Source organism: Bombus terrestris, chromosome 5 (assembly GCF_910591885.1).
Source record: "Bombus terrestris chromosome 5, iyBomTerr1.2, whole genome shotgun sequence".
NCBI lineage: Eukaryota > Metazoa > Arthropoda > Insecta > Hymenoptera > Apidae > Bombus > Bombus terrestris.
The window spans coordinates 8,617,338-9,504,791 of record NC_063273.1 but is presented as its reverse complement, the minus strand read 5'-3'; the positions used below and the strand labels follow the sequence as shown (position 1 = coordinate 9,504,791).

Here is an 887,454-nt window from a genome sequence, read left to right as displayed (position 1 = left end):
CATATATCCGCCGTTTTCGCCTACATCTTGACCTCACTTACATTGGCCTCCACAAACCCGCCTGTTGTCATCGCATTTTTCTCTCTTATTTCACCTCGCCATTATAACATAACACGCTATATTATATATCGTTATATTATATTAGGTTATATCATAACACGTTACATTATATTACATTATAATGTATAATGCTATATAGCGTTACTTTATTATATAATACATCATAATGTATTACGTTATATTGTATTACGTTTTATTGTATTTCGTTATATTATATCATAACACGTTATATCATATTACGTTTTGACCTTCCTTCAAATACTGTGCAGAAGACGTACGATACCATGATCACGGACGGATATGAACACGGGCATAGTGGAGATATCGAAAGATGACAGAGTGAAGCAAGTGGATCAACAGTGCAGTTGTCAGGAAGCAATCGTCAGTAGGAATCATGCGTCGAGAATTGTGCACAAGTCGCTAGTCCAGAAAATAAACGAACTGTTGGACAAAACGCCGAGTACTCATGTGGAACATTTCAGGTTCTCACCTCAGTTATACTGTATTACGTTATAATATATTACGTCATATTGTATTACGTTATATCATATTACAGTATATCCTCTTACGTCATATTATATTACGCTATATAATATTATGTTATATTATATAATGTTATATTACATTACGTTATATTGTGTTACGTTATATTGTGTTACGTTATATTGTATTATGTTGCAATGAATTACGTTATATAATATTACGTTATATAGTTATGAGATATAGAGTTACGATATATATTTTACGTTATATAGTATATCGTTATAATGTATTCGTTATATTATGTTGCGTTATGTTGTATCTCGTTATATTATATCACATGATATTATATTGTTATATTATAAGATAACACGTTATATCATAATACGTTATATTATATCATAACAGGTTATATCGTATCATGTTATGTTATATTACGTTATATTATATCGTAACACGTTATATCATGTTACGGTTTATTGTATTAAGTTATATTATAATCACGTTATCATCGTTTTTCTCCCGCGCGTTATTGCATTCTTACTCGACCGTGTTTTTTGCCCGTCTCTCCTTTGGTCATTTACTCCTTTTCCCACCTCCAACCTCCTCCTTCTCTCCTTCCTGGACTCCACCCGTTTCGACTTCCTCTCGCTTTGTTACGTTCGTTCGATTCATGTTTGTCCTCTTGCTCTCGCTCTGGTTTCCTCGATTTCCGTATCGTGGTTATTAAATCTGAACGATCGTTCCGCGTTTGCATAGCAATTTTCCGAATAAAGCGAGTCGTTCGTATTTATGCCAGCGGGTATGGTACGTTTCTGGCTCTGGGATTAATTCTTCGGAATTTATGCAGTTTTCCGAAATTCCCAGGTGCTACGAGGTTTCTTTATGAAGTGTACATTGTTGGCCTTATTCTCTGCATATCCGCTGTGTGATTTATTCGTTTGTTTCGGTATTTTTATATATGTACGTACGTTGTTGGTGTATCACGAAGTGTATATTAGATGTTTTTTAAACGCCTTGTTGTAACTTCACAATGGTACAGCCTTTGCGGTAATGAAATATAGTTGAAGATAGGTGAAAAATATGATATCTTATTTCTCGTTTTTTGTAGGAAAGCAATTTTAAAATTCGGTACATCGTCAACCTATTACATATCAAAGTTATTTATCTTTTTGGATTAAACCTGTGAATTGTGATGTTATCTTCTTGAACATTCAACGAATACTAATAACATTACAAACACGTATATGTAAACTAATATTAATTACAAAACATGGTGGATTTATCACTTGCTTTGAAAACATCTTCAAATCTATTATGTTATTCTCTTTTATTTTTCGTTGAAATAGTTCTTTTTAGACATCGTACGACATAAAAGTTGGAAAATCAACAAGGCTGCGTGCTGTTCGATTGTGAAATAAAAATGATAAAACTTCAAAACTTAGTGTAAAACGTAACGAATTGGGAGATTATATAATGCTCTGATTTTTATGAAATATTTTATTTTGTCGATTTCTCCCTTGCGAGCTTCAAAGAAAAGGACTTTGACTTTCAAATCATCTGTGCTTTTAATAGTTTTAAGCGCCCTTGAGCTTTAACCTTTCACAGTATCCAACTTTTAAATGCTTACGGAGCACATATCTCTCTAGGTCGAATATCGATCCACCCTTTAAGCCACTTCTGAAATTTTTGAACTCTCGTCCTTTTAATTACGCCAGCTTAAACTTTGGGAACTTCTCAAGCCTCGAATCACGAATTTTAATCTAATCCTTTGACATCCGACACTGAGTACAGACCACAGGTATTCGACTTCTGCACCTTCGAGCCTTTTCGATCATCGGACTTGCCGCTAAGCTTTCTGTTATTCCCCTTTGAGTTTTCTCCACTCTTATTGATAGACTTGAAAACTCCATTAGCTTTCATATCAATAACCGAGCGATGTACTCAGCCACGGTGAATAATGAATTTTTTGTATTTTTTTATTTTTATTATAACTTCTGTCATGTGATGCTCGTCATCTAAAATTTTGGAAATACTATGTTCATTTCGAAAAACGAATCACATAACGTCGTCGCCATCGAAAGTTTCTGCATATATGAATCTAATCGTAGATACGTACGTACTGTTGAAATGCAAAGCTCTAGCTGTATCTTTGAATCCAATAGAATTAAAAATAAATTAGCGAAGCTTCACAAGTCCCCAGTATCAATAAATACTTAAATATCAGTATCTTCAAAGGACAGCAATAATCTTAATCGTGGAAGAAATGAAATTTTACAAGTAGAGAGATTACAAGTTATTCGACTATTCCACATGAAATTGCAATCTATAACTTGTAACTTGTAACTATCGATTGCCTAACATTATTAACTGGTAAATTATTGCGCAAGAGATCGTATAACGTGATGTCATCGTCAAAAAAATGTGTCACATAAATCATATAAATCCCTCCATACAAATATATCAAATGTGATAGGATTTTTGATAGCAGCTCCCTAATCACAACGTAATATTGCTGCCAAAATTTATTCATGCCTAAATCTTTCCATATAATAGATGTAAATAGATATACAGTACCAACACTGCGCAATAAATTCGATTACAAACATATCGCGCGTAATTCATATGCAACGAATGCAAAGTGCTTCGAAGACCAAAGATCTGGAGCAAGAATCGAAGGATCATGTTTTTTTTTTTTAAGTTGAAACGACAAGAAAGTAACATATCGCTCATTCCTCTGCTACTCGTTCCACCTTGTTTTTCTTCTGTAGTATGCTCGGGACATTTCCAAACGACTCGCTGTAGAAGAAAGAGTTCACGCAATTTCCTCGAGCAGGAGGTTGACTTCAATAAGCAATCTCGATGGGGAAAAGTCGAGACGATAAGTAACGCGGAGGCACAGTGTTGGACAGGGGTGGACACCCCGGTAATTAGATGTCGCGCTCGACGTCGTGATAATTAGCACGGATTGTTTTTCTCCCTACGGCAATTATCGTAGTTCGTGTGTCGTTTCTTCCTCGGTCGAGGACAACGAATAGGATTCGCCGGCTCCGCGTCGTCGTCGTCGTCGTCGTCGTCGTCGTGTCGTGTGGCAAGAAAATGGGGCAGAAAGGAACGCGCGTATGACACAGACGAAAATAATTATGGTCAGTTAGGACGTTGGGAAAAGTTTGTTCCGTTTTGTGGAAGTAATTACACTTTTACGTTGCTGGTGAACGGGACCCGGCTTTGACAAACTCTCTGGCAAGATTGAATAGCCCCGTCTGCCTCTGCCTCATTTTTCTTTTTCTCTCCATTTTTGAGGACGACCAGCCTTCGACGCACCCGTTCGAACGTTGCTTTAACTCGCGTAATCGTCCCCCTGTGGCAAAGTTTCTTACAACTCTATTTCTCTCATTGTTTTTAATTATGATCGATCTTAAAATCTAGTTGCAACTGTATCTTGTTTAAGAAAATACTGCTCAATCATAGGAATTCTGCGATGGCAATCAAAATTCTTTATGGAATTGTATCTTGATTTGCATTTGCCCGATTTTTTGGTTACGCGGTTCCTCTCGTCGCTCTTAATCACCATTGATCTCGAAATCTGACCGTTACAAAGTAATCTGTCTCGTTTAGAGGAACTGAGATTCTTCTTCGCTATAGAAATTTTAATTTTTGTACACGGATACACCTTGATTTACCTCGTATCTACGTCCGTATTCACATACAGTAACTGATTAGTACATAAATACGAAACATTACATTCTACACGTTATATTCTACAAGAGATCAGTTATTTTATCTACGTCTGTTAACATCCAAGACTTAACACCTGTTTCGTACAAATTAGAATTTATAAGCGACGCTATCGCACGTTTTACGAGGCTGTTGGTAATTTCTTAGGAGCAAAGATTAATGGTGGTTCGACCGTTTCAGTCGAGAAGTTTTTCTATGTACTACGTTAGGGTAGTTCTAAAGTTGTCGATGCTGTTATTTAAGTTTCAAACGGTCTTTCTCTCCCCGCGCTTCCCAGAGCCGATCCTCAAACTAGTACGTTTAATTCCACGGGAAGTTTTTCGATTACACCGAGTCACCAATCGACGTAACACATTACGCTCAATAGGGGTGGTAGCTCTACACGCCGGCCCTCGAGTGTCTTGAAACAACGATAAAAGCGGAGAAAGCTTCCTTTCCGCTCGGGCAAAATAATATTGTTCCATGGCTCTTTCTGTTAACGTGATCGTTCCTGACCGATGGCATCGCGCGCAACATTTTACTTTGATTAAAATCGAGCGAATCGATTGGAAAATTGAGCGTGAAAACTATTAACTGCTAGCTGTTCAGTCGATGATCATGCAATTATCAAGCTTCATTTGCAAACATTTATGCGATCGAACGACGTTTATTATATTATCTCTTTTCTTCTATGATATAGATAGTTGAAGGCAATAGAAGTTGCAAAATTCGAATACTTGGAAGTAGTTTTGCCTTCGTCTACTAAACTGTAGGGTTTCTAAATTTTTAATGTTAACTAAATAACAATAGTGGTAAATAGAATAAAATGCTAAATAAGAAAATGCTAAATCGAACCCATCCAGGTAATTTTCTTTCGATCTCACAAATGGCGAAGCTTCTAAATTTTTAATTCTAACTAGTAATTCTCCTTTGACCCTTTAAATCGGGAAGTTTCTGAATTTTAAAGAGTGAAGTAGAGAATTAAGATCCGGGAGAAAAGCTTGGCAAATTTTAGAGTTAATAAGAAACATTTTTCAACCGGGTGAAATTCTAAAATTGAAATAACGGAGGTCCGTGTCCGTGTAAACACTAATCCGCGTTCCAAGCAGGCAAGAGTTCTAGTTTCTTTGAGATTCATACACACATCTACCGTCTGTAAAAACTTGAATTGGCTGCTCTCGCTGTGCTTCACCAAAGCAAAAGTTCCCCTAAGTCTTATCCTGAATCTTTCAACCGCTTTTTCACGATGATCTTGAAGATTTTTTTGCAAGCGGCGCTCGAAAACTCGTAACGTCCTACATCATTTTTTCACAACATTTTTCTACAATGACACGTTATACGAAATTTAGAGGAATTAGGCTTGCTTGATACAAAGCGAGAATTTTTCAAGTTTCGCGACATGGGTCATATCGGAAGATTCACAGAAGATAAACTAGTTTGCGAATCGCTATGGTTCATTAATTTAGTTTTTCCTTCTCTATCGGGGTAAGCCAATAAAATGAAACGGCCGTGACCCAATCGAAGGGTTCGTAAGCAATGTATTGTAATTGTACACCTAGCCGTGCCAGTTTGATTGGATCAAGAATGTAATCCAGTTGATAAGTCACTGTATCAATTCGCTTTGTCTGTTTGCTAAGAACACGGTTTTTTTACGTTCAAGACAGCCGAACTTCTTTCAATATGCTCGATATATTCTCATTAATGATAATAAGCGTCAGAACTAAAAAAAGTCAGTCAAACTTTCTTATTTATCTATTCTTCGACTTCTACCGTGTCAACGTGACACTAAATTCCCATGAAATAGCAACACGTGATACAATCAGTTCCTGCAAAAGACATCATCGAAGTAACTCGAAAGAACTCTCCTTCAAACCCGTAATCCTGTCGACAAGCCGGCGATATATATCAATTGAGAGTTCAGCGAGAGTGGGGCTACGTTCAATAGCTTCTAGTAAACATTAGAATTCAAGAAATGACTCGAGTTATCTACTTGGGAGAGAGTTCCCACCGTTCTTCGACTTCGTCTTCACGACCTAAATTCCCCATGAAATGGTAACATGTGATAGGATCAGTATCCGCGAGACCACCTTTAAAGCAACTCGAAATAACCATTCTTCCTTCGACTCACGAGCGCTACACCGTGGCGATATCAAGTTCCACGAGCGTTGAATCTAAATCGTGGCGTCCATTATGGCTCGAGTCCTCGATCTCTGCACACTATCTTCCCTCTGACAATCGCGAGGAGAGAAACAATACGATGAAGCACCAAAGAGCCTTTCCATTCGTTCCAGTGAGACCAGCAAACGTTTTCATGAACCCTTTCTTTCCCAACCAGATTTCTCGACGTCGAGGAGAACTACGAATTTTCCAGGCGACACGCGGAATCTTCGACGTCTATCTTCGCTTCTAAATCGTTGAGCGTACGGACAGAAACTTCGCGACAACAAAAGGAGAAGGAAGGAATCATTAATTGAATTAAGTCGAAGCTGACACGAATTTATAGCGTGCCAGCAGCTCGTAAGCTCCGTGGAAAATGATTGTAAAGAGGCAGCGTCAGAAGCTTCAGGAAGTACGTGGCCGCTTTCTTTTTCCTAGCAGAAGAGGAAGCGTGAGCTGAGGCAATAAAGGGGAACCCCGTAAGCCGGTTCTCGAGCGGCGTTGTTTAACAATCGTACGACCGTGATCGGATCAAGACGGCTGAACTTTTAAATCCTCCCTGCTCTTGACTTTCACCCTGGAGAACGATGCAAGAGATTGTAACTTCGTCGTTCTTCCACTTTCTCTAACAGATCTACCGAGCCGTTAAGTTTGCATTTCTTACGTCTTTGCCTTTTCCTTTTTGCTCGCAAATTTCTTTACTTGATGAAATTGTAAGAACGCTCTGTTGATTATCGCAGATGTTACGTCGTTATAGAGAATAATTATTGATACATTGCTTCGATATTGTTTATTAACTTTAGTGAGAACAATGTTAACGAAAGAACTACCAAACCAGTTGAAATGATCGGTGTCAAATATTTTATCCTTGCAACTACTTAAGACGTACAGGTATTTCTGGTGATATTAACGTTCACTTTTATCGGAATAGAAATATGATTATTTTCTCAGCTATTTTTCTCATCTTGCTTCGATTCTAATTAACTGTCAATGACATATTTGGATACGTATCAAATTTCGGTGCTTCTAACGCTCATCCAGATTCAACAGTTTCAATTCATTCTGCCTGTGGCGGCACTCGACAACAAATACTACAGGACGATACCAACTAGTGTTGGACGACGGCAGCGCAGTAGTTAGCGCCTTAGGTTACGAACGTTCGGGACCCGCGTTTCAAATCCCGACGACCGGAGTCGATTTTTCTTTCCACGATTCTTAAATGAGAAGAAAATGCAGCAGTACCTACATCAGCAGCAGCAGCATTATCACGACGACTACTATCGCACCTCGTGTCCAATTAAAATCTTCAATCGATCGTTATTCATAATTTCCTGATCCGTTTTTTAGACTCGTATCTCCCAATCAAAATTTTTATTCCAACAAACGTTACTATTATAGTGTTATGTTAGGTATTATTGGTAACTCGGTTGTCGAATAAAATATATCTCAACGTTATACGTACTTTATATTCGGTTATCTTCACCGAAGAATCGAAGCTATATACAGTATTCAAAATGTTTTGTTAAAGACACAGCCAGTATTGACTCAAAAACAGAATCTCTGCAACTCGATATTATGGCTCAAGAAGAGATTAAGACACATCCTAAGCGTCGTTTTATATTGAGATTCACGACGATCAATAACAAGCACGATGCACTTACACTCGGTGAAGAGAGCACGATTTTCAAAGTGTCTCAAATTAATATCGCGTTTAGGATGCAATGGGGATCACCGTGGGAAGGGAAGTTTCCCGACGAGCTTCGCCCCCGTTTGCCCGTGAATAATTAAAGTCGAATAAGCTAGGGGAAACGAGGGACGATAGAAATCGGCGAGTACCGTGCCGAAAGCTATTATACGGCAGAAGTATTCAAAATTACGCAACCAGCCGGTGCATGATAGAGACAGAGAAAATGAGACCTCGGATAATTCTTCTCGGAAGACAGGGACAGGAAACGCGTGAGAATTTCAGTGGGCAGGAAATGCGAAATCGATCGGGCGAATCGCCTCGCGAATATTCATTTGAAAGTCGGATACGAACAAAAGGACGAATGTTCGTTCGCGACATCGGATATCCTCTGCAGGGGCCAGGTTTGCGTGCATTCGCACCACGGGGACCGGAAGTCCGCGTTATCCACGGTTCGTCGCACGGTTCCAGCCATCGTGCAGCTCTGTCGCTGCAGAAACTTGAAATCTGCCTTGGAAATCGATAGTCTTGCCTATAGTGACGGACATCCGAGTATTAGTTTCCAAATTAACCGTTATTTCTCATGTCTATCAAAATCCCAATCATATTGTATAGAATCTGACAACGTTAACACTCCTAATAATCTTGAAAACCTTGCAAGTCTTGAAAGTCGTTCGCCTGGATGTATTTCCGACACGTTGAACTTTCTGGATTTCTTTCACGGTTTACATCGATGCTACTGTTTGGATCAGAGCGTTCGAAATTTTTGTAAAATATTGACTACGCGCGAAGTTCTCAAGGCGTTATCGAAATAGCCGAAGGGTCCAACATTTCTAAGACTTTTACGATTCCCAGCGCTTCCGAGACCTTCGGAAGTTTTATGCTATCGAATCCTGTTCGAAGTGATTTGAATTTTTCGCCATATGAGCATATTCGTTGTGTCGCGACGATCCATCACCATTTGTCCAACCAACGTGAAAATCTGCCAGCGACACCATTCGAAAACTCGAGGATGAAGATTTACGCGTTCGATGTCAGATGGAGCCGAAACAAGAGAAAGTTTTCGAGTCTCATCCGGGTAGGGATGTTCGCCGACGCTTAATCGTTCGCGATAAAAAGAAAACAAAGGGCGGAGGAGACTGCGGCTAGGAGAACAGGAGAGTGTGATAAATTTCGAGATGACGGGGGCAATGTTGTTTTGCCTCGATGCGAATAAAACACGGCGCCACGCGCTTTGTAACGCCTGACGGATAAGCAAACGTTGTCTTTGATCGGCGAATCTTCGGGTTTCTGGCGATGTTTGAAATTCAGAATGGAACGAGTTCGGTGGGAGGGAGCGTTCCAAAGTTGCTTTTTACGAAGCAAACTCGTCTCGATCCTGTTTTCGCTGTTTTCCTTTCTTATAGAAAATTGTTTCTACGGTCAGTGGCCGTTTCTACGAAATTTCAAATTGTTTGCGGCTACAATAGAATACCTGTTGATCCGTTTCGACGCTCCTTCATTCGGTCCGGACTCAGTTCTCAATTCAAAACTCTAAATTCGTTCGCTACTTTTGTTTCAGAGAACATTGATGTGTAAATTGATGACTTTCCTGCTCGATGTACAGTGCTCAGGAAAATAATCGAACACAACATATATTGAAAGTTCGTTAGCAATGTATTGACACAGGCGTATCACGATTATATTGGTAAAATCGGAGGCGGAATTTGTAAATGCATAAAGAAATGACAAAATATCACAAACGTATACTTTGTATTCGTTATATTATTCGCTGTTATTTGCTATTATTCAAATTTAGCACTAATTATATGTGTAAGACTACTCTTCGTGCTATATACTAATTTTTTATGAAATCTATATTTCTGATCACATGAATAAATGCCTTCAGATTTCTATATACTTTTTTGGATTGATGTCAAATTTTAGCAACATAATTACAATTTTCATTATCAATTCTAAGCGTAACATCTACAGATCCGATCATGTAGCATGCCACGATAAGGAAAACGAACAGTACCGTAAATTACTATAATACAATAACTGTCGTTAAAAGTGCATGTTTTCATTCGTGTATAGCATATTTTGATCAAGCCGGTGACACGAATTCTTCGGCGTGTTTCGTTCATGTTTCAATGCGAGCTTACTTGTTGCAGCTTGCATTTCCACTATGTAACCTGAAAAATCCGTGCGCGGCTTAACCTCCACAGCTACGAGGAAGAATGTAAAATTCATATTACGCAGATAGACTATCGTTGTTCCCCGTATCCCAGAATGTCCTGCTTCTTTTTTCTCACGCGAGCAAATATCAAATACTATTTCTGATGCAGTGAAATGTCGTGCATGACGCAAAAAATCTTGGGTCGACGTACGCAATTACGATACCGAGAAATGGTAGCGTCCCAGTAAATTGATTAAAATTAACATTCGAATCATTTCTCTTGCAAGAGTTCGACATAGATTTTTACGTGCAGTTGCTAAACACAGCGGATGATCTACTCTTGTTGCTGGCCATAACTATCAGGCTATGTTGTTTAATCTTGGCCTCGCCATTTACAATTTGAAAGTAGAAGAAAATTTGATCATATTTATACGCAAAGTGTCCCACGGTATAATAGCTTGTCCATAAATTATCGAAAGTTTCAAAGTTAATATTTCAGCTTGAAACTATGACCTTTTATATGTTCGGCCTCGTTATTAGAGAAATACATTGTTTGGCCATCTTACTGGTATTAGTCGTGTGGTCATCAATACTAATAATGTATATTCCTCTATCGACATATTCTGTCAATTTCCCCATGCAATCGAGGAATAGTTATACCATGCCTTGTTGTCATATTTATCTTTCCAACTTCGTATATTCGAATAGCTTTATCCCATAAATAAATAAATAAATAAATAAATAAATAAATAAATAAATAAAATGCCGGAGCGAAACTTCTGTTGTACCATGGAGTGAAATATCGTGAAACTCGAGCTTCAACGATCGCTCAGAATTTTCGTACCCTGGATACGGAATTTAGCGATGGCATAAAGATGAAACTACGAGGTGTATGAAGAGACGAAGAATAATTCACGTGTTGCAGCGTGGCTGGTTACGGTTGTTCGTATTTGCCATCGTAAACTTACACGTGTTAGCGCGTATTTATACGCGTATGTTAATGCATGGTAATTTCCCGAGGAACACGCTCGGTACATGCCTCGACGTGCTTACACAAATTCATAGCGAGCTTTATTTTTATATTTTCCCATACTTCACAGTTTATCCAAGGCTGACAACGTACGTAGCCGCCATTTATCACCGACGGATGACTTCCGTCACGAAATCCATGTTCGTCGCCGCGCTCCATACCTAATCATCGATCCATTCGGACAGATAGCCTATCCGGATACCAAATGTTCTCTCTCGTTCGACTCGTGTTCCTCTGTTCGGTAGTTTTCGCTGATTAGTTCACGATGAAATGGATACCCTTTCTATTCCACTCCCGTTCTCTGTCTTTGTACTTCTCCCGACGTTTCAAATCGATAAAACCGTCGAAATAAGTGTATTAGTCTCTTCGTGCCAAACGTCAGCAAAAATTCCAGCAACGAATGAAAAAGATCGTGAAAATTCCATGGAATAAATTAAATCGTCTCGGCAAAATTTGAAACCATTCTGAAAATATATTATATATACGATGAACATTACACAGTGCTCGTATTTATTGCAAACGTATATTTAACAGAAATTAGTACGCATGAATAGCCATCTTAAACATACATAATGAATGTTAAATGTGGTCTACCAAATACTGAGATTTATAAATATAATCGATAAATTGACTGTTTAAATACGTCCGTGAATCTGTAAATGAAATATATACTTGTACTAAATACCTTGCAATTTCCACGTATACTTTTAAATTTGTTCCAACCTTTTTTCTCTCTCGCTTTTATTTATTTTATTCGTCAAACAATTTTCCACTGGAAAATTCTTTACAACAATAATCCGTCGAATATGATCAAGACATCGATAGAGATCACTGTATTTGCAACAGTTTGAAAGTCTCCGGATACCTATGCATGATAATGTACATAACGACACGTTATGAGAATAAAACAAACAGAAAAAAAAACAGAAAAGAGAGAAAAGAAGTAAATGAAGGAGAAAGAATTACTGTGGATAGAACGTGGAGAAAACGTGAAAGTTGAAAGAGGGCGGACAATTGGAGAGTAGAAAGGGATGAAAATGAAAGGAGAAGCAGAACTATTTCCGACTTGGTTTATGTTTTATGCGCGGTGGCAAAAGGGGCTTGCAATGGGCCGTACACGCGGCTATCGCGCAGTCAAAGTGACCGTGAGATCGGGCAAATTGTTTGAGAGCTTTCAGAGCTTTCGTTTCGGATTAAATGTTCGCGGCAGGCCTGCTGGAAGGGTTGTTGATGTAAGTGGGTTTTTAGTAGCCCGCGTTTCAAGTAGTTACCGCGAAGATGAAAGTGACACGGAATTGTTAGAATTAGCTATTCGAGAGGAATTGCTTAATAGGTTTTACGAAGATGCCCTGGCTAACAATAAACGTGAATCCATTCTGGATTCAATCTACATTCACATTCTAATTTGCATTTTAACATGCACCGACGATATACGATTCGTCTATTACGAACTTTTATCTTTATTGAATATCGCGACATGTCCGCAATTTCGACAGAACGCAACTGACAAGAGAAGATACCAACTCGTAAATTAAAAAAGCTATGAAACTTCGGGGATATGTGGAGGATATATAGATATATAGATATGTAGCACACAATTTTTTTTTCTTTTTGGCTAGCCAAATTCAGTCTAAAGGGATGGAATTGACACCTGAAAATCCGACCATTTTTCGATTTGGCGTTATAAATCGTCATAACATTGATCAATTTTTCACCAACTGATAGTCCCAATTATAGGGAATAAATTTTATCTGAAAACTTTTTTGAAAATTTTTCCACACTTAGCAAACGAGCAATTATTATTTAATTATATTATATTAATTAATTTAATTAATTTAATTATATTATAGTTATTTGATATGTTTCTTAAAATTGTTGAGAGATAGAGTACCTTCTATGATGAGATACATTTAACATCATTTAATTAGCAGAATCGTACATGGAAAGTCCCCTCCACGTATGTAAATATTTCTTATTTCTTTATTTGTTGTAACGCAAACAGAAGTTCCGAAAATTTTTTCACCCCCCCCCCCCCCCCGTGCATGCCAATAGCTTTTGTATCCACTGTAAATTCGAAATAATAGATTAACGGAAAATATTCCCATTCCTTTTCATCGAATCTTCTTCCAAAAAGATATCCCCAACGAAAAAGTCAAGGCACCCAGTGCTATTCCATTGCGCGTTTGGTCATTAAAAATTGTTTCACGAAGAACACGTCACTGGAGAACGATTCATTCCTGGTAATTTCGTAGTTACATTCTCGGACGAGCAAGATGTGCTGCGTCGAGCAAACACATTGGCACAGGTAGCCCAGTAATTTGTTTAGCTGAAAGCCGCGCGGCTCGTAATATGTTACAGGGTAAACGCAGCGAAACGATATCATAAAATTGCTGTTTTAAAGGGGAAGAGGCATATTGTACAAAGGACGCGCGCGCTTGCGAACATTCGTTTCTTTCGCGTCGTTCGCGTCCCACGATAACTGCAAATGCGAATTTTTAACAAGTTTTCCATTACTGCTCGCCACTTCCGAAAGACTTCCTAATTTCTTCCTGACAGACGATGGCGGTTAAAGAATTGATCGGTTTGATTTATGAATATCGGAAATGCCTTTCGGGATAGCTGTTCGGATGTTTAATTTTCAGCGATGCGGTCAGGCGTAAGTAATTGGTACAAAATACGATGGATAAATATTAAATGAAAACCGTTCTGATAATTAATTATCGAATAACGATATTGATATTAGGATACACATAAATATATGAACACGGTATATAAATAGTATCCGCAAAATAAATTTCTGCGGTATTATTGTTAATCAAAGTTAGTTTATACGAAGTTAGTTCGTTAGTTCACATCGATAAACGATGTAGATTTGAAGAATATTTTTATATTCCAAGAATATAATTCGAACGAAGTATCTCGAAGAGTTCGTCCACTTGGAAATGGGTGACGTTTGGAGTTATAATTACAATGTTTATTTCGTTGCAATGATTTAATGGTACTATGAAGCTTTTAAGCTGTGATACGACCCTTCATCAACGCATCAGATTTTACGAGTTCTTTTACCAGCGCGCAGAAAACGCATATGAACAGCAGCTTCAGTTCCAAGTAGAATTGGTGATATCTTCTTCCAAAGACTTCACACGCACGACACACATCTTCGTCGCGTGTAACAAATTCTCCGTGTGATATCCACGTGCGTTCTACAAATCGCTCTATAAATCACCTAGTATAAAAATTCGCCCCTCCTATAATCACGCGTTGTTCTCAATTCTATCTCTTCTTAATTTCATCATCATTCGAATAAACTCATATTCGCGGCCACTTTGCATTCGTATCTTTGTTACCCAAGTAATAATACAAATAACATGGGCAAAAAGCTGTGGACGAACAGTGGAAACGATGAATAGGGTGAAAACGGGCGGTTGTAGAGGGTGGGCAAAGAAGAGAGAAGTCGAAGTCTCGCAGCACGAGGGTTGAACGAGCAACCGAGCCACTCGTTGGCGCAACGGTGTCGTTAGATCTTAATGGCCGACAACGATGCTTCAGGACGTTTCGACAAGCAAAACGAACGGCGGTGGTGAAACGAATGGTGCCTGGAGGGACGAAGACGGCGCAGAGTGTTCAGGCTAGTGCGTCTCGAGGCGTGGAGGGTGCTCGTTCGCAAAACGTGGTTCTTGCCAGAGAACGTAGACCGCTTCCGGCTACGTGGACGTAATCTCACGTACCTATGCAGATACGTGTATTCGCGCATGAATGCGGAAATAGGAACAATTTATGCACGTATTTGTGTTATACCGTAAACATGTTGAAATTTCCTCGGCGCTGTAATAGGACCAAGGTATCATGATTACATAAATAATATTTAAAATAAGATTGAAGATGGTCATAGAAATTACATGATACTTAGTACAAGCGTATATTTCAGAGATCACGAGGGTATTTAAACAGACGATTATCCATTGTATTAATAGATCTCGATATTTACTGGCACCATGACTTTTCGTAGTGTATACTTTTATTCGATATATGTATACAGCAAATATCCTGTAACTTCTGTAGTATTAGTATAGATTATAGATTTATAGTGTTCCATATAGATTGTAATATTCGTTTAAATTTTTACCAATATAGTTCAAGCCGTCGTGTTTCGTTACAGCACTTATGAAAGTTTAAAGAGTTCCGTATAATGTACACATAGAATATTCATAAAAATTTTCTCTGGTAAATATTGAAACATTTTTATAAGCCACTGCACATATATGTCCAACAAGGAAAGTCATATTACGTAGGCAATCTGCGTTTTAAGGCCATTGCCGGAGATTCACTTTTCTCTGGAATCCGCGGAAAATTTACTTGGCCATCCTCTGAAATCAGAATTTATCGTCGAAGGGAAGGAAGTCCATTTCCCTGTACAAAAGAAAATAGTCCGCGTGTTTTATTTTCGTTTGACGCCACGGGAAAATGGCTGTTCGTCTGGCTTAATTCGGTGGCCTTCTTTGACACAGAACCCAGAGAGCGAATCCAGCCGTGACAAAAGAGTCCTTGGTTAACTCCTTGCTTTAGATTTTTCCCCGTATATGTTAGTCTCCTTTTTATCGCGGTTATTACTTTAATACTATGTTTGATGTAAAAGATTGGAATATTGTACAGTCTTGTCGGTCGGTATGATATTTTCAGTTAAAATTGCGCTTTAACGTAAGTACAGCTTAACTATTAAAGGAACGAGATTCGATCTCTTATATTTTAATATTATCGTCAAGCGATAACACCAGTTTACAGTGTTATTGATCACAACTGCAAACAATAATTTTTCTATGTTTCACCTGGTATTGAATAACAAAACGTTTGATCCCACTGCTTTAACTTTATAATAATCTTCAAGGATTAAACTCGAGTTACGTGGATCGTTGTATTCGTTGAAATTTGCATACGAATCTCTTAATATTGGCGAATCTTCCTCTATTCCTTAAGACATTAGATTTGCATTTATCTCTATGGAGGATATTGGATTGTTGCTTGATACCAATCTTAATCCATGTTACGAGTCTGACACGATATTCTAACATAAGGGGTTAAATGTTCTCAGTGAAAACAGCGGGATAATTCGAAAGCTTGTCCAAGCTATCTGTCCGTATACGTGCTAAAATTCTGTCACTGCTATAGAGCTTTTGCGATATCATTTATGTCCATTCTGTAATATGTAGTTCCATCGAAGTATCTGGTCTGCAACAGCGATATAAAACGCTTAAGCTAAGTCAAATTTCATGCATGAATTACGAAAGCGGAGGGAAAACGAGCGAATGGAAACACGAACCTGACGAACAACGAAACATACGAGCGTTGAAGAATACAAGCGATCGGATCGACAAGATAGATAGAGTCCGGCATTGAAATTGAATTTTCAAACACAGAAGTTCAGTTCAGGACTAACTGAAGAGGACTTTATCTCGTAAACGTAGTTTTACATGTAGTTAAAGGAAATGAATAAAGTACTCAAAACGAGATGGAATTAAGAAAAAGTTCGAAACATTATTGACAGGCTGAGAAGAAAATGATACAAGTAACGAATACCTTTCATCTGTGGATAAAGTTAAATTCTGATACAGAAATTTAGACGGTGTTCTTAGAAAGTCAGAAATTCATTTTGGCTGACGAACGGTGGATATTCACAAAATTGGGTCGTGTGTAATGGAAGTTCACACATTTTTGATCATTCATAACGGAAATTTGCAAAATTTAGATCACGTATAACGGAAGTTCACAAAGTTCTCGATCACGTACGGTACACAAGTACTAAAAACTTTACTTCTCGTAACTATAATCGTTTGCCCGTCGATTCGTCTACACATTAACTTTTTCGCCTACATCATATAGATATAGGAGACTCGTGGTAAGGAAATCGGGTAACATAAATAACACGTGGCAAGCCTGTGGTTTGTAGTTAGAGGATAGATGTATTCAGAAATTGTAAGAAAACGTTATTCATGTATTATTTACTTCGAGATAATAAACCTTTCTTGTTCACCAATGAATCGTTCGTAACTATTTATCAAACATCTTGTAAAATTAAACCCAGTTGTACCTTACACGTGCCATAAGACGTGTGCGATTATTACAACTTTAAACGCTTGGCCGAACCACGAAATGGCTCGACGTATGACCGAACGTGTTGTTTATAAAACACGTTATCGGAATTTAAATCGTAGGGCAAGTAATTTTAAGATAACCTACTATACATAGCCATAAAATGTATACATAGATGTGGTAATACTAGGAATGGTAAATATTAAATTACCATTTATTAATATTAATTTTAATTTACCAATATTAATTTACCATTTTTAGCGTTTATCTCTCTTTCACAATAGAAATAGAAGAAAACAATACTCATACCACTTTTACTCCAAATCTCTCAATTACGATCGAAAAATATCGTATTTGTTTTACTAAATTACTTGTATTTTTGAAATTGAGCATCGATCCACCACAGACTTTCCAACTTACGCACATTAATTTGCAGTTTTAACGAACGTTGTCCCGTATCCGGGACGTTCCGAGCCATTAATTTAATGATCAAAAACGTGTTAGTCGGCTAAATCGATTGCCCAGTGAGTATCGGTTAATCGGTTTAGCTGATTTACCGGTTAACCGCGTCAGCAGCAATTAAAACGTGCCACTGCTAGTAGAAGAACGATTTTATACGGACCACGGTACACGGTCATTTGCACCGAGTTGGAACGCGTGAAAACGGACATCGAATGTACTCGTTCGAATGTCAGTTAACGTTTACGGACGGTTTTCTTGCAAGCTCGGACAAAGGTATTATTGAAATCTGCAAGCTCAGGTTTCAACTAGTTCCAAAATTCAAGAATGCCGCTGACAGAACCAAAGGGAATCACTTTGCTTGCACATTTCGAGTGAAGGGAACATTGAAATCTTGTTAGCTTGAATTTAATAATGGAAACAGAAGTTTGATCGTTTTAATCCATTAAGGAATAAGATCATCTTTTTCATTAATGAATATAATTATTCGTAAGATTGTAGTTTTTGAAGATGAAAATGAGTGTTTTGTCATTGTTTTTTTCACTCGAAGATTATTCTTGAATAATTATATCAATTATATTTTTAATGCGTTAAACGAGTTTAGAATTCGAAGACGCGAGAACAAGGAGTGTCAGGGTGAATGATTTATTGGAATTTGCAAGCTATTCTTGAATATATTCGGAATTCTAAAATATAGATGGGTAGCTGGATTCCCTGGAAACAATTTCTCCGTAAACTAAAGTGGAGGAGCTATTGAACTCGGCAACCTTGGATTGAAAACGATTCAGAATTCAAGAACGTAACTGTTGGATCCCGAGGAAAATATCTCTTTGCCAGCTCCGGCGAAAGAGACCTTGAAATCTGCAAGCTCAGGCTTCAACTCTAAGACAAAAGTAAACTGAATTCGATAGTTTTAACAAGATCAAGTTTTAATAGATTCAAAATTCAAGAGATTGCGTTACATTCTGGTATATTATGGGCATTCGATGCATTTTCCTACCTGCGCGAATATAAGTTTCGTATAAAAATCCACAGTTCGATCACAACCTATTACTGTCTTTATGTTCTATATCTTTATCGCAACGTTTTAATATATGTTTCGTCGATCTATGTACACTCACACGATGGCACTTTCATATTATTTCCAGTTATAGGCTATCTTAATAAAGTTTCTACGGAAACTTCAAAAATATTCTATAACGAGATTATCTCAGGAATAGTTCAGGATTGTCGTGTTCCATTCGAAACTGAAGAAACGGAACGTCGTGAAAGTTCCCGACCGCCTTCGCTGCCGAGTGAACTTTTAAGCGAATCCTACAAATTCCATCGCTCTCGGTAATCATAATGAAATATATTTTCACAGGGAGTGGAGCTGTTGCGTAAGATTATTGTCTTGGCGTAAATCTGCGCCGCGAATGGAGTTACATCGTAGCGAGCGATCGACAATTTGTAACATTGTTCGATCAGAGGCGAAGATTCAATCTGCACCGAGACATCAGTGTGAAAGGCCCGCGGAAAATGTGGCCCGGTTCCAGTTCAGCCGGTGAATGTATATTTCCATTCTTCCTCCCAGTTTATCCGTTGACCCGGCAGAACGACTTCCGGCTCGTGAAGCTTCCACGAAGCGACCAAAGAAAAATCGAGAGGGACAAAGATATATGATAAAGTTGGATTATTTGAGACAGATAAGTTTCAACAGCTTAAGGTTTAACCTTAATCCTTATGCGGAATGATCAAACTTAGTGTATATTATGAGACGGAAATTATTGATCAAGTATCACACTCTGGCTGGAAAAAGATAATAATAATTAGAAAAATAAGACACTAGTAATTATCTCCTACTAGCTGTGGAAGAGAAGAAGTCTTCGGGAGAATCTCGAAATTAGATGTAAACGGTAATTTGAGAGAGATTCGACAAGGTGAATGCGTAGAAAGGAGGATTCTTTTCTGGAAAATGCATTACGCGAAAAATGGTCGCGTACTATTCACTTCAGGGATATTATCTGATATGGTATTTTCGAGGCGAATATATCGTTAATGCCATAATTGATTAATTAATTTAGCCTTTGCAAATTGCTAGTAAGCCGCAGGAAGGAGCAGTGCTAGACGTTTAATCGTTGGCTTCAGAGGTGATAACGATCAGCGGAATCTCCGAGGAAAATTGTTCAACAAGTCCGCTGATTGAACAGAGAGAGAGACGAGCACAGGCTCATGAAGGAATCCGAATATTCGTAGACACCTTTTACAAATGTATTATACACGTGTTATATGGAACCGTGCAATTAGCAGGATATTTAATGCAAATCTATATTTTTCGGAGATGACAAAGGTATTTAAACAGCCGATTATCCATCGTATTAATAAACCTCGGTATTTTCCGTGAGACCGTATTTAACACTTATTTTACAGGTTTCCCGCACTCGCAACGAGAACGCTCGAAACCGCTTTGAAAAGAGATTCAAAGAAGCCAAGGCGTTTGACACGATGAAAAGTGTTGCCCTACGTTCTCCGTAACCCTTTTAGTCAGTCAGACGGCACTCTTTTACAATTTGTGGCAACGGCGTCGGTGTACAGCAGCGATCGAGATTGGTCAGAGGAGCAAAATCAAAGAGCCGACTGCTGCGCGCCAGCAATTCCAATTCTTCAAAATAATTTCTCCCTATTCAACCGTCGGTCCCTTCGACAACCCTTCGCACTGAATCTCCGCTTCCTTTCTGTCTTCGTTCATAGCCGATCCCCCTCCAAGAGATGTCGGTTTGCTCGCACTCCACCGGTAATCCCGCTAAATTGGAATTTTATTAAGCTCTGCCTTTTTCCCTCGACCACCCTCCTTCGGTGAGCTTGATCTCGTTCATCCTCTCGAGTCACTGGTTCCGTCGTTTGCAACGTTTGCAGGGATTTTTTTGACGGTCGTTTGGCAGGTTTTTCGAGCAAACTCAGTTTCTTTTAGTTCATTGAATATGAGAACTTCGAAACTAATTTGGAAGAGAAATGTTTCGAGCTTCCAGGTGGAATGTCCAATTTTCAAATGAAATTTTGTATATTCGGTGTTTGCTCATTTAACAGATAAACCGGGGTAATAATTACGTATATTCGTCGTAACGTTTCGTAGAATTTCTTGGTACATGTTTGGAAATATATTTCCACCATGTAGTTACGTAATAATGTGAGAATTGTGGATCTTCGTGGTTTATTTTGACATATTTTTCTTCGTAATTTTGTATCTCCGTTACCGAATATAAAAGACACGCCAGATTATGGACATAACTAGCTCGATCAGATTCGTAGAAATTTTCGAAAAATATTTTTCGTAATGTTTATTGAGAAACTATATGAAGTATTAACATAACTATAATTACTATTGGTTACCAATAATTACCAAGTAAATAGAATCGGATATTGAACGGACTACGGAAATAAAGATATAGTAATATCAATAATTGAATGAAAAATACAAATTGTTCCCTGAAATTGATAAAATTGAGAATCGATCATAATATAATAGAAGTAAATAAGAAGAATCTCTAAAATTTCTTTACCTACCCAGCCTCTAAAGTGTCTTTACGTAATTCTAAACATATTTCTTACCGATATAACGTCGTTCATTCGTGATATAAAAAGTACTTGGGGACATTTTCAAAGATTTATTTCACTGGCTTCTATAGTATTATGTGTCACCAACTTTATTAGCTTGGGATAGTTTAAGGAAATAGCAGTGAAAGGTGTATTGTACATTTGAATCCCTATCCGCGCCACAAAAGTGTCAATTATTTGGCCCCAGCGATATCGAACATTTTTTCCAATTACACCCGGACAATAACCGTAACAAAACTCGCTCATTATGCGGTTAAACATCGCCAGGTAAAATTCTCTTAAAAGCACGTCCCACGGAGGATCAGAAAGACCTGTTTGAAATTCGACCCACGCGAACTTACTATTCCCGAAACATTAAGCGTCACATTTTAACGAACCCAAAAACAATCTGCGTTAATTAGGTTTTGCCTCGGGTTCTCGAGTGTCTCATATGCAACTAAGCTTTTAACATTTTTAGAAAAATGAATTTTTAGAACTGGAGAATTATGTTCTTCGCATATATGAAGAAAATTTCCTGTTATTTCTCGCGTTTCATATCTTCATTGCACTACATCAGAAACGTAAGGTACAGCATAATAAATGTAAAAGAACGTATTATCGTATATCTCAGACATAATTCCATTTAAAGAAGGAAATAAAAATCTCGTAACATTTAGGTCGATGCAATTATCTGAGAAATGGTTCTGTTTAAAAACGGAATTAAAAATGTATTTTAATATTTAGGTCGAGAAAAGGAAATATTAAGGAGTTACGCTTTAGTATGGTATCCGGACTGCAAAATATTCGGTTAAAATGACACATTTTAGGGGTCTTTGAGATCGCTGAAGCCGAAAATGAAGATCGTTTCTCTCGGAAATAAGGCGTAAAAGTTTCGGCCAACCTGTTGATGTGTAGCCTTCTCGCAGATTTTGACGTTGCCGTTTTTTAAATTTGCTACTCTAACCTACTGTCACGCCTTATTCTCTATGTATTCCAATCGTAGATATCGAACTAATAAATTCGGGTAATTTTCTATATTTTCTTTATCGTTCTAAAATATCCCCGAAAGAACAAAGAATATATAAGAATAAAAAGTTTTCTAGTCCGTTTTATCCACGAGTTTTACTACAACTTTTTCGTTAGACAAAACCAAACTGTTGAAAAACTAAAAAATAGACAAGCAAAAATAGATTTAGTACGCGCATTGAAACCATTCAAATTCCTCGAAAAACCCCACGACTCTGCCAAACTCCAATCCATCTTGCAGAAGCCCATTAAGAACACAAAACTCTGTCGCGGAAACCCACCGGCCGATTTAATACCACCCCCTTTAATGCTACCCGGATAGATAATTAAATCACGTCGATCGTTGGTACTATGGAATTGTTCGCAATTCACCAGCTCGACATTCATCAGCGGCGGTTCTTTCCACCCCTGGCGTTATTTCACTCGAAGCTCGTGGGGGTCCATCGCCGAAAATCCATTATTTCGTTTTACAGAGACAAAGCGGAGCCGGAGGAAACGTACGATCGAACCGGAACGCGTCCATTCGTCCCTTCCAACCCTCTGGTTCCCGGCCACGCTTCTGCTTTCCTCTCTCTCCCGGTTTTCGCCGCGTCTTCGAGAACGAGGGTGGCTGTCTAAACGCGTCGTTTGTATGCGCGAGGACTGCATAAGAAATTCGAACAGGGTGTTTGTGTTCGACGTTGCAAGGATTAAAGGGTGGGTGGGGGAGGGATTTAAAATAAATGAAAGGGGATAGGTGAATGTACAGGGTGTTTCTGAATTGGTGATGCAATTTGTAATACTTTGTAATAGTAATGTAAAAGCAGGTGAATATAAGTGTAATGATAAGACAGAGATGAAAAATAGCAGCTTTCATATAAATTACGTAATCCATTAATACGATGACTGGCACGATGATCATCGGTGATCGTTTAAGTAAATTTTATAGCTTGATTAAAATAACATACGTTTCGTGGACTAAAGGATTTTCAACGATGCAAAATTAAATAACGTTGCCAGAGAAAGGTGCGCAAATGCAATATAATATTTTGCAAGAAAGTAAATGTTGTATTTCGATCTATCGCAGTTTCGAGGGCAACATATATATAGAACTGATGTGACAGTGAACGTGTTAAGGACAAAGCAACAGTTTGCCATAATTTATGAAATTTATTAAAGAACCAGGCTTCGTGTGAAAAAATGTCACTCTTTATTTCGATTTATTTTATCTTTCGACTTATTTTATCCTGTATCCTTCCTATTGTATTATTTCAGATACACCCTGTAGAGAAGGAAAAAAACAGAGCAGAGGAATGACCCGTAGATAGTAGTAAGGTGTAGAAGAAGGAGAAGATTAATGGAGCCTGAATTTTCTACGAAATTGTGCATGTCTCTCGAAAAGCTGCACGAGTCGATGCATAGATACGGCGAGTAATAATGATCTGGATAGAAAGTGTATCGATGGATCTAACCGGTTTAAAATGGTAATGAACGAGTCGGAGAACACTGTGGTTTGGGAAACTGGGAGTGGTTATTTTATAAAAGACTTCGTGTTGATTGGAAAACCGGGTTTTTTGTTAAGCAAGAACAATTTGTAACGACCTGAAATGGGTGGTTCCTACGGTTTGACGTACCAGTTTGATTGTAACCGAAACTCGATTTGTTGCCTCAAAAGTGCTAGTTTTCAATGGGAAACGTGGAATTCGTTTTCGGGCACATATCTTGAGGCAGAAAAGCTAGCTGTTCCATTTTAATGAATTTTATGTGAGTCCTTTGCTTTTGTAGTAGTATTTGTAAAACAGAGAAACACTTTACGCGAAACAAGAAGTAAAAAAGGAAAGCAACTGACTAATTATAAGGAAGAGATGATTCTAAACTCTGTTACGTTCTTTGAATCATTCTCGGCTCAATCATGTTCCTTTGCCGCTAAACGATTTACTCAACATTGCTATTAAATATCAAAATTTCCCTGGAATCATTACGAAATACTTGCTAATAAGAAATTGAGAGAAACAAAAAGAATTTTGTTCGAATTAATTCGCTGCCAGAGCAGAAAATTTAAGCAGAAACCCCTCTCGTTGCATATAAATTTAATAAAACGAAAAGAATGGAATAACGCAAAACGAAAACTACTCTGAGTATCGAATTTTTGCTGTAATATTAAAACACGGAGTTTATTATTTTACCTGTCGATACGTATAGGTCATTAAGGCAAACAACAGAAAAAAAGAAAAGGAGAAAATATTCGAAAACTGAGTATCATTGATTGAACGAAATATTTGTAAATAAAATCTCGGTAAATAAACGTATTTAATTTTCCACCGTGTTTGACGATTCAGGATAGGTTGATATATAGATTCAATAAAATGGAACATCGATGAGAGGGAAGCAAACTTATCGATAGAAGGTGTTGCATTACAATGAAAATGGAACGAAGTTCCTCTGCTTCCTGTTAGCTTCATAAAGCGACGCGAGGAACGGTTAGAGGTGATCGCGATTAATGCAAAACCGTGAGTCAGATCATTCCAATTCCATCGGAACCGGCATTCTTTCGACCATTATATATAAGAAAGAGAAAGATCCGGAAGGTTAGCAGTGCAACTGGATGAAGGAACGATTGGGTACCATCGCTGGGATTAATACAATCCTACTCCGCCGAAGAAAGGGAAATCAATTTCAGGAGTAATGGAAAAAAAGCGCCGGTATGATAAAAGAAGATACGATGCTCCGATTCATGGTGTTCTTCGTGAATATAAATTATGGTGATCAACCCTCTACTTTCTACCCAAAACTCTGATAAAAATATAAGAATATAAATATACAGAAAGGATGAATAATATAAAATTTCAAAAGAAGAATTTATCACACACTCTTGCGAAATACTGCGTGGCAAATACCGTTTCTAACTGATTATTGAAAAACAAAATCTGACATTAATTGAATTAAAGAGTTCAACATGTTTGATGAAATTTAAAACGCATCGTTATGTATTTTTGCAAAATACTACTTGAAAAATAATATCGTTAATTGATCATTAAATGCATCAATTAAATATAAAAATCTGGCATTGGTCAAGACTAAAGTGTCATTTTCTAACAAGTTAAAAATAAGTAAAAATATTAAATGCCTATACCAAGAATATAAATTCTCTTATTCATATTTTGAATTTCCTAAACTATCTTGTTCATCATAAGAAACCGAGTACACTTTCAAAACTACCCCAAGAGAGACAAATTTTTCTTAAAAGCAATCATAAAATTGCCCAATAAATAGCAAACAGTTTAAAGTTTTCTCATATTTATCTCTTCTCCAGAAATATACAAATTCCTTTTACCAGAAAGAGAAGAGGAGTACTCACAATCCAATCGGAAGAAGTAGGCGTCATTTAAAGACACAAAAGTGGACGTAGCTAGCGTTGTTAGCATGCACACTCGCGAACAAGGAAAGACGGGTAGGAAAAAACGTGGAATCGCAGTTGGCACGGAATAGCTGATCGGATCGGTGACTTTTATTTAGAAATAAACGAGAAACGAAAGGGGAGAACGAAAAACACGGAAAAGAACGGGAGAGAATGTACGGGCACGCACGTGGTCGGCTTTGTACGCGTCCATTCGGCGTGAAATCGGTCTTTATTTCATCGGGTCAGTCTTAAAGCTCCGTCGCGCTAAAAACTCCGTATTAGGCGTTCAATGGCCACACGCTTTCCAACCGGAAATTCCGCCATTGAAATCCGAGCCTGAGCGAAATATGGACGCGCTCTACTGTATCAATTAACTGTTCCATCGGCCGAATCGGCGCTGCCTTTTTCATCCCCTTGTGCATACCACCGGTAGCGATGGCGATTCGATCCAACTCCACTCAGAGTTCTCGAACAATTTGCATAAAATCCTCCTTTCGAAGCACCATTTTCCGGCAAATTTTTCTTAGACGAAACACTCGCCAAAATGATCCAGAAGGATTGATTCTTTTCTTTATAAATGAAAGAACGGGTAAAGTTGAAAAACATTAGAGTCCTGTGAAATCTTTTATTGGTAGAATTTATGGGTTATGGTAATTTCTGCATTTTGAATTGCAATTGGTAAAAGTCTGCAGGATCGTAAAAGAATCTCGAAAATCTGAATCGAGAAATTAAGATTAAGGAACTTTCTTTTCCGAGAGAGTTCAAACTTTTAGCTAAGACTTTTTGAAATTTGAAGAGACGAGTTTCAACGTTCGAAATTTTGAGAAGTTCCATCGAAGATCAATATTTTCTGCATAAAGTAAAATATACAGGTTTCATATTTATCGATATTTTTGGTTTTCAAAGACGGTTTCGAAGCGCGTCGACGCCCATCGCTAGCCGCACGCAAACAATTATCGATTCTGCGGAAAAATGAAATCCCCCCTCGATGGTCCTCGCGTCGTTGCAAACGGCTGAATGCACGCCGCAAAAATATCTAGAAATTTCAATTCGCGAGGACTCGCGTGTCCCTCTTTCGCCTCGGTTAGTCTCGTGTTTCATCCCGCCGGTATCCGGCCGAAATTATTTTTCTCTCGCGCCGTCGCTCCGCCAATTTTTTTCGTCATTTTTGGATTTTCTATAACTTTGGTCCTCACCAACTAATTTGAACCGTGCGAGTCGTTTCTACACACGCCCATTATTACCCGAGTAAAAGCACATAAAACGACCAACGTCGATCGGAGGAATTTAAAACACGAATTTACCTATCGATGTTTCCGAGGTTGTTTCTGAGAATTAATATCCTCCAGAGGCAACCGATTATGATCGATGGAACCTGATTTTATTCGTTGCTCCCAGCTATTTGACGGAAAATAGGAAATTTCAAAAATGACGATAGAGTTATATTAAAAGATGAAACTAGAATTGCGTGGATAGTGACGAACGACTATTTTTATTTGAATGTTTTACGTTTATATCGAAGTTCTGATCGTGTTTTCATGGGGAAATTTAGTTTATTCACGAATAGCGTTTTTATCAAATATACAGGCGAAATGATCGTATGCGAGAAAATAAGTCGAAAACGTGGAATAAAATTTTTTTACGCGACGCTTCGTTTTCGAGGCAAATGATTTTAAGTATTGTGAGACTATGCGTGCATTCAACTGGATTATATGTGTTGCGCTAGTTTACTTTCTACTCGTACGTTTCACAATTTTTTTGAATATGTAATCAACTACAGTTTTATTTCGATGTCGGCATTGCTTTAGATCTCACACTTTCCACACTTCTAGAGTAGTAAGAAACTTTTAATACTAAAGTTCCTGAAATTTCCATTTGCAAAATTACTGAAATTATAATTACGTTGATACGATGTAAATTCCTATATTACACATTTTCATTTTGCCTTTTCACATAGAATCGGTGAAATTCTCTGCAATTATACATAGCATGACTATTGAGCTTCTCTGTGTGTAGCATTATACAAAGTCGACTAAAACGCTATCGTTTGCCCGATAAAAAAAATTTAAGGGTCGTAAAAATTCACAGGAAACTATAAGAAAAAAAAAATTCACAGGGAACTGTACAGTTTGAACGATCGGTATGATAAAGTTCGCAAGCGTGACGAATAAAAGCGGCTAGGCAACAACAGCTACTTCTGGGAAGTCACTTAACTCGCTTTATAAAATCGCTCGAACTTAATAAAGTTTCAAGTGTCCGTTATCAGCAGTTCGACCCGATAACGAAGTGGCGCGTCGCTTGGAAACGGTTCTTCGCCGGCGAAGCTTTCGACGAGAATCTCCTTGCTTAGAAACGATCGACTTCATGGTACAAATGTTTTTCCAGGGCACTTTCAGCCAACCGCGAGAACATCAACGTCGAGAGAAACTCGAGATTTTGTTCTTATCGCTATCAAACTTCTAACAATATCAACGGGTACCTTTGTGTCTTGGACGATTATGTAACTTGAAACTTCTACTATTTTTAGAATTGATCCACTCCAGTTGTCACGGTTGGATCTCGTGCAGGATCGTGTCAGGTGTATTCATTTACGTGTCGTAACTCACAATCAATCCTGTGCGACTTCCTGAATTTTATTCCACAAATGAAAGTTTTATTTTGATGAAGAATCTTATTATTTGGAAGCATGAGATGAATTGTAAAGGTTGATTATATGCAGAGAAATATTTGATAGAAATACGATACATCTTCTGTGGCGCAATTAAAATTACAGCGAGCTCGACCGAGTCAAGACATTTAAAGTAGATGAGGACTTTTACTGGTTAGACAGATATCTCTATCCAAATGTGGACACTCAGTTAATTATATTTGTAACCATTCTGTCGTGTGTAACTAAAATATAAATATTAAACGTATAAATTAGATGCATGAAAGATAGAATCCACGCTTTATAATTAATTATATTTAATTATTATAATTATTATAAAGGCACAACATCTATCATTTGAATTTCTTTGATACAGATTTCATACTCCAGTCGTCTATAAGTCCAGTGCTGATCGCACAACACAAATGCTTGTCAAAGCAAGAATCGCTAATAAAAAGATATAAAGGGAGAGAGACGTGTCTCGTCTATCGATGAAAAATTCACGATTTAATTTAATCTGGATATATATCTGTTTGAGGGATGACCATATGTCGCTGACAGCTTGGAGTTAGTTTCAGTAGCCAGGGAATTTTCGGTGTGTCATTTTACGGGGAAGGGATTCCGAAGCGTTTCACTGATTTTTCAGTGAGCGAAGCTGGTTGGGAAACAGCAGGATGTGGGCGATGCATGGAACCGTTTCGTCCTGTTCCGGAATTATGGAAAAATGGGTCTTTCGAAAGGCTCGCGGGATTTTCCGGCAAGTAGCCTGGTCGTTCCTGAAAATCACATCTATTTTCCTTTTTCAAGCGGCCATCCACTTTGTCCCGATATATCGAACGATTTCGTTTTACATGGCGACGCTTTAACTTTTCACATTTTACACGTCGATTGTTTATTCTATTAATTAAATTCGCAAATGTGATCTTTTCCCGTTTTATCTTTTCTGATCCAAATTCAAATTTAAAATTTTAGTCTTTCTCTTTGCCTTGTTGAAAAATGTTTTCGACAGAACCTTTTATATATTCCAACGAAAACACTTGACAAAAAAAATCTGCACCTTCCTGCACAATAACTAAATTTTTATTTGACCTCGTAATTTCTCTGCTTACGCTCACACAAAAATATAAAAAATGCACGGGTATCCGTAGTTGACAAATAATATCAGTTCAATTGTTCAAGAGGAAGAGTTTACGTAACAGTAGCAAGAGACAAAACTGTTTTGTGACGAAAAGTTGTTCAACGTTTCAGCTATCGCGGACCATTCACCGTGGAAACGAGCCATGTTTTCTAATGAATTATAACGCGGATTTACCATCTGCCAAACACTCCGAGTCTCATTACGATATATTACCGCTGTAAATGCAGGTACCGCGGCTCCAGTGTCCGCCTCGTGTCGCGTCACGTAAATATATACGGCGCGGCGCATAGATTTCCGTCGTCATGAATATGAAACACGCATGGAAACTGCCGCGGCAAAATGTGTTCCGTGCTCTCTCTCTCTCTCTCTCTTTCTGCGAAACTTCTTTCAAATTAAATACGTACGCTTGGAAATCATCCGAAACGGCGTCAGATTAATTGCGATCTAACGAAAGCGACCGTTTAACCAACTACATTTAAAAGAAAATTCTTGAGATATTGAAATATGGAAGGAATTCAGCGTCGCTATTAGTATTATACATTTTATAAAACTTTAGAGTCGCTTGATTTTTATAGGAAAAATTCAGGTAGTGAGATGATAAACGCTGTAAGCGATATTACTGAATACTTCTATTAATTTTCCTAATTACATAATTTATCACTTGAACGCTATGAACTTTTAGCGTTCATTAGCTTCGCGGATTTAGAAGCAGCATAAATGCTACAAACTGGATTGGATTGATTCGATTTATTTATCGTGAAAGGAGAAAATTATATTTGAAAAAAATATCTCGAGCTTCGGAATCGTATGATTTTTTACATAAGAAATTTATTTATCGGGGGAAAATAGCTTCATATGTACAATGTATAAAGAGACCGAGATAAAGTTATCATAGAGAACCGATGACTCGTTTTTCCGCCATTAATCTTGCGAAACGAGAGAAACGTGTCGCAAGTACAGGGACAGATTACATCGTTCGCGAGCTGCTAAAGGAGAACGTACGTCATCAAAGATGAAGAAACGGCATTTGATTGCGTTTACGTGACGTGGCTAAGTTTTGATGCTAATCGAGACTCTTTATGCCCGATCTGCGCTTTTTACGTCCGCTACTAAGCGGCGCTAAAGAACGTGCAACGGGAAATAAATGCTCCATAAAACTCGGTAGTCGACATTCTAAATGAAAATAAAATTGATATCTTGTGGAAATTCCGGTGTTTAAGGGTGAAAAGGAACGAGACGATTGCGCTGTAAGGCGTCTGATATGGAACGGCGATAATTTAGATTTTCGAAACTTTAGCAGGTTTATGGGGTGTTGAACATTTCTGAGATCTCCGAGTTTTCAAAAGATTCGTGATACTTTAGCATGCTTGTTCTAAAGATTTCTGGTGATTTTATACATTGTTAGGAAATTCGTATGTGTTATGTAAAGATATGTTCATATAAATCATGGTAATATACATATATATTCATGTCAATCATTCTCGAAAGTTACATATATTTAGTTTATTTGAGGTACAAATGCACGTCAAGATATAAAAACAAATGAACGATCGATATACGTCAAAATTATACCTAACCAATTACAATTAAAATATGTATAACGAATTGAAATAAATAAAATAAAATAAAATAACAATAATGAAATAAATAAATAAAAAGCGTTTTGCAGTGTATCAAAATTTCAATTGAGTTTGGAAATATCATAGAATCAATGAATCTAAAAATGAAAGCTCTTGTTTTCAGATCCGTGCGTACTTTCGCAAAGCTCAGCGTCTGAAGTTTCTGATACCACAAAAATATTCTACGTCGTTTTTCTGCAGTATCTAAGAAATTTCAAAACTCGTGAAACTAACAAGACCCAGTGCTAGGAATCCCTGGAACCACCTGTGACACCAGAACCCTCTGAAATATGACCTCAACTATCCGATTCTGCCAGGGGAATGTTAATGGTTCAGCAACCGAATTAAAGCCAACGAAACGTCCCCATGTGCAGAGAGGCCACTCAGACAAAGAGAAACGAAACCCTATCGAGATCATCGAAACGTTTTAATCAGATTAAATGGACGCATTCTAGATATTCGAGAATTCACTTTACTCCTTTCGTCTCTGTCATATACATATAGCTGGAGGCCAACTATCGAATATTCGTAAAGCATAAAAAAGCGCACTTTCCACCCTGTCTCAAACAGGAAAATGCTATCTACTCGTTTCGAGTTTATTTCGCCTCTTTCAATTTATCGAATATTTTTTCGTAATTATTGGATCGACGGGATAAACTTCAAATAGATTATAATTGGGTTGCAAGTATTTACGCAAATTCATATTTTTTATGAATTGCAGTTCTAAAAAACAATGGAATCTAGACGGAAAGTATATTACCAAATAAATATTGCAGTGAATAATATATTTTGAGTATTAATCTTGAATATGATATGCATTTGTTACTGCGCGTTATTGTTGTGTGCATGTCACACTTTTCTATACACTTGTGCACCTTCAAATTTCCCACAAATGCGTAAAAAGGAATCTGCAGTTTATAACGCACAAAGATTCCACAATCTTGTAGAGATGACGTATATACATGTATATAATTGATTAAACACCAAAATACACACACAAGATAACATCATAGTGTATCTATTAATTTCTCACAAATCTTTTCTATCAATTCAATCGTAACTATCACTTCATTTTTGCAATACTTATTATACAAATTCTCATTTTTTCCGTCACTGGCCATTTTTCTTATTCTCCAATAAGAATAATCCAAAAGTGAATTCCGAAACTACGTTTTACGATATGATCTCCTTGTCCTAGATCACTAGTTGGAAATCATTCATCGAGAATAATGGAGCGCCGATGTAAACCGATCAGTGATGGATATAATCGAGAACCGGGGAATACATCCGGCGGGGGTCTCGCAGCTGTTTCGAATATTCAGCTTTCGTTGCACGACGAGGAGAAAATGGGATTTTTTCGTTCCCTATACCGTGTCGTTTGATCGTGCTGTAATTGCACTCGGAAATTATTGGACCTCGGCGAGCGTGTATACGTCGATGCTCCACCCGTCTGGAAAATGAGAGTCCCTCTGATCCTGTCTGGCGACGACCATTATCATATAGAATTTTAAATCGCCGTGATTCTGCCGCATCACCGACACGATCGTACAGTGATATCTCTCTTTTTTCCACGTTGTTCGTTATGTTTGAATATCCATGGAATTTCTTTCATCTGCCGAAAAAAGCGAAGCAGCGGACTTACTACTAATCATGCTGCCTTTGAAAAATCTGAAGCGTAGCAATTGGAAGCTATGAAGAACCGATGTATTATTCGGCATGATGAAGTCTATTTAATTTGTAAATCGCAGTTTACGTTAAAAATGTAAAATGGTACTATAGTTATATTCTCTCTGAGCATAATTACTGAAAAACGTAGCGAAATATAGTTCTATTTCGTATGATAAACAATTAGTAGATAAAACAAAGTATATGAACAATTTTACTAGAAATGAATCTAATTAAAGATTTATGAAGTTTTATACGAAATATAAGAGTTTTATTAAGGGGGTATTCTAGTCTACAAATTTGAAAAAAATCGAAAAATTTTGTTTCATATTTCCAAAGTTTAGACATTCAAGAATATGCCCTTAAAAGGATTTTTTAAAATTTCAATTATTTTATAAGTTACAGCCATTTTTGTGACGCAGCATCTGCTCCGGTCCGACCAGAACAAATGAACAGTAGACGGTAGACTCTGCCCGAGTACCTACGTATGAATACCCTCATAAAATCTATATTGTATTTTATCCCTTTTTAATGTACTTTTAATTCAATAATTCAATTCTGAAACCTAAAATAATAACGAATCGTTAAATTCGTTAATATTGACTTTTGCTTCGAAGCACATCCACGTAGAAACGCAGACAATTCAAATTTCCACTTTCCTCGCAGTATGTATTTTTAATGAAGGTTTTATACCCATATTAAAAATCTTAAATGTCATGGGAATCACGATTGGCCCAGAAGCTCATGCGTTCGCAGTCAGGCGAGACGAAGGTCGCATCGAGCACTCTGAACTCCGAGCTTCAGAGGCATCAAAAGGAAGCCAGAACTGCTCCTCTCCATGAAAGAACTTCGGAGAATAAGCAGTTTGAGGTAGAGGAAGGTTTGTTGTATAGAGCAAGAATCGCCGATTAAAAATATGTAAATATGCTGTACCATTCTATGAGTAAAATTGCCGGAAACTTGTCTCAAAACTTTAAACGCGTTTTTCTCGAAACTACTTTTTTCGAGTTGGCGTGCATGATATCTCGAGTTCTAATGAACCGATTTATTTCAAATTTGGTGTGAATGTTCTTTATACATTTCTCTGTCGCCTGAACCACGCTCAGATAAAAATTCTTAATTTTACTATTTTTAAATAATTCGGAATTGCCCAAAAAACATGCCAAAAAGGAAACTTTTTCTTCAAACTTTTCCAAGGTTCAGTCTATAGCCGCATCTATACTAATTAAGAATCCATACGACTTTTTTGCTTCAGATGACTAGAAGGCTTGAATGACTAGATGACTTGAAATCATGCACGCCAGGACACCCCTTTTTGAACCCCTCATTTTGCCAGTTTATAACTTTGTAAATTTTGAGTTTTCTTTTTTGATTAATTTTTTATGTAATCTTAAAATATCAATATACAAATGATAAAAAAATGGATAGTAAAAATATTTTTTGTTTCGTTTGTACAGAGCTTCAAAATCCGCCCGAAATTCATGCCTCTAGACTAGAATACCCCCTTGAAAAGAGTACGAACCATAGAAATTCATCTGAAAAATGTAGATGAATTAAGAAACTAGAGAAATAGTTAAAAATTAATTAATTAATTAATAAAATAGTTAAAAATTCACGGAATTCTATACCGCATACGAAAATTACATTGAATTCAGTGAGTGCATATGGGAAATTCCAATGAACAATTTTACCAAAGACAATGAAACTAACGAAAAATTCACAAAGTTTTAATTATCAATAACCATTATCTATGCCATATTACATTATTTATGGTGTAATTCGTAATAGCTCGTTAAACAAAAATCGAATTGATTATTTTACACATTTTAAGGTTCTTAAAGTTTTGCCACCGCGTCCGTGTCTGACTATGGAAGTAAACCTTCACTTATTTTATGCAAATGTATCTATCAATATCGTCAACTTGTAAAATAAACATTGTAGCGCAAGATGATTCTGCTCCACCTCACAGATGCGATAATTCATCCTGTACATTTTCCAAGAACTCTACCTATTTTCCTCCCTTATCCACTTTCAATCTTCCACGTCCGTAGATAGACGAAGAAACGTCGCCGATTCCGAATAGCAGGCAAACTTCCATTCTGTCCCATCAAACGTCCCTGAAACGGATCTTATACTTTTCTTAACACCCGTGAGAATGGATCACGCGTTCGCCAAAGATCAATCCCCTTTCTCACCATTTCGTCAGACCTCTATTCTCCCATCTAGATGAAGCTTCAACACTTGGAGTCCGCAGTGGCTCGTTTCGCGGGTCCATCGATTTCTCCGGATGGTAGATCACGCGTGGCCATCGTCCAAGCCGACCATTGTCCGGTCTAACGGCGACGCGGAATCGGCCGGACGATAATGGAGCACCGATGTAAACGGATCGAGCGTCGATAATCCGTCGTTCACGGAAGAACTCGGACCGTTACGACTGGCAAAATGTGGGCCACCGCGTTTCAGATAACCTACGTACGTTCCGCTCTGTGATAGAGCCATTGTTATCGCGATCGGGCGCCTTGCTTCCCGCTTTCGAAGCGGTTTCATCCTCTTCTCGGTGATCGAACGACAGTCACGTATCCCTTATCCGATGACTTCTGGCCGACAACACTTGCAATCGTCACGACTGTCCATTTGGATTTTTGGCTGGCAATTAAAATGGTTTAGATCGGTTGTTGGTGCGATATTTTTGCAACTCGGTAATTATTAGACTAGCAACAAATTTATGCAAATTTATACTTTATAAACGTTACTGAAGAAATATTATCTAGACGAATATTTGTTTCAGCCACGTGCTAAATAGGTGTTGTATTTCATTTTGAGTATTTTATATATATATATATTCTTGCATTTCACGTGCACTCTGGGCATTTTTGCACCTTTAAATTCTTTATAAATGCATCAAATTCCACGATGCAGTAAGTATATTTCATGAAATTTAAAAATAAAAAGTACGAACTAAAGAAAAATTGAAGCTAAAGAATAAAATGCGGGTGAATTATATTCGGGTTTAATGATTTATGATTGACATGTTTTCCAGTAAATTTCTCATTAACTCCGTCTTTCGAACGGTAATTGAAATGGATTAAATTTAAACATGTCTATCGATTTATCAATGGAACGTTAAGATTATAGGAAAGAACTTTTGGAATGAAATTTTAAGATTGTGATAGCGTTAATAATAAATGGAAATTTTTGTAAATTATGAAATTAAAGTTAAAGATTGTGGAATATTTATTTGCTAAACGAAAACTGTTTTTGTAAGAGAATCTCCGGTGATTCTAAGACTTTCTGAGACACATCAAAGAGATAAGTAGCAACCCAACACCATGGAGGATAGTTTCATCGCTTAATTTCGTGCCTCGGTAGCTAAAGGAAGATACATAACGTCTAATTCTGCTTACTGCATAATTACGCAAAGTTAAATCAAAATAATGGAGGGTTTTAATGGTATCAGCTTTTGGTACACACCTGTCTCATAAGTTTGCCAAGTATGATAAAAAACACTAAAAATTTTCTGAAGAGATAAAACAATTTTTAGTAAAACAGGCCTCCAATTGTCTAACATGTCTCGATATAAAAGAAGTCGTAAAACGATCTACGCTGTAAGATCAGTTGTTCTTGAAGAAATTTTGAAGCGACTAACCACTCAAACTGTCCTCCATAATTCACGATGTCTTATTCCTCGAAAATCGGAATCAGGTGGCCGGTTGCCACGGTAGCCCAGTTTTTCCCTTCATCCGCGTGATTATCGCCATTGTGGCTAAACGAAATAAATTGAACCCCTCGTCTAGCCGACACTCCCCCCACCCCATTTACGCTCTGATCCCTTCGTTTCTTTCTGCAAATGGAAAAATTATTCCCACAATATCATAAATCATCGACCATTTCATTTACTCTCCAAAATTTCATCAGACTTCTCGTTAACCCCGAAATACAACAAAGAACTTCTTCATTACGAAACCAACACGAAAACTTTCATTTACCTTTTTTCAAGAGTTTCGGGAAGAAACGTAAAATTTGTTACAACTATGTTTTGTACTTTAGAATACCACCAACGCTTCTTTTTTGCATACGCAATGCCGCTTGCATGCGAAGATTCATGGCAAAAGTGCTGCACAGCTTCGTTATGCAAAATACGCGTCTTCGTTTCGTCTTTTCAGAAAATACGGAAATTTTCTGCGAAAGATGAAATCGTTGCAAAGGAACGATTTTATTTATGAACAAAGAAAAAAGATAAACTTAATTGTTCTAATTGTAGTTGTAATTCGTTTACTCGTGATCGTCGGGGAGAGAAAATGTTTCGAAGATTGTTAAGAAGAACGTACGTAAAACATCGAGTAATGAATAACCCGGCATAGCAGAGAGAGTGTGTTTATTGTCGAAAATGGCCACATTTCACCTTTAGTATTCGACGGATGGATTGATCGGATCGTTAAAAAACTGTGCCGCTGCGTTTGCCCTGCGTACATTTTGATTTAATCGTTTCGATAATTAATGGCGATAGCCGGCAAAACAACTAAACACGAACGTGTGGATGAGTAAACAGGAGGAAATCCTTGTTAATTGAAATTAAGTGAAAGTCGGAGCTGGAAGCCGTGTAGAGGAGATATAGCTATGTAAAAAATTTCATTCTCATTACTATCGTGTTGTACATTATACGAATTAAAGGAACCTATTATTATTGCGTACTGTTTCGACCACTCGCGGAAAGACGCGATCGTGAAGAAGCACGCCAACGGGAGTCGTAAATTCCCGTTACGATTAGATAATCGATGCCACGAAATGATCGATTCCCTATTTCGGTTAGGATAATAGAGGTGGTTAAATTGACTATGACACTGATATAACAAGTATAAATTAATGCTTTATTCCAACAACTTTGTAAAGAAGATAGTGACGCTGGTGCGTATGTATTAGTTACGTATGTGACTGATTTAAGGGTGCACCCCGTCAAAGGCATGTTGACTGTATGAAAGATGGAAAATCAATGCTGTTCGATGACGGCGCTGTGGCGGAGGAAAGCTTGAGATGGGTAGGTCTAAGGACATGAGATGATCTAATTCGTTTAGAACAAGTTTCGTTAGGAGAGCGAGGGACATAGGCTTCGTTGTTAATTGGCTATTTGCTATGTTGGTGGGTGAGGAAAGATGCTAACTGCCCTTGAAATGACGTGGCTAGTGGGATACCTCGTTTGACAAAACCCAACTTTCCGTTGTCAACTCGTGGAAGACAATAAACTTAACAAAACCGTTCGGCGAAATAATATATGTTTGGTCAGAAGGATCTTAGCTAGGAAATGTCTGAGATTTATGGGGAATACTTGAGACTGTTGAGAGTACGCGATAAGGATGCGAAGATATCTGGTGGCCATCCTGCCCGCGGTGTGTGGTCTGGTCTAGGTAAAGAGTCGCCAGACGTAACACGTACCAATATATGAAATGCGCAATTTTTAATTGCCATTTTAGCAATAGCACTGTATGAATTGACTTACACAAGGTAATTTAAGTAAAGATTTTTACGTACAGGTAGACCGTTGTGAGCGGTTTGGCGCGTTATATAACAGGACGTTACTTTTAGTTTGATTTGTGCTATTTAAAAGATTGTTGGTACTGTTTGCTATGCTTTGGATAGGAAAGGTGCATTCTGTAATTAACAATCAGCACCTGCAATTAGTTGACTTTAATGATTCAAAGGGAAGTTGCTAAGGAACAGTGAATAATATTTCAAAACACAGAGAAACAGAATCGGTGGGAGTGAAACGAAATGGAAGGTCCAGAAATCTTGAACGATTGCAATAATTTAATTGCTTTCATTGTGAAACGTACAGTTTAAAGAGTACAAAGACTCGGATATAAAAGAAGACATTAAGAAGTCAACGCAATTATTTCTGTTTCAAATTGATTTTAAGACCGATATCTTATAATCTGTGTCCACGTGAATACACATCATACTGTATATGAATAGAAATAGCATACTAAATATGGACAAGAAGACTTTCTGTTAAAAAGAAAGGTAAAGTATGACGGAGAGCATGGTGAATGGGAATTATGTAACTCGTTTCGTATGCTGTTTGTCTGCAGGTAAAAACCATTTCCAGAGACACAAAGGAAACGTCACTTTCTCTGTTATTTCTCTCGCGTTTCTTTATTTCAATCCTCGTTCCCTTCGCTCGTTGGAATATTTAAAAGGGGCCAAAATTAAATTTCGCTCGCCTTCTTTCAAAGAACTAGAAAACAAAGGGTTGTCTTGATCATCGGCCCCGTTGTAAAAGCTTCTTTCTTAATTATGATACTTAGCAGTTTTATTTCCTCCCTGTCTATCGATTTACAACAGGAATTCTGACCAAAGGCACAAAGCCTTTGAATAGGTACCATTAATTGCCATCTTTCTCGTTTTCCTTCGGGTCAGTGTCTATTTCCCTGACAACCGGCACAAAAGACGATAGTTCCAAGCAAAATACGTGGTTCGAAAGCGTGTAATACGATCGGTAAGAAGCCAGCTCCCTTAAAATCACAATGGGATTTTTCGATTTTCACAGGTGTCTTCTCTTCTAATTATCTTACCAATCAGATAATGCGACCGAATCCCCTTTTGCTTTCGTTTCCCTTCCAGTCTCTCGGTATCCTTTGTCTCGAAATCCCTCTTTTCTATTAGAACACTCACAGTTTCAGTCTGCTCCAAAACGTTCGTTAAACCGTTCAAATTGAAAGAATAAATTTCATTACCTAACCGTGTCATATTAACTGACGATCTGAAAGTAATCTTAATTAATTTCAATTCGTATTTCACAACCGTATATTTTATGCTGTAAATTAGCTCGTTTTTAAGTGTAAATTAACTAGTTTTCCTTCAAATAATCGGGGATTTTTATTTTTAGAAATGTAAGGAAAAATGATGTGCATTAAGCATCCTTTTTCTAAATGTTTACAATGTAATAACAATCGATAGCATTTTATTCGAGCAGCGTTCATTGTATTTTTCGTCTCAGCAGCGACTCAATAGCTATTACTGTAAAAGCAAACAAGACATTCGCAAATTTGGAAATTTGCAATTTTCTTCAAAATTGTTTTTTTTTCGATAACTGTGGGTAAGGGGGAAGAAACGTTTTGCAGATTCGTGTTTGTCTCACAAAAATCTAAAAGAATCGCGTAACGAAGATCACAAAACTAAGTACGTGTTGAACAATGTTATCGAACTCTCTCTCTCTCTCTCTCTCTCTCTCCCTCTCTCTCTTTCTCTCTCCCCAGAACTAGTTTCCTGTTTATCACCAGATATCTTAATTATCGAATTATCTCTCCAAAACTGACCTCTTGTTTATCATCAAATATCTTAATTATCGAACTCACCAAAACTGGCCTATTGTTTATCACCAAACAACGAAAGAGCAATCTGCTTTAATCCCTCCATTATCCCCAAAGCCAAATATCCTTTTGTCCTTGTTATGAACTAATGTTTCGAACGATCGTAATAATTTCCGTCTAATCGCGACATTTCCCAGCGAAAGCTTTTAAATATCGTATTCCACGGTGCCCCTTAATTAGCGACAATACCGTTCCAGGCAATTCCACGACCGAGTTAATCCGAACTTTCGATGTCGTTAAATCGGGAATTCTAATTGATGATACGCGCTAATTCCATCGATAACTTGCGCAGCCGTTTCCAGAACGGCGATTTTCCACAGGAACTGGCCGACAACGCATTTTTCACGTTGACCTCGCGAACTCGATCCATCGTGGAAGATGAAGAGCGGCCGGTGAATTTACGTCTCGCGGCCAATTTCTACATTCGCCTGGAAACGAATCAATCTTAACCATAATTCTAATAAAAGCGTTCTTCGTGGAATTTCACGAGACAAGTCCAGGAGCATGGAGCGCTATCAGATAAAATTCAATAAGTTGTCGTCTAATCGTGTAATTTCCTTGACGATATCTCATCAGGATTTTCCCGTTGTCTGTACAGTCCTTTATTGTCATCGATGTTCACTGGGCACAAAAGGAAGGGAGATTCGAATTTTCTATGTTTTCTTCTCATTGTTGCTTGAAAAAGGACGTAGATAGGGAAGCGAAGCTGTATATTTCTCATTCGATAATGGCTGTGATTCTTTCTTTCTATGATTAATCATTATCCTTCTGTGATTCTTTTATATTTAGGATTTCTTTCGTATCGCTACCTCTTTTAGTATCCTTTTTTTATCTTTCTACCTTTCTATCTCTTCTCACGATAAATCGTTGTAACTCTACGTCCCTCAGATGAGAGAAATCGAACAAGCCGATTACGAATTAAATCAAACGGAACTCAACGCAGCCTTGTCTCGTTGAATTATGATAATTCGATGCTCATCGATTATTCATCGGTATAACACCGCGTGGAATGGCTAGATCGCTCCATTTTGCCATTCCTTTTGTGGTAGGAACGAGAAGATTATCAGAAATTCGGTTCATTTCGTTAAATTATAGTAAGAGGAGGAAATGTTAAATTATGGTAAGAGAAAGGCGAAAGAAAATGCAAAGACTTCAAGAAAAACGTTAATGTATTTAATTTGTAGGTAATAGAAATTCGCACAAAGAAAAACTTCAAGCCATGTAATTGAATAATTTTCAACGGGCGAAGGCATGGGTTCATTCATTTTTTCCACAGTTTTGTTCCTGTTTCATGCTTTTGGGTTGATCGTTAATAGGCATCGCGGATCCATATATCAGGTCCCTGTCGCTGCTTCTCTATTTATATTCGAGGGTTAAATTAATCTCAAACTTATGGTATATCGGTGAACTAACTTCAAGAGGCAACGTAGCTTCAACTTTATCCACAGTTGCAAAACGTAATTCCATCCTGCAAGCCTGCTACATCGATATAATGTCAGCTTCCTGCTCGTCTCCCTCTGTTTTCCGCTCATTTTCTATTATGATATACGATAAGTGCAAAAAGTATTCGCATACGATTCTAAATATTTATTATAACATTTACATATTCGTTAATTCATTGAAGTTCGTGTCATTTAGCAATACTTTCATATAATTACAAAATGAAATTACAATTTAATGAAAACGAAATGTATTAACCTGAGAAAAAAAGTGCTTCATTGGAAAATAGAGGTATGTGCCAATACTTTTCGTAGTCATTGTATGAAACTACTCAATGAAGTCGTTTGATTTCTTTTTTATACTGATGTAGATAAGGGTATCTTACCATTACTTATTTTCCCGATCAGTCTTCCATAGAAGGATTGCAACGGACAAGATTACCAAAATGTCGCCGAAAATCGCTATGAAACAAAGTCCTATGATGTACGCCGTAATCCACATCAAATCCAACGTTATCGCATCAAGGCAGCCCACTGGTGACACGTTCCTCTTCTTCTCGTCGCTGTTATTGCCTACGTCGGGGCTAAGTATAAACAGAACATTCGACAAAGTGGAGGAAAAGAGGACCTCGCGCATCCCCCCTCCCTTTTTCTTCTTTCCCTGCTTTTCCCCTTTTCTACTTTATGACGATGAAGGGATCCACAGTGGCGTAGTTTAGGAACTACTCAAAATTCCTCAACATTCTGCATTTAACATCCCTTGCTTTTATTACGATACTCTTGCATTTTTCTCAATTTCAAAATTCTTTGTATTTCTTAATTTTGTTTATTTTATTCAAGATCGTTTTTACCTTAAGATAGTTTTTAACATAGAAAAGATATAATCGGGTCGAAAATTGAATGAAAGAATGTAGAAGAAGAGTTAAAGAATGATAACACAACACATTAATCAACGTGCGACCCAGATTTTTTTCCCTTTTAATTTTTCCAGAATGTTTTTCCTTGTATTTAACTTGACAGAATCTGAAAAGCTTTATGACGAAAAACTCGTTCGTAGGTATTTCTAGGGAATCCAAGAAGTGCAAATCTAATTTTTCTCTAAAAATCCTCTACATGTTATTTCTAAGGATAGTGACAGTGAAATACAACCGCGACTGACTTTCCCCTATTTATAGTGTTGTTTACCCGACCATTTTTTAATGCAGGGAGAGAGAAGCTTTTTTAAGAAGAACACACCCAACCTTTCGGGGCTTTAGTATATTAGCGTTAGAGTAACGAAAGTCTGTGAAAAATATCACAACCCCAGGGGACTCGAACTCGAGACCTTAAGAATTGTGGGTAAGCACGCTACACTCTAAACCCGCCAGTTGGCTGATTTACATGAACTGACTTTGACTCTTTAAGGGTACTTCCTCCAAAGAAACTACTTTCTCCTATAGTAAAAACATGCAGTGGTGTCTCAACTAATGCTACCTCGACGTAAATTTAGCGAAGGCTAATCCAATTAGTAGAAACTACAATTTAAATCCTTTTCTCATTGACAGTAAGAGTCTAGCAATTTAAACGGGCAGACATTTCTCGACACAATGCGATATTGTAAATTCCAATTTAGACCTTCCCTTAATAAAAATTGACAGATTTAGCAATTTTCGTTAAGAGATTTCTTGCTGTCATGCGATAACATTTAAAGCTCTCTCTCTCTCTCTCTCTTTCTCTCTCTACCCATCAAAGACAGCCGACTTTTATTATTTAGAAGTATCTCGCGCAGGTATTTCAAAATTTACGAATTGCGCAAAAATGCAAAATGTAATATGGAAAAATACATGAATGTGGAACAATATCCGAAACAGAGTGTTCTCATATTTAGAGATCGAAAGTATAACCTCGTAATTTAAATTCCATTTCTCCAGTTTCTTATTCCTGCGTTCGCAAAGACGCGAATTTGCACAAAAGTCCGCAATCGCCTCGTAGCACCCTGTTCCCAAACTTTCCTTTGTCTCTTAAATACTTTTCACGCGAAAAAATACAACAAGAACACCAGTAATTTCGTATTTTTAAAAAGCCATCGGCGGAATTAGCGAAAATTAGCGCGACTCAGTGAATCGCTATCAGGAAGTCCGATCTCTTGCACTTCGTAACGTGTTTCGCGTAGGTAGGAAAGCGCAGGGTAAACTTCTCAAATGAAAATCCTGACTACGCCACTGTGGACTGAAAAAGGGTTGAAGGGAAAGAGGGAAAGTGGTGAATGTGAAGTGGCGCTGGCGTGGCTCCACTTCGGAGCAACCCTCTCTCGGTGTCACACTAATGAGACGCAAAAGCTTTTGCGCTTAAAGGGTGACGACGCTGCGGCGTCGATTAATGAATGTCGCCTGTTTCGTGCGCCGTGTCCCTAGCCGTTATCAACGCGATAACGGGCCTCCTCGCGAACCGCCCAACCCTTTCCTTCCGTTTCGCTCTTCCCAGACATTCCGCGCGCACTTCTTTTTTTCGCTCTCGTTTTTCGCGGAGAAACGAGACCCAAAGGGGGACAAGTCTGACGAGTGTAATTATGCCAGACGAGGAATGAAGGTGTCGGGAGAAAATACGCCTCCCCGGGGAACAACCTTCGACCATCTTGCTGGAGATGCGACACCGGGCATCGTGGTACGTCAATTACCAAGCATAAAACAAGCGTTGATTTTTTAAGTTAAACGTTTGATCAAGTCGTCGAGGATGTTGACCCTACATTACGTCTGGAATTTTCGTTTTAGTTGATTTACTGACGGGGAGGAGACTATTGACTTTTGATATTCAATTCTGAAAAGGATTTAAAAGATTACGTAATTATTTTAGGGGCATCATTTGAAACGTAAACTATGTTAATAATTATGTTCGTATGGAATTGTTTATTCTTAGTCGACTCAAATGTGTCATTGGATTGTGATTCTTGACATTTGGTTGTGAAAGGGAATTTTTAAGATCCGACTAATATTCTTTTGGCTATACCTTTTCTTTCGTTCAGATCCTACAGTAATATAAAATTTGCAGAAATCGAAATATTCGTAACACTATGACAAACTCAATTCTCTTAATTCATAGAAATATTTTCTCTGTACCTCGTTTGTGCGGTAATAATCTAATACACGATGTGATATGATATCATACGATATACGATACGATATGGTAATCGCAGCAGAATTAAGTTGGAAAACGATTTGTTACGAATAAATTAAGTGAATCATGAGAAGGGTTGCGAGGTTAGTTCCATAGAATTGCAAGGGTCCCATGTCTTCCTTCCTGGAAACGAAAGGAGTGTAGTACGCAAGTCGAGCGTTTGAAACGGGAAGCCCGGTAATTACTTGTAAATAATTCCCCCTTCCGTTGGTGTTGATACTAGTGTAAAGCAGATTGTATTTCCCCTGGCATGATTCATTCGGTAGCAGAAAGACAGATTTTTGTCCCTAATAACTTAGTTAGCGCGATGTCATCAGTCTTGGAAATTTAGTTACACAGTTGCAAGGCAATTGCGTTTCACTTAGCTCGACAACTAGGCCTAACTCGGAGAGCAATCAAGCTACGATTACGCAAATTACCAGAATCAGCTTACACACTGAAATTGTTCCGTCACTTACAGCCGCTGACGTGACGTCTTACGAATTGTCTTTCAAAATCATTAAGTCAACTTTCCGATTCGACACTTACTGTTTCAAAAAGTATTAGAATAAACGATAAATGTAATTACAAAATTCCTGTACAACTTTAAGCTTTACGATCTGTCCCATATCAAAACAAACGATTTTCCACGGAAGTAAGACAGAAGAATGTTCCATATAGTACAGAATTTATCGAGGGATTTACCTACAAGTTATTCTCTGAAATCATTTAATCCATTTTCCAGTTCATCTACTGTGCTATACTGTTTATCGAACAAGCAATAAAACAAGCAATAAAAGTAATTACGAAACGACAAAGGGAGGAAAACAATTTTATTTCAATTTAATCGGAAAAGGGGAAAGAGAAGAAAGGAGAGAATCGGTGGCTATATCAGTTTGGAAAAAAGTCATTGCAGAAATTGCATTCTTGTCGAGAGAGTCCGCAGCGCGTTTGCAGTCGCACTCGAAGTACAATGAGCGGTGTGAATAACGGGAGTCCCGGGAACTCGAAAAAAAAGAGAGAGAAGTAAACCAGTACGCGTGCCAATAAAAAGGTGCAACGCGTCACTGAAACGGCGGCGAAGTGCTCGCGAGTGAAGTGGCGAGGATGAACGGCGAAAAGATTTTTCCTCTCCCCACTTCTCATCGCTTTCTTCTCGGTTGCTTTTTCTGCCCCTTTCTCGCGTATGCCCCGGAAGGGCATCGTGGAGGACGAATATCGCGAACAATGGGGCAATTAAGACGGAGAAGTACCTTCGAGAAGCGAAGGATGGCCGGGGAAGTGAACATGATAACGAAAATGAGCCGTGAAACGAGGTTTTCATCGAGTTATTGTTTGAAGTTTGAATTTCATCGACATCAATACATCAATATCTTATTTAGCAATGTAATATTTATACTGCGGACGTTTATACGTGTATCGGAATTGTGAAAATGAAAAATGAACGTAATACATAAAATGTATAAAATATCCAAAGGAGATGTATTATAGAACTCGTTATAAAATTTAGAGGCTGAAACGAATACCTGATTGTAGCTTTTTAGCTGCTTATATATGACATCCTACAGAAATGCAATCTTTTTTTTTTATTTATTTATTTATTAAAATTCACAATTTGTCCAATTTGGACATTTGGTGGAATTTTTTAACGGTTAAATTAGCATGTTGGTGGCTACCCCCAGCGGGGTACCATCCTCGTGTTTCTTAGGTTATGTCCTTTATAAGGTCTGCTGGGTGCTTCCTTTTTAGTCTTCTGTCCATATTTGTGATTTTGTATGTTTCCGCAGCTAGCCGGTTTATGTGTGTTGCTATTCTTAATTTGTATTTCTCGGAGTATCTGTTGATTTCTTCCTTGACCGTTGGCATTCCCAGGTCCCTTCGTATATCTTCGTTTCTGACATACCAAGGTCCGTTTACTATTGTCCTGAGGATTTTAGCCTGTATTACCTCTATTTTGTTTATATGGCTCATTGCTGCCGTCCCCCATAGTGGTATTCCGTACGTCCAGATTGGTTTTATGATCGTTTTATATATTTTTACCTTGTTTTCTGTGCTTAGTTTGGATTTTCGGCTTGTTAGCCAATGCATTTGTCTTCTTGTTTTCTGTATTTTTTCTACTATTGATTTGATGTGTAGTTTCCAGGTGAGTTTTTGATCTAAGTGGAGTCCTAGGTATTTGACATGCTTTGTTTGCGTTATATGCGTGCCATTCAATAGGATGTTTGGTGGTGTCTTTTTCCGTAGCGTGAATGTAATATGGTTGCATTTATTGGGGTTTGCTTTTATTTGTTTTTCTTGTAGCCAATTTTCTATTTTTACGATGTGTTCTTGTAGTATTTTGACTGCCGTTTCTGGGTTAGTATGCCTGACTAGTATAGCTGTGTCGTCCGCGAATGTCAATACTGTGCTGTTGGTAGTTGTTGGTATGTTCGCCGTGTATAATGTGTATAGTATTGGGCCTAGGACGCTTCCTTGTGGTACCCCGGCCTTGATGTCTTTAACTTGAGAATGTGTGTCCTTGATTTTTATTACGAAGGTTCTGCAGCTTAGGTAGGATTTTATTAAGTGGTGTATTTGCTCCGGGAATTGTTTCCTAATTGTTTGTAGTAGACTTTCATGGTTAATTTTATCGAATGCTTTCTCTATGTCTATGAAGAGGGCTGTGCAGTATTCCTTGTTTTCTAGTGCTACTATTATTTCGTTTATAAGCCTGTGCATTTGCTCTATCGTGGAGTGTTTGTTTCTGAAACCAAATTGGTGATCCGGTATTAGTTTTTTTGTCTCTATTATCGGTTTTATGCGGTCGTATATTATCTTTTCCAGTATTTTGGAAAATACTGGAAGCAGTGATATTGGTCTGTAAGATGCAGTTTGGTGCGGGTCTTTGCCTGGTTTATGTAACATTTTGATCTGTGCTAATTTCCATGGTTTGGGGAAGTATTGAATTCTTAGAATTGCGTTGAATATTACTGTTATTAGTCTTATTGCTTTTGGCGGAAGGTTTTTTAAGATTTTACCATTAATTAGGTCGATTCCTGGCGCTTTGTTGTTTTTTGTTTTATCAATTATGTTTCTAATTTCTTGTGCCGATGTTTTAGGTATGGTGTATTCCTTGTCGGCTGTGGTAGCAGTGGTTTGTGGATCCTCCTCCGTATGACTTTTGAGGTTGCTGTTGTTGGTAATGTGTGGTGTGAATGTGTTGTAGAGGTGGTTGGAGAATTCTTCAGCTTGTTCTTCGTTGGTTCTTGCCCATGTGTTATCTGCTTTTCTGATTGCCGGGACGGGTATTATTGGCTTCCTTATTTTTTTCGTGGCTTTCCATAGTGAATAGTTGGTGTTCTCGTGTGTGGAGAGTGTCCCTATGAACTTTGAGAATTCGTTATCGTTGTGCTCCTTTATTTTGTTTTTTATTTCCTTTGCAAGTTTGTTTAAGTGTTTTTTGTTTTCTCGGGTTCTGTATTTTTGCCATTTTGCTTTTGCTTTTCTTTTTTCTTTGATTTTGTCGAGTATTTCTTGCGGGATTGTTATTGTTTGTCTGCTGGTTGGTTCGGGAGTAGTGGTTGTCCTTGCTGCTTCCTGAATAGTTGCTGTCAATGTTGCTACTGCCTGTTCTATGTGTTCAGGAGTTTTTAACGGGATGTTGCAGTTTATTTTGCTTTCTATTATTTCTTTGAAAGTTTGCCAATTGGTGGTTTTATTGCATAGTGTTTCTGGTTTGCTATAGTGAATTGGTTTGTTTCTGTATTCAATTATTATGGGTGTATGATCGGAGCTGAGCTCGAGGTTGGGTGTTATTTTTAGTTTATTTGTGTTTAGTCCCCTTGTAACTGCAAAGTCCAGAAGATCTGGTTTTTTGTTCAGGTCAGTCGGCCAATGTGTCGGTGTTCCTGTGGATAATATATTGAGGTTATTATTTCTAATGTATTTTTCCAGTGTTCTACCTCGAGGTGTAATGTTTCTTGATCCCCAGAGCGTGTGCTTTGAGTTGTAGTCTCCCGCTGCGATGTACTTGTCCCCTAGGTCCTGGAAGTATTCTTCCCACATTTGTGTTGTTATTTTGTGTCGCGGAGGCACGTATACTGCTGACAACTGGAAGTAGTTGCTGCTAGTTTGAACTGTAACAGTGGTTGCTTGTAAATATTCTTTGTTAACTTGGCTGTGAAGATAATGTTTGATATCGTTTCTGACTATCACTGCTGTCCCTCCGTGAGCTTTTCCTGAGGGGTGTTTGGTATCATATATGGTGTAGTATGGTATTTTCAAATAGCTTTTTGTAGTGAAGTGTGTTTCTGAGACAAGGAGTATGTCTATATTATTATTGTATATGAATGTTTTAGTTTCGAGGGCCCGTTGTTGTAGGCCGTTTGAGTTCCAGGCTGCTATTTTTAGAGTGTCCGTTTTTATTTTTTGCTTAGCACGTTTGTAATTAGTTGTAGCATGACTGTGATTTGTTGGGTTTGCTGTTTGAGTACTGCGTTTTGTTCGCTTATCATTCTGGTTAGCATTTCGGTGTTCTTTATGGATTGTTTGAGCAGTTCTTTGATTTCTGCAGTGTCGTTGTTACTATTGCTGTGGTATTGGTTATGTGTGTGTGTTGGTTGGCTGGTTACTTGAGCATAGCTTAGACCACCAATGGTGTTGGTGCTGATAGGTTTGGTGTTTATTGCTTGCTCTGTATTTGGTAATATTTCAGGTTTTGTGCTGTCATGATGGGCTTGTGTGTTAGTGCTTGTCCTGCTTCGTAGGGGCGGGAATAGTTTTCGTTGTAGTTGTTTTCTTACTTCACAGCCTTTATAGCTGGCTGGGTGGTTACCGTTACAGTTGAAGCATTTAACTTTTTCTATTTTTCCTGAATATGGGCAGTGTGCAGTTAAGTGATTTTTTGCGCACTTGACGCAGGCTGGGCTTCTGTTGCAGTAGTTTTTAGTGTGTCCGTATTGTTGACACCGCATGCATTGAGGTATATCTTTTTTGTGTCGTGGTGGTTCGACTGTTACTATTGTGTTTAGTATTTGTTTGATATCATATATTTCCTTGTTATTGATTCTGGGTTCAAGTTCTATTAAGAATAGTGGTAGTGGTTGCTTTGTGTCGAATCTTGTTATATTGTTTATTGTTCTTGTTTGATGTCCAATTTTAGCTAACTCATCGCTTAGTTTATGTACGTTGGTTTTAGGATGCAATCCTCTTATGACAATTTTATAGCTCTTATCAGTTTTAAGCTGATACGTGTGGTAGATAGCATTTTTTTCTTTTAATGCTTTTATAACTTTCCTAAATGATTCTGGTGTGTTTGTTTGAATTTTTACTTGATCCAATTTTGTTTGCTTTATTGTGTAATTGTTTTTCTCTTCTAGATTATTTAGTAGATCAATGAGCGGGTCTATTATTTGGGCCTCGACAAAGATTGGTGGTGGTTTTGTAATATGGTTTGTTTGGATAGTGGTTTTACTTACGGGGTCAGCGTCTATTTCTTCAGTTAGTGAGTTGAAGGAGTTACTTAGTGGTAATTCTTGCAGCCATCGCTGCTTTTCTGTGACTGGGTTTCCTATGGCACTTGTGTCTGTGGTTGTTTTACGTTTTTTGCTAGCCTTCACTGGCTTCCAGCTTTCATCCTGGTAGTATCTTTCATGTTCTGAATTGCTATCTTCCTGTCCCCGATGCTCTTTAGTTTCTTCTGTCTCCATGTTAGTTTGTTTGGTTTTTATATAATATGTTTCTCCTTTTGTTGCTATGTTTATAGTTGGTATCTGCATTGTTATTTTATTTCCTCCTCACTATCACTTTGCGGCACTATTACTTTGGAGCACTTTTTCACTATTCACTTATACCTGGAGAGGACGACCGTCTAGACACGTCCGTCCTCCTCGGCTGTCCGAGCAGGAGTGAGAAATGCAATCTCAACGTTTAAACAGATACGTATCAATATTTTACAACTATATAAATCTCATCTGGAAATTTGAGCAAGCTTAAATAAAAAAATGAAGTAAATAAAGAAATATCTTGCTTCTTTAAATTAATTTAAATTTATTCGAAAAAATAATTCGAATGGACATGCGTTGTCTAGTAATGTTTATCGTATTCTATCATGGTACTACCGTCTCCGAAAATCTATTTATTAATTCTAATCTATTTAATAATTGCCAGGTTCCTATTCAATGAAAGCTGTAATAGTTTTCTATAATACAAGAAACTGCAATAAGCTTCTATATCGTTCTTAAAATACAACAAGCGACTACGACTCGATAAAAAGATCGAGTAAAATACACATTTATCCTAACTTTTTTCATTACCTCACCGTCCACCTGTTACGAAACACTTTATACTTTGGCTTTCGTAGCGAAGAGTTCGCTGAAATCCACAAATGTAATTTGTGAAATCAAAAATAACAGAGCGTCTCCTCGTTCCCTCTGGCTTGAAATAATATCCAGAAAAATATCAGTTCCAACTACGAAATATATCTTGGCCGGGCGTGCAACCCTCTCAGGTCGTTCACTTGGTGATTCTTTCTCTGAGGAGTGGAGCAGCGGCAATTAGAGAAAGGCCAACGAAGGCTCGCTTTATACCACGCGATCCCCTAGCGAGATTAATCGTGAGATACGCCTTCTTAAAAGATACCGAAAGAGTAATCGGGGAGGGGGGAGGGATAAAGTCAATATACGCGGCAAAGATATCGCGAAGATAGGAAGGATCGAAACGATTCTTATCGAGGTGAGAGTAACCAGAAATGAGAACAACGGGGGAGAATCAGAGAAACGACCGTCTCTCCACTTTCGAACGTCGACCTTTATACTATATCTACTTTCTTTCGATTCAAACGTAAAGGAACCACGATTATCCCTTTTCTTCGGCGAAATCGAAGATATTTCGGAGAATTCGAAGTAAATGTCACCGATTTTTCCGAACAAACAGGAGCACGATTTTCCTTTTCGTGAAGATTGTCACGCTTCTTGAAAAATTTAACGCACGAAGCTTCCAGCATACGCAAAATTTTAACTTTGCAAGATATGGAATAACTGGTTGTAGGATTCCGTAGATGGAAACTGTATTTCTTTCTGACATGTATATTTAACGAGGACGAAATAATACGCTTTATGAAATTTCCATCTCATCGATTGATTATTTTTAATCGAAGTAATGCAACAAGATCTCGTTCGTTATTCGACCATCTTAAAAAATTAGAGTGTCCATTAATTCACTTTATCGATCAACGATTTTTAATCAAACTAATATAATGAAATCTCAGTCGTTCTTTAAAAATCTTGAAAAATACGATCTTCGTTGGATCACTTCATCAATTGATAATTTCTAATCGATGTGTTGCAACAGAATCTCACTGTTCAAACATCTTACAATATATGGTGTCCGTTAATTTACAATTCATAATTTCTATTCAAAGTAATATAACGAAGGCAACGAAAAAAATAAACTCCACCAAAACTTCCACATCTTCGATTAACAATCTCAACTCAAACCAACCTACAAAAGGTCTGTGCATCCGCGAAAACTTCGGAGACTTCAAAACACGCGGGAGCAACATCACGTATTCAGTGATCACATTTTCATACACGCCTGATTATCTCAGCAGAATTACCTACTCATTTGCACAGATGTAGCCGCAAAAGGTTCGTATCAGCTTAACATATTCCATGCAGATCGTGGCGCCATAGTGGCAAGAGAAAAACGCGCATGGACATACTCGACGAAGCGTATTATTCCTCCATTCGAGAGTGCTAGCTACTACTTCCTTTTTTCTTTTTCTTTTTTTTTTTCCATATACCGGTACTTTGACGACCGGTTTGCTCGCCACTTCGCTAGGCGTAAAACGTTTCCGTTATCGGCGTGCCGCTTTTCCATGTACTCGCGTTAATCGCCCCATTGTTCGCCACGTTGGACGACGTCGTCGTCGTCGTCGTCGTCGTCGTCGTCGTCTTTGGTAAGCCTCGTACGAATGTACAGCGCCTAAGCCAGCCCGTACATGAACGCGTACAATACACGGACAAACCGAAGCCGATAGACACGGGTGTCGGCGTGTATATCGGGGACAACCAGCCCCGGCCTCCTTCAAGGTGCCTCCGGTACATTCACCCTCCCACCTTGCCTGCTACGTGTGACACGCGAGTGGACCACCTGGAAGGAGCTTAGAAGGGAATTACAGGGCCGAGGGGCGAGACGAACTGACGACCAGGCTTCACCCTGTTCCGTGGTGAACTAGATTCGACCCTCGCCCCTCCCCGGTTTCGATCCGGTCGGTATTTAGACGGGTCGCGTTTCTTGCGGCCACGAACCGTGTTTTTGGCTGACGTACCGTGGAACAGGGAATGCGAACGATGCAAGAACAGGGAGGGTAGGATAAGTGGAAAATATCGTTGCGAGGGGTGTAGGAAGCGAGGGAACGTTCGGGGAATGTGTGTATTTGTGAGTACATACTGGCAAGTGTTTGGGAGAATAATGGGGTCTTAGGTGATCGAACGGTATGGGAGAAATTGTATGTGAGTATCAGAATGTTAGGATGTGATGACGCATGTTGGAGAATGTATGGCTTAGTGAAGCGCGAGTGGCAAGATCGTTACTTTGGAGGAACTGCGGATACAATTAAATTTTGGTAGGAAAATCTAAAGAATGGAGGTGCAAGTGGTGAAATTTTTAATTTCTCAAGATTATTGATACAGTTAAATTTTGTTCGAAAAAAGTGGGTGTGACTAAATTTCAATAAATTAAAAGAATTTTAACGGAGAACTCTGGATGTTTTCAAATATCGAAACGTACTATTGCAACTACTCGTAAGAATCGGAAAATTAATAAAAAATTTCTTTTGATTAAATACTTTAGTTACTCGTAATAGGTGTGTGAGATATGCATGTATAATTGAGCGAAGAGGTTAATGATATCCTTGCTCCCGTCAGTTACATATGCATATCCGAGTTACACCTGTGCACTCGTTGAACGCACTCGACTGTCCCACTTTGGAGTTGTAGAGATATTTAGAAATCAACGACGTCCCCGATGTACTTTGATCTTTGAACTCTTTTGTTCAAGGTCATGCCAAGGACGCTACATCGTTTCACGCCTGCAAAATCCTCATTTCCTCTTTCATCAGACTTACGAGCTATTAAAAACATTTGTAACGAGTACGGAAATGTGCATAGAAGTTGCAAAGTGTTTATTGCAGATATTGCAAAGCATATATCGCTTATTTACTCTTGATAAAAGTTACAAAATTATTGCAAGAATCAATTATCCATTACGTTAACAGGCCGGAATATATCATAGAACCACTTTCTATGTAAATTTTTACTAAATGCATATTAACATAAACTCTGCCAGTATTAATGAAAATTCAAAAAATTTTGTATAATACCTACATATAATAAATTTACAAAAACTTTCCCATAGCATTTTCATCGGTCATTACAAAGGCGATCAAATCTCATAGCGCCATTGACAAACAAATTAAAAACTCGAACAACTATTGAAAAATTGAATTTCGTTCAATTTGTTGTTATTCTATACATAGAGTAGCAAATGAAATATCGATAAAAAAAATACATTTCATTTCATGTTATTCAATACGATGTTTACGAATATCCGTATTTAATCGAGAGGTTTGTGAAAATGTTTTTTGTATTTCCCGCCAAGGGAAAAACCCGAGCCATACTACAAGCAAAAAGTGAAATCTCATGACAATTTCATTCGTTAAAAAGCGGTGATTAAAAATATATATATAGACGAATTTCCAACAATTTCAGTGCTGAAGTCGCCATGACTATTTTCGTAATAAAGAAATAAAACCTGAAGGTTTTTCGATCGATTGACGTGGTAAATCCTTTTAAAAAATACAGACACCGATGAATGGAAAACGAGACGCGTAGTATGAAAGTGGGGGAAAAAGAAAAAAAGAAGGGTGAAGTATAATAAATCAAATTGTCAATTCAAGAGAGAGTCATGCCAACAAAGATCCGTGTTTAACCGGGCTTTCTAGTTACAAAGTTTCACACAGTAAAATTTGGAAATAGTGGGAATCAAAGTGAGAGAAGTGTTTGCGCCGCTGTCATTTATGCTTTTTATATCAGATTATGCAGTAAATTAAAAAAAAAAACTAATTTTAACAATTTACGTTGAGAAAATCAAATACAATATTCATGGTCGATTAATAAAAAACTGAAAAAGATAGATTGACCAAAAAAAGGAAAACGAAAAGTAAAAAATAGCCGAAGATTGGCCATTGGGTGAAATTCTATATCGCTTTCAAAAACAGACTTTCGATTAATTGGATAGAAAAATCTGACATAAAACCGTTATAGAACCTTTCGATAATTTTTTTAAATCGCTTTTTAGAATCAAATACCACGTTTTTTCTTCCTTTTTTTTTTTTTTTTTTTTTTTGATGAATCAGTGTAAAAAGAACGATGTAGAATTTGACAACAATGTCAATCATGATCTAGCTCGTCGGGCAATATATCACCGTACATTTAATGCAATTGCCAATAATCTGTTATCAAAGCGACGTAAATCAATTTCGTCATGCCGTTGCTAATTCTTTTTACCACAAACTTACTAAAGAATCTCCGAGACGTTCCATTACGTTAAAAACTTATTTTAATAAAAGACAATCTTTTAAAATGAAGAAGATTAAGTTCCTCTATATGTGTATTTCCATTCATAAGTGCCGTAACACTTATTTAGATTATTATTACAATACTTATGAAAGAGAGCGTATCGTAGAAGAAACAACAAGACAATATCATTCACTGTGGAGCTAATATAAAAACCTTCACGGCGCGGCGCGTGATAATCTGAAAAATCGAGTCGATCGCGTTTTCATGGCCATTAACGCCGATTCGATCGACGTATCGATCTCACTCTAATCCCCGTTAAACGCGATCATTCCGGTGCGCTGCGTCATCTGGTTGAAAGCGACCGATCGTTGTAAAAGAAAGACGAGGAGGATGCGACTCGCGTTAGTCGTTCGCTTCGTTTCAACCGTGATGATCGTCAAACGAATTAAAACAAAAAAAAAACCCCCCGGAAAAAAGTGGAGCAGAAGCGAAGAAAAACGAGGGAGAAGAAGGGAGACAGGGAAAGAGAGAGAGAGAGAGAGAGAGAGAAAGAGTAAAAGAGAATTAGAAAGAAACGAAAAGGAGAGGAAAAAAGAAAATATCAGGACGAAATGGAAGAAGAAAGAAACGACGGTAAATTGGAGGAAAAGCGAACAAAATAGGGCTGATAGTGGGAGAAGGGGGGGGCAATGTTGATTTTTTTTCAACAACGCGAGCAACCAAAGCTACTCGACGATGTACGCGCTCGCGGAGAGTCCTCGTGATGAATTCGCATCGGCGTTTTTCCACGTCGGTAGCGTCGTCACGTCGTTGGCTTAGCTTTCGAATCAATTTCGTCGTCAACCAACTGCCACCTGACGCGTGTCCTCATTGCTCTCAAAAATCGTCGAATCAACGTGACGAACAATCCTCGTAACTCGGTCACCGTTGAAACGGTTACCCATAGGCGACTCCAGCGATATGAAACAAGTGAAACGAAAATAGAATCCGACAGGGGATGAAAAAGAAAGGATAAAATGGCGAATTTTTTGTTATTTTGTCTTTTTCAGTCTTCCTTCTTTTTATATTTTTTATTCGTGGTTTCTCTCCTCGTTTTTGGACAGAAGCGGTTCACGCAGAAACGGAGTTACGTTTTAACGGACACTGGCCCCGATTCGCTCGTTTTCCAGCCTCGTTTACCCGACAACGAGCCTTCTCGCTCTTTTACAGCCAACCCTTTGCGCGCGGATAAAAATAATTTACCCATAAATGCGAGGCCACCCACGCTTTTCTCGTATCCGACCGTAAACTCAACGATGGTACACGGATTCGTTGGATAATACAATACCCATGCAGGAATGACGGGTTTAATGTGGTATTTTTACTTGTTTAATAACTCTGTCCTGCGAGAAAGACTTAGATTATATAAAAAGCAAAAAAATTTTGATCAACTTCGTTTTTTGAAGATTTCTTTGCGCTGGTATTATAATATATAATTAATGTTTAATACTTCGTAAGTGTCTCAAACGAGTATTGAAGATAGAAACATCGATATCCTATTAATCGATTGAAATTGCGACGTCTTCAAACTAATATTCATGCTGGACTTCTCAATTTACAATGAATCTCTTTAATTGCTTCCTTCTGTTGCCTATGGAAAACCATTAAATGGCTGCGATTAACAATAGACGTGAAAGTAATTTTCTTATCAAATCAGTTAAGGGATTCGATGAGAAATTTGAATCGAGAGGAGATTTTACTGGCAATAGAAATGTCACAGTATGTTCCCTTTCGGTCATTTCGACGGAAGAATCGGGGATCGTACGATTAATCGATTTACCTGCAACAATGAAATTACGGGGAACGTGGTGAATATTTGCATTAATGAATTTCATTCCGCTGCAACGGGACGAATTACATCGAATACCGATTTGACGGCGTATGAATTCTGGATAACGACGTTTACAAGACTAGACCGCGTTTACTTTGCATTCTCGTGCGTTTAATTGCGAAATCGTGCATGCAATTGCAGGTTCTACTGTGTGGCCGGAAATTGTCGGTGGAACTTTAATCGCTTTAATCGTGAATTGTTTTCAAATTTGAGAATCACTGCACAGGATCGCTCGTGGAAACTTTCTGAGAAAATTGCTTTACAAAATATTTCTTCTTTACCACGTAAAATGTAACGCGCCCACGACGGTTTAGATTGATTTTGATTTAACTTTAGGATAACATTAACCTAAAATAAACTAATATTACAACTTACGCCTGGTTTAACTTAGTTGAAAAAATTAATTTCAGATAATTATGTTGTACTGTAATAATTATATTATAGTGTGATTTATTAAATTATACCGGAAGATGATTTGAGTATAATTATTAATTATATTTATTCCACGCATCTTTGAGTAGCACTAACTGTCTCTCAATCATATCTACAAACATGCCAACTCACTCCCCCATCTACCTGATTTAAGAAACATGTCTGAAACGTTGTATCTAACTCGTCTCTATTCCTGTACCATTCACGGTTAATTATTAATTATTTGTCCACTTATAGCGATCTTTGTCTGTATCAAAGGGTGTCATCCATATAATACATATAAATAAACAAACGAATAATATATAATAAACGTTCTAAAGATTTGTGAGGTATTGTAGTTGGCGAAAAATTTAATTCTAGTTGAACCTTTCTTAACGCCCACCATGGATTTCCCAAACAACTTTAATGTTGTTAAATTCATGATGGAAAATCTGTTTCAATCTGCTGATGGTCTATAGAAAATTTTGCAATTAGTCGTCGCAGAAAGAATTCTTCTTGGTGGAAAGTAGAACAGAAGACAGATTGCGTCGAAATTAATTTGGCCGCAAGAAGCACTCGATTAAAATGAAATTCTGTTTCTGGAGAAACTCGGTTAAAATTAATTTCTCCATCCCGAACGGGCGACTCGATTAAAATTAAATTCCATCGAAGGAAAAACTCGGCCGAAGTGTCTCATTTGAGAAAGCAATTCAATTTTTTCCTTGAAACTCGATTTAGCATAACTCCGCACTCTAGAAACCGAGCTTCAACCTTTACTACGTTCAACGTTTAACTCGAAACCCGCCATCTTCCACCCCTCGCCCGCACCTAAAACTTTCAATTCAATTTTAATTCTGTCTTGAACGAAATATGTCGTACACTCGAAATTTTAAGTTCTATTTCACCTTCACTCTGAAAAACATAGTTTAGAACTTCCTGTGTTTCAAATTTAGTTCTAACTTCGGTTATAAAAAAAAAAAAAGAAATCATCTATTGATTCCCTCAAACTCTAATCTAAGATTAAAAGAGTTTTCAATTCTCTAAACTCATTATTTTTTAAAAAACGACGTCAACTTTCGCGCTAATCTTAATACGAAACGGTAATAATAATTATCTTCGCTCCTCGATTTGAACTTTTCGTTTTTCTCTTTGATTTGAAACAAAATCGAATAATTCTGAACACGATTTCGAGATCGAAAGAGGAACGAAACGACCATAAATCGGCGATTCTCAAGAAGGTTTCCAAAAATGAGGAAGACCATTAAATAAAATCAACCTCAATAACCTCTTCTCTCCAATCCCGAAAGATAGCAATAATAAAAATTCTCACTCCGCGGTCTGAATTTTTCTCCTCGAAACAAAATCAAACAGTTCTCAACCTGATTTTCAGATCAAAAGAGCTTAAGCGTTGATCCTCGACGAGATTTCAGAAATTCCAATTTCAAGCGAGTCAGCAATTTTCTAAATTTACCTTCTCTTCGAAAACAAAATCGGTTCTCTTTCAACTTAAAAAGACAGTAATAATAATATAAAAAAAAAAAATGTTCGCTCGAGTAGATCCAAATTTTTCTCCTCGAAAGAAAGTCAAATAATTCTCGACGCGATTTCGAGATCAAAGGGAGACTCGAACGACCTTAAATCGCTGATTCTCGAGGAGATCGAGGTCGTGGGCTATTTCAAGATAGATGGTTCGGCTTGTAAACCGTTCTCACGGGTCGTCTACCGAGGCGACGCGACGCTCCTCGTAACAGCGACGTATTAGCCCCGTGCCCTAAAAGCCGGCCAGGATCGATTAAGTGGCACCGAGAGGGTTTCTTTAAAGAGGAGCCTCGGACGCTTAGCGATCTTGTTGGACTCTCATCCCGGCGACGACAGATCCTCCGGGCAACTTGCTACTAAATCCGAAACTTGTGTTACATCATCGCCACCCGGAGCACTCGACGTAGTTCTAGGGTTGTACAAACCTGGAGGTGCGACAGATCCATGGGGATGACGATGGCGTCGAGTTCCTCCCGTGATCCTCGATGCTGTTTACGCCGCAACATTGTAAACGGGTCTTGGCAGAAATAAATTCTTGCGTTTTGTCATTCGAAAACTGAGTATCGCGTTATAATGGATACGATGGTGGATGAAAACAAAAAGTAAATGAAAGTATCAGCGGGCGAAGAGAAAACTATAAAGTCTGATTTTTTAGGGCTTTATAGTTTATGAGCTGGATATTGTGTTGTAATATAGATACCATAAGAGTAAACAAAATAATAATTGAAAATTTTCAGTGAGATTAAGGGAAAGTTGCAAGATATCGATCTTTTAGACTTTTAATTTTTAAGTATTGAAAACATTGATATTCGATTTGAAATATTAGCATATGAATATTAAAATATAAACGTTTGTAACGAAATTCTAAGCCTTGGGGATTTAGAGTGTGCAGGAAGATAAAGTAATCGAGATTAGGGTGGAAGAAGAGAATATTGTAGGTATTATAAGAAAATAAAAAAAAAACACAAAAATTAAAATATTTATGACAAAGGTAAGGTAATGCTTAGAAGTTCTGTAAGATGGGAATAGTAATGAACTACTCCATAATCTAATAAAAGGGAGGATGAAAAGACATAATAAGTTAATTTTCCCTTACCTCGGTGCAAGACAATTATCATATCTCGCAGGTACGTGACAACGAAGAATAAGAATCTCGAAGGAACCCTGACGCAGAGACATGCTACGCATCAACGTTTATTAAAACGAAATTACGGAGGGTCCCAGAGCGAGACGCGGTCGAGTTAGGAGACAATATCAAGAAGAATAGAATAAGTAGAGCATCGTTCTCACTTCGTAAGTCCAGAGATGTTTAATACCGTCAGCGACGAGGGAGAAAGGACTAGAAAAAGTTCAGAGACCTCTCGTTTGAAAGACAGAAAGTTCATTGGAAGAGTTTGAGGAGAATTTTTCCCCCTTCTACTCTCTCAACGAGTATCGTCGTGTTTGACGATGATGAAAAGCTCGCACGACGCTGCTGACGCGCTCGAAATACGCTCAAATCGCGACGAAAAGGAAAAACCAAAGAGAGAGATCCGCTTCTTAAATTAACGAGTGAATTAACGAGAACCTGATTTTCTCAGCAACTTAAGAGATTATTATAAATCCTCGTTAAATTGAGGATACTATACGCTCGAGAGGATGGTTCCGCTATTTCTATAGCGGACCCTTCGATTTAGTTAACTAATTAAGAACCAGCAGTGAAATAATACCCAAAAGTTATGCAGATGCAATATTACCGAGAAATATAAAGAAATTTATATTATTTATTATACCATTACATTGTTAGAGTATCACATTTTTGTAGTGTACTGAATGATACGAAATTTGATTTATCTGGGTCAGATTAACTGGCATGTACACTACCTACGAAAAATATTGGTACACTATTGTATTTGTGATAGCATTTACGTGAATAGAATCTGATGGAATCTAATAAAAGGACGTTTCATTGGAAAATAAAGTTATGTGCCAATACTTTTCGTAACTACTGTAAATACAATAATAAATACAATCGTGTGCCAATAGCTTTTGTAGACACTGCAGGTGGAAAAAGAAACAACGACGAAAGGTAACGAATGAATTTTCGAAATTCCCTTTTGCGATCCCAGTGTCGGATAATCAAAGTGAGCAACCTGAATTAACTCTAAAAAATTACAAATTAAATTGCGTTGACGTTGGTTCTTAATAGATCAACGTCATCGTTTCCAACTTTGAGAAAATGAGTTTTTCTCGCGAGAAAGAAGAAAGGCGAAAGATCCCGTTTTCCACGGTATGACTTGGGAGGTTTGGCAGCGGGGTCGAAGACAATCTTCCGACGAAATTCCGACGGCACGATGCCAGCTAGCTTGTTGACGGAGGCCTCTCCACGCTTTTTTTCCGCCGCTAGGGACGATTTATTTCGCGTTACGCTGTGACGGGAGCTCCAGAGAGTCCATTGACCCAAGTCGAGCGTTAGCTAGTTTTAAAGCGGAACATTTAATCGGAGACGTTGCGAAAAGTCTTTTAGCTGGTCGCCGCGTATTTCATCGATGGAAGAGATCGACGATGTTTGCCGTCTTCTTAAAATGGTGCGCGACGTTAATCAGCTGGACGGGGATTTATGCACGATTTATGCCAGTCGATCGCGTGAATCAATTTTAAATTCCCCGTTTCATTCGCACGGAATTCTGCATGAGTTTGGGAAAATACATAAAACTAAGTTTATAACGTGAAAATTACTGTTTTACGTGATCGTATAAAATAGCGCAGCTTAGTGGAGTACGTGGTGTTTTCAACTTGCAGAAACTTCTACACAATATCTACTAAAAGAATACAAAGAATACTGGAATATTTAATTCGAACTTCCGTTTGTATAAGTACAGCAGTGGTTGTTTAACCGATCACGGATGGATATCTTATCTGAACAATTATCGAGAGAATTTCGGATTTCTAGAAAATTTTGGATATCTCTCTTTTACATTGAATTCAAGTGAAACACAAATACCTAAAGGACCGTTCAGACGATCAATAGTATTGTCGATGTTATTGTCAATATTTCAGCTTTTCAACTACGTTTAAGATTCAATGCAATATATATATATATGTACATATTTTTCTTTATTTTATATTAGCTGTACTTTATTCGTGTTAATCCCTTAACCTACAACTATGGGCATAGCCCGTAATATGATGATCGGGCCAAACGCAAATATTACGGACATAGTACGAATCATCGTACTACACAAGTCTTGCGAATGGCTCGAAGGCTGCGCGAGCTTGTTTACGTTTTCGGCCCAAAATTCTCGAACGTAAATCGTAAGTTAAGGGGTTAACCTCATGCGTGAAATTTTTACATCGCTGTAGGTGGCTTGCTATGTAAAAATGTAAGTGTAGTAACTCCTATCACAATTTAAATGGGTTCTCGTTCCAGATTCTACTCCCAGTGATCTAGGATCGACGGAACGGAATAACGATATACGTATACTGATCGTCTAGAGGATCTCTTACGTACGATGATATCGAAAACCTTTAACATTGACAATAATATCGGTCGTCCGAATGCTCCTTGAAACATTTATTCATTTTACGTTCGTAACACAGGGTTCCTTTCTACAATTGAACTAATACTATCAACGAAATTTTATAAGAGAGCTCAAGAAGGAAAATTTTGATATCTTGCTAACGTAACTACTGCATTCTGCAACGTCCGCGTAAAGATACGAAATAATAATATCTTCATAAATAGAAATATCTTCATCTTTGCTTGTAGTCTACGGTCTATTCTATAGTATTCACGGATACATCCCTACGGTCGAACACTTCGTCGAACCATCCCATAAAGCGCACGAAAAACACGTCAAACTATATATAACGATGCACCAGGTCCAACATCCTAACGACGACTACGATGTCGTATCGTAATCGGGGACTAGAAACAATGGTTTGCACTAGTTTGTAGATGCTAGGTGAATTTCAGGTGGTCGTAGCGCAACGACAAGCCCGGTCACAAAAAGCTGACAATCGATTAAGTTAAGCGATAGTTGCGGCCTATCCTCGGTGGTAGCGGGGTCGAAAAAGCGGCAATTACGGTGCTTGGATGGAAAAACATCGTCATCTAGCAACTAGGTCGATAACGATCTCTGGCCAGATAATTCGAACGGCAGCCTGCCAACCAACAACTCGCTTGCAATCCCCTTACTTTCCACGTAGTAGTATCTCCGTTACGATGAGGCCGCTTTATACGGATTAATTTGTCGATAAACGTTCACTCTTTTTCAACCTTATTGCACGCGTTTCCCTTCCGTTTCGTTCATCCTCTTTCCTTTCCCCAACTATCTTTTTCCATCCTCCCTCTTTCCCTTTCATTCCAATTACATTTTATTCCTTTCTGTTTCGTTCCTTTTGTTTCATTCCATTCTTCCCTCCTTTCCTTTCTCCTTTCTTTGGTTCCAATTTCTACTTTCTATCGCATAACTCTCTCTTTCTCTCTCTTTTCACCATTTTTCGATTACACTCGATCCCTCTGGTTATTAATCCCTTCCTCTCTGAAGTCACCCTCTATTTTTTCGTTTGATTCTTTCGTTCTCTATATCTTTGACTGTTTCCGTTTTATTCACCCTTTTGGCTAGTTTTATGACTGCCAGTTTAACCATGCTCTCTTTGACCCTACGCTTCATACACCCTGCACTCCACCCATTTTTCTTTTGATCCTCGCCCGCCCGATCTTCCGGTTCGATGTACCCTCGCGAGCTTTGCTTCCGCTTTTCGGTCAAATTTCTTGGTTTTGAAGTTCAATTTTCCTTTTTTTTTTTCTACTTACCGTCTTCTGCACTTATTTTCACGTATATGTAGTACTTGTGCTTTTTTTGTTTCTTCTCTTAGCTGTCTTGAATATTAATAAGATCCTTGACCTTCTTGGACAATTCTTTGTTTTCTTCTCTATTCAACTTGGTCTGCCGTACATGCCAACTGATTCTTTTATTTCTTATCCCTTTTATCGATTCCCTCTTCCTTCTTTCGAAGTCCTCTCCTCATCCTTTTTATCTTTCCCCTGGTACTTACTTTAATCTCTCTATCCCTGCGCCAATTTCCCCTTTTGAACCGTTCCTCTTGCTCTTTTTCACATTTTTCTCAGCTTGTTCGTCTTGCTTCCTCTTGTTCGACTTCCTCTTTTTGCTTTGGACTTTCTTCTAGCCGTTCTTGAATTTTCAACTCTCGTACTTGACCGATCTTTCTTTTCTACTCTTTACAAATGTTCCCTCTGCTTTGTTTTTAGCTTCTTTCTTATTAGACACGTGCCTCTGTATATTCGCCATTATACCGTCTACTCCGCCTCTCCGTTCTTGCTTTAATCTTCACTTATTCTTCCTTACACCTACCTCGTAACGCTCGTTCTCATTTTCCTATCTCTTTTATTCCCTCTTATATTCTACTAACGCCTCCTCTTTTCCTCTCTAATTTGTTTATGCTTTGAAATTCACTTTTCCAACCCTCCCTTACTCCTGTTAGCTCTTTTTTAATCTTCGATAAATTGTAAGTTTCTAACTCATCAAATAAAGAGTAAAAGAATGGTAATTTAACACACGCAATAGGAATTACCAACTGTACATTAGTTTAAGCGCTTGTCTCCTTCACAGACCCTGATACTCTAAACAATAAAAATACACACATAGTATTTTCTATCGTTTCCACGAAATGTTCACGATTTCCTACTTTTGTTCATACTCAGTTTTATTAATTTTATTCCTATTTTCGGGATAGCAGCATCGATTACGTATTCCGCGTGTATCTTCTATTTACTGTACCTGTATTAAATCCCAGCCAGAGTAATTCGGGTAATCTCGTAAGCGAGAAGTAAGCGTGGCGTTAATCCGATCGCGCAGTGTTCCGAATAGAAGCGCGGCCCGTTCCGGCCGCGATATTAATAAACCCTTGTCCTGTGGGAAAATGGCGAAGTTACAGTAATCCTGACTAGGGGGGAGAGAGAAATAGAGCTGCGTTATCGCCTCGAGCGCGAGCGAGTACGTCAGCAACCACGTGGTGTGCCAGTAAAACCATCCTTTGGCATATGTACACGAGTCGAATTAACCTTGCAGACATAGTAATAGCTATACAGCGGATTTTAACGCATTTATGCAAAATTTGAAGATGCAAAAATGAGCGTAATATACAAGAATATATAATCTAATCATACAACTCGATTTAAGCATTCTCAAACATTCGCAAGGCACTTATAAATGTTTGGAATTCGTATCAAACGATGGTCGAACGTTTGTCACTCGTATGAGATCAATCACAATCGCTTGCTATCCTTGTGATTCGTTCAAACATTGGCAAATATTCGCGATTCACACGAAAGAATTTCTAAACGATCAGAATTCGTGTCAATGCACTCGCAACATTCGCAAGAAATTCTAAATGCTTAAAATTCCGCATTTAATTATTCGCTAACATTTATAGCCAGTATGGAATTAATTCTAAATGCTTACAATCCTTATAATATTCCAATTCCAAACATTTGCAGACCGTATCAAACTACAATTTCGCGAGCGCTACTCACGTAGAATTTTTTTAATTTTTTAAACGCATTCTACTTCCTCGTAGAAGCTCTCTATGGAATATGGAATGTTTTTTATAAATGCATACCACGCGAGTAAACTCGCCTTCGGGCTCGTGTACCTCGCAAAACCGACTCGACGTTGTTTTTAACCCGCAACGTTAATCGTTTAATTTCTTTTTGCATTTTTGCACGCGATACAAGACGCACGCCTGTGTTTATCGAACGTGAAACTTGGAAAAATTACCCGAATGTAGTTGCTCGTCGTTGTTCATTCAAAACAGGATGAAAAACCTGAACGTGGCGACGCGTAGTTTTGTGTTTTTAGCGTCCCTTTTGTGGCTTCATTAGAACCGGTTGGTAAAGTGGAGAATGGCACAAGATCTTTTGTTCATCCCGCGTGAATAAGGTTTGCGCGATGTACTTTAACCTCCTTCAATCGGCGCTCGTGCTCACACTTTTTGGGATTATATACAATTTCTGATCGTGCACGAGTGCATTTGCGACGACGGTGTAACGCTGTAAAAATGTGGGGAGCGAAATTGCAAAAATATTAAAATGAAATTCGAGTGATAAAAGATAGGTTTACGTTCTATTCACAAGTGTAATCTAAATTTATTCAAGATCCCTCTACAATAACATAGAATTTTTCTCAATTTATTATAATTGATAGCATTTCGTTCAAGGATATTATTCTACAGATTCTTTCGCTAAATTAGATATTACAAGAATAATTTCGTTTTATTTTATACTCCATATCTACATGATAAAAATATACTTACTTTATCGTATAAAATGAGAAGTGCAAATGAAAGCCAAATATTTAAAAATCAAGTAAATCTGACACAGTATTCTTCCTCTTGTCTATAACCTTAATCTCCACATCGAAGAAAGAATAATTTAACAAAATTCTTTAATTCCGCTTTTCCAACTACGAATTCCAATGTTTCTTCCTCTGGAACAAGACACTTAACATAACACCTACATCATGCCCAACAATCGATCCTGATGCTAGCCAATTCCCGACAGCGGCCAAACGAGAACAAAAAGGAGGGCAACGTGGAAGTAGCTCTCATGGCCGGTCGTGTTCATTCGACGACTAGTTTTCCTCTGAACGAAAAGAATTTACGAGGCGACGTGACCGGACCAGCTGAGCGGATACGCGGGACAGGACTAATCCGGAAATCCGAAATGTCCGCCGATCTACGGAGAGCAGCCGATTTTTATGGGCCGTTCGCGGATATCCGAAGGAATCCGCGCTCGAGATTCAAACGGTTCTTCGTCGATAACTTTGGCGATTCGCGTTTCATTAGTCCGTCGTTTCTTAGATCTCCTCTACAGATCGACCAATGATCGTTTCGTATACGTAGTGAATTTTTTTTCAAGATATTTTACGAGTATATGAGCCCGTGAGCTTTCTTACACCGTGTTTGGGATGTAAATATTTATTATGATGTAAATTTCGTAAGATAAAAACTTCGTGGAACTTCTGTTATAACATAGGTTTGCACATAAAATTGTTTTACTAGTTTTCGGATGACTTATTTTATCAAAATATTAGGATTTGGTATTTTATAAGATTCTGAATTTAACAACATGGTCCCAGAATTTATGAGAATTTTCGATTACCATTCAATTTTCCTACTGGTCAATTACTTTTCATTTTGCCGAGAAGAATAATAATGTGCAGAAACTTAGCGTTAATTATTCATTAGAAGATTTCATATGATCAAAAATATTTAGTCACAATTAATACACATTATATCTTCTATAATTATACTTGAATTTAAGAAAAGAGGAATTAAGCGCGCACGTTCATTTGCGTGTTTACTGCTCACTCACTTAACAATACATGTTTTCAAATCACATTTGAATTAAAGAAAGAAAAAAACTCTAAACGTACATATACATGTACATGTGTCGTAATATTCCTCGATCTACATATCTACATCTTATTTAATCCATATTTTACATTCTGGTGAAAATGACTTCCAGACTTCTATAGACGATTTATACACGATTGGCCAAATTTTTAATATAACATATCAAATGTAACGCAGGATGCAGAAATTCAAATCCGTGAATACCCGTAAACGTGTACAGAAGAAGCGCAAAAGGCGCTGCCGGACGCAGCGCTTCTCCACCTTCCAAGATTTCAGTGTGATTCGCGCGAAAGTTCACGCTGGCTGTGTATTTACGTATCGTCGCGCCACGGAATTATATTCTAACGCAGTTCCGGCTCTCGTGAAACGTAATTGTAGTTGGAAGAAAGGTTTATGATCTGCTTGAGACTGCCGGCTGAAAAGAATTTGAAGAATAACCGTGCAAGTTTAGGATTTACGGTGTGCTGTCTTGAAAGTATAACTAAAGTAGCCAACTTTAGCGACGTGCAAAGTAAATTGAAATGAACATTTCTACCTCGAATCTTGCTCGTTGTTTCCTGTTTGCTACTTTCGATCATCTGAACACGTCACGAGACAAGTACGATAAGTCTGTCTTTGTTAACTATTTTGTTCTTGATTTTCGTGTCGCTTGGTAGCTAGGAAGAAGTATTTTGATACGAAATCCTTGAAGAAGGAAAAATACTCGATAGATATAAGCATTTTGAAGATAGCTAGTATACAGCACGTTTACGTTGCACGATTAACGTTATCAATATTTTTTAAAACATTTGAAAATAAAATTATTTGAGAAATATTATTATTAATTAGCTTCGACATGGAATTGAGTTTTAAAATCGCTCTTGAAATGGGGAATGTGACTCGTGATTTTCACGTCTGTGAAATTCTTTTTATTACTGTTATGTCTTACATATTTGTCATATTGAAAATAGATATATGGTATTAGTTGTTATAGAAAATTACGTGGAAGGTCGAAATTTCGTTGGAAATCACGAATACCAAGAAGAACGATGTTTTACAGAAGTTTTCATTATTCCACCCATCGCGTGACGCGTGCTTTCTTTACTCGAGCATAAATTTTTTAATATCTGGCTTTTAATTAGTAGGTAACAGTCGGTCGATTGCGAGACATCGTTCGTGTGCAGATGTTAATCGTCGCCTACGAATATAAAGCGCGGTCCCTATACACGGCACGTTTCACAATTATCGGCTCTTTCGCCCTTAGACGAAATTATTCGACTGATAAAAAGCTTACAGGTTCAACTTGCAACGCGAATTGTGGAAAGCGTCGAGTTTCAATTTTGTTCTAGCAACACGAAAGAATTTCTCGTTCTTACGATTTCTGCAAATTGATCAGAATCAATTATTTTCCTTCATTTTTTCTTTCCTCTCACATTTCTTACTTTTTCCTGTTTTTACCTCTTCTTCTCGCAGAAGGAAAAGAAATATTCAAAATACTCATTCTTTTCACATTGTGGGCTTAACAACTGGCAGCAACAGTGACAAGAAATCACAAACACGCGAACAAAGTTACCAGAAGTCCAACGACCGATTCCCGTCGTCACGTGAAACACAACCGCGTCTTAAGATTAGTTCGTCTTAAGCGGAAGACTGTCCCGGATTTAACTAGCTTCGAAGCCAAGTGAAAATGTGTCGGGACTTTGCTAAAACCATGTGTCACTTGTTTACACTGAGATGTTGGCATTAGTGGATTAACGGATAATTAGTTTTTTTAAGCGATCGAGCGTGCTTATCTTTTTTCCTTTATATTCACAGTTACTTTTCCTAAGAAGAATTTCGAGTTACTTCTAAAAATTCTACCCTAATAATCTCCTTCTAATAACTCCTCCAATTATACTATTTAATTGAATTTGTTGGTTTACGATATGTTTGCGTATTTTGAAACTCCTCCGACACATTGATTATATAAAATTCATAATTAAAACAAAGACGAATGATAACTACTCAACGCCATTTAATACGATAAACAACGTCATAATGGTAATCCACAGAATTCGTATTCTTTAAAAATTACCATAATGATTTAAATTTTGATTAAATCATATTGACGTTGGTTTACTTACGTATATAGCAACACGGATATACTCACAACCAGACAATAATAAACGATATATATGTATATTATAGAAGTCGAAGAACGAGGGAAGAAAGTGCAAACTAGAATGTACCAATAAACCATAAACACATTATCGAAAAAGAAAACGTGTCGTCGCTTTTAACGGTATCCCAAGGGGCACTTTAAAACACACCTTGATAGTCCATTTTGTATGATTCCAAATATACACCATCTCACGAGCCATTTTCTTCCCTCCGTATCTTCAAATCCTCTATAAAACGTTTCTCAAACACCTCGAAGTACCCCAAGTCTACGAAGTAGATATCGACAAGGGAGAAATAGGAAAGCAGGAACTAGCTACCGGTGTGCCAAATATAATACAAATTTCGACCTGCGAGTGATATAATAAGATACCGTGCGGATATATCTCACTGTTTGTCGCTTCATTAATGACGAGCCAAATAATTTGTTTTCAAAAAATGGATTGCTTAAAGATTGTTTATAACCGAATTTGGCGAATCGCGAGATAAGTTACTAAACCGCGGATGTTTATAGGAAATTTGTAAGGAAATTTATACAAAAGCGAAAGATTGCACGGAATTCACGTAATATAGAAAGATATATAAAATATGCAAAGTATAGCGCTTTCTATGATAGCTAAAATAATTTTCTACCTGCGTTTCATTTTCTCAATTACGTTCTGAAAATTATGAATTTTCCATAAAAAGGACCCGCGACCTACAAAATTATTTATCTCGATTCAAGTATCCCCTAAAAACGAATTCATCTCGAAATCATCATCAAAAACTTCTTATCTCGCGGCCTTATATCTTTCTTTCTCTCCCTCTGTCTCTCTTTCTCTCATACCTGAAACACCGCGGTGGCCATACGCTTTCTTTTGTTTGTTAAATTCCTTTTTGCGCGAGGCTCGGCGTCTGCAGGCAGGAAACGATGTCAACGATACTCGTCTTAATGCCTGTTGAACCGGAAGTGCAAGGATAAGAGCCCCAAGGCCTCTCGAGACCCCGGCGAGCAAGCGTAATGAAAACGCGCGCCGAGAAAACAAGGGCTCGCCCCGGTAATTCGTGTATTTCCCTTCGCCCTGCTTTACATTTCTTTCCATTCTCGAACCTTTGCTGCTAATTTTTCTTCTGATACTTATTATCATAATGTGCTTCTTACATTTCAGAATCCTGATCGCGATTCTTCAAGAATTAATCGAGAATGGAACTACTTGAAACGGGGTTTGGAAAATTACGAGATTATTATGAGTAACTTGAGTCATTCGTCTTTCCCACTATCGTAATCGAGATCATTCTTTTAAGCATCATTTATAATCACGAACTATTTCCTACTAGAATGAAAATTGATAAACATTTTTGTTATTGCTTATTGCAATCGAGAAGTTGAAATAGCAAATGAACTATCGAGTACCAAACGTAAAGACCTCTCAGTATGAGTAGAGAAATCAGGCTTATCAATTTTCATACTTATATTGTTTGTTTAATCGAACGTTGTAGATCTTCGATATTTATCGGCTCTATAAATTTAGACAAGATTGAACATAGAAGGTACGTCTTATTTTTCTGCTACTTACATATCATTTACCATTTAAAGTCTGCGAGCATTCGTTGGAATTTTTATTAACGAATATTTAATTCAATTTCGCATTCTTTCTCTTTTGTAGGTAATTATTATAAATACAGAATATTGTATATATAATAACTTACAATTAGTAAAATAAAAATGCAGAAAGTATTCAAAGAATGAGAGGAACTCTGACACTTGATTCCAATTATCTTTACTCAGCGTAGCGTGCAAAATAATTAAACTGCAAGGGTGATCCATTAAATATTGACCTGAATTTGTAAGTACTGCGTCGAACAGCGACGAGCGTATTAAATTGTTGGGGTGTGTTTCGCCGTGGAATAACCGTCGTAACAACGTCGAGTCAGTGGCGCAAAGCAAAGCTGAATTCGGACTTATACTTGCGGACGATATCACTGAGTCCTCGAGATCAGAGTAAGCGGATTTGCGGTAGATGATTGCGTGGCCCGCACAGCAGGTCAGGAATATCGTACATATGGAGAGTAGCGCGATCACCTGGAATGCAGATTGATTTATCTGTCGCGTTGCATGTTACTTGACTGAACAGCGGCTTAACCCGTTAAGAGGGATGGTTTGAAAGCGCTCGTTTAATCCTCGAGTTATGATCGGATGTGGTACGATTGCGAATTACGACGTACAATGAAATTTTATTCGAAATACGGCTCGTTAATATTTAAAATAGATCAACAGGCAGGTGCATCGACATTAATTACGGTAAAAGTTAGGAGCAGGTAAGTTCATCGCATTACTAATCTCGCTGCAATTCTTCAATTTTCTTATCCCGATTCTCGTCTCATTCTAAAGGATAAGAAATAGTTAATTTAGAATTCAAACGATAAATCAGAAATAGCAGTTCGTGCGTGTTTTGCCAAAATTCGAGATAATTTTTGACGCGAGGAAATTTTGATGGACTTGAGAATAATCGAAAGAATGCTGCAGAGATGGGAGAAAATTCTTTAAAAATAAAGGTATCGTGCCTACGTATTTAATTTAAGCTGGAAATTTAATTTGGAAAGTTTATGTTAAAAGTTTGCTAGATAAATTTCATTGGTATACATAATTTAAATAGGAAATTGTTCTTAAACAGTTCTTAGATCTTGGAATAATTATTTACGTTCGAGGTAAGCACGGTTGCTTTCAGAACTTTATAATTCAATTACCGTATGTTTCTTCGACAAGTGATAAAAACCACCAAAGGGTGTGTAAACTTGCTTGCTCATACGACCGTTCTGAGTATGTGACAAGAGCTAAGACACCTGCTGAGGCTATAAAAGTGGTGAGACCTCACCTCGTGTGATTCGTAGTTGAGCAGGTGCGTAACATCTTCAGCTTCTACTAAGATTACCTTCCCTATAAACGAACAGACCCGTCTATGAATACTGTATGCCAATACTACATAATCCATATTACAAGATATATATGGCATTCTACAGCTCGCTGATACAATACAAGCCCTAAATGAGAAAATACCATTTCGTAAAAGATACCTTACCACAATGACAACTATAAAATTGACACATTTGTGATTTTTCAGTTGTCAATCGTATTATTGGTACGTTGCGCTGTGTTTCAAGGTTTCGTGAACGTTCCCTTTCACTTCTTCAAGGCATATCTGAAAAAGGTTCTAATAACACGATTGAAACCCAAAGAATCACAAGTATGTCGTCTGATCATCTTGAGAATTAAAAATCTACAAGCTAAAGAGCTATCTTAGTCTGCATGAAAATATCTTCTTATAATTCCGTATCAAGACGATGCAAATATTACCTAGTGCTAAAAACAACTGCATAAAAGGTTGACAGAACTATTTCCAACCACGCGAGTCAGTAGGCATCGAAACACACGCAAATAGGAAACTAATTTGCCACTCTTGATACAGTAAGTCTTAAGTGAGAAAATACCATTTCCTCGCAAATATCATACTACGACGATTATCGAAAAGATTATCTGCGGAAACAACCACGATAACAATTGACTAATTTTTGGGTGCGCGTTCGGAGATCGCGTTCGAAATCTATGAGACGAAAAATGATTTCGCGATTGTTTCATTAGAGGCTGAGGAAATATTTTCTAGTTGTTTACCACGGTCGTTTGTATCGCTATACGCAATATAGGGATATCAAGACGCCACTTCGAGGCTACAATTTTTTTTACGCTATGGAAAAACAACCGGGGAACAACCCGTTCGAAAAACGATGCGCATGTACGCAGACTTTGGACACGTGTGCATGAGAGGCCGGTCGGCTTGACAAATGTGCGGCGTCCCCGCCGGAAAATAAGGGGGATGAAATTGTTATTCTACTTGATTTCCGGCAAAACGGAGCGACGATCCTCATCGCGCCACGAGTCAGACGAATTGGAAAATTCTATTTCAAAAATCCATTACTCGCCATCAGGCTGCTCAATTGAAACAAGATGGGACAGAACTTCGCAAAACCACGAATCTTGCTGAAATCGATGCTCGTTAGTATAGAAACGGAGAACACGTTTGTCACCTGAATAACGCGAGAAACTCGATGACAAGTGAAACAGGAGACGAAAATGGTGGATTAAGCGGTTATTTCTATACCGAGGAGAAGCGGGAAAATGGTTAGAAACGAATATGTTAGAGCATACTAACATATATAAATTATTTAACTAGTTAATTACTTCACTAGTTAATTGTTTAGTTAGTTAACTGAAGTGAAATTTCGTAATGAGAATTAGCCGACTCTTTGCATGGAATAATTTACTTTTATATTAGCAGCTCGTAACATTTATAGACTCTACTCGTTTCTTAGAGTAGTCTGAACTTTCGTTTCATCATCTCAGTCAGACGGATAATTTTAGAAACTGAAATATCTTTGAGCATCTTTAATTGTAAAACAAATCGTAAATCGATGATTTATTAACTCAATAAAGATAACAGTTGCGTTAACGCATCGTATCATTTGTAATTTTTTTTGTTTTAGTCAATTAAAATTGTTGGGAACGAAATTTGAAGAAATTGAAATGTTTCATATCACTGTGGCGAAATCCAATTCTTTTTTCCAAATTATAGAAATTCAATTTGTAGCTCCAATTTTTGGGCTTCTGGTTGACAAAACAGTAACTCGTATCACTTACGTTATGTAATAATGTTGCGTTTACACAGCTTGTTACATGCCACATCGCTGCTTGATTCTTGATGGTTTGAACAAAATTATTAGAGATAATGCAGAAGTCTGTGCCAAATTACAATCGAAGCTAAATCGAACTCGACCCGGCTAAAACTAATCCTGCCCTTTTGTATATTTCTTATTCCACAGCTGAACAAATTTCTGATTAAAGAACGATTCAATTACTACGTTGTATCGATTACGTTTGGCATGCGCGTAAAAATTAAGCAATTCCCCGTTTGTTTGCGTAAGTCGAAATTAAAAGGCAACACCGAAACGAGAGTGTACTTCGTGATAGTAAACTCTTTTCGAAGAAACTTAAAACAAAAAGATAACATCGGAGCCACACACCATGGGCACAGTTTTCAAAATTCATCGACGCAGCTGCAGTACAGCGTCCCATAAATTGCGTTGGTTGTTCGAGCAGCCGCGGCCGGCTTCGATAAACCATCGATTTTTATTAACAGGCTCGCACAGTAAACGCGAAACGCTATTCCACGAGCTTTTTGCTCGCATGATTTATAACTTTGCGCGAGATCGTTGCGGCACACGTAACATCTGTTACGCGGCTCCTTCGAAACACGCAATTCAAATATGTCGACGCTACCTTTTCCGCTCAATAAGGTCCGATGCGGAGCGTGTTTCCTCGAGCGAGCGTACCCACGCGTTTCGGGGATCTAAACACGTATTGTGATATCAAGAATGTACAAAGAATTATAATTGTGAAAAAAATTTCAAGAATTTGCTCAATATTTTTTCCATTACCATTTCTTCTTTCATCTAGGTCCTACAAATTTGCGAATTTTGAAGAGATCGAAGAACCAGACCTAACATTTTCAGCTGTCTTATATTAAAATGTTCATAATTAGAAATGTTCATAATTAAATACATATAAATAAAGAAGTCAAGAATCGTGTGCTAAGCAACGTATTGAACGAACGAATCCGCCAGCTCGCTTATCCGAGACGCACGAGTTTATCAACTCGTGCAGGTTTCACGACACGCGCGAAAATCGAGAATTAAACGTGCGATACTAAGCTGACGCAGGTACGTGACGATAAAACAAGATGGCGAACGATTTATCAGATACAAAGTTATTTACGAGGCAACAAAGCACGTGATTGCGTTGCAAAAAAATAGTCAAGGCGACGTTTAATACACGATCTCCGCTCTTGGTTAAAATATGGAAACTGCTATTGTATTAGGTTTATGAGAATACGTCTGTGGAGAAATTTGATCGATGCTGACCAAAAACGAATGCATTGTGTTAGCATTTATTTTCGAATACTGTGCCCTTAAAGATCCATAATGTATGATTTACTATTTGATAAATGTATAAGTGTAGTGTAAGTTTGCAGTTTTAGGTTTCTTTTGTGTACGTTCTAAAAAAGATTTCATCAAAAATAGAAGAATATTTATTGCTTCATTTGTATTAAAATTGAACGTTTTCGTCTTTAAATTTGTTTACTTTAAATCTGTTATTATATAAAGCAAAATGTAACGAGTACTTGTACTTACAGCCGTGAAGTAACATCGTGCGACATTTTCTTTGTAAAAATTGACTAAAATCGTACGAATCGTTTAATGAGAAAGATAATGTAGGACATTCATCAGAAGTAACGTTCGCGTCGATCGAGCGAAGCTTTTCATTGGATCGTCGCATTGTCTGTGGAAAATGGCAGCAGGAGGATGGAGGTTCGTCGAACTCGTCACGGTGGTCGCGCGCTAATACGCGTTTGTAATTCGCGAATATCGAGCATTTAGTTTAGTCTCGTTGAGGACCAATTACCGTCCTGACGCAATTTTCTGCGTGAATATTTTCGAATTCCCACGTAGACATTTTGTTTTCGACTCCCGTTTTCCGGCCTCGTCCTCCTCGCCACTCTCCACTCTCTATTAAATCGCGTCATTCGAAACGCGCTACTATTCGGCAGACAGAGGAAATTTCGCGGCGATTTATCAACCGTGAAATACCGCGAGCACAAATTTCTGTTTATGATCAAAAAACAAGCAATCGAGTAATTGATATTTGGCAAATAAATAAATTTATGACGCGGTATTCATCGACGAGATTGTTACGGATTTATGGGGAGACGATTTATTAAAGGCTGTCTTCGATTGTTTGTCTAAAAGAATATGAATGTTACTCTGACAAAGATGCGGCAAAAAATAAAGTGTACATCGCCTACTGAGATTTCCTGCGGGAGATTCCGTCGTATGTATTTTATTGTTCGTAATTTCGTCATTAATAATTATTATTTATTCATTATTTAATCGAAATATATAAGAATATACGAGGATATCGTTTAATTAAAGTACACTCATCTAACAAAGAGAGAATTAAATGCCAAGTACCGCAATTCTTCGTTATCTGGAACACCGCGATCTTACGAGCAGCGGAAAGAATTCAGAAAATTTCGTCGATATCGGACTTAATTAAATTCAAGCAAAATCGACCTAGAAAATGCTCGCAATCTGGAAACTTAGCCTAACATATAATTTCCTGAACGTTTAAAAGCTATCGTCAGGAAATATGAAATATTTCACCTCGTTATATTTTTGTTTCCCTTTAAAAATCAATAATATCATCTAAATATCATCAAAGTACGTCATAACACGCATGACATATATAAATACGTGAAGTACCTCATAGGTGGATGTTCGTTCCAATTCATAATTTTATAAATGCAACTGGAAAAACAGATTTGTTTCGTTCGTTAAATGTTGTAAACGTTGCTGCACTTTGAATATTTTATACTGTACTTCTAAACATCAACGTGATTTCTGTGCACGTTCGCATCTTTCAACTTCCTACGAATGTACATGTAAAGATCCGCAATCTGCTCGCGAAAAATTCAAGCCAAACTTCTAAGGAAACAAATTTCCTCTAAAAAGGTTTTCAATGTGTTTATCAGGCAGCAGAATTTAAATTGCAACAGGGGTGATACGTCGCGTTTGGATTTATATTTGTGAGGTTAGTCGTGCTGCGTTTTATCGGGGGCGGCTTGTCCAGGGACAAATGGGCTTTTCGATCGACAACGGAGGTAGGAAGGCGCAGAGTCGTCAATACGACGGGCAACCGACCGCTCAAGAAAGAAATAGAGCGGACCTATTAGAATTTCGATCGATCGCGTGGCCCAGCTTGCGGATTCATGACCGAAGAGCTCGCCAAACTGGTTTCGACGATTCAAAGCGACGATTTCTCGCGGTCGAACGTCGATTCACGAACGAGAAAATTTGCACCTTCCACGCGGTGGTCTGGCTTAGGGAGATTTAATCCATAGTGCCTTCTGCGAGTGAAAAATTGGTCAAATATTGGTAGCCCGTTGCGTTTAAGTAGAAATGGTCGTTTTAGTCAGACAACCGGTTTCCATTTAACGTTATGAATATACCATTGTCTTGTTCGCGATCTACAAGCTATAAGCGGGTAGAATACTAATATTTTTATTTGCCAATGCGTGGGTATGGATCTTTGGATATCAATAAGATCAATAAGATTAGATAGAGGAGTAGACGTTTTTACGAGCAGTGAAATTAAAAAATCGTATCTAACGTATTTCAGGGGGTGCGACGCAATTTATTCAACTTTGTGAACAAATTTTGAAGAACAAATAGCCTGGGATATTGTGGGAGATGGAGAAAAACGAGGGAACTCGGACTATAAAAAAGTGTCTCATAAGGAGACATGCTAAAAAAATTTTGTTTTATTATTATTTTCATCTTTTGCCATTTTTTTGTTCTTTTAATATCGCTGACAGTTTAGTCGAGAAATGTCTAGAAAACTGAATTACTTTTAAACCCGTTATCCGAGAGTACCTACTTAAGGTAATATTACTTATGTTTGTATAGACAAGGTCTCGTTCTGCTGGATAGCTACGCAAGCCAACGTCGGAATAAAGGAAGCTCAAGAATAAGTTGCTTTTTAGAAAGCAAATCATGTAATCCCCGCATTACACAAAAAATAAAAAGTTCCACGCAATACATCTTCCTGTGTGTGAAATATATCTCTCGTCAGTATCAAAAACAGGTACAACACGTCCCAACATTCTGCCGCCCATATCAAAACCGTTTCTTATTATTTATCGTCTTCACACTTTACATACATATTTCATTCATTTTTATAAGCTTCGCGCCGAACGAATTTCTCGAAAAACTACGCGCTGTCGTTCGAATGCGTAATCGTGAGCTCACGAACGATATTAAATCCACAGAATTCTCGGCCGGAGGTCAGCTTTAATTCATAAATTATTCGTCGGCGCGGTGTCGTCGACGTAGTAAATTCTCGCGAGATGTTACGAAAAGGCAGAGAATTTTTCACGCGGTGAATCTTGAAAGCGATCGAATTCGAAGTCGAACTGGACCTCGATTTGTCGACGCACAAAGGAAGACATTTTGGTTCGCCAAAGATGTATGAGACGATTGTCGCGTGCAACAGGAAGCCAACGGAGAGAGAAAGAAAGAACACGGCAGAACGTGTGTGCATCGATGAAATTGAAGAGAAACTGCGAGAAAAGGATTTATGCAAGAGGCTGCGGGGAATTCGTCTGCCCGAGGTCGAATATGCAAAAGTTCCGACCTAGAGAACTATCGACAGGCGAATTTATCGGGTTAATAAGCGTGTAATAATGCCATTTCCCTGGTGTGGCTCGATTTATCGAGCTGAATCGATTCGTTAAGAAAGATTGGTGACAAATTTTTCTGAGTTTAGAACGATCGAAGACCAGTAAAATGGAAATGCAAGTATCTTAAATATGTACTTACTATTCTTATTTGGTAACATATCTATGTTTTTTAAATATAGTATATACCTAATATTAGTCACATACTATGCCAAATGTACTCGTTATAAGGTTACTACGGTACAAAATATCAGCATAAGCGAATAAACTCTTTATCGGAAAATTAATCTGTTAATTTAAAGGATATTTCGATCATAAATAGAGATAGTAGTATGAATTATTTCCCGATGTATTGTGTTGAAATATCGTATACGTTAGATCTTTCTCTTTCCAATCGTAATCATCGTTATTGTTTAACTATTACGAAACGCTTTTTATTCGACAAATATAGTGAATATATCTATACAGGCACGGAACGTGTTAATCGAAGTGCAACAGCAAGTACACTAAATATGATAAAATATTCAGCTGCAGATTCATACAATAGACTAGGGATCTGGTTGACGTAAGAAAAATTAGCCGGCGGAAAATATGGTTCAATCTGTTTCCCTGCACGTTCAAGGCTATAAAGAGTGAGCACCGAGAAATAACACGAATAGTACGCGTTGGACACAGGTGATCAAGGAGAATCGAGTTTTCCAACGGCAACGAGTTACGACCCGGGAGAAATTTCTGTAATTCCCGAGATGCATCGTTCTCGTACGCAGCAGTTGTAATCTCGATGCAAAGGAGCACTCTTACAACATCTCACGCGACACAGAATTCATCCTTCGTTTCCCGTATCAAATGTGAAACTAATTAGGGCAAATCATAATGTTCTGCAGAACAGATTATAACATGGAGAAACGTTGTGAAATGTGGGATTAAACACTCAGATAAAAGAATAATACTAATAATACTATGAACAATATTGTTGAAAATTGAGAATACGTGAAAATTTGATGCACAAATAGTATTGTAATTATTATTGTATATATTAAAGAATAATATTAAATATACTTGGAATAAGTAATTTTTGACACTGACAGGAATGCATTAACGTGATTCGTATCCTCCGAGTTTCGTGCCCTTTCTGTCTTCACAAAAACGAAACGTATGTCGATGAGTACCATTTTCACTATTTGTAGGAGATGAAAAACGAAAGAATGGATCTAGTGAACATGATACTGAGCATCTTGACAAAAGATTAACTGCAGCACCGCTTTGAAAAGTAAAAAAAAAAACATGTGTATAGTGATATGCAGAATATTCTGACAAAGAGCACAATTAAGCCTTTCGTGCTCGACGTTCCATATATTTGGTACTATACTTTTCAAACTACGTATTAACTACGTATAAGCAATGAACATAGATAATTTCGGCAAAACTTTACAAAGAATCTTACCCAAAATGCTTACGCTTGAAATTTTATACAAAATCCCTCTCGTTGAAACACGAGAAAAGATGTGATTGCTTCTATTACTAGATTAATTGACAAAAATAAATTTTCTTCGGTCTAAAGGAGATTAAATAGTCACATTTCTTTAACGAAACGCTGTTATTACACCGGTCCAGTTATCCAGAAAATAACCAGTGCGGTGTTTCAGCTCGTGAATATGTGTTCTTAATTCCAAAGTAAATGTTAATTATCCCGTTGAATGTATCGGTGTCATTAAACGAAATATCAGAGTGTCCCACATTTCCTGGCCTCGAGGAAGCCTGATAATCGTTGAATACTTTTCCACGAGACAATAGCCAAACTGGAAACGAGCAAGAATCTCGTTCTCGATGCGAAACAACTTCTCTAAGGAAAGACAATAAGGACTTTCACTGTCTCCGCGTGGAATAATAGGGGCCGGTTCTGCCTATTTACGAACGAGGAAAACGGAGCGTGCAGAAGCTGCATTATGTATGCACTAAAAGCGTCAGCTCCTACGCCGTTGTGTGTCGCGATGAATAAATAAGTAACCCTATCTGCTTACGAAGGGAGAGAGAGATTCCTGCGACGCTCGCGAACGCGCGGTTCGCGTTTATCTTTGCGCGTGATAAGATGCTTCTACGTGATAAATATTGATGCCTCGCGTAATTAAGCCTGCTCGGCTTCTTCCTGCCGCTAAAATATTCATCAACGCACGAAATGTGTAAAACTGAGCCAACAAAAGTTGCCGCGTAATTTTGCCAAATACGTATTGGCCGCTCGCGACTGATTAAAAGGGGAATGTAATTTGAACGTAATTTATCTGGTCGTCGATTTTCACGATACGATACGAGAACAGGATACGAGTTGATGAATAATGAAAAAAGAATTGTATATACGGGGTGTCCAGAGAGATTTTTATAAATATACAAACGCGGGTCATTCTAAGCCAGTAAACTCGTTTCGTTGCTAGTGACGTTCGTTTTTGATAAACGTGTGAAGTGGTGGATACATTAGGTGGGTGTACTTAGGACCGTTTATCATGGAAGGATGGTACTAATGGTAAATTATTACCAGAACTTCATTGGAAATATTTTATCTTTCTACTTGGTACAAGTTGGAGGAGAAATGTGGCTACAACGGCATGGTGTACTATTTTACATTGAAAAAGTAGTATTCTATATTCTTCGAGTCGATGGATTGGTAATGTAGATATGAAAAATTGCAGGATTTAAATTCCTTAAAAAAATTCATCACACGTATCATATTATAACTACAGTGTCTTAAATACAATATCAAAATTCATTAAATTTATTTGACGATTGACATTTCGCTGATAAACGAAGTCAAAATAAAGATGAAATGAAATAAATGTAATGGAATTACTCTTTCGCTGTCAGTATATCTAACATATGACTTCCAATATTATATATGTCATATTCAATAAAGAAACGGAAGAAATCCACGGTGCATAGGATGACATGCACAACATGAGAGCAAACTTTATTGAACATCCCACCGAACACCCTATATACAGGACGAGGGAAAAGTAATTACGAAGAAGTGTAATTAAAAACTGAAGTATCGTTATTGGATTGCAAAATTGAGTCAGGGGGCCGTATTAAATAACGGTATAAAAATCAATACGTTTCTATACATTCCTTTTTTTTGTTTTGTTTTTTGATCTCTTTACGAGGCAAAACGTGCGGACGTTTGGCACCAAACTGCCATCATCGAGGGCGCCATCACGGAAGAAACATGCGAAACGAACGATTTCATCCACGCTTATTCCTCGCGATTCTAAACGACACGCAACGTCCCTTTTGTCTCTCCAATCTCTAAACGATCGATTAAACGGTTCGACGGAGTCGCTCTCGCCAATCGAGCCGGAATCCGGTTTACAACGCGTTGTAATTTCGTTTGACTGGAGCTGATCGCGTGAAAAGCCACGGCCAAACGAAAGTCACGTCGACGAATTCGCGACAATCGAGACACGCGCCTCGTCCGTTTGAATATCGACGATCGTTCGGCTCGAATATCAACGACCACCTCGTTGAATAGCAGCAGCGAGGATGAAACGCGAATCGTGCATAGTGATAGTCAAATATATAATATACATATTCCTCGATTCCACTGTCTCGTCGAATTGGGGAAGGAAGCTGCAAAGGATGAATGCAAGAGCCCTCGTGCGATACCAATCAAGCTTTCAACAAGAAGCGTTACTCTACCCGAGATTGAAAGAAAATAGGAAAATAGGAAAGGTGCGAGTGCAAACCAGGATGAAGGTTGTGAGGTGGACGATTTACCAACGTTTCTCCGACCTGTATTTCGTGCGTATGCTATAAAGCAGAGCATTTCCTGTCAACCAATGGCAAAGAAAAAAAGTAAATTCTCGAATGTCTCGTTTCACGCTGGTTGCGGGAATTTTTTTTTTTCGTCTGGATGTTCACGAAATTGCCATCGTGTATAAACCACCGCAGTCCCCAAGGTACTCTCCTCCCGCCACCTATCCCGCCCCATCCTTGTTTTCTCTCTACCGCTGCTTGTATTTCTTCGCGGTTCTACCCCGTCTCCGCCGTGACAGAGCGTGATCTTCTTTCAGGTTTTCGCGTCTCTCTTTGCGAGCTATTCTTCCCTCGCTTACACTTGCTTCTCCTTCTTCGATTTCAGCCACGCTCTACGGTATCCTCCGAGTATTCGCAACGCTCACATCGCCTTAGGTCGCTCGTCTTTACTTCAGCTCTTGCTCGATCCTTTCTTAGATTACCTTAACCTCGGTCTTTGAAAAAAGGAGAGTCGGGAGAAAAAATAATCGTGTGCGGTATTGAAGGTTTGTAGTGGTATGATTAGAATGGCGTGATTCGCTCGTTGACTTGTAACTCGGATTGATCGACTTGTGTGTTTTTGAATTCTCGAAAATAGAGAAAATGCACTTCTCGCAGTTTTTGCAATAAATAAGTTAGAAAAAATATTCTTGGAAGAACAGAGAAGGAAAGGAAATCAATATTTATTATATGTATATAAATTTTACAACATTTTTGAAGTAGTGGAAATTTTTAGAAATTTTTAAGGTTTAGCTTTTGTGATTTGTTTATAAAAATATTGGCAATTACTATTGTCGCGATTAATCGCCTTATATTCAAGAAAAAACGAGTTTTCCTCCTATCTTCTCGATTAAAGGGGAGGACACATTTATATACACAGAGATCAAATGAAAAAGCTTCTAGACGATAAAAAATTAACGACTGAACGAACTATTTTTCTTATAGATCGCGTAAAACGAAACGAGATCGTAAAGTAATCGGTATTCCCTATCAAATCTGCCTGTATTCGAGACGAAGACGAACGCTGCAACGATGTTTACACACTTTCTATCGTCGGTGAACCATGAAAAGCATGAAACGAAGTACAGTTGATCGTTAATGGGAGCCAGAAGTGTCTTAATAAACTGACAGAACGATAAGATAAAACGTTACGAGCAATACTCGACAATCTCTGTAAAGTTGCGAATATAAAATAACACGTGAATAGTTTCTTAATCAATAACGTTAATTGTCGTTTATTTTGTAGAACACAATATCGCTTAAAGATGTACATATCCATGTGTGAATATCCCTTAAGCGTTATTATTTTATTCTATTATTACGTCGTATCAAATCAATTTGCTCGTAACAACTTCTAGTTTTTATTATTTCTATCAAAATACTCTGTGATTTAAAAGTATCTCTGACAACTTACTGGCGTTTACTAACTATAATGTTTTTTATTAACTATTTGGTAAATAAAAACGTTTTAAAAATATATTTATCATTATAGTAATTACGACACTTTTCCTCCATCCATATTACAAAAACGTATTTTATGTGTAACTCGGCTAACAGAATCGTACTCAAGATATTCACGGTGTATATCGTTCTTCCGTGAAGAATTTTCATTTTCACTAATCAGAATCACAAATTTCTAAACAGATTACTAACCAAAATTATCGATTTTCTCCATAGGGACTACTTTCTACATTTTGTAGAAATTCCCACACTCGCTTCTGTTTTTCTATATCACGATTCGAGGACCTCTCACGCCGAGATATTTATGTAAGACGCAAGACATCATCCTCTAATAAGCTGCCTATCGTTTCGCCGTGTCCGGTTGATTTATAACGTAGGGTAATATTGACATGGTTGCCTCGATCGACCTATGCTTAGATTCCTCATCCGTGATACGTTCAGGTAATCCAGTACGTGATCTATAATGCCAATACCTGCATACTGATGAATACTTGCTGTACGCCGATACATAGACGCGCCGAGAGTCTGTGAATGTAAGTACCCACATCGAGGAACGTATCTGAAGAAGTTCCTCGCCCAAGGACCATAAATTACTCGACAGATAGCCGCTATATAATTTATATCTTGTCAAAAGATATTTGACGCATTCACTGTCTATGACTGACGAAATTTTGCATTTGCGCCTTGCCGATTACTAATGAACGGCCGATGTAACGGATGTAATATTTGGTTGTAAGACGGATTACGATTATGCTTAATACATTTCGAATTTTCCATTCAAATCACTGATGTTTCCAATAGATATGAAACAAGCGACGGTGTATGCCATCGATGATACTGCTAATGAAAGAGACATAGGGAGGTTATAAACTAGTCTGTACGAGAGAAAAATTCTATTAAAAATTCTATCTATTCTTATATCTTTTGGTGTATAGAAAGATGAAGCAGATAAATTAAAGGATTATGTGGACGTATTAATTGATTTAGCCGCAGTTAAGGGTGTACACGTTCCAGATATATCTACCATAGTTAGTTCTAAAATGGAAATATTAAATTACATTATATTAATTTTTGGGGTCAAAGGCGAATGTTGTTTAACTGAAACGATATCTCAAATTTCTGTGTGCGATATTTAAAATTATACAGTACCGATGTAAATTTCTATCGCCAAGTAAGTAAGTAGTAATTGCATTGAATGCAACAATAGAATCACATTACGCTGAAACTGTAAAAGAATTCTGAGTGTACGTCTGACTTGACCAAATTCAAACACCGTATCATCCCTCAGCTTTTCAAAAGTTTCAATCTCGACTATTTCAATTTTCATTAATTCCGTAACTCGCAATAATCTCTTCCGTCAACGCTACACGCAGCTCGTACAAAACACCCTTCAAAAAACAGCACGGTACGCGTTAACAATAACACAAAAGCTTGATAATACGTAGGATGTGAAACATGTGACGCGTTATATTTTGCTTGAATCAACTCGATAAATCGAGCTATGCGTTTCCAATTTACTGGAATGAAAATCTCGAGTGAAATCGTCTATAACGATGTGTTAACGGAACGTTTCCTTTGGAAAGTGATTTGAGAGGTTCCTAAATCACTGTTAATCGCCAGATACGACCCGTTTTCCCATTCCATGTCACGAATATCCGGACACAGGTGCAGGTGAATTAATTATCTGATCATACACGGATTTATTATACTTGCAGGACGTTTAACCACACGGTCTTGCCGTTACCATTTGTCTCGCGAGATATCATCGTTTCACCATCTGTCTCGGTGCATGCCAAGCCCGTTCCCCTTGTCCATCTCTGAATCAGTGGCTGATGTCGACGCGTTTGTCTCCTTGTCCGGTGATAATCTGTACACGTGGTGACTTCGTTTGTACAGCAAACGGTTGACAAAACGTATCATTCTGCCGGTTATCTTGTTGCCTTATCGTCTCCTCATTTGTATCATTTCACTCGACGGTTCCGATATGGTTTATAATGTCACGTCATGTAGAATTATTTGGAGACACGCTACCTCGTTCATTCATATTAGAACAGCTACTGGTCTGGCGTAAAATGCGACGATTAATTCAGATCGTTAGTGAATTGATTAATCGGATTGTTCGCCTAAATTTAAGTTCACTGTATTGGTTGGTCGTGTGGTTTAAATGACGAGATAACTCGATATTGAAACCGTCAAATATATTTAAAAATAATTAATAAATACAGAGAATGTTCGTTAAGACGCTCGGTACTAACTGACTCGCTAAAGATTGTGTATTGATCGCTAATAAAATCGCTCGAGGCTAAGACTGAAAAACTGGTTACTTTACGCTCGTGTTCGTTTATTTATACTGGTCGAGGGGGTACCGGTAAGTTTCCAATCGCCTTTGTTTGACGGTTACACGTAGCGGCGACATTGTTTTGCCCGGAGTTGGTTTATTATTACATTATGTATATGCTAACGATATTGGTACTCCGAGGCAAAACAACAACGTGGCTCGAATTGTCCTCTAGCTCGTGTGCCGCTACAATTTTAAGCATTCCATGGTAAACTACATTACCTGGTGTTCATAATCGTTCGAAAGGCTTGAAAAGATGGTAGACATTGCTTGAGTAATTCAAATTTCAGACTTGTACAAATTCTAAATGATAATCCAGGAAGAGATCGCTGTTTCGATAAAAGAAGAAATAGCAAGACATTATTTGGCTTTTATAATACTATAGAAGAGAAGTAAAGAATAACAGATGTACAATTGAGATAATTATGAGCGCTACCGTATGTACAGTTACAGAAAAATAATGAACTAGTAATTGTGTCCATCTTTACAATCCTTTAATATAGATGCCATTGAAACATTTCGCGATGAATTAAACAGAATTTTCCAAAAAGCCTATCCGCTTAACATACGTATCTATAATTATACATAAAAATAGGAATTTGCATAAACATCCGCGATGTGAATAACAACACGTTACGGACATACTGTGCTCAGCATGAAAATGTTCGCAATAACAGTACAGCTCAATTTTTTAGACTCTCCTTCGTTTTCATCCGCGTGTGTGACCATCGACGGATCGTTCCTGTAACGCGCGAATCAACACCGCGTTTCGCGACGTTCTCGCGCTCTGTCATTTGCCGGCGTGCTGCGAACGAAACGAGCAAATTTCCACGCGACATGTTTGCAATCTCGCGCCACGGTTTCCGCTGGACGATGTTTTAATGAAACAATGATTCTCGCGTCGAGAACGGATTAAAAATCCAAGCGGCGCGTTGCGACGCAAACCGCCAGCGTGTAACCGGTGTAAACATCGATGCAACCGTGTGATCATATAAAATCGAGCAATGCAACAATTCAGCGAGCGTCAAAACGCCACAACCCTTTTCCGCTATTATCAAATATCGAAAAATAACTGGAAAACAAGGCCGCTCGTCTTCTTTTTTTTTTATTTCTAGCATTGATAAAACGAGCAACCGCGTGAAAAATTGCTGAAACAACGAGAAAAAAAGGGTACACGCGTTAAATGGCAGAGGTGGAAAGAAGATTGATGAAACGTTCAGCGAGTTTCACGAAGAGGCTACATAACGATTTCATCGTTTGTCGAACGTTCTTCGTGGTAATTCAATTTCGGGGTGAGATACGATCCGAGCATCGCGTTAATTAACACTGGTTACGACCTTTTACCGCGTTCCGTGTGTAAACATTGAGCATGCTAGAAGATTTTAACGATGCCTACTGGGAGTTCACGAATGGAAATTGATAGGTTCGTTATTGAAAGCAACAATTAATGCTGGTGAACAGAATTCGATGACTAGGGAGAGGAATTGTAATTGTGTAACACGATTGATTTCGTGTAATGAGATTGTTGAATCTATTCCAAAACGTTTTAACGCGTCAAAACAACGCGGCAAGCGTATAAATTTTCTTGAAAGATAACCGATCGGCTGGTATCTGATATATTATGCGCTGGGAAATTTATTCGGTTAATTATGCAACACGCTTTCGAACAGATGAATCGTTAATGACACCATGAATTTCAATTTCGAATCATGCATTAATTTTATGACGTACACGAGAAAGATAAAAAAGAAGATTATTGCGCGAAGTATATAAAAACAAATTTGTGGAACGTGCATTATGCATAAATATCGAGGATGCAAAGAAGGATTTATCGGGAGCATGTTACATTTGAATCTAAATTAACTATTAAAAGTCAATCTACGACGATTGCCAACACGCGAGCCAATAATTCAGGCGATAATTATCGCGCTAGCCGGAATTTAATAATGAAATGTGATTAATTTCCAATCAGCCGTAACGCGGATTTTTAAACGCGTCAAAATTTCAAAATAGCCAACGTACCGATACCGATCGAATACTGATTAAATGTTTTCTATCCTGAAATATTTATAATATCCCCCGGTTTCGAACCAAAGAAATAATACAAATGATGAACACAAGGCAGGCAAAATATATTGATGTCACGATCGAAATAAGCAGAGCATTAATTACATAAATATTAATTCCATGCCAAATTCGCTGCATCGAATTTTTCAAAATTTTTCATGCTAGGCTTTAAGATTGCCATTCTGTAGAGGATGAGAAATATGATTTGTCGCTTTAATGTTTTTCACATATAGCATTCGTATTTCAGGAATTCGAAGACTGTTTGGAATCTTACAAATTTCACGCTTTACTACTCCAAATACTCGAGATTTGCTTTTCAGACTATCTCCACTAATGAGTATACAGCTATTATCGTAAGAATTATTGCAGCAGGTTTGTAAATACGCGAAACGCACGAAGCCAAAACAACGTCGTTAGCCCGTCGTTTGAAAATTCCGTTTCGAGAGCGCACGAACCTACCCCGGGAGAATCGTTTCATAAAGATTCAACGTGGAGAAGATAAAAGAAAAGATGCGAGAAAGAGAATAGAGGAATCTGGTCGCGGCTAATAGTATGCCTTTAACTGAAAAATCTACTTCGAAGCTAGGACAAAGAGATTTCGACCGACCGTGTAACGAGTTTGTTACACTACGCACGTTAGTGTAATGAAGTTTCCCGACGTGCTCGTGGCGCATCGTGCACATCTCGTGTGTGTAAACCAGCACACACGCTTCCAGTCTGCTTCAGATGGAGGCGGCGGCGGTAACTTCTGTTAAACTACAGTATAATGCCCCCGTATTATCAGAGAAAGAGGCAGAGCGCAAGAAAACATTGGCAGCCGTTAGAGCTGTGCCGTAGGAGTTATGTACAAAATCCTCTAATATTTTTCAGTGTGCTGTGCCTCGAGAATCGGCTGGTAACTTCCACTGAACGCAGCAAAGGGTTGAACTAATTACTGTACCAGATTACGTGGTTTAGTTTACAGGCAATTAATCGCTAGTAATAGGTAATAATCGATGATGTTTTTGCTGATAGCAACCTGTACATTATAATCCTGTAAAACTCATTCCTTTCGAATCTATGGAACTTTTAATAAGTAGAATGTACTACCCGCAATAGCATATCTTTATGACACTTCCGACACCTTCCAAACTTAATAATGTATAATTATCTGGCCATTTATAATTCACTTACAAGTTAGTAAAGCTTTTAACAATCGGCGTGTACCTCAAGCGTTCTAATATTATTTAGAGCTTCAATTATTCTTTAATTATACATATCGCAATTACAGAATCAGGCAAGACTCATCAAATCAACTCATTGCATAAATAGGACCGCGATATTCACGAATGACACGATAATACAGATGTCTCATGGGGAAGAAAACACTATAAACCAGGAGGGTTTAATAAATGGATCGAGGATGTATACGATGTTGACAGAAAAACTCTAGGGAAATATACGAGTATATCCACTGCGAGCTGTCTTTCGTAGATTATGGTAAAATCATTCGTGTAGATTCATAACATTTCGTTCATCCATTGATTTTTTTACTGTTTTATTTAACAGTAGTTAATATTTTTCATAGGATACCGCATAAAGTATGAAAGACGCGAATTAGCGTCTCCCATCATCAACGCGTTAAAAAACGAAGTACAGTAAGTACGCCATAGAAAGAAACGTATCGAAGGTTGTAACTTTTTTTTTAATTTCCTTAGAATTCGTACGAAAGAAATCATTTCGATCGGCCCAAGAGGGTCCTTTGACCCTAACATCAAGGAAGTCGCTGGCGATCTGTACCGAGTGATTTCTATTCCTGTCCATCTGATGGAAATCGATATCGTCGCGTAATGCGTTCGTGAGAAAGCCGTAGGAAAAAGGGAAATATATTGGCCGAGCGTTAGAACAGTGGCAGGGGGTCGCGTCGAAAGATCTTATTCCACCTAACCGACGTTCTTCGACCATAAAGATAAATTCGAACGGTTACGAAGGAAAATCCAGTTTGTAGCGTGGGCCACTTTCACGGATTTTCTGTCACGATAAAATCAATGTGAAGAGGTGAAGCCCTTTCCGAAAACGATTTAGGCTCGTCCCTGTGACACGATCTTGTCAGCGAATGAAAAGACTCTCGACGATCTGCTGATTATTTAATTGAATTTAATTCGTAACATTAATTCGTAAGGTGAAATCTATGAGACTATTTGCTGTGAGATGTATCAATGCCTACGAACTATTGTATATACAGAATGTCTCAAAATATGTGGAAAATATTTGTAGGATTCAAGTATAGGAACCGAAACAATAAAAAAGATTCACGAACAAAAAATGTCGTGTGAGAAACTAACAAGCACAACACGCGATACTACGCATTTTCAAATTTTTTAAATTTCCCATAAATTTCTAAACATGTCTGCGAGATTCTATGAATCGTCCTCTATGAGTTTAAGTTAGAGATTAATCGTGCAGATATGTCTTTAAAAACCCTGAAACTTATCAAGGAACTGGAACTGTGTATGGCTTTTGATATTTGACAACATTGAAACGAAATTATTTAATACGCGAGCTGGGCTGTATTTAAAAAAAGACACAGAATATAAAGCGGACCGTTTAGCGTCCATTATCGTTGTTTCAATAACAAGCGTTCGCAAAATGTTCGCCCGCCGTTATTAACGCAATTTCCATGCCGTAGTTTGATGTTTGATTTAGCTTTGAAAGCCTTCGTCTACCATTATCGTCCATATCAATAACTTTTTTCTCCGCGTCGATGCTTTTAACGCGCCAAACATGTTAGTAAACGCTATTAATTCGCACGTTCGGCGAGCCAAATTATCGATGAGGGCGGGCAGAACGTAAACCGGAAGTGGAAACTGCCGGACGAATTGTTCCGGTCGGCCCTTAAGCCATTTGGAACAGATGTTCCGAACGATGCACACGAATATAGGAGCAAACAGCCTCGAAAAGGCACGTTTCTCACAGAGTTTCAGCCACGACACGAGCCAAGGATGCGGAACCACGTTTTTTACGATGGAAATGTAGACCATTGAACATTGTCCTATATCCAGCATGGCGTTTATGTGATCAATCATGCGACGCTCTCGTACTTTGTCCGCTTGTCGATTATCTACATCGAATATGTCTACTGGCTCTTCTTCTCTTTTTTTAATACTAGAGGAAAATATCATTTTTTTTTCGTGGAATTATTGGCGAATTTTGAGGTTATTGAAGAATTTTATGGAATTAGTATTTTGTGGTATAAATTTAGCAATATATCTTTGACGAATTAATCAGATATCGTTAATTAACTCCTATCTATTTCTCATTTAATATCATTTCATTTTTACTTTTTCAATTTCATTTTTCTCTTGGGTATGAAATGAAAAGACAAATGATTAAATTTGGGATCAATAAATGAAATTGATATAAGAGATACATAAAGCCCGCACGAGGAAAGACAAGTTCAGTTTCGTTAACTTTCTGTTGTCTCTATCACTTGGTGACTGAAAAGAAGTACTTTAGTATGAAACAGTTATGAAGGCGAATTATCCGGTAGATTCAAAGATATTAATCTTTTGAAAATAGATGTTATATCCACAATCTTTGAATAATTTAGTTTAATGAGTAGATTTAATAAGAAGGTAGTTAATAACATATTAAATTTAGAAATTGCTCTTCCACAAAAGACAAGATATGTTCCTCATACTAATTCCTCCCTTCCAAGGAATCTCAAATAAAAGAAATTGCAAATAAAAAACCAGAACCGCTGGAAAGACATTAGAACTATTAAGAAAATATTTGGAATTCGAAAATATATGTAAGCAATTTCTAGAAAAAAGGGTAAAAGGAAATGATATTTCACATGGCAAATTTCATGGTAGAGAAGAGAAGATAACAGCTACTTGATACGTCGACTGGAATTGATCCTCTGCTCACGTGACAGTGTTTGCGAAAAATTTTATTCTCTACCGACGTCGATACGACGATATCGCTGGAATCGGTAAATGTTCGGGCGGGAGATTGATACGATGTCAAAGGATATTGATCTCTCGTACGAAACGTATTGGAATCGTGCGACGATTCGACGAATAGCCTGTTTCTTTCTCGTCCTGTTCTTGATACATGGTTCCAAGAATTATTGAACACCCGGACGACGTCCATTAGAACATCTTTTAACTTTAAAAGGAAAGATAAGTTCGCTTCGAATGTGGATAATTTTGAATAATTTCATCACAAGTGGTCGAATTATTCGAAATAATGCTATTATTCAAGCTTCCGTTGCAGAATGTAGATACTTTATCAGCGATAATAGTACATCCCCCTTTTTAATATCATTCCTACTAATAGAATTTAGAAACCACAGTGATGAAGTTGAACTTTTTAAACTTGTTTTAACATTATATTTACCGATGAGTACAGAAAGTACGAAACTTGTATCAAAATGATGAAAAATAGATATCTCCTAGAATATATGAAACGTTAAATTTTCGACCCTTATAAGATCACTTTACTCCACTAAGCATACTTCAAAAATAATTAGTCTTACCTACTGTCATTTCAATTCCTGTTATCAACGAAGTTTCCCACATCGCATTAAAACCCGACACGTTTGTCAATTGCCAAAATTTCACTAAAGTATTCATAAGAAAAGCAAAGTAAATTTTCCTGAATTAAATTTTTAATCCTAATAATCATTAACTAACTTTCCCTATTTATCATCCCCTCTGATCAAAGCCCTCTGTACTCGCCACAATTTTAGCAAAAATTTCGTCAAACCATCTTCGCTGTCGCAGTAAGAGTCAACACGTGACTTTTCTCAACTGCCAAAATTTCATTAAGATATTCGCAACAAAGCTAAAGTAAATTTCCTTGAATTAAATTTTTTATCTTAACAAGTACTAATTAATTTTCCCTATGTATCAGCTCCCCTGATCAAACCTCTATACTGGCCACAATTTTAGCAAAAATTTCGTGAAACCACTTTCCCTATCGCGGTAAAAGCCTACACGCGACTTTCTCATCTCTTACCACGTCTTCTCGACTTCTGGCGTAGCGTGAGGTCGTCCAATTCCCGTCGAGGCGTTCCTCTGTGGACGGTAAACCTACCGGAAGCCCTTCAATTATCCCGCACTCTTACGTGATCGTTGTGTTTCCTTAATTAGCCGCGTGGAGAAATAGAAAGGGAAAGTGAAGCTACGAGGGGGAAGGCGAAAGGATGACAGAGATAAGCTTACCGGGAGCAAAGGGCGTCGACGTTGGGTCACATTGTGTTGCCTGTATAGGATGCATGAGGCGGGGAACGTGATCGCACCCGCGACGACCATGTAACTGGTCAGGGCTACGAGGATCCCGGTTGGACCATATAATAGATGGATCACAGGCAGTCGAATCAGCAAGCACCAGATTCCGCTCGACAACAACGTGCATGACATGGTAAGGAGGAACGTGCCAGCAAAGAACAGGCAGAAATTGACGAAAGACGTACTCTTTTGATGAACCTGCGGACCGTCAACCTGAATGATATTGATGGCAAATAAGGTTTATAGAACTATGGTAATTTGAATTAATCGAAATAATAAAGGGTCGTGTGGTAGCTTAAATTTGTGTCGAGTGATGAACAGGTTTGACCAGTTTTCGTTATTCTATACAATATAGTACTATTTTATTTATTTGCTATTTATAGTTAACGGGTTCGAACGATGGCTTGAACTTATGTCGAGTGATAAGAAAGTGATTAAGTTATCGCAGTATTGCAAAATAGAATTATTAATAAGGGAAGAGCAATGGAATGAATAAAGTATATAGGATGATTGATTCTTCTTTTATTCGTTGTCATATGTATTAAATAAAATTTTCAAAAATTTACAGTCAAGAATTTCTCGATACAGATAATTCTTCGTTTTAAACATTGTTATACCAAAGATTAAGGATTATCGTAACACAAGGAAGTGAAGGTAATACACAAGACGAATCTTCGCAATCTTTAACAACTTCGAATCTTACTTATTTACAGTTGAGTACGACAAACTCGCACCGGTATCAGCCACAGAACTTTTTCGAGAAGTAAAAAAGTAGAATTCTAACAAGAAGGGATGAAATGCGGTAGATTCGTAGATAGAAATCCTCGATGTGCTCCTCTCACCAGATGAATACTGAATACATTACCGACTGTAATGCAGTTCGCACATAAATTAACATACGCGAACCGTGGAGTCTCCGTTCCGTGAAAGCTCCTTAAACTTTCAATGGACCGCGAAAACTTTCCAACGAAATGAAAATTTCCCGCGCGCCCACCGCACTCCCCTTGCAGCAAAACCTTCTCTTTATTCTTACACGAATCTCTCGGGTTATTACAAGTTCGTTAAAATAGTGTCCGGAAAAATTGAACTTATCTGCATTCGTTCCATCGATGTTCCTCTTTGAATTATATGAAAAATTTCAGTATGGTGGAAATTATAGCGAATGTAACCTGTTGGTTATGGTGGAAAAATTGCGCGTGGGAAGGAGAATAGGATTTAGAAATTTGATTTAAGAATATGTTGGATAATTAACTAAGCTAACCATCTTTTCTTCGTAATGGTGGTGGAAAAAATGTGTAAGAATTTGATCCGGAAATATATTCAATATTTAGTATCAGAGAGGCGATTTTTATTACAATATCTTATTGTGATATTGAAGGATGAAATGAATAATATGAATATTCTTCCAAATTTTTTGTTACAATATTGATCTACCCAAATTTAACAGAAAACGTTTGGAAAATATTTATTTGTATATATACCTTTGATACCGAGTTAATTGTTTCCAAGTTTGGAAAAAAATCAATTTTAATAGCAGGAAGGGAACCAAAAATATGACGAATAAAACACGATAACGTTTACGAAAATAAAAATGCGGAAGTGTCGAAAATACAGGACTCGTTTAGTTCGCATTTTCAGAGCGTAGAAACAGGTGGATCGTAAACGTCGCTCTCGTCTTAACGTCAGTGTTTGGCCTGGATTATAACGCGATAATGTAAGTGCAAAAGTCAGAAATCCCAAGTATACTTTCATAAGGAATAACCATCGCTGCGCCGAGAATGTGAATCATTAAAATCGTGGTTGTTGCGACTCGTGTTGCCAAGATTTCGCGAATGTCAGAGAAAATTCCGCATGCAGAACGCATACAACTTCTGACAGCTGACTTGTGATATTTTTATACCGTTGCAGAAACATTTGTACCATATAGATACATATACATAGGCGATTGTATATATTATGATCTACATAATTTATGAGAATATTTCTTAGGAAACAAGCTGGTCAACTATACTTTTCGTACAATTTTCAGTTTCGTTAACCAAATACATAATTAATATTCAATTTTTCATAAAACAAATGATTTCTTCCCATGAATTCGTTCATTATGAGGTAAAATTAAATAATCATAAATTGAAAGATGAATTTTAAGGAGTAATGTTTATAACGATATCACCTTCTTTTATATATTAATTGATGTAGTTGACTAATGGAATTTTTTTCATAAAAACAACCACTTGCGTATAACCATTTACCTTAACCAAATATATAAACCATACGTTAAAATCATTTATTTTAACTTAAGTCTTATATTAATCGTATATGAAAACTCACATACTTCAAGTAATCACAAAATCAAGATACCTAAAGCCTGTGATTGAAGCAAGTTGAATGATTCTACTGTTGCACAATTGGAATTCTAAGCCAGGCAAATAAAAATCTTAAAGGACGCTTGAGGCAATCAACAAATAATAACAGTTCTCGTAGCATACGGTAGGCAATCGTCTTGGCTCGATTGATTCTCGGATGCGATTGAGTGCTATCGATACTCTAACAGGATATCGCGAACGGTACGTTGTATCGATCTCCAACATCGTACAAGGATGTGCTCCGTGTATGCATTAAGCCGTTATGTCGCATTTATAGGTATTTGACATTGATTCTGATTCGATCGAATTAGATTAGCTGAGAGGATCGTGAGAAGCAGCGGTAGGTGATAGATGGTAAGAAATATTTAATATCGTAACAATACATCAAATGGCTTGTAAACAAATGCCTGAAAGCATGAATTTGTAGAAATCACAAGCTCCACTGGTTTTAACAACGCTGTTACGAATAATTGATGTGAGTCCACTGTTGACTTGCAGAAAAATAGAATTTTTACGTAACTTATGAGGCAACTATGCAGGGTGTTCTACTAAGAATTAGCTCTTGAATATCTCCGTTATTTTTCGAGATATGAAGAAGCTTTATAGACAAAAGTTGTTCGATATAAAAGGGGCTATAATATGGCAGTAATAATTTTTTTCCAGCTGCTGGTCTTTCGGAGATTATAAGGCCCCCTTCTTTAAATGGAATTATATATCCTTTTATGCAGTGGTCGATGCAGTTCGGCATTCTCTATAAAAAAGTATTAACCTATGTATGCTATGTAACCTATGTCGAAAGATGATTATTTAAGCAGATATTTCAACTGTTAAGTTTGAGTCAGACTAGCTGTTGCACTATTCGTGACTTGATCGCCTGCTGTGAATGCTCTGATTGGATTACGTATAAGCGAGTTTGACTCTGATGTGACGCCCGACTTGACGTGACCTGATCGTACACCGAGATCTCGAGTGTGAATCATCCCTAATTTGCCAATTTACCGTATGAGAGACAAGGACAACGTAAACACAAGAATACCGCTTCACGTCTTTCCACGTCTTTCATACATTAAATTCGACAAATTAAAGCTAAAATATCTTCTAAACTAACAATTTTTCAACATACATGGGCTAATACTTATTTGTAGAGAATATGGAGCTGTATCAACCAAAGCAGAAAAACGTATATGATACCATTTAAAAAAGTGGAGGTGGCCTTGGAACCTTGGAAACTCCTCCAGCTGCAAAAAGATTATTATTGCCATATTATAATCCGCTGTATACCGAATAGCTTTTGTTAATAAGGTTTCTTCATATCCTCAAAAACAACAAAGATATTCAAGAGCTAATCTTTACTAGAATACACTGTATATGTACGTATATTCCTTATTTTGCAATAAAAAACGCAATCCTTTTCATTACACGCGTAATCGCTGTATTTGTTGACGCAGTCGTTTTCAACATTTTTGCCAACTTTCTGTTAACTCCACCACTCCCTCGCGATATGTAAAAAATTATTCAATTTTTTGTGAAACAAGTTGCTTTCCATCCGTAATCGTCCCTAAGTTAACTCTAAGAAGTCCAATTTTAGAGAGTGGTTTCAACCCTTAAACTCGAGTTACCGCAGCTAAATAAAAGACACGCGTGTAATAGTGTTGGCTGTTTTCTTCATGCCTACTGTGTTTCATTCAAATCGGAGCCGGGCCGTTCACGACCTCCGTTATAAATCAGCCGACGTCCACGTCTCCTCCGGCTACAGCTCTGGCTCGTCAAATATTTACCAGTCTCTAAGCACGAAGTTTACGTTCCACCTGTTACTACCCTACTTGCCTCATTCATTCGTATCCTGTAATAAAGCGAATCGATCTGAATCGCAAACAGAGATCGTGATCCATTCGCGACGAATGAAAACGGGATGGCTGAGAAGACAAGAAATTATGGGAAAGGAAGGAAAGTTTGCGGCTCTTTAATGTCACGGTCGAGAAGGAGATGAAACGAGGAAGTTTGGTACTGAGAGAGATCTTTCGGGGATATAGAATACTATTGGTATTCAATTGGGAGCAATTTCAAGGAGATTCCAAGGAATCGATGAAATCTCGCAGTGCAAGCTTTAGAAAGGATAATTATGTAGATGTTTATGTGAAGAGGAGGTTAGTACGTGAGGTTTAATGACGAGATTGCTCGTTGCTGTAACCGTTGAATATATTTAAAATAATAAATTAATATACAACCGTATACGTGAGTCGTTAGTACGAAGTATAAATCGCGAAATAAGATAGCGGAATAAATACTCGTAAAATGCTCTTCGCGTAACTCGATAGACGCTCGTAAGATACTCAGAGATGCTCTAGATACTGTTTGATACTCGATATATACTGTCGCTCGCAATCGCGTCCGTGTATTTATATTGGTCGGGGGAGAGTCGGAAAATTCAAATTCGTCTTCATTCGACGGTTGCTTGTAGCGGCGACATTGTTTTGCCCGGAGTCTATTTGTTCTTACATTACTTGTAACCTAGCGGTCTTGATACTCCGAGGCAAAACAACAACATGATTTGAATTGTCCTCTGACTCATGTGCCGCTACAATTATATCGAATATAGCACACTTCCCATCCATTTTGAACTATGTTATTTCATGTAAATTTACGGTGTAATAAATACCAGATCCGACCGAATAACATGTAAAACGGAGGAGTGTTTTCTTGTGTAAAAATATGAGAAAGGTATGGAACGAAATTTCTTCGTTTTCGGCTTAGTCTTCGAGTAAATCGAATTTGAAAATTTATCAGATATACTTGAGCATGACTAATTCAGCACTTGATTTGACAAATAATTGACAGAAGGCCATTGTACGTGTGAAAATAAGTCGAAAATGTAGAATAAAATCTATTTACAAGACGCTTCGTATGCGAGAAAAATAAATTTAACAATTTATCATATGCGTGTGTTAGGCCGACTTTTAACTGAATATGTGCGTATTCAATTTTCTTGAAAATGTTACCGGAAAACTTTGCTTCATTATTTTCAAACGTAGAATTACGTCCTATCGATTACTTAGTCCTGTCCAATTCAGAATTAGCCATGTTCAAGTATTCTTGATAAATTTTCAAACTCGATTTTCCTAAAAGCTAGCAAACAATGGAAAGATTCTATTCTATATTATTTGCCTGCTTTTCCACAAAGGATTATGTCCTGCCTGATTTTACATATTTGGATGGATCCTGTATACATGTAATAGCTCACGAAAGCATTCAAACACTTATAAGAAATTTTGATGTCTACATTGTGTAAATTGAACGAACCATTTGGAATTTCATTGACGCTATAATGAAACGCGATTGTCATAATGATACCGTTCAAGTTCAAAACTAATCTGAAAACATATATAGAAGTTACGACAGGTGTATCCAATTCTATATAATTACCAGAGAAAACACGTTACTAAGAGGAGTGACTATTATACAGCATATTGGAGGATTTAAAAAAAGAATTTATTATAATTTAAATCGACGCCAGAGAAAGAGACTTGACGTAAACAATTTTGATATTGGCAATTATTTTGAGCTGGTGAAATTTAATGCCGTTTTGTGAGTTTGAATTCAAGGAACTCGATACCGACAACCCTTGATTTCAATGACCTGATATCGATCTGCTTACGTACAGGATTATAGCATTTCCTGACTCAACAATGGCCTACACTCTGTTTTACTTTGTATTTTTAATAATTGCTTTGAAAATTGTTCGATTTATTGAGTCTGAATTTACAATGAACGCGGCCGGAACACAGTTCCGATTTACAAAGCAATAATATCATGAATAATAATAGGGCATTTTTGCAAAATTTTGCCATGGTTAAAATTACAGTTAGTTGACAATCTCGCCAGATAGTATCCCTTTGAAAAGCGACAGCTTTAATGCAAGTAGGTAATATCGATGCGGTCGATAGCGTGCTCGTGTGTAAACCACGCGCTTCACTCGCTACGAACAATGAAATCATAATTTTATAAAACGGTTTTGCATTTTGAATGGCTCCGAATGAAGAGCTACAGTTATTGTTGAACAAACGTTATTCGAGGATTTTGAGTAAATTAAATTGAAATCTCTGCCATACAAAAATACGTACTTAAATATTAATAATTAATTAATTATTCGAGTCAACAATGTATTCGACAATTGCATAAGTTCTTCGTTCTATGATCTTCTGATAAGATCCACAAATTTTATGGATTTATCTCGTTTTATCCTCTCTTTAGATCTAAATACGTATCGATAGTAGTTAATACAATATTATACATATTTGACGAGCATAGAAATTCATTATTTATTATTCATTAACCTATCCTTGCTAATGAAATCTCATTTTGTGAATTTATCTTATTTCACGCTATCTCTAAATCTGCATACGTAATAACAGTAGTTCGAGTGAATAATATATTCGACAAATACATACATCCCTTATCTTATAGCCCATCTACGATGAAATCCCAAAATTTCACACCGTCTGTAAATCATTTAAAATCCAGCCCAAATCTTAAAAATATTGAACGTATAAGGTAAACAATAAATTGTTTGTAGTTAAAACAATTTTATACGCTCCAAATGATATAAATTCAGATCGATTAATTTGATTAATTGGTATAGATGGAGCTTCGTCTCGTTCTGTATCAGCAACTTCGACGATATTTATATTACTATTCGTTTAAATTAATTAATCGTTTCATTTTTACCAATAATTGCTGGCTTTATGCATTTCTACTATGGCAAATATCATACCGATGCTGAACAGTAGTTACTAATCTTTTATGTGCAATGCCATACTTTGAGAAATTGCCGATAAATTTATTGTCGAATGAATTCAAAGGGGATATATTCGATTAACGATGCTACATTAAATCGATATTTTCCATTTAACCGAATTTACATTGAAATGGATCTTCGGATCGCGAGTATATTTTCGATTCTTCATCGAATACCTCCACGTTAAACGATTCCCTTCCTTCTCCTCGTCTTTCTATACTTATGAAAGGTTGAAGTACGCAATTTCGAATCACAATTCCTTCAAAAATCCGGCGAACGTGGCTGGGGCCAACCATCCGCACTGATAAGGTCGTTTTCCAGGCGAACGATCAAGCGTCCGCATGGCGGTTTCGAGAAGCGAGCGCAGACTGCCCTCGGTATCCAATTATAACACGCGCATGGCGTGTCTACCGTTCGATAAATAGGCTTTGTTGTATCACGCGGATCCTCCCGAGGAGCGACGACGTCGTTAATTATTATTTATTGGCGAGTTATTGGACGCTAATGACTAGCCGCCTACCACACAGAAATCAGTTGACGTACGAGTCAACTTTTTGGAGAAATTATATTCGAAATGTGTTCAGGGCTGCTACACTTGGCGAAACATATTTTATGAACGTAATTAAAGAAATTATGAACGTTTTACGAACTTAATTATAGAGAATTTCATCTCTGTAGAAATTTGTTTCGTCCATTAGATTTTACAATAAGCGGTTTACTTCGAATATTTTATATATTTTTCCATAATATTATATACATCCTGCATATGTTTACAATTTTTCCATAAATAAGCATCCATAGCCTGTTTGTCTTCTTGCGGTCTATTCATCCTTCGCAAATAAATGAATCATTCAGTCAAGACACTGTGAAAAAAATTTCCTGAAAAATGTCTAAAATGGAGCTGAGCAATGCTACAACGTCAATTTTAATATAGCGCTTTACGGTCCTGACTAGCCAATATGTGTCGTATAGTAAAAGAAAACTAATTGATATGACAGAATATTGGGTTAATAAATGGTGTCCAAATTTCCGGACAGTGATTCGAGGTTTCTAAATAGATTTGGTTGCGATCAATATCTGTTACCGTCACGTGAAAACATATGGTGTCCAGTCGTTATTAATATATCTCAATTAGTAACTGTCAGGGTTGCACAACCTGGCCGATATCGTTATTATATTCCAGGTCGCACCTTCATCTTTGCCGTTCGTGTTATTGTTATTGCCGCCGCAACCTAATCGCGCGATATTATGCTACCCTCGTGAATGTGTGCATATATCACAGAGTATTAAACGCGCTCTGTGTTGAGATCGAATTTAAGCGCCCGAACTCGCGTGCTCTTGAAATTCTAACTACGTGCAGCCAATCCCACGCGTGTTGCTTTTCGCAACAGCGCTTTCATTTATTTCCCTCTAAGATGCTCAACGATATTGTCGAGATTTAATGATAGCAAATGAATGCAGGTTCGTTGCGTGTAATCCGTGTTAATTGCCAAGATTTAGATTCCAAGTTTTATAAACATCTTATAATCGTTAATAAGTTAATAAGTATTTTAATCGCTCAACGTATGTAATCGTCATCATCTTTTCGAATTCCAGAGCCACGATTTTATGCTATAGATATGACTGCAATGTCTATATGTCTTATAAACAATATACATCCATTTGTATTGCTAGTTATTTTCCTATTATAGAAATGATTCATCATTTTCATAGATAAATTCAGAAAAGCGATGGACCACTTATTTGGAAAATGGAAGATTCGGTTTCAAAAGCTGCATCAGAGAGAGCCACTCTCCTGATTTCTTTTCCTCTTGCATCTTCAATCTCATCTCATTACTATCCCATCTTATCTTAGGTTTGGAAAATCTTCCGATTTTTTAGTCACCATCATTCCATCCTGTCTATCTTCAGCCCTATATAATAAATTGTATTTGAGATTGTTTATTGTAAATTAGCAGTAAAAGAAGAACTTCGAATGAATCAGTCTAAGTGTATTTTGAAAACGCCTATATAATTTATTGCATAATTTTTAATGTAATTATTTTAATATAATTTAAAACTAGAGGAAAAGAGAATATAAGTATGTTATAATGCGCTGCGCGAAAAATGCATACCTAGAGCTTGAATTTCACACCGTGATGTTAATATCACATCATATCCAGCTGTACTTTATATTCCTCAATTGTTTCTAATACATTTAACCATACATAATCTTGCTACAAACTATTCACTCTATTTTATACCCGTATGTTTTCACCCCTCCGAAGATAGTTCGCTAAAAATGTGTTTACAATTAAAATCTACGGAGAACAATCGTGCGTAAACGTAACAATAAAAAGTATCGTCTTTTCTTTTCTCACAGATTGAAACTCGGTGCTGATTGCATTAAAAACAGCATAAAAATCAATTCTTCTAAAAGTCAATACCTGTAACGACAAACGATACGCAGGGTATGAAAACAATTCGGTACAACGAAAGGAACAACGTCAAACGCTAATTGGATCCAGACGATCCGGAAGCATCGAGCCACAAAGAATTAACCAACTACGAGAGCTCTCGTGGCACGATATTCCGCGCTCTCGATGCGAGAATAGCAAGTATTAGAGCTATTACTTGTCCTCGCGTTCGTCAAAATCGAGACTGTGTAACGTAGTTTCATCGTTGTTCCCGTTACGTTGAGTGTATCTTGAATCAAAACGGGTTACGTCAGCTACAAGCTTACACACAGGAACTGGTAAAAGCTGTGTATACGTGACGTGGAGACAAGGTTTCCTACGCATATCGTGAATACATATCGTCGTTTGTAATAGGATCGCTCTATACCTGGATATAATACGATTGAAAACATTTTATGGTTAGCAATATTAGGATAGATGACACTAGGCATTTGGAATCTTCTCAATAGAAAAATTGGTTGTTTCCTGGAAAATAATAGGTTTCAACGAGAGTTTCGATAATTTTAGTTTAGAAAATATGGAAATGTTCTGCATAATTTGAAAACTTTATTTGAAACTCTATTTGAAAAATGCATGTAAAATTCGGGCTTCAATTTTAACGTATTACAAGTAAAATCTGGCTCCATTAAATATAAATGTGCAAAAAGGGCGAACATAAAATTTCGAAATTCAGTAACAAGTTCAAGTTTTTAAAAATTCTTACCAATATTTAAATTAGTTTAATTAACATCTCCTTCGATGATCGATCTGCCTTGGAAAGTAGCGCGTGAGAACTTTTTGTCAACGAAATAAAATACACTAGGACCCTAAAGCGCTTTTAATCCTAACCGGAGCATCCCCTGTCTTTCGTTATTACTTTTTTCTCAAAGGATAACACTATTGATAGGTTGAAACACGAACGATAACGTTCCACGTGTCGATTTATCCGTCGTGTCATTCCCGTTTAATAAATATCACGTTTCACGTGGCAACGTTCTCTAGAAAGATGAAACCAGCTTCGATCTCGACCAATCACGTTGATTCAACGTAGTTTTTCGTCGCGTTCTAGTTTCTCTATGATAGCTAATCGACACCTTCGTCGACTGTATATACATCCATTTTTCGCAAGCGTTAGAACGTTAGCTGGTTTCATTCAAAATGTGGCGATTAATCCAAATCATTAAGGAAATTAATCAAAGTTAATGATTTTTTTTATTGGTTGAAGATTGCGATCCGATAAATATAACAAAATTAGTGGAAACTATATATTTGAAAGAGTTGCAGCGATATAGTAAATTATAATAGTTATATGTTTCCTAGCGTTCTATATAAATTGTATATAAATTTTATATATCCTTTTTATATATCCTATATAAATTTTTAGATTAGTTTCAAGTATCAGTATAATCACGATAATCGAGTGTTCATAGAACTTGGAAATGTTTCATATAACGCACGCAATATAGGTACATATGACTAAAAGTTTTTTACAGTAAATATTCAAATTCTCGCGTAACCCAATGTATATAGCCCGGTATTTTATTGATACACCAGGAAAATCCATTTTCCATAGTGCGAGCTATCTCGCAGGGAAATTTATACATGTGCCGACCACGGCTATTAATTAAAATTACAATCGAGTCGCGTCACTTATGAAAACCGGTCGAGAGGTAAACAAATAATCGAAAACTAATATCGAATGAAAATCGAAGGGGAGAATCGATGTACTTTCGCCGATTTCGAATTTAATTTATGGTCGGGCGCATTTGCCAAGCTGAGCCGATTGTGAGAGCCATCACCCTCTTTCAGGGCGCTTCCACTTTTTTAATATATCAGTCACGTAATGAAGGTTGAAATAAAAATTATGAGAGATGAAAAAATATTCCGCAGAGTATTGATTTTTAGTTTTCCTCGTGTCAGAATTGGTTCAGTCAGTATATTATTAAAAATTTTTCTACTTGTCGTTCTTTGATGTGTTAAATTACGTTCGAATTGTGTTTGTTTGAAATTTACATATCATAAGAACATTGTGTACAACAATTACGCAATTTCCAGTTTCCAGATAAACCGATAAATATAACTTGTTGTTGATTTGAAAATATTTCATCAAAGTGAAACTCAACCAAGCTGATGGAAAACTGATCGACAATATCGAGGTTAATATTTCCTTTTGAAAAATTATACGTTTAGAAATTTTCAGTATCCGATACATTTTTTCGTATAACGCTGTTAATTTTAATTTTAGACTCTGCTATTAATTTATAAGGTTAATCGTGTGGTTACTATGCAAATCAATTATCGAATATTTCATAATATTAAAATACCCAAGTTATAAAAAGGCAATGAATTTCATGTATAAGAGTTGATTGAACCATTTTACAATAATACCGTTATATCGTAATATCGTTATATAAAAACAATGGATTTTATGTACGAGGGTTGGCTGAAGAATTTTGTCGCAGAATCGACAACGAACGTTTTACGGTCTACGCGTGAGCCAAGAACAATTTCATTTAACGCAACGCGACAATTTTGCGTTACAGCAAAAGTAATTAGCAGTGTCCATCTAATGGTAACAATCTAATGTGTCCCTTTAAATAGCGGTAACCGCGAATCCTTGAACCGCACCAGAGTCGATCGACTCCACATTCGCGACAAATATTTGCGCAGCGATGCTTCCGTATTTATTATAAAACGGTGTGAATTTTAACGCTCGTTTATGAATTCTATCGCAAAGTTTCGAACTAACCGTGAGATCCATAAATTTTACACCAACGCGCTTCACAGACTGTTTATTCAATTATCGGTAATGATTCCAATGAGCCAACGGTCCAATGAAACGAATTAATTCAGAAACAAGCAGGTATGATAGGTACTTTTATACGAAATATATTCGATTCGACTGCAGAAAATTCTAGAATCTAAATGGATGCATTCTCATAACTACAACATTAAACAACAAAATTCAGTAATATAAGCTGACTGCAACAATTACTGTAAATATGCAGATATATAAATTGTGATTGTAGACAAAACATAACGTTAACACAAAGTTTACCCGCAGCGAATCGAAGAAATAAATCTCGTTCGAGTCAGGTTCCATTAAAACCAATCCTTGTTAAAGCGATTCGTGCGATATCCACGAGTCACCCCGAAGAAATCCAACCATGAAATGAAAAACTTCTCGAAGCACATCGCCATCAGCGGCGACACAAGCTCGAATACGTCTAAACATCGTCCATGCGTCGTTTATCAACGATAAGATCGCGACATGAAATACCAGCGCGAGAATCTTCGACGAAGATCGAGGAGGTGGTTCGGTGGTGACGATTAACGGACGATTATTAAAGCAGCCCCTTATCGCGGTAATTGCGTGGAATAAATCCAGGTAGCGAACGAACAGACGAGCGAACGACGTCGCTGCAATTTTCTGGCTCGGCGAGCCTCCGGATGACGATGGTCTCTCTCTCTCTCTCTCTCTCTCTCTCTGCCTCGATCTTTGCTTCCCTTTTTCTCTCGCCCACTCGTTGGCCTATCTCGTCAAATACCAGCAGGGTCTAGACTGTCTCTTAGTCAACACGCGATACGATAATCTTTTTAGCCGGCAGGCCGTTAATCGCAGATCGATTTTGCACCCTTCGAGAGAGCGGTTGCTACATCATGTTTCAAGGGTGAAATAGTATGAGGGTGTGTGGACTCAGGCGAAAATGGCAACAGTCGCGTGGGTAGGACGTGTCACGTCGAATGGGGTTGTAAGTAAATCCGACAAGCTCCTTCTTCGAACAGACCCGATGCTTTTTGCGCGAAGCGTCGATCTTATCGGGCACCCGGGGAGTGATCGATGCTGACACCGCTTGTTTCGTGCACTTTATTGCGTTCCACGGGTGTACAGGCCGATCCGTTTTATCGGAGGTTTCCGAGACTACCGTTTCCCTTATCCGTCACTAGGTGGAAACCGAGGACTCGATGGTGTTGATAAGAGGGTTCGTTTCTGCGGTTATAGGGCGAGGATTTTGACACCTGGTTGGAATGGTAGTTGAACCGGCAGTTTAGGTGAATTACCTACTAGGTTTTTGATTGTAGCGTTAAATCATATTCAGGGCATAGATAGCAGTTGCGTAAGTTGCATTCGTGACCAGATTAATTTGTATTCTAACCTCGATAACAGCTCTTTAGCCTGAGAGGTTATTGAATGCAAAAGGACGTAAAAAACGAAATATTGTTAGAATATTATAAATTATAGCATATCGAATATGATCGATATAGATGTTATATCTTAAAAATTAAAGCTTTGCGAAGTGTGCACGAGTTTGTGAATGTTTATCTTGTTATGTTTCAAATATTTTACTATATTACTGTAATAAAGTTTATTATTTTATTGTTTTTATGTTGAATATATTCTATAATATTAGCCTGCGTATAGAAAATAAACCGTTAAATATGAAATTTTCACAGAATTGTTGATCGTAAATATTTTTAAAATGCCAACAGCCGGTATTACGATAGCAAGGTAATAAAAAGTCAAATTTCATGGAAAATAAAAAGCAGAAACAAGGAACAAAGTACGTGAATAAGTGAAAATAAATATTAAAATAGATTAAATATTTTGACGGTCGTTCGGTTAATTTCAAAAAGCGTGAAGAACAAAGGGTTGTCCCAGGGCTGAAAATCAACGAAATTCGATCAAGCGCGTCACCTTTGAACGATGCTGAAATTAATTAACGTTCATGGAGTCATTTACAACGGTTAGATGTAATTTTTCGCCGCCACCCTGCCCGATGGCGCAGGATGGAGGAATACAATGCAGTCCACAGCATCGATAACAATGGTCGATCGCTCGTCGGTTCAGTGTACCATTCGCGGCAACAATCAATCTTGTCAGATGGCTCGTCTCATTGTCTAATAACAATCATTTACGCTGCTGACGCGATTAATCGGCAGCTTAATAATCCCGCAAACACGACTACAACGATCCGAAATCATTAACGCCGCATCACCGTTTAAACGTTCATTCGTCTCTGGCTAAATGAGCTTCTACCGGGTGTCTCTGAAGTACCTATACACCGATATTTCAGAAATATTTCATTATAGAAAGCTGATAATTGACACACAAAAATATCTTGTTACACGGAATACGAAAATTTTGAAATATTTCACTGCTTCGTGGTAAACTGGATTATTTATGTTCAGCTGACATTTTTTATTGTTTCTGACCTTTAAAAAATCTAAACAAAATTTCCAGAAACCTTTTCCACATTTTCACTATGATATTAAAGTCGAGTCAAATGCGTGAAACCTTTTCTAGTAAGAGTGAGAATTCTTGTTGGAGAGAGTGAAGAGTGAATTATTAAAAACTCAGTTCGTGTACGAAGGGCCAATACTATTGAATCGATCTTGTTTACGGATACTTCAAAACATCTTAAATCAGAATGCTGTTAACTAGAATGTAATGGGAATTTTATTTGGTTACGAGAAAAAAATCGCAATTCGATATAGTTTCGTAATTTCGGTCACCATACAAGGAATTAAGGAATCATTATGGAATAAAATTATTTGCTATCGATCAAATGATATAGCAACAAAATCGAATAATGATTACATTCTAATTAAATGTTATAAATTTTAAGACACGAGAAAGTATTAATTTGCTGAACCACACGCAAAGTGTATTTATGTACGTTCTAATGTGAGCATTTCCAGTGAAGTAGCAAGAAAATCATAGTCATAGAAGTTTAAACCGAAATGTTCGTGAAACTGCGTCTACGCGACTGGTTGGCATTCCACAAATGCGGCCATGTTTGCACGAAATTATTTCGCGTTCAAGTTCTGGGGACATGGTGTATAATCGAGTAGAGCGATGATCAATTTGCACAGGGAAACATTTTCATTTTCACATCTTTCCTGGCAACACATGTCGCGATAATATTTCCAGTCCGCGTACGCTAATGGCCCGATCGATTTTCCAATCCTTTTTAATACATAAATCATTGGCGTTCAACCCGGCTGACGATGTATCGCTACAAAATGCACTCTTTGTCTTCTTTAATCTAGCGATCATATTTTCCACTTTTGTTTGCCCGTGCTGATCACCCATTGTTTCACACGGCTGTTTATTCGCCTCATTTGCTCGACTGCCGAATTGCAAGCTTGATCTAATGCTTCCAAAAACGTTTAACCTCGTTGAATTACGACCCATTTCCTTTTTATCGAATTTCCAGTTTAAAATATTTACGAACCTGTGAATTTCCTTTTCCATAAACAAAACTTTCAAAGCGACGTAAATGTTAAAGTTGCATTGAATTTAATTGGAAAGTTTACTTAACGAGGGTCTTCGGATTTTTACGATCAACGGGGAAAAGCTTTGGCTGATTAATAAAATTTAAAAATCGAATACTAAATGTCCAATGAAACGAGTAAATCAAAAAAGGTGAAATTGATCAGTTTGGATTGAAATTATATAAAGATCCGAATACTGACTCCGTTTGATACGTAACATCGTTCCAAACGAACGATAAAATATATAATGACGATTGTAAAAGGCGACGTGGTCTTGCGAGGACATTTTCCCACTGACAAGAACAAACGCGTCCCGATCAATGGACTCTAATTATCGAGCGATTCCAGGCCGATCACGTATGCGGTTGAGATTGGATGGCATTGTCGAACACGCGTTCTTGCATTCGACACGTGCTCCTATCATCTTTTCGCTCGACCGGCATTAAGCGACGTCGCTAGACGATGCGCTGCCTTCGCTGCTGATGGCGTTATCTCAATATTCAATGGTGATTCGCCGTCAGTTCGACGTTCCCTGTTCTTTCGCTCGAATAAAACCAGCCCAATTTCGTGCAATTAATTTTCAATATTAGATTCTGTTTCTAAGTAGATAAATCGCATTTTAGATTTTATGAATTATACTTTGTGAGCGGAATAGATTCTTTCTCATTTGAAGTTGGTGAAAAACGATTGACTAAGTTCGTTCAAAGTTTCTAATAAGTAGATTCTTGCTTGTTTAAGATTCGTGAGAAAAGATTAGATTAATGAAGGAAAAAGAGAAATTTATTTAAAGTTGATTTATTTTTTACCCAAAGTTGCAGATAAATAGATTCTTTTATATTTAAAAATGACAAGGAAAATTGAGTTGATTTAATGTTATAGTATCTCGTATTGCATAAATTATAGACCCTGCCTATGACGTGCAAATAGTTGAATTCACTAGCTGAGTTACAACGTAATTATTTCAGTATCAAAAATTAACAATCTAAAATACGAATATATTATGATTAAATAAAAATCGATTTGTTTGCTTTCTCTTCATACCTTGCATAAAAGAACCAACCGTCAAAGGTTAATACGACAAGTGGATGTATATTAAATAATTGTGTTATTTATTATATTTCACACCTGAATATGACCATAATTTTTTTAAAAAACCTTGACACATTAGCTTATAATGAATTGAAGAATATTGCTGAATTTCATAATTAAATTTCGTAATTTCTTACTCATAAAATTAAATCTTTCTTCTTGCTGTTTCACTGCTGTTTCTAATATTTACCAATTCCCATGTTTATATCGAGTTTAGTTTAAATTAAGTTTAAATCTTTCGTCGAAATTACGTAATATCACGATATAAATCATTCTTTACAATTTCTACTGTTCATAGCATACTTAATTACTACCATTAAACTTCGAAGTAATTTTTCTCAATTTCATTTCTCACTGAACTGTTTCCTTCCTGTATAACTCGGGCCAATTAAAGATTGAACCCCACGTTTCCGTACAAGTCTATCCAAGAACAAATTTAAATTTCCTACATCTGCGTGCACTCGTCGAATTAAGGAAATTAAAGCCTCGTTTGTCTCGATATTTTCATACAGAATCACAGAAAGGTATGACTGTGAATACTATCTGCTTTTAAGAAGATTTCTTGTCATGAATAATTAAAATATTCGTATGATTTCGTTCTATGAATTGAGATTTGAAGAAAGTGGCATGTAAGTTGCTGGAGACATGAATTATTATTAGCATTTGGGGAAAATCGAACACTTAAACAAGTTTCTAATGTGCAAAAGAAGAAACAAATAAAGAAATTGTTACGATTCCATTCGAAGAACTTGTTTTTAAAAGCGATGATTCGACAATTCTTGAATAACAAAATTAATTCATCGCTAATTGTCAATATTATTATATATTTCTATACTATTTGTTTCAACCGTTCGCGGAGAGGCGCGATCGCGAGATAACGCGTCAACGAGAGTCGTAAATTCTCATTACGATTAAACAATCGACGCCACGAACTGATTGATCCCCTATTTCTATTGCGAGAATAGAGGTGGTTAGGTTTGAGTGCATACGAACAACTACACTGGATTGGTTAATAAAAGTTTAATAAAAATAACGAAGCAACAAGTTCAGTCAACGATCATCAATTAAAAACGAAAATATAACAGTCAAGGTTTGGTTAATGGTTTGCTTATAACGAGACCTGTCGCACTTCGCAACTTGAGATAGACGTTAGGCGTTAGATTTGATTCAATGTGTAACGTTCGACGCGTCACAAGGAACTGTTCGTCTTTAGATGATTTCTTTGTCTCATTTTTAAGACGACCCCCACTATACTTAGGTCACGCCACCGTTCGCGCCTATGATCACGTATGTCTGTTCTTGCGTGGAAAATGTAACGGACAAAATTCAACGTTTCGAGAGCTCGCTGCTTGGCGACAACTATGCGTTCGTCGATACATTGTATATGATCCGGCCGTCAGATAAGACGATCTGCCTGCGACATTGTAGGGCCGCGAGCGACGGTTAGAAAATACAGCCTGTAGTAAGCCTCGTGGCGTAACACTATTATTAATTATATATACACAGAATTATTATATACTATAATATGTGTTCTTCAAATGATTCAGAGTTCTATTTGCACCAACCCAATAGCTCATTACGGCGGACATAAAATTTCAAGAAATTTCGTATGACACGCACATATTGATAAGAGCTTCCTAATTGTTCGCGAGACATAGCAGAACATGAACGATATTGGTCTCGGGGCTCTTAATCTCTGACGCAAACGAGAAAATAAGAACACGGCGTGTAGTCAATCTCGATTCGCAACGAATCTCGCATTTCCGGCAAGATAATTATTTTAATTGCATTCGGTTAACGACCTCCCTCCATCCTCGTCCGTGTTTCCGGTTCCGGCCGTTTGTCCCTTTTACAAGCGGCGCGCCATCGGAAATACCGCGTTTCTTTGTCCGCGTATATGCTTTTAATTACGCGAAATCAGAAAAATGTTCCTAATTAAACGCGTATTGTGGAACGGCAGTGGACCCCTTCATTGATTTTATTTATTGCGCTCTTGTTGTTCAACGTCGAATCAACCGGCTGCAATCGATATTGGCGAATGTCAACTCGTTACTCGAAATACAGGGGGAAAGCGGTTCTTTTAATTAATTTCGCGGATGCGAAGTTAATTTCGATTTGTACTCTCTATTGCTACTCGCTGTTGAAACGAAATTTTCTTCTTACTTCAAAACCTTTAAAAATGTTGTTGTGCGTTTTATTGTTTTAATAATGCGTTTACTGGATACGAATATCGTGGTAAATTTTTCTCTTTCTTTCACATTGATTTACTCGTCAGAAATATATTAAAAATGAATTTCGGGTGTTATTTTCGTTTTTACTCATCAGCTCTTTAAAACTTAAGGATTTCTATATATGACCAATTACCGACTTGTAATATTTATTTTTTGGGACTAAAAGTTTCTTTTTTTGAAAAAACAGAAAGGATTATAAATAGACGGCAGATTTTCATACATTCATGGAACATTCAAAAATGCAAAAAATGCTCGTATATAAAATATTAAAAGTACAGTGCGCATTATAATTGTATTCGTTAAAATATAAATTTGCGTGAACATTCGCAGCCTGGTTATAAATTTATTTACACAGCCTCCTTTTCACTTTTCTCTCGTGTCAAAAACAAAACTAAATAAAGATTTTCACAACACCAATATCGCTTATCGATTTCCATGGATCGGATGCATTACTTCTCATTCGATCCCCGTACAGCAAGAATTATATCAAGCTTAACCTAATCAATCTACTTAACTGACCTAGATTACCTATCAAAACAGTCATATCATCACGTTCGTACATTATTATTCGAGCACATAATTATTTACCTATGACAAAGGATCGTTAGCCAGAATGGCAGTCGGCGAAATAATTATTCCGCAATGAGATAATGACCATTTTGCGGGATAATGTCGGTGAATCGTCTCTCGGGCCGATTCTCCATCCCACGTTCGAGGTAATTCGTTAAGTCTCGTTTCAATCCCAGTTTGGCGTGTCACTCGATCTCTGATTACGTCGAATGAGAGAGATAAAGAGAGAGAGAGAGAGAGAGAGAGAGAGAGAGAGAGAGAGAGAGAGAGAGAGAGAGAGAGAAAGAGAGAATTAGCAGAGGGCGATATCTATCAGTTTCGAATCGGTTCGGACAGAATCAAGATCGAGCTACTATTATCAGGTGGAAAGCGATAAGAGATGGTAAAGCTTGTCTACCAATTAACGCGAGTCCCGCGAGTGGGCTTAAGTAAAATTAACGGCTCGATAAGTTTTCGAGAGTCGCGGACTCGATATAGTTTTCCTCGCGTTAATACGTACTCGTTCTCAAGAGGGATCATCCTGACAAAAAGAAAAGCACTTTTAATCACCGTCTCTTGATTCAACCTCCGTTAATGATCGTCGAAAGTTCCAGAATATGACACTTCGTCGCGATAATTTTCCGTTTCGACGTATGTGTTTCGTCTGGCCTGTGTAAAACCTACTTTACGAACATGTTGAATCTCCAAGGGATGTGTAAATTCGACCAATCGCGGGGAGACGGAATCGCGAGGAAACACGTCAACGGGAGTCGTAAATTCCCGTTACGATTATAATAATCGACGCCGCGAGTAGATCGATCCCCTGATTTCCGTTAAGACAATAGGGGTGGTTGAAATAATATAACTCCGTGATTAACAGTGTTATAACTATATATTTTCTCCAACAGCTTCGTTTAATCACACACACTAGTAACGTCGCCGAGTATGAGGATTGCCTTGATCTTGCTCAGATTCTGACTGCCAATCTGATAGATGAAGGCTCTCGTGTTGTAGTAGACGTAGCGATTGATCAGATCCGACTTTGACTGAATCGAATCAACAGAATCACCCGAATGACCGAATGAATAGACGTCGACTGCTTGACTTCGGCTGTGTGACTTGAGTGACTTGAATTGACTGACTGACTGACTTGAACTGACTCCCTTGTGTGTCTGCTCTTTGGGGATGCGAACCAGTAGAGTTGACCCTCTTGTTGCGTAGAAGCAGTAGTAGCAGTAGGAACAAGAGGAGCCGTAGGAACTGTAGGCACTGTGAGAGTTATTGGGACTCTAGACACCGTGAGAGCCATATGAACTGGATGAACTCTTCGTTGGAACCATAGAAAACTCTCTAGTCGGAGCTATAGGAAACTCTGATGTTCGTTCTGATGTGATTACAGAGGAAAGCTCGGTATGGGCGTCCCATTTGAACGAAGGAAGCTGATTCGTTGTTCATACTTTTCGTTAGGAAAGGTGAGGACAAGGATCCGCACTACCCATTGGCTAAGACGTTAACGCTTGAAGATAGGAGATGTAAGCACCCCACCGGCATGATTCGTGGGAAAATCCAGACATTTCTATTCTATAAATGCCTGGTTTTCCCTATCATATAATTACCAGTTTTTCCCCTTATAACTACCAGCTTTCTCCTGGTAATCTTAATCTCCTAAATAATCTTTAAGAACGCTCAATAGACCTAAAGACTTGTTTAAGTACTAGCTATAAACCCAAAATACTTGCAGGATTCAAGGTTCCTGCAAGCTAATGAGACTCGGTTTATGGTGGGCCTTAGGTTTATTGAGGGTTTTTCTAACGACGCTTGGGCCTTGACGGTCAGACATTAAGGTACATCGCGCGGACCTTTTCACGCGACGTAATAGGATGTAATAGGATTTCAGTGTGCTAGGTGAAATACATGCGAAATTTTGCGAGGTTATAACTATATAAAATAATAAAAAATAAATTAGCAGGTTGTAACATACAATGAATAGATACAAGTTGTAATATGGAATTGTACAAAATGTACAACTTCGTTGTATCAATTTTCTAAATATTTCTTTCCAACAAATATTTCTATTTACTATTAACACGTACTATTTACTATTAACTTTAACACGTATGATACTACAAATAATAATATACAAATTTTGTGTTCTGCTGTTATTTTCCTATATTTTCGAGCTATCGCGGGGAGACGCGGTCACGAGAAAACGCGTCAACGGGAGTCGTAAATTCGCGATTGTAATAATCGACACCACGAATAGATCGATCCCCTTATCTCGATTAGGATAATAGGGGTGGTTGTTGTAATGTAACACTGCGATTAACAGGGTTATAAAAATGTATAGTTCCAACGCTTAATGCACCAATGAGTTACACCGTTACGTATGATATAAAGGGCGTAGACAGATTTTGAGATACGACACTCTGATAGATGAAGGCCCTCGTGTTGTAATAGAAGTGGCGATTGAACAGACTGAACAAACTAGCTCTTTGCTCTTATGCAATTACGGAGGAAAGCTCGGTGTGGGTGTGGTTTTGGAGCGAAGAAAACGGATTCGTTGCTCACACTTTTCGTTAGAGGTGAGAACAACGATCTGCGATATCCATTGGTTAGTCGATAGTAATGAGCGATGAGAGGGTACCGGACCTCCTACCAATGTTGCTAGTTGATGTCTTTGTTTAAGGGAAAACCCGGATTTTCCCTTAGGTACATCTCCGCTTTTTGCGTTAGGCCACTACCCGCTTTCTCCGTATTTCTTAAGAGCGCATAGTAAACCTAAGGACCTTTCTAAAAACCAGCCGAAAACACTTCTAGGATCAGAAAGTCTTTCCGGGCAAACAGATTGACTTAAACTATATGTGAGAACAATGAATTTAGAAGTTTATAGTGGATCCTTGGGCCTATTGAGAGTCGGAAAGACGGCACGTAGACCGTTGGCTGTCAAGCAGCGCGGCTTAAACAATAGAACCTTTGTAGTAAAAATAAATGATGCATATTCTGAAATTAAGGATATCAAGGCAGGAGTACCGCAAGGAAGCGTCCTAGGACCAATACTATACACACTATATGGCAGACATACCAACAACTGTCAACAGCAAAATATTAGGTCAACCCATAAGTTCGTGCCGACTGTTCCGCCGCACAACACATCTGCACTCCATCCTGCGCGGCTTGACAGCCAACGGTCTACGTGCCGTCCTTCGAACCTTCCATAGCCCCAAGGACCCACCATAAAGTCGAAATCCTAACTGCATTGTTAGACACATATGGTTTGAGTCAATTTGTTTGCCAGAAAAGACTTTCTAATTCTAGAAGTTTTTTCAGCTGGTTTTTTAGAAGGGTCCTTGGGTTTATTACGTGCTCTTAAGAATTGCGGAGAATGCGGGTAGTAGCTTAACGAAAAAAGCGGAGATATACCTAACGGAAAATCTGAGTTTCCCTATAAACAATGTCGCCTAAGACCCAAGTTGGTAGGAGGCTTCTTCCTCCTATCTTCCTTCCTAACATTGGTCATAACCAATCGGCATCGCGGATCATTGCTCTCACTTTCCTAACTAAAAATGTAAGCAGCGAATCCGCGTTCTTCGTTCAAAGGGCACACCCATACCGAGTTTTCCTCCGTACTCACATCAGAATAAACTTTAGAGTTTCATCATCTTTCACGGTGCCTAGAGTTCCTGCAATCCCTATAACTCTCACCGTTCCTACATCTCCAAGAGTTCCATCGTCTCTCACGGTGCCTAGAGTTCCTGCAATCCCTATAACTCTCACCGTTCCTACATCTCCAAGAGTTCCATCGTCTCTCACGGTGCCTAGAGTTCCTGCAATCCCTATAACTCTCATCGTTCCTACATCTCTAAGAGTTCCATCGTCTCTCACGGTGCCTAGAGTCTCCTATGGCTCTCACAGTATCCAGAAGTCCGACAGCTTCTACAGCTCTCACGGGCCTAGAGCTCCTATAGCTCTCATTCTCTCTCCTAAGAATAATCTTTCTCTTCGTTATCTGTATCTTAAACAACGGCGTTATTACCTTGTGTGATTGTATAAAGTGTTGGAAATATATTTTTTTATAACGCTATGACTCCCAGTGTTATACCACAACAACTACCCCTATTATCCTAACCGAAATACGGGGATCGAACTATTCGTGGTGTCGATTATTCTAATCGTAACGGGAATTTACGACTCCCGTTGACGCGTACTCTAACGACCGCGTCTCCCCGCGATAGCTCAAAAATACAACAACACTTTTTAGTAGGTAAAAAATTTGAAAATATTGACAATCTCAAAAATAGCTTAGAAAATAATTTTAAAGAAAAACAAAAGAACTTTTATCGAGACGGAATAATGGCCCTACCAGAAAAATGGAAAGAAGTTGTACAACGAAAGGGGGATTACATTTTTTCATGAAACTGAAAGGTATGTAAACAATCTTAACATATATAACCGCTCGAAAAAAGGCACGATCTTGTGGGATGACCTAATACTAACGTTCGTGGACGATACGGCCATACTAGTGAGGCACGCAAATCCAGAAACGGCTGCCGCACTACTATAAGAACACATTACAAAAATAGAAAAGTGATTGCAAAACAAACAAATAAAAGTGAACACCAGTAAGTGCAACCACATAACATTTACACTTAGAAAAGGAAAAACACCAGATATCCAACTGAACGGCGCCCACATAGCACAAACAAAGCAAGTCAAGTATCTAGGAATACATTTAGACACACACCTTACATGGGAGCATCACATAAAATCAATAATAAACAGAATACGTGGAGAAAGGAAGCAGATGTACTGGTTAACCAAAAAAAAATCTAAATTAAGCATAATGAATAAACTAAATATATACAAAACAATAATCAAACCAATTTGGACATACGGAGTCCCACTATGGGGGACGGCAGCAATGAGTCACATAAATAAAATAGAAACAGAGCAAGCAAAAATTTTAAAGACGATAGTTAACGCTCCATGGTACGTCAGAAATGAAGACTTACATAAAAATTTAAAAATTCCAACAGTTAAAGAGGAAATCGCCACGTATGCAAAAAAGTATAAAAAAAGACTTGTAACACGCCCAAATCAGCTGGTTGCTGAAACGAATAAAACCATAATAGAAAGAAGACTGAAGAAGAAGCATCCCGCAGACCTTACAATAGAAATACAATAAACAACCTGAAAGATGGAACCCCGCTGGGGGTAACCATCCACGTGCTATATTTTTATTCTTTAAGCTATAATATTTTACCAAATGTCCTACAAATTGTAAAATTTAAAAAAAGAAAAAAAGCAGCGCGGGATGGAGTGCAGATGTCTTGCGCGACATAACATTTTCAAACACAGAATTTCTCTGATCTATAAATATATCTACAGACTGATAAAACATGAATGAAATTATTATACGCGATCATGAACTGCTATTATCGATTCCCGATCGTATGAAGCTATCTGTGTATACTTAGGATTCATTCATACTCATATTTTATTCAAACGCAACTATCCCAAATGGTTATGGTTAGACTCATCCATACTTTCATAAACACTTGTCACTCGTAGCTATAGAATGCATAAGAGTTCATTCCCCTTACAATACCAGGTCTTGCAGTTCGATTTAACTATCGTTTAGTTCATTATTAATGACTAATTATTAGTTAGGTAACGTTTACTTCTACTTTGAAACAACATTCGTCTATTTTGCTACGTTCAAGATTGTCGTTTTTACCTCGTTGGATACTTAATGAAGAACTTCGACTGCTTCAAAGTACACGAATGAAGTTTCTACAGATACCGAGTCGTGGAATCACAATTGGCAAACGTAAAATTTAAATTGGAAATTTTATAATACTGTAGGGAATCACGAATATGTTTAATGATATTTATAAAGCTCTGGAAAAATACTGCAAAGTATTGTATGCTAAAAGATATTGGTTTATTCAATAATTGGCAAGAAAAAAGATTATAATACAGAACAAATACAATATGTTATCATTCCTAAAGAAAAATTCTAATCCTAAAAGAGATATACTATATTTCCATCTAAACAAATGTGACATCATCTACAAATGTTTAAAACATCTCCACTTTGGAAAGCTCTTTTTGTTTATCTTCTGTCCAATACGAAATTATACAGCTTTCTTATTATTTATTTTCTATTATAAATAATAATACTAACGTGAATTATGTATGTAATTATATAATTCCAAAATAGTTGAAATTTCCATTGATTCAACGATACGTAGACGTAAAATCGTAATGGAGGCGCGCCTGTTAATACCCAATCGAATTTACAAGCACGATATGCGGTGGCACACGAAGATAGGAAGGAAGGAAGGAAGGAAACGAGGTACGGTCAGTGTCATTTCCGGAACGAATCTACATGGAGGACGGACCGGTGTATGGCGCTGATAATTGCTGCTCTTACGCAATCTGAAAACATGTGAGGCCATTCAAGCCCTCTACCACGTTACGATTAATTTATTCCAGCTATCCCATTCGAAATCGCGATAAATATTGATTCTTCAACTTCTCTTTCACGTTATCGCATTAAAATTATATAGATATTTCATTTATAACACGACGTAATAAACTATTTAACCGATTTCACACGAAACTCCTCGTCATCTTCAATTTTCTCCCGCTAAAGATATTTTACCGCGTTAAATAATCACGCATTATTTCCTGTACGTTTACAGATTACACGAAGGGGCAAACTTATTATGGTAATTTCGCTCCAGTTAATTGCGTATTCGGCGCGGAGGGCAAACAACGAGGATGAATCGGTAATCTCGATCAAAGTGAAAAGTTTTGTTTATTCACTTTTTCACCTGTCTCGTTAATGCGTTCTTTATTCGTGTCCATAGGACTCTTCACGGATAAATGGGAACCCGTGAAATAGACACGGCCGATCACGATCGGCTGGAATATTAAATCGAATAAGAAATGATCAAATATGGCGATCACGTCCGTGTTGTATCGAGGACCTGTTAATTATTTCGTCTGCTCGTTAACGCGTTACTTTTCGATCCGAATCGTACGGCAGAGCCCGCTGCGTGAAATTCCAATCAATTCCACTGTAGCATGGAGAATTCGATCATTTTAATAATCGTTTAAAATAATGCCATTAATTCGCGGACCACGTATCGAATATCGTTGGTGATCGTAGGGCAACACGATCCTCGTCTACCGAAAGTATCGCCTCTCTTTGATACTCTGGCAAATTATTCAGAGAATTCTGTACATTCTACGCAAATTATAAAAATTAACAAGCTTAATTAATAAAGTACTCAGTGGAAAAATCATACAAACGCATAATCGGTAATAACGTATAAAAGATAACAAAGCAATGGAAAGAACACGAAATAAAAGTATAGAATAATAAATAACAATGCAGAATGGAAACAAAGAATACCTATTAAATATTACACGTTCGATTTTGTACTTTAACACATTCATTGCCATCTACGAGATATCTCGTAGTTAGCGAAGTCTTATTCGGTGTGAATTTTATTCTGTGACGCCAGCTACGAGTTACCTCGTGGCATTTCTTTCATTTTCTTATTACTGTAGCACCTACTAACTCAAATTAGTACTAGTTCAAATTACTGTTAGCACTATATCTGCAACTGATAAGATTTGCCTGGCGGTGAATGGGTTAACCAATTAATTGGCAGGTAAATGATAAATTTGTTTTTAGTCAAACTGGTACCAATTATGAAGCATCGTGTGTCTTCTTTATAAAAATATTAAGTAAAATATATTCCTATTGTTAATAATTCCCATTTATAATGATCCTCGTATTAATAATAACTGGCAAAGAAATGTTTAAGATTAATTTGTGATTGTAATGGTAGAATTGCTTGCATTTAATAGAATTCTTCTTCATGGAAGCATAATCAGAATTTAAGTAGAATAATCGAAAGATTCCCGGAAGGAGGTACATCGTGCACGGGGAACTTTCGCCACAAACTTCGGTTTTAAATAAAGTTAATATAAACTTAACCGCAGGGAAGTTTTAGCCGGGAACTTTTATTAACCCCTGAAATATCCATCATCAGTCAAATACCAAACGAGTTCTCAAAGTCGGTAAAACTAGCAATTTGAAATTTCTTTATTCTTTCCTATATTCAATATTTCCAATATTTTCTTATGAAATATTGAATCGTTAATCCTATCTTTTTAGAACTTCTTCTGCAACCTTTTAACCCATCAACTACGAACACCCACGTTTATATATATGACATAAAAAATATGCAAGCATACAAATATCAAATTTCAAAACGCAAGCTAAAGCTAATCATTACCTGGAGACATCCATATTTATACGTTTGACATAAAAATATCAGATATGCGTCGTACAAATACAAATACAAACAGTGTCTCAAACAAGATTAAATCTCGTCCAAAAAATCGCTAGCCATTTCGCAATCCATCAAAAAGGAGAGATCCATTGGAAAACGCATTCTATCATGCTTTAGAATCTTTTCATCGAAATCACATTCGATAATCCCCTAACCCACTCCCCAATGAAAAATACAAAATCCCATTGTCTCACGTATACGCACGTATCGCACACCACGCTTCTCACAGTTATTTTTTCCAACTGTAGTCGTGGATTTATGCCCGTGTACCATCCAACGGGATTAACTTTTTAATTAATCCCGACCGCTGCTTATCGTTATTTCATCCAACCAGGATCCAACCATCGCGTCGAACGAAAAGCTAGCAGAGGGTCGCAGGGAGAGTCGATCATTAAATGAAACCCGCGAATCGATCTGCCTAACAATGTCGAAAAGCCCGCGTAATCCATTTCGGGGACCGATTTCGCGGAATTTCCACGAAACGCGATAATGAAGTTCGCCATTCGCAGTGGAGCACGTCCTAGGAAATAACGCCGCCTGAATCCTTCGTGCCAAAGCTGCTGAATGACCACATATCTCTGGACATCGAATCAAAATCATAAGAATTTCAATTTTCTAGTTACCATAAATCACGAAAGTATTCAAAGAGATGTAGGAATCTTTCGCGAATATATCGTGCGTATTATACGAAACTCTCGAGGTTTCATTGATACTGCAATGACTATGTAATGATTTTTATCCACGTTTATAGCTCTGTGAACTTAGCTAAAGAAATGGGCGCTAAATAGAAATTTGTTTCATCTTCTAAATATTATAATGAATATCTCGCTTTATATAATTCACGTATTTTCGTGCGTTATACGCATTGTGTGCATTTTTTGCACTTTAAAATGCCCATAAATACATAAAAATGTCCTGTCCAGTAATTAATATTATGATTATATTGGAAAAGTTCGAAAGATGTTTAGCGAAATAATGAGAATATAAAATATACAACATGACGGTGCACACAGTGCAAATTGGAAAGGATATGAGCTGTAATGAATGCGAAGGGGAAAAACAGAAATTATTATCATGCATATATGTACGTATACACCGCATTAATTAATAATTAATTAAGTTCGTTATTACGATTCGCTCGTGTTATTCGATTTTAATAGAGAAGTGACAAATATTGCAAATTTTGAGCGATCAGCATTCGATGGTCAGGAACTATGTATTGCATTCGTGAAATGGACTGGATCGATGGTTCCAGGGAACAGATCGATCCTATTATTTCTTGGCCAGTTCAAAAAGAATCGTGCGTGATTAAGACCTCGTGGAATGAGGAAGAAAATTGATTTCGAGAGATAATCTTTTGGATGGTGATGGATTTAGCAATGGAAAGGGGTCCAAGTCTGAGGAAAAGGAAGCGAAAGAAGAGGAATAGCTCGTTCGTGAGATTGTCAGAGGTGTTATCTGTGGCGTTAAGTAGCCATCTCTCTGGTAGGGTTGGATACTAAGAATGGCGAGAACTCGGAGATAAGACGGTTCGTTTTTTCGACAGCGATATCAGGGTAATTAGCGAAGATCGTGGCATCCTTGGATAAAAAGAATGATCAGTTTGATGCAATAAGACTTGCGAGATTTGTAAGATTTGTGAGAGTTGTTAGTAGATGGTAGATAAAATATTGGAGAATAATGGCTGTGACTTTTGCGATGAAGATCAATCGTATGGGGACTTTCACAGATGAAACAATCCGCAGATTTCAATATTTTAGAATTTTCAATGTTTTAGGAATTCCGAGATAGTGCGAGAATTATTTTGATTCAAGATTCTTCAATCGAAAATTAGTTATCTACATAATAAGCTTATCATAAGCTTATAATGAGCTTATAATACAATGACGCGACACTAAATTTTGTGATATTGAAGTAATTTGCAATATTCGAACCAACTCCTTCTAAATGGTCTCGGAATTATTATTATTCAAGATCATTAGATGGAAAATTCGGATGATTTATTTGCGTAATTCTATAAAAGAGCTCGTGTTCCATTAGATGGCGCAAAGCCGGTGACATTAGACGACTCGTACTACATGTTACGTATTAGCGATGTTACGAGTTACCCTACAGCCTCTGAGATGTTTCCTCCGTGCACATTCTCATTCTGAGACACGTGCACATCATGTCAGCTCAACGCATTAGGAATTATGTACATGCTTTGTCGCCCATACTCTACGTATACATGCACATGTACGCTTGTCACCTTGTAATCCCTCTCTCACATTCTTCACGTCAAAGTTTGTTGCAACACGGTGCTACCACCGCTTCAGCCGTATTTAACACTTCAAGAATCAGTTTAAGTTAAATGACCATTAAGAAGTTTGCAAACATGAACCTTTGTGTGGTTTCCTTTTCCTTTATACAAAGGAAAAGGAAATGGCATAATATATGTATACTGTCTTCAACTTTATATTGTTGTATTATGTCACCGTGCAAAGTAGCACTGTTCTTGAGAATATAAAGATATAAATATTCGCGAATATGTTTTTCTTCTTTAAACACTATCTTTTTAATATAATATCTATGTGTCTAAAATATTACAGTACAGGTATCCCTCGCATAACAGGGTATTTTTACACGTGGATTCCATCTAACACGATATATTTGTTAGTTTAGTTCAATAAATCTTATGAGATACTAATACATATGTGTCAAAAGATACAAAAATACAATAACTATATGTACATATTATTTTCATTAGATATTTTAAAACATTCTCTACTATTATACTATATACTACTTGATAACGAAATAATAATACAGTAACAATTTAATTACACACTCATATTTTCTCTTTGCAAATGAAATTTCAAACAAATGGGCCATGCATTGTTTATTCATACTATAACCTCAAATATTCTGTATTCGCACGTTCAAAAGTCTCGCCTCGTCCAATCTCTCCCACACAACACAACCAATCAATTCACTTACTCAACACGAACTTAATTAATCAAGGCACGGAATTAAGAATTCTATAAAGCCACCATAACTCGATTTTAACGTCAACCGAATGACTAAAATGAAAAACGCGACTCGACGTTCGAAGATCGTTCGTCGATGGCTGGAGCACGCGAGCACGGTTCGTTCGCATTAATTTTTCGCTCGAGGCGGCGCTCGTGCGCCGATTACGCGATTATTAATTGCGATTATTTATCGTTTGTCGGGATCGATGCACACACGTATAACACAAAATATCTTTCCACAAAATCTGACCCGTGTCATGCGACGAAAAAAGGTGTTTGCCGTCTTCGAAGAAACGAGAATATATATAGAGGAGACGATTATGAACACTTGATTTAGTAGAAAAGGCTCGAAGACTGTTCGAAAGATGAAATGGAACTTACATCACATATATTAATATACAACAATATCAGGACTGCTCGACTCGGTAAGTTTAATGCGACTCTATTTATTTGCAATTGTTTAGTGACGTTAAAGTTTGAGATTTGTAGAGCGTCCTCTTCGAAGATACATACTTTCTCTATTAACGTTGCATTATTGTATGTAGATCTACTCGTGAAATAAGTAAAAGTAGAGTGTGTATTCAAATCACTGAAGAAAGTATAATTTTGATAACACAGTTATTTAAACTAGCCATCTCCAACATGACATTGGATTATCCATTTAATTACAATTATCTATAGTTTTAAGTTATTAACATAACCTCTAAATACTATGTATGTATATACATATATTATTATATCCTAAGGATGAAAATAAGCAGAAACAGAATGTACATTTAAATAATTGCAAAATAGAATTTTATTAATATACATAACCACATGAAGCAACCAGTTAAAATATGCTACTGAATAATTCATTTGATTATAACTTTGGTAATATTGTTCATAAATCATGTATTACGTTGAATAATATTATCCTAATATCTGAAATGTACTTGATCCCTATCTGCAAACAATAATATTGGAAGTATGAATATCAACGCGTAATATCATGAATATCAAGCTTTACCACTCTAATCATGATAATTCTCTTACTTCAGTATCGTTACCTATATTAATGGAAACAATAATGTACCGTTAATTGTACACTGTATCGATATGAACATAGCTGCTGGTGGAGAAATAGCTAAGTCGTAAATTATATATATCGAATAATAGGTACCGATTAATATCGTCCATGTATTTACCACAAAATTTCTTGACTACATCCATAACTCATAAGGAAAATTATATTCCCTCTAATATAAGCCATTCTTAATGATTTAATGTAAATTACCAGTTGATGTTTGATAATTACCAATTGAAAGGAAAAGAATTATATCGTCTCGTAAATTCCTCTAGAAGATTTATAAAGAAATCATATATTAAATTGTAATTAAAAATAGTCTGTTAGAAAATGTACGATATTCTATGGAATATTTCCATGAAAATGAAAAGCGCTTATACAAAATTTTCTGCTCAACTGATTTTACGATCTCGCTATATCTCCAGCATTTATAAACATCAATTCGTGCATCGGCTAATCCACGTGAAATAACACCATAAAGAAGACAAGCTTTTCAGAACGAATCTACCCGTAATACTTTGCCATGTGCGTGTCATCGCTAGCATCGTATTCGTTGGTACATTTTCAACGCGTATGTCGTCCGCGCGAAATTACACGCTCGCACGCGAATAGATGCGTGTACCGGCCACCTTTCGACCAGGACAGAACATTACAAAACAATCCCGCGGTTCTCGATTTCATTCTATCCTTTTTTCGCCGCCGCTTTATCTTTTTTTTCACATTCGCGAGAGAAACCGTACAAAATCGGTTCGCGTGTCGCAGGTTGCCGACCCCGCAACACTCTCGTGTTCCGACGTATTAACCCCGAAACTCGCGTAGAATGACACTCGCCAGCTCAATTACCCAGCTGTTTTCTCGCGACAACAGCTTCGATCGCGTAACCATAAGTCGACATCAAAATTTAGAAAAAAACTAGAACCTCGAATTTTTATTCAGATACTATGATGTTATTTTCCATAAAGCCATTAAACACATCATAATTCCGAAAATTAAAAATTTGTTAGCCCACCATAAATTTAGATTTCGAGTCCTTATTTATTATATTATTTTGAACCAAAATATATTTGATAGATACATATTAAATTGTACCAAAACCAACGATTTTATACCGAAACTTGTAAGCTACAAGTATAAAACTCCTCATATCAATAGTTGCGCCTACAGAATATAATTTTCGATAATTTTCAGACGATAAATGTAACTAACTGTTTAAGAAAAGATAAGGGGATAACAAGAGCTAAGAAACTTCATTACTGTCCGATCGATCAGCATGTTCGGCTTGAATACGTAAATTATGATGGCCTAAAGTTGACGTCGCGAGTTGAGCTCGAAAGAAAGGTGCTCATACGCAGTCGAACGTCCCAGTGGAGCTCAGAATATGTCAGGAATATATATGATGTCGTCCGTGATGATGACGTTAGAAAAATATCCCTCAGTTGCACTTTTTCAGGTTGATAAAGGTCTATGCTTAGGATGAACATTTCTTTAAAAAGATTGGCTAAATTCTAAATGATCGAAGATCTGTGATTGAGTATTTTTCATTCTATATCGTGCAATAGGTATATACCTTATCAAAGTAAGAAATACTTTAAATATTAATTAAGTATTAATCAAATACCTTAATACCTAAATAAGAAAAGAATGGATCTTCTAATTTCTAATACTAATCTTATGAAACGAACAGGGGGAAATCAACGAAGAACAAGGATGTAGTAACAAAAACGCTTTAAAGCATTTTTTCCCTGTCGCTTGTTGGAGTTTCTTTATTCGGCGAATTTCAATTTATAAGACGGAGTAATGCTTTCTAATGCAGCTGGAGGAATGTTGCATTATGCATACGGCTGGCATTAACTTCGTTATCCAATTCAAAGCGTTTCTTTCTTCTGCAGGCGGTTACCGGAGTAACGTATTAGGGTTTAAGAAAATTGTATCTGGGTGAGAGAGGATCTCGCGTAGAGGAATGGACAAAAAATATGAGAATAGCAGTCCAAGTTTAAGGAAAGGAGGCGATCTACGACTATGAGCGTACTCTGCTACTTTCGCCGAATAATTAGTATGTATTTATTAGAGCATATGTGGCATTGTGTTAGCATAAATTTACAAGTTTCGCTCCATTTATTCCCCTGATGTACGGCTCTCATCACCTGAGCCAACTCCTTATTTCGCGGCTGGATATTCGGTATGCTGAGCTCTCAGTTTAATGAATTGAATATTCTTGAAAGTGTTAACCGAGCATCTGTTTCGAAGTTTGAAGAGTCGACGGAAACTTTTCGGCGAGAACAGATAGAGGTAGAATTGTCGATATGCGTATTTCCACGAGAGTGGAATCGATAATAATGGAATTTTAGGAGATTTAAGAAGAGTAGCACCTGAGCTTTTAAAGATTGATTACATTATTGATCGAGTTCTCGAATAATTTTTTGTCTCTTTGTTAATTGCACCCACAGTCACTCATATGGTTTTTTAATCTAATAGGCTTATAATTAGATGCTCGATCATTCCAATGATCCCATACTTGTAACAATTAAGAATATTTAACAAGAATTTAACAAGAAAAATTAAAAGAAAAGTGGTAATTTTCAATATATTATTTGAGCAGGAAGTCTTCTTTCAAACCTTTTTTAAAAAGGCGAATAAGAATAAACTATCTGGAATAAAATTCTGCTCCAATACGCATCTTTTAAGAAGAAATCTAATTCACGACCAAGAACCATCAAAGTCAAATTTTCGTTCCTAACAATAGGCGCGCGAGAAAAATGTAATAGCGACGGTTTAACATTCCGCGAAAGGGAAGCTAAACCTCATCAGGCCGTTAAGCACTTTCCCAAAATGGAAACGATCAAAATAACCAGGTAATGGTGTCCCTTAACCTCTAACCGGTTTAACCTGCATGTAAAATGCATTCAATAGCCGAACTGCAACGGTCGGTATGTGTCGGTGAATGGGCTGCTGTTTCGTACGAATATTCGTAGGAGGACGTAGGCGCTCGTAATAGCTGCTAAATTACGACCCTATCCTCGAAAAATGGACAGGATCGTTTAAACGGAACTTCTGTTATCGTGAATTCGCAGAATCGCGATTATCTCGCCTAAGTTTTCCACAATTCGCTATTCGATAAACGAAATAGAGGATAAAATGAAAACGCTCGGAGACACTAATCACCTGTAAACACTGGGATGAATGCAATAGGATGGAACAATAAATCCATTAATCAGCCTACATTCTCGTAATTTGAGAATGAGATTAACCGATTGTCCCAAGCGGCATTAAAGGAACTTAAATATTTAAACTAATTCATCGAACCGATAGTTTTTCATTTCGTTTTTATTCGCATGAGACTAGTGAAGCACCCGCGCGTTTTCGAAACATCGCGGTTCGAAATTATGCTGGAAATGATATTAACGCGAGATTGACGCAATTAAAATGCAAAACGCATTTCCTGAGCTCTAAATGAGATACAAATAAAAACGATTGCAGGCGAAAAGGTGGCGGTGACAGATAGTACCGTTTCATGGGAGGGGAACGGTGCTAAAGAAAGCTGCAAAAAAGAAATTGCATTCATGATTCGGTCGCTGTTGGCGAATATATATTTCCACGAAGCTTTTCGTCGGGTTCTAGACCGCTTAAGAAATTAAAAAAGAAAAAAAGAAAAAAGAAGTAAAAAGGATGGGGAGAGGAGGAAACGGCATACGTCATGAATATTCATGCGTTAATGCGGCATGCGTAATGATGAGAAAGTTGTTCACCATTGCCGTGCTTTCCGCGAGGAGATATGCGCCTGGTGTATACGTGCCCACTTCACGCGCGTTCGGCTGAAGTGCCACTATAAACTGATATACGAGCGTCATAGTCACGCTTGCTTGCGGACCGGATATTAAAAAATGCCTTTAACGCGAAATTCTTCCTTTCGATATGGCGAAAACGCGAATTTCCTTCGTGTGGTGTTTGTTTGACTAGCTGAGTCCCGATTAAGGGTTGGTTACGTCAAGAATAGCTTGATACATTGAGAAAGTGGATTAAAATCGTGCAGACGAAGTAAAAGATTCGGTGGTGAGGATCAAAGAACTCAGAAATTCATATATCATGTACCAGAAACTCAAATCAGTGAAAGCTTACGCGTTAATGACGAGGAAAATTTGGAAATTTTTACACGAACAACGATAGATTGATAAGATCCAACAATACGGTCATTAATGATAGAAAAATTCAAGAAATTGGAAACTTCATTATGAGAAGAAGATAAATCACGCAGATTCGTGTGAACATTTTCATCGTAAAATCGATGGACGAGCTTCAGATTCCAAGTAGACGATATTTGTGGAATAAAAACGAAGGAAAAACGAAATCCTTTCAGAACGGCAGACACCATCAATCGTAACCCGTTTCATGGTGGTCTTGCGGATGTTGCTGAAATATTCTTGATTTCTTTTATCCGCTTATCGACGTGAATCGAGGCACAAATCCCAATATTTACCATACCCGCGTTCCACATTGAAAGTTAACCGCCTTCTCACGCCCGCTAGCATCTTCCTGCCAACTTTCGTTACCCAAATTTCCGCATAAGAATCGACTTATCCCCCAGTGGATATCGGAAAAATCCTTGAAAAATCCGACTGCCGAGATAAACAGATACTCGATGTGCACAACACGATCCTCACCGCAAGCATCGTTCTCCGGTCGAAACGACTCGCGTTACGGATAGTTATGGTTGATCGAGTCGCATCATACACGATACGAGGCACGGAAAGTGATCGGTTTTCGATCGATTACCCTGTAAACGAAACGGTTGATCAACGACGTTAATTATGGGAATAGGATCAACGATCGATCGCGTTCAATCGCTCGTATTTCGTGAGCTTGCATGTCGCTACGTTGGGTACACGGCGGCGATGCGAGTTTGATGTTGTGACGCTTTGCAATTTGATAGTTTTGGTACAAATGTATGAACATTTGCTCGAGCACAGAATCTATTAGATATGTTTAATGATGTGATACATACCAGAGTATTTCTATTGGAAATATATAGAAGCAGTGGAAAGTTATAACGAGCAAGAATCATTCGAATGCATCGAGTACCTGAGTCTTGCTCGGATTACTCAAGATACCTTGATTAAAATACTTTAGGACTCAAATTGCAAATTTAAATTTCAATAAAAATTGAGAATCTCAAGCGTTTTCTTTGACTCGATAAAAACAGGAGTTACTTGCTAGATAACGTAATATTATTTCTAATTAGGTGCTTGTCGATATCGATCTCCTAAATCAAATTGATTTCAGATACGCATTTCCCGTTAAGCTAAAGTACCGTGAAAAGTCAATTAATTAAATTCGACTAATTAAAATGAATTTGATTTTAGATAGGATTTGAATTTTGAGATTCCGATATTAAAATTTAATATACATTTAGTATGTTTCTAATTCCATATAAAACTGTTACATGCTGATTGAGTTTTCGAAAACTCTTTCTATAAAATGATGACATTTTCTGACTCTGTAAATATCTATAAAAGTAACTGCAAACGCAAATACTTATATCAAACCCAGGTAACTTGAGTAATCTGAACGAGATTCAACGTGAGTTCGCGCGAATCGAATTGAACGACCATTCACGTGACGTTGTTCTTTGTACTTTTTGTTTCAATCTATCTTTCTTTTACTTTTTCTAACCTGTTCCGCCGCAACGATTACTTGGTTTTGCAGCTGACCCGATGGAACGAAAGTGGGCAACGAGCTTCCGCTTCGAGACCACTCCCTTGATTCCTTTCTGCGTATTTTTTCTCGCACGACATTCGCATTCGTGTGATCAATCTCCAGCGAGCTCTCGGATCCGGAATCCATGGCCAAAATAATTCCAATAACAGAGAGAGCTACTCGATCGTCTCGAAACCGGAAGTAGTATGATACAGATTTCTGATAAAAAAACATTCTGTTGTTTCTATGGAATGTTTTTAGATATGTGAATGGTATGACCGTTTTTGAAATTATTGAACACTAAAATAGGACTGATAAGATAAAACATTGTTATAAAATTGGTATATAAGAATAAATAAACGTACAGGAATATTAGATGAAATTGCGTTTAAAGATCGAACGTAAGCAATTCTTTTCTGATATTTTTTCACGTTAAACTATTCGTTGACGTCTTATTTAAAGATACTGAGAATACGAAAATTTGTTGCCAATTTTATACGTACACTTTGAATGCATTTTCTTTCGTTCTGCGAGAAAAAGAAACATTTTAAACGTATCGCTTTCTTTTACATTTCCACTCGGCGTAATAATAGCTAGTACGAAAGTGATGGTTTTGCGTTCGAAATTCATGCTGAAATTTCCCAAAAAAAAAAAAAAAATAATTTTGTTCCGGGACACTTTTTTCTGCGTAACTTCGTTTCAGAATACTTTTTTCCCGCGAATCTAGAATTGAAAGAAACGTTCGAATGGTCCCATGTAAATGCGCCGCTCGTGCCTGCGGGTGCCAAAATATCAAAACCGTAAAAACACAATTTTTGGGCTAAGCGAGAAGTGGCGATAGTGTGCAGTCGAATTTTTGACCTGATAAAAGTGACAGAGCATGTAAATTCGTTGGCGCATTCGAATAAAACAAACCAGTGGAACTGTCGTTTCCGTTTCGCTGAAACATTCCTCACTTTCCTGTAATTTATGACTCAAATTTCGGAGTAATGTTTCCACGCATTTCGAAATAGTTTCGCCACAATTTTCGCTTGTATTTTATCGTTCGTGTTTTCTTGTCACAATTCGACTAATGTTATTAGCGAAGTTCATCGAATCATAAAGTGTAAGTTGTTAGCAATTAATAAATCCTTTCATGACAATGAAAGAAATGAGAACAACATTGCAAATGACATTTTGCAAAATTACTAGTTATTTGACTATCTTGTTTGACGTACAAAAATAGTCTATATAATTAAAAAGCGAGATACTTGAATGATGCAGTGTTATTATTCTTTGTCATCGGTATCACTCGCACTATCCGTATCAGTTTTTAAATCAACTACAAACCAAATTTCGTACTGCATTTCGAAAGTTACTCTCGTTCAGGATCGTAATCGAAAATCAGGAGTGTTACTTGTTTTTTCGGGTATAAATTACAAACCCAACTCATTCCTTATTCGAGAAGTGACAGACTGGAATCGTTATGCGAAAGCACAGTTGAACGATTCGTAGATAACGTTATTTAACGTTATTCAGCAGCAAGGAGAGCAAAATGGAAGCCACGTGGTTTCGCGTTTCATCCAATTATCGACTCTCGTCGACATTGCGTGCTTTCTTCAGTTTTACGTTACCAGAGATTGCACCTGATCGTTACTAAATACCTTTACAAAGACTTCTGTCTGCTATGCGCTCTTTGCAGTTGCCCTTACCGTGAAATTTGCAACTTGAAAAGTTCCGTGAACTTTTTATTCGATAAAGCAAAAAGAGGAACTATTCGAGAAATTACGATTTACGAACTCATCTGACGAAGTTTAGTTATTTACGTTGTAAATTGCTCACAGCTCTCGCAGCTTCGGCTTTACTTTCAGTTTATTAAGTTTCTCGGGTTCTCTTCCGCATAAAGACTTAAGTTTTCTGGACGATACTCGACAACCGTTCTTCCTCGCGTATATTAAAAATTTTGAATCAAGTTTCTAACATTGTTGATGGGAGCCGGAAGTCTTCCGTTGGAGCGAAGTTAAAAAATTCCTGTTTCTAAAAAAGTTAAAATGAAGTTACGCGAGTTGATGTTACGCGGTCCACATTTCAGAAAAAGTTTCACAATATATTTTTTGCAATGCTGACAAGTTTAGAAGAAAAAGAAGCATAGATTGTGCGAAACTTCGCGCGAAAAACCGGAAATCGATCGGCTGTGACGACTTTGGCGACGTCTGCCGGCACATTTTCGAGCCAAGTTTCTCTTACACTGCTAATATCAACATTCGATACGGTTTCTTTTATAAAAGAAACAGACACGTATTTTCTTCGTAAAAGACAAACTGCACGAATCCAACATGGGACGATAACTATACCTTGTAGTTTTGAGAAATAAAGTGTACACCCGATGTGACTTCAACATATTTTATTTCACTTCACATACGATTATAATCTTTGCAATGGAAATAATTTCGCGCAGAACATCTCTCGAATCTGCTAGTATTTCAATCATCGTATTGCAGCAATTAATTTAGTACGAAATTGTTGCCAATTAGAAAAACGAATAATAATAGTACATAAACGAAGATTAGAATATTAAAGTAAATGAATTGAAAGACACGGTTTTCGATCACTATAAAAAAAATACAATTAAATCCTTTTCCATTTATGTCCGTATGCTTAAATGGAAGGGAGTGTGAAATGAAAAGCCAGAAATCGCAGAACCTCAGAGAAATAACAGATGAGGTGGATATTCTCTGAGAGTTTACAGTTGTCTGGGCTCCTCACGTCCCCTGTTTAAGTACGATAGATATAATATATTTCATATAATAACATAAACAAGATGTTTTTGTACAAATATCCCTTATATAAATATGGTGCTTGTCTGACGGCTAGGCACAAATTTCGTGACTCGCGTGTCTTAATCATTTTTTTCTTTCGCCTTTTTTTTGATATTTTTCTATTTTTTTCTTTTTTTTTGACTAGACACAGACCCACCGTAAGTATATTTTAGGCTAGCAAAATCGACTGATCAGTAAACGAAAATAATTACGTAATTACAGAGACGGACGATGGACATACGCACAAGACATCGATTAGGGACGATCATCCAACATTAATATCGTTTTAATTTGCATTTCTTTTTTTTCATCTTTTTTTATCTGTTATCTTTTCTGAAAAATATGGTCTTCGCGACGTTCGTCGTGGGTAATCTAAAGTCGAATGCGGATGAATGTGCTTACGAGGATAAAAACTCGAGTCTCAAGGTACTTTCGATTAGTTGCTTCTTATGTGCTAAATGTTTCGCTGTTTCAATTTCTTAGAATCATCGTCCCGTCCGAAAAAGGTTTAATCGAGAGCAGAAAGGCTCCTTTATCATTTTATCCCTACAACCTCGACAAAATTCTTTTCTATCTAAAATTGTTTCGTTGGCTATGAGAAAGTTTCCGCACCTATCGCCGTAGTTCATCGACCAAACATGGACCGTTCGTTTCAAATCGATCAATACCCTCAAACTTCACAAGAGATGTGGTCCGAAGTCTTGATTAGGAACATCAATAATTTCTCAGAAACGGACGTTCGCTTCACAGCATCTGATATTATCCTCCAAACAAGACGAAGGCTACGGATTTCTTAACCAATACGATACAAATACCCTGAATCCGGAAGCTAAAGTTTAAAGCGATGAATACCGAAAGGCACCAGCGCTTTTCATCACATATTTTCTCCCATGAGATCGATAACTTTGTAATAATAATATCCTCCTATTACGATTAAGTACAATGGCAGTTGAACAAATCAAATCCTAGTAATAACTTTCTAAAAAGTCCTTTCTGTAGGTTCTCCGAACAAAACGTCTTACAAGAACATTTCCGCCTGTCATAATAAAAAGATATTTTTATTACAAAATTAATTTGTTAAAAGGAGAAGGTACTTCCTCTGATCGAAAAGCAGCTTTTTAGATTCGCATTTCGAGATCCATCTGTACGATGTTGCCTTTGTTATCGAGTGTTATCTGTCGTATTCGTATCCAGGGTTGGTGAACACCGTCGCCTTCAACGTGATGGAGGGCAGTTGTGACAACGAATTGTTCCTATCTACCCAATTTTTTATCATTTCGTTCCTTTTGTGTCTCCATAGTTTATGGAGAATGAGAGAGACTTTGGTGTGGTACGCTGAACAAATTGATCCCCTAGCAAGTGCATCCTTGGGGCATAGACGACACTTGAGCAACTTTCTTCTGTTCAATTGATTTCGATACCTAGATTTCATATCTATCAAGGTGATAGCCCTGGATGGACACTGCTTTATAGGACTGGATGTTGTTTCTTCTAGCTTCTTGTCCTGGCTCTCCTCCTCAGAACAAGTCGTGTCCTCGTCATCGAACTCCTGGACCCCTGTCACCTTTCTGGGCTGACTCTGCTTCCTCGGTCGCCTCTCGTACGATTTTCTCTGGATGTTTCCTAGCCAAAGAAACTCAGACGGCTCCGTGGCTGACTGTCCCTTGCTCGCTTCGGGAACGGCTCGATAGCTGTGCGCAAAATCACGATTAAGTAAAGTAGAAGTAAAGTCACGACTGGAACAACCGGTGCACGGTTCGTCGTGTATATGACGGTCGTCGTGTTGCTCGACGTTCGACGAGTATACGGCGTAAAACGAAACGAGGTCGCGTCTCAGTATCTCGGTTTCATGGTGATCGACGATCTGGTTGGCGTCGTGTTGACGATGGCGACGACGATGGTCGTGGTTGCGGCCGTGCTCGTGCCAGCTCGACCGCCTCTCCTCCTCCAAGGTCGGGTACGCCATTGTCGCTGCAGTTGCAGGGGAGTTTACCATCTCGTGGCTGCAACCACCGCGGCACTGTTCCATAAGTTACGTTCGCGTCATTTTTCTACCAACGAACGAGCGCTCGTCGACCGTGCGACGAGAAGGCAAGAGACATTTTTCTTTTCTTTTTTGGCTTTTTTTTGTTGTTGCTTTGTTTATTTATTTTTTAAAGAAGAAAAGTATAAGAGACAGTGACAACGAGAGAAGAACAGACAACGAAAGTGAAGCACGGGAACGTGCACGACACCGCGTGTCCTGGCGACACCGAAAGCAAACAAACGAAGCGTGCACACGGCGCGAAAGAAAAAAACTAAAAAATGACGCTGCAACGTAACAGAAAATGGAGAGGTAGGAGGGCGGGCGAAATGGTGAAGAGCAGTTTCAGTGGCAGATTGTAATCTTTTTGTTTAAAATCGATCTATAAATTTTACAAACGACTTTTGTTTAGCAGACAATAGTTGTTGAAAGATGGACTATGCTTTTGAAATTCGTAAGAATTTATGTTGCAGAACGATTCAATCTGCCACTGAATAACGTCGACCTGGTACAATGGACAAATATAGAACGTAATATAAAAAAAAGCAAGCGCAGGAATGGCACTCGTAACTTACGAGCACACACGACGCCGCTAATGTTCGTTTAGGTATTTATTAGTAAAAGTACTTTAAGGCGTTAAACGACAAACTTTAATTTGCTACAAATACGATTTCCACTGTCAGAATATGTATTGGGTAGATTGAACGAATTACTTGATATCTAGTTCTTAACTGAGTACTCTCGCACAATTGAATAAATATATTATTAGTGACATTATACGAGTCACAAATTATCTGACTACCCTATTTGATAAAAGATTATAAGACTATGAAGGAGTTCTACAATTTTTGGCTTGGAAATTTGGATTGATTACTATGCGAGAAATATCCTGATATCCTTTGGTCATGGGTAACTACGGCGATTTATCTTTAATTTGGACCACGTAATTCAACAAAAAAATTCTGTACGAATGACTGGAAAGCCGAATCGATAAAATTCATAATGTAAAAGTTGCTCAATTTTAATATCAGAATGTACGTATTTTATGTTTTATCAATTTAAAAAAGTAGAATTTGGTTTCTGTATACTTCAATTATTCTCGTTATATAACACATAGAATTCAATGCAAAATTCAATCTTCCGAAAATTAAATAACATAACCCAAACTAAAATAAATTACTATCTATAGCCTAATAATACCGATCTTGCAAATAATAATATACCGAGTAACACCGAAATTACAAATTCCAACAGTGGACATCAAATCTACATTTCTCTCTAAAGATTCGGATATCAGCTAATAGAAACTGACGTAAAATCTCGTTGTAAAGATTCATGCTATTCGACATACAGATTCCCGATTAAAAAACATCAAAAACTAGCATGTTTTGTCTGTCGTACGGGACAAACGAGCAAACGAATTCGAATTTACGAGCGGAGTTAGCTTCGCCGATCTCTGTGCGCCAACGAGCGAATCACGGACGGGCAGAAACAAAAACGAATAAAATAGCTTAGGAGCGTGGGAATCAGAAGGTTAGCGAGATGCTTACCCGAGTATCGTTGTCGGTGGTATCACAGTAGTAGCAGGTGCGATGGCTGGAGCTGGAGCTGGAAAAACTGGTGGACCAGGTGGTGGTCGTCCTCCTCCTGCGGGACTGTAAATTCGATAATTAACCATGTATAAAGCACGTATTACAGCGAATTGCAATATTACTATTCAATGAATAAATCGTAATACGATCATAATTTCAGAATGTAAGCCAAGTGAAGCAAACAATTATGCGATCCAACAACGTTGTGCAGAAACTTACGAGAGCCTTTGATCACTTTTAGAAACATTTTATGAACATATTATGTACGTTATGCGAAACAATTTGAAATTTTATGAACATTATAACGGCACCTAACGAGAATAATTATATATAGGTAACGTTTGAAACAAATCTGAAAATGTGCATCAGATTAATTTCTACTGGCGCGCAAAAGCCTTTCGTTTGCAATTATCTTCCATAGAAAAATAAAATAACAACCAATCCTCCAAAACACTACTTGTTTTTAATCACATCATTTTTTAATCGATATAATCGAACAATTATGGGAAATATTTAAATACTTTCGTGAACCATTGTTCAACTATTGAATGGAAGGAGGGCAGTAATAAACTGCTGGACGAAAATGATTAATGACGGGAATTTACACCAAAACATGGTATAATTTACGAAACCAGCGGCGAACAGATACGAATAAACAAAATTCACATCTTTCCTCTTCGGCGATCGGTCGAATCCCAATTAATTCGTAACTCATCGTGATCGATATATACGTAATACTTTTCTCTAATTTCTGTTAGCGGAACGGTTTTGTGTAAAGATGGCTAACGAACTAGAGAAACGGGGCAGGGTATCGAAGTTTAAATCCGGCTCGACCGCTCGTTACACACTTGCTTTCCCACGGGACGCGACCGGAAAAGTAACGAGAGCGCGGATTAATCGCGTCCGATCGGCTTCCAATTAAATCGTTTTAATGAATTTCCCGGTTCTCGTGTGTCGTGGCAAAACCTCTAAACTAAACAGACCAGCGCACTGCGGTTCGATGAGTTTTACAGGGCGGAAGATGCACGAGAAACCGTCCGATCCGGATTCGTTTAACAGCGCGTGAAGAAAAATGTTGCGCGAATTTTCGAAGTTCGAATCGAATCGTGTGAATCGCGTTTTCGTATGGTTCGACACGACTTTCTGGGCGATTGGAACCAAATGAGTTGGAAGATGAAGCAAAGAATGAGTTTGTGGAACAGTATGTCGAATTTATATTATGTGAAATATAGAGATTATGTGAAATTCTTTAAGTGTGCCTATAGTAAGAATGTTATTCAGGACGATTATTGAAAATACAATTGATACGTGTGAATAATTTCCTGAAATATGTAAATACGCTCTACGTCTTATAATTATAAAACCATAGTAAATTTTCAATTCTACGAGGGTACAATGCAACAAAATCTGTGATACTAGAAGTATGCAAAGTCGAATAGTCAAATTTGTAAATCGCTATCTATGTATCGTTACTATTTCATTTATATAATATCTTTTTCCAGTGAGTATAATCTATCCTTTTTGGGAAGAAAAAGATACATTGTTTCTCATAATCAAGTTTTTAGATGATTTTGTAGTCATAAGATCGTCCACATATAAAATCTTAGTCAATTGAAGAATTTCATTGATATGAATGGCTATCAAGTAAATCCAATTCATATTTCAAATCAATTAAATATCACAGATCAATTAAATAGATGTACTTTTATAACATTCTAAAAATTTTTCCTTCTTAATTACCATTTTATCAACCTATCTCAGCACCTATCCAACAACTCAAAATCAACAACTTCTCTCGCAAACCATCCTTCATACTTTTTTAATCCGTTATCTCTCATAAACAAATCTCGATTACTGCATCACACGAATAACGATTAACACAATTAGGACATCAATTACTGCATAATACGTTAATGAAACAGATAAAAACACATTCTTACTGCAAAGGTTGTTGATGGCGATTAGTAGGCGGTGGTGTAGCTTGAGTAGTAGAGGTCGCGGGTGCGTTAGCACTGCTGACTCGATGCACATGCAGCTGATGCATCTGTAATTGGGCCGCATCTTCGCCAAGAAACGAGCACCTTGAGCATTGCCGTCTGTTGTGCACCTTGAGTACGTGAGTGGCTAGGCGTTCTGCACGCGCCGCTTTGTACTCGCAAAGGGTGCATGCAAACGGCTTCAAATGTGTGTTTAGATGCCGTTTCAAACACCAGTTGTCCACACCGCTCCAGGAACAGTAGCAGCAAGTGTACCTAAAAAGCGATGACTGTATTAATCGATTATTAAGTCAGTCTATTGATTCGAACGAAACAATCTATTCACCTGAACTCTACAGGAAATTACGCCAGTCATTAATAAGAACAACGAATTTCTTATATTAAATAATCGACAAAAATGAACAATTTCTAGTCACAATTTTAAAAGAGTATTCTTCAATCATTCATAAGAATATTCAATGCGTTATATTATTTAAAACGAATAATCTTTAGTGTCAATTCCAAGAGAAAATATATTAACAAGAAAAATTATCCTATTAAAAGACAAAAAACTTTAAGCTGCATTTAAGAAATAAAGTCCTTCAATTATTAAGAAAATCTTCAATTTATTTATTTTTCTTGTTCAACTCTTATATGTACTATAAAATCATCAAATTTTCCAAAGAAATCTCACCTTCGTTCCTGAGCACCTTTAGAGCTTCCCTTAAGATGGCTCTTGCTGTTACATCCACCATTCTGCACCCTTCTTCCAGTGGCGCAGTTCGCTGCATCAGGTTGCATAATACCCGGAGCAGGCATCGATGTTCCTTGATAAATTCCCCCCGCGTTAGTAGCTGTATTATTGCCAGCATTCGGCTGCAACTGGTAATTTTTGTTATTATTAAATCCTGACGAGTAATTTGTGTGTTGTTGCTGCGGTTGGCCATTCGTATTCACATTTCCAGTATTCGCGTTTCCTGCTTCTTGTTGAAGAGGCTTTGGTGGACTGGATCCAGCTGGTCTGCGTATCCTTGATAACTCGTAACCGTGCTCGCGATGCATTCTTAAGAAATGCTTTTTCACATGATCCGCGCGGTTGAACGGTTTGTAGCAGATATAGCAATGAAACGGTTTTTCCTCCCGGTGGATATTTTCGTGTCGTGTGTACAGATCGCGGCGATCCGTTCCATAAGGACAATATGGACAGCTATACCGCTTCACGCTCGGTGTCACTGTCACTGAAGACATCGTGGTGGTGTTCTGTGGAATTAATAAAATTTGAATACTATTTGTTAATTAACTGAGTTACTATCGAGTCGAGAGAGGATTTCATCTTATCGTCAAGACAATGGATTTTAGATATGTAATTTTTGCAGTCGCTAGAATTAAGCAGACACTTCTTTAAACAATTAATATTTTTTGTTAAAACTTTCGAAAACTTAATTACTGACACGCAACTGTAAACAAAATTCACTGTAGTGGTACCGGCAGTTTTTCATGACTATCTCAGAAACTAAGTGAGTCCACCCCTCGCGTGTATAGAAAAAAGTTGTCAGAAAATAGTCATTTATGTATAATATACAATACATTTTGGTACATGTCAACCTTTTATATCTCATCCCAGAATATACAATATTATCGGAATAAATATAGTTTACAATTCTATAGGATTGTATAAACTAAGATATTTACCTACCGACACTTACTTCGTGTATACCTATCCCTACCATGTGCGGTCAAAATGATGGGTGATTAAAGAAATAATAGTTTTTATGATTTAATTTAGATAATGGTTAATTTATCTCTAAATTTATATAAAATTATGAACTTTTATAGAATTTCGTCCAAATTTGCTTTTGTTTAATTTCAATTATATACTTAAATAGAATTATACTTTTATTTATATAGAGATATATCTTATTCAACTTTGCTGGACTTTTTACAAATTATCTTATTATCAAATGTACATTTGCCGCATAAATATTTCCCGTATCCTAAACAAATTTTCGTAATTTTGTAATCTTTGCAATTTTTTACTTGACAAGTCTTTTTGTAGTAATAAATCTCAACGTGTTGATAGTTTTATTGCATGGCTCTTTTTCCCGCAATTCTTTATATAAAAGTAATGTATGCACTAGATTTATAACAATTTTGTGAATTCTCTGTAAATTGGCCCCATAATTGACTCTAGATACCATTGCAAATTTATTGGTTCGTAAACCTTTGCTTCTTTCACTCTTCTTATTAAATCGTATAAACCTCATAATTTCAGCAAAGTCATTCCTGCTCATTGTTTTTGAAAAAAATATAGGTCTCCAAATTTTATTCCACAAATACGAGACATCTAAATTTTTTGCCTGATATACACCACGGGCATATAGCAGAGCAATAAATGCATCTAGTTTTATTGCATCCTTAGTCCCCCAATACTCTAAATACTTCTTCTTTCGTACATTTTATTGAGCCCAGTTTCACTCTCTGCTGTCAACGATAATTTATTTATGATGTATTATTTATGATATTTAATTACTTATTTATGATATTCAACTCTGATTCGGTTGTGAATAGCTTTTCATGTGTTTCCATGCCGTTTTTAGTTGCTGAAGTTTCTTGTTCATCGTACACTGAACAGTCTTCATCTATGTCCGTTATTTCTTTTTTATAATTTTTTTTTAAGTCTCGTCATTTCTAGGATAAATATTTATCACAGAATAATACCATGTACGGAATACAAAATTATTGTCAAATTTGATATGCTTTACTTTCCTTTTATAACAATACCATGTACGGAATACAAAATTATTGTCAAATTTGATATGCTTTACTTTCCTTTTATAACAACTTTACACAAAACCTCTGAGATGCTTTCTGTCTGAGTTTTAGATGTCGATTAATTGACTAACAAACCGAGATGTATTCTAGTCGAAAAGACAATAGCAAGTAAAAATATGATCTGTAACGGCGATATTTATACGAAAATATTGATGAGTATTGACCGTTCTCTAGCAACTCGAGGTTACTCGAGGGTGGAGTTGGGAAAGCTTTTCCCGTGTTTTATCGCAATGAGCAGTAACACTAACAAACTTCTCGACTTTTAAAATGATTGTAACAATGGACTGTAAGAAATGCTAAATTTTATGGCGGTTCCTTAGGATTATTATGGGCGCAAATTGATATATCTCGACAGCTGATGGCCATCTTGATGGATTATGTTTTATGGCTAGATTACGGCTGTAACAGCTGTTATTATTTGTTATTACTGATTGTATTTATTTTAAGAGTAACTAAAATATTTTGTCGGGCAATCAAAATGATCGCTCACGGTAGGTAAGGCAGAGTTCAAATTTTTCTCAGAAAATAAAAGAGCAAACTAAAAGTAAATATCGAAAAATATATTCTATTGTATGCTTTAGGAAAAGTAACAAATTATGAAGCAATATGATAAAGTTTAAATGTGGTTAAATTTGTGTAGAAGTTCGAGAGCGGTCAATTTGACCGCCGCTGGTATGTTTAATGTTAATTGTGTTACAGAAAAATTTTACGTGATAGAAACAAACCATGCTCACTCATTTGAATTCAAAAATTTCGCATTTAACTAATAACCATGAGCGGAGACATACCTGGTGCAAATGTTGTGGTGCAGGAGCTGATGGTAATTCTTGTAACAGAAAGGTGGAGGTGACAGGCAAGAGTGCTGCAGGCACTGTTTGCGTTTCCTGAGTTCTCCTGGATGGTGGTGCCACACGTTCTACTCGTTCACGCAGCCTTTCCAGGTAGGAAATCACATCCTCCACTTTTAATTCTTCGGACTGTAGATAATCCTTCGAAGGCGAATGATGCCTGTTTCTGCTATCGTCTCCAAGAATCCTTGACGAGTGAAGTTCCATGAAGTGTTCAGCTATATCCCGTGGTCCACCTCCCATCAAATCACCTGGAGAAGTAGTGCCATTTGTAAATTTATCCGTTAGTCCGGAATATCGGCCTAACCAACGAATGACCGGATCTGGCAAAAGTAACCCTAGAAACTTTTTGTTTCTTTAATTTATGGTAATAAACTTCTGTAAAGTATATCTATACCTTTATCACTTTAATTTGCACAAAAGATACGATAGTAGTATTCTCTTCGATAATATCGTCAAATTTCGTTAAACACCGTCAAACGTTGTAAAGCGTCGTCAAACTGTCAAACGGCGTCGAAGGCCACGATCACTCACCAGGCTCAAACTCCGTTATGAACGGACGTTCAACCACCCGAATAACCATGAGGCCAAGAAAGTGGAGAAACGAAAGCGGGTGGGGGGAGGGCAGGGTCAGTATTATTCACGAGGAACTTTCCATTTGCAAGGGACAGTCACGAAATCCGTAACTCAGGTACTATTCGGGAAACATAGTACGTCATACAAAGTGTTTGTATTGGAGAAGGAACCAAGTATCCCCATCGACGGCGAATTGCGTTCGCGCATTGTTTATATATTGAACTCTGTCGATTTGTGTATGTAGCCGTGCTTTCGTGCTCGGTGACCTATTATATCACCACATAGCGTTACATGTTTTTATATAGCTCATGTTGTCCTCGATAACCGACGTCATTTTAATAATTAGACAAATAAAGGAATGAATTGTATTGATGACTATAAATTCTTACGAATTCTATAATGTTCATAATATTTATAAATCCCAAACTCTATTAATAATTAATATGTATGGAGAGGAATATCTAAAATCTATAAATCAAATTTATCAAATAATCTATATCCTCTCTAGCATTTTTAAAAAGATTTCATTTTATGTTTTATATCTAAGATAAGACAGTTCAAACAGAAGTGGTTCAATTTCTTTAAATTCTACTAGATGTATTATACGAACCGCATTCGTAGCACCTCCACGTCGCTTTTCCAGCGTGATAAGCAGCAATACGACTTCCATCGGTGCCTTTCAAAGGCTCCTCTTCGCAGGTCCAGTTTCCATCATCACTATCTGTCCCGTTTCCGGTATCCTCTTCGGTTTTGTACGATACAGAAGTTTCGAACTCGTTCTGAACGCTCGAAGCTATGATAAACGAAGATAATAAGCTACATTCTCTTTTGCTATTTTATTTTACAGGATACCAAAGCATCTTTCGTTTTGTGCGGCAGGGTCATTTCGTTTTATGGATTTAAATATCAAAATAACAATCTCAATGCACCACAGCAAAAAAGCGTGCTACGTTTGAAGTATACCTTAATCTTCCAGAAATATTTATCCTGCTTCAATTAATATTGCAATACTTGCAATTACTCCTTACTTTCATTAACTTTTACTGCGGTAATATATGCAAACCGTTAAACATGAATTTTAAAAGCACGCTTTAATATTTATACTCAATTTGAAAATTATTACCTCTTCTTTAAAATATGATACACGCCTCATTAATAAAAATATCGATTCCTTTACCGTAGTGATACATGTTAATCTAAACCCTTAATATAAACCTTTAAGCTTGAGAGAGTTTTCAAAGAGCATACTATATAGTATTTCTAGTTTATTTGAAGACTTCTTTTTCTGTTTAAAATACAGTGCACAGTTCAATAAAAGATACTTAAATTTTTCTACCGCAGTAAAGCATACACAGGTTATTCAATCTATTATTTTACAGAACATATAAATATCTTTATATTCACTTACTTCTATGATCAGGATCTTCACCATACAATTTTCTGGTTATTTCCTTAAACATATCTTCGTAGCAGTCGAGCCTGCTAATTCCTGCACCGCTACCCTCCATCTTCTCGCTCCTCGCCGGTCACCCCCTATCCTTGGAACAATAAACCTTCGCCTACCTGCGAACCGAAAGATGCCCGTAAGCCGGGTTGTAACTAATAATTCCTGTTCCAAATGTATTTTCCTCCCGAATTTTAAAAGGTTGGGTTCCTCCCTTTTCATACTTGGACATTTACAGTCCCACCTTCACCCATCGTTATTGCTTTCTCTTCTCCCTTTCCTTTTTCGGTACTCGTTTAAAGATGTCTTTTTTTAGAATCACTCGCGCAGGGATGTATCGACGAAGGGAGCTAATTGATTCATTGAAGCTTAATGAAATCTTGCCAAAGCATTGCCCTTAATCGTCCACAAGACAATCTTTTCGCTGGCCGGCTTAAGTGGCACATTTACGTAAAGAACGGGAGTTTGTTGGTACTGCGATCCAAAGAAAACGGAGGAGGTTGGTGATAATTTGCCGAATATTCTAGCGCCAGAATAACTAATACAGTTTTTTGAGATACTGTTCTGGATTTTGAACATCCGTAGGAATTATATTATCAAAAAAGAAAGAAAAGAAAAATAGGAGGAAAAGAACTGAAAACTAAAGTTTGAATAGAGTTAATTTTTCTTGATGCTAAGTGGAGTCATATTATTTATTGACTCTGTTTTATGAAGGGATCGAGGGTGGTAAATGATATGTCATTTTCCGCCGAGCGTTCAATTCTTCGCAAATTCGTAATGTCGAAATAGTTTGTAGGAAGAAAGATATATAACGCTAGAATTTGACGGCCGGATATTACGTTTCTATGTACAAACATATCCGGTCACTGCCTCTGAACTCTTCGACAAATTGGAAACGTGAGAATAAAAATCAGTATTTCCTATTAAGCACGAAAATTACTTTCTGTTTAACGAACCATTTATTTGATAGTAATTTAAATCACAAATTGAAGGAACTTTGAATAAAAATCTCAACGATGACAAACAAATATTAATACTATAATTTCTTACTGTGTAACAGAATTTAATTTTACGTAGTGTAATCATTCTACATCATCGCCGTTAATGACCACATTTGTGAAAACTCATCGGAAGAAGAGAAAAAGATTGCAAAGTGAAGGTTGTAAAAAACAATTGCCGTGCGAATCTAGAGGACGATTTTGTTTTTAGAAGACGTGATCGCTTCCGCGTCATCGATTTTTCTCCTATCTGCTTATCTTGTATATATTCAGCTGCAACGCTGCCGACTAAAACATCTTGCTCCCCAAAGCCGCTTTCTATCTTCGTGTACCTGAAAAATCGATTCACCCCGGTCAGAAAACGTTAAGAACAACTCAGGGATCTCGGTGAAGCCGACCTGACGGGCGCTTAAGCCACGTACATACCTACGAAAACGCTTCGTAATGCAATCTCATCGGTTAACGTAATTGAGAGAGATACAATGTTATACGTAATGAACGATGTTTCATTCCACTGCGCTTTGATTTCTTATAACAAGTTTCTAGTTATGTATCTTCTGTTCTGTGGACGAAGAAAAAGTCGCTGACAAGGATTCATTAGACTAAACCGCGTTCGCGCTTGATAAAAGTTTCATGTTGATTTGTATTTAAGATATTTGAATTTAAGATACACTATATTGACCATAGAAAGATAATAAAAAATAAATAAAAAGATATTGTTCAAAATTAGACTTTCTATTCTATTCTATTCTATTTTCTCCGTATCTCTTTCTTGCTCTAGCAAGCAAAGAGTTTCGAATATTTAACTTAAAGAAAGGTTGTATGATATAGTAGTGATATTCATAAGTTTCACAGAAATCTTCCAAACTTTTGGAATCTTAGAACAGTAACAAATATTAGGAAAAATTCCAGAAAAATTCTACGATACTTATTAATGTCTCTATTATATTATACAAACCTTCTCTTAACTGAAATATTTGAAACTTTCCAAAGAGAAATACGAATCCAAAAGAAATGAATTAAAAAGTGAAATGTTCCTTTAAATTCGCGTATTAAACTCGGAGTATTAAAACACATAATTTTGCAACACGTTGTACAAAAATTAATAAAATTCTATCGTCTATCTTAGATACTTTTTAATCACTTTGCCAACGTGTACTGGGCTTAAGGCAATCGCAGCGTCCGATCGTCAAGCGCAAACGAGGCAATGGCAACGTAATAGCAATTCCAAGCTGAAAGACATTCAGGCCGCGTACGAACGTAAATACAGGGCTAATGTGTGCTAGGAAATCGCGGCTGGTGTTCCATCACGATGACAGGAACCGGTGGTGACGCGAAACTCTGTATCGGAAGCGTTAACGAGTTCTCTCCCTGGAGGTAGACGCCGCGATGGAATTAGAATCGAGGCTGTTATAGCCCGTTTAGAAGCACTGATCGTCGTTACGGATCTTCAATTAAGAGCACTTTGAAATCAAGCATGCAGAATAATTATTTTATTTGCACTATACAAGCGTTTTGGAAACTGATGACTAGGCTGCAGGATATTTATGCATTTATGGGAAATTTGTAAATACAAAAGCGCATAGAATGCGCATACTACACAGAAATATACGTTATGAAATATTGGAAGTGCAATATGTAATAGACAAAATATTTTTCTGTCCAAGTTCGATCTTGTAAGTAATGTAAGGAAATACGAATTTCCATAAATATCGTAGTCTAGTGAAGAGACCGTGGGGAACGAATTTCACGATTCAACAATTTTCAAACGAATAGAATCTTCGTTTTTCACTTTCAAAGGATAATTTACCACGAAAAATGCGATCTTCCACGTGAAAGATTCTTTCACGTGTTTGCGCAACTTCCAGCCGTTTTGAAACTAAACATTCTGAAAAATGGATATAATATTCCAGTAAACTTTTTAATCGCATATCTGTATTTAAAGAGTGGAGGATACTTAAGAGGCGCGTGAGAGAATATTGTTTGTCAAATTCCGGAAGATAATTTACGAGGAAAAATGGAATTCTTCGCGTGATAGAATTTTTAATGTTCTCACCGATCGTTGAATGGTTCTACGGAGATAAATGAAAAATTCTGGGGAAAGGCCACGAAGTTAAATACTCTGGTAAATTGTTTAATGCCTGTTCTCTTCATTTTCCGAATGTTTTCAGAGAGTAAGAAACCCTCGAGAGTTGGAGCATGTTGGAAAAGCACTCGGTAGGTCGTGATGTCCTTTGAAAGCGAACCACAATGAATAAAGAAGGATCGAGGAGCAATTGCGAACGTGCTTCGAGGATCTCGAGAAACTGGATCGAAGTTAAGACCACTTTACAATTTGCTGAAGCGTGAGCAGTCTTAACTCTTCTTCCCGGTGTATCTCGAGGGGATGAAAGGAGAATGAAAAATCCGCCTCCGTGTTATCGGCTGCTAAATATTCATGAACCGGGAAATCTTTCGCCTTTGAACCGAGTTACAATTTAGAAGGCTGACTAAAAAGAGTTATCGATTTTCACTTAGAAGTGGAACAAGAGTGAAACCTGCCGTCTCGAACTCATTCACGCGACATCAAGGAACAACACTTCCTTTTCGCCCCATTAACGAGCGCGTTTCCCATTCGTGCCTTTCTTCTTTGAAAAACAGCTGATCAAAGGATAAGAATTCCCTCGAAATAAATGCAAAATATGGAAAGAGAAAAGACAAATTAAATTTTGGATCGGAGGCATTCGAAATAAATGCAAAATAAAAGGAGAGGGAAGAAAGATGGAAATTAAATTGAATTATAAAAATGAAAGATGAAAAGAGAAATGAAGATGAAATTTTTAAGAATCCTTTGCCCTGTTCAATGAAACTGCAAACCTTCTAAATTTACATTAAATTTGTAGATACGAACTATTATAAATCTAAGATTTGGAAAAATTGCATTAGTAAATCGTAAAAGCTTAAAAATCTATTAACGAATTATGCAAGTTCCAAATTGTATTCGTTTTTATGCGAGGTCTAATATTGTACTAAATAGAGTGTAGAACCCATAAAACGAAACAAAAAGAATCATCAAGTGGACAACAATCATCCTTCGGTCATAAAAATTCCGCAAACAATCATCGCCATAAATTAAAAAATTAGCTTTGTTGTTCTCGAAAACGTGAAACAAAAGGGTAGAATGTAATTAGATAAATACGGCCGATGCCAATTCCATTTACTACCCTTCAAACACAAGGGAAGGTCTGATCACCGTAAGGGATCCGTGAAACTAATCGAGCATAAAGAGGAGCAGTTCTTCATCGAGCCCTATTGTGAATAATGAAATCCACCACGTCGCGAACAGCTCCTCTAATCTTATAGAACACATTGAAGACCCTTTTGAACGATATAATCGCGCTGAGATTCCCATAGCACGTTAATTCTTCCAAATAGGAATCTTCGTAGAAGTCCTATGCCACTCGAACTGGCACGGAGGAGGAAAAATTCATCAACCACATGGTTTACCGAAAGCAAAACTGTTCTAACAGAGCTATCCAGACATTCAACAGACCTCTTTTCTCCCCAATGCAAACAACTAAACGACTACCACCTACTGTTCCCAAGTTTTAACGGTACTCTCGATTTTCCAGTGTCTATTTAAGTACATACATTAAACGTAGAATTAGACGAAACTGAATTTGTAATTCAGGTTGAAACCATTTTACGTCTATTAAGAATGAAAAATTTCCTTAACTTTAAGCTAATTTCAACATCGAATCTCAACATCGATATTTCTCATAATACGTTAAATTTAACGATTCTAAAATTAATATTAAACACGTATGTAAAATTGAATTGCACATCAAAGATTGACACTTATATCCGGTCTTCGCTTGTTAAAAATCGTTTCAATGCTTGAAACTATGATCTTACTTATCACAAAATAATGAACTTCCAAACAATAAATAAAGATTGTATTATCAGTTGGGATCGAAACTACTCTTCGAGTATAAAAAGTTATTCCATTGCTCTTTAAAACTATACTATAAAAATTATACTATACCGTAATCACAATGAACCCAACAATTCCTAAAGATAAACTCTGTCATTAACGGAAGAACGATCTCTAATTAATAGCTCCACCCCATAATCGTCCAGAGCGCGAATAAATTACCCATTGCCGAGATCCTAGCGCTTGGAAGCAACGAATTTCAGAAGCAACAAAATCAATCCGCGAGTAACGCGTAACGCGGCTCGTTAACCGGCCAATCGACTCTGGAGGGGGTGAGTGCCCTGTCAATCGAACTGGATCCTACCCTGTTAGAGCATAGATCGATCGATTTCGATTTCCGCGGCGACGTAATGCGCTTTTGGGGGATGCAGCGTCCGGAATGAGGAAGAAGGAGCCTGGTCGCGTATTGATCGAGCCACGGTTGCTGCCGCGTGAAAACTAGGGGGAGAAACAGAGAGGATGAGATGAGCAAAACAGAGAAAGACGGGGTGCCTCTGGAAACCCCAAGCGACGATACGTACTCACACAGATCATACAGTGCACATACACACATACGTATACATACGTACGAAATATGTACACATACATGCTACTCATATATTATGTACACGTGTATAAGAACGCATACTGTTTAGTGTATCTCGGTATACGTATTATAAAGGGGTGGTGGCGAGAACGATCGCGCTGTATGGAAGGGGTTAGACCGGCGACGAATAAATCAATATTCCCCTTCGGAACGATCGAGGACATGTCCCGAAGGCGACAGATGGCGAGGGTGCCTTGATTCGTGTTCTGCGCCGGTTGAGCACCACTGTCTCCGAAGAAAACCTAAGCTTGGTGGGGAGATGCGGGTGGGTAGAGCATAGGGAGCTGTCGTATATACAACGAGGAACGTTCGAGGGAACGAAGAGCGGAAGAAACGAAAGAAGAGAAAAAGGTTCAGAGGGAGAGAAACAGCATTGGGGAGTGTTGCGATGGAATAAGACAGAGATATGCAGGAGTGGGGATATTATCGAATGGTGGGAGTGAAAAGTAGTGGGGGCAGAGAAGGCGCGCGCAGTGTGCCATTCAAATTCATCCGGAAATTATTACCGACTAACCAAGGACGGCGAGCGGGTCTTGGCGTCGGCGCGCGCGCGTGCAACTCCTCCATGCGTACAGGCATACATACGACGACACACAGGCATTTATAAATATATAGCGGTGTCTGTATAGCACTGTGGAAGACACAGTAGCCGCGCAGGGACACATAGCAACGAAGCGTAGGTGATTTCCCATTACGATCGAAGAAATTCTACTGGTTCGGTTCTGATCGCCGTGAGAACGTTTCTCGGTGGCCATTGCGTTTCTTCCGCCTCTGGTAGGCCGATCGAAGGCGCGCACACACGTCGAGCGAGCACGCGAGTAATCGTCGCGATCCGGCGAGCGATACACGCACACGCGACGCATATCGTCTCGCTGTTCTCTTCTCGAGTTCACTCGTACGCGTACCGCGCACCGAGATACCAGCGTTAACCACTCGCACGCGAGCCAGCGTTTTCTTCTTCAAAGCGCGTTTTCTCTTAAAGTTGGATCGTGTTAGAATACACCACACACTCGGATAAAGCGTTCGAGCTACCTACACGAGGACAGGGTCGCTATCTTCTCGGCGGCCACGCGTGTAACGTCGTTCCGCGATGCCCACGGTACATGCTTCCTCTCTCGACGCCTGTTCCGCGTCACACTCTTCAAGTCACTCTGTCACTCTCGCTCTCCGATCGATCGCGGTTGGTTCGTACGTTGGTCTGTCCACTCGTTCGATTCGATTCCTCGTAGCACGAGCACAGTACGCACGTTACATACTGATAGAATCGAGGGTCACGCCGAGTACAGTTCAACTCGAGGAAAGTTCTAACTGACACGATGAAAAATCATGAAGAATCGAAGTCCAGGAGTTGTCGATCTCGGTGAGAGTGAAACGAGCGGTAGAAAGAAGGACGGAACGAAAGGAGGAGAGAAAGACGCGGAATGGGGGGGCCTAGAGAGTGTAAGGGAAAAATTGAAGCGCGCGCGAACGAGTTCGCCCGTATGAGAGGAAGAAGAAGACGATGACGGATAACGAAGGTGATGGTGAAGATACGATACGTGTTATAGAGTACTCACTGGATGTTGCGGTGTGACGAGAACCAGCCTTGCCCAGGATGGAAATTCGTTGTTCGAGGAAACGTTGTGCTGGTTCGGTTGCAGGTTGTTTCCTCGACGGCAGTCGGGTGGCGAGTGGGTGGGCAGGCGGGGTGGCAGGCGGACAGAAGTGGGTGGTGCGGGTGGGTTGGGAGCTAGCGGCGTGTGGGTGGTGGGAGTGGGGTGAGGGAACCCAATACCACCCTCCTCGCCCATTCAATCCTGCAGTATTAGGGGGAGCAGTCGAGCCTGTTCCCTCCCCTCCCTCCCTCTCTTCCTCCCACCCTCTTCGTCACTCTCTCTCTTTCTGTCTTTCTCACTCACCACATATCCAGCACAGGCAGAGAAACGTCTAGGACGACGAGGATGATGTCGGAGTCGACGACGGATCGTTGTACGCGTGTTGGTGCACACTCTCGACGCTGTATGGAGGCGTTCACGCATGTGTGCGTGCCTCTGTGGTCGCAGTGCCTCACAGTGTCGGCCTGTCTCTTCCTTCTTCGCTACACTCACGCACTTATACTAAGAACCGAAGCGAACCTCCCTACACGTGTTCACAACGAAGCAGTCAGCCGGTCGAGGGGCGGATTCGCTGGGGTGGGAGTAGAATTTACGGAGGCCCTTCTGAGGTCCTTGTTGAGAAAACCATTGCTTGGAAGGGTCTGGAACATTGGGTCTCATGCAGGCCCGTATTTTCGAAACGACAGAGGGTCCGTTAAATTGAGAAAGTTGCAGGAGAAGGGTGACGGAAGTTGCTTGTCGGATGCTCGTATCCTTGGAACGAGGGTGCTCTGCTAGCTTTCGTACGGGTTGTGGGAGGCTCGTATCGTTTCCGGATGGATATCGTGAAAAAATTTTGGCGGAACTCGTCTTTTAATTAGGAGAAAGATTCCGTAATTTGCAGCAGGGTAGAAAGGTCGTGGGTGGATGATAGAGCAGATTTGTGCAGATTGGAAATGATTATTTTTAACAATGAGGAAAGAGAATGACTATAATAGAGGAGAAACTGTGGAATTCGTTCCGCTATACATACTATTTTTTGAGATAGCTTTTATAAGAAATATAGGTAAATTAAAGGTTACAGGGTGGAAGATCGAAGCACCTAGCGTAAAGCGTGAATCGGAGCGGCTAAGTTTTTAGGAGCTTTCTATTAATAGAAAAATTCGATACCGATAGAATCAATTTCTCCATAAAGTCTTTGGAATTTACTTCATCTCCGATTTTTCTCTGAATTTTGTAATATAAAATACATCACTCTACATATATTTCCTGCTTCCTATTGAAAATTCTACATTACTCCAATAATAAGTGAAATTATAATAGAAGTTGATGTAAGAAGGCTACTGATTTGTAATAGGCATACAAACGAATTTTAATCAATTTGAAATTCTGATTTTCACTTTGAAATACTGGTTTTAGTTTTAAAAACGAACAGGATCGGAAGTCACGTATTGTTCTCTGGTTAAAATTAGTTTGTTGTATAATTCTGTGTAATGTCGAGAGAAACGATGTCGGAAACCAGTAAATTACAGTAATCTGTGTTATCGACAAAAATCGAATGGCTATGCGATGGTACAGACACAATATAAAATAAACCATAATCTTAGTATATTATGAAACTTCACATGTTCTGAAATACCGATCGATCAAAAGTACATATGTTTTGTTATACCACGGACGAAGTATGGAATAGATGTGAAATACAATGCTTTTTCGTGTCCCAAGTTCTGGAGATCACCTAACCAGCCATACCATTTTCGTGTCACATGCGACGTTATCGATTCAGTGGAGTGCTGGCATAGACGAGATAGTACCACAAACGACATGTAGAATAGACGTAGCATACAATGCTTTTTCGTGTCTCACGTTTTGGGGGTTACTCAGTCTCTTTATCATTTTCGTGTCACATGCGACATTATCGATTCAGTATATAGTAATGTTTTGAATTAAAACCACATAAAGCCTTGTACATATGACATTAGAGTAGAATAATCGAAACGAATTATAGAATTCTATACTTCCACAATATTCTAAAAATCGTTATACACTATAAAAATAATAAAATACTGTATACTGTACACGCATTACGTACATTACATGCAATGATGCTTAAAATTAATGATACAACTTAAAGCTAAGACTTAAAACTGAAGCTCAAAACTAAGGATTAAAACGAAGACTTAAAATTAATACTTACAACTTCGACTAATACTTAGAACTTAATACTTTGCCCCTCGTCGTCTCTCATTGGCCAAGCCAAAATAAGGCATAAATTTAACTTAATAAAAATCTTAGGGCCAAAACCTACCTAAACAAGAGTATATTAGATCGTAGCCATACTGGTAGCCTTTCGGATCAAGGATTATAACTTGGAGCGAAATTTAAAAACTGAAACTACAAACATTTTGTTAAATCGATTGTTTTGTTTAATAATTTGATATTTAAAAGGATTAAATGAAGGAGCTTCTAGCTTTCGTCTCCAAATTAGACAACGTATCTTTGTACAAAAGGCACGCAGAATAAACTTACCCCAGATATATTCATCTTAAAATTAATTAAAGCTGTAGCGTGCATCCGACGACGTCCTGCGATATCACACGGCTTTCCACGGCAGGTGCTTGTAATTTATTAAGATTATATGTTTTATGATTAACTAAAACTAGACGCATGCATTCCACGTTGGCCGTCTAGCTGAAAGTTAGAACTAAGTTTTAAATATAAAACTTAGAAATAAATATACACCACTCACCATCTCCCACAGAACGATTACACAGACGTTCACAAACTTAAAAGTAAGTGTACATCACGCAACATCTATCTCCTACAAAACGATTAGACAGATCGCTACTAATCGTAAATTATAGTCTACGACTTTATAATTAACTAAAACTAAGATGCAAGCATCCCACGATGTGCCTGCGATATCCCATGGCGTCCTATGACGAGTTAGCCTAGTCTAGACCAGTCAAGGACTCCGCAACAAATTTTGGATAGTCGATAGTCTAGACTGCATTGCATTAGTATAGTTCTTAGCTTGGCATCGTTTTCCGAAGATTAATTAACGAATATGAAAACAATGTGAAGATTAATCTCTGGAAAACGATATCAATTACCAGATCTCGCCAGATGTATCAGTCAACATTACGCATAAATTTCGACATTCCAGCTGTTAAGAAGAATGTCGAGCTCCGACTTTATTGTCCGTGATTCTGCGTAAAGCGAGATAGATATTTCGTAATTCAAATTGCGAAGCACCTACCTCCCACATAGCATTAACATGAATCTTAACAAAATTAAAACAAAGCATGTTACAGAGCGCTACATATATCTCCGATACAACGCTTACACATATCTTTGCAAATTTAAAATAAAGCACACGCCACGCTACATCGATTATCCCGCGCGACACTCACACGTATCTCTGCAGACATTGTACAATTATTTAAATCCTGCTGGCACCATTCAGTATTAAAGATACGTTGGTCTAACTTGGAACGAAGGAAAGGAAACGAAGCTACTGACTCTATTTGCAATTTCGTGTCTTGCAAAAAGGAAATACGAATCGTTGTGCCAAGCTCTAATACAATACTTTCGCAACACTAATATGTTTCAAAATATCGAAAAATTACCTAGCCTGAATTAACTGAACTTCCCTTAAAAACAGGAATGCGAACAGAGTCGCGATCGGTCAAAGAATAAAATAAAATTCGCGATGAAATCTTGAGATTTCGAAAAAATTTCAGAAAAAAAAAACGAAACGATCCCTCGAAAGAACCAACGAACCTACGCGACGTATTTCCGTGCACGTGAAAACCTTAAGTTTCTGTGGTTGGCAGATACCTAGAGTTGGGTGATACATCTCCAAGAGACATCTTTCAAATATTTTTCGATAAAAATATTACAAGTTGCTAGTTATTGAAGTGTGCACTTGTGTGAACGGTAGAACTAGTGGGAGTTGAGCTTGTATCTGAGCTCAAATAAACATGTTTGAACATTGAACCCATCGCTAAAGAAACCAAACTATGCGACTCACTAATCGTAGCACGCACGATTGAATGACAAAATCTCGTTGCTTGCGATTTTATTGCATTTGGCTTTTTTAAATTATTTAATTTGCACTTTACAATTTGTTCAGCTGGACATTTGGCAAATTTGGTTTTGAGAAGGAACTGTAAAACATATTTGACTCTAAAGAAGTAGTGAGTATTGAAATTTTTCAATTACGATCTGAAGGTATTGGGAGAAGTCGTAATATAGCTTCAAAGTTTTGTTTGAATAAACGGAGCACGCTCAAACGTCTAGTTCAAACGGATTTATAATAACAATCGCCGTGACGCAACGTTGCAAACTGTAGAGGGCGTGAAAAACACTGACTTTTTTCGAGGTCGGTATTTCAGAACGTGAGACACGAAGTTCCATTTAATGTCACATGTATCCTGTCTTTAGTCAATGTATATTTATTTAATGTCTACGCTACGTCTCGTTTATCGTGGAGGATGTTTTCTCGTCGACTCTTTCGATTTTGCCTCTTTACAAAATTGATTTCTTCGGTGCTAGATGTCCGTAGCTTCGATTCGAAGGGATCCGCCCAACTTTATCATATCACCAACTTTACCAAGTTCCGGTCAATTTCCGTCAACGAGGAAGATTTCAAAGGACGAACTCGATGAGCGCACAGTCAAAACTATTTTTAATTAACATTCGGAATTATTACTGTCAGTCAGAGACAAATTTATCAATAAAATAATATGTAAATTCGTTGTTTCATTTTTATTTGTTTAATAAAATAAATACCTCAACAAAACCATCCTTTCGTATATATCGTTTTATCGTTTTTCTCCTAATTTAAATATTTTTAATTTTGATGGAACTATTTAGCTAAAAGCTTTTAGATTTTTAATGGTGAAACATTTTATGTGCAATTATGTAACGAACATATGTACATAGGATCGTGTAAATAAGCGGAAGGAAGGTTCACTCTAAGGGAGGTAAAGGCGCTTGTTCTCGCTCAAGAGAAGATACGTTGTGACATATAAGTATATGTAAATGCACGGGAAGATTATGGCACACGTGTAACTTCCTTCGCCAGTAAAGGAACGTATGAAATTGGTGAATCGATAGGGTTACAAATGAAGTTCACCAATTACGATTAAGAGGACCTAAAAATAAATCTCTTATTGGACTTAATTTCCTTTTTTAATTACAGTCAGCGATATTCGTGGAAAATTGTATTCGTCGAAAAATAAGGAAAATTTAAAGTAACTGTGGTCGATTATTATTTCTAAGAATATGATGTACATAGGGTGGCAGTTTTCCTGGGAAGAAAATAAGAGAGGCGATAGATCGAAGCACGTTTTGAAAGAATGCAAGCGCAAAAGCGATAACACCAAGTACGCTTGGTCGACGTCAAACCTCGACGTCATCCTCCGTGGCACGTGGTATGCGTCATCGCTTATTATTCTCACGTAGATCACTCGCGTATTGTTGCGCGCGAACTACGGCACCTGTTACAACCATCGTTGTTAATCCACGAATACTTTCCCAACAACAACCTCATTGATTACCCAAGAAATTAGACCAGAAGGAATAAATAATTAAATTTTAATAAACGAAAACACAATTCTTTTATGATTGTATGAGAGTCATATTAATCCTGGTGCGGTCTTTTAAATTTCTTATTATAGATACGTAGATCGTGCTGTCTGTTCATTAGAAATAATTTTAAATTTCAGAAGAATCTGCTAGAAATAACTTCAATTTTGAAAAGAAACGCTCTTTCATTGAAAATAATCTCAAATCTGGAAAATAGACCTTGGAAACTGGAGAACCATATCAACAATAACCATATAACAATAATAAAAATTGATAAAAATTTTGTATCAAAGGTAAAAGAAAATTGCATAAAAAACTAGCCTAGAAACAATAGAAGGGTTAAAGTTGAAGCTCGAAAGCTATCAAACCATCCATTCATGATCCTCACCTCATTATCTTTCCTTCCTTCCGTAAAATATAGGCATGAATAAAGGCTTGTATTATGGAAATTACATTCCCTCGTGAAAGGGATCCCTTACATTACGTATTATATTATATCACGTATCTTTTATTTCTTCAGTATAAATTTCATACATTAATCGTCTCTCGCTGTACTTTTCCCCATTCGCCAAAAGTCGGCGTGGAACCGTCCAAACTCGTAAAATTCGCCGGAGCTCATTGACACTGTTCTCTCTTTTCAACCCTCCCCAACCCTCTTTCTAGCCGAGAAAGCTAAAAGGACTCGCGTAACGCGATCGACGGAGAGAAAAGGAAAAAAGAAAGGCGTCCATCAGTAGGTCGTTCGCACGCAGGATCGCGAGCATGAACCCGACGTCCGGGCTGCGTCGGCGTCGGCGTCGGCGTTTTACGGTGTGGCGATGGCGCGGCGGCTAGGATGGTGTCGCGACGCTTCGCGTCAGCGTCGCTGAGACCGTCGACGACGGAGGCAACAGTGGTGGCCAACGCATCGCGTCAGCGCGGTATCCGCCATATTGGCCGCGAGGAACCTGTTTAAACTACGCGAGGAAGAGAGAGATAGAGAGAGAGGGGGAGAGAGAAAGAGAGAGAGAGAGAGAGAAGGCCGCTCTCTTACGAACCTTCGTCCGAGATCCGGCCGTGGGGGTGAGAAACGAGGGCGTGTAGCACATAGAAAAGCGTGTGTGTACTAGCGCGATTCTAAGTGTGTGCGCGACAAGGGAAACGAAGAAGGTGGTCGGTGGTGGTGGAGGAAGAGGGCAATCGCGTCGTGGGACACGCCGAAATACGCCTCGAACGTTTTCCACCACGCCACACGGTGAAACGGGGTGAAAGACGGCCCGGCCCGTTGGAACATAGAGAGGGAGAAGGGAGAAGAAGAGAGAGGCTGCGAGGAAGTGTGCACTCTGGTGATAGTGGCTAGGAAAGTGTCAGCGCAAAAAGTGTCCCGTACTTCGAGCCGGATCGGTGGCTACGATCGTAGTACCACCCTTGGCCTACACCCCATCGCTCCAAGCAACTCGATGACCCTGTTTCGTTTTTTTTTTATTTCCGACGAACTTGCGCTATCGATCACCGATCGCGACTGATCGTTGAACGACGTGTAATATAGTCGATGCATAGTGCACACGTTGATAACTCGGGTCGGCCGGTGTAAAATTCTTTCCATGCAACCTCGTGTATAAACGAGAACACGCGTTCACGGGGTTCAGTAGCATCCTTCGTTCAGCAGCTACCACTCGATTCGATCGACAGAACCAACCCATCACATTCGTATATCGTGTTCGCGATCACGTACGATCGTCGATCGTCGAGAGTGTATTCGATAGGAGGGAGAGAGGATCAAATTGGAGAAAAACGTTCTGGGTAGTTCCGGTGGAAACGACGCGGCTCGCGAGAAACTCGAGGCGGAACGTAAGCGGGTTAGCTGGTCGGTGTCCAGCGTGACAGCGCCGTGGGCTTGTCTCTCCCTCTGGTCTCGACTTCTGCCAATCAATAACCAGCGCACCGACTCGTTCACGCTCTGCTCTCTGCCTTCCTCTCCCTTCTCTCTCTCTCTCTCTCACTCTCTCTCTCTCTCTCGCTCTCTCTCTCTTTCTCTCGTCCTATCCGTTTCCCTCGTTACCGTTCACCGTTCAAACTTCCCTCTCTGTCTCCCCCGGCTCACTCGATACGCTTGAATGACAAACGCAAGCCTGATAGCGAGTGGAATCGAAAGGGTTTAAAAGAATTGCCCGGATGAATTGAGAGGCTCGTGTTTGCTCGGCGATGCCTTTCCGTTTCTCTCTTCCGCCCGATTCACGCCGTTCTCCTCTGTCCCTGCGCGCTCCGATCGCGTCCCGCGTTTCTTCTCCCCTCGCTTCCATTTGGTGCTAGCTTTCGCCGCCCTTTCAGCGGCTACAAACACGAGACTCCGTATCCATCCTTTACTATCCTTCTTGATAACGATACACGGTGAGCAGAAGCAACAACAGGCTGTGCGTGTTTTGGGGCGAGAGGACGAGCACGAGGACGGCAACTTGCGACGATACGAGAGCAGAGGCAACGCGTCGCGACGAAACGGAACAGCCAGAGGCGGCGGTAGCGGCGCTCTAGCTGCTGGCGGCGCCAGCGCCCTGCACGCAGCACCTTCAAACGGAGCCACGAAACCTATTTATACTCCGTCAACGTAGCGGACGACGCGACGTAGCGAGAACAGCGCCGTGTTCTGGCCGCCCACGCGAGCAACAGCCCGAACGAACCGCGCCGTGAGCTGCACGACCACGAACCTCGAGAGGAGACGACCAAGACGAGCAACAGCCAGCAGAGGAGACACCAACCTACTCTCTCGTCCTCGATCTACGTGTTGCTGCTCGTTACTAAATATTCGCCATAATAGTTCGCCGCCGTCGTCGTCGTCGTATCGAATCGTCGTGCCGAACCGTCGCTGGAGGACGTATCGTAGTTAACCGGTGGAGCAACTCGGTGAAATTCGTGAAACGCTCGTCATCCATCCATCCATCCATCCATCCCGTCATACACACTCCTGTTTTCCAACGATTCGAAATTAGAATCGTTCTACTGGTTGGCCGATAGAGAGAGAGAAAATAGAGGTTCGTTGGTCGTCGTGGTGGTGTCGATGGACAGCGACGAAATCCTCATGGGACAGGATCAACGGCAGTGGAGTCTGGCTAGCGGCGCGGCCACCGGAGCCCACCCATAGGGGACGCCATTGAGAGTCTATCTTTCCCTTGGCGTGTGATCGACCGTCGCGCATCCGCCTTCCCTTCTCGCGTCGTGTGCCGATCTGCGCGCTCTACACCACCGCGGCGGTTGCTCTCCTGTCGCCGGAGCTGCTCCGCTCGCTGGATGGGGTTGGGTGTCGTCGTGGTGTCGCCTTGCTGTTGGGTGTCGTTGAACGCGTCTCGCTGGTGATCGTGTTGCCGGCGAACAAGTGGAAGAAGAAGAAGAAGAAGAGGAGGAGGAAGAGGAAGCTCTGTTTAGAGAGCTTTCCAAGGCTGGACGAGCCAGCGAGCGGGAAATGGCCGGTGGTGTACTGTTATAATGCTTGAGGACGATCCGCTGGCTGGACCAAGGCGCGCCGATTCGTTGACCGATTGTTGTTGCTCAAACACCGACGTTGCTACCGACCTCGTTGAGATCAACGTTGATAGCATAGTCGTGGAGAACATCGTCGAAGGAATCGGTCGCGAACAGACTACGAAGAAGAGCACAGTGACGAAGGGGCGGCTCGCGTAGCCCAAGAGCATCGTTGTGCGTGTGGTGCGTGGTGCGCGCGTATGTGTCCGTCCGTGAGTGAGTGGCACGAGTGAAAAAGGTTGAGGCGATCGTAACATACGCGACGAGGGCTGTGAAGAGCGCGTGCTGGGAGCATGCAGGATTCGGGCGAGGCCCGAAGAGGCCTTAGTCCCGCGGGTGGACCGGGATAAGGTTTAGCGATACGATTCACGAGTACCGCACCGGAAGTGACGAAGAGGATAACGAAGTTCGGATTAAACGGCTGCTTGGTCGCGTTCGCTCGACCAAGTGAACGTCCTTAAGCTGAGATCGCAGGGACGCGGGAAGCGAGCTGGACTCGCTTTCGGGCGCATGGAACATGATAGAGGTGAGGCGATGCGATATCGATTGAGAGATGCCCTGTCGATGGTTGAGATGCGAGCGAGAGCTTGCGTCCTGTGTGGCTCCTTTCTCTCTCTCTTTCTCTCTCTCTCCCCCTCTCTCTTCCTCTCTCTCTCCCTATATATATATACATATTTCTCCCTCTCTCTCTCTCTCTCTTTTTCTCTCTCGCTCACTATGCGTCTGCTTTCCGTTTATATTTCGCGGATATTTTATTGTTCGTTTGGTAATAGAATTTTTGATTTTCATATAGCGATTCTCATGAGCGTTGGAAAATGGGAGAAGAGATTGAAGAATCGTTTCATAGTAGGAACGGTTAACAGCTGGAAAACGTCGAGCAGTGGCGAGGATTTAGGTTAGCTAGATTGTGTCGAGCCTGTTGATCCAACCGGGCTTTATATTCGGCCCGGATGAATAGTTGTTGCCGACACACGCGCCAAATCCAGGTTTCGCGATCCTCGCGACACGAAAAATTCGTGTGCTACTCGTTATCGGTTTATTGGACGAGGTTAGAAAAAAATTTATTTTCGAGGTTAGTTATTGCGAGTTGGAAATAATTGAAATCTAGGTCACTGGTTTGAACATCCAGGTAAAGTGCCCCTAAGAAGCTGTTATTGAAAGTAGACTGCGGTTGTTTACGCAAATTCATATTTTTATGAACACTTCTATGAACGACAGAGATTTATTAATCTAGAATCATAGTGCGACATCTAAAATACTATAACGGATCCTTTTTGAATATTTTGTATACGCGCATTGCCCGTATACGTATATTCCGTATATTTTTACAAATTTTACTCCTCATTAATGCATAAACATCCGCAGTCTAATAATAAATTTATGAAATACGATGAGTTTGTGGCATAATATTGATAAACAATAAATCTCAGTCGACATTTTTTAACGTAAACTTCTTCCACGATCTTCATCTATTTGGAATCTATAAATACTCACTACATATCTTTTCACTCTAACACTCTACATTACTCTAGAGTAACACTCTACATAAAAATATAAATATTCACAATATCGTAGCTTTCGAACACAGTACCCTCGATCAACTTGTACATTCGTTTCTCGAATATCGGAAGATACGTGGAACGATGATTCGAAGGAACGAAGTCAGTTGAAATTGGTAAAATAAACTCAATATACAATACAAACGGGTTTGACATACTTTGATCAGGTTGTGCACGTGCTTTGGAATGGAGCAATTCGTCGATAGGGTCGATCCTCTTGCACATTAGCGTCGATAACGCTTTAACGTTTCGAGTCACTGCCACTCGATGATGATACGTGCATCAACAAGTGTCTGAGCTTGTTGCACTGGTGCACGAATGCTGTACGATGTTTCGGAAAAAACCTTTTCTCGAACAAGGTTATAATATCGTTCGGAGAATACGATATTCAAAAATAGAAATGCAGCCTTTGGGAAAATCTTTCTTTCCTTTTTTACGCGAATGTTTCACAAATGAAAATGTTTTCGTATCTTTCGGAATATGTAAACGTTGTGCGAATGCACTTTTAGGCAACGTTCCAATAGTCGCCGGAGATCCCTCGATCATTTTGTATCCACGTTTTCCTTATCGTTTTATTGGCAAACTTTTTTCTGTTCATCTTTTCACGTTTAATTAACTTTTTCGTTATTTACGTTGCATAATCTCGATCTATTTGCATACGTTCGTTTTAAACTCGAAGAATAAAACGCTAAAGATAAAAAATTACCCCTTTATTTTTAGTAACATTGAAGAATGAATAATTTTATCGCTTTATTAAATCGTATTATTACTCGCAAACAACCGTGAAAGATACAGCTTGAATTTTGACATTCTCGAAAAAGGGATCCTCTTCCAATCTTCCTTTTTTCTTCTCGTTTCTTTTTTAATGTACCACATTGTATACTGAAATAGTTCCAAAAATAGCTTTCAATATATAAACATTTTCCTCTTTACATCTCTAATCTAAGTTCTTACAAACAATACCTTCTGAAACCACTCTAACACCCTCTTTTATCGCATCGACCAATGCAGCTTAACTTAAATAACATTTACAACCTATAAATAAATTTCCAATTAATTATTAAACCAAACAAAATTGTTCAACTAAATTAATATAACCTAACATCATCTAACACGTCCACTTCCGCTAAAATATCCAATTCGAATTAAATCAATTAAATCGAATGATTCTTCCAATCATCATAACTTAATCTGAGATTAAACGAACCTTGGTTAAAATTAAATAAATAATTTTCCAATTTATAAGTACGTTGCAATTTTTTCCAAGAGAATTCATCTTCTAACACTCGCTTAGTTATGAATTCTTCCTCTGAGGGCCGTCAGACACGCTTTTCTCGTGGCAGCTTCGATTTTCACCCCTCCACTTCCGCCTATTCGCTCCGTCATCGGCGAAAATCGCGTTCGCGACCGCGATTCGCAATGGCAATGAACCGGCACGCGTTTTCGTCTCCAAACGCTTCGATCTTCCATCTTCGTGCACGCACACGCGCCGCACGAAGGCCTGCTGTTTATCAATCGGTGCCCACAGCCCGTATAAGCGACTCTCGAACGCGTTATCGTGGCGAAGCTGCTCGCCAAGCGGATCATCGATATACACCGCCGCGTAAAAATAAAGCGAATAGGGAAAGAAAGAGGAAGAGAGAGGGCGATTGTGATCAGTGAAGAGGCGATCTACGAGATTTCGCTTTAGTAGAGGGGTTAATTCCTCCAATTCAAGATAATCGGATACCTCGAGAACTTGTTGCGATCTCGATGGTCTCTTTGGTTTTGGAAATTTTTCAAATTTCTGGTACTTCGATACTCTGCAAAACTTGAAGATCTTTCAAAATCTTAATTGTTGAAATTTGATAAAATTCTTTTTAGAACATTACAAAGATTTTGCAAGTTTAGGATACTTCGATACCTTGAGATCTTGAAGATCTTGTAGGATCTTAATAATTCAAGTATCTTAGAATTCTTGTTAATACATAGTCAAAGTTTTGAAAATTTTTGTCTACTTCGATCACACCTTGAGGACCTTTTGGAATCTTTGCGATGAAAACATTTTACGATCTTTTTCGTGTTTGAGATTTCTTATAAGTTCTTCGGGATTTCTTGGAATCTTTCTATGTAGCACTCTTTTAAACATTCTTTCCGGGATCTTTGGAGAAATTCTTCGAAATTTTCAATAATTTTCGTGGCGTCCAGCGTTTCACGAATTTCACAAGCTTCCTATGAGATTTTGAATTCATCGTTTCCGTGTCCACGTCGAAGATACGAACGGATCGATAGGTGCAGCTGAGCGTGCGACAATCGTATCCAAACAAATTGGTCGGCTTTTGAAAGCTTATGTGTCAATTACCGTACGGTCAGGTTGTTTCAATTAGAGCTTAACGACTTTATCGTGTTTCCGCGTGCGAGCCGACTGTGATGTTTTTCAAGTGTTCAAATACATTCGGGGCGAGAGATAGAGAGAGAAAGAAAGAGGAAGTTTTGGTACGTGCTATACACTAGCCCATAGTTAACCCTTTTCTTTTTTCTTTTTTTTTAATAAAAGCTATCCCCGATACGTGGAAGCGGCCTCTTTCTGGCCACGTCGATTCAATGCTTTGATATTCTAAAATATTGAATGGAATCACGTGCGTGCTTTCTACCTTGATTAAATTCGACTTCGAAACTTTCAACCTATTCAAACTTATTGCCAAACGAACAAGAGTTTCCTTGCTTTTTCAGAGAATACACAGTCTTCTTTATTAAATAAATTCCTTCGCTTGCTAAATCAATTTCTTTGCTTAAGGAAAATTCTTAATACTAACTCAAAATAATAGTTGATGCAGAATGACAACTGCATTTTCTTTATTTTTGAAATATAATTATATTCTTATCGCTGGTCCCTCTAACTCAAGAACCATCAACCTAAGCGTATCGAAGTATTCTATATATAAGTAATTTGATTTAAAATACGATAAGTAATTACAACCTATATATATTTATATATATATATATCATGTCGCTAGTTCTCTAATTTTGTCGAATTTTGCCAAATATTGTAATCGTAAAAGAAAGAAATGTAAAATCCCACATTTTGATAGACTTGGTAGTTCTACCTATAGTTAAGGCTTTGATGTAATAAGGAAACGTTCATTAACCACTTTCCTTATTACCGACTGTAGACTGTAATTAGCAATACATTTCTATTAGACGTAATATATTCTATTAGAAGTAATACATTTCTATAAGACGGTATATTCGTAATAACGACATTCCTTTTTTCGTCGATTCCGCGTTTCCTAATCGGATTGCCCTAATCAAAGCTCTCTGGAGGATAAATCCTTCATCGTTGATACTAACGTAGCAATCAGAATTTACAATGTGATTTCGAATCGTCGCTTTCGAGCGAACACAGAGTTCCGCGGTCAATTTTCGCTCATTATTACCAACAGTCACACTGATTTAGAATCGACTCTTGTCACCTAATCTTCATAAGGCTGGTCTACTCGTGTATCTTCACTCTCCTGACAAACTTCAAATTATTCCATTTCTACATTCTTCATTTAGACGCTTCCCTATCTCTTTTTTCTCTTATCGATTCTTTCACGTATTCTTTCATCATTCTTTCCAAAATTTTAGAAGAAGATCACAAATATCTTCGTCTTTTATCCTTTTCTTACCATCTTTCTCTCAATAAATTTTCAACGTTCTAAATACAATTTCTGTGATCTCTAAAGAGAATTCCAAAGAGTATTTTTTTTTCAAATGCACTTATTCTACTCATAAGTTTTCCCTGTCAATCCAATTTACCGTTCCTTTCATTAATTCTGTCACGTTTCAAAGGGGTATTTCGAAACTTTTAAAGAGAAACCTGAAGAGCGTACCACATTGTTTCTTTAATTTCCAAAATTTCAAAGAAGATTCCAAAGGATGTTCCCTTTTGTAATTTTCTCTGTCCCGTTTCTAAACCCTCTCTTTCAATTCAATTTACTCCCTCAACTCGCCATTACTCAGCTTTCATTAATTTCGATCAGAATTTTTCTTATCACGTCTCTAAGTTCCCTTTCCAAGCCAATTCGCGTTTCCTACCGCTTTTCTTCAATTAAATCTTGCACATTTCAAACTCTTCCCAAGAATATTGCAAAGAATATAGTATTCTTTACCACTTCTTCCCAGTCTACCCCTAAGTTTTCTTTTCAATCCAATTCCTCTTTCGCCGTTTACCGTTCCTGCTTTTCTTCCATCAAGCTTTTCATATTCCAAACTTGTCTTTCCTAACTTCCTCGAAGACTATATACCATTCCAATCTTCTTGATTCCACTCACACGAGTACTTGGTCCGATTCAATTAATCGTTTATTCGATTCATCTCAGCCTGTAATTATAGTTTATACACTGCCTCTCAATTAATCCCACTAAACATTCTCGTAAATATTTCCAAAGAAAATTCTAAAAACTATACCATCGAATTTCTTCCACGCAAAATGGAATACACCGTGATGCTAATCCACCGTAAGATTTTGTTCTCGGCGAATCGGTGACAAAGAAGGTTAAGGTCGCGAAAAGCCCGAAGAGCGTCGATCGGTTGCTCCAGTGACTCGGCGTGCGCGCCTGTGTATTTTTAGCGAGATGGAGCGATGATGGGTTCCAGAGCTGGGGATAGGGCCGGCTGACCAGCGCAGATATCGTTTGCAGATGTCGAGCGGAATCGGTGCAACTGCAATGGGGATCGACGTTAGTCACGGGGCAGGGGGTGGCGAGGGTGTCGCCGGTGGGTGCCGGCTCCGCGCGCAGAGCCAAAGCCAGGCGAGCGGATCGTCGGGCAACTCGCAGCAGTCCTCGCAGCAGCAACAACAGCAGCAGCAACAGCAGCCACCCTCATCGCAGCAGCCGCAGCAGCAACAGCAACGCCAGTCATCCGGAATCATGGGCCGCTTGAAGAAGGACAACTGTTGCCTGTGCTGGTGCTGGTGTTGTAGTTGCTCGTGGTATTAATGTGCCTGTCTACATCCCGCTTTTTCTTTTCATCAATGGTTTGACAAAGTTTGTGGAAGGTCACGTAGTTTTTCTTTACAAGCCCTTATCATTTTCTCAAAATTGTTATCACGGGAGTGGTTGGTTAGATACGTTTGGTTTTTGATTTTGGACTGGTACTAGGCTGATTATTTTCGTTGTTGGTTATTATTCAGCTGCCCTTTTATCGTAGTAACTTTTTTGTTAGTTATCATTTAGAGTTACATAGAGCTATAAAGCTTCAATTGCCACTGTTACATAGGTAGGCGATGTTGGTAATTTGAAATGAGTTATCTGATTTTATAGTAGGTTAGTTCACTTACGTTGCGTAGTTTATGCGATGAAAACTATTAGCGTCGTTTGTCTCAGATGATACGGACTACAAATGAAAACTGGCTAGTCTGAAATTAAGTAACCTAATTTAAATCTAATTATAAAGTAACTTTATGATCATCTAGATTCTTATGATACTAGATGAGCGTTAAATTTAAAGGGACAAAGATTGTTCGTACGAGAAGATAGCGATTCCCGTGATTAGTAACACTGATGTCAGTTGCACTGGTCAACTGCTAATATTAGTTATATATTACACGAAGACTGAATGTTTTAACTTGTAACAATTAATTCAATGACTGTGCTTATACAGAAAGCCATTACCTTTTATTCGTACCAGCTATTCGATTCGGTTAAATACAATTCTCAACTTCAATTATTAATTCCACAACTTTCGTCCTCACGATGCTTCATGCTTAGTACATGTCACTCTTCCTGCAATGCATCCACGCTTATGTCCCGAGCATCTCATTAAAGACAATAAGCTGACCTCGACTCGTCATAAGCGTATGGAAAAGGAAGAAAGAAAAAAAAAACGTACTTTTACTAGAAATCTCGAGTTGAAACGCGCTCGACTTGAAAGCAACGAGTCGATCGAACGTTTTCATCCGTCCATCGCGGAAAAGAAGAGACGGTGGCAACCGACGATCGATCCTCGAAACCGTCCCGCGATAACTCGTGTATCCTGCCGCGTGACAAGCCATTATCGCCGTGTTTCGTAATATAATCGTAAGCGAAACGACGTCAGTCTATTGTCTTTAAAACGGAGCTACGACCTATTTATCGAAGAACAGCCGTACCTATATACACTCTTTCTGTGTTTCATGCTGCACGCAGGCATAATTGGTAAGCAGGTCATCTGCGTTCGTTCAAATTATTTCTTCTTTTCGATCCGTAGCATCTTATAATATTTTAACGCAGACGAATGGCGCAATTCCTCTCGATTCTCACGAAATAAATTGAAAATCCCACTTAACAAGATCAACCTCCATTCACATTGCTCAAAATATCGGAAGAGATTTTGATATCTCACTTAACCTTCAATCGACAACGAGAAACTAAAAATACCATCAGCTTAATACGTTACTTAAAATTCCTACCTTGAAACGTAGAATCTAACAAAAATTAAATCCATCAAGTTAAAATACCCTCGTGCTGAAACTTTTCATTCCACCAATATTCGTCACATCGTCTATCGATTATCCAACTTGCAACTGACAAACAGACACTGAAGATATCACAGACCCAATAAGTTTCTGCGAATTCATCTCCTCAAACGAAATCGACGACAAAATTTAAACCACACTCGACAATAAGGTATCTCATTCCGCAAATACATATTCGTACCAGCATCCCTTAACGTAAGCGACAAAAAGGAAACACAAATATCGCCGACTCGATAAATTCAAAATTCATATTCCAAGAGGAAAAAGATAATAAAACAGAAACCCGTCAGCTTAAAGCAAAACTTCTTATTTCACCGATATAGCAGCATCGATCGACTGGCAAACTTTTTTACAGCCCCGAGAAAATCCACCCTAATGCCCATCGAACATCGACCAATCTCACGCTCCTCCACGCGAAACAAACAACTCGTAGTCATAGATATGCCTCTTTACACACGAAGAAACGGAACAGAGTCTCTGTGAATATCCCCTCTCGAATAAAAAGGCATTCGTACGATAAGCAAACGGACTCGCCGCAACGTTGGTCCAATTTTTTGGAACGGCAGACTGTTTCAGTCGGGCGATAACCGCCCCTGGGTCGATAGATTACGCGGTGGCTGGCACGGAACCCTCGCCGGATGCGTAACACGTGTCCATTCTCGGCGGAAATCTGGCGGACTGGGGGAAATGTTTTTCCGACTAGATGTCTCGCGCGTCTTTCTCCATCGCTATCTGCTTGTTTATCCACGAAACTCACGGGCTCTTTCAACGCGTTATCGTCGCCGACTGAAACGAAACGAGCGAGCTTCCGGAATAATGGAGCTCGTTCCGTCGCGCGGAGAAAATCGTACAGAGTCTCCTTTATTTTCGTTCGTTCCGTTTTGTCTCGGTTTGTAGTTTTTTGTCTGGCACGCGTCGCGGAATCTTTACTTTTCTTTTCCACTTCCTTTGTGAATTTTCCTCTCCTTTGGCCTGGTTTTTACGGTTCCGCGGCTATCGTCGGTCGAATTGCAGTGGTTAATCGTGGATCGTTTGTTTTACGAGCTTCGAGTTTGTGAATCGGTGAAATGGGCATTTTGAGGTAATTCCTGGTGATTTTTACGGTACCTGGTATCTTTCTCTTTGCTGTTACTGAAATTACTAGTAAATGAATGTAACGAGGAAAGACACGCCTGCATGGTTCGTTCGTTTTATGGAAGATTATTCGGTTTGTGGTTTGTGAAAGAAGAACCGGTTCGTTCGTTGTGTAAAAATTCGCGGAGGAAATTTCAGTTTTTGAAAGAAGGTCCGTTGTAGTTCATGGATTATAACTCACTCGCGAGTTGGTTTGGAAAAAGAACTGAAAGTCAATTTTCTCATCCTAGAAACTTTACTCGAGTGAAATAGTCCATCGACAAAGGAACATTACATTAGCATACAATCGCATTTAGCACCCTCGCGAAGAAGAATCTTTCAAATGACAATAAAAAGTCGATTCTTCTCTGCAAATAGCCTCGCTTGAATAAAATAATCAATCACCAAAAAGATCTATTATCGTAGAATCCACACCACATTCGCACTAAAAGAAACAACCCTCAAATCACTCCACAAACTCTTCTCCCCCTAAATAACTTTGCTCAGATGAAATAACCGACCAACAAAAGGCTGTATTTGTCTTGCCGTACAATCATACTCAGCACCCTTACCGAGAAGAAAAAAAACAACCTTCGAATCACGGTATAAAATCGATTCTTCCAAACCTACTCCTATGATCACACTGATATTTGGATATTTAATTAATCTCATGTTTCTATAAACACAGAAGTAAGAGAGATAAGATCCAAGCAGAAATCAGTTCACCTACGAAATATTATATAATAAGCACTCTACCTCAAATATTTCTTGTATCAACGTATGTCTCTTGCACTTTGAAATTTCTCATAAATGCGTAAGAATTTACCTACGACCATCCAACCCTCGAAACTTCCGAAAACCATCTCGAACGATTATCGAAATACAAACTAAAAGGAATCGTAAATCAAAATTAACAGTTTGTCGGCGTTGAGGGGAAATTCGGCAGGCGCAGGAGGCGCGATCGATCAGGGGAAGAAGAAAGGGAACTCGGGTGTGGAACACAGCGAATTGTGCGACACGGGGAACGGTCTCGACGGCTTGGATGGTCTCGATGGAAACGTGGAGTGCAGCCTGGAGGAGATCAGGTCGTGGGGCTCGTCCTTCGATAAACTGATGAGGAGCGACGCGGGCCGTAAATTCTTCAGGGAGTTCCTCCTCAGCGAGTACAGCGAGGAGAACATCGCGTTCTGGCTCGCTTGCGAGCAACTGAAACACGAGAGCAATTCCGAGAAGATCGAAGAGAACGCACGCTACATCTACGATCGTTACATATCCACAGTCTCGGAGAAAGAGGTTCGTGATGCTTGTATGGCTCTATTATTTAGTTTCAGGCTAGATTAACTAACTAAATTAGTAGTAAATTTTCTGCCGATTTTTAGCAATTTCATTTATTAAATGATTTTTCGATTAGAATTTAGGTAGTGGATGGAACTTTGCAAATGTGAATTATAAAATTAGATCTTTGTAGAATGAAATTTTATAGCATGATATTAGCAAAGTGTGAGCGGTAGATTTTTTTTCGATAAGAAGTTTGTGAAGCCGAGCCAAGTTAACGAGTTAAGTTGGGATGAAGAATTTGATTAATTTAAGGCTTAGCTACATTAAACTGTTTGATTTATTATGACGATATCCAGGCTTTGTTACCAAAGGTTTTTCATTTTTGCACCTGGACGTGAGAAGAGTATGATGGAGTTTCAAGATAGAAAATTTAATTTAATTTAAATCTTTATTGGAATTATTAATAATGTAAAACTGGACACAATTCAAGCTTGAAAAGTTTAGTAGATTGGAAGAGAGAATAAATACTGGTGTCTTTTCTTTAAAGGCCTAGTTATACTTCCTTTGTACTATAGTGAAGTGTTTGTTTTCGGCGAAAGAATCGAGTAGGCATCTGCCGCCCTCGAATCGCCGGGTAAATACCGTAATCTGTAGAATGTTGTACAAATGAGCGATCGTCTGCATCGTTATCGCTTTCGTTATCGAGAGTCAAACATCGTCGTTGCTTCACCTGAGAAAGCTTAGTTTAAACATCTGTAGGGACAGAAATTTCTTTAAAAGATATATTTTTTGAAAGATTTCAAAATTTCTTCAACAGAAGGGAACTACAGCATTGTTTTAACAACAATTATCTTATCGCTTTGATCGTTGACAGATCCAAATAGTCTTTCGAACTACAATAATTAGACTTAGAGAAATTCTAAAAATCTGAGCTAACAGATATTTATGCAAATCTAAAAACCTATACCAAAAATTAATGAAATATTTTTATAATTATGTTTACATACTCTTAGCTTGCATTTTTCTTGCATCTTTAATGTTCGGTGCAGATGAACAACGCGACATCATATCATGGCGATTTCACAGCATAAACGCGGCATTATATGATCTCACAAATCACTCATATCGAGGAGACCTTTCTAGCCAGAGATTCAAAATAGCAGTAATTTTACACATTTTTTAATCACTGAGTAAAAATTAATTTTTATTTAAAGTGAAGTCAATTATCAACAAATCATTTTTCAAAAATTAAATGATTAAAAAATATTAATTTCTAATTGTTCTAATTACGAATAACCATTATGAATGATTAAAATTGTTTTAATGTTAAATTCAGTAACCATCGTCGATGTCGAAAATTTAATTTTAATTATCACTAACCAATACAGATGACCGGAATTTTTTTTCGTTACTAGAAACCATTATCGATGGCTCGAATTTTATTTTGGTTACCGGTAACCATTATCGATGGTTGGAATTTTTTTTCGTTACAGCTAACCAATATCGATGACAAAAGCTTTTTCTCGTTACGTTCGACTATAGTCAATTGTTCCTAAATTACTGACAATTAATATTCATTGACAATATAAAAATACCCAATTATGAAATTTATATATTTTATTAAATAAAAGAAGAACACAAAAATATATGAAACAATATTAATACAAGTGTTAATACAAACACTCTACTGCAATATCTTCCGTCCTATTCTTTGTTTCATATATTTTCATACCATCTTTTTTCATCGTTAATGAAAATATACAAGTTTTATAATTAATATCCTCTACGTTGTCAACGAATATATACCAATTATCAGTAATAACAATCGACAGTACCCGAATACGTGAACCAGAAAGAATTGTTGCCGTCGATAATGGTTATCGGTAACCAAAATAAAATTCAGTCCATCGATAACGGCTACTGGTAACTAAAAAAAATTCCGGTCATTTATATTGGTTACTGGTAAGCAAAATTAAATTTCCGTCATCGATAATGGCTATTAGTAACCAAAATAAAATTCCCGTTATCGATAAAGGTTACTGGTGATCAAAAAAAATTCCGGTTATTTATATTAGTTGCTGGTACGCAAAATTAAATTTCCGTCATCGAGAATGGCAATACTAAAATAAAATTCTCGTAATTGATAATGATTATCGGTAATCAAAACAATTTTTATAATAGTAATTATTATTCGTAAACAAAATTTTCTAATTAAACACACTTTTTTGCTCTTATACTGTGATTTACAAAATTTGCCGTATAACAATTGCGACGTCTAGTTGTAGCGAACAACGCTTCTAACACACGCCTGCAATTTTCAGGTAAGCCTGGACTCGCGAGTGCGCGAAATAGTGAACCGTAACATGGTGCAGCCAACGCCGAACACGTTCGACGAGGCTCAGCTACAGATCTACACCCTGATGCACCGGGACTCGTATCCCCGTTTCGTGAACAGCGAGATCTATCGACGGGCGTCGAGACTGAGCAGCGGAACGACGGGATCGAGCAATCAGGAACACGGCAACACAGCCAAGTCGAAGGGGAAGAGGTCCACCACGTAATCGCTCGTTCAACGACCAAAAAAAAAAAAAAAGGACGATGGGGTGGCAGCGGACCAACAGCCTCCGTCTCTCAGTAGGTAGCCCCGAGGCGACATTGGGGACGCCGCGACGCTGTCAACGCTGGCCGATGACGACGGAAGCCGGAGGACATCGGCGTGATAACAACAAGGAATAGTATCAGCTCGTCGAATCTCTCTGCCCTCGTCATAAAGCAAACAAAGAAAAGAAAGAAAATGAAAAAAAAAAAATAAAGTAAAATAAAATAAAATAAAATAGAATGAAATAAAAGTCGGGATCTCAAGCGTGTGGAGATTTCGAAGATTTTCTCCTCTCGTCGGAGAATACAAGAGAAAGAGGAAATAAAACAGTTTTCCGAAGCGAAACTCACGATTCGCTCTTCCACGCGATGCCACATCGGGGCCAACGTGCACGAACTTGACAATGGACTGAACTAAATAAATAAAAGTAACTAGATGAAGAGGAACGACGAGAAATTGATAAGAAAGGAGCAAGGACTAGGATGGAAAGAGAAGAGAAAGCAAAGAACAGCATGAAAGGATCACGTATACGTCGCGTTGATCCATTGACTCTTTCTTCCAGGACACTATGGACACACGTGACACACGAGTATAGATCGAAGAATCGAAAACACAGAGACATATACACACGCGGGTCGGTCGGGGATGACGTTCATCTTTCAAGGAAGTTCCTAATTTCCATCGTCTTTAGCGACTAATCATCGCCGATGATCTCTCTCTTTCTCCCCCCTACCCTCATACACAAACATAACCATAACCACCCCAACCCCTCGCTCGATAACGAATCAGTCGTGTTTTTCTCTGTCTTTCCCCGCTCTCGAGCTCTCTTCTTTCTTTTTTCTTTCTTCTTTTGTACCATTGTTTTTCTTCGTCCCCTCGTTTCAACCCCTCTCTCTTTCTCGCTCTATTCAGTCGAACCCCTTTCATCGTACGAGTTAGGGAAGATCTCGAGATTCGAGGAATTTCCTGCGATAGAATCGTTTGGAACTTGGGTCGTTTAGGATGATAGAGTCATTCGAAATATCAGGATCCTGCACGATGATGATATTAGCGAATTTTCATAAGTCATAATTTCTAGGTCGTAAACAAATTTTATTTGTAATTTGTAAAACTCTAAGTGTTTTCATTGCCAAGCTTACATTTGTCAAACTGTACTCGTCAAACCTGTGAAATTGGGATTCGTTGAGTTTTATTAATAATATGTATTCGATTGTGCAAGAGCATCCGATATTGTTCAATCCTACTTTTCTGTGATTAAAATTGCACAAGACAGACAATGACCCGAGTTCTCGCAGCACAGGGGGCTCTGCATGTTCCAAGAGACGCGCGAAGAAATGAAAATCGCCGAAGAAATATCCATCGCTGGAAACGGTCGTCGTTAACAGAATCGATTATTGGATACTTAGAATCCCCCAAAATATCAAGGAAAGAGTAGCGAAACGACGAATATTCCGTGACGAGGCTCCCATTAAAAGAAGACACTCTTTTCTCAATGTCTTGTTGACGATGAAACGGATCTCTGCTAATAGAGGCAGAGATTATTTTCATAGAAAAAGGAGTGACATTTCGTCTGGTCTTAGGGTACCCTCAGACGTTCAATAATGTCAATATTTCAAGATTCTCAACATCATTGCGGCTTGTCAATAAATATTGATGATATCACCAATGGTGACATATCGTCAATATTTATTGCGACAAACCGTATTTTCTCGTATGTTCAATATTTATTGACGATACCTATCGATCGCCCGAGGATCTCTTTATACGTACAATGATATTGAGAGCTTTGAATATTGATAATAAATATATGCATATATATACATATTGCACGTTTGATGCACCCTTACTTGTAATCCGACAGACGAACTCGAAGATCGGCGACGTACGGTTCGTCTCGTCACAAATCGCGATTTCTGCAACGGGACCATGAACAGATCGAAGTAATTTATTAGCAAATAAATGGTAAATGGGCCTCGTTCGTGGAATACTCGTTCGATGATAAGTATGTCGTTCGACTGTAGAATACCAGGTCAAAGAATATCAAAGAGCGTTAGCATAATTCAATTACGGAGGCGTTGTGAAGTATTTTATTACCATTGCACTAGCATCGTAGAAACGTAAGCAGGTTCGCGAATTTGTTTGTCAAATTCATGTACTCGATCTTGAATCGCTAATTCAACGAACCCTCGACACTATTCTCTGAACGTTCTTCCTCGTTTAATCGCCGTTTCTTTAAACATGCCACGTTGTATCGGCGATTCAAGATCGACCCAGAGGCTACGCGCCTCGACAATCCGATTACTAATTGAAATTTAATTAATTCAGCCCCTTGCATTCCGACATCCCTTCGACTTTCTCCGTTTTGCATCGATATCTTCCAGCAACAAACGAAAACTCCGTAAAGAACTTCGTTTGGAAAGGGTTAGAGAATACGCAGATACCATTTTTATTATCTAATACGCATCGAAACACAGCCAAAGATCAACCAAATCAACCGATCGAATCGCATCGTGCGCAAGTAGAAAATTTCTTCTTTGGAAGGATGCAAAAGACGAAGAAGAGAGAAGAAGAAAGAGATCCTCGACGATCTTCCCTCATCAACGCCTGCCACATTGCATACCTGGAAGTCGTTTCACTTCTATTTTCGCGTGGGTCGTTCATCAAGATGGCCTCCATCCTAATGAACGAAGCAGCTCGTCGTCCCCGAACAGCGTACACCAAGTTACTGCCAGCGAGACGCACCGTGGATCGGACACGCCTCACGTGGATGACCAAGAAAGAAAAGAAACGAAGAGTAAAAACGATGCACTATCTAGTCAGAATCGCTCGAAGACGATGGCGTGGATGAAAGAAAAAGGCCTAAGCGAGAAAGTTTTCAACTTGGACCGCGAGTTCGAACTGACATTTGGAATATCGTTCGTCATACTATCGATGCGGCGGCGAAAACAGAGTATCACGTCGCGTGACGTTTCTTCGTCTCCTATCGTTGCACAAAGTTATCGCCTTTGTTAATATAATTTCGTTACTTTATCGATGAGGGAATGCAACGGATACCTTTCGTTTTTCTTTTTCTTTTTTTTTTTTTAAGAGATGGCGAACGATCGAAGAAGTTGGAACGCGACGCGATATCTTCGATTCTCGCGCGAGACGTTCAAGCTCGCTCGGATACTGTTCGACGCTGTGTAAACGACCGACAAATTTTTTTTACACCCGCGATTCATTATCGAAGGTACTTAATCGATGTTTAAAGGTTGTTATTTTACGCGGTCGAACGTTCGACAAGTTGATCTCACCACGATGGATCTCACAGCAGCGCGCTCGAAAGGAGGAAAAGATAGGAGTAAAATAAAGAAAACGAGGAATGAGTGTGAAACTGCGAAAGCGGAAACGAACCGAATTTAAGCGTGCCTCGGACGAGACACGCGCTCCAACACACGCACATGAACAGACACGTGACCAGGGTTCCACATCGCTCTCGTGAACCACACAATTTTACCTATCCAACGACCACGAGTAAAAATAAAACCGATGGACACCTGAACTGGAGTCACGTTCCTCTGTGTTCGCGCTGTTTCATCCCTGACCTTGCAAACCAAAAGAAACAACAACAAAACGTAAGCATTTAAAAAAAATCGAAAAAAGTAAAAAAACGATTAAAAATCTGAGTCTACAGTTCTTTATATCGACACTTTCATTTGATACTACCGTTTTCTTCTTGTTCCACAAATTTTCTATAATCTTTACTTCCCCGTGATAATGATATAGGGTTGAAATACGCCCCTGGCCACGTGGCTGCGCCAAGAATAAAAAAAGGAAAAAAAAAAAGAAAAAGAGAAAAATCGCTCGCTCGAAGTTCGTCGATCAGCGACGCTTAGGGGAAAGACGCGCGAAATCGTCGCGAGCCGATTGCACAGGAAAAAAAGCAGAGAATAAAAAGAGCAAAGAGTGAAAAATACTAAAAAAGTTCGCACAGTCAGTCACAGCGGTTGGCTACTGCCCTGTAGATAATATTCTAGATAGTAAACACGATGGCGGAGGAAGGAGGATAAAACTAATTATACATGCGAATATATGAATATACATAATATATATATATGAATATAAAAGGAATCCAAAACAAGAATATATATATATATATTATAAATATATATGAAATCTCACCTACACATAAACAAACACACACGCGCGCGCGCGCGCGCACACATACACACTCATGCGCTACATATGTTCGGCATTATAAATATGGTGGCAGGGTGCGAATCGCGTGCACGAGGGGGAGAGAAAGGGCGGGAGAGAGTGGGAGGGAGTGAGCGTAAAGGTGAGAAAGAGAGACAAATATCGGACGATTTTTTCATTCTTCCGTATTCCAGTTCCATGCGAGAAGACATCATTCGCGATCGAGCATTTCACAGGCAGAAGCAGACGCTTTACAACCCCCGTCTCGTTGTTTTTCACCCTCCGACTGATCGATCAAGTAACGACGAAATGGTTCACCCTTTCTCCTCCCATTAACCACTGTCGTTTCACGTGTGATCTCATTTAAACACATCTCTAAAACGAGAACAAACGTAAGCTTCGTTCATTCTCGAAGAAGAGAACGATCATGGTGGACAGAAACTGATTTTTATATACGACCATATCCAATCATTTCCTCCTCGCCCCTGTTCAGTCGTGAAACGATATTGACGTATACACGACGTATATGACGATGAAATATGAAGGAAAAGGCAACTTCTACCGGAAGCAACGAGACACGAAGCGATTCTTCGCGAAAGCATTTCCCCCTGGAAACGGGGATGGAAAAGAATGACGCGAGGGTTGGGGTGCGTGAAGACGGGGCAAGAAACGAGAAACGCCGGTGGAAAAAGAAGTGAATTACGGTGAAATTGGTCGAGCGTCATCTTCTCTAATAAACGCACAATTTTTCTGTACCTTCGATCCCCTGCTTCTTTCTTCCGGTATCCCTTTTATAACATAATAAAAAAGGAAAAAAAAAGAAGAGGAAAAAGAAGAAGAAAATCGTCGTTCGATTTCGATTACGCGATTCCTTTTGTATATCACTTTGAACGACAATATTTGTACAGCACCGGAGGACGCCCACCGCGGAACCTTTTCGTTACCGCACACGATCGTTCGTTTTGTGTCGATTCCTTTAAGAATCGTGAAGCACCTCTAAGTTTTTTACCTCGAACGTTTTCGCGACTGGACATACGACGGAGTTCTCCTCCCTGCTTTTTTTAGCTCGTCACAACCGGCGGAAAAACGGACAATAGGCAATAAGAGAGGATGGAAATGTGAGGGTTAATAAACTGGTGAAACATTGAACGATGCCTGGTCTTCGAGTGTTCAATTATATATATTTACGAATTCGTCTGATTATGAATTTTAAGGGGCTGATCTCAATTAGCGAGGATCGATGAGTCTGAGCAAATTTTTGAATCTCGCAGGTAATTCGACGAGAATTTTTATATTCTAACTCCTTTTTTAATCAACTCATCTTTCGTAAATTTCTTTTTGATCTATTTGAAATTGATAATCTAAGTTTCAATTTAAAGTTAATGTAAGTTTCAATTTGAAGTGAAGAACGATCGAAGTCTGTTACGAATTGTTGCGGAATTTGTTCGTGTCCATTGGTGCTCGCAATTTGAGTTCAGTTTTATGAAAATAATGCTCAAACGCGCTTAACCCTTGTAAATTAAATTTTCCAAGTATTCGATATGAAATTTGCAATTCTTTCGGATTACCATGAATTCTTATCGTTTGTTTGTATGATCGGAAGTATGATGCGTGCCCTTACCAGAGACGCCATCTACACGATCCACGAATCAACAGCTACATCATTTCTACCTACTTCGTTTGAACATTTTCACTACACACAAATAATCAACCAATAAGAAAAAAGACTCGAACGAAGAGATGTAACATTTGTAAATTTTTTGCATAAGAAAAAAGAAAGGACAATCAGGTAAGTATCATATTTTGTCTCTCCCTTCCCCTTCCAAAATCTTGTATTTCTAATATCAACGCTAGAATTACCAGCTTTCAATATGTACTATTTCTGAATCTTAGCGCATCTTTTTATTTTTAGTAAAATTTCGATATCGGAAGTAAATTATGAATTTTCAATTGCACGCGAGTTTCAATAAAGCTATTAACGTTTATTCTGTTATCTTTATTACTATTGATCTGTTCATTTAAACTAACTATACTACGTTATAATACATAAATACATTATCTAATTTGGATCAACTTATACCTTATCATATATATCCGGATTTCCCTATTGAATACTTGATCTTTTCCAATTTAAAAACCGATATAACAACTATCCTACGACTCCTAAATAACGGTATATCTAGATGTACCACACATAAATGATTATGATCAAATCAATACGACTTGATGATGTTTCCATTTCCAACAAAAGACAAAATTAATTTAGTCGAAAATATTTGCACGATTGCAGAGATTAAAATATATCAAGGTTACTTTGCAAAAATGATAAAGCTTGGTTCCTCCTAGTGTTGATATTCCAAAGAAAAATGAGAATCTCTTTAGATGTGTTTCTTTCGTTCTACAGAGATCGATCATTACGGGGATTCGATTGTGATTCCAACGAGTTTGTGCGAATGGAAGCGTAACTCGCGCCATGCCCTTAATGGTATCAGTCTCATCGTGGCCATTTAGGGAAGAGGGTCGTTGAATGTCTTGCTCGTTTATCGATCCTCTTCGGGACGATGCCATTGTCGGAGTTCTTCTTCTGCCTTCGATTATCCAGAAACGCGTGTTTTCGCGAAAAAATGTCCACGCGGATCCCGGGTCGCCTTTCTTCTCGGTCGTTTCGCTGTTGGACTTCCCTCGTAATGCGTTTCACCTGAGGGACCGTCGCGACTGTAAAACTGAGAGGCGTGTAAAGAATTTTTCCGTTTGTCAGCGGGAAGGCTGAATTAATTTGCAAAAACCGTTTAGTTACGTAAATAGATGCGTTAATCCCTTCTTGTCTGCGATCCACGATAGAATCCACGATGACTTCTTTCATTGAGTTTGAATTAATTACCAACTTCAGCGTCGTCAGATTTGAATATCAGCAATAAATCTCATAGGAAGAGAAAATTGATAGATCGATGGGAATACATTTGAATACTTAATCGGTACTGGACAGATAGGAAAGATTCTTCGAGGGTGAATTTTCGCGCAGTCTTTGGGTTTCCTGGTAGATGGCGCCATCAGGGTCATCTGAAGAATCGACTGATACTGCGTGAATTGGACGAAAACGAGAGAACTTATATAACGTTTTGATAAAACGCCAAGTTCCATGTTTTACACAAAAGTAAGAAACCCTGAGTTTTTAGATACAGATTAACTTTTCTTTATCCTTTCGTTGAATGATATCAATGGGTTCTTTCTAACTAAGAGAAGGGAAAAATCCTCGCCTTTAGTGAAGCTACTTTTTAAGAAAGAAGAGCAATCTCTGTTTATTTACATTACATTTCATTCTCTGATAAAATACCTAGCTAACCGATAATACAGATCCCTGCAATCACATGCTCGATTAATCGAAACTGAAAAAGTGTGCATCTTATTGGTACACCGTTTCAATCACGATAAAGGTGAAAATAAAAATGCGATTCGAACGGAACCATCGACTCGTCCGTAAAAACCTTCTCATCGCACGTTCAAGTCACGCAATTAATATCAAACATCGGGCCAATCAAAGTTAAACCTTTTCTTTTATCTGCGAACCGAAAAATCGTTCTCTTGCAATTACAATAGTCGATATTCGCGCGTCCATTAAAAAGGAACTGTAGGAATCTTTGAAAAAGAAAGAAAGAAATGAAGAGCGAGGAGAAAAAGAAAGAGCCAAGCATGCCAGCACAATTTCTAAGCAAAAGCGAGCAGCTCGTCACCGGCCTAAGCCGCAATTTCCTTGTCGAGGGGTTAATCGCGGCCATTAAGTTTCCGATTACATCCGAGCCAATTTATCTGGTAATTTCGCGTGATCGGATCAACTTGCGCGCTTCTATGTCTTTCCTGCGCCTCTGTCTATCTTACCTTTTAATAGAGAGAGATGGTTGGTCGCGGTTCATCGTGAGTAATTACTTACTCGTTGATAGGGACAAGCGCGTTACACGTATAAGCGAGCTGGTTTTCGCGAAGAAATCTCGCGTTACGCGCGGTTGCTGGCCAGGACGCGAGCCAAGGGGAAGGAACAGCGTGGGTCTAGCACCGAGGAAGCGGACGTTGTCACGCTTTATGTACTAGCGAATCCTACGCGTTCGCGCCAGCTGCAGCTGCGACAAGCTAACTTTAGCCAGACACGCTCGTGTTCCTCTCTACTGCCCACACGAGGCCGTCAGGGTAGTACGCGTTACTGTTCGAATTTGTTATAATACTGTTTGATCAGTTTTCAGAAGGTTTTAGCGTTGCATCGCGTGGGTGGATGGGTGTTTTATGTGTTGGATCCCTTGGCTTTGAAATGGTTGGCGATGAATAATTTTGGGATTTCAGAGTGATGGAACGTTCTTTTTTTTCTGAACGAGTAGTGGATTTAGTTGAAATTCGTTCTTTTGAAAGTGCGTGTTGGAAATTCTTTTCAGTCGGGGATTTTCTATTTGAGAGAATTTTAATTGGCACATTGGGACATCGAGGCAGTAAATATGGTTAGAAAATATTAACTGATCGGAGGATTGATTGGGTTTTGAATCAGAGAAAGATATTGGGAGTATTAGAAGCGAAAAATATAAAGATTGGTTTTTTTTCAAATCGGGGAACGATATTAAGAATATTCGAATTGGGAAATATCGTTATCGCGAGCTTTCGCACCAACATAATATCACGCTACAAATAATCATCCTGCCAGTATCAAACTACGAACGTGAGAAAGGAAGTTTTCCTCCACTATCGTACCTAAAACGCATCAAACCATAATAATATATCCATGCATAATAGCCATTAAAGCCCACGAGGGAGACGTTACTCGTCTCGACACGCAACGTGGCTGGAACAGGCTGATTGAGATATAAGAATGGCCGATCAGCGCGATTCACGGAACGAACCTGTCGCGATAACCGCAATTTCGTGCGCGAAATTCCGCATCGAACCTTCTCTTCCCTCTTCGTGCCTCTGTTTAAGCAGGCTAATTTCCATCGTTCACAGTTAAAATTACGTCGAGAAGCTGCGATGGACGCTCGTAAACGTAACCCATAACCGGGGTATCCATTGCCGGACGAACCGCAAACGCCACGTGAAATCCGATGCGATACGTGCACGCCGTTCCCTCGTCGCGTATATTCCGCGAGCTTCGAGGAAAGAGGATTCCGCCGCGTTGAGACCGCGCGCGTTCGCTTTCCTCGGCCGCCTCACAATGGTCACAACACGCCAACGCGATTATTTTTCATCCGCGGTGATCAAAGTCACTGGTGTGTTTCGCAAGTAAACTGCGAATTTTCTTGCATCTGTGTGAAATTCGAAGATGCAAATATGCATAGAACGCACGTAATTAGCAAATAGATACGTGCTGTCCCCAACTTAAATGTCAGAACTTCGGGAACGTGTTCTTTTTAACACGAACGTGAAAAAGCGTCCTTTTGAGAGATTCGCTAATTTTTGCTGCGTTTTGGAGAAAATAAAAAAAGAAAGAATGGCCAAAAAGTTTCTGTTTCTCACTTATCTATTTACGTTTATTTATATATGGTATCGTCTATTTAACAAAGATACTGTGATAACAAAATGCTGGGCTCTTGCTGGGCTTTAATATTCATTTGATTCGATAATTGCAGCTTGATATTATTGCTTTGGTGCACTGCAGTTACGATTCCGTTTGTCAGGATAAATAAGTGAGAGAACGAGAACTTTTTGCCATTATCTTTCGCAATTTCCTCTAAAATGAGGCAAAACCGAGTAAATCTCGAAGGATCTTCTTTCCTTGTTCTTTTTTATCGGCCCCTTACGTGCCCCCGAAATTTTGACATTGAAATTGGGGACAATCTGTGTATATAAAATATCCGAAGTATAATATCCGTTATAATGTTTAATATAAAAGATAATTTTCTTGCTGAGTTTCACTTGTTTAATTATCTCCATAAAACTATAAAGTTACATACATATCTGCTGTCTATTTATAAGTACATGTGAAAAGAGAAGCGTATACATGGTGTGTATTTCTCATTCGAAAGTTTGAGCCACCTTTTACTTTTTACAAGTTCTGTACATTTTTCCGTGAAATAAGAACATTATAATTGCGAGTGTTATTTCTAAATATACATAATGAACTGCAGTTTCAACACCGTAGAATAGTAACACCGTAATATTTATTTTTACTTTTAATGAAGTAGTTATTTCTCTCGAAGCCCTAACATGCTCTAAACTTTTGAACAGGAGTGTATATGTGTTCGTACGTATAGGGAGTTGGGAGGTTTGGAACTTTCTCCTGTTTGGTGCAGTTTGAAGATGAATGGACGTTCTTGGGTGTTCGAGTTTAATGACAGATTGTACTTAATCCTCTATAATCGGATTTCTCTTTGCTCGTGAAAAGGAGAAGAAATTATAGTTGATTACTGTTTTTCATTTTATTGATTGAATATATAGGTATGCAGATTAGTGGCTGGTCGATAATATAGTGACTAAAAGATATAGTACCGTATTCAGTATACGAATTATTATAATAATAGATGCAGATGGAAATATAGATATATATGTATATTCAGACTGCTTATTCTAATGGTTCACGCGATTCTTCAATCGTTTGCGGCAACACGTTGTTGATTAAAATTAACGTGTTGTCGAACGATCATGCCACGTATGGTAATAAGCGCCTCGAAGATATTCTTTTTCTACAATGAATTCAAATTTTTTCATTTCTCTTCCGCTAAAATCTTGATATTAAAAAAGCAGTCCATTTATCAACCTTTTCAATCATTTTCCATATAAATCAATCCGAATCAAACGGTTAACTTCGATGAGATCAATTATTTTTCCTTAGGGTATGACTCAAGTAACCAACTATGATATGTACCCTTAAACAAACATTTTCGAATTAACATTTTGAAACATTTTCAAAAGAAATTGAACCTCTACTCTCCGCTTTTTAACCTAATGTAAAACAAAGGGATAGGAAGTTCGCAAGTTGCACACAATGAATCTCTCGTAGCCCGAGTGGACGCACAAAGGGATGCATTCTGGGAGCCACGACCGTGTCTCGGCGAGACTCCCCATGCAAAAATCTGCGCGCGGGCTCGTGAATATTTTTCCTTTTTTATTCTACGTCCAGCTACCGGCTACAGATCGAGGCGATCGAGATCGCATGGGCCGAGGAGAAAACCGAACCCGGTTAAACTCTTTCACTGCCCCCGCCTCCGTTTGTCTCCTCGACCGTGCTGACATCGTTTTCACGGCCTTCTCTCCTCTCTTTCTCTTTCTCTTTGCTCAGGCGACCTGCCTCTTCCATTTCCCTCCTTCGATTCTCTCCACCTCAAAGGCTAACGCGGACAATGCAACTTTAATAACTACATTTCAACCATCCTTTAGCTTTCAACGAAGATAAAGCCTATAATGGAGCTTCTAACGAAGAGTGCAAATTGTTGAAATTTATATGTAACTTGGCTGTGATTCATAAATTTATACATTCGAGTATTGTTCCTGTTTTAAGAGACGAATAAAATTGCAATGTTTGACAATGGGAGACTACTTTTAAGAAAAGCTCGAAACGAGAAATTACACGTATCGGTAACAATTATTCTGTATCCTTGCCTCAATTTCTCAACCATAGAAAGATACAATTGGCTTAAAGACTACAAAACGTTGGCAGAGTTAAGAACAGGATCTATCGGAATATTGAAAATTTATCCTGGACAAATTTCCTGAATAACTGAAAGAGTTTGAAAGTTATATGCGTTTCTGCAATATCGAGTCACTATAGCCAATTTCGAATTAACTGGTCGCGCAATGCTTCGGTAACACAACCCCCACCACGCTAACCATCCTCGCTTTTCACCCTTCACTTCTATCGCCAAATTTACCTGAACCAACCTCTACAATTCAACGAGTCTGAAACATTAACGTAGCCTCGATATACCGAAACATTTCCCAGAATCGTACCGCTCGCATATTAAGGTAAATCCTTAGGTCTCTTCCTCTTCTTTTTCTCTTTTCTTGCGGTGATGCCAGAGTACCGAAAAGAAGCGATCGAGTTGAATTATCGTTAACACATTTTTATCCTGCACGTACGCTCGGCTTTACGTACGCCTCCGAAATTCGCGTGGTGTTTGGTGCTTTCACGATCGAACGACGGTAATCGGATACAAGACGCCGCGCAGGGAATCGGTAATTAGCCAGGGATCCGGCGCATCTTCGACCCGGCGTCGCCGGGAATTAAAGCGTTTACAGTAATTCGGGGTTACAATATGGCGAACCGGCATTGGGTAGTTCACGATCCTTAGCTCCTCTCTCCACGTCTATAAACAGCGTTCGTTATTGCCGTAACTGGCGGCCGGATTATCGCGATTAATATTGTTGGCGTATTCGGAGGGAATCGCCGAATCCCGGCGCGGAAATGATAAAATAAGTTAACGCGCGAGTAAAACTCGCCGGTCGGTTTCGTTCGTTTTAAGGCGAACTCGAATTTATCGAGCCAGAGTTTCTTTCAAACTGGAAATTGTAGGAACTGTAATTTTTGTAGATGAGACTGTTTTTGGATGAGATTGTACGTACGTTTTATTGGATGTGGAGGGTCTAAATTTAGTTTCGAATGTAGCAAAAGATACTGATCGTGATTTTTATAGTTTGGTACGAGCAAACGTTCTTGCAGAAGATTGTTTTCTTATTAAGTGTGGAATGTGTCTTGAATTCAATTTCGGAAATAGCAGCAACTTTCCGATTGTGATTTTAATAGGTTGGTGTAAACGAAAGTTTTTCGAGCAGATCGTGTGTTTTAAGTATAGCCCCACGAAACAATAGAAATTTTTCAATTGTAGTTTTAATAGTTTGATGTGAACAAATGTTTTGTGGAGCAGTCGAATGTGGAAAGTGTTTTAAATTTAGTTTCGAAAATAGTAGGAATTTTCTGATTGTAATTTCGATCGTTTAATACGAAAAAATGTTTCTTATGTTTCATTCGATGTAAATGTGAATTTAATTTAAATATTACTTTTACTCGCACAATTTTATTCGCCATAATATATGGTTTTTGGAATAATCTCGCGTGTAGCTGTTCTTATTAAACTCTGTAAACAATGATTCAAGAGGACGTTATGTTTTAAACGAAAGTAACGTAATAGCGTAAAGAAACTGTGAATTTTGTTCAATTTCGATATTTGCAATAAAAGAATCTTGGATAAAATAATACCGACTGTTTCGAACACATAATGTCACGATTGAAAGAAGTATGGAAGACATTTTCGGCTCGGGACACCGTGTACATGTAATCGAGGGGATGGCCTCGGGCAGGTAGTTCTTTTCAGGCTGCGTATCGAGAAACGTGAGAAGCGCTATAATATAATCCGCGAACGTAAAAACTCGAAGGTCGGGTCGATAGCTGTCCTCGGTTGTGATAATGATCCGAGGAGGCTGGCTTTTAAGGGAACGAACGAAATTCACCCGGCAGGCCTTCTTTATTGTCATGCTCGGCCACCACCGATTCGGATTCTGCTTTTGTTTTCCAGGGAAAAGAGACCGCCTTCGGCTTGTGAAAGTTTTCAGAAGGCCCACAAACCCAACTTTGGAAAGTGATATCGAGAGCACTAACTTATTCACATTCTTCGAAGCTTCAAAAACACGAGAACAGTTTTAACATTTTATGGCCTGATCTCACCTATGATTACAACACTTGAAACGTTATACGTTTTATCTTATAATGAAGCTTGATTCCTATTACGTAGTTTTGATCATTTCCCAACCAATTGTGTTTTTCTATCGTTAAAACGCTCCTTAAGTGCGTTGTTAATCTACAATTTCTCGTTACAATTTTACGAGAAGTTTTTCTTCATACAAAGGCTATAGAGCCTTCCTTGAATCGTTAAAACCGTTTTTGTTTGTTGAAACGAGAATTGTATCGAAACGTAAGAGCTTCGAGAATTATAATGAGATATTGGCTTGAAATTGATCCGTCAAATCAGCTACGATACTCGCACAACGCGAGTTATTTCACGAATCGATCCCAAGAACATCACCAACAACTAAATCTATTCGTTTAGCAGAAATAATTGCTCCGATATGTTCACGATCACGGATCTATAAATCGACTCACAACATTGGCAAAAAACTATGTCACCTAAAATCCACGAGGAAATTTGTCGGTTTCTGGCAGAAACAGGTGGCTCAATTCGTCCACAGTTATAAATCTGTCGATGGTTTCGCGATACAGTCGAAACTCGAGTCGGTCGATCTCAAAAACGACCTCGATTTCCAGCAAACGTATCGTAATGCGGGATCTCTTCAAGGCCGCGCGCTACCGCGCAAGACCCGGAATCGTCTTTAAAGATGCTCGATTCTCTTTCTAGAGTAGAGAACCATCCTTTAACCAAAGAAAAGCAACGATCATCGCGTAAACAGGGTTCGTTACGGAGAAAGAGACGATTACTATCGCGTTACTCGTTAATTATCCTTTTAGTGGGGCTTGTTCGGGTGGTATAGCCGACGTTCGAACGGAATAATCGATTCACGACGTTACACTCGATCGTTCGAGTACCTGAGTTCACCTGAAACAGTCTGGCTAATTGCTGTTTGACGAGAGCAACGCGATCTGCCGCGCGCAACCGCGCCAATTTCGTTTTTCGTCGTTTTGAGATCGCCGAGGATAAAGTCGCGTTCACGTTTGATCATTTAACGCGGATCTCCGGCGGTTATGATATTCTGAACGCAGCGTGGTTGTAATGGAGCGATGATCACGTGGTGATTCGAGTTACAAGATGCCGCTTAATGACGTGTTTGTTTAAGGGAGGATCGAAGGGAGGGGAAAAATGGAGGAAGGGTACAGATGGGGATGTCCACGGTTTGATAAGAAAAGTTTAAGTATCCTCCTATTATTTATCGTAATTCGATCTTTATATCATGGCTGTTTTATTAAGATTTTGATGCGTTATTAAGTGCACGGGGAAAATGTAGTTTACATTTCAAGATCATAGGTGGCAATTAAATATGTAATTAAAATTTGATATTTATTGATAGTAGATTTTAGGTTACTGGTTATCTATCAGCTCGATACTTTTGTCCAGATACTTTCGAGAATTTTGACAGCTTCTTTTTTTATTATTGCTTCTTTCTATTTTGACACTTATCGTGTTCAAGTCCACGCGACTCGATCGTTCGATATTTCGTCGTATTTATTTAAATTGATACTTAATATTTTTTATACGCTGGATCGCTTTGGATTCGATGCTTTCATTTAATAGTAATGATAATTTCGCTTGACATACGATCAAAGGCTCTTGAAATCTGCGATGAACTTTGCTAAAGTTGGACCTTTTCCGATTTTGTTTATATGAATAATATATAAAGTGGAAAATTCTATTTCGAATAGTGAATATGAAATATTCTGTACTGACTGGTTACTTCTGTAACCAATCGTGTAGAATAACGTAGATGAATTCGATTCCCGCGGCGCAAGAAGTCGTACGCAGCGTGGTCCCCGGATGTTCCGGTTTAATTGGGAAGAAATGTCGGTGAGTTTTTAACGCGAGGACCGCCTAACGAGTGGTGCCGGCGTCAGCAACATAATTACAGGGCGTGGCGGATACGGCGCCAATGCCAGGCAAATACTTTGCCTTAGGGAATGAAATTAATCTACATTAAGGGAAGGGATAGAAACTGCGGCCCATTCCACCACTGATAACGAGGAAAACGAGAAACTGCGCAGTTGCGACGACGACTTTCGTGTTTACTTCGGTAATAAACATCGATGTACAGGGTGTTCCACTATTCCTCTTTAAATCTTCTATCTCATAAGAACCTAGGGAATCATATGATTTGATATTTTATGTCATCCGGGTGTCAATGTCACTAGAAAGCGAGATTGCCAATGGATTTCTCTGATACAGTGTGTTCGAACCAAAAATCAATCTGATCCAATAATCTACCGGTCTTATCGTAGATTAGATTCGATCGTAAATTGTCGCAGCGAAACAATTTACTATTCGTCGAAAAGTAGAGTTTCCTGTAAGTGCCAGGCGTGTCAAGATCGTTTAGAATAAAATCTATAATGAGACACTTGTAGTACATATCTCGAATCTTCTATACACATTTTTGCATTGCTTTCAAACTTCAGCAACTTCAGTTACTTATTTATTTACTTATTTGCTTGCGGGACAAACCCTTTGATGTAACAGATCAACGTAGCAGACAGAAAACAAAAGGAAAACCGAGCAGAAGGTACAAGTATGGAGAAAAGAAGTATGAGAATAGATACGAAAGATAAGAAGAAGGAGCAAGGAGACAGAGACACGGTATAAAAGTATAAAGAAAAATTATACGATAATACTGTCGTAGAAAACGCTCAAGGGAATGTCTGAAAGGTACTATAGATTGGTTCGGAGATATTTATGCTCGTGTGGCAAGAGTTTACGTGACTGACCATACGATTTATCCAATTACAGTAACCACACAATTTGCGATGTTATTGTGTATGGAACAACAGGTGACTTTTTAAGTCTCTTTGAAGGTGCATTGAGCAAAATCAACTACATGATATCCGAACAGTCAACGACACACGTTTAGCTATTTCACTAATGAACATTATATCAGATATCATCTTTCTGACGCCCTGTATAGAAAGATATCAAGCATGAAGGATATTGTCATAATTGCGAGAATCGAACGTTATGGGATGTCCACTGTATCTGGCGGCGAGTTTCAACGAATTTGTGTTCAACACATTGGATATTACGGCTGTAAAACATACAAACACGCGTACAACGATCATATCTCGTTACATTGCTAATGAAATTTCCAATGTTTCGTATAACACGCGTAACGTAATACATATAAATATATTCTATGGCAAGTGTTTAAATACTTTCGTGAGCAACTGTATTTATATCCGTATCCTATTTCCAGCATCCTCCACCCTTTTCCCAGGCGCCAGGTCGAAGGAAATTTCCTCTGAAAGGAAAGGCGCCCTTGGTTCCCCTCGCAGGCTATCTCGTGAGTTCGCACGCAGCAAGAAGGGCGCATGGTGTATCACGCTCTTCCTTTCTCCGTGTTTATCTCTCTCTTTCTGCTTCGAAAAGTCGCAGGAAGGCCGCCGGCAGGGAAGAAGACAGGGCGTGGTCGCGATCTCCCGCACCGCGAAACGCGTTTATTTGATCGAGAAATTTCTCTGCACCTCCCTTTCCCCGCTGTTCGTATTCCTTTCTTTCTTCATCTTATTTCGTCTGCCTCTTCCATCACCCTTGCACCATTTACCTCTCCCTTTCTCTCTCTTTTTTCATCTCAATCTTTGTCTTTCTCTTTACAATGTTTCGCTCTTTTTCTAACGAACCGTCCCTACTCGCTCTCTCTCCCTTTCTCTCTCCCTCTCAGCAGATACACACACACACGTGCACACAAATACGTGAACACCAGCTCGATCTCCCTTTTTCTTCGTCGTTCTTCCCTGTCCCCGACGTTCGAACGGAGGCTCCTCTCTTTTTCGTCTTCTTGCCAGCCGACGACTAGGAACGCGCGTGCGTGTGTCCACTTCTATCGAAAGGCGCATCACGCGTCGAAGTCTCGACTATGGTCGCGAGAAAGAGGGCTTCGAGGAAGATTCGAGGAGAGAATAGCACGGGGTGTGAAAGAACAACCCTTTCTTGTCTCGTTCTTGCTGTTACGATAGAATTTTCTCTATAGGAGCTATAGTGGCTGCAGTAGAAGTATTTGAACAATTATATTATAGAATAAATATTATTATATTATATTACAAATTAAATATATATTATGTCTGTGAAGCTTTGAACACTTTGAAATTTCGTTAGCACTATAACGAGGCACGATACATTGTTTGAACTCTAGATAAATTCTTTGGTATTGATAAAGTCATGGAGGGAACCACGTAAATGCACATTAATACACATGAGTATTTTGAGATCGAGTATTTGGATTAATACCATGAATTAATACTGTTCAAATATTAATTGAAGATAGTTAATATTTCCGAATGCTTGAAAATCAAGTATTTCAGTTAATATCATGGATTAATACCGCTGAAATTTTAATTGGAGGCAGTTAGTACTTGCAAATACTTGAAAATTAAATTGGATTGACAATGTGATTTAATATCTTTGAAATATTCAATGTAATCAACGAAAATACAATTTGAGATGTTAATAATTCGATCAGACGGGTTAAATAGCTTTTTAAAGATGCTTAAAAGGAACTGTACGCAATTTTCTTCACACAATACCGCAGAAGACGTGGAAAAGCGGTTCAATGACCTACGGCAACGCGATCTTTACCCGTCCTTGAGCATGAAAATCTGTATCACGAGAGAAATGGACGCGGCTGTGGATCGACAGCGCACCTGTTCCTCGCGTATATCGAAAATAGAAGAAAACCGGCAGACGTACGTGGCCGATACAACATTATTGCATGATGCCGCTGCGCCATTGCTCCTTTTAATATCATTACGACGTATTTCTTGCGAGCGACGTCTGCTCGAGATCGAGAGGAGCGCGAACCTGAACCAAAAAAGGCTTGGGAGCAAGAAAAAAAGGGAGGAGGACACGTCGGATATGAAAAAACGACAAGAAACGAACGGATGAACGAAGAACGAGAGAAATGTCACGAGCAAAACATTGGAGTGCTGCAAAATCTTCTTCTGCGATCGAAGTTCTCATCGTTTTACGTTTTATTACCGTGAAATCGCGATTAAAAAGGAAATGTATCTGATTGGTTCGTTAGGCTGCTGTTTATTAACTCAGATATGCTTCAACTTTTCTTGCGATAAAATAAAGTTTTCTGAAAAGAATATAACCTGTCCTTTATTTAGTATCTATCAAGTTGCTTGAATATCCTCATGATTGCTTCTTGGAAAAACTTTTTCCACATAATAAATTCCTTCAAGTTTTTAGAGGCTCTTAGCGAATTTAGTTTTGTGACGTTAAAACGTTTTGCAAATATCAAAATAAACTATATTCGTACCATGCTCCTAATTAAGACTCGAACCTGGTTTCTGGATCTAATAATTAATGTAACAGTTAAAAGCCAAAAAACGATATATTTCGTTTCAAATTACCCATAGATAAAGAAACACCTTCAGTCTAATAATAAAATTATATTTTAATCATTCTTCTGCAAGAAGAAGGTTAGGAAGGTAGGTTAAGGATCTAATAGTAGAAGATAAATGTACTATCTGTATCTCGAGAGATTTAACGAAAATTTTTCAGTGTCTACGCCAATGGGGCGCCTCCCTTCGCTACCAGAGGGATCCTTGAGACTTTCATTCGTCTCTTTTTCGCGTACGCTTAATGAAAGTTCCGAATATCCTTCAGCCTCGTTTCCGACTCACCCTTTCGGTACGAAGTGTATAATTGTGAAATTTTGTCTGGTTTCTGTGGCAGGGAAAAGTCGTGGATGTATCAAACGATGATAGTAAAAGGATCATAATCGTACAGTTATATCAAGTTAAAGATAGTTACTTTAATTAGTGTTTAATTGTAATAGGTTTATTAGCGTTCTGTTAACCATAGGAAAATTACGACCGTTCTTTGCTCCAGACAGTGTGGTTTCTTTTTACTTTTACGACAAATTAAATCCCTTTATGACCGTGAATATTTCTTGTGTTCTGTTACTGTGAGCCAATATCAAGCACGTTTTATGATAATTTCAAAATCTAATATCGTTCAATTTAATATTCAATTTTTATCTCAACATTAAAAGAGAAACATAGTTTCAGTAATTGGTAATTATACATGAAACATTGAAAATAAATGCTTCAATTCATTCGTTATCACGGATTTGTTAAAGTAATATTCAATTTTCATTTCAAGATTGTCGCAAGTGCCTACATAGTTTCGAGAGAAATATCATTTCAATAATTAATAACAAGTGTATAAACGATAATATGTAATAGTATCCCTATACGATTAATAAAATCCTAATCTCAAGTATTTATTGATACTATATAACGCTCGATAATACAAGAATGTATAAAAAATCCACCTCTCATTGCAACATTATCGTTTTCCTTGTTCAACGTTCTTGTCAAATATTTATAACAAAGATTATTATTCATAAAGACTTGTTTCGCTTCGATTCACCTATCGTCTAAAGCAATCTGCCTTATCAATCTTGCGACGTTTATTGCGGTCAAGCGCCATTTATCGCGTTTCTCCATTCATTATCGGGATTTTTTCATCGAGCGCCCGAGATAGTATGTCGGTGGAAAAGGTCGTGCCGGCAAATCGATTGAATGGAAATACGGTCTGATCCTGGCTGACCTTCGCCACGCGATGCCTATTTTTCGCGCCATTGTTGAGAGTCTGCGGCGAACCGTGACGCGAATGGTCGACACTATAAGTGTATTTACAAACCTGTTTGTTGGAAATCCATGACAAATTTTAGGCCAATTATGTTGCGATTATGACAGTGAGTGTCTGATCGAGGTTTTGATATACAGTAAGTGAAGGTTCCACAGGAAAAGGAGGATAGTCAGGTTTCAGCATTTCTTGATACATGAAAGTTTATTTTTCAGTATTTAACGTCACAACTTTATATTTTTTCGTAGATACTATATCAAAATAAAACGTTCTACTCGTCATTTTATTCCGTACCATTTTCAACTTTTATTTATAATTTTAATTAATATATCACACGTTAGATTGCAAAAAGTGAAAGGATATTGTACACTTCGTAGTGTAAAACTCAGGAAATTTTAATTCAATTTAATACGACATGGCCAGTGATAAAGAGCATAGAGAGTACGAAAAAATGTTAAACTCAAAATTTGTTAAAATACATATTCCTCTTTCACCCTTCAATTGGGCCAGAGTGAGATTTAAAAACAGAAACTTCGTTAAATTTTGTTTTTTTTCAGACATTCAAACAAAATAGTAGATGAGTATATATTCTTAAAAATGTCCAGTAATTTGATAAAGAAACATTCTTTATCTTTTTTATCCATGTTTTTTATGAAAACATAACAAATATCCAGAAACCAGCAGAAAATATCATAAGTATGACAGCTTGATCATAATTCCAAATTATAAGAAATTAAGAAGTTTGATTAATCGTTTAGAGTAAAAAGAAGTGTAATATGATAATTCCATGGAAAGATTGCGAACATTTTCTGGGAATGTTGATGCCAATATTAAGTTGTAATTTCCAGCTCTTCAAAAACGCTTTAAGTTTTTTTGGCAATAGAAGCCATGCTTTACAAAAACCGGAATATAAAGGCTTCCAGTTACAGAATAAAAGATACCCTTAAGGCAATTATCAAGCGAGGTTAATTTGTCGAGGCTCCTTCTACACGTGTAAGTCCATCCAAGTATCTCAAGAGACGAAATTCAAAGGAAATCACAGCGTGCACCTGCATCATATAACACTGGTTCGAGGTAACAAGTGCAACCTCGTATAATTTTCGCCCAGCAAAGGCTGTCCACCGCAAAACAACCCCCTCAGGGAATTCGAGATCCCACCATTCTTGGCTAACGCGTTGGTGATCCTATCTTGAGATATCGTTGGCTTACAACGAGAGAGAAAGAACGAAAACACGACACTTTCTAATACTCGTGGCTAGTGGACCGCATCTGAGATACTTGAAATTGTTGCTCGAGAAATGTTATCAATTATTCAGGAGCCACCGATTATTCTCTCTACTCTTTGCTCTAGGTTTCCTTAGTACAGTTGATAGACACTATGGATAAGATAGAAATAACGTTGAAACTAACTGCACACCTCTTTATTTTCTATTCTATACTTTATCGATGGTTTTAGCGTGGAATGTAAATTCGTATCTTCTTGCGAAGACATTTAGTTGTAGGGACATGATGAATGATGTGTGATCTTTGAATTATGGCAGCGAATGGGAAATGGATGGTATGAGGAAGGAATACTTGGAACAGAAGAAGACGCATTAAACATCTTGTAAAGTGTGATCATAAAATTAAATATATCTTTTTGGCCGTTCATTGACACGAACAACTTTTTAACTATTTCCTAGATTTAATCAATATATGCTTTCAAATTGTGTCGCCACGTAGTTACATCTTACTCTGAGAGAATTGATTGTTTCGTTCGTGATTTTCTTCTTCAAATTCTTCCACTTACGCAATTAAAAAGAAAAGAAAAAAAGAAAAAATATAGATAAAGCTATTCTACAAAGAATAATTTCAATAAAAATACATTCGCCAGCTGTTCAATCAGCAAAAACAAGAAAACCCTTTAAAAGAATATAAAAATTCGCCAAATTTGATTATGAGCAAATTTTAAGCGACGCACGATCATTGTATAATTACATCGTATAAATTATTCTAAAGTCTAAAGCCTGTTTAAAAGCCTATTTACAAAGCCTAAAACCAGAAAGCAGCTGAAGTTTATACTTGTTACAAAGATCACACAACACGCGAAACATGTTCCTCGGGAGCGATCATTATGATAAAGTTCTCGAAGATTCTCTATTTGTAAACCGGTGAACAAGAATCGTGGAAATCGTCGCGCGTAATCAAGCGTTCGCCGGCCTGGACGGAAGCGGAATCCGGGCGGGCAGATCGTCCGCTCGGCGAACGGAGAATTTCATTGAACAGTTCTTTGCCCGAGGCCGATCCGGCCGAGCCGTAATAGGTAGGAAAATGTCTGCAGGACGTGGCAGGATATGGCAAGTGGAGCCACTCAATTCGCTGAACTGGTCTGGCGTGTGCTACCGCGGAATCAGTCGCAGCTGACGTTGAATGCCTAAGCTGACGTTTTTCCGTCAAGCATGTAAGCGAGGAGCCTAGAGTCAACAACCCCCGTGTCCCTGATGGCCTAAGCCCCGTGGCTGGCCAACCGTGTGCGCGTGCAAACGGCATTCAAGATCACGAGAACGAACTCGTCGCGCGACTATGCTTGCTTCATCTGATCATAGAAAGGTATCCTAAACACGTCGAACACGTTCAAGGGTTCTGCACCCTTCTGCTACAGATTATTTAGAGAATGTGTTGAAGGGATTAGGAGTTGATAGATTGCTGTGAAGAGTTTATTGTAGGATCTCTATAGATGAATTTGTATGTTGGTTGTGCGAAAATGGCAAGTCATCGCAGGTTTGGTTGGAATCACGAGATCTATACAATTGCGTATAATGTGGTACGGTGTGGTATGTAGCAAGATAACTTTTAGGAAGATTGCTACTACGTTGCTATAATATTCCTTGTGGTATTGACATCTATCGGAATACCTCTTTGGTTGAAACTATTTAGAGAATTTGTTGGAAGTATCAGAAGTTGGTAGATCGCTGCGGAGAGTTTATTGTAAGATCTCTATGGATGAATTTGTATATTGGTCGTATGAAGATAGGTAATCGTTGGAGGCTTAGTTGGAGTTAGAAATGGTGGCTTATAAAATTGTGCATAATGTATATAAGATAGTATAGTATGTAACGAGATAACTTTTAGGAAGACTGCAAGATTGCTATAATTCAATTAAAAAGCAAAGATGGCTGGCACCATTGAGATGTAGTCCGATATAGATAGTTTCCAATTTTTAATTAACCTACATATTTTTAAACTTATTATAGTTATTATAGTTTGTGCCATTGTATTATCGTGTTCATTATTAAAAGAAAAATTCGAAGCAAAATCAGTAGGTAAAAGATTTTTGATCATCGAAATAAGATATCTACGTCAAAGATGGAAGTTTCGTAATTGCATTATGTGAATGTTTTTTAATTATTAAATTTTATTCAATATCGAAATTTTATTTGATCATGAAAGACTGAAATTCGGTAGATTTAAAGGATTCTTCGTTATCTCGCAAGGCTGGGTTGTACTTTGTATAGTAATGAATTAATCAACCAGTTATCTGTGTAGAAAACTCAACTAATCAAGTATCCACGCGAAAGATTAAAGTTTTGTGGATTTGAATGGAAAATTTTTTATTAAGCCTCCGAAGTATGGTCGCAATTTATATAGTATCAAATGTTCATGCGGTGGTAATGCGATTTTCGAATGCCATGGATTCCCTGTAAACAGATTTCCCGTAATACGGTATGCATGGGTGTGTCCCTTTCCATTTCGCGAAGTCTAACGCGTATGCCTTTCGCCAACGCGCTCCACGCAACTCCAGGAATGTCGTGCCGATCTCCTTCTCGTCGGTCCGTGGTGTTTGCGTTCGGCTCGCGGAATTTCATTGATCGTCACGACCTCTAAACCAAAACCATACATCGCTCATTTAAAACTGGACATTCAATATACACTCCACTTTACGTCTCTTCGATTCAATGAAAATTTTTATTCAATCGACGATTAATTTATTGCGTATTTACCCTTTGCTTAGACCACGTTGTAGCTTTCTGTTTAAAGGCTTGGCGCATAACTTCTAAAATAGCTCATCGTCACCTAACTATTAAACGTTATGCAATCTTCGTCTGTGAGCTATTGATAATCACGGTCTATTCTGTCTTCATTCATAGTCTCAGTCAGTAGATGCCATTCACTGACAAGTAAAAGAATAAGAATCTTCTTTCATTCTGTACTGTTTTCTGCTTTAAACGCTAAATAGATAGATAGTACCTCGATTAATTAATTTATTGTCAATAAAGCGAGAAACGTTGAAAGTTTTACTAAAATATCCAGTCGAATCATTTTCAATGACTTCGTTCTTTCAAGAATCGCAAACAATTTTTGACACCTAACAGTTGGATCGCTCGCATAAATCCATATCTCTACCTATCAAACGAACATCTAAATTTTTCATAGCAGCTATAAACGTGAAAATATCAATAATATTTTATCATCGTAAATATTTGCACAGAATTTCTTCTCAATCTAAATAATTTCCTATCTTTCCTGCGTCAGTGTCATAAGCAAACAGCCAATATAAGATTTAGACGGAAATTGAGGAATATCAAAAAATCTCCGATATAAAGATTCTTTCAAACGAAAAAATAAAACGATTTCGGACTATATATCGAACGCAGCATAATTCGAAATCGATCAAATGACACATAAGTTTCGATTCGACGTGGATCCACGGGGTCCCTCAAGGTTAAATCACGGATGGTCTACGGGGTTATCAAGACTCTAGGCACGAGACTGCTCGCGCGTTCTGCTAGCTGGTTGGGCGCGCAAAAGACAACGTCTCTTCTTCTTGGGCGACAGTGGTGGCAGTGTCGCAGCTGCAGTTGCACTGCAGTGTGGGTTACCGCACGCCACGAGCAAGGTGAAAGAATGTCAAATGATGATTGGTCATTGCGGTGGCCAATGGGTCCCCGACTTCTCGGCTGGTAGGTAGGCGCTCGCCGTTGTACGTACCGGCGCCGCCTCCTGGTGCATCGGACTATCAGCCTGCACAAGGAGTTGCGTTAACATCGTAAACGACGCCTGGATCACTCGAACGAGTCGTGTTCGTTCGATCGAGCCGAAGATTTTTTTGACTTCGTCACGATCGATTTTTAAGGGCGGTTTATTAGGCGGGAAATTCGTTTTCAATTTGATTAGTGAGACTGATTCGGTCAATCGCGTGGAAATGTAAATGATTCTGTATTTTTTGAATTTATCGATCGAAGAATTTTTGAACCAGGAATTTTTGAATTTTTGAACATTTTTTTATAATTACGGCATCGATGTCAACGAAGATGAATCAATTTGAAATAAATTTGATTCAATTAAAAATGACATTTTTATTAAAGGTAGAGCGTTCCCAACTAAGCGAATTATTCTGACTAAGAGATTGTTAATCGAAGTGGCGATTTAACTTGTCTCCTCTGAGTCACAGGTTAAGAGGATGATGGATAAGATGTAATAGTGGACATACAGGTTTGCATATTATTAGGAAGTGTTAAAGGAGTTTTTAAAAGTCTGAATTTTGAAGGTGATGATAAATAAGAAACGACAGTAGATATACAGGTTTGAATCTCCTTAAAAGGCTCTAAAGAAGTTTCAAAAAATTCGAGTAGTTTCAAGGTTCTAAAGTTTCTTAATCGTAGGTCATCATACAACATGCCGACGTGTCGGACATCGCCTAATCTACTACATCACGTGACATACTGCGCGTCCCACTACGCATGGCATGTCTCATTCTAAGGAGCCTATACTACTTTATACGCTAGTATGCACCAGGAGAAAAATAAAAATCGGATTCATCCACCAACGTGTTAGGTAAATATTCTTACAAATGATCTTCCTCTTTAAAACTTAAATATTCTTATGAATTTATACGAATAATTTTCCCGCTGTAAAGATTTAATTTCCAAGATCCACAGCGCAATATCCTACCGAACGCCATAAACGGCTCGGTCGTGTCTAACCAGGTAAAGAAATTACTCCTCTCGGTAAGTACACGTTACATCCCACTAAAAACCTATCCATTACTGAATTTAACACCCAATTTCATAGGAAAGTAATAAAATTCCACTAACCATCTACAGTAAAGTGGATAACTGTACCTTATGGCCGACATCAACGTAATTATTCAGGCCGTTTCCACTATATCCTAGCTTTTTCCACTATCAGCGCCGAGTCAAGAGGAATTTCCACCAATTCAAACCGTAATCATTTACCAGCAAATTATCAATACACCGTATCCCATTGGTAAGCACAGCGGGTAAGCGCGTTTCGACTTAGCGGAAGACGACGAAGCAAAAGGAAACAAATAAAAACTATCATCGTCCAAAGGAACTAAAGATCTGCTATATTAAGTAGTACTCCGTGGATGATATCAGTTGTAATTAGATTGAGGATATTTATGAGAAAAGTCACATTTTTATTAGTATTATTTATGTATTCAGCCTTTGGAAAAGGACCCTTTGGTACATGCAATGTAAAGAAAGGGGACAAATACATGAAAAGTACAAAAGTAAGATAATCAAAATTTAGATGCACATGCATCTGTAACAAGCTTATTAAGGAATGTTTTAATGTATCAAGGGATGACCAAACAGATCGATCGTCGAATGTACGACATTAGTATAGCTTAGTTTGGATAACTATGTGATTTACACGATTAAAATAGGCATATGTCGTACGGCGCTGTTCAGAATGAAACAAATTGAAATTCCTTAAATTTCTGAAATTCAGGAAGAATAGCTGAATAATGCAAAGGCAATGTGCGAGACTGTTGAATACCGTGCAAGCAAAAATGATATCAAATATAATACTTCTAATGCTCAAAGCCTGAAGATTCAAATCACTAAGAACTGCGTCATAAATTTCAGCACCAAATCTGAGGAATTTATGTCGAATACTCTGAATTTTCTAACTATGCAATCTTTATAAATATAAATAAAAAAAAGAAAAAATAAAAGAAAAAGAAGCGAGATCCAAACAGAAATTCGTTTCACATATCAAATATTATAACAAGTACTTTACGTTGAATATTTTATACATTTTTCCATATTACACGTTATCGCGTGCACTTTTACATTGAAATATGTCCCGTAAATGCGTAAAAGTCCTTGCAATTTAGTCATGACTAACTATTTGCTAACTGACGGCATGTTCCCCTCGCTTATAATTGCTCGTGACTGTGTTCCTTCTTGTCGCGAATATCTCGACAAGAGTATTTACTTCTAGCACGGTTCCGATACCGATACACCGGTACCGTTAACGTGATATCAACCTGCCGTATCGTGGCTTGTTGACGGCCCACGAACTTCGAGAAATCGTCGGAACAATGCGGCCGGCCGCGTATGTACGCCAAACCGGACGATAAATCGGAACGATCCCAGGAACACACCACTTTCCATACACCTGGACTTCTCTTTAATGCAACTTCACGGTGGTCCGTTAAACCAAATGTTTTTTAAATATGAAGCGCTCACTTCGTGAAAATATAGTTCTCTCGAAGATAGTACTTCGGTCTCTTGAAGAATGTTATGCAAGAATCTTCGGTATGCATTTTTGGGTTTATGTCGGAGAACTTTGTGGAAATATGGAAGGATACATAACGACTATGACTTGTTAAATAATTGGTAAATTTAATTACACAGGATTAAACACGGAATTTTTCTGATTGCAGTATATTTTTATACAGTAGATCGGCAATTTTAGAACTTTGTTTACGATAGATCACGAATTGCAGAATTTTTGTATAATAGAACTCTCTTAAATGACAGATTACACCTAAATATGTACAAATTTCTTTCTTAAAAAGATACAAAGCAACTTCATCCCTATTTACCATTTTTATCACCATCTGTTACCAATATCATCAAAATGAATCAATGAGAAATTAATTATTCTGACCACTTTGCTAACAACAACGTGTCTACTTCTAAAGATACCGTGTAAGGTACGCACAGGACCGATTCCCAAGAATTCACACGGGTCGCGAACACACGTATGTATCCACGGAAAAGCCCGTGCTCGTTTTCTCCGGTAATTCTCACGCGATATGCTGCAGGCGTTCATCTACTCGCCACGCGGATCGGAAGCTTATAATTCGACGTAGCGAGCGTATCGTTGCCTGTAATATACCGAATACCGATGCACCACGGAGCCCCTGAGATCCTGTCTCGGGCTGCGTGTACGTGACCATCATTCAGGATCGTTCGATAAATAATTATCGATATGTCCCGGTGATGCGAGAAGGGGATGATGTCGGTTTGAAGGAGGAAACTGAAACGTCTTCTCTTTCGCTGTGGCTCTATTATGGCAGCGGCACGGTGCTCGCATTATACAGACGAACCATTTTATCGGTTTTCACGACGTATTTTCATCGGCCGACCGTATAAATTCTGTCGATAGGATCTCGACAAATGAAATTACAGGCCGGCCTGGACCGAACTACATTGTACGGTGCGGTATCACCAGGTCTCATCGGCTGATGGTGACTTCGTTGATCCTTGAGTCCCATCTTCGGTCAACCGTCGACGTATGAAAGGCTTTCAGACGCATGTATTTCAAAACGGATCATTGGTAATTTCGCGAGTGCTTTCCTTGCTATCGCTCGATTTCTGGAGTATTTGATTCGAGTACATTATGTCGCCTGCAATTGTTTGAACGACATCGATAGTCGGTTTAAATTTGAGATACGCGAAACTTCAAATGGAAATACGAAGAAAACAATGTTCGCTGTTTATATAAAGAAGCTCCTATTTAACTGTTGTATTAAAGCAAAGTAAAGTAGGACATCTGTGTCGTTTGAACAGTTTTAAATGGTACTTTATATCTACGAAGTTTGATGGAGATTTGATATGGTTGTTCATAATAGAATGACGACGTGTGGCAATCTGCTTGGAACGATTTCAGCATTAGTGAGAAGTAAAAGTTTAACCTTGATCGAAACTGTCTTTTAATATTTCTATTCAATTCAGTTATTCTTATATAGAATATTAATTTATTATTGTTTATTATTGCAGCATCTGAAGTATTCACTGTACAGTATTGTACTAGTCATATTTCTAAGATTAAAAATTTCGATTGTAAAAATCAAAAACTTTCTACGTCGCAGTTTACATTGCTCAATGTTCTTTCAGATATAATACATGACTCTGCAGCATGGTAATCTGTTTTACGACTACCCGACATTTATCCTAACAATTTAATCAACAGGTTAATTAATTTTCCATAGTTAATAGTAAATTTAGTAAATTTAGATCACGCACGAAGAAAGTGATGTTATTTAAAAAATCATTCCAAATATCTATCCATCCAAAAGGTCGAAGCTTCTAATATCAACCGTGTAGAAGAACCATTGGATTTCACTCGGCCCATAAATCCTAAGCTCTTTCCTTCTCGAGCATCCTCTTAACTTTATCAACCAAACTACAACACGGAGACTTAAGGACGAGCTAACAATACTCGTGGCGTTAACAATTTTTTTCCTAAGCGCGGTATCAGCGAGTAACAATCTCGTGTCCCATAACAGCGAGCGGGATGCGCCGTTCATCGACGCCAACGGCCTCGAAACGGTGAAGAATGGCGGAAATTAAAAGCGAGACGGCCGAACGAGGTATCGTAGAACGTTGGACGGTGACGGAACAGTTTCGTTCGAACGACCGTCGTTCCGGTTGTCTCGATAAATAATTACCGATGCTTAGCCACGTCCTAAAAACAGCCATCCCGTCGTCGAGTGAACGCCATTATCCCGTTGGCCGCGATAGCGACGCTATACGAGGCCATATTCACTCGACATCGCCCTTATAAATACGGACACGCAGCCGCATTCGTTTCGTTAAGAGCATCGTGTCGTTATTTCATGGTGTTTCATGATGTGACGATCTTCTTGGCCTCTAGCAAGGGGATCGCTTAATTCGGATGACCGCGGTAACGGCGCCCGTCGTCGCAGTACAAGGAGGAGCTGTGGGAAGAAATGTTGGCGCACTTAACTTTGCAACCGGTGCGCATGTTGGTTTTACGTTAAACACGCTAGGATCATCGGTGTGCTTCACGTTGTGCAATTGGAAGATTGATATTCTGAAGAGAAATGGTAGATCTGGAGATCCTGGCGAGAAATTGATTTGTTATTTACAAAGTATGGAAGTCTAGAATCGAACACGTAGGCTCAGTTCGAGTTTAGTATGAACTTGATTGACGGTTATATCTTGACTCTATTTGTCCATTTAATTGTCGCTTTATACGTATATACTCACGTGTACAATTGTCAGTGATAGTGTGAATTAAATATTCAGCAATGCTGAAGTAAATTATGTCAAAGGTAGAAGCATCTTCTGAAATTGACAATCTCCTTAACAAAGCGACATTTTCGCGAATATTCAACCAACGATAAGTCTATGATGTGACATGTGACCAATTTCAACCATTCGCTTTCCATTAAATCATATTATCGAACACGTCTTACGATTAAACATAGCAACTCCACAAATGTTCCTCAACTAACGCATAAATAGTATCGATAAACTATATGGAATGGTGGAAAACCTTCAAAGAAAATCTATAGTAATATGTCTCATCTCAAACTAAAACAAACTATTCAGCAAAAAGAATTGTATTAAAAATCACGAAGTCGAATAAAAGAACCTGTATTTTCCATAACCCAAATTCAGTACGATATTCGTCGGAAGAGGTAAAACTCGTTTACACATTGTGAACCGTTGGCATCATGACATACGTACATGCCATAATGATCGACGACAACACGTCGTCACAACACGTGTCATTGGTATTTTCAGCCAATTTTCAGACAATTACAGTTACAAATAATATTTACACCTATTATATAATAATTCTATAATTTTCTCATTCTTGAAATAAATATCATTACCATTTATGTGTTTATTTGTCTGAAATTTTAACTAAAACGCCATTTTACTCGGACGACACACGCGATGTATCACAGAGCAGTACGTTCAAATAAAAATGGTCTAAATGGCGTTTTTTCTATTCCCAAGTCGATTAGCTTTGCTTAATATAAACGCAAAAAAGGTTTAGTCATTCAGGAGAGTTTCGTTCAAATCTCACCACTTTCCATAGATCAGTGACTGGAGTTACACAACTAATAACCTAATAACAAGAAAGTAATATAAAATATACACGATTTAATATATAGCAAATATGGACATATAAATCTACAAGGAGCAAAATATATCTCATATTGTCAAATAAAAGCAAATTGTCAAAAGATCATCAGGACACGACGCCAACGAAGGTGCCACTGTGCCTACTTGGGTGGAAAACCGCCCCTTCAGCATCTTCCTTCGCACATATTCACACACGCACGTCGATCACGTCATCTCGTACCATTCACATACCTTCCTCCTCTTGTGCTAAAACAAATTCACAGGTTTAAGGAAACAAACAACATGCGAAACGAGATAGAATACTAAAAACACATACTCACACAGTTCGCACAGGCGCGGACGCTTTTGTGTCCATGACTCAACATAACCTGTAATCACCAAGAGAAAATAAAAACCCCAATAAACTAAAATACCGAAATAGCGATCGCATACTAAAAATCACTGATCGAGATTCATATAACCAAAATTCATAGCACGCCATTATGAATACAAGATAACCTCGAAATATAAAACTATACAACTTTATAATTAAATCAAACCCTCACGATCACACTACAACGACTTCAAAATGATATATTAAAACTTACCATTATGTAAAAATACTTTATTGAAAGAAACAAGAAATAACGCGTGCTACACATACAAAAGCCACGGCGGAACGGCGAGATGTCCACCGCTATGAAGGGTTACAGGAGCATCGCAGATGCAACTTCGGCAAAGATACGTTGCTACACGCGTATGGAAAGTCCTTGCAGTTTTGGCAAAACGGATTGCACGTGCCTTGATCGTTCCCATTGGCATCAGCAGGAAAGGATTCGGAAGAATTGCAGACGCAACCTCGGTGAAAGACAAACCACTGCAATATCCACATTTTATCACGTATTTTGAATGTTTCCATCAGCATCGAAAAGGTATACGAGAAATCAAGACACGGCGTGGGATGAAGCAAACAAGACATCAGCAATCATCAAAATCCACGTTCTCTCATGGAAACTCTAAGAACCTGCAGCATTGCGATTCCCACCGGAACGAACTGTTACGTGACTGTCATCCCATTGGGGATGTCATTATAAAAAGCGTAGCGACACAATTCAAATGAGAGTAATTGTTAGCGTTCGGGAGAATTTAGCGAAAAATAAAGAAGAGTAATTGTTAGTGGTCCAGTTAGAATAAAGGAGAGTAATTGTGAAAAGAGAGTAACTGCCATTAGTTGGTTCAGTTAGAATATAGTCAGAGAAATTGTTAGCGTTCGGGAGAATTTAACGAAATTAAAGAAGAGTAATTCAGTTAGAATAAAGAAATAGGATAGAGCAATTGTGATTAGTTGGTTCAGTAGAATTTAGCGAAAATAGAATAGAGTAATTGTTAGCGTCCGGGAGAATTTAACGAAATTAAAGAAGAGTAATTCAGTTAGAATAAAGAAATAGGATAGAGCAATTGTGATTAGTTGGTTCAGTAGAATTTAGCGAAAATAGAATAGAGTAATTGTTAGCGTCCGGGAGAATTTAACGAAATTAAAGAAGAGTAATTGTGATCAGTTGATTTAATTAGAATTTAAGTTAGGATTAGAGAATAATTGTTCGTTCCAGTTCGAGTTTAAGAGTTACGAGATATAAATGTTATTAGTCAGTTAGAATTAAAACAATAGTTGGCTCAAGTTTTTGTGTTAGAATTTCGAATTGTTAAACACGGCCGGACACACTGTTGTTTACACTATTCAAGTTAAATAAAGATTAAAACAAAAAAAATTATAGAAGAGTCAACCTTTGTAAAACCGGAATCACCCCAGCGGCCTGCCCGTTCATCAGCGGAGGCCAACGTCAAGTGAGTCGACTTTTAATTATTATTAATAATTAACAATTAAAATAATAAATAATATTAATAATTAGTATAATTCGTCATTAATTCCGCCAGTAATAATTGTTTATAATATAATTGTTTATTCCAAACAATCCTCTCCCGTGCTAGTATTCCTGCGCATAACAGGTTAGCCGAAACGTGGAGATTGTTGACCAGTGGCCTAAACTCCAATCAACGCTACTTAATTTAACGACAAATATCTAATTGAAACAGTCCTTAGACTGTTTCTGGTGGCAGCGACTACTATATTGTTTAAAATTTGAAAATTTGGATAGCCAAACGTAACAATATATCTATATTAGATAAAAATTTTGGTCTCCAAGGTGATAATAAATAATCGCGCGAAGGCACGTGGAACGATCGCCGTTACACCATGCTCGACGATCCAAACATTACGTTTGACCGTGTGTATCAACAATGGTGTAAATCGCGGTGGCGCGCGACGTGCCAGCACGAAATCGGCGTGGATCGCAACCGATCGTGCGTACAGTCGTTGCTTCGACCGGTTCGCAGGTCAACGGGGAACCGTAGCCGCCATTATCCGGCAGTCTGGTTAATTTATGAATGGATTATGAATGGACGGGGAGCCGAGTTCGGTCGCGGGCCAAATGGAAAATCGGCTTAAACGGTGCTAGCTGGCCGGGAGATAAATGATTCCGCCTCTTGGCCGTAATGAGGCTTCCTTGTCGCGCGACGCTTTTTGCCTCACCGCCTCGTTCTCTACACCGTGTGATTTATCCACGATCCGGTGAACCGTTTTGGTGGTGACTAGGGCGAAGAATAAAGGTTTCCTTTCGGTGATGAGTCGTTCTTAGGGTGATCGATTGCAAGTCAACTTTTGGAAGTGGCTTTTTGAATGACGGAGATTTTTTGTTGTTAAGTTGAGGGTGAAGATTGTTGGAGCAGAGAGGTTGAAGTTTTGGATGAGGTTAGGGACATTGAAAACCACGTTGAAGCATCTGGTTTAGGAATACTGAAAATATGGATGAATAAATTTAGACTGCGAATAAGAAGAATCAGGAAGAGATTTGGATAAAAATAGACTGAAAATGTAGAGGGTAAATATATGGATAAAGAGATAAACTGCGAAAAAATGAACGAAAAATGTTCTGGAAGAAACCAGGAACGTGAGCAAACAGTATGAGTTAAGAATGTAAATAAATAAACATATTATTGTGTCTGATTATCGATATATATTGTCAATGTTATAGGGTTCTCAACTAAAAGGATCGATATGTATTACCAATACAATATTGTGAATTTAAGATTTTCGTTGAGAACCTTGAAATTTTGACAATGTTATTGATCGTCTGAGAACAGCCTCAGAATTCCAATTTTGTCGCGCTCCTGATAAAGATTTAATAATATTTATAGAGATAATTCGTACAAATTCTTGTAACTACTAAATACATAAAACTCTCCAATAATTTTAAGTATGATCAACAATTTTAAAGTGATCAAATTTTCCTTTGTCTCCATCTCCATCCTGTAGTACAATTAACAATCCAACAATCACGTACCCTAAACATATTGCACCATCAAAATTCCCTCTAACCAACAGAACACGATGTTTATTCTCCACTTTACACTTCGAAACGGCAATCTTTTCCAGAACGTGTCCATTTACCATCAAACGTCGTACTGTTACGAAAAAGACGAGGAACCGGATTCGGTTCGCGTTGGAAGAAAAGAAAAAAGGACAGTCAACGGTACGATTAAACGACGTGAGGACGATTGTGTGCACGGGTAAAGGATATACTGTTAACCCGTAATCACCGTTACGCCGTGGTTTAACTACCAATAGTTGGACAATCCAACGGAATTCATAATTATCCAATGACGCGTGGAAAATTACACGCGTTGTCGATCGAGAGCTAATTTTACCGATCGCTACATAGAATGACTGGCGTTTGAATCGCGCCGCCTGTCTCGATGATAATGAATTGTCGATTGCCTGACATGCACAGTAGATGCGATCGATAAACGTTTGCAAGGAATGCAAAACGCACGCTCCATATCGTTTCGTTATGGTTTTGTAACGACTTTTATGATCGTTTCGAAGTTGGTTCAGGGCGAGAGGCACGTGTACAATTTTCGTTCGTTCTTGCACCTTTCGTTAGAGTGGAATTATTATTTTACCGAGGATCTATACCTGCTTATGGAAAATTTCGAGAGAGGCTTGTATAATAGAATGCATATGATATGCACATATACGTAAATTATTCATCGAGCTTGATCTATACCACAGTATCATGCTGAATAATACGTTAATTTTTTGTATCAAGCCTGTAGAACTGAAAGCATTCATAGCAACGATCTACCAGTTGTGTTATACAAAGTAAGAATATCAATTCGTGTAAGCGTTTACAATCTAATTATTACGAAAGAAATACACGATCCTAACACTTCATTGAAAAAAAAGAAAAGGAAAAGAGAGATCTATTTGCTGATATCCCAATACTTCGAGTTGTATGGTAAAAGATAGAAATATATTTAATTGTAAGACATAGATTCCGCAAATGAGACACTACGATGACTATCTCAAACCCTAAAGAATTCGTTTTACTCCTATTAACTTATCCATCGCCGCACCTTATCTTCCACTTTATGTCATCAAAACTTCTCGATTTTCCGATCTAGAATGATAAATCCCTGCCCATACATCAACCAGACGTTTCACGATAGTTCGAGCATCTTAATTGAGATGCTTGCCCGCGTAGGATGTTTCCTTTGCTCCTCTGTTTATACATACGTTCCGAACGAACGTTGTCAGTTTCGTCGTCGATATTGTCCTCGAGAAAAATCGTTATCGCTACGATGTTCTTAAACAAGCTCGCGTTTTACCACGGCCATTCGACGTTGTCTCCATGCGCCATTAATTTTCAGGCTGGATGATCGTTAAAACGCTGTTCTCGGGACGCGGAACGAGCAAGAAGAAGATCTTCATCCCCGGTGTTCTCGAGAGGAAGGGGTGCTGGCCGTAGAAAGAGGAGAGGAACGCGCTTCCTGCGAATTCGCGATCGCGAGAACGATAATAGAGACACGTACCGGTTGCCGAGGGAAAAATCGGCAAGGTCCGGTATAATAAGGCGTTCGCATTAACGTCGTGGATCATTTGAAAAAGCGATGGAAACAAAAAGAATCGGCTGGATCCGCAGGAACTGAACCGCCGTGCGTCATGCAACAAGTAAATTAAGTTTCCTCCCTTGCCTTTTACCTCGTTCGCTTTCTTTTTTTTCTCCTCTCTCGTTTCTTTCTTTTAACGTTTTGCTTCGCCTCGTGAATGTTCCGAGAATATTTCTGTTTTCCCTTTAGAGTCGCTAATAGGAGTTGGTGGATATAAAGGAACATTTACTAGGTGGAGGGAACAAGAACGATGGCTTGAACAAGTATCGCGTAGTGATCTTTGTTGTCAGACTTTCAGATATTAAGTCGTGGAGCTGACTGTTATTTAATATTATAATGGCATATATACGATATGTGTTTTAAGGAAATCCAAATGGTTATTAATTAACAGAACTTTAACTTGGAACGCGAGTATTCTGCGTTTTCATATTTTGATTTCTTTCGGTATAAAAGTTATCGCGTGAAAATTTTCGAACGACCTTTCGCCGAGTGCGTTTGATTTTATTTCTGCTTATTCGACGAACTAAAGATGCAAATGCATTGAGAAAAGAAAATGCAAACGCACATAGGAAAATACTGTGTGATAATATTTAAAGAATATACCGCGTGCTAATGTTTTTTAAATACGAAGGTTTAAACGCAACAACGAAAATATTCATTTCAAATGACAAAATGTCGTGTCCTACTTTTAAACCAATTTAATCGATAATCGGGCTAGATTAAATGAAACGCAACAGTTTATAGCGAATCGATGCGCTATGATCTAACAGTTAATAATGGCTACGTTTATCGACTTTAACCGAATCCCTGTTTCCGTGTTAGCCGTGCAATCTGAAGCATATAATGCAGGAGAGTAATAAGGCGAGCATAATGAAGCCTTCAGACCGTGACAGCAGGAATCAGTCAAGGGAAATCGAATCGGATCGTGTTAGGCGAATGCTGGCGAATCGATCAATCACTAGCAGAGACAAGTGAACTCTGTTAACATGGTATATCTTCTGAACCAGCTTTGGCAGCCCTTGAAAGCAGCTCCAGTTGAGTAGTATCAGAGATTGTTGAAGCTCAACTTGCGGGTAGCTATTATAGTCAATAGAGGAAGGGTGAAATTTGTCTATTCTCTCGATTACTCGAGTAATACGTTATCTTCGGTTATGTATGTGTTCGAGTTTTATGATTTTTTTCAGATAACGTTGCTGTTCCAATATTTTATTATTTATTCAATTATTTCAAGATCTATGTCGGATACGCTATTAAACTTTTTTAAATACCGTGAAACTAATTAAACTACAATATCTTCCAATTACTTCTCTGAAGAGCAGATCGACATGTCCAAGTTATCTCAGTCTGGAATCATCATAACGTTATTAATCAAAGTTGGAAAAATGTTAGTAACATTAAATTGAACTGATTAAAGCGCAACACGTATAGAATTTAAAAAGAGTCTTGATCTTGATCTAGGAAAAAATAAAAAACTCCTCAGTGTCGATCACTCCACGAAATTCCCCTTACGTGAAACTAATAACAATTATTAACAATAATTCTATAGCAAATTGAAATCAATCGGAGCATTGTATCTCTCAGAAGCAAAATTGATCAACTTCACGTTCTACCAATTCCTCGATTACATTACATGAACACACAGTTAACATCTGTTATCTACGTTAAAAAAGGAAACAAATGTTATCACTATCAGTATACCTATCACAAGAACGCATCGTAATTACCTAATTATAAATTCCAAGATAAGTTTCAAAAAGTATCGTTTGTATCGTCACTTTTCCCTATTTCTCGATTTATATTCAGTTCGATGCGGCTTCCGTGAGACTCGATTATACTACAGGAATCTTCACATCGAGGAAGAATATCGAAGAAATCATCTTCATCTCCGTCCAATCTTCCATCCAAACTAAATTTCATCGAGTAATCTTCAATCTCGAACGTATCACCCTATGCGGTACACTCGTTCCCGGAACGGAAGTACACGTTGAGCGTACTCCCCGATGACTCATCTGCGCGTTCGACGACTATCGTCATCGACCACCGTACGTTAAAGAACGCGGCACAGTGTAACCGTCGCCGGATCAGCCGAGATCTCGAGGCCAACTGCTAGGCGATTTTTCTTTTCCATTCTTCGAACGGTTCGAAGGGCCAAGCCACGCTTATCGAGTCCGCTTCCTATGTCCAGTGTCCGGTTCGTCCGGTTTTCCCATGGCCCGTTGTCGAACCGCGGCTGAGCTTCGTTACGATCCTCGTGTGTGCGATCTCGTCGCGAACGCATTTCGAACGGTTTCTCCATTGTCGCGTTTCGTTTGGTCGTTCTTCTTCGAGCGTGCGTGACAGAGACGCCCGCGATCAGGTTTTCGTTCCCACAGCACCCGTTAAAAAGAATCGAGACGAAAGAGTAAAAGGAACGAGAAAAAAAGAAACGAAGTCGCGCAACCCCTCCGTTATCGATGGTCATCCCCAAAAAGGACGACGCTGGACAGAGGTGTTGGTCACTGTCCCTTTGCGTCCCTCGAGTCCCTTCTCTCACACCTCTTCGACAGGTTGACCGTGTGTGGATCTTCTGCCTCCTTTACGGAAGGAACCGGCTGACCCGCCGATCATCCCCCTTGGCTCGTTATTGTCGAGAAACCGGATTTCGACAGAGGATGGACAGAGGCCAGCGAGGGGCGACTTTGAGAAATTTTTGTGCCGAAATTACCAGCGATGGTTTCATGCGTGAGATGGGGACGTTCGAGAGGGTTGGAAACGATGGAAAAGTTTTATTTCGGCTTCTTTCTGAGCTACCGGCTTGTGTCTTGGGAAGATCGTGGTGTAGCGAAACGTTAGGGTATTTATGTTTTATAGCTGCAACGAATTATGAACGGCTTGCGCGATAATATATATGGGTTATGGAAGGCTTTTATGTGATGTTTCTGAAATGAAATTGGTATTTATATGATAGGTTTGGTGGAAAATGAAAGGAGCAAGTAAAGAGTTGGTGCGAAAAATGTGAAAGGGATGCTTAAAGGAAATTTAAGAAGTTAATTTAGAGAAAGAGACATTTGTCTATGCGGATTATGCCTAATCCTATAGACTATGGAAGGCAAGAAAGATTGATAGAGAATGACAAAAGCTGCTACGAAGAAGAAACTGACAGAAAAAGAGATAGTTAAAGTAAATCGGCAATTAAATATACACAGTTAATAGGTATGTTAGTATTATTAGCTAGTAAGCCCTACTTCATGCAAAAGGTATTTCTTTATATATTTTTCGTTTAGAATGTTGAAGTATACCAAAGCTCACCCCTTCGATTTTTCTATCTTCCAACACTTTGTTTCGACAACTCGTTTACTACAAGTTCCTATTTCCTATCTCCAATTCGTTGATAAATTGCTTCTTTGCAATTGCAAAGGAGAACAGATAGATTCCTTTGAAGCGTCTAACAATCGTCGACTTAGGAACATTCGTGCGCTATAAAGCGTGGCGATTCTCGTCGCAGGTTCCCCTTTCGCGTCCCATGCGAGGTGAAAAGTTTGACCCTCGGTTAGAATCGCGTTCGAGGGCACTAGGCGTCAGGCATTGTCGAAAACCGGATTTCGTTGACGATGGACAGTCCTTGGATGCATTAGGATCACCAAGAGGGTTGGAACCCCATCACTGTAATTACTATCAGTCACAGTTGAGGAATCGAAGCTTAGAGGCTACGTGATGTGCACGTGAAACCTACCCCTTCGATCTAATTTAGAATTCTATGGACGGTAGGGAAGAATTGTGGAGTGGAATCTGCTTTCTGTCGTTTTGTGAGACGAGTGGAGAATTGTTCGGTGAATTTTGTTTCGCTGCTACCGCAAATCTACTTGAGATTCAGATACCAGAGATTTGTATTGGTATCTTGTATTCTTTTCATTTTTTCGTGGAGCTTACATTCGTTGTGATGTTTGAATTCCCTACCAATGTCTTTTCAAGCACCATTTCATTCTGACGAAGAAAAAAATATGAAATATTCTTCTTCGTGAACCGACCAGCTCCCCTGTATCTCCATATTAAGCTCATATAACTTGCCAGAAAGAATATATTTTTCTTCTGTATGAATCAATGACCAACCTACATCTGCACAGCCATAGTGGCGACTTCCATCCTTCGTACTAAAAATTATTTAACCTCTAATCATTGAACTCTCAGCCTTTAATTCCTTCAGTACTTTCTTAATAATTCCAAAACTTAAGCTCACCTGTAGATTAAGCCACGCTAAAACCCAATCACGAAATTCTTACCCCTAAATTTCTCTACCATTTGCTTAACAATCCTCAGTTCCATTCACTGTTAATACCATTCACCCCAAACAACCCAAAACACCCAAAAAGTTTCAGAAATAGCGACTATCTTATTCTACGTCTCCACCAAATCATCATACTCCCAAACTCCACCGTACAAAGCAGGGAAGAGGTCTAACAGGATTATGCAAGAACAAAGACGCACTCTCTCCTTTTCTACTCGCTATTATACAATGCCGCGTAATTTTCTCTATGGATGAGGCATTTTCGGTCAATACTCGTACTTATCTTACTCTACGATTCCATTGAATCTATTAGAAATCAAACGCCCATTCCTCCCAGCTTTGTATTTCTTTCAGCCCTGTACGGTACGTGCCTCGTCTAAAAATCGCCAATGTCCAACCCCCCTGCTGGAGTCCAGAGGGTGATTCTCGCGTCTCAGCACGCGGCAGGTATTGTCGAAAACCGGATTTCAGGCCCAGGATGGGCAGAGAGCGCTAATGTATGCGGATGGGCATCGTACTTGGAAAAGGGGTTGCTTAGCGGACCTTTGCCGTGTTCCCTCTCTCACGGAACGAAGACAAGTAAGTCGGACGGGGGCTGACCACGGTACCGCTTGGAGCAACGGGGTCCCGCCCGATGACCCGCGGAATCCGGAAACCCGCTAAACCGGATCTATTGGTCAGTTTCACGTGTCTTACGGGGCCCTGTTTACCGGCCTCCCCTCCCCTCCCCTCGATGCTCTGTTTGCCCAGTCGGTTGGCATTGAACGCGGCCCAAGGGCCTTCTTCTTCTTCTTCTCCTCTTCCACCTGTGCACGCGCGCATGCCACTGGACATCTGCGTAGTTTTGGTTCCGGCCACCGATGAGAAGCGGACAACAACGCGAGTCTCAAGAATAGCGTTCGCCATCGATTGTCCCAGGCTATCCGTTTCTACTGGCCGCTATCTTTTTTTTTCTTCTCTCGATGGTTTTCAGCGACGGAGAGGGAGAGTTGGTTGGGGTCTTTCTCATTTCAGGGTGAAAGAAGATGGACTCGTGGTACGTTGGATACTGGACGATGTTATGATAGTCAACGGTCGTAGCGTGGACACAGGAGAGTTGGGGGGATTCTATGGAGCATGTAAGTAGTTCGTTGAAGAATTCTACGCGGTTTCGTACTTGGATCCTGGTTGAAGAATTGGGGATGATTCTATAAGGAATATATGTAGGTACATATTTGTTAAATTTTACGTAAGAACGTATGTGATTCGCAAGTACGAAGAAGAAAGAGTTCTGGAGATGGAAATATAGGAATGGTTTTCGGGAAATATTTTTTTTAACAATTTTCCGCAACTAAATACGGAGAAAATTTTTGCGGATGATCCTTTGAGAGGTAGGTACACGTATATCAGAATTTTCCGTGAATAGTAACTATATATACGTATAATAATAATTTATAGACATAGCAGAGAATTCTGGATGAACATGAGAATTCTCAGTTGAGAATCATATGATGATACTCGGTGGCAAATTTCACAAGTTCAAGATAATAAGATGAACAAAGCAGGTGGGCTATTTTGGAGTAGTGTTCGACGTTATAAGTATCACTAAGGGTGAATTTTAAATACAAATTCCCTTAGGATCCAGCAGAAAGGAAGGTTCAGGTTTTGGAATCTTGTAGCGGTAGCTTTCTTCCGGTTCCTGAATCGGCATCTTCATACAGCAAACAGGCTAGCCCTTTCACTCGTCGAATGAAACTGCCAATCTATCGAAATCGGCCCATTTACATATCGCTCATTTCAATGCGTTCGTCAATTTGCACACGCTCGTGCAGGCGCCGCTCGTGCATTCGATGCAAATCTCGCGCTAATTGCGTGTCATTGTTAACCGTATTGTTAACTTCATAATACGTAACTGCAACACGGAAGAGAATGTCAGCACGCGAATAATAGAGCTTTGCCTTCGATATTGCAAAGTAATAACAAAGAGAACGCAAGGTAGATAATTATTTCTTCATAATGCATAAAGATCCAATCTTTTTCACCCAACATTTTTCGGAATAGATGGTTTATACGATTAAACAAACGAACATTAAAAAAAGATTCTTGCGCATTCAGATCAATAATATCCAAACTATACCGCTGTATCCTACTTCAACCACTCTAAACGAAAGTAGGGAAGCAAAAGCTTCCGCCGCAAGCTCTTCTGTCAACAGCTCTTCAAACATAAACGCCACTTTCTTCGTTCAATTCTCGCAATTCAATCACAATGTACTCGCGACAGCTTGGCTCCTGAGCAACATTGTTTCGTACGACAACGGTAACGCAATCACGCGGCGCAGTTACGCGCGCTATCGACAGTAGAAAAGGTTGGCGAGCCGTCGACCTGTCAGACAGGTTGATCGTCAGCTCCTTTGAAGTGTGAACCAGCTGTGTTGCTGACAACTATATCATAAGCGTCACGAGCTCCAAACTGTACGCCTCGTTTCTCACATTCTTGCGACCACGGCGTTTCGATGAATCTGACGATGGTTTTTCGGGTGAATTTCTTGCAGTTGGATCGGGAGAAATCGAGCAACGATCGAGAGTTCGCGTGATCGTCGTTCGTGAGCCGCTAGTCCGACTATACGCCAGAGATAGCATATTTTTTTTTACAAATGTTTTTCGTCGTCTCCTTATTGACGGTGGTCGCTGATACGGTCTTCCTCCGGCTCGATGCACGTGTCGATATTTCATTTCGCGGACGTGCAAGGTAACTTTGATAAATGGAAGTCCTGTTCTCGTAATGCTCTCAGGTCTGATCTTCTTTACGGGTTGAAATCACGGTATATTAGATGAAGAAAAAGCGGTCCGAGCGAGTAAAACTCGGTTTCCGAGTCTTTTGGAGACTTTTTGGTTGCTTTCTTATCAGCCACGATTGGTTGAGATTAAAATGGTAAATTGCTGATTATTCGTTCGAGTTTTATTTCCACTGACTTTCAATCGAGACGAGAGATCTTAGGTATCAGAAAAGAGATAGCGGAATTAAGAACGAGAATATTCTTCCGTTAAAAGTGTTCTTATTGTATTTTTCACCTAGTTTCATATTTCTATGAAAATGATATTTATTCTCGAACCGAATCACAGGAATGAGAATGAGAAATTTCAAGCGAAGCTGACAAATATTCGGATTAAGTTTTAGAATGAATTACGCACGAGCTGTTTTGCGTGGTAAATTTGAATAAACGCGAGCAATGATAAAAACGACGATCGTATATCAACGGTGGCCGGCAATTCATTCGTATAATTTGTTGCTTGAGTGTACAAATCGGCGTTCGTGTAACTTTGTCACGTTGCACAATCTATGGCACCAGAATTTATCGACAGCTTAGGAACTTCCTCTTCTAACGCGCTTGATATACATTCTATATGTTATAGCAAATTGTGGAATAAAGTTTTCGCGTCTCAATCTAAATCGATAGTTTACAATTTTGCAAGCAGCAAGAGATATTTCAGAATGGAAATACATTCCGCGTGTTTTAAGAAACGAATCGTAGAAAATGTCATACACGTTTGAATTTATATCGGCAATTTCGAATTTTATGAGAATTAAAAGGAATCTTCGAAAGTAAAATACAACGTGTGTCCTAAATGGTAATAAATAACGAATGAAAAATAATTATATTACACTTTGTGACGATGGAAAATAGTTTCTCTAGTGGAACTACGATTAGAAGAGCTTAAAAGACACAGGTCGAAGCAACGCTTTGAATTCCGTGTCACGCGATACGTCGTCGACGAAAATAGTCACGGAACGCATGCAATAAAAATGATAATTTTATCAGCCAGTGTCCTTCTAGAAGCAGGAAAGATCCTGATCAGGATAATTTATGGACGTATTCGGATCAGTTTGCATTTCTGCGCATGGAAATTGTGACATTTCATTATCTCGCGAAGTGCCGCTTCCGGGAAAGAGATCGCACTTTTATGCGTGTTTTTTCACTCCTCCAATGAGCACAAAGTACTCTAAAGCAAAAATTGATTTTACTCTTCTCGCATAGACATTGTAAAAATACATTTTTAAGTGACACTATCGAGATGCTTCGTTTGGATCAGGGAATAAAAAATTCTGAAATCATTTATATCTTTAGATTTCGCTAATATTTACAGTCCTTTGAAATTGTGAAATTCATTCTATAAATTGCGAGAGTATAATGAATTCGTCTTTAGGCACTGTCTTATAACAAAACCTTAAAATTTATTTAATAGAAACCAAAAGTCCTAGAACTAAAAGTTACTACACTGAAAACTTTGAATATATCGTATCCATATTTTACGTTCATATTCTCACGTTTCATATTTATATCTTTAATTCGGAGAACATTATGTTAAACTCGAAACACTCTAAAAACTGAAGAAACTAAACAAGGTATTAAAAACACGAGTATAAAGAGATTTAGATGCTTATAAAGAGATAAAATATCGAATAGCTTTCACTCCACACTAAAGGTATCAAAAATAAAAAAACCTCCAACTCTCGTTCGAATTATGTTATCGAATTTAAAACACGTGTAAACTTAAAAGTCGAAAAATAAAACTGTTAGATAAAAGAGAGCGTATTATAAAATCCCCACACCGTAAAAGCTTAGAATTACAAATAAAATATCGCAGCTTTAGAGAGTCTTCAACCTCTATCCGCAAACTTGAAACATTTTAAATTATACTGAAGCGCCATTATACTCCATAAACGATTCTTTATATTCAACTTTTTCAGCTGAGACCTCCGTAAACACTTTGCAACGTTTCCACATATCAGCCACGGGGCCACTACGGCTCGGAAATTTCGGGAATTTGGTGTCGAAACGCGACGTGGACGATTCTGTCGTGTTTTCGTTTTCTCTTCCCCTGGCTTCTCTTTCCTTGTATCGCGAGCACGTCGCCGAACGATGCGTTAAGTCAGGTCATGTTATGGGCTTATCTCCCATGAGACGACGCGGAGAAACTCAAGAAGATCCCGACGACGGTTCCAGCGGCGCTGTTTCATTCCGGGCCCCAGGCCGCGTCGTCCTTTTGCGGATTTAATTTATGGAGCGATTTTAATGCCTAAAAATACCGCGCACCGTCCCCGCCTCGAGATTCCATGCGGTTTTTGGCCTTTCGAAGTCCACACCCCTCTCCAACCAAATTTCCTCTTCTCTTTTCAGTCCATTCCTTCTTGTCCTTTCTCTTATTTTTATATTAGTCTGTCTTTGCCATGTTTTATTATTTGCTTGTTTTATTTGATAGCGAAAAGAAAAAATCAGAGGTAGACAGAGCGGCGAAAAAAATATTTGGAGAAAAAATATAGAATTATGGGAGAGCCGGGTAAAGAGAATTTAAAAAAATAAGATATCTAAATAGTGTTAGATTTGACGAGATGAGGATGATACCGACTGATACAACCTTTATACGCTATGTAGCTCTGTTTTAACAAGAATGTTTTATCGTATCTTCTAATGTTTTATTATTTAGAAGTTTAGATAATATTTGGAACTCTGTAGGAAATTAAGAAATATTTCAAACTTTCGGAGGCTTGAAGAATATTTGATATTTTACAGAAAAGTCGTTCGACTGAAGCTAGCGATCCGATTATTATTTCTTTCGGTAAAGAGATGGTTCCAGGGGTAAGGACAATCTCAGAATTTTCACATTGCGCACGAGTATCCGTGTAAATGCACGGAGGCTGACACTTTACCTTCCATCGAACTGCAACTGAATTGTAGATATTATAAATCGATGATACAGCCGGTGTATATCGTACACACGCTGCAGGCTTTTCAACGTCTTTCGCCGGGTTACGTTAGCGAGGCAACAAGTTATAGGTTTCGCCGTGGCTAAGTATGATTTATCGTGACCAGTTGCGTGCACGGACGCTGCTTAGTTCAGTCTTCTGGCCCGAAACGTTTCCTCTCCTTTTCGCCGCTTCGTACTGCTTGCTTTTATTAGATGTCGATTCCATCGACGCACGAGATCCTGAATTATCATAAAACGTGGGAGCCAATGATAAATGCCGGCATTTCGCTGGAAAACCGGACAATTTGCATGAAACGCCATGCAACGAATTTTAGATCTGTCTTTTTTAGATAAAATGTTCTATGTAAAGCAGCACTTTTTCGTTTATCGAGATATGTTTATAATTCCCTGTGCTGTATCAAGTAGATATATTTTATGCAGTTTGATACGAAATAATGATTAAATATTTTCAATTTCACAAGGAAAGACAGAAGCGACGCAGAGAAGTAATAAAACCCCAATTTTCTTCAATGATTTAATGAAATAATATCTAGGACATCATAGTTACAGAGTAATGGAGACATATTCCTCTCGTTAATAAGATGGAGAAGCAGCGAAGGATTCTAGAAAGCAATATTATTTCTTTCTCGCAAAACATCATCCGCTTATCACTTATTTCCAAAAGGTTTTTGTCTGCGAACCCAACAAATTATTCCCTTTCTTAATTATGTGATACTAACTCTGTTACGTTTAACTTAATTATATTTTTTTGACATGACGAAATATCTTTAGTTTGGACGAAATATGAACAAAGACTTATTAAAATTATCTTACGCATAATTTCTCGTTTTAATTTCAAGTTAAAACATTATAAATTCTTGTCGTTTTGTAAAATAAAATCAAGATCGAAATATAAAAATTCGAAGGTCGTGGTAGAATTTAGATGCTTACTTCTAGCCAGCAGGTGACACGAAAATAACAAAAATTACCATACATTCGCCGTGAAAAAATATCTTCCATTGAGATTAAAATCCAAATTCTCCAGTTCATTCATCGAAGATCGAAAGCTTCCGATTCCAGAGACGCGGAAGCAAACCATCCCCGAGCAACCTGGAACCGGTCCACGGATCGATGTGATTAATTTGTGGAAGAGAAGCAATGGGACGCGAGTTCGCGACCATCGCCTAGCGATTCGTCCGGATAAAGGCGGGATTATTGAATTAAGTATTCCTTAAAATCTCATGTACTCCGTTCGCGGCATTAATACACACTAAATTACGTGGCGGAACATTATCTGCGCGCCAGACCTGATAAATGCCGACTATGCCGGGTCCACGATAATTCCTGCTGAACCGACGATAAATTATCGCGGCGAGTGATATAGCGGCGTTCCACATGCAGATGGTTTTTCTTCGTATCGAGAGCTACCGTGAGTTTTTCCGCCGTGAATCGTTCCGCGATTTCGATACCCGACCGCGTAACCGATCTGTTTCGAGAAAAGATAATTCACAATTATACTGGTTTCTCGTGAAACCGCGTATAATTATCGCGACGTCATAATCTACGCAGCGTAATTCAGTGGCGTCTGGTCGAATCGTGATGAGGAATTCTCCGCGTTGGATCGAGCTCCTGAGACCTCTATGAGAATTATTCAGAATAAGGTAGGATTGCTCGAGTCAGTCGATCTTCGACATCTTAAAATTCAACTTTGATCATTGCTCGGAATGACAAAGCTTCTTGCGCGTTATGAGATTTGAAGTGCAAGATATTGAAGAGAGAAGATATTGAAAAGAGGAAAACAATTCGAAGAACTTTGTGACAGGGTTTGAACGAAGTTAGATAGAAATTATAATGAGATATAAAACAAAGGAAGTATAAGTTACATTTAATAAATCATTAATACTTGGAATAACGATGATGGACTCTCACCTACGAAGTAAGCGCAGATAAATTTAGGGGAAAAGGTTTAGAAGAAAGATCGATTAGGAGAATGAAATGCAAGCTATGTAAAACGTTCGATAAACTTACATCAAGATGATTGTATTCAGCAGAAGTTTGTCGACGCAGAAAGTTTCAGCCTAATTATTTGAATCACAAAATCCACGGAAACCCGAAATTTTGCATTTCGAGGTTATTTACAAATTCTCTGTCAGTTAAACTATCAAAAAGCTTAACAAAAGACACTTTTAACTCGACGTTCCGATACGGTCCACAGTTAAAATCAAGGATCAAGAAAGTTATGTAACTTTTTAATACACAGTTCTACTTAAAATATTGATCGTGGAACTTTTTTAGAAATCGTTCTCGCATTGTAATTCCGCTACGAACAGATAAAGAAAAGTTCTCGAAAATGAAAGTTTTAGTTTGAATAGAAGTTAGAATAGAATGAAATATAGAAATAAACATTTTTCTATAACAGTAACAGATATTTTGTTCATCGATGTTAAGAAAGTTTTCAGTTATTGTAAAAAACTACTGAATGCTATTCATATCACAATACTACGAAAATATTAAATAATTATTGCAGTTAAATTGATATTCTGAATATGTTATTTATTTGTAATTATTAAGTAGATAAATTCTTTTTGGAATGAACACTTAGGAAAATATAGACGTTTGCTGATGTTCTATTATAGAAATATACATTATATATCGTATTACATACATATGTTTTATTTATTGAAGAATTGTTATGTACTTTAGTAAATTTGAATGATAAAAAAGTGTTATTTAAGTAATATTCCCGATTAATTATCTTTTCTGCGCAATAGTTATGCAACTATTAATTATTTATCTCATGACTTTCATATTTTTTATCAGTACGGTATTACACAGTTAAGTAAAATTAGTACTTAATAGCCTAGTACTTTTATTCATCTCATGGGACCTTTCTAAATACACGTAACGTAACTTGTTTCCACGAAACTTTTATCGTACAGATCCTGAAGTATCTACTGCGTGAGAATGCCTTTTAAAGTTCCCAAAGGCAACATTACCTTCCATAAAAAAAGGTATTTTTTAAAATATATAAGTTGGAACAGAATTTTGTTAAACATGAAAGGACATTGTTCATTTCAAGATCGTAACACGTACCAAGATCTAAATTCGCTACAGCGCTGCTTGAACCAAAACTCATACTATCTCGTCTTAATCAGTTTAGGTTCGCAGTTCGATTAAAAACTCGATTAAAATCCAAGCTACAACTCATCTGGGAAAAAGGGAAGAAGCAAATTGAACCTCGCGTTCCAGGATCGTCGACGAGTATCAAGATCGAAGGTGGCTATCGCAGAATCGGCGATCGTCCACTAAATCATCCGCCGTCATTCGCGTTCGAGGCGGAGCACGTTAAGAAGATCTCGCGAGAATCCCGCGGCGCGGGCAGACTCATCGATCGAAGCTAATTAAAGCGGTCTCGGCCAGTTAATCTAATTAAAGCGGGGTCAGCCGGTAGCTCGGTGACAATTCAACAGAACGACCAGGACGAAGAACACGCACGCAAAGCTCGGTGGGTTGCAACTGCGGCACCAATGCGCGCGAACGTAAATCATAATGCTTAACCATGCCCAAAGCAGGCTCCACCTTCCGATACCGGCGGATGCAAGCGTGCACGAGCTGCTAATGTTACCGGGTTTTCCATTCGCGGCGCCGCTTCGGCGAGTTCTGGGACTTTGGGCGAGAAAAATTGGTGGAAATTGAACGATAAGAGTGAAGAGATGAGGATGAATTTGTTTTCTAGATTTTAATCTTTCATGCCGATTAGACGAGATATCGTGATCTGAAAAACATGCCTTTGTCTACAAGTTATTGGACATTTGGAAGATTTAAGAATGCGGTGAATTAATTTCGCGAAATTATAAGAAGCTTGTTAGCTCTTTCAAGATCGAGTATTTCTTAGGTTCTGAGGCATACTTGTTTTTGGTTAATGATTATCGATGGAAATACGTTTTTTCTCGTGTTTCTGTGAAGATGAATATCTACCCTGTAGATGCAGAAAGAATAGGCAAAATCTGCGATCTTTTATGCCACGTTTCTGTGCAACGTATTCCCGTAACGCGTGTGATTCGATTCGTCGCGAAGCTTACAGATGCGTAAATTTTCCCAATTTATCCGTGTTCGATGGAAACGTTCGATTACTTGTTTCCTCCTAAACGTAGAAACGAAAATATCACCGAGAGTCGTCGGCTTCTTCGTCTCATTTCGTTTAGCCTGTTTTAAGTTTTAACTGCTTCTAGCACTCTTGAAATTGGCAGTGTCAAAAATCTATCCAGGAAACGGACGTTTCTTTTTAGATGGGGAAGAGAGTTGACTGCCGTAGACGGCAGGGCTGCACAGCTTCCATAGTAATGTATTAAAATTAGAACTATTTCGAAAAGCTCGATATATATTTATTTTATTATTATTTAAGTACGTGACATCGAGCGAGAAAGGCTTAATTGCTTTTAATTATAAAACAATATATATTCCTAGACATCGTCAGAGATTTTGGCGAATGACTCGTTTAAAATTACCGAATTTAATCGTTTAATGCAAGTTATAGAGAAGAGCGAAAATTATAATGAATTGTCTGATAATATGATAGAATGTTTCTTAACACATTCAACAGGATATTTGATGAAAGAATCGGCTGTTGAAAGGATCAAACCTTTTAATGGGCAAAAGTTACAAAGATAAGATCAGTAACAGGATCACGAAGTACTGCGTTAAGGCAATGATCTGATAGAGAAGTGAAAGAAAAATCGCGATAACGTTTATAGAGGTTACAAAAATACAAGGAATACGCTTGTTGCGGCCATATCTCAGAGTGAATGATAGAGGCTTAAAGAAAGGTGGCCGTCTGACTCAGATACATGGAGCATAAAAGTTGATTAATCGAGCAGTTTTCGAGTTTCCTGAGAGACGACGGGCTGAGAGACCAGACCTGAACAATACCATTAACACGAACTTAAACTTAACAAATCCCAGATGTTACACACCTAAAGTAGTCTTTAGAAGGGATCAACTCACCGATCAATGATCAGCAAAAAGATCTAAAAATAAATAGAGAAATCGATAAATAATATAAAACGACCAACAATAAATACATAGAAAAATAAAGAAAAATTCTTTTCTTTTTCAATTTCATGATCAAAACATTCTTTCCCGATAGACAAACCATTAGGCTTCATTGTTTGATCACCCCAAAAAAATTCTCCTACCTGCAATCGTCTCCATAATATAAAAACGTAAATCAATAAACAGTATGAAAGACATCCGATATTAAAAATATAGAAAATCAGAATATCCTTTCTTCGCGCATTAACGAGTGCCCCTCGACTATTCAGTTGCTTGAAAGAAAATTCTCATCGCTTCTAACCGCCCTGGAAAGGTGAACGGCGCCTATGCTACGGTGAGAAAAGCTGAGATTCCTCGATTCGGCTGGCGTTGTACGTTTTATCTGTGGGAGCGAGGCCGACAAGAGCGAGCTGTCGGATTCGAGAGCAGCGTAAACGTAGTTACCGTGCACGGTGCCTCTCTTTCGCGGTGACTAGTCGTGTTGCTCCGGTTAAATCCTTCGGTGCTATCTCGAGGCGGGCCTGATAGGCTGTCCCTTCGCGAACGATAACGCTCGCGAGAGATACGCGACGAGATTACCGCGGCCCGAGCTCGTTCGAATTTTGCAATGCAGATCCCGGCTGAGCGATACGCTGAATTGATGGAGCGGAGAAAAAGAGGCTCCGCCTATAAATTGAAGGACGTCGCGATTTTGTCACGGAGGAGACGCGCGTAACGAGCCATAACGTATGCAAATTACATAAGAGATCGCTTGACACGGGCCTTTAAGTGTCTTCCCTCTCCCCTCTTTCTCTCTCTCTCTTTTTTCAAATCTCTTTGATTTGTTATGCTTCGGAGAAGAGACTTTTTCATGACGTATAGAACTCGAGATGAGATTGGGAATTAATCTCGAGTGTGGGTGGACGGAGACTTTAATGTCCTTTGCATGGTATATGAGAAGCAGTTATTGGTGAACGATTTTTGGTTTTAGGTTCGAAGAATTTCGTATTTGGAGTGCGATGTGTTCATCTTTATAGGAACAATTCCTAATCCTTTCAAATTGGATATTGTACTTTATTGAACTACTAATTAACCAGCTAGCTGTTTTTGACGTGTATACTCGTCATAAAGAAATGACAATATTTTGTGCTATGTGTTACGAGCCCTGTCAGTAATAAAATTAAAATACGCATACTCTGTGTTCGATGAGTATACTCGTCATCGTTTCCTTTTTGCGACACGTTTTAGGGACAAGAGGCTTTTCAAAGAGGTCGCAACAGCTAACTTGTTAACTGAGCGATAAATGCATTTGTTTATATGCGTCTCCATTATTCGTGATCGATCGAAAGTAATTTTTCTCGTTATGTGAAAGATAATTCGACTTTGAAAGAAGGTTTTTAAAGGTTTCATAGATGCAAGAAAAAATCGTTAATGCATGTCTGAAAAATATAATCTTCGTTTTAAAAGATCCATGGCTGCTATTTTCGGATCGATTACGAATCAAATAAAAACGCAATCTTTTGAATTCGCCATTCTGTCCTTCCAATTTTATTAACACATAATTATTTTAACACACGTAAACTCCAAATCCGCGCAATCTACATTACGAAGAAATAAAAAATTCAATTTCCAAAGAACATTTATCATTCCCCTTCGTTAAATTATTGCTTAATTCGAAAATATCATCTTCTCAAGTCACGACGATCCGTTCGTCGTATTTTTCGACATTATTAACGACACCGATCCATTAACATATTTTTATTAAGCAAAGGAATTAAAGCGACAAGCTCTCCGTCTCTTATCCAATCCAATTACAGGCACGGAGAGCAGGAACGAGGCAACATCGGGAACGAACCGCGAACAATTTCATTTTTCCATTGCCGCATAACTTCTTCGATCTCCCCCTCCACGCTTCCCTTCTCTAACCGACGCGGTGCGTCGGGACCATTCATTGAAATTACACGCGACGTAAGTTACTTCTCGCTGGAATTTACATTGAAATTGTAATTAAGCCGCGGCGATCGCTGTTTTATCTGAAATTAACCGACAGAAATCCTGGTTCGGGATGCTCCAACGTATATAGATGTAACCGGTGTGTCGCATAGAACCAGTGTTTCTCAAAGTTTTCTTCTGTTGAATTTCGCAGCTTGCTCATGGAATACTATGGGACACGAAAAGTGGCGAATTTCGAAGTCTACTTGTTGAATACCGAGCACTCGAAAAATAACGAATATCGAATTCTACTCATCTAGTGCTGCAGTATGATACTCTATGAATGAATTTTGAAATCTATTCGTTAAATACTATAGTCCTGAAAAAGTAATAGATTTCATAGCCTGCTTATCGAATACTATAGCGTTTGAAGAGTAGCGAATTTCGAAGACTACTCATCGAGAACTTTAACAGTCAAAAAAGTAATAAATCTTAAATTTTACTCATCGAGTGATATAGTACTAAAAAAGTGGTGAATTTCAGAGTTTACTTTACTATCGAATACTACAGTTCTCAAGTATTACCGAATTTTAAACTTTATCCATCGAATATCATAATACTAGGAAATATAAATAATAGTTTAATAATTTTCGATACTTTAGAACGAAATTTAATCAAAATTGCCTCGATATTAAATTACTCTAGAATATAAATATCTACGCAGCAGCAAAGTAAACAGGAACATAATGATTATAAATGCGTTTCTTAACGCCCAGTAAAATTGCCATGTTTCTGCGGAAGTGCTAATAATGGTTATCCAATTTAACATCTTTTTTCGAAACGTCGATTATCTAGCGTAAAAATGTTATCGTTATCGTAGAATCATTCGATGTCGCTCGATGTTCCCGCGATTACGTATGTATTTATGCGATAGGTTTATGAGGATGTTCTCTTTTCGTCCAGATAGGATGTTTTATCGGTGTATCTAGATCCTAGGCACGTTGATTATACGCAACAGTATAAATACAGAAAAGGGTAAAACAGGCGCATCTGCATGCTACGTATCATGAATATTTATTCGAGAACCGCGTGTCTTCATTTTCCTCGAAGCGTCGTCGACTCCTTGTCCTTTTGCGTTCTGCCTATTTACATTCCGCCACGAAGAGCTTTGACATTCTACTTTATTTATACTCTGTCGCGAGGCTTTACGATTCTACCGACGAACGTTCATCATCTCTCGACGTACGCGCGATGTTTCATTAAGAACAGCCAGTCGAACCAGAGATTTAGCAAGCTGTGTGATTTCAAGTTGGAGCTTTTGAAAAAAGAACAATCTCATCTGGACATCATTCCCTTGAAAAGATTTCTACGAAGAAAGTTTTTACAGCATAATTGAGGAAGGACAAGGCCTGCGTAATGTAGAAGTCGAGTAGTCGATGTTTATTATAATTATTGAGGAAGGACATGGCTTGTCTAGCTAACGTAGCAATCCGTGTTTGTATACTATAGTGGTTAATAAAGAGCAAAGTCTGTGTAATGTAGTAACAAGAGTTTGTAGATTATCATGATGAAAGCCAATGTCCGTGTAGGATTGTGATCGAGCAATCATTATAACCTGGTAATCCAAACATAATCCAAACCAAACCCAAACTATCTTCAAACATGGTGACACAACTGTACATCACGAAGTACAAATATACTAATTTCCTTCAATTTACTAAATATCAATTCACATCCGAATAACACCATTTAATACATCTTCAAACCTTCTCCAAACATCGCACTACAATTCACATCGCTAAGTACAAATGTATTAATTTCCTTTAATCTATCAAAGAGATCAATTCACATGCGAGTAACACCATTTAATACATCTTCAAACCATCTCCAAACATTGTACTACAATTTATATCGCTAAGTACCTATTCATGATGTATTAATTTCCTTCAATCTATCAAACAGATCAATTCACATATAAATAATAACATTCGATACAATAAACTCAAAGCATCTCCAAACATTATGTCACAACACTACATCTTAACAAACTCGTTGAACCACCTTACCAATGGAAACAAGCAATGACTAAAATACCATCGAATACGACATCTTCAAACCATCTCCAAACCACCTAACATTACACAGAGCGAAACAAACTTGTTGAACCAGTTCGCTAATGGAAGAAGGCGATGAGAAACACTGTGTGCTGAGCTGCTTATCCAACGTTCCGGAAGCGACAGATCCGCAGAATTGATATTTAGATTAGTTACCAAGACGAGCTGTACCGAGCCACGTCCCGCGTTATTACCATCGATTATTTCTACTATTTGCACGCGGCCAGATCCCAACCGAGCCGTAACACGCTCGCAAAGGGGACGCTTTCCTCGTTCGATCGGCTCGATAGCCTAACGCATCGCGGGCGTTTGCAATGTTAAACCGGGAATTCGCGACAAACCACGGTTCCGATGTTCCGGAACGAATGATAAACGCGTTCGCGACCATTCTCCGAGAGTTCGCGCGAATATTTCTATTCGTATTCAAGATGATATACGTACATAGTTTGGTGTACAACGATTCGATGATCTGGGCGTTGCTTTCCAGACGGGAAAACCGGAATCGAAATCAACGTGTTTTTCGAATAAAACGGGACGATTCTATCGAGCGGATTAGAGTAGCGTACGTATGTATGTTAGTGTCTTGATATTCTAAACGCGTAAATTACTCGAGGAATGCTGCGAAATCGACAAGCCGCGCATAAATCAGAGATTACGGCGTTTCGCGGATGATAATTCGTTGCCACCCGTTGCTTGTTATTTTGTGAAAGAAACGAGAAGCCGCGATGTTATTCTGGATTTTGTTTTCGCAATTATTTATGAGGAAACTGTGGTTTCTTGGACGTTGGAAATGTTGGTAATTCAAAGATGGATTTAGAATAGTTCGAGGATTCTTATGAGTAATACTTCGTGGAATTTAAACATATTTTTAAGAATTTGACCGAGTTTTTGTAAAATGTATGAATAATAGTTTCCTTTCTTGCGGTTACGTATCTTCTCCTATATTTTTTCATTTTGATTCCTTTGATACAAGTTTCGCACTTTAGTTATTAGATGTTCCATCGTCATCGATTCACCATCGCCATCGCATTATCCAAAAGATGAAAACATCTATATTTATATAAGATTAATGACAAAGAAAGAAAGGGTTGGAAGAGGTGAATACAATTATTCGAATAAAGTAACGATATCAATTGGAATTATTCGTAAGAAAATTGAAATGTTACAGGAGTTGCAAGTCTGTTGTAATTTTAACGATGGATGTGTTCTATAATCGTTCTAGTTCTAAGAAGGCAATCAGAGGATGCAGTAACAGTAACTGAAATGGAATAATGGTAAATAAGAAACGTCCTAGCGACACGCGACCATAAAACATCGATTCCAACAAACGAATTAATGACATTCATATTTCGTAGCCTTCACTTCCGCCCTTACATTCATTTCTAGCCCGTAGCAACAATCGTTACGACTTCATCCCGGTGATCCTTATCGTGGCGTTCGCGTTGAATAAATCCCGAACCTGATTATCGTTCGCTGCCTTGGGCAATAGAGGGGTTATGCGCAACTAACGAAATCGCTAGAACATTGTTCCACCTTGATAAGATTTGTGCTTGTCGCGAAATGATTTAAGAGCGATTTAGCAAGAAGAAACAAAAGGGTTGCTAATGAAATGGTAGACTCTGATGTGTGTTTCGACACTTGGACCTGTTCAAAAATTAGATTATTGTATGAACGGAATTTTTATTCGCGCTGTTAACTATATTTATCTTTTAATCTTCGAGTCTTATTGTTTCGATTTCGGATAATCATAACGTCACATCGTCTCCTGAAAATTGTCAAGATTTTCATTATCATCAGTCGTAATTGACCTTAAAACTTTTTAACTGCCTGTCTCTAAAATTTAGTCTTCCAATTTACGTGATTTTAATATCCTCCACCCGTACAGAAACTTCTTAAATATTTCGTAACCTTCTTGAAAGTTTACTCCCTCGGTCTACAAAAGATCTTCTCAAACATCTTCAAACGAATCTTCACACATCTTGCCTCTCTTCCTACCACGGCAGCGATTTCAAAGTCGACTACGAAATACGTAAGTGCTATAATAAGTACAACATCGTATCGATACTTTTTGTATCCACTGTACATGTTAACTACTCTGCCTAAGTTAAGTCACCCTTAAATCCCACTAACATTCGCCGCGCAAACTGTCGCGCGTAAACGCTCTCCAATTCATCTCTCTTACAAGCGAACGTTCTTCAGGTCTGTTTACACCCAGCTCGCCATCCATCGTCGATCCATAAATCGTTGGATCGGCTCGTACATCTTTACACACGTAGCTACATACGTATACACGGGCGTGGATCTTAGCCAGGCGGATCGGCCACGAAACGACGCTTGGCCGATTATTATTGGCGGAATAATTATGATCGGTAGGCCGTTTCGTTGGGAAACGAACGCGGCGTATACGAATCGTCTCGCATGCTTGCTCGTAATTAATAATGCAAAAGGCGTCCACAAAGCTGTCAGCCGCGCGACGCCGCTTCGGCTGAAACAGGAGGAGAAGAGGAAGAGATGGAGGGAGAATCGCAATTTGCCGATAGGGGAATAGGAAACGCCTATACTCGGCCGAGTCTCCATTCCAGTCTCTCCTTTTCTACTCTGGTCGCGCGACTTTTCCTTCGTTTTACTTTTTGCCCGGCCACGCGTCGTCTCTCGCATTTTTCTATCGTCACCCCTTCTGCGCAAACCAACCCCGACCTCGTGTTCGAGCTTTCCACGCGACGCAGTCTTCCAGACTTTATACATCGCTGGCTGTGTTCGCTCGCGTGTTACCGTTCCAGGATAATATTTCCCGCGTGTACCTCGTTGATTTACGACGCGAGTCTATCGCGAGCTACCTTCTCGCGATTCGACCTTATTAAAAAGCGAAAATCGCAATTGGAAGCGGACTTGCAACTGAATGTCGGAGGGGTGGTTTACTGATCTGACGAAGGATGCGTGGAAAGAGAACTTTTTGGGGAAGTTTTTGAACAATTACGCTTATGTAATCTTTCTGGTCTCGTTACTAGGTGTGATTAAGCAAAACGATTGTCTCCTTTCGTCATCAAGATTTTTAAAAGGTATTTTTGATGTCAAATGTGAAAAGTAATTGTATTATATTTTGTTACGATTACTGTACATTTCTAATCTCGTGGAAGATTTATTAGTCCACGAATAATGTTTTACTTCAGGAAATTGTACGATTATTTGTTTCGCGTTTCGTCGTTGGGAAATTTCACGAAATTTCCAATCGCTGAAAGAAAGAAATTTCACTTAGGAGTAAAGTTCTTTAGGATAAAAGAACGAAATCGGTCTTCGACAAGGATTCTTTAGTAAAGTTCATATCCATATGCGTATTTCACGTTTTTTACTAAAAAATAGTCTTCATAAACTACGTTATATTCCATGAAACTTTCTCCAAAGGTTACCAAGCCAATCCCATCTTCCACATCGTGGCTGTCAAACAAAATACTTGATTCAACACTCTCCAAACAGTCTCATAAAAGTGCTACAGTCCACCTATAGTCGTTAAATCTTTCCTTACATTCTCCAAACAATTTCTCTCCTAAAATATATTCCGTTGTCAAAGAACATAACCGAAAAATCGCAAGATCGAATCACGTCCACGTGTGGACTTCTTCATTCTCTTCGGTCGAAACCCCGTTGCTTTATACGAGCTGCCAATTAACATTGCCTCTCCGCCAGAGATGCCATCTCAGTCCTTCATTTTCTTTAAGTGTAAGAAATCGCGACTGTAAATTAATTATGACTAAATTTAACTTTCAACCATTCACTACCACAGGATTCCCCGCCGATGCAATTTTTCTATATAGAAATTCAAACGGTCATATTAACTCTTGAGTCTCGTCGACTTTTATATATCACTGTTTTTTTACCAGATCATCAAAGCTGTTTTATGCAAACATTTTCAGCTGCAGATTCCAGGATCACATCAACACGACAAATAAAATATGTGAAGCAGGGAATAACTTTGGCGATCAGGTAAACTTCTTCTCCACTGTTCAGAGATTTACGACTTCTTCGCGAATTTGGAGCACCGATCAATCCGTAATTTTATGCATCGGATAACTTGAAATTTCAACTGATCTGTTTCCTCCTTTTTTTCTTGTATTTTCCTGTACTATGCTATATTAAGTTTCTACGAAGCTAAGTATATCGACATATATTTTTGTACAATCTCAACGTTAGAGAGGTTTCCCTGTTTATCGCAGTAAATGAAATTAAAATTAAATTCCGCTTATTATTCGAGGATCATCGAGAAAAACCTTCGTAACTTCATACGCGAGGATCGTCGATCGATTTGAAAAATCAATTTTTCACGACCTGGAAAGTTTCTCCGTGTGATGCAACGGCATTTCGTCCCGGAGGCGATTGGGTAAAAGCTTGAGATCGATTAAACGATCTATAATGGACGCGTGGCCGTTTCACCATTGCAAGTCCGCCATTAAGGAAAAAAGGAAGAAGCGGGAAAGTCGAGACGATTTACGCGCGGCATTTTATAGCCGCGTATAGATAACAGTTTGTAATTTAATAAAACGATCGAACGGACGATAATTCCGATAATTCGTCGCGATTTTTAGCGACGACTTAATCGACGCGCGCACCGGGTGGCGCGCAATTAGAATATCAACTATGAGCACCTTTGTGTTGTTTTTGTTCGAGACGATTTCACTACGAGTCCAGTTGGGAAAGCGTGGATAATAATCAAGCCGGGATAATGGTGAATTTTTGCTTTTGTTTTTTCGGCGTTAGAATTCGACGTTTTGTTTCTGCAAACTTTTTCATTTTGTCCGATGCGAGGATCGTGATCGATTTGATACAGCTACGTGCACTTCGATGCATTCTCTCGCCATGGGGCACGAAACCTTTCACTAACGTCTTCTCACCTTTAACCTCCGAGGAAAAGTTCTTGACGCTGGAAGAATTCCCTTTCGCGCCGCACTCCTCGCCAAAATAAACACCTTTCACCCTTCTCTAGCCAGGATTAACATTCACGAATATTTCTAGGCAAAACATTGAATATTCAGTGCAATCCTCCTTTTCATAGGGCAAATATTTATAAATAGTACAGTGAGTTATGTATGAAATACTTTATATATAGAGTAATATCGTTATATCGGATTGTATTCCTACATATTCTCATTTTAAATACTCATACAAGATTTATCATTTCCAGGAATTTTCAGGAAAAGATCAAAATAATTCAGTAAAAAGCTTGGACTCGTTTGGAATCGGCATCAATGTAACAAAATTATTTTTCAGTCATCTAAACTCTATTTTTAGGTGTTGTGTTATTTTAAGTGTCGTGGTTGTGATATTCAGTTACTCAGCTTGGCGTTGACAGAATTATGTGAACCGTATAAAAGGGAAATTCATCCGCTCCAATTAACGAAGAAAACTGATGATGTTACGAGCGTTTCTCTTTTAATAATAAATTTATTTTGGTACTTAATATCACGATAAATAAAATCATGAAGATAAGTATTTTGTTCCTTGTGAATCAAACATACGAAAGAAAAAAATCCACAAAATGTTCAGCTATTTAGTTTGATTTTTAGAAAGTTCATGTACGAACGTAGTACGCAGTTATACGTAAATATATTAAATATAAAATGTCTTGTCGGAAATGAAGATTCGAATTTACCGATACTTATCCTGAAATACCATAAACCTTGAGGAATTTTACGAGACGTTATATTGAATTATAAGACCCGTTTCAGAAGAATTTCTATAAGAAGAAATAAATGTAAATCATTGCTCGGCACGTTCTTCACAGCTCACCTGTGGCAGGTTGGAAAATATATACTCCTCTAAACACGCTCTCAAGCATCCCTCACGAAACTGATACAAATCTATGCTTAAGGCTAAACAGGTTAAGTCTGTCTCAATGGGACTGTTTGTATTTTAGACCACCCACCGCATGACTACAGGATTAAACGAGCAATCGACACTTAAAAAAATTCATATTTTCCTATCACACTTTTGATATATAAACCAAAAAAATTTGCTTATAAGCTTTAAAAACTGTCAGAAAAAGTTCAATTTTCAACTTTATCCCTCTCATTTGGATGTCTTTAAAAGGATTGAAAGTTTGATTCTAAGGATTTCAAGGATTCAAGATTTAAGGGATTTATGGAATCTAAAGATTGAAAACTTAAGGAATCTAGGAATTCAAAATTTAAAGAATCTAAGAACTCAAAATCTATGGAATCTAGGAATGCCAAATCTAAGGAATCTAGAGATTAAAAATTTAGGGGATGTAGGGATTCAGAATTTAGGGAAATTAGTAATTCAAAATTTAAGGAATCTGGGAATTCAAAATTTACGGGATCTGGGGATGCAAAATCTAAGGAATCTAGGGATTCAAAATTTAAGGGATGTAGGAGTTCAGAATTTAAGGAATCTAAGGACTTAAAATCTGAAAGATCCAAAGATTCTAAGGATTCAAAATTTAAAGAATCTAGGAATTCCAAATTTAAGGGATCCGGGGATTAAGAAATCTAAGGATTCTAAGAATACGAAATTTTCAAGATCATACACGGTCCATCTTTTATCGTGGAAATACGTGAATATGTGATGATATACAAAAGTTCCTAAATAAAATATTATAACATTGTCAGAAATTCATATTTTCCTATCCTAACACCATAAAAACTTCGAATCTATTTACCTGTAATATATACCCAACGACATAACACCTTCGCAACGCAATGTAAACTTAAGACCTACTAAAGGGATGTCCTATATCCTTTTTGTCAATAGCTTCCTACACAGATAACGGTACACAAAGGAATATAATACAGGAAGCAGGTCGACGTCAAAGAACCGAAACATCGGAAGAAGGGAGCGGTTCTCACGGCTGGAATGTACTTGGATGATCCTCCTCCTGACATTACGAAAAAGTTACGATGCCGGATTAGATGAGGGAAACCCATGTCCTCCCTTTCTCCTCCCTTTCAGGCGAAGTGGTAAACGTTTTTTGGCTTTTTACGCTCCACCAGGTAAAAACCTGACGGGGGTGTTGCTCGACCTGACAGGTGCATCTCTTCTCGACGTTTGACCATGGCGCAACATCCTCAGCCAAAATGCATTCAACCTCGGAGCCACGCCGAGTATCTGTCCGAGTATTCGTTACAGCGTGTTAGGGTGTTGGTATGTGTACGTATATAGGCCTCGAGATAAATATAAAGTCGCCTCAGGTAGATGAAGGCAGCGCCAGGATCGAGACAGGCAGGTAGGAAAGTCCCGTATACCTATAGGACCCTTTGGCCGAGGTCACCGCGATGACTAAGAGGAAAAACGATTATCTGATTGAGCAGATAGTGGAATAGCCAAAGAGACACACGTGGAAAACCCAGGTGAATGATTTCGTAATAGGATTGTTTTCTATCTGGATTTATCTTTTTCTCTTGTTTACTTCTTTTTTAACTTATTTTTGTGTTACTTATTAATGATTAAGGATCGAAGGAATGACACGTTTTGTGGCGAGGATAACAAAATTGGCGACACGAAAGTGTTGTTTATGTCGAGGATGAAATTTTCAGGCTAGTTTGCGAGAGTGTATGATGGAGGAAGAGAAGGGACGAAGGATTAAACGCTATGATGTTATTGAAGAGAAACTGAGCGAGAAAGAAGAAAGATTAAACAGACAAAAAGCATCGATAACATAGAAGTTCGAGGCTAAGAACATAAGAACGTGGGATTAAGTAGCTTTTATGATTTCCTATTATCGATTATGTAATCTCTATATCTGGTAAAGGTTAAGACCCAGCACAGAAATCAGCCCTTTCTTTCATCCATTCTCCAGAACCTCCACGACGTAACAATCTTCCTTAATCAAACTTTAATTCTTCTCTGTTTAACCGATCACATTGGAACACATCAGTACCGAAAGTTCTCCTTCGAATCGAAACTTCTTTAAACTTTCATCAACCATGCTCTGCCTGAATAGGATCGTTAGGATGTGTCTGATAACTCGTCGATTAACATCGATACTTCGATGTTACATACTTCGATATTCAACGATGTCGCGAACACTTGGAGAACGCGTGCCTTCGACAGCTTTGCGATTGTCATCGTTTCATTACGCAATCCAGCGGCTAATTAACCTACCTCCACGAAACTACGACGGATTGAAATTTTCAGGCGCACGACGAGTGATCAAAGAGGCGGAGACAGGGAGGAGGCTAATCAGAGTTAATTGCGTAACCGTCTAATGATAAATTATTCTCGACGCTGGTGCACGCGTCATGTATCAAAGCAGCAGAGATGCGTCTCGGTGGCGTGGAAAAATTGCGCCACTGAGACGACGGTTGCAAAAGAGCCACACAATGGCGCATCATTAATATTCGTTCGACGATCGACAGCGATCGAAAAGCGCGCCGCGTCTGTGCCTCGAGATCATGATTTTTCTTGTAGTATCTGGCTTACTTTTCTTTTTCGATCAACAGAGGTGACGGTGGACCGTGTACGAAAGTTTCTCTTTGGATGTAACCATATATTTTGCCATGTCGGGTGGCGCACTGTAAATTATAGCGATACACGCGCGAACTATGCTTGGCGGTTCGCTGAACCAGCGAAATTCGGAGCTTTTCAGTTCGTTTGCTTTCTAAATCATTCTGACACGAGTTGGGTGAGTGGGAACACAGTTACGAAAACGTTATTTTTCTCTTTTTTTAAAAAAGAGAGAGAGAGAGAGAGAGCTATCTGTTTCGCAAGATTTTTTGAAACTGCGTTCAGGAAGGTTCTTTGGGAGATCAGTGCGCTTGAAAATACTTGTGGCTTTGCAAAAGTTTGTCGCGGTGATTGGATTTGTTCTTCGCAGGATTTTTATCTTTGTTTCTGTTTTTTAAATCGAAGGAAATATTTCTTGTTCATTGAGTTCAAGGACTCTTCTTTCGTCTCTTTTCAAGCTCAAGTTTCTCTTTTCTGAATTGAGAGAAATATTCGTCATCCACTGATATCAAGGAATTTTCAAAAATATATGACCGGCAAAGAAAAAGAAGAATATTCGAACTTCGCTTATTCAAATGAGATTTGAATCAAAACTCAAATCCATTTATCGAAACGAACTCCTATTGAGTGAACGAAAAGTTCGTCTCTCGGCGTATTCAGATAAGTGAAATTCTACAGTACGACCAAAAGATATTCGTTCATTTCGATACCTTTATCTCAATTTCTTACATCTGACAATTACGATAAACAACAATTTCTTTCACTTTTACGTACAAATACGTTCAAAACAACCCATCGAACACACTAATAAGATGAAGATCTAAAATATTATTCGCTTCTAAGAAGATTCCACCTGCAATCTCCGACTTTCTCGATTCTTTTGCTTTTGGTCCAGCATTCGAATCACCAAGCGATATCAAACGCGATAAAAGAAGTCTGCCGCTTGGTTTTCGGGGCTATCCTCGATGGCGGGTTCTTCCAATGGTTGTTCACGAATCCACGATGGCTGAACGTGTTCGTGTTGCGTTGGCGACACACGAATCGAGAGTGCACGAATGCACGAAAGCCGGGTCCCCGCGTTTCGCACACTTTCGTATTCGTCTCGTGCGTGTTCCCTCTTTCTGCGTGGCCGTTGATTGGGCATATCTGGGTCCCGTTTCGCGCCCCTCGTCCACCAATTCCCTCTGGATATCTTCTAACGAAGGGGAATGCAAATCTCCGCGAACGCAGCCTCGATTTGACTCGTGTGCTTTTTTCGGCGATGACCAAAGGAAATTTTAGACTGCCGAATTCTTACAACCTTTTCGTTTATTTTGTAAGGGAAAAATGGTTTCTTTATTCGTGAAATAATTAAATTAGGTCTCTAAATCTTATCTCACAAATTGGAGCGGTTCGTGTTACGAACTTTCGATGTGTCGGAAATGAATATGAGTTTCGAACTCGTGTCCGCTTGAAATTGATGTTCGATTCGCTGTAGTGAAATTCTATAACGTTGTAGCATCACGTACAATTCAATTAAAATGGAACTCCAACAAACTGATTTTAATTTTTCAAAAAGCTTCTTAACGTTGTTTAGTAACGAAACTAACTTAATTAGGAATTAACATTTTGAACTTTGCCTTCCCACGACTTCTAAACTTGGTATCTTAACGCTACACTGATCGAAGCCTAATTTCTCAGGAACAGATCTGATAAAAATTCAACTTGTTCAATTGACTCTTAATTCCTCCGAAACGTCTAAATGTCAAACTAACTAAAACATAATACAACATCTAAAATTTGGAACAAATAATCTACCTTCCTGTACCTGTAACCTAATTAAAATTAACTTTCCATCGTTTGACAATCTGAATTCCTCGAAGGCTTATAATTTTGATATTATGTAACCATCTTATAAACATAGTACCTGATCGTCGCCAAGATAGTATCTCGTTTCACTGCTATAGACATTTCCACGTTCTATGCTCAAAAGGGAGAAATCCACGTAGTCAGAGCATAGTAATCGAAAGACGTCGCCTGTCCGGTCGAATTTCCTCCGATCGAAGAGTAGAGACAAGCGTGGCCGCCGCGAGGGATTTTCTTGTCGGTTTCGTAGCAGCTCCGTGCCGGCCATTAAGGTCCCGGCAGTGGAGAGTCAATGAAACGCTCTCCTTATCCCCCGGCCGCTGCATGTCTGAGCGGGGTAACTGTTTTCCGTTCTTGCGAAAAGTTAACGGCACGGAGCGGCGCAATTTCGCCGGCTTCACGGAGCCAACGGATACACGCCGCGCCAGTAAACGGAGTCGCAAGAACGACCCTCGGGCATCCGCGCGATTTTCGCGTACCGTTACAGCAACGCTGCCTTAATTTGTTCACCGAACGATCTATCGGGACAGCGAACAATGTGTTAAAACGACCAGACAACAGTCTAATTAAACTGCGGATTTTTATGCGTTTAGGGAGAACCTGAAAGTGGAAAAATGCATGGAACGAACATTTTGGTAACGTTTGGTAGGCAAAACAAATTTTCGCTTAGGTTCTATTGCTTTACGTGTCTTCATTTAAATATGAGTCTGCACAGGTAGACACAGTCTGGCCGTAAGTTTTATCATTTTGTATTACACAATTCGTGTTCCTATTTTAACATTCTAAATCGTTAAGAATCCTTAACTGAAATGTTATCAGTTAGTATGAATGTTATTTAAATAGAGTAACACGTACATATGTGTTGGGGTTGACTGATAGAGGAACGAGTGGATGAATTTGTAATAGAAAAATATATTGAAATAAGTATATGTATAAGTATAGGTATAGGCATAGGTATAGGTATAGGTATAGGTATAGGTATAGGTATAGGTATAGGTATAGGTATAGGTATAGGTATAGGTATAGGTATAGGTATAGGTATAGGTATAGGTATAGGTATAGGTATAGGTATAGGTATAGGTATAGGTATAGGTATAGGTATAGGTATAGGTATAGGTATAGGTATAGGTATAGGTATAGGTATAGGTATAGGTATAGGTATAGGTATAGGTATAGGTATAGGTATAGGTATAGGTATAGGTATAGGTATAGGTATAGGTATAGGTATAGGTATAGGTATAGGTATAGGTATAGGTATAGGTATAGGTATAGGTATAGGTATAGGTATAGGTATAGGTATAGGTATAGGTATAGGTATAGGTATAGGTATAGGTATAGGTATAATGTATAGTGTATAGTGTATAGTGTATAGTGTATAGTGTATAGTGTATGCTGATTCTGATCCTCACTCTTTCAGTGTTACAATACAATAGGAGGGATGATAGGGAGCACGTTGATATATTTATAGCAAAGGACATTAGCAAAAAGCTAACCTTGGTGTGTAGCTCTAGCTGAAGGCTATAAGAAACAGCAATAGAAATCTACTTATAGCTCTTTTGTTTTTCGACTTTGTAACCCAAAACAAAATTTATATTCGAGGGCACAATAATATGGACCTCCCCTTATTTTGAACTTTTTTCACTAAATTCTATTCTCTTCGTAACAGCGGTCTCCAGGTCACGAATATACAAAAGAAAAGGTGTAGAGTTTTTCTTGAAGTAATTACTTCAACAATATGCATCGAGGAAAAGGACATAATTTTCGTCATTTTCTATTGCGTTAATGTGATACTTAACACAGATCGCCTTACATTATTACGGATTTTGTAAAGGAAAGCGGAAATTTTACAATGACAAGTTAAGTTTTACAGTTTCTAAAGGCGTGTACTATGATCTGGTTCGTGAGGAGGCCTAACGTTGATAAATGACGTATGATCGTGACGTGTGAAATAATTGTACGTATTTACAACTGGAGAGCGGTAAACTGCGTGCAGTTTGCACGAGTCAGGCGATCGTTCATAAAACATATCAAAAATATTTCATACGGGATCGTGTCACTGCCCGAATATTATTTATTATGGATGAACGTACAATTATTTAATAAATATGCGTCTGGTTCGATCGTAAAAGATCGAAACGGAATATGTAGCTACATGAACAATGAAATATACGAAAACAATAAATAAATTTAACCATCGAAAGACATGCATTATTCATGCGTCATATTTCGTGGAGCGCGCAACGATTACGATTTTACTTTACAAAAGAGTCGCGTTGTAACGACACGCGCGGCGCGATAACACGGCCGTTTGCTTTATGTATCTCCACAAACGTACCTCGCGTCGCATACTTAAACCGCGCGGCTATTTTGCATCGATAACGTCAAATGCGCTTAACGCCTGATCAGCCACGTTTCCTTCGTATAAGTACCGAAATTTCTTAGTACGAGTATCCTTACTAACTTTTTCACAGTTTATCCGTATCTTTTTTCACGAAACAAATGCCAATGGTATTCTCTGATAAGTAAATAGATTGCGGATTTTTACGCATTTGTAGGAAATTTAAAAGCACACAAATATAGAGAACCCGCACGTAAGACGGAAAATTATATAAAATATTCAGCGTGAGTACTCGTGATATTTAATTGCCGAAAGAAATGGTTACTTAGATTCGATTCCTTTAATTTGCATAAATATCCGCCGCCTACTAATAAGCACATCTTTTACAAAGATCGTACGAAAGAAAATCGACAACATAATCATTACGTTGGTGCGTATGAGATGTGACTTTTTTTAAGATTTAAGTTTCGTGAGCTAATACTGCTTATTAAATTTTTCTTCTATCTGTTCAATTATCAACTGCATTAAGGAAGGAGAAGTCTGACGTAAATTTACGTATGTGCAATGTTAATTGATACATGAATGACCAAAAGAAATTGCAAATTAAACGTTGCAACGTTGGTCTTCGATGTGTTATACAAATTAATTGGCAGGTTTTTACACGGCGCGTCGATCGATGCATATCGATCGCGTGTGCGTGAACGCGTTAATCGACGAATGGCCGAAACACCGCTGGAAGTGCGCCGTTAGAGAGAAGAAAGTTCTTTTTCTGGACCTCGACAGCTCGGCCTCGCCGCACGCCGCCGGCATCTCCGTCGCGACGTCGTTTCCTCTCGCGCGCGCGACTAATCGCGTCCATTAATCGTGACTCGATTAAATGATTTCGATTTGGACACGGTCGCTTAACAGGCCAGTTTTTTCACGCTATAAATAGTCCTCTGGCAAGACTCGCGCGCCAACCGACCGCTTTGTCCACGGGATTACACAATACGCTTGAGAAGAAAGGAAAGAAAAGGCGTCTCTGACGATTTAACGCGGACGATAAAATGCGCTCGCCGATTCGCGCCGGTTTCACTTCGCCGACTCTACCGAAGTCATTTAAAGAACTGGATCCTCTGAGGGAAAAATTAGAGATAAGAAAATAAATGAGAAAGGACAGGGTTGCAGTGGATGCGCCTTCTGACGAATGCACCAGAATAATAAAATATATACTAACTACAGGAAACATCGACAAATACCTTTCGTTTTCTAACGAAGCATTTTTTATCAGGTTCTATATTTCATTCCGCAGTCATACTATCGCGGACCTGCTAAATCGGATGAAATTTAATATACGCGGATAACTAATTAACATGTACGCGCTATGATAAATACAATGCTGCATCGATGGTTTCTTTGAAGTCAATGTACATGTACTTCCTCTAATTGAATCCTAGAGTCCGCTAATACTTCAATTAATGATATTTTAAAATATGTTCATAGAAGTATCTGTAGGTGTACCTACAGTTTGTTTGAGTTTGTATAAATATAATACAATAGAAAAATCATAAATTTTAATGATGCTATTCCACGACATTTAAATGAGCTTTGAACAGTATTCAATTTAGAATAAAGTATGGACGATTACAAGCTGGTTTTCGCCCATGCGCGAAAGTAACGAGGAGAAAACCACGCGTGTGCACGCCTCGGCTGGACGAGAGCTCGTTCGCTTTCCGCACTGACCGATTCTCAGGAATGGGAAAGTCGGCGATAACAATCGCCGTTCAACAATATCGTGCGAGCAATAAGCATTTCATTACCTTCCAGCTTATCGACTGTCATACGCGCGAATAATGGTCATGGTATTGCAGAACCGTGAGCAATTGCGTGGATACACTGTTTCACGAGGAAGAAACGAACGAAATCAACAATAACAACGGACTGATACTTTTCGGTAATAAATTTTGTTTTATGGCCTGATTGTTATCCTATTTGAATCTCTCACGCTGTAATGGGCAGTATTACGTAATCACCTTTCCTTCTATATCGTATTTCACTTTTTTTTTATATAATACTTTATAGTGAGTCAAATATATCTTTCAGTGAGAAGAAAAATTACTAAAAATTACAAAAATCTGTAGGGAAAAAAATATCAATAAATACCTTCGCCTTGCTTTTTGTCAAACTAAGTAGATATTCTGTCTTTGGGAAAATTAGCTATTAATTAGCAATGAGTTTCGGCGATGCGTGTAACTATTAAGAATATAGGATCCAAACTTGATGAGTACAAAGAATTCAACAAACCCTAAATGAGACACGCAACACGATGCGCCACAAAAGTTAATTATAACTTAGGAAATTTATACTACGTATTAGATTTTATAAATATTTGTTTAAATCTAAAAGAAAAAAAAAGAGGACCTATCTCAGGAAAAAGTTCTCAAAACTCAACGAAGCTAATCCCATCTTTGGTGTAAGAAACGAAGGACCATATTATATTCGTAACGAATCCCAGAAGAATATTCCCGATGATATTCCTTCTTCAATTCCTTCGAAAGTCTGCGGCGTTGCATCGTGCAACACCGTGACGCATGAAACAACGACGCCGCAAAAAGCGCAAAACAAACAGGCTGTTCATTCACGCCAGTCAAGTTCACGCAGTCCATCATCGCGGTCGCGAAACTTCTCGACCCAAGGTAGAAAGCTCTCGCTCTCCTCCTTTTCTCTCTGAGAGAGCTCGATTAACTCGCCAACCTCACGTCGGCTATAAATCTGCGAAATTCACTGTACTCTTAGTCGCATTGGACACGATGAACACGTCTTGGAACACGTCCACTCGCTCAACCTTCGACTAATCGTCGAATCGCTCGTAGCTGGAAGCGGGGATCGGTCGCGACTACTTACACGCGGCTTCCGTGACACGGCTCGATAAAGGCGCCAACGGGCTGGCGAAAATCGTAAATTTTCCGCGCGATTAACGCGACTCCGCGGCGTAAATTAACGGAGGATCGCGCGTTCCGGCGCGACGCACGCTCGAGCAGATAACCTCGCGTACACGCGTAACACTTTCGATACCGTTATCACGACGCGCTTCCTGTCGCCGACGATTGGAAACGCACGGAACGGCCGATCAACGGCCGCCGCTACACGCTTCTTTTTCCACGGATTTGTAATTAACTGGGAACGAGCGCGGCCCGCTTCGACGAGTTACGCGCGCAACACAGGCTCCCGGTGAAAGTTCCAGCCGAGCGTTACTACGCGTCCAAGCAACCGTTTTGCACTTATTTCTCCCGTGGCTACGTGTATAAACTGAATGGTGTGGGCTGCATGTAGTTTGGAAGTTTGCGTGGGATGAAATTTTTTGTAACTCGAACGACTTCGAGTAGCAGCGGTGTGCGGTGGAGTTTCGGTAGGTTGATACAGTCGAGGAATTTCAGATTGGATTACGAGAGAAAAATAGGCAGGCTAAAATTTCTGATTAGCTACATAGATCGAGCAGCTAAATTTGCCTTGAAATTTACGATTCGTTATGCCATTTCCTTCTGACAAGCAAATTTATGGAAATGTGTCTTTTTGGAAAGTTGAACGATAATCATGTGCGAGTAAAAACAAAAACAGCTGTTGATTGGTTCAGATTCTGAGTAACTTGCATGTTAATTTATCTCGCTAAAGATTATTTTGTGTTAAACAACTTCGAGCTATGTATCGAAGTCTTGGTAGGGAATGTTAGACAAACATATTAATGTGTCAATGTGTCTCTTTAAAGACGAGGAACGAAGCAGACGAATTTTTTAATGTTAAATAATTTTGAGTTACGTAAAATTTTAATCGGTAATATTTAAGGAAAATCGTTGATACAATTTTCTCGAAAGGAAATGTTGTTTATAAGAACGGATAAAGAATGAAGTTTGCTTGGAATTTATTCAAATTTAATTATAACAAACATTTCTGCAAAGTATAGTTGACTTGCTAAGCGCGGAGGCATAAAACTCGCATTTGTGCTCACGAGAGGCGCCATTAAACCACAATGAGTCACTATCTTCTTTCTTTCTTAAAGAAGACGTTCGTTGACTTCGTACTTAGCAACTTCAACCTATTCGCGTCCTCGCAAACCGCACTTCAAAGTTTTATTAACGTGACAAAATTGTTATCCTCCCGTAAAATAAATCCTAGAAAACTTTCTTTAAAGCAATGTCCCACGGAAGAAATATTCAAATATTAATTTCCCAATATGTTCAAATACATGTACCTTATGAAGTTCCCTCTTAAAAATCAAATATATAAATAAACAACGTATATTCGATATTTTAATTAATACGAAACTGTTACGTACGAATTAATAAATTGTTAAATGAATATTATCGAGTAAAAAAAATCCGAGAAACCTCTCCAGAGCGATATAACGAAATACCTGATATCCACTTGTATTTGTCTAAACATTGTCGATAAAAATAAACAATGAAGAAGAATTATCTCGCATTAAAGAATGAAACAAAAACGAACGTAGTGTAATTATGTTGCGACACCGAAGAGTTGAACGCGAGGTCAGTGGCGACAATCGAAGTCCCCACGAAGATTCGGCGCGACTGACTTGTGCTGGCGTCGAAGTCACCGCTGCGATTAAACGGCGCGCTCGTGTTCTCGCGTATAATGGCCGGCGACCGGTTCACGCGTTTCATTCAGAGAGACGTCGATGTTGCATCTATTCACGTGCACGGCCACAATACATCATAAACTACCTGTTCGACGAAAGACCGGTCACTGGTCGCTCTTGCCCGCGTTTCGAGAGTAAACAGAGAACCCGTGAGGGATCGTGCGGATCGAACAGAGGCGGCTCGTCGATCGACAGGTACAGAGGTGCTAAAAACCTTTTTACAATCAGCCGAGAAAAAAGATTAGCATCTCGACGTGTACATTAGGATCAGAGTATTATTACTCTCTGCTACTTCAGATCAGAGACTAAGATTAGAAAATGTAATCGATCCAAATTACGCGGAAAAAGAAAAAGAACAAACACAAAGTATTCCCTGATATTTTTCTCTTGATTTATTTGGCATTTGGGGCGTTACGTCTGCTTTAAACAAAATTCCAGAAAAGCTAATTCCAAGTTTTCAGAGAGGAATGCAATTATTTTTCACGCGATTCAGAGAAATCTGCCAGGCTAGTATAATTCCGCGATGAAACGACTATAGCGATGAAAGAGAGAGAGAGAGAGAGAAAGAGAGGAATTTTCGTGGTCAATGACAAATGACTGTGCTGTCGCGGAGGACGCGTATTTCAGAATCATACATGCAATTACAAGCGACACGACCTACGACAAAATCTATCGATGTTTCTAATAAAACGACCAATTTAATGTATCTATCTAAGCAGCATCTAACTAAATTTATGTAGTTTACTGTAATAAAGGTTCGAATAAAATGTACGAATCATTTCTAATTAACATAAATTGAAATTTTCTCTTCAGATGTCCGTGAAGAATTCTTTCCCTCATTTTCATGAATTAATAAAGAATTTTACCGTTCTCCGTTAATCGCGATGAATCAAAGAAAGTTGGCAAGTTCATGTGAAATAATTCCACGCTATTACATTCGCTGCATCGCGGTTAAGATGGCACACGGAGCCGTTAAATCATACATTTAAATCGAACACATGACATACCAAGTATATTTAAGTAAACTCATTAATTTGAATGACGTTTCCAGGTCACCTTGACTTTTTAAAATCTTTCAACTCGCGCAAAGAGGAATTCTGTGACCTACATTATCGTAACCTTGACGAGATACCGAACTTTAACATCCCTAAATTACTACTGTATAATTCTTCCATATATCTTTCTGTCTCTGAACAACGAGAAACCTTTTAACAGCCAATTTACATTTCTCAAACGAAATCTATCAGGTATACAATACATTACCATAATCTAAAGAATATTCCAAATTTAAGTATCCTTAAATCAATTCTATATAATATTTCTATATTACTCGACATCTATGAACAAGGAAACGTAGAATTACATCTTAACAACGAATGACTTACGTTTCCTCCCTTAAAAAAATACCTAACTAACATACTTTATCAAGAGAAAAAGTTGGAGGAGATAAGAATCTTGAACGTCTGTAAACCAATTTGTCTAGGTAGCTCTGTATCTCTAAACAACGATTAACGCTAGGTAAACTACTCGCAGAAGGTATCTATGAAAAATAATTATAATCTCCACTAACAATCGATCACTCGTCAAATTGACCCTGTAACACATCGCACCGTCCAATTTCCTCGCGGCTCGAATCCCCAGCTCTCGCCGGATTCTCTCCGAAGGTGAAGAAAAACTCGAGGTCGTATCGTCAGAAGAGAGCGCCGTCAACCGAGCAGAGTCCCCTCTCCCCGACGAAAATGTCGTCGTTCCTCCTCCTCCTTGGCGAAGTCGATCCGCCCACGCGGTTGCGTGCAGCCACCCACGCGGTAACGTGCACGCGTAACGACCGGCGACGATTCTCACGAGAAGGCGTGCGTATTCAAATGATCCAGCCTCGCGTATCGCCCGGTGCCGTCCGCGGCCGGCGCCGTCACAAGTCCACCGATCCCCTAATTACTCCCTGCTAAACATCGCCGGGAACATTCGGCGTCGGCGCGACGCGGTGCAACATCATTGCCGCGCGAGCAATAATTTCCTTTTCTCCTCGCTGAAGCTTTTTACTCGCGCCCGCGCGCAACTTTATATATCTTTTAAACGAACGAACAGTAAGATCCCTCCCTGAGCAGGGTCGCAGCGCGCGACGTAGCCCGAGGCTGTCTTCTCTCGCTGGCTGTCCATTTTTCACCAGTCTCCCTCTCGCTTCATCCTCGTCTTTCCTTCCTTCTCTCTCCTACCTCCTTCTTTTTTTCCTCCTTTTAATTCCATCTCCTCCTTTTTCTCCTTTTAATCTCTCCCTCGGTGCGCAGACCTAAGAGGACCAAACAGGGAGGAGAAACCAGAGAGGAGAAAGAGACAGAAGACGTGTAAGACAGAAAGGGAAAGAACGATGATTTCTTCGTCCTGGTCGCTCATTTTCTCCTCTGCCTCTCGTTTCTCCTATCGAGGAGGGCTCACCACGCACTCTCTTCTCTCCTTCTCGGCCTTTTCTTCCTCTCCTCCTCCACTTCTCTGCCTTCGTCTCTCTGCTTCCACCTTCTTGTCCAGCCGGCTGACTGGCCGACTGGCTGCCTCCCCCTCGCGCGGCATCCCGAACTTCTCGCTCTTTCGATCCGGAGTCCATCTCCGCTCGCGTAGCCGGCCGCCGCTGCCGCCGGCACCAGCAGAAGCCAGCTACGGCAGCTTCGTTTCTTCTTCGCTGTGTCTGCCTCTCTATACCACTCTCCTCTTCTTTTTCTCACGCACAGAGAAGAGAGCGCACACAACAGAGAATCAATAGCCACGCACGTGTGTCTGTGACTATATCGGTGCACGGACCGCTGCCTCCATATCTCGTCTCGTTCCTTTTCCATTTTCTCCTTTCTTCTCTTCCCTCCTCGTTTTCCCTTCCTTCTCTTCGTGCGCGTTTCTTGTTGTTCTTCTTCGTCCTCGTCTTCTTCCTCGGCAAGGGTGTCGTTTTTTGCCAACCGTCGAACGAGCCTCATAGAACGTCCACGAGGAATCTCCTCCTCCTTTTCTTCTTCTTCTGTCGCCGATAAAAAGCGCGATAAAAGAAGGGGACGGCGGTATCGTTCACCGTCGCCGCCATACCTCTTCACCGGGAAGACGCGATCTTTCTAGATCACATACGGAGCAGAACAAAGCAGAAGAAAGTCGAGTATATCTTCTGCAAAAGCATATCTTCGTACGGAAAGTTATATCGGAAGCTGTATAGAACGTATAAACCGAATGGTATAGAAGCGTACAAATAATCACACGTGGATCGAAATTCACGTTCGTCTCCGTTCACCTTGGCCGCTCGACCTTAAGTCTTCATAGGATGTCCACAGGTATCTCGCGGATATCTGGACATCCTTCTCAAGGTGGGAGAATACGGCGGAGGTGAAACGCTTCGGGGATCGAACGAGAGACCAGGACGGTCTCCAGCGACGAGGGGAGAGGAGAATTACGATAATCTACGTACGCGGTGTCCTCCTTCTTTGTCTCCTCCCGACTGGACGGCCAACTCCCGGGAATATCCTTCTCAAGGTAGCGAGACGGACAAGGAGAAAGCCTTAGGAGGCTCCATTACGTGTAACAAAGACACGAACGCACGATAACGTTCGAGCGTACGTGTGTGCCAATGTCTTCGTTTCTCCTCCGGTAAGGTAGGCCAGGTATCCTTGTCAAGGTAGCAAGCCAGAGGAGGAACGAACGACGAATAACAGACAGGAGAGACAGAGACGATCCTGGAGACACGATAATGCCGGGTGGCCAAGAGCCCTGGCTGCCTGGCTGCCTCGTCGATGACTCGATGCTCTGTTTGTATCCGTGCAGGTCGCCGTAGAGAGAAGTTCTTCCTGTCTTCGTCTTGGCAAAGGCCCATCGTATTCGCCTTCTCTTCGTTCAGCGTTAGCTACCTGCGCGCCGACTATCCTGTCTCCCGATCCCTCTCCTCTCTCTTCCCTTTCGTTGCTCGTGTCCTTCTTTCAGATACGGCTCCTCGTCTCACCTGAGCGCTCTTACCTTAGCCTAACGTCGGAGAAGAGAAACGCAGAAAGAGAGATAGAAGTCATGTGGAAGAATGAGAAGGGAATATCATCAGATAGCTCCGTCTCACCACCTCTCCACCGCAAGCTGCTGGTGTACCTATTGCTTGGATTCTCTTCGAGAGGAGTGGGAGTACGGTCGAGAAAACGCTACAGGTAGGCGACGAGAGGGAGCAAGAGCTCTGTGCGTGGTGTCGAAGAGAGAGGGATTCGTGGTGTTAGAAAAGGAAGGTGGATCAAAGGAGAAAGAGCCCAAATGGGGAGGCGTCGTAGGGTGGCCAGGTAAAACGACGAAGAAAGATATAGAAGACGGGTGGAGCGAGAGGTAGAGAGGAGATTCGGGAGCGAGGGAGGCTTACACGAGATGGTGGAGAAAAAGAGTGAGGACTAACGCGTGTCAGGGAAACGGCCGGTGGTACGAGAGAGAAGGAATGAGAGCGGGAGAGACGAGAGGCAGCTTGTGGAGTCGAACGTGTGTGTTGAAGGAGAGAAGAGAGGGGGGTACGAGACACGGAGCCGAGAGCGGGATGCTGGGAGGCGGCGGCGACGGCGGCCATGTTGCCGTATCCCGAGAGAAGAGAGAACGATCCGAGAGAGCACCGTGAGGCTGCTTCGTTTGTTGCTTGCAGCGGCTGCCTAAACTTTGGGTGGTTTAATTCTACCTGTTGGGCCGCACAGTTCGGGGTGTAGTGCATCCGTTCCACCCTCAAGTTCGCCTCGCCAACACACGTTTCACGTAGAACAAAACGAGAAGCTCGAGTTCTCGTCGCGCGGCTTCGACACACGACGTCGGTCGATCTGTCGCGCGCGGAGGTATAGTACGCTCGCGTTCGCGATTCCACGGCGACGATGTCGTCGTGCTGCCCGTACAAGCCGCTGTTCACCACGTTCACGTCGTCGCGTTCGTTGTCGCCGTCATCGTTCTCTTTGCCGTTGTCATCGTTGTCGTCGTCGCCGTCGTCGTCGTCGTCGTCGTCGTCGTCGTCGTCGTCGTCGTCGTCGTCGCCGTTGTCGTCGTCGTCGTCGTCGTCGTCGTCGCCGTCGTCGTCGTCGTCGTCGTTGTCGTCGTCGTCGTCGTCATCGTTGTCATCGTTGTCGTCGTCGTTGTTGTTACTACTGTGGTCTACGTCGTCGACGTCGTTAAAGCCGCGGCCTGCGCGAGCGTGCGCGTGTGCCTGAAGCCGGTGTACAAGTGTGAATCGTGGACAGACGATCCGGTTTGGAAAAACCGTTCCCGGTCCGGATCCTCGTGACTCGTCGAAGAGGGGTGTGCGCGAAAGGAACGATAGCGCTTGGTGACTGGCTAAGCGGAACGCAACGCGGAATGGACCAGAAACGAGGATAATGAGGTGCGCGGAGTGAATTTTGTGTTTTCCACGGTGCTTCTTTTCTACATCTCTTTCTCACTTGTGCGTCTAGTTGGAAGCAAACAACCGATCGATCCGATATCGAACCATATCGTGTCGATATCATTCGCGGAAACGAACAGAAAAAAAAAGAAATAAAGAAAGGAAAAACCGTAACGCCGATTCTTGTGCGTAACTACCGAAAAACCGTGTACATACATGTGGTGGTAGGTGAAAAACTTAAAAAGAACAGAAAGGGCTACCCGCGACAGTGGGTTTGCCCTTCGACGAGGAGCAATCTCGAAAATCTCGTCGAAACTCGCGGCAGATTCACGTTTGGTACGGGTGGATCCATCGCGAAGGTGGTGACACTATCATCCGTGGAGATGTGATCCGGAACACAGGAGGGACGCTTAGTAGTTTGTAGTTGGCCCCCTCCCCCCTCGCCACCCTACCTGCATCCCACCAGCACCCCTCAACCTACCACCTACCACGTTCTCTACCACCTTCTTCTTACTGCTCTCCACGTACGTACACACGTCTACACGCGCGCACTTTCAAGCCATCGGCACGAAGATCGTCCATCAATCCAACTTCTAAGAAGAATATCGACTTTTCTTTATCGAATGCACAGAAGACTTCCTCCCTTACGATCCAGCGAGATACACTTCGAGATATACATCGAGATACCCTTCGGATACGTTTCTCTTTGTACGCTAGCTCCGACAAAGTGAGTATCTCGTCTCTAACCGTGGGATATCTTTCTGTGGATGGGATGTCGATCGTTTAACCGCGTCAACGCCGTGCACCTCTTTTCCGCGGATGTTCACCGGCTACCTGCACGATGACGCACAGGTGACGCGCAGGTGAGCCGCCGGTAAACAACTTGCACGTCGATGACAAGTGGGATCATCCGGTTCCTGTGTATCTCTTTTTCACATTTCTTTCGTCCAATTGACTCCAATCGATTTTTTCTTTCCTATTCTATCGCCGTAGGTCGTTTTAGATTAGCTTTAGATCAACTTTAGATCAGGTTTTTCCTATAATCGGTTTTTAGTCAAACTGTACGCTACAGCCGTGTGCAAGCTAGAGTTTCGAAGGATTACGTAAAACGGTGCACGTTCGATTGGTAAAAATGGGCTCGCGTTCAGAGCTGCAATTGCGTGCGTTCGAACGAACGAGACGCGATCAGCATACGCGTTCCTGGTAGAGCGAGTGAATGGAAGACTCGCAAATATAATTGGTCCCAGTTTAATGGTGGCTGCTAATGGAATCGTGCAGTCCTGTACGCAACGTAGATTTCTTTTGGCTTTACATAACGACGTTTCATATCGCGACCAGGAGCATAGATATTTGAAGAACATTCTCGAATGGTCCATATCTACGCACTTCGTCTCCATTATCTCGTCTGTCTTTCTTTTTTCTTCGTTCGATTCTTCATGGCCAAAGAGACAACACGTGTTAATCGCGAGAAAGGATGCTCAATTCCCACGGTCGAAAACTCGCCACTAATTCTCACTCCCGAAACACTGCACGAAGAGGACAGCACCTCTATAAAGTTGGAACGTTCGCAGGTAGTAAAAAGGAGGAGCGTCGTTGACTTCGTGGGCCAGGTAAGCTTCGAGACGAGCAAACATCTCGTTTTCGAAGGCCTCGAACGGTCCAAGCTTCTTATTCCGATTGGATCCACTTTTAAGTCGATCCAGTCAAGAAATTCAGAAGACACCTGCGACCTACGGACTCTCTCACACTCTTCTTCTTTCTCTCTTCGATTTCTATGTTCACTGTATGAGATCACTACGGATCAGTCGAATCACTTGTAAAAGGCCCTTGCCCACGAATCGATCGGACCCAAAATGCCACACGATAGACACCACGCAGCCGGTTAACGCGCCGACGTGCCTAGTGCCTCGTCTTCGAGACACCAGCTCTTCCACCAGCATGTACTCGAGCTCTCCGTAGAGGAGCTCGTTCCTCTTCGCAAAGGCTCGTCGAGTCCTCCGTCTCCGAAGGCATCGTCCACTGACGCGAAGCGAGGGAGTACAGGTACTTGAAATACAAACGGACCCACGGAGGTGGGTCCAATCTGATGCAGGGTTCCCTTTGAGAATCAGGTTAGACCGGCCGAACCTGCTCCTCTGGCTTCTCGTCTCCGGTCCGCGGTTGTATACCGGCTTCGTGTACCTACTCCTTCTCCCCAGTCGCCCCAATCTCCTTCTTCCGCGTAGTAGGTAGGCAACCAACCTACCTACTTCCCGCCACCCTGTTCCCTGAGAAGTCTCGCTCTTACACACGTAGGCCGGTTCATCCATCGCGTTCCTCTTCCTCGCCACCGACGAGTTCGCATAATCTTCTTCAGCCCCCGGTGTCTCGTCTTCCAGGAACACCATCCTCCTACTGTCAAGCCTTGAGAAAACGAAGAAATCACGGAACAAACTGAATAGAATCGTCCTCGTCGGAGACACACGTCGGTTCTCCTACGCTTTCCTACGATCAACGACGGTGTTCACGGTTCTTGCTTCCTCGTTTACGTCTATTATTACACCTGTCTATCCGTCAGACAGGCGGTCGCGGGTTGAATTCCAGTTTTACGCGGCCTGCCCTCCTTCCTTAGCTGGCTACCGGTAGCCACGCGGTTGTAGTAGGAGGAGATGAACGAGCCGGGAGAAGAGGGAAGCCAACTGGTTTTACCGACTATCCACCTGGTGAACGACGACGCGGCGCAAGGGCCCGAAGACGATGGAATTCGTGGTGTCCGACTGGTTTGGCCAACATCCACGGATTCCCTGGTTCGACCGGCCACCGCGCACGTGATAACTGAATCAACCAGAGCCATCGAACCTGCTATTCTGGCTTCTGAATCCGGCTCTCTCTCCTTCGTTTGTCCGCTCTTTGCTCGTCCACGAACAGTCGCGTGGATTCGCGTGGTCTCTCAGCCACCGCCGCCCTACCCGATGGCCTTCCTGATTCCTCCACCGATCTCGTTCTTCCGCCTGGACGTCACAACCTGACTTGCCTGGGCAAAAATGCGGCTGCAGCTTCCTGTTCGACCGCGACTTCTTCTTCTTCTTCTTCGTCTTCTTCGTCTTCTTCTTCTTCTTCTTCTGTCGGATACTAAGGCGACCGGTTCGACCGCTTGCGTTCCTCTCTATGTTGTGGTTCCGTTGCGGCCAGATTGCCAGTTTCGCTTCTTTCTTTCGCGGTTGACGTTTAGGGAGTCTTTCACCGAAAGGAACGTGTTCCAGTATTCGAGAGACGAGACAGGAACTTTTCACTCTCGGCTACCTGGCGGCTGGATCGGTCGGTTCGCTTGTCTGACTGTCTGTCTGTCTTCGACGCCGGTTTATTACACCTGTCTATCAGAGCCGCGACCGCGAAACCGTTTCCAGTTTGACGTGCTTGTAGCCGGTTCAAATGAATGGAGGAGAGGCGAACCAGCTGGTCCCACTGATTGCACGTTGCGTAATCGTAAACGCGACAGAACGTACAATACGAGATTGACGTCTTCGCTTTGGTTAGCTCGTTTTGCAGCATGTTCAGTGAATGAGAAAAATGAAACTTTTAAATAATATATTTTCACGTTGGTTATTGATGTCCAGCGTTCGGCTTCTCCTTGTCAATGGAGCTCTAATGGTCACCAGTGGACCCATGTTATTAAATTTACGATGATTACAATAAAACATATATCACTGAGCAAAAACGATTCCACGTAAATAAGTAGATTATTAGATTGTAGAATTAAAAGTGCTCCAAATGCTCTATAATTAGTTATTTCTATTGCAATGTAATGTATTTAAGAAAATTAAATGTTATGGTATAGGATAGAATACGTGAGTTTCTCACAAGCTAAGCAGATCAACTCAATTTTTCATACATTTCTCAATGTAAACTTTCCTCGGAATAAATAACGTTCTTCCATACGCGCTGTGTATCGCGACCAGATGGCATAAACAAACGGAAGTCTCAAGGCAAATTTAAAAAAATAGCGCTGTGACATCATTACTTTTCTTTACTGCCTGATACACGTAGTTGATCAATATGGCCTTTGAGTGACTCATATAAAATTCGTGTGGCAGTCGACGTGTTAATTACTGTTTTATATTTTTTTCTTTTTTTACCTTGACAATCCGGAATTCGACTGTCGAATATTCTCAATGACACAGCCTGACACGATCAAAATTGACTCATTAACGATACAATCTGCTTCTTACATCATACGCATAATGATCTCTTTCTGTTTTATTTTACCCTTGTTCTTCGTTCGTAGTCTTAACTTATAAAAACGAAGGATTGTTGCATCTCTCTTTTTTATTTTCCGTTCGTTTCGCAGGTCCTCACTGGCTGCTCCTCTTCTTCCGTCCAATCACGTGCCATACAACGCTCAGCAGAAGACTGTGATACGCAACCCCGCATGCTTAGAACCCGTTCGTTCCCGTAGAGGTTAGTAGACGATATTAGTCGACCGCTAGAGAGAATCGAAGCAGAAAGGGAGAACTTTGGAGGAGGACACGACGTCGCGGGATAAGAGGCTCGTCCAGCGGAACGCCACGATTAGACGAACTGGAAAGAGAAGTGGAAGACTGCGCGGGAGAATGTCGACTTGCACCGACGAGGCCGACAACGCACCCCTGCACATGCAGGAGGCTCTGTCCCCGGTTAGTCCATTCTTATTCTTCCTACGTTACCAACGATTTTTTACTTTTCTTTCAAATCGTAATTAAAAAATTATTTACTATCCTACGATATTGCATAACGAAAGGAATAATTAATCGATAAAAAATTTAATTAACCGATAATTCTCCAAGTAACTCGGAAATTTCGTCTCTCACTCTTCCACTCGAACTTTCACTGTTAGGTAATATGTCCCTTACATTCATATAATATTAATTTTGTTTCTTGAACATTCTCCAGTCCCTTGATAGAGGCTCGAATTTTCTTTCCTTGTAAAATTATTTAAAATAAAATAATTTACACTCGTTACTTGGAGTGTACATTGGGCGCATTAAATCTTATTATATCAAATCTTTGTATATAAAAAAAACAAGATTAAACGCGATCCAGTAGTCGCGAAATAAAAATTGTAAAATAAGATTGGACGAGGGAAATCGTTTAATTCATCTGTGAGGCAGAGATTATTTAGAGCCGAAGCGATTTCATCAGCTTCTAAATTCAACGAAATCTTCGCTGTACCACGTTAATCCCATTTACAGAGAAATAAATTTCTCATAAAATTCCCAAGAAAAGAACTCGAGAAATGCTTATTAATGCGCGGCAGAATCCGACAAATATAAATTCTACGATACGTGTAAGATTTTGAGGATTTCTTGGTAGATCCTTTGAGGGATGTTCGTGATTAACGTTCTCTGAAAGGATCGCGCCGCTTCGATTTCGACAATTCATGGAATGCATTGGCATGTTGCATGGATCTCTTCTCGTGTGGGTCATCGCTTGACCTTCCTCCCTTTCTCTTTCTTTCTCGCCTCTCTCCCACTTTTCTACCATCGTTTCGTCGGTACCACCCGTTGCGTGAAATAACGAGAATGGCGGACCGACGAGATTATTGCCAGTTGCGTTGTTCCAGCGTGGAACTTCTGGAACGACCCTGAGACGCCGTCCAATGATGGACGTAAATACGTGGACCAAGGATTCAAAATCGCCTGTCGATTTCTCGAAAAAAAAAGAAGAAAGAAAAAAGAAATGAAAAAGTAGAACGAAATAAGATGTTTTCCTTCTTCCTCTTCTTTCATCCTTTCTTGGGTTGATTAGGATAGCTAATTGCACGAAATGGAAACCGAATATCATTGAGGTTAATTGGGTATAAAGGTAAATAATCCAATAAGTTCGTAATTGATTCATTTAGCAGTTTCAAATTCTCTAATAGGAAGAAGATATTTTTAGTAGAAAGAAGATATTACTAATCGTACGAAATTTACAAAAATTAACTTCTGTATTTATTTTTCACCGTAGTAGTATGTTTGTAGTATATAGTATATAGCATAGCCTATAGTATGTAGTGTAGGATATAGTATAGTCTGATTGGTACGGAGAGATCGACTAATTTTGATTTGTAACGCTCTAAATGAAAGAAAATAATGGCGAAGTAAGAAATTTTCGAGAAATAAGTTCTGCGTTTATTTTTGATCGCAGGTAATCTGATTGGTTCGTAGACTGACTGATATAACTTTGGAACTGTCTGGTAGAACGACGTTGCTTCTTTATCTTCGTACTTCTTTCTTCCTTGATTTAATCTTCTGTGTTTATTCTCGATTGTGTGTAATTTGGTTGGGTAGACGATTCATTTTGGTTTCGACCTCTTGTTTGAAGAGAGTAAAATGCTGGAGGATTCGTTGACCTCTGCTAGTCACGCTGTTGTTTGTCTTAACGAAGACGCCTCGCAGGTCTGGCATGAGAAAAGGTGCGTCATAGAATCTTCCTTTCACGACGAATTTTTGGTGTTCCAGGAATAAGTTTAGAAGGTGCGTAGGAAGTCGTATAGATTTGTTGGTTTGTTCAGAAACTCCGGTATCTTGGTTCTTCGTTCTCTACCTATTCTATTCTTCCTTAGAATAATTTCCTCTTGTACCACGCATATCATAATAATTTTTATCATGCTAATTTTTACTCCAATGTATCACAAATTAAATTTAATTCAACAATGTAACTCACGGTACGAGCGATTGATAAATATTCAAGAACATGTGGAACAACAAATTAATTCATATATTTATAACAAATAATTATATAAAAAAAGAATTCACAAACTTAGCGCGACGCAAGACAAAAAATGTAAACGGGATAAGAAACAGATAAGAAAGACACGGTGGTTTCTTAAAAAAATAAAAAAATTAAAAAATATACGATCTAAGAAACAAAGATAAAAAGAAAATCTTGTAAAGGTATACAACGATTGAGGCTCTCGCACGAAAGGAAAGATTCGAAAAGAAGATGAAATCAAGTTTCTCTGGATCCAAGAATGATTCGACGATTGTATGGTGTCCCATTCGAGACGCAGGCCGAACCCTCAAAAAATCTAAACGAATTCCAATAGCTTATCGGTCTAGGGTGATGTGTATATCGTTCTGGGACGGCCACTCCTCGACACAGAGAAGCCTGAAAAGATTTTTACTGTCACCTGGCCGCAGGTTTTTAACCTCACAATAGTATACCTGTCGCTTAAAAGTGAAACTCTGTAGGACGAAAGCCCGTTATTTGCGTGGCGTTGCTCGACAATGGGAAGACCGCCGCTTAAGCGGCTCCCCTAAGAATCTTATGGGCCCCGGACATTACGGAGACCAAATCCCTGCTGGAATTATTACGCTTAATCTGGTTCGTGAACGAGGTGATACAATTTACGGCAATGGGATGGAATTTGCGTCGTTGCGTTGGTAACTCAACACGTGGAATTTCTTTTTTACTTTTTATTGTTGTCGTAACAGAAGCACGTAATTATAATTAAGATAAGAAATTAAGATAACGTTTAGGAATGTGGAATTTCGTTTTTATTTTTTGTTGGCATAACAGAAGTATGTAATTATCATTAAGATAAGGAATTAATTTAGTATTTAAGAAGCTGCGTTGGTAGGTCTGGGAATACTTAAAAAAAATTTTTTTTTGTTGCTGCGATAACAGCATAAATGTATAGAGATATCTTGTTAACTAAGTCTTCATACATATCCATTCGATCATCACAATAAACGTCAATCAATTTCCCCATTTATGTCCAAGGGTATAAATAATTACGCTTGCTTCTTTTTTCGCGCATGACTGAGTCAGTTACAAGGATTTATCGCTGTTGTCCAGCTCATAAAAATTAGATAAAAATGAACAGACTGGGGTGCTGGTAGAATCGATTAAAACATTAAACAACTTTTGTCAAAGCTATTCTACGTAAACCTCGTCGACAGTAAAACTAAATCTACATCAACCTACACGAATGGGGAAAAATTATGAACTACCTAATATTCAACGTGACCAATCCGTAATTTGTAAAAAAGATTAATTTTTGCCAAACCCACCTACACATTTTCATTAAAAAGAAAAAAAAATAGAAAAGACAGTAAATCTAAATGATTTTAGCGTCCTAATTTAAATAAAATTTAGTCAAACTCCATTTCCTAAATTTTTACTAGAAATTTCATCAAGAAGTGACGCGAATTTCCATTTCCATGGAAAAATTTCCGTTTTCGCTTTACGATCGAGCAGTAAGAACGATTGCGAGATTTTCCATCCCAGCCAGAATCTTCGTCGAATACCGACATTCTTTCGCGAAGGCGAGCGGTACGTCGCCGTCCATTCGTGCGAGCATAACCACTCATGGTTGGAGTCTCGAACCAAGCCGTGTCTCGAACCACGGGCAAAGAAGGAAGAAGAGGAGAAGGAGGAGGAAGACGATTTTGCTGTGTACGATGACTCGCCGGATTTCGCGTATACCTGATACTTGGGTCGAAGGGAACGCACACTCACCGATCGTGCTATTCATTATCCAAGTAACCGGCAGAGATTACTTAATAGAATCCGCCAGACTCCCAACTTAGACTTTTTATTCGATTTTTTTTCGTCGTAGTGTCGGAAAGAAGGAATAGAAAATTTTTTTGTTGCTTCTTCTCATCCTGTTGATTTTTTAAGATATATTCTTCTTCCCCCCCCCTTTTTTTTAGAGGGAATGGGAAAAGAATGTGTTTAACCCTTTCACTGCTTTTGAAGCTTAATGTGTGTCGATGATAATACTCAATCTGCTGTATTATAGAAGATCTTTTTTATTCTCTTTATTCGTTTTGAAACTCGTTTAAACAAAAATGCTTTGTGCTGAGCGAAACATTTTCGGCGATTTTTCAAAATTCCTAACTTTCGAATGTTCGGATTACCAAATTTTCCTATTATCAAATACTCTGCTATACAAACTTTCCATTTTTTCAATTTTTGAACTGACCCATTTCTCAGATACCTGAATCTTCAATCTCTCAAATTCTTTGATCTTTTAATTAAGGAACGCATGATATTTATTCCTGCTGTACGCATTCAATACCGGTGGCTACACGCAGTTGAAGATTCAACGGATAATTTATTCTTGGAGACATTATATTCGACAGAAATTGATATATATTACACTTTTAGCGATACTGCGTTAATTTTAGTGAATTTTAAAAAGGCTAAACGAGGCAGAATTCTCCATAAACCGATTCATAAGAATAATATAGAAAATTTAATGTTCTGTCAGCTCGTATTTGGAACCGGAGTTAGTGGTGAGCCTTATTATAATAAAGACGACTCGATGTCGAATAAAATATACAACCAATGAAATCAGCAATGACGAGAATCGTTCCAAAAGGATTACAGGAGCAACTGATTACTTTTCCTCTAGTAAAAAGCGTTGCTCTAACCGTTCTGAGTAGTGTATAATGGGAACGGAATAATGGTAGCAAGAAATGTTAGCGAGAGTTGTTTGGAGATATCAATCAAAGATAATGGCGGTAGGAGAATTTTTGTTTTCCTCTCCAGCTACCAGCAACGCGAACTACAGATATTGTGAAAAAAAAAATGATTTATTGCTCTGTACACTCTGGTCGGATGTTCAGTATACGCGCTAATTACATGAATAGTATCGCAGTGTCCGAGTGTCAACGATATTTCTTGCTTCTTATTCTTAAATTGTGATTGATGATACTGCAATGATAATAAACGTTCGATGAACGGAACCACCAGACGAATGCGATTGCGAAACTCTTCGAAGCGATCGATGATTTTCCGCCGACTGTTTAAGGCTGGCTGTTGGTTAGGAAATCTTGAATGAATGAATTTTTAAGATTTAGAATTTACGAGGTGTCTCGGTTACTGGGATGGAAAGATTTTTAACTTCCCAACAAACTTTCGATTGTTCGAATTTTAAAGATATTTCGGATCCAAAAGTATTAAATCTGCAACGATTGAAATTAATTCAAATTGACATTACGAAAATTAAATTGCCAAATATTCGAAATCTCGAATATTTTGACTTTCAAGTACACAGATCTTCCTTCCGAAAATTCGAATAACCAAATTCTCAGGTATTCAAATATGCAAACATTCCGTTTGTCCTATTTGCAAAACTCGAACTTCCAAATTTTCAAATGCAAATAATCTCAGTCATTTTCCAAGCCCATAAATTCTCAACTCTCTGTTTGCCTGCATATCTCGAAGCTTGTTAATACATAATTTCCAATTCTGCGACGGGCGGTTGGAAAAAAGAACGTATGTGATTCAACGGGCATAAACCGAGCCAAAAAAGATTTGCATAAAGCGTAAGTGAAATAGCGAGCATGTTTACCATGGGGAAAAAGGGGAATAAACGATGGAGATATAGTGATACGATCGTCGACAAGCGTTTCTAGCAATTCCATTTAGCTTGGTTCGCCTGCGGCCACGTTCACGGTGCTCGATACGCCAACAGGAAACTAAAAAAAATAAACAACGCATAGTGAACAATCGCACACAGTATTTCCATGATTACCGTGACTGGAAATAGCGACAGGAAGTCGCCGGGTGCAAATACATGAATATAATTAATAACGGTAATTTATTTCGGATCATAGTTGCGCCACTTTCGTTATTCAACGAAACTTAACGGATCTACATTCTTCGCGACTAATAAACAATTAGAAACAATTATAAGAGCCATTCAGAGTGGCTACAGAACAGCCCTAACGTTGTACAATGATTTTCCACCGCAGTATAAACCGCTAATTGAACGTTTACGAGAGTCAAAAATGTATTTTAATAGGAGCTGCCTGGAAAGATCGCGACTGACAGACCGCGACGATAACGTATTTTTATTTTAGAAGTTTATGTGTTTTATGGCGCATGCAATTAAAGCGTACCACGGACTAATGTAATCCGAAATATTTATATCAAGTGGTATACTGTGCTGATAGGAACTAATGGGATAGAAGGAGATACGAAAGGAGAATCGAAGTTGTATCATGTGAGGAGTTTCGAAACGCCCGAAATTTCCAACTACCTAAATTTCCAAATGCGTGAATTTACAAAACCACGTTCCCGGAAGCTTCAATTCGCAAATGCGCAAATTCATAAGTATTGAAATTTACGAACTCTCGAGTCTGACCTTCCAAATACCCAAGAATCGCCAGAAATGCCTAAAAGTTTGCAAACTTCCAAATTTCCAAATTCTCCACGCAACTTATTACGAACATACCTGACGCAAGTCAACCCAAAGGAAAAAATTCGACGCAGCCAAAATCCAAGAAGAGGGCGAGAAATACAATAAAAAAAAAGAATGGAGAGCGAGTCGAAAACGAGGGAATGGAAGGAAAGAACGGGAAGAAATAACCGCGACGGGGCCGCAATAACAGAAACTCTGACAGGTGTTCCGCGAGCGGACGAAGCTGGATGCCCGGACACAAGAGAAGAGAGGAGCGGCCCGATATAACAAGGATTCAACGGCGTATCGCAAAAACCTTTGGACGATCGTGTACATCGTCTTGCGGAGGGGGATGCTGCGTGGAACGACGAGGCAACAGAGAAAGAGAGGAGTGCAGGCAACAATGAAGGTTCTCCTGTGAGCTAGGACGCGTATACGCGCGCAACCGCTTGGAAGAGCGAAAGAAAGGCCCTTAACGATTCCACGTATCTTCGAGCTGGCGGCGCAGCTGCGTATTCCAACGACGTGATCGGCAATAAGCGAGCGCGCGCGACCCGCAAGAAGAAATCGACGAGGACGCGAGAGCAGCGGTCGCGCATCCGCTCGACCGACAGACGAGCCAAGGAGTATCGTCCGACCTGGAACAGTCTCTCACGGCCAGCAGGCCAATTAACTGTTATTATCAGCCGGTTCTTGCGTGTAAACAGAGGCTAGTCCCTGTTAGAAGGTGGTTAGAAGAGGCAACTCCATTCGAACTCGTTACCGCCCCTTTTTCCTATTATTATTAGAGGAATCGATGCAGGGAAGCGGGATGAATGGCAAGAAGGGAAGGTTTTTGGGGAAATGTTTATTTTGGGACAGTGATCAGGTCGGGGGATGATTGGAAATTTGTAATTTTTCAGTGTTACGTGATCCGGCCTAAGACTCGAGCAATTTTGATCTCGGGTTGGAAATTGATTTTCCAAAGTGATCGAAACGTGTTAGAATTCAAGAAGTTTCAATTTCAGGATGGTTAATTGTATTTGACGACGAGTGGCAATTTGTAACTTTTTGGTGTGATCGGGAGTTAGGATATGGGAAATTTTAACCATGGAGTGCTAATTATATTGTATAACATGGCTGAGTTGAAAATACGAAAAATTTGATGGGACGGCAATCCCAGTAGTCACAAAGGTTCAGCGACGAGTGGAAATTTGAAATTTTTGCGCGTAATGAGGTTGCAGTTTAAAAAATAGTGGAAGATTTAGAGTTTAGCGAACGAGGTTATATTTAGCTTAGAAAGTTTGGAGAAATTTTAATTTTCCGGTGATGATTAGGCTGGGTGATAAATAGAAATCGGCAAACTGTTTTTGCTTGTAGCGGATAGTGATAAGTTAGTTTTTCTACGCCCTTCCGTTTTAGGAAGCTAGTTTGTAGTTTTGATAGCTTACGTTACGTTGGTTTTATTTGTGACAGAGACGTAATGATACCGATAGATATTTTTCTAACCAACTTCGATTCAGTCTATTCCATGTTCACGTCGCGGATCATTGGTCTCTAACCATGGCTTTTTATTCGATCAGCTGACCGCATCAATGTCCACTCCCGGCAACTTATACATGTTTTACGACGACTGCTTTTTCTCCCACGGAAATGCAGTAACCACGGAAAATGGAAAAATCAGCGCGAGAAACCAAACTTCTCGAACGTTCTGATCAATCCGATCCAATTGGAATCCTATCTTCACCGCGTGACTTGCTACCGCACGATGAGAATGAAGTTGTAAACCACGCTGCTTCTATCCAGCCTCTTTTGCCCGCAGAACCTGATAACCTGAATTATCCTTCATTCTTAATCGCTATCCACGTCGATATCCAAAGGAAGTTATCTCTAATTATTCGCTCACAACGAACTCATGTAGCATCGAAGCACAATTCGATGACCATTCGGAATTAATTAGATATAGAATTAACCGAGTAAAAGAAGAAACAGAATGAAATAATAAAAAATCACACGCTCTAAACCAACTTACCCAGTACGACAAAGACTGTTCGAGGACTATCTGAGAGTTAAATTCGAAAACCATTCGAAATCAATCAGGGTGTTAAATTTAAAAAGAGAAACTATAAACGAGACAGTACGAAACCATTAAAGATCGCTGGTTCCAAACGAACCTACGCAACAACGAGGAACGTTCGATGGCTATACCGGACAAAAATTTTACAGTTGCTCGCTGAAATCAATTACGGAATTAACTAAGTAGAGAAAAAGGGAAAAAGAAAGAAATGAACGAGGAATGAAAAAAGAGAGGAAGAATCAGAAAGTCAGGACACAAGCAGGTACAAGGCCAATCACCGTCTAATAACTTTCAACACGCCTCTGAAGTACTATCGCGATGCCCGTGGTTACGTAATCTTCTACCTTGACAGCGATACTAGATTGAATCTATGGTACAAGGCCGTCGTTCGACACCCGGTCGTGTACGAGTTATTCAATAAATAATCCCGAGATAACATCCAGCAGCAGCTCTGGGAAACCGTAAAACGCGTATTCGTGAGCAGGATAAATAACGAATATTTCCTTTCTAATGATCCTCTTCCCTTTCATCCATCGATGTCATTTTCGAGTTGGCGCGTGTAGAACGTCGTAAAAACTAATAGATTCGGTCGCAGGATTGCATGTGAATCAACACGCTCGGACGACCGCGATAAATTTTCCTGGCGATCGGCGATTAGATTTCGAATGAAGTTGGTATATGCTTTCATCGACGAGTGATCTTAACGTCATGTCATGACCGCGGGAGGCTTCGTAATCGAGCTGATTAATATTCGTCAAACATCGACCACCCCTCGTGTGGGTTATTACGAGTGTTATCGTTCGCACACTCGTTTGGGAGGGATAGTGGGACTGGAGGGTGTTTCGAGTATAAAGTGAAATGGGCTTTGAGCCTTTGCACCTGCCCGAGCGATGCCTTTGGCGGATTAAATCAATCGAGGATTAATTCTTCACACTCTGACAAGTATTCCATAGGATTGACCAGTTACCATGGTGGTATATTCTCGTGGAGGCAGCTTTGAAACCGTAAAGTTTTTTTTCGGGTAGGAATAAATTGCAGTTAATTCTCTGAACACGATGGAGGTTTTTGAAGTGAGAAATTTTACTCCGAAAAAGAGAAGATTGTGAATGTGAATTGAAAGTTGGGTTTACAAACTGGGAAGTTTTTGAATGAGGTTGGGCAAAAGGATGGTAAAGTTAAATTACCTACAGATCTCTGTATCTTGAAAGGCGTTTAACGCGATTAATCAGAATGTCCAACGCATTTCATAATACAAAAAATTGAGCTAAAATTTCTGATCGATGATATCGAAACTTTTTCGAAACTTCTCATAGTACGAAAGATTAAACGATTTATTATGGCAACAAAAGAAAAAAAAGGAGCGTATCTAATATATTACATACATTCAGAAAAAAGATTTTGAATAAGTTCAGCCTTAACAACTTGGAATGTCATTAATCAACCCGTTAGACACGAAACAAACTGTACCAGGTATTCCCAGAAAAAAAAAATAACTTATCATGTCGTCTGACCGATACCCGAGGCGACGACGGTGACTTGCCGCCAGTGAAACTCGAATATTAACCAGATGACTCACGATATTGTTAATTATGTTAATGGACGGTGCACGATCGTAAATGACATTGCACGCTCGTTCGTCCGAGGACTCCTCGAGAGATGTGAGGAAGGGAGAGAGAAGGTTCGCGGTAATTCGGCCTGATTCCATTGGAAAGCGCCATAAACCGCCATAAACCGACAACACGTGGGAAATTCCAAACGACGTCGTTAGCGTGATGGGACACACTTATTCACGAGACGGCGGCAACTTTCTGAGCTTAAGTCCCTCTTTTATTATGTCTTTCTTTCCACTCCTTTTTTAGGCACTTTTTTAAATGATGGAATTAGTCGTGGTATGAGCAGAAGCATTTTGCATCCTCTCTTTGTGCGAGCATGTTTAATCGTGTAATCAGATGAAGAAGATGCACACGAGATAATTCTTCCATCTCGAGTTTTTATTATTACAAATTTATTCAAGAATATTATCGCGTTTTGTTCAGAGCGACCGTTTATCGAATAACGTGACAGGATAAAATCACGCGTATACTAATATTGGCGACGTTATTTGTTCATAAGAATGTTCCGAGAATATTATGTAGAAATATTCGTCTTGTACTTCACATGTCCATTTTAAGAATCATATATGCTAACTTTGAAGATCATTAATATCTCTGTAATCATATTTGTGTTTATCATAGTTTAGATAACAGACAACACACGATGATACAAGATACGTTTTGGTTTCATGCTCGATAAATTTCATAATTTAAACAATTTTTAGAAACGTTCCTCATCCTGTTGAATATACAGTCGTGATCCTCGTATCGTCAAAAAATTCCACCAATGCTTTCCGATTCTTCATATATCATTTTATTAGGACAAAGGCATATTATCTGTCAAAATATTTTCAGCTTTCTCAAAGCCACCAACAAATCCTACAGCTTTTCAAGAAACCAATTCCAGGAATTCGAACAACGGATCTAACACTTCACGCTCCCTTCGACCACAAAATCCTTGAAACGAACTTGTTCACCGATCGATCATAGTCACTTGACAATCTCAAACCAGTGGACCACGAATCAAGGAAACGCAAGAGCGCGATCGTTTGATTCAGAGAGTTTTCGCGATGGAGCCGCTTTCGAATCGCGATCCCTCGGCGCGATTAAATACCCGGTTTAACATTAGCCAACTTTAGATTCGTCTCGGAAATGAAAGTAACGCGGCGAGTTCTTCCCTGAATTTCGTGACGAAAAAGGATCACTTACGCGATGACTCCGTTAGAAAGTCGAGTGGACGTCGTGGTACTTTGATCTTTGCTGGCGCGATTAAAAATATTGGCCGATCGACGCGTTACCAGACACCTAGGGGATTAATTATTATTCGACTCGACTTCGGCTGGACTGGTCTCTACGGAGCGATTAACCAGCAGGATTTTTATTGCGGGTCGATTAGCATTCGAAAATGTTAAACTGTCGTTACGACATAAAGTACCGCGACGTAAATTTCCGTGACTAAAACCGGCGGACCGTGCCTCGATAAAATAATAATTTTGTGGAAGTCACGCGACTATCGATAATTGACAAACGTTCGCGTAATTGAGAAGCTCGACTGGATCTTGGATTTAAAGATGCATGGATCGTTACAGGGGCTATCGTGGGTGAAATTTCACCCCTTATGATTTTCTTGATCCCATATTATCGTCTCATAATCGCATATTACAATTTAATTTTACTTGCAACCGTCGGGAATAATTTTCCATTTAGTCATGGAATAATAATAAAATAATCACTTTGACATTCTTTGTTCAACACAGAATGATGATAAAATATTGAACTGTATTTGTTAGAATTTATTGATCTTTAAAGCAAAAAGGAAAGATACCGAGAAATGGTACTGAGATGAAATTTCATCCACCAATGTGATTTTCCTTGATGATGGCTTTACTCGCACTGGAGTAATAAATTAGTAAATTACGAGTGATTGTACGTTTATGTAAAATTTAAAGGTACAGTAATATACAGAAAAAGCGTCTACAATAAAGTACCAATTAACTTCATAATAACTAGAAAATGAAATAAATCTGACAACAATTTCTATAGAAATACGAATTTCATATAAGCATCTGACCTACTGATTATTGAAAATTCTAATGAGAGATATCTCGTGATAGGATTTTATTTATTTTGGTCCACAGGTCTATCGATATTCACAAGCCTACATACGCAACGTTATATAATTTGCTATTTATATAAGCTTCTAATCTCACACCATGCATGTTGGCTTCGTGTAGCCTACTTCAAAGCTTTCACGAATGCTGTCCTTACTTTTCCTGTCACTTGTCGACAAAGGATTCGTTCCACTTTCAATTCCCCATGGAACCTGTGATTCTCTGTAAAATATTAGGACTACACCCTCGTCAACTAATCTCCTTTGAAAATTTGCGACTAAGTATTGAAACCCTCAGCTGAATAGGTTGACGATTCATCTTTTGTTCTCGATAATATCCTTGAACTCGACCAGTGTTCTTTCAGTCTTTCGTATCGTAGAACGAGATTTTGAAGAAAAACTTAATTTATGAATTTTTAATTGGAATCTTGGTTACGTCGTATTTATAAAAAAAAAAATATGATTGAAGATTTTGGAAAGTCAGAGACGTTAACTGAGATTTAACTTTTAATTTTTATTGAAAATGTCAGAGAGCAACGAATGTCGGAATTTCGATCAAACACGAAGAAAGTAATAATTTAGAGTTGTATAAAATAAAAAGTATATCGATAAGAGAGTTTCTGTTAGAGAAGAGAAATCTGTCAATCAATCTGTGTGAAAACTTCCTCGCAGTGTTCAGAACTTTTCTAATCGCTTATGGTAATCGTACCCGCGTTCGCTAATGGTAGAGCCTTGACAGAACGAGAGGTTTAGTAGCAAATAAAAAGGCAAGTACCATAATTGAACTCGTCGTCTTGTCTAGTTTCTTTGAATATTCCTATTACGACTACTAAGAGGTAACTCTAGGAGAGTAGCTATCATCACGTTCGCCAGCGGTTGAGGTTAGCAAAAAACTGAGGAGAACGTTTAATAAAGTTGCCATTCTGTTTGGCTTGCTCGTGTATCTATTCGAAACCAACGAACGGTGACAAAATATTGTACATTTTGATGTACAGATAACAATTACCATCATACAAATTAGCTTTCTATAAATATAAAGAAACTGATCATGTCAATATTCTAAAAAAATATTCTAAAAAAGTTTATGTAAACAGAGTTCTATCGCAGATATAATAATTCACCGCTACAAACGATAACTTTTCCTAACTCTTTATTATCACAATAACATTTTCTTTGAAATTCTAAAATTTTCAAATGCACAAATTATTATATTTCCACGTTTCTAAATGTACAAACTTTTGACTACCAACGTTTTTTAATATCCAAACTCGTAAACGCGCAAATTTCCGAAAGCCCAAACGTTTACATTCCCAAATTGTCCAATACTTTTCACTTCTCAAATGCCCAAATTTACGAACGTCTAAATTTGAAAACGCTCAGATTTTTAAGTTTCCAAATTTTCCCGGGCTACCCCAGATTTGTCAGCTTAAACCAATCAAAGGCACTGGTTTATTGAAATCTTTGCTATACTAGGTGCAGGAGGGGCCAGTGTCCCCGGCGTCCTCCTCGCTGAGCAACCAGAATCAAAACGAGAGCGAGCAACAGGTGTTGCTGGCCACGATGCAGCCAGTGAACGTCCTAGACCTGCACGAACCAGCGACGGTTCACTCTCTGCATCCAAAATACCATCATCACCACCACCGTCACCACCATCATCATCACCATCATCCCCATCAACAACAACAACATATCCAAACTGATCCAGACGACGTTCAGCAACGAGCGACAGACGACACCGATGGCCGAGTGACGCCTGGCACCGATGCAGCGGCCGCCAACACGACGCTGAGCGTCGGTGAGCATAAGATGATCGATTTAATTTACAACGACGGTCAAAAAACCGTCATGTACACGCACGACAAGGAGATCATCTACGAGAACGAAGCGGATCGCGTTCAAGTGGTCGAGTATCCACCACCACCACCATCACCGCCATCTCCATCGCCACCCTCGGCAGTCACAAGAGCTGGGTTATTGCCACCCACGTGTGTTACACCTAGATCTGGGTCAGCCACGACCGCGTTACATCTGCATCATTATCCTCAATTGCAGTTGCAACACGAGGATGATCTTCCACCCAGTGTTCGCCATGCTGTAAACGCAACGGTTCCAAATTGTGCGGCGGCCACTACTACGACTACCGTGTTGGTTCTGTCGGAATTGGTCGCTGCTGACCCTGCGGCTGGAGCTGCTGCTGCTCAACAACTCACTCTTACTGCCGCTGCCGCTGCTGCTTCCCTCCGTGCAGGGTAAGTGTTTAATGATTTTTGTTATTGATACCACTGCGGATCTTTATGTAAATAAATATTATTAAATTTATTTTATGGATACAATTTAAAAGATGAAACTTAGCGAAACATTCATACAGCTCTAAACATTTTTTTAACAATAGTATTTATGCTCTCGTGGGTACAGTCGAAAGAATGAAATTTAATTAGAAATTTCTTTTTTGATTAAATGTTATAATGGATACTATGCATAGGACAGTTTATATATTTTTGATAAATTATGTGCATACTATACGTTTGCATACTGCACTGCTAAAATTTCTATAAATGCATAAAAATTCGCAGCTCTTAGGTGGTGAAGGAGATTTTAGTTGTTAGGAGAAATCAAAATCTTGCGTGTTTTCTGAGAAAATACAAAAATTAAGATGATGTGGTGGAATATGGAAATGTAAGTACTTCGAAGTATTTTTGGTAAAGTGGAAATCACGTTCTATCGAAGAATTTAGATATATTCTTAGCTGATGAAGATTCACGCTGTCTCATTATGATAATCGATGAAATTTTTAACATTCGTTTTATATTTGTTTGTTATGTTGTATCGCGTCTGTTATATCAGAAAGCGTTGTCACATTATACAAATCTGTGCCAGATCGAAGTCGAAGGCTGCATTAAGTAAAATGTCAACGAATAAAGTTCATTCCAAAAATACGCAAGAAACCGCGAAAGCGTTGATCCATTTTAAATAACGTTACAGATATTAATTAACATTGGCATACGCGGCAATGTTGCAAAATCTTAAGAAACAAAAATTCCCTCGTCCGTTTAAAGTAACGAGCTTCGTCGTCGCAGAAAACGGAACGAATCGTACGTGTAGAATTTAACGAGATGGAAAAATGAAATTCCGCTGCGGAACGAGTCACGGCGTGGCGAGGAATCGCATACGAGCATTTCGAGGCGGCTCTATATCGAGCAAGTAACGTATCGTTGCACGGTGTCGCGCCTTAATAAGTCGTAAAGTAGCGAGGAAAGTGTCTGCACGTGGACAGTAGCCTGTTCACCGGCATGGAAAAATCGAATAGCTCTGTTGTGTGCGCGCGAGAGAGCGTGAGCACGTTGAAACGGCGAACGTTATCGGCCTCGTGTATCAGCGTCGACAATTAACAATTATTGCGCACACCTACCCGCGAGCACGGTCGCGGATAAGTCACGTTGCTGCGTAGAATTTATTATTAGGACGCCGTGTTGCTCGCGCCCGCCTGACTATACAGTGTCACGCAGACGCAGTGTGCCCTGCAAGGACGTTCGCCATTGCCGATCGGTCGTTCTGCTTGTCAGTTTGGCCTTATTGCAATTATTTGATCGTATTATACAGTGGTTCTATGAAAGTACTGGACAATTAGAAATTTTTTAGAAACATTAAATGAACATATCGTATGTGTTGCACGAAACATTTTGAAGTTTCATTGGCAACGAGCAGACTGTGGATTTTTACGCAAATTCATATTTTGAAAACTTAATTAGAAATTAATTTAACAAGGTAAAATCTCATTGGAATATTGTTTTACTTACCAAGTATCATAAAAATATGTTTCCTCGTGTTATACACGTTTTATGCAATTTTGCACATACGAATTTTCTATAAATGCGTACAAATTCGCAATTTGGTAATGAGAATATATCGTCATGACCATAACGATAAAGTTTGAAACAAGATCTGAAAATATACATAAAAAGCACGAGATATTTAATATAAGTCGGTTTATTGAATGCAAGAAAGCAAAGACGCAACAGTTGCGTCAGTAGTATCAGACGTAATCAGACAATTAAAGTGGCGCTACATACGCTTCAGTAGTATTGTAGCTAGACAACTGAAGCGGCGGCACAAAGTATGCTTCAATAGCGGCGAAACTCTAAAGTATCAAGGAATAGCATAGTGTATAGAAGTAGGGAAAAAATAATTTATTTATTAATTTGATAAGATACAACATGTACTAGGGTAATGGATACTTACAAGAAACCACCGGAATCACGATCTTAAAAGGCAATATGAAAAGTACAATTTTTAAAAAATTTCAATTGTAGTATTTATTGGACTGTACCGCAAATTCCTGCTGTTTTATATTCATTCTATATAAATAGAAGAAGCAGAGGAAATACATGTTGCAACTTAAGGAATGAAAGAAAATATCATTCATTTTTCATTCCAAAAAAACATCGTTCGTTATGTTTCTTTTTTGGTCTTATCAATTTATTCGCTTTATTTTTATGATTATAAATTTTCTATTTTTAATTACAATTAAACTTTTATATTTATATTTATGCTCATAAATTGTTTGACTATTGAATAAGCTACTAAAGATGATAAATTATAAATTATCGCTATCGGTTCATCGATCGTTCGTTAATTATTATCATACTATTCTGTCGATAGACAGAAAACGTCGTTTATTTTCGCTTGACATATTTCTAACAAGCAACGTATTCGATGAGAAAATTGCCCACCAATTTCCACTATGCTGCACCTGAATCATACGGTACACGCGTGAGAGCGTCGAATAAATAATCCACGCGTCGCTTACTCCACGGGTACCACCCCGTGCGCGAATTATTCCGAAGGATCCGTCGAACTCAAAATGCAATTAAGATCTCGATCAACTAATTTGTAACGTTTCCCTATCGCGCTCGTATCTCCATATATTCTCGTGCAAGCAAAATACCACTAAACGGAGGAACAATGTTTCTGCCTAGTATATTTAGAAATGACGTTCTTCCGCGCTATGTCGAACGCGCGCGCGCGCGCGCGCATTAAACTGCGCGCCTGACCAGCCACCCGTGACACAATGAATAATCCGAAAAAAGAAAAAAAGAAAAAAAAGATAAAACGAAAAAGAAACGAACAGAAGGAACGAGAAAATGCAGTGCAAAAATTATTACAACGGGAGAACCTGGAGTCGAATATTTCTAGAATTTAAGTGGCGAACGATGTATTTATGGGCGAAGAAAATAAAAAGTTGCCTTTTTAGCGGAGGAATGTTAGCGCGAATTTTATGGTAGATATAGTGGTGAGCGCCGTGGTCGCTAGAGTAATTTATCTTTGCTTTTAAAACTTTACCAGATTGCGGATAAAGCTAAAATCAGTAGTCATTGCTTTGCTGTGAAATTGAAAAGAAAGGCTACTGACCAGTAGCTTTCGATTTGAGGAATTTGGTACGCCATAATTCCATAATTTATTCCCCTCTCCTGAAATTTATAAAAATTATAAATTGGAAATCTACAGCATTCGGATCGATGAACGGTATCATAATTAAATATCAAAATTAACGAAGATAACGTTCTCTATCTATATGAGAAATCTTCATTCGCCGTTCCAATTTTTCGGTTCACATTGTAACGCGCATTTAGAAACGATCTGTATGCAGTACACGCATACATAGCACGAAATATCGCGAACAAATAACCATTAAACGCACCGGTCGCCGCACACCTTGCTCTTTTGCAACAAATAAAAATCAACTGCAATTAATCGGTCGTAAGATATGCACGTGGAGACCTTGGGGGCCTCGAAAACAACCGTGTCTCTCTTTCTCTCCCCGCCTTTCTCTCGTCTCCATGTGTTTCCTTCTCTATCTACGCCTATCCGTCTGTTTCTCTTCGCTTTTTATTCCTCGCTCTCTCTCTCTCTCTCTCTCTCTTATTATAAATATTTTCAATATTTCCGAAACCAAATTCCGCGGAATCCTTTTTTCTCTGTTCACCATTCGGTAACAAGCGACAAGGGACCATCAGCGACAATTCTGTCGCTTTCACGTCATAAAAATTTAAGGAAAGGAAAAACTTGTTGGGAATGTCTCGAGGGAAAAGGAGCAAACTGTCTGTTCGAAAGCTTGCTTCTACCTCAAGGCAACGTAGGTTTGCTAGCTTGAACACACGAGAGGAGAAATGATTCTTTTGATGGAGGAAAAGATTCTTTAAAATCGTTTCATTTATTTCACATTATCAAATTTCTCCCCTTTTATTTGACCTTAGATATTTCGAACATTTAGGAAACTTTGTAGATTTATCAGCTATTTCAGTTGTTTTAACAGACCGAAATTGATCTCTGAAAGGATTTAAAAAATCTTCTTGCCAACTACATACAATAATTAAGATATTCTTCTAACCATCAAATACAGGGCCCCAATATTGCAAACAAAATTTATTATTATTTACTTTTATCTATCATCGCATATTGTTATTTACTTATATCTTTCTCTGGTGGTCGTCATACGTGTAAAAACATACTTCCTCCGGATCTTCGTAAAGAACGATCAATCAGCAAACGATGAGAAGGCGATAATCAGATTAAAATGGGTGAAAAAGGCTGACGACTGATGTGGAAGCTATTACAGATCAGATTTTTCCCAGTATTTCTCCTTAAGCTACTTATATCGGAGCTTAAACGCTCGCATCTACGAAATCCGAGCCGAACTCTCGATTCGTCGCGGCTGAATCCTATCGATAATCCGGCAGGTCGCGTCAAGAGAAATAACTGGACGAGCGGAACAACGGAGATGTTAATTCGACCTCGAAGCACGCGGCGCCATCGAGTTACCCGGCCACCGTTTATCGCCATTTTGTCCTTCTTTGTTGTCGCGAAACGAAAGCGCCGCGGGAAGCTTTGATACGTTGCGTTTGATTAAAATTCGTCCGCCTTTGTTTATCGAGCTTAATCGCCGTGTCACGACATATTGAATATTAATGCATTCAATTTCGCGATGCTTGCATATTTATGAACCCGTGGATCGAAGTCGTTGACTCTCGGAGTAAGCGTTTCGAAACGACGGTCAAGGTGTATCGAATATTTGATTAATATTATTCCGGGGAAAGTAATAGATTTGGCGAATTTCTCTTCAGCATTCTTCGCTCATTTTATTTGGGTCACTTTATTCTTTTAACTTTCTTATCGTTATTTAAAATCATTAATAAGACAATCGTTTCACCCTTTGACGTGAATTTCTCGGTTTCTTTATGAATTAAATTAATATTATTCTCGACAAAACATATAGACGTTTCGTGAACTATATCTAGGAGTTTTATCGTCGTTTGATTTGAATCTTTCGGCTCTTTCAAGATTATTCTCTGCATGGTTTAGCGTCGATTGGTACTGTAAGCATTAACATTTTGAAATCACGATAGAGAATATATCGTCTACTTTACTCGGATATTTGCTTCGTCCGATAAAACTTATTCAGAACGAAGTGTAATGATCGATAGTTGGAATCGCATACGACTTCTCTGACTTTTCTCGTTATATTACAGTAACCTGTAATGATAATGAATAATGTACAGAAACCAGAAATGAATTATTATTCGATGTAATTTCTACTGGATAAAAATTACATAAATACTTCATTCGTTTCTTTATCAACGGTTTGACTCTGCAAATAAAATATTTATTATCGTTTCGCTCCCGATATAAAATTATCCCGACTGTGTTTACGTGAATTTCGTTTAACTGACAAAATGAAGCGAAATTACCAGTGATTTTTATTTTTCGCGTTTCTCAGACATTTTATTATCGAAGAATTACGTGGACCAAGTGACTTCCTTAGGGGTTTGATACATTCGTGGTGCGGCAAGGAGTGGTCGAACGTTGAGAAATACGAAACTAAATTGCGATACGCGGCATAAAATTAAAATACGAGACGAAGAGCGCGATGCTCGGGACCGGCCGCGGTGAAATTTGCATATATTTCGCGCGATTCCTTCAACGAAATTACGGTGCGCTGGTTAACGTTCCTGACGAGCGTCTCTCACGCACGAAAAGAAAAAGAGGAAACTGCTTTTTTCGTAGAAAACATTCTTTGTCCGCTTGATCGAACCGAAAGTTTCGCAACAAGGCGACGAAGCGTTTCCTTTTTCTTTTCGTTAGTCCATTCGTCGCGATTTTAACGCAAAGGTACTCGCAAGATCTCGCTGCTGGCACATTCCTTTTCCAATCAGCCAAATTATAGCCGATCCGTGGTCTGTAATTAAATTAACGTGAAAGTTCACCGCCGCTGTCGAGCTATTTCTATAAGTTAATTGTACCTCTCTCCCTCTCTCTGGATATCTAAATAAGAATGGAATGCATTTGAACGCATTTTTAAACAAACATATGACGAGCTAAGACGATATTCGAAAACTACTACGTTGCTACGTATGGAATCTTCTTCGAGATTTGCATATTGCTACTTTCGCTTATTGAATTCGCCTTATTAATTCGATTATCAACTCCGTTAAAGGAAAAAAGAAATTTAATATACACGAATGAAAATATAAGTTCCACGTGCTGAAGCTTTTAAAGACATCGAAATCGCCTTGTCGATCGTTACGAACAATAAAAATACTCGTGCGATTTTCTCGTGTGAGATTAAACTGGGATTGAATTTGAACAATTTAAGGTGGCAAAGTTGCTGAAATTTTTAGAATTTCGCGCGATAGAAAAATACGAAGAAGATCGAAAAGTATTTGATATTCACTCAAAATGGAGTGTAAATCGCGACAGAGCAAACGACATGCAAAGTTAATTTATCCAAACGACGATTACCTAACGCAATGTAAAAGACAAGAGTCGAATATCGAGGAATAAATCTTCATTCGCTCTAATAAGGATTCAAGATCGTTGAACCCGCGTTAACGTCGATCCCGAGGAACAACAAAGAACACTGTAACGCAACAGCCTAGCGGGGGACCAGAAAATGGCCTCCGTTTAATAAATCCGCCGCGATGGAAGCGCGATCTGACCGAAGAAAAACGGGACCGCTCGAAGGGGAGCGCTCGTAATCTATGCTAATGCGGCGAAGGTGGGTGCACAGGGCCTGTAATAATAGTGTTTTCGAGGATGTGACGTCACACGGGAACAATACAGGCACGAGCCGTGCCGTGTACACGCTTTCGGCGGATTATTTATTTGACAGACCTCCCCGCGGGCCGTGTCTGCGTTTACGACCAGCTCGCAAACGTTTCGACCCGAGATTCGCAACGCGCACTTCTCCTTTTCCTTCGCCAGATGCTAATGCGATGCCTGCATGCAACGTATAATAGATTATATATTTTCTTCCTAGAATAAACTATAAATAAATATATTCGCAGTGACTCACCAAAGTATTCGAACACTTATGGTTGGAAAACATCGATGTGTATAGTTTGTGCACGTTATAGATAGAATATTTCGAAATTTCATGAATATCTTCAGTCAAAGAAGAAATATCCAAATTCAGTAACGGATATAACATAAGACTTAACAACCACCAAAACCCACTAGTTACTCAATTACTTGACACGTCGGATCAAATCCGCGTGCTAAAAAGATATTACACTTTAGATTTAAGCACTAGATTCAACTAGAATCAAACACGCGATAAACACTTATTAAACACGACATAGTACCATTCCAGAAAAGTTTACTTATAATTCTCAATGGGAATTGATTGTAAAATTCATCCAAATATGAAAAAAAATGAATATCTTAAGAAGAGGCGAATTTCGTAATTCTATGTATCGGTCAAATTTGAAGACGATATATGAGAACGTACGTAAAAGGTACAAGATATTAAGCGCAAACATTTCGAGAAAAATTAGTACAGTCGAATTGGAAGTGATCGATAATGTGTACTATCTCAATTCGTAACCAATTTACGGAGTATTTAATTTGAAATGCGCCTAATCTAAAACTTCTTTAAATTTAGTTGAAAAAAAGCAACAGGATATTTTATAAAGTATTAAGTTGTCCGAAAAGTGTCTTTCTTTTACAGACACGTCTTTTACAACGACGCATCTTTATACAAACATGAAACGTAATCTGTCGAACATTGTGATTTTTAATTTGATAGAACAAAAAGGATCATACGTAATTCGATAAAATAATATAAAACGGAAAATGTTGTGCATTCATTATTTCCTTATAAAACGAAAGAAACTTTTCGGACGACCTAATACATGGAAAAGGGAAATTTATTCGCAAGCTATTCATCATACCGATTTTTTCTATCAAAGGCGAGTTCGGTATGCCATCCAAAGATATTAAGAAATTTATTAGCTAGAGAAATTATTCGAGAGGCGAAATGAGAGATGGACTGGCATAAATTCTACAAGATTACATAAAACAGCAAAGCTATACTCGAATCTCGCCTCCGAACCATCATACAATAGAAACGACCAAATCAAGCTATTCAGACTGCTAATTGAACACACAAGCGTAACGCACGAATTTCTGTTAAGAACAAATTACGTTACTATTACAAGTTTCTATTACATTACCAGTCACGGTACAACGCATGATTCTGAAACGCACGAAATTATAGGAACCACGCAACACGTTCAAAACCCCAAGAATCTTACGCAAGCACTCACTTCGAAACAAAAGTAGAGAAAGCCTCTGGAAATTTATCAAACGGACAGACACATAGTAGAAGATCTTAGAGGAGATACAAGCGAAAACCTTCGCCAATGATCGTATTGTCGATGCGACGCGCCTATTCAAAGAATAGCAGAAGGAGACAATTTTTAATCGGCACAACAACGATAAAAAGAAAAACACAAACATCTCAGAAAATTTCGCAAGAAGATCCGCTCAACGACGACCAGAAAATTGCAATTGAACGAACGAACGAAGGAAATGGTGGGGCTTCTCCTTGCTCGCTTGTAGCTCGAATTTTCGAGTTTAACCAGGGGCCGCGTTTCGTATGCGCGGCAAATTGCCGTAATGACGGTGCATCATGGTAAAAAGTTTCGCGTTCGCGGAAAGCAGAATGTAAACCGGACATATCCCTCGCTCTGTCCTCGTCTCGTTGTCCTCGCGGATCGCCGCACCCGCTTCTTGCGCCGCTCGGAGGCGCCTTTGATCCGTCGTGTTTTCAGCGTTCACCGCCTCCCCGCGGGTATACATATATGCGCGGTTCCCGAGTTTTTGCGGCTTCCGGGGACGCGAGCCCCTGACTCTCGAACAATGTCCAGAAGAAACGATTATGTCGCGGCTGGTTCATCGATCGATGAAAGTCTGACGAGCTGACTCGATTCTCCGATGAAAGGGGTCGCTTCGATTGGATCGAACGGTGATTAAAAATGAAACGCCGGCTGATTTTTGATACAAGCTCCGTTTAATCTCAGTCGATTTGGAAAAGAAAGGCTCGAGTTTCGTGACTTTTCGGGAAAATGTTCGAGTTCTAGAGTTGAAGAGTACTTCAGGCCAAGCGTCTGCGTTGTTCTTTGTAAATTTAGAAATAATTGGGTTTTGTAGAGACGGGGTTGGTTAGGATAGGGACGAATCCTGTATTTTTTAAGGGAAGCAGTCACTTGAATTGTACCGAAGAACGATTAAATGTAAAGGAAGGCCGACTTGCAGAAGAAGTTTCATCTAAATTTGTTTACTTGCGACATGATCGAAAATGGTCGGATTGAATTACTCGAAGAAGAGGGCGTATTTTGTGATTTCTAAGGCAACGAATAGAGATGGTTGAAGGATACTTCATAACATCTCTGGATGACAGAGCAAAAGACTGAGTTTTTGTATGGTTTTTAAGAGGAATATAGAGTTTGAAAGTTTGAATATACTTTAACGAAAGAAAGAGTGTTTCCTAGTAAACGATAAAAACGATTACTAAAGCGTTATCCTACATGAAAATAAATTACAGTAATTACTCGTGGGTAAATATAGGTAAATGGTAATTACGTCTCGGCCATACGTGGTACTTAAAAGCCGCAACAACCGGTGCAACGATCTCCATCTTTTGCAATCGATAACATATGTAAATCAAATTAACATCCCCGCGTGCAATAAGTTAATATCCTTTCCTCGTAGAAATTATATCCTTATCCTTTACGGTCTTTAGCGTGTCGACCTATCAGAGTATCACAGGGGAAGTCACTTTGCCGGTGAAACTTACTTTCTCAAATTCCAACGATGACCATCAATTAACGACGATGATCATTTATAACTTCGCGACTTCCAGACAATTTTAAATCTACCAACAAATAGCTAGAAACATATCTATTAGATCGCTCAACGTATTTGCCCCGTGGTCGCGAAGCTGACATAAAATTACAAAGTGCAAAGATACTTTTTTCTCGTCTTCCAAAACACTTTCCTGTATGGAATTTAATTGTTCTATTTCTAACTTATAAAATCTTCCGTAATTTGGAATTTGCTGAAAATTTTTGTACGAGAATATCAATAATTATCTTTGTCCATTTGTCCTTACATCTACAGCTTGCAGATAAACAAAGGAAAAATAAGTGAGAACCTATTGCCAACAAATATTCAGACATCGTCGTCACCGTAACTATCTCGTTTTTGTAAAATGTATAAAACACATAATTACCATATTTCCATCATTCTGTTAATTGTCTATAAATTTTCACCATTAAAGACCGATATTAATTAGGAAACTATGCAGACAGGTAAAAAATTCTGCGAGAACCTCGTCGAGATTTAGAGCAAAAACGACAGATCTCATAATACGACTTAATATCATGGAGCAGAAAATATGAAACGAGATGCCAGCACTTTTCCCGAAAAAACTTTGATCAGACACTTTTTTACCTGTGTACAAACCGTCGGTTATTACGATCACCGGAGCGTAACGATCTATCGGTTCATAACACGCACTAAAATTAGAAATAAGATTTCCCAATATCCCTCGCGCCCCTTCCGCCCCTTTTTCTCTCCCCATTGGCTCGCGATCCGGTCGCTACCGTATCGTAATCATTCAGCAATGGAAATCGGCTGACGCAAAGACAAATTCTGTTCGCGCCGCTGACTGATTACGATACGCGAGATAACAGGCCAGGCCTGCGTTCCACGTGTCGACATATCTCCTCGCGGTCGAACACGCAGCTCGTGAACTTCTTTTCGCCTGTTTTTCCGTATCTAGATCTCACCTAGATCCGCTAGCTGTCGTTTGAATTCAATTTTGTTTACAGAGGCGCGATCTTTTATTGGTTCGCGAGACACGATTTCTATGTGAAATGGAAGTGTAGAAAGTAGAAAATGGTAATGGTCGAGAATTATTTATGGAATTCTAGACGGATACTTTAATTAATAGTATAGATATCATAATCGCGGACTGCGATTTAAATTTATCTTGGAATTTTCTATTGCTTATATCATTGTCTTGTGATGAACGAGCTTCTGGAAGTAACTTATGTGTTTCTTAAGCGTTGAATATTAATCGTACATTTATGCAATGGAACTCGCAAATTAATAAAAAGTGAAGTCGATCAATCTAGCTTCTGAAAGGTCCGTATAATAAAATCAATCATCTTCGTATATACCGTTCTATCTGCGTTTCAGCTCGATTTAGCAGTAACAGCTTTTTAAGACATCGCATTAGCTTATAGAATACATTATATTTTCATGGCTAATAAAAATACAATACGGTAGAACTCGATTTATTTCAACTTCGTTCATCCGAACTGACGTCATCGCAATATCCGATTTAACGAATGTATCTCCCTGAACTCCCGTTAATCGACTCCAGGCTAAGGCACAGAGAAGGTAAACACAAAAATACCACTTCTTATCTCTCATACGTTAAACTTGACAAATTAAACTTAAAATATCTACCAAACTAATGGTTTCTCGACAGAATTATATTAATACCTTTTTACGGGGGAAAAATATATCATTCTGTTTAAAAAAATGAAGTTGGCGTTAAAATCTGCTCCACTGTACTCGACCGGTAAAAAGATAATCTGCACCATACGATGTCTTCTTGCCAGCGAAACAGCTTCTGTTGAAACATTTTTTTCATAGTTACAGATTACAGATTATAGAAATATTTCGAGTTTTCCAGATAAAAGAAACGCTCTATATATATAATACAAAAAGAGGATTAACCCTGCATCAGTTTCACGGTGCAGACACGTTCCAACCTCATACGTACTCCCCTGATAGCAGAGCTGGCAGTTCACCAGGAACGACCGGCGTCCAGCTGGCGATTTCCCAAACGATTTTAATTGTACTTGAAATGGATGCACGTAGCTCGTCCCCGGCGGCCAAAGAACTCCAATTAGTCGTCGTGGTGGTGTCCTTATGTTGCCTTAGGCCGGTAAGAACTAATGCCGAAATAAGGGAAGGGAAAGAAGTGGCGCGGTCGGCGAGCGTGCGTGCGTGCACGCGGCGCGTGCAAGAAAAATCTCACTCGGCAGAGACGTGCCTGCGAACCTGGAGATCGGACATGCCTGAACGTATTACTCATACCCAAGCGTAGGGCCGCAGTCCCGGCATCCTCTCGCGAGCAACGCGCTCTCCAGATCGATACCGGTCCTCGATGAACTCTGCAAGCTGAATTGCGATGCGTTTCTTGCGACTTTACCCTGGACACGGTGGAAATCTCGGTCTGCGAATCGTGCACGTGGGAAAAATTTGGGTTTCATGGGTGGAAAGTGGCAGTGGAAGTTGATAAAATTCCTAGGCTCGATTTACACGTAGATTCGCACTGACTTTGCACGTATACGATTATGTTGGAAGATTAAAGATTAAAAATTGATTGTCGTTCAGATTAAAGCATCGAGGTGAGAGATGATTTGCAGGCTGAAAATGCGCAAATTTTAGAGAAATATTTTTGACAAGAATCGCGATGCGAAGATTTTTAGCATTTTTCTGCCATTTTCTTCGAAATTTAATGTGTCGAGATAATTGATAATTAGAAATAGCTTGGTTGAGAAGAAGATGGATTTTAGAAAAACCTTGATATTTGGAAGTTTTGGGAATTATTGGACGAGCTTTTTTTAAAAGATCGCTTCTTTCTTGTAAGTTTCTTCGACATTCTTGTAAGTTTCTTCAGCGTTTAAAGTATCGAAATGACCGACAATCAGCAGTAGTTTAGTTGAGAAGGGGTGGGTTTTAAAGAAGCATTGATATTTGTAAAATTGTGGAATTATTGAACGACTGTTTAAAAGATTGTAATTTTCGTGGAAATTTAAAGCGTCGCGTAAGAGATAATTAACAGTGGTTGAATAGAAAAAGGAAACATTGAAATTTGTAGGTTTTCAGAATTATTGAGCAATTTATTGCGTTTAAAATTCCGGTTTGACTAGAAAGAAATATCGATAGAAATTTATAGCATAGTTTTGCATTAAAGTTGAAAGTGTTATCTGATAATTGTCGTTAACTTAACAGCACAAGCTTCTATAACTTTTTCGAGTTATTACTCGATAGTCTGGAGGATTGGTTTACCAAGAAATAGTCCTTGTCATTTTGTTTTCTATACCGGTTGCAAAAGAATTGATTGATCGAGTAGATTCCGTCGATTACACGCAACAATATGTATCGATTAAGCGCGTTGATTTCATTCGCTGGCAACGCCCTGCGCACTGGCGTTTAGCGTGATTAAACTGAATCTGTAAAAGCATCTATCATAAGCTACTACTACGCTTATTAAACGGAGCGTAGATTCAACAGATAGGATCGAGCCAATAACACCTATAAAACCGAGAGTCAGCGGCATTTTAAAATAATGTTCCGCGGCGTGTATAAACGCGGACAAAAAAGTGATAGTTCAAACATCAATCAATGAAACTGTATCTGCAAACTATCGTTGCAACAGAAAGTATTCCCGATCGAAAGCTTAACAAATAATAACTTATAAATAATAAATAGAAAAATATCATAGAATGGCCTTGTGGCTCGACTTGGATGAAAAATCAGATAGAACCGTTCGAAAGTCGTAGCACCAACTATTAATAATCATAAGTGGACCAAGTATATGACAGGAAATTTTTCTGTTAGCTTCCGTTACGATCCTATGTACGAGCGCTTCCCACTCATTACCAAAACGGTACTCGCACACATTTTCCACACGTTTTGCATAGCAACGGCATAGTACACCTCCGCATTTTAGGTTCGCGTGAAAAACAAACGGGCTTTATCTCCTTGTTACGTGATCTCGCGGCGCGTAGGTGAGGAAGTGATCTACAAAGTGCGATCATAAGGAAAAGAAACATATAGAGTAGGTGCCTTTTACAGTATATGTCGATTCAGTGATGGATTTATCGAGGTTGATTATCGCTTCGAATAGAAGTTTACCAGATCTATACGTGATATATATTCTTTAGAGGAAACACATTAGTATGTTGGAAATATCGAGGTAGAAATGTTCAAGCAGTATAATCATTGGAAATATAAATGTACAATGTAATAGTTACGACGATTTCTAAATTAATGAATATTTCTAGATAATATTCCCAGATCGATACGATGTTTCCTACGTATATATCGTTGTCCAGCCAATGTCTCTCTCGACGATTCTCTAAATTCCACGTTTTCTTTTCCATGCCACCTCAATGTTCACCGCATAGAATTAACACAAGAACAATTTTCATTACATTCGCTGCGTACTGAATTTCAAGATTATAAAAGTCCTACAATCTTCACACGTCTTTTGTATTCCTTTTTTACCCCTAAATCTCTGACAAAATAAGAATCTGTAGTCTACATCGAAGGAAAGCCAGCACCGTTCAACGACGACGACACATTCGAAAGAAAAAGGTTCGATCTGGCGTTTGACGTGCACACACGATCAACGAGGACGAGGAGCGGAGAACGGTAACGGAGGTGAGGAAGAGAAAAGGACGACGAAGATGAGGAGGAAGGGCAAAGATGGCCGCCATCGTGGCGCTGGTACGGGGAAAAGCGTCGGACCTCCGCGTCGTTCGTCTCTCCTGTTAATTCCCACCGGCGTGTCCTTCGTTTCTGCCCTCCCCTCTTTCACTCACTGCATCTTTCCTTCCTCTCCCTTCCTTGTCCTCTTTTCGAAACACGCGTTCGTCACCGTACCGAGTTCCCTCGATGTGCTTCCCTCGCGCATAAAAGCCTCCCCCCATGGCGTGTTTCGATCGCCATCATGCCACGTGATCGGGGAGCATTCGGTGTTTTATGCGGCCGGCTACCCAGAAAACCAGCGCAAAATCGTCGATCTGTACGTTTATCGAATTACGATGCTCGCCTCGCCTTCCACTCACCACCGATTTCTTCCTTTGTCTTTCGTCTCATCGGCCACTTCGCCATCCTCATCCTTCGTTTTCCCTCTTTCTTCCTCCTTAACGGAACTCTTGTTCCGCCTCTCTGTTCTGTCGCCTCGTTTCTGCGAATGTCTCTGGCGTTCCATGGATTCGATCTGTCCCACGTGGTTCTTCTGTTTCGGGCTTAAAGCTAGTACGAGAAGTAAAAGGAAAAGGTTGACCGACCAGGAGACCAACTGATCGGAATGGTCGAAAAAGATCGATTACGGCGGGATAGGGGGACAGTCGTGGGGAAGGGACCTGGTTTCGAACGAATTCTCTCCTCTCTCTCTATCTTGGCCTCCGCAGGGCCGTCGGGAAATTACGTGGGGAGATCGAGTGTTCTTTAACGAGACTCTCATTACCAGAACTTCTTTTGTCTCGAGATACCTTTTCCACCTTCCTTCTGCCCCTCGTCCGCTTTGTGCGCTTCACGGGAAACACGGCGTTCAACGTGCATGCTGCCCCCGAGGAACAATTAATTCGCGCGATCATAATAATTTCGGTGTTGGATCAGTGATCGGTATCAAAGTATTAAATCCAAAGGTGTTACATTTCGGAAAATAGCATCGTAAATGCGCTCGATGAGACCACAACCTTTCCTTCGATTTATTTTTATATAATTCGCGCGTGGGTTACTTGTAAAACGAAAGATCGAACATTTTGTAAAATTAAAAGAGACATTAAAGGACTTCAGGAAGTTAGATAAATTGTGACGTGGCGATCGTTGTTCTAATTTCCAATGTAGGATTGTTGTTGCGGTTGTAGAGCGTGATTGCATTATGCGGATGCAACGCGCATTTACATCGTAGAGCTGCAACACGATAGCAAGGTACAATGATTACCATGTACATTGTCATTGTGTCAGGTACGCAACGTGTATTTACAATATACAGTCGCATTGTACAGTTGCGTTTGAGATCACGATCTGTGTGTAACTGTTGACTATTCCATCGTGCAAATGTTGTTTCGTGTTACGGTACAATATCGTGGTATTAAAATCACAGGTAAAGACGGTAGGAAAGAAACGAAACAAAATTTAACCTGTTCGGGAAACGAATTGCAGTATCCGTCAAGAAATTAGGAAACATAATCGCGTCGCGTTGAAAATGATCGAAGATACCATACTGTTCTTAGTCAGGAGTATGTAAACTTGAAACAATGAAAGAAATAGAAGCTTAAGGTGAGAAAATCACACTTTCACAATCATTCATCGATAGCAGAAAAACTGTGTCGTAATCGCGGCGATCGAACAAGATACTCTTCATCGTAACCATTCACACGTTAGCAGAAATACCTTCAACGATACGTAATTCTGCTTATCCATTTATTTTCTCGTGTTTGCTGCGAAAAAATAAAACGGACACGTATACAACCGTAAGATCAACACTGAACGCTCAAACGATTCTTCTATAGCAGTTTCTAATTACCTGGATATGTAACGCATGGATTTGTATTTAATAACACGTAACTCCACGCATCCATTTATTCTTCTATATCGATCACGAAAAAGCAAAACCAATAGATTGGAACAGGAAAATCGCACTCTAAAATCATCCTACTCCATTGGCTTGAAACTATTTCTATGCAGTTCTGGCAGGTCGTTTGTTTTATACCTGTCACAAAGAAAATACAATCAACGTGTTACAACCATACGAACAACCACTAAACCGCAGAAAAATTCTACTACGCTGAATGGAAACTATGCGAAACTATGCGTCCTTTTATTATTCCACATTCGTCGCGAAAAATACGATCCGAGAGATAACGTTCTCGATAAAAGCAACGACCAAACCGCAAAGAAATTTTGCTGCACCGATCTGCAACTATCCGGATGTGTAATGCACATAAATTCGCGAAATCTCGATGGCGTGGAGGGGGGCAGTTGGCCTGAGGCGGGTCGGCCAGCCACGATTTATCTAGGAACGCGATCGAGCTACGTTTTTGCTGACTACGAAAAGCCCTGGAAACGTACGAGCTACGCCCCGCCATCGGATACGCGTAATAACACCCTTTAACGCGGCTCTCGCTAGAAATAATGTTGCAACCACGGGAGGAACGCGCGACTCTGCAGGAGATATGTACCGTCCCTGGTCAGACAGGGAATAAGTGATTTCACGGCGTTCGAGGAACTGGTGGAAGGGAATTAAAGGGTCGAACACACGGATGAAGGGTTGTCCCTTGTCTTTTTCTCGTTCGTTTTACTCTTCCTCTTCGTTGTATTGCTCCAGGAACGTTACAATTTGGACGATTGCCGGGCGATCTGTGATCCAATGGTTTCATCGAAACGAAATGATAATCGAAGAGAAGGAAGCAATTTTCCCGGGCAGAACGTTTGGGAGCAATATCCGCGAAAAGTATAAATCGATTTTTCCCTTCGTCGTTCTTAAGTGTTGGTGGTTTTTTGATGCTACGTAGTAATTTATAATGCGCTGTACGTGGTGCCTAATTATGGGACTGATACAGTGACTTCGATTTTACGACTTCCTGCGTGTATAAGGTATATATTAGCGGGAATATTTATGAGATAAGCTGGATGGCGAGGAAGAAACGACAGCAGAATACGAAGCGCAGTCGTGTGATTGTCTGTGAGAAGCTTCGAATATATTACCATCTGACTATTTGGAAAATCTCATTCGAAGTATGGGAAAAAGTTCTCGGTGAAAGATTGGCGACTAATTGTTAGCGTGAGATCATCGAGTAAATTGTCGAAATATAAATTTGTAAAACTGGAAGCTTCGTTCCTGATAAGATATAAATCCAAAATATCTTACATTTAAATTTCTAAAAAGATATATTCGTAAAGAAGCTATTACGCGCGTTATCGATATAATTTATGTAATCGTGACTGTCTAAGATTCGAGATAACCGTAATAATTTGTACGCCAGATAAATCTAACTATTCCACTAGTTCATCAAAGATTCGCGTCCTGTTCAGCTTGCATGCAGGGTATGCGGTTCTCCACCACGCCTCGCACTTCATTGATTAAACGAAGGCAACAGGAGCAAGAAAACCGGAGGAAGAGACGAGATTTAAAGCCCTTAAGTGCTCAGACCGTGAATCACTCGACTCGGTTCAGTATTCTCCGATTTATTGGTCGCGCATAACGCGATGATCAATTCAAATTGTCGCGCGCGAAGGTTTACTATCGTCGTGCTTGCATTGGTCAACCCTTGGCTGATCATGCGAATCGAGAAAAAGAGAAGCAGACAAATGTAAAAAGAAATAAAGCTACGAGAGAGTAGAACGATAACGCTCGTTCTAATCCATTCGAGCAATTTAATCGTTTTAATAGCAGAAACCGTTATACGATTAACGCCGCGTATCAACCGTCGTAAACGCAAATTTTCCATCGACAGAACGCTTCATTAATAAGACGACGTTTCCCGCGAAGATAACACGACTCTCGAATTTTTTCCAATTATATTACTGCTTAATAGCGAGCTTGGATATTAGACCGACCGAAGAAGATGATAAGATTTCGCGAGAAAGATAAGAAATATTAGAAGCCACGTACAGTTAATCTTGAGTGACGTTTCTGTCGATGTTTAAATAGCCGCGATTCTGGAATCGTTCGATGGTATCTCGCGGAATCACGCGAATTTCTCGGTAAATTATTATTGGCCTATTAATCGTACGGCATTGCGTGCGTCACTTCCGCCGGTTGAAAGCACGATATCGCGGCGCGCGAATTTCTTTTCGGGCTTGTTGGAATTAGAGGCCAATCAAAAGGAGAATTTTTGCACGGTCGCCACCAGTTGATTTGTAATTGCACCGTTTATCGATAGTCCAGGGAGAAACCACCTTAGAGAAACTCATTTAAATTCCGACGGATCGACCCGGTTGATAGAACGTAACAGCGTTTCGTCATCGGTATCACACACTCCGAAAGATAATGTTCTCAATGTGTACAAGATTATGTTTGGAGAGAGATGTGACACTTGAATGACTGCCGGAAAAGAAAGTTTCAGGTCGGAGATTGACTTCGCAGTTAACTTTAATTGGAACTTTTGATATCCGAGTGTTGAAATTCAAATATGAATTCAAACATTCAAATCCAAATACTCGACTTGAAACACTACAGTTGCTAGGATCCACTTGAAATTCGAATATATAGGTTCACATATTTAAATCGAAATATAATTGTAGGTAGGTTCAATGTGAAATTCAAATATGGATTCAAGTATATTCAGATTGAAATATGTAACTTGAAGAAATTCAAATATTCAAATTCGAGTTTCTGATTGTTCAAATTCAACCTCCAGTTAATATATTACATATTAGTTTACGTTTCTAACATGGAAATCTAGATTCGCATAAATTCTGCAAAAGATAGATTATACTTGATAGAATCGTGATAATGAATCGTCAAGTCAAAGAATTGAGATGTACATACGTAGCCTCATCCAGGTTTGTGTACATACACGTTAAAGTGCAACAGTTATAGGACACTGATATTTGATAATAAACTGATACTTGATATTTCCGAAACTCTGCCTGGCGAGTTTCAAATTCCTATCCCAACGATCGAGATACGTAAACTTTAACCTAACCCATTATTGTCAGCGTAAATCCACTCTACGATCTTGATACATTGGTTTTACCAAGTATACACGCATGATCGTACGCTATGATACCAGAAAAGGCGACAGACTGCGAACGCGCCTATTTAACAAGAGAAGATCACCATTTACCAACGTAGGAATCTACGATCTAAAGAATTTCGCGATTCGATCCGCGATCGTCCTGTAATTACCTCGGCAAACGAATTTTTTCAATTAAACCGCATTCCGCGCACATTGACGCGCGGGCGACGACGCGAGCGCGCGCGAGTTTCATCGTAAAAAGGGCCAATTTAACGCATCCGGCGAGTGGAACCGAAGTGAAAGACGATTTCAATGGGACGTCTTCCTGCGTCGTGGAAAATCGTTTTAACGGTAAACGCCTGTTAACCGTTCATTCCCTGGGAAATTATCGGGCGAACATAAATTGCTTTAACCGACGGATTCCTCCGCGTTGCCCATTTCCCTCGCAACAACCGGCATCTTCGAGAAAATCGCGAAAATAGAAGAAAAACGATGGAAGAAAAAGGAAGAACGTAAGCAGGTAAGCTTCGTTCAAATTAATTAAGTTGCTTGAATTAACGTCAGTTTTAATCGATGCGAATTTGTTTCTCATCCGACTTGAAGTATCGCTTTCCGTGCGAATCGTTCGCTTCGAATCGATTCAAAACATTCAAAATAGTTTCATACACTTTAGTAAACGCGAACCTGTTATTTTACTCGACTTGAAGTATCCTTTCGTTGCCATGCGTAAACATTTGTTTCGAGTCGCTTCGATTTAGGCAAATCACGTTACCCGTGTCAACTTGTTTCGCTCGACTTGAAATATTCTCTCAAGCGAGACTGATGTTCTATCGACGTTGAAGAGGTTGTATGAAATACGAAGAGTAAACGATAAAACTACGTATCTTTTACCGTTTCAAAATGAATTTCATTTTTCGTTATTGCCGTTCCATCAAGTCCTTCCCTAAATCTCTTTAACCTTCTTCGAATCGTCGACGTCGTTTTACCCATCCATTGCTTGATATCAGTTTACTCGAGTCCTTTCGACTTGACTGATCATGAACGTGACTTTAGAGAAAGGAAGAATTTCAAAAGGTAGGGAAGAAGAAACGAGATCAAAAGAAAGATAGATCGATAAAGGTAGATAAAGGAGGAGCACTAGAAAGTAAAAGAAAGAAGCGGTGGACGCGTCGAGTTTGTTAATGAATACCAAGCGTAATCGAACGATTGAAGAGATTGGGGCTCGTTAACGAAGCGAGGCGCGTTACCTTCTATTTACCACAGTTTCGCGGTAACCGCTTGCAACGATATTTCATCGATATCCCGACGATCGATATCCATCGTTCTTGATAATTATCAGTGGCCGGCTGTGTAACGTCGCGGCGATACTTTACGGCCAGCGCGCGATTACCCTGGCAATTATAGAAGCCTGGTTAATGAATGAAGCAGAAATCAACGCGGCATCGCGGCCGTTTCATAACGCTGGCTCGTAATTAATATAATCAGGCCTGGATATCGGTTCGACCACCTCTCGTGTATTCGCGCTTGCGATCGAGCTTCCAGCAACGTATAAAAATCATGCTTCGTATATTCTGCTATTCATAACGACGAGTTTCATCAATCTAATCAACATTCAAACGTGTTTCTTTCGTGGTTCCTCCTCTCAAGTCTCCTTTCTTTCCTCTTCGTTTTTTGATTTTTTTATTCTGACATATAATTGCAGCGAAAAATTAATACGTCACTTTTTTTTACGTATTTGACAGTCGCGATGTGAAACGTTAGGGACGACGCGTGTTGCTATGACTTTGATTAAATATAGAAAAAACAGTAAATCTATACCAGGATATCGTAAATCGTATGAAGTACAAAGTTGATAAAGAACCATAAATAAAAAGAAAGAAATGGATTCCATGAGAAGTCAGACTTTCGAATTCATCACTGAATCCACCATCTCATTTACATTGGACGAACTTGAAACAACGATTAAAAACTATGATCGACGTATTTTAATATTTAGTGCCTTGTCTAATCAATATTTAAATACATTTCCTACTTAATATCTGTGCTTCTTAGTTCTTCCTCGTTTCTTACGATAATTCCAGAGAATAATTAATGTCGGTGAACATGCTCGGATATCGATTCGATCGCTTCGCGTGTATTTACGCGACCGCAGCCTAAACACGATGCGAAAATCATGCAACGATACATCAATGACCGTTCCAATATCTAACGATTATTTTGTACATTTAATAAACGAGGCGCGTTTCTTTCTTGAACTTCTCTTTTCACTTTTTCTCCTTCCTTCTCCTTATAACTACGCGAAAATTTAATATAATCAAGCCTAGATACCGATTTAATCGCAACACGTAAGAACCATGTTCGTATATTTTAATATCTAATGGCACGTTTCGCGTATCTAATCGACGCCGAGACGCGTTTCTTTCGTCGTTTCCATTTTTAAGTTTTTTATCCCTCTTTTTCCGCTCGCTTCTTTTTTCCCTTTCTTTTTTCCGTTTTTGCTGCTGCGAAACTTATTCGCGTAATTGTAGCGAAAAATTCGGTTTCATTAAATCGAGCCGAGCGCGACGAGAGGAAAATAAGTTGAAAAATAAAACGAGTCACTGAAGTTTTATCGGGCTTCTGAGTAATTTGATTTATTCCGCGATTGAACGGGGAATTAGACGTTTTCGCCCGGCCGATTTTCACGCTCCACGGATTAAACGGCGTTTATTACGGGTTAATCGGCGCGACCATATTTTTACCGAGGTTTTTGCCACCACCAGTCGCACTCTGTACGACGAATGATCGAAAGCAACGAGCGTAGAACGATCGAGAACGATACTTTAAAAGCATGATTAGCCTGTCGTTTAGTCTAACACTCTGGTAGAAGTTTCACGTGTATCTTCTTTTAACGATCGATGCTGGTTTATAGACTCGAGTTCTACATTTATCATCTATATAGGTCTCGGGAACGACGAGGCAAATAAATTCAATCAAAGCAATCATATTTCAACTCTAATTGACTTGTTGTAAATACATAAATCTACGGAGCTTCAATTTAAATTAAAGAGAATCGAACAGGCGAAAAAGTTTGAACTGAAATCGTAAATTCGATATGGCAGTTTTTAGACGAGTAAATCGATAGTCACGTCGAAAACATCTTCATTTTCTGAAATTGTAATTTTACATAACGTCTAGAGGAATGGTTGCCCGGTGTTTAACGTTTATTCGGAAATTCAACAATCAACCTTGACAGATTTGAACTATAATAAATCAGCTTCCAAGCAAAATTCTCCAGCCGGTATGCAAACGATACTCGTGTAAGCTACAGGAAAAAAGGAGAATTACGACTTCGATCAAACGCTACACGATGATTTCCTGTAACATGCTGTATGTATGTTTACAGATTTCTAATTAAAAATTGTTGAAAAAATCTGGATTTTAAGCTTCTTATCTAAAGTAGAAGTCAAAGCGTGACAAGTCTATCGTCAAGCAGTTTCTCAGCCGGAAAATCTCGAAAGTTCGCGAATAATACGCAAGAGCGTACAAAAATAATACCTGCAACACACAAAACTGATAATTTTATTTCAAAGTATGCAATCAGCCAAGAGATTGCGTGACGCGCGAAATGCAACAAGGTAAACTCTTCGCCGTTAACAGAAACGAAAGTGAACGCGAGTCAAATTATCAAGTTGTCGGCGAATTGGTTACCCCAACGTCCAGGACTTAAACGAGACTATCAAACCACGGTGTTTTATGCGTCGTTAAGCTTATTTGTACTCGCTTCAATGAAATTCCGAATCAAACAAGTCGCATACCGAAGGCTGGCCAGAGGAACGTAAACCGCGAATACGCTATTTAGCATCTCTCAGTGTACATACAGTGATACTAACGTAGTAAAGCTCGCTGTTCTCGAGAAATGTTACAAATGGATTCAAACACATACGTCGCTAAGGTAAGGTTGAATTTTAAGTACCGCGAGTTTTTCATGGAGCAGAAAATAATGCTTTTAAGCAGATCTGTATCTAGAAGAGAACAGATTCCAACTCTTTAATTCTGTATAGTTCGAGAAACGTAGATAAATGGTATTATATTTATACCATAATTAAATTTTAGTAGATTGGAATTTTTTAAATGAATTAACGTGAACTGCTTATTACACGTAGATATATAAACGTGTTGTATCATGTACGTATATTCTATTCGTAATATCGAGAGTTCAAGTACTCGATAAAACCTGACACTTTTTCCACAAATTGTAAAAAAAAGGTAACAAATAATTATGCGATGAATTAGAAAAATACATGGTAATTTATGATGTTATCAGTTTCGTCTATTCGATGTATAAAATTAATCGGCCGGACTTCTGTTTGATTAATCAAGAGTCTGGTATGCCATAATCGCAAATAAAAGGAACCACGATAAAAGAAATAAGCAATAAAAAATCGATAAAAATGGACGTGTGCTGTTTCGAGGAGAGATTCCTTGAACAGCAATAAACGGCTGGCTCAGCGATGATTTCGACAAAAACACGGTGAAAAGCACCGTGTCCGTGATTCATCGACGTCCCTAAAATAGACGTGATGCGGCATCCTCATTGGCCAAGATTTCCGCTTTAAATCTTGCCAACCGTGTTAATTGCCGATCATGAAAATCCTGCCTGTAAAGTTTTATTTTTGCGAAGTGTTCCTCCCTGACGGTTTATTGGATCGTTCAACGACCGATTTGTCCACTTTTTATGACGATGGCGAAGCAAACCGGCGACGATACGGACGCGAATGATATTATGTCGCGGTGTAAACTACACCAGTTTGTCACGAGCTCCTCGAAACTGTCCTTCTAGCGATATTCCTTCATTTTCGTTTAGCCTTCGACGGGAATGAAGTTTGAGAAAAATTCTTTACGACAATGACGTACATGCTGTCTCAAAGTAGCGATTCAAGCAAGCGCAGAACGATTCAACGTAAAAGAGTACATGGAAAACGCTAGAACCAAATTTGTTCACAGAAAAAGCTGCGTTTCGTGTTTCAAAATTTATCCAACACATGCTAATTTGACTAATTAAAATGCTTCTATAATTGAAAATGCGCCCCATTTCATGTACGAGCTATTCCATATATGAAAGATACAGAGTAAAATTTCTGAAGTTTCATTTTCAGGAGATTTATATTTAAAAATTTCTCGATTATTTATCCTTTTACATTTCCAAGACACCCTATGTAATTCTTTAACTCCTTAGAGAAGGACTTCCCTATAGTTCGGTAAAAGTGAAGTCTCAAGCCTTAAACAACATTAGCGTATTCGAACTTCCTCCGGTAACCGTATCGACCAGTAATAAATTCGAAACACGGCCGATTAAACTTCCATCGATGACAAACAGTATCACGATAAATAACAGAATACGATACTGGATGATGGAAGATTTTTGTCAAATTAATATTCATTAATTTCGTCCTCTATGGATTTTTATACAACACGAAAATGGAGAGTACGCAGGGAAGGTATTAGCTTCCCGGCGATGTACATAAACTATTAGCTTTTTAAGAGTTAGATAATTATCCGTGGCTGGCTACGATAATCGATATTGTAATCTACACCAGAAAATAAAGGGATTATGGAATATTTTTCGCGATTCTGCTGCAGGAAGCCGGCTTTCCTCGTAAGATACTCATGTACGCCTGTTCGGCCATTATCGCGTAGCCACGCGCATGATTAAATTTGACTCTCATAAATATGCATGCTACCAATCCCAGTTATTGCCCAGGCGTATTTTTCCGTAATTAGAAATTCAAATTGATACATAAACGATATATGAACGAGCGGTGATACGAATCATGGAAATGAAAAGCGGCAGCGGATATGGCGAAGTGGTTTTTGCGCCTCGCGGTGCCATCGGTACGTTAATTCGACGATAATGGTCGGTTAGAGAAGAGATAAATCATAGTAGTCTTTATGACACAGCGGGCTGCTAAATTAAAGTATTAAACGGTGGCATCGATTGATGCACTGACACCCAAGGTCGCTTGCAGCATCTTACTTGATGAGAATTTCAGGTTATAGGGGATCGAGGCTCGAGTATAGGTACTTCACGCTTGCAGCGTACCTTACATTACACTGATCTCAGTGAAATTTCAGACCTATTACCTCGCTAGATTTCTCTTAATTTATTCACGAAGACTGAATAAATCAACTCTAATATCTGAACGATTTATTAAGTATATGATTTTTCTTCATTGATTTATTAATTTATCGTGTGCTAATATAGTACCTGCGATGGTTAATATACATAGAAGATGTGGTAAGAACAGGTTTCGGCTACTAAACATTCTTATATTCGTGTCCTATTAAAAGAAAGTGAAAACTACCGCTGTAAATAGAAGAAGCCGTGGGAGTCGGACCATTTCTAATCTACTACTCCGCTTCTATTCCTCCCTCGTTTCGATCTCCCGCTTCCCACAAATTAAACTATGCGTTCCACGGCCTTTTGCATCATTGTAAACCCTTCTATCCGTAAAACATTAAACCACTACGCCGTGGCGTAATAGTATTATAAACACAATAACTATAAGCTATCATAACCGCAATATACACCTGAGTAAAAAGAAGGAAATCTTACTGCAATATCAAAAATGTTAGAAATCTTGCGAACGTCTCTCTAATTCAAACACTTCAACTATTGATTTCATGGTCAGTGACCCACGCATCATATTATTGACAAATGTACGTAGTAATTGTACCAAAATCTACGGGCAAATCCAGTTACCTTCGATCTTCAACGCGTTAAACCCACGACTGCCTGGCCCAAATGCTTTTCAAAGGCCGTAAAATCGAACCACGCTCATAACTATTCAACCAAAGTCTGAATCGAAGATGCAACAACCGTTCCTCGGCAAGCGTACCACGTTACCGGAAGTTTTTACGCGTTTGCGCGCGTAAATGGCTGCGTGGTTCACGGCGGAGCCGGTCGTAGGTGAAACGTTCCGCATCTGGTTCCCATTCATACGCGTGGCATCGGCAGTGTGCAACGGTGAACGATAAGTAAAGGGTCGGGACACCCTCGGTGCAGTTGGTAGCGGCGGTTTGAAACGAGACGGATGGATAGAGGAGGGAAGGAGAAACAGAGAGTCGGCGAGAAAGAAAGAGCGAGAAAGAGAGAGAGAAGGAACGAGCGGTGCGCCGCGGAACAAGTGCAGGCCGCCTGATCTCGGCTCCGGCTGCAGGCGGGCAGACAGGTTGTCCAGATTCCACGGAAGGTCGTTTGCTTTGCTTACCGCGGGTCGCGACAGACAGACTCGAACGCCGCCACTTCGGCCATACTTAGCGAACACACACCGACGTCGAGGGAAGGGACGGGAGGAAGAACGAGCGGAGGAGAATGCAGTGACACGTGCACGCACACGCGTAAACGCGTGTTTACGCGTCGATACGTCAAGCTTTATGCGTCTACGTGGTACGTTATGGCTGTCCAAATGGCTCATTCCACTGTGGTTTCCTTATTTGGTCCCTTGTTTATTGTCGGCTGTTGAGAGATCTTTTGTGGAACTTGACGAGGAAAATGATTCGTGTCGGTGAGAATTCGTGTCAGTGGAATTGCCATCTGGTTATATTTGGATGAAGAGAACGAAGATTGTCGTTTGCGCGACGCTTTTAATTGTTGATATTAATCGTAAGAATCGTAGGATGAAAGAGCTGATCCTTAGTCGATGATTTCGGACAAAGTTGGAAGGTTCAGGTGCTAGTGCGACACTATTTGTACGAAAAGAGTTTGATGAATAATGTCGGGAGGGGAAAGCTTAGGCAAAGGAGGAACAGTTTCCTGATCGAACATTTTGCACGAAGTTTAACGATATGGACATCTCTGTGAACATGTTCGACTTTAAAGAGTAATAACGTATAGAAGATCGTAGAATCCGATGAAAGAGGAGTATCTTTGTATACACCGAACAAAGTCAGACAACAAAAAGCTGAAATCCACCATGATACTCGAATCTCGCTACTCACAATCGCCGTTTCTAAAATACACAATCGCGCTCCAACGATCTTTGCTCTCGCTCCCCTCGTTCCTTCTCCCCTAATGAATTCAAGGTCTCTCCTATTTCCAGTCTGACATCCAGTCGGATTTTTCCTCGTATCAGCAAACCGTCTAACATCCGACGCACGCCCAACGTGCTACGACACCGACCAGTGTCCACTACAGAAGAAAGCCGGCCAATTGTATAGCTCTCCATCGGGAACATCCCCAAAACGGGAAGAAGGGGAGGTCACGGGTCTCGTACGAGAAGAAAAGGGAGAAAATAAAAAGAGAAGAAAGAAGAAATGGAAACGTCCGTGGTGTTTGGTTCTCCTCTGCGATGAGCACAATTGAGAGACGGAATCGAGGAGAGGAGCAGTAACTGTAAGAAAGGGAAAGATAGTTATGGCAAGAGGAAGATGCCAGCTGTCCGGACGAATCCACGGTCAGGTTCCTCTTTTTACGCGTACACCGTTGAACGACAGCCACGAAGAGAGCACAATCGGTCGGAATTAGCGAGCCTTGTGCTATCTCGCTCATTGTTCGTCGCGGCGCTTTACACGCGCCTAACATATTCCGTGGACGAACCAGCAACGCATATCATCCGACGCCTTCGTATATACCGTCCTGCAAGCAGCTGTTTTTCTTACGTCACCGTGTCAGAGGAACGCTTTTGATTTATGACCGCATCCAACCCTCTCTCTTTTACCTCCGCTCTTTTACCTTCTTTCACCTTCATCGTTCCCTCGTTGCACTTCAAGCCGCGACAATCGCGATCTCGCATGCACGGATGAAAAAGGGCGTGGATGCTTTTTAGCGCCGCTGGCTCGTTACAGAGAGACGAACCGTCGTTTTTCGTCGCGATCGTGCCGGGATTCGGAATGATCCGGCGAGAAGATCTTGCGGCGAATGATTTTTGCTTAACCTCGCTGGAAATTAATTCGACTGTATTCGGATCGTGGTACAACAGCTTGGATCGATCGAGGTTTAAATTAGTTCCGTGTACGCGATTTTTTCTTGTATACCGGCTAATCGATGAGAGGATCGTGCGATGCAGACGTTTGAAATCTTAGACTGTATAGAAATCTGCTTTTCTCTCGGCAAGAATCGATATTGGAAAACTTGGTCCCGTTGAACAATCGTTCGAGATAAAAAGCAGAAACACGATATTCGTCAGAAGAGAGACTTGTCGATCCCAGTTCTCAAAAAGTTATTCGCAAACAAAAAACGGTTCTTTGTAACGAACAGTTACAAAGAATATTGTTCTATTCACACGAGCGCACTCGATATTCCTCCTCTCGATCGATCAGCAGAATGAAACACACCTTGTGATTACGCACTGATAAAAAGGAAAAGGAAGAGATAGATTAAATTAAACTAATTGTAAGTCCAACGAAGGGGATTATGTATACACCAGGCCATTAAAACTTTGCTCGCAAAGTTTAACATGTTTCAAAGACGCGCTTCCTGCACGGACGATAAAATAACTTATAAGTAGAAGGTTATCCGGGCATAATCGCGGACTCATTTGAACGTCCACGATGCACGATATAATCCAACGTGATCGGAGTGAAACTAGATCCCTGTCGCATCGATCAAGACGTCGATTTGCATGGCCGTTAACGTTCCGTCAACGACACGTATAACACGACCAAACATCGAAGAAAATTTCTCTAGCGCCGGACGAACTTATCGCCATTCGACCGATCTAAAAGATAAAGTATAAAAGTCGACTGTCGCTTTCCTCCGGAGCGAGAGTAAACGAAAAACGTTATTAAATCATGTGGCATGATATCTCTAAGCAAAGTGGACATTACTCGAGAGACAAAAAGAGATACGAACGTGTAATTTCGCCGACAGTGGATAAAACGATCGTACGAGACATGACTTACTTAGTGGATGCGAATAGTAATTTCGAAACCGCATGAAAGGGGGATTGGCAGGAGTAGAAATATGCGATATGGTGACAAGCAATGGTTATGGGTTGGATAAGAGATCAGGGAAGTTGGAAACTGCAGGAATATTTAATTAACGTTAAAAAAATGAAGGCTGCTGTGCAGCGAGTTGTAATTTCGTTGGAATGCCGAGGATTTTAAATATCCCTGGTTCCATGCTTTCTATGATCAAGAGTTACGCTTTCCTGCGATAATTTATTTACGATTCACGGAGAAATTCCTGCTTATCCGATTGTTACACTCTGGACTATCCCGCTTGTAGCGACAGAAATATCCCAATATTATCGGGAATATTAACTATCTTCGATGTGAGAAAGACGAGGTCGTAGAAGATTAAACGATAAGATAGTTTTACGTAACACATAATGACTCTGCTGTACAATACGTACACTCGATACGTAACAAAAAATAACTTTCACTCTCAATTCCTTGCAATTACTCCCTTCGATGGCTACAGCGTATAATACGGATACTGGAACGCAGAAATTTTCAATAATTCCTTATCGCTTTTGAATGCCTTATCACGCTGAAAAAAGCAACCGTCGGTTGTCTGGTTCCTAACATTCCTATGAGTTCATGATCGCTATACAACACGGAGAAACACTATGATGTACGATAATCCGTAGAAAATGTCGAGTGCCGCGTGTGAACCGATACTTAGGCGATCGACTGTACAACTACATCGTCTTCTAAACTTCAACAGAACCCGATCCCAAAGTAGATTATCGAAAGCGACGTGCTGTTCACTTGAACGTGGAACACCTTCGTGCACTTCTCGGACATCGTGGCCGGTGCGCTCGCGCAAAAAGCAACATCAGCGACGAAAGTCAAGGAACACGAGCTACCTGGGTCCCTTCCCGGCAAAATGACCACGAGCACGAGATACACGTTATCGTTCGGTCGCGACATAACTCTCGAAATACCAATACTCATCGAGGAAACAGGCAACGACAACTATACGCGGTGGGAAGGGAGCGCCACACGTCTATCCGCGGAACGAGTATTCGCTCATAAGTGTATAAATCAGGAAGAGAAATGCTGGCCACGTATTTTATAAGCGCAGCGCGCCGCACGCTAACAAGATCGCGTTAATGTAAATCGCGAAAAACATTTACGAAGCGAAAAGCACGGGAATGCACGGGAGAAGTAAAGCCCGCAGGATATTGCATATTCTCGGTAACGACGTGCGATCTGGTTGACAAAGAGGCTCTTCCAACCATCTTGTACGTCTGCAAGATTTTATACCTTCGAAATGATTCTCTCTCTCTCTTTTTTCTGTGATAGCGCAGCTTGTACGTGACATAATCGATTCGTCTTGTTCGTATCTCCCGATTAATCTGCCCTTTCGATTCGACGCAACAAGTCTCCTTCGATATAGTTGGGAATTCAGTGCGAATGTTCGTTACGAGTGATTAAGCGTTACGGGGACCCCGCAATAAGCAGTAAACTGACAAGAAATCAACTCGAAACCGATTAAGATCGAATCACTTTTTCAGACGCCCTATAAATTCAACTAATACTCGTGGCAATAAATTCGCACCGTTGAACGCGCACCTTGTACCTTCCTTTTTCTTCCAATAAATAGCATTCAGATATTGGAACTGTCTCCTCGTTATCGTAAATCCTACTATCGTTGAGCCTTGCACTGCTAAAGAAGCTTCCTGTGGCAAATGTTTATGGTGCGCTTCGCGGATCGCACTACGTCGAATCTAACGCGACAAAGGAAATTCGCAAGATGCGATACAGAGAAATCACTTACGTTACTAAAAATCGCTACGGTATACTTCGCGAGACAAATATCGGCATTAGGGTGGATAGGAATCGATTGTGGATGGATCTGGCGACGTCGACGAGGGTTGGGTCTGCTGGACAGCAACGCGCGAGTGTGCGTGGAAGATAGGAGGAAAGGAAGCTAACCGGAGCTAAACCCATTTATCGTGCGGAGCTGCGTGCTTTCAATGAGAAGCACGCTTGCTGGACGAGGACGGAGCAGGAAAAGCGGGAAAGAGATAGAAAAAGACAAGACAAGGAGAAAGAGGTAGAAAGAAGCAGATAGAGAGGAACGCCATAAGAAGAGCGACACGGGGACAAAGACGAAACGACCTCGTGTAAAAGAGAGCAAAACGAGGAGGGAGAGAGTATAAAACTTGGAAAGAGACGAAGGAACGAAGCTGGAGAAAGACGGTCTTATCTAGAATTCGAAAGTCAAAGAAAGATAGGGATACGGAGAGACGAGGTAGGAGCGAGAGAAACTGAAAAGGAGAGCGCAAGGATAGCGTGCACGCTGGTGTACGAGCGTATACGCGCCTCGGGGGAAAGAGACAGCGAAAGAAGAAGTGAAAGAGACAGGGAAGGGAGAAAAAGAGAGTAGAGCGGAGACAGGGCGTGGTCCAGCCTTGCTCTTACTTATAATTATATTTATTCGCGCAACGTACGCTCCTATAGCGATTGATATACGATCGCGTCGAGGTCTCGGCTTACCGCGACGTGGCCGCGTCTGTCGAAGACGTGGCCCCAGAAACGGGGAAGAGACGGGCAAGATGAAACGAACCTGGTGGTCGTCTTTTCGCTGAAAACTTTGGCACGGCATGAATGACGGGACGCCGTTAAGAGTTCACATTGGCAATTCTGTGCGATTCGATTACTCGAAGGGGGACCTCGTAGTGAGCAAAGTGAAATATTTGTAGAAATAGTGGACATTTTGTACTTCGGTGTGCCGTTGAAAATGCTTTATCACTGCTGCTAAATATGTACACCTGAATATTTTATATTCGATTACGAGGGCTTCTTTATGTTTTCTATGAGGTAACAGCACACGATTCTGCGTATCGCCTTGTTAGATCGCATTATCGCAGCATGCGGCGCGCACAGATCCATCGAATCACACAGCGTCGTTAATACGATGATACGATATGTAATTGTACAGACGTAGCCGTAATCATCTACGCCAAATCTTAAAATTGTGTCAAATTTTCTGAACGATGCACCCCATGCAATTAACTACTCACTGTTAAAAATATAAAGTCATGATAGTTCTATAGCGTCTATAATTGAGAATCTCAAACGATAACTCGTCTATATTATCCTGAAGCGACAAAAATTATCGAGGACAAAGAAAATTCGCGACATTCGGTAATAAAAAGCAGCGTCGTCAATGCAAAGTCACAAAAATTTCCTATCGTTCGACGCCACTAAACCGTAAACTGTCACGTCGAAGCGATGGTGCGTCATTGTTCACCATCGTCGTGAAGGAATTTAATGGAGGCGGCGAAACGCAGTCTCCGGAGACCTGTCATCGCCCCTCTCGAAAAACACGAGAATCTGTGAGAGGAAAGAGCACGAGGTATTCACGGATGCTCGTAAAAATCTTGGACACTGTCACCGGCGAGATAACGAGCGCCTTGACCTTTCCAGAAATTTTTTGATTTATCACCGCGAGACTTAATGCGAGGAGACGGATCGAAGGATACCGCCTCCGGCGCTCTCGATCTTTCTCCTCGTTTTCTTGCGACTTTCCTGTTCTTCTTTTTTGCTTTGAATACACGAAAGAGAAATTGGACGCGTTTCTGAGAAATTGGAGCAAATGAGGACGAATTTTTCTATTTACGATTCTCAAGATTCCGATTGCCACCAATTTGGCCTGATTGACGAGCGTTTGCTAATTTATTCGTGCAATGCGATCAATTCGTGAAATGAATTTTCTGTTTGTAATTCCAATTAGAGTAGCGTAGTTTGTAGTTGTGGTTCGTTAATCATTACAATTACATTTGTTTCGTGCAATCTGATCAATTCATGAATTGAATTTTTCTGAAAATTCCAAGTAATTTGATTCATTTAAAAAGAACGTAGCGTAGTTTGTATCAATTCGTTAATCGTTATAATTACATTTGTTCGTGCAACATGATCACTTCACGAATTGAACTCTTCTGAAGATTCTGGGTAATTGGATTCGTTTTAGAAGAATTATGATATTTGTCATATTCGTTACGATCATATTTGATCCTTATATTTCCCATATTTTACAAAACAATGATAAAATTCCCTTCCTCGGATCTAGTCTCCAAAATCGTGCATCTTGTCATAAAATTCATATAGAACAAAGCCATGGCCAGTTGATTTAATTCGATTACATAAATCACTTGCATAACGTTAAAGTGACAACCTCACGCCAATTAAAAATCAGACCTGTCCCAGATCTTTCCGTTTTGAAGAAAATCTCACCGACTACGTTTTCCATACGACGTTTCCTCGTCTCTTATCTCGTTACAAAATTAAGACACTCTCGTAATTTACCGTTTTGCTACCGTGGTACAGAGCACGCGCGTTCGCGATAACGCACGTCGAAACTTTCTCTGGAACGCGAACGCGTCCTCCGCAGCCGTCTCGATATGCAAATCGCCGGCTGGAAACTTTCCGCGGAGCAAACGGGCACCTCTTACGCAAGCTGTCCGCTTTTACTGCTCTTAGATTGCCTCCATTTGCAAAAGATTCGTTTTTTCCTGTCAGTGATTCGAGCGAGATATTTCTGTTGGATGACCGTGGACTCGTACGAAATTTTATACATGTGAATCTTGCAAATTACGAATGATTTCAATCGCGCTATTTCACATGAATTATAAAATTGTCAAATTGTAAAAAACGTATATAATTTTCTAGTTTCTGACTTCACTGGCATTATTGCTTGGTAAATTATTCCGCAAGAGATCCGCGATAAAAATGCCTGGTGAATCACCCACCGGTGGTGACATGCGGAGATATCGATGCACGTAGAGAGAATGTGTCATGCTCGCGAGCATCTATACAGATTGCGGTGTATGACCAAGAAAAGAGAATATCCTGTACGAATCGTGACATTGATCATCGATTAACGATTGTTCCATATATCATTACATATTTTCGATATATTTCGATATTTTCGATAGTCAGAGGCGTCTCTTCTACATTTATTTCTATTCTCCTCGTGCGAATTCCTACTAGCTCACCGTTTCGAAAATCATTCTGAAATCGATCGGACAGTAAATCAACCGGTCGTTGTGCGGTAATGGAAAACGACGTAGACCTTTAACACGCGCACGCACACACATACACGCTTAGTGATAACTTAGAGTGCGTCGTTACCTACTCAATAAGAGCGGACAGTTAACACGGTTTTGCTCGTTCGAGAACAAATTCGACAGAACTATTCGTGAAACGACATTGCGTGATTTCGCGCCGTGGCGTTTCAAGCACATCCGTCGCATCGTCTACGCGGCTACCACGATGAAAAAGCAACGATCGACACGTGCAAACGTCCTAGGCGATTTCTACCTAGACCCGGCGTGGATCGCGCGAGAAAAAGTCGGAGAATTCCGCTCTCTTGCCTCGGGAACGAGCGATTCCCTTCGACGAGAATCCGCCGCTCGATCGCCGCTGCTTTTCAACGAACTCGTTTTTCTCCTGGCTACCACGACGAACAACGACGCGACGACCACGATGGAGGAACACGGTCAGGCGTGTCGTCTTGACCAGCACATACCTTCGTTCGAGAAAGGAAGACAGAAAAGGGCTGGAGGGAGAAAGTAGCCGAAAAAAGACGCCAAAGAGAGAGAAAAATACAAGGGGGAGATTCGCGTCGTATACTGGCCGGCTAACCTTCCAGGTGGCACTCATATACAAATTATGGTAATGACCGATCGATTCCCTCTTCGTCGCTCTTTGTCTCCCCTATTTTTGCTCCTCGATGGGCTCGCCACCAATGGGTCTCTTTGGACCTATAGACTGTTCGCGTCCAATTGCTCGTGACACGGACACCAGGCACCTTTATACCTTTGTTATTTTGATCCTTATTGTAACGCGATAGAAAGATCCGATGCAAGAGAAGCGTCTCTGCGAACACTTTCGTTAGATAGAAAGTTTAGGTGTATTTAGTGATCATTTCGTAGAATTGGCAGGATGAAGTATTCATTGAATGTCCAAAGTTTTAAATATTTTCGGTTGGTTCGTTGGTGTATTTAATCGACCAGAACTCCTTTTAAAATGTTCTTTGTGTATCAGGTGCTACAAATTCGAGTAATTCGTACATTTTTGTAATTCGTTAAACCTCTTAATTCTCATGATAATCGGCCGACTAGGCGGTATATTCAACATTACGAAGTAGAATGATTCATCAGAAGCTGGCTACGAAATTATAACGAATGATAAACAAACGAAAATAAGAGTAAATAGTGCACGTGATACAAATAACAAATTATAATGTATTTCCGAATGGAATGCGAAGCGAAGTTTCCAAATACCCAAATGTTTGCGTATAATAGACGTAAACTTAAAATTGTAGGTAAATATTTGCGACTAATTAAATAAGGTGAAACTGTAAGGATTAAAAAGCGATAAATCTGGCATACGTCTGTATTATACGCGATTGACCAATCGATAAAATAAGATACCACCGCATCAATATTTTTTGTCAACCATGAAAACTCTAAAAGTTCGTAAATATTCGAACGAAACTTCATATTTCACGTATATATATAATATGTATATTATATAGAAGATACGCGTATATATCATTTTGGAAAGAAGGAACGGAGACTCGGTGGTGAGCCGCAGGCTATCTTTGATATTTTAATCCGTTTCTCTCGAGTCTGGTACGTGGCGCGTTTCTTAAACGTGATACGACATCTAGACGTGCGGGCTGTCTGCCGCGCGAGGATTTCATATCACGCGCGGTTAAATGTTAAGCGTTACTTCGCGCGTGAAACAGTTCCGCGTGTGTTCCGACGAAAATCGAGATATCGAGCCAGGTTATCTCGAGCCGCGACATTCACGAAACAACGTACGTACTTATTTGTCGACAAAGTGATTCGGTCGTTTGCTCGTTCGAGCTGCTCGCACTCGGCCTCATGAATATTTATCATCGCGAAATCCGCGTCGATTCGAGACGATAGGATTGATTAGAAATCGAGGATTTTTGGCCCGTTCTTGTCGGAGTATATTCGCTAGCGAGAAATGAAAAAGAAAGAATACGGTGGAAAGTGCGATGAACGCGTGTCTCAGCTTATTTTCTCGATTTTTCGCTTAAACGAGCCATCGAAATTTGCATAATTCGAGGAGAGAGAAACTTGAATTTCGCGTGCGATATTAAAAGCCTTGATTAAAGAGCAAAAGACAGAAAATGAAATTTTGTAATCTTTTAATATACGTACTTAAAGACTCACGTGATTGTTGAAACTGGATAATTAGGCTCTTTTAAGTCCTCTGAACAGGTTGCCGCTTCCAGATTTCCAATCCTGTGACACAGAAAATTATTATTTATCGTTATTTCGTCTTTATTAAACGGCGTAATCAAGTCATTAAAGAAAGGAAGAGAGCAAAATATACATTTTTATGTGCACGAGAGCGATTTAACTTTTGCTTAATTCGCCATAAAACGCTTCGCGTTTATTCTCGTGCTTCATATCGTCCACTTCCCCTTCCACTCTCCGCTACCTCCTTTCTACTTTCCTTTCCACTTTTCTTCCCCTATCTGTTATTTTCTTCTAGGTATAAATTTCTTACACTTATAGATATATAACGATGTCCTACTAAATATACACGAGAATCATTCGAACCTTTAATACAACCTAAATTTACGTATATCCTTGCATTTCATATATCTCATTCCCGCCCTTCTCTCGTATTCTTCGCTCTTTTCTTCCCAGAAACATGGAAATTTGCATTACACACGTATGTTAAAATCTATTACCGTTTCCAACCAATATAATCCTGCGCGTTGGCAGCTTAATTTATCAATCAAAGGTCGATCGAATCGTAGCGTCATTCACTCCAACTATTCGCGATCTATTGCACGAAACGCTTCTACATATCCAGCAATACACGATGGAATAAACTTTTGCAACGGAGACGATCGCATGGAAACGTTTCACCTGCGAACGTTCACTTCGATATCGAAGTGTCGATAGCGGCGGAAAGAGTCGCACGTGCTTCGATCGTTTCGCGGACTTATCGCGCGTTGCTGCGTATCGCACGCGCGGTCAACGAAAAGGTCAGCGGCGCGTTGATGCGCGGATGGCTAGTGTGAAATGGAAAAAACGTTGTACGCGGATAATTTCGAAAGGTTTCGCGGCGTAACCGCGGACAGGCGATAAAAATTCTTGATATACTGGCCGAGAGGCCTTTGGAGAACGCGTTTGAAACGATCGGTCACTCGAGAGATACTCTGATCGCCAGGCGCGTGGATGGCTCGTGGAATTGCTTGAAATGTCACTTAGCCGAGGATCGTTGAATTTAATTGATCTCTGTATCCTCGATTTGCCGCCGTATTATCGCGCGATAATGTCTGATACGAATTTTGTCTATCTATAAATAGGAAAAGCTCGTAGACATCTATCGTGAATATATTATGCGCGTTGTAAAAAATATTTTGAAATTTCGTTAGCGCCGTTATGAATGTATCGGTGGAATTTGAAACTACCCTATAAGAATGATACTTAGCGCAAATATATGTATATAGAGCGGTTAAATAAAATAAGATAATGCCCTGGATATTTAACTTTGGTAAGCAGCTGCCAGCATGTCGTTGAATGTATTAGAAAATGACAGTGATTGTATCAAGTGACTTGAAGTTTAAGCTACGTGTGCTATCAATTATACGGTCCAAATTGATTATAGCTCAGTCGTTGTAGGAAGGTGAAAAATCGGGAAACTGGCTTGCGTGAAGGTACACAAGAATTGTAACTAATAATTATGATCGACCAAACTGTTGCAACTAATAATCGACTCAGTGCACCAACTTTCTGAATAAATTGACATACGTCAAATTACCATAATGATCCAACACGAACGACATGACAGTCCAATTTAGGCAACTACTCCTCTATTTCCGCCGCCTTCGGAACTGCTTCTTTTTACAGAAATGTTAATTCAATTATAAACGCATTTTGATCGAGAAACACGATAATTTTCTTACGTTAATTACAGTGCGGATGGCACCTGACGCGACGCGTCATATTCCTGATATCAGAAAATAGATTAATTCGTTGAAAAACACGCGGAACGTTGCGGTGCACGCGGCCGATTAATCTGTCACGATAATTCTTCCATAGCCGGCCGTAAAATAAATAATTCTTGGCAAATGAGAAAGAAACGGACAAAACAAATTCTGCGCAGCACGCGATTGCAAATCATCGGATCGATTATCACGGTGCGTGCAACCGAACGACAAACAAGGGGCTTTCGTGCCGGCCAATGGTAGACGGTATCGCACTGTAATCTGTTCCACGTTGTCAATATTTAACAGAACCCCGCAGATTTATCTGCACGAACTGCCTTTCTTGACCACACGTTAAAACCATACGAAACGACACGATCGTACTTACTCTTTCCTTTTTTCACTTTTTCATAAAGTATATTTTTCCCCGTCGTCGAACGAGAGAGAACAGTTCTGAAAGGATACACGTGGATGGATAAGGAGACGAGAGTCGCCAGTTATCAGATGACGGTGGACAAAAAGATGGCATGATGTAATGCAATTGGTAAGCAGATTGTATTGAGCGTACGCGCATATAGATTGATATGACGATAAGACGATCGTTGGTAGCGAGGAGAAGGCCATTAAAGAAACAAATAGCGAAGGGTGTGCTCGGAATGAAGGAAGAGGCGTGTAAAATAGGCCGAGACAGGTAAATCGTTCGAGAAAATAGATAACGTATCGCGAGAGGTGTTTGAACAACCTTTCCTTTCTCTGCACTTCATTTCTCTGTTTCTTCCTCTTGTATTTTTTTTCGATGGATTAATTACAGTGTTTCATAGTATCGAGTGTTCCTGCCACCTTTCGCTGCTTTAAGAAGGGAAATTCGTGGTTTACAGTTGAATTGCTTCGTTTACAGGTGAGTTTGCTTTTACTTCACTTCCCTTCCATTTCTTCTATCATTGGTTCTCTGTCGTTGCATTTCTTTTTCTTTTTTTTTTAGTTGGATCAATTATGGTTAGACCGCAACGTCTATGCAAATTTATATTTTAACGAACCGGATTAAGGAAGCAAAATATCAACAGAGATTTGCTTCATCCTCTGAATATTGTAACGGGTCTTTTACTTTAGATATTTCATACATTTTTACATGTTCTGCGGCTGCACATTTTTGCATGTTCTGTGGCTGCACATTTTTGCATGTTCTGTGGCTGCACGTTCTTGCGCACTCGCGTTTCTTACAAATGCATAAATATCAAAGAAGGAGAACGCAGAACAGAGTAGAATTTCTCAATTTATAGTCTCCCGTTCTTCCTTCCTCTTATTTTTCCGTCCTCTTGTTTTTAATTAGATTAATTGCGTTATTTCGTAACGTCGAACAGCGCTATTAATTGGCTAATGACGAGGAGAGAATATTTGTTAGGTTATAAATCAATTCGTTCTTTTTTCTCAGTATTTATTAGGAAAGTAATAACGAATTTAGAGAAGCGTCCCGTTATATCGATCTTTACCGAGATCCTCCTCGTACATGTAATATCAGCCTTCGTAGATTGACGTTAAATAACGCGACGCTCCTCCTCATCCAGCTTTATTGCTCATCGACGGGATTTCACTGAAACTACTAATAGATACGGCACATCAATTTAATCGAACCGCTATACGGCTTCTATAATCTTCCCTTCAGAACCCAGCAATATTATCATGGGCTGCTTATAACCTAGAAATATTAAAAACAACCTATAATTTCAACAGAACGTAAATAAATGAAAGAAAACACAGAATACGGAATTCGTTGGCAATAAATACTGAATTGAATAAATACTTTCGTTGAATAAATACCATCGTTTCAGACATTGTCGATGATAGGGCGAAAATTTCGAAAGCTTTCCGTGAAATATCCCTCAAAATAATCAAAGATATCAAACGAATTAAAGACATTAAACTCCTTATTCTTTAGAATCGCACTGTGCTGCATCGTTTAGACAAAGCGTCTACATTAGTGACACTGAAGTAAAATCAAGAAGATTCGAAATAAGACGAAAATCGAGAATTAAAAAGCTATACACTGATAATACTATATGAGAAGCCTCGTTTTGGAAGAAAATCAAATTCATAAACTTGTCAAATGTACATGTATATTTGACTGTAATGATATACACGATTAAAAAGGTGTAGTTAAAATATCAGCAAAGAGAAGCTGAAGTTCAACGAAATTCCACAAAGACAAACTTTGGAATCTTCCCAAACGTCCAATATCATCTTCCTAAGGATCGCAAGATCTTGATAATTCTGCCGAAAATGACGCCGATTATTCTCTCTTAATAATCGTTTAGCTTCCCCGGGGTGAAATGAAATCACTTCGGATCGCGACAGACGCCAGGATGATCGCGCGTGCGCGGTCGATCGTCGCGGGATCGTTTAATTGGCTGAACGCAAACGAGCCAAGGCTCGTGCGTTCGCCGCCCTGGTCGCATAACCATCCGGGCACAATGATCGTTTTCCCCCGGGGACATTCTGCGTTTAATGTTCGGCGCGATCCGTGCCGTTCGTAGATCGTAAGCGAGCCGCAATGATCGTCGCCATTCCGCGAACAGATTCGCCTTAATGGCCCCGTGATCCGCTGGCATGCGATAATTAAGCCCGAGCGTTCGTCTCTGTCGCGCCTACCCGATACAACCGAAATAATTGTTCCATCGTTCGTTTGGCAAGGATGTGGACGTGAATCGATTAGACGGTGGAATGTGAAGGGAAGGAAGATTTGTTCGGCCGGATTTATCGTGGGTCATATCGCAAGCTGCTATTTTGTGTGACACTTGGTATTTAGTTCGGAGTAATATGTCTATCCTGGTAGGCTTTTAGCAGGGATTGATAGAGAACCTGCAACTTTTTAGGGCGACAGAAATATTATTTTAAGTAGCGGCTATATTATTTTGATATTTTAACTTGTAACACTATAATTGTAGATGGTAATTATTAGTATTTAAGTAGCGGATAGTTAGAGAAATATGCAAGGTATTTTTTATTTAGACGTCAGCTTCGTCTTTCAGCTGTAATGATTATTAATCGAATTTTCGTACGCAGATATTCGGGGAAATTTTTTAATGTTCCGATAGGCTTTCTCTCATCATCATCAAACATCAATAGCCACTTTAATAACTTCATGTATCAACTCGATTTAATTTTAAAAGAACGAGTTTTATTCGAGCAAGTAAATCTATTTGGGAAAAATGCTTGCATGTAAATATACGAGATGTGCACGTACAAATGTAAATTGAACTAAGTCTAAAATATTTCGAGGATGCCATGTAAACGTACATATCATTCAGAGAACAGCGTGATTCTAGTAATTCATTTTAATATACGTTATACCACGAGTTTGATAAACTATCGACACTACAGATTGGTAAGTCTAATTTATTTCATGCGACTTCTCATATTTTTATCCACATTTCGCGAGATACCGGGTAAGATAATCTCGACGTTTATGATACGAACACGCACAAAACTCGACTGCTCTATCGAAGAATAAAACCGAGCAAAAGCCTCGTTAACATTTCAATTACGCAATCCATTATATTCGACTTGTATCAAGCCAAAGCTCCTTAGACAAGCTCGACTTTTACAATGCACAGGAGTAGATAACATTCCACCGATATCAACGGTATAAACTTAATCCGGCATCAAACGAGCACGCAGCTTCCGTGCGTGGAAAACGCAGTGGCTGACGTCAATTTAATAAGCAGCGTCTAAAAGGCGATCGGCTGCCTTTGACAGATTTATTGCGGCGATCGATAAATTAGCATTGCCACGGTTTCGATCGCGCGAATCTATTTTCGATACGGTCCTAAATCACTTATACGAGGTAGCGGACGTTGAATAAGTCGATATCATCGTCGATACGTGGGTGAAATTTATCTCGTGTTCGGTCGACCGCCGCACTGGTACCAACTGGTTCACAGGAAAGTTCTCCTCTTTGCCTCGATAACGCGATAACAGGGAAGCCGGGGGTAAATGTAATTACGTAATATTTATATGCCATCGTTCTCATACGAAGCACACAAGCAGCACGAAATATTTCGTGTATTACTATTAATTCCGGATGTTATGCTAGTCTTCTCGAGGCGATAAGACGGTCATGGGACCAGTTTGTCGTTGGTGAAAATACGTTGGTTTGACGATAAACTCGAACACCCGGCCAACACCGTGTCACAGGAAACACCGTAATAAAACCGACGGTATGCTTCGATAACGATTATTAATGAGCTCGACTAATTGTCGCGGTAAACGGATCGAAGGCGGTTCGATATGCTCCCTCGACCGTGCAGCGTTTATGGAATAAAATTAGATTTTACATGGTAGAGTTGTCGCCATGCTCTATGAGTTATAACCACCTATACGTAATTTTACTGGCGATAGGTAATTCACGATAGACCCTCGTCTTTTAGTTTCCAGCGTTTTGATCGGCTACCTGGTGGCTTTAGGTTAGATGGAAGAGGTCAGTGATCCATTACTCTGATTTTATATCGGTTTTATCCTGAGGTAGCGAATTATCAGAGACCTAATCGTTCGCTGGTATGTAATATTTTGTCAGTATATAGTATGTGTTCAAAGCGTACGCGGTAGTCAAAATGTCACATAAATTACCGCTGAGAATTGCATCGCTTTCTACGCTTCGATATAAGCATCTCATAACGACTCGATCGTTTCTATATCGTTAGGTAGTACTTTTACCGAAGTTCAGCCTACGCAACACTGCGGGGTTCTCTTTCCTGTATCGAAACCATGGAAATTATACTTGAGAATCGTTGAACGATAAAAGAAACCTGAAAAGGACACCATAAGAGGAATCTAAGAAACAGAATCTATATCTGTGAAACGTCTTGTGCTCCAGCTTTCTCCAACTGAATGCAATCCAATACCCTATCCCTACAAAATTTTAATTTATATCTGCGACGCGTTACGCATCTCGTCTTTGTCATATGAAAATAAGAAACTTAAAGGACAAATATCGTATGTAAATGTAGGGCCACGTAGATATCACGGAGTGATATTCTCAAAATGAAATGAAAATCTCGTATAATGAAACTACTGCGAAATAAGGTCTACTTCAGCAAAGATTAAGAAAACCTCGTATCAAGAAAACACCACACAACCTGTATCTTTCCATCAAAATAAGGAGCCTAAAGTGCAAGTATCGTACAACCAGCGTCACATAGAACTGGCGAAGAGGATGTTCAAATAAATTCACACCTCTTCGCGGCTAGCAGAGCCATTCCGCTAACTCGTCGCCGAGCTGAAAGAGGGTAATCGCGAGCAGTTACAGACTGGTTCCTGTCGCGAATCCCGCTGCAACGCGGGCAAACGCGATCGTCGATGGGTATCTCGGTCGTTGCATGCGAGCTGATTCGTTTTAATGTTCGCCACTCATCGATGGCCGCGTCCCATTAAAATCTGTGCGCGCGCTATCCCAGCCTAACTCTCCCGTTTGCCTTTTCCATGCTTCCTCCGTGCTCGAATCGTCGATTAAGCCCAAGGAAACCGAGTGTTTCGCGCTATTACGCGTCGCGTATACCGCGATTAACCTGAAACGCTGGTTTTACCCGATCCAGGTTCGATACTATTTCGATTTTACTGGCGTCGAAACGGCGCAGCGAAGTCACCGAGGATCGATTAATAAGCAACCGGTTGATTATGGGAATTGAACCGCGTGGGCGGATCCCAGGCAACGCGGAGCTCGTTTGCAACGTTTCGTTTTCAATTTATGTCGATATTCGAGCAGCCCGATGCCTCTGAGACGCTTTATGGTAGTGGAGATTCTGCGCCGTTTCCGATGGAAATCCATGGGAATGCTCGAGTTAGAACGGCGCGCTTGGGAATTCAAAGTTCCATCGGCCGATTCCATTCGATGTTATTGTAGCGAGAATTACCCTGCCTCTCTTCGTTTCGCTGTTCTTCGATCTGCCTGGAATTACCAGCGGCCGTATTACATGCAGAAGATTTGTATGCCAGTTTCACGACGAGCTGTGCGCATAGCCCCGCTCTGTTCAACAGGCAATTACTCCATCGATTATCGTACAACTTCTCACGAGCATGTTAACTAAAACTACCCGACATGGAAGACGAAACGAAACGATCAACCTAAATAAAATGCTTGACTTGCAGAAGTAATTACGTCCGTCGATCTGTGAGATACATTTTGACCAGGCTACGACAGGCAACTAGTTGCGTGGCAAGTAGAGAAAATGAATTATGAAACATGAATCTAATGTCTCGTTCGAATTGGTCACGTTACTAAGATTCACGTTAGAGCTTGAATAACCTGATTTCAAGTGCATGCATAATGCAGGAAGGAGATACGCGTTTGTGAAATTTAATGTTGATTACAGCATTAATTATATTGTTATATGTGTATATTCCATATGTACATTCTTTTGTTCGTTGTATTTATCTTAATTAATACTCATTCTATTATTATAATAATGATAACTGCTGTCCTTTCGAGTCAAACAAATGGCAAATTTCATACTGTTAAAAAGATTTCAAGTTGCTCAAACTTACGTATTCTCTGTCGAAAATTCGGACCACTGTTTTCTCTTTGTACAAAAAAAAAATCACTGCCACGATAGAATATGCAGAAAATTGATGAAAATTCTAATTTATTCTCTGAATGCGATTAATTACAGTTACGAATGATTTATTCGAATAACAATAAAATTCGAATGCAGGTAAATTGGACAAAGCTTCACCGCAAGGCTCATCTCGATAACAATCTCCGGCAACAATCTTCGGTGAAACAATAAATAAAAGCACAAACAGAAACAACGCTTATCGTTTATCGACGCTCCAGCTACCGGTCGTTCTACGATTTTTCACGGACTCGTGTCCTCTTATCGACTGTTACATCTCGAATGCTGTATGTTCGAGCGTGTATCGCAGATAATTTCAAGTTTTTGCGCGGGACGACTTAGTGGGTGTCGGGCGTGGGGCAGAAGCAAAAAAAGGATCGATCGGTTTATCGTATCTGCGCGTTAGACGTCGCTCGTTCCGCGTGAAATGTTGCCACACCGGGTAACCGAATAGTCTCGTTTGATTTCAGGTGCCGGTAGTGAGAGCGGAAAACGCCGACCTCGCTCGTTTACTTCACGTATTTCGTACCGAACGTGAAATCTCGACACGTCGAGCAGATCGGTTCGATTGACCCGCGGAATGCACCTTACGAACCGAGTTGACGCGGGGAATGACAGAGTCGACGTGTGAAATTTAACATTTTTCCACAGGGTGATGCCTCGTGTTAGAAATTGGTTCAGTCATTATCAAACAAAAATGTATTGGCAGCCATAAACGAGACACGAAGATAGGGAAAACTATTGCAGATTACTGGAAATACGCAAAGTTTAATAAAACCGTAAGATTGTTAAGAAGAATAGGCTGCGTACTTCTTTTGACGAGTCTAGATTTTCTCACGCGATCATAAAACTCTTTTGACGATCGTTTATTTCTTTAGCGATATGGAATACACATACATGTTATTTTATTAAAGATCGTAAGCATACAAAGAAGAAGTCAAATTTTAAAAGACGAAGAGTTTGTTCATTGGTAAATAGTAAAGTAATTTCCTACTCGTAGCTTTCTATTACAAAATCGTTTCCTGAAACGTGTATGAACGCAATTACTTGTAAAAGAAAAATATCCGAGGAGAATTAGCGTTACTGTCCTAACAAATCGGTGCGCAAAGCTTTGGCTGTTCCAGTTGTAGACAGGACCCTCAGAAAAATCTGCTAAATAATTTTCGTTTTCCAATGGCTGGCTTCGAAAGTGTTCCGCTTTTCAGATTAATTTCTGCGGGGCATTCGGCCGGAAAACGACACGTCTCGCGAAAAATTGCGCAATTTCGCACGACCGTCCGTCGAAATTCGATCGGTGGCGCACGTTGCACAACACGATATAATTAATTCACGGTACATTTCTCTTGGATGATGTGGTTATTTTTGTCTTCCCGCTTCCATTTTTTTTTTCTTTATTTTTGGTTTATTTTTTTTTCTTCTCAGTTAGTTCGACCATTTTGTACATTGGACATACGTGGAAATTAAGAACGCAAATATGTATACGACATGGACTATTTAATGTATTAATGTTTTCCGGATTTTCGAGGCGAGTCCACGGAAGGTTTAGAAGAAGTTTTCCGCAATTAGCTTGCAAGAAACATTTTAATGGAAGTGGACAGATCTTTGCGAGCGTATTTAATATCGGAATGGAACATGGTAATTAGAAAAGATTATGCAACGCAGCTCGGTATAAATTATTATAAGGGTACGTGACGATAACGTGCTAATATCAATTTCTATTGACAGGAAAAAGTTGTTTGGTTTTTCAGGAGGATTTAGAGATCTGTTCCTTGTACGAGATTTATATAAGGATATATTAAAATATGTGTTCTATTACGTACGTTAATTTTATAATAAATAAGCGATAACGACAGTGATAATAGACATAATTTTATACGATGTATTTATTATGCTACGTTTCTTGTAACATTTTCAAAACATCTTAAGATCGATATAATAGATTGACATAGACAATGATATAGACAGTTGACAAGTTTCAAGCAGCTTTATCTCGCGTACGTAAATTAGTTTATCATTGTTTTAAATCTAGTGAGTGTCTAAAGTCTTGCTGATCGATATTTGACATCTTTCTTTATATCTCAAATTTATTTGCTTACTTACATTTCCTGTGCTTCCACTTCTTATAATTTGATCAGTTTTGTATTATTTAAATAGTATACATGTACATACATACGCTCAAAATATCAAATAACTAGACTAGGAAATTCAACAGAATTAAAAATAGAATCCACCCTTCAACCATTTCTTTTCTCAATCTCGTTCATCCAAGATTCCGGTGAAAACTTCATTTTATCTCGATCTGTCCCGAAAAGAAGAGACCGACTAAGCGCGGTCATTTAAATTCGAGCCACGTTCCAAACTGAACTTCCTCCCAACCCCGCGCCAGAAATTCGAACTCACATCACTACGAAGACGCGCGCTAGTTTGGAAGAGAAAGAAATTATACGAGGAAGGACGCGAGGGCTCTCGATCAAAGCCAGCAGAGGAGGAATCAGATCAAAGGGGAGAAAATTAAATGACGTTAAAGCGAACGTACGATTATTGTACGAGCGTAAATAGCCGAGGCAGGCAAGCGAAATAATTTTCAAAAGCTAAAGAAAGAAAATTAAATAATTTTAAATGTCCAGAGGAAGAAAATTAATTGATCTTAAATGTCTAAGGGAAGCGAATTGAGTAATTTTAAATGTCTAAATAACGAAACAAAATAAGAAAAAGAGAAAGAGAGAGAGAGAGAATAAGAGGGGGAAGAAACTGGTGAGCAATAAAAGAGCATGGTTTGACATTACTGTCGCTGCGTACGCGAGGGGATACTCGTTTACTCGAGAATATCTGCGGTAGATCTCTCTTTCTCGCCGCGGTCCCTGGTCAGATACGATTGCCGGCCAGGCCCTTTTATTTACAACGACAATGACAAACGTAACGACAATTCACGGTTATACGCGGGCTGGCCGCGTCGCACGGACATAACGTGCGACGTCGTTTTTATGAAGCGCGGCAAGAATTCGAAAGGAGAGCCGATAAATCGTCCGAAGCGCTTCAACCGCGACGCGTGTAATCCCTGTTCCGTCTCTTGTGTGTTCGTTCGACTAAACCGCCCCGCCTTTCTACCTCGATCTCTTGCTCGCTCAACTCGTCGTGAAGAAGCTTCGCGGGAATCTTCGTAAAGCGTCACACGATTGTGTAAGTGGAAAGGTAATTCGAGCGAGAGAAAATACCCGATAGCGTCGTTCGATGCGATTTCCGATCAAGATTGCCGATGATTTCTATCGAGAGGAATTTCACGTTACTGGATTTCTAAACTCTTTCCAGATTGATATCGCGCACAGTATTTTTGCCGCCAACACCTGAAATTATTTTATGGTAATGTAACACATTATGACAAGTTATATGTAGCGTGGAACACATACGATATACTCTTGGAAAATTCACAAGTTGCACAAATGTACTCGTTATAGAACAATGTGAAATGCTCAGGGAAAAGAATGGTATCCGCTAGTCAGAAATTATTCAACGTGGAAAGCAATGGAAAAGTATATTAAGTTTAAAAAAAAGAACTGTTAGAATGTTATAGGATAATGAGAAGGACAAAGAGAAAGTGATATTTAGAGGCAATAAAGCGTTCGATTAAAGAAACGTATGATTAAAATTTATATTTGACGAGTTGGAAGAAAGCTGTCTAAAAAATTCTAAATTGAACGTTCTAATGCCCGGCGTACGTGTAGTTTCAGAGAATATTTAGATAAGAATATTGTAAGAAGTTTTTTTTAATTGATTCCCTAATGGATCGTAATATATTCTAATAAGACTTGACGATAGCGGTGTTTCGCGATACGTCTGACCAGTAACAGGCGCTTACTACTTACGACCGCTGAATCAACATCAAATAATTCGTCGCTAACGGGAAAACTACACGACCACTTTCGCCAAGCACGATCAGGAAATAAAACTTTAACGTGCTCGATATGCCGTCTATACTTTGGCATTTAATTTTCCTATCTTTATTCGATAGACACACGAACGCATCGTGGAACGATAAAAATAACCTATCGATCTGAATCTAAGCGTTAAGCGGCTGAGGTTTCATTAGACGTAACGATACCGTGGAAATGTCTCCGATGTAATTACCATGGCGAAATCGAACTTAAGACGAGTAGAATTTTATACGACAAGTCAACGATGTTAACTAATGCAGGAAGTGTCGTTGGGTTCGTTAACGAAACCTGATCGACATCGTTAGATTTATACGTAATTTACGAGGCGTCACTCGCCACTTTCTACCTACGAAATCCATTGGTTCAATCTTCGAATCGTTTAATTCAGGAAGAAGCAAAGTTTGAGTACGTCAAAGAGCCTACCATTTCGTGTATAATTTAATCGATAATAACAATGATTCTACATTACGATAAGCAAGAGATACTGGAGAAGAACGATAAATAAAATTTGTTATTATTCGATAAAATTGTACTCTCTAGACACGTGTTTATATTCAAGGTTTTAGTCTTCGAATCGTACTAAAAATTCATGAATCAAGTCGACCGCGCGTGTAACTTATGAAGTGCTAAATACAACGATACGTGGAAATACTTTCTGTATTTCTGTATAATATTAAAAAATAATACGAGAATAACACCGTTCTTTGCTCTCCATTTGAAAAATTTCGCTCACAAAACAGAGACGAGAGTCGGCTAATAAATACAGTGTCACCGGATCATTAACGAAACTGGTTCGAACAGGTCAAGATTTTACTCGATCAACAGTACCTAACGCTCTTCACCGGTTTTTTTCCCCTCGGCCTTCCGACTTCTCTTCGCCGCGCTGTTTCCCTTTTCTCTCCCGGGCCGGTCGGAAGAGCCCATGCCGGTGCTCTGGATCGGCAGCAGCCTCGTTATAGCTATGAGATCGGCTACGAGGACCGCATCTGTTATGGGCGTAAACGCGGATCGACAAGCATGGAAAAATGGTCGTGGAGCGACGAGCCGGTCGTGAAACTATCTCTTATTTGCGAACCGCGTGCACCACGGCTTCGTTAAAATAGCCTAGGTGCGCACAACTCCGGCGAAGAGGTGAAACTCGAAGTCTAACGCGTTTCGAAGGCGTGGTGAAGAGACAGAGAGGGACATAGAACGACAAGAGGAGAGGAGAGGAGAGGAAAAAAGGCCGAAGCTCGCAAGAAGCGGAGATCCGCGTTTTCCACGCCCGAGGTTCTGCTGAAACGGGCGAATTCAATCATTACGGGCGTGCTCTGGGTGACATAGAGCCCCGATGAAAGCGTTTTCATTAAATTCGAACGGATTCGTCGGATGCCGCGACGTTCGCTCGCGTCAACTCCTCGCATTCTTCGATGGAAAGGTTCGATAGGCAGGGTAGACATTTAGGTTCTGTAATTAGCAGCAACGTTACACTGTGACATTCTTTTCTTTTCTTTTTTTTTCTTATCTGGACTTCTATCTTCAATTTTCTCGCGCGAACTCGTAACATTCTTCGGTGGAAAGGTTCGATTGATGGAACAGAGATTTAGGTTCCGTAGTTGGAGAAGGATGTCGCTCACTGTGATATCTTCTTTTTGGACTTTTGTCGCCAATCTTCTCAAATAGATACAGTTGGATTCTTAGCTTTTCAATCGATGATTGAACACTTTCGAAATTGGGTATCGCACAATTATCGAAATTGAGACTTTTGCATTGAGTCGAAATTGATGGCGTTCTTTCGAAAAATACGCTTAAACATTTCGCAGGTACTGTTAGTTTCGACAAAATTTCGAATGGCGTACGATACTCAGGGAAAATCAATATTCACGAAATTTTCGTTGATGTTCAACGTTGAACAAACACGAGTATTTTAATTGCTTTTAACCGATGAAACACAACTTCAAACCAAGATTAACGAAAACTGTTCAAATCGTCGGTATCTCTTTCGTAAAACGCCCTAGAAGAAAGAGGATCCGCCCAGATTTCACACGCATTGGGTCTTTGACCGAACCGAGATGATCGAGATAGTTAGCGGTGACATTGCAGAGCGCGAAACTTTCGACTCGAGTTTCCATCGGGGAAAAAAGATCGGGGGTAATGGAGATCGTTGCTTTTCCACGCCCGAGGTTGTTCTGCTGAATTATTCGTAGCAGAAGACGAGAATCTACGTGTCTGATCTCTTAACTCGTTCCACCAGCAGTGCGCATACGGAAGGTCATACCAGTTCTATAGCGCCACTCGATTAGCGGATCGTTCCGATAAAATCTAACGTTCGCTCGGTTTTGCCGACACCGACGTGTTTCGTGGTATTTAATCATAGGCCAATATATAGTTAACGCCGATGGCGCCCAGCCACGTGTGTTACGCGTCTTTTTCTAACTCCTTTCACTCGTCCAGGCTGTTTCCTAAGATCCGATATTCCACTCTGCCGTCGTGCACAGCATCGAACATCGTGCTGCTACCTTCGAGAAAAATCCGATTGTCGGTGAAAGATCAGCTTTATGGAAATATTTCGTAGGTAAGCATTACATTTGCAATGATTATTCCAAAAAATAATATAGATCTTTGAGCGGTAACTTTCAATGGTGAAATAAAGTATAACGTAAACATATGTTTCGTAAAATTTTGAATATTTTACGAGTGCTTAGAAGAGAACTGTCTCTTGGTTAAGGGTATCGACCCTTTGCGTTCATGCAGACGAACCTTTACGTAATAACATGTCTCGTGATAAAACGTATCTTACGTTTTACTTCTCGCTTCCACGAGGCACGCGGATACTCCTAACAGAATCCAACTATATCCACGACTGTTTCAAAATCTAAAGGTACCGTCACTTCTTCAATCACCGAAAGATCCCTCGCTAAATCCCATTTCCAACAATCTACGGCACGAAACGCATTCACCGATCAGGGACAAACAACAACAACAGAAAATATCGGTCAGTCACACCGAGGAATGCTATCATCGTGAAACCAGAAACACAACGTGGCGATCCAGTGGCCGGTACCCGACGTCCTCGAAGCTCACCCCCGGAAGAGCCTAATGAAAGAATCACCCTTTCCTCCCTGCTGTATAAACTACCCCCACCTTGTCCTCCCTTCTCTCGCCTCCTTCCTCTTATTTCTCCGTCTTCCTGCTACCGTACGTATGGAAACTGAAGCTTGCCAGGTGGGGGGATAGGACGCAATCGCGACACGTTAAACGTCCCCGCAACAACCGGAGTCACGCACTTACGCACCTAGAGAAAGAGGTGGTAAGAGGCATATAGAACGAAGGAAGAGGGAGTCCTAGGTTTCTCACTGGTTGAAGAAGAAGGGAGAAAAGCGAGAGGGAACGAGACAGAAGTGGGAGAAGGAGAGAGACGCGTATACGCGAGTGAACGAAGACTACCAGTGGTGTACGGTCGGCACACGGGGGTAAAATCCGTAGACGCGTGTGTAGAATGTGTGCGTGCAGGTAGGACGCGTGTAAGAGCGTATACACGAGACCCGCTGGCTCGGGGACCGACGAGAGAGTGCCGCTATCAAACACGTATGGCGGCGATCGTCGTTCCGCTAGCAAGAAAGAGACAGAAGGATCAACGCGAAGTACGTGGTAGGGATAGAGGCGGGCCCCGGCACACGCAGCGCTGCCGTGTGTGAGCGCGCGCGCGCCACGCACACGCACACGCTGAACGTGTCTCTGTCGTGTGTACCGGGGGACACACGGGTAAAGCTCACACTTACCTGACAAGATGTAAGTTCAGAAACTGGAAGGTGCCACTTCTGCACAGTCCAATACAAGACACCGAACCGGAAAGTTCGTCCCGAAAATTAGTCGGTGCGCTGTGTACGCGATCGTACGCCGGTGTACGGCGGTCCTGAGTACGATTGGGAGGAAAAGGTCGTTGCGAGAGCAAAAGGTCGAGAAGGATCGAGCGGAGGAGTGCGAAAGACGGTGACCTTCCGGTGGAAGGTGAAGGTGGCGGTGGAGAATCGTTCGGTGGTAATTAGTTGGGGAAAATTACTTAAGATAGCAGGATACAGAGAGAAGGATAAGAAGCGGGAGGAAGAAGTACGCGAAGGCGTAGAAGGTAGTGAGGTGAGTCTCGCTTTGAGCGGAGAAGGGTGAAGAAACCTGGAGGTGGAAGAAGAAGAAGAGACAGAGGACGAAGGTGGTGGAGGTGAGGTGGTAGTGGTGGTGGTGGCGGTGGTGACGGTGGAGCCTTGTGGAGGAGGAGAAGAAGCTGGAGGATGAGAAAGACGCAGGAGGCGGCGGTGAAGGCGGAGGCACGATAACGAAATAAGCGGAGATACGTGAAAACGTATCGGGACACGGAGAAGTGACGGTGAAGAGAAGGAAGAAAACGCGACTCTCGTCCGATCTCGACGAACGGTGGACGAGGAAAAAGGGAAATACAGGGAAATATATACACCGATCTGTGTTTTCGTTCTCTTCGTTATTCGAAGAAGAGAGGCGCGTATCGTGCGTGCGCCTCAGACCGCGGGAAACGCGTTGTCGTCCGCTTCTCGATCCGATCGACGCTGCACCGGGGCAGGCCCGCGATACTCTTCCGATACGCGCTCTCGATAATCGCGTCCCGTAAACTCTTTGCCCGCCGCGATATTCATCGAGCGTCGATCACAAACGTCACCGGTGATCTCGTTTATCGATCGTGCATCGACAAGTTTACGATGGTGTTTCGCCGTATAAACGCGCGGTCTACGCCGAGGACGATGATGAAGACAACGAAAACGATGATCGTCGAGAGGCACCGTATACGTATTGGATGATTATCATATTAATGAATGCGCATCGCTGCGACTCGACCAGCCAGTTCGCGAGATAGGCTGACGAAGGTGGAGCTTGGTGAGAGCCACGAGCTCGAAAACCCGTGCTCGATTTCATTCGCGGTGGAACGCGATCGATGGTCGATCGACGAATGCACCGATTTCCCGGTGACGCTTTTTCGTCGCGAGTTCAAACTGTGTGAAAATACCTTGACCCGTACTTTAAGATACGAGGTGTACGTGGAAAGTGTCGTTCGAAGAGGAACAAAAGTGACGGAACGTATACATGGAAATAAATCCGTGCTGTATCTACCATCAAAAACTTGGGAAACGAAAGACGGCAAAGTGTACGTGTGTGTAAATTATAGCTGTCGTTCGTTTGAAAACTGCGAGAGGAATTGTTCGAACATTCCACGTGTCCAAGGAGTATGTTTTACCCAGGATGTCGAGGCGAATGTCGTCGGATCGGTAGCTATCACATCGGTCGCTGACATTGGATTCGTCCGGAACAAGGTAGCCGTGAGTTTTATTCTTTGACCTTAATCGGATCGCGATTTTTTGGAATAGTTGCAACTATCGTTGAAAGCCACCGATAGCCTACTGAGTGGAGACTTTGCCGCTCGATACGCAAGACATGTCGGAAGTTGACCGTTACCCCGCGAAGACCGACGTTACTTCTTTTTACGCGCAAACGATTTTGGCGCGAGTGCCGCGAGTCCTTAATGGTATCGCGTTTCCAACTGGCCTTGGAGGCTCGTCATCGTGAGATTTCGTGTTCCTCACCGAACGACTGTTTCTCGTTGTCGTCGCCGTTGTCGTCGTTGTGTTCTCCTCGTCACGGTGTTTTCAACCGTGCGACGTTGTCAGCCTCGCGAACCCGTGTTCTCCCCCGATATCCCGTCGAAACTTTCAGAAAACTTTGTTTTTCGTTTTACGGTCCCTACCGAGCATACCCGGCCGTTCAGTTCGACCAGTGTTTTCTGTTTTCGAATGTGATCGCATCGACGTACCTTGTTTTTCACTTCGATGAAAAACGCTAAGAGTGACATCGCGTCTCGTGCAGAAATAAAGGCAAGTCGTTCGCATCGAACGAAGTTGGATTTCTATGTGGTAGTTTCGAAGAAAATTAGACTTATACTATGGATGTGCATTCGTTTATGGAAAGTTGAAAAGTGTAAAAATATTCAGAATGCGAATAATATACGAAAAAGTATAAAATATATAAACTATTTGTTATAATATTTAATTGGTGAATCGTGTATCCAGTTAGATTCCATTTTTCATAATACTGTGAAATTGCATAGACATCCGCAGTCCACGTGAAATCTCGATGGGAAAGATGCTATTGCCTTAAAAAACCATATGGCGTTGATTAAAATATAAAATATTGGATTTATGCAAAAGGCAATTTTCTTCCGATCGTCAGAATATTTGACGAATCGTTAAGTATTTGAACTTGTCTCTTCGCAGAATCTAGCGATTTGAAAGATGCTCCCTTTCTTGAAATTCTCCTTCAATGTTCATGTATTATTGATTAACACTCGAATGCTTAGAAACGCGTTGACGCTCGTCTCTAGGACTGTTCAGTATTTTTACCGTGTTTCGCTGTCACGCGTGAAACGCTTTCCCACGATAAAGAGTTCGAAGACGCAGGGTAGCGGAAAATTGAAATTCATTCTGATAAAAGTTATCGATAGCACTCGTGACACATCGTGAACGTTTTTGACTTCCGCCTCGTATGCATCGAATTAGCCTCGATTTGCGATACCGTCACTGTACGCTGCACGCGATTCTTCCATTATCCAAATTTCATTTTCTAAGATAACAGAGATATGCTATAAAACAAACGAGTCACAAAACATTTTATAGAAGGAAATTTCAGTGAAAAAAGTATTCATCAACACAAGTGGTGAAAATTTCAAAAACACACTGACATGAGTATATTGTATGTATAATTCGCTAGACACTTGCTAATTTCAATTAATATAATCAAGACAGGTAGGCGATATTTTACAAGCACACTCACATACATGTAATTCAGAGAAATACATGCATACAATTACAGATACACTATAGTTTAAGCCATCGTATAACTCGACTTCCAAACTTGTCTTGTCTAAGAGAGCCTAATTAATATTAGGTTGTCCGGAAAGTGTCTTTCTTTTACAGACACGTCTTTTATAGCAACGCATCTTTATACAAACATGAAACCTAATCTGTCGAACGTTGTGATTTTTAATTTGATAGAACATAATGGATCATACGTAATTCGATAAAATAATATAAAACGGAAAATGTTGTGCATCCATCATTTCCTTATAAAACGAAAGAAAGTTTTCGGACGACCTAATACATCATCCTCCAACTGCAACAAATTTATCATCTAAATTTCTTAATCTTGAGCCGAGCGTTCAGTAACCTACGAGCAGGAATTTTTCTCTGTCCAGAATAACTCTTATTTAGCCTTATTTTATTCGATGTGTTATAACACACGCGATACCTGGTTGAAAGGCGAGTCGAAAAACTAGAGAGCACACATATAGATACCTCTGACTCTGTTCGCAACGATGACCCTTTGCTAGTGCCCAGCTTATGCGGAGTCTACACAAAACGGAAAGCCGAAATGGGGTCTGAATTTCCCATGGGTACCGCCTAATTATGTCCATGGGACACTCGTTCCATTATGGTATACGCATTGAGCATTTGCTAGTTACCCTTTTATGCTAAGTGAGAGCAGAGCCAGTGGATGACCCTTGGAATGGGTGACCGCTTGTGGACGGTCTGGCCTGCCGGACACTTTCCTGACCATCCCTGTGTACCCACGAAGACCCGCAGGTTCCTTGCATTATAGGGTGTCTTCTAAATATACGTAACACGTCGTCGCACCTGGGTCTTTGCTGTACAATAAATAACTTGTCATTTAATAATATCAGTAAAAGAGCAAATATAAATAAACGGCGAATGTCGATACGTTTACGAATAGCTTGAATATACAAGATATTTGTATTATTAGCAAACTTATTCCTATGTTATTAATATGTAATTATGTAAGTATAACAATTCAAGTGATGATATTAGTGAGATAGTATTAACAAGATGGTTGTACAATTAATGCTCGATGTAAGATACTACGTGTTAATCAGTGGAAAATTATTGGTTTCTTGAGAATATAAAAGCTACCACGTGAATCATTTCTTTGCTTCATTAAAGAAGTTTCCACGCTTTTTCTGTTTGATATGAATCGGAAAGTAGTGGCCTCAGGATTTCCTTGTATTTATTGAATTTATTAACATATTACGTGTCATGAGATATATCTCGTGTTTTTTATTCAGTCACAAAAAGTTATTTACGAGTCATCTCAAATCTTACCCTGTCTTAAACTATACAAACAGCGATAATTTTATTACAAGTCGTAGTCGAATATAACACGCTAATTACTTAGATCCAAGTATTTTAAGATTTCGTTTTACTTAGCACCATCTATGTATACGAGAATGTCCTACCGCGAAAATCAAATGTAGATACCTGACAGAAGAAACGTTTCATTAGAAAGCTGGGATGCGTGCACTTTATAACGAACCATAAAGCAACATTCTTGCACAAACCTACGTCAGAGACTTGAACGATCGATAATGAGCCACCCTGTATGCAGCGGAACGCGCGTTCCCGCGAACGTCCGTTGACGCTCCTTGACGACAGTTGGAAAAAATTCAACCAAAAAGGTTAGAGGAAAAATGCACGAGCGAAATAATACGTGATTCCAGTGCGGGGACACGTACGTCGATCGAGTTTTGCTGCGAGAGGTCCCGGCGGCGGACGATCTCGCAAGCGGCCACCGTTTAATCGACAATTAGTCTGGAAAGGGCGATCAACGGCGTCACGAGAGCCGCGGGATAATCGCTGCCCCGGAGGACGCGAGCCGCTTCTCGTGATCCTCGTGCACGCTTAATGGAGCTATAAAGCCGTATTAAGATTAACTGTTCCTCGCAGGCCAGTGCTCCAATTGCGTAACGGAATAGGAGAGGAATTAGAGTTGGTCGCGCGTTACTCTAACGCTGCGTTGTCGGTTCGAGCGATAACGCGATCCAACGATCCATTTTACGAGATCGATCGACGAGATCGTGACAGAGGTTGGTTAGAGTTCGTGTCGTAGCATGTCTGCACGACAGGTTGCGCGGATTTTATCCGAAGATATTTCACGTGGAAAATAGGCAAAGATCGGAGTAGACGTAGTAGATAGAGGGGATTAAGTAGTAGACCGTGTGTGCTAAGTAGGTAGCGGTGTTGTAGACTTTTTTTCGTTAAGCTGTTATTCATTGTTGGCATATTTTATCGTTGAGACGATGACGACGACGATAGTAATGTCTTTATTGCGTTTTGTTAGTGTGCAAACAATCGAACGATATGTAGCGAGTTTCTATCGAACTGAAGCACATGCTGTTGAATCGAAGTATTGTCAAGAGTGTTCGAGAATAAGCGACTTCTTTGGAAGGCGCACAAGTTACGCTATGATATCCTTTGCTGTGTTGGATCGTACGATTAATTCTCTTCCGCGATGAGACCTTGATTCAATTGTATTGTTAACATAAAACGCTTGGACTTTTCGTTCACGAGGCTTTGATCCATAGTACCTTCTATTAATTGTACAAATTTTTTAAAGCAGTAATTTAGTACTTTATTTAAAATATTATCTGAGAAATACGCCATGCCTGAACCACTTTTTTCGGAAATAAAGCTTGTTCAAACTTATTATTATTTGATCAAAAATCTTCGTTTTAAAACAGGTTATGGTCAGCAAAAATACTTGTCTGTATTAAGATGGTGGATGTTTATTACGCAACAACTAAATAATCTTAATAGAAAAATTCTCTAGAATCGTTATTTAAATAGAACCACCCTCCCCTGACATGCAATAACCAATACGTAAACATCCAACAGTAGCTAAAATTTCACAAGCTATTAGTACTTCCTACATACACGCAATAAACTCACGATTTCCTGAATTTAATCTCCTGCGATGGGAAAAGCTATTAGATCCTCGGGGATCGCCTAGAAAACCGGGCGTATAAATTGAAACGTCGCGAGTAAGGTAGAAATGAGAAGACAGAAAAGCGTTCGAGCTTCCGATAATCGGGCCTGAAGCCGGTATCAGCTGCTGGTAATCGGCTCGGAAATCACATTATCACGATACCCGTGCACCGCGTAAGCAACTCTGTGAAAAGAGAAAATCCAAGGAGCAACGCGGCGGGAGGATGGCAAATGATACTTTCACGGTACATTTATCAGCAAGAACTGGCAACGATAATAACCCAATAGGCAGATGTTATAAATTGTATTACCGTATGCTTCTTTATAGCGTGCTAATTAACCGCGTTCACTACCGGACGGAACGCTGTTGAAATATGACAATGCTCGCGCCCGCAGTGGAAGCTGCGCAAAAAGGAACCCCGTGAAAACCGACAAACCAGTTTCTGCTTTATCCGAAGAACTTGGTGCATGCGTTAAAATAAAGAAAAAAGAAGAAAGAGGAAAAAACGAGGAAAAACAGAAAAAAAAAGATAAATGGAAAGAAATGGAATACGTCGGTCACGTTCATTCGGTAACGAGTTAAACGTTTCGCCGATTCTGTGGAATCGCGTGACGATTCGTCCACACGCGCGTACAGGATGTTGCGGTGATCCTGTTCGTGTGAGATATCTTCATTATTTTAAATAACGAGGCAGAATATCAAATATAAAAAGAATCGAGAAAAACATATGGCAACAATGGAACGCAGGTGAAAAGAAAATCTGTAAGCCGATTTTATCTTTTAAGATAGATACTGCGTAAGCTCTTGGATAAGCGTATTTTAGTATTTCTATACTTTCAAACGCTTATTCCAGCTGGCTTAGAATTTGCAGTTTCCCTGTACACGGAAAATTTATTTCGTCCTCGAGGAAGGAAATTTTCTTCCCTGTAAATTCACGATACTTTGATCTGAATACTTTGATCCCGACAGATGTTATATTTCGTTATGAATACGCTTGTGAATTTTTCTATCGCTGTGCTATTTAAAACATCAAAATTAACCCATTAGAAAATCATTAAGAACGTTATATCAAATATGAAGCGTTAGAAAAACCATTGTTGTCATACTACTATTACTACTACTACTACTACTACTACTACTACTACTACTACTACTACTACTACTACTACTACTACTACTACTACTACTACTACTACTACTACTACTACTACTACTACTACTACTACTACTACTACTACTACTACTACTACTACTACTACTACTACTACTACTACTACTACTACTACTGCCCTTTTCTCGATCCTAAAAGTTTCACAAATAATATTCTCACCTATTATTTGAAGTAATGAGTTTGTTGTGACAAGCTGTGTATGCGATACTGGGCGAAAATGATCGCAGTTGAACGAAGAGAATCGAAGTGGTCCGCAGAAACGTTTCTGTGGATCACGCGAAAGCATAATAAGAAGGGATTAACGGATATCCGTGTTTAAGTTGTCAGGGCTCTCGTTCCCGCGAGTAATACGATGTAGCAACGACAAAGGATCGGTTGAATTAACCCCTCGGATCCATCCGCCTCACGCGATACGTCACCTTCGGGAGAAACGATTTGTTTCGGATCTACATTGCGAATCAACGTAAATAAACAAAGAGAAACGTGCTCCGCGTGACGTTCTCTCGTATTAACGTTGTTTGTTGCCTCGTTAAAGGTATTTTACGTTGAACGTAGTACCGTGCTGGAGCTGGTAATCTCTTAATCAATGCTACTTATATTAAACTACTAGATTATTCTTCTAGATACTAGATAGCAAAACATTGCATTACGTGTTATAAAATATGGACGAGTTCTACGTCCATTCCTTGGATATAATCAGTGATATAACGAAGAATGTATTTAATTGTTTAATTATTTCTTTGTAAATGATAAACATATCGTTTACCGATAATCCGTCAAGATCGCTGTGTTTTTATACTTAATACAGATTGGTTGTTATACTCGTGATATTATAATTCTCCTGCAGACAAGCTAGGTCATTTATGTCCACGTCTAATTTTGCAGCATTCTAAGCTTCCAAGAAATCTAACAAAATTCCAACGTACCAAACGTCTCTGTTACTTCGTACGACCGTTCGTTAAGTCAAATACTTCGAATATTTTTCAACATACAGATAAGAATTCCTTTCAAAGAAACCATCGATAACCCACTTATATTACAAAGAATTAAAATAAAAGACAACACGAGTTTCAACAGCGTTTCACAGTGCAGACCACCGTAGAGTTCTGTATTCTTTACAACGCGTTAAGAAATTAGAGGGATTTGGACAAGGGCGTGCGTTTGATTTCGATATGCAAATTAACGCGTGGTCTCTCGCGGCGGCGTTAAATTGGACTCACGCCTCTTTCTCCTCTTCCTCTTCACCGGCACTTCCTTTCTCTCTATTCCGCCGTGAGACAGTCGCCAATTTCATTTGCGCTAATAACACGATCGTTAACCCAGTGAGAGTAAGCCACGGGGTGTGCGCCGCGTTTCCTTCGGCCGGCTGTTCACGCCGCCACAATGCCAATAATGGCGTTTCCGGTGAATGGCAGCGAAGGGGGTAAAAGAGCCGCGAGGTAAAAGCACTCCCGTCGGGTATTGTCACGCCATTCGCTACTTACCGAGACCATTTCTTTTCACCGTCGTGTCTTCGTCGCTCTATGAATATTTTGCTTCCTCGCCTCGAACGACGTCCTTTGGTAACAACGTTCCCGTTGCGAATCTTCTATTTCCTTGTGCGAAATGTTGGCGAGAGATTATGGTACAATAGCGTTACGAAATCGGCTAACGAAGCGCTGATTGTTCGTATCGTATCACATTGAATCTCTTCCAAGCTCGAGAAAGCGAGTCGAGATTGCACTCTCTCGCAGGTGAAGTTGAATTTAAAAATTTATACAATCTCGCGTTTGCAGAAAGATGTCCAGTTCTGACGTTAGAGCGTTATTGACGTACGTGTAGTTTCCTTGATTCGATTACCCTTTGCAGCCTCTTTCAGTTTCGTCGATTTCATTCAGGTTTGGATTTCTTTATTTCCTTATTTTAATTATTTTCTTTTTTATTTTTATTTTATTTATTCTCTTAATTTTTTCCTGTATTTCAAATCAATATAATTTGAATATTCTTATATCGTCGATGTTCGTGTCGTTTCTGCGATTCAACTATTTCTCTCCGTCTTTTAGTTCCATCGATTTTACTTCGCTCTTGATCTTTCTCTTCTACTTCGAGTCGATATAATCTGAATGCTTTAACGAAACATGTAGATGCGTTTTTTTACTTCATGAAGGATAAGTTTAATATGTTTCCTCAAAGATACTTGGAAGTATCTTGTCGAATGGAAGAGTGTGGTGTTCGAGTTAACCGCAGGCGCGGTTTTTCTGCCGTTCTAAAAATACGCTAGAGCATGCTTAATCCGAGGCACTACTCGACTCGACGAGAACACCCGTAGGCGTATTGTCCTCCAGTTCTCACCAACGCGACTGCCTCGAGCCAACTTAATTTTCTCTGTTATCCTAATGAACAGGTAGAGCACCGTCTGTCAACACCTTTTACTTTTTTCCTCGAAATTAAACGTACTTGTCTGGATGGCAGATAAAAACAAATGATTATATGTTTGGGAATATCTCGGGTTAACGCGAAATATCCGCAAAGGTTGCAACAGTGGCAATGAAATTTATGTTTTTGCATTCGCATCGAAGTAAGAAATTTTCGCTACCGATATTACAACTACTCTTGTATCTGTGATATAATACAAGAACAGCTTTGTCTTACGTTCGTCTGTTTGATCAATTATTAAAATAATAATACAGTCGTAAAAAGTTTTTACAAGTCTTCAAATAGTTTCACGAGCCACTGTACTTGATCTCATGATTAGTTTCCAACAGATAGAGAACGAAGATCAACAAACGACGTCCGACGAACGCTCGCATGAATCCAAACGATAATATTAACGCAATTTACTGCGTTTGTTAGTACGACGACGCAATGAGGCAAAAAACAGGCCAAGTAATTAGTGTAACACTATCGTAACCGGATGTCCAAGCGTTTTTTGCCCTCACTACCACAAGCTGATCCATCTTTTTGCCCGTGTCGTTCTGCAGTTTTTCGTATTGGTTCTTGACTGAGAGGTCTCGTGTCTGTCGTGATTTCGCCGATGATATAGTAATGGTAACACGTCGAAACGCTTGCACGCGATAAAGTAATGAATGGAAGAAAAGGGAAAATAGAAACTTGCAATGTCGTATCGTCGATTTGTTTATGAATTAGAGATAAACGTTATCTTAAACTCTTAATTTGAAATTCAATTTTTCTAGGAACTGGTTGCAAAATTTCGTATCATAGAAAATTATTGATTCCCTATTTAGTGAATATTTTATAATCGATAAATATTTTAACGATTCATCTGACAGAGATATCGAACTTTTATCGAAATCGTTTCTTCTTCGAATTTGTTCGTATAGATATGTCGAAATCGATGATTTCTGAAATAGAGGAACAGATTTCTATTTACGTATTCCTCTAAAGAACCGAAACATCATCGCTTGGAATTTTTGTAGAACTGTTGCGTTAAAATTGACTTTGTATTCGTAAGAACGTATTAAAGCTAATCCCGTCGCTATTCGAAACGAGCCAACGAAGAAAAGCCTTTCACGAAAGAAGATGAAAAAGTAATCTGTGTGGTGTTGTATCTTTGGGTATCCGAGTCTCGGTTTACCTATCGCGAAGATTCCCACCGTCGACGTGTGGTTATCACCTCGACGAAGAAGAAAAACGCCAACAAGAGAAAGGGCTGAACGAAGGATAAATCCATGCCGAGGATGGGACCGTTAGACGAGTCACAGAGAACACGTTTGGTTCGACGAACAACAAAAATTCCTATCTGCCTTTTTCGTACATTTTTTCCAACTTTTTTCTTCTTCGTAATTTTTCTCCTCTGTTCCTCGTCCGGCTGTTTCATTTGCCGCGCCAAACGAAAAATCGCCTTAACAACGAACAATTTGTCCGAAGAAATTCCTCAAACGAAGAAGAAGAATTCGCGACATGTACCTTGCTCATGTGGGAAAGCTTCGCGAGCTATTGACGCTACTAAATGACGCTTTTCATTTCTGCACGCTCAGCCGTGCTCGAAAAATGAAGGAACTTTCCGCCAGGATCACACGAACGGATCCTTTCGTTTATAGCCTCGATGAAATCCCAACGTCTTCCTCGATTACGAATAATTTTACGTCTTTTAATGCAGAAATTAATCCTTCACTATATTCTTATCTTCGATCATCGAGATACACAGATTCTCCATTTCGATCGAATGCATCCGATATACAGGATACGCTTGATGGACGTACAGTAAGGTAGGATTATTATAGTGACTGGCGCTTCGATATTCTAAAATTCTGAATTATGATAATTACAGCGGAGAATTTTAATATTACTTGGACGAACGTTTCCCCTTCTGACGAGTAGAGAAGTTATAACACACACTTTCTCATAAAAAGTTATAATCATCGAGCTGTCAACGTGCGCAATATATTTCACCATTTACCACGCCACTAATAGCGTCGAATAATCAAATGGTCTATCCTCGGATATGAACTGTTAAAATCTTGTTGGCGGTCGAACTGGCCGAGTTACAACACAAAATATACTTAGCCTGACTGGCGTAACCTAACCTCGCTTTACGCTAACATTTAAATTTACTCGGGCAGAACGTCCCTAACTCTAAAAAGAGACCGAAACCTCCGGTGGTTCGTTAGCATAATGAAAGCGTTCCCGTAGAAATTAATTGGATCAGAGTAGCCGGCAGGTGGAAAAACGATGAAATCGGGACGGGTTAATCGAGGATAATGCTCGGTGTCTTTGAACGGTAACAGCCGCCGGTCGAAGAGGACAGGATCGAAGAGCCGGCGTAGCCGATCGTGACAATAAATTATTTTAGCCGGATGATAAGTGTGCCGAACGTTAACAAGCGGGATAACGCGGGACGAAGAAGGCTGGATAACGCGTATCAGATCGGTTCCCGTGGCGGGAAGCGGAAGAGACGAGAACCGAAAGATCGAAGATGAGGAACGCTCGATAATCGCAGCACGGTCGAAAGAAGGGTAGAGGCCGAGAGGTAGAAAGGAGACGTGGAACCCGCGGCGGACAAGAGAACCGTTAACCGGTCTGTACGCACCGCCAGATATACTGCAAATTGATATTTTTTCGCCGCGGTATCGAAAGAGAACGAAAGAGGAGGTCGGCGTTAACGAGGAATGATTTGTCGAGCGACGGAAGCTCGCCTCGGGCTAAGGCGGTTCGAGATCTTCAACGGTCCGCGGACCATCTTCCGCTCTGAATCACTGATCGAAAGCTTCCAATGGCTCTCGAGCGTTCTGGAAATCGTCTACCGTATCTGGTGTTTATGACACGCTATGCCCGAAAGAAGTTTGATCGTTGCGATACCGATCGTATCTTTAAAAAGGATAGGACTTTCTTTAGGCTCGATCTTTCACAGCGGGGAAATTTTCAGTGGCTTCTTTTTGCAAGCTGGTTTTATCAATCCGTATCGATTTGCTGGAATAAAATATCGACGAAGAGACGGAGAGGAAATCTGATGGAAGTCGATGCCTTCGGGTAGCATAGCTGAGAAACGGATATAGTTCTTTTTTTTTTTCTTCTTCGTTGTGAAACGCGCATTACGATAAGAAACGTAACGACGTCAGGACGGACATGCCAAATTGATAACGTAGGAATTCTCTTCGTGCAGAATTAACGATCCCTGTTTGGTATTATCGAAGTGGTCACCACTTCTAAGAAAACTCTACATCTGGTCTTTTTAGTTTTCTCAAGCAGTGAAGCCATCGACAGCGTATAGACAATAGACTGAAACGAAGGCAGACAGTAGACAGGCAACCATGGCTTCGGGGCTTTCAGTTATAGGGTAACACTGCTAGCGTGCGGATCGAGACCAGCTCAAATTATATTCCTACTTGTACTTACACTTCTGTATTAAAATATATTTTCTACTTTACACTTTATCCGCGCGTTCCTCTGTTTATACATCTAATAACCTCAACAGGTATACCAGACAATCGACTATCCTAACCCTGTTCGTAGAAAACTCATGCAAACATTTGACGAATAACATTGAAAATATTCAAAGTAAAATACCTGGGTAAAAATTCCATTTCTTAATTACGTCCGAAAAAAGATAAATTCGTATAAAAATCCTTCCAATTCTAATTTATTACGCTCGGCTTGGACTAAAAACTAGCGCAGAAATCACGCCCCATCCTTAGCGGTCACCCTCACGACTCACAGATCCGCCGGGAGGAACGAACCCAAGCGAAAAGGAGAGGAACGCTGCTCGCACACGCGATGATGTATCGGCCGTGGAATCGAGCTAATGGAAGGTCGCCATAGGGAGATTAGTTAACGGGCCACGGTTGTGTATTCGGGATCATAATGCTTCGCTGACTTCGAACTGGTTTTTGATATCCGAAGCCGGCTTCGGGCAACGTAGGAACGCGCGTATGAACAAGAAAATCCAGAGCACTTACACGCTAGAGGAATATTCGTGGTGTTTCGACGTGCTCGTTTGGTCCATGTGGCCCGTTTATTGGCCAGTCTGAATCGAATTATACAAGCCGCTCGACTGAGTAAGACACGTTGCGCAGAAACAAACGTTACCGAGCGTGTCTCTCGGCTCGGACGCTGGTGATTTCGATGCGTGCATAGGCGAGCTCGTTCGATTTCGCGTTCGAAACCTTGTTTGCGCGTGGAATGACGTAAGATTTATTGAATGGTCTGCTGGTTCTTTGAAAGGTACGTACGTTCCTTCAACGTGATTTTTGTTCGAAGAAACGAGAGACTTGAATCGTGTTAACTCTTTCTGGCCAGATGTTGTGCATAAGCGACATTCTATTTGAATAAATTATTAACTAACTAAACGATAAATATCCATAGCTTAACAGATACCTACCAATTTGAAAAGGAAGTAGGTATCATGATACGTCTCTTCAACGAGTTATTAACTGGCTAAATGCGGGTATATTTTCTCAGCGCTAATATCAGTGCGTGATGTCTTCTTTGCAGAAACTTCGGAGAAAATGTATTTTCTTCGCTAACGATCGAAGAGAACGAAATATTTGCTATGGTGGCTCGATCCTGCACGGCTAAACAACGTTTAAGAAAGAAGAACAAACTTGTCGTTCTAAAGCGTGTATCACGTTCGTGTTAGAGGAATCTGTTAATCACATTTTTACGTGAAAGTTGATGTTTCATAAGTAGATTCAAAATACCTTCATCTCGCTACCGTCGATACGGGATAGATAGAAGAAATTCTGAACGTTCTTTCCGGTTTCTCCTATCACAAATTACTTACATATCTACGCAAGTACGTATGTGTAGGCAAAACAAATTTCTGTACTTTCGTGTCTTTAAAATTCACCGTATATTTTTCTCGCCACAAAAGGCTATTTCGAACGTAAATATTAATGTCGCAAGAATTCGCGGCATTTTAGGACGAACCTCTCGAGAAAAGGACATACCCACGCCACCACAAGCTGACTTGATGTATCGCCAGATATTTAACCGACGCGGCTAACGTACGACCGATCATAAATTGAATTGAAACGTTATCGTTTCGACGGTGGACGTCATTAATCACCATAATATAATCAGATACGTGCGACTAAGTACGCGCGGATGTATTATTTTGATGGGCGAGCCGCGCCACGTAAATCAACAAAGTCACGGTGAATCTTGCTCGTCCATTCCAGCCAGTCGAAATTCTTCGTTCCTTTGGATTTTTTCTTATCCCACTCGATCGAGATTAATGTGGAGAAAAAGGACGCGCGCGGGGCAATTTCCGGAATAAAGATGGAAGGCGGAACGAAGATCGTTTAACGAGCCACGCGGACGATACGTTGCCTCCTCGTTCGCGAGAGTTTTATCGGCTTAATTGTATCGATTAATCGGAGCCGGATTCCACGGTCTACGTATCTTCGAGTTTGCAATCGCGAGGGAGCGCCGCGACGATTGAATGCGCCCGTTGTAGGATTTTAAATATTAATTCCCGTGCAAGATGCAAATTTAAAGACGCAGTCGAACTTCTAACGACGGGCTATTAAAATCGTTTCCTGCAATCGCGCATTAATCTTACGAGCGATCGCGTTCGATAATTGGCAAGCCGGAGTGGGGATGTTTGTCGATAGGTACTTTTGTGATGTAAATACGAACGAGAGATGCGTGTTGAAGCATTTTTTCGAGAATAAATGTCTACCTACTCGTGGAAACATTTTCATTTTAATCGTAAGATTGAAAACTGAGATATCGTTTCCGCAACATATTAGCCGGGCCGTAATTTTAATCGGGAACCTCTATGATTGCGAAATTAAGAATTAATAGATGACGAATCAATTTCAATTAAGTCGGGTTTATCTTTATACAGATAAATAAGTGGGTATAATTTATCCTTTATTTATGTGAGACGTTAGGCATGGAGAGATAGCATCTCTAAATAATGAAATTATTATAAAAATGGGCGATTTCAAATTTCTCTGTTAATTATTTCCGTTTTCGCAATAAACGTCCTTGTTTAAATAAACACATTAGGATAAAAAGCGGAATATTTAAAGACTCCTGTACCCGTTTTAAAAAACGAAATCGCATCTCGAAGAACGTCATTATAGTACCGTTTGTACGAAAAATTAAATAAGAAGTGGGTTAATACACGAATAGACGATTTCTCGGTTCTCTGTTCTCGCACAGATTTACCTGTTTAACGCTCTAGAGCGTACAGAATTGTAAATTTAGACATTGCCTATCGAACGACGCTGCTTAGCAGGCCAATAAAAACATCGTAAATTTTTTTTACGATCCAAGAATACGTTTGTTCGGGGCATTGATTAATCGCGCCTAGGAGGCTCGTACGAGATATAAAGCACGCGAAGACACGAAGTTATCGAGAATATCGACGAATCGATCGGTGAGAACGGAGGTCGTTAAGCTCGTTAACTTTCGTTCGAAATGGTAACGCACTGACTAGCTGATTATCATACGTACTTGGTCGAAGAAGGATCGCGTGGTTCTGGTAATTCGCCAGGACCCTTTAGACGATCGCGTTGATTTAATGACTGCATCGTCAGCTATACACTTGCATCGTGACGTTTCCGGCCCGGGCAAATCGTTCACGAAAATTGGTCCTCGAATTAGGGACAGACAGGTTAAACTTATTTATGACTCGAGTGTTTCGTCGAGTTGTTCGTCGTTGGGAATTCTTTAAGTTACGACCAACTTGTTAAAAAAGCTAGGAAATTGTCTAGAAATTTCGTAAACATTATTAAGATCGTTAAAAGATTCGAAAACTAATTCAATGAGTAGATACGTCATGGGAACGTAGATAAAAATCAAAGAAGCAGAAGAATTTCATAATTTAAAAAAAATATTTTATATTCCTTCGAACCTTCAAATTTCATAAAGTTGTGAAATTTAAGCGAAGAAAATCTTTGCTGGACGAATCCCCGAAATTCCCTTTCAGATAAAATTCAGCGATGTAAATTAATTGAAAAAAAGACATCGCGAATAAGGAAACAGGGATCGCAGTATTTCGTCACGCTGAGAATTCTCTTATGGTTCTTATTAGGCTACGAAAATCTAGGAAATTAAGGTGTCTCCATGTTATTGTAAAATAAAAACGTTAGTTGACACTTTAGAAGAGAAACTCGATTTTGCTGAACGTGTAACTTTCAGTGTGAAAAGTATCGACGCAGAACGGTTAATCAGGCTGCTATTTAGACGATTCGTCCGTCGTGTCGCGTCCACTTCCACCAGACAGCCGAATTAATTGACGGTGGCTCGAAAGTGGCGATCGAAAGCGTAGATTACGCGCGGTTCGGAACGGTGTTGGCGATTCGCATGAAAAATGACAAGCCCCTGCAGCGCGTGACACCGTTACCAACGGGACAAATTAATCGATCGGGACCAGCCGAATGAAGCCAGATAAAGGGACAATAAGTTTCGAAAGCGTTCTCCCTGCGTACAATTAACAAGTCAACTAGACAGGAAGTAAAAAGCACGATTAATATAATCGCCGGTCAAAAGATCGTTTAGAACGAAATGAAGAAAACGTTTGGATTTGAGACACAGCTTCCGCGATCTCCAAGTTCGCCATTAATAAAATCGATCGTATCGACGGAATCGCCGTCTACCTTTGACGATCACGTAACCGATCTGTGTTCTTCCTCGTCTGCAGACATCTGCCTGGGATAAATCGTGTGCGAGTTTTGATAATTCGGTGAAAGATCTTCGTGAAAGACGCTCGCTAGCAACGACCTATTGCGCAACCAGGCAAAATGGTCAGTTGGCGATGGTCGATCGAGACCGGAGATGGCTAAAGTCTACCGTCGAGGCGACGATACTCGTCGAAACTGTCCAGGAAGAACCGCTGTGAACGAGACTAGTCGGTAATTGCAATACGACCGGGCACGCAGTCGTTGAACTTTCTTCCCCAAAGGTAATATCGCCGCGTTAGGTAATAAATGCAGAACGTGTTGGCGATCGTTGGTTTGCACCACCCCGAATGTACGTTCGAATACGTTTTTCTCGCGGGAAACGCGTACATGATCGGTGAACACAGAAGTGTACGGTCCAGTCGGTGATACCGCGACTCATCGAATCGCACGCATACCGCTCGTGGACTACGTAATTTAATCCTTAACCTGTCGAACGTTACGTCAAACATCTATCTTGGACAAAGTTGATGCGAGGTGTATAAATAGGATAATTTTTTGTGTGACCTGTATATAAATACATAGAAAACAGTGTGATTAGTGTGACGAGTGTTAGATACGATAATTGCCACTTGTATTTGCGCGAAGAAAAAGGTAACGAATTTTAACAATATATCGACCGGCTCGTAGGTTTTTATGGTTTTTATCGCGCGTTCAGTGAAAATCACGAGATTCGTTTGACGGATATACGTGATAGTTACGTGACAGATTTTGGTTTTTCCTTGTACATTAACGTCGTAATATGCAATTTTGTACACTGACGTTTGCATATTGAGATCGATTAGACACATTCGTATCGGCGAGAGATATTGTTTACGTAACGTTAAGCCCCGAAGTGAAACGAAAATAATCTCCTTTCGCAACGTGCAACTGGGAAAATTCTTCGAAGATTGATATCGAGAAAAGTTCGAACTAACGACGAAGCGTATTAGTTGATTAACGAACGTCGAATGATTATGAAAAAAAAGAGACTAAAATCGAAGCCTAAAACACGAACTTACGAGCCAACATAACACAATCTTTACGGCATATCTACTATATAATTAGTAAAAATATGCATATATATCAAATTACCCACGTCGTAAGAAGTTTCGATAATCGAGGCGGAGGTAAAGTGGGACGAATTTGCGACATCATTAGCGACGGGTTCCTTTGCGCGGTAGAAAACGAGAAATTAAAAAACGTTCTCTCGTTTTAAGAGGCGAGTTCTCGGGTCGGTCGTAAAACGTTCGCGTGCACGACGAGAGGAACGAGAAGGGACAAAGAGGAAGGAAAAAGAAAAGACTCGCAATGGGTTCGTATTCGACCGATCGTTGCAAGATTGCACGAAAAGCAGGAGAGTTAGTATTATGCGCGGTTTGATTTAAAGGATGGCAGACGTATCGACGCGACTCGGTTTCCACGCGGAGCCTTGTGCAACGGCTCGCCTCGCAGAAGGAGACGCTTTCCGTCGCGGCGCGAATGAAACCATTAAATCGGCCCGTTGCTCGGCGCGTAAAGGATAATATATTGACCAGTAAATTTCATCGGTGTGTTAAACGGGATAGTAATTATCGGGTCGGGCTCGTAAGTAACGAGCCACTTTCTGACGTGCACGAGTACCGAGTGTGCAGCGTCTGGGTTTGTGATCGCGGCCAGGATGAAAATTTGATCATTTTACTGCCTACAAGACTACCTTGTTAAGCTACGCGCTCACCAATTAGCGAAACTGGCTTCATAAAGTATGCGTCGTGCGTCGATACGCCATTCAACGATTACAAAATGCCCGCACCACTGTAATTGAATCTGCCTGGAATTTTTCCGCCTGGAACTTTAACCTCCGCCAGTTTCGATAAGGAATGTTCATCGGTCGTTTCGCCCATTGCGGGTTTAATGTTGTTCGATTCGGATATTGGATCTTCTGGAAGCAATATTTACAAGTTCATTGTTGGGCAGGTTTAGCGGTTACATACCGTTTTAAGCAGAGACTCAAAGGATACGACAAAGATACGTTCATTTTACAAAGCAAATGTTCTAGCAAATGAAATTACTTGTTCATTCAGAAACTCGTTTATTCCAGATTCTTTCAAACGATATACGTATACCGTCTCAGATGAAATAGATCCAATCAATAAGTCATAAATCATCCAGAAACTAAGCATGAAATCGATCTAATCAACAATCCATAAATCAAATTACTCGTTCGTCCAAGAACGAACTACCTCTGTTTCTTTCAATCGTACGTACGTTCTTTCCCAAACGAAGTCAATCTACCCAACAACCTTAATCGGGTGAGATTTTTATTTCACCTTTGATTCTTCCGATCAATTTGCAACTAAACAAAGTCAACAAAGTCACGAAACAGCCCGAAATCTCTACTTCGTCTCTGATTCCTTCAATTAGTCGCCTTTTCGAACAAAATCAACGCGATCAACCACCCAAAAATTCCCATTTCGCTTTTCCGTTCCTTCAATCGCTCTACGCTCATTCTCAAACGAAACCAATCTATCGACTATAAAATCTCCATTCAATTCCCGACGATTAATCCATCCGACGACCTTAAAACTTCCAATAATCTAAATTTATAACCCGTCTATCTACGTACTGCCCTCTATCTTCTACCCCGTGGCAAAAAGCAACGAACACGATTCGACGCAACCACAACAAAGATTCACGAATCGAACTCTGAACTCACCCCGACCTTACGCGCGTTACGCCACGATTCAGAAAACGAGTCGACCGCGAAGATGCCATTAACCAAGGGCAGTTCTCCGTGTGTCGAGAGCAAGTCGGAGCACAGGAACGACAGACGGATAAACAGATCGACGCATTGTGCAGCGAGACGGTCGCGTGTCTACACGTGTCGACGTGCATGGACACGCTGTGTGCGTGAACTGGTCACACACGAAGCCAGCGTTCACCGTATACACGTACGCGGCTGGCTCAGTTCCTATAATAGGTATGCAAGTGGCGAAGCAGGTTCCATTCATTCATGTTCGGCGCGCACTAGTGGTCTACCATTTACAATTTCCCATTTACCATTTACCATCCTCCTCGAGCGAACGCGTTCGAGCTTCGCTCTCTTTCTCTTTTCTCTGAGCGGGTTACAGAGGCGAGACAGAGAGCAAGAGAAAGAGAGCTCATAACGAGCGGGTGTACGCATGAGGTCGGCCTGCTGCGCTTCAGGACAATGTTCGACTCGCTGTGTTACACCGGATGCAGATGGTCTCGCGTCTAGAGTCGCTAGGATCGCATCCGTTAGCTGCAAGTGAGCAGGTATAGTTTGTCGTGCTAGAAGAATAGCTGCTTTCAATGCAGCAAACGCTTCGAGTTGGGCTTTTTAGAATTCAAATTCGAATACGTACTTTATGGTATAGTGGCTGCTCGTTGATTTAGCTCTACATGCAGAAATTTCGTTTCTTTCGTGATAGTATGTCATACAGTCCTCGCCAGAAGACAGCCCAGATGTGCAATCTTTAATTTCTCAATGACGTGTGCAAAGTTTTTCGCCTGTAACGTATAATATCAAAACATTATGAGCTCGGAATATGCGGTTCGTTGAAAATAATTAAAGATATTATGTGGTTTAGTGTGTAACAAAAAAGTTGTTTTATTTTAAGAACGAAATGATAGCACACTCTGTTAATACGTTTAAAAATTGCTCGAAAGTCTATGATCTATCAACGAGTAAAGATTACAGTACAATATAAAATGGGTATCGTACAATAAAAGTAATAGTAGATAAATACAAATAACCATTATTAAATAAATATATATGTTTGATAAGTAATTATTGTTAGTTACAATTTATGTTGATTATTAATTTCTTATTGTACATGTGTTATCATTTCGTTCTTAAAATAAAACAATTTTTTTTGTTACACACTAAACCTCATAATATTTTTAATTATCTTCAACGAACCGCATATTCGGAACTCGTAATGTTTTGATATTATACGTTAGAGACGAAAAACTCTACACGCGTCATTAAGAAATTAAAGATAGCATACCCGGGCTATCTTTTTGGCGAGGAGTGTATATGCTGTACTATGTGAGACAAATGACAAATTATCGTTGGTCGTTCCAATTACTATTGAATACATAAAAGATGGTATATATATGTTGTGAAAGACTTTATGTTATAGGAATTAATGATTCTTCCGTTATTAAATTCTTTTTTCGACCGAGTATGAGTTTTTCGGTGGATTTATTTCTAAAGGAACATAGGGAATCAATAAGAAATTCATTGTAATTAATACAGTCTGAGAAACGGAAGAAAATAAATGACAGCTTATTTTTCCTTTCTCTGAATGTTAATTTACTTTTCTCATCTGAATATTCAAAATCGATATCAAACCTGTTCTGTCGCGTCAATGGCCACGTCTAGATGGAGTATTAAGAATATCGTGATTACCAATCTACGCGCAAACGCTAAACCCCTGGAAGATATACCAGATACTTCAACTTTCACGAGTACGTCGAGAAAATGATCGAAAGATAACGCCACGAACGATAGGACGCTTCTGATGCCGGACGTGAAATCGATTATACATTTGCATTTTTTGCATCGAATACTTTGTACGTACGAACGATTTGCAACGTTAATCCTCGTCGCTGTCAACTGCGCGGCAGATCGTGGAACGCCTCGTTTAATTTATCGCGTCTTGCAATTCAATTTCAAATAAAATTAACATTTTGGGTTAATCGAACGCCACATCAACCACGATAACGGTAATTATTAGACTGTGATAAATAATTAAAGTTTCTATATATTTATAGGGAATTTAAATGGATATATAAAAATAGGAAACACGTAGGAAATGTAAATATAATATCAGGCTCACCAAGATATCCGAAAATTTATAGACACCTTTTACGAGCATATTGTGCGTTCACGCGAAATATTACGAAATTTTATTCGTATCGTTCTGAAATTCGAATATGCTAATTACATTCGATGACAAAGTTTGAAAGCAAACTAAAAATGTATACAAAAATCACTACATAACTGCTTGCAAATACGAATGAAGTTTATTTAACAAAGCGCCAACTAAAATTTCGTTCAAACAAATAGACGTAAAATTCTAGAAATATTAAATCAATTTTAAGCTAAACAGGGCAATATAAACAAATAGATAGATATAAACGAATTTAGCCATTGGAGAAACCTACGATAAACCTACGAGGAACCTAAGGAAAAACAGACTAGCGTAGAAGATAAACGGAAGACCATTCGTGGTTCTATCTTAATGCAATTCCAACAACGCCCTTTTATCGGGCCAGGCTTGGCTGATTGTCGACCGGTCGACGACATCGGGGACTTCCGTACGAGATGCTGACAACAGGGCAAAAAGAGGAGCGATTCTCGAAACAGGAGACACCTCTTATTAGCGTCGCATTAGCGGCGCGATAACCGGCGCCGACAATGCGCCGCGAGGAAGGAAAAAGGAGCGCCGTTTTGCGCAGCGCGAGACTCTTAAACGAGCAATGTCACGCATCGAATCACCCCGGTCTGTGCGTAACCGTGCTTCGCTATCGTTCATTTTTTACCGTTTCCCAGCTGTCCCTTCTTCCATCCTTCCTTTTTCTTCCCCTCGTCCCCTGATTTTCTTCTCCTTTTCTTTCGTCCCGCCGTCTATATCGGCCGATTCATTGAATTATTTAATAGCCAGGACGAAGGAGACACGGGCCTGATGGATTACCCAGCGATACACTCGAACGAATCGCGATTTAACGTTCGATGGCACGATATATCGAGAATCTTTACCCTTCCAATGGGAAATTGCGCTTTTGTTTCGCCGTGGATTCGTTAAACAGCGAATATCGTAGCTTGACTGCACTTGTTACACGGCATACGTCGATAAAGTACAATTCTGCTGCAAAATACGTAGACTTTTGAGAAGAATTTTAGGATATTCGTCAAACGAAACGCATTATATCGAATTTGGTTGTATACTCGTAAAACGTGTTTTTCGTCGATCATCTAGTGGCTAAACAGCGAATATCGTGACTCGACACGTTCGTATTACGAAGCACGTAGATTCGCCATGTTACTTTTAGCGAATTCGACGAGAGGTCATATGGAAATTGATGCTTCCGATGAATCGTAGATCGGTTAGTTGCATCAGTAAATAAGGTTCAGCGAAACGTTGTAATACTTTCCTTGAGATTCGATAGAGTTAATATAAACATTTCAAGCGTGATAATCGTACGCTAGAAGAAAGCAAATTTCCTTAATTTCCAACGAACACGAAAGAAATCGGACAAGTACAAAGTCGAAGTAACACTTGTGTTTAAAGTATGCATAATGTAAATGATGTGTGCATAATGTAAAGTGCACATGGCGCAAGTGCATGCGAAAAGTACACACGTAGTTAAAGTAACAGAAACATTGGAAATGGGTTGTACAAATCTTACGGGTCAATGTCTCCTTTAAGCGAAAACGAAAATATTTCTCTGTTATAACCAAGAAAGCTATCATCGTTATTATTATTTATCGTACGCAAGAATTTCCTTCCTTTTCCATGGTAACCATCGCTGACAAGTGTTTTTATACTTATATTTATACTTGCGGATAACTGGCCGTACGGTATCCCGAATGCAAATTCCAAGGCTCGTCCTATCGAAATTAAACGGCGCCGATTTCCCCCTCGATTAATCCTGAATTATGCACTTCGTGTTTTCATCGAGTTTCACGGAGCTCGCGCGAACATGGCGTCACGTTTGGAAGTCGTACAGTCGCGAGGAAGCGTCCTGTCGGTGGTCTAATAGGTCCTCAGGAACCAGTTCCGAGAAATTCAGTTCTCGTATTCTTAATTAGATTCGCGTTGTTCCCCCTTCCCCCCACCTGCGAGCTTGTTAATATTTTTCCAGCGAAGCATCCGCGAATAAGCTGCACGTCGCCGTTATCTGCCAGTCAAAGCGAATTAGCTCGAAAACTCGGCCGCAGAAACGTCCATCTAGATAACTTCTTCTACAATTCTGATCTTCGCCCTAGCGAAGTAGACGCGTCTCGAAAAAAGCAACGAGCGAATTCGCACAAAAAACGGTCGAAAGAAAAAACATCTGAATGTTAAGACATGTAAAAGAAGAGAAGAAAAAGGAAATGGTCGTCTACAGAAAGAAACTCGGTAACCTCGCGAGGCAATCGAATCTGCGGTGACTCGCAAAAGTAATTGAAAGCTTATCGTGGAAAACTTTTATACGTTATATAGAACGTTCTGAAATTTTATTAACACTATAGATACGACTGTCACCATCATATTGGTCAAATTTGAAGACAATCTGAAAACGTATACAGAATTATACAAGATATCGCTGCAAATATATATTTGGTAAAAAAATCACAATGTGAAAAGCCATCTCAAGCATACGAAAAGCATAAGCCTCATTGAATGTCGAGACTTATCGATGTAACGTACAATCGACTGTTGGAGTATTTTTACGACCCTTGCTGAAGTATATACTTGGACGAAATATCTCGTAGCTTCCAACGTTTTCAAGTTTCTTCCAAATTTTACCACCTACAATCGTGACAATGGAGTCTCGTTGCAGTAGCAATGCGTACGAAATTGCAATACGAAAGCTTCCTACGAGTGTTCGGAAACTTTCGTGAGCAACTGTACACGATACCAAGCAGAGTCCACTCTTGGGCATCATTCTCCGCGGCGAAAGAAACCTTCCACGTGAAAGTCCACGAAGGAGAGAGAGCCTACCATAAGCTGGTCGCTTTCCAATCGTATAAGATGAGAGCCCGGAGAAACACGCCCGAGACTCGATTTGCTAATTAGTGGCCACGTCGGAGCTAATTAATTCCAGAGAGCAGGTCGACCTGTGGGGTACGATAGAGAGTCTTCGCTGCCGAGGGATGCAGGACCCTGTAACGCTTTTTGGTACGCGTGCGCTCGTGTGCACGAGCCGCCGCGACAATGAGAGACAATGGAGGCACTCGTTGATTGTGCCAAGGTTCCTCTCGCGCATAGAAGTGCAGGGAGGTGTGAAAGAGGATAATAATATAGAGTTACACTCCGGGGAATATTTCATATCGGTGCATCCCCGCCTCCTTGTGCACCTTCTCTCGCGCCTATTCTCCGTTGCGAGACGCGTTTCTTTTCTATACACATACACTGTCTCTTTCTCTCTCTCCACGCGTTCTTCCTTACGCTGCTTTGTCGACCCTTCCACCAGGTCGAACGATTCCACTCTCGGTCCAGCGCCTCCGACAGAACCGCAGAGCACGCTCGATACCTTCTCGCGCAGCAGGGTGCCCCCGTTGACGTATCTGCCGGGCTTTAATAGCGATCCGCTTCCGTGCACGCGCGAAAAGTCACCAAGGGTCACGGCTCTCTGGCGACGGTGTCCTTCCGTGTTTCGTTGGGAAATAGAAGTCAGTAGAGAGGAAGATCGTATGCGTTGAAACGGGAGAAGTGGTTTGTCGGAGCAAGAAGATCTTTGGGACGAAGTTGGAAGTAATACGAAAGAGGAGAAGGAAGTCTGCTTTTTGTCTTCTACGATGTTTCTTCGATTCGGCGAATGTCGCATTACGTTACCCCTTCATGTCTTTGTTATCGTCACTTTCCTTCTGGATAATCGAAAATTGTTCGAACGTACGTACTTCTGAATAGAAATGACGTATTTTTAGAAATATTTTTTTTGGGTATAACGCAAATGATCGACATTGTTCTTGTCTCGCCAATTCCTTCGCTTTTACGTATAAAAGATTTCCCATCGACCGAAGATCGATTGTAATAGCTGAAACTAAATTGTCACCGAGACCGCAAGAACATGAGTCAGCTTGACTGGAAAAATACGCTACCGCATGCGTATTCTAAAGCTTCCTCTTTGACTAACTAAACGGGGTACCTCTAGAACGCTTCATTTTGTAACACCGCGGAGAACACGAGTGAAACGCGATTCTATATCTCATAACGCGTCGATTCGTTAATGTTACTTTAAATTATTGCCTCAAAAAGTCCTATACGCGTAAAATTTCACGAAAAATATGAATTTAGTTGCACGAAAGAGCGGACACCGCAAACGTTAGATGAAAACGTCACCGGCGACATAATGGATCGACTATGAATGCCTCACGTGACCGATTTGCATAACATTTAGCGGAGGCACGCAGCAAAAAGGAACTCGTTCCTCGCTCGAAATATTCTATTTTTCCACAAGAAAGAAGACTGTGTTTATCTCTCGCTCGTCAGGACGCGATGTTCGCAATCGCGTACATTTATCAGCCAGCTTGGGTATTAACATCGCGATCAAACTTCGATTTCCACGACTCTATTCTTTCGTTTGGTACACCGCGCTAAGTCCGCTCGAGATATATCGATGTAATTGAATCAATACGATCGGAGGTCTCTCCGTGGCTATATTCCTCGTTGTCGATCGTATTCCTGGTAAATTGAGTTAAGTGGAGATTCTTGTTTCTGTAATGATAGCTCCATTGAGACGATCGGCCGAGTATTATAAAATAGTTTTTGCGCGTTATCACGGAGGACGCATCGATTCATCGTACGAGGCAGATTCGACCCTGCGTTATACGGGTTAATTGATCCGCCGCCGGTAGCTTGGGCCACTTGGATAATCGGTTAATCGGACAATCACGCTGGCTGCTCCTTTTTACGACTATTCGGAGCTCCGGAGTTAGCATATATTAACAGGAAATTAACCGTTCTGGTTTTCGTTTTCTACTAATTTCTATTCAGATAATAGACATTTATATATAAATTCCAATAATCTAGCGGAGTAATGAAAAGGAGGTATAATAAGTCACTTAGCGTGATTGGTCTGAAATTCCAAATTGATATATTAACATAATAATGATTCAATGCATTATAATTTCCGACTTTTAATCTCGTTATTTTCATATCGATTCTGCTCTTTCTTTTATTATTTTCCAATCAATTCACGGATACCTATTATATTTCGCTGACAGAATACATCAAGAACCGCAAGATACTCGATACGATTACTTCGAAACCTGAAGTTACTATATACATATTAATACCGAGTCCTCTATTTTCTTCTTAGAAGATCCTCGCTTTTTCTATCAATTTCGAGTCAACTGACGAACACTTAAACACAGATGCCAAGGTTCTTGGAAAAGAAAGAGAAGAAGCCGGGTGGCATTTGGCGCGACCAGATCTTCGATAATTGAATCCCACAGGGAAATCCCCTAACTCGCGTTTACGATTCCCCCATAAATTCTAAATACACGGCGCACAAGCCGGCCAAATCTCCTCAGCCGATTAATTCGTGTTTCCATTTTCGCATTCAGATTAATCTCTCATTACTACCTGTAATTAACCTGGGCAACTGCTAGATACCGAGTATGCCGATCCTCCGTTCCAATCTCCGCGGCTCAACGACCGACCTCTCTCCTCTTCGATCCCCCACAAAAGGACTCACGATCTTCCCACGAAATAACTCGCCACTTAGATTTTTTGCAATTTAACCTATCGAGCGATGGTAAACGGAAAAAAGAAAAATCGACCACGAAACTCGTCGTTCCGTTAGCTGGCAGTCGTCCACTTTATCTTGTCGCGTTCTTGGCGATTACGCGAAGCCAACGCTAATTGTTCTCATCCTGTCCAGTTAATTTTCAAACGGCGTAGGAAGTACAGGGTGACGCTTATCCTATCGCCAGTCACGCTGGGTAGCTACGTCCGTACCCTTTTCGAGATATGCGAATAAAGGAGGAAAAAAGAGAGCTTGAAACGAGAGCCAGATAGCAAGCTACGCTGAAAGGATAGATAACGGCCTGTATTGTGCACCTCCGCGCATTACCTAATCCGATATCCGCAGGAAAAGTCCGAGTGAACTAGAGTGCTGCATTTCTAGTCACTTTTAAACACGCTTTGGTGTATCTGTGGAGCGTCGTTGTTACGTTTGCAAGAATGTTTGCGAGCAGAAAAATATTCGAAATTGGTATAATACGATTTCGACAGGCTTTCGTGATTGTCGTTGTTGGATTTGGAACTGGAAAAATGATTGAAACTGGCAGATGTGGTTCCGAAGGATTTTTGTAATTCTCGTTGTTGCATTTGCAAGAGAAACGATGTTGTAAATTGATAAACGTTGTTCTGAGAAACCTTCGTAATTGTCCCTGTTTGTGATGTTTCTTGGAACAATGTTGAAAATAGCTAAATGTGGTTCTGAGAGAATTTTGCAATTTTCGTCGGTGGGTTTGCGAGAGAAAAAATGTTAGAAATTGGTAAATATGGTTCCAAGAAGCTTCTGCAATTGTTGTTGGATTTGGAAAAGGGAAAATGTTTGAAGTTGGCAAATGTGGTTCCGAGAGATTTGTTGTAATTGTCGTTGTTGAGTTGGAAGAGGAAGATTGATGAACGTATTTCTAAGAAGATTTTTGCAATAGCTGGTTACTTGAAAATTGCAGTACATTAGATGGTGATCGAATGGTGTCTGAAAATTTGATTGTTAGCAAACGACGAATCATCAGGTTCTGTGATTGACGGAATCTTTGCCGTGAAATATTTTTTCTTGGAAACTGGATATTATGTGCAGAAGATAATTGGATAATGCACGAAAATTTGATTATTAGAACAGTAAGAATGTTAGATACGGATTTGCGTGGTTCTAAGAATATTTTCTGGGAATTTTTATTCCTTGAAAATTAATCTATCCAATTATCTACAATTTATTATTAAATCCTGCTTTGCCGAAGAACGAGAATAAAATGTAAATTCCTCGAGATTCCAATTTTAATTTCTACTGCTTTCTTCCTGGAAGTATAACTCTCACCTTATTAGAATTGCATATATGAGAGATAAGATGATGTTGATATATAAAACATAGCTTGTAACACTGTTCGGTACTCAAGTACTTGGATAAATGTTTTGCAAATGAGACAAGTATACGTTGCACGAAGAAACATATACTACATTAGCAACAATGTTCGAATAATAAGAAAGGACATTAATATATCGATAATACCATCCGAGTGAATGCTCCAGGTAGAAAACTCTGTAATCTTTTCAACGCTTCCTGAGAGACAGAGCCCGCCCTTCGGCTGTTGCATCGCTGCCTACGTCGAGATTTACTACTCTAAAACAATCGCTCATCAAGCAGATACAGAGGAGGTTGCACCACTCATCGTCAAACCAAAGAGACGTTAGTTTATACGGAGGAATGCGATTCTTACCGCAAGAGGTTGAAGTATCTTCGTCTTTTTACAAACGAAAATTCTTTACCAACAACAGAACATAATCTCTAGCGTCCTTTTGCTATGAGAACATTCATTCACCTTACACAATGATCATTATTATACAATACGTGTACAGCACAGTTTGCATAATTATTTTTAGACTTCAGAATCGACACAAGTCGAATTCGAAATGGCTGATAGACGAACATTTGCGAGATATTCGCGATCGTCCGGCCATTTTCATCGGTCAAGACGAAATTATGAGTACCACGCGTCGCGGTGCACCGATATTCGCGTTACACCGCGGTATTATCTTACGGTTATTGATATTTCGTTGCCGCGATCGTATTACTGAATTCGTTGCGCCTGTGCAACAGCCGGATCGTCGACCAGCCTCTGTCTACGTCCTACGCACATATGCAGGCGTTTTGTTCGCGTTTTTCGTCCGCTACTATGGGATAGATCGCGAGACTATCGTTCAGTTTGTCGAGCGTTGCGTGACGAGCAGGGATTCAGACTGGCCGATCATCTGGCTAATTTATAGCGAAAATTTCTCGGTAAATCCCTTGGCGAAGCTTAGTTTGAATTTAATGAAAAGAATGATTTTTGCCGAAGATACGATAATTATTATTGTTCTAGCCGTAAGCTGAATCAAAATTTGTTACGTATGTAAAATATATCGTATCGTGATATAAAGTCGTCCTATTTTACGTCCATTATCAACGAAGAAGATGGAACGAATATATTATGTTACAATTTAATAAACGTGGAATTAACTTTTGAAAAATTAGATCCACAAACACGCATGACCCTTTCCAAGGTTTCCAAGCTAATCACCTCTCCCTATCTTATGGATAGGTATACATTACATTTATTTCTGTTCGGTATACAATTTCGAATTCTGTGCGGAATTTAAGCTGCAAACTCGTATTATGTTCTTCTACAACGCGATTTTCCCTACTCTTCAATTCTAAGCGCAATAACACTACTTAAACTCGTCATCGAACAAACCTCATTCTTTAAACAACATCTTTTTTCTCTCTCTCTCTCTCCTCTATTCGATAAATATCAAACATTTAAAAATATCAAATATCTGGCGTTCATCCTGCAAAGCTCTATAATCTCAAATATCTAACATTCATCAGCCACAGCCTTTTGAAGGGCGCATGCAAACCTTGAGCCTCTCAAAAGTAACACGCGAACCCTACGCATCGAAGAAAAGTGAAATTTCAACGCTTTATTACAAGAGCTGTGTTGGAAGTTGCGAGATCCAGTTTCCTCCGCGACGAGTCATTGCAGCTGCACAGTTCGCGGCTCTAAGTGGCGCGAGTGTGGACCGAAACTGCCGGTGCGTGTTCTCGCGAGCGCAGAAGACGTTACTATACACCGTGAGAGAGTAACCTGTCAGATACGCCGTTTTATCCGTGGTGAAAGAAAGAACAAATACCGATGGTGGAGAGCGAACAAAAACGGGGGTAGAGGGATCTTCGATCCATCAAAGTCAACGCGCGACACCTTTCTACCCCCGTGTCTCTGTTAACCCTTCCTTTCGCCCGACGTCACTCTGGCCGATAGAGGAAACCGATTTTCACGGTGAAGCTTCACGGCGAAAGTTTTACGAGCATGTCGAACGCCACTGACGAACCTATTACCGGGACGGGGTTGTTTTCGCATCGAGGGTTGAGGAGAGTCTGTGATCGTAGAAAATAAAGAACGGAGAATGGAGAATGTAAAATGCAGCGCGACGGATTTTTAATAGTTTTAGAAGAAGAAACGGTAAAGTAGAAGTTGCTTTTTACGTTTGATCAACGTTCGATGAACCTCGCTGCGATATTCGAACTTTTATATCCTGATCCTCGTTTTCATTGTACAAGACAGAGATTTGTAACGTTTGAAGAAGATATCTAACATAAAGTTGAGGCAGAAGATCATGGAGGACAATACAAATTTATGTTCGCGTTCTGTTCGAACTTGATATGTTTTTTAGGAAATTACGATTGTGCGTAAAATGGTCGAAAGAACGCAGCGGAGTTGGCTGAACTCGCGAAGGCTATTTCTCGCACTTTTCCATCGCACAGTCGATTACAATTCGTTCCTAGAATCTTGCATGCTTTAAAACCAGCGAGAACGCGTGCAATTAATCGTACAATTAAATCTTCTCCAGGTAACGCGGAATTTCGCGTTCTTTGCTACTTCTGCGTAACAAACGAACAATGGCCTCGTAAATCTCCGCTCTCGCGTGTCTGCCCACGTAAAAATCTGCTGGATGAAAACGAGAACAACGTTTGTGACAGCGTGCTTCGCATAGTTGTCGTGCAAGAATCGCGCTGTCGCATCTTTCCTCTCTTTACATTCCACCGATAAACCAATTAATACATCTAATTGAATGAAATATTAGTTTCTCGCTACCTTCGACTTTCGTTTCGAATTCGAATCTGTTGGATACTTACATTACTAAAAAACCGAATTCTAAATTCTACAAAAGATAACAGTTAATTCCGAGGAAAGTTGATAAATGGTGTTTTAACGTATCGATCGCAGAAGCTTCGTTTCGCTCTGCGACAAACAAACCTTAACGAACAAAGACGCGTTCCTTGTCACGGTCGAAGAATCGTTTTCTTCATATTCTTATGTCGTTTTCATACTGCAACATCACCGTGGACCATCGATGAAAACGCAACAAGATCGATCGAGCGAGACGAAGTGGCTCGAGCTTCTGTTGTGTTCAGGGAGCATAAAACGATGAAGTAGTGCGGAAAATGATCGGCCGCCACTGGCTCCGAGGCAAATGAACGATTCGTAGCGCGATTGATCGTGCAAAAGGAAGCAAAGAGAATTGGTGAAAAACGGTAGCGATATTTTGTCTTTTTTCTAGATTGCAGAAGTAATAACAGTGAATTGGTGATCGTTGGCGCGCCGTAATGTTGGCAAATGAACGAGTTCCTTGACGAGGTCGGCTAGCAGATAATAGCAGTAATGAATTCACGCTTGAAACTGGCTGTATCGCTCTGTGAATACTATTTTACTTTCGATTCAGCTATTTTCCGCTGTCCTTGAATAATCGAACTCGCTTTGCTATTCGCGTGAGATTTATTACAGGTTTGCAAAAAATAGTTTGTGTTTTCCTTCTCCCGTCCAAAAAAAAAAATGAAGATTCGTATTTATAAACCTGTTAGATTTTTTAATATGACTAGCATATATTACGTATATCATTGTTATTCCTCGGAATAACAAGAAATTCGCTCTCGTGCATCCACCTGTAACCAGTTACTTCCGGCGGAGGTAGCATCCAGCATCCACGAAAACAGAAAAACCAGAGTGTCTCTCTATCTGGCAGAAGTTAATACGTGGGCACGTTTATATCTACGAGACACGCGAGTCTTTGGAACAGCGAGGATTACTCCTCGCGATATCCTGTTTCCTCTACGATCGACCGACTTACAGAAAGAAGGCCGTTCGAAATGTGGTTTTTGTTGGTGAACCGAGAACTGTGTTTAGCTTTCGTCATTGATTGTTTGAATTTTCGAAACGTTTCTTTGCCGAGGAAATTGTATACGATTGGCGTAATTATATCGATAATGTAATTACTCTGGCGCTTGGAAGGTTCGCGCGCTGCAAATTCTCTCATTCATCGACGTCCTCGATGTTGTTTTATATTCGGCAAAAAGAGCTATAATCCACCTGAATCGAGGGATTCTATCGGAAGAATGGTGGCTGTTTTTCATAGAAAATCACGCTAGGAAATTTATTCACCCTTCGACCTCACACCAACGACCTCGAGCCGCGTAGAAATAGATTTATTTGTAGAATTAGTATGCATACCGCAGCCAGGCTGGCGGCCGAAGCGAGAACGACAGGGACGTGTGAGCGAGCAATGGTGACATTAAATCGAGATACGTATCGGTAAAAAGGATCGCGGCATTCTTCTCACCGTTTCTCCTTTATAAATCTTATTAACACCAGCGATCGGCCCGCGTCGGATTATGGATCGAGGTTACAAGACAATCGAGGAAGTATTGAATGGAGAAAACGGTCGTCTCGTTGCTGGAGTTCCTTTTGGAATCGATACGCTTTTACGCGACTGATATTATTGCTCGTGCTTGGAAACTCGCGAGCGTAGGAACCGTAATCCCTTGCAGTCGTGAAACTGTTATCGAGAGAAAGTATTCCGAGCGTGAGATTTATCGCCATATTACAGGGAAACTATTTTACCTCCGTTTACCAATCGAGACTCGTTATTTATTTAAATACTGAGATATTCACTTTTATGTCCTTCCGAAATTGTAAGAAAGTTTCCTTTTAATGTTTCTATTTCCCTGTTTTTCTATTTATTTCTTTGAGATAACCATCCGACGAATAAAGAAATTATGAAAATCTTAATCTACGAAGAAATCAGGGAAACGAAATTTCTTTTAAAGAAACAGAGAGATCGGAACGTTACCGTTACCGAAAGAAATAAATTGAAAACAACGTAGGAAAGACAATCTTTTATGATAATTAGGTGTAAAAGAAAACAGGCGTGAATTTCTACGGATAATTCAATGAATAGACACACCATTAAATACATTAGAAAACGACATTCTTAATGGTTGTTAAATTCCAACCCGTGGAGACGCGTAATTGTAATCAATTAAGCTAAACGACGATAATGGGTTAATAAGGTGGATAATTTTCTCTTTGAATACTAGGGTGTTGCTCGGCTTTCTTAGAAACACACCTTTCCTGTCACTGTCACAGCTCGTTTAACTGCCCACGATTTTTCCAGTAACTCGAGGCATTCTCTGACATTCTAAAATTGCTACCTCAAACGCGATATTGAATCTGAGATTGTCCTCGTAAAAAAGTGCTTTACGATATTCTTGAACCGTGACATTTCGACGTCACGCTCAGGTTGAAGATTTAACGATTGTTTATGATAAGATGATCTTTTAGTAGTCTCTCGCTGTGCAATTTCAATGCAACAGCAAACGATTATTGTTCTCTTGTTGTGTATACAACTATAGCGTTCCAACAGCTTACATAAATCGGACAACGATGATTTCTTTATCGCAATGTGTTTTTTGCCATACCCAAATTATTCTTCCCAACTTTTTACGATAGGTTTAACACATTGTAATAATTTTATATAAAAGATATCCAAAGTCATTTGTCTTGAAAATTATAGTTTGGATGACAAAGTTTTATTCCACGATACATGTTTTGCCGCTGTAGAATTTTATTCCCACATTTTCTTCGAAACTTAATTTATCTCACTTTTATGATCGAGCAATTATTTTTGCATAAGAATCGCTTCCTATCTACGATGTAAAATACTTTGAGTCGTATCCGGTAGAGCTAAATACTTGACACATATTTTTTTCAAACTTAACAATGACCGTGGAAGCAACCACTACAAACCGCTTCAAACCCTATCCAACATAAATCCAACAAAGTCTTCGATCTAAACTCACGAAACGTTACATCACACATCACAATTTCCCAAACCACCTGTAGCTCTATTCCACACAATCCAAGACTAACATGATCGTCGGTCTGAATCGTTTCTGTCACCGTTTCTCGACATTACCAAACCACGTCAAGCCCTGTCAAACGTAAGCACGTTGCTTCATCGATCGAACGATGTCACGTGAATTCAAGCACATAATAAATCCAATCTAATACGATATGCGATCTACACTCGCAAGACATCCTGTTCGTCCAAACATCCATCACTTTCGCTACTTTCAAGCCGCGCAAAACTCTTTCCAAATTCAGAAACACACGTGATATGCAAAGACACAGTGAAGTGAAAGTCTGAGAGAAATATAAGATGAAAGGGCGACAAGAATGCGTGGAGAACCAGCCGCCAAGCAAACTGGACGTTCAGTTGAACGAGCGTGTATCCCGGGCGGAGGCGGCTTTATTGAAATGCACACGAGGGAGCAACAGGGTGGGTTCTCGGGTCGCGTGGACAACACTCCTACGGAATATTAAACGCGTCTCTGCGTGGCGTGTCCCTCTTTATCTCGTCACGGTGCGTTCCACCTACCTGCAATATTTACGCGTTGAGGTAGGTGCGCAGGAACGAGGATGCAACAACACGATAATGCATTCTGACGATCGCGAGCCACGGATACTGGCCGGACGATGCCTTCCAGAGACTCCTTTCCATTCAACGTTTATTCTTCGTTCTCTCGTACTCAAGAACGATCAACCGAGACGAATGATGCTCGCCAATAGATCGATCCGAGCTGAGAATAAATTTAGAGAGAATGAGAGAAGCATATGACTCGTCGAGGAAGGAAGGATTACGCGCTTTTTGCCGAGACTACTCGTTGCGCCTGCTTGTGATACAATTTGTCTTGCATAGTCGTCATTCGTTCATCGACGTTCGATTATCTTTGCTGGATGAAGGAAATTGGATGAAAACGTTGCTCCCTTGGATGATGGAACAAAATTGTACACGCAAAGTATTTGTTTGCATCATTGTTACAAAATATCGGATGTGGGCTGTTGTGTAAAAAGACGAGGTGGATTATTATACGTGTCTGGTTTATTAAAGAGACAAGTGATAAAATTGTAATAGTCAGTGTATATTAAAATCACTTTAAATACAAATACAGAGATTGTGTATACCGGTCGTTATCGTCGCCCGCTCAATGCTACTGTTCAACTCTACGCTCGCTATTCAACTGTATGACTCGCTATAATAACTCGCTATAATGATCGCTATAGTGATTCGCTATACTGATCCTCCTAGAGAACACGTTCGTCTATTTGTATCGACAGGTGGTATTATAAAAAGTTCGGATGTAACTCCGATTAACGATTACAAATAACCGCGATAATGTTTTGTCCGGAGTTCGTTTACCTTTGAACCTAGCAAACCAAAACAATGTTGATACTCCAAGGCACAACAGTATGAGTCATTCTCGATTCGAATCTTTCATTGACTCAATTGACTCTGCCGCTACAGACTCCTTTTAGAAACCATAATTACGGTCGCTTTCTCGTTTTACTAATGTTAGTAAATTTTCCTTGCGAAAGGAGTTCCTGCACGAGTTTGTTATCTTTCAACACGTTCACTGCTGATCAATTTTACAACGCGCGTAATCATAGTAACGTAATTATCTGCAATCTATTTACGATGCGACAAGTTGGCAAATATTTCACTAACTCGAGTCAACCGCTCGACGTCGTATCGCCCATCAAAACTACAGCTTTCGTACCGAGAATCTTCCAATTTGCGAAACCATCGACCAAAAGACGAAATGCAGTTCAGCCAGGATATTCTGTTTGCCCATTCCCTACCGAGAAGTATCCACTCAGATGATCACGAATGAACTGATTACCCCGACTGTCGAGCATTATAATTCAAACGCGAAGCAACCCATCCATCGAATCTCGCGTATTCGCGCCCGATCCTCGCCGCGCCTGTGCAAACAGACGCCGAGGAAAATATTTGCACAGGATAACGCGGGCCCCTCATTATCGGGATGGCTTGGTCCGCCGCGTTCGACCTGGTTTGGCCCCAGGTGCGCGAACAGCAGCGATCGAGAACGCGGCCAAGTTAGATAGAGGGACGAGGAAAGGATCGAAGTGGTGGAAACGAGAGGTGGGAAAGAAATGGAGGATAAGGGGAGTGTAAAGAAAAGAAAAAAGGAAGAGGGAGATTGATTCGACATGCATAAATTAGAGAGGATGAGCCTTTATTTCGTGCGCGAGGCTCACGGGTTCGGGATTGGGTTTGGAATTGGGATCCACGAGAGGAGTATAAATTGATGACTGTAGGCAAAAGGCAGGGGTTTATAATAATTAATCTTCGTGCGTGTATGTATATAAAGATGCCCCTCTCTACTTCTCACCCTTCTCCGAGCTTCCTTCATCCTTCCTCTCGATCCTGCGTCTCTTCGTTCGTGTTCGAGGCATCTGCGTGCATCCGGCGTCGTGTATCTTTTTTTTATTATTTTCTTTTTTCATCTTTAGCGCTCTGAGAAATCTAAATGGAGCCAAGATTTGGATATCAACCGCTTGATCTGTCTGATCTTTCGTGAATTTTTCGTCGGTTATTACGATCCACGCTTTTTATTCGTATAAATAGATTCAAAATTCGGTTTCTTGGATGTTCAGTTTCTTGTATCGTTCCAATCGTTGATTCGTGTTGGAAACTTTTTTATGTTACTTCGATCCATATCTCGTCTTTAAATTCTCGACATTTAAATTCTTTTTCAATCCTCCGTTCTTTTTACATGTTTTCGATTCTGTGTTTTTCCTTTCGCATCTTGGCAACATAGCCGTATGCATCCAGCGTCGTGTTCCGTTTTCTTTGAACGCCGATCTAAATGCATTGAATATTCCGTTCACTCCGTCCTCATATCAAGCAATTTTTACCCATCTACCCTTCATCCATGCTTGCGAAAAATTGACCGGTTGATTAAATCGCGACCTAGCCAGAAAACCGAGCGTCGTCTCCACCGGAAACGAAGCAATCTCGCTGACAAATATCCAGCTAGTTGGTCGAGCTTACGCGCGTGCAAACCTTCTAAGAGGTGATTAGATATCGCGACGCGACAAACGATAAATTATCGCTGCGTGCGTGTGTGGCGAGAAGGTGGCCTCGCGTCCTGGTGGCCATTGCCAGATTGAGGAATCATCAGCGAGTCTTAACGCATCGCGATTATAGTTAATTGATAAATTCGACGGACCAGCGGCGATTAATCGCTGCAAGACCGTCGCTCGTTTCTAACAGTTTATTGCACGGCGAATTCATCGGCAGGAGATCTTCCAGGAAATCCACGGAGAATCGCCTTGTCGAGACTTCTCGCGGATTAACCGCGCTTCTCGGCTACCGTCTAGGTACTCCATCAAACGTTTCTGAACGTACTGGAGACACGCGGAAATGTTCGAGCGAAAGGTATTCGCATGGATGGTGGAAAATGTAGACGCTTGCGATGTCGAGGAAAAGGTACTTTAACGTTGAACTATGCTGGACGAAGAAAACGATCGTGTGTGTTTGTAGGATTGTAATCGAGGTTCGAACCTTTCGCACGATAATTTACTAGCTAATGGCGTTAATGAATTGAGGTTAATGACAGGCTTCTGTTGTTGCATAGTTTTTATAATCGACGTCGAAAAGCACGATCAGTCGTCTTCTGTAAGAGCTCGTTTTATTATGAAACATTATTAATATTGGTAATTTGTACAATTCGTATTTTACTCGATCATCAAGCGGACCAATCTTCTCATAATAACACAACGAGGAAGTCTATCGAAAACTCTAACGACTTGAATATCTAATAAAAGTTTATATGATTTATCATTGATACGGATGAGCTATCGAACGTAACATTTACGTGGAAAGCCCATAAAACAAATTCAAACTTCATTCTATATTTCGTTTATCCGAAAGACTTACTTTCTATGTATAAATGTTCCATATTACCATCGAGCGAAATTTTTAGAAAGAAACAAACTTTTGGATTTACAGACGACGAAGCCGCGGCGAGGAGGACACGAGCGGTGTAGACGAGAATTCCCAGCAACAGCAATCGGGCTACGTGGCCGGGCAGCGTGACACAGAGGAAGAGGAAGAGCTGGGGGCGGAAGAAGCGGCAGCGCAGGCGGCGCAGTCCCTGCAGAGCGGCGCCGAGGGCGCCGATCCAGAAGTACACAAGAGGGTTGCTGCCGTGCAGGTGCAGGTGCAGGGTATGGAGGGCGACTGGCGGACCTACTGCGAGCATCCGCTCTCGGTAGCGACCGCGGCGATGCTCAATCTCCAACAGCAGCACCAAGTATCGGCCGTCGCGAGCCACGGCGATGATCCAGCAGCTTCGTACGTCTACGAGTACTACAAGATCCCAGAGAAGAGCACCGCGGACGTCAAACTACCACCCACTCATGAACTCTGGTCCACGTGAGTCTGATTTTATTGCTCATAAATTTAGATTTAATTCTCTGTAACTGTAATTTTTTATAGCAACGAGAAAAAAGCGTAACTGATTACTTAACATCTCGTGTGACACGTATACTGTCGGTGAAAAATTTGCAATCGTATTATGTTTCCATGAAGAATATATAATATGAATAAGGAAAATATGAGTTTTCGCGACTCAGAATTCTATTTGCTTAGAAATTTTCGTAAAGAGAAATCTATTAAGATAAAGAAAATTACTATATTGATATATTAATTTTGAATTAATAACAGCAGGAGATTTAATATAAATACAACTAGGAAAATTCAATTCTGTTTCGTTCTCATAATTGTATTTATAATCGAGGCGTTAAGAGATTAGCTTGAGATCTGGTGAACAGCAGTACTACAAATAAATCATTCGATGCTAATATAATCGTGTACCGATGAAATACGATATCTCGCCAGTCACATAACGTTATAGAGGGTTAAATAGCTTTTGTCTGAGTGATAAACTGGCAGGGTGAGGAAAATACTTGTTGCCTCGCTAGCAATCTGAGCTCGAAAGATCTAATATCTCGATACGAGTAAGATGTATTGAATTGAATGCCTGATTAACGACGCTACGAACCAATCTACCCAACTTCATTTTCTGGAAATGTCTTAATTCCAGTACCGAAATATACGAATAACGTACAATTTTTTTACAGATTACATCTTAATAAAGTCGATAAGATTAAAAGACACGTATACGTATATCGTTGTTTGTTTAGAAATAAATTTTTAGATTCTAAGAATCGATTCTGATTGCGAGAAATCTTCATCGTTGCGAAATTAAAGATTCAAAGAAGGATTTAAATATTTCCTACGTAAACATCTCGCTCGCGTCATTCTTCTGAACCGACTGATTTTATAATGAAAAACATGCATTATAACTTTAAATAACCAAGTTCTCAACCGTCTCCTACATATTCACAATCCACAGTAGATCATTCGAGCCACACCCAGCCTGTCGAAGAACAAAAATTTCCAAGGCTCCAATCGAATAATTAATTTTTCAAGAACACGAATCTTAAGGCCGCGAACGAAAAAAAACCTATTTCCCTGTTTGCAGCCGCGCCTTTACAATCTCTTATAATTGTACCGAAAACGCCAGCTGCTCGCACTGTTCATTGCAAAAAGCAATTACCGAACGTAAGATTCTCTCCCTTTTTCAAATGAGAAAAAATACCGAAACGCATTCGCTCCGGGACAGCAGCGGCCATTGGAACTATACATTATCGCGCGATTGCATTGCTAATGCGGAATGACGTGTTGTGCCTCGCCGTTGAACCCATGGCATATTAGTATCTGCGTCTTAAGCCGTGCACAAAGATAAAAATCACCGCTTTCCACAGTTATCCCGCAACGCCTTCCCCGTGATTCACGTGCGTGGAAACATTGCATACAGGGTGTCTATCGATAACTGCGAAAGTTTGATCAATGCGAATTCAAATAATCGAAGTTTCGTATAATTGAAAAAATCCTCCTTCGTTGTTTCCACACGTGGAATATCGCGATTAGATAGCAGATCTTTATGCGGGCTTATATTTTCTACGAATACAATTACAGAAATAAAACTCTAAGTGATATTTGTTTTATCTAGTGACAACCATAACTGATATTCTACTTCGAATATCGTAGATATCTACGTATTATCTATGTGCAGTTGTTCATTTTTGCACATTTATATCTCACGCAAGTTTATGAATACCTACAGGACAATGACGATGTATATACATATTCTACGTTAAACATAATCTACAAGCAATATACATATGTAAAATTATGTAAGGCATTAAAAGTACAGCGCTTGTTATAATATTTAATAGATAAAGCAACTTTCTACCTACGTTCCATTCTTTTCCATTACTTTTATATAAATACGAACTTACATAATATCCGCAGCCCGATTTATCAGATTCTGTACGGAAAGCAACAAGAAAGATCTTCTTCGCGTACTGCTAATTATATGGCAGCGTAGTGTAATAACGGATATCTGAGTGATTATTGATAGACACCCTGTATATGCGCGCGATTGCCAGCAATTGAATAACGTATTATAGGAATCTCCATAGCATCGTCATCTTCTGCCTTCTACCTCGTGTTTCTTTCAACTACGGTCGCATATAGGAAAGAAAAGACGTCGCCGGTGGTCGAGTAAACTTTGACGAATCTATTTTTTGCTTTGCTTAAGACGCGTTTTTGTGAATTATTCCGCGACCTCTTCGTCGCGATGCTTTTTACCGAGCGCCAGATGACCGACGTTGATCGAAATGTCTCTTGAGAATGGATGTCCGTGTGCCCCAGCGATTAAATCGACGAACTCGATTTTTGCCGCGCTGCTTTTTCCCAGCGTCGTTTGTCATCATTTTTGGAGTTCTCTTAGCGGGAGAGTACCACGATGTAAAGTCTGTCTTATATATATTTCGGATGAGCACTGCGATTCGCCTTGCGAAGATGATCGTAGAATCATTCGCTTGATTATTGGTATCGTCCGTTTTCGAAAAACTATATAACTCCTATTGTAGTACTTTTGTACTTTTATAGCGACATTGAATTGTTTAGCGTGTTTGGCGAATATCAGCATAGATAATTTTATTCCGTGCTACGTATCGTCACAGACCATGCGAGTTTTGAATAAAATATTGCATCGTAACATAAATCTATTCTGTTCTTATATCTGTTGCAACATACATACGAAGAACGCAACATACATAGAAACTGGATGACTTTATGTTACAACCTAATGATTTCTTGCATTCTGTCATCATACACTTGATTAATTATTAGCAGTTCGAGTAAAGATATTCCTAACAGTCGTAAGAGGAAAATCTACGTTATTGTCTACGAGGTACATGAGTCATTTATTCTGTATATTATAATTGGAAAATAATGTTGATATTTATTAACCACGCGTATTACAAGGAGAACTAAGTTATACTGAATATTTTATCATAAACGTATCTCATTGAAGTTTGTAACACGTTTAAAATTAATAAAAGTCCCGTAACACACGAGCAACCTAACGACCAATGCGTTACATAGAAACTGTTTAATGCGCTTGCTAACATCTCTTTAATTCAAATCTTTCGTAAAAATTTGAATATTCTTAGACATCCAGCATATGTAAAAAAAAAAGAAAAAAGCAGAGAAAAGAAAGTATCAGTGAAAGCCTAAACGTTGTTCGGACAAAGCAACACGTTGGTAGAGCGTGTAAAGCGCGGGTCAAAGGGTTGGTGGTTCCGTAAACGCGTGCGTGACGACTAGTTGCATCGGAAGAGAACTCGATTAGCGTAGATCGCCAGATAGCCGGCGTGTAAACGTCGCTGAAAACACTTTCAACGCGGCACGACGCTTTATTAACATCCACGTTTCCCCGTATCTCGATTAATAGTCTCGCGTGCATAATTGAATGCTTGCGGGTAGCATAATTTATCGCGACCACGGACTATGTGGAACAATCGTACACGCTTCGGACACGCTCGAGAATTCTCTTCGTGAAAATGTAAATTCGTCATGAATCAAGAAGGAACCTTCTTTTCCTTCTTCTTCTTCTTCTTCTTCATCTTCTACTTCTTCTTCTTCTTCTTCTTCTTTTCACTGGTTCAGGGGATTTCGTTATTTTTTATCTTTATTTCTTCATTCTTTCCTTGCTCCTTCTTCGATGTTGAGAATCGAGATTAATGACAGACGACGATGTGCCTGTCGACGTGCCGCCAGATAGATTTTCTCCATAAGAGAAATAGATTTATTGTGAAGGTTTATTGCGCTATTACGCGAAATTTATTGCGCCTGGACACGATATTCGTCGGTATGCTTGAAAACTGAAAGCTTGCAGGAAGTTAGATACTAGACAGTTTCTCTTGGTTCTTTAGTGCTAATGCTACTCGATGGTGCTTAAAAAATATTCTTTCAAAGAGTGAAATTTACGAAGCTGATTATATATTTTTGGGATATTGCAGATAAATTTAATCACGACGTCCTTGTTCTGTTTTCGATTCTTGTATCAATTATAGAAATCGATGGATTTTACGCGGAAATTTTTCTACGTGTTTTTGTGCGGAATCAAATTTGCGAAGTTGATCGTCGATCTTCGTGGAATTAAATTTACGAAGCTGTTCGTGTATCTTTCTTCTTTGGGATAATTATTCTTTGTCTTTTTTCCAATTCTCGGTAACGATTAAAATTAATGTTTGCATAGCGACGTCCGTTTCTAGAGGTTTTCGTGCAGCACTAAATTTACGAAGTCGATTTTGTATTTATGTGGAGTTAAATTTAGCTACTATAGCTATAGCAAATAAAATAAAGCTAAACGTATGTCTTTGTTTCACGAAATTATTGTTCCTTTTCTTCGATTCTTATTAATGGTAGAAATCGCCTTTTAAAGATGTCCGCGATATCATCGAAACACATAAAGAACAAGGAGTCTAAGAAAAAAGAAATTCTGCATAAAAGACCAATTTCGTTGCCAGGTAAAAAGAGGCACTGCCAGGTCGAACGTTAAATTTATCAAGCCTAATCGATCAATAAATTTCATTTATGTTCCTCTCTCATGTAAACATAGTTACGCCGATGAACAGCTAAAGTAACACGCTTAATTCATTACTGAAAACATTCCTGACTTCAATGTACCGTTCATTTCACGGATTCGAAGAATATTTACAATTTCCAACACTTGAAACATCTTCGTTAATTACTTACTGCCTTTACTTCTTCACGATAGAAAAATACACCAACCAAGTCAAACAACGATCACAATTACGAGACATAAACTTGCACAAACGTTAAGAAATTCGCCAAAATCAGTCCGTAAAACCTCGTAAACCGGAGCAAAAAACAAATTGCAGAAGCGACGAAATGAATAATCAACGGGTGCGCGGTAAAGAAAAAAAAAGGAAAAGTTGAGCAGGCGCTAGCGAATCGATAACGCGTTTTTCACTGTCCGCTGGTAATTACGTTCGGCCGGAGAGTGGAGTTTGGCTAACAGTGGCAAACAGTGGAAGATCGGCACGAGGCGTCGCTCGAGCAGAACGATCTTCTTGCATCGATCACGCTGCCGAACTGCATCGCACGCTCCCGAATCAAATGTAACCGCACTCTGTTTAATCACAGTTTAAAATCGCAGATTCACCCGGTGGAACGCTACGAAATCGACCTCCGTGACGACCCAGCCACTCGCCATAAATCTCCAAGCGTTCTCCCCGACACAAAAGCCAACAAACAACCGCTGTACTGTTTACAGTATACCATACTTGACGATGGAATCTTAAAATCTTTTCAGTTTCTTTAAAGTCCTGGTTGGCTTTGAAAATCTCCAGAGCTCTTGTAGGTTCTGAAAGCTCGACAAGTATCGAATATATTACGAGCGCAGGCAACATCTTCCATGTAAAATATTAACGAAAGTCTATAAATTTTAGTCGGTTAGCGTAATTCACCTGCGTTATTCGCTTTACAGGTTGTAGTAAATCTCGTTATCGGCTTGAACAAGACGTAGAAAATGAAGCAAATGGTCCGCGAAACCCCGCCTGTATACGTAAACAAATCGCCAATTCGAATTTCATAATAGATACACCACTATATCAAAGGATAAATCAACGAACCTTAGAAGAAGAGTTCGCAGCCTATATTTGTATCGACGCCCTCCAACGAGGCCTTCCGGTCCATTTGCTCGGTTTGCAAACTCTCATGCTGTTCTCTTGTCCCGTGAGAGAGCGTCTGGTTGGATTCGTAACACGGGGCTCCCTCCTCTCTTTATTTTGGATCTGGCTGGTAGCAGCCAGCCGATCGAGAGCGCCCCTATCCCCGTGGAATCGAGAAACGGCTAAGAGTAAACCCCTCTCTCCTTCCTTTTCCTTCGTTCGTCTCGGTATATATATATGTATATACATACCCTTGCCAACTTTTGATTTATATCGGCCGCTTAGCATATTTTGTAATTTACTGTTGAGAATCCTTAACGTACGGATCGAACAAGGAGGGGAACGCTGGCCAAGGGCGACGAATGCAACGAGACGAGACGTGAGCAAAGAGAAACGAGAGCAAAGAGACGAGAGAAGGCTACAGTGGCATCGAGATCAGAGCAGAGAGTCGTTCCGTGTTACCACCCCGTGGGGAGATGCCGCCCTAATCTTCCCTCGCATCTTCGCCAGGTTCTCCTCTCTTCGTCTGTTCGGTTGGCTGCGTCCTCGTCCCACCGATTCTATCTGCTCCGCTATCTCCACGACCAGCCTCCATCGCGTCGTTTCTATCTCTTTCGCCCGATGGCTCCCGCGGGGACCCGCGGCGTCCCGATACCATCTCGACAATTTGTACGCCGGTGGATCGTTAAAACTGCACGGGAAAGGGAGGACGCGCGAGAGCCACGGTAACGGCAGCCTAATCCAATTTCATTGTGTCGCGAGTTTGTCGAGGGACTTCTTCATGGGAGACGCTACCAGAGTCGTTTCCTCTTCGATGAGCTTCGTAATACCGCGTCGATTTCGGTTTGAAGTAGTTTTTTTCCGTGATTCTTCTTCTGGGAGATGGCACGGGGTTGCAAGACACTGACGTTTGAACGATCGTCTGGTTGTTGGTTTTAGCGATGGAATTATTGTTACCGATTCAGAACTTGTCACTTTGCAATTTAACTAAACAAAGTAGCTTGTAAATTTACGATGGCTTCAGATAGTAATTTGGACATCGTCGTATTTATCATTCTGAATAATCGAGTCTGATCGTATGCATGTTAAGTTTCGTTGCTCTCGAGCAATTACAAAAATTGTATACCGCGAAAATGAAAAAAAAACGTTTCGACGTGTGCAAATTCTATTTCGTAGCCACTGTACTTTGCGCGTGCACTTCGATCGTGAGTAGCTACGATTATAACGATGAAAATAAATAGATATACGTAACTATGACTATGAACGTGACACAAATCACAAACGATTAAAATACCGAGAATTGAACAATTGTACGAGAATAAATTTCGATATATAAAATTCTGCGATACCTTCTAGAAGCAAAGTTTCAGCAAGACTAGCTCCGCGAAGAGCGAGATTCTCACACTTTGAAACGCTCGAGAAATGGCGTTTTTTCGCAGCGACTAAGAACATCAGAGAAGTTAAAAAGCCTCGCTGAATCGCGAAGGAACTCGAACAAGAAATTCGAAGAAAAACGAAAGATCGTTATAAGAAACTCAATTAATCGCACTTTCTCCCAACAAATCGATGAAAATTCCGGCGACAGCCGAATGATTTGTCTTACGGTAGCGAAAGAATCCTGTCCAGACGTTTTTCTCCGTGTGTCTTCGCGATGATGTACGATTTTAACGGTGTGGCATTTGTACTCTCGAACGAAATACCTCCGCTTGAAGGTATGACAACGGTATATGCTTAACCCAGACCTTGCGCTCGTGGTTCGAGCGTATATCCTGACTATTAGCGAGCGATACCTAACCCCCGAGAAAATCATCCTCCAATATCATTTCCTCCAATAACCATGGATAAGTCTAATAGCTTCTACGATGGTCTCTTTGGTGTAGAACATATTAAAATTTAAATTATCTGCCTTTAATCTACGAAGTGCAAAATCATGGAAGAAGAAGTACTATTTTGCTTGCGGTCGTTTGAAGTACTTTTCCGAGGCTTCTAAGGTTGTTTAGGGAGATTGAATTTTGAAATTTGTGTTACGGCGAGCCTGAGAACGATAGGAGGAAGGTGTTGAGTTGTTTCATTTGTACGCAATAATTCTCTCTTTATTAGCAATCGGAGTTCGATTTCGCCATTTTTCTACTGGTTGTATCGATTTAATCTTTGAATAACGACTTCGTTCTCAGTTATTGACGCGCACGGTGTGTCGATTTCAATCGTCTTACTTATCCTTCGATTCTAATCGACACTATCGAGCTTCGAAATTTGTGAGTTTCTGTAAAAAGATTCAAGAAGAGGAGCGCAGCGATGACCAGCGTAATCGACCAAATATTATTATCAAGAATAAAGATCTTACAACGCTCGCGCGATTTCAAAGATTTCTTCTCAGCATTTCAAAACTCTTTCTCCAAAATTGAACTGCAGCAAGTTTCCTATTTTTACATTCGCGTCAATATTAGATTCCAGCGACACGGAATCTTATCCGTTTGCTTTCCCCGCCGCCTGTGCTGCAACTTTTCTTCTTCCCGAAGAGTTTCTTAATCCCCGGCTTTAACGTCAACCGAACGAAAGGAGAGTTACGTTCATAAATGACCATAATTACGCTCGGTCCTCGCGGATCTTCCCTCGGCGATATCTTCGAGAAAACCGCGATAAATTCACGCATTCTATGGGCCTCCTTAGGCCTGTGCAAAGTTTGTAAAGCATCCCGTGACGGTGCTAACGACAGTCGAGAGTTTTGTATATACTTGCGCAATCCCTAAGACGCGGCTTTAAAGTACATTTGAATCCAGTGAACGTATGGATTTTGTATTAATCGAACATTTCCCTAAGTTCGAACCAAGGATACATGCCACGATACTCGAGAATAAATCTATGGAAATTACGTCGGAAATTATCGCTGTCCCGATCTATGATTCTGTAAATTTCTCAAGGAAGTTTTCTGAAAGATCGCGAACACGCGAAACGGTCGATCTCGATGCAGGTTCGTGGCTTAAAAGATTTCTTTTTCTTGTCATTTTTTTTCTTCTTCTTTTGTTTTCTTTGGTACGAGTTAGATGCGATAGAAGAATGACGAAATTTACGCTAGAGACAAGACTCGATTTCAGTGAAACAATAAATTTTCCAGGTTGATACGACGACGATCGAGACTAGGAATTGGCGTGGCTGAAATGTGAAAGTCAACCACGGTACATTTTCGTACGAGCAGCGTGATAACACTGCGGAATTTACGACGTTAAAGACATCGACGCAGCTGCACGACGCGAGCCGTAGTATTTTACACACGAGTTTCTGCGAGTTTTATTTTCGTCGCGCTGATCTCTTGCGCGAGGAATGTTCTTCTATTAAACTTTAGAATCGAGTAAAAAAAGAAGGCAGGAAAGTGTGAGAAAGTAGATGGGAGATTCATCGCTGTTTATTTCATCCACCCGGTTATTTCGATTTAAAGGAAGGATATAACTTGGACACGGCTTTATTGTTTATGAATAGTTGAAAGTTGAATGTCGATTGAACAGCAAAGAACGAATTTCATTGAGAGGAATTAATTTATTTGCTATTCAACGTTTTCTTTCGCTCCTCTGGAAGCACATTAGCGTTCAAAGAATTCACGATTGTAATAAATTAGCATTATATTTATAACATATTTACAACTATAATAATGTGATTTAATATATTTAATTTTAAAGAATGCTATTTTTCCATTTATGTCTTCGCAATTTGAAGTTTCACAAAAATATAGATTTGCATAGAAGTGCCTAATCTGACCGTTAATGACAACCGTGGTCATTCGAGCGTCGAGAAAATCCTCTATGAAGATGGAAATATGGTGACACTAAGCTGGTTGCAGGAGAGAATAGGAAGAAGGAAGAAAATAAGAAAAGGGGAAAAATAGAAACGGAAAGGAATAGAAACAGAAGGCAAGCGTAAAGAAGAGTACAATTATTGCAAAATAAAGTATAAGTAAAAGAAAGATAAATAGACAATGGAAAGGACGAAGAAGTTAACGAATGAACAAAAGAAATGTAATAAAGAGAATGTTTATATTAAGATAAAATAAAGACGAAGGGAGGAGGTAACCAAAGAATCGATATATTTTTATACTATTCTAGTTATCTGTCAATTAACACTAGAACTACCACACCAGTCAAACTGTCTGGTTTTACAATTTTATTTTAAAATCCCCACTTTATGTTATATTTTTTCCCGCCAAGATGTAATGACTTTCGCAACGATAACTAAAAGAGTAATATAATGAATTTTATTTTGTTTTTTTATGTATTCAAACTGAAAATAATTTTATATCAAGGCTACTTATACCAATTCCAGTTAGAATGACTGGTACTTGTCAAAGTGCAAAAGGGTCCCACAATCTGTTTATCGAATCCCAATTAACCAGTTTCCTCGTTTTGTACAACTTCCCACTCGTTTTTTAAATTTTTACTACGTATCATTCGATACGACGATATCAGTTATCAGGAAAATTCCGGATCGATCGATAGATCGCTAGATGCTAACACTGATGAATACCACACCAGTCGAAATGACTGGTTCTACAATTTTATAAATGTGTCAACCTTTGTTTAGGGACGATGATCCCAGATGGATTAATAATACTAAAAATGTACTACATAACATGGAATTTCTTCTGTAAGAAACCAATAAATCAATAAATATAAAAATATTCCATTATATATTTTTTAAAGACCAATCATTTTGACTGGCGACTGGCTTTGGTAGAAATAGCTTCGTGTTAACTATCCACAGTTCGAGTGTCAAACTTTACCTTTGTTTCATGTTTATAAACCACGTGAAACCAAGTCCAATTTCCAGAATACAGGCTGAAATAAATACAATGCAATACGAAAAAAATACAACCACGAAACTCACGTATTTTTACGAGATATGATAGAGGCATAATACATCTATATTTATTCTTATGGAAAGTAAAAGTGTCGAATAATTGGATAGATACACGAACGTCTATCTTCATCTGGCGCAGTATCGCGCGAGGATACGCGCAGACGGAGGCACGAAGCGCGTTGCCCTTAACGACGCAAAATTATTATTATCCCTGACGCGGGACGGTGCCATTAAGCGGCGGGAAAGATTTTGCCAGACGACAAAAGCTCGGCTCGCGATCCCAGTGAGCTTCTCGCGAGATAATGTCGAGTAGGGAGGGCTGTTACGCTCGAGTCAGGTCACTTATGGCGCGCCACGGGGTTGCAACGCCGGCATACGGTTTCACAGCAAGCCGCCGCCGTAAAGCCGGTCCAGGAACATCACCGTTTTAATCTAAACGCCCCTAGCCGTGAGTGACAACCGCGATACGCGACACTCGAACGACGAAGCTAAGGAAACCAGCAAATACTTCCTTACATTCGTCGACGATCGAAATTTCCCGAGATTATTCGCTCGTCCCTCAAATAACGCAGTTTCCCTAGTCATCGAGCATCCAATACTTCAGCAAACAAATTGCTTATTCCTGTATATTTATTTACAATAAAAAGGTAACATAAATAACTGCGAATTCTAAGATAAATTTTGAAAAATAATAAATTGTGAAAAAAAAATTGAAGAGGTCAGAGTTAAGTTTCAAGTGATTCATCCAGTGATGTTGAAGAGGAAGGTTGAACTCAATTTTGTGAAGATCGAAGGGTAGAATTTCAGCTTAATCGGATTATTAAAGTAGCGTAACCAACGGAGTTATTCGTCCCATAAATAGCATGATTCTTCTAATCTCTGTTCGAATTCGCCCTAAGGATTTTACTTTAGCGACAAACAATTAATTTACCGAAACTTTCATTCGATTTACCTGGTAACGTTCACCCAAGATTCATCTGACGTAACTGATCGTACAACACGAAATGCACCGTGAAGAGTTTCTTTCAGTTACGTTACGCAATTAACGATGGAAAGTTCATATTTCCAAGGATTAGCGTCTGAAGTATCGGCGTCGATATTGTTGCTCGCGTTCGGCGACACTACTTAATCGTTTCCCGCAATCCGGCCGGGTGTCGTTGAGTTTTTGTCGGTTCTTTCTCCTCGACACGCGATAGCGTATCATTACATCTCCGACTTACATAGTAACAAGGGATGCATTACGCGTTGTGAAATGGAATTCGAACCGATCGCTCGCTCGCTCGCGGTGGATTTCATTTCGCTGTGCTTGCGTTTCCTGTCATTGGCGATAATAACGTTGTATCCGTTCGAATTGATCAATCCTCCATCACTTTCCAGAACCTGTTTCCACTCTTTCGTTTCTCTCTTTCCTTCTATTTTCTTGCTCTTCAAATTCAACAATCCAACAGATCGAGAATAGTATGACTGATAGAAATTTCATTTCTCCTTTTATCATTCGATGCAAACGCGATACTCGAGCAAGTTTCTTGCCCGAGAATCAGAAAATTGCAGTTATTCCGAGTTATCGTCGACTATATTTACCTGGTAATTTACGAATTAAAGTCGACGCGATAACGTTTCATTAAAGAACTTCCTGAAAAGCATTTTCATTAAAGGATATTATTCTTATTAATTCGTCCGCGTATTCCACTGTTCCTTACATTTCAAAAGAAAATTTCGTTCGTTTAAACGCGGAATTAAAAATCACGACGTTAACTTAATGTTTGAATAAAAAATGTAACGGCGCGATTACAATCGTGTACAATACCGTAGAAAAAAATTTAAGGAGATAAAAAGATCCACAAATTTACTAAATATGTAGAATCCATCCCCTCTACGTTCCTTTATTGCCTAATTAGAAATATTTCGCCATTTAACCAGCCTTTAAAATGTGCATCACGAGCGCGTTAAAACAGGACCTGTTTTATTATCCCGCGACCGTGTGAAAGAAGTCGAAGCACAACCGCGTTATAAAAAGTCATTAAAAGGTCGACTTTTGACAAAGACGGGCGGCGAGCATTCGAAATGACCGACCGCGGTGTCGCTTTTTATTACACTGGCCGGTTATCATTGCCCGAGGATCTTGTAGAAAACGAATCCTTTCGTACACGATTCTTGCGTAGCTTCTATTTTCAGTAGCGCATGAATCATTCACCGGCGAAGGTGGTTATTACACTTGGTCGTGCGTCATCTTCGAAAGTGGTCCACGTTTTTCGTGACTGTGGAACTTTCTTGAATAATTACCGATTCAGCGACGACAGGTCACCGAGAAGCGGAATAGGCAATTAGCTTCGTTATCTCAAAAGTCACAAATGAGGTGTAATGAAATGTTTTAGAGATTCAAAATGAAATGGAGCGGAACTTGAGTGAATTTTTAAGTGCTTAAGAAACGGCCTGGAATTTTGCTCTTCCGGTATAAGTAGAGTATATACGCACGTCTTATTGACTTGTGCTTATCGTTGGATGATTACAGAAATTCTGAAAGAGCGATAAGAAGCGAAAGGCTGATACGAAGGTCGAGGATGACTAAGAAATCAAGGCTTTAAGGAAACGAACGAAACTGTGATGTACAGGGAAGATTTGATGCATGTAACAAGATGCATGAATCTGATTTAAGAAGCAAAAAGAGCTAAATCTTCCAACCTGAATGAGTTGAAGATTGCCGCGAAAAGGAAATGCGAGAGTATTAAACTGAGGATCGTTACAAAGAAGAATACTAAAGTATATAGCAAAGATCTAGAAAACACAATCACAAAATAAACATATAAACTTGGACTGCCTACAAAGAATTTGAATTGGCTATGGAATTGGTAACAACTTAAAAAGGGCAATGAAAAGGGACAGAAAAATGCGAACTTAGGCGCACCGGAAGGAAGAATGCTAAAAAAGTTAACAACCTTAGAAAACGATGAAAAGCAACGCAAAAATACGAACTTGAACTGACCACGAGAAAGAACGTTGGAAAAATTATTAGCGACCTAAAAAGCGCGATGAAAAAGAATGCAAAAATACTCAAACTCGGATTCGCCACAAAGTAGGATGGTAAAAAAAACCTAAAGAACCCAATGGAAAAGAACAACAGAAGGATCAGCTTAGGATCACCGCAAAGAATACTAAAGAAACGTAGTAAAAACCTAGGAAACATGGAACTCTGAGGAGTACGAAGTTATCCCTTCCAAGGATCCTCACGAAAGACGTGTAGCGCGGTCTTAACTCCTTATTACGCGTCTCGTTGTCCGTTTTATCGTTACGCGGAGATCTGTCGACTACGAGGAACCTGGCGTGCCTACTACAAGGATGGCCTCTGACCCACTTGACGAGGGCCTCGTGTCACGTCGTAAAACGAAACGGGCCCGAGGAACGAGAATCGGCCGCGGGACGAGTGGCATGGCCCGTTTTCGCTGTCTACCGGTGCTTTATGCCCGACACGTAACGCGAGCGAGTTCCCCTTTATTTGAATTTATGATCACAAAACGCCGTAAACGTTTCCTCCTTCTTTTCTTGCCCGACCAGCATACACACCCGCGCTCGCTTTTACCTTCTTGCGAGCGCGCTTCGTTCGTCGCGCGATTCATCGCGTTTTCCTTCCTATACAAACGTCAACGTCGCCGCTTTTGAACGCTAGAAACCGGACTAGGTTGGGTTTTATGGGTCCTAGAGGAATTGCACCGGCCACGGCGTAACCGCGGGAGGAGCTGGATAAAGAAGACCTCGCCGACGAGAAAGGCTGTTACGATAAGACGTGAGATCCAAGAGATATGGGAGTTCCGTTGAACCGAAAGCTCAATCGAGGTGAACGTCCTTGCTCCTGGAAGAATAGGGTAAACAGGCTGATGAAATAGAATCGGTTTGGTTGCTTGATTGATATTTCCCTGTAATCGTCTTCGTAATCGGTTAATTAGAATTATTGAATCTGATTTTTTAATACATAGTTTGATACGGAAATATATGTTTCAGGAACTTACTCGATGCTGCCATCGTCGATATCTTTACCTTGCAATGTTGTAAAGTCTGAAAAAACATATGTGTTTGTAGAATTATGATATAAAATAGTAAATCTCAGAAATTCGTCTCCATGTATTAATTGTGTTATTTTCTTGCGATAAATGAACTTATGGAAGCAAGTTATCTGTTTGTCGGGAACTGGCTTCTGAGAGGCTTATATGCAAATTAATTTTACAGCAACATTTCTTTTATGCAAACAAGTTTAGAAGTTCCTATTCCTCGAAATAAAAAGTCGAGTTATATCCACGCCATGCAATTGAATAATGTTATTATTTTCTACAATTCAGAGCCAGAGTTTTAAGTGGAGAAAAGCAGCGTTATTTCTTTCGCTATATGGTCATTAATTCTTCCTTGTAAAACAAAAACCGCAAACCTACAGAATGATTCCGGTTCTCAGGCTCATTTTCGAGGTTAACACGTCTTCCTGTTTCGCAACGGAAAGTCCGGTTTCTTGCGACCGGGGTCGAATCGCGAGGCAACTACCCCTGCGAAAACTCGACCGTATCGTGCTGTACGGTTCTACGAGATCGAGACAACCTCGACGATGTGTCAAGTGCGCTTTTGACCTCACGATCCCTAAGTCCGATTCCCCGAGTTCCTAGACCGAGACAAGTTTTCGCGGTCGTCCGACTGATCTCCGCGGACAAGCAGCTAAAAATATGGATTCTTGACGTTTCGCGATCCTAGTGTTAATATACTATAACATCTAACATTCGACATTTGTAATAAATAGACTCAGGATATTTATTGAAATTTATATTTTTATAAATGTAATTAGAGAAATGAAACTTAGATGAGAAGTTTCACCAGTTAGATATCACGACAAGTATCGTTATCGTATATTTTGAACATTTTATACATGTTTGCATATTACACGCATCTGCACTTTCAAATATCCCATAATTGCATAAAAATCCCCGCCCCAGTCATAAGAATATTTGCGCTTAATTTTATTTATTATCCAAAGTATCCTATCTTCTTTCTTTTTTTTTTTTTTTTCGTTTTCGTTTTAGGGAAGTGAATTATGGTAGGTTAAGTAATTTGATTCGTCGTTCGATCGTTACCATCCCCACAAAGTTCCAAAAAAGGGGAACGGAGCAGAAGTCACGCATGTAGAGATCACGATCTAGGCATGCCCGACATATCAAACTTCGCCTTCTTCCAAGAACAGGGAAACGCTTCTAGGGATCTACACGCGGGATTTTAACATTATAAACATAGTTCAGAAACGCGGCATTAAGATCAACGTCCTATGGAACGTTATGAAAAAGATTCGCATCAAAATCAAGATCCTGGAAAGCGACACGTGCCCGACATACCGAATTCCCTCAAAGTTTCTCAAAAGTTCATATACTTTACAAAAGTCGGTCTCTCGTGAACCATTGCAACCTTTTGAGACAGAAGACAGTCTAACAATGGGAAAAAATATTCATTCCAGTTACATAGGATTTCTTTCCAACTGCCGTGAATCGATAACTCTTCGTCCGATAAAAAGAATCTCATAGAACTACAAGACAATTCGATAGAGAGCAAAGTCTGTTCCAATGACAGACCAATAATATAGATAGAAGTTATAGAAGTCTTCCGAAAAACAGAATTTCTCTTCATCTTGCACAAACCAATACAATCCAGATCAGATAAAGAAATACAAGAAGAGTCGAACCATACGCAAATCGCAAACCGTAATTACGCAATCTGAGATAACCAGACGCAATTACCGATAAAATAACTGTGCTATACGCTCGAAGAAAGCAGAGCAATCTGCTTTACAAGCAAGATGAAGATCTCCAAACGTTCTACCGCCGCGTGTTCACCATACCAAGCTCGCCCAAACTGAAAACTCTTCCGGGAACCGAACAATTCACGTAGGAGAAAGGGCGTGCGCGCGAAGGGAAGCTGGACGAGGCGCGATGCGATGAAAGAAGTGGCAGAAGCCAGGCCTCGTCCACGTTGGTCGCATTTAAATTCGCCGACGCGGCTGAACGTCGAAGAACTCGCGTACATATGCGGACCACATACACGGGTGGCGCGTGCTGCGCGCACAGGTGACGTGCGTGCGTGCGTGCGTGCGTGCCCGCCAAGGTAAAAAGCCCCGCGTGTGTCTTCGTTCGTTTTGCTTGCGTCACGTTGGAAAAAGCGGAGGTAAAAAAAAGAAAAGATAGGAGGAAAAGAAGAAAGAAGGTGGAACCGGCTGGTCCTGACAATAATAATCAAAACGAATGACCCGAGCAGACAGTAGAGCGCCACGCAGTAGCGAGACCTGTCTTTCGAGTTCGACCGCGGCAGGTCTCAGACCAAGCACGCTCCCTTCCGATACGCCCGATTTCCGGTTTCAGGAACGACGATTCCGGTTCCGAACCGGGCCCTGCCTTGTACCGCAAGCTCGTTCGGGATACAAACACGCGTGCACGCTATCGTCCGACCCTTTCTGACCGACCTGCTCATTCTACGACTGTTAGGAATAGACACGCCTTGTTAGTTAGATGAAATTTGTTGGGATTCTTTTGAATTTTCGACATCGATAAGGGGATCGACTTTGTAACTGGTTAGAAGTGATTGTTTGGAGAGCGTGATTTTTTGAAGGACCAAATGTAGCTAATAATTGGACGTCTATATTATCTATTCTATAGAAAGTGGTTTCAGGAGTAGTCTGCTCGAGAGAGAAGAACGTTGATGTAAAGATCTAAGATCTGTTTAAATAGGATTGGTTACTGTTTTGCAGGATTAAAGAACTTTTGCAGGTTCCGATAGGGTTTGTCGAAGCTTTTTGGATTTTCGGCGTTGACGAGGAGCTTTGTAATTAATTAACAGAAATTGACTGCAGAGTTTCTGAACGATTAAATACGGTTAGTAATTGGATGTCCATGTTATCTATACTATAGAGAGTAGTTTCAGAAATAGTTTGATCGAGAGAAAAGAACGTTGACGTGAGGATCCGTGGATTACTTTAAATAGGATTGGTTAATTTACGGATCCTTATAGATTCTGTTACTTTGATTTTGTGCGTTCATTTAGGGAAATTTAAATACGTGATTAAAAGAGATTGTTTAGAGAAAGTGTAACTCTTGAAGAATCGATATATTATACAATATATTATAATAGAGAGTAGAAGATTTGTGAACTGTGGTTCAAAAAAAAGTCGTAAATTTAAAGATAAAATTTTGCTAGCTTGATTGTCGGAAGAGCATAGAGACATACATATTCGATCGATCGTGAGAATATTGCTTTAAATAGCAACAAAAAGATTAAAATAGTGGTTGATTACGAATAATTACTTATGTGAATTGAATGTATGTGTATAGTTGAATGAAAATTCTAGAATCTTGGAGGTTTTCACTCCGTTTTCCCGGAACCGCGTGCTTAATACCGTGTCACTCGTTAGAATGACGAGCATATACACTCCAGTACACGCGTATACGCGTCTGTGAGCAGACGGTGACCCTCCAGCGACCTGGCGACCTCGAAGCTCGCATGGTACGTCTGTCTTGTCGTCGATAATGCTGCACCGTAAGCGCATAATTGCCTCTTTTGCGCGTACGAACGCAAACGGTACGCAAGTTGCGTGGCGACGCGGCAAAAACGGCGCGGTCGTGTAACGTTACGTGGAATAATTTGCTCGTCCGTGTACGGGGAAACAGCCGCGAATTCATGAATTCGTGGAAACCGGCTTGAGAATTACCGCATAGGAGGTGATTAAACTGTGCCACGGCGTCGATTTCTTCTCTTCTCGATTCCTCACCGTGATTTGCGACTCTTTCGTGACAAAACTATACCACGATCTTACGTCATGTTTTAACACTTTCGTGGACAACAATTTTGGCAGGTATTTTGAAACATACCAGCCTGTCAGAAATCAAATCGAACAACTACGCTTTTCGTTGACATTTTAATTTCATTACATAAGTACAGAATTAATGTTTATTTCTCGAGAAACAAATGGCTCACTTTCGTGCATTCGTTTATCGCAAGAAGATGATCTGAATTTGAAAAAGTACTCAAAAGATAGAGTTTATAATATTATCGCCTTTTGGTGCTCTTTAATTTATGAAATTAATTACTGTGACTTCCAAATGTCACGTTTAGTGAAATTTACATATTGTTTCGTTAAGATACGAAAGAGAATAGAGTTAAGAGACAAGTTAGAATAATAGAAGCTCACAGTAAGTATAGGTAGATAAAAAAATATCGTAAAAAAACAAAAAATTAGACATATGTGGGTTACGAAAAAGAACTCGAGCGTGAGAATTTGTAAAACATTGCACAAGAAATGGAAGATATTGGTCGTCACGCGAATTCCTAACAGGAATTGACGCAACTACAACGCAATTACTAGTTGCGTTATAACGGATCGTCTCGATCAGTCCTTGATTTCAGGCATCATAGGATTTTACGACTACGACGTTTTATAAATTATTGAAATGGAAAGGAGGAAATTGGCACGTTCTGACGTTTGATTCAACCGTAGCCAGCTTGCGAATCACCTCGGACTTTTACTGCATACGAGCGTCGAGGTATCGACATTTTCCTTTTTCAAATCGAACAATCTTTGCTTCGAAATGCAGTTACTCTTGCGATTTCTACACTCGCTTCTATCTCATAATTTCTACGTTCAATTCTATTTTGTAATTCCTGTATCCGTTTTCGAATTTGTTTCAAGCCTCATCGTCATAACTTCGCGGGTTAAATGCTTCTTCTCTCCAACATTTAACACCTTCGACAAAATTAAACATATATCTAGTGTTATATGCTAGAAAGTATCTTATACTCCACAAAAATCCACAAACGTTCTCTGAAGCTATCGAATATATATATATATATATATATATCGTATAATTAAAAAGTGCGATGCTTGTAGCAAAATAAAATTTCCTCAAAAATTCGTGAACCGTGGCCTTATAATTCCTAAACGATACGTTAAAGTCGCATAATCCGGTAAATCCTACAACCCACCCTTAGCTGGAAAATTATAATAATATCATAAATTAAGAAATGCGTTAGCTGCAATACCCATCAACAAAAATTGTCCCAAAAATCCAGCAGCATTGCCCGAAGCATCCAAGGATTAACACGTCAACGATTCATCCGAAAAAAGCACACGTGTCCTCGTCGATCCTCGCTGATGTCAGAGCATCACCCCATAATATGTGCACCCAAAATATTCAAAAGAGAGCGGACTTAAACTGAGAGCATCGGTACGCGTAAGGTTCCCCGGGCGGATTCGCGATCTCCATGAATCTCAGCGATCCTACATCAGGGATTAGCATCGCATTACCACGGCGCGGCATTAAGAGTACGAGGCGTGGAACGAATGCGCGTCTCGACGCAACGACGAACGGGCTTGGATCCATTTCATGTAAGCCGAATTCATGAGGCCGTGCCGTCGTCGCCTCCGGTTATGAGACGAGCAACAGCTTTCCAGCACGGAAAGGACAACAGAGAGCGCGCGGTACTCCTCTGGCTTTCACCGGCCGTTTTTCCATCGTCGTTCCAATCCGCACTTCTTCAGGCACAAGTGTGCCGAGGGCGACGACGTGTCGCGTCCCGCCATCCTTCTCTACTTTCCTATACGACTCTTTCCTTCTCTCTTACCTCCGGTGTCACCCTTTTCCTCGCTTTCAGCGAACAACCTTTCTCTCTTATTCCGTTGTTCGCTCTTTCTCGCCTCGAGAGTAGACCAGACGATGCCAGAAAGGCGGTAGACAGAAAGCACGGCGTGTACAGAGGGGGAGAAGAGAGACGGAGAGAAAAGAGCAGAGAAGAGAGGGTTAGACGAGTGAGATCAGGTATCAAGTGTAAAAAAAGAGCCATTGTACGGGAGCATCTGACCGTAGGGTAGGTACCTCAGTGGCGATGTTCAGCGCAGTAGAAAAGAGAACGGCAGAGACACGCGGCCTGTCTTCGTTCGTTTAATAGAAAGAGATGAAATGAAGGAGGCCAGAGAGACCGGTGAACCTGGCGGAGGTTGCCACGACACGTCGGGCAAGGACGAGAGCAGGGAAGGAAGAAAAGGGAAGAAAAGGGAAGGAAGGAAAAAAAAGAATGCGCGAGCAAACTAAGAGAGAAAGAACATGAAAGTGCAAGAAAGAGAAAGAAAGGGAAGGAGGCTGTCGTATGCACCGAGAGCGTTGGCAGTTTATAAGGGTCCCCCGTATTGTGGATACGTATTATCATGCTAAATATAACATGTTAACTACTTCGCATAATGTCGGCCCGCGATCCTCTCGATTCTCTCTCCCTGTACGACCGTTCGGCGAATCGCGTTTCCGCGCCCAGAAAATTTTATTGCCGATGGTTCGGCAGATGCGACGCGACTCGCTACGATCCTCGTGCCGAAGGCGACGCGCTTCTCTTCCCGTTCCCAGAGCCCCCGGCTTCTGGAAACGAGAACCTCTTCTGGTACATACCAGGAAGAATCGCTGACATACGATTCGTTATTTATGTACAGTAGCTTTCTTATGCAAAATTCGGATGTCGAAGATTTATGATAATTAGACGTAGAAGCGAACTTGAATATTTTCATGGACCACGGAACGTGTTCAGTAGTTAGTAGAGACGATGTTTATATCGGCAGATTGACTTCGCTAGAAGAAGCTTCGATAGCATTTCTCCATTGTTCTTAAGACTCGTTCAAATCAGTCGACAGTCAAATCAGCAACATGAAATCTCTTCATCGGACGATTTGAATCTGTTCTTTACTTGATTCGAAATGTTCGTTCAAATTGCTGTTCTTTCAAATTGTTTAACCTGATTTTACTATTATTTGACTTCAAGTATTACGGTTTCTTCAAGTATCACTGAAGCTTGAGATACATTTTACAATGTTACGTACGATGTAGGTATAACACACGATTTACAATGTGAACTACACATTATTATTATTTATTTACATTTATTTACATTTACTACACATTAGAATTATTTATAAAAGCGAATGCCCTTTGGATTTTAATGAAAAGCGAATCTTTCTCCTCGTTTCCAACGCTATTTCAAATATCCATTACTTGAAATCAGTAAACTCGACTTGTATATACACAAACTTCAATCTAAGTAACTTGTCGTGTAGAAACACGTGATTGTTCAAACAACATTGTTAGTTCTTTAAAGCAATGGATCTATGCATAATCGATAGTCGATAGAAAGGAACGCGCCGATGCTTATCGTTTATATTTAGTAATGATTGGAAACTATCGATATTTATTCGTCTTTACCTGGTTTTTACTGAGAAAAGTCAACGTTGCGAAACAGCTGTGCCACAGCTGTTATTGATGAGACACATTACGCATTTATTCGCCGTGACGGACCTTGAAAATCTATGAATTAATTATACTTTATATACGCACGAGCGTCGCACGATGTCCGATGATATCGTCATTGAGACGCGGGAAATGACAAATGTACCGCAGTCATCGGCGCTGTCGATCCTACTTTAGCTTATCTTCGTCGTGAAACACGCTGCCGTACAATAAATCGCTCTGCTCGTTAGCTAATACCGTATTAACATTATTATAACTTCCCTCGGGGCATAAAGATTCAGCGCGAACGTTTCAAATGCAATCGATTTAGTAGAGGAAAAAAGGGAAAGAAATGATCCTCCAGCCCCCACCGCCCCCTCCGGGGAAACCTGCCATTATCATATCAGTGAAACGTTAAAATCTATCTTTCCGAAGAAAAACAGAAAAAAGAAGAAATTCTCTGTAATCAAGCTATCGACGAGCGCGTTTAATAAAATAGCGTCATCTAGCATCGTTTGCATCGCAACAAAGTTAAACCCTGTTTTAATATCGCTGACAACGAAAGCGATACGATCTTTTAAGTCGTCTCGTAATTAGATCTTTTTCTTGCGACATCTGCATAATCGATTCTGAACTTGTTGCTCGGAATTCTTCGGCAAATGTAACTTGATATAATGAAGAGTGGGCAGTTAAAGCTATAACGAAACTATCTTTATAAATTGGAAAATAAACTCCGAGCTCCTTCTCTTAATTGGTTCTGTATCGATAATAAATTGCTCGGGACAATCAAAGGATGAAATATTATGGTTGCATTAATTCTTGTTTAATAGTAATTACGTGATTATATGTCGCAAGAGGAAAAAACGACAAGTCCATTTTTCTTGATTTTCTGATGTTTGCGTTAGCTGTTGAAAGGAAGGACGTTAGGCATGAAATTGCATCGAGAGAAAGTAGAGAAAATGCATATTTAATTACAAACAGTTCTTAATCTTCTTCTTAATAAGATTGAATTTTACAACTTACTTACACTTTTTCGTCAAGATCGAAAATACTAACTAAGATTTAACGTATTTTTCTCCTGCTATGTTCCACGTGTTTTTCTATAAGAGCCGATAAATCTCACAAAGCATTACAAGCAAAGTGCAAAGAGCGAGGAAACATTTCGTTGGCGACCCGATTCGCCATGCGCACTTACCGCATAGTCGATCGATCCCGAATTGATAATGTTGAGCTGTAAAGGGAACCGCAGTTAAAGGTCGATTCTCCACGGACTGTTGAAGGGGTGTGATGGGCCAGAAGCTGCTAGTGCAGGAGGCGCCTGGCTCCGGTTCCGGTTCGACGAATCGCATGGAAGGCGGCGAAGGCGCCGGAGGAGGGGAACTACACCACTTCCTCCATCAGTACAACCAGCCGTCCCACAGTCCTGGCCAGAGTCTACAGGGTGGCCTTCCGCTTCCGCTTAGCCCGCAGTCCCTCAGACACGACGGTTCCTCGAGCACCGGCATCACCGGAGTCAAAAGGGAGCCCGAGGACTTGAGCTCGTCGAGAGGGGCACAACAGTCCAGCAAAAGGCACAAACAGGCTCAGCCGGACAGTCCCACGCCACCAGGAATGTACCATCATCATCAACATCAACTACAGGTGAGACCATCGAGCAATTTGTAACCATGATATTTTCTATATTTAATTTCCTTTCTTTTCTTCTTATTTTGTTTTGTCACACAATAGCATAGAAGCGTGAATTTTTCATAATATGGAGAAAATATGGAAAAAAAGACAGTGTCAAAGAAACAATTAATTGCTGCAATTTTACATTAAAGTACTTTGGTAAATTATTTGGAAGTATTCAAAGATACAGGAAAACTGATTTCACATATTTTTTCAGTTATTGCCTTTCTGCATAGTCAGTGCTTCATAAGAGAGATGGTTGATCTTTGTGTTGTGATGATAATATTTAATATTAGGAAGACTAATGAATCTAAAATAAATACTTAATAAAAATTGACTTCAAAAGATCGAGAGTCTCTCTATCTCTGTGTTTGGAATAATAGCAAATTCTCAGATTGATGTTTAGGTTTGTTTTTAAGATGCAAAGACAGATGTATTTAGGTGAGGGGAAATAGAAAATCTAATGCTGCTGTATTAAATTAAGGTGAAATCGTGAAAATTATTATACTACGAATATTTATGCAGCTAAAGAAGCAGAATACAAATAGAGTCATTAAATTTGAAGAAAATATGAAAAAATCTTTCTTTCTTAGTATCGTTTCATAATAAATATTTTTGTAAAATGTTCGAAATTTCCTTGTTTGTTGAAACAAATCTTGTTTGTAAAAATTCAACAGTCACAGGAGAGTTAAGTTTGCCATAAATTTTCTGCAAGATCACTGTAGTAGTAAAAATATATATAGCGATACGCTAGCAGGTAAAAGCTTTATAAGTTAGTTGTCAAATAAAATATTATTTCCAATCTATATGATGGGGGAAATTTTTAAACAAGTACAGGCATTAAATTATAATATTAAAAGGCTTGATGTCAATGACGGCCAATCAACGAAAATATCATGTTGCCTTCATCAGTCTCTCCTAATTACATGCACAGGCCTGGCAACGAAACGAGTCTAAATCCCACAAAGATTATCGACAGTCAGCTGGAAAATGCGTGTTAATAACTTTCAGGATTCCAGTCCGCTCTTAGAAAACATGCTCCACACACTACCTGTCCTAATAAACATACGCGACACTATCCAGTCTGAACTCCATCAAATCCGACTTCGCTCCATTGCGATTAAAATACATGACGCACATTAAAAGCAATAAAGAAAAGACCCAACACTGCCTACCCTGATCTAGATATAAACGCAAGACACTAGCCTCGTTGATTCCGATACAAATAAGCGTCATTATCCCGACTCTGTTATAACAAACATACTTGACGCTATCTAATTCGATCTCGATAAAAATTCTGAATATTAGACCGCGCAATCGAGAGACAAATACCCTATACCATACTATATTCCTATGGAAATCCAGAATAACAATCTCGTCCAGTTATAACTATTTTTAGCTAATAGTAATACCTATTTAATAAATTAATAGTAACTAATTAAACATATCAACTAAATTGTTTTAAAAATTTCGCAATATTATTCAGTTTACGACCTATTTCAGATATTCAATAAACGTGTTTGCGTTCGCGAATTTGACGATCGTTAAAAGAATATTTCAAACTCTGAGAGTTCAATTATTTCCTATGATTTTCAAGTTAACAAAATTTCTATGAAAAATGTCGTATCAGTCATTTTTACTCCGATAATCCTGACATTCTCTGGAAAATTCCATACAAAACAATCACTTTTCTTCTCTGATAGTCTTAAAATTCTATGAAAAATTTTACGTTAATTACTCGTTACTGTTACGACGATTGTTAATAACGATTACGTAAAATTTCAGGTGCAACAGTACGGCAGTCCCTACGACCCCTACAGCTCGTGCAGCCCACGATTGCAGTCCACGGCGTACACGTCGACCTCGGCGACGGGCGCGGCAAACACTGGGAACCCGAGCGGATTGCACCAGGAGGCCACGGCGGTCTACGTCACCGGCGACGCTCTGCCACCATTGGCTTCGTCGAGCTCGTCCTCGTTGTCCACCACGACCGCTTCGTACACGAGGTACGAGGTTGTGCCAAGCTCTTACGCGACGACACACGCGATACGCTCATCCTCGAGCAGCAGCAAAGTCCTGACCGTTGATCTTCCCAGCCCCGACTCCGGCATCGGCGCGGACGCGGTCACGCCCAGGCAAGATCATCATCCGCCCACGGCGCTTCATCAGGTCAGTCCAAATTAAATGATTATTTGACACTCGAATTTGAAGCTATCAGCACTTTAAAGACGGTACGTACACCGAGAAACGTTTAATGGAAAATAATCGCATTGCAGTGTGTAAGGATGAGACAGTTTTCGAGCAGTATATTAACAACGACGTAGATATCCGGAAAGGTCGTCCGGAAAGTTCTTTTCACGTTCGCCTTATCTCGTTCTGCTTAAGCAAACAAACCACCAGATCACTCTACCGTCAATCGTGTAGTCACTAGTTATCCTCTGTAGCGACACATGAGTTAGAGCACAATTCAAATCACGTTGTTTTACCTCGGGGTATCAAGATCGTTAGGATACACGTAATGTAAGGATAAATAAACTCCTGGCAAAACAATGTCACCACTACGTACAACCATCGAACGAAGACGAATTCGAATTTTCCGACTCTCCTCCGACCAGTATAAATAAACGGACGCAACCGAAAAGAGTTACAGTCAGTTGTCGATCAGTTATCAACCTGTTATCAACGGATTATCAGCCATCTAATTAACGAGTCATTAGCGATCCCATTTTACGACTTACACATTATCCACCACACCTCTGCTAAGGCAGGAGAACAGTTCTCGACGTTAGTAGAAAGTGTATTGAGTGTTTTTTGCGTGGAGAAAGATAGAAGACCAAAAGATGCATTTTCGTCACGTTATGTTTCACTGCTTTAAAAAAGACAGTACGCCTAAAAACACTACAAAGGAAATCTGTGACGTTTATGGTGATCGGTCTATAACTGTTCAAACAGTCTGGAATTGATTTAGGAGGTTTAGAGCCGGAAATTTTAATCTGAAAGATGAAGATCGCAGGGGGTGTCCATCCATCACTGATACTGATCTTATTAAGGCCTATCTCGATGAAAACCCAAGGTCTAGTGTTCGTGAGATAGCAGATACTTTAAACATTCCACGAACAACGATTCATGACCATTTAATGAAGCTTGGAAGCTACGAAGTGTTGGTCTCCCATCAACTAACAGAGAGCAATTTCCTGAATCGAATCTCGACATGCAATTTGCTAATTCAACACAACAATAGGGAGCCATTTTTAAAAAAGTTAATTACTGGGGATGAATGTTGGATTCTCTACGACAACACTGCGCACAAGCGATCTTGGTCGAGTCGAGATAAGTGTCCTCCAACAGTAACAAGACCTGGACTTCACCCGAAGAAGGTGCTGCTTTCAATTTGGTGGAACTGGAAGGATATCCTCTACTATGAATTACTTCCGGAAAGGCAAACGATCAAATTGTTGATTTGTGATAATGGCTTCCTTAAGTTTTTCGAGTTGGGTGAAAAATATTGCACCCAACTCGAAAAACTTAAAGAAGCTATTATCATAAAACATCCTGCAGCGGCGTCGTGTTCCATCACGATAACGCGAGGCCACACGTTCCTTTAGCGGTACAAACTAAACTTCTAGAGTTTGATTGAGATGTTTTACCATATCCTCCATACTCTTCAAACTTTGCACCATCGGGCTATTATTTGTTCCTCTCCCTGAAGAATTTTCTTTATAATGGAAAATTCAAATCAGTAAACGAAGTGAAAAGCGGCCTCGAAGAATATTTTAAAAATAAACCAAGAGAATTTTGGAAAAATGGCATTATGAGGCTCCCTGAGAGATGGCAAAAGGTGGTAGAAAAGGATCATACATTATTTAAGAAAGGTGCACAGAAGGAAATGTATTTTATACTTACCTTCTATTTAAAAAACGAAAAGAACTATCCGGACAACCTAATAACAATCAAAAACTCTTTGATATAGCGAATAGAAATATTTTTTTTACAATGTACGAAATTTTTGTATCGATATCTTAATTAGTTTGGAAGATACAATTTGAATAAAATTATCGTTCACGGTAACAAACGCTGCGTTTGTGAGAGAGATGATTTAATTTTGATTTCTAAGGTTTGGTAGAGTTAATTGAACGAATCATTTACATTTGTATCTTCGTTTGGTTTAGATGAGTTTTCATATTTGGAGAAAAAGTTGTTCAGTAGCTAAGCGTTAGTTGTAACAATTACTTAGAGATTTGGTTTAATTTTTGGCGAAGTGAATTATGTAGAAGTTAGATCATCAGAGAAGAAAAATGTATAATAATTGAATCATGGTTATAAGATAAGAGTTGCAAGTGTTGAAATTCAATCTCTTTGTTCCAAGCGTAGAATATACACGATCTATGGACACAAAGGAGATCAATCTTACACCTCGAATCTTGATCTCGACATCTCGATCTCGAGGAATGTTATCGCAATCTCCATTAAAATCTAATATATCGATCGATTAATTCCATCATAAAACAAGGTCGATCAGTGTTCAAACGTTGTTCGAATGCTAATTACTTCGAATAATTCAAATAGACTAGATTTATCCAAGGATCGTACTCTTGAATAACTGTAAACCCCAGCTGTAGATTCCAGCTTCAAAAACATTTCGTATATATCCAATTGATCGATCGCAAATCTCTATAGGATTAATTGATATTTGCAACAATTGTTAGATATAATTAATCCAATTAATTTTTGTAGTTCAGATTGTAAGGACTTCGTGAAAAAAATCACGCGAAATAGAAACTTCTTACGATCAAAACTTCTGGCTGACAATAAGTTTTATTGTAGATTTAGAATTATGGTACTGGAGTTTGGTAATAAGTTACAATAATAACTTTCGGCAAAATAGATTCGAAGTGAAAGCCAGAATATAACGATTCTATGCGAGGTAGCTCATTCTTGTTGACGTACTAGAGTTAACAGAAGCAAAGATATGTCTGCCACGAACACCTTTTCCTCTTCCTACCTTGCTTTCCTTTTCTATTTTCTTAACATCTCTTCTTTTCCAATTACTTCCGTCTTCCTCCTAGTTGTTAAATGGAAGGACGGCATTTGATTAGACAAGACTTAAACGTTTATCGCAATCCCATCATGCAGACATAAGCTCTTCCATGTTCGATAATTTTCTACGCACTCTCTGAAGCAGAACTACACGGCTTGGTAACGATACTGGTCGATTTGCATAATCAACAACGCATATCTATCAGGAATATCGTCACGTTTGTTTGTAATCAATGAGAATCGTGTAATAAGTGCCACGTTCCTCTCCCCCCGCCACATTTCCATCTTATTTCATTCGACTGGAAATCGTTGTAGAAAAATCCATGTAACGTAAAATCAAATTGCTACGATTAGATTAATACGATTCCATATCGGAGATATTTGCTTCGATACGAATTACAATTTAGTCCAAGCGTAGAAAGTTCGAAACGGAATTTTAATGCTGATTATCGATAGAAATTATCAATAATGAAGTACACTTCTATCGATAAAATCATAATATATATATCGGCATACCATACATAATTTAAAATCGATAATAAATATTGATTTTACGTTTTAAGCACATCTACAAGCTCTTTAATAATTTTAATATCACGCTGATATCACAGACATTTATACCAAGCCGTTCACTATAAAGTCATTCGCCAGATTTTTATCAGATTCGTATCGTATTCGATATTCAATTTTCTCCGATTAAAATTATATTACGAATCCAACATCAGCCAAACAAAAAGTACGACACTCTAAAATCTTCCTTCTATCCGGCCACAAAATAAAAGATTTCAAAAGCTGCATTCTTAAAAACAGAAACCACAAAGTAACTGTGAATCCGGCAGTTGTAGATCTGTCACGAACGCACAATTGCAACAAGAAACCGTTCGCCGTAGCGCTGTGAAAAAGCACAAGTTCCCTTAGGAAGATTCGCGTGTGAAGGAAAACCGCGCGGAAACAACGAATCGAGCCGCGTCGAATCGTCCGTATCGTAGGCAAATTGTCAGGCCCGCGGGGTCTCGACGCATAATTTTCGCCGCCGTCGAAGCCGCGCCGGCCCGCTCGCCGTGACCATAAGCGATTCATCACTCCCACGTACTCTCGGTTGTCACGCGTAATCGGCCGCTTCCGGAAACATTAATCGTTCGACGGGGGCAACGGGCGGCTTATCCGCGCGAGTAAGTCATTAGCATTGCGGTTGACATTACGAATTAGAAAGCACACGCATTCCGTTCTGCTCTGCTTGCACGCGGCTGGAAATAAAAGCGAATCGTTTCGTCCGGTTTATCTCTCGCCAAGTTCCTAATTAAAATATTCATATGTATTTCGTACCGTGTTACGCGCTCCTTTGAATCCTATATTTTTCTCTCTTCTTTACGTTTCTTTGTCTCTTTCCGATATGCAATATGTGAAGGATATATCGCAATGTACAAAGAATTCTCATGAAACTATGTAAAACTATTCTATACAATTTTTAATCCTCGTGTGCTTTTTCTTCTTTTTTTTAACGCATCCTGTCGTTCCTCTTTTCATTTCGATTTTCGATTGCTGATTTAGTCTTGCGTCGGGAATAACATAATTTCGGATAAACTCGACGAGAATCGATGATTTTCGCAATAGAGCCGGATGAGCCAGCTAGCAAAGCGAAGAGAACACGTTGCATTAGACACAGCAAGCTGAGAGGCTTGTAATTACGGATTAAATCTCCGACGGTTTTCGCTTGCACGCGGCGTTCCAACGTGTCTACATGTGTACCGTGTAATATTCGTTACGGGCTGCGGAGATACCGAACCGATGCGTCCAATAAAACAAAAGACCATCGGTAACCGGACAGATGTGCAATTTCACGAATACAATTTTACTTTTCATTTCTTCTTTCTTTTTTTTTAAGTTGAAATCGATCTCGTTATGACAGCCTTTGTCGAAACGTCAACACTAAAACCATCATCCAGGTAACGAATTTTAGATCCTTTCGTTTGTACAATTAGTAACAAAAAGAATACTTTTTCGATAGAATTCATAGAAATTTGTCTTTGTCTTTTCCCTTTTTCGATGTAATAAAAGACTTTGGTCTGGAGAAGAACGTAAATTTGGTAAAATTCGCAAGCTTTTTGTGCTTCTTTGGATTACCCATTTACGTAAAACATATATTAAAACCACCTGATTCGATCGTTTTATTAGCATAATTTGAGTAGCGTGCAATCGCCAATGGAGTGGAACAGATTGACTCTGGCAAAGATTAAGAGAATATGCTACGATCGAAGCATAATATAACGTTCTTAAATCGTTTACGATTAAAAAAAGAGCAGCTTTCAGTGACAATCTATTCTTCGTAATCGAAAGTTCTCGTTTTAATATATTGAGCAGAACGAAAAAAAAAGCGGATAATCGAAGGTGCCATAATTTTGAACCTGTTTCGCCGTTCGAGAATAAATGAACGACTAAAAATACTTACTAAATCGATGGGGAAGGGAAAAAACGAAAAAATCAATCTCATGACAGGCTCTTACGCACGTGGAAAAATCACTGTCACTAAACCGATCATTAAGAGTATTTATTAGACGAACGATCAGAATCTATACGACAATTTAGCCATTTTCCTGCATTTCGTAATTTCGTATTATAAGCAGGTGCTTGGGATTTAAACACGATCTTTCACAGAATCATTCGAGTTTTTCATTCAGGCGATCTTAGAGAATTTCACCCATTGCATTCGTACCGATTTTGTTCAAGAATCTAACGTCCATTTAACCCTTTGCACTCCGAATTTTATTTCAATTTCGTTACCAGCAGCTCCTAACGCTTTTAAGTGTTTTATTTGAAATTTACTTCAACTAAAAAATAAGACAATTTAAATAAATAAAGGAAGAAACAAATTCACTTAAATACCAGTTTTAGTCACACTATTGTTGTATTTTGTAATTTTTAAGTGTATGTTATATGTTGAAACAATTTACAGAATGCAATTCTGGTTTTCTTTCGCACGTTTCACAAAAGAAGGTAATACTGAAAGAATGTCGAGTGGGACTCGACAAAGGAGATCCTGACACAAAAACTAATGTCGTGTCACACTCGACATAGGAGTGCAAAGGGTTAAGACGTTCATTAAACAACAGAAATCCTAAACCACCAAATCGTGACCAGGAATAGGACAAAAGATGAAAAAGAGTCGTTGCTCGATAATAAAACATATATTGGCTGATCAGACAAATCGGGAAAAAAGTTAATTACGTTGTTTGTCCACAGTGAGCGCAATATTCATAATTACAAGGCAAATGTTTATGCAAATTCATTTCTATGAACGTAATTAGAGATATTGAACCTAAATTACATATTTATTTCAAATAGTGTAATACGTGTATTTCACTTTGGATATGTTGCATATTCTTTCATATTATATATCATTCCGTGTAACCTCCACATTTTTATGCCTTTTTCCCATACCTAAACGTATAAACATCATCAATCTACAATAACATAACAAGTTAGAATTCGTCGTGTCATGATCGCGCAGAATCAAACATCTATATCGCAGAATGATTGTACGCAAAAACACGTGGCGACACGTGTACGTTACACACGCTCCAACATCGTATGCAGAAGATCAATTATCAGTGAATACTAAGCAATTATGCAAAGAGTGAGAGACGATCAATAACAGACCGCTAATAAAACTCCGCCTTGGAACGCAATTCAACGAATCGATCGAGCGAAAAAAGCACATAAAAAAATTAGATCGTCGGACGATATTTAAGATAATCGATCGCGTTGGCCGCGTACACAAACGCCTCCAAAGCGGATCGATCGTATGATCGTATAATTCGTTTTTCATCGTTTGCTCTGCGATCTGGTTCGTTCGTGGATCTGCTATAAATTCAATTAAACCGGGAACCATTCGAATTGCACACGCTTCCCGGCATAATTAGTCGAGAACTCGTGGAACGAATGAAATAAGGATGGAAACGCGGAGATGTTATTATTTCTAATTATGGATGGCGGTTAACCACGTTATTGATTCAACAGGATAACGTGCAAGGTAGCCGGGGGTTGTCCTGCTCGGCGAAAAACCGCGGCAGACGCGTTCTCGTTGCTTCTCGGTTCTGTTGGCTTCTCGTCGGTTCTCCCGGCTCGATGGATGGCTTCCGCGATGCCGTTCATCAGGTCGAGTAACGAGCTGCGGTAACCGCGTTACGTTCCTACCCAATGTTCGTCGAGAATTCTCGCATGAAGACGTACGAGGGAATGAACCATTCGGTTGGGCCACTTATTAAGAAACCACCGGTGGGAGCGCGTGCGGCCAGCCCTGCTCAATTTTACGAGACCGCAATGGCCTATTCTACTCCTGGCCTTCGATCCTTTTCTTCCAGTGAAACCAAAAGACTGATTGTGAGAAGCATGTGTATGTGAAAACAGTTAGAATTGCCAACAGGTTCTGAATAAGCTTTATAGGTCACGTAATTAGAAAAATTGTCCAATTTTTTGCGAAAGTCGTTGATGTATGGTCAGGAGGAATATGGTCAAAATTGAAAGTAACAAATTAACTCGGTATACAGGTAATCGTTAATTGGACGAAGTGCTGACGGGTTTCATCGGACGATTTTTGTAGATTAATTTATCGACAGGTTTGGAGAAATTGTTGAACTTTTGGAGAGATTTATTAATGTACACAGCAAAGGTCTACAATCAAGTTGAAAATGACAAATTAACTCAATATTGAAGTAAGCGTGGTAGCGTAGTTCGTTAAAGTTCATCAGAGAGTAGTCGTTACTGGGATGCTGCTAGTTATGCAACCAGCGTTTGACCCTATCAGTTAAGGGTTAATAATTGAGGAAACGAGCGTGAATGCTTGTCAACGTTTCACGGCAGATTTCTGAGATGTATAATTTCTATTTAGAAACCGGCAATTATCGAATGCTGATCATAAGGGAAATAGGAAATGTGTGATCAGACTAGGTAAATTTGTTATCCAGTTAAACACAACCATGGAACTTTTGTTACTTCTTATTTGATTATATGTTAACGAATTACTGATGGAAAACGTGGATTTTTTACGCAGTCCTCCTTCGACTACACGGAATTATGTCCCGGTGGAACGGCTGCTGGAACCGCTGTTGTCCTCGAAAGCGGCGCGGTAATACACCATCAACCGTTGCAACTGCAGCTACAGCAAAGCCATGCACAAGCACAAGTGCAACGCGGTGCTTTGGTTTCCTCCGCGGCGACCAACCCGAACCCTAACCCGAATCCTCCGAGATCGCGACCTTGGCACGATTTCGGCAGACAGAACGACGCGGACAAAATCCAGATACCAAAAATGTAAGTATTTCATATGGAATTTCTATTATTTAAAAATTATGTAAGACCTCTTTTACGTTCAAGTAAATTCTAAAAATTTTACTCGTACTATTTTTTACAATCTCAGAAGACTTGGAAGATATTACCATAAATGAATTCTATGAATTTTAGTCAATAGGAATTTGATATAGGTAGTATTATGATGTAGCAAAATCTTCGATCATTTCTGAACAGAAAGTTTGCAGCTGTACAAATGATAACTCGATAAAATCTTATAAAATCTCCCCTAATTCCCCATCTTACAAACAATCTTAAAATTTCCCCAAAAACCCTAAAACCCTTGACGTGTCCAATGAAAACATCAAAGAGCCTACTGACAGCAAAAATTTACAAAATCTCCCCTGTCTGTCTGTTTATCTCCGCAACAACGTTTTAAAACATCGCCAAACCCTAAAACTCTTCACGCGTTCGAAAAGAACGCTATCATCCTCCGCTAATGAAAACAAGTAGAAAGAATCTCTTGACATTAGGAACAGACGAAGACGTTGGTTCGTAACCTACACAGAAGTTGTAATAAGCTTACCAGGTAGGCGTCGCGCGTCGGTGTGGAGAACAGGAGCAGAGGGGCTCGCAGGCCGTTCACCCGGGCCAGGCTCGGTTATCGGCTCGCACGCACCGCACTGTCCCGGTTGTTCTCCACCCGGTGACCAGTGCGGCGGAAAAAACGCGGCGAATACAAAACCGCGACGCGTGTCGTCGCACAAGATAAAGATAATAGGTCGGCGACAGAAAGTTCGATGGTTGTAAGCGCGATAGACCGCCACCGTGGAAAAGCTTCACTCGGATAAGGATAATCGTGCCTTTTATTTCGCTTTTCGCGCAACTATATTTAGAGCGGCTAACCTAGGTTAATCGCGTCCTCGTCTCGAGAGAAACTGGTAGCTGGGCACATATTCGTCGCATAATCGGTTTTAGAAAATAGCTTGGAAATTTTAGTCGCGAAAGGTGAAAACGATGATTCACTTAAACTTATTGCATCATGAATTTTTTTTCGACGATATACGTATATATTTATATACATAATTTAGCTATTTTACTTCAGCATATTCAGATATATCTTATACCCAATACTCCTCAATTTTGTAATTTGGCGATCAAAGTCGGAATTATAATTGAATTTGATCTTTAACTCTTTATTCGAGAGAGTACGAAATTTTTTCGCTTTCTAAAAATGCCAAATGAAGATTTCAAGATATTGATCGTAATGAAAAACATGGCGTTTCCTAGTGTGCACGTGAATCGGTATAAAAGATTCGAAGACAATTAGATGCATCTTAGTTGCGTCACGCTGACTGACGTCATTCATTCGCGCGGGATATTTGCGACGAAAACCGCAAATATTCAGATTCGAGAAACGATTTCTAAAAATTAAGATTATATTAAAATCATATAACACTGTCAACGTCGTGTAATTATAAACTCATTATCTCTCTGTTTGTCTAGGACCGATTAGAAAAAAAAACATCACGTTGATTATAAGCGACGTTACCGTAATTATATCTTAATATATGAAGATTAGAGACTTCTTAAGAAAATAATCAGTAAAACCATTTGCACAAGCGCTGTGGCCATGATCGAATTCTGATACATTTTTTACAATCGGTCGTTGATAAATCAATATGTTATTAGAACTGTCAATATACCTACGTCAAATTATTCAAATCGATACAAAAACTATTTGTAATAATATGCCGGTCTGAACGCAGATTCTCCGCCTATGGGTTCAAGTATCACCTGGAGTCACCAATTAGCACGTCGCAGCGTCGCGAGGATGACAGAATCACATACATCAACAAGGGACAATTCTATGGGATCACGTTGGACTACGTTCCTGATCCGGACAAGCCAACTCTAAAGGCTGGGCAAACAGTTAAGGTAATGCTAAGCAACATTTAAAAGGAAATTTTGTATCTTTGATATTTATCATAAATCTGTCATCAATTACGTGAGTAATCATAATTACTGAATAATAGGATCGTAATTATTCCTTATTTCCGGATCTACTTTGAAAACTTTAATTTTTAATCAGTTAATCGGTCACTTCAGAATGATGTAAGCTTAATCGCAAGAATAAAAATGTAATCAGAGCAGGCTGTAATTATGAGATAACGCGATGTTTTCGCTTAGCGATAAACGATAATGGTATAAAGGCAGCTATGTCATTAGGTGCAGATGGATTACATGTGTATATAATGTTCCGAAGATAAAAAGGAAGATTACATATAATTAAAAAAAAATTGAAATAAAAATGTTACGTGACGCTGTTAAAAACAAACATTGACTAACAAAAAGACATACGCGCCTTTGATTGCGAGCGTTTCAAAGTTAACAATCGCCCTCTAGCGTTCACCATAATGGCGGCGCACAGAAAACATCGTGCTACGTGGCGCCAAAAAACCCGCGACTCTAAAGTATAACATGACACGCGTGCAATATACGCGATCTATAATATCGTTACGCGAAACGCAGTGGTATTGCTCTTAAATCGCATTAGGAGTGCGCATAGCATTACGCTTCGACTCCTACGAGAGATAGAATTCGTGCAGCTCGTCGAGAATCGAAAGAAGAAGTCGGACGAGGTCGTTTGTTCTCGCGACTCTAATTGGCAGCATGGCGCACCGTTAGCAATTTCCATTCTGATAAAGCTGCCGATTCTTTTCTCCCCCGCCCCCTTGCTCTACCTCTTTCGCTAGAAGTTACGACTTCCTCGTTAATTGCTAATCGAGAGTCTAGCCGCTCGTAGTAAGTCGAGCAAACTAGCTACGTACGAACATTTACACACGCGAACAGGGAGCCGCGAGTACAAATTCACCTCTTATCCGTTCGCTTCCCCTCTACGTTACTCTTTACTATTTCACTTTATTTGCACTTACGTACAACCTCGTCGCTATCCTTTTCTCCTACTACACTCCAATCCACTCCTGCACCGTTGTTTTTCCTCTCTCCTATCTCTGTCAATGTCCAGTGGCGATCAGCCTGCCCTCTGCTTTCTCTGTCTCGTACAATTCCGTTTTCCTTGTAGCACTGTCTCTCTTATTCTTGCTCTTATCTATTCACTTCGTATACTGTATATCATTCGTTATGTTTAAAACTCAATTTCAACTTCGAATGTGATTCGATATTTAAAGCTGCTGAATCTTGAATCTTGATAAATTTTTTGAGTCCTTGGAGCTTCGAGAGTCTTGGCAGATTTCAAAGTTTTGAAAGATCAGTATTAAATTTTTTATATGAAGGGAAGAGAAACGTGACAAGTCACATTGTAAGTGTTTCATAAAAACAATTTTTGAACTCAATATATCATAATAAGACAGCCATGAAATTGTCAAAACTTCAAGGCCAACCGATACACAAAAGTTCAAAAGTTTCAAATACTAAATTATGTTCAAAGTGATTTGAATCTTTCGCGACATATACATATTCGGAACAATGCAAAATCTTCCAAAATGCGTTACAAACTATGTATGTATATAGTTTCTATTAATATGCCTTGTCTTGCTTTCGTAGACCGATTTCTTTCGTATCGAACACTTTCTCCGTCTTTCTTTACGATGTAAATTTTACGCTAACCTCAGTCCGCCGATAAACTTGTATTTCCTCGACGAGCGCATTTCTTCGCCCATTCACCCGAATCACGAAAAATCCCTACCGGCGGCGTCGCTAGCGAACACGAGTGCGCACCGGTCTGCGCAGTGAAGCGTGCTTCTGTCGCGGCAGCCGATGTCACGCTCACGTGAAGCCTGCGTTATCATTGGCGGCTGAGCAGCGCTGATTTTTCATCAGCCAACCCCCAACAGATACACCGTCGAACGGTTGCCTGATTCTAAATTATTTGTCGGCAATCTGTACGCGGCGCACGGTACAAACGTTAACCCGCGAAAACGGCCCGGGGACACATGTTGTAAACTGGTCCGCGAAGGTTAACGTTATCTGATCTCGTGGCTTAAACGGCGGGACAATAAGGAACTGGACAAACACGCGATAGAGGTCTCTATTTGCCCGCACTGGTCACGCACACTCCACAATGTCCTCTATTGTAAATTCGATGATAACATTCTCTTAAATCTCCGTAGTTCAATAACGTTTATTTTATTATTTTTCGTTGAAATCTCGAAATCTTTCTCTCTTTCTCCTGTTCTATATCCTTATATCGAGCATTCTCTATCTCAATATCGATATTTATAAATTGTTGGAATTTTCGAGAATCTACGAAACTCAAGATCGTTGAAGCTTACGACAGTCACTTTTTAATCAATTCTTCGACAAAAACGACTACAGTCACAAAGGTTCAAATTCTCTATATAGCCTCACAACCGAGAAAGGTATCAACAGTCTTACGTATCTTTCTCTTGAATTAATCACGATGAACTCACCAAATGCTTTCTATCTTAGTTTACCACGCAATGTTTAACACTCAATAAAACTCTCTCGCGCCCCCAAGCTACAATCTCGTATACCGAAACGTTATACCTATAATTACAGTGACGCGACGCATTATAAACGATCGAAGACCACCATATTAATCGAAAGATGGCGTCGTTCGATTAGTCGCTCGATAGCAGACGCGAATGGTGCAAAAGAATGGCGGCAAAATTGTCTCTCTATGTCTTTCTCAATTAATCAAAGTAATTGCACCTCACACGTTCGTTACATTTTTACCAATGAATCACGACCGCTCGGCTAGACACGTTACCGACGGAAAAACGTCGAGAACAAGGTTATCTTGGGATACACGGTCGTTTATTGGGAATTAGCAGTGTCGAATGGTGCAATTTATGCTACTGGATTATACGGTACGCCGTGATTTATACACACGTTCCTGTATGCGCGCGGTCGTTCGCTCGAGCGTGTCCTCATGTCGCGCGAACGATGCCACGCTCACGCGAATTTCGCGTGCCGCGCGACCGATGCGTCAGCAGATTCCGCGACGGTGTTCCGTTACCGACCGAGTATTGTCTCGTCACCCGACGGATCATTGTGGACAAATGATAACCGGGAGACGCGTCATGCTCGTCATTATGCGTACAATTTGAAAAATCTCCCACAACCAGCCACAACCGCTCATTGTAGCCTGTCCATGTCGGAATCTATAATCTGCGTTACATAATTATACGCTACCCTGTAATTTATGATCCGTGTAATCACGTGTACGCTCGAGCCCACTTCTGTATAGCACCAACGAGAATCTAAAATTCTGAATTTTCGATTGACTTTTACGCGAATTATTTCCTTTATGTCTATATTGCATCATGTAATTTTTTAATTTTTTTGCACTTATAAATTTTCAATGTTTAATTTTAATGTAACGCAATGATATTCACTTTTAGTGTAATATAAAGACTAGTTGAGAAATAAGAGGGGTAGTTCTATATCTTTACATGTCGAAATAGTGAAGAAGAGATGGAATAAATACGTATTTTTGTTCCGAGCTTCAAATTATAGTCACTTTTGTGCTCGCACGGTGTTTCTATATGCTTATCCCTGCGCCAAGCGTCTATAACGATCACCTTCTGTCTTAATGTGAGTCCGCTCACACCTGATTATTATTACCGCCAGTTCCGTGCCTATTTAGATCTCTAGATATCAAGTGTTGGTTGTAAACAGATCAGTGATTTCGCCTCGCACTATTCGAGCCTGTCAAATGGGATTGCGGAACACGATAATAGATAGAATTATAAACTAAATTTATCTAAAACGAAGAAAAAGAAACATGTGAAAATAGTCATTGAAAAAAGATGCCTACTTTATCCTAACCCTTAAATTCTATCCTCAGAGTAGTCGTAATAAAGAAACAGGTATTACAGGAGTTAGTAAAATGTAACGGCGAAAAAGTTGTTTAACCCGTTGCTGAAAAAAGATAAGAAAGACAAAAGTAAACGCGTCAGCGGAAGCCATTCATCTGCCCTTATAGTATCTCGCTTAATAAAGTACTTACAGTGTTTTCTTGATGTTTTGTCGCGCAGAGCGTGGTAATGTTGATGTTCCGAGAAGAGAAGAGCCCAGAAGACGAGATTAAGGCGTGGCAATTCTGGCACGGAAGGCAACATTCTGTCAAGCAACGTATTCTCGATGCTGGTAAGTAAAGCGTGCAGAATCACCGAGTTTTCAGTCATCATTAAAACCAACCTCATGAACAAATAAGCCAGCAGCGTACCGGCCATTCCAATTACCTCCTAATCAGTTCGCGCATTCATCAAACGAAAAATAAATCTCACGCTATAATAACATTGTTGCATTGCATAATTTACATATGTCATTTGATATTTTTTGCGCAAGCCGCTCGATAGTGGGATCGCCTCGAGGTTGGTAAGATTAAATTACAAAACCATACCTATCGTTGATCATACCCATGTAGTATCTACGTACGTAGAATCGAAAAGAAAACGAAAATCACGCGCCCTTTCGAGGCATCGTAGAATGATTTGCAACTCTGACAACAATCTACACCATTACAGACACGAAGAACAGCGTGGGACTGGTGGGCTGCATAGAGGAAGTTGCACACAATGCGATCGCCGTTTATTGGAACCCACTCGAATCCTCGGCGAAGGTACGAGAGAGTCCTTCATCATTCATTAAAGAGATTCCATTTGCATTTAACGATCTATGGGAGACTTAAATGGAGCTGTGCTTATTCATGCACCGCAACAATCATACGATAAAGGTCTCTGTATTTTATCCGAATGATTTTCATGTACTCTCTACGTTGCAGATCAACGTGGCGGTACAGTGTCTCAGCACCGACTTCTCCAGTCAAAAAGGCGTAAAAGGTTTGCCTCTGCACATCCAGGTGGACACGTACGAGGAACCACCACCCCACGCTCATACGTACACCCCACCCTCGCATCGTGGGTATTGCCAGATCAAGGTGTTCTGCGATAAGGTACCCAGTTTTTTTTCTCTTCTTACACCTTCCAGTCTCGTTACGTCGTTTAATCGACGATTCGAACAAAATTACAAGAACCAACTGATCTCATGAATCATCCTGGTGTTATTTACGCACAGGGAGCTGAAAGGAAGACTCGCGACGAGGAGAGGAGAGCAGCAAAGAGGAAGATGACGGCCACAGGTAGGAAAAAGCTGGACGAGCTCTACCATTCCGTCACGGAACGCAGCGAATTCTACTCCATGGTCGATCTTCACAAACCTCCCGTCCTCTTCTCGCCACCGGCGGAACATACCATAGACAAGGTACTCTTCGAGACTTCTGATTGGATAGAAGCTGAAGGAACTGTTTACAAATAACTGTTTGTCCTACCTTTTATCTATTCTTCTTTTTGTATTTGAAATTATGTATGTAGATACGAGCATGACAAGCATGCTTTTTTCAAAGAATTAATAGTCTATCAAGAGAATATTGTATCTAGTTTACAAACACTTTTTCGTTTTACCATAATGCAAAGCATTACTCTGACTTCTCGAACATTAATACCTTCACGGACACCCACACACAGTTTAACTCGCGATCGCTACGCCAACGGAAGCCGTGAACGTGTTACTTGTTCGAGCCCGAGGCCTCGAAAACCGGCAAGAATTGTAATAGCTTGCAATTGGCTTTGAACGCGAACGAAAACGAAACTAACCAAATTACTCAGTGAAAAGCAGCCCCAGATATGTCTGCGTAGTATCCACCACAATCCTCTGCTCTCAACACCGCCAAAATTCTCCACTAATCGTAACAGTTTCCGGGAACGAGCCAAAAAATTAGCCAACCATTTAGCACCTTAGGCAAATATAGAATTCTCTGAACTAGTAAAAAATTATAAACGCTCGATAGGAGATAAAACTAGTTTATTCGACTGCTATAAAAAGTGGCTAAGAAAACAAGTACATATCTTGCTTTACGAAAATGATGGATACAATATAGACAATGTGACAATTTATAGTGAAAGATAAAATTATTTGTACACGATTGAAATGTAGAAATAAAACAAATATTTTCTATATTATTAAATTTCAATATCTGTAACTGTATATGGTACACAGACACTTACAGTAATAAACGTATACAAAGACAAAAGTTAATCCGCAGATACCAAATAACATCAAAGAAATATGTTGAAAAAATATGTTGAAAAAGGACTGCAGAGATATAGAAACAGATTTCTTTACAAAATTAATATATTATCCATACCCAATATATTGTAGTTAATTGTTTGTCATAAACAAAAATCCACGGAGGGTTAACTATAATATTAATGGACATTAATTACTAGTACTATACAAATAGCTCTATTCTAACATCAAAATGTTACCACTATGTGAATCTTCTCTTGTCAGAATTTAGCAAATAATTTAATTTACATTTCTTTGTGTACATTTGTTACTATAAATTTCGTAATATACAGTTACATGTAATTCAATTTATTTAATGATATAGAATAGATACTTTTGTCTCTCAGTGTAGCTCGTATCACGGAAAGTAGCTCGTTCGAAAAGAAATAGAAAAAATGTACAATATGTTTCTTGTTCCACGACAGTTCTCTACGATGGAGTTGTCGGGCTTCTATGGAGGTGGCGGCGGGGGCGGTGGCGATACAGACACATCGTCCCTGAGTAATGGCGAGGGCGGAGGATTGAAGGCAGGGGGCAGCAGCCCTTATCCTGCCTGCGGCAGACCAAGCTTGCCAGCCCTCAAGTTCCACAACCACTTTCCGCCCGACAATCTAACTAGCCTGCACGACAAGAAGGACTCCTTGCTGATGCAGGTGCAGGAGCTTCAAGGCTCGGTGCTGCAGGGAGTGCAGCAAGCAGGTCTCGCCGGAACGGTGGTATCCGGGGTCGGGAATAGACTACATCTGCAACAGCAACCGCCCCATCTACGTCCAGCAGACGCCGAGGAACGAGTGATGCTGTACGTCCGCCAGGAGTCCGAGGACGTGTACACACCGCTGCACGTCACACCGCCGACCGTTCAGGGACTGTTGAACGCTGTAAGAAATGTCAAGCATTTTTGTATGGAGCACACATTACATTATCCAAGTAGCACCGACACTATCAGTTAAAACACACACGTAGATCACTGCTCGTTGTCAGCCATTCCACGAATGAAAAAAATACATCCTGATGAAACGCGAGAAGTTTAACCAAACGGGGTTTGCATTTGATTAATCGTACCATTAAGACGTATTAAAGGTCGTGGTGCATAGGTGATCTCGAGTTAAAGAGATACGTCGAGAATGTCGAATGAAAGTTGTCTCTCGATGAAGGTTTCTCTTTCCTGGAAATTGAGGTTCAGTTTCTTCGAAAATGAAGCTTCGAACGAGGTCGCTATAGTCTACTTTATTCTCGGCACACTTGTGCGACCAGGATTTTCAATAACTTGTCGTGGATACAGTGGAATGACTGAAGGATGAAAATACACACAATCGCCGACAGATAGCGATCGAAATACTTGCAAATCGTAACCATGTCGATCAACGTCGAAGCTCCTGCGGTGGATGCTCGGTCGGTTCCTAAAGGGCAGGAAAATGGTAGCGGTAAAATCACACGAGTACGCCGCGTACTCGCAGAAATGACAGCTAGGAACGTTGCATAAGTGAGCCACGTTAAGCCCGGGTGCGTTCGTGAGCAGCGATATCGCTCGTATTCGTCGTCTGTCTCTATTTATACCGACGAGTACGTTTCGAAACCGGCACGGTAACAAATCCTCGGGTAGAAAGCGACACGCGGAACGTTTCGACGTTCGCGACGTAAACCGGCGATATCTTGACGTGGCCAATTTATCACATTTCCACGGAGCCATGTTCGATTTGACGCCTGTACCCCCGGTATGAATAATGAGTGATGCGCGAGAATAACACGAGATATACAAGATACACACCCATATGATATATATATATATATATGCATATGTATATGTATATGTATATATATATACATATATTATATAATATATAGGTATAAATGTTAGCTATGCATGTAAGGGCATATTACACCATTTTATTAATACCTGTTGCACCGTTCCATTACGCTGATATTAATATTAATGCGCATGCATCACTCCTCCAAAATCCTTACAATAATTAATACGGACCGGAGCGCGGTGAATCACGCGCACGGATCATTAACCCCTGTGATCGCGAGATCGATGGTTTCGACGTTAGAGGTGCCGTTCTTTATATTTCTTTTTTTCTTTTTTTGTCTTTTTAACATTGTACATTATTGACCAACTGTACACGTACGCAAGGTCGCATTGTTGCAATAACGATGAAAAGTGGCAGAAGAAAAAAGTGGAAAAGAAAATCTATCTTTTACCGCGTCCTCCTTTCTCTCCGTAAATCGTACATTTGTCATTGCTTCTACAGAAGTAATTCCCTTTCTCCATAGCAAACCGATCATGCTAGCCAATAATTCCCGTTGAAATTGATCAATGAATTCCTTGATCTATGTACAGGAAACGGAAGATCGCAATTTTTTCTCTACGTTTCTTACATATCTTCTCTCTTTATTTTTTTTTTTTCATTATTTTGTCTTCGCTTTCTTCGTCCTTTATCTTGCCCGTAAACTTTATTCTATCCCTGATATCTGTCGGTCTGTCCGTTTTCACTAAGCGTATCGCGTCGTAATAAAAGAAAAAAGATTAAAAAAAAGAACCTCCGCGGTTATCGAGCGCGAGTACCCAGATCGATGGTCCGCAAACACTGTCAAAATTCTAATGTTCTACTTTTTTCTATTTTACAGATTGAGTCAAAGTACAAAATTGCATCCTCGAGTATTAATAACCTCTATCGCAAAAACACAAAGGGGTAAGTTTAGTAGAGTGTCATCTTTACTTGCATGCACCGCCCACACAGTAGTGCATGCCATAACGGTGACATTGCCTGACTCTCTCCGATTGCCTGGTTTGCTAGTCTCTCCCTAACTTCCGAAATCGACACACCACCCTCTATACCTCCTATACAACGCATTTGATAATATTTTTCTATCTTTCTTTTTGTCTCTCTATCTATCTATCTAACTATCTATCTCTCTCGCCCGTATATTTCTCTGTTTTTTCCTATAATCGCTTCTTTTCTTGGTTGTCCTCACCGCTCTGATCTTTGGTCGCTATTTATTATTTTATCTTTTTCTAACGTTGTTCACCACCATACCATTCGTTCATCCTGTAGAATCCTTGTCGTCGGCCACGCTGATTCAACGTCAGAGTACTCGTGTGTCTCCCTCGACTTCACCAGACTAATCCACTAATCTCTCTCGTGTCCTTTATTTTTCTTCTGTCACGACCGCTCACGCACGCCTGTCTGCTCGCTTCTCTAGACGCCTCGCCTTGTCTAGTGGACCAATGCATGCCTGTATACCTCTCAAACGCATCACGCACTTGGCTCGCTTGAGTCGCTGTGCTTCTCGTGTGCTCCTCTTATTTCATTCTCTCCTTTCTCTCTTTTTGGGTTACGTGATCTTTCCTTTTTACACGGAATAGCGTCTTGCTTGCTGTTTACTTTGGTTCACTCTTCGATGACTTTGGAACCATGGCGTTGATGCGGTCGACAGATTTGCGGATACTTTTTCTTCAGTGTAGAAAGTACCAAGCCTGTCGTACCACGAACGCGACCAAAGGTCCCATTAACCGTACTCTGCTTAAAATATCAATCGTCACACGAAACGAAAACAAGCCCAGACAGAATGCGACAGAACTGTTTCCTGCCCCTCAACACGAAACACAAAAAGTAATCGAAATCTCTCGTTGTATCGCCGTATCGCCCAATAATTTCATATTTCGCTGATTCTTTCAAACGACACCGTTTTTTTTGTTTTGCCGTTTTATTTACCGTCGAATATCCTCCCTCGATTTTAAGCAGGGTAACCTCGAGTCACCTTGTTCTATCATTTCCACTATTTAATCATCCTTTTCTCCTCCTGTTGCAGAATTACAGCGAAAATTGACGACGACATGATCCGATATTACGTGGACGAGGACCTGTTCCTCCTGGAGGTGACCCACTCCAGAGTAAACCCAGACCCGAGCAACGAGCGTAACCCAGCCAATCCTGGGTCGCCAGGTGACCCTGGTGATCCCGGAGATCCACCTGCCACAGCTGGATACGACGTCACCCTGATCGAGCTACCATCGTCGCCGGCGCACATAGCTCACTCGCCGCTCACGAATTCCGCGCATGGCCACGCGCACGTTCACGAGAGCGGCAACACGTGAACCGTCCGTGCCACTAAGTACGCAAGAAAAAAGGACGAAATAATGAAATTAAAATGAACAGAAATTACCGTACGTGGCTCTCGTCGTTTCGCGTAAATAAGTCTGAGATAGACAAAAGCAGCCGCGATGGTCGCGAGGAATCGTCGACCCGGTGCAATGTGAAAGGATAAATTGGACAGTTCGACGGGAGAAAGCTCTTCAGGGACCTGCGTTTGAGAAATCATTCGAAGATGGCGTTCGAGTGCGACTTAGAAATCGGAAGAAGAGATAGAAGAGGTAGAAGACGAAGAAGAGGAAGAAGATGTTTCGATCTAGTGGATGATAATCGCCACTTTACCCCACCAGTGCTTGTATTTAAGAAATAAGTTTGTAGAGGTTGAAGGAAGGTAGAGAAGAAAGGGAGAACAATAGCGTTTGGACGTGTAAATCGGACTGGGAAGTACGGAAAGGATACTCGGAACTGTTTTTCGTATCGTACAATGTAAGATATCAAAAGTAAAGAGGAACGTTCGTTAGTTGATAGTGACCATCTTGTGCAACGTCTTGAACGATCTTGTCTGTTTTCATAACGATATACAGGTAGTTTCGCCGAAGTAGAGAATTTCGTGGACACGGAGTGGTGTTTGATCGATTGTACTTGATCTCGAAGGGATGACGAAGCTTTATTTACGATACCGTTTTTTCTCTTTTGTATGTTCCGAGTTTTTCGTAGAAATAGTTATGTCGATAACAAGGTTCTTTTTGGTCAGAGATAATCCATGAAAAGAAACGTACCTCGTGTGCACGAAATATGTAGCGATCGAACAGCCTGTATTCGCGTAAACGTCTTCGATACGAAGCACAAGATCGAAGCTAGAAAGTATATCCTCTAGCCATGCAAGGCAACTCGTTATTTTATATATATTTTTCTTTTTTGTTTGTTTTCACTTGTGAACAATTTATACCGATGGTTGTTAGCTTATAGAGTTGAAACATTGCCGTCGTAGTTGAAACGCGATGGCTACATGTAAATCAATCAAAATTGATTTAAGAAATTCCCGCCCTATCCCCGTTAAATATTAAGTTATAGATTTATATATATATATATATATATATATTATATATAGATACGTATGACGTATAAATGTATATGCAGAGAAAATTTCACTCTATTTTATCGTATCGTCGGTTTTAGAGTTTAAAGTCTTGTTTATACGTTTTTAAAAGAACCGATGGTCGGTGTTTCGACTGGTCGACGTGCACGAAGCAAGCTTATTTTATACCAAGACTTGTACGTAGAGCTAAAGAAGTATAACTTTGAACGTCGCCATTCCAAGATAGACGGGTGCCATCGAGCATTTTAATCTCTTTATAGTGTTTACGCTCATACAACGTTCAGCGATATTGTAAGTTCTGTCTGATTCTTGATTAGGATTCTCGAACAGACGCGATAGTGTCATATCCCATTCGAAGGTTAAAGACTCTTCCTTTGCATTTCCAGCATTCCAGGTTAGTCGAAGGAGCTCACCTTCTTCCATCAACTGTCCATCTTTTGTATCTCATGTGTTATTTATACCGAGTTAACCCGAGAATCCGAGTAGAGCCGTGTAATACATCGATTAAGGTATCCCTTAGGTACTTCGCTATCATTCCAGAAACCTCCTGAGTATCCCAGGATCCTTTGATATTATACAAAGAGCAAGTATTACTCTCACTGAAATACGTAATTTCTCTTTTCGTTTTTTTATTTTTCGTTGAGATCGATCACGAAGAGAGGATGATAAATACACGTTTAGAAGATCAGTAGGTACGTTAAATATCCGATGGAATTGCCACGTCATTGCAACGAGCATTGCAATATTTAGAGTAGGTTAATTTAGACGAATACGTTATATTGGTATCTGTAACGAGTTTCTTAAAAACATTCTTTCCTCGAACGTTAAACAATCCTTTGAGAACAAGCCTCTATTTCGATATAACGAAATACTTAAAATGAATATATTGATAAAATAAAAAGAAGGAATTCTAGAAAATATTTCGAAAGAGTATGTATTATGATCATGAATATATATGGATATTAGTTTTAATTCTTACGATTCAAGACTGTTTATAGAAATTGTTCTCAAAGGGTTCAGCTATTTATAACGTGTAAGCCCCGTGAAACCCAAGTTTATCTTGATTATGGCAGGATACAGAATGTACACAATGAACATAATCAGTGACTCTAATCAGTGCAACGTCGTTGTCGTAGATCCAAAACAAGCGGCAAGATGTAAGAATTATCAATAGCCTGGTTATGTATCGTTCTCTTTTTTTTCTCCTTTCTTGTATTAAGGTAAAACAACATTAACGTGCCACTGGTAAAAGCGAACACAGGTTTCGTCGTCACGTACATCGCGTGGTTTTTATTGTAAAACCACGCTTGTATACATGTACACATACACGCACACATCTACACACCAGCATATACACCGTTCATCTACTATAAAAGTTATCGATAATTAGTTCACATTTAGGTTGGACTAGAGAGCATCGCGATCACGACACACATCACTGTTGTCCGCATTTTTGTTCTTGCGTGAAACGACACAAAAACGAAGGGAGAAGGAAGAGATACTTAAATCATATACACACCCTATACATAATATCACGACGATATCAAAGCAAGGATCAAAATACGCTTGTAAAATGCATATTATTATATGAGTACTATATTTTGTTACATCTATTGCAAGGCAGCATATAGTTTGATATTATTAATATTATTTGATTCTATTGACTAGAGTTACATAATGCGTATATTATTATGATTATAATTATTATTATTATTATTTTTATACAAGGGATGCGTGTATTCATGGTGCGAGAATGAAAGTAAAGCTGACAGAGGGGTCGAAACACAGAGGAGAGAAAAATAATACGAGAGCGAAAGTGAAGATGAGAATGAATGGGAAGATTGATCAGTATGCCTGAAGAAGAGTGAGGAGAGAAGAAAAGAATCGTGTTTTGCGATCAACGAAGATTGTTAGTGTTGCTCCATGACATTTTTTTATTCGTAATTGATATCTTCCCCCAGCCCATCCCCTACACCCACATCAAACACCATAAACTTTACCCACCCTGAACCTTCGATCGCCCAAATATAATAACCTTCGTCATTTACAGATGGATCTCGCGTGGGATTCGTCGTGTGTGCGTACGAACGGTTTCGTCGATGAACGATTTTTATTGCTATCGTATCATCCCTTATAATCCCTTACGTTTATTAATATTATTAATTAATGATATATCATGAAAGGCAACCGTGTTACAGTCACGAGAAGACCTCGATCGCTATCAAAACCAGTGAAGAAATGTTAAAGTTAGTGTAGAAAATTGATTGTGAAATCGATGACTTTTTAAATCTCTTTTTCTCTCCGTGTTAACGTTAGAAACATTGCACGGTAGTATAGAAGCGAATATATGGTCTTCCCGTGATCGTTTCCCAGCCATCTCGATATCGTACTTAAATGACGTAAACGACGATGCGAAACGAATCCACAAGCTTCGCCTTATTTGTTAGAAATGTACCCGTGTAAGAGGAGGAATGTTAAAAACCAGCCGATTTTGAACTGAGCGCACGCAGTGTACTGTTTTGTTAGAGGATCGTGAAGCCAGACAAGTTGCGGAACAGATAATGATGCGAGAATATCGAAATATAATAGCCGTTTTCGCGTTGTCTTGCCATCGTGAGATTGTGCCAGAGGTGATATTATATTACGCTGTTTATTGCAAACAATAAATATTATATTAGTACGTTTTATAAATTGTGCGTTTTTATTGTCCCTTGCGTGGAAGACCAAGACGGGGACTTTTAAAAAATATCTTTTCAAGATCGTGCAGGGCTACCTTAAGGTTTTTTGAAGATTCTTTAAAATTGATAGTTGCTAGAATATTGTATCAAAATCAGTTGAAGGCCACCGCAAAGCCAATCAAAATCAACTCAAGAAGATCTCCTCGAAGTCACTCAGGATCATCATCGAGGTTCTTCAATCCTTTTGAAAATCATCTCAAGAATTTTAAAGGTCGTCTAAGAGCATTCGAGGATCATTCCCAGATTGTTAAAGCTTATCTGAAGATCGATTCAATTCCTACGAGTTCAAGATTGTTTAAATATTTGTTAAATAATTTGGTTATTAAATAAACAAATTTGTGAACAAGTGCAACGTCCCGATTTTGGAAATAAAAGATATAATTTTATCTTAATTTATTTGAACATAATTCTTGTTAATTTGCAGAATGTTTTCCTCCTGCCTTTGTGAAATCTTGCTCCATCTCGAACAACACAGATCGATATAAAGAAAAAGAGGATTACTATGAAAAGATATAAAGAACAAAGCGAAAACCATAAATTTGGATGAGCAGAAAGTGTCAGATAATGCTTCGAAGTAATTTGCGAGCTTTTAGTGTCGGAATTTCAGATGGCTCAAAGTTGTTTTTACATCATTCACTTACAAAAATGGAATTCCGTTAATGTATCGCTCGGCAATTTTTGTTAATCGTCACATTATCTTAAAAAGAGTTTACGTGTATACCGCGATCAACAAGATTTTATTCGATAAAATCTTATATTCTAGTCGTTGGCGCTTTAGACAGTAATAAGTCAAACATTCAACAGTCACGTATAATTTATAAAATTTACATAGGTTGGAAATACGATCCATAAATTTGATACCTTCTACTGAAACTCGAATACATGCGTTCTTGTCACCAGTCGTGAGAATATAGCATCTATGTGTAGACACTGTGACGATCGTGAAGGAATACACGACCTTGTAGTGGGGCACTGGCCCTGTAGTAAATTATCCGCGCTTCATACATTTGTATTGCGTCTTTAAACCATCTTAATTACATATAATTATTGAAATTACATACGTGCTTCATATTAAAAGAATATCTTTTTCTCCTCCTACTTCGTATAACAATATCCTATAATTGATAAAAGTTACATATAATAATGTAGCACATAAACCATTAACCCTTGAGGGCCATAACGAGTGAAAGTTTTCCGCTGCTCATCGTTCTTAAATAAAAAAATTATCAAAGTCAAACAAGTAGAGTTGAACGTTTTGTTATTATTCGGTACTAAATAAAGACTAGAAAAATTATTGTTTGCAACAGTAATAAGGACGATAATACTAAAATAAAATTCTCGCCAGGTGAAATCTCATCTACGATAGCCTTTAAGGGTTAATAACAGTATTCATAAAGGAATACTCTTAGCTCTTCCATTAATTACACGCTGAGAATGCTACACGATTTGTTTGCAAACATTTTTACCAAACCAGCTTTCTTGATTCTCCCAAGGCCCGGTTGAGAATCAGGGAAAAGAATGGTTTTATGCCGTATCTTAATACTTTATGGCTATACAATAAAAAGCAGCCCTGTCGCAACCGGTTTCCACGATCCAGGAGAAGAACCATCGTGATCCAATGGTGGCGTCAATGCAAAATCTTGAACCAAATTTTATGTATGCACCGATAAATGTTGAATGCATCTTACAAATTTATTTGTCAATTGATCGTTACTGCTCGTACGCTGGTCGTCGATTCTCAATCGACTTCCTTTACAAATATCGGAGCAATCTCGATAAGGATGACGCTATGTCTCAATACCGGTACTTGATTAAATTAATCTAACGGAAATTGTTGAGTCTTCTAAATATACAAATTAGATTTTGAACGGAAAATGAACGCTTACTACGAGATTCTTCGAATAATACTATAATTCATGAGGGAGCGGGGGGGGGGGGGGCGATGTAACGTTGCGTCGAAACGAATACCATGTAATTGTGGACCAAGTTACAAGTTCGTCCCTCCTTTCTTTTTTTCTCCCAGCTACATCGGTTTGCTATTAAGCGTGATTCGATAACATCGTTGTAATGCTATTAAAATTCTAACAGTCGATAGACAATGAAACTAAAGTGTTTTTCTGCGAAACAGAGGACCAGCGGTCCGAAATCTTCTAATCCCCTCGGTGACAAATGGCTCTCAAATACTTTGAAAACAGTCTGGTTTGATATATACAGTTATATAACGTACAGTCTTTCTGCCGATTATTAAACTTTCCTCCTTCCAATTCATTAGTGAAATTGTTAACGGATTTAGGTAGAATATTATCCGCTTAAGAAGACTTGTCATAAAGTAGAAAGGGGAGAAGACTAACTGAAAAAGTCTATTTCAAAAAGAGACCACAGAATCGAAATGAAAAATTTTAAACTCGTTTCAAAACTACGTCATTTTAAAAGAATGTCATATGTATCTTTTAAAAATATTCCCAAAGGTTATGGCACGATTAAATAGGTTTCGCTCGTATTATGAATAACTAAAAATCAAAGCTGAATCGCAAATCAGGTACGGTGAACAACTCGGTGACGCAAATTATTAATAGCCTGACTTGGAAGAAAGAGCGAGAGGTTTAGAGGAGAAAAAGTAAAACTTCACCTTGTTTTTTCCTCTCACCCTTTTAAGGGAGAGTTCAATGAACCACGGAATGTGAAGTTTATATCCATCTCAAGGACTGGCACTGTCTTCTTTCGCTCTTTTTTTCTGAATCGCCGCCCGCGTACTGCATTTTCGTGAAAAGGATCATTCACGCGTGTCCGAGCTAAACATAAAAAAAGAAATAAGAGACAATGATACAGAAATATTTCTCAATAAACTGTAAAATATATTTTTATAATTTCGTTTATCGTTATCTTCTCTACAATTTGTAACGAATGTTGAATTCTCATTTCCAACATTATTTCCCCATTAAAGTCTTAAATTTGTGTAAATACGATTTGCCTCTTAAAAGAAAGTTCAATGAACCGCAGAATGTAAAGTTTATATCCATCTCAAGGACTGGCACTGTCTTCTCTCGCTCCTTTCTTCCGAATCGCCGCCCTCATACTGCATTTTCGTGAAAAGAATCATTCACGCGTATCCAAGCTAAACATTTAAAGATAAGAAACATTGATACGTAATTACTTGGTAAATTGTAAAATACATTTCTGTAATTCTGTTTATCATTATTTTCTCTATAGTTTTTAATGGATTGTGAATTGTCACTTCTGACACTCTTTCCCCATTAGAGTCTTAAATTTGTGTAAATGTGATTCAATTCTGAAACTAGTTATACCTTGATTCATTAGTGTCATGTGACTTTTTCGTAATTGAGTTCTTTAGGAGGCATAGAACAGACAACAACGTTAAAAACTCATAATTAAGAAATTGAAAAGATTTAACAAGCTGCTTGCATTAAAGCACTAATACGGATTCAGCGCGTAGATTACTCCATCGTTAGCACAAACTTGTTTCTTTTATTCTAAATACTCTTCGGTTACATCCATTAAATTAAACTATCAAACTGAAATATGCTAATTCCAAATATAAAACAGCATGATAGTTCAGGACCTCTGAGCTTACTCGATAAACTAAACTAAACTAAACAGATATTCTTGTTATCCATATAAATTCAATATTTTAATAATATCGATAAAATAAACTTCGAACACCTGTTACTTAATTTTAACAGTTAGTATAGATTTAGAAACTTACTCCCTTTTTGATCATATCATATCAAAGTCAGAAAATCAATGTAAACAGATTTACCAAGTTTTACAATATCAAATATGTTATATACCGATTAAGAGACGTTAAAAAAAGATTGGGATAGAAAACAAAAAAAAGGTATCTGACCGATATCAAGAAAGCGATACACGCATGGTTTGAAGAAATTCCATTCATTGTGGTCAGAGGGAAATGCACGCGTACGTTGGCATTAGCGATGGTGCACGAGGAACACGCGATTGGCAAGTTCACGGCCGTCCCTTACGTGCAGCCTTCTCCTCGGCCTCTTCAAGGCCAACACGAGGATCGTACTCTCTATGCAAATGCTTATGAACTCGACATTCACGATCGGCACCGGGTTTCATGTGACAACACAAATCAAAGTTAAGCCGGTTCCGTCACACCACTTACATAATCAGTGAATTTCTATTGAAACTGTCTCGACCGCGAATCCAGAACGAATTTTGTCGTACAAATTCCATTATATATTCCTGATTCATATCGACTAACAATACCGTTGTCCGTTACCGAACGTAGAAATTAGATACAATCGTCGAAGCGTACCAATAAATCGTATTATCAACGGAATATTCATTATACCGGGAAGGAAAAATGATTGTCCGATGTAACAGGCTGTAAAACGAGCTCTTCGTGGACGATTGACAGCTGTTCCGTTGTCATTAATCGAATGGTTAGTTGATTGATCGACCAGTGCTCCGTCTGATCATGTTCAGTACGATAAGAAAAATATCCTTTGTCAACAGCGTGTGATTCGTTGTCAATAGAAACAAAAATCTGTTCATAAAAGTAAAGCATTGTTTATATTAGTAAGATTGTAATTTAAATTGCTAGCGATGGTGATCTCCGTGTAATATTATAAACGAGTGTTATTATTACACGAGTTTATATTTTTGTAACTTACACAACAAATGAAAGAAATCCTAAAAATTGGAGGACGTATAACAAATATAATATGGTACCAGCAAAGATGTTTTACGCTGTCCATTACCACCACGACGAAGGAAATAAACTGCAAAATATAAAAATATAAAAACACGTCGGATATAATTTAACTTAATCATAAAGAGTAAACAGAGGATCTATACGTAGATGATTCATGCTCTCCGTTATACCATGGAGCGTAAGAAACTTCCGAAGAAGCACTCAAACATCCGATACAAAACGAACGTAACGTGACCGAACCAGGATAGGCCGAAGCCGGTTGGATCTTTCTATCTGCCAAAAATTAGCATACCGTCAGCTCCGATTCTGGCATCACGTGGTCCGCCCACCCTTTTTCTTCGCGGTGTGCTCCACGCAGATGCCTCGAGGTATTCGCACACCCGCTAGAAGAAGACGAGAAGAACTCGATGGTGTCTCGTGTCTTGTGTCGAGCCTACCGGGGGCAAAGAACAGCGTCGATCCACGAGAGGGGAGGACAAGCCCGTTATAAGCACGAGCACCGGCTATTCAGCAGCTTAGCAACTTAGTGGCGGTCCCAGGATCCCTACCGGTAACACAGAGCCTTGAACATACTTGTGCTCCTTCTCGTTACGCGTTCTTATCTCGCTTGTTTCCGTTTCTCTGGGGATGAACCGACGACATCGAGCGTCGTCACTAACGACGCTACTGTTGCTCGTCATACAGACTATTGTTACAATTTTGTTGATCTCTGGTAGCATAGAAGCTAATGATCCAAAAAGTAAATCAATCGTTTCTGAGTCGTCATTCGAAGAAGTCCAACAAGGGGAGGAGGATGATAACGCGGTGATCATTGACGGTGAGTGTCAACGGGTGGTTTCCTCAACCTATACACAATTCAGTTCGTTGCAATCCATATTTAAATAAACTGAGTAGGTAAGAATTCTAAAGGATTGCTTGACATCGTTAAACTGTTGATCGAAAAAAATTGATTCTTCTTAAAAATTGATCCGTATACGTCTTTCTGCAAAATTAATTCATATGCGTCTTTTTGCAAAATTGATCCATATACAATAGAAAATTTAACCAAAGAGGAGACTGTTTTAGTCTTTAGGTAGTCATACGTTCACGAAGATATTTGAACAGAGTAACTAATGGTAGCAATTAACATCGATTAGCCTGTCACGGTATCGTTGAGCGCCTCGCTGATGGGCGAGTATCAATCACCTGGAAGGATCGTGACTGGAGGAACAGAGATAGGGAACTCGTTCGGGTTCGTTGCACGAAACCACGGTGGCATTCGAATTTGCTCGTCGCGATGATAACGATACGTGAGAAATATCGAAGGCGAGTTGCGACATGTGATCGATCATGCGTGCGTTCCATACACGGCGAACGGAAGTCTTCCAGGCGCGCGTATCGCCGTATGTGTGCACCTGTGTGTCAGCCTGTGGGTCAGCGAACTCGCTGTCAAGAATCTGGATGGAATTCTATTGTGATACGACTGTCTTGACCAATCGGCTTAATAACATTCGATGATATAACGAATTGATCTTCATCTCACCGGAAGTGAAGTGGGTTACTCTCTGAATCTGTACAGCAATTAAGATTTCTTGTGCAAATCGCGTACAACATGATAAGATTATGTTTGTACCGTCCAGATTGATGTGTATCTAGAAATATCGATAAAGATGTTAGAATATTACAAATTATTTAATCTTAATACTGCCACTCCAATCAATATTGCCACTTTGATGAGATATAAAGATACACTTTTTTTATATCTTTCGATAGTACGAAGATTAATGAAGGAAGAAACGACAAAATAAAAAAATAGAAAAATTCATGAAGTATCAATCACATTGTTTTCTTGCGAACATGTCACGCAGATACATACCATTACACGACACGGACAATCTGCATTCATTACAACGGTAGACGATGTGTCATTCTTTGTCAGACATTGTTCATTCACACATGTAAACACGGTTCTACGTGCTGTATTCTTGGTGTAAGTAGATTCTTCGTTAAACACGTTCGTAAACCGATCACGGACAACTTGGAAAAAGGCGAGTGAAATTAGCATTAGAAAAGAAATACCTGACCGACGAAATAATTAATTTTGTCATTTAAAATACGACGAACCGAAACTTATCGTTCTCTTATTTAGCTGCCAGTGATACGGACGTTCGGCTCGAGACGAGAGACGGTCGTGGTATTCTGTGGAATGGAGTTTCCAACAGCGACTCCTGCCTCACGTCGAAAGGCGAAGTTGGTCGTTGTACCAGCTTCAAAGAGTGCTATCCATATTTTAAAATCCCTGATCTGAGCGCTCTTGATGGCTGGGTTCTCGGTGTTTACGACACCTGCAGCTATGTACGGGATAATAGACAAACAAATTTTGGAATTTGTTGCTCCAATATACTTCCAGTCGTTACGCCACCGTCAGATAATAATGAAGATCCTACTATAGAAAATGCTCAGGTAAATAGCATACTCTGGTAAATAATTATAAATATGAATTTATGGTGCGCAGACTACATATGTTTATGCAAATTTTACGATAACAGTTTACTTTGGATATTTTGCACGTTTAAATTTTCCTAAAATGCATAAAAATCTGCAGTCTGCTAAACAAAACGTGTTGCTGAAACCAAGTGTTTCTTTACGTTTCTTTTCCTGATTTCTCGAATGGAATTATAGATCTTAGTTAGTTACCAGGAACTCGTAAAAATAATACGTGATACGAATCGAAAACAATCTATCTAACATAGAAAGTCACACCACGGGTGTATCTATCGAACAATGCGGTTTCGCAAACAGATTTTTACGACTCTACTTTACTACCGTGTCCAATTCGCATTTAGCCATTGTTCGCCATGAAATCTTCGACTCTCGCTACTACATGTCCCGTTACTCTCATTGAAACGATATTGTTTAATATTTCATGAAGATTCTCGTTCGATATTTCAGGAAGAGAGTGCCGATAAGAAAGACGAAGATATGACCGTGAAACCAAGACCGCAGACACCAGGTTCCTGGCCACCACCAATTCCCACGCATCCACCTGATCATACCATACCACCGCTACCTACTCATCCATCGTTCGAATTGCCGACGTTCTCTACGATAAAACCAGTTCTAACATCGAAAAAACCTAGCGTCGCAACGACCTGGCCGACGAAGAAACCCGCCTGGTGGCCACCAAGTACGTCGTTCGTGCCAACCACCAGCGAGAAACCCCTAGGAACTATTTCGAACATCGATACGTCTCAATGCGGAGCGAAAAATGGTAATCAAGACCAGGAACGGATCGTAGGCGGTCAGAATGCTGTCCCTGGCGAATGGCCTTGGATAGCGGCACTCTTCAACGGTGGACGACAGTTTTGCGGTGGTTCGCTCATCGATGATAGACACATTCTCACCGCAGCTCATTGCGTTGCCAAGTAAGTCCTCCGAAAGACGGACCCGCATGACAAAATCATCTGGTCTTCGTATTTATGTATGATATTTGTGCTTCGATAATCTTCTTCCGTACTTCGTATTTGCGCTTCGATAATCTTCTTCCGTACTTCGTATTTGCGCCTCGATAATCTTCTCCTGTAATAAATAATAATTATCAGAATGATGGATTTATAGAAAAATTACATTTGCTCAGGAAAAAAGGAGATACAGTTGCATAGAGTTTAAGCATACAAATAAATCTTGATTATTATACTTCCAGCATGAATTCCTGGGACGTAGCGAGATTAACGGTCCGTCTGGGAGACTACAATATCAAAACGAACACGGAGATCTCACACATCGAACGACGAGTTAAACGAGTAGTTAGACACAGAGGTTTCAACGCACGCACTCTGTACAACGATATCGCATTGCTCACCCTCAATGAACCTGTTCCATTCACGAAAGAAATACGACCCATCTGCCTGCCGAGTGGCCCGCAATTATACATTGGATGCACTGCTACGGTTATTGGCTGGGGCTCTTTGAGAGAAAGTAAGGCAGTAAAACCGTGAAACACAATTCACAACTTTGAGATATTTTAATTTTTAAGGTGGACCACAACCAGCAATACTGCAAAAGGTATCAATACCTATCTGGTCGAACAATGAATGCAAATTAAAATACGGTGCAGCAGCACCTGGTGGTATTGTGGATAGTTTCTTGTGTGCAGGCCGAGCTGCAAAAGATTCCTGCTCGGTTTGTATTGTAAAATTGTTTTGTTGCATCATCAAGCTTGAATTTTTTCACAATATATCTTTTATTTAACAGGGCGACAGCGGAGGTCCTTTAATGGTGAACGATGGTCGCTGGACGCAAGTAGGTATCGTCAGCTGGGGTATTGGATGCGGAAAAGGTCAATATCCTGGCGTTTACACCAGAGTGACGCATTTCCTGCCTTGGATTCAAAAAAATTTGAAGTGAAACTCGCGCTAGAAGATACATTAGTCCTACTTAAGTATTTTGTTATTCGTAATCTTCACCCTCGCATCGTCGAACTCAACATGGCGTCATGTAAAATAACGAAATTCATAGACTACTAAAGATTTTTTACATAAATAAAAACGATATCATTCTTCTAATTTATTCTTGTGCAATTTGTTTCACGAACCGCTTTCAAGCGGAATATTCATCCAAGGATTAAGTAATTACACAAGAATTCTATATTGTAACAAAATATTTTATAGTACTATACATGTACAACTATATAAAAAATAGTTTAATACTATAACAATCTTTACGTTATGTTATTCCTGTCACAAAGTAGGCCGTAGATATCTATTTCCCCATCAATGCTATACTTCAAGTATTATGTGTCGCAATTGCTCACGTTTAAATGTTGCATGATATTCCGTGCTAGAAAACAAACAAAAACAAGGTTTAGTAATCAGACATCAGACTGATAACGTTATTCTTCGTAATATGCTGTATAATTTAAAATTACCTTGAAAATAGCATGTATCGTAATTATCATCGGGTTGCGGTATAAAAGGGGGCGTCGCTTTCAGCGGCTCGTCCCAGGCAAAATTCTGGAAAAGTTTCATAACTCGCACTTCTTGCGCAGAAGGACGTTCATATTGATCCAAAGTAAGAAGGGCATCTATGGCTTCTACAGCAGCCGTCGACAAAGCTTCTTCTTCCTCTGGCCAAGGAATGTCTCTGGCGAGAATATTGGAAAACACAGCCTGTGGTGTTTCGTCATTAAACGGCGGAACACCAGTGCAAAACTCAAATAGGCATACACCTAAAGCCCACCAGTCCACCGCATATCCATGACCTTGTTTCAAGAGTAATTCCGGAGCGAGATAATCAGGAGTTCCAAGTATGCGATCATCTGACCGATTAACACCGGCTCTTCTTACCGATTTGGGAGTTCTGTAAGGTGTGTAACTATTACCAGAAGATGCCGGTGTCTTTATAGGAGATATGCCTTGAGGCGACCGATGTTTGTCCAAGTTATCGCCTACAGGTATCTCAGGAGCCGACTGCGACGTATGAGCCATTGGCAGTTGAAATCGTGTTGTCTTAATCAAACGTGCTGTTCTTTCCTCACATTTGTCCTCATTTTCTTCACTGTAACATCTCTGTTTCACAAATGACACTGGTGTACTGAATGCAACTCTTCCGCTTTCTTGTACTTTAGCAATATCAGTACTATTGTTAGTTTGTTTTATCGATTCGGAGATAGTAGAATTAATCGGACTCCTAGAAAATATGCAACCACGATTCTTTCGTTTTGGTGTTTTGTCGAGATCTAAATCTATTGCATTTAATTCACATGTTAGGCCTGTTGTTACACTTGCAGCTCTTTTTCGTTTCGCGCCTCTAGTAATCGTACATGTACTTAATGGACTAATATGAGGGAGAGGTTGCTGAGATTGTTCAGCTTCTAGCGTGGATTCGTCCTCATCTTCTAAATTTTGATTCAATTGACTATTCGCTCGAACCGAAGTCGCTTCGCATGTATGATAACTCCCAGAGCTACTTTCTTGATCATAGTCGATGTTCTCAACAATAACTTTTTCCTGATGTTTCGTTAACTGAAGATCTTCTGCTGATTGAAAAGGAGTAATACCAGACACTAGGGAATAATCTCCTGACGTGACAACGGAAGAAGCTACCGAAATCGGTGATACTTGCGTTTTGGTACAATTTTGTTGCAGAGCAGAAAGTAAATTAACACCAGGTGTACTTCTATCGCTAAGATTAGATTCACTCGTGGATCTTTGTCCAGAACCAAAAGATAAATGCGACGTCAATGAAAGAAGCTGTCCAGGAGTTCTAGTGCAAAGACTAGGTGTGCAATTAACTAAATCCGATATTTCGAGATCTCTATGTAAAGATATTTTACTAAGCCCAAAATCTGTCAGCTTGACATGTCCTTCTTTCGACAAGAGCATATTATCTGGTTTTAAATCCCTATGTACAATTCCATGAGAATGAAGATATTCCAAAGCAAGACATACTTCTGCAGTATAGAAAGCTGCCATGGACTCTTCCATGTAACCATATACACCAAGCAAGCTTTTAAGATCCCCACCCACCATGTATTCCATTACTAAATAAATGCTACTAACGGATTGCAATGAATAAAATAATTGTACACAATATGGGCTGTGTGTTAAAGCTAATGCGTTCCTTTCAATGATCACTTGTGAAGCCATATTCTTATTTATCATCTCATTTTTCTTCATTACTTTAATAGCATATACTTTTTCAGAGTTTGACTTTTTATATCCAAGAAAAACTTTGCCAAATGCACCACGGCTAATTGGTTTCACGATCTTAAAATCCTGTATTTCTGGTACCTAAACATTAAATACAATATCAAGTAGTAAAGTCAGTTTTGATATTTAAACAATACTGATTAAATAATAATATATATTTACCTTTGCTGTGGGATTAACAATTTTAGATATGGTGTTAAAGATAGAATTGTTGATTTGCCTGCTCGCCGATCCCTGTTGCGGCGTACACTCCCCAGATAGTATTTCACGTTCACTTTCTGAGTCATTGTAATTTGCACAAGAATTTTCGTCGTCTGTTTCATTAATTTGTTCATTATCATTTAGACGTAAATTTGGCGAATCAATCGCCGCTTCTTCCATTTAAAAAAAATAACCTAACTTAATTCCAACGAATTATAAACTTACGTAACGAAATTTAAAATATCAAAACTTCGATTCATAAAATAATCCGGCAATACAAAAAGACTGAAGTTTTATTCATCGTTCCTCTATATTTTATGTCTTCCACTTATGTACGTAAATTAACTTTAACGGTTATTTGACATATTTGAAAATCAACATCTATACGACAACTTGACAAGAAAGTACATTGTTGAATACTTCAAGCGGCTTGAAGTAATCAGAACCGCCAACGATAATTCTTTTTTACCAACTAACGTTATATAATATAAATTAGATGTACTTAATGACTAACAGTAAATTTTACCATGGTTAGAAAAAATAATGAATTTAAATTTATTATATACATCACAATCAATGGATTTTTTAATAATGCTTTCGTGTGCATAGGAACTTCCGTGATCTTGAAACGGTTGCACTGAAGACGTACAATTCCCGCCATAAAATTTTTTGTATTTACAGCAGCCCAAGAGCTCTGCAATTGTGAACGAACAACAATCGTTGCTCAATGTATAGTGTGCAAAATATTTATTTAAGTAAAAGTTTGTCAATTTGTTTAAATATTATTATATAGTACTTAAAATTATTATTAGTCGTGTATCTTTTCCTTCGTAAACACCACGCAATTCTATACATATTGCAACAGTACTTTTTCGATAACCTTATAATGTCTGAGAAGGTGATAAGAAGAGCACCTAAGAAAAAAGGAGCATATAAATTGCCGGATCCGATATCTGTCGGTGAGATATTAACAGATATGGCAAAAAAGCAATGGATTCTTGGCAAGTCGATCGGTATCGGAGGTTTTGGTGAAATTTATTCTGGTATATATTCATATCTAACATTGATCTATTACTACTCTTATGCTTTTTATAATAAGTAAATTCTTTATACTCCCCCCTATATTTTATAATTTATCGTGTATTAATAGAAAACATATACAAAAAGAATAATCATTTAATTTTTAATAACAATTACAGCTGCACCTTATAATGGGAAAACTCCAAAAGAATATACTAATGTAATTAAAATTGTAAGTATTATTGGCTTTTAACTATGTATCATTTGATGATTTGTTCCATGTGAAATCCTTTACATTTTCAAAATTTTAGGAACCACATGGAAATGGACCATTGTTTGTAGAAATGCATTTTTATATGAGAAATGCTAAATCAGATGAGAGTAAGTTGTTTAAATTTTAATATTTAAATTTGAATTACTTTGATATCTAGATTCATTTCTTCCATTTTACTTTACATTTTATGATAAATTAGTATACGGAAGGAAAGAGTATTACATGCTTGATTTTAGTTAATAGTTGGAAACAGAAAAAGAAACTTACAACTCTTGGTATGCCACAATATATTGGTTCTGGAAGTCATGAATATAAAGACATAAAATATCGATTTATAGTAATGGATCGGTATGGCACAGATTTATGGAAACTGTTTGAAGCAAATAATAGAAGATTTCCAGAACACACAGTATACAAAATAGCTTTACAAATAGTAAGAGGCAATCCAAAAAACAGTTTAATTGATTAGTTCATAAATCAATTTAAGCATTATAATTATTACTTTTTAAAAATTAATTATTACATTTTATATTATATCTAAAAATTTTTTAGGTAAATGTATTAGAATATATTCATTATAAAACATATGTACATGCAGATATAAAAGGAGCAAATTTACTATTAGACTTAAAATCTCAAAATCGAGTTTATCTAGTAGATTTTGGATTGGCTTCTCATTATACTACAAAAAATGAATACAAACTAGACCCAAAAAAAGCACATAATGGAACCATTGAATACACCAGTAGAGATGCTCATATGGGAGGTAATCATTCTATGAAATTTAATGTACCGAATAATATAATTTTAATAAGATACATATTTTTACATATTTTAGTACCGACAATGCGTGGTGATTTCGAAATTTTGGGTTACAATATGATTCAGTGGTTATGCGGTTCACTCTTATGGGAGAAAGATTTATCAGATCCAGTTACAGTACAAAAACAGAAAGAAAGAGCTTTTGATAATATTTCGGAATTTTTAAATAAGTCTTTCCATAAATCAGTTCCAAATACTATATATAAGTACATGACATTATTAACAAGTATTAAGTTTAATGAAACACCAGATTATGAAAAGTTTAAAAAAATACTGACCGAAGGATTAAAACAATTATCACATAAACCAGATGAAAAACTGGAATTTAAGAGTAATGTTAATTCTCAGAATGAAGTAATTCCAAAATCTACTCCACAAAAAGTGAAAAAAACTATCGAGAAAAATAGGAAAAGTCCTCGTATACAATCAATAAAAAATTCAAGTCCTATGAAAAATCTTGATGATAGTACTGTAGGAATTGTAATGGATAAAAAACGTGGTGGTTTAAAGGATATTAAACTAGTATTGGATGAGATTGATTCTGATGAAGAATATGATATAAAAATAATTAAAAAAGCAAAAAGGATCCCCAGTTCTGTAAGTAAATATAATGAGAAGAGCCCAGTAAAAAAAAGTCCAGTCAAAAAGACTTCAGTTAAAGGCAAGGAAAAAATTAATAGAAATCGCATCATAGAATCAGATTCTGAATCAGAGGTAACATGTGCACTTTTTAAATTTAATAGCATATATGTACATGTATTACTTTATGTATTATTTATGTAGATTACATCAAAAGGTACTAAATCACGGCCCATCAATGTTCCAAGCGTATCACTTAAAAATACAAGAAGTCGACGAAAAAATGTACTAATAGATGAAAGTGTTTCTGATGAAGATATGTTTAGTACATAATTTTAATATAAGTATGAAATAAATGTGTTTCAAATGCGTTTATACGCATTAGAAATCTTGTTTGGATGAGCTTTGTACATTATTGTATTTATAGCGAAATTTGTAAAACTATTGATATTTTGATTGTGCAAAAGAAGTGTACCATTTGCAAGTGCATTTCATATTTTATAATCATATTGTACTAATTTGCATTACTTGAAGAAATCAATATATTTTGATAAATACAATAAGAAATTGTACAAAATATAATTGTAGAATTAGTAATTTATGTAATTCTGTGCTGATTGTTAAGCAGAATTAATCTTTTATATTTATGCAAGAATAAAATACGTTATGTAATCTGTTTAAAATGATGGCATAATATTCAAGTCTTAAACAAACAAAGTATTATTTAAAAAGATTTATCGATATATAACTTCTGTACAAGTAAATCACTTTATATATACATATACAAATACATGTTTGTTTATTAACAAAGTTTACAAATTGTACTTGGACACTTATTTTTTAAGCTTCTGTATCTGTGGTGCACTTATCTTGACTTTTCCGGGAATATTTCTAGCTATTGTTTCCTCTCTTACAGCTTTTAATAAGTCTTTTTCTCTTGAAGTGATTTCTTTCTCTTTCATAAAAACTGTCATAGCTGTCTTAGCTGCTTTTCCTCTCTTACCTGTACCTGGCGTTAGCTTTACTTTAAATCTAAAATATTGTAAATATATAGTAAATAAAAATTTTAGTGTAATGTTATATAAAAATAAACTTGTTTAGCTTACTTATAATTTAATACAGTGTTATAGGGTGCTATCACCGGTACAGCAAATAATAATTCATCTTCTGAAACAGGTTTTCCTGTTAACTGATCTAACATATCTACTTCGGGTCCCGGACCTGGATCTTCTTCTTCAATGTTTTCCACAATTTGAATATTTTGTGGTGCAACTGGTCTCGCCATACCCTTCTTCTTTGTTTGTTGCTTTGGTCCAGATGGATCTTTATTTTTATTTTTTCTTTTATTTTCTTTTGCAGCACCTGCTGACTAAGGATCATTGCATTGTTATGTGAGAAGTTTTTTTTGTAGCATAAATGTCGTTAATTACTAAGAAATAATATTTACTTGAAGAACTTGCATAGATAATCTTCTATCTTCTTCATCTTGATCTTTATATTTTTCTTTCATTTTTTTTAACCTTCCTTTTTGTCCTCGTTTTAAAACGACCTGATCGTTTTTTTTAGGTTCTGTCTCAATCCTTTCTTTATTATCTTTTTTAAGAGGAGGCTTCTGTTTTATTTCAGAACGCTTTTGCATATTCACAGCATTTATTATTACGGGCTTATCATCGCCTAAATAAATTACATCTAAATCCTTTTGTGGTATCACTGTTGACTGATTATTGTCAACATGTAATTTCACCCTATAAATGTTATTTCAATAATTAATTATATAAGTAACATAATTTTTAAACATAAAAAATTACAATGAATAAATCATAAAATTTACTTTGAACCAGAAACGTCAATTCTAATTTGTGTGTCGGGAAATTGAGCTAGATTATTTTCTTCATCACTAACATCTTGATTAACATTATTTTCTTCCATAATCATATCTATTTTAGATTCCTCTTGAATAGGATTTAAATTATTCTTATTTTCAGGCTGCTCATCTATTTAATATAAAGGTATACAATATGAATTAATGATAATGAAATTTATCATTTTATGCATTTACATATCATTTATACATTTGTATAACATAACATTTTACCTTCTTCGGAATCCCCTATTAATTCGATTTCTCTATCTTCTTCAATAAGAGAATCTGTGTGTTCACTTTCATCATCAATAACTCTGACTCTCCTTTCATTTTTATGTCTTTCAATTGAACTTTCTTCTAAACGAAATAAGAATCCTAATCCCATCACTAATTGACAAGGTGGTAGGTAATTCTTTTTTCCACGAATCATAAAGGATCCAGTAGTAAGATATTCACCAGTTGGAGCCGTTTTAGATACTTGATCATTATTGACCCACCATGCCCCTGCTACTACTTTAGCATCCCATGCAATACTAATATCAAAATTATAATGTTTTTATAATAAAGACATATTAATAAGGTATAAGCATTTATGTACCTGTAAGCAACAGCCATTGTGCCCGCTTCAGCTAAAGTTTTTGGAGGCACTGAGTCATTACCAGGATTTTTAATAACTACAGAACTAGCACCAGTTAAATCTGCGTGAACATATATATCTCCAGACTTAAGGTATCTCTTTACTATCAATTCATTTTGCTGTTGATCCCTTCCACCAATAACTATAAAGTCACAAAATTATTGGCTTTTACCGTAAATATTATATATTTTTTATCGACTTACCAAGATAATTCTCAGAACTAATAAACCAATAAAATTTTTCAAACCAATATATTTTCCTTAGTTTGTTAATACTGTGAATAGTTTGGACTTCTTTTAACGTTTGTTTTGTCTTCTTTTCTGCCGATTTTAGGGCCTTGTCTTGCGATTCTATTGTTTTTTGTTGCTTTTTAGCTGCCGATCTCTTTTGATTGTAATACTTTGTAGCATTTCCAAAAGCTGTATGTGCTAAATCAATATCAATTAACATAGGTTTTAATTCTGATTCTTCATCACTATCTTCATAAGGATCGTGTAATAGTAAAGAAATATGATTTGTTTCTAATTTTAATTGTTTAATTGCAGATGCAACAGGATCTCCTCTACTCTCTGCTTCTTTTAACAGTATTTTTATATCAGGCCAAGCCATTTGATTGGCAAGGGCACTTTGTATGGCTAATATAGCATTGTCCACCAAAGCCTGATTTCTAGAAATTAGTTCTGCTTTTTGTTTATCTAATTCTTGAGTTTTCTCTAAATTTATTAATCTTTGATCATGATCTTTTTTTACATTTTCTAATTTTTTAAGAGCATCTCGTTCTTGTTGCAAAGCTTTCAGGTCCAACTTTTGACCTTCCATTGTGGAAAAATATTCATCTACTGCAACATCAAAAGAATCAAATTCCTTGTATGGATAATCTGCATATTGTTCAAATAAAAATGGATGAAATTCAATATTAGTATATATGAAGTTTTCTTTGCCATCTGTAGTTGGTTTTGATTCTTTTTTTTGAATAATGTAACCTTTTGAAACATTTTTTCTAGCAAAATCCATCATTTCATTTGCATATTCTAATGCCAGAATTAATTTTGGCATATGTTCTGCAACATTAAAATCTTTGCCAATTTTACAACCCAGTGTAAATCCATGTTTTAATAAAACATGATCAATTAGACTAGAACCAAATTCTAGAAGAGGATTTAGTAATTTTTTCAAGCTTTCTCCTGCTTTAGCATTCTGTAGGTGTTGTTGTATATTTTCTATTGGTGGCATTGTATTCTGATGAGCACGGTCCATAGGATATTTCTCTTTAACAGCAAATCTAATCATTATATACTTTTTTAATCTCTCATAATTACACGATAATTCCATTTAATGTTTAACTTATATTATAACTTACCTGATCTTATCTCCTTCTGTATGAGGTCTCAAAATATTTAAAATAGTCATTTCATGATCTGTCAACACTATGTTCCCACGATCATATAATTCTAAAATTACATGATATGCTGCTTCACCACTTCCAAATTGCAAATCAATCATTCGATCTATTCCTATTTGAGTGAGACTTTCAAGTCGTTTATTCTTAAGGTGTTTACGCATCTACAAAAAAAGCATGACAAATAAATGTTTCTCTAAACAAATCGTCCAGATCTTATAATATAATGTACCTTCATCGAAAATCCTGATGGCGCTACATTTTTAGGCCATTCAAATGCCGTTGTATGAATTCTATTACCAGATTCTAATAAAAGGACGCATTTTTCTTCACTTCGTTGAAGACGTATGAGATATGTTCGATGATCAATATCATAGATTTGATTTACACGCATACCAATAAACCTAAACGTTAAAATTGACATGAAATTATTTAAAAACACTTATTTTACATACTTTATCTCCTAACCTTTATGCACGAAAAACAACATTTTAACATTTACTTACTTTTGCAGCTCACATATCGTACAAGCAATGTCATAGGAATTAAATCTCGTTTTCATTTTTATACATATATTATTCCTTTTTAATTAAATTATTGACAGAACTTATTTTCATCTGACACTTAACTCTCACGTTGCATACGTACCACACATCACTGCATACACACATACACACACACACATATATATATCTAAAGCCCAAACTTGCAATAGTTTTTAGTCATTAGTGGTTAATTTGTAGTTCCTAGTTTTAGTTTTTAGAGAATAGAATAACTAAGGAAGTGCAATAGAATAGAGTGGAAAAGAGGGGAGGTAGATATATAAGAAAAGAAATAGACACAAGAGATGTAAAATCGAATGTTCGCCCAAAGCCGGAAGGCACGGACTAAGCAACAATAAATAAATAAATAATATATATATATCTCTATATATTATGTAGTATAATACATATATATATACTACACACAGCTTCACATAGCAACCATATACTTATACATACACATTATATACATTATATGTATACATATGTATACACGTGGAAACCTATATTTTTGTAATATTTATCTTTTACGAATGTACTTGCAGTAAATGCAAGCAAAAGTAATCTTAAAATATACGTATGTATACTATATCTAATGTATATATCTATACAAATAATATTTTTATCATAATGAAATGCTATATTTAACAATAAAAATTTATAGGTACATAAAGGAATGCAAGAAATTTTTTTTACATTTTTTATTCAATTATATGAATACAGTACAATATGAAATTTGCAGGTGTTAACGATAAGATTTCTGGTATCGTGCTCTTGCACCTGGACCACCAAATTTCTTTGGTTCACACCGCCTTGGATCAGCAACTAAAAGTGTACGGTCATATTGAATAAGGATATCTTTTACTTCCTTTTTACTTGCTTCATCGACATCTAAAAAAAGATATTTCATATGAATAAAATGTATTTGCAATATGCTTATATGCATCTAATGTTAAATTTTTCATCAATACTTACACTTTTGATAATATGCCACAAGAGCCTTAGAAATAGCTTGGCGAATAGCATAAATTTGTGCTACATGACCACCACCATTTACTCTTACTCTAATATCAACTCCAGAGAACTTTTCCTATACAAGAAATCCAATAAATATAGTATTACTAAAATAAAGACCCCCTTAACATAGTCAATATGAGACACCACATCAGTATTATGATTTTCATAATCATAAACAGTCATTTTCGGAATAAGAAAGCATCATAGAAAAATATAAAGAAAATTTTGAAAGTTATTTTTCTGTCATCTAAACGAATGTAGATAGATATTTCTAGAATTCAATGGAATTGACACATTATCAAATACTTACTTTGCCGAGTAACAAAATAGGTTCTTGTAATTTATATTGCAATACTCGAGGTTCAACCAATTCCAGGGGACGTCCATTTACTCGGAGATTTCCACGGCCTCGTTTGCAGTAAGCGACCGCGGTTGCGCTTTTCTGTAAATAAACGTGTACATTTAGAAGAACACGCGCAAACATAACCCTACTCGTCTTTTAGTACTTAACACTCACTTTGCGTCCAAAGACTTGGACTGATTGTATGGGTTCTTTCTGTTTCTGAAAATAAAATTAAATGTCAGCTTGATATCGAATTAAATATTTATCTCATATAAAGAACGAAAAATTTATAGAACTTGCGATAGGAAAAACCTACCTTTTGCATGTTGCAAAGATCGTCGTAGAAAGGAAGTTGAACGGTGTTTGTTGAACGGCCTCGATGTTTTCGGTACGAACTACACTAATCAAATTCAAGCTTCAAATGACTTCCGTTTATAAGCACAATTCAAAAACGATTCGAGATCGATTAGTAATTAAACAAGTTTTATATTTATTACCAAGTTAGTATAGAAAAAAATACTCACGTTTAATTAATTCTTAACTTTGTCCTCCAACCTTATTACATATGATTTTATTATTTATGAAAGGATTACATTTATGTAATTCTGATAATGGAAAGAGACGCGTGGTAAATATGACAATTAATCTAATTGTATTGATCAGATTTTATATTGATTTAATATTGATTAGACATTAGTTTAATTTTATATAAGAACAATAAGATTTTTTTTAATAATTCAGTACAGCATATGTTAAGTACAGTATGTGTAGAAATGTATACAAAATATTATGTTCTGTTACAAAATACATCTCGTTTGGTCGATTCGTATTGATTTAACAATCAGGTACATTATATCTATAATTGCAACCATTAAACGATGTATCAAATACAAGACCAGAGGGGCAGTGGAATCTATTAATAAGATATTTGTTGTGTACTTGTTGACAATAGTAAAATATTGAACAATCTTTTGGATCTCGAACAAAACCTTCTTGCGTGCATATAGAGTCAGACGGTGTTGGTGATGGCAATGCTGTTGTTGATGATGTCGGTAATGGTCTTGTTACAGTTGATGAATCAGGTTTAGGCAATCTTGTAGTAGTAGAAGTCGGAGAAGGAGGCGGAATATATCCTTTCAGCACCCTGTTTATGGTGTGCAGAAGCGGATATTTATCACCACATGTGCCATGAAAGTCATCTGTTTCGACGCTCCACATCATCATACCTCCAAGTCCTTTGGACATAACGTACTTGGCCTTCTCTTCAAGAGATCTAGGAACATAGATATATTATTTTCTATACATCCTTATTTCTATATTTTTTATCTTTCTTTCAATGTTTTCATAAAGCGAATACTTACATGACGTCGTCGTATCCAACCCATTGGTTGTCTTTGAAAGCATAAGGTACACGTTGTTCAGGCTCGCGTTGTACGGTCCATCCCTGCTTAATATACTCGCAGATTTCGTTGTAACCAAGCATGCCACCTTCTTGCGTATAAGGACCAGCCTTTCCAGGACCAATGGTTGGAGAACCTATCGTATTATACGCGGAATTCGACAAGGTAAAGGATCTACCATAAGCGGGAACACCAAGAATGAGCTTGTCAGCTGGTGCACCTTGTTCAAGCCAATATTGAATAGACGAATTCTAAAATGTAAATGTTTCATTTCGGAATCAATATATCGAATATTTTGTTATCAACTTCAATAAAAATTAAAGATAACTGAGAATGCGATTTTACCACGTTAAGCTTAGCTTGCTCTCCTGATTCCTTAGAGGAAGGATATAGAGGAGCGTTAATCGCTGCGAAATTGTTCCACGATCCATTCAAGTCGTATGCCATTAAATTAATAATGTGAGGATATTGTGAAATTTGCGAAATAAGGTAAGATTTAGAAGCCGAGACTTCGGCAGCAGCGACCGCCACACTGAGAATATAACCATGTTTATCGAATTCTTCCCTTAATTCCTTCAACATTGCAATATAGTTTTCTTTGTCAGCTGGTTTACCGCCACGCTGGTTCGGATATTCCCAATCGAAGTCGAAACCGTCGAAATCATATGTTTTCAAAAACCTAATCACGTTTTGAACGAATCGTGCACGTACGTTAGGATTCGCTACAACATTAGAATATTTCGTGGAACCTTCGTTCCAACCACCCATCGCTATCAAAGCCTTAGTTTCTGGACTCAGTTGACGAAGTCTGGTGAATTTTCCATAACCATCTCGGCCGTTTGGCAAATCTAGCCAGCTATCTAATATTCTAACGTTACCATCCTCAGAAATACCAACGAAAGTATAAATTATATGAGTACATAGATTTGGATCTATGTCGGTCGATTCGAATTGTCCAAGTCCACGACGATAAGCTGCCCAGCTACCATAGTAACAGACTATCTTCTCTGAACATTAGAAAGGAATTACGATATTACAACTTAAGTTGTTTGATATGGCAATTACATAGAAGAACAGAACATATCTGGTATTACGAAATTAATGAACTGATTAAATACTGATAAAGAACTTCAAAAATAATAAATGTATTGATTATTTACAATTTATTTATCAGTAATCATGTATTTGATACTTACTATCGGCCTCGATGATTACAGTAACGTACACTATAAAAGCAATTAGAAACAGTGCCTTCGACATCTGAAAATAAACAATTTTTTTAAGTATAGTTCACTTAATAATTGATAATTTCACCAATGGAGATATATACGAAGAACAAAGAACTTAGTGTGACATGTCGTATTCTGATAAAAAGGATATTAAAAATTCTCACTATGATTATAAAGCTTTCATATTTTTCCTTTCATATAAATTAAAATCCTTCAATCGTATTTATATCGATCTTTAATTTTTTGCTTAAATGATTATCGATTTTAATAAGACCATAGATATCATTCCATAAGTATTAATTATAATTAAGAAAATAAAATACGTGAAAGAAATTTTTTAAAATGGAGTTTGAATAATTATAATGTCAAGCGTCTCGTTCATACATATTCCGAATATTTCTTTAATTTAAAAATTGATACAGACGCGTATGTAAGACAAATTGCGATAAGTTTCGTAATTGCTTCTTTAACATAAAAGTGAAATAAAATAAAGCTAAAGAAAATAAAATGAATAGCTCTGTGAAAAGTAATAAGAATAGACAATATTGTTAAATGAAAATAAAAAGTTTTTAAATATATATTTTATGAAAAAATTTCAAAATTCCATAGTAAATGAAAATTTTATCTGTGTCAGATACAATACTATATAAATATTGAACACAAAATAAAGTTAGATCAAGATAGAAGGAATATTACCTGTCCGAGAATTGGAAAATTAAATTTCCACTTGTTTCAACCAGTATTGATATGTTATAAGATATCAGACAATTTGTCGCCTCTTAGCTTAAGAAGTATTCCAAATTTATTTATCGTGTACAGACATCGAGTAATAATTGTTTCTCAGATTTCCTTAACTCAGACCTTTATATACCTACCGTAAACTTCAATCGCAATCTGGACGCGTAATCGGAATTGATAATTATCGCTGTTTGTCTTTTTCCCTTATATCATTGCATATCCTCCACCACTCCACCAGACGTTTACTATGTTAAATATGACAGTTCCTTTGTACGAAGAAAACATTATGATGAAATTAGCGCAAACGTATTCATTAATGTCTAAATCAACAATAACGTGGTGTCAAAGATGCGAAAATTGTAAATATTACATTTGCAAGTATTGTATATAATATTATGGAAAACAATTAGTTTGAACACGGTGTCTCAGTATTTCATCACGTTGCATTACTTATCAGTTGTTTCCGAAGAATTCGTGAATCCATGATTGTTCTAAATTAAATATTATGAAAGTTGATTTTACTGTCGGATGATACTTTTCCAACAAATTTCGCGCGCAAAAATATCTGATAAAAAGCGTAAATATGTACCATTTATCATTTCACCGTGTTATATAGGAAGTTTATATTATTTACACACTTATGAACACAATCTTAAACATAATACTATAGGATTTATAAGAGTATAGTTTAAAACTCACATAATTTTTATAAATACAGTTTTATTTATATATATACATACATTTCATAAGATTCTAACAATATTTTAATAAAATTATCTGCTACTAAATTATTGTAATAGAAATGAAGAAGATAAAATGAAATATTATTATAGATTTGGAATTTATAAAATTTTTAGAATCGTTTGTTTTTCATGATTTTATTGTTTCTTATATGTGCCATTCTACGTATATACCTCCAATACTGTTTTGTGTTTGGGTCTAAATCTGATAATTTCGGTGGTTCAGTTCTGATTTTCCACAACCATTCAGGATATTCAGAATCTGGCTTTAATTTTATATCTTCTCCTTCTTTATAAATGTTTGATCCACATACATAATTCAATAATTTATTGATATCTTCTTCAACTGGTAAGTTTATTTTTTGTTTAGTTCCTTTTACCTTCTTTTTATCAACAGCTAAAAAATAAAACAATGTATTTATGAAACCATTTGACAAAAATGAATATATAAGTATTTAAAAAAACAAATTTTGTAATAGGAAGTAACAATCTATGTAAATTAAACAATATAACATGTATGATATAACCTCTACTTTTGATATGAACATAGAATGTTAAACTTATATATAATGATTTTACTAAAATGTATTTTTACCTGCATAATTTTTCACTTGTATCGTATATTGTATTGCAATAATATTTTCTGTAATTCTAGGTAATCGCAAAATAGATAAGAGAGACATAGTATTAACCACAATGATATAAACGGGTGTCGGTACTCATATGCCGAAAGCATTGAAATAATCGTTCGAAAATTGAATCGTGAAATATCAACATGGAATACGAGGAAGTTCACGTTCTGTGCATGCGTAACATACTATTAATAACTTAGACGGAAACAGAAATACTCTATTCATCTCTGTCTGTCTCGCAAGAACGAGAATTTCGTTATCTTCCATGTTGATTTTTCACGATTAGACACAACTCAATTTTCGGATGGTTTCCCCTAGCGAGTGTCAAAACCTGTTTATACGATCGTCGTGGCCGCAACTAATGCAGTTACATCTATGATAGTTATTCTTTGCTTAGTTATTTCATTACGCGGAACTTTTAAATGTTGACAACGGTAATAAATCAAATGCGCAATGACAAACAATAATCGTTAGGCTTATGTTAGATTTAGTTTTTTTACGATTTAATAAAAAATCCTTAGTAACTAACTATAGAGCATGACCATATCAATATTCTTTTAAATGATTAAAATTAATTTTATGATCCTGTGGAACAATATACTAATTCATTCCTTTATGTTTCGCTTATGTAATGCCAGTAAGCAACGATAGAGTAACGCGGGTAGGTTTTATCGTAAAATGATAGAGCATATTGCATATCTCATAAAGAAGTATTTTTAATTCATACTTTTATTTTTACATTAATTTTCTTATACTATCATATCTCTTTTGATTTATATTATAGGATAATTGAAATAATGTCATTTAATGTTTTAGTCAAAAGCAGTAGATTTTGCTATAAAAGGAATTAAAGGAGAACCAATAGTTAGTCATACAGAAAATCAAGAAAACAATAATTTTTTGACAATTGCTCCTGCTTTACCTATTTTACCTGGAGCTCCTATACCACCAAAGTTATTTAAACGCCGTTATAATTTATTCAGGTATTTACTTTTTAATTAAAAATTATTTATGATTTTTGTACTAAAAATGTTTAAAGCTTTGTATATAAGTTTTACATGTAGTCCAACAGATTCTCCATATGACATAGAACATGACAAGGTCGATGGTTCTAATGCAGTTACTTTACAATGGACAAGCGAAGGGAAGACTGTCATGGCAACAAGAACATCTACAGAAAAAGAGAAAAGTCCTGACAGAATATGTCTTGATAGACGAGGACTTACCTCTTTTCCAAACATAATTGGGGAGCCACGTTTACGTTTATTATCTCTTCAACATAATCTTATTACAAAGATTGAAAACTGTAATTTCTCTCAGTTAACAAAATTGGTGTTTCTTGATCTATATGATAATCAAATTGAAAGAATATGTAATTTTGAAATATTAGAAAATTTAAGAGTATTATTGATTGGAAAGAATAGAATAAAAAGAATTGAAGGATTAAAGCAACTTTCTAAACTGGAAGTTTTAGACCTACATGGCAATCAAATTGTACAAATTTCGGATTTAAATAATCTTGTATCCTTAAAGGTGTTAAATTTAGCTGGAAATAATATTAAAACAATAGGATACCATGATTTTCAAGGTTTAGCATCATTAAAAGAATTAAACCTCAGGCGTAATAAAATTAAAAAATTATTAGGTTTTGATGAAACACCACAACTGCAAAAATTATATTTAAGTAATAATGATATTTACAAGTAAGCATTTTATAAACATATATAAAAGATATGATGCATGATGTAGTTATAGTTAATATACTTGATAATTATATGTTGAATATTTAATATTTTAGAATTGAAGATATAGGAAATCTTGTTAAAGCGTTACAGCTTAGAGAAATAACAATTGATGGAAATCCTGTAACATTGAATGGGGATTATGTTTCTTTTCTTGTATCATATCTACCAAATTTACAATTTTTATCAGCTATGCCAATTACTGAACAAATCCGAAGAGCTGCTGTGGCATGGAGAACGACGAAGGAACAAAGTAATTCAACCTTTCTAAACCTTAGCGCACAAGTTTGTATGAATGCTCGAAGAGAGGAAATTATATCAAACGCTAAAATAAGTTGGGAACTTCTCAGATGTCATTCCAGATCATCCACAAATAATAGCAATAGTAAAAACGATATTCGAAATAGTAATATTAATACAGTGCAAATTCAGAAATCAAATAAATTCAATATATTAAAACCTAAGAACTTAGAAAAAGTAAAGTCGAAAGGTTTTGGGAGTTTAACATCTATAAATGAAAATATAGAAGCAACAAAAATAAATATAAAGAAAAGAAGTAATTCTAGCGATAATTTATTTCGATTAAAAGATACAACTAAAGCATATCCACTAGAATTTAAACTTCCACCAATTTTAGATTCTATTGTAGATAGTTTAATAAACAATAAATTTGATGAGAAAATAAAAAAAGATCTAACAAAGACGAAAACCGAAAGCGACACTGAGAGTACATCAAATAGTGATTCAGAGATTCCAGAAGGTCATGAAAATTTGCAAAGTTGTTTAAACTCTCATTTCTTAAACTCTAATAATTATGCTTCATCACGCGATGTTAGTAAAATTGTTAATAATGAAACATTTGATTCCATTAATGTTTTGCCATCATCAGAAATAGTTGATGAAAAGGATGATCAGCCTTATGAAATATCGAAGTCTTCTAAGCTGTTAATGAATGAGAAACAAGATCTAACAAAAATATCTCAAAGTACACAGTTTCACAATCAGCATGGTCTAATTGATTGTCAATCAAAATCAAGCACTGATTCTTCTGGATATTATTCTTTAAGTTCTAAAACTAATAGCATTGATAGTTGTAAGTCAGTATTGAGTGACCTTAGTACCTCATCTACTACTAAAAATATATTGCAAAAATATAAAAATTTAGAAAAAGACAAGAACAAGGTGAAGAGTGCACAAGGGAAAAAAATAGTATGTTATAAAAGTAATAAAGCAGCAGCTGCTAGAGCTAAGCATAAAGCCATTACACCACCAAGCCCAATCCCATTACAAAATACATTAAAAGAAAGAGAACAAGGTATGAGGCAATTATAATATCTGTATTATGTTATTACTCTTATATCTTTATTATTTTATAGGAGGGGATTATTTAATAGAAATAGTTGGCCGTTGTTTGAATATTTATGGTCAAGGTGCATTACGTTTTATTGATCGACTTTGGGACTCTTCAAAAGCTCAAGACGTTAATATAGTTAAATTTAATTATGTACAGTTTAATGATGTAGCCAAAGTGTTGTGTAAAATAAAAAATAGATTTCCAAATTTAGAACATTTTATGTTCAAAGAAACTAATATTAGTTATCTTGGGCAGCTCAATGCATTAGCTGAAGTGCAGGGATTAACAAGTATTCATATAGAAACTGGAAATCCAATTATATCAAAGGATTGGAAAGTTTATGCTATATTTCGGCTAGCTCACTGGGGCTTAAAAATTATCAATGGAAAAGAAGTAATTATTCCTTAACTTTTCTTATAAGTCTGTATAACAATATTAAAAGCCAAGAATTACTAATTCATATTAATAGAATTAACAATTTTTTTTTTCATAGGTCACAAATGAAGAAATTGATTTAGCAAATGAAGAATATGCTGGTCTTGTTGATATTGTGATGTGTTCACTGCCAGAGTCTTTATTACAACCTTTATTACAAAGACTTCATTTAGAAAAAGTGCAAAGACAAACTGGAGAAATTACTGCCAAACAATTTTTACTTAACAGTGATCCAGCTCTAAGAAGCGTTGTTGCTAAGGAAGCATTGCAATGGAGAAAAGGAAGTATAACACAGGTAATTAACTATTCAATAAATATTTTTAGGATGAAAAAAAATAATTTTAATTCAATTCAATTTGAATTTTTAAATAACTGCTTTTAACTGCAGGAAGATCTTATTTGGAGACATAGAGGAAAAATACATTTACTAAATTTAATAAACCTTACTGTAGATGCAATACAAAAGTTACAACTACTCGAAAACAAATGGCCGAGTATTTTATATGAAATAATTCATACTACTTTGTTTGATTTTTCTGAGATGGACGAATATATGAAACGTTGTAGTAAAACACTCGAAAATGATAAATAACAAGTATATCAATATATAATTTATTGTATATAATGTATGAAAAAGAGAGAGACAGGATTGATAAAATTGATTTAAATACTTTTCATAAAATTATACAGAATTATTGTTAAATAAACTTACAGGATCATATAAATTTGTATGAATTCACAGAATATGTTTTTATATATTTACATAGATCTAGTAGTTTGATACGTATAATCTTAGAACATACTATATTTATTTGTTTTCCTGGTTAAACTTTTCTGATATGTTTAAAATATTTGCAATAATAAATGAAAATGGCATAATATTCAAGTTTTGTATAATTAAATCTGATTTTATGTAAGAGTTTATTGTAATATTAATATACAATGATGTATCTTATGTATGTATATGTAACAAATTAGAAACTTGTTAATTGGAAAGATATGTATAATTCTTAAAATAATACTTAAAAAAGAAAGATTTACAAGCACAAATGGATTGCATTTCATAAGAAAATAATTTAAATTTTTGAAAAATTTTTCACTTATGTCATAATTACTGCCCATAAGTATATGCCAATAAGATTTATCAATTCATAAAAATTCCTATTTACAATAATGAAATGCAATTTCATATAGAACAATCATTTATCACTTTGTTCCAATAATAGATTCTACGCTAAAAGAGATCGTCGATTTCTTTTCCAAACAAGGTCCACTTTTAGCAGCAGAAATATTCTTTTGATCGTTCACAGAGGAAGTAAAATTGTTAAAACTTTTCTTCATCTTACGAGGTTCCGCGACCTGTTCAAACCACGGGATCGTGGAATACATACTTGGGAAGGGTTGTATTTTTTTCGAACCTTCGGATTCTTGTTTGTATTCTTGATTTTGTGACAAACCATTCAATAATGGAGCATCTGCGGTAACTGTAATAAAAATATGCTATGAATGTACAAAAATACCGAACAAAAAATTCTAATATCATAACAAATAGTTAATCGACGTTAATAAAGTATTATTTACGATTCTCCAGAGTTTCACATATGTTAAAAACAGCTGTCGCCATACGTGCGATACTTTTTACGATTACCTATTAATTCTCCTCTTCTTGTAGTTCAAATAATATCAAAGAATACATGCAAAATCAAGGAAGACCATAAAATAGGAAAAGAATAATAATTCAAACGCGAAAAAATTGAAATTAAAGATACGTTTTCTTTCTATTGATTTACTATATAAATTTACTATATAAATATTAACTATAAATACTAACATGCTGCAGGTAAGCCGTGAATCGTTTTCAATCCATAGAATCCTTGGGTTACGCTAATGCTGGTTTGCGTAAAATGTAATTGATGACGTTGAATATTCTTCCCTCTTCGACAGACTGGCGTTTGATCTGTTTTCAGTAGATACGGCGAAGCAGACGTATCAATCGGGGTGTGACAAACGCTCGAAACGTTTTCACCGAAGAAATTTCCTTGAGCCTGTTGTTGTCTTCTGAGTGCAACTTGAGCGGCCATCACCCGTTGCCTCTCGACCACCAGCAAACAGCAAGGACAACGACAGTCCTTCCACGCACACGATCTTTTGTGACCCTTCAGTCCGGAAATTACACCGTGGTTCCTACATCTAGCGCACTTTGGACTCCTCAAACGTTGCTCGATTCCGGAATTCACTTGAGTCGAATTACCGCTTTCGGTCTTCATTTTAAATCGTTGTGATACTCCGTACAGAGAGTATATCTTCTTCAAGATTTCCACGAATAATTACTATTTCTTGTTTCTATCGCATAAAATTTATTCGTGGAATATTATAAGAATTATTGTTGGGATTATACGCTGTGCAGTATATGTTGATACAGCATTTCATATTTACAAAGAGATTCAAGAAGTTTCTAATAATCACTACGTTTATGGATTATCGATTCTTCAGCACGACCGGTTTGTTAATAAATGTGACGAAGTTAAATATTAGCTAGTGAGAAAATTCGTATATATTTCATGGAAGAAATCACGTGAATTTAAACTCGTTCGCCGATATATCTCGCGAAACACCCGTCAATTTCCCTTGTTTCCAGCTTCCTTTAAGATTCTACCCGATGAAACAGTCAGTGTACACTGTTGAATGAGTTATATACATAGTGGAATCTTTTTCCCTCTGTCGAAGGAGGTGTCTCCGCATCTCCTCCTACCAATTCAAAATGTATTTTTAGAGAAGGAACATGTTGGGATTGGCTCGAAACGCGATGTAACTCCGCCACTTTTGTGGACCAGGAGCCAATCGAGGCCAGCTTGGATCTCGTTCTTCTTATTACTGTCAACTTGTATCACCTCGAGAAAAAGGCAAAGATCTTCGTTAAACCCGTACAACTTCTTTGATTACGGCCACCGTGACGGAATCCTACGGATCTTCCGTAAGCAAATAGGCACAGAAAGCGGTTTTATACAAAACGGCTAAGATTTATCGAGCATGACTCCTTGCGGGCAACAGAAATGCGCGTGCTTATTTACCCTTACCGACAAAAACAATTTGAATGAGACGCATCGATTTATCATCGTCCAGATTAAAATAAATGATTCCTGTATTCGTTCTTCTTTACACTTCAAGTATACTATTTTCAAGAATTTAAGAATCAAAATACTACGATTAACAAGTATCGTATTTTATAATTTGTATATCAATTTGTAGAAAAGAAGAAATAGCATATAAAGTTCTGTTTAGTTTCCCTTTGAAACCTAAACCTGGCGCTTCCTCTCCATCCGTCAGAGTATATAGATTTTTATCCAAGACAAGGGAAGAACATAACATTCAGGTTTCTCCAGCACTTAACTGCTGCCGGAGTCGAAAGAACACTCATACGTTAAGAAAACATACTCGAAACTAATATTAACTGTGCGTTGGCAACATCCGAGAGGATCGTATTAACGAGCTCTTAAAGCAAGATCACAGAAAGAATGCCATGTGGCCGCAGCTGGCGGTGTGTACCGTTGTTAGCCGAACGTGATTCTCTCTCTTCTATTTTTGCAGTACGGAATAGGACGAAAAGGGGCAGGAAGATTGCACTATCCTTCGCTTCCCGATACTCGAACGATATTATATTTTTAGTTGTAACCGAAAGCGATCTCGTCTTCTTGGACATTCGATGACGTCTCCACGGCTGAACTTTAGTAGCCATTTTCTACGTATAAACTGTAACTCTCAAAAGATTCGTATTCGACTAGTCACTTAAGTGAAGTACTAAGATATAAAATTCGAATGTCGATGAAGAAAAGATCGTTCTCTTAAAAGAACGATAGTGCTTGTCGAGGGAATCTTTTTTTCTTCGTAGACGATGAAAGGAGCGAACGATCAGACAAGTTTAAATTTACATCGACGCCGGTAGGCACCCGTGAAACGTACCGAGGAATTTTCCCTAATGAGCGTGGAACGAAGGGGTGTCACTTTAGACGTTTCTCCGTTTTTCCTATCGGACATGGACAGCTTTGCTCGAGGGTGTTGTCAGTACGGCAAATATGTTGACAGGTCATTCAACATCTTCCCATCGTTTGCCCGTGGTGGACTCTCGTTGAAGATGTGTGACTGAAGAGATGTTGCACCTCGGAATATCCATAGCTAAGATTGGCCCTCCTCGAGACTGTCCTTGCGAGAACAACGTGCTCAACGAACCAAGAATTTTAACAAGAATTATTAATAACGAGATAAGATGAGAGCGTAAAATGGGGGGAAAAAGAGAGAAAAGAAACGAAAACGTTTTCTCCTAATTCACTTTAAGATTAAAAGTAACTTTAAAGCTATTTTAGAATCGTATTAAAAAAGAAGAGGGAATGGCAAAATTGAAAATCGAGTATCAAAAGTAGGCAATGTTCTTGGCTTTTTGACAACTTTTCGACATTTGCAAGTCGACACACTTTGCATTTGTTCGCGTCCTGGGGGCTGTACGCGAAACACGGTAACCCGAAATCCTGGTATACAAAAATTAATAAATCCATCAATTTAACAATTGCAAAAGTCCCTTACGGTTGAAATCCTCGCGCGTGCCTCTCAAATGCGCGCTCGTAGGAAGTGGAACAAAACGTGTGGGCCTCGAAGTTACAAACATGTTATGTAATTCAAAATTCAAAGGATAAATTAAACAAACAAAATATCGCGACCATAAGCAATTAACCTTCCCGAATAGTTCTAAATATATGGTAAAATTTACGTAGCAGCGACATTGCGATATTTGTAATGCGATCGTTCACGAAAAAAGTATAAAACTTCTCGATTTTAAGTATCGTTTCATTCCTGTAAGGTAAGATATGTTGCAAAGAGTAAAATGTGTTTTAAAGATATTCTAAGAAGAGTGACTCTGAAATGCAAATAACAATTCAAAAATATAATTCTTGAAAAGCTGTATCATACAACGATAGAATATTTTTAGTTTATTGCCGATACTATATTTTTCTGACATAGTTATAACGCTGGTGAACAACCAGTGATCAAGCTCAATAGCGATGCCCCACTGTACCGATAATTTTGTTTGGTACTTAAGCAAGTTTATCGTGGGTTTCACGGGAATGCTCTTCTTTTACGTGGTTTTCCTGAAAGAAAGGTAACTTTTAGCTACGGGAGCGAACCGAGAAAGCAAACACAACCATCGTAAAAATACGTGTGTTACAGGGAATACAGTTGCCTATGCAAACCAAGAGCAAGAGAACTCTTACGGCGTAAAGGGGAAAAGTGAGTCACGTTGGTCATACGTGCGAGATTTCTTCCATGATTTTTTCCTGTTTTCTTTTCTTTTTCGTCAATTAATAAATAAATGTTCTTATTATGTATATATATGTTTACATACTGATATATGAAACTGATTATAATATCCGAAAGGATATCGCGCATCGTATGACCAGCAATATCATGTGCATAGCATAATCATAAGTTCTAATACTTAGTACTAATTCCTGCCCTTTAGACGTTCAGACAGATGCGACTGCAGAGAAGGGTAAGCATGAAATCATCGATAATATTCATTGAAAGATGATATTAAAAATTCGATAAAAATGTTATTGTCTTCTATACAGAGCTCAGATCAAAACCTATGCTTGCGGCTGTAAAAAACGTTTGGACATGTAAGGACGTTCTGCCGCAACAGTGATAAGACGTTCGATTTTTTTTCGTATTATTTTAAAAAATGACATATGACTTTTAGGGTATGAGAAGATTCGGGAATGTTTCCTGGAGAACGACCCAGCTATCGTATCGAAGACCGCATTTGTATTAGGAAAAGGTCTTCCTAAAAATGACAATGGTAATTTCGACTTCCCCAGCAAATCGCTGTAAGTCTTACCATCGTGAATGATTTTCACGATTCAACAATTCAGTGATCTCGTGGTTACTTCGATTGCAGACGTATCATCGGTAAATTGCATGTGCTGTGTAACGTTGCTCAATCAGAAAACTAAGGTAAGCGGAAATGTATTGTTCGAGTGGAATGCGATCGTATTAACGACAAGAATTTTTTACGCGAATTAGTTCACAGAGTCAACCACGAGCGTACGAAGAAAACGATTAAGTAGACACTGTATTTATCGCCATTGCAGCGGTCTCGTATGCGCCCGGAAGTTAGTGAAAAGAAGAAAGAACAGGCAACATTGCGTTCACCTACGCGTTTCTCAACAGGCTATTTCTGATTATTGGAAAATGTGCGATAAATCGGTGCATGGTGAAAATAATATTAACGAGACTAAAATATATCAAGAAAATACAGGCGGGAAGGAAAAAACCATGAAAATAACTCACGAATATAAAGAAGAAATATCGAAGAAGCATGATAAATATGCGGCGGAAGAAATTGGAAAGGATATAGTATTAAAATCAGAATGTAAATCTCTGTATGTTTACCCTAATAAGCCTTGCAGTGATTGCAGTATCTCCCCATTATCTCTACAAATAGCTAAAACTACACACGAAGAGAGCGAAATTAGAAAATCGAGTAGTTTCAAACACATTTGTGATAGTAATACGAAAAAGTTTTTAATGTACATGCAGGAAGATACCTCTAGTGCTTTGGAAAGGAAGAGCAGCTCGTGTAGAACTAGTAAAATTGATACATCGCACGAACGTTCAAAGAAAACTTCAAGTGAAAAATGTTCGCCAAGTGGCACAAGTTTCGGCGAAACCACTAATACAGATGACTATATGAATTCAATTTTGTATTACGATATACAAAAAAATTGTGCGTCTACTGCTAAGAAAAAATCATCAAAAAATTGTTTGAAGATTGAAAAAGACATTGAATTAAAATTGACTGCTGAAGCAGAAATAAAAAATACAGTGAAAATTAGTTCACATCAAGAGTCGGACGTTGATAGAATCAAAAGTAACTTTTCGGACAACACGCGGGCGTACTCTTTGAAACAAAAGCAAAAATATAATTCAAAACATCCTATAAATAAATCGACTACAAAATTGCAAAAGAAACTTCCATGTCGTAACATTGAAATTATTTCAGGCATGCAACAGAAAGATACTTACCCTGTTTCTTGGTATAAAAATACAGTGTATCAGAGAAAGCTGCCAAAATGTCCTTGTCAGAGTTGTTATTGCGATGCAAAGTTAGTTACGTCATTTTTTAACTTTGATCAATACACTGTAATATAATACTAAATTTTATCTCCGTTACCAAAATCCATTTTCTCTTTTCAGAGCACGTAATTATAATGATTCCCAATGGAGTAGCAGTAAAAAACAATCCTTCTCACATTTGCAGCCCTATTCTTCGTTTCAATCACGATACAATACGTTATCTATGAATTTGCAACCGCAAAGGAATAATTCTCCATATGAATGTCCAAGGATGAAGAAAAAAATTGATTCAAGGGCCGATTATAAATTTTCACCGTCTCATGAAACTCGTTCGTCGAAATTCAAACCACAATCGATGCAATATAAAGAGAAACCGACTTTGGTTATCTTCAAAAACAGAAGATCCAATAGATCGAGGAATTCGACGAATTCGTTATATAGTTCTTCGACCACTTCTACCAGTACTATTAAGAGACCTGTTCATGACAATTTAGTTACGTCTCAGCATTCAACCTATAAATCATCACGTTATACGATGCCTTCGAGTAATCAATATAAGCATAATAAGAACAGAACAAAAATAGATACTACTTCTCCGTTGTCTTCATCATCAAGCTTATTATCGTCCAAACAATTTCATTCTTGGACAGCATTACCACGAAACGCTGTTTATCATAAACAAGAACCGATTTCTTCCTCTTCGTGCACAGACATTCACAGATGGAGAAGAAGATACCCGGAAACGAAGAAAAGGACGAGTTCGTATCTTTCATCCACTACCTGTTCTTGTTCGTTCTCATCGTTATCGACATTTAGAGATTATTGTTTAGAGGAATCGGAGAAGGAAGCAAGGCAAATTAAAAAGTCGCGGAGAAAACCAAGATTTAGTGCACAGAAGAAGAAATTAATATACAGGGATGAACGTCACGTTAGATGGAATATTAAGAATATGTATTAGGACTAGAAAAGTAAAAGGAAGAAAATGAACAGTTACATGAAAAGCATAGAAAGAAAAGAATTATTGATGTAAGAAGTATATTTTCATCATAGGTACACGTGAAGAAATCACAATCGTAATTTATGCCTCGATATTATTTAAATAGAAAATCCACGCAACAACGTTGGTAAAGTAACATTTGTGACGTGCTCTATTCTTTTAGTAGAACCATCGATAAAGACATAATTCAAGCGTGAACTCGGTTAAATCGTAAATTTATCGTGTGACGATGAAACGTAAGCAACAACAGTAACGAGTACACGTAATTGGCAGGTACCGAGTTAGCACTGAAACTCCGTGAATAAATTGGACGTGGTGCAAAGGAGTGACGCGTCCCGTTGGACGTTTGGAAAATCTGAAACTCGATTAATATGCGTCGTGTCCGTAGGTGAAGAGTCTATAAGTAGATCTTCTACGGACACGAACGTCAGTCATATTCATATATTATGTTCTGACCTGGTAGACGAAACCTTCCTTTACGCTAACGAGATATCTGCAATGGTTAACACTATACATACATCAGGCAATGCCACGATATACATCTTTGCCAAATATCTCAACTACAATTTCGTTGTTGTGAAAAAAAGGTCAAAGGATTCTTTCGCTTTATTATGTGTAATCGTAGACTTTTGAGTGAAGAGATCTTCCTTTTTCTTCTTATTCGTAGATAATGTATGTTTGTCTCTTCTATTTGATAAAAATGTATCTTTATAACATTATTGTGATGTATCGTTTTTCATAACTTTTATGAAAGTTAAATAAAATATGCTTACTACTATCATCATAGTTTATAAAATATGAATTGAAGTTCTTTTTCAAATTAGTGATACGAGCTGAGTGATTGTTTAGGTTGAAAAGAATTTCAGAATGACTCTTAACGTCGTATCGATGTCTGTGCATACAAAGTCTTTTTTCCAAAGTTCTCTCGTCTTAATCTACTCGAGAATCTCTCTGAATGGCAGGCTTTGTAAAGGAAACGTCGCAGCTGCGTCCCTTTCGCCTCGTATTTTGCACGCATTCCGATGAAATAAAACGAGAACAGCAAGGGTGCCGACTTCAACCGAGAAGAAATATTTCGAAACGGGATGTTAAATGAGCGAACTGTCCAACTGTCACTCTACCTAGTACCCAGTTTCTTTAGCACTTAGCGAAAATATGAGCCAAAATGAATCTATATATTTTCGGTGTTCATGTTACAAATATACGCGTAACGCTTGTACGTTAGATATTCTTTGTTAAAAAGACTCTATTCTAAAATTATATTTTCACTCTTATTCGTCGCTTTAATTTCGATGAAAAGAATAGAATTATATAATGCAATGTATAAATTAATTTTTGAATGAATTGATTTTATTTACATAGATATATATATATTTAAAAATCATTTAATCTATCAATATTTATTGGACCAGGTATACAGAATAAGGAATAATTGTATTTTGTTTAAAGCACTCTCCGATCCATTCGCTTTTAATAATTGTTAACGATGCCTGGGATTTATTCTCAATTAAATTTTGCAGTTCAGTACCGGTGGAATTATTATTGATAAAAATATTTGTCACAGAATCGTCAATAGTTTCTCTAATAGTACCACCCATAAAACGAAATTCAAATTTTGATAAATCTGATGGGTCATAAAAATATCCCACGATACCACGAAATAGAGAATAAGGTGACACTTCACTATCAAATAATTCTTGATCTATTTTTTTCATTTCTGTATAATCAAATTTAACATTTTGCTCCTAAAATAATTTTATATAAAATTTGAATTACCTATAGAAATTTGATTTAGTAAAATAAGTAAATGAACGTCATACCGTATCTTCGACTTTTTTGAACGAACGTAATAAACTCTCTTCGTCAGCATCTATAGTATAGTGATCATAATAATCATCATAATATTGTGCTAATCGTTGTTTCGTTGATTCACGACTACATATCAAATCCCATGGTAAAAAGTCTTGTAATGACGACCAATTTTCTTTTTTGGTAACCCGTCTAAACCAATCCAATGTTACCACATCATACTTTTTACTTTGTATGATGCAACTTGCTCTTACCTAAAGAATTTTATTCGATATGTCGACTATTCGAACAATATTAATTGTTAAATTAAGATCCAAAGCTGATAGTAAATAGCACATTTACCGTTTTAACGTTACCAACAATAGTACAGTAATTTTCTTTTAAAGGGTTTTGTACAACATTTGCTCTGTGTTGCACAAGAATTTCTTCAATCTGTTCTTTAGGTAACTCATCGACGCCATTTATCACGCAAATTTCTTTATCATCAAAAAGTCGGGTAAGATAAACCGGTGGATTGTCATAAATGTTTGGTTTCATTGATTTCTCTTCATATTTTATTAAACGTTGTTTCTTTGTCTTACTTTCTTCTTGTACTTTACTTTCATGTGCTTCTTCTATATCTTCATAAGATATTTCTCGTTTTGTTAATTTCTGAATTGGTTGCGTATCCTTAAAAATAACAAAAATATTTGTTATTTATATTGTAATGATATAACATATAATAAATCATTCAATTATGTACCTTAATTAATAATTTCAAGTTATCAGTTGTACAAACGTCATACCACGGTTTATCCTCTCTAACACTTGTAACTCTAGGAAATCGTAAACTGTATCCGGTTGGATAATTATTACTACATATCATTTCCGATGCTTTTATGGTCAAAATGATGGAATCCTCAGGACGAATCCACACATTTGGCTCAACCTACCATATTAAAATGATACTAAAATATAACGAATATTTACTTCCGTCAACTCACCTTGGGAGGTATAACATTTTCAGGTCGTTCTGTTTGCCACTTATCTTTAAACATTTTTCCGAGTTCTTTCAATGTATTCATAGAAAGACCACTGCTGACTGATACTACAGATAAAAATTTTGTAGGATTTTCACCAGGAGTTTTTGTAGAAGAAGCTACGCCCATTAAAAAGCTATTTACTAAACCCATAAATTTTTTATTGTAATAACCACCGAGAATAATTAAATCTATATCGTGTACCAAATCTCCAGAATACTAAAAGATTATTATTTATAGTAACAAAAAAAATTATAACAATATAAGCAAATATTATACAGAATATTACCTCAGCTTTTATTTTATAACAATCAGTACCATTTCGTACATTTGGTTTATATTTACTATCACATTTTTTTACTACAATTCCTTCTTCTTTATTCCTAATACTTTCATTGAATATTTCACATAATTTCTCGCTTAAAAGCAGAAATTCTATAAATTTACATGTAAAAATTTCTTTTTTCTTAAGCTGTCGATCATAACCAATTACCTTTTAGAAACTCTAGTAGATTTACATAATAAAAGGCAACCTTCTTCCTCTTTAAATACATCTTTTAAAATTTCAAGTCTTTTTTCATAAGGTTCGTTATTAAGTAAAATATCATTATGCATAATGATATCAAATGCAACAAAACATTGTTGATAAGGACTATCTTTTGAGAGTTTCTTAACATCATAGTTCATTCCCTTTGAGCCTAACAATTTCCTTTCTTTATGCCAACCCATTAATTCACCATCTAAAATGACTGATTTTACTTGAGGATTTAATAATCGACCAAATACACCGCTCATAAAACCTGAAATGTATAATTTTGATACCATCATAGAGATCATATCATCTTTACAAAAATATCTATTTAGTTTAATTTATATATAATATATTCTAATCGAATTGCAACACATATGTACCTGCAGAAGTAGTTTCCCCAAAACCAGGCTTATTTGTAATATCATATCCTTGTCTTGTAAAATACTTATATTTGCCATCTTTCATATGTATTTGAGATCGCTCGCCATCATATTTGCATTGCACAAAGTATTCTTTTCCTCCATTAAAAAGTTTCTTTACATTCTCAATTTGACATTCTTCTAATAACATAGGCTTAAAATGAGAAAAAACTTGAATATCATGATGATATCTCAATTGAGGATCATATAATGTGTCACAAATTTGTCGCAAATTAGATGATACATTAAACAATGAATTTGCATCTGGATGAAAAACTAAAAAAAACATATCACTGTTAAATAATATTGTTCTAAATATATTTTTTTATATATTTTTAAAGTAATATACAAAAAATAAACCTTGCAATATCTTTTTCGTTCCAATACCAAGATTCAAACTTTTTAGAATAATTCGTGTTATCCATTTAAATTCTAATGCGTTTGATTTCCTTAATAAATCTTTGAACGTTTCATTTCTTTTTAACGATAAATTATCGAGAATAAAATTGATTTGTTCTATTGTGATATGAGGACCTTCATATTGAAAACGATTTTTCAAAACCGAATAAGCTCTATCCGCAAAATCGCGACGTATAATATTTTTTGCAGTTGGAGTTCTAAAACATTTTAGTTCCTTTTAAGATTTATGATTATAGCACACTATTAATACTAGGAAAAGATAAATATTAATAATCTTACTTGTACTGTTTAAGTTTAATTGCATCCTTACTGTTTTTCCCGAAACAAAATATACGAATATAAAGATTGGCAAGAGACTTTTCTTTTAAATTATATGCCTCACGTTCTCGTTCAAGATCTGGTAAGATTAATCTTAATATAGGAAAGAGTGAAACATCCTGTAAAAGAATTTTATTGAAATATTATGATTTTAATACATATAATCATTAATAACTTTAATTTAAAAATTCAAAATTTTACCATATCTGGATACTCAGTTTTTAATTCACGACCCATATTACGACATTTCTCAAAGAACTGCTCCAAAATATCAGCTTTCCTAGATATTTGTGATTTCTTAGTATCAAAGATTTTCTCGAATATATCGCACAATTCCACAAATTCAATTTTACTAGCTAATGTTCCATTCATTTTACTCCTGTATAAAAAAGAATAGAACTCATTAATTATTTGAAAGGTAAAATCAATGTAATTTAAGAGATGAGATAGTTTATTTATAAAAATCATTTAATTTCTATAAAAAAGATTTACATCTTTATTTACAACATAATATAAGTTTATAAATCATATACAGTAATAATAATATATTGTAAATAACTTTCTTAAATTAAATCGTAATATAATTTTCAAGATACATTCTTGCTAATAAATAGTTTTCAGACTGTAAATAAATAAGATGTAGATTAAAGGCAGCTTCTTTTCTTAAATCTAAAAGATATGAATTCTTTTTAACTAAATCTCCAGGGTCCTTATCAAGTACTAATTTATAAAATTGTACAGCTGCTGGTAATAAACCAATTTGATGAAATGCACGACCCATATTGTAGTATGTTTCTTGTTCACCATCTTCAGTGCGGAGTTGAGAATATTTCTTCAAGAAAGCAATAGCTGGAATAGAAAATAACAAATATTCAAATGTTTTTTTTTTATGAATATATTTCCTAAAACAAGATATTAAATAAGTTACAATCTCTAATTTATTTTTCAGCTGTAATTACCTTGACTTACAAGTTGATTCTTTTTAGCAGAAAATTTCTGACATGCCATTTGTAATAAAGTTACACCAATAAGTAATGCCAATAAGGCACTGGGTACTACTTTGAAAAGAGAAATATAATCATTAAGAGCATATTTATATGTTCCCGAAATAAGACAGTTGTTTGCATGCATTATATGCAAGTATGAAAACACATCTTCTCTTCCAAGGAGCCGCATGATAAATCTATTGTGTCTACAATCTTCTGCTTTTTGCACAATAATATTTAATAAATTCCAAGAATTTGGTTCCTGACAAACGCGTATTAATTGTCGTACAATATTATATCCATGATAAGAATCATTGTTATAAATACAAGAAAGTAAGCACAAAAACATGATATGAGAATTCCTTTTCTCAAATCTTTTAGATGTTAAAGCACTAGAACAGATTCTTTGTAGTAATCCATACTTTTTTAATGTACAAGCCAGTTTACACATTTGCAAAAGTAAGAGAAATTCTTTCTTCTCACTTAATTCCGTATTATTTAGAAATGATGGTGCATTTTCTTCTTCAAGTTTTTCGCCACGGGATAGTCGATGAAGTTGCAACGTTTCCAAACGTTGTCGTACTACATATGCTCTAGTTAATGTATTTAATTCAGCTTTGTTTCTTATGTTTGCGCAATGTCTAGAGAAAAGTAGCATACCAGATTGAAAATATTCATCATACTTTTTTACTTTAAAAAGGAGTAATGTCCTTTGATATATTACTTGTGGATCTAAAGTATCTGACTCTGGATCTTGATTAAGAACTTCTATTGCTTTGTTATATTGACCTTTTAATTTATACAGCTTAGCTAATGCTGTTCTTGCACCTAAATGTTGAGATGATAATTGTCTAACAACTTCATATGATTTTATTGCTTTTTTTAAGTCTTTGCAACCAACCCAACATTCCGCATGTCGTAACCATACTGCAGCTAAACTATAATTATTACTATTTACTAATGGTTCTAATAGCATTAAAGCGTGTTTAAATTCTTTTTTACCCATCAAAGCTTCAGCTATATCTAAAAAGAGATCACCAGAAATTTCTGGATTTTCATTTAAATAAAAGTTGGGTAAAAAATTCTCAGCTAATTTCATCTGATTCAATTCAATAAGTATTACAAGAAATTTTGCCTTCAAGTCAACGACAACATTATCTGGCACTCCACAAGATTCTATTTCACATATATTGCTATCTTCTAATTCTTCTTTTTTCTCATTTCCAAATCCTTTTATTATTAAATCAGAGTCTTGAGTACCATCAATGGATTTATATTTTACCCAAATGCTGGTGTATGTGGTTAAAATATTTAAACTTCTTTTAAACTTTTTTAATGCTATTAGTATTTCAGTCATGATATTAACTTCTTCTAGAGTAATGAAACTAGGACATTTTGAAAAAATATTTTCCATTGCTTCTAGTGCTTGTTCATTATTGTTCTCTTCCATGTATCGTTTAGCTAACATTTTAGCATACTTAATTATGTTTTGACCATCTTCAGGTTCTAATTGATGAACTAACTTCAAAAATCCTTTTAAATAAGCTCTTTTATCTCCATTACGATCTAAAAGTTGAGCTCTTGTTTCATATAAAGTTACATCTTTTGGGTTTGCCTGAATTGCTTTATTATAACATGTTATAGCTTGTTTTATGTCTCCGCCTTCAAGAGACATATTAGCCAACCTCACCCATTGATCTGCATCTTTTGGACTAAGATGCGCTGCTATCAAAGCAAACTGTAATGACTTTTCTGGCTGATCTGTTTCATATATCATTGCTAATGTGTGAAATGGTTCTGGAGCACTTGGTACTTGTCTATTGAAACATTAAAGAATTTATATTGCTTTATTTATTATTATTTAGGAATGACACATTATCATTTGAAAAAATACACCTGCCTAATTATTTCCATACATATCTGAGCAGCTAATTCTGTATCTCCTCTAGCATATCTTAAATTTGCTTCGCCCATAAGACCTTGCAGAACAGGTGGGAGTGTCCTTTTTTTTCGTTTATGACGTATTTGTCCTCCACTTTGTGGTTTTGACGTTTTAGACTGAATTGTTTTATTTGTTTCTACTTCTTCATTCTCAAAATCATTTCTAAAAACAAGAAAGTTTGTTTACTAGGAATTTTATAAGAATACACAGATCCATATTAGGCTGCTACCTAGAAAAATCCAATTCTGCAGTTTCTAAATCTACATCTTGATCCATTCTAGAAGAATATTCAGAGAATGTCAACTCTCCATTTAAAAACTGCTTTGTTAATTGATCCTCTTCATCTGCAGTTATTAATAAATCATGACCTTCTTCTTCTGTGGTAATATCCATAGCAGAAGTACTTTGTCTCGAATAAACATCTGATATAACATTTTGTGGCACATCTTCTATTTCTAAAGCTTGTGCTTCAATAAATTCTGTCATATCAACATTCATGTTATTTAAGGCATTTTCATCTAATTCTTCTATAATCACAGGAGCTATTGCACTTTTTTCATCGAACGCCATATTTTTATCCTTGAGCTTTTGATCTGTATCTATATGCACTAAATGTTATTATCAAATTATTCACTTTTCAGTCATACCACAGAACACTAAAATAAATATAAGACTAAACTCATGTATCTTTAAGTTTAAAGATTTACACATTAAATAGAGATAATACAATTATCACACATAATATGTGATATATGATATGAATAATAAAAAATATATTATTTCTTAATAAATATTATTGCTATACAATAAAAATACATTAAAAATTTTTATTGCATGGTACTGATTTTATATACGTATTAAGAGATTATAAATATACGAATATTTACATTTACAATGCATGTTAGTCGCGTGAAACATAAATGTCATACAATACGCATATTACATCTATACCATATCATTAAAACACTTTTTATACAATATTATCAATAATTTATACACATTAACATTCGTGTACTTATATTGTAAATTAAATATTTATGAGAAATAAATGTATATAAAAGGTTAAGTTACCACATAAATTGTTTACCTCTTATTAAAGTTCTAGTAGAGTGATTAATATTAGATTCTTGGCACAGATATAACTTTATAAATATACATTTGTCTTAAACATACAATTATTATATTTTTATTTCTGCGTCTACAAGATAACAACTTATACTTTTGATATTGACATCATCACTTTACGATGTGAAGTTCTGTAAACAATACGATAGTAAACTACATTATGATTTGTTTGTCCGTTGTTTATTGGCACAATTTATATATAATAGAGTATACGAGTTGTAATATAGAGAAGTAAGGGACGTAAAAACATTAAACGAAAATGTATGTTGTAAATACTTTGATATTTCATTTGAAGTGGATTTTTATTTTAAGAATGTTGAGGTTATGACATCAAAACAAGGTTTTTAACAATAAAAAAACATCTGTATATGTCATTTTTAGATTTCTTAAACATTAAATAAGAAATTATTATATTATCTTATTATTGCTCGAAACGTTGAAAAAAAGCATGGGCAGAGAAAATACAATTTAATAAATTATGTCTCTCTACTACATGTAAGTTTTACAAAGTACAATATGCATGAATTGTAATCTTAATCACATTTATATAAACAGAATTAATTACAAGTTATTTTAATTTTTTTTATTTTAACGTTCAAATATAAATAGAAATGTAGTAGTTTATTATTAAAATTTAAAAAGAAGGTTTCTTTTGTTGTGTTTTACAATGTCATTTTAAAATAATTTATTCTAAATTATATTATATTATATCATAAGTGAATGATTCTATATTTTGAATATTTATTTCCTTATTTAACAATTATATGTAATATATGATATTAATTTTCTTATGTATTTTTCAGCTGATATTAATAGTATGAAGCCACATACATGTTGGCTATATGTCTCTTTATTATTACTACTTAATATTGTGATTCGATCATCCCATAATCAAGTAAATTGTTTATTAGAAAAAAACAATTCTGTAAATTCTGAACTTAATAATGTATCTAAATTACCATACCATGGCAATAGCCCTGAACAAGTAAAAGTCCATTTTACTAGCAGAATTGTTGAAAATGAATACATTGTTGCATTTAAAGGCTATTATAAACCACATACACGTGAAAATTACATAAAAGCTGCATTGAATTCATCTGGTATTCATAAGTGGAAAATTTTATTTCGTGACAACTTGGCTAACAATTATCCAAGTGATTTTGATGTTGTTCTCTTAGAAGAAACAGATAAACATAATGGTCTTAATGCTTTGACTGATCATCCTCTTATTAGAAGAGTAACTCCTCAAAGACTTGTACAAAGAAGTTTAAAGTTTGTCAACGCATCAGAGGATGCAGATTTTCTAGAATATAAAAATTTCAAAAGAAAAATTAACAATTATGTGAGTTTTTATATTAGACATTTTAATTTTAATTTGTATAATCAAGATAATAATCAATAATAATTTTATTTATCGTGACTTATATTGAATTTTAGAACAATCAGTTTTGGCAATCAACCAATCGTCACACATCACGTAGATTATTAAGAGCTATACCAAGACAAATTACAAGTATACTTCAAGCTGATGCTTTATGGAGTATGGGTGTTACTGGAAATGGAGTCAAGGTGGGTAATTTCGTTTGGGATATAGGTCTTAAGAAATTAAATAAATTGAAATAATATTTATTATATACATAATAATTATTATTAGGTAGCAATATTTGATACTGGACTAGCAGCTAGTCACCCACATTTTAAAAAAATTAAAGAACGTTCAAATTGGACAAATGAAAAAACACTAGAAGATGGTTTAGGTCATGGAACATTTGTAGCTGGAGTTATTGCATCATCTTGTATAGATTGTCTTGGTTTTGCACCTGATGCTGAACTTCACATATTTCGTGTCTTTACTAATACTCAGGTATGTTTATCATTATATTCAGTATATCTACTTTTCACTTAACTTAAAACATCAGAACATCCTTGCTTTTCACAGGTATCATACACATCGTGGTTTTTAGATGCATTCAATTATGCTATTCTTACAAAAGTTACTGTACTGAATCTTAGTATTGGAGGACCAGATTTTATGGACCATCCATTCGTTGATAAAGTATGGGAATTAACAGCAAATGGTGTAATTATGGTTTCTGCTATTGGTAATGATGGACCTTTATATGGGTAAGGAATTTTCTCTATATTTATTTCTCTTAATTTTATATTACACTAATAAATGGAATCTTATTTAATATAGCACCTTAAATAATCCTGCGGATCAGATGGATGTCATTGGAGTTGGTGGAATCAACTGGGAGGATCAAATAGCAAGATTTTCGTCACGTGGTATGACTACATGGGAGTTACCATCAGGATATGGGAGAGTAAAACCTGATTTAGTTACATATGGATCAGGAGTACGAGGTTCTGCATTACAAGCAGGTTGTAGAACCTTATCTGGAACTTCTGTTGCTAGTCCTGTTGTAGCTGGAGCTGTAGCACTTTTAGCCAGTGGGTTTGTACAAGCAGATGGATCTGTTAAACAAAGAGTAATTATATATCAAATCCTTATCTTCTTGTACATTTATCTCTTCTATAAATAAATATAGATAAATGTTTAATAACAAAATTATTATTTTAATTATTTTAGATTACTCCAGCAAGTATGAAACAAGCATTACTTACTTCTGCACGTCGTTTATCGGGAGTTGGAATGTTTGAACAAGGTGCTGGAAAGCTAGATCTTTTACGAGCATTTCATTTTCTACGTTCGTATACACCTATCGCTACACTAAGCCCGAGGTAATTACTTTCTTATATTATACAGTTCATTATTTTAATATTAATTATGATCTATAAAATGGTGTATAATATGATACATAAACTATAATGCACATTATTAGTTATATAGACTTAACTGAATGTCAGTATATGTGGCCATACTGTACACAAGCTGTATATCATACTGGTATGCCTACAATTGTAAATATAACTATAATAAATGGCTTGGGAGTATCTGGCCATGTAACAGAGCTTGTATGGCATCCGTATACCGGCAATGGTAATGGTGAGCGAATCGATGTATCAGTAACTCATAGTGATGTTCTTTGGCCATGGTCTGGATGGTTAGCAGTTGCTATAACAGTTCCACCATCAGCTCGTGGTTGGCAAGGCATAGCACAAGGTTGAAATTACTTCTATTTCTAATATATTAAATAATACTCTATAATATTATTATGTTAGAATTTAATTCTATAAATAGGTCATATATCAGTTACAATTGAGTCACCGCCGAGTGATGGAGAAGAAAAAGTAAGACAATCTAAAATAGAATTACCCTTAAAAGCAAAAGTTATTCCTACACCTCCCCATCAGTAAGTATAAGAAAGAAGTTTTGGTTATAGTATAGAATTTTGCTATACAACTAAAATTGAATAACATTTCCTTAATAGTAAACGTATCCTATGGGATCAATTTCACAATCTGCGTTATCCTCCCGGATACTTCCCGCGAGATGATTTGCGTGTGAAAAATGACCCACTTGATTGGAATGGTGACCATATTCATACTAACTTTAAAGATATGTATCAGCATTTACGTAATGCTGGTTATTATTTAGAGGTACTTGGTGCTCCATTCACTTGTTTTAATGCCAAAAATTATGGTACCTTACTCATTGTCGATAGTGAAGAAGAGTTTTTTCCTGAAGAGGTAATATTATATGTGTTATATAATGTTCAATAACATTTTCTGGTAATGTTTAATTAATTTAAAATTTACAAAAAACTATGTTTCAGGTAGCTAAATTAAGGAAAGATGTAGAAGAAGAAGGTCTTTCTGTAGTCATATTTGCAGATTGGTATAATGTCACTGTTATGAGGAAAGTGAAATTTTATGATGAAAATACTCGGCAATGGTGGATACCAGATACAGGAGGTGCAAATGTGCCAGCCTTGAATGATTTACTATATCCTAACTGGGGAATTGCATTTGGTGACCAAGTACGCAATGGTCAATTTACTCTTGGTCAACATCCACCTGTTACTTTTGCTTCTGGTACTACAATCACTCGGTATGTGATATAATAAATATTATAGCTAACTGTTTAAATTATTATATATATATTGACTTTAATAATGAGATAAAATATGTTTTTTACATTTATCAAGATTTCCAAAGGACGGAGTTATTCTTTATGCAGAATTACAGGACCAAGGGCAGGAACTTTTGCTTGAATCAGAATCAAGGTCTACAATCCCAGTGCCAATTCTCGGACTTTTTCAAACCAACGGTTATGTAAATATGAAAGAACTGTATAATGACAATTACAGTAACAACGAGATAGTGGGGAAAGAAAATGTGGAAAAAAATAATATGAAAGACCAAGCAAAAATTGTATCAGGTAGAATTGTAGTATATGGGGATTCAAATTGTATCGATGACAGCCATTTACAAAAACGTACGTTTCTTTCATGAAATCTTTAACTTAGTAATTATATTATTTTTTATTCTTCAATTAAAACTAAATGTTATTTTTTAGCTTGTTTTTGGATGCTTGATGCTATACTGGAATATACAACAACGGGACACATCGCAACTGTTTTTACAGACGAAAGTCAAACTAAGGCAAAAGTTCTTGAGAAATCTAGTATTTTAGACAGTAATGAATTACCGCAACGTATGGAAGGAAGTTATTTGAAACGTCATAGTAAAGTATTACTGCCTGAAAATACTAATGCTGGTCATATTAGACCACTTCCATCTTGTCCTACTATTACTCCTGCTATTCCAAAACCTTTAAACGAATCTGTCCCTTTGTAAGTTATTATAAATGTTATTAAATTTCATTCGATAAATAAGTACATTACAGTATGACTTTAATTTTATTTCAGAAATCTTTATAAGCCTCAAAAACTATTGTCTGTTGGGGACACAATAGTTGCTGTAAATCCAGTTTTACAAGATTCAAGTCCATTATGGCTTAGAAGACGTGTTGGAGGTGCAAATATTCCTACATTACATCACGCAGATCGAAATAATATTGATGAATTAAAACAAAATGATCAAGATAATGATATAATACTTACAAGTAAGTGGAGTTACATGGGAGGAATAATAATTGTAGCAAGTATTTTTTTTTACTTATTAAATCGATGGAATTGCTTAATAACAAAAAGGCATTCTCGAAGAAAACGAACAGTCGGTAGATTACGCAGAGTTATTCAAACAATTTCTCTACGCAGAGTGCCTCAAATGTGACTGTGTATTTGACATACCTTCAACTAATGCAAGATAATGTTCAATTATCTGTGGTAAACGCTTAAAAATATAACAAACTATATTATGTGCCTTTAAATATATAGTACTCAACATAAATCTAAAAGTTACATAAATTATTTTGATAAATTTTATGTGTTGTTGATTAATTTTGTATAGCGCAAGTTTCTGTTGATATACAGGTATAGAATGAAAGATTACCCTATTATTTCGTTTATTAAGCATATAAGTGAAAAATAAAAATAAGGAAAATACAAACACTTTACATATAAAAATATACATACATTAAAATATATTAGTAAAATGCATGAAATAAAGTAAATATAAATTTGCACGATAAATTATAAAAACATCATTTTAGATTCAATATTGACAATATTTTATATGTTTATATTTTTTCAAATACTTTAATATTTTAATTAATAGAACACTCGTTTACTTTAGATTAACAAATATATATATATATATATATACAAAATGTATTATCAACTTATTAGTAATTTGTGGTTATAATAATTATTAGATTTTGTATAATGACATCATCATCCATTTTTGTTACAAACAAGTAATAATATAATATTATTAGCTTACAAATGTTGCTACTTTGTAATATAGGCTACAAAAATTCCATAAATAAAACTGTTTTTATATATAAAGCTATTTAATTAATGACACAGAAATGATTTTAATGTTTACAATGTGTTTGCAATGAATTTTAAGTATTTTTTATATAAACATAATATTAATTACTTTTAGAACATTCACATTAAAATTATATTTTAATTATAAAATGGATTATATGTGACCCAATGTGCCCTATCTTGTTCTGCTGCAGATTTATGAGTCGTAAAAATACTTTTGAATACTTCTGATGCTTTGGGATCTTTAGCAACACTGTAATTATCTTTAACTTTTTTATATGCTGGATCTTCAGCTTCAGTCCTATTACTATTGACCTTCACAGTACCATTTTTATCCTCTTTCCTCATTTTTTTCTTTGGTACTTCCTCTTGTCTAACATCTTGCGTTTGATTATCTTCATTATGTTTCTGTTTTTTAGATTTTTTCTGAGCTGTTTTTCGTTGGGTCATATTTTCTTCCATTAATTTAAGATCATCACCTTCTGCATTTATAATAACAATATCTGTTTCATTAAAAGGCTGTTGACATTGATGACATATCTGAAATACATTATAACATAAAAATCTCAATATGTTTCTTTTAACTTTTATACTTATAATAAAACTGCCTACCTTACTTCTGACTTCCTTAAGGGCTCTTTCACTCATTACGCAGCCACATGACCATAAAAAGCAGAATTTATACTTTCCATTCATTTCTAGCCCAATAAGTGGACAAATATATGGACTCTTTCTTTCATCAATATAACAATCTCCCTTTTTTGCTTTGTTACCCTCAAATGCTGGATTAGATGTTAAATTTAAATTCTTTACATCTTTCAAAGTTTTAATATGTTGTGCTGATTCTGGAAGAGTATTTCGATCAAGGAGGCCTTCTAATACAGACTCTTTACTATAAAGACGACCTAAAGCACAACCAACAACTGGTGACTGTAATGGTAATTGTTTAATTGTACAGTGTCTCCATTTAAATGCTAACTCTGCTTCCTTATCTTTCTGCAATTGATTATAAATAATTATATATAATTTTATTTCAGTTAAATACACAGTATGATAAGGAATTAATTTTTGTAAACTAAAATTGATGATGTTTTATATATTTCATTCTTTTTTAAATGGATGATATATAATAAACCTTATTACATAGATAGTATTACGTAGAAAATTACCTGCTCTGGTTTCTTTTTAACTCTTACGAGTTCATCTCTGCGAGGAATAGTTCCACCATCGCAACCCATGATAAATCGTAGGCTAAATCAAAAATACGATTACGATCTTTAATCCTAAGCAGATCTGTGTCAAATGCTGTTATGGACTATACGGCAACCAACAATTTTCTCTTTGTCACAATGTCAAAAGCACGGTGTAAGGTGTAACCAGAGAGAAAATTACCTCTCTAGTGCAATATAAGTTATTACTAAAAAGTACTAATATATAACACTGGATACGGTATATAGTTTACGGTATCTCAACCAGAGATAAGTACTAATGAATAGGTGTAAAGTAGGAAATGAGACCTCTCGCTGTGCATATGCACATTTCTCACATCCAACCAAAAACATAGGAGTGTGCGTATAGTTCCGCCGTTTAACCGCTAGAGGCAGTAATTCGTGAAGTGTAATTTGATTTGATTGAATTTCTCCCATGCTCATTGGCAATCTTTCTACTCATCTCTGGTTCCAAATCAGCCGATGATTCTTTTAGTTTATGCTTTAGTTGCCGGGCGGGTCGTAAGACAGCAGCACACAATTGTCATCACGTGAGGTCACAATGGTTTCTGATATAGTTTCGACGACTGAGTGATTAGAACAGCGAATGTTTTAAATTTCTAGAGAAATTCAAGCATCTACCGTGTTTTGCAAGTAAAGGTACAAATTGAAATATCTGGGGTAAGTAGAAGTAATTTGTTTCGCGTTTAAAATAAATCAATGATCGATAAATTACGATTAAATGGAAAGTGCTTTTAACTCATGTTTTATGATTAAGAAGAAATTGAAGATTATTGTCAAATATAATATTAAGATTGTGATACTTGTTTTTGAGCCACACAATGTAATATATTGTGTGTTCATTATATTGATTGATATTAAGCTTCCAGATTGTTCGAAATTTAGTGTACGACGTATTTTTTATGAAAACGATCAAATCAATTGTATTATCGATTTTATATTGGTTTAATAGTGGACGCCATTAAGTCATCTCAATTATAAGCTCGACTTTGCACTGAACATTTTGTATAGTCCTATGAATTTAAGACCATCTCTTTTGTAATTTTATGAACACTTGTCATTTCCATATATTGATCGTTCTGTAAGTTCGGCGCGCCATTCTTGCACTTAGTATATGTCACGTGGAAAGCGCGCCTAATTACATAATATAATACCACAGTGAAAGAAATATGTTGTGCCACACCCCCTTTTTTTATTTCATTTTTCAAAGCTTTGCAAATGTTTCAATTGTTTAGAATTCTGAATTTTGCACCACCATTTACTTATACACGAATAAGTAACGAATCCATGGACGATACTCGTAGAATTATAATGTTAATGTGATAGATTAGCTACGTTTGATAGACAAACAGGTGATTGTTGACAAAATTTTTTTCTACAGCCAACTCTCAACTCAAAAATGTATTTATCATAGATAAATTATACAATTATTTTAATACAAAATACCATTTTAATATTTCTATAAAGATTTGAATAAATATATAGAAAATTATTTGATGTTTATATGTTTGAGAAATGTTAAAAGATTGAATAAAATTTGCTATACAAAATATAATGCAAATAAATAGGTATATAACACTATAAAATATGACAATTTATGTGAATGAAGTACATAATATTTCTACAATACAATTTTTCAGATATACTAAGTCATCTATATCGGAACATTGTTCAAAATGACAGAATATTGGTTAATATCCGCACCTGGAGATAAAACATGTCAACAGACATGGGAAACCATGAACAATTTGACATCAAAACAACATTCTTTGTCTGTCAACTACAAATTTCATATCCCAGATTTAAAGGTGGGAACATTGGATCAATTGGTTGGCTTATCAGATGATCTAGGAAAACTTGATGCTTATGTTGAACAAGTAACACGCAAGGTGGCAACATACCTTGGAGAAGTTTTAGAAGATCAAAGAGACAAGCTACATGAAAATCTTTTGGCTAACAATAGTGAGTACAAATATTAGTGTGTTTATGTTTTTAAAATTTGCTTTATAATTTAAATTTATATATAATCTATTCTTTGATATAAGAGAACAGATTATTGAAAAAGTCAAGGATTCAAAATTATCAACTTTCTATTCAATTTTGCTTTAAATAGAATGCTTCAATATTAAAGATTTGTCAAAATATTGGTATTATATTATTATATCATGGTATTTTATCTTTTTGAATCCTTACAAACAGGTATCGATCGATTTTTTGTGTATGATGTTTTAACAATAAAATAATATTGGTTGGCAAAGACATCAATGAATACTATACACAACACAAAACATGCACACAACTTAGAATTTTTCTTTAACAATGATCTTAAACATGTATCAGTTGATTTTCTAAAAATTTTAATTTATTCATTGATAATAATAATAATAGCACGATTAGAGTCTTTGATCCTTCTCCTCAGTACCCTACATTAATAGATTGATAGATGGAAACAAAATTTTGTCTGTGTACGCTAATAATCAAATAACAACAATATTATTTTTTTACAAATTGTCTTAATAGACATGTTTTTTTATTGAGGATAATATGCAGGCAAAATACTTGTGGCTATAGCACACAGTAATTAACATTCTTAAATATGATATGTACCATACATCTTCTTTATTAAACTTTTCAACATTTAGTTGAAAGAATCTGTATTATAAAAGGTTTTCCTGTAATATATTAAAATGTCTGTTCGAATGTAAAATATTCTAAATTCTATATAATAAATAAACAATCAAGTAATTTGAACAATTATCCTTGAAAGAAAAACATTAAAAATTATATGCATATTTATTTTTATGAGTAACATAGTCTATGTCAATCTGTTATAGTCAATATGATTATTACTTAAGTGCATAAAATCAGTGTTTCTTTTCTTTACCTTTTTCAATTTTTTACTTTATTAAAAAATTAAGAATTTTAGTTAATGTGCAAGATATGATGGTACACATCATATTTTGGCATATGATTTACATATCTGTAGAATGCTTATTACTATAATTGGATTAGAATTCATTTATTTTATTATTTATAACAAATATTTTCTCATATTTATGGTGTTGCTTGGCTTGCTTTGTTTAATTTGGACCACATTAACCCTATTTCCCTACCTTATTATTTTATTAACAAATGCTCATACATGTGCACCATCAAAGATGTATAAAGCTACAAAAAATTTTAATACACAAACATGCAGTATCATCATATATTAAAATATATGTAGAAGAAATATTTCAAATATACAATGATTTAGAGATATAGACCACATTTTTTATTAAAAATTTACAAAGGACGCAAGGAGTTGCTTGGGTTACTGTGGTCACCAAGCTCGAATTAGTTATTACAAGGATTCTTTTCCTTTTTTCTTCAGTTATTTTATACCCTTGGCATTTGCAATTTAAGTTGATATTATTGCATATAATTTGCTCATTTTGTCTTCAGTTCCTTTATTCATTTTGATTATGTCTTGTTTACCTTTTGTTTTCGTTCTTTCTTTCTTTCATTCTTTTGTTGCTTTTGCCATTTCGGAGTATTTAACGGAAATCTTCCTTTAAGATCTAGATGGTACTTTATTTGCAAAATGTAGTAACGAAAAAAATAGGAATTAACAAATTTTTAGCAAGTATAGTGATTTTATTAATAACTGAATATTGTAATCATGAGGTGCATAGTTTTTATAAATACAATTGTTTAAATATAGATCTAACTTACTATTTTTTAGTAAAAACTGCATATCTCACTAGTTTCTTTTGTTACAAACGTAAACGCGATGCTCTTAATATGTATACTCACTAGTGAAATAAAAATTAACATTCATTTATGATGTGTAAAACTATCCATTTATTAAAGTCGTATTTCCGTGATTAAATTTTTAATGAAATAGAGAGGTTGTCTATGCGCTAAATACTCCGTGACTTCTCTTTTATTTTTTTTGAGTTATTTTGATTGAGTTTCGACAGCATTGTCGTTAGGCATTTGCGTAGGACGCAATAATAGTTGAACGAGACGTAAGAAAAATCGCGCGGAGATTGGGACTGGGCTGTAATGGATAGGTCAAACGTCAGTGGATGGGGAGAGCTCGAGCCCCGAAGGGGGTCCGGACACCCCGCCAAACACCCCCGTCACCCCATCACACAAGTCTTCAAAGGAGCATCACAAGCAGTGGAAGGAATCGGAGAAATGTGAACCAGAACCAGCCGCCTGTTTAGGTCAGCATCATCACCAGCGTCATCATCATCACGAGTATCATCATAGTCATAAACATCACAATCATCCTTCTGAAACCGAAAAGAAATCATCATATAGTCCTCAAGGAATCTGTGATGTCAGATCATCAAATGATCCTTTATCAGCATATTCATGCTACCATGCGCATTGGTGCGCTGCTTCTACCTCTTCCACACCTATTCCTAGTCCTACTCCCACGAGTCCGAGTCTTTCCCTTTCATCAAACTGTAGCAGTGAAGGAGAGACTAGATGGCAGTCGGCGACACGTCATCGGACTACTGAGAAAGCAGATCGATCTACCTCCAATCGCAAATCGCTCGGCAATGACGACGACGAAGACGATGCGGACCAAAACAACGACCAAGACCAAGACCAAGACCATAGCGGCAATTTGCCCAATCCAGGTACCCGTCCTATCACCGCCAGGTCAACCCGTCGAACCTTTTCTCCCAACATAGCTGCGAGACTTGTTCAAACCTATTTTCCTGTGCACCTCGTGATTCGCCCGTTTAGCGACCGATTCTTGTCTTGTCTTATCTCCTTTGGAGGTAGATATAGGAGAGAAAGAAAGTGAGAGAGAGAGAGAGAAAGAAAGAGAGAGAGGTTGTCATTTCATAGTATTGAAAGTTTTGAAACAATGATCTTCGCATGCAGCTTTTGCTTAGAGGAAAAAGAACAAGAATAATTGAAACTCACGTTGTTTCAGTTTTTCCCAGTCACTATATATTGAAAGCGTCTTTATGATCCTAGTGCGCATTTCCTTCAGTGTCAATTCTGCACAACTCTGCACTACATATATGCAATGTTTGTAATGCTAAAATATTTTATGCCAAATCTTGCCTCCAATGTAATAAATTATTTGAAATCTTCTTAAATGTTAATGTGCTATGTCAAATGAGAAAGCATTGCTTATTACATATTTTATTTTTTATTTTTTGTCACTGTAATAAATTTTCTACACTCTGTTATAATTGAATTTGCATTATTCAAAAGACACAATTTTCTTTGTATTAGTGACTAAATATATGTTACATATTTGTATATACTTTGACAATTTAAGAAAAAAAAGAAAGAAAGAAAAAATATTAAAGCACATTATAAAAGTCATGACAATCTCTCTCAAATGCTTACAGCATACACCAAGTGAGACAGTACCAAAAGGAAAAAGATACTTGGCTTAGTTTACTTAGCTTGTGATTCAAAATACAGAAGCCTAGTATATCAAATATTTTGTGTTGTATCACAATAATTTCCTCGGTGATATTTCTACAATATTTCTTGTGCACGCAGGAATTAAAAAATTGGAAGATAACAAAGACAGCTGCCCATGTTCTAGCACATTTTAATTGCAGCAAATGTGCGTACATTCTTAAAGTTTATTTTTCGGGAAATGCTCTAGTTTGTTTTAAGTTCTTAGCTAGTTCTTTTTCACTCCTGCGTCCTAATGATGAACAAGTACAAAACACATTAAGGGACTATCTAATTTTGTGTTAAAATTCATTTTTGATGATATGAGAGTGTTCTATTTGATTAATATTTTTTAGAAATCATTCAATCAATTGTTCCAGGTGCTGTGGACGAATGAATGAACACATAGTATATTACCTCAATCATTATCAACTTTATTTTTCTTACATTTTAACTGCTTCTTTTTTATAACTTCTTTACTTCATGTTCTTTTACACCATACTTTGTTTCAATTTTCCTATGTATAACATTTTTTATGTATTATTTTTAAAAGATACATGTTTAAATAAATACTAAATTTACTAGAGATTACTCATATACAAAAAAAAGGAAAGTTACAATATGTTAGTATAATAAGTTGGTCTGATGTAATTATTTTGTCATTACATTAAGTTACTTAAATAATTTATATATACCATTATTAAAGTTAAAATTTATGATTGTGAATCAGAAAATCTTGTGGATTTAAAATTCATATCCATAAATACAGACTAAAGTATGGTTTAAGAAGAATTATAAGAAGTATGCTATATTTAAAACACAGTTACACAATCTTAGTAATAACTTTATTTCTTTCAATACATTTTTTAGCATTTTCCTATACCTAGCTTTTATATGCTTTCAAACCATTACTTTCTATAATTTTCATAGAAAGACTATTGCACAAACTATAATACATGTACTCATATGTATTATGGACGTTAGCACAGACTACAGATGAGACACAATTAATAAAAATTTTAAAACACTTATCGATCGGTACATGGACTTACAACATACTGTTTCGCATGATAAGATAAATTTTAATGACAGTATGGTGCTCAGTACCCTTCAACACTACAAGTTATCCATATCACAGAGAACATCCTACTGATCAACTTTTATAAAATACTTCATAAACAGTTGGCATGAAATGCTTAAATATTTTAGTTTAGCTGTATACTATATCTATGTTACTATTGTTCATGCTACACCATTTAGGTCTCTAGTATACACAAATCAAACATGATATCTTGAAAATAATAATTAAAAGATACAAACTATTTATATAGCATTGATCATCATATTTCAGTAGTTTTCACTGCATTCATACTCTAATGAAACAAGTGTACATGCGTATGCGTGCATGCGTGCGTGTGTGCTTATTCATAAAAAATTATCCATTGACAATTTCATGAAAGGACATGATAACAGTTCAAAATCCATCAGTAGTTACAGAGTTATCATAAATTTTGTTTGAATGAATATTTTGTCAAAAAGCTTTTTATTGATAATAAAGAAATTGCAGTGAAACAAATCTTACAACATTGAATTAAAGGGACTAGCTGGAACTACTTAATTCTGAAACTTCACGATTCATTCAAACGTGATTTACGAGTAATTCTTTTTCATTACAGATATATAAATTAATTGATTTGAGCTAATGTCTACTTATAAATGTTATGTATTAAAAAGAAAGATCAACTTTACTTAAATAAAATGAATTTTACAATAAGAAAGAATTGATAACATAAAATGCTTCTATACATTAATGTTTGCATGCTGTACTTTTTTGTTAATGTCTCGCTTATTCTTGTAACGCTAATAATAAGTAAGGAGCGTACTAGAATCAAAAAATGAGTTTAGTAGAAACAGTCTTTCTCTGTTATCTTATTATTATCAATACTCTCCTTATCACAGAGTCAATCTACAAAATTATTTTAATTGTGGTTCAGCTAAAATTAATTTAATTAGATATGTACTCATATGCATAATTTTATTGTACACATGCAGATTTATAATTTTCTTTTCTTTTTTTTAACTAGCATAAAAGAAACATAATATAAGTAGAAGTAATATTATTTTCTTTAAAAAGAAGTTTAGAATTTTCTATCACTTTTCTTATGAACATAAAAATATAATAAAAATGTGTGAAAAAATATGTAAAAATGAAAAATGTAAATATTACAGTTGATAAAATTAGATGTTACAGATATATTTCTGCATTTGTACAATATATCTACAATTCAACAGAGCTTTATCATTTCCAGCTTATAAACTTTATCAAATCATTAAAAATATATTCAGTATTCCATTTATAAACACACTTAAGCATTAATTATACTACATGTAATTTAAACATTGCATGTTACTTATGATTCCACATTTTCAAAATTGTACCAAGCTCTGTTTGAATATTTATATAGAAAATGAAGATGGTTATCTCACAGAACAATTACACTAACATTTTAAATTTACTAGGTGATCTACCATCATATATAACTCAATTCCAGTGGGATATGGCAAAGTATCCTATCAAGCAATCATTGAGAAATATTGCTGACATTATCAGTAAACAAGTGGGTCAAATTGATGCTGATCTTAAAACTAAATCTACAACATATAATAATTTGAAAGGAAGTTTACAAAATCTTGAGAAGAAGCAAACGTAAGTTACAACTTTTTATTGCCCAACATTTCATATATGTAAATTATTATTGATTTTATTTAAGATTTTTATATCTTGAAAGTTATTTAAGGAAGATAATTGTTATTATGTAGAGGAAGCTTATTAACAAGAAATTTGGCAGATTTAGTGAAGAAGGAACACTTTATCTTGGATAGCGAATATTTAACTACTTTGCTTGTAATCGTCCCAAGGTAAACTTACTTAACAAATTTTGTAATTGCTGCTATTTCTTTAGATGATACAAAATTTTTTCTATGAAATGTTTAGATCAAATTTCCAGGAGTGGCATAGTGGATATGAAAAGTTAACAAAAATGATAGTACCACGTACCACACAACTCATCGCTCAAGATGTTGAGTATGGATTATTTACTGTTACTTTGTTCAAAAAAGTTATCGATGAATTTAAATTACACGCACGTGAAAAGAAGTTCATTGTTCGTGATTTTACATATAATGAAGAGGAATTAGCAGCAGGTACCTAATATCTTGTTACAAACTTCTATTTCTATTTATAACAAATACTTTCTTTTTATTTACATACAAATTAGTTTATACAATCTTTAGTTTTATAGTAGAGACATTAATATTATTTGCAATTATGAAATTTATTAAAATATGTTATAGGAAAAAATGAGATAACAAAATTGGTAACAGATAAAAAGAAACAATTTGGGCCTCTTGTACGTTGGTTAAAAGTTAACTTTAGTGAGTGTTTTTGTGCATGGATTCATGTTAAAGCTTTGCGCGTATTTGTAGAATCTGTCCTAAGGTAAATAATCATTTGATATTGTAAAGCTTACATATAATCACATATCAATTAAATTATGACTTATTAGGTATGGATTACCTGTAAATTTTCAAGCGATATTATTGCATCCTCATAAAAAATGTGCAAGGCGTTTACGTGATGTTCTGAACCAGCATTACGCTCATTTAGATTCTTCTGCTACAACATCATCTGGTGCACAAGGAAGTCAAGATGTAAGTTGTAACGTTTTAATAATAGATTATTTTAAAGGAATTTACTTTGATTTCTTTATAAAAATTCTGGCATGTATTACTTAATATCTTTTTCCTATTTGTATGTTCAAACAGAGCATGGATATACTAGGGTTAAGCTTTGGCCAAAATGACTATTTCCCTTATGTGTATTATAAAATCAACGTAGATATGGTTGACAATAAGGTCTAATTATTGGAGTGATGAGTCTATTTTCTTATATTTTAAATATCCTTTCATTTACATAAAACATACTTCCATATCTCCAGGTACTTAAAGCAGATGTGTACAAAGTAGTTTATATGAACTATGATCATTTCTGTTTACATGAACTACGACATATTGCATTTTTTAAAACTTTGCTAAGATCTTGATTTTCAATGTAAATGTAATTATTATTGATTCACTTCCAGGAGTATATCAAATATTTACTCAAAACTGATATTTTTATAGTACACCAAAATGCCTGGAGAGATGTATGTACTTTATGATATTAGCTTAATATAAACTATGCATAATAGAATGCACAATCATTTGTATAAATTTTAGCAGACGAATTTGAATACATCTTTCAAATTTTCTTTTTTTTTTTTAAACAGGCTATATTTGATTGAACAAAAGACATTAGTACAAATGAGACTCATAATATGATTATATATTTTAAATTTGCAGTTTTAAAAAAAATTGAATATATTAAAGATTAACAACCATAATAATCACATTCTACGTAAAATGCCTGTATAAATGTACCAAAATTCTCACAATTAAATATAGCACAACCTATTTTATATAGTACTACATGAAGAGCAAAAAATATATTGTGCCAGAATAGAAATTCTGCAATGTAGAATTGTATTATGTTATGTATTGCTTATAAAATTAAGACCATTGTGAATATTGTTATAAAGAAGAAAGTGCATCTTGTTACAAGAACATATGTCATAATATCTGTTTTGATTCAAATGCTTTTACCATGTTCATTCAATAGGTCTTCATAATGCATATTGTATTATGCGACAACTAGTAAAATAAGTGTTATTGAAGTGTTAAGATACTGTAAATTTATTTCACTAATATTAAAAACTAATGTTTTAACAATGCAGAGTGTATCAGATACATGCTAATATATCAATGTTACTTATTAAAAACTATAAAACTGCAAAACATTAGTGGAACTCTTGAAGTATTATTAACATTATCTTTCAAGTTCAAATGATATATAAAGCTTTTCATTTTATAATAAATACAATTGAAGTATTAAATATTGATTTGAAGGCTGCACAAAAATGAAAAGTAATATACGGAATCGCTATGGTGCATGTTGTTTAAACAAGTTGTATTATAAATACTTTATGTATAGAAACTATGCTTTGCAATATTACTTTAAATATTGCTTAAATTTTATTTTTTTCGAAATGGTATTTTTAATACAACGATGTAAATCGAATTGTATGTCTGAATATATTCAATTTTATTCTATACATACATTTGAGAAATAGAATGGTCTACAGATATAATATTTTTCCTGATTTAAGCAAACATATTTTAACCTATGGGAAGATAATTTAGTTTATAATTTCCGCTCGGATAATAATCATTAATTCATTAGTGTTTCGAAGCGCATTTGTATTTCAAACTGTAAATTATTATACAGTTGACGATAAAGTGTTAAAAAGTAAACGAAATTTTATCGTCATCGAATAAATTTTATAAAAGAAAAGTTTTCCTATGCGTTAAATAATGAAAATGTTCTATGTATTAAAAACGTTATATGTATCATACTGATAATTCTGAAAATGTATTGTTTTATATACTCCAAAATCAATTACAATATTATATTAATAATATATAATTTTTAAATTCCAGTTGTAAAAACATTTCAGTCACAATATTAGCTGAATCATAACTGTATGTTAAATCTATGAATAAATGAATTCTTAAATGGAGTACATGATCAAGAAATTACTCTGTTACAATTTATGTACACATTAAATATAAAGTATCATTTAATCATCTCGCTCTCCCTCTCTCTTTCTTGTTAACTATTTAGATTAACTAATATTGGATAACAAATATCGCATTTTATTTTAATTATATTATTTATTAAAACGAACAATATGTATTCTTAAAATCGTTATAAGTGTATAAATTTCAGTTTTTGTTATCAAACTTAACATAAATCCAAAGTACGAAGTAGTACATTATTACTGTTACATTACAAATACACAAACTTATAAAGTATGAGAAGAAACATTACTACTCTGACATAATTCCTGGAAAAAGAAGAAAAATTTAGTCTTATTTTTCTGTAATATAAAATTATTTATATTTTCTTAGCTACTTAAGTACTTTATGATAATTACATGTAAAGCATCAATTTCCTTGTCCCAATTTTTTTCACCAATACGTTTAACTGCCTTTATAAGTAAATGTCTTATTTTACTAACATTTTGTTTAAATACTTTTATTACATCAGCTGCATGAACATTATTTTCACAATCTCTCCAGCAATCATAATCAGTTGCCATTGCTACAACTGCATATAGAAGTCCAGCTTCTTTTGCCAAATATACCTTATTTAAAAATATATTTTATGTAAATTTACAAATTAGTACAAAGAAATTTGAAAAGAAATGTAGTACCTCTGGACATGTAGTCATATTAACTAAGTCTCCTCCCCATAAACGCATTGCATTACTTTCAGCTTTTGAGGAAAATCTTGGTCCTTCTATACTTACAATTGTTCCTTCTTTTCTTATGTCATACCCTAATTCTTTACCAACTTCAAACAATATTTGAGATGTAGTTGGATCAAAAGCTGGTTCCATTGGCATATGGCACACTCCTAAAATTTGATACTGTAATATTTATTTGGGTAGGATTGATAGTACGTTATTAATATAATATTGAAATCTAGTTTACCAAAATATTTAGGTGAAGTACCATCATAAAAGGTAATACTTCTCTTTGTTGTCCTATCTATGAAACTATCTGGAACAACTAATTGTCCTCTATAAATAGTTTCCTGTAAAGAGCCACATGCTGTTGAAGCAAGTATATGAGTACATCCAGCTAAGCGGAGAGCTTCAATGTTTGCACGATAATTTACTGCAGTGGGATGTGTTATATGACCTGGTCCATGTCTATATGCATTTAATTATTATTATTTATAATTTATTATTATAATTTAAAATTTTTTGCTTTAAACTTTTATTCCAAAAAAAAAGAAAGTATTTAAAACATAAAGGAATGTATGATATATCATTAACTTATTTTCAATAATCTATTCATTCTATTTTCAAAATTCATTTTTAAAAGCACAAATGTTACCTTGATAATAATACCACGTCTACACCATTAAGATTTCCATGGTAAAGATCGCTAGATGGAAATCCAAACTCATTTTTAGCCTTTTCTCGCGTAATTATAATTTGACAATTTAATATTTGATTTTGAGGGTCATCTAAACCTGAACCACCGATTATTCCGACCTAAAAGTTTGTAGAGATACAATAGCATTCAACTTAAAAAATAAAAGCCACCTATTTGTCACGTGACAGTTTCAAAACATGAAATTGTTTATACAATTAAACAATATATTTTATTAACTATACAAATATTTACAAATATAATAATGCAAATATATAAACGATTTAAAAAAGATATAGATAATTTATTCGCCGAGCATAGTATCACTATAAATTAATTAAATATAATTTCTCAAATTTTTTAATACGAATAATCTTACCTTCACTTTACACTTGGCCATTTTTAACTTTATTCGATGTTATCTAAAAGTTTTCGATATACACCGAATTTAAGTTACTGCTTTAAAAACTACAAACGAAGTATGGAGAAAGCTCAACATTAAATGTATTTTTATATCATTGATAAGAGTCTTGACCCTTACTATTTTCAACGTTATCGATTCAGCACTTACTAGAGGTATAAGAGTACGCGTGTATTTGGGATTGGAATGGATTGAAAGACGTTCGGGAGGGATCGGACGGAATCTGCTTCCAGAAGTTTCGAAATTCCAAAACTGAATTCAGTTATCAGCATAAACCATTAAGATATATTCCATGAATACGAGGTTATGTGAAACCGCGTAAAGCAATTTGATCGCTGTCATAATGAGGTTTTTGTATGTAACACCAGTATCGGTTAATCGGTGTACTTCACTTTTCTGTACTCCTCTTTACCCTCGCAACAGGCCATGATTTCATGACCATTATGTAGTGACACTGACGAGGTACATAGGCACCCTGATCGCCCATGTAATTTCGTGTCACATGCGACGTTATCGATCCAGTAAAGTAGTAGTTAGGATTGAAACTACGTTTTTGTTATAAAATTACAAGATATAGAATAAGACAGCTAACAAAGAAAATATAGAACTCTATACTTTTGTAAATGATCGGAACGATGAATTCATGCATAACCTATTATATTCTTAACATTTTTCCACGCGTCTCCACCTGTTTCCGTCTAGTCAAATTGAAAATCGCTTTACAATAATTTAGATATGTGAATGGGACTTTATCCGAATCTTTTCCTGTATCTCGTAGGTGATATAATCATTAACGAGTTGTCTATGATAATTTCTATGTTCGCTATAGGAAATTACAGAGGACGTAAGAAACACTCTGATTTTTTGGCAGGTCGGTATTTCATAACCTAAGACACAAAATTCCATTTAATGTCATGTTTATCCTGTTCTTAGCAGAGAGGAAATCTTTTCTGTTCTTAATCCATGCTGTATACTCGTCTTTTGTCAATGATAGTGACAAAATGATGAATGCTGTGAGGGCGAAGAAGAGTATAGAAAAATGAAGTATACCAATTAACCGGTAGTGGCGCTATATACTAAAGTCAATATGGCCGCGATCAAATTGCTTCACGCGGCTTCACGAAATTTCGTATCCATAGAATATATGCCAGTGGCTCATGCTGATATCCGAATCCAGTTTCGGGATTCCGAACGATACGAGTATGTCGAGAGTCCATTTGAACTTCTTCCGGTTCATTTCGAATAAGCCTTATAAAGAATGAAATATAGAGTGTGCGTCGGAGTAGGAGTGGATGCATGCTCAAATTAACATTCAAATTTTCAAGTTCAAACATTAAAAATTTAGACATATTATATTACATTTTACAATTTAGACATAATATAATTACTTAATAAAAAGAAATTTTATTGAATCAATAAAAAAAGATTTTCTTTGATAATTCATATTGAAGCAGTATCAATAGTTTCATACACGGGCAGCTTAATAAAAATAAAAAATAGAAAAAATATTAAATTTCAAAGTTCTCCCGCATTTTCTAAACGTTTAATTACTTTCCTATATTCTTCTTCTAAACTGTTGTATTCTTGGTCAAGAGTTTGCATACGTTGCTCCAATGTAGGTAGAGTGATGTTCATACGTTTATCAATGTTCTTCAACGCACATTCCAATTTTACCAAATCATTTTGTTCGCGTCTGTATGGAATATTCAATCTCCTTTTTATATCTAATCTATATCTACGATATTCTTGCTCGTTTGCTAAATCTGTTGCCCGTAATCTTAAAATTTCATATACTCTGCGAGCTTGTTTCTAAAAATGAAAATTAATATTTTAATCTAAAAATATCTTTTATAGTGAAAAAAATATAAAACATACGTTATTAATCTTGAATTTTTCTTTAGCCTCTTCACCCATCGCTTTACTATAACCTTGAAGTAGATATTCTCGTGAAAAACTAGATAATTTACTGCAATTCATTGCATCCACATAATCTCTTAACCGTTGAAACGTCGCGGAAGGGTTCTCAACTACAACAATGATGACAATGCCTTACCAAAATGAACTAGATTTACTGAAATAAAAGTATTTAATCAGGCCCCACTTTTGTTTTATTCTTTTCAAATACAAATTTGGATTTTTAATGATTATGTGTTTCTATGTTTTCATTTACCTGTTATGTCTTTGACTTGACTTCTTCCAGTATACTCGCAGTAAATAGCGTGTAACAAACGTGTACCAAGACCTATATTTTGAAATGGTGGTAATATTAAAACTTGAGCTATACGAGGTCTAATATGATGTGGGTATGCATAGTATTGATATACAGTAGCAAAACCAGTAGTTGCATAGCGAGCAGTACCATCTGCTGTTATATATTTCTCAAACCTGTTCCACAAAAAGTGATCTATTTAACAAAATAATTTGTCATGTAATCAATAAGCAGCATAAATTAAAATCATGATTAAACTTACATATTAAAATAATGCCACCGCTCATCGTCAATGTCTATAAAATTGGCAGCATCTATGTACCATAATACAAATGTACGGAGACGTTGATGATACTCTTTAAAACCGTTATAAGTCATGTCTGCTTTGTAAACTTCAAATTTTCTTGTACAATTTTCATCTATATTATTTATAAATTTTGATTAATTATTTAGATTAATTATGATATAAAAAAAGAATATATAATATTACAAGACATTACCACTGATAGAAAATGAATGTAGCAGTTCACCATGAGGTATAAATATTTCATCTTTCTTTAAAGATTCAATAAATGCATCTATGTTGGTATGTATTTGTGGAGCTAATTTCTCAGCAATGTTAGGCAATACTTCGTCAGCTTCGACTCCCTCGTAAAGTACTTTATTTATTTTTTCTGAATAACTCATACTTAAATATGTTTCTAAACAACCTGCTGAGTAATATAACTTTACTCTGAGATCCCGGTAACCAAATATAGATTCACTGATAAACAAAATTAATAATTAAAAAACGAACATAATAAATATATTTAATATAATCTATAATATTTATATAGATTTCTAATAATACATATTTCAATAACAAACCTATCTCCAAATACTTGATGGGACATTTCTGGTTTAAATGTATTTTGATCATTTTCTATATCTTCGACAGAACGTACTAATTTAAATTCCAAAGCTTCATTACTGCTGACCACCAAATTCTTTAAACGTACAGTAGCTGGATCTTCCATATTATATTAATATTAAAATAGATAACACGAATTAATCTGTAAAAAATAAAAAATTAGAATTGTATTACTGATAAATCTTTTACAAATAAAATTACAAGTAATGAGTAAAATTATTTTATTATTATAGATAAAATTATTTCACACAAATATTTTCGTGGTTATCCATGTTTAACTGAATTTGTTTATATATATACATATAAACAAATATATATACATACGCACACACAAATATATGTATATACAAATTTGACCTTAACAAGTTACCGCTAAATAACATTTATAGGTTATACAATATATATTTCAGAATTTAATAAATTAGCAGGTAAAATTTTTTTATCAGTGTAAAATAGAATAAATATAAAAATGTTATTTTCAGGTATAAAGTTAAATTAATGCTTATTAAATAATTTCTTAAGTTTGTATTTATTTGTAAATGTTTTCCTGATTCTTTGATTTAAAAAATCATCAAATTATCAACATTACATGTAACATTATCGCAACAATATACCTTCTTTCAATAATTGTGTGTAATTTATAGATATAGATCACTACTTTTTATTATTTTTCCGTAAACATAACTATAAAACAACTTCGCGCCAAAAATAAAGCGGTTATTTAGGATAGTTACAACCTCTTCGAAGATTAAGAATTGACTGGATTTTATGTTCCAAATTCTTGTAAGTCATTGGTTATCTGACTGGGTACCTTATAGATTAGTATTCTTAAATACGAAAACAAAATTTGACATCACATTAATATCAATCGATCTTTATTATGAATATTTTCAAAAAATATGTGAATTTATTTTTTATGAAAAAGATTAATATTTTATATTGTCATGAATAAAAATCTATAAAATTAAATTCTACTTTATAAATTTAAATTAAATTCGGTTTCTTATACATCTTATCACATATATAAAATAACAAATGAAATACATTGATTTCATATTTATGTTAAAACTTTTGTCTTGAACCTTAAAATGTTAATTTTTGAAATGCTTATTAAGTACTTTAATTTAATACATTACTGGAATCTTCAATCATAATTTTTTTTAATTGAAACAGAATTATTCTAATAATAAAAAATGTCTACAGGTGAGGTGAAAAAGATAGAAGAACCTTTAATATTTCATACGTATCCTTTGTGTAAAGTAAGGGTTTAAATTATATTTTACAAGATTTAATATTATAATGAATATTAGGGTTTATTTGAAATCTTTTTAGTACAGTGATATGAAGGAAGAAATGAAGCAAGAGGCAATGGAAATATGCGTTACAGCTACGGAGAAATATACCGATAATCATGAACTAGCAGCTCGAAATATTAAAGATAATTTAGATAAAAGATTCGGTGGCCCATTTCATGTGGTTATTGGAGAATCATATGCTTGTGCAGTTACGTATCAAGCAAAGTCGTTATTATATATGTACAACGCTGGTAATATTGCCATCCTTGTATGGAGAACAGTTTCAACTTTTTAACGACAGTATTACAATTTTGATATACTATACTGTACACCATGTAAGTAATATAATTATTTCTGTTATATTTATTTATATTTTCCTGTCTAAATAATTATATGTAATATGGTTAGAGACATATGAACGGACAATAAATATAAAGCTGAATCCACAATGGGATCAAATGTCGCTACTGCTCGATTTTACTAATCACTATAGTGGATCGTCTTTTTCATCACGTTTTTGATGTTCGAAGATTATTTTATTTTGTTGTTTTTGAATAAGCGCTGTATTGTTTTGACAATTTTAATAAAATGGTAAGAGTAAAAACTAATGACATATTGTGAACTAATTTTATTGTTGATATATTAAAATTTGTAATAATATATCCTTAATATTTCTTTATTTTTTTGCTGAATTAATATTGTTTTGTGATTTATATCTGTATATACAATGTCAAGAATGTGTGTATATATATGTGCACGTATTTCATCACAATTTCATCAGAAATGAAATAAATAGTTATGACTTTACAAATATTGTTATTTATGAAGAGAAGAAAAAAAAGAAGAAAATATTTTAATCACCTTTATTTTCAATATCTAACATTCTTTTCAATGTATTTGAGGTTATGAGGATACGTGTAATTACTTAAAGTATATGTAAATTAACATGGCATTTTTTAATGACTAATTATTTTTCGTTTGATAAAAAACGAAATTTATAGAACATATTCTTACTAGTAATTGATATTTGTAGACTTCTACACTTATTGCAGCAGGCATTGGCCTTGCTGTAGTGGGTTTTACTGGGCGTTATATACTTAAAAAAATGCCGCAATTATCTCAAAAGATGGCAGAAGCTTATAAAAATGTACCAAAATTAAATTCACAGGTAAACTTCTAATTGTTAAGTTTATATAAATGTTTCAATAGATTTAATGGAAGGTGTCATTGTAGACATTAGCAAATAGTAAATATTACAAAGGAGGTTTTGAGTCTAGAATGACTCGACGAGAAGCTAGTTTAATATTGGATGTATCACCAACTGCAAGTAAATTGAAAGTAAAACAACAATTTAAGAAAATTATGGCTGTAAATCATCCAGATAGAGGTGGATCTCCATATATTGCTGCAAAAATTAATGAAGCAAAAGATTTACTAGAAAAATGATTTATATATAGATAAATGTATAAGTATAGATAGTTTATATGAAATTTGTTTGCATCTAGCCGCATGATTCTAATTTGAATAAGTAAATCTATATGTGTGTGTGTATATATATATATAGATATTTCATAAGATATTGAATCTGTATTTTATTTAACTTATAATAAAGTTATTTATACATAATAATGGTTCATTTCTAATTTTGATGCTGATTGAACTAAAAATTATATTGATAAAAATATTTAACACGTGATCTTCATACAATTAATATATTACAATTTTATAAAATTAGTATTCCGTTTTCTTTGTATTTATAAATAAAAAATGTATAAAGAATCTTATAAATTAATCTAAATCAATATAATAATAGATTACTGGTATGCTATCCTTTACTTTTATATTTACAGGAATACTGTAGATGCAACATTATTAATAATCTTATACCGTACATTCGTTTTTTCGGAATTACAATAAAATAATATATTGACTAGAATCTTTCAGTAGGTATAGTCTCGTTACTAGTACTATCGTCCTAATTTATTCTCCTTTTGTTGTTCCAAACGTTGTCGTGATATTTTTGTTCTTAGTTTAATAATTGTGTTACCAGGCAGTGATCCAGGTACTTTAAATATACTCTAGTAAAAGAAAATAAAATATTTCATAGCAATTATTTAATTAGGTTTGTTAAAATACGTTTATTTTCTTAATAAAAAATTGAAAAATGCTTTATTTACCTGCATAAAGTCATGACATTTTAAAACAATACTGTCTTTTGTTATTTCTTTAAAGCATTCTGCTAATGTTGTAAAATCTTGACAAGCAAGCAAGTTGCATTTGTTCCTTTTTATGAGAGTTAATGCAACCCGAAATATAATTTTACTGCCTTCATAAAAAAGGCAATCCCATATACGCAGCGTAGTCTGCCAAGTTGTAAATATTTTATTCAATACTTCTATAGTATATGGCAATCCAAACAGGTATTAATTCAAAATGTTAAACTAATGCATGAATCAACTGTGTACACACCACATACAATAATGTTAAAAGACAGCAAAACATAAATTGTGTAAATTTTATCTTTAAAAAGCATATATAATCAACTTTACCTCAATTGGTAATACTTCTGCAAATAAGCACACAAACCACTTCGTTGTAATGACTGGCCAAGGTAAGCCTATATTCGTTACATGTTGGTAAATATCTGGCATTTTTATTCTAAAATAATGATGATGCCATTACATGTGTAATTTGTATATTTATATTAAAAGTTAAAAAAATTTACTTGACTAATTCTGCAAGCACATCGATATCTGTAAGGAGGCCATCCATTGTTGGAGTATAATAATCAGGTAAAATTTTTTCTATTAGGACTTTTAACAACCAAAAGGCTGTTTCTTCGCTTTTTGTAACAAGCAATAGTAATCCTGCTATATAATTCAAGCCCTAGAAAAAAATATGAAGAAATCTTTTATATAAATTGTATTAAAAATATGTATGTATAATAAAATTATAATAATAAAAATTAAAATAAATTTAACATACTTGACAATATCCTACTGTTTTATTCTGATGAGCAAATGCTAATAGAATGTTATATAATTGATATTGTTGATTTTCTGTATTATTAAAAAATATATTATCAGGAAAAGTTCTTGGTAAATCAGTTTTAATAACATCTGCAACTTGTTTATTATGTGGAGGTTGTAGTAGCTTCTGATAAAGATCAGGATCTGCATTTTTTAATTCTTCTCCTCCACTGACAGAAAGCCATACCTTTTAAAATGAAATTTTTTCTTTGTATGTTTATAAAATGAATTAAAATGTAAATTTTATACTTACTAATCCTCTATGTTCTCCTGGTATACCTTTACGAACATATCTCTTTATTGTAATATTACGTTGTAATGATTTTCCTTCTCCAATGATTTCAGACCACTTTTTTGCTCTTTTTGCAAGTACTTTGAGGTATTCTGAGATAAAATCTTCATAAGTTTCATAGTCAAAATCTTGAGGTCTTTCAAAGCCATATTCATCCACATTACTAATAAATATATGTACATATATAATAACAAATTTGTTTTTGAAACATAAGATTAAGAAATTTTATGAGATTGTAATTAAAAGAAATACATCCTATAAATACTACCCATTCTTTTCATGTCACTAAATTAGATTGTATTCAAAAAAACATAACCTCACTTAAATCGAAACAAAAATAAAAAATATGACTATTATCTGTATTATATTAATTATGTCATTCATAGTTTGAGTATATATGTCTATAATAAAAAAGGTATTACAACATAATTAAGAAATAATATAAAATCTATAATACCTTACCTAAAACATGAACTTGCCATACCCCACGCAAGACGATGCTGACATATGATTTCTGCCGAATATAGGGTGGTCAGTAAACACTTTTCAATTTTAAATTTATTGTGCGACAACATAATTAAAATATGTTTGCATTAATGGTGTACTGTATTAACGAATATTTTCTTGCTTATCTATTCTTATTATGTAATAAAGAATTATTTTATATTAATATTATAAGTACGACGATTAAAATATTTTTATTTTAATTTTTAACAGGTTCAAAGGTTAATGATTTATAATATGATTGTGTATTTTTTATCTTTTTTTAGAATAATATAGACTTATATATCTCATCTAAATTACAGTTAAACATACATCTAATTCTATAAGGCTCATATTGTAGATAGTGGAAACATAAATAATATTTGATAAACACGTAATTGTCGGTAGACCACATTTAAATATTAATCTATAAATTTTACAATATTACAATACATTTATAACTTAAAATAAAGTAATAATGATAAAATATTTTTGAAAAAATAAGATCGATTTGCTGGATAATTATTCACAATCGAGAAATCTAGTCGATAACAGATTTACTAGTTCAACATTTGCGCAAGCGTAGTTAATTGATAGAAAATTATTTTTGATATTCAAATAAAAGATTAATACACGCATTTTGATATCACGGTATACACATAAATGATATTTTATCTATTTTTAATATATCTGGTAATGAATATATTAACTTATTTATATACATTATAGCACTTATAGCTGCTATATTATATAAATATATTATTGCTTTTATTCAAATTTAAATAAATGATAAAGAAAATTTGATGAATGTATCCTAGTTTTTACGGTACTGAGCGCACGTGTTTCTTGCATACGATGTTGGCGACGCATGTGCAAGAAATCCTTTTCAAGGGACAAATTCCTCAGTCTGGCAAGAGTGGTCGATACTCGATATTACGGTACCACATGGTAACGGAGGTAAAATGGCGTTAACTGTTCCTTGTGTCGCTGGTAAGAATTTTCATATTGTTTTTATTGATAATTTTCTTACTTTAACATCAAATTTTTACTGATATTTTTTTCTAAATGATATTAGCATGCATAGAATATACATCTATCCATGATATGCTTCACAAGTTTCGTATTACACTATATCTGATTGCACAAAAATGCGTCATGTGGCATTGTATTACTGGAACACATTTATGATTAAAAAAATGCGTCATGCGGTACCTCGTTATCAGAATGCATTTATTATTAAATGTATTTATATATATAGTTGTTTCCGACAATTTCATTTAATTTCATAAATAATTCGTGGATATTTAAATTTATCTTGGATTAGGAATATACGTTAATAACTTTTTTGTTTTAAGATATACATAATATTTTTCATGTTATACGTTTGCTACTATTAAAATTATTCATGCGTTAAATGTAATAAATAGTTTAATAATGAAAAAGGAGCTTAGAATATTTTAATGTGATTTTCTATAGTGAGAGGTTCCATTGGAATCAGCTTAGGACAAGGCCCACCATCATATGAACCAGTGAAGTCGTTTCCTAAAGATGACAGTAAAACATGTAAAGCAATGATTTTTAGCCCAGAGGGAAGTTATTTTGCATGGGTCAATGGAGTAACTACCAAGATTTTACATTGTTCTACGTGGAAAATTATTACAGAAATTAAAAGGCCCAAAATTTCTGCGATTCAGTTCTCCACTCGAAGCACATATTTTATGACGTGGGAACCATTCATTGGTATTATATTAATTCTATATTATTTATTTTTAGTTATTTTTATGTTATATATCTTGTTTATATATTTAACTTTATCTCACTGATTTTATTACTTTGTAGTAAATTAGATAAATATAAAACTTTTAACATTTATTTTATTTGCATTATATTTCAATATTCTAAATGTGGAAATGATACTTATATTATTAATTTGTATATTGCAGCGACAACATCAAATCCTCAAGGAACACCAAATCTTCACATATGGAGATCAGAGACTGGAGAACTGGTGAAGAGTTTCATACAGAAAAAACAATCAGACTGGTAATGTATTACATACTTATTTTATTTTTAACTAAAATTTATATTAAATTCATCAATTAATGATGCGAACTATTTATTTCTTTTTATCTTTTAACATTGTGTGATCATAAAGATACAGTTTTAAAAAATATTTTATATTTTAATGGCATTCATAACGTTTAAATTTTATAAAAATCTTATATTTATTATTACCAAAAAATTACCCACTTTTTTAAGATAAACATAAACAATAGGTAGAACTTATTTTCCTTATATCTACCTAGGGAACCTCAATGGACAAGTGATGAAAAAATCTGTGGGCTATTAGTTGGTGCAGATGTCATTCTATATGAGGATGTCAATTTTAACAAAATTATGTACAGAATAAATGTAGCCAAAGTTGCTAGATTTAGTATATCACCAAGTAATACTCCGTACTATATTCTCTGTTATATGCCGGGTAATTAAATTTTGTTGTGTATTTATTTAATTTTAAATTAAACAAATGCATGTATATTATATCAAGGTACTTATATGTGGAGAGTATACTAGTTTCTTAGTTGTTATCATGTAACCATACCAGTTTATTAGTTGTTAAACATCAGTGCTTCATAAAAGCTTCATAAAAACTAAGAGAAGTCATACAAATTTCAATATAACAAACAAAATGATTTAAAAATGATAATTAGCAATTCCGTTTGGCTGATTAAAACATATAATGTTCATTAGTAATATAGTTCAAGCATAAATCATATAAAAAATTGGCATATTTTATGAAATACTTTTTTATTTCAGTTTCTCTCATTATGAAGCAAATATGAGTGGCAAGCATGTAATACACAAATGGAATGAAGATTATAAGATAATTATATCTGTATAGAATACTTTAATATTTTAAAGAAGTACTACAGAATATTAAAACATAATGGTATTTTGCAAAATATACAAGTATGAATATATAATCAGGATCAACATTAATGGGAAATATTCCTGATTATTGCATGCTCATTTTTATATGTAAGTACTTTCATAAAGTTTTAGGGATTCATAAAGTTTATTTAACAGGTAATTATTTTTTGTTTCAATATACTTGCGATTCTTAGGTGTCTATAAATGAAATTTGGAATTGCAGTAAATTTAATATCATATCTTTGTAAGACAAATAAATACTCTCCACATTAAATACCAAATTATTAATTACACCATTACATGTAAAGTACTATGTTACTATTACAATCCAGCTAATAATTTATTTCTTATAACCAGTATTATTATGTTACAGGAAAATCGGATCAGCCTTCATTTGGTAGGCTATTTCAATATCCGAAGTTCGAATCCACACAAGCTTTAGCAAACAAAAGTTTCTTCCAGGTATTATATTATTATAAAATTCATACATATGTATTTAAGTACACAAGATTCTATAATTTCTATTTTCAGGCGGACAGAGTAAATATTTATTGGAATAATAATGGAACAAGCGTTTTATTAATGACGAGCACAGAGGTTGACAAAACAGGCGCTTCATATTATGGAAAACAAACTTTGCACTATCTTAGTACAAAAGGAGAAACTTCTATGGTTATGCTTAGTATGTTATGATCTATTAATTATTATTGTTTTTATTTTTGAAATAATACTTTTTCTTGTCTCCAAAACGTAATTTTTTATTTTTCTAAATTAGGTAATAAGGGCCCTATACATGCTGTTCAGTGGTCTCCTAAAAATAATGAATTCTGTGTTATATATGATTTTATGCCAGCTAAAGCTACACTATTTAATCTTAAGTGTGAACCAATATTTGAATTTGGTGCTTTGCATCGGAATAGCATTTATTACAATCCTCAAGGGAACAATATCCTTTAATTACTTTAAAATGCTTCTAAACTAACTTTAAATGACTTGTTTATTTAGTTCTTTTTTTATTTATTAAGAACTGTATTTTCTTAACCACTTTGCACTTCTAATTCTGACGGGATTTGGCAATCTCCGTGGTGGTATCGAGTTATGGGACGTAGCTAACAGAAAACTAATTGCTAAAACTGAAGCTCCTGATACAACGCTTCTTCAATGGTCGCCAGATGGAGAACATTTCATGACTGCAACTACCGCACCTAGACTTCGAATGGGGAATGGGTAAATCTTTTATATTTTGTACGATTTCGATAATTGTATGTTAATTTATATCCGATAAATATTTCATATTTAGATTTAAGATTTGGCATTATACCGGAACTTTATTATACGAACGACCATGGAATGAACAAGAAGAACTTTGGGAAGTATTATGGCAAACCTTTCCACCAGGAACGTTTCCAGAAAAACCGATTAGTTATAAAGCTGTTGAAGGTATTGCTCCTAGTCAACCACAAGGTAAGAGTTATTTATAATGTTCCTTAGAACAATAGAACTACTACATTAATCGACATTATCTTTTAATATTAGAGTTTCATTTCATTTGCAGCATCAAAACAAGTGTATCGACCACCTTCTGCCAGAGGGGAAACTATTAGTTTTAAATTACGCGATGATGAAATGTTCAAAGATAAGAAAAAAGGTTCAAAGCGTTAAATAAATTTAAAAGCGTAGAATTATAGATACAAAATAGGTATTTTATTTTACATGTATCCAATATTTGTTGTAGCTACAACAAAAGCAAAGAAAAAAGCAAAGAAAGGTACAAAGAAATCGGAATCCTTAGCATCTTCTCAATCAAACAATCCAAGTACAAATGGACAAGTTACTACAAGTACGGAAAGTCAGAATTTGAATACAAATGTTCCTGATTGTGATAATTTGGAGAGGAGTAAGAAAATTAAAAAAATTAAAAGCGTAAGAATCTCTGTTACTAATACTTCAGTAATAAAATAAAATTTATTTAGCTGTTTGTTATTCCTCATTTTTTACAGAAATTAGAGCAGATTTCAAAATTAAAGGAACTGCTAGTAGCTGGGAAGCAATTAGAAATCAATCAATTAGACAAGATCAAGAAAGAAGCTGATTTAATGAAGGAACTTGAAGAGCTTGCTTTATGATGAACATTTCAAATTATGGATATGTATGCGGTTTAAAAAAAAAGTCTAAATATTTCTTTTAATAACGGAAAATGATCTCGGTCTCTCACATACGATATCACACGTACGGAAGTTACGTTTGGCTGTACATAAAATTTTCATTCTGAAGAGGTAGCGGGAACAAACTAAATTTTGAAAGTGGATGGAATAGATTTCCATGTCTCTCATTGAAGATATTAAGATTTAAAAATATAAGTTTTTTTTTGAGCGATGATAATGAAATTGAAATGGTCCATCGCTAAATCCTTCCTTTGATACTTGGGAATGAAACCACTTTTTTTCTTTCTTAATGGGTTCTTTATTCTAAGTAATATTTCGAAATAACATTGAAGAATGGGCATTGAAGATTGGAAAACAGTCCAATGATGACCAAGCTTCCTTATCATATAGCCCTGTATACCAATGTTGCATTACAAAACACTTCAGTAATTTTCTTGATATTACATTTGATAAATAAAAAATTGTACAGGGTGAATCATATTATCTTGGTATTACTTTGAAATGTGACTCGCAATAGCGATTTACCCCGTATAAAATGCATAATATATATATATATATATATATATATATATATATATATGTGATGGAAAATGTGAGGTGGAAAAGAAAAATGGTATGATTATAAAACCGAATGCACATAAAATTTGTTCCTGGAGACAGGTGCTATCATTTCACTTTTTATGTTTATAAATTATTGCGCACTATTCCATTTTTGTTTTTATCAATCTCTTTATGAAAATTTAGCGAGGGTTAGATATAGACATATCATTTTGTGATTTCATAATTATTACACTCATGAAATGAGTATTGCACTAGTATTTCCTGACAACTTTTCGTTCTTATATATACTTTTGTTTTGTGCCTTACATTATATGTTTAAGATTCAGATTTTATATTTTTCTTGCTGTCAAGGCTTATAAGACTGGTCAAATTAAAAGTACTATTACGTGGCACAGTGTAACAAATAAATGAAAGAAAACTGCCAAAAAATTACCAACTATATTCCACGACTAAAGGAACATTTTTAAGTAATAAAGAAAATATAGCTTTTTGAATTAGTTGATTTTTTAAAGTGCTGTTCTTCAATGATGTTCAAAGTTACCTTCGCTTATTTTTCAGATTGTTGTATGAGCATTCAACAACAATCTGTGTTCTGTAACAATATAATAGTTGTTGAATTACTTGTTTTAATTTAATATTTACTAATATTGAGATTTTTAGGTTTATCTGAACAATCAGAGAATTTGTACAATATAGATTGTACAAGTCAATAGACAAAAGAACATTTCTTTTACCTTGTTTCCATTTATTTTGCTATAATAATGAACAAAAGTTAAATACAATTGGGAAAACCTATAGTACAATGTGTGATTACGTCGAATTTTTATAAAATTCGTGAAATAAATAACTAAAAATTATGTATCATTATCTCTGACATGTACATTGAATCATATACATATAAATTACGGATTAATTAACAAGTGATGGGTATCTCATAAAATGAATTACATAAAAAAAAAATCACAATCGCCAATGTTGTGTATACTTACGTGAAATTTATGAAAATAAATTATTAAAAACAGCAGATGTCAACGATATGTAATATATTTTTATGAAATTGTATTTTTCCTGTATTACAATATATACGCATGTAATTCTCGATAAAAATTTTCATTTAAATTTATCAATCCATTTAAATTACATCATGTGTATAGATTACTATTTGAATCGACGTGATATTAAAAAAAAGATTTGCTTGTATTGAAATAGTATTCAATTTTTTAAAACAAGTAAAACAATAGGGGGTTGAAAAATTCGTACATGTGCACATGAAATTCTATATAGACAACAAAAAATAAATCACGGAAAACTAGCTATTTATAGCAAGAAAAGTTTTTGGGAAAAAATGTTTCGATTAAAAAAACAAAGGAATAAAGGAAGTACGGCCGAAATATGGCTATAATAAGGGCGGCAAGAAACACGGGGTTGAAAAATTCGTATATTTGTACACATATGTATCAATAAAATTCTACATAGTTAAGAAAAAATAAATTGCAGGGAACGAATTATTTATAATAATTTGGTTAAGAATGTTTCGATTAAAAACACTAAGAGATAAAAAAAAGAAGGGTTAAAAGAAACAATCTGGTCGAAATTGAATAAGCGAGGAAATGCACGAGAAGCACCGTGAATGTAGTGTCAGTGGTCGTTTTAACTCGGGGACGACGGTAGCGCCGTAAGATAGTCGTGTTTACAGATTCGCCAGTGAGTTCTACAACGTCACGTCAAAAAGTGCAACAAATTTCTACCACCATTTACTATGTAAAGGTGCGTTTACCCGATAGAAGTTTGATGCGATAATCGGTGATAATAGGAACGTTCTGTGTGTCACGGCACGTTGTTTAACGGGATCGGGATTACTCTCGGGAAGAAAATTGTAAAAGATTTTCTTTAATACGGGAATGCTAATCGTTAGGATGGCCGCCATTTTGTCCGGAGGTGGCCCGGTTGAGTGAACGGGGCGAAAATAGTTGCTCCCTGGACACACCGAGGATTGTTGAAATTGCATAGGTACCGGTTACGTGGGATCTATTCACTTATCTCTAATTATCGAAAGAAATCTGACTGTTCGTGGAAAGAAGTGGCGCATAGATGAGAAACATCGAGATTTCTGTTCTCGTCGCCGCTCGACGTTAAGTCCTTTGTAAGCACGCCGTATACGTATTTCACGCGTAATTCCAAGCTAATTTAGCGACGATCGTTCGTGAAATTCTTTAAGTACGATGATGGTTTTCGATCGGCAGGAAGCAGACAACGGGTTGCTCATTTCCTGATTCTAATTTTTGACGGTTGACAGTTCGGTACGTTTGACGATTACACCCGAGAAATAAAAAGAAGCAGCGAGAGAAAGAGATCGAGAGGAGAGCGAGACAAACCCGGAGAGAGAAAGAGATAGAGAAATAATTCGCGACATGACATCGTACCTTTCATGAATTGCGAAATTCCAAAGAAATACAGAGACCCTTGGACGTGATTATTAGTTCCGTTTACTGGTTTACGTCCGAATCCGAGTGACTAGTAAACGTTTATGAAAGAATCGTTTCCTTGCTCAGATCAAGGCGAATAATTGGAATTTGTTAGCTGAAACCTTAACAAGATCATGCTGTCATACGATTTATAGAATGTGCGAAACGTTCTACGTTATCTATGTTGTTCTTCCTCCGCAAGAAAATTTAAAATGCGTTAAAATTTTTTGCTGCTCGACTCTGAAATATTGACGGTGTACGTACCGGTGTCCCTCGAGGCGAGCTCGAATTACATGGTTCTTGTCTTACGGATTTTTCGTCCATTCTAGTTTTTCAATTGGCTAACTTTTTCAATGTTTTTCAATGTTTTTCTATTTTATGTTTTGGGCCCGTTTTTTGCAGAATTAATATTTACACAGTATTAGACCATAAATAATAGTACACTTGTTAATGATATATATAGAATAATGAGAGAATTAATATTTGATGGATATACTAAGCTGTTGTAAAACTTCTTTACTAACATAAGTATTCTACAAGATTAAGTAGTATTTATTGTCCTACTATTGTTATAGCTTCTTAATTGTTAGATTTGTATTGAAAGATTATATTTGAAAATGTATAATATTATTGCAATAACTTGTACAAATTTCGGTCTTTTTTTATGAAACTTGTTATTTTGTTTCAGATAATGTAGGTATAGTTTATTCAAACAAGGCCTTTAGGGTATAATTATATTTAATGTCAGTGAATGAGTTGGATGATTGTTATTGGTGGTGCGATTATTGGACCAAAAGGTATTGAGACAATTGGAATATAGCAAAGAGCGTACAAAATGACGATTGCCACAAGAGGCCAAGGAGTAGGCATAGACCCTCCTGACAGCCAGCAAAGTACACAGGTATATGATTTATTTTTATATTAGTTAGTCATATATTGTTCATTTAAACTAACTGTATTTAAACTATGTTTAAGCTATATTTAAAGTAAATTTTGTTTGCAAAATTTACCATATTGTTTTATGTATAATTGTTATAATGTGGATTTATGTGCATTTACATCATTAAATCGTATCATATTATTGAGTTAATATTGTGTATATGTATAATAATAGATGCACAGTCCATCGGGCCCACAACAATTAGCTGACACAATGTCGGGACTTCAACTCACGGAGAATGTGGTACAAACAGAATGCACCAATGATACCTTAGCTTCAGTAGAGGATAGTAATCAGCTCCATGGCGAGCCAGATTTTCCTGTTGCAAAACTCAATATGCTTCATGAAAAAATATCTAGTCCACGATGGGTTGTACCAGTTCTGCCAGAACAAGAGTTAGAGTGCCTGTTACAAGCCAGTATCGATCTTTGTAAAAAAGGTTATAATAAGCAATTTCAAAATTTTATTTAATCGAGTAAATAATTAAATATAAATTAATGATTTGTTTCAATGTAACAATAAATGCAAATTTGTACTTAGGAATTGATGTACAAAGTGAAGCGTGTCAGCGCTTTTTTCGAGAAGGACTCACTATTTCTTTTACCAAAATATTGACTGATGATGCAGTAAGTAGTTGGAAAATGAACATTCAAAATTGTATTAATGCAAACTGCGAGCGATTAGTGGATCTATGTATCCTGAAACTAGATGAGGACTGGTTTCCTCTTCTTGATTTGCTGGCAATGGTTTTTAATCCTAGTAATAAGTGAGTTACATTTTTTCCTATGTAACTGAAGATATGTTATTTTTAATTTCTTATTTTGTATTGCTGACATTATACTGATTTGTAACTTTTATTTCAGATTTCATACATTTAATGCTGCAAGGGTCTCTGAAACTGTCCCTCCAGGAAGTGATATTCCTGATGAACAGCTTTATGCAAGGCCACCTCCTGATTCAAGAAGTCCTCGTGGTTGGCTAGTGGATCTCATAAATAGGTTGATAAATGATACTATTATAATATTTTTTTATGATTTTATATTTTATACATGTTATATAAATTATAAATTACTTAATTTTTTTTCTACAGGTTTGGAAGCCTTAACGGATTTGAAATTTTGCTCTCTAGATTTCAGAGCGGCCGAAATTTAACAGTACCAGTTATTTACGCTTTAATCAGACCTTTTGGTTTATGTTATGAACTACTTACTGTTCACACAATAGTTAAATATCTGATGCCTATTGTGGTAAGCATTTTATGAAAGGTATTAAATAATTCAATTACATTTGAATCTATACCAATTGGACATTTTTATGTTTATAGGAAATGGTGCCTGTAATTTTGAATAATTTAACTGATGAGGAATTAAAGAAGGAGGCGAAAAATGAATCAAAAAATGATGCAATATCAGCTATAATCAAAGCCGCCAAATGTTTAGTTTCACGAGTACCACACCAAGAGGAAATAATTAAAAATTTGGGAATTCTGAGACTGAAAATGATATTGAGACTCTTACAAATTTCTTCATTTAACGGAAAAATGAATGCTTTAAATGAAGTAAATAAAGTCATTGCCACTGTTAGTTTTTACCAACATCGAAATGCAATTGTTGAAGAAGAGGAATGGCTTACTGCGGAATGCATGGCTGTAAGCTTAATTAAAGTTTGTTGCAATTTGTAAATCATATCGACAAATATTGATAAATAATATTATTCTGTTTAGAAATGGATAAAGGAAAATGGAGTATTAGAAATTGTTTTAAGAGATTCGTTACATCAGCCTCAATATGTTGAAAAGTTGGAAAAGATTTTACGCTTTATTATAAAAGAACGAGCATTAACTTTAGAAGATTTAGATGCTGTTTGGGCAGCACAAGCCGGGAAACATGAAGCTATTGTGAAAAATGTTCATGATTTGTTAGCCAAACTTGCTTGGGATTTTAGCCCTGAGCAACTTGACCACTTATTCGAATGTTTTCAGGTGTTCAATATTGTGAAACTATAACAATCCTTATTCTATTGATTATTATAACTCAATTAAAATCTTTCTTATTCTAGATGAGTTGGAAGACTGCTAATAAGAAACAAGGAGAAAAGTTATTAGAATTAATTCGGAGATTAGCAGAAGATGATAAAGATGGTGTAATGGCACATAAGGTATTTTTATATTTACATTATATTTATGCATTGTTACATTTTTACATTATTTAAAATTTCGTATCACTGTATATATAAAATATACTATTGATTTTACTCAAGCTTAATTGTATTTTTCGTTAATACTAGGTGTTAACTCTTTTTTGGAATTTGGCTCATTCTGACGAGGTGCCTACAGAAATAATGGATCAAGCATTAAATGCTCATGTAAAAATTCTTGATTATTCGTGTTCACAAGAAAGGGATGCTCAAAAGACAATTTGGTTAGACAAATGCGTGGAAGAACTAAAGAATAGTGATAAGTGGGCTTTGCCTGCATTAAAACAAATTCGGGAAATATGCTGCCTTTATGAACCAAACCCTAATATAGCATGTCATGGTCAACGGAACCATCATTATAGGTATATTTATCTAAATAATGATGTAGAAGTTAATAATTAACTTAAAACAATTTACAATTGGCATTATTTCTAATATGTTTTATTCTACAGGCAAGATGTTATAGAACGACTTCAAGCAGAACATTCTGCAGTAATTCTCGTGACAAACAGTTTAACAAATTATATGGATAAAATGCGGCAGTTGGTTAAAGAAAATCCAGACATTGATGGAAATACTTATATGCACGATGGTCGCTACAATCATATTATGCAAGTACAGGAAAGACTTAATTTCCTTCGTTTCTTGTTGAAGGTGACATTTGTATTCATTTATTTTGTAATAATGACTTGCTGTAGATCTTTATAATTTTGTTTATATGTGTTTTTTTTGTAGGATGGTCAACTATGGTTATGCGCGGATCAAGCTGAACAGATTTGGCAATGTTTAGCTGAACAAGGTGTATTTGTATCCGATCGTGAAGCATGTTTCAAATGGTTTTCAAAATTAATGGGAGATGAACCAGATCTTGATCCAGCAATAAATAAGGACTTTTTCCAAAATAATATATTACAATTAGATCCGACATTACTTACGGAAAGTGGTATCAAATGTTATGAAAGATTTTTCAAGGCAGTCAATTCTAAGGAAGGAAAATTAAAATTAAAAAGGAGAACGTTTCTAATGGATGATGTTGACCTAATTGGTACAGATTATTTGTGGCGCGTAAGTAAAACTTAATACTAATTATTTTTTATGATAGTAATAGTATTTTGTGTCATTACATATTTTTATGCATCTATTTATTCAGGTCGTGACCAATAGCCCTGAAGAAATAGCAAATCGAGCTATAGAATTATTAAAAGAAGTGAATACTAATTTAGGACCACGACTTCAGTCATCAGTTTTGGCGTTTCACGTGACATATATAGGAGAGTGTATGGACAGATTGAAAGCACATTATGATACTGTATCTGTCTTGAGTAAAGTATACCTTGAAGGAAGGGAAGAACGCGAACAGCAAATGTCAAATAAAATTAAAATAGAAGCTATGAAAATGTGCCGTGTTATGAAAGTGTTACAGGAATATATAAATGAATGTGATACGACATTTCCAGGAGAACGAAAAATATTGCCATTACATAGGTACTAATATTTGTATTTATTTGTAAAAATGATGAATTTTTTAAAATAACAATAATATTCTATTTTATTTGATTACAGAGCAGTTCGTGGGAAACACCTATCTCTTATCATTCGTTTTGCGAATCCTGGTCGTAATGTGGATGATATAGAGATATTTACACATAGCAACGACACTTTGGGGTCATTAAGGCGACAAATATTACGCAGAATTAAGGCAAATGGATCAAATGTGAAACTTGACTTATTTCTTAATGGGGAACCTTTGGAGTCAACAGATGACAGGAAACTACTTTCTCAAACTCCACTGAGAGATAAGATGGTATATATTAATATCTATTTTTTGTAAAACATAGTAATGTCAGAGTAATTAAAGAATAAAACTTTTTTCATATAGCTGTTGTCTGCAAAACTAAGTCAAGTAAACAGCAACTTGCAGAGTTCGCCAGATAGTAGCTCAGATAGTTCTACCAGTTCTCCACACCATCCATATGATGGGCCAGATGCAGAAGCAGAAAACAGTTTACCCGGAGTGGTATGTTAATTTGCGTTCACATATAAAAAAAAGATTTTTATATAATTCATTATAAGTGCAATATTATTTCTAGATGTTTATCTTATAACTTGAAAATTTAAAAGTTTCCTGTTTTTGTTACAGGTCATATCGCAAAGATCGCAGTATGCTACATTCTTCTTTCAGTTAGCAGATCTTGGATGTAGTCTTCAACACGCGCAATTACGCGATGGTGCAAGGAACCTTTTACAACTGGTGCCACCAGATACACTTACTGTATCACGATTGCAGTCGTTATTCGGTCATTGCAAAGAAGACGACAATTTAGATAATGCTCTTTGTAATGAACAAAATACTACAGTAGATTCTTTATTTTTTACTGCAAGTTCTAGCCAAGTTTTATACAATTTAGAGGTAAAGTTTGTGTAACATTTATATGTTTTTTTATTATGCATACCTCTCGGACAATTCGTAATAAATTATTTATATTTCAGGTTTTATATAGTTTATTAATGCCAGTTTTAGATCCAATGTCAGAAAGAGCGTTTGAGTTTCAATGCAACTTTATAAAAAGTGGCGAAGCTGGTGTTATTCTTGAAATGTTAACTAAAAATAAATTTCTACCAAATGCAGATGAAACTACTAAACGAGCAGCGTATTTAACGGTGTTAAAATTATGTAAACTCTTATTAACAACAGTGGGTAATGTGATGGCCTGTGTAATGGATGAAGTGCAACAAGCTGGTATTTCGGAAAACCACGATAATCATGTTCACAACAATCGAGGCCCAGTAGCGGTTTTGAAACAAGCCTTACAAAGTGTACCTAATCAGAATACTGAGTATATGTTGAGAAGCGTAGCAACGAACTTGGCGCAGCATTTAGCGCTTCGAATGTTATGTGGAGCAGCGGAATCTGACAAATGTCGGCAACTTTTTATGCAAGCCCTTTCCTGGGAGCTACCAGACGTAGCTACTATTCGTGCCATAATTAGGCTAGCATGGGCAGCATCGACAGGTAATTTAAATAATATAAATGCTTCTGCTGAGATGCTCCATACACTTCACGAAATAAACGAAAAGGAAACGTCAAATAATCCTGACAATAACGATGTGTTAGTATGTAAAGAAGCATTAGAAGTTCTGACAATCGCTTTGGTACTGAATCCAACTGCGTTAGAATCATTATCAAGAGATAAAATGTGGCATACGTTTTTAATAGACCTTGTTCTCTTGAGTACATCGAGAGTGGTTAGAATGGCTGCAGCTGAACAGTTTTTTCTTATATCAACGTGGTACAGTAGTGGTCATCAACCATTACTTTTTGCAATAACGCTACTTTTCACTGTTTTAAACACTACGGTTATGGAGCATGCAAAACAGAGTCATGAGTATTTTCAGCTTTTATGTAGGCTGCTAAACTTTGCACACATGTCAGGATGTCCTCTTCTGACTGCTGAAACATTATTGAATATCGAAATAGCATGGTTAAAGAAAGTACGAGACAATGTTAAAGAAACTGGAGAAAGTCAAGTCGATGAAGCTGTCCTTGAAGGTCATCTTGGTCTTACTAAAGAATTACTAGCTTTCCTACCTCCGAGTAAAAAGTTTGAACTTGGCTCTGATGAAAAACACGGCGTAAATTTGATCAAGGAATTAGTCGAAGATTTTGTATTTCCTGCATCGCGTCTTATGCTGCAACTGCGTAGCACTGGAGAGCTAAGTGCTACGCAAGCGAGCCCAGTATGCACGACTCCTCAATCGACTAGCGCAGCATTTGATTTACTTGTAGGTCTTTGTGTAGGCTGTGTACCTAACATGAAACTTCTAGTCACAATGCTCACTGATATGTTCTACTCTGAGAGAGATGAACCGCTAGTAGAATGGGATTATTTACCACCAGTCGGGCTTAGACCACTGAAAGGCTTTGTAGGCTTAAAGAACGCTGGTGCAACTTGTTACATGAACTCAGTATTACAACAATTGTACATGGTTGAAAGTATAAGAGTCGGACTTTTGGCTGCAGAAGGTGCAGCGACAGATTTGAACGAAGATTTTTCTGGAGAAGAAAGAATTGAAGGAGAACAAACGATAGAAGCAAACGATAATGATACAAATGAAGAAAAATGTGGAGCAGACGAATCTCGAAAGGAATATAATATTGGTATTTTAAAGCAAGTTCAAGCAATCTTTGGTCATCTAGCATATAGCAAATTACAATATTATATACCTAGAGGTCTTTGGAAACACTTTAAGTAAGTTTACATTTACATTGTAAATATTGTTAAATGTATAATTGTCGAAGTGTAATTATCATCTTCATGTCATTATTGATGTTTTTATTAATATTATTTTTAGACTTCAAGGTGAGCCTGTAAATCTTAGAGAACAACAAGATGCAGTAGAATTTTTTATGAGTTTAGTGGAAAGCTTAGATGAGGCACTGAAAGCCTTAGGACATGAACAGATAATGAGCAAGATTCTTGGTGGTTCATATAGTGACCAGAAAATCTGCAAAGGTTGCCCTCATAGGTACCTTCTTAATTCTTAAATTTTGCTTTTTTCGGTAAACTGTAATACCGCATTACATTATCTTCAGATATTCCAAGGAGGAGCCGTTTAGTTTGATAAGCGTGGATATTAGGAATCACAGTAATTTACTGGACTCTCTTGAACAATATGTGAAAGGAGAATTATTGGAAGGTGCAGACGCTTATCATTGCGACAAATGTAATAAAAAGGTATAAACTTCATATATTTGTAAAGCATTTACGCATAATTCACGACATTTATTACATATTCCATTAACAAATTATATTTTTAGGTCGTAACAGTAAAACGATTATGTGTAAAGAAGTTGCCACCTGTTTTAGCGATACAATTAAAAAGATTTGAATATGATTACGAAAGGGTTTGCGCTATTAAATTTAACGATTATTTTGAATTTCCAAGAGATTTGGATATGGAACCTTATACTGTTTCTGGGCTCGCTAAACTGGAGGGAGAAGTTATAGACTGTGATTACGAGGAATCGGTGAAAGGGACTTGTACTAAATATCAATTAACTGGCATCGTAGTACATAGTGGCCAGGCTAGTGGTGGTCATTATTATTCGTATATCCTACATAGGTACTGAAATATTTATGTATGCACACATTAATATTTACATAATGTTTTTAATACATACTTATTTATTATTGTATTTTGTATTAGACAAAATGATGGCGTTGCAAAATGGTATAAGTTCGACGATGGCGATGTTACGGAATGTAAAATGGAGGAAGAGGAAGAAATGAAGTCGCAATGTTTCGGCGGTGATTATTTGGGGGAAGTATTTGATCATATGCTTAAAAGAATGAGTTACCGAAAACAAAAACGATGGTGGAATGCCTATATGTTATTTTATACCAGATTAGATGTAGAAGAAAATTCTTTAATGAAAAGTGTTAATGAATTATCCTTGTGTAAGTATTGCTCAAAATTCTTGTTTGTTAAAAAGTTGTATTTACTTACTATAAAAATGTTATAACTTTTAGATACGAAACTAGGAGTTATAAAAATGCCCCCAGCTATCGAATATAGTGTCAGAAAACAGAATATCAAGTTCATGCATAATCGAAACCAGTTTAGCGCAGAATATTTTCAATTTATTAAAAAACTTGTATCTTGTAATCCCCATAACATCAATAGACAAAATATGAATGAAAAACTTGTAAGTTGATTTAGCAAATAATTTTTTTCAATGTTTGTATCAAACATCTAATCTTTAAAAATTATATTTGTAGAATCCAGAGCAGGAAGAACTTGCAATGCTATCCGTGCAGTTAGCATCGAGATTCCTGTTTTACACAGGTTTTCATACTAAGAAAACTTTGCGCGGTAACGCAACGGATTGGTATGACATTGTTTGTCATCATTTACGTAGTAGCAAAACAGTGCGATCCTGGTTTGCTCATAATGTCCTATTTAATCATCCACATAGGTATTGGGTTTTCTTGAGTATACATGTATCAATATAAGAGAATTTATTGTTTAACAAAATGAATTTATTGTCTTTAGATTTTGCGAATATCTTTTGAGCTGTCCTAGTACAGAAGTTCGAACGGCATTTCTCAAAATTTTGGTATTTCTCGCACACATTTCCTTACTGGATGGCCCATGCGTGCCGCCTAGTTTAAACGCACCAAGTAAGACTTTTAGTTATATTTATTATTCTTTCAAACAGACTAATAAGATATAATTTGAAATATTTGTTCATAAATCTTTATTTCCAGCTATACTTTTAGATCCAACAGCAACACTGAGTGATCATTTATTGCATGCAGTACTTTCTTTACTTCATCGTGAAATCTCAGATCATGGCCGCCATTTACCACATTATTTCTCTCTGTTTCACACGTATGCATCGCTTGGTCTCGCTGAAAAGGCCCAATTGCTTAAGGTAACTTATACATTGTTTTTCTCATGTAAAATCATCTAATAAGATTATGCCATTTATAATTGTTTTTTATCATAGTTAAATGTGCCGGTTACGTTTATGTTGGTTGCTATCGACGAAGGACCCGGACCTACGATAAAATATCAGTATCCTGAATTAACTAAATTGCATCAGGTAGTTAGTATGTTGATACGCTGTTGCGATGTGTCATCGAAAGCACACTCGAGTCTTGCACAGTCAGGCGTAGCACCTTTACCAAACCCATATGGTGACCCAGCATGTCAAAATGAATATTTGATGCCTATTCAGCCGCAGGCAGCAGATATTCTCTTCGTTAAGAACAGGTAGATATTTCTTAAATAAAATGCATTTAAAATATAGATAAAAGGTAAATATGAAAAGTATGAAGTATATTGATACAAACTGCAATTTCTGTCATCTAGTTATATGAAAAAATTGATCGAAGATGCAGACGTTAACGTTACTGAAGATACAGTGAAGTTATTGCAATATTGTTGTTGGGAGAATCCTCATGTGTCACGAACCGTTCTCAGTGAATTATTATGGCAGATTGGATTTTCTTTCGCACATGAAATAAAACATCATACTGACCTATTACTTGCTGTACTTCTTATGGAGGACTCGTGGCAAACTCATCGTGTTCATAATGCTCTGAAAGGTACAACCGTTGCAGGTGTAAGTTTTTAATTTAAGAGGTATTAAAACATGAGATCGTAAAATGTAATTGTCATTAGGTGTACCAGATGAAAGAGAAGGTTTATTCGAGATAATACAAAGAAGTAAACATCATTATCAGAAAAGAGGTTATCAATGCATTAAATGCATGGTGCAGCTCTTCAGTAAGTGTCGACCTGCACATCAGCTCCTGCATCATAGCTCCGAATTGAAGAGAAAGTGGATACACGCTACCGACTGGCTTCATGAAGAACTCGATAAAGTATTGAACAATAATAATAGTTGATTATGAAGTTACAAGAAGAGATTCATATATTAAACAATATCGATTTTATTTTCAGAGACCGTATGCTTCTGCGGCACCATATACTCATGCGTATAGTAATTGGTCTCCACCAGCTCAATCCAATGACTCTGCAAATGGTTATGTTTTGGAGCGTAGTAATAGCGCGAAGAAGACATTAGAAAGAGCATGCGAACTTTGTCCGGATGAAGAACAGGAGGTAGAGGATACAAGCGAAGATTGCACTGAGGAGACAGAAAAGTACCAACCACAGAATAGAGACATATTGCGATCGAGACGTAGTTTAGTATGGGGATGTATAGGGTAAGATTCAAAAACAACAATTTTATTCAATTTCATTTATCATTATACATTCCTTATTTAAAACATAAATCATTCCTGCTTCTTTCTTCAGTTATCCTGACGTCACTGTAATGCAACAAATGCAAGAGGAACAACAATCTCAGCCTAGACCATCTCCAGTTCATACTCCTCTTTGGTCCCAATCCCCGGTTATACTCACACCACCAGCTCATCAGTTACATAGTCCACAGAACTGTGAGTCGTCACAAAATACCAGCCAGGATCCATAATGAACGCTACATATTGACGTTCTACCAAGTTGCTGCCTCGGTGAAACTGTTTCAAGATATTTAGACATTACTGCGCCAGCAGCTTGGTGCCGAACGATAGAGGCACCTGTACAGATATAACTCGCAGATTTGTTCTTATTTGCTGGTATTCACGAACTTGCATTTGCAACCTGAGTTTTATTGTGGGCAGTTACTTTCATGAATGATACGATGTGGCATAGCTATCTGCACTATTGAGAAAAAAAGAACGATGTTAGAAACAGCAGGCGATTATTAAATAAGTAAGAACAGAATTTCTACGTATTAGTTGAGGCAACGAGAATTCTCATCGTAATTTTTTCTTACTCCTAACGTTCGTGCATTCCCTCATCTTTTGCATCTATATAATAATTTGAGCTTTTGAATTTCGATAAAAGGAAGGTTGTTTTGGTAGAAAGAAATCTTCTGAAGAAAAATTGATACGAAGAGAAAAAAGGAACAATTTAGATAAGAATTACACTTGCCTCGATTAATGCATACGAATTCAAGTGTAGGAATACGATAAGATTGTATAAATGTATAGCGAATAGTGTTATGGAATCCCGTCTCTGCCGAATAGAAAAGAAAGGTATAAAAAAAAAGAACCTAACTTTCCGTATGTCTATGTAAATTTGTTACTAATAAAAAGTTAAAAAATGAAACTTTCTAACGATCGAAGGATAAGGCTAAAAAATACAGTAGTTTCCGATTTAATTGAAAAGAGAGCAGAGTTAACAAGTCAAGAGAAGAGAAAAATTACACATCTATCGATATTTCACTATTTTAGTCTTTCAAGACGAAGTAAACGAAAAAATTTCCTTGTACTTAATCTCGAGTATCAAAAAAAGAAGAAAAGAAAAAAAATATAAAAAAAGGAAAAAAGAAAGAAAAATAAAGAAAGGAAGCCACTCCTCTGATGCAGACGTTTGTGCTGTATGAGAATCTAAACATACACCAATGAGATGCCTCCCATTGTGCTTTCTCTCAGTTCATCGAATTTGAGAAGAAGAGTTGTGTCCTTGATATCATGCGACTCCATTTTGTATCTTAGGTAGTTATTTAAGAATCGAGTTGTTGCTTCAAATTTTCATTGCTTATATTTTTGTCTGTTATGTTTTTTCGGCTCTTTATGAGAAATTAACGAAAAAGAACTTGATCAAATGAAATTCAAATGGACGGTGCAGTTGACCGCTCAAAAAGTTATTCGGATAAGAAACGACAGTTATGACGGGATGTTTCTACTTTAAATAGTAAAGATGGATATTAAAAAAGAGAGAAAAAGGAGGCAAAATGGATGGATCAGTTTGTGTTTATTATAACGAGTCGCAGTGCAGCAAGAAAGAAAAATAAGCCTTGTTCGAAATCCAAATTTTTACAAAACGAAAAACAAATAAAAAAAAGAAAAAAGAATAAAAGAAGGAATTGAAGAAAGCGTGACGGTAGCGACACAAAATGGTATGAAACAAATATAAAGAAAAAACACTAATTTGTATCGTTCTAAGGTACGATCCATCGTTAAGAAAGAAGAGCTGTGGTCTTTTCGCAGTATTATAAATCGATTCTTAGTTTTCAGTCGACAAGAAAAAGGACAGATGTGTTAGATGTTATACTGCTTGTATACTGTTCGACATTTTATTGGGCATACAACGGATAAACGACGAAACATAGGAGAATAAACGATGACTGCGATTATTTAACATATGAAATGGCCATAGCTCTGACTTATTAAATAACATGTGTTATATAGATATTATATAAATAATACTAGAGAGGAGGAGAAAAAGAGAAAATAAAGTCACGTGTAATGAGGATATAAAGCAAGCCGTGTGTATACATAGGAATTCGTGCGATGAGAAAATCAACGACTATGTCAAGACACCAGGAAATAACGACATATTGATTATACTGTTCGTATTTATCAAATATCCACGTTAAACAGTGTACCAAATTATATAATAGCTACTATCGGTTAAAAATAATAATAATGGTACCTAATCTTACTCAGAATATGTACATATGCAACTGCTTTTTATATGTGATAAAAATTATTATATTCCTATTATACATTGAGGTTAGTATGTTATTGTAAATCCTGGTTTTTTGTACACAGACTGTATGCTAAGTTCAATTTTTTTGTTAACGGAGAGAATGTAGTCTATAATTATTTAATATTTAATTGTATCGCTGAAAGAATAAGCGTAACACGTCTTGTATGATATACATAACTTGATTACTTTCTAACAATCAATATCAGATTTAAGTGATCGAACCTCGAAGTTTGTGTCATGATATAATACTACTAGTAGTGTTATTTCTTTTTCTTTCTTTCTTTCATATTTCGTTCTCTTTTTTCTTTTATTTCTTTCGAACGAGCGATGATAGAGCTAGAAGGATATGGACATCAAGGGGGAAAAACAGATGTAAGACAACCGGGTACACGATTCTAATTCATGATTTATATAACTATTGTCCAAAAACTTATCGAGCGATTTCTTCGAACTATCGAACATTCTCATATTTACTACGAATTCTATGCGAAACTGTGACGGATCTACGAGAGTCGATCAAGATTGCCGGTCATTTTTAATGCGGTAGTTGCGAATAAACACGCTTGTCTTTTTATAGTCGACGGAAAAAGAAAACGGTTGATGCAACATTTATACATTTTCTTTTCTGCACGAAATGTTACTATACAGAGAACAACAACGATGAAACATGATACAAAAAAAGAGCAAAAACGAAAAAGAAAACGATATATTCAAATCTCGATAATAAGCGAAGGTTACTGATGCGATGCGTTAATCAAAATCAAAGGCAAATGCATGTGAAGCAATGAAAAAAAGAAAAAAAAGTAAAGTTATACAGTTGCATGCTTAAGCAAAGAAGAAAATGACGCTTGTACACAAAAACAAAAAAGACGCGGAAATGAGACAAAAAATAGAGAAGCAGTTACAATAATTCGAACTCCAAGCGAAGTGAAATTTCATAAAACACAAAGTAAAAAAAAAATGACAAAAGGAAAATACAAAAAAAAAAGATGGAGGAGAAGAAAAGAGTCCCTCGTCGATGTTCGTTTAGTTTTAGTTGTAAAGGTAATTTTATGTATTAACTCGATCGACGCTCTAGTCAGTAAAATTAAATAAACGGAAGGAGATTAACGAACCTCGTTCATTTAGTAGCGTAGAGTATCTCGAAATCTTTGTATTTTTTGTTTCCAGTATGACGATTGTTCAAACGATTTTGTTTTTTTTCCTTCTCTTTTTGTTTTAAATAAAACGACGTAAAGGAAAAACGAGATTTCCAAGAAGCTAATAAACATGTACGCGCATCCGTTCGAGGCATGTCTTTTCGATGGTATCAGAAACTACCATGGGACACATCCGCTACTTTCGTGGTGCTCGTGTTTCTCCATTTGCCTTTGACAACTTCCTCCGAGGCTATTTCGAGAATGAAAAAAAGTAAAACAAGCAAAGCGATACGAATGAAACAAAAGAAATCGAACAAAAAAAAAAAAAAAAAAAAAAAAAAGAAAATGAAGAGAAGAAAGATAGGAGGAACGAAATGATTCAACAATGAAACTACCTCGTTAAGCGGTCAATGTATTTACAATTTACACGCGTATTGATTTCATTGCCAAAACCCTTTGCGCTCCATTTAATCATTTAAGGAAAATACATTTCCTCTTTCGTTTTGAGCATTTTTTTTGTTCGACGAGAAATAACATCTAATACTTTGGATGCTGATGTTCACGATAGATTAGAAAATGTTGTACCAATGGTAGATTTTTACTTTAAATAAATCGCAGATAAATTTCATAGCGGAGCAGCACGCAAGGAATGGTAGATCGATTATAGTGGCATCGCGAAAGTTAATTTATTCCAAATTGTCTTTCATACGCGAAAAGAAATTGGACTGCAAAGGGTTAACGCTGGCAAGAAGCTGTTCTTCGCTTTTAGAATGTCAACCGCATTATCCGATACAGCAGAAGTTTATAAGTTCACATTTTTCTCTCTTGTCATTGAATTCCGTTCGCAAATGTTTTGGATCGGATTGTTCATTGATATTTTAAGAAAGATTGATACACACGGGACGATCCATTTTTATTTACGAATTGATCCATATAAGGCTAAGGGGGACAGGAAAAAGAAAAAAATCTATTAAATTGATTTTATAGTAATTTTACTAAAATGAAGTGCCATTTGAAAAGGACGTCGAATAATCTTCGGATAACCTCACTCTAATTATATCTTTGATACTTTCACGCAATCTAAACGTCTTATTTAGTAATCACTTTATTCGTAGGAATTTTTTCACTAATCGTACGTTTGTAGATTCAGATGGATCGTCCTTCGCCTGTTTTACAGATTATAAAGCGTATAAAAAGATATCTAAATCCCTGTTACGGTTCTCAGTTTCAGCACGTGTCTAAAAAGAGATGATTTAAATAAACGAAGAAATTATAAACAGAATGTTGACGGTACCATTTTTACTTTTGTCGAATGTCTTTGTTCTTTTTTGTTTGTTGTTTGGAACGCGTAAAAGAAAGAGATGTGGTAATGAGGAGAAAAGAGAGATCGTAGCAGGGCCGACGGAAGCTTCTCAGAAAATAACAGAGGCTTGTGATTCTATCGGAACTTGTGATTTCTTTCACGTGAATCTGCTCACGTGTGTACGAATAAAGTCGTTCGACATCAACATTCGTATGATGAAACGGTCGAGTATAGTATGGAAACTTAGTCGGTAGATAATTAAAGATTATATAACGCTTGAACTCGTGTTCCAAATCGACGTTGGACATTGGAAAACGTACTTTTTTTTCTCTACTTCGCCACTCGCGCGACGAATGCCTCTTTATCAAAAATAATACAGCGTGAAAAAATGAAGCGTGAAATTTCGCTAGACAAGTCTGAGGGCGTTGATAATCAAGCCAGTCGGTTTCAAGCTGATTCCGCACGAAACCAAATGTAAAAGATAGTGTGTATATACTTTGTGTCCGTCAAATATACGCTTTTGTTCAATTTTTTCTTTTTTTCTTTGTTAACGTTGGTAGACGCTATTATGTTCGTTTGTAAGGAAGTAAATATCTGTTTTCTTTCAGTAAATTCTGCACATGATTTTTGCAATGAGATTCGTGCGGTTGTGTCTACGAAACGATACGATCTTTAATAGTAATTACAATTGTATTTAACTATATGAAAATAACGATAGAATTGTACGCGGAGAGAATTAATAATCGTGGCTGTTTGTTCGAAATGTATTCGAATTAAGAACTTTTATCGGAAGTGGATGATCACTCGGTTCGATTAACAGCGCCGTAGAATAATTCTAATCGTTAGATTTACGAAGTATTACACGATACCACAGATAATATCGAGTAGAATATTTAATATTCACTGTCCTATATTAGGACTATACTAATAAACCTTTCGATCGAGTCACAGTCGACATGTTTCTCGATGCGCAATTACGATCGTCGCCATTGAGAAAAATGAAAAGAAAAAAAAAAAAATAAGAGGAAAAGGAAAGGAAATTTCTTATTAGAAATGGTCGACGATGAAACTTCGCTGGTCGTACACTGTCATCACAACTGCACAAAATTCATTGTGTCTCGTAGCGGAATATCGTTTGATGTTTGTCGTATCGAAAACGACTGCCAGAAAAGGTTTATAAAGAGACTCCAAGTAAAAGAATTGTGTTCCTTATGACACAGCCAGTGAATAAAGGACAACTCAGTGATATTCGCAGGACGAATATAGAACATTGTTCGCATTCCTCGAAGCCGTTTTCGTTATCTGTTTCTGTATTTATTTCAAAGAGCTGCGTTGTGCAGGCATTAACTAGTAGAACTTACTAATACGAGAATTCTATGCGGTGTAGGAAAGGAAATATAAACTAAAAGAAAAGAGAAAAGAGAAAAAAAGGAACGAAGAACTTTGGTCGTGTCAGACCATGAATCGATTGTCATAAAGGAAAGGGTAATAATAAATTATTATTTACTCTGAAACGATAAAATCGTCTCGTGGACTTGCTTCGACCAAAACTTTTTCTCAGTGGAAAATGAAGTTTTCTGAAGACACTACGCTATCGTCAAGAATATTCCTCGTTTCTTTGTATCAAATATATATCTTCTTTCTTCACTCGCTAAATAACGTAATTTTCGCTTGCAATTGCCTACGTCATTCGTTGAGCCGCGCTTTTTCTCAATCGAGGCACGGAAACGTGGATAACGACCGATATCGTTTCCACTTTCGCGCGTTATTAATTATATTCGTATCGAGTCGAGATAAACCATCGTGCGGTGTGTGTGCGTGTCGCGCGCGCGCGTGTATGTGTGTATGCGTGCGCTCGTGCCCCTGAACCTATGGTGCTTCAATAGATTGTGCCTCGTCGACCTTGAGTCTTTTCCCTTTTCATTCGTTACGAGCGTGAAACGATCGCGGATTCTTGTTGGATCATCGTTCCCTCGGTTACCAAGAATTTTCTGGGGCCGAAAAATCTGCCGACATTGAACGTTTCCTCTCGTAGAGGATCGTCGGGTTATTACTTCTACGTTCCTCGATCTTTTCGTTCATCAGATCTTCTTAACGAAGATCGCACTCCTCGTGTGTACGATATTGTTAGGTCTTTTCAAAGAAAAGATTGAATATATGGTTTTAATATCTTCGTAAGGGATCATCGTGGTCCAGGACGATCGAAATTTAACGAACTTCTCTCGGGTGTTTTTCCAAGAGAAAATCCTTCGGTAGATGAGAATTACTCGGGAAAAATTTCCGAGATAACTTCGCGAGATCTCCGAGACCTTGGGGTAAAATTGAGAAATTTCTTCACCTATATATTCATTGGAGAGGGGAAAAATATTTATTGAATGAAGCTTATCACGAGAATACCGTATCATAAGATTTGTTATCTGAATAATCGACGGATGTCTACCTTTAGGCATCTACAAAGGAACTCGAAATGAAACTAACGCTTGCTTCGTAATCGAACATCAAATATATATAATGACGTTCAAACGAAAGTAATACCAAAAAGTGGTAAAAAGAAACAATAAAGTATGATATTCCTAATTTGTCGCGTGTATGTGATTTTTGGACTGATCGATGGATAAATCCAAACAAGACGAAAGAGAGATATACAGTGAAAAGCACGACGAGAAAGAAAACGTAACCGAGTGAAAAACACGCTCTATAAGAGTGGCTAAAAACCGAAGATAAACGCTCACGTCGTTTTGTGACATTATTCGTTTTTTCAAATAGGCGCATTTACGTAAGCATTTTACTTACTCGAACGTTAATCGCAAATCGAGCCAACCGAGTCTGCGATCCTAAGAAAATACGAAAGATAAAGGGAGACAAAGAAAAAGAAATCGACGTGCCCTTCTCTATATATATATATATATATAAACATATTTATGGTCTCTCGCAGACTCTCATTAATACAAATATTAATTAAGATTATATATATATTATATTATATATATATATATATTCTCGATTTAACTGTGCATGAGCGATCGTTTTCATCCGGGGGGTCGCAGACGACGGTTCGCCACACGATCCACGGGGCCCTCGATTTCTCGATCGAACGACAAACTCACCTCGTGCGTGATCGGCGTGAAAAGCTTCGCCGCCCCTGAGAATCTTCTGTGTATTATTTCTAACAGAATGTAATAAAGTATGGTTGAAAAAGAGGAATAACACCAGCTTAATCGACCTTCTTCATTTCCATCTCTATCCTCTCTGCTTCACCGTGACCGAAAAAATTTTAAAACAAATTTATCTTAATACGTAGTTAATACTTGACGTCAAAATCTTTAGCGCTTCTGAGAATCTTTTGCGTATTACTTCTAATACAATATGTATAATAAATAGATGTCAGCTTTTTGTATACTTACAGAAAATTTCATAGCGCAAAGTTAGTAATTCAGAAAAATAAAAATGTATTCCAAATTCATGAAAAAGGAAAGTGTATATATAGGAAACTCTGTACGTGTCACTTCTTAGTTTTAAAGAAAACTCAATGTTCCATTTATTTAAATAGATAGTACAGACAAAAGCCTAGAAACAATTATTATTATTGGCTGACACTTATATTTCTCTTTACACTACAGAGGCGACGTTGGACTTGCCACTGATACCATCTTCTAAAATTATTGATAACTATTTAGAGAGGCTAATTGCGCCTAAATGCTATACTATGGTATGGTATGTTAGAACATTCTTCGGTAAGAAAAAGAAAATTCTTCAGTTTTACCATTCACGGTGTCTTCTGTAAGTACTCTTCGATTATTGCTGACCGCAGTATCGAGTGAAAGAAATCTCGGGCCAAAAATTCCATAAGAGTATAAATCTACATAAACACTCGTAATCTAGCGACGAAATACCGTTTAAAGAGAAGAATTTAATTGACTCGTCTGTTGTTTTTTGCATTCCCTTTGTTTCATTGCAATCGACAAAGTTTGAAGTTCACTTGTCTCAATTTCGACTATCAAATTTTTTTGCCACTATGTTGCAAAGCAAGAAAAAATGTTGTCTTGCATAAATGCCGATAGACACGGGTTACGATTACTTTTGCTCGTGTAAGATATGTATTTGTTAAAGATATTCGTAACTGAAAAACTATTTGGCAAGCGTTGCATAAGTGTTTTTATCGACATGGAACATTTTTTACCCGTTGTCCTTGAAATTTTGTCCTTACAACAGACTTCAAAGTTTCAAGTTGTGTAAGTTAGATAACCATGGGATTGACTGATAAGTACGTAATTATTATATACTATCGGTCGTATCAAATAATGAATCACAGATACTTCTCATTCGGTTCCGATTATTTCACAATGTGACGCCTCATTCATTAGCACAAGAAAATTTCGTTTGATCGCGTGATGATGAAAATCTAATCTAAAATCTCTTGTACGTACATACATATGATACATACACATATGATTACGGTATAAGGGATGGAATAAAATTTGACAATGAATGATCGATTTTAATATCGACCGATTTATCGTTAATCTCTCGTATTAAATCAATTTTCGAGATCTATAAAGAAACTACGCTATATTGGTTTGTCAATCGTAATTTCTTTTAACATATTAACGAAACGCTAAGAAGCAAACCTCTATGACATACACTATTAGTCAGAAATTTTAAGATATTTACCTTGTACGTGCATTTGTATCACGTATTTGTAGCATATGTATTTGGTATCAATATTTATGATCGATAGCGCGTATGTATGTTTCGTCATATAACTAAAATAAAATTTTCTTCGATAACTATTTGCAAGAATGGTAACAATAATAAATAATTAACGCCCGATGATCATAAAAGTGAATTGGAATAGAGATAGAATAGAGTTTAAATTGAAGCGAGGGACGCATTATATATAACGGGTATCGTTATGTTCATTAATTATATCAATAATTGTTAATTACATGCCAGTGTTGATTTCAAAATACAGCGAGCGATTCATCTTCCGCCTTTCAGGACAACACACGCGTCTTTCACTAACTCTGCAAAGATAAACGGTTTCTGGATAAAGCAAATAATTTTATCTGTAATACTAGTGGACACGCTACCTCTCCCGAGGTTATCTTGGCAATAGGAGTTATCGTGGAGACTATGGAAGTCATTTAATCATATGTTTTCCTTGCTGGGAAATCGACCAAATCACTGAGTGATCCGCTGCAAAATAGAAATTGATCTATCGTGCATAAATTGCGCGGCGCTCTTCCGACTCGGGCAGTTTCTTCGTATCTCTGGGTTCGCGCGAGTGTCACGTTAATAGTTTGTTAGAAATCAGTACTTTCAACGTACGAAACGGTAATTTGTCTGAAGTCTTGTAAATTATATGTACAGAGTGCGGATTTTTCTGCAAATTTATATTTTATGGACGCCATATAGATAAATAGAAGTAAAATAGAGAATCGTTTTACTTAAAATTGAAAATTAATGAAATTAAAATGAATGAATTGATTGAAGATTAATTAATTAAAAATTATAACGGGTATTTAACTAAGTATCATATATTTTTCGCACTTTAAAATTTCCTGTATATGCATGAAAATTCGTACTCTATATGTGTGTACGGTGAATTACAGTAGCTCACGAAAATATTCGAACATTTATAGAAATTTCCTGTGAATTTTACATGCGAAATTACATTACATAATTACAAAATATTACATGCGAAATGAATATATTATACGTGTTTCGAAACATTTTGAAATTGTTTGAATACTGTAATGAGATTCAACCATCATAACTACATTATTAAAATTTAAAAGAAATCGAGAAATGTACATACAGAAGCCACGAAGTATTTGGTGCAAATATGAATTTCGCAGAGATCACCAAAGTACTTGAACGATCAATTATTCATTATATTAATAATTCATTAATAATCGCCATCATCGCGATAATAAAATTATTAATAATTCAGTGAGACCACCTTTACCTTATAACGATTTATAATATGTACTAATTTTTTACTGAATACATGTTTGCAACGAATAACCTGTAACTTCTATATATATTTTTAGATTAGTTTCATAATTTTTCAAGGTACAGTATTAATGAAATTCCAAAATGTCTTATTAATGTCTAATTAAATGTCTTATTTAATTTACAACACACATATGTACAATATATACACAAAAGTGGCAAGAGTTTAAATATTTCCGGGAATCATTGTATATTGTAAATTATATTGAACATACCGGACTTGTTAAATGCAAAATTAATTTCGCATCCGGTTTCAGAAGACACCATGGCTCAAAAAATGATCTGTATTGAGGATTTCGAGAAATATGCTAGCACGCATTTAACACCTTCTGTCAGAGATTATTACAACTCTGGGGCGGGCGAGCAGTTCAGTTTACAGCTAAATAAGGATGCTTTCAAAAGGTATTTAAAAAATAATAGTTTATCGTTAAAAGTAAATTTAAATGCGGAACAGTTAATTTATATTACTATTAAGACTGTATAAAAAGGAATGATTATAAAATCGAAACTCTACTCTTTCAGTCTTGATATTGTTCGTATAATTTGAACACTTTCTGTAAAAATTTAAAGATCCTCTATTTTATGAAACATCTAGTAGAACTAATTGAACAATGAAATTAAACAATGAAGTAAACAATGAAAATTTTTAAATTCATTATAAAATTAATCTAAACTACCAATTGCTCAACCAAAAGAATACGAGCTCTTAGATTTAATCTATTCTCTAATCTTTTTAATTAAAAAAAATTGTAACATTTTACAGATACAGGATAAGACCAAGATTTCTAAGAAATGTTGCCAAGAGGGACTTAAGCACCAGGATTCTAGGTGAAGAAATCTCGATGCCATTGGGAGTCGCACCAGCAGCTATGCAACGTATGGCGCATCCTGAGGGTGAATGTGCAAATGCAAGAGGTAAATTTTAATATTAATTATGATAATGTCTCACTGTGAGTTTCCCTATTTTTCTTGTTTTTTTAATAATCTTGGTATCTTATATGGATACGTATATTTAATCTGTAAATACCAAACACATTCATTACATAACATATATAGATTTAGTAAAAATGTTTATTAACTTATGCAAATATTTTACAAAAATAGTTGCAATCACAAACACGTGTTGGGTTCGGTTAGTCAGCGACGATCACATTTGAACTTTTCATGTTTGTAAAATGTTACAACGTAGAGCACGGTAAAATTGAATAAACAAGTACATGATTTCCTATAAAATAGATAATTATTTTGTTTGTTTTAATTTATTCGAGTCTGTACAGAAATTAAATTGTTGTCTTTTCATTATTTAGGTACAAATATATATGTATAGAAAATCGCATTAGATTGTATAAAAAGTTAAATGTTCGGTAATTCATTATATATGCAATAAGATGATATGTTGCAGGCATTGTCATTTGTTTAAAAAAGTCACTTATTATTGCTTAGCCGTGTTTCGATTGTAGAATTTTTTATTTCATAATTGTACAAGAAACAGTTCATTCGTCTGCCGGTTCGGTCATACATTATAAGAGTATATTCTATTTCAGTCGAAAGAACTTAATTAACTCTTTGAAAAATTTGGCAATAAAGAAATTTTTTCTGTCGATCAGTCCGTTTGTAACCCTTAAATATATACTGTATTAATAAAAAATAATCCATAATAGATAAAAATTGAGCTTTGAAGCGAAGTTACTTTATAAAGTAATCATTATAATTATGAGATATACTCGTATATATTCTATGCAGCTATATGTTTAAGGCACAACAGAGGGTTCGTACAATATTTACAGTGATAGAAATGCGTCAAGAAATGCGTTACCATGGAAATACTGTAAGGACTGCTTTAAAAAAAAGAGTAATATTATCATCGTATTGTATTATATAAATAAAATTCGCAAATCTTAAAATTCGTATTTTGATAGATACAAACCGAACTCAAATATTACGATTTTAGATGACTAGTCAATAAAAATGGAACATAAGTTTATGTACACATACATATAATTAAACATCAGACGCTTAGAGACTAAAAAAGTTACGGCAATAAAAGGCAAAGGAATTAATGTCGTTTGGGTCCCACGTTATCCCAGTTATTAATAGCTTTCATATTTACTTTCTCGATTCTCCACTTTTGCGTAGCAGAAGACGAATCACATTTCGCTGCAAAGACTTTTTTGCTTGCTGGATCCGTGTCTAAGCACCTCGACGTATAACCGTGCATCAGCCATTGTTTTTCAACGTTGTAACGCCATAATTGATTTCCTTGGCCTCCGTGGCAAGGATACAAAGTGACTGGAGCCTTTGCACCTCCTCTAGAGACATCCAAACATTCTGTACGATCCTTTGGCCTAATGTCTTTATGCCAAGTCAATTTGAATTCTTGTTCTCCTATAATTTTGGGATTATCCTTTATGCAGGTATCAACTACAACAAGTTCATCCTTTTTTCGCTTTTTTGAGTCTAGGCATAGTTCTGGCACACCCATATTACGAATTTCTCCAGATGCAAAGTCATCAGGCTCGATAGGAGGGTACACATCAACAAGATCGAAAGCTATGTTTTCCATAAACCATTTGAATGGTTTACAATGTAATCTAGCTCTCAAATCTCTTTGCTCTTTTAAGTTTCCAGGATTCAACGACCTCAAATGCGGACGTCTTGTATAGATATATTCTGCATATTCATCCATCCATACTTCTGCTACTCTCTTATAATTCTTTCCCAAAAAGTCTCCCTTTCCTGGATTAGGGAAAGGTGGGAACTTTCTATAAATATGACCTACTCTTGAACAAGGGGCATCGTACATTTGACCTCCACATTGCCATATCTTAAATGATAGCTCATACTGTTCACCTCCCCATATATCTAATTCTGGATCATATCCACCTAGTTCCCAAAAGAATTTTGCACTAATGGCAAACAGGCCACCTGCCATTACTGGACTTTTAAATGGCTCTGTTGGATTTTGAAGATCTTCAGGTAGCAATGGCAACCGTTTGTAATACAATTCCCAGTCAAAAGCTCCTCTTGCACCCTCATCTTGAGCTCTGTATTCAAAAGTCTCATAAGCTATCACATCAATAAAAGGACACACACAAGTTTTGTAATCCTGTGCAATGGGTTCTAGCAATGGTGGTAACCAATTGATATTTGCTTCACTATGAGAATCCAAAAATACAAGTACTTTTGCTTTTGCAATCTTTGCTCCAGCTAAACGACCTTTAATTAAACCAGAACGCTCCTCTAGTCTTACAAGTTTCACTTTTGTGAAGCGTTCGGTTATATAATCCTCTAAAGGCTTTTTCAATTCTGCCTTGGTACTAGCATCATCTACCAATATTATTTCCTTGAGGAGAAACGCTGGTGAACGATTAATCACACTCCAACAAGTTCGCATTAGAGTGCTAAAATGTTCATTATGGAAGGAAACTATCACAGAAACTGAATCAAGATTTTTTAAATATTTCTTCTTCTTACAGTCTGGATGCCTAATGTCAGGTACTGAGCGATTCATTGAGATTTCATCGCTGAGCGCAGCATTAAAACCATTTACCTGATACAACTTTTCCTTCAATGCATCGAGAGATGGTGATAGAAATGCTGGCTTTCCATGTTCACCTATACCAGTTCTCTTCTTGTCTTCTTCAATTGTCTTATAATCATGCCAGTCTATCTTTTCATCCAAATCCTGTTAAAAATTTTATTCAAACATTATATTGTGGAACTAAATTCCATCTTTAGACTAGAACTACCAGACTAATCGAAATAGCCTTCTTCATAGAAATTTTATGAATTTACAACTGTATATTTCCTGTGATATTTGTTTGTTTCCTTGCATTATATATCTTTCAAATTGATTTCTTTGATATACAAACCTTATACTTTAATTATTGGTAGTTCTAACATTAATATAAAATAATATAATTTGCATCGGGGTTGACGAAAGTGATGTACGCTACTGCATGGAATGTAGAAGGCTAAGCTATTGCTAAACCTGTTTTACTTGCATCAGCCTTGCCAATAATGAGTAGGTCTTTAACCCATACCTGATAAAAATGGTTGAGATTCTGCCTAGAATCGACGAAATTTTTCTGACTGTCACCTTCGATGCCCACCAATGCGGTAACTGGTGTCACGATTTCATGGTTAGGTGACGTACGTACATAGCGGAATATGACGACGGTTAGGAACACGGTGAGAACCGCCAGAAGGAAGAACTTTATCAGGCTCACAACATTCCTTCTCATCATCGTGATACACTCATGTCGCGTGATGACACTTGTGAAATCCCGCTGCCAGCCACTGGCTTCGTGAACTATCTACACGAAACTAACCTCATATGTATGCAACTGCTTACAGCTTATCAGTTGCTATCTTCGATGTGAGATGTTAGTGTTGGATAAATTTTTGTGATAAAACACATGGAGTAGACACGGTTGCCACGCGTCGACTGAGGATCGATCCTTCAGGATCGAAGCAGTTCTCGATGACCGAATGCATTCGATACATTTGAAAACATATATCCTGCAGTAGATCGCTCATTTATATCTCTAACATGTTGACTGTCACGCGAATTTTCGAAGTACACTGAAATATATAACATTTCATTTTATCTAATTATATCGTGTTTACGAACTTTTTCTCTGATAACTCATCCAAATTGAAAAAGAACATTTTAGTCTGTAAAATTTATCTTATCTTAATCATCTAAAAGATTTTTGTAATATAGATCACCGATGACCACCGTGAGGCCAACGTATTAACGTCAATTGTTTGATATTAAAATTGTAACACTCTCTAAGCATAATTTAATCTTAGTGAAAAGGGCAAAAATTTCAATAGGAAACACGTTAGATAGAACATATGTTTATTCTAATAAAATTGTAAGAAATTTAATTTAAATGTAATTTAAAAGTTTTTCGAATGTTAAGTGTGTAAGTGTGTGAGAAATTAAACCGAATTAAAATGTTTATTTCTAGCTGCCCAGGAAGCAGGTACGATCTACATACTCTCAACGATATCAACAAGTAGTATTGAGGAAGTCGCAGAAGCTGCGCCAAAGGCAATAAAGTGGTTCCAACTGTATATATACAACGACCGTAATGTTACTCTAAATTTAGTTTCGCGAGCAGAGCGCGCTGGTTTTAAAGCTCTCGTCCTTACTGTCGATGCACCACTGTTCGGTGATAGACGTGCTGATATTAGGAACAAATTTTCTCTTCCAACTCATCTGAGGTATTTATTATACCATACCATAATAAGATTTTAACATATATAAAATATAATTGTACAATAAAATATGAAAATATATTTTCAGATTAGGTAATTTTGAGGGAGAGTTATCCAGTAAAATAAACAATGCCAAGAGTGGCTCTGGTTTGAGCGAATACGTTATGAACTTGTTTGATGCTTCCTTGACCTGGGAAGACATCAAATGGCTGAAAAGGTTATTAGGAAGTTTCATGATTTGCAATTGTAAAAGTTAGGAGACGTACTAATTCAATTTATTCCCCGCAGTATTACAAAGCTGCCGATCGTTTTAAAGGGAGTTCTTACCCCACAAGATGCACTGTTAGCCATTGAAAGTGGAGTATCAGCAATCATCGTTTCAAATCACGGCGCCCGACAAGTTGACACTCTTCCAGCAACGGTTTGTTATTTATTTTTTTATAAAGTGTATCTTTTGACGTTGTATTATAATATTGTAGAATTATAAATAAAATCAAATGCTTAAAGATAACGATAGTTAATAATAATACTGAAATAATAAAAATAATGTATGATTTGTAGATTGAGGCATTGTCAGAAATAGCGGAAGTTGTAAACGGCAGAATAGAGATCTATATGGATGGAGGTGTGAGGCAGGGAATTGATGTTTTCAAGGCACTTGCTCTGGGTGCTAAAATGGTAACTATATATCAAATTGCAATATAAATCATGTAAATCCTACAATCGTTAAATTCTTATTTTTGCATGATTTGTAGGTTTTTGTTGCCCGACCTATGCTGTGGGGTTTGTCTTACGGCGGTGAGGAAGGTGCAAGGGCAGTTCTTGAAGTCTTCAGGAAAGAAATTGATGTTACATTTGCGTTGACAGGTACGATTAAAGCCACTTTCATGAAATTTCAATACTATTATGGACAATTTTATAAATATTTGGAAATCAATTTGCAGGCTGTGCTACTGTTCAAGACGTTAAGAAAGATATGGTTCAACACGAATCTTACTATAGCCATTTGTAGTAGAAAGACATGACGTAAAATTGATATACAATAGAATCCCAGTTATCGAAAGTCTGTTTAGTCGAACTCGAAAGAGGAATTAGTGGATTTCTATTATTCGACTGATTGCTATCCGATACGTCTTGTACCGAATCGTATAAATGGATTTTTACTGTAATTATAATAAGTTGTTTTAAAGATAATGTTGATTTCGGCGTACGTGACATTCAAGATTATCATAAGATTAGGCTTAAAGATAACGTGAGGAATAGTTTAGATTATACGATATGTTTCATAACGAGTATAACAGTAACTTCAAGAATATTTTAAAAGCATTAGGATATTATCACATTCATAATAATAAATATGTTTTAAGTTGATTGATTTTTCTTTTAAGTGAATGATGTACAATACAAGATAATAACAATGTACAATAAAAGACAAAAATATAAATGTACGTATATTAATGGAAAAATAACACTAGAATTTTTTCTTCACAATATCTGCGTTTTATTGAATATCTCTTGTATATTCATCTGTGTATACATATATGCGCGTGTGCGGCACACATATCACAATTCACGAAGCGTACGTACGCACAGACGCATTCAGAGGTGATCCGCAGCTCCTTTGCAAACGGAACAAGATTGACTATTTTGACGTCGATATTATATATATATAACGCACAAAACATGCAACAAAGTACTTGCATCGCTCTCTGTTCAATTCGCAAAATACTCTCTTTTTTTATTGCATCTCTTTCTTTTTCTTAATCCATACCACATCGCATACCGGGAGAGGCAAATTCTCTTGGCAAAAAAATAAATCCCCCTTTATCTTTCCCGTATTTTCTATCTCGGTTTAGTAACTCTGGTGCCATCATTACATTCGTAATTCTTTTGTTTTTTATAATTTTTTTTTTTGTTTACTCACAGCTTTACAACGTTACAATTAATCGTTACTCGTATGTATATATTTATAATTTATGTATATATTTATAATATATATGTATATGTATATTTATGTATATATGTATAGTGGCCTCGTTCGCTACAGGTTTTTCTGTTTGTTGAGTATGCACGCTGCGACGCTAAACTTTTACTTTATGTATTAGTATGTATACGCAATGTACACGTGTTTGATAGTATATATACACACATGCACGCCTCCTGTCTGTGTACTGTATATATATACGTTATATACATGCATACACACGAACATTCGCCTTTCTTCACCGTTTTCGTTTCTACAAGCGGTTTCTTGAACAGAGGAGACACGTTTGCGATTACATACATATTTTGGGATATAGATCAACGATTTTATAAAAATATAACAACGTTCGACAATTATCGTTATCTTTATGATAATCACTATCTTTTAGATAAGAACGGAATTTTTAAAAATGACCACTGTTCCTCAAACAGAGTTCATTCGACAGAAAATAAAATTCGCTAATCTGTCTCGTGGTATATTTCAATTAACGATTCATATGCGATAAGATCTATTCTTTTATAAATCGACATCTCGCAAACATGCATCCTCCGTTTTCTTTTTTTCCTTTATCTGCTTCGATCAATCTTACATTATTTGACGATATCAATCCCGCATACACGGTATACAATTGGCTAATATACGATTACTATAGACACACAGTGTGTTTGTTTGTAAATTTTCAGCGGTATATTTTACTGCTCGTGAGAACCTCGTGAAGAATGATCGTTCGAATTCTTGTCGAATGGCGTCTCTCAAGGAATCCAGACGCGGCGGAGAAACTTACTTTCATGATAAAGTGGCGATTTAGGCGACAGTACATTAGTAAGTTAGTGTAAAATTCATTGGTCCAGAGAGTTATGTGTGTTTCGAGAGGGCCTTCGTCTCCCCTATCGCTCCGATCCTTTTTTTCTCTTTTCTCTTTCTCCTTTTTCTTTTTTCTTTTTTTTTTTGATTTCGCGATTTCCTGACTCTCGAGTAAGGACTCGTTTTCCTTCGAGTAAGGGCTCGAAACTGGAAACATGAAACATCTTTTAAACCAGGAGAGGATATATTTTATTTCCTTTCGATATTCTTAAGCTTCTCGAAAGCTTTTCAACTGTCAGTGACAGACTGGATGATTCTTATTCTTCTCTTTTTTTTCGCTCTTCTCTCTTAATAACCGAACTTGATGGAACGATGTGGTTGCTCTAACGTGACTGATATATTTTCTCTTCTCGGCCTCTCGATGCAAAAATTCGGTGATCAGAGAATAACGTCGTTGCTCGATATCTTGAACGAAAATGTATCAAGTACAAAGGAACAACTTCCCTTTTTATTTCCGTTGTCTCTTTCTATCTCGATCGGTCGGATCACGGTTATTTGGATCGACGAAAACGATCCGATAACCGAACCGTCGACCGATCGATCGGAAAGACAATTTCCCTCTGGAGAAATCGCGGGGATGAATGGCTTTTCGATTCGGTGACGAAGCGCGACAGTGTAAAAATGTTTTTAGAATATCTTTTGCGCAGTTTACACGGAGGAAATTCGAGTCTTATACGTATATCGTGTTTGCGAGTGAGACGTGGTACAATTACTGCTTGGTGTGATTTGCTCATGGGTCGTGCGTTTTCTTTTAATCTACCTTAATCGAAAATACGGAAAAAGAGAGAAAAAGTATATATTAGAAACGTAGAACGTTTTTCAAATTATACGAATGATACATAAGCCGCTCAAATGCCATGATGATCAATAAAATAAGAGATCAATAATCTCATAAAATAAGAGAGAACATTGCAACTTTGATCTCTAGAGGTTACACACGTTGTTTTTTAAAATTCACCTTAAATATCTTAGACTTATTTATCTGCCATCTTTCTCGTTTGTTTCCTCTTTTTTTAATTGAACAATAATCACATGTACGATATATGTAAGCAAAGTAATCGAAAATTTCGCAATTGACCAGCTTGGCCTATAAGCGGCTTATAGTATAACGCTTAAGTATAACGAAATGATAACAAAACAAAAGAAAAGAATTAATGAAATATACGATGCGTAATGAAATTTTCTCGTCATCGTATGACAATATCTTCAAGTACTCTGAAAGGGGATAAGAATAAACGAAGTTAGAAGATATATAATCGCAATTATAAAATACATCGTAATTTACGATAGTATTAATTAGCCGACGATTCTTCGTTGAAAAACGATAAGAAAAAATAAACGTCCAATAACATGTCATCCACAAAACGATATTTTCTCGTTTTTAAAATTCTAACGAATTCTTATGAATTCTTGCTAAAGCTGACAATAACGTCGCCGATTCTGTTATCGCGATATAGTAACAAAACAAAACACTTATCTTGTAACTAATTTCGTTGGATTATAAGACTTTGAATATGTAGTCAGAAATTACTAAAATTTCTCACTGATTCGAAAAATATTTAGAACGTGTACATCGAGTTATCAGCGAGAATGGCAAATAAATAGCAACGCATTAAACTTTCCGTAATGTAAGCCGTATATCACAGTGCCCTGTTTAGGCGCACGTGTATTTAACGTGTAAACATATGAGCTTAATATAGTGATTAGAAAGATAAGCGATCCTCTCTAGTTTAATCTACATTTATACGAAGAATCGATCGACTACTTTTCATTTCGTCGTAGATCATGTCGAAACACGAGTAACTAATTAAAAACCGGCGTTGAAACAAATTCAATCGTGATAGACGCAAGATAAGAACAACTCTTTGTGTTTCTCTCTATGAATTTTCGTCTCTGTTTACTGCTTACATGTATAAAACAGACTACTGTTCAAGGACATAGCGTGAAGATCCGATTCTCTTTGACGATCGATAAAATTTGATTAGAACCGGACTAGAAATACGTAATTACCAATTCTTACAATTAGTTGTGAAATTATCAAAATGTTATTGATATTCCTCCGATTCCTCTTACGTTTGAGCTTTTTATCGCAATCTCTGTCTTCTTTTTTATTATAATTCTTTCTTTTTTTGTCCTTCTTTAAAGTCTTCCGAAGAGTTTCTTCACGCTACCCCATCCTGGAGAGGCAGGATCGTACCTCGGTAACGATCGTTAACAACGACGACAACAATATCTAACTAAACATCGAAGAACATCGAATTGTTGTTTTACGATTTATATATTTTTTTTCTTTTTTTTTTTTTTTTTTTGTTTCTTTTCCATTTTGTTAATGCATGTTCAATCCCTGCGGTCAGTCTGAATCTAATTGACAACGTGTATACCAAGAAAAGTCCTTTTTCGTTTCTAACAGAAATTGTTGCCCTAATCCACCATCTTACATTTGCTCGTTCATTCTTGTCGTTTGTAACGAGTGTTGTTGTTTCTCTTTTTGTTTAATTCGCTAAACGTCCACTAATTAACTACGATTATAGATACATATATTTCTGCGATTATTACGGGTACGATTTCTCGTGTGAGCTTGTTATTTATTTAGTTACTTTTAGTTGCTTGTTCTTCGCTCTGGTTGCAACAGAGTTTCTCCTTACTCTTCCTCTCTCTACTTTCGCTACGAAATGCAACTCGTACACGAACGTAGAAAGCTAGAACGCTTAATTATTCGATTCTTCCTCTATGGTTAATACAGCGAGCTATTCAGCTTTCGTATTCTACGTGTCCATGAGTGAGATAATATTGGTTTGGCAACTAAGTGATTGCGGATTTCTGTCATTAGGTGGTATTGATAAAATCCGCAATCACTTAGTTACGAACCCAATATATCGTGATTTTCCTTTCGAATTGTCAATTAACAATCGATTCTTTGGCGGGAGATCTATTCGTATCTCTTCACTGTCAGAATTCATCGTTGTACATTATCGCCAAATAAATCGCTACATATAAAATTTCTGTTCAATGTTGTTCTTTGATTAGTAATCGATAATAATTTCATATTGATACGATAGAATGTAATCTTTCATCTTTGTCATTATCTCTTTCTTTCAATTTTTACTTTAGCGCGTCAAGAAATTTTTACGTAAGCATTGAATTTTAAAATTCCAAACTAGCGAAATAAAAGAGTTTTTATTTCTAGATATAAAATCTGACAGTGAAAGATATCGGTTTTACTGTGCTCAAGCTATTATTCATCTCAGTTAATAACCAGATCCTTGTATTTATCGTAAGAGATGTATCGATTCACTTCCTTTTCGAGGTAACGATTGAGTTGGCGCGCAAATACATGGCAACCGGTCGTACAAGAAAAAGAATATCATCATCCGAAGATTAGAATCTCTCGACCTTACATAGGGAACGCTTAATTTACGGTTTCTTCGGTGAAGGCAGTAGTGTATATGTATTTCGGATCAGGGGACCACACCTACAATGTGCAAAGAATGTTTCTGAAGATTGATAAAGTTCGTATCGACGGAAGAACAAGAATTCTTCCGGGCAGTTCACATTTCGTTTTCTACGATAAACCTTCTCCCGAAAGGTATCGAGAAATTCTGATAGCATTTGAAGAAATCGCCAATTTCTGACCAATTCTAGAGAACCAAGAGACGAAGTTACAAATAAATTAATTTCAACAGATGACCCTCCGATGATTTTAAAGAGTATTTGTCTGAAAAAATACTACCAAGGAAACTTAGAAGTGGTTCTTAGGTTATGTTTCACGCGCCTCAACAATTTTGCGTAAGACGAAATTATAGTAAATAAAGAGAAATTATAAAACTAAAAATATAAATGATTTTCTTCTGTAGGGTTCTCGCAAGAATTCATTCCAGTCGCCAATGACAAAAGAAAAAGAAGGAACAAAATGAACGAAAACAAAAGAGAAAAACGTATATTTTCTCAGACACACATCATCTTCTTTTATTTCACGTTACAATATTACATTTATACCATGGATCTTCGGCATCTAGAGGCGAGGGTCTTGAGTCCTTCTCAAACAGAAAAGAAAGAGACAAATTTGCCACGATCGAGCACACTTCGCTTCTCTATGCCTCCCATTCTTCTTTTTCCTCCGTGTTTGCTCTCGCGTTCTATGTAAATTCGTATTGTCCTGGCTGATGTACATATATTATACATTATTATCAGAATTTCCATCTACAACGGCCTTTTTCCCCTGCCACGAAAGAAAGTGACACACTCGAACCGAACTTTGTTTTACCATCTTTTGTATCTTCGTTCCTTTATAACTCGTTAGTATCACAAGAGAGTAATGCCTATAGACGCTAGAACTTTATATGTCTTAGACAACCTATGATCGTGTACTATGTACTTGACAACTAGTCCTAACGAAGCTGATAGATAGCTACACGCAATTTGAATACACATAGTTTTTGTGCTTTCTATAGCTGCGTCCTTTTCGCCTTTTCCTTTTAGATGCGTTTCTCCCACTTTTACTACTTGAAACCGTGCTCTATAAGATTTTTTTTCCGTTTGAAGCGACGATTGTTTTCGCTCTATTTGTCTTTATTTGATAAAGTGCGTTTCATAACCAGTGCACGGAAATACGCTCGTTCAAGTTTACAATTCTCGCTTCTCCTCTATTTCCACTCGTTTTTACAATCTTCTAGCCCGTTTTCAACAATTCAATCTAACGATCCACGTCGGTAGTAAACGTAATTTGAAATAACTATACTATAAGTTGTGTTTCTACTATAACGTCTCGTCGTGCTGTTTTTTAAGCCTTCTTTCATAAATCGAACAAGATCGCTTGCTACCGATTAACTCGAATCATTTTAACGTAACGATTCTGTTATGATGTTAAATAATAAATGTTTTTAAAAATGCAGTACTCTATGGAAGATCGAAAATCGTAGAAACATCATGAGAGTCGGGAACTGTTCCTAATAAATTGAAAGGAATGGCAATTGGTACTCCCGCTATGGTACAAAATGGTGTCTCAATTTCTTCTCCTCCTTCTTTGTCTCATTATGAAACCGCTACAGAATTCTTTTCGTAATAGAACAAACTGGAATTCGCTACCAGACGTCGTCGTTTCACACATTCTTGGACCGACTCCGAAACAAATCAATTTACATAATCGATTATAAAAACCTACGTCTGATGTTCGATCGATATCTTCTAACGCAGCGTGTTTCTATTTTACTGCTAAACAGCGCTTAATATCTATTATTCTCCTCTCGTCCTTAAACAAAAAATGCACGTTTAAAAAGCGGTAGAAACGGTGGGTTCTCTCGCGACAGTCTATCGGTTCTAATTAATTCACAGTAGTAAAGAGACCTATAAGCTCGAACAGTTTTATTTTTCTGGTCGTGTGTGTTTGTGTGTGTTTTACGATTGACATCCATTCGCTGATCTTCAGAGCCGAGCGAAAAGTTAAACGCAGTATAGAAAATTTTATAGTACGATATGTTGCAAAATTCTTCCTGTCCTTCAAACGAATCATAGAAAAAGCTACTATAAATTTTCTTGATACAGTTGTTAAATCGTGTCGGTTCACTGGCAATAGCGAACAATGTATATTTTGGTTCATTCGTCGAACGAGAAAGTTACAAACGATGTTACTAGAGTGCGTAACGAAAAAGAGATCGATACCACGGCGAGACTCCTCTTTATTGTCTGAGTTTTGCGTGACGCTCTCATGAAGTAAAGCATAAGAGCGTCGTTGCAACAACAAGCTTTTTTTCCTTCGGCTCTGATCTGTAGATCTTACTTTTGTATAAAGTTTAAAGTGAGATACTATAATGTCATGTTAACTGTGTGTGCTCTATAGCAGAGGGAGAGAAAGAGAGCGAAGCGAGGCACAGGCGTGTGTGTTCGTTGTGGTCACTCGAGACACAAGAAGCGAACGCGCTGCTCTGAACTTCTAATTCGCGTATTTCTACAATTTCTGGTTCGCCTTCCATCGTGTCAACAATATAATCGGTATCGTGTTTTCTAATCTCTTTTACGATCTTTATCACTGTAACATTGTGGCAGTCGCATGTATCAGCGTAAGATCAGTACAAACTTATCTTCTCCTTCTTCGTTCTCTTCTAAAGCTACTTTTGCTCGCAGATCCTAGGATCGTTTTACATCCAGAGTATCATCGTATCGATTCGATTCAGTGGTGTATGTTGCACGATCTTCTTCGAATCGTATGTGTGTGTTTCGTGTACATATATATATATATATTTAATTAATGTGTGTCCTTCGGGATATACATGAGACAAACTACACAGAGTGTCTTCTGCAACGTGTGTGTTTCTCTTTCTTTAGCGTGGTATCATATACTGTGTTTTTTCCTTCGTTAAAATTAATTTTTTTGTTTCCTTAACAATTTCGTAATATATATATTTACATTCATCTATCTACAATAACTACACATCAACAAATACGGTTAGTTTAGCATTCTCGTAGTATCGTGTTTGTATCGTGGTATTGTATAATCATCACCGTCATGATGATGTTAATGTGATTATTATATGTATCCGTACCAATCGGTTCGTAGTTTCCTTCCATCTTTCTCGCATAATCGATTCTCTCCATCGTGGAGACGTATTTGTTTTCCCTTTCAATCTCGATTACCATTCACACTTTCATCTCATTCTCTCTCTTTTTACTCGCTATCATCGATCACCGTAAAACACATCGACGATCGCATAATCTCTCGGAATAACGCATTATCAATTTCGTAACGCATTATCAATAACGTATTATCAATTAATATTATTATACTCGCGACTAGTTCGAAGGCAACACCACGATCATAATCATCATCATCGTTATAACAAATTCATTGTCATCGTGGTTGATCCTTCGATCCTTTACTCAAACGGCATGCGATCGCGTGAAATCAAAATTATTAACGACAGCAACGACGACTCATTCAATGAAACACATGTATGCGTGCGTGTATGTATATATATAAAAAAAATAAAATAAATACGACAACTTAAAACAAAAAGAAAAACAAACGTAGGACGATTAAAACGACAAATTTATCAGTTATAGTCATTCGCAGTCCTTGATTCAACATTTCTGCCTTAATATATTAGGACTTGTTCTTCACATTTTTTCTCATATCTCTTCATCATTGTCATCATCATCATTCTTTCTTGCAGCCTCCTCTTCTTCATCGACGTTTCTACCTTCCATTCATTAAAAATTACAATTCTTTCATCTCTCTCTCTCTCTCTCTCTCTCTCTCTCTCTCTCTTTCACTCGAAAAATCTCCTATTGATTTTTAACAAAATACGTCTGGGGTCTCTCTGTTTAAAAATCTATCGACGGTAATCGAGCTAACCGATAATCCCGTTAATCGACTTTAATCTCCTCTGGAAAAATGTCTCTTGGAAATCTTGATAATTGTCCTCCGTGCGATAATTTTTCTCTGGGGACGATCAACCTCCACGCGAGACTCTCTCGGAATTCAAGTCAAATTAGGCTGCGGCGAGGGCGAAGTCGCGGACACGGAGTACGAGGCTGTGTCCTATATGAATGCCCAACATTCCAGCGTTTTCACCACGAAATCTTCTCGCGGTGCCAGCGGCTCGTTTCCATACGTGCTACAAGATTGTGACCTGCCTTGGTATAGGTCTCCGTCCAGCCACAATCCAAACTTGCCACTGCAAAACAGCGAATGATATCTGTTAATTTGATGGAACTTCAATGGAAAAGAATTAAATGATATTATAGAAACATTATGATATGAATAATATAAATAGATTGCCTATGAGCAGTGCTTCTCTGGTTCACTCAATTATATCACTCTAGTTAGAAACTCAGTTGATCAACTCCACTTTTTATCAGTTTCTAATCTCAATAGGTAAATACACGATCGATGTTCAATTTTCAAAAGAAACAAGTTACTCATTCCCGCGTTCTCATTGTTGCAAGATGTTGCAAGAAGATAGCACAAGTTATAGCAAATTCCAAGATAAATTTAAAAAGTAGGACGAACGAATACAACGGAGAGACTAAGATAACAGGACATAACAAAGCTTTACAAATTTTATCCGTTCCCCTCCCTGAAATATTCTTTGCTAATCAAAAATCCATATCGATAACTAAATATTTGCAGTAAAAGTTCCAAAAAAGTGAAACAGAAACAGCAACCAAGACAAATGACAAATAATGAAATTCAGCCTTGTATAACAAGGCATTAATCCTTCATATGCAATCTCCCAAACCACCGTTTCATAACAGATTAATCTACCCTAGCATAAGTAACATATAATCCTCTCTAATTAATCTCTTTCCAGTGATCCCTCGCTAAAACATTTGTCTAACAGAATTAACATATTCTATTTGATTCGGTATTAACGTTTCGACCAAATAAAAATTCGTTCAATAAAAAATCGAAGACACTTAGAAAATGGTACCCACTCTCCGGCACCGATGGCAAGGCTTTCGTTGTTGCCTTTGATGAAGTAGAGGTTGTCCCCGGTCCAGTGGAACGCCTGGAATCTGGGCGTGAACTTGAAGAGAAGAGATTCGCCGGTTCCATAGAAATGATCACTCACGTGCAGAGAGCACGAGGTCAACGCACCAAACACCTGTAACCACGTGGAAAGGATGATTCACAGTACGCCACGGCTGCGGCACTAATAACGTGCAATGAGTAATGAATCCTCTGCCTCGAGGTTTCTCGCAGCGGATTCTGCACGTGACACGGTCACGCTCTAGCCATCTTAACGAGAGTACGTGCAAGCAACGAAAGTTATAAGCGACTGTATATAATTTATCACTTTAGTTTCTAGACTCTGTCAACCAGTACAGTTTGGTCTTAATATAACATTAACGATATTAACAAGATAAAAGAAATATAGCGTTTGGCTTTCTTCTTTTACCTCCGAGCGTTTAGTTAAATAATCAAATCTTTAGTAGCATTTAATTGTATGTAATTTTAATGTACTACGGAATTTTCAAACAAGCAACTGAGATTTTGAAATGCAATTTGTCAATTCCACAAACGGGTAGATACTGTTTCTGCAACAAACGACAGTTTGTTATTAACTTTTTGCGTGAATTACGATATTATTAATTCCCATTTATATTCTACGTATATGTATTGGTTATATCCTACTGCGTAAAGCAATACTACACGTTGCTTGCACATAATGACCGGGCTAAACACTCAAAGAATTAACGTGGTATACTAACGCAAGATACAAAAAAAAAGAAAAAAAAAATAGGATAGAAATATGGGATAAAGAGGAACGTAATATTATGAAGAGCAAATCAACGTAGAAGCTAGGAGTGAAATTCAAAGTAAACTTCTAGAACTTACGTTGCCTTCTGTGTCTTCTATCACTAAGAGGATTGGGCTCTCTATCTTGGCCATCTTCCTGTACATACTGTTTAGACTAAATCCATGTTGACTGGTACTGAAAACGAGGGTCCAGAGGTAGCCCTCCGCCCTGGCAGGCAAATGCCGGCACAGTTGTTCTCTGTGATCGTCGCTGAGGATCTCGGTAGTGCCAACCAGGTCGGGAACGATGACATCGTTGTCTATGGAGACGGCGCTGTTCGTGTACAGAGCTCGCCTGAGCTCTTCGCTCATAGACAGTACCTAGAAGATTAAATTCAAATTTTAGTAATTCGAAAGATCAATTCGGTCCAGGAAATTTGTTTTTGGGAAGCAGGATCTGCGAGATCGATCGCTGAGTTCGCCGTTTTCGAATTTAGAATTGTGCAATTTCTTATTGGAATTTTCTAGATAAATGGGTGAACTTACTATAGGATCATCGTTAAGTGATCTTTGAAACGAACACGCTTTCTGAAAGAAATTTTCATTTCGGGCGAACGTAGAGTGTTTTATGGAACACGTTTGATGGAACGAGGGAAATTTTCATTCTTATTTTTATACAGGAAAGCTTCTAACGGCATGGCAATTAATGGTCACCGCGATGCTAACTGTCTTATATTGTGTTAATATAGATATATTATCGAAGTTTCTTTTAGGAAATTCGGAAATTTGCGTCAGGAAGCTCCTACTATTCGCTCGAAAATGTGCAACTCTGGGACGCTGGAAGTTGAGTCAATTCTGTTGCAAGACGATATTCTATATGTACATTCTTATGCTACATTTCGCAGCTGTATTTTACAAAATAAAAGCTAGATATTTGACAGTTGTGGTAAAGATGATCCAACATTTATTAAACGACGATGGAGAGAAGAATTTCTTTTTAAACGAAATTATTCGAAGAAAAAAAGAATGTGTACTAAAGTGCAGAGAATTTAATATCTCAAAGCAATTGAAACACTCGAGATTCTTAGCGGTGACTTAACTCGCTATTAAGTCAACAGTCCGCCACTATATTAGCATTCGTTTGCAAGCTCTTTATTGCACTTACGAAACAGATGAGAGATCACAAGAGCAAAGACCTTGCCGCAAGACATAAAGTAGCTCGCGATTAATTAGACTTTGACCCTGTGAGGTCGAAATCTTTCACAGTTTGTTTGTTTCTAAGAAAAACTACCTTTTTATTAATTCTGTTAATAATTATTAATATAATTATTATTGTTACTACTATTAATAGAATCATCTTTTATCGCATAGTTTTATTAAAAAAAAATATATATATATGTATATAACGTGCTAAAATTTTCCAGCAGTTTTACTGAAAACGAATACATTTATCATTTGGTAAATTAATCACTTACAAAATTCTGTATAAAGCAAAATCTAGAGCGAAAGGGTTAACGACATACTCAGCGATCCGGAAAGGATTGAAAAATGTGACATATCGAAAGAAAGAACATTGCTGTGGTGGTTACAACTAAGGGAACAGGTGTCATATCGTGTGAACATTGGTCATCTAAACCTAAATTCTAAGTCTAGTACATCTAAAAAACATATAATCACTACGCATTCACAAGTGTGACATGTTGTAATTGTTGTTTCGCAATGTTGGTAGAGTCGTCGTGTTCCTTGGCTGGGTAAAGAGTACGAAGATAGTTGTGTATAGAGTTATGAATATTTATACGTAGAGGGATTTCTGCTTATCTTTCGTAGATCTGGCGTATTAAAACGATGATCTCTAACCGTGCTCGTCTCATCGCAAAGCCTTGACCTTTCTTCACAGAATAATCAACAAAAGATTATTCAACCATCCTCTTCGCTAATATCGCCGATGGGAGTAAATGAGAATGGATTCAGGCGAAAAATTGCAGTTTTTTCTGGTTTGTTTGATTAGAGAGTGGAAGACAGCGTGAAACACTGCATGTTTATGCAGATAAACCGCTAAGAAATGTCGCGGACGAAATAATTTGTCTACGAGAAATATTTATACTTTTAGGAACGAATTGACTGAACATCGATGGAACGGTATATTATAATTTCTAGTTTGTTTTTGTTTTATACAATTTGGCAATTCCTTCACATGGAAAGATTCTGATTGTTTAACGGCAGACTTGAATTTCTTTCAGACGGATTTTATGGTAAAAAAATTACGTTCTCGCAATTGTTTAAAGCGCTCATTGTTTAAGTTTAAACTAAACATAGAAAACATTCATCGGACTTTTAAAAGGTTTCTAACAATTCCAGACAGCTTCTTTTTTTATACCTTAGAAACTGATAGCTGAAGAAGAATCATTACTATTTTAAACACAATTAAAAAAAAAAAAAAAAAGAAAAACAGTTGATAGAGGAGATAACAATCTTTTACTGATTTGTTCATGGAACAATAATACCTGGTTGCTCCTTTTAATGCTAAAAGTGCAATCGAACGTGACAAATTTGCAAAGTTGTTAATAGAAGAAAAAAGAAGACTCGATTACGATGTGTCACGTGTTATTATCGTTCTATTCGTTAATCCAGATGCGTACGCGTTGAATCACATTTGCGCACCTGCCTTGAACGATAACAATTTCGCGCAATCGTCTCGCAGGATTACACCAGCGTTGTTGCTCTGTCAGAGCTTTGCATCTCATCCATTAATATTATAGAATTTACATAACTCATTTGTGGACGAACTGGAACCTGCAGTCGATGGGTAGATTAACGGGGATTTTCCTATCGGGATACCTTATAGAATTTCTACGTGACAATATAACAAAGTAATTTTCTTGTCTGAGATTATTTTTCAGTGAACAGTTTTACGTTTTTCTTTTTCGGGAAGAATATAGAAGACTGGAGTTGTACGAAGTTTATAAGGAAGAAAAAATATCTTAAAAATATGCATAGATTAGACTAATTCAAGGATATAAGGATTTAAGAATTCAAGGATTCAAGCAGAGTTTGCGAACTCAAGAATTCGAAGATTCAATAATCCGAGGGTTCAACAAATAATTCACCTATTTAATTGTTCAAAGATTCAAGCATTCTAGCATTCAAGAATTCGAAGATTCGAAGGTTCAAGAATTCGAGGGTTCAAAGGTTCAAGGATTCAAGTATTCAAGAATTCAAAACTATAATAATTCAATTATTCAATGGTTCAAGAATTGAAAGATTCGAGAATTCAAGGGTTTAACGATAAAGCATTGAAAGGTTATTCAAGTGGAAATATTTGTAAAGTATTTCCCTATAACGACAATTATATCCTCTTGAAATTTGTACATTTTTCATCACTTAATCATTTGATTCACACGTAGAATCGAAGATTACATATTTAAATAGAGATAAAATTATATATATAGATACTCAGGTGAAAATTAACCCCTTGATAATATATCAGAGCAATTTCGATAAACGCGTACCGATTTGACACAGTAATTTTGTAAAGCGATAAGATGACAGTAAATATGCTTGTAACACGCATTGGTGAAAATAACATAACGTCTGATTAGCCAAAGGTTACTACGCAATAACATGCGATAAAAAAGACGCGTCCGTTTCTACGTCAATTTAGCATTCGTAGAATTTCATCTTGTTTATCGCAATAAGCTTAATTGTAATTAATTCTAAAACCGATTTCACAGTGTTATTTTATTATGTGATTGCGTGTGCGACGTGCAGAAAAAAGGCGTCGCAGAAAAACGTATTACTAGTGACTTGAATTTACGTGTGAGGATGTGGCGTGTATTACGTTTTAGTGAATAAAAAGCAAGAGTTCATATTACGTACGTAATTAGTACGATACTTAAGGTGGTATTACGATCTTAACAGCAAATACACGAAGTTCTTCCAATTACTCGGATTATTATTTCCATTTCGCTTCGTACTACTCTTTGATATATCATTACTAAATATTTTTAATTCTCTAACGCAATTCCATAATGATTGTTAACAACGTGTATATCAGGTGATATATTCTCGTGTAATGTAATAAACAATTGATCAATGATTCAGTTGGTATCGATTACATGAAGGAGAAAAACGATACGCAAGGTAGGATATCGAGTGGTTTAATCGCAATCCTTTCACCAGAGGAAACATAACGGGCCACTTTCCGCCAGGTACCAAACAAGACGTGGTTCACCCTGTTTTTAACGCGATACGCATCAATTGAGCCGAGGCCGTAGCAATTAACGCGCTTCTCGTCGCCTATCAAGGAGCCAACCTCGAGAAAAACGCACTTGAACCAATTTACGACGTGAGAAAACGCGACAGGGTGCATTTCCCATCGATTCGATCGACAAATTCTAAAATGTCGTCAAGGGATAATAATTTAATTAACAACGTTGGTAGCAACCGATGGTTTTGTAAATTCACTTCCAATTTCTTTCTTATACGACTTCGTAAATTAATTTATTTACTTTGGTTTTTCAGACGAACGAAAGCAATCTGTCTGCGAGGATCAGCTCTTCTTCTCTTTCCTTCGGAATAAATAGCAGATAAACCAGAACACAGAGTAAAATGAGCGAAAGAGTAAATTTATTCCTTGCTTCTTACCTTATTTACATCTATCTGTTTACTTGTAACAGAAGTAGTACAAAAGTAATATGACTCACGTGAAATTATTCTTTTAGTCTATTCTTGAAACTGTACGTAGAGATTTATTTGACAACGTGGTTTTGTAAACAGTCTACTTCCTTCTATTTATTTATTGATACAAGTATATGACTATTTTTCAGGGCAATTATTTCTTCTGTATGTTTTTCGAAACGGCAAATACAGTAAATTGAAATACAGACGTTGAAAGGAAGGTTTCTTATATCCATCTGATATCCCGAGACGAGTCAATAAAGGAAGCGAGCATGGAATGATGACACTGAAAGGTTGAGGAAGAAATTTCTAAACGTAAAGTAGGATGAACTAGCAATGCGAATATGGAATATAATCGACAGGGAAGAGAGAACGGTTTGACTTGTTCGTTTACATCAGTTTACAGAATTGATTTTCTCTGTCATAGAATAAAAAATATGATCAAGGACAACGAAGCGCTTCGAACGTATTGTGCTTGTGTGATAAACACGTCCTCTGGCGTCGCGCATACTTCTGTTTTGTTAGAAAAGCTTCCTTGACCCGTGACATCAACTTTTATCTTCGGGCGCGCGGAAAAAATTATCGACGTTTTAATTGCGAGAAGGATGAAAAAAGAAAAAAGGAAGAGAAGAAAAAATATTGAAGCTTTCGTTGGCAATAAGAAGAAAAGGGCTACGGTCCAATTAAAACACAATCTTTCCTCGTAAACAAGCAACTTCATGCTTCACCGTTCGTAGATAAAACAGCCGCATATTGAATTATCGATACAACGTACTCAATCATTTTTCTCGATAATAGTTCGTCTGTTTTTGACACTGGCCACATGTTTTCCTAACTTGTTGTTTGAACTGTTGACTCATCGATATTTTTCTTTCTTTGTTATCATGAACTTATCGATTTCGATAGCCTTGGAATTAATTAGACTTTACTTTTTAGTTGGCGTAGTGTCGTCGTTAACGATAGATAATTGACAAAACGGCACGCGAATGGGTCGAGGCCTCTCCGCAAAAACCAGTTGGTCTGGAAACGAGTTCGTGAGAATCGGAGAACAGTTATGCACGACCGATCTGAGGAAAAATCGTGAAACGTCAACACCACTCGCTATGCGTTCAAGAGACACCATTATAGTATCGCGTTTCAGGAAAAGATTCTTCTGGATTAAAAATAGACGTAATAAAAATTAATGGAAAACGCACGTTTCGATTCTATGAGTAAGAGAGGATTTTCTCAGAACGTTAAAAGTCTCTTTATTGAAACGAGACTAATATATATATAATGTGATATATATATATCACATTCTAATGCAATATATAACATAATAACATGTTATATATATATATATATATATATATATATATATATAGTATCACAAGCTATTATGATTAGTTTATTAATAATAAATGGATTAAACAGATGTTAATTAAACAGAAAACAACGGTTATTTAACACGAACCAATAGCAACAGCGTATTATAATTAAAACAACTAGATAATTAACAATTCTCGTCAATGCAAATTCACCTCTCTCTTGACAACGCTAACAACATTATCTCGACAACACAATTCGCACTCTTTGACTTCTCAACTCATACCGCTGTTAATTCGTTCATTGCCTCCTAGCAACCCCTTGTCTTTTGTCTTAGCCTCACTACGCACATGCTCACCAACCGCTTGTTTATAATTCACACCTCAGAAACCGCTTGTTTACAATCCGCATGACACCCCCCAGGCCCCTCGTCAACGATACTACATATATGTATAAGATATATAGTATTACATAAAGTGTACGTGAAATATTATAAAAGAACTGCGAGTGGTATAACTGAGTCATTCGGAATGCATAAATTGAAAAGTACAGAAAAGTGGACTAAATTGCGGATTCCTATGCGTTTGCAGAAAAATTCAAAAGCGCAAAATTGCACAAAATGTACGTAATACGAGAAAGTATATAAAACATTCAAAATACATTTCTTTTTGGAATATTCCATAGGTGAAACAATCTCTAAAATTATATTTTCGGAAACGGGAATTTACATAAAAATTCGCTGCCCAGTTATGGCACTCAGAATTTTTGTTATTGAAATTTACGACATCTTTCTCGGAATGAATCAAGTCACTTGTTTCTTAAATGAATATTAATCGTTTATCGCGTGAATCATATGTAATGAAATTATATTATTATATATTTAAAAAAAAAGAAAAACCAGAAGGAACAAAAGGTGGAATCGATTGGTTTCGCTCGCGAAAGACCCGATTAGAGACTACGAGCTGTAAATATACAGCGATGTTCAAATGCAGAGTTCGACTAATAATTATTATTCTTCGTTGCTCGATCTCGTGTTATCTCAATTTGAAATGCAGATCCTCTTAGCATATATCGAGATATGATCGCTGGAGTGGACTAATCGATGGCATAACAAGATTTTTTACGTTGTGGGAGACGGGCACCGCTATATTCATCTCGCTATGCGTCACCTCGACACACGATAACCGAGGTCATGGCAGCAATCGAGATGCAAGCCGAAAAAATATTTAAGATGACGCGTGTTCACGCGTACGTAAGGTCGATCGGAGTTGACGTTATGTCTACGAGATATATATATATTTATTTTGTATATATAATATATTATATCTATTTTAGAGATCGAGCAACGTTTCAGTTAATCTGCGAAATCACGCGACTTCGTCTAATAAAATAAAAAATTCTTCGATATTTGTGCGTGTGCATCGCACGTTACGTAATGTTGCGAGGCCGACTTCCACTTTGGATCGACTCGACGAGTTCGAGAGAGGATAGAAGTGGTTTATAATGTAAATTTCGGTGCAACAAGTAGATTGTCGAGTTTTTACGATTCGCGGGAAGAAGCAAGTGAGCATTTCGATAGTCGTTTCTTAGGAATTCGTAAACAGTTTCTTTCCCTTTGTATGTTTATAGCGTACACGTGCGCAAATAACAGGCAATACATTTTAGAAATTTGACATTATCTGATTACGCTATTTCATATGAAAATGGCCGAACTGCGCGCCAACGTTATGAGTTAGTTAAGTGTTGTGCAAGTTACGGTTACTTAGCAAAAACAACGTTCAAAGGCCAGAAAATTTGGAAGAAGTTTTCTTCTTTCTATGACAAGTGTTCGAATACTTTTGAGAACTAATGTTATTCTCCTACATCTTCGCTTTCACGCCACAGACCTATATATTCTCCGGCATTTAAAAACCCATAAAAGACATTGTATTGTATTTTTAACCCCAGAGTGGCGCGCCACGAGAGTGACTTGGTGGTTTCTGGCGCAGAAGGACGCCACGATCTCGATTTAGGATCTCTCCCCTCGTGAATTTTTCCAGATGTACACGCGACCTCGGGATTTCACACGACGAACGATGCACGAGACATCGATCGTACGCCTTTTTCTCGTTTTGCTTCTTCATCGGGCGTATAATGGGCGCCGTTTCGCCCACGTACTTTCAACGAGGACAAGTCGGTTTCTCTCGATGAATTTCCCATCTTCGTTTTATGTAAGTCGTCGGTCTATCGACCATCGTCGCTGACGCGTGACTTTTCTACTCGTGTACAAATCTTGCGTTAAAACTTCAGACCAGTACAACGTGTATCACGGTGTAACATTGCGCTAGCACGCGATAATTTATGCGCGAGTAGACACGTTTCGCGTAGTCCTTCATTATATTATATATTAATTTTTGCAAATTTTTTCTCATTAATAACTTACGAAACAAAAGTTTTCGAGACGCCATTCTGGAAGGATCAATCAATATATTCTCTTATTTTTCGACGATGTTATCGATTGGCAAAGTCTTGGGCCAGTTTTTGCGACATTCTACCCGAACAAGGAATTTTGTACAATTTTTTAGGCATAGTGCAGAATTTATTATCTCACCGATAGCATCCTCGAGGAATGTTGGAACACGTACTTTAGAATCGGACAGGGATTGACGATCATGATGTTATCAACGCTCAACTTCCAACCACAATCGAATTATTTCTTCTCCGAATTAGTCTGATTTTCTATTATCATAATTTTGAGCTATGTGTTCGCTTCAACAATCGCAACGATACGGAGGTTCTTTAAAAATATGCTTCCTTCGATGAATTCACTGATCAATCATCAATCAGCCAACTAAGTAATCACGAACGTCTGAGTAAATGAACTCGTGACGCGACAAAATCCTTCTCCTTTTTGCCTCACAGCACTTTAACGTTTAAACCGATCACCTTGTAAGATCCCCTAAGACGAAAAATTCAAATAATCATCGATCGAGGAATCATCTTCCAGCATCGTTTACCAATCAATTCTCGACAATTTATAAATTCACACACACACACACACCGTTCGCGTTAAACGATTTAAATTGACAAGATTTATAAAACTTTGCGAACGTTTCCTCCGCGGCTATTCTCAAATCTGGAAAATCTGCAAACTTCGCGATTTTAAGTTTCCGAAGTTCCGACGATTTTCATATTTTCTACTTGTTTGGTACTGTCGTTGGAAGAAAATTGCTTGCAAGGTCTGCACGACGTCGAAAAGATGGAGAATCCGACCGATCCGATGATTCGTTCGATACTGAGCCTGAAAATGGACATTCGAATCAGTCTCTCTCTTTCTTTTTCTCTCTTCAAATGACCATCGAGCTTGGTAAAAAATCTTTCGACGACCGGCTTACTTCGTCTTTCCTCTCCTTTAATGTCAAGTACAAGCGCGAATCCTGCCGGGTGTATCTCTCGAGGGACTCGCGGCGTCCTCGACGGTATTATTCCTGATCGTCCTTCGCTGCAACGCTGACAATGATGAGGTTTTGCTCATAAATCGACCGATTTTTCCGCCTGTCGTTTTCGAAGGTTCCGTTATCATCTTTTCTCTTTTTCTTTTTTTTCTTCGCCTTTCCTTCTTCTTTTTCATCCATCCCATTGTGATAAGTCTCGGTTTTTTGTTTTTAACGCGAAGAAACTGTCAAAACTGTCATTCTCCGCCAGAATAATTATTCATCTTACAGTACCAATTTTTATCACTATAATTCCACCAGTAAAAAATTAATCTTCCTTTGCACCGACTCGAAAAGAAAGAACGGTTTACAAAAGATCGTTTAACTGTTCTCATTTAGGGCAAATTACGCTCTATACGCGAAGTGTCGACTCGAAAGAATCGAGAGAAAGAGAGAGAAAGAGAGAGAGCACAATTAGTTACGCTAGCTCGAATTCCAACGAAGATAATTAAACCACGAATTTGCCTTTAATTTTACGATATACTTTGGCTAGAACGCGTCGAGAATACACGTAATCGTCATTCGTTTTGATACAAGAAAACAAAACGAAAATTCGTGAAGCAAGGAATATGGATTGAGCTGAAAATCAGAATGTAAATGTAAATTATAGCGATCTAAGATGTAAATGAAAACGAAGGCTCATCATACAGCGTGGTTTAACGAACGATTATAAATACCAGGAGATCTATACACGCGTTAGATTTCTTGCTCGATCGAGTGTTTTTATAGATTTCTTCGCGCGTTCTAACGGCTACTATCATCTGAATTAATGACATAATTGCGACTGCTATTATAATAGTTCTTCCTTCGTTACCAACAAATACAAACGGTTAATTGAAATCTGAATACCACGAGATTGTACCAGTCGATAGACGTCTCCGATGAGTGTAAAAAAGAAACTAGAGAAAAGCAGAGAGAAAGAGATAGAGAGAGAATTTTGACGCATGTACTCGCCGAGTACAAAATTACTGCACTCTTTGATCAAAGCGTTTTATCCATCATTTTTGAGGCAGTAAGTTTTAGTTTAGTTCTCTATTGAATCATTTTCTACAATCTAATTTGTATAACGAGTGTCGCGTCGTATACATTCTCGGAACTTTTCATGGAAATATCGAGGAGAATATGTTGGGCAATTAAACATTATCACGATCGTTTTAGAGAAATCTGGATGTAATAGAACCAACTGCGAGGAATTGTAATAATCACAGAAGAGTCGCAGTAACTAAATTTACAACAACAGGCGCGTTGTAATCAAAGTTGACCAATTAGGTCGACTTCCTCTTCTAAACGAGATGAACGCATTCGTCGAGTTTTACGTGCACGAAATTATGTAATTTAACGATAAAGTACAATCTTGTTTGCGCGTGTACGTGGTCGAAATACGTACGAAATAAGTACGATCTTCCTACGCTACAACCAGGTTAATTTCCGTCATTACGAGACTGCTTCTAGAAATGTAGAAGCATTTCCTCTTTCTAAGCAGATTTGAACATGTACGTTAGGTTCATAAACGAATCTTTTTATCTTCGCGACAAAGACTAAAAAATCAACAGATATTTTATTCTTTGACACGTTGAGTGCCACATGGCTCTCGTACGCTCCGCGTCTTGCTCAAGTCGTTGATATTTCCAGTGCATAGGGAACAAGTGTTGAGCAAGCTGAATATTAATTCGCAAATAACTGTAGCAGTCCAAGATTAAAATAGTTTCCACAAAACGCACTGCATCATGATGCACGCCTCTTTCTTAATTTACGACCTCCGTGCCATACGTACAAGGAACGTAACACAAGTTTCTATTTCATTTGAAAAACGATGATGCAATTTCGCTCGTATCCTTGCGCTCGAGAGATTGCAGAATTTACGACTACTTTGCTTTATTGCGAAAACATAATATATTCGTTAGGTCAACAAACCTTGTCTACTTCGATCATTTTCTTCTTGTTGCTCGTTCTATTTAAATTTCCAAAACCTCCGTTCATTTCCTAGCACTTAGGAAACCATTAGAAAAAATGTCAGAAAACACGTTAGACAATGTTGACGAGAAACGTATTAATACGTCTTGTGCTAATCGAGCGTTGTTCCTAGTTAGTTTCTGTCGTAAAGTTCGACGATTAATGTAAGTCGAGCTGTTATTTCAATCAGAAATAGCCCGACGAATTATTCGACGTTTCGTCAAGCAACGCCTATAATTTCCAAGATATATGGACGAGCAGAAAACAACAAAAATACATAGATAAGGAAAAGCTGCGTAGTACGTCGACACGCGAAGCCAAGGTAAACTTCTTCGCCGTGTTCCGCTACGATTATTATAGAAATAGTTGGGTGTTTAGCGTAGAAATTATGAGAATAATAAACGAACTGGAAGAAATGAGAAGTCGATTATGTGCGTTGATTTGGTTGGTTTCGGTGCGAAGATCTCCATTTTCACCGTTTTCTCAATGAAACATATCCTTCTGAATACACAAAACTTAGATGTAGTTCGAAGCGTAGTCTTTTCACGAAGAGTGTTTTTTGAGAAAAGTTCGTTAGAATCGATCGATTCTTTTAACGTCTCCTTTTATCTTTGATACACTGCAACTTCTTCAAAAATCAACTAATAAGATCTCTTGCTATCCTTAAAATACTACAACTTCTTCAAAAATCAGCTTCAAAAATAGGATTTCTTTCTTCGTCTTTAAAACGCTGTAACTTTTGTTGAAATCGATCGATTACGACAAATTTCTGCCAAAAGAATTTCTTTTCCGTAAATAAGAAGATTTCGGAAAATGTTCATCGTAATAAGACAATTTTTATAGAAGCAAAGAAACTGCAATTTCTTTCCAACAACCGACGAACAATAAGCATCCTTGCAATTTTCCTTTTTCTCTCTGCGAAGACACCTCGAGGAACGAGATGAATTTTCTTCTTCTAGCCGCTCTTTCGTTTTATTTTAACCACGCACACACGCGTAAGCGAGCGTTCGCGTATTGAAACGCGTGCCAGATGAACGTCGAAATGATCGTTAAAACGGAAAAACGTCGTTATCCGTCTGCTTCGACGTGTTTAATGCTTCAACATTTTGGCGTATTTAACGCGTTCGACGCCGCTATTGATCGGCCTGTTTTTTCTTTCCGAAGGTAGGTTGATCTTCACAGGAGTTCGAATTCTCATTTGAAGCTGTAGCGATATACGACAAAGAGAATTTTTAGCACTTGATTTGTAGCTATTAACGGAACGTTGTTTAAGTTGCTGGTTCACGGATTCTTGGAAGATTCGAGATTTTGAAAAGCGTGGGTTACTTGTATTTACCTGAGCCTCGATGGTACTGGTTAAATGGGATACTTGCGCTTCTGTTATTCTTTGGATACGTCTGATACGTCAGAGACGTTGCACGAAGCTGTCTGACGTGAGAATTAACGAGCACTGAGGAAAACTTGGAAGAACCTTGGTTAATGAGCTACGTATTAGATGGGCGAGAGAGATCTTCTACGGAAATTAATTTAAACGACGTTCGACAGAAATATTTTCATTTATGAATACACGATGAAACGTATCATAATAAGAGTTCAGTAAGCTCAAAAATATATATATAAAATTTGCTGAAAAATGTATAATTTATAGAAAGAAACCTTCTGATTGAATTTGAAGGAAAATTGTGTTCTCATTCTAGGATTTATTTTTCAAATTATTTTTAATTCTCAAATTGTTCTTCAAAAATGTACATATTCATTGTAAAAATAGAAAAAATATATAGTTGATTAATGTTTGCCTACCGACTACAAAATGAGATTGCTTTATAAGAAGGAAAAGATAGAGGGAGATAAATGTGCTAAAGTAATTAGCGAGGGAAAGTGAGAAAACTGTGAGAGAAAACAACAACCCTCAAAAACAACCCTCTGCCAGCCTAGACAATTTATTCTCTTATAGGATCAGCCTTCAATTGGACACCCCAAAATGGGCGAGGTCCAGCTATTCCTTTTCTTTCAACTCCCGAACGAGCTCCACCCTTCGTTCTGGGCTACCCTTCATGAAGCGACTAGTTAATTCATGCCACACGGTTCCTGTTTCCAGTTACTCGTTCATGAATAAGCAAAATACGAGCTGCGCATTAAATCGTGACACATAAAAATGGGATGATTTAAAGATCTAGTAGAAAATAGATTTCACTTCGACTCTTTACGAATAAGAACAAATAGCATTTCCAAATTAATCCACATATATTCTCTTATTATATATTCTCTATTGATCCAGATTATTCTCCTCATTTTGTCTGTGTAATTCCTCCTTTACGAAATCATTCGAAAAGACCTACCTCTACCATTTTTCTCGTTGGATAAGAAAAAAAGAGATTTCATCCTACGAGATTTATTGATTAACGTAATCGATTCATATCCTTAATAAAAAAAATAAAATTTAAACAGAGAAAAAGCGATATTATCTCGAGGAACATAACGACAATGAGTCGAAACACATTCGGTTTATTTTTCTCAAGAAGGAAACAGCTTTCCTCGAGTAAGTAGAACGCTCTCAGGAGCACGTTCTCTCTTTACAAAGGGGAACCCCACCCCTTGTTTACTGCAACCTTTTTACGCTTCATACCCCAACAAGTATTTTTAACGCGAAAAATGCTAAATGTCAGCCATTCTTCTGTCTGCCTCGCGATTTCCATTAGCCTGTGATTCGCCTAGCGTGTCGATTTTCCTTGTGCGTGAGAAACCACCCCTTTTCACGGTCGAGCCATCACCGCAGACCGCGCCCCTAGCGCGTGTACGAGCGTCGCGGCTGTAAAAGCCAGCGTGTATAGTTATTCGTTATTGCATAACTTTCGTCAGAGATTGGCCGGGTTCGAGCGTAGTTAGTATATCGAACGAAGCCGGATTCTGTGAAAGGTGGACCTAGGCGCGGCCAAGGACCGGTTGCACGTAAACACAACCGAGCTGCTGCTATGATATCTTTCTAACTGTGACATATGCTAATTGTGTGCACCGGTGGATAATTTTCTGCACATGTCATCGCTATATACAACATCGTTTAACAGACGTTTGGATTTTTGTTAGATTGCTCATGCGAGAAAAGAAGGAAATTCTTGAAAGAGACAGCACGATGCTTGAACTTGGGGAATGATGTTCGAATATCAACTTTAAAAACTGGGATAATCGGTGAACTTTTTTCAACTAAGATAATTGACACAATCTTTCTAGCGTTTGATGGAACGTTCTGAAATTAAGGTATGTAGAGAGACAACCTATTTTGCGAATTAAATCACAAGTTTCATCGCGGTTAAATCACATCGCTGGTGAAACATAGTTTCATCAACTTTACATTATGGAAAATTTGTGGTTCCTGGTGAGATACATAGAAAACGGGTCGAAGAAAGTTACATCGTTTTGTCGAATCGTAGGAAAGCAGTTGGATTCTCTTTCCTTTCTTTTCTGTTTCGCTCCAGTGACGAAGAAAAAGAGTTTATTTAGTTAGCATGTTGATCATATCTCGTATCGATCGTATCTAAACAATCCTAACAACGCATTTTTGAGTCACTACATTCGAATCGAATTTGAAAGCAGGGAAATATTTACAGACTTTTCCCAAAGGCATCGAAACCAGCAAATTTTGATTATTTTAGTTACTTTAGTTTAAACTTTTATTATCGACGATATATTTTGGAGTAAACTCGCTATCAGAAATGTTTAATACATAAATTCGGAATGTTTAAAACGCTCAAATTTTTAAATCGCGAATGAAAAAATATGCCGGAATATTTTTATTGATTTTCTTTGATTTTGACACGTTTAAAGAGAGAAATAATCTGTCAGATCCACAGATACAAGAGAAATAGGTGCCACCAAATTTATGGTATTGCGTACAAAAAAATCAATGTCAACCATATTAATATACAATCCATATTTTTGAATTATATTCTCGAGAGGATAACAAAAACACGCATATTTAATCTGCATAACCAAATAAAAACATGATTCGAATATATATATATATATATAAAATAATATAAAATTAGCTGAGAGTATTTTGAACTTTAATTTTATAAAAAGACAAACGTGATTTTTCACGGATCTACGTATCCGCCCGTAATATTTTCCTAAGTATTATACACAGACAAAAAGAAAAAGAAAATTATGAAGAATTATCGTAATACTATAGAAGTACATGTCTCACTTTCCCAATCGATATACCGTTCTAAATATCCGAGAATCAATTTTTTACATTCCAATATAGGTCGAACAGCTTTACACTGGGTAGAGAATCGTCGCTTGTAAACTATGAAGGAGGTCTATTTATTAGAGTAGCCGAATATAATCAACAAAGGGAACGAGCACTACGCCACTGAAGGAAAAAGTCAATCGAGAGACAGCTGTTAGGAACACATGTGGTAAATTGACTTGGTATTTGCCAGGGATTCGTGAAAACGTGAAAAGGTATTAGAGAAATCTTTGTGAAAAATTGTTGCTTATTTTTGCACTTGTCAGACACAACTTTTACGTCAATAGCGCGCCGAAAACGTCATCTAGAGGAATTCCGGAATCCGCGAAACGTGTGGATCGTTTGTGACAAAAAGATTGTGCTCGGAGAATGACGAGAAAATTTGTTTGTACATTAAGTTTCAGCCTTTGAAAGAGGAAGAAAAACGGAAATATTAAAATATGTAATTCGAAAATATGTAATCTTATTTATTTTTTCGTTATTTTCTCGAAATATTTCGTTTCAATTATATTTCGGCCCAGCAGTGATGTTTCAAAAAGAATATACAGAAATTTAGGTTTACGTTTAAGTCATCGAGAGAAGATTATATTATTAGAATAACGAGTTTAAACGAGTTCTGAACGAGTTTGAAGAAGACAAAACGAGACGTTTGCGTGCAATTCAATGCAGAACGCTCCTATTTTTTTATACTCAATATTCGTCGTACGGGCATATCTTTGTATAAACATTTTTACTTGTTTCTGTACATAGAACCTAGAATCGAATCTTTTATCTGTCTTCTAGAAACGCTCTTTATATAATTCGACGATAATTTTAGATCATTGTAATGTTTCTACGTAGAGCTTTACTTTTAGAATCGAACGTTTCGAATTTTGTTTATTTTATTCACACTTTGGAACACCGAAGCGAAGTATATACTCGCTTTTATTAAGAAGTTTACCGCATAATTCGCACAGAATTCGTGCACCAAAAATGATAAAATCATTCATTTCCAAAAGTAGAAATGAAACCAAAAAAACGTCTTCTACCAACAATTACTCACATTGCGTACAACTTCAACATTCAGTTTACAGTATGTAACATAGTCAGTACTGACTATATTACATTTGAGACAGATAAAAAGCCGTCTATTAACCGTTGATGACTAAAAATGTGAGAACCGTAAAAAGGTAAGGGTCACCCTTTATCTCGTTCAAATATTTTCCACAAAAAGAGATTAAGAAACAAGAAAAGTAAAAAGAAAAAAAAAACAGAACAAATTGATTTAGCAGAAAGGAGATTTTAAATTGAAATAAACTTTGTTTACCTTCGTCTTCTGCTTGAGAAACTTGGAGATCTTAGTGATGGGATTTAGAAACTTTGGCCTCGGCATTTTGACTAGATTCTTTCGCCTCTGAAGTAAAAAACTCGAATTTCCAGCCTCCACCGTTTTATCACTGCTATACTCTGATATATATTTTTCTCTGCGACTATGATCACGCAGGAAACAGTTTACATTATGCGTTTTATTCTGCGTCTCAACGCCGGTCCAAGATCTCACTGCGATCAGATCAGTCGCCGTGGCACAAACCTTTCTAGAAGCGAACGTACCAACCCGCGTCTACTAATCGCGCTGAAAATACACACCAGTGTATCGTTGAAATTTCAGACCAATACGCACGACTGTGCTCTCTTAGAAAACACTTTGCGATGCTTCACGCCTATCTATCGACGTGAACTTTGTTTTCCTTTTGCCTCGAAGATTTCTGTCTTTTTTTTCTCTCAGACTCGCGATAAATGTGCTTATGTTTAGATGAAATGTAATTGATCCGAACGAAACGGTCAACAAGTCACAGCGATATTACACGTATACAATATACGTATACAATGTCGAATGTTCAGAAGGAGAACTTCTGGAATCGAAGCTTCATAGATTCGAACTTGCCAGAGCTTTCTTGTAACTGAAATTGTGTTCACGGATAGATACGACGTTAAATTCGATTTGTTCGTTTCACGATCGATCGCTTCGGATATGCACGCTTCACTTCACGAGGACTGAAGCAACACTGTACCACCGCGCTTTCGGGGTGAGTCAAATACTCCGATCCTAGGAGAAAGGCGTGGAGGGGAGGGGATAAATTCGACGCGCAACCCGGTTTGCGCAGCACGTGCTGCCGGTGCGCGCACTGCTCTTCCATTCAAGCCCGTGTCACGCTACCAATTTGGATCAAAATAGTCTCATTTTGGATATTCGTTTCATCGTTCGCATCAAATTTTTTTATGAACCGCGAACAAGCTTTTCGTGAGTGGATAAATCAATGGAATATTTCTTTTGTTCCATGAACGTTTCGTACTTATGTGAAATTGTAGACTGTTTAAACAGAATTGATTGTCGACTTGGAAAATTGTATAGTTTATAGAGTTCGATTTAGAGGTTCTTACAAAAGGGAAACATTCGCTTCATCGTTCGTATTATTTTTTACATCTGCTGACAAGCCTTTCAAGTGGGTGGATAAACGAATGGAATATTTCCTTTGCTCCGTGGTCGTTTCGTACTTATGTGAAATTGTAGACTGTTTAAACAGAATCGATTGGTTCTTATAAAAGGGCAACATACGTTTTGTCGCTCGCATTAATTTTTAGACTCGGGGACAAGCCTTTCGTAGCTGCATAAACGAATGGAATATTTCCCCTGCTCGATGATTATTTCATACTTATATGAAATTCCAGACTGTTTAAACACGATTGATTTCCAGCTTGGAAAATTGTATAGTTTATAGAATTCAATCGAGAGATAGTAAATATCGTAAAAAGAAAGACTGTTTTAAAGACTAAAATGTATTTAATTGTTGTAGAAATTTTCAGAAAAATGGCCAGACGGCTGTTTCGTAGTTAGACGTTTTGGAAACTTGGAAAATCCTTATTGGCTTAATATAGGGAATTATAAATTAAATTTCAGAGGTGATTAATTACGATGGATACATAAGAAAATCTGATCCATCACATGCAAGGATTCGAAGCAACTTGATGGTCAACATAGCGTGCGTATAGTCACGTCCGCTTTCCACGACGTAATAAAATTATTCTCCGTATCAAATACGATAATACTAATTGCTTCTTGCCTCAGAATCGAACAATTGTTTTCGATATTATTGTAATGTAATTCAAAATCGTTATACTATAGACTTATTAAACTTATGATTTAAGATGTTAAACCAATTGTTTAACTATAATCTTTCGTGTAAATAGGATTGAAGTTCTAAAAGATTATTAACGATTAGAGCTTATCAATTATTGTCCCATTCTATTTTGAGAAATAGGACAAAAGTAAATATCGCGCAAATACAAACAAAAAATGTAACGAATAACGAAATCATAATCGAATGTTTTCATTGCAATTCGCGCTATCTTTGGAGATTCCACGCAGTTACTATGTACAAATATTTTATTTTCATGTTCTCAATTATACAGTGCGAGTCATTGAACTTCTTATGAAATATCTTGAAAATAGAGTATGCACATACTGTATATAAGAATATTTCTCTGCCGATTGCGTAATTGCAATTGATACTTATTATTGTTTGTCGAAACATATCGTAAGAAATATTGCAAATTAATCTTCATTTCATTTTACATGCATCTTAATACGGTAAAAAAAAAGAAGAAAAAGTTAATCTCTTAAGCGTATTATTCTTGACTTATTTTACACGATATGCAACACATACGCGCCGATTGTTACCAACTGGATTAATTTTCTACACGTTACGCATCATGCAAATGTCACGTGTGTTTTTGTAAGGTACGATCCCTGACATAAGTTCAATTACAATCGCCAATGACGACTCACAGCACCAACAACTATGAGAACATAACAGCCGCGCGTATGGTATTCCACTTTTTGCTCTGTTCGTTTTGCACGCGACGATAAAATATTCATACTGAATGCGTTTCTCGAGTTTATTTAAACCGGAGGGAAAACTACTGGTGTTTGACAATATTTCGCACTCTTGTCGTTAAACACGAGTTTCGAGACTCGTTCTACTGGTTGTTTCATCGTTGATGAGAAATTTTGTTTGCTTACAGGAGTGAGAAGAAAAATTGAAATTGTGTGTTAAAAATTAGAATACCATTAACATCAACGAATAGAATATTTCACGCAAAAGTCAACGTGTGTTATTTTACACAATAACTGACGATTTTGCGCATGGAAACACAAGTTTATTCAAGATAATAGTTAACAACGTGTTAAGGTGATACAATCGATTATAGTTCCTTAATTTAAAAAAAAACTAGATACTTTTTAAAGATATGTATCACGTGCAAATGACGAAAAATCATATAACGTTATAGCGGATTTAACGAATAAATTTAATATAAACAAATAATTTCGAAAAATACTAATTTAATGTTCAACTCTATTAAGATTAATTATTCGTTCCTTTTTCTATGTTCATGGGTGTGATTCATGGGTTCATCGATGATGAAACAACCAATATAATATGAAACGCTTCCAAGTACCAACGTCGCGCGTCACCTTTTGCACTCTGTTAATATCATGCGACAATGCAGTTAACGTTTCACGATGTAGTAGAGGAGACAAAGTCAGCAGTGCGTTCTGCTCGAAACCGCGTAATTTTCATATTGAAAAGTTACTGGATATTTCGCTGTGTTTCTCGCCTATCACAATTCGAGTCCAGAATTCTCGAAGTTGAAATAAAACGTACGTCTATTGTGAATTTGTCAGCATTTTCTCAAACGTTAAAATGAGGACTCTCAAGTCCTTCGTGTCCTATAAAAATTCCATCTTCTCGGATTTGAGTACTTCTCGAGTGAATTGGAATTTTCTGTCGTTAAAGGATTTCGAAAAAATTCGTAGAAAACAGAACTGCTCTCAATACGCGTGATTTTCCGTCCCGGAATTTCACACTGAACATTTTCTTCAATTGTTAAAAATCATCGCGTTTGTGAGCGTGACGACGATTGAAAAAAAAATTTGGAGACCCGAAAAGGGCTAATTACGTTTAAGAAAATATAAATTTGCATAAATATCCGCGGTCCATCTATTGAAGAAAAAAAAAGAGAAGAAGAAGGAAGAAAGTAACAGCAAAAGAGAGAAGGAGAAGATGGAGAGCAGAAGGAGAGAAATGGAGATGCAACTGAGAATCGCTGTCCGGTAATATTGATAGTGAACAATTACGCGTGGGCCGAGCCGCAGATGCGCAAAAACGCCAAGAATAGAAGCTCGTAGTAGCTATATCTACGATAGACAACTTTAGAATCCATCAAATCCAAACTCCGTGATAAGAATCTCCATCGTTATTCAAGCTCGAAGAAACACACATAAAAGAAAAAAGGAAAAAAAGATGGAACACACGAAATACGTTTCATCGCTGTTAGTTTACCAATTAACGCCTCGTTAATCTTTTCTAATATCTTGCATAGAGGCGTTAAATACCAATAGCACGAACAACATAATAAGATCGTGTTTTCTGAATCATCTCAAGGCGCTTCATCTAAGCGATTGGTAATGCAAATTACGAAGATTAATGAACGTCTACCGACGTATCTGGCCTGCATGGCGACTTCAAGCAAACAAGCAGCCAGATTTTTGTTTTCATGGAAAATTACTGACAAATTCCATGGTGCAATTTTCCGACTGGTCTACGTGACTTCAATATGTCACGTACATCACACTCTGACGCGATGCAGATAATAAAGAGGATTACTTTATCAAGAATTTAATCCTCTGTACTTAACTATTCTCTCCAAATACGGGATAAACGTATAGAAAATTCAGTTCGATGATTATGATCGTTAATAGGTAGAAATATGGAAAGGTGGTAAAATCGGTCGGCTGTTAAGCCAGAAAGGCTGTTACAGGTGAAAGTTTACTGTGCATTTTTCTTTTCAATTATAAAATATTATATATAATTTAATAAAATTATAGATCAGTGAAATTGAATGTTCTGTTATTTTGTTTAATCGCGAACTCTTAAAGGCTGTTACGGGTGAAACGCGTGCACCATTACTGCGCCACATTTTGTTTAAATTAAAAAATTAATATAGCTAAGCGCGACTAAATATTTTATAGTTATTCAATGCAATGTTTGCAGCTTTTACGATATTATTACAACTAAATATACATCTTATTCAAGCAAACATTCATTTATTACAGCAGACCACAATTATATGAGTTATTGTTGAACTGCAAATATCCAATAGGATAAAAGTTGAGTAAAAAAATAGTTATGTCGGGCTCTATACAAGTATAGTTCTAACTGAGATTAGTACAATTGTTAATACTACTTTATTTGTTCGCTTTATTTTACGATCTCAATATGTATATCGTTTCTATTCGCTACACGAAGAATTCGAAGAATTTATCATCTAGTATTTAGTCGTTGCTCGAGCTACAACTGGACAATGGAGGTGTCGAATTGGACCTTCGTTGCTACGTGAAACGCGTATGCAAGGTATCCGCGATCATTTAGGAACAATTAGACCGAGATATTTGGATAATAGGAGAGCTGGAACGACAGCAGCGGAAATTTTTGGAAATTCAATTCTGACGGAGACAACGATCATATCTTATTTACGCTCGACCACTGTTTTATCGTCAACCAGCTGTGTTTTCAGAGCTGCACGCGATTTCGCACCCTAACGAACGCGCGATAAGGAAAGTGTAATTTGCATATAATTAATAGACAGAGCATTTTGATACTGTGTGTAAATTCGTAGTCTATACGGACAATTTAGATTTCATTCTCATGCATTCGATAGTTGTTAAAATGATCATTCTAATAAAACAAAAAAATACTGCAGATAAGAAAACAAATAAAGAAATTAATTAATCGACGTTTACTTTTATAAATATTATGTGACTGTGAATTTATAGCTCGTGTAGAAAATTCCATTTTTTAATTTTTTTCTTTAAATATTCAGTACACGTAATTTCAGCGAAAAATCGACGCGAATCGACAAAATCATTATCGACACGATTTTAATTCCAGCGTTAGAAAAAAAAAGAACTGAATAAATGATCGCATTTTATAAGCGAAATAAATCAACATATGAAGAACCATCGCCATATTCCAATCAGTTTATTAAACACACTTCAATCAATCCTTGTTCGAGATTTCATAGCTTTTTGGATAACAACAACAACGGACGATCGATTGATCATTCAATTTAAGCAGCGCACTGCTTCAAAGCGAAGTTAACTTTTTACACGTAGTTTCAATCTCTGATTATTAGCCTTTGAAGTTGCTTGCCGCTGGTAAAGCACGTGCATTTTATATGTAAGTATAGAATATGAAGCATATTTAATTTATTATTTATTATACAATATACAGAGAGGCACATAATTGATCACCCATAGATGCCCATAGACAGTGAAAGGATTAATAACAAATCCAATTGCACATTAGAAATTGACGAATCATAAAGAAGATAAGGCAGGAAGGTAAAAAGGTTCGTATGGGAAGCTCAGAGTTTTAATTCATAATGCTATTAATTTATAATTTATAAGCGTTTAAAGATTTCCGGAGAATCTGTGAAATTATTTCTAAAGGAAATGTGACACAGACAGAAGACCAGTTCTGCTCCATTTTGGACTATTATTTCTACAACGTAAGGAATATTTGAAGGAATTCCACGTCCAGGACAACCATTAATTCCACGAAAGAAAGACAGCATTCTTGCAGAAGGAAGAAATCTCGAACGTTTATTACAACTGCCAAGAAACAATTAATAAAAATATTTGCACTTGCTTACAACTGCTTGTAAATTCTTACAGCTCTACGATAAAGCATTTTCGAAAACGAGTTGGCACGAACATTTTCTACCTTTTGACGTCATTAACGCAAGTTTCCTTCCGATTTTACGCAGCGTTACTCTCCTTTCAATACTTCATATATCGAGTATTTTATATTTACCATTATTTGTTACATAGATCTGGGACACGAATCGCACTTCATTTGCTACATATTATCGTAATAGATGCAGCGAGCAATGTCGTTGAACGAACGTCTTGTAGACGCTCGTAATAGACAGCGAAAAGGTTAATAACAAGTCGAACTACAGAATTCGAAATGAAGGAACGTTATATCTGAAATCACAAGCAACAGATGGTAAGGAGAAACGATCGGAGGAATGCATTGTTTATCCTGCCCGTGTCCAGCGACGTGTTACGGGCTGGCGCCATGGTTCTCGCTAGCTGGGCAATTTTAGCGAAGTTTCGTGGAGCTAATGGAACGAAGATGGAATGTTGGCACGGTTCCGAGAGAGCGAAGGTGACGCGTTCCAGCGTGTCCTCGGACCACGGTGTGAAACAACTCGAGGACGGAAACATCGTCTACGGCGATTCGTTTTTGGAAACACGACGGAGGGTTCGCAGGAGGCTAGAATCCACTCGTTGCTCGCGTGTTCTACGTCAATCGTGCTTTATGCAATCCCCACTGGGTATTTTCGAGCAATACGAACAGAATTTTGGAAGCAGAGTTCTCGAGCAAGTTTGCGGAGGGAGAAAGGATGTGAATTCGAGGGAAGAAGAACGTGGCCATTGAAATATGGCTCTAAGAATAATTATACCGAGATATACACGTGTTTAGAATGAAATGACGAATGAGAATTTTTATCGTTTTTGACGTCGATCTTCCCGATACCGATCTTTTCCATTCCTTTAATTTTAACGTTGATCGTAAATTTAGTAGCGTAGTTTCCTACAGAAATTGTTTATAGTGACTAATACTGGTCCAAGGAATACATATTTGATTATTATTTTATCGACACGAGTTATGTTTATTTTTATTCTATCTGGCGGATCTAACAGGTTCTTTTCTTTTTCAATTATTTCGTGTTTAAATATTCATCTTCAATCAGAACGTGGTACTGAAACTTTTTTCTATCTTTTGGATCTAACAGGTTCCTTTCGTTCTCAAATATTCGTATTTAAATATTCAGCTTCAGTCACAGCATGGTGTTAAAATGAAAAAACTGACGGACGTGTACCGGTCACGTTTCTGTTTCTACGGATCTTTGTATATTTACGTTCGTTTTGTTCCTATTAGAAAATGAATAGAATTCGCTAATGAGTGTCACGCACAGAGTTTAGAAACGGACGAAGGATAATTTTAGCCCACGATAGCCCTTCGCGTATAGATATGATAAACAGGGTGAGATATGTGCAATCGACATAGAACATCGACCCCAGTCAGGACCACCTACTACTAAAACTAATCTATTTTCAGTTTCCGAAAAATTCGACGAGTAATGATTGACATTGATTGAAGTTGTTCAATTATAAATGCACAATTATGCGACCAGTTTTCTACATTTCCATTGTCATTGACGTCAATGGATTCGCCGTTGAAAATAACCTTGGCACATTTGCAACATCTTCGAAATCTTTTGTCGTGGCTCGACATAAAAATGTCTCAATGGAAAAAACATCGAGTGAAATATGGTTTCTTAGAAACCAACTTGCATTAATATCGGCGTATCGTAGAACGTTCAAACGTTAATATTTACAATTGGCCTTAACTGAGGATAGGGATAAGTACACAGGCTGTTCACGCTGTTGGTTATCAGCGTTTTTAGTAAGCAACAAGTGTGAGGGAAAAATGAAAGCTGGAAAATATGAATTACTCAAAATGAATTATACGTTCACGATGGTATTTTTTTTCGCAAGCGCAAAAATATATGTACATCTTGCTTGACTGTGTCTTAAATGAAAATCTTCCTCTCTTTTGTGTACATCGAATCCTCTCGTCATTCCACGAAAAAAGAAAATATGCTAACATAATATGGTCGAAAACTACTTTAGAACATATTTTGCCTTTAATTTTGTAAAATATCACATGAGAGAACAGGGAACGACGTAACACAATATTCTTGTATTTATGTTTTCTCCATCTTACATATGACAGATTCGTTTAAAACATAAAAGCGCACGTGCATCTTTGCACCTGCGAAAAGAATGTCGTGAATACGTAGTTCGCTTTGCAACATTTTTCCTCATACTTATCGTTGCGGGAAAAGCCTTGGGAATTAATAGCCTTGGACACCCTATATAATTGACTAATTATTTTTCCGTCTAGTTACTCGTATATATCAACAATAAATAACTATAGTCACATTGTAGCTCTATTTGAATTACTAATTGTAATTATTCTTGTAATATTCCCAAGTGGTACGCTTATCTCTACTTATATATATATATCAATTTTAATTATTCTTACAGTTTCCTACAACAGGCATCAAATAAACAATAATCGTAATCCTGGTTTAAGAAACGATTATGGTCACGCTTACTATCATCCAATTACTGACTACAGTGTCCCTTATCATCGTTCTCAATGATTATTATCATTCATATTCCATGAAAAATACTTATGACCACTATAACTTCAATGAACAGTTCATCACATCGAACATTCGACAGCGGATACGTACACAGGCTTTAGGAAAGAGTAAGAGCGTTGTAAAAATAGCCATTGATTCACAGTCGTTGCTTTTATTGATGCAGTGAGCAAGCAGGATTGTTCACGTGCGATGAACATCTGTATTTGGCAAACGATATCATCGTCGAACGGAAGCAGTGACGTAGGCGAGTCGCGAGCGACCTTCCGGAAATAAATCGGTCACAGCGGCATCATCCGAAAAGCATTTTGGTCTCATTAACCTTCCCCCGCGATGAAAAACGATCTATGAGGATCACCGCGGGCTTTGGGCGTGCGCGCGCGCGCAGACAAAGCGATCCGATCGGACAAACCGCAGGAAATCGTTGAATATTTCTGGAACGAGATTCACGCAAACAAGCGTCAAATATTTTCGTACTCCACGATTTGTTCGTTTTTTTATACAAAATTTTCGATGGAGATGGCCCCTAGTTAATTTCGAAATTATTAAAAATTTCAGCAAGATTTGTATCTTAAAGCATCGTCGTAGTTGACATCCGAGATTAGACCAGTTACTTCTAAATTGATTTGATCTGCAAGCTGAGAGATCTTCGTCTGCATTGATTTTGTATCGTGCACCCGATGATTCTTGATAGTAAAGCCCTTCTAATGAACATGCAAATTACTCTGGTATTTTGATACTTAAACTTTGGAAATCTATGTAGCATGGAATTTGTCTCTCATCTATAAAAAAAAAAAAAGAAAAATGCAGAGAATCCGTATAAGACTTGATTTTATATCACTTTATCTTCATACAGATAAACTCTTTCTGATAAACTCCTCTTTCCTGTTTTTACATTTCTCGTGTAGTGGCATGTTTATAATGCAGTGGATGTGAATCATGCCGCGAATAATCCGTCTAAAGACTAAACGAATGATCAGCTGTACGAGACGAGACGACAGTGAGAATCCAAAGCTGAGCGTACAGAGAACAGCATGCACGTTTAATATCCACACGCGACACACGTCGGGGTATATTTTAGCCGAAGAGGCCGTTGGTCTGGCTCTAAATACAGAAGAGAATGTTCAACGCGATTTGGGCGACGATTAAAACCGCCCAGTGAGGTGTTCGACCGAACGAAGGGGTTCAAGAACGACGAAGACACACGACTATTTCTGTCTCGAAGTATCATCGGTACGATATAGTCTGACGAGAAACTCGAGGGTTACGTGGTTGATCGATGTCGATCGACCTGATCTTAAGTATCGTTCGAATTAATCAAGCTAGCTAACGATAACGTTAACCAACTTTCTGTTAACGCGTTTCATTTGCAAATTTTTCCCATCAATTTACATTCTCCAATTCTGTCTTCCACAGCCTCGTCCAATATCTTCTCCACGCTATTTCTTTCATCTGGATTCTATAATTTTATGAAATTTAAAGAAATCAAGATATGTACGACATTAAAAAGACAAAAATTCAAACGACATAAGGCAACTTGGAACTCCGCAACGGGCTAATCGACCCATTTGAATGTTTTCTTATTCCCATACATAAAGTTCTACTATGTTACAATTAATAACATTCCACATTCTTGTTTCAGTAGCTCCAAATCTTACCAAATGATATATTCGAATTTCAAAATGGCTTTTATTCAAATCGTTTCAGCTCAACATTTCCTTTCACCTCTGACATCCATCTCGTTAATTAGCATTTTCCTTCATGCACGTCGCAACAATAACCGTAATATACCTAACTATCGGCTGACCAATGAAGCGGCAAGAAGCATTTTGGGACAACAATGACGCAAAGGAAACGATCAACGTGGGTTAGGCCGCAACATCGCGTGACAACGGTGCAACGGTAGATCCGGAAACAAGTAGAACAAGTAGAAGAAGGTGTGGCAGACTGTGTACAATCTATGAGGTGCGTATCTTTCATAGTCAATATCGAGCAATTTGAGTTTGTGCCTATTCTGTAATAAAAAATGATCGACAACGGAGGAGTGGGGAATTGGTACCTCCGGGTCCTGGATCTGCTCGGAATCCGCCGATGTGCTCGACGTCTTCAGGATGCTGTACAGCTTTACGTAGGGGGCCTTGATCAGCTGTTAGCCAATATAATCGGCCGTTTTTAGCGGTTTCATTAACTGGATTTCCACCTGGTTCCCTCGATACTCGCATCGAAAACTATTTCACATTCCTTGTACAATTTTCTCGACTCTTTAACCTTTCATTTTGCAAGTTGGAGTTAAGTCCAGGAATTCCCTTGAATGTGTTAAAATTGTTGTCGAAGTTTCTTTCAAAAGCTTGCTCTCACGAATGTCGAACATAGGAAAACATCTATTTTACTCTTAAACATACTCTTAATAATATAGAAACAGTCCTGAACATTTCTAAGGAGTTCTCGAGTCATTTTTAGACAATTCACGTCGAACGTATATAGATCTTTTCTTCAGAAATGTACAGATTTTTAAATGAAAAAGAAATTCTTTCTGATTGAAGCGTAGATAGTTCTGAAAAGCTCTCGACAGTTTGCAAGCTACTTCTCAATTACTCCACGCGAATAAAAATGTACTACACAGTTCTGAAGAAGTTTCAAGAGTTTTCCGACTGTTCTCAACATCGATGCAAGGATCGAGGGTGCACTGGAAGCACTAACGCTAACTTTTTCTTGGTCTAGATAAAATGAAAACTAAAAGAAAAAAAGAACCGATCGGCCGGAAAAAAAGAAAAGCTCGAAGGAGATATGCGAAAAAACAATCGATACGGTGCTCGGATCCGATGGATGGAATCCAATGATGACGACGATGATAACTTCGTGCGTGAACGTGACGTGAGAAAACATGAAGAAACGTGAAGTGGAAATGAGAAGACGAAGCTGTGCACAGCGTTACGAGCAACCAATCGATAAATATTTAAGATGACGATGACAACGAAAAAAGGAAACGAAAGAAACACAAGTGCGAACGTGAGGAACAAAATTCTAGAAGAGAATGTTCCAGTGTGTTAACGCAGTTAACACGACCGTTCGACAAATCAAACTATGGCTATGTTTGACAGCGACGAACGAGTGCATCGAACCTGGGTGCAGAGGACTCGTAGCTCGCGAGATGAGTTAAAGAAAATACGAAATTATTGCGAAGATGCTGATATCGTGATAAACGAGGATAAAATCAAGTACGTATGTGTCTGTATGAGTTGATTCGATGGTTGATTACACGTAATCACGCTGAACGATTTTTTAATCTTATAATGTGTTCTACGAGATAAGGTTCTAAAGACTGAATAAAATTGTATTATATTTAAAAGGGAAAACGTGCTCGAAAATTTGAAGAGTGCTTGTAGAAAACACTTGACAAGTGCCAAGAAACAAGTTTCTCAGGAGAAAAAGGAAACCGATGCATTGATGTAGTTCAAATTCAGGAAAAAGAGAAGCGTATCTGTAGAAAAGTCTGTACGTGCCATCTTTTATTTGTAAAGAAAACTTGGTGTTTAATTCATTCAGATAGGTGGCACAGACAAAAGCCAAGCAACAATTAACTAAAATTTATTGGTACTTATATTTTTCTCTGCAGAGGTGACGTTGTGGCACCATCTTCTAGCACTTAGGTTAATAGCCATTTAGGAAGATTAAAATAGCACATAAATTCTATACTACAGTATTCTCATTGGTATGTAAGACATTCCCCAATGAAACATCAAAATTTTTCAATTTTCGTACTTACAATATCTTCTACAAGGACTTTTCAATTATGTTGTATATTCCACTTTAAAGAAGATAGGACAATTTGTGAAGAAAAATGTCTAACTATTAATGTATGTAACAAATTAAAGATTTGAAAAAGAAATAGCAGGTAAAAGTTGAATGTTCTTTGACTCGACTTGAATGTTTTCTGCAAATGACTAATACAAGATCTCATCAAAGATTGACATATGTCATATACAACAATCTACAGAAATATCCCATAAGCTATAAAAAAGAAAGAAATAATAATAAAACTGTATAACGAAGTTAAGTGATCAGATTTAAACCTTGATATCTTCAAAGAACCGACTTAATTAATTAATCCTTCATCCAGACTACAAAAACGTTTCCCTGAATAAGCTTCGTAAAAGTGTAAAATTAACTTCACAAACGTTCAGCGTGTCAACGTATAACGAGAAAATAAAATCGTTGCCGTCGATGACCAATTAGGCAAGAAAAGTTTTAAAATCGAGCCACTTACCTCCCATGATTCCCTCGTCAACTCAGAGATCTCATCGCTGTCTTGACGACATTTTTCCTCCTCGGTGGTTTCCCCGGCTTTCCCAGCCTCGTGCGGCGACAATTCAGGTGATAGATCCGTGTCAGTGTCCAGCAAGACATATCCCCGTTCCCGCCAATAATTCTCGTCGAGTTCTCCATAAAGCGACGGCACCCACGCATGGATAAACCTGTAGAGGTCGTCCACCCTGCAAACACCAAGAACACGCTTAGTATTAATCAGCGACGCTCATTCAGTTAGTTTCTTTTCTATTCTGCGAGAGTTCACCTCGTTCCCTTGCGTGTATTTATCAGGCAAACGTACACAAGAGAATCGACGAGGATTACGAATGCTCTTATCGCACTGATTTGATAACAATAATCGGTAACGTAATATCGGTTGTAACTTCCAATAAACGTTATGTCGCGTTTTAAAGCCTATTGTGAAGCTAGATTACACAAATGGATATTTGTTCACTGATTTCTCAAATTAAATTTCAATTTTCTTTATCCAAATAAATTGTTTACCGGATAGTTTAAGGTAACCCAAGGTAACTTTTTCGTTCAATTTCTTGATTCTACGAAATACGTGAATGACTTCATAGCTTTGACCAACAGTGTCAATAAATGAACATTACAATTAACACGATATTCTTAGCTATCTATATCTAACCATAAGAAATACATTGAGTTACCCTGTCACTCAAACACTGCGAGTAAAAGAGAAATCGATTTCACCAGTTTACTACCTTCGATTAACGAACGGTATAATGTTCTGCACGGTATTCGAAAGATTCTGGTTGTAAATGAAATTGACCACGTTGCTGACACTGCTCAATCCCCAATTCATTTTGCTGTCTTGTTAGGTACGGTACTCGTTCGCTCAACCCAGTCGTCTCTCAAATTTGACTTTCTTTAACAGATATCAAGACCGTACGAGGACATTTCTTATTTCCTTCAATGACCACGCGGTTCTTCTTTTTTCGCACACCTTCGCGATTTCAGTTCCAACAAAGTTTCAAAGTTTCGCGTTATATAATTCTCTTTAAATCAACACATTTATAGATACCGAAATAGTTTCGTGAATTTCGAGATTTTCGCTTTAAACCACTCGGCTGTCCTTTAAAACTTATTTCGAAAAATATCGCAAGTTGTAACACTCGGAAACACTGTTAGACCGATACGCTTTTGAACACTGGACCAGCTTCACAAATTTGATTAACTTTGCGTCAAACGAATCGATCATTCTTTGAAACCAACACCGAACTACTTCGATAAATTTTGTACGTTTTGCTTGCAACAACTCGGTTATTCCTTGAAACTTGCTTGCAGAATCACAACAGGTTGCACCGGTGAAGAACAAAGCGATTGTGATGCAACCAACGAGGATACCACAGAGACACTTGTTAGAATCACGTCGGTCGACTGAACAAGAGTTAGACGAGTGAATCATGCAGGAATTATGTATATTTATTACGATTAGCCAGCACAATGACGTAAACTTGTTGCAGCTGGTGCAAAATTTAACTGATTTTTTAAAGGCGTAGCCGTCACGGAGTCGCGATATCGCGAGTTGCACGTAGTCCAGATATTATTTCTACAAAACGTACGAATTAAAAGAGAGGAGTCAAACGAGTGCGGGACACAGTCGGTTCCAAGTGAATTTTTGTACTGCGTACAAAAGCGTTTTATCTGTTTGACATTGTCCGTCATTGTTCAAAGCATGTCGATTAGGTGTATCATTATCACCTGTCCGTTATCGCGGCATCCAACTGTTGCTACAATAACTATTGTCTAATGTTTCAAAGGCGTTTTACGTTAAATAAGATCATTTCGATCATTAGAAATTAGCATGAGTTAATAATTACTATCATTACGAACAAACAAACAAAATTTTACTTGAAGTTTAATTGAAGTGGAATTGAAATTGAAAAACAAATAGCCTCTTATCTTACTGCTCTTATTATCAAAAACACAGAGTATTAATAGATTTCAAGGACAGCGATTATTATCGAAAAATTGGCGCTGCAGGCTTCTCAATTTATATTTCAATTTATATTGCACGTAGAAATTATTATTATCCAATGAAGTGTCATGTCTACTTTTATCTATCGTCACTCTGTTACGTGCTACGCTTACAAAATTATATTAACATTCTCAAAACTGAATTCTTTTTAGTCGGTGAGGAAAGATTATCTCTTATTAATTACTTTCTGTACACGATTGGATCTACTTTATTCGCTTCTAAATCTTAGAAATCCGATCTACGCAATTTCTAAATCCCAAACCTCGCAATCTACAAGAAAAGCTTAAATCCTTGACCTTTCCCAAACTACAAGAAACTCTTAAATCCTTAATTTCTCTCTGTCTGTATGTCTGTCTGTCCCTCTCTTTCTCTCCCTCCCGCCCCCTCTGTCTGAACTTGAAAAAATACAAGAAGAATTCCCAAATTCAGAAACGACAATTATACGCGCAAAAAATTCCACAAATTGCTGTGCATTTATAGTCTTGAGAGAAGCGTTCTTTTTTAAATGAGCCTACCGCAATCAGAAGATAAGGGAACCGCCCATCACCTTGTATTTATTATACTCGTCTTATCACGCAAGTTCGTCCGTCGGAAGACCGCTTTGTACACAATCAGGTAACAGGAAACAACTTGAATATCTGCCTATCTAAGACGATGAAGCGAGAGATTAGTATAAAACGTCGTTGGGTTTCTTACATCTTTTCCATTCGCGATTCCATTTCGCTTGAGACAATTGTACAGAAACCTAGTTATATAAATTTACATAAAATGGCACATGAAATAAATATACGAAGAAAGCTTTAATCGGTAAAAAATCAAACAGGTTTGATTTTAAACTTGATTCTTTGTCGCATTTATAATTTGATTATTCATTATCATATGTTAAAAAAAATCCACGGCATATTGGTGAGATAAAAGTGCTTGTTTTTTTATTTGCATAAAGAATTAAATCTCGGCTGTACATTTGATACAACACAGAAATCTTTTTAAACGTTTTTTAAAATTAATATTTTGATTTCACGATATGAAGACGTTGTTCAGCCATAGACACGCAGTAGAAAATGATATAAGCGCGTTCAAAACAATTTTAGAAACAGCTGGAAATTCTGTCCTGATTCCAAGCAAAAACTAGTTAAACGATTTTTTTAAAGAGCTGGTGTTTTATAATCATGTTAATTAGTAACTCAGTGAATTCTTCGGCATCTTTTGATGACATGTGATCGACATTTTTTATTTCACTGCTATGCGACAATTGTAAATATTTTCACGATCCATAGTTCAGGAAGCTCTGCTCTAGACGACGTTTCAGGTTAAAAGTAAAACTGCCAGTTGCGCGGAATGAAAATACGCTTCTGCGTCGTGTTACCTAATTTCCCAATCACGTGACGGCTACCAGACACTGTTCTTTCGATTTATCCCTACCGTGCAACACGTAGTAATGCTATTATAGTACACAAAACGTTCGCCAGGTCAGAAACATACGTGTAACGCAATGCGAAATAGTCGTATGTTAGAAGGGCATTTATTTTAATGTTTATCGTCCTGATCTCCCGTATTTTTATGTAAATTTATATAACTGTCGATACAGTGCAAGAAGGGAAAGCCACAAGCCTAAGTTTAAGAGATTTGTTTCATTGATTAAGTATCATAACGTGTACTTTAATTTCGAGATTTTATATATTTTCATGCATTACGTGCTTTCACGCGAATTTTTACACGCAAAAAAAAAAAAGAAAAAATTCTCGTGATTGGTATAAATATCCGCAGTTTATTTACAATAACATTATTCGATTATAATCCACGCGTTCCTGTTCGCTGGAAGATTTGATTTCAACCCACGTATTATTAAATGTTTACTCTTTGTTGTTGTTAAACACGAACAACGCTAACTATAGAAAAAACGAGCGAAATTAAAAGTTGAAGACATAATTTTCAAGAACGTCAGAGGAAATTAATTACATAACGTCCAAGGATAACTTGCTTATACATATAACAGCAGTCCACTGATTTTCTTTACTAAGTCTCATTTTTCGCTTAAATAATAGTCGTTCACGTCAAGGTAAGTGAATTCAATTCCAGAACTATCAACATTTCGATTCGATGAATGGAGTGCAGATAAGTAGAGTATCTAAATCGTATATACAGTGGCGAATAAAGGAAAGTTTAGAGGATATAATTTTACAAAACGAGAAGAAGAAGGGAAAGAAAAAGAAAAATGAGAAATGAGGATGTCGTACATGTATCTAACATGTAAATGATCTTTATCGATACGGTGATAAATACTTGGTACAAAAGTTACAAATACTCAAGTGCGTAAATTCCAATTTTAAAATTCCTTTCGCTCGCTGCTGTAACTATAAGAAGGGAAACGTGATTTTCGCACGGAATAGAAACGATTTTTCGAACGAATCGAGCACACGGCGTGATTCCGTCGCGTTTTCTTCGCCAGACTAATATCGCGAACGCAAGCACGCAGAGGAAAAGTTACGAGCGTTAGAAGCATTCGATGATACGCTGAACACGTCACGTGATAACTCGCACTCTATTCGCGTGCACTGTGCACGCTTTTTTATTATCTAAAAGTAATCAACGCGGTATTTAATCTCACACACTTCCACATATTTATCTATTTTATTCAATGTACTTGTTAAACATAAAATGAAAAATTTATGAATTTACTAATTACTACTAATTTAATAACTCGATGTTTTATCTATAATGTTACAGAAAAATAGTATGTCAGCTGCATTTGATTATAGCGAATGAAAATTTAAGAGTATTTGATATTTCGTCGTATAAAAACGGTATATCGAATATGCGATTGATAATACGCGATAAGAAAAAGTTTGCTGAATTCAATCATCAAGTTATCAGAGTAGAAATAAAGTATTCGTGCGATCGAATAAAAATTTGCCAACCACAGTAATCTGCAAAGAAGCTGTATATATTTATACGCTTTACCTAATCAGATAGCAATATAAATAGATTTAACGCAATGACCACAGATTACATATCGCTAAATCAGATTAAGGTTTCAATTAAACTTTACGTTCTTTTTCGTTTACTAAAATCAGAGCGGAATTAAAATATACAAATTCCGGTTTAAAAATCACCGTCACTAAATTTGGAATATTGGCAATTCTCGAGAAAAGATGGTGTTAACGCTTCTTTTTTTAAGAATTTTATTAGCGCGAAAGCATCCGCTAGTCCAAACAGTTCGGATCAATAAAACGAAACGCGGTGAACGTGGGAGAACATTGAACGTTTCACGATGTTGACAAACGTAAAAGCGATCGTATAAATAGCGAACGCGATGGCTGTCTCGAGATCTATTTTGCGATCTCTTGCAGCTGACCACGTGCCCCGCTCGTAATTTTTGGCCGTTCTATCTCGCGATACGTTTAAATTTTCAAAAATAACGCGTTGCCCGATTTCGCAATTATCTTCGTTCCGTTCGTTCGGCAAAGTTGTTCGAGAATATTTCATAGCGACGGGGCGATTAATTTATCGTCACTTCCGTTGCCCAAGGCTCCTTCCGTGAAATCGACGGTGGTACAGAGAAATGGCAAGAATAGAGAAGGATGGGAAACAGACGTTTAAGGAACGATTCGCGAGAGATGATTTACGAGGAACAGAATTTCTCTTGAAAATCCAAGACCCTACGATTTTCGGTATTCACAACAACGTATACTGAGATTTTTCGTGTCTCGCGCTTGTATAATGAATTAAACTGAATGTTTCTCAGAGAATCTTGTTTTAACTTTAGAACTATGGCTCTAACGCTAAATAATTCGTTGTAGGATCTTCCTGCGATTACTCAGAACAAATATTCTTGGCACGATTAATGCATTTTGTTATACGTATTTTTCATCATACTACCTTAATTAAATCATCCATGTACGATAAATATTAGTCAAGCGATTAAAGATAGAAATCTTATAATGAAATTCAGAACTTATAATTGATGAAATATTTGTATTAATAGTTTGAACATTTAAAAATGACTAAAGATAGAATTTTTGGAATAAAGTTAACTTTTGTAAAAAAAATTAGGAGAACTACAGGTGTTATAATGTTTGTAAGCTCGTGAAATGTAACGCGGAAGAAACTTCTGTTTTATTTACCTGTTACGTGGTATGCTGAACCAGTATTCTGGCCGCAGCTTCTTCTTGCCATAGCTCATAATAGGAGTCGAGCGGGGAATCTTCTTATCTTTGGGCCTTCCTGTTCGCAGCCTCAGGTACAGTGGAGGATCCTCGCAAGAATGGGCTGGTCGTGGTATAAGCTCTACATAACGCGACAGAACAATTCATTATAAAACACATTATAATCCTGCTATCTCCAAAATTAATTATTTTACTGATTTCTTTGATATTCGCTTAATTATACGATAATAGATACACGCGTTTGCGACTTTTCTAATGAATTTTCCGACAAGACACACAATATTTAGATACCATTAAATACATTCCCTTCAAATAAAAAAAAAAGAAGTAGAAAAAAAATAAGGGTCATACAAGAAGCTCGTCTTTGAAGAATATTTTAAAAAGCATCGCATTAAATATCGCAGACAATATTATCGGAAAAATTTCTTTTTTGTATAAAGATTGTTATTTATATATTATAAAAATGGGATCGTAAGACAAACGTACAAATCAGAACACGGTACAGTTAATCAAACACGAAGAAAACGGGCACAACATCGCAGGAGAGCAAAATTATGTGATAAACAGCGTGAAAAAACCGGAACCACATCTAAACGATGATGGACAAAAATTTCGAATATACTGGCGACGTGAAAATTACACAGATTACATATTTAGAGAAATAAGTGCATTCGTGTGCAGGTGCAGTGGCAGAAACGAAACGGAACGTGTGAGTGAAAAGTTCAAAAATGTTTTAATTCTCGATGGACAAGACAGGTAATCGTCGATGGTGCGAAATTCAAATTGCATGATATAATTGGAGGTGGAAAAAAAAATTGCACAAAGAAAAAGAACGTGTCGAACAGGTGACAACGAAATAAATTATGTAAATTAATATAACGTTCTGTGGAGATATGGTGATTTATACGAAAAGGGATATAAAAGCAAGCTAATACAGTATGAACCTACCGAGGCCTTCGAGTTCGGGAAAATTAGGTGCTTGGACTAGAGAGGGACAACAAAACATATGACATTACTGCATTAGTATGAATTCATTGGCAGACGATCGTGAAACCTATTCTGCTGCTTCATAATAACTTTAAGTTTAATTATATTTAATTAGCAACTTATTCATAGAAGTTTAAGCTACTATTATATCATATTTTATTTTTAACAGTATAGAAGACCTTTACTTTGTAAACATTATATTCTTTAAATAGATGCAGCAGAAAGGGTTTCAAAATCCTGAAGACATAATAATGTTCCTCGTTAAAAATTAACGATAACGAGGTTCAAAATGAAGGGACTCGAGTCTAAACTCTGTGACCAAAAAGTAAAAAAGACAGTGACAGAGTCCAAACCCTTACGATCATGGTAGAATCGGTGTTCCTCGAATCTGTGTCAGGTATTTAAAATACTTGGAACGATATCAATTTGATATTGTTTCTTCGAACACACAGGTGGCGTAGATTCGTGGAACAACATTCACGGGTAATGACACACCGAATACAAGATGTAAAAACTAGTAATGACAAACGAGTAAAATTTGAAAACCATACAGAATAATATTGAAACTACGTTAAACTTGTAATAATGTAACGTAAGCGCATTTGGTTAGATATAATCATTGTCCTTTCCTTTAGTCTGTATTGGCGATAAGAGCTAGGTGTGAAGAGAGAGATATACATGTAGTCGAAATCGAATCCAAAGGCGCTCAAAAATTCGAAGAAAAGGATAATAAATGCACTAGCAAAATAACATCGTTTAAGAAGCCGTCTATACATACGAGCGAGTGCAGTGCGTGGAATGTAATCCCGTTTGCCATCATTTATTCGCCGTTTTTGTTTTTTCATGTATTCGCGGCTATGTGTAGTTAATTATAGAGTTATCGATCCCTTGAAAGGGTGTTTCTTTGTTGACGTAGTCTTTTGCGCGCAAACTACCTAACAATAATAACACGATCAAAAAATAGCTATTCCATAACAGAAATAATCATTTCTTTAAAACGGTCGACCAACAAAACGAAACACCCAGTAAAGGACTGAAAAAGATACTTTGCGTGAGCGGAGTCTGCCACAGTATATCTTACAATCATCGAGTTAATCATTCCGAAAAGATATATATATATATGTATAGATTGAAATATATCGTGTTCCATGAAGAAACTGATCGAGTTCCGGGACACTTACTGTCGAAACTGACGAACAGTTCGGGCATATCTTCAACAGAGACCATGCTACGATAGTCCAATCGAGGTGCCGTGGCCAAGGTTTTGTTACTTCGGTTACTGTCCACGCTGCTGCTACCTGACGATGTCAACGGTTGCTGTCTGATGAATGTGCCCACGGAAGATCGTCTGAAAGGAAACGATAAAATTACTAACGATTCATTAAATATCTGAGAGATTGCGTTTCAAAATCACGAGCACACGAGATTCTCTGTTTCGTGTTCCCTGCAATTTCGAAGCAGTGTACACTGAGTAATATACATATTGCAACATGATAAATAGCGATTAAATCATGGGGAGACGATGACATTCAAGATAAATGTTAAAATTGTATCCAGCATGTATGTACGGCGAAATAAAGTCGGATGGCTGCTCGGGGATACTAAAAACGCTGTGTTCGACTGATCGGTGAACCGTGTGTTGTCTGTAAGCGGTACTTGTAAAGCGGTATATATATATATTCTTTTATTTGGTGTAGTTTCTGAAAAGATTGTGGGGCACGTTTACCTGAAAGCAAGGGAATAAAAGATGCTGATCTTTCTCAATCTCGAGAAAGGCTTAACAGAAAATTAAAAACTCAATTGAAAGACAGGATAGATGAAAGACAACAAAGTATAAAGTGTCATACGTGTGAAGCTCGAATAAGTGGAACTTACGAGAAACTTGAATTAATTTCACGTCCTACGAAACAATAATCGTTCGTCGCTCAAAAAACTGGTAAGAAATGATCTTACACGTGAATCTCACGTACTTAATTATAGGAAAACAACAAGGAACAACAAACTAGACATCTAAGAAGATAAACGTTCAATGAAATTAATATAAAATTCAACAGCCCAATCAGAGATAAAAAGAGTAAGAAAAAGATAGAGCAAGAGAAAGGGAAGAGAGAGAGAGAGAAAGAGAGAGCGAAAGAGAGCGGAACAACAGTGGGCAGATACGAAAGAAAAATTATAAGGAGAAAGTGGATTTTAACGTGGATATATTATAAGTTGCTGGTTCATGACCGGGCCCAAACTCACCCCATAAGCCCTCCTGGACCAGGTGAAATCTGAGGGTTGCTGGTGTCCTGGGAGAGAGAGGAGGCGGTAAGCGGAGGTGTTCCTCCGGCTCTACCGCCCCCACCGCTCTCTTCGCTGGGAGTTTTAGCAAACAGGCCCGAGCTAAAGTCACTCACCAGGTTGATCGGCGAGCTTATATCCACCACCATTACATATTCTTTGTTAGTCACATTGGAAACCATAGTTAAGCTTTATGTTTAACACAGATTTACCATCACAGTCTGATTGGTCATACTGGTCTCAAAATAGCGGAAAAAATAGACAATATCCTTAAAATCCTTTTGAGCCATAACTTTCTTCTTTACTTACGTAACTACTAAATAGAATTAATCGCTAAAGGTCATTCCGGGATAAATTCTTATTTCGTGAGTGAAATCTCTTGGGTGAATGTATCTTTTACCATTGATAGGTATACACCTTCAGCGACAAATTTATTGATAGAATTTCGTAAAAAATAAAATTAGAAAAAAGAAGGAAGAACAAAATTGAAAAAACGGACTATGATGGTATAAGGTTATCGAAGACAACGTCTGGACTGATTGTGAGTTGGAAATGTTACACGTGCCCATTCCTTTGATTCGTTTACTCCGTTCAGAAATTCAAAAAAAGGATTATCCCAAAGCGCGTTTCGCAAATGCAATAAGCCGCTTGCATCTACGCGCAAATTTCTAATTAATATTCTATATTATAATAAATGAGGGTATTCATAGCAAAACTTGTGTTTCAAGATGAAAGTTTTACCGAGCTTGTGCGTCATCATATATGTAATTCTGTTTCGTTACGAATAGCCTCAGATATACTATAAATGTTACTTTAAGTTCTAAAAGATTTCAGCAGAAAGCAACCACATGAAAAATAAATGTTACACCATATAAGGAGGCCGGAACATTGAGAACCTTTCCTGTATATAGAAAGTATGCAAATTTCTTTTTCATTGAATTACTCATTCCTAACATACACGAATAGTAAAATAAAATATAAAAGCGTATTATATTAATTTATAAAAATTATTGTACCATATAAGTTACAAAAAAATTCTTATAAAAATTTTATGAACTTAGCAGGGCTAAGTATTATCACCTTGAGAAAACTTTGCTGAAAACTGATGAATGATGAGAATCCGCGCTATTAGGAAGACTCGAAACTTTATCAGTTCCAGATTTACTTTCATCTTCCTTTTCGCCAGTTAACCCTTCCATCCATGACAAAGGATATGATAATCGTTTTAACATCTGAAACAAATTATTAAAATAAGATACAGATTGCATCAAAAAGATAACAAAGATATAAATTATAATATTACTTTATTCCTACGAGTCTCTTGTTTATCGTCGTCTTTGTGTTCCTCATCTTTCTCAGGTTCCTCCGTATTATTACTGTCTAAGCTAAAAGATACAGAACTCGCCTTCTTCCTGCCGTTAATGGCAGGACCACTATCTAGCGAATCAGTTGTAACGTTCGTCGGAGCAATAGTAATAGGAGGGACCCAATCTGAAGATAAGACAATATCTGCGTCTGAATAAACTTTCTTTGTGGGATTTGGTTGAACTACTGGGAAAGAGGGATTAGGGTCACGTATGTCAATACCAGAGTCGTGGCATGACAGTTTGACTAGAGATCCTTCTTCGCCTTCGGGAATCACCTTCGACTTCGCGGAGTCCACCTGTAAATATCAACATTCATTACATTTTGAACTTTGATTAAGTATAGTATACTGAGTTTTAGTGACAACGAGTAATTAGTTTACTTTGTCAGAATTTAAAGAATCTTGTTGTTCATCCTCGATGGGCCATGGATATTGATCTTTGCTAGGAACTGGCCAGTGATGGTCAAGCATAGAACGTCTACGCTCCTCTAATGTTCTACTTGCTTGACCACCACCGCTCACAGCTTTAGTCTCCTTCTCTTTCTCTTTCTCCTTCTCTTTTTCTTTGGTTGTCGTTGTATCTTCTTCCTATGAATTAAACAGAAAAAAATTCAGTTTATTATCTGACAATTATCACATTACAAAAATGTAGTTAGTGTTTAATATTTAAATCTATGTACATTTTGAAGATTAGTAGGAGTAACGAGATCTCTCTCAAAGGCCTTTGGAAAAGCATCTCCATCTCTCTCAGCACAGCTACATACATTCTCAGCATCATCCGCCGTTAATTCCGGAAAATTTTCCTCCTTTTCTGGTGACTGGCACTTAATATTTTCAATTGGTGATGGTTTCTTCATATAATAAATTTCCGGCTTCTTATCTAAGTTTCCAGATTCTGTATGTCCAACTCGCATATGTGCAATATCATAATAAATTGCAGCATTTACTACAAATTCCATTGGTGCAATAACACCGTAAGATTCAGCTCCATGTTCAATTACAAGGGGATCAGAAACATTGGGATCAAACATGACTGCATTTGGTGTAACTAGTAACACTCCACCAACAACACCCTGTGAATATAAAACAACAGTTTAGTAACAACATGAAGTCATTAAAGAGTGTAAGAAGCTTTATGTTAAATGTAAATTGAATCATAAACCTTACCTGACCATCTGTAATGTGACGAACATTAATTTTCAAAAATCTTTCTTTAAATGGCTGTTCCTCCTCTTCTATCACTGTATTGGTAACACTAAGAGGTGTTTTCACTCTTTCATGGCTTGGTTTCGGTGACACTGGCCTCAGGTTGTCTAAAAGTTCTAGAAAGAAAAGTATGATGTTAAGCATTCAATTATTTTATTAAATATACAACATTTCTTATAGCTAAATAAAGCTTACCCATATTGAGAAAAAAAAAAAACAAATTAAGTGATCTGGTACCACTTCAATATTATAAAGGAATGTAACAGTTATTTCATAGTATTTAATTATAAGAAATTTAAATCCTGTTTCACGTAATATAACCTTTAGGTAATAGTGCTTGACCTATTACGAAGAACAAATAATAGTATAACAACAACATGTTTTCTATGTTTACAGTAAAATCAACGTTCATTGTTTGTTTTTCAACACCTGATAGGTTATGTTTGATATCTACCATAACGACGTACGAAAGTTGTATACGACCGAGCGCCATATTCTTTCGTGACATCGTATTTACATCGTGACGCCGGATCAGCTGACGTCGTACTATATGTATACATACGTTGAATGACAAAAGAAAAAACATAGAAATTAAGATATTAAATCGTGAAAGTTTGCAAAATCTTTGTAAACATACCAATAAATATACCACAATTGTTTTATTTTATATCAAATCATTCAAAACATTGAAATCAATTATTTGCGAATAAGCATATGGAAATGAATAAACTAGAACTAGTTAATGAGTTACGTATAATTATCTATACGTCCTTAAACGTTCTAACAAAAAAGAAAATACTAAATCGCAAAAAATACAATAAAAAATTTCACTAGGTTGAATCGTGGCTATCGACTAAAATGTTTATCAAGAGAGAGAAATATAGAATGCGCGGGAAACAGACTAAGAAAACAAGAAACACATAGTTTTCTCTGTATATCGATTCACCATACACATTTTCTTCTTACATACGTTCGACTACGTAAAACTACACCACAATGAATCTATGTATGACTCTTTCCTTTTAAGTACATACATACTTTGTTTTTCTGACTTCATATCCAATCGTCGATTCATTCGATTTTACGATCACCATATACTTGACAGGACTGTGTAAAGTGGCGCCACCGAATGGTCAACTTATGTTCTTTTCTCACCGCGAACTGCGGCGTCTTAAAAACATCTTTCATATATTCGATATTTTGTATGGTCAGTTTTTCTTAGAAGTTAATTTCGATAAACACAACCCCGATGTATTTTATTGTTCGCATAATTTCGTCACGCATGCTATTTTTAGTCTTCTATTACTAAGTATGTATTTTGCAATAGAAACCGGCAACTTATTAAACTCGGTTATAATTTCACCTATGATTAATGGCCAATGGAAGTATAGTGGTTTAGTATTGATAATAAAGCCAATGAAATTTTACATTTTGAGGTAAATTCTAGAAACTAAAACGATTCAATCACGTTATTTGGCAAAAGATGGTGAAATCGTAAAGAAGATAACATCTAACATGTATACTAACACAATGAGTTTGGAAATTCCAGAAAAGGTTAAGACCTCAGCATGTAACCAGTTAGTAAAACAGGCACTATGACCAGAAAATTGTGAAAAATGATGGACGAGAATAAGCGGCGGTCAGAGAATAAAGAGCAGGAGGCTGGCATGAAGATACAATACTGCATGTAGATAAATAAATAGTATACGAATATATGTATACGTATATTGCGGATGTACGTTATTTGTATTTGTTTTCAGCGGCCACTGGCTGAACAAATTTTCTGCAACTTTTTCATGAAAATTTACAAAATTATCGTGCTATTTTTAATGCCTGGTCCGCATAATTTTGCGAGCTATTGCATATGGTAGGTGCAATGATTCTCACAACAAACGTACTCGTATCAAAACGCTGAATCGTGCAGCGAATAATGAGAAAGAAAAATTCGATAAATCGAAGGGAAAATTGGCGTTAACGTGTTTCTATGAATAATGGAATACAGAACCTTGTGGCGTTCGGGTAAGACGGATTGAGTCATCTGGCCAAATATCAAAATGAATTGGGTCTCTGCTATATCTGATTGTACATTGTACATACAAAGTGTCGCGTAGAATATTAATACGGATCTATTGCACACGCTGGATAGATAAGACCTGACGCCTGACTCGTCATATTAACGTCTTCGAATATGTGCTTCGTATGTAAGCGACGTACTGAAACATTTTGCTAGTGTTAGATCATATGTAATGGAACGTTAATGAATTCCACAAGTCACGTGGTGAATTTTTCTATTCATATGGTACTTTTTCGTATCACCTTCACCTAGTTACATATTATACGAGCGACATGTGATACAGTTCGGAGAAAATACAACATCAAGTATCCGGGTGCGTCATAAGATAGAAATTGAGATAATATGCTGAAATAGAAGTATAGGGAATAGCCTGACACTCGAATTTCCAGTGAAATGAAATTCTTATCTCGAGATCAGTTTTGTTTAAGTAAAGCTTATATTCTCTACTGGTCTCGATCGTTCTACTCTAATTTTGAATACTGTAATACATTTATTGTATCTCTCTATCGCTAATATCTTTATGATTCTTAATAACATATTTGTTATTAACATTTTAAAGATTATATCAATTAGAAGAGCAATCAAAGACAAACGTGCACGTGGAAATCACAATTGCAAAGGAGATTGCGTAGCAAATATATTAACATTAAACCTTCAAATCTCACGCAACATTGGTCAAGTTGCCGTCAGCGTTGTAATATTTAATCAGGAAGTAAATATAGAATCATCTCGATTACCTATTCTTTTACTAAAGCTAATTGAAGTTAGTTAAATAAAAAATATGCAGGATTGAGAATCATAGCTGTATATAATAAGAAGAAAGGATAATACTCTCAGAAATTGAAATACGCGACTAAATTTAAATTCCTGAAATCTTCTCTTACACTGCTATCATTTTCATCATTCGTATTTAAATATTTACAGTAACTACAAGAAGCATTGATTTATTTTCAACCGAAGCGCTTTTTTATCAGGTTCTGTTTCGTCTTCATGGTATCCTGTACCTGGACCCGATGAATCACTTTTAGTAAATGCTATAATAAATACGATGCTAAATTTCTTATATAATATAGCTATATTTGCTTTTTGTAATCACTGTGAATATATAAAAAATTAAAACAAAAAATACTGAACAAGATAAATAAGTAAATAAATAAATTGCCTTTTTCTTCTGGAGGTAGGTCATCCTGGGACTCGTGATCGTGGCAAGGATCCGGACTAGGTGCGTCAGTAGTTCCGCCTTTTGTTTGACCTTCTCCTTCCACTGGTATCCACAGTTGCTGGCCGGGATAAATGAAAGTACTTCCGAGCCTGTTAAATTTGCTCAGCTCGGATGGCGTTGTATCGAATCTCGCGGCCACGGATGTCAGCGTGTCCCTGTCACCCACCTGCGGCAAAGAAAATAGTCACAAATTACACGATTAGTCTGGCATAATAGAAAGACAAGTCCGATAAGAAGAGAACAACAAATGTGTCTTATTGTCCACGACGAGATTAATTACGGGCGGGGTTTTAAACTACATTGTTCGACGTCTTGCATCGTTGATGAAAGATAATCTATTTTTATCTTACATAATCTATTTTTATGTACAGAGAAAGTGTTCATTGTACTGTTACAAGCATAAGGCATATTTCGTCTAAAAGGTTACATTCGCATCAGGACTTATTACCATTGATAAGTTGTGTCGTAAGTCATTCATTAGCTCAATAAGCGTAGCGAATTCTGTCTTTTAACATGTTGGCTATAAAAACGAATTTCAAGAATATTCATTTCGGTTTTATCTCTTCCACTTAGATTGTGTAATTTAGTGAAATTTAAAGAAATCGAAGTATTTACAACATCGCGAAAGATATAAAATTTCTCTCCTCTTTGTCAAAACAATTGATAGAAAAGTTAGTCATGTAGAAAATTCAAACTGTTCCCGAAGTGTCATTCTTTTTTATTTCAAGCCAACTTTCACACCCTCTATCCAGCGGCAGGGTACCAACCCTAAATGCAAATCACTGGCCACGGTTGCGTGCGTATAATAGGTAGTGTGGTTTGCTGAATCGATGCGGGTTGGCCGGGAAGCCAATCAGGGATCATCGATCGTGAGAAAGGGGCATGCATCGATGACGATCGTATGTCTGGACGCGTCGTTGACGTGCCAGCTGGTGGTAGACCGGTTTAGAACCGAGCGAATATCGGTGAAACGCAATTTCACGGACCGATGCCGATGCAACGTCATAAGCCGTATCTAGCGCCTCAATTTGCAAACGTCTGATGATCATACTCGATCGAATCGTTCGCGGGTAGCGGCTCCATTTCTACAGAAATATCATATTGCTCTACTTATCCATCATTAATCTCGTGGAAGATGCTAACGCATAACTTTATTTCATTTAAGTATAATTTGAACAACTAAGACGTATATTATTATGAATGAATATTATCGTGTGCAAGTATAATAGACTAATTTCTAAACAAGCTGAGCACCATTTCTCACGAAAGACGAAAAGAAGAAAATAGTAAAAAGATTTTCTCGCCAATAATGTCGCGTGACGATGCAGATGACGTTGTTATAAAGGTTGTAAAATGAAATTAAGGGAAACCAACGAAGATAAGAATGTCATTTCGCGATGTGTCGAAGAATGCCTGGTGGAATTTTACAGAGCCGACGTTTATGCAATGTCTAATGTCGTAACACGGCCAGAAACGTATAACGTAATGTGCGAGGCAGTTCCTGAAACATAATACTAAAATGTTCGCGTAGCGGTTCACTGCAGCGTCTGTACGGTAGCACCGGTATCATCTTGCAAGGTTCCCTGCGACGTTATGGTGCAACGTTCTGTGAAACGTTACCTGTCCTCGGTGCTTCGACGTCGTTTAAACGTTTCGTTTCACCCGGTTGTTCTCTCTGCCCGTTGCAAAGCAAAACGAACGAGCGGAAAATTGAATTTACGCTTTCATTTCAATTTAATTCCGTCGGTCTCTTTGTTGACCATAAAATGATCAGCAAAAACACGATATTCCTTCTGCGTCGATTAAAGTGAAACAATTATTTTTTTCTAAAAGTAATTTTAATTCTTAAAACATTGTAAAATGGTGAAATACGTTATTCCTTCTTATATTCTTGCAAGGTGGGTACATATAATATTAGTATAACTAAACGTATCTACCCATTTGGTTAGGTAATCATTTATTCCGTTTATTTGTCTCATTTATAGTACCGATATCGCCTATACAAGGAAAATTACGAGAATCCTCAGAGAAGATTAAAGATTGAAAAGTATTTTAAAAAAGTACGCTCATCGAAACTATATAAAAAAAAAAAAAGAAGAGAAAACTTATAATGATATCGTTGCAGTGTTCGTTAAAATAATTCTTTTCATCTAACTCATTGAAGCTTCTCGATCATATTTCTCGTTCCATAACAGTCGTAAATATATTCACGCGATGGCCGTAAGAACTATTATGCTATTTGCATAATCCGGCAGAAACGGTGTGCAAGGAGATATCGGGTAACAGAAAATTGAATTTCTTGAAAGAGGGGCTCGAGAACGGCCCATTCGCCAGCATATTATGGCTTTTATGCAAATCTGTGTCCAATGACCTTTAAATGTAGCCTGTCTAACGATAGTTCGACATTTCGTAACAATGCATATCCTAGTTGAATGAATGTTTAATCAACGAATCTCGCTTTAGATTGTATCTGGTATAATTATAAGTTTACGGTGATGTATCGTCGTGTTACCACGGTGGTTCACTGAATTTAGTATGCTACGTCTGATCATGACGCGACACGATCTACTGTGCAGTAGAATTTAGACGAGCACGCGTTCCAATCAAGAACAGACGAAACGTCTGACTATAACGTGACTCGATCTACTTCTGCGTTTGACGATGTTCCTCGATGGGCCTAAACTCTCTTATGGAATTCCGACTCGAAATATGGTTTTTGTATCGAGATGAATATAAATTGCCTTTGCTATGAGTATCTGTTAATATTGTGTTATGCTATTTACAGCTTATTTGTTACGAAAAAGTTTTCAATTTTAGAAGTTTCTTCGTAGGTTTCAGTAAATTCGTACGTACAAATATTTTCAGCGAAACTCTTTCTTCTCTTTAAGATCGCATTTGAAATACCCAAACGAACGCGATTCATCGATTTATAGAGAATAATCCTATTATAGACAGATTAGGAGATCCTAGCAAAATATTTGATGCGTTATGTGATCGATACTGTTGCATAACTTACAATTACGAATTTCTTATTTACAGAAACTACGTCCACCACGTTTTCACGATTTTTAGGATTATTTCAATCGAGAAGATTAATCGAGAGAGGGAAGAATTCGTAGTTATAAAGTCATGAGTCCTTCGAGAAAGATCAGCCAAGAGACGGAGTTGTTGCTAGTGCGGCTTCAAGTTGAAAGATCGACCGAAAAAGACAAAAAAAGACACGGGCGGGGTTGTGAAGCTTTTAAGCCAAAGAAAAAGAAAGAATGCGAGCCAGGAGAAGAAAAAGGATGATGTTTCGTAAAACGTCAGAGTAAGAGGGCAACTCGGCATTGTTTCAGTTTCTGCGTCTTAAGCTTCAGCGGTTCTCATTGCGGAAAGAAAAATTTATGGAGAAGAAAATTCATAATCTACTTCCTCGTTTAGAGTTTCACTTGCTCTTTTATTCAGGAAGATTCGTATCATGTCAGACTCGCATCTAACCTAAATTATTGCGCTCTCCTATAACTCAACAATGACACGAAAAATTGAAAAACAATCGATTACATCTCAATTATTGGTATGTATGTCGACTGTAATAATTTTTAATTCACTTTGCACCGACGTGTATATGTTACGAGTAAATTTTTATAACTATATTCGAAATATCGATACTTTTCAATTCAATTAATATATTTAATGCGACAAAATATTTCAGTATCGAATTTAACGCATAGTACCGAAATTGCTCAATTAAATTTTCGATTGAATCCAGTAATCCACCTCCGAGAAAACTAACTAAAAAATGTATTTTGCAATAAGCTCAATACCCGTTTCGTCTGAACGGCTATTCTTCGAAACGGACAATGTTCTAAATGAAGCAAGAAATCGCTTAAACGGAGAACATTTGGAGAGAATATTTTCAGATTCACTGTCTATCGAAGACTGGCATTTTGAGTATAGTATTCTATTTCTTTACTAATAAAATTTTAATATTCCATGTTATGTTTATTGTATAATATTTATAACATTAAATTTATATACGTGATTTATTTTCATTTTTGGATTTTATTTCGGCTGGTATACTTCTATTTTAAACCTCAAACCGTAAAGGTGGATATTTCATGTCCGGGCTATTTCGACCAGGTTGAGTTTCTCCCAAGGGAGTAACCCTGGCTGAAAAAGGTTGTTCGGAAAAAGTTTTACCATAACCTTGATTTAGGATGTTATATGAATTTTCTGTGATCTCTTTAACATGTATTGTCTATTAAAAAATGTATCAAACAAAAGACCTACGTTTACAGTCTGAGAGTACTGTAAAAACGTTTACAGTCCAAGGGTTAATTGCAAGTAACAATACCGATAATATCAATATTCTGCTTCTAATATTACATGTAATGATGCTCTGGATATTAATACCAACACACATCCATACAAAATATCGATACAATTCAAATATTTCGTTATCACTACCACACAGTTTCTCACAGTTCGCTTACCAAAATCGCCACTTTCCGCACTTCGTGGTCAGATCCTTTAGACAAAGTCTCTATTTTTCGGCAATATAACCATCTCTAAACAGTCATAACATTGACACCGCGACTGTCCAAATGTCGACTTTCCAAACATTCGCTCAAATACGTGGCCGAGATCCTTTGAGCCGCTGAACGAGCCAGAAATTATACTAAGGCTAAATAGCGGCGGGTTACCTGTCACTATATCTGCAGGAGTTACGTTGCCGCCAACAGATATTATACAAAACTGGGAAATCATAAAATTAAATAAGCAGATTCAGAGCTAACGCAAAATATCGTACTCATCTATAATCTAACGATAAATAATACCGTTTAGCGATTGTAAAACATTTATTTGCAGCCTGCTGGTCATAAATTTAACAGATTGCAGCCTTCGATAAAAGATGAAATGAGCACCTCTGATAGATGCTTGGCGTCGAGAGGGAGAGCTGTCCCATTCACAAAAGATCGGCTAAGAAAGCATCCGTTGTCCCGATTCTTCCCTCTTTTCTTTTCTTTTGTAGCCGAGTTACCTTCGTCCCGCGCCCTTCCACCTTCCTATCAGCTTCTTATTCAGGGTCGTGCGCCGCATTTTCGCGGTTTACGTATCCGATAATAACTTTGCCTAGCCTCGAAGCTCCGCATCCCGATGCATCCTCTCTGTTCGTCCCATCTTACCACAGTTATCGTCCTTATCTTTCGCATCAGCTTCCGTATCTTTGGAGGCTATTATCCGACCATAAGACGTTACAGGTAACGAGGCGAGAGTGGAATGCAATTATCCGTCGCCGACAAGACAGGGCTTTGCCTGTCGGCAACTTCCATCACCATCGATTGATTAATTAATCAGACGAACTGGATGACCGCTTTTGTTCCGTTTCATTAGGTTCTTGCATCAGGCCACGTAATCCTTGATCCATTGTATCGAGATGGTGTTTTTTCCATCTTTATAGAGTGTTGGAGTTTCGCAAAAAGAAAGCCGAGCAAGTTCTTTGAATAATTCATGTGACGTAAGGAATTCAACATCTTTTTAAGCGATTTATTCTAGAAGCTTGGAATTATTCATTTACTGCGGTATGAGTTACGAGCGTTAGAAACGCGACGGCGAACGACGGAATTAAGTGAAATTTTCTTCGAAATTTTCTTAGAAGAAAATCCAATTTTTCTTCGGAGCTACGAAGTTTTCGAACAAACCAATATCTTTAGCAATAATTTAGAAGCGTCCGGATATTTATGGACGATGTGTCTAGGCGACGAGAGACGATCGTTAATTGGAAAAGTGGGCAAGAAGGGAAGACGTTTGGAGAACGTCTAGCGCGAACATGTCCGGCATTCAGACTGCTTACTGGAACGTGTGCAGATGTTTAAGGAAGGCTGGTTTTGCAGAAGTCGCTGCCTTGGATTGGTCTAGATGTACGTGTGCTTTGATTACTCGAAGGTACCGAGATGAAGCGGTTAAAGGTGAAAAACGGCTGACACGAATTAAAAGAAGTTTTTAAAATCATCCTAGCATTTTTAGGTCTTTAGACTCGGAAGCCTTCGAAGTTCGAAGGAAGCTTCGAGGGTTTTGGAGGCACTTTTGGATTTTTCAGAATCTGCAATTGCCGGACACAGTGCTGCTGATGACTTCGCAACTTCCGAAAGCCTTCGAGTGTCAAGATGATAGCAAAAATATGAGTCCTTCGATCGAATCGCACCAAGTACCTAGATACTTATGAACAGTAATGTACACTAATTTTCTCGTAATACTTTCAACGACCACCAGGATCTGCAATACGATCGAGCGATTCGTTATCCACAAAGGAGCATTTTAAGCGCGATTTAAAGAGAGCTGCTCGTTTGAAGCTACTCGGACTGTGAAATCGTGGCTGAAAAGGCAGCTTTTGAAGTGGCTCGCCTCAAAAAGACGATCCGTCTTCCGTCGCAAACGATGTCATCGGGACTTTTTTTCATCCCGTTCCTCTACGCAGTAAAACTCAACCGAGCTAACGAGTGACTCGCGGCCGACTAAAAGCGGAGAGAGACGATGACTCGGCGAGAACTCGCGGAACGTTGCTTTTCAACGGTCCAGGATAGGGGGCGAGCATCGAGCGTGCAAAAATCGAGCCACGTAATAAAGTACGAAGAACGATATGGTTGGACGAGGGGCAAAAGCACCGGGTTTCATTTAAAAAGTCTGTCAAGTGGCAGAGAAGTCTCGAAGGAATCGTTCACGCTCGATGAAACTGCGAGGAGGAGCAGAGAATTTGTCGATGTTCCTCGATGGACAGGGAGGACGAGTAAATTTGCCGTTTACTAACGCGGATAGATGTTCGTTATATCTTTCGGTTTATCGCGGACAATGGAATTTTTCCAAGTTGAAAAATCAAATTATTCTCTGACCGAATTTGCGAATCTTGCTTTTGATATGGCACTCGTGTTTCGCTCTACGTCAAATTTAATTCGAAGATTATACCAACTTAATTCGTTAATTAGTTAATTAGCAAATAGTTCGTTAATTAATTTAAAAATTAATTTGACCAATCTTTGGTCTCTTGGCAACGCTCTTTACGACGCTATAGTAATTTATGTAGTAATTCTTAACTTATCCGTGTATCAACACGGTCTGTTGCAAAAATAATCGAACTTCTTAATATAAATAAATCCTTCGTTATAGCAATCAATATTAGAGCAGAGTTCGTTCGAAAATCTGGTTCCGTTGCATGATAATGCACCGTGTATCAATCGTACGGCGGCTGTAACTTCTTCTCTTGAGAAAAAAAACAAATTAGAATGTTGCTCCATCCACCAGTTCGCCAGATTTAGCACCGTGCAATTATTGTTTATCTTCGCGGCCTTAAATAACAACTAAGGGGAGATGTTACGACAACATTGGAGACATGCGGAAGGCTGTGACAAGCATCCTGAAAGTGGCAAGAATTCCACAAAAGGACGTGCAACGATTATATGACGCATTAGTTAGTCGTTGAAAAATCATTATATCGCCGCAGGAGGAATGCGTGTTGAATAAAATAAAACATTTTCTTCAAATCAATGCATTTGTCTTATTATCTTTAAAAAGATCGGTTATTTTTTTTGGACAGACCGCATATACGGTACGAGCGACCGGACGATGATTCTACATCATTGACCGACGAATAAGTCGAGAAAGGAAGAATAACGTTTCTTCGTTTAAGGCTTGGTTTTCGACAAAAATGAAAATCCATCAGGTATCCGTGTATTAACCGCAAGTTTCGCGTTATAACATTTCTATTTCAGCTCGTGTCCGTATTATTAAACACGGACAATGTCGCGATTTTTTTCCTGATTAAAGAAATAATTCTTAAAAAATGCCAACTTTATCCTTATTTACAAAACTATTGGAATTAAATACAGAATAAAGGAAAGTAGTAGCCAATATCGGAATATAACAGGAATAAATAAAGAGGAAAGAGTAACGACGTACTAGATAGGCCAATTTACAATAACAAACTCGAGTAATTTTCTACCTAAATATTGCAAGCTCTCAAAAATTGAAAAATCTCCTGCTATCCTAAAATCTTCAAGATTCCTAAAGATTAAGAATAACAACTTCGACTTTTGTATCATTGTAATCCCCAAAATATCCGAATCTCTTTAGATTCACGTCGATTCCCCTTGTGTTCAATACTCATCGAATACCATTCACATCGACCGTATTTCGGTCGTGGGAGTGCATCGACGACAGATAAGGGGTCCAGCCGTATTACTAACATTAATCGATGAGCGATGTGAAGGGCACGGCAAACGTACGACATAAGCCAGAGCTCTAATCGGTACGGAGCAACGACGATTACACCAGGATGCACGGATTATAGGGCAATCATGGTCGTTTCAGTACCGTTGCCAGGGATAATGGAGAGACCAGCGGATCGAACGCGAGAGAGCTCATGAGAACTTTCTATAACGGTTCGAGTCACTCGATCTCTCTGTTGCCTACGTGTTTATGTAACCACTTACGTGCTCGTTATATGCAGAGTATGTCTGTTGATATTAAATTGCTATCTCAAAGCATCCTATGTTGCAGTCGAGTAGTTGTAAATCGACCAACGATTCGGATTTTTCGATCTAGCGATAGGATCCGAAGCTTCGAAGTTTAGAAAGTCTCGAAACTCCTTGAACCTAACACGATGTTATAATTCTAATCCACTAAGAGTCAATACCCCCTTAACGCGGTGTTTAGTTTGCAGCTTTCTTTCAATCGATTCACATCGTCAGATTCAACATTTTTAACATTGTCACTATGAAAGAAAATTTCAAGAATTTGCTCGATACCCTTTTCGCCATTGTGTATCTTCCACATAAACTTCTCGATTTTATTAAACTTAAGGCAGTTGACGCATTTCCCTCGACTGTTAACGGATTAGGTAAATTGTTGCTTCGAAGAATCGCGCACATTTTGCTTTCGAATGGTCGCGAATCGAGCAGCGAGATCAGATTCTTCAAGGGCTACGGAGCGATATTACTATCGTTTAACGTTGGTTTCTCTTTTCAGAGAATATAATGTGAGCAAGATAATCTCGAGAAAGGTATTACACGAGCAGCGACGCGAATCGTTGATAGATTCGAAGAAATCCGGATCGCTTTTTCCTTGAAGAGATTATAGAGATCTATATAGAGCGACACCGTGCATCCTGTATATAAGATAATCGCCGAGGAAAGGAAATTAGAAGGGAAACTATACCGAGAAGCAATCATGCCTCTCCATTTGCGAGTATGCTAGCGCGTATGTCCGAACGTTCCGGAGAATGAAAGTTTGCTCTTTCACCAATCTCCATGAATTTGAATTTTACGAGACACGATTGGCATACGTGTATGGAATAAATTTCAATTCTATCGCTAGCCCGCGTTAAAATTGCGAACAGATGTGTAATTACGTAAACGAATCGTTCAACTAATTCCCGAGACCCTAATCACTGAATGTAACCAAATATTTATACGGTACAGTCATAGAGAGTACTCTGTATGTTTCTAAGACACAATCTATCGAAACAAGAAAGCGGTACAAAGGCAAACAAGTGAACCATATACGATACGTAGCGTGATCGTTTCAAAATAAATTGAAAGTTGTTACAAAATAATAAAAAATCATCGTCTATTAAAAAATAAAAATCAAGATATCGCGATTAAATGCGATTTAATTTCACACGTACGATACAATCGAGGCCAGAAAAAGTTGGTCAAAAGTGGATCATCTGTCTGTAATAAGCAATACTGTTGTCATAATGATCAAGATACTTTAGTAATATCAAAGTCAAAGGTACTAAGATTAAATACGATTTAATCTCAATTTTAAATTCGACCACGGATACTGAAGAGGATCCAAGGTGCATTATCTATCGACACGTCTGATCTAATACTGAATTCTTTCGTCAGAATCGCTTTCATAAGAATCGTGGCGATTACCACGTTAACTCTTTCTCTCCCTCCCCTGTCCCCGTGAAATGTCGTATCGATTACCAGCAACGCGCGTGTATGTACGCGTTCGTCGAGAAAGTGAGCGTCGATTTGCGAAAGGCGTATGTGCACGCTCAAGAAAGCATAAGCGTGTCATTATGCAACCAGAGTCCAAGTGCTTGGGTAATTTAGCGTGCGTACACACCGACCCGCGTTTCGTTCAACCTGCCTCATGCTCGTTTCACCGAGCCAACCTTGCGTTACCAATAAACGCTATATATTCGCGCCAAAAACCTCGGCCAACGAAATCGCAAGTAAATTTATTCTACGAGCTTTCAAAATTATCTCTCCTTAGTGTTCCATGGCTAGCAATCTCGAAGAGCGTATTATTATTATTCGTGAAAAGCGATTTAATCGTATTATCGACTCATCCCCGAAGACTCGTTTGTTGTCATATTTTTTTTTTTTAATAACAGAACTCCTTTTAGGTGGGTGAGAATTTTATGTCATGGAAGAAGAGATCACTATAGGTAGTGGCAGAAGCTTTGGTATTTTTTAAGTTCCGCGTCCTTTCTTTCAACTTTGCAAATTATTATATTTCAGAGATCGTTGAAAATGAATAATAAAACATGATTTGATTTGATAATCGTAATTTGATACGAATAATAAAACACATTTGACTGTTACTATCGTAGTGAACCTTGTCAGGTTAAATAGAGTTTTATCGAAATGTAGATAGACAAATAGATTTATCGCAAGAATGTAAACAAATTCGAGGGAAATTATCATAACACAGAAGGCTTCTGTTACCTTTTTCCTGCCCATATTTCTCTTCCCTCAATGTTGAAAATATGTTACCAAGTGTTAATAAAAGTTCTTTGAATGTTTATCTTCTAAACATCTGTTCGTCATTCGATCAAGTTCTCTAACAGCATTTCTAGATTCGGTAAATTCTTATATCAAATAAAATATGCAAATTCGAAGATTACGATGATAGTGGCGTTACATAGTTAGATAATCTAAAATCATCGATCACACGAACAACGAAGAACGTGGAAATGACAACAGCGAACGATTAAACATTAGGAAGTGTTTCACGCGCAATAAATTTCTTGTCTATATAAATATATAGACAATATTTCACTAGGTATAAAGATAAGAAAAGAACATACGCGAGCTGTAACGGTTTGATAATTGAAGATGAACGAGAATTTCCTGATATTTGCTGGTAAACTATGTGATGAATCATGCTCGACGACTCGTTGAGGTACGTGAATTTCATCAAATGTGCTGGCCAATAATTCTTCTGCGCTTTGATCTATGAACCGTGTTCATAGTTAAGTAAAAGTATCTTATTGTAGACGCTTGAAGAGGAGGAGAGGAGATTCTTGTGTAACAACAATAAGAGCAACAGATTTCTATGATTTTTTTTAGACTAACTACTAATTATGTGGGACTAGATCTTTTTCAGATGTATTCACGATCTTGAAGTACAAATGTAATTTTAATTTCAACTCTGCTCGTCATTTATTAACTTTTTAAACGATAACAGAGAAACCGATAAATCATTTTCTGACAGAAAAGCTCGTTCACTTTGTTCGAAATTTCTCCAAGAACCGGAGATGGCATTTTTATTTGATTATTTACTTATAATATCTGTTTAAACAGTATAAACTCAATTTATCCGCTGGAAAAGGTCAATTTTTCTTTTAAATACATTAGAACTTTCCAATCTTTTGTGTTTTTTTTTTTCAATAATAGATATCAGCGTAAATTATAAAAAAATTTCTCAACTTCTGCATTTTGATGACCGTGACAGATGCTACACTGCACGTCAACAATGGTTACATTGTCAAAAACGGTCACAAGACCTGTACGTTATACGATAAACAACAATAAAAAAATTAGATTCGTACTTTAGACTGTCTATTTTCATCGCAAAATGTCTAATCTCACACGATCAGTAGTTGTTTTAAAAAAGATTTGTAAAAGTCACTTGGTTTTATTGTCGTCAACACGAGAATCTCTTCTTAAATTTATGATTAGAAATCCAAGTAGCAGGTTAACTCGTCTTCTTTCATTTTTAAGACGAAATGTACAAAATGAGTTTATTCGTAATCCAACGCGTTTTAGGCAAATCTGATTGATATACGTTTGATTATTTTCGTTGATCTACCCTTGGAAATTTAGGCCAACTTATCTCTGATAACTTTTTCGCACGACAAAACATTCTAATATTTCGAAGAATTGCTTATCTCCTTGATATGTCATGGAAAAGTATGTTTGGCAACGTCTGCTCGAATGATTCAGAAATATAATCTTAATTTCTGCATAAAGATCTAACTTTTATCAAAATGATTACAAAATACACAATTTTCACATAAAGAAACTAAATGAAACAATAGTTAAAATTAGATGTTCCTGAATAAAAGATGCGATTTTCACGAACACAGTTTTAGACAATTAATCTTCGAGCAAAGAGAATAGATATAATATAATGCTTAAAATTTGGAGTATGTGATTTATGCGAATTCAGAGCAGTGTGTAAATAACGCGTATGGAATGAATCGATCAGAACTTCGCGCATGAATCAAATGCATCGATTCGATCGATAGCAGATATTTATGCATTCTCGAGCAGAGGTTACGTTGCTTTTCCTTGACTTTCAATCGTTTCCATTCGTCTTGCATAGAGGAACGAATTACTCACAGTGTAGGGGATGATGTTGAAGTTTAACCTTGTTGACGAGCCATCCTCGCTTTCGCTGTCTGTATCTGAAAAAAACAGATCGAGAATCGTGAGTATCATTTCAAATTAATCTCGGCTGTCACGTTAGTCAAGATACAATAAAAATCATTCGATCGTAAATTACAATTCAGAGGGAAAATTTTATTACGCTAGACTCGAAGCTAAAATACAAATTGCTTGGAATTAATTAATCATTTGAGAAGACATGGTGCTCGCTCAGGAGACGCCCATAATATTTTATAACTTTGTATCACGAGCCACTCAAAAGTCGAATCTCTGTTTTCTACCAATTTTCTAATTCCGCCTAATTCTCGGTTCGCGATTAATTTCTGACCTTTTTGAAGGTATACGTCGATGTGAAGATCAGAAAATACAGAATATAAGAGAAGAGAAGAACACAATCAATGTCCGACTAGAACAAAGAACTGTGATTAATCATGTTTCCCCATTTAATTGCAAACAATTTTTACTATGTCATTGTAGACACGTTTATGATAATTCTAAAGTTTCGACAAATACTAACGAATTCCTAAAATACGCAAGATAATAAATGTTGAAAATAAAGAAGCGAATTGAAACAATTATTCATTCGCTCATGGACAGACTGCGGACATTTACAGAAATTCATAATTTTCTGAAGAATAATATACGGTGTAACAAATAAACGTATAAAAATTCGCGGTCTAGTGGCAAACCTAAGATGCACGAAATCAACAGTATTATGGCATTATGACATGCCTGTGCGAGCATTCTATACAGGCGTTGAAATCACCGACAGCGTCAAACTTCCAATCACGTATCCAACGTGTCGGAAACTCGAGGAAACGTTCTAGCTACGTAGACGCGGCTGAAGACGGGCGATTCAAGGAACAATAGCGACTTAATTTTCTAATTCGCCGTATGGCAGAGCTTTGTGACGGTAAACAGGCGACACGGGCGCGCGACGATAAGCGAGCGGCCATAATATTCGGGGAATAATCAGGCAAATACGTTTGATCGTTGTTAATTTAGATTGTTGCAGCGCAGACGCGTACCTAGGAATCAAGGGATATCAGATTTTATCCGAAAAAATCAATGAAGCGTGTTCCCATCGTAAGAATCGCGATAAAGTGGCAATTTATGAAGATGTCGTAGCGCAATCATATCGATTTCAATCAGCTGCGTGTGGCAATTTTTGTTCGAAAAAGGAAATCGGAAAGATAACCGCGTGTCGCGAGGAAAATGATCGCTATCCGTGTAAATGTCCGACTATGCGCACAAAGACATTTTCCATCTCGCTGCTCTCACTTCTTCGCTTCGTTTCTGAATTAAACGGAGATCGATAGAAATATTCAGCCGGCACTTAACATCAAAACTACCACACCAGTCAAATTGACTGGTTTTGCAATTTTATTTTCAAATTCCTGCTCCATGTTATATTTTTTCCGCAATGATTTAATGACTTTCGTAACGATAATTAAAAGAATAATATAATGACCCGAAATAATTTTGTATCGAGGCTACTTATACCAATATCGGTCAAAATGACTGGTACTTATCAAAGTATAAAAGGCTTCTGTAATCTATTTATCGAACCCCAATTAACAAGTTTCCTCATTTTGTACAACTTCCCACACGTTTTTACAATTTCTACTGCGTATCATTTAATATGATGATATCAGTTATCAGGAAAATTCCGGATCGATCGCTAGATCGCTAGATGCTAACACTAGAAATACCACAGCAGTCGAAATGACTGGTTCTACAAGTTTATAAATGTGTCAATCGTCGTCTAGAGATCATGGTCCCAGATAGATAAATAATATCAAAAATATACTACATAACATGGAATTCCTTCTGTAAGAAAGTATTCTATTATTACGTATTTTTTTTAAAGACCAGTTATTTTGACTGGTTTTGATAGAAATAGCTTCGTCTTAACTATCGGTAGTTCTAGTGTTAAATTCTACCATCTCTGGTATTTCAATATTCGAACAACTTTGCCTTCGAGTTTAAAAATTCAATGTATCGTTTGGAAACACGGCAAGTAGATATCTTAATGGTTGTCCAGCGATATTTACGGAATAATCAATCAACGATCGTAAGAAAATTTTTAAATAGTTTGCGTCTTCGCAGCGAAACGTTTTGGGATAAAAAAGAAAAAGATTATGTGTCTACGAATCTATTAAAATATTTAGTAGCCTTCGTTGCTTTATTTGTCTCTTCGCCAGTGAAAACGACAAGGAAACAAAAATTCTCACGTTACAGATACAGACACGAAGAATTGTTACATTCATAGAATTGCATTTTCAGTCGATCGAACATGATACTTTGGTATTATTGCAGGCATTATTATTAGGGTTAGCTTCTCTTCATGAGAAACGGTGCACCTTTTGATAAAAGGTCACTGAAACGCAATCCCGCAGCCAGCCACTTGAGCGATTATACTTTATTAAAGAAATATTTGAAAAGACATCGGTCGTGACGGCGCGCGCTTCTTCAATGACTCGTTATAATTTGCCTTTTATTTAGAGCCGTGGAAATCCTTTCATTATTTTGCTTTGGAACCTGGTCGGTCGACTTTCTACAGCCGCGGAGTACGTGCGTTAACTCGTCGTGTATTATTAACATGCTGATTTCATCTTTGTTCAAGTTATTAACACGCTGCTTACTAATTTCCTTTGACTCAGCAAGAATTTAACTCGGCCGTTCGATTCCGAGGAATTTATTTTCTGCAAATTGGAAATTACAAACGAGGAGCAGCGTAATGAGTAACATTTCTTTACAGTGAAACAATTTCGAAATTCGGTACGTTGCCGATCGGTATCGTGTTAATAAAATTGCCACTTTATTTAGTTTCACAGCTGAATATGTTCTTTTCATGTATATTACATATATTTAAGAACAAGAGAGAATTTTATTATACTTGATACGATTTTCGAAATATTATTGTCGATGGGATAAGACGATAGTGGTCTCGCGGCAATTCCTCGTAGATACGAAGAATATAAAACTTACGATCCCTTTATACGCGATTGTCGCCACAAATGCAAATGACGGAAGTTACCTGGCGGGAATGCAGGTTTAAACGCAAGTTGCAATTAAATTAATCACTAAGCGCGACGTCTCCGTTACACGCCGCTAATAAAAAAGATAAATGGCCGCTTACACGAGCGTAATAAAAATAACGGGAATTATCTTGGTATTTTTTGTTCGGAGTTTGAACGATGAGCCGCCTCCGTGTTCCTTTTCTCCGCGGTGGTCTAAGTTTCTTTCCATTCAAATGGCATTTAAACCTCTACAGAGACCAAGTTATTATAATAAAAGAGAGAAGAGAATTATTTTGTATCCTCTAGAAAAAAGGATTTCTGATTGTTGTATCTTCCACTTAAACCGCAATTAGACTATTTTTCTTTCTTTTTTAAATTTTATTTAATGAAATTGAATTTTGATTTATTGAAACTTAAAGAAAAGAAGATATCTACGATATTGTAATAAACTACCGTGTCTGTACCATAATGAGTTAATTTGTTGCCGTTAAGAGGAAATATAGCCAAAATTAAGTATACTCGTTTCTCGACATTTTCAAAAAGATTAATGCCAGGAGGAGAAGTTGCCAGGACGACACTTTCATAATCGATTACTTTATTCGAGCGTTAAACTGTCCGAGTTATGGCTGTGCCACTTCTCCAATGACGTTTAAACGTTTCAAAGACGCTCGTTCACGTAATCGATTTCTATCGTTGTCTACAGCTTCGTTTCGCGTCTTTCGAATCTATTTTACCGTAAAAGATACGATCGTTTAGCCATGAAAGTCGATCGAAATATCTGTTAGACTTGGTACAAGGGCAATACCTGTGCTTTCCAAGGAACTGTGTTCAAAACTCTTGTAGGTGGATGTCGGGGAATCGCCATTCGCGGAGAAGTACACGACATAGTCGCGAAATTCCTTCTCGTATATGTAAATCTTGCTTGAATCGTAGTCCAAGAACTCGAACGACGAGTTCGACGTGCTCGAACAGTCACTTTCCATTATTCTCTCCGATCATAAATCAGCTGACATCCAATTGAAAACTACCATAGTCTGTTCGCTATACTACTATTCCACATTGTGGACACATTCAGTTCATAATTATATATTCGCGCGAATTGGAAAATAGGGCAGAGATGGAATAAACTGGACATTTCTGCTTCGAACTAGATATAACAAAAGCCGAAAGATCATTCTGCTTCTAACATCGATGATATCGATGATAATCAGAAGGTTGGCTGTAAGGTATAACTGCACGTGATACTAACAAATTTGCCTGTCTTATCTTTTGCTTTTTAAAACAACTGAATTTTGTCCCTTTTTACATCAAAATAATTACGACAAAATTTACATGAAATTTACATGTATTTAAAAGGCAAAAATAATTATCATATTAAAGAACAAAAAATAATCGATCAACGATAAAATATAATTCTTAAATCAGACAAAATTAATGAGAAAATTAATATTAATTCATAGTAAAACTAAAAATTCTATGGAAGAGCTTATAATAGTAAACAATCATGATTAACATAAATAATAAATTAATAAACTTTGTTGTGTTCCTTTGCCACAAATATGGCATCTCGTATTACGTACCATTCTTGAATAAACTTGAAAAGCTTGTTCTGACGTAACGTTAAAGAAGCCAGTCGCTAATAATACTCCGCAAAAAGTTTGGACAAGCTACCAAAAATTTTATTTTCAATATAGAAAAAACTCGCGTGTCAGTATTACAACGTTAGTGAAATAACAACGACGCGAGGAAGCGATTGCACGTGTATGGATAACGTTACAAAATAAAGAAACCATCGATGCCAGCAGATCTTTCGTCTTTATGTTTATAATGATGTAATACTTGCAATGTCCATGTTAAACCACCTCTTCCCTATAGTCAACCAACTTATAAATTACATAATAATACTTAACAGTAATAATTACTTTACTATTAATCATATTCCGATTCTTAACCCATTTGCATCCAAGCGCTGCGACTGTCTTCCATCACCAAGCGCGGATTATTACGCGCGCTGCGACTACTTTTTATTTCAGTCGCTAAATATTCTTCAGATGTGAGAGATCACGTTTGACAGCATCTCGTCTATATCAGTTTATTATTTTCTAAACAAGTCTTACTTTTGTTGCGAAAATCTTTTTAACTGCCGCTATGAGCAAGTACTGTTAATCCTAATTAAATTTAACAAATTCAAATTTTATAATGTAAACTAAAATTTAATTGCCCAATGGATTTTGACGATCTTGATGATTCGGATCAAAGTATACAAATAGGACATACTCGAAAACGTATCCGTAGGATCTCATCAAGTGAAGACAGCAAAGTTGATCAGTGCGGCAGTTTTAAATTCTAAATAATTTTTTTCTAAATAAATAATTTTTACTTTTTCCCTCTGTTATAAAGAATGTAAGATGCGATGTTTGCGAAGTAACATTGTCTACCAATTGTTTTGGACAATAAATTTCCGATAAATTTACTGCACCTACGACCAACCGCGTGCGGTGATAGGGACCAGTCGTCAATTGAACTTCGCTGATGCCTTCAGCTGTCGTCTTAGAAGTAGGGCCATGATGCAAATGGTTAATACTCGAATATGATCAAATAGTATCGTTGGGTTATAGATAGTCGCCAATTTATTATACCACTTTATGTTAGATTACTAAAATTTGCTTAATTTTATCTCGTATTTGAAATTCTTTGCGATAGTAATTGCCAACAAATATTAGATCAAATAAAAAATTCCCAAATTAAGTAATCTAGTCCAAAATTGTTATGGTGCCTAATGACCCAATGAATTAAATTTCTACGTTTCGATGTTGCTGAGTGTTAAGGAGTTAAACTGCATGTCATTAATAAAATACACAAAAAAGAATAATTTTGGAGTTTGATACGATTTGGAGGAATTGCAACGTTTAATAGTGAGAAATGTACAGGTCTCTCGACTTCAAACTTTTAACGACGTCGACGTTAATTTTAACGGATCCTGGTCGTAAATCGTGTACAGTTAGAACATTGAAAATTTAGGTTTACAACATGTGCTGTATTAGCATACAGCGTGCATGAAAGAGTGAAAGACAAATGAGAGAAACACGTACAGCACCTGCGAAGGCAATTACACTGTGACTTGATCGATGGCACTTCGTTAACCTATATAAGAAATGGCGCCAGGACTTTAGAAGAACAGTCGACCAACGATTTTACGTTGTGTATTTAAAAGAAACCTTGTACAATTCTTGCAACGAGTCGAATTGGTAGATATAAATACAACATTCGTTGTGAAATATTACAATTGCGATGAATGTGGCGAACATGTATTCTGAAAATTTTACGGCTTTGTTTGAACGTGTTATAAAATTAATTTACCCCTTAAAGTCATTTTACTTACACAATTGAGGTAATATTGTTAGCAAAATCTTATATGTTGCTACAAGTCACCAACCAGTGCTAATAAACTCTCTTGCATAATACAGTAATAAGTTTGACGATAAAACGAGTAATTTTACGTCAATTTTATAAATTACGAGCGATTTAATTATCATAGTCGATGTAAAATAGTAAGATTGTCCAACAGCAAATCTGCTACAGTTTGTAATTTATTTACTCACATATATATTTATTTTCTAGAGCCTCGTGTATTATGAAATTTTCTTGCCAGCACGAGACACGTAATTTCCTCATAGCGAGAACATTTTATAAATTTTCAAATTTTCCTATTACAATACTTAATAAATAAACTTTCCTGTTAAATAACTTTCTAATTTTATTATAATTCGTACGAAACAAGGAAACTACGAAAGCGATATTTACAAAATCCTTAAATCTCAGAACTCATGATCTTCACACGAGCCCCCGATAATAAAATTTATCAATCGTTTCGTGGCAATAATTTACAATATCTCTCGAGTAAAGGACAATTAGAGAATTCCAGAGCATCGGAAGTGTACTTTCGCGAGTTATGTCTCGCAACGAATGTGTACATCCAAGGCTAAGAAAGTTAGATTCGAGCGAGTTGAACGAACAATTACTTTCAAGCGGGAAAGTGTACAGTTGCCTCTGCAATAAAGGGACTTGTTCGAAATGCTGACGGAGGACAAAGAAAACCGGATTCGGAAACATTCTTTCGTCAAATGGCCTTGCTCTTTCCTTGCACAAGTTGGTAATAGTCCATTGCTGAAGTCGAAGTTATTCGGCTATTCAAACAGTGCATGTCGTAATTAATCTTCGAATCGTTAGGCAAATTCAAGTTTGTAAGTGTAACATTAAGAAAACGGGGGAAAAATTCTTTCAAGTATCGCTCTTAGGCTACAAAGTGAAAACTCGATCTTGTCAGAAACTTACGCATAGTAACGTATATTGGTAGCTACGATAGTTTAGATAATTCTGGTTCTACTAACAAGGGAGGATCCACAAAATTATGAAATTCAACAAATTATGAAACTTTGAGCACAGTCGCTTCCATTAATATTCGAACAGTCTTCAGAGCAGAATTACTTCTTCGAAATTGCGCCAAACGACCTCGCTTTTTTGAGACATCGCAAGGATTAGTTTACTAGATGGCGCGTAAAATAGATCTCGAGGAAATTGCGATTGGTCAGAATTGCGAAAAAGATAGCAAGAGTCACTTTTTACAACATTTTTATCCGAGCCTGTAACGAGAATTTAAATGCTACGTTCTGTAGATCTACGTCAGTTGCATGCACGTTGAAAATTTCATCGAAATCGATTAACGTTGCTGCGAGCTACAAACGGTACAAACCGATGAAAAATCGCAGTTTTTCGCGACTTTTCACCTGTAATAAATTGTAACAAACCTTGCTCTGCATCGATCGATTTCGATGAAACTTTCAGCGTGTACGTGGACCAACACGAATCCACAAGACGTGGTGTTTAAATTCTCATTACGGGCTCAGGTAAAACAGTCAGGTAAAAAGTGAGATTGTTCCTATCTTTTTCGCAATCCTGACCGTAATGCGAAGTTTTTTCGAAACTTCCTCTTACAGTTCATCCAGAAAACGAATTCTTCTAACTTTTCAAAACAAAAGCTCCACGTTTAACACTTTGACTGCCACGTTGGTCATATATGACCGGCCACGGTTTCTCCTGTGACGCCACGGTGGTCATTGGTGACCGGAGCGCTTGAACTTCTTACAATTGTAAAAACTGAATGAAAATTGGCAGATGGGGCATTTTTAATATAATCGATAAATACAAGATACCTTGAAATAAAAAGTGCCCCACTGAACAATTAAACATTTTTATTAGAACATCAATAAAAGAAAAATGAGAACAAATCTTGCATCTAACGGTGCACTGTGTTGGCATCCATATCTTTGAGGGCTAATCTACGAATATTATTATAAACACATCTTAGAAAATAATCGTAAATGCTGCTTTATGATCATATAATTGAAGTTAAAAGTGTGCACATACTTTACTGTTATATATAGAATGGGCAAATATTGTTTACTAATATCTTCTACACGTTTCAACAATATATTCTGCGGGTTTTAGTTACAACGAAATAACGAATGCGAATGGTTTGTTAAAATAAACGTAGCCTTGTTATAATATGTCGCTATCAACTGTTACTAAGGCGCCACGATGGTCACCGGTGGCCACCAATAAGGTAAACGGTCCATTGAAGGAGAATGTTGTCTTACATCATCAATTTATTATTATTTTGCCATTATCTGCTTTGAATAATAAAAATTCTTCCGTGGCGTCCTGAGCGAAACATGTGGTTTCGGCGTGGCAGTCAAAATGTTAAAAAGTTATTCCCCTTTCAAGAGTATTAATGAGAATATTAATGAAAATTACCGTACGTATTACACAACTTCTTTTACTAATCTTTCGAACAAATTGACTAAAAGTTTGAAACTGACCCTTGAAAATTCGGCTATTTTCCGACAAATGTTACGCCTTTTAAGCATAGCTATCGTTGGTTAAGAATTTCCACAGTAAGCAAAAAATTGCGTAATACATACCTATACATCCTCTACGTATGCCAAAGTTTCATGATTGTTTGAATTTTCGAGTTGGGAATCTTCTCTTGTATATACATAATTTTGTTTAGTCTACGTGTTTCGCTAACGGTAGATATCCAGTTTAACAAACGCTAAACAAGGTACATATCGATATCCCTAGAAACTTATATTTCCGTATTTACTAAATGAAATCTTATCGGCGCCTGATATATACTCCATCGATTATCCTCATACTAAAAAGTGAATAGACCGATAAGATATAGATTTAGATATCCGTTGGTACTTGAATATTCCAGTAAATTTGAGAATTCGAATGATCGAAGGTAAAAGAAAACGAATGTTCCGACGGGAATGCGAAACGGAATACCAGTGACAGTGACTTTCTAGCACAAGCAGTGCTCGTGTTTCGTGTAGGTCAGTCTTGGGGGCTCCGGCCGACATTGACTCGCTCTTAGGATGCTTCTCGAGTCTTGACGGGACGAATAAATATCTAGGAAACTGGGGAACAAGCTGTACGAATGCAATCACCAGGTCCAAAATTCGAACGAATCGATTGCAGCGAGCTGCAATTACGTACCTTGTATCTCCCTGGTTACCACAAATGGTACTTAACATTTTCCAGCTTCTCGTACTACATCATTGATAACAATTAATATTCTTCGAGATTATAACTGAAAAATCGATAAATTTATATTTCGAAAAAATATAAAGGCGTGGATTTAGAATTCACATGGAAATATTTATGGATCGTTGCTTGTGAGGAAGAAATATCAAAAAATAACAATTTCAAGTATTTATTGCATTTACTGGTCTGTAATTTTCTTAATTGAAAAGCCGAAGCGATGAAAGTTTCGAAATCTGGAAAACGTCCAAGAATCGTTACTTGCGAAGAAGAAACATTGTAAATTGATAAAATCGAGATACATAGTGGAAGAGTGACCAGATAAAAGTTGAAAGGAAAAGAAAGAAAAGAAAAGAAAATATCGAGGGTAAGAATAATCGAAGAATTTCAATAGTTTCATTTTTATTTACAAAATCTTGCTCCGTGCAATGATAATTGCACAACTGTATTATCTATTTTTGTAAGTGTTAATGAATATTCATCAACGACTCATAAGCCTGCTGTCTTTAATCTCTTCTTAATGAGTTCAGAAATAAGTATCTATCAACATAGCTGACTCAACTCTCTCGTGTTTCTCTTCTTTGGTTACAAAACTGCGCCGCAGAAAAAAATGCACGAGAAATCAAGAAGTGACGAGAAGAAGAAGAAGAAGAAGAAGAAGGAAATGGAACATTAACCGCGGAACAATTTATCAGCATATTGATATTTCTTGCGTCACATTTGCTAATAGAAAACTGTTATTTTTCTCAGATGCTAACACGAAGATAATTAGAAGCAATACTAATCCCTAAGAGGAACACAACAATATTCCACGAGATAACGTATAATATACCATTTGTGTTCTTTTATTAAGGTTAAGAAAATCGTTCGGGTTAGAACCGATTCGTCTTACATATTGACAAGTATTATGATTTCGATATCTGCATAACTGTTCGCAACTTAAATATCCCTAGAGAAATTTTATAAATCACAGGTTTCAAATTACAATCGCTGCAAAATTCTTCTTGAGAGGAAGATGACAAGATCGATAATAAAATAATTAAAGTTCCACAAACACGATTGTAACATTCTGAAGATCGTGCTACAATTTGTACATAAAATATCAATCGATAAATTACCGTGTAGGAAGGTCTAGATTGATATTTGATGATTGCTTTTGAAGCATAGAAAACATATACTTTAGAAGGTTCTTTTAAATCAAGATAAAGCATTCAGAGAAGAGTCGAATGAAGTAGAGCAGAACGTCGAGTTCAATTCGATACGAGATTGAAAGTAGTTTAGGATGAAACTTCGCTGTTAAAAGTTCGAATCAAGAGACCTTCGCACCATTTACAATTTCTCCTGGAATTATACGATATTTGTCTAAACAGTGAACTTAAATAATACATAAAGAACTTAATATTACATTTAATGTTAATTAGCATTGAATGAAAAGGATTTTAACACTAGAACTACAGGTGATTAAAGCAGAACGTTTCCAGAAAAGAAATAATAAAGAAACAATACGGTAAGGTATGCTACGACGAACAATTATTATCTAATATCAAAAACGTTGTTATAACGTGCAAAGATACTAAAGTAAAAGTAAACGTTGACTGATAATGCAAATTTGCATGAATCTGTCCTCCTCTCGATTAGAAACATCTATCGCATAGAAGATAATTAAGCAGTGTAAGAACTCGTGAATAGAAAAATAAATTAGCGTGGTCCAGGATGAACGCGTACCGGATGTTACAGCGAAGAGGCGAGATTTGTTTATGAAAAGATAACGCAGCCTAAAGGAGACCGGCAAACACAACTACCTCGTCATTTTATAATTCCCACTAAATAGATTCGTTTCGTATTATATTTGCAGCTTACTTTGTACTAAATTGTTTTAGTTCGTTTAATTCATTTTCCTTTCAACCACGTTCGTTCTAGCACACCTCACCGTATACGAAAAAATACATAACGCGACAGAAGAAACGAGCTACCTATCCATATACTTTGCAAAAACACAGAGAAAATTGTCGAAACGCGCCGTTGTAAATCTACAAACGAAAATTTCCATCGAAAATCAGACTAGTCGATGATTTTTCGCGATTCAACCAGTTAGCTGTTTTTGACGAGTACAGTGGTCATGAAGAAATGGCACTATTTCGTATTACGGCGAGTATACTCGTCATGCGTGAAAAGTAGTTACAATTTGCCGTTTAAGTCGCAATTTAGTAATTGCAGTAAATTGTAGTAATAAAATTAAAGAATAAAACAGTCATTTCATTATGACTTCATTCTATCTTGTAACAGCCACGTGTACTCTGTGTCCGACGAGTATACTCGTTATCGTATACATTTTGTCACAAATTTTAGGTACGCGCTTTTCAAAGAGACCGCGACAGCTAGCTGGTTAACTGTTCTACTGTCAAGTACAATGTAACGTAAATCATACAATGTAACTGTCATCCGTACCACTCTAAAGCTACGAATGAAAATTTCTATGAAAACTTTCTCACGATTATGATAGCTCTAGCACGAAGAACGATATAATATAACATTAAATAAATTATAAGAAAATTTACTGACGCGAATCCATAAACGTAGATACCCGCGATAGATGACAAAATCAGTGATCTTTGGCTATGCCGATATTTCTAGCCTGAAGAACGATATAATATAACATAATATAAATCGTAAGAAAATTTTCAAATGCAAAATTTTCATTACGAATTGAGCAAAAATTTCCCTGAAAAATAACAAGATCGGTGATCTTGTAGAAATTAAAAACAACGTACGACGTAACGTAGCATTAAATGAATCACTGAAAATAGTTCAAATATACCGTTGGAAACCTGTCAATCAAAATAACTTCGGCTGCTCTGATAACTTCTATCAAACACAATATACAACCACGTAAAGAACACCAGGATCGATTAGTTAGGTTACGAGGCGAGACGAAATCGGCTAGACAAACAGTCCAGTCGTCTGTCCGCGTTTCGCGTTTTTCAAGGTAACAGGTAACTCTCGATGGCCATCGTCATCGTATCATGACGATGTTTCCTGCAACCGGCGTTACAAACTCCGACGTTACTGTCACTACATTTTTCAACGTTAATCGGATTCCTTGGTCTCCACACTTTACGACGCCAGTATCGGAGATCGTTTGTCGTGGTTTATCAAAAACTTCCGCCGCGAAGACACGTTGGCTGAGAGACGAGACGCGAGTGCCGCGACTACTCACGCGAGTCCCACAGTCGACTGACTATCATACAGCCATGTTGCAATCACGTCACCTTTGGCGCGATTATTTAATTGTAATATGTGTCTCTTATCAGCGCGCGTATCTTTATTTGTTTGACACGTTCGTATCGATCCTTGCTACATCCTTCAGAACTGAATGGTATATGTAGTAAAGGCGGGACGATAGATAAAAGGGACATTTGTGTTTTCGAGCAGGATGCGAAGAAAGCTAAAAGACCATTCTGCTTTTAATTGGTAACATTGAATAGGTTAGCCTATTAGGCTATGGCTGAACGTGGTATGTATTAGTATCGAGATATGTATAATTTTGTGTGCTAGATTAAATTGGCCGCGTAGTAGTGATATATGTATGTGAATATGAGTGTGTGGAAGTATGTGTGTGCGCAACGTCTGGAAAACAAGGGAATGTAAACTGTTCAGTTAACAGCCTGGTATGGAAGAAGGTGAGACAAAGAAAGTGCTGAGACGCGCGTAAATGCGTATCGATGAATATCCTTGAAATCGTTTATCAAATAAATCTATAACTATTTTAATATAAATTCTAAATGTGAACTTAGTGTTCCTTTATCATTATTTCGGCAATTAAGATCCAAAATTACCAACAATTAGTAAACCTCTCTCTCTCTCTCTCTCTCTCTCTCTCTGTATTCTTTCTCTGTATTTATTAGCAGTGTTATTTTTTGCCTTTTTAAAAAGCTATATTTTGCGTTTTTCATAAGTTCACTGTACTGAATGGAACATATCGATATTTATGAACGGAACGGTGTAATAAAACAGCACGGTATGAGTAGTATCCTTTTGGATACCAAACTCATAATATTATAACGAAATTTTCGCGAAACTTGCGTATCTATTTAAAAGAAAAAAAGAATGATTAAATCAAAAAAGAAGTTTCTTTTTTCCTCTTTCATTTATAATAATTTGGGAAATTAATCCGAATTCTGGAAGAATTAAAATATATACTTCTGGATGACCAAAAAATCAAAATAAATGTTGATAAAGAATAGGATCGCTTTCTCCTATAGGATCAAAAAAAGGTGTATTAATATTTCGATCAAAAAGAAGTATAGTAATAGCTCCGGCTAATACTGGTAATGATAAAAATACTGCATAAAATATAAATATAAAAATAAAATTACTGCAGTACATACTGATTAGGAAAATAAATTACGTAAATTACGTAATCGTTAAACGATCCTTTGTCATATTTATGATTTTATCACTCATCATCGTTTGTTACATCAAAATGCGAAGTATATCGACGAGACGAATGTGCTTGTTGATTTCAGAAAAAGAAATTAAATGTTGGCTGGACATTTTTGGTATAACAGAGCATTTTTTACATCTTGATTTTACAGTCGATGTTGTAATCGTGGTTAAGGCAATTTTAGAAATTCCTGGAAATTCTGTGTTAATGCCAGGCGAACGATCAAACCCATTTAAACGATTTTTTTAGGAAGCTGGTGTTTCACGTCCATGTCGTTTTCAATAACTCAGTGAATACTCCTATAATCCTTTTACGAGAGACGACCGGCATTTTTCATTTCACTAATGTGTGCAAAAATTTCTACGAACCCATTTGGAGTGGCAACAAATAGTTCAACAAGATACAGTGTATACACAGTGACACATATTGCTTACATTCCATGATGTTGGTTTATTTCAGCAAACGTTACTTCTGCTCTGGTCACGCCTTCGTATAAATTTCCTCCCCTCTGTTACGATGTGTTATCCGCTGTTAATATGTATAATGTACACAGAAACTAATAGTATATACAATATATAATGTAAACTAATTTACGTTGTATATTGTTATAAAAAGAAAAGAACACTTTGAAGCATCTGAAAACACATAGTACTTTTAAAGGAAATTTCTTTATCCAGTATGTGCATTGATTTCGAAGTGGAAGACACTCATATGTAGAATATAATATTATATATATGATATATGCCAATCTCTCTAACGTTGGCTATCGGATATCAGTTTTCAAATAAGGAAATTAATCGCAATGTCTGCAGTTGACATTCTGTTTAACTTGCCCTTGAATCATTTTTGCAAAACGATAGATAAACTGAGTACATACGGACGTTCTAAATTCGATAAAAATCCGCGTAATTTTTAATAATCTCAGAGTTTATCCACGTAGATAAGGAAATTAGTATATTTAACGAATAATGGATCATATAGACGCCTAATTAATTACCTTTTGTTCAAAATTGCTTTGTATACGAACCAATTGAATTCTGTTTATCGGACTGTTTCATTACGAATGGTTACAATCCTTCCATTAATTAGTTTCTACGTTTCTTTCGTACTCGTAAACGAGTATCTAATTAAACGATGACGTCCGTGAAACAGAGAATGGAAATTCGCCATGTGAAATACCGGAAAGTTGAATATTTCCATAGTACAACGGAAACTCGATTAATTATCCAAAGGCAATTTCCACGATCACGAAGGATACGCAGAAGCAGCGGTGAAATGAATTTCATTTTAATCTAAGCTCTGCTAAGGAATTTTCGGAATTCGGTCGGCATTTCATACTCGAGAGCAACACACGATATTCTTTAGACGCAAAACGAAGCCAGTTTCTATCGATACGTGTCATTGGTTCTCTGATTAATCAGCGATAGAGCGTTACACATAGGGGAGAGTCGTACAGTACCGACAAAAACCTAGACAATTCTCGCTTCTACTGTTAGTTAATTGCTCTATAGACAATGCTATAAAAATTAATGAAAATAAAAAAATTACAATTAAAGTTATTGCCTCCTTTACCTGTCGCTTAATGTTTGTTGGTATTCAAAAGTTGCTCGTATGCAAAGACGACGGTTTTTAGCGTATTTTACACCTGTGAGCACGTTACTCTGACGTCATGCTGACTTCTATCCATCATTCGTCTAATGCTAATAAGCGGAGCTGTTGGTTCTACACAAATGCACGTGGGTGGTGGCCACAACGCAGTGGGATCATGAGTCATGAGTCCATGAGTTTTAGTTTAGGTTTGGAGCCGCGAATCGGTCGGTTACGTTTATTTAAAATAATAAAAATATAAACTAGTATTAGGCGAAGTAAGATTCAATACAACGTTCAATTGCGCGCACCAGTCGGATCAGCGGTTCTTAACATTTCGTTTACCAAAGGACCTCGTCCGAATGATTTTTCGTTATCGCGGACACTCGAGATTTAATTAGTCGAAACTCTAAACTCAGCATAGAAAATAAACTAAAAATCTACAAAACCATAACAAAACCGATCTGGACGTACGGAATATCGCTATGGAGGACAGCAGCAATGAGACACATAAATAAACTAGGGTCGCTACAATCGAGGATACTGAGAACAATAGTCAATATCCCATGATATGTCAGAAACGAGGATATACGCAAAGACTTAAAAATACCAACGGTCAAGAACAAATCGGCGGGTACGCAGAAAAATATAAGGAAAGAACGTCAACACATCGAAACCAGCTGGCTGCTGAAGCGAGCAAAACTCACATAGAAAGAAGACTAAAAGGAAAACACCTCACTGACATCACTAAAGAAATAAAATAGTCAAACTCGAAGAAGGGGGTAGCCATCTACATGTTTATATCTTATATTTAGCAATTAAGTTAAAAAAATATACCAAATGTCCAGCTGAACAAATTGTCAAGTACAAATTAAATAATAAAAAAAAAGAAACTCGAGATTTAACTCAAAATTTAAATCTACACTATGCTGAATGTGCATAATTAAAACAGCTATCGACTGTATTTCGCCAACTGTTTTTGAGAGAAGAGATCTGTTACAAGCAAATTGATACAAATATTTTTTATTCGAATAATGTAATAACAAGCTGCGCGTGTGCGGATTTCGTGGCGCTCGGGGATCCACAGGTTAAGAAACGCTGAATCACATAATGGATAGAAGAGATATGATCGTAGTATGTCAGACTAGCCTGTAAAATACGCTAAAAATGCTCGGTTTTATACGCCCAATTCCTAAAGTTAACATTTGCATTTTGAGATTCGACGCGTCGAAGACTGTCGAATGACGAATAAACAGGACAATTACTTCGTGTCCCTCAACGGGAAGTTAGAACTCAAATGAAGGTACTGTAGTTGTAAGCAAGGTACTTTGAGCATCGTTCTCTTCTCCTCAATATCGCCAGAGTTCTAAGACGTCTAACGTTTACGTTGACGTTCCGCGTAACAAAAGTCATCTTTCACAGCTGATTTCTTATCCCTCAGGCAGTGAGATAATTTTGTCACATAACATTGTCTCTAGACTATTAGGTACACAAATGCTCTGATCTTTCTAATTTACGTTGTATATTACGCACAGAGCCTAAGACTTTTTCCACGCGATTGTCGTACCGACCAGATTATTTAAAAATATCGTGGATAAATTATTAGTAAAAAAAATGGTAAAAATCTTAAAAAAAAAGGTAAAAGATTAGTCGTCCAAATTTTCATTAATTTTTCCTATAGTTAAAATCCTTTCGAAAGAGAAAGCAAGTTAGGAGAAGAAGATAAGTAAGACAAAAGTAGCTTACCATAGAGAAAACTAGACTTTGATGAACAAGTCACTGAGTGCATTATTCGCAAGGAATTATTCAACAAAAATTGGCAGCGATATATCAAACATAAAGGTTTGTTTGGCTCATGTGTAATGTACAGACTAAGAAAATGTGACAGAGCCATAAATTAGCGATAGAAAAACTAAGGGGGTCTAATGAACATCCAGCAGGCCATCGAAACAACAACGTAGAGAAGTATTCCAGTGTCAAAAAACAGTAACAGTATGGCCATCTCTGACCTGGGTCCCGGCAACACCCCCTCCATAGGAGCCAAACCCATAGTATATAAACCTTCTTATAATCAGCTCTCCACATTTCTGTTCTAACATTCTGAACCGTCATGCTGTTGGATTCGTACAATAAATTTTATTCTAAATCTAAATTTCAATTCTTTATCTTATTTGTGAAACGTTCGAACTGCAACGCGAGGAGATCACCGGTGATCTGTCAATTTCGTGATTTATTGTGTCTTCTACGTGACAAAAATATCGATCAATCTACTTGTGATATTTGTGGACACGCCGAAATAGAAGTTGTATTTTATTTAAATGTTTCTTATCAACATTACTAATTACTTAGATGTTAAAATCTACCAAGTAGATAGTTTACCGGTATTGGATAACAATTTATCGTTCGTTATCAATTACATTCGTTTTATCTTGGAGAATTATTGATCTTTACGATAAGATATAAGGAAACTATTTTTTCTCCTTTTATCAAGAATTATTTGCAACTACAAATTACTTGTTCCATGTTTGACTTTTATCAAATGCAGCCCAAGTTATAGAACAGAAATTTAGATTGGTCCGTATTGTACGACTCTTGTCAAGAGATAGATAAGAGAAGATTCTCATATCTTAAAATTCATTGATTCGTCGTGGCATGAAGAATTAAGAATATATGTTAATATTTGTGACCATTCTACTGGCTCATTGGCAGACGTTCCAACTTAAGCATGCAGAATAAAATAATGCTATGTAAAGCCATATTACAACCTGTTTGGACCTATGGGATCCAACTATGGGGAACAGCGAGTAATTCCAACATAGAAATTCTTCAACGATTCCAATCAAAAACTCTAAGATCCTTGATAGATGCACCTTGGTATGTTACCAATGAAACAATACATCGCGACCTTAAAATACCTACAGTTAAAGAAGAAATATCCAAATTCAGTAATAGATATAACATAAGAATTAACAACCACCAAAACCTACTAGTTAGCCAATTACTTGACACGACGAATCAAATCCGTAGGCTAAAAAGACATTACCCTCTAGATTTAAACATTAGATTCAGCTAGAATCAAAGATACAATAATCATTTATTATTCACGTTATAGTACCACGCGAGAATAATTTACTTATAATTCTCAATGAGAATTGATTGTAGACTACTTGCAAATATAAAAAGAAATATTTGTGACTGATTGAAACGTACGATACAATATGCAAGGCCTCAAGTTAATGAATATTTTTAAAAATTTAATTACGTCCGCTTCGTGTGTTCTTTTCAAATTATCCTTTTGCTACAGCTTTTTTCTTTCGTTTAATTTATCCTTTTACCTGAAACAATTTTCACGTTATCTTTATATCTTTACAACCTTGTATTTTATTTTCAATATGCGTTCATTTTGTCAGTTTACTTTAATTCCTTTCTGTATTCCGTAATTCGTGATTTTGCTTTGCTTCAACTTGAAAACTTCCTGTTTTTAATTGCTACGCTACGAATTAATATTAATTAAAGAGCAACTCAACCATCAAATTTGGCTAATCCAAACAAATTTATTTCTATCGAAACAAGCAGTTAAGAGATTCCAGAACTAATTTTCGCTATAGAATTTCCTATTAAAGCAAATATGATTTCAACTAATTACCGATCTTTGATTTCGAGGTGGTAATTAATCAACCGTTGAGTTTCCATGATCAAATTAAGCCAAGCATTTTATCGACAGGAAACACGAAACTTTGACACGATTGAAATTGTTATATCGTGTTTCGAAATTGGTGTTTCGAAAGAAACTTCATCGGACTTTTGCTTAACATTTGTATCGATAGTAAATGACATAATAGCTGATTAATACTAAATCAAAAATGATTAAAAATTCAATTTATTATAATATTTATTGGAATTAATATACAAAACTTTTTAGGACTAATAGCTATACCACGACGATATCCTGATTCCTATTATTGTTGAAATTTAATTTCTCCTATTGAAGCAATAATTTCTATAAACAGAGTATATTGAAAGATTAATTTCAAAACGAATAATTTTATTTAAATTTCACCAATCATCTCTTGAATGATTAAATAATTACTCTCCATTTCATCCTTCTTTCTTGACAATGAAAATTCTATTCTTTCCTTTTCCCAAATATTTATCTTTATCTACAAAAGTTTGAAGCACTTGATCTAACGCATATTTGTATACAGTACAGAGATCGACAAGGGTATTCTAGTATTTCTTTTGTTTTAAAATTTTTTGAGAGCGTAGAATATGAAAATAAACGATCCAATCTGTCAACAGATGTTTGATCGTAAATAATTGTTAGAATCTTTCAACTTTCGTTCGCGATGATTCAATGAAACGTTCGTAACTCCTGACTTCTGTCCCTCGAAACTTTCTAACCGAAATACATCCAGAATTTCTCCGTTCGTCTAGCCAGACTTTCTTCAGCGCCTCGATCGATCCGAGACATCGTTTCGCTTGTGATTCAACGTGGATGGAAAGCTTTAATTAACTTCGGTCTGATAAATCTTCGAGGACGTACGAAACGAACGTGTTTCATAAGAAGATCGGATTGACGTAATTCCTTGAAAATGTCCCGTGAAACGGCAGACATCGCACGTATGATACTTGAGACAGTCGTAAGAAACGATTGCTGGCACGAACCAAACGGACAGCACGTGAATAAAATAAATATTAAATAAAATAAAAGTAAAAGTAACCTAACAGGATACAATGGCGTACCGTAAGCACTTGCTTTTCAAGAATTGAACTAAATGTACGTTCATTTACAGTTGATTTTCCAACAACGCGGGCTATTTTTTTACACAGTCAAATACACAATTTTTCTATTATAATACGAAATTATATCAAGGATTTTTGTATTGTACTAATGTATCACGAAAAACTTAAAAATATGGTGGGTGTTTATAATTATTCTCACCACTGAACAGATATTATATGCCAATATACAGTGGCTCAAGAAAGTATTCGAACGCTTACACTTACAAATTGCAATTAATAAAATGAGGTGTACTAAACTAATTTGTTAAAACAATTTGGTATCTATAGTGTAGGATCTTATACCACAATTAGTTTATTTACAATAAATGGATTAAACAGATGTTGATTAAATAGGAAACGATAGTTGTTTAACGTGAACTAATTACAATAACGTATTATAATTAACCCTTAGAGTGCTATCGGTGTATCGGTCGTTTGGTGTATCTCAGAGGCGCCCATTCTGTTGCTATTTGTGTTTTGTTACTATTATTGTTTCGATGGCTGTAGTGTGCAGGATGTCTAGCCTATCCTATTACTGTTTCGGAACGAATGGTCTTCTTGAGCGTGTGGCACTAGCGTTGTCGAGATAGAGTTGAATCCGTAGTGACGAGAGTTGCAAATTAATTATCTAGTTGTTTTAACCCTTAGAGTGTCGAATACTCGCGGCTTATGCGGTCCGTACGGACGGCGCGCGACGATCGCTGTGGACGGAGTACTTATTCGTTAGACTGAACTCTGCTGATTGACTATTCAAAGCGCAAATCGTAATAAGTTATAGTAATTCTTTTGTACGAGATTAAATGATTCAAGAGCGTTATTTTTTAGTATTAATTATTTATTATAAACATTGAAATTTACAATTATATAGAATTTGGGTAATAAACTAGAAAACTAAATTTAGTAAATATAGCACAAGTTAATAATTCAGTTGTGTGTGCAAAATTTCAAAACAATTATCGATACATAATCCGACATCGCATTTTCTGCATTCTCTTATTTTTCGCACAAACAACACATTTTCTTCTTGATAATTAGATGCGATTGTCCGCGAAACAGGTAGACAGCTGTTATAACGAGGCATTATTGGCATTTGTTTACTGCCGTTACTAAGGAATGCATTTATATTTATCTCACACAAACGTAATAGTATTACTTCTGCGTAGGTGTTCGGAAAAATTGACAAACGCATATATGTGTCCTTAGTCCACACCGATAGCTTTCGCCAGATGCATATACGCGCCCATAGCACTCTAAGGGTTAATAAAGATAATTCTTTTTGGGACAAAGTCATCTTTTCGGACGAGTCGAAGTTTAACGTTTTTGGCTCGGATGGTCAAAATTATGTGTGGAAAAAACCAAATACGAAATTCGAAATTCGACATTTACATCAAACAGTGGAACACGGAAGTGGATTGGTTTATGGTGTGGGGATGCATGGCTGCCAGTGACACCGGAAATTTGATATTTATTGATGGAATACTTGATAAATATAAATATTTAAATATTTAAAAAAATAACCTTAAAGAAAGTGCACGTAAATTAGGACTATTGGAAGATTTTCACTTCCAACAATATAATGATCCTAAGCATACTGCTAGAATTGTGAAAGAATGGATCGTATAGGACACACCACATATGTTAATTACTCCACCGCAAAGTCCAGACATAAATTCGATTGAAAATTTATGGAACGAAATCGGGAAAAGATTAAATAAATTTCAGATAATCTCAAAGCAAGTATTGAAAGATAAAATTATAGAAATATGAAACTCTGTTGAGTATGGTTTTACAAAATCATTAATTTACAGTATGGAACGTTAATTGAGACATACTATTGTTGCCAGAGGTGGTCCAATAAAATATTAATATTAAATAATTTAATAATATATTTAGCGTTCAAATACTTTTGTCAATTACTTACAATGTGTGTTTCTAATAAATGTATCATACCTCCTACCTACGTTGTTGAATCCTTTTCAAATTTTACTCACATAATCTTAAGACTTCCATCTTCCTATTGACATATGCTTGTCTAAGCAAATTACTTTAACGCGTTAACGCTGGTGTCACGACCGGCACCCTTCGAATCCGATGGATTGATGATGAAGATAAAGATGTAGCGGTACTCGGCGACAATGTATATCGCCGAAGTGCCTAATGAGCCATCGATATCCCAACGGTTCTTTCGCCGAATGTTCTAGCAGAAGGCGTGCGTGGCAACGGTCGCGGAACCTAACAAACGCGTGGATATTAGGGATATTGAGGGGTGACAAAGAAAAAAGAAACAGATCCCATCGAAAGTCAAATTGTAAGAACTTCAGTCTTGGAAAGTTCAAAAATAAATTATCTTTTTATTTTTTTTTTTTTTCATCTGGGATCTTCTTTTTTATTTTACGTGACACTAGCGCCGGTATTCATGGTTTTCTTTGCGAGGCGGCGCCCGAATGCATAGTTTGCTTCGTGGGGCGGCGCAGCGTCAGATTAGACTGTTCGACACGACCGCAATTTTTCAACTTTGACCTCAATTTATAGCAAAATTACAAAAGCTATACGATTCCTGTTGGGTTCAATGAATTCCGTGAACTTCAGCTAATACATTGATACACAATAGTTTGGCAATATCAATTTGCATATATCTATAAATGTGTTAAGTAAAGCTGACGGGACCAGCTTTGGCCCTAATTTTGTACTCTTTTCGACCTTTCTCAAAAAGTAGAGCTCTGACGCGAATTCTGATCATCGCACGCAATTCTGTGAACATTTCTCTACAAGAGACGTTCCTAGCGCGAATCAAAAAATTTTTCAATTCCGTACAGGAAACAAAATAGTCATGCGTGTTCGTCGGATAAGGAACATGCACGATGAAAATAGTGTTAGGTTACGTTAAATTTTTAAAATGCACTGACAAAAGGTCAGTACGTATGCTAGCTACTTTCAAAAATCACAGCTGTGTTATAATGTTGAGATAAAATAATATAATCCTATTCTGTGAACCATGTGACATGTGTGTACACGTGTGACCCATCGCGATGCACGCCGCCTCACGGGACAGACACGTATGACCCGCCGATGGTGCACGCCGGTGTCAACGTGTTAATGTACATTATTTAGGCCATTCAAATTTGCATATGTAAGCGTTCGAATATTTTCGTGAGCCACTGTATATACTTATATCATTTATACATATATTATGTTTATATTATGACGTGATGATCTACACACGACTAACCTCGTGACAACAACGATAATAAATACAGGCATTGTCTAGCCGATCGTCTTTTAGCAACGGTGATTCGCGTGTTTTTTCCAACGCTCTCCGTTAGTCGTCTAGTTTGTTACAAAGTCACGGTTTACTACACGGACTAGATGCATAGTATGTATGTTTTCTCGGAACCTCTCGCAATATCGACCGAGAAAAACATGCGCGTGTAAGAAAATCCGTGTTGTCGTGACCGGTGTTGTTCTACCGTCAATTGTACGTATTTCAGCCCGATGGCCTAGAAACTGGACTTGATTTTACGTGTATACGAAATTGAACTAGTACAAATTTCTGAAAAGTTAACGTTAGGACGTTTAATTAGGTTAAGAAGGCGTAATTCTACAAGATATTTCATTTTGCGGAGTGTCAGTTTCGCGACATTCAGAGAAATTTCCGAGCCAGCGATTCTTTTGCAGACGTATAATACACAGAAGCTGCAAGATTCGGAGATTCCAAGCGATACGAATGAACGAAGCTTGAATGTTCGCGTTACGTGGCTGAAATTACTTTGTCTCCCGACCAAAGTAATCTGAAATTTCATGAATACCTAGCATACTGCAGAACGCACAATCGAACCTTATACCATTTTCGAATCAGTCGACTCGGGAATAAAGCTATATCGGTGAATGTTCCAAAGAAAACACAAATGATATTGTTGTCTTCGTTTGCATACTTTATGCACTGTTCGAGTATTATTAGGCCTATATTATATTAAAAAACATCGAAACGCGCGGATGGCAAATATTTACTTACTGAATGTTCTAGAAGATAGTTCGTCAGAATCTTTCGCATGTATATCACGTAATACTGCGACAAGTCTACGATTTAAAAAGAACGATGAAAATCGTCGCGTCAGGTATGAGGCAACCTATGTACGTTTAGTAAGTAGGTAAGCATTAAATTGACTCAATGAAACTCAAGTTACATAATATCAATTCATTGTAACATATTATAGGATTTATTTATTCAGAAATATTATTAGGTCGTCCGAAAAGTTTCTTTCGTTTTATAAGGAAATAATGGATACGCAACATTTTCCGTTTTATATTACTTTATCGAATTACGTATGATACATTTTGTTCTATCAAAATAAAGATCGCAATGTTCGACAAATTAGGTTTCATGTTTGTATAAACACAGGTGACCATAAATAATATTCCAATTCCAAACAAAGATTCAGTCAGATATCTGAACGTGATTCTGAACAGAAGAATGACATGGAAACGATACATCGTAAACAAACCCAAACAACTTAAATTAAAATTAAAAAAATTCTACTGGCTCATTGACAGACGTTCCAACTTAAGCGTGCTGAGTAAAATAATGCTATATAAAGCCATATTAAAACCTGTTTGGACCTATGGGATCCAACTATGGGGAACAGCGAGTAATTCCAACATAGAAATTCTTCAACGATTCCAATCAAAAACTCTAAGATCCTTGATAGATGCACCTTGGTATGTTACCAATGAAACAATACATCGCGACCTTAAGATACCTACAGTTAAAGAAGAAATATCCAAATTCAGTAATAGATATAACATAAGAGTTAACAACCACCAAAACCTACTAGTTATCCAATTACTTGACACGACGAATCAGATCCGCAGGCTAAAAAGATATTACCCTCTAGATTTAAACATTAGATTCAGCTAGAATCAAACATACAATAATCACTTATTATTCATGTTAGAGTACCACGCCAGAATAATTTACTCAGAATAATTCTCAATGAGAATTGATTGTAAACTTCTTCCAAATAAAAAAAAAAATGTTTGTATAAAGATGCGTAGTCGTAAAAGACGTGTCTGTAAAAGAAGGACACTTTCCGGACAACCTAATAGAAATTAGTGTTTCCAATGATTTCTATCATATATGATAAGTTTATTGATAGATAGATCCATTTACAATGGATTAAACAGCAGACGATGGTTATTTAAGGTGAACTAAATACAGTAATGTGCTATAACTAAGATAACTAAATGGATAATTCACAACTTGCAACTAATAGTACTACAACTCATAACAACTCGGCAACTCAACTCTCCACTCCTCACAACTCGACTCTTAGTTAACGACTGCCAATTAATTCGCCTTTCTCGCTTAAGCATTTCTTTGTATTTTCTCATACCCCTACCACGTACGTGTTCCGTAATCGACCGCGATCATGATCACGTCATGACGACACATTGATAGGCCGCTTGGCCCATTGAAGTTTCTCGACCCTTTCGGCCTGTCGGCACTTAGGCTTTCTCGCCTTCATTGTTTATAGCTCACCTGATATTTCTTACGCAGTCTGTCCGCGATACAATATCGATTAATTCTAACTCGATATGTACTTTTCAACCTTTTTGCAATTCTATATCTTTACAATTCAATCTTGTTCGTTCTAGCAAAAGATATTTCTAATACTCTAAGAGAATGCGTAACACAAAATTGAAAAGAGAAACGGTGCACGAGTTTCTCACAACAGTCTTGCTCAAACATGAGATACGCTCCAACGTTGGGAAAATACGACTGGGTCAAGAATGGCCGGAACAACGTGGTACCAAGGACTTGCAAGCACAGATCGAGTGTCTTACAATTTCTTCGAAATGTTCGCGTAATTGAATTTTTAGAGAATCTTATTCAATTGGAGATACGTATGTACTCGTCTTCAAAGCAGAATATTTCAACGCGTAATCCACACAAGCCAGCCGCTGCAAAAATGACTTTTCCATTAATTTCTTGCAAACTTGTCGAAGAACTGACACATCGCGTAAAATAATTGGAAGAATCTTCTTTCGAGGAAAGAAGCGCTCACCTTACCGACAGAATCTCGTTGCCAAACACGTGCGAAGAATATACGACTTTTCCAGTGCTCCAGCAGTGCGTTCGCCCTACTCCTCAAGGATTTTGCCGTGAAACGAATACCTTAACGAATAAATTTCCACAAAAATCGCGACTGTAGAACGAACCCATTTCGAAAACGTAGCCTGACAAATTCCAGAACCGTTGGGTCGATCCCGGTGGTACGGCCGCGCTATCCCAGTAATTAGATAAATTTCCGAGCGACTGGCCGGGAATTCGAGCGACTGTCATTTAGCAAATCCACGCCGGCCATTAAAGGCACGCGAGTATACACGGCAAGTGTTATTAGTGTTTCGTGGTACACGGGTATTTGGGTTAGTCTCTCGCGGCGGACATGGATTCTGCGTTTAATAAAGTGCTCCCAGGCACTGTATCAGAACGGCGTTGTGCATTTAAATTTTCCACGTGATCTCCGCTTCCTGCGACTCATACCATTCGCTCTGTTTCTGCCGCGCCTCGTGTTCATCGCTGTACTATCTCAACTCATGCTCAAATTACCGTCAATATCGCGGCTCTTTAATGAAACGTTAACAGGAACTTAATCACGGAAACCTTCGTTTCGAATTTCCATTCGTTTCGTTTATCGAATTTCCTCTCGTTATGTGCTATCGTTTCGCTGGTTGTCCGTGTTTAATGTTCGATAGGGTTACGTACATAAAGGCGGCGCGAGAGTGGAGGGCCGAATAACGAATTGCGAGCACGTTCTACCACGTTTACCTTTTATCGGAGCGTCGAAAATATTGGAACAGTACGAAACTTCCTCCGGAACTCGCTGTTTTTCGTGACACGTATGGATGGGTTACGGTCCTTCTCGACGATGATCGTTAAAACGGTGACGCAGCGCTACGTTATACCGTGTTACAGGAATGACCAATAAGTCGATCGCGATCGACCGGTTGAACGTGAAGCGATTTTTGCTCGCTTGTCACAGAGCCATAAATTAACGATAGAAAACCCAAAGGGATCTAACGAACATCCCGCAGACCATCGAAGCAACAACGTAGAGAGTGTCCCAATGATACCCTCGGCGACATCCCCTCTATAGGAGCCAAACCCATAGTATTTTTTTTTTTGTTTTTTTTATTATTTAATTTGTACTTTACAATTCGTCCAGTTGGACATTTGGTAAATTTTTCTAACTTAATTGCTAAATAACACGTGGATGGCTACCCCCAGTGGGATACCATCTTCGAGAAACTCATAGTATATAAACCTTCCTAAAATCAGCTCTCGACATTCTCTGTTCTAACACTCTGAACCGTCACTCTGTTGGATTCGTACAATAAATTTTACTACTAAATATATCTAAAGTTCAACTCTTTACCTGATTTGTGAAACGTTCAAACTGCGACGCGAGGAGATCACCGGTGATCTGTCAATTTCGTGATTTCTTGTGCCTCCTACGTGACACGCTCATTGATAACATCATTGATAGATAGGAGACGACACGCAACGCAACTTAGCCATGACTCATAGAAACAAACGGTCGTCGTTTTTTTAGTATCGTAGTAACTATAAATATTATATTAATAAAATATCACGTTGGTCTAATACTCTCTGCTTCTTTGTCATTTGTTAGTACACAAGATACGTGTTCGAATAAGAAAATGTGTTAAATGTCGAGATCTTAGTAGGTAGATCGCGACACATTTTTAGGAAAAATATTTAGTCGACCTTATCTTATTTTTATACTGTTTTACGTTGTACAGACTATACTGCGTTGCACTGTAAACGGATTATATCGTAGGCTTATTCACAAGGAAATCGAAGACCTCGCTGCGAAAACCGGGCAAGTGCACGTTTTGAAAGCTGCGAGAAATCGAACGAAATTGAGTTAACACTAACCTTACCTGGCCTGGTCAAATGCCAGTTTCAAAATTGAATTTAAGATTCTACATTATTCATCGTTACTTCGTTTGTTCGTCTAACTTTATGTAGATTCTTCTATTAACAAAAATTAAGAAATTGATTGATCGGACAATATAAGAATTTACATAAAGTTAGACGAACAAAAGAAATAACGGCGAATGTACAATTTTTAATTCAATTATACCGGTCATTTGACCGCGTTAGCGTTAACTACGACTTGTTTAAGCAATCGCGATAATATTTGGAATTTGGAAAGGCGTTGGCGTGGCAAATGATACATGACAGATGACATTTCTTACATTTCCGTGAAAAGTATTGGGTTGGCAACTAAGTGATTGCGGATTTTGTCAATACCACCTAATGACAAAATCCGCAATCACTTAGTTGCCAACTCAATAGTTTGAATTAATCGATTGTCGTTAAAAGTCTTTTAATTTCATTTAAAGCATTTTAATTTATTTTGAATGCATTATTTTATACCACTCTCCCTTTCATATCTGGAAAACGAAGACGAATCGGTCCACGGTGTGCGACATTTTTTCCACAAATTGATCTCCCAAGCACGTTGACAAAGTTTGTCGATTTGGATGTGGAACACTCGGTATATAACATATAATCGGACTGCGGATTTTTATGCAAATTCACATTTTCGAAAATATAACTTTAAAAGTAGAGAGACTCGATAGAAAATTATTTTACGTACCAAATATGATAAAGAGTATGGTAGTTTGCACATTTTATATAATTTTTCATATTACGTGCATTCTGTGCAATTTACACGCTCGTATTTCCTAGAAAGCCATAAAAATTCGCAGTCCACGTATATAACCAACAACGAATGAATCTAAATCTTTAGACAGAGAACTTTAATTAGAGAAAGGCTGAAAACTTGGTTCGCTTCTAGCCATGGTACGACATATATCACGGCAACAGCTATGCTGATTAAATTTAATAAGCAAGTAATTAAAAAGCTGGATTTAACGAACCGAACAAGCTGTCAATATTTAATTAACGCTCGTTGCGTTCAAAACTCGCTATACGGATCGATCGGTAATCGATCTAAAGTATACGCTTTTCCTGGCGATGCTGGTCTTCGCTCGATATATGTAGACACCGATGTGTTTTGTCTTTTGGTGGAAACGGAATAGGAAAAACGAGCGGACCGTTAAACTTCGCTCGAATCGATACGACGCTGTAAAACTAACCAGGTGAAACAAACGAGTGGATACAGAGAGAAAGTATGGGAACTTTAATTCTTGCTTCGAATGCAAATTCCGAGATAAAAGTGTCTCCCGGATTATGGGGTTGACGCGTTGCTCGTAAATAATGTTTAACGTTGAATGAATAATTCAGCGATGTATAATCGGCAACCTAAATTATTATGTTGCTCGAGTTGGATTAAACGTGGAATTCTGAGTATCATGCTCCGAGTACTGTCACTCTTTGGTATTTTTTCTTGGTTACCGTTAGTCCGCGGATATTTAAGCAAACTCGTATTTTTACTAATAAAACCGAAAAAATGGAACTCTAGCAGAGATTTAGTTCGTCTAATGGTTGTTATAAAAAATACAAACTATACTCGGGATATTTCATATATATGTGTATATAGTGTAATGTACTATAGAATAATGTAATATATTATATAATGTAATAATATGTATGTGTGTGAAGTACACGAAAGTATTTTGAAAATTTTTATGAATTTATTATACAGGATGTGGCCAAATAACATGTACGTGTGAGGTGATCTCTTATGCGAAAATAAAGAGAAAGCACAGAATAAAGGATTCTTCATATGTCTCATTTTTAAGAGATTTTTTAAATTTGGAAGTTTGTGAATTAACCCCTTAACTTACAACTACGGGCATAGTCCGTAGATGATAATTTTTTGGCTCAAAATTCTCGAATGTAAATCGTAGGTTAAGGGGTTAAGCTTGAATAATCATCGACTGGACACGAGTAAACGATCAATAGAAGGTTTGTCCGTTTAAAGCTCCATTTTCAAGGAAATAGATGTTTAGTTAGAAATTGGCCTAATACGATAAATTTCCAAATTTATTTTTTTTTCGGAAACAAAGCGTCCTGTGGACAAACTTTATTTCACATTTTCGACTTATTTTCGCACGTGGAATAACGTCCTGTCGATTATCTGCTTCTGTTCAATCAGGAATTAGCCATGTCCAAGTATACTTGAAACAGATTCAAACCCGATTTTCTCGAAAACGAAACGTTATGTAACAAACAAATTGTTGTTCCGTACTTTCTCTTTATTTTTTCATAAAGAATCGCTTCATGCTTATACATAATTATTCGGCCGCTTTGTACATACAAAATTTCATTAACACTAGCAATTTCTGTATACGTGCTTAAATTGATTTTATACTTAATAAATATGATAGTTGTGTCTAGTTATGGTGTTCGTGAAATTTCAAAATGTTTCGTATAATACACATAATATAGATATACAAATTGCTTGTTTCAAAGTAACAAAAATGTTACAATTAATGTTATAATTAATATTATATGGACGCCTTAAACTATACCATGAAAGAGATTATACTTTCCAGGGATAAAAAAAAGGAAGGAAGGAAGGAACTTTCGACCTATTTAATCTTAATTTTCAACGTCCAATACGTTATATACCTTCTAAGCAGCCTCGTGTTTCAATTAAGCGCAGCTTGGCGAACAACTTACTCGCTAAATATCGCAACGGATGCTAGTAACTTAACCGGTATAAATTTACCTCGTTCGCCTGTTTGCGTTAAAAATAGCCGTATTATAATCTAAGAACGAAAGTTAGCTGTAAAAATAACGACCGTCAACATCTCTACCGAGTGTCTCGTAAGTTCATCGCTGTTATTATTTGCTACAAATATAAAATAAATAGACGAATATCCTTAGAAACTTTATTGAAACCTCGAAAGGAAACAATGACGACTTCGCTTTTAATTTGAGACCTGGATCTATCGATTATGTTACGTTAGATTTATGTCAATAGATTCGCTGGTCAAACAAACCAGGACAGAACGTGATAGCATCGATGCAAGTGCCTTTACTACAGCGGAACTCCATTTATTTGAACCAGTCGGAGGACAAACAATTTATATAACCGAAGTTCGTATAATACGGGTTTGCCTTCGGATAATCAAATTCGATGGAATTTTCGTTGAAATAAAGTTCCACTGAATTCGTTCCAATCAAATAAAATCTGCATTCGATAACGAACTAACTTGAATAATAACTATTGTAAAAAGTTACCGACAATCGTCGAAAAAGTTCTCAAAAACCGATAACAATCACTATATATCATACGACAAGTAATTTACTATGGAAGCTCATTAATCATTTGTGAATACGATTAAAAATATGTAATCGAAGCAGAGATTTATTTCACGTGCTAAATATTACAACGAGTACTTTACTGTTTGCCGTTTTATATACTTTTGCGCTTTCGAACTTTTACAAGCGCGTAGAAATCTCTGACAGTCCGCACCAGACACTTTGTATAGTTTGTCGAAGAGACTATAGATCGTCCGATCGTTGGAAAATCCGCGGGCGCGGACAAATCTCACGAGAAGAATGTCAATTAAAGTTGAGTTGGTGCGCGGGCGCGCGAAGCGATCGATCAGGTCTGGCATCTGTGCCACTTTAAGAAAGTAAGTCAATGCAATTCGCAATGAGTAAGGTTGCATAGGCGATGCTTTAGCGCCTAGGATCGACGAAGACCTTCGGCTTTGGATCATGATCTACACGGTCGTCTGCTCCGATTAGTCGTTCCTCAAACGATCGATCTGAGCTTCCGCGTAAAGGCGCTGCTAACGAACACTATCAATATTTCAACCGTCTAAAAATGAAACCGAGTCACTCGATATTTTAAAAGCTACTAAACTTTGTTATCGGAGAATACGATTAACTATAGACCGAGCTATTTCTCAATTAGAAGCTTCTACAATTACGATATTAAAAATTAATAGCGAAGATGAATTAAGTTCACTTAGGTCAGTGTGGAATCGGAGTTGTTGAAAATGTGAAAATGACATAATTTACGCGTAAGAAAAATCAAACTGTACGCGGAAAGATAGGGGATCTTTAAATAAGGCAATTACTATATGAATGACTAGCTAATTTGGACCGAGTCATTTCTCAATGAAAAACTTCTACTATTATGATATTAAAATTAATAGCGAAGATAAATCAAATTCAGTTAGGTCAGTGTAGAATCCGAGTCGTTGAAAATATAAAAATGATATAATTTACGCATGGGAAAAATCAAACTATACGTGGGAAAATAGAGAATCTTTAAATAGGAAAATTATTACATGGACGAGGAGCTGATTCGTCTTTCTCGATTAATAGGTCGATATGTAACCATTTAAAAACAGAATGATTTATCGTAACGGGGTTGATCGGTTTGACTTGAATATCGATGATATCGAAATGTTATCGTCAGGTGAAATGTAACAAGTGAGGCGTGCCATGTCCGAAAATTCATTTCGTTGAAACGATAACGAGCTACACTAGAAGTCCATTTGTCGGAACGAAATTTTAGTTAAATGCTAGTTCGACCGATTAATCTTGTGCTGATTCAACTCGCTTATCTAAACACGAACTTCTATTATGAGAACGAGGTATAATAAACAGTGGAAAAAAAGCGGTTGATTCTTACTATGGAAATTCTCGTGCGAGTTCAGATAAACAGAGGTTTATTAAAATGATTTCCATACCTTATTTTATACAATGGCGCGATAGCAACGTTGCAATAATTTGAACGTTTTATTCGAAACATCTTAAATATGTATCTCTGCCAGCAACTTATTCTTTCGGTGAAACATTATTTTCTAAAATAATACAAACTCTTTGTAACGTAAGTTAACGAGATAAAGATAAGTTAGAGCAAACAAAATAAAAGGGTAAGTGACCAATGTAATAAGTATTTACAGTCTCTTCACGGCTTTCATTCGCTTTATCGTCATGTGAACAATATTATCAATATACCAATAAGTATTATACTATCGATATATCAATAAATCCTTATCAATAGTTATTAGTATATCGTAAGATATATCAGAACGAACGGAATTGTTTCTCGAACAACGTTAGTTGTAGCATAAGTTGAGACGTAATATATTCAGGTGTAATTCGTCTCAGGTTGACAGTTGAAAACAAGGCTATCGTTGATACAACGATTTGAACAATGGAAAAATATAATATGATCTAAAAGAAACAAATGGTAAAAGTAACATGAAATCTATTTCTTTAACACGAGTCAGAAAATGGCGAGGCAATCGCGTTAGCCAACCTTCCCATAAACAAATCTCGCCTCTTCACCGTGACATCCGATACTCGTTCATCTTCCACCAAGCTGGTTTATAGCGCTATTCACGACTTTTTACGTTGTTTAAGTATCTTCTACACGCTGGATACCGTTAATCGAGAGAAAGAGAGATTCAAAGAGATTCGCATCGTCAGTTAATGTTTACTCTTTACAGTCGCAACGAAGGCGGAATTCTTCGTATTTGTTGCAGAATCTTTGCGCGTTGTAGCATCTACCAGTTGTAAGGTAGTTCGTCGTAGCGCAGCTTACCGTATCTATTAGGTTGTCCGAAAAGTTTCTTTCGTTTTATGAGGAAATAATGGAGGCAAAATGTTTTTTGTTTTATATTATTTTGTCGAATTACGTGCGGTCCATTTTGTTCTGTCGAGGTAAACACCACGACATTTCACAGACTTGGTTTCACGTTTATTTGAAGGTGCACTGTTGTAAAAAACACGTTTGCGAAAGAAAGACATTTTTCGGACAACCTAATACTTCCACGTGATATACAGTTACTTAACCATGAATTTCGACCGCAATCTCTATTATCAGAACACTGGATCGCTTTCGACTTTCACCGATATTTTTTCACGGTGAAAATCGTTTATCTTGTTAACATCGATAAGCCGTAATAAACTCTAAGGATATGTTATCGACAGGATCGGGTCTAAATTCAATTGCAAGCAGACGTAAGTAGAACTTTCGGTGCGTGCCCGATGAATTGGAATTTCGAGAAAGAAAGCAAAGATTAATTGTACGAGATAATTCAGCAATTACGCGGTTTGTGAGCGCGTGGCGAAACGAAAATTCTGCGAGAGTTTCGTTCTCGAGATAAACCACTGTGAATGTTGCTCCGTTTCCCCCGTTTTTCCTTTTATAATCTTCCTCTTTGCCGACCTAACGCAATTTTTTGTTTGTCCTAGTAGTTGTTACGATTATCGTATCGGTGTGTTTCTTTGATTTTTCTGCTTATCATTCCTTTATTCGTTGGCTTTACGGATATGTCGGTAAAACGTTGATTTAACGTCTGTTCAACGACTATACGTCCCACGATCGTAGAGAAAATTTCGATGGAACTTCAAATTCGTTAAAATATTAAACGAAGATAGGAAGTTTAAGAAAATAAGTCCTTCGATGAAGGAAAGTGGTTTTTTTTAGTTTCACTTATTGGACTAGACTTTTTTGGCATGTAAATGTTGCCTTGAAGTACTTATGAAAATGTAATTTTGTTTATTTTAATTTTTCTAATCGTTTATTAACTTTCCAAACTGTCACGTTTAATAACTTTTTAAATTAGTGATAAGCGAAAGAGTAATCGATTAATCAATTCCCTCTGTTACAAATTTCTCCAAAAATCGAACCTCAAATTTTGATTTAATCATTTATTTATAATATCTCTTTTAAACGATATAAATTGAACTCGTTTGCCGAAAGAAGTAAATTTCTTAACTTTTGCTTTCGGATGACCGTGACAATGGTTACAACAAGGTCAAAGCTCAATGGTCAAAGACGACTACTTGAAACGAGAACTTGTGTATAATACACACAACGAACGAATAAGGAGAACTGAGATAAAAGAATGAATTTCTACCTTAAGGCTATCTACGTCTCAAAAAAGTCTAGTCCCATATGACTCATAGTTGACCCACAAAAAAGAAAAAAAATAAATTCATAAAAGTCACCTGCCTTTTTTATTGTTACCCGAAAATCCCTTCTTAAATAAACATTTATGGAAACAATATTTTACTCACCCTTCGTGAATTCGTCGACCGACTCGAACCGTCCTTCGACCTTGTTCTTCGATGAATCCCAATCGAAAGGCGCGGCGAATCCATGATCCACGCTGCGACTCTTGCTCCTGCGAAAGCAAAAGTTTAATTAACCATTGAAACGATGAAACCCCGTACTTTCTCCATTCCTTGACTCTCTACGTTAAAATAGGTTCGTTGGAACGAACGAGTTTCGAAATTTCTAATACGAACGAACAGAACTGAATCGTACACGATTAAATAGAGAATATTATTCGTGTAGCCTTTTGTTTCTCTTCTGTTCCGTTTCATTCTTTCATTTTTCTTTTCTGTATTCTTTGCAAAAGCAGAGTCGGCGAGGCGAGACACGATGCAATTTCACGATGCAACGAGCCATGCGTCGTATATAAACGAACCCTAAAAGACGTATCCACGGCACAGAATGGCCTGCGAAGATAGCGAGCAACAATAGAAGGCTTCCGTCAATGAAATTGCCGGCTACAAAAGAGAGAAGAGAGAGAGAGAGAGAGAGAGAGAAATAACAAGTTTGACGAATGGAGGAGCACAAGGCGCGAACGAGTTATCTGATGTTGCAACAAGTAAAATCCGCTAAACCGATGAGTACGTACTTCTCGTATTTGTGCAATGTCCGCGGATTTTTAATCCTTCCTGACGAATGGTTAAAACTTTGATTTTATATTCGCAGATTGACAATAGTCGATACATTATTCGAGAAAGCGTTTCAGATAAAACTTGTTCTGTTTCAAGGGGGACGTGTTCCGACGACCACCAGATTTGCCTAGGTGAATACGTTTTCGGGATTTCAAGGCTACCTTTGTCTTTTTTAAATGGAATTATATGTACATTTTTCTTCATTCATCGCTCGATGCAGTTTGTTTTTAATTATTTAGAGAAAAGTATTAAGGTACACCCGTATGCAATTAGTTTAAAAGGTATACCATGTTAACTTCGTCAAGTTAAATGTACGAAAGAGGACGAAATGTACGAAAAGGAGAACGTAGAAATACCCGCGCTATCTTTCCTCGTCTTTCATACGATAACATTCGCAAGAATCAAAGTTAGAATATCTTTTGAATCGACCATTCCTCGACTCGAATACCTTGATACTTTGACTGCCACGTTGGTCACGGTTTCTCCTGCGACGCCACGGTGGCTATTGGTGAGCGCTTGAACTTCTTACAATTGTAAAAATTGTATGAAAATTCCAGTTAGAGCATTTTGAATATAACCGATAAATAGAAGATACTTTGAAATAAAAAGTGCCCCATTGAACAATTAAGTATTTCTATGAGAACATCAACAAAAAAAATGAGAACAAATCTTGCATGTAACGATGCACTGTATTTGCATCCATATCTTTGAGGACTAATCTACGAATATTATTATAAACACACTTTAGAAAATAATAGTAAATGCTGCTTTATAATCATATAATTGAAGTTAGAAGTGTGCACATACTTTACTATTATATATAGAATGAGCAAATACTGTTTGCTAATCAACTGTTACTAAGGCGTCACGGTGGTCACCGGTGACCACCAATAAGATACACAGTCCATTGGGGAAGAATATTGTCTTACATCATCAATTTATTATTATTTTGCAATTATATGTTTTGAATAATAAAAATACTCCCGTGGCATTCTGAGCGAAACATGTGATTTCGGCGTGGCAGTCAAAGTGTTAATACTTTTTTTTTGTAGAGAATTTAAAATATACATAGCATGCTCCATTCTCGTCCGATTTGAAAAATCAAAGGTCAGGCTTAAAATCTCGAAACTTCCGTCTGGATACTCCATCTCCGTGAAGGAAAGTAAGCTTTATTCGTAATACTTTTTCCAATAATGTACAGTTTAGTAGATATCTGCGTGTATCGATGAAAATGAGACGCACGGTGTATAAGAATGAAAAGAGAAAATGAAATAATATAGTACGATGTATGACCAGCGAATAAAAGATATAGATATGTGTATAAATAATTTCTAAGTTACATGGCATTGTCTGTTTTTGAAGTCAATTGTAGACACACAGAAAATATATATTTTGCCTAATCCTATACATAATGCTTGCAACTCATCGTCGTACAGCCATTCTAATTGAAATTTGTAGAGTTGTACATACCTGAAATAGGGTACTGTGAGATTTTCTGTGGATCTGGAATGCGTGATATCCTGGGACATTCGCCTGGACCTACGATGCAACAAACAATCCAAAACGACAGCGGTGAGTTTACATGCAACTGCGTGCCAAAATGCTTAAAATAAAATTAATGCGCGAATAAAATTGATGGGGATCGTAAAATTGGGTAATGACGGGATAATTTCAGTTCGAGAGAAAAACGAACGATATATTTGTGAAATGTAGCAATTTCCATTGCCTTGGTTGTTACATATCGAATTTAAAGTTCATTTTTCGCCAAACTAAGGGAAACCAAGAGGTACGTTGAATCGATATGAAATAAAAAATATAACAGAAAGCGACTAAATAAAATTCAATGGTCGTCACGCTGACAAGAGACTCGAGTCTCGAATTCGACAACGATAAAATCATCTCACACAAGCAGGTAATTGCAAAAATAATGAACTGCAAAACAACATACATTTCGATGCTCATGCATATACTTTCCTGTAATTCTTGGAATATTGGAATATCACATACCGTGTGACATCATCATCAAAGATTTAAAAGCATACAGTTGCAAACTATGTTTTCTACTATTATTCCCAACTGACCAAAACTTTCCAAATTTCATCATTGCAATCGCCAATACCTTGGATATATACCCGGATGCCCGTAATTATTCAGACGACTTCAAAAGTCGATAAACCTTTACAATAAAATAAAATAAACCATTTCAGTAATTTCAATGAAACACACGTGTAATTTCTAACGAATAATACAGATCAAATCAGCATTTATTGACCCAATAAATAATCGTATTTATTAATGATATCAAAGATTATTCTTATCTCTTATTGACTTTCATTCTTATTATCGACCATGAAAGTGTGAATATATTGTAGGAAATGTGTGAACGTAAATATGAATGTAATTATGAATAGAAAATCTGACATAATCTTGTGCATTTTATTTGAAGAATGAGATTTCAAGCTCGATCGGTACGAATTTGTTCGATGCAGGACTATTTGCATAACATTGAGCAAAATCAAATTATCGAATTACGCGCCGGAATATAAAGACACGATGGTGGAAGGATGCCAGAATAGATATCCCCGAACGATGACTGGAGCTGGATCTGCTCGATTTGAAACGGCGCATTCGCAGCGTCATGTCACAGCTTTCATCCGACGCTAACTACCAGCGATGCTTTAATTCGATTACCGTCCCCTATCCTGACGAGCTCACTCGTTACACCGGATCTGCATTCGAGCGACCGTTTGCTTCTATTTTCGATCGGGTTTCCGAGGTCGACTCGTGTATTTCTGCTCTAGACGACGAATCCAGTTGTAGTTTATATTACGCCAGAGAACTACTGAAGCAGAAAACACCCTCCTGCTTCGTTGTTCGGTAATAAAATCAATCGAGCAATCAATTGCCCTTTCATTGCAAGTTATTAATATTTTTTTCTTGGATTTATACGAGTCGCACTAATATCATTCATGGAGCACCGCGATCGTAATTTCCATTTTACGTATCACGATATTTACGGACAATAGTTGCAAATGTGCATTACGATGAAAGTCTTCTGATGAAAGTGGCTTTTGTTCCTAGAATTTACGTTTTGTTACTTCATTCCACAGACGCCTTGTAAGGTTAAGAATCAATTAAGGAAGATTAAGATCAATCAAGTAGATGAAGGAAATTAAGGAATTTAATAACAGACAAAAATTAGCCATAAATTCAATAAATTATGAAACTTCGCCGATACGAAGAGGATCTATATATACAGGGATTGGAGAAACTAATGGACACGCTTTTTATATGTTATATATACATATAAATATGGCATACATACATATATGGTATATATAGTATGTAAGAAGTCTTTCCATTATTTTGTTCAACCCCTGTATATATAGATACCTATATATTCCGCAATCTTTTTTGCCGCCCAAATTCTCCCTAAGGGGATGAAATTGACTGCTGGAAATCCGGCTATTTTCCGATTTTGCGTCATAGCTCGCTACAACATCGATATTTCTTTTGTCAAACGATAATCCTGATTTAGAAAAGTAACCAACTTTCGTATGAAAACCTTTTTTCTGTCTCTTATAACTCTCGCGTTATAACGTAAAATGGGGAAATAGCCGGATTTTCAAGGGTCAATTTCACCCTTCTAGAATGAATTGGCGCAGTGAACAAATTTGCGTGATACGTACCTACATATCCCCAAAGCTTCGCAATTTTATGAATTTGCGGTTTGGCCATTTCCCGCTGTAACACAGAATTTAAGTGGACACAAACGCAAGAAATAAAAATAAGAAATTTATATTACCACTCTGGTTTAACGTTATTCGGTAATCGTAAAGGAACACGCTAAAGAAGGTAGAAATTGCCACGTAAGTCGCAAAGAAGAGTACAGCATCCATTGTATTCGTTGGACCAGTCCATACAATAAATCACACTGATATATTCGAGCAGCTGTCGTCTATAAGCAAAATCGAAGTAATCAAACTCTGCTCCTTGCAATATCTAGCTATGGTCCTTTAGTTGAAAACAACGAAGGAAATTTATTAGGAAAAACAAGCGTGATATCATCGGGCTATATTTTTGGAAACAGCAGAATGTCACGTTTGGCAGGCTGCCTTGTTAACAGATCGGAATCATCGACTAGCACGAGACACGGGGGAAAAATAAATAAACAGCACCTAGTTTCGATCGAACTAGCTCTGATTTACGCGCGATGTTTGTGTTTTGCTCCGCCAACAATTTTAACGAACTTCACGCTTGACACTGTGATCAAGATCGCAAGAACGAAACGAACAGTTTTTAGTTGGTCTCGGCTGTGTAAATTGTTAGGAAACAGGAAACACGTACTTACGTTCTCTCGGTAATATTTCATACTACTATAAATACGTAATGCTAAAGCGAAGTCAATAAGGTGCAGGAAGTACGTGGTCACAGAGGAAGGGAAATATAAATAATAAATTTCACTCTCGAGCCAATTGACAAATCGTCCAAGGAAAATACGACAACTTTAGTTCTTGGTACGATAATATGAAATATTTCTGAGAATAATATTTTGTTTCACAGATGTTCCGTGTCGTGGGAGTAGATACGTATTTGATTCGTGATTCGTTTGATTTTGTATACATATTGGTGAGGTCTAGGAAACCGTGAAAATTCTATCAGGAATTTAGTGGACTTGGAAGATTTCAGGGACTATGGACATCGTAGAGTAATTCTAGAAGGTCGAATAATCTAAAAATTGACATATTTTCATAGGTTTGTGTGGTCATAGAAATTTTATGGTCAATAGAAAGAGATGGCAGATGTTCTAGAGATCTAAGGTTCCAAAGATTTCAAGAACTACAGAGGACTTAGAGTAATGCCAGAAAATCATATAAGACTGAGAATAATTTTAAAAAGTCTATGGACTTTATAGAGATTCATAAATTAAAGAAAAAGAAGCAAGAGATTTCAGGCAATTTAGAAATCTATGCTACAAAAGTTGCAAGTATTACAAAGGTTCTGGAATAACTCTAGAAGTTTCAGCGATTCGGAATCTAATTCTTTCACATTTATAAATTTAAAAGATCACAGGAATTCCAAAGATTCTAGAGACATGAACGTGACAAAGATTTGAAAAATTCTAAATATTTAAAGAATACTAAAAGTTCTTCAATGTATAGATTTACAAATCACAGACTCGTTGATCTAGAATCTAAAGATCTGAAGAATCACCGAGATCCAAGAAATTCCAAACATCTTAGAGACACAGACACGACAAACATTTGACAAATTGTAGACATCTGAAGAATATCAAATATTTGAAAATGTATAGATTTTCAAAAACCAGAAACTCAATGATCTAGAGATCAGAAAGACCACGAATATCCAACGACTTTGGTAAATCTCGAAATCCGCTATTATCATTTCTGATAAAACATTGATCGGATCCAAACTCTAGAGAGTATCGAATTCTGCGAGTTTAGATTCATCGCTATAACGTTCCACGACCCCAAGATGACCAGTATAGTGTTCTACAAAGGCAGACTTATCAGTATGTATCGTATTCCTACCTTTGATACAAGGAGTATCACATTTTACAAGCCTGACGTTTCATCTGCTTCGAATTCCACGATCTCTCAATGGACAACGTTGCATTCTACATATCCAATCTGTATCCGTTTTCATGTCCTCTAAATACGAACACCATAGACAGCATATTGAAGCACAAATTGTTCGAAACTACGTTCGATGGACTGGTAACACATCAAGAGCTCGACGAAGCTACGTTTGATCGTCCATCGATAACAAAACTTCGACTTGTTCAAACCACGTTCGACGAAGGTACAACTTGTCAGAACATTCTGCAAACTACACTCAGGATTGCCAAATAATCTCTCGTCGTTATAACGTGCTAATTATTATCCGATATCCAGGTTACTACCTTAATTATCGATAACACCAGAACACCCGATGTTAACGCTACCAATAAAATGACGATATTGGCGAATGAATTTCCCACTGTTCTATCGTATCTTCTCTGCGAAAAAAATCGATAAAACACTATCAATAATTGAAAAGATAGTTTTCATCCGACGTGTTTGTAATGCCTGTGCGCGGAGCAAACCCAGAGGTATATCAAGTTCTACATTCCATTCTCATAGCGTCAAAGCTTCGTGGTCATACGATAATATGTAAATACTAGCGTAAGTGATACGAAATGTAATATTCGAGCTTTAAGTCGATTAAATTAATTTGCGTATAAATGCCATAATAACGTTATTTTCCAATTTATCATTTGAAACTCGAATTCACGGAATCGTTAACCGATGCTACAAGATCCTCGGTCTCGTCAGCACAGCATCGAAGCTCTTTACTGACATTAATACTTTCTAACAGTTGTACTGCAGCCTTCGTCCCCGTTTGGAGTTTAGTTGTGATATCTGGTCTCCTTACCAGTAATGCTTATGTTCCTCTATCGATAGGTGTCCGACATAGATTCTTAAAGGATAGCAGCGAGACACATGGCTTGTCCCGTGTCTTTCGATTGAAAAATCGAGTATATACTTGAGTTTTTTAGCTGAAACATATTATCTGCTTGAGCAGAGACGCATCATACATGCCACGAATTTCCAGAACTTCCAGATTCCCATTTACGCTTTTTTGAACAGCAACACCGTAGCTCATGTGGTAAATCTAATTCTATTCGCCGAATGTGTATATCTGTCAACAAGCTTAATAGACAACAAAATTGACATTTTCTATGATTCTGTTACTGTCTTGAAGCGATTCATCCTCAACAATTGTTATTTGTAATAATTGCTCTCAATTATCTTTGTCAATCGTCTTCTTTTATCTTATTTTTTATCGTTCTTGTTTTCTACCTAGTTTGTTCGTCCCCTGTTCTTTGTATTTAATGTTGTGTTTGTTTTAAAGCACGTTAATAAATAATTGCAATATCTACGATTGTATATGGAATATCTTTTGTAGCTATTATATATCATAGAAACTCCAGATTTAACATGCTCATCCTAAAGGAGCAATTTAATATACGAAATAAGCGAAAATCATTTGCTTCACATTTGTGTGGTTTTTTCCTTCTTTAAAATATACGAGAGAATCAGACACGCGAAGCACCTTGTTATTATATTTTATTGCACTCTTATAACATTTATTCCTGTAATGAACATTGTTATTACAGTTCTCATTATTGTTTACATAAACTTTATCATCGTTGGTTATTCGCGCTATTTATTCAGCAATAATTCTCAAAGATTTTAACTGATAATCAAAATTCCTCGACTATCCGACATTCTTCCTCTCTTTTATCTTAAAAATCTTCTCAGACACGTTGACCCATATACTCGCACATTTCCCTGCTAATTAACCGTCTGAACACATGCAAATGCTTATCATTGCATCGTTAAAAAGAAATTAAACCAGCTTATTAAATCGCAATCACGGAGTTGAGGATTCTGTTCATCGAAGAGGAACGTAGCCACGTTTATCGTCCCTTGCGCATTTCGTCGATGCACGCTCTCGATAACATCGACCCGTGACCATAAGTGCATCAACGTGATCACCGTCTACATCGATCGGTACCGAGAGCGTTGGAAACTAGTTTTATCCAAGTACACTACGCTTCAAAAGTATCCCAGGTTCTTAGTTGCATTTGGCAACGTCAATAGCTCTAATTACAATTAGAATATTCTTCCGTCAAAAAGTTACGAAAGTATAAGAAAATAAGGAAAATTTATCGAAATATTTTGGTTCTAAGTTCTATTGAACGCGTAACGATCCAGCAATTCCATCGTTGAAATAAAAAAAAAGCAGTTAACGCTTGTTCGACTTCCATAAATTTCTACTTTTAAAATTCCAACGGTTAATTTTAATAACTCATTTGCAAAAACATCGAAGAAAATGTACAACCTATTGATTAAATAAATATTCTATGGTTATTCATTTTCCATTAATTTATTACATGGACGTACAATATGTCACATATCGCTTCTACTATATGTTACACGCTCTACGTCTTACTGGCGTAAATCAATTAAAGTATCGGAATACTTATGAACGATAGTGTACGTACGTGGTACTTACAAGGCAGAAATAGAATCGCGACACGACTTCCATCGGTAGGTAGAAAGGTGACTGCTTCGAGCCGCTTGGAAAGAGACTCTTTCGAAATTTCCTACGACACCTTGGCAGACATTTTGCATCAGACAGTTTCGTAAAAATTCGCATCTTCTACAACGTAATATGTCAAGAAACGATCGCGCCTTTCTTCCAACTCTGTATCTGCATATCCTTTTTAATTATATCTACAAGTCAATGTTCATCACGATGTCACAAAAACGGCTCGTCGATTTATCAAATTTATATGCGACTTTGCTTTTATTATCCGCTTGATTGATGCAATAAAATCGTCCGCGATAGTTGACCCTATAATTGCTTCGACGTACTACTGCAAACTCATGTCAAAACGTCAATTTTAACACTTTGACTGCCACGTTGGCCATATATGGCCGGTCGCGGTTTCTCCTGTGACGCCACGGTGGTCATTGATGACGGGAGCGCTCGAACTCCTTACGATTGTAAAAATTGTATGAGAATTGACAGTTAGGGCATTTTGAATATAACCGATAAATAGAATATACTTTGAAATAAAAAGTAACCCGTTGAACAATTAAACATTTTCATTAGAACATCAATAAAAAAAAAATGAGAATAAATCTTGCATCTAACGGTGCACTGTATTTGCATCCATATCTTTGAGGGCTAATCTACGAATATTATTATAAACACACTTTAGAAAATAATCGTAAATGTTGCTTTATAATCATATAATTGAAGTTAGAAGTGTGCACATACTTTACTGTTATATATAGAATGAGCAAATACTGTTTAATAATATCTTCTACACGTTTCAACAATATATTCTGCATGTTTTGCTTACGACAAAATAACGAATGCGAATGGTTTGTTGAAATGAACGATGCCTTGTTATAATATTTCGCTATCAACTGTTACCAAGGCGCCACGGTGGTCACCCGTGACCACCAATAAGATAAACGGTCCATTGAAGAAGAATGTTGTCTTACATAATCAATTTATTATTATTTTGCCATTATCTGCTTTGAATAATAAAAATTCTCCCGTTGTGTTCTGAGAAAAACATGTGATTTCGGCGTGACAGTCAAAGTGTTAAAAAAAGAATACATCTTATATTTTATTTCTCCCAGTTCAAATAAAAATTCAACAACGAAAACTTTAAACGATGAAAATCAGAAGTTTCAGTCGAACCGAACACCGGATTAGAAGCAGATAAAAGGAACGCTTGTAACTTGATTTACGCCGTTCTTGCTCACGTTCCGGTTACAGTTCGACGAAATATTATTCAGTTCTCGTCCCGGGGGATAATATTTTAACGGGCCGCGAGTGAAACGTGACTGGACCGTCACTGTAAATCAGCGCCGGAGATCGTGACGTGGCTATCTGCTCGTAGCCGGAGTTAGTCTGCATTTGGCGGGAAAGATGTGATGCATCTTCGCGCTTCCGGTCACGCTTCGATCGCGAAGAATACAACGATCTCGCGCTCGTGTATAAGTAAAAACGTGCCTATTTGTTTTAGAATCGAGCGCATCGTTGGCAACGTTCAATCGGCTTTCGATCAAACAACGATTAAAACGCGATTAACCTTCGCCATTTTTCTTAGCGATATGATATTTTCCTCCCGTACGTTTCATTTTCGCTGGTTTCGTCGGCGTGCCGCAATTACGTCCTTCGCAACGTGAAACGTTCTTGATCTTTGAAAGTTTGCATATCACACGGTATATTAGCCCGAAACGGAAATAATAAAATGATTTGGTATCCATTTATGGATTTATATTTCTTCCTGTATGTTCAGATAATACTTCTGTACATTTAAGGATATTAAAATTGATTCCCACCATTTTCTCCCCCTTGTGTTTCCTTGACGAATTTAATATCACCAGTGGTATTAAGATTTTATGAACGATTTCGATGAAACTACCCTTCACCTTCCACTTTAATCAACTCGCCAAGGTGGAGCGGTATCTAATCGGGAAGCGAATTTCATGGCCAACCAACATTGGTTCGCAACGAAGTTTCATTTTTTTTTCTTTGAAACATGCCTATTGAGCCCAACGATAACGACGATTAGCAAGAATGCTATTTACCTTTAAGAAACTATTTTTGAAAGAATTCAATGCGAATCTGTCTAATGAACAGTAAAGATCAGTAAGATTAACAGTAAGATCTTTATATATATAATTATTATTATATATATATTTACATATGTATTATATCATATTATATACATTTTATATATAATACGTAAATACATAAGGAAATGTGTTCTTCAATAATCTTCACTACATATATTATATATACATATTACATATAATACATACGTACGTTTCGAACAAGCCAATAATTTACAAGAAACGGTTTTTGTTTTTCGCAAGCTGGGGAACAATTTCTCAGAGCGTTAAGCGCAAACAACGGAAATTAAAGCGGTGAAACTTTCGCGAAACGAACGTTCGAAGCATCGAGCGCGTGGAAAAATTTCCAGCCGACTGTTGCGGACTGTTCAGAACAGGCAGTCTTAACTTTTAATTGTACGCTTGGCTGTCACAAAAACGACTTTCCTCCGAGAAGTCACGACGTAAGCTCGCCGTTTCCGGATACAAAGATCCTGCCGTTTAAATCAGCCGGTGCTTCTGCAAACTTTTTATTAGTCGCGGTAGAACGGAGGGAACGTGTTGTGGTTTAAACGGCGTTTTGCCTCGCGATTGTTTCAAACGTGGAAACATTTTTATGGCGACACGGCGTTATTTCATCAGGCGCAATATCGCCGGGTCGTTGTTCGTCCCGCTCGTATTCGATCGATCGATCGACAGAAAAGGTCCTTTATCATTTCAGTCACGCGTTATTACTTTGCAGGCAGCTGCTAAGATCCGACTCTAACGAAGAATATCTTTCTTTCTGTACAGCAGATGGAAGAGAATTCCTTTCTATTTGTAATATGACAGCGTTCCTTCGGCCGAGTTCAAAGACTACACGTTCTACTTCTAATGAATAGAATTGTTATGAAACAGAATTATTATTCGCGTCAAATATATAGAACGTACAGAATATTTACAATTACGTACAGAACTGTTGTTCATTATTACGAAACAAATGTTGCCTTCTCGTTCTATTATTTTCTACATTAATTTTTATATTTCGATGTTGATCTCATTCTGAGAAATAAAAAGGGAGAGAATGGTAACGTTTTAAGAAGACATTCAACGTGCAATCAAAATGTGAAATTATGCGATTATTTTTAAATTTGCTTCAATCTGAGCATATCTTTTAACGTTAGAGAAATATAATTAGATCGAAAATGATGGAAAGAACGTAGCAGGTGTAGTAGCGCTGTTTCGTGTCAGATAGCAAGAAGTTCTTATGTTTGTTCAAATAAAGGTATGTTTGTAGATTTTTCTTTGGAAGGTGGGAATTTGACAAGCCTCTTAACACTTTGACTGCCACGTTGGTCATATATGACCAACCACCACGGTTTCTCCTGTGACGCCACGGTGGTCATTGGTGACCGGAGCGCTTACAATTGTAAAAATTGTATGAAAATTGACAGTTAATATCTTCTACACGTTTCAACAATATATTCTGCATGTTTTGCTTAGGACGAAATTACGAATGTGAATGGTTTGTTGAAATAAAGCCTTGTTACAATATGTGGCTATCAACTGTTACCAAGGCGCCACGGTGGTTGCCGATGACCACCAATAAGATAACCGGTCCATTGGGGGAGAATGTTGTCTTACATCATCAATTTATTATTATTTTGCCATTATATGCTTTGAATAATAAAAATACTCCCGGGGCGTCCTGAGCGAAACATGTGTTGCGAACATACTTGTATGTTAAATTAGCGTGATAAGGTCTTGCCGTGGTTGTTAGCGAAACATGATTTTAATTATTTTATCTCGATTCGAATTAATTTACCTAATTTCTGTCACAATTTTCTCGTTACAATCTCTTCATCGTAACATACGCTTCTTCTTATACACCTTCAAGATTGTCTACATAAAATAAAAGCTAAATTTCCAATTAATAATAGAACAAATTTCATAACAGGCCAGGTATCTCGATACATATTGAAATCGATCGATCAGAATAATTGCATTAATCATTTAGAATTTGCAATCCTAAAGAGCATCGATAAGAGTGAAACGTTGCGATCAACACGAAGATTAGTCGCACGACAGATTATTAAAAGGAAGCTCGTTAATAACTTAATCGAGGTATTTCATTCATTTATGGGAAATTTACAGCAGTAGAAATACGTGTAATGCACGTGACATATAACAAAAATATAGCACAAAGTATTAATTGTTAATTTTCTATCTAAGCATCAAGAAATTCTCTAAAACTTAGTTACGAACAAAAATGAAGTGAAGAAAATGTGTGGAATTTGAACGAATAGATACGATATCCGCGACAAAAGTTCTCCGTTCGAATTCAACTTCCGAATTTCGAAAGACGTGCATGAAGAATTCTAAGAATTTTAAATAGAACTCTGTCCATGGAAGTTGCCAAGAGCTCTCTTATCGATTCTAGCGAAGACCAAAGAGAGGATGCGACTCTAAACTTTAATCAAAACCCAGAAAATGCCAATCAAATTCCAATAAAAATCTTCCATTTGAATACAATTTCAAAATCGCGGAAGGAACGCGTCGAATGCCAAACGGTCAAAGTAAAACGGTTTCCTCGTCGAATCTTTCAATTTTCTGTCGATTCTAACGAGCACCAAGCGGACGATGCTACACGGAACCTTAATTAATTAATTAAAAAATGGAAAATGTGCCAAATCTCGATAAAAATCTCCCGTTTAAATTCGATCTCAAAATGTCAAAAGAAACACGGGTCACTAAAAATATTAAAAAAAGCATTTGCCGCTTCTCTATCTTAAAGCTTCTCTATCGATTCTAACGAAAAGCAAATGGTCCCAGTACTCGTAATAGTCGGAATATTCATCGATCCAACTGCGATTTCGTATTCGCCGCGTATTTCACGCTCGAAAGCGAGACTTCCGCTTCGAAAAGTGGCCTGAAACGAGGACGGTAACCTTCTGTCGATCGATATTGTCGACTCGATATGCGATTCTAGGAAGTGGCCTTGGTCGTCGATGAGAATCACCGTGCGCTTGTTTCCTTCAAGGACACTGTTTAATTAAACCAGCCACATAATAATCTGAGAGTAGATTATCACCGAGACTAACCGATCGTTGTCTAGAAAGCTTGGATATTATTGCGGAGATATTATTGGCCGATGGATATCGGTTTGAACGTGTCTGTCGACATACGAGTATCACACCACGCACGTTTGTCATATGTAATTTATTCAAATCGGACTAGTTTATATGTCCGTGGTGCGTTTCTTCATGGTTACGCGTTCGTTGATATCTAACGGGGGTGAACGAACTTTCGCAGCTTCGGTGTCGACGAACTTGGTCGCGTAGGTGTTAAAGTTGAACGGAGAGCAACTACGCGAATTTCTACCACTTCGTAATATTTATAGAACGTGAGGAATTTTTTCACGCTGTACCTCTGCATCTTCAACGACGCGAGCTTCTTTCCTGAACCGCGAAAATTTCATTACGATAGCCTGCTATCGACTGGAAAATTGATCTTAAAAATGAAATAAAGTAAAGAGAAGAAGACGTGGCGGAGAAAATCGCATGTGACGATTCTTATAATTTTTTTCCAGCGTCGGACGTATTAGTAGTTACTCGCAATACGTACTTATCCATAGTACTGATGATGTATCAGGATGCAAGCTCCTTTTTACGATCGCAGATTGAGAAGCGTACGAGGAAGAAAGTCTAGTTGGATCGTTGCCTAAGGAAGTTACAATAATGACACTCAGATGTTATTATGTTCTTATTAGGATGATTAGATCTGATCCTTGAGAATCGGTATGCGAGGCAACTAACTGCAGCGTTCTCGATTTAGAAGAATCTGATTTACAAAGGATATGGAACGATGATACGAATTCTTTCTGAAACACGATAACCAAACGATTCAAATAAACAAACGATGTATTGGTAAAGAGCTCGGTTAACGACTGGCCCTTTATTCTTCCAATACGAGGCTACCCGTTAATCGAGCTCTTTGCTAACAGCGAGAGATGCAACATTTTGGCGTGAAAAGTGAAAAACGCGCGGAAGAGAACACGTTATCGACCGTTTAATTCACCATACCGTTCTATTTATTTTATTGCATGTAACGATATTGTTGCGATATTTTCTAGGCGACAAGAGTATCGTGTTCCAAATTTTTCCGGCGATCAATGTCACCGACATCGAAGGACGATCTCGATTGGTAACATCGCTACTGTTCTGGTATTCATCGCGCGGATCCGCGTCGACTCTGGAATTTCAATGTTGTCCGTTATACAATCGATGCGCCACTGCCCTTATCGATCTGTAACGCCATCCACGGATAAACAATACCGATCGATCGGCTTATTAGGTGGCTCATTTCCGGCGAACGTCCTCTCGTTTCCTCTCGACCCTGTGGCTGACTAACGAGCTCGTCCAATCGTGGCCTTCGATCAAACTCAACGATTAATCACCCCATTAAATATTACTTCGAGCCCAAAATCGGCCATACAAAATGTTTAATCGGCCGTTTGTTCGACGAATCTGCGGCACGAGCCCTCCGTGCTCGCGTTTCACGTACAACATAGCAAGGAAAAATGAAAACATGAAACGAAAATATTACGGTCACGAGTTGCAAATTATTCTGGTCGAATCTGTCATGAAATTCGCGTTTAAATTAGTTTACGGACCGGCAGATAAATTTCTGGGGCGAAAGATTCGTTCAAAGGACAGTCGTATCTCTGTTCATTAACGAACCCATCGATTTATAGCGTTTTAATTCAAATTTGAATGCGCTTCTTCTCTCTCTCTCTCTCTGTGTCTTTGTTAACAATTTACCTATAGTTAACGCAAATTTTCTGTTTTCTCTCTACACGTTTGTTGTATTTTCGCGAAACTTTCTTTTCACTCGAGACAGAAGGAGAAGATAGAACGAAATAGCTTCGATACAAAGACTACGGTAAAAGCAACATTTCACTTGCGATTCAATTTATTTGCATTCTCCAATCCCATTTTCTTAAGCACCACGGTCATAAATCGAAGTTCCAAAGATTTATTGAATATAATTTTCTCCGTTGTTTCTTCCATCTGGATTTTACGATTTTTTAATTCCCCTGTTTACTCACAAAGTAACAGAGCAACGAAGGAAAACGTACTTATTATATTTTTCTTCTCTCATCTGTATATCTTTTATTTCTTTCTTTTCCCTTTTTCTCGTCGGAGTACCGTTGTGGAGAGGAAACAAAGGTGCATTGAGACGAGTGAAGGAAAAAGGAAAATTGAAAGAACGACAACAGAATGAGAGTGCATTATCCGATAAACAATGGGCTAATTATCGAGTAACTGGCTGCTTCGATCCAATTACCGTCATTATCATTCCTGTGCGTGGCAAACGCGTTCTCCGTGTCTTCTTCGGGGAATATTTCAACTCGCTCGACGTAAATTACTTGGCACCGGCTCGCGCCAGTGTCTACGAAGTACCATACTTTATTTCAATTTTAACGAAATTTGCCGAGTTATTCCTGGCTAACAGATGCATAGACGAGAAATAAAAGTCCATTAAAAAGGGGAATCTTTTATGATTATACTTACTCGAACCATTAAGTACCAGCGTTGCAGTAACGCTGCAATTTATTTGCAGTTTCTTTTCTGTCAGTCCATGTTATCGTATTTGTTTTTAGATATCGCTATGGTTTTTGAATAACTAAAAGGAATTTGTTATACGTAATTTACATAATTTACCTCGTTGCAAATAATACGCAGAAATTAACGGAAAGGCAGCAGAATATTTTTCTTTTTGATTGTTAATTCAATCGGACGAGAAACTGGAGCGAAAGGTAATTTTCAGAAAATTCCGACAAAGCAACGTACTTAGGCGGATGTTTTTTCCCGACGTCTCTTTGCCTTCTTTCTCGCTCGTCTGATTGCACGTTCATTAAACCTTGCCAACGCTCTCGATGCTGCACTGAACGAACATTCTTGGCAGGTCAGGACGATGCCAGAAACAGTCAAACGTCTTCTACGGGAATCGGCGATTAAATCCCGCAGCGAAATTTATCGGCACTCTTGAGATTCAACTAACCACATCGAATACACGTTTTTCGACGACAGGAATCCTCTTAAAGCATGCAGTTTTACGCAGAGAAAAAAAAAGGAAGAAAGAGATCCATTTGATTTGACGAGAATCGTAAAGTGCCGAATTTATTGATTCGTTGATACGACTGTTGGAATTTAGTACGTGGTACTTGTGTTGGATCGTAAAATTAACTGGATCAGGGGTATAATTATGGAAAGTAGAAATGAAATAGGAGCACGAAGCAATAACTGAAAATACTCGAAGATTTCCAGCTTGTACCGTATAATAAGAACGTGGAAGATTGGATTAATAACGCGTATGCTGTGGATATTTATGCTAGTTCGTACCTCTATGAATATTATTAAAAATCCAGGAATTTGTTTCATAAGAAAATTACAGGTGGGAGAATGCGAAGACAGCAGGAGAAAGATACGATAAGAATAATTTTATTGATTTTCTAATTTCTGTGTTATCTACCGATTAAACGGCTGCACTTTAATATAACGTAGCTAAAAAGAAAAAAAAAGAGAATAATCCATCTTGTTCAAGGATATAAGTCTTTTACCAAGGGAAGCTAAAGTTTCATGAAGTTTCGTGATGAAGCTAACGACCCATATAATACCTAGAATATTGCATCTGAGAAATAATACGGCGAAAAATTGGCAAACAAATTTCATCCAGGACACATCGAAAATTAAGCTAAATTGCATCTAATATTTACCCAAATCGCGGCCAAATTTTACCGATATCTCGTACCTAAAATTTATCTAAATTGCATCGAGTACGCATGTAAAATCTACATAAACCGCACTTGGAGTACACCTAAAGTAACCTAAATTGCAGCAGAAGTTCACTCGAATACGCTGCAAAGGCACCAAAGAAGCAACCAAGGTGCACCTCTGCGATGTTTCGAAACGCCTTGCAAATATACAACCTGTTCCATCGGCAGACAAACGCGTAGGTCTTTTAAATGGTCCATTCATCCAGTTGGAGACAACTGGTCTCTTTCAAAGTTACCGGCTCAATTGCTGTTTGGCCGACAATCCGCTAATTACGAGCGTGCCTCTTCGTTAAACGCCGTCCTTGACATCGATGTCGTATGATTATATTCGATAGTCCGCAGAGCAAGTCGGCGACGCAAAAACTTGTACAAGTGCGTTCCACGAACCATTCGAAGGTTGAAACCTATCACGAAGAAGTTCGAACTAAGTCGAACACAAGCAAAGTCGAAGAAGGAAAGGCGATGCGCGTTCGAAACCTCTGCGACGCTTTTTCTCGCTAGTTACTTATGAAACGTTTCCTTAAAAATAGTACGTTTGTTTGCCGTGACGAGCTATGAAGTCGAATACGAAATTTAAGACACGTTTAAACGGAGTCTTGTACACGGCGCGTTCAAAAAGAACGCAGCTTTTCAGGAGAATGAAATTTTCTTATCTATCGTTCAACGTATTGAATTGGCAACTAAGTGATTGCGGATTATGTTATTAGGTGGTAATGACAAAATCCGCAATCACTTAGTTGCCAATCCAATACATCCCTTTCCTCTTGATGCAAATTTCAGATCGCTCGTGCAACCGGTCGAAAGGTGTGTGCGTGGTCCTCGTTTGAAATCGTATTGCACAAATGGCCGTCACGTGCTTCCGAACTATTTCTACATGGTCAAAACGCTGCCCTTTCAACGCCACCTTTGGCTTAGGAAACAGGCCGAAATCAGCACAAGTCAAATCCGGCGAGTAGTATAGTGGTTGGTTAATCACGACGACCGATTTTCTAGCAAGAAATTGCCAGGCAATCACCGAGAAGTGTGCTGCAGCATTGCCATGCAGGAGAAACGATTTTCGTGATTGGTGTGCATGTTCCGTCTGATCCTACGAATTCATCTCGAAAGACGATAAAATAGTCGCGTGTCAAACGATCCATTCGCGGAGAGTCAGTTCGCTTAAATGAAAAAATACGATCAACGTTGTTTGCACTTTTGATCTTGCGACTCTCACACGTTCATCGATCTGACGTCGGCTGTTCGACGCTTGGTAGATGGGTTGCCTGGGACCCACTTATCAAGGGTCGAACAAATAGAACTTCTACGGAGACGGATCTACGTTGAGTAAGGTACAGTGGAATTTTCTTTTGCTTAAAAGCTGTAGTAACATTAGTCCTGGAATTTTTGCCAACGCAATGTGTATGGTAGGAGCTTGTACGATCAATAGGACATTTGAATCGAAAGTTTTAGTTTCTGTAAGCTTCCACTGTAATTATGTAAATGCTGAACGGTCGAACGAATATTCATGGGCCGGCGCGCTCGAAATCCACCGCAAACCTTCGTAATTCGAGGCGTAACGCGAGCAGTCGAGCGACAATAGATGGAAGGTGAGTTACTTTTACTTGATCGGCACTCTAGCAATGGTTTCCACGTCTATCATTAACTATTCCAACAGATAATAATCCAGTAGCTTCGCGTTACCATTTTTAAACTCTTTTGTATCAATGGAAAAAGATGGGAATTTTAAAGATTCTTCTGTATAGAATTCGAAAAATATGAGTTATCGTAGGTTTGTCTCGTGATCTTCGCATAAAATAGGAAGATAAACTATCACACAATCGTCGTAATATCGACGCAATCTCAAAATAAGTAAATACAATAACAATAATGGGGTCAGAAAAATCGTACTACTCACTCACCGCAAGTTATCATTCAAGTATTCATTATCGCAAGTTACGAGATAATTACGAGTCAATTACAAGTACAGACACCTTTTGTTTGGTAATAACCATAACCACTGTTATTTCACAGTGTCGATAAGAACACGATCGTGTAGAACGTTTGAAACCTAACTCGAGAGGGCTATGTGTTCGTGTCAAGGAATCTTTTAGCGAAGTTGCCAGTGCGTTTCACATGTTTTTAATGGTTTAATCATGTCGCAACACACGCGACAGACATTTACACGTACAGGTTTTCCTTTGAGCGACGAAAAATCGTACACGACTTCCCTTTCCATGGACACGCCTTCTCTTTTACGACTCTGGTACGTATGCAGCCTGGAGGAAGATTAACCTCGAGCAGAGTCTCGATGAATAATGCAACTGTTTTACATATTTTCCAGCTTTAAACAACCGTCTGCTGGATTAAACTCAGCACTATCCCCTCTCCCCTTTTCTCTAAGTCTTCGTGTCTATTTATTAGTTTTAGGCTCGGTGCAGAGCAAATTTTCACGCAGGCGTTTTAACAGTTCGTTGGATTATGCAAGTCGGCGTGCAAAATACCCGCAGAATATTTGCGGAGTGAATTGTAGACATAAAGAGGATGAAAAAGATTCGTGTGCAAAAATTTGCGAAATATGTTGCAAGTTATGAACGATGGTATCTTGTGCTGGAAATATATCTATATCGATAAATCAATCGGCTAAGCTTTTTTTCTCTTGTCACTCGTACGTGTGTACGTCGTACTTCACATTCGTGTTTACGAGATATTTAATCTTGTACAGAAAATACCATTTAGCATAGATCGACGTAATGTTACGTACGCGTTTTACAGTGCGTTCACCGTAAGACAAAAAACCAAAAAGTCAACTTTTACATTGGCGCTTAAAAGTCTCATAGGAATGTGTTCTTGGGTATGTATATTAATAGGAATAGAAGTGTTTTCGAAGCAAACAAACGAGCGTTCAATCATGCCTGGATACACCGCTTGCGAACATGCAAATGGCAAATTTCATTTTTCAACTGAGTTAGCGTGTTTTATAGAAGAGGAATCTTTTTTTATTATTTTCGATAGAGAATGTTATCGAAGTAATTTTTTGTTTCCTTCTTTCCACGTTCTTGAAGTAAGATCAGTAATGTAGATTTTTATAACATAGTTATTTAGTTAATTAGTATTATAATGTAGAAATACTTCTTAAAACATGTTCGTGATTTTTAGTCAAAATACGTGTACATATATCCTGCAAGAGATCAGGAAAAAATTGGCTGCATCTACCAAGTAGATGGGCCACAATTTTTAAAATCCTTTTTCTGGGTCAGCGACGACCCATCACGAATAGATCTATCTTCAATGTGTACACATTATATATACGTATATATTTGCGCTATATTACATTATATTTATGCATATTTACAGTATTATATATTTATAGCAAATTTATTACCTAACTGTATTTTCCTTGACTATTTATAGAGAGAACAATAATACGATCATAATATATTGAAATATGGATAAATCGTAAGACATCAAAGTTTATATATATATATTTCTTTTGTATAAAAATTTTGTATATATGATATGTGTAATTTGATTTTGGCAAAAATAAAATATTATTATAATAATATAATATTTTAATATATTATTATTATTTTTACAAATAGTAAATAAAAATACGGTTAAATAATAAATTATGATATATAATGACATTGATCTAAAATAACATACGAAATAAATGACGTCTCTCAGATGTTTTTCTATATTGGAGGGTTAAATATGCAAAGATGCGTATAATATGTAACAATAAAACTATATAATGTCTCTCTTTCATGCTTTATGGTAATTTTCATTTAATCGTAAAATTGACCCGGGAATTTTCAAATAACGTCGAAAGTTTGTCGAGACAACAAGATCCGTTGTTCGTAGCAGATGCAGGATGCTTCCTGGTTATGGACAGTAACTGTAATGGAGAAATAGTTTTCCATACGAGGACTCTGTTATTTGTATCTCATTTGGATGAACTGAATATTTAATATTTAATATTACAAATTTAATATTATTGATGCGTGAATATGTTGTAATGTCGAAACATCCAGGGATTATCTTTGGTTTTCTTCGTTCCATTTTTGTATGCACTCTACGTTTCTCCAAGGGAATATTGGAATTTTCTATTTTTCTTGAGATTTCTTTTTTGAACTTTAAGTATTCTTGTCCGAAGAAATGGAATATTTCATTTTGCAATTTGTTTCGATTTCGAAGTAGAATCAAAAGTAGCGAGAAATAAAATACTACAGGATATTTCGTTTGAAAATTATTAATATTGAGACTTTGAAACTTTCTTGAAATTCTTTTTATTTCGTTCGTTATTCTAATAAAATTTGCACACTTCGTTTCGATCCTCAATATATAAAAATTGGAAAAAATTGGAAATGAAATTTACGATTCGATGAAACGATTTCCTTCTCTGTATATTAGCGTTAAACGCCTATTTCCGTTAAATAAACGATATGGTGTTCGATCTATTAGATACCGAAACGATCGTTGTTAATTTAATATTTCCATACAATGGAGAATCGTCTAATTGCGGCGTTAACACATAATAGAACAATTTTATCTCCCCTCAAGGAACATCAGCTGATGGAACGACTCAAATAGCTGTCTGCCAATTATACGCGAGATTAACATCGATATGGTGCCGGCCGAGTTAAAATAGTCGATGTATGTACGGATTTACGAGCTTTATCAATAGATCAAATCTTAATTCGAATCTACATCGGCCACACACGAGACACGCGTTACTCTCACTCTTCAACTTCGCAATGAAGTTTAAAATAAAATTCCGGTGACTTAAATATAGCCATAAATTCGAAAATTGCTTCTCTATAAAAGGCGAGAAATCAGAATTTATTTCTCCAGTAATTTTTACGTAAAACTCATGGCACATAATGCGAAGACTATGTGGGAAAAAACACGATAAATCTATATTTGTTAACTTACCGATATTTAAATCACTCGCTGGTTGTAATAGAATATTCTAATATGACTTACAATTAGTGGAAAAAGAAGCTACATTTTACAAACAGAAAGTAGATCGGAGAAGTTTTGTATAAGATCCAAAGAATAATGTATCTTATCAAAATCAAAATTTTGGAAATAGTAATAACGCGTATTTAATCCCTAGACCAAATGATAACCCAGTTTGGATAATTTGGATAATTAAGCTGTAAGCTTCACGAGATAAAACACTATTTTCATCCACGAAGAATGTAAAAGGACAACTCTCTTTGCCAACAACAATTTTCCTCTTTTCTCTAATCTTCCAGCTCGAAGCCAGATCTACGAAAATGCATACATATTCATAGGAACGCTGTTGGATTAAAATTTCTACTCGGCTTATCGGATTTCCACAGAACGATCTATTCATCGGTTGCACCGATTCGCATCAGATGGCTCAAATTGATTCGAGGAAAATCTAGCGTCGCGATACGTGAGCAGAATATAGGGCAGAACGTCGTTCGCTGTTCTTTGGCATTCTCTCAGTCGTGGCTGCAACTGTCAGGACTTGGAGGTGGACAGGCGACTCGTTGGCAGACAAGGGAGTCGGTGAGGCAACCGGTGGAACGCATCGGTACGGTCTGTTTAATATACCGCCGCGACTTGAAGCGGAAACGGTATCTTCCGTGCGTTAAACGAAAACGACGCTCGAGGATCGTCCCACGAGAAGAAAGGAAAAATTCGTACGAGTCTATTATACTGATCGAATTTGTACGTTGCAATCTTCTGCTTCAAATAATTGTCAATCGAGAAATCCTTCACTCGAAACATCGAACTGATAACTTCGTCGTACTGCATATACTATAAATATATTTCATTATACAATATCTCTTTGTATCATCTCTATTTTTATCTCTCTGTATCATCTGCTTCTCTCATAAATAATCTATCGAATTTACGTAACTGTATAGCAGTTCAATCCGAAACTAGAATCTTGATGGCTAACGAAGCTAGTCTCGAATAACCAGCAGTCGTAGCTCTAACTTTAATAACCAGCATGTCAAAAAATCGTAACTGTGTAATGAAGCAAAAGAGCTTCTTTGTGTTATCTTGTTCTCAGAGTGTCCTCTCCAACGTTACAAATTATTAATCAAATTAATAACCCATGCGATCGTAAATTCTCGAGTCTCGACTGAAGATCAAGAACTACCTGCAAAACCATAACCTGCTCGTTATTTCTTGTTTGAGAGTTATGCGCATTCTTTGGATCGTTGCGTCCTTAAATTTCGTGCAAACGCAATAAAACTGCGCGGTCTAGCGATCAACAGCGGCCTCCAACTTTTCAACAAGCATCGTGTCAAAAATCCTAATCATACCTCAGTACAGTGGAAAAATAAGAAGCTTGGATCGCCACGAACAGAGCTATCTCGAGCCCACGCTCGAGACTCAAGACACCTCGAGTCCTGGTTCTTTGTTCGGCCAAACCAGCCTCTCCTTCCACGCTCACCTACACAAGCACACAAGTATACGTTCAATCCTTTCTTCTCTCATCCGGTTTGACCAGCGATTCCCGAGCTACAACTTTTATCTTTCCTGCGTGTTTCACCATCTGGAAAGGAGGAAAGAGAGACGGAAGGTGGACGGGGCCGGGCTGCTTATCGTTCGAAACGGCTAATAATCGACTCGGAGAACACAGGGGACGGTAAAAAAATCGGTAAGATCGAGCGCGTGGATCTCGTGCACGGGTGGCGCTCGATCCGCGCGTGAATCAGAGCGTGACGTCTGGATGCAGTCGTTTCACGATCGCAGAACACGCGCTTTTCGCGCCTTGCCTAAATTACTATTCTTTGGTACTTATAACGCATCGGTGGACGTAGGCACGGAATGTCCATTCTCATGTGGGACAAATTGTAATTGCGCTTGTTTCTGTTCTGTTACATATCTTCGCACGCTACTAATTATAGTAGCCAACGATCGTATTTGGTCGTCGGAAAAATGTCTTTCCTTCGGAAACGTGTTTTTTACAACAATGCACCTTCATATATACGTGAAACAAAGTTTGTAAAATATCGCGATGTTTATCTCAACAGAACAAAATGGATCGTACGTAATTCGATAAAATAATATAAAACAGAAAACGTTGTGCGTTTGTTATTTCCTCATAAAACGAAAGAAACTTTTCGGACAACCTAATATTTGCCATATGTATAAATAGGGAAATTTCTTTGACTTATTTTACGAGCCACAAGTGAAATTAAAAGTTCATAGATTCTAATCAGAGGTGTATCGGCACAGGTCTAGAGGAAGCCGGGTCGAGTTCCTCGAAGTATCTTGTAACTCAAGATTTTCGGAATTCCCGAGAATTTTAGAACTATACAAATTAGAATATGGGACGAAAATAATAACGAGATAGAACAGGAAGCAACAAAATTTGTTTCGTAAAAATTATTTCATAATAAAATATTATATTTATCGCTTTCTTCGTTATTACTTTTGCTACATATTTTAGCCTATGTATAACTTTCAAATTCTCGAGAGCCTTGAAAACTCCCGGGAATTCCGACAGTCTCGAATTATGAGATACTTTCAGGAATCCAACCCGATCCCGAGAAAAATTCTCGCACGCCTCCAATCCTGATGCGTTCTGGGGACTATCAGTCCATGTGCAAGTATCTATTTGAAAGCGTTAATTACGACATCGGCCGTAGGACCTCGCATTCCGTTTATTTTTCAATTATTTTCAACTCCTTCGCCCTTAACTAAAGTAGCGAGATATGGTAAAAGAAAAGCCTTAATCTTTGATAAAGGTAACTTCCAATCGTATTGTTCTTTTTCCAATCAATGAAGATAGCAATCAAGTAAAATTAATTCTACTAAAGAAAAAGAATGTTAGCCGTATAATAGCATTAGCCTTGAATTACAACTCAAGCGTATTTACAGAGCTTTCGTCTCGCAACAGTCGACGAGCTAATGTCTCGAATGTTAATTCTCACGCGGGACAAATAATTGTAATTGCGCTCGGTTCCTCTTCACATTTACGAAGCGCGAAAGTTAAGCAAGAAAGAAGAAAGGAAGCTTTGGTATTCGTGGTGTGACTTGGTTTGACTACGGTTTGGAATGTTCTGGAGAATTGGTGAGGAATTTTCGAGTGAGATTTATAGGCAGAATGGTAGAGGTGGCGTGGGAAAAACGTTTGGTTGGGAATGGTAACACCGAGCTAATTAACACGTTTGAGTGTGTACGTCATGGGTTTGAACGTGGCCGTGATACGTTGGTTCAGTCTGTGTTGTATCGAGACAAATAGAAAATAAATTACGAAGCTTGAAAAATTCCCTTTTTATTAATAGATAAAGCGGATATTCTGACATACTTTGAAATAAAATATATTTACATAGATTTTATATGAAAATTATATGGTAACATGTAACACAGACGATGGAAATTCGATCGGTCGATCGATTGCTTATATGTAATGGTGCTTTATAATACGAAAATTTAGAAATTTTAACTTAAAAGTTGAACGTTCGCGAATTCAAATTTAAAAGATTCCCCGTAGAAAATTGAAATTTCTTGGCGAGAGTAATAACAGAAGTGCATTCTGGAAGATTTAAAGCAGATCTGAATGATTCATTTATTCGAAGATGAAACTGCGGATTGTCCAAGGGTATTTCGAAAAAATTCACGACTTTAAGGAATTTTAAACGGGGGCAACTATTACGTAGGTTTTTAGGAGATGGAAATGGTAATATCGTACTAACGGTTGGAACAAAATTGAGGAAGGTTGGTCGGTGAAGTAATGAAAGTAAGAAGAACGCAGTTTTCTTATTGTTTCTATTGTAAATTTAAAACTCTACAGCGAGCCAAAAAGAAACAGAACACGAGCATAGTTCTTCTCTTTCAAAACGCTGATAGAATGGAGTTCTCGTGCCAGAACATAAATTAATAAGACAAAATCTATTAATCATGATACTTCAGCTCTCACCACTCTACAATTTCTGAACCTTATTCGCCTAGTTGGAAAGAGTTACGAGCGTAAGTGATTGCCTGTTGCAACAGAAGATCACGAAACTCGATAAGAGGTATAAAGAAAAATTTTTAAATTGACGTGAGGTCAGTTCAATGATTGAATTGATTGACACCAGTTTTGTTCCATTAACTCGTCTAACAAGATTTCTGATAGAACCGATATTTTCATTTTTATGCTACCTGATCGTCGAACCACGATACAACGAAAATGAAAATTATATTTCACTGCTGAAGCATTGCGAGAAAAAGAAGAAGATTATAATTATAATTATCTGGCAATAACAATATACCAAGAATTTCAATATACGCTTTCAAAGGTGGCGCTTTCGCTCTTTTCCACGTAGGAAAAGTTATTCTCCACGTCCCAAGGGTCCTAATAAAAATTACTTTTCGCTTCCCGGGTGACTAGAAATTATAATTATCTCGCACTAATGCACGAACAATTTCGATATATGTCCATAGCTATATGTCCAAGCTCCAACTCCGCGACATAAAAATACAACGAAATTAAAATTCCGATTATCAACGATCATAATCTCATAATCGATCAAATCAAAATGATACTCTGTCACAAACACAGAGTATCGAAAGAAAAAGTCCCTCATCGAATTACGCGTAAACTAGACGGAACTCCAATCGTTAATTATTCTAATTCTAAATACGGTTGATCAAAGCAAGAATTGTCTGACTGAGTTACATATAAGCTTCTCGATCAAAATGCGCACGTTACATCGAGGCCAGTTATTCGTTCTAATATCAAGGCGAACGCAGAGCCAAGTCGGACGCATACGCGTGTGCGTGATAACGTGTTCGAAGAGTAAAGCGAGTTGGACACGCGAGCCGCGTGCGTAACAACGCTTCGCTACTTTCTCGTCTGCGTATCCGCACCAGTGAACGTCACTTTCTCAGACTGGTGCATACACGCCCTTCGCGATTCCACGTCACTTTCTCAGGGTAGCCAGCCGGCATGTTCTTCACGGACGAAGTCGTGCCTTCCTCCAGAGGAGACGTGCACCTGCGTGCAGGTTACTTTTTTTTAAGGAAACGTACGTATGTGTGCATCATGCACGCCCTCGAGAATAAGCCAAGTTCGTGCATGAATATTTATGTGGACGTTTTGTGGGAACTGTCGTTCATAAACTACTCTACTTGACTGCCTTCGTCTCTTCTGCAGAAAACTTGCGTTTTATGCATCGTGCTGGTCCATCCAGTCTGTACAGGAATTCCTATTCTACTTACGGATGATTTACTCGCGTAATATGTATTATAAATTTGCCCTACGGATTTTTTCAAGTAGAAACAAACGTTCGTACGAGTCGCTGTACTCTCAAGGAAATACGAGTACGTTTATCAAATAAAAAATTTATTTCGAGGAATATACATATGTTTTCGTAATATTGCAATGTAACGCGTTTCCGTCCCATTTTCTTTTCTCCGTTTACAAATACAGATGACGATAGAATGAATCTTTGTCACAACTTAATATTATCAGTTTCATTAGAAAAAGGAAGAGAAAGAAGAATAGAGAAGGTATTCGTGGTGAAGAAATACCAACTACGTTAATACGAATAATAAATATACTTTTGTAAATGAACTCTACGAGAGAAATACGCGAGGAAAAAGATTTAAATGTAAGGTACATCTAATTGACCTAAAACTTAGACACATTTGTCTACTATCAACCAACATCGTGTATCACGATTGCATAGAAGATTCAAACGGAAACTTCCCACGACAGATCGCCGGATAAGACAATACAGTCTTTGTGCACGTTGAAGAATCTTCGATTTTTATTACGATGCGTCGTGCATACCACAGGGACATAGAGCTGTTTGCGTTTTGTTATTCAACGAGCGGCCACAGAGGGACGCGAGGAATTGCGCTTTTCTTTTCCTTCGTTAAACTTTTGACGTCACGCGTACGTGCATTTTCGGTTTAACGACGCTGAATCAACCCTCTCCACTGGTTCATTATGATTTTCAATTAATCCTTTCTCGAGAGAAGATTTATGGGCATAGCATGGATTTACAGCCGAGATCGTCTAAGCAATTTTATACAATGATTCAACTTTTATCGCTGGGATTTTATCGCTCGTTAAACACTGTATACCAGGTGTATTAATCGTAACCTTCTGCGTTGGTCTGATATCATGCGCGACAAGTGTAAATATGTAAAATCGAAGACGCGAAGAATAAATTACTATGTTACTAACAATTACTAACGATATTAATTATATTTCCATGAAACTTTAATTCGTGTATTTACTATGAAAGTAAAATCTTCAAGTTGCGTGTATCTTTTGATAAAACCGTTAAGTAAATATATAATACAAGCAATAAGTAATAAGGTAAATAAGTAAGTAAATATCGATAATTTATAAATAAATACCGATAATGAAACAACAAATTAATCCTCTAATACAGAGAAACAATATTTCTTATATAGCGTACTTTGCTTGTATGTGTACGAAGTTCCATTGAGATCATCAGCCTCGAATTAGATAATTAGCTTGTTGCAAGTATAAAATTCGCGTCCCACAATAGCAACTTCTAACACAATGACCTCTAAGCATAAATTATATATATATAAATTTTGCCTTACTAATTAAGATGCTAATCACACGCCAGTGTGTGTAGCACTGCATTAATAATTCCTCGGACAATGCTCCGCTCTGAACTCGGTTGCAACCGATACCAAATACAAGGCTACACCATATCTGACTAATTAACACTCGCTTTCGATGCGTTCGCCGACTTTTACCGTTTCGAAATTTCTCGACGTGCTAACGTATCATTGTGAACCGGCTGACATAACAACATATTTTTAGCGAATACGCAGGAGTTGGCATAAAATTCCACGTGAACAGGACCCGTAATTTATTTGCATAAAGCCTACTCCGATCAAATTCAATTTCCTGCTTCGCCTTTTTTCAATCGAACATGTTCACGATCTTCTCTAACGATATACATTATGTTCGGGTTATTCATTTTTATTTGCTCGTTTCGATTGATTTTTATTGTTATTCAGTCATTAGTATTGTCTTCTACAAGCGAACAATTTATTTGTCTTTTTTTTCCAATTGGCATATTTTTGAGAAAAATGTTGGATTCGTAAACGTGTGCTGTAGCGGTAACAAGATTTTCGTAAGACTGTTCAGTGGAATTGCGCTTCTTGGATGCAACAAATATCGTCAGAAATTTATCCAACGGCCGTCATTTATAAAATATCCGCGAAATATGCAAATGCGTCGTAAACAGATTGCAAACTTTTATTTATAATTATTGGATCGTTAGTTTATTGCTGGCGTTAGCTTGCTTACAAACCTAAAAATCTCAGTACCAAATACCCATTCTGAGAAATTCACGTTCTACATTATTCTAACACTATTAACACTGTGAAATATTAAAAATAACTACATGTTGCAGTCAGTATCGTTCTAAGAATAATTTCTACGCTCGTATCCTCTTCCTTTTTAATTAATCGTCCAACCGTCATGAGTGTTTACGATTGTCGTTCCCAATCGATGGGCAGAGTGGAAAATAAGAATGATATAAAGGAACGTACATGCAGGCGATAAAAATAACGGTGGAACAGGTCGCGTTAATAGAGATGAAACGCAAATAAGTTGCGCGCTACATTTGCACCGCACGTATGTTTATACGTGTGCGTGCAAAAGGTGTACAAAGAGTTGCACGAGAACAGATGTTGCGCGTGGTGGCAATTTCGAGTGGCTGTCGAATGCTTGCGCAATTTGCGAGCACCTTATTGGCAGAGGCGAAATGTCGGACTGTATGTTGTTTAATTCGTCGTATTTTCATCGACAATTTCAATTGCCTCGTTTATAACCGCTAACGAGGATCTCAGGTATGTTACTGTTTGCAATTGTTTGAATGTCTTCAGCTGTCAGTAATTTGCATTTAAAATACGTACAATTAAGAGCAGCTTATGATACGGGCAACATTAATTGTTTCAATAAAGATTATTCTCTGTTGTAATAAAACCGGCGTGAAGTATAAAGAAGAAGAAAAAATAAAACAATAACACGATGGTTGAGAAAAATTGAGCACTCGAGGACATAGATTAATTCGATCTTAAAAGGCGTCTAATAATTTTGTTACGTCGTATCTTTACACCGATAATTGCTGTTACGAATCACTATCAACACAGAAGCTAAAGTAATAAAGATAAGTTGAAATCGCGAAACAGTCGCAACAATAATAGTAGATACAGATCAAACTTGTTCGTACTAGAAACATCTTTCCCACGCTAATTTCCTCGTCGTTACCAAGCATTTCTTTAATGCGGTTTTTCTCTATTCCTTGCCAAATCCTACAAAATAAACGAAGCTCTGGCCTGCAGGCAGCAAAAGTAAAACATAGGGGCGGAAAATTTATTTTCTCTATAACAGAATCTGTTTCTGAATGAAAGAAGGGGGAATAAGAATGGAGGAGTTTGAAAGGTCGGTTATACGAGCAAACACGTTACAACAACGCAAACTCTATTGGACGTCGGGAATAAGCACACCGGAAGCGATTCTTCGAGACTGGCAACGAAACTTTTCCTGAACACGTTCCTGGCCGTTCGAGGAAAACACGCGTTTTAAAGTCGACTCGCGCGGTTGTTTCGCTCGTATTCCGCGGCCATTCTTTCTTTTCTTCCGTACGGAAGCACGATCGAAGAGCAAAAAACAATTTCAACTCTTTCGAACTCTTTTTTCCCTTTCTCATTTCTTTATTTCTTTGTTAAAGCACGCTTCAACCAATTAGGATCGTTTTTTCTCTTTGTGTTTATTCTTCTATGTTGTTTATTCTCCTTTCCGCGTTGCAAACGGAATATATTCTTCTACTTGTTGCAAAAGGTTTTACGTTTTGCAATGAAACGTCTCGTTCCATGATTAATTAATTGGAGAAAAAATGTTAGCTCGTTACTTTGGATTTGAAAACTTCCGCCTGTCCCCGAGGAAAATCTCAGCATCGCAGGGTTCCACGCGAAATCGAAACGTTCGCGCAACATCGTGCGAATCGCCGTGAGAAACATCGAAGGAGTAGTTTGGTATCTAGTAAACGCGGTAAATAAAGGCTTGGATAGAAAAAAAAAGAGCGAAGAATAATAACACAGGCAGCTATTTTAAGACGTTCGACCGGTTTTCAGGACCAACCAGTGGACCCGATAAATTCCTCGTGCATTTTTTTGCCTGCGATCAAATCGATCCAACCTTCCAATTTGTTCATTATTCTAATCCTTTGCAACGGAAAGCAGCGTTTGTTTGTAAAATGTCTCATTGAAAATTCCTCTTTCTACGAAATTCATTTTTTAAAGATCAAAAGAGAAATTTAAATTTCTCCCACGCTAGAAAAACATCGTAGATATTACAATATTTGCGTTGTTATGCTCTGTGTTTTAAGTAAATGTACAAAGAACGGAGAAATGTGTGTACATATTACGTTATGCTAGAGAAAATTTTCTAGATATTAAAAATGCAAGTATTAAAGGAGATGCGACACGATACGATAGCTTTGAAAATAAATACGTCGAGCTACAGACAGATACGTTTAAATATGTTTAACCATCAGTTGAACAGTGTGCTTATCGCGAAGTTAAACAAATATCAGAAGTCTGAATTTGTTTTTATACGAATACGTTATTACTACTGAACTTCTCATAAAAATATATAATTAATCCCGGTAGATTCATTTATCGCAAGCAGCTATAAAGAGCCATAAATTCCAATGTAAATTTCGAACAATAACGTTTGCAACAAGTTTACATTCCACGATATTAAAATATCATATTTGTAACAATTTATGTATCTGTCGTCTTACAACTTTCCACTGAAACATTTTTTCCTATCTTCCATACTCCTCAAGATATTCAATCCGATCCATTTAAACCAAATACGCTGACGGTAATTCGTAGCAATTTATCGAATAAAGAGAAGCGGCTCCAGAAGACGTCCGTAAAATGTGATTCAGCGGAGAAGAATTTTTCTTCTTGCGGTTTTTAGGATCCGCGTAAGAAACGAGAAGGATGGATATTCTATTTGGAGCGTACAGAGCTCGTGGGATATAACGTGGAAACCGGCGGCTCTGCCGTGAATCATCTGGCACGAAACTATCAAAAATTAACGGCTGCGGATCAATCGAATAGAACGGGGAGAAAGATGCAGCCAGGGAAAAACCGACACGGTTGGATTACCGATGTCGAAACGAGCTACCAATTTTTCAAGGGGGGAAACAGTGCGAATGTGTTACGGGATCGACCTAATTTCCTCGGTGAATTTTCCTCGTCAGCGGGAGAAAAAAGACAGCAGAGCCTGGTCAGCCAACCGAACATTTCCTTCTCTTCTCTCATTTTCTTCTTTTCCTGCAAACAATACGCCCTTTCGGAATAAAAACTGCAAATTCCCTCAATTGCCATGTCTAACAATGTTCTTGGCGCCTCGTGATCGTACGAAGTAAGGGAATTATCGTCGAATGTGTTCCGAATGCAATTTCGTCTTGTCCAATCGATTTTTAGTTCCTATTAACCTCGACTACAGGTATTACGGGAATGAATGTACGTACAGAAAATTTCATTCATATACACGGTGTTCCTGTTATTGTTCTTTGCCATTATGTAACATTGTAAATGGATCAATTCATTAAACCCTGTTCTCTTCCAATTTTCTTCCATTTGTCTTAGAAACCTACCGCTCATGAGAAAGACATTGAGAATTAAAAATGTGAACACGCTGTATAAATCCTCTAATAGCACTTAAACCTACTCGAATACAAGCCAAACTTAGTCGTACATAACTATACTCAACCTAACTTTAAGCGGATTTAACTACACGTATTCCGAATCTAATCAGATCTGTCCCTATACACCCAAATCAAATTATAGCGTTCGAGCGTAGTTTATAGCGTTCGATCATTAGTATACTATATATAAACGTTAGTATACGATCTTCCATATTTAAATATAGATATAACGTGTAATTAATATTCCGTAAAATACGTGCCAAATCGCACGTCATCGGCAAGAAACATCGACGTCCAGCATATCTTCTATTTACAAGGAGATGGCAATAACTGGGAAATCTCGAGTGAGCTGGCTATATATGTGTACGATGCTTTAGGCTGACGGTGTGACAGCTCCAAAAAGATTTCACCGTGCAACCGTTTGTTTCCGAGAAATTAATAAATTTTTTCATATCTTTATATTAGGTTGCCCGGAAAGTGTCTTTCTTTCGCAAACGTGTTTTTCACAACAGTGCAGCTTCGTACAAACGTGAAACCAAGTCTGTGGAATGTCGCGGTGTTTATTTCAACAGAACAAAATGGATCGTACGTAATTCGATAAAATAATATAAAACAAAAGACGTTGCGCGTTTTATTATTTCCTCGTAAAACGAAAGAAACATTTCTGATAACCTAATAAATTCTTTTAATATTGATATTATGTTCGGTTGAATATCAAATTTTACAATTTACTTTGATCAATTTTTCATTACTTTTATTCGTCACAGTATTGCTGCAAAGTCTTACGATTCTACGGATGGAAATTGTAAGAGGATCGTTTTAGAACGTGGGAAATTGCTGCACCAAGAAAACAAAGGGCTGTGCGTTCAAATCCTTCTGGGATAGTTTTACCATCAGCTTAATGCGCATACAGTTATCTTATTCGAAATTTCGCAGCTCTCGCCTTGTCAAATCAAAATCTCGCCGCATCAGAACCTTGACGTATGAGGAAACAACGATCCGCTTGTGTAACGTTTAATGAGAGTCGTAAAATAAATAAAAAATAACGCAATGACGTAATTAGAGGAAGTGCGAAAAGAGAAGATACACTGTCAATTCATTCTCCACTGATTGGGGAATAATTAATGGCAAAAATAATGGTTTTTTGCTTCTGGATATTTCTCTGAAAAAGTTTACATTTAAAGGTGCCAGGCAATGCGATTAGGGCACATCGATTGCACCATGCTTTCTCGAGGTACGTTTAATTAACAAACCGTTGGGGATAATTATACTGATGCTTGGAACAGCAATAAAATTAGTGTTTAGTTAGCAATAAAAAGACTGAGTAATCACGCGGCGAAGGTTACGTTTTTTGTTACGGCAATTAAACGATCAAAACATCAGTCTCGAATGATATCTGTAATCGTTAATTTGACACAACTGGATTTGATATCGACAGCCGACATCTAGGAAGCAGCGAACAATTAACAACAACAAGTATCGACGACGAAATTAAAAGATCAACAACAAATAGATAATACTTGTCTCTGTCGTACCATACGTTGTTTTCGTCTGTCAGAAATTAAACAGAAAAAGAAAAAAAAAACGTATTCGACGAACGTTCGAGTGTTCTGTAATGCTGTTCTCACAGATAAAGAAAATAAATTTCGAGATAATTGTACGCAATCACGGATAAAGGAAAAGCAGAAGATCGATATCGAAAGACAATGACGCGCTATTGACAACTCGATCCACGTTTCTCGACGCTTTTCGTCAAGTACAGACGACCGATTGAGTATGATTAAGACGACTCCTACGATAAACGCACATTGAATCACGATGTTTAATTTCCGCGTTTATAGATGCGCGGAGAAATCGTGGGATTACCGCACGGGGAAACTTTAGAAAAATTTCCCGTCTTAGGAAACCCGCGAGGTTGGACACCGATACATACAAAGCTGTAAATCGACATTTTGTTCCCGGTTTTCCGTATTCCTGCGTTGCAAACTTCCCATATTATTAAAGGAACTAACCGCTTAAGAAGCAACTTATTTTAGAAAATTCCATCGATCATGCACCTGATTGTTCTGCTAGAAACTTAGCGATAGTTCAATGCTATCGATGATACATCGTGTTTGGGATTGCGAAATGGTTGGAAACGTAATTATTACAATTCTTCTCTCAAGGACGCTGTACTCACAAGTGTGAAAAACAAGAACGCTGAAAGAGAAGTTAAACACATATTTGCCGTTCGATTTATTTTTATAAAGCAAGATATGTGTATCTTTCTACTACTGTACGAAAAATTACCATTAACATCGATAAAATTAACGTCTTATTCGTCTTACAAATACGCCGACGTTTCGACATAATATTATTTAATTCGGAACGTACGCAAAATTTACGTAAACCGAGTATACCATCAGATATGTGATACGTACGTATACCATTCGCGTGGTTAATTTACAAATTTTCGAATTTACAAATGATGAAAGAATGAACGTCTATGTACCTACTTACAGGATCTGTATCGCGGACACGATACGTGTAACCGATTTATTCGCAAGACCGGATGACGTCAGCTTTCGATGCAGAAATATTAACGGTTCTAGAGAAACGCGTGCAAATGTTTTTATCACGAGGCACTTTCCACCCAGGCTACGTAATACAAACAGATCATGCTAGAATTCGGTTGGTAAAAGCGTTGTATACGCTATGAACGAGGTCGTTATCGCGGGCGGTAATGCGACTGTCTGACAAGTGACATGATTACCGGAGCCCAGATTATGGCTTTAACTTCGCGTCGACTTCGCTAAATATTTACACGGTGCACCTGTCTCGCGAATTTTTCTCGCAAATCACATTCACTATACTCGCTACTGTAACAGTGCGTACTGACGGTGATATAACACGAATAAACGATAACAAAATCGTGATTGTTAAGCGTCTTTCCTCCGCCCCGTAACGTCTATGATAATAATCTGAAAACTGTGACTTTTCCTCGGTATGGCAGATGATGCGACAGAAACGTACGATACGACTAAGGAAGGTAAATTCTTCGGTAAATCGATGTCAAACTTAATATTATTAACTTGTTTGTTCAGCGAGGAATCGTTTTCCTTTTATAGGATTATGTATCGATCTTTTGAGTTCCCGCGTTTCTAACGAAATATCGTTTATGCGTGTCGAGAAGAGAAGAATCAAAATTCAATTTTCAAATCGCTATACTTTCTCAGCCTAATAAATAGCCGATTTTTGAGATTACGGAGATCAGCTTCCGCGAATATCTCACAAGCAACGAACTTGTAGATGCATCGTTCCTGGTGTAGCAAACGAACGATGTTATGCGATAGAGAACGTTCACGTGGCAATTTATTCATCTGGTTTCCATGGGAATAAAAGCATTGCGTGTGACGAGCGGGGAACGATACCCCCGTGAAAACCGGTCCCGCTCGAAATTATCGATGCGAACACTACGAAACTTCAGCCGGCCAACCGTACAACGTTTGACGAGAGTCGGTCGATTTTACTTTATGTCTATGTTTTTATCCGCGTTGCAACTCGACCGAGCAATTTCGTTTAAGTAAAAGCGATTTACTTGGAGAGGTAACTGTTAAATACCGCGCCTTACGAAAAGATAAAACGGCGCGATTCAATAACAGAGAGAAAGATAAAGGGCAACGATGGCGTGCCGTTATCGATGTCCAAGAATTTCACAAGAAGCATCGATCTTTAAAAGACGCAAAATAGAATAGCAACGGAACGCGAACTGGTAAATACCTGGCAACGGAATCAGGTACGAATATGTTCCACCAGGAAGGCCTCTTCTGTCTGGTTTGCGTGTAAAGTCCATCGGTGCTTGCAATCTGTGTCGGGACGCCAGCAATCCCTTTCCTCCTTTTGCGATCGAGTTTCGGCGGCCTGGCGAGGATATGCCACGACTTTCTGCGAGCCTTTTTGCCCTCGATGTCCGCCTGTATTCTTCTCTCGTTCTCCAGTAGCTCTTGGTTCTCCTCGAGCAGGTCCTGCGACACGTAGAAAACCGAGCACCGTCTGCCACCCTCGCTGGCGCGTCTTTTCTCCTTCTGCACTTGTTTCGTATTTTCCTTCTCCTCGACAACGCTACCGCGTCTCGCTCTATGAAACAGACTGTCCCTTCGCGCCTTAAGATCCTCCAGCACGCTGTGCCGCCTGCCTTTATTATCGCGTAAAATAGCGTTCGAGTCCCTTCTGCCAACAGCGCCGATAAGTTTCGCGAATGACGACTCTTTCTCCACTATCGAAGGAATCGAATTGGTCGACGCGTATTTGGCGGCCGAGTGGCCGTTGTTCTGCGGCTCGTTGCTGATGTACATCTTGCTTTCCATGCTACGTATCGATCGAGATCTTCGAAACGCGTATCCACGTTTCCACTGTATTGCCGATATACTAAATCAACAACACCGAAACACCCGCGACCACTATACTAGACAACAAAGACGAGGAAAAACCATCAGGAAACTGTCGCGACGCACTGCACACTTAATCACCCGAGATCCGCGATCATTTTCCCGGTGGTTCGCAAGGGAAATACGGAAGGCATGAGTCGCGTACCGTTAAGGCGCGATCGGCATTATTCCGTCGCCGGTGAAAGCAGCCACGACGGCGTACCGAGTGACCGCCTTTTCACTCCTCGTGAAACGTGCTATCGGCACGAATACGCGCGTATCCAACGAACGCGACCAAACCACGAACCTATATATATATATGTATATATCGTATCGACCGGACCTGTCCACAGATACGTGTATACAAACCGGGAACAGCTCAAGCGCGAGATCCACCAACAGATCGTTGACCCAAGAGAATCGTGAGCGCGGAACCAGCCAACGGTGGTCGACCGACTACCTTCCACCTCGCGCGCGTCTTTTGCTCGCACGCATTTGTTTCTCTATTTTCTGGTAAGGCGAGAAAAGAGCTCTGGAAACTCGTTCGCCGCGTTTCTACGTTTCGGAACGTCAACCGAATTAACCTTTGCCTCGTCCTCGAACCGTCAAAGGTGGCGCGGTGTGTGATTCGTGTTGTAATAACTTACAACCGAGAGACTGTATTTGGAGCAACTCGGAACGAATTCGATAACGGTTCCTCGCGGTGAACAAAGTGAATCTGTCTAGTTGAACGAGAGAGCAAGAACAAAGAGTCTGGTTTGCTGCGAAGTCAATTTCCTAGCGGCTTCGAATCGTTTCCACGATTTCCATGCAGGAACTACGACCAAGCTTCGCTGTTGCTAGCGTCTTCTTCTTTGGGCAGTGGAACGCTTCCAGGTGAACGACTCGACTTTCCGATAGCGTTCAGTCAAAGTGGTGTTCCTTTTCGTCGTTCGATACGGTGGTAACGACTGGGAATCGAGGCTGGCCCGCTGAGACTGCCGATGTCGGTCACAACCCGCACACTCGTCCTTTCTTGTCGTCGTAACACCGACGTGACGTTGTCGCGATGCCGACACGTATACACACACGGGCCAAAATCGAGATTCGTTTACTATGAGAGAGGGAGAGAGACGCAGAGAACACACGTGACACGCGCGATCTTCAGCAAATTAATACGTAGGTTTGACGAAACGAAATTCGACGACGATATAACAGGATACACGGTGTCTCGTGTTAAGAAGAGAGGGAGAGACGCACAACCGGCGGAAAAACAGGCGACTTTCTCTCGCCTCCTCTTTTTTTCTCTTGTTTCTTTCTTCGCAACTTTATTGTAATGCGTTTCGATTTTGCGCGCACGTGCGCAGCTGATCTGCTTACACTCCACGACGATAGCCGGTTTTCGATAAACCGAGATATCGGGCTACACAGTGACAGTGGTACACACACGCCGAATCGACAGGCCGTCACGAGAATCGAGTATCGCAGCGACTAAGCGAGAACGAAGCCGACTGCTTGTATTTATACACGTCGAGGCACTCGGCCGAGACTGTCTCTTCGGGCGCATCCCCCACCTCCCGTGCCCGAGTACCCAACAAGAAGAAACACGCATCGAAGACACACGACTTTACGCTCTTCGTTAATCGTTTACAAACAATCTTTTTTTTTTCTTCCTTAATTCTCTCGATATTGTCTCACACGCGTCCGAAATAATTGCGGGATTGAAGGAAGGCGGCGATCGTACGAAACGCGAACTCGCAAGATGGAGGACTTTAAGGTCCGCGGCACCGTAAATGGGAAACGCTGGAACCGGGGCATGTGTTTCACATTGCAACTATCAGCGTGAGCAAACGAGCAATTCGTAATTTATCGTAGTAATTTTTGTAGATTTATTACGACGATGATTTGAGAGCGGATTTTAGTGAAGTGCTTACACGTATCGATAAACGTGTGTCTTTTAAATTTGTAACTGATCAATATGTTTTGATATGATCGATTGATCGAAAAATCATTCGAACTTGTTTGTATATTTTCTTTTCTAAGAATCTAATACGTTCGAAAATATTTTTTTATCTGTTTGTGCTCGAGATGAAAAGAATAGATCGTAGATTTACTTTGAACGAAGTTGTTTCGTTATTTGTAAATTTGTAAATCGCGTTTTTTTTTTTTGATAGGAAGAATTCAAAAAGAATTCGAAATTTTCATCATCTTTCTAAGACCAGAGTGGAAAATGTAGATCGTAGATTGATATATTCATGAAACACGTTGACGACTATAATAATGTCTTACTTGCAGCTTATTAATAAAGAAAATCGCGATTGAAAATACTTTGAACAATTTAGAATCAATGTAATACAATGTGTTCATGAATATATACATACACATATATAATATCTATGTATATCTCGCTCATTTCTGTCTTACATTCATACGATTCGTAGTTTTCAATCGTTTCATTAATTGTTCAAACAAACGTTTAATTGTTCATCGAGTAATATATTATCGAGAAGCCCGTGTAAACGAATCAACAATGCGATAAGTCTTAAATAAATAAGTATCAACGTGCCTCGATTTAGTATACTTAAAGAACACACAAACACGGATAATTATCGCATGTAATTAAACGACGATGGAAACTAGTATGGTCGGTGTTCGTAAAAAGCAATAAATAGTCGTAAATAAGTTCAATTTCAGAAAAATTTCGAGACACTAATGCATCGAATTTCCAGCTCCAGAAATTATCCTAACTAAATTATTCTTCGCTTTGCATCAACATTTCTAACATGCTATATTTCTTATCAATTTATTCTTACAAATATCCTCATATTTATTAAACATTTTATCGAAAAATATCTTTATTCAAACTGTTAAGAAATAAAAATGGAGAGTATTCTTCGTCGAATAAAATCTTCTAACTTTGTCTCGTCTGATCATGAGTCCCTGTAAACGTGAAAATCTTTACGCGTATACGGGAGAGAATAATCCAATCTTTGGCGAAATAAATTTCTGAGAAGCATATTCGTACGTGGCGTATCTCGAATTGCGATAAAGATTCTCATTGATAACGATGACAAACACCTTTTCGAGTTTTTCCTTCTTTCTCTCTATTTCTCTCTTTCTCTCTTTGATTAACTGAGTTTCATAGGCAAGATGCATACAGTAAGAAATAGTCTGATTCTTCTCAGACGAAAACATAGAAAATTATCACGGCAAAACAGCTTTCAAATGATCTAGCAATCGTAACTCATTTCATAATCCACGTCTAACTATTCGTCACGTCTGAATCGACGAGCCTCGGTTACCTAACCGCTGTTGCCGGCGCACAGATTAATTTTGTTGTGGAGCGTTATGGAGTCTGTGCACTCGAAACTGCGTGCAATTAGCTGGTTTGTATGCCGGGAAGTTTCCAATGTAGCCTCGTTTATATTTTAATGAGTTCTATAATAATTCGAATCGCTCGCAGGTTCGTAGAAAAATTTTCATCTTTCGTATATTACGATTCGAAGAAATAGTAATTGATAATAGAAACGAAGCAGCAAATATTTCGATCCAATAAAATTCGATCATCGAAAATTTATTTAATAAATGAGGAATAATAGTTAACGTAGTCAGTATTGTCGATTCGTATCTTTATGAAAAAAAATCTAAGTAAAAATTTGTTCTAGCTTTTAATTTATAATTTTATTTATAAATATTATAAAGAATATCTCATTTTAAATATTTCGAATGTTCTACGCATCCTGTTTAGTTTCATGTAGTTAAAATTCCCCGCAAAAGCATAAACATCAGCGGTCTAATTGTAGCCCCTTTTTTTATCCCGAAACTTCAGCTTCTACAACACGTCCGAGCCAAATTCGATTATGCCAACCGCGATATATTTTGTTCGTATGATTCAGGATCGTGTCGTGAGACACCTTTTCGTTGCGATACAACTTCGACTCAATTGCTGGGAACGACCGGATGAGTCGAACTTTAAACTGCGCCACAATCGAAAGCTACAATTGTAAAACATTTGTGTAAATTCATTTTATACATACACCAACCATACACCATCAAACATACACCATCAGGTGTCTTGCTATGTTTTCGTGAATATTTAAAATTAATCCAATTATGGGAAAAATTTCAAATTAATTTAATTTCAAATTAAAACGAAGAATTCACGATCATTGGTGAAAATATACATTTACTGTGCAATTTCAGCGATTAGAATTTTTTTTCTTACGTTGTGTAATTCTTCATATGTTAGTTTTGCTTTGATTTTTTCGTCGTTAGTGTTATGTTTTAGTCGTGCATAATTCTAATGTTATATACATATATAAACATGTCTGTTCTCCTGTTTAGTGTTTAGAGATCGCTTCGAGAAACTCGGCTGACCGAGTGAGATTATGGTCATCCGTAGAGGGACAGAGAAAGAGAGAGAGAGTTAATTGGGTGAATCGAATTAAGAGCCAGCCAGTATTTTCATTGTTGCAATTCTCTAATTAGTCGCGTACGAATTGGCCAATTGTTTCCACCGGTTTGCACGTCCGCCTCTCGTTAATCCCGCGAGTCTGCGTTCGAAAGAGCAATCGCAAGATTTCACACAAAATCGCCTTCTGTAAAATCAGACGCGTTCCGATATAAGCGGAAATGGTGAACGAATAATCGACATAACGCACGCGAAATATTCTTCAACAACGCTGTCTTACAAAGATCTAGGAAATCGACGAACTCTTCGATCGGATTGACTTAAATCAAAACGACAACGTGGCTAAATTCATTAATTCAGCAATTAATCGAGCCAGCATGAACAACATCTAATTTCAAATAATAACGACGTTAACTATGCCGCGTATTTGCGTGCAAAATTTCCACGAAAACAACCAAAAGAAGTGGAATTATAACGAGTTACAACATTGCCTATTTTATACATTTTTGCGTACTATATGCATTCTGTACGTTTCTTGTATTTCGCATAAATGCACAAAAGTTCGCAGCCTGAAGATACCACCAATAGAATACCAATATTCCGTGAGAAAACGCAAAATATGGCCATTGGTAAATATCAACAAAGGAAAATTCTCCAAAACGTGGAAGATCGCTTACGAATCCGCTATAGCGTAATAATCACAATATCAGGAACAATGGCAGACCATCGATATTCAACAACTCACGATAACGATGATCTTCGAGCAAAATTATTCTCGAACAAAGCGAAGAAAGGGAGCAGAAAAATGTCCTCGCTTGGCAGAGAGCAATTTCAAAGGAACGGTGGTTTTATGCATCGAGGAAAAGACGAGCGTCTCTGCTAACGACCTTATCAGTCAACTGCTTATCACCGACCTCACGTAGCCGAGGACAGGTTTATGACTCGACTACTGCAATCGCGAACAAGTCTATCTCCGTTACCTCAAACGGTTCCTCTTTTCTTCGTACCACTTTCCTGCGGCGTTTCTTCTTTCGCGGAGAACCACAACGGCAAGAACAAAGCGGGCAACAGCGGTGCAAGCAGAGGCACGATTTTCGTCACTACGAATCGAACATAGTTGGGCCGCTGTTTCGTGATCGCAGAACGAGATTCGAGGCACGCGTGTCGGCGGACAAACAGCTCTGATTCGATTCCATGCGAGTTTCTTCCACGTCGACGCCGCGTGGAATCGTCGAAAGGCCGGATCGATGTGCAAATAATCTCGTTTCGTGTCCTGCGTTTGCTTCGTTTCATTTAGCATTAAGTTTTCTCGTTCGAATTACTAATAAGATTAGTAGCTGATTCAATATACGATTACAGCTAATTACGATTGAACGAGCGATGCAAATTCCTCACGAACAGAGTGTACTTTAGACAAAAAAATTGGCTTGTAACAAAAATTCGTTCTGTCTTCGTCTGTATTTTCAAGAGAAGAGCACAAGATAAATACAGGCGCAGTGGCGGTAAAAAGGGAGTTTAAAATTGATCAGTGTGAACTTTAGGATGAAAGTTACTCGCATATTGGTAACAGATTATCTATTCTTTGGTATAATATGTACATTGTGCTTATTCGTTCAATGTATTTCTATAAAATTATTATTATTACTATTATTTGTCATCCTCGTACGGATGACACACTTTGATACAAAGGAAAAAGATATATAGCAACATGAATGGTAATGGCAACACGTCATAAATGATGCGGAAGCATCGATGAATTACTTAGCTACTGCATTTCTAATATTTTTCTTGACAGCACGCGACTCGCAAAAGAGGTCTAATCGATGGTCGAGTAAATTAGCATGTTTGCAATCGCGATTAACGCAACTGGTATGAGCACATTACGATGTCTTTTTACATTTGTTTTTTCAATCGACATTTAAATTTCCTGTAAAAAAACATAAACATCGGTAGTCGTTTAATTAGGTCCTAAACGCTCGTTCAGTAGACTTTACGACCCGCTCTGATACTAACGCGTTTAGGATAAACGATTATGCAAGCGAATCGCGCGATTCCGCGATTACCACTAGTTACATCGAGTTGTTCTATCGGGAACGACACGCGATATCGACCGTACAATCGCACAGCAAATTGCCTGTGCACGATAATGCTCGGAGAAATAACTAAAACACCGTTCTCGGTGCATCGACGTGAAAATAAAAATCAACGAGAGAATCGTGTTTCGCAAGAGCTGAACGTATATAACCGCGAGAGAGAGAGAGAGAGAGAGAGAGGGAGAGAAAGAGAGGGGAAAAAAGAAGACGAATCAAAATTCGACTATCCTCGATTTAACTGCGGCCAATTTCCAGCTGAAAACCATCTCTTGGCGATCATGAAAATTACCGGTTACCCGAATGACCCTGCGTGACGAGTGTTGGGATTCAAGCATACTATAACTCACGGAAATATGCCACCATTTGTAAGGAACTTTTATAAACGTATTACGTGTGTTATATTTGGAGCATTTTGGAATTTCGCTAGCGCTATAATGACGCAGAACCAACATGATTATATCGGTAAGATTTAGGAGAATACAGGATGTCTAGTGCAGGTCCATATTTCGCAGAGGTTACAAAAAGATTTAGATTTGTCGATTACCTGTTACAGTAATCAGCCTCGATGCTCACTATTATTACGTTACGAAGCATCCAAGTACTAAGTACTAAGTACAAAGTATTAGGGCACATACTCGTTACATTTACTGAAAATCTTGAGCAAATTTTAATTCGTTTAGTGTTTTACATTATGAAATACATACGATGTGAAAGAAAATTACGCGTTTATAATAAAATAACTAGAAAATAAAATTAGTGGGAGATATCCAATTTATACCACGTGATATTTAACATATATTTTGTATTATATATTCTATATATAATATAATATAATATAATATAATATAATATAATATAATATAATATAGTATAATATAATATAAACGAAAATGGAGTGTAGTTATAATGCAGATTTTAACAGAGATTTAAATTAGACAATATAAATTTTTGAAAGCTGCAAATACTCGTTCTGGATTGAACCAGCTATAGAGACTAAATGCCCTGCAACATTATCGTACGAATCATTATAATGTTGCGAGTAATATTGAGGCCTAATCGAGCGAACCTTCAATGCTATCTTTGATCTGAATTTGTGAGTACACGTCGAACTTAATCCCATCGCTGGAATCACTGGAAGGGACTCACGTTTGATCGACACTGAAGGACGTCGAGAATTTTGTTACGCAAACGTACCTATATATATAAATAATTGAAATTTTCTTCGACGAAGAAAAGTCGGGCCGAGATAATTGTTAAGTTGAAAAGCAGAAATCGAGCGGACCTTTGGTACGCAACTTTCACTCGCGTCTCGGCGCGTACCAAGACGCGAACAAAAACGACTAGTCGCATGAACGTTTGCCCAATCTGGCTTTTGATTGTTTCTATAAGACACGATTTATACGGGACACGAGGTTTTTCGGGAGGAGATTTCACTAGAATCAAAGCGACCAGATGATCTGGGGGCGAGAGGTTATCTTAGTGGCGAGATATTGATATTAGGTTGACGTAAACGAATTATGGTTGTCTCAGTTGATATCGTAACGAAAGTTTTGTTTTCAAGCTTGCTGTGATCAAAAGAAATGTTAAAACCGCATTATCGTATTTGATGAAATTTTGTCTGATTATTAAAAATAGTAGGAGCAAATTTAGGTCAAGACGATTTTTCGACTCGGTGCACGGAGTCATTTTACAGTAACAGAGTGAAATATATTACATTATTAGTATGGAATTCTAGCTACTTATTAGCTAGATTAATTTTTAATTAATTTTCAATAGCGTTTTCTTGCAATAGTTGAAATAATTTATTAACGATAGAGAAAAATGTAAGATATTATTAATATGAATTTATTTCAAAGTTACGTATTAACTAGACTAGTATATATTTATCGTAACAAATTTTAATCAGCACATTTTTCTCGCAGTGCTACGAGCCGAACAGCAAATGACCTTCGAAAATGCTCAGTTATTTAAAGTGAATTATGCAAAATTATTAAGATGAGCTATTCCAAATGACTAAAGCAAAGAACTTTAGGAAATTGATGAATAAAATCGTACGATCTAGCAGACGTACCATCAACAATTCTTTCATCATTAAAATCTATTATTAAAATCTACAATTCACGTCGAACCTCATTTACAAACTTACTATACTTAATATCAGCAAACAACAGTAATCCATTGTCTATTATTCCGGACGTTACGTAGAAAACTTCGTGAAAACATCAGAATGGCCACAATCGAAACCAGACTTCCTTTCATCCGTCCATTGAAATTGAAAAAATCATCTAACCCTAATATACCGTGTCGATTCAGGCTCGAAAGTAACAGGCCGATTGCGAGAAACAATAAAAATCGTTCATAAAACGTTTCTCGAAATCAAAAGTTCGTACGTTTCGCATTTCGACGAATTTTTACATCTCTTTTTTTCGTCACGAAAATTTTTGTTGACACGTTCCACAACATCGGATAGGCCACGATAAATGCCAGAGATGAAAGAAAGAAGTTTCGTCCGAAAGAAGCTGCAGTTCGAAGAAATATAGCTTTTTGAAGCTAGGTAGAGTAACTGAGGATTCGAAAGAAGCTGCAGTGACGACGAATTAAATACAATCACTATTTTTCTTTAATTAATCGGCTGTAAGGAAACTGGGTCGGTTGATGACTTAAGTGAAATTGCGTTCTACAATTTCTCTCTCTATCAACTCTATCAACTCTATCAACTTCTTATTATTATTTCGAAGAAGCTTCAAACTATCGACTATTGACTTTACTAACAAACGAATGATTGTACGATGTAGTAGAAATAATAATAAAGAGACGTATATCATTCAATGAAATTCATTGAAAACAGTAAAATGATCGAACTTGTGTACGAAGCAGCCACGTTGCTCACGCAATGTGAAGAAATAAGTTCATCTGTAACTTTCTTAATTTCGTTATTTCAGTCGGCTCGATTTCAAGTTTGCTTGAAAATTATTCATTTTGTTTATTAATTTTGTTTTGTTAATTATTCATTTTGAAAAGTACTTGTTCGAACAAGATATTAAATTGGAATTACTAAAAAGCGTCGAAAGACGCTAGAAATGAAAAGGCACTGAGGCAATTAAAAGCAGAAAACACGTTAATGGAATTAATGAAAGAAAAACTGTATTTTCATTGAGTTTCCGATTCCGTGGTTCTCTTCTGCATCCGTTTGGCCATACACACGATATATAACACATACAACAGAAAATATCCTTATTTGTCGAATTGAAGTTAAACTGCGTTGATTGTAATGACCCGACGATGACCCACGTCGAGCACAGAAAAGGCATTAATCAAAGAGCACGCGTTGACCAATCGTTTCGTGGATCGTCGTCCAAACCAATCGATAGTTTAATCTTTATTTACGGCTAACGTGAATAGAAGCTTAACTGGTTTTCCGTCACGTGACGTTTGCGAGGCTTCGCGGAAAGAGGCGGACGTCTAGCGCGTAAATTCATCGCGATAAGCCATGAAAAAAGAATTTCGAAGCGGTGGTCGTCGTGCGAAAGATAAGCTGGCTCGGCAAGGCTGTTGCGAGATGAATTCGAACAGAAGATGTTCTACGTGACCAACCGCACATCCTCGCTCAACGTTGTGAAAAATTAAATTTCCACCTACCAGGATATCTTCTTACGCAACAATAATACTACTTTGCTCCTGGATGAGCCTAGTTTAGAAAAATCGACGAGGAACTGCTTCATTCCGATGAAACACGGAGTTCGGTCGATCGCGTACGTTGTTTTTCGCTTTTCCTTTTAACTTTCGTTAGTTGGGAATGCAATGGATGGTGGTTCGTTCGATGGACGTGTATTTATTATTTTTAACAAAAGTTATCAACCAATTTCCATCTTAAAAGTCAAATCGATCAACTCGATGAATGAAAACGTACAGAAGAATGGCAGTTATAAATATTAGGTTTGAAAATTCTTCTTGGAATTTTCAATTACTTATGCCTCCTTCTTATGATAAACAAACGTACGAAGATAAGATCTGTTTGTTTAGACGTTGAATACAAATCTGTGACTCGCGTCAGGCTCGTATGCTCTGACTGACAAGAAGTCATTTTAATCATTCTAATTCTTCGCGTGTGAAAACGGTTTAAGGTGCTTGGAGCTCAGGAAACTCTTTCGTAAAAGATTTCGAATCTACAGCTGTTAAATAGACGAATTTGGAATATTTTGGTGTTGAGAATTTTCTCGTCCATAGACACGTGCCTCTGCAACTTTGCAAGAAAATAGATTCGATTTAATCAAGCGTGGCACAGGCTTAAGCAAGCTCCTTTCCTGGCGTGGACATAAAACCGAGAACGAAGGTATACCAAGGGTCATTAAGCACCGTTTCTACACGAACGACATTCTCGTTTCTGGTAGTAAACGTCGACTAGAAACTGTTCAGAGAGTAGCTGTTTAGAAATTTCGCTGTTTATTCGAAATTCTAGCGGCTTGGGCCGAGCGATGAGGATCGGCGTGGCAACGTTACGGTAAATTTACCGAGTAACCGGCAATGGGAAAACTTGCGACCATAAAAATGACGTTGACGGCTATCCTACTTCTAGAATCAACCAGTCCACGTAGGAACTCGACTGGACACAAAGTATTATCTAGCGCTGGTAATTGTTGCAGACGCTTCGAAACCTGATGGACGTTCATTTCGAAACTCAGATTTACGGCGCGTACCATTACAGTAAGCTTGTAATAAAGATCATATCAATCATTCTGTCAGGTGTATAAAAAGATCCGTGTGATTTTAGTTCAACACCGTGACTGCTGTTACGGACCAACAGTATTCTTATTTTTAGAAATTGAAACGTTTTCAATCACTGAGGTATTCTCTCTTCGTGCATAAAAGAAGAATTTTCCATTAAAAAAAAAAAAAAGAAAAAAGAAAAAACAAGTGAAACTACTCTATGTTTTTTTAAATATCTTTATAAATCTTTCTTTTTACGTCGATCGAGATATAATCGAGATTCTAAATTGAGAAGATTTTTCCAACCATAATATCATATAGTTTAAAGAAGAAAGGTACATAATAACGTTGTTTGAAAAACAATAAGGTGATTTCAATCTTTTACAAAGAAAATATGCTTTAGAGAGCTTTATTATACTAGTGGATTCCTTACTTAGCACCAACGAGCTTGAAACTTATTTGAAACATTCTATATTATAAATTGATAATCTATTAGAGTCGGCCCAAACATCGTGATACGCTTCCCGTGCAGTTTCCTCCATCTACACGACTATTTCTTGATGAAAAATGCATTCGATCTACTTTTCCATTCAGTCGGAACCGGCGTAGCGCATCTTCGTGAGATGTTTGTATTGGTCTAACTGGCCAATAAATTTCGAGGAAATCATCGGAAGATGGGAAAATCGACGGAGAGAACCGAGTGGAATCGTAAGTTGTCGTGAAACGAGGATTTATCGCCTCATGGAACGATAAAGCGTCAGTTGGTCGTGTAATATATGTGCGTATAGGCAGATGCAACTGTGAAGTTTCACGAGCGTCGTTGCGACTCGAATAAGCGACGTTGAAAGAAAGAAAGAGGAGGAAAAGGTGCATCGAACGACGATCGAATCCGATCGAAAGCCGATTGATCCGTTGCGCAATTAGACACGGCGTGGTGGTTGCACGAACACGGTGAAAGTCGTCGACCGATAAAAACGAAATTGTTTCATCCTATAATATCTCTCGACTTTGGAACGTGATACGATACATTCGAATTAAACTGCACGAGCTCGTGACACATGATGAATCATGATGAGCTTTTATAATACTCGGAATGATCGAAACAATCTCGCAATATGTACAACTTTTAAGTTACCGAAATACCAATGAAAATAACCAATTTGTGATCCTTCGTAGATTTATCCGAGTTTTCCAATGATATTGCCACAAGATTTAATTTAATGTGGTCAAGTTGACAATTAGTTTATAGTCTTCCAGAGAAATTTAAAAACACAATATATGCTGATGCTTTCTTTCAAGATTTAAATGAATTTTTGTAAAGTATATAGATGTAAACTCCCTAGAGTTCATGTAGGATAGGGATTCTTTTTGTTTTACGGACGACCATTTGAAGAAGCACGTTTTTCCCAAACGGACGGACAGAGAGTTGCATTAGAGAGACAGACAAGGTTACAGAATAGTTATTTAAGATTTTAAAGACTGAAGATTTAAGATTTAAAGACTGAAGAAGAAAGATCGGTAGCTCAGGACGTTGAAAATCGATTCTCGATTATTTATTGTTATAGACGCATATTAATTGTTGTTTATTTTTGTATTTTATCTAATTACTTCATAATAAAAAACTCAATTTTCAGACTTCAGAATCGATCCCTGAATTATCCAATTATTGAACCTTATATAGATAAAAGCTGGCTTTCTCCCCCGCGTTATATAGCTTTTCATGTATCTTTGTATTGAATTTTTTGATACTAGTCTTACGCTTTATGTATTATATATATAATCGAAAAATAAAAATTAATTTTGTCACGATCATTGGAACTGCTAACAGACACTTAAGGATAAGAGTGGTTTAAAGTTTGAAGTATTTTTATCTGACGAGTCAATTGGAGATTAATTTGAGTGCACGTGATGGTGCAAGATGCATAGTGACTAGAATAATCGAACAATTAGCCTCCATCTATCGTCAGACTCTTTTAGACTCTTTTCTCCTTAGTTTAAGCAAGTAAAGAAACAATCTGCTGTTTTCTTATTTAAATTTAATTTAACAATATTTCAAATGGCTGCTTGCTCAGCCGAAAATTAGTTTTGCCTTCGGTTCGATCTTAATCGAGACATTAGTCGTGTTATATATGTCGAATATAATTTTTCTTGGAAAGTTATCGGAAATTTCTTACGTTGATCAGATTCGTTTGATTAAGACCCTCTTCGCCGATGACATTATATCATCGATCATATTAATTACATCGATCCTAATCTTTACAAACACAGATATAATAGGATTTACCTTTAATAAAAATGACGCGATACATTGTAGAAGACAAACAGCTCTTAAATAAGTCAATTATTGCATTCGCAATCTAGACAATTGAAATCATCAATTTCAGTTTGTTAAAGACTCCATTCTGTACGACGAAATCCAGCAAGAAGTCGAAGCAACAGAGAACCCGGAAGAAAAAACAAATCATCGATTAAGAAGTTAAGAGCTCCGAAGGTTATCGTGAAATAATTAAGAAAATTAATCTTCCAGGGTGAAGTATCTCTGTTATCGAGTATTCTCGCTTATTGGTTGCAAGATTGAAGAACCGGAGCCTACGTGGATTTTCCTCTTTTGCCGTGGCTCAAAAAACGGAAGCTCCGATTGAACGGGAGCACATTGCAATAAAAAGAAAAAAGTGGAAAATACCTCGAAAAGATCATGTATCGAGCAAACAACAATCGCGAAAGGATTAAGGATGCGATTCACAGTAAACGCTAGACGGAAGGCTGATAATCTTCTTCTTGAAAAATAAAAGCCGATCAATCGGTCGAGCTGTCGTTATCGCGTATCTCGCGCAATCTTACAGATATTTTCAGTAACAATCCAAAAAAAAAAGAATTTACTAAGAATCCGTGACACCGAGCAAGCGAAAACAAAAGCACATGTTTTAATTCAACGAATTCGATGCTGAAATAGATGATCGATCAGGTTAATCATCGCCAGATGCGAATCATCGGTTGCGAATCGTATCAAGTAAATGAACTGTCCAGAGTAGCTATGTAAATACATGAAAAAAATAATATTTCGAAGTTTACGTGTTTCTAAGGATTTCTTTGGAAATCGCGTTCATTTGTGACACTTTCTTGCAAAGAAATAAAATAGTCAATCTCGAAGATGGTATCCCGCTGGGGGTAGCCACCCACGTGTTATTTAGCAATTAAGTTAGAAAAATTTACCAAATGTCCAGCTGGACAAATTGTAAACTACAAATTAAATAATAATAAAAAAAAAAATTTTCTTGCGACGAATAAACTTACGGGAGTAACTTGTTTCGTTTGAGAAGTTCGACAATAACGGCAAATTTTTATGCGACTATGCGAAACTTGAAGATACAAAAATACGCAGAATATATATAAAATATTGCAAATAAAATATCACTGTTTGCGATTGATGAAACAAGTTTCCATGTGAGTTCTCCTATTTTAATTGTGGCCATAAAAATATGAAACTATACAGACATACGCAGTCTGTCGATTACTACCCACATAATTAAATAGAGAAACTTCGCGCTCCTTGTTTCATATAAATGACGTCCTACTTCATAAATTACCAAGCAATTGATAAATAAGATAAATGCATTCACTTTCTGTAAAATTGTCCTTGAATTGCAGCGTGCTTTTCTTTAAAAACCAATTTCTGAGAAATGTATCCCAGTCATTAATAAATAATATTATTAAAAAAGAAGATAGTTTTACTAAAAAAAAAAAACCACGACCCTAGAAGATTTGATAATGGACAAAAAAGAATTTTCTTATAGCTCAATAAAAATTCAATCTTCAAAGGGTCTATCAAACGTGCGTCATCGAACAGCTTGAAAACAAATCAGCTTGTTATACAATGTGTACCATAATAAAAAGGCCCTTAAATTCCTTCCTATCGAATTTTTATGCTGGGTCACAGAAGCCTTATAAATTATAATAGCGTCACGCGTCCGTTTCAACATAGAATTTGACGTGTTTCCTCGGGCAGGTTTGCACACGTTCACCGTTCAGGGCCTTCCCCTTATTTGTCTAACGCCATTATCGAACTCGTTGTGTCGATTCATACAACGTAAACACACATCGACGCGTGCATGTGCTTGTACGAATAAATTAATAAAAATACATTATTGGATGTAGATACTGTTAACTGTTCAATTTTCATGGTAGTCGTGTGGCTTTGTGTTTGGAATTGTAAAGCAGAACCATACTGTCTCTTATCAGGAACTTATCGTAGAATTATATGTAGATGGCACCATTTTGAAATAACTTTCACAGGTTTTTAAATATCAAAGTGTTTGCTGTACGTTTTACAACAGCCAAAAAATTTGCAGTCGAATAGTTCGTGGCTTTTAGATAATTTAGATACGAAAGTAGGATGTTAATAGACGTAGAACTATTTGAAGATCCCAATTGGTTGATCGTAATTTTATTTGCATAAATTTAATTTATTATACGACTATTCACCATCAATAACTTACCGACTAACCTGATTCTTGGTTATTACGATATTATATTTCTCAGCATCGACGAGGTGACAGTTCTTTGAAATCTAATAAAATCGCAAAACTCGAAAGTCGTTGAGGTGATAGAAAGTTCGAAAATTCCTCTAATCCGTCGAGAATTTTAAGCACGTGCAAATAAAAGATTACAGTAGCAGACATCGAAGTCCAGAGTATTCCAGAATCTCGCTATTAATCATCGAAAAGTATTTAATCCAACCAACACATACCGTTAGTCTGCGAATAAAGAAGAGATGGAAAAATCGCTATCGCCTGAACAGGATTATACAAATATGTTGATTCACCTTTGTTTATTCTATATTTAATATTTCCCACGTTTAATCGGAAAGTTCATGATCAATCGAAGAACTGTATATTTATTTATTTATCTCATCTACGATCTTTTATGGTCACTAGCGATCGTGACTGTTGAAATGGTCACCACTTCTACGAAAACTCTATATCTGGTCTTTTTAGATTTCTCAAGCGCTGAAGCCATCGACAGCATATAGACAAAAGACTGGCACGAAGGCAGACCATAAACACTAGACAGGCGACGTTGGCTTCGGGGTTTTCAGTTATAAGGTAACACTGCTAGCGTGTGGATCTGGACCAGCTCAAATTGTATTCATACTTATTATTACACTTCTCTATTAAATATATATTTTCTACCTTACACTTTACCCAATCTTTACATATCTAATAACCTCAATAGTGGCTAACAAAATACGTAAGAAGAAAATAGAAAAAGAAAACGAAGTGTAAAATACGATAAAACGAGATATAAGGATAAATTATGGTATCTAAACAATTATATAGTTCATATTCCATAATAATCTCGAAACGTGTATAATGTAACCTTTTCACGAATGAAAGAAGTAAAAGAAAAGTATATTAAGTTAAACGAGTATTACAAAGAGAAAGAAAAATTAATTTCGAGATGTTTCTTCGTAGCAATCAAGTAGCACGCGCTCGTGCTTCTGAGTTATACTAATTTCTCTGATGCAGTCGGCTTTAATCGATGATTATTGCAGCGGAATTACCGGATCCAAATACTCAACGATAACGTATTCACACGCGTGCGTTTCGACACAAGTGAATCACGTGTCGTGACTCAGTACTCGCGAATGTTTCCCAGCAGATGTGAATTCGTATCCAGAACCTGTTCTTTTATCATTTCAGCTTCTGTTCGAGTAACTTCGTAAAACCCCTTTTTCCTTAGGACGCGAACATCATTCTTGTGAACAACTTGCCAGAAACAGGATGTACTTAAATTCGACTTAAACTGTTCTTCTTATCTAAAAAAAAAAAAAAAAAAAAAAGGAAAAGGTCTTCTTCTCTCTCTTTTTCTTTTTTTATTAACACTAGAACTATCATACCAGTCAAATTAACTGGTTTTACAATTTTGTTTTCAAATTCCTACTTCGTGTTATATTTTCTTTCGCAATGGTGTAATGACTTTCGCAATGATAACTAAAAGAATAATATAATGAATTTTAATTTATTTTTTATGTATTCAAACTGAAAATAATTTCGTATCAAGGCTACTTATACCAATACCAGTCGAAATGATTGGTATTTCTCAAAGTGTACAAGGGTGCTGCTATCTGTTTATCGAATTCCAATTAACCAGTTTCTTCGTTTTGTACAACTTGCCACAAGTTTTTAAAGTTTTTACTACGTATCTTTCAATATGGTGATATTAGTTATCAGGAAAATTCCAGATCGATTGCTAAATCGCTAAATGCTAACACTAGAAATACCAGTCAAAACGACTGGCTCTACAATTTTATAAATGTGTCAACCCTCATTTAGGGATCCCAGATGGATTAATAATATCAAAAATCTACTACATAACATGGGATTCCTTCTGTAAGAAAGTAATAAATCAATAAATATAAAAATATTCTATTATTACGTAATTTTTAAAGACCTTTAGCTTCGTGCAACTATCGATAGTTCTAGTGTTAATCTTTAACCAGCGTATTGCGAGCGAGATTATTTACGAACAAGCTATAAAGAATTAACCAACAAAGAGCTGGTTCAATAAAATTGATTTCTCAGTTTGAGAATAAAGATGAAAAACTTAACAATTTCACGGGAAGCGAATAACGTATTATTCTTTTTCTTTTCTTCTTTTCCTTTTTTTCGTTTCTTTTTTTGTTAAGAGTTTTACCTTCTTCGAGTCCAGACCCTCGGAACAAATAGTCCCAGTCCCGGAACAAATAAACAAATATCCTTCAATTTCATCCTTTAGATTCAATTCGATTCGATTCTACGCAGAGCCGCGAAGCTGATTAAACGGACTAAGCAGAACCGCGAAATCCGTATTCGAATTCAAACTAATGTTGCCGCTTAAAATTAAAAGGAAAATGTAGGGAATAAAATTGCAACGGTCTATTCTAAACGTTTCAATTGAACCATTACGCCAATTGCTGATCGTTGACTGTTTATTTCAATTACGATCGACGATTGTCGTTTCGCTTCCTACCAAGTCCTCTCATTATATAATTCGCCGCATTTCGTTTTATCTCTATGCGTTGTGTATTATATCGTGTCCGAAAAGAATCGATGGAAAAAAGGCGAACTAAGAGAAACGAGAGAAAGAGAGGGGGAGAAAGGGGAGAGGGAGAGAGGAAGAGGAAAGAAAGTGGTCGTTGTTCAACCTCGTTTTCGCTCGGTGCTTCTGCGTAAAGGTATCTCGACGGCGGAGAACAGGAGAGAGAAAAGACAAAAAAAAAAAAAAAATACCACGAATACGACTTTTCTACGGTGCTTCCAGCGAAGGATTCCTCGTATAATGGAATGTCAAGTTGCATACGACAACAAAAAACAAAAAGAAAAATGAAATAAAGCCACTAGGAAAAATAGTTGTGCACTGCATTACCAGAGAACAAGCGAGACATTGTTTTTTTTCTTTTCGTTCTCTGTCTCTCTTTCCCCTTTTTTTCAGTTTCTCTGTTCTCCTTCCTGTGCTCTTCTAGTCTTTCTGTGGAAGAACGCAACGTCTTGTGGACTGTAAAAAGCATAACGATAAGATGGAGAGGTTAAAGTATTGGGAATATAAAGTGGCTTGTTAAGTGAAGTGGAAAAGATACTCGAAGACGCAAAGTATGCAACGCGCGTTGGTATGTGGATAAATGATCTTTTGTAGTTATTGGGGACGACTGAGGGGATAAGTGGTCGAAATTTATCATGAGGGTTCGGGGAAATAAAGCGGAAAACCGGTCGCCGTAATATTCTTCGCGCGCTCTAATTCTGGAGCTTTTTTGGGGGCGCCGAGTTTCGGAAGAGAAATGACATCTGAATATCCAGCCCTGAAAATTTCAGAATTTTTCTGGAATTTCTACGTTCTTGAATATTCAAATTCTCAAACGATGAAACTTTCGGGCATTCAAGTTTTCCAATCTTGTAATGTCCATAATTTGTTAATTCTTCAAGTAGCAAACGCGCGAACATGTACCGGTCTTCGAATATTTCAATTCCCAAAATTCGAAAAGTCACAAGTATTCTCAAATCTGCGAACTTTCGTCTTCTAGCGATCTGTGCTCCAAATGTCTTACACCTGAGTGCTTCCAGTTTCAGACATAAATCAAATATACTGGTCAGCTTTCACTTTATTCGAAGCCCCTTTGCCATTTCTCATTCCTTCGTCTCGCTGAATCGTTCACAACGCCACGATGCACCGAAAGGAGCGCGATAATAACGGACAAATCAGTGTGCGTCGCTGTCGCAATTAAAATCCCATTTACCTGGAATTAAAACAGAAGGATCGCCTGTATAAGAAGCATCTCGAGCTTCCTGTATCCTTGTTCCAGTATCAAAGCGATTATTCTTCCACGGAAGCACCGTTGCATTGTCCTCGTCAACTATATATGTATGCCGAATTATTAAGGTGTCCTAAATTCTTTGCTAATTATTATTGAACGATTGTTAATAAAAAAACAATGGTAGGGAAACTGAACAAGATGTAAAAGGGGAAAGTGTTGGCAACTTTCTTAAGGTTCGTAACCGTTTGATTAATACACGGTAGTAATCATTGGCACGAGAAGTTTCAACGACTTCAGCATTCTAAAATTAACCCCTGGATGTGTTACGTGTGGTGAGAGTGGAAATATTTTTGATCGATCTAACGACAGATTTACTTGTCGAGCATATGTGGCGTGGCGACTATGATGTTGCATTTCGAAACGAAAATTCAATCTTTCGTAACATGGTGTACTATTTTTGAACGGTGTATTCAACATCGGATGAAATAGCGGCTGAAAAATCGGAATATTGTGGTAATATAGAAACTGTTCGAATTTTTAGAGAAACTTAGAATACGAGGGGTTAGAGAAGCTTGGAATTTGAGAATCTTAGAGTCGTAACAGCTAAGCATTTTAGGTAGGAAGCTTAGAATTTTAGAATCTCCATATTTTGGAATCTTCGAACCCTGAAATTCTAGAATTTTGGTCCTCGGGATTTTAGGAATCTTCGAATCTGAAGATTTGCGAATCTCAGAATCTTTAGAATCTTCGAATCTTCAAATTTTGGAATTTTAGTAGCTTGGAATCTTGGAATCTGGACATTTGAGAATCACAGAATCTTGGAATCTTAGAACCTGAACATTTGAGATTCTCAGAATCTTTAGAATCTTCGAATCTGAAAATTTCTGAATCTCTGAATTTTGGGAATTTTCGAATTTTAAAATTTTGGAATTTTAGTATGTTTGAATCTCAGAATCTGAAAATTTGAGATTCTCAGAATGTTTAGAATCTTCGAAACTTAAAAATTTAGAATTTTAATATCTTAGAATCTTAGAATCTTAGAATCTGAACCTGTGAGAATCTCAGAATCTTTAGGGTCTTCGAGTCTTTAAATCTGAAAATTTTAGAATTTTAATATCTTGGAATCTTAGAATCTAAAAATTTTAGAATTTTAGAATCCTAGAATCTTAAGATTTTGTACAAAAATGTATATTTTATTCGTTACAGTATACTTTAAATTCAAATGATTGCTTGTAAAGTATGATATACGGATAAAGACTTGTTTTTCCATACGTGTTTCATTTTAATTCCTTTGATATAACTTTTACGTTGTAGTTAATATCTCTACTGTCAAAATACCGTATCAAAATACGCTACGTTCTTTCTAAATATATTTACCAACTACCAGTTCTTTTATTTATGAAAGGTAAATTTCGTTATTCGACAATTGAATTCGTTAAGCCATCGAGTCCTCAGTTTGTCAGTTAGTTTCGAAACCTGCAGAATCGCCTGGTTTACGTGCAAATAGCATTTAACAGCGAAAAGCAGTTACTCGAAAGGATCGAGGTCAGACTCAACTCTTGTTCAAATCAAACCTGCGAACCATTCTAATAAAAACGAAAAGAGAAAAAGAATCGCGTTTGCGGTGTTAAATTTACATCACAGGCCACGCACTTCTCGTTAAATAACAGTAACGATTCTGTGAAAATTCATAAAAAAATCCTGTCAAGTTTGTTTGCAGTTTCGCGCCGCTATTTCTAAAGAATCGCCGCCGCTCGTCAAAGACGAATTTCACTCGACGAGCTTGGCGTCTGGAAACTTTCTTTATGTGCATACGAACGCAGAATCTCTCTCCTCTTTCTTTCCCACAACTCGATGAAAACGCAAATTTAAGCTACTATAATCTTCTGTAACTTAGAAGCTACTCGTTTCTTTACACCGTTGACCAATAAATTTTCGAGTCTGTTTTCCTCTATCAGAGAATTATATTAGCTTGTCAGAAAAGTTTCTTTCGTTTTATAGGAAATAATAGACGCGCAATGTCTTTTGTTTTACATTAGTTTATTGAATTATGCACGAACATAGTAATAGAAATATAACGAAATATATCATACCTAATTCAATAAAATAATATAAAGCCGAAATTGTTGTTCATCTATTATCAACTTATGAAACGAAAGAAACTTTTCGGACAACCTAATAGTTATAGGTACTCATATAGAGGGTGGTTGGTAACTGGTGGTAAAAATTTTTCGTTTGAGGCTTTGTTTTCGAGAAAATCGACTTAGAAAGTATTCGTAGAAATTTAATTAGAAGAGCAGAAGTATGTGTTCGCCAGAATGGGCAACATTTTCAGCAATTTTTGTAATAATAAACTTTATGATTACTTCATATTATTTCATTAATTTTTTAATTTCACTAATTTTCTGTTACGGCAAAAACAAACTTAAACTGCGATAATATCCATCGAGACAACGATCTACAGTGAGATCTGTTATAACGAGACGTGATAAGGTGCACGCGTACCGAGCGAAAATTCAAAGTCGATTTTCTCGGAAACAAAGCCTCAAACGAAAAATTTTTATTCTATATTTTCGACTTCTTTTTTCGCGTAGAATCACCCCCTTTCCGCTTGTACCACCAATTACCAACCACCCTGTATATCGAATTTTGTTAATTTCATTATTAAACTTGAAAATATCGCTACAAATATTGAAGGTAATTTCAGTTACCTGTATGAATCTTTGATCAAAGATATATTCAAAGTGGCAGGACATTAACTTGCTCTTGTTTCACTGCACCGAATATACGTAACAATTTTATTTATTATTATTTAATTTGCACTTTACAATTTGTTCAGCTGGATATTTAGTAAATACGTAACAATTCACGAAATTTCTCCCTAATGTAGTGTACATCGTTTAAATTTTACTTCGTTTGTTTCCGTTTAAAACGTGTCCATGTGTTTTATCAGCGTTCGTATACGATGTATTCTTCCCTCTATTCAACCGATTAAATTCCGATCACAGAAATTTAATACGAAACTAATAGCGTTTCAATTACCGAAACAAATCACGACATAACTAAAAAGCTGAGAAGTGGCGTGAATGCGACAGAATTAGCAAAAATACGCGGTGCCGAGCAAGCCAGAATCACAGACATTAGAAAACAGAAACTTGAAAATTTTCCGAATCACGTACACTCGCCCGATGTTGACAACAGCAGAGAAATCTTAAATACATCGAAGCAATGAAATGATTTCACAGCGATAAACACGACAATTATTGACGATTTTATGCAAATGGAAGTGACGAACGAAAATAATAAGGAAGAGATAGCTGTTCACAAAAAAGCATTCGTAGCATTGGAAAATGAAGTTCGATGGTTCGAAGTACAAAAAGAATGCAACTGAATGTAAATTACGTTGAAATTGTGTAAATTACGTGACGTAGCAGCCAAAAAGATACGGCCACAAATATTTAAAGGAACTATCGATTAATCCTAATCTGTATTTGAATAGATGAAACTTCATATGGGAAAAAGCGATTGTTTTATCATCCGAAAATTCCATTCTGCAAACAGTTTTGTCTTCCAATTAAAATGCAGGCTCTACTGTACCTGACTAATTTACCTACAATGTAGCACGATAATAATTTATTTGCCTTTCAAATGGAAGCGTAGAATCACAATCAATTGGAATTATTTCTCTTCCAAGCAAACATAATTTTCATTATGGAAGATTAATCGTCGCGCCGGAATGTCAAAGCGATTCTAATTTGCGAGTCGCGTGAATGAAACCGGCGAACACATTCAGAACGTTGCACTGGTTCAGCAGGATATTTGCATCGCGAAACAATTAAGCTCTTATAATTACAAATATAATGAAACCCGTGCAACCTAATGAATATTCAAGTCGATTATCCTGTGCAGAACGTTTAAACCAAGAAAAGCGAACGTCGTTTAAGCGGCCAACTCCTAACATTGTGAAAAGATTTTTTTTCTTCTTTTTTTGTACTTTAATCAACTCTGTACGAAGAATATTCTGATTACAACATCGTAAAAATCCTATACGATTTAATTTATCGAAATTCTGCTGTTAATTTCGCGAATTAACCTGTAATATCTTTCATGAACCTTCTGATTCGAAGTTAAAATCGATGAATTTTTTGTTTCAGAAATTTCTCTGCAAACATCTATCGATATCTTTAAATATCCACGTTATTACAAGCCTGAATATCTAAACCGTTATTTGACACAAGCTAATGATTTAGTACGCTGATAATGAAAACAATGTCGATCAGAACTACAAATCTGCTGCTTCGATCGAAACTAACGATGCTATGACATACAAATGAAAAGGCCATTGTCTGGACATGTTGGATTTAACACGTTAAGTACACGCGTTAAATCCAGAAATGTGTATTATTGGAACTATCGCGACGAACGACTGAAGGAAGTGTCAGATCTCTAATTAACTATTTAAAATAGACATGCTTAATTAACAATTTACGGTAGTGCGCGTAAATGGAAAACAGCTGTTCATGTCCGATCCATAATTGGCCAATAAGGTCGTTCGGTTGCACGAGTTGCAGGAATTTTAAAATATCGAACACACCTTCCCGGATGTCGATAAATATCGTCAGGTTGCCACTGAACACGATGAACTTCAACCCATCGATCTTAAACTTTTCTTCCTTGTAATTATCTTACTTCGCCAAAACTTCGACAAAGTAACTTTACCGAATGACGTTGCGTTTCGACTGTATATCCTAACACGTATTTTCTCCATATTAACACTAGAACTATCACGCCAGTCAAATTTTACAATTTTATTTTCAAAGTCCTACTTCATGTTATATTTTTGTTTCGCAATGATGTAATGACTTTCGCAACGATAACGAAAAGGATAATATGAAAATAATTTTGTATGAAGGCTACTTACACCAATGCCAGTCGAAATGACTGGTATTTGTCAAAGTGTAAAAGGGTCCTGCAATCTGTTTATCGAACCCCAATTAACCAGTTTCCTCGTTTAGTACAACTTCCCACACGTTTTTAAGATTTTTACTGCGTATCATTCAATATGACGATATCAGTTATCAGGAAAATTCCGGATCGATCGCTAGATCGCTAGATGCTAACAGTAGAAATACCAGAGCAGTCAAAATGACTGGTTCTACAATTTTATAAATATGTCAACCCTCATTTAGGGATCCAGATGGATTAATAATACCAAAAATGTACTACATAACATGGAATTCCTTCTGTAAGAAAGTAACAAATCAATAAACTACGGCAATTCTATTATTGTTTCACTACTGGAGAAAGCTCGGAAAAGTTCCTTCAAGTTCCTTCAAGAAATCGCAAAGTTTGGTAGCTGAGCGATACACTTTGATCTGAATTCAGCAACAAAATTTATACTAATTATAGGATACTAATAATGCACGAGACAATGACGAAACTTTTCCATTTCTCGTTTGAGTTGCAGGGGTCTTTGAGAAAGCAGGGTCGAAAAATGCCGAACAGCGCGATGGCGCTCGTCATATTTGTTATTTTATGAAATACATCTATATTATTATATAAATATATTATCATATTAAATTTATATTAAATTTACTATATTATTATATTAGAAATACCGTCAATCGTCTAAAATTTAAACAGCGCGATCGCGCTGCTTGCGACTCAAACGGCTAAATTCATCTTTCTGATTTTTCTGATTAAAATGAAAGCAAACTCGATGTAATTTAAATATCATTGATATGAATATGCAAAGGACGAAAGAAAATAAGTCGATGTCACTGAATAAGCAAATACGCTACAAATTCTATCGCGTTTGGACCTGTTTTATGGTCCGGAAGAATCTCTCACAGCTACATTGGTAAAAGTTTTATTCGATAAAGGTTGAGAATAAAAAGGTTCCGTTGTTGCATTAACATTGTCCAATCGATATGTTCCTTTACTTTCTTTTTATCAAGCCGAGTCCCGCACCTCTTTCCTTTTCATTCACGCTGTCTTTTTCTGAGTTCGGCGAAATGACAATGTATTACATACAATCCAGTCCTTTGATGGTCTAAGATAAAGTCCAAGGGTCCAAAAGACATTGACACGTACCTTTATTTTTCAATGAAGCGATTTTTTTTTTTTATCAAGTCCTGGACATTTTACTTTTATAGTATTTACAAATGTTTGCAACTATATGAAAATGCTGTTAATTAATACGAGACGTAAATCCAAATAACGTGAAATTTAATGTAATTGTAAATTTAATGTATGATCTTCACTTCGGCAGTGAGCAAGCACGGTAAATTATACATCATTCGAAATCATCCAGTTTTACCAATAAGATTTGTCCCGACGTGACACACACTATATATTTTTTGAACGAGAGAGAATTTCCATCGAAGTCGCAGAGGATAAAAATATAAAAGTTCCATATAACGTACCAGAAATAAAAATAGAAATGAACTCGTAAACGACAGTATTCGGACGAATGTTTACCTTTTGTCGGTAATTTAAGCAAATACTGCATAGCAGTGAAAAAGGATCCCTGTTTGAAACACGAGACAGCAGGTTTTTTCAGAACGCAATTGGTCGCGATATCGTGTCGACTCGTCGCCATGGCTGTAACGAAGGAAGGATCGATATTTAACACGGTACAATACTGCAAACGATATACGTACAGTCGATTACGAAAGTCTACGGGTCCCACAGAAATAAAATTCCAGGAAATTTTGTTAAAAAGTAGCATGTAACAGACGTGCGTTTCCCGAAACGTTTTGCGTTTATCAGTCGGTAACATAAATAAGTTCGGTCAGACAACGAAAAATATCGAGTTCGACTTACTTATGTTACAACGCCAATAATTATCGACACGTTCGTCATCCATCACAATGCAAATCGTCGTAAAAATTCCTTCACGAACGAGAAACGAAGATCAGACGGCTGAACGAAAACAAGAAAACGTTTATTCATTTGGCGATTTAATGCCGCTCGTACGTCTTCTTCGATTTTATCGACACCCGAGCAACTCCTGTTTCCGATCGTTTCTGGCTTTTTCCGCTTGTGAAAGAACGTCGTCGCTTGTGATGTCCGCCGTCCTTTCTCTTTGCGTCTATCATTCACTTTGTCATTTTCTTTTTGGTTCCTTTGATTTCCTTTTCTTTTTCCTTTTTTTTTTTTTTTTTTTTTTTTTGTTGTCGTCAGGGAAAAATGCGAAACGCGCCGGGTAAATTCGTGATAATTGCAAAAGAGAGGGCGCGCGTGTCTCTTTGCGCGTGAAACGCAACAAGGGGAGGAATTTCGACGAGGCTGGCGCTAGTGAAATTTCACGCTCGAAAATTTCGGAGCTCGTGTGTCCAGGTAAAACTAAAGTCGCATCGCGTTTTTATGTCAAAGCGTTTGCCTGTCTGTCGATAGCCCGTTTGGGTGAAAATTCTGCGTGAAAAAGTTTGATATCGCGTAACTGTACTTCGTTACATATTTATACAATTCTATACTAATCTTGCAAATAGCTCTGTTTCTATTTATCTCCTTGTGTATTTATTTAGGTAATTAGACGAAGACTCTTAATATTTTGTATTTTATCGGAGATTTTACAATTGTCAGTGAGTCGCCAGTTTATTAATAGATTACCATTCGATCGATAATTTCAATTGAAATGTAACTGGCAATATACACGATGGGAGATGCTATCTGGATTATAAAGTAGCATCGCCCGAAGGAAACGGCTTAAAGTAGAGAAGAACAACACGCGATAAGACACGTTCCAAGCGAAACTATGAAATTATACTTTTCTTTGCAGCTTCGTCTGTTTACGTATCGCAGTTACGAAAGAAGGATACTTTTGTACAATGGAACTCCGTTGCTATTGTTAATACCGACTATGTAATATCATGCAATAATATCAACGTCTCTCACAGCGAAGTATCTCAGTTTCACAGTTTTCAAGTATCACAGTTTCAAGCTGATGTGGCTATTGGTAATTCTACGCCACTTACGGTATTTACACAAGCGATTGTAAACAACAACAATAATTTCGCTGCAATTTTACTAATTGCAGGATTACGACATTGGAAAATTGACTCTTGTTAATGCTTGGAATTACAAAATTGCAAAATTACCAACTAGAAATGTATAATAAACATACAAACTTTTACCATGGTTGTGTCACACGGATCGTCTTATCAGCAGGCCGAATTTCCGTTAACGTTTCGACAGAATCTTCCCGCATACTTACGTGACGGAAGTGGCTGCAGGCGTGCAAAGCATACGGGACACAAAGAGTTTACTCACCTGCAAACAGAGAAAAAAGAAGACAGTTCGATTAATTCGAGCTTCCTTTCGAGGATGCACGCGCGAAATTTGCTACGGTCAATCAGTTTCGCACGGGATGCGATTTTGCGATTCTCACGCTATACAATTCAACATTGCGTATTTCTAACGACGCGGTACACGCGAATGTACGATTAAATAGGAAACGACGAACGATTACAGTAACGTAGGAAGAGATTATGAAATTTATATTTACAGAAAGAGAAATAAATTGTGGTGCAAAAATGTAAAGTGAAATAAAAAACGACGTTGAAGGTAAAATATAACAAATATCGTTCTCTTTGTTTTCCCTTCTTTTTCTCACGACTCTTTCGTTTATCTTTGATCGACAGCATTTTTTACTCCATCGCATTCATAAAGTATATCGGCGAAGTTCGGTTGTTGAGTCGCGTGGATAAAAGTTTCACGGGCGGAGAAAGAATGGGCTAGATAATATGTTAATTTATCATCGATAAATGCGGTGAAAAATTGTGCTTTTATATCTAGTCCGCAATTTGAATGTTAAGTGTGCTTTTAATGATAAAGATGTTATCAAGCGCGAATGTTAAATGAGTTCTGTGAAAGAAGGTGGTAGAAACTGCTTGATAAGGAGACGCGGAAATATCTAATAAAAAAGACGAGAATTTTTCTTCTTGTGCTTCGCAAAAGGGAACAGTTCCTTGTGGCGCCGATTAAGGCAACGTTTGTTCTCCAGACTTGTTTTATCGTCTGGCGTATAAAAAAAAGTTAGAAAGATGTTGATATTTACCGCACGATATATGAGGGATCGTGAATGGGCGGGAAACTCTGCCTCGTTTAGAAATAGCGTAATTATTCAAGCTGCTGAGTGGCGGCGAAATTTGGAATTTCAGAAAAATAACGTGGAGAGAAGAGAACTTTTAATTGCACGTATGAAAATGTGAACTGATAGATCATATGTTGTACATAACATTTTTATTCTTCATAAATGTTCACTCATTCGTTATTGAATGTAGTAGAAATAATATACAAATATCTTTTCGTACAATGATTTTCAGTTTTCATAATAAAAGTCCATGTTCAAATTAATAGATTGAACCAGAGAGAAGGAAATTTTTAATTAGCATACGATATAACATATAAAGACATAAACCGACAAATCATATTCTGTGCACAATGTTATAATTGTTTATAAATGCTCAATCGCTCGTTGTTTAATGTCTCAGATGCAATACACGACTACCTTCTTGTACAATGATTTTCCGTTCATATAATTAGAATTCACGTTCAAATAAACAGGTTGAAGTAGAGAGAAATTTTTTAATTCGACAGTAATCGAAACTTCGTAGTCGTCAAATAAACGTCATTCTGCTGCAAGTTAAAAATAATTGAACAACGTGATTAAAACTTGTACAATATTCCTATTGTGCATCCCTGGTAACGAATTAGCGCACAAGACAGCAAAGCACGGGTCTACCTTACTTTTAACAAAACAAAACTTGCAAAAATGCCTCGTAGGTATGTTTGAAATTTTTTCAAAAAATATTTCCAACTCAGCCGGAGCTACGTGTGGAGCAAAACTCTGCAGCCTCGTATGCATTTGAAATCAACGAAAAATTTTTTCAACAAGGAGCCAGTTATCAGGAACCTCGATCGTCACGAACACCAAGTTGTATTAAACAGATTTAGAGTTGATCGCATCAAACTCACACGGACATATCTAATCCGAGAATCCAACCCATCCACCAATCTGTCGTATCTACAATTATCAACTTACACTTTCATTTAAATTGCCCTGAATACGACTACCCTCGCAACAAATAGCTCGGACCAAAGGAACCTTAAGTAAAAATCTCTGTGTTAAAAGACAAGTTTCGAGCGTTTTCTCATTTTTGAAAGACGTATCGTTATTTAGCAAAATTCCACTGTTAAATTTCTTTCTCTTCATATTGCCGTCGCTAATTACTGCATACAGATGCAGTTGTTTTATGTATATAAAAAATATATATAAGTAATCCTTAGGGTAAATCAGAGTTTATTTTGGGAATAATTAAATAAAATACAATAGCAGTTAATAACAAATGTACTAAAAATTTTACCTGGAAAGTCGAGAATCGATTTTCCAAGTCCTAAATTACCTACTCAGCAAATGACTGCCGATAAAACAAAACAAAAGTAAAAATGTTGATTGGTGGGTAGTTTGAATTCTATAGAATTTACATACATATATAAAAGAATATTCTCTGAAACAGCCTGACAAATATCGAATACAAAAGGAACGTATTGTGTAGAGTAATAATTTTTTACCAATTTCTAAGCTGTATGGAAAATTGGAAAATTACATTTGCTGGTACTTTGTGGCACCAACTTTCATCCAACATCGTGAAACATCGCGAAAGACTGGCAACCGGACGATGTTTGACGATATTCGACAATGTTCGTAAACGCGACCAGACTACATGCAGCAATCACGTCGTCCCTCTATTGTTTTCTACCGACCTATCGAATAATACAACGCGTGTCTAGAATGCTGTCTGTCTGCTGGCGCTGTTCCCCTTGTTTCAAATGCCGCCGTTTCCACTGGCTTCAGATATGCGCACAGGCCATATCTTTGTTTTGTATGCCGGCTGGTAGACGCGTTCCGGAAAACAGAATTTTTCAGACTTCGAGGCAGGCACGGGATACGAGACGACGAACGAATGCAGATGGAAAAGTTGTTTCCGATTTTGTCCCGAACAAATGCGCTCCGTTTAATTCAGCTCGCAACGTTTCATGGGAAATTTTGAATAAAAATTTGGCTTTATTTGAGTTCGATGTATTGGTTAACATGAGTATCTCGATCTTCGCGTCTTTTAAATTAGCAAAAAAACAAAAAAGAGTGGAGCGGGGAAGTAAGAGTTTATCATATTCTATTGGGTTGGCAACTAAGTGAGTGCGGATTTTGTCATTAGGTGGTGTTGGCAAAATCCGCAATCACTTAATTGTCAACCCAATACATAATGTGATCCTTTGAAAAGAATGGTTTTTCTTCATGGTTCATTCTTTATGGTTCTATAACACAGACTCTATAAAATATGGCGTCCACGGTATGTTAAATTGATTAAAAATTTTACGTGCACTTTGTCAGCACAAGTAACATATATACATATAGCCTGAATTCAATTTTCTTAATATCCCGGAAGATGAAAAAACATGAGGGAGATTGATAATCAAACTTTATAGTATCTATCATTTCTTTAATCATCGATATCTTTTTCTTCCGTTCGGTACCTGTTATAGCGAGACTCATTCTAATTAAAAATCTCCCCCAGTCTTTTATTTTAGATAATTAAAACGGCCGCAGTCATGAACACCATGAGACGAGGATGTATTTTCGCAAATTGAGTAGTGTCAGCAAATGTAACTATTTTCGTGAAAAAAAAAAATAACAGATATTATTAAAATATGCATTAGCATCTGAAAGTTTGACTGCCTTGAAAGCATTATATTTCCTTCGTAAAAAAAAAGAAAAAATCATCTAAAGTAACTGGAAAAACGTGTTCCACGCTAGAACACTCTCAAATCAAATGATATTCCCACACACATTTACAAAACTCATGATTACAGTTAGAGAACTGAACGATTCTTTCGAGAATTTCTCCTTCAAGGAAGACTCGAGAGAAGACAGTGTTTTATCTGTAGAAAGCTAATAAAACAGCTTTGCTTGGAACGTTTACAGCAGTCGATGGAACGTTGCTACGAGATTAAAAATGAAAAGCATTCGATGGAGTTTAGGATGTTTAAAAGACGTACGCATCTGGCATTCTTTGAGCAAGTGTAAAATTGAAATGATCTAAACGGCGCAGTGTCTGGAACGTTTCAAACAAGTGCGGAATTTTCCGAGATAGGCGCCTTGCAGTTTCTATTGTGGTAACGAGATTTTATTATCCTATAGTTGCTGTTATGCTGCAATAGAACAATTCTACGCAGTAGAATATTTCGATCCGAAATTTCCAGCATTTGTTCCTTATCTATTTCTCTATCTGTTCTCGATCCTTCTCTTTTATACTGCTCGTTTGCTTTGTCCTTCTCCTTTTGTTTGTGCAGATAATTCCTCGCCATTATTCATCAGTTATAATCCATTTGGAGGAAATATAACGTAATTTCAATTAGCGTCTGATTAAACGAACTCCTGTGACTGTTGAATCCGCTTATCTGAGAATGCATTTCATCATCGCAAAATCATCATATCTCTACTTCCGCGAGAGACAAGATGCACGTTCTTCTGAATTGTGCAATGTTATATTAGATCGTCCGAAAAGTTTCTTTCGTTTTATAAGGAAATGATGGATGCACGACATTTTTCGTTTTATATTATTTTATCGAATTACGTATGATCCACTCTCTTCTATCAAAATAAAGATCACAACGTTCGACAGATTAGGTTTCATGTTTGTACAAAGATGCATCGTTGCAAAAGACATGTCTGTAAAAGAAAAACACTTTTCGGACAACCTAATATTAATAATGGAATATCTGTACATCTGTAGACAGCAATTCGATATAAAACCTACTATGAGCAACAGTTTAATGGATCGATAAAATTAGCAAATTATCTAAAATACTCTAAATTGGTATAGTTCTGTATAACAATTTATGATCGTAACTTTTCGTCCTGTTCTTCTGAATCATACAATGTTACGTTAATAATAGAACACTTCCTCCACTCCATCTATAGACAGCAATTCAATATAAAACCCACTATAAGAGACGGTTTAAAGGATCGATAGAAAAACTGGCAAATTACGTAAAATACCCTAAATTGGCATAGTTTCGTATAAAAGTTTACGATCGTCCCTTTCCATGGCATTTTCATTGCTAACAAATAATGAAAGAAAAAGAAGTCTTTCGATGATAGAATCAAAGGACCCAGGCAAACGATAAAAAGGCAAAGTTCAAATATTTCAGTCGTATTTTTCGCACGAACGTCGTCCATCCTCGCGAACGTTAGCTGAGTATAAGCTCATAGTACGCTTCGAAAACCATTCGATTCCGATCAATTTCGAATTGGTGCCGTTTTGTCGAATCACTGAAATGTGGAGCATGGTCTTCCCAATTCAGCAACCACTTCAATCACATAAATTTACGAATAAACTCTCTCCTATTTATATCATGGCCAATCTAGTGCGATATATCTTGCAAGCTAATGCAATAATATATTGTGCCAAGGTAAGCGACAATTCCTTGGACCGTTAGACAAAACATACAAAATTCCTACCGCGAGCGATGCGTCTGGCTGGCCTGAAATTTCAGAATTTCTCTACCTCTTCGCCCGGTTTTCGTCTTCGCCGTTGGCCAGGTGTAGGATGTAGCCCATATTCTACTACGTTGTAGGATCGACTTTTCTCATTGGCTTCCGGGAATTCTATTTATAACCGGGCACACCTGAATGAATGACTGAGCCCGTCTGCGGGCTTTCAAACAGGTTCCCATCGAGTTTTACGGGCGTCGCCTAATCATGCATGCAAGAAAGGCCAGGCTGTTGTTGGCCGGTGCTTTTGTCCATGGTCATCGAGCCTCTGAGACCAACCGAGCAACGTATCAACCTCGACAATTAAGGCATGGTATCCGCTGTTGAAATAACAGAGGACGCGAGCGACGGATACTTTTTACCCATTCTCACGTGTCTTGTAGTTTTTCTCGTCTTTCCTCCCTAATTATTACGTCATCAGCTTCTCTTTCTCTCTACGGTATCGCGTTGTTGGATGAGCAACTTGAACCTCTTCCGCGACAATACGATTAAACCGGATATTCGTTCCGTTCGATGATCCTCAGCTATTTATCGTGCAGTGGAGTTATTCCATTTACGTAGAATTTCTGTTGCTTCTGAAAGGAGAAAACCCAACCTCACTGACAACCCAATATCATCGAAATCTCGGTTCGTTTTTATCCGTCACGGCACAGATTCCTTTCTTTCTTTTTCTTTTTCTTGATTATGCATACAGTTGGCCACGAAAGTACATGCTTGAACTTTACAGCCGATGATGATTATACGTATTGGAAACGCTTAACATATAAATTGGCCGACTTATCAACTTGAAAACGACGATTGCGTTGGTTTCTTGGAAGCGTCAGACGGACGTTCATATAGTTTCGAGTTGGTCCTTGCAGGAACACCGTGATCGATGATATCAGTTTGTTGTTTCGTCGTAAACTGATGGCGATGAGCTTGGAATTGGAGCGAAACAACAGGTGTGTTGCAAAAGCTGCTCATCATTATATTCGAGGCTTTCGGCGGATGAATAATTTTTTATCCAAATATTAAATAAATATAATGGACGATATATACATTTTTTAACGGCAGCAGACAAGAACGAAGAACAGGGTAAACTCTCAAAGATTTTATGAAACATGAAACTAGAATGCTTTTAGAAAATGACGCTCGAATTATGGTATCTGAAAATTCTGTGTAAATTTCAACGTTGTATCCGCAACAAAGTTAATCGTGGAAAAGTGATTTGTACGAAATAAAGGGAAAGAATCCGAGTAATAATCGAAAGGCAATTTGTCTTTCAACGCGAAAGTGGCATCTCCGAGAATAATGATCTTTACAGTTGGTCATCGATTTCTTGAAACATGCAACCAACGATCCTCGATGGAGAACAACCATGACTCGTTAATCTCGTGTAGGAATCAGGAGCTCAGTTGGCTGTGAAATTTCGAGAATACACGCGATCGAACGATCAGCGACGGTTGCATAGTTGCAAGTTGCAGAGCAAATGGCTCGATCACCGATCCTTCGGCGTTTCTGTCGCGTTTCGGTCGATTTAAGTTTAGAATTCGCGAATGGACGAGACGTGGGTGGCTCAGAACGCTCGTTAAATCTGAGAAAAACAGAATTGCAGATAGTGTTCTTTGTCAATGGGAAAGGTCGAGCCTTTAAACCGAACTTCCACTGTTTTGCTTGGCTGCTTCTGGAAAATAAGATCTTTCCTGCAAATTTTAACAAGTCACCGCAACGATTCAACGAAACTAGAATATCGTTCGAATGGTCAAAGAAGAACCTTAGAGAAGAGAATTACTCGAAGATGGTACCCCGCTAGGGTCAGCCATCCACATGTTATTTAGTAATTAAGTTAAAAAAATTTACCAAATGTCCAGCTGGACAAATTGTAAAGTACAAATTAAATAATAACAAAAAAAAAAAGAAAAATAGAGAAGAGAACTGTACGAGAATACTTTCGACAGAAGAAAGGTATTAAAAAATAGTACGATGAGGATAGGATAGAAAATGACGATAGAACCTTAATATAACCTACTAATATTAAACTCATAATTTTGTCTGAAGAAAATTGTCGAATTATTGCAACAAGATTTCTGTTCTTAATATTTCAAGGTTTATATTAAAGTTCACACCGAGGAATTAATATTACAGAATACTGGAAGTGCAAAGGATTAAAGTTCAAGTTAACTGAACTTGACATCGAGCGAAAAATTCTATCTCCTTCCATTAACCCTTCTTTATCTTAAAGGTGGTTTCAATCAATCGCTTCTCTCAGCCTTGGCTCACTTACGACGTTAATGATTGACGAGAAGTTTGCATAAAAAGATCACCGTGCCACGATTCCCCCGAATTTGTCATTTACTTCTAAAATACGAACAATTTTTTCTATTTGCAATTAAGAACACAGATTTACCACGTACGTTCTACACCGTTCGATGCGAAGAATATTAATCGTCAAAACGTAACGCAATCGCTAGCCTGACGAGTTAGCCGAGAAAGAAAAGTTCGCTTATCTGACAAGCGATCAGAAAATATACGGCCTGTAGGGGGTCTGTCTGTCTATCGATACACGGGATTTACGTGCAACGACTATTCTCCACTGTTCGCAGAAAGCCGTCTGCGACGGAACAAGAAGATTAAGAGGCTCTGGTCAGGCCAACGCAAACTTAACCTTTCCAAGAATTCCTTGACGTTCTTCCGAATGTCGCGGGAAATATTTCTTTCCAACGTCGTCTTCGTACCAGTGAAACTAGATAATTACTGTTTCGAATCAATTGGCGCGTCGAAATTACACTACAATTTACGGACGCGTGATAAATCTTGTGGAAATTAAGATTCTTCTGTCGTTGATCGTGTCACGTTGCAGATACAAGAAATCACGAAATTGACAGATCACCGGTGATCTCCTCGCGTCGCAGCTCGAACGTTTCACAAATAAGGTAAGGAATTGAACTTTAGATATATTTAGTAGAAAAATTTATTGTACGAATCCAACGGAGTGACGGTTCAGAGTGTTAGAACAGAGAATGTCGAGAGCTGATTTTAGGAAGGTTTATATATTAGGCTGTCCAAAAAGTATCTTTATACAAACGTGAAACCAAATCTGTGAAATATCGCGTTGTTTATCTCAACAGAACAAAATGGATCGTACGTAATTGGACAAAATAATATAAAAGGAAAAACATTGTGCGTCTATTATTTCCTCATAAAACGAAAGAAACTTTTCGGACAACCTAATACTATGGGTTTGGCTCCTATGGAGGAGGTGTCGCCGGGTCCAAGTCAAAGATATACATGCTGTTACTGTTTTCTGACACTGGAAGACTCTCTACGTTGCTGTTTCGATAGCCTGCAGGATGTTCGTTAGACTCCGTTGATTTTTCCATCGCTAATCTATGACTCAGTGACAATCGCAAGACGAATTGAATTTGCATCTGCTCGGAAACGAGTAGATTTAAAAGGAAATTCACATTGGAAAATCGTGCAGTTTGTTCATCGATGAAGTTAAAAAAGAAGCAAACCGTTGACACCAGACCTACCAAACTGATCCGGACTCTGCTGAAGCTCTAACAAGATCGTGAACGAGCGTAGCCAGATAAAATCCACGATAAACTGGAAGGTAAACTTTTATAAGATCGTCTACCCCGGACGTGGACTTTTTCATTTTACGCTTCTGATCAAACGTGATTGCGCCGCTGACAAGGATGACGCGTATGGTGGACGAAATTAAGGAGCTCGAATTAAATCGAAATAAAAAGCAAATCGAATTAACAAGCCGAAGGACAAGCACTGTCTCGCGTTAATAAAACGTAGATATCCTTAAGCCCGTAGAAATTGCCGAAAGTCTTCAATTTTTCGAATTATCTTATCTTCGTATCCGGGTATTTTTCCCCAAAATTGCGAGAGTTGCTTAATTTTCGAAATTCTTATCTCCGCATCGATGTGCCTTCATAGATGTACCGAAAAAAATAGTCGCTGGCCACGAATTACCACGCACGTACATTCCTCGTCAAAAAGATAACTCAGATGTATTATCTTTAATTCCTCAATGACGCGTGTAAAGTTTTTCATCTGCAACGTATAACATCAAAAATTATGAGCTCAGAATATGCGGTTTGTTGAAAATAATTAAAAATATTATGAGATTTAGCGTGTAACAAAGAAAAACTATTCCATACTAAGGTCGAAATGATAACACACTCTGTTAATATGTTTAGAAATTGCTCAGTTGTTCATGATCTATAAACGAGTAAATATTACAGTACAACATTATAAATATAAATTTGTAAGTATGTGGGACGCGGAAAAGAATTAAACGAGTCTGAGGAAAAGCAAATTCTTGAACTAAAACAGCAACAGTTATCAGTAGCAAAAATATCGAAAGTAATAAGAAGAAGTCGTAGAGTAATACACAATTTCTTAAAAAATGTTGAAGATTATGGCAAAAAGAAAAGTACTGGTCGGCTCTCATCCTTATCCGATCTTGATAAGCGAGCAATTTTGCGTGTAGCTTCCAACTCGCAGTAAGCAACGAAGCAAATAGTGGAAAAATCTAGTGTTAGTGCCAGTGTTTCAAGTGGTCATCGAGTTCTACTATCCTGCAAAGATATTAAGAGGCTAAAATTGAAACAGAAACCTTCGTTAACAATGAAACACACGATAGAACGTTTACGCTGTGCAAAAGAAAGAATGCATTGGAATTTTTCAGACGAAAAAGATTCAACTTGGATGGTCCTGATGGGTTCCAATATTATTTTCATGGCATAAGAAAAGAGACAATGTTAGTAATTCGACGACAAGTGGCAGGAGGCAGCGTGATGGTTTGGCATCGGTTATTTCGGCAAGACAAGTATTAAGTTAATCAATGGGAGAATGAATAGTGTCCGATACACAAATTTAATTAAAGAACGAATAAATAATCACGTAGAACGCATTTCTGGACCTGATTAAATCTTTCAACGAGATAATGCATCTGCATACATATTAAGATTGGTCCAATCATATTTTAATGAAAATAATATATCTATTTTGTCGTGGCCTGCACGCTGCCCGGACCTTAATATTATTGAAAATTGCTGGGCAGAACTTGTTCACGGCGTATACGCGAATGAAAAGCAATATCAACACGTACAAGAATTAAAAAATGAAATTGTACGCGAATGGGATACGTTAAGTCAAAATTATATCCAGAAACTATACAAATCGATACCAAATCGTATAATAGAGAAAATAGAAAATAAAGGGGGATGTGCCCATTATTAAATAAGTATATATGTTTGATAAGCAATCATTGTTAGTTACAATTTATGTTGATTATTATTTTCTTATTATACATGTGTTATCATTTCGTTCTTAAAATAAGACAATTTTTTTGTTACACAGTAAACCTCATAATATTTTAAATTATTTCCAACGAACCGCATATCCTGAGCTCATAATGTTTGGATATTATACGTTACAGACGAAAAACTTTACACGCGTCATTGAGAAATTAAAGATAACACACCTGGGTTATCTTTTTGACGAGGAGCGTATATAAAGAGAAAATAAGTCGAAGAGAGACGACTGTGGATCTCCTTAGAGAGCCGAAGCAAGAGGATCGGAACCGTTGTCGAGGCCGAATAATTTCTGTTACACAACAAGCTCGAGATACTAACCTAGAAACTTGATAAGTCTTGTTAGAACGAGGACGGAACTCGTTATCGTTGAAAAATTACTCGTGCACCGTCAGGAATCCGCGATATCGATCTATACATACATATTCTTCATTTCGTTCCTTCGATCCTTTTCGAACGAGGCTAAACATCTTGACCGCCGAACAATCACTTGTGTATAGTACATTGCGCACTGTTTGAAGGTTTCAAGGATTTGCTGACTCGAGTGAGTATTCTGGTGTAAAACACGTTCTTCTGGCTTGTTTACGTGATTTTTATTGCAAAGACGCTATAAGGCACTTTTTACGGTCCAGCTTTCCCACTATATTTATACGTATTTTAATAACATTCGCCATTTCTTGTTGCTGAGGAAAAATTTTAATCGATGGCGCTAGAAGAGGAAAGAGCTCGCCTCGTCGCGTCTACCATCGTCGATCGTTCTGCTTATAGAAAATAAAATGCTGCAGGAGATTCTTGATTGGCATGAGTTTGGCTAGACCAGGTACCAGAACAAAAGAAAAAATGGATAATTAAAAATAACTACGTTATGAGGCGATACTGTGAAGCTCGATCGTCAATTTTTTCCATGTATCTTCAGCTTTCAGTGATTTAAAAAAAAATAAACCTTTCGGAAAAAAGAAAGATAGGGAAAATAGAATAACTGTAATTTCAGGAGTTCGGGATTCATTGGATTGCGCACATTTATTTTTGTGATTATATTCTTCAACACTTTGACTGCCACGTTGGTCATACATGACCGACCACCACGGTTTCTCTTGTGACACCATGGTGGTCATTGGTGACCGGAGCGCTTGAACTTCTTACAATTGTAAAAATTGTATGAAAATTGACAGTTAGGGCATTTTGAATATAACCGATAAATAGAAGATACTTTGAAATAAAAAGTAACCCATTGAACAATTAAACATTTTTATTAGAACATCAAAAAAAGAAATGAGAATAAATCTTGCACCTAACGGTGCACTGTATTTGCATCCATATCTTTGAGGAGTAATCTACGAATATTATTATAAACACACCTTAGAAAATAATCGTAAATGCTGCTTTATAATCATATAATTGAAGTTAGAAGTGTGCACATACTTTACTGTTATATATAGAATGAGCAAATATTGTTTACTAATATCTTCTACACGTTTCAACAATATATTCTGCACGTTTTGCTTACGACGAAATCACGAATGTGAATGTTTTGTTGAAATAAACGAAGCCTTGTTATAATATGTCGCTATCAACTGTTACTAAGGCGCCACGATGGTCAGCTGTGATCAATAAGTTAAACGGTCCATTGGGGGAGTATGTTGTCTTACATCATCAACTTATTATTATTTTGTCATTATATGCTTTGAATAATAAAAATACTTCCGTGGCGTCCTGAGCGAAACATGTGATTTCGACGTGGCAGTCAAAGTGTTAAGAAATTGCTAGATATATGGTTTTCTTTTTCACAGGTTCGTGGTTGAATACTCGTTTAAGTGCTCGTCTGATAAATCTATAATAATTGAAATAAGTTCGATATCTTGCAGAGGGTTAATGATCTTGAAACGAAGGGAGGAAAGAAGAAGAGGAAAGAGTAAGTCATTAGGAGTAATACTATTCTTTGCTGCTGCTGCTACCCAAATTCAACCAAGAATAACCTAATACCCTTTTCATTAAATTCTCAATTGATATTGTTCAGTAATAAACGACCATAACCAGACTGTAGGTTTTTGCGTATTTGTGTGAAATTTAAAAGTTTTCTTTTTTATTATTATTATTTAATTTGTACTTGACAATTTGTCCAACTGGACATTCGGTAAATTTTTCTAGCTTAATTGCTAAATAACATGTGGATGGCTACCCCCAGCGGGATACCATCTTCGAGTTTGACTATTTTATTTCTTTAGTGAGATCAGTGGGGTGTTTTCTTTTTAGTCTTCTTTCTATGAGAGTTTTGCTCGCTTCAGCAGCCAGCTGGTTTCAATGTGTTGCTGTTTTTTCCTTGTATTTTTCTGCGTACCCGCTGATTTCTTCTTTGACCGTTGGAATATTTAAGTCTTTGCGTACATCCTCGTTTCTGAAATACCATGGAACGTTGACTATCGTTCTCAGTATCTTCGATTGTAGCGACTTTAGTTTATTTATGTGGAAATTTCGAAGTGTATAGAAAAATGTATCGAGTACGCGTAATATAAAAAATACATGAAATATGGCGTAATGGACAAAACCAAGTTCCCATTTTACGTTCCAATAGAAATCCATAGAAATATGAATTTTCACAAGTTACAAATTTAACAAGTTTTATCTAATATTTCACGGCATAAGCCTTTCTATTTTGTTTCTATCGCGGTATCCTATCATGTAGAACACGCAGCGATAAATAAAATTAAACTTGGAATTGAGCATTCCAACACAATTGTACGAATCGAAGGTAAAGTCTGCAAACGATCACAGCTGATTTATGACGTACACGAGAAATCTCTATAGTTTCGAGCAATCAGATCGTAAAGCTGTCACCGTTTAATATCTGTCGAACGTGGTTAGGCCGCAATCAAAAATATTTGACCTATCTAGCACGAAGATCTCGAGAAAATCGAAATAAATCTCCTTCGCGAATTCGTATTTTCCTTATCTTCCGATCGTCTCGATCTCTGGCGCCGTGTTAACACCGTTTCCATCCGCAAGAAGAAGCATCGCAACATTAAACTCTGTCAACGCGTACACGAACAGCTTCGAGGAAGGCTCGCCTTGAAGCGTCTCCTCGGCAGAGTTAGTAAGCCCTGCGAAGAATCTCGTGAAGCCTCGAGGCATCGGAGATTCGGCCGACTAGAACAAAGCTGTAATGCCGTAAAACTATTTTCGTTAGACGTACAGCGACACACTTTCTGAACAGAAAACTGGAGCACGGCGGCGTAGGCATATACGGCTCGGCCTACCATTGTTCCATCGTTTTCAACAACCTATATTTTACGGGAAAGGACACGTAATACGCTCGTTTGGAAGCCTCCGCCATTCCCGTCTAACGAATGGGTCACGCGGAATTAACGATTCAGGCAACTTGTAATTTTATTCGGTCGGATAAGATCGGGTTAAACGAGAGTTTCAATTTCGGTGAGCGCTGCGCCGTAGAAAGGGAATTTTTGAAAGAATCGAGAGTAAAACGGAGAGCGAAAGTCGCACAATGGTACAGCGAAAGTCGTTAGTTACAGAGTCGTTTTATAATTAACGATTCGTAGTTTATTATTATTATTTTGCTATCTACATTTCGACGCTTAGTCTCACTATAATGTATGATGTTTATATGTTTTTTTAGTATTAATGCGAGTTTATTTAAAGTACAATTATACAAGGAGAATCAACCAAATTCTAAAATAATTCGGTATCAATTGACCTTATCGAAAGATGTTCGAAGTATTGTAAGGAGCCTGGACAGACGAGTGCGTTTTCTGCTATCTTATATTTGTTCAGGTATTCGAGAGACTTTGAGTTTTGTAGTGGCCATCGTGTATTTCTGGTAACGTCGGACAATCCAGCTGGACATTCTCTGCAAAAGAGTGTTAACCTATTTATACCGAGAAACCATTCGTTTAGCCGATATTTTATCTACAATTTGTCAAGTTTAATGCACAGAAGACACAGGCAACGTAAATACAAGAATACAAATTGAAGTTGAAATATCCGCTGAACTAATGGTTTTTCGCTACAAATAGGTTAACACTTGTTTGTAGAGAATGTTCAGCTGAAAATACATAAAATACATACTGTGGCTATTAAAAGACTGAAAGCACCTTAGAGCTCAGAGAATATACGGTTATTAGAAAATCAATAGATGACCAGATATTTCTTTTTTATTATTTAATTTGTACTTTACAATTTGTCCTGCTGCACATTTGGTAAATGTTTCTAATTTAATTGCTAAATAACATGTGGATGGTTACCCTCAGCGGAATACCATCTTCGAGTTTGACTATTTTATTTCTTTTCTGAGGTCAGTGGTGTGTTTTCTTTTTAGTCTTCTTTCTATGAGAGTTTTGCTCGCTTCAGCAGCCAGCTGGTTTCAATGTGTTGCCGTTCTTTCCTTGTATGACGAGATATTTCAAGTGGTACTTTTTACTGATTCACACCCTGTATATATGACACATTTTTTAACAGAATTCAACAGAAACATTTTTACACTATGCTGATTCTATTAACGTTTGTTCAATTGTATCGTCTTACGTTTGCTGAATTATTCTTATAGTAATCGAACATTATAATTACACGATCTCGTCACACGTGTCAGTACCAAACCAAAGGAAAAGAAACACCGATATTCTTCCAAATCTGATAATCTACACGAGACATACACGAAAAGTAGCAAGAACGTTATACTCAGACAGTATTTAACGTAATAATTCCAAACGTTTAATTTTTATGGTTGTAATAAAAATTCTTAATCGTTGTGTAGCCCGCTTTCTATTTTACAATATTATCTAGTCGCGTGTTTATATTCGAACATTCGTCTTACTTTTAACACTTTGACGATGTAATAAACGACAGAAAGGGCAGGACGAACGACTGAGAAAATAATTTGCTTTTTATTTTCCGCACTTCCTGTATTTCCAACATCACACGCGAAAGAAAACGTCTTTTATCTTTTCATAGGAAATAAATATTTCTCCAGCTATGTTGTTAAAGTATTGTAATAAATTTCATAACACTTTTTCCAGGCAACGTATTGAATATAGTCGCTGTCATATCGTTTGACATTTCACAAGCCAATATCTATGTACAGGGTGCGAAAGAAGCAACCGTAGAAACCACTGTGGCATGATTCTTGATCTTGACCTTGCGTCTCGATGTCAGATTCGCGAAGACCTTCTTTCTGCGTATCTTCACCGACCCGAAAATGTAGAGTCGCGCCATGGTTTCTTATTCCACTTTCTTTACGCCCAGAACATGTGCTCCAACGTTGCTACGGCAACAAGAATTACAAAGAAAAAAAGGAAAAAAGAGAAATTTTTGCAAACTTCACGACCATGCAATAAAGTATAACGATCGAATAAATCATCGAGAATAAGTAGTTACAAAGATGAAAAAAAGAGGATAAAGGGGGAGGGGGATATCGAAATTTCGTGGAACGACATCGAAAAACGAGATCAGACAGGCTTTGGGCATTTAGCGCGAGGCCTTCGGGCTGGAGGCATCGAGGGTCGCGAACAGATCCGCAAAGTCGCCGATTACCCTTTATGAATTTTAATTTTCGCCCGGCTAAATCTTCGCGGAGAACAGTTTGCTCGTGGCTCGACCCACTAAACCGTCTGCCCACGACCACACGTTATATTTTATTTATGTCGCGTTCCACCTTCGTTTCGAGCGCACGCTCCCGTTGCTTTTCTCTCCCTCCATTCGAATTGGAAAACACAAGTGGATCGGTTTAAACGTGAATTATATCTCGAGATGCGCGCTATATCACTCGAGACGTGATAAATCGTTGCGTTAGTCAAAACACAGTGACGTTAGTCAAAGCCTCGTGAATTAAAGTAAGTTACAGCGTTCGTTGTTGCTTTGAATTTTTATTGCGACGATAGTAAAAATATCTGTTTGTAATTAGCGAGCAACAGAACGCTTCTGTACGTGCTGTATCATTATTATTATTTATTTAGTCACGAGGGAAAAATTCTTTTTCGCGTATATGATACAAGAAATAAAGAAACGTATATTTTAAAGGTGTAAGTCACAGGAAAAAGGTGGACGCATGCAACTATAGCAAGCGTATGAAGGAGAGTTTTTATGAATCAAAGGGCTGACCAAATGGATCGACTAATTTATACGACTAAACGTTTATATGTCGGCAGGTACGTAGAAAAATACCAGGAAAGAACGGCAACACATTCAAACCAGCTGGCTACTGAAGCGAGCAAAACTCTCATAGAAAGAAGACTAAAATGAAAACACGCCACTGACCTTGCTAAAGAAATAAAATATTATAGTCAAACTCGAAGATGGTATCCCACTGGGGTAGCCATCCACATGTTATTTAGCAATTAAGCTAGAAAAATTTACCAAATATCCAGCTGAATAAATTGTCAAGTACAAATTAAATAATAATAATAAAAAAACGTTTATATAAAATACAATTATACAATTGAAATAGCCATATGCCGTGGGTTGTTTGGAATAAAGCAAATTGAAATTACTTTTTACTACTTTTATTTTTACTTTTTACTAATTTACCAAATATCCAGCTGAATAAATTGTCAAGTACAAATTAAATAATAATAATAAAAAAACGTTTATATAAAATACAATTATACAATTGAAATAGCCATATGCCGTGGGTTGTTTGGAATAAAGCAAATTGAAATTACTTAGAATTCTGAAGGCAGCTTTCAGAGAGCATAGTGCTGAATAACATGAGAACAAGGTACAACACCCTGGAATATCTTACGAGTAAAAATATCAGCAAACATCATCCTTCTATCGCTCAATGACTGAAGCTTCGAATTATTAGGTTGTTCGGAAAGTGTCTTTCTTTCGCAAACGTGTTTTTTACAACAATGCAGCTTCATACAAACGTGAAACCAAGTCTGTGAAATGTCGCGCTGTTTATCTCAACAGAACAAAATGGATTGTACGTAATTCGAGAAAATAATATAAAACAAAAACGTTGTACGTCTATTATTTCCTCATATTACGAAAGAAACTTTTCGGACAACCTAATACTAAGAATCATAAGTCACAAACGTGAGAAACAAGAGGCAGACGACAGTCACAGTGTCTAGCAGCGAGTCTAAGGAATTTGTATAGAATATACTCAATTTTGTTAAGTATACGATTTGCGGTAAGGCGACCAGATAATACAAGCAAAATGGGCCTAATATTACAGAATACCGCAGAGGATTGAGTTAAAGTAAAAAATAACGATCATAAATAACAAGTGGTACAGACAAATTGACCGCATTGCAAGCTGATAGTTTGGAAGAATTGCAAGAATCAGGCAATCGATAATATTGCCAACATTTACGAGCTTCTCAACGAAAACCTGATTTGTCAATAAATATTGGCAATGACGTATTGACAATATCGTATCGACAATACATATTGACAATGTATATTGATCCTTTTAGTCGAGAGCCTTGAAATATTGACAATATATATTGATAGTCTGATGCCTGAGGGCGCCCTAAAGATTTGCAAAAGAGGTCCATGGTATTACAAAACTGGTTAGCAATTATGTTCGGCAACAAGTTGTAATACGATCGAGTGGCGAGCGATTTTATGTGAAAAAATACATCGAAAATGTAGAATATATTTTTTTCGTGTGACACTTGGTTCCCGAGAAAACCAAATTTGAAAATCTGACAAGTATATTTAAACTTGACTAATTGCGGACTAATTAGAGGCAAGTAATCGACAGGAAGTTAAATTTCACGTAAAAATAAATTAAAACTGTAGACTAAAATTTCTTCATAGGATGCTTTGCCTTCGAAAAGAATAAATATTAAAATGTATCGTGCGCACCAGTTTTTAAACAAACATGTTCAAACTTTATTTTCTTGGAAACGAGACTTCAGATGGAACAATTTTATTTCACATTTTTGACTTATTTTCGCATCTAGAGTAACCTCTTGTTTATTATTTACTCATACCTAGTCACTACTTAGCCATAGTTTAAGTATATACCCGACAAACTTTCAAACTCCATTTCCTCGGAAACTAAATGTTATATGAAAAAATTTTATTCTACATTTTTTACTTATTTTTTCACATAGAATCACCCTTTATCCGGTTATACCACCCGTTACAGGACACACTGTATTTCGATAGTTCGAAGAAACCCCGAAGAATTGCGAAAGAAGTTGATGATATTATTAGAAGTTGATAATAAATAATTTTAGATGTTTTTCTCGTATATTATAGGACTTCACTTGTGTGTTTTGAATAAATTATTGTACAAGTTTCTCTCAAAATTTCACCATCTTTAATTTGTGTTTCTCTTGTATTTGTATTGTATTATTTTCCTTTGTAATACTATTTATATATGTATATTGAGCAGAATATTTCTTTACTTTAATGCTGTGTTATAACACAATGTACCTTACTGTTATTTTTAAAAAATAAATTTGGCTCTTTTGTATAAAATATATAGTTGTACGAAAAATAACAGCGAACACAGTATTATAATTTTCAGTTTATTAAACGAGAAAGATCAGTACCTGTAATTAATCCAATTAACATTCTGTTAAATTTCATTATTTTGCCAGAGGCAATTTTAAAACAAAAGAGCAAAATCCTCCACATTCTTGCTTGATGCTCCAATAATTACTATTATTTACATAATATCATCCGCTATATATTTATTATAGAAATATGTTATGTAAATAAGTTACGTACAAAATAATCCCTGTATGATGAATTTCAGAGCATTTTACCCATTAATTTTGTGACAGATGTGCGACATACGATGTTTACAGTTGCATCACGCATACAGCAGCAGTTTAAACGCACTGCTTTCGCTTGCTTTCTATTTGCACAGCCTGTTCTCTAACGCGAACGTAGAAGATTATTTGTTAATTTTTATCGAACGTTCTCGACCAATAAAGCAGGCGCGTTTAATTAAGACGTAATTAATGTCGCGTCCCGATATCATTTCTGTTCACTTTTGTGATGAAAGGCAGATGACAAGAAGACAAATTTACACGGGCTAACAGAAAATTCTGCGAATTTCTGGTCGACATAATCAAGGGAGAAACGTTGATTAAAAAAGAAATGACGTAAAAGAAATAAACGATACACGAGAGATATGATATTTCAGAAGCATTTTTACTATTTACATATACGACATTCTAGAAATTTGTATTTTATGTGAGAAATATACCCATAATTTACGGAAAAATGTGATATTAATTAAAAAGCTGATTTAAACAATATTTCCAACGAATCGCGATATCTTCTTAACTCAAGATTACGTCGTTTCAATGTAGAATTTCAATAACGATATCACATCGATTAAGAAGAAATGGAAAACAGTTTAAAGGAATAAATTAGGTTACTTATCATCGAGATCACTGACGAAGCGTGAAAAAGTATAAAAGGTTTGCATCATTCGAAGAACGTGTTAACAAGTGTCGGTAGACAAGTGTCAAATCAGCTAATAATAGAGGGGTTCAAAAAACGGCCAGCCAATTACGTTGTTGGCGACTGACACGTTTTCCGCGAATTAGCACGATAACACTTGACATCCGGATGAATGGCTCGGGAAAACAGTTGTCACGCGGTCGACGATGACGGCGTAATTTGCGGAAACACGAGGTTACCTCGAAAACGAAGACAATAGCGACATTTAGTCTTTTGTTGAAACAGATGAAACGAAGAAACAGTTAGGAGAAACCGTATTGTCTATCGGAATGGCGCATAATAGAGAGATTAGACTTTGTAAATTTATTACACTTTGAAACATAATAAATTATACTGTGCGACGAATTTTCGCGAAATTTTCTACGAGTTTTCTAAAGTTGAGATTCTCCTGAATCGAAGCAGCGAGATTCTAATAGCTTCAATTAATTTCCATTAATTGTGAATGAGAATTTGTAAAATTATAATACAGTAGAGCCTTCTTTATACGAACTAATAATTCATAAATAATAATAAATAAAATACGATTAAAATAAATAAATGAAACAATTTGGATAACTTTCGGATAATAGAACAGTTACTTGTCTGATATGAAATTTCATTTATTCAAATGCAAATTAATCGACAGTCTCTTTAAATATTTATTGATTCTGTATCTTTATGGTTACAAGGTAACTCGAAAATTTTAAAAACTTGGCTCTTCTTTCTTTATTCATGTGATACTAATAACGGAACAATTTTTTTCCTGCTGAAAAAGTATACTAAGGATTTAAAAAACCTCCCCAATGAAATCTAAACTTTTAGTATTATCGTGAATATTTAAAAAAAACTGTAGAAGATAGAGCGAAAAAATTGAATTAAAAGTTTTAGTGTTCTTTGTGGTCTATATCGTGTGGATGTGAAAACTATTCGAAAAAGAATTCTTTTTCAGGATTCTCTGTAATTTCTACCACTTTAATTTAGCTCTTTACGAATATCTAAATAAGTTGAGAGAAGAAAATTTTTGAAGACAGAAAAATCACAACGTCGATGGAATGTAAAGAGCAAGAAATTTTTCTGCAAACTTAACCAAACATATCGTCGCAACAATGCAACGTACGATATTTTTGATATCCTGATCCCTTGAATTTTTATAAACGTTTTAAATAAATTTTTTTCCAGCGCAAAATAATACTTTGTCCCTGACAAGCCACCGTTTTCTTATTTTTCAATATTATGGAGAAATCGTACGCTACATCGAAGATGATCTTTCTTCGCTCAAAATTTCAGAAATTTTCCTACTTTTTACGTTCCAGTCACATTTCTCGCTGAATGCAAGCAAACGAGGTTCCACCGCATATGTAGCAAGATTGTGTTATGCCAGTTCGCCATTTCGTAATTTTATGCAATGACAAAAATATAAACATAGAGTTCGAATGTTGCTTAGAGTTTCCTTATAAAAATCTTGATCCTTCGCCATACGCTCGTAGACGAAAGAATTTTCAGATTTACCATATTTTTCCTAGGCTTGCGAGGTCGCATATCCCCTTGAGCATTCAGCGAATCCATAACCCGCTTTTCCTCGGATCAATGTCAGGTTCACCACTCGACCCCAATGAAGCTCGATCTTGACTTAAACATTCTGTCGATCTCATCGACTTCCGGCTGTCTAACGACGGAACCGTTCCACTTGCTCGCGGAGGTCTCCAACTCGGCTCAATCGTTCAGAAAAATCTGACACGATATCTACACTTTATCTACATTACATGTTTATCGAATTCCACGAATCCGTGTAAACGTACAGAATTTTTCGAGTTCGAATGATTCGATCTAGCGACGTTCGTTCTTCGATTTAAAGTTCTACGTTCGAGTAATTTAGACTTTGCACAGGAAACTGTCTAACATAATGTTATGGTAAATAAATAGATGTAAAAACTTCGCGATATTTCTATTGTATAGCAAATTTTCAGACACAGAAGCCTTTTACGATATTCGCAGGATATCTGTCCTTTTCACTCAAAAAATTAGATTATCTGGACAAAGTTGGAATTCCAAGGATTGAACGATTCATTCATCCTGCTGTCATAACTTTACCCTCTCGTCCTCGTCTTATCATTCGCTCACCCTATAACTTCCTACCCTTGGATTATTCAATTACCCTCAAAATGTCAGCGATATAGAAAATTCGATGGATTCTTAATAGCAAGTAATTTATTTATTTCAAGAAACGAAAGAAACTAGATGGAATAAAATGTTACCGTGTTCCATTCGACTATAATAACTCGTCGAATTGAAAAATGTATCGAGTATCAAGAACAGAACACAAACACGATTATTCTCGACTGTTCGAGATGATTCGATAATGTTTCGCTTTCGAAACCTTCTGCATTTCCACGACAAAGAATTTTCCATTCAATACGAATACACAGGGCGTACAATGTCTCGCCACAATTGTGTACTTCTGCATTAATCAAACCCTTGTGTCCTCGATTAAAGCCATAAATCGAGACACTGTCACAATGCTATACGAGCGATCGGCTATCATATCGCTCTTCCAGTTAAACTACTGAATTTCCAGCGTGTACAATTTCCCAGCCGCTATAATTCCGCAAAGCGTACAAACGTGCCAAAATCTTGTACACACAGATATTCGAAAATCTCGCCAATGGTACACACACGATACATAGTCGAAACTCGATGAAAGCGCACTTCGATCGAACATCCTTGTGTAGAGAAAGGATTAAAGCTCGTGTTTGTCCACCGTAAAAGCAACAAAGAGGAAAATTTGATGAGAAAAAAAAAACAAGGAACAAAGAGGCAAAAGAGGAAGGAGATACGATACGACTAACGAACGGTGCATGGAACGAGACAAGAAAATGAATCGTGGACTCTGGTTTATGTCACGAGGCAACCTTATGCAAATTTATGTAGCACATAATATGCCACTGACCTATATTCCTCACGGTCGCCGCTAACATTTGACCAGGATTTTTCTATTTCCATACAGACCGGTATTTCGCTCTTAACATTGCACGCGAAGCATTCTTGGGCTCGTTGGTTTCAAGGTGTTAATACTGGCACTGAGTTAGCTACTCAAAAAATTGTTATCGCGTTCAGTGTGTAATTCCATGGTAATGGATTTTTTCTTTTTAATCTTGTGTTCCAGTTCTTGGAATATTAATTTAGTGCGTAGAATCTATGGTGATTATTTTAATGATTGGTCACGCATATATTCTATAGGTTCTTCTCTGGGTAAAGTATCTAAGGATTCTTCGAGCAATAATTTATTTTCCTCTTTACGATGGAAAATATTTTACAATCTTGTCTTTCTATCAGACGCTGCACATATCTACGAAATAAAATTCCAATAGCAATAATTTCCCATTTAAAACATCTACGAATTCTTTTAGCCATAACTTATATTTTTATCAACGGTCGAACGTGTCTTGCAACTTTACCTGTCCCTCAACACCATCTATAACATAAAATATTCTTATTAACGATCGCAAAGATACTTTACAGCCGAGGATGTTTCCATCGAAGTCGGAGATATTTATGAGGTAAAATTGTTGCTGTAATAATTTCCCACTTAGAACAGCTACAAATTATTTGAGCAACAATTTGTATTTTTATCGACGATCAAGAATGTACGATTCTATTTTCGTATCAAAATGCGAGCCATTTACGAAGTAACATCCATACAATAGCAATTTCCCATGGTGAAGTACCTGAAAAAAATCTTCCAGCAATAATTTACGTTCTTATCGACGATCGAAAATATCTTACGATTCTGTATTTCATCGAAACCGAAGAAATTTGTGAAATAAAATTCCTACGGTAATAATTTCCCGTTTAGAACAGGTACAAATTATTTGAGCAACATTTTGTATTTTTATCGACGATCAAGAATGTACGATTCTATTTTTGCATCAAAATGCGAGGCATTTACGAAGTAACATCCATACAACAGCAATTTCCCATGGTGAAGTACCTAAAAAAAATCTTCCAGCAATAATTTACATTCTTATCGACGATCGAAAATATCTTACGATTCTGTATTTCATCGAAACCGAAGAAATTTATGAAATAAAGTTCCTACGGTAATAATCTGTCATCTAGAACATTCACAAATTATTTGAGCAACAATTTTGATTTTTATTAATGAGCAAGAAAGATGTTATGTAAAATATCTAAAGAAGATCTTTGAACAATAATTTATATTCTTATCGATGATGAAAAAAATATCTTACGACCTTATCTTCCATTAAAACTGGAGATATTCGCGAAATGAAATTTCTACAGTAATAATTTCCCACTTAAAACATCTGCAAATTATTTCAGCAATAATTTGTATTATTATTAATGATCAAACATGCCATACGATCCTATCTCCTCGTCGGAATAGGCGGCCATTTATGAAGAAAAATTTTTATAATAGCATGATTCCTCATGCTATATATATAGTAATACCAGATGAACATGCGAATGTTCCCATAAAAACCATTCAGCCCGTAAAACCATCAAGAGCATCATTTCCGTCGTATCACCTTCTCCACGCGACACAGTATGTCGTATGGAGGTGCAGGATCATGGGAGGTTTATTCCTGTTGGAAGTTTATTCCTCTATACGCACCTCAGCGATCTTTCTCGATTATTCTTTTATGTGCTGCCGCCACTGGAAGCATAAACGCTCGTGACAAGCAGATGGAACTTTTTGTTATCATAACGCCAGTATCGAGAGAATAAAGCAAGCGAAATATTAGTAAAAAAATATTACCGTCTATTTTGCTGCGAAATTAATTAATACCTTCAACTAACACGACAATAAACATTTTTCCATTAATTGCGCAGCTTCTGTTGTTTTCTTTGTACATTCGAGATAAAACGCATATAACATTAAACACAGCGTATTGGAATGAAGAAAGGGAAAGACTTTAACGTCGCTAGAATGCATAAATATCTCATGTTGAAAATACAAAAGTAAATTAATGTTGTCAAAAGATATCGTAAACGAACGTGTAATAGTACATTTAATATTTAATATACGAACGAACGAAATGAAATATAGAGCACGAAGCAAAGGAATTGCAAAGGGCAGAAAGATGTTCGTTACATTCAATTGCTTTTTTAAATCAGATTACGCTTCAGCAATTTTCTCAAATTAAGTATAAAACATTCCGCGATTGTTTCTCGTTCGCGTATTTATATCTCATCTCAGTTCAGAAACCTCCAATTTATGATTCCCTTTACTGATTATGCGATATAAAAAAAAATTGCTTTTAATAAAATTGAAAAAAAATTAATGAAAGTTAAAAATTACTTTTTAATAAAATTGACCAATAGAGTGTTCGGTCGAAGCGGGTTTTCAAGTAGTTTGTCGTGAAATTTCTTGAAAGTTTCTCAACCATGAAAATTTATCAACACGCCAGTGCATGAATAGTACTTAATTTTTCAAACGATCAAGATTCTCGCCGAGCAATCAATCTCAATGAAGCTAATCAATGTTCTTCCTGTATGACTCATTTATTATGCAACAGCATAATAATTAATAATAAAGCAGGAAGGTAATATGACACCGATGAACCATTTAAGAAGCTGTGGAATAAAGATCGCGTGGGGCGACAATTTTATCGAACAGACGGCGAATTTCATCGAGAAAAAGGAAAAAATATCGTGGTCGAAGTGCGTCATCGTTGAATATGGCCCGTCGCGTTGCTATTCTCGAATGAAGTCGACAAAGTCGCTGCCGTCTCTATCGATTACACCCGTGCACACATTTGTTTTGCATAAGCATGTGCGTGGAATGTCAGTGAAGGATGAGAAATACCTTATAAACGACATCGATGATCCACTCTCGTTCCGATGGAAACCCTGTCTGTTCGAATATTCCGGATATGTTCGAAGAGAAATATGGCGGATCGATGGACGAGACACGCGACCCAACGAATCAGAATTATTTTCCACTGCGATGATGGAACTTGGATTAGCATTGAAATGCTGTCGGAATAAATCGTACTTCCGATTTATTTCTTTCCTTTTCTTTCTTTTTTCTTTTTCGTGAATTTTGAAATCGAGAATAAAAGGAAATAAGGGAAAACGGACGACCGGTTTTTCCCGTTGGAAAAGTTGGGAAATGATAGAGTCGTTGCTTGGAGCGAAGAGCGATTGATATTGAACTGCTATCGTGATCTCTCGATTTCTTTTTAAAATTAAAAATTTAAAAAAAAAAGACTCTTATATTGGAAAAGTTGAGAAATGGTAATTTTCAGTTAGAGAAAAAAGCGATTATTAGTAGAAAGGCGTAAAGATTGGTTTTTTTTACATTGGAAAAATTAGAAAATTGTCATTTTTAGAAAAACATTTTAGAGAAAATAATAATGAAGGAAACATGAAAAACAGCTTTACGCCGGAAAAGAGAAGGTAGCAATAACTGCTTAAGGAAAAGTGTATTTAATTATCAAAATAGCATATGAAGTATTCTATTTCTGAGATCAGCAAGAGAGGAAAGGAAAAAAAGAAGAAACATTGATAATTACTACTTAGAGAAACGAGTAACCAGCATTGGACGAAATAAAAGGAAGAGACTGAACGGGACTTCTACTTTCAGCGATTAGATAGACCGTGCCATGTGTTCCGCTTGCTAGAGAAAAAGAAAGAAGAAAACTCGGAGGAAAGTGCGTGAAACGAGGTCACCGTGTTCAATTTTTCTTGAACGTTGAGAAACGTTTCGCGATTAATGGCTCGATAATGAAATACATCTTCAATAGGTTTTCCGCTTGTCTAGCGCTTATTCGCGCGTAATCGCGGAGAAAACCTTGCTCGGCATGGCTGTAAAAGAAGAGGGCAACTGTCAATTAAATTCATATAGCCTACCGTCTTTGAATTTCTTTTTACGAAGTTAGTTAACCAGCGGATCGAGACCACACTTCGACCTGCAACCCAAGCGTAACTTTAATCGAGCGCGAGGTGAAGAGCTGATAGAAACTATCAGCCTCTAATCACGATCAATTTATTTAATGATTCGTTCAAACACGATACCGCAATTACTGACGCTCGTTTTACGTCTCCTTATGTTGCTTATTTACATAACGTCCATCAGCTGTTACAATGATGCATACGCAACGTCGTTTTTCTAAAATTTATGCTCATACTGATACCGATACCGAGCCTGGTATCGAGGCTGAGGCTGATACTGAGACAGCAGCTGACACTGATATTGATACTGCAACTGAAATTCTCACTGAAACTTACATTCAGATTAAAACTGACATTGATATTAAGACTGAATTGGGGCCGATATCGATATTCATACTGAAACTATCACTGAAACTTACATTGACATTAAAATTGAGAGTGATATCGACTGAAGCTGAGACTAAAGTGAACTTTACGCTGTTTCATTTTGGAGGAATATGGCAAATGAACCTGCTTTGATCCTCGTCTCATCGGCGTATAAAACAAGGATGAAGGCAGCGTTCATTCGCCATGTCCCTCCAAAATGAAACAGCGTAAATTCAGCTTAAGACCAACACCGATACCGACAATGAGTCTGATACAAATTATGACCTAATGTCGATTAGTACCAGTCGCATAATCCCTTTCCAAACCATCAACATGATACGTCGCAGTGCAATTTTCAGAAATATTCTTCGATTAATTGTATCTTTTTCTCTTACCACTGTAACCTATTTAACACTAGAACTATCGCACCAGTTAAATTGACTGGTTTTACAATTTTATTTTAAAATTCTTACTTCGTATTATATTGCTTTCGCAATGACGTAATGACTTTCGCAACGATAACTAAAGGAATAATATAATGAATTTTATTTTATTTTTTATGTATTCAAACTGAAAATAATTTTGTATCAAGGCTACTTATACCAATACCGGTCAAAATGATTGGTACTTGTCAAAGTGTAAAAGGGTCCTGCAATTTGTTTATCGAACCCCAATTAACCAGTTTCCTCGTTTTGTACAACTACCCACATGTTTTTAAAATTTTTTACTGCGTATCATTCGATATGGTGATATCAATTATCAGGGAAATTACGGATCGATCGCTATATCGCTAAATGCTAACACTAGAAATACCATGTCAGTCAAAATAAATGGTTCTAGAATTTTATAATGTGTGAATCCTCGTTGAGTAATCCCAAATGGATTAATAATTTCAAAAATCTGCCACATGACATGGAATTTCTTTTGTAAGAAAGTAATAAATCAATAAATATAAAAATATTCTATTATTACGTATTTTTAAAGACCAGTCATTTTGACTGGTTTTGGTAGAAATAGCTTCGTGTTAACTATCGGTAGTTCTAGTGTTAAGAATATTCGAATGCGATCCTACTAATATGTTCTATTTAAAAAAATACATTCATTGACAACAAAAAAAAAAAAAATTCGTCGCAGAAAGCTTAAATAGAACAATAACAAAAATTAGCGCGAATCGACAAGTCTGAGAAACTTTCGGTGAATACGAGTTTCAGCTGGTCTGGTCGGCAATGTGCAGCATTTCGACATCCGGCGGAACAAGCGACGTTACGCGCCAATTCCCGACCTTGGCACGTTTCGCACGCGTAAGACACTTTCGCCGCGTGTGCCCACGCGACTTGTGCCACGAATGCGTGGCAGCTGTTTGTCACGCGACACACACGGCCTTCCCGTACCCGTCGATGGATGCGATTGTTAGCTCGTGAATCGCGGTCGCGTCGTTCCCCTGCCACGTGGCATATTGGCCACGGAAAAACGAGGAAAAGCTTCGAGAACCTTTGTACACATATTTGCATCCAACGGAGAATCTGTGGGATCAGAAGTTTTTCTCTCTAGAGAATTTATCTATTTCTTTGTCTGACAGAAAATTTATGCACTTTCTGGATCTTGTAATATCAAAATCTATGTGGCATTTGTGGATTTTATGGTAAAGGTCTCGTACACCAAATTGCGAGTCTTTGGTTGCACGGAAGATGAAGGGAATTTTCTGCCGATTTCACTAATATCTTTTTTCAACATGATTCTACTATTTCTACGTGTTCGTTATACGTAGTAAATTTGCCAGACTACGTGCGAGCATTGATGAGAGATTTGTGGAATCGTGGGTCTCTGTAATGAAATATTTGCGGAAGAGATGGATAAATCTTTGTCGGTGAAAAATTTATCGGTTAATTCTACAATAAAAATGTTACGGCTTTTGAGAATCTCCTTATGATAAAATCTTTGGTCTGCGCAGCAGAAAATTTGTGGGCTGAGAACATGCGAAAGAATACTCGTGGATTAGCTGCATAATAAGGATGTTGTATGGATCTCACCACGGCAGAAACTTTGTGAGATTCGTAGATCTTACGGCGAAGAATTTCTGGTGTTTATAATTTATGAAGGTAATGCAAAATTTGCTTAAAATGCTCCTCTAACAATTCCGGTAGTTTAAGAAACTTCTCTCAGCAAATTTTCCTAATTCATAACTTCTTAATTCGAGGTATAGAGCGCGACAGAAGAATAGTATGATTAACGTTAAAGAAACCGCGTAATAACGGTGCACGAGGATAATTTAGTTATTAAAGAAACATGCAGCCAAGATACAGCAGTTGCGTAACTTTGAAATTTATGTAACGAGCTAACTACCATCGCTCGACTAATGACACCAAACGTTCACCGCTTCGATAACTTTTTCCCTCGCTCTTTTTTCTGCCCTATTTTCCTTCTTTAAACGACGATACATATTTTTGAACTGTCGAATAACAAACACGATGAATGGAACTCTACAAGACACACGGTCGTACGCCCTGGTTAGAATTAAATAAACGCTGTTTTCCAGAAGATAAACTGATTCACAACGATGTCGTTCGTTATCAATTCGTTTATTTAAAGTCATTGTAAGTGGCAGGCATTAGAAATATATCGCTTCCGCTTTCCACTCTTCCATTCGATTCAGAATTCAAAATTCACGGATAAACATTGAAAAGACTGAAATATCGTGGTACGATATCATCGATCAATGAAATACATATCACTGTGCGATATACTAATCGAGATAATATCATCTTGACAGAAACCATCAGCCGTGGATCCTACGGTTTCCTTGCGTACGATGCTCCATTCTAACAAACGATTTTCATACGATACTGCAAGGTAACAAATAATTTTTCTGCTGTCGAATGCGTGCTAGCAAATAATTTTCACACGATATTTACACCTACAACGATATACTAAAATTCCATTTATTTGTTTGAATTTATCGATGGGTAGTTTTCCTATAACGAAAGATCATCAATTTCTCTCGCTACGTACCGACCTTTCATCCACATAATAGAAACGCAGAACTAGAATGTTGAGAATTGTGGATCTTAATCGCCGAAATAAAAGTAAAGGAATACCAAGGTTACACTTAGAATTCATATTAAAATAGTTTTAGATTTATTTAATGAACGATTTCCAGGATCTTCGTCGATATACATTTGCACGCGTCTCAGCACTTTCTTTGTCTCACCATCTTCCATGTATCACACTGCCAACGGAACAGTTGCATACATCTGTTTTTCGAAACGCTGTGCACACGTATACTTTCATACACTCATATATTCACATACGTGTGTCACTACTACGCGGCTAATCTAGTCTAGCACACAAAATTATACATATCTCAATATAAGAAATAGTTGCACGAATAAATAGTAAATCCATGCTACGTTGCAAAACTACACGTCCGTGTTTCATACCAACTATTGTAAGATATTTTCCCACGTTGAACAATCGATCCTATGCTTATGATCTGCAGGTACATGCTGATTCAAATTTTAGCCAAACGCAACGAACCTATTAATTCGTCTCTGGCGTCTAACGAGCTAATAAACAGAATCGAACGACAAAGTTGAAACAACGTGTACGAAATAAACGAAAGATATCCGCTGTTCTATAGGTGGCATTTTTCTCCGCGTAAGGTCGGCCAGACAGAGGGTAACGAAGTCCGCGAGTTAAACGTTTGTCTGAAAGCGGTATCGTTGAAAGGAGGGGCCGAGTGAAATATCGCCCTCGCCCGGTATCTTGACCAGAAGGACAGGATGGAAATCGTAAGGACACGCCCGTGATGTTTCGAAAGTTAATAACAACGAAGAAAAGACGAAAGACCGAGACAACTATCGCACGGAACTCGCTGGATCCTTGAGCCGAATCCTCCAGTCCCGTGTACGCCATGATAAAGGTCGACCTTCGTCTTCCATCATTCGTCTTCGTCGCTTCGTGACTCTCGAAATCCGTTGTAAAAATATAAAGGCATGTTTGTTCGGACAACACAGTATGCAAGTTGCCGAAAAGAAGCGGCGAAACGCGTGGCGTCCCGGTCCTGGAGAAATGCCAGTCGTTAATCTGTTTCTTCGTCGTGTAAGGTCCATTTGTGACTCAAGGACGATGTGTATCTTTGTGCACGCGTTTAACTTTTGAGTCTAACGTTCGCGTTAACTTGTAGGTTCAAGGATTGGACGGAAACCTTCGTCAGAGACACTCGCGGTACTGTTAGTTTTATTTATTTATTTTTCATTGTTATTTTTCTGCTGCGAGTTAGCACGGTAGCTGGAAAGCTACTTTTCTCTTTGGTTTCAATTTCTCACCCATTTTTCCTAACGTTAGACGCAAACCTCGCTGAAAGGAAACGTAAGACTAGATACGTACGATCGTCGTTGTAAAAATGCGTGCAACAACTTGCAACGACAACCAAGCTTGCCGCGTCTCTCGTACTTCACATTTCCACCTGAAACCAACGCTTAAAACTTCACCTTAAATTGTACACCTTACATTCCTTATTTTTCTACGCCTTTGCCACTCGTATTGTCGCACTCCTGAACCGATATAAAATACGGCGCAACAAACAGAACAAATAAATGTAACATGAAATGCGGTAAAATATATAAAAGTCTAACAATATAACATTTCTAAGAGATATAAAAGCACGAAAGTATGATATAATATGACACCATACAGCTTATGAAACTGTTCCCTATTCCTCTTTGACCTTTCCTCTCTCTTCTCTCTTTCACTCTCATTTCTTCTGGCAATATAGAATACTCAAGATTCTACGAATATCTGAATTAATCATGAGAAACTAAACTGGTAAAGATATTTGGAAAACGAAGGAGAAAGGATTATGGGCCTTTAAAAGATGATTAAAAAATATTAAAGTTCCAATGAATTTTTGAAATTTGAATGCCAAAGCATTTGATTGACAAGAAGGGAAACTTCTAAAAGGAAACAATTAAATGAAGGAATTTGACAAGTTGAGGAAGTAGGAAGTTTCCAGAAATCGCGCGTACGTGGCTCGTGTGCTTTCTTCGTCGCCTGATTCATGTCAGAAGATCGTAAAATCCGGATCATAAAAACGTAGCCGGATTCAACGACCCCGTTTCCTCGGTTCTTTTTCATTTTTCTTCGTCTTCAACTTCAGATAACGCGAAGCATAAAGTACAGCGATAAGAAAGTACGTGTCACATGCGTAGAGGCTAAACAGGTTAACGAACGCATCATCGCTTTTACGAACATCGTTGCATTCATTAACAGCCATAGTCCTTTCAGTTTATCAACCGCATTTATCGCGACTACGAGTCGTTACATTTATGGTACAAGATGTGTATTTGATAAGCGGAGAACCGCCATAAACGTTGTCTCGAGTTAACTTCATCGTATTTATGGCAAACATGGGGAAAATTAGGTATTTGTGTATTCGTTATGCGATTTTTGATAGAATTATAAGTTTCGTCTCTCGTGTGAATACCAAAAAGGTTCTCCATTCGAATTAAACCAACTAAATCTAATTAGCTAAAAGTCTTTAAATTACTCCACGATAGTTTAATATACACGAAAACTTGCATTTTATTAACATAAAATAATAACGCTGTGCATTGTTGAATAAATTTTTATTGAGATAGTTATTTAAATAGAGGCTCGCTCGTTATTTGAGAGCTGAAATGAAAAATAGAAATAAATTACTCGTTATCTCGACAAGTATAAGTACGTAACTTGAGATAATGAAATCAATTGTTATTCAGAAATACAATTTTATTTCTTATTTATTGTTCTAATTTACATTTTAGTATTATTAGTTATCGATCGTCCAACGGACTTATTTTTGCATAAATATATTTTTAACAATGTTCATTAGCTACGGCGAACGCCCTCCAAATCAAATATAACTTTCTCACAACGAAAAGCGAGTAGTTTTAATATCAAATACGAATTTCCAACTATTTATTGAAAAATAACCGTGTTACCTTCTCGACTTTTTCATTGCATAACACGAAACGTTTAAAGCAAAACCAAAAATCAATTTACTTATATATTATCATTCTCTCTCCAATTAAATCCAAATGGAATATGAAATTCCATTTGCACATAAGAAATAAATACAAATAAATAAATTATTTCTGGTACCGTTTAAGCTACCCTCATTTAAATAAGAAATTTAATTGTTACTCACAACTAGGATATTATTTCAATTTGTTATTTATTATTCAATAGGTAAATCAAATGTTGTCTAATGAAACATTGTCTACAGACAACACGACGAAACCTAAAAATTTCGAGCATCGGAAAGACACGGAAAGGAATCTGCATAACACGTACAAAGGCCACATATCTCACCGCGTTGCATAACTCAGCTCATTGCTTAATCGCCCAATAAATCGACCGAACCATCTTCCTCCAATCTCCGCCACCCACAACACCAAACTCAAACAACATTCTTCAAATTCAAGTCTTCCAATTCCGCTCTACTCCTCTTTCTCTCTCTTTCTCTCTCTCGCTTTCTTTCTCTCTAAATGCTCTTTTTCGCATGTAAACACACACAGAGAAACCGCACGTATGTACGTTATATCCAGCAGGAAATTTCAACTCTCTCGTGCACGAGGCAGCAACGAATTGGAAATATCATTGACCGTTTCGCGTGGAATTCCACGCATGCCATTCCTGGCCGGTGGACGTACAGCTTTTACGCAACTGATCGCCAGTTAAAGAGACGGCTGCAATAAAGAGCACTTGTCAGTAATTCGAGTGAAACGAACAAAAAGGAACGTACATTAAAAATCAACATAAATTCTATGTAAATAAGTAAACTTGGCTCGAAGTCGATCGATGTTAAATTACTTTTTCAAATATGATAATGTACCATACCATCGTACCAAAGTTATTTCAGTCACCTGGGCTTCAACGTTTAAATATCAATCTGGAACATTGCGCAGGACAGTGGAACTACGTTGTGCATGAATAATTAATCGAATCGTTGGATAATCAAAAGATATTGAGCCGTTGAATAACTTTTAATTTCTAATTTGTTAATGGAGCGTATCTTCCAGACTAATCAATTACACGTCCAAGAGCTGGAACGTCTCTGTAAGTAAAGTCACTCTAAACATCGTGAGAAAGCTGTGTATTCTTTCATAACAGAAATCTCAAAAATACAAAATAAAACTAAATAAAAAAAAGGAAGAAAATAATAAAAATCGTTTATATTATGAAATCTGCTGTTGGATGTTGCTGTGATTGTTAATGTGTTTGTTCGTACAATGTAAATCGGAAGGTAAGCAGGAATAAAGAAATATATTTATAAATCTTCAATTGTATTTATCATCGTCCCACTCCTTGCACTCTATAAACGATTTCACGAATCAGACTCAAATTTTTACACATTTTACTGAATTCCCTCGTCCATTATAAAAATGTTCTCGACGAGCTTCGTTTAGAATTTCTTCAGCAAACAACGTACATGTACGAACTTGTGCTGTTCGCGTGAATATAAAATTCCGATCGATCGATCCTCCGTTTCCCTGATACTTCGAATTGATTGTCACGTTCCGTACGAAGCCAACAAGTATTCTGTACAGAAGGCAGCTGGATATTCGATTAATTTTCATAATAATTCTCCTCAGCTTTTGAACGCGAAAGTCATATCCTCCTTTCTCCTCCAATAAATACAGTTCAAACATACAGAGTTTCCTTATTGCCGCACGGCCCTCAATTACTTCGGAAATCCATAAGCGTACTCGCATGCACGCGTACAGCAGTTTACGATCAGCATTACACTTCCCGCGTGCCGAGAAATATACAGTTTAAACTAGTCTAATGCGTCCAATTAATCTAATCGTAGCCGATCGTTGTTCCCTGGCGCACGAAACGCGTTACGTAACGTACTGCCAGCAGTCGATCGAAGTCGCCAATGGAACTGTTAATTCCCCTATGAACACACGACAGCTAGCGCGGATCACGGGAATACACGGAGTTTATCAATTTGCTCGGCGATATTGCATTCCGCGTGAATTAGACGTTGTAGAAGTGGTTTGTGGATCGAGAAACCTTGGTTTCAATTAGGTTTGGGTTCGGCTGGGTTTGCAGTTGATTTACAGATACATTCTACTCCTATAGATGGAAACATCGGCGTTTTCGTAGAACGGTCTAAAGTGTAAAGGGGATCGACGTTTTAGTATATTGGAGTAGATTGGATACGAATAAAAGTAACGGCGAGATCGCGAAGAAATTTTCCAGTGAGAAACTAAAATATATTTTGGTCTGAATTTCCATAAAATATAGGCTGGAGTTAGGTTTGACGGTAGATTTAGGTCATGCTGGCGGTAGATTCGCGCGTTTTGTGTCCAAAGGAAGATAAGCAGTTTCCTAGAGTTATATTGGTAAAGTTATATTGGTGTATTATATTATATAGAGCTGAGCGACACTTGCTATTCTTTGGCCTTCTCTTGGCCGTCTATCTTATTCTAACAGAGAATATTTGTCTAAGAAAGATTATTCTACTGATTGGCGAGCCATAGATGGTCTCGCGTGGTACAGGTCTGACACAGATATAGTTTTATTACGTTTCCTATGAAATATAAGTTTAGCATCTCTTGAAAGAAACATACACTGCTACTTACAAGAGTAATAGCACGTGGATTTTATTTGTTTGCTTCAACCGATATAGAATAGACGTTCACATATACTTAAGAAGATGCGAGAATCAAGAATTTATGACTATGTATACCATCTTCCTTCGACAAATAAACTCATGCAGATGTGTTGTTATGTAACAATAATTTCCTCAGAAATTGAACAATATGTTCCTGGACTATGAAATTAACAAATTCGAAGAAATGGGCTCGTTTTACGAGTTAGACTGCCAAGAGGTTCGTGTATGCGAATAACAGACAAGCAAACGATTCTCGCAGTGAACGAAAATGAAGGGCGGAGCCCCAGACAGTTGCAAACACTGCGACAAAGAAAAAAAGAAAGAAAGGAGCAGGAGAATTATGAAATGCTTTTTATCTACAAAAAAGCAAGCAGTTTTAAATGCAGCGGAGATTGGTTCGACCTCGCATGAAATTTCTGCGGGAACTCGATAAATGATAGCCACTTATGAGAAATGATTTATGTTGCAGGTATATTCATAATCGGACACGGAGATTGAGAGTCCCTTCTGAAAGCCAACTTCGCGCTGCACTCGCAGAAAACCCTGAAGCGACAAAGAAACGCTTTCACGTTCGTCACGTTCTATAATTAAACGTAGCAGCGTGCTGGAATATAACGATTCGAAACATTAACGCCATAGTGAAGTCGTCAAGCAAGAGCACTTTCGCAAACAGGAAGGGAACGCAATAACGCCCGATCAAAGGGACGGGAAGCGATTACTTCGGTGGTGTGTTCGTCATTGACCCAAATCACCAGTCTAGAAAGACATGGCCGGCCTCTGAATCTTGACATTGAATCGTTGTAATATAGTTCCGCCCCGTCAAGATTTATCCGAGCGAACGATAGCGTTGAAAGTGAACGTTGCCGAGGAAACGGTCTATCTTCGTTCTTCGCTCGAACCTCCGTTCCAAAAACATCCATCAAAGTTTCATCACAGTCGTTTCGGCGAAATCGTTCCTCGATCGTTAGCAGCTGACATCAAAGAAAAGTAACTATGAAGATTCGACGTGAAATGGCGGGACACGTGGAAGATGGAGAAAGACGGTAATTACGAAGGTTCGATGCAAAAACACAGTGTAGGAGATTGTATGCAAAAAGATACTGACGTGATACTCTACTAAAAAGCAAGAAAGACCTAATAACCCGACAGAAGAAAAAAGCGAGATTGGACTTACAGCTCGAGGACCAAGAGCGGCAGGAGAAAGATAAGGAGGCGATGTTGCGAAAATCAGCTCGATCGCTTCTTCGAAAATCGGCATCCTCGATTATTGACGTGTTCTCTCGCTCGATCGAAAAACACATCGGACAGTAAAAGTGAGCATCGAACATCAAATTTCCTGTTAACATTTTGACTGCCACGCCGAAATTACATGTTTCGCTCAGAACTCCACGGGAGTATTTTTATTATGCAAAGCATATAATGACAAAATAATAATAAGTTGATGATGTAAGACAACATACTCCCCCAATGGACCGTTTAACTTATTGGTGATCACAGGTGACCACCGTGGCACCTTGGTAACAATTGATGGCGACATATTATAACAAGCCCTCGTTTATTTCAACAAACCATTCGCATTCGTTATTTCGTGGTAAGCAAAACATGCAGAATATATTGTTGAAACGTGTAGAAGATATTAGTAAACAGTATTTGCTCATTCTATATATAACAGTAAAGTATGTGCACACTTCTAACTTCAATTATATGATTATAAAGCAATATTTACGATTATTTTCTAAGGTGTGTTTATAATAATATTCGTAGATTAGCCCTCAAAGATATGGATGCAAATACAGTGCACCGTTAGATGCAAGATTTGTTCTCATTTTCCTTTTATTGATGTTCTAATAAAAATGTTTAATTGCTCAATGGGGCACTTTTTATTTCAAAGTATCTTGTATTTATCGGTTATATTCAAAATGCCCTAACTGTCAATTTTCATTCAATTTTTACAATTGTAAGAAGTTCAAGCGCTCCAGCTACCAATGACTACCGTGGCGTTGGAGAAACCGTGGCCGGTCATATTTGACCAACGTGGCAGTCAAAGTGTTAAACTGAAGAAGTTTAACGCGATGGAGTCTTTTCGAGCCACGCTATCGAAGACATTTTTTGTCGGTAGAAAGTGTAACAGCGAAAACGACGGAGATGCGCATCAGAGAAAGTGATCTGCGAAATTATTTTGATCGCTGCCACCATCGTATGCCGCCGTGTGTCAAATTGGTAGTAGACAATTGGTAACTTCGAAGGCCAGTCTAGCCGATTTTCTAAATTTGTTTAATAAAACGAGTTACGGGTACAGTCTCGTTTTTTTTTCTTTCTATATCGTATACAGGGTACAGTTTAACATGTTGGGAGTGGACAAGAAAACGATGAAGAAAGTTCATACGAACTCGCGTCCTGTCTGACCTTGTTTCGAATTTATGACCATTTTTGTGTCTGAATAATCGGCAACTGTTTACTTTCATAAAAGGTGCTCGAAATATATTATCGTATGTACCTAATATTAGTCTGTATTATTCGACGTACACCTGGAATTTTTGAAAGGCTGCCAAATTTTTTGGTGGATCGACTGCAAGCTTGCGCGCAGGCCGAAGGTAGCCATTTCGAGTACCTTTTACGAAGGTAAACAGTCGCCGTTTATTGAAACACAAAAATGGCCATCAATCCGAAAGAAGGTCAGATAAGATACACGATCATGCAAATTTTTTCATTTATTTTCTCCCTTATGTCCACTGGGTTCCATTAAATATTATGGTGTACCCTGTATATCAACAAACTGCGAATCTGTATAAATTTATGGAAAATTTGAAGATGCAAAAATACACAGAATACGCAAATAATCCTAAGATGTACGAGATAAAAACAACTTCTCATCCAAATTCTACTTTTTCTAACATATTGATAAAAATATAAATTTGCATAAATATCAGCGACCTGTATATTACATTACCTTCATTGCTCTTAAACAGAACGTAACACACGTGATACGCTATAAAAGTTGGTGCTGATTTTCCGCAATATCGTTGTTTAATAAACCTAACTGATTTGTCTGCAATGCTATTCAACAGAATCATCCATAATATAGCAAAATGATTTAGTAGCGAAGAATTGCAGTCATCTGCGGTACTATTGGGTTGGCAACTACAACACATTAGGTGGTAATGACAAAATTCGCAGTCACTTAGTTGCCAACCCAATAGAAGGGCGGAAACGTGAACACAAAGCATACGTAGGCGTCAAGGTTCAAATATGTCGTGCAAACATGTCGAAACATTTAGCAACAGACCGGAAGGCACGAGCCCTTGATTAATTAAACATCCATAGCGGAAAGGATTCGCATCTCGAACCGCGCATAATTCATAAACGAGTACTTAGGCGAGCTCAGTGGCGGAGGACGCGGCCGTCGTCGCGCAATCTGCATCCTTAAGTGCGCGACAAGTACCTGCCACGTCTACTTGACCCATTTACCCGATGACCTCGTCCCGGGTGCACCTTTCAACAGAGTGTCTATCTAATGGCACGACTGACTCTCATTCCACCGACTTGACATTTCCTTTCGATTCGAATCCATCCCCCTGGACCTCCTCTCCTCGTGCTTTTGCTTCGTCTTCCGAATATTTGTGAAACAAAGATGATTAAAAGACGAAAAGGATGATGGAAACGTATTTAATATGGCGAAACGAGAGAGATGATACTTTAGATATTTGATGGGCAGACTTTCTCGCAGAGAAAAAGCATAGATTTAGTACTGGAATTGTCGAATCTTGTGAAGTCTTGACAAATACGAGTCCGAAGATTATTAGCTTGCGCAAACTTGACGTCGTCCTAGAAAGTATCCATATATTATTATTACGTTTGAATAGTTGAAATATTCAAACAGATTTCACGAACCGATTTACTAGATTTACTTTTTTAAAAAGTCTATAATATATTCAAATTTTTTGGAGAAAACCGCGTCGACTCGAACTATCCTCAGGAATCTTTGACGTAACCAGTTTTTTTCAAGAAAAGAACCTCAACAACCCAACACTATCCATTGCACGTGGTATATCGGAATTATTTTCAGAACACCATAGCAGCTAACAGCGTCCTCAAAAGCTAACTCTAGCGTATGGAAATTTTATCGAGATAACCGCGTCAACCGGAAATATCTTGAAGACTCTCGATATCCCTTAAAGTATCCAAATTTCTTCAAGAAAAAGACATCGATAACTCAAAAGCATGTATTCTGCAATATACGTAACACTTTCCAAGAAAACCGTATCAAGGGTCGTCAAAAGCCATCTATGGCGTACCAAAATTTTATCGAGGAAACCGCATCAACCGAAAATATCCTCCAAAGTCTTCGACGTACCCAAGCCTGTTGAAGAAGAGCGTATCGACCCCTCGACGATCAAACTTACTCCAACATATAGCAAGATCGGGCGAGAATCTCGAAGGCAGCTGAAACCACACGTTTCTTCTTCCTCAAACGAAAACACACCGAGACTCGAGAAATCAGCCAACGTGTAGGCAACTTGCGGTGGTGTTTTTCGGTGAGAAAATCGAGGCGATCGATTCCTCGCCTGGAACGTAGCCTGGAGGAGTCTCCACGAGCGGAGCACGCCTCCGATAATTTAATCAAGAAAGTTGGGTGTACTCGCGTGGCAGCCCAAGGCGTCCAAGCTTCCATTTCATCGAAGAAAACCTTCCTTCGTTGAATCTTTCCAACCCCTGCTTTCACCGACGAGTTTCCACTCCGGATCGGCTGAAGTAGTAGTGGTAAAGTTGGTCGCGAATCACCAACTTTTCTTCCGGCTTCGAAACGTTCGTAAAAGGATACGATCACGAGAACCTGGTCCAGGAAATTCGTCACGGAGACTTCTTTTAACTCGATTCGAGTGTGACCATTGTCGAGACGAAATGAAAGCTTAGGACAGACTTTTGAACGATACTTCGGACGTGTGTTTAGATTCGGTGGGATGAGGCTGCTTTCTCCACCGTTTCTACCCTACGAACTTTTATGGCTGTGGGAGGGTCCCCGAGAAGAAAGCGTAACAACTTCATTTCTGGTAATTTAGTAATTTTGTTAGGTCGCCAAATACGAGTTGCCTGGACATCGACGACTGACATACGGAATTTTCTCAGCGGTATATCAAATAGATAACAGATACGACCTTTTAGACTGATTTTGTTATTCATTTCTAGCCTCTTCACGTTGCGAAAACAATCCCGCCCACAGGTGATCATAAATAATATTCCAATTCCAAACAAAGATTCAGTTAGATATCTGGACGTGATTCTGAATAGAATAATGACATGGAAACGATACATCGTAGATAAATCCAAACAACTTAAATTAAAATTAAAAAAATTCTACTGGCTCATTGACAGACGTTCCAACTTAAGCGTGCTGAGTAAAATAATGCTATATAAAGCCATATTAAAACCTGTTTGGACCTATGGGATCCAACTATGGGGAACAGCGAGTAATTTCAACATAGAAATTCTTCTACGATTCCAATCAAAAACTCTAAGATCTTTAATAGATGCACCTTGGTATGTTACCAATGAAACAATACATCGCGACCTTAAAATACCTACAGTTAAAGAAGAAATATCCAAATTCAGTAATAGATATAACATAAGAGTTAACAACCACCAAAACCTACTAGTTATCCAATTACTTGACACGACGAATCAGATCCGCAAGCTGAAAAGACATTACCCTCTAGATTTAAACATTAGATTCAGCTAGAATCAAATATACGACAATCACTTATTATTCACGTTATAGAATTATTTACTTATAATTCTCAATGAGAATTGATTGTAAACTACTTCCAATAAAAAAAAGGGAGTGTTTAATCTGCCGGATACTTGATCGAGTTGAAGTATACACGAGCGTGTACTATATGATATAGCCAATGTATATTAGGAAATAAAGTCGGCATCCTCGCCAAACGTCCAAGTCCTCGGTAACGTTTACTGCTCGTTCATTGTGAAAGAAAGTGACTGCGTTTAGGATGTTCGATAGTTGGTATATTATATTAGTATATAGCTATTTATTACGTAACTACTATACTATATAGTATATACAATCATTCCGCCTAAAATAGATACAATGACTCATGGACGGCATTGTATTTAACGCACAACCGAACAAAACGACAGTTTGACATTGGAATTGATCAAAAATGAATGTTCAAATGTCTTGTACACATTTTCCATTTATGCTGCGTACTGTGACTGCTACGTACATTTGCACATTTCTTCCAAACTCTGCCAATAGAATCACGATAATCGTATCTCGCTACGGAGTGTTCGTGGCATTTCAAAAGGTTTCATACAACGCGTACAATATATTCAGAGAATGTTTCTACAAGTGTTGCAACACTTTCGATACCTGCTGCACGCTTATCCGTGTCTAATAGCTTGAGATTTTGTGGTAGAACGAAAACCGGTTAATTTTCCGTCGAGGAAGCGTGACGGTATTGATCTCGACAGGATTCGACGTCCAAGCCACGGAGGTTTCTCTGTATCGATACATCGACTCTGCGCAGGATATGAAGCACATGTACATGTATAGATAGGCGCGCGCGCACACACATACACAAGCCATGTGCTTGTAGTTTCTCGATTTGTGTCACAGAGAGAGGTGTGCACGCGGAACGTATCGACGTCATTTCGCCCGAAGGTGACGGCCACCGTTTCCGTTTCGTCTTCTCTCGTGCATCCGAGAGAACGAACGGCCGTGTGATGGATACGAAATGACGCGTGTTGAGTGTCCGAATGGAAACAAACGGCTCGGATGTGGCCGAGGAAAGAGGCACCGCTCGACGCGTCGTTTAGGATCGAATAATTCGACGTGCGTTGACCCTTCATCATGCAACCTTCTCTTCATCGATGTCATCTGCGTACTGGGTCGTTTACGACCCATGCAGCTTTTTTTTAAGTTTTCCAAAAAAAGAAATTGCCCAAAACTCTCGAATACTTCACCTAATTCATAGAATATTATCATTCAACAGTTTTTTGTCGTTAACACGTTGCCTTAACTTTTCCAAGCAAAGCAAAATTCCAACAAAAGATGATACGGGGAGAACGAAGAATTACTTAAAATCTCTGGACGATAACGATCCGGTATGCAAATAGAGGGTTAAGTAGCGAGAAGTAGCACATTTCTTCTCTTTTTTTTCCTACAAAAAGTAGCACACGTCAATCTATGGCGAGAAGAAGCACGTTTCAATGTTTCTGCCGATAACAAGCACGTTTCAATGTTTCTGCCGATAACAAGCACGTTTCGTATAATATAGGTACCGCGATAGCAAGCATTATTCACATTTCGCCACGAGCAGTAGCTTATCTGAAATGCTGCAGCGAGAAGCAGCACGTTTCGTTTGTTTGCCGAACAGTAGGCTATTTCAATTTCCAAATGGTTGACGTTGATCTTCTGTAACTACCAGTTGTCTGTATTATTATCGTTGCACGTTCATTACGAAAGGAAATGACTATATATTTACAATGTCTAGCAGTGAATACGATGATTGTAAGTACATCGGTAGCAGATCGATGAGACTCGAAAATATTTTTGCTCCAACGGATCTAAGCTAAATAAATGTAATTAAACGAGCTGAACAATTACAGATTTTCAATGGTGGAATAATCGTAATGTACCTCGTGCTACGCATAAATACTTTTGTCAACGTTATATGAAAAACGTGTAAACTTGCTTCTCTTATTATAACGAAAGAAACGTGATTACTTTTGTTTCAATAGCAAATTGCTATAAGAAAATAGCTGTCAAGTTTAACGATTGTATACTACTTTGCCTTCTTCCAAAAAACGTTAAAAAGCCGAAGAAACTGCGAATTAAACAAATTATGACACTTAGCATACGTATTACGCAATTTTTGTCGCTGCCGAAATTCCGTCTGGCTATTCAGTGGGTGAAATTGACCCGTGAAGATGCAACTAGTTTCCAATTTTCCGTGATACATCGCGAAAAGAATGTTCTCAGACAAAAGTTACTTCTTTTAATTAACTATCGCCTGGTAATAAATTGATCGACAGTGTAGCGGGTTATAACGCGAAATTGGAAAATAGCCGGATTCTCGGTAATCAATTCCAGTCCCTTAGAGTGAAAATTTGGACAGCAAAAATTTGGAAGATTACGTAATACGTACCTGTCTCCCTACGTATCGCCAAAGTTTCACAATTATTTTTTACAATTTGCATGTTGAGCATTTTGCTCTGCAAGTATCGCTGGTTACTATTCACGTTACTGCGTCGTGTGTTTTCCACTGTTTGTATTCACAAACATCGTCAATGTCACTGTTTGTTATTGTTTCTTATTCGGACTCTGACTTTGCAGTTCTTGTCATCCTGTTTATATACGACAACATTCGGTTCGAGAATACGCCGATGTAGCAATTGAAAGAGAAAATTATTTTTCACGCAGCAACATGAAATAACGAGACAAACTATGAGCGAAACACTCGTAATTGTGACAATTCTATGAACAGCCACGTCTCTCATATGCGTAGATCCAAGGCCGACGTGACCTCTTGCGGGGGCTGAATACACATTGAAATTCTACACTTAAATTTTACAACGAGGAATTATTTATTTACAAATGCTGTTATATATCATATATTTTTTATAAGCAGTTTTCTAAACAAATCCTTAATATTTTTTCGCACGCGTAATTAGCTTTCAAGGGGCAAAAAATTCAATGAAAGTAGAAAATCTGTAATCATGTATGACTTTTGCAAGAAACTATTGACGTGGTTTAATTTCTCTAAAAAGTACATTTCTCTGAAAGCTCCTGGATCTTTTTTATCTAAAGTAGTTTCCAGGATATAAGGACTTTACGAAGTTACACTGAACTTTCATGATTTTTCTTACTCCTTTAAACTGAATCATCGCTACTAAAAAAATATTTTGCATCTTGGTTAATGGTATCGTTATTCTGTAAAAAGTTAATCAAAATCGATGTTTTTTAATTGGGTGATTTTCGTAGACCGCGGGGCCGGGTTTCGACGAACGCGCTGAACCTGCCTTGCGCCTGCCCTGTGTAGTACACACGACGAAAGAAAAGGTATCGCGAGAAAAAGAAGTGGAAACAGGGACTCGTGGACCGACGAGAAGGCAAAAAGGGCACGCAGTTTGGATTGCATTATACACGCACATTTTTTCGCTGTTTCAACGTCCAGATTTCTTAGATTTCTAAAAGTTTGCCACACGGAGAACGACGGTGATTGTGCACACTCGTATTGAACTCCATTGCAGAAACAAATCGATATTGTACGCAAGACGAGTGGTGCAGATCGATGATAAAGTGCAACATTCGTAATTTGTAAATTGTTAAAGAAATATCGCCGAGAGACTCATCGAAAAAGTGTAACTGATCTCTTGTTAAAATTGTTGCAGTTCGAGAGATATGTGTGCGACCAGACGTGAATTCAATTAACGCGAAATATGATTTAAGTGGAAACAGTCGAAATACAAATTTTAGGACGATATGTTTCAGAATAGTATATTAAGGAATATACATTACAAAACGCATGAGATACTAAAATTCAATTAGCTTAAAAAAAAAAAATGAAGGAAAGAAAAGAAAAATCTATCAGAGATGGTTTCCTAAGATCTTAGACCAAGAGAAGATGTTTAATTTTATAATATCATTGTTCGTTAAGTAGATTACTCTGTGCCAGTTTACTTTGATCGAGTTTTACTTACGTCGTTAAAAACGTTTGTATTTCGCTTGAAAAGAAAGCCATTATCTTCCTATTTTCAATAGAAATATTATCAATATTATATTATATTATTATATTATATTATTATATATATATTATTATATATATAATATTGATAATATTTCTATAGAATATATAATATAATATAACATTGTATATGTTATAATTTATATACATATTATATATTAGCAATAGAATCCTATACAATTCATAATTTTTCAATCCATTAATTCAAGGTTAAAGGCAAATCGGGTTAATTTTCACGCACAGTACCGAAATATGTTACCTGTCGTCGCGGAGAAGCATAATATGTTACAGTTCCTGAAACTAATGAAAATATCCTACTTTCCGCAATCAAAATCGAATCATTCTATTTTTCGTGGCGAGAGAAAGACAGACAGACAGACAGACAGACAGACAGATACAGACAGCGTGTTAGTGTTCGTAAGACAAACGAAATGTGCTACTTTTCCTAATACACGTCGAATTATCCAATGGCCTAGATTCCAGGCTTCGATCACCTAGGTGTGTTGTGGCACCACGGCTCTCGTCCATGGAAACGGACGATTATATCGCGGTAGCTTTGGCAAAAGTGGGAAATAACCACTGTGAAGGATGGTCTGGTATTTGGGGTGATATCGATGTTCTGATATCGTGGGGTCGAAGAGCTCGATCGGGAATGGGTGAAGGTCAAATGGTGAAAAGTTGAACATTGACGTGGTTAGAAGTTGGATTTCGAGACATTTAATTCGAAATCTCGCAAGATTTTTGGTATTTCCGATGAGATTAGAATTCTGACGTAGCGGCATTTTCGATCGGGAAAGGTAGAGGGGTTGAATTGTGGAGAATTTTGAAATTCAATGCATCCAGAGGGCTGAAGCGAAAAATTTGGAAGTTTGAGTGGACAAATTTGGAGGTTCAAGGATTAAGAGCTCGATCGGAGATGGATGAAGAGCAAATGGTGAAAAGTTGAACATTGACGCGTTTAAATGGTTGGAAGTTGGATTTCGAGACATTTAATTCGAAATCTCGCAAGATTTTCGCTATTTCCGATGAGATTGGAATTCTGACGTAGCGGCATTTTCGATCGGGAAAGGTAGAGGGGTTGAATTGTGGAGAATTTTGAAATTCAATACATCCAGAGGGCTGAAGCGAAAAATTTGGAAGTTTGAGTGGACAAATTTGGAGGTTCAAGGGTTAAGAGCTAAATTTCAACGTGGTTAGCTCGCAATTTGCAAGGATTTTTGCTATTCGAAATGAAATCGATATTCTGATTGTTGCGGGAACGAAGAGCTCGATTGGCCATGGGCGAACGGGTCAAACGCTGAGAGGCTGTACCTCAACGCGTTTAAATGGTTGCAGGGATTCTATCGCATTCAGTTCATAATTTGGCAAGATTTCTGGAATGAAATCGATATTCTGATGTTTTCGAGTTGATCAGTTCAATTAGCGAAGAGGGTGAGAGTGAAAATCGTCAAAAATCGTACCTCGACGCGTCTAAATGATTAAAAGTTAGATTTCACCGCGTTTAATTCCTAACTTGGTAAGTTATCGTTGTCTGAAATGTCTACGGATATTCTGACGTGAGCTCCAAGGGTATGATCGATTGAATTTTTTGAATCTCGATGAAGAAGAAGAGAAGCTTGAAGAAGTTGATGTACGATTTTTCATTCAAGTCTCACTCAGGAATCGAAGAAACCGCGAAGAGCCGACATAAAATTCAATATTCCAAGAATATTCATATGAAATATGGAAGAAGATGATTTAAAAATATTCCCTGACTAAAAGGATATGAATCGATCGAACATACATGAGTAGATATATGTACTCTTTGTTCGCGGGAACCGTTTCAAACGAAGAAATAGGACTTGGATTCGTGGTCTACGGATGATCAAGGCCACGCACAGTATCGAACATCGAAGAGCAAGGGAGAGAGAGAAATTACCGTTTCTATGTCGCTACTGTGGCCTGCACGAAAACAAAGGAACCATCCTTTTCATTGTACATGCATGCATCATACACCGTATTCGTGTCTGTTCATCAGATACCGTCAGACATAATTTCTATATGTCAGCGTATAGATCACGCTGCGGCGTTTCAGAAGATCGTTACGTCACTAGAAATTGTTGCACAATAAAAAGTCTCATGCTTCGTCTACGTCTATGCCGCAATTTCAAATTTTTCTAAATTTTAGAAACTGCACGTGTTTTGTTGTTTCTTTGTTTTCCATCGTCGTCGTTGAATTCCATACAGGTATTTGTCGCACGTTAGAAATCCACGCGCTTTGTCAACGTCTACCCTTTAATTTCAACGTTTTCTGGAAACATTAGAAGCTTTGGGTCTCCTGCGTGAATTTCCACATATTTTCTGCGAAATGCAAATCATATTTTGTCATACGTTTAGCTCCAATACTTCACCGTTTCGTTCCAACTCTTTCGTTTTTGCCTGATTTCTCCATTTCACTCCATCCTGGCTGTCCGATACACCGTCGCTCCTACGCTTCGAAACGCAAACTTCCTATTATACAACTTTCGTCGATCAAGACACCGTGACAATCACCATGAACTCCTTCCTACACCCACACCCACGGGAATCCTGACAACAGACAAACGCCTCCACATCCCACACGAATTACTCCAACTTCAATTAGATCTTTCGAAATGCTAAACTATTACCGAGAAGAACACGCTACTATCCGCAAGCGTTAGGACGTTTGCAAATTACAAATTACAGAAAGTGTTTAAAAGTTCACGTGCGTATACCATTTCCCTGTTAACGAAAGTTCCTTCGATCCTTATACTTTAAAAAATATATATATATTTAATATATATATTTTATATAATTATTAATTTATTTCCTATAATATATAATATATATTTATAAATATATTCTATATATATAGAATATAAAAACGTGAACCTTTAGATGGAATTGTACCGAGTGTCCAAATATTTATGGCCGTGTAATAGCGTAATATGCAAAGCGGGGACGATAAAAAATGAAAGGAAGGAGAAAAGAAAAGGCAGCCGACAGAAGTCGAGCAAAACAGATGATATACGGTCGTGGAAACGAAACTGGCCCGATTCTGGCGGCGATTTACAGCCCAGAAGAGTCAGGGTCGTACGAAGAAACGAGTTTCGAGGCGGCCGGGTCAATAACTGCTATATAGGTGACGGCTGTTTAATAACTTTCTCTTTCACTTTATGGAAAAGAGCGTAAAAAGTGGTGGCAATGAATGAACATCTGATGTTACGTCGATGGGTAATTGGCTGGTTATTCGGAATCATGATTAATCATAATGATAGCTTCGGCCAAATTTGGCCCGATCCGATCCTACGCGGATTAGCCGAGTTAACCGACCGGCTAGTACAACTGTTTGAAGTTTCCAACAGCTTGTAAACCAACTTGATGGGTCAGTGGTGTTCATCGCTGGATTAAAACGTCGTTCGTCGTAGCTTAATTATGGGAGGAAGCATCGCGACGACTATGATGGATGTTGCATGAGCGTTGTTTGTAAAAGAGATGATTTTAGGATCGTTAGCAGCTATCGTCGCCTCGATTGACAGAATTAATGTAACGTTTAAGTGCGATAATCTTCGGTCGTTAACATAGTTTCCTTTCGTATGGAAATAACCAGAGTGTTGAACCTTCGCGTTAAATTATATTATATCGACAAGTGTGTATAGTATTTTAGAAGACAAAAGTCTATTGCCAGAGCATACAGCATATACACCTACTGACAAAAGTGAGAGAAACACTATGATCGTTTGGAAATTATTGTACAGGTATTTTTTATCTTCTCAGATACATCGGGTGAAACTAAAAGTAACATAAGGAGATAAGTGTCGATATTTAAAATTACAATATGCTTTTTTTCGATTATACTCGTGTAAGATTCACGATTGATATTGAATCGGACGAATCGAATGGAACTTTGTGAGAAAATTTGAGGAACTAACTTGAGTGGAATTATCTTAATATTTTTAACAAAACCTAAATAAAAAATAATGTAATAAGACGTTGGCTAACTCTCGGATTCGATGATCGCACGTCATCTGCGTGGCATTGATTCAATTAATCGAACGCAACAGGCTGTCGATATTTCGCGCTATATTTTTTTAATTTTTTCCATCAACTTTATTTGTAAAACATTGATACATCCCAATTGATATGTAACGTAATTCCACGAATGTTCAATTGGGTTCAAGTCACGAGATTGACTCGATCATTTCATTATATTAACATTTTGCCCTGGAATAAATTTCTTAGTCAATTTAGATTTAGAAGAATTCGTTTCGGGTTATTCTCGTATAGAAATGGTCACTCTGTTCACATTTTCGCGTTTACACGTGACAACATATGAATTTGCAAAATACCGCCATATAAGAAACTGTCTATAGTTTATTTTATTTTATTTGTATTAGCGGATCACAACCGTTACGTAAAAAAGCAACCTCGCACCATCATGTTATCGCCACCAAATTTTTCACTGCTCGTTTTAGATATTTAACGTTTAAACTTATTGTATGTTCGTGTATGGACTCCTATCTCTTTATGGTGTTTTAAATTCCAATATATCTCAAAAGATAAAAAAAATGTACAATGATTTTTAAGCAATCGTTGTTTCTTAATTTTTGCCAATAAACGTAACTTCAGTTTGTTAAATATAAGAACATCCTATTAAAATAAACCAATTCATTGGAATAAACAATGAAAATAAAATACCAAATTCCAAATCCTCGTTTTAATTCTAAATTCTAAATTGATAAGTAAATATAGAAGTTTATAGAGTAAAAACAATTTTTAAAATACTATTTCACACAGTATTTTTACCACCTCTACAATGAAATCTTTATCTAATTGGTTTAAAGCGATTGCTTAACATTTATCAGCAAACATAACTACAGTTTGTTAAATATAAGAACATCCTATTAGAATAAACCAATCCATCGGAATAAACAATAAATATAAAATACCAAATTTCAAATCCTCGTTTTAATTCTAAATTCTAAATTGATAAGTAAATATAGAAGTTTGTACAATAAAAACAATTTTTAAAATACCATTTCAAACAGTACTTTTACCATCTTCCAACGAAATCTTGCTCTAATTACTGCTAAGTGGATGTTGGCAGAGTTTATGTTCGCCAGGCACCTTGCATAAATTAATTGAAATTCCTTCGTCCACAAAATGCCATATTCGCGATGAAAAAAGTGAATCGTGGCAATTACATGTAAACGATGAATAATCTCATTGGCGATGGAACAGAAAGGTCTCGTTTCGTAATAAGCCAGGCAATCTTTCCTCGATAACGATAAATTTCTCGTGTATAAGCGGCCGATCTACCGATCGCGTCATAATTTAATAGATCGATTTAGAAGCGGTTGACGTATTGTGACCGCCGCTGCTAATGGCAAATCGATGAATCGCCAGCTAATTAGCGTATCGACGCTAGCAAACCAGCCAATGCTTGTTACTATTCGCGAAATGTTACTCTGCTACTAAGTTTGTGAACGGCTGCTAATTCACCAAGCAAACTTTCAAGCTGTTGCTAAAGAATTTCCTTCCCTATTTTCCTTTCGCGAAATAGCCGATACTCGCGCGATATTTTCTAACGAACTGCGTATTAGCTTCGTTATAAACTTCGACGATGGTATTTGCATTATGTATACTTGCATGTATACTTAAATATTATTCCTCGCCTCGTTTTCTATTTTCAGTAAAAGAATTTCGTAGCTTTCAATGGATTAAAAAAAAAAAAAAAAAAAAAAAAAGGAACAGAAAGGAAAGGAAAAGAAATGAAAGTTCTTCTCGTAAACTTGAACAGATTATTAACAAATCCGTTGTTAACAAGACCTTAAGAATTCGTAGTACACATCGAGGAGAATAAAAACAGACTCGTAATCGGTAACAGACCTGAAAGTAATTATTTTCAGAGAGAAATAAACTTTTGTTTGTTTGCGATTAATCACGTGTTTAAGTAACACGCTGGATGCAAACAACGACGACAAAGGATTATTATTATCACCGACAAAGGATCGCAATGAGCTACAAATCATCATTTCCCTCCTTCGCATCGTTATCTCCCTCTTTTGTTCATCGCGTCTTCTTTCATCTCAATACGAATTCGCGTGTGTAGATCGACTTACGGCAGCTGTATTTCTAAGTATCATTTCTTCTTATAATTCAACTCTATTATTACTTTATTACGAATAAATGAAACTGATCGAGCATCAAAGAGAAGCGTTAAAAATTCGTAAGAAGATTAAAGTAATAACGTACTCTCTACCATCCACTTTATACTCTGTTTCTATCAGGCAAAATTATTTCTTTCTGTTTCTATCTAACAAAATTACGCGTTTAAGGATCGAACGCATTTTTATTCAGCTGCTTGAAAACCATAGATTCCCGTACTCTACTTTAACCCTTTCTTCGGTATCGCACGTAACGAGAGGAAAGCGACTGATAGTTCCACTCGTTCGCCGAGTTCTCAAGAAGCCTCTCGACACCACAATATCCGGAGAATCGTTCGAGAACCAGCCACACTAACACCGACTGCCATCTACTGATTACGCTGCGTACTGAGAAACACTGGCTCGAAGATAACGCTTGAATTATTGCCGCGAATAATTAAAGCGAGCGATATTGGATTCTGTAATGGTAGTTCATACGTCACCTTTCATCCCATTACCTGACTCTACCTGATCACTGTATTATTTTAATGTCATACCAGCAAGATTATCAGTCAAAGTATATAACACTAGAACTACCACACCGGTCAAATTGGCTGGTTTTATAATTTTATTTTAAAGTTCCTACTTCATGTTATATCTTTTTCCGCAATGATAACTGAAGGAATAATATAATGAATTTTATTTTGCTTTTTATGTATTCAAACTGAAAATAATTTTATATCAAGGATATTTATACCAATACCGGTCAAAATGACTGGTACTTATCAAAGTATAAAAGGATTTTGCAATCTGTTTATCGAACCTCAATTAACCAGTTTCCTCGTTTGGTACAGCTTCTCACATGTTTTTAAAATTTTTACTGCGTATCATTTAATTGATGATATCAGTTCAGCAAGATCGCTAGATGCTAATACTAGAAACCACAGCAGTCAAAATGACTGGATCTACAATTTTATAAATGTATCAACCCTCATTTAGGGATCCCAGATGGATTAATAATACCAGAAAGCTACTACATAACATGGAATTCCTTCTGTAAGAAAGTAATAAATCAATAGATATAAAAATATTCTATTATTACGTATTTTTTAAAGGCCAGTCATTTTGATTGGTTTTGGTAGAAATATCTTCGTGTTAATTATCGGTAGTTCTAGTGATAAGGTTGTAAGATTCCCGCAAATACACATGCACAGGGTGTCGGAAAATAATAACGTAAAATAGCATTTTACGTTATTTATTTGACGTTTGTGCGACGTAGGTGAAGTTCCAACGGCACGTTTGTACAGCAACTTTTTTCGTCGTTCTGATCTGATGGAATCAACTCTATAAATATCCAAGTGATGGAAGATAAAGGAACGCGTCTATGCTTCGGAAAACGTAACTTCCAAACACCGTCGTAATATGTATGAAAAAGAAACTGTCGTAATGTAAAGTAGATTTACGAGGCAATCTTGAGAACGTAGCATGCGTATGTAAATTAGTTTCTCTTATAATATAGCCGGTTAACGAGTACAGTGAAACTTCGGCTATCGAAAGACTTTCGTCTCGAACAAATCGGTTCTCCACGTGTTTTCTGAAAAGAAGAGAAAAGAAGAAAAATAAAAAAGAAAGAAAGAACGCATCGGTTACCGAAGAGAATCTGCATTTGCGAACAGACAATCATGTGCTCCACTCTGGTGGCGGAGTATCAGTTACGTCGCAGTTTCTGTTCAGTGCAGACTTCTGTTCGAATTTCCAGTGCCTCTCATTAATTTTCTTCGTCGTTCTATGCTTTTTTATACGTTATCGTTAATTAAATAAATGGCTATTTGGCCGACGAAGGATAACGACGGTGGCAAATCGAATAGAAAAGTCGTTAGAGCTACGACGAAAGTGAAAATAAAAAAGATATTTTTAAATGGTTTTTATTTAAAGATGTAGCAAGAAGAAGAACATAATTTCCTCGATCAGGTATCATTAAGTAATTGAATGTAATAATATTATACAGGGAAATCTATATAGATTGAGCACACGCGGTAATCACGTATAATAGGGTATTACTCAATTGTTGAACTCATATTACTAAAAATAAAGAGCTGGCGGGCTCATTGCATTAACCTTGCGAGGCCATCCGGTTAACATCTCCTCTGTTCTCTTGAATGAACCTTTTGGATACAAAAATTTCCAATGAACGCAAGCAAGATAATTTTCTAACGATTACGAGGTAAAAATAGAAGAACATTTGACTGAAATTGTCAGTCCGATAATCATCTGATCGAATAGAAGAGTCTTTGAAAGCCTAAAAATTCTGGGAACTTTGTAATTAAGACTAATACGAGCCAGCCATGTTTTTATTTTTATTTCTATATTTTGATATACGTTTGTCGCTTAATAACGCCTGATTGAGAAAATTATATTCTTCCTTCTAGCAGCACGTTTTTAAACAAAAACCATTGAAGAAATTTTCTTTTATTCATATATTTTATTTCCTACTTTTTTCTTCTTTTAACTGTCATCCCACGATATACAAATATTTTATCAAATAATATTTTGTCAAATTTCACTTCAGCTAAGCAGACAATTATTTCCAAGAAAAAAATATTGCCAGTTTCGCAAAATACTATTGTACTGAGAACAAGCATGCGTTTCAACATCAGCTTTTCAGCTGGTCGGGAAATGGATGAAAATTCGCTTATAAAATTCCACCCAGACAAACGAACAACAAAATGAGCTAAATAAAAACCACAAATAAAGAGAAGTTACGTCGAAATATGAGAATGGCGTTCGTATTTCGTATCCAAAACAATTAATGTGTAATACCGTTGATATCCAGTGTCTCTACAAAAAGGAACTCTTCTTAGTAAAGAAAAAGCTGTTCGTTTACTACGTGTGCGTATCCTATTCTCTATTGTTTCTCTATCTGATTTGATGCATTGAAAGCTATTATAAAAGTATAAACGAGCGATCATTTACGTTAATTCTTACAGTAAAATGGTTTCAATTTTCGAACAACCTTCCCAAACGAATTATGGTCCGACAACTAACGTTCTACAATATCAATATCATTTTATAATGAAAAAATCTTCCCTTACATCTATGCTAAATGTAATTCTACTAATTCTAAATGTCCCACGATTTACAGAGGATAGCGTATGCAAGAAATTGATCATTCCAAATGTTTCGATTCGAAACTCTACGCTCTGTGGTAGAAAAGAAAGGGACTCAAAGCGAAGAATCATCGAGGTACTCACTGCCAATTGAATTTCCCGGTGATACCTTCCCTGAGGCGGTCCTTGAGGCTTCGTTGCCTTGGCCTAGAGGTAAGCGAAGGGCTGGCCGGTTCCTTCGACTTGATCGGCGGTGAACCACTTCCGCCACTACCGCCACCGCCGCCGGAGAACAACGCCATTCTTCTTGCTTACGCCGATCCACCAAGTGTGTCGATCTGACACTCGCACAACAGTTCGCGACTCGCTCGATCCGCTGCGACTGTCTCTAGGTCGCGTGTCGAGCGAGCATCATCGAGGCACTCGCGAGCACGAGGAATCACTGGACAAGTCGAACGTCCGCCGCTTTCTGCCCAACCAGTCGCCGAATAATGTTTCTATTCTGCGAAATATTTTCCCATGATAGACTGCTTTAAACACAAGCGAATGAGACTATACACGGAACATCCGAAAATATCCATCAACGATGTAAAATAATTTTGGCTTGAACGCTGGGAATTTTGGAATCGATTGGAAATACGCCTGCTTCGTCCTTCTCTTCAGGGAGAATTGAATTTTCAGTTGAATTTTGAATTTTTTGCAGTTAATTCGCAAGAAGCACGAAGCTGGCTTTACGTTGGTCCAGTAGCATCGCAGCAAGATTCGGTGCTGGATTGTAATTGGAACAATCCAGACAGCGTTCCATTACGGTGTTTTCATTCCAGTACAGCGTTTTCGTTCCAGCAAGTAATCCGACCAAACTACCGGATCAAAAGTCTACTTTTTCAATCCAATGTTTAGCCCCACCATAGCCAACACAACGTTACACAGCGTTGCTGGAATCATCTGGACGGCTCAATGCTGCCCAGTGCTGGCTGAAGCGTAGTACAGTGCAGTAGCCGGTTTTCCGCGCGAATTCATTGCCACTAAAGCCTATCACTTTCGACGAATCCGAAAGAAACTTTCAGATTTCCAATCAAGCCATTGGCATGCAATCGGTCGATCCAACGACTGGACAAGCGTAAAGCCAGCTTAAAGGATTGGTAAACAGGTCTCAAAAGGGTTAGATGTATTAATGAACGATTATTTGGTGACAGTGCTGTGGTACGATATGACTTGTACAACGTAGATATAGACGTGCGGTAGTTGTCGAAATAATATAGTTTTAGTATACTTTCAGTATAGTCGACATATGGTTGAATGGTATATAAGCTGGACAGAAACTTTTCACAGCCACTGTAGGTACGCAACTTCGAAGTTATAGACGCGACAGCGTAGAAAGTTAACGCGACATCTGCGATCGATTACGGTTTGGTAGGTTTGTACGAGGCTATCGATTAGGTTAGACACGCAGAATTGCAGGGAAGGCACGAATCGTATAATATCCGTATCTGACTTATTTTCACAATTGCTAAATTATATTTCACACGCGTTAACGATCGAAGCGGAAGATAACGAAACAAATAATTTTGGTTTTGCGAATGAAAAGAAGGATTGTAATTATTTAGAAAAACTACGTTTCTCGTTATCTGTGTACCAAAGACACTTCGCTTCTCCAAAAGTCTCTCACGGACAATTTTCACTTTCGTCAACAGGCAAAAATCGCGTTCGTTGTATGTAAATTATCCTGCGGAAGGAAATATTTTTAAATAACGCTTTAAACAATTACCGGAGACACAGATATCTTCCGGATGGAAAGACTGGCGCGGAGGGCTCGATGACAGATGGTTTCAGCAGCTCGGTCCGAATGCTTACTACGATCCAGACCGATTTTTCAGTCACGTCAACGACTTGTTGAGGCTCGTTAAATAACAAGTACGACCGAACGGATGATTCAATTCGCTCGCGACTCGCGCGACCGAACGCTAAGAAGATCGACGACCAAAGTTCTTTGGTCTATTATACAACAGATTTATCAAATGCATACTTTTTCCTGTAAGTGAAATAAATCGACGACAACGTAGAATATTCTCTATTGTCGAAAGTTTACTTGATTAGAGAAGAAGCAATTAAAATGCAATTACGCTTTCTTTGGGCAAATAATTTCTATAAATATTCTACCTGGTGTATTAGAATTAGCATTATGGATAATATAAATAACGTAGAAGAATTAGGAGAATTACGTCAGATAACAGGGTGGAATATTACAAATATAGCGCAAATAGGAATTTGCGTAAAAATTACAGCGTAACATACTTTATACTCAAAAATGTATTTTTCTCTAAAGAGAAATTTAATATACAGGAGATTAGATAAGGTGTACAAGTGGACATAGCGAACATCGATTTTTTAGGAAAAAATAAGGAGATATAGAAAAAATTGTTTCATATGATGCGAGAAAATCGGGTTTGAAAATTTTGTCAAGTATATTTGAACACGGCTAATTCAGGACTGAATAGAAGTAAATAATCGGCAGAAGGTTATTCTACGTGCGGAAATAAGTCGAAGACGTAGATTAAACTTCGTTCGCGAGACGTTTTGTTGGAAAATAAATCTAACTGTTGAACACGCGCATGTACCAGGCCAAACTCTCACTAAACACGTTCAAACTCTATTTTCTTGAAAATTAACCTTCAAACAGACAAATTGCTTTTCACGTTTTTCACTTATTTTTGCATCCGGAATAACGCTCTACCGATTTTTATTATTAATTTATGTATACCGAATTTTATTCATCATCCGGTCGATAATCAGGCTAATTTAATCGACGAATGTTCAAACTTGATCTTCTCAAGAATGTCGTATGACAAAGTTGTGTTCTACTTTATTTTCTTGAGAACAGCAACACATCCAAACCAGCTGGCTGCTGAAGCGAGTAAAACTCTCATAAAAAGAAAACTAAAAAGAAAACACCTCACTGACCTCACTGAAGAAATGAAATAGTCAAACTCGTAGATGGTATCCCGCTGGGGGTAACCACCACCCACGTGTTATTTAGCAATTAAGCTAGAGAAATTTACCAAATGTCCAGCTGGACAAATTGTAAAGTACAAATTGAATAATAAAAAAAACACTTTATTTTCTTCTGATCTTCTCATAAGATATCGTCGCACGTCCGCTTATACGTGTTATTCGCCCGTATCTTGTACTTACTTTTCCTTTTCTGTATCGATCTACGTGTTTGTATTTGTTAAATCTTCAGCTTTTAACGTACATCCTCATCGATTAAAAAATTAACCTTCGAAGCAAATAAATTTCAAATACACCACCGCTAAGGAATTAAACGATCCGTGAGTGTTTGAGAGGTGGTGAAATTCATACGACAGGAAAGAACCTCGATCCTTCCGATTCACCGAAAGGAGGAAGAGCACCGCGATAACGTCGTGTACGTTCGGATGGAACTTTATTCGTTCACCGACTTCTAACGGGAAATAAAGCTGCTGCTTCGTATTGAACTCGCAGACGTATCGAGTGGCGATCGAAAGGAATTGACGTGAAGCGTTCTCGTGCTAACTTCCAAGCGCATTTATCACGCTCTCTATGGTAAGATTGATAGAGAACAGTCGAATCAGTTCTTCCTTTTCTTGCGTAACTTTGTTTGAATTTGTTGATTACAGTAGGTTGCTTCTCTTAGCAAGTTTTTATTAATCGTTTCAAGGAGTCGTCTAATTTGATCTCATTATGGAAATTGATTTAGTCGAAGACAAAGACGAGTAAGAATTTTCTTAATAATCGTAAAACTTGATTGGTACGTAACTGTTCAAATAAAAAAATTGTCAAACAGACGTAGCCATTTTTCTCTACAATAACCATTCTACAATATACCGTAGGAAGAATATCAATGACGATAGCAAACGATATGGTGTGACACAAATACGACGCATTTTCAATTTCTCATTAGCATATTAAATTGAGTCGAAGTTCGTTCTGTGTGTTAAATTATTCAATTACAAACATTTTGATAGTGGGACCATTTGAAGAATGTTACCCTAGAATAATGGAAGGTTCGAGCAGTGGGATATTCAAATAATGACACACTCGAACAATGGGATCTGCGAAACGTGTATTTTTCGAACAGATATTCAAACGATGAAAGTGCGTTAAAATCAGATCTTTTAGATTTGAATAATTTCCACTGCTTCGATCTATACTTCGGGGGAAAATTATTGTTCGATTCGCGTTTCGAGTAATTTTTATACATTGCGGAACATTAACTATATGTAAAGCTTGGATAGAATTATTTTTAGCGTTAAACGAGTGTATAGAGAAGGGCGTAGATCAGTCGATAAGTTGTTACGTCGGAGAAAGAGAATTTAAGAAAATTCTATGGCTATTCTTGTCTGCAACGAAACGCGAAAGAAAAGTGTACAAAGGCTCATGATAGACAGCAACTGGTAGCGACAGCGATAAGACCGATAGAATCAACCTTAACAACCTCAGTTAAATTTCATTACGTTTCTCGAGTGGCACGCGCCTTTCAAGGTTGCAACATACGATTTCAATTGCGCAAAAACGACCACTGTCGCCGGGATCGTTGGTCAACTCGGCTACTAACTAAATTATAAATGTTTACTACTTAAATAAAAGAACAATGGAAGACGGACAACATTTCCAACAAGCAATGCGTGCTTGCAAATAACAAACATTACATAAAATGTTTAAAAGGGAGCGATGCAAAAATCGAACGCGTCTGCATTGTTGAAATATCGCGAGGAACGAGGAACTGGAGATTACAGGAAAGCCATTTAATAAATCGATTTTCATTCGCTTCTTCTTTTTTTTTTTATTGCGGCGATAGAGAAATGAACCACACGATAGATTTATTGTTTTCGTTCGACGAACGTAGATTTGCAATTTTTTCGTAGCAGTTGCTTACGCATCGTTTTCTAATAGTAAGCTTTTGCGCGTTAACACGATCTAATTGAAAATGGGAATGGCTTGTTAACAAATTTAAGTTTGTATTGAATTTCGTCTAGAGGCGCAAGCCTTTCAAAGGTAAGCGACAAATATCCAAAGGTAACCAACAAAATTTTATACAAAGTATCGGGACCCGTATTATAACGATCTATATTTTGGAAATGTATGGAATTTCAAAATTCATCAATTTAAAAATTCAAATTTCATCAAACGTAACTTCATCGAACATAATTTCAACAACATTGGAATTCAACATCGAAATAATATTTTGTCTTATTCCCTACCTTTTCGTCAACTATTGTCAAATTTAGTTCGCGTAATGTGTCGTTTGGCTTCGACCAAAGTTTCTGATCAATTTATGCATGCGTTTAATTTCTGTTACACCAATACCACCAATACCACCAATACCAATATATATAAGAGAGCGAAACAGATGAGGTTAATAATAACAATGATGATAATATATATATCTTATGATAAATTCACATAAATTAATCATAAATTTTGGTCGAAACCGGAAGCTACATTACGTGAACTATGTTTCGCCATATTTGATGAAAGGATACGAAACAGAACAAAATATAATTTTGCTGGTCTGGGGAAGTTCCACGTGCAAAGACTGCGCGAATACGAATCTTTGTAAAAGTCTGAAGTTATGTGTACTCGATGAACGAAAAACGGAGCCGGAGGCTCTCGACCCTCGACCCTCGACTTCAAAGCAAACACACTCGACCAATCCTATTTTTTTTTCTCTCCCTTCTGCATTTCTGTTTCGCCGAAAAAAGTCTCAGGACGCACGATCACAGAGAGAAGGAAAGGGAGAGAGAGAGAGAGAGAGAGAGAGAGAGAAAGAGAGGTGAGAATCATTGAGAGAAAGGGAGGGATGGAAAAGAAAAATTTCCCAACCAAAATGTTCTCTTGGTGTAATCAGGCTTCCGTTGAAGGACGTTTGCTAGGTCAAGGTTAGCACGGTAAGGTCAAGGACTGGCAGTCCCGATTCTCGTAGAGTGGAGAACATAACCAGCCTACGCCTCTCCGTGTCGAAAGCCTACTCCTGCTCCCGGTGTGTATTGATCCCTTTTGCCCCGGCAAACTCCGACCAATCGCGGCTCTGCCATTGCACGGTAACCAACTCGTTCCGGCACATTTTCGACAGAACGGACGCACAGGGGCCGAACTTCGATCAGCAAGTCTCGTGACAAACGTTAATTAACACTGCGATTTGATGGAAGGGTTTATCTTTCGGCCGAGTTTCCACACGCAACTGCGTCCATGAAATTCGCTAGTTTAGGTGAATTTCCCTTGGTGAATTTGGTTTGAAATTGAAGTGGAAATTTTTCTGTTTCTGATATTAAAAACGCATATTTGTACCTCTACCACTAGAAACCCTGTCGAATTCGAAGCAAGACTTACTTTAACTCGAATTATTTGCCGCGTTTCCAAATCCCTTATTTTACCTCTGTAACTCGAGTTTAGAACACGCAGCCCTCTGCAAGTCGAAGTTTACCGCTACAAGTCGAACTTCTATCGCCGGTGCCTCTGCAACTCGAAGTGCGCCAATAGCTATGCCGTGTATCACATGAGATGCGAGAAACCAATCGTTCGATATTCTCTCGTTTCTTCCAACTGTTAGAACTCTGTCGAATAACGTAAGACGACACAAGTCCTTACTATTTCTTCGTCCTTAGACTACAAGCATATCCACGATGAGGCTAATCGCTTTTCGTCAGTCAAACTTGTAATTGCCTTCGTCTCTTGCATTTATGTACGTTGAATAAAATGAGTTCGAAGAGGAAGCTCGAGATACGAAGACTTTCCGAAGATGTGAATGCGATCGCCCCTTCGTTGTTATAATGTTACGTATATGATAATTTCGTTATTTTATTTATTAAATCAGAGATGAATTCGCAACTAATTTCCTTTCGTCTTTAATTCATTTGAAAGAAGCTCGTTCAGCTTGAATTTCTACGCGTACCATATATAACGACGAAGAGAGAAATGTTCCAGTGAAATATGTAACTCGAACCTTCAACAAATTACACTAAACAGTCTTGGAAAAGTCACGGCCTTGTCTCCGAGTCAGTGGTTCTACACTATCGACCGAGTCTCCGCCGAAAGGTCTCGCGTCCTTTGATCTTCGTTGAATGCTCTGCCTTTTCGTGGCTCTTTTCGCCAGCCGTTACGAGCAGTGTTAATTAGAAGCAAATTCATGAAATTCGTGTTACTGGCTCCGTATCCGTACCATTTTTTTTCTTGTGATTCTACCTTTTGAAATATCTCCAAAAATTCTTCAATACTCTTGCATCTCTCGTGGAAAAAAGGGGAAAACACAATGGACGGACTATACTGTCGCAGATATGTTATCGTTGAAAAGATTCATGTTGTATTCAATCGTTGTACGATTCATGAAATACATAACACGAAGAGAAGCAGCGAAAACTTGTTCACACAATGTGTACGTCCAATAGAGAAGAAATGAATGTACAAATTTAGAAATTAGTTCATTAAAGACTGTCTGTTCCAAAACAATCCTGTATTTTTAGGCGATTTTCCCATTCCTCCGGAAATTCGACAATTCTCGTCTCGAAGATCTCCCTAAAATGACCAACTAGCGACGTGAAATTTATTCACAACTTATTAAATCACGTTCCATTAGAAGAATAACTTTATGTAATAGTCAAACTGTTCGAGTACTGTGAATCCTACACCTTGATCTTAGACTTCTCTAATTAAATGATCCAGTACAACTTTCTCCTACAAAACTCTCTTTTAAAAACGAAACTTCAAAGCGTTACCAAAACGCTCCCTTCTCTTGAGATATAAAAAGTATTAACAAAGAATATACAACCGCATGTAGGATAAAAAAAAAAAGGAGACGTCCATAAGATAAAAATTGAAATGAAAATGTTGAGAAAGTCGCTTAAAAAAAAAAAAAAATGGGCGATGGGAAATAAAGCAATCGGATTGGACTGTAGAGAAACGATCGAAACCGTGTGCCCAGTTACCGCCAGACGGCCTGTCTCCTAGCCTATTCGTAATTTATGAACGTGCCATGGGCCAATTTCCAGACAATTCTTTGCCTTCTGTGGCGGGCGAGAGTTTCTTCTTCCATGTTTAAACAGGGTCGAGTCGAATCATCGTTCAGCGGTCAACGGTATTGCCATTCGCGATGGTAATCTGTGTCACGGAAACCACTTTTACGTTCCAACCTCGTTTCTTCTTTCACTTCCTCTTTAAAAATTGATTAATTCATAATACCACCGCGATTTTTTCTTGTTTTTTCTTTTAGATACAACCTCTGATTCGTTGGTATCGCGCTAATTTATCAGGTCATCCCATAAGTTCGTGCCATTTTTCGAGCGGTTATATATGTTAAGATTGTTTGCGTACCTTTCAGTTTCATGAAAAAATGTAATCCCCCTCCCGTTGTACAACTTCTTCCCATTTTTCATTATCCCGTCTCGAGAAAAGTTCTCTTGCCTTTCTTTAAAATATGAAATGTATACACAGAGGTCGGCACGAACTTATGGGATGACCTAATAGATTGATCGTATCATATTATCAACAGTTACTCCGTTCCTTGGAAAGCAGTTGCAATTTATTTGTTTGAAAATGTATACGAAAAAATGTTACGTGTCAAAGGGTAGTTCGATCGTGTCCTTCGTAGTTAATTAATATTTATATATAGATGGCGATTGTTAATTATAATAGACTTGTTTAGAACCTAAGAGCAAGGGCCAAAGATATATGCTATTTGTAATAGCTTCTGCTCTCATATTCTCCTTCCATTTCTCCTTTTCTTTCTCTTTTACTTCGTTTCTTATGTCCTTTTTGTCGCTAGTTTATTATTTCTGCTGTACGTGTCTCCTTCTCCTTCGATTTTTGTGTCCACGTTTTTCATTTTTCAATCGACTCGACCAATAATATTAAGTTTTCCTATCCTCGTTAATTCGTTCTTTCACAAAGATAATTTCGTGTAAAATCAGAGCACGTGCAATCAGTTTTTTGAACGACTGTAAATTGGAATTCATATAAACGAAGTTGCACTGGTGATAAGGTAATGACTATGTTCTAGCTCTGTCAATGCACGTCGATCGTGTAGATTAACGCAACACAAAAGCCGAGCTGTTTACTCGCATTGGTAAGTTGAACGTTCTACTGGAAGCGTCAACTAGCCAACCCTGCCATTTAGTCACGAGGATCGCACAAAGAGCGGATAATTAATGATTAATCACTAACGATAGAAACAACCTTCGAATAGAACATTTTCGAGCCACGGATGATGTAACGATGAACGAAGGTTTTACGTGACGTTTTCTAATCAAACTGTTTATCTCGTACGGAATCTAATAGGAAATGCGCTGCGCTGGGAAAAAAGTTCAATACAAAAACACCACGTGCCTCGGACGATTCTACGATACTAATGATCATTTATTCCCTAATGATAGGTGGTGCAAAAACATCCAATTCTCTTGTAACGTCCAAGTCAAAATGAAGAAAAACTGGACATTAGAAAATTGTCTAACTTATCTTAATAATTCACCACTTTCGCGCGATTAGTATGACATTCTCTATCTGATTCTCTTACGAGAAAATCCTAATCCTTTCATAATTCGATGAAAATCCTAATTTTTTTTCATTTCCATGTATCTGTAATTATCACACACTCCAATTATCAAGTTATAGTACATGTGCTTGTGTGCAGACATTTAATTCTCTTCGAGTGCTAAAATAAAGATGTGCTTTTGCGTAGGTCTGATTGTTACGGAACGGTGATCAGAATCCATGGGTCATGGGTCACGAAATTCTTTTCTTTCTAGACACGACTCTTGCCTGAAAGCCTCAGACCATATTGCACGAACCTGTATAAAATTAGTCTCCATTTTTCAAATCTCGAATTTTTCCTTTCAACTTGTTTCGCGTTTATTTCACGTGATTCCAACGAAATAATAATTGATGTCAAAAGGTCCCAGAAACGATCTTAAAAAGTTCAATTTTCTACTGGCCCTCATTTTCTAAGAATTGAACGTTTAAAAGTTTCTGGATTGTCTAGTTGTTCCAGATGTTGTTTCAAAGTATCGTTTGAATATCGTATTTAGTTTAGGAAATAATTCGCAAAAACTATAACTATAATAAGACTGTGGATACTTTTTTTCATTTTGACAACGATAATATACGGGAAAGGATTCCTTTGAAACACTAACGCGTACTAACGCGTACTTTACTATTGCGTCGACGATGCTCACTGACGACGACCACGTAAGGGTAAAGTCACCTTTGTATTCGTGTTCCGGTCATCAAACTTTTGTTCTAAGTTGTTCCAGGGGATTAAATACCTGTTCCAAAGGAAAAACCTTTCACTGTACGCTATTGCTACCAGAACGAAAAGAAATGTTCATAGTTTTACGGGTACAGTTTTTACAAATTATTTTCTAAATTGAATATGATGTTGAAATAATATTAGGTTGTCGCAAAAGCTTCTTTCGTCTTATACGGAAATAATAGATTTTTATTTTCGTATTTTTTTTTTTTTTTTAGAATATTTTTTGTTTTATATTATAACTGGACCAATTCAGAACAATTATTAAACATTCGGTTTAAAAAAAAAATGGCATTGTTTCTGAATCCTTTCGAGACAGATCATTCTTTCTTTGGAACGACGTGGAACAATCGTAGAATAATTTACAACAGCAACAACGAATTCAAGATTTTCAAATTTTCCAGGCTAACATTATACCGATAGTAGACGAAGCAGTGTTAAATTTATCAGTGCTAAGTGTAACAGTCTGATTTTGTTGATTACAGATTTTCGTTACTAGTGTTTGGTCCACTTTTTTGGCCCAACAAAATTGGAATTATTACTATTATAACATAACGTATATAACACAATATAATATAATTATATAAATTAAAATTTAAAAAAACTGGTTTCGAGTGAATACTGAAAAGCTTTTCAAAGTACGAAATTGGAACCGCTTGTCGTACGCTCGCTCGAGGTAAGCTTTTACCTACGCAAAATCTGAAAATCATTTTCGATGCTCCAAGCGCCTTCTGTGCTTTCGCAATGGCAACAGTTAGCTCGTGTGAACGGAACTCGGTGGGAAGGCACGCGTCCAAGATCAGCGAGAATACAACACTCGCTTTGTCGTACACAGATTAAAGCAACGGTGATGACGCTGGTCGCGTCGCGATTTACAATCGCATTAACCACGTCGATATATTATCGCGAGGTTATCTCCGTATCGTAGCGCCGCGACGCTAAGGAATAGCTGCGACAAAAAGCGTCAAAACAAGTTCTATCGATCGTTCCTGAAAAATGGCATCCTTTGCTTTTCATCTAACCGATATTTCTCGTCTGGCGTACCATCGAAAATCACGTACGAGCTCTTTTTAGACGCTGTGCGTTCTAATTTCGAGAGGAGATAAATATATATACTCGTCGATGAGCTAGATTCGCGCGGCTTGAGCCAAGGAGAATGATGTTTGTACAGCGTGTGACACAGAACGTGTGACAATTGGATGATTTCGGTGACTTACGTGCGTAGGTAAAACGAGAGATGAAACTTGCTAGGCAGAAGTTTGTTATTCCTTGGTAATAATGCACGATCGAATTGAGCATCATCGACGTGTAATTTCGTAGAAGTACGAGTGTTGCATAAATGATGTATAAATGATTGTTAAATGGTAAGAAGAATTTGGGATAAATATATGAAGAAAATGATACGAAAAATTGTAAATAATCGATAGGTCAGATTTGATCGTGCATAGATCTTCGAACCTTTAAAGTGTAAATTAAGATTAAATTAGATATTTTTGCAAATATAAATAATATAAAAGATATGTTATTAAATAAGGCTGAGTATTCCGGGAAGATAAATTTTTAGATTTGTATAAAATGATGTAGAGGAAGAAGCGATTACGAGGTGATAAACTTTTCTCTTTTAATAGAACAATATGTTGGTGAAAATGCACAAGCATAAGTCACATTCTAACAACTTCATTATACGATAATACGCAGTCGCTCAGGGTCAACGAAGGTCGTAGATAAAGAGAAAGTAGTTATATCTCTTCAATCTGATGCGTGAGAAGATAAATTGCCAACTTTCGTCTTGCGAATATTTCGCAATTAATTTTCTTCCTGACTACGTTTTCCTTACATAATACAAATATAGCATCGCAAATGGGATTATAAACTTTGAATACTAACAACTTCACCATTATTATTATTAAGTTAATAATCGAGTAATTCGTTCTTCACTAATTCTCCTTCTTCGCTTGCAATCCACGATGCTCAACGTTTACATCTACGATAATTAAATTCTCTAGATTACAGATTACGCTGATGCGTATTTGAAAGTCTGCTGACATGTACAAATAAGTCATCAGCCTTGAAACCTCGACTGTAATAAATCAAAGTAATTGCCCTCCATATAAAAAACATTTCTTCATATTCATAAAAATGTAATTGTGCGAACATCTGTGCGCTTATGGGAAATTAAACCAGATCTCATAATTAGATATGAAATAAATATGAAATAGTTAAATACAGATAAATGTATAAATTTATCACAAACGATTCTACATACACGAAATTGCTAAAGTACTTGTTCAAAAATTGAACAGCGAATAACAAATAAAACAAATCTCTGCGTACAATTTCTAGAAATATAAAATTACATCACCAGGATATAGATAGCGTCTAGACGGAATCTATGTTTTTTGAAATCCATATTTATTAGTCGCGTTACTTCGCGAGCGAATGTTGATAGATTCGAAATTCGAGCTTGAATAGAAATAACATTTAACGTAATCCACTGTTTCGTTGCGCCTGCTTGCGAAATATCGCGATCACGTGTAAACAATGTGAGGGGATAAGCTATGCGAGACGCGTAGTACGAATGTAAATTTTAAAGGTTTTTTTAGAAGCGATGGAATTATGATATTCTAGTTTATGCGTTAGTTACTCGATTCGCGCGTGTAGCCTGTGATTGGCGTAGCAACGAATCAGTTTAGGATAATTCGTTCAACCGATTAATGATGACGATGTCAGGGATAAATTGATTGGACGCGTTGATACGGAATATTAGATACAGATCTATGACACTGTCTACGTAAACGAAAGCTTAAAGGTTGCTTCAAAATTTGCATATGTTTTAGGTGAAAGAAAGTTAATTAAAAAAGTAATTTATTACTATTGTTTTGAAATAATTCGAAAAAGTCATTGTATTGTTGTTCAAAAAGTTTCTTTCGTTTTATAAGGAAATAATAGACGCATAACGTTCTTTGTTTTATATAAGGTTATTGAATTATGCACGAATATAATAATAGAAATAGAACGAAATGGGTCATACCTAATTCAATAAAATAATATAAAACAGAAATTGTTGTTCATTTATTATCACCTTATGAAAGGAAAGAAACTTTCCGGACAACCTAATATTAGTCGCAATTTATAAGAGTTGAATTAAATATAAAAATATAAAATTAAATACACAAGCGATCTACCAATAGCACGTCTTTGAAAATGTACACTGATTTTTGTAATGATCACGTTAGCGTTGTAATTTTCATATCGAACATATGCCCTGACCCTCTTTTCGTTTACAGAATTACGAGAGTCGTTAATGATCCGTGAAAACCATTGAAAATAGAACTTGTTTATGAAAACGCTTCGCCAGAATAAAGTATTAAACAGCCTTATGCGGAGCAACGAGAAACTATTAGTTTCTGGCTCAGTGATAATTCACCCCATTGAAGTCGCAACTTTCCTTAAAACAATTCCAATTATCCTATAATTAGAACACTCTGCGCGTGTCTTTTGTTAAATCATCCAGTCAAATAAAATTCCTAATAGAACTGTTGTCAAGCGAATGAATCGACCCGATTTCAGCGTTTCTTCAAAATAATCTAATTATCGTTTCATTTGTAGCGTGGTCAGTGTATTCTTCCCATGCGTGTTGTAACGTAAAGTAACACATTAACTTAAAAGTAACGTAATAAGAAGAGAAAATCGAAGCGTGTGTCAGACGTTTAACCCAACTTATTCACTGTGTCACGACCACTGACAATGAACGCCGTAGCAAATACCAGAGAGGTACAGCGTCAGCAAGTTTAGAACGCAAAATATGCAACGCCAAGTTCCTCCTTTGTCAAAGCTATTAATCAGTCGTGCGTGTTACGAGCGTTTCAGCAGTTCGCAGTTTGAGAAATAATCTACGAGCCAGAAGTGGACAATTCTTTTTTAACGGGTCTGTAATGAAGCGAATAAATGAAAAAGCGAGCAAGGATTTGCTCCTTTCAAAACACTCGAGAAAGTTATAAACGCTCTGTAATAGCCTGCCCAATGTTTTTAAATCTTCGTGACGAACAATTCCTGTACAGTTAATGTTTCACAGCACTGAATGATAGCTCACAACTGAAGACGATCAAAAAATCGTTCTCTGCGCCGTTCCGATTTTTTTATATCTACTTCATTATTTTTTAATCGCCGTCTTTAACCACTGAATTTATTATTGAGTTTAATTACTATCGCGCTATCATACGAATAACATAACGGTCTACCAAGTCTTCGAGATATCCTCGCCTTTATTCATTGAACGTCATTAACGACGCGATGGATCATTAAACGACGATCATATCAACGTTAAACATTAAACGACGTTCATATCATTCAACAGTACGATACAAGATACTATCCCAAACAATAACTAGAATAAATACAATGGTAGTGTATAAAGTAGTTGCACTGTGGTTCGTACTGTTTAAGCTTGTTCAAGCATCGGTCAAGATCGTTTGCACGTTCAGTCGAGTCAAACGAAAAATTGTTGACCGTGGCGTCGGTTTCATAACGATCAAGACCGCCATCGACAGTCGAAAGGGAACACGGAGAACGAGCGTTTAAATTGAGTTTGTACCGAAATTACAGCGAACTACGTGACTTTAGTCGCAAGAAATAGCATGTCAACTTGCATGCACCTACGCGACCGTTAAGACTAGCACAACCTTTCCTTGTGCAGAGACACTTGTCTTCCTCCTCCACTAGGGATCCTATTAGTCGCATTTGTGAAACTGTGAACTCTGTGAGTAACGACATCAGTTCGCTTGCCACGTCGACTCAGTCCCTCGAAACCTAAATTCTTCAAACGAATTCAACGAATGTTTTATGAAATACGCTCTTTCCTTTCCGTCTTTCTCCTCACACCCGTGATTTATTCATTTATTCTTTTTCTTGCCTACTTCCTTCTTAGACACTGGGTATATTTAATTTTTTACTTATGCTTCGCAAGCGTCCGAATTGCAATTTATTATTTATTGCTTCGATTCAAGTTGCACTTTTACCGCGTACAATACGCGCGTCTCCGGTTAATACACAGTCGATTGACTCGAATAGTCAGGAGACGCGATCACCTGATCGCAACGATCGATCGCGTTCCAGTCGTCTCTCTACGGTTCCAAACTCGAATTGTCTGTGAGTATTTGTCACTATTGAGATATGTACAATTCTGTGTGCTAGATTAAATTGGCCGCGTAGTAGTGGCACACGTATGTAAATATGATTGTGTGGAAGTATATGTGTGCGCGATGTATCGAAAAACAGATAAATGTAACTGTTCCGTTGGCAGTGTGGTATGGAAGATGGTGAGACAAAGAAAGTGCTGAGACGCGTGCAAATGTGTATCGACGCAGATCTTGGAAATCGTTTATTGAATAAATCTAAAACTATTTTAATATGAATTCTAAGTGTAACCTTAGTGTTCCTTTACTTTTATTTCCACGATTAAGATCCACAATTCTCAACAGTTATAATAAAATGTAATATCTACGACGCGGTCGGACGAACGTGTTAATCGTAATATGCTCGCGCTCTGCATAATCTGCAACACCTTTGACCGCCAACATGAATCAGGTTTTAGCGATACTTTCGTATCTCGTGTAGTGGAGTATTTCTACTTTTAATACTTAAAACATATAACTCTATGCATTGTACGTGGCAGGTGGGATTTAAATCTCTGCCGAACCGATTTCTTTCCCCTACTACTAGCGCGAAATTCTTTTTTTTATCTACCACCTTTTAACCTAGCAATTTGTTAGATGTACTAAGAGGGGTTGATGCGTGAATTTGATGATAATTGGAAGGTTGTTAACGACGGAAATTCTTGCGAAGGTGGAACGATCGAGAAAGAGGAAAAGAGGGCGAGTAGGGTCATCTTTCGACGCGATAGAACCAACCAGGTGCGGCCGACTAGCGGTAACCTGGCCGTTTTTTCTGCCAAGGACGCTAGATGCTTGATTGATGGAGCAAATATTAGCTCGCGAAATTACCCGAAACGCCTTGGCTCGACCCTTTCCCATCCGGTGTTACTCTATCGCTCGACTTTCTGCGTTTACGTTCATTTTTTCGCCTCCTAGAATGTTCAACAAATGGCCAGGGAAGGTGAAAATAACTGAAAATTAAAATAAGGAGTTTGATTGTTCGGATTGCGACGAAGAATACAAGATTGCGTGTCTCGTATAGAGAAAGTTGCACAGAAGAAGAGCTTTCTTCGTAAATTCAAAAGCTTTAACCCATTCCATTTGCTACTTGTTCCGAATGATTGGGAATATTCCAAAGAAGGAAAGTGGCGGATGAAAACAGAAGAAGAAAGTAATAAAGACAACGACACACGTTTCAAAGTCAGAGATCAATTTCTAACGTCAATGAGTAGCTGCTCCAAGACAAAATCGTCACATCATATCGTACGTCCTAAAGAAGTTGGAAATCGCATGTCATGCGAAAAAGTTACATAAATAATCGGTAATTATGCACGGAAGCGGAGACTCAACTCCAATGACCTTGACCTTGAGCTATGTCGTAAAGGGGAAGGTTCTGAGCAACATGCACGCTGGCCACGGCTTGCCACGATCGCTTCTCCCGACGACAAATCTGAAATTCAACGAAATTGGAATTGAGGCTTTTGTGACAAATAACCTTCGTATTGTATCGATGATATCGCGCGATCAAAGACAAGATAACGAAAACTCTACTACCGATACCATAATTCTATTTTGCTTCAAGGGAATAAATTTCCCGCCGGAGAATTTTCCCTACGACAAAAAATTCATGAGTAACCGAAGGTGGTGAAATTAGGTGAATCTCGTGTTGTACGCTAGGCTGAGGAGGAAGAATTTCGAGAGCGAACTTGTAGCCAGCCGGTGCACTATCTGTGCGATTGCAGAGGACTGATTGTGCCGACCTACTTCCCGAGACAATCGCACAATGCCGGAGGGGGGTGTTGGAAGGGGGTTGGTTCGGGGTTGTGCTGGAAGGACAGCCGTCTCTTGAAGAGCGAACGAAGAACGACTGCTTTCGCTGTTTTACGTGACGTCAAGGTCGTTGTATCGACGATCGGGGAGACAAGCTTTCGCCTTTTTGCCTGGCGTTTGGAAAGATTACGTTGTGTTGGTTGCGGCGCAATCGTACGAATCTCGCTTTTATTAAAAATTGAGAATTCATCGATTTTCGAGGGAACGCGTATTTATGTAAACGAGGTAAATAAGATAAATAAATATGTATAATTAAAGTAACCGATGCGCGTCGTAGCAAATAGTTGACTAATTTCGGTGAATACTTAACTGATTAATTTTTCGGAATCTCGAGAGTTTGCATATTTTACGATAACAAATGAAATATAACGTTAATTGGAATTTTGAACGACGTTGCTAGCCGAATATTTAGCTAATTAATTTTAGTGCTTTTTCGAAAGTTTTCATCCCTAAAATCCAGCGACGGTGAAACAAGCATTCCATTCGCCGAACTTTTCAAATCTAATTACTTTGTAAACTCTACTAATTATTTTTTATAATATTAATTTGCATTGTTACACGGAATTCAAAGTTTGTTTCTGCTTCGCTCGATGCACAGATCTAACGAAATTTCAAGCTTACCGCGAAACGAATGAAATGGCTCCTATTATGGCTAAATCTAGAGGCATTGAATTTACATATTTAATAGAGCAACCTATTTTTCCCGGTATCGATCACCTGTGCCGAAGGATTAACCCGCTGTAATGCCGTGTAATTTAGAGGTTACTATGCGAATACATTGCTGGACGATCCCTTTTGACACAAGTTCTAACACTGACTTCGCCTTAACTAGCCAGAAAATCTACCTGTATAATTTTTTTCTAAATCTTGGCATTCTATTTTAATTACTTGACAGTATTTCCTATTTGATATCTACGTTACAATACCACTACCAAATAATTTATTTATCTTTATTTATCTAATTTACTTCTTTCCAATTTTCAGACCAAGGTGAGAAGCTATAATCAATTGTTGTTGTTAGTGTCGTTACATTTATTATACTTGTAACACCCTTTGCTACAGACAAAGATCGGTACAAGTGAACAAATAACGAACAATTAATAGGAAATCACTCATGTTGCGATAATAGACACGAATTATCGAAGACATTTCTGACATGTTTGTTAAATCAGATTCACAAAAAAGATGGGGCAAATGGCCGAGTAAATTGAGATATTTGCAGATACGATTGTTACAGATAGTGTTGCAGAAAGATGTGTGAAATAATGGAAGCTCGCTGAAAGCCCTAAATGGAACATTAAGCTTAAAAAGCTGAAGAATTTCTGCGCTGTCTAATCTTATAATAATTATAATCTTGCCTTCCCCAATAAGCGAATAAAATTCAAACTATGATAGGGTTAGGAAGAAGAGTATGGCAAAGAAAGCATGGAGTATAATCATTCTAGACAAAGCAGATTTCTCGATAGGTGTGACAACAATATCAGCTCGTAATGAACAGAAACGACCCGAATTTCCGTTGTTCTCCGAAGAATTAGCCATGCTGTTTGCCGTATCGGCAAATTCGTCGGATCTTTCCTCTGGAATTCGATTAATTAGCTATCCAGGTCATCGATAAACTATCGACTCGTAGACCAACGGTTTCCTGTCATCGAGCTCGGCTACTGACCAGAATTTCCATTCTTCGCGCATTCGACGAGATGAGGACGAACATAGTCTGATCGATGAGATTATCTCATGAAGAATTTTTCTCTTTCTTCGTGTTTAGTTTTCTTTTTTTTCTGAGTACGTGTATGTTTCTTTTACGTAGACCGAATGGGCCCGATAAAAACGCTGACAAAATAATTGTACAGCTGGAAGTGTTACCGAGAGAAACGATGAAAGAGCACAATCGTTGCATCGTGTTGCACCATAGCGACAAGGAGGAAAAGGCGATGAAATTTTAGTAGACGATTAGTTAATTTCCGATGTCGGCTAGTTCTAATGGAAAGAACGAGCAAGCCAGCGAGAGATTTTTCCATTTAATGAAAACGCTTCGAAGCCTTTTTATCGTGGGCTTGAGAAATTTGATTTCGAATAAAATCGCGAAACCTGCTGCAATTCCAACTTTAACTTTAACTAATATCGATGGACCTGTGATATTTAGTAATTGGCAAAATGATAAAAAATCAAATAATCCAGATACGTATCGTTCTCATGAAAGGGAACAGGAAAGTACGAAAATTGAAATCTCAAGCTTCCTATTCTGCTTTGATAATTACAAATTTGAAATTCTATTTGCTACGAAACGAAAATACGGACAAGAGATAATTGTCGAAGCAACCGATTTTCGCGCTGCACATCGGATATCAAATTTTTGCGAACGATCTAACTGTTGGCAAATTTCCTACTGTTACATAGGATGTATCTATTGGGTTGGCAACTAAGTGTTTGCGGATGTTGCCATTTCCAAACACTTAGTTGCCTTCCCAATAGATTAAAGCTGAGCGTTCTTAACACGTTGCGATGGAAAAATATCTGTCCTCTATATTAAAGGAGAGACTGTGAGATAAAACTGGAGGGAAATGAAAATTACGATCGCCAGCATCTTCACTGCGCTGACTCGCGCTTCGAATACCAAGTTTCCAGTCTTAGAAAAAATTGCATAAAGAATGCAAAACGTGTATCGGGAAAAAATTAACTACAAAAGAAAAAAACATTGCTAGTTACTGTACTTGATAATGCAACTTTATATCAGAGTGGTAATTCATAATTTTTCATGGAAGTGTTATGGATTAACAGTATTTTTTTTTTTTTTAAATTTAAATAGTACAAATAGAACAGCATACATTTTTGAGAATCTTGCATTTCTAAAAAACGCATGCAAGCTCGTGTTTCTCCTTGCATCGAGTGTTTCTTCGTGTATCTTTTATTTCCATTTTTCTTTCATACGAGTCTCGTTTCTTCATTTTCAATGATTCTAGCGTTAGTTATCAAAGTAGATGAGAGAAAAAATTGTCATTTTAAATCGATGTACCGTGTCGTGGTATGTTACGCACATCGATATTGCGTGATTGTATATCGTAAATTATGCCACGCTATATTTCATAAAAAATGATACGATATTGCAACATACTTGTATACTAGTTACAACGTTATAAATTATATACTATCGGCAATATGTATTTATAACCTCGGAGAAAATAATGTAGAATGTAGATTACGAAGTGGGACGAGAAAAATTATGATTATGAAAAACTAGTGAAAAAAATGTAAGAGGAAAATTGTAATTTTTATATCTATGCTGTATGCTGGAAATAGTTACACACTGTTATTAATTATTAATCAGAAAATGCGTATAGTATAATCGAGTATATTTCAATGAAATCAATTCAATCTGCAAGAGTGATGGTTAAACGAACCTATTAGTTGATGCATAACCGTAAAAACACGATGATTAAAGAGCGAAAACAAAACGATTTGAGAGTTCAAAGAGCAACGACAACTGACAAAATATTTGTCTCACAATAATTTAAAATATTACGATTCTCCATTGGAATAAAACGTTGCGAAATAAATTGAAATAAATTTCCCTTTATTTCCTTTTGCAAATATTCCAATGCAGATTATCGTATTATTGTGCTATACATTGTTATACGCATATGAAGAGTCCACAAGAAAAAGGGGAATTTTAATTTAATGGAGAATTTTCTCGTGTGTGCCCTTTACCACTTGCTATGTCGTTTTAATTTCAATTAGAATTTCCTGAGCTGCACATAGTTGAAAGAAAGTGATTCGTACACAATGTACTTCTTATTTTTTACGGTTCAGTGTGTTATATATTACTGGGAATTGCAAGTAAATGTTGAAAATGACGCGGAATAAAATGAGAAATAAAACGTTTTCTTTTTTAATATTTTAATATTTATGAAAAAATATGAAGTTGTGACATCGTACAGGGTACAACAGAATATCTGGCATCCACATCGGCAGCTGATCGTATAAAATTAAATTATTTATTGTACTGTCGTATATAATTTTGTATACAATTGTGTTATTTATCGTATTAAAAACGATGGATAAGGTTCATATAAACATATGTTCTATCTGCGTTCCTTTATGATATTTAACGAATTTTCTATTCTGATTTTGTCATATTTAATCCACTTCACAGAAAATGCACAAAATGACGTTGCGTTTCAAAGCAAACCTGTAGACGTGTCGTCACGGACGATGCTTCTCAAATACATTTAAAAGCTTGTTCCATTCTGAATTTTAATATTTCAATTCAGTAGTTTGCTCTGTTTACAAAATTCATTATATCTCATAAACTTACATAGATAGAGCATATGTTTGTACGGACTCTTTTATTCTTTTTAGATATACAATCAACTGAAAATGCTAAAAATTCTTACTTTGCACGAGTCTGGTTCCCAAATTTTCCAAAAGCTTGTCCTGTTCTGAATCTTAGTATCTCAACACCTTCAATAGGTTTGCTCCCATTAAAAAATTCCTTATATCTCACAAACAGAAATAAAACATAAACAGCATATGTTTATATGAATAATTTGAATGTTTATATGAATTATCCTTTTCTATTCTTTTTACATGTACTGTATATTGAGAAAGATATTCTCGCTTTCTGAGGAACATTGAAACTTGGCATTCTTCTTTCTTCCCGTGGACCTTTCATGTATAAAAGATCAGTGAAAAGAAACACGATTGTATCAACAACAATCGCAAGGATCGCAAGGATACTACCTGGAGCATGCTGGGAGCAAGGAAACGCGCAGGAATAGAGCTTCTCGCGTCGTATTCATCACGAACGCGTGGTTGTCACGACACATTGTGCACCTCCTCCTTTCCATTTACGTTGGCAGAATCGATGATCGATTGAACGCGAGGGAAAAAATATGTACCAGTCGTGATACCACCCCTGGAGAAATATCTCTCCAAGCAGAGAAACAAGCCCACAAAGCACCGTTTCAAATATAAAATAGATTACCCTGGTGACAGAAGAAAATATCAATTTCAACCAACGAGAATACAATTTCTATTATTCATCGAGGGTCTCATTGCGTTGGTGTTACAACATGAAAAATAATAGAAGTTGGTAAAAAGAAATTATTCTATTTCGAATCTTCCGCCAGCCTTCTGTCTTTGTTAATGGAAGAGTTGAGAGAAATCTGCGTTGTTTTCAATTATAATTTTATTTCGTTCGTTCGTATACCAAACTAAATTAATAAGAATTCCGCGAGCTTCTAACACTAGCGACTAACAGAGAGCAACTTTGATTACCAATTGTTTATGGTGGTCGAAAATTATTCTTCGAACATCCTAGAACTACGTTCTTCGTGAATTACGTTACAAGTTTCGCGTAAGTATTTACCGATTCAATTTCAATGCGGAAACGGACGAAACGAACTTATAACTGGAAAGCTCGCTCCTGAACAATTTTTCGGATTTAATTGTAGTAATTTCGCCGCTGCAGACGCGGTTTAGCCGTCGATCGCACGTTCCACGAGTCTTTTATTAATTTGGTGAAACAGGGGCCGCTCGAAGAAATTCTCAGTATTTCCTGTCCTAACTTTTATTTCATTACGCGCACTTCGAAAGATACGAAAATTACAGAGTTTAAACATCGCACGCCGGCCATTGTGTTTGTCGATAAAATTTATTTCCATCCCGTTCAGCGAGAGGAAACCATTAAAGAGAAAAGTTGTCAATGTAAGTTGTAAAATCCCGATAATTTTAACGTTTCGTCGGGGACGTCTCGAGCAAAATTAAATTAACCGTCGGGCGTCTATCGCCCGAAGACATCACGCCATCTTATGCATTTCCAACGTGTCCCACGGTATTCAATATTTCTACGTACGTACTATACGTACATCGTTTTTCATCCGTATTCTCACGGTCCTTTAAGCTTTCAGGAATCTCGTCGAACGAGATTTTTCCTATCGACTGCGCTCAACCCTTTCATATCCTAGAATTTTTACATATTTTTATAGACGAATATGTTTGATATTGTCTGCAAATTATACTATGCTAGTTTTATATTTAAAAAATGTGTTTGTCTTGATGCAGTGAATATATCTGGTTGCTAAATCACGTGTTTATCATCAAAGAAAGTCGTTTTGACGCTCTGTGTAAAGATAATGTTCGTTTACGAAGCTTCTAAATAATATTGTAACAGTATCATTACGAAACGATGATGTTAAAATGAAATTTCTATGAAGTAAAATTTCATCTATGATAACTTTGGACGGTTCAGCTTCGCGATATATAAACGTCGTATTCCAAATCTAAATGAAACATTCCATCGCGTACGTTGAATAGAATATAAGATAGATATCGTTCGAGTATTTCCTTCAGACCAAGTACATGTTTACAAATATCAAAATCTCTGAATACGTTCGTTTCATCCTCGAAAGCGTTCAAGAGCAAGCCATTCAACTGCGAACATTTCCAACATTCTTCTCCGCCGTACTCCATACAAATTTCCTACTTCAATAATTTCTATACGCATCGTTTTATTAAATACCACGCTACATCGCGCGTTTACTTCACACTTCCTAACGCATAAATCGGCCGCATGATTAATATTTCAATATCGTGAATTTGAAATAAATATTCGGATTTCGTCCCTGTCGAAGTGAACATCCACAACAGAACATCGATATTCCTCCGCAACGTCCTTTCGTCCCCACTAAATATACAAAGTCATTACTTATTTTAACGACCGCTATTTTCTACATCCTGAAACCCTCGATATTTATCTGTCGTGGTAGTATCAATAAAAAAACGTCAATCCCTCCTTTTAAAGGGAATAAGACGACCGTAATGCAAGCAATAAGTTACCGACAGAACGATAAACAATGGTCGGGAAGCACGTTAGTTTGCATTGCATATTGACCTACCGCAATCTCGTGCTGACCGTGCACCAGCGTACCGGCAACGTTATCGAGGAGTTAGCACGTACCTCATATTGGATTACTAGGAATCCTCTTATGATACGCACGCAGTCTTCAAGGCCGCCCGGCGACCTTTGGCATTACGACAAATCGAAAGGAGTACGTCGCCTGTGGAATTTGTCGCCTGCAATCGTGTTACGATAAACATACAAGTTCGAGCCTCTTTTTCAGATTGATTTTCATCCCTGAAGCCTCCTAAAGACAAACGCGATAATCAAGAAAACGGTGGAAGTTGAGTGATCGATTCAGATATCTGTTACGCCTGTCGAGTAAATAATTAGAAATTTCGGGAATGGAAAGCAGTATCAACACGTACAAGAATTAAAAAATGCAATTGTACGGGATACGTTAAGTCAAAATTATATCCAGAAAATATATAAATCGATACCAAATTGTACAATAGAAATAATAGAAAATAAAGGGGGATGTAGCTATTATTAGATAAGTAATTATTGTTAGTTACAATTTATGTTGATTATTATTTTCTTATTGTACATGTGTTATCATCTCGTTCTTAAAATAAGACAAATTTTTTCTTACACACTAAACCTCATAATATTTTTAATTATTTTCAACGAACCGCATATTCTGAGCTCATAATGTTTTAATATTATACGTTACGGACGAAAAACTTTACACGCGTCGTTGAGAAATTAAAGATAGCACACCTGGGTTATCTTTTTGCCGAGGAGTGTAGGCTATTTAATTTGTTATTATTTAATTTATTTTTTGGTTAGTCATTTGTGTATTCTATATCTTATTCGATAAAGACGATCAATGCGGGTTTACGTAGAGTTGAGGATAGAGAAAAGGTAACATTTTGCAGCGTGTTGCTTTGTGGATTAATTTAGATCAATAATTAAATTAATAATTTTTAATTTACACTAATATCGTAGGGGCTCTTGGTACATTTCTCGCGTACAATTTGCATTTCTTTAGTAGTTTGAAGTTAGTAGTTTTTCTCTTTTTTGTCGCTTGGAAATAGAATAACATTAATTTCTCTGTCGTCTCTTTAGAAATATCGAAAGGAAACTGTAACATCTAAACAGAAACGAATTACTTCATCGTTCGCGGAACATTGTCTGGTATTTCATTCTCTACGTAATAAATACTCCGTCTCGGAAATTATCTACACTTGCAAGAAGAATTTATACCTGAACTTATTTAATCTTCCGTTTCGAATCTTTCGAACTATGCTGGTGCGCGTACAACGATCGTGAAACTTGATCACGTTCGTCATTCGAAACGAGTTTATAAACTGCAGAACTCGGAGAATACCTTCCCAACAATGTACATTGGTAGGACTGTGTTCGTCTTTGAGAAACGGAGCAAAGGGGTAAGGGGCGGAAACAGGGAAAAATTGAGTCGCGTTACGTGTGCCGCGATCGAAAGCTTCGGTAAACCTACTTGTCCGCGAATTAGGTCAGCGTAACCATTCGAAATCTTTTCTACGTACATAATCTGCACACGAGTATCGCTTTTTCAGCGTGACTGTTTGCCTGAAGGCTGGACACAAAAGATTATATCGGTTCAGACGCGCACAATGCATTGAAAATACGATGGACGAGAAATAGCATGATCTCTATAAGTGTAGCGGCAACAACATTTCTCATACGATCTCACGCTTCGACAGATATTGGTGAACAATTTCGTCACGATGAAATACGTGAATCATGTTGATCCAGTGATTTATCATTGAATATATTATAGAATATAATAGAACAATATAGAGTAGTATAGTAGAATATCGTTGGTTTGATATACATATTGAATATACAGGATGGTTTATTTTTATTGATCTATGCAAATTTCCATGTATAAATTATCCGAAAAAGTATTAAATAAATTATTCGGAAAAATGTTTCAAATGAAGCTTCCCACAACAGTTTTGTTTAACTGGAGGCGTTTTCGAGATCTCGAGGCGACCTTTGTTTTTTTATTTTTTTTTTTTTTTTTAATGGAGCTACATATACATTTTTTATCCATCATTCGATGCAATCTTTAATACTCTGAAAGAAAAGGTACCTGCGCGTGAAAATGTTTAATTTAAAAGATCTTCCAATGTTCATTTTATAAAATTGAGTGTATGAAAGGGAAACATGAATTATAAAAACACTGCGTTTACTCTTCTTTTGCCTTCACGGTACGTTTCACGAGATTAAAGTTAAAATGTCTTTTAAGCTAATAATCATTTTTCCACCCAATACTTTTACGGTTTCTTAATACTTTCGTGCTTTTAAAGAGAATTAAAAAATACATAAATACATGTGTATAAAAACAGGTGTGTAGTTGCATTTAAAGAAACAATAGTGATGAAATCTCGAAGACACGTCCATCTAGATGAAATTTATCACAATACGTCCTTCTTGAGACAAAGTAAGCTTTATTCGAAACACTTTCTCCAATAGTTTAGGATATATGTGCATGAATCGATTAAAACCTGACAACTCGTATAGCAAATATATTATAGAAAATTGCTGGTAAGTTAAAAATAAACTCCTCTTAAACATGAAGTAAATTAACAATTTATGTCCGTATGAAATACGTTTTAATAATATGCAACAAAGAGTGTACAGTGTACTGTAAAATAATCTCCTGGTGGATTGCTTTCATAAAAGGAATCCACAATTCTATAAAAGTGTTAAACGAACAGAGACCGACGGAAATATTGCACAGATATTTCGTAATTTCGCGAATAATTCCGGAAAAAGTTTTATCATAAAATAAAAAACATTTCGAGCTCCGCTTGCCGATTATATTGTATAGATATAAAACGGTTAGGAAATTGGAAAAAATAAAAATTAAATATACCTGGTAAGTTAATAAAAAAAAAAGGAAAAAGCACGCTGAATACGTTAAACTCCCACGAACGATCATCAACGAAATCCAATATCGTGCGATATAATGAAAACGCAAAGCACTTTAACGTGTACAGTGCTCGATAAGATAATTGTTCGTTGAATATTCCATCGGTCAGTGTGTAAACACACGTGTGAACAAATAGTGCGAGCACACGTGAATGTAAGGGGAGTAAATGTAAATCGACTAATAATATAACGCTGTGTTGTGCCTGGTTGTCGGTATAAAGGCGTAATACGTTGACATTAACCACTGGAAAATGCACAAATCCCGAGACATTTCACACAGCACATTTGCTACATACTGAGTTTACGTACTCTATCCGAAACACGTGAATGGCAGACACAAGTGTTCACTTTGTAACAATCAGTACCGATTATAAACTAATAATAATTGTGACAATTATGAGTAACGACCAATGGCCAAAAGTATGGTAGCTAACGATGGAGGACTACTTCAATGGGGCTTGATCAACTTCTTCATGAAAACGACTCATTCTCCTGCTTCGACGATGTATTATGGTACAAATAATTATTTGTAATCTTGTATACTTAAATTATGTCGTATATTTTACATGTGTAGTTTATTTACCTGATCCATATATTATACGCTTCATGTGCTTCCTATATCTGTTTTATCTACTCCATACATTTCATGTACTTCTGATACCTATTTTATATGCTTTATATATCTATTTCATGTACTTTCTATAACTAATTTATATACTTCCTATACTTATTTTGTACACTACATATACCTATTTCATATAATACACATAATTATTTCATACACTTCATATGTTTCCTATAGCTATTTTATGTACTTTATATACCTATTTATTTCATCTATATTTCATGTACTCCATACACTTCATATACTTTTCATATCTATTTTATACACTTCATATTCCTACTTCATCTACTCCATATATTTTCTGTATCTATTCTATATACTTCATACACCTACTTCATCTACTCCATATATTTTCTGTATCTATTCTATATACTTCATACACCTACTTCATCTACTCCATACCCTTCATATATTTCATATATCTCATACATCTATTCCATATACCTTCTGTACCTATTCTATATACTTTATACGTCTACTTAATCTACTCCATATATTTCATATATAATACTTTCTATACCTATTCTATATACTTCATATACTTGTCATATCTATTTTATGTACTTCATATTCTTACTTCATCTACTCTATATCTATTCTATATACTTCATATACCTACTTCATCTACTCCATACCCTTCATACATTTCATATACCTTCTACACCTATGCTACATACTTCATATACCTACTTAATCTACTCCATATACTTCATATTATTTCTATACCTATTCTATGTACTTTATATACCTACTTCATATACTTCCTATAGCTACTTTACGTACTTCATATAGCTACTTTATCTACTCCATACCCTTCACATATTTCATATATCTCATAGACCTAATTTCATATCTCATATGCATAATGTCATATACGTAATTGACAATTGGCAAATAGCAAAATAAAAATTCTGAAATTGCCCAGAAGCTTCGTGAGCAAGATTATATCCGACACATACGTACGAGAACTACTTGAATAAACGAACTGATCAATAAGACCCTAGGGAATCAGCCTACCCTAATAAAATATCGAACATCTGACAGAATATCGAAAATGGCATAAGCGTGGAATCACGACGGAGCGTCGGCGAAGCGGACCGTTTCCTAACTCGGATTTGTGTAAGACTAAACTTTCTACAATGTATCATTAGCAAGAAGTAGGACAGATGGAAACTCGCCGGGACGATTTACGCGATTCCGCAACGTTCTAGGCGTCTCTCAAGTCCAGAAGTCGGCTCATTGCTGTGCAACGGGAGCTTCATCAGCTTTCGTTAGCGACAGCTACGAATTGATTCCAATCGGATCAAGCAAAAACTTGAAGAAACTGTCGATTGAAATTAACTCCACGCATATATCGTGTAACTAACTTGATAACATTTTCGGATCTCTCGAAAAGTTACAAAAATTTTCAGGATCTCGATTTGGATTCTGAGCAGTTGAAGTATCGTCAGCTTGCAAGCGTTCGAAAGTCTTCTGGAGGTTCCAGATACGCTAATTTCTGTACAACGTTTACACAACCTTCGAATAATTATAATGGTACAACGTGAGATGTCAAATTGAATATAGAGATTGATTAATCGATCTTCAATTGAAATCTCGTCTTGTATAACCTCGAGATAATCCTTAAATAACCTTAGGATGAGTTGCAATCGCTGGTACATGACATTCGAGCGATTATAACATGACCCTCGACGATCGTGAATGACAGTGAGTAAATTGGCGTGACCTTTGACGTACCTTGAAATAACATCTCAGAAGCATCCTGAATAAATTGGAAAAGAGTGTTACACAGATCTTAAACAACCTTGAAACAACATACCGTTGGTCTTATTGTATAATCTTGAATGTCACCGGGTAACCACGAATGACCTTGAAATAATATCCTACCGATCAACGATAACAGGAAATAATATCCTGGCGATCTAGAATAACTTGAAATAATATCCTAGCGATTTAGAATGACTTGAAATAATGTCCTAGCGATTCAGGATGACTTGAAATAATGTCCTAGCGATCTAGAACGACTTGAAATAGTATCGTAGCGATCTAGAATAACCTCAAAGTAATATTCCATTGTATCAGAATGATCTTGAAATAGCATTCCATTAGCTACGAAAAATGTCGAATGGTTCTGCAAACACTATTGAATCATCTTAAATATTCTCCGGTTGATCTCGAACGACCTTGAAATAATCTGACGACGATTTTCAAATTACTTGAAATTTTTTTAATTGCGAGGAAAACGCGTGGCGAAGGAAACGACCAAGGAAAGACCAAGAGCGACTGGTAACTTTGAGAACTCGAAATCCATCGCTATCATCGGATTATGCAAGGACACGCTCGCGTAAACGCTCGATTACTGGACGACGAAACGACGCTAGAATAAATAGATAAATTACTCGAACACATCGATCGTCGTGTAACAGCCGGACGTGCCGCTGCAGTTTTTAAAAACAAACAGCGGAAAAATCGAAATACGAACGGGGAGCGAGGCAGAACGCGAGACTTTTTCAACGCCATTAGCCACGTTTTTGGGAACACCAGACGAAACACCGCGAATTTTGAAACTGAATAAACACTTGAGTGGTAAAACTGCCAGTACCATCCTTTTTATTAGCGTTTTTCGTTACGCTCCGAATTGTTTGCTGATGGTATAAATTCTTCAAAAATTTCGATATTTCTCATCGGTGTAGCTCACTTTATTTTGCTGTACAACACGATACAATAGCAATAAGAGCAATAAGTAAGAATATGGTATAGCGTAAGAAACTAGGAACGAGGTTGCGACAACCTGCTCAAAATAATAGGCTATGGGCCTAAAGTATAAATTATTGTTATTATTATTAGAATTTTATTAGAATTTATGTTAGATAATCGTATGTAATCTTTATATACACTGACTCTATATTACATCATGTTCGATCTTTATGTAAATAATTAATAATTTTTGGAATATTTGATGTTTCGTACAGGTACGTATATTTTAACTTCTCATATCTATTTTGTGCGCGTTTTTGCCTCGCGATTTTCAAGATGGCTTTTTAAACATCGACAATTCGCGGTTACAAAACCGCGTGAGACGTAAAATATTGAAATGTTACACACAATTTGTATTTGACGAAGTTTATCGAAACGCATCGTTCTACCCACGCTGCAGCTAAAACTATTTTATTTGGTTCATACAGTTAATATTAACTGTATTTTAGAGATAGTATTTCAAATTGCATATTGTATTATTCCCGGTTCACTAGAGCGTTCATAATATCGCCAGGCGAGTTTATTTAATTTATAAACAACATAGAATGCAACACAAAATATAAACGAAATAATAAAATAAATTTTATTATTTTTATTAATTTTATTATTTCGCTTTGTATTTTGTGTTGGATTTTATTTTTATGGATTATGTAATTAATATATATATATAGTATTAATTTTATTATTTCGTTTGTATTTTGTGTTGGATTCTAAGTTGTTTATAAATTAAATAAACTATCGCCAGGCGATATTATAAACGCTCTAGTGAACTGAAAATAATACAATTTGCAATTTGAAATATATATATGTATACAGAATATAAAATGTAAAATTTTTCATCAATCTTCGAGAAGAATCACTGTCAAGTCAGACTTTTCTTTCAAGACTCAGAAAAGAACATAGGATATAATACTTGGCACAGTGTTCAAAATGATTCTGGCGACGCACAGTGCGGCATTTAAATGAGGATGAGCGACGAAGATAACAAAAATGCGCGTGTAAGTTTTCCTGCAACTTGAAATCGCTGATCCGACATGAATAAACGTCTACAGATCAAATCTTTGTCACTATTTTCATTTTGCCAGATATTACGATGACATTTAGCAAAGAACAGAGTTTCCCTTACACTTTTAAAATTTTCCTACAGTAAAGAAGAAATGTCTCTATCCAATTGGCTACTGCAAATGTATTTCACTAAAAACATAAATAAATAAATAAATAAGAAACATGCAACGTAGCAGTTTGTATCGGAAAAAGGTTATATAGTGCGGATCGGTAAAATGCGATTACCTGAATATCTTCAGTGGCTACGAAAAGTATTTGCACCTACTGTTATTTTCCAATAAAGTATTTTTTACTCATTCCGCGTCTCATTTTCGCGGTATCAAATTTTTATGGAAAGCTACGCTTATTGGAAAGCTCTATGAAATTGCGTTTTATTTAGAATTCTATTATGAGATGCATATGAGATGCCCATAAAGTTACAAATTTTATGCTGAAATACACTGGCGAGCAAAATGAAAAAATTATCGATATTTAAATTGTTGTAACTTCAGTTCTAACTTGGCGAGGAAAGAAAAAGGCTCATTTTAGAACGCGAAGCCTCAACTTTAATAATACCGAGTTCATTTTTTTCAAAGATGTTTTTACATCGTGTAACGGATAGAAAAACGAAGATGCTTCTCCTGTTCGAAAATCATAAAAACCTAGACGTCTCTAAAGACATTAGCAATTTTTTTCTATGGCTGAGATTACCGTGTGTTTGAAGATCGATTGCTTCCCTTCGCAACGACCTCTTAAAATTCCATGCACGAGTTGTTGAAACATCAATAAAAAGTGTACCGCCGACACTAGAATGATCCAAGGTACGCCAGTATCTTATAGGAAGTTTGATTAATGATTCAATGTTTGTAATCATTTCACGCATTTTAATTTGCCAAGTTGAGCAGCGTGGCTCCTTCAGACATTTAGGTGACTCCAATTAACCGCTCCACCCTGTACAACAATGTACTACAATCTTAACACAGAATGATCAAAATTACAGAATTTTGTACCATTTTTTTTATCAAATTGCTCTCTTCAAAGAAAGAGAGAAACGTTCAAGTTGAAAATTAAAATCATACGTATCTGTGTTTAATCCTTTCGCTTTGGAAGTTCAGCCCACTGAAGTACTGTCACTGGACAAAAATACGCACAGTGTGCATGGTTGCTATATGTACGTTTTTCTAAGTCTTAACGCTAGAACTACCACACCAGTCAAATTGACTGATTTTATAATTTTATTTTAAAATTCCTACTTCATGTTATATTTTTTCGCAATGATGTAGTGACTTTCGTAATGATAACTAAAGAATTATATAATGATTTTTATTTTGTTTTTTATGTATTCAAACTGAACATAATTTTATAGCAACGCTACTTATACCAATACCAGTCAAAATGTCCTGCAGGTCCTGCAGTCTGTTTATCGAACCCCAATTAACCAGTTTCCTCGTTTTGTACAATTTTCCACACGTTTCAAAAATTTTTACTGCATATCATTCGATATGTTGATATCAGCTATCAGGAAAATTCTATCGCTAGATCTCTAGTTGCTAATACTAGAAATGCCACAACAATGAAAATGATTGATTCTACAATTTTATAAATATGTCAACCCTCGTTTAGGGATCCCAGATGTATTAATAATACCAAAAACGTACTACATAACATGGAATTCCTTCTGCAAGAAAGTAATAAATCAACAAATATAAAAATATTCTATTATTACGTATTTTTTAAAGACTAGTCATTTTGACTATTTTGACTATTAACTATCGATAATTCTAGTGTTAAATAACAACTGTGCTGAATAAAACAATCCCCGCTCCAATATGATAAGTATAATTTATATGTTTAATATGAAAAGGCTTACAAAATCACAGGTAATATATGCATTTATATATTTACAGGACATTACGATAAAATGTTTAATATAATTAATTATGAAACGCAAATTAGTTAATATATTAATATGTAAAGATTAGTAATGTAATTCTGTATAATATATTTCGAAATAAGGATCTATACGTAAGCCAACATTGCAATCTTTACACTCATATCGTGATCCGAATCTTTTATCATTTTTACTACAAACGACACTTAAGAAGTGATTAATCCAATATGTCACTAAAATCAATAGAAAATGTTCTGCCGATAATAAAAAAAATATATTATTCACTACAGATAGCACTGATATATGCATCATTTGCATGTCGGATATATGGGGTGCCGGACCCAGGAGTCGTCGCGTGGTCGCCGCCTATATGCGACGCTCGAAGCGAAAGGGTTAAATTCTGCACAGTTAAAAAGTGTAACAAACGCTATTTAACCAAGATTGACAAACATATAATGAATATACATAAAATAAATATAATTAAAAAGATATAATAAGAATGAACAAGCCGATATGCTTGTAATTTTCGAGCGATTCAATTTTCATGTACAAACGATTTTCACCAAGTCTCTATCGATTTTCTACGAAATTAATGTTTACACTTTATATTTCTTACTAACAGACTGATATCATCGAATAATAAAATCAGAATCGAACGACGATTACGCTCGACCCTCGTCCACCGCACGCTACACTGTGCGACGTGTAATTTGTGGACTGACGCGACGCCACAGCATGCAAAGACAGAGAGAGAGAGAGAGAGAGAGAGAGAGAGAGAGAGAGAGAGAAAAGAAACGGAAGAGTGTCCGATTTCGTGGCGAAGTGGGACGCGTTAATGAATTTCCTTATCAAATCTCGGTCTCGTCGTGCCACGGCTCGCTATTATTATCTCTCCCATCGATCAATACGACGTGCGGCCGTATTGCAGGATGACTTGCAAATAACGCAGAAAACGTTTCTGCGCAGGACGTGTAGGATATCCGTTTTCTATCGATACCTGGATTTCGACGTAGGAACAAGCAAACCTGAGGAACCATAGAGCACGTCGGATTGCGATCGATGAAAACCTCGCGAGACGCTCGTACGAGACGAGAACGTGTTTCGTTCCGACTGCATTCCATGGAACTCTCTCCCGAACTTATGAAACATCAATGTCGCGCAAGTAGGTAGAGTTACATTAAATTCAACACGGTCATGTTTAATTCCGTGTATTTATCCGTGTCATTGATTGCTATAGCTTAATTAATTTACCGGTTATACCCGGTAGAATATAATCATATTTGTCATTCATGAGTGAATATAACATAACGCCGTATTAATAAATCAATATAGCAATTTCGCAACTGCGAAGGTATTTATAATTACATGGATGGTAATTTCATCCTATAATTCAGTCTGTAATTTAATAAAAAGAAATCGGTTTAATTCGAGAATAACAGGGCCTGTTAAATGAATAATCTTCATATTTAGAAAAATGTCTAGATGTGAATTTTATTAGTACGAGGATATCGATAAATCGAAAACCGATACGTAATCTTATTTTATAATTCAGTTTATTGTAATTCCGTGTAATATGAGAATAATAGAGTCCACTGAGTGAATCATCCACTGATAAATTTCTTACTTGTGCAAATTTACAAAACAAAAAATTACCAAACAAACCGATGAATCATTTCATCAACAAAAGGAAAGAAAAGAAAATACAGAGATGTTCGTTGAAAGAAACAAGATTGGAAATATTTGCAAAATTTGGAGATAAAGTGCGATGGTTCTATTTAACGACACGACGACGATTGTTCTCGGGAAATTTTCGTATACAGAAAGCGAGGGCATTTCGAGGCGAAAACAAGTGTCTCTAGCGAATATTAACATAATTGGAATAAATTTCGCGTATGTAAATGTTTGCGTATGTTCGGGGTGCATTATACGCGCGGCGTTTCACGTTAATGGAATATTAGAGGGATGATAAACCGAGGTAAAAGTGGCCGAGGATGGCCAGGCTGCGTTCACGCGAATTAATGAATTCGGAAACGCGCAGCTCGCCTCGAAACGTTCGTTCGTGAGATTCCGGCAGAAATTATCGGTCCGATAACGTTGCCTTCCTGTTGTTCTCGTTGTTGTTGTTGTTGGAATAATTTCGTTAATAAAAACATACCGTGGAACTCGCACATGTATAATAAATGTATTTTGAAAGATCGTTTGACCGAGAGGGCAAAATATTTCGCAACATATACGCAATACGAGTAATTCTACAGAAACGACGATGGAATGAAATAAAATTGAAAGAAAGAAATGTAAAAAGAGAAATGAATCAAGAGGTACAACAACAGAGATTCGTTGATAAAAGAATATTTCGCCGATATGATATTGTAATAGACGCTTCTCTTGGTAAAATTACAGAATAATTATATGGAATTTTAACGTTAGTAAATTCGTTTGAACGAAAGATTAAGAACAACAATGTAATATGGTAATGTGCTATTATATTGCTAAAATTAACAAATTATTATTATGAGCACAGCCTCCCTTATTCGAACGTTGTATTATTCAAACAAAATATTTCCCAGTAACAGATGCTTTTTTCCCCTTTCAAATGTCTACGTATTTTATCGCTGTTCATATACAGCGTATTCTTCTGTCTATTGGATCGAGTAAATTCCGATTGTAAGAATTTAAAATGAAACTAATAGCGTTCCAACTATCGAAACAAAATACGATGTATAATTAATAAAGCTCGAAAGCGATGTAGGTGCGATAGAATTAGCAAACAGACGCGATGGTATTGGGAAGCGATCGTCATGGATGTTCAAAAGGAGAAACTTAATATTGAAAATTGCCTGTAGATTCTTCTGATACTGGAAACAGCAGAGAGGCCTTAAATATACCGATGTAATGAAATGGTTTCATCGCGAAAGAAGACGATAATAATGGCGATTTTATAGAGGTGGAGACAACAAACGAGAGCGATAATGAAGAGGTTTCTCGTGCCGAAGCATTCGCGGCAGTCGAAAAAGAGCTCCGGTAGTTCGAAGTACAAAACTCAGTACGGAACGCAACTCAGTACGGTTACTTATATTAAAAAAATTATATAAATATTTAAAGAACTTGTCAATTGATTTTAATAAGTATTCGAAAAAAAGAAAGGAAATTTCGTATAAAAAAGGTGATAGTTATATTATTCGCGCAAAATAACGAGAATTTTACCTGCCTATTTTGGAAAAAGGGAGGCACTACTATATATTGAATTTTAATTTTAATAAGGAAGATTAAGGACAGAAAAATGAAAGAAAATTTTCCAGAACTCGGAATACGCCAACGCTTGTCGATAAATTACTTCGATCAAGAATACAGCTATTCCGATGCAGCGATTATAAATATATTCAAATTCACGTGCACACGATCGATCGATCCGATGTCAGAGCAGAACGACGGCTTTCGCAAATCAAAACGACCGCTTTCACGAAATATTTTTTTCCGATGGCTCCCTTTGTTGGCCAACGTTTACGTTCCCATCGCGTTCATTTGTCACTCGTGCCTCTGCCAACGTTTCCTCTCGTCCTTTTTTCTCTTTTTATTGCCATTTGCATTTATATCGCGCGTTGTCGAGGCGTTCGCATTTTCGTCAAATGAAAATTCCATATACACGATATATTTTGCAACATCGAGTTCCGATTATGCAGCAACGCAATCCCAAAGTAATGGACATTTCAACGAACTTTTCCTTTTTAATTCATAAACGTGGTCCTATGTTCCGCCAATGATTCTCCAAACTGGTGTAGCTGAAAGATATCGATCAACTTAATTTCATATTTAATATTTCTATCGTCCATCTTTTGCGATTAGGAATAATTTCTTTGCACACTTATTTTCGCCATAATCCTGTCAATTCTGATATTCCTTACGGAGAAAGATATTCAAAGGTTGAAATAAATCAACCAGATAGAAGGAACAACAGGTTTCACAATTATAGATCGCTCACTAATTACGCTAAAACAAATGATATATTGATCGCTTTAGAGATTAGATATTCAGAGGTGAAAATTAACCAGATAAAAGAAATAATAGAATTCGTAACTAATTGTCGTTCGTTAACTAATTAAACTAGAACAAATTATCGATCGCTTCAGGCGTTTGGCGTTCAGAAGTTGAAATTAACCGGTAGAAGGAGTAATAGATTTCATAATTATCATTCACTGAATAATTAAACTAAAAGAAGTTATATATTCATAGCTTTAGGAATTAGATGTTCAAAAGTTGAAATAATCCAACAGAAGAAATAATAGGTTTCATAATTATCATTCACTGACTAATTAAGATAAAATAAATCATTAATTGAGGTTAGGTATCCACAGGTTGAAATTAAGGAAAATAGAAGGAAAATGTGTGTTCTTAGATATTATACATTAAATAATTTTTAACTGAACGAAATTATTAATTGCTTCAGAGGTTAGGTGTTTAGAAGTTGAAATTAACCAATAGAAGGGAATACTAGGCTTCATAATTGTCATTCACTGACTAATTAAGATAAAACAAATCATTAATTGAGGTTAGGTGTCCACAGGTTGAAATTAAGCAATAGAAGGAAAATGTGTGTTCTTAGATATTATACATTAAATAATTTTAACTGAACGAAATTATTAATTGCTTCAGAGGTTAGGTGTTTAGAAGTTGAAATTAACCAATAGAAGGGAATACTAGGCTTCATAATTGTCATTCACTGACTAATTAAGGTAAAACAAATCATTAATTGAGGTTAGGTATCCACAGGTTGAAATTAAGCAATAGAAGGAAAATGTGTGTTCTTAGATATTATACATTAAGTAATTTTAACTGAGCGAAATTATTAATTGCTCCAGAGGTTAGGTGTTTAGAAGTTGAAATTAACCAATAGAAGGGAATAATAGGCTTCATAATTGTCATTTACTGACTAATTAAGATAAAACAAATCATTAATTGAGGTTAGGTGTTCAGAGGTTGAAATTGAGCAACAGAAGGAATTGTGCGTTCTCAGATACTATACATTAAGTAATTTTTAACTGAACGAAATTATTAATTAATTCAGAGATTAGATGTTTAGAAGTTGAAATTACCCAATAGAAAGAGTAATGAACTTCATATTTGTCATTCACTGATTAATTAAAATAGAACAAATCATTAATTGCTTCAGAGAATAGGATTTCAGGGATTGAAATTAACCAATAGAAGGAAAATGTTTCTCGGTTATAATACATTTAGTAATTAAACTGAAGCAAATTACTAATTGCTTCATAGGTTGGGTCTTCAGAAATTGAAATTGTTTCAATTTGTTTCAAAATTGTCATTCAACGACTAATTAAACTAGAACAAATTACATATTCATTCCTTTAGAGATCAAACGTTCAGGGGTTAAAATTAACCAGATAAAAGAAATAATGTTTCTTAAAAGTAATAAGGTTTCATAATCATCATTCAGCAACTGAATATACTAAAATATTATCCGCGATTAATTGCATCTGAATTTTTCAATTTTCAGTTTCGCTAGCGCAAGAAGAAAATTATAGAAAGGTGTTTGATCAAAGGAAGAGCGCAGAAGGGGTCAAGATTACAAGAAAATCCTCCGGAAATCGAGGATCCTGCAATCACGAAGAACAAACAGAGCGAAAATGTCGGTGATAGTCGAACGTCGCGAATTTTGTTGCGGTTTCCATTCCGTTTCGCACGGCTCGCTCCGCGATAATGGAATTTCAGTGACGTTGAAGGAAAATTGAGCCACGACAAGCCTCTGCAAAATAGTCATTTGTCAAATTACCACGATTAACGACGTCCCCCCCCCCCCCCCCCCCGCTGATACAATTAATCAGTTCGAGCCAATTGTCCGGCGCGTCAGAGAAAAATCGCTCGATGCTATATCTGTGCTCGTTTGAAAAATGGAGCGATCAATTTAGTGCTTCGCTCGCGAATTACGATCTACGTTTCTCTCTTCTTCTCTTCTCCTTGTTCTCAAAAAATTCCGTTACTTTTCCACCTTTCGATAACATTTTCCTTGTCCACGTTTTACATATAATCGTTACTGATACATATAAATGATACATGTAAAATAATAAATAATAAATGATAAATGCATACATATAAATTGAATACTCTTATGTCACATCGTAGAAGGAATTTCTAAAACTTCAGGTTAATTGAATAAATCGAATTAACTCGTTAGACTAACCGAGGATAGAATCTTCAACTAAAGCACACTTTTATCAGGAAGACTGAACAAAATCGCGAGCGCCATTAAAATCGATGAAACCGATCTACTGAATTAACGACATAAATTTTCACCTAAACATCATCTCCGACAATCTGAGAAAAATTCAACCGAGTATCGTTATCAAGACATCTTACTTATTAATTGGAACGATTTATCAGCCCTTTCATCCACCCAGCTAGAACAAGGCGGCAAACAGCATAAAGATTTACAGGAGCAAAATCCAAAAGTACAACGATATAAATACTTTACTGCAGGAACTACGTTCGAGCAGCATCTGTCTTCGTAATCTGCAGCGCAGAACATACAGGTGAATTCCAACTGCAGAAACTACGATATTTCAAAACCCACGTACTCGATCTGCCAACCATTTCTACGCTCGACTCGCCTAAACAGCTCGCGCTCTTCAACACCCACGAATAAACGATAAACTACGGAGACGCTAAATGAGCAGAAAGATAAAAGAAGAGACAGAAGAAGCGTGTAAACGAGCGCGGAAAAAGAACGGACGAGTGAAACGTCCGCGGCGCGTTTTAATTCGACGTTAATGCAAAGTGCTTGGTCGTCGGCAGCTGTGGCTGAAGGTTATTATCTGTCGCTGGCAGAGACCCAACAGCCGGCGGAGCAAAGAGAGTGCAAGAGCTTTTTTTCCTCTCGACGCACTTAACCCTCCGTTGGATTGAAACACGATAAACGCTCCATCCGCTCGTGGATTGCCAGCCGACGCGTGTTAAGGTATTTGCAGCGCGACGATATCCCTCAGAAGTAAAACGCGCAGAGACACGCCGACAGCCGTATTCTTCGCGCATATCTGACATTCTTCCCCTGGCAAGAACCTTCTTCGCTGTGTGTATTTTCTACGAACGCACGCTAACGAACAGTTGGCCCGTGTTATGCAGATACCTAGCAACCGTCGATGATCCGAAATTGAGTAAATTTAATTGGAAGATTTGAATTTAATGGGGATGCAGTGATTAATAGGCGACTAGCCGGCAAAAAGGGCCGATCGATCAGCATTAAATTGTTATTGTTACTGTTATTGATAACGTGATATGTTGCAGAAATAAAAATACCATGTTCTATCCTTTACTGTCAGTAGTATAATTTTGATACTTTTTGAATACGTAATATATTCGCATATTCGTATGTTACGTAATTATTACATAAAATGTTGTAAATAGTAATTAGAATTTGTTGAAATAAATATAATTATATTGACGTAATTATTCCAATTAACGTAATGATTATTACGTAAAGAGTTAAAAGTAGCAATTAGTATCTATCGAAATATATCAAGCAAGTACCAATTAACCGGGAAGTCATTGTTTCTTAATTTTATCGTAACGAAAACACCATTTCAAAGGACAAATAATTAAAACGATGTAAGGGAGAAGATGGAAAGGCGGAAGTTTGTAGACTGTAAGACATTTCGTTATTCACCAAAGGAAAGGCTACATGAGAAAGACCGTGCTACAAGGGGTGATGACTGATGATCGAGGAGATGAAAAGGATACAGGGAGCAAGTTGAAGAGGGTGAAATTTGAGGACTAGAAGGTATTTGAGAATACGTTGGTTTAAGAGCAACTTTTCCTACGGTTGGAGAGCTAATAAAATAAATGACAGTGATATTTTGGAAGTATTAGTGCCTATAGAACTTTGGAAGTATTAGTGCCATAGTGTCTATAAGAATCGTGTAACAAACTGTGGAGAAAATACTGAAACGCGATGGAAAAGTTACTTAGAAAGGACGATGGAGAGAAGAGAAATAATTATAGCTACGTTTACCAACACCAATCGATCTTATTAAAATAATTTCCATCGTATAAAATGAATTTTGTGTTTGAAAGAAAATAGCATAATTTGTTTAAAATTCAACGAAATCGGGCTAAAAATTTATGAAAGAACATGCAGGGTTTAACAAGGAACTTGAGAATGAAAACACATTATAATGAAAACCCGATAGATTACCCATTATCGTCAATAAAATTGACTCGTTATTGATGACACAACACTTTAGCAACATTCCGCAGGAGATTGCTGTTTAATCGTCGTTTAGTGTAACCATCGACAGATCTTCTATGCTCGAAACACCGTGCACGGAAAACGAGCTCGTGAAAAACAGACGGGGAATGACAATCTTCCGTAATGACATTCGAATGCAATATCTTCGTTCTAGCCAAGAAAGGAATATAGATTTTCTATAATAGCGTTAGTTAAAGCGCATCTGGCCGCCGGAAAGAAGAAACGCGAACCACTTCGATGATGTCATTTCAATTCGATTGAAATACCGAACAAGTTAAAACGCATTATCTCATAATACAGTGATTTCCTTTATTACAGCAATTTACATTTTTATAACGTTATTAGAAACTGACTAGCGTTCAAATAAAAGAAAAAAAAAAAAAAAAACACTGTAGGTGAATTTCAACGGCCGAATTATACTCATAGCTACGCGCAAGATAAAAGCCAGCACGTGACCAATTTTCCCACAAGAAACGAGCGACACAGATAACAATATTGCGCCTGGTAGCCGGCGAACGGTTCACGTCACACGTTAAATCACGTTTCCGACTTTTATTATTAGTTTCCGCGCGCGTTCCTAAGATACGTGACGTTTCATATTCCGCGTGCTTCCCACCTGCTCCACATACAAAATCAGCTTCATATTCATTTGTAAATTATACGATGCGATGCGAATGATCAGCATCTTGATATTTCGCAGTTCAACTGTTTCCAACGTGACCAATTTGTTACTCGTTACTGTGCGTTATTCGTAATTGTTATTTATAGTTGTTCCGTTGTTTCTAATCGAAGCGAGATCTGCGTTATGACGAAAGTTCGGCAACACGACGATCGAAAAAAATTGGAAACTTTGAACAAATGTAATATCCAACGACAAATAATGAGGATGAATCGCGTGTAAAAAATTAATTAGAAACGTACGTATATATGGTGGATTTATTGCATCGCGCGATCAAAAAGGGAGAACATGAAAGGGAGAAAATAAATAGATAAAATCCGCAATGAAAGACAAAGCTTTCTTTAATAAATCCCTGTTTAATCGAGAGAATTTTAATATGCAAATAAAAAATCAATAGAACGATATTAAAAATTAAACATTGTCGATACGAATCCTCTATGCTTGCACAAATACGAAATTATATATATGATTTAATGTATGTAATTAGTATAATTGAATTAATATAAATAATTTACACGAGCTACACTGCAATTCGACAGAGGATCACAGTCAGCGTTGTACGTTGCAGTTTTCGATTTATGTTCGAGGTTCAAAAATTGTTCAAAAATTTTATTTTTTCTAATCGTTTATACAGGGTGGTTGGTAACTGGTAGTACAAACGGAAAGGGGGCGATTCTACGCGAAAAAAGAAGTCGAAAATATAGAATAAAAATTTTTCGTTTGAGGCTTTGTTTTCGAGAAAATCGACTTAGAAAGTGTTCGTAGAAATTTAATTAGAAGAGCAGAAATATGTGTTCGACAGAATGGGCAACGTTTTCAGCAATTTTTGTAATAATAAACTTTATGATTACTTCATATTATTTCATTATGTATTCCTAATTTTCCGTTACGGCAAAAACAAACTTAAACTGCGATAATATCCATCGAGACAACGATCTACAGTGGGATCCGTTATAACGAGACGTGATAAAGTGCACGCGTACCGAGCGAAAATTCAAAGTCGATTTTCTCGGAAACAAAGCCTCAAACGAAAAATTTTTATTCTATATTTTCGACTTCTTTTTTCGCGTAGAATCATCCCCTTTCCGCTTGTACCACCAGTTACCAACCACCCTGTATATTCGTAAAGAGCTCTTCGAGGACCATTTATTCGTGTGACAGCAAAAGATAAAACTTCGCAAAATTATAGGCGGTAAGGGTAAATCTTGATAAACAATTTCTTTTTTTTTTCTTTTTTTTAATTTCTCACATCCACGATATAGACCATAAAGAACTTTGCAACATTTAATTTGCCATTTTTCCTATATCGATACTTACGATGATATAAAAAATCGAAAATTCTCTAGCAGGAGAAAAGAGTGGTTATTGGCATTACACGAACTACATTTCTGCAAAGTTCCAAATTTTGTTGAATTTTCGAGCTGTCGAATTTCCCTTGTTAATCGAGATACGCTTTCCTGCCAATTATATACAATTAAATCGATTCGACATTATCAACATTCAACATTCAACATTTCGTAAAGAGAAAAATGGCACCAATTCACATTCTTGTAATTGTTTTTACTTTGAAAAAAGTAAACTGGTAATTTAACGGTGAAAATCGGAATTAAAGTAACGACTAATTAAATAAAATTAATTAAAAATAAATTATACTAATAATAGATTGTATAAGACAAGAACGTCATCAATGGAAATAACAATGGAGCGAAGTTTTCTCAGCAGAATAATACACGAAGAGGAACAATCCTTGAACTCTGTACAGAGTTTTGTACAGTTTTAAAATAAAGTAAAATCACGATAATCTAAAATGATAACAGAGAACCTCGCAGGAAGATGATATTTGCTATTCGATGATTTACTATCAAAAAGTAATAGAATGTAAAATACAATGATTTAGGTGCACGATACGTTTCGAGACATGAAACGTCCAGTTAAATACCGTTGCAACGATCGAACGATAAGAAGCTTGGCGAATGATAGCGCGATGCAAAGCCTCGGATCGTTCGATAATCGCAATAAAGACGTGTACTTTGTACGCCTTGATAATCGAAATACGAGAGAAAAGAAAAAATGCCACATTCCCGGTGTCACAGAAAATATAATTATCGTCGGCCGTGTAATTGCACAAACTTATCGTCGCTTGAAATCGGCGTTATCTGGCGGAGAAATCGCGCGCACAACGTCCAGTCTATCTCAAGCTTAATCAGCAGACGTTTCGACGTTGGTAATTGCTTCAAGTCGTCGATTTATCAGCGTTAAAAAGCCATGATTCATTGGGAAAACCGATAGAGCAGATAAAAAAAAAGTCCAATTATTTTCTACGACTGTTCCATTGGAATTTCTACTCGGAAAAATACAAACTCCTTGAAGCGACGTCTTACACGGTGGCCAGAAACGGTACAAAATTGCGTATCGTTGCATTTATCGATTTATTCGATTTACGTTTTACATAATTAATTAAGTCCGAGTATATGACGTGATGCTGTGAAGAGAAAATATCGAATCCAATTTTTCAAAATCGCTTCATTGAAAAACAAAGGAAACGTGTAATTATTTTTTGCAGCCATTGTACATAGATTAATAAGTTTCTGTATAAATTGGTAGCGTCAAATAATTCACTCGCGTAGGTTCGTTTATCAAAGAAATTATCAGAGAAGTTTGGCAAAAAAAATGACGCAAATAAATGGCGCAAACAACTTGCAAGCTGAAACTTTCAACAGTAGCATGCTTGAAACAGATACCAGCCTCTCTCAACAGATTAATTAAATTAATCAACTCCCCAACTTTCTATTATCACTAGACTGAGGATCTTTCTGCGTTTATGAGAAGTTTCAAGACACAAAAATACACAGAATGCGCATAATATTCGCTATTATTATTACATTAATTGTTACAATATATATCTAATTACAATCAACTAACAAAAATTATATTTAGAAAAATACGAATTTGCGGAAGACAGAAAATCATCGGTGGTCACTGCAATTTCCCCGTAACAACACACGTGTGTATTTAAAACAACGTTTCACATCGAATTCCCTTGTTTCGATAATTCATCCAGATTCACCGTATATATTCGTTGTTCGCAACAAATCGCACGGTCCACGTTGTAGCAGTAATTTTATCGTCATTTACCTCCTCTCCGACCGGAACGATTATTCAAACGACGCAGCGTATTTCCGGACAAACGCGTGCCACGTTAAGCTATTCGTAGCGCGACAATATCCCTAAAAGGTAAAACACGCCGAGGCTCGAAAATCATATTCCTCGCGCACGTCTGAGATTTTTCCTCTTGGAAGAAATTTTTTCGTTCTTCGCTGTCTGTGCTTTCTACGCGCGCGCGCGCGCGTACTAACAAACGGTGGTTCGTTGCTTGCGCCGGTAATTATGAAAACGTTGTTTGTTCATGTGTCTCTGATTTCGAGGTATTTGAAGTTTTGCGTTTGACGCGTGAGCCGAACTGAGGAGTCCGAAAGTTGCATGAAAGAGCTGTGTCACGAAAGATCGAGAAATGAGAATTTCCATTAACTCGGAAATAAAATTTTGGTGCCCAGATATCATCCTCGATTCGTAATTACGTGGCAGGAGTTCCATTTGTACAACGATCGTTTCGAAAATGTTGTGTGCGAAAAATTTCTGCGCACGAGAGACTCTTTCAATGTAATTTTCAGATCTCAACGCAGCGCAAATAAAATAAAGAACGGAACGGTTTCCCAGATGCACTATTTTCATGTTGGTAGGCTTAAATAAATAAAAACATGGCAAAGATTTCAATTTTGCAATTTCTGTTGAAACAATCCTTTTCATAAAAGTCTTAATATCTCGCAACTCAACCCAACGGTTTAACCTCTACTATTTTGCGAAAATGCTCTCAGACTATTGTAGCGTAAATGGACGCGGCTCAAACTAAGTGACAAACTTGCTTTTTTCTTTTTTGCATTTTTTTTTTTTTTTTTTTTTTTTTTTTATTAATTTAGGTCACTTTACATAGTATAGTATTCTATGGTATCCTCATTGGTATGCAGAACATTTCCCAATAAAGGGTCAGAATTTTCAATTTTCCCATTTACGCTATCTTCTACGAGCACTCTTCGATTATCGATCGGTTTTCTCGTAATTAATCAAAAAACCATTTTTTGCAACCACCTGCTGTGAAGATTACGTATCGAAATTTTCAACTCTCAGGATGAATATTTCTATTTCGACGAGGCTGGGCTTCCTAAAAATTCAATCACGTAGAAATAACAGAACAGTGAATAATCGTATCTCGTGAAAATTTCGAAGAAATTGTAAGAAAGTCAAACCGCGCTACAAATTACAAGGATTAAAAGCAGCGCGAGTAAACGCGTTCGCTGGGTCGCACGAGATAATTCAACGCAATGAACGAGCAACGAAGCGCGTGTACAACGTCGACTCGTATTATTTCGGCTGAATTTTCGATTCACCTGACCCTCTCCCATCCACCGTTCCCGTAACAACGAACAAAAAGATCGTTTCGTTGTTCGTTATCCGGACGAAAATTCGCCCCGATTCTGGCTTTTCCTCTCATTGAAAGCCGCTTTTTTCCTCCCAGAAACGTCACGCATTGTCACAGTTTCAAACAGAAAAAATTATCCCCCGAGCGGGCAAAAAGATAGAAAGGATCCAACTACTCGAATTTTTCCAACGTTATCTATCAGTCGGTATCAAATTTCTGCTTCCAATCGGTTGGTTAAGTTTACATGTGAAAATATTTTCGTTTTTTCTTTTTTTCTTCCAAATAACGGGAAGGACGATAAGGATACTTTGTTCTTGTAGGATCTTTTAATTTACATCGCAGTTTTTGAGGTTAGGTTAAGTTAGGTCTCGAGACAACTTGACTCTCTACCGATTTCGTGCTAATGTACCAAACAATTAATTATCAAAGGAATCGCGTTAACGATCGACCTAGCAAATTATATTTCTAGTTAATTTTCTGCTATAATGTGGAATATGCAACGTATACTGAATACAGGTTGGTCGTAAACAAGGGTCCATAATTTAGAGGAACTATAGCACAAGAAACGTCTTACAAACGTAGGTGTAGAAATCAATCCTTTAGACGCAAAATCGACTTCTATTGTTCACTAACGCTAGATATCGCATGCTGATCTCTTCGAAGTATTCGCATCACATCGAACGTCGAGTTCACAACCGTGAACTAATATTGTCTCGAGTTACTTTGTTTGCTATTTAGTTACTCCGCATGCTCGAATTCACAACAACGCCGTGTCGCTTGATCGACGTTCAACGTGATGTGAACGGACCAGATTAGGTTACGATATACACACGTAGGATGTTAGAGGAAAAATAAAGGTCGATTTTACACCGAAATGGATGATGTTAGGACGCACGTTGATTTGACATCTTTTACTCCCCTTGGTGAATATTATAACCACTAAGTTATGGACCCTCCTTTACGAACACCCTGTACATAATGAGAATCAAAAGCGAATACATATGTATATCTTGACGACACAAAATTTATACCAAAACGCTTACATTGCGTGAATTGAAAATCACAAAAATGTAAAATATATAGGAATACAAATTAGTGTGCTAAGACCAGAGTTAGTAATTATGCGAATATCGTTTCGAATAAATATTTATCTGGCTTCATTATCACAATGAATTCATAGCAATGGAATATTTTATCCGTGGAATAATTATTTGTTAGTAGTAACGAGTTATTTTTTTCTATGATTATTCGACTAATAACTACGGAATTATTCGAATAACAATACGAATAATTGTTTGTTTCTGCCTGAGTTTATACAGGTGTATACAGGTAATTTACCGAGGAACGATAAACTTTTCAATCTGGCATTCGAAAAAGCTACAACAGCCGATGTTACAACAACTGGACAACGTAGTTTGGAAACATATCTCGCGTTCAATGTCATACCAATATATATAACATCAATACAACATCATACTATATCATCTTTCGTGTAACACGCAAATATTTATATATAATATATCATTTTATCCGAATAAATTCTTATCCGGAAAAACTATTCGATTAAGTTTTTATTCAGATAAATTCTCACGCGAATAATTTCATGTTCGAATAAATTCTTATTCGAACGAATACTCGCTCAGTCGCATATTTATTCGTTTGTGGCGAATCAAATTTCGTTCTATTATTTTCATTCGTTATCTGTTCTATTCGAATAAAATTTCGCGGACTATCGGAATGTACCGATTGCTCGAGTAGTGACGCGAATCCGAATAACGGGTAACTTTGACCCATAGAGGAAAGACACACACGAGTGTACATGTATGTACGAGAATAGTTTCAAAGGATAGTTTCGCGATAACATTGTTTTGCGTTCGTCGTTTCGTTCTCAATCAGATACGATTCAGCCGATACGGTGAACGGTCTATGAATCGGGTCAAGGTGACCCGGCATTCGGTTTTCTAGGATTAATAGTAAAAGAAGAACAGATAAGTCTGTAGGTTAAAACTTTAACTGCCACGTTGGTCATATATGACCGGTCACTGTTTCTCCTGTGACGCCACGGTGGTCATTGGTGGCCAGAGCGCTTGAAATTCTTATAATTGTAAAAATTGTATGAAAATTGACAGTTAGGGCATTTTGAATATAACCGATAAATAGAAGATACTTTGAAATAAAAGGTGCCCCATTGAACAATTAAGCATTTTTATTAGAACATCAATAAAAAAAAAAAGAACAAATCTTGCATCTAACGGTGCACTGTATTTGCATCCATATCTTTGAGGGCTAATCTACGAATATTATTATAAATACACCTTAGAAAATAATCGTAAATGTTGCTTTATAATCATATAATTGAAGTTAGAAGTGTGCACATACTTTACTGTTATATATAGAATATGCAAATACTGTTTACTAATATCTTCTACGCGTTTCAACAATATATTCTGCACGTTTTGCTTACGACGAAATAACGAATGCGAATGGTTTGTTGAAATAAACGAAGCCTTGTTATAATATGTCGCTATCAACTGTTACTAAGGCGTCACGATGGTCACCGGTGGCCACCAATAAGATAAACAGTCCATTGGGGAAGAATATTGTCCTACATCATCAATTTATTATTATTTTGCCATTATATGCTTTGAATAATAAAAACACTCGCATGGCGTCCTGAGCGAAACATGTGATTTCGGCGTGGCAGTCAAAGTGTTAAGTCAACGTTAACGCGAACCTCGTTTCTGCAATGTATACACTCGTTTCTGTGTCTCGCTGTACGTATGCAACGATCGAACAGAGGACGAGAGAATAGAATGGAAGAGATGAATGGAAGTTAAAAATTCAAAACAGATAATTAGATATTTATAAGTGAAATCCGTAATGGAAGGAAATGGAAACGTAGTCTGTAATAACGAGGGAAGGTAGAAACGAACCAAGGGTAGAACTATTATAGCTATTTTATAAAGTTTGCGCTACTTTCACGAATTCGATTTACCTGTGCATAAGGAGTAAGACATCTTAACGAGATTTTTCCTTCAAGAACATTGCAACATGGAGAAACAGTCTGCTAGCACGATTGAAGAGATTCTTCGTTTCCTGTTGATGGAGGGAGAAGGAAGATTCCAAGGGATGCTTGCAGCGAAATCCGTCGGTGGAAATTCAATCGTCCCCTCGATCCGCGATCAGATCTTCGCGAACACGGAGATCCGACAAGCCAGTAAACCGATTTCAACCACGCGAAAAGGTTCTTTTTCCGCCGTGATGCACAAAACCAGTTAACTGTATCCAACCATCGATGGTGTCGTGGCCAATGGTACCATGATACAGAATATCAAAAATATAACGCATATTTATTTTATCGGTGGAACCTCGAAGGAAGAGGTAAAATCTTCGAGTTATGCAGATGTGTAAACTGGCAAGGTGCTAACAAAGAAAAACAAAGAATCTTGACTTTCTCTTACAAATTTGTATGGTGCTTAACGCTGATTCGTTGAATCGTATTGTAAACTTGATTTTGCTCTATGTCGATCATAATTGTTAACGCGTTACTGTCGAATCACCGATTGCAACTTTCTACCGTGCAACGAACCGTATTGGCCCGTTGATATTAGAACAAACATATTGGATTGGCAACTAAATGATTGCGGATTTTGTCATTAGGTGGTATTGACAAAATCCGCAATCACTTAATTACCAACCCAATATTATACGATCGAACCTCGGAGGAACAGCTAAAATTTTCGAGTTATGGAAATTTTGCCTCATCGAAATTTCCGAATAAAGGCAGTTTAACAAACGAAAATTCGACGTACAGAGGCTTTGTACGAAGGCACGATCGCATTCACGTCTCTGGAAAGTCTTCATATCTCAAAGTTGCTCTTAGGACTCGTTTTATTCAACGTACATTTCGAATTGTCGAGGTTCCGCTGCACTAAGAATTCAGAAATACCGTGGCCAAAAAGTACCGAGACTGGCCCGACGGAATGTAAGCTATGAATTTATTCGTCGAAATTTATTTCGTCTTCTTCAAGATAATCTCCTTGCGCTGCAGTACACTTTTTGCGCTAACATTTTTCGCCAATGGTCGATGCACTTCTTATAGTTGAGTCGAGGTATAGCGCGTTGAGAACGCCAGGCGTATATTCTCTTTTATCGCATCTGTCGACTCAAAACGGTGTCCACAAGGCGGTAATTTTAGCCAAGGAAATAAGAAGAAGTCACACGGAGCCGTATCAAGCGAGCAGAGAGCTTGCGGAATGCTATTCGTTGAGTCTTTAGCGCAAAAAATTACGAATAGCGAGAGACTTATTATTTATTTATTGAAATAATAAACGGGCCTGAGTTTATCCAAAATACATAACGAAAGAAAAGCTAGAAGTACGATAGAATAAAATGAAATAAAATATTAAAAAATGAAATAACACAAAATAAAATAAAAATCACTATAAAGAACAAATCACGCTGAGAAGTCACCCTAAATATTCACAAGCTACAGTTCACGCTATCTTCCATAAATATCCTCGGTTTAACGACGAATATCGTATGGTAATGTTATTAACAGGAAATCATATCGGCGGAAGGAAATTAATTTCGTAACAATATGAATTTATAAATTATTCATCACAACGGTAAAGGAATTTGTTGCTGAATAAAAAAAAAAAAGATCAACGAAACAGTGCAAACTCACGGTGAAAATGGGAAATTTATAACATTCGTATTTAGCCAGGTAGTTGGAAGTGAAAAAGATTTATAAGGGTAATATCGGTTGAAACGCGTGTTGTTGATTTTATGAGGCAAACAAGAGAGATTCGTAGCGGGGAAACAAGAGATTCGACATCCCTAGAAATTATCGTTATTATTTCGTGTAAATGGAAATGAAAATAACAACGAGCAATGGACTAACTGTTCAGCCTTTAATCCTTTTCGAAATAGCTTTTAACGAAAAAAAAAAAAAAGAGGAAGGAGAGGAAACAATTAAAAAATCCTGTAAACATAGATTCTCGCCGATTGGGATTAAAATGTTTCGTTTACTTGATTCGAATGCAAACTGGGTCAGAAATGTTGAAGGGGAAGGGGGATGGTAATAACGATAGAGGGAACGTTTACGCGGAGGTTGCATTAGGTTGAAAAATTTCAGTACAGCGTCCGGTGTAGAATGAAAAAATAATTAAAGCCGTGCGCGATGGTCGCGGATTACGAAATTCTATCGGAACGCCCCGAATCGAAAAAACATGATCTGTAATTCTGACGATAATTCCCGATAAAATTGGTAATCTTGCCCGATGAAAGTCCTCTTGGCTGGAAAAATAAATCCGTTTTCCATCAGCTACAAGTTGTATCGAAAGACATACACGGAGGTGGAAGAAAAATGAAAGTGCAGAGAGGGTTGTAACTTTTCACTTCTTGCCGAAGTATCAAAGTGTTTCAATTCTTCGATTCTTGCGCCGTGTTTTCGAGATAAAAAAAACGTGCGATAATTTACCCTTAAACAGAATTTTCAACCTTTCCATGAAAATATATTCACTTCCCGTTCTATCTTCCTTTTTGGAGAAGCCGAATGTAACAATCCGAGATTCTCTTTAAAGAAAGACCGAAAATAAGATGTTTCAAATTTGAACAAGCTCGCTCTCGATAATCTCGAAGAAAAAAAATCTCTGCTTCGACTTTTTGATAAATATTTGTCCATTCCTATTTCATACTTCCTCCCTTCTCCATCCTGCAGAACCAAATGTAAAACTCGGCACGATCTTTCAAAAAATTATTCGAGATAGAATCTTCAAAATTTGAACAAACTCGCTCTCGACAGTCCCGAAGAAAAAAATTTCCGCTTCGACTTTTTCATAAATATTTGTTCGCTTCTTTGTTTGTAAAATATAGTTCTTCATACTTCCTTTCTCCTTCCTGCACAATCAAATGTAAAACTCGGCGCAAATAATCTCCAGAAAAAAAATATGATCGTAGTAAATGAATATAAAATCAAAGTACCCAAACGATTTCGTCCGCTTCAGCCAAAGATAAGAACGGGTCGGACACCGTGTCGCCATGAGAGCAACGTATCGTGCTCGTTACAAAGGCTACACACTGTAGCCGAAACAAAGCCTTGAGGATGGCATGCGGGACAGATACACAACCTGGGATATACTAGTTGGTCGAGGGTTTCGTTTCGTCTCGTCGAGGAAACGCGGCTTCCGTTGCACGTACATATTTCGTTACTTAAATTCCGACGGAAATTTAGCTCCAGAGGGAGAGTTCATAGTCGTCCAGATGATCTCGACTTGCTTCCAGGCTAATTAACGTTATCATGCTAACGAGATAAGGCAGTCGGTTGTCGTTTGCCAAGCGGCGTCTGTTCAACGTTGTTTACGCCGAATAACGAGCACCGTTGTTTCCGAAAAACGACTATTTGACCCCTTAAAAGCGTAATTTACTAAGAGAATCATTTGAGGGTTCTATACTTTGCAAGGCATAAAACAAAATAATCTTTTTCTCTGCGCTCACTGATGAGATGACTTTCGTTTACTTACACTGTGTATCAGTGGATAATCTTCATATAAAATTTCCTTTTGTATTCTAAGATCTTTAAATACGTAGTTTGCATGAATTTACGTTTAAATTATGTTTTCGAAATTTTCTACGTCAAACAGACTGATGAAAGCTTGAATTATTATTTGAATTCATAATGCTTCGCGATACAGATAAATAGGTATGCGTAATAGCTATGCTTCTATCTTAATAAGAATCAACATGAACGTTCGGGTGTTTTAATAAAATATAAAAAAAAAAATATTGGAACTTGAAATTTGGTAACTAGAATATTTCCTGCAAACGCAGAAGGTAAATTGTACGCGATATTGAAAAGTTTGAACGTTGAAAGCCACTTAAATCTGGTAGGAGGATTGTGTAACATTTCATCGTCATCGAATAAGTAAGCTGCTTTCTTATTAAACATTCATATCTACGTATTACGATGCAGTTGCCAACACCGGTTTAAATATTTAAAATCGTATTCTTTGCGCGTCACTAATCATCAAAATTCGTTTTGCTCTTGCTTAATTTATTATGTATGAGTAGAGATTGTTAAAAGGAAGCAGTCGAAGATTTGTATGTATGTAGTAGAGCTTACGTCGCTCACCGAAGTATCCCATTTAAATGAGTCTTTATGAATAATCTCGAAATATTAGGAATAAAACAGGAACGCTGCAAAACAGAAAAACGTCCTGAGAAGAATATTCCAAACGTAAATTAAACACTTTCCAAAGACACGTATATGATTTAATAATTACAATTATCAGCGATATCTTTTTACCTGGACATCCAGGAGATACACGAAGGTCAACCGTACTTTCCCAATTAAACTCGCGATTCTTTATGAAAGAGAACTATACTCTAAATTATGAAAAATTAATTTTTATTGAAAAAAGTCATTAAATTGGACAATATTTAAATTTCAATATTGCACATTGGTAATAACACGCATATTATTTTTGGAGAATAATGGGACGAGTCGTACATCACTTTTCCATGTAATTCTAACAAACTGTTACATTTCGTAAATTCCGCGATGTAGCGTCATTGGTACAGCTTCGTCAGTTCCTTCATTTTACTAAATTTTCGATATTCCCTTGGAGGAAGAGACGCGAAAAGAAAACGTGGACGAAATTTCATACATTTTCAAAAACGTAGAAACGTCGAATTATCGACGCGCGAGAATAACATCTCGATGATTGCTCCTGCGTGTCACGAAGAAGCGTTACGCCTATCGATTAAAAGAATCCTGTGTCTACTGTCCAGCGAACAGGATAAATTTATCCGAAGTGTCGCGTTGCATTCAGAAGATGATATATAACATTCTATTTATGTCGCGAGCTTATCATTCACGAGAAGAACTACGGAAGCGAAGAGCGCGAACAGTCTGTATTTCTCCTGGCTAGACGACATTTTCCATGAAGCTTCTTGTTCTCAACGTGTTCGTGATATTTATGTTACATAACGCGGAACGAAAGAAACACGACACACGACGAAAAGGCGGCGGAGAGATAAGAATGAGATAAAAATTCGAAATGGGACGCACTCGCGAGTGTGTTTTCAGCTGGTGTTTCCAAGGACGAGCTGGATTTTTCTTCAGATCTGATAAACGCCTCGTGAGACGAAACACATATCGTTTATTTTCGGCTGATGTCGCGTGCAAGGTAACAAAGGCCAAGTCATAATAGAGCAAAAACGTGGAAAGAAAAGGAAAATGAGCAAGTACGTGAAGGCGCTTTAGAGTTCGGTCGCGGGTCCAACGTGCAGCAGCGTAAGGTGGGTCACCATCATACAGGGGTTTCCAGCGCAAATTAATTGGAATAATCGAGCTTCGTTCGATATTCAATGTGCAGACATATGTATTTTTGTCTCGATGTATAGAATCGATTCTCGCGGCGTCTCAAAAACATCTTACACAAGGTCTTACGTACAATTTATCGAAACGTATCTTATGCGCCGTCGCATCGTGGAACCGCTTCGGTAGATGAATCCGGATACAAAAAGAAGAAAACAAAGTTCGTGTAAACATAATATTCCGTACTCGACCTTGTTTTCGAATTATAGCGAGTTTCTTCTTCAACAAACTGTGTCTGCAAGCAGATATGTTTACGACATATGTTGGAAATGACCTCTTTGCATCCGAAAACCCGAACACAATGGAGACGTTTTGTTATCGATTGTGTTACTCTCTCCATTTCTCTAGATATTGTTCGGATTTTCTGGACGCCTTGTTTGTAAACAGACAGACGACATTGGTTCAACTACCTTCATCTTTCGATAGAATTACTGCAACGTAAAACTTTGCTATAACTGAAACGAGGTCAAATAGAGCGTAGGTATACACAAACTTTTTTTATTCTTTTCGTGTGTGTATATTTACCCTGTATTTGTAAATAATATTTCTAACGACGCAGTGCGCGTCGATTTGCAGCTTTCTTCGACGCAGAGCAATTGGTAAAGCGACTTTGTGTCATTCGAGAGGTTTCTAATGATATCTAATGATATTTCTAATGAAACACAAAAACGAATCTGCTGCAGACTTTTCAAATTTGTTCTGAAATATTCCAAGATCTTTTAAATAGGCCAATATGAGCTATCTTACTTGTTTATCGCCAACATCTTCCATATATTTGCCAACAGACATTGCTAACTGGATGTGTACGTGCCATAAACGGGTGACGTTCGAACGAGAAAAAAAAGGAAAGTGAAGAATTAAAAATAGAGACAGCAAGCTGTAACGTCCGCGCGTCTTTTAAATACGCGACCTTCGAAACTACCTGTTCGTTTATCGATCTTTTCATTCGATATCGAGAACGTTTCTGCTGGTAGATATTCTTAAACAATGCAGTTTCGCAAATAGCGATCGACTTCGTTCTAAAACGCGTCGCTCTTTTAGAAAATCAACGATCAGCGGAAATCTACTATATTTTCACAACCACTCTTCTTCGTCAAACGCTTCTACGTTTCGATAATTCACCATTATAATAAAAATTCCACGGTCCTTCGCGGCATGTAAAACAGGATGAGAAATGAATGTGTTTTCTTATTCGACACGATACGCGACAATATAATTAATAATAGAAATAATATGAAATAAAGTAGCAATAGAAACCGCGAGTCTGCGAAAGTCATACGAAAGGACGAGAGACGAAGATGCAATATCGCATCCCTTGTCGATAATCAGCCTTATCATCGATCAAAAGAAGGACGAAGCAAGCGTTAGTCTTTATTCAACAGGCTTATGTAGCTAACACGATAACAGCGTAACAATGTGATGTGTACGACGACGAAACCTCGCGAAATTATCGCGTACCCTTAGCCAAAAACCACACGACCAACCCCGAAAAGAAACTCGAAAGACAAGCGCTTGTCCTTGTTCAACGGGCGTATGTATGTAACTGACACGAAAACCGCGTGGAAAATGATAGCAGCTAATGTGCACGAACCAGAAGCGTGAAATTCTGACCGATGCAAAGACGGACGAAGACTCAAAAGACGAGAATTGGTCTCTGTTCTGCACGAAACGGCGTACAAAACGAAAAGACAAAAAGCTTGGAATTACGGCGCACTCTCAGCAAAAATCACACGACCGATTCGCGAAAGAGACGAGGAAACTCAACAAACAAGCGTCTGTCTTTGTTCGACGAATGTGCGTAACTAGCGCGAGAACAGCGTAGAAAATAAGATGCGTAGAGGAACAAAAAACGCGGAATTATCGCGCTCTTTTAGTAAAAATCGCACGATCCAGAAAAGACAGTCAAGAGACAAGCGTTTGCCTCTATTCGACAGAGTATAATTGAGTAGAATGTGTATAATTGAGACGAAAACAGCGTAGGAACTAAACAGCGTATAGGAATAAAAAAAAAGCGCGAGATCACGCGCTCTTACCAAAAATCACACGATCGATCGAGAATCTGTGGACGAGACGAAAGACACGCACCAGCCTGTCTTCCTTCGGCGATACGCGACCACGTAACCGACACGGAACGACGGAAACAACGCAGAGAAACAAATTATGTGTATACGATGTACAACAAGACGATGATCCAGCGGGTAAAGTCCTCGCGGAAAGATCGTCGCGAGGTAACTGACGTCTCGCCGGTGTGTGTTCATAGTTGAACAGAATCGCGCACCCTCCCTGTCTCCGCCGCCCAGTCAACCTTTTCCTCCCTCTCGCCACCGCCGCACCAGCTACCCTACAGCTCTCACGACCCTACAGCGCACACCGTTGCCACCCCACCTACAGACTCCACCCCCGGACGAGCAGCGTGCGCCCCCGACTTCCCTTCTCTTTCTAGCTTGCAGCATGACGTGGATGGACGCTGTCATAGAACGTACCACGGATAGAATGGACTCCTCCTCGCCATTGTCCTTTCACGCCTGACACGTTTCATTTCGGCGCCAGAATGGAAGAAAGTTCCGCTTTTCCGGATTTATCGGCCGTATATTTTTTATGATACGGCGGGCAAGGCCGATGATTAGTTTGTAGGGAAGGTTTAATGCGCGGCGTGAGTGGTTTAATGGGCAAGGAGAACGAGACGGTGTTTGGTCAGACACGAGGCAACCGACGATTTCGTCCGATGAAGTTTCCGCACGGTTCGACCACTGCTATGACATACGATGGAAATTCCTGCTAATTGTACGCCGGACTTGAGAAACGAGAATCAGATTCGTAATTCTAGTTCACTGATCCAGTGAAGGGTCGAATTGTTCGTGGAATTGCCATTTAACAATTAGTATTGTATCTGCTGTGCCACGGGTGTTTACAAGTTACATACATCGTACTGCCTCGTTTGGATTAGTCGAGTTTTTCTCGGATTCACGCTGAATCTCGGGCCACTGAATAGAGTTAAGTTAACGACAACGAGTGTACAAGGTTGCTAGAGCAGCTCAAGTTCTCACATCGACCAAGGTACCGGCCATACGTGTTTGTATCCACTCGTTCGAATTCGAACGACCTGAATAAACTGATGCTTAAGACACGAGAAATTGGCATGAAAATTTTGTTGAAGTAAATGTTACATCAAACCAAATATACATTCTACGAATATGGTTATTCTTTACGATTAACGTAAAACCATCAAAGAAACGTAAAATCGCAACTAAGAGCGATAACTGTGAATTGGTTAAACAGAAGTTAGAAATAATGAAACGTTTCGTTGAACGTTAATCTTTAATGGATTAAAATTGATCAATGAATTTGCAATGATTTTGCAATGAAACGTAGGAAAAATTCCAACATCTGCGCGCTATCCAGACGGCCTGTTCTACTGATAAACGTTCCGTAGTAGCGATCGTACCCAGAAATGTAGGTTTTCACGGCGACAGGTAGCATGACAAATCGTAGGAGCGGTTGTACGTTTTTGTTCTATTCACGGAACGCAACTGTGGTACACGCAGCAGGTAAATTTCGGTAGTGGTAAAACGAGGTTGCAGTTTGTGCGTTGCCATTTTTATTTTAAGCTTGACGAATGGTTTTTATTGCGAAACCATGTGACCCAGTATGCGGCGGGAATTATGCGCTCCAAAAGCGTTACGTGTACTTACTTTTGCGAACAATCGTGTCAAATATGTAGATAGTTGCTAACGTTGCTGGTAATATTAATTCATTACATTCTGCGATATCGCAAACAGATTTCCATCTCATTGTTAGCTTGTTCTCTGGATGATTTGCCAGTGATACTTTATCAATACTTCTTTTTCTAAAATTCGAACGTTGCTTTATGCACGAGAATGTCGTGATATTTTAATCCGATGTATTCTGGTTTCTTCGATTTAATTTTAAATTCGCAAAATGTCGATACGCGATTCGCTGACAGCCATTCTGATTAAGTCCGTGAATTGAAAAGTGAAGAAAAGAGAAAATCATGTTTATCGTTACAAAAAAAAAAAAAAAAGAAAATGTAATATCATCGTTTTCCTTTACTTTCGAATTTGTGGGCTAAACCAACTTATGGATCATTTGCTGTTTCATACGGCATTTTCTTAAAAAATGATAACCTTAGAATTTGCGATTACTATACTATAGTCTTTCGCGACAAATAAACTTATGGTAGTAAATATGTATATAACTTGTTTTTAAAGAATATTTTTTAAAACAGTTCATTCTTTCCCCTGTAATATAAATCACGGATAAAGCTTCTCGAAGACCATAACGCATAATTGAGAAAGCTGACACGCGCCAGAAATTACGTTCGCGATACGCAAATTAAAAAGACAGAGTAAACAGTTGCAGGAAATTTTTCAGAACTCGTTAAATCAACTTTTCTAAAAGTCGAGATCTTCTGACCTGATTCCTCTCGTCGCTAACACAGTGCAAGCTCCACTGTAAATTTGGACAACATCGTTAAAGGACGAAGACCAGGAGGAATCGATAGATCGAGTTGTGGATTCATCGACTAAAACGTTCTCTAATTTCCTCTAGTTTTTCTATTCGACGTTGCTACAGATAAAAATGTTTCGACATCGAAATGTATGCCCGCATCCGCTTCAAAATAAATCAGAAAATACTATAAAAATACTAATAAAAATACCAATATCGGAGGAAATAATGCGAGAGATGAGCAAAAAGGGGCGTTCGAAAGTACAAAGGGAAAATTTCAAATGGCTGACAATAATTTTTTTTAATTTAGAAATTAAAAATTTGGAAACCTCGAAGAAAAAGAACATTTTAATAATAAAAATAAAATAATAGAATGAAACAAAGAGAGTAATAGAAATATAAAAAAAGGAAATAAAAGAAAGGAAAAACTTCGATATGAATGAACGATAAATTTTACGAAGCAATTTAACCTATAAAATTCGAATCGAACAAATCTATGTGTGTCCTGGTTCTTGTTATGGTCATTTGAAGAGACGATCGATTAAGCTTTATTGATGCAGATGTAGCAATGATACAAAGAGAAACGATTACAAGAAGTATCATATAATAACGATAATACTGACTTTTGAAAGCAGCAAAATAGATTCACAATTGCAGCTGGTGAATAAAGCTCTTCTACATGACCAGTCTAAAAATTTAATTCTTATCGCGTTACTTTATTTCTAATTAATCAAACAAATTTCACGCTTCCGCTTTCTGGCAATTCCACAAAGCATTCTAAAAAACAAGATCCTCTTAATTAACCAAACAACTCCCACCCTTGTGACGTTTCCAAAAATTCGATCACTGACGGTGAGATCAAGGAATCTGGCAAACCTAAACATTCACGAAACATACTTGTCGTCTTATTCCTGTAGAAAACCAAAATTCTTCCAATTATAATACCGACGATGAATACCGTTGATGAATTTATCAAACCTAATCTTACAAAACGTTTCTATCGTCCGAAAAAAAAAAAAAAAAAAAAAGAAACCTTTCTTCCGCGAAAGCGAAAATTCTTCGAATTAATTAATCGGACCAACTTTGTGCGCTTCGATGTCGCAGAGAAATATTCCGAGAAATTCGATTACTCGGCTGGTAGTGGGTTAGAAGAAGGTCGCGAAAGGGTGGGAGCGATACACGAGTCGAATGAGAAGAGTACAAGAAGAGAAGGAGTATACAGAGAAGGAGTACAAGAAGAGAAGGATAGTATACGAAGATGCTTCTCTGTGGAGAATCGAAAAGGCAAAAGATGAGGGCAGGGAGTTGATCGATGACGCAAGGTCGTACAATATCGACGGCCTCCACCATCTGCCCCTTCTACTTACGGTGCCGAGCCACCCCTTTTCCTCCATACGATTCATTAAGGAAGAGAAACTGTAGCGTGTGTTTTGACTCTCGACATGGGACCAAGCATAAATCAGGATCCCACGTGTATATGCAAGATGGTATAGGAAATTTCAAGGACGCGTGCTTGCAACACGCCATTGCTCCATTTAAGCGATCCTTTTGTCGTCACTGACCTATTTAACGTATCCTATCGTGCCTATCGTACAAACGTATCCCATTTTTCAGGCTACACGCGCCACGGAGTTCGAGCAACCCTTCAAATCAACGATTTATTAACGCTAGAACTAACAGAGTGGTGAGAACAATCGATTTTTGGCAATTTTCCATTGAAATTTTAGAGATACGTAGATTCTCGACAGATTTGAATCGCTTCTTCGTACGAGAATCTTTTTCTACAGAGAAGGAAAACACGCGCGAAGAATTACCATGAGATTTTATAACGGGAAAATTATTTGTCGAAATGAACAAAATGGCAAAATGACCAAACGACTAATTCTTATTCGGGGGAATTTGATAAATTTGCAACATTTTTGAGAATTTGAATTATTGTGAAAATATACAGGGTGGTTGGTAACTGGTGGTACAAGCGGAAAGGGGATGATTCTACGCGAAAAAAGAAGTCGAAAATATAGAATAAAAATTTTTCGTTTGGGGCTTTGTTTTCGAGAAAATCGACTTAGAAAGTGTTCGTAGAAATTTAATTAGAAAAGCAGAAATATGTGTTCGCCAGAATGGGCAACATTTTCAGCAATTTTTGTAATAATAAACTTTATGATTACTTCATATTATTTCATTAATTTTTTAATTTCACTAATTTTCTGTTACGGCAAAAACAAACTTAAACTGCGATAATATCCATCGAGATAACGATCTACAGTGAGATCCGTTATAACGAGACGTGATAAAGTGCACGCGTACCGAGCGAAAATTCAAAGTCGATTTTCTCGAAAACAAAGCCTCAAACGAAAAATTTTTATTCTATATTTTCGATTTCTTTTTTCGCGTAGAATCACCCCCTTTCCACTTGTACCACCAGTTACCAACCACCCTGTATATAAAAGCTGGTTCTTCTCCTTATTCTATTATATACCTTTTATTCTGACTTGCTTAAGGCAAGTTTTACGTTCCCAGCGTTAATACCGAACTGCTGCTACATTTATCGCTGGCTTTTCTATACTTCTTTCCTCTTTTTTTATTTTCTTCGTTGCCTTTATTGCCAATCCTAATTCCTTTATTTGGTCGAAGAAGAATATGTATAGCGTTTATCTACAAGCAACTTTCGTGCGTCGGAGAATTTATTAATTCCAAGATATCATTTGATACTGATCCCCGAGTCTCTGTATTCTATCTGTTTTTACTTTTTCTTTTCTCTATTTTTCATGCGAGGCAGGAAGACTCCTGTCTCAGAGAATTTCCTATTTCCACACAAAGAGCCTCTTTAATATACGACGACATATCACTGATCCCCCCCCCCCCTCTCTCTCTCTCGTATCTTTTGAAATAGTCATTTAAAGCTACTTTTCAAGAAAGAACTTCCTAATCCTGATGGCCTGAAACTCAGAATAGCTAACTATATATCACCATACCAACAAATACTTTCATTGCAAACTTGGCCCTGCGTGCTCGTCCATTTCCCCTATTATGTAACGAGAGGAAACTCGACAGAAAAATTTCCAGGCAATTACGATTTCTATAGTAAGCAGAGTATTGATTAGAATGTTTCGTGTAGCAGACTCTACAGGCTGGAAGTATCTTACATTGAAACATCAAGCTGCGCCACTAATTGACACACTCGCGTCCAGAGACGTATTTTCCATGGAAACTGAACCAAAGGTATAACATAATACAACGGGAAAATAAAACAATTTTACAGGACAGAGTTATACCTCCTGATACAAAGAATACTAACGAGAAACTTAAATTTGCAGAAACGTGATACAAGAGCGATACAGAATACGTAATGAGGTGGCTATGAAAAGTATTTGCACACTTACGTGCGTATTTAATTAACTCCAATTAGCTGCAAGTGTATTATCATTTAGTAGTACTCGTACATGAATACAAAAATTTCGTGTTATGAAAATGAGAAGTAAAGTTTAATAAAAAGCACTTGGTTGAAAGACATTTCTTTTTACACCAAAAAAAAAATGTTCTAATAATTAAAAAAAGATATTTTTATAATAAAAAGCGACACCAACGCGAACACATTAATAAAGAGGTCAATTCTAACAATTTGAAAAGGAAACCTGGAACAGTGTTACAGAAAAAAACGATACAAAAACATCAAAGAAGATATTCCAGCAATAAAGAAACCAGTGCAAGGACAAAAGGAAAAAGAAAATTCCTGTGAAGAACAATGAAAATATAACGTGATATCCACGAACTATACATAATCGATACTATTGTATAATACGTATAGAATGTCATCGAGCTTCTACGACCCTACATTTTACCACGAACGAAGGATTTTACGAGGAATTTTACCACGCTGAAAAGTTTGTAAAATCTTCGTAATGAAATTTACGTAATTTTATGACCATTGAATATATTACAAGCAAAATATTTGAAACATTTGCAACTCTCAAATATTCGCCACTGAAGAATCTCCAAGTCTATCAATCTCTTTCGCACCCCTTTTTTCTACGCGCGAGATAATATGCGATAGCAAGGGTGAGAAATTTGCGAAAACTTTCTAATAAAATTGATATAATTACTATGTGATTGAATATACATATTAGAAATGAACACATCCGTAATATCCTCGAGTATATTGCCATTGAGACACTTGGAAGCTCGTCAAGCTCTCTTGCACCCTTATTTTTCTACGCGTGAGATAACTTCGCAATAACGAACTCTCGGTATAAAGATAGCGTTCTAAAGATTTACGCATCGCTCGAAAGCCAATATAAAACGAGGATATCGATTCGTGATACGAGCAAAATCCATAGCGAATCCGGATGTTCGCGATGCATTTCAACGAGCTAAGAGGGCGGAATTATTTAAAATGAAACGACGTCGTCGTGATATTAACAAAGTTCTTGGCGTATCGTGGAAAAATAATTAAGATCTTCCTCTTCTTTCGTTGCTTGTGCCGCTGATGAATCTTCGCGAAACTTATCATTAGCATATTGAAAAAAGAAACGTTCGATGACGAAACGGTAACCTCGTTGAAGACACGTCAGTCTCGTCACGCAGCTTCGATCATTTTCGCGCGGATAATAAACGCGTTGCCCTCGAAATTGCCAATCGTTTTTGTCGTCGAACTATTGGAGCCACTGTTTTCTCTAATCCTGATGGCGAATTAATTTCTAACGAGTTTCATATTCACGGGCAAATAAGCGTTTCAACTTTCAACTGCGTGCCGAAGCTCCAGTGTTTTTACACCAGACGATTTCTAGACTTCTAATTGCGGAATTCTCGCGTCGTATTTTTATATTGCATGTGTCAGACACCGTGGATGGGTTAATTTCAAGTGGAAACGTTTATCAGAGGTACGTACTTGAAGGAAAGTGGTACTCGCGTTAAATTAATCGAAACTGTTCGAGCAGTTCACGGGAAAGAACATCTTGGCGGTGTGTAAGAACTTGAGCTCTGAAATGTTTTATTGCACGGCCACGAATATCTCGAATACCTGTATGTCTCTACGTTCGATCACGGTTAAAAAGTTTCTAAAAAAGTCTGGAAAATTTATCATTCGTCCTAGAAAACGTGCATCTACTTTCTTCGGCTAGACAAGATTATCCTTGGCTCGAAAAATGAAAATTTGTAAAATATGAGATGTAAAGCGTTTCATTGGGAATATAAATTTCACGATGTAGACAAAGTTAACACTCGCTTCAGATAGCATAAGTTTGCTCTTAATGCGATGAAGTTACCTCTCGAAGTGGAACAATGTGCAGTAATTCTGAATTTGAAGAAATCTCATTAGCGATACAATCGGAGGTAGCATCTTCAATGTTTCGCATAAATTCTGTTACAAAGCTTGCCTAAGCTTCGACGAACCTACGATTCATCCCCTAAACAGTTTATTAAGATTCTCGTAACTTGATATGTAAATAACACGTTGATCGATAATCACAGAAAAAAGAAGAAAAAAGACGGGGAAAGGATCGATTTCCATACTCTGCAACCCTAATAGGCTGGAGCAACGCGAGACCAAGAATCTTCCCCAAAAGCTCACCTGATTCACGTCGACCATCGTGACAAAAAAAACGGCAAAAAATCCAAGGGAAAAAATGTTCGTTCCATCTTAACGACCCCTCGGGCCGAACCGCGACCGCAGATTACGCTAAATGATCCCGTTGCTCGTTCTGGGGGCGAAATGAGGAAAACGAGCAGAGAGGGAGGAAGCTGAGGCCGAACGAAAGAGCCACCTAGTGTATAGTGTGCATAGGTGCGAGAGTGAAGTGCGGCGAACCGAAAAAAAGTGGAAGCGGGAGAAAATACGAAAAGAAGAAAAGGAAAGAGGATGCAAGGTAGAGGAAGAGAGATAGGGAAAAGGGACAAGAGAAGGAAAATAGAAGAGGGAAGAGATGGTAGACAAGGCCGTCTCTAATGAGAACTCGAGCGATTTTCCATCGGTTTTTCCAAGCGGACGAAGGTCGCGGCCGAACCACGGAAAATGAGGAAATGTCCTCTCTGTTTCTGTTCACTTTCTGCTCACTTTCTGTTCACTGCTTTCCTCCCTTTGATTACAGGTATTTAAAGGCGGACGCACGCGTACTTTTAGAAAACTCCTATTTAGAACGTATCGCGCGAATTATATAAAATATTTCGAAATTTCGTCGCCATTGGACTGCGCATTTCTATGTAAATTCATATTTTTCAGCATATAATTTAAAAATGTAGAACCTCGTATTATACCCGAAGATGGTATCCCGCTAGGAGTAGCCATCCACGTGTTATTTAGCAATAAAGTTACAAAAATTTGCCAAATGTCCAGCTGGACAAATTGTAAGGTACAAATTAAACAAATAAAAAGAAAAAAGAATCTTCGTATTATGTGTACTCTGTGTAATTTTGCTCTGTCAAATTTCCTACAAACGCACAAAGGCTCATAGCGTAGTTATCGCTGTGGCGAAATGAAACACGGCTGTCGTGGTTACGTTGCTAAAATTTTAAGTCGTCCACTGCGAACGTTATATTTAATAAACATTTAGTACAGAGCGCGAAGTATCGTTTAAAAGATGAAACATAAGTGATAAAGTCTTGCTGAATATCGACGCTTATTGATATAATATAATACGTTGCGCCTTCCATATACAGTTCCAGATTTATTTCAATATAAATATAGATAGCCGAGTCTTATTACTAGGCTGCTGATGTTTATGCAAATTCATATTTTCATGAAAATGATGAAGCAAATGGAGCCTAGCTAGAAATTTGTTTCATCTGCAAAATGTTACAATATGCATCTCTATTTTATGCATATTTCGTATGCTTCTTCCTATCGAGTGAATCATCCACGTTTTATGCATCCACGTATAAATGCACGAACATCCGCAGTCTATCTATTGGGTTGGCAACTAAGTGATTGCGGATTTTGTCATTACCACCTAATGGTAAAATCCGCAATCACTTAGTTGTCAACCCGATATATGTAAGTCTATGTATATGTAACATGATTAAAGTGCCAATAAAATTTCAGAATGTTTCATATATAAAACGCGTAATATAATTCGCAAAATGTCTACAAGTGTCTGAACAGTCTGGCGAGCTACTGTAGAGAGACAGAAGATCCTCTTCTGGGTAACTAACGACCGTGTCGGAGGCGGAGGGATGAAACCAGAGGAAGAAAAATGAAGAGATAGAGAGGAGGGTTTTAGGGAGAAATAATGAGTCAGAGCATTGTTATTATTACGTACGTGTTGTTGGTCCGGGTTCAACATGTCTGCCAAGCATTGTTTCCTTTTTCGAGCTGGCTGCATGGCTCAAGGACAGCGCCAGACAATGGATCGAGCTGTTCGATTCGAGCAGTTCTCTTTTCCATTTACCGCGTGCATTCTATTCCCTCCAACTTCCCAGTCTAATTTATTTCATTTCAATGTTTTAATAATAATTTTAATGATCTCAATGTGGCCAAAGATCGAGTATGTGACAATTTGTCGAACAAAGAGTGGAATTTGCTTGAACGAAGAACGAAGAATTATCTCTTTAGAGAATTATTTCTCTAAAATTTCATTTGAAGATTCTCCGCCTTCAACTTCAACTCTAACAGCGATATATATCGTTACCGAGTATTTTATGAGCAAATTTCTAATCGTCGGAACATATTTTACATAAATGAGCATTTCTACTGCTAACGTGACGTAAAAGAGGCAAAAAGTATGTAAAAATCGAAACAACGAATATGCATGCACCGAATCGAGCGAGTCATCACGCTCCAGCTGAAAAGTATTCATTTTTCTCACGTAAATATTTCTAGAATGATCGAATAATGACCGAGAGGCGCGTGTACGTACGACATTTACAGACAAAAGAGCCCACGTACTGCCAATAATATGCAATTTCTTGCCTTCTAATTGATATGACTTATTGCGCAACTGACACGTTTCGAGCTGATCGGATCGGACAAATTTAAGAAGCTTCGTTCCGTCACCGTGAAATACATTCTCTCTGTTACACGTTATTTATTTAGACAATAACCAGCGATATCGTTTCCATCGTGTAATAAGTATTCTATACGATTCTCGAATATTCCAACGCGTCTTCGACTATCTTTCATCGATTCGAACGATGGCGCTTGTTACGATCTATTGAGAAATGTATAATTTCGTGTGCTAAACTAGATTAGCCGTGTAGTAGTAACACGCGTATGTGAATATCAGTGTATGGAAGTATGTGTGTGCACAACGTCTCGAAAAACAAATGATTCTAACTGTTCCGTTGGCACTGTGATACGGAAGATGGTGAGACAAAAAGAATGCTGAGACGCGTGCAAATTTATATCGACAAAGATCTTGGAAATCGTTTATTGAATAAATCTAAAACTATTTTAATATGAATTCTAAGTGTAACCTTGGTATTCCTTTACTTTTATTTCGGCGATTAAGATCCACAATTCTTAACACGATCATGAATCTGAACGTAAGTTCTTTATACAAACTCAAATTTCTTACCACTCGTTCTTTATGTATTGTAGTAAATGTGAAAAGTAATATATATACAGGGTGGACAATATATAACAAATTTCCAAATGCCGCCATACTGAAACGATGCGTCCATCGTGTCTTGTTCCGCTTTAGCGATTGTCTTATGGAAATAATCGTGGAGCGTTGCACAGTTGAGGAGCGAGTGAAAATTATTCAAACGTTTGATCAAGGTAATTCATTGACTGGCGATGATTTTAAGCAAGTTACGTTGACGATATCATCCGACCTGATAGATCGACCGATTTAATTTTACCGAACTTCCTCCTCTCGAGGGCTTTTCTTTTAACCCTGACCTTCCCTTATTTTCACAAATTAGTGGGTCGCTCGTATCAAGTGGACATTACAATGATAAAACATCAATGAGATGAAAAAGAAAAAAGACAAATTATTAATTTTGCTCTTTGTCGTTCACGCGTATTCGCGCTAGTTCTACAAAATGATCGGCATAAAAGTATCTTTCTGATATTATATTCCATACGTTTCATTTGCAGAAGCTGCTCCTTCATCCTGATACATTGGCCAAGGGATTATTTGAAGAAACAAACAGATATACGTAGACTTAAGAGATTCAAAGCATTGGGTGCAAAAGACAAATTTTAAGTGATTCTTAGATAAGAGAAGATAGCTCAGGGAAGACAGGTACCTTATCTACTAAATTTGTACACGTTAGTTTCTTCCGCAACGACAAGTGCTTGGTATTATTTTATAGTAAATTGCACTTACAATTAACAAAAAAAAAAAATTCATAAATAATTTCCACGTGCTAATAGATTTCCTGTATCAGCAGGACTGTTGCTTTTATTTCGTTTGAAAGTTATTGACAATGAATATCGGCCGCTTGTATATCGTCCAACCTGTGCAATATATCGTTTTTCCAGTTATTAATTACAAGGAAATCATACGTCCAGTCGTTAAAGGATACGATTCTCTTGTTTTGGACAAATGCTGGATATTTCAATTACATTGACTTCTTACCAAAGTACGTATTAAGTTGCGAATACGTATTCAAAAATTCAACTCTCCAAACATACGTAACTCCAAAAATCCAGCCATTCCGAAAGATATCGCAAAATTTCAACTACCGAGTAACGTACCAAAGTACTAAAAGTTCTACTAAAATCTTCATCTACGTAGTACGAAAACGTCTTCAAAGTAGGATCATCAAGCGCGTTAGTTGATCAGCGGAAGCGTGACAAACGCACAATCGCAACACAGCAATACGTAGCAGCACAGCGATGCGCGGACACGTGCAACATGTTCAAAGCATAAGTGTAAACGGATCGCCTAACCGTGATTAGATATGCGGCCAAGTACACGTGTATATAAGCAAATGAGCTGTACGATCCACAGTATGAAATCGTGGTAAAGCAGAGGCAGTGCGCGTGCCTTATCTAGCGACCTCAACTTCCACACCTTTTCACCATTTTCTACCCCTTTGCTAATTACGCGACCCAACGAAAGTTCAAAGAACCGTCCGCCGTCGTCTTTTTTACCATGTACCTTTTTCTCCTTTCTTTTTTTCCCCCCCTTGCGTATTCTTCTCTCTTTGATAATCGGGGTTTCTTTTTTACGGAAACACCCTCGCGAGACGTTTCGAAAAGACACGCGGAATATGACGACGATAAAATCGCATTGATGGTATTCGACGATAAAAGTTAGTTGCGCAACGCTTCTCACTCCCCTCTCACGGAAATATCCTCTGTCGGAAATAGATTCAAGTACATGGACATCGATGGTTGGCTTGGAATTATGCATCGACTCAGTTCGTCAAGGCTGCTGGATCACGACCGCGGTTCCGCGCGTGGGGCGTTTGAACTATTCGCGCTTCCTTCGCGCATTTTCCATGAAAATCACTTCTATTACGTTTCCTACAGTGCATAGGGTTCATGGCGTGATAGATAAAAGCTTGACGTGATTTTCTTAATACCGTTCAAATGACTCTTCATCGTATCCTATTCCATCTTTCACGAATTTTAATTTATTCTAGCTGTTAGTCGTATTTCTGTACGATATATTGGGTTGTCCGAAAAGTTTCTTTCGTTTCATAAGGTGATAATAGATGAACAACAATTTCTGTTTTATATTATTTTATTGAATTAGAAATAATATATTATTATTTATTGAATTTATGATCCATTTCGTTATATTTCTATTATTATGTTCGTGCATAATTCAATAAACTAATATAAAACAAAGAACATTGTGCCTGTATTATTTCCTTATGAAACGAAAGAAACTTTTCGGACCTAATATATGGCACGTACGTAATAGAATAAGAACTTGATACGCATATCGGTAAATTTGCATACACATCGCTCCAAATGAGGCAACCATCGACGTTTCGAATTCTCACATTTTACATATTTCAAACTTCGAACTTTGCAATCTAACTTCGACTGACGACTTTAAACCTTAGCAACTAAAGCTCTCTCAACGATAGAATCTTTTATGTTTGTAACGCAACTACACCATTTTCCTCTACTACACGTTGAAACGATGGAAACGAGGAGGCAAAAGAAAAGAATGCAGAAGCCGTTCGAACGTTCGCCAAAGGAGATAACATAACCCAGATTACTTTATCATGTTAAGCGATGACAGCGTCCATAGGTGTGTGAAGTCGGACAGAAAGTCAACGCGTTGACCAACGCGTTGAAGTGGTAGCGATAATGGCTGCCCGTTGATGATATACAATACAAGCAACCACGTCGTTTGCCTACGCGGCGATCAACATAAATCGCGAGAAACGCTTTCAGCGTGAAAAATAGCTCGCCTTTTGATCGATCCGTATCGCGCCCGACTGTGCCATACGATTTCTACATGCACGCGCGTGCCCACTTTATTATACATGTAAAAGTTGAAGTAATAAATATTTCATTATTACCATTAATGTTTCATTAATAAGTAGTATTCATGAATATTTATTAATGGGTAAACGTAATACTTTTTATTCTCCAGCTATTTTATTCTATTCTGCTACTAATTTAATTATGTTTTATTAATTTATTTGTATCATATGTGTCTTCATCTAGTATTCTACATATGTAAATGTATGCTTCTAACAGTAAAAGTTGAAACTTTAATGCTTCTACGATAAATACACTTTTACCTACGTAAACCTACGTACACTTCGTACGTCGATATTTTTCAATGTTTTTATTTTCTAGTCATTTTATTTTAAAACCATTATTTTATTTGTTATATGTGTCTTTATTTAGTATTTTACATTATAAATATGTGTTTACAAGCAATAAACGAATTCTCAATTTTCACTGGAAGCGTACATTTTTGTACTTGGTTTATTCGAAGCACTATACTGAAATGAGAACTGAGCAATTTAAACGAACGTTGTTGCTATTTAGCAGATGTACATCGTACGTATGTATGTGCAACTATAAGCGTAAAATGAACACCTCATGGTTCGAATAAATACCTGTAATAGCAAACATACCAACCACGTGTAAATTGATAATTTGCATAAATTTATTAAGTAAGGCGTTATTAAGTTTTTCATCCATTTTTTAGACCTATATTTAAAAAGTAGGCATTCAACATGACGCTCTTAATACCGAATATGTTGCAACATATGATATGTATGCAACGTCTGATAAATGAATACATTTATTAAATATAGTAGACATTTTATGCGTGCTTCGTTTCTCTATGGTCTTACGGCAGTAACATTGATCCACTACTCAGTGTATAACTTATTACATATTACGCTTTCAATGTAACCTATACAGCCATGATAATATCATAATTTATCTATGAGCAAAGAAGTAAAGTAGATCTTCTCCCAACAAAATACATTAACATTTTTGTGTTAAAAATTTGAATTAATAAAATTAAAATAAAAAATTAAAATAGTAAATAAAAATTGATAGAAAAAAGATATTTTTTTTTCATAGTATAGCGGGATAGTTGTTTATACAAAAATTCAACGATATACGGTTTAAAATTAACATGGCAGCATGATCTTCAATCGAGCAAACTGACCTGCCAGATCTCATTTCGCAACACGTTTATGGCGCCACGAGATTATAGAAGCTATTTCAAAAGCGTCTAACATTTCATATAATAAGAAAAAGGTGTAATGGTCTGTGTAAAGAACACCTTTGGTTCTTCGAGATAACATTTCTTCTTTAAAAAATCGTAACAATAAAATCGAAAAATTTTTTATAAATCTATTAAATATCCTGTAGTAGATACAGATTCGACGAACTGTGATGACCTTGAAATCACGATAATCTCAAACATTTTGTCCCGAAACAATTTTTTCGATAAAATTAAAATCATACAATTAGTACAACTTAAGCTTATAGAAAGTATTTATGAATTTATGAAATTTTGGAAAAAAGCTAAGTTCCTCTTTTCGTATGCAAACTTATATAACAGGCTTAACCATAACCATCGAAAATTCAAAGTCTTCCGCGTAACATCTTTAGAAATCATCGAACTATTTTAAGAGACCAGCAAAAACTACTGAAGCCCAGATAAACATTTTCAACGCTGCAAGAAATCACTGTTTTATCATAAGAGCGCTGTCAATTGCGCGCGCGTTAAATGAAGCGAAATGTCTCCTGTCTAACCTCGAAAAATGCAGCTGTGCGTCTATCGATGATAACCAAACCTTCGTCTCTTTCTCTATCCGCAACACCGAACTAAAATTTCGAGACTTGAGAAATTTTCTGCCACCCAAAGCGAATCAATAATTGCGCAATTGTCCAACCACGAAGTACGCAATAAAGAAGAAAAATAAAAACTAACAACAGCATAATGCACCGAATAATGCGACCAATCGTTTTGTGCGAGCACGAAAACGAATGGGCTGAGTTTCGTGTAACGTGACCAAATATCGACCGGTCGAGGCAACGAAGGGTCTCGACGTCTAAAGCGGAATAATACAATCCCAGAAACACGACAACAACCTAGGAGAGAACAGTGAAATGGCTGGCGGAGTGCGCAGTGAACCGTTCCCTGAGTTCGCCTCCTTTGGTTCGCAAAGTGGCAAGCGTCAATTGATCTACAAGCCTCGGCAGAAATTTATGACCCGCCCCTTATCAAGAGAAACCATCGTTGGTCGTTAATCGCGCTATGCCGTAATTCACCTTCATCGCGGGTCAGATGCCACTACTATGTCGTGCCAATAACACCTACACACGTTCTTCTATATACAGACCGTGCTCCTCAATTCCTCGTACAATTGAAGTTAAGACAAAAATCAAGAATAATAAAGTTACATTAGAGGCTCCATTTTCAAAAAAGATCTGGGAGAAAAACCAAATTTGCCTAGACTCAATTGGACAAGAATAGATAGGAGATTATTCTACATTCCATCATGTGAAAATATAGAATAAAGCTTTTTCGTTTAAGGCCTTGCTTTTGAGGTAGTCAAAATGGCTTTACTCAGTAAGTTTATTTTTCTTAATAAGTTAGCATAATTAATAGTGAATTCTCTAAGGTAAATTTTTAAAAAAGATGTTTGTAACGTCATCTTTTTCTACTTTTCAATTTATGAAGTTGATCAATATGCATAGCTTGTAAACGAGTCACAAGTAAATATGTACAAATACATGTGCTACCATTTGGTCCGCATATAGTTCGTTTGGGTCGTATATATTCATGAAAACGGTATAGATATACGTGTCTCCGTACGTCCAAGTGGAGACGCGCGGCTATCCATAATTTGCCGCTCGTTACACACAGCTACACGAATAATACGAGATAGTAGAACCCGTAATATCTAAAGAACGATCAAAGTCTGTCTTTCGTGAACAAGAGAGTGGAAGCACGCTGTGGCTGAAGGCTGAAGGTACTTGTCGCGAGCAAGAGGCCCTCATTTGCCAGTCAAAGCGAGAGAATCTTTAAAACGTTAACTGGCAAGGTCACGACGTTTCAGGAAAACGATGGAGGAGCATCATTGTCTATATAGTTTCTATCTCATTCCCTCTCCCACTCGTATTCACGATCGAGGTATCAAAACAATAAATCCGACCAAAATAACGCGTTTACTCTTCGTTAGAAAAAATCACAATGGCCCGATAATGTCAACGAGAATGAAAGTAAAAAAGAACTAGAATACATTCAAGTGCAAGGTTGTGGAGAACGTTTTCAAACCGTTACGACAACTATTCTTCTTCGTTGAGGGACTCTCTCATATATGTATGTATATAACAGACAATCGAACGCGGTTATGTTATATACATACTGCGTTAGAAGAGACGAGGGATCGATTGAACGTATTAATTATGAGACAATGACCACTTACATTTTCCCGTGATCTGCCATCCGGTCGATGATGTCAGTAGACCAGCACGTCGTTGCTTTCTCGAAACCGCTCAACGTAGCCCTCGTGTGTACAGCTTTGTGTGTTCGCACCTTGTTCGATAGTGCGGGAAACTACTACTGCTACCGGAACGGATTACGATGGCGTAAAACGCGGAAAAACTCCACGACTGATCACGAGGGAAGTTTAAGTGTACGCGACAGCATAGAGCCGGCTTGATGCGAAAAAAAAGTAACAGGAACGTAACCGCGTGCGCGACACCGATTGTTTCGTGATATTTCGTCGCCGTCTTCTGCTATCTCACTCTTCGCGGACCCCGAGTTTCCTATGTCGCGTGAAACAAACGACTACACCGCGATCGATTCACTGGCGACGCGAACGCCCAACACGCACGTCCCGCGATACAAAATACGCCAAGACTATCGTCGATTAACGATGACACTGCGCGAAAGAAGAAAGTTTTTCCGATTAAAATGCAATTACAGACACTTCAGTACTCCCGGCCCAGACTGTCATCGATTGTTGACGAGCGTCTTGGCCGATCATGTCTGCTACCGGAGTAACTACAGCGCCATCTTGTGATATTTTCCTTCGAATCTCATGTGTGCAGAAATATCTGTAGATCAGTAAGAACGCTTCTTATATCGGCAGCTCGAACTTAGCACCTCTACTGGTGATTTGTGGTATTCGATTGTCGAGATGGGATCTGCTTAATCGATTGAGCATGATATTGACGTTTAAAATAAAAACTGAAAATGGTTTAGTGTCTTTTCTTTGGCAAAATATGTATGTACCATTTTCTTATGTCATCGATGCATTTTTAAATACATTTGGTTAAATATACTGTGATTGATTTTTTCAAAAAGTGAATAAGTTTTCTCTTATTCTTCTAAGGTAAGAAAATTTGTTTTATAAAATGTAATCTACTTCTACCTGATTTTCTTAAGAAGAAAGTAGGGTTATTCGATTGGATTTCGCAACAAATGATAAATGTATAAAACTTAATGTACCGTATCAAATTCGGGTTTTTAACCTATTGTATACTTTCACTATGTCATGAATAGAAGAAAATTATTAGTAATAACCGGGACATGACAAACATTTGATCGATTACATGCATGTGTAAGCCTAAATATCATAGTCAGGCCGATATTATCTCGGCTGCTTTTAAATTTCACGTTTATCTGAGCAACTTAGAAAAATAGAAATCACAATGTAGCGCATGTTAAACTACTTCTTATCTCATAGCATTTAAGCGTCAGTATCTTTCACAGGACTATTCACATACAAAGCAGTCTACCAAACATTTCCTGCATGCTTAAATCTTACTCATTCTTGATAGTGATATGACTAATTATAATGATAATCATAACATACATATAACACGATCCGAAATCTCTTTTTCGCTATTTTAAAACGATGCTTTGCCATATCATATAGAACTGCAAATATGTCATACGTACTTCGACTTTTGTCTTTCTTATTACTTACGATAAACAATTATTAATGCATTATTGTTTCCTTGAGGAATTGTATTGAATTGTAAATACCATTGAAAGAATGAAAAAATATGCATTATTGTAAGTTAACACGCAGTTATATCTATTCTTGTCGTGTAACCAATATATAGAATTCAATATTTAACCGCAAACAAAAATTCTCGTTTTCATTCCCACAGTGAAGTTATGGCGTGAACAAAGCATTTTAAGGATGGGAATATTATTGCCGAGATTCTACTGTTTTGCATACAATAGTTTGTTAGGCTAGACAGCTCGGCGAGTATACACAAAAAGTCATGCACATTGTTTCTCTCTGTTCGCCGCGTATGAATACCAAAAGAGATTAACGAAATTTAAACTCGCCTTCTTAAAATTTATAATTCCGTGCTGGCGCCCGACTGTTTACGCCCACGCGTCGTTGCCTACAATGCTACGCGCACAAACACCGTCCGTCTGCCACTTTAAAAACTGTTGACCGCAGATGCACTAAATTGTTTCATTTAACGACCCAAGCAAAGGTTCAAACCTTTCGTTCGAAAGTTTAATATTTTATAATTATGACCATTCTCAAATGTAAAAATCAATCAATTTAACATTTCGTCAATCGATCATGGATCAATTCAAATTGACATTAAATCGATATTAATATATATTTAAACTTATATCTATATCTGTTTACATAAACGAAACGAACATGATTTAGGTAATGCAATCATAACAACCTTGGGAATTTACATTTTTGTCGATGCTTCGAACGAAATCAGCTTCTCAGGCAAAAACAATGCCTTTGTTCCGTTTTTCTATCAGCTGCTGCATTGCCTTCCTTCTGTCGTTAACCTTGGCAAACACAAAAGAGGATAAATACCAAACTGCGATAGAATAATTTCAACTTTGACTTCCTGTCCGTTGCAGCAAGCTAGTAACAAAAACTGTTACGTACTCTCGGAAAACATTCGCCTACTTGTTCTTATAACCTCAAAAAGGATACAAAACAACGATACTCTGCATATCTGCATACAGTTATTGCTATGAAAATCCGATTGATTGACATTATGTACACGTACTTATGTATGTAGCACGAAAGTTGCATATAATCGCTTTGTTTGCGCGGCCATCGTGCCAAATTTATTAACAAACGTGTTTATAGGCGTGCGACATGTATCCTCTTGTCCAGCGCGTTTTATCTCGAACGTTTGCAAACAGCACAAGCGAACCGAAACGCACGTGCGTTTTGCAAGAGGCAACGGGAGCGGGTATTGACTCATTTCGTGCAACTTCCACGGCTATGCTTCGAACTTGCCAGCTGCGACCGAGAGCAGAGTCCAAACGTGCTCGATTCCTCAATCTCTAATTGTATTGTTCGTAAATTGCCTGATCACATTTTCACGAGTTAAGCCTTTCCTTCTTTGTTTCAGAAAAGTTCGCGATGTCAGCAGTGACGTTATCTCAGGAGACTTTGTCTGTGTGTTTATGGAAAGAATACGCAGCGACTAACAAGCAAATGCACGTGTGACGACTCGATTTCGCTTTTGGCGTATTTCGTTGCAAGAATAGTGCTCGATACTCTCTACGCAATTAAATCTCTGAAGATTATACCTGATTGATAACTTATCGTTAATCGTCTATTCGTGAGTATATACAGCGTCCATTATCATGTCAAAATTGATTGATGAGAAAAATTAAGAAAAATTAGTCAATAAGAAGTATTGATAGATCATGCACGTTAAGTGAAACAGGCAAACAGAATAATAAAAAAATGTTCCGAGTATGTGTTTTTAAATTCGCTGACTAGTAATCGCTATTATTAGTTCCTACTAAAATAGCTGCTTTTTTATCCGCGTTATATATGCAGATAAGATAAAGGAGAATATTTCAACCGTTTGTATCGGTGGAAAATCGCCTTGTCAATTTCTAATTGCGCATATGTTAATATCAAGAACGCTTCACGATATATGCATATCTTGTACGACAGATGCGTTCTTCTCGTCTTTTTTACAAGGAAGATCGATGCGTGATTTGTTAACCTCGAAAACGCCACGAACAAGGCTTAACCTACATGTTAACCGAGAAAATCAAGCGAACGTGAAACAGGCAAAACAACGATTCTCCGTGTATTCTTTGAGCACATGTGAGGCAGATTGCTCCCGCGGCACCGATTTACGAAACGGCAATGACATTCCATGGCGTCGTAATTTTTCCAATCGGGTAACGTTTCAAATGTAGCCGCTAAGTCGAGGCCTTGGCTATAGGCAGAAGTTAGCTCAAGGACGACGACCGCCTGTCTATTCGAATTTCATCATGGTGTGAAGCTAAGCAGGTGAATGTCAGCCCCTTACGCCTCATGCCCGTAATGAGACATATCTTTCAGGTATAACGCTGTGCTCAGTAGATGGACCTGATTTAGTTAAAAATAATGATTATGTAAAATGTTATCAACGAACATAAAAAATAGTAAGTAAATATGTAGGCTGGTAGATAGTCTTTAATTAAAGCTTTTAATATTCTGTATTGTCATGATGGAGATAATTAGAGTGCAGACGCTTATGGATTGGAAAATTGAAAGATAATTGAAAATGTAAAATATCCAAAAAAGCTCGTGTAATATTTAGAGGATTTTAGTTGAATTTATAAATTTCAAATCCATTGAAATCCCCTTATTTTATTATTAATTAGTAATCCATTATTATTAAATAATAGTAGTAAATTCATTTGAAGAAGACATCTTTATTTTAATTTCCTAAATCTCTCATCACACCATCTCATTTACGTGTATCATGCACAAATGCGAAATTATCGCATGTCGAATTAGGATAATCCCTTCCTTACTATACACATTATATACACATTAGATGTTTAGATGCGAAGGAAGAAATTGTGTATCCATCCTTTTGATCTGGCTGACACCTTGTGTCGCAGTTCACGGTTGATTATACATAAGGCTAATGACAAGGTAGAGAATAAGAGACTAGTAACTGATCCAGCTTCCTCGTTTATCTTGGGCACTAAGTTATACAGGTGGCACCTGCATGCTTCAAAGCGGAGGAAACCGCAGGTCGTGGAACGTCTAGCCATCCAGAGGGAGCAGGTTAAGGCGCGAATATCCGACATATCAGTTTGGTGAGTCATGCGTCTTGTTCGATATGTTCCGGCTACCCCGTTCACCGCCTACACGACCCGCCATATGAGTCATCGACGATTCTTGGAAACGAAGCGTGCCGCTCGTTTGAAATTTTCGTCGCCAAGTGACGCTACTGCATACTTTGGAAACAGTACCGACAAAATCAACATTCTATAGATTCTGGCATTCGGTACTCGGTACTATTCCGTTTGCTTGGAAAATTCCGCTCCAATGGCACTATCAATTGCGCAATATCATCCACACGTATTGCCAATAACAGAAGATAAGCATCAGAATGACATTGCAACAGTATCGCAAGTCAGTCAGGGATGAAACAATTGCAGAATAATTATCGTATGAAGGGTACAGGGATGATAGTAAGCGTTGTTAGTTAAACACGTTTTGTACGTCGTTTAAAAGATTCCTAAAATATGACTAAACGATAAGATTGGAAGAAATCTTAGTAATGTTCTATCTCCACATTCTTGAATATCAATTATATTTATCTTTCTGATAAATATTTGTAAGATTGAAGTTTTCAATATCAGATGAAAATTTTGTAGTGTAATTTTCTAATGTTTTATTTAGGTAAATGATTCGTTATCTTATACCAATTAGCATGTAGATTAGTGGAATCTTAACTGACCATCCTTATCTGACCCACCAATCCATAAAATGAATTCCTTGAAACGAGGTTTTAAATCTTCTTGCACAATTGAGTTAATATTATTACTAAAATTTTACGTCATAAATTTGGTAAGGGTAAAAATGAAGTTTAGTAAATGAATTTTACAAGCTACAAATTATTTGACGAAAAATTATAAAAATGTAAGAAGAAACCTATAATCTACAACTTCTTAATTTACTACTACAATTAATTTTCGTTTATTACGAAAAAAAGGAAATACTTAAGATTTTCTAGAGATGTATTTCCATCGATAACCGACCAAATAGAGCTCTAATTTATCGCCAGTACAGTAGTAAAACCAAGCAAAACACTGTTTGCATAAACAGTACCCTGGCAAGCAGATCCCATTGATAGCACGAGTAGCGTCGGCCCTGGCACGAGCATCGCGAACGTGGCGCGGCGAACGTCGCTATTGGTAGCCTGGGAATAGCTAGTGACGTCATACTTGTTCGTTGAGCCTCGGCGTGTAAAGAAAGAGCGTGTCCAGGCAGATCGTTGAGCTAAGGATTGAACGTGCGCGAACCTCGAGGTATTCCCCCACGGTATGAGTCATCGCGCGCAGTTTCACACAGTTTCGGGCAAAGGAACCTGCGATCCGTGTGTGCTGCTTTCGAGTTCTCCGTAACGAAGATCTTGGGTATCCCTACAGACGATCAAGAGAATAGATCCTTTCATAATAGAGGTTATAAAATCGCCGCGAATCTAGTCGTCGACTTTTCCTTTCGCACTGAGGGAATACGACCAAGTAAAACCCGTTGCGCATCGACGAGGTAAATATGAAGCTCGACGTGTCGGACGTGCTTTACGACAGCTCGAGCGTGTCCAGCGACAGCGGGACGTCACAAAGCTCCCGCGTCAGCCATGATTTTCTTGCCAGCATCGCGAATTCGACCATACTACCTAGCAACGTAAGTACCGGTTGAATACTCTCCTTTCTACACAGCTAGAAAATGTTAAAAGAAGTAGATTTCTCCGCGTAAATATGGCAACTTATGCAATCCTTAAGGTGTACGCTTATGTGTACGCGCGCTCGTACTTACGTGTGTCTGATAAACAGCGTTGACGTGATTGGTCGAACGACGAATTTCTTTGAAATAAGTTCTATAGTTGAATAGTAACAACATAGCGAATAAAAGTGTAGCAAACGCATTATGTAACATAGTGACTTCCTCGAATGATTAAGCGTTATTCAAAATAATTTAGCTGATTGTTGGCGATAGACCCGTAACCTATGGAGGAAACGGCCTTGCTAACTTTTCTGAAAAACACGTTCGCGTGTCCTGTCGAAACCTGACGATCTTGGAAAAAAATTATCGCATGTAGGTATTTTGAGTATTGTAAACACGATGAATTCGCCGATTTCGCGGAAGAAATTGATTCGTTGGAAATCCAAGCATAAGCGGAATACTTCTGTATTATCTGTGTACCACTTTCGATTTCCAAGTTTGACTGTTTCCTTGATAGAACAGATTCGATTGAAAATTAAAGATAAGAAAGCAAACTCATATGGTATCTTCAGCTGATAAAAATTCTCGATTAATTAGGAACGTACTTTACAATCTCTGAACGGTGCTATGGCCGTTCCGTCACACGAAGATGGTACACTTGGTACACACACCGAGATCTAAATTTATAAATCGCGTGGCGTCATCGCTATATAAACTGTTCAACGTAAAAACATGATTTTCAATTTTCGTAATTTCCGTTCGCTAGTTTGCAATAGCGATAAGAATCGTCTCGTAAATAAAACACAAATGATATTCGTACACGACAATAATAGCAATTTTTATGCCCATTCAGCAAGATGTGCATATTCAGATAAACAGCTTTCGTTCTTCTCCCAGCTGGCTAGGTACCCATTTAAGGCACACGCTACGTGTGTAAGTATCGCCAATAAACTTCCGAGTTACTATAGAATTAGCCAATGAAATGTTGTCTTATATATTGTCGTCCATTCACTGATCTCTACAAATGAATGGCTGCTATTGCAATACGGGAGTGTAACTGAATTGTTTGTCTTAACAAAATCATAGTCTTTTTTCTTTTCTATTGATATGTAGTTATTTTAAAGAAGTCACAATTATAGAATAAAGTAATTTTCACACTATTTCAGTCCAAAAATTATAAATATCATCATAATATTACATATCACCATAACAAAGCAGTATTAATTCTTTTATAAAAAAAAAATTGTGTTTTTAGCTAAACATAAAATTAAATAGATCGGCTAATTCTTATTCTACGCCGAGTAAAACAGGTTCCAGCATGAAACAGTACGAATACATTGACGTAGAATACTTTTATAGGCACGAACGATTACGTTAATTTCCATTTTCTTTCCCTTGCGTCACTCTTGGCAATAGAGGCGCGTATAAAAATTACGCGCGTTTTCCACGTTACATAAAACATTCATGTAAACAAGAAAAGCAAGGTATAATGCGGAAAAATATATGTAATAAGGCAAGGTGGCGATACGATATAATCCTTAAATAAAAAGATCGTAGTATATTTCATGCCCCTGACTTTCGTCGAGGGTTGGACGCGCGCCCTCGTCCAGTTCCCCGTTTCACCCTACGTATAAATTCTGTGGCAGACGATGGTATTGATCTAGCATTTCCACTGGCATGGCTTCTGTTGTCCCCAACAGCTGTTTTATAAAGAAACCCGTACACGCTCGGGTTGTGATAGCGCGCGGTCATTTAAAAACACGCGCTACTGCATCGACATGTACAAACACGTGAACGCCGATCTCAAACACATATAAAAGAACAACTATAGATCGTAGTGTATATTGCGCAGCATTAATATTATGAACAGATAGCCGACCGAGCTGCCAGCTGTTGTCACCTAATTATCTCTGTCGCCATTAGCGATAGGGTTCAGACGGTGAAATCGACCGATAAAATGCAAATAGTCATTCCGGAGAGACATTTGCGAGCTCTACCGAGGAAACTTTGCGCCGCAACGTATGAAATATAATTCCGTTTACTGAGTTCGGGGAAAAAGGCTTCCTTGCGTTGTTCCGTAAAGGGTCGACATACATGGCGGCCATGTTGAAATATTAGATAGGAGAAAAAAATCTGCACAATTTATAGGGTATTGTGATTAAGACGAGAGAAACTCGTGTTTTAATCAGGGCTCGTAGGATTTATCTTTTATTCCTTGCTGTTAGGTATTGTTCGAGATCAAAGAAGGTCAGATTTGTCAGGCTAGCCCATGGGCGGCGACTATTTTTCGGGCAGTAGACTTCGGGAGAAAGTAAGTATGTACATATCTGTCAATGGCCTAGATAAGTTCAGCTAGTAGAACACTATGACCGTATCACTATCTGTATACGCAATATTTTTCTACATATTAGACTTTTAATTTTAAATATTTACTTCATAATGGAAGATTTTTCAATTTTCTTTGAAGAGCTATTTATCGACAGGTAAAGACGCGACATGACAACCGTCAATTAAAATTTCCCTCAAAAGAAGCCATAAAACGGTGAAATACAGCTTCGTCCAAAGGATTATCTGCTACGAACGCATCCAAGTATTCTTAGAACTCAAAGCTTTCGATTAGTCGGTGGAACGTGATGCGCGGGAATCGGTAAGCATTTGATCGGCAGCAAAGTCACGGAGGCATAATCTTGTTTCCTGGTGTTTCCCCCGTCCATTGTATCTCCTTTTATTCCCGATAGAGAATGCTCGGCGTTCGTGTTTTATCCGTGGCTAGAGTAAAAGCATGCGGATCCTTTGACACGTATATAAGGAGAAGAAGAAGACGAAGAATCGACTGATTCATGGCGGTGTTTCTGATTGCCTATTCCTCTTTGTTCCCTTAAATATTCAAAATACCGTCGTTGTCTTGTGTTTTGAGCACAACGAGTTTTCCCCATACAAAGGCCGATCAAGGCTTCCGCCTTTCCCTCGTATGATTTTCGGCGACTATTGTTATGCCACGCGCGCAGCTTGCGCCGATCTTTTGGTTTACCCACAAACATTCGATTAACCCCGCTGCTTCGGCCGCGTGCTCATTAAAATGTCTCTTTGTTCGCCGGGAGAACAAAGCCGCGATCCATTCGCGACGTCGATCTTCGGTTTTCTACTCCTTTGTGTCGTCGATGGTAAACGTTGCCGTAAGCGAGGTCATCGATTCTTACTACGTGATTGACACGATTCATCAAGAATTGTCTTTAGTCTGTTAACCGGGTTGTGTCCTAATCAGAAGCTTGTGTAATTAAAAAATTAAAAATTAATAAAAATATATAGATTCCAGTTAAATAGGTTTAATGTGATGTGAAGACCACATAAGAAAATGATCTTAAATTCATTTTTATTTGATTTTCTATTTACCTCGAACGCTTTTATCAGAGGTGGTCTACAAGGGATAATTCAACATTAAAGAATTTCCACCTAAGATAAATAAAGCTAATTTCATTAAAATAACATTCATCTAGAATTAGTTAGATTAGTCCTATTGTAGTAGGTGATTTACAATGTCTTCATAAAAATTATTTTCCTCGATGAAATGAGAACCTAGAAACAATTAAAAGACTACTTTAACGTTATAAGCAACTTATATGTCTATGAATCATACTTTGTTGACACACTGCGCCTTTTGCCTGGAAAACTTTTTACCGAAGCAGGGTCATAAATCTGTTAGGATTTGTATTTACCGTCGATAAGCTTTAAGGAACTGATAAAGGTTTTACGTCCTAAGCTGACCAAAGGGCTACTTTCGCCTTGTTAAACTGTCGCACATGGGACTACTTCTTAAAGATACAATACATGATTGTAAATCACAATGTTTGCTTCTTGAAGCTTATTTTGAGCATACCTATTAGAACGACAATACCAATAGCATTCTTATTTAAACACGGAATTTGAAGAAAGGTTATGAATCACGTGAAGTCTGGTAACCATTTATTCTTATTTTAAAACTGACCAATAAATATTTTAGAAATAACATTTCTCAAGTTGTGATTTATATAAGATAACATAAAAGAAAAGAGTTTAAGTTTACTAGATAAATTTTCAAAAAGAAAAAAGATACAATAATAATAAAATTTTATGGGCGTGTAACTCTATCGCAGAATGTTTTTGCGATAATTTTTATAGCCTTTTCCCCATAATTAGGGAATTGCCATAAATTCCCATTATGCATCTTGCACACGGTAGCTCTGGCCACGCGTACTACTTTTTTCTCTTTTTAATTCGTGTACAACGTACGTTGAACGTTTGAGCGGAACGACGGAGTTTGAGCCGAGTTCGTTGTACGTGTGTTTGTGACGAATATACGTATATCGAAATAAGAACAAAGAACCGTGCATGCACGAGGGAATTCCCGGTACCGAAATAGTAAGAAACGAAACAGCACGTGTGACAAACGATCTCGCATAAGTGACGACCACTCAACGTCGCGATAAGTTTACCAATTTTTGTTATTCTGCGATCCTCGAATCTGGAACTATAATAAAACCATGTATTTGGGATACGAAATTGGTATATTACGTCGTAATATGTTAAACGTGTAAAAACAAGGAGAAATAGCAACTGCGAAAAATCGAGCCTTGAGCTTGTTGTACTTACAATATAGCTACGGAGCAAATCCCCCTGAGTAATTCCTTGACATATTTCCACCGCTGTCATACATTGTGTCGAGCTGTTACACTTCGCATATTCTTCGCAATGTCATTTCTGAAAGTGAGAAAACTACGGTAATTATCGTTTTTAACTATTTATGCGCGTATCTTATTTACTAATGTATCAACTTGTTACCTTGTTATGTCTGATTCGTAGTGCAGATTATGGTTCATCTTTGTAATGGTAATATATACATGTTACTCAGGTATTCCTATAAAAAACATGTTATATAGGGAAACAGATGCACGCACACGATATATTTATATGTATTTCTGACATATAATTAAGGATCAAAAAATAAATATATTACATTAAAATACCACTACTTTCAAACATTTCAATATTTTAAATCCATCATACAATTAAATGCAGTTCAATGCGCATGCGCGGGCCGCTCGAAATATCGTAATGCAGCAACATGTTAAGACATTTTGAAATACTACTTTAAGCTGTCTTAATACATGCGATAAACATAAAGCAGGGTATGTAATGTAAGAATGTAAGCCATTAAGTGAGACAAAAATCTTTCTGTTCGCCTATTCGTTTCTCGAAATTATGCAAGTTAACGAGCTCACGTAATTACCTGGAAAAGGGGTTCTAGTTCTCAGTGGTGCGTTCCCTGATTCCGTGGAAATCGTCGCGATAGGAAGCCTCAGTGTAGACGAACACGTTGATTGGTCGTGCGCTATCGTGCGAATCAGCAATCAAGATGGCGATGACGTCACGTGGTGGTTGCTCGACGTTGATTGGTGGGGGGTCGAGCGGCTCTCTTTCTATATAGTTTCCAAGTTACATTGGCGGGCTCAGTTGAGATACGTAAGCAACACGCGCCACTAGGTTTTAGTACATAGCAAATCCAGTAATGCGTGATTGAACTTGTACGTGACAGTGACGAGAAGACAACCAGCGAGCATTCGTACGTGTCATTCTTCAACAAACGTTTAGTGATACCTTGAACAGAACGTGATATCGGTGAACAGAAAGAAGGTGACCATTAGTTAGTGTTCTTGCCTCACGTTGAACGCGTACTTCTTGTAGAGGTGTTACTTCTTTAGAGTCGGAACCGGCGACTCTTCCTTTTTTTTCCGTGGTGAAGTTTTGAAAGCGAAACGCGCTCACAGATGACGCAACGTGTACCGAGCGCAGGCTTTGACGATACCATTATCGAAGATCACAATTACACCATGTTTTCCATGTATCCGCCGAATTCTAACCTACCTGACCCGTGGCAATCCAACAAATTAGATGCATTTACAGTAAGTAAATTACAGTAAGAGAAATTATTTTATATTAAGAATTAATTTTTTTATAGATGTTCTGTTATATATATAAATGATTAAATCGTTGATTTGATAGAAGAGTGATACATTTCAAAGGTTGCTATCTATGTACCAGGATAGAAGTGTCACAATTGCTAACAATAAGAATAATATCACAATTCGAAATTCCGTCTTAATCTCTTTTTTGCGCTATTCGATATATATACAGTGACTGCAACAAGTATTTATTATAGCATTTGTATTGCATTTAGCCTGATGGTCTCATAATTCGACTTGATTTTACGTTATTACAGCATTTACTTGCTAATATCATTTTCTATTTCAACCTTCCTAATTTAAACCAATTACTAAAAAAAACTGCTTTTCTCGTTTGTTTTAAATCTCTAGTAAAGTTCTAGCAAATATTATTGTTATAATTAGAAACGTTTCATATAAATAGAACGTGGGAAACACTTGAATATGTTTTATGGTAGTACAAGCATCGATTGTGTGTACGTTTGGTCAAATGTCACGGTCAAAGGTCAATCGATTTTGTCGAACTAGAGTTATCCCTGAACTTAGTTGCCATTCACAGTAGTAATTTTACCTTCGTTATTGACAAAAGAAATTTATTGTCGTTATTTGTTTAATATATTGAGTGTTATATTGTGAATTTTCTTTTTAGAAAGAATTCTCTCTTGTTTACTATTGTAGGAAGCAAAATCTAAACATTGAAGGTAGGAACGAAATGGTAATTAAAAATTAAGTACGGAAGTGGACAGCGTTGTACGATGTTAGTGCAAAATTAATCCGATAAGTGTGAGCCTACTGACAGTGACGTTTTGCTCAAAATTTCTAAGAAGCGTCGTTATTTCCTGAAACCCTTGATCGTCTCACCTGTCGAATTTTTAGGTTACTAAGAAACTTTCGCTTCTCAAAATACACGTACCTACAATTTTTGTTTTTCAAAACAAAATTATTTATCGGTTACTCGAAAATATATCTCTTTTATTCTCAAAATATATGTGTAATATTTGTTTTATTTTTGCTTAAATTTTTTATTTTATTTTTCAAAGTAGTAAAGTAAAAAATTAATTATTCAACTATATGTTTAGCAATGAAAATATTTTTTCTTTCGCAACTTAGTCAATAATCTTTAGATTTTGAGGGATTTTGATTTCTAATAAAATATTGTTAATATGTATCGTTTATTAAAAAGATGGTATTTAGGGAAAATTTCATTTAAGTCTAATAATTATTAGTGAAATTAGAAAAAATAAATTCCAAACTTTGGTATAGGTCGTGTATTTACCATAATGAGATTCTCATTTAGATAATAGACGAAGGCCATGAAAGCGTTTATTACGAGCAATTATTTGAAGTGTATTTCAAGTACTTTTGAGTAATGAGTAATTATATATTGTCGTTAGAATCCTTTATCTGTTCCTAAAAACCCTGCCTAGACTATTAGCCAAAAATAACTTTAAGGAAACGTTCGACATACCTTTATTTATACCACAATAAGCTTAGTTTCGAAAAACAGATTGGCTTTTATTGCGAGGTTATTTTATTTATTGTGAAGCAATATTTCGAACGATCTTCGTTAGACAATACATTATTCTTATTGCATCAAATAAATTATCAAGGAAACACCCATTAGGATAATTATCTTATTCATTCAAATACTTCCGCAATAATTTAGAAATTCGCACAGAATACCATTGTATCGCGTATACAATTCTGACTCTTTCTCTCAAACCTGTTACATCTATTCGATTGTGTCATTGAACCTAAGTGGATTGTCTTGGAAGAAAAGCCTCATCCCCACCGATAAAATTTTAGCATTTTTTGTGCACATAATACCGAAGGAAAACAGTTAAATCTGACAGGAAGCGCGGAGTTAACGCTCGTTAACCCACCAATTAGAGGGTTTAGTTAAACGAAGGCAGGGTTAAGTTTAGCGAGAGCAATATAAACGGGTCATAAGGCAAGAGGTGTCATCCTGTCTCTTAGCCTCGCAACTAAGACGTTTGTTCTCAGCGTTGTAGTTCTTCGTCACATACACACGATACGTTATCTAGTCATTATCACAGAGAAAGCTATAGTATCGAGTACTATGAAAAGATAACTCTTATCTCTTCACGATTATTATTTCTTTTTTTGTAATTTCTTTCGGATAAAATTTGGATTTCCTTGCCGATAAGAAAATGCTTGAATGTACTTTGTAGAAGTCGTTTGGTTTAAATAAATTTTAATTCGTCGTACAGTAGCTTCAGTCTAAAAATTCTTTAACACATTTTTAACAAATAGTCTCCACTACTAGTAGGAATATTGGCGAATGGCAGATGATGGTTATTCGTAAACAAAATCATTCAAGGTACGTCTGGAACATCGTGTGCTCTGTATTTCAGCGGCAAAGGTAGATTTTCTGTTTCGCACAACCTGTAATGTATCTGATTGGTAATAAAACGAAGTTTTAACATTAGGAATTGAAACTCGGTTAATGTTAAATAAGAGCTACTTAATGTAACATGAAACGGAACAAGGGGAAAGGAAAAGTGGATTAAACGACTATATTCTTACATTCTCTCCATTTTTTTCTCGTTCATCGGCTGTTACGGAGAAGGAGAAAAAGAACGTCTGATGATCGTCGAGGCGTTCATTAAGAGACGAAACAACGCCCATACAGGAATTTGCATGAAAATGCGCAAAAAGCGGAAGTTGTCGGTTTTTATTTTCGGACAGCTTACCTCAGTTCCGCGACACGTATACGCGGAGATGAGTCATCGGGGTCTCGCGTAGTTTAACCAGCGATTTATGAATGAAAATCCGCGCACGTGTCGCGTGCCTGGCTCCCAGTGCCGCGACACGCGAGATCGCCCTCCATTATTATTCGCGACGCCTCGTAAACATGTCGATTATGCTGCATCGCTCCCGCAAGACATCATCCGATACCAGGAAAAACGTTTAGAGACGCGATTTCTCGTAAATACGTGATACGGCTACGTTTCTGTCGCGGCGATTCTAACCATATTTTCCGTTCCTTTCCTTCATCTTTTTCTGTTTCGTTGTTCAACCTCCTGGCGCTACCGAGAATTATTATTCAACTGCGCTCTACAATGATACCAGGCAGATCAAATCCGGTATCGTTCGGTTTTAACGTCAATGCAGTTAAGAGGTGTAATCTAGTTGAAATTGAGTTCACTCAAAATAACTTGTACGGGTGATGTAGTATGAACAAGTGGTTAATTGTTTTCTAAGCATTCGAGTCATTTATTTAGAATCTCTTTATTTCAATTTCGATTTTTATTTCTATAATATGCTATGGTCCGATAGTCTCCTTGATACGAATCTGATCAGTAAATGCGGATGTTTCTAGACTTATAGAAAATTTAAAGGCGTACAAATTTGTAGAACGTACATGTTATAAAACAAATATGTAAAATATCCGAGGTGAAGCGGTTAGTGAGAAACATGAAACTCCACTTAGACTGCATTGCTCTAAATATATTTGCAATCATTATGTTACGAACGTACGCAAACATACGCGGTCTATTGAGTCGGAAAAGAAGAGAGATTCGTAACAAATCCACTGTATTATTACAAAACGATCGACAGATTCTTTTCCTCGCTCAAATTAACAGATAAAAGAAATCGCGTGGAAGAAATGTCTGCATTGCGAAACCGCGTTTAATGCGCCGAGCAAAAACGTGGTTTCGCAACAGAGATCCAGCGTATTGTAGAAGCAAATTGCTCGAACCTGCCTTAGAAACTCGAACTTCGTAGGCTTCGTATGATTTCCACGATACTGTGATCGTAGATTTTTATTATCTTTTTTCCCCCTTTTTCTTTTCCTTTTTTTATTACTTTTTTGTTCACGTGGATAGCGAGACGGTAATCCGGTGTAGTCGACCTCGAAAGGAGGTCGATTCCACGGAAAGATATCTTGCGTATGAGTGACGTCAATACGTTAACACTTTCCCCTTGAGAATGCCTCGAATGGATGGGGGATCTCTTCGATTTCAACGTCTCCACCTTCGACGTCCATCTACCTGTCCCGGGTTTTTCCCCTCGATTGCGAAATCTTCGATAGATTAGAGGCGATTTCGATGTTTCTTACGTTGTATCTGTTTTCTTTTTTACATCGCACGCCAACGGTTTTCTTTTTCCTCTGACGCAGGATGATTAATGAGTGGGAGCATTAGCTGACTAAAGTGCAGATGTTTCGGGTGATCAACGTCGATTTTTAGAATCTCATAATTGCAATGGAATTTTCTATTTTGAAGGAATCTTTCTGCAAAGAATTTTTGTAGTAATTTTTTTGGTAACTTTGAGAAGTTTCGTTTGGAATTTCTATTGGCAATTGTTCGTCAAAGATATGTTGTGGTAATAGAAATAGGTTGATACACGATTTTCAAAAATTTACTTCGCTGTATTTTAATTTACTTCCATGTCGTTTCATGTTGTATTTTAATATACGGAGCGTATCGGTGCAACTTCTGGGCGATTCGTATCTCATTCGTGAACGTTTATTAAGGGAGAAGCTTCACGTTTAATAATACCGTTACATTATCTTATTTTCCCATTCCAAACATCGTGACAAACTCCACCTTAGTCACTCTGATTTAATATTCCCCGAGTTTCAAATCTTATTCAGTTTGTCTTTCGAGGAACTGGCACCGTATCGTCCTATCGCCGAAAAGATTCAAAGATTTACGTTCATAGTCCATTGTTTCCACATCAAGACCCGTCTGTTCTGTAAAATATTTAACATACCCATCGGAGTCGTTTTTGTCGCGCGAGGAACGCATAGGCTCACAAAAGATATTATAATGGAACTCTTCTAGAAATCTTTTATGAACGTACGTATCATGCGTGTTATACAAAACATTTTGAAATTTCATTCGTGCTGTTACTATCGTGATTGCATTGATAAAGTTTGTAACCAATCCGGTAATGCAAGATATTTATCGATAGTATTTAAACAGCTGACTATCCGTTATGTTAATGAGCCTCGACATTTAATTTCACCAAAGAATGCTATTCATACTTTATATTAATTTTTTACTAAATACGTATATGCAAGTTTGCAATAAATACATATTTGTAATTTCTACATACAGTTTCGGATTGGTTTCAAATTTAAAATTTGAAAGTCTGGAGGTAGGAAGAATGCTCATAATGTGAAATAATACATAAAATATCCAACGTATGGTGCTTTTTATAATAATATAGTAATATATAATTTAGTTATAAAATATAACTATAAATAATGATTGAATATAATTTATATATAATTCAGTAGGTATACCGATTTTCTATCAAGCTTCTATTTCTATAAATACATTCTGGATAATATGAATTTGTACAAATCTTCTTTGTTTAATGACAGTCGTGTCTCGTTGCAGTGGTAATGAAATTTCATAATGTTTCGTATAACACATACAATATGGTTACAAAAGATTCCTATGCTAAGTGTTCAAATACTTTCGTGAGCCAGTATAGATGCGTATTACGTGAAAAAGAATGTGCGTAGATACATATCACGTGCACCCATCTGTCGTGTGACCCTTCTTGAAATTGATTTGCTGGCATAAAAGAAGAAACGAAGTCTTCTTATTCACAGCTGCATTCTTCGTGATGCTCGGGTAAACGAAGGAATCAGGGCGGCTTCTAAGCTTCGTACACTGGTTATAATTCAAAAAGACTTCGTCTTCTTCCCATCTGATGGTATGATAAAGTGGTCTACCTATTCACAGGGTGATGCTCGCCCCTATAAAAGGCGCTGTCTCGTTTAAAAGGTCATGGAACCCAACGAGCCCTTTTGGGTCTCTGCTGATACGTGGGACGAGAGTGTATCCAATTTCGTGAAACTATTATGACCGTGACGGTCCGAAGTCTTGCTGGACGTCGACAAAAAGGACGTGGGTGCCTTTAAATGCGGTACTATACCGAGTAGTTCATTATGGGCTAATGTGTTTTGAAGTTAAACATTAACCCATTGCGGTCTGAATGAGGTGAGGTTAGTTGTTTGGATGAATGCTTGTTTTGTTAGATAAAACGGAAGTTTAATTTTTTACTGTTAGTTAGTTGTTTATATAAGAAGGTTTTTTTAATAGGTTGTCGTTTATTTAATTATAGAGCGAACTGGAACTTTCCTATTAAATGAAATGTTCAAACAATTTATAAATTGCAGGAATTCCGATCAACCGTACGAAACTTGAATCTTAAATTATAAATTCATAGAATTTGCAAATTATTCAAACCCATCACAGAACTCACCGTACAAAATTTTTAATTCAAAATCCAAATAAAATTCCCATAGTCAGCATGACTCAGCGAAATTACGAAATGAAAAGAGCTACATTTCTATATCGAAGAATCTGCCAAACGGACCAAACCGCAGCGGAACCCATTAAAACTAATTAGTTCGTTCTTTGTTCGCGTGGAAAAACGCGGTGTCGCGTGAGAAGGTCGTTGAAACAGTATGAACCGAGGAAAGTGGAACGGTTTAAAAGGATGAAAGATATGGATGGGAAAAGATGTGCGTGTGGAGGTCCACACGTAGCCCGGCATTATGCGCGCGATTATGTAGGTATTCTCATTGGAGAACGCCGAAGTGCAACCAGTCGGAAATGCCTGAACCATTGCGTCACTGGTCAGGAATTCACGGACCGTTCTGCCCTCGGAGCGTTTTCTTTTACGCCCGTGTTCCTTTTTTCCCCCCTTACGATCGCGTTGCCGACCTCCTCGTACTCTCCGTCCTTCGTCCTTAACGTCCTCACGACGTGCGCGCGCGTAACATTATCCCGCTGACCGTTCTTTGATTTTGTGTACATGTAAGAGGCAGGCGAATTAGCGCGGTAAAAGGGTAGCCATTTTGTGTAAGTAGTTGAGGAAGGTGGTGAAGGAGGAGTAAAGATGAAGTTGCTTAATCTTCTTCTTTTTTCCTTTCTTTTATCTCTAGGGAGAGAAAAATTGCAACTCCCGAGGGATAATGATAGGTATAGTAGGTATGGTTTTATCTTTAATTAGTTCTTTTACTTTGACTTTCTGCGATTTTAGTGTAATTGTAAAAGTTGCTTATGTCGTTTTAATCGAAGCATCAATTCAGAAGGTATCTACATTGGATACTTTTCTTGTTTTCTTAATTTGCGTATACCTTCGAATATTAAACATTTTTTTATTTATTTAATTTGAGCATAATCTCAGAAAAAAATATATATATCTGTAATTTTTTTAATTCGAGTATGGTTCGAAAGGATAGATTGAACGTTATCGCGCAAATTAAAGTTTTGATCTAATAATGCTGTTCTTACTATTTGAACATTGAATTAATAAAGGCTCGAGTGCGGTGCATTACTGGCGAGCAACCTTGCAATTATCGAACTACTCCTCGCGTGATCACGAGCCACTTTTCTACTAAATCATTCAAAATGTTGTACTTGGATTTAACAACTATACCAGCCATTGTAATAAGAACGTTGAAGAGCCTTGTCTCGTCGCTGAATCAGCGATTCTTGGGAAATTTGAATCTAGATGATAAACATTAGAAAATTCCGTGAAAGTCAAGCAGAAATGTGAGCGAATTTTTCATATTTCGCTAAAATTTTTAATGTAATTGCAAGTTTTGCGCAGAAAGCAGCAATTATGTATCGATGAATTCAAGTTAACGGATCATTCTTGGCGAAAAGTAGGTGATTAAAGATCCTTGAGGATGAATCGTCAGTTTCGCAAGAATCGTTGTTCTGCGTGACGGGAGATCGATTACCAGATAAAGACGACATTAACGTTTACAAATTGAGAGTGGGGCTTAATCCTTTTAGATGTGTTTATCTCGTGACAAATCGTTCCATATTGTACTGTTAAAGAAGAAAAAAGAATTAATATTTAATTAAAGAAATTTATAAAAGATTAACAATAAATAATTTTGTATGACAACGATAAAATGGTACGACAATAACAAATCTTTTTTTTCTTCGGAAGAATTTTAACTTCTCGAGTACTGCCTTTGTAATATTATTCATTTATATTTGTTAAATGATAGTATAAAGTTTCACTTGTACAGTATTACATAGCTGTTTAAAATTTTGTATATGTAATGTTCAGTTATAAGTACAAAATTACGAGTTAGAATTTTGAGGTTATCTTCCATAGTATACATATCTTCTGAAAGGATACGGCTCACTTCCGGAGGTACAATTTTGGTAATCATGAAAAGATAAAAGTATCTTTCCCCAAAAATTATATTTCGATATAGTTTCACTAAGTAATTTTACAAAATAATACGCAGTATGGCTAAAAAAAATTGAACATCTATACACAAGTATTCCGTGTCGACGCGTTTCTCTATAATTTAACGAACTCTCTTAAGAGGTTAAAGATCTATCGTTTTGGTTTTTTCACAATGTAACCCTTCTTATCATCCAGTTTCATAATTGAAATACAGAAAGACGAAACACACCAAAGGAACGTTCTATAGCAACTTTATTAACGATCAGCGATAAAACTGACCTATATGAAGCACATCCGTAAAAGCGATTCTCATTACCGCGATAAAACTAGTACGATATCATGTGAACGCGAGCACGAATAAGGACAGGGCTGTGACGTGCAGAGAATTTCCAAAATTACCCCGGGAAAGCCCGTTCTCCGTCGTGTCGTTCACCTCTGAACGTAAAGCACGCTCTTGAGGGACCACCATCGCATCGCTTCTTACTTCTCATTCTTCGGCTTTGTCCGGAGTGCGGTGCTAAAAACAGTCAGTCAGAGCACTTTGTTCTTATCTACGTCGTTTTATCGACTACTGACAGACCAGTCCAAGTACTTTGTGCCGTATAACGAATGTGATACATGGTGTTTGTCAAGGGCATGCGGAAGGAACGTCGCGTGGATTCTTCGTGTTCTGGATACAGTAAAACGTTGATTATTCAGGCTTTTGATTTATCAGGTTCTCTTAATAATAGGAATGTTCTGTTCGCTATATTCGAACTTCTAGTTAACTCGTGTTGCATCCATTGGGTCATTTGCGATCAGATACAGTTGTTTCGTAAGAATATAATTCTAATATAATTGTAGCCATAGAATCTAGAAAATACAATTCTATAAATCTGTAACATAATTTTAACAAAGTATTTATAGAAAATATGGTTCTATACATTTCTAATGTAATCCTAACTGAAGCACCTAGCAAACGTAATTCTATAAATCTCTATAATAGCTCTCCGTTATAACAAAAGAACCTAAGAAATATAATTCTAAGTCCCTTCGTGTGTTCTTGCATAATGAATTGTTTCAAACGTAGATTTAAGCGTGTTTGTTTGAGAAACGATTGTAAAGGGTGCGCGTTACTCGTGGAAAAGGCGGCGTGCGACCAACAACGAAGCACTGTTCTCAATGGTAATCGTTAATCGAGACTCAGGAAAGGCCAGACTTCAATTAAGAGCCCTAGATGCTGTCTGAAGAGAGGCTGGCTACGTTGGGCCGGACATAAATGAGATGTGAAAGAAGAGTATACAGCTTTATGACTTGGCTTCTGCATTTTACATTTTTCTACGTATGTACCTATCTGTAAACGCTTGATGAAAAGTTAGTAAACTTTATGGATCATTGGGGTATTAATTAAGTCGAGTACATTAGATCATTACATCGTTGTACCTTAAACGTCGAGTTTAGAACAGGAAATTATTCGAATTTTATCGCCTTCGTACTGTGGAATACAGAAAAGATAGAACAATTAGATTTAACTTATTTCTTGTCAAAAATTATAGTCTACACAATGTTTGTTATGTAAATTTCAGATATAAAAGAAACTTTTACGTGATCGAAAAGAAAACAATTTATCAGAATGTAATAAATACTTCAATTTCATTAAACTTTACAAAATTGTAGTGATTTGGGTATGTTAAATTTGGGTGTGTGATAAATGGGTCTATGGAAGAAATAGCGACGAAACAGGATATTATATAAATTGTTGAAATTCTTTCATAATTATCAAATATCATACGTTAGTATCAAATATTAAACTAGAGCAACGCTGACGACGTGAGTTAATATATTTTAATTATATGCTTTTAATATGCAATTTTAATTATGTTTTTAATTAAATTACATATAATTTTAGTCATATTCCATTTCATAATATATTAACATTTTGGTCGCTATCGTCACAGTTTTTTTTTTATGAAAGCACCACTGATTCCTTAGAGGAAGATTTACCACAGGAACGGTTTACCATACGGAAGCCATCCACAGGCTTCCACCAACAAGATAACCGACTTAAGAAACCGATCTTGGAAATGAATAATCCTCTCTTTCTCATGTAGGACACGAAGTTAAACACAATTTTAGTATATTTAGTATACTCTAGTGAAGTTTAGTGAAAACGTTTACTTGCACAACTATATAGATACGAGGAAGAAAAATGATATTTCTGTTTCGGTAAAACTTCTCGGAACGCGATCGCGTCACGTGTCTTTCGAGCGGGACTTTCAAGGCGATGGAAAGTATCGACGAAAAATAACGGTCCCAGGAGCGATAAAAATCGAGCCGGCGATGTTCTATATTCATGGAATAATTCGTAGAAGTCGCGTTTTGAACCGGAAGAGGTCCTCGAGTATGACGCAACGACACGTGCTCGATTTCGATTTTCCTGGTACGATGATTCTGCGACTTGTGCTATCGAATCCTCGTGACTCATACGCAGTCGGCGCCTATTTAGTAATCAGATGTCTGCGGACGCTGTTAATACATGCGCGTATGTACTTGATGCATTTATGTAAATCCCGTGGATCGTTCGCGTAGTCTATCGATGTCGATCGATCGAGTCTTTTCCTAGCATGATGAAAGGGGCCACGTGACTTGAAAGCGATAGCCATTCGCGTTCCTTTTATGCCGTTCGGAAAAATCCCGAGATTTCCGCTTTCGATAACGACGAGCGTTGTTGATATGTCTCTTGCGATATGGTTAATATATTTCGATGTTTAATACACCTAAAACGTTTTAGTCCTGTCGCTTAAATATTACACAATATATTATTACATATATTTATTTCTTATCTATTGGTCCCAATTTTATTCGATTTATGATAATTATATACATAGATATACGTATATATTTTAATATTACAAAAGAGAAACCTGTGTTACGCAAGATACGATTCCGACAATCGAACTCTAGCTATCGCGCTGAAACTTTACTCTCGTGAGGTACTCGGAAATGCCAAGTATTCCTGAACGGCTACACTTCCCCGAAATTCCCCCTCAAAAAAAACCTTGGAACACGATGGCTTAGCGTGATTGAAAGATTTCTGCGATTTCTCCCCGTGTTTGAGAGAGAACCATCTCTCGATCGCGTTTCGGTGGCCGGAATGAAGTCATCTCTTATCCCGGCTAATGCAACCTCTTCCCTCGTGTGGCTGTAGTCTCTTTTTCTGTGTTTTTATCCATGAGGATTCTCTCATCTCTCCTTCGGGTGTTTCACGTGCACTTGTGTTGCTGGCGTATCCTCTCGAGAAAAGAGTCGAGCGTATCCGAAGATAGCCGAAGCTGGGAGGCCGAGCCCGACGGGGCGACCATGTGGTGATAGCGCGATGACAGAAGCAGTAGAAGCACTGTCAGTGTCATTACGACTGCCGTTGCGCGCGGTTGTTCAGCGAGGTTTCGTACGTCTCTCTTTTTCCTCGTTATCTTTTTTTTTTTCTCTCGACGATTTCAATGAACGCTGGCATTCCCTTGATCTCGTAACGATTCTTCGAATTCAAGAGTTCAGATCGAAATCGATTTCACAAAATAATCGACATTGTTCTGTCTATAAACGAGAAATTGTTTCTGTACATCGACTGTGTTATTTTAGTACGCATAGTCGATATAGATTTCGTGAACAGGCACGAGGTCGCGAGGAGCCGAGGATTCGAGGTGAGTTCACGCTTTTAAAAATTCATTGCCATTTTTGGTGCGTTTACCAGTGGTCAACTTTTTAAGCGTGTCCTGTAAACGTGACAGCCGTAACGTTACGTTATTGTTGATGCACGTAAGGAACGATTATGAATTCCGCGATAAGAGCTCGAGGCTAAATGACAAAAAGCGAAAGAAAAAGAATCGCGGACCCGATCGTCGATTCGAAGTATTTATGGACATCGAACAAAGGATGGTAGCTGGATATTTTCTTTTCTAATAGCATCGTTATCTTGTTTCCTGGCTGATAGCCGGTGCCTATGCTTTTTGTTTTCTTTCGCTCGATGCACTTTAGACTCGTCACAGTTGGCTTCGTGCACGTGCCTCTTCCCACGTACATATAAGTAAGCTTTCACGAATCGGCTAGTAGTCGGGACTCGAACTCGAAACCTTGACGTCCCGAGTCGATAATGTTCCCGGAAATACCGTACGTGTTTCCCTTTCGTAATTACCGAATAACGCGTAAACGTCGTTTTAACGGTCTCACGCGATTTTATTTTCGCTATTTTACTATAGATAGCGTATCTTGATATTGTATGGAATCGTACCCATATAATAATTAACCGAGATTTCATAACACGGTAAACTATGTATATATATTGTAATAAATTCTATGTTCTATTCTCTATACGATTGTATTCTATCAGTAAAATAATTTACAACATAAGTTACTAAAAAGTACTAATATATTATATTATCTTATATGCGATACATTATATGTCAACTAACTATATTACAAGTATTAACATTTCAAGATCTTATCGATAATATACAAATACCAAGATAAATGCGCGAGTCATTTGAAAATTTGTATAGAGTCTGTTATATTGTTTTACAAATATTTATGCGATCGAGTAACACTACAAAAATACCTATCCCATTTCCCTATCTTTTCGATAGGAACCAACGAGTGTCTACAGTCTACAGCATAGAAAATGAACTTGTTCGTTATGTAACTTACATGGTATAGCACACAACGGTAAAAAAGCGTAACAAACGGGGAAAGTTGTGAGCGCGCAGTCGATCGCCGCGTGTTATCGTGTTTACATTCTTTGTTCTTTGTCCAGAGCTGACGGTGCATCGATGTTTGCGCCGGATCGCGCTTTTTAGCGTCCGCTTCCTCTAACGTTCCTATATGTGTCGGATTGTCGGGGGAGAGATATATTCCTCACTGCAAACGGTCCGATTTTTCACGAGCTTTCCATTAGCCTCGGTTAAATTTAAACGCCTCGACCACTCGTTCTCTTCGTCACGGAAAATTTCTATCTAATTTTTAATCTGTTAACTAGGAAAGACGTAACTGGTATTGATAATCTCCTGGGTATAATATTATGTTTATGTAAGGATTTTTAACGGTCTATTTTTGTTAATAATGTATCATATCATACATTTACAGGCATTAAAATCGACCCAATTGCAATTGATTTGTCTTCGCGTACTTCTAATTTCGTGATTATAGAAACTTCTGATTAAAGAGCGACTCGGTTAATAGATCAAGTTGATATCTATAATTGCGTTATTCTTGCGCTACTAATTGGATATGTAGCATGTAGTTCGAGTTCGTAGCACTGATTAGGCCACGTACGTATTTATGTAGCCGTATACAACAAGATGATGCTCTTTTGAGATTTTTACTGCCTAAATTTTATTTATTTGTTAATGTGTATGTGTATGTGTATGTATATATATATGTATAAAGGCTCGTGTATTATAATTTTTATAATGAAAATAGAAACACGATAAATGGATTGTTCTAGTTAATTCATGGGAATTACGTTCCAATAGAGGAAAACTTACAATTGTAAGTTATATTTTGCATATTCGTATGTAGATAACTTCTGGTTTTAGAATTCCGTGTAATTTGCGCATAGTATTACTATTGTTTCCCTATCGAGCTCGTAGATGAAAAACAGTGAGGCAAACGGAATAAATGATTAGTAAATTATTCCGCTACTAAGTTTTCTGTTTCCGAAGAGGATTGGAATAAAGGAGATTGTGATTCGAGACGAGTACCCGGAGCAAAGAGTTTCCTAACCTCTACGCGGAATTATTCTTCTCACTTCTTTTCATGTATCGTTTCCTTATATGAGTACGTGAAACAGGAGACTAGTTTTGCATATTTTGCATTGCATAAGTGAATCAACATTTTAACTCCAGTTAAATTTAGATTTGAATCTAAATTTGAACTTGTAATTGAATTTTGGAATTTGAACTTACGCTTGAATTTCTAAATTCGAATACGAATCTGAATTTTAAAAGTTGAATTTTATTTCGAATTCGTACTTTCAAATCTAAATTCAGTTTAAACAATTGGAGTCTTTTAAATCGAGCGTGTTGTAATGTGTTTTTTTTTTCTTTTCTTTTTTTTTAACATTTAGAAAGGACTCGAAAAGTAAAAACGATTTCCTTTGTTATCCAAGGCCGCGTGTCCATGTCGTGCAGCAGTCTGCCATGCCTTTTTTTCGTTTCGTACCACGATAACGCCTCTCGGTCCGCGTACCAACGACGTAATTGCGTTATTATTTACCACGTAATAGCAACCGTCGCGTAACGGCCACGCAGAACGAAAGAAAAAAAGAAACATGTCCGTGCACATACGCCGGGAACATAGCAATAACGAACGATAGATTATGCGAAACATGTAACAATTGGTCCATCGAAGGGGGATTAAAACATGATTAGAAATTGGAACGCATTCTCAACCATATATGTAACAAATGTTATTTACACGTTCGATTAAGCTAGATAATTGCATCCTTATCGTTGTATACGAACTATCGCGTATTTTATTCTATCTGCGCCGTTTCGTATTGTTGGTGCTTATCGCTCATTGGTCGTCTACCAGATAGCATAGAGAATAATAGAGAGAAACTACGAGATTAAACAAATTATCGTTAGATTGCGTTACTAGCAAACGTAATGCGGAGAAATCGTTCTTCCGCCGAAACCTGTAATTAGCCGGGAAAAAAAATAACGATAACTACATTGTTCAATCGTAGAAGAATCGCCGTCGCAATTTGTTTGGCCGAGAACGCGTCCTTGAGTCGCCCACGGAGCCGAGTTGAGCGCTCCGATGATCTTGGCCTGACATTTCAATGCCCTCCGCAGAAAGGTTTTCGTGGAAAAATCGTTGCTCCGCCCGTTATGTCCCGACCGTTTGTGCACCGTGTTCATTTTGTTTTGAGACGCCACGTGCGAGAGCGTTTCGGTCTCATCGTCGCATAATTACCCAATGTAAACGGGCCTGCAGTATCTGATCGTGGAAACAAAAAAGCAAAATAGAATTCAGAACAAATACCAGAGATCGCTCAGGCACATGCTATGTTTACCGGTCTTACAATGGATCTTTATGTTATTACGTAAATCAAAAATATCCATTTGAGAAAAGATATCGTCAGTCGATAATAATCGATGCAAATGGACCTCTGATTAGTCAATCTTTGACCACGATCTTCTTACGCAAAATCAAATCGTTTCCTATTTGTTCCGCGTCTAGTTTGACTAGATGAAACATCTAGTTAATGTAAAATTGTATTGAAATGAAGTAGGCGATTTCGTTCGATGCAAATTTGTCGTTCCGGCGAACAGTCGAACGGTTCAGATCCGCTAGTTTCCTGTTAATTGGACGCCCTCCGTGTTCTTATCGGGGCCGGAAAATATGCTGGCAGTTCCTGGAATTTGAAATTGACGCGTGGGCAGAAGGGAAGGCATCGAGGTATCCGGGGAGGGTTGCTATAGTTAGATTAATATGGATAATAGGTTATAACGAAGAGTTCAGTGCATTTCGCGGAAATGTTTATTTCTGCAAAAATTTTATTCGTCTATTACCATTACCAACTCTATTACCATTTTTCAAGTCATTCAATTATTTGGGAATATTTATTTTCGTAAATCGAAAAATAAATATTTTTAAGCTGATGTTTTTAATACGACTTTTGAAGAGTCAACTAGGAGAAATGTTTTCGTTACACGATGATCTCTATTTATGGGTAACATAATAAGATACTACGGGCAGTGTTGCATGGTGTTTTGTGTTTAAAAATTCCGAGCACTACTGGCTGATAAAACACCGGAGATTGTTTATTGAAATCTGGCTGGCACACATGTTTTCGTATCAAGTCGCGGAGATAAGCTGGTTTTGAATGTCCATCTCGTGTTCACGAGCCACTTCGTGACTGGTTGGGACACGTTTATTTCCGAATGACGCAAAAGAGAACAGGTTTTCCGCTACCGCGTAGCGGGTAGCGTATTCTAATTATCGTCATCTCTCTTCTCCTCCTCGCGTGGTCACGACAGACGCGTTAAAATACTCCTTTTAAATAACCAATCGACTTGCTTTGTCGTAAAGAGTAACTGCTAATCGCCATATTTTCACCAACGTCACAGAAAAATACCACCAATAACACGACGGAAATGACGAATACATTCACATTTCGACATTTTAAACGTCATGGTAATGGTTGTTGATATAGTTCCAAACTTTTGTCAAATGACCATGTGCACAACCGTATTTTCAGAACTAAAGGAAAAAAGCTACGGCTATGGCGGCGCTGTGTACGCATCTTTAACGAAGCGATGTACGAAGGAAGCCACATCCTGGAAACGATTCGCGCGATAAACGATAATATCGTCCAAACATGCGTTTCACTATCGCATCAAACCAATTCCAATATAACGAGTAAAAAGCTTATTCCGGGAAATCTTACTTAACAGAGATTACATTATGAAATCGAGGAATCAATTAGTTCGATGAAACAACTGGTACGAAATTTTCGTGAAGTTTTCGGGATCGGAATGTTTCTCGGTTGGGTCGAGAGTTCTACGAAGAGACCTCTTGGCCCCTTTCCAAGACGACGAATCGCGGGGAGGCCGGCGTCGACGACAAACGACGCTCCACAGGTGTTTAAACTTAGAACTCGGGTTAATTAAGATCCTCCAGGCGGACGCGCAATTGGGAATTTCGGAGACGCTGGGAAAAACCACTGCTCTACTGCGAATAAGCTCTCAAGTATCAGCTGGTATTTGGTGTTACGGCTGTTTTCAATTTGTTTCGTGCTCACGAGTATTAACTTGTCTGTTGGTAACGTCATTAATTAACTTCAAACCTTATATTACTGATTATACCTTATTCTAATTTTATATATCAGTAATATATCAGTATATTTTATCTTAATTTTATATGTATGTTACTAATGATATTTTGTTCATAAAATGAAGTTGATTCGAACATTCGTATTTTTAGAACGAATATGCAAATTTCTTAGACCATTAGCGATTTCAAAGATAGCGTGTGCCGATATTTGATATTTTCGCAGTTAGTAAAGATTTCGTCGCATTAGTATAAATCTTTTGGAACGCGGTGGCTACAGATAAATCGGTAGGAGCGTTAAGTTGGAAACTTCGGACCATTACGCGATTCCGAAAGAATGTCACTGTTGGCGAGCGGGGAACAATGGAGAAAGTCGTAAAGGCACCCCTTTCTTATCTCTTTGGTCATAAACTTTGGCTACACACTTGCATTAACTACCAAAGGCTTGCCTTCGAACACTTTCACGAGTCATAAAACGCTATGGACATAAATATGATATTTAAAGGGAAAAATTAAAATCCAGCAACGCGGATTTGAACCCGGGTCTCTAACTTGGTAGGCAACTGCAATATCAACCGAATCATTTAGTTCTGACAGTCTTGGCTGAAAATTAGTTTGTAAAAAAGTTCTTAGAAAATAGTTTCATTAAATTATCTATAAAATAACCTAATTTAATCCGTTCTGAATTTTTGAAAAATTATTTTTATTTACCTACATACGGGAAATAGCGAGAAAGCTCATCAATAGCATGTTGCAAATTTAAAGAAGGGCGCGGAAATCTCTCCCACCTTTTTCTCTTCTTGCTCTCTCTTTCTCGTCGTCTCTTTCTGTCAAGCGCACATACTCGAAATTCGAAGGTTATTTTTAGATTAGGTTTCCTCGTCGCGTATGGCCACGAAGAGCAGAACGGCATCGGCAGGCTCAGTGTAAGAGAGGCGTCGGTGGAGGACGCAGTGGTGACGAACTCTTTCGAGAAGTGAGAAGAAGAGCGTGTACGAGGGAGGAGAATCGAGAGTGTAAAACAGAACAGAGGGAGAAAGAGATTGAGGGGAGGGGAGGCGCACACCGACGTCCAAACGATCTCTCACGAACGAACGATCGACTGAAATTACTTTTTTCTTACATTAAGCCCCTAGATTCTTTTTCGTTAACCCTCCACGAAAACGAGTTCGCTCGTACTTTCCTTTCGACCCCGCTTCCTGTATTTCCTATAAAAACGTCTCCCTTTCCTTCTCCCCTCACGTGATTTTTTATTGATTTTATTTATTTATTTCTATCGACGACGAAACGAATAACTGAACGAATTAACCGATACCACGAACTATGGCAGCCACCGCCATGGATCCAGTCGACATAGCTAATATCCTCGCGCAGGAACTGCTTTATCAGCAGGTAATCCTCATACATGTTGCAGATTTTTACAAAATCGTCCACTTTTATTCTTTCATACTGTACGACGTAAAATTGTTCTCAATGTTTTGGGGGCAAACCCTTTTTCATCGAAAAACTAGTAACAATGTCTAAGATACAGGATTTGCAGTGATTAGTGTGGTTCTAACCCTAACCTAACATAGACACATAACCTATCTAGCGCTGTCAAGTATATGCTGTTTTTGTTTGCGACCAAACAAATGACGGTGTCATTAAACGAGACTTCTTGAAGCAGCTGCTAGATTTATTTTGAAAGAGACGGATACTTAACTAAAGCTGTATCTTCTACCCTACAACAGTAAATAGATCCAGGCATTAAACAGTCGCTGCCGCGTTCGAGTCCACGTGTCCTCTAAGTAGGAAGCTTGACAAAAATCTAGAAACATTGAAATCGTGTACTTAGTTAAGTCATATATCGTGACAGACTTAAAACCATACGAGTTGTCTCGTTGTTTAGAAACTTGTCGCGATAAGAGCGCACGTGTATTTAACCGCATAGAGGAAAAAGAGGTCTGTTTAATTCACGAACGGTCAGGCCGCGTGTGAAAGCAGCGAGTCTAAATTTAGAAAATCGCTTAAAAGATGGTACAATACGCTTTTGAACGGATCTACTAGAGGATAACGTGTCTACTGCCTATCGTTATTGGATAGATCACGTTCGATTACATTGTTCCTTCTCACAAAGTAGCATTCTGTTTGAAGAAAACAGTCTAATGTCTAAAGGCCTCGAGGGGCTTCGAAAGCAACCGTCTAAAATAAACACACCACTTGGCAGGCCTCCGAAATAGTGTTTCATTCACGTTGTGGTACATGGTTCGAGTCGAACGAGCCAAGTGAAGTCGACTCGAATTTGGAAAGAATTGTAAATTGGCGAGGAACAACGTATCCACATTTCATCGCGTTCCTTTCGAGGCACGCGCGCGCGGTTCTGACGCGAGCACGAACGCGATTCTGACGCGAACACGAACGCGGGAAAGGAAGGAGAGATGCGCGAAAAAAGAAACAACATGGCGGTCGCGACGGATGAACTTGAAGGAGAAAGTCTATTCGACACGCGAATGCCACACTATCGAGCCGCCTGTTAACGTATGTGGGACCATTATTGCAATGCGGACGAGCAGAGATTGTGCAACATTGTGCAATAACGATTGGAAGTTCCACCGGCTTCGATGAAACAAACAGATCGTAAACGAATGGTCAGGTTGCGCATGAAACCGCGGAATGAATATTTTTACGTACCCGTAAAAACCGCTGAAACTATACCACGTGCCTTTGAGAAAAACAGCCGGTTGAAAAAAGTAACCTCGATGCTCAAGACGTGGCGCGAATATTATGTCTTGTAAAAAACTTAACCAATATCGTACACACACTACTGTCAGATACATTTCCCGATATTCAGTTCTCTCATCTACCATTCGGACACTGAACAATGCTGAAGTTTTATCGTTTGACAATTTTTTGCCGGTTTATTAATTTTTCTGAAGTTTGACGAAACTGAAGTATCTATAATATTATGATAAACTATTTTTTTAAGTCATGAAAATTTCCTTGTATCTCTAGTAGACTTCTAAAGTAATTTATTATAGTAAATAATTTTTATACATTTTCTGTAATGTACATATTATTCCAATAGTATAATTATCATATCTTAACAATACAATATGTTAGATACTTTATATGTTCCAACAATGTTATATTTATACGAGTCTTGTGCATTACCTCACTAAATGATTCATATATCCAATTACAATTATTGTATCGCTCCCTTATATTCAAAGTGAATTTGTTTCAATCTATTTTCCGCGATGTAAAGTTACGATGCGCATGCCCAATGCCTGGAGAGCCGTGGTGGTTCACTAATTCATCATCTATCTCTTTCTAATTAATCTTTTCTCTATTTTACTATCTTTTCCTTGTCTAAGAAAATGTTGCGCCAATATCTGACTGCGGTACGTTTCGCAATGATTTTCTGGTTGCTGATATCGCCCTTTGTCCGCTCGTAACGCGGGCCCAGGGCAGATTAAAACAGCAAACGCATCTATTTATAGAAAGAGTGGTCGTGTGTGTTGCTACGTTATGTCGCGCGCGCGAACGCACTATGTTCGTTGCGAGTTTTCTCTCTCTCTCTCTCTCTCTCTCCTTCTCTCTCTTTCTCTCCTTCTCTCTCTTGTCTTTGGTGTCGAGCACAACGAAAAAAGAGAGAGAGAGAGAGAGAACGACTACATCACAAAACGGAAGACGTACTGCATACCAACGGCGACATCGAAAAAAAGCCACATTGTGCATCTGCGTCAAATATTTCTGTGTATTTCGTTACGAGGGTGTCATTGGGGTTGACATTTGCCGACCATTATATCCGTTTCTCTACTATCTTGATTTTTTGTTATCGTCTGCTGCGTTTGCATGACCTTGCTGCTTGATTGATTTCAAAATCACAATCTCGCGGCGATAATTGAAATGCTGTCCTCGTAGAGATGCATGTCAATAATTGTGTATTGTCTTGTAAAACATTTCTTACTCCATAGATATTGTGTTCATATTAACTCTAATGCGATTCTTGAATTTTTATGTTTCATTTTTCCTCTCATTTTAACAAACAATAAAGATTTATAATGTTTTAAAAAGAATACGATAATCATTCATTCATATTTTATTCATATATGTAATATTTTTTATCATTACTCAAATGAATACAGTTGGATTGTAGGTAAGCAAAAGAACGCAGCAAAGTTAAATACGTACGTATGCTTGTTGAATATTAGTGAATATTAGTTTTCAGTATAGTAAGCCTATCTATGATGTAGTTACACGATGATAATTTGCGAAGCAAATATCTATCTATTTACCATAAACGTCTAGTCAGTAAAAAATGGAAAGCCTGATTTATTACAATATTTGTTGCCTCGTGGAAAAAAACACGTACCGCGGCGATCAATGTTTCTGCATACCTCTCATCGCGATTGGATTAACGATGCACGATGCGGTAGATACTAGAATCGAGAGTAGACAGCTATTTCTAGAAACAATGCATATATGTATACATTTTGCCGTTGCAACATGTTAATGCGGGACAATATATTCCAGTAACTATAACTACCGCATAAAAAATACGATTCTTAGGACTCTCAGTTTTATATAATTTTGTTCTAACCTAAAAAAATGATTAATAAACAAAACGTTTGACATTTATATAAATTTTCTTAAAAACTTCTTTATTTATCTTTTACCTTTTTGGATTTATTTTAATATTAGTATGAATTATTATTATCTTATGATAGATATTTGGGTAGAATAAACACAAGTATGATGAACGGTGTTGTCGATCGAAAGCATGTCATGACGCGATCTTCGGGCAGCCGTTGACTTGAACCTGCACAGACACGTCTGACAAAATGATACAGAGTTCATCCACCAGCGCCACATATCGTCTGACATATTCAAACTGACGATGCACGGTAAGGTGAACGGCCCGTCGGTTAACGAATGTGCCGTGGCCGTGGTAATAATCGCAGTCTCGTGACCGTTAAAAAAACTGATAGCGCGAGCATTTCCTTTTATTAACCTTCATTCATTCGTTGAATTTCAGCCTCCCAAATTTATATTTTCTTTTTCTAATATCCTCAGTCATTTCTTTTTGTTCCATCAAAATTCTATGTTTCATGGCATAAAAATTAATTTTCCGGTAGTAAGTTATAAAGGTGGACTCAGTAATGGACAATTGATTGCTTAAATAATTTCACAAGTGTATGTGTACAACAAATATCTTGTAACTTCTATATACATCTTCATATTTGTTTCAAACTTTATCAATGTGATCATGATACTTGTATCTTCTCATATGTCATACAAAATTTTCATAAATGTTTAATACTTTTATGAGTAGTTGATGATTAAGTAATAGGAATTAAATGTAACAAGAATTGTAGTATCATTTTATCGCTTTCGCAACGGATAAATACAAGTCGACTCAAGATGGTAAATTCGATAATCCTCCAGTGCAAACAAATGGATGTCGCTTTTTGTGTTTCCTAGATAAACGAAATTGAGTATATCGGTTTCCTTTTCTTTCCTTTAAAGGGTAAATGTGACACGGTGAGGGCCACACCTTTGTGTCTCTTTTTCAATCTGATAAAGAAAAAACCACAGTTATAGCTTATAAGAAGTAAATAACGACTGATAAATTTTCACGCTGGTAAATCCCTCTAAATTTATCAAGCTTTCAATAACTACAGTTTATAACGGAACTGCTTTTTCTCGAAATGGTCAGGGCTGTAAATTTCAGATCGTGCCAAATCGAAAAATCATACAGAGTACGTATGTATACGTGACAGCTTCCAAGTGCATATATCATCTGATTTATGCGCATGCACGCATCAGCCACAGCTTACAGCAAATTACAAACTCGTACGAAGGTCGAGACGATGAATTAACCCCGTCTAACCTAACTTTTTATACATAAAATAACGGAAGAATATTTAAAGAAGAGATTTAGAAGATTATCCAATTTGTGAATAAAAGAATGGTTTTAAAATCTATGAAAAGACGTGGTTTTCGTAGATATATAAAGGGATAGCATGTGAAAACTGAAATTCCAGAACAGTGTGACGCGCGAAAACGATTTTGTAACGCCTAAGTTTATCGCTCCGAGCATTCCACAAGTTTACGCGCGAACAGGGAACGGATAGGTGGGTGAATCTTGTGGGTGGGTGATTACTCTTCTGTTAAAGTCGCTACCCGTTGGTATGCTAAGTAATTTTAGCGATGACACACGCGGCAGCGTGGTAGCCCCGCGATTATGAATCGTAATCATGTTATAAATACATGCATAATAAATTCTCACACAAAAGTGGAGGAGTTCTAAGCCAGCTTCTTCAAATATGATTCACAAAGCATATTTGCATTTTGACAAGTGCTAATGAACTGATAGACAATAGCACACAATTTAGAATACATATACATTTCGAAAGCTATATAGATAGGTGCAAGGTTAGTGATCTTGGTTCTTATTTCTATTAACGCCAAAAGGTTGTTCAACTGTGGAAATTAACGTAGAAACGTATTACGTTGGTAATGTCACTTAAAAGATGACACCGTTGTAACTTGAACTTTTATAACCTGTCTTTAAAGTTCAGCGAACTTCTTTTTGCTTTACCTAGCGAGAAGCAAAAAAGAATGAGAGATAAAATATGGAGGAGCGCGACATTGAGTTAATTACGAGATTAGAAGCGAGATGTCATCGATGATCTATCACGATCTTTCCATTTGAAGAATCTCGATGTGCAATTCCTGTCCAATGATGCTTGAACTCTGGGAAACATTCAATTCCTCTGACGTGCGCTATCTATCCCGCGCGAATCGGCCTTCGTTAACGATCAGTACGACTCGTAATTTTAGAAATGATAGACCTCGGCTGTTTGGTGTCGTTGTCTCTCGTCTCCTTATGAGACTGAAGGTCGCGATTCTTCTCCTTCCTGCGTCCTTTTGTGCTTTCTGGGAAACGTGTGCGTCGGGTATAATACGTCGCGCGCGTGTCCCCGTCTGCCGATTGGTCGACGCGATGGCGAACGCGAGGTTGTCGCTACGTGAGCTGCGATTCGAGCCAAGTCATTAATATCGTCCGTAGTTGGAGACATACACACTTTTATAACGTCGATGAAATCCATCCAGTCGACCAATTGTTTCCGCGGGCGACTGTTTTGGTTCGTATCGCGGAATAAACCAATTGGTTTTTCGATAGCTAAATCGATGGTTTCGATTTCATCGCGTGGACGGAAGAACAGACGATACGACAGGTGGTACGTTCTCGACGATAGTACCACCCAGACGATACTATACCACACACATACACACACACACACACATTCATAACGTATTCTGCGCACGTGTTCATACTTAATGCCGAGAGATTAACATCACCTATTGTTAATATCGTATGTTACGAGAGTCGTATTAAAATTACGGTTGACTATCACGTAAGGCCATTAAATCGATGTAACTTTTAAAAGGCCCGCCACTGCTATTTTCGAACGCAAGGTAACCAAGATCGGAACATGTAAATAGAATTCAAGATCGAAGATTATGGAGAAGGGCGGAGACCGATCTTGGTGGATAATTATTAGGAACATCGCGATAATTCGTTGTAATTTTAGCGATGATGATACCGAACGATAAACATGTGTACTTGCGTACCTTGAAACGAGCAGCCCCCAGATGCGATCTAGTTCGCGCCGATAGCTTATCGACTATTGGATCATGGATATTTTTATCTGAAACATCTCGTTGCATTAACGTTGGTTCGCGATATCAAAGCGAAAAGCGAGAAATGATAACGTTGATGGAAGTACATATCGCGTACCTTTCCGTTACCGTTCTTTCGTTCTCCCCGTATTTTTCCTTCTCCCTTTTTCTTCTTACGGTTATTGCGCAACGTCCTCTTTTTCCATGGAACGAAAGCGGTTATTGGAATCGGTTTCATTGCCTAACAGCACTTCGTCGATAATATGACCGACGAACTTCTTTTATATCTCGCCGAGCAATAAACGAGCGGTGATCTAACGCGCAATTCGTTTGAAAGGCAATCGCGTTCCGCAGACGAAAAACATCGGTTTCCTAACTGTTTTGTTATCTATCCGCACCTGGCAAACTCGCGTTTTATGCTCTGTGTTGCATGGTCATCGAGTTGCGCACCAGTCGCTCGTCTCTCACCTAAACTCGTGTATGTATATATGTGTGTGTATAAGTGTGCTATCATTGCCGTCACTGAAAACCAATATATTACATTAGTCGTTATTTTTACACGTTTTATGCTGATTCTACACAATAACGAGGACTAATGTTTAAAATGTACTTAATAAGCATATTTTTCTGCGGTTTAGGCAAGCGTAGTGCTATTTTTGGTGCAACAAATATTGAAATGTACTGAGGATAACTCAAAAGTCGTAATGATAACGAAAGTTTAAAATACTTTTTAATCTAGCTTCTAACTAAGGTGTAAGTTATGTATTCTCTTTAATAATTAAATAAAAATACAGCCAGAAAGAAATCGTTGCACTGTTTTATCCATTGAGAAAATGTTTGAAAAGCATGTACTTTGAATTAAAATAATAATCATGTGACATCATATTAATGTGTTGAAATCTTTTATTGTTGCAGCTTGTTTCTCTGGACGGACTGCATAGTGGAGTGCCGACGCGGACGACGCCGACGTTGACGCCAACGACGCTCCGGAGCATCGAGCAAACATTTCTAGAGCTGACCAGCGAGTCAGCGTCGCACAGTCGCGAAGCAGGGTTCGTGCCACCGTTAGTGGAACCTTCGCAACCCACGCCGGCACAAACGCAAAACACGGCGGCGCATCACGTTGTTACCACCACCGTTGCCGCCCCTGTGGCCGCCAATACCATCCTCGTGGACAGTCAACAGACACAGCCACAACAGCCAACCAGACGCAATATGGGTGGCAGAAGGCCTACCAGAACGATCGGGATGACCCCCGAGGAGGAAGAACGAAGACAGATCCGCAGAGAAAGAAATAAGATGGCAGCAGCTAGATGTCGCAAGCGGAGGATGGATCATACCAATGCCCTGTTAGAAGTATGTAATTGATGAAATCTGTTCTGAATTTAATCCTGCTGTTCCCCTCTGAAATAGATGTTATATCTCAATAGATATCGTTAAAATATAGATACTTTATAAGTAATTGATTTCAATATTGAATTCAAGGGTAGTAATCTTATTGTCTTTTGTATATGAGTTTCATGAATAAAGAATATATATTTCAAGATAGATAGATATCTTCAGAAGATATCTGAAGAGATGCAAATACGAGGAAGGGAAAAGAACAGCAAGGTTATCATATCATCCCATTCCATATTTGCGAAATTACAATTGCTATTTTTTCTGTAATTAGATTTCCTAATGAAAGAAAGAAATATTCTAAAGTGGAAAAAAAGAATATTAATTTATTGACTGCTCCACTGTTTTTGTACAATTCTTAATTCAAGATATGTACGTGTGTACAATCGGTGGCATACATTGTCACTTATTTTACGTGGATTGGAAGTATCAGTGGCTTGAAATAAAAGTTCATATATGCAAGATAGACTATAATATACACTGTATGTGCTAATGTAATTCAAATATTAAGTTGAAAAATGAAACACGAATAAAATTTGACGAATTCATTTGACAGGAGACTGAGGGTTTGGAGCAGAAGAAACAAAGCTTGCAAGAAGAGATTCAGCAGCTGCAGCAGGCGAAGGATGAACTAGAATTTATCCTAGAAGCTCATAGAGCGGTCTGTCGTCTTCGTTCAGCATCTCCTCCAGATGTGAAACCCGTGATAAAGCCAGAGCTTCCGACGGAGGACCAATTCGCCGCTGCGGCTGCAGCTGCAGCCGCCGCCGCAGCTGAAAGCACGAAGCGCGAGTCGGTGAACGTCGCAACGAGACCGAATAGACCGAACTCTTTGCCGGTTGGCTTCGACAATAACAATCGACCAAATTCCCTGTCGATTTTCAGCGAACCAAAAGAAAGACCGAACACGCTTACATTTAAGACAGTCGAAACACCATCGTTCATGAAACCATCGTTGGACGTAGCGGGGATGCCGATCACCACGCCAACTAGCGGCATAGCGTTTAATTTCGAGTCGTTGATGGAAGGCGGGACCGGCCTTACTCCAGTTTCAACACCATTGATACCTTCTTGCTCGACACAGCAAAGAAACAATCTGTCCGCCGTCGATCTCAGCTCTCCGGATGCAAATCCGCCGAAGCTAGTGAGTTTGTGACGCCAAGACGACCTCGATTACGGATCGAACGAGGATGATCCCGAATGAGATGATTTTATGAGATGATGTTGTGAGATTCTGGTAACTTTTATACGAAGAAGATTTTCTACTAGAACCACACATCGTGAAATTCAGTATTTGCGTTTCTGTTATGGATTCACGCATCGTAAAGTAAGCTTGTCGAACACATTTCCATCTCTGTAAGAACTTTGGTAAAATTGTCTTTGAGGCTAATAAAAAGGAAAAAGAATAAAAAAAGAAGAAGGAAAAGAATGAGATTTTCCTTGTTAGTAGCGCTTTAAGAACGCATAAACCGCGTGAACTTTTGAAAGAAGAAGCAAAGTATCTTTTTGCATCATTTAATGAATTATGATTGACACGCGAGTGTGTCTAGTGATATATATTATAATACATTATACGTAATTGTATTTAACTTTTGCGAACGTTTTTACACAGACGAATTAGAATTATGCAAACCATGCATTGTAATACTGCAACAATTTCTTTTTCTGTTTTTTTTTCTTTGTAAGAGATTTTCGTCGTAGCCCGGCGAAAAATTTATTTTTTACCAATTACGTAACATCGACCGAAGAGGTATAGCGTTGTTTAGGAATTTAAAACGTTCGATTTTAGCGCTCAAAACCATTACTTAGATTAAGGAGGACGCGTATACGATGGCCATTTTTGATTGCGCTCATGATTTTTCACATCATGTATATATAGCACAATTCAAGGTTAACGAACTAGCGGCTCGATGAGGAAATGATATATGTGTATGTATGTATGTATACACATATATATTTTTTATTAAAAATTTGGTGAATGTTATGTGCCTCGTATTTCCAATAAATAAGGACCGCATCGAAACCACTTGCGGTTACGCGTATTAATGGAACATTTTTATGTGCAACTGACGTGTTTGCAAGTCTCTCACCCTATAAATGTAATCCCTCCATACATATAATATATATACATACATATATTTTACTATGTATGACATTTTTGCATGATCTTTAAGCAATATTAATATATTTATACGCGGCTGCTGTTTACGAGGCTGGCCGGTGTTATTTCGATAAGACTTTTTTCTTTCTATTACTTTATTCTTTATTGTTTTCTTTCCATCCTTTTTTTTGTTATTATATATAACTACGCATGTGTATATATGTATTCTTAGAGAAAGAAATCGTTTTACGAGTTGCTCGATTTCAGCCACGTGATCGGCGGCCGCGATAGATGAACGTAAATAATAAAAAAAAGATTGTAATGCATCACCGATAAATGCTGCAATATATTTTGATTAGAGCGACCGAATAAAGGAACAATCGAATATGTAATTTTGTCCAAGAATAATAACAATGTGTTTTAATTTTTGTGTATCGTACTGTTTACTTCACTTTAGATGTAAAAGTCTTGACAAATTCGCACATACGACTGCTCTTTTCTCGTAAACCCTGATCTTAATCCATAAGTAAGTTGAAAATAATTTTTATATCGATTTAATTTCTATCTTTGTACAATTAAATCACTAATATCTTAAAATACAACAAATATTTGATATAAATAATATTGCATATTGTATGCTGAGAAAGATACCTTTTTTATTTCACGTTTTTCTAATAGAATTTTCCAAATTTTCTAATAGAATCCAGTAACTCTTTTAATCGCTTCTGCTTCGCTCGTCGAATCCATTACTTCGTAATGGTCAAATTCTAACGAGAACGTTGCATGCCCTGATGAGATTATTCTCACTGCTTTTGAGTATCCTAGTAACTCGACTAATGGAACAAGGCAGTGAACCACCTGTGTTCATCATTTAAGTTACATTAGTCTCTCTGGCCTCAATTTTACTATTGCCTTAAAGGAAAAAAGATACATTACCTTGTTTTGTTTATAGGCATCGATATATTTTATTTCTGCACGTCTTTTCGGCAGGTCTTTCATGATGGCACTTAAATATTGCTCAGGCACCACAATTTCGACTCGCATTACAGGTTCTAGAAGTGTAATTCCAACATTCTTCATCAACTGAAATACATACAGAGAACGATAAGTAAAGAGGAAAGAGCTTTTAGAAAAATAAGGGTCGTGAGTAATTTACTCACAGTTTCAGAGGAAGATTTAGAAAGATTTTAAAGTATTTCAAGCCATTTAAGGAGGAATTTAAGAGCTCTAAGTAATATAAAGGCTCCAGGAAATGTTCAAGAGATGTACTTAAATTATTTCAAGCATCTGAGACTCTTTGACAAATCAGAAATTGTCAAGCAATCAAAAAATCTAGGACTCAGATTGTAAACGTTAAAGATGTTGCAAAACATTTTCTAGAGAACCTGGTTATTTTTAGTCGGAATTATTTTTATAGATTACTTATACATTACTTATATTTATAAATATTTTATAAGTCACTTATCTCAATATATGTAGCTACATTCCAATATAGTTACAGTATAGTTTCCAATATATCAATACATCAATATAATTAAATTCCAAATAAGTAAAAATAACAGTGACTTAATTAAGCTTCGCTACAGAAAATATTTCGTATTTTTTCAATGAATTATTCTTCCAATAAAAGATATTGTTTATTCTATTGTTCCCTCTTTTTAAACTATCCTTATCAAATTTAATACCATATTTTTTCACTTGATGAGAAAATCCTTGTTTCTATCGTTAATGCAATCATTATTTCTATTGTCAACGCTAGAAATATCTCAAACGATTGTTCTCTTTATCAACTGCGTCAACTTTAAAAAAAAAAAAAAAAAAAAACATAATTCCAAATGAACAGCCATTATATTGAAATACGCTGCAAGAAAACAAACGAGAACGAAAAGATGTAAATCCTAAAGTAACAAAGTCACATAAATACTTCACATTTTCGTGAAATAATTTCGTAATTTCATGGTTGATGGATATGTGTCTCTCTTGTATAGTATCAGTGACAAACCCTTAGAGTATTGGAGCAAGCAGCAATCTCAATCGGGTCGTATTCGTAAAATCTTAGATTCAGATTTATTAGAAAATGTAGGTTACGTTCAATGAACATCATTCAAGTTTATTTAGCTGAGCATTGAATTTTAAGTTAATTTTATGGTAAATGATGCACAGGTTATCGAGATACAGGACTTCGAACAACCCCATGGATATGGCACCTCCATCATTTGTCCCTCTGATTCCTCCCAATTCCTCAATATCGAATTACCAGTTTTAGTTGTGGTTATAAAGAACCTAAATCTCCATTGTCGTCTGCAAGTGCAGGTAATTGTGGAATGTTCTGAGTATAATCTCATATTAACGATAAATTCTTTATCTTTCATAAACTCCTTCTAATACTAATAAGTAGTCGATTATTTTGTGGTCCGAACAACGCTCAACATTTTATCTCAACTAGTATTTTAATAATTAATTTTTTAAAGATGTTTTTGTAATCAGGTGTCTACATTAACATATGTATATTGAATTAATACAAGTAAATTCTCTACTGTAATTTGATATAATCCCATAAAGGCTTAATTTAATTTGGCAAATAAAAATTAAAAGTTGCCTAAACAAAATAGTGAAGAACCTATAACATAATATCTATTGATACAAAAGCGTATGCATTAAACCAGGTGGCAGATAACCAAAATTGCCAGCATCATTTTCAATTCACGAACGCGGAGTCAGAAAAACAAAACTCCAAGGGTGTCATTTGTCGCGTCAAAGTAAAATTTGAGACCGGTTGGAATAAATTAGAATTGGACCTATCGAGTCTAACGCAAACTGCCTTCAAGCAACAATACGCTATAACTCAGAGGATTCAAATTTGCGGTAATTGTCGTTTGCGCAGAGTATACTTTATAGATAAGCACTACGAAGACCAAGAAATTTGCCCTAAATTATACCACAAGTTCTTGGATTCTTATATGTTGAAGTGGGGCATAAGAAGTGTAGAAAGATCTACTCAAACTAACTCAAAAAGAACAAAGAATCGAGTCAAAGGAAACAACAATATCAGGATCTCAAAGCACTTCAGTGCTGATAATTTAAGTAGCGGAGAAACTAGTAGTGCAAAGAATTCTAATCTACGGAAAATAACTGACGAGGATTTTCTGAGAAATTTACAGATTAAAACAGACATATTAATTAATGAATTTTTTGACAGGCAGTCCATGAGACTTCCACGTGTCTCAGAATTAAAACAGAACACTACATTAAAACCGTATGCTTTTCCAACCTTAACCTCAAAACAGAAATCCTTCAACATTGGTATATCTGAAGATACATTGAAGAAAATTGGCGTTCTTCGGACGTTTACAGAGACCTATATATGCAACGAGGACAAACGTAAAGAGACTAATGTTTTAAAAATTATACGGGATAATTGGAAACACAGATACTTTTTCCCTCAGGAAGAATCATTGCCTAACAACGGTTTGTCCGAACAAAATACAAAGAGAACGATGTTGGAACGTAAACCGAAATCTCTGCTTCTATTATCTGAATTAAAATCTGCGAAGGAAAGAAATTTAGGATTGCCAAAAAAAAGCATTGAGATGATTAAACGTAACGAAAGCGATACGGTTATCAATTAATTGTCAATTAATGTAATATTAAATAATTTAATAGAAATAGAATGTTGTTTCTTCCATTTATGATTGGTACTTCTGTAGTTAGACTCATAAATGGCGATAGAGTATCAAAGCTCCTATTTCATGTACCCTATAATGTTTTCCCGCCATTTACAGCTTAGATTATTTCCTTTATTATATCTTATGTGTATGTAAGAAAAATAAAAATCATAAGAATACTTTTACCTGTCGAATACACTGAGAAACAGCAGCACTGATTAACGATGTCGTGGTACCAGACTCATATTCTAAACTATGCAATTTAACGCCCATATTTACGACCGGATAACTTAATTTCGGCCCGTGTAAAAGAATTGATTTAACACTATTCCTCACTGCCTTCATTATATGTGCCGGTATAGCATTTAAGCCATTAGCATAATTCTGTGATTTATCTAATAATAAAGTCTCCTTTCCTTGATAGTTCGGTATCAACGACATGATTATTGTAACTTTTAAATTAGCGCTTCCTATCTTATATTCAGTCGAAAAGGTATCTAAAATAGGTTCCTTTATAGTTTCTCTATAGGAAATTTGCAAAGGACCTAAATCAGCATCGACCTTATATTCGGTTCTAATTCTTTCTTTGATAATTTCTAAATGCAGTTCACCCATTCCTCCAAGCACGATCTGACCAGTTTCTTCATTTTGAGTTACTCTTAAACTTGGATCTTCTCTTTCGAGTTCCTGAAGAGCCTTCTCTAAAAGTGTTTGTGTAGATAACGATGGCGCCTCAATTGAACAAAAAAAAACTGGCTCTAACGTCCTAATATTGTTGTCAAATACTTTCTCTACATCTTCCGGTGTAACACCTTTCTCTGTCCTTAGTTTCTTTTCTGCTTGTTCTATCGTTGTTCGATCGGTCGTTACTAAATCTCCAGCTGTTGTACTTTTTAATCCCGTTATTGCTGCAATATTGCCACATGTGATGTTCGGTATTTCTTGGTACTCGTCAGCGTACGCGATATACAATTTTCCTACGAGTTCCTTTTCTTCTTTGCGGACGTTATATAGCTTCATGCCTTTTTTTAAACTGCCGCTATAAATTCGAAAAAATGTAATTGGTCCTTTTTGCTTATCGTGGACGATTTTAAATGCCCTGGCGCAAACTTTGTCACTAAAACAACGGTAATACGCAGAAGATTTAGTTTTATTGGGTGATGGTAAATACAAGAGAACGCTATCCATTAAAGGTTGAACTCCAATATTTTTATAAGAACTACCTAAGAGCACAGGAACACCTTTTCTACTGATAGTTGATCTGTGCAAGGAATCAATTAACATTTGTGGAGTTACTGCATCCAAAGATTCCTGTTCTATTATTATGTTAGCTAATTCATCATCCATGTTGGATAATTTATCTACTAAGCTTCTACGTTTTTCATTTGCCATCTCCCATAAAGTTGTATCTTCATTCTCAGATAATTTTACTCTTGAATATTTCATACCCATATCTTTCTTTGTAAAGATCAATTTTTCTAAAGTAATAACATCCACGATTCCTTCTAAATTTCCTTTCTCTTTAATTGGGAATTGCGTAGGTAATACTTCTGTGTCTAACTTGGACTCAATAGATTTTAAACTACTATCAAAATTAGCATCTGCCCTGTCCATCTTATTTACATAAATAATTCTAGGAATATCATATCTGTCAGCTTGTCTGCAGACTGTTAATGTCTGAGCTTCAACACCTGCACTTCCATCTAATATGACTACTACTCCATCTAATACTTTTAAGGTTTGCTCCACTTCCATAGTGAAGTCAATGTGTCCTGGAGTATCGATTAAATTAATACGGTAGTTTTTCCATTGAAATGTCACTGCTGCAGAAGTAATGGTTATACCGCGCTGACGTTCTTGATCCATATAATCTGTTACCGTATTCCCATGGTGAACCTCTCCCATATGTTTAATGAGACCAGAATAGTATAACATTCTTTCTGTGGTAGTGGTTTTGCCTAAAAAACCATCGTCAATATTGTAAATTCATTAAAATAAAAATTTGTATAGGTTATCTATAAAAAGCACAGCATAAACGAACCAGCATCGATGTGTGCCAAAATTCCGATGTTCCGAATTTTCGTGATTTCCTGTTCTCCATGTTCATTTTTTACGATTGTTTTGCCTTTTGACACATATCTTTTTTGAAACTTGATACACCATGGGCGTTTTATCAGCCAAGGTGTGAACATGATTTCTAACCTACACGTCTTTGTACATTCGAAATTAAGGGCAAAGTAGAATCACGTGGAGAATTATTATGATTTTGGGATTTATTTAGATATTGAAAATAAAACTAAATCATTCAAAATACTATAATATTGTTCAATCATTTATTATACTGTTTGTAAACTATTACTTATATCTAGCTTTAATAGTTCTTTCACAGTAGTAGCTATTAAATTTTTTCCATTTCCTTCTTTGTAAAGGATGAAGTAAACCACCTCCAGGAGCTCTCCTTTGCATTAATCCTAAGCATAAGTGTATCAGTTTATTTACTGTAGATAGGAAATTGCATTGCTATGATTAATCTACCAACCTGCATATTGAGCCATTATGATCAATGAACTAATTCTCTTTTGTTGCACCTCGCAAAGACCTGTAACTCTACGTGGTAATATGCATCCATCTGATCTAACAAATTGATTTAGGATAAGTACATCCTAAAAGAATCAGTTTAATTATCCAGAGACAAGGAAGGTCGTAATACGACAAGATATCAAACTCTTACTGTATGTTTAATGTCAAGACCAGAAGAACAAATAGGACATGCCCCGTTTTTAGGTTTTAAGAACCGCTCTTCATATGGGTCTGGTTTAATCACGGCTTCAATAGTTAATGTCTTTCCTTCTTTCTTTTCTATGACTAAGTAAATTCAAAATTATAGGTTAGGAACATCAAGTTAAGCAATAAATGATGTTATACCTTAATAAATATAATCATACTCACTTTCCTTAATCCGCGTTGTTGGAGATAATGATATATTTCTATTTTGTCCTATCGATAATATATTTTTTCCTAAGTAATTTAAGACGCGATACAACATAGCCATTTTAACAATATTTACAAGATGATCTCCGTTATCGTATAAAAACAAAGTGTATGTACTTCGTTATAGCATACAAAAATTATTAACTGTGTAACATCATTATAAATTAGTAATTATTTTGTTATAGAGATACTTATATGATATAAATTATTATTTATTTATAATTATTATATGTGATTTGTTCTATTGGAAATGAGATATGTTAATTATATGATTGAAACAATATGTTATGTTCATTAAAGAAAGATTCTTTCAGTGTGAAAAAAATATCAGTTTTAATATTATTTTATAAACGAATAGTTTTCTTGTATATAAATCGGAGAACGTGTAAAATAACTTATGGATGTTTATCCGTTACCGGTGAATCGAAGAATCTTATTGGTCCATTCTTCTGTACCATTTGTGAAAAATGTCAGACGACGTGGCTGATGAAAGATGGAACCCGTACCACATAATGTAGCTTAAAATTTTGTAAGATCACGAAATGTCATATAAAATTATTCGTTTATAAAAGTGTTTTTAAGCAACTAGTTTTTTATTGTATTGTTGATAATTTATTTAATGTTATAAACGTATTACTTTTGTCGTAACTATGGGGCTATGCAAGTGTCCGAAAAGAAGAGTTACAAATCTGTTTTGTTTTGAACACCGTGTCAATGTTTGTGAACATTGCATGGTTACGAACCATCCAAAGGTATTGTATTCTATTTTTCATAAAACAATTTGTAAAGAATGTACTTTGACGAAATCATGAACAAATAAATTTCACTAACTGACTTTTCCAGTCAAAGTAATTCTCGTCCTTTTTTTCATCTATATTAAGATTACTTAACTGATAAATATTTATATTTTTTTCAGTGTATTGTTCAATCGTATATTTTGTGGCTACATGACCATGATTACAATCCAGTATGTACATTATGCTCAGTAAATTTAAGTGAAGGAGATTGTGTTCGGCTAACATGTTATCACATGTATCATTGGGCATGTTTGGACAAATATGCCAGGGAATTACCAGAAACTACAGCACCAGCAGGATACACATGTCCAACTTGCAAGGAACGCATATTTCCTGACTCAAAATTGGTTTCTCCTGTGGCAGATGTGTTGAGAGAAAAGTTAGCAGGAGTAAATTGGGCAAGAGCTGGTTTAGGTTTACCTTTGGTATGTATTATATTTAAATGTACATAATAAAGTACATAACATACATATAGAGAACATCTATATATTGAAATTATCTTTTATAGCTCAGTGAAGACAGAGAGCAAAAACCAGAACAGGAGCATCCTTCATTGAGAATTGAGACCACTTCGTATCAGAACCACACACTAACAACTTCATCACCATCAACTGCTACATCACGTTCTGTTAGCAATGTTAACTCAGTTCATACTAACATAAATAATGTGCATTTAAATAATCAAAAGGTTGGGCCACCTTATTCAATTGTAAATATCGATTCATCCATGGGATTGTCACAGTCAACATCAAGAAAAGTTTGCGAAGCATATGACGATCCAAAAGAAATATCATTTGATCATGATGAAAATAAATACAGAAGAAAGCCTGCCATTGAATGGTTCTTAAGGTGGTGGAAGTTGATAGTTAGCCCACCAACGCGACGTAGAAATACACCCAGTCCGCAATACAGGAGATATACGGTGCTAGGAATCATGGTAATATTAGCTTTCATTGGAATGTTAATTTTATTCTCGTGGCTTGGACGAATAGCTACAGACGGCGATCCAAGTTACGATCTTCGCGCAGATCCGAACATTTTAGTTGCTGATAAACCCGCTGGTATTTAATATACTCCACATTTCAAAATGATGTTTGAAGAAAATTGTAGGAGTACCACGTAAACGAAGACGTATAATACATATGAGAATAATAAATGAAGCTTGTAAGATAATGTAATAATTTTGGATTATAGTCGAACGAATATGTATTCACTGTCTTATGATTTCATTCTAAAGAAATAACTAGCATAAGATATAGTATACTGCTAACCAATATTTGTTAATTTTTATGTAAAGTATGCCTTAATATTAAGCTGTATATTTCACTCTGTAAAGACTTATAAATTTACAAGAAATTTTGTGTAATGATTATACGAAAGAGTTTTTTATACTATCATATGCAAAATTAAACGAAAGAAAGAAAAGAACGTTGCCAATATCATTTCCGCTAATAATAGGAACGAACTATGTGCAGACAAGATTTTGTAACTGTCATAGGAGTGACATTAATTAGAAACGCGCTACTTTGTTGTTTATGTTGTTATGTTTATTTTAAAACGGTATTATAGTTTATTTAAAACGTCGATTTTGTAGTATTGTTTCCAACATTTTTTCGATCGAAAGACCGGGAATGTGTATACGTTAAAAAGCAAATCTTTTAAGTTGTGCTTAGTAACACTAACAATATAGGACTGTGGTAGTAGCATTTAGAAACTTCATCGTATTCCATTTATTCATACATTGTGTACATGTTTACAATTCAAATCAGAGTCTGGCAACCGAACCGAGAGAAATATTCGTTCATGAAATATTAACACCTCTTAACAGATCAAACTCTGGCATATCGAATCAATTTTATACTAAAAGAAACTAGTTTATAGAAAAAGAAAAGAAAACCTTTACTTTTGTAATAAATAGAAATATTATATCATGCTTATATGATCGTTAAATTTTACTTTGTTTTTGAGTTATACACATTTTGTGTATTACATGGCGTATTACCGTTGGAATTTTGAGAGGACTCATCGTGAAGCATTATGAAAGAGTGGGGATATTTAGGTTTCTTTCTTTCTGCACGCGTCTCATAGCAGCCATTTGTAATCAAGACGAGAATATCACCGCTTCGTCTCCTTGTGTGTTTTTATTCATCCTTCTGATTCTTACTGCTTATACGTAGTGATCTAAGTGATTCTATGGTGATTTCCATATTGTGAATTCATATATTAATTACTAGAGACATTAATTAAAGAGACATTAATTACAAGTACATTCTTATTAATAAACAGTTATACTGTCATAATTCATAAAATCAGAACCTTGATCCTAGTATTATATGTATAAATATTTCACGTATATCATATCAAAATTTTATCTGCTTCTTTTTACTGTGTGAAGTGTATTATATCCGTAGTCTTTCTTTTTTCTCTATCTTTTTACAAGAATTTTATACATACAAATAAAGTATAGAAAGACATAGAATTAACTTATCCGAACAGTGCCACCTGAGAGGTGAAATATCTGTAAATTTGATACCGTATTAATTTTAAAATGGGATTATTTGGATATATCAAGAGGTACTCTGGGATATTCCTAGCAGATGTAGCGACTTCGATAGGCCTTTATTATTTATGGAACAAGGGACATAAGTACTTGGTTCCAACGGTGTCCTTGTGTGGTATCGGTAAGAACATAATATTTATTATAATTAATTAGCTTTTATTGATAGTACACAAATTTTTTATACGAAGCAGATAAACAAAACAAAAAAAACCAAATGAATTTTAAATCATGATAAGATATATTAGTATAATGAATATCGTATCGAATATATCTTTGAATTGTGAATTAAACGCATCCATTTAAATATATCAGAGAGGAAGTCCTCTCTGACTATACATACATAAACGCACATTTTATCTTCCTTCCTATTGATTGGTAGGCTGGGTCTATCAAAATGCGACATCAGCGGGAAGATCAATGATTCAATATAACTACGATACTTTGTTATCTAATTGTTTCATTAGTTTAGTCTGGTTAAATATATTCAAATAGCAAATTAAAAATTATTGTAAAATTTTAATAAAAAAATGTAACACTATCTCTATCAAATTATAAATTCACGCGCTCCGTGCCGCGTGGGGCGCATACTTCCGTTTCAGCCATTTGGAATTTTAGGGTAGAGTAAATCTTCAACTATGTGTTTGTTAAAAGAGTTCCTTAACCGTTTGAATGTCAGGAGTCTCTAAAAAAATAGAGTCGAAAAGTCCCAAACAGTGCGGTAGCGCTTGTCTTAATCGATTGCGAAGAGAAAAAAGCGGCGCAATAGCGCTCGTCATATTTTTTATTTTTATGGAATATATCTATATTACTATATATGCGTACTATTAGTTTATAAATATTTCAAATTTTGTTCAATAAAAATTATTGAGAAGATAACAATGAAATACAAAATACCGTCAGTACCGTTATGTTCAAATGTACTGGGACTTTTCGACACAAAATTTGAACAGCGCGATTGCGCTGCTTGGGATTCAAACGATTAAAAATTAAATTTAGTGCTTTGATGTCTAATACATCTTAAACAACACATCCTTTTCTTTATAGTTATGTTGTTTGCACTATTTAAATATATGCAAAAAATTGTGAGGTATAAGTAAATCTATCAGAAGCAAAACTATTAATCGTAATAACGTAGAGCGTGTACGCCCCACGCAGCCTGAACGGAAAGTAACCAAAAATCGGTCCAACACGGAACGTGTTAATAACATACGTTATTAAGATGTGGAAAAGGATTTTTCGAATAATCTTTCAGGTGTTTCTTACCTATATTGTCATCTAAAATCTCGAGACGAACTGACCTCGAAAGATGTGGTTGTCATAACTGGCTGCGGTTCAGGATTAGGATACAGTCTGGCTCTACATTGCCGACAACTGGGGGCAACTGTAATAGCGGGTGTATTGCAAATGGAATCTCCCGCGGTTCAAAAACTAGAGGATGAAGGGGTAATTGTTTTCCCTTTAGATCTCATGGAACCGAATAGCACTACAGGTTTCACGGATTCCGTTCGTCGTACTATAGCGGAAAAGAAATTAGGTAAATTACTTAGCACGATCAAGTCTATGATTACAATGAATGTGCATACTAACATGGTCCAACAGATGATACATCTAATCACTGAGATGTATACACTCATAAAAATCTATACAGGGTACTATAAAATACGTGTGAAATATTTGTAGGGTCAATTCTAGACATGAAAATGCTAGAAATGTATGTACTTGTACTAATGAATCATCAGACGAGCCATTCTCTCTATCTCACTCACACTGCATATTTCTCGCTCTGATATGAATATATGAGTCTCTCAGTACAACTTATCAATTTCTTATTTTCATTACATACCAAAATATAAGATTGGTATCCAATTTTTAAAGAACAGTTTACTCACTGCTATGAGCTTATTTATTATAAGGAGATAATATAAATACTAGAAAATTGCAAGGTAAGCTAAAATATAGAACTTTTAATATCATTACTTTCCTTTTCTGCTTTCTGCTTTTGAGCGGCTCATATAACAGCTGAAATACTAACCATATCTTGTGTCACTTGTTTCGTTTCACGGATCTCAGGTAACCATTGTCACTAATATGGGTAATTTATAACCATAGTCTAAGAAAGATATAATCATACAAATTGTTAATAGAGCATTCGAATGAATTTGGGTAAATTTTGGAAGAATGTTAACTGGTTTAAAAGAAAAAAACAAATGAAACGAGTATACCTATATAATAGAATATCGATTCCAGTGTTACGATGTGTAATCAATAACGCAGCCGTGATGGTCTTCGGCGAATTCGAATGGCAAACGTATGGGCAGCTTAAGAATCAGTTGGAAGTTAACTTTCTCGGTGCTCTGGTAGTCACACAAGAATTGATGCCGATTATCCGCGCCCATTATAGTCGGATTATTGTAGTCTCGAGCCACTGTAAGACGCAGCCAATTCCAGGAGCTTCAGTTTATAGTGGAACCAAGGCTGCTATTAGCGCCTGGGCCATTGCCCTTAGGGTGGAGTTGAAGAAGTATGGCATCAGAGTTGTTTGCGTCGTTCCTGGTAACCAAGGCATAGCATTTTAAAATTTAAATACAAGATTCTTTTATAAAAAGAGAGCAATTTTATGCAGAAAATATTTTGCTATACTTACTACTTGTGTACAATAAATTATTTGGGAATTTAATGTAATAAGAAAATTATTTGTAAATCTACTTAAGGGGAAGCGTTCTTTTGTTGAACGTTGAAAAATTTAACGATTTTCATGAATTTTTTTCGAACCGATGGTACGTCTAATATTAAAATCTTTTTTGTAGTTTATTTAATTATTTTTTCGTCGTACGTAATTATTTTTATACAGTTTTAATTAATTGTTTTTTGGTTTCATCTCGTCCGTAATAATTGTATCTCGCTGATGTAGATGATTAGAGCACTCAGAGTGAACTAAATTAAAAAATTCAAGTTATATCAGTGTGTTTATCGTTATGGTCCTTAACAAAGTAAATAATTTATGTTGGAAATTAGCAAAATAGCGAATGCTTAAATCACGAATTCCGAAATTTAATTCTCTTTTCGGTAATTATTAAATGAAAAAGGTATGATAAACTTTACATAAAAATATAATTTTGGTAACAACGAGAGCTAATGAGTCGTGGAATAACGGGTAAAAATCTCAAAAATTGGTCAACTGGTCTGACATTTTTACCGATTATTTCACAACTTACCAGCTCTTGTCGGTACCAAAATTACACTTTTATGTTGAGTTTATCATACCTTTATTTAACGATCAACGAAAAAAGAATAAAATTTCGGAGATTGCAATTTAGGCATTTGCCATTTTCTCAACATTCAACGCAAATTATTTACTTTGGTATAAACGATAACGATAAAGCATATTGTTTAGGATCCCTTTTGAGTTTTCCATCTTAGTCCATCCTGAAAGCTTCAATCACTTATATGTGCGAGATATGATTTTTAAACACACCGTTTATTGCAGGCGAGATAAAATCACAAAACAATTAATTAAAACGCTATGAAAAATCGTTACGTATAATTAAAAAGTAACTAAATAAGCTACAAGAAAGTATTGTAGATGTATTATAAAAGACAAAACATATATATATATGGAAAGAATTAGACGCACCATCACTTTGAAATCATGAGAATTGTTATATTTTATAATGTTCATAGAAGAATGCCCCTTTAATGATAAATTTTTAACTTCCAAAAAATTTTGTATTGCACAAGAAATTTGAAAAAAAATGCTATTTAACGCATCATATTTAGAAATTGTATATATATGAAATTATTTATATAATCGCTTAACTTACACGTGGTATAGGTTCCTTCATTCGAGAGAGCAATATATTTACTCGACAAGCTGATCACTTTGAGGCGATGAAGTGGGTAATGCTCAAAGAGACACAAAACTTTTATGGTGACTACTTATATAGATATATGAAATATTTCACGTCCCTGGTGAAAAATACAACTGTGCAAACGATACGGGACGGTCGTATCTATGAAATCTTCGAAGGCGCTATTCTGGATAGATATCCATCGGCAACCTACAAGTATGTCTAGCAATAAAAATGAAATTTTAATTATGTTGAAGCAATTAAGAAATCAATTAGAAAACTTTCTTTTTATCGAACATATAAAAAAAGAAAATACAAGGAAATTTTAAAAATCTAGTGTAATTAAAAAGTAAGAAAATAATATGGTAAATTAAAAAATGATCTTTTGATCGTACTGAAATATTCAAATTTTGAAACGATTAAAACAATTAATTGGGAAATATGTATATATATTTTCTTTTATCGAAAGAGAAGAATTAATTTTAAGAATCTAATGTAGTACGTTGAAAATTATTATACTTAAGAGTGATGAGTATAGCGCACGTACGATTTTAACTAAATGAACGAAATAGTAGACGCGAGTGAAGATTTTTATCGACTGAAGTGTTAAAATTCAATCGAATACAATGTTGCTAAGAGAACGATTGCCATTATCTCGTCGGTTGATTAGTGATAAATATCTTAAAAAGTATTTCTCACTATATAGTACTTGAGATAACATCTGTATTAGAACAGCTGAACTCCGATATAATGGAAGAAATGAATCATATATCGATCTTAAATTTTTCTAAGTTTTATCACATAGCTAAGGGTTGCTAATATTACAATATTTATTTATATGTTTATTTAGGAATGAATCATGGCGTTATGCGATTTACCATACCTTGTTTACAATCACACCAACCTTTTTGCGTGATCGACTGGTCGAGAGGTTCGTACATGCCCCTGCATGGACGAAAGAGGATGCTAAAAAGTCAGTGTCATTCGCCCAGAATGCGATGGATGGATTGTATGATAGGTACAGCGAACGTGCTGTTTAAGAGATCAAGTTGGGAATAAAAATGAAGTCCAGAGGAAATCTTGATCTCAATGTTAAAAACAAATGAAGAAAATGAAATTGTAATATGTTTTTTCGTATAAAAGCAAAAATAAAATATAAAATATTGCTATTGTTAAATTAATTTTTGTTGTTATTTATTATATGTTTAGTGTGGCAAAAGTTAGTATATACTTTCCGTTTCTTTCGTATCTTCTATACTCTTTTTTTTATATGTCTTGTGTATCTACCTTTGGCATACTATTAAAGTTTAAATATTAGGTTGTTCCAAAAGTTTCTTTTGTCTTATAAGGAAATGCTAGATGCACAAGATTTTTTACTTTATATTATATTTTCAGTTGTTGGATGAATTAAAAGCAGATTCTTAATTTGTAATTAAATTCGTCTTTGCAACGTTAAGTGACTCCGTGACGATTGAAATATCGGCACATGTAACTAATCATATCTGGAGAATTTTCTCGATAACATAATTAGTTATAACACAAAACGTCAATATGAAATGTTCGTAAAGTAGGCAAATATTTCTCGACACCTGCAATGAAATGATTAATCGTGATTATCAGTTTAGGTGCAAAATATGATTTTTTTCAATTGAATGAACACAAATGTTGATTCAATACTTTCCAAACGATCTTATCGATAAAAAGAACAACAAACATAATTTTCTGGTCGGCAGGTGTCCATTTGAAGTGTTTTTAAAAGTCTACAATGATAATCGTTTCTGATGCCTGACTCTCGATTAGATAGTAACTACCAATAAATACCTATCCAAGATCCTGTGATTTTCAGTTACTTCGAACAGTGAAACGAGCAGCACATACCAAAAAGCAGAAATGGCAATTCTCACCTATGGTACGTATATCGTTATTGATACCATTCACAGACTCTGAACACTAAGATCTCGAACTTTCATCTACTTCTACTAACTTATTATTCACTCTTGTGCATACTGTACATTTTATAAATATAACATGGCAACTTATATCTATTTCTATTTACCTATTATATGCTCTTGTACAAATTGAACATTTGTTCGTTTTGCAAATTTTATAAGCTTGGAAAATCGATGGAATTTTCTTAAAAAATAATATCCTTTTTTATGAATATCTTGTTATGTGCTAATTGTTACTTGCTGATATACCAATACTTTAATAATATATTAATAAAATATGCCATTATTCAAACACACAGGTACACGAACAAGAATTTCCTACTAAAGTAACATTATAATTTAATTGAATATCGAAAGTATGGTCACTTTTTGTCGCAGTATACGTCTTCGCGGTGCTCTTCATTGCTGATTCGATGCAATCATCATACGTGCCCTGTAATGCCGGTCCATCCCCCGTAAGCGTGGAGATCTTGGGATGTTCCTCTTTGCCCTGCAATTTGGTGAGAGGAACGAACGTTCAGGCTGACGTTGTTTTCCATGCTGGTAAGTAGAGCAACAAATTATAACTGAAGAATAGATAAAAAAAAACATTAAAATAATATTAAGATACAACGTATATATCAAATTTGAAACAAAATAGTGATCAACTTCACCGAGATTACTTGTATCGTTTCTGAATGGTAGAGTAGAGGAAGACTGATCCTGTATCTTAATATTAAAATTCAGGAGTTTCCAGAAAATAGAGCTGAACAAGTTAGTTTCTAAATGGCTCAAGTTTTCTATTTAAATTGAAAGATGTGAATTATTTGTTTCCATTATCTTGCCAGGAAACTATAGAAAGGAACTATTGTACTATAGAAGAATTTTGACGATGTGTTTGTGATACCAAAAATAAATTGCTTATTTTCTATTCTAATTCTAATAATTTATTATAGTCGAGAATGCAAAATCCCTGAAGCCAGTAGTAGATGTTCAACTTGGAGGTGGCCATGTCCCATATCCATTACCGGAACAAAATGCCTGCAAGGGTCTTGTAAATGGACAGTGTCCATTGCAGAAAGGACAATCAGCTACCTACCGCTTGAAAATGCCCGTTGAAAAGAGTTACCCAAGAATCTCTTTGACTATCCAACTGTCTTTGGTTGATGAACAAAACAAACCCCAAGTTTGCTTCAAGATCCCAGCGAAGGTTGTCGACTGAACTATTTGACGGACTACGATTGAAATCATTCTTTGATTCGATGATATACTTATGTTTCTCTTAAATTGTTATATTAAATGTTAAATATATTGTAAGAATCAAATATCTATTTTTAATTCACCTTACTGAACGCGCTGTGCATGTTTTGTCTCGATCAATCCTTGAACAACGTTGATCAATTTGCAGTTTTTATTGATCTTTTTGATCATGTAGAAATATCCGTAAATATTCGTTAGATTATAACGTTAGATTCAGCTAGAATCAAACATACGATAAACAGTTATTATACACGATATAGTACCATCCCAGAATAATTTATTTATAATTCTCAATGAGAATTGATTGTAAAATTCTTCCAAATAAGAAAAAAAAGAAAGATTATAACATTAGAGGAGTCTGCCAAAGAAGATTTACTTTCAAGAAGGATGACGATCAGATGTCGTAATTATAAGATAAAGGAATTTTAACTTTCAATTTGAAAGATAAGAAGATATTTAAGTTAACTGTACTTTTATGATATTCTTGATAAAAATTTATTTTACCATCGATCCTATTGTATTAGGTAGCTCGGAAAGTTCGTTCCGATTTTTAAGAAATTTCGTCCACATGATAGATCATGTTGAAAAGTTTTTCGCCGAAAAACCTGAGAGGTTCTGCAAGCATGGAATATTCAAATTTCGTGAAAGATGGAGGAAGGTTGTGCAACAAAATGACACCTATATAATTCGATAAATGTACATCGAACCGAAATGTAAATCGGAACGAATTTTCCGGGCGACTTAATAGTATCGCGAAATACTCGCGTGGAACTCAATGAACGCAGTACGAAGTACATAGCACATCGACCCGTTCGTGGCTTTTTCCGAAAAAGGAGGTGCCTAGGAAGGCGTTGTATTGATTTAGTTACTCTAGCTTTTTTTTTTATTATTTAATTTGTATTTTATAATTTGTCCAACTGGACATTTGGTAAATAGTTAATCTACTTGTAATTTGTTAATTTATTAACAAATAGTGTTAGTTAATTAGTTATAGTTTTTGTGTTTTATCATCTGTAAAGAAATAGATAAATGTATATATATATATTTATTATTATATATATTATTTATATTGCTAATTATATTTATATTTATTTATTACATATATAATAAAATCCCTATACCATTTTCAAAATTTAGATATGATCGAGTCTAGATGATATTTGTAATAAATAGAATTCTTTTGTAGGAAATTTGGAAAGCTTGAAAGAGTATTCTGTTATAGATAATTCAATGGGTAATTAAGGAAATTCTACGAGGAAGGGAAGAAACGTCTTTGTGTGAGAATTGTGCGTTATGAAGATACGTTCAGCGGGATAAGGGACGAAGGATGAAAATTTAGGGGGTTTGGGCGTATACGGTCCCGGAGTACTTCTGATAAATGTTGGGTGGCCCAACGTGGAGTTTTAATCGCTAAGTCCGATACTATCTTAATACTTTCCAGAAAGGCGGCGGGGTGTTCATGAGAATTTCTTCACGTATAAAAAAAAGGAAAAAAGAGGGTTTGGGCGTATACCTGACCCACATCCCTACACAACGATCGATCCTGTGTGGTTGCATCCTTCTGACGGATATCTAGTAACATCTTTGAGCACACTCCTAATACGAACAATTGTCACTCACAAACCAGAAATTTGATAAAACCTTTCCTTCGAAGATACTGAGAACAATAGTTAACGCCCTATGGTGTATCAGAGACGAAGAAATACGCAAAGACTTAAAAATACCAACAGTCAATGAAGAAATCGGCAGAAAACGGCAACACATTCAAACTAGTTGGCTGCTGAAGCGAGCAAAACTCTCATAGAAAGAAGTCTAAAAAGAAAACACCCCACTGGCCTCATTAAAGAAATAAGATAGTCAAACTCGAAGATAGTATCCTGCTGGGGGTAGCCATCCACATGTTATTTAGAGATTAAGTTAACAAAATTTACCAAATGTTCAGCTGGACAAATTGTAAAGTACAAATTAAATAATAAAAAAAATCTTTTCTTGAATTTTGAAGGTATCGCGTTTCGTATTTAAACTTTCATATCGAATTTCTTCACTCAAATTGTTATAAATAGCTGTCAGAAATATTTAATGCGATAAATCTGTTATATAATAAATTTATATAACCTAGAATAACTATTTCATCATGCCATCGTGTGTGTTTTATAATAGTAATCCTTGTAGCATTGATTCCTACAAATAATTTTTAAAAGCTTTTGTATCATTATCTTATATAAACACAAAGCTGTAGTATTATTTTGTTGAATTAATTTCAACCAATTATCACGTCTTATATCTTATATAATACCTTACATAATATTTATGGATTAATATTACATTATATAATGTTTATTATATATTTATTATATTATTATAGTATATTATTATATTATTTATTATGTTATATAGTATTTATATTATGTTATATACCTTACATAATATTTATGGATTAATATTACATTATATAATGTTTATTATATATTTATTATATTATTATAGTATATTATTGTATTATTTGTTATGTTATATAATATTTATCTAGGTTTTATTGATTTCATTTGTTGTACCTTGTTAAACATTTCTGAAATAACGCGACAAACCATAATAAAAGGGAAGTAACAGTTCACGTGTACGATATTTAATTCCACGATTAAGTGAATTATGGTCGAAAATTGTATCGATCAAGAGAAAGAATTTCCCGATGCCATGAAGCCTTGTGTACGTGACCAGTTTGATGGAAATTTATTGAACATTCATGGTATACCGGATAATTTCGTTGGAAATTTTGCTCCACGGGTTACCAATTATTTCCACCCTTTACTTTATTCATGATTTATGGCTGTTGCACATTATTACGTGTGAGACAAGTTATGGAAAGGCTAAGGCAAGAAAGATGATTAAAATATTACAATAGACTTTATAATTGTGTATAAAAGGATTGAGATAAAAGTGATGCATGTACGTAAGATGAATCGTATCGATACAAGATTACAAAATAAATTCTACGATCGATGTCTATACACATGTCTTTTAAATGTATGATATTTAAACATTTCCTATAATCGAATTTTTGGAGAATTATAAGACAAATTATTTAACTTCACTTAAATAATCCTATCTTATCCTACCCATGAATATGTGTGTAAGTATATAGAAGGTAGCGCCGAAATGTCCACGCGAATCGGTCAATTTAATCAAATTAGTCGATTGGTCATACCAAATATACACAAGCTGATAAGCCAAGTATATCGTACTTTAAATAGAGAGTGTGTGCACTTTGCGTCAATCGTTTACAAATTTGTCATTTGGCCGATTGACCGCCTCTTGGCCTTGACATTACTCCGTCTGGCGGATATCCACACGAATGAACCTACCAGATAAAATAGAAACAACGAAGCTCGTATTACGCCCGCGTGCACTTATATGCACAAATATCGTGTCAATCGCGTTCATGAATAAGAAGAAAGTTGCAGTGTATGGCCGTTTCTGTTTTCTGAGCTTCAGGAAGGGTACACGTGTGAGAAATGGATTTATCAACCCACACAAGATTCGTAGTTTTTCCTTTGTGCTTGCAGCCCCGTTCATAAGTATCAGAACAGTTTTTGAACCCATTTGCTCAGTTGAACTAATATTTTTTTTTTATTATTATTTAATTTGTACTTTACAATTTGTCGAGCTGAACATTTGGTAAATGGCTAATATTATTAGTGAAATTTGATAAATTGTCAGTCAGAAATTACCAATAATTAAATGTATATTAATGAATCTTCTTCTATAACAATAACAAATTCGGTAATAAGTCAAATAATGTTTTACAAATCAATTTTACAAGATATAAATCATTTACAAATTATCCTATTCGACATAAAATTATGAAATCTATCATCTGTAGCTTGTCGATTGTTTAATATTATTAGTTAGCAAATTATCAAGTAAGGAGATCTAGATAACAATTTCTAAATAATAGTTTTAATAATTTCCTGATAAGCCTCATATATAAATAAGACAAGATTAATGTCAGTTTTGTAAGTGTCCTAACACTTATGAACGATAGCATATCTCTTTTTTTCTCTATTTTCTTCCCTATCTCCGTCTTCTCATGTCTTCCACTTTATGGCACGCGTACATAATACTGATTCTAGCGGAGGTCTGTCAATAATGATTCAGGAGTTGGGCGTGCCTTGCATATGAGAATCGGCCCGAAAATAAACAGGTCGCCTAGAATGTCCCACTCCATGCACATGTAATTTCGCAGAAGGTGCGACCGAGATAACGCGATACGAAGATCAGCGAATGCTATAAAAGAGAAAAAAGATCAGCAAATCTTGTTCCTATGTCAGAGAGAGAGAGAGAGAGAGAGAGAGAGAAGAAGCGCAATAGAAAAAAAGAAATGGAGCCCCCATTTCTCTTTAAACTCGACATCAGAATGTTTAAAATAATTGAAAGATCCTTAAGATACAATCATCCAAACAGTGGTTTAGGAAATTTTATATGAATATATGATGTGCATTATACGAAACTTTTTGAAACTTGCAATAAATATATCTGGAAATTTTGTAAAATGAAATAAGACTGATCCACATAAAAAGTATTAATATACAACACTAGTAGCTACATGTATCTATTTTCGCTGGATCAACAGCGAGATGGTTACGAAAGTTATTAGTTACTGTTTGCCAATTTTTACATCTATTTTTAATTTGTTAATTCATAAAATTATATATTTATACATACCTTATCTTTTAAATGAACTGATATATAGGCCTAACAAATCATTTAAAAGAGAAAAAAAATTGATGAATACCTATTAGGAAGAGATAAGAAGACAGTATTCAAATGCAAAGAAATATGATTTATATGTACATATATACTTAGCTTCTCTTACAAAACTGCTACTTTTCACGAGGACGTTTTCGCTAGTAGCATCCGATGGTAATGCATCGGGTGAAAAATGACTCGGCTGATACATGCGTGCACGGGTACAAAGATCTTGTATAAAAGATTAATAGAACAGCTGTTTTAACGTATTACGGATGGCTATGTAGATTATTGTACTCGAAGAATATTTTGGAAGATGTTGGCGATAATCGGAAACGATTTTGTTTCGATTCATCTTTTCTCTTTATTAGACCTTAATCGTTATAAAGGCAATAAATGCAATTTTAATAACATAGAAAGAATTGGCGATTGAATATTACTGTAATAGTTTAATACTACTGAATATTAAAACTGTAGAGAATAGGAAACTCAGCGTATTATTAAACTGCTTATTTATAGCAAAGTTGACGGTGCATAGAATGTACATAATATAAGAAAATACATGCAATATCCAAATTAAAACAATTTTCTACCAAATTTCCATACTTTTAATTATATTCTCAAAGATATGAATTTGCATAAAAATTTGCAATTTATTTATTATGCGTGTTTCCTATAATCTTCAATTTGATGATAATATCTGTTTTAAACGCCATCTGTAATAGAATTATGTGTTACAACTACATTGAGAACTTTTCACATACCAGTGAATCTATTATCATCAGCTGGACGGAGTTTTAGACGAAACTTGCACAGTTCGCGTTCCACCTACGTTTCAGTTGAAGTGTTGTATAATACCGATGCAATCCTATCGCATCGCGAATAGTACGCGTGACATGCAGCTACATGAGCATAAAACGAACAGTCACGGCTGGAACATAGGCGACACTTTAATTCCATATATGTCAAACTACTTGAACGTGTGACATTCACAAATTAATTCTATTCGAATGCTCGAATCTATTTTCTCAGATAATTTTTCTAATCTTTTCTAATCTTCCGAAACGATGTTCTGTTTTGCAATACTTTATCGAAGAGATGGAGCGTCAATTGCATTAATCGATATAATCGTTCGATAATCGTAGGGACTATACAAAAGATCGCATGATGTTGCGCTTCCTTGTAGTTCAAAATTCGTAAAAAGCATGTCAGGCTTGACCGCACTTAATTACGTAAGATCAGTGGGGGCAAAAGCGTGCAGGAAGGTTAATTCGCTTTGAATTAAAGCGAATCTTCTTTCTCTTCATGGATCGTCGACCGAAAGAGAGAAAGACAGTGGGAGGTAATGATTCTGTCCAGCTGACACCTAACCTCAACCTCTCATATACAAATTTACCTATTAACTCATAGTACAACAGTTTATAAATGAATGTCATTTGGAAATGACGAAACTATTAACTACTTTTTCGATTAGCGATCAGAAAGGAAATAGCATACATATCAGAAGGTCTCATATGAAAT

The 887,454-nt window shown here is 37.3% G+C and overlaps 34 protein-coding genes and 17 long non-coding RNA genes across 113 annotated transcripts; 26 read left to right on the top strand and 25 right to left on the bottom strand.

Annotated features, from left to right (window-relative positions):
* Positions 1-41,394: 41,394 nt before the first annotated feature.
* On the bottom strand, positions 41,395-46,351 carry LOC125385122. Its single transcript, XR_007224097.1, has 2 exons — positions 42,069-46,351; positions 41,395-41,778 (listed from the first exon to the last, which is right to left on the bottom strand). It is a non-coding gene; the product is annotated as an uncharacterized LOC125385122 (long non-coding RNA).
* Positions 46,352-134,232: 87,881 nt separating this feature from the next.
* LOC100652113 lies at positions 134,233-153,561 on the bottom strand. 14 transcript variants are annotated; one of them, XM_048406265.1, is made up of 10 exons: positions 153,067-153,339; positions 147,378-147,513; positions 147,210-147,283; positions 145,918-146,072; positions 145,120-145,302; positions 143,874-144,184; positions 140,948-141,513; positions 140,218-140,529; positions 138,236-138,340; positions 134,233-136,665 (listed from the first exon to the last, which is right to left on the bottom strand). In XM_048406265.1, the coding sequence occupies exons 4-10, from the start codon at positions 146,015-146,017 to the stop codon at positions 135,834-135,836; spliced, it is 2,409 nt and encodes an 802-aa protein (XP_048262222.1). In that variant the 5' UTR covers positions 146,018-146,072; positions 147,210-147,283; positions 147,378-147,513; positions 153,067-153,339; the 3' UTR covers positions 134,233-135,833. The 14 variants fall into 14 exon arrangements, with proteins under 14 accessions (XP_048262222.1, XP_048262219.1, XP_048262221.1 ...); XM_048406262.1 differs by lacking the exon at positions 153,067-153,339 and adding an exon at positions 152,025-152,912; XM_048406264.1 differs by lacking the exon at positions 153,067-153,339 and adding an exon at positions 152,206-152,912.
* Positions 153,562-159,482: 5,921 nt separating this feature from the next.
* Positions 159,483-180,526, top strand: LOC100643194 (regulator of G-protein signaling 17). Of its 7 annotated transcripts, none has more exons than XM_048406191.1 (5): positions 159,483-162,697; positions 168,395-168,669; positions 169,883-169,891; positions 172,242-172,617; positions 174,924-180,526. In XM_048406191.1, the coding sequence occupies exons 1-5, from the start codon at positions 162,689-162,691 to the stop codon at positions 175,161-175,163; spliced, it is 909 nt and encodes a 302-aa protein (XP_048262148.1). In that variant the 5' UTR covers positions 159,483-162,688; the 3' UTR covers positions 175,164-180,526. The 7 variants fall into 7 exon arrangements, with proteins under 7 accessions (XP_048262148.1, XP_048262147.1, XP_048262150.1 ...); XM_048406188.1 differs by having other exon boundaries at positions 159,485-162,697; positions 168,395-168,684; XM_048406189.1 differs by having other exon boundaries at positions 159,485-162,697; positions 168,382-168,687.
* Positions 180,527-181,149: 623 nt separating this feature from the next.
* On the bottom strand, positions 181,150-183,793 carry LOC125385190. Its single transcript, XR_007224200.1, has 2 exons — positions 182,175-183,793; positions 181,150-182,100 (listed from the first exon to the last, which is right to left on the bottom strand). It is a non-coding gene; the product is annotated as an uncharacterized LOC125385190 (long non-coding RNA).
* A 23,061-nt stretch (positions 183,794-206,854) lies between these two features.
* On the bottom strand, positions 206,855-403,157 carry LOC125385119. The gene is made up of 4 exons (XR_007224089.1): positions 401,537-403,157; positions 309,315-309,398; positions 207,104-207,639; positions 206,855-207,029 (listed from the first exon to the last, which is right to left on the bottom strand). It is a non-coding gene; the product is annotated as an uncharacterized LOC125385119 (long non-coding RNA).
* On the top strand, positions 253,159-415,048 carry LOC100643801 (protein grainyhead). 4 transcript variants are annotated; one of them, XM_020862973.2, is made up of 15 exons: positions 253,159-254,190; positions 257,791-258,115; positions 271,826-272,601; positions 364,382-364,807; positions 387,890-388,250; positions 390,063-390,446; positions 398,365-398,624; positions 400,370-400,538; positions 404,624-404,735; positions 405,116-405,210; positions 405,373-405,543; positions 405,666-405,851; positions 407,369-407,593; positions 409,344-409,408; positions 410,529-415,048. In XM_020862973.2, exons 2-15 carry the CDS (start codon positions 258,053-258,055, stop codon positions 410,812-410,814), a joined length of 3,579 nt encoding a protein of 1,192 aa, XP_020718632.2. In that variant the 5' UTR covers positions 253,159-254,190; positions 257,791-258,052; the 3' UTR covers positions 410,815-415,048. The 4 variants fall into 4 exon arrangements, with proteins under 4 accessions (XP_020718632.2, XP_012163841.2, XP_020718633.2 ...); XM_012308451.3 differs by having other exon boundaries at positions 407,141-407,593; XM_048405852.1 differs by having other exon boundaries at positions 253,161-254,190; positions 272,405-272,601; positions 407,141-407,593; positions 410,529-414,599.
* Positions 415,049-419,828: 4,780 nt separating this feature from the next.
* Positions 419,829-423,889, top strand: LOC100645591 (proclotting enzyme). The gene is made up of 6 exons (XM_003395310.4): positions 419,829-420,162; positions 421,474-421,787; positions 422,277-422,749; positions 423,028-423,302; positions 423,361-423,506; positions 423,579-423,889. The coding sequence occupies exons 1-6, from the start codon at positions 419,973-419,975 to the stop codon at positions 423,729-423,731; spliced, it is 1,551 nt and encodes a 516-aa protein (XP_003395358.1). The 5' UTR covers positions 419,829-419,972; the 3' UTR covers positions 423,732-423,889.
* Positions 422,743-426,649, bottom strand: LOC100645119 (serine/threonine-protein kinase greatwall). Of its 2 annotated transcripts, XR_007224088.1 has the most exons (4): positions 426,197-426,649; positions 424,252-426,115; positions 424,049-424,163; positions 422,743-422,903 (listed from the first exon to the last, which is right to left on the bottom strand). XR_007224088.1 is itself a non-coding variant. In XM_048405853.1 (3 exons), exons 1-3 carry the CDS (start codon positions 426,413-426,415, stop codon positions 424,117-424,119), a joined length of 2,130 nt encoding a protein of 709 aa, XP_048261810.1. In that variant the 5' UTR covers positions 426,416-426,649; the 3' UTR covers positions 423,967-424,116. The 2 variants fall into 2 exon arrangements, 1 of the variants encoding a protein (XP_048261810.1); XM_048405853.1 differs by lacking the exon at positions 422,743-422,903 and having other exon boundaries at positions 423,967-424,163.
* Positions 426,650-426,894: 245 nt separating this feature from the next.
* On the top strand, positions 426,895-429,749 carry LOC100646410 (serine/threonine-protein kinase VRK1). 2 transcript variants are annotated; one of them, XM_003395315.4, is made up of 7 exons: positions 426,895-427,278; positions 427,435-427,487; positions 427,567-427,636; positions 427,766-427,962; positions 428,082-428,295; positions 428,368-429,065; positions 429,135-429,749. In XM_003395315.4, exons 1-7 carry the CDS (start codon positions 427,122-427,124, stop codon positions 429,261-429,263), a joined length of 1,518 nt encoding a protein of 505 aa, XP_003395363.1. In that variant the 5' UTR covers positions 426,895-427,121; the 3' UTR covers positions 429,264-429,749. The 2 variants fall into 2 exon arrangements, with proteins under 2 accessions (XP_003395363.1, XP_048261812.1); XM_048405855.1 differs by having other exon boundaries at positions 427,190-427,278; positions 427,729-427,962.
* On the bottom strand, positions 429,649-433,687 carry LOC100647613 (ribosome quality control complex subunit NEMF homolog). Of its 2 annotated transcripts, XM_003395325.4 has the most exons (10): positions 433,337-433,687; positions 433,063-433,234; positions 432,792-432,994; positions 431,635-432,713; positions 431,393-431,573; positions 431,026-431,327; positions 430,762-430,924; positions 430,378-430,675; positions 430,037-430,299; positions 429,649-429,962 (listed from the first exon to the last, which is right to left on the bottom strand). In XM_003395325.4, the coding sequence occupies exons 1-10, from the start codon at positions 433,390-433,392 to the stop codon at positions 429,764-429,766; spliced, it is 2,916 nt and encodes a 971-aa protein (XP_003395373.1). In that variant the 5' UTR covers positions 433,393-433,687; the 3' UTR covers positions 429,649-429,763. The 2 variants fall into 2 exon arrangements, with proteins under 2 accessions (XP_003395373.1, XP_020718674.1); XM_020863015.2 differs by lacking the exons at positions 433,063-433,234; positions 433,337-433,687 and having other exon boundaries at positions 431,635-432,699; positions 432,792-432,926.
* Positions 433,688-434,029: 342 nt separating this feature from the next.
* On the bottom strand, positions 434,030-435,155 carry LOC100648552 (40S ribosomal protein S16). The gene is made up of 5 exons (XM_003395331.4): positions 435,049-435,155; positions 434,907-434,951; positions 434,700-434,831; positions 434,348-434,462; positions 434,030-434,263 (listed from the first exon to the last, which is right to left on the bottom strand). Exons 1-5 carry the CDS (start codon positions 435,055-435,057, stop codon positions 434,118-434,120), a joined length of 447 nt encoding a protein of 148 aa, XP_003395379.1. The 5' UTR covers positions 435,058-435,155; the 3' UTR covers positions 434,030-434,117.
* Positions 435,156-435,365: 210 nt separating this feature from the next.
* LOC100650437 (chitotriosidase-1) lies at positions 435,366-438,220 on the bottom strand. The gene is made up of 5 exons (XM_003395345.4): positions 438,058-438,220; positions 437,329-437,392; positions 436,478-437,139; positions 436,094-436,383; positions 435,366-436,005 (listed from the first exon to the last, which is right to left on the bottom strand). Exons 2-5 carry the CDS (start codon positions 437,390-437,392, stop codon positions 435,567-435,569), a joined length of 1,455 nt encoding a protein of 484 aa, XP_003395393.1. The 5' UTR covers positions 438,058-438,220; the 3' UTR covers positions 435,366-435,566.
* Positions 438,221-438,812: 592 nt separating this feature from the next.
* On the bottom strand, positions 438,813-439,661 carry LOC100651993 (39S ribosomal protein L54, mitochondrial). Its single transcript, XM_003395356.4, has 2 exons — positions 439,435-439,661; positions 438,813-439,236 (listed from the first exon to the last, which is right to left on the bottom strand). The coding sequence occupies exons 1-2, from the start codon at positions 439,520-439,522 to the stop codon at positions 438,953-438,955; spliced, it is 372 nt and encodes a 123-aa protein (XP_003395404.1). The 5' UTR covers positions 439,523-439,661; the 3' UTR covers positions 438,813-438,952.
* Positions 439,662-439,767: 106 nt separating this feature from the next.
* Positions 439,768-443,627, top strand: LOC100649290 (leucine-rich repeat-containing protein 49). 4 transcript variants are annotated; one of them, XM_003395336.3, is made up of 7 exons: positions 439,768-439,905; positions 440,288-440,454; positions 440,536-441,174; positions 441,270-442,528; positions 442,590-442,960; positions 443,061-443,297; positions 443,391-443,627. In XM_003395336.3, exons 1-7 carry the CDS (start codon positions 439,894-439,896, stop codon positions 443,592-443,594), a joined length of 2,889 nt encoding a protein of 962 aa, XP_003395384.2. In that variant the 5' UTR covers positions 439,768-439,893; the 3' UTR covers positions 443,595-443,627. The 4 variants fall into 4 exon arrangements, with proteins under 4 accessions (XP_003395384.2, XP_020718613.2, XP_012163843.2 ...); XM_012308453.3 differs by lacking the exon at positions 439,768-439,905 and adding an exon at positions 439,940-440,132; XM_020862953.2 differs by lacking the exon at positions 439,768-439,905 and adding an exon at positions 440,142-440,181.
* A 256-nt stretch (positions 443,628-443,883) lies between these two features.
* On the bottom strand, positions 443,884-450,269 carry LOC100651156. Of its 3 annotated transcripts, none has more exons than XM_048405856.1 (3): positions 450,077-450,269; positions 444,834-445,345; positions 443,884-444,486 (listed from the first exon to the last, which is right to left on the bottom strand). In XM_048405856.1, the coding sequence occupies exons 2-3, from the start codon at positions 445,267-445,269 to the stop codon at positions 444,209-444,211; spliced, it is 714 nt and encodes a 237-aa protein (XP_048261813.1). In that variant the 5' UTR covers positions 445,270-445,345; positions 450,077-450,269; the 3' UTR covers positions 443,884-444,208. The 3 variants fall into 3 exon arrangements, with proteins under 3 accessions (XP_048261813.1, XP_020718614.1, XP_003395398.1); XM_020862955.2 differs by lacking the exon at positions 450,077-450,269 and adding an exon at positions 446,963-447,517; XM_003395350.4 differs by lacking the exon at positions 450,077-450,269 and having other exon boundaries at positions 444,834-446,935.
* On the top strand, positions 448,721-451,085 carry LOC100644883. Its single transcript, XM_048406017.1, has 3 exons — positions 448,721-449,005; positions 449,075-450,156; positions 450,248-451,085. Exons 1-3 carry the CDS (start codon positions 448,898-448,900, stop codon positions 451,083-451,085), a joined length of 2,028 nt encoding a protein of 675 aa, XP_048261974.1. The 5' UTR covers positions 448,721-448,897.
* A 1,367-nt stretch (positions 451,086-452,452) lies between these two features.
* On the bottom strand, positions 452,453-459,795 carry LOC100644250 (DNA ligase 4). Of its 3 annotated transcripts, XM_003395375.3 has the most exons (12): positions 459,657-459,789; positions 455,843-456,020; positions 455,603-455,760; positions 455,264-455,520; positions 454,865-455,179; positions 454,446-454,752; positions 454,242-454,371; positions 453,917-454,171; positions 453,676-453,861; positions 453,276-453,602; positions 452,945-453,187; positions 452,453-452,869 (listed from the first exon to the last, which is right to left on the bottom strand). In XM_003395375.3, the coding sequence occupies exons 2-12, from the start codon at positions 456,011-456,013 to the stop codon at positions 452,525-452,527; spliced, it is 2,694 nt and encodes an 897-aa protein (XP_003395423.1). In that variant the 5' UTR covers positions 456,014-456,020; positions 459,657-459,789; the 3' UTR covers positions 452,453-452,524. The 3 variants fall into 3 exon arrangements, with proteins under 3 accessions (XP_003395423.1, XP_012163851.1, XP_012163852.1); XM_012308461.2 differs by lacking the exons at positions 452,453-452,869; positions 452,945-453,187; positions 453,276-453,602; ... (6 more) ...; positions 455,603-455,760; positions 455,843-456,020 and adding exons at positions 456,159-456,490; positions 456,601-458,444; positions 458,528-458,731; positions 458,799-459,177 and having other exon boundaries at positions 459,657-459,795; XM_012308462.2 differs by lacking the exons at positions 452,453-452,869; positions 452,945-453,187; positions 453,276-453,602; ... (6 more) ...; positions 455,603-455,760; positions 455,843-456,020 and adding exons at positions 456,159-456,490; positions 456,601-458,444; positions 458,528-458,731; positions 458,799-459,225 and having other exon boundaries at positions 459,657-459,793.
* Positions 459,796-459,974: 179 nt separating this feature from the next.
* On the top strand, positions 459,975-465,176 carry LOC100643281 (membrane-bound transcription factor site-1 protease). Its single transcript, XM_003395368.4, has 14 exons — positions 459,975-460,189; positions 460,498-461,036; positions 461,132-461,263; positions 461,349-461,558; positions 461,634-461,818; positions 461,892-462,183; positions 462,285-462,436; positions 462,538-462,818; positions 462,897-463,008; positions 463,087-463,345; positions 463,432-463,706; positions 463,804-464,093; positions 464,175-464,451; positions 464,527-465,176. Exons 2-14 carry the CDS (start codon positions 460,512-460,514, stop codon positions 464,891-464,893), a joined length of 3,357 nt encoding a protein of 1,118 aa, XP_003395416.4. The 5' UTR covers positions 459,975-460,189; positions 460,498-460,511; the 3' UTR covers positions 464,894-465,176.
* Positions 465,177-465,553: 377 nt separating this feature from the next.
* Positions 465,554-467,025, bottom strand: LOC100644601 (replication termination factor 2). Its single transcript, XM_003395378.4, has 3 exons — positions 466,722-467,025; positions 466,165-466,548; positions 465,554-466,092 (listed from the first exon to the last, which is right to left on the bottom strand). Exons 1-3 carry the CDS (start codon positions 466,788-466,790, stop codon positions 465,691-465,693), a joined length of 855 nt encoding a protein of 284 aa, XP_003395426.1. The 5' UTR covers positions 466,791-467,025; the 3' UTR covers positions 465,554-465,690.
* A 246-nt stretch (positions 467,026-467,271) lies between these two features.
* LOC100644844 (V-type proton ATPase subunit C) lies at positions 467,272-477,874 on the top strand. Of its 3 annotated transcripts, none has more exons than XM_020863172.2 (9): positions 467,272-467,441; positions 468,422-468,743; positions 470,837-471,415; positions 474,720-474,906; positions 475,020-475,118; positions 475,195-475,403; positions 475,554-475,698; positions 475,766-475,910; positions 476,025-477,874. In XM_020863172.2, the coding sequence occupies exons 2-9, from the start codon at positions 468,458-468,460 to the stop codon at positions 476,118-476,120; spliced, it is 1,746 nt and encodes a 581-aa protein (XP_020718831.1). In that variant the 5' UTR covers positions 467,272-467,441; positions 468,422-468,457; the 3' UTR covers positions 476,121-477,874. The 3 variants fall into 3 exon arrangements, with proteins under 3 accessions (XP_020718831.1, XP_012163853.1, XP_048261811.1); XM_048405854.1 differs by lacking the exon at positions 467,272-467,441 and adding an exon at positions 467,882-468,133; XM_012308463.3 differs by lacking the exon at positions 470,837-471,415 and having other exon boundaries at positions 467,287-467,441.
* Positions 476,502-480,182, bottom strand: LOC100645191 (S-methyl-5'-thioadenosine phosphorylase). The gene is made up of 6 exons (XM_003395383.3): positions 479,677-480,182; positions 479,259-479,419; positions 478,851-479,071; positions 478,571-478,773; positions 478,292-478,501; positions 476,502-478,201 (listed from the first exon to the last, which is right to left on the bottom strand). The coding sequence occupies exons 1-6, from the start codon at positions 479,695-479,697 to the stop codon at positions 478,160-478,162; spliced, it is 858 nt and encodes a 285-aa protein (XP_003395431.2). The 5' UTR covers positions 479,698-480,182; the 3' UTR covers positions 476,502-478,159.
* A 186-nt stretch (positions 480,183-480,368) lies between these two features.
* LOC125385120 lies at positions 480,369-481,865 on the top strand. The gene is made up of 2 exons (XR_007224090.1): positions 480,369-480,589; positions 480,655-481,865. It is a non-coding gene; the product is annotated as an uncharacterized LOC125385120 (long non-coding RNA).
* LOC100644961 (histone acetyltransferase type B catalytic subunit) lies at positions 480,651-483,615 on the bottom strand. Its single transcript, XM_003395381.4, has 7 exons — positions 483,452-483,615; positions 482,795-482,979; positions 482,428-482,690; positions 482,190-482,346; positions 481,889-482,103; positions 481,594-481,745; positions 480,651-481,527 (listed from the first exon to the last, which is right to left on the bottom strand). The coding sequence occupies exons 2-7, from the start codon at positions 482,941-482,943 to the stop codon at positions 481,234-481,236; spliced, it is 1,230 nt and encodes a 409-aa protein (XP_003395429.2). The 5' UTR covers positions 482,944-482,979; positions 483,452-483,615; the 3' UTR covers positions 480,651-481,233.
* A 415-nt stretch (positions 483,616-484,030) lies between these two features.
* On the top strand, positions 484,031-484,427 carry LOC125385142 (dynein axonemal light chain 4-like). The gene is made up of 2 exons (XM_048406016.1): positions 484,031-484,096; positions 484,170-484,427. Exons 1-2 carry the CDS (start codon positions 484,031-484,033, stop codon positions 484,425-484,427), a joined length of 324 nt encoding a protein of 107 aa, XP_048261973.1.
* Positions 484,428-484,567: 140 nt separating this feature from the next.
* LOC100645320 (mitochondrial import inner membrane translocase subunit TIM14) lies at positions 484,568-485,758 on the top strand. Its single transcript, XM_012308465.3, has 3 exons — positions 484,568-484,723; positions 485,166-485,300; positions 485,366-485,758. Exons 1-3 carry the CDS (start codon positions 484,721-484,723, stop codon positions 485,576-485,578), a joined length of 351 nt encoding a protein of 116 aa, XP_012163855.1. The 5' UTR covers positions 484,568-484,720; the 3' UTR covers positions 485,579-485,758.
* Positions 485,759-485,946: 188 nt separating this feature from the next.
* On the bottom strand, positions 485,947-488,074 carry LOC100645076 (growth hormone-regulated TBC protein 1). Its single transcript, XM_003395382.4, has 7 exons — positions 487,916-488,074; positions 487,415-487,616; positions 487,118-487,348; positions 486,858-487,018; positions 486,682-486,790; positions 486,310-486,495; positions 485,947-486,210 (listed from the first exon to the last, which is right to left on the bottom strand). The coding sequence occupies exons 1-7, from the start codon at positions 488,026-488,028 to the stop codon at positions 486,100-486,102; spliced, it is 1,113 nt and encodes a 370-aa protein (XP_003395430.1). The 5' UTR covers positions 488,029-488,074; the 3' UTR covers positions 485,947-486,099.
* Positions 488,075-488,774: 700 nt separating this feature from the next.
* LOC100645751 (eukaryotic translation initiation factor 2A) lies at positions 488,775-494,617 on the top strand. Its single transcript, XM_048405842.1, has 12 exons — positions 488,775-488,926; positions 489,413-489,676; positions 489,880-489,979; positions 490,243-490,418; positions 491,241-491,329; positions 491,399-491,549; positions 491,643-491,813; positions 491,920-492,094; positions 492,168-492,331; positions 492,423-492,515; positions 492,603-492,790; positions 492,868-494,617. Exons 1-12 carry the CDS (start codon positions 488,899-488,901, stop codon positions 492,991-492,993), a joined length of 1,725 nt encoding a protein of 574 aa, XP_048261799.1. The 5' UTR covers positions 488,775-488,898; the 3' UTR covers positions 492,994-494,617.
* Positions 494,618-495,231: 614 nt separating this feature from the next.
* Positions 495,232-511,686, top strand: LOC100645871 (probable ubiquitin carboxyl-terminal hydrolase FAF-X). 5 transcript variants are annotated; one of them, XM_012308470.3, is made up of 30 exons: positions 495,232-495,360; positions 496,747-496,959; positions 497,173-497,437; positions 497,539-497,764; positions 497,862-497,996; positions 498,089-498,245; positions 498,323-498,646; positions 498,722-498,979; positions 499,057-499,155; positions 499,285-499,556; positions 499,647-499,848; positions 499,930-500,259; positions 500,345-500,679; positions 500,758-500,998; positions 501,074-501,211; positions 501,335-501,604; positions 501,685-503,444; positions 503,548-503,721; positions 503,789-503,930; positions 504,014-504,318; positions 504,403-504,653; positions 504,726-504,901; positions 504,975-505,171; positions 505,249-505,376; positions 505,464-505,630; positions 505,706-505,971; positions 506,071-506,306; positions 506,392-506,585; positions 506,665-506,930; positions 507,022-511,686. In XM_012308470.3, exons 2-30 carry the CDS (start codon positions 496,894-496,896, stop codon positions 507,197-507,199), a joined length of 7,758 nt encoding a protein of 2,585 aa, XP_012163860.2. In that variant the 5' UTR covers positions 495,232-495,360; positions 496,747-496,893; the 3' UTR covers positions 507,200-511,686. The 5 variants fall into 5 exon arrangements, with proteins under 5 accessions (XP_012163860.2, XP_003395438.2, XP_048261785.1 ...); XM_003395390.4 differs by having other exon boundaries at positions 506,383-506,585; XM_012308468.3 differs by lacking the exon at positions 495,232-495,360 and adding an exon at positions 495,396-495,603 and having other exon boundaries at positions 506,383-506,585.
* Positions 511,687-514,317: 2,631 nt separating this feature from the next.
* On the bottom strand, positions 514,318-516,790 carry LOC125385107. The gene is made up of 2 exons (XR_007224076.1): positions 516,654-516,790; positions 514,318-516,470 (listed from the first exon to the last, which is right to left on the bottom strand). It is a non-coding gene; the product is annotated as an uncharacterized LOC125385107 (long non-coding RNA).
* Positions 516,791-516,856: 66 nt separating this feature from the next.
* LOC100646060 (2-Hydroxyacid oxidase 1) lies at positions 516,857-524,746 on the top strand. Its single transcript, XM_003395391.4, has 9 exons — positions 516,857-517,041; positions 517,980-518,124; positions 518,486-518,637; positions 522,699-522,954; positions 523,037-523,165; positions 523,237-523,369; positions 523,510-523,626; positions 523,704-523,815; positions 523,893-524,746. The coding sequence occupies exons 2-9, from the start codon at positions 517,988-517,990 to the stop codon at positions 523,958-523,960; spliced, it is 1,104 nt and encodes a 367-aa protein (XP_003395439.1). The 5' UTR covers positions 516,857-517,041; positions 517,980-517,987; the 3' UTR covers positions 523,961-524,746.
* LOC100646177 (N-acetylgalactosaminyltransferase 6) lies at positions 518,776-522,488 on the bottom strand. The gene is made up of 2 exons (XM_003395392.4): positions 521,766-522,488; positions 518,776-521,407 (listed from the first exon to the last, which is right to left on the bottom strand). Exons 1-2 carry the CDS (start codon positions 521,967-521,969, stop codon positions 519,779-519,781), a joined length of 1,833 nt encoding a protein of 610 aa, XP_003395440.1. The 5' UTR covers positions 521,970-522,488; the 3' UTR covers positions 518,776-519,778.
* Positions 524,747-529,013: 4,267 nt separating the features above from the next.
* On the top strand, positions 529,014-531,428 carry LOC125385104. Its single transcript, XR_007224073.1, has 2 exons — positions 529,014-529,582; positions 529,651-531,428. It is a non-coding gene; the product is annotated as an uncharacterized LOC125385104 (long non-coding RNA).
* On the bottom strand, positions 529,737-824,225 carry LOC100646293 (TLD domain-containing protein 2). Of its 13 annotated transcripts, XM_048405834.1 has the most exons (20): positions 665,900-668,005; positions 630,915-630,983; positions 628,776-628,882; positions 593,249-593,313; positions 580,575-580,800; positions 577,300-577,454; positions 576,813-577,205; positions 576,514-576,720; positions 576,354-576,429; positions 576,070-576,257; positions 575,847-575,998; positions 574,728-574,898; positions 573,668-573,834; positions 572,448-572,483; positions 571,458-571,620; positions 565,291-565,516; positions 563,083-563,169; positions 535,131-535,412; positions 534,227-534,396; positions 529,737-533,466 (listed from the first exon to the last, which is right to left on the bottom strand). In XM_048405834.1, the coding sequence occupies exons 1-20, from the start codon at positions 666,484-666,486 to the stop codon at positions 533,331-533,333; spliced, it is 3,663 nt and encodes a 1,220-aa protein (XP_048261791.1). In that variant the 5' UTR covers positions 666,487-668,005; the 3' UTR covers positions 529,737-533,330. The 13 variants fall into 13 exon arrangements, with proteins under 13 accessions (XP_048261791.1, XP_048261794.1, XP_048261793.1 ...); XM_048405837.1 differs by lacking the exon at positions 665,900-668,005 and adding an exon at positions 823,717-824,225 and having other exon boundaries at positions 576,070-576,429; XM_048405836.1 differs by lacking the exons at positions 630,915-630,983; positions 665,900-668,005 and adding exons at positions 749,406-749,763; positions 806,478-806,675 and having other exon boundaries at positions 576,070-576,429.
* LOC105665721 lies at positions 536,479-542,004 on the top strand. 2 transcript variants are annotated; one of them, XR_001098694.3, is made up of 5 exons: positions 536,479-539,171; positions 539,240-539,463; positions 539,553-539,767; positions 539,858-540,437; positions 540,645-542,004. It is a non-coding gene; the product is annotated as an uncharacterized LOC105665721 (long non-coding RNA). The 2 variants fall into 2 exon arrangements; XR_001098693.3 differs by having other exon boundaries at positions 536,481-539,171; positions 539,858-542,004.
* Positions 549,127-551,081, top strand: LOC125385112. Of its 2 annotated transcripts, XR_007224081.1 has the most exons (4): positions 549,127-549,444; positions 549,524-549,694; positions 550,701-550,900; positions 550,973-551,081. It is a non-coding gene; the product is annotated as an uncharacterized LOC125385112 (long non-coding RNA). The 2 variants fall into 2 exon arrangements; XR_007224080.1 differs by having other exon boundaries at positions 550,701-550,976.
* LOC125385102 lies at positions 553,958-565,255 on the top strand. Of its 3 annotated transcripts, none has more exons than XR_007224066.1 (4): positions 553,958-556,544; positions 557,675-557,962; positions 558,043-562,988; positions 563,745-565,255. It is a non-coding gene; the product is annotated as an uncharacterized LOC125385102 (long non-coding RNA). The 3 variants fall into 3 exon arrangements; XR_007224065.1 differs by having other exon boundaries at positions 553,958-557,962; positions 558,043-559,837; positions 559,913-562,988; XR_007224064.1 differs by having other exon boundaries at positions 553,958-557,962.
* Positions 567,754-569,737, bottom strand: LOC125385105. Its single transcript, XR_007224074.1, has 2 exons — positions 569,617-569,737; positions 567,754-567,979 (listed from the first exon to the last, which is right to left on the bottom strand). It is a non-coding gene; the product is annotated as an uncharacterized LOC125385105 (long non-coding RNA).
* LOC125385108 lies at positions 727,396-730,736 on the bottom strand. Its single transcript, XR_007224077.1, has 3 exons — positions 729,057-730,736; positions 728,473-728,681; positions 727,396-728,313 (listed from the first exon to the last, which is right to left on the bottom strand). It is a non-coding gene; the product is annotated as an uncharacterized LOC125385108 (long non-coding RNA).
* Positions 747,755-749,422, top strand: LOC125385115. Its single transcript, XR_007224084.1, has 3 exons — positions 747,755-748,125; positions 748,724-749,043; positions 749,297-749,422. It is a non-coding gene; the product is annotated as an uncharacterized LOC125385115 (long non-coding RNA).
* On the top strand, positions 815,850-819,512 carry LOC110119296. The gene is made up of 4 exons (XR_002307692.2): positions 815,850-817,386; positions 817,469-817,621; positions 817,943-818,090; positions 818,330-819,512. It is a non-coding gene; the product is annotated as an uncharacterized LOC110119296 (long non-coding RNA).
* Positions 824,226-824,327: 102 nt separating the features above from the next.
* Positions 824,328-829,155, top strand: LOC105665722. Of its 4 annotated transcripts, none has more exons than XR_007224068.1 (3): positions 824,328-824,628; positions 826,649-826,861; positions 827,206-829,155. It is a non-coding gene; the product is annotated as an uncharacterized LOC105665722 (long non-coding RNA). The 4 variants fall into 4 exon arrangements; XR_007224069.1 differs by having other exon boundaries at positions 826,649-827,550; positions 827,602-829,155; XR_007224070.1 differs by having other exon boundaries at positions 826,649-827,684; positions 828,241-829,155.
* A 315-nt stretch (positions 829,156-829,470) lies between these two features.
* Positions 829,471-864,566, top strand: LOC105665724 (transcription factor kayak). Of its 4 annotated transcripts, none has more exons than XM_012308479.3 (3): positions 829,471-829,947; positions 861,555-861,995; positions 862,594-864,566. In XM_012308479.3, exons 1-3 carry the CDS (start codon positions 829,816-829,818, stop codon positions 863,191-863,193), a joined length of 1,173 nt encoding a protein of 390 aa, XP_012163869.1. In that variant the 5' UTR covers positions 829,471-829,815; the 3' UTR covers positions 863,194-864,566. The 4 variants fall into 4 exon arrangements, with proteins under 4 accessions (XP_012163869.1, XP_012163868.1, XP_048261801.1 ...); XM_012308478.3 differs by lacking the exon at positions 829,471-829,947 and adding an exon at positions 835,495-835,925; XM_048405844.1 differs by lacking the exon at positions 829,471-829,947 and adding an exon at positions 845,407-845,484.
* On the bottom strand, positions 833,933-835,394 carry LOC100646823. Its single transcript, XR_131948.4, has 4 exons — positions 835,253-835,394; positions 834,805-834,880; positions 834,616-834,723; positions 833,933-834,493 (listed from the first exon to the last, which is right to left on the bottom strand). It is a non-coding gene; the product is annotated as an uncharacterized LOC100646823 (long non-coding RNA).
* On the bottom strand, positions 857,594-861,020 carry LOC125385106. Its single transcript, XR_007224075.1, has 3 exons — positions 860,758-861,020; positions 860,592-860,668; positions 857,594-858,527 (listed from the first exon to the last, which is right to left on the bottom strand). It is a non-coding gene; the product is annotated as an uncharacterized LOC125385106 (long non-coding RNA).
* On the bottom strand, positions 863,639-870,126 carry LOC100645001 (ribosome-releasing factor 2, mitochondrial). The gene is made up of 4 exons (XM_012308477.2): positions 869,845-870,126; positions 867,990-869,761; positions 865,075-865,221; positions 863,639-864,996 (listed from the first exon to the last, which is right to left on the bottom strand). Exons 1-4 carry the CDS (start codon positions 869,993-869,995, stop codon positions 864,832-864,834), a joined length of 2,235 nt encoding a protein of 744 aa, XP_012163867.2. The 5' UTR covers positions 869,996-870,126; the 3' UTR covers positions 863,639-864,831.
* On the top strand, positions 866,010-867,982 carry LOC105665723. Its single transcript, XM_012308476.3, has 3 exons — positions 866,010-866,217; positions 866,302-866,451; positions 866,805-867,982. The coding sequence occupies exons 1-3, from the start codon at positions 866,095-866,097 to the stop codon at positions 867,765-867,767; spliced, it is 1,236 nt and encodes a 411-aa protein (XP_012163866.2). The 5' UTR covers positions 866,010-866,094; the 3' UTR covers positions 867,768-867,982.
* LOC100646621 (28S ribosomal protein S18a, mitochondrial) lies at positions 870,115-870,993 on the bottom strand. Its single transcript, XM_003395395.4, has 4 exons — positions 870,753-870,993; positions 870,535-870,668; positions 870,343-870,466; positions 870,115-870,274 (listed from the first exon to the last, which is right to left on the bottom strand). Exons 1-4 carry the CDS (start codon positions 870,853-870,855, stop codon positions 870,159-870,161), a joined length of 477 nt encoding a protein of 158 aa, XP_003395443.2. The 5' UTR covers positions 870,856-870,993; the 3' UTR covers positions 870,115-870,158.
* A 109-nt stretch (positions 870,994-871,102) lies between these two features.
* On the top strand, positions 871,103-872,963 carry LOC100646902 (zinc finger protein-like 1). The gene is made up of 3 exons (XM_003395396.4): positions 871,103-871,546; positions 871,711-872,016; positions 872,100-872,963. The coding sequence occupies exons 1-3, from the start codon at positions 871,445-871,447 to the stop codon at positions 872,658-872,660; spliced, it is 969 nt and encodes a 322-aa protein (XP_003395444.1). The 5' UTR covers positions 871,103-871,444; the 3' UTR covers positions 872,661-872,963.
* Positions 872,964-874,010: 1,047 nt separating this feature from the next.
* LOC100645241 (estradiol 17-beta-dehydrogenase 2) lies at positions 874,011-879,180 on the top strand. Of its 2 annotated transcripts, none has more exons than XM_003395307.4 (5): positions 874,011-874,272; positions 875,404-875,685; positions 876,399-876,704; positions 877,984-878,215; positions 878,850-879,180. In XM_003395307.4, the coding sequence occupies exons 1-5, from the start codon at positions 874,140-874,142 to the stop codon at positions 879,037-879,039; spliced, it is 1,143 nt and encodes a 380-aa protein (XP_003395355.1). In that variant the 5' UTR covers positions 874,011-874,139; the 3' UTR covers positions 879,040-879,180. The 2 variants fall into 2 exon arrangements, with proteins under 2 accessions (XP_003395355.1, XP_012163872.1); XM_012308482.3 differs by having other exon boundaries at positions 876,399-876,713.
* On the bottom strand, positions 876,096-876,510 carry LOC125385114. The gene is made up of 2 exons (XR_007224083.1): positions 876,374-876,510; positions 876,096-876,261 (listed from the first exon to the last, which is right to left on the bottom strand). It is a non-coding gene; the product is annotated as an uncharacterized LOC125385114 (long non-coding RNA).
* A 578-nt stretch (positions 879,181-879,758) lies between the features above and the next one.
* Positions 879,759-881,252, top strand: LOC100647216 (NPC intracellular cholesterol transporter 2-like). 2 transcript variants are annotated; one of them, XM_003395399.4, is made up of 3 exons: positions 879,759-879,908; positions 880,327-880,491; positions 880,884-881,252. In XM_003395399.4, the coding sequence occupies exons 1-3, from the start codon at positions 879,890-879,892 to the stop codon at positions 881,147-881,149; spliced, it is 450 nt and encodes a 149-aa protein (XP_003395447.1). In that variant the 5' UTR covers positions 879,759-879,889; the 3' UTR covers positions 881,150-881,252. The 2 variants fall into 2 exon arrangements, with proteins under 2 accessions (XP_003395447.1, XP_048261802.1); XM_048405845.1 differs by having other exon boundaries at positions 879,783-879,908; positions 880,306-880,491.
* Positions 881,253-887,454: the final 6,202 nt, after the last annotated feature.

What these genes read in the sequence shown, in the direction of transcription:
- LOC100645871 (XM_003395390.4), top strand. Translation starts at nt 496,894, where the DNA reads ATGACGATTGCCACAAGAGGCCAAGGAGTAGGCATAGACCCTCCTGAC. An exon ending in CAACGGAACCATCATTATAG is followed by an intron (nt 499,557 to 499,646) that starts GTATATTTATCT and finishes TTTATTCTACAG; the next exon opens with GCAAGATGTTATAGAACGAC. An exon ending in AAGTTTTATACAATTTAGAG is followed by an intron (nt 501,605 to 501,684) that starts GTAAAGTTTGTG and finishes TTTATATTTCAG; the next exon opens with GTTTTATATAGTTTATTAAT.
- LOC100645591 (XM_003395310.4), top strand. Translation starts at nt 419,973, where the DNA reads ATGAACCGACGACATCGAGCGTCGTCACTAACGACGCTACTGTTGCTC. An exon ending in GCAGCTCATTGCGTTGCCAA is followed by an intron (nt 422,750 to 423,027) that starts GTAAGTCCTCCG and finishes TTATACTTCCAG; the next exon opens with CATGAATTCCTGGGACGTAG. An exon ending in CTGGGGCTCTTTGAGAGAAA is followed by an intron (nt 423,303 to 423,360) that starts GTAAGGCAGTAA and finishes TTAATTTTTAAG; the next exon opens with GTGGACCACAACCAGCAATA.
- LOC105665723 (XM_012308476.3), top strand. Translation starts at nt 866,095, where the DNA reads ATGGTTGATGGATATGTGTCTCTCTTGTATAGTATCAGTGACAAACCC. An exon ending in ATTCAGATTTATTAGAAAAT is followed by an intron (nt 866,218 to 866,301) that starts GTAGGTTACGTT and finishes AATGATGCACAG; the next exon opens with GTTATCGAGATACAGGACTT. An exon ending in ATTGTCGTCTGCAAGTGCAG is followed by an intron (nt 866,452 to 866,804) that starts GTAATTGTGGAA and finishes GCATTAAACCAG; the next exon opens with GTGGCAGATAACCAAAATTG.
- LOC100644961 (XM_003395381.4), bottom strand. Translation starts at nt 482,943, where the DNA reads ATGGAAGATCCAGCTACTGTACGTTTAAAGAATTTGGTGGTCAGCAGT. An exon ending in CATCAAGTATTTGGAGATAG is followed by an intron (nt 482,691 to 482,794) that starts GTTTGTTATTGA and finishes TTTGTTTATCAG; the next exon opens with TGAATCTATATTTGGTTACC. An exon ending in TCAAGTCAAAGACATAACAG is followed by an intron (nt 481,746 to 481,888) that starts GTAAATGAAAAC and finishes TCATTGTTGTAG; the next exon opens with TTGAGAACCCTTCCGCGACG.
- LOC100651156 (XM_048405856.1), bottom strand. Translation starts at nt 445,269, where the DNA reads ATGAAGACCGAAAGCGGTAATTCGACTCAAGTGAATTCCGGAATCGAG. An exon ending in TCACGGCTTACCTGCAGCAT is followed by an intron (nt 444,487 to 444,833) that starts GTTAGTATTTAT and finishes TTTTTATTACAG; the next exon opens with TTACCGCAGATGCTCCATTA.
- LOC100644844 (XM_020863172.2), top strand. Translation starts at nt 468,458, where the DNA reads ATGACAGAATATTGGTTAATATCCGCACCTGGAGATAAAACATGTCAA. An exon ending in TTGCTTGTAATCGTCCCAAG is followed by an intron (nt 475,119 to 475,194) that starts GTAAACTTACTT and finishes TGAAATGTTTAG; the next exon opens with ATCAAATTTCCAGGAGTGGC. An exon ending in TGAAGAGGAATTAGCAGCAG is followed by an intron (nt 475,404 to 475,553) that starts GTACCTAATATC and finishes AATATGTTATAG; the next exon opens with GAAAAAATGAGATAACAAAA.
- LOC100650437 (XM_003395345.4), bottom strand. Translation starts at nt 437,392, where the DNA reads ATGTCGAAGGCACTGTTTCTAATTGCTTTTATAGTGTACGTTACTGTA. An exon ending in AGCAAGCTAAGCTTAACGTG is followed by an intron (nt 436,384 to 436,477) that starts GTAAAATCGCAT and finishes TTTACATTTTAG; the next exon opens with AATTCGTCTATTCAATATTG. An exon ending in GTTGGATACGACGACGTCAT is followed by an intron (nt 436,006 to 436,093) that starts GTAAGTATTCGC and finishes CTATGTTCCTAG; the next exon opens with ATCTCTTGAAGAGAAGGCCA.
- LOC100643194 (XM_048406187.1), top strand. An exon ending in CCACAGTCTCGGAGAAAGAG is followed by an intron (nt 172,618 to 174,923) that starts GTTCGTGATGCT and finishes TGCAATTTTCAG; the next exon opens with GTAAGCCTGGACTCGCGAGT.
- LOC100645241 (XM_012308482.3), top strand. Translation starts at nt 874,140, where the DNA reads ATGGGATTATTTGGATATATCAAGAGGTACTCTGGGATATTCCTAGCA. An exon ending in GGTGTCCTTGTGTGGTATCG is followed by an intron (nt 874,273 to 875,403) that starts GTAAGAACATAA and finishes ATAATCTTTCAG; the next exon opens with GTGTTTCTTACCTATATTGT. An exon ending in CGTCGTTCCTGGTAACCAAG is followed by an intron (nt 876,714 to 877,983) that starts GCATAGCATTTT and finishes CACGTGGTATAG; the next exon opens with GTTCCTTCATTCGAGAGAGC.
- LOC100645751 (XM_048405842.1), top strand. Translation starts at nt 488,899, where the DNA reads ATGGCGTTAACTGTTCCTTGTGTCGCTG. An exon ending in TTACAATCCTCAAGGGAACA is followed by an intron (nt 491,814 to 491,919) that starts ATATCCTTTAAT and finishes ACCACTTTGCAC; the next exon opens with TTCTAATTCTGACGGGATTT. An exon ending in TGCTCCTAGTCAACCACAAG is followed by an intron (nt 492,332 to 492,422) that starts GTAAGAGTTATT and finishes TTTCATTTGCAG; the next exon opens with CATCAAAACAAGTGTATCGA.
- LOC100645191 (XM_003395383.3), bottom strand. Translation starts at nt 479,697, where the DNA reads ATGGCCAAGTGTAAAGTGAAG. An exon ending in GACGTGGTATTATTATCAAG is followed by an intron (nt 479,072 to 479,258) that starts GTAACATTTGTG and finishes AAATGCATATAG; the next exon opens with ACATGGACCAGGTCATATAA. An exon ending in ATATGACTACATGTCCAGAG is followed by an intron (nt 478,502 to 478,570) that starts GTACTACATTTC and finishes TTTTTAAATAAG; the next exon opens with GTATATTTGGCAAAAGAAGC.
- LOC105665724 (XM_012308478.3), top strand. Translation starts at nt 835,791, where the DNA reads ATGACGCAACGTGTACCGAGCGCAGGCTTTGACGATACCATTATCGAA. An exon ending in ACAAATTAGATGCATTTACA is followed by an intron (nt 835,926 to 861,554) that starts GTAAGTAAATTA and finishes TTATTGTTGCAG; the next exon opens with CTTGTTTCTCTGGACGGACT. An exon ending in ATACCAATGCCCTGTTAGAA is followed by an intron (nt 861,996 to 862,593) that starts GTATGTAATTGA and finishes TTCATTTGACAG; the next exon opens with GAGACTGAGGGTTTGGAGCA.
- LOC100646902 (XM_003395396.4), top strand. Translation starts at nt 871,445, where the DNA reads ATGGGGCTATGCAAGTGTCCGAAAAGAAGAGTTACAAATCTGTTTTGT. An exon ending in TGGTTACGAACCATCCAAAG is followed by an intron (nt 871,547 to 871,710) that starts GTATTGTATTCT and finishes TATTTTTTTCAG; the next exon opens with TGTATTGTTCAATCGTATAT. An exon ending in CTGGTTTAGGTTTACCTTTG is followed by an intron (nt 872,017 to 872,099) that starts GTATGTATTATA and finishes TATCTTTTATAG; the next exon opens with CTCAGTGAAGACAGAGAGCA.
- LOC100647613 (XM_003395325.4), bottom strand. Translation starts at nt 433,392, where the DNA reads ATGAAAACGAGATTTAATTCCTATGACATTGCTTGTACGATATGTGAG. An exon ending in ACGATATGTGAGCTGCAAAA is followed by an intron (nt 433,235 to 433,336) that starts GTAAGTAAATGT and finishes TTTAACGTTTAG; the next exon opens with GTTTATTGGTATGCGTGTAA. An exon ending in ACAATGGCTGTTGCTTACAG is followed by an intron (nt 431,328 to 431,392) that starts GTACATAAATGC and finishes TTTTGATATTAG; the next exon opens with TATTGCATGGGATGCTAAAG.
- LOC100645119 (XM_048405853.1), bottom strand. Translation starts at nt 426,415, where the DNA reads ATGGAAGAAGCGGCGATTGATTCGCCAAATTTACGTCTAAATGATAAT. An exon ending in TTGTTAATCCCACAGCAAAG is followed by an intron (nt 426,116 to 426,196) that starts GTAAATATATAT and finishes TTTAATGTTTAG; the next exon opens with GTACCAGAAATACAGGATTT. An exon ending in CGATACATGCTATTTTCAAG is followed by an intron (nt 424,164 to 424,251) that starts GTAATTTTAAAT and finishes TTTGTTTTCTAG; the next exon opens with CACGGAATATCATGCAACAT.
- LOC100646060 (XM_003395391.4), top strand. Translation starts at nt 517,988, where the DNA reads ATGGCTCAAAAAATGATCTGTATTGAGGATTTCGAGAAATATGCTAGC. An exon ending in TTGACACTCTTCCAGCAACG is followed by an intron (nt 523,370 to 523,509) that starts GTTTGTTATTTA and finishes TATGATTTGTAG; the next exon opens with ATTGAGGCATTGTCAGAAAT. An exon ending in TGTTACATTTGCGTTGACAG is followed by an intron (nt 523,816 to 523,892) that starts GTACGATTAAAG and finishes ATCAATTTGCAG; the next exon opens with GCTGTGCTACTGTTCAAGAC.
- LOC100645320 (XM_012308465.3), top strand. An exon ending in TACCAAAATTAAATTCACAG is followed by an intron (nt 485,301 to 485,365) that starts GTAAACTTCTAA and finishes GTGTCATTGTAG; the next exon opens with ACATTAGCAAATAGTAAATA.
- LOC125385142 (XM_048406016.1), top strand. Translation starts at nt 484,031, where the DNA reads ATGTCTACAGGTGAGGTGAAAAAGATAGAAGAACCTTTAATATTTCAT. An exon ending in ATACGTATCCTTTGTGTAAA is followed by an intron (nt 484,097 to 484,169) that starts GTAAGGGTTTAA and finishes AAATCTTTTTAG; the next exon opens with TACAGTGATATGAAGGAAGA.
- LOC100643281 (XM_003395368.4), top strand. Translation starts at nt 460,512, where the DNA reads ATGAAGCCACATACATGTTGGCTATATGTCTCTTTATTATTACTACTT. An exon ending in GTGTCTTTACTAATACTCAG is followed by an intron (nt 461,559 to 461,633) that starts GTATGTTTATCA and finishes TGCTTTTCACAG; the next exon opens with GTATCATACACATCGTGGTT. An exon ending in TTAAACGAATCTGTCCCTTT is followed by an intron (nt 464,452 to 464,526) that starts GTAAGTTATTAT and finishes ATTTTATTTCAG; the next exon opens with AAATCTTTATAAGCCTCAAA.
- LOC100646177 (XM_003395392.4), bottom strand. Translation starts at nt 521,969, where the DNA reads ATGATGAGAAGGAATGTTGTGAGCCTGATAAAGTTCTTCCTTCTGGCG. An exon ending in ATCTCAACCATTTTTATCAG is followed by an intron (nt 521,408 to 521,765) that starts GTATGGGTTAAA and finishes AATTTTTAACAG; the next exon opens with GATTTGGATGAAAAGATAGA.
- LOC100647216 (XM_048405845.1), top strand. An exon ending in TGACGTTGTTTTCCATGCTG is followed by an intron (nt 880,492 to 880,883) that starts GTAAGTAGAGCA and finishes AATTTATTATAG; the next exon opens with TCGAGAATGCAAAATCCCTG.
- LOC100644250 (XM_003395375.3), bottom strand. Translation starts at nt 456,013, where the DNA reads ATGAATGGAACATTAGCTAGTAAAATTGAATTTGTGGAATTGTGCGAT. An exon ending in AAACTGAGTATCCAGATATG is followed by an intron (nt 455,761 to 455,842) that starts GTAAAATTTTGA and finishes ATTCTTTTACAG; the next exon opens with GATGTTTCACTCTTTCCTAT. An exon ending in TGGGGAAACTACTTCTGCAG is followed by an intron (nt 454,753 to 454,864) that starts GTACATATGTGT and finishes TATACATTTCAG; the next exon opens with GTTTTATGAGCGGTGTATTT.
- LOC100645076 (XM_003395382.4), bottom strand. Translation starts at nt 488,028, where the DNA reads ATGTTGTCGCACAATAAATTTAAAATTGAAAAGTGTTTACTGACCACC. An exon ending in ATGGCAAGTTCATGTTTTAG is followed by an intron (nt 487,617 to 487,915) that starts GTAAGGTATTAT and finishes TATATTTATTAG; the next exon opens with TAATGTGGATGAATATGGCT. An exon ending in GTGCTTGCAGAATTAGTCAA is followed by an intron (nt 486,791 to 486,857) that starts GTAAATTTTTTT and finishes TCATTATTTTAG; the next exon opens with AATAAAAATGCCAGATATTT.
- LOC100643801 (XM_012308451.3), top strand. Translation starts at nt 258,053, where the DNA reads ATGTCGACTTGCACCGACGAGGCCGACAACGCACCCCTGCACATGCAG. An exon ending in CACTCGAATCCTCGGCGAAG is followed by an intron (nt 405,211 to 405,372) that starts GTACGAGAGAGT and finishes TCTACGTTGCAG; the next exon opens with ATCAACGTGGCGGTACAGTG. An exon ending in CGGAACATACCATAGACAAG is followed by an intron (nt 405,852 to 407,140) that starts GTACTCTTCGAG and finishes GTTCCACGACAG; the next exon opens with TTCTCTACGATGGAGTTGTC.
- LOC100646410 (XM_003395315.4), top strand. Translation starts at nt 427,122, where the DNA reads ATGTCTGAGAAGGTGATAAGAAGAGCACCTAAGAAAAAAGGAGCATAT. An exon ending in ACAAAATAGCTTTACAAATA is followed by an intron (nt 427,963 to 428,081) that starts GTAAGAGGCAAT and finishes AAAATTTTTTAG; the next exon opens with GTAAATGTATTAGAATATAT. An exon ending in TAGAGATGCTCATATGGGAG is followed by an intron (nt 428,296 to 428,367) that starts GTAATCATTCTA and finishes TACATATTTTAG; the next exon opens with TACCGACAATGCGTGGTGAT.
- LOC100644601 (XM_003395378.4), bottom strand. Translation starts at nt 466,790, where the DNA reads ATGGGTTGCGATGGTGGAACTATTCCTCGCAGAGATGAACTCGTAAGA. An exon ending in TTAAAAAGAAACCAGAGCAG is followed by an intron (nt 466,549 to 466,721) that starts GTAATTTTCTAC and finishes AATCAATTGCAG; the next exon opens with AAAGATAAGGAAGCAGAGTT. An exon ending in TTAAGGAAGTCAGAAGTAAG is followed by an intron (nt 466,093 to 466,164) that starts GTAGGCAGTTTT and finishes AATGTATTTCAG; the next exon opens with ATATGTCATCAATGTCAACA.
- LOC100648552 (XM_003395331.4), bottom strand. An exon ending in CTATTTTGTTACTCGGCAAA is followed by an intron (nt 434,463 to 434,699) that starts GTAAGTATTTGA and finishes TTTCTTGTATAG; the next exon opens with GAAAAGTTCTCTGGAGTTGA. An exon ending in TGTGGCATATTATCAAAAGT is followed by an intron (nt 434,264 to 434,347) that starts GTAAGTATTGAT and finishes ATCTTTTTTTAG; the next exon opens with ATGTCGATGAAGCAAGTAAA.
- LOC100646621 (XM_003395395.4), bottom strand. Translation starts at nt 870,855, where the DNA reads ATGGCTATGTTGTATCGCGTCTTAAATTACTTAGGAAAAAATATATTA. An exon ending in AACAACGCGGATTAAGGAAA is followed by an intron (nt 870,669 to 870,752) that starts GTGAGTATGATT and finishes GAATTTACTTAG; the next exon opens with TCATAGAAAAGAAAGAAGGA. An exon ending in CATAATGGCTCAATATGCAG is followed by an intron (nt 870,275 to 870,342) that starts GTTGGTAGATTA and finishes ACTTATGCTTAG; the next exon opens with GATTAATGCAAAGGAGAGCT.
- LOC100645001 (XM_012308477.2), bottom strand. Translation starts at nt 869,995, where the DNA reads ATGTTCACACCTTGGCTGATAAAACGCCCATGGTGTATCAAGTTTCAA. An exon ending in TTTCTCAGTGTATTCGACAG is followed by an intron (nt 865,222 to 867,989) that starts GTAAAAGTATTC and finishes TATGTATTTCAG; the next exon opens with TTGATGAAGAATGTTGGAAT. An exon ending in ATGCCTATAAACAAAACAAG is followed by an intron (nt 864,997 to 865,074) that starts GTAATGTATCTT and finishes TGATGAACACAG; the next exon opens with GTGGTTCACTGCCTTGTTCC.
- LOC100652113 (XM_048406269.1), bottom strand. Translation starts at nt 146,017, where the DNA reads ATGGAGGGTAGCGGTGCAGGAATTAGCAGGCTCGACTGCTACGAAGAT. An exon ending in TGAAGATCCTGATCATAGAA is followed by an intron (nt 145,303 to 145,917) that starts GTAAGTGAATAT and finishes CGTTTATCATAG; the next exon opens with CTTCGAGCGTTCAGAACGAG. An exon ending in CCACCGACAACGATACTCGG is followed by an intron (nt 136,666 to 138,235) that starts GTAAGCATCTCG and finishes CGGTGGTTGCAG; the next exon opens with CCACGAGATGGTAAACTCCC.
- LOC100644883 (XM_048406017.1), top strand. Translation starts at nt 448,898, where the DNA reads ATGATTTTCACGATTCAACAATTCAGTGATCTCGTGGTTACTTCGATT. An exon ending in TGCTCAATCAGAAAACTAAG is followed by an intron (nt 449,006 to 449,074) that starts GTAAGCGGAAAT and finishes TACGCGAATTAG; the next exon opens with TTCACAGAGTCAACCACGAG. An exon ending in AGTTGTTATTGCGATGCAAA is followed by an intron (nt 450,157 to 450,247) that starts GTTAGTTACGTC and finishes TTCTCTTTTCAG; the next exon opens with AGCACGTAATTATAATGATT.
- LOC100649290 (XM_012308453.3), top strand. Translation starts at nt 440,103, where the DNA reads ATGCCAGTAAGCAACGATAGAGTAACGCGG. An exon ending in AAATTATCAATGGAAAAGAA is followed by an intron (nt 442,961 to 443,060) that starts GTAATTATTCCT and finishes TTTTTTTCATAG; the next exon opens with GTCACAAATGAAGAAATTGA. An exon ending in GAAAAGGAAGTATAACACAG is followed by an intron (nt 443,298 to 443,390) that starts GTAATTAACTAT and finishes TTTTAACTGCAG; the next exon opens with GAAGATCTTATTTGGAGACA.
- LOC100651993 (XM_003395356.4), bottom strand. Translation starts at nt 439,522, where the DNA reads ATGTCTCTCTTATCTATTTTGCGATTACCTAGAATTACAGAAAATATT. An exon ending in ACAAGTGAAAAATTATGCAG is followed by an intron (nt 439,237 to 439,434) that starts GTAAAAATACAT and finishes TTTATTTTTTAG; the next exon opens with CTGTTGATAAAAAGAAGGTA.
- LOC100646293 (XM_048405831.1), bottom strand. Translation starts at nt 666,486, where the DNA reads ATGGAAAGCAAGATGTACATCAGCAACGAGCCGCAGAACAACGGCCAC. An exon ending in CTCACAGTACCCTATTTCAG is followed by an intron (nt 628,883 to 630,914) that starts GTATGTACAACT and finishes TTGCTTTCGCAG; the next exon opens with GAGCAAGAGTCGCAGCGTGG. An exon ending in TCAACATCATCCCCTACACT is followed by an intron (nt 580,801 to 593,248) that starts GTGAGTAATTCG and finishes TCTTTGCCGCAG; the next exon opens with GTGGGTGACAGGGACACGCT.